The sequence below is a fragment of the Myotis yumanensis genome, unplaced genomic scaffold (assembly GCF_028538775.1).
Source record: "Myotis yumanensis isolate MYYU_CA2020_CCGP unplaced genomic scaffold, mMyoYum1.0.hap1 SCAF_9, whole genome shotgun sequence".
Taxonomy (NCBI): Eukaryota; Metazoa; Chordata; class Mammalia; order Chiroptera; family Vespertilionidae; genus Myotis; species Myotis yumanensis.
In genome coordinates this window covers 43,831,598-44,985,030 of record NW_027223760.1, presented here as the reverse complement: position 1 = coordinate 44,985,030, position 1,153,433 = coordinate 43,831,598, and the positions used below count along the sequence as shown (strand labels likewise).

The 1,153,433-nt window shown below is 37.7% G+C and overlaps 6 protein-coding genes, 1 long non-coding RNA gene, 3 other non-coding genes and 2 pseudogenes across 29 annotated transcripts; 7 read left to right on the top strand and 5 right to left on the bottom strand.

Moving 5' to 3' along the window:
• Positions 1 to 73,080: 73,080 nt before the first annotated feature.
• On the bottom strand, positions 73,081 to 74,168 carry LOC139016942 (Krueppel-like factor 17). Its single transcript, XM_070425109.1, is given in 2 exon segments — positions 73,081 to 74,118; positions 74,121 to 74,168. Coding segments are annotated over 2 exon segments (1,086 nt in total).
• A 4,987-nt stretch (positions 74,169 to 79,155) lies between these two features.
• On the top strand, positions 79,156 to 81,180 carry LOC139015994 (ferritin heavy chain pseudogene; annotated as a pseudogene).
• A 61,874-nt stretch (positions 81,181 to 143,054) lies between these two features.
• Positions 143,055 to 143,174, top strand: LOC139017111 (small nucleolar RNA SNORA61). Its single transcript, XR_011472789.1, has one exon. It is a non-coding gene; the product is annotated as a small nucleolar RNA SNORA61 (small nucleolar RNA).
• A 30,856-nt stretch (positions 143,175 to 174,030) lies between these two features.
• LOC139015993 (bromodomain adjacent to zinc finger domain protein 1A-like) lies at positions 174,031 to 181,959 on the bottom strand (annotated as a pseudogene).
• Positions 181,960 to 212,094: 30,135 nt separating this feature from the next.
• Positions 212,095 to 604,543, bottom strand: ZNF804B (zinc finger protein 804B). Its single transcript, XM_070425107.1, has 4 exons — positions 604,381 to 604,543; positions 289,403 to 289,546; positions 222,894 to 223,024; positions 212,095 to 215,804 (listed from the first exon to the last, which is right to left on the bottom strand). The coding sequence occupies exons 1-4, from the start codon at positions 604,486 to 604,488 to the stop codon at positions 212,138 to 212,140; spliced, it is 4,050 nt and encodes a 1,349-aa protein (XP_070281208.1). The 5' UTR covers positions 604,489 to 604,543; the 3' UTR covers positions 212,095 to 212,137.
• On the top strand, positions 576,221 to 576,982 carry TEX47 (testis expressed 47). The gene has a single exon (XM_070425106.1). The coding sequence runs from the start codon at positions 576,221 to 576,223 to the stop codon at positions 576,980 to 576,982; it is 762 nt and encodes a 253-aa protein (XP_070281207.1).
• Positions 604,416 to 699,838, top strand: LOC139016941 (uncharacterized). Its single transcript, XR_011472742.1, has 3 exons — positions 604,416 to 604,476; positions 695,585 to 695,625; positions 699,672 to 699,838. It is a non-coding gene; the product is annotated as an uncharacterized lncRNA (long non-coding RNA).
• A 197,660-nt stretch (positions 699,839 to 897,498) lies between these two features.
• STEAP4 (STEAP4 metalloreductase) lies at positions 897,499 to 920,552 on the top strand. The gene is made up of 5 exons (XM_070424209.1): positions 897,499 to 897,588; positions 911,541 to 911,998; positions 912,617 to 913,144; positions 914,377 to 914,541; positions 916,116 to 920,552. Exons 2-5 carry the CDS (start codon positions 911,543 to 911,545, stop codon positions 916,377 to 916,379), a joined length of 1,413 nt encoding a protein of 470 aa, XP_070280310.1. The 5' UTR covers positions 897,499 to 897,588; positions 911,541 to 911,542; the 3' UTR covers positions 916,380 to 920,552.
• A 23,742-nt stretch (positions 920,553 to 944,294) lies between these two features.
• Positions 944,295 to 964,253, top strand: SRI (sorcin). Of its 2 annotated transcripts, none has more exons than XM_070424208.1 (8): positions 944,295 to 944,392; positions 952,419 to 952,502; positions 954,516 to 954,585; positions 958,571 to 958,614; positions 959,357 to 959,504; positions 959,687 to 959,800; positions 960,781 to 960,839; positions 963,134 to 964,253. In XM_070424208.1, exons 1-8 carry the CDS (start codon positions 944,387 to 944,389, stop codon positions 963,158 to 963,160), a joined length of 552 nt encoding a protein of 183 aa, XP_070280309.1. In that variant the 5' UTR covers positions 944,295 to 944,386; the 3' UTR covers positions 963,161 to 964,253. The 2 variants fall into 2 exon arrangements, with proteins under 2 accessions (XP_070280309.1, XP_070280308.1); XM_070424207.1 differs by lacking the exon at positions 944,295 to 944,392 and adding an exon at positions 951,036 to 951,389.
• Positions 949,633 to 949,772, top strand: LOC139017156 (U4 spliceosomal RNA). Its single transcript, XR_011472810.1, has one exon. It is a non-coding gene; the product is annotated as a U4 spliceosomal RNA (small nuclear RNA).
• An 8,932-nt stretch (positions 964,254 to 973,185) lies between the features above and the next one.
• Positions 973,186 to 1,151,182, bottom strand: ADAM22 (ADAM metallopeptidase domain 22). 19 transcript variants are annotated; one of them, XM_070424186.1, is made up of 34 exons: positions 1,151,036 to 1,151,182; positions 1,150,427 to 1,150,587; positions 1,114,725 to 1,114,801; positions 1,074,899 to 1,074,965; positions 1,050,000 to 1,050,082; positions 1,043,532 to 1,043,595; positions 1,041,775 to 1,041,844; positions 1,039,442 to 1,039,512; positions 1,036,242 to 1,036,316; positions 1,034,541 to 1,034,612; positions 1,033,309 to 1,033,475; positions 1,031,815 to 1,031,899; positions 1,030,715 to 1,030,805; positions 1,029,492 to 1,029,543; positions 1,026,710 to 1,026,809; positions 1,024,678 to 1,024,749; positions 1,024,360 to 1,024,452; positions 1,020,082 to 1,020,162; positions 1,014,862 to 1,014,912; positions 1,014,564 to 1,014,627; positions 1,013,297 to 1,013,402; positions 1,010,880 to 1,010,999; positions 1,008,377 to 1,008,545; positions 1,005,411 to 1,005,525; positions 1,001,991 to 1,002,081; positions 997,811 to 997,828; positions 991,256 to 991,450; positions 988,808 to 988,905; positions 988,418 to 988,484; positions 986,087 to 986,197; positions 983,745 to 983,831; positions 982,420 to 982,449; positions 978,097 to 978,220; positions 973,186 to 974,490 (listed from the first exon to the last, which is right to left on the bottom strand). In XM_070424186.1, the coding sequence occupies exons 1-34, from the start codon at positions 1,151,118 to 1,151,120 to the stop codon at positions 974,470 to 974,472; spliced, it is 3,033 nt and encodes a 1,010-aa protein (XP_070280287.1). In that variant the 5' UTR covers positions 1,151,121 to 1,151,182; the 3' UTR covers positions 973,186 to 974,469. The 19 variants fall into 19 exon arrangements, with proteins under 19 accessions (XP_070280287.1, XP_070280289.1, XP_070280288.1 ...); XM_070424188.1 differs by having other exon boundaries at positions 991,343 to 991,450; XM_070424187.1 differs by lacking the exon at positions 982,420 to 982,449.
• Positions 1,004,987 to 1,005,093, bottom strand: LOC139017164 (U6 spliceosomal RNA). The gene has a single exon (XR_011472816.1). It is a non-coding gene; the product is annotated as a U6 spliceosomal RNA (small nuclear RNA).
• Positions 1,151,183 to 1,153,433: the final 2,251 nt, after the last annotated feature.

Sequence of the window (1,153,433 nt, the reverse complement as noted above, 5' to 3'; positions counted from 1 at the left end):
TTCACATAAAGTCTCATATTAGTGTGGAAAATAAAAAAAAGAGTGATTTGGCTAATGAAACGGCCATGTATTATTGAGTCTTTAATATAGAGTGAGTTTGTTTTAAAAATGTGCTGAGTAAACTTTTGATAACATGAAGAAAAATAATTTGGTGGTGACTTACTACAATTTAAGAACAAGTGGGAGTGATTTCTCAATAGGTGGCGTCTTTCAGGTTTAAAGGTGGCTGAACAGTAAGAAATTAATTGCCTGGTCTTAACTAGGCTCATTGCTGTGAGAGATCTTGGTGTTTGTACCACCTTGAGCTTCACTGTAATAGTGGCTTGCTCTTTTTGTATAGAGCCTCATTTCAATAGATATTGTGAGCCATTTTCACTTTTTTTTTTTTAAAAAAAGAAGAGTTGTATATAAAAAGTTTAAAGCTACTAAAAAGAGTTACTCAATGTTTTAAAAAATCTGCTCAGAGAGGTACATTTATCTTGTTCTCTTTTAAACATCTAATGATACTTTGTGGCATTAGCCATTCTAATAGCTCTGTGATTTTTATCACCTTTATCTCAGAAATATAACTACCAATGCCAGCAGAGTATTATTATAATATAACTCTATTCATAGAAAACCATGAGAATCTCAAATTTATGTACTCCAACTTCTAACTCTAACTTTAAAGTGTTCTATGTAGTTTTATAACTAATTCTTCTACCTAACCAAAATTTAAACTAGAATAAATAAAATAACTTTTACATGTTTAATATTTAAAAAACAACATTTGGCCTCTAATTCAATCCAACAACCCCAACTGTATGTTTATTATGTTTATATGATGAAGTAAGACATTTTAGATCCGGCAATATGAAAAAAGACATTGTTTTTGTTTTCAAGTATCTTGAGATTTACGAAGGAGATAACAGACATGCAAGTAAATATAAAGCAAGCAAATGTAAACACATGCACTAGATCTGTTCAAGAGACAACAGTGGTTAAACTTATCTGGGACACTGGTTCTCAAACTTGCACTCTGGAGGAACTAAAAGCGTCAGCATCATTTGTGAATTCTTTATACATGTGCGTTCTTGGGCCTTACCCCAGTCTAGAAACTCAAAAACTCTGGGATTGAGTCCAATCATCTGTTTTCAGGTGACTCTGATAGGTAAGAAAATTTCAGAACTTCTACTCTACAGCTGAGCTGTCCAATATGGTAGCCACTAGTCACCTGTTGCTATATCATTTAAATTTAAATGAAATAAAATCAGAATTTCAATTCCTCAGTTGCATTAGCCACACTTCAAGTGCTCGGTAGGCACATGGAGTTAAGGGTACTATATTGGGCAGAACAGATGTAGAACATTTCCATTGTTACAGAAAGTTTTATCAGATAGCATTGCTCTACAGCAGTGGTTCTCAACGTTGGCTGCACATTAGAATCACCTGGGAATCTTTTTAAAATCCTGATTTCTGGGTCTCATCTTCCGGAAATTCTGTTTCTTTGTTATGGGGTGAGGCCACAACATTAGTAACAAAGAAACAGAATTTCCGGAGGATGAGGCCCAGAAATCAGGATTTTAAAAAGATTCCCAGGTGATTCTAATGTGCAGCCAACGTTGAGAACCACTGCTCTAGAGCATGGAGACCTCAATGGGAGATAATTGGGAAATGACAATAAGTAGATTTAGCTCAGTTCATAGAGATTCTTAAGTGCAATAGTAAGAAATTTGAACCATATTGTTAACAGGGAAGAACAACAAATTTTATTTGTCTGGTTTTATTAATTTATTTTTTATAAAAGGATATAACAAGCCCTGATAGCATAGCTGAATTGCACCAAATTTTCACTTTCCTTTGGAGTAGCATTTTATTGGCTAATACTTAAATTTTGATACCAAAGATATATTTATGAACACCTCAGATGGCTCTGTGGAAGTCTGTAGTGTTGCACTTAAGGAAAATCTTCATTTCCTATGCAGCATCTTTTTATTGAGAACTTATAAGAGATCTCTCTCTTGCCCCCCAGTTTTCTGATGAAGATGAGCTGAGCTCACTGAACTGAGTTACAATGATTTTTCTCTTTGCCTGCTTTCCAATCTTGGTGCTGAATTGGTGACCCACATTAACATGTGTATGACTTTACGATCAATGTGCTTTCCCTATTTTATTCTTACCCTGTTTCATTATATTTTATCTCTATAAGCTGCCTTAAATTCTTTTAGAAACTAGCCAGGGTCTGAATAAATGAATATATGAATAAAATTCAGGTAGGTAGCTTACAGGAGCCACTCATGAATTTGCAGGTAGGCAGAGAGGCCTGAAATAATGATTTTCTGATGCTCAGCCTCAATCCTTTTTAGCTGAAGTGAACTGGGTAACCTGGAACATGAAATAATTACCTTGGCTGTTAAGGTATTGTCAATGGATGCCAATGGCAAGCCCTAGACATTGCATTATAAAAATCATGATTTGGACCTTCTAATAAAAATTCCACTCTGCTGTCTTCTTTCTTTAACTTTGACAGTAATTGAATGCAAAGGATGTAAAATGGGAGTTTTAAGAAATTAAGGTCCTTTAACAATTACTTCAAAAGCTGTGTCAGCTCAATTTAAATGAAAGTATGCTGGCACAGGCTCACAGAATATGGTACATCAGCAAAGTAATGATTATTACAAATAAAAGCACTGCACCTCTCTCACATATTCAGAAATGAAATTGTATTGAAAAAATGATGCTATACAACTTTGTTGCAAATAGGATGTAGAAGCCTGTTGTAATGCTAAACTATTTGAAAGAGTTCATAGCAATGGCTGAAAAAAAAATAGATGAGTAAAAATCAGCGAAGGAAATAAGTTAAAAAATCTAGTACTCCATAAAAATATCAGGAGACCAGAAAGGAGATGGAGTGGGAAGCAGTAAAAAGACCAAATAATATGAAAACATTGAAGAGATGGGAATTATATAATACCAGACTATAGAAGAAAAGATAAATGTCCTAGAAACCTTTCAGGACAAAACCACCCTGAGAGAGGTGAATGGTGGGGTGACAGACAAATAATATGGGGAAGCAGAAAGCAAATATGATAATCTAGGCAACACTAATCTAGAGATAAAAGAGGGATTTCAAAGATAAAGCACACTGAGAGGTGGCAATCATCTGTGCATTTGATATGTGTGTCATGATAAGATGAATATTGATGTAGCAGGAAAACTGAGTTGGAACAAAAACAACAAGTTGGCTGTTGTTAATGTTCTTATGAAATCAAAGTGAAGAAAAGAGACTTTTCCATGTTGAATTCATAGAAATTCTAGTTTACAATATTCCATCTGTTGAATTATTTTTTATATATGGAATTTAAAAACCAAAATAAAGGAAGAAACTGGTGGTTATTATATTCCTCTTAACTTTTAGACCTTAGGTAGCAGGAAACTAGGGGCCAAATGTATTTAGTTAATTACCATCATGAAGCTAATCAGTTCAGATCTGATATACATTTCAAATGATCTTTGCCTTAGTTTACTGTGGTTGTTGTAACAAATAACCTCAAACATTGTGGCTTAAAATAGCAGAAATTAAATTTTCTCACCGTCTTGGAGGACAAAAGTCCAAAATCAAGGTGTTGGCCAGGCCACACTGCTGAAGGCTCTAAGGCAGAACTTTTTCTTTGCCTGTCCTAGCTTCTGGTGGCTGCTGGCATTCCGTGGCTTGTGACTGGCTGCATAACATTTCCAATTTTCAAGGCCAGAATCTTCAAATCTCTTGTCTGCTCGGTCTTTACACCACCTTCTCTTCTGGGTGTATAAACTCCCTCTCCAGCTCTCTTGTTTCTCTCTCTTTATTGTTGACACTATTACAATATACATGTGATGGTATTTAGGGTCCACTTATATAATCCAAGATAATCGCCCCATTGCAAGATCCTAATGTAATCACATATGCAAAGATCCTTTTTCCAAATAAGGCAATACTCACATTTTCCAGGGATTTGTACCTGATATTACTTAGCCTGTGACAATGCCCGATTTAAACATAAGTTGGTGTTTTGACTTAAAATGAGGACTTTGATGTAAATTTGCTCTCTTAACCTTTCTAGGCCTCAGTTTTATTCATCCTGCACATGGATATTGTGTGACTTGCCTTAGGTTATTGTGAAAATTAAATGAAATTGTGTTTGATAAAGCACTATACAAATTTAAGGCAATATTAATATTTTAATATCAGATTATATTTTAATCAAATATTGGTAACTGTAATGTTATAATGATATGACTTGAGGAAATCTGGGAAGACTCATGGGTCAAAAATATCTCTTATTCTCTGTTTTCTTACTTTTTAAACTGGAACAATAATAGCACCTACATTATAGGATTGTTTTCAGGATTTAGTAAGTGAGTTAATGTATATAATATACCCAGAAAGTATTAGGCACATAATAGAGTTAGTATTAATAACAACAAGAAAGAAAACCAAAATAATGAAGTAGGAGTTCTGCGTAGTTGGTGTGGAATTTGGGAAAAGTATACACATGGCAATGGGAAGGATATGCTAGAAAATGTAAGATGAGATTGTCAAAGCAATGTTTTGATACAATCCTCAAGTGGAAAATATTGCTTTGAGTTAGCCTTGTATCAATTTTTTATCATTTACTATTATTTAAAATGTGCACATCCTGTTTTTTAGCATTCAGTATTTATACAGGTTAATTTATATATATAGAAGCCTAAGCGACTGTCCGACCTTCTGACTGATAGCTATGATGCCCAATGACCTCCAGGGGGCAGATGCTCAACACAGGAGCTGCCGAGCTGTGGTGATTTGACACTGAGGTTCTCGGGTTATGCACCCGGAACCAGAGAGGAGGGAGCCCGATTCCGGGGTGCATCACCCAAGACCTGCTCTCTTGCAATCCAGACCCCTTGGGGGATGTCAGAGAGCAGGTTTCAGCTTGATCCCCAGGTGCGGCTGGCCAGGGAGGGACTGTGGGAGGTTGGCTCTAGGGAATGTCCAACTCGTCTTGCCCCGCCGGCCACCTTCTAATTAATTTCCTTTCAATGTGCACGAATCCGTGCACTGGGCTTCTAGCTGTATAATAATAAAAATAGAGCTCTGAGCTGTGGATACCATTAGCAGAACTCATAAATATCACTATGGTTCTATGCAGTTCATAAAATAGTCCATTGAAGAATTAGGATAGAAAAAGTATTAACATTTTTGAGCCCCACATCATACATCTGTGACAATACACATGAATAAATAATTAGAGGACTATCAAATAAGTGCTATAAAAAAGTGTTAAGAAGGTCCAAATAAGATCAAAGGGGCCAAGTAGGCCTTTGTAAAATAGATGATATTTGAGCTGAGTTCTACAAAGAAGAGCAGGAGTATACTTCATTGGCAAAAGTGGAGGAACATGTTTCAAGACTAAAATGCAAAATATGTGGGAATATGGGGACATGAAAAAGCATAGTAGGTTCAGGGAACTATGACTAACTGTTCAAAATAAGTTTAGTAAGAATTTATAGTATCTGGATGTAACTTTAATAAAGATTGAGACCATGTTATCAAGGATCTTGGCAATTCTAATAAATTTGCCCCTTTTTATGAGTGGCATGAAAGAAGTTTACACACAAAAAATTATAGTAATAATTTTCCAGTTTAGAAAATATTTGAATGCACAGATCAACATGGTATACTGAATTCATGGATATTTTATATTTTTCTTTATTTCTCACTAAGTGTTATCAATGTATGTACTAAGGGTTAAGGCATTCTATAACACATAGAAAATAGATGTTCCCTTCATGTACATGACCCTTCTACACTTATTGTCAGTAAATAGTATAGTTGAGGGAATACATCAGGTGGAATAGAGCCCCCAGTAAATTGAGGAGAGAGATTCCTGAAGTTTCACATCCCAAGTTCTCTAGAACTTCAATAACATCTCCTAATTCAACATGAACTGTGAACAAAAGGATGGCCTTTGAAGCTGTGGCAGGGAGTTGGGGAGATGAACCAGGCTTCCAGCAAAGTGTCAGAACCTTCCAAGAAATCCCATAGAAGTCACAAACTCTGCACATAGGCATCCAGTAGCCTGGGAGCGGCACTGAATATAGCTGAGAAGCACTGAAGCATTTGGCATCTGAGCCACATTAGACCAAATGGACATAATTGACATTTACAGAATCTTTCATCCCAGAACACCAGAGTATACATCCTTCTGTAGTGCACATGGAACATTCTCAAGGATAAACTATATGTTGGAACAGAAAATCAGCCTCAACAAATTTAAGAAAATTGAAGTCATACCAAGCATATTCTTTGACCACAATGCTTTGAAATTAGAAATCAATAGCCAAACAAAGGCAAAACCCCTTACAAATATGTGAAGATTAAACATGCTCTCAAAAATCAATTTCTCTGAAATTATGGCTTTCTTTGCCTAAATCTCTATTACTTCTTCCAAGGCAGTCACATTGGATCTTGAAGTTTCAACTAAAAGTTTAACATTTTTACATTATTTTTGTACTTCTTTTATATTTTATTTTTATCTATTTTTCTTGGGACTAATAAAACTGAGGTATGACTATAGTTGCTGATGGAGCTAATGATCACCAATTTCAAGTGAGTTTAAATTCACCCTGAAGTTCAACAGTGTGGGCAACTGGCCTCTGAGCACTCAAATCAAATAACTTTAAATAAGAAAACTTATTAAAACTATACTTACCTAGTAAAAGACAAGAGTTTTTAAATTGCAGGGATTCTCTGGGAGATAGGAAAGATAAAAGACCCATACTGGGATATATTTTGGTATATGTTTGTAATTTTAATGATTAAGACGGAATCATACAAACATACAAAAAGAAAACAACTCCCACCCCAAGTGCAATAATCAGATTTTCATCAGAAGTCTCATCTTCTTTCCTTTCCATCCCCAATACTGGGAGACTTCAAAAAGCAGGATCTGTAATTTGGACCTAGCCACCATCTCCTCACTGGCTCTTTCACACTAATGCTAAACTGCATCCTCTCCTTTTCTCCATGTGATGTCTCACCAACTGCCTGGAAAACAACAACAACACTGAACTGAGAATTAGAAGGGTTGGATTCTCTTTCTTCTTCGGTCTCAACCAAACTCCCCATAATCAAGATGGGTATTCTGTCATTTGAGACTTCAATTTCCTTGCATGTTAACTGATTTCAATTAGTTGGTCCATAATGGTTGTTCTATCTCTGGCATTCTTTGATAGTGAGATGGTCTAAAATATGTTTTATAATCATTATAGTGTTTGAAAAGAAAACATAACTTGGAAGCAGTGATCAGAATACCATGGACATGTGAGATTTAAAAATAAGTAATACTGGCAGTTTCTTTCAAAAGTGTATCCATGTAATCTTTCAATACATTCCAGACTGGCCAGGACATACACAAGCACTTATCATGCTTTCCCAGAATTTTGGCATTATTGCCATAATTTTAACTTGAGTAGAATTTTTTTTGAAAATAATTTCTATATGCAATTTTCAGACCCAAGCCTGCTAGACCAATTAATTAGTAATTTTCTGATTAGTAGTATTCCAAGTCATCCTTAAGAATGCTGAATACTTTTTAAAAAGAGCCAAGAAATCAAAAATATTTTAAGCAACATTATTTTTATATACTACAAGAAAATGTCTGTAGACAGCCTAATCATAATGTTTCAGTACAGTATTCAGTATCCCTTAGTGAAATTCAGGAATTTTATGTCAACCAGTGTCTTTATAAAGAACAATTTCCTTTCAGTAACTTACATCTCTTTTGAAAGAATGACAGATCTTAAAAATAGTCATAATCTATCTTGATATTTTACAGAGTTTTAATGTTTCCCTTCAAGGTATCTGAACAGTGGATCAATGTCAACTCTGGGGACATATAACAATCAAGTTTGAAACATACAAATCTTTCTTCAGTGACTAAAAGCTAGGATAAAGGCTTTGATCATTAAATTTACAGGTTATTTCAAACTAGTTAGGGTGAATAGTTTGGAAAGTAGGGCCTTATTACAAAGTGAGCTTCATAAACGGAAGAGATGCCCAGAAGCAAATAAAGTTTATTAAAGCTGAATGCACCCCAGACATGTAAAATTGGAGAGCCTGTGCCATGTCCCCTCCACATATACCGCTGGGATTAGGAGACAGTAGTATAAAGGGTGATTCAATCCATACAGCCTGCCAGACTCTGATGCTACAGGAGGCAGTGTAGGGGAAGGACTCTTTTAGAATCATTGATTTTGAGGTCTTCAAATGACCTAAGAGTTCATTTTTTCAATAACTTAAACACTTTGACTATCATTCCAAAGGAAAATGTGAAATGAAAACATGTCATTTATCAAAACAAACCTAGAATTTTAATTTCCCCCAGATAATTTTGGATTCAAAAAGTACAAAGTAAGAATATATAATAGCCCAATTGTATCAATAGCCACAGCTGTTACTCAAACAATTCTTTATGCCTCAAATTGGTAGAAACAAAGCCATGCTGAATGATATTTATTATTCTTTATCCAGTTTAATTGCAGAAGAAAGTAAAATATGTGAAATTATATGTGTTCAATATCATAGTGTTTTATCAGATTGTAGAAGAATATTAATTTACAACCATATATTCCCTGGAGTTTTATTATTAAATATTTGTAGTAATAATTGTTTTTGAAGTGCGATTTTGATGATAAATTCACAAAGAGTTAAAAGGAACTCTATGATTTGTTTACTGATTTTCAGAGCTCTTCAAAAATAATAATAAAACACTCTCAATATGTGATATAGGCATGCAATGAGGAGGTCACCCAGCAGTACTTATACTTTTTAAGCAGTCATTAATATTACTTAATATTATGATGAAAAAAGGAAAACACAATTCTTAAAATCAGGCCATCCACCAAAAGTAATAGTTTCACAGGAGGAGGTTGAACACTGGTAAATAAAATACAGATGCATATTGAAAACAATACTACAGAGCCCAGGAAAAGACCTGTAAACTAATATAATAGAATTCAGTTATATTAGTAATGATCTCATAAAATGAGAGTTGCTGATATCTTAATATAATGGACCATACTGAATTGAGACCAATATGAAAGTTTTGTGCAATCATACATTATTTTAAATAGTAATAGTATAGCAGGGGCTATTGACTTATTTGGGGACAATTCAACTCTTCTAGTTTCTTGAAGCCACTGTTACAGATGCAATCCTATAGATAATTTTTAAACATCCTGCAAACATACAAAGAATAAAATGGACCATCTTTCCTTCTTTTCAACTTCATACTCTAAGTTTCCATAGTAAATATGTGTGGGAGATTGGCCTGTTATACCTCTGGGATCTGTGTATGATGCATTATAAAGCTCTATGACTATGAAGGAATAAGTGATCTGGTTCAACAGGCTTTGATCAGTGCCATATAAAGTAACAGCATGTAGTTCTTGGATTTACCTGTGTTCAATTTTAGGATTTCAAGGCTTAATGAGATTGGCAGTCAGGCCTCAGGGATTTCAGAGTCTACTGGGAAAGTGAAGCTGAAACAAATCATAACAATATGATGTGATGATTAAGGTTTGTAAAAAGTGCTAAACCAGTATGGGATCTCAAACGCTTGCTTTCCCAGGGAGGCTTATCTTGAATTTCTGTGTCTTAAGTGAAAATTAGTTTGATGAGTTTTTGGTGGTTTTAAGTTTAATCCTAAATTAACATTCATTTATCCAAACTTACATTCATTTACTCATGTCTTCAAAATTTTATTATTATTTATGTGTAGGTGTTTGAGATATAAAGATAAATGAGACTGCTCCTCTAGAAGCTATATATAAAACATACTTTTTATATTTTCTATGAAGTGTATAAAGCAGAAGGCAGGGCCATAAGTCAATATTATAAGGCATTAGATATTTGTATTTTTGCACAAGTTCTCAAGGGGAGTTAACTCCACCTACTTGTTGAGGAGGTATATAGAATGGTTTAAGAAAGATCACCAGATAACAGGTGAAATGGGGCTAGAAGGATGAACAGGAGTCAGCTAAAGAGATGGACTATGGGAAGAAGGCAAGGGACAATTTCGTGAGAAGGGGACTACTTTTTAAAACATGCCAAGGCCCAAGAGATTTCTGTCTTCACAGAGATGCAGTGTGTTAATATATGCAGTGTGTACTTGGATAGCAAGTTGGGTTTATTATTGTTTGGTTCTTGTCTTAGTTTCCTGTGGCTGCTGCAACAAGTTACCACAAAGTTAGTGGCATAAAAAATCACAAATTGTGTTCTTATAGCTGTAACGTTTAAAAGTCTGAAATCTTGGAGTTGGCAGGTTGTGTTCTTTCTGGAAACTTCAGGGGCAAGTGTTTCTTTCCCTTTACAAGCTTCTATATGCCACCTGCACACATTTGCTTGTGGCCCCTGCCTCCATCTTCAAAGCTCACCACTCCAATTACGGTTCCATGGTGACATCTCCTTTTTTTGACTTTGATCACTTTTGATTACTGCAGCCCACTTGAATAATACAGGATAATCTATCTCCCCGTCTCAATGAACTTAAGATGTATCTGCAAAGTCACTTTTACCATGGAAGGTAGCATATTCACAGGTTTCAGAAATTAGGATGTGGATATCTTTAGGGCGTTATTCAGCCTACTACAGTTCTGCAAATGTCATTGTCAAATTGTAAGTTCCGAACTCTTTGGGCCCCCAAAACTTGAACATTTTTAATCTGCTCAACAGAGAGGGGTATGCCAGACCTTTAGAGGAGCCGAGTAGGAGACAAAAGGCTTCATGATTTCGCTTTACTTTTCTACCTAGTTGCATTTTACTAAAGTGACATGTCCCACCAAAGGGAATAAGGGGACCTTTGAAATGCTGCCACGTGCAGGACCCTGTGATGAGATCCAGAAGAGCTTTCATCTTTCATCCCCATCACTATTCCTCAGAAGGGAGTCTGTCCCTCCGCAGGAAACCTCTTTGAAGCGGCCACAGCTTTGGAGTTGCTGAGTGCAGGGGCTTCTCAAAGAAAACACAGCTCTTTTCATTTCCTGTCAAGGAGGAGTTCAAGTTCAAGAGAATGTTCTCTCTTCCCTTGGTTTTTCATATGACTAGAAATAGGACAGTGTCAAGGCTCTGACCAGGAGTTTATAGTTGATTCATGAGACTAATAAGAACAAAATTAGGTTACTAGCTTTTTTGTCTCATTTGCACAATTATGAAATAACAAAATGGAGGTGTAAGGACACCAGCTTTTTAGTAAGATCTTATTCTTGAGGACACCAAAAAGCATTTAAAAGAATTAAGGTACTAATGGTCATACTTTAATGGGCAAGGATGTGAGAAAACTGTTAATTCAAAAAAATGAAGGCTACATCTCCAAAACAACTAGCCTGAACATTTATTCCTATTTTTTTAATGTTTATATAGGTGATCATGTAGTACCACGTCGGGAAGACATTTGAATAAAAGAGGGAGTCCTTGAGCAGGTTTAAGCCTAGTTGCCAAGTCACTGTGGCATAATTTGTGGGAGCTTATGTGCCTGGGCGAAGCAGTCAACTTAGCTGGAATAAATGAAGAGTGCCACACTTACTGTGTGTTGAAAGAGTAAGCTGCAACATCCAGGTGTTTGAGTAAACAGCAGGTATTTAAGGAAAGTGAAGTGCAATAGACATTTATGTCTTTCTAATTCCCTATTAGATATAGATGGTTTTGACAAAAATATATGGGTGATTCTAGACTTGATTAAGAAAGGGACAAAAGCTCTAACTATTACTCTGGTTGACGGGGAGATTAGTAAATTGATTTCCAACTCTGTAGTCATAGCAACTCATTAGCTTTTCCTAGTTAGTTTAATTTTAAGTTTTACTACCAGCTAATGAAAAGTTGATCCACTGACTATACAAATACAATTCAGTGGACTGTTATTTATTACCCTAAAGAGATGGCTATTGCTTTAGACCTGGTACTTATCATAACCCATGTCTTTCAGATCAACAATCAGGAATTGCAGACTTTCAGTTTATGTGGCAAACCAATGTCCCTCATTCTCAGAGTTTATGTTTCTCTCCAAGGAAAAAAGAAATCTGACACTGTTAGTAAACAATGTTTTATTTTATTTTATTTTTAACTTACTGCAGTATATTTAGAAATTAAAATTTTTCAGGAAAATAGTAATGATTAAGATGCCTGGTAAGCTTTTTAAATTCACACTTAGGCTTAGCTGTAAGCCTTCTGAGTTTCTTTGAGGTTTTTAATGAATGAAGAGATGACAGTATGAAGAGGTTCTGATTTCTGGTGGAAGTAAAGTGGAGAGGGTGCTGGGGTATGGAGTGTTTACAAGTCAAGAGGGCCCTAGAAATCATTTTCCCTCCAATATTATTTTATTTCTCTAAGTAATAACCTCTGACATTCCAACACAAGCTATGATAAATGGGTTTGCTCACTGTGGATAGGTGTTTGTAGGCTAGAGGGATGCTATCGGGCAATCTTAGTGCATTTTCTTTTCTTTCCCTCTTTTTTATAAACCATGCTTATTATAAGGTAATGGGACTTAGACATTCTACACTTTTCCAAAAGTATATTTTATTATATACTTTTTGGGGGGTAATTTTGGAAAATCTTAAAAATATACATAATTTTTAAAGTAGCAATTTTTCTTCTAGGAATTTTCTCTAAGGATATAGTTAAAACGACATGTAAAGATTTATGATCAAATATGTTTTTTTATTTTCTGAATAATAGTAATAATGAAAAAATTATAAGCAACATATATGGTCTCAATATGGATTAGTTAAATGCATTGTATCTGTCTGGATTCAATCAAGAGATAGAAACACATAGATTCAAGCGTGGAGGTTTAATATTAAAAATCATTAAACTCTCCACTGAGAGAGGTTACATTGTGCTCACTTTAAAGGAGAATACTTAAAATGAATTCTATCTATTGTCACAGAACATATATTGAAGGATAAATTTAGAGGCAATAAATTAATAACTAGCATACACATCATGATGAAGCATAAGGTACCACTATATAAAGTGTCCAAGTTTGGAAAATATAGTGTATATAGCACATATTCCTCTGGTGCAAAGAGTTTTGCTTAAAGTCCAGTGTAACTGGGCTTTCCTAAGTTCATAATTTCTCTCCTGTAATATAACTCACTCTGTGATCAGGTTTTACCTGACCTAAGAGGACTGAAGTTTGGATAACTAACAAATACAAGTGCTGAGAGTACTAATGTGCTTTGTCTTTGACACAGAGACGTCTGTCTTCTGTGAGCAGTCATAAAGATATGAAAGACTAACTTGTTAAGTTGCAAGTATGGTAAAATTTCAGACCCTTCTCTGTTCTTGGCTCACATTAACTAACTGGATAACTAACTTAACCAACTGGAATATTTTTGAAAACTAGTGGTTGATATTAAAAAGCTTTAAAACAGGAGAATAACACAGAATGACCGGGAACACTGCTTTAGTGAGGTGGGTAAAGAAGGCTGGCTTTAAAGAATCAACTCAAAGTTGAAACAATAATAATGAGAAAGAAAATGCCATAGTAAAATTTTAGTGAAGAGAATTACGTAACAGGAAGAGCAAATGCAAAACCCCAGAGGAAGCACCAGGGTTGGCCCATTTGAAGGACTGCTAACAGGGAAATGTGGTGAAGGGTACGGAATGAAGGAGCAAAGGGGGTGAGAAGGTTTAGTGAGTAAGAAGCAGAACCAGATCCTAGAGGACTTCAAGACTCAGAAAAGAAAGGAAGCTGATGGAGGATTTTAAGCAGGGAGGGATGATCTGGTCTACAAAGATAACACTAGCTGCTATAAACAAGTTTGAGCAGAAGGATTAAGGGTAGAGTCAGAAATAAGTTAGGAGAGGATCAACATAAGGAGAGTTTGATATTTGTGGCTTGGATCAGCATTATCTTATATAACTAAGAAAATAAACAAAAATCCAGTACTAAAAATTCAGTTACAAAATTCTTCAAAAATATTAGCAAATTGAGTTCAGCAGCACATTTCAAAGATAGCACACCATGACTGAGGGAACTTATCCCTGCAATGCAAGGATGTTTCAACATATACAAATTAACAAATGTGACACATCCAATTAATAGATGAAGTGTAAAAGTTACATAATCATTTTAATAGATAGTGAATAAGCACTTGACAATAATTAACATCCATTCATGTTAAAAAATCTCAATGAAGTATGGTAACTGTAGAAGGTCATAATGGCCTTGACATAATGAAGGCCATTTATGGCAAGTCCAAAGTTAACATCATACTCAGTAGTGAAAGGTTGAAAGCTTTTCCTTTAAGATCATGAATAAGATAAGAGTGCCCACTCTTACCAATTCTATTTAACACCGTACTGTAAGTCCTAGCCGAAGTCATTAGGCTAAACAAACAAATGACATCATAATTGCCGGGAGGAAATAAACTTGTCCATATTTGCAGACAACATGATTATAGAAAATCCAAAAGAATCCACCAAAACACTGCCAGATTTAATCAACAAATATAGTAAAGTTCAGTATACAAAATCAACATATAAAAATCAGTTCTGCCCTGGCCAGTATGTTCAGTGCTTAGAGCCTCATCCTGTACATTGGGGGGTCTTGGGTTCGATTACCTGTCAAGGGCATGTACCTAGGTTGCAAGTTTACTCCTTGGTCCGAGCACACGTAGGAGGCAACCAGTCGATGTGTCTCTCTCACATTAATTTCTCTCTCTCTCTCTCTCTCTGTCTTACTCCCTCCCTCCCTTTCACTCTCTCTGAATAGCAATGGAAAAACTATTCTCAGCTGAGGACTAACAAAACAAATCATTTCTATTTTTTAAAAATATATTTCTTTATTGATTTCAGAGAGGAAGGAAGAGGGAGAGAGAGAAACATCAATGATGAGAGAGAATCATTGATCTGATGCCTCCTGCATGTCCCCTACTGGGGATTGAGTCCAAAACCTGGGCATGTGCTCTTGGCCAGAATCGAACCTGGGACCCTTCAGTCTGTGGGCTGATGCTCTATCCACTGAGACAAACTGGCTAGGGCTCATTTCTATTTCTATACACTGTATCCAAAAAGAAATTTTTAAAAATCCCATTAGAATAGCATAAAAATGAATAAAATAGTTAGGAAGAAATTTAGCCAAGGAAATGAAAGATCTCTATGCTGAAAATTATAAAACATTGATGAAAAAAATTGAAGAAAATACAAATAAATGGAGATACATTCTGTTAAGATGTTCATACTACCCAAAGCCATCATGGCAAATGTCCTGAATAGACATTTTTCCAAAGAAGATGTAAATGGCAAATAGGTAAATAAAAAGATGCTAAACATTCAATGATCATCAAAGAAATGTACATCAAAAGCACAATGAGATGTCACCTCTCATCTGTTAGGATGGCTATCATCAAAAAGTCAAAAGTTAACAAGTGCTGGTGAGGATATGAAAACGGGGAACCCTTGACACTGATGGAATATAAGTTGATATAACCATCACAGAAAAATATGAAAGCTACTCAAAAAATTAAAAATAGGACTATCATATTACCCAGCAATTTTACTTCTGGTTATATGTCCTAAGGAAATAGAATCAGTATCTCAAAGAGATACCTGCACTTCCATGTTCTTTGCAGCATTATTTATAGTAGCTAAGCTATGGAAACAGCCTATGTGTCCATCAATAGATGAATAAAGAAAATATGATATCTATCTATCCATCCATCTATTCATATACCCACCTACACATACACACATAATGGAATATTATTTAGACTTAAAAAAGAATAAAATCCTGCCATTTGTGACAATATGAATGAAATGAAAGCATTATATTAAGTGTAAAAAGCCAGACACTGGAAGTAAGATCATTGCATGATTTTATCTATGTGTGAAATAGAAGAAAAAAATTGAATTTATAGCAACAGAGAACAGAATAGTGGTTATTAGAGTCTAAAAGGTAGGAGAAAAAGGAAGATATTATTAAAGGGTAGAAATTTTTAGTTATGAAATGAATAAGTTCTAGAGACTTACTGTATAAGCATTGTGACCACAGTGAAGAATAATAATATACTGTACTTAAAATTTTCTAAGAAAGTAGATCTCAAATATTCTCACACACACAAAACACACACATAAAAAAGTTAACTCTGTGAGATGATGGGTATATTAATTTACTTGATTGTGGTAATAATTTAATAGTGTATACATTTATCAAAATACTTCAAATACATAATACTTTTTATTTTTTAGTCATCTGTCAAAACTCTGGGGGTGAGGGGAGAAAGAGAAAATATACATAGAGGCCCAGTGCATGAATTCATGCACGGGTGGGGTCCCTCGGCCTGGCTGGCCAGCTGCGGGGAGGGACTGTGGAAGGTTGGCCATGGGAGTGCACTGACCACGAGCGTCTCCCCCCTGGTGGTCAGTGCATGTCATAGCAACCGGTCGACTGGTCAACCAGTCGTAACAGTCGCTTACGCTTTTATATATGTAATGGTAGAATTAACTTACTACTTACTCTCTTAATAACTTGTACCTTTGGAAGCTATTTGATGTTTATTTCTAGGTACTAATTTTCTGCTTAAAAAATTGAACATTTTTAATAGTTCTTGTCACTTTTGTTTCACTTTCTCATTGCAATTGCATAAATGAATGGCAGGTAAGAACTTTCGGGTGTGGTGTCTTCTGGGGTAACTCTATTCAAGGGTGCATTATCTCTGCTCTGTAGCACTAGGGGCCGGTGTGAAAAGTGTAGGCCTCCATTTAAGACAATAAAATGACTCTTCTGCCCTAACTGGTTTGGCTCAGTGGATAGAGCGTCGGCCTGCGGACTGCAGGGTCCCAGGTTCGATTCTGGTCAAGGGCATGTACCTTGGTTGCGGGCACATCCCCAGTAGGGGACGTGCAGGAGGCAGCTGATTGATGTTTCTCTCATCAATGTTTCTAACTCCCTTCCTCTCTGTAAAAAATCAATAAAATATATTAAAATAAATAAATAAATAAAATGAATTTTCTGTCTGAAGAATTAATTGCCATGCTACAAAAGCATTTTTAATTTACAGTCCTCTATAGCTCACCACAAATGTGTTTACTGCATCGCCTTGAACAATATGGCCAGATGAATAAGTCATTGTATACAGCATTGTCCCTTTTTGAAAGAAAAAAGCAAAGTAATAATTTTTATATGTGTGAAATATTTACTTTCGGATAAGGGGAGACAAAACAAAATCTTACACTTAATTTAACTTTTATTTTTTTTAACCATGATATTTTCAAAAGTTAGTATCTTATTCACCAGCACATTTTAGTTTTTATATAAATCTTTCTATCCAATTACCTGGCACCCTTTGCTTTATAATCTTTAAAGAAGATTATAAATTAGCAAAGGGTCAAATCACAAGGTCTGTGGAAGGAATAACAGGTCCAGAATATATTCATGAATACCAAAAAAATATAAAAAACAAGTTTATAATTTACAGCTGCCCTGAGGCAGCAATAACTAATACACTGAAAATTTACCCATTTTATGCATCTATTGTGCTTGTTTTACTACTTTGCTTTTCATAAAAAACACATTTATTTTAGTAACTGTCACTTCTTTTGGCATTTATGTGATCTCTGAGCTATGTGTGAAAATACACATATTTCTACTTTATAATTTTTATTGAAAAAATTATTTATTTTACAACTGTATATCAATGCCTTTTGTTCCATGCTCAAATTATTTTCATTGTTGTTTTTTTTTCTATCAGTCACTTCAGAAAATCAGTCTTATAGCTATTCAGTTTAACATCTGCTTTAAATCTTTTTCAAATTGCTGCTTGAATGACATTTTATCATTAACTATGAAGAGGAACAAGTGGAGATTTTTAGAACACAGGTCACACAAAAAATTATTCAATAAGAATAACACTATAACTCACATTTAAATGACACTACCCTCATAAATAGAGTGCGCGATTCACAGATGTAACCTAATGAGTTTTCATATTGTTCCTGGGAGTCAGCAGAGAAGTGTGAACAAGTAATTATTTTCAGATGTATGGTAGCAGTATAAACTTGAGCAGAGTAAACAGAAGAAGGTGGCCTTTTATTTTTCGAAATAATGGCCATAAAAAAGCCAGGGCCTGGATTTTATATTTTATTGAATAAAACTTGAGATAATAAGGCAAAGGAATGGTAGTAGATATCACCTGCTTTTGCTGGCTTACATTAATTCCAGTATCTTCTTGTAAGAGCACCTGCATTTTTATTCATTTTTCAGGTAGCATATTTTAGCTGTAGCTGTCTGTATCCCTAGTTTTGGGGATGGTGCCTTCATGTTGACCTAGACCTTTAGATCCTTATTTCCTCTTAGGTGTAGTAACTGATTCAATTTAACAGCCTTAAATATTGCAGAGGTTGGAAGGAGTCACCTAAAGGGAGGGATCTAACTTTGGGGTAAGGGAAGGAACATACCTACCCATCCTAGGCTCCTCTGCTTTGCACTGTCTTTGAAGGCAAGACTGCCAACAGGAAGACGAGTTCTTGATTGGGATATTATGTAAAGAGTTGGCAAGAACACCAAAGCCCATTGCTAATCAAAACAATTTCCAGACTAAGCTATAGATATAGGAATTGTAATTCAACAAGGCCTCTGAGGTAGACCAAATGTAAATTGCCTCTAGTTGAACTTAAGCTAAAAAGAAGTTGCATTGACAAGAAATTAGCATGTTAAAAGGAGCTGTGATTGTTCATGCCCTGTGACAATCCCTGCAAATAATCCTCCATTTTTAACCCCCACCAACGTTAAGGAATTAATAAATGGTAAATCTGGTATCCACAATCAGTGATTTGATTCCAGAAATTGTGTTTATAACCACTTTGCATACTCCAACATCGCCCAGGCTGGGAAGTTCTAATTCATTCATCCACAGTTTGCCACATGCAAAAAAGTATGCTCCAAAATTCTAGGCTTGAATTTGGATGCAATTGAGATATAAGGTTGGATTGTCTATCTTTGAAAAGCAAGTGAACACTTTAGGTAAATGTGAAACCAGTGTAAAAGTTTTAGAAATACTTGCTTGTTAGGAATATGAATTTTAAAAAAAACACAACTTTTTGTTTCAGAACAGTTTTGGATATATAGAAAAGTTGTGAAAATAAGAGTTCTGAAATATCACATGCCCAGTTTTCCCTATATTAACATCTTACATTAGTATGGAACATTTGTCCCAACTAGTAAAAAATTATTTGTATATTATTATAAACTAAAGTCCATGTTTTAGTCAGATTTCCTTCCATTTTACCTAGCTATGATCCCATCCAGGATATTACATTACATTTATTCCTCATGTCTCTTAAGGCTTTAATTGGCTTTGACGTTATCTCAGACTTTCCTTGTTTTTGTTGACCTTGACAGTTTTGATGAGTATTTGTCAGATATTTTGTAGACTATCTTATAAAGGAGATTCGTCTGATGTGTTTTTTACGATTAGACTTGGATTATTGGTTTTCAGGAGGGAGATCACAGAGGTTAAGTACCATTCTCATCACATCACGTCAGGGATATACATTATCAACATGATTTATGACTGTTGCTGTTGATCTTTATCACCAAAGCCCTTACTGTTTGTCAGGTTTCTCCACCATAAAGTAACTCTCCCCCACCCCCACCCCATCCTCTTTGGACGGCATTCACTATGTGCACAGTACTAGAAAGTTATATCTCACTTCCTCGAGAGTGGATTATCTACATAAACTATATCTTTTTTTAAAAATTAAATCTTTATTGTTCAGATTATTACAGTTGTTCCTCTTTTTTCCCCCCAGAGCTCCCCTCCACCCGGTTCCCACCACACCCTCTTCCCTTACCCCCCTCCCCCACTGTCCTCATCCATAGGTGTATGATTTTTGTCCAGTCTCTTCCCGCACCCCCCATACCCCTTTCTCCCCCGAGAATAGTCAGTCCACTCCTTTTCTATATAAACTATGTCTTTATATGGCTTGATCATTCATGCCTTCTTATGCTGAATAGTATTGCATTTTATAACTATACCACATTTCATTCATCCATTTACCTATTGAAGGACATCTTAATTGTCTCCTGTTTAAGGTGATTATTAATAAAGCTACTGTAAACATTCATGTGCATGTTTTTTTGTGTTGATGTAAGTTTTTAATTTGTTTGGATAAATATCTTGGAGTGTGATTGCTTCATCATATGGTAAAATTAAATTTATTTTTGTACCAACTTCCAACTATCTTCCAAAATGACTAACACTTTTCAAATGTTCATTGCTTGTATATATTAAAGCAACTGATTTTTTGCATATTAATCTTATATTCAATGACCTTGCTATACTTGTTAGTTCCAGTAAGTGTTTTGTCGGTTCTTTTGGCTTTTCTACCTAGACAATCATGCCATCTGCAATCAGAGTTTCAATACTAAGGTGGGCAAAAGTAGGTTTACAGTTATAATACAAATGCAAATAAATAATAAAAGAATAAACTTTCACGCACTCATAACTGTAGACCTACTTTTGCCCACCCTTGGATTGGATAGGGTTGGTGAGAGAGGATAGCCTTGCCTTGTTCCCAGTCTTAGAGGGAATGCATCCAGCTTCTCACCATTAAGTATTAATGTTAACTACAGATATATTATTACATTCTTTATCAAGTTGAAGCAGTTGCCATTTATTTATAGTTTTGTGAGAGCTTTTATCATGAATAGATGTTGAAGTTTGTCAAATAGATGCTTTTTCTGCATCTATTTGTATGAACTATATTGATTATTTTCTAAATGTTGAATCACCCTCGCACAATTGAAATAAATCCCACTTGGTCATGGTGTATAATTCTTCTTATACATTGCTGGATTTGATTTTATAATATTTTGTTGAGAATTTTTACATCTATGTTCATGAAAGATATCAGTGTATAATATTCCTTTCTTGTAATGCCTTTATCTTGTTTTGCTATTAGGGTAGCATTTGATAAATGAGTTTTGAAGTGTTGCCTCTGCTTCTAAATTCTGAAACAGACTGTCAAAAATTGGTATTACTTAATCTTTAAGTGCTTGGTAGAATCCACCAATGAACTTATCTGAGCCTGGTTCTCTCTTTGGAAGTTTAATAATTATTGATTTAATTTCTCCAATAGATATATGGTTATTCAGTTTATATCTATGGGTCAGTTTAGGTAGTTTGTCTTTCAGGGAATTTCATATAATTTATGAAATTTGGTGGCATAGAGTTGTTTGCAATATTTCTTTATTTCCTTTTAGTTTCAATGGGATGGGTGGTAATGACACCTCTTTCATTTCTGATAGTGGCACTTTTTGTTTTCTCTATTTTTAATTAGACCAGCTAGATGTTTAAAATTTTGCTCTTTCCGTCCCCCCTACAACAACCATCATTTTGTTTAGTTGGTATTCTCTTTTGTTTATATTAGTTTCTACTCTACTTTTTTTCTTAAGTACGCCTTAAATTTATTTGCTATTTTATATGGTGGAAACTTGTGTTATTATTCCTCTTTAATGTATGCATTTAATGCTATCAACTTCCTTTATGCATTGCTTTAGTTACAGCCCACCAATTATGTAAACTAGTCTTTTCAGTTTAACTTCCAAAGCAATCCTAACAGTTAGGTTTGCAGTTATATAAGGCACCTCGTGTTTTCTCTCCCTTCTTAGCCTCAGCTTAAATGGCTTTGCTTTCTGATAGGGCTCAGCTGGTTGTACTACCTTTTAGAAAGTACTTGTCAATGTTGGCATTTCCAGTTAGAAAAATCTGATACTATATTATATTTTGTCTTTAAAATATATAAGCCTTTTTCCAAGCCTCCTGGCAGGGTGCTAGGATAAGGAAGTGATAAAGCCTAGCATGGTGCTAGGATAAAGAAATGATAAAGAAGAAAATGAGGCTGAAATCCTTATGTGCATGGCTACTTGGGAATATATAATAAACAGCCTAGAAATCCTGGTTTATTTTTAAGCATATCATGGGTATATAGTGCCTATTTTAAAATTGAAGAGGTTAGCTTTTAAAACTATCACACACATACATCCCACAACAATGTTATTTGAAAGAATTCAAATTCTTTTCAAGTTCATATCTTTCCTCAAGTTCATGAAATATAATTGCAAGCTATCAGATTTTTAGTTGACAGTTATTCTCAAAACATATAACAATTCACAATAATCCTAGAAACTTGGAAAACCTTAATGAAGAAACCATAGCGAATTCTCTGTCAAGTTTGCAACCTGAGGCAGGAATAAAAAATAATAGCTGAGTGAAGTATTTATATGTTTTGTTTTCTTTTCCTGTTTGCATAATTGCTTACTTGTTCTATTTGGCAATTTCATCTGCACATAGTTGTGAGAAATAGCTACAAAAAAGAAAAGGGGTATTTTCTATAATTCCCTTTCTTAACTATTCAGGATTCCTAGAAGAACATGAGGTAAAATTACATACAAATTTTATTAAATGTGTGAGTGGGTCAGGTACAATATTACAAAAACAAAAATGTGGCTAAAAGAAGAGTAAGGCAGCCCTAGCCAGTTTGGCTCAATGGATAGAGTGTCAGCCACAGACTGAAGGGTCTTGGGTTCTATTCTAGTCAAAGGTATGTACCTTGGTTGCATGTTCAATTTGAAGTGTGTGCAGGAGGCAACCAATCGATTTGTGTGTGTGTCTCTCTCAAAAAAAGAGTAAGGCAGAGAATGTGGTTACAGGGTGGGAGAGGGAAATAATTTACCTGGATTCTTTTTCTCTCCCATTTATTATTGGTTAAAGTCAACCCCAAAGGTTATTTAACATTTTCATGTGATGTTGTCTGGCCACCCCAAGCAGCCATTGGCAAAGTCAGATTCTATGACAGTACAGCCACCATGGTCAACAAGCAATCAAGTATGAGCTAGCAGCTCTCTGAATGCCTGTACTTTGTATGTCAAGAGAGTTCTGCAAGTCTCGTCCTCGGAGGCAATAGGAACGCTGCAGTGTGGGAAGCTAAAAGTGCAGTATAGGAAGACACTGTCTTGTTTTGGTCTCAGAGGCGTTGGGGTTGGGAAGAAGCAGGATCATCACTTGTGAAGGCCAAGTCAGAACTCTCTTTGATTAGTGACATTGAGCATCTTTTCACAGGTCTGTTGGCCATCTGTATGTCCTATTTGGAGAAGTGTCTATTCAAGTTCTTTCCAAGTTTTAAATGGATTGTTTGTTTTTATTTTTTATTTTGAGTTCTAGGAGTTCTACCATGCTCATGGATAGGGAGAATTAACATCATTAAAATGTCATACTACCCAAAGCAATCTATAGATTCAGTATAATTTCTATCAAGATACCAATTGCATATTTCACTGAACTAGAACAAATATTCCAAAAATTTATATGGAACCTCATAGCCACAGCAGTCTTGAGAAAGAAGAACAAAGTTGGAGGAATCACGCTACCTGATATCAAACCATACTATAAGGCCATAGTAATCAAAAGAGCCTGGTACTGGCCTAAAAACAGGGATATAGATCAATGGGACAGAACAGAAAGCCCAGAAATAAACCTATGCCTTTATGGTAGGTTAATATTTGACAAAGGAGACAAAAGCATACAAAGGAGTAAAGACAGTCTCTTCAATAACAGTGTTGGGAAAATTGGACAGCTACATGCAGAAAAATGAAACTAGAACACCAACTTACACTATACACAAGTATAACCTCAAAATGGATTAAAGACTTAAATGTAAGATTTGAAACTATAAAACTCCTAGAAGAAAGCATAGGCAGTAAAATCTCAGCCATCTCTCATAGCAATATGTATTTCTGATATATCTCCTCCAACAAGGGAAACAAAACAAAACAATGGGACTACATCAAAGTAAAAAGTTTTTGCACAAAGGAAAGCCACAACAAAATGAAAGACAACCATTGAATGGGAGAACATATTTGCCAATGATACATCTGATAATGGTTAATATCCAAAATTTATAAAGAACTTATATAAATATACATAAAAACTGTGTACTCACTTTTGTTGAGCACTAAAAGGAACACATTTTTATTATAAAAACCTTGAATAAGAGGAAATGCCCCTACCTTTCTGTTACCTCCCCACTCATTCCTAACTTAGACTCAAAGTTTAAGTCTTAAATCTTGTTCCAAGGAGAATGCAAATTGATTTCTTGTCTCACCTGTATCAGACCGAAGAATATATTGATTTGCTAAGCAATGTTTCTTTTGGACTTTCAGAGCACAAAATGTACAAATCAAGTGGATTATCTTTTTAAGATACTTTTTTTGAGGCAGTTAGGTTATCTTGCGCTTCAACTTACTCTCACTTGTCACATGCACATATAGTTTGCTTCTTTGGCATGTTCTGATGATAGTAGAGTTGGCGCAGCAATCCGAGGCACACTCAATGTACTCCTTTTAGAGCTGGCTTTTAGACCTCTTTCTCCTACTGAACAAGTCCCCTTATGCCTTTGAAGAGAGATAGTTCTCTCTGCCTATTGAGCAAGTTCAATTCAAAACCTTGTGGGGAGAATTTCACTATGTGAGAGCAGACAATTCTATTGCTTCTATTTTCAGGATCTATTTTCAAATTACAATAATATTCCAAGAAGTATATGAGATAAGACAATCTTTTGGTAGCTAAAACAGAGCTTTTGCCTTTTAAAACCAAGTAAGTAGAGGAATTACTTTGCTCTTAAGAGTTTATTTCCAATTCTATATTTCAGAAAACATTACATTCTCGTGGAAGCAGAGAAAGAAATGCTTGCATAGAACAAGTCTTTTGTATAAATATTAGATTCATCCTCATTGAAAATCTTATAATTTACCACTTGTGAATGTATGATGTATTTTCATTTCCCCCCAAAATTTTAAAACATATTGAGAAAAGAAATTAATATATTTAATATGCATTTAAAAATTTAAATTTAATTTCAAATGCATCATACATACTCATCTATTATTCAGTATGCTTAAGGAAAACATCTGAAGAAGAAAAGCTTTAGTTCAATGTTTTATAATTCCTTATGAAGTTTGTTCTCATTCTTGAGGGAAATCAAAACATTTATACTTTGATTGACATAACTAAAGAGTATTATAATCTAAATGAGGATAGTTGCAACATATTGTTTTACAAATCATAACTTAATATTTCTTATAAATTTGACTTATTTCTAATATTTACAATGAACCATGGGCCTAGAAATTAAAATTGGACAAATCTGTATAATTTTTTAAAAATTTTGTAGAAAATTAACCAATAGGCAACATGGTAGATGACTACCTTTGGAATTGATGCATTGATTAATAAATCAACTTATTTTACCATAATCTAGTCTGTGAGCAGAGTTCTTTGAGGATTTTGAAAAATGTTCACATTTGCACATTTAATGATGAATTTAGGCAGGGAGAATTCAGGTACTAACTAATATATCTAGCTATGAGAATGATTGCTGAGTAGATATTCACCTTCTCTTGTCAGTACAGTTTATGAAATTTTGCATGAGTTGCATTATTCTGTGTCATGAGAATAAAAGTATATATTTGGTAACACTCCAATTCTATGCTATTATACTACCAAGACCTTAATACTAGTATTTCACTCTTAATTTTGTTTCATGTATCCCATACATGAAAACATTTTTTATTTTCTGATTAAGGACTTGCCCTTGCTTTTCAGCATAATAAAAACAGGCATATTACACATACAAAAAGGGAAACTTGTTCATACCTTAGCAAGAATATAAAAGCAAATAAAGCTTTTGGTTTGTTGGTTTTTTTGGGGGGTGGGGGGGTGAAGAGAACTTAAAGCATAAGTCTAATACTCTTTTTTTATCAGACATGAAAACATTTTTTAAATGCATGAAAACATTTTTTAAATGCATTAATTTTTAAGCACTTATCCAGAGTTGAGTCAGTAACAACTTCAAATCTCTAGAAAGTATCTTAATTACTAAAAATATCTCAGAGCCAAATATCTCCATCCATATTTTAAGGTAATAAGATTGGCTGTTTCCCAAGCTCACAGCCAATAGGAAACAACCACACACATTAATATGGTACTGGCACTTCTAGAGGCCAGGGAAATGATACGTGGAGGTTGAAGCCTGACCAAATGCTACCAAGAGAGGAGGAAACGTTGTTAACCTGGTACCATGTAGTACAAGGATAAAAAGCCTAATAATAAGTCTCAGCCAGCCCCAAGAGCAGCAGGCAGTGTCACAGCCAGCAGAATGTGCATGACAGTAAAAACTTTCTTAAAAGGTTAATCTGTACTTTAAAAATTCACTTTTTAAATACATTATTGAGACAACACACACAGATTTTTCCACTAGTAAATATAGCTTTTTAGATGTAACAGTTTTTAGCTTATAAGCTTGCCCACTTATTAGACATTATCATTTTATGAGGTCCTATTTCAAACCCTTCAGGTTAGCAAAAGTTAAAGTCTGAAAATACCAAGTGTTTTTGGCAATCGAGTGCCATGTAAACTCATAAACTAAACTAGTATGGAAAAACAATAAGCTAGTAAACTTGATGTTACAATTTCTCAAAGAAAAATCACTCATGTGGAAAATACCAGGAAGATAAACTAATGAACAATAATTTTTTTTCACAACAAAATATTTTCAGGTAAATTTTTGCAAATGTTATCAATATTGGAGCTGCTTTATCTGAGATTTTTAAAAAGAAGTCTAATGTGTTTCCAGTTATAACTATACACCTGAAATGCATTCCTTATGTCACTTCAGAAACACATACAGGTTTCTCCTGCTCTCCCAAAGTAGAGCATTCCTATGAAACCTTTTGTAAGCTAAATTGGAATAAAGTGAAGAAGCAATTACTTTAGGACATATCTTGCTAACAGAGGCACAACATAATTCAAGATAAAACGCAGATACTCACAGTTCAAAATGGTGGTGGCTGGATGCTGAGTGTAGTTCCCAGGGAAGGAGCTTGGCAGTGCCACGCGCTGCTCAGGGTGCCAATGGCTCACTGCAAAACAAGAATTGAGTGCTGTTTTCACTGTTGTTCCATTAAAGTGAAAATTCTCTTTAGATTTCTTTCAGTTAACAAGAATAGTTGCTCATGTAGATCTATTATAAATGTGAAGTGATGTAGAGCAAACATTTGAGAAGCACAGAATATGTATTTTTTACCTCCCTATCTCTTTTTATACAAAAGTAGCATATAACAGTAATGTTGGAGATCTTTCTATGTCAATACATACAGTACATTTTCATTTTTAAAAAATAGCTATTAGATATGCCTTTATATGGGTTCACCATAACTTATAATTCTCTGTTGGTGAATATTTGTGGTAGGCTTTGTCAGTTTTCACCACTATCCATTTCCTACTTCAGAGATCACATTTTTCTGACCCTGTGAAGAAAGGTCTGGTCTTGTATATTATTTTGACCAATGAAGTATGAATGACAGTGACATTAAATGACTTATGGTAGAAACTTTAAGAAAAGTGAATGCTTTGCCATGTTCTCTCTCCCCCTTTCTTTCTCTTTCCCTTCTTAACCAGACACTAATACCATTACAATTCCAGATGATTCTTCCTTTTTCAACCTGGGATCTATCTAGTAGGAGTACAATAATTGGGCTCCATGCTAATCACCATGTGGAAATAAGAGATACACTTTTATTGCTAAAACCCATGAGAAATATGTTTTCATTTGTTACTTTAGCTTCGCTTAGACCAGTGGTCGGCAAACTGCGGCTCGCAAGCCACATGCGGCTCTATGGCCCCTTGAGTGTGGCTCTTCTACAAAATACCACGTGCAGGCGCGCATGTACAGTGCGATTGAAACTTCGTGACCCATGCGCAGAAGTCAGTATTTTGTGGAAGAGCCACACTTAAGGGGCCAAAGAGCCACATGTGGCTCATGAGCCGTGGTTTGCCAACCACTGGCCTAGACAATCATGATTAATCTGAAAAATGCTACCAGAATTTGTGTGGTTACCATAATATAGAATGTATGTCTCATTGGAATCCTGATTAGGAATTCAGTAGCAAGAAAAGTGTTCTTAAAGCTGGAAGGATGGATTAAACTGTCTGTTGCCTGCAGTAACTTGGAAGGTCAATAATGACCTTTGTATTTTGGTACATAGGCTGAAAACAAAGTACTAGTAGTGGTTTTTCTCCTGTTGACTACACTAGAAAAGGAATTACAAGATAAGCCCAGGGCAGAAATTGCCAGTTTGAAAGAAGAAATTAAAAGGAAGAAAGACAGTTGTAAAAGTTAAGACTTGAGGTTTTCAAGAGGAAATTGTCTTGATTTCTAACATAAAAGGTAAAATTAAAAGAAAAAGACTTTGGAATCAGCCTTGCAGAAAAGATATAAAACATATGGACCATATAACAATTGCTAAAATATATGAACAGGTTAAGTGACAGGAAATACATTCTTTTCATTGGAAAAAAATGGTTTAGTGATAAAGATATTAAGAATGTGACTTTATTTAAAAAGAAAACCTAACATCTCAAGGCATCTTCAAATAGGTATCTCTTGAGAAGAATTGTGAGTGTGGCTATTTGTAGTAATGCTGATTGAAATCAAATAAATAAGAGGCCAACACATTATTTGAAAGAGTGTACTATCAATAGAAACAGTGGCCTGGACTAAAATAGACAATTGTGCTTCCAACTCTCTGTGGGCAGCAAATGGGCTAAGAAAGCGAGTAGGCTACAACTGAATGTCTAATTCATTTATAGTTTAGGAAGATAATGGCAAATAATTAACTCCCAGAGGTTAGATTAAGGACCACGAAGAACAGTGGACTGGGAATACTCTTAGGAAAACAAATCTGAGCTTTATCAAGAATTATTCCCCACTGCAAGGATAGAAGCTCATTTCTGTATATGCCCAGCATGAATTGGTATTACCACATATGACTATGTTTCTCCATCTGAATGGAAGTATTTCGCTGGTCTGGCAGAGGGTATCTGGATGTGATAAGCTCCTGGAATGACTGAGACCTAGAGCTTTGGAGAGAGAACCAAAGGTTTGCTGATCTGAAGGGCAGACTATAGTAGATACAATTAAGGTTCACCAATACTCAATTCTCTACCATGAAATGGAATTATGTTTGAATTCCTTCTCTCATTAGGGCCAAAGTTGGCCATATGCCTTGCTTTGGCCAAAGAAATATAAACAGATTTTATGTAATCAGAGTCTTTATAGCAGAGGGCATACTTTGATATCCTCTTTTTCTTTTCTGTCCCTGCAGCCCTCAATATTCCAGACAGTTCCTATCCATAAGCTTGATTCTAATAAGAAGAATCCATGCAAAGACACTAGTGAGCATGTAGGGTGAGTAATAAACAAAATTTTACTGCTTTAAATCAAGATTTTGGTGGTGTTTGTGGCTTTTACATAACCTAGCATATCCTGATCCATGAGCTATAGTAAATATGCAGCAATGACTTACACATATTTTGAAAATGTGTCAGTGGACTTAATGTGTAAATTCTCAGAAGAGAAATTATTAGGTCAAAGAATATAAACATAGTAATTTTGATCGATATAGTCAAACTGCCTTCATAACAGTGCTATCGATTTACATTTAATTACTGTCAACTTATAATATGCTTGTTTATTCAGACTTGCCAAGAAAATGTATGATCAAAGTTTTAGGTGGTCAATCTGGAAAGTTGACATTTTATCTTAGAATTAATGCTAACATTTTGAAAATAAGCAAAGTGTAATGTTTGTGATAGAAACTTATCCTTAGGAGAAATCATTTTGTACAATGTATGTTTAAAATATTTCCATTGTTATGTATTTTGAAGCGAAATTTTCTACCATAGATTAAAATCTTTCATGTGAAGAATTTCAGTGGATTTTTATTCTAATTGCAAATTAAGAAAATAAAGGAGAAACAGTATCTTAATGGCAGATGTATAAATAGTATTTGATAAGGTTCAATACTCATGAGTTAACAAAAGTCTTAATAAACTAGGAATATAAGGTAATTTCCTTAATCTGATAAGTGGTGTATATATAAAATATTTGGAGACATTACACTTATTCTGCAAACTTTCCACTCATGATTGGGAAAAAAATGAGGCTGTCAGCTTGGGACACGGGTATTAAACATAGTTTTTAACCAGTCTTATAAGGCATGAAAAAGAGATAAATTATATAAGAACTACAGGCCTGGTGCACGGATTGGTGCACGGGTGGGGTCCCTCAGCCTGGCCTGTGAAGATTGGGTGGAAACCGGAAGTTTGACATCCCCTCGAGGGATGTAGCAGTGCCGAAGTGGCAGGAGGCCAGGGAGGAACCGGGGCCGGGTCCCAGCCCTGCTGCGCCTGCCACTGCCACCGAGGCAGAAGATGCTCCCATGAGCCTGGCTTCTGGCTGAGGAATGCTTCCGCTGTGGGAATGCACTGACCACAAGGAGGCAGTTCCTGCATTGAGCGTTTGTCCCCTAGTGGTCAGTGCATGTCATGTCGTTCAGTAGTAATGGTCTCTTAGGCTTTTATACATATAGATTAAAGAAAAAGATACAGATCTACATTATTGATAGATGACATGACTGAAAATCCAAAAGAATCAACAAATAAACTTAGAATTAACTAGTGAATTTAGCAAGGTCACTGGATAACCTATCATTATATATAAACCTCTTGTATGTCTATATTTCAGCAACAAACAACTAGAAATGACATTTTAAAAAAGTTATCAACTAAGTAGGGAAATGTTACCACTTTACAATAGATAAAACCGCAAACTTCTAGGAATAAATCTAATAAAATATGTCCAATATATCTATCTCAGAAATTGCCACAGCAGCACTATAAAACTGTCCCTGAGTGAGAACCACTGTTCTATTAAAAAAAGGCACAGCATAAAGATGTCAGTCCTACATAAATTGGTATAGTTTTAATGTAATACCAATAAATTGTCTACCTCTTTTAAAATTAAAAACTTGGTTTTAAAGTTTATACAAAATGCAAAAGGGGATAATTCAGGTAACAGAAGATGAGTTTGGTCTGTGCTGTTATTTTATTCAGTTGAAAGTACTTTTCCTCCTCTGACAAAATGAGGAAAATCCAATTTCCTTTGGCACCCTGTTTGTCAAAATGCTTTTTTCCTTTCCTGCTCTGTTGACAGATTCTCAGTTACTTTACTGGATTGGTGAGAAGCCACTTTGTTCCTGGTCTAGGGACCCTTTACTTGCTTTAACACTTAGTCTGGGAGCAGAGTGACTGAAATAAAGCTGGCTTAAAGTTTAACTATATCATTAAAGCTTATATTCTTTAATCAAAAGAGGGGTGGGGAACGTCCAGTCCGAGGGCCATGTAAGGTCCGGGAAATCATTTGGTCTGGCCCTGCCAAGGCAATAGGGGTGAGCTAATTAAATGTTTGACCAAATATAGCAGGCTAATTTTTAAGTTGATAATTTTGTATGGCCCATAGATTATGTTATAAATATCCAAATGGCCCTTGGCAGAAAAAGGTTTCCCCACCCCTGAATTAAAAGACCTACTTGATCCTATGAGCAAAAGAACCCGCGCTTAGAGTTTTACTTGTATAAACCACACAAACTTTAATCAAATTACCACATTCTAGTAAGACTAGTTGATGTCTCTGCTTCCAAGAATTCAAATGGCAATGAAAAAAATTCACAAAAAGGTTGGCCTTAAAACTTAGGACTCCTATTTTCAGGAGTACCTTTGCCAATCATTTTCTACCTGTTCAAACTCCCAATCTCAACTTACATTTCTGGGGAGTTTTCTCAGCCTTCTCATTCTGAGTTAGGTGCTTTTCCTCTGTATTATCTTGGGATCCTGCTTATTTATCTCTCATGGAACATTGTACTGTAAACAGTGTATAGAAATTTTAAAAGCAATAAATCTGTATTCAGTTGTGCTAAACTTCAAAACCAACATAGACCTTAAAGTCTCTAAAACAATGGAGATTTATTGATAACTTAAGTTACAGTTCAAGGTTCTCGGATATCTCATCTGTAAACTGAGGCATTGTCTACTCTTCCTAGGGCGGCACATTCACTTGCATTTAGTGGCAGGAGAAAGAATAATATGCACAGGAAGATATTTTAGCCAGGCCAGGACGTGGTACACATCACTCTATTTATATTCCCGCACAGAGAGCTCAGTGATGTGCTTCCTTCAATTGCAAGGGACTCTGGGAAATGTAGACTAGATCTATGGCTAGTTCTGTGGCCCATATCAAATATTTTACCATAATGTCCAAACACAATTAATCGTCTCTCCTGACACCTCTTCACTTTTCTGTAGTCCTAACTTCTTTTATTATATCTTCCTTCACTTATTCACTAAAGGGTCTACAGCTACAAAATAGTCTTTCTTACTCCATTTGACTGTGGAGTGGCAGGAAGACCAACCAGTTTGACACTATCTCAACAATATACAAATGTGACCTCTCCTCACTAACCTGTTTTGTGTGTTTTTTTTTAAACTACTTTGGTCTAGATTAATATTCTATATATATAAAAGGCTAAGTGACTGTCCATCCATCTGGCCAGACAGTACATACGATGTGCACTGGCAATTTAAAAATAAACATTGACTCATGCATACATGTGATCTCGCTGGCACCAATCGCATGTGTATGTTTCTGTCATTATCAATCGTGAATTTGGTTGTCTTTGTTGACATTCTTTTTTTTATATATTTCTTTATTGATTTCAGAGAGAAAGGGAGGAGAGAGAGATAGAAAAATCAATGATGAGAGAGAATCATTGATCGGCTGCCTCCTGCTTGTCCCTCATTGAGGATCGAGCCCGCAACCCAGGCATGTGCCCTTGGCCAGAATCGAACCCGGGACCCTTCAGTCCACAGGCTGATGCTGTATCCAGAGCCAAGCCGGCTAGGGTCTTTGTTGACATTCTGAAGCTTAAAGAAAGCAGCGTCCTTGACAGAATATGTCTGAAGACCAACTATTGGCACAATTAATTTCCTTTCAATGTGCATGAATCCGTGCACCAGGCCACTAGTATCTCATATAATCTATTTTGAAAGTCAAATAACTTTTTACCAATTAGTGCTTCTTTATTAAATATTCTTTCCAGAATCTTAGCAATGAGTTTTCAAAATGCATAAATCTGATATTGATATTCACTTAAGTCTCTAGTACAGTAGGTCCTTGGGTTACATGGGAGATCCATTCCTACTGCGGGATGTAACGTGATTTTCTCCATAAGTCAGAACCCACCTACATAAGCACCTACATTACTCACATGGAGCACATACACAGCAGTAATGAAGTGAGACAGTAAAAAAAAAATTTAAAAGACAGATAACAATTCCTGACCTTTACTTGTGGTAAATAAATAATAAAAAACATAAAGCACATGTGTACATACGTCGAAATAAAGTAACTTTTTTTTTATAAATAAATGGGAGAAGGCAACGTAACCCGAGGACTGTCTGTATATGCATTAAATTTAAATAGATTCCCATTTTCTAAAGATTGAAATTAAATCCAAATATGGTGTTCAATAGCTTTCATAATTAGAATTTGCTATCTCCAACAGCTTTTCCTCTTCTCTTAGCCTTCTATATTTCAGAAAACAGGATAATGTTATTTGCCTCTTAAATAAAACATGGAATTTTAGGTCTTTGATTCTTTTCTTCCTTTGCCAAGAATAGCTTTTCCCTTATCCCCTTCTCTGCCTTCTTGATACACCTATCCTTAAAGGCAAAACTCAAGTGTCATATCTTTTGCAAGGCTTCTCTTTCTTAATATTCATAATCTCAATTAATCAATCACTTTTTTCTTTTTTGCTCACACAGGAAGTGTTTACAGTCTTTTTATAGCATTTATCATCATGGGCTTACATTGTAGTTATTTGGGAATGTGTCTCTTTTCCTTCACCCAGGATAGACTGTGAATTCTTAAGAGTAGTTTTAGCATCTTATTCATCTGTGTCTCCAGCATTTGTACAAAAACAAAATACTTGTAGTCCTGAATTTTAATAATCTAGGTACCTATTTATCATTTTTTTATACAAAACAAAACCCTTGTGTGTTTCTCTCTGATTTTGAAGAAAAGAACTTAGAAATAATCCTCAGGAATTAAAATAATATTTTGTGAACAAATGTAAAAATCCAGGTGTAAAAAGGGAAAATAAAATTTAATGCACATTAGTTGCCAAAGTAAATAATTTACATAGCATTAATTAGCTTTTGTAAAGCCATATGACCTAAGCTACATGGGCTTCACCAAGAATCCACAATGAGGATTTTAAAATGCCATGCCTATATGCTTCAGGATATGAGTGATCTGTATACCACCAATATTTTTTATGATTATGAATGAGCAAGAAGAACCTTCTGAAAAATTATATGGATAAAAACAAATATGGATATGCAAGAAAGACAGGCAAGAAAATTTATCAGTGACTGACAATTTATAAGTCAGGGGACTTGTAGATGCTAAAATTAGAGGTTAGAGATCAGAACAACCTTAAGTGAATGGAGAATGCCAAATTTTGCTTTTCCCCATATTCTCTCATCCTCTACACACAGATTCCACCTAAAGAATCCCGACCTTAATCAAGGAGTTTTAAAAATAATGATATCTGTGCCCTGGCTGGTATTGTAGTGATTAGAGCATTGGCCCACATAGAAGGGTCGTGGGTTCACCCCCTGACCTGGGTACGTGCAGGAGGCAACCAATCAATGTGTCTCCCTTACACTGATGTTTCTCTCTCTGTCTCCCTCCCTTTCACCCTTTCTGAAAAGCAATGGAAAAAATATTCTCTGGTGGGTGATAATTAACAGCAATGTAATAATAGCTACTAAAATTAGTTAAATATAAAGGGGGGAATACAATAATGAAACTTTTGTAGCCAATCCAAGTTAAAATAGTCCAGTTTAAGCAGAGAGTAACTTATTTATGAGATATGATTTCACCATAAGGCTTAAATAATATAAGGCAAAAGAAAAAGATAAAGGTGAAACAGAGCATGCCACCATAAAAAGTCACCATTTTATAATGGTAGGCAGAAATATGGGGAAAAGAAGCAACAGAAATGGAAAAAAAGCTCAAACAAAATGATATCAATTAATAAGATGGCATTAGTAAGTCCTTACCTACCAATAATTACTTTTAGCTTGGGGGTTTATCTCATCTATTAGAAGGTACAGAGTGGCTAGGTGGATAAAAAACAAACAAAACAAGACCTAAATATATACTGCATGCAAGAGATTCACTACAGTTTTAAGACATACATAGGCTCATAGTGGGGGTGTTAAAAGTTATTCTATACTTTTTTTTTTTAGTTCTGGGAGGCAGCAGGGATAGCAGAAAGGATATGAATAAGGAGTTAGTCAAAACATAGCTTTGAATCTCAGTTCTGCATACATACTAGTTCTGTGATCTTGTAAAATTTATTAACTTCTCTGCACCCTTAATTTACTCACTTATCAAATGGTAATTATTACCTGGAAAGTTATCATGAGATTTAAATAAAAACATATTAATCACAAAAAAGTTGTTCCATACAAGTGGAAACCAAAGCAAATGGAGGTAGCTATGCCTATATCAGATGTATAGTCTATAAAACAAAAATGGTAATGAGAGATAAAGTTATTATATTATGATAAATAGGTTAATTCATAGGAAGATATAATAATTATAAATATACTAGAGGCCCGGTGCATGGGGGTGGGGGGGTGGGATGGTCCTTCAGCCCTGCTTGCACCCTCTCACAATCCAGGATGCTTGCCTGCCAGCCTTCCTGATTGCCCCTAACTGCCTCTGCCTCAGTCCCGCCACCACAGCTTCATCTGTAAGGATGTCCGGAAGGTCATTTGGCTATCCAGTCTAATTAGCATATTACACTTTTTTTATTATTATAGATTCCATTCAACAGCAATAGCATACACACATTCTTCTCAAATGCACATGGAAAATTCTCTAGGATAACCCATATGATAAGACATAAAAACATGCCTTAACATATTTGAGAAGATTGAAATTATATCAAGTATCTTATCTGACTACAATAGTATGAAACTAGAAATCAATAACAAAAAGGAAATCTGAAAAATCTATAAATATGTAGAAATTAGAAAATATACTCCTGTCTAATCAAAGAAGAAATCAAAAGGGAATGCAAAAAATATCTTGAGACAAAGAAAAACATATCAAACCAACATTATCAAAACCTATGGGATGCTACAAAAGCAATTCTAAGAGGAAAGTTTACAGTGATAAATCCACATATTTAAAAAATAGAAGCACCTCAAATCAACACCAAACTTTATTCCTCAAGGATCTAGGAAAAAAGAATAAACCAAGCTCAAGAAAGATCAGAGCAGAAATAAAATAAAGACAAGAAAAACAACAGAAAAGCCAACAAATTTAGAGCTGGTTTTTTTGAAAAAAAAAATGGTAAACATTTAGTTAGACTAAGAAAAAAAGAGAAGACTCAAAATCAGAAATAATTAGAAGACAGATACAACAGGTAACACAGAAATACAAAGGTTCATAATAAGCTAAGAATAATTACATGCCAACAAATTGGATAAACTAGAAGAAGTAAAATTACTAGAAACATGCATCCTACCAAGACTAAATCATGAAGAAATAGAAAATCTAAATAGATAAATAATAAGACGATAGCAATAAAAAAAAACCCCAGCTAAAACAGAAAACTTTGGACCAGATGGCTTCATTGGCAAATTTAATTAATGCTAATCATTCTCAGTATTTCCCTGTTACAAAAGCCAGAAAAGGAGAATAGAAAAAAACACCTATATTCCTGATAAACATAGATGTTATAATTCTTAATCTCTGGGCTGCAGGATGATTCAACATATGCAAGTCAATAAATGTAATACGCCACATTAATAGAACGAAAGATAAAAATCACATAATCATCTCAATAGAGTCAGAGAAAGCATTTGGTAGACTATATCCCATCATAATAAAAACTTCCACCAAACTGGGTATAAAGGGAAGGTATCTCAATGTGATAAATACCATATAAGACATTGAAAGCTTTTCCCCTAAGATGAGGGGGACAATAAGCTACTCTTAGAATGATCTATGGATATAGATTTATTGTATTCTTAATTATATCATGTAATATCATGTAATAAAAGGGTTCTATAGCTCCAAATAATTTATTTCCTTAAAATCTATTTCTCAAACTATTGAATTACTAAAAGGATTTTTTACATTTTTCAAAATTAAAAAAGTACTTCAGTTCTCTGTTAAATAGTACAAAAAATCAATGTTTCTCTCTCTCCCTCCTCTCTCTAAAAACAATGAATAAAAATGTTAGCTCTATAATACATATTTTTATGACACTTCTATAATTCATTTATTTTTCCATTAAATTATTTCTTTCTCTAGGCTTCTTTCTCTTATTTGCTTCCAAACAAGTATGTTCTTTTTACTTTTCAATCATTTATAAACTTCATATCTCATGATTCAGAATGTCAGAGTTCATTTTATTTTACAACTCTGTGTATTCCTAACACTTGTCTAAATAACTAATTAACTGTAAAATCTAATTAAATTAAAATAGGCAGCTACAATAGAAGTTCAATAAAGTATAACTTTTTAATATTGACATTGTGGATTGAGTTTTCAGTGAGTTTATCATGAATATAAAAACATTTGCTCTGACTTTTGGTTTAAAAAAATCAGACTCTATGCATGCCTATGTCTTATCAATTTTTTAAAGGCCAGAAGATGATTTTCTTAAAGAATGTATTGTCTAGAGAACTGTGTGCATTTCTCTAAAGAATCTAGATAATGCCTTAACTTAGAGAGGCACAGATACATTCAACTATACTGCACAACCCCTCCTATTCAGTCTTACCTAATGTTTTATAAAAGTATTTTAGCAAAATATAAAGTTTATACATTTGTTAGTATATCTGTGTGACTAGTTAAGCATCCATCCTTTCTCCTCTCCAAATTCATGTGCACTTGGTTAATAGTGTATCCCAGGAAAGCCAGTCTTTTTGGGGAAGTTAGCATGCTCAACTAATTAAAAGGAATTCATCCATGAGGTTGCAACTTAGTGAAAATGAGAACATATGGAAATACAGGTGTTTGGTTCTTCATGACTGAATTATACCTACATTATGCATTAGTAGTTCAATGAAACCTAGGCCTAAAGCTTGTATGAGATTCTATTATCAGGTGATTCTACTTTTTATTTACAGGAATTATTTTCATTGGAAATATATTGGGAAAAATTCTATGGGGGGCATCTCATAGAAAAATTATTTTATAAGTTATAAATGTAACAAATAGGCAAGCCTTTCATGAAACGGCAATGAATTTGTAAACATTCAAGTCATGGCTCTTTTTATTTTGCTACAGGGTAATATTACCAAGACAAAATAAAGTTGCTCGCGGACAAAATGTTAATGTACAAGAATCCAGTTACCACATCTCCTACAAAGATCCATGATTGGACAGCTATCCACAAGCAAAAACAGCTTTGGAAGACTTCTAGAGCCTGCTTAGGAGAGTTTAGCAACGCCATGGAACAACAACAAAAAATCCTGAGAATAACCACACAAGAAGAGAAGTGAAACAACTTCCTTTTGCCTGCATCGTCATATCCCCCCAAGCTGACAGTGTTCAGTGCCCAGAAGAAACTTCCCAGCTGGTAAGAATTCCTCTCACCTGCAAAGGAGAGTGGGATGAGCAACCAGCCTACCAGAGCCCTGTCCAAAGGTCTTGCTTCAGTTTAACCCACCCAGACAGGCAGATAGGAACAAGGAAGAAAAGCAGATATGCAGCAGGGGGAGTGTTTGTGGTTTATAGAGACCTGCTCTGCAGATATATATACACGGCAGCTTCCACCAATGACAAAGTCACCAGCCAGCGTCACTGCTGCAGCTCTCCCTCAGATCTTGACAGTTGTCACCTGACAGGTTTTCATGTTTGCCAATGCCAGCGCAGTCTCCCTCTGCACTTCCAGCTGTGCACCTGCCTGCCCCCAGCCTGGCTTCCGTCACCAGCCTCGATGGCAGTGTGCACATCGGGAGGGAGAGCACTCCAGCATCAGGGCCCCTCCACTGTTCATAAGTCCAGGCCAAGTTCTTCCATCTGTAGATAGCCCCTCCATCTGTGCACCTGCATGTTTCCAGCCTGACCCTCATCACTTGCCTCCACAACACTGTTCACACCCAGGGACAGATAATGTGGCCACAGGTGAGCACACTGAGAAACAGGGACCCCGCAACTGCTTGTGGGACCAGATCAGGTTCTGCCTTCTATCACTGGCTGGCACCACCAGGTAAAACATATATCTAGCCCCTTCATCTCTGCACCTGCATGCCCCCAGCCTGATCTCTATCATTGGCCTCCACTCCATTGTGCACAGGCAGGGGTAGAATATGCAGCAACAGGAGAGTACAATGACAGCCAAGGCCTCCACAGCTGCCACCGCTAGAGTTGGCCCCAACCTTGCTAACTGCCCTGGCATCACTATGCATGTGTCTGCATCTGGCCTCTGGCACTCCACAGCTGGACCTCACAAGGCATAGTGTGAAAACCACTGGCTCCAGCCACCACCGCTACCTGCCCTGGTTGCTAGTTACTGGACTGTAGGGGCCGCTTAGGATCCCAACAGCCACTGCTGACCCTCTGCAGTGCTCACTAAGGACAACACAGTGGATACTGGGGACCCCAGTGGCCTGAATCAAAGAGAAATCACTCTCCCCCTGGAGCAGGTGTCTCCCCTGCACCACACCCTGGGTCACATCACAGTGAGATGTACCTCCATCTTCAGGTGGAAGGTTTCCCTTATTGAAATCACTGCATAAAGTCAGGAAAACATTGCCGCTTTTTCAAATGTGTGGGTGTCTATGCAAAGCTACAGGGTTCACAAAGAATCAAAATATGTACACCAAAGGAATACAGTAAACCCCTAGTAACTGACCCTCAAGAAATGCATGCCAAAGAATTTTAAAAAATTATTATCCTATAGATGCTCACAGAGCTACAAGAGAACATAAGATGAACAATTTAATGACTTCAAAGAAATACAAGAACAAAATGAGAAGTTCAACAAAGAGATAGAAAACATAAAAAACTGTTTTGGAGCTAGGAATACAATGACTGAACTGAAGGATTTAATAGACAGCTTTAATATCTGTCATGGACAAAGAGAAGAATCAGCAGAAAGAGTGATTAAAATTATCCAAAGGAAACAAAATTAATATCTCAAAGAGCTATCTGCACTCCATGTTTATTGCAGCATTATTCACAGTAACCAAGATATGGACACAGCCTGTCGATGGATAAAGAAGATGTGAGACACACACACACACATACTAAGGAACGTTATTCAGCTATGAGCAAGAAGGAAATACTGATGCTTACAACAACTTCAATGAACCTTAAGAGCTTTATACTGAGTGAAATAAGAAGTAAGCCAGATAGAGAAAGGCAAATACTGAACTTAATATGTTCAAACTAAAAACTTTGACCTCATAGAAATATAGAATGACTAGAGGCCTGATGCACAAATTTGTGCATGGGTGGGGATTGGGGCCGATCGGGACTGGCTAGCTGGGGGGAGGGGCCATGAGAGGTTGGCTGTGGGAATGCACTGACCACCAGGGGGCAGATCCTGCATTGAGCGTCTGCCCCCTGCTGGTCAGTGCACATCATAGTGACTAGTCAATCAGTCATTCAGTCGTTCGGTTACTTAGGTTTTTATATATATAGATAGTTTCCAGATAAGCCCTGAATTTTGCAAAATTAACAAAAGTTAAAATAAGTCACAGAGGATCAGAAAAAAACCCAAAGGGATAAATATAAAGGCAAATAACAGTCAAAATGCTGAAAACAGAAGGTAAGTATACTATGAATAAAAAGCAAAGATAATAATGTCACCAGAAGTCTTGTGAGACAGTGCTATCTTTAAAAACTGGTGAAAACAACAACAAAAAACTATCCAGAATTATAGATCAAGTGAAAATCTTTAAAAAAATGAAGGCGAGGCCCAGCTGGTGTTGCTCAATGGTTGAGTGTTTCCCATGCACCAAGTGGTTTCTGGGCTTCAATTCCTGGTGAGGGCATATGCCCAGATTGCGGGCTTGATCCGGGGGTGGGGTGGTGGAGGTAACCAATCAATGTTGATGTTTCTATCTCTCCCTCTCTACAATCAATAAAAATATAGTTTTAAAAATGAAGGAGAAATACATTTATTTTCAGATGAACAACTGCTAAGACCTGAATTATAAGAAATGTTAAAGTTCATCAAGTAGAGGAGATGTGATACCATATAGAAATTAGAAACATGGATCTACACAAAAAATGAGAGTGAAATGGAAAAAATATGAGTATATTTGAAATGCAATGCTTCATACAATTAAGTAGCGTAAAAGAATTGTTTAAAATAAGATAGTAACAATATATTATAGGGTTTGTTGCATAGAGAAGTAAAAATGCATGACAATAATGCCATCAAAGTTAAGTGGGAAAATATAATAATAAAAACAGTGTTCTTATAATGTATGTGATTTTTATTTAAAGATGCACTGTGATAAACTAAAAGTGAATTTCAGTAAATCTATAGTAACTATTACAAATAAAACAAAGAAGAACAGTTTAAAAGGCAATAAAATAGACTAGTAAAAACTATCAAAATAGAGAAAGAGGAAGAAAAATATGAGACAAGTAGCAAATATCAATATATATTTTGTGATTAAGCTAATGGGGCCCTTATAAGGAAATTAATGGCACTAAGTACTTAAAAATAAAAAAAGAGCTCAAATCACGAACTTTTATTTGCAGAAACTTCCATTTGAGAAAAATAGGAAAAGAAAACCAAATTAAACTGTAAATAAGAAGAATAAAGAAAATGGTGATATAGCTGAAATTAGTGATTTGTAAAAAATCAAAAGAACAGAAAATCAATAAAAGAAATGATTCTTTAAAAAGACCAGGAAGATGGAGAACAGTTGTCTATAGTAACCAAAATAAATGTGTGAGGAGGGAAGAAGGTCATATCTTTTAAATTCTACAGACATAGAAAGGATAATAAGGAAATATCAGGGAAAACTTTTTACCAATAAATTTAACAACTTTTAATGGGCCAATTTCAATGACGCAGAATAGTGAAATTCATTCAACGAAAAAAAAAAAATACATGACTAAAGTTTCCCTTTTCCTATTCAAAAGTTGAAATCACAGTTAAAAACCTTCCCACAAAGAAAACTCCAAGTCAAAGTTACTTTTATAGACATTTTCCAGATAATGGAAATGGGAAAACATGTCATCACTTATTTTATGAGGGCAGCATTACTTTGATATGAAACCATTATCAGAAAAGAAAAATAGAGACCAACATCCTTTATGAAATAGATAAAAATCCCTGAGAATTTTTTTTTAGCAAATCAAAAGTAATAGAGTGTTTTAAAAACACATGTGCAAGTCATGTGTTAGTAGGCACAATTAAAAGCATAAAGGGTATGGAGTCAAATTGGATTAATTCAAATATCAGCTATAATGCTTCCTGGTTTTATGACCTTGGGCAAGACATGGAATCTCTCCAAGCCTTAGTTTCTTCATTTTGTATGCTGATAACATACACTAGTGTGAGAATTAAATAAGTAAAATATAGTTCCTAACATAAATTCAGAACATAATCGGTATATTTTTAAAAATCTATCATTAGATTGTAAGTAGATTGTGAGTATGAATTGTAACTATATGATTTTTATGAATTTCCCATGGGTATTAGTGCAGCACCTTCTACAACTAATTAACCTATTGAAAAATTGGGTTGATTGAAACAGAACTTTAAAGGTGTGTTCTATTGATGCTTAATTGCTTTTAATTTGTGTAGAAAATGGCAATTATTAAATCTGTAAAAACAGATCAGGTTCCTGAGCATATGAAAGAGAAGGAAACAGAAAATGGCAAAAAAGATCAATTTAGGAACATAAATTACTGGGAGGAAAAAAAAAACAGTTGAGAGGAATACATAAGTATTTGTTTACTGATCCTTTAGCATACTTGGATAGCATCCATATTTATGTAAAAGCCTAAGTGACCTTTCAACCATCCGACCAGTAGCTATGATGTGCACCTACCACTAGGGGGTAGATGCTCAACACAGGAGCTGCAGTGACTTGGCAGCTGTGGTTCTCGGGTGACACACCCAGAACCAGAGAGGAGGGAGCCCGATTCTGGGGTATGTCACCCGAGAACTGCCCTCTCCCAATCCAGGACCCCTTGGGGGATGTCAGAGAGTTGGTTTTGGCCCAATCCCTGCAGGCCAGGTTGAGGGACCCCACCAGTGCACAAATCCCCTAGTGCACTGGGGCTCTATTTTTTTATGAAATATTTTAAAGAAAAACACCAGCCTGAGCAGAAAACCTGAAGGAAGTAGTTATCAGAAAAGTTCAAAGAACTTGGACTATTTTATGCCATAATTATGAAGAGCTTGCATTTATTTTGAACCAGTAAAAGAGAGAGCCACTTCATCTGTGGGGCTGGTGTTCAACATTTAGAATTGCTCTCAGCCAATTTGCATGTAAGTAGATTATCTCTTAATTCTCACAGCTACTCTATGAAATAGATATCAATGTAGTGATCAGGAAACTGAGGCTTAGAGAAATTCAGAAAATATGCCAAGCTCATAATGAACACATTCTAAAGTTAGGACTTAAATTCAAGTCTGCCATATTTGGGCTTTTTGTTGACGTTGTTACTCTGTTTAATTTGGTTTGAAATTTTACAAAGTGCTCTAATGGAATTATCTTCATCCTCACAAAACTGTATTATGCATAGTTAGGCCTTCATCATTTTGTAGGTGACAAAATTGAGGTCAAGAATAAAATTCTCCCAAGCAACACTTGGAGACAGAGGATTCAATTATCAGTCTCATTCTCTCTGGCTTCAGTCTGAGTATTGTCAGAATAGAAGGATCTCCCCTCTCCCAAATGTCCTTTGTGAAACTCTACAATTTTCAAATGTTAAGTTTTTTATTCTGTTTCTGTCTGTCTTTGTTGTTGTTGTTGCCTATGAGAAAGCAACAGTGATAATTATGAAATGATTATGAAAATTCACCAGAATGTAGAATGAAGACCTCAGAGAGAGGAGATGGAAATGATCAAGTCTTGATATTTCTTTGTATCTACTTTAGATAATGCTTCTGAGTTATTTTATGAAGTCCAATTCTTAATTATGAGTGCGATATATGGGATTATAAAGATGTGCTAAGATAATCATCAAGAAAAAATTACCAGCCCTAACTGGTTTGGCTCAGTGGATAGAGCGTCAGCCTGCGGACTGAAGGGCCCCAGGTTCGATTCTGATCAAGGGCATGTACCTTGGTTGCGGACACATCCCCAGTAGGGGGTGTGCAGGAGGCAGCTGATCGATGTTTCTCTCTCATCGATGTTTCTAACTCTCTATTCTCCCTTCCTCTCTATAAAAAATCAATAAAATATTTTTTTTTAAAAAAGAAAAAATTACCAGATGTGCCATTCATAACTAGAAAATATTGATATTGTTTAGACTGGATGCAAGGATTATAAATAAATCTCTGCCTAATGAAACATTAAAAGAAATGTTATATTTCTATATATCAATATATCAACATATTTTTATAATATTTGAAAAATGTTTTATTACACATAAATTTAATAAATATCACTACTACTGAGAACTTTAAAAAAAATTGGTAGTGTCCTTTTCTAATAAAATCTTAATTTTTTAACTTGCTTAGTCATTTATTCAATTATTTAGATAGCTAATATTAACCTTGTAGCTACAGCAAGGCCCTGATACAGAAGGCGGTATCACTACCACACTTTGAATGAGGAATTCCTACTCCCATCCAGTAAAATTTTATTTAAATTGTCCCCATCTGAAACGTTAATAGCTTGTTAATGCAAGAGAAGACTACTTCATTGGAGGCAGAAGCAGCAGCTATGCCTTTTCAAATCCCTTGATCTTTTAAACTTCTCTTCTTCATTTTAGAAACATGAATAGCAAGACTCAAATCTGGCAGCCAGATTTTTGCAGGGTATTTATTCTCTCAAAATTTGAGGTAACATATTTGTTATAACAGTCTTCACAATAAGCAAATGAAGGGAAAATTCAAGTGTTAAATGAAGCCATGCAAATTAGCCATCTGGATAGAACTTTGTCTTACCTAATATTGAACTCAACAGACTTATATATTTTTAAAGAATCTCCATTTTTTAGCCTTTGCAATATTCTAGCACATGTGACCAATCCTTGTAATTCCTCAAATGGAAATTAACTTCAAGAGTTGAGAAAAAAATTGCTGACAAAGCCTTCATATTTTTATCTAAACCTTATGACAGTTATTTTGAAAATCAAGAATAATAGTGCTTAAGATATATATTTGAGAAAATATTTTATTTTACCCAATGTTTTTTTCTTCCACAAAATGCCTGGAATCCAACATCATGCTTCCATTTTAATTGTGTGAAATCTCATGTTTAAGAGCTAAGCTAATGGCAACTGTAAGAGAGACTGACATGATATCCACAAATGAACATTGTCATTTGATGGGCAGGGAGCTTATGTAAATCAGAGGCTAAAGGAACCTTACCATCTAAGGAGAAACCATGGCATTCTTTCTCCCATGGTTTCTTAGAGACTTGTCTATTTACTTGTCTGAGAATGTCACTCCAAATGTTAAGAAAGGAAAGGGAAGGGGAAGGAAAGGCAAACAAAATAAGTGGATGCCCTATCATTGGTTCACAAATAATATTTGAGATGTTCATTCTGATATTTATGACTGCATGTTCTAACTCTATTAACTTTCTAATTTGTGCTGCAACAACTCCTGTTCATCTTTCTATTGTTCCAATCAAGTAGACCTCACCACACATGCCATATGTTTTCCTCCCTAGGTGACCCTGCTCAAGAGTTTGCATTTTTTATATCTATCCCCTCTCCCTAGCAGCCAATTTGTATTCAGCATTTAAATTTTGTTGATGTATGATTTACGAACATGAAAATGTACTCATTCTAAGTGTGTCAACAAATTTTGACAATTACTACTATATTCAAAATATAGAACATATCCACATATTTTTATTCATGATTCTTAGAGTCAAATTTTCACATACCCTGAACCCAAAGTAAAACCGATATGCTTTCTGACACTATAAATTAGTTTTGCCTTTTCTAGGATTCCATATAAATAGACTTATATAGTATTTACTCTTTTATATCTGGTTTCTATTGCTCAGCATAACGTTCTTTGAGAGTCATCTATGTGCTTGGATATATCAATACTTCATTCTAATTTATTGCTAAGTAATAATCCATTGTATAAATATTACCAACATTTATTCATCTACCTATTGTTGGACATTTGATTACAAATAAAACTTCTTTAAGACATGCATTTAAGAATGCATGTCTGAGTTATATATGCCTTTTATTTCTCTTTGGTAAATGCCTATGAGTAGAATTGATAAGTAACATGGTAAATACATGTTTAAGTTTTTCAAAAATTGCAAAAATTGTTTCCCCAAGTGGTTGTACTACTTAAACTCCTATGGAAAAAGTATAAGGTTCTCTTACCATACCAACACTTGGTATAAGTATTCTTTCTTCACATGATCTTAACTAAAAGTCCAATAAGCAATATGCAGTCTCTCTTATTTTAACCATTTTAATGGATGCCTGCCTAGTGGTATATTATTGTGGTTTGCACCTTCCTGATAATAGTGCTGAACATCTTTTTATGTGCTTTTAAAGCAATGTAAAGACATGGCAAAGAAAGAAAAGTATAGGCCAACATCCCTGATTAACATAGATGCAAAAATCTGCAACAAAATATTAGCAACCCGAATTTATCAGTATATTAAAAAGACCATACATCATAATCAAGTGGGATTTATTCTTGGGATACAAGGGTGGAAAAACATATTTAAATCAATTAATGTGATACAGCACAAATAAAATGAAGGATAAAAACCCAATATCATATCAATAGATGCAGATAAGCATCTGAAAAAAATCTAGCACCCATTTATGATAACTGGATTTTGTCAAATGCCTATCTGCATCTATTCAGCAAAGTGGAAATAGAGGAAACATATCTCAACATAATAAAGCCCATATATGACAAACCCACAGCTAACAGTATACTTGATAATGAAAAACTAAAGTGTTGTCCTTGTGATCTCAAGGAAACAATACAAGACTATCTCTTTTAGCACTCTTATTCAACATAGTATTAGAAGTCCTAGCAACAACAATCAGACAAGAACAAAAAGCAACCAAATTGGAAAGGAAGAAGGAAAACTCTCATTATTTGCAGATGACATCATACTATATATAGAAACTTTAAAAATTCCACCAAAGCCGAAGCCGGTTTGGCTCAGTGGATAGAGCGTCGGCCTGCGGACTGAAGGGTCCCAGGTTCGATTCTGGTCGGGGGCATGTACCTGGGTTGCGGGCACATCCCCAGTGGGAGATGTGCAGGAGTCAGTTGATCGATGTTTCTCTCCCATCGATGTTTCTAACTCTCTATCTCTCTCCCTTCCTCTCTGTAAAAAAATCAATAAAATATATTTTAAAAAAAAAATTCCACCAAAAAAACTATTAGAACTGATAAATGAATTTAGTAAAGTAGCAAGACACAAATAGATATTCTGAAATTGGATACATTTTTATAGCTAAAAATGAACTCTCAGAAAAAGGAAACTGAGAAAATAATCCCATTTATAATTACATTAAAAACACACACCTATGCTAATAATTTAATCAAGGAGGCAAAAGACTTGCACTGGAAAATTTTAAGATGCTGAATAAAGAAATTTAAGAAGATACAAATAAATGGAAGCATACAGCATGCTCAAGGTAAGGAAGAATTAACATCATTAACATGTGAAGCACCATGTCAGTCACTGGTGACTGAAACTATACTTTCTGTCCGGACCTCGTCAATCACTGGTGAAAACTGGATATCGGTGAAATCGGATACCATGGATAAATGGAAAGGAATACAAAACAGGCTTGGTGCTTAATGTGTTAAAATATCCATACTACCCAGAGCAATCTATAGATTTAATGCAATTCTTATCAAAATGCCAATGGCATTTTTCATAGAATGTGAACAGGTATTCCAAAAATGTATATGGGACTATAAAATAGGTAAAGCAATCTTGAAAAAAAAGAAGAACAAAGTTGGAAGAATTACACTGATATCAAATTAATCTATAAGGATATCATAATTTTAAAAAAGCATGGTCCTGATAGGCTCAATTAATAGCTGACGAAGGAGGCAAGAACATACAATGGGGTAAAGACAGTCTATTCAATAAAAGGTACTGAAAGAATTGGATACATTCAAAAAATAAAACTAGATCACCCTCTTACTCCATGTACAAGAATGGATTCAAGAATTAAAATGAATTAAATACTTAAATGTAAGACTCCAAACCATAAAACTTCTAGAAGAAAAGAGGCAGTAAACTCTGACATTTCTCTTAGCAATTGCTGATATATCTTCTCAGGCAAGGGAAACAAAATAAACAAATGGGACTATGTCAAACCAAAAAGTTTTTGCACAGAAAAGGAAAAACCATCTGAATGGAAAAAGATAGTCCCCAGTCATACATCTGCAAAAGGGTTAATATTCAAAAGTTATAAAGAACTTGGACAACTCAACAACAAAATAAACAATCCAATTAAAAAGTGGAAACAGGGCCTGATTAGATACTACTTCAAAGAGGACATAGACATGGCCAATAGATATATTTACTGAATGGCCTTGGGGAAGGGGCGGGAAACCACCATTGTTGCTGTTCAACATCACCAATAATCTGAGAAATAAAAATTAAAACCACAGTGAGGTATCTCACACATGTCAGAATGGCTATCACCAATAAATCAACAACAAGTGGTGGCAAGGATGTGGAGAAAAGGAAACTTTGTTGCACTGCTGGTGGGAATGCGGGTTGATGCAGCCACTATGGAAAATAGTATGAAGGTTTCTCAAAAAATTAAAATTGGAACTGCCTTATGACACAGCAATTTCACTTCTTGGAATATATTAGAAGAACCCAAAACACTAATTTGAAAAGATATATGCACCCCTATTGTTCATTGAAGCATTATTTACAATAGCCAAGAACTAGAAGCAGTCCAAGTTCCCATTGATAGTCAAGTCTTCAAAAAGGGTGTGAACACATATAAAATGGAGTATTACTCACACAGAAAAAAAGAATGAAGTCATATCATTTGGGACATGGATGGATCTAGAAGGTATTATGCTAAGTGAAATAAGTCTGAGAAAGGGATATATCATATAATTTCACTTATATATGGAATCTAAAGAATAGAATAAAACAGAAACAGACTCATAGTTACTGAGAACAGACTGATGGTTGACAGAGGGGAGAGAGTTTGGGGGGTGGTGCTGGGTGAAAAAGATGGAGGGATTAAGAAATACAAATTGGTAGTTACAAAATAGTCATGAGGATGTAAATTACAGCATAGGGAATATTGTCAAGATCATTGTAATAATTGTGTAAGGTCCATATGGGGGGGATCACTTTTTGAAATTATATAACTGTCTAACGACTATGCTATACACCTGAAACTAATATAAAATAAAATTGACTGTCAAAAAAAGAGTCATTTACAGCTTATTTGGAAACTACAGAACTTTGCTAACCTGTAAGACTGAATTTCAGCACATAAAATCATTCTTCAAGAATGTTTCATGATGGAGAAACATGCGTTAAAAACTGTCTTAGGTAAAATATCTGACAGATGATCCAGGCAAAAGACTGGCATTCTTTTATTCATATTAAACAAAGCAGCACATGACTGGGTTCAGAATGCTGACATTCAAGGCAATGCAATAGTCACCTGTGCTGAGCAAATGGGGGTGAGATGAGGTGTAAAATGTGCTCTGATGCTAAACATCATGCCTAAGAAGAACAATAAAGATGTGAACATTGAAATGAACAAATAAGGAAGACAAAGCTTATCTGAACAGATGATTGTATACACAGGTGGTGAAACTGCAAAAGAGCATCTTCAGGTGGCACGGAAGGCAGCTTCACAGGGCAGTACTCATGCAGACATAACCGGAGTCGTGCACATTTTCATTTCTATTGCAGAGATCATCCCCCTGCCAGCACAAAAGGATGCTTGGAGATGCTTACATTTGTTAAATCTGGGATTGGCAACTCAATCAAAAGTGAAGTGCCTGTTCTTTAAGGGAGGGGGAATGCGGAGAGGGCTTCTATGGGGGATTGACCCAGGGAATCTCCTGAGTGGAGGGAATGGTGACAAGTGTTGACCTGGCCATTGAGTCGAACCAGGGAGAGAAAACGTTTAAAGCTATCCTTAATAATCCTGCCTCCCAATCCATTGCACAGTGATCCCGTGAACAATGTTGGGTTAGTGGATTGATTCTCCCTCCCTGAAGTTGAAAACCTGCATAGAAGTTCACTAATAGTCTACTGTTGACCACCTTACCGGTAACATAAATGGTTGAATAATACATATTTTGTATGTTATGAATATTATATAGTGTTCTTTCAATAAAGTAACCTAGAGAAAAGAAAATATGATTAAAGTCACAAGAAAGGGAAAGTACATGTACTTTGCTGGAAACAAATTAATGTATAAATGGACCCGCACAGTTCACACCTATGTTGTTTAAGGTCAACTGTATTTCCTTCCTTCCTACCCCACTCACTGCCTCCAAAACCACAACAACTCTATTAAATATTCCTCTGTATTAGGCATTAGCCTTGAATCTGGGGCTTCTAAAGTGGACAAAATAGATAGTATTTTTCCTTTTATGAAGCTCATGTTTAAATAAGAAGAGACACTAAAAAATAGATAAAATACACACATATCTAAGTTATCAATAAGAAGTAAAATTTTAAAAAAGACAAACGGAAAGAGTGATGACACCTGAAGAAAGTGAGGAGTGAGGCATGGGATCTGGGGAAAAGAACACCAGGCAGAGAGAACATGTATAAATGGCTTCGTTCACTCTATGGCAGGAATGTTTTTGTATTTTCTCTGCTTACCAGTAGCTTACTTATCTCTCAAGGCTGAGATTAAACAGCCTTTCTTCTTTGGGATCTTTCTCAATTTCAACTAATCAATAGGAGTTGTCCTCACATGCCAGCCAAGCTAATACAATCTTTTCATTCATTTGCTGAAATAGCATTTGTTTAATCACCAAATGGTAAAATACATTCTAGAGTCTGGGAACACAGAGAATAGGAGCACTTGTCCTCTGAGGCCAGTGAAATTATACTCTCCTTAAGGAACTCACGGTGAATTTTCATTTTCTGTGCTCCTGCCCTCATGAGACTGTAAGGAACTTTAGGAGACAGACCAGGTCATATTCATGTTCATAGTACCTTATAATTGCAGCATGCCATCTAAGTGGCAAAATGGTATGTGCTCTATAAATATTGAGTGTGATATTATTAAAGAATAATGCCAAAATTCATCTAATAGTATCAAGAAGTTGCATGTCAAAATATAGATTTAACTAAGACTAATTGGAAAGTGGTACTTTCTGCTTAAGGAAATAAAGTCTCCCTTTATAAGAAGCTATAACCCACACTGAGGAAACTTACTGCTGGGATGGCAGACATCCTATCTAATGAAGAGGGAATATATTAATTGACTGCCCCACCCTCAAAGTCAGCAGTGCCCACAGCCAATAAGGAGGGAATATGCTAACTGACTGCCCCACCCTCAAAGATGGTGGTGCCCACCGCCGCAAGATGGTGGCGCCCAGTCCCCTCAGCCCCGCTGGGGCGGCAGGCATGTGGCAAGGCTGGCCCTCCTGCCTCCAGAGTCCCCCAGTCCCCTCAGCCCCACAACTGCCCAGGGCTGGTCCGAGGTGCAGGCAAGCCTTGGATGGTGGCTGCCCAGCTGCCCAGGGCCGCCCAAGGCTCAGGTAACCAGGGCCAGCCGAGGCTTGCACTGCTGGCAGTGGCAGCAGCAGAGGTGTGATGGGGGTGTCGCCTCCTGCCCCTGAGGGCTTCCGGACTGTGAGAGGGGGCAGGCCGGGCTGAGGGTCCCCTCACTCCAATGCATGAATTTTCATGCACCAGACCTCTAGTCATGTATAAAAGACATAAGGCTTAGCATGCAGGAAGCATTTTGAAGAATGTCGAGGGGATCAAAGCTGCCATGGAAATCAGCTGAAAAAGACTGTTCTTAAAGTTGGCTTTGAACAACTGCAAAAGTGGGGACTGGGAATATAAATATAATTACAGAAGGAGCCAAATGCAGTGCGCATGATTGTGGAATGAGCTTTAAAGAAAAAGACGAGCAGCAAGCTTGCTGAGTTTTCCTATGCAGGCACTGCATAGAGGAGTGTACAGCTCAGGAGGCATTATTAACATGCACCACTATTTGAAGGGGAATTCTAGAGTTGAGCAAGGGGGCAGACACTAACACCTTGCCCCCAGCATGACCCAGTGCCTCAGAATCCAGAACAGAATGTGACTGGTTCCTTTGTCATCTAGGCCAGTGGTCAGCAAACTGCAGCTCGGCAAACCGTGGCTCGTGAGCCACATGCGGCTCGTTGGCCCCTTGAGTGTGGCTCTTCCACAAAATACCGGCTCTTCCACAAAATACCGACTTCTGCGCATGGGCCACGAAGTTTTAATTGCACTGTTCGTGCGTGCCCACACATGGTATTTTGTGGAAGAGCCACACTCAAGGGGCCAAAGAGCTGCATGTGGCTCGCGAGCCACGGTTTGCCGACCACGGATCTAGGCCAAAGATTGTGCCCCTTTCATTTGTCAGAACTTTTTGTAATTGATTGTTAAAATTCTATCTTTTATTCAAGTTGTTACATTTCGAAATACAAAGTTCTCTCTTTTACTGTCAAGATCCACAGATAACTTTTTTTTTTCATTTTTACTAAACCTTATCATTTATTACTCTTATATTGTCATAACTTGCTTCTTGTAAAGAGAGAACAGACTGCTTCCTTACCACTGTGGAAAAGATTTGGTGTTCAAAGAGTAAAAATCAACCCTGGCAGAACGTTATTTTTAATAAATTTACTTCTGTGTTGTGAGCTTCATATTACAGTCATTTAATAAAATTTCTAAATCACGGAGTATCATAATAGTTACAGCCTGTGTCCCCTGAAAATCAGCCTGTGTGCCATCTCTGACCCTATGCTCTAGGTGTCCTGCTGTCAGGACCCGATTGCTCCTATCTCAGGTCCAACTAAGTGTGGCCGCTATCTTTGGCCACATTCAGGTCACACAAGCTGGGATTTAGTTCTTGCCTTTCTAGAAAAGGTCCTGAAATGAAGCAGTTTTGGCAGAGCATCAGGAGGATAAATTTTTTGCTGTTGCTCATGTCTATTTTCATGGCCTGCTTCCCCAGTCTGGATTTTGGCCCCTCGATTGCTGAGTCCCTGAGCCCTGCTGCCTTTCCTCCCAGGCCCTTGAGAGTCACCTGTTCCTGCTAGCTCTGCCAGGCTTCCCTGAGCACCAGTGACTCCTAGTGTCATAAGCACCCGCTCTCAGACGTCAGTTCTAACTATTCTTGGGTATTCGATCCTCAACCCAACCACTGCCATCAACCTTCGGACTTAAGGACAGGCTTTCTGTGTCTTTCTGTTCCCTCCCCCTAGCGCTGGCTCTCCTATTCCCACACCTGTCTGCTGAGCAGATCAGCTGTTGCCCATGGCCTAACACTGACTGGACAATTGTGATCTCAAATCATCAAACATCTTGGTGCTGCTGGGATTGTGTCAAAGGCAATTCTGAATGAGGCTGCTATCATATGACAGCCCTTTGGATGCCTGGGGAAAAAATGGATAACCACTGAAGGTGTAGAATTTTTGAACTGAGTGTGAAAATCTAATCAGCTATCATTTGTAATTACAGATGAAAAGATATGTTTGATACAATTTTACTAAGAAATATAATCTTTATCAAATCAGAAAAAACAATGTGGTATGTCGACTGTGGGAAAGTAAAAAAATCCCCCAATTAATAGATATTGTGATAGCATTTTGTATGCGTGTGAAATCTGACATACATGTCTATGTAAGAGGCAGGCAAGATAATGATAGCTAAGCACAATTCTAGGATCTCCACGTGTATCATCTGTTCTTTATTACCAGCCTATTAGGCAGAAATGATTATGAGCCAAATTGCAGAAATGAAGAAACCACTGCAAGGAGAAATTAAGTAATGTGCTCAAATGTGCAGAGTTACTGAGGAGCAGAGGGATTTGAACTCTGGTTGGCTGCATGATGTGATCTTAACTGTTCATCATATTGCCATTGTTATGCTAGTAGATACATAGGAAAAGCCAAGAAAGGATTCATTCCGAAGCACTAATAGTGTCCATTTCTAAAAATGGATTGAGGAGCAGAAAAAGTGAGAGGGGCTTACTTTCTACTATGTATAGTTCAGTGGTATTTTCACTGATAATTTTATTGAATTCAGCAAAGACATAAAAAAAGTCATTAAAATAAGCAAGGTTCTTTTCATGGCTTAATTCTTACTGACCACGGGGATTTGTTTTTGACAGAGTTATGGAAATTTGAAGTCTCAAACCCACAAAAAAACACAAGTGCACTGCAAAAACTCGTCCCTGATGCTATTCGAGAATGTGTTGTGAACCAGAGCCCTACATCATTGAATATTTTACTCTGTCTTTTCTATAAACAATACATTCTCATGTAACCGCAATATAACCATCAAAACCAAGACAATAGCATCGGTACTTTACTGCTATTTAAACCACAGGTCATGCAGGTTTTATCACTTCAGTAATGTCCTTTATAGCAGAAAGATCAAGTTCAGAATCATACAATGCACCTAACTATATTTTTTTCTTTAGTTTATTTCAATTTTGTATTGTCCTCACTCTTTCCTTAGTTTTTATGACCTTGATAATTTTGAAGATTACAGACCAGCTATTTTGTAGTAAGTCCTTCTACTTGGAATTGGCTTGCATTCCTCATGAAGTGCATGGGATACTGTGTTTTTCTCCTTCTAATCTATAAAGTGGCAAAGTATTTCAATTTAGTTATTTATGATATTCACTTTGGTGTCCCTCAGGCTTCTTCACTGTAAGGTTACTAATTTTCTCCTTAGAATTAATCAACATTTTGTGAGGAGTTACTTATATAAATACCCCATTCCTCATTAAGCTTCCAGTTTTTCCATGTATTTATAATAGCATAGACTTGTGGACTATTATTTTATTCAATGGCTTGCAGTTATTATTAATTATAATATTAAATTACTAATATTATTTATTTTGACTTCAAATGTCTCACTTTAGCCAATGGGAGACACCTCAGGCTGGCTCCTATATCCTTTTGCCATATCCTCATTTTGGGATCAGTTCTTTACTGTATAGCCTGAGATGTGCTGGGTTCATCTGTTCTGTCCCTGCTGTGTAGCCTTGTTCCTTTCCATGGAAAAGTAGTGCTAGATATACCCATTTCTTTTGAAGTGAGAGGCATGAATTTTTCCTGAAAAAATTATAGAATCAACTTTTGGATGGACGTTGAAACTAAAATGATAATTCAAGTATAGTCTTACAAGTGACTGCAGTGCAGTTTAGATGCATTTCAAAGTCCTCAGAAACCCCTTTTGGAAAAGTCTTTTTATTTTTCTTCTCCATTATCATCACCAAGATTTTTAGCTTCTGAAGAGCCTTGACTTATAGTCACTGCTATTCCAGATCTTACAGTCTCAGGGAAGACTGTTGGGTGAAAAGCCGTAGACCAATAACAACTAAAGTAAGAATCCCCAAAGATGGGAGGATGAAGCATAGACATATTTAGTCACTGTCCTATTCTTTGATCCAAACAGAAGAAACCGGCTTTCTATTTATGTGATTTAATATGACCTAAAGGCAGAACTGCCCGGGTTGAAAGTATTATTTATTTTCCTTTCTTGTGACTTACTGCAAAATCGATAAATGGCATTAAGTAAAAATTTTAGTTCAAAAAAGTGTCTCAGTCTGTATTATGAATAGAGAAATAGTTATTGACTGGATTTCTCAAAATAGAGTTATAAAATGCCAAAAAGATCACTTGGGTCTTAGCTGAGCTAGTTCTGATGCATAATAAATCTGCAAGATATCACTATTATAAGTCATCCTACAATTAGATGTACTTTATCTACATTGAGAATTCTACAGTCTTACAGAATTATAGACAAATAGACACACACACACATACATATTCACATATATTATTTCATATTCTTATTGAACAACCTAGTGAGACAGGCATTATTAGTCTCAGGACACACATGTAGAGATGGAATCTCAGAAAATTTAAGAGATTTGTCCATGATTGCCAAGCTACCAATAGGTAAAGCAGCATCTTCTAAATCTAAATTCTCACTTCTCTTATACATCCCTCTGCAAGCTCCCTCAACAACCTTAACTTCTGTCCAGGCCACACTTTTAAAGGTATTTTTTAGAGTTTAGTTTTACAACAAAATTGAGAGGAAGGTATAGAGATTTCTCAGATACTTCTTGTTGTCACACATGCATGGCCTCTCTTCCATTGTCAAAACAGTACTTTTTTTTTTTTGTAAGCCAAAGCTGAGCCTATTGACACATCGAAATCACCCATAGACCATAGTTCACTCTTGGTGTTATACAGTCAATGAGTTTGGCAACCACCAATCTTTAATTTTCTCCATAGTTTTGGCTTTTCTTTGGAATGTCATATAGTTGAAATCATAGCCTTTTCAGAGTGCCTTCTTTTATTTAGTAATGTGCATTTAAGGTTACTGCATGTCTTTTCATGGCTTGATGCCTCATTTCTTTTTAGCAATGAATAACACTCCATTGACTGGATGTGCCACAGCTTATTTATGCAGGAACCTACTGAAGGACATCATTGTTGCTTCCAGGTTTTGTCAATTATGGGTAAAGCTGCTATAAACGTTTGTGTGAAGGCTTTTATGTAGACAGAAAATTTTCAACTTCTTTGGATAAACACGGAGGAATGCGATTGTTGGGTCATAAGGTAAGAGTATGTTTAGTTATATAAGAAACCACCAAACTGCCTTCCAAAATGGCTGCACTGTTTTGCATTCCCACCAGCAATGAATAAGAGTTCTTATTGTTTCACATCCTCACCAACATTTGGTGTTGTTAGTGTTCCAGATTTTGGTTACACAATCACTGTTTTATTTTTTAAGAAATTATTTTAACCTATTAGTTGGTTCATTTGACCAGATTTGATACAATTTGCCTAAAACTGATCAAAGAGGGTTATATTAATTTTTTAAGTTAAAAATTGCAATATTTCCCCCCAAACAGGTAGAATCAGCAGGACCAAGAATCTTTTATACACAATAAAATGTTATATGTGGGGCTTTGTCATCATAAAATGTGAAAAACTCTGGTCTGTGGAGCTTTTACTAGCAAAAGAGGGGTGAAAAGGCATAATTCAGAAGGGAAAAAATAAAAACTAGTATTGTGATGATTTCTAACAGGAGTCATTGTGGCAGACAAGCTTCTAAAAAATCTACAGACAGAAAACAGACTGAGTTTTAGCCAACCATGAAATTAGATGTTTTTTAAAAATAAATTTTTATTGATTTTAGAGAGAGAAAGGAAGAGGGAGAGAGATAGAAACACCAATGATAAGAGAGAATCATTGATTGACTGCCTCCTGCACTCCCCCTGCTGGGGATTGAGCCTACAACCCAGGCATGTGCCCTTGACCAGAATTGAACTCAGGACCCTTCAGTCCGCAGGCCAATGCTCTTTTTTTTTTTATTCTAAATATTTCTTATTTATTTTTTTTATTCTAAGTATTATTTAGGTTCTGTTATATTAAGTGCTGTTGCAGCTGTTATAAGAAAACACTTAACCAATTTGTAGTCAAGAACTAATGGGCAACTTAAGAGCCAAGTTTTATTTATAAAATCTTGGCTATTTGGGTAAATAATACAAAATATTTCCATCCATGAGTAAATTAAAATGTCACATACGCCTAATGTGGCCAAAGAGGCTCTAAGACAGGAGGGGAACAGACTTCACAGCTTTCATTTAATTAAAGTGATATCGTCACAGCATTCCCAAATAGGCAGGAAACGGAAAGAAACATTTTCAGTCTTCACTCTTTCTCCAAATTGTATTTTCAATAGAAGCAAGACATATGAAAGGTATGTTTCTTAACTACCACATGCTGCTCAGAGCACCACAGTTGGTGAATTTTTAAGTGAAAATGGAAATTGTTTTTATTTCCCTGATTTTTATTTGCAAGTTTCATGCCCCAAACCTGTGTGCTTTCTGATCAAAAGTGACAGCTAGAAGTAACAACCTACTTAAGAGTGACATATTGTGTTACACTCAGCACATCTCTACTTTAGGGAGTTAAAGAGCAAAACATATGCAGACAGTGAAAAGAAGACTACCATTTATTTTACTTTATTTTCTCCATATCCAAGTTAAAATAAAGGTAAACCTGTCATTCTATGACTCCAAATATGATTCAAAGTAAATAAAGTAACAGGGTTAGAAGACCCCATATTTCATTCCTAGTGCCCCTTTCCTGAATATTGTCTTACCTCAATTTTGCCAAACTTTCTTTCACCATAAATAAAGAGAAAGAATGACTCCACAAAAAACGATTAAAGGAAGTAGGAAAATTCTCAAAGGGGTATCTGATTTGTGTTTTCATCTGTAAAAACCAAATTGCTTTTGAATTTAATTTCTTTACACAGAGCTACAGAGGCATCATTTAAGTAACTCAAAATTATACCAAATATTGCTGACCAGCTCAGTTTACAAACTAGTTTGATTACATTTGATTTCTAAATCTATATTCAAATATATCATCCCCTTCATTTATATGAGAAAGAAAAGGAGATTCATCATTCCCTATTTTCTGTTGTATTTTAAATTGGATTTTAGGGGGATATTTTTTCCTTCATAAATTAATGCATGCAGGGGGAAAACATTTTTTCTTATCTTGGAACATGAGAATAACGCAATTTTGTCTCTTGCATTTAAAAAGGGTTTTAACAGGGTATCTTACTGAATTGGATTCTCTTGAAATAAGTCTCTGAGACAAACATCTGAATACAGGTGGTGTTTCAGGGAAGTAATCTCAGAAAGCCAAATTAATAGATGTGGAAAGTAAAATGCAGAAGGGAAAGCAAACAAAAGGCTCTATAAATGAGTTGGACATCACTATGGACAACTATTACTCTCTGATGCTTCTGGTTGCTTCTGGTAAGTCTTATAAAACATCTCTCAAAACTATCTACCCAGGTGATGCAAGGCAAAAACATGTGACCATCAGTTTCTGTATCACTTGGATCCAGATTGGCCCTGGAGGTGTCATTAATAGCTACCTCTCTCTGACTACCTATGCATGAGTGTTGGTCGGGATGTTGTAGGGGTTTGTATATAAGGTTTCATATATAGCAGAAATCAAGAAATATCTAGTGCAGTGGTCCTCAACCTTCCTAATGCCGCAACCCTTTAATACAGTTCCTCATGTTGTGGTGACCCCCCAACCATAAAATTATTTTCGTTGCTAGTGCATAACTGTAATTTTGCTACTGTTATGAATCGTAATGTAAATATCTGATATGCAGGATGTATTTTCATTGTTACAAATTGAACATAATTAAAGCATAGTGATTAATCACAAAAACAATATGTAATTATATATGTGTTTTCCGATGGTCTTAGGCGACCCCTGTGAAAGGGTCGTTCGACCCCCAAAGGGGTCGCGACCCACAGGTTGAGAACCGCTGATCTAGTGTGTTCTGAGGTGAGGCTCTGCTTACTGGTCTATGCAATACATCCTTTGTTGAGGTTTGTCAGCAGTTCCAACCTGCATCTTATACACTATGAATAAGGCTGGTGCCATCAGATCAGCTGGATCATATGGCCTGGGTGACAGAGAAACTTTCACCACAATCTGAACTTGTGACCTAAACCTAGAATTACAAAACAGCTTCTTCCTCTGTACTCCACTTTAGTAGAGTTTCAAGTCACCCATTAAAATGGGAGTCTGTTTTTAGAACACCAGCCTACCCATTCTTTTATGTATTGTCTTGGCTACCTTTGTGCTGCAATAGCAAAGATGAACAGTTGTAATAGAAACCATTTGGTCTGCAAAATCTAAAGATTTACTATCTTGCTCTTCTTAGAAAAAGTTTGCTAACTTTTAGAATAAATGGAAGAGAAGAAAATTTTCTTAAGTATAGGACGTGATGTTTCTAAAATGGAAAAATAAATTCAAGTGCAGTGCCTCATTACAAAAGGTAGGTGATGCAATGCATAACAACTTGTCCTTTTTCTTAACAGGGATATCCTGGCCTGCTATGGGCCCTTAAAAAATTAAATAATGTGGAAGATACCATATTAAGTTTTATGTTCCATTTTTTTGGCAAACACTTTCCCTGGTTTTAAATATTATATTAAATCATGTAAGAGATGTGTGTCTCCCTAAAAGATGCCCTAGAAGCCATGTGGATCTCAGAGAATATTCAGCTAATAGATGGCTGACTTGACCCTAACACTCATTTATTCAACGTGTCCATATTAGTTAACAAACCTCAGCCACTTCATAATACATATTAATAGCCACCTCTCCCATATTGCTCAAGGGCCATAGCTACCCCACTATTCTTTGGTATCACTTCACAATCCCCCAGGAGTGAGAATCCTGGTAATTGTGATGCACACCATGCCACGTACTATCAAAACCGTGTCCACATTGTTGTGTGACCTGTGAGTGATCCAGCTCTGTAATCCCACCCCAAAAGTCTACTTTCTAGAGCCACCTTTGGCATAAACTGAATTAGCCTAAACTTGGATTCTTTAAAATCCAAGAGTTGGAGAAAAAGATTGACATGTAGGTCATTAACTTCAAAGTAGGGTCCCAGGAAGCAGGAGTGACCAACTGGGGACTTGAAGCAAGCAAAGAGGCAGGGGGTACGGCCAATACAAAAGAGGCATTAGTGAACTGACCACTGCTACAAGCAAATGATGCTTGGTCCCATGGTCCCATGGGAACTTCGGAGGATCTTTTTGAAATGTGTCTCGGGCACTATATTTAAAAAATGTATCAGTCATAAGTGAGTGCTGAGCCATTTCCACAGACATCTCGCAACATAACTGAAGTCTGAGAGCAAGACGTGAGGTTCAGGGCATGACTCCAAAGCAAGGTGACATCAGGTTACACATGTGTGAAGCCTGTAACCCCAACACTGACTTGAGGAAGAGGGGAAACGGATGTACCTAATGGCAGATGTTTCACATGTCATGCAAACATTTTGAATTTTTATTTGGTTGTTTTTGGTACAAAAAAAATGGCTGAAACCAACATAACAGCCACATGTTACATTTGTTTAAAATTCTGGCCATTTAGCTTCTGGTACAAACATGTAATCTAAAAACTGATTCTACTACAAACACTGATTTTCCTACAAATGACAAGTGTAAATTCTGAAAATATAGAAAAAGACTGAGCATAAGGAGTAGATTTTGAAGGGGAGTGAACATTTAAAGGAAGCATGACAGGCTTTAGACTTTTTTTTTCAAAGATGGTATACAAATGGCAAACAGGTATGGAATACTACTCAGACACAAGAAAGGATGAAATAGAGCCATTTACTACAACATGGATGGACCTTGAGAACAGTATGCTAAGTGACATAAGTCAGAGAGAAAAAGCTAAGAACCATATGATTTCACTCATAGGTGGAATATAAAACTGAAACTTATGAACACAAACAGCAGAGTGTTGGTTGCCAGAGGGATGGGGTTGGGGGGAGAAAAGGATACAAATATGAGGTGACAGGAGAAGATTTGACTCTGGGTGGTGGGCACATGGTACAGATATTGTAACATAGACACCTACACATGAAACCTGTATGTTCATGATGACCAATGTCACCCCAATAAAGAAAGAAATAAAAAAAAAGGTGCTCAGCATCACTAGTCATCAGGAAAATGCAAATCCAAACCACAGTGAGGTATCACCTCACACCTGTTAGAATGGCTATCATCAAAAAGACAAGGGGTGAAGAGAAGGGAACCCTCTACATTGTTGGTGGGAATGTAAATGGATACATCACTATGAAAAACAATATGGAGTTTCCTCAAAAAAATAACAATGGAACTACCATATAATCCAGCAATCCTACTTTGGGGTTTTTAGCTAAAGAAAATAAACAAAATCAGTATCTTGGAAAGATATGTGTACCCCTATGTCATTGAGGAATTACTTATAGTAACCAAGACATGGAAAAAAGCCAAGTGTCCATCAATACATGAATGGATAAAAAACGTGATACACACACACACACACAGGAATATTATTTCAGCCATAAAAAAATATCCTGTCATGTGGGACAATGTGATGGAACTTGAAGGATTATTTTAAGTGAAACAAGCCAGTCAGAGAAACACAAATACTACATAGTATCACTTATATGAGAAAACTTAAAAAAAAACAAAAACCATACACACACCTTATAGAATCAAAGAAAGAGTAGGAAAGTGTTTGCTGGGTGTTGGGGATGGAGCAGGGGAGAGGGGAAAGGTTGGTAAAAGGGTACACACTTGAAGCTATAAAATTAGTGTTCTGAGGATCAAACAAATGTTAACTATAGTTGATAACACTGTTATATAATTGAAATTTTCTAAGAGTAGAAATAATGTTCTCACAAAAAATATGTAAAGCCCTCACCAGGCTGCTCAGTTGGTTGTGGGGTAATCCTGTGCACCAAAAAGGTGTTGGGTTTGATTCTTGTTCAGGGCACGTGCCTGGGTTGAGAATTCAGTCCCTGGTTGGGGCGTGTATGGGAGGCAACTGTTGATGTTTCTCTCACATCGATGTTTTTTTTTCTCTCTCTCTCTCCCTTCCTCTCTCTAGAAATCAATAAAATAATATGTAAGGTGATGGATGTGTATGTGTTAATTAAGGAAATGGTGTGAATCCTTTCACAAAGTCATTAACAAAAATGTTACAGGACACAATGGGATGTTTTATTTTTGTGTAATTTTGTTGTGAGGGCATCTCCACTTTTGGAGGCGCAGCATTCAACACTGATGGGGACCTCAGCATTTTTCAAATTAGAGGAAGCGGGGAAGGGGTTGCCAAAACAAGACTGCTGAGGAATGAAGAGAGTGACTTCAGAAAGGAGAGAGACAGGGAATTCCAAATGCAAAACCTACTATTATAAAATTCCTAGAAAATAATTTGGTGGGATAAAATCTTTCTCACTTTGGTTTAAGAGTTCTGAACCACAGATTTAAAAGTACAGTCCTTAAAAGAAAAAAAAATGATGAAATTGACTTTATCAAAATATCTTTTCTTTAGATGGCATTAAGAATAAAAACAAGTCACAGACCTGGAGAAAATATTTGCAGATTCTGTATCTCAGAAAGGACTTGCATCTACAATGGAGAGAGTCTCAAAATTTCATGATAACTCAAGAGACACAGGGCAGAAGATTTGAATGCTCACCAAAGAATCTAAACAAATGTCAAATGAAAAGATAAAATGATGTTCAATGTCAGTCATTAGGGAAGTCAAAACCACAGTGAGATCTTCCTGTATACCAAATAGGAAGTGCAACAGTTAAAAGCTGACCACCCCAACTATTGGCGTTTGGAATTCATATACACCGCTGGTAGAAATGTAAAATCAAACAACCCATTGCAAAACTGTTCTGCCACGTCTAAAGTTAAATATACACTCATCTGGGCACTTTGCCATTCTGGTCTTAGGTATTTCCCCATGAGAAATAAAAACACACGCCTACACAAAGCATTGTGCATGAATGTTCACAGAGGCTTTGTTTGTAATAGAAAAAAAAAAGAAAAACTTAGAAGGTAATGGATAAATTGTGTGATAGCCATACAATGTTACTTAGCAGTGATACTGTCAATCATATGCATGGATCTTTAAATAATTATGCTGAGTGAAAACCCAGACAAAAATAGAGTGCATATTGCATGACTCCTCTTATATAAAATTCTAGGCAATGGAAAATAATGTATATTAGCAACCAGTAGAACAGCAGTTGCCTCGGGATGGCAGGGAGTGAAGTAGAGAAGTGCAGGAGGTAGGGATTACAAGTGAGCATAAGGAAATTGGAAAGTGAGAGCATAAGTTTCTTGTCTTAATAATGCAGATGATTTCAAGATGTATGCAACTTAACAAGTTGTAAGTTTTTTGTATGTTCAGTTTGTTGTATGTCCATATGGGGGGGAGGGGGCAAAAGTAGGTTTGTAGTTGTGAGTACATGAAACACAGTTTTATGCTTGTATTATTCTGCAATAATTATTGTATTATTTTCCATAGAAGTAACTGTAAACCTACTTTCCCCCCACTCTGTACATTTCAATAAACCTGTTAAAAAATCAGAGGATATAAAAAAGTAAAACTGGAAAAATGGAGCTTATGCTATTTGCAATTCAAAATAATATTTTTAGTTTGCTTACTTTAAGATTCCAGTGCATAAGAAAGTTTGTTTACCTTAATGAAGAACAAAGTACTATTTAGTAGTCATGCAAAAGATTTCCAGGTGGGTAATTGACTATTCCCCATTGTGTGCAGCCCCAAAGTGACCTTGCCCCCATTAAGGAAAAGGTACATAAACCAAATAGAATTAATGTATTCTATTTGCCCAGGCATTGAATCTTAAGTAAAGAGATTTAAGGGGAGAAAACATTTAAGTTTATTAATCCTAGCAGAGATTTAGGGGAAAACAACAACACAACCCCAAATTGTAAATGAGTTCCAGTAAATAAAACTCAGAGGCTTTCCTAATAGCTGCTGAACCTGGTTGTATAGCTTAAAAAAAAAATTCTGTGAGCTAGGTGCTACCTTCCCAATTATTTTTATGCTTAATTTATCCAGAGAAATATTTGGTTACTTCTAGAAAAATTACAGAAGTTGTTAAAAAAAAAATGGGTCAACCTGTACGTTTGGTGTCTCCCAATGCATATGATTGAAATATCTTCCATTCCCTTAATATTTTTCTTAATGAAACAAAGTATTACTATTTTTAATGAAGTAATGAAAATTGGTGTGTTTTACAGGAAATGAGAGCCTTTGGCCATCCTTAATAGGAATTGGGTCAAAGACACTGAAAAAATGCTTTCAGACTATGAGTAGGAATATTTCTACTATTTCTCTCTTATTTTTCTTTTGTGTTTTTTGTTGATGATGATGGCGATAGAGAGGTTTCACATACGTTTACCAATTATTGGTCACCCTGAACACTTGCTTCCCTGGGTTTTACTGAAAACAAGGCTGAGCTTTTCTTCTAAACCCATGACCTTTTCTTCCCAGGCTCCTTTGTAATCATCTTCCTTCATTATCCCCTGAATTTTCTTTTTGCACACAGCTATTTTAGGTCCACCTTTGTTTCCTCTGTACATACCTTTCCTGTGTAACCTCATCTATGTCTAAAGGCTTTAGGAACAATGTAGAAGTTAGTGACCCCTAACTCTACTTTTATCATATATCTCTCAGAGCTCCAGACTCATTAAGCTACCTGCTTGTTAGACATCTCACTTTAAATGCAGCATAAGCAAAACTGAACTCATCCTCTATACATCCTCTAAACTTAAATGTTTTCTCCCCATAAATCCTACCATGCAACCTAAGTCTGTTTCTACTTTCATGTTTCCTGAATCCACCAATTTACTTAAGCCTCTTTTTTCATACCCCCTTAAAATAATTACCAAATGTTAGTCATACTTTTTTTTTTTTAACATTTTACAAATTTTATTAAGATTCTAAGCCTTTGGATTGAAGATCAATGAACCCCAAACAGAATAAACATAGAGTTCAAACCACATTAAACTAATCACTATATTGTTTAAGATTAGATACATATATGGTAAAAGCAAAGCCAAACATATGTAATACTTTCAACAATAAAGATTTAAAAAGAAAAAAAAAAAGCAAAGGCAAAATTAATCAAAATTCAGGATAGAGGTTATCACTATGGAGGATGGGGGGATGTGATTAGAGAGGGGATGCTCAAAGGCTTCAAATGTATTATTTAGTATCTACTTTTTCTCAAGTGACATAAAAGGGTAGATAAGTTTTACTCCGTATTATTATTCTTTAAGTTGCATACATACAAAATAATACTTCTTGCATATATAACATCATAAAAATAGGAATGAATTAATAAAGTTTGTCCATTCTTCTGTGCTACCTATAACACAAGCCAAAAACCTGGGAGTCATCCTTGACCACGCCCTCAACCAAATCCCATAATCACTCCTAAATCTTTCTAATCTTCCACTTCCACACCCTCGTCCAGGCCTCCTTCAACTGTCACCTGGAGCACTGAAACCCTTCCTTTCCCTTAAGGCAGTCAAAGAAACCATTTTTTAAATGTGATCATGGTTTTAATTTGACTCCAATCTTGCCCACTCGCTATCAGAAACAGATAATTGCCCAAGACCGCACAGCCAGGAAATGGCAGGATTCAAAATCTATTCATGTTTCTCACCCTTGTGTTGAACAAGATAATACTGGGAAAGGCTTAGCCCAACCTGGCATAGATGGGATAAGCACTGGTTAAATCACCCCCTCACCATGGAAAGGACCTAGTGCCCAGGTGGGAATAAAAGTTACTGGAAACCCAAGTCCTTGTGGCCAGTAATTGGTTCACAAATGAGCACCCTCTTGTCCCTACTTTAAAAAAATATATATATGCACTTGGAATTTGGGTGGAGGACACCTGGAGGCCTGGCCCAGGTTCACTGGGGCCGTTAGAACAGACCAAGGTGGCCATGCAGAACAGCATTAGGGTGGGGGGAGAGGGCAGACATAGCTAAGGCTCAGAACTTCCCCAGCTGCCCAGAATAAGTTCGAGCCCACAGAGATTCAGCTCTTCGCCTTGGCAGCACTTTCAGAACTGTTGTCCGTTATCTTTCTGCCCTACAGCAGGCACCATCATGTTCCGAGTTCTTAGTGTCCGGCACTAAGCATGACCAGGGTGGACATCCAGGATATGGCAAGTCTGGCTAAGCCCCCTGAGCTCTTCAGGTCTGACTCGGGCACCTCCTTGAGAAGTCTTCTTCCCGGATACACTGTTGTTTCCATGCCATCCACCATGAATCCCCACAGCTCTGAATTGCAGACTTAAAAGTATTTGCTGAGACTGGCCAGTGTGGCTCAGTTGGCTGAGCATGGTCCTGTGGGCTCACCAATCCCTTGTCAGGGCACACACGCCTTTCTGACCTTCCCTTTAGGTGCTCCTCCCCTCCATGGTCACTGCACCTAGGTGGACCTCTCAGCCCCTAGACCAGTGGTTCTCAACCTTTTGGCCCTTTAAATACAGTTCCTCATGTTGTTACCCAACCATAAAATTATTTTTGTTGCTACTTCATAACTGTAATGTTGCTACTGTTATGAATCGTAATGTAAATATCTGATATGCAAGATGGTCTTAGGTGACCCCTGTGAAAAGGTCGTTCGACCGCCAAAGGGGTCGCGACCCACAGGTTGAGAACCACTGCCCTAGACCAAATGGTTCCTGGACCAAAGGAATCAGTCCTGATCCATCTCACTGTGGCATCACCTAGCAGTGCTTGGCATCTGACTAAGCACAGGCAACATCTGTAGAAGGCATCATGGTTAAGAGGTATACCTCTGGAGTAGACAGATCCTGGTTGGGATCCCAGCTCTGCCACTTGAGAGCTCACGTGAGACCTTGGGTAAATTCCACTCAATTAGTTTGCTGGTCAGAAAAATGGCTGGCTGAGAAGTCCAGAAATGAGGTTCGAACTACCTGGTTGTCAGGATAGCCATTATACACTCAACCCAGAGAGAGGAGCAGAATAGGCCTTTTAATAAAAGGTATCTGGCATCTGAGCTCTGTAAGGAGGAGGCAAAGTTACAGTGGGTTTGTTCTTCTCTGCCCAAATCTAATGTCCTCTACCCCCAAGTCACCTAGAAAACAGCCTAAAGCACAAATAAAGCACCAATACTTTATTTGGATGCTGTAAACCCAAGGCACTAAGAGGGAGAAAAGCAAGGCGGGGGAGAATGGGAGGCAAGGCAAACCAGTGACTCATAATCACTCCTAAATCTTTCTAATCTTCCACTTCCACACCCTCGTCCAGGTCTCCTTCAACTGTCACCTGGAGCACTGAAACCCTTCCTTTCCCTTAAGGCAGTCAAAGAAACCATTTTTTTTTTAATTTTTTTTTTTTATTGCTTAAAGCATTACAAAGGGTATTACATATGTGTCCTTTTTTCCCCCCCACCCTTGACAAGCCCCTGCCCTCCCTTACCCCCCAGTGTCTTATGTCCATTAGTTATGGTTATATGGATGCATACAAGTCCTTCGGTTGATCTCTTACTCCCCTCCCTCCTGTCCCCCAATCCTCCCTGGCCTTACCACTGAAGTCCGACAATCGGTTTGAGGCAGCTCTGCCACTGTATTTATTATTGTTCAAAAGTTTGTAATGGTCTTAATTATCCATGAAAGAATGAGATCATGTGGTATTTTTCCATCATTGACTGGCTTGTTTCGCTTAGCATAATGCTCTCCAGTTCCATCCATGCTGTTGCAAATGGTAAGAGTTCCTTCTTTTTAACAGCAGCATAGTATTCCATCGTGTAGATGTACCACAGCTTTCTAATCCATTCATCTACTGATGGGCACTTAGGCTGTTTCCAGATCTTAGCTATGGTGAATTGTGCTGCTATGAACATCTGGGTGCATATATCCTTTCTGATTGGTGTTTCTGGTTTCTTGGGATATATTCCTAGAAGTGGGATCACAGGGTCAAATGGGAGTTCCATTTCCAATTTTTTGAGGAACCTCCATACTGCCTTCCATAGTGGCTGCACCAGTCGGCATTCCCACCAGCAGTGCACAAGTGTTCCTTTTTCTCCACATCCTCTCCAGCACTTGTCGTTTGTTGATTTGTTGATGATGGCCATTCTGACAGGTGTGAGATGGTACCTCATTGTTGTTTTGATTTGCATCTCTCAGATGATTAGTGACTTTGAGCATGTTTTCATATGTCTCTTGGCTTTCTGAATGTCCTCTTTTGAAAGGTGTCTATTTAGATCCTTGGCCCATTTTTTGATTGGATTGTTTATCTTCTTCTTGTTAAGTTGTATGAATTCCCTATAAATTTTGGAGATTAAGCCCTTATCAGATATGACGTTGGCAAATATGTTTTCCCACGCAGTGGGTTTTCTTGTTGTTTTGTTGATGGTTTCTTTTGCTGTGCAGAAGCTTTTTATTTTGATGTAGTCCCATTTGTTCATTTTCTCTTTAGTTTCAACTGCCCTAGGAGCTGTATCAGTGAAGAAATTGTTTTGGCATATGTCTGAGATTTTGTTGCCTTTGTATTCTTCTAGAATTTTTATGGTTTCCTGTCGTACATTTAAGTCCTTTATCCATTTTGAGTTTATTCTTGTGTATGGTGTAAGTTGGTGGTCTAGTTTCATTTTCTTGCATATGTCTGTCCAATTTTCCCAACACCATTTATTGAAGAGACTATCTTGGCTCCATTGTATGTTCATGCCTCCTTTGTCAAAAATTAATTGAGCATATTGGTTCGGGCTAATTTCTGGACTCTCTATTCTATTCCACTGATCTATATGTCTGTTCTTGTGCCAGTACCAGGCAGTTTTGAGAACAGTGGCTTTGTAATACAGCTTGATATCTGGCATTGAGATCCCACCTACTTTGTTCTTTCTCAGGATCGCTGCAGCTATTCAGGGTCTTTTTTTATTCCAGATGAATTTTTGGAGAGTTCGTTCTAGATCTTTGAAGAAGGCCATTGGTATTTTAATGGGAAGTGCGTTGAATGTATAGATTGCTTTGGGTAGTATGGACATTTTAATGATGTTGATTCTACCAATCCAAGAACATGGTATGTTCTTCCATCTGTTTATGTCTTCCTCTATCTCTTTTTTCAACGTCCTGTAGTTTTCTGAGTAGAGGTCTTTAACCTCTTTAGTTAAGTTTATTCCTAGGTATCTTAATTTTTTTGGTGCGATGGTAAATGGGATTGTTTTTCTGATCTCCCTTTCTGAAAGTTCACTATTGGTGTATAGAAATGCCTCAGATTTCTTGGGGTTAATTTTGTATCCTGCTACATTGCCAAATTCATGTATTAAGTCTAGTAGCTTTTTGATGGAGTCTCTAGGGTTTTGTATGTATAATATCATGTCATCTGCAAATAAGGACAGTTTTACTTCCTCTTTTCCAATTTGGATGCCTTTTATTTCTTCTTCTTGCCTAATTGCAATGGCTAATACTTCCAGTACTATGTTGAACAGGAGTGGTGAGAGTGGGCATCCCTGTCTTGTTCCTGTTCTTAGGGGAAATGGTGTTAGTTTTTGTCCATTGAGTATGATGTTGGCTGTGGGCCTGTCATATATGGCTTTTATTATGTTGAGGTATGATCCTTCTATTCCCACCTTTCTGAGAGTTTTTATCAAAAATGGGTGTTGGATTTTGTCGAATGCTTTTTCTGCATCAATTGATATGACCATGTGGTTTTTTTCTTTCAATTTGTTTATGTGATGTATCACATTTATTGATTTACGGATGTTGTACCATCCTTGCATCTCTGGGATAAATCCTACTTGGTCATGGTGTATGATCCTTCTGATGTACTGCTGGATCCGATTTGCTAAGATTTTGTTGAGGATTTTGGCATCTATGTTCATGAGGGATATTGGCCTGTAATTCTCTTTCATTGTGATGTCTTTACCTGGTTTTGGTATTAGGGTGATGCTGGCTTCATAGAATGAGCTTGGAAGTGTTCCTTCCTCTTGAATTTTTTGTAGTAGTCTGAGGAGGGTAGGTTTTAGTTCTTCCTTGAATGTTTGGTAGAACTCCCCTGTGAAGCCGTCAGGCCCTGGCTTTTGTTTGCTGGAAGCTTTCTGATGACTGCTTCAATTTCTTCCATAGTTATTGGCCTATTGAGGTTTTTAGATTCTTCCTGATTGAGTTTTGGAATGTTGTATTTTTCTAGGAATTTGTCCATTTCCTCCAGGTTGTCTAGTTTGTTGGAGTAGAGTTGCCCGTAGTATTGTTTAACAATCATTTGTATTTCTGTGGGGTCTGTTGTTATTTCGCCTCTATCATTTCTGATTTGGTTTATTTGGGACCTCTCTCTTTGCTTCTTGGTGAGCCTGGCTAGGGGTTTGTCAATCTTGTTTATCCTTTCAAAGAACCAGCTCTTGGTTTCATTGATTTTCTGTATTGTTTTTTTGGTTTCTATTTCATTGATTTCTGCTCTAATCTTTATTATCTCCTTCCTTCTGCTCACTCTGGGGTTTTCTTGTTGCTCTCTTTCTAATTCTTTGAGTTGTAAAGTTAGATGATTGACCACCATTTTTTCTTGTTTTTTTGAGATAGGCCTGTAGAGCTATAAACTTTCCTCTCAGGACTGCTTTCATTGTGTCCCAGAGGTTTTGGACTGTTGTGCTTTCATTCTCATTAGTGTCCAGGATGTTTTTAATTTCTTCTTTGATGTCATCGGTAACCCAATCAATATTTAATAACATGCTATTCAGCTTCCAAGTGTTTGAGTATTTTGGGTTGTTTTTATTGTAGTTTATTTCTAACATTATGCCATCGTGGTCTGCGAAGAAGCTTTTTATGATTTCAATCTTCTTGAATTTGTGGAGACTTTGCTTGTGACCCAATATGTGGTCTATTTTTGAATATGTCCCATGAGCACCTGAGAGGAATGTATATTCCGCAGCTGTGGGGTGAAGTGTTCTGAAGATGTCAATTAAGTCCATCTGATCTAGTGAGTCATTTAGGATTGCTGTTTCTTTGCTGAGTTTTTGTCTAGCGGATTTATCCAGTGATGTCAGTGAAGAAACCATTTTTTAAATGTGATCATGGTTTTAATTTGACTCCAATCTTTCCCACTTGCTATCAGAAACAGAGATAATTGCCCAAGATCACACAGCCAGGAAATGGCAGGATTCAAAATCTATTCATGTTTCTCACCCTTGTGTTGAACAAGATAATTCTGGGAAAGGCTTAGCCCAGTATGAGTGATTTGGCCACTGAGCCAAACCAGTGGCTAGCAGGTGGGTCCTGCTTCACGATAAGCCTTGAATCACAGCGGGTGTGCTCACTGGCTGCTTGGGACATCTCCCCACTGGCTGCACTGTTCGGAGAAACAGTGTCTTGCAGCAATTCGGGGAAGGGAGGGAAGAAGAGGGTATTTATCTGCCTTGGTCTCTCCCAACTCCCATTAGTCAAATGTTACCCAAGAGGATGAACTCCCCCAGGCTTCTGTGTTGCTAGTGGCTACTTGAAATGCCAGATCCCATGCCCTGTGGTGGGGCATTCCATCCAACTCTGGAAGTGGTGGGAGGAGACAAACTCTGGGCATGTGGCTGGTGAGTTCTGGACAGAATCTGAGTCAAGACATAAGATGTGTCCCAAACAGTCCACTAGTATTTTGTTCACTTCCTAGAAGACCTTTGCCAAGGTCTCATGGCTAGTAAGCAGCATATTCAGGATTTGAACATAGCCTAGCTCTGGAAACTGTGGAAGACCAAGATACGAACCTTGGATTTTTTTTTTAAAAAATATACTTTTTATTGATTTTTTTACAGACAGGAAGGGAGAGGGACGGAGAGTTAGAAACTTCAATCAGCTGCTTCCTTCACACTCCCTACTGGGGATGTGCCCGCAACCAAGGTACAAGCCCTTGACCGAAATCGAACCTGGGACCTTTGAGTCTGCAGGCCGACGCTCTACCCTCTGAGCCAAACCAGTCAGGGCAGAACCTTGGATTTTTTTATAGCAGGCAAAGGAGAGTCACTGAAGAGTTTCAAGTTGGGGAGTGGCATAAAGAGCTTTTTAATAAAGCCCCCAATCTCTACTTTGCTTCATCTTTCCATGTAGGTAAACTCAGCAACAGTAGGTGGCCCCAAAGAGGTAAGAGCATCCAAGATAGTTTTTGAAGATTCCCTGATGGGGTCCAGCTCATATGGGCTTCACTCAACACTGCCTCACAATCTTTCTCGGTCTGCAAATAAGTCTGTACCTACTAAGGAGGCTAGCTGGTCAGAGGCAAGCAGGATCTGAGTGGAGAAGCCAAAATGAAGGGAAGAGGAGGTTGACCTAAAGATCAGGAGCAGGAGGACCAGCTCTCTCTTCATCGTTGGCCTGTGGATTGGGGGATCCTGGCTCCTGCCGATGAGTCCTTTGGTGTTGCTTGAGGTGGTCAGATCTCATGAACCCTCGGCCGCACAGATCACATGTATGTGGCCGGTAATTGGTGTGTATCCGCATATGTCTTCCAAGCTCATCAGAACGGAAGAAAGACGATGTACAACCTTCCCACTCACATTTATAGGGCCTCTCACCTGTGTGTTTGAGTTGGTGACTCAGGAGGTGGGAGTACTTGGTGTAAGTTTTCTCACAGTTCTCATACTGGCAGCAGTAAGGCCTTGCAACCTGGGATCTGGTCCCGTAAGCCCTTTCTGAGGCCCCACAATTCTGCTTTGCTCTTTGTGGCGCAGGTATAGGCGGCTCGGGTAGGAAGGGGTCTTTGTGGGGGGCTGGCTGGCTAACAAAAGGGTCCTGGGATTCTAAAGTCAGCAATGATGGGGAGCCATCTGGGGGCATTCCACAGTTGTGGGGATCTCTAGGGGGTAACATCTGAGCCAAAGAGGGGAACCCAGCCTGGCCCCCAGCAAAAGGCACAGTGGCAGGCGATAACATTTCAGGTGTTAAAAAGTCTCTATTAGAAGATACTATAGGGTGGCCAGTGACTGGTGGCCCATTTGGGGGCATGCTCAGATTCCCACTGAAGTTCATGGCCATCCCTGGAATATTGGGCTCTCCAAAGGACATCTGGTACCCGTTGAAAATCATCATTTCTGGTTGAGAGGGAAACATTATCGGACAGTAAATCATTTGGGAAGGAGGGAGAGTCACTTGGGGGCAATGGTTCACACTATGCTCAGTCAGGAACACACGGACCTGTGGGACCATTTCAACTGCATTCTGCCTGGGCTCCTGAAGAGGAACCAAGGGCATCCTCTCCAGCTGTGGACTCTGAAGGTGTTGAATGCCTGATGACTGATGGTTCCGAGAGGCGTGCACTCCACTGCTTTCGGGTGATGGAGACATGTTCGAGACGGACATCGACTTCCCACATCTATCTACTGGTGCGGAGCTGCCGGCCACGGGTTCGCTCGCGCCATCTCCGTCTGGGATCCGTGCACCGCGGGGCTGTGTGCGAGGCCGGACCACGTCAGAGCTGAGCTGAGCCGCGCTGCTCGGCGTCGCAGGTTGCGTGTCGCGCACAGTAGACATACTCAATCCTTATTTATATCACCTGTAGTGAGTCACCGTTATATTGCTTAAAATATAATGAGTATTCAATAAATATCTTCTGAATAAATTAAAGAATATTCCAGACAATTTTATACCCTCAGGCCTACTTTCAACAACCTCATAACTTTGTTACTGCCTGTTTTCAGTCTGACTCTGTTCTTTCAGATAGTCTATACTTTTTCCAGAATGATTTTATGAGTCGCAGCTTGAAGGACTCTTTCAGCATTAACACAAAGTGGATTATATCAATATACTTAAGAGAATACTTATTCTGAGGAACAATATTGACTGCACCATTCTGACCTAACAAAAAGAATGTAAAACTATAGTAAGTAAAATACAGATACCTGTTCATGTCCTTACTGTGGTTATGGAGTGGGAAAGGAATTGTGAAATTATAGAGATACTCAAATTTGTTCTAAACCTGATTTCAAGCTATTTGACCATGCCTCCAATGGAAAATGCCCCTGTCCTTTCACGATTTATGCATTACTATGCTTGTACCCTCTATGTTGACATCATTAATAATAGAACACCTGCGAAATTCCAATTTCAAATCCCTACCTTCTCTTTTTCTTCTCAGTCTAGCTGGATTAATTCACAATTTTTTTTCATGATCAATCATTAGTTTCATCTTCCAAGTTAATTTCCAAGTCCAGGACCTATGTTTCATTATTTAAATTATTCACTTGCAAAAATCCCGACTTTTATTAAACATCTTCCCCCCTTCTTGCTCACTCAACTAAACGGCAATTCTAAATAATCTAATGCTTTTCTAACACTACACCTATATCTGGGAAGTTTAACTTTGCTGTGAAAATTATACAGTCATGTTAGATGGCCTGCCTTTCAATTCATAACCACAAGTCTCAAATCGGTACTCAACACTATCCAGACAAGTCTATTATATTTCCATAATAAGTGAAAATTCCCATTCCCAGGTCATATTTCTTCTCTCCTCAAATCTCTCACAATCCCTAGTGACTCTCAAATGTGATGTCACCTTATGTTTATTTAACCAATACAGAAACAAAAATAAAGCATTTAATCTTTCTGTAAGCAAACTTACACCTATTTAATTTGGTAGATTTCTCCATTCTGTTTCTCCTCAGACATTATGACCATGCGTACGTGGTCCTACTAAAAGGCCAATTCTGCACTTGTGACCTACATCCTACCCCTCTTTGTCTTTCTAAGTATTTCAGTCTTTCTTCACCTTAACTTTTTCTCTCACATCAATAATTTTTTCTGCTATAGTGAATGATTATACCAATGTATTCTGGTAAATGGTGTAAAAATCCATTTTTATTTTAAAAAGATCCTCTTTTATACTACATTGCATACCTTTTTATAGAATAACTTAAAAGCTATAGTTTCTATCTCCTCATTCTCATCTGTTTTCTTTCAAATCCTCTGTGATCAAGCTTTTGTCCTCTCTACTTTGCTGAAATTGCTCTTATTAAGTTCACAAGTGATCTCCATGCTTCTTAGCAGAATTCAACAGAATGGACAACAACATTGTTCCTGATTTATTTTTATTTTTTTTACTTCTTTTCCTTTCCCTTTTGGGCTCTTTCTCTGTTCCTACCCAATATTTCAAAATTGAAGTGCCCTAGAAATTGGGTTTAAGCTCTGATATTTAAAACTCTATTATATTTATATCTTAAATTCTATTATATTATTTCTCTAAAATTTTTGCCTATATAATCTCACCCAGTTACATTGCTTGAAATGTTATGAATTGAGCAATGAGTTCCAAACATATGTCCATGTGCCTGACTTTTCCCCTGAGCTCCAAAATCATAAACCTGTCACTTGAATGACTAACAGGCATCTCAAATTAAACAAGTCTAAAATAGAACTTTCTGATTTGTGCCTCCCTCCCCACAACATGATTTTACATCAATCTCCCTCTATCTCAGTAAAGAGCATTATCATTCACTCAGCTGCTTAAGTCAAAAGAACCCTGTAGTCATTCTTAATACCTCTTCCTTTTCCTCCCCTCAACACATCCATGCACACCAGTGTTAAATCGTGTCAGGTATACCTCTAACATACACAGCAAATTTGATCACTTGTAAAATTTAATGGCTGACTTAGATGATAGTGTTTCTTTTTTGTTTTATTATTATATAAAATAGTGTCTATATTGCTTACCCTGTACTAGATACTATTACTCTTAACAATTCATGTATATTAACTCAATTCTTATAGCAACCATATTGAGTTAGTTACTATTATTGTCCCTATTTTATATATGGAAAAAAAAGAAACCTGAGGCACTAAGTAGATAGATGACTTTCTCAAGGTTCCAAAGCTACTAGGTAACAGAGCTAGAATTCACATCTAGACTGTCTGTCTCTGTGTTCAAGATTTTAAATAGTGACTTCATCAGATATGAGTTTTAGAGACTCCTTATGACAGCACTAAAAAAAGACTGATTTTAAGGAGAAGGACTGTGATATGCAAAGGAAAAATGAAGACGGAGATATGAGGTAGGCCCGCAGTGGTCAGCAAACTCATTAGTCAACAGAGCCAAATATCAATAGCACAACGATTGAAATTTCTTTTGAGAGCCAAATTTTTTAAACTTAAACTATATAGGTAGGTACATTGTTATTAACTTAATTAGGGTACTCCTAAGGCTTAGGAAGAGCCACACTCAAGGGGGCCAAAGAGCCGCATGTGGCTCGCAAGCCGCAGTTTGCCGACCACGGAGCTAAGGGACAATTTAAGTCATAAAGACAAAATTTGGAACTTAGGCAGTGCCATTGGAGATGAGAGAAGTGCAGAGATGGAATCAATAGGATACAATGACTGACTAATAATATGGTCCTGACTTGTCCTGACATTCTTGATAGAATAACAAGAAAAAAAAAAATCAAATGATTGACAAAATTTCCATCAAGAGTCAAGAGATAATACTTGACTTCACTTGGTTTTCAGAATTATTAAAATTCCATCTCTCATGTCCTCTAAGAATAGGTTGATATCTTCCCCCTAGGGTTTCATTTCTTTGAGTCTGATTAAATCTGAAAAGTACATCTAAAACTGTCTTTGCATTCAGATTTATGTTGACCTGATCTAAAAAGAAACACAGACAGTAAATGGCATGGCATTTTGCAGTATTCACTACTAATATATGGTACATACTATCTGAATACAAGAATTTAAAATAGATAAATGTATCATTTTCAATCAAGTTTCATTGTCTAATCTTTTAGATTAAAATTTTAAAGGGATAAAAACCCATATCATAGATTATATCATCCTGTGTAAAATTATGACAAGATGATAAATTACTCATGATTATGTATTTTGTTGCAGGATAACATTGTTCTTGCTATGTTCCTTTAGTTAAGCATTTTGAAAAGTATTCTTTCTGTTTCCATGTATGACAACCTTTATATGCAAACTAGAGGCCCAATGCATAGGATTCGTGCATAGGTGGGGGGCGTGGCCTGCAGGGATTGGCCCACTGTGGGAGCACCACTCATCCTGGTCAGCCGAGTGGTGCTTCCACTGTGGGAGTGCACTGACCACCAGGGGGCAGCACCTGCATTGAGCACCTGCCCCTGGTGGTCAGTGTGCGTCATAGCGACTGGTCAACCGGTGTTCGCCATTCAGTCTCTGGGCTTTTATTATATAGGATGCTTCTTCCATTGATACAGCTAATACCAGCGATATTGACTTGAATTATAATAATTCAGATATAATGAAAAAAATGAGAAAAGCACTTCTAGCTCACAACAATCAAAGCATAATTATTTTTATTAAATTTGTTAAATTTTATGCACATTTTTAGTTCTTAAAGCAATAGTACTTATCAGTAGCTCCCAATAATTTTTTTAAAATAGGGAGCATGGTTTTTCTTTAAATAGTCCTTATTATTCTAAGATCCAAATTCTGTTAAAAATAAATTTTCTTTCATTATAGCAAACCAATAAGTTCAGTAATTAAACAGTACAAAATGTTTTATATTTTTCAATGTATTATATGTAAATTTTTCATGACATTATAATTATTCATGAAATTAAGGTAATATGACCATAAGATAAGTTACCAAAACGTGTGTTTCTGGTGGTACCACTTCATACTCTAGGACTTTAGGCAAATTACTTCATCTTTTTATACTTCCATTTCATTATATTCCAAATGGAGATAACAGTACCCAGTTTATAGGGTTTTTTTTAAAATGAGTAATATATGTTAAGACATTTAGAATAATTCCTGGGACACAGAGGGTGTCAAAGGATGGTTAGCTATTGTTTGTATATTATCATGGGGATACATCACATCTTATAAAGTACTTTGCTGAAAGTGGACTGTGGATGATACAAAAATAGTTCTTTAAAATAGTGAATATTAAAAAAAAATAATTATACAAATGTATATTCATGTGTTTCATGAAAAATCTCCGTGTTGCTAAATCCAAAGCACTTTTCAGTTTTTGTGGATAGGGATCCTATTGAGGGCAATTTGACAAAAGCTCTGCAGCAAGGAAGAACAAAGCAATGAAGCATAAAAACACATTTACTCAGGATAATTTAATATACTACAGTGTTCTAAGAGTGAAAAGTGCAGGTAGATTGACCAGTATCTAGTTCTCAGGGTGAAGTTCTAAAATAGATGAGTAGGGAGCTCGATGATGGTTAGGAAAGCAAGACAGAAGAAGGAAGTCAGAAAAATCAGTGATGTTCCCAGCTAAACTTTCTCAGCCAAGAAGAAATACAGAGAATCAGAATACCAGACATAAAGCACCTTGGTTTGAAATAATCAAGCAGAGAAAATATTTGCAATGTCCCATTTGCTCAGAAAAAGTATAAACTCTTGTGTGTTTAAAATAGATCCTATATGACCAAGTATGATTACTTACCAGTTATAAGTTTAGAAACATGTCCTCTGGGACATGATTATAATTCCAGAGAAAGCATCAACAGAAGTAAGATGAAGATGACTCCAACAGGCAGTGTCCTTAACATAGGAATTGCATATATTTGTTTTTTCAAAAGGAATTTTATCCAACAGAGGTGGTTGGCAGGGGTGGAAGAGACAGACCCCAAAGTTATCTTTTTTTCCTGGGTCTTCATTTGTCATACAAAGAACCAGAAGAGGAGCAACATAATTCTTCACTATTAGGACACAGGCAAAAAAAAAAAAAAAATCCATTATTGCAAGGGAGACAAATAAGAAACATCCTATCTGGAAGAGGAATATGAAACTAGCTTTAGCCCAGAAAGCTACATTGAAACCCCACTGGGATACAATTAGAAAACTCCTGTTCAACACCAACCACAGATACAAAGTTCAGTTTGAATGATAGAAGACAGACCAGAAATGCTGAAAAGGCTTTACCCCTGAGGTCCAGGTTTTTAGAGTCTGCCTAAGATAGATGCTGGACTAAAACAGATACTATCTTGCCTTAAAAAAAAGAACCTAGCATTGACTGAGAAGTAGCACCAGTCTAACAATGAGGGAGGAGTGGGGGTATAGAGACCTTCATCTTAGCACAAGTTTGAAAGAACTACGGAAAGCTCAAAGTGACTGTGCATGTTGAGAAAAACTCTCTAGCACCCCAAACACACATCAAGAACAAAGTAAGAGGCAGCCTACCACTAGAGCAATTTGAGTTATAGTATCAACAATAAACTTACGTCAAATTCTACTGCCTAGATTGACTGTTCTTGATTCCTGATGGAAGAAGAGGTACACATTAACGGGCATAAACTATTTTCACCAGATTCTTCTGTTCTTCACTATACAAAACCTGGTACTCCATCAATTATTGAGACACTTAAACCAAGCAAAAAATGGTAGCCCACTGTCAAAAATAATCACCAGAACCAAAGTAAAAGTGACCTCAAAGGTTGAAACTATCAGTCTAGGGTTTTGCAATACTACTGTTCCTTTGTTAAATAATTTAGTAGAAAAATTGGACAGCATTCATGAACAGACAGGCAATTTGAGCAGATATGAAACCGTAGAAAAGAGTCCAATGAAAATGTAAGAATTAAATGCATAATATCATTGATGAAGAATTCCTTCAATACGATTATCAGAAGAATGAGCAAAGCTAAGGATCCAGAAACTTGAATATGTGTCAATAGAAATTCATCTAATATAGAACAAAGGAAATAAAAATGAAATAGTGTCCCCAGTCTTCATGGAGAGTGGCCATGGTTTTCTACTTCAACAGTGCTTGTACAGAACCCAGCACTTGCCACCTCAGCCCCGCCACTCAGGCCTGAGCTCTGGAATCCCTCAGACAGCCCAAGGCCCTGGCCTCCACTCTAGCACCACTCAGTCGCCTCTCCTTAGCTGCCCACCATGACCACGACCAGGTCCACTCGCAGGTGTGCCAGGGCTACCCTCAGGACTTGGAGGTCGCCATCAACTGCCAGATCAACCTGGAGCGCTACGCTTCCTACGTCTACCTGTCCATGTCTTCCTACTTTGACCATGATGATGTGGCTTTGAAGAACTTTGCCTAGTATTTTCTTTACCAATCTCAGGAGGAGAAGGAACATGCCAACAAACTGATGAAGCTACAGAACCAACGAGGTGGCCAAGTCTTCCTTCAGGATATCAAGAAACCAGACCGTGACCACTGGGAGAATGGACTGAATGCCGAGGGGTGTGCATTATACTTGGGAAAAAAGTGTCAATCAGTTACTACTGGACTTGCACAAACTGGCCACTGACCAAAATGATCCTCATTTGTGTGACTTCATTGAGACTCACTGCCTGAATGAGCAGGTGAAATCCATCAAAGAACTGAGTGACCACGTAACCAACTTGCACAGGTTGGGGGCCCCGGAATCTGGCATGGTAGAGTATCTCTTTGACAAGCACAGCCTGGGAGACAGTGATGAGAGCTAAGCTTTAAGCTGGCTTCCCATGACCACAGGGGTGACTTCCTGGTCACAAAAGCAGTACCTGCATGTTGGAATTACCTGTACCCTTTCTATAACTTGTACCAAATCATCCACTCATGTCTTTCATTTGTACCATTCCTTCATAAAAGTAATTTTGTACACCCCTCCAAAAAAAAGAAATAGTGTCTAATGGTCACCAGACAATATTGAACCATTCAAACCTAACATACAGGGTGGGGCAAAAGTTGTGAGCTGTGGTTTATGGTTGTGAGTATGTAAAAACAGTTTATACTTGTATTATTACTTATTAACTAGAGGCCTGATGCATGATATTTGTGCAAGAGTAGGCCTTCCTTCCCCCTGCTGCCGGCACCAGCTTCCCCCTGGCACCCGGGACCCGGGCTTCCCTCTGGCCACCAGCAAGCACCCGGGATTTGGGCTTCCCTCGCTGCCCCAGCTTCATCCAGAAGTATGTCAGGTCTAATTAGCATATTATGCTTTTATTATCATAGATTATTATATTACTTTCCATCCAAACAACTGTAAGTTTACTCTTGCCCCATCCTGTATGCATAATTATAATCCCAGAAGATAGAAAAATAAAGCACATTGAATTTTTAATCAGAAGCTATGCAAATTAGATATAAAGGCACAGAAAGCAAAACAAACTTTTAACATAGAATTCTAGCCCAGCAAAAATATATTTAAAAATAAAGGCAAAAAAATGGTATGGTTTCTCTTCACATCCCAGCCTCCCTGTGAGCACTTCCAGGAAGAGAGGGGATTTCTCAGAAAAGGAGAGAGAAATCTCCTAGAATGAGAGGGCAGTGGCTGCCAGCTGTGGACCTTAGGAGAAATAAATAGCCTCTAAATTTTCAAAAAAAAAAAAAAAGAAAAGAAAAGAAAAAAAATAAAGAAAAAATAAAGACAAAAAAATATAAAAGGTGAGAAAAGTTATTCCCAGAAAAAAAACTGAAACTATTTAATAAGGTTCTTCAATTAGAAAGAGTAGGACCACAAGACAAAAACTCGAATCTACAAAAATAGAAGAGTGCTTAATAATGGTAAAATGAAAGTAAATATGGATTACTTTTTAAAAAAATTTTACTCACTTGAAAAGATGATTGACCACCTAAGGCAAAATAACTGTCTTATGGGGCTTATAACATATGCACATTTCAAATGTGTGACAAACATAGCATAAAAGATAACATGGGGGAGTAGGATATATTCTTGTAAGGTTTAAAGTTAACACTATGTGAAATGACATTGTTTAAAATTAGATTATGATATATCAATGTTGTATAGTTTAAGTTTTAATGAAGCTACTACAATTAAAAAAGTAAAACAAAGATGATAATAGAATATGGAATAACAAATAATCAGTCTTTTTTCAAAATAACAAATTAAAAAGAAAAAAGAACAGATGGGGCAAACAGACTAGCAATATGATAGCTTTAAATTGAATCATATCAACTGTAGCTTAATATAATAAACTATATATTTTTATTATAACAAATACTTTAAACACAAAATAAAAATCAGGGTTGGTAGATTAGATTTTAAAAACCAAGAAATTATGTAATGTCTAAAAGAAATCTACTTTCAATGTATAAACAAAGATATGTTAAAATTAATATGACAGGAAATATGTTCAAATGTAAATAATTAGAAGAAAGATGAGCTGCCTACACCAATATCAGAACATGTAGACTTCTAAACAAAAAAATATTATCAGAGATAAAGAGGAAAAATTTATGATAATGAGGAGACCAACTCATTAAGAAGATATAACAAATTTATGTGTATATGCACATTTCCTTCAAAACATATGAAGAAACTGATAAAATTGACAGGAAAATAGATACATTTACAATAACAGTTAGAGACTTCACTTCTTTCTCAGAGACAGGAAAACATTAAGGAAATATAAGGCTTGAACAATACCATCAATCACCATGACCTAATTGAACACTCCAAAAAACAGCAGCAGAATACACATTTTCAAGCACTCATGAAACATTCACCAGGTGACCATACTTTGGGACTTTAAAATAAATGTTAACAGACTTAAAGAATACAGCCAACAACAAAACTAAACAAAAAAATCTGGAAAATCCCCAAACACTTGAAAATTAAAAACGCACTTCTAAATAACATTGGGTCAAAGCGAAATAAAGATAATTAGTAAGCATTTTAAATTGGATAACAAATACATATAAAAATGTGTGAGATGAAGTTATAGTGTCTAAATGAGAGTTTATACATTAGATGCTCTTATGTGCAAGCATATAAGACATTGATAAAAGACTTGTGTGTGGGAAAGTATAACAAACTCTCACAATTTGCCAAGAAGAACATAAATATCTAATTTTAAAAAATGACAAAAACTTGCAGAGACCACTTAGCAAAGACATGGATAGCAAACAAGCATGTAAACATAAAGTTACTCTCTATCATTAGTCATCACGGAAATTAAAATTAAAACCATAATGACATATCACTATACATCTATTAGATCGGTCATAAAAACAACAACAACAAAATAACAAACCCTGACAATTCTAAGCTTTGGCAAGGATGGGGTATGATTAGGACCCTCGGGCATTGTTTTGAGAGTGCAAAATGATACAATCACCTGGGAAAACAGTTTTGCACTATCACATTAAGGTAAACACATGCTATCATATGATCCAGTAATTCAAGGCCTAGGAATATAGTGCTTCTCCAACAGAAAATTTTATCAAGAGACATGAAATGAGACTTTCATACAGAAGCCTATTGGTGAACATTTATATATCTTCATTATAGCAGTGGTCATACAAATGTATTTCTCTGTGATTAAATGCTATGTAAAGAAATTATATACTAAAAAATAAGAGGAAATGTGAAAATCTAGAAGTAAAGCTAACAGTCCATATTAGAGGTATCAGCCACATTATGAACAGATTTCTCTTTTAGGGTCCTTTATATAGTCAACCATTAAAAGGCCAAATAATGTCAGAGGTTGAGTAATGCCCCCTTGGTCACCTACTTGGTTAGTGGCAGAGCCTGGATTTGAACCCAAACTGCCCAATTACAGCATCCCGTATACAGTGGGGCCTTGACTTACGAGTGTCCCGACTAACGAGTTTTTTGAGATACCAGTTGTCTCTCGGCAGATTTTTTGCATTGAGTTGGCAGAGTAATTTGAGTTAATGAGCTCCTTAACGAGCTTGGTCTCGGAACAAATTTAAATTCGTAAGTCAAGGCCCCACTATATAGGATTAGGAGCTCAACTCTGCTTCATCTAGAAAACAAACCTAATAGGGTTGTTCTCATGATTATGGTCATTTTTATAGCCAAAGCCCCTAGGAAAATGTCTGACTTCCATAAACATTTATGAAATTACAATATTATTATAAACATTACTATTATCTTTGACCACAATCATCATGTTTAGCTGAATTTGTTAGGTGTGTGATGGGATAATTAACTCAGGTGTTGCTGATATAAAAAGCAATTTTCTGTGCTTAAAAAGTTTACAAGTTGGGGAGAATAGTGCATTAAAATGCTGTGAGTTTTAAAGTGAATTTCTTGATCTTTTTTCCCCGAGCATATACTAAATCTTATAAACAAATCTATGTCTCTTGGAATACAGGCTTCTTTTATATTATCACAAGGTGGGATAGGTTTGCATGGTAATGATTGTCAAACATTCCCTGAGGTTAAAAGCTAAAATAATGGCCCTGTAAACCATCAAACATTATTCTTGCTATTGTCCTCCTAAAATCAGAAGTAGAATTAAGTTTTGAATTATGCTGGTAATGATTCATAATGCTCGTGTTACTGAAAACTGTTTCCCCTGGAATATTTTACAAGGGAGCAGGACACCAATGGACAGCCCAGCTTTGACTATGGGAGATATATGACCTGTTGTCCATGTCACACATCCTTGGGTTGTGGCATCTGTGCAAAGAATTAGCTGCACCTCCAGTGAAATAAACCCTTTCATCTATATACAGAGCAAGAACCTTTTGGGCCATAGCTTTATAGCCTCTGGACCTTTGGACCCACAAATACATCACGCAGGAGACAGAAAATTTGGCAGAAAATTTGGGACTCTAAAATAGCCTGCAAACTATTTAATTTTAAAAATTCAATAACTGCTATCAAACACACATGATGAAGATGAATGTATCTCCTGCAATTTTCACAGTTTGGCACACCAGAGAATACCTGCAAAACAAGGTCACCAGGGCAGGGATTGTGTTCACACTTTTGAATTTAAGTCTTTGATAAATAAAATATCTCCACTCAAAATTGAAACATACATTCATGCACAAGAATCATCACAAAATAGAGCTTTGCTTCTGACTCTGAAGGATTCATAGAAACACACAATGCAAATCAATGCCTAGGAATGCATGTCACATTACCTATTGTAGGAAAATTGCTTTGTCACATAATTGCATTCTTTTTATATTCAGTATTTTTAGTTAATGTTTATTATTAGTTGTCGCCCTCAATTCCACCCTTGCCATATACAGTCTCGCTGTGAAAGTACACAGTGAGTTATTTGTTGTTGTTATTTTGTTTCAACCAAAAAATACATACTACAGCTTCTATAATAAACATTATAACTGTGTTTTGCACAGGAGCATGAAAGGGATGTTTCCAAATAAGAGTTTACTTAAGTTCTGACACCGTGGACAAACTGAATTTCTTTTCTAGGCAAGGCCTTATGTGGAAAACACAAATATATGCCCTGTGTCTGTGGTGAACTTAGTTTCAAAGGAAAGGACATCCCATGATGAGAATTATGTGAGGAAGAATTTTATGTAGCATCGATTTGGAATATCTTTTCCCTTAACCATCCGAAGTTGAAATTTTAATTTCGTTCAGTAGAAATGAGTTGCCAATTGGTCTCACACACGCTGTGATCTGACTCTTCAATCCCTTCTGAACCTTACATGCACTCCTTATGAGACTGTGATAGAGAGGTGTCTAAAATATAGCAAATGCATAGAAAATGTGAAGTATAGTAAGGCCAACAGTTCAGGGATAAACTTAATAAACGCTATGGAAAATAGTAATCAACTCTTACTCACAGTTTTCAAGGGGAGGAGGCGTGCGCCAGAGGAGGCCACCCAGGGAAGCAGCGAGGTCAGGTCCGACTGGAGGCACACGGAGGGAGGGACTGTGGGTAATGGCTTTTATCGCGATTTCCCGGGAAGGAACAGGTGAGGCCGGTAAGCAGAGTTAAAATGGGCTAGTTTGAATCACTTCAGAGTCTCCAGTTGCCTGGTACCTGGCCCTGAGAGTCGTTAGGGGAGGTGTGTCGGGGCCTGGAGTTTAAGAGCCCAATTGGTTGGCAAAGTAGACCTTGACTTGATAGGTTTGCACTTGAAAATATGTCCCTGGAGGAGGACTTCTCCCAGGAATGGGGGTGAGGTAATGAGGAAAACAGGAGGCCGATGCCACGTGATTCAGGCTTAGTGTAGCCTATACTAGTACATGCAGGGCAGACTGCACTCTATCCAGCTTACAGAAGCTAAAAACATGATTCATCTAACAGGGGTGACTTACTGTAATACAACAAGCATTTGCAATCCGTAGTGGGTGCCGTTGGGGGTCCACTCTGACTCCCTTCACAGGGCTGTTGAACCAGTAATAATGTGAGGATCAGCTGCTAAGGGCTCACAGCTTTCTCGTCAGGATAATTGCCTGAAGCCAGTGGTCTCGACGTTACTGTGGACCAGAGTCACCTGAGGAGCTTGTTAAACCACACACTGTTTGACCCCACAGCGCAGTTTCTGATTCCGTAGGTCTAACAAGTTCCCAGGGGATGCTCATGCTGCTGGTCTGGCGATCCACGTGGAGAACAATCGCTCTAGAGCAGTGGTTCTCAACCTTGGCTGCACATTAGAATCACCTGGGAATCTTTTTAAAATCCTGATGTCTGGGCATCATCCTCCAGAAATTCTGTTTCTTTGTTACTAATGTTGTGGCCCCACCCCATAACAAATCCCAGGTGATTCTAATGTGCAGCCAAGGTTGAGAACCACTGTTCTAGACTGACAGAAGTCATCTCCCTCAAATATTCCTGGGCAGGATCCCTGCCCGAGCCAATGGCTGGCTGATATGGGGTAAAAGTCCAGCCACCTGGCTTCATATCAGGACAATTCTGTGTGGCCATCCATTCCCAGAGATCACATGAGATCAGGCGGTGGCTAAGCTTCAGCTGACTCCATGTTTTTTAAAATATGTTTTTATTGATTTCAGAGAGGAAGGGAGAGGGAGAGAGGGATAGAAACATCCATGATGAGAGAGAATCATTGATCAGCTGCCTCCCACATGCCCTCCACTGGGGGATGGAGCCCACAACCCAGGCATGTGCCCTGACTAGGAATCGAACCGTGACCTCCTGGTTCATGGGTCGATGCTCAACCACTGAACCACACTGGCCAGCAGACTCTACGTTTTTACCAAGGTTCTTCCCCTACTCAGTGAGGCTTGCCTCACTTCCTGACAGGGTTCTCCTTAGTTACTAAGGCTTAGTAGAACCATTTGCACAAATACGCACTATTTTAAGAAAACCCAACCGGAGAAAATATATTTTTACCAAAACTATCTTTTTTAATACCCAAACTACATCTGAGAATTATTTTACCACTTTAAGTTTGGTTTATCCCCAATATTTTTGTTGCTCTTCAAACACAGCAATGGTTTTGAGAGTGGTCAGTAGCAGTTTAAATGTTCAAAAAGATAGGAAGTATATGTAGTAGTGAAAAAAAAAAAGTAAAGGTAATTGGGCTATTTATTTGAAAAGCAGAGGGCAAAAGGGAGATTAGCTAGTTATCTTTGTCAAGAACATCTGGTGGCTGCTTACTATTGGCGTTGGTCTGACAAAGTCAATGAGAAGGAATGTCTCTGCCTCCTGGTGCCATTGTCTGAAAACAAATTCAGGTTTTGGGAGGGGATGAATTCATCCAGTGATCATCCTGGGCAACATTTTGATCTCTAAAAGAACTCCCCCACAGCTGACTTTTTTTTCAATTAATGGAATGTAATTAAATTATATGCATGAATGAATAATTGATTAACATACATTTAATAATCTAAACATATCAGACACTGGGCTAGCCACTTTCTTGTGCATCATTTAATCCTGGTCATTAAGAACTCCCAGTAAACAAAAAAAATTCTGTATATTTTAAAAAGATAGGGTAAATACTAGGTACAGAGCACAAACCCATTTCATTATGGCTATTTTCTTGTCAATAGTATAATACTGTTAAGTGATTTTAAAGAATATGTGATTATAGAATAGTTAATGTCATGCCTACTACTGATTTTGGCAATATTGCAGAATGTGGGGTTACTTCTCCATTTATACCAAGCTTTTTCTTTTCTATTCTTTTAATAGAATTCATGACTCTGGAAGGAAAAAGGACACATATTTTTGACTTGTACTTTCTTACCAGAAGCCTGTACATGTGATAGTTTGTGGGGCGCGGCTACAGTGTTTTGGACAGGTTCAAGACTTGGACTGATGAGAAGGCACAGTCCTCTCATTGCCACGTGCAAGTCCCAGCTGGAGGGCAGAGCCTTCCCAGCACAATTATAGCCAGCCAACAGCTATAGCTGTAAGCTTGAGTCTGTGGTCTGAACATGTGGCCCCACATGCCTGAGTGATAGAGTTCAGGTGCATGTAATTGAGTGGGACTGAAACTCAGGAGAATGTTGTAAACATCTTGACCACGCCCTTACTTTGCCTCGTGGCATCTGCTATAAAATAAAGACACGGCTTGTGGGCGCTGGCGCTGTCCATCAGAGGGGAAGCGTCCCACCGAGACCCAGCTTTCATTCTCTTGTCTGTCTTTTCTAAGCCTTTCATTGCCCCCACTCAGGGTCACTGAACCAGGCTGAACTGGCGTGAGTATGCCATGGCCATGCCGGCTCCCCACAATAGTTGAGGTGTAATAGTGTGAAAAATTTGAGTATATGCCTCTTAAATTACTACCAAGGATAATATATGTAATGAATTCATGTAATTCATGTGCCAACAAGAGAGAGTTTTGGTCTCATCTTTGTCTTTAGGGTGCAGCGTGTTATAGTGAAAAGAACCCAATATCATGGGTTTGAAATCTGGTTTTCCCACTTATTTTCTGTTTGATCTAAGTAACACTCCACCTTCAACAAAGTGACATTTCTAATTTTGGATATATGAGTGTTACCCAAAATGTTCTGGATGGTTCTGCTTCCATTGTTCTGCTTAGCTTTGTCTTTGTAGACAGATTTTCTGGCTCCTATTTGAACCGATAGGTTTTCTAATAAACATATGTGCCCCAATCTTTAAAATGTACATTGTTTTCATGATTATTGGGAGAAAATAAACTATAGTCTATTTGTCTATTTCATTTTACTAGCAAAAATTCATTTTTCCTTATATATAAATATGATGTTAAAATGAAATATAAGAAACTCTCCAAGGCACATATTTTTGTTATATTTGCATTAGTTAGTTTTAACTATAATTCCACTTTCAAAGGAAAATAAAGCCGCCTACCTCTTTACTTTTTAACTTCAGGAGCTTATGTGTTGTACACAGAAAGTCTGAGTAACACATGAAAACTAGACTTCAGCATTTGTTTAAAATTTGAAATCAATATGGATTTTGTTTTCATTGTAAGCATTAATAGTGGAGATGAGAAACGTCATTTTTTAAAATTCCAAAGTCCAACTGCATGGCCAATCAAGTGTGATTGATTGAATATATCAGAAAGAGTGGCAGCTGATATCCTCCAGACTGCTGACCTTGCATTTCAGAAGACAGATTAAACCAGACGGTCTTTTCCTAAATTCAAATGGATTGGGAAAAAAATCTTTGTGCCTTGATCCATTATGGGGCTTGTGCTTAACTGATCTTTGACTCATTACTGCAGCTGAACAATTTGTTTACAAAATGGTAAGCTAGGATAATAGGTCATCGCTGGCTTTGAAACAGAATAACTTAATAAACTAAAGTAAACAACTTCTAAGAAAATTATAAAACAGTTCCAATCAAGCAGTAACCTATCCAAGTATCATCACTTAAAAGTCATCGATGGCAGGAAGGAGTTGCATAAATTGTTATGCCCTATATCCATCCACCTCGCATGTTTGCTGATAAATTTCAAAATGTTTTGTCTCAGTATGACCTCAAATTATTTAATATCAGCTTGCTACAATGCAAAAACAATTTCTGTATGTCATCAATGTATAATGACAATGACCACACACACTGTACAACTCACTACTGGGGTAAAATAATAAGTTCTTTGCTACCTAAAGTTGCATAAAATCTTTGGATAGCTGTATAATTTAAATCCATTTTCAGTGTCAATATGCATTATGAAAATCAATTCTTACATGTTTGAAGGTAAACCTCTGTTACAAATTACCATGAAAAAACATTTATTAGTGTCTTTCATGGCCATGATTTTCCCTTTTTTTCCAGCAAATTGAAAATATTCAATTGCTGTGACAGTTACAAGAATTATTTAAACGTATTTGCTTGATAGAGGAGTGAATTGTCATTGGATAGACTTATAATATGAGCATAATATACTCACCACTAAATTATAAAGATTACACTCAATGAGAAACATACAGGTAATATACCATGTGACTTGAGAATGTCCACCTATTCAAATATCATATGGAGAAACTTATTAACTTGTTTCCTATTATTTTATATTATGGAAGTAATTTTTTTAAAATGAAATCCTCAAGAACTCTTAAGAAGAGTGTTCAAATATGTACTAAATACTTAATATGTGATGGAAAGAGAGAAAGGGGGGAGGAGAGAGGGAAAAGGAGAGAGGGAGAGGGAGAGAGAGAGAGAGAGAGAGAGAATATGACTGTTACTAACCTGCCTGCATATGTGCTATGTTGTATAGTCATCATATTAAATTTCATTACATCTAAAATAGTGTCAATCAGAAGATACACTATTATTTATGGGCCAACATTAAAGAAAATGTCTGACAATTAAACTGTGACACAGTCCTAAGATGTATCCTGATTTCAGAGATGTAAAATCTAAAGAACACTCATCTTAGGCTACATAAACTATGATAACTTCTTCCTATAGATATCACAGCTATGCTCTTCCTATAGCCAGAAGGAATATGAATAAGGAATGCACTATCCCTGGTTGTCCTCTTAATTCCCTCATGCCTGAAACTCCTATGGGTGCATCATCATCCTTATTATTTCTGACTGATGGAGTACTCCAAAGTTCAGTGCCCAGACTTCTCTGTCTACTCTTACTCCATAGTGAGCTGACCTAGTCTTTTGTCTTAAATTTCACCTATATGGTGGGTGGATCAATATTCAATTTATAAGTTAAATTCCAAACTCTATCTGACCTATATTCTAACTGCCAATGTGATAATAGCAATGGATGTCTAAGTGACATTTTATAATTCTAAATCTAATACAGAACTCTTGGTTGATGTTCCTCGTGCCAGTTCTCCTCGTGGCACCAGCCACCCAGCAGTTTAGAATAACAACTTAAGAACATTTCCTAATTGTTTTCTCCCACTCCCCCTCCAATTCATTCCTCTCAACTCTGTCTTCAAAGTTGGTTCAGAACTAGTCAATTCTTTCTCCCTTTGCCACTCTTACTCTAGTCCTAAGTACCCTCAGCTTTCTCAAGCACTGTTGCCTTGGACTCCAGGCGGATCTTTCTGCTTCTATACTTTCTCACATTCACAGTGTCACCAAAGGGATATTTCTACAAATCAAATCTAATCATGTTATTCTGCTCAATATTATTCTTCATTAGGTTCCAATCAAACTTAGAAAAGGACAAATATTTCTGTTTGTTAAAATAATTTTTTACTTTTTTTATTACAGTTGACATACAATACCATACCAGTTTTAGGAATACAACACAACAATTAGGTAGACATCCAAACAACTCATGAGATGATCACCCTGGTAAGCCCAGTAACCATCTGACATCATGCATAGTCATTACAATATTGACTATATTCCCTGTGTTGTACTTTGCATCTCATGACTGTTTTTATAACTGGCAATTTGCACATCTTAATCCCTTCCCCCTTTTCACCCATTCCCCAACCCATCTGGCAACCATCAAAATGTTCTCTATATCTATGAGTCTGTCTCTATTTTGTTGCTTCGTTTATTTTGTTTTGTAGATTCTAGATATGAGTGAAATCATATGGTATTTATCTTTCTCTGGAAAAGGACAAGCATTTTTATTCTATGGCCTGTAAAGTCTTATATTATCTGACTCATAGGTACCTATTAGTATTATTTCCTACCACTCTCTTCTTTTAATTTATCTTTATTGTTCAAAGTATTACATATGTCCCTTTTTTCACCTCTTTAATACCCCTCCCTCCTCCTCCCTCCGCCCACTGTCCCGCTAAGGCCTACTGCACTATTGTCTGTGTTCATGGGTTATGCATATATAAGTTCTTTGGTTAATCTGTTCCTGTCCCTCTTCCTCCCTCCCTCTGAGATTCGTCCTAACGCTCTTTTATACACACAGAAACAGACACCAATGACAGATAATTGCATGCACATGCATGCATCCCCTACACACACACACACACACACACACCCTAAGACTCCACTAGAATAAGATTCATAATCCATGATTGCTACTGGAACTTTGTTTTATCTTATTTTTCACTCTATAGCCAGAGTTGACTGACATATAGTAGATGCTGAATAAATATTGATAATTGAATGAATAAAAGAATCAATGGATGAATGGATAAAACAGGAAAATGCTTTTTTGTTTGTGTGTGTGTGTGTGTGTGTGTGCGCATTTGTTTTTTGTTTTTTTAATTGATTTTAGAGAGAGAGAAAGAGAAAGAGATAGAAACATCCTATATGCCCCCTACTGGGGATTGAGCCTGAAACCCAGGCATGTGCCCTGACCGGGAAGGAAACTGGAAACCTCTTGGTTCATGGGTCAATGACACTCAACCACAAAGCCACACTGGCCAGACAGGAAAATGCTTTGCAGACACTGATTCATTGTTCCCTTTTCCCATCACTTTCCTGTGATGTTGGGTCTAGTGGAATATGGGAGTGCTGGAGAAACTTATAGACTGATGGAAATGAAAGACTTTTAGCTTTTGTCCAAGAGCAAAGACACTTTGGTTAAAGAGCTGACTTGAGACTTCGTGTTTTTAGGTCAGTGTTAATGTTTCTCATATAGTGGTCGGGTAGCATATATGCTCCAAAAAGTCCCACAGCATTAAAAACAAGCTATTTCAAATCCTCACGTGATAGTTTCTGTGTTTGTCAATCTGGCAACTCTGAAGTTAATGATCTGCCACACATCCAGTATCCAGGCAGGGAAGATGTCTTACCAGACACATTCAAGTAGATTGCTGTCCAGCCGGCTGAGCCTAAGGCCAGGAATTTGGTGTCCAGGCTCCTCACTGCTGTCTGCCTGCTAGGGCTGTGAGCTGCACAATAACTGTTGTTACTGAAACTCATCACAGAGCACTCTGTCTGAAACTTACACTCAGGCAGTCAGTGAAATCTCTCTGGGGCAGAGGGTCATCTGTCATTTTGAAAGAAGCGTATGTGAGCTCTGGGGCTCTGAAGAGGTTTCTTTAATATGAAACACTTATGTGAGAGTGAGGATGGAGTGTGACTTTGGGGCTGCGGACCAAATTATGGCACTATTTTTGCTGCGAGTCAGAATGTTCCTGCAGTAGATAAAGAGGTCTGGGATTCTGGTCATGTGATCTGGGTGTATAGTCCCCACTGCTGGCGTGTGCTCCTCCCCCACTGCTGTGAGCTTAACCTCCTCAGAGCAAGTAGAGAGACAGACACCAATTAGGAAGACTTCCTGTGATGAAGTGGTCTTCCCTTGGCTGAAATTATGTCTCCTAATAGTTCTGTCATATTGTTTCTTTACATTGAATACTGAAATCTATTTTAAACCCATTTATCTCAGGTGGGTCTGAGAATTTTGAAGGTTTGAGGAGACAGGTGAAATTAATGACCAGAGCTTGGGCGATAGATGAACTCCTTTCCGCTCAAGATACCTCAGTTAAAGAAAGATAAGACAAAAGATATCTTAAGAATATTACGGATATTGCAAAGGAAACCAAATGATAAATATTAGCAGAAGAGTCATTCTGGCAGAAATGACACGGTGAGACATAAACTTAAAGCATTGGACAAGGAACCCTATCTCACAAAAACTCTCTCATCTGAAACTCAGGGATAATAACAGCTAGTTTACATAATTGTTGTGAGGACTCAAAAGAGAAAACACAGAAAAGCACCTGGTAAATAGTGAATGGCAAACAACATTCAAAAGCTTTTTTCATTTTGTTACTTTTATTGAGTGGGGATTCACCTGAATCACTGTCATAGCTTCTAGGGATATGCTGAACTTAAGAGTGGAATGGCAAATTGATTGGGCAATTCATATTTAGAATGTCAAACGTAGTTTAGAACTATATCTCCATCCAAATCCATGTGTCTCCATATTTATCTATATCCATCCACCCATCCATCCATGACATATACATACTTATATCCTTTTATCTGTCCTTTGGAAAAATAGTAAGATATCTGGGCAGGAATTGGTAAGTGTTCTGAATAAAGAAATGTATTTTAGGTGAGCCCACGTGACAAGATTTAATCTTATAATTCAATTCAATCGTAGAATGTAATCTTAGAACTCAATCTTAGAATGTATTTAGAATAATGTTTATACTATGTTAGTAAATGTGTCTTGGAAATATAGCAATACTTTCTTACTCTACTCTTACATGGGGCACATAGAATGGTAATATGTGCATGGTCCAGAGAAGAATGAGGCTTCTTACAGCTGGAGGCAACTGGTTTGTGATTAGTGGCACCTGAACTCCACCTGGCAGTCTAAAAGCTGAGATCAAAACATTGGAACACGCTGCTTGGAGACCTCTGGCTTTCGATCTAAAAAGCCTCAGATTCTGGCAGTATCACTCACTAGCTTTGGGACAGTCACCTAATCTCTCTGAACCCGTGTTGTCACGACTGTAAGATGCAGATAATAATTCTCGCCTCTAGGTACCCTACATAAGGTGCAAAAGGCATGGTGAATTTAAAGGATGAAAAATTAGAGGATTGAATAAATTTTTCATATGAATACCAAAGATAATTTGGGATTTTACTTATTTATTAAAGTTTGAATGCAACTGAGCAACTTGTGGCCATAACTATACTTAAAAATAAAGAAGTTCTATGACAGAAAGTGGTAAAAGGATGGGAATGGAAGAAAATGGACGTGATTTTATTCAGACCTTTGCTGTTGAAGTTTTCACCACCCAAAAGAGACGGGATTTTTGCCTATAACACTGGAAGCAAGTCTTTTCCCCACATTTCTAAACTATACAATTTCTGCTCTTATTCCACTTATGCGTAAATATTTAGGTTTCTGAATGCCAAACTAGACTATATTATGTTGACATGTCGGGTCAGTATCTATACCCTGTATTCTTCAAAGAGGACAACTGCCAAGTCTCCATTTCAGCCAAATAATAAAATAAGGTTTTCCAAAAGAAACAAGTTAAACTTGTAGCTCACACAATAAATATCCCTTTGTTAATTTCTTAGTCAATTACAGTGCCCGAAGCTTTACTTCCAGAGTCAAAAAGTAAATTTGTTGAATAAAAGACCTGCTATTTGGACTCCCTTTCTACTGTCTTACAATCCCAGCACAAATAACAAAATGAGGGGGAAAAAGAAGATGCGAAAACTTTCTGTGTAACCTTCTCTCCATCTGGCCTCCCTGGAAACTCCAGCAGGGGACGGACTGATGGTTAAGATGGATGAGCTCTGTCTCCCCTGGCTGAAGATCAAGTCTGGTCTCATTTGTAATTTTCTCTGTACCCTTGGCTAAGGAAGAAGGGTCCTGAGGATGAACACGCCTGCTTCTACCCTTGGACACAGAGAGAACAACCTCTGTCCTAACCAGGCGGATCCTGTTTGTCAGAGAATAATTGAGAAAAAATATACAGGTGTGGCAGGTGGGGGGGGGGGGGGAGGGTAGCCACACAGTGGCGCAGAAGAGAGCGGAAGACAGATGACATGGCATTATTTCATTTCTAACTTCATGGCGACTCATATTTTAATACATTAAATATGCACAGTCATTAAAACGTAAAAAGGCTCTTTGGAGGTACAGCAAGAACATGTTTACAAATAAAAGCAAGTGATAAATTAGAACATGTTTACAAATAAAAGTAAGTGATAAATTAAATGTTACCAATGTGACACTTTAAGTAGGTGTTCATTATATGCAGCTCCAGTATATTATGAGGAATTTATAGCACTGCCAAAAAAAAAGCAGCTGTATAACTAATATCCAAAACATAATTATCTGTCATTGTTTTTAAGTTCTTACAAATAAGATGAATCAGACTTTCACTAAACACAATGAGAATAGCACATGTATAATGTTGGTATCTCAGGGCCCTGGGTAAAAAGATAAAATGCATTCCACTGAATCTACCCTAAATATTATATATTTGGTGTGTGTGTGTATGTGTGTGTGTGTGTGTGTGTGTGTGTGTATTCTCATGAAATTTAGTCAGGGACCAATGATATTGTTTCTTTGGCAAACTCTTGGACCTCTTTTTCAGGTTGCTCTGGCATCTCCCTGGCAAGTTATTAGAACACAACTCACACTTTGTCATTTATAGTTCTAACAAAATAGAAAGGAGATCAAGTTCTTGTGTGATGCATAGAACACTTCAGTGTCTTTCTAACAATGACTGCATTTATTCCCCAAGTGTACAGGTATGAGTGGAAAGGAAGTGTATGCCCTAGGGCCATTATTTAACAGATTGTCACGCTTACTGAGAAGGATTATTTGGTGTTGATTTCCTTAATGTGATGTGATTCCAACATTTTTTATCTTAGCATATCGGTCTTTAAGTTCCATGCATTGCTGGTAAAACACCTATGATGACACAAACTAAGAAGACATATCCAATAACCATTCTTAACCTTCCTTTACCTTTTCCCCTGAACATCTGCTTCTTTTGTAATTCTACCATAAGGTCTACTGTTAGAAGGATCTTAAAGGAAGTGGTTGGTTACTTAGGATAAGAGAAGCTGAAGAAGGGTCTTTGGGACTCTAAAATAAGAATAGGAACCAGGAAGCCAGAAAGACCAGGCATCCAGAATCAAAACATAATAAATGTGTTTTTTCTGACCACTCAGGATTTTTGCTTAGAAATGTATATCTTAGAAAACTGACTACGAATATTTATTTAGTTTAACCAAATAGATATTCACTCTTGAAAACTGTCGGCCCAAACTGATGGGAAGTGCAATTACCTGCCTTTGTGAGAAGTTGCATTGTCCCAGGATACAGCATAGAGGAAGATAAGCACACCCAGGCTCTCTGAGGAGTCTAATCACATAACTGCCTTAGAGGCAACTTCAAAGCTGCCAGGGAAACTATTTGAAAAGCCTGCCAGTGAGTCAGATGCTGCTACTAGCAAAAGGTCTTTCAAAGGTTGGCATCTGGTCCTGTGAGAGCCTTTCAGAAAGGGAGGCTGGGACTTAGTCCTTTATCTGTGTTGATTGTGTGCTTGGGCCATCACCAGGTGATTTGGACTGTTGTATTGATTCACGATAAAAGTCTATCTGTGGTTTCACCTCTGAATAAGGATCTTTCAAGCTGTCCTTTTTATGTGTTTACCATTCTGCATTGACTTTAGCATGTGGTTGCTCTGTGCTATGTATTGACTAAGATCTCTCTTTTTCACAAATGGAGTAGGGCTAAAAACCCAGCTTTTGGCGTCTTTGTGGCTAGTAAATCTCAAAGAATGAGCATTAACCCCGCCGGTGTGGCTCAGTGGTTGAGTGTCAACCCATGAATTGGGAGGTCATGGTTCAATTCCTGGTCAGGCCACATGCCCAGGCTGTGGGTGTACGGGAGGCAGCCTATCAATGATTCTCTCTTATCACTGATGTTCCTATTTCTCCCTCTCCCTTCTTCTCTCTGAAATCAATAAAAACTTTTTTTAAAGAATGAGCTTTACAGTCCCTCTTTTTCAAAATACTATTTTAAGGAAGTTCCTTCTTTGACATCGGGCCCTCATATTTATTTTATTCAGAAATTTATTTAATTCACTTTCACTAAGCAACTAGTATCATGTCACTACTATACATATTTTAAGTCATGAAAAAGCCTGTTCCATCCCTTTCCACCCTAACACTCCCAAACCACATCCCACAAAAAGGGTTGTGTCAGTAATAGAATATTCATGCCAGTATTTTAGAAAAACTTTTATTCTAATCTATCTTCGGCTCAACTAAGGAGGTTGCCAAAATTGCACTTCCCCAATCAGCCCTCATTTAGCCACCATGGATGTATCTTGCAGACAACTCATTTACTCCCTTCCTCCTACTTGGCTCACTACCAACTTCATTTTCTCTCATCTCCTCGGTAATGATTCTTGTCATATTCCATTCTCCCCAGTTGTACACAGTCCATTAGACAACTGGAATCCCTTCACAGCAAGTGCTACAATTCTCCTTCAAGTGCATGTGCCATTAACTACTCAATATTTCTACATCTTCTTTCTCCAAGGCCTCAATTTAGTTCTTGGCTATAGATCATTCCCTCTTCTCAAATATCACTCTTTGGTTTTAATTCATTGGACTGAGCAATCATAGCCTTGATATTAGCAACTTTGTTATTTTCACTAGCTTGAGGCTCTTGCAATAATCTTCATGCAAGTTTATTACCGTAATGAGCTAGTCCAGCGGTTCTCAACCTGTGGGTTGCGACCCCTTTCCAGGGGTCGCCTAAGACCATCCTGCATATCAGATATTTACATTACGATTCATAACAGTAGCAACATTACAGTTATGAAGTAGCAATGAAAATAATTTTATGGTTGGGTCACAACATGAGGAACTGTATTTAAAGGGCCAGAAGGTTGAGAACCACTGAGCTAGTCAATATTAATAATAGGAAGAAAGCAAAAGGGAAGCCAGACATTGTAAGTATGGTCATCTGGGCAGCTTCACCAGGAAGCTACCACGTCACAGCCCAAGGAATCTCAGCATTGTACCTCCATGGGGATTAACACCCCTTCCTTCCCCCTCCTGGATTGTCAGGGAGAGATGGGCTCATGCACAGTGAAGTCTGGGTGATGTAGGGAAGATGCTTGTCTATCAGTCTAACCTGGGAAAAAGATAATTGGCTGGGGGGGGGGGGGGCGCGGTGGAGCTACTGCAGGTGCCTGAAATCTTGGAAGGTTAAAATCCCCATCAAAGAATTCTCTCTCTTGACCTTTGCCCACTTTTGGGTTCTTGGTTCTCGCTTGCTCCATGATTCGCACTTGTCTGTGTACCTCATGGCCTAGTGGTCTTAGCAGCTTCATGGCCCATGGTTATGGGGACCCCACAGGCAATGGACTGCAACTAGGAACACAAGCTAAGCTAGCCAGATACTGGGCTGGACTGGACTTTAACTCTAGGCAGTGACCTTAATTCTAGCTCTGCTGAAGACAAGGCTGGAGAGAAATGAGACCCTGGAAACCCAGGGGTTTAATTCCACAAAAATATGTATCACTTATTCTCCCATGGGAGTCTCAGGAAATTCCTTTCCTTGCGATGTCACAATAATTCCACTTCCACCGGCAGCCGGTAGGAAAACAGAGGGCACGCCACGCATAACAAAAGTACATAAAATCCAATGTAAAACCAACATGTAAAATTGAGACAACTCCACCTGAACACCGGCACTTTTCTGAAGTTCATTCATTTTTTATTGAGACAATTATTATGCACAAAACTATAGAGAATTACTGAACTGAATTGGAAAGATTTACTGATTTCTAAGATATTTACCAACCAATTTCTGAGGATAGAGAATTAGAGCCATGGGAAGTCTAACTATTATAGCTGCGGGTAATTATTTATCACTTTAAAATTGCTTGTAATGTTAACTGAAGTTTTGATGCACATTCAAAGGAGAAATAGGGATATAGATGTGACTGTTGCTACCCTTAATTAAAGCCCTTCATATTCCAGCATCTGCAGCTTCCAACTAATATCCCGACCACTTAGACCTGAAGCAAAGCCTAATAGTTGACACACTACATTGCATCCATTTTTATAGCATGTCTGGCCAAACTTGCCATTTTGTTGTGCAGCTGATTAGGGAAACAGACCTATAAACACACAATGGAGGAAATGCATACCTACCTTTCAGATGAACCCAGTGATGGCGAACCTTTTGAGCTCAGTGTGTCAGCATTTTGAAAAACCCTAACTTAACTCTGGTGCTGTGTCACATATAGAAATTTTTTGATATTTGCAACCATAGTAAAACAAAGATTTATATTTTTGATATTTATTTTATATATTTAAATGTCATTTAACAAAGAAAAATCAACCAAAAAAATGAGTTCACGTATCACCTCTGACATGCATGTCATAGGTTCACCATCACTGGATTAACCCAATTTCTAACTCTGAAAATATGCATACTTGTTCAAGGATAATTAGACAAATGAGAAAAATCAACAGCATAGAAGATAAACAAATCAAAACAGAGCCACAACCCAAAAGACCAAAATTTACAGAGGTAATTCAGGAAGAAGAGATTTTAGAAATTCTAATTGGTATACACAGAGAAATTTATAAAATAAGAATCAAATATTATGAAAAAGTAACATTCAGATACCAGGAAAAAGTCATTTGAAATTAAAATACACACAGAGGGTGCAGGGAAATGGTGGGTGGGGGTGGGGGTCTGGTAGAATGCAGAATTCAAAGACTGAAAATAGAAGGAATACAATTTTAGGTATAGAAGATTAATCCAGGAAGTAGAACATCCTTTTTAATAAAAAATAGGAAAAAAAGTAAGGGTAATGTTTTATGAAAAATAATTAATTTCTCATAGTTAAAGAAATGCAAAACTCTAGCCCCAGCAAGTTTGGCTCAGTGGATACAGCGTCGGTCCAGGGACTGAGGGTCCTGGGTTCCATTCCGGTCAAGGGCACATGCTTTGGTTGCAGGCTCAGTGTGATTTTCAGTACACATCCCCAGGGCCAGGCCAGTCACTTTTTGATGAACGTTTCAGATAGGTTTTCTTTTTTTTATTAGAAGAGTGCTAATGATAAATTGCCTTGTCATCAAAACTACATTTCAGTCTACAAATACTTACCACTGAGCAGTTTCCCTTTGGATGTTTACTATACAAGTGCAATGCAGATTACAGTCGTGTTACGGGGGCTCTTGTCTTCTTGAAGGAAATATTTCAGTCAGGAGACAAAATGCAGCAAGGCAAGCAAGAATTTATTGGTCGCAGCAGAAGCACACTCGGGAGAGTTAAACAAAAACGGGATTAGCATAGAAGAAGCAACAGGCGAGCTGGGCTGGGCTGCTTGGACTCATGAAGCCGTCAGAAAAAAAGGGGGCCTTGGAGACAGGTTCAGGGCGTTAGCCCATGGCAAGCTGCAGTGCCCCTGGTTGCAAGTCTTGTGGGGTCCCTTAGAGTTTAGAAGATGCTTGCCTGTCTGGGAAGAAGAGGGGGAGGGAATGGCATGGAGTGCTCTACAGAGAGCGTGTGCTGGGTCCTTCATTCTGAGGGTTTTTATTTCTCTCTTGCAGGTGGGAATCTTAGGAGAGGTCACAAAGGAGGATCTCAACAGAATATTCATCAGCTTTCCAGGTGTGTCCTCTCAGGGTCCTGAGGCCTAGAGGTTATCTATCTCTAGGGAGGAAAGGTCAGGAGATCCAAACCACAGGACCAGTGATATGCTCGGGGAGGAAAGGTACCCTGGGGGTTAGGTCTCTGTTTTCCCAGTTTTGCCCATTGCTAGGCACCTGGGGCTTTCCTTCCTGGTGACCTTCTGTACCTGGCCCATCATCCTTACTCTGCTCATGTCAGTCGGCCATCGCAGTAGGAGGCTGAATAGAATACATAAACTCATATGTTCAAAAGGAATCAGAATAGGGTTTGCCTATTACAGACTGTTCACACCTATGAATATTTTTGCATATAATAGGTTTTCAGTGAGAGTTTATGACTGCTCTACATAATTTCCCCAATTAACTTACATTAAATTTCAATTGTCTCTTGTATTTCAGTATTCCTGGGCGGTGTGTATGGATGAGCACAGAAGTGCCTTTTGAAAGAAGTATTTAGACACTGCCATCAAATACAGAAACAGTACTTTCAATAAAAATTTAATTTATATTAGGGCTATATTCTTTGCATAAATGCATAGATGTCTCATGTTCAAAAGCCTATGTATAAGAGAGGAAGTGGCGGCTGCAAGGAGTAGTTATTTTGTAGTGTCATCAGCCATTTACGTTACCAAGTGTTTTTGAAATACCTGTCAGTTCCATCTGCTTGTCTTCCTGTACAGTGCATATATACAGTTGTGCTTCTCTGGAGCTAAATTAATTTGAAAATTTCCATTTTTGCTTTGTAAGTATACTCTCCTTACCTGTTTCCCATTGTCTTTATGTGACTGATAAGGAATTTTACTTTTTTACCCCTGTGAGGCCTTTAGAAATAAATAATTTAATTTGCATGAATGAATTTCTTATGGGAATACATTCGATAAGCAACTCTCAAGGAAGATGACTTGTACATTTAATTGAATCTGATAAAGTAGTTGCACAATAAATTTTCCAAATGAATTCTGTACTTATTATTAATTCTCTGTTTCTTTACAAACATGTCTGGTGCAACTTCGAAAACATGAAAGAAGGTGAAGGCGGTTCTCAACCTGTGGGTCGAGACCCCTTTGGGAGTCAAACGACCCTTTCATAGGGGTTGCCTAAGACCATCCTGCATATCAGATATTTACATTACGATTCATAACAGTAGCAACGTTACAGTTATGAAGTAGCAACGAAAATAATTTTATGGTTGGGTCACAACATGAGGAACTGTACTTAAAGGGCCAGAAGGTTGAGAACCACTAGATTAGCCAAAGATGCATGACACATAGACACAGAAAACTGTGGGGATGGCCAGAGGGAAGGGGGGGCTGGGTGGAGGATGGAAAGGGGAAATGGGGACATCTGTAATAGTGTCAACAACAAAAATAAAGTTAAAATACATATAATTAAAAAGACATTAAGACAAGAGTTAAATAATAGACCAATATTATGCCCTATTTCTAAATCGCACAGGTGTTCTGTTTTTTTAAAATAGCTTGGATAGACTACATGAAAATATTAATAGTAGCTATCTCTAAATTATACTAATGTCAACATTTTAATTTTCCATAATTTCTACATTGAAAATGTTTAGCAATGAAATTCAAGACTTTTATGACCAAGATGCTGTTTTCTCCAAAAATTCATCTGGAATAAAAAAAGACTCTGAATAGCTGCAGTGATCCTGAGAAAGAACAAAGTAGGTGGGATCTCAATACCAGATATCAAGCTGTATTACTGAAAGGGCGAGGGCTAGGCCCTCCATCTTGCCCCAAGGTAAGGGCTACGTCCTCCATCTTGCCTTGGCCACTTGCTTGGCATGGAGCTTCTTCCCGGAAGTCTAAGACTCTGCTAGCCACACCCAGGAACAAGACACCAAATTGCGCCTGGCCAATCGGCAGAACGCAGTCCTTTCTCCTCCCCTTACTCCAACCCCACTATAAAACCCGTCTCTACTCGGGGTTCTTTCTCTCAGCCAACTTGCCTTGCCATTGTGTCGGTGAGTCTGGTGGACGGGGAGTTTAAGCTAGCTTGAAATACAGATTCTTATGCTTTTGCATCGGATTGGCTGGCTCCCTGATGTGGTTTCTTGGGGATCTTGAAATCTGGGCATAACAATTACAAAGCCACTGTTTTCAAATCTGCCTGGTACTGGCACAAGAACAGACATATAGATCAATGGAATAGAATAGAGAGCCCAGAAATCGGCCCGAACCAATATGCTCAATTAATATTTGACAGAGGAGGCAAGAACATACAATGGAGCCAGGATAGTCTCTTCAATAAATGGTGTTGGGAAAATTGGACAGATATATGCAAGAAAATGAAACTAGACCACCAACTTACACCATACACAAAAATAAACTCAAAATGGATAAAGGACTTAAATGTATGACAGGAAACCATAAAAATTCTAGAAGAATCCAAACGCAACAAAATCTCAGACATATGCCGAAGCAATTTCTTCACTGATACAGCTCCTAGGGCACTTGAAACTAAAGAGAAAATGAACAAATGGGACTACATCAAAATAAAAAGCTTCTGCACTGCAAAAGAAACCATCAACAAAACAACAAGAAAACCCACTGCGTGGGAAAACATATTTGCCAATGTCATATCTGATAAGGGCCTAATTTCCAAAATTTATAGGGAACTCATACAACTTAATAAAAAATAAACATTTTTTATTTAAAGTTCATTATTTGAAAAAAAAAAAAGAAAAACCTTAACACTATAAAAGAATTATGCCTGTGTCAAGTCTTTGGGGTCCTCTGCTACCTAAATCACAGAAATCAGAGCATAGTATCCATCCAAAAAACTATTATTTTAAAACAGATGAGTAGGATAAGTCCCCAAAACATTAAATCATTTTTCCACTGTCTCCGTTGCTAGCTTTAGGATTTCTAACCTCTTAAGAAAAGCTTCTCCACAGTAAAAATCCTCCTCTTGTTGGGAGAGATACTCCTAGGCACACAAGGAGTATGAATAAATAGTAATTTTTCCATCTATTCTTATCCATTTATCATTTTGGTGAAGCAATTTTCCAAGTGCCTACTACATGTAAAGTAACCAACAATAATTAAATAGAGCAGGAAAATGTGAACCTTCTTTGCTCACAAGCAGAAGCGCTCTTGAGTTGGAAAGGTGAGTCCCATCTTCTCTACCATCTGAAGACAGCTTGTCAGGAGACCAAGCCAACACAGAAGCAGCAGCACTGAGACCTAGAGTTAGCCATCTGTCTGAGAGTATTTTTTAATTGCATAAAGGGAGATGATCTTGGAACCTGCACATTTCTGCACTTTTTATTTACCTGACCTTCTAAATTTCCTACTTTGGGTTATGGTAATATGAGGGATTTTGTTTTGTTTTAATGACCTTTCCTTAAAAAAAATTCTCAGTGAATACAGGGACCTTATTGTCAGTATCTGCACCAATTTTCTATGGCTGGCAAAATAAAGTGCCACAGACTGGGTGACCTAAATAACAGAATTATATTGCTCACAGTTGTGGAGACCAGAAGTTAAGTAAGATCAAGGTGTCATCAGGGTTGATACTGTGACAATGGACAGAAACCTTTAAAATTGGAGATGGGAGGGCCTATAGGGGGAGCTCTCACACCCTACTATGATCCCAGAGCCCAACAAAGACAATTCCCCCAACTTCCTCTTCTCCTCTATAAAAGAGTTTTCCCCCTTTAATTTCGGGGCAGTTTCACCATTATACTGCATGTCCCAAATTGCAATTCTTTGTTGCTCCTGAATAAACCTATTTGGCTAGAGAAATATTTAGCTACTTAAGGTCAACTGTTCTTCCTGAGGGCTATGAGGAGGAATTTGTTCTAAGCCTCTTGTCTAACTTCTAGTTTTCTCTCAATCAGTTGTACTCCTTAGCTTGTGAAGTATTACTACAACCTCTGCCTTTATGTTCACATGATGTTTTCCCCATGTGTCTATTTCCAAATGTCTTCTTTTTATAAGGCCATCAGTCATATTGGATCAGGGCCAATCCTAGTGCCTAATGATCTCATTTTTTTTAGTTGATTACCTCTGTAAAAAGGTTTTCATATTGTCAGATTCTGAGACACTCGGAGTTAATATTTCAACATATAAAATTTGGGAGAACATGATTCAACCCATAACAGCTTCCAGCTTAAGACCCAACTGGCCTGTGCTCTTTAACACTTCTAACCCCCCTCCCCCCACCCCCAGAAATTGAAGTCCAGAGTCTTTTAAAATTCAGATGTAAGAAACAGTTGTGAGTACGCCAAACACAATTTATCCTTGTATTATTGTTAATTATTGTATTATGTACCATTCGAACAACTGAAAACCTACTGTTGTCCTACCCTATATATACCTCCTATACTTATTTACTTTTGATTATTTCCTAAGCACCTCTCCCTGGTGAATTAAAGCTGATAAAGGATAAGCTAAAGAAGAGAGACCTTAAGTAATTATGAATAAAAATGCATGCCTGTGCTCATTTTAAGGGCTCAGAAATATCTGACACCTGTCTTTATCTACTTAGTTACCTTTCTCAGGTAACTTGTCTGCAGATATGAGTTTCCTGTGCTGAAGAAAATCAGGGTTTATGTCTACTTATAAAATACTTTCCTGAACCCTGAAAGCCAATTTAGCGTTTCATGTCACTTTCGGAGTTCTTCTCACTTTAACAAGAGCCACACGTGTTGCCTGGGATATTTGGTAATTGAGTTTCTCAAGAAATATATGACAGATTGTGATGTAGTGTAAAAGGATTTCAGAGTTATCCATTCCCAGACCCTTCATAATCGGCTAAAAATATATTTCCGTCTCTCCTGCCTGGGCCTGAGGAGGCCCTACCGACCTCATTCTTAATCTGATCATATTTTCTGGTCATCAGTTTGATTTCTCAGTGACTGGCAGCACTTGGTCTTCTTTGAATAGCCTCACGTCTATAAATCTTTATCTCTGTTTTTTTCAATTTTCCTCCCAGTCTCTGTTGATCTTAGGCCCTCAATTTTTATCACTTGTAACCTGAATTACAGGTGACCTTTTCATTGCTATCGGTCAAGTTTCCACTTAATAAGGTTAGAATGGCTCTTGTCATTGAGAAAAGAATAATGAGAAATCCCAAATGAAAGGGAGGGGACAGAAATACACAGCGGGAGAGAGAGACAGAGAGAAAGAGACATACAGAGAGAAACAAAACAAAAATACAAAGTTGAGGGTTTCAATGCCTGTATATTTGTCCTTGTTTAACCTACTCTACTCCCTATTTTAAAATGAATGCGTATTCACCTTTCCTGGAAAAATAGCCAGGTAACTTGAATCTTATAATTTAGCACCGTGAATAAACCAAAGACTTTATAATAATGAATTTACTATTATCTGAGGTGGAAGAAGCCCAATACTATTGATCTAAATGTACTTTAAAAAAATAACAATAAGTGAATTACTTATAATTTTGTATTTTCTGTGTAATTGTTTTAGGTACTTGTGGAAAGAATTTACCATTTAAAGTACTTCAAAGAGGTACTGATAGACATCAAAGAGCATCTGATAGACATCTATCGCACACACACAAAAGGTTTTTCTTCTTAAGTTCATTTTCTCTCCTCCTGATTCTCTGATAATATCAGGTTTACATTCTGTTGTTCAACATGCATGTAGCAGGCACTGCAGTGAGTCTCTGGTAATTGCTACAAAACATTCCATTGTCTGGGAAGTTGGGTCCCCAGAAAAATGGGCATGTGGCTAAAAGAGAAGTTCAACTTGTATTTTTAGTTATACTTGTTATTGCCTAATATATGAACCAATAGCTCATTGGAAATGCCAGAAGAAAATAAATCTCCTACATGATTTAGAATACTTTAGCAACATACATAAAAGTACTAGGTTAAAATAATGACAATATAATTTAGAAAGAAAATAGATATTCGATTGTGTGTGAAGTCAAATAGAATTGCAATTATATCAGATATACACTTAAAGGGCTTCAATTTGAATTCTTGCTCTACTGATTATTTTAGATATGGGGACTGGTTTTATCCAGACTCAGTGAAGTAATAAATATATAATATGTGGTGTGTGAATAGTCCCAGCGATGACCCTGCTGTTGCCTCCAACAAACCATTGCTACCTTGCCTCTCTTGGGCATTGTGGAAACTGCTGTGTGATTCCATTTGATGGGTGTTTATTAAACAAGTGCTGTGTTATCAGGCTTAGTAAGGTTTTATAGATTAACAAATGTATATTTAAAACTTCCTAACGTAAGTGACAATTTGTAGCAGCTGTGGAGGAAAATGAGATACATTCATACAACTATAAACAAAATATAATCTGTTACCATGTTAAATACTACAGTGTGTAGAAAATTAGAAAGTACATCAGAGCACTGTGACATGATAGAAGATAGAGCAATGATATCCAATCCACACTCCAAGGTGTCTCAGGATCTAGAAGAAAAAATGTTCCATGTTCAAATATGTGCAGACAACGCTGAACACTATAACATTTTTGGGGAATTCAACATATGTACTCACATAGTAAAGCCTTTGAGAATTGTTCCAGATACATAATCTTTTAATATTTGTAGCTTAAAGTACTGGAATCTAAAATGGAATATGCTTGCACTATATTTTATAAATATTATGTATAAATATATATTATTAAAATATATAATATAATGTATATATTATTTACATATTGCCTGGATGCAAAACAATTCTAGAACTCTGAACAAAGGGATCTATTGTTTTCTGGGAAGCCTCCTTGAATAATTAATCAAGATAGGAGATATATCTGTCTATGTCTATCTATATCTATCTTTCTATTTCTATCTATCTATCTATCTATCTATCTATCATCACCAAAATGCTATCAAGAAAAATGGTTATTATTAAGAACTATAAAAAGAAAAACTCATGGACATGAACAACACTATGGTGATTGCCAGGGGAAGGAGGGGTGGAAGTAAGTAGAAGAGGGTAAAAGCGGGATAAATTTTGACAGAAGGAGACTTGTCTTGGGGTGGTGAACACACAATGCAATATGCATATGACACATCGTAGAACTGTATACCTGAAACTTAACTAATTTTATTAACCAATGTCATCCCAATAACTTCAATTAAAAAAACCCAAACTGCCAATTGAACTATGGCATGTTTTATTAAACATTTCACTTTATACTTTTTGAAAGATATGGAATGTTACCACATTACTTCTGTGCATGCATCAAAATATAAGGGAGAGGAAAACCAAGATGGCGGCATAGGTAAACACCGAAAATTGCTGCCTCGCACAACAACTTCAAAAATACAACTAAAAGACAAAACAAACATCATCCAGAACCACAGGAAGGCTGGCTGAGTGGAAATTCTACAACTAGAAGGAAAGAGAAAAGCACACTGAGACTCAGAGGAGGTGCGGAAGTAAAGTGCAGAGGTACGGAGGCGCACGTGGAAAGGGCTGGCAACTGAGGACACGGTTGTCTTTTTCAATAGGGAGGGAGTCTCAAGCTCCCGACTGCTCTGAACTCCAGCTCCGAGAGAGTCTCTGGGGACCCAGACTCATATGGGGAGAAACTGGACTGTCTGGTAGCAGGCGGAACTCGAGGGCAGCTTTCTCTCAGAGGTGCTTGCAGCAATTACTGAAGGACACTGAGACCCGGGGCCACTTAGGGTAGGACTGAGGATCTGCCATAGCTGTTTTCTCTGCCCTGTTGATCCCCTAAGACCCCGCCCCACCCAAGCTGTGCGCAGAGGCTTTTGCATATGAAAGGCCTGACCTTTGCAATATGAACATTACCTAACAAACTGCAGCTTGGTCAGAGACCCAGAACATCCAAAAGAAGGCCGAAGGCCCCACAGCAGCTTGCATTGCTTCACAGCTGGGCCTCATCTGGGCACCTCCAAACCCCAAACAAAGAGGAGGAATCTGCAGATCTCTCCGTAGCTCCTACTGGATAGCCTCAGGCAGAGGCTAGATTAGCACCTCCTTAGAGATCCAAGAGCCAGTGTACCCAGTGGTCAGAGTGGGACCATCCAGATTACAACTCCTCAGATCCATAAGGGACACACTCAGGGGGCAGACTCAGTGAGCACCAAAGCCCCACTGAAGCAAGTCTTGCCCCAGAAGGGTGTCTCCAGCACAGAAGTTCTACCACTGCAGACACAGCTGATTCTCATAGACAATTGGCCTGGAGGTCAATTCTTCCCAGTGATACCTACAACAATCAAGGCTTAACTACAACAAGACTGTGCACAAAGCCCACAAAGGGGTGCACCACGAGTGCCCACCTCAGGTAATTGGGGAGGCTGAGCAACTGGGCCCTATAGGACACCTAGCACAGAAAGCCACTCTATCAACACAGGGAAGCATAAAAACTGTAGAGACAAAGAAACAGGTCACAAATGACAGAAATGGAGGAAAGCAAACTACTAGATATAGAGTTCAAAACCACACTGATAAGGCTTTTCAAGAATTTTCTAGAAACCGCCAATAAATTTAGTGAGACCCTCAAGAAATCTAGTGAGACCCTCAAGGTTATGAAAAAGGACCAACTAGAAATTAAACATACACTGACTGAAATAAAGAATATTATACAGAGTTCCAACAGCAGACTAGAGGATCGCAAGAATCAAGTCAAAGATTTGAAATATGAAGAAGCAAAAAACACCCAACTGGAAAAACAAAAAGGGAAAAGAATCCAAAAATATGAAGATAGTGTAAGGAGCCTCTGGGACAACTTCAAGCTTACCAACATCCGAATTATGGAGGTGCCAGAAGAAGAGAGAGAGCAAGATATTGAAAACCTATTTGAAGAAATAATGACAGAAAACTTCCCTTACCTGGTGAAAGAAATAGACTTACAAGTCCAGGAAGCGCAGAGAACCCCCCAAAAAAGGAATCCAAAGAGGACCACACCAAGACACATCATAATTAAAATGCCAAGATCAAAAGACAAAGAGAGAATCCTAAAAGCAGCAAGAGAAAAAAAGTCAGTTACCTACAAGGAAGTACCCATACGACTGTCAGCTGATTTCTCTACAGAAACTATGCAGGCCAGAAGGGAGTGGCAAGAAATATTCAAAGTGATGAATAGCAAGAACCTACAACCAAGATTACTTTACCCAGCAAAGCTATCATTCAGAATTGAAGGTCAGATAAAGAGCTTCACAGATATGAAAAAGCTAAAGGAGTTCATCACCACCAAGGCAGTATTATATGAAATGCTGAAAGGTATTCTTTAAGAAGAGGAACAAGAAGAAAAATGTAAAGATACAAATTATGAACAACAAGTTCACATCTATCAACATGTGAATCTAAAAATCAAGTGAATAAATAATCTGATGAACAGAATAAACTGGTGAATATAATAGAATCAGGGGTATAAAAAGGGAGTGGACTGACTATTCTCGGAGGGGAAAGGGGTTTGGGGGTGTGTGGGAAGAGACTGGACAAAAATCGTACCCCTATGGATGAGGACAGTGGGGGGATAAGGGCAGAGGGTGGGGTGAGAACAGGGTAGAGGGGTGCTATGGGGGGAAAAAAAGAGGAACAACTGTAATAATCTGAACAATAAAGATTTAATTAAAAAAAAAGAAACCACAGATGTTTTTATATCACAAGCAGTTGTTGCAGATATCTCACAATATCATCACTACTTAGAAATCACTGCTAAAACCCACTGTACAATCCTATATAATAAAAGTGTAGTATGCAAAAAAAGGGAGAGAGCTTATGATTTCCTAAAAAATTCTTCATAATTACAGTTTGAAATTTGAAACCACTCATCTATCTAGAGTCAAGAAGGTCCATATTTCCCCACAAAATACCAACCTCTGTTCCATCAAAAGCATTGGTGGCACAGAATTTCTTAAAACAATCTACAGACACACTGGAAGTCATTAGAGATGATTCCTAAGGTGGCTTTGCAATGGAATAGAGCCAGCCTGACAGCTGTCTTGGGTTGGGAGTAAAGCTCAAGTCCTCTACTTCACCACATGTTCCGCCTCATCTCACCGACATCTGCTTGCTAGGAAATAGAAGAGGGCTAAGCCACTGATACCAATCTGCACATAATTTTAAAATAGTATTCTGTTGATTTTTTTAAGAGAGAGGAAGGGAGAGAGAGAAACATTGATGTGAGAGAGAAACATCCTGCACACACCCCAACTGGGAATCTAACCTGCAACCTGCACACTCCAACCCACTGAGCCACACGAGCCAGGGCCAATCTGCACATTTTGATCTCACTGCACATGAGCAGGCATCGATAATCATTACCTCATCGCAACTGTAATATGCACTTGATTTTAAGAGACAGTGATGTGTGTGCGTCGCGGGCGGGGGGGGGGGGGGGTGGGTGCGGATCAACTCAGAATGCATAAAGTACATAATTCCTTTTAAAGATCAAGTATCACATTAGAATGAGGGCATTTTAGCCCTCCATTAAACATTACAAAATTCTTGAGTGTGCAAAAGAATGATGGCAAATTTCCTTTGGTCAAGTTAATCTCAACTCTTCTATCCTCTGCCTAATCACAAAGAATTCCTCTTGGGGTCAACCTGGGAGCAAAGCAGGAGATACTCCGTAAGAAATACTTAATACTAAAAATCGCTTCTTTCATGCATTTAAATTAAAGTAATTTGCTTCTGATATTCTCCATACTCATCTCCAGGACTTGCCATTTAGCTTCAGGGGGGAAAAAAGAAGAAGCTCTTTTGAAGAGCTGATATATTACAGTTTAATTATAACATTTTTTTTTACCTTATAGAATGCAAGTTATACTGGCAAAAATGTTTGAAATTGACATCATTTTGCTTTTCTGAGGGCTTTCTAATACATTGGGTTAAATAGAAGGAACTTCCATGAGAAAAAGCATAAAAATATTTTTTCAACATTTAATGTCCATCTCCCAGAACTAAAAATGTGTAAGATTCTAGCTAACTTCTGTTTCCAAGAGTTTATATGAGGTGTGCTTTTTCTCATTCTACCCACTAATACAACAGAAACTCCTAGACCTTCTATATAAAACAATTATTAAAAGAGGCTCACAGGTAGCGAAAACAAGGCATATTGTCTAGGAAACTTGCAACCCAAGAAAAGACACAAGTGGTGTGTTGGCTGAGTTTTCTTTTTGCCTCTCATTCCCCAGAGTGAAAGCTGGAAATGTGAGGCCAAAAGGTATGCACTAGAAAAGCCCCAGGAAAGTTCTGCCAGAGGAACAGGTTAGGGCAGTCCAGCAACACAGAAAACTTTTATTTTATTTTTTTAAAATATATTTTATTGATTTTTTTACAGAGAGGAAGGCAGAGGGATAGAGAGTTAGAAACATTGATGAGAGAGAAACATTGATCAGCTGCCTCCTGCACACCTCCCACTGGGGATATGTCCGCAACCAAGGTACATGCCCTTGACTGGAATCGAACGTGGGACCCTTCAGTCTGCAGGCCGATGCTCTATACCAGTGATTCCCAAAGTGGGTGCTACCACCCCCTGGTGGGCACTGCAGCGATCCAGGGGGGTGGTGATGGCCACAGGTGCATTTGTTTTAACTTTTTTTGTATTACCTTTCTATTCTGAGTTCAATAAATAGATTCATAATTTCAAACTTCAATGTTTCTAATTTGCACCTTTCTTTACTATATTTTACGACAAAGGTAGAAACATTAATACCTATATCTTTCTGTTTAATTGCTATTAAAATTTTAAAAAAAATTAATTTCCAGGGGGAGCTGAGTAATATTTTTTCTGGAAGGGGGCGGTAGGCCAAATAGGTTTGGGAACCACTGCTCTATACACTGAGCCAAACCGGTTAGGGCAAAACAGAAAACTTTTAGAAAATAACCACTCTATCCAGCCAAACACTTGGGGGCGGGGGGGGGGGGCGGCGAGGAAGGGGATGGTGACCTCACCCCTACTCACCATAGCAAAGGCCAAGTGGTTAGCCTAGACTTCCATCTTCATGGAATTGGAACAGCTGCCCCTAGGTTGGTATTAGGGAAGGTTAAGTCGGAGGCAGGACTTCGGTTTCTGCCAGCCAATAAGGAGGCTTCCCCACCACTCACCACAATGTCGACTATGTGGGAAACCTAAAAGTCCACCTCCATCTGACAGTACAAGTGGGATGGAGTGAAGAGCCCTGAGTGGCCCTTAACTCCCACCATCTGCCTATCCTTCTTTGCCATCACAAGCTTCTAAGGGAATCCTCCCCTCTCACATTGCCTCTTTCTCCTCTCTAGTCCTGCAAGCTTTTGACACTCTGCCTTTTGGTTCCTCAGTAGGCAGTGCCATGCTTTGTCAAGTTCCAAACAACACTGATGTCCAGCATAAGCCTAGCAGTGAGTGCTTTCTCTCTTTGTGGCCCATTGTTAACCTCATTTTAGAAAGTTTTGTGACTATTGCATGTTAGTTTTTTTAGAATGAGTCTTCTCAAATGTTGTTTGCATTTTGTTCAAAAATTGACTGGAAAGCTTGAGAATGAAAGCAACACACTAGGGAAGGCTGAGTAGACTCTGGATTTTGATGGCTCCATGAGATCAAAGGTGGATTGCCAAGAAGAAACAAATTAATTAGTAATTTAAGCCACCGTTTTCCACATTGTCTGTGATTGGTAAAAGCTGCAGCCCTCATTGCTGTGCTTACCGCTCTGTGTCCCCAGCCCTGCAGAGGCAGGCCTTGTTCACGGGCAGTTATGGGCCTTGCAGGTATCTAGATAGTCACCAGAACAGCAAGAACAGGCTTTCTAGTGTGGCCACCACTTTTCACACACAGACTAATATGAAGTGTAATTGAATCAGAAGTGAGATGAAAGTTTTGAATCTTGACCCTATTTCAGAAGAGTGACATGGGTGCATATAAGCCTGACATTTCCAAAGAAATAGTTCTGTGGGAGCTTAGGCTTCATCTCTTGATGTCAGGTTGACAAAGGAACTTACCATCCGTCAATCTGAACAAAGCCAGGGTGATGGAGGAGGGAGCCTTGATGTGGCCTGTCTCCCTCTGATTCTTAGCCTCCCTCTCAGAGCAGCCTGGGGGTGAGTGACCCAAGGGTTTCTCAAGGTTGAAATATCAACAAAGGATTATTGTTGAAGTGTCTATAGGATCAGAGAGTTGAGAAACTTTAGAAACTAAACTTAAAAAATGATAAATCATTTTATTGTGAGGTTAAAACTTTGAAATAGTTTTTTTCCGCGCACGGTTATTGCTCTAATGAAATATCCCTAATTTCTTAAGAAATTTCTGTTCTTAAGGAAAACTCCTTAGAAAACAGAGTAACAACAATATACTGCTTCATATTTTGTATTTTTCATTAACAGAAAAATTGCTGGGCTCCTCATTTGTTGGGTAATACTGGGTCTAATAGCTGCTCCACTCTTTAATGTCATACATTCATTTTCTTCATGGCATTCATCATGTTCTTAATCATTATATACATTTTTCTACTTGTTTAGTATCGGGTTCTGCCAACTTGAATGGCATTTTTATCAGAACTGAGATTATATCTAACTTGTTCATCCCTGACTTTTCAAATCTTAGCATGTAGTAGGTTCAAGATACATTTGTTGAACAAATGAAGGCATGAGTTATTAAGCAAAAATGAAAGTCAGGATTTATGACATGCTATTAATTTCAAGAATAAATGTATAAGTACAGAATTACTGTGAAATGACTTGAAAAATGACTTGAGAGCCTGACCTCCCTGGTATTATAAAAGCTCACAGAATTCTTACTGGCATAAGAAAAGTAATGTTCCTGCTGAGTGACCACTGTAATCTTTGAATATAATTTTTTAAAAATGTTCTAAATGGCTTAATAATACTTTCAATTCTTATATGCAGTATCAAGAAACTTACTAAGTTACCTGAATTTAGTCAAGAAAAGAACGCTGTTGCATGGCCAAATATATCTCTCGGCTGGAATCCTTCACTGTAGAGCTACATACACAAAGAGACTGGAACTGCAAGTGACAGAATGGCAGAAAACGCTGGTTGACTGACTTTTCCCCAAAGAACACCTGAAACCATGGATTTGTCCTTTGATTGTAGTCTTTGATCTATCACACAACTTTTTAGTAAAATAGTTTTTAGTCTTATTTGAAAACCCATGGCATTTCTGATAAGTGTCAAAGGAAAAAAATCTATACAAGCTAGAATAAAACAACAGAACATAAAACCACACAATGCAATTCTAGTCTACATGTAGCTACAGATACAAAAACATTAACCGGTAGAGAACTGTTTCTTTGTTAGGGAGAAAAATTATAATTATTCTTCGAAGTTAGACAAAAGAAAATCATTCTTACGTTTTTCCATCCCATGTAGACTTATGGCTTATACATAAATTTCATGTGAATACTTTTGGGTAAATCATTTCTTCACTCAGACAACATAAATACTACATATCCATATTAGAAAATTATTTTGTAAGACAATGAGACTTCTTTTAAATGGGAAGCTAAATAATTGACCAAACTCCCATATCTGTCCACTACATGTTTTCTGTTATTTTTCACCTTTCTCAATCATTAGCTGTAATGTTTTGAAATTTAATGCACATCAACCTAGCTCCTTTATTGTGTTGCGTTAAGTGCATGGATGTTAAACTCTTATACAGGGTGAAGCGTAAATATACACAATCTCTTACATGAGGTGATCTTTATAGGCATATGTATCTATTTAGTAATGTAATTTTTTTAAAAAAAATATATTTTATTGATTTTCCACAGAGAGGAAGGGAGAGAGATAGAGAGCCAGAAACATCGATGAGAGAGAAACATCGATCAGCTGCCTCCTGCACATCCCCCACTGGGGATGTGCCCGCAACCCAGGTACATGCCCTTGACTGGAATCGAACCTGGGACCCTTCAGTCCGCAAGCCGATGCTCTATCCACTGAGCCAAACCGGTTTCGGTTTAGTAATGTAATTTATTCTGGGTGTCAAATAGCTTAAAAAGGTGTGACTTACAGTTCTATTAATGGACCTGAAATTGTCACCATTAAAGCCCACTTTTAAAGTCTGAGTTATAGTGTTTCCCAGAGGCCTGTGTTAAAATTCCAACATACTACTTTGGGATGGATGAGCAATTAAACTAGTGTTTAACAGTTATTATTTGGCCACAGGTCAAATGTGGCCCACAACCTATTTATGCACATAAAGTTTTAAGGGAACACCATGCCTATTCATTTGCATGTTGAAATGCCATTTGTGTGTCACAATAGAGGTGAGTAGGTGCCACAGAGATTGTATAGCCTAAAAATTAAAAATATTTACTACTGGCCTTTATAGAAAAAGTTACTAACCCCATGTTAAACCATTAGTGACAACTAAGTTTAAATTTAATTATGCTTAGGAGGTTCCATATACATTTGACTCTTGAACCTTTGGGGGTTAGAGGCACCAACACCCCCCCCCCCCCGCCCCAGCCAAAAATCTATGTATAACGTTTAACTCGCCAAAAACTTAACTACTATTAGGCCATTGTTGACCTAAAGCCATTGTATATTATATGTACTATATACTGTGATCTCCCAATAAAGCTTAAGAAACTATTAAGAAAATCATAAGTAAGAGTAAATACATCTATAGCATTTATTGAAAAATTCCATGTATATGTGGAATGGCAAAATTCAAATCTATGTTAATCAAGGGGCAACTTGAATAACTGTAGAGAACAAGACAAGTGAGACTATAAAAGGACAAAATCCACTTCTATGGCTCTGGGAGCTACAACTGGGACTCCTAGAGGCACAAGAGATGCAGGCTGCTACCTCAGAGGTGAAAGGAGGAAGAAGAGTTGAAGTCAATGGGAGTGAACCATGAATCCATTTTACCCACTCCATTATTTTCTAGTCAGCGCCTTGATAAACAAAGGGGTGGAGTAAAAAAAAATGCTGATTTTTTAGTAAGTTTCTATCTGAGACACTTTTAATTATCATGGCTGTTTAATAATTCCCTGATTACATACACACTACACTGCTTCCATATCAAGAACAACAGCAGCAATCTATCAAAAATTTACACTTTATGGTTCTCTGCAGAATAAAATGAGGTGTAAAAACTGATTTTAAAGAGAAATTACACTACCATTGTTTTACTTTTGGGCCATCACACATTTTATTAGCTTACTCATATTCATAAAAATTTAAAGTTCAAGAGCAGCTTTAATTTTATAGCATCTTAATAAGCAATCCAAAGCATGTTAGAGTTTTATCATTAAATTTAATAATACACAAGAATAGCATTCCCTGATGTTATCAACATATAAAAACACAAGGACAGCAAGTACAGATCGGTGGTCTGATGACAAACCCCAGTTTTCAGTTAGAAAATGTAAACATGTGTTTACAATAAAGAAATATTTTTTATTAAGGAAACATTTCAATTTCCTGTCTACTTCCTGGAAAAAGAGATACATTCAAAATCAAGAATAGCAAACCCTTAACTATGTAAGGGTTAAAAGTGTTTCAGATTACTGGCAAAAGATCCCTGGAATTGAGACAGGTGTTATACCACAGGCGTGCCACTAGGGCAACCGCAGCTACAAGCCTGACGCAGCAGGAAGATCAAAGGACTGAGGCAGTGAGCCAATGAAAAGGTACACACAACATGAGCTTTCAGCCAAGATGGATGAGAAGGATGGACCAGATTAACCTCCTGCCTTGAACAACTAAAAACCAGTTAAATATTTAAAGCAATGATTTTAAGATATTGGACAACAGATAGTGCAGAATAGTTATTCTCATGAAGGAGGAAACAAGTGAGATGAGCCCTATGATTGTCCTAGTTTATAGTACTGTATCAAGAGAGTTGCCTTCACATAAAGCTGGGATCCTCAGAGATCTGTACACCGGCTGAGATAGCCAGGTCTCAGGCTATCAGAGCCAAGCTTAATTTGAGCTTTTGTTAACACTGCAAAAACACTTTTGCAAAGAAATTGTACAAGTTTACAGAGTGCAGGAGAGTATGTTTTCATTTTAACTATTTTCGGAATATAGGAGTATCTTATCATAATTTGGATTTGCATTTCCCTAACGAATATCTTTAAGAACCTTTTCAAATCTTTGCTGGCTATTTGGATATCTTTTATTGTGAAGTGTCTCTAAGTCTTTGATACAAATATTATTCTTTTGGTTTGACTGTTGTTGTTTTGGTGTGTGTGTGTTTTCTAATTGATTTACAGGAATGTTGTGTATTCTATATATGTTATTTGTTTGTTGTACAGCAAAATCTTTTCTCACTCTCTGGTTTGCCTAGTTTTCACTTTTTTAGTGCTGTCTTTCGATTGACAGAAGTTTGTAATTTTATTAACATCCGATTTTCAAGCATCTTTTTGCTTAAAACTTTTTAGGTTATGTTCAGGAAATATTTACCTATTCACACAGTGAGGTATTTTAAAATAATCATCTCAGAAGTAATAGCTCAACCACAGGAGAAGGCTATCAGGGTCCATTTCCAAACTTGATTATTGCTGCTCAGAACAAAGACTCATATTACTTTGCAATGTTGATATTTTCACATGCTTTCAACAAGGAAATCAAGTACAGATATGGGTCTCCTTGTGAATCCCCAAGCCAAAATCCAATTATCAGTTGGGAATTTACATTTCCTTTAGGGGGGAATGTAAACATGTGCTTATAATAAGAGATATTTTTATCAAATACATGAAGGAAAGACTTCTCTGAGTTTTGATTCTACCACGAGAGGAAGGACACGGTCAAAGCCTTACTTGGTGAGGTAAGCTGTGACAAAGCAGCATTTTCTTGTACAGTTATAAGAAATCTAATATTAGAAGTGAAAGAGAATGAGTAGAAGATCAATGGCAGGACAATGGTTGTCTAGTGTTAACAAACAAAATGGGGAAGTGTTTGAGCTGCAAATCTGACCTGGTCCCAAGGCCTACAGCAGAGCCCGGCCAGGTGACAGATGGTGCCATACAATTTCCTGAAACTCTGCTGGGCACAACTTGTTCCCCAAAGGGCAGAGGCTTTCTTTCCTCTTCACTCCCCATCCCAAACAAAAGCACCAAATATTATCATCATCTTCACCTTCACACAGGAAGGACATGTTCTTTGGCTCTCTGCCCACACTCTAGTTAAACACCATCAGTCGTGAGATACCCTTTAGTACAACGGTTTCTCCTGCCCTATTCAGACAGACTGGAATAGAGACAAACCTTTTTCTAAAAAAAATAAATAAATAAATTAAGAAGATAGAATTTGAGTTTAAATTGCTGCATCTCAGAGATGTTTGTTATTTCAACTCTATGAAATACAAAAGCTGAAGAAACATCAAGAAAATATAAAGAAAACTATGAAATTGATTTGATTTTTACAATCTTGAGTGGTTGTTCTAAGTAAGCCTTTCTCTTTCTTGTACATTACCTTGAGCAGAGCTCTTTAGGAGATAATGTGCCATTTACTGAAATCCTGTCTTGGTGTTCTGCTCTGTTAGTGAATACCTTCCAATAAGGTTAGGCCAATTACTGGGTCCAAGTGCTGGTTAAATTTTTTTTCTTCCTGCCAACACAAAGGTCAAATGTCTCAGAAACCTTTGTTTGGGTGGATTGAGTTTTCTTCTTGTTTCAAATGAGAATTTGTACCAATATTTCTTGGGATGCTCCCGATTCTTGGAGAAGGCTTTTGAAGCTCATGACATTCATCCTGACAACCTCTGCAGGCTGAGCAAGTGAGGGATTCTTTGAAAGGATTTCTGTATGAGATAGCAACTCCTCTAGACAGTGGCACCATGTAGAGTAACACAGGGATTTCCCAGCAGAAATTGTTTGATTGTGCTTTAGTTTACAAAGTTAATTTAGAAGCAGTAGCTAGTTGAGGTTTAGCTTTTAGCTTAGTAGAGAGCAGACAGATTCCTAGGAATAGATTTCATGCAGTCTTACACTTCATTCCATGATTCTGTTGCTTTTAACATCTCTGGCTGATTCTTTCTGACTAAAATATTCTATAGTGTTCCATCAATATTTTTACATGGTGATTTTATGCATCGATACCAAAGACCTTTGAGGACTGCTAATTTAAGATCTTCAAAGGCTCTAATAACCTTATGATCATAACTTGAGCCTGACGTTAATCATAATCTGCATTGTGGCTGCAGCGTATCAGAATTGCCTTTAAATCGTAGAAGATCTCTGCCTTTCACAGCCTTCCTTAAGTTAGCTGCATTGACACTACAATTTTACCTATCAAATTCTCTGATTTCATTAAAGCAGATATCCCAAGCCACAGTCTTCATGGTTATCAATGTTTTAAAATTCATTGATCTTTGTTCTTATTTTTTTTATTTTTCTCCTTCTACATGGTTTAGTTTTACTTTTCTTTTCTTATAATAGGAACTTAGTTATTTCTTCATTTCTAATTTGTGCCTTTAATACTATAAGTGTCCTGTTCAACACTACTTGTGACGTGTCCAACAAATTTTGGTATATTTTCCTTTATGTTTAGTTCAACGTACTTAAAATTTTTATTAAATTTATTGTTATGACATTGGTTAATACAATTATATAGGTTTCAAGTGTACTATTCTATAATAGATCACATTGCATTGTGTGTTCACCACTTAAAGTCAAATATACTCCTATCACCATATATTTGACCTTCTTCACCCTTTATTCCCCACTATCTCCCTTTCAGACTAGTAACCATCATGCTATTGTCTGTGTCTATGAGTTTTTGTCTGCTTGTCCTACTTGTTTATTTGTTGCTTTCAGTTTTATGTCCCATCTGTGAAATCATATGGTTTTACACTTTTTCCATCTGACTTATTTTGCTTTGCATGCTATTCTCAAGATTCATCTATGTTGTTGCAAATGGTAGTATTTCATCTTTCCTGATGGCTGTATATGACATCCTTACACAATCATCTATCAAAGGACACTTTGGTTGTTTCCATGTCTTGGCAAAATGGTCCTGCAAAAATTGAAAAGCCACATGCAAAAGAATGAAACTAGACTGCTATTTGTCACCATACAAAATATTAACACAAAATGAATCAAAGACATAAATATAAGACCTTAAACAATGTTACATAGAAGAAAACATGGGTACTAAACTTATGGACCTTGGTCTTAGAGAGCATTTTATGAATTCGACCTCAAACCAAAGGAAGTAAAAATAAAAATAAATGAATGGGACTGTATCAAACTAAAAAGCTTCTGCACAGTAAAATAAACCATCAACTAAATATAAAGGCAGCCATCTGAATGTGAGAAGGTATTTACAAATAACACCTCTGACAAGGGGTTAATATCCAAAACATAGAAAGAACTCATAGAACTCAACAACAAAAAACAAATACTCCATTCAAAAAATGGGCAGAGGACTTGAACAGGCAATAGGTATAAGAAGACATACAAATGCCGAAACCGGTTTGGCTCAGTGGATGGAGCGTTGGCCTGCGGACTGAAGGGTTCCGGGTTCGATTCCGGTCAAGGGCATGTACCTGGGTTGCGGGCACATCCCCGGTGGGGGATGTGCAGGAGGCAGCTGATCGATGTCTCTCTCATCGATGTTTCTAACTCTCTATCTCTCTCCCTTCCTCTCTGTAAAAAATCAATAAAATATATTTAAAAAAAAAAAAAAAAGAAGACATACAAATGGCCAACAGATATATGAAAAGATGCTCTGTTTCCCTCGCTATTAGAGAAATGCAACATACTTTTGATATTTTCCCTGAGACTCCATATTTTAAAACATGGGTTAGTTAGTAGTGTGCTGTTTAACTACAAATGTTTATTAAGTTATTACATTAAGCTACAGCTACTGTGCTCTAGAAGAGACTGTATGCCTAACTATGGGACATTAAATAATTATGCATGTTTTGATGATGCTAGCGGGAATTGACCTGTTGCTACATTATAGTCCCATTAAAGGTTTAAGAAAATAGTGGTAAATTTTTTTTTCTAGTGGCTAAATCTCTGAGCAGTACTCTATATATATATATATATATATATATATATATATATATATATATATCTACACTAATAAAAGAGAAACATGGTAATTAGCGTACAACCGCCCGCTACCCTTTTCATTGGCTAATCAGTGAGTATATGCAAATTAACTGCCAGCCAAGATGGAGGCCGGCAGCCAAGCAGCTGGAAGCGAACATGAGGCTTGCTTGCTTCAGTGAAGGAGGACTCCAACATTCCCCGCCTGCGCTGCCGGCCTCTGAGCTGGCAGTTTGAAACTTTGTAACAAATATAGAAGCTAAACAAAACCACAGGGATCTCAGAGCTGGAGTTGTACATTGTTTCAATTATAGAACGCAAGCAAGCAAACAAACCAGCAGCGGAAGCCTCAGAGCTAGAGCCAGAGCTAAAGCTGGCCCAGAATAAAAAAAAAAAAAAGAAAGAAAGAAAGGAGCGGTTGGGAGCTTCAGTCAATCACCAGCCTTAAGGCAGCCCTCAGCCCCTCACCCAGACTGGCCAGGCACCCCAGTGGGGACCCCCACCCTGAAGGGTGTGTGACCAGCTGCAAACAGCCATCATCCCCTCATCCAGGCTGGCCAGGCACCCCAGTGGGGACCCCCACCCTGATCCAGGACACCCTTCAGGGCAAACCAGCCAGCCCCCAGGCCTCTATCCTATATAGTAAAAGGGTAATATGCCTCCCAGCACCGGGATCAGCGGAGCAGCGAGGCCTCCTGGCACCGGATCAGCGTGACAGGGGGCAGCGCCCAAACCCCCTGATCACCCTGCGGCTCTGTGTGTGACAGGGTGTGGTGCCCCAACCCCCCCCATGCCCCCCCCCCATGGGCCCTGCTGTGTGTGTGACAGGGTAGAGCCATAATCTCTCCATCGGCCCTGCCCCGAGTGTGACAGTGGCGGCGCCCCAACCCCCTGATCGGCCCTGCTCTGTGGGTGATAGAGGGTGGCGCCCCAATCCCCCTCCACAGGCCTTGCTCTGTGTGTGACAGGGTAGAGCCATAACCTCCCCATTGGCCCTGCCCTGAGTGTGACAGGGTGCAGCGCCCCAACTCCCTGATCCGCCCTGCTCTGTGTGTGACAGGGGGCGGTGCCCCAACTCCCCTATCGGCCCTACTCTGTGAGTGACAGGGGGGAGCTCCTCAACCCCCTGATCGATCCTGCTCTGTGTGACAGGGTACAGAGCCCCAACCCCCCTGATGGGCCCTGCTCTGTGAGTGACAGGGGGCAGCGCCCCAACCCCCCTCCATGGGCCTTGCTCTGTGCGTGACAGGGGGTGGCGCCACAACCTCCCCATCGACCCTGCCTTGAGTGTAACAGGGGGCGGTGCCCCAACCCCCCAATCGGCCCTACCCTGAGCGTGACTGAGGGTGGCATTGCAACCTCCCGATCTGCCCTGCTCTGTGCATGACAGGCGGCGGCGCTCCAACTCCCCAATCGGCCCTGCTCTGAGCCTGACCAGGGGCTGCATTTAGGGATTGGGCCTGCCCTCTGCCACCCAGGAGCAGGCCTAAGCCAGCAGGTCGTTATCTCCCGAGGGGTCCCAGACTGTGAGAGGGCACAGGCTGGGCTGGGGGACCCCCCTCCCCACCCCCATGAGTGCACAAATTTTTGTGCACCGGGCCTCTAGTATATATATAATTGATTTCAGAGAAGAAGGGAGAGGGAGAGAGAAAGAGAAACATCAAGGATCCGCTGCCTCCTGCACACTCCCTACTGGGGATCTAGCCTGTAACCTGGGCATGTGCCCTTGTCCGGAATCAAACTCAGGACCCTTCAGCCTGCAGGCCAATGCTCTATCCACTGAGCCAAACAGGCTAGGGCTGTGAGCAGTACTCTTTAACATCTACTTCATGTGGAGCAAGAAACCACCATTGATAGATTTTGTTTTTTCTTGGAACAAGATCAGTGTAAAGTATGAAACATTAGAGAAGATTTGAGGAACTGAGAATTTGACCTCAGGATCCTATAATATGAGTGGAATGGAAGTTGGGAGGGATAATCCTATATAATAAAAGCCTAATATGCTAAGTGTTTGGTTGACCAGTCGGCTGTTCAACCAATCAAAGCATAATATGCTAATGATATGCTAAGGCTGCTCAACCTCTCGCTATTACATGCACTGACCACCAGGGGGCAGACAGTCAATTGGTTGGCCAGTCGCTATGATGTGCACTGACCACCAGGGGGCAGACACTCTGACTGGTAGGTTATCTTGCTGCTGGGGTCCGGCCGATTGGGACTGAGTGAGATGGGCTGGACACACCCTGGAGCCCTCCTGTGGTCCCTCCCCAGCTGGCCAACCTTCCATGTCCCTCCCCAGCTCCAGTCGTGCACTGGTGGGGTCCTTCGGCCTGGCCTGCTCCTTCTCGCAATCTGGGACACCTCAGGGGATGTCAGAGAGCTGGTTTCGGCCTGATCCCACAGGCTAGGCTGAGGGATCCCAATGGTGCACGAATTCGTGCACCTGGCCTCTAGTGTTTAATATGTAAACATAGGGCAGATTGCCAGATAGCATGGATTTTAACTTTCCTCTTGGGAAATGGCAGTGGTGAGAGAGCATGTTTATCAGGTAAAGATAGGGCAGCTTGCACAGGACCATTTATACCATGAAAGGATTTGTACTTTTCTACTGGGAACCTTGAGAGGTCTTAAGCAGTGGTCTATAACATAGAATTCATTTTAGAAAAATCACAGTGACAGTAACCTGAAGAATGGAAATAGCTTTGGGAAGAAGTGGCAACACTAGAGGTGAGAAATCATTTGAACATTGCTATTATAATCAAGCCAAGAGATGACAGGAGCTTGAATTAAGGTTTGACAATGGAGAGCTGAGGAAAGGAACCGCTATGAGAATTGTTAGGTGGATAGTATGGATGGAAGTATAGCATTGTTTGGATGCAAAAGAGAATTGCAATATGATGATCATCATCATCATAAAAATTATGGAGAGCTTACTCAGGTATTCACTTTGCATGCATTCATATATTTAGGTTTAAGCTTAGTTTGGAGACCAGGTAGATGGCAGTTCCTTCACAATGATTTAGCACACGTGCGAAAAAAAAAACAAGTTTGTAGGATATACCCTACTTCTCACACTTAGTAGCTAAGTCAGACAACTCCTCCGAAACTCGTTTTTTATTAACTAGGGATGTTAATTCTTACCTTGCAAAATCACTATGATATTTTAAGATAAACCATAGCATGCTCCATAACACATAGTAAACATTCAAAAATTATTTTCTCTCTCTTCTTTCTACCCTTTAATTTAAAAAATACATCCACAACAGAAAGCACTTTTTTTGGAAAAAAACAATACTTTTATCATAATATTAAAATGCTAGGCTATGCTAATATCGTACTATAGTTGTCAAATTTGGATTCTTGATGGTAATTCCAGCCATTGCTACAGGATATTTTCAATTTGTTTTTTATGCTAAACTTCTATTGGAACAATGAATTAAAAACTTAATATTGTGTATTTTGAGTTAAAAGCTATAGCAAAGCTACTGCAATACTACATCCCAGTAGCCATAGGACACATTTATTGAGACTTTCCCCAATCAAAGCACAGCTTTGGATTAGTCTCTAAACCAACAGGTAGCCCTAATGTCTTACTGCATTTGTGATTTGTTTTAAATAAGTATTCCCTTCTACCTCCTTCCCACTTGCCTCCTCTCCATGTTCTCCTCCTTCCCTCTCTCCTCCCCTCCCTTTCTTCCTTCTCTTTTTATTTCTTTGATTTAACATCTTATTAGCCAGGCCAGTCACTATTGTACCCACTAAACCTTTCATTTAAATTGACCAAACAGTCAGGCTGTTATGAAAACATGAGATGCTATAAAACATCCTCACTGGGCGGAGAGCACGACTTAATTGTGCAGAGCATGAATTCAATCTCCCTTAAAGTACTTCTGCCCTGTCTGTGATCACTCGATATTATTGCCAAGTAAATTATGTCTGTATTTCTAGCACATGAAAATGTTAAGAATGTTGGATATCCATTTTGTTCATCTATTGCTAAAATGCTCATGACCTTGATGAAGGACAAACTGATACTTTTTACAAATAATACTCTTCCTTCTACTCTTCCTTCGCCTGCAAGTCTCTGGAGGGAAGAGAAGATGTCCTGTGGAGTCCCTGGGGGTTATCCACTCACCACCGAGATCTTAGCCATCCCCTTTTAGCTCTTCAGAGATGGCCAGAATCTCCTAAAATACCAAATATTCACCGACAATGCAATCTCCATTTTGGAGCCTATGCTATTATTTTGACCACAAAGTGACCAATTATCATACTGTATCATCAATGACTAAATCACACACATTCACAGTGGTTTTCTGAAAACAAGCAGATCACAGAAATTTAATGAAGGCACACTGTGTCTTGGCCACTGCCCGTGCCCTCGGGCAGACATTGCAGAGGTAATGAGGGATTTCCAGGGGAAAGCCCATCTCCTGCATTGTCAGCTATTAGAAAGAGAAATAAAAACTGGCACTCAATTATTCCTTGAGACTCTAACCAGCAATGTTTTTCTTGATACTAACTGGAGAGTGTCAAGTCTAAAGTATTGTTTCTATGTTGAAAAATACAGGTATCTTGTCTATATGATTAATATATGTGTCCAGCTAAGATATTTATTGACTTAGAAGTTACAATGCTGGTAAACAATTTCAATCTCTCCTGAGCAACCTAATCTCATGATGTCACCTATTTTGAGCACAGAATTAGCTTCATGTTACTTTCTTCCTGAATTGAAAGTAATCAGGTTTTTACATCAAGGAATTGTTACTTTATTTTGGCAAGGAAAACAGAACTGTCTATACACTTTAGCTTTTATTATTATTGAGTCAAACTAAATATTTCATCACACATTTTGTTTTAACCAAGACTATCTGACTTATTAATAACACTTTTGTTCTGGACTCTTAATCTTTTTTTTTTTTGGATTTTCAATGATAGGGTGAAAGAGAAAGAGAACTCAAGTGCTCTTTCTGCTAGTATTAAAAAAAAATTGCCTTGTGTAGATACAGCTTAAACAACTAATTACCGTTAGTGTTAAATGCAGGTTTTAATCAAGGAGAATTGAGCCACAATAACAAGATGCATACTGTGCTCCTGAAAAAGGAAAATTTGTTTTTGGAAGTGACATGTCACAGATCATCATCTTTTATTCTGTGTTGGCATTCCCCACCCCCTTAAGTCTACAGCTATAATCCTGCTACAATGTGCCAGCATGAAACTTCAGGGCCAGGGCTCACCAGGTATAGTCAAGATAGACTGAGTGAAAACACAGTATTGAAGTAAATAAAATAATCAGACAGCTTTTCCGTAAGTGAACAATGGGTAGAAACAATTTTAGGGGTGCAGGTGGAATCACGGTACATTTAGCAATACTCCCATCTTATAAAACATTTACTTCTTCCAACTTAGTCTAGGATATGAATAACTGCTAATAAATCTACCCAGCATATAAATTAATTTTCTTTGCAGATGAGTTCCTGGTTTTGTTAAGAAGTCAATTACATTTTTTATTGTGTGTTGCTTAACATAATAGATCTTTCATATTGTAGCTCTGTAATAACTACATTTTAATTACATTTCATTCAAGTTTATAAAAGTATAATTAAAGTACATACTAGGGTGCAGAGTCTCAATTTTTCATTCATCACTATCGTGTTCAGATGTAAAGGAAACTGAATCAGCAGCAGAATTTTATTTCACATATGTCCTGTGCTATGTTTTATACAATTATCATATCTAAAAATAGCATACAAGAACACTTAGGGTAGGATGATGGAGACCAATTAAAACAGTCATACCTATTGGCAAAATACAGCTCAAGATTTTACATTATAGATGCTAAAAATTGTCTAGTATTCTGTTCTATTGAAGGTATGTTATTTCTTTTAATGGTGTGTTATTTGCAAGTTAAACCACTATATCACCAATACTCTTATTTTAAAGTATACTGGAACATCAGATATATTTAAAAGAGCTCCAAACGTGTACTTTTTCAGCAGTCCAGAAAAACATTTTAATTTTATTTAATTTTCCCATCACCATTTATCCCCTCTATTCCCTTTCCCATCCCTACCCATCCCCCTCCACCGCCACAATCACCACACTGTTGTCTATATCCATGAGTTATCTCCCTTTTCTTCTTTTTGCTCAACCCCCACGCCCACCCCTTCCCCGCTCATAGCCCTCCTCACTTTCCTGGAGCTGCCTGCCTGCTGTCTAAGTGAGGAGGGCTGTGTCTCTATTTTGCTTGGTAGTTCAGTTTGTTCATTAAATTCCACAGATGACTGAAATCATATGGTACTTGTCTCAGAAAGACATTTTTAATTCAAAAGAGATTATTATACAAAATCTATTTTAGAACTGAGCTGTAAAACTTACAGGAGAATATGAGCAAGTCTAAATTAAGCATCCATATATGGATGAGGCAGATAAAGCATATTATTGCTTTTTAGGTGGTGCAGGGGAGTGGCGTATGATGCTGTTTAACAAAATCCTCCTTCTTGCCTACCTTAATGGTGCGTAGAATAGCACATAGTAGGTTAGAGGAAAAAGCAGATTTAATTTACTCACTTGTGCAGAGAACACATTTCTTTGATTTTGGAATTATGTCAAAGTACCTGCATTAAGGCAGATCACAGAAATCCATCTCTTCTTCAACAGGGCTTTTCTCTTGGATTCTATATGAAGGCCTGTTTCCTGAAATCCCAGTTAGTTCTTGCAAGATTCTAAAATGCTTCGAATGTCTACAGACTTAGAGTGCTGCTGTTCCTAAGCAAATAAAGGGGAGGTTGTACAGTCAAAACTGGATTCTTTGCAACTTGCTGATATTCTGTGTGAATAAGATAATGTCATTGACTAGGAAGCAAAGGAACATTCTGAGCATTATCTGCAATGATTTGTGAAAGGATTTCACTGGCTCTGGTATGAGGAATTTGTGCTAGATGTGTTATCACACACAATATAAATGTATCAAGAGATCTGCAAACAGATTCAGTGGCAAGTGTATGAGCCAATATATGCAATACACTAAACCTGAGAGATTTTTGTCCACATTGTTAAGCATCATAGTTCAGAATCCACTCACTTTCTTAAAAATGTGCGAGTGTTTCAACAAAAATGCTTCAAAGGTTTTGTAGTGATCAAATAAAATGATGGTTATGAAAGTGATTTATAAGTTGTAAAGTTATTTACACATTTATTGATTATTAAACCATATAACACTGATAAGGATGTACTTCTCAATAGTTGACAACCTTGACTGTTTACATCACCTAGAGAGCTATAAAAAATATTGGTACTGCCCTAACCGGTTTGGCTCAGTGGATAGAGCATTGACCTGTGGACTGAAGGGTCCTGGGTTCGATTCCGGTCAAGGGCATGTACCTTGGTTGCGGGCACATCCCCAATGGGAGGTGTGCAGGAGGCAGCTGATCGATGTTTCTCTCTCATCGATGTTTCTAGCTCTCTATCCCTCTCCCTTCCACTCTGTAAAATATCAATAAAATATATTTTAAAAAAAATATTGATACTTATGGCCCATTCCTAGAGATTCTGATAAGATCAGTCTGGAATGTAGCTGGATATCAGATCTCTAGGTAATCCTAATATGTGCTTGATGTCTTCATTTACTTTTTTTCTCTTAATTCTTACCTGGGGATATATTTATTGATTTTAGAGAGAGAGAGAAACATTGATGTAAGAGAGGAACATGGATTGTTGCCTCCTATAGGCACTTCAATGGGGAGGATTGTGCCCTGAGTTGGAATCAAACCCACAACCATTGGTGTACAGGATGACACTCCAACCAAGGGAGCCACCTGGCTGGGGCTTCACTTACTTTGTGCACAATGTTATGGTGGCTTTGTTTCCCTCACTGGGGAAACTGGTTGGCTTTTAATTAAACTTGAAGTCAAATTTGACATCCATACAAAAATAAAACCACAAGATCCTCATTCTGACTATGTAATATTTGCTCAGTTATTTGCCTATGTCATTTATAATCTCTGCAATGACTAGCAATAATTATTATTACCATTTTAAGAATGAGAAACCTAAAAATCAGCCGAAACTGGTTTGGCTCAGTGGATAGAGCGTCAGCCTGCGGACTGAAGGGTCCCAGGTTCGATTCCGGACAAGGGCATGTACCTGGGTTGCGGGCACATCCCCAGTAGGAGATGTGCAGGAGGCAGCTGATCGATGTTTCTAGCTCTCTATCTCTCTCCCTTCCTCTCTGTAAAAAATCAATAAAAAAATGCATTAAAAAAAAAAGAAACCTAAAAATCAGATAAGTTAAGAAAAATATCTAAGTCCACATTGGTAGCAAATACAGAACCAGCATTTGCACTCAAGTATATTTGTCTTCATATGTAGCTGTGGCATTGTGACTATATCATACTACATATGTGATTTTAAAACAAACTATATCTGAGGATTAGCTTTCCTGGATAAAATAAAAAATCAAGTGTTTAAAAAAGCAGGACTTTATTGTTATGTATATTAGTGCAATGAGACTTACTATAATAGTTTTGGAAGGGCCTTTTGGAAGAGAAATCTGTAAAAAGTTATTCATAGTTGTTTTATAATAACAAGAACCACGTGCTTACTTTCTGATTATCCATCCACTCCCAGGCACTACATAGGACCCACCTCACTTACCACAGGGATGTTATAAGGTAGGTGCTTTTGTTACTCCTATTTTTCCAAAAACTGGTATTTAAGAAAAAAAAATACTTGGAGGATTTAATCAACTACCTGAAATACAGGCATTCAATGGCAGAACTTGATTCAAACCCATCAGCCTGCAGTTTAACCCTACCCTCTTTTAAGCAAGTAATTTTGTATTTATGCACATGTCCTAAGGAAATAGTTAGAATATGCAAATAAACTTACTTCAAGATTCTTTCTTAATGGTAAAAAAAACTGGGAGAAAAACCTCCCAAAATATTCACCAATGGTGGAATGGTCAAGTAAATGATGGTAACCTAACTAGGTGCAGTGAAATATTGCAGACATACCGAAAGCAATGTTTATAACAACTATAAATATGGACAAACAGTTACAAGGTTACTTCTACATAGGATGTAGAAAACTGTAAAAACTCTTCTTCATTTGCAACAAGAAAGTCCAGCTAATCTATAGAATCACATCTTTTTCTTAAGCCCATCAGAGAGTTGAGGCTAGAACACCCCAGTCAGGTTACTGATCCCAAGGATGGACAAGCCTTTCCAAGTAGAGATAGACATGCAACATGTCTCACCTTTGGCAGAGCAGGGTAGAAAGAGGTGGCTGATACAAATGGGTAAGAAGAAATTAATTAACATTTTAGAGTAAATTTGTAAAGGTCAAGTGTGTGCCAACTTCTCAGATTGGATTTTCTGGCACCCCCAAATAGGAGTTCATACTCCCTTGAAAGTACTTCTCTATGTGCATCTACCAAAAACTCATTTAGTGCAATGAATCACACTAGTAAAAACTCACTAATATTTGTGTGTGTGTGTGTGTGTTTTTATTTTGTTAGAGGGTGGGAGGGAGACAAGAGAGTCAGTTCAAATGGTTATTAGGCACACATTTTAGCTCTCATTAATATTATTATCTATTATAATATTATGCAAATCATATCATTCCATGATTTTGGTGCTTGTTCCTAATTTATATTTTGTCGACTTCAGGTAGCAGTGTTAGAGATACCTGCCTTAACCAAGAAAGAATACTGATCCTTTTTAAAGTCTTTATGTTTTTTAGAGCAGTCTTAGGTTCACAGTGAAATTGAGATGAAAACAGAAATTTCCCATATACCCTCAGTCCCCTTCACATGCATACACACCCCCATTATCAACATCATTTACCAGAATGGTATGTTTTTACCAAGGGTAAACCTACATTAAGCATCATTATTTTTCAAAGTCCATAGTTTACATTATGGCTCACTCTTGGTGTTGTACATTCTATATGTTTGAACAAATGTATAATGACAATGTATAAATACATCTCACAGTGTTTCCGCTGCCCTAAAAATCCTTTTTGCTGCACCTACTCATCCCTCTAGCTCACCACCCCTGACAACCACTGATTTTTTTTACTGTTTTCATAATTTTGGCTTTTCCAGAATATCCTAGTGGGAATCATACAGCATGTAGCCTTTTTAGATTGTCTTCTTTCACTTAGTAATGTGCATTTAAGTTTCCTCCATGACATTTCATGGCTCAATGGCTCATTTCTTTTAATACTAAATAATATTCCATTGTCTGAATATACCATTATTTATCCATCCACCTGCTGAAGGACATCTTGGTTGCTTCCAAGTTTGGGGGATTATGAATAAAGCGGCTATAAACCTCTGGGTACAGGCTTTTGTGTAGGCATATGTTTTCAACTCCTTTGGGTAAAAAACAAGTAGCACAATTGCTGGATCTGTTTAGTTTTGTAAGAAACTGCCATACACTCTTCCAAAGTGTCTGTACCATTTTGCATTCCCACCAGCAATGAATGAGTTTCCCGTTGTTCCATACCCTCATCAGCATTTAGTGTTGTCAGTGTTCTGGATTTGGGCCATTCTAAAAGGTGTGTGGTGGTATCTCACTGTTGTTTTAAATTGCGTTTCCCTGATTATATATGACGTGGAACATCTTTTTCTGTACTTACTTTCCATCAGTATATCTTCTTTGGGGAATATTGACTTCTGTTTAAACTATTTTTATTCACGTCTACCTGGGAAGGAATTAGATACTATAAATATCTATAAGTATGTATATACTAAGTTCTCTCATTTCATTTTTCTCAGTTCACAGGAAAAGGCAGAGAGTGTAATGAAATGGTTATTTACTATTTTAATTGAAACATGCATGTTGAGATCTGGCTTCATAAACGGTTAATTATCCATTGATTTAATTCTGGAACTCCTTAGTGTAGTTTCAAAGGAAGGCTGTATCATTTATCAAACATGTCACTTCTCTGCTGGTGAGTGAAATTATTTCACACAACATATGGCAGTAAGACCTTCCTTTTACAAAGGCTAAGATAATTTTTCCCATTTTATTACATTTATGTGATAAAAAGAAGGAAATGTGTAGATATACAAATAGATCACCCAAAAGGGAAATCAAACACACACACACACACACACACACACACACATACACACACACACTCACATACACACAATACACACATATGATGTTATACCAGCATGTATTTTCTTGAGCTAAAGCTTCCTTAACAAAGATTTTGGATAAAATTGTTTCTGCCATCGGTAGACAATATTTAGAGATGGTGGGATGTTGCAACATCAGATGACAGTAAGTTCTGGTTCGTCACACCCAATGCACATGGGAGACAGGTTTGAATTAATCTTGAGTAGCTTGACTGATATGAAATAAATCTTCAGAATAAAACTGAATTGACTGTGTCTGTGTTTTTGCAAAAGTATTTTCAGAATGAAATTTGACATTTTCCCTTCTCCAGGGGTGGCAGTTTACTGCTGGTTATCATTGCTGTTTAATGGAACTTAGGCTTTCAAATAGAGAAACTAATTACTATATAATTTCAAGACGTTTTCATTTTCTACTCCATTTCCCTTCTCTCTCCTCCACATCACACACACACTATATATAAATATATATATATATATATATATATATATATATATATATATATATATGGAGAATAGACTTACATTCATTTATAATGAAGAGAAACACATTCTGGCAATAAGGTAGTTTCACAAGAGGCAAAAGTAAGTAATACAGAAGAAGTATGTTATCAGCTTCTTGGAAACGTAGACTAGGGTCAAGCTCAGGGAACTAAGTGAATGACATGGGGGTCTGCCCCTCTGGGTTCCCACATGACTTGCAACTAGCAGAAACGGACGACACTCTCCATTTCTTTGAGCTGACAATTTAAATTCTAATTATGGCTATTCATCTTTGAAGAAACAGAAGGCACCCAGCTTGGGCCCGGCATGATATTGGACCTAAGTCACAGTTTCTGCCTGTAATTATGTCCCTGAAGTCAGATGGTTTAAACTGGGAGTAGAGCCATGTTTTTAGCTTAAGTGTAGGTTTATATTTTTAGAATAGAAAAGGGTTTAAATTAATTTTTAGAAAATATGTGCATTAAATATTTAAAGCTATACAAAGCAATGGATAATATTTTTGTATCTCCAGTCATATGCAAGATCCTCCTTTTTAAAAATTCTCACGTGAGGATATATTTATTGATTTTGAGAGAGAGAGAGAGAGAGAGAGAGAGATTGGTTGCCTCTTATACTTGCCCCAACTGGGGACTGAACTTGCAACCTAGGTATGTGCCCTGACCAGGAACTGAACTCATGATCTTTCCCTGTACAGGACTAGGCTCTAAACAACTGAGCCACACGGGTCAGTGCTGCAAGGTCCTTTTGAATGTACCTGCGATTGCTCTGGAAGAGCTGGCTATCCCATGGAAGTCAGCCCAAATCAGTGCTGCCCCTGTCAAAACAGGTCATTGGAGCCTGGACTTTTCTCATTCTGTCTTCACACACATCTGTGGTGGATACTGTGGGCGCAATGCAGCTCACACTTCAAGGAAGAACCTGCTGCCCCAGCTGCTGGGAGTACTGAGAGGAGACAGCTTTCCACTGCCGCCTCCTTCCGGGGATGCCCCCATCGCAGAGAGCCATCTTACCCAAAGTCTTGGAGTGACCCATGTGCAATGAGTAAACAACAGGGGTATGTAAGGTTTGGTCATCTCAGGCCAACTCAGGACAGCTCTAAAGGACCATTCTAATTCCAGAACGGCCACAGCCGACGCTTCAATTTTCCCACCACACAATTCTGCTTCTCTTCTTCCCTTCCAAAGGTGTTAGTTGATGCTTAACTGCTTCCCAAATCTGTTTTCTAGGGAAACCTGCCTGTGACAATATCTCATCATCTTTTTATTTACCTGTAGGTCCTTGGGCTAGGACGTACTTTCAAAAGCAAATTGTTACAATTCCTGGATAGGAAATCAACTGGAGCATACCTTTCTAAATATCTATCCCATCGCCTTAGATGATTTATGATGTCCAGTAGAATATAAACATAAGAAATAATATGCACCATAGCTAGATTATAGAGGTAAGTGACAAGTACAGATTGTTTGCTTAATATAAAATAACTAGAGGCTCAGTGCATGAAAATTCATGGATTGGAGTGGGGGGGCTGTCCCTCAGCCCAGCCTGCCCCCTCTCACAGTCCAGGAGCCCTCAGGGGCAGCAGGTGACCTGACGATCAGGGGAAGGTGACGCCCCATCACACCTCTGCTGCGGCCACTGCCGGCAGCACAAGCATCAGCTGCCCTGGTTACCTGAGTCTCGGGTGGCCCTGGGTGCTGGGCAGCTGCCATCCAAGGCTTGCCTGTGCCTCGGGCCAGCCCTGGGCAGCTGGGGGACTGAGGGGGCTGGGGGTCTCCAGAGGCAGGCATGCGGAGCGGCCTACGACTGTGCCCGCTGCCCCGGCGAAACTGAGGGTACTGGGCACCGCCATCTTGTGGCTGTGGGCACCGCCATCTTTGAGGGCAGACAGTCAATTAGCATATTGCCTCCTTATTGGCTGTGGGCACCTCCATCTTTGCGACAGATGAGGTTCAATTAGCATATTCCCTCTTTATTAGATAGGATAACAATAATAAAGCAAATCATCATCATCTGTAAATGCAAGAGAGATTCAGTGTTAGAAAATTGGATGACACTAATATCCAGAGTTACATTTTAATGGAAAAACACCATATGATTCTATAACACTTGCAGAATAAAATATTAAGCATATTTATACATTGCTTTCTAATTTAAACAATCATAAAGGAGAAACAAAAAAGGAATGTTCTTAATATGATAAAATATAATAAGACCATAAATAAACACCTTACATAATTGTACAGCTTTAGACATATTCACACTGATATTAATGAACAAGTTAATTGTATTAGTTTTCTATTGCTGCTTAACAAATTGTCATAAATTCAGTGACTAAGAACAATACTCTTTTATTAACTAACAGTTCTGTAACTCACCATGTATATTGAATTGAAAACGTAAATTTAAAAAATGAATATCATTCTACCCATCAGCAATAATATGTTAAAATATAGTAAGTAAAAAGGTATGATCTAAATAGCATATATTTGCATGTTTATTACCTGAGCAAATATATATATACTAGAGGCCCCGTGCACGAAATTCGTGCACGGGGGGGGGGGGGGGGGGGTGCGGGGGAGGGAGGTCCCCTCAGCCCAGCCTGCCCCCCTCTCACATACTGGGAGCCCTCAGGGGATGTCCTACTGATGGCTTAGGCTCACTCCCTGCTCCCCTTGGGGAACAGTCTGGCCTCCCTTTGTGGGAGGTGACTGGGCTGATCAGGGGAAGACACCAGCCCCATCACCCCGCTGCTGCAGCCCTGCCAGTCACCGCAGCCACCAAGGTTTTTTCATCAACACAGACTCCAGTCCCTTCACCATGAAAAAATGACAACTTTCTTTAGGCATTTTCAAGATGTGTCTTTCATAGGATATGTCATTTCTTTCTTTCTTTCTTTTTTTATCCTCACCTGAGGATATGTATCCATTGATTTTTAGAGAATGTGGAAGAGAAAGGGAAAGACAGAGAGAAACATCAAAGTAAGAGGAATACTTTGATTGGTTGCCTCCTGCATGAGTGCTGACCTGGGCCCCAGCCAGGTAAAAGCCTGCAACCTAGGTACATGCCCTTGGTCAGAATTGAACCCAGACCCTGTGGTAGGCAGGCCGAGGCATTATCTCATGAGCCAAACTTGCTAGGGCAGGATATGATATTTCTTAGCCCCTCCAGCAACAGACCTTCATTTTTTTCTCCAGGAATGAGGTGGAAAAACCCTACATCACCTTCTTGGATTCTTATTACCCAAGTTACTAAGAATATTACCAGTGGCATACAGGGAGCTTAGCCAATGAGCGGTCAGAAAAGGTGTTTCCTTTGTAGTTCACACCGATCCCTGGCTCCACCCCTGCCTGGGCCTCAGGCCTCTGGCTGGGGCGTTAGGACTGGGCAGGGGATCCCCAGCCTGCTCCGATCACAGGCTCTGCCCCTGCCCAGGCCTAAGGCCTCTGGCCAGGGCATTAGGCCTGGGCAGGGGACCTGCAGCCCTGTGCGATCACTGGCTCCGCCCCTGCCCAGGCCTCAGACTTCTGGCCAGGGCGATCACCGACTCTGCCTCCCCAGGTGTCATCTGGTGCTGCCCGCCCTGCCTCCCTGGTCCCCCATCTGTGGCCCAGATCCTGCAGGGTTAATCCTATGGGTTAATTTGCATATTCTTCTGGTTGGCTGCTGGGCATAGCGAAGGTATGGTCAATTAGCATCTTTGTCGTTTATTAGTGTAGATCCTATATAATAAAGAGGTAATATGCAAGTTGACCCTCACGCCCTCACAAGATGGCTGCCTACGACCAGGCTGGCAGGGGGGTTAGTGAGGGACAACCAAATTACTGAACAAGCAGGCTGTGTGGGGAGACAAGGCCAGCAGGAGGGTTAGTGAGGGATGACCAAACGACTGAACAAGCAGGCTGTAGTCAGCTGTGTGGGGTGACCAGGCCAGCAGGGGGGTTAGTGAGGGATGACCAAATGACAGAACAGCAGGCTGCATGGGGTGACCAGGATAGCGAGGGGGCCATGAGGGAAAACCAGGCCGGCAGGGGGCACAGTTGGGGGTGACCAGGCCAGCAAGGGGGGCAATTAGGGGTGATCTGGCCGGCATGCAGAGGCAGTGAGGGGCGACCAGTCAGGCAGGCAAGCAGGTGAACGATTAGGAGCTAGTGGTCCAGGATAGCAAGAGGGATGATATATATCACAAATAGTATGTGTGTGTATATATATATATATATTAACTGGGAAGTAAATATAACAAAGCATGGAGAAATGTTCAAACTCCTATTTAGGGACATGAAAAATCTACAATTTGGGACATATATCATTACTGTTGATTAGAGGCTTCAACTACCCTCAAGTTATTTATATATTTATGAAACTAGGATTGAATCTTTAGTTTTTCATAGAATATGAAAATAATATTTTATAATTTATTTAGAGAATTTAAGCTCAAACATCATTAAATACTAGACTCAAACTAAGAGAACCCTACTTTCCTCCTTGGAAGAACATAGCATAAGCATGCTATTTAACAAAAAACTGGTAAATATTTTAAAAGAAAAATAAGTAGGTAAAACAATAGGAAACAAAATTGTCCAGTAAAGGTATGAGGACAATACCACCACATAGGGAAATACAAGTTAAATCATTATTGACATAATAATTTACACCCATTGAATTATTTAGAAAATGTAAAAACTAACAATACTACACAAAGTCAAGGAGGTAAGGAAACAGATAATTGCATATATAATTGCATACAAACACTGAAGTCTATTCTGGAGAGCAATTTGACATTAGCTAATGTTAGCAAATGTGCGTAAATGATTACTTAACAGTTTCATTCTTTAGTACAGACCAGCACTCTCCAATATAGTAGCTACTAGATACATGTGATTATCTAAATTATTTAAAATCAATAAAATTAAAAATTCAGTTCCTCAATCTCACTAGATGCATTTCAAATGCTAGTGCCTACCTTATATGACAGCACAGATTATAGAATCCTATATAATAAAAGGCTAATATGCAAAGAGACCGAATGGTGGAACAACTGAACAACTGGTCACTATGACGTGCATTGACCACCAGGGGGCATGCGTGGAACATGGCGGGCGTCAGCCACCCATGACGGGACGGTGGAGCAGGTGAGTGGGGACGCCAGACCAAGGCGGAGCACCGGTCACTGTCATTGGGCGAGCTTCTGGTAGTTTCTGAAAATTCTTTGCTCCTGTGTGCCGCGGTCCCACCTGGTGCTCGCAGCTGCTGCCAGCGCCAGCCCTGCTCACACCCACTACTGGCATCGGCCCCAACCACTCCACGCCTTCAGCAGTGCGAGTGGGGCTGGGGCTGTGGTGAGAGGGGCAGGGTGAGGGTGTGGAGGATGGGCCAAGACCCGCCCCTGTGCCCACTACAGCCTCAGGGCCCACAGTTCCTTTCAAGGTGCAATGGGTCCCTAGTTAAAATAAAACTCACATCACTTTTAACCCTGTTTCAAAGATAGCCTGGAATTTGCATCTGCTTTGTAAGACGATCTTAAGAAGGCATGCTGGCAGTGTGCTAAATATCATTATGGGAAATTCTGATAAAAGGCTCAAGGATGACTTTTCCTTTGACTCCGAACAATGGTTTATATTGAATAATAGTTGAATAAAATATAAGCCTCTAATGTTTTACAATGTAACTAGAATTTGTTAGTTCTTTTGCTGATGTATGCTTCATAAACACCTTATAGAAATGTGTTCCCCAAGATTAAATACCACTGTTACTCCCTCTTTTTTTCTAATGAGAAATAAAGAAATAAAACAGCAGGGGCTGCAAAATTCTGTATTTCTTAGTCTAGCTCAGTCTGATGGAATTTTTTTAAAATTTCATTAGAGCAATAATTTTTTTTTGTCACTGCAGTCAAATATCTAATAGCATTTCCATCCAAAAGTGCATATGCCAATGGTTTGTAAATGTAGGTCAACACATGGAGAGAAATGAGCCTACTACATGAGTCTCCTGTTTTCTTCAGATGCTCGCATCTGATTATGAACTATTCAATGCTAAGTGCAATAAATAAGCTGTGATTATGTGTTATGCACGATTCACTATACATCTTCATTTTGAAACATTAAGCAACAAAACAATGTGCTTTCTCAAAGGGCTTGCTATTTTGCATTCCAAGCTGGCAATATGAATGTAAAAGGTGATATGATGAAAATGAAAATGGGAATTGTTACAGGCCTAACAAATGATCGCCTGGAATTATTTCATTGCTGCTTGCATAGGCCGTCTTCAGAACTCTTGAGACCAGGAAAGAGGTGGGTGTCTGCAATCCCAGGAGCAGAGGCGGTCATCAAACACAGCCTGTTTTCTTGTTTTTTCATTTTCATTTTCCTTTCTTCCACTTTGGTTCTCCTGCTCTTTCTATGATTTCCTTCCACTGCCTCCTCCCTCTTCCTCAAACACAAAACTGCTTGTGTGAGTAGGAGGTTTGGGGGGCAATCATGGCAATCATTATGCCTCTATTTTCCATCCTGACTTGAAGTCCTGGGTCATTGTTGATAGTGATTTTACAGCTATATGTTTATCCTAAAAGCGTTTATCATCTTGCTGCAACAAAAAGTCCCCATGTGGAAACAGCACCCAGAAATAAGTTTCATTGGGAGGAACTTCATCCTTGTATTTTACTGCTTCTTCTTGGCCCATCTGTTAGCAAATGGGCAGCATGGATCTCTTTTTTTCTTAGTCTCCTTTTGGAAAATAAGGGTTGAGAAGTTTGGCTTTTACTGTTGACATATATTACAGAAATAATTGTGAAGTGATTTTCACTTTTCTTCCAAACTTGAAGTTCTTCTGCCCATGAAGTCATCAGCTGTAAATCATTTCTTATTTTTCAAATTCACTAATAAGCTGATAAATAAGATTAAAGGACAGTAGCCTATCAGCATAGAAGTTGGAACAAAGCTGCTTTAAAAAAACAAACAAACATATTTTTTTATTGATTTCAGAGAGGAAGGGAGAGGGGAGAGAGAGATAGAAACATCAACGATGAGAGGGAATCATTGATAGGCTGCCTCCTGCATGCCCCCTACTGGGGATCGAGCCCACAACCCAGGCATTTGTCCTTGACTGGAATCGAACCTGGTACCCTTCAGTCCTCAGGCCGATGCTCTATCCATTGAACCAAACCAGCCAGGGCCAAAGCTGCTTTTTGAAGTCTTGTTTCTATATGTTATTAGAAAAGAACTTTGCAGAATGCATTATCTTTCATAGTGTACAGTGCAGGTAGCTCTGTTTTCTGAATTATCTATAATAATAAAAGTGTAATATGCTAATTGGACCCGACGTCCGGCCGAGGGCTGAGGCAGAGGTGGCTGCTGTGGTGGTGGGGGCCAAGGCCTTTGCACAAATTTTGTGCATCGGGCCTCTAGTCTACATATAAAAGCCTAATATGCTAAGTGACCCTTCCATTGACTGCTTGACCAGTCGCTATGACGTGCACTGACCACCAGGGGGCAGATGCTCCAATTGGTAGGTTGGCTTGCTGCTGGGGTCAGGCTGAACACACCCTGCAGCCAACCTCCTGTGGTCCCTCCCCGGCCTCTAAAATATTTCTTCTAATTAATTTCCTTTCAATGTGCATGAATTTATGCACCATGCCTCGAGTGATGTAAAGTTTTGTCACAGATAGAACTGGTGGGAGCATGTAGTAATGAGGTTGTTTCTCAAATTTTAAAATACAATATTTCACTCTCACTTCAGCTCCCAACTGACCCTCATCCTGCCTACTGTTTACTTTATTGCTTTGGGGAAGGAAAGCCAGATTTTTCATCGTTACACATCTTTATTTTGTCATCTAACTATTACCTACTGACCAATATCTTTTGATATTCCAAGCCAAGCTTTTTGAACTCAGAAATCTCCTTGTTTTTTCCCGCTCAAAAATGTATATGATTAAAAAAGAACAGAAAAGATTTTAAGAATGGTATCTTGCTAGGCATTATAAAAAATACATTTAGATTCTTAGGAAACTTTCTTATTACTGCATTAATTATTAGATTATTTATATATCCTTAGCCCTGTGAAAAATATGTGCTTTTTGAAGTAATAAAGATTTTTAATTCAACAGGTGATGATTTGTGAAACAATAGCAAAAATCCATGAAGAAACAGCTTATGAACTCAATGTTATATCCCCTGCCCCATTAACATAGTCATAGTCTAGAGAACTCATGGAATGACCCTTCATGAAGGTCTCTTTGCTACTCATCCTGAAAGAAAGAGAATTCTCCAAGTTAGATAGAGTGATCTCTACAAGTTTGATGGCAAATAATTAGTTAACCTCCCACATAATTCTTCTTCACATTAAACAAATGTTTTTCAAACAAAAATTATTTTTATTACAAATAATCCATTAGGAAAAATAAAAAGTATAGACTCTTTCTATAGTATATATCAAGTAGGCAATGCTTAATTGATTTGTCAAGTAAAATTATAATAGAAATATTTTATATATATTTCTCTTGAGGTCAGGGCATAAAATTTCCAGGTGAAACTTATCATAAAAGGATTGACTCTAAAAAAATAATTTCAACCCTCCAGTTCCCTTTCCCATCGGATTAGAACACCAATCTTGGTGGTCATAGAGGAGGAAAAGTAATAGTGAAGCTGGCCTCACAGTGCTTACAGTCTGTGGGCTAGTTTTAAACAAGGTTAAAAAAAGTAAATAAATAAATAAATAAAATAGTTTCACATTTTTCATATATTAGTATTCTATTGTTACAGATGATTAAAAGCTGTAATTATTGATAGTTTTTATTTTAAAAATAAGAATATATACTTCTAGAACTTAATAACATAAAAACCTAATGACTTAATGTCAGATTTTGTTATTTGACAGAATACTAAAGGTAATGAAACCATGGCACCCTGAAGTGATATTTTTTTTTCAAGACTCTTAACTAACTGATGTTTCCACCTTGTCACAGGTGGCATCCCTTCTATGTTATATCAAATAAAGACATCTTTATTTGTTCAGACAGATCTTTAGTAGAGGACTAGGAGTGTATTTGTAAGAGGTCACAACATGTCAACAGTGAAGAATCTAGTTTCCCTGGTTGCTAATCTAAGGATGATTAAATAGTACAAAACACATTAACAGCATGTCCATACTTTAAATAAGGTATTATCCAAAACCCTTTTTAATAGCCTATCTAATAAAGAGAGTATATGCTAATTGACCCTCACACCATTGCAAAGATGGCGGCGGCCACAGCCAATAAGGAAGGAATATGCTAATTGACTGCCCCACCCTCAAAGATGGCGGTGCCCACAGCCACAAGATGGCCGGCATGGGAGGGCAGTTGTGGGCGATCAGCCCAGTATGGGAGGGCAGTTGGGGGTGACCAGGCCTGCAGGGGAGGGCAATTGGGGGCAATTGAGCTGGCAGGGGAGCAGTTAGACATCAATCAGGCTGGCAGAGGAGTGGTTAGGGGGTGATCAGGCTGGTAGGCAGAAGCAGTTAGGGGCAATCAGGCAGGCAGGCAGATGAGTGGTTGGAAGCCAGCAGTCCTGGATTGTGAGATGGATGTCTGACTGCCTAAACTGGCAGTCAGACATCCCCAGAGGGGTCCCAGATTGGAGAGGGTGCAGACTGGGCTGAGGGACACCCCCCCCCCCCCCCCGTGCACAAATTTCGTGCACCGGGCCTCTAGTCTATAAATAAGATAGGTTATAATATAGCCACAATTAAACCCTAAAATGTCAGTGCCTTAACAAACCCAGGTTTATTTCTTGCTCACCTTACATTTAATGTGGATTGAATAGCTCTCCTAAAGGGTTATCCTACAAATGGTATCTCACAAGCCAAGCCTCTCCCATCTGTAACTATGAAATCTGGAACACAGGGTAACAAAAGTCACAGCCACACAGATAGAGATGGAAGGTGCTGTAGAATGTTTTAGATGGCCAGACTTGGAAGTGCCTTACATTACTTCCTCCCACATACCTTGCTTATGACAAAGTACTGTGGTCACAACAAATTCTATTTGGTAAGCACTCGCTATAACAGTTTATTGTTTCCACTGTAAACAATAATCATAAATTGAGTTATTTAAACAATATAAATTTATTGCCTTACCATTCCAGATATCAGAACTTTGGGTTTCAATTTTCTACATAAAAGTTTAATAGGACCGAGTTTCTTTTATTAGTAGATACTCTAGAGGAGAAGTTATGTCCTTCTCTTTCCCAATTTACAGAGGCTACTCCTCTTTGTACCGCCTTTCTCTTCTATCTCACTCTTCTAGTCTTAAGGACTATGTGATTACATTAAGACCTCCCAAATAACCTAGGCTAATCTCCTTATTTTATGATCAGTTGATAACCCTAACTTTACCTGCTTCTTAATCTCCTTTGCCAAGTAACCTAATGTATTTACAAGTCCTGTACATTAGGATGTGGAATCTCTGGGTGGGTGGGGGTGGGGGGGCTCTATTTTGTCTACCACATACATTATCATTTTACCTTAAACTTATTCTGATTAAATGGTAGAGATTGTTATATTGGATTTTGAAAAAAAACAAGACCCAAAATAATCTCTCTATAATAAATCCACTTGAAATATAAAAATATAGAAAGGTTAAAGGTAAAACAATAGAAAATTATATACTATGCATAACTAGACAACTATGTTAATATTGAGTAAAGCATACTTCAAATTAAACTATTACAAAGGATAAAGGGAAATTTCATAATGATAAAAGTCTAGTTGAAGAAGGAATAAAAATCTCAAATATGTATAAAACTAATATCAGAGCTTCCAAGTACATTAAAAATATGATAGAACTAAAAGGAGAAATTGCCAAATTTAAAGTTCTATTTGAAGAATTCAACACTCCTTTTGCAGTAACTGATAGGAAAGAAAAAGTAAACAAAATCTCAAAGAGTATGGAAGATTAAAATGCCAGTATCAATCAAACTGTTCAAATTGAGAGTTATAGAAAACTCTAGGTAAAAAGCAGAATTCACATTCTTTCCAAGTGTACATGGAGCTTTTACAAAGATGGATCATGTTCTGTGCCATAAGATAAGCCTCAAAACACTGAAATCCTACCAAGACCTACTACAATAGAATTCATCTACAAATCAAAAAACAGAAAGATATCTGGAAAATTTCAAATGTTTGGCATGGTCACTACATAATTCACCAAGAAAAGTATTTGTTGACCCTAAATAAATGAAAATACATGTTTACAAAAAGATGTGTAGTCAAATGTTTTTAGCATTCATAGCAGCTTTATTTATTATAGCAAAAACTGAAAATGAACAATGCCCATCAGCTGACAAATGTATAATGAATACCATGGAAACATTACTCAGCAATAAGAATAAGTTAAGTCTATACTCATGCAGCAACAAGAATGAATTTCACAATCATTATGTTGAACCAATGTAGCCAAATGCAAGAGAGTATATACTGTATGATTTTACCTATATGAAAGTCTAGAAAAGACACATCTAATATATTATTTAATAGAGCAGATTGGATCTTCCTTGGGACTGAGGTTGAGAAAGGGTAATGGGACTGAAGCACAAGATAACTTTTTGTGGTCAGAGATATGTTCTGTATCTTGACTGTGGTGATGGCTACATGGGTATGTAAATTTGTCATAACTTACTTAAAATGAGTGAATTTCATTATATGTAACCTGTACCTCAATAAAATTGATTTAAAAAATATTTGGAAAATAAAGCTAGAGCTTCTCTAAATGACACTAAGGATAAACTAGACATTAAGTTTGGCTTTATAAAAATTTGCATATAGACTTTAGAATATATATTTAGAATATATTAATGCATATAGAGGTATGTATAACATAAATAAATCTAAAGTTGCATCAAATTGGCAACAAAATTAAGAAAAAAATTCAATTTTAAAAATCTCTTAGGATAGAGGCTCCATATATCATAGTAGGCTCACAGAATCAGTATGCAGTCACAGAGCATATTTTAATATTTCTATTACTAAACAATACAACTGGGAAGGTAATTATGCTAGTAAAATCATCCAGTAAATTCCAAAGCAATCTCCAGAGGGAGGGAAGGAAGAAGAGAGGGAAAGAAGGAGGGAGGAAAAGGGCCAGAGAGAGGGAGAGAGGGAAAAAGAGACAGAGATTATGGGGATATGGGTAAGAGCTGGTTGGAAACTATCAAGTTTGGCTGTTATTTTATTTTCCATCAAGTAGATGTTATTCTATTTTCCCAATTTTCTGGTACAGAATATTGTTTTCAAATGCTCAGTTTACTTTTCAACTTCTCCCATAAGACCAAGAAGATACTATTTCCCTTGAAAATTTCTCTCAACTGGCACTTTAAAATTTGTTTGTAAATGCATGGGGTTTTGTTTTGTTTTTGACCTGCTACTTAGTCTACAGACATCTGCTTAATGGACTGGGAGTTCCAGCAAATTCTAGCTTAACCCACCCATAGCAAATTGAAAGCCATTCTTGTCCCCCTGAAATGATTGCTTACATTCACGAGGGCCCTTATGATGATGTGTGCTCAGAGAAGAAAATAATTGCTTCTTTTAGAGGGAGACTTGATTGTATGTGAAAACATCAGGCACATTGTAGGGGATCTTTAGACTCTATGGAGCCACTGGAGAAAGAAAGTCTATTGGGGCCAATGACTTAAAATTACTCAGCCGTCAGGTAGCAGCTGAGCCCCCATCCTTTCACCTTTGTTGCATGTATTCATTCAGGTCTATTTTTAAGTTGCTTTAAGCTTTTTATTCTCTGGAAAAGTTATAATTTCCTTGTTATTTCAATGAGGCTGCAGTACCTCTTAGAGTCAAGTAGCAGATTTATGTCATGATTTCCTTTACTTGGGAACCTGTGAAGTCATTTACCCTCTCATTAGTCTTTCACAGGGAGACTGGTGACACTCTACGTGAAAAGAATGCACTTCCAGTAATTAAGGTGTAAGGATTTCAAAGTTATTTATAACTTAACACACACACACACACACACACACACACACACACTCACACACATACACACATATTATATCACCAGCACCAGCACAAAAGAAATACCAAAAGCCTTGGGTTTGAAAGCCTAAATGGATTTGCTTATTCAATATTTGTGGTTTGTGTTTATGAAGATATTTTAAGCGGGTTTTTTCTTGTTGTCAATGTTTTATGAGTTTCTTAGGAGTAAATAACACATTTTTAAGTGCTTTCCAAACATTCACAAATTCTTGCTGATTTATGAAGTAAACAAACTGAGAAAGAGATATTATTTTTTTTTCTGTTGAACTTACTTTATATCTAATTTTGTAAAGATCTCTGAAAACAACAACTCAACAAAAAAGATACCCTCTTTCATGGCCAAATGTAACAATGCCTACATTTTTAGTGTTCTCAGTATCTCTACAATGTTTTATACAAGGTGGATAGGGCCACAAGATGGGCTGCATGCACATATGTGCATGTGTACACACACACACACACACACACACACACACACACCCTTCTGACTGATGCTTAAGATCCCTTACTTTTATAATATGCTTATTGTAATATCTTTATCCTATTCCTTATAATATCCATAACCCATAATTCCCTAATTAAAAATAAGAGCTCAAATATCAATATATCAGAAGTGGTAATATATAAACACTAGCAGTCCTTTCAAGAGATCAACCAAAGGACTTATATGCATGCATATAAACATAACCAATGGACACAGATACTGGGGGAGGGGGGTGAGGGCATGTGCCGAGGGGTGGGGGAAGCCAAGAGGAGATCAATGGGGGGAAAAGGAGACATATGTACTACTATTTGTAATACTTTAAGCAATAGAACAAAAAAGAGAGAACAGAATTTGAGTGGAGAAGACCTAAAATTTCTGAGAATAGTTGGGAGGAGAAATAGCACTAAAATAGAGTTCAGAGGAACCTGAAAACTAACTTTAATTATTGATGAGTTTACTTGCCTAGGTATGAATAAAAGTCATAGAGGCTACTGACTGTCTCTTGAAGGTATTAGATAAAGTGCTTGAGTATCACGTTGCATAAAATATTCTGGAGTGCAGCCATCTTCATCTTCTCTCTTCCTCTTCTTTCTGATATTTTTTTCTCTTTTTAATTTTATTCCAAGCAGAAAAATCATTTCACATAGCTTCATAAAGTTAGAAGTAGAGTAACAGATCTCTCTCTATCCATTTCTCAAAGCAAGTTATAATGGTTATTTTTAAAGAAATATATGCTTATAAGATGGTTAAAATAATAATAATAATTATTATTACTATATATCTACAATTTTACAGTGTTTACACTGATGAATAAAATTAAATATTTCAAAAACCCTGCCAGTATTAGTATATATATTTTAGGGTAAAAAATATGAAGAACTTTGGGTTTATGAAGAAATGAGAAAATGTTTCACTTGAGAGACTATTCTTATCTGGTTGTAACAGGTGGTGTGTGTAACTCACTATAGGGATGAATAATGACTCCTTTTTCCATCTGTCTATATTAAAATAACTAACTTAACTGAGATTAATATTATCAATTTTGTTTGACCAGCTTTATACTTTAAAAGAGAAAAAGATTGTACTTTTGATAAAATATATTATTACTATGGTTCTAATTATCATCGGTTATAAAAAGCTTTACATGAAGAAAAGAAAAAAGGAGACAAGGATACTTTTTTAAGTAGTAGCTATAATTATCTTATTTAAGAATATTGCCCTTTTTTCATTTTTTATGTCTGAGGATCCTTGAAATGGTGCTGGCTCTGGGGTCACTTTTGAGTTCTGCTTAAGAAACTTGAATAGACTGAACTTTTGGGAGAAAAGGCAAAAAAGTCAAAGAAATTAAAGACCTGGTTAATACATGTCAGCAGGAACCAGAGAACCAAATGTGGGATTGGTTATGGACCAGGAATGGAAAGCTGGATACAACGTCATTACACAACGGAGGCAAAGTGGAGTATGTCTGTGTCCTAGGAGATTCACTGGTCCATCTTTTGATGCTTCTATGCCCATTGATAATTGTCAATGGAAATTTTAAGCAGCCACAACTCAACAAAGGTAAAACCTCACACCTGTTATGAATGAATGCTGTGTTACCACCTAGAACAAGAAGTGCAGGGAGAGGATAAGGAATAACTTGAAAGTTAGGCAAAGAAGGATGATAAGAAACATCAATTCTGTAGTACCAACTGCAATAGTTGGAGTGTGGCTTTGTTTTCTAAACCTCTTTAAGTCTGTTTAGGAGATTGAACTATCACATAAAGGATTAGATTTACACCTCCCTTCCCAGGTTAGGATTGAATACAGTGTTCTCCTCTGAGACCTGAAGATCTTTAAAGGCAACTAGAAAATATGAGTTTCTGCCATCTGTATCTACTTACTTCCCTGACCTCCAGGCCTTGGCAGTTTACTCTGCTTCCTAACCAGAATGGTCTTAGTGTTGAGATGACATAATCTCAATCATAAAGACTAAGTCATTGCCATTGCCAGCATTGCCACCAAGTCTTGTCCTCCTCCCACAATTCCCACATACACAAAATCTTGGAGGAACCCACTGAACCCGTGTGAGCTGGACTGGACCTCTGAAAGCCCTCATTTCCTCCACAGTTGCCCTGAGAGCCCAGGTGACACAACCTAGAAGTACAGCAGAAGTAATTTATGAGGTAGGTGTGGACCAATAGGAAACAAGTCACGAAAATGAATCAGTAGGTAATTTACTAGCCTTTCCTCCAGACTTCAACTCCCAGACTGATCCAAGCACATTCCTTACATCTCATTAAACAACTCACATCATAGAGCTATCAACTATGCTGCTCTTGAAGCCTTGGCTTATATGATAACAAACCAACTGTATTTGCTCTCTTTCCATTACTATCTAGCTTCCCTTTATTATTAACTTTTAGTTCTAGGGATTGCCTCTTACCTCCCCTCATTAAAATATCAGGGCATAAGTTTTGACCTCAGGTTCTGTTTTCTAGGGAACTCAGGCCAATACATTCTTCTTTCAGCCTTGTGAGACTCTCAATAAAAATAGGTGATACAGCTAGAACAATGTGAATGTACTCATCTTACAATTTTATTTCTCAAAAGTCAGTAGTTCTTCATTTTTTATAAATTAGTACATTTGAAGTTTTATATTATTAATGTATTTTCATTGTTTTCCATTTAGTTGTATATCCTGATTTAGCTATCTCTAGATAGATAGGTATATAGAACTATCATATCTAAATATACTTAGCTATATACATATATATCTAGGCATTTCTCTTAATTTCTTCTCTCTTTATGATTTTTTTGTATTAGAGTATAAGTGAGCTATTAATTCATGTTAATGTAATTTTAAAATGGTTATTTTTCAGGTAAAGATGAACTGGATGATTATTAATAATATTTTGAAAACTATAGAAATTCCCAAAGGTAAAGCATTATTGTTTCCTGTATATAAATAAAGGAGATGAAAGTATAATAAAAGACTCATCAGATTTTATAGCTGGAAAGGACTTTAGACCCCATTTTGATCTAGATTATTTTGTTTTTATGTGAAAGGATAATGATGACCAGAAATCTGATGAAGAGTCAGGACTAGAGCCCAGTGTTGCTATTTTGTTTCTCCCACTTATTGCCTTGGTCAAGCTTACAGACTTACGTTTTTGTTGCTATTTTTCATTTCAAAAATAAGATGGAAAAGAACAAGAAGCTTATTTCACAGAAGTCTGAGACTCAGAAATTGCTCTGATCTGTTCTTGGTTGAAAAGCCACCATTAGGGTAAAATAAAAATGAACAGTTTTTCTTTTGTTGCAGCATTAATTCAGAATATTTGAATAAAAGGCAAATTCAGAGGGCAAGTTAATGGAGAATTATTGGTAACATGTTGAGGAGTAAACAGTGGTTCTGGCTAACGTAAAAAACAGTCCTCCTCTTGCCAGGCCGGTTTGGCTCAGTGGATGGAGCGTCGGCCTGCGGACTGAGGGGTCCCAGGTTCGATTCCGGTCGGGGGCATGTGCCTTGGTTGCGGGCGCATCCCCAGTGGGGTGTGTGCAGGAGGCGGCTGGTTGATGTTTCTCTCTCATCGATGTTTCTGGCTGTCTGTCCCTCTCCCTTCCTCTCTGTACAAAATCAATAAAATATATTTTAAAAAAAAACAAAAAACAGTCCTCACACCTACTATGTACTAATGATTACATATTTGAGGATTGAGGAAAAAAAGTTTTCAGCCATTAGGTATATCAATATGCATCTACTCAAGACAATCACATCGCCCAATGCTAAAGAGCTTTTAGATTTTTCAAATGGGTAGACTATCTAGGCAGGGTTTTTAAAGCTTCTTCAAGATACCCTCCCCCCCCCCTCCTTGTTTTGTTTCTGGAAGCAGATGTCCAATCAAGGTGAAAAGCTTTGAAAAATGTTTCACAATAGTTTCATGAGCATTGCTACGTAATTCCCTTGAGTTTAGTGGTTGTAAATTTTGGATATTTCACTCAACGTTTTAAAGCTTCTTATTCAAACTATGCCATCTCTGTCTGTCATGGTCAAGTTCATATTTCCCCTGGCCATGAAGCCGAGGAAGCTTCTAACAGTTTATCCTAATTTAAAATCTATGCAACATACACTGTGACTTGCACATATTGAGATCTTTTAAAATGCGGAGGGCAGGGTGACACACCCTGAGAAAAGTGGGCAGAGGAATAATTTCAATAATTGGCTTTCCACCTATTCAAACTGTGCTCTTCACACAAGCAGTGTGATTCAAACGGCAATTTGTTAACTATCCCTTTTGCCAAGTGGACAAGTTCAGATGATTACCTGAATACATTTAGAAAATACCTTTAAAATGATCACTTTGTGCTGACTGAATCAACAAAGCCAAATAACGCTGCCCTGGCTGTTCTTTCTTCATCTGAGCCTGTTGTCAATTTCTTCCTCAGCAAGAGAACTCTACTACTAGGGCACCAACGCTCAAAATGATAGTTATTTCTCCACTTTGGGGCAATAACCCATTAGGACAAAGTACTTTGACTACTCTCAGGCCATTTATAGCTCTACAAAGAAATATCTATTGATAAAAAAGTGAAATTGTTTTCATTAAATGTCTAAATGTCAGCAAGTTTTCAAATGCCAGAATTATAGCTCTACTTTCACATAGCAGGGCATTAGGCAGTTGCTGTTGCTGCATTAGTCTTCTTTTTTTTTCTTTTTCCTTTTAATATATTTTTATTGATTTCAGAGAGAAATGGAGAGGGAGAAGGAGAGAGAAACATCAATGATGAAAGAGAATCCTTGATCAGTTGCCTTCTGTAGGCCCCACCCGGGGGATCAAGCCTGCAACACTGGCATGTGCCCTGACCGGGAATTGAACCGTGACCTCCTGGTTCATAAGTTGATGTTCAACCACTGAGATATACTGGCCGGGCTGCTTTCTCAGTCTTGACAAAACTAATTTCATTTCTTGCCCAGCCAGTGTTGCTCAGTGGTTGAGCATCAACCTATGAACCAGGAGGTCATGGTTTGATTCCTGGGTTGCAGGCTCGATCTCTAGCGTGGGACTTGCGAGAGGCAGCCGAACGATGATTCTCTCTCTTCATTGATGTTTCCATCTCTCTCTCCCTCTCTGAAATCAATAAAAAATATTTTTAAATAAAATAAATCCAGCCTTCTCAAATCTACTTAGACTCTTTAAAAAACTAATTTCATTATTTCATTTATTAAATGGCTGTGGGCAGTGGCATTAAGCTGACCAACTGCACTATTTGTTGATCATTCCATCTTCACAGGAGCTGCCATCCCTGCTGCTCATTCCAATAAACTAATGTGGAGGAGGGCTCCACTTTTTAAATTCATACTTACAGGTTAGCTCAAAATGAAATACAACGTATGCTTTTCTCTAGAATGTCAGTCAACGTGGATGGAAACATATTTAACTAACTACATAATCCCGGAAGCTAAATATTACTTCTCAGCATTTGATCAAGCAGAAAAAGGGAGCTGGATCAACTACCTGTGTTCTCTTACCAAATTTAAACCCAAGAACACTTGCCAATTGAGCAGTGGTCCTTAGAATCTAGGCACAAATTGATAGTGAGGCCGATGGATAAAAAACAGGAGCCACAGTACTGAGAGCTTGAAATGATAAAAATCCTACTATGCTGTGACAAAGCTGATGAAAAATTTGCAGGTCTGAAACCTTTCAGACACTGCATATTTTAGCAGCACCGTCTTCTACATTCTCCAGAGAAAAACTCTTCTCTGAACTTGATGTTTTTGAAATAATGACTTTAACTGAGACCAATTAAACCCGTGGTAGGCTCTTTAATGCCGAGAACATCTCCTGAAATGTCTGGGTACTGTTAGGGAATTAGGGCCCCAGAGAGCTTATATCTGCTTATGGAAAAGAAAATACATAATACTTATTTTTAAAGTTAAATGGAAGTAATTTGAAATAATATATCATGCAGAAATACTAGAAATCTCTTCTTTCTACTGAAGACCACATCCTTCCTTAGGCCTTATAGTTTGATAGTATTGATGCTTTATGTTTTACTTAGAAACAGAAAGAGCTAATATATGATAACATATTAATCTTGAACACCTCCCTTATTTTTTTTTAATGCTCACCCAAGGATATGTTTTTATTTGATGCTTAGAGAGAGGAAAAGGGGGAGAGAGAGAAAGAGAGAGAGGGAGAGAGAGAGAGAGAGAGAGAGAGAGAGATATCCATCGGTTGTATGTCTCCTGTATGTGTACTGACAAGGGATGGAATATGAAACCTAGGTATGTGTCCTGACTGGAAATTGAACCATCAACCCTTTGTGTATGGGATGATGCACAGAACATCTGAGCCATCTGAGACCAGGGCTCCCTTATTCTTTATTCTGAAAAGTAGGTGGAAGACTACATTATCATCTAACAAAATATATTAAAGTTTTTAAAAAAGATATCTAAATTTGATTGTATATAAGATTATGAAAAGAGAAGTTCATATTGAATTTTAAAAAGAATATCAAAAACAAAATAATACTAGTGATATTACTTCAAGTACATACTGTGTGTAAGACATGAGTTCTTTCATATCTGCTATGAGATAGGAATTATTATATCTCCTTTGCAGATAAAGAGTATTTACCCAAACCCACCTATCAGTTAAGTAGAAGAGGCAGAATTTTTTTAGAGACATCTTTGTTTTTTTAAAATATGTTTTTTATTGATTTTAGAGGGAGGGAGGAATGGAAACAGTAATGATGGAGAGAATCATTGATTAGCTGCCTCCTGCACACCCTGTACTAGCCTACAACCTGGGCATGTGCCCTGATTGGGAATCGAAGTGTGATATCCTGGTTCATGAGTTGATGCTCAACCACTGAGCAACACTGGCAAGAGGCAGAATTTGAACTCACACATGTAATAATGCCAATATATTGTAAACCTGGCATTGCACCATAAACTCACTATTTGCACTTTATTAATTTAATGCAGCACACATTTCCCGTGCAAGTTGGAAATTCATATATGCATAACCCCAAGCCCACTACCCCTAATAACTCCCTAGTACTATGTTGTGTTTAGAGAGAGAGCTTGGATTATTTGCAACCCAAGTCCTTCTGGTTCATTAACAAAGTCCATGTCTTTCCCCAGGTCTTCCTTGTGTTAGTAAAATTTTCCATTTGTTGTGAAAAGTCTACTGATCATACTATTTTACCCATTGTCCCTTTTATTTATAGTCCCTCATATTTTCCCTATAGTGCTATAATTATTTACATATTTGCTATTGTTTTATTGTGTAAATTTTGTTTTCCTGATTATGACCTCTGCTCTACATTTATTTTTGTGGCTCCCTTAGGATTCCTAATGGTTGTATCTTTATATTGAGTTCCAGTTGGGTCCAGGTCTGGTTGGCCAATCTACTGGATTCAAATATGTATTTCCTAGTTTGTTCTGCAGTGCCGTGTGTCCTTGATGCTAACCTCTGAGCTTTTCCCCCACTGGCATTTTCTAAACATTTACAATGCCCACTATACCAATTATATTAAAAGCCAGTATCTTGAGTTTATTCCCATATTGCATTCAGGTAAGAGAAGTGTGCTGATTTGGTTCTATCAGCTTTAATATCTCCAGGTGCTTTGGAGAGATAGGGAGCACCAGGTGATGGGAAGTTCAACACACACTCAAAACCTATGGATTTTATCAGCAGGCATGAAGCTCTCAAGGTGTATTATGATATGGAAACTCGCAGAAAGTTTTCTTAATAATCAGCTCTTTTGTTTTTACTGTTATTAGGATAAAATATGATCTAAGTGTCTTTTAATCTTTGTACTTCTCTTGCAGCTCTTGTGCTGTGAAACAAACTAGATAACATTTCAAAACAAATGATTTTTAAAAAGAAATTAATATGTATAATTGTGAAATTTATGGAAAGCATCTTAGTTTGTTCCTTAGAGATGCTGCCTAATTTAGCTTAATATTTATAACAACTTTGTATGATATGTTTAATGCCCCTCATTTTACAGATAAGGAAATTGAAGTGCTATTCACATGGGTAATAAATGGCAGAGCAAAATTTAAGTCCAAGATGGAATAACTTGAAAGTCCATGATTTTCACTAAAACACATTGTTTCAAATAGGTGAGTGAACCTTTGCAAATATCCAATGAATTTATATTTTGATTCACTCTTCTGAGTGTGCATTGCTTGTTTGTGTAGCTCTTCTCAAACTTTTTCTGCTAATTGCAGAAGATATTAACATGAGACCTGTAACAAAAGAAGTTTAGAAACTTACACTCAATTGTCCACAAACATAAACTATCTTTAGGGTCACCTGTTATAACTTCAACATTTATGCAAAATTTGCATTCTACTATGTAAGGTATCTCTTTATTTTAATGTAAAGAAAACTATTTTTAAATCCTATTAACTCATAAAAAACACAAAAAATAGCCTGTCACATTGATTAATGGACACTATATTAGATTTATTATAAGGTTTTTGTAAAATGGGCTGAATGAAGATTCAAATAACATTCTTCCATGTTGTTTCCATACATACATACACATTTCAGTCCTTTACATGGTCTACAAAGACTTACACCTGCTTGCCCCTGGCTATCCCTCACCTCATTTCTTCTACATTTCTTGAGGCGGTTCAGCCACACTGCTTTCTTTCTGTTCTTCAAATATTCTACGCAAGCTTTCACCACAGCACCGTTGCTTTTATGGTCTCTCTGCCTGATCTTCACACGGTTGACTTCCTTTCTTCAGTTACATTTTACTTAGCTTTAAATGCCATCTTCTCTGGGAGATCTAACCTTACTACCATGCCTTCTAAAACAGTATCCCCTCTATTCTTAAAAAACAAAAACAAACAAACAAACTAACAAAAAACCTGCATCTTTCTATATTTGATGCTGATCAGTGTATTAGCTTATCTGTGCCCCCTCTTAGAATGCCAACCCCGTGAGGCCTGGGGCCTTTTTTCATTCTTCAGTTATCTGAATCATAGTTGTTAATTGCAAAAGAACTGAACCCATCCTATATAATAAACCTAATATGTTTATTAGACCGAACAGCAGGATGACTGTCCAGATGACCTTCCGGATGACTGTCTGGACGAAGCTGGTGCTGCGAGGGCCTAGTCCCTTGCACAAATTTCGTGCATCGGGCCCCTAGTAGTCATCATAAAAATAATAAATATTAAAAGCTAGTAGGTTGCTCATGGGCTCTCCAGAGGTCAGGATTATCAGGCTTGGAGGCAAAGCCACCAAGAGCACTGCCGAAGCCTCACTGTGGGAATGTTCCAAAAACCTCACTGCTCACCACTGCACCCAAAAACCTCACTGCTCACCACTGCACCCAGTCAGGTTCCACAGTTCCCATGCTGGTCACATGCTATCCCTGGAAGCCCAACTCCTCAGCTATGGGCTCTGACTCAAAGGTAAACCATCTGGAAAAGTATCCCCTTTGGTAATTGCTTCCTGTGGTTTTTTTAAGGACCATGGTTTTGAGTAAGTGTATCTGATTAGCACACTTTACCTTTCACATTTGGGCCTTAGATCAAGGGTGGTGGCAAGAAAAGTGCATTTTCAAGTGTTTTTTAACATAGGAAATCCCCTAGGTATAAGAAAGGTGTTCAAATATGCTGCTGGGCAAAAAACCAAAAACGAAACAAAAGCAAGGCAAATGTCCATGTCATCACTGCATGCCTAGCACCTAGAACAGTGTTGGACACACTGGAACCATTCTACAATAGTCACTAAATGAATAAATGAACATGTACTGTTCTTGTTCCAGGTCATATTTTTCTGCTCTGATGTTGCAATATTTTGAAAGCTGGATTTACACAAATTTGTGGTTGTAAATAGTAACTTTTTTTTTTCAGTGTTCTGAAGATGCTGAGTACTGCTAAAAATTTAGAAAAGTGGTGTATTCAGGGTTTCTGTTGGTGAACATAATTTCAGGGGTCATCTTTTGATGAGTTCAAATGAACTGCATCATATGATGCCTGCAGCGGTCCTGCATTGGCCAGGCAGGCTCTTTTATAACCTCAGGGGAAACCTGGGTCAGAGGTCTTTTTAGCACAGGAAAATGGCTAGTGATTCCTGTAACTTATTTTACACTGATACTCCAAGTAGGTGAACAATTTCTCTTTTAAATTTTATTGAGTTGATATTCAAAATGTTTAGATATTAGAATGTTTATGAGTGCATAAACCATAATATTACATAGCATTCTCAGCTGTTTAGGGCAGTGCCCTATAATCAAACCCATGACTATTTCTGCAATGAAACATAAAATAACATTCAGGCTAAGTAAGATAAAGACTATATATGGCCTCACATTAGTTCACATTAGATTTTGTGCCCAAATAAGTTATATAACTGTTTTGGTTTTCAGAAGATCTTGGATTCTGGAATTGAGGGTAATAAATTACAGATCTATAAATTCAAGTATCAATGAATGAAGACGCTTTCATGTTTGTTGTTGTTATGATCAACATTCTTCATTCAACTGTTCAGTTTATTATTAGTGCACTGATCTTGACATGGAAATTAAACACATTCACTATTTTTGCCTTTTGATTAAGAATATTCACCCTACAGGTCCTTTGGTTGATCTCTCCCTCTTACCCCCACCAATGGAGACAGACACCAGGGGGCTGAGGGCATGAGTGGGGGTGGGGTGGGGGAGCAATGGGGGGATAAGGACATATATGTAATACCTTAATCAATAAAGAAAAAAAAGAATAAAAAATATATTTGTCAACACTTAGAATGTGCAACACCGAGAATGAACCCTAATGTAAACTATGGACTTTGGGTGATGATGGTGTGTCAACGTAGTTCATCAACTATAACAAATGCACCCTCTGGTGCAGCATGTCGACAGTGGGGAGACTGCATGTGTGGGATGGGGGTGTATGGGAACTCTCTGTAGTTTCAGCTCAATTTTGCTGTGAACCTAAAACTGCTCTAAGAAATAAAGTATATAATATATATATATATATATTCATCCTAGAAAAAAGTCAATAAATTTATATTTATTTCCCTATACTTGTTTTTCTCCCCATAAATATAAAACTCATATCTTACTAAAGTTTCTAACTACATTCCACAAACTTCAAATTGACTGGTTCAGCTTTATTTCATCAGCCCCTATGTCTCATTGATATCATTAACACTTGCTTTTTTCAGATCTACTCAGAATCTCACATTGCTTTACTCTATTATTTGAAGATTATATTTGAATTCATTGTTCTTTAATATTTACTAAATTTCCCAGCTGACACTTAGTTTTAAAAAAATTGTTTAAAAATAGCATTGCCCAAATAAAATAAGGTTTAAAGTGCAGGAATAAGCAATAAACCATTCTTATACTTATTGTCCATACCGCCAGAATCAACTCAAATAACACTGTCAATGTTCTGAAAATCTCTTTACTAGGATATTATTTGACAAGAATTGCATACCACATCATAATTATTAATGCTAATTTTCTAACCTGTACATGTGGTTAAACATTATTAACTGACAATGATTAGAAATATCCCTGGATCCTCAGTACCCAAGGTATCTTTTTATTTACAGCAAATTTTGTCAAAATGTATTGAACAATGTTTCCTGCTATTATCTATTCTCTACAAAGTATACTAGTAGTACTGTTTAAATAGGAAAACCAATTGAATTACAACAATAAGATTAACATCTAATTTTTTTAAACTATCAATAGAGCATCAGATTTTACAATCTTTTCTACAATTATATATAATTTCTAGCTGTCATACTAAGCTAATTTGGATGAGGCTTTCAAGACAATATTGACCGTGTGGTCAACTATTCTATGACAAAGGAGGTAAGATTATATAATGGGATAAAGATAGTCTCTTCAATAAATGGTGCTGGGAAAACTGAACAGATACATACACAGAAAAGCATATTCTATTTAAAACTTCTGCTCAATCTTGTCTAATTTTTCTTTCTTTTTCTTCTCATGACTCTTTATATTTTTGTTTTGTGTTTTAGCTGAAAGGATATGGACCCTATTATCCAAAGAATCTCCTCATATTGCTATATTTTGAATGATAAAAACTTTGTCTTAAATGGATTATTTTAATAAATTTTCTAAGTAGTTGTAAATTTTGAAATAATTACACTCATGCAAGGTATTTTTTCTTTAACATTTAGTTTTGCTTCCTATTTCTTCTCCATAATAAAAAATAAAAGGCAATCATTCACTGAGCCTGTACAATGAGCCAGATGAGTTCATATAATCCTGTCAACAACTCATTGCAATTGGGTGTTGTCTCCCTTCTAAATATAAGGAAACCATGAGCTGGAAATGCATTGGGAAAGAAATCTCAGCAGTGTAGAGGTTGAGAGTGAGGTAGCTAGAGTGCCTCAGTAAGGCCTTTCCAAGTAGGTGGCATTTGAGTAAAGACATGAAGGGAGTTTTGGGGGAAGACGGAGCAAATAGATAAAGCAAAGGTATTGAATTTGTGATGGGCCTGTTCTCTCTAAGAGCAATCTGATCTGAGTAGCTGGAGCAAACTGAAGGGGGAGAAGTAGATTAGATGTCAGTGGGGTAGATTAAGTAGGACTTATAAAACATCAAAAAGACTTTGGCTGAACCCAGTGAAAGAGAGTATGAATGCCCTAACTGGTTTGGTTCAGTGGATAGAGCATCGGCCTGCAGACTCAAGGGTCCCAGGTTTGATTCCGGTCAAGGGCATGTACCTTGGTTGCGGGCACATCCCCAGTGGGGGGTGTGCAGGAGGCAGCGGATCGATGTTTCTAACTCTCTATCCCTCTCCCTTCTGCTCTGTAAAAAATCAATAAAATAGATTTTTTTAAAGAGAGAGAGAGTATGAATGAACAGGGGAGTTGTGTAATCTGACACGTTTTACAATCACACATTGGCTGGCTGCTCTTTTGAGCAGTACTCTTCAAGAGAGTCATGGTAGAAGGAGTGAAATTAGTTGGGAGATGCCAGGCATGAATGATGTAGGCAAGGCAGTGAGAAGTGACCCAGTTCTGAAGGTTTGGATCTGATATGAAAGGGAAAGAGGAGTTAAGAGGAATTCCAAGGTCTTTAGCTTGTACAATTGGAAGATAATACAATAAAAATTGGCTACGTAATACCAATTACACATTTTCCGTTAGCATTTTCTACTAGACTTGTGAGAGCCCATTTTCCTAGTTTATGCAGTAATATAGAGGTAAGTAGATTATTTTAATATTCACTTTAATGACACTGGCAATTAGATTTTAAAGTTTCTCTACATATATGAAAATATGTGGAATTGTAGATACCCACTGCTAAATTTGCTGATAAACCTTTTCTAAACTTGAAGCTATCAAGCAGAATTGAGGAGAAAGAGAAATGTCTTGTTAGGCTTTGCTTTGAGATTTCCCTTTAGAAGTAATTTCTCTTATTGAAAAAGGAGGACCAATCTTGGAACTGCTAGTTTCAACTGCTACAGACAACAATGATTTACTTCACTTGTTTCAAAAAGGTCAAGAGACCGCAGACATAACTCAGCATAGCAACCAAGAAAATTAGGAGAAAAATCGCATGTTCTCTCAAAAATTCCACATCCCATTCCCAGTTGTGCTATCCTGCTTATGCAAAATGGTAAAATCAATCAATTTTGTCTCAATGAACATACTTGAGGGAAGAAAGGGATTAGAATCACGAAAAAAATGAAATAATGTGGTTGAATTTTTAGGAGCTAAGTATTTTACTTTTTCTATGTGAGCACTTATATTCTGATCCATGTACTAGCAAACTGCATGGTAGTATGGTGCCATAATATATTTTTTTAAATAAATCCTTTGGAACAAATGTAAAATCAGTATTTAGGTGTGGGATAATACTGTGAATATAGCAGGTTGGTATCTTGCCATCCACATTTTACTAAGTCATCACTGCTGATTACTGTTGTTATGTGGCTCGTTTAAAAATTTTTAGCTTTTCAGGGCTTCTATACTCATTTTTCACAAATCACGTTCTTAAGTCCTGCCCCATATTTTCGACCACAGATTAAGACTTTTTATTTTCATTGTATTTGTTATATTGTGCATGTGAGTGTGCGTGTGTGTATGTGTGTATATGTGTATGAGAGCGACAGAGAGACAGAGTCTGTCATTTATTATATATGTTTCATGTGTAACCACCCAGGCAAAGTTTTTCTCTATTTACAAAACTACTTCTTACTGACTAAAAGTCTCTCTTTCTTGTGTATTTCTGTTAGTCCTCACCAGAGGATATTTTTCCATTGATTTTTAGAGAGAGTAGAAGAGAGAGACACATATCGATTGGTTGCCTCCTGCATGCACCTCAACCAGGGTCGGGGAACCTGCATCCGAGGTATGTGTCTTTGACCAGAATCAAACTCAGGACCTTTAGTTCATGGGTCAACACGCTATCCATTGAGCCAAACCAGATGAAAAGTGATATTAGATATTTTATCACTGTTTCATGAGTAAAATAATATAAATTCCATTTCTCCATGGTCCAGACAAAGGACAAATGAAACTGTGATGATACAAGTCCGCAAGTGAATCATCTGAGGTGTGGGGTGGGAATGGGGTTTGAAATGGAAAGGAGAATGAGAATCCTCTCTGAAATAATGGACGTGTTCTACATCTTGTTTGGGGTGGTAGCCACATGGCTATATAAGATTGTAAAAGTAATTGAAAAGAACAGCTAATACTTGCTCACTTTAATCTTGGTAAATTATACTCCTATAAAAAGAAAATTTTAATTTTCCCCTGTTTATCCTTCTGCCTTATCAACTCCTGTCTATTTAGCTAACACAATCACTTCTTCAGGTGTCCCTGTTGTCTTAAACACATTTCTGATCTAGGCTGCTTCCAGACATATACTTAATATAGGGAAAATATAAGAAATGATAAATAGATAATTTAAATATAACTGTCAGTGAATAAATATTTGGAAGAAAAAGACAAAATTTAATATTGACACTTCAAAATACATTTTATAATACCACATGAGTACCACTGCATAAGGAAGTAAAATCAGTAGAAGGAAAATATCTTCATAAAAATTGTACAGAAAAGTTTGAAGAATCATTTTGGTATCCACAAAAAGCTAAATAAACAATCTTTGTAAGTACCAAATTTCTTTGATTATGGATTGGAGAGGACGTTTTTGAAATGTTCCTTCTAAGTGCCTTCTATCTATCTATGCCTATATCTATGTCATATATAAGTAAGGCTAGAGATTCAGACTTTAGAAAAATTATTAGAAATTAAACATCTAACGTATAAACATAGGAAAGAGTGGCTGACATGGACTGCAAGCCAAGGCAATTAGAGAAGAGGTCAAGGTACTCAGAAGCCAAGTTATTAGAAATATCTCCTAAACAAATTTGGAAGATTTGTACAAGGGAATGCAAGTACCTATATATATATAAAGCTAATATGCAAAGTGTCCCCTTGGGAGTTCAACCAGGAGACTGGGAGTTCGATCGTTCGCTATGATGTGTGCTGACCACCAGGGGCCAGTGCAGAACACAGCGGGTGACCAGAGGCAGCTGTGGAGCACTGAGGGAGCAAGGGAAGGAGGTGGTGGGGAACTGCACAGCGCACGGGCGGGTGGTGAGAGAAGGAGGAGGCAGGGGAGTGAGGAGGCAGGAACCTGATTGCTGGCCAGGCCTACGGACCCTACCCATGCAATAATTTTGTGCACTGAGCCTCTAGTCTTTTATAAGAGGGGCTTCAGATTCTGAAAAAGAAAGCATTCTTTGAATCTCGTGCCATTTAAAAATTTGCTGGACGGATAAATAAGAATTTTTATTGACATGTATGTCTTCTGGCAACAGCTAAACTTGATGGATCCCATTATAGTGAGACAAGAACTAAAATCACCAATAAATGAATCATCAAAGATTTATAGAAGACTGCAACAAGGTGGGTAATTAGCATGAGAGTTAAAGGGTGGTAGAGAAATAATGGAGATGAAAGGCAATGAGGGGGAAGGTAGACATCTGTCTGCAGGCTCAGTGAGACAAGGATGTGAAAACAAAACATTTATGCGAAAGAGCTCTCACAAGGTGTTATTCTCAGAAGGAAACCAGGTTGAACGTGAGTGGCCGGATTATTATGACCACCTAATGTTTGTAGGCAAATTAGCCGTACACTGCATCATATGGGATATGGAAGCCTAAGGCCTGTTTGAACACCTTCGCTGTCTGCAGTTACCAAGATACAATGTTTCCAATTCGCACAGGAACACAAGGATTGGACAGTCGAGCATTGGAAAAAAGTCATGTGATCCGATGAATCATGTTTCCAATTGCATCATGCAGATGGCAGAGTGAGAATTTGGCAGAAACAGCATGAAAGCATGCACCCCACATGCATGAGTACAACCCTTCAAGCTGATGGGGACAGTGTTATGGTCTGGGGCATGTTTTCCTGGCATGATTTGGGCCCTTTAATTTGTGTGGAACAACGTCTGAATAGCACAACATACCTACAGTAAGTACTGTTGCTGATCAAGTTCATCCTATCATGTTGATGGTGTATCCCAATGGAGATGGCTTCTCCCAACAAAACAATGCGCCATGCCACGGTGCTCATATTGTGCAGGAGTGGTTTCAAGAACATGAAGGAGACTTCACCTTGCTTACGTGGCCCCACAATCACCAGATCTCAATCCAACTGGGCATTTGTGGGACGAAGTTAAAAGAGCCATCAGGCAGCTGGTTCCATAACCATCAAAACTCACAGAACCGGACAGTACTATTCATCAGGCATGGTGTCAGATTCCTTGCATCACCTTTCAACATCTCGTGGAGTCAATGCCAAAAAGAATTACCGCAGAATTGAAGGCAAAAGGTAGCCCAATGAAGTACTGATGGGGTGGTCATAATAATCTGGCCACTCACGTTCAAATATATCCCACGTTCAAAGGCTGTTAAATCGCATTGTTTACCCATATCTTCGGGAAAAAATCACTTCTACTGTCATGGTAAACAATCTGCTTCCCTATTTATAATGATCTGGCCCTCTAGCAACTTCAGCGTGAAATTATAGCTAATTTGCCTACAAACGTCTGGTGGTCATAATAATCTGGCCACCCAGTGTATATTACAATAGATAAATACAAACTTTTAAATAGGGTTTTACTTAATAGCATAAAAATACACGTCTTGACTTTTAGATATTAATTTCCTATGTCTACCAACACATACACCAAAATGTTCCCCTAAAATAATCAACTTTTAAATATCACATGGCCAACATTGTACTTTATTTTTATTTTTTTTTTTTAAATGTACAAAACTAGTTCCAACATTGTACTTTAAGTCACATTTTTTACTTTAAAATTCCTTACATACAAAGAATACCAGATAGTACTGAGATACTGAGAAATGACATTAAAAAGTAGATTATCAGACAATGATTGAAGAAGTGGGAAAATGTTCCCTAGAATACAAATGGGGAAAACTTGAATTTTCATTTCAGTTCTGATAACGGACAATTATAGTTTGTGTGAGATTTTTAGTTGTTGTTCTGTTTTGTATTTAACCTACAATTTGAGACACTTGGACATGTTTGCTGTGATTCCCTCAAGAACTAATATTCTGTACTTTGATGACTTGAGAAATACTGTAGCTGGCCCACATGCACAACAAGGTTGATGTGAGGAGTCCTCTGGGTGTATATAGCCTGTGTCCTGGGAGGCCTCCTGACAAGCACCTGAAATGGCCTTTTAAAAAAATTAAATTTATTGAGGTGACATTGATTAATATGATCATATAGGTTTGAGTCCACATATTGGTATATTTTGGGATAAATCTTTGAGTGCTTTTAAAATATAAATATCTCTGAGAACATCATTAGTGTATATTAGTATCTCAGCTTTCTTCAGAAACATTTTCATAGTAGGAGGGTCAGGAGATCCTAGAGTCTCTGGACACGTATGGATTATATGGAAAAGAAGATGAGTGCTAATCAGAAAGGCAGGAACATGTTTTTCTCTTGTTGGATACATAGGGTCTTGAGGAACTTTTGGCAGTGCTGATCCTTAGCCAGACTCGGCTCTTGTTTCTGTTGGGATGCTGCCCTTGACCTGCAATGACCCATAGTTCTCGCTGTGAAATTCTCTGGTGAGGAAGCCCTGCGTCAGAGTTGTAGGAGTAGGAGCAGTAAGTCATTCAAGGAAAAAGATGAGAGTCTTGTGGCTCACTGGAATTTACTACTGCACACGGGGCTATCTGTCTGTATCAATTTCATCTTTTAAAAAGACACATCAGATCTCTTATTTTTAGAATGTCTACTATCCATTAGGTGATTATGCAATGCCTTTTGTTCAGGCAAAATCTCATCTGTGTTATCTGCTCCAAGCCCACATAATGGTTGATTCTCTCATTATTCCCTGAAACAGACTCCAGTCACACTGTCATACATTAGTGATATGATATTCTGATCCTGAAGAACTTCCCCAATGCAGAAGATTTCTGCTATCTTATGCAGAGCACATCACACCCGCAGCTATTTAACTAGCTCAGCCCTACTAATGGTAGGATGCTAATGGGAGGAAAATGTTAAACTTCTCATTCTCTCTGAATTCTGGCTAGATAGTTGATGTACACTGACTGCAGAGAGGTAATCAAGTGAAAATAGAACAATAAAGGCATTATAAATTTTGGAAATATCCTATTGAGTTATTTTTTATTTACTTTGAATTCTAAAAATGTAATTTAGGAGAAGCAAATATATTTTTGAAATTGCTTTTCTGGAAACTTTTAGGAACTAGTTTTTATCCAGATGAACTGTTTGGGAAATATCTTTCTGTAAGCTAAGAGACCATGGAGAAGCCAGAAATGTTACTAAAATTGAAATTTTAGTTTAATGAATATTAAACTTCAAAAGTACCTTTGGTATCATCTTGTTTGATCTCTCAGTTTGGGAATTTCTTTTACGACATTCTACTGGAATATCTCATGTGACAAGAAACTCACTACCTTGCAAGGCAACCAATTATAATTTTAGACAGAATTTAGATATTACAGATATACTAGAACCATATTGTCCATTAAGATAAAGTTGCTTTCTAATAATTTTGTTGTTGTTGTTGGTCCCAGTCTCACCTATTGTAATTTTAGACAGGGTAGGTTTAATTCTAGTACAGGATCTTGCTGATTATTTTTCCCTCTTTCTGAATAAATCTCTCTATTTCTTTCACGGGTGCACAGGCTTTCCAGAACCTCACATTTTCTACCTGGATTTCTCTGGACAACACATTTGGCCAACAACCCTTTAAAAATAAAGCCTCTAGAAAGTATTCCAATGTGAATCATTATTATATAGAATGTGCTGGGGATTTTTTAAAAGTCAATTTATATTAAAATAAATTTATTAAATAATTATAAGATTATCTTAGAACATTTTCCATGTCCCTTCTTCAGTCCCCATTTCACACTACCATATGTTTTTCCTTGATTTACATTCCTACTGCCTCTTTATGAACCCGTATGAATGAAAGGTTACAGGGATGGTCTACATCTGATTTTTACAAGTAAATGATACTCACACCCACACAGTGTTAGTTACTATACCCCAGCTGCATTTAGTGCTCCAGACCCTACTGAGCCCTGGAAAGGACAAAGTGCTGAACCCAGAGACTAGTCATATTCAAACTGGAGATTGGCTTTCACTCTTTGTTAAAGCTATGAAAAGGTTAACTAGTTTGGGAATCAAACAGCTAGAGTTCTGGTTTGAGAGTACTGTGGCCCTTCTTATACCACTTCAACTCTTGCTTACTTCAGATAACACTGTTACCTTTCTCCTTCTCCTTGCCACCCAAGCCTGGAGGTATAAGGGCGTTTCACTATTGCTGGTCTTGTACCTCATTTGGTTCCCTTAATCTTTCCCACTTCTCTGTAAATAGTCCCTTCAGCTACCCCGCCCCCCCCAATGTTATTTACTTTCCCAGAGGTTCCTGACTGATAACCTCTCTAAGCCAACGTTTTCTCATCTGTAACATGAGGATAATAATAGTACTTTATAGGACTGCCCTGAGGGTTGGTGAAACCATACTACCATGTAGCATAGAGCCTGGAAATTGTGCAATAAATGTGAAATATTTCTATTATTATTGTTAAGAATAGTCTGCAGAGGACATGGTGCAATAATTTAGCTATGAGAAATTTTGTTGGATAATCTGCATAGTCCTTTCTGTACAATTTGTGATCCTTGCCCAACAAATAAACTCAATTCTCATTTTCAAAACTAAATATAGTACTTAGTGATGCCTGTTAATTTCATCAGTGTCTTGCAATAATGCTAGAAAAAAGTTGTACTGTGGCATATTCTGTGATTCCGAAAAGTATGAATGGTTTTATGTTGAGAAAAATAGCAATTTTTGTGTCTTTAAAAAATCAGTATGAATGTTCAGCCAGTTTCATCGTCAAGTTCCATGGGAAAGTCGGTGTGTATTATTGGTTATAGTCACGATTCCACTAAGTGGTATACGCATTTCCAGTCTTTTCAAAATTCCAGTTAAATTCTTGGTCCACTTTTCCCAAGGGATCACTTAGTTAGACTCCTGGTTATCACAGATCTGATGATGTCCTGTGTGGTCCAGGTAATATTACTGACCCATAGAAAGACTGAGATCCACAGTCCTTTTAGAAAAGTTCATTGTTTTTCATTAATTTACATACAATTATGTTCCCTTCCTCAATGCTTCCTGTGAAATACTTGTTATATGCTATTTTTGTTAACCTGGCATTGCTTTCCCATGCTTTATCCTCTCTGTCTTTGTTGCCTGCAGCTATCAGCTGTTTCACGGCTGGCTGCATTCCTCTCTCTGTTGTTGGGACAATGTGTTCTGCTCCCTTTGGCAGGAAGAGCCATTTGAGGTCAGTATCCTGACTGACTGCAGATGGTCCACCGCCCAGCACTAAACACTCCTGATGTAGCATCACTAAGTATTCCCTAAGCAAGAATAGTTGAGGGACATTTGTACTCAGCCATCCTGCCCACCAGTGTGTGCTTTGATGGCTACTGACTGCATGTGCACTGTGCTGCCACACGTATGCGAGGTTGTCACAATCTGAAGAAAATGCAAGCCTTCATAACACAAAAGACCTGAGAAAAGTAGAATCTTTATTGATCTTTGAAATACCCCTTGCTGTGTTTTCTCTCATTTAGTACTCACGGTCATGTAGAAAGACTCCTGACTACTGTAGTTTCCTAAAGCATCTTTCATTAGACCCTTAGAGTATAAATCAGCCATTAAATTCACTCAGCATATTCCTCAGGTTAACTGATCTGAAGTGGTAAAAAAAAGTGCTCGATTTTCATTCTTCCTAGTTTCCATTCTAGTGTATTTTAAGTGGCATGATGTCAGGAAGAGTTCTTGAGAATCGATATTCCTGTTCTCAGGGCTACATGTACACACATACCCACATCACATTTTGGGGTGAAGGACAGATCACTTGTGAAAGCAGTAAATAATGAACGCTAATTAGAATTTTGATCTAAAGGGCATGTAATAGATCTAGATACTGTGCCTAGAAAGTTGTACTGTGGCATATTCTGCGATTCAGTAAAGTATAAGTGGTTTTACTTTATTATAAGAGTGGGTATGGCTTGGAAATGAATAGTAATAAAGGATTGTTTGATTTTGGAAGTGATGAATTTGATTAAGTGGCAAGATCTGTGCTTATTAAATTTAATTGTCTGGAACTATTAAGTTCAATTTAGTTCGACAGACATTTACAAAGAAATTAATATATTTCTGGCACTGTGTAGATACTTTAAACTTTTTTTTTAAAAAAAACGTTTTCATTCTAAAAGTAACAGTAATTTTGTATTTCCAGAGAGTGAACTCACATTTGAATCTCTCTCACCTACATGTAATCTGAAAAAAATGACAGAAAATATATGAAAATTAAACTTAGGGATACACATGCAAACTCCTGAAGAAGAAGAGGATGGATTCACAGTAGATGGAAGCTAAAGAGCATGCCTGACAAGTGATACTGCAGGGGTGAGCCCAGTGCTTGACATAGGCAAGGCCATCCCAACAGGTGGCACAATCCCACATGGAAACCCCGAGGGCCAACCATTCTAAGTGGTCACTTCACTGTAGTCACAGAGGAAACAGCTGTAGCTGCCAAAAGACAGGCTGGTGGGGTTTCACAGAAATTGAGCAAGGGGTGGGGTAGGGGGAAATCAGGGGAAAGCCAATATTATGATGGAGGCACAACAAGAGAGATATATTGAAATAAATTAGAGTTATTAGAAAAATTACAAAAGAGATAGGAACAAACCAAGGCATATCACAGGAAAACTTCTGAAGACAGAAGACAAGGAGAAAACCTTAAACGCATTCAGAAGAAAGCACAGATACACACACTCACATACACATACGATACTAACAACAATGAAAATGATGGATAAATTAAAGCAAAACTACTTATGTGGTAGCACTAGCAAGATGATGGAATTGAGGGTATCTCACTTGTATCCCTCCTCTGCAGCAGTAGTTTGGCAGCTAAGTGTGGACTGAAGGGCCTTTGTGGGAGTTTTGGAATTTGAAACTCCAACTGTGAAACCCCAGTAGAGTCGAAGACAACAGAATACTTTTGAGAAGGCAGGCCCATGCCCAGAAAGCAGGCTCAGTGAGGGTGGTCCTGGCTTCAAACTCCAAAAGAGCCCTGATCCTGGTAGATTCAGCTATAGCCTGTTTGACTTTGGTCCTGCCAGCAGCACTATCTGCTAAGGGACCTGAAAAGAGTCAGGCCTGCCCGTGTCCTAAGTAACAGGACCATTGACCTCTGTGTTGACTGTTGGCCCTAAAGTGTCCTATGACCCAGCTCTAGCTCCTTCAGCCATGGTCCAGGAGCAGTGCTATCCTCTGAGGAACATGGTGGGAGATATGCACACCCATGCCCATCTAATTTTGTCTGACTGCATATCTTGAAATTGCCCTTTTGCTGCTGGAGTCTGGAAGTGGTCTTGCCTGCCCAGGAACTGGGTGGAAGACACACCCATTGCCCATGCCCTGGGAGGCAGACTTCCTGACCGCGGGTAAATAGCAGATCCTGTAATGGCCCTGTAGGCAGCTAGAGCCCCTCTCAGCCATGGTCTGGGTGCAGTAATGCCATCCCACCCGCAACAGGACAGGATGGAAGACACACTCCTCTGGACCCCTGAAGGTCTGAACTTAGATTCTGAAGCAACCCCTTGACCTGTTTAGCTCCACTTAGTATGAGGACATTTCTGCCCAACCAGGAACCTGGAAAAAGTCATGCTCATCTGTGCCCCTGAAGGCAAACCTGCAGTCCTTGGTCCCGACTGTGATCCCTTTGGCAGCCTTGTGACTCTTTTCCAGCTGCTCTTCGCTGAGGTCTCGGGCCAGTCTTGCCCATCATGGGCCTACTTAGTGACCTGGTAGGAGGCCTTCCAGGGACCAAGCAGGAACCACACCCATCTGCACACCTGCTAATCAGTTCACAGTCTGTGGATTGAACACTAGACATTGAAGCAGAGCCTTTAAGCATCATGAAACCTGGTCCAGTCCATTCAGGGACCAGGCAGGTTCCATGTCCATCTGAGACCCTAGTAACAAGGCCACCAACTATGGACCCTACAGGACAGAAAGAACGTAAGGATATAATAATATCACCAAGATGATATAAAAATTGTAAATATATATGCAACCAACATTAGAGCACTTCAATATTTAAAGCAAATATAAACAGAACTGAGAATTATTTTTAAAAATGAGAGAATAATCCCGAAAGAATAAGTATGAGTTTGGAAGTAACTAGAAGAATCTAATTATATTTCCCTTGCATTATTGCACACATCACATGGAAGAAATTGTTCCACTATTTGCCTAGATTCTGTTTGTTTGATGTTTTCACAACCTGTAATAGGGGTTGAATCCAAGCCCTTATTAATCCTTTTCAGGATCATTTTCTCAAAAAGTAAAAGTTTAAGGGAGGCTATACCGTGGGCATCAAGCAAGTAGCAATCAATTCTGAAGTCAAGGAACTGAAAGTACATATGTTTACAAATTGGTGGACCACATATCCATTAATTATATTTCCTTATTTAGAAGTTATGTAAAAATACCTTTTATGGCCATTAAAAGATTGGAGGCAAGCTTCATAGAGAGACTACAAACTCTCTGAGTACAGGAGATATTAAAAGCAACATAATTTGGTGATAATTGCTAGTGTAATCCTTGGAATAACTCTATTAAAAAAAAAAGACATTATATAGAAAAAGGTGATGCTCTGTGGCCATTAATATACACTTAAGTTTCTCTCTTTGTTTTGTTTGTTTTTCAGTGGTCAAATTTAAGGCCTCACCAATTCATTTAAAGGTTCAACTAATGTCATTTTGAAAGTGCTTTAAAATGTATTTAGAACAGCCACACTATATAGTTTGCTCTCATTTGCAAACAAATACAACCCATCTGTGGACAGTAAGCCAAAGATATACCAATGACAGGCTCATTTGCCCAGACACCCAGCGTGGTTCAGCTTCCACTCCCTAAGGAAAACCAACACTCTGAATGTTAGCTTCAACCAAGCTGAACACAAAAGTAAATCTGCTTTAGGGAATACAAGCTTCTTCAAGTCAAATCCATATGACACCAGATTACCCCTGTGCTCAGGATTAATTCTGCTGTCACTCTAGCAATGGGAAGGGAGAGTTGACTGAAATCTTAGCCACAGACAGTAAATTTTATTTCTCAAGGGTCTTCTCAAAGTTATTTTTTGAAATTGGCAGGTTTGTTAATTTACACTCAAATGTGAAACTGTATTAAATAATTAAGTATCAAACTATCCATTGCTGACAGGAACACTGAGTTAGTATGTATGCAAATGAACAAGAAAGTGGACCAGTAATGTGAGGTAGCAGCTGTAGCAGCTTCATAAATGTGTCCCTATCCTTGCTGTTCTGGTTTATATTTATGGAAATGGAAATATTAACCTATTGGGGATCACATCCCAATAAAAATGTTAAGCTCTAACTAAGAATTTAAATGTACCATCATGCACCACTTAATGATGGGGATCCATGCTGAGAAATGTGTCATAAGGAAGTTTTGTCATTGTGCGAACATCATAGAGTGCACTCACATAAGTCTCGATGGTATAGCTCCTACTGTAATTATATGCGCTGTACTTTTATGTGATTGGCAGTGCAGTAGGTTTGCTTACACCAGCATCACCATAAATGTAATTTGTTGCACTATGACTTGACGATGGCTAAGACATTACTAGGGGATGAAAATTTTCAGCTCCATTGCAATCTTTTTTCTTGTAATGTATCACTTATAATATAGTTCTGTAAAACTGGAAGAACTGTCATGGAAAAGGGAGGGTATTACCTTTTATTGACTGATCATTAAGGGAGTTAAGAGAAGTAAAACAGAAACACAATAAAATGTTAAAAAAAATTAAAGAACATTTTCCAGGTACAAATTTTATAAATACAAAGTGGATTCACCAATTACTTCTAATGCTAAATAAATACCTAGTTAATAAACTCAGACTTAATATCTCAGCAAGCACTGGCATAGCACTTCAAGGATATAAAATTGGATTCATTCATGTGTACAGTAGTGTTGAAAGAATGGCTCATTAAAAACTTCTTAGTCATATACTTTCTTTCTAAACTGTGCTATAAAAGATTCATCTGTGCAGATTAATCTCCCTAATACCACACTATGAAAAATCATCAATGACAAAATAAATCATAGAAGAAAAAATATTTTCCAAGATATTGAGACACATGAATGATCTCAAAATGTACAAAATCCTCTACAAACCAGTACTGTATCCAATATATCTATCAAACTTATTAGATACTGAACAAAACTGTAGCATAAGAAATCTTTTCTACATTCTCCTGAAAGCTTCATATTAAGAATGAGAATATAGTGCAGGCCACACTTCAAAGTTATCAATCAGTTGTTATTGCTGTACGCACATATGTCTATGTCTGCTTTATAGCATGAGTTAATGTTCCATTTGCATGAACAGTTTGCTTTCCTCAAATTTTTGCAGCTAGTGGTGAGCTAACTTGATCCACACTCCTAGGTGTGACATGAAGTCCAAGTTTTTAAACCTGAATAAGAAAATGCTTGAAGCCTCATTCCAGCTTTTGCGTCACTTGTGTTATGAGGGTGGTACTCAAAGCAGTTCAAAAATATTAACTCCATATCCTCAGATGCTAATTTATATTCATATTTGTTCACTTTTTCACAAATTATATTCAAGGCAATGGGTTTTTTGATGATGTCATAACAGTATGGGTCTTGAATCTTAGAAATGAGTTTGAAAAAAAAGCCAGCTATCATCATGCCATACCAAATTCTACAAGTTGTTCAATAGCAGAAAATTTATAAACTCCTCCCTGTCTGCCTGCACTTCCTTGGCTCAGTATCATAGAAGATGATTCTGTAGATCGTTTTTCCTGCCTTTTCTCTTGGATTCACTACCTTGGAGAGAAAGTTTTGAAGCAACACTTAGAGATCTTGACTGATCACTTGACTTTGTGGCAATGGCTCTGAAGATAGATAAGTTGAGACTATTTTCTGGTGTATTAGCACTTTTCCTGCCTCTACATTTTCTACAAAGACTAAGTAGTTCCACACATATATCTATTTTCAATGAGCCATGACTCTGGCAAGTAAAATGACTAACAATTCTTAAATATTTAGGAGCAAATTTGATCTTTCTTATGCTTCTACCAGTAGTTTTAGAAGAGACAGCTGTTTTGGGTATACTCCGTTCACTCCTTGAAGTATATTTTCTAGGATCTTGTAGGACATGAAAAAGAAGAGTTAAGTTTACTTCTTATTTTAATTGGCAATCTAATTTGTTATCTTCCTTGTTTTTGGTGGACTGACTTCTCTTCTTGAGAGTCATCTTCATCTTGTTCTATCTCACACTCTCTCTCCTCATTTTTAATCTCTTCATCAACAGCAACTTCATCATCCTCACATTCCATACTGTCTTCCATCTCTCTATCACTTTTCAAGGATTGTCCCTGTATAGAGGAGAGTCTTCCAGAACTTATCTTTGGCCAATACTATGGACAAAACCAATCTCCTTCAGGCACAATTTTGAGCTTTGGTGGAACACAGTAAGTATGATGACCCAGATCACAGCCATCACAAAGTACCATGTTTTCTGCATCACTCTTCTTTTGGACATCTTCTAATGAACATGCAGTATAGATTTAGACCATGTCAACTATGATCCAAGGTGGATAGATGAATAAAGACTTGGGATAGACTAGCAGAAGAAAGAAGAAACTCTGTCCAATAGTCCAGGATTGTTTTATAAGAACGCCCACTGGCATCTAGTGGAGCTTTGAGAAAATGCCACTCATTGCCCTGCTCTATTTGAAAGAGTGCCATTGCCAGATGACAAACTGTTTTTGCTCACTGATTGCAATGTACTTGCATTAGTTGAGACAGTACTTGAAATTTCTGTTTTCATGCCAAAATGTATGTCTTTTAATATGGCCTTTGCTTGCTCATCAATTTCTATCTCTTCTTACTTCATTCTGTTTTAATTATCCCATTTCCTTGTTTTCTTTACTTCACAGCTCATATCATCCATTTTCTAATGCTGAACTTATATGTGTCGATCTGCAATGTTTATCACTCCTAATGTTCCTTGATAGATTCTGTGTTCAGTACATTAAAAGAAATATCTCAGTCTCAATTCAAGCTGCCTCTCTGCAGACATCTGAGGTGGATCACATGCATTGAAAGCTCTTCCCTGAGTATATGTAGGTTTGTTATCAATCTGAGATTTATGTGAAAAATGAAATTTATCTTCAGAAAAATGGGCTAGCTGTGCATATATTCTGTTCTTCTTTTGTAAACAAGTTTTTTTTAAGGCACTTTCTCTATGTCCTCTAGAATTAAGAGCTTTGATAAGCCGGTCTAGCTATTCATAAGTGTAAAAGCGCCACTGATTTGGCTTATGAACTGGTTTTGGTAGCTGCACAGAATCATCACATGAACCTTGGTCAATGTTAGAGGTAGATGCAGACACCAAAGAGTCTCCAGTTTTAGTGGATTCCTGAGCATTTTGAGAATGTGCATTATTCTGATGAAGGTCTAGGCCGGGGTGGGCAACCCCTGGCACGCGTGCCAAACGTGGCATGCCAGTAACTTTTGCTGTCACACGAAACCCTCTCTTATAATCTTCCATTTACAATTTTTTTCTTAATATCGACTTTTTTATTTTTCAGATAAATTCAGTGTAGGTGCATCTTAGATAAATAAATAATTTTACATAACAAGTTATCTTAAAGACCATAGACATGGATTGATGAGAGAGGTGAAGAGCAATTTCAAAAGTGTTGAAAACGAACTATTGAGGACTTGGAATTCCATTCCAGAAAATTTTTTTCTGTTTAAAAAACTTTGCAACAGCGTTACTCTCCATGTTTTCATCCACATACGCTTGTGAATCTTTGTTCTCAGTGATGAATTTTGTTAAGTCTCGTAACAGGAGTAGCCTGACGGATGAAAGTAGTAGCTCATGCATATCTCTGAAGGTCACAAAGTATAAACCTGATGTAAAATCTCTGTCATCAGTGATGCAGCAGCAAAAGTCCCACTGATAATATCAAACAGGGTCATAAAGTTTTTTGTCGGACTATCAGTGTACATGTATACATTAAAAAATAAATGTATTTTTCATCATCATATACTGTGTTTTTGTCGCTCGAATGAATTTTATTATTTCTTCAAGGTTCTTCACATATGTACACCTTAAGAGATATCAAGTAGGCGTAACATGTTCTCAAAAAATTAGGGTTGGCACGCAGAAGAATTTTGAGTCAGAGATTTTGCTGGTTTTGGCACGCACTCACAAAAAGGTTGCCCACCCCTGGTCTAGGCAAACACATGTCTTCAATGAAACTAGAATAAACAATCCAGGAACAGAAGGAAAAATCCAATATCACCAATATGTGGTCACGGCCCAAGTTTGGAAAGATATTGGTGCATGCCGTGGCACTTTGGGTTTTTCTAAAAGCTCTTTCTCTTTTTGTTAGTGTTCTTGTTTAAAGCTTCTTCCTCATCAGCAGTGAGAGGCTCTCTTGCTAAACAGTTGATCTCTTCTTGCCTTATAAACTCTTCAAATCCATTTTGTCCCCTTTCCCTCTTCTGCTTCTTTTATGGGATCCTGGGTCATCTCCTCTTTAATGACCATATCTTGATCTAGTTCCTTTTGCTCCATTTCTTTGCTCTCAGTGCTAGAATTAAAATCTTCCCTTTCTTCCTTCCCAAGAGATATAGCTTCAGCTGAATTCCTTTGCTCATTTTCCTTCAGCTTTTTTTGTTTCTCTTTCATTTTTTTGTTGTTGTTCTTGCTCTTTTATGAATTCTAGCAGCTGCTTCTCCCTTGTCTTTTTAGTTACTCTGCTTTTAACTCCTGGAATTCCTGCTTTGCCTGTCATAAAATGTCAACATAATCTTCAATAAAAACCCTAGTAGGAACTAGGGACTGTAGTTTCCCACAGGGAGCATAAAGTGTCTTCATTTGTTCTCCTGGTGTCAAATCATACACTGAAGTACTTGACAGCATCTTTGCTAGACTGGGATTGCTTTAAGGAAGCTCCACACAGGCATCATCTGTAGCACCAAATCCACCTCAGTTTTGATATCTTTACTTTGCATTTGCTGATGTTACATCAGCAACCTCAAGCTCAGATATGCAGTCTGAGGATTTCAGAAAGAGTGCGGCTACCAAGATCCAAGCTTTTCAAACTGCAGCCCTAGTGCAACTGTGACCATGCAGCTGCCAAAGATGCAACTGCAGACAGTGCAGGTTTTGTGGGGTTAGCATCTTCGTCCAAAGACTTTAGTAAATCTTTGGTATCAGCATAAATTATGTTCTCTTTGGTTACTACCTCTTCTTCTTCAGCTATTGCCTGGAAGATGGCAGCCAGGAAGAAAGAAAGCTATTCACATAGTCGGCCTTCACTGCCACTTCCTACAAGATCTTCCTCTAACACTTCTGGGTCACTCCCTCAGGACCTTCATCTTGAAGATCAAAAAGTTACCCAAATGCATTCAGGAACTCCAAAATCATCAGAGCACCGCCAAAGATTTCAGGAGGCAGTCTAGTTTTCACTGGAGTTGGTTCTGGGAATTCCTAAGTTAAGATTATCACATTCCATATCTTCCCTAGGTTTACTCCACTGTTCTCAGTGTTCCATATATTTTCACTTTTCTTCACACAACTTCTCTCTTTCCCACTCTAGGGATCACATCCCACCACCAGTTCCCCATCTCTCAGAGCTCCTGGGAAGTTTTTCATCTACTTTCAGCTCAGAAGTTCATTCCAACCGTATGAGACCACCGATCTATAAGTAGTCCATTGATTTAAATGTCATTATGTGGCACATAACTGCAGTGACATTTTTATTCATTATTTCTCCTGTTTCATCTCAGATAGGATTCATAAAAAGTGAACTATTTCAAGATGTTGAAGTATTCAAGTAGGAAAGAGAAATCTGGTATGCAATGGGATGCATGAAACCACCATGTAAAAATCTAATCTGAATACTGTAAAATGCCCTGGTCAGAAAGACGCTAACCCAAGAGATGTTAAAAGCAACAAAATCTTATATGATTAAGTATTGTAGTGCATGACAATCTATAACTAAAAAATCAATCTGTCAGCAAGCTACTACTTCTAAATTAATTTTGGAAGCTAAAGGAAAACCAACAATTTCTGCTGGGGAATCCCTTTGTTACTATCCAATGTGCCACTATTTAGAAGAGTTGCTATCTCCTGCAAATATCCTCTTAACTAATCTATCACTTGCTCAGCTGTAGCCTGAAGAGGTTGTCAGGATGAATGTCATGAGCTTCAAAAGCTTTCTCCAAGAATTGGGAGCATCCTAAGAAATATTGGTATACAGTCTCATTTGGAAAAAGAAGAAAACTCAATCCACCTAAGCAAAGGTTTCTCAGACATTTACCCTTTGTGTTGGCAGGAAGAAAAAAAATTTAAGCTACATTTGTATCCTATAATTGGCCTAACCTTATTGGAAGATATTCACTAACAGAGTGGAACATCAACATAGGATTTCAGTAAATGGCACATTATCTCAGAAAGAGCTCTATTCAAGGTAATTGATAAGAAAGAGAAAGACTTACTTAAGAGCAGCCACTCAAGGTTGTAAAACTCAAATCAATTTCATAGTTTCTTTAAATTTTATTGATGTGTCTTTAACTTTTATATTTTATAACAAAAACATCTCTGAGGTGTATCATTTTTAACTTCCCTTTAAACTCAAATTTTATCTTCTTAATTTAGTTTTTAAAAGAAAAGTGCCCATCAGAAGATAAATGGATAAAAAAAGCTGTGATACCTTTACACATGGAATATTATACAGCAGTAAAAAAGAGGAAGATTTCTTACCCTTTGAGAGAGCATGGAGGGACTTGCAGAGTATTATGCTAAGCGAAATAAGCCAGTCAGAGATAGACAAGTATCACGTGATCTCACTCATATGTGGAATCTAAAGAACACAATAAACTGATCAACAAAATAGATCTAGAGAAATAGAAACATGGGACAGACTGTTGAAAATCACAGGGAAGGCAGAGGTAGGGGGGTGGGTGGGGAGGATTAACCAAAGGACTTATAGGTATATATGCATAACCCATGGACACAGACAATAGCGTGTTGAAGGCCTGGGACCAGGGGAAGGCATGGGGGTAGTGGCTAGAAGGGGTCAATGGGGAAGACAAAGGAACATGTGTAATACATTCAACAATAAAACTAATTTTTTTAAAAAAGACTATAAGAATAAATTAATTTTTTAATTAAAACTTATTACAGTCTAATAAGAAGTCCTTAAGAGATCAAGAAATGTAAACAATATCTAGCTCTTGAATATCTAGAAAGATGATTTTGCCTTTAATGACTTTATTTCAGACATTTGCCAGTAGTTGTGGTGTTTGCACTAACTCATTCATACTTTATCCAATTTCCTATTTGGACAGTGACATATACTTGAAAATAGTTTTCAATCATCAACCCATTAGGTGCTCAATAACTATATCATTGATCTGTTGTGGTTGCTAAAAGGGTTGAGAGTAAGGCATGAAATCATGTAATAGTTGTGTTTGTTTGTTGTGTTTTATTCCCTCTGTGTGAAGTTAATTGGAGTATGTATAAATCCCATTCTCAACTTGGCCTCAAAACACACTTTATATCACCTCCACAGGAAACTCATTTTAGGCTTTTTAAACATACTTGTGTGATTTTGATGAGGTTATCATTATCATAATCATTATTATTATCCCCCATTAAGTTTCTGGAATACAAGGACATACTATCTCAAGACAGAGAGCTTTTAAATATCATTCACTATTTTTGTACTATAATAATCACAGCAAATTCTGAATTCCAAGACTCTTTATATTGTCTGGGTTAAAATGTGTCTTAGGTACTTTGGTTAATAGTTGTCTTCATTTTTATAGAGATGTGTTGATTGCCGTAAGCAACCAAATAAGACATTCTAAACACACACACACACACACACAACTCATAGCTGCTTTGGGAATATATATAATAAATGGTATTTAACAGGTTTTAAAGAATAGATTTTCTTTACCTTAAAAATGTATCTAGTCTAAATAGCTACTATAATGTACAAGAAAACATATTGTATAGCAATAGTAGTCACATCATTCAGGGGAAAAAATCTAATGTCCTTACTGAGTTCTCTGCACCAGGATCCTCTCTTTGCTAATTAGTACTGTATGTGGCCAATTTAATTTCTCTGAGGCACAATTCTGGACATGTGCCCTCTCATTGCTGAAGAAATTTCAATAGACCCCTTTAGTCAATAGACTGCTTTGGTCAGAATGCTGACAAATTCTGGCATTCAAGTCCTGTACTGTCTATTTGTTCGGTCAGCATAAGTTCGTCTTGGTTGGGCACTATTCTAGGTGCTGAGGATAGAACAGTAGAACAGTGAAGAGGGGTGACTGGGAAGAGTGTATATGTTGTGGTATAAACAGATGGCAAACATGAAGAAACATGAAATATTGTTTAGTGCTATAAAGGCAATAATAAAGGATAATGCTATATAATGATATAAGAGGTGCTTCCATTATGTAGTCAAGGAAGGATCTCTAAGAAGAATTTTATGAAACCTTGATATAGGATGGCCTCTCTATAATTAGGAGAGAGAGGAAGATTTGTTTGCCCAGACCTATCCTTTCAGACACCAATTCTTCCTTCACCGAAAACCCAAGCCCTAAACTGAACTGCGCTTCTCACCTTTCAATAAATGTGTTGTGTGTTTGTTCCTCTAAGTTTACTAGTGAACATTTTTTCCTATAGTACAATGATCCCTATCTGTGCACTTAAGAAACCCTTCTTATTTTCAGAATTTAATGTAACCTGGAATCAACAAGACTTATAAAAAGTGCCTCTAGGGTACATTTGGATTTAATTCTGTGCCTGGATATCAGATAGTGAGCTTTGATGAAACACACACACACACACACACACACACATAGCAACAGAGAAGTAACAGAGATATGGACTCTTCCAGGTTCTTCCAATGCTAAAGTTGTGCCCAGTCCACTAGAAGGAGTCCAGTAAGCAGAGCATAAGCCAAGCATGTATTCAAGAAGCAATGGATGGAGCAAAGCTTATCAGTGGACATGCCAGAGGAGAAAAATGTTCTATGTGCCATAATTTTACAGAGATGATGAGCAATAACATTGCATTTAAGAGAATGTTGTGTATTAAGATTCTTAATATTCTTATGCTGGTCATAATGTGTTGCTTCTTGCATGTTTTAGTTCATATCATCTGTTTTTTATAAATCTATCTTAGAAATATTATATAAAATAAAAAAGTTGTAAATTTTCCTAGATTTGGTTGGGGTATTAATTAAAGAAAGTTTACCCAAAGTGTCATCCATGGTTCATGATAAGACAGTCAAGGATCACAAGAGCTAGAGTGTTGTTTTTTTCTCTTAAGATAATTCACATGCCATTTTCTAGTATGACAGCTCATTCATTCATTTGATAAACATTGAAGGCTCACTATGTGCAAAAATCAAATGTACTTTCTGGAGATCCAAAGATGAGCAAAACAGATGGTGGATTGCTATCTTGACTTTTAGATGACAAAGGTCTTAACTTTAAGAATACAAATATATGTTACTTGTTCACACACTCATTTGGCAAGAACTTAATAAATACTTTAAGGATGCCTGAATAAAAAAAAATGAAGAGCTAGAATGACTGTATGCCTGGACCCAAGTGCTATGGAGAAATCCCAGGGACAGCTGCAGCATTGGAATCTACTGTGGGAAAGGCTGGGCCATTCCTAGAAAAATACAATTTGGGGCAAGAACAAAGCTCTCCTAAACTTCACTGCTCAGGAAGGCCACAGCAGGAGAGAGAGCTAATCACAAGCCTAGATTCTTAGATGCTTTATTGATATATTTGTTGGAGGTACATTTTGACTTCCAGAGGGAATTTGTTTATGAATAATGTTTTCTTTATCAAAGAAAGAAGCATTTGAGCAGTTTTTTTAATTAGCAGTACAATGCCTTCCAACAAAGCTATGGAGTCTGTGCTTACTTTTAGGTTTCTAGTCCTGGGGAGTTCATGCAGTTCCACTGACATTTTAAGTAGAATATCCCCAACCCCCAAATTATACAGTGTTTAAACTAAAAAGCTAAGACTCATTGTGACTAAACAGTTTATGGTATTACCCTTTGTTAACACAACTAAGCTATTTCACATGGCCTGTACATCTTAATATTATATTCTATTAATTAGGTCAACTTGCAAATGCAGAGAATGTTTCTCTACCAAAGCTATTGCCCCTAGATTTTTCTTCCTGGAGAAAATGCATGTGGTAAGGGACAAGGTGAACTTTGTTATTGAAGGCAAGGAGTGGAGGGAAGAGGGGGGCCTGAGAAAGATTGCAACAACAAGAGCAGCTGTGGCTGCAAGCCTGACCCTGGAGAAAGGAAGGATGGCCCTGGGCATCAGCATGCCTGGGGCCGCTCAGGGGCTGTTGCATCTTCATATCAGGACCTGTCCTTTTCTTAAGGTCTTAGGGAGCCATGATTATAAGGCCGGGGTCCTCAAACTACGGCCCGCGGGCCACATGCAAATACAAATATTGTATTTGTTCCCGTTTTGGTTTTTTACTTCAAAATAAGATATGTGCAGTGTGCATAGGAATTTGTTCATATTTTTTTTTAAACTATAGTCCAGTCCTCCAACGGTCTGAGGGACAGTGAACTGGCCCCCTGTTTAAAAAAGTTTGAGGACCCCTGTTAAGGGGCTGCTGAATGCTTCTGAGAGAATGGTTCCTGGAGTCACCCCCATAGTCACTTTTGCTTCTCTATATGTAAAGGTGAAGTGTGAGCTTTTATATTCTGACTTATAAGCCATGTTATCCTACGGTAAGCAGTTGTGGTTTTGCTGGTAGGATTTTTCTTTTGTATTGGTGTTTGTCATTGGTATTCCTAGCTGGAATCAGGTAGTTTAGACATGGGTCTCACGTACTGCCTCATTTACTACACTTGAATCTCAATATGTAACCCAATGCCAACTATTAACAGAGGGGTTTGCTTTTATTTCAGAATTTTCTACAAAATGATTCAATTCTTATATAATTTACACCTAGTTATCTGCTTTGGATCTGAAGGAAGATTCCAAGTGCCTTACCACTGATAACATTTGTTACAGAGAAGATAGTAATAATATCTTACATATGGATATTTTATGATCAGATCATAGACATGTTAACCCAGAGAAAAGAAGACATCTATATTTTCTCCATTTTGAAGATAAGAAGCTAAGATTCAACAGTGTTAGGTGTTCACAGTATTACAACTAGAAATCGAAGAGGACTCACATTCAGGCTAAGAGTCTCTGAAGTCTCCCTGTGTGCCCATGCTATATGCCTTCTTCCTAAGACAGCGAGAGCCCCATCAGATCCCCAATTACACCACAGCAAGCAATACACTTCTTCCTGTTGTGAACAAAAGGGAGCCATCTAGACCTACACCACTCTCATGAGGGATGAAGGCATACACTGGGCTCTTTCCCTGGGGCGGGAGGCACAGAACCAGCCAGCACATCATCCCCGGTAAATGCTGAACAGGCTGGACTAGTAATTCTACATGAAGCAGTGTGAATATAGGTTTTTTTTTTTTTAAAAAAAAAAAACATTTTTAAAAAAATTAATGTCAAATATTAATGGAACAACCTCCATGTCCAAGGGCATGCTAGGTGCTCTCGATAAAAGGGAGGAACTAGAGCAGGGGTCCTCAAACTTTTTAAACAGGGGGCCAGTTCACTGTTCCTCAGACCGTTGGAGGGCCGGACTATAGTTTAAAAAACAACTATGAACAAATTCCTGTGCACACTGCACATATCTTATTTTGAAGTAAAAAACCAAAACGGGAACAAATACAATATTTGTATTTGCATGTGGCCCGCGGGCCATAGTTTGAGGACCCCTGAACTAGAGGAACCAAGAGTTTAGGAAATGAGACCGACATGTTAACTATGTCAGAGACAGATAGCAAGAGTGACAGACTAACAACCATTTATGAGAGTAATAAACAGTTAAACTTCATGCCATTATTGACAGATTTACTATTGTGAATATTGCTGCTGCGCCTAGATGTTGTTGAATTCCAAGTGTCTGTGCATTCTCTCTCCTTAAAGACTTGAATTTTCCTTTCTACTTGGAAATAAACCAATATGCCACAAATTTCAGATTCCCGAGAGCCTTGCTATAACCACGCTTTGATTTCAGAGCTCACTTTTCAATGATAAAATTAGATTATCTAAAAAATAAATTCAGCATTGACTGAGTTCAAACAGGGAAAGTTCACAGTAACCTCCTGATTGATGTTAAAGAAATGCCAATGGTTGAGGAGGTGGAAATAAAACCGAAGGTGGAAATGCAACATCAGAGCCTAGTGGGACTTGCCAGATTTTATTTTAAGCAATAAGTCATGAAGGGCAGTTCTCCAACCAAACCTGTCTTGCTGGCTACCAGTGCCAGGGTGCAGGACAAAGGCGTAGTGGCCTCCTGCAGCACACTGCCTTGCCCCCTTCATGAACAGACCAGGGTTTGCTCTCAGCTCCACACCTCCCGGCTCCTTGCTGAGCTTTGGGTCATAAAGGAGCTTCAGTGTCTGAGCTCTGAGCAGGGATGCAGCACTTCTAAAAACACTAGGGAAAGACACTGCAAGCCAAGAGTTTAACCAAAGTCATCTTTCCAAGTCAGACCTACTGACTATAAGCCTTAGGCGGTGGTTCTCAACCTTCTGGCCCTTTAAATACAGTTCCTCATGTTGTGACCCAACCATAAAATTATTTTCGTTGCTACTTCATAACTATAATGTTGCTACTGTTATGAATCGTAATGTAAATATCTGATATGCAGGATGGTCTTAGGTGACCCCTGTGAAAGGGTCGTTCAACTGCCGAAGGCGTCACGACCCACAGGTTGAGAACCACTGCCTTAAAGATTTGCTGCATTTCACTCCGAGATGGAGGTATGCAAAGCAAATTGATGGAAATGTCGCATATTAGAAATGTCATGATTTTTATTGTTGTTCTTCGACTTCATAATGTAGCATGAGCATGGGAGTCGAGGGTGAAAAAATTCAGAGTATCAAGACTATTTCCCTAAGGCAGTGGTTCTCAACCTTCTGGACCTTTAAATACAGTTCCTCATGTTGTGACCCAACCATAAAATTATTTTCGTTGTTACTTCATAACTGTAATGTTGCTACAGTTATGAATCGTAATGTAAATATCTAATATGCAGAATGGTCTTAGGCGACCCCTGTGAAAGGGTCATTCGACCACCAAAGGGGTCAGTACCCACAGGTTGAGAACCGCTGCCCTAAGGCATTAAGATCTAAAGTGGGACACCGCCATTGTTAGTTGTTGTTTCATAAGATATAATGTTTTTCTTATATTAAATTTTCAGAGTAAAGACCCCTACATGCCTGTTTGTCTATCTATCTTGATGTAAAGTACATACCCATTTCATTAGGAACTTCTGGCTATCATGGCATCTGATCAATGTTATAAAGAGATTCTGACTTTTCTCTCTGGAATTTCATGTGTATTGAAATCTATAAAGTTAAACAGGAGAAACCAGACTAAACAATATAGAGATAAAAAGCCAATGAGGCCTCTGAGATCAATGAAACCATAAGGGAAGAAGAGTCTGAATTTGTCTTTAATACTCTGTACATCTAAGTATTGGGGCAAAGGTAATTTGGGCTACATGTGGAAAGTACCTACTGATATCATCCTAGGCATCTGGGAAAACATCTCCAAGAGTGTGTGTGTGTGTGTGTGTGTGTGTGTGTGTGTGGCTGTGTGTGTGAGACGATCTGGATGACAAAGAATTGTAATACTGGGGGCTCAAGTAGGTTTTGTTATAGGATTTCGTTGATTAATCTTGACACCTGGGTCCCTCACAGAGTCCTGGGAGAATCAGCAGAGACTCACATCAGCACTACAGAGGCAGCAAAGTGGCCCTGGGACTACAGCGATGCTATGCTACCCGTGGGGCATTGCTTTATGTTGTAATGGTTTAATCAGTAACTCTAAGATCCCAATTTAGGTACGATGGCCCTGGTAGTAACAGTTAACCACGAGGTCACTGTTGTGGCAAATGACTTGGAGGAGCATGCCTGAAAACCCAATCTCACAGCAGATAACGTTCAGTACAAATGATGAAGGAATGACATACTGGTCTTTGTAAAGAACCTTAAGGAACCATGAGAGAATTTGCAAAGAAACTGCAAAGGGAAAAGGGTGCAACTCCAGCCTGGGAGGAATTGCCATTTGATCATGCTGTGAAGTTATGCCATCTTCCAAATTGAGATCTGAGAATTATCTGCTATGGACTGAATGTCTGTGTCCCCAGCCACAATTCATATACTGTAGCCATAACCTCCCATGTGATGGTCTTTGGAGATGGGGCCTTTGGGAGGTAACTCGAGTTGGATGAGGTTACAAGGGTGGGGCCCTTATGATGAGATGAGCACCCTGAGACAGAGGGACACCAAAGAGCTTGCTCTCTGTCTCTCCATATGAGCACAAAGAAATCATCTGAGCTGGGTAGCGTTAAGACACCCAATCTGCAGTATTTTGTTATGGTAGCCTGAGCTAATTAAAGGACTAGAGAAGAAAAAAAAGTGATTCTTTACCTTATTTGGGCAAATGGAATTTAAAAAATTAACTGCAAAGCGCTGTGTAATTGGCTTTGAATTTCCCTCTTCCTTTGCTAGAGACTGACTACACATTCTTTCCATAAATCATTTACAATTTGCTACAAAATTTCACCACATCCAAATGTTTGGAAATGATAATGAGAAAAGTTTGGCTTATGTAAGTTTAGAAGCTTGGTAAACTGATTATTGTCACTGACTTAAAGTTTAATGCTCTTTTCTGTAAAGTCAGTTTTGTAACTGAGTTTACATCCATCATTCTTTACCATTTTTCACCCTTGTTTAAATTAGTAAATATGATGAAAGCAAAAATAAAACTAAAGGGAAAGAATACTGCTTATAGATTTGGAAAGACTTTGGGATACCTGAATGTTCATTGGTGTTTCAATCAGACATAAGCAGCATCAATAAGCAAAGCATAATATTAATGTAGACTGTTTTCTACATTCTGCCTTAACACGCTGGTCTGCCTTTGCAGGTCCCATAAAGTTTCATGTAAGTAATTCCCTACCAGAGTTTATCGTCTTGGCAAAGATTAATAACAACTGGAGCGTGTGCTTGCTCTGGAAATTGTTATTTACATTCTCTAGCTGTAGAGTTTGGCTAATAATTAGCCCTAAACAAAAAATAATAATAATTTAAACATCACAGCTGTCTTTGGAGCTTATTCTATGTAATAAAAGCCCAGCGACCATAAGGCCATAACAACCAGAACGACTGCTCGACCAATCGCTATGAGGTGCATTGACCACCTCTCGGTCCCTTCCCACAGCCCACAGGCTCCAATAGATTGCCAGATGGCGAACGGGGAACGGGGATGGGTGTCGGCAGCAGGGTGGGACTGGGACTGACAAACGGGCAGAAGATGGCCCTGATCGCAGGCTAGGCCTAGGGATCCTACATGCGCACAATTTTGTGCACTGGGCCTCTAGTGGTAATATCATCAAAATCACAAGGGGTGTTCTGGAAATCATTTGAGATCAAGCAAAGGGGTGATTCCGAACTAGTGCCCATTACAGAAGGTGGTGTAATTCCAGCATGGCAGAGAGGAGATACTGTAGAGAAGGCCATTTCAGCATCAGGTGTTTAGTGACTATATATCACAGCAGGGAGCATAATTAACAGATGGACCCAGGTGATTTATTCTGAAATCCACTGAGGTGTCGGCTTAGAGGCCATGCTTCTCACAGGTGCTAAGAGCCAATGAGGCATACAGCAGGGATATCAAGCCATTTCCCGGGAGACATGAGACTCCTATGACTAGTGACTCAGGGACCAGTTAGCTCAAGGACTCCCCAATGACTTTGCTAAAACTTTCTCTGAACCGCACTACATTGTAAAACTTTTCCTACAGCACCTTCCTGCTTCTTTTCCTTCTCCATAGGAATTAGACCTGCATCTTGGTCTGACTCCCTCCTGATTTTTCCTCACAGGCATTTTCTCCAATAAGGGTCCTGCACAGCTCATCCCAATTTGGCATCTGCTTCCCAGAGAACACTAACTCACACAGGTAGGAAGTTGGAAATAAATAAGATTAAGTGGCACATGCTGATGTCAATAATTTGCCTGGTAAGTTTGCCCATTTAGATATTTTTCTCTAAGATCATTGATCAAGGCTGACTCTCCAAGATATGTCAGGATGCTATTTTATGGATTAACACCAGAGTGATGTGTGATTTAAAGAAACACGTGCGTTTAGGGCCTGGTCCATCAGGGCAGTTGAGGAAAGCAGCAGTTCCATTCCTATCTTACAAGTCTACTGATAAGCTAAAAGACAGGCAGAAATGAGCAGCTGAGTCCAACTAAGGGGGTGGTGAGGCTCATGGTCCTTTTCCTTTATGCCAAAATCAAGCTAAGCGTTTTTCCCCCATTCTGATTACCTGGGTAAAATATTTTGCTTTTAAATGGAAGGCAAGCAATCATACCAATAACCAATAATAACTAAGGCCTGATATGTGCCAGGCACTTTTACTATATGCAGTATATGACAACCTCATGGGGTACAAATGATCAGCACAGCAGAGAGGTTCAGAAATCCCCCAAGTTTCCACAGCGAGGAAAAGACAGCGCTGAATGCCAACCTAGGCAATCTGAGTCCAAAGCTCTTGTTCTTGACACTCCATTGCATGCTTTTCTGAAGTTATACTTTCTAAGATATATATTTTGGAGGCAAAACAATTTAGAATTTTTAACTAGTGCATATCAGTTTATTTTAGTCACATTGTGTAAAACATCCAAGACAATTCATTGTTGTCTGAAGCCTCCTGAGGACCCGCAGTCTCACTTGTCCTGAGAAATTTTGCAGACATTTTCCTGAGGACAAATATCCACCTGGCACAGGTCACTCAGCCTGGAAGTCAGCCATGACTTGGCCTCAATGTACCCATTTTAACTTGCTCATGTGCTATTAGTGTATTATGCTAACTTGCATGATTCTGAATAGGTTGTTTTTTTTTCTGACACGTGGACCAAAGTCCTTTTTTGCTTTTTTTTTTTAAATAATACTGAGATGAACCAGAGTAAAGAATAAATGAAGCAATATGTTTGTTAAAAGTGCTGGATTGAAAAACAAACACAACAGAATATTCTCTGAACTGATCTGAATTTGTACAGTTCAAATTCCTTTTTTAAAACTTAGTTTTCCCCCATTGGTTCTTAACTTCACTTCCATCTGTATTTGTTTGTAAACAGCCTGTTATGAAAGAAAATACAATTTACTATATATATATATATATGTGTGTGTGTGTGTGTGTGTGTGTGTGTGTGTGTTTATGTAGCTTCAGAATCCTAAATGAGAAAGCAAAATAGAAGCATAAGGGTTGGAAGAAATAGTTTGAGATTGTCTATAACTGAACAAGACATTTAAAATGTATTCTTTTCCACTGAGGAAAAATATCAGTATGAAATTTCATTTCCTCAAATTTCTACCTGATTTTTTATGTACCTGCCCTTCTCTTAATTTTTGTTTTATTGATTATTCTAAGCACTGCTTAAAGTATACTCTGAAAAAGCAGTGGCAATGTCTACATTTCAACATCTCAGAATTAAATCACCTTCCTAAAAACCACCCATAGAAAATATGTCTCCCTTCTCCTCTGTCCCTTCCTGGTCTTCATCCTTAAACCATATCTGTAGGCTTGGTTCCTAGGCATAAGATATATAAAATGGCTCTGGCCAGTGTGGCTCAGTGGATTAGACATCGTCCTGTGCACTGAAAGGTTGCCAGTTCCATTTCAGTCAGGGCACATGCCTGGGTTTCAGGTTTGATCCTGATAGGGGGCATGCAGGAGACAGCTGATTGGTGTTTCTCTCTCCCCCTCTCTATATAAATAAGCTCAATAAAAATCTTCAAAAAACATATCAGTCTGCTTAAAATATGCTGACCTCAGGCTAAGTCACATGCTGCCAGGGGTTCAGAGTAGCTGTGACATCCTAAAGGCTCATTTTATTGATTCTTTCCTTCCTCAATGCAAGTTTTTGTTGAATGGGAATTCAGCCTGGCCATATCTGCTCACTTGCCAGGCATTTATAAAGTAAAAAAGAACTGCTATAACCATAAGCAAAGTTTGTCAATAATAAATATGTAATTTCATAGGTCAATTGGATATCACTAGGTTCCTGAAAGTACTAGTAAGAAGTTTAATAATGCCTGTGGTTGTCTATTGTCTAAGCATTCAAAGTAAAGCTGCACGATTATGAATTATGCAGTGAAATACTGTACTGCTCAATGAGCCAGAAGATGCAAAATGGGCAATTCAGTAATGGGTGCAATGTTTAAGAAAAACTACTCTGCAACGGTGTGATGCTAGGTCTTTTAATTTTTTTCAAGGTATTATTTTGAAACTAAGAAAATGTCAGGAGAAAAGATGTTGGGAGTCACAACTGCCCTGCTATCTAATAGAGGCCTGGTTCCATCACACTATTAGAGCAGCAGGTTTTCATTCCCAGACCCCAGGTTCTGCAACTGTATATTTCCATTTCCATGGGGCTAGCAAACCCCAACTCTTCATCCTCTTCCCCCTTTTTTGCCACAGGATTTAGGCCAAGAGAAGAAGAAAGAATGGCACATATTTGGGTTTAAGATAAAAAGCAGAGAAGACAAGAAAAAAGATAGGTGGTGTATTGAACATTTTGTTTTTCATTCACTCAAGGGAAGAAATGAATATTTATATTTTCCAGAATCAGAACCATTTCACTCCCTTTAAGAAGGCACCCAGCACATCTGATGCAACTTTGTAAATGAATCCCAGATGGCTCCAGACACAGCTGTGAGAGAAGAGATGTGTCCATTTGCATTTGTTCAGTTCACTTTGTGACCTGTGTACTTATGTTTCTTTCCACTTCCACCAATGAAAATACACTTTTAATGAGCTAGAACCAGTAGGAATGTGTCCAATAAACTATTCTTTCAAAGTTACAAATGGCTGATAACACTTATCCCTGATGAGGTCATTTGCATTCTGAAAGGAAATTAAGGCAGAAATGCCCATGGTGAATTTCTACCATGAATACCAAAAGCTTAACATTTATATAGTGGAATTTTAGGCTGAAGGAGCCAGCCAGTAGTTTTGTTTTGTTTTGTTTTAGTTGTGGTAGGCAAGAAGGGTATTTTATCAAAGGGAGGGACTGCAATAGTTATTGACTATTTTCTGTAAGAACTTAATAGAACTGCTAAGAAAGAATATGAAAAAAAATAGCGAAATACTAAACTGCTAGAATTGAATTTTCTCCTCCTCTTCCACAGCGTTATTTCCCAGCCCTCCTTGTAGTTAGATGTGTTCCTATGACTGAGATCTGGTCAATGGAATGTGAGCTAAAATTACTTCTAGGCTTAAGCCATAGACACATTTCATAGTTTCTTCCGATTCCCCTCCCACACTCTGTCTAACATAACTGAAGTTGACACCCAAGGAAGCTTTGGGAGCCATCACTTGAAGACGAACTAGCCTCTATCAGCTTGGTTTCCTGTATACTACAGGACAACATCTATGGGTGTATTTATTCACCCAGGACTTCTATTTAAAATTAACTTTAATAAAGTTTATTAAAAATAAACTTCTATTGAGTGTGCATCATTATAATTTCTGGGATTTATTTGTAATGACAGCCAAGCATAGAGTCAGTTAACTCAATTATAAGGAAATCTAGAGGTAAACTTTCTATTCCTCTTCCTTTACCAACAAAAAAATCAACCCACAATTTTAAGTAACTATCCCTGTAATAGTTTCTTCTGGAAAAGGAGATTCCAGACTTAGGCTAAAACACCTAGGGAAGACTATATTACATTGTAATAAATGGCACAGACATTTAAAATGTCTTTTAGCATTTATTAAATATATCTGTTGGACAACTTGAAAAATGGTCTAATAGAAACATCTTCTAAAATGATTCTAAGTGTTAAATAAAATGATACTAAGTAACAAGCACTAGTGTTTATTATTATGCCAATCTATTTATCAGTCACAAAGAATCTGAACTTTTAATAATTTTAATAGCTAACACTAACATAGCATTTACTGCATACCAGTTACTATTCTAAGCATGTCACATATACTGCACCATTTAATTCTCATAATAACTTCTTGAGATAAATTGAAATGACTCTTGACACTAACTATGCATAGTGGTGACAGACATCACAGGTTAAAGATACAGTCTTCCACAAAATTGCCCTCACTTCAGATACCAGCTGTAAGTTCAGGGGTCGACAGGCCATTCTCACTTTTGATCAACTGGCTACAAATGAGGAGACTCCTACTATTCCCTCAGCTTCAATGATTTTCTAGATTGACTCCAAGAACTCAGGAAAGCACTACACGTAGGATTATAGTTTTATTACATACAAAAGTATACAAATCAGAACCATCCAAAAGAAGAGGCATAAAGAACAAGGTCAGGAAATGTTCCATTGTTCTTTTGTGGATTCAGGATACAGACTATCACCAATAAAGGAAGCTCACTTTGGATTGGGTGTTCATAGTTTATACTGGGCTTCATTACATAAGCATGAATGATTAAATTACTGGCCATGTGACTCAATCTTCTGTCTTTTTCCATTGGCTCAAAGTCCCAACCCTTTCAACACATGGATAGCTTCTACCCTGAGTCATTAGCTTAAACTATAGACCCTTAGTTACCTCATTAGGATAAAGTAGCAGGGCCCACCATGAATAACAAAGACACTCCTATGATTCAAGAAATTCTAATAATTTAGAGGCTACTTTCCAGGTACCCAGATCAAAGACCATTTGATTCTTTTATTTCAAGGGTTTAGAGGCTACTTTCCAACTAAAATCCTTACTATACAAATATATATGTGTGTGTATATATAACCTATATAATAAAGAGCTAATATGCAAATGGTCATCACACCCTCATGCCCTCTCACCGGGGCCGGGGGACCTGAGGCTGTGCCCCCCACCCAGCAGGGCTTGACAGGGGACCTGAGACTGTGCCCACCGCCCTGCAGGGCTTGACAGGGGTGGGGCCAACTGGGTCTGGGTCTCGCATGATTTCGAGGCAGGTGCGGGTGGGTAGGGACTTGACTCTGGGTCCCGCAGCGTGCCCCAGACTCTGACAGGAGGGGGATTTTCATACACATTTTACTAATTTTCTTTCATCTCTGACACTTCTATTATAGAGAAAGGGCAAATAGCAATATTAAAATATTTCCTCTAATTAATTCCCTTTTAATGTACATGAATTTCGTGCACCGGGCCACGAAATTGTGTGTGTGTGTGCATATATATATACATATATATATATAATATAAATATATATAAAACATATATATATATATATAATCATTATCTAAATTTTTTAAATGATAAAACTGAGGCTCAGAGTGGTTAACAGACACCCCAGATGACACAGTTGCAGATACAAGAGCCAAGTTTTGAAATTTAACAATTTGGTTCCAAACTTCATCATTTAATTATTATATCTAATACTCTTGTTACTAGCCATTAATTCAAATCTGGATGGCATAGTATTATAGTAAAGAGCTACATTTAAAAAAAATGTTTTTATTGATTTTTATAGAGAGGAAGGCAAACGGACAAGGGAGAGATAGAAACATGGATGAGAAACATCCATCAGCTGCCTCCTGCATATCCCCTACTGGGGATCAAGCCCCAAAACCCAGGCATGTGCCTTGACTGGGAATGGAACCAGCGAACTCTTAGTGCCTGAGTCAACACTCACCATTGAGCTACATCGGCTGGACAAGAACTACATTTTTAATTTAATACCAGGTTGCCTTAGCAATGTCATTCATATTTCTGAGACACACATTACTTATAAGATGCAATCATGGTACTAGAGTCATTCATACAAAAAACTTTAGTGCCTACAAGGTTGAGCTCTAAAGCTTCTCATAATTCTAAGAATCTCTGATTCTTCACGACACGAAAAGGGCATTTTACCATTACGGATAGCTCTGTAATGGCTAGTCGACACATTATTTTTATTCTAATTTTTCCTTCTTAAAGGAAATGTGGGGGGCATAATAACAAGAGACAAGATCCTAAAGAAAATTTGAAAGGCTTATAAAGTTGTTAAAGAGAAAACCACAGACCCCAAAAGACATCACTTGTGCTGAAAGCTCATCAGACCAAACCTAGATTTATGACCTGATCTAACTGCAGTTTCAACCTGTCCCAGAAATATAATCTTAATCAACTGAAATTTTGTAGGCAACACCAATGAGGTAATCTGTCACATGGGCACTATCCATCCCCAAGAAAGAAGTCCAGGAATAGAAATTAACATTTTTATTTGACTAATAATTCCCCTGCTACACCCTTCTCAGATAAACATTTCACTCTGTAAATCCCCTGGGAGTGCCCTTTGCGTTACTAGATGGGATGGTGCAGATTCCGATTCATGAATTGCTTAATAAAGCCAATTAGGTCGTCAAATTTACTCCATTGAATTTTGTGTTGTTTTTTTTTAATACAGTATTGACATGCAAGTCAAGGAATAAGAACACGAAGTCTGATAACTATGGCATTAATGAGTAGCTCATTAGCAGCCCATTAGTAGTTTATTAAACAAGAGATATAAACTCTCACAAACATTCTCATCCTATTCAAAATTCCAAAATGCATAATATAACTATGTAATTATGCATTTATTTTAAAAAATAGTAACTATAGCAAGGAGAACTTTAAAACGTTATAAGGAGGGGTGTGGCATCACCAAGATGCCAACATGGATCATTCCTTACTTCATTCCCTTTCACGAAAAACGAAAACAAAACTAACAACCCTTCATGGACAAGACACCCCTGAGAGAATCCTAGAACAGGGAGTTGAGGCAGAAGCACACCCATGAACCACAGAGACATAGACTGCATTCAAGGGCAAAAGGAGCAGCACACAGCAGGTACTGCCCCTCCCCCATACTGAGGGGTCTTCTCTGAGCCTACAGTTCCTCCAGCAGGAAAAGAGAACCTGGGGTGGACGTCCAGCTTCCCCAGTGTGGTGGGCCACTTCTAGGGAGCCCCAATTCTAGTCTTGCCCTATGGGGATTGAGTGGCAATCAGGAGTACTGTACTTCACTCCTGGGAATCCGACTGTGACAGAGAAGAGGAAAGGAGGTTGCAACAACTGGCCCTTGAATCTTGACAGACCAAGTTCCGACCTGCAGTGCCCAAGTAGATGCCCCAATCCATGCTTCTGCTCACCTGCAGAGCCAAGACGGTGGCATGGTCCCCAGCGAAGGCAGCAAGGTGAAGGTCGGCCTGATTTTGGCCCTGGAACAAAGAGCTTTCCCAGCCATGGAGCCTGGTCTGCCTCTCTGCTCTGCCAAGGTTGCTGAGTCATAGCCACGCCCACCACTGAGTTTAATTATCTATTGGCCCCTATTGACCAGAAAGCCTGCAGGGGAACACCTGGGGGAGGCCGCTTGGACCTGGCTGTACTGTCTCTCCGATGCAAGGGAGCTAAATCTTAGGGCCTGCAGCTGAGAATAGCTCTCAGCCCCTCCCAAACAGAAAAGCTGATTGAAAACAAGGGGGCTTGCTTGGAGCTGGCCTGCCCATCCCAACACCAACAAAAAAACTGTTAGATCTAATCAGCAATACCGCATTTACAATAGCATATAAAGTAACATCATACTTAAGAATACATTTAACCAAGGAGGTGAAAGATCTCTATATTGAAAACTATAAGACATTAATGAAAGAAATAGATGACACAAAATAAATGTAAATGTATCATGTTTGGATTGGAAGAATTAATATTGTTTAAATGTCCATATCACCCAAAGCCAACTAGAAAGTCAATGCATTTCCCATCAAGACTTCCAATGGCGTTTTCTAGAGAAATAGGAAGACAACCCTAAAATGTATAGTATTGTTTGGATCCACAAAAGACTCCAAATAGTGAAAGCAATCATGAGAAAGAAGAAGAAAGCAGGAAACATCACACTTACTGATATCAAGTTATATTATAAAACTATAATAATCAAAACACTATGGTATTTGGGATAAAAATAGAAACATAGATCAATGGAACAGAATCAAGAGTCCAGAAATAAAACCATAAGTTCAGCTAATATTTGTCAAGGGTGTCAAGAATAATCAATGGATAAAAGAGTTTCTTCAATAAGTGAGAAAACTGTATATTTACATGGAAAAGAATAAAACTAGATCCTTATTTATACCTTCACAAAAATTAACTCAAAGTTCATTAAAGACTGTGGGACCTGAAATCAAGAAATTCCTAGAAGAAAACATGGGAATAAAGCTCCTGACATGGGTTTCAGCAATGAATTTTAGATATGGCACCTAAAGCACAAGCAACAAAATAAAATAAAAAATAAGCAAGTGGGACTACATAAAACTAAAAAACTAAGAAGCTTCTTTGCAGCAAAATAAATTATCAACAAAATGAAAAGACAGCCTACAAAATGGGAAAATATATTTGCAAATCATATATCTGATAAGGGGTTAATATAAAAATACATAAATAACTTATACAATACAACAACCAATTTTTAAAATTAAAACATGGGCAAAGGACCTGATTGGAGAATTTCTAAAGAAAATATACAGATGCACAACAGGTACATTAAAAGGTGCTTAATATCACTAATCACTAGGGAAACAAATCAAAACCAGACTGAGATGTCACCTCACAATTATCAGAATGGTTATCATCAATAAATCAACAGCTAGCTAGTACTGGCCAGGATGTGGAGAAAAGGGAACCCTTGTGCGCTGTTGTTGGCATTGTAAATTGATACAACCACTATAGAAAACATATGGAAGTTTCTCAAAAAATTAAAAATAAAACTATAGTATGATACAGCAATTTCACTTCTGGGAATATATATGAAGGAAACCAAAATACTATGTTGAAAAGACACCTATACCCCCATTTTCATAGCAGCATTATTTACAATAGCCAAGACATGGAAGCAACTTAACACCCACTAATGGATGGACAAAGGAAAGTGATATATATCTATATACATACATAGATATAGGTAGATACCTACACACACAATGGAATATTTATCATTCAGTGATAAAAAAGAAAAATCCTATCATTTGCAACAATATGGGATGAAATTTGAGGGCATTTTTTCCCTCAAATAAGTCAGAAAGAGAAAGACAAATACTGTATGCTCTCACTTTTATGTGGAATCTAAAAAGAAAATAAAATTAAAAACCACACAGTACTTGCTATAATGTCAATTATATCTCAATAAAACTAGAAAAACAAATAAAATTAAAATTTATAAAAAAAGAACATGCCATACACTTATCTTAAGTTATTATATGATTGTGGCATACTAATAGTATAGATGGAATAATACAATAGCAGCAGTAATAATAATTAATAATTGGCAAAAGAAAAGTTCAATGAATTATAGCACATTACTGTCAAGGTTTTTAATGTATTTTGAACTTCATAAAACTCACTGGAATGCAATTTGGCAGTGTATTAAAAAATTAATATGTGTGTACTTTAATCCCTATTTCCAATAACTAAACTTCTATCAGCAATGATAAGAGAAAAACTACATCTATAAAAATGTTCAGTGAAGCATCATTTATTTTAGCAAAAAGCTGAGGGAGAGTTTAAATAATAATAAAATGGGGAATGGTTGTCTAAATTATGGTGTATTCACTCCATGTAATTTTCTGTGTAATTTCAAATTCTATTTAAGAAACAATGTTGCATAAAAGAAAGAGTGATAATAGTAAGTTAAAAAAAAAGTAGTGTGAAAATCAGAAGCATAGCCATGTGATGTCTTTATCATTCTTGTGCATCAAGATGAGACAATTAGATTATGACTCTTTCATCTAACCTGCTAGTCAACTATGGTTAACTTTCCTGCTGTATATTTGCACATCTTGATTGAGGGAGCAAGAAAAACACTGGCAACTTGTAGATTAGCTCACAACTCTGAAAATATTTAAATGCCTTTCTCTCTAAAATCTTCATTAATGATAGACCCCTCAGTTTGGCACCTGAATAAACATTATCACTGACACTATATCATACATCAATATCAAAGTAATCAACCTAATGTGCAGTCCCACTTTCACTATATGAAAATAAACGTTGTTTATTGTCACAGCCCTTTAGAAATTCTCATGAAAAAACTACCCATACAAGCTCAGCAGGCAAAACCAAATCTCACTGGTCAGGACTCAGGAGGCACTTGCTTCTTCAGATTTGACACAATGATTGTGCAAACTCAACCTTGAAAGGACTGACATGTGGGGAAAAAATTGCTGAGAGCAGAATATCTAAGAAACAGAAGGAGAAGAGGCCAGGATGGTCAGTTGTAACACTTCAAGAACATGCCAGAATTCAGCCTGAAGCACTGGAACATCTCTATAAGCAGTGACAGAACCAGCTCCACGCTGCCCCCAGTGGGACCACTCAATTTGAAGCAAAGAAGCAAAGGCTGGTGCTGCAATTCAAACTATGACATCCAAGTAGAAGCACTGGATCTGGACTCAAAGACAGTTTTGCCTGTAACCATGTTGCCAAAAGTCTCATGTATCACCCAGACTTTATTGATAATACTAAATTTATTTCTCATTGGCAAAGACAACCAATCAGAAATCAGAAAGAGACCTTTCCCAGGTAGATCATGTTTTCAAATAGGGTGTCTTTGCTATTTAATTCTATTCATAGGTTTAGGGTAAAAAGAAATCCGGGTTAATACACAAGTTTGTGAGGAAAAAAATAAAACAATTGGGATAACAAACAACAACAAAAGCCCAGCCAAGGGCTGCTAGCCTATATTATACAAGAAAATGGCTGCATGTAAAAGACATATGAAATAATCATACCTTATTTAATATAGCAACCAGCTAAACTGAAAGGCAACACATCCTGGAGTGCCTATCCTCTTAATGAAATGAGAATTTTCTCTGGAGAGTTTGCCAAAAGCTAGAATTTTGCCTCATACAAAACTGCTTTCCTAAAACAGAGATCTCAAAAGACAATTTCACTTGTTATTCTCAGAAATTAGAATTTTTTTTTCCATTTCTGGACATACATTTGTTGCTGACGAAAGCAGTGGACATCTACCCATAGCACAGTCATCATGTCTACATAAATATTTACCAGTTCATATGGCATTATTATCTATCCATCACATTTTAAATTATTCAATAGCAACAGATTTTGCACTAGTGTGATCACAATATCCTAGTCTCAAAATTAAGATATGCTTAACATGAATAACACGAGGGTATATTTCACAAAGATTCTCTGCAGGACATTCAAAAGAGATGGGTTTTCCTTAACTCACCTTCTTTCTTTGAAGGAAGCAAACAGACAAGCATCATTAATTAGTCAGATAGTTTCTATCGTACCTTTTTGTGCAACAGAATAAACATTGTTTGGGAAACAAAACAGAGACCTGGGTACAAATGCAGGCTCTTTCATTATGCAGACTACCATTAACTTCTTTTGCACTTGCTGTTATGTATCCTAACACAGAATTTATTTATTTTGTTTGTTCTCTTCCTCCTTCCCTAAAATGTAAGCTTCCTAAGAGCTTTTTGGCTGTTCTTGTACTTAATATATATTAATTGAATGATTGAAGAAATCACTCTCCAGGGAATTCCTAGCTTGTTCTACCACTTGTAGAGATCAGTGGGAATGTTACATGTAGAGTAGATATATGCACCCAAGAGATATTGGTTATTTGGCCTCTAACCAACAGGATCAAACACAATCCCTGAATTTATAGAGGTCATATGATAAATACTTTTACAAAGCAATGTAAAATTTAAAATATCTATCAACACTTTCTGTATGTGTATAAATTTTACATCTTCAAGGAAATACATCCTGGATGGATAATTTAAAAATTAAAATAAATAACCAACACCTCAAGTTCAACAAATATTTTATCAATTAATCAAGAAGGATTTTCCCCCCACATCTACTCATTGGTTGAAAATATAAGTTTTAATTTCCAAATTATAATTTATTTAATAAATTGCATCAGATGTTGCACAAATAACATTGCCTCAAATCAACCAACAAGGCAAGAATCTTATTGGACTCATGCATTCTTTACTTACTCAACAAATGTTTATAGAGTGCCTACTATGTTTCCAGTGTGATTCAAAGATATTTTTTGTAAAAAAATGTATTGAACAAGAGAGGAAAAAATTCTGTTCCCATAAAATTTTCCTCTCAAGTAGTTTATTTTTAGAAAGAAAAATTTTAAATATATATAAACACAGATATATAAATAAGTGTATAATAAAATAGATCTTTAATTGTAAGAAACAATTCAAGGTTAATGTTATCAATTGTAATGTAGATATTCTTTTAGATTGGGTAGTTAAGAAAGGTCTCTCTGAGGAGGAGACCCTTGTAAAAACCCCTGAATAAAGAAGAGAAAGAATCATGAGAGTACCTGAGGAAAGAGCATTCTCTCAAAGAAAACAGCAAATGCAAAGGCTCTGCATGGGAAATGAATGGTTTACTTCATCAGAGTGATAAAGAGACAATGGAAGAGGAAGTGGTAGAGATAGTCAGAGGTGGAATGAAATTGGATGTTAAAGGCTGTTGTTAGAACATTGGATTGCATTCTAAAAACAATATGAAATTACTTAAGAGCTTTATATTTTTAGACTAGCACCCTGTCTCCTTTCTGTGGATTAGGCTCTAGAAACGGGAAACCAGGTAGGAGGTTCTTGCTATATTACAGGTGAGAGAAAATGATGGAATGTACTAAGAGGGTAGCAATGGGAATCATGATAAGAGGTTAGTTTTGGAATATTGTGAAGGTAGAATTGGCAGGACATGCTAATAAGTTGGTAATAAGGTTGTGGGATATGAGAGAGAATGAAACCCAAAGGACATTCAAGAGTTTAACGTGAGCAACGGGTCTGATGGAGCTCTTTAGTGAGACGTGGAGCACTGGGGAAGGAAGGTTTATGGAATCAAACCCAAAGCTCTTTTTTAAACATTAAGTTCCTAATGACTAGTAGACATTCAATGAAGGTTTTGAGTGAGCTATTGAACAAACACGTGCGGAGGCTGAAGGAAATCATAGCTGAAGGTATACAGTTGAGAATCATCAGTGCATAAAAGATTCTTAAAGAGCTGGTACTAAATAAGACTGACAGTGTGTATAGGTTGGGGCAAAAGTAGGTTTACAGTTGTTCCTGTGGAAAATAATACCTTAATAAATTATAACAAGAATAAATTCTGTGTTTCCTGTACTCACAACTGTAAATCTACTTTTGCCCCACCCTGTCCTAGTAAAGGGGAGACAAGATGATGTCTAAGTACTTGACATTTAAAGGTTGGGAGCATAAGGAAGCTCTGGGGGAAAAGAAGCTGCAAAGAAGAAACCAGTTCCTACTTAAGGAAAATCAAAGTACATAGTGTCCTCGAGTCAAAAGAAGAAAATAAAGTGACGAGTGACAGTTAAGTGAAGTCTCAAGTCATATTCCCATATTATTGGTCACTCCTGAGATTTCCTGGTGAGTTGAGTCCTTAGCAATGAAAGTATTTTCAGTTTTACATTAAAAATACTATAAATGGGAAGACTGTCACCATGTGCATATTATAGTATCAGTTACAGAATACATTCCGAAAACTTTATAAAGCTTTGATAGAGTATTACAAAGTATGAGATCACACTTTTAAAAGCAAACAAACAAATAGAAAAGGAAAGACTGTACACAATGTATGCATAATAGATTTCAATAAAGAATACATCTATAGAACTTTTAAATTCATATTTATTTTCAGTTTGAGGAAACAACTTTATTTTATAACACTAAAATTTTAAGAAATAGTTTAAGAAATACCAGCCTTTAAATATATAATATAAATATATACAGTAATAAATAAACTGTTAAATGCATTTTAAATTCAGCAGTGTAAAATACAGAATATTTCCATACCATATTTCTCTTTTCTTATATTTTGGTATGCTTTGTGTTAGAAATACATGACCAACACTCTAAATACCATTAAGCTTTTTATTGAAAAAAAATATTATTGCACTGAACTATAGTCCAAATAATTTATTGAATAACCTAAAAAATCTGCTTTGCATATATAATAGTGCAATTTACTTAGCCACAGTATAATAAAAATGTTTGTACAGAGAATACAAAATAAAATTATTGAATCAGGTATCATATTGCCAGACTATCACTCAGTTACTTACAAAGCAAATACTTCAAATAGAATTGAGTAAAATGGGAATTTGTTTTAAACAGTTACATAAGCAATTTACATTACTAACTATTTTATCATCTCTCACAATTAAAATAAAACAACTGACAATTGAGCATGTTGGGAAAAAAATTTCTTCTTAAAGTTGATTTTTTCAGTATGTGAATATTTTTGGAAAAGCACTATTTGAACAGAGATCATGGTCTACAACTGAAAACTAAAGAGCATATTAATTAAGAACACACACTCACATGTACACAGACACACACACATTTTGTATATTTTCAATAGGCCTGATTTATGACTCTGCCAAGATACTTTTGCTCTTCATACTTAAGAAAAGTGGTGGGGTGCAAAATGAGGCAGTGACTTTAGGAGTGGAATTAAGAAAGTGAGTTGGGAATTCTCCCTCTGATACAAAGCTGCATAACATATTAATTTGAAAAGACCCTTTGGCTTATCAAATATTGGCTTATTCCAAACCTAACCCATTCGGCCACTGCTTCCATTTTTAATATAGCTTTCTCCAAAGCAATATAACAATAACCTTCAAATGTCCACCGAATAGAAGAGATGAATAATATTTTTGCAGGAATGAAATGACAACCTTTGAAAAGCCTTTAGACCCAGGTTGATTGACAGCAGAACTGATATTTTAGTAGGAACTTCCCATATTATTGGGAAGTAGTTCCAGTCTGAGACAGGAAGGACAGTGAAGCTGCTTTCCTGAGGACTCGTCACTCACTTGCTTTTTAATAATGTTTCTATTTTTCCAAGAGAGTGCATTTCTTTTCAGGAGTTGAGCAGCATAAAGAACCAAAATTAAACCTTTCCCTGGGCCCTGCTGGGCCAGAGATAAGCATTACATCACCTTTGCCTCTAAGTACGTTAGCTACATACTGACACATAAATGTCAAATGTATACTGATGTGTGAGTTTCAGGTTCTTTTCATTGTGCTTCTGGCAAACTGGATCTGATATTTGCATATTTTTCTTCAGAATATTTACCTCTCTTTCTGAAAACTCATGGGGAAATTTCTAGGGAAGATTGAGAAGTGTTTGAGATGATCAGCAATGTCATGTCACTAATAAGGAGGCAGTGGACTCTCCCTACAGCCCAGGAAAGGCATCTGGACGCTTCATTCACAGACATCTAGAACACTGGCACACCAGGTGGTGCCCTAAAGGGTAGAGGATCTTCATATCTCCAATTATTGTTCCAAATGTTTGAACTATGTGATGTTTTAGGATCAGTTTGAAAGTGTTACAGTAAACTTTAGAAGCTGTGTTGCTGCCATTACTGGGAACTTTGTAAGTGAGTAACAAGTTATGCACAAAGGAGATAAGCCAGATCTGGAAATATGGTCCTGAGTAATTTTACTGATGAAATATTCATTTAATGGGAAAGCTTTATAGGATTAGTGTCTTTGAATATATTTCTATTCAGAGATAACAGGGAGATTTCCATTAAATCCTGGCAGAAACTGAAGGAAAGGAGTCACTGTGAAATCTATTTTCTGTAAGTGAAATAGCAATTTCAGGTGATTACTCTGTGTAATGTCTGCCAAATAAAAAAACTCTGGGAACTAAGATCTTTCCAAATTACTCCTCACATATTAGTCATTTCCTATATTTAACAACATATGTAAAGGTAAACCCAAACTTGGCAGGAAATGATTAAGAGGTGCACTTTCGCAAATTTCTAGTTTTTCATACAAAACATTTATTTCGGTTAACCATACCCTGAATCCAGTGAGACTATCTGATGGTGGACCAGTTCTGAATCTCTAAGAAAAATATATAGATAGGTATGTATGTCTGTGTGTTTGCATGTGCATAAAGAGTTTACAGTCTTAAAGTATTTTCCGTTTTAAATTAAGAATTTATAGTTTAAGACAGACACAAAACCTTGCCTCAATAGCCAAGTTTGAAAGAGTAGTCCCATACAGGGATTTACTCCATAAATATTAGTCAATACTCATAAAAACTTCAATGCTGAAAACCAACTGTCTAATAATTGTATAAGTGGAAGAAAACAATGCTGAAAATATAATTTATCCAAGTGGCAAATTTTAAAAAAATGGATATATTTTAGAACTCAATATATAATGAAAATTCCTTCTATTTCATTTTCTTCCAAAGTATGGCTCACTTAAGTAATATAAAATAAAAAATAAAAAGTTTGAGCCTGCCCTCACTATTTGGGGGGAAGTAAGAGGATGGCTCAGAATGTTCAACAGAGCAGGAAAAGTATTTTGAGTGTTATCAGAAGAAAACGTTAACACAAAACCAAGCCCTAGGTAGGAATCAACCATCTGAAATTTGGAAATTATGCTAGAGGATAACTAGATATGCCATTGATCACAAGCAACATTCTAGAAAAAGGATTCTGAAAATCCCCAAGTTCTTGTTCACCCAAATGTGCAAAGTTCTTAAATATTTCAGTGATGAAAATATTACAACTCAAATTGTCAAATTAATCATATTGACTCAAAACCTAACTTTCTGTGATATTTACCTTATCATTTACCCCTAAAGAGAGTAAATATTATCTTTCACAGTACACAACTCCATGCTACTATTCAGATATTTAAAGTTAGAAAGTTATTCCCATCTTTTTTCTTCCTCAGTAAGCACGTTTTTTTTTGGTGGGGGTGGGGGTGGGGGTGAGAGAATACATATATTTTTTCTTCTTTGTGTGTTTTCTCAACATGGCATTTCCCAGAGTCAAAAATTTATTTCTACAGTCAATTTTTGTTAATTTACAGAACTCAAGTTATTCATTAATATAAAAACAAAATTGATCTGGTCTCTTAATTAGTCAGGCCTGCCACTTATGAACCCATTTCCGTTTGTCAATAACTCTCTTACATTTTGTACCAGAACAATGCATAGTTTTCCAAAAGTGGTCTAATTTTTCCAAGTTCTAAAAGAAATCCTTAAAGAATGAAACTGCATTGCTATCTTACACCATTCAAAAAAATTAACTCAACATGGATTAAAGTCTTGAATATAAGGCCTGAAACCATAATATTTCTAGAAGAAGACATGGGCAGAATACTTCTTGACATGGATATGGACAATGATGTTTTTTATTTAATACCAAAAATAAAGGCAATGAAAGCAAAAATAAACACGTGGTACTAGAGCAGCGCTTCTCAACCTGTGGGTCGCGATCTCTTTGGCCGTCAAAAGACCCTTTCACAGGGGTTGCCTAAGACCATCCTGCATATCAGATATTTACATTATGATTCATAACAGTAGCAACATTACAGTTATGAAGTAGCAATGAAAACAATTTTATGGTTGGGTCACAACATGAGGAACTGTATTTAAAGGGCCAGAAGGTTGAGAACTACTGTACTAGAGTAAGCTAAAAAGCTTCTGCACAGCAAAGAAAACCACCAGCAAAATGAAAAGACAAATATTTAGGAGAATAATATTTGCAAATCATATATCTGACAGGAGGTTAATATCCAAAATATATGAAGAACTCAGACAACTAAATAGGAAAAACCAACCAAACTAACAACACACACACACACACACACACACACACACACACACACACACACACAAACACACACACACACACACACACACACTCTGATTTAAAAATGGGCAGAGAATCTGGATAGGCATTTTTCCAAAGAAGGCATACAAATGGCCAACAGGTATATTAAAAACTGCTTACATCACTCATCATCAGGGAAATACAAATCAAAACCACAATGAGATATCACTTTATACCTGTTATAGTGGCTATTACCAAAATGACAAAAGAAAAAATTCTGGTGAGAATGTGAAGAGAAGGGGAAACTTGTTCACTTTGGTAGGAATGTAAATTGTTGCAGCCACTATGGAAATCAGTATGGAGGTTCCTCAAAAAGTTAAAAATAGAACAATCATATGATCCAACAATTCAACTCTGGGTATTTATCCAAAGAAAGTGAAAACACTAATTTGCAAATACATCTGCACCCCCATGTTTATTGCAGCATCTTTTATAATGGCCAATCATAGGAACAGCCTAAATGTTTATCGGTGGATGAATGGATAAAGCAAATGTGTGTGTGTGTGTGTGTGTGTGTATGAATTATATATTTATTATATGTAACATAAATAAACCTACAGTTTCACTGTTCTACATTCCACTATCACTGAGCAAGTCACTGAATGCTCTTGTCTGAAACATTTCATTCTACTAACCAACCTCCTTATCCTTACCTTGACTCCCCTAGAGATTATTCACAATACAATAGCTGAGTGATTTTGATAAAACTAAGATGAATCATGTTGATCCTTTGCCAAAATTATCCACTAGCTTCTCCTCTCACAATAAAAGCCAGGCATTGTAATGGCTCCAAATTACTTATCTCCCATAATTCATCCTCTGAAACCTATTTCCAAGCTGCAGTGTCCTGCTATTTCTTAAGCATGGCAGCACACCCAACAGGTTGTTGGAACCTGGTCTTTTCTTAGCCTAGAATATTCACTCTCTCACTTACTTCAGGTCTTTGCCAAAATATCACTTTCACAGTGAAGCTTCCCCTGATGACCCGATTTAAAAGTACACTTTACTCAGTTCTTTCCCTTGATCTCCTTTATTTGCCTTTCCTACTTATTTCCCTCAACAGCATTTATCTTCTGATATATATTTCACTTGTCTATTCTGCTTTTTGTCTTCAAGACTCAACTACAATTAAACTACCTGTGGTCTTACTTTTTTGTTTGTTGTGATTATTATTATATCTCCAGCAATTAGATTGCTGCCTAACTCATGGCCCTTAATAATTATTTCTTGAAGGAATCAGAAAGAAAATAAAGTAAATAAATGAGAAATAAAATACTTTTTTGTACTATTTGTTTTTAGTATACCTGTTATAGCTACTAGTGATTGTCTCTTTCTTTTCATTAAAGCCATTCTGCTTAAAATTCTATCTATAAATCAGTAATATCCATATTCAATATTCTTCCCATTATAAAAGTAGAGATAACATTTTCTAGCTCCTTCCATTTTCAAGGACATTTGGTGCCATGAAGCCCACTTTTGAACATTCTAAATGTGAATATTTAAATTCATTTGAAGTGGCCAGGAAATCATTTTCTCTGTATTGTCCAAATTTCTTATACATGTTGTTTATATGATTTCCAAACTACAGAGCTTTATTTATTAGGAAAAGGAAAAGGAAATCAGATTTGTACTTTTTTTCATTAGATTATTTGCCCCTACCAGTAAGCAATAATCAGAAGCAAAGGTCAACTTTTTTTGATTTTCCCAATAAATGAAATATTCAAAAGACATTAAGCTAATAATCTCTGTTGATGTATGATTGTTGTGTTACTATTTATGGATGTATGGAACAACAATTACTATTAATATTTTCCCTTTTCAATTTATATTGGATTGTTTAAAGGACTACACTTTCCCACCTCATTGGAATATTTTAAAATTATAGATTTCCTCTTGTGATGCCAAAACTTTTACAATTTCCCACCCTGGAGTATAAGTTATCGTTTATTTAAATGGCAAAACTGCTTTCCAATAGCTTAAGATAGTATATCTAGTGAACATTTTCATCACTCATAATACGAGATAGTCATTTCAGTGCCATCAATTCATACCCATCTATCGTTGTTAGTCAAAATTAAGTGCCAATTAGAGGTTCTCTGGTTTAACCTTCTGAGAGAATAAATTGTCACAAAGACAATTATAAAAATTAATAGGACTTCTAGTGAGTTCTCCATAATTACTCTGTCTTGGCTCTATGTCAACTTTGTAATCTGCTTTAGGAAACAGTCATTCACATTACCTTTTTATGTGCTGGAACATTTGTCATTAAATTTTATAAGAAATACTTCATTTATTTTACTTCCTTTGAATTCACTCAATATTTATCAATGTTCTTTTCATAATCACTTTTTTATGTCAATGCAATAATAGAGTTGTTGCTATTTGATGCTCTATTTCTATTCTCTTTAAATATTTCTATTCGCTTTAAATAAGTTAGATTTTTTCCTGCCATATCCAAGTGAAAATTCCCATCCCATATGTAATATCTGGGAATATCTAGGAAACTACAACTTTTTACTTTTTATGTTAAAATTTCTCTTTCTCTCTCTCTCTCTCTCTCCCCCTCTCCATCTCCCCTCTATTTTACTCTTGCCACCTTTTACCAGCATCAGAGATGTTTTCTCCAAGTATTTTTCAAGTATTAAAAAATTAACCATTTCCCTCATCTTATCCATGACACAGAGGTACAATGGGGGTAAAGACAGTCTCTTCAATGAAACTAGACAAATTTCTTATACCCTATACAAGAATAATGGGTTAAAGACTTAAATTTAAAACTCTAAACCACAAAACTCCTAGAATAAAAGGATGGTAGTAAATTCTTTGACATTGCTCTGAGTAATATTTTTTTAATGTATCTCCTCAGGCAAAGGAAACAAACAAAATGGACTACATCAAAATAAAAAAGTTTTGCTCAATAAAAGAAACCATCAACAAAACAAAAAGACAACCAACTGAATAGAAGAAGATATTTGCCAATAATACATCTGATAAGGGGTTAATATCAAAAATATATAAGGAATTTATAGAACTTAATACCAAAATAACAAATATTCTAATTTAAAAATGGGCAGAGGACCTGGACAGACATTTATCCAAAGAGGATATAGATGACCAATAAACATATGAAAAGGTGCTCAGTATAACTAATCATAAGGAAATTACAAATTGAAATCACAATATAATATTGCCTTACATCTACAACCTACAAGTGTTGACGAGGATGAGGAGAAAAGAAAACTTGCACGCACTGTTGGCAGGATTGTAAATTATTGCAGGCACAATGGAAAACAGTACGGAGGTTCTTCAAATAATTAAAAATAGAACTACCATATGACTGAAAAATTCCATTTTGGGCTATTTGTTTAAAGAATCCCAAAACACTAATTTAAAAGGACATATGCACTTCTATGTTTATTGCATCATTGTTTACAATAGCCAAGATATAGCAGTAACCTAAGAATCCACTGATAAGCAAGTTGATAAAAAAAAGAGGTGTACATATAGACAATGAAATACTACTCAATCATAAAAAGACTGGAATCTTACCATTTGCAACAACAGGGATGGACCTAATGGGTATTATACTATGTAAAATAAGTCAAACCGAGAAAGATTAAAAAAACAACAAAAAATAACATCACTTATACGGGCAATCTAAAAAACAATAAACAAAACAGATACAAACATAGATACAAACAAGCTGATGGTTGCCAGATGTGAGGGGGCTGGGTGAAATAGAAGAAGGAATTAAGAGGTACAAATTGCCAGTTATAAAAACAGTCATGGGATGAAAAGTAAGGTATAGGGAATATAATCAATAATATTGTAATATTGTATGGTATCAGAGGGTTACTAGACTTATTAGGGTGAGCACTTCATAAGATACATAAATGTTAATCAATATGTTGAACACCTGAAACTAATACAATTTTCTATGTCAATGCTAATTGAAAAATAAATATTAAAAATAAATAAAATGTTCAGGGGGGAAAAAATTCAGTTGTGAAGTTTAAATGAGATAACATAGACGAAGTACTTAGCCTGACTCTCTTGACACATAATAGATCTTCAGTAAGTAGAGCTCTCCTCCTCATGAGGCCAAGGTTAAATAAGATGCCCCTCTTATCGTCGAGTGGTGGAGGAGTTTGCAGCACAATACACAGCAGTAGATAACTGATGACCACCATTTCTGTTCAGTTTGATTTTTCTGAAACCTGCGCTTACGGGAAATGTACAGTCATAAAAGTTTTTCTCTCATTTTAAGAATATAAAATAATAAACCAACCTGGTGGGCCATTCAGAAACATAAATGTAAGAAATGCAAATTCTGTGAGCCAGAAACATTTTGAATGAATATTTAAAATCATTTGAAAAATTACATGAATGATTTTACTCATCATCGTTCACTGATTTATAAATATCTAGGGCAGTGGTCGGCAAACTATTAGTCAACAGAGCCAAATATCAACAGTACTTCTTCAAAATAGACTCGCCCAGGCCAAAAACTGACTCCTGCGCATGGGCCACGAAGTTTCAATTGCAGTGTATGTGTGCGCCCGCGTGGTATTTTGTGGAAGAGCCACATTCAAGGGGCCAAAGTGCCGCATGTGGCTTATGAGCCGCAGTTTGCCGAACCACGGATCTAGGACAATTGAATAAAACACACCAAATTCTTTTTAACATTTTTCCAGTAAATAGCATGTAAAAATTCTGACATTTCCAGACCCTTACTCCTCCACTTACATATATATTGGCTGAACACAGTAACATTTCTGAGAAGAATAAAGAAAAGATAACATTTAGTCCCTTTAATGTTTAAAAGATTGGCCAATATATTTAAATGTTATTCTGAGTATATTTCATTTCACATTACCAAATACTAATGATAGTTGTTATATGTTTTCTCATACAAAAATTAAACATCACACATTTTAGATATTGGGGATTCTTACAGTTACAAAATTATCTTGACATAGATGTGTGTCAAATAAAGACAACATAACTTTTCACAGAAACGCAATATTTATAAGTGTAATCTCTGTAAAGATGGTTTTTCATTGAAGAGTAGTTTTTACTATCAATTAATCAGATAATTTCTTGCCTTATCTTGATTGAAACAATTATATGGATAGAAAGTTTTAATAGCTAGCCATAAAATTATTTTTAATAATTAGTTCATTTTACTGGCCTTTTATTATCTGATGAATGAAACCAAATGCCCATTCATTCATTCACGCACTCAACCAACACCTAGATCATATGATATTTTGTTCCATTTGATTTTCTTTGTAATATTAATAACCTGCCTGAATGCTGTTATCATTTCATAATATTATGTGAGAATTCATTCAAAGGGATCTTAGACACTTTTCCCTCTCTATTTCCATAAAATTGTTTTAAATGTGTCCTATTATTTTTACAAGTTAAAAGAAATTCTAAAAATGCTCCTATTTCATTATTGGCAATTCAGTTCATATTTATATATTGGTCACATTTTCAATTGGCAGCAATATTTAAATCTGATAATAATCAGATAGAACACTGTAAATGTATCATTTTGTAGGTAGTGACACTTTGTTTTATTTATCCCCAAGAGAGGCTTTAGTACTTACTAGTTCAAGTGGGCTGACACATTTAAGGCCTCTTTCACTCCATTATACTGTTGCACCTGACTGGAGCAAGAATGATGGCAAAGATCTTGACCTTGAAACACTGGTTGTATTAAAGGATTCAGGTGGATGATAGAAGCTGTGGCTGGGTTTAAGTGAGGGCTAAACAAAGTGGGGATGAATGCTGCCGGGGACAGGGGCTGAAGTGCTATGTGAGATGGGTGGAAGGGGGCAGCAGTGACTAAATGGAGGGGACGGCCTGCCATGAAAGTGGGGTGTGCAGGGATGAGGGCTGGAGTCAGCGGAGGAAATGTAAATGGAGTAAAATGTGGCTGCGAAAGAGGGTGCAGGTGAGCTATAGGGAGGTGATTGCTCTGGGAGTGTAGAGAAGCTGAAACTGCAAAATGCTGCAGGAACGTGTGGTGGATGGTGGTGAAGGAAGTGTGCTGGTGAACTGGGACTGTCTGCACAGCTGAGGCCGGGGAGAAGGCAGCCGGCCCTGCCGCAGGCAAAACCCGGAGATGCTTCGATAGGAGCTGTTTCTGCATATGCTGCTGGGCTTGTAGCTGGAGGAGCTTATATTTATCTATTTCTTCAGGAGAAAATGTTACTGGCTGTTGAAGTAAAGGGGGAGAGAGAGATTTATGACACAATTCTAATTCCTCTGCTAACCTGTCATGCTTCTGCATAGCTCTGTCATAGTAAGGGTTCATATTTCCCTCTGCATGATTGGTGTGCATGCTTACATTCTGCAAGTTTAGGTTTATTTGGTCCTCTTTGGTCTCTGTTGGATCCGCAACACCAGCATATCTATTAGATGGAAAAGCACCAGGGAAATCATTTGGTACTGGATCACAGCTTTGAATAAAAGGCTGGACTTCACTTGCCAAAGGTTTGGGTTGTTCTTTTGTTGTTGGCTTCTTTTTTGTGTTCGGTGACCAAGACTCCGCTACTATGTGAACTATACCTTTGGAAAGATGGTTATCACAATCAGTGTCTACTAAAACAGTACCGTGATTTGTCTGTGAACTGTTGATTTTGCCTGTCTCAACAGTTCTTTCCATTGCACTGCCTCTGTCATTTGTTCTTTTACTTGGGGTTCGTATTTTTTCAGACAAAGGCATTGCTGGTCCGTGACCGCCTGGTGGTGTAAATTGAATCGTGCATTGGATTTGTGAATGAGGCTTGGATTGATTTTTACAACTATTTGCAGAGACCTCAACATTAGCTGCTTGCTCCTGACACTTCTTGGCTTGAACTCTTTCTAGAAGGCTTTTGGCTGTCACAGAGGTCTCCTCTCCTTCTCTGAGGTTTAACTCTGCGGTTTCTGAGAGGCGGCTGGGACAGTTCCTTCGAAGACAGCTCATTTTCCCAGAGTTATGCTGCATGGGTTGTATGTTTCCCAGATCACAAATGTGAGGGCTGTGCAAAGACTGCTGACTTCTTTCACTTTTATTTAGGTGATCAATTCTCTCTCTGGAGTAAGGGCCCAACCGACTGTGCTGTGGTCCCTGGCACTCAGATGGCCTCCCACGACTCCCAGCACAGAAAACCGGCGAGCTGGCATCGCCTTGGGTGACGCTCCTGGATTTGGGCCCTGAAAACTGTGGTTGGCTTTTGCGCAGTTTATATCTTTCCCTACAGTGACCATATCTATGCTTTGAGTATTTTTCATATTTAAATGATTCCCACAACTTGCAGTTCTTATCTTGCTGTGTTTCAGACTGCAGGCAGCCACTCTCTGCTCTCTCACCAGACGAGCAGAGGCAGCTCTGCTTTCGGCATTTCGCTTTGTGCCGTTTCACTGAGCTGCGGTCTCCTTTACAGAAGGAGAGCGAGCGACCTCTGCCATGACCTCTGGGCCTGTGACTTGAATAAGTACTTCTCGGGCTGGACGTGCTGTCAGGGGATGTTTCTGAAGGGCTGGGGCGTCTCTCTAGAGACACCTTTGGGGGACTTCTCTTGTAATTTTGGGTTCTACATCCGGGCACCTTGTTGGTCACACTGATGTGGTTACTATTCAAAATCACACTGAAGTCCTGCCCATGGTCACTGTGACCCCTTACTGTGCAAGTACTAGTTTTCCAGGTGAATTGATTTGCATCTTCAAATTCTGAATGAGGATCACAGGGAAGCCGTTTATGTTTTTTAGTCCTCGGGATGTAAGGAGTAAAAGACAGGCCCTCGTTGGCATCGTTTAGAACTACCCTTTGGCAGCTTTGCCAATGGGCCCTTAGAGGTTCCTTAAGTTCATTATCAGTATTATTATTGTTTCCCACACAATTCTTCAGAGAGAGATCAAGGTAAGCAGGCACTTCAGGGTTTTTCATTTCTAAATCACTGGCACTAAAATTGTGTTTACTCGTGTTTGGCTCAGAATCGCTGTATCCCACATGATATTTTCTCTGGACCTTTTCCCAATCTGGATTAGCTGTCATCATCTTTGGTTTCAGAGGTTGACTAATATCGTCTTGGATCAATCTTTGTTGGTCTTTGATTAAACCTGAGACTCGGCTCTCTAGTTTAGTCTTCATTTCTAAGGGCTCCTTAATCAATTCTGTTTGTAAGTCCTCTGGCTCATGGCCATCCTTTGTGTTCCGAGAAATCTTAAAATCAAAATATAATGGATTGCAGCCATAAGAGATACAGGGCTCTGTTTTTGTAAAGAGCAGCAGTTCTGTGGGCCATTGGAGAGTGGTGTGGCCATCCTTGCTCTGTACATGCAGGTAAGGCAATGGTTTGGACTTGACGTCATGGGAACGTGCTTCTCTGAGGAGCCTTTGCACATTTTTGCTAACTCTTTCCGTTTCATCTACGGATTTTTCTCTCTTCTTTCTGGAGCTGGAATTCAGATGCATTGGACTCTTGTGCCCACTTGGCTCTAACGATGGAAACTCATCCAGACATTCAAATATCCTGGCATCACTGTGCTTGTAAACGTTTGGTGGGCCGGAGGAGGCATTTGCTTGGCATGCATGATTAATGCCGTTTTCTGAAAGGTTTTTTAATGTTTTTCTAGTTTCTTTTTCTCTACCGGAAGGAGGAAAGTCCACAGCTGAAAGATGAGTGTTAGATTTAGAGAATGAAGCAGGAATGCCAATCGAGTCTTCTGCTGTTTCAATAGAGTCACTTTTGTCTTGCAGGAGTTGAGAGCTTAAGGAGAAGCTGTTGTGTAAAACACTTTCCAGATGGCTTGCGGAGCTCCTTCTATCTTCTTCCTTAGGGAGGTGTGTACTCGCGCTTGCAAAGCCGCGGCACTTGCATTGCTCCACAGTTCGTTTTGTTTTATAGATGGGTGACTTGTTACATTCGTGGGTTTCTTCTGTGTTCTCACTAAACACCGATGCTGAAGACTCTAACTTTACGTGGACTTTTTTGGAAAAAGAAAAGGATACTCCCCTCCGGTGATTTGCATTACTGGGATCTGAAGATGTTTGTGGGACCCGCTTCCCAAACAAATAAAGTCTGTCTGTCTGTAACTGGTGTCGGTTGGGCACGGCAGGCCGCTGTTTATCGACAATGCTCCGGGGGAGGTTCTTCCCTTTAAGGAGAAGGGCACTCTTCAGGCATGACACTTTCCTTCCACTCTTAATGGGGAAAATTCCTTGCTGCAGTTGCTTTTCTATGGCTACCCTGGGGGCTTTGTATGCTGGTCCATTTCCAGAAACACTGTAAACACAATAAATATTAAAATGATTAAGATATTGGATTTGAAATCTTCTCCACATGTGAACATTTCATAGTGTTTCAATGATGGCTTATGCTGCCATTTATAAATTCTTCCTGCTGTAATATAACCATTTCACTGCACTTGTAACTCAGTATATCTGTTTCAAAGTGGCTATTTCTGAAGTGCATCATGTAAGTTTATTCTTTGGAAATTGGCAAAAAACAGTAGCATGTGAATATCTTATGCTAGGGCCACACAAGAAATTAAGGTATTGCATTTATATTACAATCTATGTCCTCCAGAATGCATCACATTTTGGAATATAGATTTAATAGTCTTTCACAGGGAGTTTTCCAATCAGTGCTTTCAGATTAAATAAGGCATTAAATAGAGTTGTCACTTCCAAAATGTATCTTTAATTTGTTTTTTTTTTCTAAGTTCTAGCATTTTGTAATTTTTGTTTCCTCAGTTTTAAAATTCCTTCATATTTGCTTTCTTTTGAAATGGGGTGGTTAGTTCTTTCGTTATGACTTGTCACTATTTTGAGTAATTATAATAATGTATAAAAAAGTAATACATTTACAGGCCATCTCAATATCTTCAATTATCTTGAAATCATTTCTTCTGTTTCTTACTCACCCAAATATTTTCTTTCTACCTTTTGTGTAAATATATACTGTATCTTTTAGATTTAAGCAGATTAATCATTTTACTGAGCTTAATTAGTAATTCAACTAGAAAATGGGAAGTAGAAACATGTATATACTAGTATATTAGATTAAAATTATTTCTTTTTAATGTTTTACCTGTAAAACCTCTACCACAATACAAATCCCATCAATTAGCTGATTGTTTGTTTGGGCAGCCTTTCTTCTTTCTTTTCCTTTTTCACATGCTTCCATGTGTGTGTGTTTGCTTTTTTTCTATTTTAGAATATTACTGCATTTCTATCCAGTCATTGGATGCTGAAGTATTCACTACTAAAACAACTGATACCTTTCCCACATGTAGTTAAATTCTAATGGAGAGGAGTGCTTTCTGAGCCCTTAGCCTGAGAAATTCCTTCCTATTGTCTTCACTTATGACTATTTGGCCAATCAGCATGGAACCTGGAGTTACATTTATTTTGTCCACCAAATTTCATGTCCTTTGCTCCATTTTCTTTACATGTTTAATATTGCAGAGACTTATTTAATCAGCCTCCTTTTATTCATTTCTGAAATAAATCAGCTTGAGCATTTGTATGATTTTATAATTTTTCACCATGCATATTTTATTATGTTTATTATATATGCTATATTTTTGTTCTATTTATTACATATTATAAATCACATGTCTAAAACATTTTACCAGATCATGGTTACAAATTGATTTTTTTGGTTAGTTTTTGCTAGTACTTTTGGGCACTTTCGATTAATTTAATTCAGCTCAAACACTTCTTATATTTCTCTGATTATTCCATCTTCCCTGTTCTGATTTCTTACCCTAGAATTATATGTTAAATATATTGGCACTCCTAAATAACTGTTTTAGATCTTAGTATTTATCTCAGTATTCTAGTGTTTAGGTTTTTTTTTTTTTCTAGTTCAGAAATAATTTCTTGTGTCTTTTTTGTTTGTTTTTTAAAAAGCATATGCTGCATTTCATTCATTCATTCATTCATTTTTGTTAATCTTCACCCAAGGATATTTTCCCATTGATTTTTTTTAGAGAGAGTGGAAGGGAGGGGGAGAAACAGAGAGAGAGAGAAACATCAATGTGAAAGAAACTTATTGATTGTTTGCTTCCCGCATGTGCCCCGACCAGGACCTGGGATTGAGTCTGCAACAGAGAAATGTTACCTCAACCAGAATTAAACCCAGGACACTTCAGTCTGTGGACCAATGCTCCATCCACTGAGTAAACAGGCCAGGGAAGAATTTCTTGTTTTTTAATTCCCATTTTATTGATTATTTTACAAGTTCAATCTGTTGCTTACCGTGTCCATATGAATTTTAATTTCCAAACAAAAATTTGAGCAACTATCTGGTCTTTAATAATTTCAGACTGTCCTCTAAATTTTGAAATTTTATTAAAACTGTATTATTTTCCTTATTGTAACTTTTTTGTAATAAAAACTTTCCTTTTGTTCATCACATTAATCTCCTGTTTTGAATCTTTAAAAAAAATGTTCTTTAGAGAAGGTATTTACCCATCTCTATCATAAGGAATGAAGAGGAACATTATAAGATACTAGAGGCCCGGTGCACAAATTCGTGCATGGATGGGGTCCCTAGGCCTGGCCGGAGATCAGGGCGAATCAGGGCAGGGCTGATGGGGCCTGCTGGCTGGGGGGAGGGACAGGGCACAGGAGGTTGGCCGGCCCCAAGGAGGGAGCCGGCCCTCAGTGCCCCTGGGAAAGGGGCCATGTCTGCTGCCACCTACCCCTGCTTCCCCATCCAAGCCTGGGCCCAAAGGCCCCAGCAGGGTTGGGAGAGGAGGCGATGGTCAGTGGGTCAGGTGCGGAAGGAACGAACTGTGGGAGGTTGGCTGTGGGAGAACACTGACCACCAGGGGGAAGCTCCTGCGTTTAGCATCTGCCCCCTGGTGGTCAGTGTGCATCATAGCGACTGGTCGACTGGTCATTCTGGTCATTCAGTAGTAACGGTCGCTTATGCTTTTATATATATAGACATGGTCATTGAATATTTCTTTCAAACATAAAGGAAAATAGGAAGCATAGAGGTTTATTATAGTTATTGGTATTTTAAAGTGCCTGCAGCCTTGGGATAGAAGGATGAGGTGCATAAACATCTGCAGCACTGAATTTTGCCTAAGAACCAAAGCGATCTTTTCCCATATTTGTTGCCATACTTTGGATTAAGTAGGAGCTATATTTCTGCATTAAATTACCTTCTCCAGGAACTTCAGTCACTCTGATATTATCTACACTAAACTTAGCAGAAATTATTACAAAAGCCTGGTGTATAAATATTATCATTATACCTCTCCTGATTCCATTATGATGCAGATATTTTACTATTTTTATATTCTATGTATTTTCCTTAATAATATTTTTGCTTATTATGCTGGTACTGTTTTGTGTATTTTCTTGCTTCAACTTATGTTAGTCTAAATGTTCTTTTTTATTGCAGTTTTATTTCACCATTTATCTTTCTAATGTGCAAGCTTCTTCCTTTTATATTCTTTTAAATATTTTTAAAGTTCTTTGTATTATACTTGGCTTTTGTTGTCCTTAATTTTTGTGTTCATTTTATCATCCAATGTACACTTATCATATTTTTTCACAAGTTTTAACATTTTATCGTTTATCTTTTGTACCTCTTATTTTGTGCTTTAAACTTTTGATCTTATTGCTTTATAAGCTTTAATTTCTTTTATCTTAAATCCAATCTATTTTTATTCTTTTGGAAAATCCTAATTTTCTAACTTTGTGATGTTTTAAATTCTACTATTTTAATAGAAGTTTATGGCCTTATAATATGATTGAAAGTTTAATTTTTATAGTTATATCCATGTTTATGATTTCACTCCCTCCTCTAGATATAACTTTCTTCAGTTTTTGTTTTTACCTAATTGTTTTTGTTTATAATAAAAATGTGACCATAGAGATAGCCCTTTAATTTTTATTAATGAATTGTCCATTCCAATAGTTCTCCAAAAATTTTAATTTGTGGCAATTCAACACATGTATAATTTCATTCTCTCTTGTGCAAAAAGTATACTTTCCAAATAGGAAATAAAACATATTAAAACAAGATGATTTCTTTACATGATATAATTTCCTAGTGTTATACATTATTTATATAAGGAACTTCATAGTCTCAGAATCAGTGGCCCTATAATTTTAAAAAAATGTTTTTATTGATTTTTTTTTTAAGAAGCAACATCAATCAGTTGCTTCCTGTATGCACAGGATAAACCTGAGCAGGAAGTGAATCGGCAACCTTTCTGTGCATGCATGGAACAACACTCAACAAACTGAGCCACACTGGCCAGTTTTTAAAATTTGGGAATATATCCATATCAACCTACACTATACTTAAACTTATACATATAGAAGTTTACACACACACTGAATCTTCCTGCGTACAATAACTGGTCTTGTTGAGAAACCAAGTAGGATTGAACTACCCAAGAAACGGCCAAAGTTGACTGTCTTTTATAAGATACATTAACAGTTTCTGCCATCATTTTAAAAATCAGTTTGATACAAATATTCTTACTACTATTAAACTCACCTCTCTTTTCCATGGGGTCCTGAAAGAATCTTTTGTTATCTGTATCATCTTATTCAGAAGCCCTCATTATGAATAAAGGACAAAAATGTTGTAAAGGAGAGGGGTAAATACAGATGACCCCTCCCCCAAATTGTATTTCTTACTTTTGTTTGTCAATTCAGCTACCCAAATGAAAATATTTAATTATTCTACTAAGTGACTTCCCTTAGGTCAGCGGTTCTCAACCTGTGGGTCACGACCCCTTTGGGTGTCAAACGATCCTTTCACAGGGGTCGCCTAAGACCATCGGAAAACACATATATAATTACATATTGTTTTTGTGAATAATCACTATGCTTTAAATATGTTCAATCTGTAACAATGAAAATACATCCTGCATATCAGATATTTACATTACGATTCATAACAGTAGCAAAATTACAGTTATGAAGCAGCAATGAAAATAATTTTATGGTTGGGGGTCACCACAACATGAGGAACTGTATTAAAAGGTCGCGGTATTAGGAAGGTTGAGAACCACTGCCTTAGGTCATGAGGCTGTTTAGCAGAGAGAAAAATTATCTGGAGGTCAGATGGTGGGTAGTAAAAAAAAGAAAGAAAAGAAAAGAGAAATAAATACTTTTCCTAGTCCCAAGTTCTGTAGCTGGAAAACTGAAAACCTACTGTTTTCCTAACTATATGAACAGGCAGGGATCTAGGTCTGCCTACTCTATAGAGGTTGTGTTTAGGTTTGTATTTGTTCAGTTAATAAGATTTCCAGAGGGACAGCTAACCCCAATAGGGTGGATTTTTAATTTATCTTTTTTAATTCGGAAGACAAAGGGTAGCTCTGCAAACTTAGAACTCTTAAACAAAAGCACCATCACCATCACCATCATCATTATCAAGGCTCCTCTGATCCTTTGTCTATTTCTTCCAAAAGAAAATATGGAATGGATGAGTAGAAATTTAGGTGTGACAGCTTTCATAATAAAAAAAGAATCAAAATTATGTTTATTGAAGCTACTTCGATTTCTGTTGTGTGTATAGTTAGCATTGTCCTTTTTTTATAATCTGATTTATTGCCCCTCATAATCAATCACCCAGGAATTAACATCTAACCTAGATTTTTTTTCTTGCAAGATATTATAATAACCAGTAGACATTTCCTTCTAAGTTCTGTTTTGACAAGGACTGTCTAATATTTTATTTATAATGGGTTCAAATAACATATTTTAAGATCCTTCTTGCATTTTAAAGTACAAAGCTAGGTAGCAAATGTGTGCCCTGGTTCTGTGACCTCATAGCGTGCATTTTGTATTAACCTCACCTCTGGATACATACGTTTGCAACCTTTATTTTTCCTTCATAGCAAATTTCTCACTTACTTTTAACATGACTATATTTTTATATATTTTTCATAACTTAAATTAACCTCAGATAATTCGTGTATAAATAAATGAATATATGCAAGCTGAGTACTGTGTTTTGCTCATAATTAATCCTAAAAATAAATATTTTTATAATCAAATTTGAGGCCTAATATTTTATGGTACTGTAGGGTGTCCCAAAAATGTAAATACACACCTTAAATAATTATAAAGGTAGTGTTTATTAAAATGCATTTTATTTTGAAAATTGAACTACCAGCTGTTAGTGTATACATTGTTGGGGGACACTCTGTATAACTGAGTCATTCACTCCCAAGTTTATTGTATATTGCTTTTCTTTTTTTAATTGAATTTATTGGGATGACATTGGTTAATAAAATTATTTAGGTTTAAAGTGTACAATTCTATAATACATTGTATTGTCTCCTTACATCACCATTTATATTCCCTTTACCCTTGTCTGCCTTCCCCACCTCCCTTCTCAAATGGTAATCACCATACTGTTATCTGTGTCTATGAGTTTGAGTTTTTTGTTTTTGTTTTTGTTTTTTTGCTTAATCCCTTCACCTTTTTCACCCAGACCCCAAACCCTCCTTCCCTGACAGCTGTCAGTTTTCTGTGTCTATGATTATGTTTTTCTTTTGTTCATTTGTTTATTTTGTTCATTAGATTCCATATATAAGTGAAATAATATGGTATTTGTCTTTCTTTGACTAGTTTATTTCACTTAGCATGTACATGGCTTTTCACTTGCACAAAAGAGTTTTCAATTTTGGCTCAAAGCTATGAATTTCACAATTCACTAGGTTGCTGTCAATACATTAATTAGCTACATTAGTGTTCTACATTATGATTCATATGAACATAAATTAAAATCCGCAAAGTTTATAGTGTTTCAGGTAACAATCTTGTTACTCTGAAACATTCAGCAGTTCCAAGCTTATGTAAAACTTCTATTTTTCCACTGTGAGAATGTGTTAGCATCCTTGTTATAATTATCAATTTAAATGGTTAATTTAACTGCATTTAATTATCTTACTTGTCCAGATAATGATAACATCATTTATTCTAGATTAAGGTATTTACAGGGAAATCTACAGAAGATTTATTTTCTCACCAAAATAATGCATTGTTATTTATAAGTTTAAAAATTTTTATTACAAAACTTAATTAATAAAAAGCTATATAGTTCCCTTTAAGTCAACTGGATATAATAAATGCTAGTATTTTAGAAACATTCTTGGATCATTTCATTAAAGAGCACAATTAATTAATACTATTAGTAAGGAAAAATAATCAGATGTCATAGTAATTAATTTATAAACGTTTAACTGTTAGGAACATTTGCCCTCAGGCACATCTTTTGATTAATTATAATTTGTTTATGTTGTTACAGTGAACCAAGTAAATTTATCACTGAAATTTCCCCAGAGGTTGAAGAGAATTTTGAACAATCTGAGATACCTCTAATTCTTACCATTCAGACTGTTGCCTTAACTCAGCCAGCTGATGAAGTCGTTTAAGAGCTTTTTCTTGTTTCTTCTCATCTTTCCATGACTTAGAAGCTACATTTCGTGCAAATTCCCGTTGCTTTAATTCTTTCAGTCTCTGTGGACAAAAGAGAAAAACAGAAAGGATGCTATAAATAAGTAATATATTCTCTTTCTCCCACAACGCTCCTTATTAAATGTTGTCCTGTGTGCAGAGGTGATTTTCTGGATGGGGAGAGTAATAGTGCCTTCTCCCTTGGTGCTGTTCTCTGCTCCAAGACAAATTTAGTTGTCAGCTGGGTTATTTATCAAAGCTTGTCACAGAAGTGTGCTGCAAACCTGTACCCAGTCCTTGCTAGGACCATTCTACCTACATAACTGCAATAATGTGTATGCCTGTGAAGAATATAAATGGGAAAAATGTGCACTATATGAATGGGTATGAAGGGAGAGGAGATTATGGGACTTTCTTCTACCCACTGCTCCCAGACCTCTCACTTGTAAAAGGTACTCTTATTCATAAAAATTGTTGCTATTAGCCATGGCCAGGTGCCTTAGTTGGTTAGAGCATCATCCCATACACCAAAAGGTGGTGGGTTCGATTCCTGATCAAGGCACCTACCTAGGGGGCTGGTTTGATCCTATCAGGTTGCATACAGGAGGCAACAGGTTGATGTTTTTCTCTCACATTGATGTTTCTCTTTCTCCCTTCCTCTCTCACTAAAAAAATCAATAAAAACATATCCTTGAGTGAGAATTTAAAAAAAAATAATATTTTTTAAAATTGATGCTATTAAATATACTGGATGAAATTAGTTTGTTTTAGTGAAGAGAGTGTTACTGCGGAAGATTTAGTTGAAAGCTCTGAAGCCAATTCTCAACGCATTTTTTTTCCTGATGGAGGTAGTTAATATTTATTCAATGCAGATTTTTCTATATTGTATCCAGGAGAACAAAAATAGTATTGGGGATTTAAACTCATGATAGAGGGTAGGCCTTGCTTGATTTAAATTAGCCTACCACTTCTCTTAATTAATCTTTTCTCTAAAAACAATCAGCTTACATTCAAATTGTATTAGACTCATTACCTGTTTGGATTTCTACTTCAGAATCTACCACTAAGCACACCTAATGATATTGAACAAATTGAGAAATGATCACAATCAAATGAGTATCTTGAAGTTTGGGGCTTACTTCTGAATTGAGAGTATATAGGAAGATTAGCCTCTTTGATTCCGTACAAAGTGACTTTAAACTGCCTGAAATCTGTATCCATTTAATTTGTTTCCATTTCCCAAATCAGCTATAAAAGATGTTTCCCAGGAATAGCAAAAGGCACAGAGCTATCAAGTGAGGTAATAACTCTCTGGTAGACTACTTCCCACCCACAGAGCCAGGGCCAAGGCCTGTAATGATCATTAGCATCGCTCTTGAAAGAGAACATGCTCATGGGAGATGGTGGCCAGATAAACTGCTTCTAGGCTAAGTATCTGAAGAAGGAGGCAGGCCGGTCTTCCAAGAGAGAATTCTGAGCACAAAAAACAAAAGTTTCACAGAACTAGAGGCAGCTACAGGGAGAACAGCAGAGTTAATCCGAATTCAATTTTTGGCAAACATTTCAGAACCTTCTGAAAAATAGAAAATTTCAAGAATAAAATTATGGTCCTTATATTATGAGAAAAAAAGATCAATTGTTCTTTGGAATTGATAAACAGAGAGGCCACGCCTGAAAGGATAACCTTGGTCAGGAGGCAGAGAGGGGCTTACAAAATCCCCATTTCTACTTAGCTTCCTACTCACACTTCCTTAGCCTCTCAGTGTATAATAATCTAGTTCTTGGAGTGAAGGCTTATTTTATGAGCAATGACCTTTTGGGGAAATTTTCTACACAGTTTATAAGCCCATATAAAGTGCAATTCAACTGTATCAAAGAGAGATGTCTATTTTGGTAAAAGGAGAGGAATTTTTTTAACTCTCAGTTACAGCTGAATATAAAATACTTTACATTATGTTAATTTAAAAATATTTGTTATTAATAGCCTAGGAGAGGAAATTAATTCATTTACTCACAACACTGACTCATTGGAATCTTGCTTGGAACTCCCAGATATACCTGTTTCTTTCATTAGCGTCCTAGAATCCAGGGCTGCACTTCTATCTCTGAGTTATAGACATGTTTGAGATTTCTGTCTCATTTATCCAACAACAAATACTGTTAACTCCTACTATGTAATGAGGATATAGCAATTTAAAAACCAATGTTATTCCCTTCAAGGGAGACACATAAGTGAAACAGATACTTACATAAGATAGCACTGATTTTCTCTTCTTTGAAAAAAATATTTTTATTGATTTCAGAGAGGAAGGGAGAGGGAGAGAGAGATGGGAGCATCAAGGATGACAGAGAATCATTGATCGGCTGCTTCCTGCACGCCCCCTATGGGGCATTGAGCCCACAGCCCAGGCATGTACCCTTGACCGGAATTGAACCCAGGACCCTTCATTCCACAGGCCAATGCTCTATCCACTGAGCCAAACCGACTAGGGCAGCACTGACTTTCTTAATACCAGTAGGCATGAACACCGATATTTTGAAGCATATAAGGAAAGTTAAGATAGATTAGGGTGTGGGGGTGAATATTTGTTGTGTTGAGGAAGTCAGCAAAGTTAAAATACTTTTAAGAATTATACAGGGACAGATCCAAAGACGGAGAAACAGCGATCAGACTATCAATCCCCAGAGGGAAAGTAGGGGAGGGAGGGGGTAAGGGGAAGAGACCAACCAAAGGACTTGTATGCATCCATATAAGCCAAACCAATGGACATGGACAACAGGGGGATGAGAACATGAGTGGGGGCTGGGGGGGTTTGCGGGTTAATGGGGGGATGAGGACACATTTGTAATATCTTAACCAATAAAGAAATTAAAGATTAAAAAAAAACACAAAGAAAAATAAAAAAGAATAGGTGAAAAAAAAGAATTACACAGAGGTAAAGGGGGAGGATGGGAGATACCTATAATATTATTAACAATTTAAAAAATGTAATGTGGGGAAAATAAGAATTACATAGAAAACTGGAAGAAGAGATTTTGTTTAAAGACATCTAGCCATAGACTTGGCTTAGGCAATGCTGAATACTCAAGACTGCAAAGAGAAAAAAATAAAAAACAAGCAAACAGAGACCTACATATAGACGCCCTTAAGTTTTCAGCATACTAATTAGTAGTGCATGAGTATAAGGAAACTATGCAGACCAAGAAAAAACCAGATGTAAGAATTAAGAGCAAGAGTGACTAGAATTCATATATGGTCAGGAGTAGTGCCATTTCTCACCAATAAAATGGAAAAAACTCATGGGGCATGGATATAGACTTTAGGGAGTGTCTCTTTCACTAGAGAATAATTAGTCATAGATTGAGCACTACTTTGTATTTGCCTAACAAATCATAAAATCAAGAAATAAATCTGATTCTAAGTAGCCTAGCTGTGTATCAGAACCAAATCCAATATTTATAGAAATACAAAAACAGTCAGCACAAACAAGAAAAAATTAATGACATCTAATATCCAATTAGATTATCAAGCATGCAAAACACCAAGAAAACAGCCCAAAATAAGAAAAATAATCAACCAACCAAGACTAATGCAGAACTGATGCAGATGCTAGAATAGGCAGAAAAGTGAATTGAAGCAATCACAACCGTCTCCCATATGTTCGAACAGTAGACAAAAGATGGTGACCTATTGAAGAATCATGTAACTAAAGTACTTGAAGAAATGGGAGGGGATTTTGCAATAAAATCTCAACAAACCCCAAGCACAGAAAACTACATCCAAAGCTTATTTTGAGTCACATTTTTCAACATCAGGAAAAAAAATTTAAAAATTTAAAAACATTCAGAAAGAAATGACATATTTCTGTCAAGAAAAATAAATAGTAAGATGGAAGAATAATTCTCACTGGAAATAATACAAGTGAGAATACAGTAAAGCAACATCTTTAATTTTCTAAAAAAAAAAAAAAATATATATATATATATATATATATATATATATATATTAAAGTCTTGTCAAAAAAAATTATACCCAGTGAAAATATATTTTAAAAATGTGAACCAAATATGTAAGACATGAAAAGCTGAAAGAATTCAACACCCATATGGTAAGAAACATTAAAGAATAGTATTGGGCAAAAAGAAAATAATACCAAATAGACATATCTATATATATAAAAGCCTAAGCCACCAAATGACCAAACAACCTGTTGACTGGTGGACCGGTTGCTGTGACATGCACTGACCACCAAGGGGCAGACGCTCAATGCAGTAGCTGTCCCCTGGTGGCCACTGTGCTCCCACAGTAGAAGAGCCACTCAGCTGACCGACCCATCCTGGTGGCCCACCAGCTTGGGGGGCAGTCACTCCCTCCCTCAGTAGTCCTGCAGGTCCAATCTCTAGAGAACTGGCCGGGCACTGATGAACTGGAGCTGTCAGCACGATCCCAACAGTGCTGCTGGGCTCCTGGAAGTTGGCCTTGGGCACCGTGGCTGCTTCCCCTCCCTAGACACTCAGCAAGGAATATATGATATAAAAGCAGCTGCCAGGTGGCTCCAACAACTGTTGCAAAAGTCAGTGGTATGGATCCAGATTCCGGGTTGGCAAGGGCGTCCCACCACCTACCCAAGTGCTGATCGCATCCTGGCCACCCCCCATACCCCTTGGGACAGGCACCAGATGCAGGGCTCATGGCTGGCCAGTACTGCTGCGGCAGCGTGAGCCTCTCCCAATTGAGACTGATTGGGCGTGAGCCTGTGGCAGGAGCAGCAGGGTCAGGATGAGTGGGAGTGGCAGGCAGGAGCGGCAGGCAGTATTGGACTGCGGGTTTCGGCCCGATCCCCACAGGCCACTCCGAGTGACCCCACCTGTGCACAAATTCATGCACCAGGCCTCTAGTATGCCTATGATAACCATTATAATAATACAGCACAGTGTTTAGCCAAAAGAACAGTAAAGCAGATAAAAGGAAATCATTAAGTTTACTCAATCCAAAAGGAGGCAGAAAAAAGTAAAAAGGAAGGTAAAATATATGGGACAATTAAAAAACGTATAGCAAGATAGGACCTAAAATCTACACAGATCACTAATAAAATTAAATGTAAGTGGTCTAAACATTGGGATTAAAAGATAGAGAGTGTCAGCTTGGAATAAAAAAGCAAGTACCACCTATATGTTGATTACAAAGCAAACTTTAAAATAAAGACACAAATGATGAAAAGAAAAAGACAAAAGAAGATCACAAACACTGTACTTCTTGAAAAGCTTACACCAGGTGATCGTGCCTATTATAAAAGACCCTTCTAAAGTTGATTTGTGCAATGAAAGGAGGATTTTTTTGACTCTGGACAGATAAGGATAACCTCTAAGAATCCAGAGGTCAAATTTTGACAACTTTATATTTTAACTTGGGTTTTCTCAATTTTCTCCTTCTGAACTAATAAAAATACATTTATTTAAGTAATGGCATGTACTATTATTATCAATAATCTTACTCAGTTTAAACAAAAGATAAACCAGTTCCAAAAGATAAAAGTTCTTTGAGGGTATATAGTAGATCAGCTCTTATTGAGAACAATGCAAAACAAATATATTTCAAAAAATTGCTTCCTCAAGCAAAGAATATAGGGAGCGCAATAACCAGTTGGTTATCAGTAGGCACTCAGGGTGAACAGAGCAGAGGAGTGACGGAACATCACTGGGCGAGGGAGGAAGAAGACAGAGAGAGTGGGACCTAACAACAGGGGGAATACAACAAAGTGTCCAGTTTTCAGAAGTGTTTGGAAGAAAGACAACACAGTGTATGTTTTTTTTTAAAATATATATTTTATTGATTTTTTACAGAGAGGAAGGGAGAAAGATAGAGAGTCAGAAACATCGATGAGAGAGAAACATCAATCAGCTGCCTCCTGCACACCCTCCACTGGGGTTGTGCCCGCAACCAAGGTACATGCCCCTGACCGGAACCGAACCTGGGACCCTTGAGTCCGCAGGCCGACGCTTTATCCACTGAGCCAAACGGGCTAGGGCACAGTGTATGTTTTAAGAGCGGGATTCAAAAATCCCTCAGACATGAATTTGCATCTTGTCTCTGTCACTCACTAGATTTGAGACTGAGAAAGGTACTCAATCTTCTCCACTTTAGTTTGCACATTTGTAATTTTGCACACTATCGCTATTTACCTTGTAGAGTTCTTGGAATTATTTGAGCTGGGAAAGGTAAAACACTGAGCATAGCACCTGACTTACAGCAAATACTTAGTGAGTATGAATTGTTGCAGTTTAGAGGTAAGAAACAGTCAGATTTTAAGGAATTTTGGGAAGCAGGATGAATAGGAGTTCTCTCTCTTTTTTTTTTATCCTCACCAGAGGATTTTTTTCCTCCATTGATTTTTTAGAAAGAATGGAAGGGAGAGCGGAGAGGGGGGAGAGAGACAGAGAGAGACATTGATGTGAGAGAGACACATCGATTGGGTACGCCTGCACCAGGCCAGGGATCAAACCTGCAACCCAGGTATCTGCCCTTGACCAAGAATCAAACCCAGAGCCTTTGGTGCCCAGGCCAATGTTCTACCATTGAGCTACCCAGGCTAGAGCTAGAAGCTCTTTTTAACTGGCAATGGGGAGCCATTAAGATCATGTGATTCATATTCTTATTGAATTCTTATTCAAATAGGGTTTGAATGGTTTTCATCTGGACGGTTTCCAAAGCTGGTAAGTGTAGTATTTTCTAAAGGAGAAGAAAAAGGAAGCATGTTGTGTACCTGCCTCAACCTTGTCTGGAAAAACTCATGCTGTTTAATTGAACCACTTATAATTTCTGTAAGTTTAAGGACATATGTCACTACTGAAGAAGAGCGTAAGTTTGGGGTTAAAGTATGATTTGTTATCAGACTTTGCTTTGATAAATCTTATTTGAAGTTTGTCCTTGGGTATTAATTCTATCCAAAATTGATCTCAATCAGAAAGGAGAGAAAAAGAGTTGACCTCTAGTATTTCCTAGAGGGAAATAGGGACTCTAGGTCATGTCTTTGTACTTTTTGAAGGCATTTAAAAGAGAAATGGCAGAACAGATGGTTTCCTGATCCTGAAGAGAGGCTACTGTGGTCTGTGCCAAGATCAAAAGCAATGCAATAAAGGGCTGATGCCGGGGTCAAGATAAAGAAAAAAAAAGCATTCCTCACGTATCTTCTCCAGCTTTCACAATGAGTTTTATCCTCTCTCAGCAATAAATGAAAGAGGCTTATGGAGATATATTTGCTAAAATACACTGTTGGAATATTTGGAATGTAATTTTCTTCTCAGGTTCATTTTAAAAGCACAAACTAAGTAATTTTTATTTCCCTACCTGCCAACCATAATGCTGTCACTTGCATTGCAAGTGGAATTCAGCTGTGAATAAATAAATGAAGAGGCAAATTGAGCAGGTCAGCGAGTCTCTATGTGTTCAGAATAACAGTGCTCATATTATTGCTTACCAGTCAGCACATGCATGTGAACATCTGCCCACTCCTGTAATCACTCTCTGTTAAGTTCAGTGAAGCAGAACACACATGTGAAGTGAATTTACTCACGCCTAGCTACTTTCTGTCTCAAACAGAGTAACTCCTCCCATCTTGCACTTTCATCCATAGAGCCCGGAGTATTTTTTGCAGGCATTAATGTTGTTCATAGTAGAGCAAAACCCCAATGCACCAGGTCAAAATGATTAACCTTGTTTTAAAAATGAAGAAACAAATAAATAGGAAGTTACATGACTTGATCTACACCAAAGGAAAGAGAAAGAAAAGATCTGTGAGTTGGAAACAGAATCTATAATAATAAAAGCGTAATATGCTAATTAAGCCAGACGTCCTTCTGGAAAACCTTCCAGACGAAGCCGGGGCTGCGAGGGAAGCCTGGGTCCCGGGTGCCAGAGGGAAACCCAGGTCCAGGGTGCCAGGGGGAAGCCGGTGCCATGGGGAAGGAAGGCCTACTCTTGCACAAATTTTGTGCATCGGGCCTCTAGTGTATAATATTTATAAGAGTAAGGCAAAGTGAGAAAAATGTATGTAAAATTCTAGATATTTATTAGTTTCAGTTTATGAAATTGAAAGTCTATCCAGTTTGGTATATTGTTCATTGTTTGGAAATGTCTTTATCAAAATGATTTGGAGCTAAAGTTTGTAGTACCTTAGAAAGGCATGTAATATCAGGTAAAAACATAGCTGGTACTATATCAAAATCAGTATCTCTAGTGACTACTCTTGTGAAATGATTAACAGCATTACAATGGAAGTCCGTGGTGAAGAGTAAATGGGAATCACTGGTCAGACTGAGTAAGCAGAAGTCAAAGGGCTTCTAATCACTACCCATCTCCACGTTCACGTGATAAGAACGCATCTACCACATTAGAACGATAGTAATTCACATGAAGTGTCTGCAGAGCATGTTCAGGCCTGGAGAAGTCCAGCTTTTCTGGAATGACTATTGAAAATTCATTAATTGAAAATTATGACTTGAGTAAATATTTGATAGACTAACAGTTTGTTACTAACACCTCAGAAAAAGCAATTTCATCTAATCTAGACCACGAAGAATAACTTCAATGTGAGAAGCATAAGAACTATTCTAGGCCAGAAAACCTGGACACTTTTCCTCATGAAACAGGATTTCAAAATTATCACAACTTCCTTAGAGAAAAAGTGGAGTGTTAGAATCTGTAACATGCATTCTTTATAGTCTGGCGCACTTAAACTAATTACTAAAATTATATGGCACACCAAAAAATATACTGTACTGTTTTTGCCGAACTGATTTAAAAAACAGGTATAATTTTGATTCATTCACACAGAATGACTAGTGTTGGTTTGGCTGTTGCCATTGTTTAATTTGACAACCTAAAGGAAAAGAGGTCTGTGCCTCTGACTAAATAGTAAGGTATTGCATGTTTTAAAAATTCTTGGGGTACACTAGTTGGAAATCACTGGTCCAGTATGTACATTACTTACAGTTTATCTTTAAAAAGTGTTATTCATACAAAAATTCTCAAATCTATACAATAAAAGCCTAAGTGACTGTTACAGCGGAATGACTGGTCACTATGATGTGCACTGAAAACCAGGGAGCAGATGCTCAAAGCGGGTGCTGGCCCCTGGTGGTTGGTGCGCTCCCACAGGGGGACCACCGCTCAGCCAGAAGCCAATCTCACAGCTTTTGAGCACAGCTGCCACAGCAGGACCCCAGACTGTGAGAGGGTGCAAGCCAGGCCGGGGCCCCTCCTTCCCCTCCTCCCCCACCCCCGTGCGTGAATCTCATGCACCAGGCCTCTAGTACATTTTATAAATCTTCATCTTTTAGATCTACTTCAAAGGGTAGAGTTAGAATGGGGTATCAAAAGAGACCTGTTAAGGATATTTTTCTATGAGTTTCATTTCTATTTCCAGCGCTCCCCCCAGACACATGTGGACGAGACCATGCCCTTAAGAAATTTTTTAGTAATTCATTTTTAAAGATCAAGAGAATTACTCACAGTCCTTACGGGAAAGTTTTGGGAAATAAGTGTTTTTGCACAAAACCCGAAGAGTCTAAAAGGTTTACCTCAAGAGAATTGAGTGGAGAGTCCCTGCTCTCCCAGAAGATTGTGTGGTTGCTGTCAGGACGCTGATGTTGCTTGGCAGGTCATTATCCACTCTGCCGCATTCTGTCCCAGCTGTGTGGCTCCTGCATGGTCACCTCCTCCCCAGTCAGTTCATAAGGAAAGCAACTTAATGTGCCCAGACCCATCCACCCAGCTATTTTTTTAAAAGCAATTTCTTGTATTGCTCCATTTTGTACAACCTAACATTATATTGATTTTCAAAAGCTCTTTCAATGTCTACTTCCTCCTCCCCACTCTTTTCATACCCTACTTTAGGGTCAGCAATCCTTCTACAGGTTGTGTGGAAATAGAGCTGTCTTTGAGAAAAACTATTATAACAAAGGCAGGATGAGAAATAAGAAATTAATGAAATTAGACTGGTGTAAAATTGAATTTTGGATCCTATTACTCTTACACAACAAACATAGATGATATTTTAAAGTTTAAGGTGTCAGTTAGCAATGAGTTGAGCAACGTGTGTCAGAAACTTGGCTGCAGAGATAAATCAAATAGGTTTATTTTACCCTTAACCAAGAATCTATATTCCAGCCTACCTCAGTACTTGTACCTGCTCCAGGAAGTCTACTGCCCAATCTTTTTTTACCTTTCAGTTTCTTCCAACTTAAACATGTGGGTTTAGCCCCCTGGTTGCAATATACCTGAGAGATCTCAGGTCTCAGGACTGCATTACAAGTAGGAAGAAAGAAGAGCTAAGGGCAAAAGGTGACTGTACTTTTTTTTTCTTTGTCTTAAAGGCGACAGCTTTTTGGAAGCTGCATCAAGTAATCTTCACTCGCATACCATTTGCTAGAGGGATGTCACATACTGTTGACATGTGAGGGTGGAAGGGAAATTGAGTAGGTAACCAGCAGCGTCTGCCCTACTAATGTTGCTACATGTTGCCAAAAGGGATGGCTGTAGTTCAACCACGTTTACTGCTTCTTTCCTCTCTCCAAGCTCTGTCATTGGCTGCAAAGCAGGATACAGAGAAGTTTCTAGATCATTTTACTCCGCATTCTCATAAAGGCCCTATTTAAAAATGAGTAATTTTTTTGAAAAGATTTGGAATTGAATTTCTATTTAGGTACAATGTTAGATGTTAGCTGACTGAAAGCTAAGACCCATGAGTCAAATCTAGCCCTCAGCCTGTTTTTAGAAATAAAGTGTTATTGGAACACCATGACAAGATAAGAATTTCTGATATGTTCTAAATTAAATTATAGCAGGGCCAGAGAGTAAGAGAAAGACACAGAAAGTTTAGCTACAGTTGATTCTGTGGACCAGATCTGACAAAAGACTGCTTACATTGCTGTATATCTGTTGGAATTTAATATTAATTTTCAGGTGGCCACTTTCAAGATTATAAAAAAGAGAGAATAGCCAGGTGCCACACAGCTAATCCACAGGGGTGGACACTTCCTTGCTGACTGCACCTACCCTGGAGCTGGCCCTGCGTCAGCCCGCAGCTGCCAATCTGATATATAAAAATGCTCCACCACTCCAGGAGCAAGGACATGCTGTCTTTTGACTTAGCCATGCAGCTGATGGTTCTGACGTCATGTCCAGGACCTGGTATTTCTTACTAATACTGGCCTAATAAATCCCTGCTTTTTTTGTTTGTTTGTTTACATTTTGAATTTACCTTTATTGTTGCAAGTGTTACAGATGTCCCCCTTTGTACCCCATTGACCCCTTCTAGACCACACTCGCCCCACCCCCTAGGCCTTCACCAAGCTATAGTCTGTCTCCATGGGTTATGCATACATGTATACAATTTCTTTGGTTAATCTCTCCCCCCCCAACCCCTCACCTTCCCTCTGAGATTTGACAACCATTCCATGCTTCTATGTCTCTGGATCAGTTTTGTTCATCAGTTTGTTTTGTTCTTTAGATGCCACATATGAGTGAGGTCATGTGATAATTGTCTTTCTTTGGCTGGCTTATTTTGCTTAGCATAATACTCTCCAGGTTCCTCCATGCTGTCTCAAAGGGTAAGAGATCTTTCTTTTTTACAGCTGCATAATATTCCATGGTGTAAATATACCCTACACTGGACCAACAACATACACCATCCACAAGAATAAATCCTTGCTTTTAAAAAGACTTTCACCTGTGAAAATTAATTTTTTGTTGTTGTTCTTGGTTTTTTTTTAACAACAGCCATGCCCATTCATTTACATCTCACCTCTGACTACTTTCATGCTATAATGGCAAAGTTAAGTCCCTGCAACAGAGACTATGTGACCCACAGAGTCAAAAGCATTTACTACATGACTCTGTCCAGATTGTCTGCCAACCTCAGTGAGTGAAATACTGTTTCTTTAGTTCTGTATGGGGAAGGTGGTTAGTTCCATATTTGTACCAGTACTTAAGGAATAACTTTAAGTATTCTTATTAAGATGCTGACTTACCTTAGCTTTAGCATTCCCAACTTCCTGCAGGATGTCTGACTGAACCAAGCCTGACTTTGCTAACAAATCAAGTCTTGGATAGTCTCACTGGAAAGTTCACACAGAGCTATTAAAATGCACACCAAATTTTGGAACTCAACAGATTGAATTATCACTTAAGTCAAGAGTGTCTGGATGTTCTAATAATAAGGATCATTGTATTTTAATGACACTAAAAAGACTCAGTGGTTTTGAATATATATATAGAAAATGAAACTGATAAGTAGTCTTTTAAAACACCCTAACCACCAAGCAACACCAGGTTGGGCACAAAAAAAGAATACTTTTAGTTTCACCTATACTTTTTCTAAAGCTGTATGCATAATTCCTAGTGTATTTTATATCTCCAAACATGTGACACAAAACTTTTAGATTGACATGCAGAAACACCAAGAAAGGCTGGTTAGATTCAGTTTGACTGATTGCTGATCGATGTTTCTCTCTCACTGATGTTTCTAACTTTTAAAAATAAAACAACTTAATTCATGAAGAATAAAATACAATCATTAAAGAGCCCCATTTCTTTAATTTCAAACTAATAAGGTAATAATATTTTACAATATAATGTCCAGTAGTTTTGAGGAAATAAGGAAACGGCACATTCATTCACTCTTAGTGTGAGTACAAACTGATGTAATCCCTCCAGAGGGTAATTTTACAATAGCCATTACATTTCTATATGTATCATCCACTGGCTCAGCAATTCCACTTCTAGAAATGTATCCCTCAGATATAATTACTCATCTGAACAAAGGCTGTTCCTTGTAGTATTGATAGAAATAAGCTTGGAGGGCGGGGAACAAACACAAAACTGTCTAATTTTTGAAACCTTATTCTTAACCACAACTGAAATTACCTATAGTAGCTTTTTTGAATGCTAGCCAAGTTACCACTATGTATATAAACTCTATTATTTCCTTATACATGTCTCCTCTTTACCTTAAGTCCTGCAATGAGCTGAATTACAATTTAAAAAAGTGAGAGTCTACTACATTACTCTTGTTGTTTTTGTTGCTTTAAGAAATACTTTAGTATAGAGAAGAATTCTTCAAATTCGGTGCCTAAAGAATCAGTGGCCTCACAATTTTACTTTCTCAAGACCAGTCACATATCACAGTTTTTAACACTTGTAGAAAATAGAATAACATAAAATAAATAGAGCATCACTTGAGATGAGGCTGTTTAAAGCAGCTAAAAATTAAAATTCACAATCGTGAGCCAAAGTAAAATAAAAATAAAGACTGCAAGAGTTGGGCAGAAGAAGAGCAGAGAGTGAGACACAGGCAGGTGAAGGGTGGTATTCTGGGCCTTGGTGAAGATAGCATTAGTGATTTTTCTATTGCCTTCCTTATGAAGTAGTCTACCTGCTTTCATGTTTAAATATCTGAAAAAGATCATGAAGATACAACTAAAATGGAATAATATATTTACTTAATGTGATAATTAACTGACATTTGTAATTCCAGTAAAAACCATCTTCTTTGATATCTGAATTAGTTGTAGATTAGAGACAAATTATGCCTGGAGATAATATCTATTTAGATATAACTCAGTTATCAGCAGCTATTTAATGATGCTCTTTAATAATACCTTGTTTCATTTAGCCTATTTTTTTTAAAAATATATATTTTATTGATTTTTACAGAGAGGAAGGGAGAGAGATAGAGAGTTAGAAACATCAATGAGAGAGAAACATCGATCAGCAACCTCCTGCACATCTCCTCCTGGGGATGTGCCCGCAACCCAGGTACATGCCCTTGACCGGAATCGAACCTGGGACCTTTCAGTCCGCAGGCCGACGCTCTATCCACTGAGCCAAACTGCTTTTGGCTCATTTAGCCTATTTTTTTTAAAAAATATATTTTATTGATTTTTTACAGAGAGGAAGGGAGAGGGATAGAGAGTTAGAAACATCGATGAGAGAGAAACACCGATCAGCTGCCTCCAGCACACTCCCCACTGGGGATGTGCCCGCAACCAAGGCACATGCCCCTGACTGGAATCGAACCCGGGACCCCCCCGAGACCGCAGGCCGATGCTCTATCCACTGAGCCAAACCAGTTAGGGCCATTTAGCCTATTTTTAATGAAATACCCTAAATGCTATCAGCAGTGGTAATTCAAACTTTAGATAAAAAATTATTATATCTATTAAAAGTAGTTACTTTAGAAGGCCATACATTTTAATCATCCTAAACAAAGCCATCTAACCATTAGTTGATTTACAAATTATTAAAATAAACATGGAGATCACAAAAAAGCACATATTATCATTCAGGTGTAAATTAATAGGTATGATACCATAAGTAAACAGATTTCACCTTCAAATAAATACTAGTGAGCTAAAAAATGCCTTCCTTTGAAAATTAATAGCAGAAATAATAAAAAATATGAATATATAAAATAATCTGCTAAGATTCAAGTCTCTCATCAAAGCCTTAATTTCCCTTAGGGGATACATAATATTTATGTGTATATTTTTATTTTCATGGTGAAAAACTAAAAGTAATCCAGAAGTCCAATTATAGAAATTGGTTTAATAAATTATGATGTAGACATTTGATAAAACACATGCCACCAGATCTATGCTGAGAAAGAATACTTAATTACCTTGGAAATGTTCATTGTGACAGATACACTGTTTATTCAAAATTACACCCTATCACCTCCTTCCTTGCTAAAATAAATTTATTGTTTATTTTATTCATGTGTTTTTTTAGGAATCATGTAGCAATTCCTTGAATTCAGATGAATATTTGACCCTGATCTTGCCACTGCCCTTAATAAATTCCTACAATTTAGCCAAAAGAAAATCATAACAGACTCAGTTTTCAGTGTCCATGTTTAAATCAAATTACCTAGTGGCCACTGTGTTCTACCTTACAATGTTTTAAGGTGTTTAACAATTATAAAATATTAGAGCAAATACATAAAGCAAGGATGACGTCAGAGTACTATGTACAAGGCTCAGTTAAAAGTGCAACTGCTTGAAGTATAGTAATTCCTTTAATCTTCAAGACAAATGTATGATATAGATGCTGTTATTATCACTCCCATTTTACAGCCAGAGGATAACAAAAAGAAAGGTTATAGAATTTATTTGAAGTCCCAGCTGCCTGACTCCCAAGCCCTAGCCCATAACATCTATACTCTATTTTCTCTGGTCGGTTCTTTATGTACTTTGCAAACCCTCATGACTCTCCCTTGAATCATGACATTGCCATGCTCACAGGGCCAAGATTTTTAAATTACATTTCAAAAGTTATGTTTTCGATTCCACATAAACTATAGTTTTAAAAACATACATCTATGAAAGCTCTGAAATGTTCATTTGGGATTTTGCATCTGAAATTTATCATGTCTCTGTGCCAATAACTTAAAAACATCTGCCTTCTGCTTGGTTAACAGTGAAACTTCTGGGATATAATTCAACTTCAGAAAAATTACTTACAAGAGTAAGAATCTAACCAGGAAGTATCCTTATTTTTCCAAAGGCATGTGATTTAACTATGAGAAAAGCCCATCATGTTCCTTATTTTACTCTAGGCCAATTTAGTAATTTCCAACGCAGGTTTGTGGCAGTCTAAGGCCTTAGAAAAAATCTTAAGGAGTTTTGTAAATGCTACCAAAGTTCTCAAAAAAATTTAATTGAATTCTATAGAGAGCAGCTATAGGGTCAAGCCTCAGACTGACCTGTGGCAGAGCCACATACAAGTCCCAGCTTGGAGGGCAGAGCCCTCCCAGCACAATTAAGCTTGACCTTATAGTCCTCTCTTGTTCCTAGGTAGCTAATGGGCTGTGGGAGGTGCAGCAAGTGCTGTCCAAACAAGGCTTGAGTAGCAAAATAGATTTGAAACTCACAAGAACATTGTAAACTCCCCTTGTTTCGCTTTGTGTGATCTGACTATAAAATAAAGCTTCAGCTTACAGGTTGTGTCAGTTTCCTCATCCAGGCAGTGATCCACCTGGTCCCAACTGTATTCTCTTGTCTGTCTTCTTTAATCCTTCACCGCCCCTTCTCAGGTTCACCCCTGGCTGTGGTTCAGAATTCACTTTAAGTAAGTCTGACTCGGTATTCTGAGCAGTGTGGTGATAAATTCAAGATAACTAAGAAGTGATAGAAACAATTGAGAGTCATCCAGGTTGTCATTGGTATTCTGTGAGGCACTGAGTTAGGTGTTGTGTTTGAGAGAAGATGAAAAAGATGCTCATGCAACTAAGAGCATGCAAAGGGAAAGATGATATGCACCGTCTCCAACAGGATGGTTTTGCTTAGTAACAGAAATCTACAACTAGGGGTGCTCTCATGGAAGGGTACAGGGTATCTCAACTCAGAGACCTTGCAGGAAGTATAGCTAGGCTATAAAAGGACTGACACCAAGAACTCAGAAACTATGAACTGATGACTTTATCTGTCAACTGAGGATTGCAGGACCTCCCATCTCTTCTTCTTTGGGCATACAATATCATTCTCCTGCCTCTCCCAACATGCCGTTCTCTGTTTTGGAATGTAGTAGACCTGATCATGGCCACTCCAGATTCGGGCTTTACTATGCCTCAAAGTGACAGATTCTCTAACCCTGATTTTTAATCATGGAGGAAAAGAATTTGTACATGGCAAAACTAGGAACAAGGTTCCATCCACATCCAAATTACCTGTGACAGACTGGGTGAGAGCTGTGGCTTAACTCTCATTTAGCAGAAATTGAAGGTACAAACAATGTGATGAAAGGACATGAACAAGTTCTCTAAGAACTGGGTGTAAAGCAGAGGAAAAAGTGTTTAGCATAGGAAATTACTGAGTGTTTGGTTACATACATGATCTCAATGGAGAGCAGAATGTGTTAAGAAGCATACAAGAGATTTAGACATTGTTATAACAGTGAAAATGTAAGAGGTTATTTTTGGTCATATATATATGCATAAATATACCAGCATATGTATTGTGATGTATGTACTAGAGGCCCAGTGAACGAAATTTGTGCACTGGGAGCGGGGAGCCCTCAGCCCAGCCTGCACCCTCTCCAATCTGGGAACCCTTGGGGGATGTTCGACTGCCAGTTTAGGCCCGAACCCTGTGGGATCAGGCCTAAACCGGCAGTCGGACATCCCTTTCACAATCCGAGACTGCTGGCTCCTAACCACTCATCTGCCTGCCTGCCTGATTGCCCCCTAACTGCTCCCCTGCTGGATTGATTGACACCTAACTGCTCCCCTGCCTGCTCGATTGCCCCCAACTGCTCTCCCCTGCTGGCCATCTTGTGACAACGTGGGGGCAGCCATCTTATAATGTGAGGGTGTGAAGGTCAATTTGCATATTACCTCTTTATTATATAGGGTATATACAAAACAATTGCAATAATAACATGATTTTGAGTTGATTGTTCAAACTGATGCCATTAGTTTTTCAGACATAGTTATAGCATTTAAAGTGAGCATTAATAAAGATATTAATAGCTATCTTTAATCTAGTGCTTCATTCATGCCAAACATTGTTATGAAATGTGTTAATGCATTGCTTCATTTAATTTTTAGAGCAACACTGTAAGGTATATCCTATTATTTTCCACATCTTACGGAAAAGTAATTGGCCCTTAGAGAAGGGAAGAACTTGCCAGAGATCACACATCGATAATGCAATAGAGGAAAGATTCTAGCCCATGTTTCTTTAACTAGTTCTCTTCAGCACATGCATTAATGCTATTCCAAGCCCTGATGACAGTAGAATTTTGTTAGAGAGATAGGATTCTAATATATCTTGTGGAAGAGTGCAATAGTAAAGGTAAAATGGATAGTAAAATCCTTCTAGAGTATTCAAGAAACACTGGGGGTTATTTATAGCTAAAACATAGTATATATAAGAAGAGACAAACTAAGCCTAAAAGACAAATCTAGTCCTGAGCATGGAGGGTCATGCCACCATGTTGAGCAGAAGAAAAAAATTAATTAAAATGGTTCTTGAGGAGAGTAAGCCTGATACTAGTAAATACAGTTTACAGGGTGAGCTGGGGGGTAGGGGTGGGGGCGGGAATAAGTCCTATATTTCTGGCAAGCAGATAATTGCACTGTCTGTCAAGATCACCTACTACAGTCCATTTTATTTAGTTGATATAAATAATAAGCATCTTAAAGCCATTCATGAATGAAGTTGAGTAGTCAAGAGATAGGCTAAACTCTAATAAGGTGAAAAGCTGTCAAAATAAATAAGTGGCAAGCTTAGGCCATCTATTACTGTTTTTTATCTGACAAGAGTTTTCATTCCAGAAAAAAAGAAATTGTAGGAAAATGCTAGTCTCTGAAATGTTCTGACTAAATGCAAAATGATTTTTCTCAATTCCCTATCCATTAGCAAGCCAAATTTGAATCTTCCTCTAAATTATAGCCTATATGAATAGCATTTCCCCCTCAATGCTTCCACCTGAACCCAAGCCATCAGTGTAACTTCCTGGATATCATAGTAACTTTCTAGCTGGTCTATAACCTCCCAGTTTCACCCTCCCTCACTTCTATTCACTGTTCACAGAGGAAAAAAAGCAGTCAGTTCAAAACATCTTTCAGATTGAGCCTCTTTCTTGATTACAGCTTACCAATGGTTTAGAAGTGATCTAAGACTAAAATTCAAAATCATCAGAATTGTCTGTGACATTACACATGATTTAGACCCTGTATCCCCTCAGCTTCATTTTCTATCATTCTCTACCCCGGTCCCCCATTCTATTGCTCTTCAGTTATGCTTACTTCTTTTCTATTACATAAATACTCCATAATTTTTCCCAACTCAGGAACCACGCTCTTGCTGAACCATATTGATTTCTCTTTAGAAATCTAGGATCATGCTGTCAGAGAGGCTTCCCCTATCCACTAATTAAAAATAGTTTCAACCTCATGCCTCTAGTCACTAGTATATTACATATAAAGAGTATTTATTAAATGGTAAAGGTTAAATGCTGTTCTAGAGTGTTCCAGCTCAAGGAAAGAGCATGTGCAAACATTTGTACACAAGAGAAGGGAACCTAAAAGGCTATAATATAGTTACATATTGGAGTAGGGATGAAAAGCAGGGGAAGGTAAAAGATGAGATAGAAGTGAGTTGGTATCTTCAGGCTTTTAAAGCAAACCTAAGGGGGTTAGGCTTTATTTTGAACTATACTTTCATGTATGAGATGAAAGGTGATGAAATGTTTTAAGTTGAGGAATGATGTGGCCATAATTGCATTTCAGAAAGATGAAGGATTCTGGTATAGAAGTAGGGAGGGTGCAAGACTGGAGGCATGGAAACTAACCAAGAGGAAGTGATGGTGTCCTGACCTACAAGGAGAGGCACTGTGAGGAGGAGGTAGCACAGGGAAACACTGAGGCAATAGAATTAACTTTAGAGAAATTATTCATCAATTAGAGATTTATTTGCACTCTTGCCACTACTATTACCAAAACAAATTATTTCTTTCAGTAAGATGTTTTCCTTTGGTTAAGCCCATTAGTGATTTAATTAAGAAGTAGTCCTATTTTTATAATGAGAAGGATATATTGTAAATAGACTTATACCTTTTATTTTTAAGAGCTAAATGGGAAGAAACAGTTAACCCTCAGACCCTTAGGGAAAATAAAGCACAGCATTATTTCAGTCGCTGCGGGTTTTAGAGCAGAGAGTCAGGTTAGAGGTGTTCAATGAATGAACATTAGATACTCCCAAAGTGAGCAAATAGCTGAAAGGTGAATGAAGCTGTGGAGTTTGCTTATTGTTGTTTTGGAATTTTTACTCATGTTTGGTTTGAAGAAGTAAAAACATGATATCTCACTTCTTCCTAAAAAGCTTTTAGTTGTGATACATAGACGAAACTTAAAGTGGTATTAGAAACCAGAGCACCAGAAAGGAGGAAGAAGCCAGTGTTCTCATTCTAAAAATCAATACAGATTCCAGGAGTGATGTCACCAAGATGCAGACATAAGAGACTACAGCTTTGTTTCCCCTACAAAGATCAGCGATCAGATAACTATCCACAAACAAAAACAGCCCTTGGAGGGCTCTGGAGTCCACTTAAGAAACTTCAGGAACACAACAGAACAAAAATATTGAGAATAACCACACAAAAAAGGAAGAGAGACAGCTTCATTTTGCCAGCATTTCCCTATTCCCCCGGTTCACATTGCTTAGTTCCTAGAGAGAACTCCCACACTGAGAAAGAGTCCCTTCCTCTGTAGAGGGAGCCTGGGGTGAGTTACCAGCATTACCAGGACAGCATGAAGGTCCTGTCTCAATTCCCCTCCACCCAGATTGGGAAAGCTGAGACAGAGATAACTAGGAACAAAAAAGAAAACCAGAGTCTACCAATAGCAGCCACAGAGCAGGAATGACCATAGTTCCAAGCGATCTTCCCTGCAGACAGATCCAGCAGTCTCTCTACTGAAGAAACCAATGGCCAACATACTACTACAGACACTACGCATTTCAACAGTTTTTGCCCCACAAGAATCTGCATTCACTGACACCAGCCACCTGAGTCCCTCCTCTTCCCTTTCCTCTCTGCCTGCAAAGAAGCCCAAGAACCACCCTGGCAGTCAGCCCATGCTTATATGACTACACAAGTGCAAGGTGCCAGCCTAGAGGCCTAAGAAAGACCTCCACCATGCATGCAATCAAGGCTAGCCCCTCCAGTTGTGCACGTGCATGCTGCCAGCCTGACTCCTGTCACTGGCCTCCACTGCTGTCTGCATGCCAGGGGTGAAGAGACTGTGAGGCACAGGAAAGCTCACCAACAGGCAGGGTCCCAGAACTGCTTGTAGGCCAGGATAAGGCCTGTCTTCTGTCATTGGCCTGCATCACTGTGCTAACATAAAGCTAGTCCCTCCAGCTGTGTACCTGGTATGCCTCTAGCCTGGTCTCTGTCACCAGCTTCCACTGCCATGTGCCTGTGGCCAAATTTCAGACACGGTGGTGCATACTGATAGCCAGGGCTTCCACAGCCACTGGTATGCCTGCAGCTGGCCCTGCCCCATTCGGCCTTCCCTGACTCCTACCCCTACTTGTGTGTTTGCAATGGTCACAACCACTACACAAATACCTGCAGCTGGTCCCTACAGCCAAGCATGTGCACCACTAGCTTTGCCACTAGTGCAGCTTGCAATGTGCGTAACAGCGTGACCTGGAGGCACTGCTGAGGACACAAATAGTCCTTGCAGACTCTGTGGATCTCTCATAGAACTCGCTCAGGATCATGCAGTTGTTGATGCTGTGGACCACAGTGATCATTCAGACACAAGATCCATCCTATGTTAGACCTAGTACCACCATATGTTCCCACACTTGGTTCCCCTGCACCACTAGACCCAGGGTCACAGCATACCCCCACCTTCAGATGAACTTTTCCAAAGTCCGTTCATGAAGTCTGGTAGAGGTGACTGTTTCTTCAAATGTGTAAACACTTATACAGGGCTACTGAGATCACAAAGAATCAGAGAAACATGACTCCACCAAAGGAATACAGTAAACTTCCAGGAACTGGTCCCAAAAAAATGGGAATAGAGGAATTTTCTGACAAATAATTCAAAATAATTGTTCTATAGATGCTCAGAGAGCTACAAGAGAACACAGATGAACAATTTAATGATATCTGAAAAACAACACAAGACAAAATGAGAAGTTCAACAAAAGCATAGAAAGCATACAGAAGAACAAAACAGAAATTTTGATGCTAAAAAATACAATCACTAAACTGGGGAATTCAATAGACAGCCCAATAGCAGACTTGAACAAGCAGGAGTAAGAATCAATGAGCTCAAAGATAAATCTTTTTAAATTATTCAGTCAGAAGAACAAAAAGAATAAAAGAATGAAAGGAAATTAAGGAAGCCTATGGATTTTATGGAACACCATTAAGAGAAAATGGATTCATCATTGGAGTCCCAGAAGGAGAAGATAGGGAGATAGGGAGATAGGAGTAGAAAGCTTATTTAAAAATTAATGGCTGAGATCTTTAAAAATCCTGGGAGAGATTTGACATCCAAGTTCATGAAGGTGATATCTCATCCTGAAATTTCAATCCAAAATATCTTCAAAGGCACATTCTAATAAATCTGCCTAAAATAAAGAGAATTTTAAAAGCACCAAGAGAAAATAAAATTCTCTCATACAAGGGAAAGCCATAAGGCTATCAAAAGATTCCTTAGCAAAGACCTTTCAGGCTAGGAGAGAATGGGATAATATATACAAAGTGCTGAATAAAGAAACTTCCAACTAAGAATACTCTACCAAGGAAAGTTATCCTTCAAATATGAAAACAAACCAAAGTGGAAAGAATTTATCACCACTAGACCTGTCTTACAAAAAAATGTTGAAAAGAATTCTTAAACTGAAATGATAGAATGATAATTAGTAACATGAAGACATATGAAAATAAACTATACACTGGTAAAAGGCATGTAGAGTCAGATTCAGAATGCTCCATATGACCCAAAGAAATGTACAGATTCAATGCTATCCCCAACAAAATTCCAGTGATATTTTTTCACAGAAATACACACAATCCTAAAATATGTATGGATCACAAAATTTTCCAAATAGCCAAAACAATCCTGAGAAGAGCAAAGCTGGAAGTATGTTCCCTGATTTTAAACTATATTACAGATCTACAATAATCAAAACAGTATGGTACTGGCAGAAAAACAGGCACAGAACAGAATTGAGAACCCGAAAGTAAAGTCACAGACACATGGTCACTATTGTTCGACAAGAAACCAAGAAAACTCAAAGGTGAAAGAATAATCTCTTTGATAAATAGTGTTAGGAAAAGTAGATATTCACATGCAAAGTAATGGAGTTGTATTGCTATCTTATACCACCACTCACAAAAATTAACTTGAATGGATTGAGTATACAAAATACAAAAACACTTGTACAAAAAGTTTCAAAGCAACTTTATCATAACAGTCCAACAAAAGAACAGTTACCAAATAATTCAAAATGCCATCAACAGGAGAATAAACAAATTGTGACATTTACAGATAATGAAATTCTGCTCAGTAATGCAAAGTATGAAAAACTGATAACTGGAAGAACATGGATCCATTACAAAGACATTGTGCCGAGCTCAAGAAGGCAAACACAAAATAGCATATACTGTATGTGTTCACTTGTAAGAAGAGCTGAGGTGATGGAAATTTTTTATATTTTGATAGTAGTGCTGATTACAGAGCTATAGGCATTTGTCAAAACTCATTATATATGTGTACTTCAATGTATGGAAATTTTACATGACAAATGAAAATAAACTAAAGATGTAGGGGAAGGGTTAGAAGTATTTCAGATTTGAGGAGACTACAGATACATAAGTTATGGTAATGTCTGGCCTGGATTGGATCCTGGACCCAGGAGACAATTGCTCAAAAGGACATTCTTGATATAATGATGAAATTTTAATAGGGAGATTAGAATTAGCATTATCTCAGACTTAAATTTCCTGATTTTGTACCTCTTCTATGTTTATGTTAGATGATATCCTTACTCTTAGCAAATACACTCTAAAGCATTTAGAGTTAAAGGGGTTTGAGGTCTCTAACTTACTCTCAAATGGTTACAAATAAATTACATCTATATTTCTCTGAGAGAAAATAATAAAGAAATAGAGATAAAATATAAATAACTGGTGAATCTGGGATATATGGGAGCTCTTTGTACTATTCTTATAAATTTGAAATTACATTAAAATAAAAAGTATGCCATACATACCCCTCCAAAAAAGTGACACATTTGCAATTGAAATTTCAAACTTCTACAGCATACATAAAAGATGGCAGAATTAATTTTGATCTAACCCCTTTCAGAAATGATTTTACAATTTGCCTTTTATTAATTTAGCAGAATCTCAGACAAGCTTCTGTAGATTGTGCTTAATCTTATGGTTTAATCTTATGAGTTTCCAGAACTGATGTCTGACTGAAGTGAACAATTTATTTTGGGAGAACAGTTTTTAAGGGTGATGACTGTAAGTATAATTAATAGTAAGTGATTCTTACCTATTTAGAACCAAAGCCAGTTGCTCTGGGAACAACTGATAATCCCCAAAGAGAAGACATTTCATCAACAGAAAGAAACACATATATTTCTAATTTTATTACTCTAGGATAGCATGTGTCCAATTAATTGAACTTAGTAGGAGGCCATTAAAAATGAGTTCGGGAGAAGGGGAATTAAAACACAGTCCTAGTGTATTTGAAATTGTCACTTGGTCAACCAGAGCACTTTTACCTATACTAATTAAGATGGTATTAAAAGATTTAGATTTCATTAAAATATTAACAACTCAAGAGCTATGTTAAGTGTATATTACTTGGCTCTTAGCCCAATTCTGTGCACTTAGCTATTGGTTAATGCAAAGCAATAAAAGCTAAAAGTAGTCATATTTGACTCTTAATTGATTTCTTAACAAAGTGCCTAGCCAATCAATGTGAAAATAGTTGAGACAGAAAACCAAGCTCTGCAACCATATAATTTCAGTCATATGAGGGATATAAACCTAAAATTCATGAACACAAACAGTAGTGTGGTGATTGCCAGAGAGAAGGGGGTGGGGAGAGAAAGGGGTCCTAATACCTGATGATGGGAGAAGATTTGACTTTGGGTGATGGGCACATGGTGCAATATATAGATCTTATAACATAGAAACCCACACCTGAAACCTATATAATCATGCTGACCAATGCATTTAATTAAAAAAAAAGAAATACCCCATGAAGTCTATACAGGTATATTTCTCAAATGCATTAAAAGCTTTTACATCTTAAAAAAGAAAGAAAGAAAGAAAAGAAACCCAAAGTCTCCTCAGTTAGAGCTGGAGACAGGAGACTTGGGCCAGTAGCTCATTAGGGAGTAAGTTGTGTGGCTCTAAAGAGTTAAAAAGAATTTTATGCAACCTAATAAAAACATAACTTAAGTATATCTTAAAATATATCTTCTTTTTTTAGCTTTTGATTATTACTAAGCATAAATCTTCATAAGACTGACAATTAGAAGTAAAGTAAAAGGTCAGGAAAATAACATAAATCTAGATAAACTGAGATGGTATCAATAGGTTCAGAGTTTTGTTTGTCTTATCTTGAATAGTTCCATTTTACAATATTAATAGATATATTTAACAAGAGAGTTTAGAGTGTTCTAAAAAGCTAATTTTTATTATAAAATAAGCAAAATACATATTTTAAAACCTTGAGATTAATTAAAGTTTACTACATACTATTAATACAATCTGTATTGTCCATTCTGTCCCAAATCCAATAACATGTGAGAAAACAGAATTTTATAAAATATTAAATTATCAATCACAATTAAAAACAAAGAAAAAAGAGTACTATTAAGGGACTGATTATTTTGACCATTTCAGGAAAATGAGAAACTGAGAGGAACTATTCCACAGGAAATAGGAGCACAAAACATTTGCAGAAAAAATAATCTCCAAGGTGAGAAAATCTCCAGCTAATATGCAAAGTCAGAGTCACAAGAAACAGCAATTCAAAGAGTGAGCACCGCATGCATTTTGAGCAACTGTTCTGCCCAGCATCTTGTACTGAACAATGATTGACAGTGATATTTGCTCCTACATCATGGATGGGGCAAAAGCACTGAGAGCAGAGAGAGATGTGAAAATGAGCTCAGATAGTTCCCGGCTCTCAGGAGAAACAAGAAGCCCTCACCTTTAAAATAAAAAGTATCAGAATTCTCAGAAAATAGAACACACTCTGATATCCTACAATATTAATTACCAGAGGCAGAATAAAGCCTGTTGAACTACCATTAACAGATTGGTCAGTAGAAATTTGCAGAAACAAAAATTATATACTGCCAAGAATAGTCAAATAGTTGAGGAAACTCTTCACACAGAAGAACCTGAGGAAACACTGAGAGAGAGAGAGAGAGAGAGAGAGAAAGAGAGAGAGAGAGAGAGAGAGAGATGGATTGGTTGCCTCCTGCACACACCCTTGACTGGGGACCAAACCCACAACCTAGGCATGTGCCCTGACTGTGAATCCAACCATTGACCTTTTGGTGCCTAGGACGATGCTCAACCAACTGATCCACACCAGCGAAGAATGATTTTGAATCTCAAATAGTGTGCTTGGCTAAATTAACGTTCACTTGTGAGGGCAAAACACAGTTGTATTCCTTTTCATCACCTTTTAAGTTACCTGTCCCTGGTTAGTCTCTATCCTGATTAGGTCTCATAGTGGCAATTAGCTTTCCCATCCCATTATGATACTTGCAATATAGTAGACACATGCACAATTCCTAGTCATAGCCTTGGTAGGCCTCCTGGCTGGAAGCTTGTTAAGGCAGGAGCCACAGTTGGAGGTTTGCCTTTGTTTAAGCTATATATTCTGTCTCCTTTTTCTTTAGTGTGTGGACATGTAATATGTAATTCAGGGCCATATTTCAAGCAAAGAGTTTTAGATTTCATCTGAGTGGATTGCATTTATTGCCCTGTATTTTATAATTGGGAAATACTTTCACTTTCTTTAGGATCCAGAGCCTTTCAGGACAATATTTTGTGTTCCTGATCTATTTATAGTCAACAGCAGAATTTATTTCATTTAGAACCCTGTTATGTAATTTGTTGTTGTTGTCTGTGTCCACATTGTATTTGGCTTTGCCAGATGTTTGAACCAAGAGTGGTGTCTTAACCTAGGCTTTCCATATCATCTAGACAAGAAATTTTGGCTATTTTTATTATCTTACTTTCTTTTATTGTATTAAAAAAAACCACCGTAATATTATGAAGTTTCAAAAATTATCCTGAATTATCTTGGATAATTTAATGGTTATGTTAAATCCTATAAAATAAAAGGCTAATATGCAAATAGACCGAACATTGGAACAACCAAACAACGGGTTGCTATGACATGTGCTGACCACTAGGAGCATGCATGGAACAGGATGGTGGAGCAGGTGAGCAGGGCACCAGATCAAGGTGGGGCACCAGTTGCTGCCATCAGGGCAAGCCTCTGGTGGTTACTGAAAATTCTTTGCTCCTGCATGCCACGGTCTCGCCTGGCACTTGCACCTGCTGCCGGCACCGGCCTCACTCACACCAACTGCCAGCACCAGAGCCACCGCGCACACCCACTGCAGGTGCCCGGTGCTGGTCCCAATTTCTCGGTGCCATCAGCTGGTGCAAGCAGTGGCTTCCGGCCCTGATTGTCCCTGAAGGCTTATCCACGCCCCCCACCTCCCAGGCTCTGCACCTTCAGCAGGTGTGAGTGGGGCCAGCACTGTCAGTGCATATGAGTGTCAACAGTGGGAGCGGGGCTGCTGGCAGACAGGGGACTGGGGGCCCCGAAGGGAGGGGCCATGCAGGGGCAAGGAGGATGGATGAAGACCAGCCCCTGTGCCTACTGCAGCCTCGCAGACCACAGTTTCTTTTAAGGTGCACGAATTCATGCACTGGGCCCCTAGTTTGTGTGTGTGTGTGTGTGTGTGTGTGTGTGTATTTCCTTGGGTGTTTCACTTTAATTTAGTATTAGTGATGAATATTTGAAATGTTACAGCATTTGAGAAAATACTGGGGAAAATCCAGTTCTTCAGAAGTTGCTAAGATTCTTACATAAAATAATTAAAATCTAGGTGTTATTTATTTTCTTCCCCTGGGAGCCAAATAAAAGATTACTAATTAACAATTGAAATCCAACTTTATAATTATGCTGCTAAATTCTCAATATCAATCATGAAGTGAAGATGCAGATGGTCATGATATTTATGAAGTTTTCTACATGATACTAATGGCTGAATAAAGATTAGATGTTATTCCACAGATATTAAAATGTAAGCATTTTGAAAAAAATGTTCCTCTACATGTTTTTAATAGTACTGATAAACTAAATATATACATGGACACACTAGTACTAAACTGAAAAAGTTAATTAAATTTGACAACCAAAAAAAATTGCTTTAGATTATTTGTGTGTTTATTTCTATGTGCCCATGCAAGCAAATTTAAAATATGCATGCAGTTTTCTAATCCACTCATCTGCTAATGGGCACTTAGGCTGTTTCCAAATCTTAGCTATTATATATTGTGCTGCTATGAACATAGGGGTCCACATATCCTTTCTGATTGGTGTTTCTGATTTCTTGGGATATATTCCTAGAAGTGGGATCACTGGGTCAAATGGAAGTTCCATTTTTAATTTTTTGAGGAAATGCCATACTGTTTTCCACAGTGGCTGCACCAGTCTGCATTCCCACCAGCAGTGCATGAGAGTTCCTTTTTCTCCGCATCCTCTCCAGCACTTGTCGTTTGTTGATTTGTTGATGATAGCCATTCTGACAGGTGTGAGATGGTACCTCATTGTTGTTTTGATTTGCATCTCTCAGATGATTAGTGAGCATGTTTTCATATGTCTCCTGACCTTCTGTATGTCCTCTTTCTAAAAGTGCCTATTTAAGTCTGTTGCCCATTTTTTGATTGGGTTGTTTATCTTCCTTTTGTTAAGTTGTATGAGTTCCCTGTAAATGTTGGAGATTAAACCCTTATTGGAGAGAACATTGCAAATATGTTGTCTCATGCAGCGGGCTTTCTTGTTGTTTTGCTGATGGTTTCTTTTGCTGTGCAGAAACTTTTTATTTTGATGTAGTACCATTTATTTTCTCCTTAGTTTCTATTGCCCTAGGAGCTGTATTGGTAAAGATATTGCTATGCCAAATGTCTTCTATTTTGCTGCCTATGGTTTCTTCTAAGATTTTTATGGTTTCCCGTCTTACGTTTAAATCTTTTATCCATTTTGAGTTTATTTTTGTGTATGGTGTAAGTTGGTGTTCTAGTTTCATTTTTTTGCTTATATCTGTCCAATTTTCCCAGCACCATTTATTGAAGAGACTATCTTGACTCCGTTGTATGCTCTTGCCTCCTTTGTCAAATATTAATTGAACATAATGGCTTGGGTCGATTTCTGGGTTCTCTTTTCTATTCCACTGGTCTATATGTCTGTTCTTGTGCCAGTACTAGGCAGTTTTGAGAACAGTGGCTTTGTAGTATAGCTTGATATCTGGTATTGTTATCCCTCCAACTTTGTTCTTCTCAAGATTGCTGCAGCTATTTGGGGTCTTTTTTTACTCCAGATGAATTTTTGGAGAGTTTGTTCTAGGTCTTTGAAGTATGCAGTTGGTATTTTAATGGGGATTGCATTGAATTTATGGATTTCTTTGGGTAGTATGGATATTTTAATGATATTGATTCTACCAATCCATGAACACTGTATATTCTGCCATTTGTTTATGTATTCCTCTATCTCTTTTTTCAGCATCCTGTAATTTTCTGAGTACAGGTCCTTTACCTCCTTGGTTAAATTTATTCCTATGTATCTTAAATTTTTTGTTGCAATGGTAAATGGGATTTTTTTTTTTTAGTTTCTCTTTCTGAGTTCATTATTGGTATATAAAAAAGCCATAGATTTCTGGGTGTTAATTTTGTATCCTGGTACATTGCTGAATCCATTTATTAAATCTAGTAGTTTTTTGATGGAGTCTTTAGGTTTTTTATGTACGATATCATGTCATCTGCAAATAATGACAATTTTACTTCTTTTCCAATTTGGATGCCTTTTATTTCTTCTTCTTGACTGATCACCATGGCTAGTACTTTCAATACTATGTCGAACAGGAGTGGTGATAGTGGGCCTCCCTGTCTTGTTCCTGTTCTTAGAGAAAATGATTTTAGTTTTTGCCCATTGAGTATGATGTTGACTGTATGTTTGTCATATATGGCTTTTATTATGTTGAGGTATGATCCTTCTATTCCCACCTTGCTGAGAGTTTTTCTCAAGAAAGGGTGCTGGATTTTGTCAAATGCTTTTAGTACGTCAATTAATATGATTACATGGTTTTTATCTCTTAATTTGTTTATGTGATGTACCACGTTTATTGACTTGCGAATATTGTACCATTTTTGCATCCCCAGAATAAATCTCACCTGGTCATGGTGTATGATCTTTCTAATGTAATTCTGGTACATCTACACAATGGAATATCACGCTGCTGTATAAAAGAAGGAATTCTTACCATTTGCAACAGCATGTATGGAACTGGAGAGCATTATGCTAAGTGAAATAAGCCAGTCAGAGAAAGATAAATATCACATGATCTCACTCATTTGTGGAATATAAAGAACATCAAAAACTGATGAACAAAAATAGATACAGAGACAAAGAAGCATCGAACAGACTGTCAAACTTCAGTGGGAAGGCAGGGGAGGGTTGAGGAGGGTAAGAGATCAACCAAAGAACTTGCATGCATGCATATAAGCATACCAGTGGATACAGACACTGGGCGGGGGGTGGGGGGGTGGGGGCATGTGCCAGGGGGTGGTCAATGGGGGAAAAAGTAGATATGTGTACTACTATCTCCCCCATAAAAACACAACAGAGCTTCTAGGATTTTGTACTCTTGACAAATATAAAATTCAACTTATATAAAGTAGATGTGTGCATATCCAAAAAGTATTTTATGTAAATCAACTACTAATACACTTGTACATTTGGTAATTTATGCAAAGCCAATAGGTCACTTTTAGAATTTCTAGATGCTAGGGATATATTAGTAATAGGGAAAAAGAATAATCTCTAGCCTAATGGAGCTTACTTTCTTGTAGGAGGAAGGCAAAATTAATTAGTAAGTAAAATATATAGCATAATAGATGATAGAAACTGTAAAATAATAAGTAAAATATATAGCATAATAGACTATAGAAACTGTAAAAAGTAGAAAATGTGAAGTGAAATCACAAATGGGTAGGTTGCAAATTTAAGAGGCAGTCAAGAGAGGACATATTGGAAAAGATAAAATTGGATCAAGCTCTGTAGATATTAGGGCAAGAACATTCCTGGCAGAGAGAACAAACTATAAGGGCAAGAGCTCTGAGGACAGTGGTGTTAAAAGGTTGATGTGCTGAGAGAGCAATGAATTAGAAGAAAGTTAGTAGGAGGGGCAAATTCTTATCAGCTTTGACTTCTACTTTGAGAGAAGTGATTTAAAAAAGTCATCTAACAGAGTGTGGGAGTGCATATGAATGAATGGACTTTTAGTATGACTGTTCTTTATTACCAAGACCGCATTTGGAATATTAGGTATAGAATGTGATGACTGACTGGAGAAAATCTTTCATTAAGATTAATATATAAACCTATCAATACAGAAAATAACTGCCCCAAATATTTAAAGTCATCTTATTATTTTTAAGAGAGATGCATATATTTATTTTGTTTCTACTTTAATGTTTTATTTGTTAGAAACACTGATGACCTAAGAAATGAGAATTAAATGGGAGTTCTGGGGAAAACTTAAATCAATCAGTCTAAACACTCACTATGAGCTGCAAATCAATAAAACATTAAATATTTGAGCCTATAGCATGAGCTAGATATCAAAGTGAGATTTCCAAAGGGGGCTTCATGAACAGAAAAAAAAATATTCCAGATTTAGTGAATAAAGTTTCACTTATTTTTTTCATTTGTCAATTTCCTAATCAGGTTATAATTTGCAAAAAAAATATCAAATCAAGTAAATCATTTGAGAGTTCCTGTCAGTAAATATTTATAAATTGGATAAATATGGATAAAATTCTAATATCAAATTAAAAACTGACCATCTTAAATAATTTTAAGTTGGAAGGTAATTGTAATAAAATGAAACATTTAATCAATAACTGCATCTAACAATTTCCACATGCCTTTTATCTATAACCCAGAAGTCATTAGAAATCCCAATGAAAGCATTCCTTGAAATAAAGAAGCTTAGTGCTTACCTGTCATTATTCTTGGCATGGTTTCCATTTTGATGGCCCCGCTGTCTCAGGTTGCCTCTTTGTAGTGAGTGGAATAAGGCCGCTGCTTTAGTCTGGCCTTTGAAGTTGAATTTTTCTTTTAAACTCTGGGTTTAGTATAATATACTCAAAATCACTTGTAGGGCTGTGCATTGTTATGGGTCACAGAGCTTAGAGTTGTAAAAATTGATTGAATTTTTTTGTAATTATCTACATGTGAGAAGTAGTCTTAATCAGTTAAAATAGTTTTTAAAATCATAAGAAAGGACTGTGTTATTTTTTAAAACCTGAAGCTATATAAGCATTTAAAAATCTATTTAATCATATTTGTTTTTCTCTGCTTCACAAACTGTTAGAAAATATAAAGGCAGTATGAATGTAATGCTTGTCCAAAAACTAGGGAGTAGATGAACAGAATTGGAGTTATTCCTTCCAATGTTCTGTATGAGACAATTAAATGCTGTTTTGTTTTCTTGATCTGATGGTATGTGTGTGTATATATTGTTTCTTAGAAAGAAAGAAAAAAAGACTTCCACCTATAAGGAGTGAGATGAAGATAAAAGCATTTTTTCCATTCTATAACTCACAGAAAGTTGCCGTTCTACAAATACAGTTCAAATTATCATTTTATATAAAGGGATAGCTACAAAACTCAATAGTTATTTTGTGAAATGTACTCCAAAATCATATTCTGAGAAGATATCTTTTGTGGCCTTCAATCTCCATTACCTTTACTTGGAATTATTAGAATCTTTCTCCAATAATTAAATCATCACTATATCCATTGAGTTTTCTGGCTTCTGTTTAATTGTGTTTATGGAACAAGTTTATCACATTACATATCACACTACCATGTGATTAAGACATATTTTAATTAATATATGTTCATCAATTAAAAAACCCTCGCTTATGGCTATGAGATTCTCTGGGAATAGGGGAGTCCAAGGAGAGGGAGGGAGATGGGGGCACAGTCGGTTGGCAGAACAGTCAGAACACACACATTTATGGAGTTTGCAGTCTTATATGGAAATGGTTCACTGAACCCAAAACCAATTATAATAGTAACAACAAAGATCGTTGATCACAGATCTCTATAACAAATATGTATTATAATGAAAAAGTTTGAAATGTTACAAGAATCCCCCAAAATCTTACATAGAAGCATGAAGTGAGCAAATACTGTTGGAGAAAATAGCATTAATAAGCTTTTTCAGTGTAGGTTTTCCATAAACCTCCAATTTGTCAAAAATGCAATATTTGTGAAGCATGATAAACTAACATGCCGTAATGTAAAGTATGCATATATTATGGGTTTTGTGTGCACCTGTTGATAGGCAGTTGGAAATGCAGGTTTGTATTTCAGGGTGATGTTCTGGGCAAAAGATACAGAATTTGCACTTATTGTCATTTAGATATAATCAAAGCTACAGAAAGAAAATCAAACACAAAAGGAGATTGAAATAAAATTATAGTGCTCTGGGGAACATTTGTTTAATGAATAGATAAGAGAAGAGCAAAAAAAAATTTCAAAAGCAGACACAATTTAGAAAGATATACAGATTAGAGATGTATTATAAAGGCTAAGGGAAGGAGACAGTGTCAAGAAAGAATCACTCCTGAACAATGCTGAAGACAATGCAATCGAGTACAGTATTAAAAACAACAACAACAGTGGTTGAGTGTTGACCTATGAATGAGGAGGTCAAGGTTCAATTTCCAGTCAGGGCACATGCCTGGGTTGAAGGCTCAATCCACAGTAGGGGCCGTGCAGAAGACAGCCAATCAATGATTCTCTCTCATCATTGATGTTTCTATTTCTCTCTCCCTCTCCCTCCCTCCCTCTCTGAAATTAATAAAAATACATTTAAAAAACCCAACCAAAGTAGTTAAAAACAGTTATTAATTTTAGGGTGAACGATGCTCCTAATAAAGGTAGGAGGAAGACTTTCAGTGACAAAAGATCCATCACAGAAAGATAAGTAGCAAGAGCAAGGTGAAATGTGAGCAGCATGTACTAGTAGATGACCAAAGAGAGAGAGAAGGTCATTTTCAGGAAAAAGGAATAATTAAATAGGGAGCAATATAGGAAGTTTAAAAAACAAACCACTTTATAGGACTCCTATTGCTTGCATATTCCTTCCTTTCTTTTAATGAAGAAACAGCCTTCTATTAGAAAATGATTTTATTCACTACCATTCTGTTTGATTCTGGCAATAGTTCTAACCCATGGCATATTGACTGTCTCTGGACAACCCAAAGTCCTCTCTTCTGTAATTACTGACTTATTGGAAAAGGGACTAAAGCTAAATATATCCACACTGGGTCCCATGTGGAACCATATTTGGTGGAAGCCATTTGGCCAACATGCAGAAGGTAGTAGAGTGAAGAGATAGAAGAAATGTTCTAATTTGAGTTCCTGCATATAGTCATGTCTAAGTGTAGCTCTTTCTTTGGCCTTTAAATTTGTGACCCGATAAATTTCCACATATATTTACATTAGTTTGATTTGTCATTTTCAACCATCAGAATCCTGACTATAGCCTCATGTCAAATAGATACCATAAAGAAGTTAGAATACAGAAAATAGAAATGACAATGGGTAGAGCAAGCTCACAGAGGAGGAGAAAGGGGATCCCATCACCAGGAGTGGGAAGCGCATCCTTGAAAACAGTTGGGGCATGTCATAATCTGAAGGTAAAAAATGATGAAAGAAAGTTATCTCAACAAAACAAAGGGAGGAAATCCAGGGATATAAAATAGGGTTTAAATACAGATCAGCAGAATGTTAAGTCACCAGTTGGCCCAATCATTCCAAGCAGTCAATAGTTAACTGCTAATTCTGCAAAAATTTCAAATAAGTAATTCATAAGATACTGATCTACATAGTAAAATGCAATTTTAGTAAAATTCTTTGCACTGGCCACACACACACACACACAATAGTTTTACTAATTTTTTTAGCCATTTTATTGCTGTTTTATTTTATGATAAGGAGAACTAAATATTTTTAAAATTATGTTTCTTAGGAAAACTCTACTTTCCACAACACCAATAAGATTGGAACCAAGTAAGGATATACAATGAACAAGGATATGTGAACAAATGAAGTACAAAGTCTGATTCTTCAGAGTAAAAACAGAGCCCACCCTGAAGTTAAAGGAGAGATCAATGTTAAGATAACATATGTGGGAAGCTGATTCATGAAAGAGGAACTTTAGAATTACTTGGACTATATTTGCCACTTTCATTTTAAATATAGAACTGTATATTAGAGAAAAGAGTGTTATAATGATTAAATCTACATCTTTCTAAATGGTAAGGATCATTGATACGTAGCCCTCCTACAGTTCTTGCTTAGGTTTATGTATTTACACTCAATGCTACTTAGAAATTTGGAAGTACATATTGTTTATAGTGTACATGAACATCTGGCAGTTTAGTTCCTCAAAGTTTTGAAGTATAAATATGACCTTTGTCATGAAGAACCATTCTTTTTTCCTAGCTGTCTTAGGATAGGGAGAAAAGATCAGCAAACCTTGGTGCTAAACCGCTAATATCAGAAATAGCAACAACAGGGCAGTTAGGGCAGCTATTCTGGTGGTTTTTAATGACAAATAAGCAAGTTGCTCAGAAGAGGAATAGAAATGGCCTCATTCCAGAGGTCAGTGAAAACCCTGAAGGACATCTTCAAGAATCTATTTGTAAACCTCAAATCTTCTGACAGTGGGAGGAAAAAGGTCTAAGCATAGACAATAGTAGAATATTTCCATCAATTACTTGTACTCATGGCTGTATGGAATCCATAATACTACCACTTCTTCCATTAGCCAAGATATCTGCTGTGAAGTAAAGTGAACAGAAGTCTCTCTCTTAAAAGGACTGTGATATAGGAACTTGCTCTGAGGCCCTAGTGACAACTATGTGGCTGCACCCACTCCAGGGCTGGTTTTGGTCTCTGCCTGGAACTACTGTCAGGGGTCAAGGAACAAACAGATGGTGGGAGACACTGCAGACGGAAGACATATCACTCCTGTTACTCCTACTTCCTAATTAAAGTAGAAAAATAATCTAAATTTTCACAAAATGTCTCTATTTTCCTAGGGTAATTACTCTTTAGCATTGCATCATTTGTTCTTTCAAATTACCCAATAAGAGAAGTTTTTTGAAAAATAAGCTCAAATGGAATAAAACAATAAGTTCCATTTATACAAGCAAGGACAGGATTCGATTTTTCACATTATTTTCACACAAACTCTTTAACTTGGTATGAATGGCCTTAACCAGTTAGGGTTCAACTTAAAGGTTTTCTATCAGCTATGTTTGAACATAGCTTTGGCTCTATGCAAATTAAGTTTTAAGCTTCCCCTTAGTGTTCCAGCCATCCCTTTCTGATTGCATTCCCACTGCTTAAAACATCCTTTTCCTGCTCTTCTATTTATTTGGTATAATAATTTATTACAGATCACAAACATACAAATACACACTTGTCCTGTGACTTATAGTGTATGATCCTGGAAAATAAATTCAGGGCCTGAGACTGCTCTCCCCTGCCCTTGCTCTTTTGTCTATCTACCATCAATCCTAGCAGTCTTCCTTCTGCCTCTGGAGGTGACCCCACTCTCCTTCTCAAACCTGTACTTTAGGCAGCCCCTACAAATCAATAGCACAGGGCTGTTGAGATAAGATCCATTTATTATTCTAGGTCCAATTTTATGTCCCATGCACCAGAATAAAATAATTACTTAATCAGGCAGTACAAAGATATAGGAGGGCACACAGAGAGTGATGGTGACAATGTTGTTTTTTCCGCTGTCTGAATGGAGAATGGGTTGACTAAAACAGTAATATAACAGAGTTACAGGATACAGTAGAGATGTCAGGATGTCAAAGATAAATGGTAAAGTTTGATATGTCCTTGGACCATCCTAGTATCAATGTGTAGGTGACAGTTGTATGTTCAGGAATGAAACCCCAAACCAAGTTCTAAGTTCAGAGCTATACTTGGCAGTCCCCAGAATAAAAATATAAGACATATTATGGTTTTGGATGAAGTCACCTGGAGATCATGGAATTTGGCAAGAAGAGAGGGACATAGGCAGAACCTTGGATAATACTCCTAACATTTAGAGGGATGAGGGGGTAAAGAATCCTATCTGTGAAATTGAGATGGGACAGTTAGCCAATTAGAAGGTAGGCTAGGGGGAGACTGAATTTTCATGATGGGGGCAGTGGTCAGAGACAAATACCAATGGGAGGTCAATTTAAATGAGAATCAAGAGTGGATAGAAGCTTTGGAAATGTGAAGGGTGTTGGCCTGGTCAGTTTTAGGTGGCATATTGGGCTTCAGCAGAAACTGCATTAGGCTAAGATACACGATGCAGAAAGGACAGTGAGTTCCGCCTGCTCTCTCTGATGGGTTGTGAAACAAAGGCAGAGTATAGGGCAGAAGATGGAGGGTAATGTGTTAAGCCTGAAGGGGTTTTTAATTTGGAGGAGGCTTATCCATGTTGAAATGTAAAGAAAGTTGTTCAAATGGGACCAGTGAGGCCAGTTAGTAAAGCAGAGGCAGAAATGGGTTAGAGTCAGCAACATAAAATTAACTTTGAATAATTAACAGTTAATGGGAGGTAGGCATGGATATGAAGATATGTTTGTAGATGACAAGAGGAAACTGAGGAAGCCTTTGTGTACTGATCTTAATTTTCTGTGTTAGCTAGGAGGCAATATTTTCTGCCGATAAGTGTTGTGGGTAGTCATGAAGGAGAATATATGTATTAGTTTCCTAGGTCTTCCATTACAAATTACCACAAATGTGGTGCCTTAAAACAACAGAAATCTGTAGTCTCACAATCTGGCAGCCAGAAGTCCAAAAGCAAGATGTCAGCAGGGCTGCTCTCTCAAAGCTTAGGGAGAGTCCTTCCTTGCCTCTTCCCACTCTGGTGGTTCCAAGTTTTCTTGGCTTGTGTCTGCAGAATTCCAATCTTTACTTTCATCTGTACTGGCCTTATTTTTCATCTCCTTGCATGTCTTACAAGGAGACCTACTGGATTTAGAAACCATCCAGATAAAGTTAGGACATGGACATATCTCTTGGGGTGGGGGGGTCACCAATTCAACTCACCATAATTTCTATTGAATTTTGTTTCATGAAGCCAGACCAAATACATTATACAATTTTCTCCTCCTGTTTCACATTCATAGACATGATTTTGTCATATATAAAAATAAATACTGAACACCACTTCAAAAGTAAAAGAAATGACTCAAAGTGAACTAGAAACTCTAGAGAATCCATGAGAAATAGAAAGCAAAGAGAAAACAAGCCACAGAACATACCACAGCAGCAAAATATAGAAGCAGCACCCTGATAATCTATGCTGGGAAGGCAGGAGCCTGTAACAGGAGGGGCTGAGGAGGAACTCACAGGATTATTGGTTATGGTATCACAGCAGGAGTAGACAGGTCAGTCACCCTTGGCAACAGTAATGAAAAGTTCTCCAGGTAGAAATGTCAAGTGAATGACTTTAGGAAAAGAGATGCATGGATGTACACTGAATAGCTAACAACATGTGGTTGTAAATGCCCATCCTCAGAAAACCTACAGCAAGGGAAGCTGCTGCTCGCTCAGATGCCACTGAAATACAGAACAGCCACACACCAGCTTGCATGCTTCTCTCTGAAGAAAAAGAGGAGGCAGGCATACAGGACATTTCAGCTACAAAGATAAGTGCACAAGTAAGCAACAAACATTTAATAGAACCCTAAAAAAGAATCTAAACAATGGAAAACTTACATGTGACAAAAGAGTTAAGAATAAGCATAATAGAGGTTTAAATATGAGTATATATAGAATATATCAACAGATATAGGAAAAAATCGTTCCCACAATAAGAAAAAATAATTGTGAAACAAAAATTAGAGGGTTTTGAAATGCAAACATATAGTTGCTGAAGTTAAAAAAACACACACACAACAATACCCTGATTATATGGACTATAAAGGAAGACAGACAAAGTTGAGCAACCAAGCACTCTGAGTATCAAGGAATAAGTTCACAATGGAACTCAAAGGTTAGACAGAAGAAAAGCATGAGGGATACATGGAAAATGAATGAAACAGTTACACATCTATGTACAAGTAATTATAATTGTAATAGAGAAGCACTTACATACTATTGAAAATGCACCAAACACTGTTCTAAGTACTTGGCCTGTATTAATTTATTTAATCCTCACAACAAGCCTGTGAGGAGTTTATAAACTCACCTAAGATCCCATAGCTAATAAAGAGAGAAGTGTGGATACAATCCTTAGCACCCACGCTCCAGAAAGCAGCTCTTCACCATCATGCTAAACAGTCAAAGCATGAAAATAACCAGCTTATACAGGAGACGCAATTGAATAAGTGATAGTAGAGAAACCTCCAAAACTGAAGAAAGTCATGGAACTTTTCTGAGAAGAACAACAACAACAAAAAAGCAAATCAAGCCCTAACCAGTTTGGTTCAGTGGCTAGCTAGAGTGTTGGCCTGCGGACTAAAGGGTCCCAGGCTCGATTCTGGTCAAGGGCATGTACCTTGGTTGCAGGCACATCCCCAATAGGGGGTGTGCAGGAGGCAGCTGATCGATGTTCCTCTCTCATCGATGTTTCTGACTCTCTATCCCTCTCCCTTCCTCTCTGTAAAAAATCAATAAAATATATTTTTTTAAAAGCAAATTAAAATGATAAATGATCAATTTCTACTCCATAGTTTTTCTTTTTTTAGGGTTCTGGGATAATCAGCAAACATGACAAGGAGGAAAGCATGTGCTTTGGTAAACACAAGGTATTATCATTCCTTTAAAGATTTTCTAAAGCCACCTTCTTCTTTAAAATTAGGGTTCATTGGGGAGATGTATTTAAGCCCCATAGTTGTATTTTCCAAAATGAATCAAAACAAAAACATACATTTAAGCATTATACCAAACCCAGGAAGAGTGACTCAGATGAAAGGAGGATTCAAATGACTAAGCTATAGAATATTATACCCATCAAACATATATCTCTAAGTTTTCTTACTATCTTGACCTGTATTTGATTTTCTAATTACAAAGAGTGTTTTCTTATCTATAGAGTAACCATTTATTCAGCCTAGTTGATTTTTCCTAACTTATTTTGTTACAATTCAACTATTAATCAAAATTAATTAGGCTACCATGACAGTATTGCACATAACCTCACAGACATGGGTAACTGTTCATTATTCATTAGCCCAGGAGGGCAAGATCCTGATCTATAAGGAGTAAAAGGTATATTCTGAAGGGGTATTACTCAAGGTTGGCAAATTTGGATGTGGTGACTTTATGAACTATCAAGGTCTATATAATGCATCTGAAAACTGTCTAGAGATTCTCAACGAAAAATAGAGTGAATAAAAGTGAAAAGTAGTAACTCCTTTCATAAGTAAAGGACATTACTGTTAGTATAATTTCATGTGACTGTTTATTTACCCAACACAGCAAGGTATGAGCATTGGACAGATGATGAAATTAGGATTCAGAGATTAGGTGTATAAGAGGCAAAACCAACATAGACTAAAATTGTGATTCCTTTCCCAGTATTCTTTCCACTACTCATAAATATAGCACTTTATTTAGAAACAACCATGCAATATTTTATATGCAATATACTAACTTGAAAGCAAATTTTTAAATAATTCATAGAAGGATATTCAATAATTTCCTTCAGAAATTAATGCCAGGATTGAATGTCACTGTGTAATTGAGGGACATTTCTTCTGCTACAGGAGAGAATCCAGCCTCTTAGTTCAGGTTATTAAGAGCACTTTTAATTAAATTCAGCACAGCTGATGAGAAAGCATCCTAAAATTTGGTATCTAACGAGCCATTTTATGGAGTGCTAACACACCAGGAACAGCAGCAACTTGTCTAACTCAATCACCTGGCTCACAATGACAATTTAAGTTTCAAATACATCTGTTACCTAAAAAAATGGCTTCTGATATATATGATAAATTAAACTAAAATAAAACATAAGCAGTTTCGAGAACAATACTTTTAAAAGCACCTATGTAATCACCACTAGACTCAAGAAAGTGAGTATCATCAGCTATGGCATTTCACTATATGACTCTTCCTCAGAACATTTGCCAGCACTTTTTATTTTCTATTTTATTTTAAATAATAATTTATTGATTTTTAGAGAGAGAGGAAGAGAGAGGGAGAAAGAGAGAGAAAAACGATCTACTAGTATGTGAGAGCACCACATTGATCAGCTACCTCCTGCACATTCCCCCCACCTCCACCCCCCCCACCCCCCCCCCCACCCCCCGCCTGCCCCACCTTAAGGGGATCAAGCCCACAACCAGAGCATGTGTCCTTGAATGGGAATCTAACCAAAAACCTCCAGGTACAGCCACACTGGCCAGGGCATCAGCACTTTTGATAGCTTAGTTGGGTTGTTTCTAATTCTTGCTGCTACAAACAATTTTGATAAGAATATATTCTTGTAAATATCTTGAGACAAATATGCAGCAGTTACTCTAGTTTATATGCATGGGGATAGATTTGCTTGGTTACAAATCATACACATGCTAAATTATTTTGAGTATGAAATCACCAAAGTGGTTTTTGTCATTTATACTTATTCCAGTATTAATATTTTTTCTTTATTTTGCATACTGTTTTTTTAATATATTTTATTGATCTTTTCACAGAGAGGAAGGGAGAGAGACAGAGAGCTAGAAACATCGATGAGAGAGAAACATCGATCAGCTGCCTCCTGCACATCTCCCACTGGGGATGTGCCCGCAACCTAGGTACATGCCCTTGACCGGAATCCACCTGGGACCTTTCAGTCCGCAGGCCGACGCTCTATCCACTGAGCCAAACCGGTTTCAGCATGTTTTGCATACTGTTTTTACAGATCAAAATAAACAAACAAAAAACACATCCAAAACTAATGTCAAATATGAGAAGGGAAAGGCTTTGTAACCTGCCTTAGCAAACATAGGAGAGAAAAACCGCACTGAACATCAGCAGTACTAAAATTTTGCTCCCTTCTTTCAACCCTGCCCAGCCTGTCTCCTGCACCACCACCACACATAGGATGGAAATGTGTAGTCCCAGGTCTATCCTCCAGACTGCCTACTTTGGGCACTCCCTGTCTTTGGATTTTTGTCTCCAGGTGCCATGAAGTTGTTGTCAAAGGTGATAAGGTCTCCAGGATTACACAGAATTCTTCAGGTGCAGACCAACTTTAATTCTTATTTTCCAGAGTTCTAACTTTCTTCATATTTTGGTCTCTGGATTTCTTATGTTTGTGCAATTTCAGCAATGGATTTTTACTTTATCTGCCACTATCATTAGGAGGGTTACATGGTGTTTCTAGCAAAACAGACTATCTTAAAAAAAAAAAAGGTACTAATGCTAATTTTAAAACAATTAATGTCTTAACTTTCCTATACAAGATAATGTGAAAGGTAATGTTTAAAGAGTGCTTAGCTGAGTGTGTCACATATAGCAAGTTTTGAGACATTTTATCTATTTATAACCATTATAATTGAGATGTGTTAATGTTGAATTCTCTATTCACAAGCTGCATAGAAAATCCTGAGAGATCACATATGTCACTCCAGATTTCATGACTGTTGAATATCACAAGCTCTACGGTGTTGAAAAGAGCATTATAAATGTGCAGACTTGTTACACTGACATTGTCTACATAATTAAAGCAGTTTGATTAGAAAATACTGTCAATTCTGCTTTTCTTCCTTTCAACTACATTATAGAAAAATGAAAACACTAAAGAAATTTTAAAATGCTGGTAAAATGAGTCATAATTTCTTATTCTCTAAATTTATTATACAATGGATATATTAAAGCTAGCTAAAATGTAAAAAATTTCCAATTTACATGTTATAAATTTGTAAGTATTAAAAGCTGCTTTGATATTTTATACTGAATAAATACTTTTAAAGCATTGATCCTTGGTATATATCTGTGGCATTTATTTACCATGTGAATTTTTATTTCAAAATAAATACACACTGTAAGCTCAACGGCAATAGAAAACTGAAGTTAAAAAAGCAAAATAAAACTTCCCGTTTAGTTTAACATATTAGAAAATATTACATTCCAAGCTTCCTTTAAAAATATCTCAGAAATAGTTATTCCTTTATGTTTCCTTAATTACAGAATAATTAAATTATTATAGCAATCAGCTTTTAAAAATTAATTCAACATCCTTTCCTAGTATGTAGGGTTGCCATATAAAACAAAGAATGCCCAAGTAGATTTAAATTTTAGACAAAAAATGAGAATGTCCTAGCCAGTTTGGCTCAGTGGCTAGAGTGTCAGCCTGCGGACCAAAGGGTCCCAGGTTCAATCCTGGACAAGGGCACATACAGTGGGGCCTTGACTTACGAGTTTAATTCGTTCTGTGATGGAGATCATAACTCAAATTACTCGTATGTCAAATCAATTTTCACCATTACAATGACACGTGATGCTGGGCTGATATTGTGGTGTTCACTGTGACATTTGCTGCGCCAACTAGCAGTGGGGTATCTGAAGCTGGCTTGTAACCCGAATTTTAGCTCACAACTCAAAGCAAAAAATCGGCCAAGAGACGGCTCATATCTCGAAAAACTCGTTAGTTAGGACACTCATAAGTGCAGGCTCTTCTCCGGCCCAGGCCCTGGTCAGGGCTTGTGCAGGAAGCAACCAATCGATGTGTTTTTCCCACATCGATGTTTCTCTCTGTTTTTCCCTCTCTCAAAAATCAAGGTAAAAATATCCTCAGGTAAGGATTAACAAAAAAACAAAAGAACAAAAGAATATATTTTTAGTATAAGTATGTCCCATGTAACATTTTGGACATTTTATACTAAAAAGGTATTTTTTTGTATCTCTGAAATAGTGTAGCATTCTTTGTTTTCTTTGTTTGCTAAAAATAGCAACCCTACTAGTATGGTGGCACTCTATACTCATATAATATGTATACCGTATTATTTCTACCCATTTTTTCTAAAGTACCAATAAGTTATATCCCCATATGCTTTCTTAAATGTTTTAGCCAACCCAAAATGATTGATTTTCTCATTTGTAACAACCTGACCTCATTTATGTTTTAGTTACATATTTGAGTTTATTCACAGATGTCAATTTTTACAATATTAGGAGTAATAAAAGGCCCTCTTTTAATTAATTAAAAAATAAATTTCCAACCCTAGCTGGTTTGGCTCAGTGGATACAGCATGGGCCTGTGGCCTGAAGGTCCCAGGTTTGATTCCTGTCAAGGGCACATGCCCAGTAGGGGCCATGTGGAGGTAGCCAATCAATGATTCTCTCTCATCATTAATGTTTCTATCTCTCTCTCCCTCTCCCTTCCTCTCTGCAAGAGAGGGGGGCAGAAATATCGATGTGATCGGTTGCCTCCCATATGCACCTCAACTAGGGACTGAACCCTCACCAAAGAATGTGCCTGACTGGGAATTAAATCTACAAACTTTTGGTGTATGGGATGACACTCCAACCAACTGAGTAACCAGGCCAGGACTAAAATTTTTATATTTTTTTGAGAAGATTATTGTTAAATTCTTAAAACCAAAATATATAGCTGGCAGATTTCACCTATGATCTTCATCACAGCTGCATAAATAGATTCAATAAATATCAAGATCAATATCAACTTTACACATCTACGAAATACGTGTATTGTGGTAGGAATACCATTTACAAACATGGGTAAATTAAATTTCATAAGATGTGTCTATTCTCCACATTAAATTATACCTAAATGTCAAAACCACATGAATAAAACTGCTGAAAAGTCAAGCAGGCATTTTCTCTGTGTGGGTGCACGCGTGCCCATGGGCGCATGCACATGTGAACATAATGACAAGCCTTTCACTTTTTAAGAAAGACAGAATTGAGCAGATCAATCAGTTGTCTAGGCATCAGGAAAACATGTGTAACTGGGCCCTGGGTTGCAATTATAAGTATATTTATGGAACACAAATCTAACTGCCACTTATGAAAACAGAGGTTGGAATTTAAAGGAGTTTTAGAAATCTAGAGTAACCACCTCAGCTTCTGATGAGGCCTGTGTTGTTAAAGTCTCTGAGGGCGTGTGGCTATATCACAGAGCCTGGCCGCTTACTGTTCTATCAGTACTAGAATTTTCTTCCTCTTACAAAGCTTCCTCCTCAACATTTTCCTAGTAGTTCATTTAAACATAGAAAGGGTTGTGGGGAAAGTTGAAAATATACTTTTCAAATTATTTCCTTCATATGGAAAGACTTTGTCTTTTAGCTTCCAGTTTCGTTCACTGCATTCATTGGAGAACAAAGTATTGTGCATAGCATTTCTGAGACCGCCTAGAAAGATGGAAGAGGGAAGCCCACCAGATTCCACCCCCGAGAGCCAGGTTCAAAGCTACTGGATATCTTTATATGCATTTAGTGAGAGGTGGTGTGGTTTTCTCGAGAGCATGTGTGGGCAGAAGTGGATTTGAAGCCAGCTCTCCCTCTTTTCAGAATTGGGCACTGCTGGCCTTTCTGTTTACAAGGAACAGCTCTACAACACTGCTGGTGGTCTCCACCCACTCCGGTTGCTCCATATAAAGATTATTGCTGACCCTTCTTTCTTGTTCCAAACTTAAAGTGTTGGAGTTCTTCAGGGCAGGCTCCTAGGGCTTCTTTCCATTCAGCAGTTTCTCCCAGGTGATCTTATCCAGTCTTTGGACTTAAATCATATTTATAAGCTGGTGAGTTCCAGAAATCCTGACCTTTCCCTGGGAGACACCAGACATGTCCATGCAGACACTGAGCTGCTTAGATTTCTGCCTTTTGACTATGATGCATAACTTGCACAACTGCATCTGGAAGCCCGCTCTTGAGCTCTGTGTGAATTTAGCAGATTCACTTGAACCGACCCATAGGCACTGATTGGTACTTAGATCTATAGCATTATCTTAAGGGAAGAGCCATGGCTTGGTTACAAATATAGCCCCCTACTCACACACCATGCCCCAGTTATCCTTGGTGAAGAATATACATATTAAATATAAACTGCAAATGCATGGCATATGCTTAAGACTCAAGGAAGAACCTTCTAGTCTCCACATATTGTGATCACTCAGAATGTGAGTTTCCATTGGTTACCAGTTGAAGTTAGCTTTTCTCACTGAGATTTACAGTGTGGACCAAAAGTGTCTGGAATATTATAAGTGCATAATAAATGTGTGTTGAGATAAATATTTAGCAAATGAACAACTGATCAGCTTAGGGTTTTTCAACTAGCATGTGAATAGAGAGACCAAGACTTAAGACAGACTGATAGAGTGAATCTCACTGGCATCTCATATTTTCCAGTGCTTTCTAGTCTTAGACATGTGATGCTGGCCAACGTCAGAATATCAGGAGACCTTGTTAGCAAGAGACACACCTGATCCCAGGGACCAGGGCAGGCCTGCCTTTTGAGCTTGAGTCAGAATCTCAGTGCTTCCGGTAAACACTGTTACCAGAATTTTCCCAGTTCTTTGTTCCCTGGTGTAAGGAAGAATAGCATTACAACAATCCCTCCTCTAGTACCACCCCACCAAACACATCCACAGTTTTCAGATCTGGGTGTTATTGTTGTGACTGTTCTAGGAGAATTAAAACATCAGTGCACAGATTAATAAAATATTCTTTTCCAGGAAGGAGTGTCATTCACTCTGCTCTAAATACAAACATCTGATATGTTTTTGTAATTTCTCATATAATGAAATATGAAGAATCATCCTACAATTACTTGGCTATCACTAACAACTATGAAATTAACTGTCCCAAGGGGTTTTCCCAATTTAAAGAGGGTTAAATTGCTCATTTAAATGCTGACTAGCATTCACTTTAAAAAGTGGCAAATGTAGTTCCTCTGTATCTAACATTAAATGACAACCTTAGTTTATCTAACCATTAACTTAAAAAGGATTAGTGCTCTGTTTGCTAGATATTTTAAAAATAGTAATGATTAAAATAAACCCATTGTGTCCAATGTACTGCTTCCAAATATCAAAACTCCTGATTTATTTGCTTTGTGTGCCATAAAAAAAAATAATATGTTCCCAGTGGGGCAGGTACAGCATTTCTTAATTAAGCCAAACAATCTTCACAAATGTGAATGATTAAAACAGAGAATTAAGTAAGCTGACATTTAAAAGTAGAATTTGTTGCCTTAAGACAAAAGCAATCACTGGCCTGTAGTGGGTGGCATTTGAAAATGTAAGTCTTTCTCCTGCAGCACTGCCGTAAGACAGATCTTTAATGAGCACGTAAAGGACATCATGTAACCCTTTATCAAACTAATCTCTATGTTTCAACATTGAGAAGATCAATACATAATAAATTAAGTGACAGATTATTATAAACATAACAATGGAATAATTACATGTAATGTTTATGTCATATATGCTTGGAAATAGTATGCATTTTAATATTGAGGGTTATTTTTCTCTTTTACCTAAACAGAAATTTTTTAAAAAATGAAATATCCTATTATTTTAAGCTTTTTGAATTTTTTAATCTGTTTTTTTAATGATGCAAGAGATGATCTAAAGGCTTATTTGTATTTGGAGTCAAAAATATTCTCAGGTTAACCACCAGCATGTTTGATATTGAGCACACATTGGAAACAGGGAAACACAGTTAATTCCATAATGGCATAAAAGTAGGGATGATCAACCAGAAGGCAGACCATCAGCTATGTCCATTTTGAAACAGTGGGTAACTAATATTCTGTAACCATATGTATTTAATTAGAATCATTTTAAGATCTAGCCCTAACTTACTAATCCTATATAATAAAGAGGTAATATGCAAATTAACCCTCATGCTCTCATAAGATGGCTGCCTACAACCAGGCTGGCAGGGGGGTTAATGAGGGACGACCAAATGACTGAATAAGCAGGCTGCATGGGGCAACCAGGCCAGCAAAGGGGTTAGTGAGGGATGACCAAATGACTGAACAGCAGGCTGCATGGGGCAACCAGGCCAGTGGAGGGGCCATGAGGGGTGACAAGGCCGATGGGGGGCGGGGGGGGCAGTTGGGGGCAATTAGGCTGGTGGGGGCGGCAGTGAGGGGTGTCTAGGACAGCGGGTGGGGGGGCAGTTAGGGGCAACCAGGCTGGCAGGGGCGGGCAGTTAGGGGTGACCAGGCAGGCAGGTGGTGAGCAATTAGGAGCCAGTGGTCCAGGATTGTGAGAGGGATGTCCGACTGCCGGTTTAGGCCCAGCAGTAGAATTTCGTGCACTGGGCCTCTAGTTTCCAATAATATCCTTAAATTTAATCATTATCTAACAGTTCAGTGTCTGAATGTGATAGACACTATTCTAGGAGCTAGAGCTGCAATCATAAATAATCTAGTGCTACCTACTTAGGATGTTACTAATGGGCTAAACAGGATATTAACAGTTAAGTAGGTTATATAATCTGATAGGAATAAATATTGGAAGCTATGCCAGTTTACAAAAAAGTTATAAATGATGAGGATGAGCTTTGTAGAAGACCTGTAAATTGAGTTTTATAAGATGAGTAGGAAATAGCCTGCTGGAAAAAAGTTGATGAGAAGCGTGAAAGACGATGTATATTGTTCCTCTAGGGCCGTGGTCGGCAAACTGAGGCTTGCGAGCCACATGTGGCTCTTTGGACCCTTGAGTGTGGCTCTTCCTAAGACTTAGCAGTACCCTAATTAAGTTAATAACAATGTACCTACCTATATAGTTTAAGTTTAAAAAATTTGGCTTCCAAAAGAATTTCAATCGTTGTATTGTTGATATTTGGCTCTGTTGACTAATGAGTTTGCCGACCACTGCACTAGGGGGGAAAAAGAGACAGGCTTCTTCCACAGCCTTTTACTGAACATGATCCCTCTCTGTAGTGTCTGTCATGATTCACATGGGACTGCAGGAAAAGACTATTTTCATTGTGTAAACATGCATGACTGGTGATGGGATTATAGGAATCCATGGCAGAGAAATGTGTGAAGTGTTTATATGCAAACTCTCAAATTTTGTCACATTGATCACCACTGGCAGGGCCTTGTCAGCCAATGTAAAATCACTCATCTTGTTGAGATATAGAGGATAGAAAATTAGATCTGGGAAAGGGAACTCTGCAGACAAAGATAACATTAAAAACAAAGACTAGATGCAATGGTATTAGAGTTTTACTATGAGTCAGGATCTATACATTTATTTAATTCTCCGCCAATATAGATATCTTTACTTCCTTATAAATGAAAGAAGAATAATTATAAAGAATATTAGTGAAGCAGACTCTGAGACAAAGGTTAAAGGGCAAGTAGGACACTTGGGAGGCCGGGAAACACTGGCAGGCATGAGGTAGGGGTTCAAGAAGGAAAGAAGGCCGGTGATGGGTGTGTATTGAACTAGGTGCTAGTAAGCAACATGGAAGGTACTTGAAAAGGGATGAAATCAATGCCTCAGAATTCTTCTGTATACGGAGAAAGGGACCGGGATATTTATACTCAGTAGATTCACTGGTTTGGAATCCTGGAGGTGGGGTGGTGCTAGTCCAGGTCCAGCCTCTTACCTCTTATACATAAGATAGAATGGCCTTCCATAGTTTCAGTTAGAGAAACGAAAGCAAATGACTCAGGCACAGAGGTGTAGCTCCTGCCAATTGGGAGAAAACCAAAGACCCTGGAAGGACTCAGTGATGAGGACAGGACACTGTCAGCATCTGCTACAGGTACTGTACAGTTTAGAGTGTAATTAAAATCTAAATAAAAAATAAAGCACAACTAGAAATGGGCTATAACTAGTTAAGTCTCTCACATCGTTAAAAGAATATAATAAGCATGTTTTAAAATAGTGAAGGCCTACCCCGTTAAAACCAGTGGATAAAGCAATTATAGATAATAATGAAATGGGAAGATTTTAAGTGATGCACAAAAAATCATGCTCTGCCCACAAGGTTTGAGTCTGTGGTCTAATATTAATGCTTGGAGTGGAGAGCTGAAGAAGGCGGATATGAGAGCAGAAAAAAAATAAAACTAAGGTAAAGAAAAAAGCAGTTAGTTGTACCAAATATAAAATAAAGAGTTTAGGCAGAAAATATAAGAACAATGTTAATTCTAAATCAAGCAAGACAGGTCAGCGAGGAGAAAATTTATTTCTAAATTATAAATAGCAGAGGTTATTTAGGTTGAGAAGAGATACATAGTCGACTATATAATGATTTTTCACTTTAAAAATATGGCCATAAGACTTAATGCTAGCAACACAAAACACACTTCCAACAGAAAAAGAAGAGAGGGGAAAGGCCTTTCATCCCACAATGGGCTGTGTATGAATAATCATAGTCAGACCCTGACCTGATAGCTCAGTTGATTAGAGAATGATCCCAATACCCTAGAGGTTGCAGATTCCATCTCTAGTCAGGGCACATAGAAGAATCAACCAATGAATGCATAAATAAGTGGAACAATAAATCTCTCTCTCTCTCTCTCTCCTTCTTTCTCTCTTCTCCTCTCTCTTTCAAATCCATAAAGATAAATAAATAATTATAGGCAAAGCTCCCATAAGCATGAAGGAATTTATAGACACATCCCTTCTAGAAATAATTCAGAATTAGCTCTCCAAAACTGGAGAAAGAGAAAGTATATATTCAGACTGGAAACCAAGGCTAGGTCTGCCAGTACTAACTAGCAAAACGACTTTGAAAATTGTTGAACATCTATATACCTTAGTTTCCTACTTACAAAATGACAGTTTGCATATGATGATTTGCAAGGTAATATGTTTAAAAGGGTTTCCTTTCAAACATATTAATAATTAGAAACCAGAACATTTTATTCAAGATATAATTGACGAATTGTTATTTCATCCCTATTTCATGAGTAATTTACAATCACAAGGATGGAGAAGTATTAATTTTAATTTAGAATTTAAATATGATTTACAAGTGTGAGAATGTGCTTGCCCAATATTAAACACTCATTGAAAATAATCTCAAAAACTTCTAAAAATTTCAATACATTTTTATAACCACTGGAATAAAAAATATCAGTCAAAGTGTATATATATATATATTAGAGGCCTGATGCACTAAAATTCATGCACTGGGGGCGGGGGCGAGGGGGGTGTCCTTCAGCCCGGCCTGCCCCCTCTCACAGTCCCAGAGCCATGGGGAACGGGCCTAAGCTGCAGTCTGGCCTCTCTCTGTGGGAGGCGACCTGGCTGATCAGGGAAAGGCGCCGCCCCCATCACCCCACTGCTGCAGCCACTGTCAGCCATAGTGGCTGTGAGGCCTGAACCCCTGGGCCTCGCAGCTTCTGTGGCGTTGTCCAGATCAACGTCTGGATGGGTGTCCGGAAGAAGATGTCTGCTCTAATTAGCATATTATCCTTTTATTAGTATATCTATATGTATCTATATCTATCTATCTATCTATCTATCTACCTATCTATATCAAGAAACTCCACATTTTATAAATCTAATAAAAGTATAAGCAAACTGCTTTTCTCCATGTCAGTGAACATACAGGTATAACTAAACTGATCTGTGTATTTTCTCTGTGGATAAATGGGTCTATCACTATAACCAACCACAGAAGTAGTCTGTCAAAAACAGCTTACATATCAGAATACTTTTAATTTGAAATTCAGCTGATAAATACCTTCCATGTTCACAAACACAATAAACCAATCAGTGATATCTATTTTTTTAAAAACAGGGCATTGTACTGACTAGCCCAGTACCCTGACTGAGAACAGAATTCAGAAAAGTCAAAATGCTATTCTGCTCTGAGGATATGAGAAAGCCTGAAAACCCAATGAGAAAAGCTGAATTAGGGTGTAAAAGCGCCATGCTCCTGACCTCCAGAGTGCCAGGCCCTCCCTCAAGGTTCAGCGCCACTTCAGTGAGATGGAAGAGTTCAGACAATGATGCTGTGGGTCCCACTTTGTTTCCTATTTTGCATATATGTTTACCTTTTGCTGATCCACATACCTATTCCATATACTCCTGGCACCCTCAAACTCACTGGATTCTGTTCTGCACAAACCAGCCCCTTACCATGCTCAGAGAGTTTGACTAATTTCTTATACCACCTTTTACCAGTATCTGGGCATCCGAGACTTAGATTGAGAAACTACATTTAGACCCAAATAGTTACAAATGACAACAGCTATTTCAAATACATAAAGCTTTGTATTGTACAGAAGTGATTAGAGTCATAGTGTGGCTCTACAAAAGAGAATCAGAGATATTACTGGTAGACATTAAAAGAAACGGAAATGAAGGCTCAATGGAAAATATATTTTCCAGCAGCTAAAACTGTTTAGAAATAGATGATTACCCTGCACTAGTCTGGAATCTTAGGTTTGCCACTTTAGACCTAGCCTCTACAACCACCAGGTCATATTCACTTCCCTGACAATTTTGCCTCCACTGGGTCCAATTTCTAATCTTTGAGCACCATCACTAGCTCCTTTCACTAGTTGTGCTTCTGGCTTCCTGGGTACCACTGGAGAAAGGCAGGGCATTGTACTGACTAGCCCAGTATAAATCTCAATCAGCACATTGTATCCCAGCTCTATTTGTGTCTTGGCAACATCTTTAGTTCATAGAGATTCTCCAATTCTGTGGCTTTTGGATTTTTTTTTTTTATTATTACACTTCATAGAAGGAAATCCATTGTATGTCATGACCCCGGACACTCATTCTTATACATTTAATTTCAACAAACTTTGATGAAATAGAGTTTACTCTTACACTATATAGTACACTCTGATATATTCTGTTTCATTCTATTTTATTTTGAACATATTAGTTGTAGCCAACTGAAATGATTTGATGACCCAATAATCAATCAGTCATGACCCACTAATGGATCATAATCTTTTGTTTGAAGAACTACTCGTTTCATGATTTAGGTATGTATGTTCAGTAAATGTCTACTAAAGTAAAGATATTAAGACATAAGTAGCTTCATCTTCCCCTTCCATACTTTAAAATGTGAGTTTCTATAAACATTCTTTTACTAATGTCCTTGCTCTCAGAGTTCTGCCCCTCCCCTCCTTTCAAGTCTGCTTTGCTGGTGCTTTGGTCTAATCCCACTTTACTAAAAACTTCCTGAGCTACTACCCCACTCTCCTCATCCCCCAACTGCCCTCGCATCTTGACACCCCCCCCCCCCCCCCCCGCTTTTCTTCCTCTATTGACAGATATACTCAGGTCAGGTCTCTAATATTTTGCAAAATAAATAAATAAAAGCTTTCTTTGAGTTAGCCTTCTGTGTAAAGTACCCATTTTCTCAACTCATTGTTTGTCAATTAATACTTTATTCGTGGTAAAACTTGATAAGTGGTTTTAAACCATTTATTCTTATTACATTTTTTTTTCTCTGTTTACTCCACCTGGATTGTAAGTGCCCTGAGAGCATAGTGTAGCAAAGCAGCGGTCCATATGCACTGTGGTTTAATAGCGTACTCAACTCTGAACAGAAGGTCGTGAAGATCTGACTCAGGCTTAGAAGTCACTGGCTACCTCACCCCAGCTTTTTTGGGCTATTTCTGCACCTTCTGCATAGAGCTAGAATACTATGCAAATGGACTTGCTTAGAAAGTTTAGGTGAGGACAATAGAGCCATGTTTGTTTGAAAATTTATGGAGTACTTTAACATTCCTCACCTTAACTCATCATCATCACATCCTATTTCTTAGGTGCATAGAAAGGATCTAGGAACTCAACTTTACATCTAAGTAAACTGAACATAATTTTCACTGCTCATTGGTGATGGAGTCACAGTTTTAGTTTCAGGTCTGGCATTCTGCCTACTTTTCCACGTTACCTTTATGTCCTTAACAATGTTAAAATCCTTTGTAATGCTTAACACACAATGTCTGAAAAACAGATTTGAAATTTAAGAACTAATTAATTAGTTAATTAATTAGAAAACAATATTCTAACCCTAAAAACAAGACTGGAAGATTCTAAAATTACTGATCAGGACATTTCAATGGAAATGCAAAAAGTATATTGTGAGATATAATTTACTAATATAAGCCACGTTCATTTTCTTCTGTAATAGCACCAAATCTGAAATCTAAGAGAAGTATTTTATAAAGCTAAAATTATAAATGGTTATACATATTTTATTCTCATATACATGAATATAATTTAAATATCACTACAGTTTAGGATCCTGAAAGTCTTATAGTTTGCCAAGAAATGAATATAATAAAATGCAAATTTCAAATAATACTAAGTGACTAGTTACATATACTTCAGATAAATTAGAAAGGTCCACTTTTAATTATCTTAAGAGAGAATCAATTATTTTCTCTGTATGTATGGGTGGAACTTTGCTTTGCATTAGCGAATTGAATATTTATCTTGCTCTGCTTTCTTTCAATCATCATAGATAATCTTGTAATTCTCATAATATTTGGCTGAGTATATGAGAATTATTTGTCTTACTTACTCTCCCTTCTCATCTCCCTTTTGTAGGCATCTCCACAGTTTGCTCAAGACTTTACAAGTTTCAAAAATGAAACTGGCTTATTGGTCATCATACATTTATGAGCTTCCTGTAGCCTAGAGACACACCTTACTCCATTTTTTTTTTTCTTGAATCACATTGATATCTTTGCAAACAGTAGGGTCTAAATACATATTGGTTGAATTTATTTAAATTTGAAGGTTGAGAAATAATAACAATTTACTCATTGTGGTCATTGGTAAATGAATTAAACTACATATTATAACTTGATTTGTATTTGAGAAGCTACAAAACTTGGGAATCAGCTTTAGAAATAGATATGTAGTTCCAAATTAAACAATTTGAGAGAATGGTTTTGAAAGGTGGTTTAGATTAAAAATATCTTAAAATTTTTATTTCCTAATGACTATTTAGTACATATTAAACATGTTCTGTTCAAAGACATGGTGGAAAGCATTAAAAGAAAACCATTTCATTTCAGTGCAGCCAATTGTTCAATTCTTCAAAACACTATTTTGGCCTAAACTAAGATGGTCATCAGTTTGGTTTGGTTTTGTCTTTTCCTGCAGAAGAATATATTACATATTCATAGTTGTTGTTTAAAAAGAAAAACTGTCCTAAAGAATAGGCAACCATCACTGTTAGTATTTTAGTTAATTAAGGTGTTCTATTTTTTCAATTATATGTGTGGATCCAGAATGATTTTTGTAAAGGGTAGCTTTTACACTGTTCAAAATTTATGCATATTAACTTATTCAAAATTGAATCTCAAATGTATTTTAGTCTCCTTAATGATGCATTGAACATATGGACTTCCATAAATTCAGAGGATCATTCAGACTTTCAATATAAATTTAGCCCACTTTTATCACCATTACTTTGTGAAAAATCTCTTTTTTGCTAATTTTCTTTAGCTTTTGACTCTATAAAGAAGAGTTGGCTATGGTATAAGAAATTAAACCTCAATATACTATGCCTGTTAATCCTCATGAAAGTTTTATAACTTAAGAGTTTTTAAGATTCAGACTTTTCCATATTTCTCAGCACAGATCAAATAGCAATTTCTAGTAGAGTGTCAAAGTACTCGACTATCTTTTTAATTTCTAGGTTTGTCATCTGATAATATTTGATTAGCTGGAAAACTGATACTCCAATAGAAAATAGAATGATAAGGATTCTATTATACATAGGCTTTTTTTTTTTTTAAAAGCTGTATTATAGAAGTAGTATGTTATTGAGTCAAGCATTGCATTGATCTATTTTATTGTGGCATTTCTAGTAATTCTATGGAAATCTAGACTGGTTATTTCTTCTTTCAGCACTTTAATATATCACTCCACTCTTCTTGCTTGTATGGTTTCTGAAAATAAGTCCAATGTAATTCTTACCCTTGCTCTTCTATATCTAAGGTGCTTCCCCTCAACCCCTGGCTTCTTTCAAGTTTTTCTCTTTGTCTTTGATTTTTCTGGAGTTTGAATATAACATGCTGAGGTGTGGGTTTTTTTAAATATTTTGTTTCTGAGCTTCCTGAATCTTTAATTTATTGTTAATAATTACTTTTGAGAAATTCTCAGTGTGTGTTTTTCTGTGTGTGTGTGTGATTTCTTCTCTCCTCCTCCTCCTCCTCCTCCTTCTTCTTGTAATACCTTACATGTATTTTACACCTTTTGTAATTTTCCCACAATTCTTTAATATTCTCCCTTTTTCACTATTTATTTTCTTTTTGCCTTTCAGTTTGGGAGTTTCTATCTACATGTTTTTAAGTTCACTCATTTCCCCCTTTGCCATGTCCAACCTATTGAATGCCTCAGAGGCATTTCATTTCTGCTGCAGTTTCTGATTTCTCACTTTAAAAAAATTCTTTATTAGAGTTTCCATATATCTGTTTATATTACCCATCTGTTCTTATTTATTGTCCTTTTCCCCATGTTTTTATCTCCTCTATTGACTTAGGGCTTCCCTATAGACTTCTTAAGTAAGGTTGGAGATATGCTGTTCTTTCTGTTGTATTTTCTATTGTTTGGTAGGAGCTCCATTGGTGTGGTGGGAAGTGCTGGCTGGAGGAGGTGAGGTATTCTGTAGTCCTATGGTTAGATCTCACTCAAGACTATGATTAGTCTTTAGTGATCTGCTGGGCTATGACTTCCACAAGTGCTTCATAGGCCTGGTCTGTCCCTTCCTCACCACTGTTACTATTAGGAAGGCTAAACAGGGAGATGGATATTTTCCATCCTCAATATTTGTTAGAAATTTTTTTCCTGGAAAATATTTTTATTGAAGGCAGATCTTAAGAACACCAGAATTCTCTGACACATTTTAAAATGACTACATTTCTTCGCCTTCTGACAGTAGCACAAGGGGATTTTCCCCTCCCATTTTCACTATAAGAGTGAAATAGGGCTCCAGCGGAAAAAGTCAGAAAAGCATGGTGACCTGCCTAAGGCTGCCCTCTCACCACCAGAATTTTAAATCAAACTTGTCCACAATGAGCCTCCAGCAATTCATTAGTTATAGGTTAGCTTTTCCTACACAACTGCTGATTCCCCTAGAATTCCTACACTTCAGCTTTGGTAAGTTGTGATTCTCTGTATCAACCTGTCAGTTTTTCCCATTTTGGGTGAGACAATCACCCTCTATCCTCAGTTCTGGATCTAAGATCATCTGTTGATTTCAGGATGCTCAGTTTTTGTCTAGTTATGCAGATGAGAGTGTCAAACCCCCAAATTCCATACATGATAGGCCAGAAATTGGAAGTGGTTACTTATTTTTAAATCAAGAGAATACACAGTACCTAGAACAAATGATTTTTAAACAAATAACTTAAGGAGTAAATTATTGAACAAATGCCATATATGACTTGAAGAATTCTATGAAAATAGGAGAGAACTACTAAATTAAAACTGATCTACTCATTAAGTACTACTCTGTTTTCTAACCTCTGACTTATCATTAACTAGTGTAGGCAGTGAGCTCAGTTGCAACCTACAAGTCTGCAATATTTTGGCTATTTGACTATAATGGACATAAAGTTATTACTTAAATTACCAGCAGTTAATACATATTGTTCTGTCGAGGAGCTCATCTAGTGCCAGATATGCAGCAGATAATAATACTTACTAGATAAGAAGAATATAGCCAATTGTAAATCTTGAACAATGGGATAATAGAAGCTGATATTAAACATTGTAAGATTAATTTCATGCACAATTCATTCAGCATGGAGCTGTCATAATATGCTGAAATATTATCAAAAAGTTAGACTGTAAATTAGAAAATCTAAAAAATAGGCTAGGAAAAGTAAACGAATGGATTTACAAAGGCTACAAGCATATACGTGCTAAAGAGCCAAGACTCTACTGTGTAGTTTTTCATGGTATCTGACGTGTGACATACATCAAAGCGAATTTGTTAAGTTGTGTTCAGAAAGTAAAAGGCCAATGAGATGGTAAGGCTCCAGGGACCTATCACTAACAGCATTTGTTTTTGTCTCACTTCCTAGTCTAGGCCTAAGATGAAATTAAATGAGAAAGTTATAATTGACTACAGGTTTATATAATCATAATTTCAGAGATAAAGATATGTTAGAGATCCTTCAGTTTAGCCACCCATTTGATGAAAGAATCCCTCACAAAATATTCTTGAGAAATGGCCCTCTAGCCTCCCTTATGAAATATGCCTCTATCAGCTCTACTGAGTACTTACTATATTCTAGGCACTGGGTTAGGGTTTCTCATGCATTTTTTTAATGTTTCACAACACTCTGAGGAAGGTTACATTGATCCTACTTTACTGAGAAATTTAAGGGGCATTGGCCCACGAATAAAGAAAAAAAGGAAGGAAGGGGAAAAGTAATGAAGAAAAGAAGAAAGGAAAAAAGAAGGGATGAAGGGAGGGAGGAAAGATATTCAAATAACAGATAAGGCTATGCAGACTCCCAAGGTGAAGATGAGCTGATATGATGACTATAGTTAATACTGCTATATGATATATAGGAATGTTGTTAAGAGTAAATTCTAAGAGTTCTCACCATAAGGAGAAATATTTTCTATATTGTATCTATATGAGATGATGGATGTTAGATGAACCTATTGTGGTAATCATTTCATAAGATATGTAAATCAAACCACCATGTTATATGCCTTAAACTTACACAGTGATGTATGCCAATTATTTCTCAGTAAAACTGGGGAAAAGGTGATTAATCAATGATGGGTGAATATACTGATGTAGGACAGAGTGACATGCCAATTGTAGAAAATATTGTGGAAAATAACACAATAATTAATAAATAATTAATAATTAATAATTAATAAATAAACAAAAAATAAACTGTTTCCTGTACTCACAACTATAAACCTATTTTTGCTACATCTTGTCTATATACCAGAAAGCTGGGTTTATAGAATGTAAAACACCACAGGAGATAAATATTATTTTATTTTACCAACAATTACGGTTCATTTCAGATACTCCTGTCCATATTTCTTCAATCTTGATCTTACAAATCAACTGGACTTTGAAGTGCTGTTGTCACATTGAGAGGACTACTAACTTAAACATATGCCGAATATATTATTGGGCCAATTTAGACAGTATATGGAGAAAATATAAACCAAATTGTAGGAGTAAAGCAAGAGGTAATTGGGTTTAATTCATTTAGGAGTTTTGGGCGTCTTTTCCTCTTGGAGACAAGATGACAAACATATTTCTGTTTTGTTATTTTATCCTGAGCAGGAAGAGATGGGAGAATCTAAAACAATATTTTAAGAGTGAATCAGTTTGAGCTCAAATCCAGGCTTGACAAGTGCAGTGCTCCTCCTGAGTGAAAATAAATCCCACTGTGAAGCAAACAAAGAGTAGGAGGATTAAGCTTAATGTGTGGAGGATCTGCAAGTGGTTTTGTTTTTGTTATTGCAAATATTTTTATGGGTTAATTGTATGGGGATTCAGCTCATTTGTTTTTTTCTAAATTAAGATGAGCCAGAATGTCTCTGGGGCAGAAGAGACTTCTGCTGCCAGTAAGAATGTGTATTTTTTGTTCTAGTATTACCCTTTTGCAGCTAACAGCTTTTTTTATTATTATTATTAGTCTACATGTGTCTCCTTTTCCCCCAGTTGAACCCCTCCCCAACCATTCCCACCCCAGGCAAGCCCTCACTGGTCCATTGGTTATGCTAATATGCATGCATACAAGTTCTTTGGTTGCTCTCTAACATCCCCCTCCACCCCCATTTGTCTCGGGATCTATTCTTGTTCATCCAATTATGTTGATCATTATATCCCACATATGAGTGAGATCATGTAATATTTATCTTTCTCCTACTGGCTTATTTTGCTTAGTATAATGCTCTTCAGTTCCATCCATGCTGTTGCAAATGGTAAAAGTTCCTTCTTTTTTAATAGTAGCATAGTATCCCATTGTGTGGTTGTACCAAAGATTTTTAATCCACTCATTGGCTGATGGGCACTTAGGCTATTTCCAAATCTTAGCTATTGCAAATTGTGCTGCTATGAACATAGGGATGCATATATCCTTTCTGATTGGTGTTTCTGGTTTCTTAGGATATATTCCTAGAAGTGGGATTACGAGGTAAAATGGGAGTTCCATTTTTAACTTTTTGAGGAAACTCCATACTGTCTTCTACAGTGGATGCACCAGTCTGCATTCCCACCAGCAGTGCAGGAGGGTTCCTTTTTCTCCACATCTTCGCCAGCACTTGTCGTTTGTTGATTTGTTGATGATAGTCATTCTGACAGGTGTGAGATGGTATCTCGTTGTTTTGATTTGCATCTCTTGGATGATTAGTGACTTAGAGCATGTATTCATATGTCTCTTGGCCTTCTGTATGTCCACTTTTGAAAAGTGTCTATTTAGATCCTTTGCCCATTTTTTTTATTGTATCGTTTATCTTCCTTTTGTTAAGTTGTATGAGTTCCCTGTAAATTTTGGAGATTAAACCCTTATCGAAAATATCATTGGCAAATATGTTGTCCCACGCAGTGGGCTTTCTTGTTGTTTTGTTGATGGTTTCTCTTGCTGTGCAGAAGCCTTTTATTTTGATGTAGTCCCATTTACTTTCTCCTTAGTCTCCATTGTCCTAGGAGCTGTGTTTGTAAAGATATAGCTACGACATATGTCTGCTATTTTGTGCAGCTAACAGTCTTGAGAAAGGGGTTATGACTTGTAGGTCATCTCACAAGGAATTACTTGCTACTGACATGTTAGCCATATTAATCATTACAGTGTTGTCTGTATCCAAGTTATTAACATTTGAATACCTATTCAAATTGCTTTAGTATTAATGCTCAGAAGTTACCAGGAATTATATGAACTTCAAGGTGATAGCTAAAACAATTGAATTATTTCCTAAAACCTAAGTTATACATGGAATGGGGTTGTCAAAGCTAAAAATTCATTTTCCCCTTATTTAAGAATAAAAAAAATCAGCTGGCTGCTGATAAGCTATCTTTCTCTACAAACAATACATAAGAAAAATATTTTAAATTTTTTATCAAATTATTTAAAAATATTAAATGTCTAATGGAATTAATTAGAGGTACAATCTCAGACTGTTTTACTTCATTCTTTAAAATTAAGTATCACATTATCTCATTCAATGAACAAAATAAACTGAAGAACAAAATAGATATAGAGACATAGAATCATGAAACAGACTGTGGAACCTCAGAGGAAATGTAGGGGGTGGGTAGGTGGTGGTAAGAGATCAACCAAGAAACTTGTATGCATATATGCATAATCCATCATAACCTATGGACACAGACAATAGGGTGGTGAAAGCCTGGGGCAGGAGGGTTGGATGTTGTGGAGGCTGACTAGAAGAGGTCAATGGGGGGGAGAGAGGACATATGTAATACTTTCAACAATAAAGATTTTAAAAATTAATTAATTAATTAAATATTGATTTATTTTTCTCAATTATAATAAATCTATGAAAAATATAATCTTTATAATAAAATATTATTACATGATACTGATATTTAGAGACAAAATTTATAAAGGCTTTAGAAATAACTTATTAAACTGAAGGATCCTGAGTAATTACAAATTTGGGGAGGAAAGTAGAAAGAAAAATTCAGAATGCATTGTTTCTAGTTCTAAGCTGTTCTATTAATGAGTAACAGAATTAACTCCATATGATTTTGGATTCACTTCTGAGTATACTAGAAAGACCATATTGTTGGAAGTTCAACAGAAGAGGCCAGATATTTTGTCTGAATCCACATGGAAAATAAAATTAAGGAAACTGTTCACATTATTCAGGCCAAAAATACTCTCGGCCAATCTCTGCTATCATCATTAAAATAATCATCACAATCAAGAAAAGCCCTTACTGAAGCAAGAACCCGATAGATATATTTAGCTTTGGAATTTGAAAAACAAAAGACTTTTTCATGTTTGACTTCAGTGCATATTTCTTCTTCTGTACAGAAAATTTCCCTTTTAAATGAAACTGATTTCATTTAAAAGGGAAATTGTACACTCAGCTCCACTTAAAATTCAGGTAATTTTCAAAATATTTAGTGCCAAAATAAATCTTTAGACAGAAATATTTCAATACTATCCAAGGAAGCACTATTACCAAGTCTACAACAAATTTAATTATTTCAATATCTTCCAAAGTTGGCAGCATGTACAAAAATCAGCACAACATTTTAATAAGTTTTGATCAAAGGAACTTTGGAAAATACTGCTAAATCAGCTTACCATGGGATCTCAGATCTTTTAATATCTAGATATGTTACCAACCTATGCATTAAATATACAGAAGCATATGTTGAAATACAGCCACAAGATGGGAGGGCAACCCAGGCAGAGGGAGAATTATGAGCCAAGATGAGCAGGTGGGAAAGCATAAGGCATCTTTTGGGAAATTCTGGAGTTGCAGGAGATAAATCTGGACATGGAAGCAAGAATCAGACTGTGTTCTGACTCCTTAAAAACTCAATCACCCATTGAAGATTTCCAAGTAGGGGAGTGATCATATAAATAGGGTCATTTGGGAAGATTACTGTGGCCATAAATAAAAAGTTTGGTTTGGAGCAAAAGAAATACTGGAAGCAGGAAATCCAGTCAGAAGGCCCATGCAAATGTTCAAGAATGAGATTAAATAGAAATGATAAAAGAGAATGCAAAATAAATAAGGAAAGCAAGACCTATTACAAAATAAGAATGAGAGGAATGAGAAGCAGTTTCAAAGTTATCTTAAAGAGCTCACCAAGAAACTGATGGTGACTTTAGTGGCCACAGTGAATCTTTTGCAGTTTCTATCTAAATGGATCATGCTTTCTAATGGCCCCCAAGGCTTGGTTATAGGTTTTCTACCATAAAGGGCCTATCATTCTTGATGACATGGTTAACTTCTATTTATTCTTTAAGAAGTCCAGTTCACTTGTCATCTCTTCTTCTTTTTAAAATCACTTTTGTATGCTCTCTTAGTATCCTAGGTATACAATATCTAGGACAGGAAAATCAACATATTTTAAAGATATATTAACATGTATGTCTCTCCTCAGTTAGATTATGGGCTCCCTGAATTTATGGAGCAAATTTGTCCATGTTATAGACATCCAAATTGGAAATAAAGAAGTAAAACAGTCATTGTTGGCAGAAGACATGATACTGTATAAAGAGTATCCAAAAGACCACACACACACACACACACACACACACACACACAAACACACACACTAAAATCACTGTGGGAATTTAGAGAAATAAGTGATTAAGGAAGAGCTCATGGGATAGCAATATTGTTTATTTTGCTTTAATTTTTGTTGAATGTATCGGGGTCACATTGGTTAATAAAATTGTCTAGGTGTTAAGTATATAATTCTATAATACATCATCTGTATTTTGTATTATGTGTTCACCTCCCAAAATCAAGTCTCCTTCTGCCACCATTTACCTTCTTCTTCCTTATGCCACCACTTTGACCTTTTGGTGTTGAACTCCTGGGGTTCTGGGTGGCCAGGAGCTTGTCCAATATAAAATAACTTCAAAGGCAGTCACTTACTGGCAAGGTACTTTCTGACTTTGGGATAAGGCATCGATGGAACCAATCCAGATAAAGGATTCTCATTGTCCAGGCCTCCTTGTTGTACAACCAAAACCTGACAGCTGGTGTTCAATCTTTTCCCTCTAAGGCTCATGGGTTAGCAGCTTTATAGATAAGGGCAATACTGATCATAAACCCGGCTGCATTTACACAAACTGTAGAGTTAGCCTATTCCCTCCTGCCTTAATCCTGGTACTTACTTCTCTCCCTTACTGATAAATGTCCTATGTGGCATTTTTGTTTTGTTTTGTTTTTTACAGAATAGGGAACTTTCATCTGCATTAAACACCTGGTCAGGAAAATATCCTTTTCATCAATGATTTTCTTAATTCATTGGGAACTCATCAGCTTCCTCTTGGTTGGCAGAAGCTGATTTTCTTGTTATCTTGACATTTTTAAAGCCAAGCCTCTTTCTAAAATTATCAAACCATTGTTTGCTGACATAAAGTTCTCCAGATTTAGAACCTTTAACCTTCCTTTTGCTTTAAGTTGTCATATAATAACTTTGTTGTTTTTTTTCCAATCATATTTGAGTCTATACATATGCTTTACTTAGCAATCCTGCACCCACATAAAAACTGAATTTTTAATAGGAGATAAAAAGGTATTTTGCAAAAAGTGAAAGGTCACACCCGCTGGCATAGTTGCTGTGATGGCTTAATAAATTTTCCTTTTTTACAGTGGTCCTTATGCTGGGTTCATTTATCTTGACATGGTGGACAACAGCAGCTGCAGACCTCAACTTATGTTACATACCAAGAAATTAAAAAATTCATTGCAACATCAAGACTTTGCTTCTTGGGAGTATTTTCAGAACCATTAGGGGCACTTTGCATAGGTCCCCTGGTGTTACTCAAGGATACAGCATTGCACTAAACATGATGAAAAATACGGGAGAACCCCAAGAGATCCCTTTTTACTATGTACACCATTTACTGGGGAGAATTACTCATGCAGAGATGACTAACGTCGTAAGGCGATTTAAGCACATACTGGAGACACATGTGTCTACCACAATAGCATCAGGAGGTGGCTACAAAATTATTATACCAGTACACCGTATGTACTATAGTTATATTTTTGCAGTTATGTTTTAATACTGTATCTTTTCATTTGTTTACATTCTCTTAACTATGAATTACCCCATGTATGGTCTATGTTTTGTGCATAAGTTTTGATAACTTTTAACTTTTTATAATAGATTCATACCTATTTTATGGTAGTAAATGATAAAATAGACAGGTAGCTACGTATATTTTATAGATTTATGACATATCTTTCTCTTAATTTTTCTGATATTTCTAGGCTACATGGGTCATTTGTAAGATTTTTTCAAATTGTTACAAATCTCCAAAGAATTCTCTAGTGTATTTATTTTTTAAGCCTGCATATAATTGGAACTGCTCAGTTCAAACCAATGTTGTTCAAGGGTCAACTGTTTATTAAAAGAAACTTAAAGACATGTCAATCCAAAGTGTAGATATTTTTGGATCCTGATTTCAACTGACCCAAATTCATATGTCATTTATGAGACAACCAAGAAAATAAGACCCTAACTGATATAAAGAGATTACTGTTCATTTTTATATGTGATAATGACTAGGTTGTTTAAGCATTATTATATATCTTGAAATACTTTCAGATGAAAAGATATGATGCCTAGAATTTGCTTCAAAATAGTGCCTGGTGGTTGGAGGTGAAGGAGGCTGAGTGGTGGTGGTAAAAATGAAAGAAAACTTATTATTATTGGAGTTGGATGGTAGCCACATAGTTTATTTTTATATGTTTGAAAATTTCCATTTTATATTATCTTAAAATGCTTGTTCCTGGGACATATCTCAGAGCTATTGAATTAGAGTATCTGAGAATCTAGGAATCTGGATTATTAACAAGCTCCAAAGTGACTATTATGCACACTAAGATTTGGAAATCACAATTCTAAAATAATCTATCTCGTTGTTCTTGCTCTTTTCACTGAAATACAGTCAATTGCATACACATGCCATATCTTTAAAGACAGAAACGATCTTCCATCTCCCAAGGCCATACATTTGATATGCACTCAATAAGTATTAGTGATCTTAGCCTAGTTATTTATTGTTGTTCACTGTGAATAAATATTTTATGTCTAGATTATACAAAACTTACTCACATATTCCAATATCTGGTCCATTTGATACCAAGAGTGTGCACCTTCCTACAACTGTTAGCAATAATCCTTTGGCCATGTGGACTTTCTTTCTTAATGGTCCTATTTAACACTCCTAATTCATAAATGCCAATATTCCCATACCTCATGCAGCAAAGATAAAATCTAACAGGATGGAGACAATAGCTGCCTCTTTCACAGAGAGATTAAAACAGAGAATATTAGCAGCCATATATAGGATCTACACGACTGCACACACTCAGGCATGCACACACACAAACATACACGCTAAGAAAAAGAAAATGTTTCCATCTGTCATTGACACTCAGCTTTGCCTGAGTTTTTGGTTCTTTGCAATGATTCATTTATAAAACAACCTTTTTGACTCTTCTAATAGAGTATTCTTGGGAAAACGTAACCTTTTCTTCAGAGTGTTTTTCCTCCCCAAAGACTACTATTCTGTAAACCTACACCTTGGAACTCCTGAAAGAATATAACAGATTCTGTCCCATTCTGCCTAGTGTTGTAGTTCTATCACTAGCTAGGTGCTTTTGAATATGACATTATTATTTTGGGTTCTGGTTTCCTCCTATACATAATTCTGGAATAAATGTCAGTCTACTTTAGATCATATCTAAGTTCACCTATGGTTTTATGCTACTTCTAGGAAAACATATTTCACTCATATTTAAACAGAAAACACAACGTTTCAGAAAAAAGAAAGATATACAATGGTTTCACCTCAGCTTCTTAGGCAATAATAAACAAGGTCAAATGGGTACATTCTGTTCTGAAGGAATAAATCCAGAATATGAAGGATTTCTCTTACTCTTCCTTACCTGCTTATGAGCATGATCATAAGAATTAATATGATTATCAAATTCCTGGTGTTTGTGATACTGCTTGTCACATAATTCACAGTAAAAGTTTGCCTTTACATCCTCCAGGGCCTTTGTTGTGGACTTCTCCTTTTCTGGGAAATCCTAAAAAGAAAAAAGAGAAAGTGTTGGTTATAGTTCTCTCTAATAACATAACCAGATATCATATTATTCAAGTTGGTATTTTATTTTACTGTGACTGACATACTATAGTTAGGCTCATTGTCGTTTGGAAATTCATGGCAATGGAGAAGTAACTTTCAGTTCAGCCTTATCCCTAAGTTATCAATAAACATATAATGAACTAGCCCAAAGGAGCCCTCAGCTGAATCCTGGTCATTACTCATCCCCTTCTTGCCACCTGTTTCCAGCTCATGCTTCTGCTGACTCACCTACCTGGAATAATCAGCACCGTTTCTTCCACCTACTCAGTGACCCCTCTCAAACACTACAAGGCCTCTCTGCTACAATCTTTTATTGGGACATTAATTACATTGTGTTTTGTCATTCCCTTATGTGTCATGTATTTTAGCCTCACTGTTGGGACTTGCTGTTCTCACTGTACATACTGCTTTTCCGACCTTGTTAAAGTAATGAGCGTGTACTCCTTTCCCAATACCCAGCTCTTTGCCCCCCTGGGGAGCCTCTCCATGACTTTTCCAGGAGAAAGTCTCCATTATGGTACTTATTACCGAACACATCTCTGATCACTCCCACTCGTCTCCTTCACGGACATTTCTTTTCTACATATTACCACTTACATTTTTGTGTGGCACACCATTTCATCTTCAGCCCTTGGTGACCTCCATTCTCACTATAGCTACAGCCTTATTTGTCCACAATCTCTAACTCAAGCCTAAGCTTCTTCCACAAGGCTTAGTTCCTGACAGACATCACTTATGGTTTTATCACATTTTTAAGACTCTTACCCTTACAATTTTGACTATGCTTTATTGCAAACAGAGCTTTGACCACATCATTCCCCTTCTTAAAATCCTTTTGAATTTTCTCATTGCTTATAAAATAATAGTGATGGATATTTATTGAGCATAAACTATGCACCAGGTATTAGGCTAAGTATGTGAATTATCACATTTATTCCTCACAAAAACCCTATAAAATAAGTTTTATCTAAATCTACACTTTACAGATGCATCAACCAACACTTAGAGATTACACACTGGTGATCACTGAGTAAGTAAGTGGAAAGAGGAATTCGAATTAAAATAATCTATCCTTATTTCCCATGGTATAAATAGCTGAGCTTTACCATCTCCCTTTAAGGCCAATCCCCTTATTATACCACACAAGCTCCTTCCTGTATCATTAGTGTTATCTTGTATCAATTCATGCTCCCATATTACCCTTTTTAATTCAATGACTAGACATACCATATAATAGCAAATGATCTGTTTTCATGCCTATTGCTCCCATAAATCCTTTGCTGGCAGGAACTGTTTTATTCATTATTGTGTCCACAATGTGAACATATTGTCTAGCCCAGAATAGATGCTTATTTAATATGCATTATGTAAATTAATGGATAATGGTGGCTTACATATTTATGTCTCATACCATTCCGCAAGTTCTCTATTATCCCGTGCCATAAAGGAATGTCTGACCCATAGAGGAAACAAAAAAAACCCAAAAAGTATAAAAAATGGATGACCAAAATAAAGGATGGGTTTTAGCTTTGTTTCTCCAAAATGACTAACCCTCTACAAAAAGAAACCAGGCCATGAACCTAAATCATAGGAGCATCACTGGCCAGACAAGAAAGCAAGCACAAAAATTTAGGCAGTTTCTCATAGGGTTGGGTGAAGTGATGGAGAAATTAATTGTGACATGGGAAAATAATAATTCAAGTCCAATATAAGAGGCGAACACATATAGTAAAGAGCAGGAAGGACATGTATGCCATTAATAAACAACAAAGCTAGATCAAATATTTGGATTGCCTATGTAAAACAGTCGAAGTACGAATTTGGTTAAATTTTAGCTAATGGGGGTGGGGGATAAAAGCTATTGGACAGGATGTATCCACTGATAACACTGACTCTAATTTCAGGATTAAAACCCAGTTACTCAAAGAACAGGGACAATAGCCTGCTAGTGTAGTCGCTGTTGAGAATTGAGGCAGGATTGTAGCATTGAAGTAGAGCTAAATATCTTGATGTTGTAGGCTTAGAACCAAGGGAAGCCATTATTTCTTACAAGGGTTTTTTAAATGCCCTTTCTTAGTATAATTTCAAGGACTGGATTGGAATCAGGAACTACTTTGGTTTACCCATAGTTCTTAGTTTATTACAACAGCCTTAGAAAACTGCCAGTGTGCCTTAGATATTAAGCAACTCTACCTCAGTGCTTAAACATGCCTCAGCTTTATTAACAGGGTGTGGGGCAAAAGTCATAACTGAGAATTTAATCTGTGATTAAAGTGGATTTTCCTATTATTAATCCTATTATGTAGATGATTTTATGACAATAGCTCAATGACCAGGAGTGAGGCTTCTTCAGTTACTCTTGGTATCTTCATCTAAACATCTTTTATTTCTTAAACAAACTTTAATTATGAAATTACATGCCTTTCAATGGAAAAAATGTTATAATTATAAGAGAGTTATACCAATATTTAGTTGTATACCATCTCATCTGAATGTTCACATTTTGCAAAGTAATCAGACTAAATTACATCCCTCATTTCTTGCTTAATTTTTCTTGGCAGGAATAAGAACATTCCCAGGGCATATCCCATTTCCCTTATGAAGAGAGCAAGAGTGCACAGGTGGGGAACAAATGCCATTAGCAAAACATAGAGTTAACAATCTATTCTAGTGTATCTGTCTAAATCAGAAGAGAATAAAGCCAACAGCACTGGGGATAAGAAATGGGGAAGCTGGGACCTGTGGGTAGAAATATCAGGCAGTGGAGAATACATGCCAAGAGTTGGGTAGGGTTAGAGGAATCAAATTGGAAAATAAATAAATGATTCCTTAGAAATCTTTGTCAAAACTTGAAAACTGAGGCCCATGATACTACTCAGTATGAGGTAGGCATGAAATCAACTGTCTATGGAGATGAGCTCAATTGAATCAGCTCTAAGTAACAGAAGGCTGGAGGGTAAGGTCGCACTAGAAGAGGTATCATATAGTCTAAGCTATCATTTAGCAAAAAGGGAAAATGATGTTAGTAATAACATGACATAGAAAATCAGGTCAATGGTAAAGCAGGCCATGCTTTCCATTGTATGAAGCTGCCTCATCCTCCCAACCATTCATCTATCCATTTAACCATCCATCCATCCAACTAATCAGTAAGCAGTCATACATTCAAGAATCTCTTGTTGAGCAATTTCTGAATATCAATTTCTTTCTGGGTCTTTACCTCAGAATTTAAAGTCTAGCATTGGATAATTACATGTAAAGAGGTAAGCACTGTAAATTGTGATAGAGTGATAACTTTGTTACTATAGAGTTTACCTAGTTCATACTAGTCAAGAATACTTGTTTTTTTTATATTCCACAAAAAAAACCCCACACCTGAACAAACAAACAAAAAACTCATAGAGGCAAACAACAGATCATTGGTTATGATAAGGGAAGTGGGGTTGAGGGGGATGGGGCAAAATGAGTAAAGGCGGTCAATTGTGTGGTGATAGGTGGAAACTTGATTCTAGTTGATGAGCTTGATGTAGTGTAATACACATAAGTCAAATTATAATGTTTCACACCTGAAACTTATATAATGTTACAAGCCAGTGTTACCACAAAAATAAAACAAAATAAAATAATTTAAAATTACTGGAAGAAAAATTAATGTGTTTCCCCCTCTCTGTTTCTTTTATTCCTAGCATCAGATATAGTTAAGCACTCAGAATTTCTTGCCTTTTTATTTAATAACAGGATACTTTTACTGGTCAAATAAAATTGAAGGCAAATGAAGGTGAAATTTGCTTTCTTAAGTAATTACATAATCTTTAAATATATTTAGAGATATGGAATAAATATAAAAGGAGCAAAAATATCAGTAAATTTAAAAATAAGAAAAAAATCAATGATTCACAATAATACAGCAGACATACAAAATATTATCATCATTGATTTGCTCATTTGAAAATTATTCAAATTTTTCTTCTCACATTTTGCCTATGAAGAGGAGGAATCTTAACAGAAAAAATAGCATTTATAATATAAAACTTCTTATTAATCATCCTCAATGATTCATTAAAAGGTTGAAAATGAATTATAAATTGAACATGACTGTTATTTTAATAAGTCATTTAAAAACATTAGGTATTGCCAGTGGGCCTTTTATGTTGCGCTTCAGTAAGAATTCTGTAGTCGTTAATTACTTTTCATAATTAATATTTTGAGTGCAAGGAGAGGAAATGTACTTTTTCACGCCAAGAATTTTACATTCATGCACACAAGAGGTGCATCTGTAAAGTGTCAAGTATTCTGACTAGATTAACATGTTTATTTAGAAATAGATGTTCACTATCAAATTATTTTTATTATTGTAATGATACACACATATCAACTGAGCTCTCATTATGATACAGAAATCAGCCAAGCATTTCATACATCTTAACTCCCTTAATCTTCCCACTAACCTTATGATGCATTATTTATTATTATCCCATATAAAGATATAGACGACAAGGTACCAACAGATTTGGAAACACAATTGATGTTGAAGAGCAGAGACTGGACTGAGACTCAGATCTGCCTGACTTCAGAGGTATTAATCACCATGCTCACAGCTTCCCCAATTACTTAGGCTTTACCCAGACACCACATAATTCTGAGCTGCCTCTGCTAACTTTTATGTAGAGTTAGGATGATACAGAACCCCAATTCCCAGAGAATGGTAGAGGAATAATTATAATGGAGCTGAGAGATGTGCACTAGGAAAATACAAGGTAGTAGTCTTGTTTCTACTGGTTGTGAATATGTGCCCTGATTCTTAAAAAGGAAGAGAGAAAATCAATTGCTGTTCTTCATATCTCCTTGATGGTAATACCAGCTCAGAGCTTTGAGGATTGAATTCATATTCTTTGCCTGAAAATTCACATTTGACCTTTCACTGTTATGTGTAAGAAATTGCTTTAAGAATTCTAATGTTCTCTAACCTGTTCTATTACATTGGCTCCAAATAAAATCCTGCCTGAGCGAGAGCATTTCCCCTCACCTCCATTGATCAAGTGGCTGTGGCTAAATAGGAGAACTCTTTTGGTCTCCATTGTTTTCCTGTTATCTCTAGAAGAGATTAGGAAAGGAAAAACTCTTTTTAGAAGGTTTTATTCATTTATTCATTTTATTTTTGTGATAGGAAAAAAAAATTAGTCTTTGAAGACTACATAGCCCAAATAACAGCTTTTATCATATAGAAGTTTTAAACTCTCAAGGTTTCAGTTACCTCAGTATGAATTTCAGGAAATAATGAGTAGCTTGCAGGTTTGTTGTGAGTATAAAATGAGATCATAGTAAAAAGCAGCATACGTATGTGTGTGTGATACTAGAAAATTATTTAAACTAATGCCATTCTCCCATGAGTCTACAATGCAACTGTCATTTTCAAATGAAAACTTGAGCAAATGAGAGGTGCCCTTATCATCTTCGGCCACTATCTCATATAAAAGCAAAATCCCTGTAAGTAAACTTCAAATTTGGTTTACATCATTAGGATTTTCAGATGTTTTTGTCACAATTTTTTTTTTTAACTTTTAGACTAGAAATTCTATACATAGTCAATAGAGCATCTTAGGTGTGTAATTAATGTTAATATTACTACTATTGATTTCCCTAAAAATATGGCTTCTTTTATTGAAAGAAGGATTTTTGCATTCTATAGCGTCTAGCAGGATACTTGTTATTTAGAAGAAACTTAATAGATATTTGTTGAATAAATAACATTAATGAATAAAAAAGCAGAGAATGCCTTTCCCACCACATAAAAGATAGCTTGGCCTACCCTGGCAGTGTTAAGACATATCATGGAGCTGTTAGATTTTTAGAACAATCTTTTTGTTTTAAACAAAAATGTATCTTCTGAAGTCTAGGGAGTTTCTTGAAAAATCTTAAAATAATGGAGGGTGGCAGCTGCACACAGATTTACAATCAGAATAGAGTTTTTTGTTTTACAATACTCTTACTATTTTACCATCATCTTCCTTACAATTCATTGACAATCAAGTTTGGTTTCCTGGACTTGGAATAAGCCATGACCAAAGTTAGGCCTTTGTACCAATGGCTAGGTAGGTGTGATGTCAGCACTCCCTGGAGTTGAAAAGGAGCTTCCCCCCTCTTATTAATGATCCATACAAGTTGTCCAGGTGAGAAGATAAATACAACCACATTCAATATGTGAACTTGTCTCTGGGTGGAATTCTTTGGAGACAGCTCAGCATCATTTCTAATTTGAAAAGAATAACAAATGAATGGCAAGATGCCAAAATGATGATTGCATTTCTGTTCATGAAGCAACAATTAAATATTTAAAGTTTGCTCGTATATCTGCTTATTTTGGAGAAGTTTTCTATTTGGCCTCATTGGAACAGAGATTATTTTTGAAAACACATGCATTTCCATTAGAACCACTTTTGTCATCATTCTATGCCACCAAATTTAGCTTCCTCAGCATAAATTAATATACAGCTCTTCTACAATAAAAACACTTTAGAAAGTATAGAAGGCAGTCCCAGGTGCATGCTAAGATAATCACAGCAGTAGCTATCATAATATTGCTTAATTATGCTTGTTCGCCACAAAAGAAAATAGGGGAAGTTATAATTTCCATATTGCTTATTGATCAGATATACATGCTGCATTGCACAAGTTTATAAAGGTCATGGATTCGTTTTCAGAGTTCTTCTTGAACAAACAATGAAACAGTAAAAAATATACATAAACAGATGAACTTTGCTGGACACAATTTAGTATTAGCCCATCTCTCATAGAGAACATCCAAGCCCTCACCAGTAAAACAAGACAATATCCTTGAGCAAGGCTTGAAAATCTATGTAAATTGTTCCAGGGTCAGGGAAATAGTTGAATCCATTAAATTGTAGTCCTCGGCCTAGAGTTCATGCCCAGCATATACCCATTAATGAAAGCAGGAATCAATAAATGCAATGAGTGAAGGAATGAATACATTTGAAATCTAACTTTTTGCTTGGATATTTATTCCATCGAAGGGGAGATAATTGGAAAGCCTCAAATCTGTATGTATAACTATACATACATATAACTGTACAGCTCAAAGCATGAACCTTTATGTAAACTACAGACTTTAGCTAATAATAACATATCAAAATGTTAATAATAAGGGAAGCTATGTACAAGAATTGGGAAGAATACATGGAACTTCTGTATTTCCTGTCTAATTTTTCTATAAACCTAAAAGTGCTCTTAAAATAATCTATTATTTAGAAAGTAAAAGTTTCAACAAAATCACATTTTAATAGTTCTACCTTTGTTGAACTTGAAGAAAAACAATGTGTGGTATGAGACTAATCTTACCGATGTTATGTAATGCTCACATATTTGCAATCACTAGATCCACTGAAAATTGAAGGGTAAAATCTCTATATTTGAAAGAAAGATTTTGAAATGTGTCTATTGTGTGGGATGTAAAACATGATTAAAAGTGGGTTCTTTCTCCTGACTGATAATTCTGTCTCATTTATAAAGGTAGTAATTACCAGCCCATCAATTCATCTCACAGATATGTGTAGCTGTAATGAATATAGATGTGTTGCATTAATCTAAATTGGATACATTTAAATGAATACATCCATTGTGCATTAGACAAGAAGTACTTTCATTTAGCCATTATTCTTGCTGTGACTATTTATTGTAAAAATTCAATTAATAATATCTGACATTTCATTTTCTAATGTAAGAGAAATCAATGAAAAATGTCAGGTAACTAGGTTTTCTAGAAAGTTGTTATTGACATCTGCTCAATTACAAATCTTTTTTTTTTTAAATTCAGCATTTGTAACAGCTATCTAGGGGAGAAATGGACAGGAAGAGATGTTGAACTAAACATTGCTCACTTTGCTTGGTAATTGACCGCAAGTATTTTACCTTCATATATTCAAGTGATTGTCAGGTAATTCTCATTCTTCAGCCTTCTCAGATAGTCCTGGTATTAGTCTGTATAGTTCAAGAATCATGTTTACATTCTACATGTGCTAAGACAGGTCTGGAGACTCCTGAAGTGATGTGTTAAAATAGCATAAATCCAACGGCTTCGCTATTGAATCAGGAGAAGCAAAGCAGATAAACGCCAGAATTCTAAGGGAATTTTGCTCTGTTCTCCTCAATGTCTGTATCGTGTCTGATGAAAAGTCTGCTGCATTTGGTTCACTTGTTCTATAACCAGAGATGTTTAAAAAGTGATTGTGCTCACAAAGGCACTTCATTACTTCAAACCGGCTGTTGCTCCAGGCTTCTATCTGTTGAAATTCTAACAGGTAATTTACTTTCAAATTTAAAGAAAACCAGCAATTGTAAAAAAAATATATGCTATACAGAAACACTGTGTCCCAAGTCTTGAGATATTAACTTCAAGCTGGGAAATGTGTCAAAGTAAGGCACGTCTATTAAAATGGTAGTTTACTTTGAGAGAAAGAGATTCACAAATGCTATAAGTTAGAGTATGTTCATTTCAAAATCATGAAATGATGTAAGGAAAGCTTAGCTCAATTGTCATATAATGTTCAAGAATCATTTGTTACTTATATTTTGCCTATTGTTATTCTCACACAACTTTGCAAAACTTTTGTAACTTCAGAAAGCATATAAAAGGAAGTCTGTATATCAGTTTTATGTATACATACTTGATTTTTGAAAACAAATTAAAAATACTTGTCAGTCACCCTGGCCACTGTGACTCAATTGGTTAGAGTGTCATTCCAAACATAGAAAGGCTGCAGGTTTGATTCACAATCAGCGCACATGCCTACCTTGTGGGTTCCACCTTGTGGGTTCTATCCCTGGTCAGGTCACGTGAAGGAGGCAACAGATTGATATTTCTCTCTCACATTGATATGTCTCTCTCTCTCTCTCTCTCTCTCTCTCTCTCTCTCTCTCTCTCACTCTCTCTCTATCCCCCCCGCTCTCAAATCTAAAATAAGCATGTCCTCACAAAAAACAAACAAACAGACAAACAAACACCTTGTCAGTTGAAGTCAGAAAGCCCGATTAGCTGGAAACTGGGGCTAAAATAAATATGTTTCGTAATCATAGTATCAATAGTGTGTGCACCTAGATTGTGGGCAGCAGTCTACAGTTGAAACAGATATTCACAGCTGCTTAAGCAGTTAAACAATCCTTATATATTGTTAACACTAGTACCAACTCAAGCCATATAGCTGTGCTCTAATTGTGTGTGTGTGTGTGTGTGTGTGTGTGTGTGTGTGTGTGTAACTAGTCTGAAAAGAGAGTCAGCTACAATCGAACAGAAGTTATGCGTCCATTGCAAAAGAAGTGGAGTAGAAAGTTAGAATCATGATACAAGCATGTCATTAGAAGGGACCCCAGAAATTCTTTGCCAAATTAAAATAAAAATATAGTTCTTTGGTTTCCCAAGGTTGATGTAGGATAGGTAGCAAATCTGGGATGAGAACTCAAGTTATAAACTCTGACCTTTGGGACCAAAGGCAGAACATTCATTCTATTTTCTCATTTGGGAAAGGGGTGTGATCTAAGAGTCTAGAATTTTGTGTCTCTGAAACTCAAGATGTATAAATGAATATTCAGAGACTTTACGCTGATATATAAATATTATTTCTTAAGCCATATCATCAACATCTCTTTAACAACACAATTGCAAAGTATGTTCATACTCTTGGAATCCTAGAAATAGAAAAGTTTCCATTTCAAACCATCTCTTATAGGAGGAGACAGAATCACACTTCATAGAGGATTCCCTCTTCCTTTTATTCCCTTAAGCTTTTTTTAAAAAAGCATTTAGAGCTTTATGAGTCCACAGACTGTTAGTTATAGTTAGTTATAGTGGATTGAGCGCTGAATTTAGCCAGGACTACAGACTAGCTTTAGAAAGGAGCAAGCTACCTTCTTTTATGATATTGGAGGGATATCTGAGATGAAAAGGGTAAAAAGAAAAAGATAAAATAATCCATACTTAAGATATTTCACTTACAAACAACTTTCTTATGCTTCCCTTGAAGATATTTGGTGTAGGACAGGGATTTTTTTGTGTTATGAATGTTGAGACTATTCACTGTGTTACTATGCTGTGCAAGATAATATAACACACAATTCCTCTTCCCAAGAGACTCTCAGACTACCTACAGGGATCAAATTAATTCACAAATTGTAAGTGACAAGAGAAAGGAATGTCTGATCATATGATAGGGATTTAAAGTGCTGTGTGTATTCAGAGAAGGGAAATGGCCATGCTGCTCTGTAAAATGCCTAAGCAGAACACCTAAGCAGAATATATCTATTAAAATAGAATTCTATAGTCTAAATTAGTAGTTTTAGATTTGACTTGTACATATAAAAATGAATGACATTTGAAGGGCTCTTTAATTCTTGAGTTTAAGAATGTGACATAAAGTACTGCTGAGAATAAATGAACCTACATTTAGTGATGAGAATAGTACAGATTATATTTGAAGTACAAAAAGCCATACAAATTTTAGAGAGGACATGATTCATAGTCCCCATTTTCTCTTCTATTACAGAAGGTATTTAAAAAAATCTTTATTGTTGATAGCATTTTACATATATCCCCCGTCCCCCCTCTCCACATTGACCCCTTCTAGCTCGTCCCCACCCCCCACCCCAGGCCTTCACCACACTATTGTCTGTGTCCATGAGTTATGTATATATGCACACAAGTTCTCTGGCTGATCTACTCCCACCCCCGTCTTCCCTCTGAGATCCGACCGTCTGTTCCATGCTTCCATGTCTCTGGATCTATTTTGTTCATCAGTTTATTTTGTTCATTAGATTCTACATGTGAATGAGATCATCTGACATTTGTCTTTCTCTGACTGGCTTATTTCCCTTTGCATAATATTCTCCAGGCCCCACCATGCTGTAGGAAAGGGTAAGATATCTTTCTTTTTTACTGCTGCATAGTATTCCCTGGTGTAAATGTACCATAGCTTTTCTTTTTTCCAACCATCTATTGATGGGCTATTTCCAGATCTTAGCTATTATAATTTGTGCTGATATGAACATAGAGGTGCATACATTCTTTCTGATTGGTGCTGGTGGGAATGCAGACTGGTGCAGCCATTATAGAAGGTATTATTTCTGACCAGTAGCTAAAATTGGAATTATGATCCTATGATGTTTCTCAGTATATTCTGTGTGATTTATTCCCAGAACATCTCTCTTGAGCTTTCTGCCTCTTGTGTCAGTGTCTTTATACAAATTCTGAGTTCTCCTTGAATGATCAAAGTACAATTGAATAATTTTAAAAGTTGACATTCTCTGGGACTGACCAAAACCAGATCAGTGTTCCTCAATGGGAAACCATTTGTCATGGGATATTTTTCAAGAGTCCTTGTTTTCATATAAAATTGAACATCCCAGCTAAAGATTTTGAAGACTAAAATAGGATTTCAAAGATTGGAAATAAATATTTATATTATTACTGTGTTGCTATTGCTGTGCTAGGTGCTATTGGAGTTGTATAAGATGCAGAAGGTACTGTCCCTGTACAAAAAGAATGTGTAGTTAGCTAATGGGGATAGAACATGAGGAAACAAAGAAGTACTTTACATGTAATAAAGAGTAAGAGCATTAAGGAGACACAGAGATGGAGATCAGAGTCTGAATCCCAGCTCAATCACTTGCAAACTACACAGCCTTCAGTACATCTATTAATTTATGTAATAGAATGATCATGTCTCTCTTGCAGGATGATTGTAATCCTATATAATCCTATCTAATAAAAGAGAAACATGGTAATTAGCCGTACGGCCGCTACCCTTCCCATTGGCTAATCACTGAGATATGCAAATTAACTGCCAACCAAGATGGCGGCCGGCAGCCAGGCAGCTGACACAAACAGGGAGGCTTGCTTGCTACAGTGACGGAGGAAGCCAGGTTCCCCGCCTGCCTTGCCGGTCACTCAGCTGCAACTCTAAGAAACATTGTAACAAATATAGAAGCTAAACCAAACCCCAGAAACCTGCTTTAGTCAGCCAGGCTTCAGCCAGCAGGACCACAACATTGTTTCAAATACAGAAGGTAAACAAAGGCCAGAAACCTGCTTTCAGCAGCTGAGGCCTAAGAGCTGGAGCCGAGCCTCAGAGCTGAAGCTGGCCCAGAATAAAAAAAAAAAAGGAAAAAAGGACAAGTTGGGAGCTTCAGTCACCCGCCAGCCTGAAAACGGCCCTCAGCCCCTCACCCAGACTGGCCAGGCACCCCAGTGGGGACCCCCATCCTGATCCAGGACACCATTCAGGGCAAACCAGCCGGCCCCCACCCGTGCACCAGGCCTCTATCCTATATACTAAAAGGGTAATATGCCTCCCAGCACCGGGATCAGCGAAGCTGCGAGGCCTCCCAGCACTGGGATCAGCGTGACAGGGAGCAGAGACAAAACCCCCTGATCACCCTGTGGCTCTGTGTGTGACAGGGGGCGGGGCCACAACCTCACTATCCGCCCTGCTCTGTTCCTGACAGGGGAAGGCACCCCAAACCCCTGATCAGCCCTGCGGCTCTGTGTGTGATAGGGTGCGGCGCCCCAACCTCCCCCCCCCCATGGGCCCTCTGTGTGTGACGGGGTAGAGCCATAACCTCCCCATCGGCCCTGCCCTGAGTGTGACAGTGGCAGTGCCCCAACCCCCTGATCTGCCCTGCTCTGTGTGTGACAGGGTGCGGTGCCCCAACCCCCTATCAGCCCTGCTCTGTGAGTGACAGGGGGGAGCTCTCCAACCCCCTGATCACCCTGCGGCTCTGTGTGTGACAGGGTACGGCACCCCAACTCCCCAATCGGCCCTTCTCTGAGCCCGACCAGGGGCTGCACCTAGGGATTGGGCCTGCCCTCTGCCACCCAGGAGCAGGCCTAAGCCAGCAGGTCATTATTTCCTGAGGGGTCCTAGACTGCGAGAGGGCACAGGCAGGGCTGAGGGACCCCCTCTCCCCCCCCCGAGAGCACAAATTTTTGTGCACTGGGCCTCTAGTAAAGAGATAATATGCTAATTAGACCGAATAGCAGAACAACCATCCAGACGACCTTCTGGATGAAGCCAAGGCTATGAGGGACTGAGAGGGCCAGCCGGGGCTACAAGGGCCGAGCCTCTTGCACGAATTTCGTGCATCAGGCCTCTAGTGATTAAATAAGCTCAAACATAAAAAGCACCTAACACAATTGTTTCAGGCACCACAAAGCAGTTACACCTGTAATAGCAAATACAGAAACATGCATTAGATTTGAGTGTAATATACTGTGACAGTTACACACAGACATTGGGCTGCTTAGAAGAGAAGTGTCTGGGTTGGGAATGGAGACTTGGGGGAGAGTCGTTGAGGACTGCACTGAAAAATGCTGGCTCCAATAGGGGAGGGGAAGCCAAGCCTCCCTTGGCTGCCACCCAAACTCTGTAAGTAAATGAAGAATGGGCCCACAAAGTCCAATAAAAAGGATTTCTTCCCACAGGGAAGAGATGTAGTTAGCTGTACCAGCTTGAGTGATGTACAATGCAGATGACAAATTTTTCTTCCTTTGGGACTTGTCTTTGTGTTGCAAACTAAAGGGGGATATTCAATGCAGAGACAAGGAGAAGCCTCAGCCAGACACTTCATCATGCCCCTGTGAGGGCACTAGTGCCCTTTATTGCTGACTCTTTATTTCCAAACTCCCTATGGCACCATATTCCACATAAGTTACTCGTTAGAAATAATGTTCTTTGCATTAAACATACATTTCTTTTCTGTAAACAGGCTCTACTTTCCCTTGCAGATGGTGAGCTGAGCTGGCTTCTTGACCCGGCCTTTTGCCTCTGTGCCTTTTGGGTTTCTGCCTTTCTTCTAATTTTTTAAAGTACTTTTTTTTTTTTTTTTTGCTATTGAACAAAAGATTTAGATCAGGGGTCCTCAAACTACGGCCCGCGGGCCACATGCAAATACAAATATTGTATTTGTTCCCATTTTGTTTTTTTACTTCAAAATAAGATATGTGCAGTGTGCACAGAATTTGTTCATAGTTTTTTTTTTTTTTTAAACTATAGTCTGGCCCTCCAGCGGTCTGAGGGACAGTGAACTGGCTCCCTGTTTAAAAAGTTTGAGGTCCCCTGCTAGATATTTTTTGTTAAATTGCTACTACTCTATAAAAATTATGATTTGAAAGTGTATCAATTTATAACATACAGGAATCTACTTCAGAGATTAACAACAGATAATGTTTACTCATTCTGCATTTCTGTGAAAATATTCCTTAGGTGTCATGACAAATAATCTCAAGGTCACTTTATTTCTCATGTAGTATAAAACATGTGCTAATTTGCAATATTTTTTCACCAACTGTTTTATGACTTGATTCTATAATGTCCTCATTAAAAGAAGAAAAATGTATTCTTACAAATGCTATTAATGTAATAAGCACTGACTCATGGTGACTGCAAACCTGGAAGGTGGTTTGAAATTACTTTGTACATTATGCATGTTATTAGTAATAATGAAATGGCAAGAACAATTTTTATGGGCTCTAACTAAAGAGGCTATCTAGATCCACACTAATTATTTTTTCTATTTAGCAAGTAAAAGTTTTAAAATGACTTATGTATGTATGTATAAGTGTATGTGTGGTAGCATTCTCATAAAATATTCCCCTTTAACCTGTGTTCCTTAAATCAACTCATTAGTTGATCAAGCTAGTATTATAATTAAACTTGAATTTGTATAGGTTTAATTGTCTGTTGATGTTTCTCAATTCTTCCGTTGTCCATTTAGTTACTATTTTCTTGAAAATGTGGATGGTCTAAGGTCAATGTTCTACTCATCAATCTTTAATGACCAGATGTGTATGTGGAAACACACCAATACGATGTCATTATTTTAAAAAAGATTTAGCTACATCTAAGAATTCAATCTGCTAATCAATTGAAGAACAATTTATTCAGACAGAAATGAAGTCATGTTTCTTCAATATTCAAAATTAAGACACTTTCTTGTGTCTCCATTTAACTAATTAAATTTAGCTTCACGAAACCTATGCATAAATTGTCTATTATAATAAGAAGGGGGGAAATAAAAAAACCACGTGTGTTCTTAAGAGCTAAATATGAATTCTAATGAGTAAATAAGTAACAAGTATATTAAGACCTAACATTACTATTTCCTCATAAGCAAAATTTCAAAAACATTTACTAGTATTTCCCTTTTATCTTTTTTTTTAAATCCTGATCTGAGGATATTTTTCCATTGATTTTGAGAGAGAGTGGAAGAGAGAGGAAAAGAAAGAGAAATATGGATGTGAGAGAAACACATTGATTGGTTGTCTTCTGTGTGTGCCCCAACCAGGGCCCAGGCCAGGGAGGAGCCTGCAACCTAGGTACTGCCCTTGACCAGAATCCAACTGGGACCCTTTTGTCCACAGGCTGATGCTCTATCCACTGAGCCAAACCAACTAGGGCTCCCCTTTTATCTTAATGCATAAGTTACACAAAGGAGATAACTGAGAACATTCATATGCAAAATATGATTGTAATCAGGTAGCTAAGGGAAGAATAAAGAGAAAATAAATAGAAGAGCTATTATGCAGATATATTCTTTGGTAGAAAACAAATTTGCACACACACAAAAAAAACTTATTAACAAATGGAAAACTTTTCATACTGTGCTTTGTGTCTGCGTTTTACCCTCTTTTAAACCTTCTTCTCACTCAGCATAATTATTTTGAGCTTAATCCACCTTGGATGTCATTTGTTCATTTTTATTGTTGTGTGGTGTTCTATTGCATGGTGATTTCATAATTGTTTATGCATCTCCCTGTTGATGGGCATCTGGTTTCTTCCCAGTGGTACTCTAAACCGAGGGGCAGGTGGGAGGGTGGGAGGAGTAAAAGGAACTTATTAATGGGGAGGCACTAAGAAACATATGACAGCGATAAATATGTGAAACTATCTTAATTGCAGTGGTGATTTAATGGATGTTACATATGTCATAAGTGATTATTCTATACAAACTAAATATGTCCAATGTTAACATATTAATCGTTAGTCTTTCTAATTTATTTTTTCCTAATAAGAATTTTTATTGTCTGACTGTTGGGAAAAGATCTGGGCAGATATTATCCCAAACATTACAGCAATAATATTTTCTTCCAGTATTTAATTATTTCCTCTTTATCCTATTCTAAAAAACTAACATTATTTTCATAATTTTGCATAAATATCAAGGTTGATTTTATTGCCAGATAAAGTTTTAATCACACATTTCCATTTCCTTGGGTAAGGTAAAACTTAATGTGGAAAATATGCTTGGTTGATACGCTCAGGTCTAAAACATCCAATTCAGATTACTCCCCCTGCCACTTAACTATATTTTTATTCTGGTTCCCTATAATGTCTTCAGGCAATTATTTCTCAATTTTCCCATGTATCCTTTGTGTCCTGGTAGTATATTATACCTTTATTTTATGGAGGTAGTGGAGAATTTTTAAGTTCATAATGCAAATACTACTGAATGTTAACCAAATAATAAAAAGAGAGAGAGAGAGATTGCATGAGTCATTACAGGGAGCTTAACATATTACCAAAGTGATAACAAGAGGTTCAGTTGATGTGATAGTTCATTCATACCCTGAAGGCATAACCATAACAACTAATGAAATATTCAACGTTTCGTCCAAAGCAAATTCAATAATTTGGTGGGCTATATTTTGCACTCTCAGTGTTTATGAAGCATTAACAACATTCAGGTGACAATTTTGTGTTATAAAAAGTAATTTATTTTGCTTTATGGCCACTTGGCAGTGGCTGCTGAACATCATTGCTAATCACAATGTATTACATACTTAAATTAACTGCTCACTTGCATATTTTATAGATTTCTAATAAATATTGAAAATTAAAATACTGATATTTATATTAAAATTTCCAAAACTTATTTTTTGAAATACATATGATAATTTGGTATGTAAAATGAATATTTTATGCAATTTTGTCTTATTTTGTTCTTGAAGACTGGTTCTATTTAGTTTGTTTTTTTGTTAATTTTGTGTTTAGGAAACATCTATCTTACCTAAATTGGACATATAACTTAGAAGCACCATTTGTATGAAGAAAACGCCATAACTGGTGTGAGTCCTGTTTTGAGGCAGGAGGCCAGGGATACCTCAGTTCTGCACCTAGCTTCACTACCAGCTGGATGTGTGTGCCTTCCCTCACTCTGTTTTCCTGTCTTTCAAAGTGGTTTGACTTATTTAGCCAGTCAGGGAAAGACAGATATCACATGATCTCACTCATATGTGGAATCTAATGAGCAAAATAAACTGATGAATAAAATAGATCCAGAGACATAGAAGCATGGAAAAACAGACTGTGGAATTTCAAAAAGAAGGCGGAGGTGGGAGGGTGGGTGGGAAGAGATTAACCAAAGAACTTGTATGCATCTATAACCCTTGGACACAGACAAGAGGGTGGTGAAGGCCTGGAGTTGGGGGGAGGGGGGCAGAGGCAAGCTAGAAGGTTTCAATGGGGGGAAAAGGAGGACATATATAATACTTTCAACAATAAAGATTTAACAAAAGATTAAAATATATATTTAAAAAAGAGGGTTTGATTAAATAGACAAGTTTCTTTTAAACTCTAAGACTGCGACTTTCAGTTTTGTGTTTTGGGGACAGGATTCTTACATATTAAAGTGTATGCTTAAGGAGAAAAAGAGTTGGTACTAGAATAATTTTTTTTTTTGAGAGAGAGAGAGAGAGAAAGGGAGAGGGAGAGAGAGAATATTGATGTGGAAAACATTGATCAACTGCCTCCTGCATACCCCCTACTGGGGATCAAATCACAACCTGAGCATGAGCCCTGAGTGGGAATCGAACTGGTGACCTCTCAGTGCATGGGATGATGCTCTACCAACTGAGCCACACTGGCCAGGGATGTAATAGAATATTTCTGACAAAAAATTATGAAAGTGAGAAAAGAGTTTGGGGGAGAAAAGGCTGAAGTTTTTTCAGGCTTACTGGTTTTCATAATGATTTAGCTATTGATAGAATAGATGAATAGTCACTAACTTCTATAATCCTCTACCACCATAGACAAAGCCCAAAGCACAAGAAGACATTATACTAAAATAGAGGTCTGGTGCACGAACCCGAGGGGTCCTGGATTGCGAGAGGGCACAGGCCAGGCCGAGGGACTCCACCAGTGCACAATCAGGGCCAGGGAGGAACCATGGGAAGGGTCCAAGGGTGTTCGGCCCATCTCACCCAGACCCAATTGGCTGATCCCTATTGGTTGGAGTATCTGCCCCCTGGTGGTCAGTGCACATCATAGTGACTGGTCAAATGGTCAAAGAATGGTCGGACACTTCGCATATTAAGCTTTTATTATATAGGATGTCACCTATCACACATTCATAAGATATAATAACAAATATAAACCGTCTAAATATTTGTGCCAAAATAAAAGACATCTGTTTATACAATTACACTTTAAATGTGTGATACCCATTTATTTAGCCTCGTTTCTACCTTGTTTTTATTTGTTGTGAGTTCATTTATTTGGAGCTCCCTTAGTTCCTAGTCAGTTAAGATAAATGACTAAAGGAAATCAATGTACTGTTTTTATTGCTATACTTTCACATTTTCAATCCACTAGCCTGAAAGAATATGATGGATTGAAATTTGCAAGGTAGAAAATATTCCCTTTCAATGAAATGAGCTTCTATGTCATAAAACAAAAGGAAAATATTTTGAAATTGAGAAGGTCAATCCAACCACTAAAAGCTATAGTTGATTTGTTATTACCGTGGTGGTGAATGCAATGATTGGAAGAGATCTGGTTTGGATTTCAAACGTAGAGTCCCACACAGCAACATCCCAAGTCTATAATTAAGGATTAAGTAAATCTCCAAAAAAAATCAAAAGTCTTATATTTGAGCTTTTGCAAAAAAAAAGAAAAATGCTGAGAATAACTTTGAAATTACATTCCAGGGCAGTCATTAAGGTTGACGGATTTTATCAGAATCTTGATGGAAAGATTTAGATTAGAAAGGCAGGGTCTGGAGAAGTTGGTTTGTCCCTTGAGGTCCTTAGAATTATTGTTTCCTTGGAAATTATATTGCAAACTGTCATTATTTTCAAAGTAAGCAGAAGAAAAGTGATGTTCTCAGTTGCCAAAATATGTGTTTATAAATGCAACATAACTACTAAGCCGTATTACTCAAGGCTCATGTAGGTGAACACATATATTGGTGTTTTTTTCTTAACATCTTTTTTAATTAAAAAGAGATTACTATGGGGGAAGTTATTTATTTCAAAATTAGATTGCTGGCATATGGCTAATGGGAACTATTCCTCAGATATGAACAAAGTTGTTTGCCCTTTTATGAACAGAAAAGAGTTGGGATGGGGATATAACCTTTAAAAGGAATACAAATAAAGGGAAAAATGAAGTCTGAAAGTGTTTATATTTTGGTGTTTGGTTTTATATATTTGGATATATGAATGAAATATATTTATTTCTTTCTGTTTTATTTTTTTGCCCCTAGTTTTGGGGGTAGTTCTTATAAAATAGTAGCATACAAATTTTATTACATCAAACAAGCAAAGATTTTTTTCTAGATAAGAATAAAAATGCTGTTACTTAGGGTGAGAAATTTTCTTATGTACTCAAATCTAACTTTTACATAGAACAAAGTAAACTAGCTTTTAAAAAGTTCATCTATTTTTTATAGGAATTAGCTGTATTGTGTCTAATAATATTTCTAAAATAGTTCCATATTGTGACAGGGGTAATTTGTTTTAGAAATACTTTAAGAAATGCCAGTAATAAAAACTGGTGTTCTTATTCCTTTTTATTTGTAAAATTATTTTATCACTATGTCAATGGACAATATATGCATATTCATATTGATTGTTAAACTTTCTTTTTTAAAATATATATTATTGATTTTTTACAGAGAGGAAGGGAGAGGGATAGAGAGTTAGAAACATCGATGAGAGAGAAACATCGATCAGCTGCCTCCTGCACACCCCCTACTAGGGATGTGCCTGCAACCAAGATACATGCCCTTGACCGGAATCAAACCCGGGACCCTTCAGTCCGCAGGCCGACGCTCTATCCACTGAACCAAACCTGTCAGGGCTGATTGTTAAACTTTCACATTTTCTTTTTTTTCCTTTTATTGAATTTATCAGGGTGATACTGGTTAACAAAATTATACAGGTTTCAGGTGCACAATTCCATAACCTATCATCTGTACACTGTGCTGTGTGTTCACCATCCCATGTCAAGCCTCCATTCATCATCACCTCCACCTCTTTTTAACAGTTAAATTTGCATTATATGACTACAAAGTTCAAATGGTCATTTTATCATATCAACATATGTGTGTAGGCACAATAAATTCTAATCTAATGATAAAAATCGTTACCCATGCCTTCCATATTTGTGAATGTAGTAAGGCTTTTAAAGCACTAATTTTTGCCCAAATTTTCCTGGGATAGCAAACATCCTGTTTGGTGTCCCTAAGACAGACAATTTTAGGTTTGGAAAATATGTTAATTATAATATTGATAGTAAATAGGCATCTAAGTTAATACATAAATTATGGATTTTCTCAAACACGGTTCTTTAGAGCAACTCAAGCCGTAGCCTCTGAACATGGTAATATGTGTGCACAACAGCTTACATAGAGAAGAATAACAGAGCCATAACACTAGAGGACTCAGGGATGGAATCTATATCTTATAAAAGAAGAGAGTTAAGAGTGTTCTTTAAATACCAGAAAGAGCAAACACCACAAAAGCATTATTTTAAATATTAAAATCACGAAACCAACTAAACACAGAACTCAAAAAGAATTTAACAAGAGAAAGAACTGATAATTTGAAGTCCATACTCCTTATGTTAAATGCTTTATAAGGATTATATGGCATTATTGACCATTTATTCTTCTCTAAGAGACATTTGGAGGAAGAGGAGGTAAAAAACAAGTCATTTACCCTTTTCCTAACTGTTATTTTATCCATGAAATGAATCCATTAACTGGATTTCAGAAGCTGCCATACTAGGCTTTAGTTTTCACTGTTATGTATAAGAGCCCTTGTCCTCACAAACTTAATGATTCCATTATCCTACCTAGTCTGACCTTATTCTGAACCACCTTCCATACATCTAACCTTAGCCCAGACCAGTCTTTGCATGATGGGGATTCAGGAAGCTGTTTGACCATTTGCTTGAATGTACTTGATTTCACAGTAACAGCAGCTCATAAAAAGGCTAACTGTATGAAAGACTGAAATTAAGGGCTCATAAAAAAATTTGTCAGTGACTGTCATTCCTGCTGGTTTCTGAATGACTCTAGTCTCCCAATGAGATCCTGAATTTGGAAGCTGCATATTCAAATGCCAGAAGGATTTAGACATAAATGTGCAGATGGCTGTATAAATAAAATTACTGTCACTGACTTCTTATTTTTCTTCATAAAACTGGTGCTGTGATTCTGGCTAATCTTGTCACAGCCATTACACCATTAAGGAAGGCATTATTTGAAAATTAAAAGCTTTCCTATTTTTCATTCGCATCTGAGATTTTGCTCTAGCTGAGTTTGCAGATGTACTCAGAAAATGCAGTATTTGGAGTTTAAAAAAAATGAGTAAGCAGAAGGAAAATCTGCTACATCATTACTTCTTTTGAGAAAGAATATTTTTAAAAGAGGAAATGAGTTTTGTAGATTTTTTCCAATAGTATTTTTTCTAACTTTTCTCTTGCATAGATGAGCAGACCAAATAAGAATATTACTTTGGGGCTATCAGGGGTCTTTTGTATGATTCATTATCTCTTACATGAGATTGCCCAATAAATAATGTCATTTGGATCACCTGCCTAAGAAAAAATAAATAAAAATGCTGAATTCCTTTATTTTTATTGTTGGTACTATTATAGATGTCCCCCATTCCTCTCCACCATTGCCCACCTCCACCTAGCCCCTGCTCCCCTCTCCAGACCTTCACCACACTATTGCCTGTGTCAATGGGCTATGCATGTGTTCTTTAGCTAATCTCACCTTCTTTCATCCAGTCCCTGCCACCACTTTCCCCTCTGGGATTCCACAGTCTGTTCCATGTATCTATGACTTTGATTCTATTTTGTTCATCAGTATATTTTGTTCACTATATTCTTTCTCTGGCAGGTTTATTTCACTTAGCATAATAATCTCCAGGCTCATCCATGCTGTCACAAAGGGTAAGAGTTCCTTCTTTAAAAAGAAAATTTTAAAAAAATTATAATTGATTTCAGAGAGGAAGGGAGAGGGAGAGAGAAACATCAATGATCGAGCCTACAGCCTGGGCATGTGTCCTTGATCGGAATCAAACTTGGGACACTTCAGTCTGTAAGCCGACCCTCTATCCACTGAGCCAAAGCAGCTAGGGCAAGAGTCAGTAGTAGTCCATTGTGTAAATGTACCATAATTTTTTATCCACTCATCTACTGATGGGCATTTGGGCTGTTTTCAGATCTTGGCTATTGTAAATAACACTTTTATGAACATAGGGGTGCATATATTCTTTCTGATTGGTGTTTTGGATCCTTAGGATATATTCCCAGAAGTGGGATTGCAGGGTAAAATGTCAGTTCTATTTTTAATTTTTTGAGGAAACTTATACTATTTTCCACAGTGGCTGTACCAGTCTGCATTCCCACCAACAGTACATTAGGATTCCGTTTTCTCTACATCCTCACCAGCACTTGTTATTTGTTGATTTATTGATGGTAGTCATTCTGGCAGGTGTAAGGTGATATCTCATTTTAGATCTAATTTGCATCTCTCTGATGATTAGTAACATTGAACATTTTTTCATATGCCATTCTCATGCTTCCTCAATTTTATATTTCAGCCAATATTTAAGGTTCAACTCACTGGCTATGTCTATTACATGAATCCTCCTGTGGTTTTCCTTCCCAAATGTAACCTTTTGCCATGAGCCCCAATTGCTCTCCATTCTTTTCATATAACCTTTATTAATTTTCTTCTTGCATATATACATTGTCTTTAGTTTATATCTCTTAAAAGCATAGATTATGCATTCATTTCCATATTTACTAGGATTTAACACTTCCCCTGGTACAGAATATACAAAGTAAATGTTTTTGAAAAAATAAATAGGAATGTTTTCTCTTATCACGTGGGCTGAGAAACTAGATGTAGCCAAAAAATAATCCTGACTGAAATCAGATAATTGGTAGTTTAAACCAAAGAATATGAACCAATAATAAAAATATTCAGTTCGACCTCAACAATTTTCACCAAAGAATAACTTTCTTTGCACAATGCAATGCATAATCATTGCGCAATTCTCTCTACTATACACCATTATGGAAACAGGCAAAGAATAAGTTGACCTGTCTTCCTTAGTTCTCTGGAGAGAGTGTCAAGCTTATTGTTGCTATTTTACAAAATAATCAAGAAAAATGAATTTAATATTCCATCTTTATGTCATTTAAAAGTTGTGTTTTTAAATGAAAAAAAAAAAAGTGTATTCTTCCAGGAGTACTGGTCAACAATAAAAATAAGTAATTGGGTTTTACCTAACACATACTTATTATAGATAGTAGTTACAACTATATTAGTCTTCTTTTATAATGTCTTGACATTTATTGCACTAAAATATTCTATTGCCACCTATAATTCTCATAAACACCATAGTATCTTGTATTTGATGGATTTGGATTGCTGATAAGGTCAAGCTCTAATTAGCTTAGCTTTACTTTAAAGAATATGCTTTAATAATACCGCTAACAGTTTTTTCTCACATGCTGTCTTAATGTTGATTCCTGAATTCTATGCTTCTTAAAAATAGAATGAATAAAAGCAAGTGATTTAGTATCTACATAATTAGGTAGCACACCACTGTAATAGCATCTTTAAGCAAGGGAAATTTCCTATTTGATCGTGTTTGAATTAAATGCCATCTGCTCAAAGTTAATTTGTTGCAGTTTCCATTTCAATTAATCCTCAATTTTGAAAGCTTACAGGTTGAAATCTAAAAATGTATTCTATTGATTTGGTTGCTGATACCCAACAAACTGGCATATAACAGGTCTCTTAGTGAGTACACTTTAAAAAGTGTACCTTTTATTACAATATAAGTTATATACAGTAAAGACTAAATAATAAGCTCAATTAGTTTTTACAATGTAAACACATTATTTTAGCCAGCTTCCAGATCAAGAAATAGACCATTATCAGTGCCGAATAATATCCATCAAACCCTCTCACAGCCCCTCCTCCTCAAATAAAATCATTACCCCGACTCCTACCTCTATGACAGTCTTGTGATAAATAGTGTCTTAGTGCCGTGGTAGGCAAACTGCGGCTCGAGAGCCACATGCGGCTCTTTGGCCCCTTGAGTGTGGCTCTTCCTAAGCCTTAGGAGTACCCTAATTAAGTTAATAACGATGTACCTACCTATATAGTTTAAGTTTAAAAAATTTGGCTCTCAAAAGAAATTTCAATCGTTGTACTGTTGATATTTGGCTCTGTTGACTAATGAGTTTGCCGACCACTGTCTTAGTGCATTTGAGTTGCTATAACAAAAATACCAGACTGGGTGGCTTCAGCAACATTAATGTCTCACAGTTTTGAAGACTGGGAAGTTCAATACCAAGATATCAGTAGATTTAGTGTCTGGTTAAAGCCCATTTCCAGGCAATACCACTTCAAAAGATATGTTGCAAATATCCATAACAGTTCTATGAATAGTTCTTGCTGTGCCTTCACATGTAGAAAAGAGAAAGAGCTTTCTGGGGTCTCTTTCATAAGGGCATTAATTGATCATAAGGTCTCTCATCTCATGACCTAATCATTCCCTTAAAGGCTCCACTTCCAATTACCATCAAGTTGCAGATTAGAATTTTAACATATGAATTTTTGTGGGACACATTTAGTCCATTACAGACAGGCAGTAAGTAGGCGATAGATAGATAGATGATGATAGATAGATAGATAGATAGATAGGTAGATGATAGGTAGATTAGATAGACTCATCAGTATATGTACTTTTGTGTCTGGTCTCTTTTTATCAAAATTATGGTTATTGCTTGTGACAATGTCTTATTCATTTTCATTACTGTATGTTATCCTATTATAGGAATATACCATAATTTGTTTATCCATTCTATTCTTGAAGCACATCTGAGTTGATTCCAGTTTAGAACCCTATAAAAAAGAACTGTTATGAATATTTTTTATATATCTTCTGAAGTAGAATATGGGTCAGGGGACACATATTCAGCTTTATTAAATATTTTATGTATAGATTTAATGTAACTATTTTCATAATTATATGATATTCAGTAGCCAATGATACCGTATGTTAAATTACTAAAATAATAAATTTGGGTAAATATGGAGAATACAAATACCTCTATAATAATTAATAAATACAGGGAAGAGAGGAGATTACTGTTCATTGGGTAGAGGTGGTATAAAAAGTAAGATTCCACAACTTTAAATCACAATTTACAAAAAGAAACAGACATACATTCCACATAGTCAGGAAATAATTTTTTGAGTCAAAGAAGTAATATCATTATTTTTTAGGTCTTTGATTCAATAATGTAGAACAGAAAGAGCTCAAGGGATTAACTGATGCCCCAGGAGGGCTCATACCACTGCCTCAATTTATAATCAATGCCTTGAATAGTTGTTTCTAGAAGTGCTGGGTCTCTATGCCACCACTAGAATCACTCATTACCTTCTGTTTAATGCGTTCTTTATTTCTTTTAAAAAAATATTTTTTATTGTTGAAAGTATTACAGATGTTCCCTTTTCCACTACTGACCCCTTTTAGGCCCCCTCCCCACTCCTGCCCTAGGCCTTCACCACACTATTGTTTGAGTCCATGGGTTATGCATATATGCCCATAAATTCTTTGGTTAATCTCTTCCCCTCTAACCCCCCAATCCCACCCCCGCCTTCCTTCTCAAATTCTAATGCATTCTCTTCTAATATTATGATAGGATTAGCTCTATTTTTTTAAAGTTTGTTCATTTTGAGGGCAAGTGAAGATGAAATATATGCTATTAATGCATCAAGATGAATGTTTAAACTTTTATTCCAAAGGCCACTTCCAAAGATAAGATCATCTTTTATTACTTTGAAATGAACTAAAGTGTCAAGAAAAAAGCATGATTTAAATTTTACATTATAAGTGAGATACAATCCCCTGAGTTTTGCTTAACCACAGTGTGTTGGTTATTTCTAAACACCTATATTTCAAATATCAAGTTCTACAAATGTAAATTAAGCACACTAAATTGGCTATATTGCTATAAAACACTCTTGGTAGGAAATCTCAAGTTTATTTAGGTGTCAAGAAAAAAAAAAGTAACTCCATAGGAAGTAAAATAGTTGACAAGGCAAAAGTAAAAAAACTATATTGGAAGGAAGTAAATCAACACTGGAGTATTCTAGGTGACCTTCTATTTATAGACTCAATTGACTAACATAGGCACAGCACTCTATACATGCTTTTTGCTCAATTGAAGAGTTTGACTGGGATATCTAGCTAACATTTTGAAAGAGAGACTATACTAACTGCTGTCACTTTCTCACTTCCCATTTACTCTTATTGTAAAGTGTTGCCCTTTTCCATTTTCTGCTGAAACTACTCTCTCAAAGGTCATCAAAAAATTATGTGTCCCAAGTGAAATGCATCTCATAAATACTCATGCAGATACTTTAGTGCCCTCTGTTTCTTCATTTGGTCAATGCATGTCACAGTGTCTTGTCCCTAATCTATCATTCTTTGACAAGTTTGATTTAAAATATGGTGCCAAGAACTCAAAGTGCCCCTTCAGCTCTGGGTTTGATGAGACCATGAAGACTTTTGCTAACCACCCCATACTGTAGGTCAATTATAGAAATTTCATCTGAAAGTGTCAGGGCTTATCCTTCAAATAAAACTTCCTGTGGTTTCAAAACTCTACGGTCTGGCATTTCAGAATTTCTTCAAGTTTGAAATGATTCAATTATTAATTAGAGGAGGCAATATAGTCTAGAATTAAGATCTCAGACTTTGAAATCAGATGACCAAGTTCTAATACCATTTTTTTTTTGGCCATTATTGGCTATTGGACTTTGAGCAAATTAATTATCATAGCCCTAGTTTCCTACCCCATAATACTATGGTGCTGTAATAATGCCTACCATTTAGAATTATTATAAGGTACAAAATAAAATGCCTTTGGAACCTGATAAAAATTTTTAAAAACAGAAACATATAAGATAATGAGTATAAACACCTAAGTGACATACTTTTTAAACCCCAAATAATGTATTATTATTGTTATTTTTGCTTTCTTTTAGACAGAAGTGCAAATTATAAGCATATCTGATAAAATGACCAGAAATTATAGTACAAGCAAGGCTAGTTCAAAGTAATCTTATTGGTTATTTACATAATCATTTTTCTGGTATATTTTGTTCCATAGCATCAATCTTATTATAAATAAGTTCCAGATTTTATCATGTCAGATTTTTCTGGGTAAATAAAGGTAGGTACCCCTTTAGGCTGATTGTTGAAAGATGAGTAAAAAATTGCTGGGCTATTGAAATAGGGAAGAATAGTTGAGGCAGGGGAAATCCATGAACACAGGTGGAAAGGTAGGACCAAGCTGACGTGGAAAAGCCCAGCGGGCTGGGTGCTGCTGGAGGTGGCACTTGTGAGGGAGGAGGTATTAAAGGTGGAGAAGAGCATTATTTTGCTTTAAACTATAAAATGAGACACATGCAATTTTTCCTTTATAAACCCACTACTGCAGCAAGGACCCCAGGGGAAAAAACACCCCACACTTTAGCCTTATTAAGAGCTCAAGTTACAAAGCTTGATTCTGAAGGGGACTCGAGAGTCCTTTTATTGAAGGAGATAAGGAGATAGGCTGTTCCACACTTGCTTCCCTCAATTCCCTCAACCTCTTCATTCCTAGTTCAGCACAAGTATAAACTGAAATAAACCTCCACTCATTCTCAATTCATAGGCTCAACAAAAATGATCAACCCATGGCCCTGGCTGGTTTGGCTCAGTGGGTAGAGTGTTGGCCTACGGATTGAAAGGTCCCAGGTTCGATGCTGGTCAAGAGCACATGCCCAAGATGCTGGCTCCATCCCCAGTAGGGGGCATGCAGGAGGCAGCAGATCAATGATTCTCTCGCATCATTGATGTTTCTATCTCTCTCTCCCTCTTCCTTCCTCTCTGAAATCAATAAAAGTATATTTTAAAAAATAATATAAAAAAGATCAACCCATGCTCAGGGAGTACTGGAGGTGAAGTCAGCTGCCATTTTTGTTCTCTACTGTAAAGAACGAGGGCCAAAACATTGGTGGAGCCACAGTGTCTGCATCCAGTTTCCTAAAGGGAATTGATGGACACATTCATTCACCAGGCAAATCATTCTGGGCCATGACATCAAACAAGGCATCACCACAGCCTGAAAAAGGTAAAATATCAATTTTTCTCTATTTTGAAATGAAGAGTGAAATTCTGTGTTTTGGGTCATACCTAGTTCAACTTGATATATGTTTTCCTACAAAACAAAAATCTTGAATGACTTTATTTTAAAGTTATTTTTGTAGCCCTACTACAAAAGAGAAAGGAATATTCTAAGTAAAAATTTGTCAATTCTGTTTGTATCATGTCTCAGAATTTATGGTGTCATGGATAATATTTTATTAACCAGCCAACCACACAACTCAATAGCATTAGTCATGAGTCAACTGATCTTTAGGACTTCTGAGGCAAAGAACAAAGAATATCAAATTTCCTATTAAATATATATAAATTAAAAATATTAATGCATTAGTACAACTGCAGGCCAATCCTTTACCAACATTTCCTCCCTCATTTTAGTTATAAAATATGCTAAAATAATAATAATAATAAAATAATAATAATAAAATAATAATAATGCATGGATATCTAAAAATAACCACTACAGGGGTTTCATTTAACTTCAGGTCCATGAACAAATACTTATTTTCATGGCACAGGTTTGCATTTCCTTAACAGGAGTTACTACTGGAAAAGCTTATGGTAATTACATATATATATATATATATATATATATATATATTTATATTATGAAAACTACAAAATGGAAAAAGCAAAGAAAAAAATGCCCATCGAGAGAGAGGGTAAAGAAATAGTTATTTACTCAGCACAAAAGGCTATCTCTGTTAAAATATGATTACTTTCCCTAATCATTTCATTGAATACCACATTTAAATATAGATTATTTGTACTCAAAGCTAAGCACGTTGTACTAATTTTGTTCAAATAATGCACTCTATCTTATTAAATCTTTGTATCTGTCCTTTAATGACTATTTACTTTACTGTTATTGCTAGGGAATGTCTTTTTTGGTGGTTTCTTTAATTTGTATCTAAGATGTAATTAAATATGAGCCTCCTTATAATCATAAGACATTTTATGACAAGTTGTATAATTTAATGGTCACCACTTGGGCCCCTCAATTTTCTGTTTGAGATTCTAGCCTCATTGAACAATGAATGCTATAATCTGCCGCTCTACCTGAGTTGAAATATGCAGAGCTCAATGAACTCTAAAGCATTTTTATAATAGGACTTTCCTTTAATTCTCCTCATAAAGGTCATTTGTTAATTCTGAAAACTCGTATCCCAAGTGTTCACGATGTTTCGCTAGTAAAGTAGTGTAGAAGCAAGTAGACTCTGCATATGCTCTTAACTTCCTTTGCTGGGAATGAGTTGCTTTGTTGAAAATACAATTTGGTGACTAAGCCCCATGCTTTCTTGATGCATAGAAATTAATTTAATGTAGGAATCCTGATGTAAGAAAATGAATATTCAGTAGGATAATGGCATACCAAGCAGTATAACCTGAGAGCATTGCTTTTATGTAAAATACCAGTCAGAATTATGCAAAGTATGATGGCATTCTGAAATAATTTCTTTAACAGAAAATAGCCACCATTAATATAAAGTGCACGTTACAAAGAAAATGAAATTTTCAAGGCATAAATTAAAATGTACTGTAAAACTAGCCAGCACACATTCTGATAACAAATGCATGTGATGCCATGAAATAGGTGAACTTGGCTGGCAGTGATTCTGTTTAGGCTGTCTTTGTTCTCTTCTAAAAGCACCTGACACCAATTATTGCATACTTGCAGTGTTGAACTTCATAACTCCTCAGAGAAGGTAAACCAGGTTGAAGTCTCTTTCTACATCTGGGATTCTAGAATCTAAACTAAGTATAGTATTTCACAATCACACTTTCCAAACAGAATCTGCTGTTTAGATTACAAAAGTTCTTTATAGATTATACATAGGAAAAAGAATAATTACACTAATGGGCTGAATAAAGGCTAACCCATTTAATGTAGGAATCCTGATGTAAGAAAATGAATATTCAGTAAGATAATGGCCTACCAAGCAGTATAGACAGGCATTTAAACATATCTCCACAGGTGTGTCCAGATGTTGCTTTTTGTTATCTTCATTCAGTTCTAGTTAGATTATATTTTCTTTGGCTTTTTAAATAAATATAAAGACAAAAGTCTTCTTGTATAACTTCCGTGTTAAATTTCCTGTCTTGGGTTACTCCTGAACTGCAAGTCAGAGATTTCTGTCTTACAAAAAAAGTTATTAAAATTTCCATCATTGGGCAAATATGCCCCCAAAATTATTCTCATTTATCTTATTGCCCACATCTGCTTTGCAATGTTTTTGTTTTTTGTGAATGACAATTTTGTCATTTTATTCATCAATTCAATTTAACCTGATTACATCTGTTTATCCTCCACACCTGGTGTAGACCTCAGACACTTCCCAGTGGTCGGCAAACTGCGTCTCGAAAGCCACAAGCGGTTCTTTGGCCTCTTGAGTGTGGCTCTTCCACAAAATACCACGAGCGGGCACCCACATACAGTGCAATTGAAACTTCGTGGCCCATGCACAGAAGTTGGTATTTTGTGGAAGAGCCACTCTCAAGGGCCAAAGAGCCGCATGTGGCTTGCGAGCCGCAGTTTACCGAGCCACAGTTTGCCGACCACTGGATAGACCATGTCTCATCAGCAGAACGACAACAGCTCAGAGACAGCTCAGTGGCAATGGAGTGCCTCAGCCCTCCATACAATTCCTTATGGGAGATAAGCTCTAAAAAATCAGGCCAATTTCTTCCTTGGCTTGCTAGCTGTAGTGTGAGACAGAATAACCAGTTTAGAACACAAGCTCTATATCAGTGGTTCCCAAACTTATTTGGCCTACCGCCCCCCCCCCCCTTCCAGAAAAAATATTACTCAGTGCCCCCTGGAAATTAATTTTTTAAAAATTTTAATAGCAATTAAACAGAAAGATATATGTATTAATGTTTCTACCTTTTTCGTAAAATATAGTAAAGAAAGGTGTAAATTAGAAACATTGAAGTTTGAAATTATGAAACTATTTATTGAACTAAGAATAGAAAGGTAATACAAAAAAAGTTAAAACAAATGCACCGTGGCCATCACCGCCCCCCCATCACTGCAGCGCCCACCAGGGGGCGGTGGCGCCCACTTTGGGAATCACTGCTCTATATTCTCTTATATCTGGATTTGGATCCTGACTATTCTCCCCAGTAGCCATGCAATGTTGGTTACATTATTTAATCTTAAGGCATCACTGTTTCCTCATATTTAACAGTAAAGTAGAAGTTTATGTCATATATGGCTGCTGTGAGAATTAAATTATATAGCACATATAAAATATGTAGTATAGAGCCAGACACTAGAAAACACTTTATAAATTGCCACTATTTGCATTCTCATTGTTCAGTATAGAGACAAATGGGTGAATATTCAGAAGCTTGTAGATAGATGGTAGTAATGTTCAATACAGTAAAAGGGTGTTATGCTGTGAATCTAAACCATCAAATATTGCATAACCATAGTTTTTAAGAAAAGAGAGAAGCCTGTTAAACATTGAGAAAGTTTGTCATCAAAACAGTAAAGCTAAAGCCACGTTTGGAGCTAAATAAACACACAAAGAGAATTTTTTGTATTGTTTAAAGACATGATGGAGAGTTACTGGGAACAGCAACATCAAGAATGACAAAAACACAGATTATGTACCTACTGTGGCCCTACCACACGCACCACACAGAGGGCATGGCTCCTGAGGTCTTCTCCCTGGATCTAACTGCTCAGTCTGTGACAACAGAAACAGGCTTGCTTAGCATTTTGCTGGCTTCACAAAATATTTGGTCTACAAATTATATTTACTCACAATTTTTCCAATTCCATATGATATTTTCCTCAGAAATGGAAAGTAACAAGGGCACCTCTGAGATCAGATGAATCCTGACATACAATTGCAATTGCCTGAGTTCAGTGTTTCTCAAATTGCTGTCCCTGGGAAAAAGTGCCACCCGGTGATAATGGGCAAGGAAAATATATTTTGGTAATTATTCTCAGGGTCATTTTTGTGCTAATGTCAAGGATAGTCTTCTAGACTGTTCTAGAGCAGATTACACAATAGTATCAAAATGTGTTTGATCACAAAATGAATATTCTAAGAGACTTTTTAAATTTAAAAATTGTTTCCAGTTTAATTAAATATAATTGATGTATACCATTGTACTAGTCCTAGGTGTACAACATGATGATTTGCTATAACCTGAAATAATTACCACAATACATTTAGTTAACATGCAAAACCTCACAAATACAAATTTCTTTTTTTCTTGTGATGAGATTTTTGAAGACTTATTCTCTTAGCAACTTTTAAATATAAAATGGAGTGTTGCTCAGTGACATATTTTAATGCTTTTGAAGAGTTCTTGAGAAAGCATTGTTAGAGAGATACTTGTTTAGTTGTAAAAAAAAATAAATCTTTTCAAATGAAGGAAGTGTAAAATGGTATTCTCTTGTATAAAAATATCATCTAACACTTGCCAGGGTATCTAAGAGGAAAGAAATGAAGAAGGAAAAGAGGAAGAAAGGAATATAGTTCACATACTATAATATTTTTCCTATTCAGGAAATAACACTTTTAAACAAAAGCAATACAATTTTTATTTCTTTAATAATTTAAACTCTATTTTTACTATGTCAAAGTTAAATACTAATAAAATCAAGACTTCTTTATATTGCATAAGCCATTGTTTCATGTGCATTCATTTATTCCAATAGGAGAATTGTTTTTACTATAAAATTATAGAGTATTTAGCTCTTGTCACCTAGGGAATTTTCTGTGGGCTTCAGTTTCAAAATTTAGCACCGAATTTAGTATATGTAGGTTCAAGAGTGTTGATAGGGCTTTCCTTAGATGAATCCTGCTGGGCTGTAGAAACTGCTTGATTTTCAGAAGCCGTGCTGTGCTACTAATCAGAGTAGAACTGCACAATATGCTTTCACAAACTACAAAGGTCTCTCTGCACAGCTGTGGAGTCAGTCCTCAGTGCTCAGGCTAAAGTCTCCAGCCTGTCCCCTCCTGGTGAACAGAACACTAACCAAGAGGCAGTCTCTCCAGGAAAGATGATGGTGATTCAAGTCCCACAAGGATGTGGTGTCCCGGCAGGATGCTCAGCTTTGTCTGAAGGGCACAAATGAGTAGCAGAACCTGGAAATCGCAGTGTTGTAAATAGCACAAAACATACAAGTCTCGTCTTAGTTCTGCTACTTATTAGGATGTGACTTTGACTCTGTTAGTTCCACTCTCTCATCCTCAGTTTCTTCAACTACAAAATGGGAATAATGACACAGGATGGCAGCAAAAATCCAGGTGTATAATGTGCCTAGCATGAAAAAAGCATTCAGTCCAGAAGCCAGTTTAATAGTTATATCAATAATTACTATTTCGGGAGAGAAAAATAATCAACAACCAACTGAAAAGCAACAAAAAAGAAACCTCACCCTAAGTTCTTTTAATATCTGACATATGTCTTTATTCTTTCTGATCAGTGTTTCCGAGCTCTGATTTGCTCCTTCATGTAAAACATGATCCACCTTTTTACAATATTAGGTATGTTCCATTTTACAATACTGTGCTATTCAATAGTTACTGATAGGTTTAACTGTGAATATCTCTCAGTGATTTTTGGCACTAAAGTCCTCAATTGATCTTTTCATGGCTGGACAATTTTATTTTGTTAAGAACTACTTCAACAACTGAAAGTACATATAAGGCTTTAAAACCACTGCAGAGCATAATTTTTAAGCATTCTCCAAGATGTCACTACATATGGTTATTTATCACCACATCCCAGAGCATGTTGAATTTTATGAGTGTGACATGATGGAATATGACAGGGGAGACACCACTGAGCCTGATTTATTGCACATAAACACACACATAAAGTGTGAACAAAGATATCACATCAAGTTCTGTCTCAAAAAACAGTTGCCGAATTTATGGATTTTCTAAGCTAAATTAAGTGAAATAATTATGAATTAAGAACTCCTTTAGAAATATGTTTAATAATAGAATATCCTAAAAGATTGTGTCTTCCCTGGAATTACCATTGTTCAAAGGTATCAAGATGAAGAGGAAGTGGTGAGTAGATATGAGTGCCACAGCATCATCTGGCTACACAAATGCTCTTACGTCATCATTCAGCTAGCGAGCCTATCTTTAGACCAGATATTAGCTTGATTTGGATTTTATTTATTTATTTATTTGCTTTGAGTGCTCAGAAAGTGTTCCAATGGTTCTGTAGGAAAGATGTCTATCTGAAGAGTTTTCCAAATATTTTATATTTCTAAATTGGTTCTCATTCTTAAACCTTCCCTAAACTGATGCAGGTTTTATAAACCATAAATGGAGAGCTTTTATTCTACTTTGAATGTTTTCCTCTTAAAGGATTATTAAGCATTAATCTATAAGTACTTTACTGCAACTCAGAGAGAATAATCCTATAGCCATGGTTGAAAATTTCAAGAATTAAGTGTTAGATGTAAGAAAGTACTCATTTATGAAATGTTTTTAGCTGCTGACTTATGAAGTTAGTGATGGTCACTAAGAGATTGTAATAATGGGAGACATTTAATACATGTCCCCTCTGTTGATACTTTCCTTTCGCCACCTCCTTTATTTCTCTAGGCTCTCTATGACATGTAATGCTATAATCATTTTACATGCAAAGACACTGGAGCTCAGCCTAAGTTAATACATCCAAGAATACAGAACTAGAAAACGGCAGTCAGCTGTGAATCCAACTCTGTCCATCTTCAAAGCCATTATTCAAATTTCTCTATAACATCAGCTCTTTGTGAGTGTGTCCATTTTTTTCTGAATTAAATTTATAGGGGTGATATTGGTTAATAAAAATTATATAGGTTTCAAGTGTACAATACATCATGTGTACATTGAATTGTGTTCACCACCCAAAGTTACTTCTCCTTCTGTCCCCATATATTTGATCCCTTTTACCCTTTACTACTCCCATCACCCTTCTATCTGGTAACCACCATCCTGTTGCCTGTGCCTGAGTGATTGTTTTTCTTGCTTATCCATTTGTTGTTTTTGGTTTTATATCCCACATATAAGTGAAATCATATGGTTCTTAACTTTTTCCATCTGACTTATTTCACTTAGTATATTCTTAAGATCCATGTTGCCACAAATGACTGGATTTCATCTTTTCTTATGTCTGAGTAATATTCCATTGAATATGTACCACATCTCCTTTATCCAATCATCTATCACAGGACACTCAAGTTGTTTCTCTTTGACACAAAAAATATCTGTGGGCAAAGGGATTTACAACTGCTCCACCACTTTGGGTTTTATTATTCACTAGCCAGGGCTATCTCTGGATTTAGATTGGAGATTAGGGAAGAGTTAGTTTATAGATGTGAGAGGATGACTAAATGGTTAATGGTATTAACTTCTATTTGGCCAACACTCGTGAATGTTTTTTGTTTGTTTGTTTTGGTGGGGTAAGGCACCATCCTTGAGGGTGGGAACACAGAAGGAAAAGGTCACTATGAGAATTTTAGCTGAGGTGGTACCGTGGAAGGCAGGACCGCTAAATTAAAAAAATGCTGTATAATGACTTGCTTAAGGGATATGAGAAATTCAGTAACAAACTTTGACTTGAACAATGCTGTAGAACATTTAGTGGATGTTTGAAGCCGAGTCTTAGCTCAGAAAAGCGTTTGAGGCTAGAGTCAACACAGTGATTGAATCCAGAATCACACTGTGAGTTTGCTGAGATACATCCCTTTGTGAAACGTCAAGTTAAGGTTAGAGTTAAGTTAGTTAGGCTTGTTGTCATAAGAAGAACATCTCTATGAGGATTTCTGAAATTAACACAGATGCTGACAGATTAGGCTATTAATTTTCATCAGTTGTATGTTATGCGGTTAGTCATTAAGCCAAGTATATTTGACAAGTTTATTCAATTCACAGCATCAACTTTCAGTATATTTTTTTCACTTCAGTTTCCATTATTTACTCTTGGCCTTTTCTGAAAGAAATTCTTTAAATCAAACCTGTTTTCTTGGCTCAGAGACAAATTCACACCTGACCTATTTTTCACCTTCTCTATATGAGTAAAAGAGAAGATGGAAAAATATTTGAACCAGACATAACAGAAATATTTGAACTTATGTGGCTCCCATTGACTTAGTTTATAAGTTTATTTTCAAAGTGAGGCACACCTGAGGAGTTGAATGAAGCACAGTATGGTTAAATTTAGGAAATCCTGATGTTAATTCTATACAAAATCTATTGTGAGACATCCTGTGACATGTTCATGTTGAAGGGACAATGTCAATTCAGTAGTAGACACAGGATTAAAATTTGGAGACCATAACATGATTATAGGGCTATGGTTATTTCACTATATAATACCTTTCAAATATAGTTTTTTTTGTACTTAAAATATTTCTTCCCCAAACATCATGAATATTCTATTCCCTTTAAATCTAGAATAACATCATTTTGGGATTGGCTCTTCATGATTCAGAGAAAGATGAATGCCAAAGATAATTACTAGATTGTTATTAAAGAATCCTTTTCAAAATTGCAGTCACCAGATTGAAAGTCTGATAACTTTCATAACATCAAAGAATACTATTATCAAAAGACTTTATTCTTTATTATTTTGTTGAAAAAATATGATGTCCAATTACATTATAGTAGGTGATAATATGTTCATCAAAGAAATGTTTTAGTACATGTTTTACAGCTTATAAAAAGAAAAATGACAGCTTCAGCCATCAAAAGCTTTCTCACTAATTGTGGATGAAAAGTGAGAGCTGAGAAAGATGAATCATTAATTAGCTCAGGAGAGCTTGACATTTCCTTTTTAAAAAATAGGATGTGTTAATTAATTTGTATTTCAGATAACACAATTCTGTTTTAAAATAATTTGATGAGATCAGGCATGTTCAGAGTGGTGTGATGGTAGACTAAGAAAAACTTTGAACTTAACAATGTCCAACCTAAGTTTAACCCATATTGACAGCGAGCTATCCCAAGTACCAAGTTTCAGTAAGTCATATATTTTGTGTCCTTGGACTAAATAGAAACTGCATTACCAGTAGAGAGCCTGTCCTGCCTGAGTTTTGTTCCTGCTCCTCCTCCTGCATCTGTGCTAGTCTCAAGTACATGAGGGTGATTAGAATGCAAAGTATGTGAGACAAAGGGTAAAAGAAGAATGGTAAATCCCATAACTGCATTTCCCTCCTCCCTCCTCACTCACTGATTATCAGGTTCTGATTCCTCCTCACTATAGTAATTAAATGCTTTGCAATTAATTACCATCTTTGGACAAGAGAGATAAGACACAATCACTTGAGCCTACTTATCCTTGACAAGTGCAGAACTTCAGTCTTTATGTATGCAGGCACCACTATTTACAACTCTCATTTTTTCCAAACATAGAGATAATTTTAAAAGGAAATATATTTTTATATTGTCTAAAGAAAGTAGTGCCAAAGCAACCATTTAAAGAAATTAATAGTAATAAAAGTAACAATCATCATGATCATCTCTCCAGAGGAGGTAGGATTCTACAAAGACATGTGCATAAGGAAAACCGGTCAATATTTTTGGAATACCTACTCTGTTCGTGGCATTTTCACATTCTGTAACTCATTTTACTCTCTCATGTTATAACTGAGAAGTGGATTACCAGAGAGGATTGCAATATGACAAGTTTACACAATTGGAAAATGTCTACCACAATTTCAAGGCTTGGTTCTCCTGTAGCTACCACACTGCAGCTTATGAAAGATATGCTATTTCTTGTTTATTCTCTTTATGTTTACTCATTCATTATAAATTACATTTTCGGCACCTTCTATAAGCAGGCCAGTAGAGGGTCACAAAAATGAAAAACATGGTCCTTATCTGCAAGGGAACCATAATACAGGAGAGGGAATCAGGCAAGTGAACAAAAAAGCAAGATAACAACATAGATGCTAAAAAGGAAGTAACCTGAAAGCTCAATAAGGGGAACACATGCTGGGGAAATAAATTCCTGCTGAGAAAGAGGAGGTTAGGAAACTTCTTAGAAAGGATAATACTCAAAGGAAGTCTTTTTTGGGGGAAAGAAATAAAAAATGTTCATATTCAAAGATCATAGAGGGAGCAATGACATGAAAGAGACTCTTATGTTTAGAAAACTACAAAGGGTTCAGGGAGGTTGAAGTACCAAGTGTAAGGTGGAACAGAGTGAGAGAAAGGGTGGTAAGATACATAGAGTCAGAAAATGAAGGGCCTCATATGCATGACACAGGTTTGATTCTGTAGAAATGTAGAAAAAATTGTGTCAGAGCACAAAACAATCAGGTTTGCATTTTAGGAGCCTCACAGATACAGAGTGGAAGACCGATTTCAGGATGTGGGGCTGGAAGTGAGAAGATCAGGTAGAAATCTATTGCAATTATCCAAGTGAGAGATGGTGAGATATTCAGTTAAGACAGTAGCATGGTTTTTTAGGTAACAGATGATATTTCAGGGATGTGAAGTTGAGACATTTACAAAATTAGTGGCTATTAGAACATGGGGCATTCTGCAAAGGGAGAAATCTAGCATACTTGCTTCTTTCTGGTTGGATGATCAATGAATGTGTTGGATTTATTCAATGTGAAGTAACACAGACTAGCCAGTCAGACAAAAACAAAACAAAACAAAACAAAACAAATAACTTCTCCCTCTTTCTGGTTTGGGACCCTGTTGCTTTAAGAATTTCTGGAAGTCTTGTCCCCTTTCCTCACTGCTCATTTCCCACCCTTCCCCAATTCCTCAATCTGCTGGTTGGAGTTCTTCTCAGGTTTCAACCAACCAAATGATAAGTGAACTTCTAGAGCACATCTTATTTTCATGCTGATGGTGAAAATTAGAAGGTGTGGTATTTGCAAAACACTATGCTTTTGAGTCTTAGTTTCCAATATGTTTGTCATCATGTCTTTGTTTATTATGTAAAATAGACATAACATAAAGCATACTGATTTAATAATTTTAAGTGTACAGTTCACTAGTACGAAGTGCAACCATCACCGTCATCCATATCCAGAACTCTTTTTCATCTTCCAAAATGAAACTGTGTCCATTAAACCATTACTCCTCATTACCCCTCTTCCCATCCTCCCAGTTCCTGGCAAATACCATTTTACTTTCTTTTTTTAAATTTCCCTCACCCCACCCCTACATTCCAGCTTCTGGTAACCATCATTGAACCTAGAGGACACCATACTAAGTAAAATAAGCCAGACACCAAAAGGCAAATATTACATGATATCATTTATATGCAGGATAACTATATATATTTTTATATAACTTCAGACAATTTATTCCTTAACAATAACTCATAATAATAGGGTAGAATGGCAGTTAGTTAATAATATTAAAATAGTTTAAAATCTTTATTTTAAAAGAGATGACATTTCAGTTTTTATCCATATACCCATGGATGATTCCAAAATACTTACAGACTAAGGGACACATACAAAGGCCAATTAGAAAGCATGGCCAATGATCTGGAACAAACTCCTGCCTTCATGCCCTACAGAGGCTTCTCAGCTGAATCTTAGCTGTCATAAGATCAGGATATACACAATGAAACAGATTAAGAGAATACAATTTTAAATCACCTTAGCCTGAAAAATAACAATCATCTAAAATGTATCAACACTATTTTTTACACCACTTTCTGCAGGTGTACAGATAGAACGATCAATGTACTAAAATGCAGGAAGATATTCATACATAATTTTAATAAAAAGCTTTTAATTTTATTTGAATGTAGAAGAAGGAAAGAAAGTATACCGAAGCGGAAGAAATTGCTAAACTTCAGACAAATGATTTCTTAATAAGACCTATGAGTTCCTAAAATATCTCTCTAAAGTATGGACACATTTTTTGAAAAGCAAATTGGTAGTTTAAAGAAAAATGTGATGTAGCTTGGGACAGCATTAGTTGATTCCTTGCTATGAAAGATATAGAAATTTGCTCCCTTATCTCACTTTAAAGTATATGGAAAACTCTTTAAAAAGCATGTAAATCATATAATTTATAGTGTTCAATTTGGTTAATCCCAGGAACACCAAATGATTTAACATTGATACTTCTACTAGTGTGATTCATGTTAACAGTTTAAGAGAGAGAGAGAAAGAGAGAGAGAGAGAGAGAGAGAGAGAGAGAGAGAGAGAACAAAGGATTATCAAAATTGATGCAAGGAAATTATTCAATAACATATAACATCTCTATGCAAGGAAAACAGATGAACAAACAAATAAGCAAAACCATATCTGCATCCTGTGGTTTGATCCTTAGTGTCCTCCCTGAGGGTAGCAAAAATGGGCCATGAGTGTGGATTCCTTGGGCCTCTTCATCTCCCCTGAAAACCAGTGCCCTGAATTTTTAGCTCCAATCAAAGGTTCTTTAGACAGGGCTCTTGTGACTGTGCCACTTACATTGAGGGAAACTGCTTTTTACACAAGATCTGAAGAGGTTTACTTAGATGCTCATTCTCCACCACAGTTTGGTCTATCTTCCTGAATACTTAATAGTTTCATACTTCGCAGTAAATTAGTTTACCATCTTCTAGCCAGAAACACATTATGAATGATGAAACTTAAGAGTAGTAATCATGAAAAACATCTGTGGTCTCTCTTCTCAATGAAACACGTAATTTTCTGCAAGTTTTATTTTATACAGGTAATTAAATTGTTTTTGGATAAGAGGCCACAGATGTTTGTAATATCTACCACTGTATTTCTAGAGCAGCCGTGGGCAAACTACGGCCCGTTTGAAATGAATGAAACTAAGAAAGAAAAGACCGTACCCTTTTATGTAATGATGTTTACTTTGAATTTATATTAGTTCACACAAACACTCCATCCATGCTTTTGTTCCGGCCCTCCAGTCCAGTTTAAGAACCCATTGTGGCCCTCGAGTCAAAAAGTTTGCCCACCCCTGTTCTAGATTGTAGTATCCTATCTAATAAAAGAGAAACATGGTAATTAGCGTACAACTGCTACCCTTCCCATTGGCTAATCAGGGTGATATGCAAATTAACTGTCAGCCAAGATGGCGGGCGGCAGCCATGCACTGAAGCGAACAGGGAGGCTTGCTTGCTCCAGTGACGGCAGACTCCAACGTTCCCCGCCTGACTTGCCGGCCTCTCAGCTGCAACTCTAAGCAACTATGTTGCAAATATAGAAGCTAAACAAAACCCCAGAAACCTGCGTTAGTCAGCGGGCTTCAGCCAGCCGGACCGCAACATTGTATCAAATACAGAAGGTAAACAAAGGCCAGAGCCGAGGCCTCAGAGCTAAAGCTGGCCCAGAATAAAAAAAAAAGAAAAGAAAAAAGGAGTGGTTGGGAGCTTCAGTCACCCGCCAGCCTGAAAATGGCCCTCAGCCCCTCAGCCAGGCTGGCCAGGCACCCCAGTGGGGACCCCCACCCTGATCCAGGACACCCTTCAGGGCAAACCAGCCGGCCCCCACCTGTGTACCAGGCCTCTATTCTATATAGTAAAAGGGTAATATGCCTCCCAGCACCAGGATCAGCATGACAGGGGGCAGCGCCCAAATCCCCTGATCGCCCTGCGGCTCTGTGTGTGACGGTGCGGTGCCACAACCTCCCTATCTGCCCTGCTCTGTTTGTGACAGGGGGGAGCTCCTGAACCCCCTGATCAGCCTTGCTCTGTGCGCGATAGGGGGCAGCTCCCCAACCCCCTGATTGCCCTGCGGCTCTGTGTGTGACAGGGGGCGGGGCCACAACCTCCCTATCCACCCTGCTCTGTTCGTGACAGGGGAAGGCACCCCAACCCCCTGATCAGCCCTGCTCTGTGCGTGATACGGGGCAGCTCCCCAACCCCCTCATCGCCCTGCGGCTCTGTGTGCTTAAGTTGTGCACTAATTTCATTAGTAGAAACTCACAGAATAATATTTAAAAGTTTGACAATATACATTCATCATCCAAAGAGCCTACCTCACACTCTGAAAAAGATTGGCCCCTCAGAAGTTTTGACCCAATATATCGTGACGAAAGAAGATTTGACCTTGGGTGGCACACAATGTAATATACAGATGATGTATCATAGAATTGTACACTTGAAATCTATATAATTTTATTAACCCATGTCACCCCAATAAATTTAATTTTAAAAAGACAGAAAATAAGATGTCCTGACTAGGCTTCTCTTCCAGAACACCTCTCACTCTTTATTTTAACTCTTCAAACTTTCTCATTTTTTAAAAAAATATATTTTGATTTTTTCACAGAGAGGAAGGGAGAGGGATAGAGGGCTAGAAACATCGATGAGAGAGAAACATCAATCAGCTGCCTCCCACACACCCCCAACTGGGGATGTGCCCGCAACCAAGGTACATGCCCCTGACCGGAATCGAACCTGGGACCCTTGATTCCGCAGGCCGATGCTCCATCCACTGAGCCAAACCGGTCAGGGCCAAACTTTCTCATTTTATCCGTTGGGGGAAGCGATCTTCCATTTCTGTCTCTTGACTCTTTCTTAACAATGACCCAATACAGAATTATAACTTTAGAAATTAATGGGATATTAGAGAGATCTATGATCTCTATAACTTTTAAATCTTTTAAGCCCTTACACTTTGCAGTTAGAGATGCAAAGAGGTTTAAGTGACCTAACTCAGAGCAGATATTTAATGCAAAAAGTAGGACTGGAGGCCAGGCCAATAGGTTCCTAGTTTTAGATAATGACTACTCAAATTTGAAAATTACCTTTAAATATTTAGATAATGACATTAAGATTTGAAAAATGCCTAGAATAGAGAAGGTACAAATTATTGCCTGTGTATGTGCATTCACTACATGTTAATTATTTACTAGTATAAAGAAGCAAAATAACTCCATTGTTAATTTTAATTTATTACCTAGCTAACATAGAGTAAAATAATTAATTTTAATGGAATGACAGATCTGTGATTTTTTACAATAATACTTTTTACAACTGAAATTCTTTACTGAGTTATTTTTAACTTGCTTAGCATGGATTCCATTTGCAAAGAATAGACACAAAAGTTCATAACTGGCAGCTCAAATTCTATTCTTTTGAACTTGTTTTTCCTAGGAAGCCCTTGGGACATTGACTTAAAATATTGCATGGAATTTAGTGAATAGACACTCAAAATTTATAATGGACAAATAAGGTGTGACCCATCCCAGAGAACAAAATTAAGGGTTCATGAAGCAGGGTCAGTGGATCTGACTTCAATTTCAGCTCAGTGGCAACCTTCCGATGACTTCTTCCCTTGAGTGACAGAATAAGAAGCCAGAAGCGGAAAATCAGCCTAAGTCTGCAGGGCAGAAACTCAGAATTTTTCCAAAGAAGCCCTGGGAGTGACTCAGAAAGAGCAACATAATTCTCATAGGTATCTGTCCACTTGGCTGCTTATGGCTAGCTTGTTCTTTCTTTAAGGCAGTAACAGAGAAAAATGGATTATGAATTGGATTTTCTAAAACAAGGATATTCACCAGAGAATAAAAAAGATTGTAGTTCACGTAAGGGACTATTCAACAGATGTGGTCAATACAACATCATTTATTAGATTTTGCTAGGTATTGCCTGTTGGTATTTTGGCCAACCATTTATGATTACTAAAAATTCTATTCACAAACCTCTTTAGGTGGCTATTTCAAAGCAGAAATACAGATTTGGGTAAATCAGATTCTTCTGATTTCTTTAGAGAAAATATTGATTTAATTTTGGAATTAGTTTTCTTTTATTCAGCAGACTACTGGTACAAATATTTTTAAATGGATAACATTATTTTGGTATAGTTTCAGTTACATAACCCACATTTTTCTGTGCTTGAAGCAGAGAAAGTTAAAAGTAAAACACAAATGAAATAAAATGTGGAATTTTCCAGGAGAATGAAAAATATTGCCTATTTTTCTTTTCTTTCTTGCTCATACACTCTTATTTGCTATTTGTATGCTAGAAGTATTTTCAAAGATAAACACTGTGCTTAGTTTTACCACACACACAGAGGGAACACGTTTACTATCAACTAACATGATTAAATGATAATCTGAAACAATAGCTAACATTTGCTTGAAAAGTACCATGTATGAGATGCTCTGCTAAGCATTTTATAAGTAACTTAACCATTTATAACAATCCTAAAATATAGACATTATATTCCAATTTTGCAGATGGGAAAATTAAGATTTAGAAAGGTTAAGCGTCTAATATACAAGCATCAAAGATAATAGAGGTGGAATATGAATCCAAATGCTCTGTATTTTCTATTGTTATATTTTCTTTTGCTATATGTATGTAAAAGCACATAACTGCTAGCGACTGTGTTCAAACATTTAAAAAGAAGTCTAATTAATTTAACATGATAATAACTTTGACATTTCTCCTCTTAATATTACATCAGTTTTTGTATCATCTGCTAGTACTTGCTAGTAGGAAAACAAACACAGGTACAAGAAAAGGAATGAGATTACCATCCTTTTATTGACAACAAAAAACAGGAACCTGGTCTTTGTTCTCCACTAAGTGAGAGACTCATAGAATGACTGATGAATGGTTGGAAGCACACACATGGCATGCCTCTAATAAGACTGATTTTTTTTTTTTTAGGACTGCATGTAGAACCACTTCGTGGTCATGTATCAATCTTTTTTTTTTTTTACAAATCATATATAAGCATTTTATTTATCCTATTTATTTATTTATTTATTTTAAAATATATTTTATTGATTTTTTACAATAAGGGAGAGGGATAAGTAGAAACATCGATGAGAGAGAAACATCGATCAGCTGCCTCCTGCACACCTCCTACTGGGGATGTGCCCGTAACCAAGGTACATGCCCTTGACCGGAATCGAACCTGGAACCTTTCAGTCCTCAGGCCTACCCTCTATCCACTGAGCCAAACTGGTTAGGGCCTATTTATTTTTAACTCAATTTAATTTTCAGAGTTCATCTCATTCTGGTTCAAATGAGCCACAGAATACATGCCTGTTCTGATTACTGTTAACCTCACTATTCTGATTTCCTTAGTTTAAAAAATGTGCAGGAATTACTTTTGAAATATTTTAAGGTGCACCATATTGCGGATTGTCTGTTTATAGGAGAAAGGATAGAAAGAAAATTTGACTGTCTGATTGGCCTCATTTGATTTCCATAAGTCTGCAGGACATCTATGGGGCAACTATCTCAACTTCTCAATTACACCTCTTGTTGGATTTTAAAGTTATTGCAATTTAGATGACTCATCATTTCAATATCACCACTCTTAGAAATTCTTGATTGGCAACTTCTATTACCATGTTCATTATCCCCACATTTAGACGAATGCCACATTCTAATATGTTTATGAGTAATTCTGTAGTTTCATGGGTACATTATTGCATCCTACTAAATTGGCATAAGCTATAAGATCTTTTTTGTGTCTCATTACTGATAAATGTTCATTTATTTTTTTCATCATCTTTTAAGTATGTTTCAATTTACAAAAAAGTGTATCCCATCAATATATCTGATCATATACTGATGTTTACAGATGTTCATGGTAATAATGTTTCTATGGAATGACAGTTTAATGCTTCCCTGTTGGAAGATAATGAGTTTAAACATCATTTGGAAGCTCAATGATCTCTTTATTTGGAGACTGATTCAGAGCATGCTGAAAATCCCAGTTCATTCTGGTATCATGCCAAAACTTTTTGAGAGTAGCTAATACAGCAAAGAATTCAGGAAGTAAGTGAGAAAAAAGTCTAAGTTTTGTCACTTTAAATGTAAAGGAAAAAGAACATATTTAAATTTTTAAAATTCCCTGACCTAAGCTTTACAGACTAACTGAAAATGAAACAAAAGGATTATCATCTGGATTAGTGCACTGATCCAGAATCAATTATAATGAATGTGTCTGAGCATCTTAGAGAGGGAAATACACTGTCTTCATCCTCTCTGTTCACTGACATGGAACACATGGTCTGGCCCCCAATGGGAAATAAGTATGTGTTTGTGAAGTGAATTTATTAATATATTAGATTGCTTATAATTTATGATTGTGTTTGAGTAAAATTGATTTGTAAAGTATAAAGCACTCTTTCAATGAAAATTTGATGATTTTAAAGACTGTCAATAATACTACATTAGAAAACCAAAGAATTGCCTGGCCAGCATGGCTCAGTGGTTCAACATTGACCTATGAACCAGGTGGTCATGGTTCCATTCCTGGTGATGGCACATACCTGGGTTGTGAGCTTGATCCCTGGTGTGGGGCATGCTGGAGGCAGCCAATCAATGATTCATTGATGTTTCTCTCTCTCTCTCTCTCCCTCTCTCTCTTTCTCTCTCTCCCCCTCTCCCTTCCTCTCTGAAATCATACAAATATAAAAAAAGAAGAAAACCAAAGAATTGGTTATGTCTGCTCCTACCTAGCACCATTTCAAAGATAGTGTATATACTATATAAAATTAATATTTAGTGTATAAATGCATTAGGTCATTAAGCAACCATACCTCATTATCTAAACCAGGGGTCCTCAAACTTTTTAAACAGGGGGCCAGTTCACTGTCCCTCAGACTGTGGGAGGGCCAGACTATAGTTAAAAAAAAAAACTATGAACAAATTCCTATGCACACTGCACATATCTTATTTTGAAGTAAAAAAACAAAACAGGAACAAATACAATATTTGTATTTGCATGTGGCCTGCGGGCCGTAGTTTGAGGACCCCTGATCTAAACTATCACACTATTTGGTCACAACGATGACATCTTTATATATGATCAAACCTCTTATTGTTCAAATGATTAAGAAATAACTATGGATTTACTCTCCCCCCCCCCACCTTGGGGTAAATTTATCCTCTTTGTAATGTTTTCTTTTTTCCTTTTTTAAAAAAATTCTTTATTGTTTAAAGTATTACATATATCTCCTTTTTCTATGGACTTACTCTTTAATCCTGAAATATGTTTATTTATTTAGTATAATCAACAGCTTCTTTTCCTTTTTGCAGTAATCAGTAACATTGTTCATTGGTGATATTTTTGGAAATATTAAATATATAACCTATGTACAATTTTATTTATTTAAAATTTTAAATTATTATGTCATGTTAGACTTCAGAGTCTTCTAAAAAAAGTAAAAGTCAAGGTTGCAATTTCTTTTTTTAGAAGAGTACATGAGAGCTAATTCCCTACTAAATAATGATTTTTATCATATATTTGCCCTAACTGGTTTGGTTCATTGGATAGAGTGTTGGCCTGAGGACTGAAGGGTCCTAGGTTCGATTCTGGTCAAGTGCATGTACCTTGGTTGCGGACACATCCCCAGTAGGGACTGTGCAGGTGGCAGCTGAATAGATGTTTCTTTCTCATCGATGTCTCTAACTCTCTATCCCTCTCCCTCTCCCTTCCTCTCTGTAAAAAATCAATAATATACATTTAAATTTTTTTAAAGTATATTAGTGTATATCCTAAAGCTTCCCACAATTTAATGGATAAGAGGATAATCAAAATATTACATACACATAATGGAATATTATTCAGCCTTAAACAGTATGAGATTCTCTATATGCTACAACATGGATGAGCCTTGGAAACATTATGCTAAGTGAAATAAGCCAAATAAAAAGCACAAATATTATATGATTTCACTGATATGAAATATCTAGAATAATCAAACTCATAGAGACAGAAAGTGGAATAGTGGCTGCCAGAGATGGAGATGGAGATTTATTATTTAATGGGTACACTGTTTGAATTTGGGATGATAAGAAAGTTTTGGAGCCCTAGCTGGTTTGGCTCAGTGGATAGAGCGTTGGCTTGTAGACTGAAGGGTCCCGGTTTTGATTCCAATCAAGGGCACATGCCTGGGTTGTGGGCTTGATCCCCAGTAGGGGGCATGCAGGAGGCAGCCAATCAATGATTCTTATCAATGATGTTTCTATCTCTCTCTCCCTCTCCCTTCCCCTCTGGAATCAATAAAAATATATATTTTTAAAAAGTTTTGGAAATGGATAGTGTTGTGAATTAACTTATTGCCACTGAATTGTACACTCAAAAATCATTAAAATGCTATTATAAAAAAGACAACTGGTGTTGGTGAAGATGTAAAGAAAATAAAACACTTGCACATTAATTAGGCCACACAAAAAACAGAGTGTGTAAGGAATCTTCGCCTAAAAGAAATACCAAAATGTTTGGGCTTGTTCCCTCTTCAGTGGTGAAAAAAAAATAGGAGTACTTGGAATCTTTGTGGTTATGTAAAAAATTTAGAAAGTGCTTTACATTATATGTTCTGTTTACGTTGTTATTAATTCAATAGATGATATCAGTATGTTTCAAATAAGTTCAAATCTTATAAATTTTGAATTATTTCTCATGTCTAAAAAATGATTCCAGAACTATACTGCACTTGATAGTTTCAAGATTTCTCTCTATTATGTTATGCTCTATCAACAAAGAATATTATGCCAAATGAGAACTTCATATTATGCTCATTTACATGTTTCAATGCTTTTAGAACATTAAAAAAAAACACATTGATACTGTCTTCTCTCTGTGTTAAAACAGCTAAGCTGAGAGAAGCCCATTCATATTTCCTCTGAGATAAGAATATGAGGAATGATGTCAAAGTGGCTAGGAGACATGCAGCGCTTTTTTATAACTAAAATCTATTACAAATATATTAAAATGAACTTTGATAGTAGGAGTAAAATGACAATAAACTAGTAAGCTTTCATCTTAATACTATCTTTGTGCATCAGATAGAATACATGTTTTATGAAAAGAATAAAAAAATAATAAGAATACCTCCAGCCCTAACTGGTTTGGCTCAGTGGATAGAGCGTCGTCGGCCTGCTGACTGAAGGGTCCCAGGTTTGATTCTGGTTAAGGGCATGTACCTTGGTTGTGGGCACATACCCAGTTGGGGGTGTACAGGAGGCAGCTGACTGATGTTTCTCTCTCATCAATTTTTCTAACTCTCTATCCCTTTCCCTTCCTCTCTGTAAAAAAATCAATAAAATATATTTTAAAAAAAGAATACCTCCATATCTAATGCTTTGTATAGCTAATGAAGTTATAAGCTAACAAAGACCTTGTGATGTGAATCCTGATAGGAAATGGCTACGTGAGCTAGCTACAGTAAATGTTATTGAATTATAAGTTTTTTAAGTAAAAGTAAATAAAATTAAACCTTGATGTGGACAAAAGAAAATAGGACTACCAAGGGATGCTGAGGAGAAGTAAAGGAACAGACTAATGGGTGCTCACTTATAGAAAGGACAGTTGCATATTTGGACAACATCCAAGATCAGCAAATACTTTAGATACTTTCTTGGGTAACATATGATTCCACACCTTACTTACAATATATGTACCAGAGAATGCCAAACTTCCTTGGGTTTCTTAAATCAGAGAAATTACTTTGAATATTAATATTCATGGATTTCTATTGGAGGTAAGGCATGAGAAAAGAAAAGTGGTACATTCTTAAATTCAATTCCCATTTACTCTAGAACAATTCATTAATTACCAAATACAATCAATGTTTTCTAATCACTTTGTAGCTGAGAGCAAAATTTACACTGAATGATTTAACAGACCATTTATGTAGGGCTTACAATCCAAATGCCCTTTTCCCCACTTGTGAGCTATATATCTAAAGAAATAAGGTCAAGGTAATAAAACTGTTTAAAAATAACACATTTTCATTATTGACCAGAGATCTATCTATAAAGAAGGTAATACTCAGCAGTTTACAAATATTTTTCCTTGGAATGTGGGTTAACAGGAGAATAAGATGTTTAGCATTACATACAATTAAGAGCTATGAAATATTGGATATCACATCTAGGCGTAACATTCAAGCATACTGAGCTAGGTTGTTCTATACAGAACTTTCCTCAGAAGATTACCCAAGAAGACAAGCATTAGAATCTCCCAGAACTATGCTCCAAATTGAGTGATTCCTGAATATATACATCTGAGGCAAGACAGAGAGTTGTGGGAGATGGGGAGGCATCTGGGAAAGGTGTGCAGGCCCTGGTTGGGTAGCTCGGTTGGTTGGAGCATGGATCCCATACGCCAAGGTTGCAGGTTTGATTCCGGGTCAGGGCACATACAAGAATCAAACAATGAATGCATAGGTGAGTGGAACAACTAGTCAATGTTTCTCTTTCTGTGTCTCTCTTTCTCTCTCTAGTTCTCTCCCTTCCTCTCTCTGTATAAAAGATCAATTAAAAGAAAAAAAAAGTGTGCAAAGAAGTGGGTCAGATTTTCTGGCTGTACATTAAGTGGTAGGTGCTCTACTGTGCAGCGTGCCTAAAGAGTTAGGGGTTCCACTGCAATTTCCTTAGAAGCCCTAAGAAACTTATCTGTCATTCTTCATTCATCATTCCTGGGTGCAGAGATCATGCTTTGGTGAGGATGTCAATTTGTCATTGAGGAGGGTTGGCCTGAGATGAGTGGAGGCCATTTCCACTCATTCACACACTTTTCTAGAAGCCTCAGGTCCTGCATTTTCTCTTAAAAATGTAATATTTTTTTACCAATAACTTTCAATGAATTGTATGGTCAGTTACTCTAATGAAAAAAGTCTAGAGACTATATTTTGTTCCTAGCTGAGTTTATTAAGTTCAAGGAAATCTACAAAGTGCTGCCAAAATATGTTTTGAAATGAGCTAACAGGGTATTTTTGTTTGCTTGTTTGATTTTGTTGGAGATGTATTTTTCCTTAAATTGAGTAAGTAATTTCATTAGACAATCAGCTAATGAAACCATCTTTTCCATGAAAATGAGTAATATTCTCTGTGTACTGTCACATCACATAAATTTCCCGTCACTTAGGTCCTTTCAAAAAAATTTGAAGAAAATGATGCTTTTTGCATATTTCTCAGAGGTATTCAAGATGGGAATGAAACAGTGTCTTTAGAGCACTTGGAGTTCCCCAAGGAGAGGTACAATAGAAACTCAAATTACCACTTCATTGTGATTCATCTTTGCTGTAGATAAACTGTTTACTGTTAGCAGCATTTTCCTTGCAGAACCCTTGTTGCTAGTGCCAAAGTGCATTAGCCATGATATTTATTCCTACTACTTTCTTGTAAAGGCTCTCAGGCTACAACACAGAGAACTTTTAACTGTATTAGGAGCTTCTATTGTCTTCCAGATGACTTTGTCCTTCCTTAAGTGACTGCTGTACAGCAAGTACCTCAGGAAATGTAGGCAAGGGCTCCCAAAGGTAAGTAAAATACCATACAGGGTAACAGAAAAGCTGAATTTGAATTCCCTGAAGATGATAAAAGAGGAGCCCAGATAGCATTGTAAAAAACACAGAGGCAAAAGGCAAACTGCCCCAGGCCTGGCTTAAATGAAAAGAGCCAAGAATCTCTCTGTCGGCTCTTCCAGAAGCTACCATTCTCCTCCATAACCAAGAGTTATGCTTACCAGTCTCACTTTCAGGGCCCAGAATAAAGTCTTATCCGTTGTTTTTTTCTGCTCAACTATCCTAGGTTCTGCCTTAGCAGGTCTTAATGCTGCCATCCAGGTCATTCCCTCCCTTGACCCAATGGGCTCCTATTTCTCTTTCTTGAAATTTCCTTCCTTTCACTATATGGATTTTCATATCTTGTGCATTTTTTCAAGCCCCATGTCAAGTTACCCCTTTTCCAGAAAATCCTTCCAGTTCTCACTGCATTTTTTTTTGAACTTTTATAATCCTATGTTACATAATGTAGTACTTAATTATGCATTGCATCCTATTGTTTTTAAATTTGTTCATGCATGTTACTTCTTTCCTCTAGTAGTCTTCCAGTACCTTGAAAGCTAGAGCTTCTTTATTTTTGTCATGCAGAACATTCTATTGAGTGAGTTCATTTCAATATGTTCTCAATGAATTCATGGAAATTATTACACATAATGACCTTATGCATAAAATCATCTTGCCGGTATAGTGTTGCATTATGCGTTTGATATGCGCTATTTCATTTGAAATTGCATGTAATTTTTACACACAATATTACCCAATTATGTTTTGATGGGGGTCTTGGCTTAACCTTTGTGTTTTCAGGCTTGAACAGGAAGTAAGTCGAGTATCTCTCTGGTACCCCTTGATCAAACCAATCCTGAGTCCTTCTAAAAAAATTCTCTAAAGTTAGAGAACACTAAGCTTGATCTATAGAATACTTAGTTATCTCCATTTTTATTTAAGACACTTTGAGAACTTACGATTACCTCAGGAGACAATTTCCTAATGTCATCTGTAAGTAGAGCTCTTACCATTAAGCAATTTCTTGACATTTTCTTTAACATTTCCTACGTTTTCCCCTTCATCAGATAACTACTCCTTACAGTTTTTGGGGTTGTGCTGAGCACTTCCATCCCCACTCCTCTGTGATTACAGCCTTCTACCATGGCCAGGCACTTATGAAGTCTACGCTTTAATCAGTGCTTGTCAATTCGAGCCATAACTGAGTCTTTTCATCTTGTCTAGTTCTTAGTAGTGATGATGAGCTGCCTATGCAGGCTGGCAAGATTTTATTACTTCTCACTAGTGTCTATTGTCTAAAATTGAAATAATTTCATATTTGGATCATTTTGGCAGCCTTTCTGGTTTTCAAATAAATTGTTCTAAATATGAATCTATGTTTACTGAGAGGCTTCCTACGGTGGGTGTTGAAGATATTGTGATTATCTTTTAAATTAGAACAAAGCAGACTAGGATGTAGGCTTTTTTTTTTTCATCCAATTTCCTATAAAAAAATGTCACATAAAGTAAATTTCAGTTCTATGTTCCCTAAAATCAAAGATCTTCACAGATACATGAACTTGCCTTTATTCTTTCTAAGGAGGGCAGCCATGATTCCAAAACGACTTCTTACTTCTATACTGAGGTTATAATAGTCCAAAGAAGGAAAAACTTGTGAAATGTGCTCCTGTGTTTCTATATAGAAAATTGAAATTAGTCAGATCAAAAGCAGTTGATGTAACAGTTCTTTAAAACTATGGGCTAGATGCAAGTTTTATATTTGGGCTCATACAAGGATTTCATAAAACTTAGTTTCTCAGTTCCTAAAATATAGGAAACTTGACATAACAAAATTTCTTTCATTTTTGTTTCGTTAGTAATAAAACACTCTAAGAAAAAAATAAACATTTATGAACGCTACTCTGTGTCAAGTAGTGGTCTACGTATTCCTCACCATCATTATCTAATTTTATCTTAGATATTGTGGAGGAGTTTTAAGCCTGCTCCACCAATCAGTGAGACGGGTGACGATTTCTCCCAGTGACAGCATTAGAATCATAATTTTCAATATCATTCTTTTAATGGGCCTTCAAAATACATACATTTAAAAAAAACCACGACAACATTAGTAACATCAAGTTACTGTCATTGAACTCGGTCAGGGAAACACAGAAAGGGATCCGACTGCCTCCTCTCTGTAGATGAAGATGTTCTCCACCCTGAGATGAAAATCACGTTTCTTAGTGTGTGTTTTGTTCTCTTGTCACTCTGGGGGAAAAAAATAAATCATCCTCTTGTTTTTGAGGGTTTTTTTTGAAGACGTCCCGTTCTTTCCTATAAAAATGTTCAATGTAATCTTTAAAGATATTGTTTCTGTCTCTCCCCAGCTTGCATCAGTCCCAGTCTCATAAACATGTAGTTGGATGCTTCTTCTTTGTTATTCCTTTCACCTCCTTCCTTCCGTATGATGTTGTTTTGGACCGTCAATGACAGAAACAAGTGTAGACAGAAGATTCACGGAGACCAGCAAAGCCTTACATGGCCGGTACATTGTAAGCTGCATTAGAGCCTTCTCCATGGCAGGTCTAGTTTCTATGTTCTTCTTGGGTATGTTTCAGTTTTTCTCAAAGACACTTCCTCTAGGTCATCTCTGCATTGCAATTCCCTTGATGTGGTCAACACGTCCTCCGGCAAGCTGCTTTGTTCTGCCTGAGCTGCCTGAGTTGCTTCTGTTGAGCTCATCCTCCAGGTATGTGTCCCTTCAGGACGGCTACTGTAAGTTTCCTTTCATGAGTCCCTCATGTCCCCAGGATAAAGGCCTCTCAGCTACTTTTCAATTGGGTTCGACTCCTCTTTCTTTACTCTGTGGCCAGGCAAACCACTCTAGTTAGTCTCTTGCCTCAACTTCGCTTGATGAGAATCCAATACTAATACCTGCATGTCCCAAACTGTTTGGAATATATGTTAAGTTCTCCCAGAGGCTCTCTTGAAACCTCTTTCTTGTTTAAAGGGGTGTCACTATGCAAGATTTTTTTGGAGAAGAGCTAAAGAAAACAAATGTTTTCTCCAAATAAATCCTCACTGTATCTACCCACATACATATTTTATATCTGATTTCACAGTCTCTCGGGGTATTAGGTAGTTACATAGTTCAGTAGGTAAAAACACATACTGTGGAGCCAGATGACTGACCAGGGTTCAAACCCAGGCTCTGCCCCCAACCTAATATGTAACCATGAGAAAGTCAATTAAACTCTCCATGCAGTGTCTAAAATTCTGATCTGTCAATGGGGGGATAGGGGGGCATGGCTAACAAGTACTAGTCTTATCCTATCATATAAAAGGGAGTTTAATAATTGTAAAGCTCTCAGCACAGTTTCTGGCATATGATAAGCCTCAGAAAGTGTTAGCTATTACTTACATGAGAATCTGGCACCCGTTATTCTCAGCCTTGGAGGCCTCTGGTCCAACTAGAAAAAGACCTATTTCTGATCTGTTTCTGAGGAGATTGTGGATTGTGTTACATTAGGTTACCAGAGTAGGGCACATTTATTATCATTCCTTCCCTGCTACCCAGATGATTTGTGGTGGTTTTCACAGATCATAAATATACAGTAACAACATTAAAGATAAAGGCCAAAATATAACTGACCGAGGTAGATAATTATATCAGAAATGTAAATCAATGGAATTTCCTAAATTAAGCATTCATTTTAACTTTGGACATAATGGAAGCCACAGTGATCAAAGGAAATATGATGCTGTTTAATTCTCAACTAACAAAAAGATATCACTTTCCTGAGTTACTTGAACTTTGTAAAGACTATGTAAGAGGATCCTTTTCTATAATGCTTCCAGGATAGAGAAGGGGACATGAAAGGTCAAATTAAACAGTCTTTAAATAGTCTTTTTTGATACTTATGTTTTTAATATATGCAGAAATTAATATTCAAGTATTAATGAAATCTGAGATTCTCAAACTTTAGCATGTATAAGAGACACATAGGGATTAAATGCAAGTTCCCAGGCATGCCCTGGAAGTAATAAGACTGCAGAGGGACCAAGAATCATCTGTGGGGCAAGCGCTACAATGAATTCTGCTGCAAAGAGGGCTCAGGCCACACCTAGAAACCCTCGCAAAATGTGGGCACAGCTGCCCTCATCCGGGGACAGCCACTTAAGAGCCACAGAGAAGACACCCTAATGAAGATCTCATTTCAGGGGCTCATAATCTCTCCTTGGAGGGCCCAGATCCCACTCCCATGGGCTTTCCTGATATCCTATATAATAAAAACCTAATATGCTAAGTGTCCGGCCGACTGGTTGGCCATTCAACCAATCAAAGCATAATATGCTAATGATATGCTAAGGCTATTCAACTGCTCACTCTGATGTGCACTGACCACCAGAGGGCAGATGCTCCAACTGGTAATTTAGCTTACTCTTGGGGTCTGGCAGATTGGGACTGAGTAAAATGGGCCAGACATGCCCTGGAGCCCTCCAGCGGTCCCTCCCAGCTGGCCAACAGCCCGTGTCTCTCCCCGGCCCTAATCTTGCACCGGTGGGGTCCCTTGGCCTGGCCTGTGCCCTCTTGCAATCCAGGACACCTCGGGGGATGTCAGAGAGCTGGTTTTGGCCTGATCCCACAGGACAGGCCAAGGGACCCCACTGGTGCATGAATTCGTGCACTGGGCCTCTAGTTTTTAGAATAAACCAGGCATTTACTTTTTCATGATGCATCAAATGAAAATAGAATGGTTTAGTTATTTAGAGCAAGGGTCCTCAAACTATGGCCCGCGGGCCACATGCAAATACAAATATTGTATTTATTTCCGTTTTGTTTTTTTACTTCAAAATAAGATATGTGCAGTGTGCATAGGAATTTGTTCATAGTTTTTTTTTTTAAACTATAGTCCGGCCCTCCAACGGTCTGAGGGACAGTGAACTGGCCCCCTGTTTAAAAAGTTTGAGGACCCCTGATTTAGAGGAATAGGAAAATACAGATAAATGCAAAAGTATCTTGAATTGCAAAGTGTTAATGTCCATTAGAAACATTAAAAAGAGGAGAAGAGAGAAATAAACACATTACCATAGAAAAGGAATGGCTAATAAACATATGAAGAGATGTTGAAATTCATTATTATTAAAATAAATACAGACTGGAACAATATCAAATGTTATCCATCAGATTGAGAAAGGAAAAATACATGTTTGTTAATGCTTTCATAATGACAAGAGGATGGGCAAAAGGGCATTTTCATATACTTTTGTTGGAGAGAAAACTAATAAAAGAGATCTAGCAACATGGACACAATTTTATAAGGGCTAAATTCTGACTAAGCTTAACAATTACACACCCAAAGAAATAACTGTTGAATGTATAAAGATGTTCATCAGACTTTAACAATGTTCATCAAAGTAAATCTTATACTAGGAAAAACATTTAAAAACTTAAATGCCCAACAATTGGAATTGGTTAAAAATATAATACTATTTATTACAATGGAATATTATGAAATAGTAAACACTATTATGTGTATCTCATATCCACAAAAAAATACCCACAAATATATTTAAATGTGAAAAGTTATAAAAGCTTATTCGTAGCAAGATCCCATTTTTCTAAAGAAAAACTGATTACATGTGGTAGAAAAACATCCTGAAAGTTTTACATTAAAATGGTAATACAAATATTTCAGATAAAATTGATTTTAGATGTTTTTACCTTTACCTTTTTTTGTTGCCTGAATTTATCATGAGTACAATTATATCTTTATTTTTAAAAATAAAAATATATTACTTCTATTTAAAACAGGTTTATATGTGATTTGTGTGAACCTCAAAATATATTATGCAATAGCACAGCACAATGTTCTTCCTATGGGACCAAAAAACCCTAAAAGTTAGCTGGGGTTATGTTCCTTTCTCTTAAATACTTCCTTAGAGATTCAGCTGTTGTAGAAACATTTGGGAGTTATATAAAAGTCAAAATTGAGTGCAAAGATACCTTCTAACCTATACTTTTAAAGGTACCATATAAGTTTCCCAAGAAGAAGACATTCTTATTATCGAGGTACTTTCAATTTATTTTCTTCACTGCCTCAGAGCTTTTCACGTAAAATAACTCTACCTTGAACAACCCAATACTTGAGGATTTGTGTGTTCTTCAATGTGAGGGGAAAGACAGTAAAAAACAACAAGGAAATTAACCACTCTTCTTTTTACTTTCATAGTTTCCTGAAGAGCTGATTTCTGAATTTTCAGAAAACTCCTCAAAATCAATATCAATAATTATTTATTTTTTCTATTGTTTTCCCAAAATAAATTATGTTTTGAAGTAAATATTTGCCCTGCCACAATTTGTATCTGAGCTAGAGAATGTTTTGTTTTTGTTTAATTTATAAACTATTCTATTTCCCAGAAACCATCAAGCATAGTTGGGAATCATGATCATTATCATTATCAAAATCCTTTGTAGCTGCTTTGCAATTTACAATCACTTTCACACACAGTGCATTATTTTCTGACATCCCTGTGAGGTAGGTGGAGCAAGTATCATTTTTCTAGCAGAAATCTGAGTTACGAAAGGTAAAGCTATTTGTGTGAGATCTATTTACCATGTCACTATCTCAGTATAAGAATGGTGTCTTAATAGCCTATAGGTCTTCATGTGGGGGTTACATGGTGTTTAATTTACAGAAGAAACAGCATATTTTAATCTCAAAAAATCTTCATAAGTAAAGAATCCATGGATTCTGTACCTGCAGGAAAAGGTGAACCCTTGGGTCTTTGCAGGTTCCAAAACCCATAAGGTCATCAAAAGAAAACAAAAATTAATTTTAAAAAATTGCAGAAAGCAGAAGGAAGTAAAAAAACTTAAATTCTAGCAATGAGATATACAATTTTGATACTTCGTTTTTAATGAATAATGATGTTATCAGTGGAAGTGCGGTTCTTGGGGTACCATTGGAATAAGCACTTCTGGAGACCCCCACAGAAAGATGAGACATGGCAGAAAGCTTTGTTTCCACGGAATTATATCCCTGGGTTTCCAAAGTCTCATTCCCCTTAGCCCATTCATAGAAGAAGTATAGCTGGGGTTTCAGGAAAGCTAAAAGTGCAGCCAGTGTCCAAAGAGTTTCCTTTGCATGTGGGAGCAGGGCCCAGTACAGCATCAGGCTAGTTGCAGTCCATCAGTCGATTGTGTGCGGGGGTCCACATGGCTGTGGGCAATGTGGGCAAATGCAAATGAGCTGGAGCAAGAGAGCCCCACAAACTCAGAGGCACAAATTCCCAAGAGAGCCACAAAGACAAGAGAGCAAGCTTCTTTGTTCAGGGGATTAAATATCCCAAATTTCCACACTCTTGCAGTGGCCATGCCCATTCTGGCCAGTGATCTCTGTTCACAGGTGTGACTGACAGCAAGCACTTCCCCTATGTCACCCCAACTTTCCTGGGAAAGCATCTATCTTCCCTTTGTCCAGTCTCCTTCCCCCCAGTGTTTTTCAGGGAACATGCCTATAATGTCTGGCCTTCCCTTTGCTCCTTTCCTATTGTTAATAACTAGCTAAATACAACAGTATCAATTATATTCTCCTGACTAGTATTCTCGGTTTTTGACATAAATAAGTCCCAAAACTTATTATTGATAAAACAAGTGGAGATCATCATCCAAACAAAAACTCAGGAATCTGTGTGGAGATTACTTTGTACACTGACTACAGATTGGTGTTAATGCAAAATTTAGCTTTAGCTTCCCTTCCCAGAAGCCTCCAGACTATCTAATTGAGTGTTTCCCAAAGGATAGCTTATGACCCTGAAATCATTAAGAAGCTTCTCTTCAAAGAAATTTGGAGTTAAATATTTTTGGAAAACCCAGCAGAGAGCACTGCCTTTTTAGACATTCATTAGGAAAATCAGCATACTATAGACTAATATATAAAGAAATTTATGCAATATGGATTGCCCCAAAATTTTAAATTCCCTCGAATATATTTCTTAAGTAAAACCTATTAGCATATGGAACCAGAATACCAATGTTACTTGAGTCTCTTTTGCCAAGAAACTCAAACAACTTTTGAAATGATTAAAGAAAAATAGCTGCTATAAAATATTTTGATTTATCACAAATATTATGATACTAATTTTAAATTATCTTAGATTATTGGAGTTTCAACATAGTGCTCCAAAGTCAGTAGTTGCAGTCACTTGGGAGCAAAGAAGGCATACACAAACTACTGTTGTAATAAATTACTCGTTCTGTTCTACAACAAACATATCAAGACATAGAGGTATATGCTGAAAGAAAAAGAGGTGTCACCCATAAAAACTTAGCCTTTAAGCATTCCTAAAACTAGTTGCTCAATTTTTAATTTTTATTTTCTAAATTTAAAAAGGAAAACTAATCTAATACCCACACACACATTTATACCCTTCTTAACGAAATACTTATGAATGTCTGATAGTAACCAATATTGGTTAACTTACACTATCAGGATAATTCTTAGTGAAACAAAAGACGGAGATTTCTCTTGGCAGAAATTGATTTCTTTGAACTAAAGGATTAAGAAGAATGGCCGAAACCAGTTTGGCTCAGTGGATAGAGTGTCGGCCTGCGGACTGAAAGGTCCCAGGTTCGATTCCGGTCAAGGGCATGTACCTGGGTTGCGGGCACATCCCCAGTAGGAGGTGTGCAGGAGGCAGCTGATCGATGTTTCTCTCTCATCGATGTTTCTAACTCTCTATCTCTCTCCCTTCCTCTCTGTAAAAAAAAAAAGAAGAAGAAGAAGAATAACAAAAGCAAGAAGTTTAGAAGTAAATTCAAGCATAACATAGTTTGGTAATTTATACTTTTGACAAGCTGATTAAACATATTTTATACATACACACATGCACACACACACATACATAGTAGAATATGTTCTAAAAACCAGTTCAGGACTATCTCTGTTTTCCATAATTTTGCTAGTATACCATTAAGTTCTAAGCAGCTATTTAGCTCTTCTTGGTGTTACACATGTGACAAACAGCTCATCACGAATATCAGGCCTGCTATTAGACAACCCCTTAAGCTGCAGAGAGTAAGAATAAAACCAAGACATTTCCCTGACATCTGTCATATTGACAAGCCAAAATTAAGTACAGCTGGAAAGAACGAAGAAATATTGTTCCTAGAGTCATCCTCTTGAAAAGAGCAAAGATCAATCATGATGCCAGACATTGATCATGGGCTCAATAAAAAGTATTACACTACCCAGCCAACCCACCAAGGTAGACAATGAGAGGAAGGATACCTGGTTGGGAGTGAATCTTTTTGGGCTGACTGCTTCCAACATTTTCATCAATGACCTTGAAGTTATCAAGGACTGGAAAGAAATAGTCTATTAGAATCACAAACTAGATCTCTTTGTACATTTGGGCCTAAGTGAAACCACAAATCTCTGTTGATATTTACCTATGGGCCACATTGTAACATTAAAATCACCCACTTTTTGAGACAGGTTTATAGAGCTTTACTACTTTCTCCTCATTTTAACTTTGACAAATTGCTTATTCTCTCTAAGCCTCAGTCTTATCTGTAAGTGAGGGATTACTATCGTTTCACAGTTATGTTCTGTGGGGAAAGGTTATATATGTGAAGCTCTTCACACAATTATTGGCTTACCATCAGCACTTCATAGCTAATGTCATTCTATTATTGGCATTCAAGGCTATTTCTTGCTCAGTCAGAGCACTAGGAAAACATCCTTCTCTCCTGCTATTTTGCTATGTGTTGTCACCCGGGAATTATCAGTATGCTTCCCCTAAACATTTCCCCCTCATCACCAATGGCCAGCCCTTCTGAACAGGACAGAGTAAGTTCACAGCTAGACTGTGAAAGTGTATCCTTACTCCTGGGGCTGCCTGGCTACCTGGCTTCGGCTCTTTTTCAAGATAAAACATCGGGGTTTATGATGTGCGTTTAAAGTGCAAAACTCCCCAGCTACCCCCAGAGCCCATTTGTTTACTGATGGTTTTCACACCATCAGCAAACCTATTAGACAGCCTGGCTTGGCTAGTGACCAGCGGGGCATAACATACCTCACTGGTAACTTCTACCTTAACTTCTCCCAAAGCCAAGATTTACAGCACAGCTATTGGTCATTCACTCTGTAGGCAAAGCCCATCTGTATGTGAATAAGGACACGAGTGGAGTTTGTAGCTAGGTGTGGTTCAGACTCCCAATATTGCCTGTACTGTTATCACTTTACATCTTTTGTGTTGAAATGAAAGTCATATGTAATTATGCTCTGTGTAGTCTTCTGAATACTTAAAAATATCTAAAATTGTCAGACTATCTAGATACAATCCCAATTCCACAATTACTCTCTGTGTAACCTTAAACATATTACTCATTCCTTCTGTCAGTTTCCTCATTTGTAAAATGACAATAATGTTAATACATTCCTCATAGGGTGTGGTGGTAATGTAGAAAGGAAATATATAAGAAGCACTTATGGCTGGCAAGTAGTGAGTGCTAAATGAACATTAACTATCATTGTCTTCATAATTGTTTCTAATTTTTTGTTTCTTCTCCTAACAAATAAATTTAGCTTTTAAAGGCAGATAAAATGTCTTAGTCATCTTAGTATGCTTACGTTCCAGCACAATGCTTTATGCAAAGCAAGTCATGTATTATACTTTATACAATGAATTGAATAGAGCCATGGGGAGTTTCAGGATATTGATTTATAATGTATCACCAATACATCTTCTTAATCTAAGCATTAGGGAGGATCTTCACACAGGCAGAATAATTATTTTACTGTAATACATCATCTTAAATGCTTTGTAGCCTGGAGCATGTAGCTGACATACATATACTTCATTTTAATGGCTGGTCCTCTTGCCCCTATTCCTAAATCACAACTAAGTTATTCAAAATAATAGTAAAATTCCCTCCCTCCTTTTCATCTTTTCTTTCACAAATGTTTACTTAGTGACCACTACACACAAGTACTGGAAGCTGAGAACTGAATAAGAAATTTCTAATAACTTGAAGTTCATATTCTCTTGAGCAAAGAGATAAGCAAATCCACTTTTCAAGTACACTATGTAAAATTTCTGGAATAAGCATAAAATAATTAACATATTGTTAGTATACTTTGTGATTAAACCTAATTTCATAGTACTAAATGTATGAGAACCAGAAACACTCTATGTTATAGCTTTTTTCCTTTTGAAAAACTCATTATATTGCACTGTAAAACTCAGGAGGTAAAAATTTGACTTATGTAATCAATACTAAGCCCTATTTCATTTTTCCTGTAATTTTTGAAAGAATATGGATCTTTCAAATTGTACAAATATTCAAAACTTTATTTCCAAGCCTATATAATAAAAGGCTAACATGCAAATCAACTGAACGTCAGAACGACCAGTCGCTATGATGTGCACTGACCACCAGGGTACAGACACCCAACGCAGGAGCGCCACTCAGCCAGAAGTCGGGCTCATGGCTGGTGAGCACAGCAGGGTGGTGGTGGGAGCCTCTCCTACCTTTGCGGCAGTGCTAAGAGTGCCCAGGGCTCCCGGACTGCAAGAGGGCACAGGCTGGGCTGAGGGAGCCCCCTGAGTGCACAAATTTTGTACACCAGGCCTCTAATGTGCAAATAAAGTTAAATGGCTAAGAACTGCGGGGAGTATTGTAATAATTAATAAAATGATTGTATTATTAAGGTAATGCTGAATGAATATAGTAAACAGCTAGGGGACCTGGTCATAGTCCTGACTTAGTATTCCAAAAAGAAAATATTTGATTGCTCTTAGGCTTAGTTATTTTAGCTATAAAATGGAAATAAAGATACTTCATAAAATAATTATAAGTTTAAGAGTTTAGCCTGTGGTTTTATGCAAAAAAAGTTTGTCAATTTCAAAAAAAGTTTTAGTCCACATGTAAAAGAAAGTGCATTCAATTTCTCTCTGGTCTAGGTTAAGATTTGTTGAGCTTTGATTGCACTTGTCTGTTTTCAAATGCAGAAACCTTCTTCCAGGTACAATAGAATTTTGCCTATTGTACATCAAGCTTACAACAATCAAGTCTGCTGACAAATGGTACATATTTCCATCATTTCTAAAATGTAATTAAAAAGAAGAAAATTATTCATGATCAATCTTGAGAAAATGTCACAAAATTGAAACTCCAAAAAATTTTACTGGGATACTTACAAAATTTCAAAGTATAATGTTGCATTTATGTGCAAGCTATGAAAGAAAGCATCATGATTACAAGCTTTGATGCTTGTTTTTCAACAGTCACATGCTTCATGAATATGGGAACTTGAATAAGAAATTTTCTCACTGCCAAAAACACCATAAGTTTAGTATACATTCAGTCAATACGGCATCATCAGTCAATACATTCAGTCGATACAGCATCATCATTATGGCTGAAAAGCATCCTAATTTGAACCTTTTCAAACTTCACCCCACTGAGAAAATTACCTGAATTTACCCAACTGGATGTCATACTGGGTAATGGCTGTCTTTTGATTTGTGACTAGAGAAAGTTGTTCCAAAGTACAATATTAATTCTTTTAAAAGGTAACCCAGGAATTAATCAATTATAGTCAATAAGTCATAACAACACAGACTGTAGCTTTTAAAAAAGATAAACTTGGAAAATTCCCTTATCTTGGTAATATTCAATTTGAAAGAAACATAAGAGAATCATATTGGCTTAGCATAATCCAGTTGCTGTCATATTCTATTTTTCCCTATAGATGATGCATGGTGCCTGTATTAGAGTCTTATGACTGGTGTAACACAACTACAGACTTGGTGGCTTGAAACAACAGAAACTTATTCTGTCATACTTAAAGAGGCCAGAGACTGAAATCAGTATCAATGGGCCAAAAATAAGCTGTCAACTGAGACATACTCCCTCTGGAAGATCTAATAGAGCATCTACCCTTTGCTTTTTAGTTGCCAATGGCTGCCACAATTCCTTGGTTTATGCAGATTATTCCAATTAAAGCTTAAGGCCAACACCTTCAAATTTTTCTCAGCTCCATCTTCCCATCTTCTCCTGTCTGTGTAGTACAATCTTTCTCTGTCTTTCTCTTATAAAGGTACATATAATTGCATTTAGTGCTCACCATGATAATCCAGATACTTCCTCCTCAATATCCTCAACCAAATTTTCAAAGCCTTTGCCATATATTGTAACATATACAGGTCCCAAGCATTAAGGTCTGGTGTCTTTGGGGCCATTACTCAGCCTACACAGTGCTCCAGTGGAATCCAGTCCATTTAAGACTTATAATGCATGCATATACTTCCAGTAAGCATAACCAATGGACACAGACAGTAGGGGTTTGAGAGCATGTGCTGGGAGTTGGGGTTGCCAATGGGGAAAAAGGAGACATATGTAATACTATATGTAATACTTTAAACAATAGAGAATTTAAAATAAAGAAAGAAAACAGTAAAATTAAAAAAAAGTCTACTCTTGGGGGAAAAAAAACCTTCCAATTATTACCTCCAAATGTTATTATTAGAAGAAAGAGATATAAATAACTATACTGGTAAATAAATTAGGAATGAAGACTATGGGTATAAGTCACCAACTTTAATGAAAATGAAGTCTCTGCTCTATTAAGAGCGTCATTGGTGAGATTTTATATTTAGAACTAAAGCTTAATCTTTGAAACATAAAAATAATTCTTGGTACATTTTATTTTGTCTCTCTTCAAAGTTATATACAAAATAGTTGTAGTTCATTTTATTTTAATCACAGTGATTATGAAAACTCAAAACACCCTGTTTGGGGCTTTAAGGGGCACATTTAGAAATGGAGACTCACTCTTTTGAGGTATTTCCTTGTGGAACAGGAAACAGAATACTCAGTTATAATGAAAGTGTCTTATGTTTTCCTGATCTTTTAATTAACAATGACATAAGGTTTTTTAATAGCCATGCCTGTCATAAATCACAAGTACTTTATTTAGGAGTCATGATCTTTTCTTTTTGTCTTTAATTAAAAAATTCTTTCTACTGACCTTTTAATAATTGCTTCATTAGTATTCACTAATAATGATGACTGTTAAGTAATTAAGAGCTTGATCCTCCCTTAAGAAATGTAAAATTCTGCAAAGAACTATTATTTCTTACTTAAGGCCACTGTGTAATTTTTTAAAGCTCTATCATTATTTAAATATGCATAATTTTAATGTAATAAAATGCATCTTTAATCAAAAAACTATGAAAAAATGAAAGGAGATAAGACAAAAATATTCTAGTATCTGTTATACTGTCAGGTATACTAGAATTGAGATGATCAGAACACTAGAATCTTAGAAAAATAAAATAAAAAGTTTCAGAAATGTGTTACCTATTTTTCCTAAGATAAAGAGCATATTAAAATAGTTATAAAATTGTAAATAAGAGAAAATTTTGCCATAATGAGACCACATCACTGTTGGCAACTAGTAGAGCCTAAATAAAGGGGAAATTGGTAATATACTAAAAAATAGAGATTTATTAATTTAACCTACTTTAACCACACAGTTGTAGTCCTGCACAGCATGGGCAGAGGTCAAATAGGAATAGAGTAGTTCTTCAAAAGAAATACTTTACTATTTTTTCTCCTGAGAATTGGAACAATTAATCTGTATTGTAAGGATTTCTATAGACTTATGATTTGTGTGCATGTCTGTATGCATGTTACACTTCAATAAGTAAGCTTATTTTAAAAAGTGCAGCAAAACTTGTAAGGTTATAATGTAACTCTTTTTTGTCATTGTGTCCATTGAATACTTAACAAATTTGTAATAGTAGTTTAAAGCAATTTTATATCTGCAATATAATTTATTTTCAATGTAATATATTAAAATAACAATATATTTTATGGACATTTGACCTTCTTTAAGGCAGAATGATGCTATCTGAAAGCCAAATTAGGTGAAAAATAAATATTTATTTCCTTTTGATTACATTAAAGTAGATGAAAAGGCAGTGATGTTTTTGAGATAGTATATTCCAGTGATGGTGAACCTTCTGAGCTTGGCGTGTCAGCATTTTGAAAAACCCTAACTTAACTCTGGTGCCGTGTCACATATAGAAACTTTTTAATATTTGCAACCATAGTAAAACAAAGACTTATATTTTTGATATTTATTTTATATATTTAAATGCCATTTAAGAAAGAAAAATCAACCAAAAAAATGAGTTCGCGTGTCACCTTTGACACGCGTGTCATAGGTTCACCATCACTGTTATATTCACTCATTGATTGCATCTTTCATCCTTTCAAAGCATTGCATTAAAATTTCTGGAATAGAAGAGATAAGTTCCAATCACTAAAGGATTAATGCTTATCTTGAGTCTCAAATTCATTTTGTGTTGTTATTAATAAATTATTATTAAACTAGAGGACCAGTGCATGAAATTTGTGCACGGGTAGGGTCCCTAGGCCTGGCCGGCGATCAGGGCCTTCCTTCCAGATGCTGGCTGGGGCGTCCCTTTCCCAGTAGCCCTGGCTGCTGGCTGGGCCCTTCCTTCATTCCACGCCACCCCCTGGTGGTCAGCGGACGTCATAGCGAGCAACTGAACTTCTAGTCTCCCAGTCAAACTCCCAAGGGGACAATCTGCATATTAGGCTTTTATATATATATAGATGGATTATTAAGAATTAAGGTTAGAACTCAGACTAAACTACCTCTAATTTCTGAACCTAAGCCCAGGGTGGGTATATGTGATTTAAACAAAGGGGCATTATGCCCCTACTTCCCATTGGGATATTTAGCTGGAGAGTTCACCACACTCTTATAATTGAGCCAATAAAGTAAACAAGGCAGCATGGCAGGGTGAGGCAGAGAGAAGGCTTAAGATAGTACTAGCCAATCACACAATAACTTACTAGAAGCCTCTAGTTGGAGACACAGAAGAGTTGAGAGGACCTGACACTTGAAAAAGGCAAAGGTTGAAAGAGGAGGCCTCAGATACAGAACTGGCCAGAAAGAGACAACAATCCCAACTTCAGCAGCTCAAAACCTGCCTAAGAGATGAACTGCCACTGAACAACCTCCTGGACCCTCAAAGGGGAAGATGGACATTCTAAGGGAAGCTGGCCATGTGTCAGAAGACAGCCACTGAACACGTACCTACCTCAGCCTCCAAGCAGTACCCATGGAAGGAGGAGTGTGAAAGGAAATTCTCTGCAAGAGAAAAGTCATTCTTGATGGATAAATTAAATATTAATGTTGAATCAAAGTGAGCACTTCACATTTTAAACTAATGGCCTTTAAGTCAAGCATTTAAGCTCCATGTTAAACCCACTCACATTAATACAAATTAATAGAATTCAGAGAAAGGTGAAAACATTATAGAAAATAAGGTTGTGGTTTTTTCCTTTGGCATGCTTTATTTGAATGTGAATTTACATTCCCCTACACACATATTTTTAAAACTTATCCATAATAGCAGTCTTCAAAGTGCAGTACACATACTGGTAAAAGTTCATAAAGACTTACAGGGTTATGAAATTTTTACAGGAATCAGCTTTCAGATCCTCGATTTCCATATGTAATCAATATTTTTTAAAATGCATCTCCTGGAAAAATGCACCTGGGGTCGATATATTCTTGTGTCTTTCCTCTCTCACAATACCTCTCCTCCCACTGAACAGCTACAGGCATCATCTATACATGGTACACCTCTCTGCAGTGAGAAACCTGTTTTATTTTAACATGGTGCACCTCTCTGCAGTGAGAAAACCTCCAGGACACCAGCTCAAACATCTTCTTGTGTCTCCCCTCCTCACATCATATAGTCTCCCTAGGCTACATCATGTACCAGTAAACCCATGGATTCAATTACAGGCATGCTGAAGATTTCCAAATCTTTATAGCCTGCCAGTCAGTTTCTGTGAATCCTCCTGAGAGCATAAGCTTGTGGTAGATGTCTTCTTTATATGTCTGTGAAGAGTAAATTCTGACATTGGAAATTGGATCTTTTGGCCCATGCTTGGCATGGCCTGAATTCAGATCAACTGGATGCCTGGAGTGATGGCGATTTTTATTTCAAATACTCTTCCATCCTGGAATCCTGTTAAAGAATGCTCCTAGTGGAAAGTTCATTTTGCTATTAATAATTTTGTTTGCTCTCACTTCTTTTTTCTATCCTTTGTGTTCTGCTGTGTATTTTATGGGAGCTAGGAAGCTCATGTAAAGGACATTTTCCAAATAACTTAGCCAATTTATTTCCACCAGAGGGACTCACAGAAAAAAGGAATGTGGGAAGATAGGAGAAACACTCAATTACTGCCTGCCTCTGTAGACGTGGTAGAGCTAGATGTGCAATGCTTTTTACATTTCAGGTACTTACAGCCCAGAGCCCACCCTTAGCCCCAGCACAGTGATCAGAGACTCTCAGAGTTCCCAGCACCTTCATGGGTTTGCCTCTTTTCTGTGCACTGGCTCCATGAAACTCTCCCTAGTTCTGAGCACTGGGAACCTCATATCCTACTGCTCTTCCACCAGCTGTTAAAATCTAAGGTGTTTCTCTGTTCTGCTTTTCATATCTATATAATCAATTCTCTGCATGACATTCTTTATGACTGGATCCTGACTGACAGAGAGCAAAACAAAAAGAGCATCAAAAAGAAATGTGGAAACTATTAGCACCCATCTACAGGTCCAGACTCCATGCCTTATCCATCCATTGATCTGAAAACCGGACTGTGCAAGATTTGCAAAAAGTATGCTGAGAAATACAAATTTATGACACCTGACATTGCTGCCTTGTCATAGTCTCAGTAATGAGAAAGAGCCTGAAAAGTTGCCTAATTGAGCAACATCTTGATTTTAGCATGATTTCAGGGAGGAGTTGAAAATTTTCATGCTTTATCTCCAAGAAATCATGCTAAGTCTTAAAGCAAAACATTGAAGGTAACTTAATTTAAGATTTTCTTGAATATTTAGGAACTGAAGAGAAATATTTATAATAATTTTATCATGATTATTAGATCTTAAGAATTTATATTCCTTTTTTTTTTAACTAGGGCCCAAATTTCAAGCTTACTGTCATTCTTCAATCAATTCCCTATTGATTAACTGCTTGAGAAAAAAAGTGTCGCTTGTCTGGGTTATTTTCTGCATTTGTGCTAGGAATCACCGTCCTTCTCATTACTTTGGTAAAATGTCCTTGTATCTCCCCTTCTAAGTTTTTACTAGTTCTTTGCCCCAATATATAAACATACTCCAAGTTATACCAGCTAAAAATGAAAATGATGATAATGACAATAACATTAATAGTAACAACAGGAATGATGAGGATAAAACTCTCCCTAGCCCTTCCATCATTTACCTTTAATTATATTGCTCTCTCCCTCAAGGTAAGGATTTTTAATCGAGTTGTCTGCATTTGTGGCTCTATGCACTCATGTCTATGAAATGCGTTTTCCCCTTGCACTTTTACTCTTTATGCTATTTTATTCAGTTGGCACTACTGACAAGCTTTGCTTTTGAAATTTTTTTCTGTTGTGGATTCCAAAACAATCATTTCTGTTGTTTACTGTTTTATTTCATCTCACCTCTAGTATTTTCATTGCGATTCCTTCCTGAGCAACTTTCTCTATGTCCACCCTTAAATTTTTATGTTTCCCAACATCTTCTTACATCGCTTCTTCTCACATCATTTGCTCTCCCTAGGAAACCTGATGTATACACACAGATTCAATTACTATTATGCTGAAGATTTCCAAATCTCTATATCCTGGTACACTCACCTGTATTCCAGCGCCCTTTATTGAAGTGCATATTTCATTGTATCTATCTAGTTTCCTTGTGGAATTTTGAATTCTAAGTATTTAACATCTAATTATTATTATCACTTCAAAAGCTTATGTCCAATCAGTGATAAGACTCATCTACTTGCCCTAGTCAGAGAGCTAGTAGTAAGCCTAATTTCTGTATATTTACTCTCCACTTAAAATACACACTGAGTGTGCTTATAACTGTCATTTATAATTATACTAGAGGTCCGGTGCACGGATTCGTGCACCGGTGGGGTCCATTGGCTTGGCCGTTGCCCTCTCGCAATCTGGGACCCCTCAGGGGATGCCAGTTTCAGTCCAATTCCCATAGGCCAGCCCAAGGGACCCCACCTTTGTACAAATCTGTGCACCGGGCCACTAGTATGCATATAAGATCTTTGGTTAATCTCTTCCCGCCCTCCTCTCTCCCCATTTCCTCTGAGATTCATCAGTCTGTTCCATGTTTCCATGCTTGTGTGTTGAGTGTCTGCCCCCTGGTGGTCAGTGTACATCATAGCTACTGGTTGAACAGTCGAACGGTCGAACAGTCACATAGACTTTTATATATATAGATTGTTAAGGCAATTTAATGGAGAAAGACTAATATTTTTAACAAATGGTGCTGGAACAACAGTACATTCACATGGAAAAACAGAAAAGAATCTATACATTGATCTTACATCTTTCACAAACATTAATTCAAAATGAATCATAGATCTATATGTAAAGTGCAAAACTATAAACTTCTAGATTAGATAACATAGGAGAGAAAATCTTGGTCAATAATAATGCATCAATTCTGATTCATCAGTTTTAATACATGTACTACACTTGTAAGATGTTTATAAGAGGGAAAATTGGGGTGGCAGTTGAGACAGTATAAGGAACTCAAAACTTTCTGTTCAATGTTTCTGTAAACCCAAAAGTACTCTAAAAATCTAAAGTCTATTATTAGAAAAATACTTTACTATCAAAAATCTATTTCCTTAATTCCATCCATGCTGGCATTCCCTTTATTCAAACCCACATTAACGTTCACATATATTGCTACAATAGCCCTCTAACTAGTCATTGTGTCTTTAGTTCATTCAGTTTAAATGCATCCTCCACACTGCTTCCAAACTGTTTGCTTCCAAAGATACTTTTTCTATGGTACTTCCCAGTTTCAAATCTTTTAGGATCTCCCCATGGGCTTACTTTTTAACCCATGTGGTGCTCATCATCTGGCATCAGTGAACTAATTACAATTCTGTGGTGCTGTTTTATTTGTTTGTGACACCCCCTAATTAACTACCCTCCTGTGCTTAGCACCCCATCTTTCAGCTAAATTTTTCTGAACTGTTAACTTAACCTTTCATCCCTGTGTTCTTCTGAATTCTGTGTTGGAGTCTTTGGTTTTCTCATCTGCTTGCCACACCAGGCTGGAATACTCAAGGGCAAATGCCATGGGTTTCTGTCATTTTCCCAGTTGCATATCCATCTTTATTTTACATTACTAGGACCCAGAACAGAGTTTGGTCCAAATAATAATAATACATTTAATTTCAATGTATAAACAAATCAAACATATACTACATGAGACAAGTTATTTATGCTGGGGTAGGACATATAAATTCTCTTTAGGGGTAGAGTGGCTAAATATTACTTTTCATCTGCTAGAAGACAATAATTAATTAAAAGATAACAATGGGGAATCAAAGAGGTGCTAATGATTCTTGAAAAAGAGAAGTATAATGATTAAAAATATGCTTCAAGAAGACTAGGTATTGGAGTAAAAAAAGAGATTAAGAGAAAAACAAGTGAAAGGAGACTAAATATCTGGACTTCAGTAATCATGCAAAAATGTGATAATAAGAGTTTGTGGAAGGGAAATGACCATGGAAATAAAATCAGAAGGTAAAAGGTAACAAAACTCAATGGTTCTTGGTGACTGGGTCCAAGGGCCTGTGTAATTGCCCAGATTCTGCAGGGAGATCCTGGGCCAGTAATGGGACAGTCGACAGCTTGCAGAAGCTCTTGCAGAAAAGCTATTCCCTTCAGAAAGAGATTTATTTTAAAATAAGTTAACATCATGATAGAAAATTTAATGTAAAATTAGGGTGTTTGGCTATTCTTACAACTCTTTAAAAGAATAGGCAGTTCTTTACTATCTCATAGTGTTTTTATTTTTACATCAATGTGCGGTATAATAAACAGACAATAAAATACATCATGAGCATCATGTTTTCATTTAAAATAGGCTGGTAAATTAAATAGAATCATGTTGTCAAATTATATGCAATGATCCAAGTATTCTCCCAGTAATTACACCTAATGCATGATTTATTTTAGGTCTATTAGTAGAGTAAAAATATTTTTCTCCTTTATTAATGCTCTCCTAGTAATTATACCCAAACATGATTTCTTCATGCTTATGAATAGATTATAACAATTAGTTGGACATTTTTCTCTAATACTAATTACACATCCTACAGAAAAGCCTTTATTTATTAAATATATCTATGGTTTAAACTTAACAGCAATTCATAAATTATTTTTCTTTTCTTCCTCCAGTATTTTCAAGCAACATCTCTCTATTGGCTTATCTCTAGCCTAGATTTTACATAGGTTATTCTTTCCTCTTATTCTGTGGACACATTTCTTGGTCCGCAGCCATTTCTCCCCTTTCTCCCTCACTTATTTTTACTTAACCCTTTGCAATTTATCTTCTGCCAGCACTTCCACAGAAATGGTTCTCTAAAGAGTCTCCATAGATCTACATCTTGCCACATCCTATAGAACGTTAGACAGTCCATTCAAAGGGCTGCATTGTTACTGTATTTTCAAATAAGTATGATCATTTTTCCAAAGATGACCTGTGAGACTGCTTAGAATAATTCTAGAATAAGGAAAGGTTTGCAAAAGTGAGGCCCTTCGGAGCTCCAACCTGAAAACTGTTTTATAACAGTAGAAGTAGTAAAGGTAATTTCTTTTTAAAAATTGTTCTCCTTCCTATTTCTTTTCTCATGGTTCATCCTTCTTTAGAAGCCACAGACCCCATCACAGTTTTTATTACTGCTCTCGCTAATCCTCTGAAGGCCCAGCATAGCCTGTGCTCTTCTCTCTGTGTACTTTCTGAGAGATAAGCCATTCATCCTAGCTTTCCACAGGTAGAAAGAGATGAAAAAATAAAGCCACTAATTACTAGTAATTTCATGAAATCATAACTGATGTCCACAAATAGGTGAGAGAGAGAGGAAATAGTCAAGTTCCTTTAATCTCAAATAATTTATATATTCTGTTTCTCCTACAGCAAAATTTCATTCTATTACCATTTATAGAAGTTCACAGGTTTTATGATTGCCTTCTCTTCCTTCTGCTGACAGCCCCTTCATTGACCTCCTGCCATGACAGTCCTTGGAAATTGAGATGTTTCTTTCTCTAGCTTCAGACAAAATGACCCACACTACAACTTTGTGATGCTTAGCTCTTCACCCTAATCTGAGCACATGCTGTGAAGGGCCCATTTTTTCTCTCATCTCAACTCCCTACCCCCAAAACAGCCCCACAATAATTTTCAGATTACCTCCCATACCACTTAGCAATAATTGAAAGCTTTTGGAACTTGTCTCTGACCCTCTCCACCTGTCCCTTTTGTGTAGATCAAGTCTGAGACATAGGACATGACTGCCATTCTCTAACACTTCCCAATGGATTCAGACGTGTTCCAACAACACAGGTTCATGGGGTAAGGAACAAAGTTCAAGTGATCACACTTTATGTTTCTTCCTTCTTCCCCAAACTATCCACCCTAACCCAACTTCTCTCCAGCTCAGAGGGTCAAATACTTGTCTGACAGCAAGAAAAGTGATGGTTTTGTCTATTCAGATGTATCCTCCACCCAATGTAAAACTTGTGCCTTTTAACCTTAGGATCTTAAAACTAAAAAGTATTTGTTCTCAGCTGTGGATACTCTCTAAGGCATTAGGAGTCCTTTTTTTATGAATGTCATTTATCTTGTGTTAGTAACATCCTTCCATGGAGCTACTAATAAGGAACCATCAGGGGCTGAAACAAGCAGACTGGAGAAACCTCATCAACTTATATTTCACATATTACTTCATCACAGATACCTCTCACACATGCAAGATATTACAGATGTATTTAGTGGTAGTGATTAGTATAATATAAATACATTGGAAAGGATCACTGGATGTATACTTAATCAGTGTATTCTGAAACCGACACAAATTAAGAAAATAATCATCATTATGCATGATTTTAAAAAGTGATTCTCAATATCAAAAGGATTGGAAATCACCACACTAGTAAAATCCATAAACTTATGATGTGAATTACTACAAAAAGTGGTTTACTTATGAACTAATATTTAAAACTAGCAGGTTAATTTCCATTTGAACTGCATTTCTGAAAAATTAATTTTCTTTAAAAAAATACTTTTATTGACTTTTAGAGAGAGAAGAAGAAAGAGGGAGAGAGAGAGAGAAATATCTTTGTGAGAATAATACATCAATTGGCTGTTTCCTGCAGGCCCCTTACTGGAGATTGAGCTGCAACCCTGAATACTGACCAGGCATGGAACCAGCAACCTTCCAGTTGCACAGGATGAAGCCCAACCAACTGAGCCACACCAGTCTTTATTTTACTTTTCTTTTAATACCTATGCCTTTAACAACTATAGCCCCATCCCCACATAGGTTCTTTGTCTGAGTTCCAGGACTGTATTTACAATTCCTCTTGAAGATTTCTAGTAGGAGTAACACCATCATCAAACCCCTACAGCTCCCAAACAAAGTACTGTAATCATCTATGCCCTACAATACCCTGGCGTCTTCACTATGTTCAATGATATCACTTGCTTCCTGGAATGATATCACTTATCCCCTGCTTGGAAACCAGGTTTATCTTTTGTTCCCCTTTTCTAGCCTTCCCTCCATATTCAAGTGGTCATGTTTTCATCTTATAAAACATAGCACTGAAATATTTCTTCCCTCACAGAATTCTACCACCATCCCATCCAGCCTTTTTAAACCTCATACTTTCATTGCTACAGTTACCTTCTACCTTGTCTTTCTAACTTCCAGCTGCTCTTAAAAAAAAATGTTTTTGCCCTAGCTGGTTTGGCTCAGTGGATAGAGTGTTGGCCTAAAGACCAAAGGTCCCCAGCTTTTATCTTGGTCAAAAGCACATACCTTGGTTGTAGGCTTCTCCCTTGCTGTACACTGTTTGGGGCTCCTGTAGGAGACAACCAATAGATATGTTTCTCTCACATCAATGTTTCTCTGTTTTTCTCTCTCTCTTCCACTCTCTTTAAATATCAATGGAAAAATATCCTTGGATGAGGATTTTAAAAAAGTATAAAAATGTTTTTATTGACTTTTAGAGAGGGGGAGAGAGATCAAAACATCCATAATGAGAGAGAAGCACTGATCTGCTGCCTCCTGCATGCCCCACACTGGGGATGGAGCTGGGTTAACAACCCGGGCATGTGCCCTTACCCAGAATCCAACCATGACTTCCTGGTTCATAGGTCTATCCTCAACCTCTGAGCCATCTCAGCCAAGCTAGAATACCTTTTAACTGTATTACCAACTATTCCGTCCAAAGTCTGAGAGTCAAGTTTTTCAGTGAGGACCCACTTTTTTCACCTAATTCTCCAGTTTCTTTCTGTGTGAACCCTCTGCCTCAGGTTAGTCTCAAAAAGCATCATGATTATTTCCCCATCCTTCTGCTTATGTTATATAACTTGTCCTGAGAACATTTTCTTTGTTTTCCCTCATTCTATTTCTTTACATTTTCTTAAAAACTGAGTTTCACTTATCTGACATCTAAATACTAAATTGAGGATTATAAAGCCTATAGACTATGAGCGTCTTGCTTTATCATCTGATTTAAAACACTAACTATGTGGTACATAATACTAAAAAAACACTTGCAATGCTGTTAAACATTGCTTCCCAATACTTTGAATAATTATATGAAGTTACACATAATACCTCAGGATAAGTGATCATGCTTTTAATAACTGTTCACTGAAAAAACCCCATAAATAAACATTAAATTATATATCATAAATATATAAATTTTGTTTTGAATTCATGTATTCAGCAAGTTTTCCTTGAGTGCCTACATATACTAGTATATTCTGGGTTCCACACTAGGTGCTAGGTGTAAAAGAGGGAATAAGACCTATTCACTCTCTGCCCTCTTGGAACTTACATTTAATTTAAAAATTATTTTAAATAAATTTGTAACATTTTATTCAAATTAAATGTGAAAATAACACATTTCCAATATGTTTTTAATTGAATTTTGGAGAAGGAGAGAGAAATAGAAACATCCATGAGAGAGAAACATCCTTTGGTGCCTCCTGCATGCCTCCCATTAGGGAGTGAGCATGCAACTCCAGCATGTGCCCCGACTGGAAATCAATTGAACAGGTGACCTCTTGGTGCATGAAATGGCGCTCAACCAACTGAGCCACACCAACTGGGCAACAATATAATTTTGACACTGCATTTATACCAACTACTTAAAATTAATTACTTCTGATTTTACATACAAAATTAATAAAAATTAATAACACTTTTCTGTTGTGGGAAATTGAATGTTTTACTCCTTTTGTAAATGTACATGAAATTTCTATATATTTTTAAAAGTTAAAAGAGTAATTAAGATCTTTGATTACCGAAGGACTTATATGCATGCATATAAGCATAACTAATGGACATAAGACACTGGGGGGTAAGGGAGGGTAGGGGTTTGTCAAGGGCGGGGGGGAAAAAAGGACACTTATGTAATACCCTTTGTAATACTTTAAGCGAAAAATAAAAAAATAATAATAATAAAATAAAAAAAAAAAGATCTTTGATTATTGTAAATATATCTAGATTTTTATATTTAAGGGAAAGTGGCTACTATGGTCACGATTAACGCTAAGTTTATTAAATAGAGATTATCATGATGAGAGTTTTATAAGTACAGCAATATGGTCATACATGAAATACATCTGATAATAATTCAATACATTTACTTCTGCTATGTCTGTCTGAATGCCAACTTTGTCAAACTGGTGATATACACACCATCCAAATAGCTCAAAAGCTAAGCATGGCTGCTAGAGGAGCTGGTGTATAAAATGAATACAGATTAGTGAGTTTTGCTGTAGTGACTGTAGGGAAATGAAATACTTTTGAATCAGTGTGTGTGCACCAAAACTGCTACATTAGAGAATTTTATTCTGAAATTGCATTGCTTTCTATTCCATTAATGAATTCTGGTTTGAAGAAAAATGATTAAAATAGGAAGAACATATTCATTTATTTCTGAGGGTGGCTTGATATGAATCATATTTCAAGTTTTATGATGAAGCAAAGGTAAAATATGTATTAATACCAATACAAACCTGATTTATATACCATATATGTGGTATATAACCTTGAAACTACCTTGATAACTTGGTTTATTATTGTCATTTACATAAGAGAAAGTCTGTTAATAAAATATAAATGTTCAAACATATTGGTTTAATTACCCTGAAATTATTTCAACATACATTGTTAGATTCTACCTAAATTCCAGGCTTCAGAATTTACTTCTTTCACATGAAGCTATATGAACCAACATCTAAAGACCGAGGTCTCTTCTGGATGCAAGAGTAAAGATCATTGTGTGTAACCACCTGAGGATCTTCATGGGGTCATCCTTGCAGACAGTCAGTCTGGACTTCACTGTCACCCAGTTACTGCACCAAGCTGCTTCTGCTTTGCATCTCTGTGTCTTACCCTTGACTTTACAAATTGCCTAACAAATTATATGACTTACCTCAAAATCCCAGCCCAAACCCTACTGAGCCTTTCGCCCCCTACAAGATTCTTTCACCCAGAAAATCACTGACATGACTTAGTCCTAAACATCTGGTCACCACACCCACTATCAACTGCCACACTTCCATGGTAATGGTTGCTACCTGTTTTGCCCATGATCTGCCTAAATTGCCAACTCCTTTTAATTACCACATCTGAATAGCATTTCCTGTTCACTGAACTGTATCTTTTCCCAGCCTCTAGAACTGGATCTATTCCCTGGTGGCTATTGATTCCAGTGAGCAGGTGGGTTTCAACATGTCTTCACATATGCAAGACATGTTTGGCATGCAATTTAATATTTGAGGGAAAATGTTTTACATATCTCCCTTCTTTTTACCATTTCTTACATAGCAATCTTTAGATCATCATTTCAAAGAAAGAATTCTAGGTTTAATTTATGATATAGCAATAGAGCAGGTGCTCTTTAAGTCATAGCTCTATGATCTTATCTTCTAAGGATGTTCTCAAGAATGAATTGTAACAGCCAAAAAAGGCTTTTCATGAGCCTCTTGATTTTTCTTAAATGTTGCATCCCCCCTGCTACTGTTACAAGGTACACATGTGATATTAATATTAAAAAATATATAATTTTACCGAACTCTAAAGCTATATTTTTCAGTCAAGACGTCTGTTCAGTTTGCTTATTAAAACATCACAAGTTAATTTTGAACATGGAGTTATAGCCACAGTCTAATTCTTTCTTCTTAATACATCTCTGAACAAAGTGCTCAGTTTAGAAAACAGACAGCACAGAAAGTTCATTAATAAATATCTCAGCACTATATTCCCTCACCTATTTCTGAATGTGTTGAGGGAATTACGGCATCTCACTTGACAGAGTGTGTCAGCCACATTTGTTTTACTAGGAGGACAAGTTGATCAATCTATCTATGATAAAAGCTTTTGGAGGAGTTGGTTTATCAATGTTCATTATGATGAGGTATCTATAATAATAAAAGCATAATATCCTAATTAGACTGAACGTCCTTCCAGACAGCCTTCCGGACGAAGCCACGGTAGCGGGGGCCAAGACAGAGGCAGCCGCAGCAGCAGCGGGGGGCCAAGCCCCTTGCAAGAATTCGGTGCATTGGGCCTCTAGAAAAATGTAAAGTTTAGTGGAGTTTAGGCAGGTATTGGAGCTAGTGAACAAATAAGTTCATACAGTTTACAATCCAGATGCAGGCATCCTCAAACGATGGCCCGCGGGCCAAATGCAGCCCACCGAAACATTTATCCGGCCCACCGGGTGTTTTCGCCACCGCTGCCTGTCCTGCTTAGCAGCCGACTCGTCCCGGGCCCGCAGTGCACATGTGTGGAATATCTGAGGGACAGTGAACTGGCCCCGTGTTTAAAAAGTTTGAGGACCTCTGGTCCAGAGTCATTGGTTTGTCTCCTTTATCCCATTTGGTCCACAAAGGTGGAAAGGTCAAACTCTGAATAGTATGAGGCAAGTGTTGTATGGAAAGAACATGGTGTTTAAAGTCAGATAACTGGAATCTGAATCTGAAGCCACTTAACAGCTATGTAACTTCAGCAATGCCATTTAGCTACTCTGTACCTCAGTTTCTTTATTAGTAAAAGTTACTATAAAGCTTTATGCTTGGCACAGGATTAGTAAGGATAGCACAGTGAGAAAGAACATGGTTTCTGAAGCCAATCCATGGCTTAAATTTAGGCTTAATTTCTTACTGTGCATAACCTCAGTCAAGTTACTTAACTTCTAAGTCCCTCTCTCGCACACACACACGTTTAAAACTAAAATCTAAATTGTTCCTTGTTCCTACCTCAAAGGATTTTTGTAAAGGATTGAACCAGATAGTATATATAAAGTGCTCGGATCAGTGTCAAGCTGGTTTTCAAAAGCATTAGCTACAATCACTACATTATTATATAACTTTTGAATGTATCTTTTAAATGCTAAATATGTAACAGCTTAATATAATAAATTAAGCACAACCTTATCAAAGTACATATTTTTACTACAATGTTTTATAAGCAGTTTACACAAATAAGCGTGGTGAATTTGTAGTAAAACAAAATTAATTTCCTGCAGAAAGACTCATCTAAAATAATTAAAGCATAATATGCTAATTAGACCAGACAGCCGAACAACCTTCTACCAGGGGTGGGCAAACTTTTTGACTCAAGGGCCACAGTGGGTTCTTAAACTGGACCGGAGGGCCGGAACAAAAGCATAGATGGAGTGTTTTGTGAACTAATATAAATTCAAAGTAAACATCATTACATAAAAGGGTACGGTCTTTTTTTTTTTTAGTTTTATTCATTTCAAATGAGCCGGATCCGGCCCGCGGGCCGTAGTTTGCCCACGGCTGTAATCTAGACTAAGCCAAGGGCTGTGAGGGCGGAGGGGGCTGTGAGGGCTGAGGCAAGCCACCACAGCTGCAAGGGCCGAGGCAAGCCGCTGCGCCTGCGAGGCCTGAGCCCCCTGCACGAATTTTGTGCATCGGGACTCTAGTCATAAAATAATCCAGAGTTTGCATACTTTGGGGATTTCCAACTCAATAAAACCTTTTACAAATTTGAGTAAATGAGAATATTTCTACAGTGATTTAATGAGGGTTCTGGGCTATAATTTTCTTCACTGTCCCCCCACCCACTGTTTTGATAGGCATTCTATTTCCTTCAATATATAAACCATTATTGTGTTTCTATTAATTTCTCATTAGGTTTTATTTGAATTGATAGCTTTTGTGATTTTTTCTATAATAACTTTCAAACCATATACTGATTGAACTGCTGATTCATTATCCTATTTAACAGATAGTGTGGTTATTTGCTCCTAAATTATTTAATATTTGTCTTCATTTCTGGTGCCTGTTGGCACTATAACTCAAACCCTCTTTTGAATCAGGTGCCATTGCCCTCCATTATTTGCTTTACTTTCAATTCCAGCTTCGTTTGCAGAAACACAAATTTTGTTTCAATGCTTTCATTCAACTCATTTATGTATAATATAAACATCCATGCTGCTGAAATGGATCTGTGGCTGAAGTACAAGAACATTCAGCTTCAAGTGAAATGAGCCAGTTAGAAAGATTCACCAAAACGGTGCTGTGAAGAGTGTGCTTTGCTGTGAAGCAGTCACTGTTGTGCTTAAAAGGCAAGCAGGGAGGATGGAAGGGACTGAGGGAAGGTGAGGACGACACAGAAATGCACCTGCATGTTGCCCATTAATTTCAGTTGGGGACTCAGCAGGAGCCTGAATATAGGCCTTAGCCTGCAGCAATCTATGAGGCTTTCAGAAAGTCAGTCATGGCAACTGAAATTACTTTCATAATAAACAAAGACTAAGCATCAAAAGTGCTACAGATAAAATCTAAGGAGGAAATAATTCAACATTGCAGGTATGAGCAGGATCTGAGCACAGTGTCTCCTGGGAATGTCTATTATTGACCAAAGTACCATTTGCCCACAATTTCAATTGGATTTCATTTTCTATAGACATAGTTAATTAAAAATAGCCTGTCTGCCAGCCATTTAGGTTAAAATAAACAAATTAATTAATCAACTTAGAAAAAGTACATTATAATAAAAATTAATTTGAAGAGGAGTACAAGAGGGAGCCTACATTCTAAAAAAAGGATACAGAAAAGAATAAGACATCTTTCTAAAATTCCATACTTTTCTTTTGAACTGGATTACCTTAAAATCAGGAATTGTAAAACAAAACAAAACAAAAAACACCCATCCAAAAACACTTTGGATAGTAATGATGGCAAGTATATGACTTCTCAAGCCACAATGCACAGGATCATTTTGAGGTTTTAAGGGATCACAAAAGACACCCAAAAAAGGCTCTAAGAGAAGCCAACACAAAGGAGCATTTGATAAGAACCACTGGCAACCAACTGCTTCAAGATCAATTCTCCCACAAGCAGCCCTCCAATCCTTACACAACTGTTACTTTCCTGGTTCCTTTCTGCTTTTCAAACTTTCTCTCAACCTTTATGGGCCTTGCTTAGTGACACTGAATTTCCCAACCCACATTCTGTTCTCGCCTGCATCACCAGACCTGCCATACTTCTTCCCAGGGTTCAGTTTGACACTCATTGTCTGCTCAAGCCTTAGATTAGTCCATTTCTCATTTACAGGGGTATTGATTTTCAACCCGAGTGCTGCAGAGATGAATTCTTGATGAGCCCTACAGACAAGCTGGAGGGGAGTTGCAAAGCTTTCACCAAATATTGTTGGATATAGTTTTAAAGAGTTTAATAACATGAAAGCCAAAAAAATGTAAATGTTTTGTACTTCAAATTTTAACATGTTGGAATTCTCATTTGTTAACTTTTGCAGTTACCTGATAATTAAGTTTTATGCAAAATTTGTAAGAGTTGCCTTCTCATAGACTACATTGAATCTTTTGTAAATTTATCACTGATTAGAAGACATAATTTACACTGATATTTTTCTTATTCTGTATTTGTGCATGTCTGTACAATTATTGGTTTAATACCAGGCAAGGCTCATATATATCTTTTATTATATGCTCTCATTTTGGCATAACTACATCTTTAACAATTATGTACAATAGAATACATTGTATAGCACATTATAAAATGTTCATGTTCTTTGGGTTACTTAATTTCTAACATTTATATCTATGAAGAAAACCAGTCCATGACAGATATTGCTAGAGACTTAACTTTGAAACAAATATTGTTTACTGCTGCTCCCCTTTAAAGCTTTTCAATCAATATAAACAGAATCATATCTGGAGAGTACAAAGCAAACTATCATCTTAGGACTATTATCATATGCAATATCTTTTTAATGTGGATGTTAATATTATCAATATTTGTGTAAGCAAATACAGAATTAAACTGATACTGAAATTGATATAAAATCCAATCATCATTTATGTTTTTGGAAAAGAACACAGACTCAAACTATATACATATGGCTTGGCTATTAGTAAGAATTATATTGTAGGAAAGGAGGAGAGTGCCTGCCACTCAAAGTCTGAAAACTACTGCTCCTAAGTTAAATATAAATCAAAATTCTAGGCTTTAAAAAATACCTGACTATATACAAGATATCCTCCGGGCTTTGTTTTATAGACAGGGCAGCATTGGAGGAGGCCTCTTGGGACACTAACATAGGAGATAGAAGACCTTTCAATGCTTAGAAAGTATCAGAAATGTGGACCTTATTATTTAGAAAAGTTGAAAGAGGTCAATGGAAAGAGGTACTGAATATATATATATATATATATATATATATATATAATTTTATTGATTTCATAGAGGAAGGGAGAGGGAAAGAGAGAGAATCATTGATTGGCTGCCTTCTGCATGCAGCCTACTGAGGATCCAGTCCACAACCCAGGCATGTGCCCTTGACCAGAATCAAACCTGGGACCCTTCAGTCGGTAAGCCGACACTCTATCCACTGAGCCAAACCAGCTAGGGCTGATATATTTTAAATAAGGTCAGACATCTCTTTACCCCAGCTTTATTTCAATATAATTGATGCATAATATTATATATAATTTTATAATATTAAATAAGTTTAATATGTACAACATGATGATTTGATACACATATATATTGTGAAATAATTACCACATAAGGCTAGTTAACACATCCATCACTTCACATGATTATAATTTTTTCTGTGTATGGTAAGAACATTAAAGATCTACTTTCTTAGAAACTTAAAGTATAAAATAGAGTTTCATTAATTATAGTCACCATGCTGAATATTATAAGACCAGAATTTATTTATCTTATTCATCCAGTAGATTGTACACTTTGACCAATATTTCCCCATTTCCTGGACCTCTAGCCCCTGGGAGCCACCATTCTGCTCTCAGTTTCTGTGATATATATATATATATATATATATATATATATATATATATATCCCTTCCATTTGCAACAGCATGATGGATGTTGGGGGTGTTGAGGGTATTATGCTAAATGAAATATGTGAGGCAGAGAAAGAGAAATACTGTATGATCTAACTTATATATGGAATCTATCATATATATATATATATATATATATATATATATATATATATAGTGTGTGTGTGTGTGTGTGTGTGTGTATATATATATATATATATATATATATATATATATGTTATGTATATATACACTAGAGGCCCAGTGCACGAAAATTCATGCACCCTGGGGGGTTCCCAAAGCCCTGCCTGTGCCCTCTCACAATCCGGGAACCTCCAGGGGATGTCCACCTGCTGGCTTAGGCCCACTCCCCGGGGGATCAGGTCTAAGCTGGCAGTTAGACATCCCTCTAGCAGCCTGGGATCCCTTGGAGGATGTCCTACTGCGGCTTAGGCCCGCTCCCAGTTGGACATCATTAGTGCTGCTGAGGAGGTGGAGAGGCTCCCACAACCACTGCTGCACTCACAGCTGTCAGCCTGGCTTCTGGCTCAGCAGAACTCACCCTGTGGGAGCACACTGACCACTACGGAGCAGCTCCTGCGTTGAGCGTCTGCCCCCTGTTTGTCAGTGTGCATCATAGCGACCAGTCATTCCAGGTTGTTAGCTGGTAATTTGCATATTACCCTTTTATTATATAGGATATCACATTTTCTTTATTTACTCATCTGTCCATGAAAACTTTGTGTCTTGGCTATTGTAAATAATGAACACGGAGATACAGATATCTCTTCAAGATACTGATTTCATTTCTTTTAAATATATACCCAGAGTGGAATTGCTGGACATGTGGCAGTTTTAATTTTTTAGTTTGACTGAGCTTAGTTATCTATACTCTATTTCTACTGATAAATCTTGTTTAAACTCGAATAGTCACTCAAAGGTTTGAACATACTTAACCCAAGAAATATAGGCAGATCCACAAAAGAGTGCTGGTAAAATAATAAACCAATTGTTGGTATGGTAAAGATGACATTCGTTACTGCACAATTGTTTCTGTTGCCGATTTAGCTCCATCTTACCATGGTTGAAAGGAAATTGTTTGTCTTTCTTTAAAATGATAAAAGGTTTACACCTAATTTATGTCTAACTTAGCTCATTTGAAAGACTTTAGTTCCTTTTCTTCCCTAACTGGCATTATCCCAAGGTGATTGATATCCATAAACCCATGAATATTTAGACATGCTACAAATTGCTAAAGCCAATCTTTTATATTTCCTAATGACAAAGCTATCATCAAATTGTTCTGCTGAAATGATGTAGAATGCAAAAGAAGAGGAAAATGAGAGAGAGTGAAAATCAGACAAAGTAATATGTAAGATCTGCTATGCTCAATGCATGTCCAAATTTCCCTCAAAATGTGTGTTACCTGATGCCTAATTCTGGCCACCCCTTTATTTTGAATTACATGTGATCTCTCAGTCTTTTGCACTTGACTTAGCCTGTATCACTCTGTTATTACTTGATTTTAAAATGTTTTCAGTCCCTTTATACTCTGTGTATATGTGTGCACGTGTGTGCATGTGTGTGTGTGCACATGCACATGCATGTGTTTGTATTATTCTACCAAAACCAATTACAGATTTCTTAAAGACAAGAACAGTATCTCTGAATTTTTAAGGGGGAAACAGGGTATGAAAAAGCCTTTCAAAAGTTGTATGCTTGTATTTTGGGGGGCTGTGCAGCCCAAAGTATTTAAATTACCAGCCAGGTAATACTGCTCTTGATCGAGTTAGGCTGAATATTCTATTTTTCCCACCTTTATAATCTCATAAGCATCATCAGGCAACTAAATATCCAAAAGTCATCAAGAAACTAAAATCATACTTATCTACAATGTTTTGGCTTAAATTTATTTTGATAAATTTATGTAGATAACATTGTACTGCTTATTCATTAGGAGCTAAAGAAAAACTAAGTAATCATATCTTGAAAACATATCCTGAGTACCTCTTATTCTCCCCATTCTCTTACATTTTTCCAACACTTTCCTATTTTCATATTTATTCATGACACAAATATGTATTTAATGAACATCTACTATATGCCAGGCACTCTCGTATTAGCCAAAGATGTAGCAATGAACAATACAGACAAAAATTTTGTTCACGTGGAGCTCTTATAATCTTCCTATTTAAATATTGAAACTTTGATGAGAAATATTACATAAGGCATAGATATAAACACTCACTCATGGCTAATTAATACTAATAAGAGAAACCCCAATTGCCCACTAGATGTTGACAACTCAGAATATCATTTGTGTTTAATTTATTTTTGTGTTTCACAGTTGTAATGACCAGATATATTTGTTTTACTTTTTCTCAATTTAACAACTACTTTTAAAATCTGAGAGAGAATTCAGTCTTTGAATATGTTTTCTAAAAAGTCCAAATACAGAGATTTCTGAAAGGTTCTCCCCCTCATATTTCAGATAGCACAGAATCCATTATGAGTAAATTCTGCCTAGCTGAAGATTATTCAGGATCATTTTCCATAAGAATCAGTACATGAACTGTCTTTAGAAAATAAGCAGAAAACACAGCATCTACACTTTGAATATGCACTTGCCACCTGCACATTTGCAAGTAATATCAAATAACAATGACCTGAGAATGAACTGGATTCCATTTTAATTATATTTGAATATAATATTCCAACATATTTAGATGTTTTGTTTGAAGCTGTTTCTGCCCTTGTGGTAAGTCAATGTGCTAGGGTGCGTGTGTGCGCCTGTGTTTGTGTGTGTGTTACATGTGTGTTTTGTATGTTACTTGTGTGTTTTATGTATCCAAAAGTAGTTATTTTGTTATCTCTTATGAAGTATTTTAAAATAAAAATATTTAATTTCGAGTACCATCTTTTACTTTACAAAGGGACGTATAAGGAAATTTTTCAGATATTATTGCTATCATAGCAAATAATACAAATAAATGTCAAAATCAGATTAAAAAAACTATATACTTTAGAGTGAGAGTCTATATATATATCCATTCAGACAAATGAGAAAATGGTTCCCAAAACACAGTAATCTATATCTAAGCACAGCACATTTTTAGGAAACAAATAACAACACAAGGAAACATATATCTTGTTACATCAAGAGGATAGTGATTTTAATATTGTAGAATTCCTTGTTCAAGAATCAGCACAGAGCTGTGAAATATAGTTTACTATATAAAATATCAATAAAAATAATTAGAAGGAAAATACTTGAAGACCATTGTATGTAATCTTCATAGGTATCAACCTGCTTTTAGGCTATTAGGCTATGCCTTAGCTTTCTTCAGATTCCCTAGAAAAGACAATAGAAGGCAAAGGCTCATGTGCTAATACTTTGTCCAGGAATACAGGAAGGAGTGAGGAGAAAGGCAATGAGGCTGGGGAGGGGGGCTGTGAGGATAAAGAGGAGATCATCACTGAGCTGACCACAGCTCTGTAACTGGCTAACTGTTCAGTCTCGCTGGACGTCTCCAGAGAGACATTATGTAGCTGCTGCATCTTTGAAAAACCTAGCTAGAGGAAGAAGAAGGAAGATAGCTGATACTTCGCATCTCCCATTGTTCCAAATTTGCCTCCACAAATTTGCTAACTTCTAATATGTTCAGGTTTTGGAGAGCTGACCCACGGCAACAAGCAGGCCCAGAGGTAAGGGGCATGGGCCACTCCATGGTTTTGCTCCCAAACAACAAAAACAACATTAGAGGCAGCAGCTGCGACCTGTCTCCAGAATGTAGGATGGTGCAAGTCATTACCACAGCCATTCTAGCCAGAGAGCAAAGCAAGTGCAAGGAGCTAGGTGAAATATAATCGGAATCCAATCCACATCACATGAGGCCTGTGGGTCTGACTTACAATAATACATATTTTTGCTGTTTTTGAGAATTAACTTCAAATTATTCTTAAAAGTAAGCAAAAACACGTCAGTAAATAAGCAATAGCTTATAAGAAATTTTAAGGGACTACTACTATATATTCTGTATTTTTTAATGATTTGAGATCCATTACTGCTATCTCCTATTTCCACTTTGTCTTTATATTCCAGATTTTCAGGGATGGGGATATTTGCAATTTCCCTTTTAGCATTTATCTAATTGTCTCCTCATAGTTCCAGTTTCTCCCCTGCCTGCTTGACCTTATTTCTGGGGCTTTAACATTAATAATCGCCAAATCATAAAACTTACAGTAGAGAACCAGCACAGAACACTGGCAGGAATGCAGATTCTCAAGACGCCCTGACTGAGTTGGAAGGCTGACTCTACTTCTTAAAAAACGTGAGATCCCAGGGAATACTAATTTTCCTCATCTGTACTATCCAACATGCCTAGATTAAAGATTTGTGGCAGGAATTAAGTAATTTTATAACAAGCACTTAGAAAAAAGGCTCAGACACACTGTATGTGCTACATAAACTACTGCCATACATTTATTGAAAGATCTTTACTGCCAAAGATTTTCTAATTGAACATATCCATCTCCTCTACAATTTATTTTAATTTGGGATTGGTCAAGAAGAGAGGAATCTGCCTAGCATACAATGTATATTTCTTTTAGTAGGTGAGAAGAAGAAAGCAGTGAAAGATTTGGGAAAAGAAAAACAATAGAAAGTGGAACTAACCACACAGTTTTGTTTGTTACATAGAAGACAAACATAAAAGAAAACTTGAGAGTAAATGCCTACTGCCACTAGGTTCCACATTTTAACAAAATGTAATTAAGTTTACTTTAACATTTAAATATTAGCAGATACTAAATACAGTTGAATAGAAGGTAGATTTTGTGATGAAATATATGAATAAAAATGTTTAAATATATATCAGAACTATTTAAGTAACTACATTGTATATTCAAAAAATTTAATAATCATTTTATATTGATGTAAGGGTTTTTAAATTAATGCTCATATTTATTTGTTTCTTCTCTACCTAATTACTCAAAGGATTTGAGGATACTTTGAGATTTTAAAGCGTTGCAGTCTCATTTACTACTTAAAATTTGGACCATTTTCATAATCAGAAAATATACAATAATTGAATTTAGTATCATAATACCATTTTAGCACAGCTGCAATTTAAATAAGGACCAATCAAGAATTGTAAATGACTACCGTTTTTGTCTTATCTATTTTCATACTCATGCTTTAAACCTCTTAGTTACATTACCAAAAATGAAATCCATTTAAACCGCTGAGCATGCATCAATTTCATCTTGCCACTTCATTGGTGCACTTTAAAACTCAATAAATACATTGAGTTCTTTGAAAATTGAGCTTCTTTTCATTGTTGTGAATGCTGTGAACGCTTCAAAGAATAATTTGCCATGGATTCCTTTTTATAGAGACAAATTTCCATTATAGCTATATTGACAAATTAGTTATACACAAGCTTCTAGGGCAGAATTAACTTGTAATAAAAGCCAGGTACTAGGTCTCACTTTAGCAAACTTTGAAAAAGTACCTATAAAATTTTGCATTCTGTAATTTCACCATTTGCTGCATCTAATCCCTCCCACTTCTTAAAATATTTTCCCACCTTTGCTACTGTGTTTACATCAATAAATTATTCTCACCACACAGTCACCTAGATTGGCAAAATTTAGTAATTATAGTACCTTATAAAAAGTTGTTTGGAAAGTGTACTAGCTATAGAGCTAATGGGATAGGATCTCAAGATATATATTTGTATGTAAATTGTCATTTTCACATATAGGGGAGCATATGCAAGACCTAAAAATGCTCTCTTGTAGAATAAATAGTGGCTGAACATTACATTTCTGCATTATGAAATGCATAGTCAACCATTTTTACAAATTCACTTTCATGCTATTACTGGATCCTAAAAAGGCTTACAAATATTTCAGTCAATACCTGAATCATCTCTTAGGAAACTGCACAGTGAAAGCTTATTGCTTGTAAATTAGAAAAAAAAAATCAAATCACAGCAAGCAAGCAGAACAGGAAATGATAACAGACTCTTTTCTTGCTGCTTCGCCAACTATCTCATATTTGGTCAGTAAGATTAAGTCATGGAAGATTAAAGCAGAAGACGCTTGCTCAGGGCATGTAGAAAATGCAAAATACTTTATTTGCAAAAATGTAAAGTATAAGAGAGGAACATGGGTTGGAAAAGGAATCAAGTTTAAAAAGTCCCTGAAGAATCTAAATATCACTGTATTATATTTTTGAGGGATTGCCACAGTTTGAAGATAACCCATTAAATCTATAAAAATAACGAACAGGAGGGCATTCAGAAAGATAAAGTCATTGTAATGAAATGCAGACAAAGATTAAAAAGAATTAAAAGTGACAGGTATAATCCATTAGGGAACAGCCTTTAACTACTGTAATCAGAAAATGATTACTTACCTTGTCAATTAACAGCTGTGTGCCTGCTTTGCACACAGACAAAAGATCCTGCAAAGTGTCACCCAGACACTGGTAAGGCATATAGAATGCAGACACTTGAGCATATTCATGCTTTCAAGTGAAACATCCAAACATCATTGAATCTAACAAGTCCACAATTAACTATGCTTCAATGGGTTAATACGCTTGCAGAATGAACATAGCAGATTTGGGAAAATAACTACACTTTCAATTCATCAACTTCAATAATATTCCTCAACAACTAGAAAAGTTATACTGAGGTGGAGAAAAAAAGTTCCTATTCAAAACTAGAAACTTTAACTAGTTATCTAAGAGAAAAAAAAATTAGGTTTCTTATTTGGTATTCTATAACAATAAAAACCCAGTCATTTTCTCTGGCAAGGTATTGTAAAACTTAAAATGTGCACAAGAATAGGGGAAAGGGTAGAACTTCTCAAATGTAGAAAACATCTCAATTTAAAGTGTTCACCAAAAAAAAGCAGCGTTGATTTTTCAAGAGAGCTTTGACTTGGACAAGCATATTCCCAACTTACAGAATGAATGTTGAGCAGCATTACCGGATTTGGGAAGATTAAACTAAGAATGCATAAAGCTATAGTTCATTTTTTTCAAAGCCCGTATTTGTCTTTTTATTACAATGATAATGTAAATGATTATTTACAGAAATTGCCAAAGTTCGGGTCTCATCGTGATATTTTCATTTATTAGAAATCACTAGTAAATAATATTTTTTTTGAAGATTTAAAAATCTGGTCCAACAAAGAAAAATAAGACTATGTAAAATGGAAATCAGATAAATAATTAGTAGTTATTTTGGAGAGCTCATTTACAAAAATTACTTTGCTAAATATAATTACTTGTGTTATCTAAACATTTCAACACATTTATGGAGACATTATGAAATCAGCCTTAGAAATGCACTCTGCTAACCTGACCTTTCTGATACAAAAATGTATGTCAGTTTAGCAATACTAAAATAAATGGTTAGAGTTCCAATACTGATGTAAATAAGCCTACTGTTGGTGCCATTGAGACTAACTTCTCATGACTACCAATGCTAAGACCGTACAATGATGGGGAAAATTATTAGCAGCCATTACCTGCAAGGACTGGCACAGCTCAGTATCCTGGTGCCTGATATGAGGGCACATGATCTATAGGCTTCTGCTTTACCCAATAGCAGAGTTTGTCTTGTATCATCCAACCTCATTTTCAGTACCTCAATTTCACACCAGTTGGTCCTCCTGTGACTTGAGCTTTCTCTTGAAACACAATCTGCTTGCTAGGGTTTATCGTCCTATCTCTCACTCCCTGACCATCCTCCTGTCACCCTCTGCCCCTCCCTCAGACTGGCAACAGGTATCAGGCTGTGAAAAATCTCATGTTTCTCCTACAATGTAGAGTTGAATTTCTCCACCTTCTGTGCTCATAAGATCAAAATACCAGGATATCAAATTTCTTTGTGTGCCCACTCAAGTTTTGATCACAATGATTTGAACACCTGGACTTCTCACCAACATCAGCTAGGTCTATAAGCTATGAAGTTATCCTATTAAATTATCATTGTCCTGTTATATCTTTGTCCAGCTTCTTCCATTTGCCAACTGTTCTCACAAGGCTTTATAAGCAGACCCACTGAATATATAATGATGTGGCTGAAATCATGGTCCTATACTGACTCCAGGCTTCAGGTATCATCACATATCTGAAGTACATTTGGAGATATTTAACTACCACTCTTCTCATTTTCTGGGATTAAATTCAAACAGGAGAAATAAGTTCCTTTCTTGGTATGAATTAGTTACAGCTTTTAATTTCTGAAAACAAAAATATCTTCAAGGATTAAATGTCTCAATATACATTATTTTATTATTATGCTTATATGTATTAAGTTAAAGGAGACTAAGTATATTAGTTGCAGCCCTTTTCAAAGTACATGGGTTTTGTTAAGCTTGGAATCTGTGAACAGGTCTTAGCCATTTAAAGTTAGACACACTTATCTTTACATACTTGAGTTTCTGAATAAGTATTATGATAACCACATTGGAAAGAAGTAGAAAATATGAGTCTGTGGAGTGTACTATGACAATCAGTGTCATTGTTCATGGCTTGGTCCTTTATTTTTTTATGATACTGCCAATCTTATCACATAATAGAGTTGCCCCCCACATGATGAAAAATCCAGAATTAGGAGAGTTCATTTGGAAAGGAAGAGGTGTCAATGAGCTGAAATTATTAGCAAAGTAGATTAACACCTACTGTTTCTTATAGAGCTCATGACCTCTCAGAAACTACAAATACTTGCATACATTCATTCAAGAAAATCTTCAATATTATATTGTGTGTGTGTGTGTGTGTCTGTGTGTGTGTGTATGTATACAAACAGGCTGCATACTATACTACTATATCTACCTTTGCTAGGCCAACTAGCAGCATTTCAAACTATACGGCAGGCAAACAAATTTTCCTCTTTAAAATCCTTTGTTGTAAATGTGATTGTTAGTCATGAGTTTACAAAAATAAAATCCCCTTGGGATCTCTTGACTCCAAATAGCATTGAACAAAAAAGCACTGAACAAAACACAGACTGTTACTAGAATACTTTTTCTATTAATAAATATCAGTCCTAAAATTGCCAAAAAAAATGCGATTATCTACACACTGAATATGAAGGAATGGTCATTTGCTGATAATTTATTTGAATAACTGAAATTATCTTTAGAGAGTTAATTTCATGTATAACACAGAATTATTTCTATTTTTATATTTATTTAGATCACAATGAATATTTCTCATCAAATAGTGTGAGATCCCTGGACACGTCTTCCAAATAAGAGGTGCATATGAGTTGGTGATGTATTTTGTTTTTAACCACTTAGATCACATCTGCAACTTGATGACAAGTGACATTTCAAATAAAGAGCTTTCTCTTTTCCTTTTTTACTTCATGTGGGTTATACAACAAACCACATAGTGTAGTTCTCTTCTCCCCAGTCTGAAAAAGATTAAAGTTATTTTATTCTGAATATTGTAATTGAATGGAAAAATATAAAAATACTAGGACAAATCGGTGCTTTGAAAAAAAGAAACAGACACGTTTTACACCAATTTTGCCTACTTTATAATTTTGACTTCAAGATAGCCTAACCAAAAGACCCCCCAAAATTGTGGATAAAATAAAGAGATACTCTGGATCTTAGTTTTGATTATTATAAATGATCTATTTTGTATTAGAACATACATTTATATTCAAGTTTAAAAATAATTTAGTGCAGGATGGAGGGGACCAATTGGGGGAAAATGGGGACATCTGTAATACTTTCAACAATAAAGATAAATTAAAAATAATAATTTAGGATGTGACTCATCAGTAATCATTTGGCACGTATTCAATTTCAACAGCTCAATATCATTATTATTGTTTCACATTGTACATACCCATGTCCTTTTACATGAAGTTGGGATAATATTTTGACTGATCATGGTATGATAAGTTCTGTATAGATGTTAAACATCTGACAAAATTTAAGTCCCCAAACTTATAAGCAGAAAGATCAATGAAAAGTTTACTCAGTATCTCACCCAGAAATAATTCTTAGAAATGTATAATATTAAAGCTTCCAGAAAACTTATAATAATTTAACTAAATATGTATATGAAATTTAAAGAAAGCAATAATGGCCTTTTATGTTTGAAGAAATAAATAGTTTCAGATATCAGGGATGTTTCAGAGAAGAAACTGAAAAATAGAAAATTGAACAGAGTCATTTGCTTTTCACAGGTCATTGACAGAATGACACATAACATTAAAATACAGCAAGAAGAAAACTTTGCTCAATAGAGATGGGACAGTGAGAAAACTGAATGCAGTTAGATGTTTAAAATAATAAAAGGATATAAGAAAAGTCCATTTCCAAAGTTGTTCAATTTAGAGATCATAAAAGTTCCAAGCTGTACTTTAGACTGACCTTCATTTAATTTGAAATTAATTCGCTTAATCTTGATCCTCTGATGATCTCTTTCCCTTCATCTTTCACTCATTTCCCTCAACAACTGATTGACTTTAGATATGCACCATATGCTGTGCTTATTCATAATATTCATAACAGTGAACAAAACCAGCCTTCGAGGAACTTATAAGCTTTCAGTGTACTGGAAATAAGCAATATGATCAAATAACTAAATAAATGTAAATTATTGCTCTAAAGAGGAAACATACAACTTATAAAAATATCCAGTTGAGGAAAGTATGTCTAGTTGGACAGGTTGGGAAGGTGCTTCTGAGGAATGCATGATCCTGCTCAGTTCCGTCCCTGGCTAGTTGATAATTCACTCAATCCTGCCTTTATTCTTGTTTATTGTTTTCTATTTTCCTGACACTGGTTAAATTTCCAATTTCTGGCCCTGAATTGACCAGCATCCCTGATGAAGGCTGATTTCCCCCCAAACATGAAAAGCAATCTTGGCTATGTTAGATACACAACAGCAAAACTCAGCTCATTTCTGTTGCTCCAGAATGCCCTTGGTTAGCTATTCCCTGTCTCTGAAACTCTAGCTTTGTTATAGTAATTTTAAGTCCCCTCATCAAACTTTATGTATCAATCAAAAACACTCAGGCTACATCACACTCTACATTTCAGTGTAGAGGAAATAATCCGTTCACTAATTTTTTGACTCTTTTCTGACTATGGATGGAACTGAGTTTGTATTTAAGATGTGGACACCTTTTCCCAATAAGTCTAGGACATGTGAGTGGAAATTATTATATAAAAACATAAAAATAAAAACAAAAACAACACTATGCTTCAGACTTGCTACAAAATGCACCTAATATGTATAGGAAGAAGGCAGCTCTGTACAGAGATCTCCTCTCCTACTCCTGGAGACGTCTAGATTGAGTTGCACAAGCAGAACCGTATTGGTCCACTAATCAAAGGGCATCCCCCTCAAGACACATGGCCAACTGGAAGGTGGCCAGGTACATGGCATCCATAGATCACGGGCCCAACTGTGAAAAGGTGCTTGGATCTCTGCAGATCATTATCCTTATCAATCAAAATCCTAATAAATGTTAATGAAAGACATGTACTTTGAGAATAAATAGCTTATCACAGGTTGTACTACATTCAAATAGGAAGAATTACTTTTTAAAGGTGATTTAATTTTGAACCCTCTGTCTCTGACTAGTACTAATGACCCAAATAACAATAACTGGCACTTATTTAATTATTACAACACACTTGTGCAGCAATCCTACAAGGCAAAAGAGCAAATGATATGTTCATTTTTTTTTCAGGTGAGTAGACTGAAAGTGCACACTTCTTTTTATTCTCTCACATGCACAGCATGTCTTTTTGACTCCCATTTAATTAATTTCAATGGGATCTGATTGAAGTGCCTCCAAATTATATCTAAACTTTGATTACTTTCCACTGCCACAACCCTGGTCCAAGCCACTATATTAATTCTCAATTATTGAATACCGCCTCATTGCTTTTCCTGCTTCTGGATTTACCTACCTTCAGTCTGCTCTCAACCAGTAAAACTGTAAGCCAAATCATGTTATGCCAGTGTTCATTTCCCTGGTTTCCACTGCCCTCAAAGTGCTCTACAATCTAGCTCCCAGGCAACTCTGTATTCATCTCATTTCTTATGACCACCTTCAACCTTATTCACTATACACCAGCCACACTGGCTTCTTATTGCTCTTTGAACACGTCAGTCAGTGTTAATACCATGTCAAAGCTGCTGAACAGCCTATTTCCTTTTTTTTTTTTTAATTTTGAAAGCTTCTTCCCTAGTTATTTGCATGGTTAGTTTACTTAAAAGTCACTTCTGAGAAGGATCTTCCATGGTTACACTATCTAAATATTAGTCCTCCTACATCAGCTCTTGTCCCCTTTCTATGTGTGACTTTTCCCCTCCTAGTACTTCATATCTAAACTGTATATACTTTAGTTTTACACCTTTTTATTGCCGGGGGAATGAACATAGCTTTTAGATGCTCTGACTGGAGCTGGAGGATTAAATGTTACCTGCTCATTTATGCACCAGAGTCAGGCTCTAGAGTAAATATTTTCTACCTGGACATCCTCTTTACAATTCTATGTTTAGAAGGTGGCAAGTGCAGTTTAATAAAAGGTGGTATCACAAATTAACAAGTAAAACACGGAGAAATTAGAAACACCTCATTCAAATACAGGGTCCTTCATGCATATGGTCCTCATCAAATGGATTTAACATCTGGGAGCTTCACTTATTAATTCAACAAATATTGGTTAAGCATTTCCTGTTTTCCAAATATTCCATGGCTGCTGCAGATACTGTGGTGAATGAAGCTGATAAATACTCTGCCCTTTTAATATTTACAGGCAATAAAAAAGATAGAAAAAACAAATTTTTAATAAAGTGATGAAAAGAGCAACAAGGGTCGAAACTACTACTTTAGAATTGTCATAGTAAACAGTTGCCCCCTATTCCACCTCCTTTCATTCTCAAATGAATAAGGTTGGCTTCACTCTACCTTATAAAATCATGATTTGAATTCAATATAATTTTTTGAAAACTTAAAATACTTTTATAAAGGAATATAATGAAGGAAGGGAAAGAAAGGAAGTTAAGAAAGACCTACTCTATTTCATGGCTCCTTAGTTTTTTCTTCTTTAATTGTCATTTTACTCCTGTATAGAGGAGCAAACAAAACTAGAGAGACTTTTGGAAACAATTGAAAAGTTTTAGTTAGAGAGAAAATATCTATCATAGGTAATAAACTCTTAAAATATAACATTAAACAAATTACAATACTTTTGTTTTACACTGCCCTAATATCTTATTGTAGTCATCCCATTGCAAAATATTTAGATAATATTGTAGGAGGAAGAAAACCCTTAGTATAACAGGGTTTTTGGTCATAGTAAAAGTCCCTCATTGATCTGAATAAAATGTCATAAAAAATCTGTGTATTAGTAGAGAATGATAAGAAAACACAATGTATTTTCTAGTCATTATAAAATATTATTTTTTAATAATCTATTAATTTCAAAGACATATTGGTATTTAGAGGATATAGCAAGTTAGAAGCAAGACCAACAATTTCTAAAATTCTTAATTGAGTATTTCCAGTGAGTTCACGTTCCTCTTCATGATATACAGTAAGAGATAATGAAAAGAAAAGAGCTCACACCTGCAATTTCCAAGCAGGATCCTATTCCCTCTTTGAGTATTTTTATTCTCTGAATGTAGTTGAAACAAGAGAAATAAATAAAACAACATGAATCTCTAGAGTTCTTAAACAACAGGTTATTCTGGATTGTCTTCCTAACGCATGAAAATTCGTGCTCTCGGAGGTGGGGGGCGGTGGTTGTCCCTCAGCCAGGCCTGCATCCTCTCGCAGTCCGGGACCCCTCCAGGGGCTTAGGCCCAATTGTCGGACATCCTTAGCACTACCACGGAGGTGGGAGAGGCTCTCGCCACTGCCACTGTGCTGGCCAGCCATGAGCCAGCTTCTGGGTGAGCGACACTCCCCCGTGGAAGTGCACTGACAACTCCTGCATTGAGCATCTGCCCCCTGGTGGTCAGTGCATGTCATAATGATCAAGTTACTCCCTGGCAGGGTCATTCCGCATATTACCCTTTTATTATATAGGATATGTTAATGCCACTCTTTTGAATTCATCCTTACTTGGGAGCTCCTTATTCATTTTGTGTAGGATCTTTATTCATACTGATATTATAAATCACTTATCCAGACACCTGAAGAGAGAGTACATGACCTGGTCCCCTCTGAAGAGTGTCTGAATTTCAGATAATAGCCTAGAAGAGTTTAGATTAGATGAGTAAGTGCACGTTTATACTATATCTAATACCCACATGTTTAAGAAACAAACTCAGTTCAGATACCAGATCTGTCTACAGCCTTCTAAGCGTTTAGGAGTGTCTCCTCTTCACAGTTGAAATTTCCTAGACTAGTCAGGCCCAACATCTTCTCAATTACACATTCTTGGAGGACTTCAGAATTAATCTGTTCATATGGAGGTCAGTCACAATGCAGATTTTTAAATGGCAAGTCACAAATTGTAAAATATTCCAAATAGACCTCTTATACTGCAGTACTGAAACATCTGGTCCATGATATTATTTCTTCCTCTTCCAGTACTTTGCCCGCTATTTCCAATTCAGTGCAACTCAAGCCTTGCATCAAACAGCATTTATAAAAAAATGAAAGGATAACTAAAAAAAAACTAAAGTGTTGTTTTGTAATATACTAAAATTTTTATCACATTCACACTCCTTGCAGGGAGATCAGTGAGGAGAAGTATTTTTAAATCGGTAATAATCACAGGCAAACATTTTTCAGGATCATTGTTTCTACTTCATAAAATATTCATATAACAGGGTACTTAATTAGGTAGAATATAATAAAAATAGTAACAGACTGCAGTAAGATATAAAATGTCATTCTAGATGTCATAATGCAGCTGTCACAGCTGTAAAATACTTTTTTCTCTATAATTTTTTACTGTACACTCCTCGATTTTCTCTCTGTATAATCAATGGTCACAAAATGGGACATGTTCCACATCTTTAAAAGGATTAAGCTCACAATCTTTTCCCGTTCACCCTATCCTGTCATTACAACTTTCCAACAATAATTATGAAAGTTAAATGAAATGGTGAAAATAAAAGAAGGTAGTATATTATCTGATACAAAATACTTGATATTTAAAATACTTTTAACTACCAACAGTTATCAGTCATACTGGGTTAAGAATTTTGCATGGATTATCTCATTTCACCTTTTTAAAAAATTGTTGACACTATTACAGATGCCCCCCATATCCTCCCTCTGCCCACCTCCACCCAGCTCCTGTATCCCTCCCTAGCCTTTATCATATTGTCTTTTTAGTTTTTAACATAAACTCTCTAAGAAGCTATCATGGTTCAGTAAGTTGCCTAAAGTCACCGAGAATATGATTTGAACGTATATCATGTGACTTCAGACCTCCTGGGGTTAATTCGTGGTGTTATCCTCCTTTGATTTGTAAGAATTTTCTACCTGGGATACACAGGAAGCTAATAAGGTGATAAGTATAAATTGTAAGAGGATGGCAGTCTTCTAACTCTCATCGTTCAAAGAAGGCACACTCTCTGATGTCTTTTCCCGACCCCGATACCAACACACACACACACACACACACACACACACACACATACACACACACAATGACAGGGTGGAGGTGGGAGGTTCTCGAGTCCAGTCTCAATATATTTCAATGAGGCAAATGAATTTGGCCAAAAGAGAATTGTTTGGCTGTCAAAGAACCATTCACTGTAAGAGTTCTGACCTCTCCCAGTGGACTGTACCCTTTCTTTGTTCATTGATCTTGTCAGACCACCCTGTTCCTCATTTTGCATCCTCAAGGTAAGCCTGGTGAAAGTTACAACTATGAAATGCCTGCTTTATGTAAAAGCAGAATATTTATTTAACAGAAATAGTGTAACATGCTACAGAGTACATAGTATATTACAGTAAAAATACTAATCGGATGCGTGGAAAGTAAAAATCCATTAAGATGCTTTTTTTGTGAATCTTTTTATAGTGATAACATCAATATAAAAGTATGGTGTACCATAAAGAATGTTTCTCAAGCTTGTGCTAAATTTTGTTTTACGATCTTTAAACAATTAAAAAGCTATAACGGCAAAAACCCGATGATAGTAATTATTAAGATATAACTGAAATCATTAACCTCTGCCATAAAATATCCCCATATTTCAATACATGATTTTATTTGCAGATGCTTAATTTAAAGGTTGTTTTTATAATGAATACTAGAGGCCCAGTGCACAAAATTTGTGCATGGCGGCGGGGGGGGGGGGTGGGGGCAGATTGTCCCTCAGCCCAGCCTGCAGTCTCTCCAATCTGGGACCTCTTGGGGGATGTCCGACTGACAGTTTAAGCCCAATCCCACAGGAATCGGGCCTAAACCAGCAGTCGGAACCCTCTCACAATCTGGGACTGCTGGCTCTGAACCACTCACCTGCCTGCCTGCCTGATCACCCCCTAACCACTCCACTGTCAACCTGATCAATGCCTAACTGCTCCCCTGCCAGCCCGATTGCCCCCAATTGCCATCCCCTGCAGGCCTGGTGGCCCCCAACTGTCCTCCTCTGGTGGCCTGATTGCCCACAACTGCCTTCCCCTGCTGGCCATCTTGTGACCACATAGGGGCGGCCATCTTGTGCAAGGATGTGATGGTCAATTTGCATATTACCTCTTTATTATATAGGATGAGGTAACTATCTTATTATCAGTTAATAGAAGCAAGTAAGCATCCTGAAGAATGCAATCAAGTTGGTGCATTGGGATGCTATATTGATGTTGTTTTGATGTTATTAAGCCTAAAGATTGACCTCCCCCCAGAAACTCAGTAACACTTCTCTCCACCATGGGAGGAGAGAGCATTAATAAATTCCTCAGTTGTTCCCTTCCCTTGCACACTTACTTTATGTCACCCACCCCAGCATTTCTTTAAATTCAACATTAGAATCCTTCAGCCTAATCCTCCCAGTCACTTTCTTAAATACAAGCCCTGAACTTTCCTACCTAGGGAAGGAATAAAGAAGCTTTAGTTGATAATTTAATAGCACAGATCAAACCACAGAATCAGTATTTCATTCATTAACTTGAAAAAAAAATCACCACTTGCTCCCACCCCAAGGCCACTCTACAGACACAGTCACACTTCTTTCCGCTGTGGCTGTTTATCCTCTGACTCCATTCCACTTCCATTCAAGCTCATCTCTCTCCAGCCCCACACCTGCATTCTCAATGACCTATTATTAAATTGAGAGTTCATAAATGATGGGATGGTGTAAATTCTATTTACACTTCTCTGCGGCCAGAAGCATACCTGGCACTAAACATTGCTATTAATAAATATTGTTTGAAAATTAAATGAAGAGGGTTTTGACTTGCTCCAGTAGAACTTGAAGGAACTGTGACCCTCAATGTGAACTCCAATCATTAGGTAAGTGTGTGCAACCTGTTTCTTTTCCTCTCTTTCTTTTTAATCTTCACCCTATGGCCCTCGCCTTAGGGGTCTAGTTGATTTCAGGGCACATCTGGTCAGATTCAACCTCGTTTTGACAGCTAATTAATCTTCCATCCCATTTCACTTAAAGAAAAGTGTTCTATTGATTGTTGTTGTTTTTTTTTTCGGAATTTGTCATGGTCATTATGCTTTTACTGCAGAGGTTCAGTTCTATTTCAGTGTTATAATAACAAAGAAGCTCCACGCAAAAGCTATCTGGTACTGGAGGCAGGGGGGATTTTCTTTGATGTAGTAGTGGGTTACAAAAAGTTATTATTGTTTCCCCAACCTTATGCCTAATTACACTGCTACATCCTAAACTCTAAGAAAACACATGTCTACTTTCCTCTCCCCCTACCACTCTGTTAACTTTACAACACATACAAAATATCTATTTTTCTCCATATTTAACTTTAATATAAGCATTTTTCTTGTAACCCAACAACCAGGGTGCCTGACCCTGGGCTTTCAGCTTTATTGGCCCACAGTTGCCCACCTCTAGGTTTACCCTTCCCTACAGAGCAAGGGATGTTTGGGGCCAAGCGCTCATAAACCCCAAAGAGTCAACAACCCAATTTCTATACCCCTCTCCAAATACCAGGGACAATGGAATTCCCACTCAAATGGATGGAGTGTTCACATGCATGCATGAGGCTCCTCGTAGGATGGGAGAGGGTCCAGAGTGGGAGGAAAAGAGGATTGGTCAGCCAGGATCCCCCATTTAGCCTCAAATGTTAGAGGGGGGCCAGGTTGCCCTAATTCTGATACTTATTCATTTACTCTGCCCCCTAACTGATCTATCTGCTTCCACTACCGATTCCCAATAACCATGTCTCTACAGAAGAGTCAAATTACAAATAAAATCTTAGCATTTTTCCATTCATAACATTCCACTTGCTTCGCAATGACCTTTTATTTTTCCATTGAACTTACAGCAGCCTCCAAGATCTGAAAGATCTAGACCTGCCCAGTGCTTCTCTTCCATCATTCTCTCCTTTACTCTCCACATTCCATCCACAAGGGCCTCCTCCTCCAGCTCAGCCCTTCTTCGGAAGTGTTCTTCCCTCTGCCCCAGATCTTCACACAAATGGCTCTTATCTTTCTTTTCATTGAAGTTTTGTCTCAAAATATTCCTTTTCAGGCAGATCTTCCATGGCCACTCAACCTAACATAATTAACATTCAACACCTCCATCATTCTATAGCTTATCACTCTGATCATTTATAGTAAAAAATCACTATATTAATATTTCTGCACTAAGTATTTGTTTGTTTCTTTGCTGTATGACCTAAGGCTACATGGTAGCAAGGGGCTCTCTCATTGTGCTTATGGATCTATCTCAATGCCGTGAATAGACTCTGGAGCATGGTAGATATTCAATAAATAGTTGTTGAAGGAAAAAAGGAGACAAGGAAGAAGGAAGAGAGAAGAGGCAGGGACAAAAGGACAGATGCCAGCTGGGAGGGCTGTCTGGGGGTCTGAATCCTAGCGAGGTAGAATTCTGCCTTCTGGAAAATACCTGACTGCCTCCTCACCCCCCGCTGCAAAAATGAATGAATGAATGAATGAATGAAAATGGTCTGTTAAAATAAGTAAGATATTTGTCTATTGGAAGACTGGGAGATCTGGGAACAAGAATTGCCTGTTACTAGTGTCCTATGTCAGTTGAGAATAATAAAAATGACAAAGGTTTTATTCAGTGCGTGGTTGTCTTTTCCTGCTTCTCATTCCTCTGTTATGCCACAACCACTTCCTTAGCAGTTATATGGTCCCGAAATTTCTCCAGAAAACTAGTCTTTGAAAGAAAACCTATTTTGCTGTGATTCATATATTGACCAATTAATCAAATATTTATCAAACTTGCACTATATGCTAGGCACTATACTGGCATCTGATTTTATTTCCTCTCCAGAAGATCTCCAATAGTAAGCATACACAGGTAACAATTAACTTTATGGAAAAAAAAACACCCAAATGCCAGGTGGTAAAAGAACACGGTGGGAGCGGGCCAGGCTAATAAGGATTACTTCCAGTGGAAGCCTCTACCTAGGTCATAGGGCTCAGAATTCTGCATAAAACTTGGTATAAAAATAGTTTTAAGACTAATACCACTTTTTAAACAGCAGCATAGGCTGTAGTTATGAAAATGTAACTGTAAAACGGTCAAAGTCACCCATTAGTGCTGAAATTGGACAGTAAGTGGCCAGAATCTATTCCCTATCCATGGCAGTGCTCTCAAGAGAAACCCAGTATCCAGCCAACATCCAATTATGTTGGAACTTCAATTTCTACCTCCGATCCTCATATCATTCCCATATTACTATCTTCAATACAGGACATTCCGTTGACAGGTCTTGGGATTCTTTTCTGAATCAATAAGAACTTCCTATCTGTTTTAGCCAATGAGGGAGAGAAACAATGGAAGGAAGTGAGCAGAGAGGAAGAAATTTAAAAAGTGATTGCTATAACAGAATAAACAATGACTACAACCAAAAATAAAAATTCCAAAATAATAACATTCATGCAAAACTCTTCTTTGATCCCTATTGGAAAATTCAAATACAAATTAGTTTACTTATAATATTATTTTAAATACTGACTTCAACAGAAGTTCAAAATGAATACCTCAAGAGAGAATTCACCCAAATCGACTTTATTACTCAGGGTCATTTTATATTGCTTTCTTGATGCTGAGTTCAACATAGAAATAAGAGTAACTGAAATAAAGGAAAAATAACAAGAAACACCTCTAAGTTGTGACAAAATTCCAAATGTCTGCCAAATTAGGATTTATGACAATAAAGAGGTAAATGGAAGAAGGCATTGTTTTGACTAAAGTCATATCATTTATTCATTCATTTGACAGAATATCCTGACAGCTAACATTCTAGAAATCACAACCAAAATGTCTTTTATACAACCTCGCACAAGAAACAGATTGCACTCAATTTTATAAAAACAATATATTATAGAGCTATTATATTTATATCTAAATTTATAGGTTTGTGTGAACAGATATACTTTTTTAGTTTTGGTAATTTAAAAAACATGTTTGAATGTTGCAGAAGAAAACAATGAGTATGTTATGCAGAGTTTATTTTAACGAAACAATATAATTTTAAGAGCAGTTTGGCAACATCTATTAAAATTTAATTCAAATAGCAATCACTTTCCTGGGATTTTTTTATTGCAATAAAATTACACCCATGCAAAAGCATCATTGCTCATAAAGGAGAAAAAAAAACATTAAAACAATCTGAAGGTCTGTGAGTAGGTGAATGTTTGAAAAAAATGATACATCTATGTAATGGAACCTGATGTAGCCATTAAGAAGAATGAGTAGAGTCTGTCACTTGACCAGGATGATACCCATAATATATTTTTACCTAAAAAACTAAAGTTGGAGAATAAAATTTCTGCTGTTCTTTCACCTTAGTAAAACATCAAATAAAATTATAATGAATATACGTATTGGTGTGTATATATATGAGCTTGGAGAACAACGTGAAATGATACACACATTGTTAAAAGTTGTTACCACAGAAAGGTGAGAATTAAATGGGATGAGGTGGAGAGTATTAACTTTTCCTGTATTCATTTCTATCATTTTTCTTGTTTTGTTATACAAAAATTGAACACTATTTTGCAAAAGAAGAGGAATAAAATTTATTCATTATTTCTGAAAGATATTTTGATAATTAATATCCTAGTATATAAAGATATTTAATGCACCTTTAAAACATCAGTACTGTATCCTGTATTAAACTTTAAACCATCTCAAGGAAGAATAGGGTATCGTAAATGAGACCTGATGGGAATGTGAATTAATGAAATCACAGGGCTCATCAGGGACATGAAGTCAAGGTTCATATACTTACAATATAAAGAATTAGTTATAAAACAAATATCCATAGAGCAAGTATTGAAATTTTGTCAATTTCCCATTTAAACTTTATTATAGATTTAAAAGGGTGTCTTTTTTTCTAATTGTTTTAGATCACATAAATATTGATTTAAGACTCTCATTCCAGATTTCTTACGTGGCAATAAACTATAATGCCCTTTCATCTGGAACTGAGAAGGAAGTCTTATAGAAAGTTCATGATGCTGCGTTAATGAATAAAATTTCACATGCAAATATATTGGTAATAGTATTAGAATCTTTTTTGACCATTACCATTAAAAAATGCTCTAAAATGTTCATCTATCTTTTAAAATATGCTTTCATGTTGTAAACACCAGAACCCCAAGTTGTGGGAGCCTGCTCATTTTAGGAAAACATTATCTATTTATCCATCTGCTTATTTCTGGACTTAGTGGGAGTTGTATACAGAGCAGTATCACTTCTACAATATATTTTTAAATGTTTTTCACTTGAAACTTAATAAGGAAAATATATTCATTGGGGTCCTTGTTGCTTCTAATAGCTGAACTAAACAGAAGACAGATTTTCTCAGTCCACTTCTGATATCCACACTCCTACCTCAGAGTGAATAAATTCAGGGTTAAGTAACATTCACTTTGGTTGAGAACTGAAGTTGTCAAAGTGAACCAGATATGCTAATAAATGTTAAACAATAGGGTGTATGGGGGGTTGAGGGGCAGAGGTGTTTTGCAACTTGTGGTGGTATAACTACTCACACTATGGCCAATTCCAAGCTACCAAGTATTTAAAACTCCGGTGGCAATTATCCTAAAATTTTAACAGATCTTGCAAACAAATACAAGTCAGCTCCAATGCATCACTGAAGTGAACCTTAAGATCATCTGGACTTTAATTGTGAATCATGCTAACAGGAAGCAAAAGGGCAATTTCCATTCAGTGGAGTATTGGGCTGGGTGAAAAAATTCTATTCATAACAGTGTCTCCCACATAACCTGCTCATTGCCCTTGTACTAACCAAGGTAACCCCACATTCTCATTGCATAGATGATGCCTCAGAGTCCCAGAATGTGGCTAGATAATTATGATTACTAATGATAGGAAAGTGAAAGACAATAACTAATTTGTACAAACCAAAGAGGAGACACCTAGGAAATCTGACTAAAATACATTTGACTGTTCACTGATAAACTAAAAAGGTGTTTCTACATTGTCAAAAAAGTATGTTATATAGAAATTGCCCCTAAAACTGAAACAAAGAGCAATAAAATTGGTCATACAGATTTCATCATTGAAACCTACTTTGCGTTTTCTAAGAGAAATCCGTATACAACCTTGAACTTGGCCTTGAATTATCTCATAAAATTAACAGGAAGGATCAAGCAAAACCATTAGCTAATCCAAAGAAAAGTGATAATTAAGAGTACTACTTAGGGAATGGTGAGAAAGGTATTATAACCAGTTAAGATTTTTGTTATAAAAAACAAAAAACAATTTTTTCTTTTTTTAAAATATATTTTTATTGATTTCAGAGCAGAAGAGAGAGGGAGAGAGAGAAACATCAATGATGAGAGAGAATCATTGATTGGCTGCCTCCTGCATGCCCCACACTAGGGATCAAACCAGCAATCCAGGCATGTGCCCCTGACTGGAATTAAACCTGTGACCCTTCAGTCCACAGGCTGATGCTCTATGCACTGAGCCAAACTGACTAGGGCAAAAACCAAGAATTTTCTATCTCTGTCATCTTCACTTCACACAATTTCTTTTCTTATTCAAGAACATCTTTCAACTAGTAGAAGGTTTATATTCTAATTAAATTACCTTCTTAACATAGTTAAACTAAGTCTCATTTTTAATTATAATATATAATCTCTCATTAAAATGATCATAATAGTAATATGTAATAGTAATACGTAACAAGTTTCAATCACTATTCTTGGTCTCTTAATATACATTATCTCTAATAATTATGGTAAAGCTTCCAGGCAATTATAACTTTCCCTCTGAGCAAATAAAGTAAAATTTGAGTTTGGAGAAATTAAGTAAATACCACAATTAGTAAATATCACTGTCAAGATCTGAATTCAGGTCTATTTTGACAGTCTATGCTATATTTTCCATATTGTAAATAAGAGAATTTATTTTTTGCGTTACTGATATTTGCCTTTGCTTAATGGCATTTGATCGTCTGAATCCCCTAATAGTAAACATCACTTCCAATACACCGTAAAGTCCAAAACATGAAATCCTACAATAATGATGTTTATTGTTATGGAATTAACTGTGGATGCTAAAGTTTGACTGCATGAAATGATGAAGTGTGTAATATGAGGTACAATCCAAAACTTGGAATTAACCTAAAATGTTAACATAATTTTAAACACCAAAACAAAGGATATATTCAGCAATCTATAAAAATTACCTGCCCTAAGAAATAGTCAGAAAATAGATAATTTTAGGCATATGTACAAATTAAAATTCTGTAAGGTTTCAGGGTATAGTCTAAAGAATAATGACTATGTCCAAATATATGAAGCTATTAAAGTAAATGAGGAATAATGGTTGTGAGAAATGAATTCTAAGTGATCATAATAACCAGATTAGAGCAGCAACTAACTAATTATATTCTATCTTGTGGGTATATTTGCATTAGAATCATTCTCTACTGGGACTGAAACACAGCAAGTAGCAGGTTATCTCTAATATCTGGGTGACCAGAAACTACGAGCAATCTCAAACTTTCTCAAACCTCCCCCTTCTTTCCTTCCTTCTTTCCTTCCTTCCTTCCTTCCTTCCTTCCTTCCTTCCTTCCTTCCTTCCTTCCTTCCTTCCCTCCCTCCCTCCCTCCCTCCCTCCCTCTCTTCCTTTTTTCTTACTTAATTGGTTAAAATAGAAAATGTAAACTGAAATTTCCAAACAGTTTCTAAGCCATTTGTAATAACAATAACTTTAGGATTCAAACAAGCTTGAATGCCTTAAAGAGATACATTCAGCTAGCTACTATCCATATTAACATCCACTTATCTAGACATTGTTTCAGACAATCGTAGGAGAGAAGCCTTATTCAGTCCATCAAAACCCTGTTGTTCAGCTTTTCACCATTATGATGTTAGCTGTGGGCTTGTCATACGTGGCCTTTATTGTGCTGAGATACATTCCTTCTATATGTAATATGTTGAGAGTTTTTATCATGAAAGGATGTTGATCTTTGACAAATGTTTTTTCTGCATTTATTGAGGTCATATGGTTTTTATCCTTCATTCTGTTAATGTAGCATATTGCATTTATTGATTTGCATATGTTGAGCCATCCTTGCCTGCAAAATATAAGTCCTATTTTATCATGGTGTATGATCCTTTTAATGTGCTGTTGAATTCAGTTTACTAATATTTTGTTTAGGATTTTTGTATCTATTTTCATTAGGAATATTGGCTTACAATTTTCTTGTGGTGTGTTTGTCTGGCTTTGTGTGGTAATTTTGGCCTCATAAAATGAGTTTGGAAGTATTCCCTTCTGATTTTTTGAAGAATTTGTTAAGGATTGAGGCTAATTCCTGTTTGGTAGAAATCATCAGCAAAGCCATCTGGTCATGGGCTTTTCTTTGTTGGGAGGTTTGTGATTACTTATTCAATATCTACTCTCAATTGGTCTGTTCAGATTTTCTCTTTCTTTATGTTTCAGTCTTGGCAGGTTATATGTTCTAGGAATTTTTTCATTTCTTCTAGGTTATTTTTTAGCCTATAATTTTTTACCATAGTCTTTTATGATCCTTTTGTTCTGTGGTATCAGTTGTAACGTCTCCTCTTTATTATTTTATTTATGAGTCTGTTTTTTAGCCTAATAAAAGGTTTGTGAATTTTGTTTATATTTTTAAAAAAATAGCTCTGACTTCCATTTATCTTTTAATTGTTATGTCAGTCTCTATTTCATTTATTTCACTTTGATCATTATTATTTTCTTCCTCCATTAACTTAGGGCTTTAATATGGTGGGCTTTTACTAGTTCTTTAAGGTATAAAGTTAGGTTGTTCACTTAAGATATTCCTTCATTTTTTAAAAATTTAAATTCATTATTGTTTAAAGTATTACATGAGTATCCTTTTTCCCCCATTGAACTTCCCCGGCCACTCCCACCCCACAGTACAAGCCCTCACACCCCTACTATCTGTGTCCATTGGTTATACTTATAGGCATGCATGCAAGTCCTTTGATTGATCTCTTACCACCACCACAACCCCTCTCCCTGCCTTCCCTCTTAGGTTGGACAGTCTGTTCGATGCTTCTATGTCTCTGGTTCTATTTTTGTTCATCAGTTTATGTTGTTCATTATATTCCACAAATAAGTGAGATCATGTGATATTTATCTTTCTCTGACTGGCTTATTTCGCTTAGCATAATGCACTCCAGGTCCATTACTCATTGGTAATGTCTATTAAGCTTACACTGGTTTTCTAAACCAGCACCAGTCTCAAAAACAGAACTTAGTCTCAAAAACAGAAATCATGTTTAAACAAAAACCTATTTATGTGGAACACATAGAGTATAGGATTTGTTGCAACTTGTTGGCATCCCAACCAGATGTTGATCTTAATAATCATCAGTTCTTTTAAATTAAATGAAATTGGGATTAAACAATAAGACATGCAAAGAGCTTTGTATAAAAACTTATAAATGGTCACTTTCCTTAACCTGAGCCAATACAATATGGGTTTGGTTCTCTGTGTGCACTGATTTTAGAATGAATTAAAGACCTCTTAAAGTTTAAGAGCCATTCATCTTGTCCCACCATTCATTCTATAGTTACTTAATAGATTCTAGTGCCCTGTTTAGATTACAGTAATAAATTAGCATAAAGTCAGAATTACAATGTAGGCCTCCTAAAGGCCAGTTAATTTCTCAGTCAATAAATATGTATTACACCAGGCAAAACCTGAGTCAGTCTTATGAGATACAAATTTGAATAAGATACGTATTTTGTTTGAGTACAGGAGAGTCAGAGGGCAAACAATAAGTGATAATCCAGTGGGATAATTAATATAAAGCTGTCATGTACAACACTTGCAAAAGAGATTAGTAATTATTTAAAGAGCTGTAGGTGAGAACTATAACTTGAAGTAGTTTAAATAATGGATATATAAAAGAGGGGAGGGGTTCAGGATGTGCAAATTTCTGGAAGCAAAGAGAGCAATGGGTAGCTGGAATGTGACAAGAAATTCAGAAAAGGTCTGAGACAGGAAGCAGGGCTAGCATCTACACTACATTTGAGAATGCTTTTAAGACCCTTAAGCATCAGGCCAAGGAACTTGGACTTCATTCTGTAAAATGGGAAAACAATCGTACGTTTAGGGAGATGCATTTGAGTCCGTGGTTGTAAAGTTCACTCTGGCCACAGTGTGGGGGATGGACTGAAGTGTCCTGGAGATGAAGACAGGACAACCATGAGAAAAGAGAGACACTGAGGGCAGAAAGGACAAGACGTATTCAATATCTGGATCTGTTTGGAGATGGGAGAAGACCGACCAGAAGTGACTCCAGGATGATTCTGAGGTTTCTAACTGAACAACTGGATACAAGGTGATACCACTAACTAACAGCACAGGGGAGAAAATAATTATCAGGGAAGTGGGGAGAGGGGGAGACAAAGAGTTTTTTCTAAGACTGAGGCATCTGTGAAGACATCCTGGTAGATATAGGCGATAGGCAGTACCACTGATGTTTTACTTTCTATTAACTTATTTTAGCTCTTAATATCTCTTAATAGGTATTTAGTGAAGCTCTTCTTATTACAAGGAATTGGCTGACCCAGTGTGAAAGGTGGATGATGCTCTGAATTTAAACAACAATCCTTACTGTTCTTAAATGCTGTAGTTCTGTGCACCTTCCCCTTAGCCAAGTCAGCAGACAGAGTGAATCATAACTGCTTTTAACTATAAACCATATAGTGCTTTTAAATACAAACCACAGAACATTGGGTAAAATGCTTTACCATAAAGATTTATGGATTCAAAGTGTGCATTTACAAAAGTTTATACAGAAATCCTTTGAATTGCTTTCAGTGAGTTTCTTATCAATCATGACATTTTATGGCTGATGGCTTCTCTATGTTTCTCAATGACATAATTTCAGGCACTTTCATAACTAAATAGTCTCCATATCCCACAAGAAATTATTCTATTTAATGAAACATAAAATAATGAGATGTTTTTTATTAAAAGTAGGAGTTAGTTTTCTTAGTTTTTATCAAGATTTTAAAAATCTGCTCCCATTTCATATACCTACAATACAAATATCATATATTCTGATCTATAAAAAAAATATTTGAGCTATTTTTGTTGAAGAAGGAGAAGATAAAACTCAATTCAGAAATTCTACATTTCAATATCACTGATTGACTTGGGAAATCTTAGGGAGAATGAGGAACTCAGTAAGAATATAATCCTGTCTTGACCTTCGGAGCAGGGCTAACTCTGCACTGGTCCTAAATTATAATACCTGAAATTAGAGCTCATTTCACAATGGAACCATTTCCCCCTCTAAGACAAAGAGATTGTAATTTAGTTATGTAGAAAAACAAATTTTAGAAATCCTTAGGAATTCAAATCACAGTGTCAGTTATGAAAAATCTCATTTGGTAAATGCTTTAAGGCAAGTTATTCTCACTAGAGGAATTAATGCCAAGTGGGCAATTTTAACAATATTCTCTGTGAAAAATCATCATAAAACTCCTCACACAGGTTTTTTTTTCCATTTCCCAAAGTTACAGGATTTCAATCAGGACTTTGAGAAGTGTTCTAATATTTCTGTATAGAGCAAGTACACAGCAAGGAAATATTAAAACTGAGACCAAAGTTCAGTTTATTCTGTCTGAATCCAGAGCCAAAATTTGTGCTATTTACCAATACTTGCTACTGTCTATTTTTAGGATGGATTAGAAAATGTGTAACATGTTTCTCAGTCTTCTTTGATCATTTACCACACTTTGACTATACTGGCAGGGATATTTCATTTAAACAAATAACTTTGAATCACAACTTTAAGTCCTAAGTGACGATATTATATTCTAGATACACACACACACACACACACTCTCATTCCAACTTTTAAATGTATATTTCAATAATTTGATTAACATGTTGTAAAATGATTTCTTTCACTTGAACAAAATATCATAAACAGTTTTTTCTCATGATATGACATTTATTAAGTGTAAAATACAACTAAAAGCAACAATCTGATATCATAGAACAATGTCAACACTAAAATTATACTATCAGAGGACTTTTTAAGGGGTCTATGTTTGTAATCTCGAAGGACCAGTTTAATTGACTTAGCCTGATATGTTTAGGAGTCAGCACATCCTGACAAGCCAATTTGTAAACAGTTCTACTGAAATTTTGATCTTGTCCAAGACTCACAGATTTATTTTTTATTTTTGGGGGTGTTATTTATTGATAGCATCTGTCCTTGAATGATCTTTAGGTTAAAAACTTCTTATCCATGTAATGTTGCAAGTAGTTAAATAGAGATTTGAAGTTCATTTGGCAGGAAATATTGGCTATCCCACAGGCATTTTGGAGACTCACTGACATGAGAAAATAGATTAAACATTCATAGCAAGAAAACAATTTTGATTTCCCCATCTTCACAACAGAATGCCAACTCTGAATAATATCTGATAACTTAAGTATATAAATCTCAAATCAGTCAACAAACAGAATACTGCCTCTTCACATAACAGAATTCAGCTAGAAAGTGACTCTAGCCAAACATGGCTACTTCAGATTCCTAGTGATTGGCAGGGGCAGCATAATGTGTTCCGCATCTCAAGTTCGCAAGCTTTACTCTGTTAGATAATCAGGAACTTCGGTGTCCACACCCCACTGTTGGAGCACATGGCCATGGAAAAGCATTATTCATTAATGCTAAGGTCTCCATTTCTGTGGCGAGCTGAGAAAACATACTTTTGTAGAACATATTCATGTGCCTTTTTAAATATTATACTTAAATAAGGAGTGTGTTATATTAACCAGTTTCCCTCCAGTTTACCCTGGCCATAAATGCTTTTGAAAATTAAGTTGCTGGGGAAGAGGAGGGGAGGGAGGAATTTCCCATATAAATTAGCATACTTTCATTTATCACACAACTCTAATATTCTTTTTTTTACCATATTTTTCTTTATTGATTAAGGTATTGCATATGTGTCCTTATCCCATCATTGCCCCTCCCCCTCCCCCTGCTCGTGTCCTCACCCCCCCCTCCTATTGTCTGTGTCCATTGGTTATGCTTACATGCATGCATACAAGTCCTTTGGTTGATCTCTTCGCCTTACCCAAACCCTCCTCTGCCCTCCCTCTGATCAATGCTTCTCTGTCTCTGGATCTGTTTCTGTTCATCAGTTTACGTTGTTCATTATATTCCACAAATGAGTGAGATCATGTGATATTTATCTTTCTCTGACTGGCTTATTTTTCTTAGCATAATGCTCTCCAGGTCCATTACTCATTGGTAATGTTTATTAAGCTTACACTGAACATTTGCTGTGTATAGCATTCTTTTAAGGGTCTTACATGTAGTAATACCTACAATTCTCATGACAGCCCCATGTGGAAGGTACTATTCTCCTTTTGATATGCTTAAGGGTTAGCATACAGAGAGAAAGTAAATATTTTTCCTTCAGCTATTAAATGGATGAATCAAAATTTCAGGTCAGGAATTCTAAGAACTAGATATCCAAGCGTAGGCTCCATTTTGCTTTGGTTTCCAAAAAATTCAGAGTTAAAATTGAGGGCTCAACTACAATGAGCATTATAGATGCTTCCTGTTTTCTTCTGTTGCTTTTAACCAGAATCCTGTGCTTAATTTTATAATCCACAACATAAAAATGTGTTGAGAGGAGAAGAGTTTCAAACTGTAAGTAATAAATAGGTCCTATATATTTGGAATGACTGCAAATATCCCAGTGTACTATTTTCCCCATAGGTTATAGGTCTAATGTACTAAAAAAAAAAAAAAAATCCACAGTATTTGAAAGTGTCCAGATTGCTTGAATCAGTGTATTCATAGATTTTGGAATCTGCCAAACATTCTTTTTCATTCATTACATTTTGAAATGGGACCATACCAGCTAAGCAATCTCTGGAAGCCTAATTGACTGTTAATTGATGAAGAAATTGCCTCAGGCTAAGAAAAGCTAATCAAAAGCTTGTCACTTAAAGCTTCAACCAGAACACACACTTTGCTTCCAGGCTTTAATTCTAAAGATTTATGTTTCACTCAAGTCATCTCTTTCATCACATGAGTAACATATACACACAAATTCTTCCCCGTCATTAAAATAAAAAGCCAATATAGGTGATTTAAAAAATACACCATCTTGTTATTCTCATAACACAATTGGCTCCTATGGCAAGAAATCAGAATTACACCCTGGGGAGGCTTTTGAACTACAATGAAATGATATGAAACTCTATTCATTGCCAGTTATGGAGCCTACAAAAGAGTTTTTTATAGAGTTGCTTGTGTTGTCCCTGCTCACACAATACCATCTATGAGTGAATAATTACAAGAGTAATAATGTCTGTTCTTTCTTTTTAAGCAGGTAGGTCTTTTCCAAATAGACTATGCAATAAAATGAAATAGAAATAAGTGTTATCTGGTTTAAAACACTCACTAACCATTTGGGGTAAAACTTCTATAATACTGCTTTCACCACCATATTTCCCAGAATGCTCATGCATGTACACTCATCCCCAAATTGAAATTGTCTATGTGATATGTGAATATTCCACATGTAGCTGTAGAAATTCAATCCCTACAGTGCCCTTAGTGGAAAATTCATGGAGTGATCAAATATCAGCTCAAAATTTGTACATGATGAGTGCAGGTAGATGATCAAATAATCAACAAATTATGAAGGAACTTTTTAATTTTACTTTTCTAGTAAATGATATAGAACAAAGGAAAGAAAGATGGAATTAAGGATGCTACATTATGTTCAGTGAATACGATCGATGTAGTTAACAATATTTTTCTAAAAACCTTTTCTATTTAATTAGAGGGCAGAGACTTCATTTTATTAATCAATTATTTCCAATCTCTGCAAGACCTAATGCATGCAGCATTCAATAAATATTGAGTGGGTTAAAAATAAAATAATTTTGAAATTATTTGGCTGGGATTCAGTATCAAACACTATAAACATGAATATGTAGAATGAGATAAATTATGCTTCAAAATTATTTATTGTAACAGATTTTCACATGTTTTATATGTGCTTAAAAAGCAATGAAGCATGTACTTGTAAATGCTGATGCTATGTTAATGATAAATATATTTACTATGATACAGCCTATGATGTTAATTTCATAATTAATTCCTTAACTAGTTAAATGGTTAGTATAATAAATGTTATGATCAGATAATTTTAAAGTTCATAATAGAATAATCTATCCCCAATTTGTTAATAAATTTCTCATTTCTTCTTAGTTATAATCTTAAACTTATCCCTAAATAATTTTGGAGCAATATTTATTTTCCAGATTTCTTTAATTATGTAATTAACCTCAAAGGGTAATGTTTTCTTCATTGAGAAAATACTTATGTAGATTTCTTTTTTCAAATTCATGTTTTAAATTTCATATTAAATGTTAAAGGAAATATGTTTGCTTTCTACTAAGGTAAAGTGTTCTGCATTCGCAGGTGGGCCATTTGCGGGGGGAATTCTAACAATTTCACATCATCTCTACTCACTGATGTCCCTTCTGTTTCTGAACTGACTTTCATTCTCAAGGCTGCCCAGTTTGCAAAGTCCCCAGCCTTTTCCCTGACCAGGGATGTATTTGCACTGCTTTTAATACCCAGCTTTAAGTAGACTGTCCTGTTTCCAAATGTGACACCTTTTCAAATGTAAACACCCTTATTAAAGTCAGGGTGATCTCATCATTTTCGAAATATTCTGAAGCTAAGATAAAGAAAACACATCAGCCAAAACCGGTTTGGCTCAGTGAATAGAGCGTCGGCCTGCGGACTGAAAGGTCCCAGGTTCGATTCCGGTCAAGGGCATGTACCTGGGGTTGCGGGCACATCCCCAGTAGGAGATGTGCAGGAGGCAGCTGATCGATGTTTCTCTCTCATCGATGTTTCTAACTCTCTATCTCTCTCCCTTCCTCTCTGTAAAAAAATCAATAAAATATATTAAAAAAAAAAAAAGAAAACACATCAGTCTACATCACCTGCCTCATACAAAGTGAAAAGATCATTACTCTTATTTCCCATTTATTAGTTTCTGTCATATAATATTTACTTTAAAACCCAGTCCAATTTTTCTCAGAAATATTTAAATATTTATTGAGTCTAAGTTTTCCCCTTTAATACCAAAGCCAAGAAGATTTGAAATAATTTCTGGTCTTCTTTGAAATATTCATATCACTATGACATAAAACTTGAGGAAAAAAATAAGCCTCCTGGAAATGTTGCAAAAGATTAGCTAGTTCTATCACATTTAGTAGCTTGGGGTTTATTTCAACTTAAAATAAATGGCATGTGTGATCTTGGCCTAAAACTTAGCTAATATATTATTCATATTCTGAAAAGGAAAGTTTGCAAACAAATGAGATCACACAGTATTTGCCTCCAAGACACTGAACAGGTTGTATCAAGGAAAAAAAATAGTTTAGAAATATTATAAGCAATGCCAAAATGAAATAAAATTTAGCTGTGCCAGACAAACCTATTCCATTTATGATTTTCAGCCTTGGAAACACATTGATTTTTGAAAAGGTTGTCTTTTACCTAAAGATATAAATTTAAATTCACCTTCAACAGCCCTTCCTCAGAAATAACTGACTGGTGTCTGGAATCTGAATTTTGCGTGATATGATACGAACTATTTGAAAAATAAGGTCATGCTGCTATTTTAAGAGACATAAAAAGAGTTTATTCAGTTTATGTCAGTGGTCTCAATCTAGGCTTAAAATTATAAGATTTTTTATTGGGAAGAGATTTGGGTATTATCCATTTAGCTGTTTCTGTCAGTTTGGGGAAAAGAGAAGACCACAGAGAATGTTTGCCTTTTTCATATCCTATAAATTTTAATGCCATAACAGGAAAAAAAAGGATGTATTACTTATGCTCCCATTTATACTACTTCATTTATGAGTTTTTTGTTATCTATATTATATAATTTGCAAATTAAATTAAATAAAATTATATTTATCTTTTACCCTATGTCAAGTCTTTTAAAGAAGTTAAAGGTGTCATTAAGTAGCTCAGGGTCTATTGGTGAAAGCAGTTATATAAACATATGATGGTAAGAGAATGTGAGACCAACATAACAGAATGTTGTGCATGGTGGCACAGGGGCAAGATTAACTGCATCTAGGTAAGACATAATCAGGAAGAGTTTTAGAGTGGAGGAAACATCTGAGCAGGGTGTTGAAGGAAGGCCAATCAGCATCTGACAAGTGATGAAGGTCAAAGGAAGGGCATTCCAGGAAAGGCTCACAGATATACAAGGGACATCAACAAGAAGCTGAACCACACATTAACAGTTGACTCCTATAGCTGGGATATAATGTCAGGGCGAGAAACCACAAGTCAATAAGACTGGAGAGGGAGTCAAAGTCAGATTCCAAAAAGGTCATTAATGCTAAGTGTACCTGAAGGAGCAATTGAATATGAGTAATGTGATAGATTCAAGGTTGAGAATGAAATTTTTTATATATTACGCAAAGTAATTTAGGAAAAAGGCAAGGGAACTGAAAACCACTCTTTTTTTTCTAAAATTTAGTTGAGAAATGAAACTGGATCAAATGGAGTAGGTATTTAAAGTTAGAACCATAGAACATAAGACTGTTGAGTGAGGGAGAAGATGGAGAAAATGAGACCAAGATAGGAAACCATGAGTCTAAAAGAAGTATTAAGGGATCTACTTATTTTTATCTTGTTTTCTTTGTCATAACCAACCCTCCATATTAATAAATTAATTAATATACCCTCTGATCTAGCAATTCAATTCAGGATGGGTAAAATGATTCCCTGTATCCAACCCCCACTCTATGCCACCAATGCCATGAATCCACAAGCTGATTCACTTTCCTCTCATCAGAAAATATGCTATTGTTTTTTTTTTTTCTTAAAAAAAAAATCAAACTTCTTAAGTATTAATGAAGCCTCAAATGATGCAAAACTATTTTTATCTGGTCTTCTTATTGGTCAGTGGCTTTTTAGAGAGGCTGATCTTACAAGAAAGCATCCAACTAGGGGTTGGAACTTTTTTTAAAAACCCATGCTATTTCCTGTTGTGATTACAGTGATTCCTCTCAGAAGACTGTGTTTACCTCCTTCTGCCCCTCCTTCACCCAAAGAACTTAATTAACTATTTTACGACACAGTCATGACTAATACTTGCAGCTGGTAACTTAGACATAACCCCTATATTTTTAGTTCTTTTGTTCTCAAAATAACGCTCTTTATACGTCAGATATTTGTATCAAAAGTGAGCCTTGTCTCTTTGTACAGAATTGCTGTTCCTGTTGCTTAGTCAATAAACAGAATATTACTAACACAGTACCTCCTGAAATTCTTAAGAAGCACCCCTCACTCCACTTTCTATCACTCAAAATCATTACACTACTGGATAGAGAATCTAATTAAAATTAAATTTTAGGAAGTAAATAAATCACTGTTACTGAGGTGCTTTGCCTTATTATTTTAAGTCTAATAAATTGAAAAGTAAAAAATGACAATGAGGATGACAGTGACCTCTGTGACAAAGAAAATGGTAGTGGTGAGTATAAAAAACAAGCACCTGTCTCTTTAGTAAAAATTAAATGCAGTAATCACTACAACTGCATGAGTTGAGTACCTTTATTATGACTTTTAAAATGAACAACTTGAACTTCAAGGAAATTTAGCAACTTTCTCAAGTTCAGCCAATTAGAAACTCAGTCTGATTCTAAAGTCTGTTTGTATGTGTTCTATTTCTTTTATAACATACTAGAGGCCCGGTGCATAAAAATTTGTGCACTGGGGCGGGGGCGGTCCCTCAGCCCGGCCTGTGCCCTCTCGCAGTCTGGGACCCCTCAGGAGATAATGACCTGCTGGCGTAGGCCTGCTCCTGGGTGGCAGAGGGCAGGCCCAATGCCTAGGTGCAGCCCCTGGTCGGGCTCAGAGCAGGGCTGATTGGGGAGTTGGGGCACCGCCCCCTGTCATGCACAGAGCAGGGCGGATTGGGAGGTTTCGATGCCACCCTCAGTCACACTCAGGGTGGGGCTGATTGGGGGATTGGGGCACCACCCCTGTCACACTCAAGGCAGGGTCGATGGGGAGGTTGCTGCGCCACCCCGTCACGCACAGAGCAGGGCCAATCAGGGGGTTGGGGCGCTGCCCCCTGTCATGCACAGAGCAGGGCCCATCAGGGTGTTGGGGAGCTCCCCCCTGTCACGCACAGAGCAGGGCCGATCAGGGGGTTGGGGCGCCACCCTCTATCACCCACAGAGCAGGGCCGATCAGGGGGTTGGGGCGCCACCACTGTCACACTCAGGGCAGGGCCGATGGGGAGGTTATGGCTCTACCCCGTCACACACAGAGCAGGGCCCGTGGGGGTGGGGGGGTTGGGGTGCCGCCCTCTATCACCCACAGAGCAGGGCCGATCAGGGGGTTGGGGCGCAGCCACTGTCACACTCAGGGCCGGTTGGTTTGCCCTGAAGGGTGTCCTGGATCAGGGTGGGGGTCCCCACTGGGGTGCCTGGCCAGTCTGGGTGAGGGGCTGAGGGCTGCTTTCAGGCTGGCAGTTGTTGACTGAAGCTCCCAACCGCTCCGTTTTTTTCTTTTTTTTTTTTTTATTCTGGGCCAAGGCCTCTGCTGCTGAAAGCTGGTATCTGGTTTGTTTTGGTTCTATAATCAAAACAATGTATAACTCCAGCTCTGAGATCCCGGCCGGCTTAAAGCTGGTTTCTGGGGTTTTGTTTAGCTTCTATATTTGTTAGAATGTTTCAAACTGTCAGCTCAGAGACCGGCAAGTCAGGCGGGGAACGTTGGAGTCCACCATCACTGGAGCAAGCAAGCCTCATGTTCGCTTCCAGCTGCCTGGCTGCCGGCCGCCATCTTGGCTGACAGTTAATTTGCATAAGGATATGCTGATTAGCCAATGAAAAGGGTAGCAGTCGTACGCTAATTACCATGTTTCTCTTTTATTAGTGTAGATTGCATCTCAGAATATCCCTCATCTATTAATATTAGCTTTACCCAAAAATGTATCTATTAGTTTATCCATTGTCATTCATTTGCTCAACAAGCACTTAACAAGTGTGACAAGCCCATGCAAAGTCTTGAAAATATAAAGACAACTTTAATAGTAATATGCAGTATAGTAAGAGATCAATTCATGTAAATAAATGATGGAAATACAATTAAATATAATAATTAAAATAACAGCATTGATAATAATTATGACTAATTTTAATTAAGCCCTTAAATTTTGCCATGCACTGCTTTAGGTTCTTTATATGTGTAAACTCATTTAATACACAAAACAACTCTATGAAATAGGCTTTGTTAAAGCACAAAGAACATTAAGAAAATCACTGTAAAACTGTCAGCCAAAGAAAGCATAATTTTAATCTTTTCAACAAACAGTTATTGCATGCCTACTGTGTGACAAGCCTTGTTTGGTATTTAGGAAATGCCTCAGAAACAATGAAGCACATCAGCCAATTCTATACAAATTATTTTTTTTTCTTAATGAATAGATGAAATAGAAAAGGATATTCAAAGAGAGAGAGAGAGAGAGAGAGAGAGAGAGAACTGCAAATACACCAACAGCAGTGCACATTTGACAATTAAGTTACTATGTCACAGTGGTTTCCAACCTCAGTGGTCTTTGAAGCTGCCCAGCAATCCTATTTTCCTTGCTAGAGCTTTCTCCCCAATGGCATTTATGCTTTACCATCATCTTGAAACCTCCAAATACCCCCACTTCCAGCTCACTCTTAGTAAATGACCTTGTTAATCAAGTTAATATTTATAACCACCTCAAATTCCTGCAAATATTTGGGTTAAGATTATTGTAGAAAATAGTCACTTCCGGGGACTCCTTACTACCTGTATTATTTATGTAATACATTGGTATTTAAAAAATAAGTCATCATAATAAATCATTGTGTAATTATGTGTCACCTAAATGTTCCAAAGATTCCATGCTGGATAAACACAATGAGCTCAGAAATCATGGGTTGAGTAAACGTGCACAAAAAGAGCTTTGTTAGAGAAAGAAGAAAAAACAAATTCCAGAGGATAAAAGGTGGAAGGACAGTTGAAGAAACTGAGAACAGTTTATTCCACTCCATTCTCTGTTTCTGCACTAAAAGTCCACTGAAGTTCAGAACCATCTGGGAGCTGTCCTCTCTTCCTATATTTAACAAACATAAAAAAGAAAAGGAAGAGAGAAATACACATAATATTCCCTATTTTGGCCATTACACCCTCATAAATGTGTCTTCAGTTTAATGACTAGATGTCAAAATTACAAAATTTAATTAGCCTCATGCAGAGCAAGAAGTACTAAGAAATCTAAGGTGCTTTTCTTCAGTTATCGGCTCTATATCTACAACTCTATTTCATCTTTGACTATTTTTTGCTCTAATGCTATGGGGGAAATCTCTCCTCTCTTTTAAGGTGAACCATTCCACCTTTGTACAGAATGTTGTCCCAACCAACATCCTGAGAGAGTAGCTCTAAAGATTCTTCTTTCTATTATATAAATCTTCAAATATCTTCTGACTCCTCTCCTCTAGTATTTAAACATGCTAAACTCTATCACTATCTTACAATCAAACAGTGATTTGCTTTGCATGAAAGCTAATGGAGACTTTCAGTCAGTGCTTTATTTGATCTATCACTCTTTGAGATTCTCTGGCTCATGTTGTTTTATTTTATTTTATTTTATTTCTCATCACTTCCTGACTTTTTACTTACCTTTTATTTCATTTATGAACTCTTTGTGCTTTATTTCACTTATGAACTCTTTATTATGTAGAGATGAATTAATATACAAACCAAAAGTTATCTTTTATAAGTATTAGTTTAGTTGAATTACATCTAAAATCTTATTTTATTTCTATATTATCAATAAAGCAGAATATTGAAGATATTTTCTCCTGAACTAGAGAAATGATAAAACGTTTGTGTCCAGACATACTGACCAATGTGTTCAGCAAGGGAGGAGATCTATCCTCTTTACACATTATCCCACTAGGGCAGTGGTGGGCAAACTGTGGCTCACGAGCCACATGCTGCTCTTTGGCCCCTTGAGTGTGGCTCTTCCACAAAATACCGACTTCTGCGCATGGGTCACGAAGTTTCTATTGCACTGTACATGCACGACTACACATGGTATTTTGTGGAAGAGCCACACTCAAGGGGCCAAAGAGCCGTATGTGGCTCACGAGCCGCAGTTTGCCAACCACTGCGCTAGGGAATCATATACAGGTCCTTTGTGTTCCCAGGTGGATATTTTGACAAACTAAGCCAATTAGGTTCACCAGTGAGAAAGAACCACAGAGGACGCATACTACATTGCTCACTGTTGTAAATAGCATTCGAAAAAATATCTAACATGGCCATCACCCACCTACCCAAGTATTAAAGCTAGGGTGGTAGAAATGGCAGAGGAGAACCAGTAAATGAATGAACAAATATTTATATCAAATTCTTATAGTGCTTCTTTTTGTGATGCACATTTGGCATTTATAGATTTGGAAGTCAGCAGTGTTGATAAGGCTATCTTTTCTCAATGAAAAAATTCTGTGGAAATCAACTTTTTTGGTGTGAATGTTTGTTTACCTGTCCAGTTAATTTTTTCACTTAGTTAGAATATGTGAAATCTGTTTTATGGATTAACATGGACTAAGGTAGGTTATTCTTTAAAATACTAGATTTCCCCTCTAGTTACTTTCTATACCACAGTTTTCTTCTACTTAATTTTGACTTGTTTTAGCTACATATGATATCCCATGTGCTCTGTCACTGATCGGCAAACAGTAAATGTTAACAACAATGAAGTATTTCTGTAATATCTTGCCCTTATATAAGAACTAGAGGCCTGGTGAACAAAATTTGTGCATGGTGGGGAGGTCCCCTAGCCCAGCCTGCACCCTCTCACAATCTGGGACCGCTGGCTCCTAATGGCTTGCCTGCCTGCCTGCCTGATCGCTCCTAACTACTTGTCTGCCTGCCTAATTGCTTCTAACTGCTCACCTGCCTGCCTGATCATCCCTAATCACCTCTGCTTCAGCCCCTGCCTCCGAGTTTTCATCCAGAAGGATGTCTGGAATGATGCCGGAAGGTCGTTTGGCTGTCCAGTCTAATTAGCATACTATGCTTTTATTATTGTAGATTAGGAAAGCAGTCTACAAGCCTCCTTCCAAAAGAAGACACTCCTGATCAAGACATCTTCTCTTACAGAGTTTCAGAAAACTCTGTCCCACAGACCTGAGTGCCTTTCATTAATCCTCCAGAGCAAATGTAAGCTGACATATTTAAATATCATTTTTGCAAAATAAAACAAATAACAAATGAACTTGGAATTTTAGGGAAAATTAAGTAATTTAAAGCAAGACAACAGAAAACATACCAAGAAACAAAAACCCTAAGATATGCCCTGATAATTAGCACTTTCAGATATTCTAATTTAAGTGCAGAAAGAAAAGTTATCTTCCACATAAACCAGGCTTTCATAGTACACAGATGCCAGCTGTCCACCATCGTGTGAAAATCAGCGATCATAGTGGTAGGTTCAATGCTTCATTTCATTTCTTTCTTTCTTGTTATTCTTTGTTAATGCCTCATTTTAAAGTAAACTATTTATTATTATCAAGTTTTTTCATAGTATGTACTAGCTTTACAATTCCCATGTTTCTTCTCTCATAATTGTTCTTAGGAGCATGACTAATATACAATTACCCTTCTCTGATAAAATCTTATTACTCTTAGGGAAAATATACTGAAATAACTATGTTTTAACTCTATCGAAAACTCTTACCCAATAACAAATGACCTCAGTACAACAGGACACCCTGGACTCTTCCTGTGAAGAAGCACAGCAATCAAAAGCTAACATTTTATAGAAGAAACATGTTCCAGAATGGGATTTAAAAAGCTGTAAATTTCACATGGCCTTTCGACAGCCTTACACTCTGGTGTGAGACACACAATAATTTTAGCTCCCTAAATGTGGACGAGAAACACAGCCCTTAAAAGAGAAAGCTTTATAAGCTGTAACCCTTTATAGCAAAGATCTACCCTGTTAGGGGAGGAACAACAAAGTAATAACACTAACAATTTATTGCTTTTCTAGGTGAAGTGAAAAACACCTATTAAATGCTTTTGCGGAGACTATTTTTAGTAAACAAATGTTGACTCGTTAATGTAGAAACTTCTGTAGTTTACAGTTCTTTTTTTTACTCTAAGAACCCTTCCACAACTTCAGGAATTCCCCTGCTACCTGAATATTTAAAGAGACAGACTAAGAGACACACACAGGCAGAGAGAGCGACAATTCTATATTAAGAAAAAATAATAACTATCAGCTTTAGCTTAACAGCTAAATACATGTTTACATTTTTCTAGATTATATCATTCTGATGACTAAGCAGTCGACGAACAGCATCACAAAGAAACAATGAATGTAAATTCAGGCAACACAATTTCTTGTTCTGTCTCTGTCCTTTAGAGCAGTGGTTCTCAACCTGTGGGTCGCGACCCCTTTGGCGGTAGAATGACCCTTTCACAGGGGTCGCCTAAGACCATCCTGCATATCATATATTTACATTACGATTCATAACAGTAGCAACATTACAGTTATGAGGTAGCAACGAAAATAATTTTATGGTTGGGTCACAACATGAGGAACTGTATTTAAAGGGCCAGAAGGTTGAGAACCACTGCTTTAGACTTAGAGGCTATCAAACCTTGAATGATACCCCTTGATCTTTATGAGCTTCAGCCATGAGATTAAGTTAGAAAAGAAATATCAATGTACTTTGAAAATTCTAAAGTTCTGCAGTGTATTATTAATGTTATTATTATTATTAATCATTAGTGATTCCAAGTAGCCAAGAAAAAGTAAGAGATTCAGTCTTCTTGTTCAGGTGGCTTATAAGCTAGTTGGGAAATAAAATATGTATACCCACAAAATAAATTAAAAGCGATAAATTTACTTCTAATCTAAGGGTTGGGTGATGGATTTGGAGCTGAGAATAAATTTGGGAAATGAGATCCAATAACAGTGTGTTTGGGGAATGAAATGAAAGTCTTTTTTCCCCCCTTGAGATTGGGAAATGTGTGTTAAAATTGATTGAAATTAGGTTGGTCCAAAAAGAACTCCATTTGTGAAGTGATATAGTGTTTTTCAGTCTGAGATGCAGTAAGGTCGCTGTGAGAAAATATTTATGTTGTGAGCAATTGGTCTTATGTGAAGGGAATTTGATAGGTTCTGCCTGGAGATACGTGTTTGGCTCAAGAGATGACACAATGCAATTGTGAGTATGGCTCACATATAGAGAATAATTAAGAATCAAGAGAAGAGGCTTCATGGCAAACGCTGTAAGTAACTGGACAAAGAGAGAGGCAAGGAAAGGGCTATAAAACAGACTTAAGAAAATAAGAACCAAAATGCCAATTCTTTAGGAGCTGCAAAAGAATTCCGAGCCAGCGGACAACGTTTGAGAAAGAAATTTTAATAACATAGCAAGCAACAGTGAACCTCAAACTCCAGAATGATTCAGTAATAAAAGTATCAAGTACCTTGTGGAAGCAGCAAAGATGGAAACTCATAACCCAGGAGTTCAGCAGGCACACGAAGGGGGAAAATCTTCAGAGAGAGAAAGGTAGCTGAGCTCGGTAAAAATGTGCAATATGCCAGAAACCTGAACAGGTTCCCAGGTGAAAGGAAGTAGTCACTGGAGGAGAAAACTTGCAAAGACTTTTAAACATGAGAGGTTACACCTCTCCAAGACACTGGAATGAAGAGTGGAGGGTTTACCTGAAACAGGAGAGAGAGCTTTTCCTCCTAGACTGGGAGGAGTTCTGCAAGGAGTCTTCCACATGAAAGGTGGGAATACACAAGGGAAACCATGCCAGATGGTCTCAATATTTCTTCTTAAGTAGGAACAGTTCATCTGCTACAGGTGAGAACATGACGCATGAGTTTGGAAGCTAACGAGAGTGAATGAAGTCTGCCCATTGGCTGTAGAGGCTGTGCTGGAATCAGAAAGCAATTAGAGACATTATTTGTTTAATGAGCATCAGGAAAGAGCTGATGAAAAATGCATATCAATAATCCGTGTTTTGCAGGTCAGAAGAGCTCTTTGTTTTTCTAAAAACTGATCTGAGCCTAGGGAGCATGGGCAGGTGTGTGCAGTAAGGCTTGGCTATGAAACTCCCAGGGACTGGCTGGCATTCAGTGAGTAGTTTGTCCCTTTTGAGCTCCCAGAGGATAATTTTATACTTAAATGAAGTAAGGCTTCCAAGAATCTGTTTTTGCCAAAATAAGGAATTATAGATAAACACGGTGCTTTATTCTTTGGGTTTTTTGTTTGTCTTCTCTTTTTTACTTCTGATACTGGAAGTTTAAGGCAGTGCATTCAGGTGTGGTCGGGAAAGACTGCCGCCCTAGAACATGAAATTAGCAAAAGTGATTGCTTTTGTAAATGCTATTTTGGTAGTAGAGGTGTTATTTTAGTGGAAGTTCTCTAGTAGATCTCATGCAATAGGGATGGGTGCCTTTAATCCACTTCCTATTAACTGCACTATTGTAGAAGTTGACCATAACCAGTACAAAACTGATTGTCAGGCAAATTATGATTGTCCATAGCAAAGCAAATTCATTTCACCTGATACAATTGAGATACACTAGATTTCAGTTCTCTAGAACAGGGTGTTTTATTGCTCTAGAGCAGTGGTTCTCAACCTTGGCTGCATATTAGAATCACCTGGGAATCTTTTTAAAATCCTGATTTCTGGGCCTCATCCTCCAGAAATTCTGTTTCTTTGTTATGGGGTGAGGCCACAATATTAGTAACAAAGAAACAGAATTTCCGGAGGATGAGCCCAGAAATCAGGATTTTAAAAAGATTCCCAGCTGATTACAATGTGCAGCCAAGGTTGAGAACGAACCACTGCTCTAGAGGTTACTAACTAGTTTTACAGTTTCTAGCAAACTTATTTCAACATTCTTGACGACCTGCATTTTTTTTTTTTTTTATTGAAAGGTCTGATTTTAGGAAGGGGACGGGGATAAAATGTTTTATTTTTCTATAATCATTGCCTTTTATATAATCACTTTTATATAATCATAACCATGCTCAGCCGAATTTCCATGTTCCAGTCCTCTGTGACATCTCAGGTTCACCCCAGAGCTTTCTGGCCACTGTCAATATTGAACAACTCCAGTCCAGTGTAGGACAACTTAAAACAATCATAATATGGTTTAATTGTATATCTTCTCTCCTCTTCACATGGGCCAGGCTTGGTGATAACCTGTATTCTTTAAATTTCTCTTTTGAGCTTATCTCAACACCGGAATCTCTCTATGAATTTACTTGCTGCTACACAGACCACTTTTTCTTAGTATTTTTAAAAACTGCAAGGATATATATTATAAATATAGTTGTATGGATAGCTTTAGGTAACTTGTTCAAAGGCTGGCTTCTCTTCAGTTTCCTGAGCCTGGAAAACACAACCCTCTACTCACCCCAACCTTGTGTGATTGACTAAATGTAAGTTAGGTTGACAACAAGAGACAGTTTGTAAAATACTTACTTATAAATTGTAAGTAAGATAAGGGAGCTCATTTAGCATACATAGCGGGTTAAGAGATGCCTCCTCCAGATCCTATACAAAATCCCACTATTAAAAGCTCACGCTTCACCCACTGCAAGCCACTTTCTCCGAAGACTGCCAAGCTCCCCTCTCCTTCCTGTGAAGGCTGAGAAGGAATTAAAGGGACCTTTGGGATTGGAATGAAATCACAAAGAGAGGCAAGATGTGAAAGTTGCAGCTTATTGTGCTGAAAATGATGCCCCTCCCAGGGTACTAGCCAGGAGGTAATGGAGGTGGACACCTGCTTCTATGGTTGACCAAGCCAGTCACCCCAGTGCAGGATACTTCCCGCCCCCCATTTTATTTTACTAGTAGGAAAAGTAAGTGCTTAATGACCTGTGGTGACATTGACAGCACATAAGAAAATAATATATGTGGTCAGTCAAGAAAAAAAGTCAAAAGATCTACATTTATGGAGGAGCTTAGGAGGACTGAATAGCTTGCACAAAGCCTCTGCTGAAATGCGCCTCCTTGAGGGGTCTGTGTTAACGGCATTTGCTGCTCAGAGAACTGTTAATGAGAACTTTTTGTTGTACCGTGGTGATTGCAGGAGGGATGGGGTGGGTGGAGGTGGAAGAGGGCTCAGAGGGAACAAATAGTGATGGGAAAAATAAAATATGAATAAATTAAAAAGAAAAAATTTTTGTTGCCTCTTATCTCATTCTTAACTCATATAAGTACAGACATTGAAAGTAACTAACTGCTTGAAAATTTTGATATGGCCATGGCATAATAATAATGGTGTCCTTATTATTATTATAAAATAATTACTATTTTAATGTTTGTTACATTTCTCAAATTATCATTCCATACAATATTGCAAGTTACAACAAGCAAAGTATTGTCCCTCAGAATGCTTAAAATGAAGTCTCAAAACTAATTGAGATGAAGTCATTGTCTATTTTTAAAGCTGTATCTTATATGTGTGGCCAAATCAAATAAAAAGTGTCTTAAGAATTAAATGGATGAATTTCCTATTCATGATAAAGGTCAATTCAAATATAGGAAATTCACCCCCATCTATAATAATAAAAGTGTAATATGCTAATTAGACCAGACGTCCTTCCAGATGAAGCCAGGGCTGCGAGGGAAACCCAGGTCCCGGGTGCCTGCTGGCGGCCGGAGGGAAGCCAGGGTCCCAGGTGCCAGAGGGAAGCCAGTGCCAGCAGCCTGGGAAAGGAAGGCCTTCTCTTGCATGAATTTTGTGCATCGGGCCTCTAGTTTATGATAAATCTCTCAACAAAGTGGGAATAGAGGGAACATACCTCAACATAGTAAAAGCCATATTTGACAAACCCACAGCCAATATCAGACTCAATGGGCAAAAACTAAAACCGTTTTCCTTAAGATAAGGAACAAGCCGAAACCGGTTTGGCTCAGTAGATAGAGCGTCGGCCTGTGGACTGAAAGGTCCCGGGTTCGATTCCAGTCAAGGGTATGTACCTGGGTTGCGGGCACATCCCCAGTGGAAGATGTGCAGGAGGCAGCTGGTCGATGTTTCTCTCTCATCAATGTTTCTGGCTCTCTATCTCTCTCCCTTCCTCTCTGTAAAAAAATCAATAAAATATATTTAAAAAAAAAAAAAAAAGATGCCCTGAGCTGTCTGGCAGCCAAGCCATCAATTTAAAAAAATAAAAAATAAAAAAGATAAGGAACAAGACAGGAATGTCCACTCTCACACTCCTATTCCACATAGTATTGTAAGCACTAGCCATAGCAATCAGACAAGAAGAAGAAATAAAAGGCATTCAGGTTGGAAAGAAAAAAGTAAAACTGTCATTATTTGCAGATGGCATAATACTGTATATAGAGAACACTAAAGATTCCACCAAAACACGACTAAAACTGATAAATGAATTCAGTAAAGTAGCAGGATATAAAATAAATATCCAGAAATCAGTTCCATTTTATACACCAACTAGAGGCCCAGTGCATGGATTCGTGCACCAGTAGGGTCCCTCGGCCTGACCTGTAGGAATTGGGCCAAACCAGCTCTCTGACATCCCCCAAGGGGTCCCAGATTGCGAGAGGGCGGTTCTCAAGTGATGCACCCAGAATCAGGCTCCTTCCTCTCTGATTCCAGGTGTATCACCTGAGAACCACAACTGCCAAGACACTGCAGCTTGGCAGCGCCAGCGTTGAGCATCTGCCCCCTGGTGGTCAGTGCATGTCTTAGCTACCAGTCAGACAGTCGGACAGTCGCTTAGGCTTTTATATATATAGAAGATAATGAACGATCAGAAAACAAAACTAAGAAAACAATTTCATTTATAATTGCTTCAAAAAAATAACTAGGAATAATAAAATGAAAAAAAGAAAGAAGTTTATACCTCTCTAGACCTTAATCTGGGAGATTAGGAAAAGACTGTGCAGTAACAAAATCATTATTATTAAAACCAAGTGCTCTTGCCGTAAGTCCCCTTTAAATCTAAAGGATTGTTGCCAAAATCTGTTCATAATGGCATGATATATGTGTTCTTATAAAAGTGTATGTTTTCAAAAATCTAGTTACAAAAACAGTTACTCTTGTGACTGAAAACAATCAGCTTGAATTTAATTGTCTCCCTCTCTCATCTGGTAAAGATAATATCTAGTTAAGTTTTCTCCTTCCTTCCCTAAAAAGTAAATAAATAAAAAGGAATAATTATGCTTTGTGGAAAACATTCAGGTATGTTTACATAATAAAAATCTGGGACAAAAAGTAAAAATAAATAAATAAATATGACGCAGAGCTGCTTGAAGAGTGTTTCTGAGGGGTTTGCAGGTCTGCAATGTAATGGAGGTTGACTGAGAAAGATTTTTATTGGTGTTGTGTTTGGAAAAACCGCATACTTTTTCAGACATGCAACGTAAAGACTTTGAACTTTTTGATGTGACTCTTGATTAGTCAACTCTTCCTTTGATGATAATACTGATTTCAGATTGAAGCAGTGGCTCTAGGATTTTCAAGAGTAGTTTTCATATAAGGAGTGGAGTATTTTACATCTGTAATTTCCTCAAGAGAACTTTCATTATTATCTTGAATATTATCTTGAGTATTTTGTTAATGTTACCTGAGAATAATAAACTAGCTCATCAAAATTAACAGCAATAATTTTGTGCACTTCAGTCGACACACTCAGAAGTATTTCCACACTGACTTTGTAAATGTTGCTTACAGGAGAGGTCATAACTATCAAAAGAACAAAAAATCTGCATGTACACTTCAAAGGCTCTGAGGACCCAGTCACTCAGTGCTTTGCATCTAGCTAGTGGGAGTCGATGTAGAGCCAATAAGGCTCCCGATGTAATTAATTGTTTTATGTTCACATCAGACTCTACAATCTCGGTCTGACAGTAGGAGAAATGCCTAATTTTGGAAAACATTTTTGATAGAAAAAATTCTGCCTGGAATAGAATCAGGCCAGAAAGGTTAGTAAGAAGAGATGAAGTCAAGTAAAATGTTAAGAATGGCCTGAAGGGCAGTTAGAATGGAATTTCAATAATAGCGGTATGAGTGGTGAAGCCCTGAACTATAATGGTGTTTGTGTGAATGAGGTAGAAGGGGAGGCTTTTAGAAATCTCATAATAAAAAATATCAAGTAACTAATGATTACAATAAGAGGAAGGCCAGGAAAAAAATAAGAAATGCAAATATTATAGCCTGGGAAATAGAAAAGAGGGCTCCATTGATTTTTTTTTTAAGTTTGTTTAAATTGACAACCCTTGCCCCAAGCTTTCTTTTTAGTATTCCATACTTAGTAAATATAAAAGGAGGAAACAGTATAAAATTATGCAAGATTTCTTTTTAATAAAAATTATAATTTAGATTTGAAATTTTAAAAGAGCAAATAATAGAACCACTGCAAATATTCACTACTGCATAAAGAAGCAACAATTGATTGAACAATAGTAGTAGTCATGGTTACCAGCATGTCATCACCCACTATGATTATAAAATTCACTCCTATGAATAACAAAATTATAGCCTAACATAATACAAAATAATCTTGCAACAAAGATAAAAATACAAAGAAACTATTTAAATCAACAAAACCATAGCTTCATAATATGAACTTGCATAATCTCTATGACTAATTCAACTCTTCTATATGCATCTCCCTATTTTTTATGACCACAGTTGATATAAATAATAACTAACTTATTCATGGGAGCCGAAAGTTTAAAAATTAGTTTTTTTGAAAAGATACAAGCAAATTCAAAAAAGAAACAAAATATTCATTCTTTTGCTTAGCTGGTTTGGCTCAGTGGATAGAGCATCAGCCTGCTGACTGAAAGGTCCCAGATTCAATTCCAGTCAAAAGCACATGCCCGGGTTGTAGGCTCAATCCCCTGTAGGCAGCCAATTAATGATTCTCTCTCATCATTGATGTTTCTATCTCTCTCTCCTTCTTACTTCCTCTCTAAAATCAATACAAATATTAAAAAAGAAAAAGAAATGGAGGGAGCTTTTGCTACATGACATGGTACAAAAACGTTATGATGAGAAGTAATTCTGTATACTGGTGACATAGTTCTTCAGTTTCTAGGAACGGCATGTAAAAGTTTTGCCAATAGCTTCTCTCTGCCAATATGCCTCAGCTCTTACATGCATTGGGCAAGTTCCAAATCACAAATGATCCCACTGAGCATTTTGAACCTGTTAAAGTGAAGCATACTCTGCGGAAACATCTGTATAACATCCAGCAACAACTAAAGGTATCTGGGCTTTTCAAAATCAATGTCTGGGCTTAATCTACAATGACTTATTCCCATATTTTACTATGGCTCTTTCTCCTTTGGAAAGTGTTATATTGCTGCATCCTAAAGAAACTAATGAACCTCTGAATAAATCATACTCTTTCTGTGATTTTCTAGTCTAGGAAAACTTCCCTAGATGTAACATAGCTATTGCTCTGCAGATGAAATTGAAATGCATCTAGTGGTATATCCATTTACTAAAATCATAGACTCTGAAAATTGGTAAGGATTTTTAAAAAGTACTCAAAAGCAGTTTGAAAACAATTGTAACTGGTGGCCTCAAATCACTACTGCAGACTCCTTCAGAGTTATACTGAATCCACATACAATTATGGAGTTGAATTTTGTATCAACATAGACTCAGTCTGTGCCTATATAGAAAACAGTTTGATCAGTTGATTTTTAACAGTTTTTGGATTCATTCAACTCTACCTTTTTTTATTATATTATTCCAAATAACATATTTGGCTTACTTTCTGTTTTCTCAGCCAATTATTTATTGTTCATAGAGCTAGTGTAAAGATATCCTTTAATATGAGATGAGAAAGCTATAGCTGATTTGGGTCCCTGAATACTATGCACAGGCTTTTAAGTCTATAAAAGCCACTGTCATTAAAAGCTTAAGAACATAGTACTTGGATGCAAATAACCCCGAATTCCAGCCCCTTCTCTAGTAGTTATAACAAGGGACCTCATATTTTTTTTTTGTCACCTACAGAGTGTTTCACAAAAATTATACCTACTGGATTGGTTTATATTATAATTAAATGAGATAACAATCAATCCATGTCAAGTTCTTACACAATAATAAAATGAGATAAATGTAAACACATTACTGTCAAAAATATATTAGTTACAAAATATTAGGTTTTTTATATGATTTCTGAACTGAAATTTGTAACTTTATAAATTTTGTAAGCTCAATGAATTTTTCTAGGTTTTCTTTCAAGCTTAACTAAATTAAGCACCAAACTCAAACATTATGGCCCAATCTACACATTACACTCAAAATCGCCTATATGTAAGTTATTTTAAAGTGCTTTAAATTTAAGTAGATAACAAATGTATACCTTTTGAATCCTAGTTTGGATTCAAAGAAGTTGGCTATTGTTCCTGGTGATATACAACCTCTTTATTTATAGAACTTCAATTTGTAAAGTGCCTTTGAGTAAAAAAAAAAAAAGCTTTCGTCTTCTCTTTGTCTACAAATGAAATGGTTTGTTCCCAAACTACCACTTCTTTATTTCAATGTAGAAATGATCTCCCCATGTTTCATGGTACATCTACTAATCTTTTCCTGGGATTAGCAAATGAAACTCACTTTCTGGAACACCATATGAATAGTAGCAACATTATGTGAAGGTACTATGAGAACCTGTAGGATTCTATGGAAGAAAAATGACTTGCCCAAGTCCACATTAGGCTATACCAGAACGGAGATCATCTGGGTTCTGGACTAGCCATCCTTCTCATCACATCAGTCTTTCACTGCTTGCCTCACATTTACAAATGAAAGTGGCAGATGACTCATCCTCACACAATGTGAAGCAGTAATGATGCTCTTTCCCATTTCATGTAAATAGGCCTAAGTAGAGTGAAGAAGTAAGCAATTATCTCTCTTTTTAAAAAACATTTGTATTGATGTCTGTATATCCTGTATTTTCTTCAATTTCTTTCATGCATACTATACTTGTTTTTGGTTCGTAATAAATTCTTGTTGGATGAATATTTGCTTTTCTGTTGTTAGCATTACAGAACTAATAGTGTGCACTGAATAGAAGCGTGTAGCCTCCTTTATGACAAAAACCACATTTCCATTGAAGCTTTATAGAGCCTTTACCATTTGCTATAATATATGGAACTATTATAACACCAAATGTTATCCTCAGTTTATGTTACAAGAAATAGAAAAATAGATAACAGATTAAACATTAGAGAATTTGATATGACAATTATTTATACACACAATAATTAAAGAATCATTTAACTTCTCCTATAATTACTCAATAAGGATATTCTTTAAAGAAATCATCTATAAATCAAATTCTGGTCAAGATGTCAGAGTAACTCCCTGACCAACTCCCACAATCACATAAAAATTATAACTAAAGAACAACCACCCTTTAGAACCACTTGAAGACAAGCTAAACTGAATCCCTACAATTGAGCATATAAAGCAGCAGCCACATGGAGACTGGTAAGAGGGTGGAGAGATGCAAAATGGACTGGCCCCACACCCATGTGTGGTGGTTAAGAGTCAGGAGAAAATTTCAGCTGCAGAAGCACTCCATGAGGAGTGAGGGCTCCCAGCCCCATACTGGGCTCCTCAGCCCAGATCACCAGGAAGAGCAGTCCCCTCATTTGCTGTGAAAATCAGTGTGGATGCCATCCAGAAAAGATGAAGGGCGGCTGCACAAAGATTCACTCTCTCACAAAGATTCACTCAGTCTAATCTTCAGCAAAAGAAAAGAAGCTTAAAAAGCACCAGCAACATAGGAAAAGGAACTTAATTGTCTGGCTTGAGGGTGAGGACTGGAGGGCAGCTCTAGCCTAGACAGAAGTGTGAGCAGGCACCATTGTTTCTTTGTTTATTCCTCCCCTCACACAGCCAGTAGTAGGTGAGGGCTAACCCTGAACCTTTAACAACCTAACACAGCTTGACCTACCCTGGGGATTCCCTGAGACCCAGCCCTACCCAATGTATGCACCAGTGAACCACTTTCAGCACAAAACACCAGCACTGGCCCATGCTTCAGACTTTCCTAAAACCTCTCAAAGGCCCACAAAGACCAAGAAGCAGCAACTGGTCTCGGCATGCCCTGTACCTCTTGCAAAGTGGGCCCTGGCACTGGTGGCAGCTGGCCTCGTTTCATAGCAGCCTTTCTCAGTCACCTCCAAGTCCAGCACAGGAGCTACCAATCACAGATCATGTTGTAACTCCTACCAGGTTGCTGTGGGCCAAGCATTGGCAGCGGCTGACCTGGGCCTGCACCAGAGCCTCTCTCAGAAGACCCCAAAACCAACAAACATGGTGGCTGAATTCAGACCACACCAGAGAAACAAATGACACACCCAAAGGTTGGACTCAGCAGGCACCAGAGCTCCCCCCCCACCCCCCACCGCACTTAAAGCAAATCCCATGCAAGGGGCCAGCCCCCACTGGCAGTTTGTGCACTGTAGTCATGGCCAGTCCTCACAGCCAGTCAGCTTGAGGGACAGTCCTACCCACTGACATGCCAACAGCAATCAAGGTTCACCTACAGCAAGGACTAACAAGGGTTGGAGAGGTTATGCAGAAAAGGAAACCCTCATTCACTGCTGGTAGAAAGCTTGGTACAGCCACTATGGAAGATAGTCTGGTGGGTCCTCAAAAAATTAAGAATAGAGTTACCATATGACCCAGCAATCCCTCTCCTGGATACCTACTGGAAAAAACTAAGAAACATGTACCCACAAAGATATGCAGTATTATTTACAGTGGCCAAGACATGGAGAAAACCAAAATGTCACTCAGTAGAAGATTGGATAAAGAAAATGTGGTACATACACACAATGGAATACTACTCAGCCATAAAAAGATGAAATAATGCCGTTTGTGACAACATGGATGGACCTTGAGAATATTATGATAAGTGAAATAAGTGAGTCAGAAAAAGCCAAGAACCATGTGATATCACTCATATGAAATTGAAACTCCTGGAGGAAGGAAGAAATCTGAATCAACAATGATAATGCCACAGAAGTCAAGGAGGATGAAGCCACAGAGGATCTGCTGGATATTGCAAATTAGGAGCTAACTTTTGTTACCATCAGGACCTATTTTAGTACAGTGGTCGGTTGAGGTGTGAATAAGATGAAGGGAAAGAAAGACATATGAACTTGTTTTGCAAAAAGTCTGTCCCCAAGATGAAGGGGAGATCTGCAAGTTTATTGGAAAGAATACCTTTCAGTGCTATTCTTCTTTTCAGAATTTAAAAGGTTTATTTAGAATTTCATCAGGAGATTTGGGACCTAGCTTTTAATTGCCTTACAGCTAGGTGGTCAAAACACTGACCTACTGCCCAGCCAGTGTTGCTTAGTGGTTGGGCCATTATTATAATAATATTATAAGAACTTTTAGTTAAATTGTGCTATGTTTAAATTCATCAGTAAGGAATAGTCTAGTACAGTGATGGCGAACCTTTTGAGCTCGGCGTGTCAGCATTTTGAAAAACCCTAACTTAATTCTGGTGCTGTGTCACATATAAAAAATTTTTGATATCTGCAACCATAATAAAACAAAGGTTTATATTTTTGATATTTATTTTATATATTTGAATGCCATTGAACAATGAAAAATCAACCAAAAAAGTGAGTTCGCGTGTCACCTCTGACACGCATGTCATAGGTTCGCCATCACTGGTCTAGTATGTGTGATGAAAATAAATTGATAGCCTCTAAAGCATAAACTATTGACTTTGTTGCAAAACGGATTGAAATCCTGTGATTTCTCCATATCGTGCTACTCAATGTTTTCCTGTCCTCTGTGGTAGGTTGTAAAACTAAGAACAGAGAGAGAGAGAGAACAAAGTAAACTTATGGCAAAATACTGATAGCAAAGCATTGTTTCAGAAGAAGAAACCATCTCACAGCTTTTCACGGTTTCCTTAATGGTTAAACATATTTAACTAAATCTCGGTATACTGTAAAAGCCCTTTTACTCTAACTCTATTACTGAGAAGTATTTGCAGCCAGCAGAGCTAATGCCGTCTCCTTAAGGAAGCCACGGAACTCAGTGCATTAGGACTCTGCTCTGCGCTTTTAGCCCAATTAGCCCATATTGTGGAACGAGGAAGGACGCTGTTCCTGCTCTCTGGTTCTCCTGGCATTTTATGTCTCCCTGACATTACCACCAAATTATCCAAGTTTCCTTTAAATTAACCAATCACAAAGATCCCTCTGGAGCTCCTTAAAATCAGATTTCTAGGCCACTTTCTCGGGGAACTATGATTTGCGCGGCTTGGTGTCTCTCCCAAATCTGTGTTTTAACAAGTCAGTAAGGTCCTTCTTTGATAAGGTAAATTTGGAAATTGTATCCACTACTCTGCTCTTCCTATCTCCTGCGCATGAGCTCCTTCACACTACTGTGATTTCAATCCCCTTGTTAGAGTAGACCAGTGATGGCGAACCTATGACACGCATGTTAGAGGTGACACGCAAACTCATTTTTTTGGTTGATTTTTCTTTGTCAAATGGCATTTCAATATATACAATAAATATCAAAAATATAAGTCTTTGTTTTACTATGGTTGCAAAGATCAAAAAATTTCTATATGTGACACGGCACCAGAGTTAAGTTAGGATTTTTCTTTTTTTTTTTTTTTTAATATATTTTATTGATTTTTTATAGAGAGGAAAGGAGAGAGATAGAGAGTTAGAAACATTGATGAGAGAGAAACATCGATCAGCTGCCTCCTGCACATCTCCTACTGGGGATGTGCCCGCAACCCAGGTACATGCCCTTGACCGGAATCGAACCCGGTACCCTTCAGTCCGCAGGCCGATGCTCTATCCACTGAGCCAAACCGGTTTCGGCAAGTTAGGGTTTTTCAAAATGCTGACACGCCGAGCTCAAAAAGTTCGCCATCACTGGAGTAGACAGTTAGATATTAACAAGAGAGAGGGAGCTAACAGAAGATGTCTGATTAAGCAGGAAAATGGCTTTGTGGTCACTCTGGGGAGTAATGGACATCCTCCTGCCAAAGGAAGAAAAACATCTGACTAGGCAGGTAGACAGTTTTTCAGTCATAACCTCCTGCATAATAGGTCAAAAGGAAAAAAAAAAAGACCAGTGATCTTTGTGATTAACATCCTGAGATGTCAGGGAAAGGTGGAGCAGGGGGATTCCTTTCACTAGTGCATGCACAGTAGAAGCCAAACTGGCCAACTGGAACTGGAACCATAAAAGGTGGAGGGCACAAGCTCAGGAAAATCCAGGAAAGAGATTGGATAGTTTGAAAGAAAGCGTCCCTTTTCCAACCCAAGGAAATATAAGAAAGCACACACACAAAGCACACACAAAGACCTGGGTGGGGGGTGGGGTGGTTGCTCTCTCTAGTATGCTGGTGTTCTCTCTCCCTCTTCCTCCCCACCCCCAGAGTAACTGTCACTTTTTGCTTTAGAAAACCTTGCCGCTGTTGCTTAAACTTCTCCTATGTGTGTATCCCTGAATTCTCTCCTGCCATGCTTCAGAAGAACATGCTTCATCCTGTAACACATGGGATATTCTTTCCTGTGCACATTTTCATTCAGCCACTCTTTCATCTTTCTTCCCCTTTATACATACTGGTGGCTGGTATCTGTATGCTTTCATTTTGTCTAGCAAATTCCACTTCTGCACTTCCTTCCAAACATTCTGGGATGAGAGTATCTTCTCTCAAAGCTATGAGGTTTTAGATAGGAGTTAAGTAGAAGAACTGGCTAGAGATATAGGAACTGGAAGCATTCTGGGAATAACAGATGCTCAAAACAGGAGGACTAGAGGAAAATGACAGAGGGCAGAGCAGGGATGTAAGCAAGAACACAAGTTTACAAAACACGGTGGAAACAGACGTCTGTGGTCAGGATGGGGTGGCTTGTGCCAGGGGAGGCTAAGAATGACAAAGGGGCTGACAGTCCTCTCCAGGAGTGACGGGCTAGAAGGGGCACCAAGACATGTACAGGAACAACTGTCATTGAAGGCAGAATATAAGAGAGTCTGAAAAAAATTATAAACTTACTCGCATTCTGAATGGGAAAGATCATAAATATTTGAGAAGATTAGGGTCAACTTAATGCAAATAGCATTTAACCTAAGTTCAGAAATATGGGTCAAATTTGAAAGGTGCCATAGGAGAGGACGCTGTTTTAGCAAAAGACATTACTCACTCAATGACTGAATAAGTCAATCTGTGAACAGTTTAAATGAATTAAAGCAAAAATTAGTAAAACAGATAGAGCCTATCACTTTTTCTGGACAAGTGATGCTTTCAAGTTTATGGGTGCTATTCCTGCCAGCAGATTGACATTCCTGAAAGTAATACAGATGTTGATATCATACAAATATGTTACTCAAAATGTCTGGGGGTATATGTCACATGTAAGCATTTGAAAGTATCATTATGGTTAGAAATGAAATTAATACCTAAAAGCAAAAAAAAAATTCTAGCAACTTCTTTATAAGACTTATTGTTCTATTGTTTAAAAAAATCATGTGGTAATTTAAATAAAACTTTATCTTTTAGAGAAATGTAATAATTTTCTTTGAATCCCTAAATGAGCCAGAGGAGTAAGAATTGTGAAATTAACATATTTGTGAAATTCAATCACATCCTTTATTGGCTGTTTGTAATGTTAACCACAAAAACGAGTTGACCACTCAAATAAATACATGATAATAGACAGTTGTTTTTAAATATATTTTATTAATTTTTTAGAGAGAGGAAGGGTGAGGGATAGAGAGTTAGAAACATCGATGAGAGAGAAACATCGATCAACTGCCTCCTGCACACCCCACACCGGGGATGTGCCTGCAACCAAGGTACATACCCTTGACCGGTATCGAACCTGAGACCTTTCAGTCTGCAGGCCGATGCTCTATCCACTGAACCAAACCAGTCAGGGTGATAATAGACAGTTTAGAAAAAGAGATGTTAAATAAATGGCCAATTAGATTATCCTAAAGTTATCTCCCAAATCTAGATCAACTGCTGAGTGAAACAACCATTTTGTTAATACTTTGGAATATTGGCCCCAGCTCTCACTTTAAGCATCCCAAGTGAGTATCAGTTAAACACATTGCTTTTTAAAAATGTGCAGAACATTTCTAAGGAAGAATTGCATTCGGTATGCTACAGTAAATCCAGTTTACCCCCCCCGCCGCCACACACACACACACACACACACATACACACATGCTACATGCGCACACCTTTTATCATGCCCATCTGTTGAGTCAGATGGAAGGCAAGTGTGATGTAGATGTCTTTCAACCTAGCAAGGACCTACAGTTCCAAACAGCACCGTACTTTATATCTCACTATGTCAAGATTGTCAGATTCCCCTTGAGGCCATTCATATATACATATTTGCTAGGTAATAGAGTACCGATTCATTTTTCCTTTGTCATTCGATATGATAAGTGTTTTCAATCATGTAGTAAGAGAAAAAAAGAACCATATAAAAAGAAAGTCATATTACAGCTGCAAAGTAAATAGCATGAGATGACTAGACCCTTTACCTAGAGCAGAGAATTTAAATGCGGCCGAGTTTAAGTGTTTATATTTAAACTGTATTGTTTCAAAAACTCCCATGTGAAGTTATCATCCAAAAGCACAACATATTGGTTCAGGTAAGCATGCAAAAGGTAATAGAAAAAAAACCACTTGAGGAAAATAACTCACTAATCCTATTCACTAAAATGAGTCAGAAGGATACTCCAACATTGACTGTGAGGAAGAATTGCCATTAAGATCCAGTATCTGCTTCACTGAAACCAATACAAAAAAAAAAGTGTTGAATGCAAACTGTAATCGAAAAATAAAATAAAATAAAAAAGAGCCAGTAAACAAGAACATAAGAGAACATTTAGGGTTTGAATACTAGCAATGGAGTGGCCCGGCAGAAAATAATATAATGCTTTCCCCCAAGGATGAAAGGTTTAACCACATATGAGACAAGTACCTTTGGGCAGAAACATACAAGCTCACTATTTCTACACAGAAAACAAAAGAAGGAGGTGCAAGATATTTTCTTTGAAAATGCACACCTTGCAGTTGGAGAGACTCCTATTTCTCCTATTTATTAGCATCATGCTAGTGTGGTACATTTGTGAAAATTAATGAACCAATTGATGCATATGATTTCCTAAAGTCCACAATTTATTCAGATTTTCGGAGCTTTTTCCTCAAAGGCCTTTGCTGTTCCAGGATCCTTTCAGGACACCACATCACATTTAGTTGCCCTGTCTTCTTAGATCCTCCATGCTGTGTCAGTTTCTCAGACTTTCCTTGTTTTGGTGACCCTGAGGTTTGAGGATGGGTCAGGTTTTTTGCGGACTGTCCCTTGAAAATTGTCTGCTATTTTTCCTATGATCAGGCAAGGGTTACAGTGTTTGGGGAGGAAGACCACAGAGATAAGGAGCCATCATTACGTTACATTATATATATTCTCTACATGACTTATCACTGCTAATGTTAAACTTTCTCATCCAGCTGAAGTAATGTTAGTCAGATTTATCTACTACAAAGTTGATATTTTCCCCTCATTTCCATATCTACTGCCAAGTTAATCTTTTCCCCTCATTTCCATATTATACTCTTTGGAAGGAAGTCACTGTGCACAGCCAAGACTTAAGAAGGAGGCAATTATATTCCCCCTTCTTAGGGGCTGCATATCTACATAAATTATTTGGGATTCTACTGCACAAGAGAATTATCTATTCTCCCATTTATTTCTTTATTAAATAATTTATTTCTGTTGTTATGGGCTCATAGATATTTATTTTATGCTTTGGATTATCATCCAATACAACTTTATATATTTTGTTGCTCAAATTGTTCCAGTTTTGGACATTGGGAGCTATTTCAATTGACTCCTATATCTCTTTGACATATACCCACAAATATGGCATTTTGAACACGTCTTTGCTTTCTGACATAACAATATGCTACAGGATAATCTTGTATATTCTCTGCCCAGCCCTAGAATTAGGCAATCTGGTGTTTCTGTAATGAGCCTTGGTTTATTTTATTGGAGAGCCAGAGGCCCAGTGCATGAAATTCATGCACTGGGTGGTGGTGGTGGAGGGGGCGGTCCCTCAGTCTGGCCTGCACTCTCTTGCAGTCTGAGACTCCTCGGGGGATGTCCGACTGCCGGCTTAGGCCTGACCCCAAGGGATCGGGCCTAAGCCGGCAGTCGGTCATCCTTCTCACAGTCCGGGACCCCTCGCTCCTTACCACCTGCCTGCTTGCTGTGCATCATAGCGACTGGTCATTCTGCCAGTCATTCTACCATTTGGTCAATTTGCATATTAGGGTTTTATTATATAGGATGATATTAGAAACCAGGACATGACTGCTAAGTGTGTGTACTGCTATTGGGGTGGCAATGCTTTCCAAGCCTCTCAACTGACAAAAAATGATACTATATGGGTGTATGCTAACCTCGCTGAGTGTGTGCATGTGTGTGTGTGTGTGTGTGTGTGCGTGTGTTTGTGCAGCAAACTGAACATCTCCCTTTGCTTATCTATGATCTCCAAGCCCAAACATTAAATCTGACTCCCACCATTTGTCATCCATTAATTACTTAATTGTTCAATTCTCTACTTATTCATTTTTAAATGTAGAGCCAAATTGTATTGTTTTTGGAAGTTTTACTATGTGTAAATAGCACCCAACACATAATTTAAGAAGTTAAATACAAATATACCTTTCTTCATTCTCTCATGTATGTATCACCAGCAACATGTGATTTAAAAACCAAGCAAGTTTTCTCTGAGATTTGCTTTAGTCCTCATTTTTTTAAAATATGTTTTATTGATTTTCTACAGAGAGGAAGGGAGAGAGAGATAGAGAGTTAGAAACATCGATGAGAGAGAAACATCGATCAGCTGCCTCCTGCACATCTCCCACCGGGGATGTGCCCGCAACCCAGGTACATGCCCTTGACCGGAATCGAACCTGGGACCCCTCAGTCCGCAGGCTGACGCTCTATCCACTGAGCCAAACCGGTTTCGGCTGCTTTAGTCCTCATTTAGTCATAAAATCAGTGGCACCAAATGTCTGCTTTCCTGTCAGTCATTTGAAACTTGTTGCTTTTGTCTTAATTGTAATAACTTCAAAATACTGGTAAGGTTTCTAGGCTAGCCCACAAAGGCCTATTTAACCCAGAATACAATGATAAGGGTGTGTATTTGCAATAATAATAATAGCAGGTACTATTAGGAAGTCAAAGAGAAAGTATGAAAACAATTAAATAAGAAGTAGTGTTGTATTAATCTTAGAAGATGCTTAGGCAAGGCAGGGAGGAGTTGAGGGTAAGAAGACTATTAAATGCAAGGAAAACACCTGTGAGGAGGCAAACCACCACGTTGACTTCTGAGATTGCTGGAACACAGGCTGTAGAATGAATTTTAATGAGCTTGGACAGGCAAGCAGGGACTTAATTATAATAGGCTTCATATGCAATGCAAGCAGATTAAATTTAAGTTTAGGAGAATGGAACTAATTAAGAATTTTATGCAAAGCCATGGCATATACGATTTGTATCTTAAAAGCATCATAGCAGCATTGACCAGTTTGGCTCAGTTGGTTGGGCATTGTCCCATGCAACGAAAGGTTGCTGGTCCAATTCCCAGTCAGGGCACACTCTGGGTGGCGGGCTCGGTCCTGGGAGGGGTGTGCAGGAGGCAGCCAATCAATGTGCTACTCTTACATCAATGTTCCTCTCTCCACTCGTCTCTTTCTAATAAGTCAACAAAATATTTAAAAATATTACTATATTAATATACAATCTTAAGGATAGAAAGAAAAGGGGTGACAGTGGAGGTTGGAAAATATTAAAATGCTGAAAACAAGAGATGAAGGCCTGAATTAAGTCAATAATCAAATAGTTTTAAGGAAGGGGAAGAGTAGTCAGATATGAGAGATGATAAAGAGATTGACACTTGTTCTCAATGTCTAGTTGCTGCCACGGTGGTGAGGAAGGAATGAAATTCTGGGATTTCCCTTCTGTGGTTTGAGAGATGAGAAAATTAAAATGGGCATCTGTTTGTGCCAATATCAAGAGAGAGAGAGAATATGGTAGGAAGAGAATTTTGCGGGGAAAAGTAGTAAATACTTTAGTAACATGACTTTCACTAAAAGTAGTCTTATCTTTCAGTTACAATTCAGGTATTTTTACGGTAATTTATAATGGGAGTGCTTTCCTATGAAACCATAGTATTTGAAGACCTCAGAGCACCATAGAGGCACCTCAGTGGCTAACAAAGAAACAAAGGGGAAGGGAGTTGAAAGGTAGACTCTGACATGTGTGCTTATGCTTCCTTTGCTTCAGCCAACACAACTCTTGGTGTTTTAACTTTACATACAGGGCTCCTGTTTAAGATTTTGACCGAAAAAAAATATTTCCATGGTAAAAAAACAAAAACAAAAACAAAAAAACAAAATTGAAAACCAATGGTATGCAAGGCTCATAGTCTCAAGAGTAGATTTTTAAAATAATTCTTTATTATTGAAAGTATTACATACGTCCCTCTTTTCCCCCATTGACCCCCTCCTGCCTGGCCCTGCCCCCTGCCCCAGGCCTTCACCACCTTATTCTCTGTGTCCGTGGGTATGCATATATGCATACAAGGTCTTAAATCTATTCTTAAGAATAGCAGATTTACATACATTTCCTACAATTCCTAAAATATTGTATTTACAATTCTTAAAAGATTCTTGGTCTTAAGAGAGTCATTTAGTATTTGTTATCTAAATTAGCTTTATGAAACACTCCTGAAATGTCTTGAATTTTCTCACTTCACCATGAAGATTTTTTCCATGAACCAAAACATATCTACTCTTGTAAAGGATAGCTTTAGGACAAGTGAAGACATACACACATACATCAATGTGGTAGTTACAGTACATCCCAACAGTGATGATCAGGTGTTCAGAATATGTTGCCTTCAATATCAAGATGCTTTCAGGAATGTTGTCTGGGAATACACTGCTCAGGTTTAAATCCTGGTTTTGCCTTTAGCCTAGCAATAATTTTGGGAGAGTTGATCTCTGTATCTAAGTTGTCCTATCTAGAAACTGTGGATAATAATAGTATCTTCTACCAGAGGTGACTCTGAAGACTGAATGAGTTATATGTAGAACATATTTGGAGCACTGCCTTTCCAGGTTAGGAGCTATATTATTGTTTGCTATTATTGGCATTAAGTTAAGCCTGTGTCTTAAGAAGAAATTGAGCCAGCTTTTGGACTTTCTTCATCAGCATCTGCTCAGACCAGTATACCATCTGGCAAGTTGTTTATTTGCTTATTGTTCATCTCTCCCCACTGTGATGTATGCTCTTTAATGTAAAGAGTTTCATCTGTTTTGTTTGTTGTATAACCGGCAACATTTAAGAAAGGCACCTGGAAAATATTAGGAACTCAATAAATATTTGTTGAATGAATAATTCTTATTCCATTGAACTGGAACTAATTCAAGGGTCCCTTCAATGCCTCATGTGTTGATACTTTGATATTTACAGAACCATAAAGCAATTCCAAAAATGCCAGATGGAAGCAAGGAAGATGTAAAACCTATGCAATTTCTCAGATCCCAGGGCAGCTCTAGTTTCAGACTTTCACACAGAAATCAGACTTTCACATAGAAATTTGCCCCCATGAGACCATCTCTGTATCACAAACAGAGCTGATCCAAGGGTAAGAGGAAGAATGAGGTTTAGTGCTCTCCTCAGGGTGTGCAGACCCCAGCATGTATTTGAATATGAGCTCTACTTTCCTTATCCATCAAAAATGTAGGCATATCTGTGAGAGGTGCCAGGAAATGGGAGGATTCTACCTATATTACCTTTGCATTACTGACTGTTTAATAATGTGTGTGTGTGTGTGTGTGTGTGTGTGTGTGTGTGTGTCTGCAGGAGAACTTCTAAACCTAAGGACAGAAATGTCCCATCAAATCCACTACCTACAAGGAGAGAGGCTCTTTTCTAGTTTGCCCAGTCAGGTTTTAGTAGAGCTAATTAAAAGAAAAGGGAGAGATAGTTTCCTACGAGAAGGAACACGATGATTCTACTAGGAATAGAAAATAAATAGAAAGTCTTCGAAAGCAGGGAATTGTGTTTTCAAAAGGTAGCAAAGATTGGGCCATTGCCTAGATGAACAAAAATTGGGGACCAAAATTTGGAGGGCTTTTGAAAAGTGTGCAGCTTGGTGGAATGCTCCCTTTCCCATTTCTTCAAGACACTTTGGTAAAAAACAAATTATTTTTAAAGATTTTGGAATTCTCATGCCCTAGCTGGCTTGGTTCAGTGGATACAGAATCAGCCTACGGACTGAAGGGTCCCGGGTTCAATTCCAGTCAAAGGCACATGCCTGGGTTGCAGGCTCAATACTCAGTTGGGGTCATTCAGGAGGCAGCTGATCAATGATTTTCTCTCATCATTGATGTTTCTATCCCTCTCTCCCTATCCCTTCCTCTCTGAAGTCAATAAAAATGTATTTTAAAAAAGATTTTGGAATTCTCATTGACATGATATCTTTGGAGACATGACTTTGTGGAGCAGGCCATCGTGTAACAGTAAGGTGACTGCTTTATTGATCCTGTTGCACATGATTGGTTTATATTGAATTTGTGCTTTAAAATGTTCTGTATCATCAATAAGATAAATTTTAGAAACTAAATATTTGGATGGAGAAGCAGAAGGCCTATGAGCTTTTAGGCACTTTCAAATTTTCTAGGTTTTTGATGACTTCAGCAAAATAGCTAACCTAGTTTGTTTTTTTTCTAAAAATTGGTCAATTTTTAGAATTACTTATCTAGAATCAAATGGATAGTAAACATCATAAAACAGTTTAAAAGATGATTTAACTTGTATATTCTAATGTACTAAAAGTACATAACATAAATTTATAGCCATCATCTTTGCATATTTCATGAGTGTATAAGTGCTGTTATAGAGATAGAAAAAATACTTTTTATATTAATACTGCCATTTAATTTTAAATATTTTTTTTTCAAAATTCTGTAGGACTGAATGCATTAGGCAGAAGGCAGTGAATAAAAGAAATTAATGGAGAAGAGTTAGCATATGATGAAAGAATTAAATCACTCAGATTTAAAGACATTAACTTAAGCATAGTAAAATTAAGTACAAGATATTATTATTTATGATGAATTCCTGTAAGATAAAGAATAATGAGGCAAAACTGTTTTAATAAAAATATTACAATAGCATAAAAATGCTTGTTATAGTAAGTGAGAAAATCAGCCGGTATACATGTTATATAATCAAAACTATGAAAAATCCACTTAGGGAGAAAACCTAAAATAAACACATATAATATATTGACAGTGAAAGCTTTTGGGAGAGAGCCTAGATGATGACTTTCAAATTTTCTATTTTTTCTTCATTGCTCAGAAAAACACACCACTAATTCATCTCATGTTAGAAATAAAATCAAGTAAATATTTTAATAGATAAAACAAAGCATTGATCTGATAATGTCATTGCTTTTCTCAAAACACTCTATGAGACCCTATATTTCTATTCATACATTATGTAGATATTCTACCATGTTTATGAGTTTTTACAGGTTTGAAATGAGCAGATGCTCTTTTCTGGTTGCTTTATTAACACTTTTGTGGGAAGAGTTGTTGGCAAGCTTTGAGGAATATTTGGGATGTTACATAAATTTGGTCATATCTTTTTTGTAAATTGGAACAACTCTAGGATTATTGGCCTTTCTCTTATTCCTTGAATTATGAAAGATAAGTAGCTAATGAAAAAGTAATATTTAATTTTTACTGGTCTGAACCTAATCAACTCTTATTTTCTTTCACTTAACTATCTGTTGTTAAATATCAACCTACCTCATTCTCATTTTGCAAAATACTAATGTAATCCTCAAGGATTTGATAAGGCTAACATAGTCTGGCTCAAATTTTCTGAATTTCAGAATTCTTAAGAAAAGGTGATGATTCAAATAATTTTTAGAATAATGGATAAGCAAAACTTTACAAAGAAGATAGTGTGACTTCTTTTATACCTTCTTCCTACTGGTAATAAAAATATTTTGCAAAATGGAAAAAAAATCAATATGTTTCTCATATTTTAAAAGCATTAGAACTAAATGCCAAGTTTCATAATGGAAAACACATATGTAAAGAATACCTAAAAGTAAAATATTTATCAACTAACATTTTATAAGTAATGAAGGCATTTTCTTATGTTGTGCTATATCTTTTAATAAATCATGTAGCCTTTATAACACCATCAATAATTATCCTTATTTTCAAATAGAAGTTTAAAAAGCATACACATTATTTCACCACTAGAACAATCTTCTCACAAGTTTCTATGAACTCTGAGAAGTACTCTTATGATTATTATAACAAAAGAGTTATACAGTTCTCAACAGTTAGCTTTTATATGTAAAATAAGAAATTGTTTTAGGCAAAATTCTAAAAATGACCCACCAAGATTCTGTGCCCTAATTGCTAGACTGTGAATTAGATGAGATCGCACACATTTGATTACATTATCTTACATGGCATAAGGGATTTGTAGATGTGATTAAAGTAACTAATCAGTGTTCCTAAGTGGATTGTTGGCATCACCCAGTTTAGTATTTCTTAATTTTCCTAATCCTATAAAGTTATTGACTAGTAATATCTTTAAGATTTTCCATATTCCTAATATTATTTGGGTTTGCTCATTCCTACTTCTGAACAAAGAACAATAGAAAAAAAAGCATAAAACAACTTCAAAATATATTGATTATAGCCATGGCTTAGTTTTGGCACTGGTATAATGGGGTTCAAAAATTAAGGATTGATATGTATTAAAAATAACATGGATAAATGAATGGATATCAAAATGAATAGAACAATAACTTTGTGATAAAGCTAATATAGTAAAGAGTTAATGGTAGAATTTAATGATGAGTATTTGGGTGCTCACTGGAAAAATCTTTCAATTTTGCTCTGGATTTAAATATGTTAATGCAAATGTGTTGGAAAATTTTAGACCAATATCTTTAGTGGTAATATCTGAGAGACAATGCAATGTATTCGTGAAAATCTAAGTTTTAGAATCAGAGGAACCTGACTTATACAAATTTATTTATTTATTATTAAATTTATTTTATTGACTTTGGTATATAGGTTTCAAGTGTATGATAATTTCTATGATACATGATCTCTGTATGGCATTTAGTGCCTCCCACCCAAAGTCAAATCATCACTATGTATTTAGTCCCGTTTATCCTTTACTATCTCCCAAACCCCTTCCATCTGGTAACCACCATACTGTTGTCTTTGTCTCTAAGTTTTTGTTTGTTTTTCTTATTTGTTCATTTGTTATGTTCAGTTTTATATCCACATATGAGTAAAATCATATGGTTCTTAAACTTTTTCTAACTTAGTTTAGGATGATATTTTCAAGGTCCATCCATTCTGTCGCAAATGGCTTGGTATTGGCCAAAACAAAACAAAACAAACAAATAAACAAACAAACAAACAAAAAACAACAGACACACAGACCAATGAAATGTAATTGAGAGCCCGGAAATAAAACCACATGTTTATAGGCAGATAATTTTTTTACAAAGGAGCCAAAAACATACAATGGAGGACAGAAATTCTCTTCAATAAATGGTGCTGAGAAAATTGGAAAGCCACATGCAACTAGACTACAGAATGAAACTAGACTACAGTTTGTCCTTATGTACAAAATTTAATTCAAAATTGATCAAAGATCTAAATATAACATCTGAAACAATAAAATACATGGAAGAAAACATAGGTACTAAATTTATAGACCTTGGTCTTAGAGATGTTATGAATTTGACCCTAAAGGCATGAGAAGTAAAGGCAAAAATAAATGAATGGGACTATATCAAACTAAAAAGCTTCTGCACAGCCAAAGAAACCACCAACAAAACAAAAAGACAATCAACCAAATAGGAGAAGTTATTTGCAAACAACAGCTCCAACAAGGGATTACTATCTAAAATATATAAAGAACTCAGCATCAAACAATCCAAATAAAAATGGGCAGAGGATTCAAACAGATAATTCTCTCAAGAAGACATAAATGGGCAACAGATATATGAAAAGATGCACAACTTTACTAGCTATTAGGTAAATGCAACTCAAAACTACAATGAGATACCATCTCACACCTGTTAGAATAGCTATTATCAACAAGACAATTAATAACAAATGTTGGAGAGATTCTGGAGAAAACACTCATTGTTGTTGGGAATGTAAACTCATTCCGAAATTATTTAATCTGAGCCTCAATTTTGTGGTTTTTTTTTTCCATCAAATTAAAATAATAGTGCTTGCCTCAAAGGATTGATGTGAGGGTTAAATGAGAACGTTTAAGAAAGTGATGGATACATACACAACCCCCGCCCCCCCCGCCCCCACACACACACACATACACACATACAATTCAAATTATACAGCACACTCTGAAAAAAATTGAAACAGACAAAAGCGTGGTAATGGCCAGAGAGGAGGGCAGAGGTTGGCTACAGGTGGGCACGGGACGGGGTGGATGGGGACATCTATAATAGTGTCAACAATAAAAATAAAGAAAAGAACAAAGCCCACATCCAAATTCACAATAATTATTTAATGAAATCTCAAGTTTTTCATAATCTGCTCAAGATCACATTTCCACAATAGAAATTTTAATAAATAGCAAGGTTTTATAATATTGAAAATATTTGTTATAAATTTGTTAAATGAAAATAATGTTACAAAACTATATAGAATAACATCTTAGAATTTTTTTCAATACTAGATAGATAGATAGCCAAATAATAATAGTTACCACTGGCTGGAAACATTATAAATAATGTATATTCTTTTTATTTTTATGAGTTATCCAAATTTGCTATTATGATCTTAATAGAGGCCCAATGCACGAAATTCATGCAAGAGTAGGCCCTCCAGCCGAAACCGGTTTGGCTCAGTGGATAGAGCGTTGGCCTGCGAACTGAAAGGTCCCAGGTTCGATTCTAGTCAAGGGCATGTACTTTGGTTGCGGGCACATCCCAGTAGGAGATGTGCAGGAGGCAGCTGATCGATGTTTCTCTCTCATCGATGTTTCTAACTATCTCTCTTCCTTCCTCTCTGTAAAAAAATCAATAAAATAAAATAAAAAAAAAAGAGTAGGCCCTCCTTCCCCTGGCTGCTGGCACCGGCTTCCTTCCAGCACCTGGGACCTGGATTTCCCTGGCAGCCCCATCCTTGTTCGGAAGGTCATCCGGAAGGACGTCTGCTCTAATTAGCATATTATGCTTTTATTATTATAGATGTTCATAATTTTAAAATATAGAAGACTGATAGATGAGAGAGAGAAAGAGAGAAAAAGGAGAAGGAGTAGGAGAAGAAGAATATCAATTTCCTTGTCCTGTCATCCCTAAGAGGGAAGACTAGGGAGAGGGGAAAAATGAGAATGAAAGAAAAGTACAATGACCAGTTTTAGGGTTTGCAGTGACTATTTTGATTACAGCTCTAGTTTGAATATATCTTGATAATAGCTCATTAATTAGTGTTTTGTTTTGTTTTTCAGATGACTCATATCAATGCTGTTTTGATTTCTCCCCATAAAAGTACAAAACTGGAGGTAGGTTATCTCTAGATATCACTAGGCAGATAGCAACTGGAACATCTGACTATGGCAGATTACAAAAACATCAGAGAGGAGAAATTGCATTTTTTATCATTCTTCTTCCATAGTCACTCGAAGCCTGAACATACTGTGGCCCTCAGGTGAAGTAACCAGAGCTACGGCTTAGATTACTTCCTGGGAGAACTCAAAGTTAAATTTGGGAGAATTCTCACAGATTTTCTGTATCTCTGATGGAAGAGCACTAATGCAAAGAGGCCAAGATAGACCCAATGCTTAGTCATCTTATTCACAGGTAATGCAGGTTGAGGTTTACTCTCTCTTAATATGAACACTGGAAAGTTTCCTTTGAAATTATCTATTGAAATGGTTGGCAACTCTGAAGATACAGTAAAACCGGGAGAACTTATAAGTGAGTCACGATCTCTGAGGTTGGGACCTAGGCATCAGTATTTTACAAGTTTTCTAGAATATTTTAAGGTACAGTTAAAGTTGAAAACCATTGATTTTATGGGAGACCTACTCGTGTTTATATAGAGAAAGCAATGTGAATTTATGCTGTATGAATCAGTGTTGAAACTTTACTTCTCTCTCTTCCCCAAGTTTCCTGTAGTTATATTATTTCAACTGTCCTTCCTATAGAGATAATCTCCATTATCTAATGTTATCCTGAATTTATGCTGTTACAAAAATCACATTTTCGAGGACATTTAATCATTTTGTTGTTTTTCATGAATACTGGAAGTAGTAATAAAATAATCTCTTGTAATTGACATAATTCCTCTTAAAAGATTAGCTGAGTACTTTCTACTCTCATTTGATTTCTGTTTCTTTTGTTATTATATAAGGCCTTGCAGTGACTATTGTTATAATTAAGCATTTATGTTGCATACACATACTTTACTATAACGTTATTTGCCTATTTGACAATGGTGTTCAAACTATATGCTTTCATATCAAGTATCATTATATGCAAAAGAGCAGGAAATCTCTCTCTTGCTAACAAACAATTCAGACAATAATGTTTAACATCCAAATCTCATTTTATTTTTAATTTTTGTTAATCCTCACCTAAGGAAATTTTTTATATTGATATTTAGAGAGTGGAAGGGAGGGGGAGAGACAGAGAGAGACAAACATCAATATGAGAGAGACATATCAATTTGTTGCCTCTCGCACATGCACATGCCCCAACCAGGGACTGGGATTGAACCTGCAACCCAGGTACATGCCCTTGACTGTAATCGAACCTGGGACCCTTCAGTCCCCAGGCCAGTGCTCTATCTACTAAGCCAAACTGGCTAGGGCCCAAATCTCATTTTTAAAAGAACAAATAAAGCTTTGATCTCTCTCTGGTGATATTTTATTTTCATTCCATATCTCATTTGTTTGTTGTTTGAATTCATACTTGCATGAAATAAAGAGCTTTTCTCTTTTTCTTTTTATGGGTGGTGCAGATTTCAGTGTGTTTTTACTCTTTAGACTACAAATATTTTTATGTACACTAATGAGAAATGTGTTCTCATAATAACATTTAAGTATGAAAATGGAAACTAATGATTTTTTACAAAGCCAGACTGTTGATGTTTATTATGTTCCTATCAGGGGGCATCCAGAAATGTGTTAGGTTTCTAAGCAACATAAAGACATATGGACACAGTTGTTTCTGTGCTTGGAGTCCAGTTTTGCAGATACACTTGAAAGTTCTCCTCAGGACAATGTAATAATATAAATTATATTCTATGCAAGCTCTAGTATGAAATTGATGAGGCTATGTGACTGTTGTGGTCAGGATATGCTCAATTGCTTTATGAAGGAAGCGGGAACTGAAGGAGGTTTTAAAAGAATTACAAAAGTTTATTGGTGAGGAAGAAAATGTATCGCATTTAGGAGCTGAGGGTCCTATAAGCAACTATCTCATGGGAAAAGCATGAAGAAAAGTGAACTCTATTTTTTTTAAGTTTAATTATTTAGTAAGAAGTTGTGTTCTCCTTTTGCCCACTCTTCCTTTGTGGAGTGAAATGGGCCTGGCACAGGGTCTCAAGATCCAGAACCAGGTTTGGGGGTAGAAGGAAGATAGTACTCAAAGATTCAGAAATCAAGAATGATGAGGGCGTATTCAGATTGATATTGAAGGTGGATACCAGAGAAGCTACCTTAGGTACAGGAAACAAAAGCTGGGGTGGGGGGATACAAAAGGGATGTATCCTAAGACATAAAATGTCAGCGACAGGAAAGAAAGCAATTTACAGAGCAGGGCATGGTGAAAAGGACTGGTTCTTAGGGGTGCTAGGTGTAGTGAAATGTTCAGCATTTGTGTAGGCAAAAATAAGCACTTTGGGAAGGTATTCAGTTTCTTTTTTGTATAAAAAGCTAAACACAGCAAAAGCAAGAAAATAGACTGGCATTATTTGTGCTATGGGAGAGGAAGGAAGTTCAACAATTACTAAAATTAAGGTGAATTAGCAATCATTGGTAGTCACTAGCTCCATCTTGTTCTAAAGAGGTTGGAGGTATGAGAATAAATAAAGTGAGGATGTGGAAAAATAATTACTGTTGAAATAGGACTAGAAGAAAGGGAGAAGGAATTTTAACAATTAGGCAGTCTGTCTTGGCTTTATTGCTTTGAATATTACATTAATGTATTCTATTATTATCAGAGCATTTTTCCCTGAGAACTTGCATATGCCCTGCTAGCATTTTATAAATGGAATAGCTATCCAAATAAATAAATTATTGGAAATTATAATTGTAGTTATGTGGGAATATTTGATGCACAGGATGAATCATTTTGAAGGAATAGGTAGGCTCATTGGCTCCTATTAGAAGAAAGTTTATCCTCCCATAATAGTACTGCTTACATGTGAATTTGCTTCTACTCTATTCATCTCGGCAAATATGCAATCAGTTTGTCAATGAGAAGCAATCAATAGATCATGCATAGTGGGCATAAAACATTTTTATATTGCCAAAATATATGTGGTTCTCTGCCTGTTAAATATCCTAGTATTTCTGATTTTTGCCTATATATAAGTCCTGTAAATTCACATCTTTCCATTAAGAGAGGAGCTAACATTTTAGAGCCTAAATTTTTATGATTTTCTTTTTCATCAATGACAGTATCACTAAGCCAAAAATTAATAAATAAATAAAGGCAACTAGCTCATACACATGAATCAAACATGGAGGAACTTCTGCTGTATGTGTATTCAGAAGGTCCTGCAAATAAGGGGGAGTCATCACTGCCCTTCATGCCTTTACACTGTGGCCCTGAATCCCAGACAAGCAATTCTCTCCTTCTAGTCCACAGACTACTTCCAAGGACAGTCAGCAGAAAAGAAGAGGAAGTTGAAAGTAGTGTCTTAAAGATTTTTTAAATTGATCTTAGAGAGAGGAAGGGAGGGAGAGAGAAAGAGAGAAAGAAACATAGACACGAGAGAAACAAGGATCGATGCCCCAACTGATACCCCAACCAGGGATCAAACCTGCAACCTGGGTATGTGCCCTGACTGGGAATGGGACTTGCCCCAACCAACTGAACCACACTGGCCAGGGTGAAAGTAGTGTCTTAAAATTTTAAGTAAAAATAAATTTAGGGGACTTCCAGTCAAGATGTCAAAGTAGCTAAATAACAGGGCTCACCTCCTCCCATGACCACATCAAAATGGCAACTATAATATAGCACAGCGACCCTCGAGAACCACTTGAAGACTAGCTGACCTGTACTCCCATAACTAAGGATATAAAGAAGAAACACATGGTTGGTCACACACCCAGTTGAGGAGGTTAAGAATCAGGAAAGGGTTAGCTAAAGAGCACATATGCATAACCCACAGACATAGACAACAGTGTGGTGATGGCCAGAGGAAAGGGAGTCGAGGGCTGGGTGGAAGTGAGCAAATGGGGAGGATGGGGACATCTGTAATAGTGTCAACAATAAAAATAAATAAAATTAAAAAATCAGGCAGAGCAGGGGTCCCAGCCCAGAGCACCAAAGCTGAGAAGAGGAGTCCCTACAATATCTGGCTGTGAAAATTGGTGGAAATTTTGACCAGGTGAGACAGAATGCTAGTGGAGTCCTAAGCATTCCTCTTAAAGGGCCCATGTATGGACTTACTCACTGATGGACTCACTGGTTCTGAGCTCCAGCACTGGAGCAGTAGCTCAACAGCACCAAAGACATCAGGGAAGGAACATAGCTTCTTCCAGCTGCCCAAGCCCAGCACAGGCAGCTACTAACCACAGATCACACTAAGCCTCCTACTAGGTGGCCCCAAGCTAGGCACCAGCAGTGGCCTGCCCCAGAGCACCTGCACAGAGACCCCAGAATCAAGACAATGGTTGGTCAGCTTCAGATCATATCAGGGCACCACCCATATCTTCCCCAAATGGCTTATCTAAAGAGTGAACTGAGCAGGCACCAGAGCCCTGCTATAGTAAACCTGCTCCCTAGGGTCATACCCATGCAACAGCTGGTCTACTGTAGTCAGAGCCCAGTCAGCCTGAGGGGCATGCCGACAGCAATTGAGTCTCAACTACAGGAGGGCACAGACATCCCACACAAGGGACACCCCTGGAGAAAAGTTAAAAATAGTAAAAATTAAAAATAATCCTTAAAGTAATTTTAATAATATATTTTACTTATCTCACTATATTTAAGGTATCAGTATATCAACATGAAATCAACATAAAATTATAAACGTGATGTATTTTTTCTCATTGGAACAGGACAAGGGTTTGTGGGGAATAGAAGGATAGTTGTGTCAATGTCATGATGGCATTTTGTGAGCCCTGCTTGTTCAATACAAGGACCAGGCATTATATAAAGTCCAATATGCACTAGCTTCATATTTTTCTGTCAAATAGCAAAGGCTAGATGAAAACAAACAAACTAACACAAACCCCCCGACCCCCGATCATTAAGTCAATTACTTCTAGTGGGATCCTAGAAGTAGTACTGACTTTTATTATGGCATCATGCATAGTCATTAAAATACACATTTTCTTCCAAGATCAAGAGAGTAGGTCATTACAGCATCAAACTGTGCAAATTATTCACTTTGAAGTCTCCTATTAACAGCATATCTTCATTGTGTAGCTTTGAGTCAATAACTTTTTTCTTTAAAAAAATATCCCATTTCAAAGTGCTCTAGAAGAGAACACTGCCTGCTCAAAGATTTAAAAGCACAACTAAATAGGCTTGCCGTTCTTATTGAATCATGTTGATTTTTGATCAAAACACATCATTCTCCAGGTCTAAAATAAAAGATGTGCAAGTAAATATACCAGGATTGACCTGTTTTCCCGGAACATAGTTCTTGTGGCTTTTGATTCCCATGATTTTGTGTCTTGCACGCATTAAAGGGAACCAACCTGGCATTATTGATCCTGCACGAAACCTTATTAACAAGGACACAAGTTCCCTCCCTAGAGAAGATAACTTTGCATTACTAAAGGATATGACATTACAATAGGTATAGAAAAACCCCTCCAAACAATTTAAATGAGTACTTGAAATTGACGTCATCTGAGAAGCAACTGCTGTGGGAGTAAAGAGTGGTAGAATTTTCTGTAGGAGAAAGGTATTAAAATACCAATTGTTATTTCAATATTCAGGCAATAATTTGCATTAATCTCTTGCTGGGAAATATCCAACTGTCAGGCATTGTCTTTGGAGGATATGAATATTTACCTCTTAGAAATTATTATGTAAGTGTATTAACACTGTTAGGTTGGAGAGAGCCCAGGATCAGATACATGCAGGTGCGTGATGAGATAATGGACTCTCACTGGAATTTCAAACAGATCAGCGTGCCAGACACAGATACCAGCTTCTCCCTGGAATCTACATGACCCCCACACAGATACTGACTCCTTCCTGAATACCCTGCTGACCCTCTACAGTGGAAACTTCCTCAGCTGAATGCCTCAGCTCATGTCCCCGCCCCTCAACCAACCGCAGGATGAAAAAAGCGCCCCCTTCCCTGTTGGCGCGGATCCACATGCTCTGTCTTTGGGGTTTGTGGGTCTTCCAGGGACGCAGAAATAAACCTTTCCTTTCTTTCTTTTCTGATTAACTAGGCTCTCTTTATTTCCTACGCCGCCTCCTGAGCCACCTATCCTAACAAAGACAGTCACATATCTCATGATAAGGCCTCATTGACCTATAAGTTTGTATATGTTTAATCCACAAGTCTAATTATCACTCATAACACTATATTTGCTCAAATATATCTCCTTTCTCCTATATATTTTCTCTCTTCGATTTAAGGTCAGTGCTACTTTTACTGTGACTATACCACTAGTAAGGAGAATTACATAAACTTGGAGTTCTGATTATTTGTCAGACTCAGCAGTTTTCAAATGTTATTGACATTATCAATCCTTACCAAATATTTAAAAAAATAACATTAAGTTCCAAATATGATTAAATTTTGATGTAAAAGTATCCTCTCAGATCAATATATCCTATTTTTCAAAAGAATGTTATCATTTCTGGTTAAATGTGTTCTCATAAAAACTGATAATAAACAGGGGAATATGTTTTCAATCAGACTCTTCCACTAGTATTTATTAAGCTCCTCTGCTATGCCAGGCAGGCACTATGTTGGAGATGGGGGGTTGGGGGTGGGAATGAGCAAAACATAGCTTCCATCATGACCCCAGAAAGCTGAAAAGTTAGTAAAAGTGTCTGAAAAGTAGCCTGGCCAGCATAGCTCAGTGGTTGAGCATCTACCCATGAACCAAAAAGTCATGGTTCGATTCCCAGTCAGGGCACATGCTGGGTTGTGGGCTTGATCCCCAGTAGGGGGCATGCAGGACACAGCCAATCAATGATTCTCTCTCTTCATTGATGTTACTATCTCTCTATCCCTTCCTCTCTGAAATCAATAAAAAATATATTAAATAATGGATTTTGACAAGTAAATACATAAACACCATAAAATAAGTTACGTATAGCAACCAAGAGATGCATAATGAGCTACTTGAACATAGATGTTGGAACAATGAACAATGCCTAGTAAAAGTTGAAAACAGTTTTAAAAGAGAAGACATTTTAAGGCAGAAAGAAATGAGACTGTAAAGAGAGATTGGGCACATTTGTGGTATATGAGCGATTGGAAAATGGATAAAATCACACACTTCAAATTCCATGTTTGCCTAAGCTTGGTGCCGTCACTTAGGATAGTACTGGACATGTAATAGCTTCTGCATAAATACTTGATGACTGAATGATCCCAGGGCGAGGAGGATAAGACATACGGATACCTCATTCTGTACTTATATCTGTTCACCATATTTGAGCTCTTTCAGAAAAACCTGCAGTTCTGAATCCATAGCTTTGGTGACATCGAAAAGAGGTAAAAGATACACCAGGTGAAAGAGTACAATGAGTTTTAGCTAATGTTCTCTACTCCAGGCCCCCAGATGATCCCTTTACTTCAGTTAATGCTGAATGTGTCCTCACGGAGTCAAATGTCATGCTGCTAGAAGAAAATTACGGTGCAACACAGTTTAATTTTAAGCAGAATAAAAGTTTAATGTCTTTGAAAAATAAAAAAAAGACGTAATTCTAAAAATATGTGTGAAAGGAGTATAGGTGAAGGAGGCAGATAGAAAAATGGGAATAATTATGCCAGTAAAGCCAGTGACACCATTCTTAACTTACAGCTATGTGGTGTTTGGCTCTGAATTTTCTCTACATATCTCAAAGAGTTTAAAAAAAGAGTGATTCAGAAGTCAGTCAAAGGCCACTGTGCTTCTCTCTTCAGAGAACTATTACTTTGGACAGCTGGAATGGTGAAGGACATGAGTGTGACTTTTATAGCACACCTTAGAAACTGTACCAGTGATAGAAGGATCATATCTCTATTAAAGTTTAGCACATGGTATTAAAATTTATATCTGTATATTTCTTTATTATCAAGGGCTATCTTATCAATTTTTATCTTCTCATCGCCTGTCAAAGAACCTGGAACGTAGGAAACATCTAAGAATGGTTGACTAAAGCAATAAATGACTACCTTATATTGTGAGGCAGTGGCTTTCCAACCAACATGATGGTCCAGTCTTTGACTGGAAGGTCAACATATCAAGATAAATGTATGCTCTAGTGCAGTGGTTGGGAAACATTTGCTTTAAAAGTCCAGATAATAGACATTTTACGTTTTTAGGGCCAGTCAGCAGCTGTTACAACTTCTCAACTCTGCCATTGTAGTATGCAAACAGCAATGGGTAAAGAAATACACATGGCTGCATTTCAATAAAACTTTATTTACAAAGACAGGCAGAAGGAAGGATTCCCAATACCAACTCATATTGTATAATATTCTTAAAGATTTGGGTAAGAAATAAAACTTCAAAATGTTTAATTTTAGATCATTAATATCTGCTTTAATTTTGGAAAAAAACAAAACATTAATATTAGATCTTCAAAATTACAAAAAGAAGTTCCAGAACAACTGGTTTGCTTGTTAGAAAATGTTTGGGATATAAAGTTTTTATTTCTTTGCTTCTTTGATCTACAGGTGCATATAAGAAAAATATTATACAATATGTCACTGAATCATGTTGCATAAATATCTATTTTCATTGAAAACAGCAAGGCTTTGCACTTTTACTGCATTGTAGAAGAAAGATGAAGGAGAGCAAACATGATGAAGGAAGGAGAAGAGGAAGAGAGGGTTAGGGAGGGGAGGAGGGTAAGAACAAGAGGAATTGACCAGTAGAGTCTTAATGCTTCAGGTTTTATATCCGCACCCAAATGTATTTGCCTGTGATGATTCAGATTTCAGAAATAACTGTGCTTAATGTCCTATAACAATAGAGAAGCTAAAAAAATTTACATCCTGATATTTATGCAGTTTATGTAGAAAGTTTCTATTTTGTTTCAAAAATTGGAAGAAATTGACTGATGCTATGATACAAAACACAGCTTTAGGAAAACCTCTCCCTTTTCCCTAAGCAACCATGGGTATGGCACATAATTTTAACTAATAAACGCAGTGTGTTTCAGGTACAAAGTTCTGGCTGTGCACATGTACTGGTTGCTTTCTCTACATAAGCTTAAGGGGTTTGACTCACAGGCAGCAAAATTCAATGTTAGAACTAAACAGTTTGCCTTCCTTTCTTCCTACCTCTTGTTTTTCCTAGATTTGACTATGAATAGGAGGGGGAAAATGTCACTCTAATGACAGTAATTGTTTCCTAATGGCAAGCATTCTGTCAAATTAGCATTAAGTGTCCATTTAAAAGCAAACTTTTATGTGGTTTGCTAAACTATTATGGCTATTAGTAGAGACATGGAATTGATTTATTTTACCCATTGCATTAACCTCATCTTGCATACTCATCAGGATCTTACACAGGGCACAGTAAATGCACCTTGATGTTTTGTAAAATTGAATTGAAATTCAAGCCATTCACTTTTAAAAGCTACACACTGCTATAATAACAAGAGGGTGACTAAGATGGCCAGAATCTTCATTACAAGTAACTAAATGAAGCTTCAGTAATAGAATCCTCATGGAAAATGAATTTCATTTCACTGTATACCAAATGTAATTAGTAGCAAATTTATTCTGGTGGGGTTAGAGATCCTTTGATCCATAAAACCAAGAAGTAGGCACTTTTCAGCCTACCTAAAGGAAGTTAGAGAAAGATCAGCTGCTTTAATAAAAACTCAATTTTCACTTGACAATGAGAAAGGAAATACTTGATTTCATAGTGAATTAATAGTAACGCAATGTATGAAAGACAATATAATTATAAATGTATATAAATACAAAATGTATATTTAATAATAAATATATATAAAAATACATATGTCCAGGAGAAATGCTGTATATTTAGAAATAAAATCCAATCCATGTACTATGGATTAAGGATGTACACTGGATATAGTCAACTACATGAGTCATTGTAGGCACTATGCTCCAGGCACAGTGTGATCCAGGAACTTAGTATATCATTAAACAATCTTGTAGGGAAAGAGAAAGAGAGAGAGAGAGAGAAAGGCAGGGAGGAAGGAAGGAAGGAAGGGAGGAAGGAAGGAAGGAAGGAAGGAAGGAAGGAAGGAAGGAAGGAAGGAAGGAAGGAAGGAAGGAAAAGCAAGCAAGCTATGAAAGGACAGGGTATCAATGTGCACTAAACTTTGGCAGTGGATATAACCAGCCAGAAAACAGCAGAGCAAAGAGCAAAGAGAAGACTGGGGAGCATTCACATTTACAGAAAGGAAAAAAGGATACAGCTTCATGGCAGAAGCAAAGCAGATACAGAAAAGGAGATGACGGGCCAGGTTCTGTGTTCATCATGGGAGGCACAATTTGAACACTGATTTCTAACCATTCAGAGCTCCATCGCTGCTTTAACAAAACTTACTGCTTAAAAAGACTGTGTGGCTGCCGAAACCGGTTTGGCTCAGTGGATAGAGCGTCGGCCTGCGGACTGAAGGGTCCCGGGTTCGATTCCGGTTAAAGGGCATGTACCTGGGTTGCGGGCACATCCCCAGTGGGGGGTGTGCAGGAGGCAGCTGATCGATGTTTCTCTCTCATCGATGTTTCTGGCTCTCTGTCTCTCTCCCTTCCTCTCTGTGAAAAATCAATAAAATATATTTAAAAAAAAAAAAAAAAGACTGTGTGGTATTAGTAAATCCCAACATAATGTAAGATCCACAGCAACTCAATGATTGCCTTATTAAATATTACTATAGCAAATATCTAAAATCATTTTCATAATTGCTATTTGTGAAAAAATTAAGTTAGCATTGACTGAATTTTCATGATTAAATTTCCAGTGTATCTAGAAAAGACTCACTCAATGAACTTACTGTAGAAAGGTCAGAATAAAGTCATGCTATTATTTTTAAATGCTTTTGTTAACGCTAATGAAGTTAGTGAGAGAAGGGAAACCACACTCTTCCCCTGCTTCACACTCTAGAGCAGTGATGGCGAACCTATGACATGCGTGTCAGAGGTGACATGCGAACTCATTTTTTTTGGTTGATTTTTCTTTGTTAAATGGCATTTAAATATATAAAATAAATATCAGAAGTATAAGTCTTTGTTTTACTATAGTTGCAAATATCAAAAAATTTCTATATGTGACACGGCACCAGAGTCACGTTAGGGTTTTTCAAAATGCTGACACGCCGAGCTCAAAAGGTTCGCCATCACTGCTCTAGAGTGAGGGTGGTTGAAGAACGTTTAAACTTTTGTTGTTGATTTTCCTATTGATAATCCTATCTTTATATATGATTTTCTTGGTTTATCAATTCTAGTCATCATTCATGATTTCCCACCCTGAAACATAACATTTCCATTTATATTACTCATTAACTGTTCTCTCCTGTCTCCTCATAATGTTTTATTTTTTTTTTATTCGTAATACCACTGGTTGCCTTTACACTTAAAACCATATTCTGAAATCTCTGCTTTCTTTATCATCTTAGACCAGTAGTTCTCAATCTTCCTAATGCCGCGACCCTTTAATACAGTTCCTCATGTTGTGGTGACCCCCAACCATAAAATGATTTTCATTGCTACTTCATAACTGTAATTTTGCTACTGTTATGAATCGTAATGTAAATATCTGATACGCAGGATGTATTTTTATTGTTACAAATTGAACATAGTTAAAGCATAGTGATTAATCAAAAAACAATATGTAATTATATATGTGTTTTCCGATGGTTTTAGGCGACCCCTGTGAAAGGGTCGTACCACCCCCAAAGGAGTCGCGACCCACAGGTTGAGAACCACTGTCTTAGACATTAACATGAAGTTGCCTTTTCCTTGTCCACCATCTCCTCAATTCTCCACCCACGCTGTATTAGCTATCTGTCCTTCTACACTATTGAAGCTGAAAATTTTACACTTTGTTCTGTAAGATATGTCAGTCAAATGAAAAAGGTTCCAAGGTGAGCATTTAAAGCTTATTTAAGTGTGCCCTGGGGGACATTGTGGGCTAGTGTCTGATTCACACTTGAAAAATCGAGAATGCTGGATTCCGTGGTTAGCGGCTTCTCTGCTGTGCCACAAACAGCAGCTTAATCACGAAAGCTGTGGGGGGCAAGGAGATGCTTTGACTCTGACCAGAGATTGCCTAGAGATATTTACATTATCACACCAGACTGGAAATATTAATATCTAAACTGACAACATCCTGTGTGTAGCTATGAGTGTGTATGCGTGTAGCCAGATGACTTCTATTATTTGAAAATGACTAAAAGCCACCAAGACTCACCCAAACTCACACATAGTTAGAAAAGAATAGCCTCTCTGCAGTTCCAAAGGCCAAGAGGGGAAGTAAATAAACCCACCTCGTCTCATGCATTCTACCTTAGAGTTACAGCAATAGCAGGTGTTAGGGAGTAATTATCTAATACAGAATTGCTAAGGTACGTGCACATAACTACATAGTAACTGGAGAAAGTAAGTTAGGATTTTCAGGAAGAATGCTTTTTTAAAACTATAAAGGATGCTTAGCTTCACCCCAAACCTACCGAACTAGTTTCAAACAGTGAGAGCTGGGCAACTTGGTCCTTTAGCAGCTACCCTGTGGTTTTACCCTGTGGTTTTGCTGTATCATTCTAATTGGTTATAATAGTTACAGAAAAATGTTAGAATCATTTTAATTATTGTGCCTGTTCTCTAGCCCACCACCAAAAAAGGGAAGTTTTATTGAACATACATCTATAATAATAAAAGTATAATAAGCTAATTAGACCAGAGGACCTTCTGGATGAAGCTGGGGCTGCTGCGAGGGAAGCCCGGATCCCGGGTGCCAGAGGGAAGGCAGTGCCGGCAGCCGGGGGAAGGAAGGCCTACTCTTGCACGAATTTCGTGGATCGGGCCTCTAGTTAACATTATAAAAATGTATATCCAATGAACATATATATTACTATATTATATATGTATATATATATATATATATATGTAACATATGTTCATGCATATAATACTAGCTATTGTTATATAATGATATTAACAAGAAACCTCAAAAGAACATGGTAAAGATATGTAGGTTGTTGCATGGCTGTCATTGGGGTTTAATCCATGCAAATAATTTATGCATGACTTTATCTCTTCTCTGAAACAGGCTTATGAATCAGGTATATATAGTTGAATCCACAATTCCCACTTAACAGAAGATAAAACAGAGAATAAAATAAGGTGATTTAAACTCAGGACTTTTTGCCTCCAAAGTTTGGGATCTTAACCACTTAGTTCTACAACTTAATTGCTGCGCCTCATTTTGGGATTAGGCATTTATTATGGACATTTGAAAAAAGTCAGATGGTTCTGGTTGATTGCCATAGCAACCCCTGTTTGCTGTGCATTGCTTAATGATAAATGATATGCTATTAGCAGCCAAAATTATCCCAGTAAGTAGCAAATATCCTCAACTCACTTTAAAAAGGAAAAAGACATGGCAGCAATTCACAAAAAGCTTGGAAGGACAAAAGTTATAACATGGCAGACTTCTCTTAGATTTTAATTTACATGATTGACATTTCTTTCAAATGCTCCACGAATCATGCAGACAGAAACTGATAGGCCATCTGTTTCCAAGTTTCTCATCTCTTTATAGCTCAGACATATTTGTTGTAAGCTAAACACAAAGGGGAAGATGGCAATGTCCATATATGGTTTGCCATTTCAAGGTTAAACTTCCCTGTGGAAGAATATACAACTTTTGAGAGCAGAAAATACCTTCTATTTATACACCTACTCTATGTGTGGAATTAAACAGATTCATGCAGGACTATTTTTGCGTAAGACTGTTAGGGAATTCCATTGATTTGAGTTTCCAAAGCCATAGAGAATCTCCACAATCTATAATGTCCCAATACCTCTGAACACATGATTACAGTACATTTACAGTATAGAAGGGGAGGGTGGTTATTACTATGAGGAAACGAGGTGCTTTATCAAAGTGAACTTTGTAATGACAACATGATGAAATAAAGGTAGAATGAAGATATGGTCTGGTAAAAAAATAACAACTCTATGAGTTATTTATTTTTTTGTTTAACATTTAAGAGTTCAAGTGTTTGAATTCTTTCTTAGGCTCTTAAAACAAGATTGTGTTCAGGCATTGACACCCTGCATGTGCATGTTATCAATCTTTATATCTCATATAATCAATTTTTCAAACACAAACCCTCACTCAAGTCCTCTCTAAACGGCAATGGATACTTAGACAAATAATGGCAATACATTTAAGAGGTTTTATGCCACTGTCTCTTTTATATGTAAAATTTTCTTGAATCTGTGAAATTCTGTTCTCATCAAATTATAATATACCCCATAGTACGACAGAAAGTAAGAGCCTTAGTTCAAAGATGACAGTTCAAAAGGTTGGTTTTGTTAATACCAGAAATTTGCCTAGTATGGGGCTCCTTGCTCGTTTTTTGTTTGTTGTTTTTTTTTTGGTGAGCTTTTTGTGCGAAAATACACATTAAATTTACCATTTTAACTATGTTTAAGTGTTCACTTCAGTATTAAGTGTATTCACATCACCACAGACCATTTCCAGAACTTTCTCAATATCCCAAACTGAATCGATGTATCCATTAAACATTTGCTCTCCATTCCTTCTTTCCCTACCTAGCATCTGGTAACCACTGTTCTACTCTCTGTCTCATGAATTTGACTATTACAGGCACCTCATTTAAAGGGAATCATACAGTGTTTCTCCTTTTGTGTCTGCCTTATTTTACTTAGCAAAATGACTTCAAGGTTCATCTATGTTAGACCATATCTCAGAATGTCATTCCTTTGTAAGACTGAATAATATGCCATTGTATGCATGTGCCACACTTTGTTTATCTACTTGATGGACATCTGGGTTATTGCCCCCTTTTGTCTATTGTGAGTAATGCCGTCATAAGCATTGGTGTACAAATATCTGTTCTAGTGCTCGGCTTTCAATTCTTTGGAACATACATTCATGAAAGTGGAATTGCTGAATCACATGGTAATTCTATTAGTTATTTTAGGAGTTGCCATACTGTCTTTCACAGCAGTTGCTCCATTTTATATTTACACCTGCAATGCACAAGTGTTCTAATTCCTTCACCATGTTTTGTTCTTTTATGTTCTGTATATAACTGTATATTATATGTAATTGTAATAGGTTGAGGTAGTATCTCATGATGGTTTTGATTTGTATTTTCCTAATAATTAGAAATGGTGAGTGTCTTTTTATGTTCTTCCTGGCCATTTATCTCTTTTGGAGAAAAAGCATATTACAATGCTTTGTCCATATTTTAATTGAGTTATTATTTTTGTTTTGAGTTATAGAATTTCTTCATATTATCTGGATATTATTCCCTTGACAGATAGATGATATGCAAATATTGCCTCCCACTCCATAGGTTATATTTCTACTCTCTTGATAGTGTCCTTTGATGTAAAAAGTGTTTAATTTTTATGACGTTCAGTTTATCTTTTTTTTTTTCTTTTGCTATGCTTTTGGTGTCATATCCAAGTAATCACCAGGAAATGCAAGGTCATGAAGATTTCTTCTGTGTGTTTTTTTTCTGAAATTTTTATTGGTTTAACTTTTATATTTAGTTATTTCATCCACTTTAAGTTAATTTGTATATATGGTATAAGGAAAGGATCCTACTTCATTTTTTTGTGTGTGAACACTCATTTTCCAGCATCATTTGAAAAGATTGTCCTTTTCTCATTAAATGGTTCTGACATTCTTATAAAAATCATTTAGCCAGATATATGAATTTTTATTTCAGATCTCTCTATTGTATTTTACTTGTCTACATGTCTGCCTTAATGCCAATACCATGCTGTTCGAACTATTATAGTGATGTAATAAGTTTAAAATCAGGAAGTGTGAGTTCTCCTGCTTTGTTCTTTTCAAAGGTTGTCTTGGGTATTCAGGGTCCTTTGACATTCCATATGACTTGTAAGAAGAGTTTTTCTATTCCTGAAAAATAATCGTTGGGATTTTAATAGGGATTTCACTGAGTCTGTAGCTCACTTTGGGTAGCATTGACATCTTAACAATATTGTCTTCTAATCTATGAACATGACATTTCCCCCACACACTGTTTTAGGTTTGAAACCATCTCAGACATTAGCTTTCTAGTTGAACTGAATTCATGTAACTTACAAAACTCAACATGCTAATTGTCTAGCTTTTTCTGTTCTGTTATTTGACTTCTGTAGCATTAAAAAAAAACACCATATACAGTGGCAGTACCTGTTGGGTGTATAGCTTTTGTATAGCTTTGTATTAGCACTCTACAAATTTCACTCTTACAGAGACAGCTACTTTGCTAATGTTCAGATGGGATGGATTCTCTCATTAAGACACTAGGACATTGTTTTACTTACTTATTTATTTATTTTTAAATATTTTTATTGATTTTGGAAAGGAAAGGAGGAGAGAGATGTAAACATCAATGATGAGAGAGAATCATTGATTGGCTAGTGCCTCTTGCACGCTCCCTACTGGGGACCGACCCTGCAACCCAGGCATGTGCCCTTGACAGGAATGGAACCTGGGACTCTTCAGTTCCTTAGGCTGATGCTCTATCCACTGAGCCAAACCAGCTAGGGCTGGGACATTGTTTTAAATACAACACTGTTAAAATCTATTATGATTTCACTCCATGTGAGAACTAGTCACATATATTTATACCGTGTTTGTGTGTGTGTGTGTGTGTACAATTTTATGTTCAATATTCTTCCTTTTTTTAACTGCACATATCTATAAATAACAAAAACTTTCAAAATATATTGTATGTAATTACATAATTTATAAAACAGGACATTCATCAATAATGCTTTTTCCAAGTATCCGTTTATGGACACTCTCCTAGGCACTGTTGCTTCTGTGCCTTTTGAAACACGAACTAAAACAGAGCAATGCTGAGTTCAGTGGGGAGAAAGTTTAAATCAGACCACATCCCACATTGCTACTCCTGTCCAGAAACCTAAACAGTGATGTGCATCTGTTCTTTTGATAGAGCTCCATGTCCTCATGTGGCTGTCTGCTTGCTCTATAAACTGCAGCGTCAGATGGTACACTGAGTGACGAGCCCTGCAGATGCTATGTGAAAAGAGAGAGACCACAATTTACTAATACAAACAATGATCCAAATTCTGCAAAAGCCGATGTTCTGGTCCTTAAGGAAGTGAGTACAGACACAATGCATATCAGGTCTATCAAAACCTCAGAACAATAAATTATAACTACATGTTTCTTCAAAGCAATTAAAGTTATTGACATTCAATACAATTTTGACAATAAAACTAGACAACTTTTACAAGGAAACGCTTTTCCAGGGAGCAGAATATATTTTAATCAAATTCTACACTAAAAGGGTCTGTACTATAGAGAAAATTCTGCAGTAAAAAGCTAAAGCCACCTTCCTTTGAAAAATTTACTGTTTGGTATTCCCCAAGTAACTGTAAAGTCCCCTTTCCATAGGAGATACAACTCAGAGAAGATTGATGAAATATGGCAGGTCAGCATCCAGCTTTAGCACCATTCATTTAAAATGTCTCTCCCTTTCATTCTCTGGTGTAAATTGCTGAGCAATCATCATTTTTCTTTACCTTTTTCTTTGGGTGATACAGTTTATGTCATGCCAGGATCATAGTTCCCTGACATTAATTATAAACCACAGAGATCAACTTTTTACCTCAAGCCCATGAGACTAAATTCTGTGAGGAGATGAGATAAATGGAACACTTGAGCACTTAAAGAATTTCATTTCGCCTCAGTACTTTACAAACCAGTGCTTGATTTTTTTTTTTTCATTTTAAAAGATATAAAGTGGTCACAGCTGTAGCCAGGGTTACATATTGTTGAAAACTTCAAAACAGAATAGTAGTGTGGGGGGGGGGGGAGACATCCCCAAAGATACTTCCCTTGTGGGTTTCTCAAAGTCAACTTCAGGACAAAACAAGTCAACCTTCATCTAGCATCTGAACAATCCAGACATCGCACAAATTATGAGACACAATTGGAGAATACCAGCAAACACCACCTTAAAAATCAGTGAAGGATAGTCCCTTACAACCAAAGAAAATTTACACTGCCCATTTAAAATCATAAGACACTAACATTCTAACAGTAATGTCCTTAACATATGGACACATATTTACACATAATTATTTTTAAATTAGAAAACTGTCCTTTGAACTGAAATAAACATGTTCAAGTTTATATTAAAAGCTCCTTGGAGTAGAATTGGGCCTTTTGTTATTATGTGTGTGTGCCTTAGAGCACATGTAATAAAATTGGGAATTTGACTCACCAATTCTTTAATATCTAAAATATATTTCTCATACTAATACTCTCTTAAGTTGCTATATATTCATAGATATTATATTTAAAAATCTTCATCATCTAAAACTATTTGTAAATGACAAAAATCATTGGAGCATTCAGAGCCAAAAAAAAAGTAGCAACATTTTTGTTCATTTTTATCCACAGAAAACTGACAGCCAATTAAATGTTGTTGTTGTTTTTAATAGGTATTTATTGTTAAAAAACCAACTACATCCTCTCTGGAAAAGATGAAAATCTGCTCAGGTATACATATAATATTGTGTAGGTAACTTTTCAACTGAATATATTTTCTCAAAGCTCATAGGGTGCAATACTACATCTCAAGAAGGAAATTTTATCTAGACTTAATGGCAGTAATAAAAGAAACTTAACTTTAAAAAATCACAAAGGTAGTATGCTAAATAAAAAGATCTCTGAGAAGGCTCACAATGCTCTGTATTTTTAAGCTATCTATCACCTAAGAGTCATCTAAGAGAGAACTTCATCTCATTCCTCATCACTCCCCATTTTTACAATTGTTTCTCATATTCTTCTCTTGTTTGCCTTCCCTTACATGTCTAACAACTCAGATTATTTTCCTATAAGAAGTTTTCCATGATCTGTCCACTTCCTTCCGAGGTTAGATAACACCACCAGTGTTCCCACATTATCTGTTGATGGAGCTTAAGTCACACTACATGATGCTTGTCTGTTAACTGCTCCCTCCACCCCAGTAGACCATGGAGCTTTTGAGAGCAGAGCTTAGTCTTATTGCTGGTGCTATGTCTCAGAACCTAGAATAAATTGTCACCCATAACCTTCACCTAGTGACAACCAAGAAATATATTTTAAGTAATGGATGAATAAATATGTAAACTATTACAGGGAGGAATATGTAATCAAAAAATGAGAAGAGGACTTATGTAATAATTTTTACTAAGGGTATGCTTTCTCAAAAAAAAAAAAAAAAAAGAGGGAGAGAAAAAAATCCAACAGATGGTCCTTTGTTTAAGAAAATACTTTTATGATTGTTTTTCTGTTTATTTTTTTAAATCTTCACCTGAAGATACTTTTCCATTGATTTCTATTTATTTTTATGCATCTTTTTAAATTGTTTTATTGCTTAAAGTATTACAAAGAGTATTATATATGTCTCCTTTTTTTTTCTCCCCTTGACCTTCCCCTAGCCTCACATACCCGCCAGTGTCTTGTGTCCATTGGTTATGCTTATATGCATGCATACAAGTCCTTCGGTTGATCTCTTATCCACCCCCGCCCCCAACCCTCCCAGGCCTTCCCACTGTAGTTTGACATTGATTTTAAGAGAGAGTGGAAGAGAGAGCGGAAGACAGAGAGAAATATTGATATGAGAGAAACACACCGATTGGTTGCCTCCTGCATGCGCCCGACCCAGGCCCAGGCCAGGGAGGAGCCTGCAACCAAGCTAGGTACATGCCCTTGATGCTCTTCACCAGAACTGAACCCTGGACCCTTTGGTCAGCAGGCCAACGCTCTATCCACTGAGCCAAACCTGCTAGGGCTAATTGTTTGTTTTATTCTGAACAGGTTAAAAGTCAAAACTCCCATTGCAGAAGAAGGAATGAGCTGCTTTTTGTGTATAAGAAGTTATAAGGATTCTGACATCAGAACTTGGAACCAAAGAAGGAAGAAGAGAAGATGACAATAAACTGGGGCCAGAGAGGGCGCATGACCCATAAGAGGTTAACCCCAGCATGGCATGGGTCAATTTTTGAGTGATAGCTAATATTAAGTTTTAAGTTGCTGCCCATACTGAATAGTACTGTAAACTACACCCATTATGCAAAAGGTTGAGTAACACTTTGACTATACACAATTATCATGAATTTGTTTCACTGGGGGTGGGGGGAGATTAAGGTGTCCATGAGTATATAAGGTGGGATAAAGCTATCAAGGAAGCAGATGAAGAAGAGAGTCAGGGTAAGAATCAAGAACTGGGAAAAAGCAGGATATCAGAACGCGAGTTGAAGAAGAGAAATGACAGCTCTCAGAACTACTGAAGATATTCTTGAGGATATACTCAGTTATCCTCACTAAGGATAAATAAGTAGAATGGGTGAGCTTCTAGCTATTTACTTTGAATATTAAAAACAAAAGTCTACAGAAGATTAAAAACTTGGGAACAGCAAGCCTGCCTTACAGACACATAAAAGCTTCTGGTCTGAGAAAAGTTTGATTAAAAAGAATCCCTGCAGACAATCTGAACACACATATCTGTTACAGTAATAGACAAATTGATATATAAAATATACTAATAAGGTAATGTAACGAAGTCGAATTGTCCTCTTGCAAAGCACACTTGAAAGGGTAAACTTGTAATCAGTGACTACATGAAACATTGTGTGCTAGGGAACAAGAAAAATCTATGCATCTCACTCAGATTGAAGGAAAACACCTCAGTGAGAATGATCTCCGTATGTAAATGAGAAGTCAGGAACTAGGCAGAACTAGAGTGATGGAGTGCAAGAAACAGTGAAGGAGCTGAACACATCAGGCAGGTGAGCAACTCTCACTACAGAAGAGACTGAACCCTTTTCTTGTAGCCATAGATGAAGTAAACCCTGAGAGGATACTGCATCTCTATCTAGGAACCACAACTCTACCTTCAGGGATGTGATTTAACTCATAATTCCTCTGTGGGAAGACAAAATAAAAAAGAGAACATGTCTACCTCTCCATTGTTTAGATTAATACAGAGGGAATGCATCAAGCAGAATTTCTCCCAACACCATTTTTAATCTGCTTTTGTCTTGAGCAAAAGAAACAGAGGCAGCGTCCTACACCAGGAAAATCTGCATCTGAAATGCAAATAGTTCCTATTGGATGTGACATGAAATCTGAGTCTCTAGAGCAGGGGTCCTCAAACTACTGCCCCGTGGGCCACATGCAAATACAAATATTGTATTCGTTCCTGTTTTGTTTTTTTACTTCAAAATAAGATATGTGCAGTGTGCATAGGAATTTGTTTCTAGTTATTTTTTTAAACTATAGTCCAGCCCTCCAACAGTCTGAGGGACAGTGAACTGGCCCCCTGTTTAAAAAGTTTGAGGACCCCTGCTCTAGAGGTAAATGAAGGCCATGCCCTATGTCTCTAATCTCAAATCAAAGTAAAAAATATTATGGTTAGACATATGGTAAGCCACAAGGTGGCCACCCATTCTAAGTGTTATACATACTTCACAATGACCAGAGTAAACAGAATAGAACAAATGCTACGAAGCCACCAGTATTTCATAGTGACAACTGTGGGTGGCTCTGTGTATCTCCTACCTGTCCATTTTCTCTTGCAACGAGCCAAAAAAAAATAAAAGTCATAAATAAAATAAGATATATGAAAGGGTTTTGGTCTTTGAATTAAAGATATGATATAAGCATTGGAATTACCATTTAAAGGTGCATTTTGTCATATATATGAGTGAATATTCATTTTTATAAATAAATTTCAGGGTGATAAACCTTTCACTTATATTATTTTATGTGGTTGGAGCCCCTGAACTTATGAAATAAAATATTCATATGAGAGAAATGAAAATATATGAAGACAAATTACCAACTGTCATCATCAATTGAATTTCTAGGGCAAACTCTAGATCCTATGGGCTTCAATTATTTATATAGTGTTTTCCATGATGAATATTCGTGAGTCCTACCTTTGAGTTGGTGAGTTACTTTTGAGGCTAAAAAATCTAAAATATGATGCCCTAATCTCAGATTCACTGTTGTGAAATATAATCTGCCTTTAAGAAAGTGTTGTCAGCTATTTTTACATTCCAAATTAAGTAAACAATCAATCAAGCAGGGAAAAAAAGGAGACATATGTACTACTCTTTGTAATATTTTAAGCAATAAAACAAAATTTAAAAAAATATCAATCAATAATTAAATAATATAAGCATCTCCCTCTCTATTTGTATATGTATTTATATAAGTGCAGAGACTAGCTCAATAGTTTAGAAGTAAATTACAAATTATAATTACCTTTTAGGCCTATTTCTGTGCTTAGATAAGCCCCCCAAAATGTAGGAATTCAGAGAAGAACAATGAAATAACAATAAAATCATAGTTTAGAGTTAAACTTACCTATGTAATGTTAGGAAATTTTTTAGTTTAAAATAGTAACAGTTTTTTTTACCCTCAGTCCCATCTGACCAAAAGCCAAATTCTTTCAAGTAGCAAGAATAGCCTAAAAATGTGGAAAACATAGCCACAATTCTCTTTCTATAAGTAAGAATGTCAGAAAAGAAAAATTTATCTAGTTATTAAAGATCCTGGGTATTTCTTGAGTTAATTCATGTTTGGTAACATCTGCATTAAAGAAACATATACACGCATATTATCCTTCAGGCAATATTTATGTAGTCATGCTAGATCAGCATATGATTGTGCTTACGGTTATATACAATAATTCACTTAGACTCTTTATTCCGCCTATACATATGCACATACTCTTGCAAAAATTATTGTTCTCATAGAAAATCACAATGCAGTGACTGTTAATCAAAGATTTCTTAAAAATCTGTCTTCTGGACCAACATTAACCTTAACAAAGAAAAAAGGAAAGGAAAGCACCAAAGAGGTCAGAACCTTCCAACTTCAAAGGGGCTTCCTTCAATAAACACACAGTATTAGTGCTGAGTCAGAGACAGAAAAGGCAGGGTGGCATGCTCCCAGTTCAATTATTGAACTTCCACTCAAAATAGTTCAAAGGAACTCACTCACCCGATGAGAGACAGAGTATTAGAGCTCTCATTTGTAAGGCAATAGCCATCTATAAAGAAGAAAAGAAGTTGCTCTAATGAATGCGTGAATACACCAATGCTGAGAGTGTGTTGCATCTTACATGGAACATTCACACCGTGAGAGAGCAGGTGCCACAAAAGGAACACAGTGCCATTGGCATTTATAGATAATATTGGAGAAACACTAAATGGCATGGAGTCTTACCAGTATGGTTTCTACAGGATGAGATAACATGTGTAGGGTAGATTTTGTTATTGCTGCTAATCCTCACCCATGGCTATTTTTTCCATTGATTTTCAGAGAGAGAGGAAAGGAGGGAAGGAGGGAGACAGAGGGAGTGAGGGAAAGAGAGAAACATCGATGTGAGAGAGACACATAAATTGGTTAACTCCCTCACTTGCCGACTAGGGTCAGGGATGGAACCTGCAACCCAGGTAAGTGTCCTTGACTGGGAATCGAACCCACAACCCTTTAGTGTGTGGGCCGACCCTCTAACTACTGAAACTATATTCTCATACATTAGATAATCAAATTTGTTGCCACAGTATTCCCTAAGATGGGAAAGACAAACAGATAAAAAATGTCAAAAATATCTGTGGGGCCCTGGCCAGATGGCTCAATTGGTTGGAGAGACATTCCTTATACCAAAAGGTTGAGGGTTTGAGTGTAAATTGTGGGTTTGATTCCCAGTCCCTGGTAGGGGCAGGTACAGGAGGCAACCAATCAACGTTTCTCACATCAATTTCTCTCTCCCTCTCTTTCCTTTCTTCTCTCACTAAAAATCAATAAACATATCCTCAGGTGAGGAGATATCCTATATAATAAAAGGGTAATATGCAAATTGACCCTAATGGCAGAATGACCAGGAATGACCGGTCGCTATGATGTGCACTGACCACCTTGGGCAGCTCCTGCATTGAGCATCTGCCCCCTGGTGGTCAGTGTGCTTCCACAGAGAGAGCGCCACTCAGCCAGAAGCCAGGCTGATGGTTGCAAGCACGGCAGTGGTGGTGGGAGCCTCTCCTGCCTCCTTGGCAGCGCTAAGGATGTCCGACTGTAGCTTAGGACATCCCCTGAGGGTTCCCGGGCAGCCAGAGGAATGTCTCACTGCCAGCTTAGGCCCAATCCCTCGGGGAGAGAGCCTAAGCTGGCACTTGGACATCCCCCAAGGGGTCCCAGACTTCGAAAGGGCACAGGCCGGGCTGAGGGACCCCACCTCCCCACCCCCACCCCAAGTGCACAAATTTGTGTGCACTGGGCCTCTAGTATATATATATTTTTTAGATATGAGTGGTTACAGGTAGTTTTTGTTTCGTGTTCTTGCTCTAGTGTTTTCCAGGTTTCATGGCATGACAATGTTTTATTTTTGGTAATTATGATTAAAAGCTATTTAAAAACCAGTCAATAAAGGAAGGTTTTCTCCATTGCTAACCTGCTTTATGATTAGTTTTATAAAAACATGGATATGCTACTATAATCAGCTATATCAAAATACTGCAACATAAGAAGAGATTGTAAGAAATGAAATAAAGAATATCACAAACCAAAATTGCATATACAAAGACAATTTATTTTGTCCTAAAATGCGTCATTTAATATGCCCTTCCTATTTTTCCAACTTGATCTCAAGAATGTGTTGATAAAATACAAGTCAAACCTTGGTTCTCAAACATCTCCCATCTCGACCAAGTTGTTCGCGGGAAATAAGTGTCTCGGTTGTCAAGCAAAACGTCAGTTCTGGACCAGACAACCCTTTCATGTTGAGACTCAGTCACGAGTCTCTCCGGTGGCAAACAGAGAAGAGAATGCAGAGTATGAGTCAGTTTACCACTAAACCTCATATTGTTAAAATCTCAGGAAATTGTGCTGTGAATATTTTCATGGTATTTTTTTGCTTTGATTGCTGCTTCTTATTACTAAGTTTTCATTTTAACTGTACATTTTATTTCCTTTTTGTTAAATTTTCATTTACATTTCGTGTCCTTTTTAAGTATTTATTTATAGATTAAACAGAACTTTAGACATGTACTGTATATAAGAAAGGTTACACCAGGAAATCATTTGGGGATCTAGAATGGATTAATTCAGTTTACATTATTTTTAATGAAAAAAAAAAAAAGATTCGGTTTTTAAAAAACAGCTTCTCCAACAGCTCTCTAGAACTAATTAAGTTTGAGAACCAGCATTCCATTTTACTTTCCTTTTAAAAATTGAACTGCACGTGATCTTCAGTTTGAAGCCTCACTAGTAGTTTGCTCCTCTGAAAACTCCAAACAGATCCAAAGAACAACAAGGAGAATGCATGCATATTAATGATAATAATGACAATAATTCTACAGTGCAAATATGGCATAAGTCTAGTCAATCATGCTGCTAAGTACAGCACGGTCAACAAAACCATCAGGACTTTACAAGACCCATTCATTTGAGAACTGAGCTGTGCAGAGTCTGCAAACGCACAGCCACATTTCTCTCCCCGGAACTCAGGGACTCCTCTAAGTGACAGTTCAGAGCTGGAAGTGCCATTGCTTGTGGCTAAATAAATATTCCCTACGCATTTGCTTTTCAAGATATGCATTTCAGGAGAGAGGTGCCGCCCACTGCCAGCTGGGAACAGATATAAATAAAGAACAGTTTACTCTTGGAAAAGGAATCAATTGTTGTGTGTTTATATGTTTTCAAGGTAGAGTTAAAAAAAGAACTTGTCCTTTTAAAAGTTATTCCGAAATATGTTAAAATATGTTAAAGAGTGAAGGACTATGTTTGCATTAGTTAGTATTTTTTAAAAAATATATTTGAGTTCAATGACTGATAGTCATTTAGCTTATCTCCAAATGTCAACCTCCTGTGTCCATGTATATATAGTGCTGTATTTCCTTAGAAACCTTTTGTAATAAAAAGGTGTGTTTAAATTTTTTAAATGTAAAAATAAGTTGTGTCACATGAAGTGCGTCTTAAAATTTTCAAATATTTTTAAAGAGATGATCAATTAAAATATTGTTTTTTTTTTTGTTTGTTTGTTTTTTTTATTTTCCTCTTAAAGTATTACAAAGGGTATTACATAAGTATCCTTTTTCCCCCCCCCCCCGCCCTTGACAAACCACTACCCTCCCTTACCCCCCAGTGTCTTATGTCCATTAGTTATGCTTATATGCATGCATACAAGTCCTTCGGTTGATCTCTTACTCCCCTCCCTCCTGCCCCCCAACTCTCTCTGGCCTTCCCACTGCAGTTTGACAATCAGTTTGAGGCAGCTCTGCCTCTGTATCTATTATTGTTCAAAAGTTTGTAATGGTCTTTATTATCCATGAATGAGTGAGATCATGTGGTATTTTTCCTTCATTGACTGGCTTGTTTCACTTAGCATAATGCTCTCCAGTTCCATCCATGATGTTGCAAATGGTAGGAGTTCCTTCTTTTTAACAGCAGCATAGTATTCCATCGTGTAGATGTACCACAGTTTTCTAATCCATTCATCTACTGATGGGCACTTAGGCTGTTTCCAGATCTTAGCTATGGTGAATTGTGCTGCTATGAACATCTGGGTGCATATATCCTTTCTGATAGGTGTTTCTGGTTTCTTGGGATATATTCCTAGTAGTGGGATCACAGGGTCAAATGGGAGTTCCATTTCCAATTTTTTGAGGAACCTCCATACTGCCTTCCATAGTGGCTGCACCAGTCTGCATTCCCACCAGCAGTGCACAAGTGTTCCTTTTTCTCCACATCCTCTCCAGCACTTGTCGTTTGTTGATTTGTTGATGATGGCCATTCTGACAGGTGTGAGATGGTACCTCATTGTTGTTTTGATTTGCATCTCTCGGATGATTAGTGACTTTGAGCATGTTTTCATATGTCTCTTGGCTTTCTGAATGTCCTCTTTTGAAAGGTGTCTATTTAGATCCTTTGCCCATTTTTTGATTGGATTGTTTATCTTCTTTTTGTTAAGTTGTAAGAGTTCCCTATAAATTTTGGAGATTAAGCCCTTATCCGATATGACGTTGGCAAATATGTTTTCCCACGAGGTGGGTTTTCTTGTTGTTTTGTTGATGGTTTCTTTTGCTGTGCAGAAGCTTTTTATTTTGATGTAGTCCCATTTGTTCAGTTTCTCTTTAGTTTCAACTGCCCTAGGAGCTGTATCAGTGAAGAAATTGTTTTGGCATATGTCTGAGATTTTGTTGCCTTTGTATTCTTCTAGAATTTTTATGGTTTCCTGTCGTACATTTAAGTCCTTTATCCATTTTGAGTTTATTCTTGTGTATGGTGTAAGTTGGTGGTCTAGTTTCATTTTCTTGCATATGTCTGTCCAATTTTCCCAACACCATTTATTGAAGAGACTATCTTGGCTCCATTGTATGTTCATGCCTCCTTTGTCAAAAATTAATTGAGCATATTGGTTCGGGCTAATTTCTGGACTCTCTATTCTATTCCACTGATCTATATGTCTGTTCTTGTGCCAGTACCAGGCAGTTTTGAGAACAGTGGCTTTGTAATACAGCTTGATATCTGGCATTGAGATCCCACCTACTTTGTTCTTTCTCAGGATCGTTGCAGCTATTCGGGGTCTTTTTTTATTCCAGATGAATTTTTGGAGAGTTCGTTCTAGATCTTTGAAGAAGGCCATTGGTATTTTAATGGGAAGTGCGTTGAATGTATAGATTGCTTTGGGTAGTATGGACATTTTAATGATGTTGATTCTACCAATCCAAGAACATGGTATGTTCTTCCATCTGTTTATGTCTTCCTCTATCTCTTTTTTCAACGTCCTGTAGTTTTCTGAGTAGAGGTCTTTAACCTCTTTAGTTAAGTTTATTCCTAGGTATCTTAATTTTTTTGGTGCGATGGTAAATGGGATTGTTTTTCTGATCTCCCTTTCTGAAAGTTCACTGTTGGTGTATAGAAATGCCTCAGATTTCTTGGGGTTAATTTTGTATCCTGCTACATTGCCAAATTCATGTATTAAGTCTAGTAGCTTTTTGATGGAGTCTCTAGGGTTTTGTATGTATAATATCATGTCATCTGCAAATAAGGACAGTTTTACTTCCTCTTTTCCAATTTGGATGCCTTTTATTCCTTCTTCTTGCCTAATTGCAATGGCTAATACTTCCAGTACTATGTTGAACAGGAGTGGTGAGAGTGGGCATCCCTGTCTTGTTCCTGTTCTTAGGGGAAATGGTGTTAGTTTTTGTCCATTGAGTATGATGTTGGCAGTGGGCCTGTCATATATGGCTTTTATTATGTTGAGGTATGATCCTTCTATTCCCACCTTTCTGAGAGTTTTTATCAAAAATGGGTGTTGGATTTTGTCGAATGCTTTTTCTGCATCAATTGATATGACCATGTGGTTTTTTTCTTTCAATTTGTTTATGTGATGTATCACATTTATTGATTTACGGATGTTGTACCATCCTTGCATCTCTGGGATGAATCCTACTTGGTCATGGTGTATGATCCTTCTGATGTACTGCTGGATCCGATTTGCTAAGATTTTGTTGAGGATTTTGGCATCTATGTTCATGAGGGATATTGGCCTGTAATTCTCTTTCATTGTGATGTCTTTACCTGGTTTTGGTATTAGGGTGATGCTGGCTTCATAGAATGAGCTTGGAAGCGTTCCTTCCTCTTGAATTTTTTGTAGTAGTCTGAGGAGGGTAGGTTTTAGTTCTTCCTTGAATGTTTGGTAGAACTCCCCTGTGAAGCCGTCTGGCCCTGGGCTTTTGTTTGCTGGAAGCTTTCTGATGACTGCTTCAATTTCTTCCATAGTTATTGGCCTATTGAGGTTTTTAGATTCTTCCTGATTGAGTTTTGGAATGTTGTATTTTTCTAGGAATTTGTCCATTTCCTCCAGGTTGTCCAGTTTGTTGGAGTAGAGTTGCTCGTAGTATTGTTTAACAATCATTTGTATTTCTGTGGGGTCTGTTGTTATTTCGCCTCTATCATTTCTGATTTGGTTTATTTGGGACCTCTCTCTTTGCTTCTTGGTGAGCCTGGCTAGGGGTTTGTCAATCTTGTTTATCCTTTCAAAGAACCAGCTCTTGGTTTCATTGATTTTCTGTATTGTTTTTTTGGTCTCTATTTCATTGATTTCTGCTCTAATCTTTATTATCTCCTTCCTTCTGCTCACTCTGGGGTGTTCTTGTTGCTCTCTTTCTAATTCTTTGAGTTGTAGAGTTAGATGATTGACTACCATTTTTTCTTGTTTTTTGAGATAGGCCTGTAGAGCTATAAACTTCCCTCTCAGGACTGCTTTCATTGTGTCCCAGAGGTTTTGGATTGTTGTGTTTTCATTGTCATTAGTGTCCAGGATGTTTTTAATTTCTTCTTTGATGTCATCGGTAACCCAATCAATATTTAATAACATGCTATTCAGCTTCCAAGTGTTTGAGTATTTTGGGTTGTTTTTATTGTAGTTTATTTCTAACATTATGCCATCGTGGTCTGTGAAGAAGCTTTTTATGATTTCAATCTTCTTGAATTTGTGGAGACTTTGCTTGTGACCCAATATGTGGTCTATTTTTGAATATGTCCCATGAGCACCTGAGAGGAATGTATATTCCGCAGCTGTGGGGTGAAGTGTTCTGAAGATGTCAATTAAGTCCATCTGATCTAGTGAGTCATTTAGGATTGCTGTTTCTTTGCTGAGTTTTTGTCTAGCGGATTTATCCAGTGATGTCAGTGGTGTATTAAAGTCCCCTACTATGATTGTATTGTTGTCGATCTCTCCCCTGATATCTTCCAGAAGTTTTCTTATGTATGTGGGTGCTCCTGCATTGGGTGCATATATGTTTACCAGGGTTATATCTTCTTGTTGTATTGATCCCTTTAGTATTATGAAGTGGCCTTCCTTATCTCTGGTTATGGCCTTCACTTTGAGATGTACTTTGTCAGATATAAGTATTGCTACCCCAGCTTTCTTTTCCTTTCCATTTGCGTGAAAGATATTTTTCCATCCCTTCACTTTCAGTCTGTGTGAGTCCCTTCTAATGAGGTGGGTCTCTTGTAGACAGCAGATGTATGGGTCATGTTTTTTTATCCATTCAGCCACTCGATGTCTTTTGGTTGGAGCATTTAGTCCATTTACATTTAAAGTTATTATTGAAAGGTATTTGTTTGTAGCCATTTCTTTTTGTGTGTGTGTGTGTGGCTGTTTTCTTTCTGAGCTTGATATTTCTTCTTTTTACACCAGTCCCTTTAGCATTTCTTGCATGGCTGGCTTGGTGGTGATAAACTCCCTTAGCCCTTTTTTGTCTGTGAAGCTTCTTATTTCCCCTTCAATTTTGAATGATAGCCTTGCTGGATAGAGTATTCTTGGATTCAGTCCTTTGCTTTGCATCACTTTGTAGATTTCCGTCCATTCTTTTCTGGCCTGATGTGTTTCTGTTGAGAAATCATTTGATAATCTAATGGGAGATCCCTTGTATGTTACTTTCCGTCTCTCTCTTGCAGCCTGTAAGATTCTCTCTTTATCCTGAACATTTGCCATGGTGATTATGATGTGTCTTGGTGTGGGTCTTTTCGGGTTCACCTTGTTTGGGACTCTCTGGGCTTGTGTGACTTTTTTCTTCCCCACCTCAGGGAAGTTTTCTGATATTATTTCTTCGAATAGGTTTTCTAATCCATGTTCATCTTTCTGTTGTTCTGGCACCCCTATTATTCGTATGTTGTTTCGTTTCATGTTGTCCCAAAGCTCCCTTAGGCTCTCCTCCTGTCTTTTAATTTTTTTCTCCATTTGCCGTACAGTTTGAGTGTGTTTTGCTTCCTTGTCTTCTAATTCACTAATTCGGTCCTCCGCTTCTCCCAGTCTACTGTTGATACTTTCAATGGAGTTTTTTATTGAAGCTATGTCACTCTTCATTTCTTCTTGGGACTTACTTAAGTTGTTGATTTTTTCATCTGTTTCTTCTAGCTTCTTGCATAAGTAGTTGAGTTTTTCATCTGTTTCTTCTTGCTTCTTGAACATGTGGTGCATGTACTCTAGGAACCTTATTCTGAATTCTTTTTCCGTCATGTTGCATATCTCTGTCTCACTTAGCTGCTTTTCTGGCGAGTCCTCCTTTTCTTTCCTTTGGGGGTTTCTTTGCCTACCCATGTTTGATCTCGCTGACATATGTAGGTGTTGAGGTGTTCAGTGGCTGCTCCCTGGGTGGCAGGGGCTCCTTGGGTTGTGGTTGCTGCTCAGACGGTTGCGGTAGCAGCTGCTTTCCAGTTGGCAGCAGCTCCTCTGGTGGGTGTTGTTCACAGCTGTGTTGGCTCTTCTGGCTGGTGGGGGGAGGCTTCACGTACAGTTGCTGTTCCACAGACAGAGGGTGTGGTGATCAGGAGGCTGTGGTGATCAGGAGGCTGCGGTGATCAGGGGGCTGCTGTTGCTTGGATCTGCTGCGTTGATTTAAAGGCACAAAATACAACAGAGCAAGGCACAACGTACCAGGCACTGAACACAAGTATATTCACAATATTAATAACTCCAAATAAAGGTGACCAACCGAATTAAGAGAATTAGGGGATAAGGGAGAAAGAAGAGAAGAAGATAAAAGAGAGAACAGAAAAGAAAAATAAGAAAAAAACAAACAAAAAAGGAGTGCAAAAATAGAATTGGGAAAAAAGAGGGGGGAAAAAAAGAGAGCGAAAAAAGAGAATGAAGTAGAAGTGGGGAAGAGACTCCCCGTATGAGGAGCAAACTCCAATAGAACTGCCACTAATCTCAACAAATTCCAGCAACAGATCCCTGGAGATGAATGCAAACTACAAACCACCAATAATATCCAGAGGGGTAAGGGAAAACAGAAGCACAAAAATAGCTGGGGTGGGGTGGGGGAGGGAAGGGAAAAACCAGCAGAAAAAAAAAAGAAAAAGAAAAAGAAAAAGAAAAACAACCTCACAACCAGTCCTAAAAAAGAAGAAAAAACACAAAACAAAACAAACAAACAAATTAAAAAAAAAAAAAAAAAAAAAAAAAAAAAAAGCCCAATATATTCAACAATCAAGAAAACAATAGAAAGATAAGAGAGAAAAAAAAATGGTTGGAAAGTGAAGGAGGATAAAGAATAGGTGTATAAGGATTTAGAGCAGTAGATTGGAAATAGGATATATAAGTAGGGTGGAATTAGACAGGGGGTAAAAAGAGGGAATTGGGAAAGTCTGGAGCAGGAATAGGGTAAGAGAAACAGGACACCAAAAGGGGAAAAGTAAGGAAGAGGGTTTTAGCAAAGAGGTGGAATTGAGATAGGGAAAATTAATGCTAAAGGAACGATGAAAATAGAATGGAGAACACTAATCCCAAAAGAAAATAAAGAGAAAATAAAATGGCACTTTAAAAAATGGTAAAATGGTAGGAGTAATAATACTGGTTAAAAATAAAAATGTGGTAATTGAAAGGGTAAAATCAGGTGATGGAAAAAGAAGAAAAAGAGAAAAAAAAAATTGGTTTCTTAGTAAAAAGGTGAAAAAATTAAAAAGAAAAAGAAAAAGAAAAAATTTGCAGTAGTGATGGTCTTTCGGTTCTTCTACTCTTCAGCCTGGTTCGCCTTGGTCCTGCCAGGTATTTAGGAGAGTGTTGCCTGCATTACACTGTTCCTCCGTGTTGTAAATCACAGTCCTGATTTAAAGCAGGCCGTATTTGTGATCCAGTCTGCCTTAATTTGTATTCCCCTAAGAGTCAGTTTGTGGCTCAACCTCTGGGTGGCAGTGTTTTTGGGTTGGCCTCTGAGGCTATACAGCTTCTCTATCCTTTTTTAATCCTTACCCTGCTCTGTGTTGTTGGTGGGACTGAAAATCCCTCTATAGGCCAGACCCTGGTAACTCCCAGGGACTAATCAGCTTGTTTTAGTCCTTTATCTCATACAGGGTGGAATCTGGGTGTGGCTGTGCTCCTTGCCTGGGGGGCTGGGGGGAGGAATTCCACCCTCTGGAGGAATGGCTGCCCCAGTCCTGGGCCCAGGGGGGTCTCAGCACTCAATTCGCTGCCACCTCCTCCGGCTCCCCCTCTTTCCTCAGCCTCTCCCCAGATTCCCCTCGTCTGCACCTTCACCCTCTCTTCAGCACAGGTGAGTGTCTGTATCCGAACTGTCCTATGAGCAGGGTTCAGTGAAAACAAAGAAACAGACAAACGCCGGCCGGCCGCGGAAACGCTCCTCTTACCGGTCTGGGAAACGCTCCTCTTACCAGCACTGCATGGTCTGGGAAACGCTCCTCTCTTATGGGCACTGCACGGTCTGATCAGTTCCTCAGGATGCCCCCTTTAGTCTCAGTTCTCCGCAATCACAAAATCCAAATCTCAAATCTCCTGGCGCCAGCAAACCCGCGGAACTCCTTACCCTGGTCAGGGTCTGTGTCTGTCCCAAGAGACGCGGCTGTCTGCCATGCGGTCTCCCTCCGACCCTCTGGGCTCAGGTCTGGCAAACTTTCCTGCCCAGATCCCTGGTTTTTAACCTTTCCAGGGGAGGTCTGCCCTTCCAGGCTGCAAGCCGTCTCACCAGCTGAGTAAATTTGCCAATTCGGGGTGGGTGTTATTAGTTTCAGCTGCTTACTCCGTTTGCTCCGGGACAAGACCTGGGATGCGTCTGCCTATATCGCCGCCATCTTGCTTCCAGTCTAAAATATTGTTGTCATGACAGAATCAATGACAAAATAATTGATGCTATACAATATACATGTCAATAAATAGATACAGATGTGTGTGTGTGTGTGTGTGTGTGTGTGTGTTTACAAAATCTATTGCCCTTTGAAGCAGCCATGTAATGGCTGCTTCAAAATGCTCCAGTTCATTTTCTCCTTCAAGTCAAAATTAGCATGATTATTGAGCCAAAGTTCTAGTTTAAATGTTGAAACATACGTCCACAAATGTATACCTGCAAGGTGTTTATTTTTTTATTTCGATATTTAAAAATGTTTTAGAGAAGACAGAGGAAGGATTAAAGCTGGCATAGCAAAGATTGAGTAACCACACAGGAAAGAAGCAGCATCCTTCCTGTATGTGGAACCAGACACTTTAGGCCCACTGAAGTCTTTCTGACGCATTAGAGTTCTCCATATATTTCTTATTTAACGGGACTTGCACACATTTCTAGAGAGTATAAACGTTCTTTAAGCATTGTGTGCGTTGGATGGATGGCATCTAAAAGATGACATAATCTCAAAAGAGCTACACTTTCCTAATTGCTTAGTAACTTTTTAAAAGATACTTCATATAACAGTATCAAAAATAAAATCCTAGCAGCCAAAACATAGTTCATTTTCCTTTTTTCTTGAAGCTATAAAGGTTCTATGGAAATTTTTTGGATCCCTAGAAGTACTGCCAATTCAAAAAGTGTTTATGGAGTATATACTGCATGCAAACGCCACATTTCTAACATTTGTTTCTCATCTTACTGTTCAGAATATTATTTCATATGCATATTTTAATGTGACCCTTATAACAAATGTAAAACTCCAAATATGGCTAGCAGTTTCCTGAAACTTGAAAAGACTTAAAGAGAAGAATTTTTGTGTTTTCCCCCCACAAATATAATTCTCTTACTACTTTGGCTGAACTTCTGTCGATGTACAAAGACTTACAAATGAAAGGAGAGGGCACAGAGTCAAGGTTCTACAGAGCTACAGTCTACATGTCAGCTACTGGGAAGAGATAAAGAATCCTACCATTGCCCTAACCGGTTTGGCTCAGTGGACAGAGTGTCGGCCTGCGGACTCAAGGGTCCCAGGTTCAATTCTGGTCAAGAGCATGTACCTTGGTTGCGGGCAGAAGTGTGCAGGAGGCAGCTGATCGGTGTTTCTCTCTCATCAATGTTTCTAACTCTCTATTCCTCTCCCTTCCTCTCTGTAAAAAAATCAATAAAATATATTTTTAAAAAAGAATCCTACCATTGTTTCCATAGACACAAAGTTATATGATTGTTATTTAGACTTCCAAAACTAAATGAGATAATAAATCGCACAAAAAATATTTTAAATCTAATAATTTAAGAGATTCTAGTAATCTGTTTTTTATGGTTTATTTTTCAAAATGTCTTATTGAAAATTACTTAATGGATCTTTACTTTTTCTAACTGAATTATTTCACTTGGCATGATATTCTCAAGATCCATCTATGTTGTTGCAAATGTCAATATTTTATCTTTACTTATGGCAGAGTAGTTTTCCATTGTGTATATGTACCACATCTTCTTTATCCAATCATCTATCAAAGGGCACTTCTGTTGTCTCCATGTCTTGGCCATCGTAAATAATATTGCAATGAACATAGGGCTGCATATATGTTTGTGAATAAATGTTTTCAAATTTTTCAGGTAGAGACCCAGGAGAGGGATTGCTGAGTCATATGGTAACTCCATTATTAATTTTTTGAGGAACCTCCATACTGTTTTCCATAGTGGCTGTACCAGTATACATTCATACCACCAGTGGATAAGGTTTCCTTTTGCTTCACAATCTCTCCAACACTAGCTATTACTTGTCTTCTTGAAAATAGCTACTTAACAGTTGTGAGGTGGCATCTCATTGTACTTTTAATTTTCACTTAGGAGGTGAGAATATTTTTATATATCTATTGGCCCTTTGTATGTCTTCTTCAGAGAAGTGCCTGTTCAGGTCCCCTGCCCCTTTTTTAATTGGAACATGTGTTTTTAGTGTGTGTGTTGAGTAGTATGAATTCAATGATTTCACTCGTATGTTGTATAAAACTGAAAGCAACAAATGAACAAACAAACAAAGAAAAACTCATAGATACAGACAATGGTATTGTGGTTATTAGAAGAAAGGGATATGGGAGTGTAGTAAAGAGTAAAGGGTGTCAAATATATGGTAATCTGTATTAATAAAAGCATAATATGCTAATTAGACTGAACAGCAGAAAAACCTTCCAGACGACCTTCTGGATGAAGCCGGGGCTGCGAGGGCTGAGCCCCTTGCACGAATTTTGTGCACCGGGCCTCTAGTGGAAGAATATTTGACTTTGGGTGGTAAACACACATTGCAATATACAGATGATGTATCATAGAATTGTAAATTTGAAGCCTATACAATTTTATTAACCAATGTCCCCACAATAAATTTAATTAAAAAAATTGTTTAATGGATGAGACATTTTATAGATAAGGATTAAACAAATCACTTTGAAATATCTATACATACAGTGTAAGTGTATTGGAAAGAAAAACTATACCCACAAGTAACATACAGATGTATTTTCTCTATTTCTAGAAACATTTACTATTAGTAATTATTTTAAGAGCTTTACATGCAGAGTTCTGCTTCTGCTTAAGATTTAGAAAGCTATAAGAGAATATTACTCCCACTCTAACAGCAAGAAAACCTGGGTGATTTTCAAACTCATATTTTTTCTTATGCTCATATGAAAGCTGAGATTGCTAAACCAAAATAATTACTATCACATAGATTTTTTTCATACTAGAAACAAGTTAGCAATAACAATGCACTTCTAAATTCAATAGGTCAAAATGGAAATCAAAAGGGAAATTAGAACATATTAAGTCAGATGAAAATGAAAATACAACGTATCAAACTTTGTAAGATGTATTGTAAAGCAGTGCTTATAAGGAAGTTTAAAGCATGATATGTTTATCTTAGAAAACTAAATATTATAAGATCAATAATAACAGATTTCACCTTAAGAAAATAGACAAAGTAGAACAAATTAAATGCAAAGCAAACAGAAAGAAGAAAATAATAAAAATAAGGTTGTCAACTAAATTATAATACAGAAATATCAACTAAACAAGAAATCTGGTTCTTAAAAATATAAATAAAATTGACAAGCATCTGGTTAGACTACCTAGTGACAGTACAATGACAAATAAGACAAATAGAGAATAATGCAGAAGCAGAAGGTTAAAACTATAAAGAAATGCACAGGTCACTATGAAAGTCCAGGTTGAAAGATAGAAAAATAATATCCACCTACATATGAGGCCTTAATGCATGATTGTTAATGTGAACTACTTACCCAGGAATAAAAAATATAGAAGTTGTTAATTTCCTATTAATGCTTTAATACTACTACACAATGGACTTGAAGGCATACATATACACGTGACCACAAACCACATTTTAATGGCTTAATTATGAACATTTCTGAACATATGTCGAGCTCTGAAATCTACTCAGATAACAGTTTTAATATTTTGCTCAAGAATTTTGAAAAGAATTTAAGTATTATGGGTAAAGCCAAATACAGCCAAAGCCCATTTTTATAGCATCTTCAGACTATTCCTACTCCTCCCCTCCTTTCCTCCCTTCCTCATTTTCTTGATCTTTTTATTTTCTCTTCTCTTTCTCTCTCTCTCTCTCTCTCTCTCTCTCTCTCTCTCTCTCTCTCTCTCTCTCTCTTTCTCCCTCTCCCTCTCTCTTTTGCTTGTATCATAATATCTATCAGTGGTCCTAGAATACTATTGTTGAAACAAACTTGAAAAGCAAACACCTCGTCCTAAGGATGAAAAGTTAAAAGCACTGATTTTCCCAATATCACACTATTAATTTAGTAGTAGAATAAAAAGTCTTTACTAGTAAAAACAGATAATGACTCCTACTTTATATTCATTATATTTAAACTAAGCTGGGAAATATAGCCACAACAATATTCATAAATGATACAGAATTAATGAGATCTAGGCATTTATACACATAGATAGGAAGATATATTGGAGTGACTGGGAGAACTGCAGTGAAACAGGAGACCAGGCTGATGCATATAGAGCCTTTGTCCTGACACAAATACATAGATGTCTTGTTTCCCACTTTACTGAGAATATTGAAGAAATCTGAGAAGAACCTTTATAACCTCCCACAAATATCCAGCCATCTATAATTATCTTCACCTATGCACTCTTAGCTTATATCCTAGAAGAATGCCTATCAACTCTCCTGCCTAAAAATATTTCCCCCAACTCTGCATTAGATCTCTTCCAATCTTGACTGCTGTAGGTGGTTGCTTCAGCAATCTTTTCTATTTCTCATTTATTTTCTACTAGATCTTTTCTTTCAACATTTCATTTTGAATGCCCATTACTGTCAACCTTTTCTTTACTCAAGTTCCCTTGTCAGCAACCAACCTTTTGTAGTAAGTGGGTAGTTCATAGCAATGTGTTGGAAATTTCATGCAGTGGAAATGCTACAGAGCAGTTCATATAATCAAGTACATTTGCATATATCAGTTTCAAAAAGTTAAGTGAAAAAATTAATTTGCAAAACACTTGTATGGAATACTGTTTATCTATACATTTCAAATACCCTAAAAGAAGACTATGTATGCATGTATGTATGTGTATATAATATATGAACTAGTTTGAGGTTTATAGTTTACATTCTCTATATATTTACATAGCAAAAGCATAGTAACATGAGAATAGTGGTTACTTTTACCCTTTAGAGGGGATGGGGAGAACATTCTCAGGAGGATGCAGGTCTTGAAATCATAATTAGTTAAATGAACTGCCAAATAGAATGAAAAGAACAAATTTTAGAACTATTTTCATAAAAACATATGGTACCTATTAAGAAAACAAAGAGTTAAAGTGAATGTACATATATTTATGTTTCCCTTTTGCTTCTGGGAAGCATCAATAGTTCTAAAAATAAATTAAACTTCATCACAATCTAATTTTTCTTAATATGTTTCAGTTGAACAAGTATGGCCAAGTGTTTTGAAGTTGTTTAAATATTGGATTAGTGTTCCTTTTATTCACTTGCTAATTCATTCAACAAATCTTTTCTGAGCATTTACTAGATTCTAGGCAAAGTGATTGATTTTGGAATTATGATGAGCAGAACTCAGTTCTACTCTTAATTATGTGAAATGTATAATCAAGTGTAGAAAACAATCATAATAAATATATATAAAATTATAATTGCAGTCAGAGCTGTTAAGAAGTTTATGCCAAGACCTCTCCTTCTCTCTTATCATTTTTACATGATATAAATAGACACTGACAATTAACATTTTTATATGATAGTGGAATAGCCTTCCTTATGCTCTGCTTCATCATCATCCAAATAATAAAATGCAAACTCTACTGAATTCAAGAAACAGTAACAGCAGTTTCACTTAGAGACACATACATAAAATCTTGCTGAAACACTGAACTTGTCTCAAATATAAATACCAATTATTTACTTCTCTGAATTATCATATGTGGATGATAATCTAACCATAAATTAGATTTTATGGTCTTCAATCCTAAATTTAAATCTTCTAGGCTAAAATTAGAATTATTTAATGAATAATTTTCAGTCTTATGGCAAAGAAGCATCTTTCCCAGGAAAGTTTAAACTGTACATGCAACTCTTACAAGAGCATCAATAAAGCTGACTCATTGAGACAAAACACATCAAATTCCCCTGAGCCTGTGGCAAAGTAGACAGGTATGTTGAAACTACTGAATTATAAATGTTATGGTTCAATTACTAAGCTATTGACCAAAAAGAGAAGACAAGTGATGGCTGGACTGCTGACAGGAAGAACATTTTCAAATAGGGAAACCGCCTTTGATAACTCTCTCTACTATTTCAGGACTTACAGTATAATCTCATAGATATAGTTACAAAATAAAGAAGCACCTCTATCATTCTGGGTGTTCTACAGAAGATTCTATCAGCCTTAATATATTTGATGAATCATTAATACTGGAAGCATCGAGTTTTCCTTTTCCAAGTGAATTTTCTCTTGAGCAATCCTTTAAAGGTTAGCAGGCTAATCATTAACTCTTCCTCTCTCCTTTATCAACTACCACAAAATATAGTGTCTAAACTCCCCCATGCATACACATTCAATAATTCTCTTTAATAGTAATTAAAAAGGTCAATACATGAATCATAAAGATAATTAAAGAGAAATGAATTAAAAGACTATTCAAATACAATATGGGATTATTTTTGAAACACAAAGTCTAGATTTATATTCAGATATTTGTTCAACCAGAAAATATGGCTGATTTTTAAAGATTTCTTTTTCTTGCTATCTCTTGGTCTTTTAGATGATAGAGCAGATTGCCGCTAAACTGTCAAAGGGTTATTGGCTATTTGTGATGAAATCTAACACAGAAATACTTTCCATTTCTTCTCAATGATGTTACAGATCATTTACCAAATGTCATTGCTGAATTCTTAATTATCACAACTGTATCCCAGCATACAATGAAGTAAATTTCTCTCCTCACTGCATTTTTATATGTGAATTAAAATCTGAGGTGTTTGGCCCTGACCGGTTTGGCTCAGTGGATAGAGCATCAGCCTGTGGACTCAAGGGACCCAGGTTCGATTCCGGTTAAGGGCATATACTTTGGTTGCGGGCACATCCTCAGTGGGGGGTGTGCAGGAGGCAGCTGATTGATGTTTCTCTCTCATCGATGTTTCTAACTCTCTATCTCTCTCCCTTCCTCTCTGTAAAAAATCAATAAAATATATTTTTAAAAATATCTGAGGTATTTGTGACAAAATATCAAAATAAAAACTAAGAAAAATATGAAATTACATGGTATTTGTCTTTCTTTGACTTATTTCACAAATAGTAAGATTTTATTCTTTTTATGGTCGAGTAATATTTCATTGTATATATGTACCACATCTTTATCCCTTGGTCTATTCACGGACAATTAGGTTGTTGTAAGTAATGCTGCAATGAACATAGGGGTGCACATGTCTTTTCAAATTAGTGTCTTGGATTTCTTCTAATTAATATTCAGTAGTGGAATACCATATGATTTCACTTATATGTGGAATCTAAAAGACAAAATAATCAACAACAATAAGAACACAAAATAGAAACAAACTTATAGATAGAAAGAACAAATCAATGGTTGCCTGATGGGAGTGGGTTTAGGAGCATAAGTAAAAAAGGTAAAGGGATCAATGCATACAAATTGCCAGTTATAAAAATATATGGGATATCAAGTACAGCATAAGGAATCCTATATAATAAAAAGCTATTATGCTAATAAGACTGAATAGTAGGATGACTGTCTGGATGACCTTCCGGACAACCGTCCAGATGAAGCCACGGCTGTGCGAGGGGCTGTGAGGACCAAGTCCCTTGCATAAATTTCGTGCATCAGGTCTCTAGTAGATTTATAATATTACAATAACTCTGTATGATGTCAAATGAGTACTTGACTTATCAGGATGATCACTTCGTAAGGTATATAAAAGTCTAATCACTATGTTGTACACCTGAAACTAATACTGTATGTCAACTATAATTATAAAATTAATTAAAAGAAAAATATGTAAGTAATATAGCATGTTGCTACAACTGCAACTCATCTAGTGAATTCTGAAACTTAATCCTTTGGTTTTATGAACCTTTCAATAAGTTCTATAAAGATTAATAAATATGGGAAATGTAAGGTTCTATAATTTTTTACATGGATACTCCAGAAATACACTGAATATAACCCAAACCCATTTTCTTGAACCACCTTTCTTTAAAGAGAATTTAAATGAAATGCATTTATTGAAAAGTGGAGAAAAATATCTTGGATCATTCAAAGTTTAAAATGGTATTTGGAGTCATAAATTTATTAAAGATAGATTTATATTTGTGAATATGTTGAATTTTATGTAAACTTACATACTAAGAAAAATAAGAAAAATAAGAAAAAAACTCTAAAATTTTGAAAATATTTTAGCATCACCATTACAGTTATGGTAGAATTTTAATAAAATCTCATAAATAGATTATTCCCCCCCAAAAAAGTACATTTATGGCAGATAATACTCTCTTGTCAGATGGAATCGGGAAATGTCTACAGCAACTCAGTACTATCACAAGAAGACAATGATAATGTCAAGTATCTTTGTACAAACTATAAAATATGTGAGATGGAGCTGACAAGAAAGCAGTGGTTTAATAATCTACAGGTCTATTTGAAGTCAGAGGTGATATCTCTAGAAAGATCTGTTGATGATCAGTGTCGACCCCAGCCGTGGGCAAACTATGGCCCGCGGGCCGGATCTGGTCCGTTTGAAATGAATAAAACTAAAAAAAAAAAAAAAAAAGACAGTACCCTAATGATGTTTACTTTGAATTTATATTAGTTCACACAAACACTCCATCCATGCTTTTGTTCCAGCCCTCCGGTCCAGTTTAAGAACCCATTGTGGCCCTCAAGTCAAAAAGTTTGCCCACCCCTGGTCCACCCTGAAGCTAAAAATTCATATTGATTACAAACATAGTAAGTAAGTTTGAGACACATCAGACCTACAAATTAATCTCTTTTTTTTTCAGGACCCTAAGTAGTAAAAAGCATGATTCACTAAGATTTCTTGACTGGTTACCCCACCTCTATACAGGAACACACTCAAACCCATCCCCAAGTCCCTCTCCCATTTCCATACCTATTGCGGGAAGGGAGGGAGGAGGCACTGAATTTCTAGTGAGGGTCACAGGGAAGTGTTAGCCTGAGCTTTGCATAAAATAAAGGGGCATTATTAGGCGCTTCATATGTATCCAAGTTGAGAATAGAAGTCAGAAAATATTCTGAGAATTGGTAATGTTAGGGCCAGAACCAGAAGATAAACATCTCACAAAATTTCATCTTTTTTTGGAATTTATTCTTTATTCAATAAACTACTTATGACAATTCCCTTGAATATACCAACCAGGAAGAATTAGCCAGAAGATTTATAATGACCAGCCAATAAAAATAAAAAATATAAAAAATAAACTAGGAAAACAATAATGGCGGTAATAACATTCAGCTGTAACCAAAAAACAACAACAACAAAACCCACTTTCATGTTACCATCTGTGTTTTGTCATCATAACTGCATATCATTCCCTTCCAGAGGTTTCTGTTATATATATCTGAAAACTAAAGTTAAGCATCATGAACATTTTAATTTGAAGGGCAAAGGGAAGGGTGAGAGAAAACTTCAGAGATTGTTCAATAAAGGCATTTCTGACATTTTTTGCTTCTTTTGTAGGGAAACACCCCTGGATCTCTTCAGAAATCAAAATACCGAGCAAATATAGGACATCCTAAAAACGTGCGCCAGATGTAGCACATCTAGGACTTTTTCCACCCCAGGATATTTGCCAACTCCCTCTTGACACGTCCCAAATATATTTAGCACTTCAAAATACTTTACTTACAGCTCGCACAGTTGGCAGCTAAAAATACTTATGCTGTATAATGCTATTTTCTGTCAAAGATCGCTTTCCGAGTATCCTTTATTCAGAATGCGCTTTCATAGTTAGAGCTCAGGTGGAAGCAGGTTGGCTCAGGATGGAGAAGGTCAGAGCAAGAAGCGCAAGAAATGCTCTGAAAAGAGGAATAAAGTCAGCGGTCAGTGATTTTAGGACACACAATTGACTGTGTAAATCTAAAGGAAGGTATCAGAGGTTAAGAACATTCTACAAGAAGGAGGAGGTGAATAGGATTCATAGCTGAATTTCCAAAAGAATCCTAAGGACTAGGCTGTCTGTTGCAGCCAGAGTGGACCCAGCAGCTTAGAGAGGTATGGGTGGATCATGATAACACTGATAAGTTTTGGTAGGAGATACAGTCATGAATGAACCGGGGTTCAGAGAGAGAAAATATTGTCTCATGAAAGGTTGTTCTACAAAATAACTCAGTTATGAGAAGAATTAAGTATGTATAGCAAATATTTAAATGCATGCAAATTTAAGGACAAGGTTCAGACAAGGTAGTTTCTAGTACTCTAAATGAGAAGGTAAGGAGGATGTGATTGTGAAACCATCAAAGGATGCAAAAATACTAGGAAATGCGGGTGCTTGAAAGAGAAGTGGTGATCACTTAAGAAAAAACTAGAAACCAATCACTGGAAACTGTGATATATAGATCATAGAAAGAACCAGGGAGAGGGGAGAAGGAACAGGGAGGAGGAGACAAAGAAATTCTGCAGATTCAATGAACTTGTGTCCCATGACAACGCTGGTCTTAAGGACTGGGATAAAGATAGGGTCACTTTTCAGGTTGCCTACAGAATGAGAAGTACACAGATTATGGGTTCTAGCTGTTGGCCTTGAATGCTTACATTATGATTCTCAGTGAGCATGATGTCTTAGTTCTTCAACAAAGTAATGTTCTTCTTCATGTGTTGAAGGCATTGAATAAAAAGCTCTCTCACTTTAGACCTCAATATTTTCTAGTTCAAGCACCAGCCACTTGTTCTTTTACTAAGGCAAAAGTGCTTTTCTCAGAAATGCATCCGATTATTTGAAACTCTTCTGAGAAAAAATATCTTTATTTCTATATCTAATTTGATTAAGCTGTTTAACAGCATTCAATTCTACAGAGTGAGTATTGACTCCTGGCTGTCCCAATGATTGTTTTTAACAGGGCAGTTTTGAAAGTTGGCTCTGACTTGCCACGTTCAAATTATAAATTCTAAAAATTCTTTTATCTGTCAATTTTGGCACAGCTTTTATGATTAGGGCACACCTGGGAAGACAGGAATATTTCCAAGAAGATCTTGAAGGACCTAATTCCTCGTCGCTAAATCCCCAGAACGCAAGAGCTGCCACTCGCTTTTTCATTCTTTTGAGCATCTGCACTTGTGTGACAAACAAGCTGTTTCTTCGTTTCTTTTCCCCCGGCACATCTAGCTCTGATCTGTAATTTTGTAAAACCTAAGACATAAGAATAAAGCAGCATGTATTTTTTTTATATGAGATCAGGGGTGAAAAAAGTTAGCAAAAGCAGGCGGTCTATATAAAGGGAAGTTGGTGTTAGCTTAGATTGGTGTTATAGGTAATTCTTAAGAGGGAATTAAGAAAATCACCCAGCGGCTGCTATCAAGGATGTGTCAGTGTTAAATAGGGAGAAAGATGGATTAGGAGATGCTAACCACAGTGGAATGTGATATTACTTCCCTCCCACCTCCATTTGGGCATTGGTAAAGAAATCATATGATGTGAGAAATTCCTTTGATTTTAAATCAAAGAACAGAGCAGAGTTAAATACTGTATGTCTGGCCTGAGGGTGCCAGACCTACATGACTGAAATCACGGATGAGCCCCACCTTTCTCCTCAATGCATGGCTGCATTTGGTCTACCAGGTGCTTCAGCGCGCTGTCTGGGTGCAGTAATGAACTCTAAATTGTCCCACATCGCCATAGTCACAGTATTTATTTCCTGCCTGCTGCCTACCATGGGGACCTGCTCTACAGAACAGGGTTTCTGTTTTCAGTTTTTGGCCTAGAAAACCCATGTATTTACAGGACCCCATTCCTACCTATAAAGCCGGTCCCTTAACATCCCACCTAGATTTTTTTATGCCTGAGAGGGTTCATGCTCAATTGTGAAGGTCACTTAGAAGCATAACTTCGCCATGTGCTCTGCCTTTAGTCTTTCTTATTTCCAGGGTTTCCTCTTCTCCCTTGCTTTGCCATGTCTGCTGGGTCAGAGTCCTGGCCATTGACCCCTGACTGCTCTGAGCTACCTTAGCCCAGGCTTTCTATTCTGCGCATGCAAGGCACAGCTGCTCCTGCAGGGCCAGCTGCTGTGGCCAGATCGCTCTCCTCAGCTTCTCTGACAAGGACAGCCAGCAATGACTTTTTTTCTTTTCTATTATCTTTTTTTTTAAGTTTCTATCATCCCTCACATAGGTCATCTCCAATTATAATAAAGTAGAGACAATCAGGCAATCCTAAACTCAAATATGTCTCCCCCCCCCCCCCCCAGAATGATCATTTAGAAATATACTTTTCCCTCAGAAACAATGCTTTCATTAGTAATTATATCATATCTTCAATTTGTTATGCACTAGCCAAGACACAAAAACTAAACTGTAAGTAGAAAGGGATACTGCGCATGATCCCCGGCTGCATCACTAGGGCACTAGAGTATAAACCAACCATACACTTTTCTTTCTTCCTCAAGATCACTAGAAGGCTGTTTGCCTCAGGTGCTGCAGCTGCCCCGCAACACTGCATACTTAGAAGTCACTGAGCCTCCGCAGACACAGATATCAGGGGAACCTCAGAGTCCTTGCAGAAGAGGCTCAGTCATACCTCCAGGCACCTGGTTTACGTCCAGTGAAAGAGCAGGGATGATAGGGCGTTAACCTGTTCTGGCTACCGTAACAAAATGGCACACACCCGAGTGGCTCAAACAACAGAAATGTATGTTCTCATAGTTCTGGAGGCTAGAAGTCCAAAATCCAGGTTTTGACAGTTTTTTGTTTGTTTGTTTTTCCAGAGGCCTCTGTCCATGGCCTGCAGATGGTCATCTCACCGTGTCCGCACATGGTCTTTCCTCTGTGAGCACTCATCCCTGGTGTCCTTTAGTGTGTCCAAATTTCCTCTTTTTATAATGACCCCAGTCAGGTTGGATTAGGGCCCAACCTAATGACTTCACTATAACTCACCTCTTTAAAGACCAGATCTTCGAGTAAGTGCTGAGGGTTTGGACTTCATCGTATGAATTTAGGAGGGACATAACTCATCTCACAACAAGAAGCATCTGTCTCCTCACCAGTAGCCTAGGCCCTGGAAGGGCACAGCCATATGTAAGTGAGGACGCCTCAGACAGCAGTGACAGTAGTACACATGCTCAGCTAGACAGGCTAGTGATTGTTGACCCTTTGTATGCCATAAGCGTCTATGGCGTGTGGGAATTGTTTCTCATTTGGATATGTGGTAGTTAACTGGTTAAAAACATAACTGGTGTGAGACTTTGGAATAGTAAATAAAGAATAACTCACTGGCAGATAATTAAGAATTAATACTAGGTAGTGCCGCCCGGCTGGTGTGGTTCAGTGGTTGAGCATTGACCTAGGAACCTGGAGGTCACGGTTCAATTCCCAGTCAGGGCACATGCCTGGGTTGGGGGTTCAATCCCTAGTGTGGGGCATGCAGGAGGCAGCAGATCCATGATTCTTTCTTATCACTGATGTTTCCGTCTCTCTTTCCTCTTCCTTCCTCTCTGAAATCAATAAAAGTATATATTTTTTAAATGTAGTGCCTATTTCACTACTTAGTGTGTACACTACAACATAGGCCCACATCAGAAGTTTATTACAAGTCACTTGAAAGATTTCAGTGACCTCTACCTTTTTAAAAATTATATGTACCATCAATTAAAATAAAAAAACAAAAAAGAATTTTCTCCTCTAATCTATAGCATTTACTGTGTGCAAGGCAGAGTTCTAGATGCCAGGGGTGCAGGACTGAACAAAACCAAGACATCCCTGGTCTAATGGAGACTGTTGTGCAATAGAAGGGACTGTGAAAAAAGGTTAGATGAGAACTATTCTACCTCTAACACAGCAATGAGAACTATTTCTATGAATAAAAACAAACCTAAATGTGGAGATAGAGGTGGAGTAGCGTTATTTCAGTCCCAATAGAAGGAGGGAGCCATGTGACCCTCTGGTGGAAGAGCTTTCCAAGTAGAGGGTGGGTAGGAGCAAAGGCTTGGATGTTTGGGAAAAACACCAGAACTGAGAACAGCTGGAAGTGGGAGCCAGAAGGAGAGGGGTAAGCACAAGTAGAGGAGACATGAAGAGGTACCCAGTGCTTTATTATGAAAAAAGTTATGGAAAAAAATATTTAGCAAACATGTTACAAATATGTAGTTAATGTCTATAATGAATAAAAAGCACCTATAAGATGATGAGAAAAGTATAAACTAAGGCATAAAAATAGGCAAGTTGGTCCTGGCTGGGTAGCTCGGTTGGTTAGAGGGTCATCCAGATACACTAAGGTTGTAGGTCCAATCCCTGGTCTGAGTACATACAAGAATCAACCAATGGATATACAGATAAGTGGAACAACAAATTGATTCTTCTTTCTCTCTCTCTCCCTTCCTCTCTCTCTAAAATCAATACATTAATAAAAGGGGGGGGTAGGCAAACCAAAGATAGGGAAATCTTATTATTGTCTGCGTCTATAAGTTTTTGTTTGTTTTTCTTGTTTACTCATTTATTCCTTTCAGTTTGATATCCCATATATGAGTGAAACAGAAATACAAAAGATCAGACAAGAACACAGTGGTGGTTTGTTTTTATCGAGCGGATAGAGTGAAACAACCGATTCTGTTTCTTATTCACATTATTTCCTAGAGCTCTGAGTGTCAAATTTAAGGCTCACCTCCAGCAAAAGTAGCACTTTTACAACATGCATTTGGTTTGCTCACTTTACTCCTTGCTTCATTTTAAGTGTTGTAAACGCATTCCTATCTCCCCTAGATTTCGTCATGTACTTATTTTTTTCTCATTTACAGGACATAGTTTTGCAAACTTTTTAGAACAGTGTAAGGATGAATAAATTTATGGTTTCATAAGTGCATTTATTGCAAGAGTCTGTTGGATACTGAACAAAAGCAAACTTTGGGTTCAGTTGTCACAATAAACTGCAATTTAGCTCATTTGTCACCCGGCCATACAGAACACTGCCCTCCCTCACCAGATCAAAAGCTGGCAGTAGGGTCATGGTACACATACCTTGAAAGTTACCAGGAGAATGTTGGTAGTCATGTTATATTAGTAGTAACAATCTCTAACATAATTGCAGCTATGTAAATTGGATACTATAGAACCAGGAGCTAATTTCTTCCTAAAAAATAATACACTTCTGCAGACTATCCTTTCTAAATAATGAGACCATGACTAAGGAGGGTTCTGATTCCTGATTACTTCTTTTATAATAGTTTTACATTTTAAAGACTTTAAAAAACGCTTCTGTACTAACTTCAGTACTTAGGGTGGTTGTATTTTAGCGATAAGAACCAATGCCTTCCTTTACTATGCTTCAACTGTACTTGTCCAAAGTTTTTCCCTACGTCTGACAAGCCTCCCTCATGATATGCAGGCTCAGAGCCCTTAGATGTTTTCTTGTTTGAACTGCAGTGAAAGATATACCTTCACCTCTGGTGGGTTCTGTACTTAACACCTGTCTGAGTGCAAATTCAACTACATTTCTTCTCTGCTGAGCTGTGTAATGATTAGGATACAGGAGGTCATGACTGACATTTAAAATCGGGCTTGTCTCAGAACTTAGGCTGTTAATCAGAATCTTTGCACTAGGGAAGGCTATTACTTTTGTAATTTAAGTAAAGATATGTTAGAAAGGGATCTGGGTCACAGATTTGGAGTCAGTAAAGGACCAGATCTATGTGACCACAGGAAACAGACTTTATTAAAATCACTTTAATTTGCAAATTTCAGAATCACAGAAATAAAAATATAGCTACTTGTGAACAAACACATCTTCAAAAAATACCCTGCCCTGTATAGATTTAGCATAATCTTAAATTGTGTATCAATAGAGAATGCTTCCTTTGGAAGGGACCACATGGATGTTAAAATGTTTTGCTTTAAGAATACTCCCTAATATATAGGCTATCAATACTCCTATGTTTTATAGTGCAGTATCCTTTGCTGGTTAAGAATTGAGTCTGACATCCTATTCTTATGCCTCATTAAAATTCCTTTTCCTCTTTATTCCAATGAATGAATCTGTTTCATCTTCCTGAATAAATAAACCCCAATTATTTTAATATTTTTTTCATTTTCACTACACTTTCAGTGAGTTTGTCTTAAAAACATCAACAGTTTATAATAAGCTCTACAAAAACTCTCCAAGTACAGAAAGAAGTATATAGAAATACAGCTGATGATGATACCTCCACAGTTATATTTAAACATGAAGTTCTATTTTTATTTTGTTTATTTTTTTATTATATTCCACATATAAGTGAAGTCATATGGTACTTGTCTTTCTCTGACTGGTTTATTTCACTTAGCATTATACCCTCGATCAATGCTGTTGCAAAAGGTAAGATTTCCTTTTCTTTTCTTTTCTCTTTTTCTTTTTTTTTTTTTTTTACGTCTCAGTAGTATTCCATTGTGTAAATGTACCACCCATCTCCTAATGAGCACTTGGGCTGCTTCCAAATCTTGGCTATTGTAAAAAGTGCTGCAGTGAACATAGGTGTATATATATATATATATATATTTTTTTTTCAAATCAGAGTTTTAGATTTCTTCTGATATATTCCCAGAAGTGAAATTGCTGGATCATTAGGCAGCTCCATTTTTTTTTTTTTTTGAGTTTTTGAGATAACCTCATACTGTTTTCCACACCAATCTGCATTCCCACCAATGCGTGAGGGTTCATTTTTCTCCACATCCTCACCAACACTTGGCATTTGTGGATTTATTAGTGACAGCCATGTTGACAGGTGTGAGGTGATATCTCATTTTGAGTCTTTTTAAAATGTTTATATTGATATTAGAGAGAAAAGAAGGGAGAGGGATAGAAATGTCGATAAAAGAGAAACATCTATAGGCTGCTTCCTACATGCCCCCCCACTGGGGATGGAGTCCACAACCCTGGCATGTGCCCTGACCAGGAATTGAACCTTGATCTCACGGTTCATAGGTCAGTGCTCAACCACTGAGTAATGTGGTCCAGGCTGTTTGAGTTCTTCATAAATTGTGGCTATTAACCCCTTTAGATGTATTATTAGCAAACTTGTTTTCTCATTTAGTGGGCTGTCTTTTCTTTTCTCTCTTTTTTGTTTTTATGGTTTCCTTTGTTGTGCAAGAACTTTTTAGTGTGATGTAGTCCCTTTATTTTTTGTTTCCCTTGCCCAAGGCAATATATTGGAAAAAATATTGCTACAAAAAAATATGAGATTTTATTGCCTGTTTTCTTCTAGTATTTTTATGGTTTCAAGTTTTATATTTAAGCCTGTAGTCCATTTTTAGTTTATTCTTTTGTATGGTGTAAGGATGTGATATAGTTTCTTTTTTTTATTTGCATGTACTGTCCAATTTTCCCAACGCCACATATTGAATAGATTGTCTTTACCGCATTTTATGTTCTTGCATCCTTTATGAAATATTGACCAAAAAGGTGTATGTAGGTTTATATCTGGGCTCTCTATTCTCTTCCATTGAACTCTATGTCTATTTTCATGCCAGCTGTTTTGATTTCTATGGCTTTGCATTATAGTTTGATATCAGGTAGTATGATTCTTCCAACTGTTTTCTTCTTTCTCAAGATGACTGAGGCCATTTATGGTATTTTTGATTCCATTAAAATTTTGGAATATTTTGTTCTAGTTCTGTGAAATATGACATTGTATTTTGATAGGAATTATGTTGAATCTATAGATTTCTTTGGGTAACATGGACATTTTGATGATGGTAATGCTTACTATTCGTAAGCATAGTATCTGCTTCCACTTATTTATTATTTGTATCTCCTTCATTTTATTTTTTCAATATCTTACAATTTTCTGAGTATAGGTGTTAAATTTATTCTTAGCTACCTTACTTATTTTGCAGTTGTAAATTTTATTATCTTCTTAGTTTTGCTTTATTGTAGTTCATTATTGATGTATAAAAATGCCACCAATTTCTGTATATTTATTTGGTATTCTGCTACTTTACTGAATTCATGTATCAGTTCTAGCAATTTTCTGGTGGAGTTTTAAGGATTTCTATATATAGTATAACGTCTTCTGCATATAATGAAAGTTTTACATCTTCCTTTCCAATTTGGATGCCTTTTACTTATTTTTCTTGTCTTATTGCTATGACTAGAACTTCCAACACTATGTTGAATAAGAGTGATTAAGATGGACATCCCCGAGAACAGAATGATAGATGTCAGAGGGGAGGAGTCTGGGGGATTTGATGAAATAAGTGAAGGGATTAAGCTAAAAACAAACAAACTCATAGACACAGACAATAGTATAGTGATTACAAGAAGAAAAAAGGGGGTGTAGGGAGGTATGAGTTGGCAAGAAGGGTAAATGGTGATGGAAGGAGACTAGACTGGATGGTGAACACATAACGCAATATAATGGTGATGTATTACCAAATTTTATACTTGAAACCTATATAATTGTATTAACCAATGTAACTGCAATAAATTCAATTTAAAAATAAAAACAATATTGTGATAGTTTTGTGTGGTGACAGATGATCACTAAAATTAGTGGGTTGTTCACATTTTAAGGTACAAAATGTCTAATCATTGTTTTGAACATGAAGTTCTAAAATGAAATAAAACATACTCAGAAATAATAATATGATCTGAGGTTTGAAAGCTAAGAAATACAAGTTCCCACACCCAAATCAACAAAGCATTACTTCATGCTTGATTTTTCCTAGCCCAAGTCAACTAAAAATTTGCACCCCTTCTGTTTGCCTTTTACTGGGTCCCCTATAATGCTTTTATTTTTTCAATTGCTTTCTAGTTTGTGTTTAAGAAATATAGTCAGATAATTCACTATAAAAAGAGATATGCATACATCTAAGCTCACTGGGAAACACTCATTTTACTACAGAATAAGAAGAATCTGTATTTTTTTTCCATAGGCCTGAGATATTGGAACATTTTACTGAAATAAAAATTAATCTTGATTTACCAGTATATGTACAACCCAGTCTAAGTCCCATTCTAAAACTACTACATAATGTTAGAAAATGGTAAAATGAATTACATTCACTTTTGAAATTATGACAAGGCATAACTGAAACTGTGAAATTAATTTTCCATTATGAGACTTAAAATTTTATTGTAATGTAAACAGTTTCTGTAAATGTTTAATATTAAAATAATATTCTGGTGAAATAAGATATTGTTATTTTTCAACTCTGCTCAGCAGATAGAGCAATAACTCACAAAAAGAATCATTATAAAATTTGATGTAACATAGATATGATCCTTGAATAAATCAGCCAGTGATGCTCCTGAATTTTGACTTGATCGTAAGAGATCTAAAGCCCCGTGATCATAACTTAACTGAACGTCCCCCCAAATACAATAGCTTATATAACAAAATCTTGACTAAACTTATAATATTTAATACCTCTTTAAAAGCACATACCACTGGGTTGTCATGTTCCTGTAAAAGGATTTACTGAACTGTGAAACTAGAACTAAGATGTTCTACCTGCTTATCTTGTCCCTTCTGTACCAAATCAGCACCAGGGCTGACGGTTTATCTTGCTGAGTTCCAAAATGCTCTAAGTGAAGAAAAATGCTATTATCTTCCTATTAGAGATTATTCTATTTTATTTCTCAAGTTTCATTACCAAGGTAGTTTGTGTTGATAATAATGCCCACATATTCCTTATCTTAATTTATGTTTATTATTTCTAGATAAATCTCAAATTAATCATTTCTTCCTTTATATGATATTTCCCTCTTTCAGATACTGTATCAACTAATCTTTAATTCCCCTACTCATTTCCTGATCTATGTATTCTGAACAACTCTCATCTTTAAATATTTTCTGATTTCCTTCAATTTGCTCACAATTTCCTTCTAATTAAAAAAATAAAATAGAATGGGAGAAGAGGCATTGGGTTTCCAGAACAATCTCCCAGAGTACTGTGACAAGGAATTACCCCCCCCCACCAACACACACACATGCACTCCTTTTATATTAATTATAGCATGAAAAGTTAGTGCTTCTCCATTACTTTTAGTTTGATAATCTTTATGCAATTTGCAAGTTTCTCAGAAAATACAATAATAATTTTTACTAAAGAAATATGCATGAATATAAGTCTAACCAATGGACACATACAACAGGGAGGTGAGGTCATGAATGGGAGGGTCTGGGGGGCTTATGGGGGGAATAAGGACACATATGTAATACCTTAATCAATAAAGAAATTTAAAAAATAAAAATGACCAAAAAAAAAAAAAAGAAAGAAAGAAATAGTTGTGTGTGTACGAGGATTGTATAATGGGTGTCATGCTACTCTGAGAATAGAATTTTGGTTACCTGATTCCACAGATATACCGACAAAGAGAAAGTTGTTAAATCTCTTATTTTCACTTGAGTAAAATAATATGCCAGACAAAAATGTTGTATTCAACTACACAAGATCCACAACAGAAATGGTCAGCTGTATTTTTTAAGAATCATCATATTCTTCATTAGTTTCAACATGTGCAACTGCAGCCTTTATACAAATATTACCATTTTAAGATGTCTCAACAACAGCAATGACACTACTGTATTCAATTTGTTCAGATCATTTCACTATTAATTTTTTAAAATAACATTATATTTCAGCTAGTTTGTCAGCTGAAGAATCTAGGCCTGCATTTTTAAACAAATAATCTTTCACTAAAAACAATATCATTGAAACTCATAAATATGCATTTAGCTTTAAAAAGAGTAGTATTTAGCCCTAACTGGTTTTGGCTTAGTGGATAGAGTGTTGGCCTATGGTCTGAAGGGTCCTAAGTTCGATTCCAGTCAAGGGCACATGCCTGGGTTGTGAGCTCAATCCCCAGTGTGGGGCATGCAGGAGGCAACTAGCCGATCAGTGATTCTGCCTCATCATTGATGTTTCTATCTCTCTCTCCCTCTCCCTTCCTCTCTGAAATCAATATAAATATATTTTAAAAATATATGAGTGGTAGTATATTCCTACTGCATAATTTTCTTACATTTTGAGATGGTGATTCATAACATAACATTGTCTAAAAATATAGGCCAAAGTGCTACTAAAGGAATCTATAATTATAACATTTCAATGCTATTATTATAGAAATAGTAGCCACAGAGAAATATATCTAACTTGTATATATTAAGTAGACATTCTTCTAAGTTTCTAAATAGTGTGTTCGGTGGTGGAGGGGTGTAGCACATGATGTTTACAACTTATTTTATATAATTGCACCAATCTTTCAATTTTCTTTGCCAAAGTAAGGCTTCCAAGATTCCTGGAGACTCTCTCTCTCTCTCTCTCTCTCTCTCTCTCTTTTGCCATTTCTCTCAATTTAATTTTCACTAAAAAATTAACCCATGATTCTTTATCCTAAAGCAGCTATATTTCTTGTTTCCCCCTTTTGTCCTGTCTATAGACTATAATCCTTATAGCACACATCTGGCTTTCTATGTCTTTATATATAGCATATTAGGTTATTGATAATATAAATAATATCTATTATTCATGTGTGCTTCCCAGGTGCGTCTGTTTGCTGGCTCTCTTATTCACATTTTCTTTTTTTAGATTTTTGCTTTATTGCTTAAAGTATTACAGAGAGTATTACATATGTCTCCTTTTTTGTTCCCCCTTGACCTTTCCCTGGCCTCCCCTACCCCCCCAGTGTCTTGTGTCCATTGGTTATGCTTATATGCATGCATACAAGTCCTTTGGTTGATCTTTTACGCGCCCCCGCCCCCGCAACCCTTCCCAGCCTTCCTGCTGTAGTTTGACAGTCTGTTTGATGCTGCTCTGCCTCTGTATCTACTTTTGTTCATCAGTTTATATGGTCTTTATTACCCATAAATGAGTGAGATCATGTGGTATTTTTCTTCCATTCCTGGACTCTCTTAAGCTGTGCAGTAGCAACGCAATACTGTGAGGAAAATGATGGTCAATTGCAATTGATTTCATTAGCAATATTATTATGACAGATTGTATCATACACACCCTTCAAAAATACCTTATAAACATCATTTTACTGAAAAAATATTTGAGTGTCTATTTGATAATAATCAAATAGTTAATGATTATTATTCATGCATCCTTATTAGATGAGTTTCTCAGGTTAGAGGTCGAAAGCCTTATATTAAACTCATCTCTGTCTTTGTTTTATTCAGTATGCAGAGTTTAGGTTTTGACAAAACTATGTGCCCATTCTTCCATTTCTTCTCTATTTCCAATATAACACTTTTTTTGGGGGGTTCTGGATCATAGTGCTAAGTTCTAGCTATTGAAAAAAAATCATTGTCCGTTAACCTACACTTCAGCATTCAACTTCTGCAAGGTCCTAAAACTTAAAGTTATGAAACAACAAAAAAAAGCATATTTCTAAAAATTAAATAATTCATAAATATAAACTTAATAATATTTTCTTCCATTACTCCCTCTTCTATTTATAAATGCTTAGGCCATTTAGGCCATGTCATCCATTAAACTCAGCTATGTAATTTGCTCATACTGTGTACTCATTTTTAACTTTCTGGTTATGGTGGAACAGAATCTCTCTGTCCAAGAGCATTTCATGTATAACCAGAGAGAGTTTTCATATGTCACTGATTCTGTTTGTTACAATATACACTTTGGGAATTTAGAATTCATAAACTAACATTGCTAATCAGAGTAGGTAGAATTATTGGCAGTGACTAGTGAATGGATATGTACCTGGAAAATGTTTGTACTTTCAGGAAGTTTTGTTATTAAAATAAAAATCAGTAATAGTAGAAACTCTCATTGAAGATAAGCAAGTTAGTTTCTCTTAATACTTAATTGATATAAAAATGGTGCTCAGTGACCTGCAAGTATGCATAGAATATTCCTAATCCAACTCCTATTTGAAGATGGATTAATAATAACTGCTTTCTGCGGACTGAAGTGTCCCGGGTTCGATTCCGGTCAAGGGCATGTACCTGGGTTGCGGGCACATACCCAGTAGGAGATGTGCAGGAGGCAGCTGATCGATGTTTCTCTCTCATCGATGTTTCTAACTCTCTATCTCTCTCCCTTCCTCTCTGTAAAAAATCAATAAAATATATTTAAAAAAATAGTAATAATAACTGCTTGATTAAAAAAAGGGTGAGATAGGCAGTATCCTATATGCCATTCTAGTTTTTAAAAATGTATTGATGTATCGTATTAAATCTAAAACTACATATGAATCAAAAATAAGACTCCCAATTGGAAATATTTTAAATTCTAACTTAGAATAACACATATTTATCACAAGAATGTAATATTGGATATGCTAATAAATCCTTAGATTTATATTTTCTTTCTCAACTTAAATTGCTTAATATATAAACCAAAAATATAAACCAAAATCATATTCAAGTTAAACTGTCAACAATGTCTTTTGATAAAATATGTTTAATTTATAAGATATACTGTTTTCATTTTTATTTACTTATTAATTATTCTCAGAAGTTGCCATATAATTTACAAGTGAAACATGATCATTAAACATATATTAAGGAATTATGCCAAGAAATGAAAATTTAACCTTTCTGGCTGTTATTTGTAAAATTCTCCTAATTACCTTGGTGGACCAGCAGGCAGAGTGGTTGTTAAATACACTAGTCTCCTCTTATCTGTGGGGACAGGTTCCAAACCCACGGATGCCTGAAACCACAAATAGTACCAGGCCCAGTATATATGATGTTGTTTCCTATCCATGCATACCTATGATAAAGTTTAATTTATAACTTAGGCAATTTCACAGAGAGATTTGTTCTTACTGTAAGAACTTAGCAATGTCAACTTATGATGTTTTATTTCTTTATTAAATTGAGGACTTTTACCTTTTCACTTAAAGAAAGTACTTCACAGTTTCTCTTCGGCATATTTGAAGTGCCAGCATCACTACATTTGCACTCCAGGGCCATTATTAAGCAACCTAAGGCTTACTTCAACACAAGCACTGTGTTACCAGGATAATCAAGATGGGTACTAGTGGGCAAGCAGCCTATAGAGCCTGGACGAGGTACACAAAGGGATGATTCAAATCCTGGGTGGGACCCAGCAGGACGCAAGATTTCATCATGCTGCTCAGAAAGACACACAATTTAAAACTTCTGAAATGTTTATTTGTGGGAATTTCTATTTAATCTTTTTAAATCATGGTTGACTGTGGGTAACTGAAATCATACCTGATCAGGCAATGACTAGGGTCAAAAGACTGGTGTTCTGCATTTGGTGTTAGTCATTTGTCCTCAGGAACTAAAATCTTCTGGGGCCACAATATATCTCATTTGTAACTAGAGGAGAGGTGTTAACAAAAGTATTCGTGAAAAAGAGGGGGAGGAGGAGAATGGGGAGACCATGCTGTATGTGGACCCTCCAGTTACTACAAAGTCTTATGAAGTCCTCTCTCTAAACTATTTTCGATTGTCTTCAAATGGACTAATATCTAAGACAAAGTTTGCGTGAAAGGAGCATCATTTTCATTTTTAAACTGCTGTTTAATTAGGCACCCTTAGTTACCTGAAATCCTGAATTTAAAGAGGAATTGGGATAAGGGAAGGTGTAGAGAGATAAACAGGCAGAACTCTGTCAACAGTCCACCTAGCACCCAGTAGCCCCTTAGGCACATCAGAGGGAATCAGTAGGACTTTTTCCCAGAACCCAGACCTCAACTGCAATCGGTCAATATTTTTGGCTTAGTCTCCCTTTTTGGAAACACCTGCAAGTTTCCCATGGCAACTCTGCTCAGTCAGTTCTCTTCCTAGGCTGCCACTTGAGTAATCCTATAATGTTGAAGCCTCTTAGCAATCCTCAGGCAATCACAAAGCAAAGTGGAGCTTCTTGGAGAGCAGGTTATCTTTTACTATTTTTGTTAGAAGTAATTACCATTTTCACAGTTAGCTAAATGATTTCATCAGCAAATCCATCTATGTCACGTAGATAGGAGGGCAATGTGCTGTTTAAGAGTGCAGATGATGCTTAAAAATTCTAAGCTCCTTAAGAATAGAAATAATCCTGCTCCTTTCCCCCTTTCCAGAAGTAAGGTATTTAAGTTATACATTTTCCAAAAATTTACATTATATCTGCATTTTTCATAAACAGAGGTATAGCATTTTTAAATATTTCAATGATTTTATTAACTCTACATTCCAATCTCATCCCTCAAGGAATCTGACTGCGAAGTTATTTCAATGATACAAGTATTTATTTCCAAGATACAAGTATTCACTACTCTGCTAGATTTGAAATGTTTTAACTCTATGGCACCTAGAACAAGGCTCAGGCATGCAGCAAGGATTGCTGAGGGAATACTGTGAGTTTTCACAGCTCATAGGATTACCAGATGTAGAGACAGATGTTGATCTTGTTTTGCAGAACATCTTTCCTTTTGATTCTTCAATGGCACTTGCCTTGTATCTAGTCTCTATAAATATTGAGCAAAAAAGTGACCTATACAACAGTCTGCTTAGGGTAGAGAGCGGATGAAACAATACCCTCCCCTAAATACAGAGAAGGAAAATGCAAAGATTCACAATTTGAGTCTCTTAAATTGGAAAATGGATCCGAGGACAGTTTTTCTACTTCAAATAAGTATCTACTATTTACCAGCCAATGAATGAGGCTCTTTGGAGAATTAATTTCACATGTTTTAAAGGTATTGTAGGGTTATTTGAGCATTAAAATATTTATTAAAGTGGAATTATCAAAGTGTCTCTTTAATCTAATAGACTTCCAATCAAATTTTCTCAGAGAACTATTAGAAAAAAGTTATCCCAAAGAAGCTTCTGCTTCACCTTGATGTAATTTACATGGAGGGACTCTTGCTTCAGACTATCTGAAAGACTGAAGAGTTTAGTTTATCAGTGCTGCCTGGAATTACTTTCAGAAACACAGAACATTTTTAGTGACCTAGTGTAATTTAAAAGGATTCACAATGGTGAGAGATAAACCTGATGTACAGGGTAAGCCTGGGGTGTTCTAAGATGCCCCGAGGCTGTCTCCACAGTCTATCTCTATCTACCAACTCAGTCTTTCCCCTGGTTATGTTTTTTAAACTCGTGGGGATTTTTTAAAATAATAGTTCATATATATATCATGATAATATATTTTTTACACTCCAAATTAGAAATAAGCAAATGTATTTAAACAATTGTCACAATGACAGCAAAAACTGCATTAAGCCAGCACTTATTTTCATGAAGTCATTTAATCATAGAAATGTGAAATAGGGAATAAAACCGAATTTTCATGTGGACATGAAGGCAATTAGCACACTTAAGGATTATCTTGCAATATCAACAGGTCAGGAAATAAATAGAATCAAGTCAAACTGGAAGAAAAAAATGTACATAAATTCAAATGAAGGGAACTTTTTAGGCTACATAGCAAATATCAAATTAAATTGATTGTTAGGGATTAAGAACATTAACAGGCAAACAGGAAAACTCCAAGCCCATGCAACATAACATCCCCGGAATTAGAGAGAGTTGAACAAGAGAATTGGTGATTGACTTGAATTAATAACAAAATATGAACTTTGGCATTGGAGTATTTCCTAGGAAATAAAATGAAATCTATTCTGTAATTTTAGGAGAGGAAGGATTGCAAAAACACCTACTTAATAGCCTGTCCTGTCATTTTCTGCTTTTCAGTGCTTACAGAACAAAATGAAACACACTCTAGTAACTCGGCCTTTTCACTGCTGTCCTTTCCATCGGATGGGGGGTGGGGGTGGGGGCGGTGTTAGCAACTTGAATATATTAACCCACAAAAATCAAAGACACAATATTCTTCACCTTTGTTTATCTTCTCATGTAGAAGAGAAAAGACACTTTTTCATCAAAGGAGCATATTTTAAATCATGGTCATTTTCCTGACTAAGAGCAAAAACTACAATAGAAGAAAATACAGGGAAGGGACAATTTTGTTTGGGTTTCTCTGTTCCGGAAATGTCTGGCTTTATTTTGCAATCAGTAGTTCCCATAAACTTAGCCATCAATTTGTTTTAATTAGTAACTTCTTGAAATAAATGTTTATTTTTTTTTTAACTACGTTCACTGAATAGTAGTAATCTTTTTGAGGTCAGATACTTGCCATATAAATCTTTAAATTTTTCAAATTTGCATTGTTTAAATACTTAAAACAATGATGATATTTTATTTATTTTTTAAAATATATTTTTATTGATTTCAGAGATAGGAAGGGAGAGGAGAGAGAGATTGAAACATCAATGATGAGAGAGAATCATTGATCGGCTGCCTCCTGCATGCAACCGGGGCATGTGCCCAGACCTGGAATCGAACAGTGACCTCCTGCTTCGTAGGTCGACACTCAACCACTGAGCAACACAGGCCAGGCAACAATGATGATATTTTATTATTTATCTGGTCCAAACCCATCAATTTTCAGATAAATAAATTGAAGGGAGAAGCAGAATTGACCCTTGCCAACTGTAAAAGAGCGGCAGATGGAGGATTGGGACAGATTTCCTATTTCCAAACCAGTATTGTTATCATCATGTCATGCTACCTTGAATGAATGGTGAATACAGTTTTATAAATCAGCACATGATATTTATAATGGGTGAAAATGTCCCCCATCTTCTCAAAAATCTTCTATGAAATTAATTGGGGAAGATTGACAAAGTATAAGGCTACATTAACAGAAAAAGCTTTTCAACATTAAAGAAGGGGGAAACACACACACAAACCCTTAGAGTTTTTCTTGAGTTCTGTCTTTGAAAATGATGTATAAATAGATGAACAAAGGTAGAAGTGTCTTTAATTAGTTTGAAAGACATTCTTAACAACATTTATTCAGATAATAAAAAATGCGCTTGACAAAGTTTTATTGTTATTAGCCAACTGTGAAAGAAAAACTAAGATATTTACTTTAATTATAACATGCAGGCATTAATTATTTTTCTTGAAATAAGTATCATTCATAAGAATAACAGAGCCAAGAAAACTAGAAAACCAACCAGAGTATAACACATATATCCATTATACTTACACTATAGAAAAGATCTTTAAAAGTACAGCCTGTGCACTGTCTCGTACGGATCTCAGAATACCACCAGCCAAGCACATCAACTGCAAAGGGTTAACGATCAAAACTATACATTTCCCTCTAGACTGCAATTACTTTAGCATCCAGACCAAATGTCTTATATATCTTTTTTACCTTCCCAACCCCTCAGAGGGCATTCAGTAGATGTTATTGATTAACTGACTAACCAAGGAATCTCACCAAGATTGCTTGTTCCCAAACTGCTAATTCACAATAAGGCTGGTTTTGCATGCAGTCCCAGCCAATTTAGTCAAATGGTCAATAGCGTTAAAAAAAAAAAAAAAAAAGTTAAAGTGAAACCAGGTATTTCAGTGAACAGCCTGATTTTTCTGAATGAATTAATTAAATAAGTTAACATGGATTGATTTAATAGGTGATTAAAATGTATCTTCTTAGCTAATGCATGGGGGTTACCAGAAGAGAATCGAAGGCTCAAATTCAAGCGCATGGGATTTGGGTTCATGTTTTCCTGAAAAAGTAGTATAGGTATTCATTTAGAGCATAGACTCTGGAGCCAGGCTGCCTGCCTTTAAATGCTACTACTTATAAGATTAAAGGCTTTCTAATCTCGGGCTAGTTAATGAATCTGTCCATGCCCTGACTTCATTAGCTATAAAATGGGCATCAGTAATAGTTACCTCACTCATAGAGTTATTTTAAGGATTAAATGAATTCCTGGTACATAATAATACTATTGTTGTGTTAGCTTTTGTTGTTATTACTCTCATTATTCTTATCTAAAAATCACAAACTGGAACTCCATATTTGGAACAGAAAATTCACCTTGCTTTATTTGTGCTGAAAGATAGTGAATATGATATTGGGATTTACTGCTTTTGTCTTGACTGAAACTCAGAAATGAAAAATTACCCATATTTTAAAATAATGTAGCCACACTCTAATGCATTAAAATAGATTTTTTCATTTATAACAGAGTATTTAAATAAATTTATTTTCAGAACTAATGATATTTAAAGTAGAAAAAGTAGGAAATTATTTTTCTCCAATAAGTATAGATTTTTTTATCTTAGCTCTTAAAAAAATCAATCACCCTTCTGTTAGTGTAGCCACCACATTCACTTTTACCCAAAATCTAAATGTTTCTAAGAAAGGCAAAACTGTATTTTTACTGACTAATGAATGCCACCACTAGCCTCTTTCATACCCTGTGAGTTATGTACATCTAGAACAGTGGTTCTCAACCTGTGGGTCGCAACCCCTTTGGCGGTCAAATGACCCTTTCACAGGGGGTCGCCTAAGACCATCCTGCATGTCAGATATTTACATTACAATTCATAAAAGTAACAACATTACAGTTATGAAGTAGCAATGAAAATAATTTTATGGTTGGGTCACAACATGAGGAACTGTATTTAAAGGGCCAGAAGTTGAGAACCACTGATTTAGAATGAGTAGTCTCTGTCTTCCCAAATAATTTATCATTTATTTTTTATTTGTATTATATAATTAAATTAAAAATATATACTAGATTAATAAAAGGAGTTTTAATGCTATGGTATCAATCTGAATGCTTTGGGAAGACTTTACAAAGGTAAGGTGCTAAAATACTCATCAAAATAGATTATGAAACCTTTGGGGAAATAATAAAAACAGCATTATATCTTAAAATTGCTCTCAAAATCCTTTATCCCACCCCACTTTAAAGAAATAAAAACTGGAAACTTATATATAATGTATGAGGGGTTGGCTTAGCCATGCAAGTCTATGTGGACCTCCCAAACTCAAGAGAAAGACCTTACTTACACATAAAGAATGACAAATGTAGAAATATTCCTTCACTTATGATCTTAGTATTATGATATTTAAGTTATACATGTACTATTTTTTATGTTCTCTGCCTTTGGGTGGTTTGGGCCCATTAGCTAAATGATTTTGTCTTTTGATCATGCTTTATGAGACTTCCTCTAGAACTGCAATAGGGTTTTAATATCATGTTAAGCTATCATATTTGGGATAGATGGGCAAAGCTTACCAGAATAAAAATATATTCATTATGATTACTCCACTAATACTAGATAAACTATGTAAATTCAAAACCTGAATCTCTGCAACCAAACTCAATTCAACAAACACGGACTGAGTGGCCTGTCAGGGGCCCAAAGCTTCCAGCCCATCTCCTGAAAAATTGACTTTGAACCAAACCTAACCTAGAACAGCTTTTCTAAACACCCTCCTTCTAGTTTATATAACCACTTTAATGCCAAATAAATATATACATGGGTTACAGTAGAAGAAATAATTATCAAAAGAATTGCAAACATCTAGTTAAGCCTAAAACCACGCATATGGAAGATTGGGATGCAAATGTTGACGTTCTTGCTCACTCTTATTCTCAGGCTTCATTTATGCTGGAAATAGTATACATTTTATGGAATCAGGAATAAACACTAATTTGGTGAACTCTGTAGATACTAATCATTAAAATATTCTGCAAATTTTTAAATATTTAAGTTGGTACATTTTCTAGATTGTAGTTAAATGATAAAATAATTTTATATAAATTTTGACTTTGTTTTATTATATATAATATACATAGTTTTATGTAGCTAGGATTATGTATAATTTAGAACATAAAATGCATTCTTACTAGAAGTCTCAGACAAAAAACTGAACAGTTCTATACATTAGTCACTATACAGTAGACTTTCTATATTTTTTGTATAGAATTATGTTCAATGATTCCTTGTACTTTGTCACAAAATCACCAAATTATGGATAGTGCTTAAAAATTTTGAGGATTAAACCCACATGTGGAAGAGAGTTAAAGGTAAAATTGAAAAAGAATTGAAATATTTTGTTAACATGTAAAAATGTGCTTGGCAAGAGGCTGTCTATGCTCATAGGTGTTACTAATATTATACAATATTTATTTTCTGTTTTGTTTGCAGTATGATATAGAACTGAGCCAATAAAATTAGACATGTTTCAGAGGGGTTGGTTTTCAAGAAAGAGGCAGAAAGTGGAGTTTGGTAAAGACCATAATTAGGATTCTGTGGGGAAGGTCTGCAACGAGCCTTGAGTTTCTACACCACTTGGTTTGCCATTTCTCCTGTAATGTTGTGATGACTACGGTGAATATAGCAGATGCTCCCAGATCCACAGCAATAGCACTGTCCTTGTCCGGACATCTGTGTCAAGAGACCTCTGGGTTGAGAGACAGCAAGGCTCATTCCTAAGTGGTTTCTGCCTGCTGCTTTGTGTTGCTAGTGAGTGTGGCCACAATCTGTCACTCTCCCTCCTTCCTACCGCTACAAAGAGTATCCAGCCTGCCCTGAGGGTGTGATTCAGGGAGTGAAACGTTTTTCTTATGCCTAATAAGCTTCTCCATGTCCACCTTACAGTGTCTCTAAGAGTGCAGATTTTCTCTTCTTTAGCTCCAAGAATATTAGTTTATTCCTACATTCATTTATTCAACACATCTCTGAATGTCTGAAATGTCTGCACCAGGTAAAACCAGGGATATAACATCACAATTCCAACATGATATGTTAAGACACACACCAGTGAGGTAACTTAGAAAATTCAAAAAAGCTTCCCTGGGGGATGTGTGTTGAGGGTGGGGGGAGGCAGGATGGGACCAATATTTAAGTAATACATGAGCAGGAGGCAGAGGCACAAAACAGAAGCAAATGGTCTGAAAAAATAAAAAACCATAATGTCTACACCATTGTTTCTGTTTTTCAGGCAGACATTTTTAACTGACCAAACCCAATACCTGAGTCTAACCATGAAGAAATCTAAATAGAGTATGGAGTTTAGTTTATAGTAATTTTCATCAAGGCTGAGTCATTAGTTGGTCAAATAGATCATACTATTGTAAGGTGTTAAGGAGAAATGGGTATGGGGTATATGGGATCTCTGTCCTATCTCTGCAACTTTTCTGTAAATTTAAACTATCTACACTAATAAAAGAGAAACATGGTAATTAGCATACGACCGCTACCTTTCCCATTGGCTAGTCAGCGTATCCTTATGCAAATTAACTGTCAGCCAAGATGGCGGCCGGCAGCCAGGCAGCTGGAAGTGAACATGAGGCTTGCTTGCTCCAGTGACTGCAGACTCCAACGTTCCCCGCCTGACTTGCCGGCCTCTGAGTTGCAACTCTAAGCAACTATGTACTATATTGCAAATGTACTAGCTAAACAAAACCCCAGAAACAAGCTTTCAGCCAGCCGGGATCTCAGAGCTGAAGTTATACATTGTTTCGATTATAGAACAGCAAACAAACCAGATAAGAAGCCTCAGAGCTAGAGCCAGAGCTAAAGCAGGCCCAGAATAAAATAAAAAAAAGAGAAAAAAAAAAAAGGAGCGGTTGGGAGCTTCAGTCAACAACCACCAGCCTGAAAGCAGCCCTCAGCCCCTCACCCAGACTGGCCAGGCACCCCAGTGGGGACCCCCACCCTGAAGGGTGTGTGACCAGCTGCAAACAGCCATCATCCCCTCATCCAGGCTGGCCAGGCACCCCAGTGGGGACCCCCACCCTGATCCAGGACACCCTTCAGGGCAAACCAGCCGGCCCCCAGGCCTCTATCCTATATAGTAAAAGGGTAATATGCCTCCCAGCACCAGGGTCAGCAGGGCCTCGAGGCCTCTTGGCACCAGATCAGCGTGACAAGGGGCAGCGCCCAAACCCCCTGATTGCCCTGCAGCTCTGTGTGTGACAGGGGGCAGGGCCACAACCTCCCTATCCGACCTGCTCTGTGTGTGACAGGTGCGGCGCCCCAACCCACCCCTCCTCCCCCCACGGGCCCTGCTCTGTGTGTGACAGGGTAGAGCCATAACCTCCCCATCGGCCCTGCTCTGAGTGTGCCAGTGGTGGCACCCCAACCCCCTGATCCGCCCTGCTCTGTGTGTGACAGGGGGCGGTGCCCTAACTCCTCTATTGGCCCTACTCTTTGTGTGACAGGGGGGAGCTCCCCAACCCCCTGATGGGCCCTGCTCTGTGCGTGACAGGGGGAGGCGCCGCAACCTCCCCATCGACCCTGCCTTGAGTGTGACAGGGGGCGGTGCCCCAACCCCCCAATCGGCCCCACACTGAGCGTGACTGACGGTGGCATCGCAACCTACCAATCCACCCTGCTCTGTGCATGACAGGGGGCGGCGCCCCAACTCCCCAATCGGCCCTGCTCTGAGCCCGACCAGGGGCTGCACCTAGGGATTGGGCCTGCCCTCTGCCACCCAGGAGCAGGCCTAAGCCAGCAGGTCGTTATCTCCTGAGGGGTCCCAGACTGCAAGAGGGCACAGGCCGGGCTGGGGGACCCCTCTCCCCTCGCCCCCCGAGTGCACAAATTTTTGTGCACCGGGTCTCTAGTTCTAAAATAAAAAGCTTGCCTGTCCTTTGTGGCTCAGTGGTTGAGTGTCAACCTATGAACCAGGAGGTCATGGTTTGATTCCTGGTCAGGGCTTATTGCCTGGGTTTTGGCTCAATCCCCAGTTGGGGGAATGCAGGAGGCAGCCTCTTGATGTTTCTCTCTCATCGATGTTTCTATCTCTCTAACCTGCTCCCTTCCTCTCTTTCACTTAGCAATATACATTTAAGGTTTCTCCATGCCTTTTTGTGGCTTGATAGCTTATTTCTTTTTATCACTGCATAATATTTTATTATATGGATGTACCACAGCTTGTTCATCCATTCACCTATTGAAGGGCGTCTTGGTTGCTTTCAGTTTGGGGCAATTATAAATAAAGTTGCTATAAACATTTGTCTGTAGGTTTTTTGTGTGAACATACATTTTACATCAATTAGGTAAATATCAAGGAGCATAATAGATATCTGGAACATATGGTCAGACTATGTTTAACGCTCTAAGAAAATGCCGAACTGTCTTGCAAAGTGGTTGAACTATTTTATATTCCCACCAGCCCTGAGTAAGAGTTCATGTTGTTCCAGGCTCACTAGCAATTGGTATTGTCAGATTTTTGGATTTCAGTTATTCTAACAGGAATGTAGAATATTTCTCATGCAGTTTTACAATATAAAATGTATAATTAACAATGTATTATTTAGTTGCTTCATTTCAAAATTTTATAAATGGGACCACACTGTATGTAACCATCTGTGATATTTTTGTTAAATATTATTTTGCAAATTCATATAAGTTGGTGTATGTAACTGTAGGTGTTTCCCTTTCATTACTCCATATTATTTTACTTTATAAAATGCCCACGCATAAAATCCACCACACTTTATCCCTATTTGAGTTGTTCCAAGTTTTCTACTTATTCACAATACATGTTTCCATACAAGTAATGCACATGCAGTTTTATTCCTAGAGTGATCTTTGCTGTCAATGTAAATAGTGCTTTTTCAATTCTCATCAACTAATGTACAGTCATGTGCACTTAATGATGGGGATATGTTCTGAGAAATATGCCTTTAGGCAATTTCATCATTATGTAATCATCATAGAATGCACTTACACAAACCTAGATAGTATAGCCTACTATATACCAATGCTGTATAGTATAGTCTATTTCTTCATTGGCTACAAGCTTGTATAACAGCATGTTATTGTACAAAACAACACGAGGTTAAATCAAACACAAGATAAAATGATGCAATCAAGAGAAGCTGTAAGCACAAGATTTATGAGACTGCTGTGGTGCAACACAACATAGTTTTACAGCAAACATTTTTTTTTATAAATAGAAAGAGTATACTCTATAATAATAAATAAAGAATAAAATAATGATTCAAAGTATAGTATAGGAAATACATAAACCAGTAACATGTTTATTATCAGTGTAAAGTATTATGTACTGTTCATAATAGTATGTGCTATGTGACTGGCAGCACCATAGTTTAGTTTATACCAGTATCACCACAAATATGTGAATAACGAGTTGAGTTATGATGTTACTATGGCTATGAAATCGCTAGGTGATAGGTATTTTTCAGGTCCATTATCATCTCATGGGACCACACCATATATGTGGTCCATTGTTGACTGAAACCATTATAGGGGCAATGGCTCTATTTATTTATCTTTCCTATCCCCCAGTAGAATATGGGCTTCTTAACATCAGAGACACTTGTGTTGTTTGCCAATGTATCCCTATAACACATGTAAGAACACAACAGTGCCTGGCATGTAAGAAACCTTCAATAAGTTGTTAATATTGAATGATAGATATGCATAATTGAATTTTTCATGTTATACTCATATGTAATAACTGATAATTTTTATTAATTCTATTTTTCCACTGATGATAGACATCTATTTTTGCTTTAAGTATGTTGAAACTGCTTTCTCAGGACATACAGATTTGTAATTCTTCCTTCTTTCCTGTGAATCATAATTTCAATCACTAGGTATTTATTCTTAGCAAATATTATATCATTCCCTACATGTTTACTGAAACATTACATGTCTTTATGTATTATTTATTTCCATTACATTAACATGAATCTTTTTAATCCAATCTAATAATCTCTGACTTTTACCTCAGAAATGTACTACTTTTATCTTCATTAAAATCATCAATTAATTTGAGTACAATGTTATTATGTTTTTAAATTTTATATTTGCCTCATTTACCTAAGTTGAATTTTTAAAATATTTGACCTTCTTTGATTAGTTGAAGTACTTATCTCCCTTGTATTCTATTTTCTTCCCCTTTACTAGTTCAATATTCAACCTTTTTCTGTTTTTGTTACTTACCCTAGATACTTTAATGTGAAAATTTAACATGCCAAAGACTAAAGTGAATCCTTTCTTTATCATCTTCTTGACAATAAAAGGTCCTTATAATATTATAGCCAATGACCCTACTGACAACTTAAATGCTTTCACTGTTATTATTGCTTCATACAGTTAGTGTTTATTTAGATTTACATATACATTTTCTAATTTCTTTGATGCTTTTACCATTTTAAGCCTTCCTTCTCAAATAATTTTCTTTATTCTTGAAGTAAAGACATTATGTGATACTTGAGGAAGTGTTAGCATTTTTAGATTTACATTTAAATAGGTTTTGCTTGGTGCAAAAATTGTAATATCGCTTTCACTCATAAAATATAGTTGTGTTGCTCTGGCAGGTGTTGTTCAGCAGTTAGAGCATCAGCATGCACACCCAAGGGTAGGGGGTCCAATTCCTGGTCAAGGGCACTTACCAGTTGCAGGTTAGATCTTCAATGACAACCAATTGATTTGTTTCTCTCACATTGATGTTTCTCTCGCCCCCTCCCTCCTTAAAATATCTTTGGGTGAGGATTAACAACAACAACAAAATAAACAGTTTTGTTGGGAGTCTATCTCTAGCTTAATTGCATTTTTTTTCTCATTTTACTGTCTTCTGCCTTCCAGTATTTTTGTTGGAAAGTCATTGCTATTATGCATGTCAACCCTTTGTAAAGACATCTTTTTCCACTGGATCCTTTTATAAGTTCTAGAGCTTCACTGCCACTTCTTTCATTGCAGATTTTTATAAATTTATCCTTACTAAGGTTATTTGGACTTCCTATAAAGGTAAATTAACATCATTCATCAATCTGGAAAGTCTGATCCATTCTTTCTTTCCATATGAACTTTCTCAGTCTCCCTCTGAAATGTTGTCTTTCTCCTAAATGTCCCTTAAACTTTTATGTCTTCTATTTTTCTCTTTTTGTTCCTGGGAATACACATTAGTGGGAACACTAATTTGGGATCAATTAAAATAAACAGGTTTTTCAAACTGTATAGGCATTATTACTTCTAGACCAAAATGTGTTTAGATGTGGGATTGTGGTTGGAAATTCTTAGGGAAAACATTATTTTTCTACTTCTCTCATTGTTCGCCTTGTCAGAGTAATTTTTTAAAACTAGTCTGTTTGCCCTCTGTGGGGGTTATATGGGGTTTTAATGGTGGTTTCAGATTTGACCTATTTGTTTAGGTTCCAGGTTCTGCCTCATATCCCTCAAGCACTTTGGTCATTACATCCCAGAATCTAGGTCAGAAGCTATCAAAAGATAACTCCGGGGTAAATGCCAGTTCCAGCGCTTGCTTACCTTATGGATCACTATTTTATTATAGTTTCTGACCTCTGAAGAATAAAGTTGCTCTCTCACCACCTAAGTCAATAATTTAAAGGAGATTATAAAAAAGATGTCATCTATCATTTTGGATATGCTTATCTGAAGTGAATTACTTTGAACATTCATCATCTATACTGCATTATTTACTTCTGAAATTTAATTTTGAATTGATAAGGCAATTATCTATATATATAAAAGGCTAACATGCAAATTGTACACTAGGGAGTTCAACTTGGAGGGCGGGAATTCAATCACTCGCTATGATGTGTGCTGACCACCAGGGGGCAGCACAGAATATGGCGGGTGACCAGTGGCGGTGGCAGAATGCTGAGGGAGCGAGGAAAGGAAGAAGCGGGGAGGCGGAGAGGCCAGGCCTAGGGACCCTACCCTGCACAAATTCGTGCACTAGGCCTCTAGTTTTATATAAACCTCTTTAAAATTAAAATTAATTTTAAAATGCAAAGGTACATGTGTATTTTACTTTTGTAAAAAAAGTATAGAAACTTTAGAATTATTCAAATTTCTCTAAAATATCAAAATCCATATAGTAGAAAGTACTTTAACATTGGATTGAACATTCTAAGACTTTGCTTTAAAATAGGGAATCAACATGGAAAAATAAATTTTTGTTACCATATCCCTAGATTTTCTCCAACAATAAATGTCAGAGCAAAAGGTTAACTTGGAAATTCAATTAAAAAATCATTTTATTTTCTTAGGGATATGGGTACTAATATAATTAATAACATATCATTTTATTGCACACACTAAATGGGGATTAATTTCCAATTTCATTATAATGTTTCATCAGGTGTAAACATATTAGGTGGTTTTACATGTTACAGATTTAACTATGTAAAAATTTTTATATTCTGGCATGGAATCTTAATATAAGTTATGGAAAGTAAAAATCTAATTTCTGAAAGAGCTAACAAGAGATATAATCTTTAATACTTATTCTCTTCAATAAATTGTCCATATCAAGTTACCTATAGTTGTTTTTGTACCTCTGCATTTTTAATGTAGTCTGACTTAAGAAAGATAGACTATCGAACATAAAATAAATTCTCTAATAAGAAATGATATACAGTGGTACTGAATGATCTGATATGTTCTTTTCTTTAATTAAACTTCAGCAATATTGTATTGTTCAACCAAATCAGGTCAATACCTCACTGAAACAACAGCAGCCACAGGGAGAAAAACCTGTATTGTTTTATGAGAAAAGATGAGTTAGCATTGTAAATGCAAGCTAGTGATCTCATTGAGTGATCTGGCCTCTAAGCCATGTACAGTTCAACACTCAGTTGAAAAAAAAAAAAGACAATTTTTATCCAAAATAGAAAATTTCTGAACTGAGAAAGATGACATTTAATGCAATATAATTATCAGCTATTTTTACTTTGATGGTAGGATCCTAAGTACATAAACACAACCTCTGAATTTTACTCAAAAATATGAATCACCAAATATGGGGTGACTAGAAATCAAACTCTGCATTTGAAGCAGGGGTACTATAATATGTGCATTGAAATGTCTTCTCTTGCATTGGCTGATGTGAGGATTGTGTGGTAATGTATTCAGGAGCACTATGAGTCAAAGTGGAAAAGCATTAACAGAAAATTATTATTACTATCCTTTTAGGAATGAAATGTGCGCACCCTGATTCAATGGATAAGACTAATAAACATAATTGTAGACTGTTACTATGGCAACTTCCACTCAATGGCAATAGCATTCTGATGAAATTTTTTCCCAGAGTAAATAAGAAGTATCTATAGAAAGCTGTTAATTATAAAGGATGTTCTCATAAGCTTCAATATTTTATAGACAAAAGGATATGCCAGAATGTTAAATAGCAATGTAATTTACTAGGTGAGTAATACTGGGCAAGTAGGTTACTACATCTAAACTCTGTTTCTTCATCTGTCATATGTTACAAAGCATAAATGGCTATTTCAAATATTAAATTTATATAAAGTGCCAAACTGTCTATCATAATATATAATTCCTCAACATGTAAACATAAAACCATTACCGAGAAATCAAAGCCACATAGATGTATATAGTCTCAGATATTTTTTAAATTTTAAAGAGAAAAAAAACTGAGTTATTTTAAAAAAAGATGCAAAAATAACTCAGTTAAGTCAAGCATATAAATGACAAAGGTACTACATGCACTTCATATTCTAGGGTCTCTGATATGTTTCAGAAATTGAATAATATGCTGTGTTTCCAAATATATGGTAAAATAATGTATATTTATAGAAAACCTGGGTTATTTTTTTAATACTCTGCATTATTAACATTTATCAGAGTGTTGTATTTTGCTCTCTTTATTTTTAAAGGAGGTAAAGAATAAGGAAAGGGCTCAAAAAAATCAAAAGAAATTATTATAGAGATATAAAATAGTACTTAAGGGAATGGTTGAAGTAGCTGGTATTATTTAGTTTAAGATAAAGTGACTAAGAAAGAGTAAGATTAGATATGTTTTCATTCTAATCTGAATTGAGCTAGATGATTTCTTGAGATCCAGTTTCCTTTTACTGAGATCTATAATGCTACTTTCTTCTAAAGTAAATATATCTGCAGACACAGACATAGTTCAATAGGAGCTACATAATTGATAACAAACATTAGCATTAAGAAAATTGAATACATGCACACATTCAGTGTTTCTCAAAGTGTAGACCCACAATCACACATATTAGATCACCGTGGTGATTTTTATAATGCACCTCCCAGTATCTACTGAATCAATATCCTTGATGATGATGCAATAAGCACACAAGATAATATGTATGTGCACTGAATTTGGAGAACGACAGTTTTAGAGGAACATGTTATTTCTGTATGTTTTTGTTTTTATTATTTTCAAGGTCACCGTGGTGGTTACCTTCTGGCATTTCCCAAGCAATAGGATCAAGTAACAAGGAAAGCATTTGTAACCTATCCATTTTAATGTTTCCTAATCAGTGAATATTCTGACACCTGTTCAGATGCCTTGAACTCAAGAGCTTTCTTTGTGAAACAGTAGGCTAAATAAAAATGTAAACACATGTTGATGGAGAATCTGCCATGTCCCAGGCACCTGGCAGAGAAATAATGCAGGACCACTGTTCCTGTGCGCCTAAACAGGCAATATATTGTCATGGTGCATTCCTAATTACAGACTGAAATCTTTATTCAGACTTTAGGTTATCATTGTTCAGAAAATATTATTTGTGTGACACAAGGTAGTTGTATGAAAAACAGCTTATTATAAATTCTCTCTCCAAACACAATCTATTTATTTCCTTTTATAAGTAACTTGTACTGCATTGGGAATTATTTTATATCTGCTGCCATAATTTAAAATATCTCAGATACTTTAGTAATTGTAAAGATATTTTTATTCTATATTTAAAAAACTATTTGAAAAATGGAGAGCTCAATGTACTCATTTTACAAAGAGAAACGTGTTATGAGATGTCTTTTGTTCAATGCTTAGATGATAGAGATACAAATCTTTAACAAAAAGTGTTAATTTGCTTCTATTAATCTACCTAACAAAATGCCTTAATATTCAAGAAATTTTCAATTAAAATAAAGTTCACTGGCTATTAGAGTAATAAATATTAGAACACTACAAGTATTAATAAATGTAAGGATCACAAGAGAAGTAAATTTCTGATCACCATATTGAAAATGAAGTTATCCTTCATTTTTTGAGAAGCTTTACGTACTGTTTTCCATCGTGGTTGTACCAGTTTACATTCCCACCAGAGGTGAATGAGGGTTCCTTTTTTGTCACAACATCCACAACACTTGTTATTACTTGTCTTGCTGATAATAGCTATTCTAGTAAGTGTGAGGAGGTATCTCATTGAAGTTTTTTTTATCTTTATTGCTGAAAATATTACATATGTCCCCTTTCCCCCCACCCCCTTTGACCTCTCCCAACCTGCCCACATCCCCCCTCCCCAGGCCCTCACCACCCTATTGTCTGTATCCATGGGTTATGCATATACGCATATGAGTTCATTGGTTGATCTCTCCCCCCACTCCCCCTTCTCCTGCCTTCCCTCTAAAGTTTCAGTCTGCTTGATGTTTCTATGTCTCTGGGTCTATTTTTGTTCATCAGTTTATGTTGTTCATTAGATTCCACATATGAGTGAGATCATGTGATACTTATCTTTCTCTGACTGGCTTAATTCTGGACCTAGAGAGCATTATGCTATCTCATTGTAGTTTTGATTTGTATTTTCCTAATAGCTAGTAGAGTTGAGCATCTTTTCCTAAATCTGTTGATCAATCTTCTACCTCCTGCATACCCTACACTGCAGATGGAGCCCACAACTGGGGCATGCGCCCTGATTGGGAACCAAACTATGACCTCCTGGTTCATTGGTCAATATTCAACAACTGAGCCATGTGAGCCAGGCCCCATTTTTTTAATTGGATTATTTGTTTGTTTGGTGTTGAGTTGTATGAGGTCTTTATATATTTTGGAAATTAAACCTTTGTTGGAACTACTGTTTGCAAATATTATCTCCCATCTTGGGACTGGAGAATATTATGCTAAGCGAAATAAGCCAGTCAGAGAAAGATAAATATCACCTGATCTCACTCATTTATGGAATATAATGAACAACATAAACTGATGAACAAAAACATATTCAGAGACAGAGAAGGATAGATCAGACCGTCAAACCTCAGAGGGAAGGCACCTGGCAGAGAAATAATGCTGGACCACTAATAATGTAGGGGAAGGTGGGGGTAAGTGGGAGAGATCAAAGAAAGGACTTGTATGCAGGCACATAAGCCTATCCAATGGACACAGACACCAGGGGGCTGAGGACATGAGTGGGGGGTTGGAGGTCAATGGAGGGAAAAGGACACATATGTAATACCTTAATCAATAAAGAAAAAAAATTAAAAATTTTTTAAAAAAATATTATCTCCCATCTGGTTGCCTGCCTTCTTGTTTTTGTTTTTTTTTTTTTTTTTGTCAGTTTATTTGCTGTGCAGAAGATTTTTAGTTTTATATAGTCCTATTCATTTATTGTTGCCTTTATTCCCCTAGCCTTTGGGGTCAAATTCATAACATCTTCTCTAAGACCAAGGTCCATAAGTTTAGTACCTATATTTTCTTCTATGTAATTTATTTTTCAGGTCTTATATTTAGGTCTTTGATCCATTTTGAGTTATTTTTATTATATAGGGTTAGGATTAGTGCTCTGCTAGATAAGAGCTGAGATACACAAGGAATAAGAGAAGAACATATTTACAAATATGTTGCTTCTCTAATATGTGATAGGGTTGAACTTAAGAAAAACAGATTAAACATGTTCATACAGCAAAACATTTTCAATAAGCAATTCTTCTCAATCCACTACAAAAATAAAATACTTAAGTTGTACTTGTGATATACCTAAACTGAGATCATTAGAAGATTTCCTTCTTTTTGTGCCAAAAGGAACTGACATCTAAGAAAGCTTTTGAGTTCTTTTCAAACCAGCATTTCAAAGCTAGTTTGCTACCTGAAATCTAGATTTGACTCAGCTGATTCAACCACTGAGTTCAAAGATAGCCTAAATTGACCCAATATGTTTTCCTGTCTTTAGATATGTTGTGAAGTATCTGAGATTAATGGGCAACAATAATAAAAAGGTCTTGGGACCTGAACACATCAATGAATGCAGTCAGCCAATTGAAGCTGGCAGTGGTTGGCCATGGTGTGATGCAAATAAACTGCCAATGGCACTGAGCTGACTGGTGGAATAATTTTTGGTTTGTGCATATGGGTGTATGTGCCTGAATGGTTAAGATCTACTTTTCTCACCCCTCCTATTCTAGTCCCTGCATGTCTTCTAAAAGTGAACACCAAGGAGGTAAAAAGACTTTTTCATATTTGGAAAGCTAGGGAGTTATAACTGTTAACTAGGGTAGTAGCAACAAGCTAATAATAGACTTCACTATATTAAACATTTCTTTATTCTGTCCCGACATGAAATTCTTACTCCTTAGTTATAAATATGCATGGCCAAGTTGGTTCATGGACTGATCAATAAGCAGTGAGGGGGAAATTCTAACTACAGAATCCAGATAAGAGATAGAAAGAGAAAAAGGTAGGTATAGTCTGTCTATCAGTAAAGGGATGTCATTCATGAAAGTAAATAACGTCCTCAACATTCCAAAACATCTTAGAATGCTAGTATACATTTCCTTAAAAAGAGAAAAGTACTATATATATGTATATATGTATGTATGTATGTATATATATAGTAGGTTTATGAATATTATGTATACATCACATATAATTATATATACATATATGGTATAGGTAATGGTAGAAATAAAAATTACATATTAGTACAGTAAAAATTACATATTCAGAGTAAAAGCTTTGGTATCAGACAATCTAGTTTCAGTCAGACTGTACTACTTACTGGTGTGGCTTAGCACAATTTACTTAACTTCTCTATATTTCAGTTCCATTAACTGCAAACTTGATTTAATAATAGTTATCATGTCATATGGTTGTTCTGAGTAATGCTGACCCTTTAAAGCTACTATTTTCTAGGCACACATAAAGACTCAATAAAAATGGGTTTTCTTATGGTTATCTTTATATTATACGAGGTGGGTGGCGGGGCGGGACTGGGCAAGATGGGCCAGACACACCCTGGAGCCAACCTCCTGCGCGGTCCCTCCCCAGCTGGCCACACCTGGGGTGGCACAGTGGCTCAAAGGGCTTCTGTGGAATGAGCGGGGTCTCTCCAGCAGGTGGGGTCCCTCAGCCTGGCCTGCAGGGATTGGGCCAAAACCGGCTCTCCAACATCCCCTGAGGGGCCCCGGAGTGCAAAAGGACACTCTGCAAAGTTGCTGTCATACAGGGTGTGGAATGCAAATTCATGTGTGCAGTAAACCAGATTCAGGGCCGAGAGTGCCCCAGCAACAACATAACCCACAGCCGGAGGTGGAATCGTGTGGCCCCATGAGGAATTGGGCTTCCTCCTCTCTGGTTTTGGGGTGTGTCACCCGAGAACTGTCACTGTCAAGTCACTGCAGCTCAGCAGCTCCTGCGTTGAGTGTCTGCCCCCTGGTGGTCAGTGTATGTCATAGCAACTGGTCAGATGGTCAGACACTTAGCATATTAGCCTTTTATATAGACAGATTAGACAAATTGTTAAGGAATTGCATGATTTCAATTAGTAAGTTTATTCTTAATTATGTCAATGCTATTCCTGGACTTAGAGTCTCCTCAACCAGTTGTTCCTTTCTCATATTTCTCTGTACTTATTATTCAACTAATAAGGGTCTACTGTGTATGTATCACCACTAGGTGAGGTGCACAGTTCTGTTGTGTTCATCTCGTGGTTCATTCCATAATGTTCTATTCACAGAAATATTTAGTAGACTCTTATAAACTGAATGACCATGCTTCCATGCTTGATTGTAATTAAAGCTAGGACCATTATCAGAAACTAACCTTTTTAGAACTAAGTTGTAAAATTAAGAAATATTTTTAAAGGAAATGAGAAGTTAAATATGGTATTCAGTAATCCATTGATATGCAAAAATGTTCCCAATTTTTTGTGGATTAAAACAATGATTTTTTATTTCCTAGCATTCTGTGGGTAGGGTGAACTCAGTGGAGTGGTTGTTCTGTTCCAGGTGGCATTGACTAGCATGACATTGGGTGCATTTCACTTGGCTGCAGGAGTGGGTTGAAAAGCTCATCATGTGTCTTTTGCCCCACTATTCCTCCAGGTGTCCACTTTTTCTCTACATGACTAGCTTGGTTTTCTTCACAGCATAATGGTATCAGAAAAGATATACCACTTGCATTGCAGCTAAATACTGCCAGTGTGAAATGAAAAGCTTTTAATATTCTTACAGGCATTTCTTCTACTTTCTGTTTACAGAAACCAACAATATGCCCAGCCTGGATTTAAGAAGAAGGAAAGTAGATATCACCTCCTAATGGGAAAGCAACACACACAGGAAGAGAAATAATTAATCATGCCCATATTTTAAAGCTCTATTATAAATAGTCATTGCTTTAACAGATTTTAGAATATTATTTTAGTCATAACAATGAAAGCCAAAGTGATAATGTAAAATTATAAACATTATTTCCTTGCTTTTTTTGTTCCCCACATTAAAAGTGGATAAGATAGATCTACATTGTTCACCAAAATTATTGCAACATTTCCTATTTTATTAGTCTAACTAGTGTACCTTTGTTTAAACAACACTTATTTACTACTGATTATGGGCCAGACATTAAACCAAACAATCTACACTAATAAAAGAGAAACATGCAAATTGGTGTCACTCCGCTATCCTTCCCATTGGCTAATCAGGGTGATATGCAAATTAACTGCCAGCCAAGATGGCGGCCGGCAGCCAGGCAGCTTGAAGCTAACAGGAGGCTTTCTTGCTTCAGTGACGGAGCATTCCAACGTTCCCCTCCGGCCGCTGCCAGCCTCTGAGCTTGCAGTTTGAAACATTGTTACAAATATAGAAGCTAAACAAAACCCCAGAAACCTGCTTTCAGCGAGCCAGGATCTCAGAGCTGGAGTTGAAACAGTGTTTCGATTATAGAACCCAAACAAACCAGATACCTGTTTTCAGAAGCCAAGGCCTAAAAGCTGGAGCCAAGCCTCAGAGCTAAAGCTGGCCCAGAATTAAAAAAAAAAAAGAAAAAAGAAAAAAAGGAGCGGTTGGGAGCTTCAGTCACCTGCCAGCCTGAAAACAGCCCTCAGCCCCTCACCCAGACTGGCCAGGTACCCCAGTGGGGACCCCCACCCTGAAGGGTGTGTGACCAGCTGCAAACAGCCATCATCCCCTCATCCAGGCTGGCCAGGCACTCCAGTGGAGACCCCCACCCTGATCCAGGACACCCTTCAGGGAAAACCAGCCAGCCCCCACCCGTGCACCAGGCCTCTATCCTATATAGTAAAAGGGTAATATGCCTCCCAGCACCAGGATCAGCGTGACAGGGGGCAGTGCCCAAACCCCCTGATTGCCCTGTGGCTCTGTGTGTGACAGGGGGCAGGGCCACAACCTCCCTATCCGCCGTGCTCTGTTCATGACAGGGGAAGGCGCCCCAACCCCCTGATCAGCCCTGCTCTGTGCCTGATAGGGGGGAGGTCCCCAACCCCCTGATTGCCCTGCGGCTCTGTGTGTGACAGGGTGTGGCGCCCCAACCCCCTGATTGGCCCTGCTCTGTGTGTGACAGGGTGCGGTGCCTCAACCCCCCCCCCCCCACACACACACGGGCCCTGCTCTGTGTGTGATGGGGTAGAGCCATAACCTCCCCATCGGCCCTTCCCTGAGTGTGACAGTGGCGGCGCCCCAAACCCCTGATCGGCCCTGCTCTGTGGGTGATAGAGGACGGTGCCCCAACCGCCGCCCACGGGCCCTGCTCTGTGTGTGACGGGGTATAGCCATAACCTCCCCATTGTCCCTGCCCTGAGTGTGACATGGTGCGGTGTCCCAACCCCCTGATCCGCCCTGCTCTGTGTGTGACAGGGGCCGGTGCCCCAACTCCCCTGTCAGCCCTACTTTGTGAGTGATAGGGGGGAGCTCCCCAAACCCCCTAATGGGCCCTGCTCTGTGAGTGACAGGGGGCAGCGCCCCAACCCCCTGATTGGCCCTGCTCTGTGCGTGACAGGGGGTGGTGCCGCAGACTCCCCATCGACCCTGTCTTGAGTGTGACAGGGGCGGTGCCGCAACCCCCCAATCTGCCCTACCCTGAGCATGACTGAGGGTGGCATCGCAACCTCCCGTTCCGCCCTGCTCTGTGCATGATGGGGCGGTGCCCCAACTCCCCAATCAGGCCTGCTCTGAGCCTGACCAGGGGCTGCACCTAGGGATTGGGCCTGCCCTCTGCCACCCAGGAGCAGGCCTAAGCCAGCAGGTCATTATCTCTCGAGGGGTCCCAGACTGCAAGAGGGTACAGGCCGGGCTGAGAGACCCCTCCTACCCCCCGAGTGCACAAATTTTTGTGCACTGGGTCTCTAGTCCTATATAATAAAAGGGTAATATGCAAATTGACCCTAATGGTGGATCGACCTGTTGCTATGACATGCACTGACCACCAGGGGGCAGACGCTCAATGCAGGAGCTGCCCCCCTGGTGGTCAGTGTGCTCCCACAGGGGGAGCTCTGCTTAGCCACAAGCCACGCTAATGGATGTGAGCAGGCCTAAGCCACAGTTGGACATCCCCCGAGGGCTCCCGGGCTGCCAGAGGGATGTCTAACTGCCAGCTTAGGCCCAATCCCCTGGGGAGCAGGCCTAAGCCAGCAGGTGGACATCCCCCGAGGGGTCCCAGACTGTGAGAGGTCTCAGGCCGGGCTGAGGGACCCCCCCCCCCACCCTGCTGAGTGCACAAATTGTTGTGCTCTGGGCCTCTAGTTGATATATAAAGATGAATGAAAACAATGAAAGAATTCAAACTTACAATATTTATAGGGGATGTATAAAATATCCTGTATTACATTAATGTGAAAAGTAGTATGATTTATGTAAGAGAAGGATGTCATAACTAAGAGGAGAGGCACAACATTCAGACTAAGCTTGGGGAAGGGTCAGCAAAGTGTTTCTAGCATAAATACCATTAGGACTGAGTCACAAAGACAGAGAAAGAAGCAGAAAAGGTAGAAGTGAGAGCAGGATCAAAGAAATGAGAGCCATGTAAAAGCACAGGGGTCATAGGATCTAAAGGAAAGTGGGCACTGGCCCTCCATCCTATGTCAAGTGCGAGTCTCAGAGAAGCTAGACATAAGTTTTGGCAGAAATAAGAGAGAAAAATCAGGTAGAAAGTTGAAGGAGAATTTAGGGTCACAGAAATTTTTTGTTTTTATTTTGGTTGCTGCTGTTGTTCAGGTTGACTTAAATCTTTTTATGGGCTGAGAAGAAGGATTCCAGAAGGAAATACAGTGTGAAGATTTTATTAATCACTTGCTATGTACCTTCTCAAAGCCCCTCATCTTCACATAATTTCAGGTTCTTGGCCATTAGCTCCACCACACCTGCTACAGCAGCGACTGACTGTGAGTGAGCCCACATGGGCCCACGTGCCTGACACCAACTGCAAACTTCTGCTTCTTTCCATTGCATCTCAGATGAAGCACAATCATTGGATCATTCCCAGAGGCTACCTAACAGGCCAGGTCATCCAGGAGTGTTAACATTATACATTGACTAATGGGAAACAGGAGGAAAGGACATCAACATAAATTCCCTCCTCATTCCCTCTGATACATATGTGCCTCTTCAGTGGTTGATTTTCTGTGCAGCCTATTTGGAGATATGTCCTACGCCAAGGGTCTGGTTTGCCTCTCCAGGAGCCAGCCATGTAGCATCATCTCATATTTGTTTCTCATTCTGCCTGGCCTTACTCCCCTCTTCTCTGGCCCTGAGATGGCACATCTCAATAACCACATGACCACTTAAATCTTACCTCAGTTTCAGTTTTCCAGGAAACCGCAACAGAGATAAAAATAGAATTCATAGCAGAGATAAGGCATGTATACACTCGTTGTTTTATTCATTGCAACAAAGTTTTATTGAATGCTCTTAGCTTATTATGCCAGGCAATTAAGCTCCCCATTTGAAATATGCAAATGAACCAGCAGTCCCTACCCTCAAGACACTGTTAGAAAAAAAAGAGTGTACAAGAATATATTCTTCATATTAAGAAAAAATATATGAATGCAGTAGCATGGAATTGCAAAGCGAGAGTGATCGATCCTACCCAGGGTGAGTGTAAGTATAATAGGGATGAGCAGGAAGCAGGAGGGAAAAAGTCAATTTTTTTCAAAAGGAGATAACTTCTGATAAGAGTTTTAAAATGTAGTTCAATACAATTAGCTTCAAAGATAAAGGAGACAAATAAAACACTACCCCCAAATATGAACTATCCAGAAATATACCGCCCCCCACACACACGTCTTGATATAACATCCCCGCATTCCCCTTCATCTTTTGATGAAAAGTAGTGTTGTCTTGAAATAAACCCCATAAAGCCTATCTGCTCATTGGACAAAGAGGTCCAATGTTAAGCATAATCTATACTTGTCACAATTAATATTTTAATATTTAAGGTTTTCATAAGACTGCTCATATAGATAGACAGACATTCGGGAAATGTTTATACATCTTCCCATTAATAACCTCTATCTCAAACTTTTTATTTCCTGAAACCACTGTTGAAAATATATCCACCTTATAGCTGTAAAACAAACAAACAAAACGAATAGAGCTGAAAAATATTGGCACCATTAAGTCCACAGTTGTTGCTGTTGTGTTTCCCCAAATGCGTAACGCTAACAGATTTATTTGCAAGGTCATTATTTTTGGAACATCGCTGTGTTTCTCTATGCTATAACATTTCTAAAACTCTTTCAAAGGATACATTGTTTTTATTTTTACTATGAATATAATTATGGTCTTACTCTCAATGATTTTGTCATATACAGTACTTGCCTCAAAGTAATTTATAGTATTCAATTGTGCCGTAAGACTTCAGGGACCACAGTATAGCTCATCATTTCAGCATTATTTATTACATATTTTCTGTATTTTTTATTTACTATAAAATATTCATCAATATCAATTGTATGTCCTATTATCTCTGTCCCATCTTAACTATTATCAACTCTATAAAAAGGTGGTCAGCATTAATCCCATATAAAGAATTATAACCCCATTTTATTCCTTGACTTCAAGTTATGAGAGTGCTTAAATTCACTTCCCTCACCCACCTAAAGTTACTTTCGGTCCTTTGCAAGAAAGGATAAAAGGTTTATCCAATTTAACTCTTACTGTCATGAGAGGCTTTAGACTTAAAAAACAACCTTAAGGCATGGAATTTAAGTAGGTAATACCAATGTAGGAAACGCCAGAGATGAGCCTAATATGAGGAGGAAAGAGTATTTAGATTCCCTTGCTATTATGAATTAGAGAAATTACAGGTCAGGAGGAATAGATAATTCTAGGTTAAGAAACCCCTGGACTCAAACTTACGGATTTTAAGCTTGGTTCCTAGTATTTTTCAAGTGTGAAAGTTTGGTTCAAACAACATTTCTAAATGACCAAATAACTTCATTTAAGCATATGCTATGCATTATATAAAACTGAGGCAAAATACTTGAAGTTTAAATAACAGAACTCTTGTTAAGTGTCTAGCACACTGCCTAGCTTATAGTAAAAAAGAAAGTTAGCTATTATTTTTAGATTGGAAGACCCATGAATTATGGAAACCACAAATTTGCTGCCCAATTTTAGGATTTTTCTCCTGCCTGTGTAGAAGATCAAATAAAAGAGGTAGGTGGTATAGTGCTCTGGGGTTGATAATTTACAAGGCTGATCAAGATATTCAGAAGTTAAATCCCACACTTAGTTTAAAAATAAAAGCAGTGGAATAAAACAAAAAAAAATCACTGTTATTAACTACGCACCCTAAATATTTTCCTCATGGGATTCCATGTTTTAAAAAAAATGTGCTAGGTCTAATTATAACAGCCTTCAAAACATTTTAATCTCTTCATCACTATCATTAAACACACATTAAATCCCCATGTGTGTTTAAAGCTCTGAAAGTTAGAATCCAATAAGCACAATTTTTTTCAAGGAGGTCACAGCATCTTGACATCTATGATTCTTTCTGAGGATCATTACACAATGGTTAATTTCTTGGCAAAAAAATTAATTTTAAATTTGGAGAAACTTGATATATTGCTACTTCAGTGAAAACAGATATACATGATTATGGAATATTTGAGAAGACTAAATTTCTGTACCTTGTAGGTTACTAATATAATAGTACTTATCCTATATTTTAAATTAAACATTTTAGAGACAGATATGGACTCTGTGAAGCAGAGTTTTATGTTTGGATAGAACATAAAAAAATACTTTAGCATAATCCAGATAACTCTCAGTCACCAATTTTTTGAAATTGGCACCTCTCTTTGCTCCCCAAAATAAATCCATTTTACCAATGAAAACTTGGAGAGCAATGAAGATTGTACTTAAAATTTTAAGGAGATTTGGACACCGCACAACTCTCCTCATGTAACTAAATAAATCATTTACACATCTCATCTGCCAACTCTGCAGGCTCTATTTCAAATTATTCACCCTCCCCCTCTCTCAGGGAATCTAAAATAGTCTGAGGGTCACTATTTTGGTTTGTTCCAGCAAATGTTTATCTGATTGATGGAAGACCAATTTTATAATTGTAACAGAGAATAGAGCAGGTTACCTTTTCTCTAGATGACTGAGTCTTTTCACAGAGACACCAATTCATAGAATATGACTAAATACACACACACACACACACACACACACACACACACACACACCCCTTTAATGTTGTCTTTCAGGGTATGGTCACTGCTATGGCACAGAAAGTGATAAGAGGGGAGGAAAACCATTGTTCAGTGATGGCCATGGGCCCTAAAAAGCTGTCTCCTTTCTATCCCAGGAAGAAAAGAGAAGAGTTAATCAGTGTAGGTAAGAGGCAGTCGAGTATAGTGAGCAAGAGCATAACTTTGGCGGCAGACTGCCTGGTTTGAATCTATAATCCAATGCCTAGCATGCTTCTCAGAGAACTGCATACTGACAATTTAAAAAGACACAAAGCATCTTGTTCCTTCTCCCAACACTTGAGGGTGAGAAGGAAAATATCTAAAAAATTTTTTTCTATTATTTGGCTTCTGCCTTTCACATTTAATAGGGTCAAATATACTCTGAAAAGTATGAAAAAGTACCTTTTTCAGGACTTTTAATCACAACTTTTTCAGTGCTAATTAGTTTATAGGCAGATGGTACATAAGTTACACAAAAATTACCGAGGCGGCCTTTGTATCGTAATCTAGCACATCTCTATATGCCTTTCTAAGGCACTTAGGATAGTGTTAAAAAAAAAAAAAAAAGCATTGTGATGGGGCATCAGGCCACTTACAAGATTCAGACAAGGCCAGACTGTAGAGGTTCAGCACCTTCCCACAGTCCACGCACCAATGGGGCTTCACACTGATTAGTATGAGCATAGTACATACAGTACCCACCTTTCACTTTCTTATTTATCATTTTACTTTTAACCCATGTGTGCCTTTTACAGATTTTCTATAGGCAGCATTTTTTTTATCCAACCTGACAATGTCTGACATATTTTTAAAATTTACATTTAATGTAATTATTGATATAACTGGGTTTAAGTACACCATTTTGCTATATTTTTCCTATTTGTCCCAACTCTTCCTTGTTCCTTTTTCCTCTTTTTCTATCTTTTGAATTGAGAGTTTTTTATGATTCTATTTTACCTCCTTAGCTATAATTCCTTTATTGTTGTTTTTACTGGTTGCTTTGAGACTTACAGATATATCCTTAATTAAACAAAGTCTACCATCAAGTGGCCATATGCCACTTAGTAGGAGAACCATTTAGGAGTATGCATCCCTCTCTCCCCTCTAAACCTTTATAGTATTGTTTCATATTTCAAATCTATGGTACAAACTCTATAAAGCAGTTTTATTAGTGTCACTTTAAACAGTTATTTATAAAGGGCTTCAAATAGGAAAACATCTTTATATTTACTCACGTAGTTAACATTCCAATAATTTTTACTTCTTTATGTAGATTCAGATTTCTATCTGGTGATATTTTTCCATTCTTATAATGCGGATCCAATGGTGATGAATTCTTTTAGCTTTTGATGTCTGAAACAGTCTTTATTTCAACTTTGTTTTTAAAATATGTTTTTACCGGGTAAAGAATTCTAGGTTATGGTTTTGTTATTTCAAAGCAATTTAAAGATGCTGTCCACTGTCTTTTAGCTTGCATTGTTTCCAAAGATTTCTGTTTTCATAGTTATCTTTGTTCTGCTGTTCCATAATGTATCTTATTACTTTGGCTGCTTTTTTTTTCTTTCTTATCACTGGTTTTAAGCAATTTGATTATAATGTGCTTCAGTGTAGTTCTCTTCATGTATCTTTTGTTTGTTGAAGTTCTTGTATATGTGGATTAATGTTTTTATTATAGAAAATATTCAGATATTATTTCTGAAATACCCCCTCCTCATGCACTTCAATTAAGCACATAGAATACTTGAAGTTGTCCCACAGCACATTAATGTTCCATCTATATTTTTTTTGCCTTGATTGATATACTTTTCTTATATTTTCCTGTTTTGTATGCCTTGTAATTTTTATTTTTTATTTCTACTGATTTCAGAAAGGAAGGGAGAGGGAGAGAGAGATAGAAACATCAATGATGAGAGAGAATCACTGATCAGCTTTAAACAGTGATCCCCTATTGGGGATCAAGCCTGAAAACCAGGGCATGTGCCCTTGACCGGAATTGAACCCAGGACCCTTCCGTCCCCAGGCCAATGCTCTATCCACTGAGCCAAGCCGGCTAGGGCTATAATTTTTGTTCGGATGTCATTCATTGTGAATTTTAACTTACTAGGTACTGAGTAGTTTTTATTCCTATAAATATTATTGATCCTTGGGCTGTGGCATGGTTGAATTCCTTAGAAATAATTCGATATTTTGGGGTCTTGCTTTTACACTTCTTAGGCTTTTTGTGTTGGGTAAATTTTACAGGGAGGCAAGAAGATTCTGAGTACCGTCCTCTGTGAATTACAAGTCTTTCCTCTCAGGCTGATAGGAACAGGCCCTATTCCTAAACGTTCTTTCCAATTATTTTGGGTGATTCTTTCCAAAATCGCACATGAAATTGATAGTATGAATTCTATTGAATAATCACAAGGGACCTTATGAAGATCTCATTTTCTGTCTGTGTATCTCTCTCCTCTCTGGTACTCTGTCCGACAAACGTTGGCCCCCTTGGCTTCCCTGGGCTCCAGGCTCTAACTCAGGTAACTGCCAAGATCTACTTGGGTTCCTGTGCTAGGCCTAGAAATTTGCTCCAGGTAGTAAACTGGGGCATTCGTATGTCGCCAGAGCTCACTACTTTTCTCTCCCACCTCATAGCAATTTCTGTCTTCATTGTCTAATGTAAAATGTTTTGAGAATCATTACTTTAAATATTTTGACTTTTTAAATTTGTTTCAGACAGGGAAATCCAGTCAATTGTCTGAAGTGGAAGTCTTTTCCTTTTTTTAAATCATTTAATCTGTCTTAACTTTGAGGGAACTCTCAGCATTCATTTACACTCAAGTGTTTTGCTGGTGCATTTTTATTATATTTATAATGGAAGGCAAGGGTATGTCACATGCACCAGGCAAGAGTAGGAAGAGGACTTAACTCCACAGGTTTAAAATAACCTTGCCTTCATTGAAATTATTATTTTGAAATATTTACTTTAATTGAAATGGCTTGGACTAAATACTAAAGACAAACATACATTTTTACACATGATCTTAGCCAAAAAGCCGAGAAGCGATTAAACATACATTCTTAAGAACTAATTTTAATGAGTTACTTTTCCTATTCTCACATTTGTTCATCACTTTATTCACATCTTGCTCCCTATTCAGTATTTACAATAAAAATATAAAGTGTTAGATTGAACCTACCATTATTTTCTTAAATTTTTCACTACTTAACAAAATGAAACGTATCAAATGTTTCATTTGAATAGACAAGATCCTTTCCTAATGATCAATGTTGAGCTGAACTTTATTAGGATCTTCTGTTCAATTTGAATCATGGTAAGTGAAGTGAGATATGGGAAAACAAAATTGGAGTGTGTACAGAGGTAAAAGCAAAATAAATCACTGAAGTGCTGGGAAATGTGCCTGATGAGGAAAGGCTAAAAGATGAAGTGTACATGCCCAGGAAAATTGAAAGGAAACTTAACAGCACGTTTCATGTATATGAAGGAATATTTTATGGGTGGCAGTGAGCAGCTATTTTGTTTGTAAATTGAGGGCGGAACTTCAATAGTCCCCTAGCTGATCATCCTGTCACATGCCTCATTTTCTTCATGCTATGACCTATCTTACACAGGGCTGGAAAAACAGGATCACTCAAAGGCCATTTTCATTCATTTCTCTCCTATTCCTGAACTTCCAAGGACTCTTGACTCATTGCAGCAAATCTAGACTTGTAACAACTAGCATCCAAAGCTCTCCAGCAAATAATGTTATATTTTTCTGTCATGGTTCAATACTTCCTTTACTAGCTGGTCTATTTAAGCCAGACTTTTCTATGCCATAATTCTAGATCTCTCTTATCTCCAAACCCTCTTCCCATTTTTTACCCATCTGCATGCCTTTCCCAGTCCTTTCTATAAATAATGCCCATAATTTCTAAAATTAGACACAAAATGGTTTTTTAAAAAAAAATACTTTTATATTAAACATCATCTAAACCTAAATCTAAATTACCATCATTTCAGCTTTCACCATTTATTCCATACTTTAAACCTGGCAATAGGTTTGTTGACTCCAACTGGTTGTAGGGATTGCTCCCTGCACAGAACCAGGGAAAACTATGAGCCATGTAACCTGTGAGTGCACGCCCTAGGCCTGTGCCTGCACACCTGAGCAGCCGTATGTGTAGGTCTGCATCTTACCTTTTATTTCTTCATCACTGATAATTCTCCCACTATTCATTTACTCCTGAGGCTGATATTTAAAGCCACCCCTTTCCCCAGCCCCAAAATAGATACTTTCTGCCTTATATTTTCTTTCTCCCTGTTTTACCACCTCAGATTTCAAGCTTTTAACCAAGGCTTCCTCAAGTTTGGCATTATTGACATTTGGGATTAGGTGATTGTGTTGTTGTGGGGGATGTCCTATCTATATTGTAGGGTGTTTAGTAGTATTACTGGCCTCTCCCCACTAGATTCTATAGCATCCCTCACCCTGTAAGAGCCAAAATTGCCCAGCCATTTTCAAATATTCTTGTGGGGGCAAAATCACTCCTGATTGAGAACCACTGCTCTAGCCACACCAAATTAGTAATGATTCCTCAAACTACATGCTGATTCATGTGTCTGTGCCTCTATCAGCATGATTTCTTCTCCCCTTTATAGTCTTCTTGTATGTGAAAGATTGAAGAACTTCTATTCATACTGAGAAATGAAACCAACAAAGAAACAAAGCAACTAACAAAAATTACCACAATATGAATCACAGTAGTTTAGGTCACTACCCTGAGGAAGCATAACAGGATCCCTGGGCAGAATTTATCACACTCTTCTCGTTGCTATTATACATGTAGATGGTGTGCATTTTCCTATTGCTTTTCTTCATTACATTTCCTCATAATTTATTTTACTTAAATCCATCTTACCTAATGGAATATGAGGGCTGTGAAAATAATGTGAGTCCAAACCATCCCTGTAGCCCTATGCCAGGCATGTATGTACTAGATAGTTACTGAAGAAAACATTTAATATTACCTTTTCTCCTGATCAAAAAACCCATACACACATTATTCCAAGCTTAAGGAAAGCCTTTAGTATTCACTTTATAATTTTATAACCTTATAAGAATTATAATTTTTATAATTTTATAACACTAGTGGTTTAAAAATTAAGCTTTAAAAACTCACTATCTAAAAAAATAAATGGTTTAAAGAATAAGCCTCAAATGTTAAATATTTTTTTTAAAAAAAATTATTGAAGGAAGGAATCTTTTTATTTCTTAACAAAACTTTTGTTCAAACAAATATTTTTGACTGGATACTAACATAATTGAGAAAACTATTATACTCACAAGAATGAGACTGAATAATATTAAAATGAATATAAATTTTCTGAACAATTTTTCCTGCTTTACTTTTTATTTCATATATATGAAATTTAATTATGCATTCTAAAATATAGGCCATTTTGGTTAATTTAATAAACTTCAGACTAAAAGCAACTTTTAGCTTTCCAGATCCTATGTCAAATTTAAAATATTACTTGGTTATAACCTTTTCAAAAAATCGAAGAACTGTTTCCAGTTTCTTTGCTGTCATTTCTATTTTCTTCTAAATTTCTAGGGCAGTATTTGTTAGCTGCATGCCCTTAAATAATTGTGTGAGTATAAAGTATATGTAACTATCTGATTATGCACACACACATGCATAGATATAGACACAGACACAGACATATAGACATAGACATAGATATTCAGGGGCACATAGAGACACATACCGCTGATTTTTTTTTATCATCCCAGAGAACAGAATGTGAAACTAAGGAGCAAATGGGCCTCCATCCTTTCTGCTCCTCCTTGCTTTGGGAAAGAAGTGTTCTGAGTAACTGAGCTCCAATCCCAGGTCATCCTGCTGCCGCTACTATCTGACAGTGCTGAGCTTCAAGACATCCAAAGTGAGTGTGTGGATAAATGTCTATTTACATATTCTGACTAGCACATCCCAAAAGATCCTGAGGAAATACCAGATAACATGGGTTTTTTGGATCTTCTTATCCCTCCCTTTTGATTCCTCTCCTTTGCAGGGGCTCCATAGACTTCAGAAAGCTGGAGACTTTCTGGTCTCACCTTGAGATCCTTCTTTCATGCTTATTCTTTTTTGGCAGACAGTTGTTTCATCTGAGCTCAAATGAGCACATCTAATACTGTTGCATTGACTCTGTGGGAGGTTTTATGAATACAAAGTACATTAGATTCAGCTCCAGCATATCATTCTCCAAAGGATGCTTATTTTGGAATTTAAAGCAAAAAGAGACTTAATGTCATGAATAGTAAAATTAAAATAATATTGTGCAATTAAAATATGATTGCACAATGTTATTTCACTGTCAGCATATCTTTGACCACTGGTGCCTTTCTGAACTGGAAGTTGGTGGTATTCCTAAGCCAGAGACTTAAATTAGCTCTCAGGCCACTATATTGATTACTTTTCTCCCTTTCTTCCTCTTTTCTCCTCTTTACCTCTTTTCAGTGTTACAGAGGCTTACACACAAAAAAAGAATTTTATTTGTGCACTAAACAAATATTTATTGCTTACAAGATTCTAGGATCTGACTAACAGAGATGAAAAAGACCTGGTACCTGATCCTGAGGGCCTCTCTGTTTAGAGAGAAAATAATTACACCAACAGATCAATTGCAAACTAATAAGTTCTGTAATAAGAAGACAGAAAAGAGGTTGATGGAAGGCTTGAAACATGGGAAGACTTGTGTACTGCTTTTGCACCATAATTAAGAGTTTTCTTGGCAGGAAAGGGGGAAGAATAAGAGAAAAAGCCTGAGCAAAAGTCAGCAACTTAGAATAACCAGTCCCATTTGAGAAATGATAAATACAATTTATGGACCATGCCTCTGGGTTACACTAGCAAATGTTATATGACTGCCTATTGTCTCTGGACTAGAGAGAGCTACAGTGATCAAGGTTCCCAGCTTATTTCTCAGGGCAATGCCCTCTGAGTCAGTGCCAGGCTCTCCACCATGTACTAAGATCCATGTGGAAAAGAGTGGCACTTTTTTGTGTAGTTTATTTCGTTATTTGTCCAATTTAGTGACTTCTCAGTTAACTTATTCAGTTCAGTCTCATCTCAGTTTAAAATTATCCCTAGGAAGATAATTTAATTTCATGGAAATAAGTAAATATCCATCAAATAGTATTGAGTTAAATATTTTTTTTTAACTTTATGCTCTATAGATCTACTTGCTTAAGTCTCTAAAACCATCTGAATTTCAATTTTATCATCTACAAAATTAGAATATTAATAAATTCTCATTATTATCTACAGTAATAAAAGAGAAACATGCAAATTGACCATCCCTCCGCTATGCCCACCAGCCAATCAGAGCGATATGCAAATTAACCCAACAAAGATGGCGGTTAATTTGCATGCACAGGCGCAGAGCAAAGACTGAAGACAGCGTAGAAGGAAGCCAAGCGCTGCAGAAGGGAGCAAAGCAGCTCAGAAGGGAATGGATCATCTGGATCAATGGAGATGAGAGCGGAGCTGAGGCAGCAGACACAGGAGGGAGCGAGGCAGCAGAGAAGGGATCGGGCTTCACTCCCTTCTCTGCTGCTTTGCTCTAGCCTCAGGAAGCCCTATTCTTGCAGGAATAAGCCCGAGGAAGCTCTATTCTTGCAGGAATCTTCCTGCAATGGGCCTCTAGTATGAGTAATAAATAGGCTAAAAGTATAAAGTGCTATGATTCCATGATAACTAATTGGATGGTGGAATTATAAGCAGTGGTGTCATCTACACCAATAATATAATTATAACTAGAGGCCTGGTGCATGAATTCATGCACCAGTGAGGTCTCTCAGCCTGTCCTGCAGGATTGGGCCAAAATCAGCTCTCCAACATCCCGTGAGGGGTCCCAGATTGCAAGAGGGTGCAGGCCAGGCTGAGGGACCCCACCAGTGCATGATCAGGGCCGGTGAGGGACGTGGGAGGGCTCCAGGGCATGTCTAGCCCATCTCACTCAGTCCCAACCGGCTGGACCCCAGCAGCAAACTAAACTATCAATCAGAGTGTCTGCCCCCTGATGGTCAGTGCACATCATAGCGAGTGGTTGAACAGCCTTAGCATATCATTAGCATATTACACTTTGATTGGTTGAACAGACGACCAGACACTTAGCATATTAGGCTTTTATAATATAGGATAAGTCCCTTACTAGATTATTTCTCCAAAAGATTCTTTCAGCTTTCAGAACATCCCCCATCTTTTGTTTAAGAATCACAGCAAACTTTATTGCATATGCTAGATTAGTTATTTCTTAAAAAGTGAGATAAACATCCTAAATTCTTCTTATAATTAAAAGATTACAGAAATTATGAGTATAGACACATTTCAATGAAATTTTTTCTGTATTACAGAATCATTACAATTATTTCTTGATGGTAGGCATGTAAAAAGAAATGTAAAAATGCTCAAGAGTTTTCAGGACTAATTTGCAATAATTGTATTATATTTTGAAAAGGTGCTGTGTGTGTTTTTCCAACAAACTTGGGTTAGAGATAAGATCATTGGTGCACAGCAGTCCAATTATTTCTTTATAAGTTCTTTTGAAATAACAGGACCCAAGGAACCTCTGGACTCTATTTTCTAAGTAAAATGGCATTCCGTTAAAAAGTGTCGGGGTCCAGGAACATTGGATTTCAGAAACAGACTACCTAATTAAGTAGATTATGTGCAGGGAGATCAGGTGGCAACCTTCCTTAATTGATTTTTAACAATTCTGTAGCTATAGTGCTACCATTTGTGCAGCTGTAATTAAAGGCCCAGTGTTTCAATTTCCACTCTTTCTTTCCTGACCTGTTCACAAGTGCCTGCTGCAGGTTGAAGCCCACAGTGCAAGCTTTATTAATAATGAATTTGAGAAATAACTGTGATAGAATTTATGTTCCCTCAACAGAGTTGGCAGTGTTCCCCTCCATGGGAGAGCAGATTCTGTAATCTCACTTCCCAGCAATGACAATACTAAAGCAGAATGAGTGGGAGCTAATCAAATGGAACCAACTTACTTGGCTGGTTCAATTCATTTACACAATTGATGAGAACACAACAAAATAATTAGTCTTGCTATTCTTAGGTCATTAAGACAATCTTAGGGAAAATCAGACAGAAAAAAACTCCAAATTTGTGTTTGATTGGCCCTGTATTGAAAATATAAAACTTGAGATGAATTTGGAATAGGATATGACTCTTCTATCCAAATATTTGTATTTTATCACTTAATGAAAATGTATATTATTTATATTATTTATTCTAATCAGAATGCAGAGCATGGCTGAAACTATGTCATGCCCCTATCAATTAAATATCTGAAGCAATAAAAATAATCATATATGTCAGCTAGACATGTATAGTAGGCAATCAAAAAACACTCTATTACTTGAGTGTTTAAGTAGCTCCTCCTAAAACATATAACATCTTCAAATAACAATAAAACCCTATTAAATATAATTTAGGCAGAGACATTTTTGAAGGCAATTCAAGATTTAACAATGCTTACAATGTTTATCAAGAATACCCAGAGTTATCCATTCTGTGAAGTGTAAAGGCACAGTCCCCAATGTTGCCCTGAGTTTAGAGGGTTCCCCAACCCACTTTCAGGTTTAGTAATTTACTAGAAGAGCTCATAGAACTGACTGGAAGCTCATAAACTACTGTTTATTTTAGGGAAATATATACAAACTAATATCAGCCAAAAAGAGAGACACAAGTACAGAATCTGGGAGGTTTCAAAATATGAAGCTTTCATTGTCTTCTCCTGGCATTGACATGAAGAAACAATGTGCACATAGTATTGCCAAACTAGGAAGCTCATCCACAATTTTGTGTCCATAGTTTACATAGAGACTATAATACACTAGAGCAGCGGTTCTCAACCTGTGGGCTGCGACCCCTTTGGCGGTTGAACAATCCTTTCACAGGGGTCTCCTAAGACCATCCTGCATATCAGATATTTACATTACGATTCATAAGAGTAGCAACATAACAGTTATGAAGTAGCAACGAAAATAATTTTATGGTTGGGTCACAACATGAGGAATTGTATTTAAAGGGCCAGAAGGTTGAGAACCACTGCACTAGAGGCCTAGTGCATGAAATTCGTGCACTGGGGGGGTTGTCCCTCAGTCCAGCCTGCACCCTCTCCAATCTGGGACATCCCTCTCACAATCAGGGACTGCTGGCTCCCAACCGCTCACCTGCCTGCCTGCCTGATTGCCCCTAACTTCTGCCTGCCAGTCTGATCACCCCCTAACCACTCCCCTGCCAGCCTGATCGATGCCTAACTGCTCTCCTGCCAGCCTGATTGCTCCCAACTGCCCTCCCCTGCTGGCCCGATCACCCCCAACTGTCCTCCCCTGCAGGCCTGGTCCCCCCCCCAACTGCCCCCCCCCCCCCCCGCCAGCCATCTTTGACTACATGGGGGCGGCCAGCTTGTGCAAGGGCATGGCAGTCAATTTGCATATTACCTCTTTATTATATAGGATATCCATGACTGATTGATTTAATTGCTCACATGTTGAACTCAGTCTTTAAGCCAACTGACACCATGTGACCCAAAGTCCCCACCCTAGATCACAATGTTTCTCATTCTGGTGGGGCCAGACCCACCCTACAGTTCTTGGTAGGATGACCCATACACAGATCCAGTATACACAGGCCCCCACTAAACAAAGACATTTCTATCAAGTATGTAATAGACTATCTCCCAAAGGCCAAATATTTCCTTGGGCAAGGCAAATTCTTAACTACATGATAAATATTACTGATTCTTTTTGTTACATCTATGTGTGGAGTTAAAGAAAATACATAGTAGATAAGTGTATGGTGATATTTCTAGTTTTATCCACTGTGACTTTCCTTAACTAAGACGGTACAATCAGACACTATTAATATTCTATTCCCTAGCAGTCTATGATTATTTTGTCTATATAGTTTGATACACAACCTTCTATTCTTGAGACTTATAGAAATATTTTAATCCCAAGCTATTTTATTTTAGTCAGTCAATTTTGTTTATACATCCGTGTCTATCCAGAGCTGTTTCCCCCACCCCCCCACTGGGAAAGCTTTTCATCATACCACTTAGCACTTTCCCCAACCTCCCCAAACACAAATACAACAAAACTAATTTTTGGTTCTCCCTTGTCTAATTTAGTGACTTCTCAGTTAACTTATTCAGTTCAGTCTCATCTCAGTTTAAAACTATCCCTGGGAAGGTAATTTAATTTGATAGAAATAAGTAAATATCAATCAAATGGAATTCAGTGAAATATTTCAGGAATCCTGCTAACTAAATCTGACCAATTCTAACATGTGATTACTAATATTCCCATTTCTAAGAGGAATTACTCATAAGGATTAACATTTTCAAAACTAACAAGATTATGTTGTACTACTCTGAAAATAAATATAATACTATAAATATTTTATAAATACTTGTTATGAAAAACAAAACTGTATATTATTATTCTTCCATGAAAAGTTCCATTTAGAATATCTTTATCCAGATGGGGAATACTCATTAGCAGAGAATCTGACAACAGGAAGGAAAAAGCAGGCAAACTAACAAATTACCTTAATGACAATAATCATTAGGAAGGAAAGGAAACACTTTAGATGAAGAAGTGATTGCAGAGTTGGGGGCGAGAGCAGAGATTTGCCGTAAATGGAGCTGAAAACACCCCAGTGTGTGCGGAAGGCTGCAGGGGTGCTTATTCTGTGCCAGAACTTGGTTCCAGCCTGTAGTTACATTGTTTCAAAAAAATATGTCTCCTATATGGATATCAATTTGCATTATGCTTCTCTATAGGATCCTCTAAAATGCTTTGGCATTCACCATGCAGAGGACGACAAGGAGTCAGCGCTTTCAAAAATCTTGAGGACAAATGGCTGCATTAGGAACTCTAGTCTAATGGAAAATGGCGAGGACTCACATAGCCACATTACAAATGGTTTCAGTATAAAAAGGAAGGTATATGCTATGTGTGTATGTGTGTGTGTGTGTGTATATATATATATATATATATTTCATTTAATCCTCCTGACTATCCTATAAGTTGGAGATTATTATATATTTTTTTATTTTCAGATGAAGAAATGAGGTGCACAGGGATGAAGAACCTGCCCCAGGTTAAGCTGTTAAAGTGGCCAGTGAAGGATCCAATTCCCACTTTAGAGTACTCCAAGACTGTGTTCTCCCCCATACTCTTGTCTGAAGTATTGCAGAATCACACCAAGATGGCTCACTGCTGTGGACATAGTATTCTGAATAGCTGTATTGGTGAAACTGGTTATTATTTAAATGTTTTTCCTTGAGGCTATGAAGGGTGGACATTCTAACAGTTTTTAGAGAACAAGATGGTCAGCCTGGCTTCATATCTCTAATCTGCCCCTAGCTGTGCAACCTTGAGCATATTACCCAATTCTCTGAACAAGACTTTTCCTCCTAAGTGAATTAGGTGAAATAGAAGCAACTTTGAAGGTCTGCTGTACATATTAATAAGACAGGTAATAGAGCACACAGCATACTGCCTGATATTAAGGGGTGGGACAGCTCAGCAGCTTTTCAGGTTGCCAAATACTAGGGATCCCATTAGTATAGCTGATTAGAAAATTTGATGTTAGGAACCCAGGATTTTCTATAAAGGTCCTTAAATTGCAGACACACATAAATTGAACCCAGTCCTGCCCAAAATAATGTTAGAGATAAACAATGCCTACATTAATCTATTGCCTCTACTTTTTTTTTTAAGCTAACAAAAAAGTTGAGAGTTGCAGTGATAACAACATTAAAACCATCCAACTATCAGACACTGAAGACAGAAGGCAGTTAACTGACATTGAACTGAAAGGGTATAAGGTCTAGTTACAGTTAACTGAAAGACTGAACTCAAGAGTGCAAGGTTTGGTTTTATTTATAATACTTTTAGCTCTACTTGTTATATTAGTGACTGCCTACCATTACTTATTATAACAAAACAGCTACTATGAATTAAACACTTACCACAAGTTTCTTATGAAGCAACTTCTATTATCTCAGTCTTATAGATTAGGAAACAGGCACCTAGAAATTAAAAGGATTGCCCCAGGACACAGTGTCAGAACCAAGGAAATGTGAGCCCCTGCTCTCTTACTATTGCAATGTATTGGCTCTCTAAGGTGGTGGTGGGGGGGGCTGAAAATGTAAATGTAAAATAAAAGACATTAAATCTATTAACATTTCCTTAATGGTATAGGTAAAAAATCCATATTTCAAACTCTGAAAAGTAAGTATATACTTTTTATTTATAAAAATAACTTCTAATGCCCCTCTAAATAAAATTCACATCAGAAAACACTGTGACACATAGGGGGTCCTATGTGTCTCAGTCTAGTCTTGAAAACATAATAAATTTTCAAAATTGTAGACAAGTAAGCAAAATTTAAAGTCTACATTTGCCTTTGTTTTTAATCCGATTTTTCATAAAGTTCTTCCTCCCATCCCCAAACTTGTGAAAAATTTCATATATACAGAAAAGTATATTGAAATAATAGTACAATAAGCACCCATCCATACACTCTCCATCTGGATTCGTCAACAGTAGTATTTAGCCATAAATACTCTCTTTCTCTCTACACACACAGATATGTGGGGTTGGGTGGTGTTTTATTTTGTTTTTCTTTGATTTGCGGTGCCATTTGAAAAAGTTGTAAATGTGGTATTTCACTTCCTTAAGAATAAGGAATTAGCCCAGGCAGTGTGGCTCAGTGGTTGAGCATTGACCTATGAACCAGGATGTCACAGTTTGATTCCCAGTCAGGGCAAATGCCCAAGTTGCAGGCTCAATCCCCAGTAGGAGGCATACAGGAGACAACTAATCAATGATTCTCCCTCTATCATTTACGTTTCTATCTCTCCTTCTCTCTTCCTCTCTGAAATCAATAAAAACATATTTTAAAAAAGAAAGAATAAGAAATTAATTTGGTGCCTTGTTGAAAATATTGTTTTGATTTTCTGTATCTTAGTTTCATAAGTGAGTCAAAATCAAGAGGATACCCAAGGTGTATAATCCTAACTGATTCATAATTAGCATATGAATAGAATGACCTTGCCTGTAACTGCTTGCTAGAGAATCTGTGAGTCTTTAGTAAAGTTCTCCTGTCACAGTCAAGGACTATCATCCTCTTCAAAGGAAAAAAGATGTGCAAATCACAGGGTTCCTATATGCTGAATTCAAGTAGAGCTCAAATCTCTCCTGTGATTTGCCATCATTTTCACAATTATGTCTGGTACCCAGTAGGTGCTCTTGCTCAGCACCTCAGCATTTGTATGTGGAAAGGAACACCCACAGCTCCCTCTACTTTGTTTAATATTCAACATATGAGTCTTAAAACTCCAATAAACAAGTACTGTTGTTTAAACATTAAACAATCAATATTCCTCAGTGTTTACTCACTACTTACACAAAAATAAAAATTTGTAAGATTGACAAATTAAATCTCATGTTATAAATTGACTAGAGGCCCAGTGCATGAAATCTGTGCACCAGTAGGGTCCTTCGTGACTGCCAGCCAGGGCCTCCCTTCACACCCGCCTTGGCCTAGAGCTGCCCACTCACCTGCTCCACCATCCCGTCATGGTCCCGCTCTCATTGGGGCCCATTGGGGCCAGCAGTTCCTCCACTGCCACCCTGCCAGCACTGTGTCGCCGACGCCCGCCATGTTCCACGCCGCCCCCTGATGGTCAGCACATGTCTAACTCCTGGTCAAACTCCTACCCATAGGGACAATTTGCATATTAGCCTTTTATTATATAGGATTACAATCTTAGTAGAATAATATTGATATTTGATTTAAAATATTTCTAATGAAAATTCTTTTAAACATAGAAACCATTGTAAGATTTAGACAAAACATAGCAGATTTTGTCATAGAGAAAGAGAAAAGAAGTTACACAGTGCAGACTTTGAGCCTACTGTCTGGGTCCAAATTCTGACATTTTCCACTTAATAGCTGTGTGCTTTAGGGAAACTGAGCCTTATTTTCTACATCTATAAAAAAAGAAGTTATCGTAATATTTATCATATTGTCCTATTGTGAAATCAAATGAGCCAAGAGTATCTGCAGAGCTTTGATAACAGGTATACAGTATGTGTTAAAATGTTACCTACATATACAATATCACAATTATTAGAGAGGCAATTTTCAAACTTTCTGGTCTCTAAACCCCTTTATTGAGAATTTTGAAGAGGTTTTGCTTAAATTGGTTACATTTATCAATAATTATTATGTCAGCATATGCAGAAAAAGTAAATTCAAAAAATTTATATTTGGTTTCTCTTTTAGGATATATTACCATCTTGTTTACCAGTAATAACTATACATATACAATAAGTCCTCACTTAAAGTAACTGACTATAACTTTAAGGAATTGCAAGCAAAATCAATTTTACCATGAGCTAATTCACATAAACAAGAGTTAAGTTTCTATGGCATCTCATCAATGTTATAACAAACAACATTGAATGAAATAATGTCATTTGAATACTTGATGGTATGTATTTATATATACATATACTTAAATATTAAAACAAAGATAAATGCATATGTAGAATAGATGTATACATGCATTCTATTCTACTTTTTAAATTCAATGAAAACCAATAACTACTATCAAGTTATCCTTTTTTTGGCATCACAACTACCCCACATTTTATCTTGGCTTTTTATTTGAATTTCATTTTGAACTCATGGCCTTTTATAGACTTGAATTTGCAAGAGCACGGATAAAACTAGAGAGCATTATGCTAAGCGAAATAAGCCAGTCAGAGAAAGATAAATATCACATGATCTCACTCATTTGTGGTATATAATGAACAACATAAACTGATGAACAAAAACAGGTCAGAGACAGAGACAGAGAAGCATGGATCAGACTGTCAAACCTCAGAGGGAAGGTAGGGGAGGGTGGGGGTAAGGGAGAGAGATCAACCAAAGGACTTGTATGCAGGCATATAAGCCTAACCAATGGACACAGATACCAGGGGGGCGAGGGCATGAGTGTGTGTGTGGGGGGGGGGATACGGACACATATGTAATACTTTAATCAATAAAGAAAAAAAGAAAAAAATAGAACTATTTCAATTACTTATGATTTCAAGCTTACATTTTTCAACTCTTCCTTCTCCAGCTGTACTCTTTGTCCATTCAGTAATAGTCTTGGTATTTTTTAAAATATTTTTTACAGATACTATTTTTTAAAAAAACCTTACATGAGAATATGTTTTGTTTATTTACTAGCATTTTAGAGAGAGAGGGAGGAGAGAGAGAGAGAGTGAGAGAGAGAGAAACATCAATTGGTGCCTCCAGTATGGGTTTTGACTAGTAATAAAATTTATGTGCCCAAACCAGGAATCGAACCCACAGCCTTTTGGTGTACAGTATTAGATAATGCTCTAACCAACTGAGTCACCTTGCCAGGGAAGTCTGGGAATTTTTAAAAGCTTTCATGCTTTTCTGAAGTAATGAAAAGTTTTATGCCCATTTTGAATGGTCTCTGTCCTAGAACAGAATCAAATCTCTAAGAAGCTCTGGTTCTCTTTTTTGTGACTAGGATTAAAAATAAAAATCTTGGCACTAGGCAGGGGTTCTCAACCTTCTGTCCCTTTAAATACAGTTCCTCATGTTGTGACCCCAACCATACAATTATTTTCATTGCTACTTCATAACTGTAATGTTGCTACTGTTATGAACCGTAAGGTAAATATCTGATATGCAGGATGGTCTTAGGCGACCCCTGTGAAAGGGTCGTTCGACCGCCAAAGGGGTCGCGACCCACAGGTTGAGAACAGCTGCACTAGAGGGTGCATGTGAGTCCTGGTAGTATGAAGATGTAGCTCTTATCTTCAATAAATTAATTAAAACAGATGAATACTATAGTTCTGTTCAGGAGAGAGAGAATAGTGAATGTCCAGGGGTGTCTTTTCTATAAGTACATTCTTTCTTTCCTTTTTTTACAGGAACTGTTTATTTTCTGTCAATGTTATTTTCATTTTCTATTTAAGCGTCTGTGGAAGAACAGCTTAAGGAACAACCCTCAGTGGTTGTCCCTACCCATTCATTAGCCTGAGCGGTGGGAGCTGCAGACCAGTCTTCAGTGGCCGGCTCATGCTGCAGACTTCAATAGGAAACTGCTGGATACACAGGGCAGCTGCGTCCCTTCAGACCAGCCGGGTCTCTCAGGTTGAGCAGCAGTGCACTTGGGAGCTGAAGCGGTCCATCTACATGGGATTCCTCCCTGGTCACATTCCCCAGCAGTGGCCTGCTCTTCCTGTTCGACCTCTTCCACTTCATTATGATGCGAACCCAGAACACCTTACGGACCCCTCTCTGGGCGTCACCTGGTACAAAATGCTGCTGCTGAACTCCATGGAGAGCTGGTGCCTTCTATAGTCACCAAAATTGTACTCTATATTGTTCTATGACATTTGGCAAGTAAGTATTTCCTCATGCTTTTCATTAGAAATGTATTATATGAATGTATTTCCCAAGGGCTACATAGTAATTAAAGTATAGGAGCTAGGAGACTGAATGAGGAAAAATAAATTGTTTGATAAACAGAGCATCTTATATTAATGCAACATCAAATTTCAACTTAATGTTTCGTTAAACTCACTTTATTAAAGTATCATTTATATACGATAAATTGCACACATTTTAAGTGTACACTTCTACAAGTTTTGACAAATATAAAAGCCTATCATACTAAGATGCCAATCAAGAGAATCTATCAACTATTATAAAGTTAGTGTCACCAAGGGGACTGTAATTTTCCTTAAAAACTTTATATTACTCTAACTCCACTGTATCTTCTCAATTCTGCACTCTTAGGATTATTAGAATCACCTGTCCTTTTATCAACTAGAAAGAAATAGGTCTTTTTCCTCAAACAGACTACATTGGGATTCTAAAACACCAAGTGATGCATGTTATTGGTTTATTGTCTGAATACATAGTTCCAGTCAGCTAATTTTTTTGGATATAATGACTGCAATAGCCACAATTCAAAAATAATTCATAATATAGCTTATATTTATCTGTCATTTTTATGTTATTACAATTGCATTTGGTTATAATAGTTATTTATAAAGATACTTTTTGTATAATTTCTCTTAAAAATAAATATTTTTTCCTCATAGAACTGCCATTTACTCTCAAGGTACTTTGATTTCTTGAGTTCAAATTATGTCTGAATATAGCCTCCGAATTGAACCTGTACTCTAAATAGCTAGAGTTCACTAGTATGCATTAAAACATTAATAGATGTGAAAACTTACACCGTTCCTGAAGAATAAATCTTTATAATTTTTAAAACTTGCATCATAATTTGTATCATTTACCTGAAAAACATTTAATTTCATTTTCTCAATAGTGTTTCTGAGAAAAAAGAAAAACAGTGATTTTGGCTTAAGTGTAGGAATATGTAAACAGTCCATAAAGTCAACTAGGACCCTCTATTTAACCATGTTCTTGTCACCAAAACCCTGAGGCCACTTCAAATCTCTGGCTCTCATTTTCCTCACCCTAGGAAGGATGTATAAATACAAATTCAATTATTCTTAAACCTTTTGTTGTTGTTGTTGTTTGTTTTTGTTTTACAAATAGCACACACAATTTGGGAAGCTTGGCCTTCCCATACAAGGCCAACAGAATTAAGGCACTTCATTAAATTAAAGATGAAACAGACATTCAAATAGGATGACAATGAACTTTCCCCCATTATATTATTAGCAGAAATAATGAAATTAAAGCTATAATGCCCTCCTAGAATTAGTCTTTCTGAAGCTCTCAGACTTTAAATCCCCATATCCTTTATTGGTCCCAACATTTTCTAAAAGCTGAATTCCCACCTTCTTCATCTTAATATTATAACACCCTAGAAACAGGCCAGGCTCATGTAATCACTCAATTTTTAAAAAATAATTGAACTTCAGGACCTCAGTTAATCTTCACTACCACCTTAAAAAAAAAAGCTATTTTCAATCCACTTTACTGATTGGAAAAATAAAATTAGAAAGGTTAAGTAATGTCAAAATCCCACAGATTATAAATGACAGAGGTAAGACCTCATTCTCAAATCTTCTGAAGTTAGAAAAGTTAGATAACTCTAATTACAGAGGCAAACATTTTCCCTTGTCATCCTTTACAGTGATTCATTTAACATCAACAATAACATACTATTTTTTAAAAAGAGGAAGATAGGAGAGCAAAAGAAAACATTAAAGAGGATAGGAATGTAAAATTTTCAAATGTACATTACCCAAGTATAAATTCATATCAGATTAAAAAATAAAAGCATTGAATAAAAATAATCAGAGCTTACCACTAAATAGACCATTCAAATTGACCCAGACTCACTATACTGATAATATGAATATATTTTCAAACTGACATCCCTGCCTAAATTCCTCAGAGTTTATGTTTATATACTGAAAAATTGGTTGTTAAGAAGGTAGATCTCATTTTAAGTGTTCTTATTACAATAAAAAACAGTTAAAAAAACAAAACTAAAAAAACAAACAAACAAACAAACAAACAAAAAAAAACCTCATAGACATAGACAACAGCATTGTGATTACCAGAGGCGAAGTTGGATAATAGAAGTAGAAGAGGGTATATGGGATAAATGGTGATGGAAGGGGACATGACTTGGGGTGGTGAACACACAATACAATATACAGATGATCCTATGTAATAAAAGGCTAATATGCAAATCCACTGAACAGTGGAACAACCGGTCACTATGACATACACTGACCATCAGGGGCAGACAGTCAATGCAGGAGCTGCCCCCTGTTGGTCAGTGCACTCCCACAGGGGGAGCGCCGCTCAGCCAGGAGACAGGCAATGGGCCTAAGCCATCAGTCGGACATCCCCCGAGGGCTCCCGGACTGCAAGAGGGTTCAGGCCAGGCTGAGGGACCCTCCCAAGTGCACGAATTTTGTGCACTGGGTCTCTAGTGTATTTATAGAATTGTACTCCTGAAACCTATATAATTTTATCAATTGCCAACTCCAATAAATTAAATTAAAGAAAAAAAAAAGGTAGAAAGAAATGGCTAGACCAGATGTAGTACAGCTGGCATCAGATCTGTTCCTACGAACAATATGGTAGGAGAAGGTTAATTTCTCTCTCAAATTGTTCTGTTTTTCTTTTCCCCTAGGGTGAAAATCTGTGTCTGGGAGAGAGAAAGGTAACTTAAGGAAAATTTCAACTATCAATAACTGAGTCAGTAACAAGATGAATGATTTAGAAAATAATAAAAATCAACATTATTGTTAGCAATAATCCTTCCCTTGAATTTTTTTTTTGTTATTGTGGGACCAAGACCTGGAGCAGAAAGAAAAAACAACACAAACACCTCAACACCTGCTTTTTTGTTGTTGTTATAGAAAGAGAATATTTAGTGTGGGTCCAAAGTTCTTTGATTTCTCTCCAGAACCTGTATCTTCAATTTCAAACTATATTGAAATTACTTTGGGTAGGAAACAGAGCTGTTTCCTGAACCTTTAAAAAAATTTTTAGCCCTAGCAGGCTTGGCTCATTGGATAGAGCGTGGGACTGTGGACTGAAGGGCCCATGCCTGAGTTGCAGGCTCAATGCCCAGTAGGGGGCATGCAGGAGGCAGCTGATCAATGATTCTCTCTCCTCAATGATGTTTCTATTTCTCTCTCCCTCTCCCTTACTCTCTGAAATCAATAAATATATTTTTTAAAAAGAAATTTTAGGTGTGTGTCTTGAGGTAAAAAAATAAAATAAAATAAACCTAATGAGGAGGAATCTGGGTACAAGATACACAGAAAGTGCACTATTTTTACAATTTTTATGTGAAACAAAAATTATTTCAGAAAACAAGTTTTTAAAAAGAAACGTTAACAACCTATTGAGTTTAAAAGGAAAGTAATAAAAAGGCATGTATATAGAATCCCAATATGTTGAGAAACATAGGCTGCAAACTAAATAAAAGTATAGAATAAATTATATCATATTTAAGTGAATGAATTTTAAATGATTTGTATTTGTGTTTCGTATGTGTTTATAGGGGTGGGTATTTCTGTAGTTTCCAAAATTTCTTAACTTGAACATTTTTGCAATTTTTATTAAAATAAGAGGGGGGAAAAGTCCAGTGCTCTGGCTATAAGTTTACCTGCCTGAGAGTAGTAGGTGAACTGGACAAGGCCTTTCATTTTCTTCTTACTTGTCTTTCTACAATTCTAGAATAAAACAACTGATACATATATATTTTTAGATAAATCAGAGATGGCAATCGTTAATAAAATTTCCAGAAAAAAAGTTATACATAAGATAACATGTAACTGACTCTAATATTCTGTGTCCAAAACATGACATACTTCAGAGAAAATCTGTTATGTTGTTATGTATCACTCAGTTTGACAAGCATTTAAAAAATATATAATTAGGTATCATTTTGCGAGCTGGTTAATGAGATCAGCATAAACTTTTAATCACATAATTTGAGTTCCTCAGTGCCCTTTGGCAACACAAGTCTCAGTGTAATTCTTTTATAGTAATCAACTATTATTTGGTTTGTAAGAAATACTACAGAAGTACCTGCAATTTTTTTTTCTTTTCCTCTTAGCCCAACTAGAACACATTGATTAAACAAATCGCGCCAGTGTAGCATTTTGCCAAAATGTCAGTGGGCATACCAGAGATTACAAAATCATAAATCAGTGATGAAATAGAAACTTAACTAAATTTATTCTAACAACTGAAATACATGGCTTACAAATGCATTTAATATGTGAAAAAACCTTAAAGATGCAACCAAGTAAGATGATTATAATCAACACAGAAATTGATGATACTATCATAATCATTAGTACAATAACGTATGTTCAGAGTAAAATATTATAGCACAACTTATGATTAAAATAAATAATACACCTTTTGATTTTCATTTCAAAGAGGGTTTTAAATAAATCTCTTCACTATCATTTTAACAGATGACTGTTTCCTGGCTACATGTCTTTGGGGAGCTCCTAAATAAAAGTCACCTAAGCCTTTAAAATAAGCACCACCAACTTCTCTTTATTTTAATCAAATTGAAAGAAATTGTGGCATCTGAGCCAGTTATATTATAGAAAACTTCCTTAGGTTTTCTAATAAAAGAAAATTATTTAAATTATCACTTGCAAAGTTTCATCTCAAATTCTTGCTAAGAGGAGTTCTTTTCTCTTTCCCTTTAATAGGACTGGTTCCCTACTTGCTCTTTCAGCTGTCTCCTTTGAGTTTTATGATTCATTACTGCCAGAAGGGATGTCTCACCAAGCAAACACTCCTGAAAAAAATGATTGATACTTAATTAGAGAACAAACTCAGGTCCATGTGGCTTTGGCAGAATGGATTCAGTACTGTGGTCTGGTGAACACAGCCCTTAACACTCACCTCATAGATAATTTAAAAAAGAAAAAGACATCTAATCTCGAAAATAGATCTCTGATAATAGATAAAGAATAATGGATAAGCCCAAGCAAAACCCCCATCCTCATAACATTTCAGTAGCTGAGTAAAGATAGACTTATTTTGTAGAGCAGGAATGGGAACACAGGGAACTCCTATAACTACAGAATATTTTATCTGTCAAACAATCTAATTGTTTTCCTCCTAAATCCTACCTTTGATGACATCTTAGGAAATACATTGGCCCACAATGAACAAAAGAAAAACCAGAGTTCTTCTGGTTTCCAGTAATTGTTAAAATGAACAATATCTCTTCAAAAAATATCATTTTGTACTAATCATTTTTTAGAAAAATGGCCAAAATTGTTATCTGTTACATATTTTTCTAACTTACTGTTCATTAAAACAATAACTGATATTTATTGAGTGGCTACATGACTAGGCACACATCATTCTCCATCTTAAAAAATGCCTCATTGACAAAGAGTTTCTACACTATGAACCTGTAACAGTAAGTTATTATGACTATTGTAAAAGAAAAATGTTGGAGCCATACAATAAAGATGCTTTGGAATTCACCCAAGCTTAGTAATATTCCTTAAAGCCATCATCCAACTAAGGCTCATGAGAAAGACCTTAGCATAAGTTGAATTTCTATCTAAAAGCCCTCATTAGACTCCTGTTGGTGCCATTATCATTAGATTTTCTATTGTGCCCAGCCACTAAAATAGTTGTTCTCACTGTGTATACTAAAAGAGAAGCAACATCAAAAAATAACATTTTAAACTGAAAGACACCTTAGAGATAAGCTATTCAAACCTTTTGAATTTGTAGATGAGGAAAAGGAGGTCCAGTGAGGGTGACTTGCTTAGAATCAGTTTAAAAATAAAATGTGTTACAGGTATTTACAGTGTATTGTATGAATGAAAAGGTTTTAAAATGTTACAAAATATTTTCTCTAATCAAATGCATAGCTCAGTTGTAGAGAAGAAAAAAAGAAAAAAAAATAGAAGTACTAAACTCATTAGATTTAAGTATGATGGCTGAGATTATAGTATTTTCTGACAAATCTGTATCATTTATTCCCAAGTGTTTTCTTTTTCCACATAGTCATGTATGATGATGTAAAGTGCATAGATCATTAAACCGTGCAGAACCTTAAATCATCTATGTTATGTGAAATCTGATTTTATTAAAAAGCAAGCTGACTGCCCTGACTGGTTTGGCTCAGTGGATAGAGCGTCGGCCTGCAGACTCAAGGGTCCCAGGTTCTATTCCAGTCAAGGGCATGTACTTTGGTTGCAGGCACATCCCCAGTAGGGGTTGTGCAGGAGGCAGCTGATCGATGTTTCTCTCTCATCGATGTTTCTAACTCTCTATCCCTCTCCCTTCCTCTCTGTGAAAAATCAATAAAATATATATATATATATTTTTTAAAAAAGCAAGCTGACTTGTTCTCAATAAAATATTTGCTGACTTTGCAGTTCAAAACTGAATTTTCGAAAAGGAGATAAAGTAAGTGCTCAACCTCTTATGTTGTTCTTTTTAGATGCCAGGAATGGGACAGGTCAGTGCTAATTCTACAGGGAACTGAGTCAAACAGAGCTTGGTGGATATTGGTTCAGACATATGAAGGACTTAAGTGAGAAGCATCATCGTATAGGTACTTCTAGCAAAGATGAGAAAACTGAGGACCAGGAAGGAAAAGTGACTCACTTTGGTTTTATACTCATTTGTGGGTATGTCAGGGCTGGAGGCCAAGTCTCTCGGGTCCTAAAAGAATACTTTATTTGACCTCACCACACAGGGAGACCAGAGAACAAAGGTATCTCCCCCCACCCTGTGTGTGGAGAAGTCAGGGACAGAGTTAACAGGATAGCGAGTATTTGGGCTGCAATCTGAGAGTGTCCCTGGAGTCCCAGAGTGTCTGGTTTGTACATCTGGTTTTCCAGTCACCCCATGCTCAGAGGCTGGTGCCCTATGGCATTTGGATTCTGTAAATAAAAGTCATTACTTTCTTGTGCAATCTTTTCTTCCTTAGTTGATGGTTGGACATTATTTTTAAAAAGTCCATAGTGCATAAACTATGGTATTATCACTATCACCAATACCAGGACCTCTATCTAGCTCTGCCCACAAAGTACTGGACATTCTGAGAAGTGTAATTCTGCATATGAGATCAATATCTTCACTTCTGCATCATGATTATCTTTCACACTATCCCACTCAGCTCCTCCCACTCTCCTTAATCCAGTCTTCTATCTGCCTTTTTGTTAGGGTTTAATCTTTGAACATAGACGCAGGTGATGACAAAAGGCACCAGATAAATTCTAATATGTCATTGCCTTTTAGGTTTGGGAGTTTTCAAGACCTTTCTTAAAACCACAACCACTTGATTTTCCTTCAGTGATCACAACTATACATGATTAATTTTTCTTTCTCCACTAAGAACTATTATAACCCACTAACTATGTTTCCTAAATTCCTTCACAGACCTTTTTGATTAGTAATTCTGATTGTAAATTTCTAGCTCATACTATTTTGTCTGACAAATTCGCTCATCTAGGATAAACTTAACTTGAATTATGGGATAGTGTTCTAGGCTCTGGGATGGGTCAGATGCAATCTAAAAAGCAATGGCAGAGCCAGAAAGCCAAAGGGCTATCTTCAGCATTGAGCTTCTGAGAGACAACAAAAAGCAGGTAAAGATATAGCAAGGGGCCAGGATTAGGTCAAGAATGGTGTTTCAACAATATGAATTGGAAGGTAACAGACAAGGTCTGGTCCCTACATCTACTGAATTAGTAACCCTCATCTACCAGACACTCAACCTTCCCACTTCCTTTGTCTTTTCTAACCCTCAGAAAAATAGGGTTTATAGAAAAGGTTATCATGCATAAACCAAACCACGGAGTCAAAGCCACCACAGTCATCGCTTTCTCCTTTTCCTTCGGGTCATTGATGCTACTGCTCATTCCTGGGGTTGCCACTGTGTGAACTCCCGGCTTCTGTTGCTCCTGGGGAACTGATGCCTCTGCCAGTAGTTTTCTATTTGCAAATATGTTCATGTTTTGTTTATCTAAAACCTTCATTGACCTATTTGATCATTATCACTGACTGTAAATTAGGAAAGAAACGCTCTTCTAGTGTCCAGCCATCAGCAAGTGTATTGGTGCCAATAGCAGGGGCATCTTGTCCATCTAGGGCTGTGCAGTTGGCCACTGCCTGGGGACTGAGTAAGGCAATGGCTGAGTGTACCTGGCTCACTGATGTCCCCACCAGATCTCATCCTTGCTTCCTTGCTGCCCACCATTCAGGCTCTTATCCTGAGTCTGGTGCCTTCTGCCAGACTTCTAACATTCTCATGGTGATCTTTTGCTCTTAGAAACTTTTTTTCCATCTGGAACTGTGGCTTCACTCAGGGGATACTGAATTTGCCACACATGTCAGTATATATCTGAATCCCGAGTGTAGACAGACTTCCTATTCTTACATCCCCAGGAAGGGCCACTGCCCAGGCTGGGCTCTTAGCGGTGCAATAGCCTTTTTGGTTTTTCATTCTGAGTGTTTTGCACCCTGATGCCACCTTTAGTGTGTGTATATGAACTATAATTTATTGAACTTTTATAAGTAGACTCACAGAAGGATTCTTATCACCTCTTACAAAATTCTTTCTACCAAGTAAATGCTTGATCAGATGACTCTTGATTACTCCAAATAACTGACAGAACCAATGATGTGACCAAATAAAAACAGAAAAGCATTTATATTGTTTGCTTATTTTACCTGTATTTACAAGTGCCCATGCATAGAGTTTTCTTGCAATTTATGTCACTTCAAAATTGTGTTGCTATTGTCAAGCCCATTGAATTGTATCATTTTCTACACTGCTTCTCTGTGGGATTACCTCTTTTTCTCTCTACGGTATCGATTAAGAGGATCAATTTTACAGCTGAGGAAAAGCAAAAGCATCAGAGTAAAAATGGAACTCTGTTTAATTGTCCTTATGCTATGTTTCTGCCCATCCTTTCCAAGGCTGAAAGAGGTGATGGAACATTTTAGGATAAAAGGTCTTCCCTTTCGGCACCATCTGGCCTGTAGGCTGCATTTAGCGATAACTACAAACAGGGCTGGCAATAATGTTAATTAATTTTAAGCAGAGAAAATGCCTAGATAAACAAATCAGGATTGTTTGTGTATAACCTATGATGAGTCTATCTAATCAATGTTTACTGTGTGTGTGTGTGTGTGTGTGTGTGTGTGTATGTGTGTGTTGGGGGGGGGGGTTCCATAAAAATAAAGTTTGCTGTTTTTATATCACTTTTTAAAAACTTTTCTTTGTAAAACCAATGTTGTTTCAAAAACCTCAACTAAAACTAATGAAAGACCTTTTCTACAAAGTCCCATTGCCTTGAAAACTCTAATTAGAATGCCATAAGGTAAAAGAATATGTATAAATATACCATTAGTTGGTCTTATACTCACATAATCTCTCTAAATAGTGTTGCAGCTTGATTTGGATATAAATCACTGACAGTCCATACTAGCACCACACCAAAGAGAAATTATTGGATTCCTACCTCTAACAAACATTATATTACATGTTTCCAAAAGCCAATGGTGCTCCAATATTCCTTCTCATAATTAAAAGAGCCTCAAATAAAGCACAAATAGTATAAAGCATGGCAGACTAACATCAGTAGAACTTTGATCTAAATGCTATATATATAATAGGGTGGCTAATAGTACATGAGTTAACTTATAATCTGTTTTCCTCAACTAGCAAAAAATACTTGTTTTCTATATGGACTATGTTTATTCCTTTGATTTTATAAAAATAGTATTATTAGTTATACATAAAATTTTAAAAGAAAAGGAAGTAACATTTTCCAGAAAGAATGTTTGACTTTGGTATTTCTGCTTCAGAATGACCTGTAAGGGTTGGTTGTGAGGCTGTAATTCTAAATATCTGCAAGTGCATGGTACCCTTGCATGTGATTAAAGAATATTATTTAGACTCAGTAAGAGTTACTACTAAGTATTGTTATTGTGTTTGGAACTGCAATCCCTTAGCAGTATCAATTTTGCCAATACCATATTGTCCTCCTCTCCCTAGTACTGCATACACAAGAGACATTTAAAAACTTGAAGTAAATACATGTTGAAAATGTTGGGGATTTATTAAACACCATCTGTGATTGGTGAAAACAAAGACAGCCCTAGCCAGTTTTGCTCAGTGGATAGAGCTTTGGCCCATAACTGCTACTGAAGGGTCCTGGGTTTGATTCTGGTCTGTTCCTCTGTTTCAGGCTCCATCTCCGGTCCTGGTCCTGGTGTGTGCAGGAGGCAACCAATGGATGTGTCTCTCTCACATAGATGTTTCTCTTGCTATCTCTTGCCCTTTCCTCCCTCTTTCTAAAAATCACTGGGGAAATATCCTTGGGAAAGGATTAACAACAAGAAAGAAAGAAAAGAAAGGAAGGAAGGAAGGAAGGAAGGAAGGAAGGAAGGAAGGAAGGAAGGAAGGAAGGAAGGGAGGGAGGGAGGGAGGGAGGGAGGGAGGGAGGGAGGAAGAAGAGAGAGAGAGAGAGAGAGGAGCAGTGGGGGGAAATAAAACAAAAAACAACTGAATATTGGTAGAGTCACATACAGATTCTTTATACTGACCATTTTAAAAATAATTATTTCATTTGAAGATTTCAGCAAATACAAATTGCAAAATTGCAGTCTTGGAATTACTAGGAACACTTAGAAACACCCACTAGACCTGGACTCGTTGCTGAATTGGCTTGGTGAGGAGCTATTATGATCACCTGGTTATGATTCACTGTAGTTTCTTTGTAAACTCACAAAGGTGGTGCTTGACATTTACAAAATAGACATGTTTGTGCATTTTAAATTCATCACCAAGTCACCTTTCATAGGCCAAATTCAGATTTCACACTAGAACTGATTAAGAGTGATTTACAGAGATCATGGAGGTTTGGGCAAGGGTAGGCAGGTCAGCCTTCATGATGTGGCTGTGACATTTGCAGATTATTACTTGTAGCAGCCCAGCCAAGAAAAAAAAATCAAAATACTTTCTGAGCATGCTCACAACAGCATATCCAATCTTTTCTATCCTCCCTGTCTTGTCCATGCTGAGGAGTCCTGTGCAGATCCCTAGGAACGTAGGACACTGCAAATGATCAGTTTGTGCATTTCACCCCTGGCTAATGTCCCCTTACCTCACTCCATCTCCTTTTCCTCCAAACCTTTTCTTCTTCCTCAGTCCTAACTCAACTCCAGGCTGTGAGAATGGCAATAAGAAGAGGAGGCAACTTGCAGAGGGCCTGTGGAAGGCAGCTGGGGAGTCCCCATACCCAAGTAGCCGCATACATAAGTGTGGGATATCTGCCCACTCTCCCTTTTGGGTTCACCCTGCTCCAGAACCCTGTGGGCATCTAGTCTAGGTTATTTAGAGACTGAAAGCCACCCAACATCCAGATGAATTCCCTGTGGAAGGGATCAGCCAGAGGCAGCAGTCCTGTGACAGGGAGATTCATGGTTTGACATCTCTGGTTCCCAGGAGGGAGCTGGCAGGATTCCAGGTACAGCTGCTTCTCCTTGTGCCTATGAAGGTTCCCACCCACTGGAATGCCTGAACCCTAGGAGCAGGGGGCAGTGCCAGCAGGGACGGGATTTAACAATATAGTATTAATATTTAAATTTCCTAAAATGGAATACCATGCTTGCTTTATTAAAAATCAAGTATTTTAGTTGGTTTTCAAACATTTGGTTTCTCAAATAATTTTCAAGAATGCATTATATAATCAACTCTGGACTGCCTCTATCCTGCAAAATATGTCAGTGGTTATGGATCTATATGTCCACCTTAGAGTTCTTAAATTATTTTTGTAACAAAAAAACCAAACAAACAAAAAAACAAACAAACAAAAAGTGTGTTTGGTTTTTTTCAGGTCTTACCTATGTTGCTAAAAAAGAAATGGCAGAAAAAAATCCTTTATTTATTACATTGTCCTTCCAAAGAACAACCTCTGGGATAGAGCTTTCATTAAACTTCAAATGACACAGAGTTCAGAAATTGATTAAAAATATCTAAAGGGGCTTCAAAAGTTACCTTCAAAAAGCTTAACAGGACAAACTATACTTCCTGAGTAAAACTTTGATCAGTTTCTTGATACTGCCAAAACATACGAATCAACCTTCCTGAGAATCTTCAGTAAGTGCCAGGCTGTCATATCAATGAAGCAGGAGAATCATCATTTCTTCTAGTCTTCAAAACAGTTTTGCTAATCTTATTGGAGAATGGGCCTTTTAAAAACTATAGATTTTTATAATTACTTTCTACCTGGAAACTCATGTTCTTCATATAATTGTTCAGGAGGAAACTTTCTAATAGATTTTTTCTATCCCTATAGATTTTTAAAACGTATTAGATAGCATATAGACTAAGCACTTTAGTGTCTGTGGTACAAAATCACTAAGGAGAAAGCAATCTCGATGAGTGTGTATAGTCTAATGGAGCAGACAAAAATTGAAGGGATGTTGGCCCTAAAATGCCTCAGGTACCCCACTCTTCATTGGAACAAGAATAAATCAAAGAGAAACAGAAAGTAAGACAGTGAAGAAAACACAGCCAAGCATTCTAATATCTCCTGCTGCTGTTTATTTACAAAATTTGGGTGTGTTTTTCTAATATCTACATTAAAAACTCTGTGAAGAGCCTAAAATGTTCTCATTATGTCAACTGCATGGTTTCTGACATCTATCTAAATAAAAAACATAGTAGTACCAACCATAAGAACCAGGATCAGTAATTTCATTTAACATTTTGTTAGAGCGGACCTTTGATTACGTGCTTTCACAAGCATTACGTCCATACAGATGCACAGGTACAATCTCTGTCCTCATTTTACAGAGGATGCAATGGCCCATCAGAGACGCCATGCAGCATTCTGATATTTGGAGAAACTAGGAGGCTAGGCAGAAAGTCAGCCAACACTTCTGCCTACGAGCCTAGGCTTCTCCTCACTGTAGCCTATACTGCCGAATGCCCTGAACACGAACTAAATCGCCTGTTGGAATGTGAGAGTATTTTCTACATTATCAACCCATTATTCCTCCAGTACAAAATATTTGTTCAAGTAGAGAGAAAGAAGAAAAGAGAAGCAACGCTTGCTGATCTCTCAGGATACCGTAGATGGAAAATTTTTGTGATTGTCATAGGTATCATAATAAGGATATTAAAAATTCATTCCCATCCACATAAAAATAAATTCAGCTGGAAAAAGGTAGGAATAATTGCTATTATCACTTTACTTTTGAAATCATTAGCTATAAGTTATTCATTTAATTAGGATAAGCTCTGACTTCTCAGCATTCATTTTTGTAGAAAATCTAACCTAACAGGTTGTCTTCCAATATGACATTTTTATGAATATAAAACTTAACTCATGAAGGGGACATAATGATATGCTTCATAAACATTTAATAAAACAGTTACTCACTTAAAGTTTGCCATTTTCTTTTCATAGTTTCAGAGAATGATTTTGCTTTCTTGGTCCAAACTGCTTTTGTTTCCAGGCCACTGAAAGAACTATAGCCCTTTAACACTGTTTCTCTGGTGCCTGATAAATAAGGTGGCCTGAGCACTGTGCCAAGCGCTGTATAGACCTTTATCTCATAAGATTATCTGTCCAGTTAAAAAAATCATGCTGGGCTACAGATGATAGGTTGCTGTAACAAAATCCAAGAAAATCTATAAATAAGAAGGAGGACTTCCTAGGCTAGGGAATTCCTAACACACCAGCAATTTCAGTATTCCTCCATCTGAATAATAATTGAGTCCAGTGGGAAAAAATTTAATCCAGGTGAAGGGTAAGTTGAAAAAACATGGATAAAATCCTTTCTACACTTTAAAAATGTTATCAGAAACATTAGTAAAGTGTGGGCTTTATTTGATAAAAAATGTATCAATATTGGTTCACTAGTTGTGAAAAATGTATCATACTAATGTAATCTTAGCAATACTAGTAGATAAACTGGCTGTGGGGTATACCAGAACTCTGTACTAGCTTCACAATTTTTTCATAAACATAAGGGTATTCTAATATAAAATGTTTATTTTGTAAAGGTTATTATAATAAAAGTGTTTTAAACAGAAAAATATGGCCCTAATGATCTCTTTAAACTTTCCCTTTGTTGCTTTCCCTTCATGAACAATTCAGTCATGAAGCAGTTAGGTGGGGCAGTGCTAAGCACCCATGCTTGCTATGGAATGATGGAGCTCAAGCATGGTAAGTCATTTACTGGGGGAGAAGGCACCATGTTTCTTGCTGGTAAAGAAAGGCGTTTCAAATATGAAAAGAGAGAAAACTAGAACACAGCACTGTGATAGGCTGGAATTGGAGGTATCGGCATGAACTGATATATATATATATATATATATATATATATATATATATAAATTTAGAAATATCAGTATAAATGTGTGTGTACTAATTGTCCACTGAGGAAGACCTGGGATCAGTTTCACCTCAACAGCAACTGGTGGGCCTAGTGTCCAGAGACTAATTTCTATATATCATTCTCGACTAAAAGTAAGTAGGGCTCTTTGGTAGATATAGCTACTAGTAATAACAGGGCTGGGGCATAAGAAGTGAAAGATGAAACAACTATCCATTCTACTAGACAGCAAAAAAGTCTTCAAACAATGATGGGCAAGTCAAAAGGATATAGGAGCCAGCTTGAAAGAGTATCTATGGTCAAATGTGGGATAGTAACAAATAATAAAGTAGAAATGAATAAAAAAAGGAACCCTTGCCCTAACCGGTTTGGCTCAGTGGATAGAGCATCGGCCTGTGGACTCAAGGGTCCCAGGTTCGATTCCGGTCAAGGGCATGTACCTTGGCTGCGGGCACATCCCCAGTGGGGGGCGTGCGGGAGGCAGCTGATCGATGTTTCTCGCTCATCAATGTTTCTAACTCTCTATCCTTCTCCCTTCCTCTCTGTAAAAAATCAATAAAATATATTTTAAAAAAAGGAACCCATGAGTCAATTCTGATATAAATTAATAAATTAATACACTACAATTTGATGAATAATAAATATTTAAATAGTCTTAAATTACCATCTGGGATAGGCAAGACACTCTCTAGCCCTCCACTCCAAATAATCATGCCCTGTGACTTGTATTATATGTGTATGTATGTTACATTATATGGCAAAGGGAACTTTACAGATGTAATTAAGTTTGCTAATCAGTTGACTTTAAAATAGGGAGATCATTCTGAACTGTCTGGGTGAGGAAGACAGAGAGATTCTAAGTGTAAAAAGGATTTGACTCAGAGTTGCTGACTCTGAGATGTAGGGGCTTGTATGCCCATGGATTGGCCAGAAGTCTTTAGAAGCTTTTCTGTAAGTTTCAGATTTTATATATCTACTAGTGTCCTGGTACACAGATTCGTGCACATTGAAAGAAAATTAATTAGAAGAAATATTTTAATATCGCTATTTGCCCTTTCTCTATAATAGAAGTGTCAACCAAATTCGTGATCAGGATTCTACTGAGACTCCTATCTACCTACTCCAGGACTTCTGTGAGGATCAAATGAGATGAGGCACGTGAAAACATTTCACAAACATTTGGTTAAACTGTAAAATGTTTGCACCTGGCTATAAAGCAAGTCGGGTTCCTGGGCTGAAGAAACTCCAAGAAGGCTAGTCACTAGGGAGAGGAAGCTGGGCATTGCCCGTGACATCATTACCCGGTGCCCACAGCAACCCCTTCCAGGCTGGGCTGGGCTGTGGGCCACATTTTTCTCCATGGAGTCTTGGCAGTGTTGGCTGCAATTTGGTGGGGTGTTGTTCCAGGGTGTGGTGGGGCCTTTGTCCCACTTGGGGGAAGCCGAATGTTGCTTTGTCAGCATCAGGTCCGTGGTGCCATTTATTTTTAAACTAGAGGCTCAGTGCACAGATTCATGCACCGGTGGGGTCCCTTGGCCTGGCCTTCGCCCTCTTATAATCTGGGACCCCTGGGGAGATGTCGGAGAGCCAGTTTTGGCCCAATCCCTGCAGGCCCAATCCAGACAGGAGGGAACCCTGTGCATTGAGCATCTGCCCCCTGGTGGTAGGTGCCCATCATAGTGACTGGTCGACCAGTTGAATGACTATATAGATGGCTACTGTGGGTCTTGGCAGTTCCTGGATTGAGCATCTGCCCTCTGGTGGTCAGTGCGCATCCTAGCTACCGGTCAGAGGGAAGGATGAACACTTAGCCTTTTATATATATAGATCTGCCATATATTATGTTATAAACAAACATATGTTTATTGTATATAATGTCTTGAGAAGAATATATCTAAATTACAGTCTAAACACACACACACTACTATTAATAATATATTCTGACAATGTTTTTAACTTATGTTTTCTTAGAAAAAGAGCTTGACATGAAAAACTATGCTGGGTTTCTGATATTTAACATAGTAAGGGTAATTTTCATGCCTAGCTTTTGTTCAAGTTATACTTTGTTATGCTGAATTTCTACAGAACATTGTGGATAGCAGAGATTACTAAAGTAAAGGAAGTTTATATCCAAAAATGAAGAAATTGACCCTGTGTAAAATGACTACATTAAGGGATCTTATTTAGGCTAGATGACAGAATACAATAAAATAATGAAATAACATTTTAAATGTATACATGTATATTACACAAACGTTTGCTTGGATTTTGTATATCTCTCACAAGTTGTAGTCAAAATGTCTAAAGTCTTTCTCCTGACAAACATGTATGTATGCACACATATTGTGAATGTATAAAGCAGGAGGGAGAAGATGGCTAAATCACTGGAAAACTACTCAGTTCAGGGACAAAGCGACCTCACTGTCTTCTTGCTACCCCATCTGCTACCCCTGGCAAGTTGATAATACAACCGTTACTGACAAACCCAGGAAATAAGTTCTACTTTTTTAAAACTTATTTTCATGTATTTATTATTTAAGGAATCAGACCACTTCACCAGTGCACCTTCTGAAGTGGGAGTGTGTTTTTAAGTTCAGGCTCAAGCACCCAGCCTGCGATGTTGTGTCCTGTGGACATATGGGGTTCGCTGCCTCAGGGCCACCATGACACCCTTCATCCGCAGTCCCCACATTCATATGGCTTAGCACCTTCATGGTACCTTTTCCACTTCAACCATAGGAATGCCTTTGGCTGGAGAAGTTAATAGCAAAGAAGGAAAAAAATGTTGCCTTATATTTTGAATATTCTTTATGCCCTCCTGAGTGCAGGAAGGTAAAATACACTTAATTACACCCAAGGATTTATTTTAAAACCAATTATTTACTGATTCTCAATCCTTATACTGATTGAAAAACCGAAAAAGCAGTCCTTAATCTTACAGAAGAGTTACACCTGGAGATCTTTTATAGTGTATATCTCTCACCAGTCTAGGAGAGCCTAGTTTTATCTGTGCCATGAATCAAAAGACATTGGCACCCAGCAACAGAATTATCACCTGCCTACCCAGAAAAAAAATGATTAATTTAAGATAAATAGGTGCTGACTTCAGAAAGTGATTATATTTCCAAGATATTGCTTCAGCAACACTCTCTCCACTCAGACACTTTAAAGTATTCAGAAGGATCATTCTTTTCTACTCACGTAACACAGAGCATTCAAAATTTAATCTAGCTCCCTGTATGCTTGAGTTTTAATTTACCATCAACCTATCAATATGAATCTTCTCTTTAATTCTTTTCATAACAAACTTTTTTTCTCTTTCATTGCCCACTTTTATATTTCATTATATAAAAATGACTTAACTATAAAATATTATAGTAAACTTATGTCACTTAAAACAATAAGTTAAAGAGAGAACAGCCATCACAACCTGATAATCACTTTTTGAAAGTTTGGCAGAGCATGATCATGCTTCAGTTTTTCCCTGAAAAGATTTTTATTTTTCTAAAAATGAGCTTTTTAAAAGTATAGGTTATGAGTGTAAAAGTTATCTTCAGTCAAAAAAGCTATTAATTCTTTATTCTTGAATTCACAAAGAAAACAGCTGCACTTCAATTCTAATACAATAAAAACATGATCTCGAAGAATCCCCCTTTTATGAAGTATAGGTCTTAGAGAATGACCTTCTAAAAATGTAAGACTAGCCTGGTTCTCAAATATACCACTGGAGGCGAATTTCTAACAACTAAGGATTAGTCACTGAACACATGCAACACCATTAGCCTCCACCTCTGCAAATTCATTAATATTCCTCCTCCCAACTCTCTGAGCTGGGATCCAAAAAGATGCCTTAAGTCAAGACTCAAAGTTTAAAAGTACCCGTTCTTTTTATTGTGACGCTGTCTTATTATTGAAAGGTCATATACACACAAAAATGTGATAGAGATTGAATATGGCTCTGTAGTAGATAGGTGCAGTATTTTAGGAAGTAGATTAGAGGTTAACCCATCAAACAATGACTAGGCCAGGCTATTTCTTTATCTTGTAAAAAGACTCCATAAAACTGTCAGATATGAAATTAATGTTACGCTCACTTTCAGCTCTGTTTATGATAAAAATGAAGTTACCTTACCCATCAAACCATAGCCAAAAAAGTGTGGTCTCTCTCAGAACCAAGAATCCTTAATGAAAAGTAAAATCACAAATAAATTTAATCATAGCAACTGCAATCAACATTCAAGTTTTTTTCTTAAGAAAGTTGAAAGTCCTAAGGAGTGGGTGATCGAAACAATCTTAATATTTGGCCCCAAAACTTATTATATAATTCTGCGAATTGTGCCTTTGTAATTATGCTTTTGTTCATCTTGTATGATTAATAGTTGGATTTTTCTGAGTATATCACAACTGAACAGTAGAAGTGGCTTAGGCAACTGAAAAGTGTTACAAGAACACATAATAGTCACAGGGAGTCATAATTTTTCTACCAACTAGATCAGCCGTGGGCAAACTACGACCCGCGGGCCGGATCCAGCCTGTTTGAAATGAATAAAACTAAAAAAAAAAAAGACCGTACCCTTTTATGTAATGATGTTTACTTGGAATTTATATTAGTTCACACAAACACTCCATCCATGCTTTTGTTCCGGCCCTCCGGTCCAGTTTAAGAACCCATTGTGGCCCTCGAGTCAAAAAGTTTGCCCACCCCTGAACTAGATCAATGGGTTGGTGGTTAAGACTGTCTAGTCAGCCCAGCCAATATCTTAAAAAATGTGATGCTTAGAACCTCTGGAGGCTAAAAAAGACACAAAAATGATTATTTATCCATGTTTTAGTACCCAAAGGCTCAGAGTCCAAAATAACTCTGCCTAAGAACTCTCTTGACATAAGCATCCACATTTAAATGATATTTCCATGAAGTCAATAGAAGCACATTTGTAGCTGAAAGGCGACTGTCATACAGACAAGGAATTAGAGTGACAGATGAGGCATGAGCCGGAAAGGCATCCATGCATCTCTAGGAGAAGCCAGCACTGAAAGGTGATGATGGAAGACCAGGTGCCCACACCCCACACTGTGATGTTGCTATAGACTTTAGGAATGTGTCCTTCCCAATGAAGTAGTTACCCTAGCATATTTCCATTATCTATAACTCACTTCACAAAAAAAGTGATTTGTACCTTATAATTATATATATTACATATCTAATATCCTATGAGGCTCTGAAATATCCTCAACTGCTAATGTTAGTGGGTGCAGTTTCTGAGGATATATGGAATTGTCCTGGATTAGAATGAGCAAAAGGCTTTAAATTTAGTGTAGACTGAAAATGTTGCAGGATAATAAAGGCTTGTTTGATACATTATCAAAATCTATTTAAATATTTAGGGCAGAGTCGATGTTTAAAAATATTTTACTATCTTGTTTTTATTATATTGCTCCTCTGGTTACAGGAAATAAAATGATATAGTTACTCAGACTTGGTTAACATTACTTTTATAAAAAGAAATGACTTTTAAAGTTTTAAATTCTAGTGAAATCTCATTATATATTGGGAATACAAAAGTTTAGTAGGCATTACTGACTCTAAGGATTGTGCCTTCCAAGCATCCTGAATACAGTTTTAACACCATTAAAGAGGCACCCATCATATTATTTTTCTGTGTAAAAACACTTTATGGTTCTCTATTGAGCATCACAACATTTAGATTCCTTGAACTGTTTTAGAATGCCTCTAGCCACCACTTCACTTACTGAAACATCTATCATATTTCCTGAAAAGTACTCTAGTAAGAACTATCATCTCACTGTTTCAGTATTTTATGTATAGATGTTTTAGTCAACCTTGTTTTAGGTAAGCACTTGAAGGAGCTAGTATCAATTAGCCTCTTTCTGTCATGTTTTCCTTAACTCTAAAAGGATTATGTTATGTTGCTGGTGCTAAATTCCTTTCCAACTCTAAACTTCTATTAGTTTAATTTTCTCCATTCCATTGTCAAAGTTAAACCAAAAGCAGGCACTAAAATAGATATTAACTTATTTATGATGTGTTTTATCATAATAGATTATGTGGACCAGAGAAGGTACTTGTACTGAAATTACAAATATATTACTCCAATGATAATTAACTTTGTATGTGGAAAGCAACTTTGCTATTTTATTTATCAAACAAGCTTTTTGTAGTCATTTGAGATAAGTTACAAATATATGAAAAACCAAATTAAGATTTGTTATGTTTATGTCACCTGATACAACATGCACTGATAAAAGAGAAAAAAACAAATATAAATCAGAGTTTAGTGTTATTGGAAGTCTCCTAAATCTCTGTATAGAACTAACAACCTTAAAATACATAATACAGCATTCCATTTTCAGACTTTACCTTCCTGATTGGACACAAGGGCAATTAAAAACAAAACAAAAACCAGCATGCTAGTTTCCAATAGAGAAAAACCCAGGATCACTATAGCACAATTGTCCTACAATCTTTCTCCTCTACAGTTTACTGTGAGTGCTTTCATCCTTTTTACTACCAATGTTTGGAGGAGTGTCTAGTCTTTGACCACGTATTCTATACTGACTCACTCAATGAGTGCAATCTAGCTTCCCTCAATCATTTTACTGAATCTATTCTTTAAGTCCCCATGAATCTTGTAATTGCCAATATTAAAGGATCACCTCAGCCCTTAAGTTTTTTTTACCTCTGCTTAGAATTTTACCATTATCACCCACTTTTAAACCATTCCTATATTGACCTTCCTGGTCCTGTGTTTCGTTACTTCCCCATCTATTTTTGATGCTTTGCTAACTCCCTTTGGTCCACTCTTAAAATTAGGAGTTCCACATGATAGTACTCTTCTCCACATTCTTCTTCCCTTTCATAATCTCAGTTATTTTAGTTTCCATGGTTTCAACTCTTCCCTCAATGCAGATGACTATCAAATTTGCATCACAATCCTAATTTCTCCAGATCTCCAGACTCTGATTGCATTTATACCTGTATGTTTCTATGGCAATTCCCTTCAACATAATACATACAAACTATTTTTCTTCCTAAATCTGTGCTTTCTCCTTCATTTTCTTTCTATTTAAAACAAAAGTAAAACAAAACAACACCAAAAAAATCTGTCTTCCCAGTTACTGACATTCAAACCCACAGTCATCTTTAAATCCTTGCATATCTCACCTCCCACATCGAGTTGATCAAGTCATGTCTAACTTGGTGATTACTTACATATCATCTTCTTCAGTGTTAGTTAATGCCTCAGTTCAGACTCTAACTGTACCCTGGGCTAAAATCTTTCAATACTCACCTTTCCCTCAGTTGTATCCTTCAGGCTGGCCATACAAAGACCTCACTTTGTGCAAGGGTTTTCTGGACTGAGGTTTTGTAGTAGGCAGTTAGACAAGCATGTGGAGAGTAGGAACGAAAGGCCAGATATGAAATGTCACCAAGGCAAAGTGTGCCAGATACCTAGCAACAGGCAAAACTGGGAAAACAAGGACCTGGCTCCCAGGGTGACCTTTCCTCCCTCAGCATTCAGTTTAGACCCCCTAACCTTTCATATCGAGGGGCATGCTGTTTGGACCCTCCTGTGTTTTTAGACCCCCCTCTCCCCCTTAGAGGAGGAACAAAGTGACCAGAAAATAGCCTCATACAAATCCCATAGAAGCCCTTGCATAATCACTTCTTTAAGCATTAAGCCCTCAAGACATTGAGGGTCTGACCCACATCAAATAATCTTCGGAACATAGCCTCAGGTCTCTTGATCACAAAGACAAAGTTTTGGTCAAATTAGAGATGACATTTAGGCCTCAGCTGTGTTTCAGCTCCAAGCCCAGAAAAGCAGGAAATCCACAGGGAGGCCATGGCTGACTTCAGGACCAGATGCAATGAAATGACTCCCTCCCTTACCATCTACCAATCAGTAGAGACCACACGTGGAAAAGCTGATGAATATTCTATTGAGATCGTCCCCTGAAACTTCTGGAAGATCCTAGCCCTTAAAGAGGGGATAAAAACCCTCAGGGCCTCAGACAGGAGGGCCCAACACAGTTATGTGCCTTTCCCCACCCATTCCCCAAGGTGCGTTTTTCCATGCCTCTTTCTCCTAAGCTGTGGGGCCTTTCTTTTGCTGCTTTAACTTATTTCCTGAGCCCATTTCTTCTAAGGCTCATTTCTTCTACCTCTGTGTCCTTCTGAATAAACTTTCTCGTATAGTTCGAGTCTTGGATCTGAATTCTTTCTTAGTCAGAACTCAAGTATCGAGGTTGCTGAACCTAAGTCTGGTCTGATTCCACTGTTCTAACACCTGGCGCTGTTTCTCCACCTACAGTTCCTGGGCTTTCTTAATAACAGCTCCCTCTTTCACCTCCATGTGTTCCTAGCTTGCCTCTTTCTCACTAGGCCCAAACATCCCTGAGTGTTTATCCTCCTGTTCATCCTGACCCAGGATCTGCCATATTCCAAATTCTGCCCATCAGCAAACTCTTTTTTTTTGTTTTTAATTTTTTTTATTGGTTTCATAGAGGAAGGGAGAGGGAGAGATAGAAACATCAATGATGAGAGAGAGTCATTGATCAGCTGCCTCCTGCAAGCCCCACACTGGGAATTGAGCCCGAAACCCGGGTATGTGCCCTGACCGGGAATCAAACCCTGACCTTCTGGTTTGTAGGTAGACGCTCAACCACTGTGCCACGCCGACCAGCCTGCAAACTCTTAATTTAGATTATCCCAGACTCACAAACAGCAGTACATTTGTTACCTTTCACCAAATGATCATCACAGTCTTATTTATTTTTGATGTTATTTTTTTTTAACAGAACAATAATGTACTTATAGATGCTTAACATTTTTGGAAAATATAAAAAAAATATTACCACCAAATACCACCAGTTTTAACATTTGCCTAGATGTTCTTCTGCTCTAGTTATTTTTAAAAATAAAACTGGCATGACATTCTATATATAATTTTCTGTATTATATTATTTATTTTAGAGAATAACTGTTTTGCATGCATTTAAAATAGTCTTCAAAAATGGTTTCAGGGCACCATAGTATTCCATAATTTACATATATATATATATATTCAATTTTTCAAAGTTCTCTTTTTTATTATTCCTATAATATTTTAATGTATTAAAATGTCAGTAATTTTATTTCTTTATAATATATACCTGGAAGACACATTACCTGGTTAAAAAGCATGAAATTTTTTAGCACCTGATCCATGTGGTAAATTGCTTTCCAGAAAAGTTGAACCTATTGTCTCTTGGACTGTCAGAATAGCACTCATTTGGCAACCGCAGGATTCTGAAAAGTACTCAGGCTGCCTCCAGCATTTCCCATCTCTAATTCCTCTGCACTTCACAGGCAACTTTCTAAAATACATTACAGGCACCCAAAAATCCCAGTGATCCCCTACTATCCAAAGAGTAAAATTCCAACCTCTGAGCATGACATCCGAGTCCTCCACACACCGGCTGCCACTTCCTTTCCTCTCCTTTTCCACTCCTTCCCTCTGCTCACCCACTAGCCTAGGTCTGCAGTTCTATTCCAAACTACACTTAGAATCACCTGGAGGGGCTTTCACAAATAGACGTCCGAGTTCCACTCCACACTAATTGAATAAGAACCCAGAGCTGGCTCTTTTTGTTTAATTCCTCATCAGGTGATTCTAGTAGCCAGACTTTAAGCCACCACAACTTAACCCATTCTTCTTTAAAGTGAAATAGGTAGAGACACTGGGAGAACACATCAAAACTGCAAGTTCTTGGACCTCACTTTAAGGATCTCACTTTAAGATAACTAACTCAGACCCTTTAGGGCTAGAGAGCAGGAATTTGCACTTTAACAAACCTGCAGATTCTGTGGTTTACACTTGAGACAAACCGGACAATTGCCACTTTCATAACGCAATGTCACATTTCCCAGCTCTGTAACAAGTGCTCTCTGCCTGTATGCTTCAACCTTACAGAGTCTGTTCCACACTTTCCCTGCCCCCCATCCCCGCACACACACACTCTCCCACAAATCACAAATGTTTATGCCCAGCTTAAATGCTAGTTCTTCCAGCCAAGTTTAATAGTTCCAGCATCTTGTGGTTTCGACGTTCATTGTTTATAACTTTATTACTAATATAACATTTCTTCTCTCCAGCCCCTGTAATTGTGGAGACTTTAAGCTCCACTAATAGAACTGAATTTTTCATGTGCAGATATATTATTTGTTTCACAAGAATATCTCTATAGTATGTGGCATTTATTGGTTTTTGTTGTTTGTTTTTTACAAATAGTAGACATATGTTAAATGCTGGAGTTGAATAACAAAATATTCCCAGCCTGTGCTCTCCTTGTTAAACAATTACCAAACAGTGCTCCATGTATTGGGCAAAGAAGCAATGCTGGGCCCTAGCTGGTTTGGCTCAGTGGATAGAGCGTCAGCCTACGGACTGAAGGGTCCCAGGTTCAATTCCAGTCAAGGGCACATGCTCAGGTTGTGGGCTCAATCCCCAGTAGGGGGCATGCAGGAGGCAGCCAATCAGTGATTCTCTCTTATCATTGATGTATCTATCTCTTTCTTCCTCTCCCTTCCTCTCTGAAATCAATAAAAATATATTTTTTTTAAAAAAAGAAGCAATGCTGGAGAAGGTAATCTGGCTTTCCTTTTTTATAAATCTTCAAATAGCTAGTGATTTGGTAACTAATCTCATTCTGGTTTGCTCTGCTAAATTGGGTATATTTTGTCTACGTAATTGTTAATGTATGCACTCCTAGTTGTTAGCAATTTACTTAGACCATGAATTCTCTTATACTGATTATTTAGAAATGTCAAAATGCAGAAAAAGTTAGTGGAAGTGATGGAAATGTTTTAAATTGAGTTTTATCTGTTTCTCTAGTACATGAGCACAAGTGAAAGGTCAAAGTGGGACTTGGTATTCCAGGAACCAGAAATCAAATTCACTTAATGCAAATTTTGACACTTTAAAGAAATAAATCCATGGAATATACACAGAGCCACTCCCCAACTCTATTCCCCGATAGTCATGCCCAAACAAGAACTCTTTCATTAAACTTTCCAAGAAACCCCCACCACAGTGTCTCCACAGCACCGAATGTCATTCACATGGCATTTATTCTATTTCTTCCAGTGCTGTGGTGATTCATGGACATCTAATCACCCCTACTGGACTCTAAACTCCTAGAATTAGGAACCAAGTGTTTTCCATGATTGTGTCTCTTACAGAGCCTATCATATTATCTGGCACACCAAAGGTGTAGATAAATCTGAGATGATTGAAAAAATAAAGACAGTACATCAATTTGTTAAATCACAGGTATGATGTAGGGGTTTTCCTTTCAAATTATTTTATTCAAACCATACACTATCCTCCATTTCCAAAGGAATCGTCATGTCACAGAGGAGCAAAGAATGACATTGTGACAAAGGATAAGGAGAGGGAATAATTCCTCCTCTCTCTACCCTGGGTGGAAAGAGGGAAAGTTATTTGAGAGGATGGTTCACATATGCAGGGTACTTCACTACCCCATGACTTCGTTCCATTGTCTATAAGTTGTAGGCAAAATTGTATCTACCATATAGGGTTGTTGTGATGATTAAATTGATTTAATATAAGTATGTAAAAATATCTAGTATGTGGCACATGGTAAATAATAAGTTAATAGTGTTTAATCTTTTTAATCCTTTTAATCTGCCTTATGCACACAAAAGGACACTGAGAGTTTGTATTTTCAGTAACATTTGCTTCCCGATAATAAAACCAGAGCATAAAGTATCTAGTGAACTTTAAGGTGCGCTGCTTGAAATGCGTTACAATATATGTTGTGTTTTATGCAAGATAAATTGGATGACAAGGGTAGATAGGTAGAATAATTTAAAAACGACTCCTCAGCTTAAGTTTTAATTCAAGTCCTGCCATTTGGCAGTTATTTGAACATAGATATCTGCTCTAAAAAGATTAGTCTGGTTGGAAAAACATTGATGTCTCCTTATTTCATTGGCTAGACAGAAGAGGTCTGCTTGAGTCACTACCTAAGGGGAAATAACTGCTCCTTAATACATAAAACACAAAGACTATGGCATCTGGGAACTCAAATGCTGATCATCCATTGGAAGGAGAGTACACAATTAAAATTAATTATATACACCAGGCAATCAAACTACGTGTTGATTCTATTTCTATCTGCTCAAAACTTTAGTCTTGACACTTAAGAGTATGGTTTATGAAAGTCAAGGAAGCAAGGTAAGATGCCCTTAAAGGTTTCAGATAGCCATGTGACAATGAAACTAAAATTTGGAAGAAGCAACCAAACAACTAAAAATGCATCGGGAAGATGGAAAAATGCATTGGGAAAATGAAGGTCAAACTATTATATACGGTGGTAAAAACTAGTGTTTTCTAAATGTATTAGGTTGGATCACATAAGACTGTCAATATCAGACCGTTTTTAAGTTATAGAAATGACAATTTCATATATTTTAGGTCAACATCAATTAAGAGATTACTACTTTTTTTAATCCTTGCCCAAGGATATTTTTTTACTGGTTTTTAGAGAGAGAGGAAAGAGGAGAGAGGAAGAGAGAGACAAAGAGAGAAGCATCAATTAATTGCCTCTTGTACTCGCCTGACCGGGAATTGAACTCACCACCTTCTGGGTACTGGAGGACATTCCACCCAACTGAGCCACCTGGTCAGGGCAAGATTATCACTCTTTTAAAGAAGGGATGGTTTGGTGATACTTTGTATAGTTTATGTGGAAATTATAATGATGAAACATTATTTTTCTATTAGGTTGATGAAACAAAAAACACACATGGGGAGAAAAAATCACAATTAAGCTCCTTTATTAGGGGCTCACTTCATGTCTCTGTGTCAGATTTTGGTAATTCTCATAATATTTAAAACTTTTTCCTTATTATTATATTTGCTATGGTGATCTGTGATCAGTGATCTTTGATGTTACTATTGTTTTGTGGGTGCCATGAACCATGTATAAGAATATAAGACAGCAGCCGAAACCAGTTTGGCTCAGTGGATAGAGCGTTGGCCTGTGGACTAAAAGGTCCCAGGTTCGATTCTGGTCAAGGGCATGTACCTGGGTTGCAGGCACATCCCCAGTAGGAGATGTGCAGGAGGCAGCTGATCGATGTTTCTCTCTCATCGATGTTTCTAACTCTCTATCTCTCTCCCTTCCTCTCTGTAAAGAATCAATAAAATATATTTTAAAAAAAAAGAATATAAGACAGCAAACTTAATCTATAATAATAAAAGCCTAATATGCCAATAAGACCAGACAGCCAAACAACCTTCCGGATGTCCTTCCAGATGACCTTCCAGATGCAGCCAGGGCTGTGAGGGCCAAGGCAAGCCACCACAATCTGCCAGGACCGAGCCCCTTGCACAAATTTTGTGCATTGGGCCTCTAGTTAATAAATAATGTGTATGTTCTAACTGATTCACTGACCAACTGTTTCCCTGTCTCTTTTCCTTTCCTGGAGCAGCATTTCCCCGAGACACAACAATATTGTAATTAGGCCAATTGATATCCATACAATGGCCTCTAAGTGGTCAAATGAAAGGAAGAATTACATGCTCCTCACTTGAAATCAAAAGGTAGATATGATTAAGTGTAGTGAGGAAGGCATATTGAAAGTCCAAATAGGCCAAAAGCTAGGTTTCTTGCACCAAAAGTTCAACCAAGTTGTGAATGCAAAAGAAAATTTCTTGAAGGAAATTAAAAGTGATACCCCAGTGAACAAACAAATATATAAGAAAGTGAAATAGCCCACTGCTATGTAAAGTTTTAGTGGTCTGGGTAGAAGATCAAACCAACCACAATATTCTCTTAAAGCCAAAGACTAATCCAGAGCAAGGCTCTAACTCTCTGCAATTCTATGAATCTGAGAGAAGTAAGGAAGCTACAGAATAAAAGTCTGAAACTAGCAGAGACTGGTTCATGATATTTAAGAGAAGAAACCACCTACATAACATAAAAGTGCAAGGTGAAGCAAGTGCTATATAGAAGCTGCAGCAAGTAATACAGAAGATTGAGCTTAAAATAATTAATGAAGGTGGCAATACTAAATAACAGATTTTCATTGTAAATGAAACTGCCTTATATTGGAAGAAAATGCCATTGAGAACTTATCACTAGAGAGAAGGCATTAATGCTTGGCCTCAACGCTTCAAAGGACAGACTGACCCCTCTTGTTAGAGGCTAGCACAGCTGGTGACTTTAAGTTGAAGCCAATGCTCTTTCACCATTCTGAAGGCCCCAGGGCTCTTAAATGCTCAGTCTATGCTGCCCCTGTGCTCTGTAAATGGAACAAAGACTGTTTACTTTATAGTCTGTTATATATTTTTTTAAGCTCACTGTTGAGACCTACAGCTCAGAAAAAAGATTCCTTTCAAAATAATAATGCTCATTGATAATGTACCTGGCCATCCAAAAGGTCTGGTGAAAATGTACAATGAGATTAATGTTGTTGTCATGCCTGCTAATACACTCCTTTCTGCAGTCCATGGATCAAGGAGTAATTCTGATTTTCAAGTCTTATTATTTAAGAAATATATTGCATAAGGGAATAGTTGCCAGGGACGGTGATTTGTCTGATGGATCGGGGCAAACTCAGTTGAACACCTTCTAGAAAGAATTCAATATTATAGGTACCATTAAGAATACCTGTGATTCATGAGAAGGGATCAAAGCATCAACACTAACAGTAGTTTAAAAGACACTGATTCCAGTCTTCATAGATAACTTTGAGGGATCCAAGACTTTGGGGGAGGAAGTAACTGCAGAAGTGTTTGAAAAAGCAAAAGAACCAGAATTAGAAGTGGAGCCTGAAGATGTGATTGAATTACTGCACTCTCATGATGAAACTTGAATGGGTAAGTTGTTTCTTATGGATGAGCAAAGAAAGTGGTTTCTTGAGATGGAATCTACTCCTGATTCTATGAAGTGAAGACGCTGTGCAGAGTGTTGAAATAACAACAAGAGATTGAGAGTATTACCCAAAGCCAGTTGATAAAACAGTAGCAGGGTTCAAGAGGGTTGATTCCAATACTGAAAGTTCTACTCCAGTAAAATGCCTACAGCATTGCATGCTAGAGAGAGAAATAATTTATGGAAAGGAAGAGTCAATTGATAAAGGAAACTTCATTATTATCTTATTTTAAGAAATTGCCATTCACCCCAACATTTAGCAACTACCTCCCTGATCAGTCAGGAGCCATCAACATTAGGGTAAGACATCAGCTAAAAGATTATGACTAGTTAAATGTTCAGATGATAGGTAGCTATTTTTTACAATTACCTATGCTTAATAAAGGTAAGTACATTTTTAGACATATTCTATTGCACAATTTATAGAATACAATGTGGTGTAAACATAACTTTTATATGAGTGAGAAAACAAAAATATTTATGTGACTCACTTTCATGTGATTTTCGCTTTATTGCAGTGGTCTGGAACCAAACCTGCAATATCTCTGAGGTATGCCTGCAGTAGTCACCATTACACAGAATCTGGTATGTGTTCTTATTAATAGTCTTTAATTAATTCATAAATATATCTTTACCTTAGAATAAGGGTATTATTGAGAGCATGTTTGAATCATACTCAAGCCATATAACAGTAGTTTTCTCTCCTCTAAATTGTGGACAAAAAAAAAATATGTGTAGGAACATATCCAGCCCCCCTGCCCCCCATCTGACTCACAAAGTCACCCATCTAAAGAGAAGCCATTCTGGAAAAGAAGCCCTCATTTCCTCTACTGGAATATTGAGGTGTCTGCTGAGATCCCTCATTAAATCGAGAAATGGAACTTGCCAGAGCTCTCTGCCCCTTTAACCCAACTGACATTCTGACTCACTAGGTCACTATAAAAATCAGAATAGAACACGGGACAGCTGAGAGCACCCCCAGCACACTGGCAGTTGGAAGAGTGATGGAGGAGGATAAGTAGCACCTCATGGACAAGGAAAAGAAAGAAGTACTCGAAGAAAGAAAAATGTTAAGTTGACCTGGATGGAAGAAAATATTTGTAAGAGTAAAAGTAAAGAAACTTCTTTTAATTTGACTCCCCACCCCCACCAATGACAAAAAAGAAAGAAAAAAGAAAATGAAAAAGCTATTTCTGAGGTTTATTGATAGAATGAAAAACAAAGAATCAAAATTAGTTATTTCCAAGGTTTGCTGTTGTTACTCAATCAATATTATTAACTTTCATTATTAACTGTAATTGAATAAAGGTTAAATAAGACAATTGGGACCTGAGAGATCCCTGCATTTAAAAAAATACTTTTGATCAGTACTATAAAATAAATTGGTAAATCACCATAAAATAGTATTTAAAAAGAGGAATGACAAATCAAGAACAATCTGTAATCACCATTACATAAATGAAAAGATGGTTTAATAAATGAAAAGATGGTTTAATGTGATGCCAATGCTACTGTCAGTGACTGTCAGTGGGCATATTTTCTCTCTCTCGCAATATATATATAATTTATATATATATTAAATATATATATATATATATATACATGCTTTTTTCCTATCTCTATGTCAGTCTCTGTGTATGTGTGTGTATGATTCAAGGATGGGACTGAGAAAAAAATGAACTATAAATTGAAGAGGAAAATAATAATGCAAACAAAATAGAGTGAATGTCTCTAGGTCAACTTCTCTCTTCTCCCTACTTCCCAGTTTATTGCAGAGTTTTTCTTAGGATGCAAGTGTTAGTTATTTAACTGTAAACTTTTTTAAAAATCTCCATAGTTTGAGTCTAGTTTTAATATTCTCTTTCATTTCCAGGGCATTGTTTATTGATAATACTGGGAAGGGATTTTGCTATTCAGTAATATTTGACAAACTGAGTAAACTATTTTTCTTTTTGTCAGAATAAATAAAAATAAGAGATCCTCATTGAAGATGTACCCTGATGGTGTAAATATTGAAATAAGCTAAACATTAGAATCATCTAGAAGAATAATTAGGACTCATCATGTCCTTCTCAACCCATACCCAAAAGAGCAGCAAAAGACCGTTGCCAATGGAAAATCTTATGCAGCCACAAGTTCCACGAAACAATTACTTGCATTTTCAGGAAGAAAAGCAAAGACTCCAGTTAAAGAAATTCCTTCTTGATAGGATGTTCCTAGTGGCCATGACAAGAGACAACATAGAAAAAAAAGATGTCACTGAATACTATGAGCAAGTGTTTCAGTCGATTGCAAAACCTCACATAGGAGAAGCAGTAACAGGATTGCTGCTCATGTATCGTACTTTCATTGTGCATATCCTTGAGTCTTCCAGTGGTACTCTTTATCGCATTCTTTTAGATTATATTAACCATAGAAAGAATAGAGGAGAATACTTTATCCAAGGGATGAAAATTATAGTCGTGTCCCATAACATCCCAACAAGGATCTTCATGCAATGGCATGTTGTGGTCATCAAAGTGCCAGTCATGTATCTGGACGATGTGACACAGTCACAGTCCCTGGAAGAGGTCATCACTGAGTTTCTCACCCAGACGCATAAACTAGCACTCTACTTTTTTAAGACTCTTAAAGTGGGCGTAAAGGGACCGGGCGAGAGCTTGCACCAACCTGCACCTGAATTACTCCTCCCAGAACAAATAATTAAGTATTTATACAAATCTGAAGAATTCATGGAACCAGAAACTTTCATAAACATGTATAATAGACCCATTCATGTCACTTTGGATACTGAGGTGGTATGGCCTGCTCCTTCCCGTTTCTAGAACTGGAAGTGATGACGTGAGAGATGTGGTCAAATCTCCTAAGGAATCGGTGCTACTTCAATAAAAAGAAAAGATTTCTAAAGTTACTCATCTCTTTAAAAAAAAAGAAACAGAACACCACAATATACACAAAGGTAATATACGAATGTCTACAGAGTATGTTGAAAATGTATCTGTTCTGATATTAAGTTCAATATGTTATGTGAATAGGTGGAGTGGTTTCATAAGTTCTGAAAGGTTAACATTAGTTTGACTTAGTTTATTAAAGAAAACTATGCAAAAGTGTCAACACTTGATTCACATTCTCATTCTCTAAACAGTCAATGAGCAGCTGCTGCCACACAGAATCAAATTTTAGGAAAAACCATTTTGTTCCAGGAGTACACAATTTAGGGCAAAAATACCTTGAGTTGCTTGCAATCTAAGGTTTGAGGAAAGTATGTGTAAAAATAAATAGCAAGTATATGATACAGCATGATACAGTATGATATAATCTCATATGTGATCACTACTATAGTAGCAGTATATAGGAAAGACTCTAAGAGCACAAATGGGGGAGTAATCTCTATATGATTCCTGAATTCAGAAAACAAAACCTAAACTTTGAAAATAGTCCCAAATCTCACATATTTTGAACTATAAAATCAAGAATATTGAGACCATTATAAAGCTAAAGAACACATTAGCTTTTTTAAATAACCAGAAAATATATTTTCAGAAGGCATATTTTTTCTGCAAAATATTTTATTATTCACCTTTTATATGACACATTTGCCAGGTGCTAGGGATATGATAGGGTGCACATAAGACATTATTTCTCAATGACTCCATAAGAGCATTTCTCAATGATTCCACATAATATAAACAAATTGGTTATTTTTTCAGTGACTTCCTGTAAAGCAATTAATTAAATGTAATTTCTATATGACCTATTTTAAGTTTGTCTCTCCCTTCCTTTACCTCCAGATTAAATTTTTTGCATTACTTAAAATGGTGAGGTGTGTTTGAGAAACTGAATGAAATTAATATCTTTACTATTTTGGTAATACTTATGCAAAATATCTTATGAAATGCTATGGATTTAATGGAGAAATATATTGTTATTTTAGTTTCATTTTTTACTTATTTGATTTTCAGTCTCTTCGGGAGAAAAAACACACAATCTCAGTATGCACCTCAAATTTGTCATGTGCAGATAATTTGTCATTTGTTTCATATCAGAATCAAATTTCAGGAAAGACAATTTTTATTTTTACATCTAATAATATAGATTGACATACAGAATGGCATTTTCCACTTTTAACTCAACTTGAAGTTACATTCATTTATATTTACTGACAGAAAGAGTATATTTTAGATGACAAGTAATTCTTCTGGATAAGAAAGAATATATAGTTTTACTAAAATTTTTAAAAAGACAAGCATCCACTAATAGTAAATATTTAGTGACAAAATGAGTGGAGATAAGAGTAAATGCTTTTCAGGTGAGAGAGGGGGAAGAAGGAAGGAAGGAAGGAAGGAAGGAAGGAAGGAAGGAAGGAAGGAAGGAAGGGAGGGAGGGAGGGAGGGAGGGAGGGAGGGAGGGAGGGAGGGAGGGAGGGAAGAGAGGGCAGACACTTAATGAAGAAGTAAGTAAGCCTTAGTCTTAGCTTTGAATGGATGTGAGGAGAGGTTTGGGAGGGCAGAGGAGACTAAGAGAACAGAGAATGAGCAGAAACAGGAAGGAGAAAATGAACAACAAATGTTTATTGGATCAGATAGAATCCCTTTAGCAGGGCAAATTTTATTTGGGAACAATGTTTTCTAAAGTTAGTGAATGGAAGTACACTTTATAAATAAAATTATGTACTAATAGATGTAAAATATGGCGGGTTATATTTTCCGAAACTGGCTACTGCAGTATAACCCATCCCACATACTCTTCTTCCAGTGTGACCTTAACATTCCTCCATGGCATGGTGGCTTCTACATCCACCATGACCTTTGTGATTGCCCTAACCAATAGAGAATAACACAAGTGATCCATGTGACCTTCAGGACTAGGTCATAAAAACACCATCTACTTTGCCTAGATTACTTGAATGCTAGCTCTTGGAACCTAAACAATATGCTGTCAGCAACCCCAGCAGTTTTCCAGATGATATCCCTGGGCTGAGGTCCCAGCCAACAGCCAGTAGCACCTCTATGCATGTGAATGAGTGAATCTTCAGGGGATTCCAGACTCCATTCCTCCAGTCCACCTGGATTTCAAAACAGACCAACTGACAGTGCATGAAGTAGTCAAGAAGAGAAGCTATTCCCACTGAGCCCTGTCCAAATTGCAGATTTGGGAACAACATTAGTCATTGTTGATGATGTAAGCCTCTAAATTTTGGGTGGATGATTATCAGCAGTCTGGGCCAATAATGTATTTGTAACAGGAATAATATTATATATAACATCTAATTATATATAATTTTTATTATATATAATAATTATATGTATAATTTAATATCATTTATTCACTCATATATGAAACTAATATTTACTAAATGTTTGCTGGTAAATATTTACTGAGGGCCAAGCACTGTACTAGTCCCTGAGTATATAAGCAACGGTAAGATTTGTATCCTCCACACTGCCTCGCATAGATCTTTTATTGGTCTATAATACATTTTGGTGTGAAAGGGATCAATAAAAAATTAATTCATTGATCCAAAGGGGAAAAAAAAAGTAAAAATCTGAGTCATTTTCGAAGAAGCTATAGATGCTAAGCAATAACATTACTGATTTAATATACTGTTATTTCACACTTAAAATAATTTATGAAGTGTCAACTGTGAAAATAACTAGAAAATAAAAAGTAACTGTAAACAAATTCAGCTACTTGTATAATTATTTCTTTATTTTAGTGAGCACACCAGGATGAGTTTATTCAAATGAAAGTTACCCTTCCTAGTAGTCACCTTAGGAGGGTTTATACTTATTCCAGTCATCATTGCTGAAAATGTTCTGTGACTCTTTTATGGCAGATAAAGAGGTGTATAAATCAAAAGGAGCATAAATATTTTAGTAACCTCTAGCTTTTTGATCACCCCACTTGATTTGTGACTTAATATTCGATCTTTGTTCATAGATAGGTTTGTTTTTAAATATTGCTCTCACTCTCAAAGGAAGATCTGCTGTCACTGAACATATCGAAAGAGTGTGATATTGCCTCTATGGGGAAACACAAATATGTTTCAGTGAGCTACATAGTTGCATGATTGAGATTCCTATGTAGCTCACTAATATTATGTCTTTAAAGGGAACAACACTCATTTGAGTGTGTATGTTTGAATCTATGTGATAAATTGCAGAAATAGATACTATTTAATTTGATCGTGTCCAAAAATGTGACTCACTAAACCTTAGAAAGACTCACAAGGTAATTCTCAACCCAATGAGAGTTGTAGTTTCCTTACAATAAAACTTTACATAAAAGCAGAGTACAGCCCGGCTGGCAATGCTCAGTGGTTGAGTGTTGATCTATGAACCAGGAGATCAGGGTTTGATTCTGGTCAGAGCACATGCCCAGGTTGTAGGCTCCATCACCCAGTGGAGGGCATGCAGGAGAGAGCCAATCAATGATTCTCTCTCATCATTCTCTCTCCCTCTCCTTTCCATTCTGAAATCAATATATGCATATATATTGACATATAAATATATTTCTATCTCTCCTTCTTTCTTCCTCTCTGAAATCAATAATATATCTATATAATAAAAGCCTTCTATATAATAAAAGCCTAAGCAGCCATTACAGCGGAATGACTAGAACGGCTGGTTGCTATGATGTGCGCTGACCACCAGGGGGAAGACGCTCAATGCAGGAGCTGCCCCCTGGTAGTCAGTGTGATCCCACAGGGGGAGCGCCGCTCAGCCAGAAGCTGGGCTCATGGCTGGCAAGCACAGTGGCAGAGGCGGGAGCCTCTCCCACCTCCATGGTAGCACTAAGGAGCAGCAAGGAGCAGAGAGCAGGCGGGCGGTAAGGAGTGAGGGCTCCGGACTGTGAGAGGGCACAGGCCAGGCTGAGGGACTCCCCCTCACCCCCGGAGTGCGTGAATTTCGTACACCAGGCCTCTAGTTTCTAATACCTGCCCTTGTTTCCATGCCCACCTTACTCCACCTTACTCCCTCACTCCAATCTCCTCTTTGTTATGGCCAAAGGTGATCCTGAGTGGTGGTGGGAGTGGTGGGCGAGCAGTGAAAGGATTGAGAAAAGACAGACAAGAGAATGAAAGCTGGGTCTCAGTGGGACGCTGCTCCCTGATGAGAAGACAGCGCCGGCACCCACAAGCCATGTCTTTATTTTATAGCAGATACCACAAGGCAAAGTAGGGGCGTGATCACGTTGTTTACAGCATTCTCATGAGTTCCAACCTCACTCAACTACATGCACCTGAACTCTATCACAAGGCACGTGGGGCTACGTGTTCAGACCATAGGTTCAAGCTTACAGGCTTACAATCACAGCCGTTGGCTATGATTGTGCTGGGAGGGCCCTGCCCTCCAGCTGGGCATTAGTCCGAGGCTTGAACCTGGCCAAAACACTGTAGCCGCGCCCCACACCTCTTCCTCCTCTCTCTCTTTCTAGTCCATATACTATCAAAGGTAAAGGCAGTGGAGCGTAAGGTGTAAGAGAGCCACCTCTGGTATCTAATTGCTCCACTGAAACCTGGCCCTGTAACTTTTTTTAGAGCTGTAATGTTTTGTGTTGTTTGTGTGTGTGTTTTCATCTTTCTGCCCCTGGGTTTCCTCATCTACAAATGGATGTGATAACAATGTCTACATTATTGGCTATGAGCTTTGCATGAAACAATGCTGTAAAGATCCTAGCATACAGTAAGCACTCAATAAATTTTAGTTCTCTGATCAGACTTCTTCAGTGGCTTTCATTTCAACTCCATGATAAAAAGCAAAATTCTATCACAATCTGTAAAGTCTTAATTCTCTGATCTTTGCTTACTTAGCCTCATCTTGTGCCCACCCTTCTCTTTACTCACACTTTCTTCTCTAACAGCTTCCCAATATTTCCATGCTTTTTGCCTTTAACTTCCTTCCTTATTTCTCTTAGAAAAATTTTGCATATCCATCAAATTACACTTCCTGTGTGAATCTTGATAAACTCAAGAAACCCTTTTCTTCCCTCATTGTGTGTGACATTCAAGCAATTCCCCTGTCATATTGCTGTTGTTTATCGTCACACTCGTTTCCCTGCCAGCAACTTATAAGCAATTGCTATGGGATTTTTAAATTTATTTATAACTTTAGGGCTTTATTTTTTTTAAGAGAGTTGTTTAAAATATCTGTAAGAATTTCTCTATAGGGTACTTTTACTGAAATAGTTGTGAAATATCAATACTTTAAAATGTTCCTATGTGATTAATCAGGTTTGGGCCATTGTCCATGAAGTTTTTTAAAATAGCAAGTCAAAATATAGTGGCTGCATCTTATCTGAAATCTTCCATTTTATTCACAAAATAATGTCTTCCATCCTAATTTGGAAGGATACCAAGAATACCTTCTGGAAGTGACTCAGCTGAACTTTTGTATTTATATATTGCTATTCACTGAGCCAAGTATAAGAGCTCATTTCCAATTCATTGGATTAAAAATACTCTTTCCTTTTGGAGCATATGAGCAAACTACTAATAAGGAATACAACCTCTATTCCACATTTTAAAGATGCTTTCTTTATGTTCTTTGTTTCCTTGTTTCATTAGCCACACTTATCTGTTCTTTGAGATATGTGCATGGTAAGACTAGTAGTTATCTATTATCTATATTTACTTAGGTTATTATAATATGATTCTATTTTAATTATATAGTTCACATTTCTGATCTGTTTTTAAAATACAAAGCCACTATTTTTAAAGGCACTATATAAAAATAGTTCATTAAATATAAAGCCTTGATTTATGGAGGAAGAAATGAATGTATTAGTATTGAATATATTTACATTTGACCAAAATTCATTCAAGAGTAATGACCTCCTCAGGGATCTCTCTCACTCAAGTCTCCTTCCTCTTCATTCTCTTTCCATTTGATACTATACTTTGCCTTTTGAAAACAAAAATGATAGACTACTCTACAACCAGGTTAATTTTATTGTAGATAAAAACTACATACCTTGTAATATTTAATTATTTGATTCTTTACTTTCTATCCTATACTGTGATAATTCCTCAGCATATAATGTGTTCCAGCCAAAATCAAAATGAAAATAATGGACAAAAACATTGAAATGAGATGACTGACCTTTATTATGTACTTGCTCTATCACTAACTCATTGTGTGCCCTTGAATAACTAATTGGTTACTTTTGGGAACTCTGCTCATCTCCATCATCAAATTTATGAACATCATAAAGAAGTCCAGGAAGCCCTTGAACTGTTATCTAAAAACGTGTCTGAAATCATAGACTATGCTGCCTTACCATGAGACAGGCAGAGGATAGGATTAATGTGTTTCTATTAAAAATATTAACCCTAGTGTCTAACTGAATGACTAAACCACCCTATCAGACACTACTTGTGGGCAATGACAACATTTTTCTTTAAACAAAAAAAAAACCCATCCTGGTTGCATCTATTGTAGCACAAAGATGAAGGGGGAAACTGAAAAGCCGGAGATGATAGATAGATAGATGATAGATAGATAGATAGATAGATAGATAGATAGATGATAGATAGATGATTAGGACTTCTAAAGAGCAAGTTTGGCCTGGTTGGTGTCGACCCATGAACCAGGAGGTGATAGTTTGATGTCTGGTCAGGGCACATGCCTGGGTTACGGGCTTGATCCCCAGTAGAGGGTGTGCAGAAGGCAGCTGATCAATGATTCTCTCTCATTATTGGTATTTATAACTCTCCCCTTCTCCCCTCCTCTCTCTGAAATCAATAAAAACTTATTTAAATATATATAAGAGCAAGTTCGGTAGCACCATTAAGTCAGAAGAAACAGTGAAAACCAGGGCATTTTTCTTTAAGTCTGATGGAAAGCCATTGAAGATTTTAAACAGGGCATAATCAAATTGGTTTGGCTGCTGAGTGAGAATAAATTGATAGGAGACATGTTAACGCAGACAGACCCCTTAGTAAGTTGTTACAAATCTTCTGGCAAGAGATGGTTATAGCTTGAATGAGATTAATGATTGTGGAAATGGATCTAAGGAGGCCAATTTGAGAGATAATCAGGAGATAAATAAGCCTAGGTTTTGAGGAAGAGAATGATATCAAATATGTTAGGTTTCTAGTTTTTCCGACATATACAAGCAGTATGAAGTTTGTAGGGGAAGATTGTACTTTTGAATTACTGGCATATTATAGCTACATAAGGTGGGCACAATTTTTATTTGGTATTCCCATTAGCACTCACTTTAGATGAGGTATAGAGCACACACATTATATTAAATATCATAGTTTGCTGAAATGGCTAAGTAATAAGATGTATTTTCTGTTATAACAACTTCTAGGAAAGAAAAGTGAATAAAAACAGTTTGATGAGATAAAACATATTAAGCTGAAGAAGAAATTATCTGAAAGATTACCTTGAGTCCACTGTTCACTAGAGCTCCCCTTAATCTTATGTCTGCATTCAATGGAGCCAAAAATAAAATCAGCAACACTTTATTTCACTTAATTCCTTCCCTTAGTCAAATAAAAGTTATTCAAAACATTAATTCGATGATTATCTATTGCCTCCTTTATGTTAGTGGACACATAAACCACAAACACATAAAAGGCCCCATATCACCCCCACCAATTCATGTGCATATCATTCATTCCATTCGCAATAAAAATTTAGATGCAAACGTGACATTTTGCATTATATTGAAGTGGCTTACTCTGGTTTCTCTCAGTTGGTTGTGGGACAACATGACACACACTGAATCTTTTTCTCTCTCTGCATTTAGCCATCCAGCAAATATGAACTTTGTTAGGCATGGAGGCTCGGGGCTGCAATGCAATCATGAGAAAATGAGCATGATTTCTACCATAGAGAGTATGCAATCTCTGTCTTTGTCTACCACAAACACATAAACGAAAATTAAACAATTAAAATAAGTGTCATTATCATGGATATGTAAGTGTCAATGGTTTCCTATCCTGACCTACTTTAGAGGATGGGAGGCTGTCTCTGGGGGATAAAAGATACGAGAATTTCTGAAAGTTAAATAGAAGTGAGCCAAATGAAAGGCAAGGAGGAGGAGGGAAGTGTTCCTGGCTATATACATATGTATACTCTAGCAGAGAGATATTCTGAAACCAAAAGGCAAGAGAGTCATTCCACGCTGGAAGAACGGAAAGAATTTCAACCAGGCAGCATTTGAAATACAAAGGGTAATTGTAAGAGGTGAAAGGGATAGCTAAGCATGGGACCAGCTGATGCGGACACTTAAAACCGCATAAGTACCATGACTTCATCTCCAGTCAAACGGGACCCAGTTGTGTTTTAATCAGAGAAATGTCATAGCTAGATATGCATGATGAAGAACCACTCTGAACCGGGGAGAAGAGATTGGAAGAGAACTGGGAAGCTATATGAGATAGATAGGAGGCTATTACAGTAATCAGGGAAAGAGATGATAGGAAGTCTATACAAAAATGATGATAAGAATAAAAAAGGGCGCAAAAAATCAAGAAATAGGTCAGATAACTTGGTATCTGATTGAAAGTAGAGAATGTGAAGAAGAGGAAGGAGTCAAGGATGGAACATGTGACAGGTGGTGGTGCCATTTCCCTAGACAGGTAATCCTGGAAGACATCTGGGGAAGGGAGATGGAGTTTTCTGTTCCCAGCATGCTGAGTTTGAGGCGTTTGAGGGACATCAACATTAAATATCCTGTAGAGAGTTTGTTGTATTTCCCTGAAGCTCAGGAGATTAAGTCTGCATGGAGATGGAGATTTGGAAATCAGCATATAGATGATGAGTAAGATTTCAGGAGGAGTACTATCACCCAGCACAGGCACATAAGGGAACAGAGAAGACAGTACTTCAAAACCTGGAGAGGGCCAAAGGCAGAACAGGGACCTTCAAAGAATTCTAAGACATTTTTTTAATTTAAATTGCCCAGAAGCAGAGAAAGAGACACAGATGAGGACAGTGTCGTGGAAGCCAAAGGGAAAGAGCTTTTCATAAGGAGAATACTCAGCAGTATCAGTAGCTGTCTCAAAGTCAAGTAAGAAAAGACTAAAAAATATACTTAATGACAAGGGGATCATTCGTGACTTAGAAAGAGTGACTTATGTAGTGTAGTGGAGGTAGAAGCAGGATGCAGTAGGTTAAGGAGTGAGAGTTGGGTGAGAAAATAGAACAAGTATAAGCAATATTTCAAGAAGTTTGGCTGTGTAGTTGTTAGTGAATCTGCAGTCAATTGGGGAATGTATAGGACCCAATTAAAATTCTGAAATGTTTACAGAAAGGAAGACCAACAGTGTCTTTTGGTTCCAAGGAAGGAATCTGTCCTTTCATGTGAGATTAACTATCCAATCAAAACTTGAGGGGAAAGGTGTTCTACCGAGTTTCAAATGGCAAAGATATGGGTTTGTACACTGAAAGTCCTCAAATGACTGTTTGTAAGTTCTGGAAAAGAATGGCCAATAAACTTTTGTGTAGATAAATGATTACGCTCATCTCTAGAAGAAAACTAGCTGTGCAGAAAATGACTTTAGAATATTTGTAAGCTCTGATGTTACAGCCCAAACTTTGGATTATTCCACTGGTATTTTCATGGTCAAGCTTCTATAGTTGATTGCATATTATGCTATGTGCTTTATCTCCTTTATGGACCAACCACATTGCATTTGTAAATTCTGCTCTGAAATCTGGCCCTTATCCAGATTGCATCTTTCTTTGCCCGGTCAGGGCATGCTAGGAAACTGCAAATTACAATCAAGTCTCAATTTTCCAAACTAATGATTTTAAAGGGCAATAATGCATAATCCAAAATGATGGTGAATTCATGAACCATTTATCTCTGCAATGTATATTCATTAAACTTGACTATAAGTACTTCTTATATGACATTCTTAACAAAATGATAAAGCATTTCAACTGAAATGATTCAAGGGGACTTGCAAGGCATTCCAATTTCTCTATTTTTGCCTCCCACTATATTCTATTGCTATATCGCCTTTCATGTTTACATGACTCATTAAAATAAACTAACATATTGTACTTTTTAGGATGGAGAAGATAATCAAATTTCATCTACTCCTGACATCATTTCCATATTATTGCCACCCTTCTCTATAGCTATGGTTCTCTGTCTCTGTCTCTCTGAAAAGTTTCATTCACAAAAGAGGATAGTATAATAAGCCCATGTATACTAGTACATCACCCACCTTCAACAATGATCAGAAACTATTTTCACGATTGACTCCTTATTAAGAAACATGCCCATCATCTCTCTGAGATATTATGGACTCAGAAAGCCCACAGATACTAGAGCCAGGAGGAGCATTAGATGTTATCTGTTCCAGCCTAGTCGTTCAGTGAGGAAAATGAAGCAAGCAGAGACTTAACAAAGCACAGCTCTGATTGATAGTGAGGCAAGAGTTAGACATCGCACACCTCTTCCTTATTCCCTCTGGTGAAATGAAGACTACATTGCTACTGCCTTATTCTTGATACAGAATATTCCCCAAAATTCACATGAGGGCCACTAGCTATGTACCATAGCAGGGAACCTGGAAACCACACAGCTTGCAGGCAGACACAATCTGCTGACAGAGCATCCATTATTATCTCTGGCACTACCTGGTTCTTCTTGCTAATATTCACCGAATGATAGTAGAATAAGCACAAGTAATTAGTTTACAAATAATAAAAGATGATGTTTTCCCCTTTGTATTATATAGAAGACACACCAAAATATCTCTAATAAAGATGACTCCCAGTTGATTAACAGGAATAAAATGCTTGCATAAATAGAATTAAATGTGCACATTTGGAATATAATTATAGATACAGATAGATAGAAATGTCAGTGTATATACACAACCCTCTTAACCCAAACTAGAGAAGCCGATTAGGATTCATAAAACTGCTCCCAGTTAAGGGGGAGAATCGGGGACTTAACTACCAAAGCTGAACAGTGCAGTACAAGAAAGGCTTTGTTAAATAACGCCAATCATTTCTCCACCAATATGTCCTCCCCACCTCAACTCTGACTCCCATCTGGGTACCTGCCCATGTACTTTTCACAGAGTATCTCTTCCCATAGTTTCGTGTAGAGATGACAGACTGTCATTCTCTCTGCAACTCAATCTCTCTCTTTCTCTCTCTCTCTCTATCTGGGAATCCAGATACAATCACCTCAGCTCCCGATTATTCCATTTTCCAGTCCTGACTGAGGCCTGGTAGCAATTTTTCCCTCCTCAATCCTTCCAATAGTCAATTCTTCTCTTTTGCTTAAGTCAAAGTGTATCTTTTTCCCTATTGCAGCAAACAATTCCTTAGCAGTTTGACAAACATTTTTCAAAGCAACCTATCAGAGTTCTAGTTTCACATTGGAAGACTCATGTTCAAATCTCACATCGTCTGCTGCCTGACCATGATCTTGAAAAAGTTATTTAACTTCTATGGGCCCCAGTTTTATCAGCTATAAATTGAATGAGCACCCAAATAGTAAATGAGACAAATCATATGTGAAAATAACCAGCAACTCAATAAATTCATGTTGACTTTGTCAGAGTTGAGCCTATGCTCTGAAAGTCTGCAATTTCCATAATACAGTTATGACAACAAGCTTTGTGACAAGAATACAAAACGGTCTGACTTCTGACCGGCAGCCTAGGGAGACCTCAGGGATGTCAGATCAATTAGTCAAGCTGCTGATCCGCAATGCTTTGGCAGCAAGGAGCCCGTAGTCTAGAGACGGCCTACAAAATCTCCTAGCAGGTAAAGCACAGAGTCAGTCCTTCAGGACTTTTGCTGCTGGTCTTAATCCCCTCTGGAACAATCTGTGCTACCCTTTGATAAATGCTTAAATGCCCATTCACGGAACTCAGCTCAGTAAATTCAGATTTATTGATTTGTGTTGGGAATATATTATTTATATTCTTCAGTAATAATGTGAACAATAGAAAATCACACCACCATTGTAATTAAATGGCTTATTATACTTATGAAGATTTTTTTTCATTATTTCAAAAAGCTCAAATTCTAATAAGATGGGAATGGACTTACGTTGGTTTTCTGATTTTTGCTTCCAATATATGCTTCTAACAAGAAATCAGTTGCTTAATCATATGTCCCTCAAGGAATAAGGTATACACAACACTGTGCCTTGTCACCTACTATACATAAATTGATCTTTAATATTTATACTTATGTACAGAATTAGTATATGAAAAAATAAGAAAAGTATGTGATGATAAGGGAAGCAAAATATACATTTTTACTTCCCCTTATGAAGAAAGATAATTTGGGGTTTTCACCTTGAAAAGTATAATATTATTTGTGATTTATGTGAAATGAAAATTGTGAAGTATTTGCTTCACTTTAAATTGTCATGAGTTATTGGTGTCACTGCATTCTTGGAAAGTGCCTTTATAGTTTTGTGCAGTTGCCAATAATAAGAGTTCTTACCATTAGTTTCTTACTAAACTCTGAACATCAGTTAATTATAACTGTACAATGACTGCTGTATATATGAATATGTTGCCAAAGTTTATTTTAATTTTGCCATATGTGTAGGTGCCCACATTTCATGTTTACTTTAGCTTAATATTTTCATTTTGAACCACTTTAATCAAGTAAGATTGAATAAATGAATAAAAGAATGAGCAAGGGGACAGTTTTATCGAATGCCTACTAACCTGCAGACCCTGCAGCACCCAGGTGCTGGCATTTACCTGGATGAAAAAAAAAACACATAAAGAAAGGTAAATAGATATGTGAACTAACAATTAAAATGCTATTATATTTCAACCAAGGAATACGAACATTGTCACGGCAGCATAGAGCTAGAATAGTCCATTTTCATTACAATGGTTTCACACCTGAGCTTTGGAATCTGAAGGTCCTGCGTCCAAGCCCTTGCACGCTGCCAGGCAGTGACTCATAAAATGTGGACCCTCACCTCATCTGAAGAATGGAAGATAACGCTGCCTACATCTTAAGAAAATTGTTTTAAGAATGAAATAATCAATGTGCGAAACGTTTGCTTTGGCACAGTCTGTCTGACATAGAGTGAGGGCTTCCTGCCTGTTATCTGAGTGTGAGCGGGGCAATAGGGAGGTGTCTGGAGCACCAGGGAAGGATGGAGGATGCCCACAGGCGTTCCAGTGGGAAAAGGAGAGGACAGAGTGTGAGCAAGTCAAAACCTTCCTCAGCCTCTAGCGTCTGAGTTTCAAATCAAGGTGAGTTGATATTGGTTCAATAATTTCATAATGTCAATGTGTACAACAAACCAAAAGGCTGCTTGTTGAAAATGTACGCTCCCCCCCAAAATAAAATTAAATAGATAAATAAATAAAATGTGTACCCCAGGCCCCACCCCAGGCATTCTGTTTCTATTAAGTCTAGTGTTGGGGTCTCAAATCTGCAGTGTAACCTCATTTAGACAATAACTGATGAAGATGAGCTCTAAAGGCCATTCTAGCTTGGTTTTACTATAAGTAGCTAAGATGTCATATTGGACATGTAATTTAGCAATCTTCTTTTCCATCATTTTATTCCAGAATCATGAGAACCTGACACATATACTCAGAAAGTGCTTACTATTGATGGCATTGAGGTCAGCCAATTTGATGGTCTTTCTCTAGAATATTCACAAATTTTTAAGCCCAATTCTGGAAAAAAGGAACCATAATCAGAAAGACCAGCAAACTTGTAAATGCCTGCAGAGCAGCAAGGAGATGGGTTCAGAAGCAGCAGTTGCAGCAGCAGGGCCATCAGAGGAAGGCTTTAGGGTCCAGGTAATACCAGTTCCCCCTGTGCTCCTCCAGCCCGAGGGGCTGCAGTGACTTACTGCAGTTACTAATCTCTGGGTTATGGCACCTTCCTCTTTTCTCTCCCTCGGGCTTTTCAACACATTTGTTAAAAAAATAAAAAATAAAAAGCTCCTGCATTGTACTCCCTCTGAAAAGCTGAGAATGGTTTCTTTTATCATGACTAGACACTGATACAAACACTTTTTGCAACATGAAGTGGCAAATGGTAGACATCAATTGAATATTTTCTACTAGTATATATGCTAAGAGCAGAATGTATGTGTGCAAAAGTTTGTATCTACACATGGACCTCAAATTTGCTCATAATATGAATATATGTAAAATATCCACAACTCTTAGTCAGTAGTATTTCCTCCTTTCAAATATGTAACTGTTATAGTTTGGGTTTTTTTAATTGGGGAGAGAAAATGATAGAGGGAAAAATAACTGATTGGTCCATTAAAATTTCCCAAGGCAGAGAAAGATATTTAAATGTAGTGATCAGATTGCATGCTTATCAACAAAGAGACAGTAGTCTTACATTAAGTAACTATCTCTATAGAAAAGAGGAAAATCCCTTCTACAGCCAGCAACATTCTAAAAACCACTCAATCAATTTGATTTGACAAAAACAAGAAAAATAGAAAAGCCACTTTAAATGTATCATTGTCATGGATTAAAGCTGTATCAGGAAAGTAGGGCATCCTGAGCTACTGAGCATTTTCATTATAAGAGTTGTAAAAATGCACGGCTGCTATTTGCAATAGTGTATTAAACAGAAAGCTGACTGGCCTCCATGCCTGTACTTCCCTTCCCAAGAAAACACAGCTACGGTGTAAGAGCCATTTTTTAGGGCCATTTGAAAGAGCAACAGTTTCAACAATTTGATATGGAAGTGCTGAGTTTCCAGTCAGTGCTCAGAACATTTTCTTTAATCCTTACCCAAGGGCATGCTTAGAGAGAGGAAGAGAGAGGGAGAGAGAGAGAGAAAGAGAGAAACATCAATGTGAGAGAGAAACATTGGTTGGTTGCCTTCCTTAAACTCTCCAACTGGGAATAGAACTGGCAACCTTTCAGTGCACGGGATGACACTGAACCAACTGAGCCACACCGGCCAGGTGTCAGAACATTTTAAAAGGTCAAGGAAACTGTTTTTGACAGAAAAAGCCAACTGCAGCAGCAATAGCCATCGGCTGCCTTTCACTGTGCACTTACTGTGTGCCAGACACCAAGTGCTTAGCATTCATTAGCTCATTCACTTCTTACCATGGCCCTATAAGGCAAGTCATGTCACCAGGGAACAAGCTAAGGCTCCCAGGGGTGAAGCAGTCACAGAACTAGTCAGTGCTGCAGTGGGAGGTCACACCAGCTCAGGTCAGTCCAACTCTAAACTCAATATGCTTCACCACATCTCTCTGCTGAATATATGAAAGGAGATCATCCATACTGCCACCTGAAAATTGTAGGGGCATGAAGGGTAACTGCATAAAACAAGGCAAAACACATACATCAATACTACAAAACCCTCCAAACTTCATGTTTTAATTTAAAAGGTTAAATAAATATAAAAACATGCAAGCTTTATCGCTCCTCGGCCTTTTGGCTAAGATCAAGTGTAAAAACATGCAACCTTTGTCACCAAGCCATACTGAAAAGAACTCATATGTCAGTAGCCACACATGCATATTTCAACAATAAAGATTTAAAAGAATAATAATAATTTTGACTTCCCAATTGAAATAGTCTTCTGTTTCTAATTCTAGAAATCTTAAACTTCTCCCAGACCAGCCTTCTATAACCAGATGTTTGCCTCACACACTGGTTAGTTCCAATTAACTCTATTTCAAATCAACCCCCCCTCCTCCTTGAGAACTCAGTTTAGGGGAAACTTTTTTGAGCCTCCTTGAGCTTATCATTAACGTGTTTCTGAGGTTCCTAAGTGATCGTTACCAGATTCTTCCAGGGACATCATATGGAATTCTTGAACTTATACTATATAGCATATGGATGCTGGAAGATAAGCATTACATTTTAATGAAAATATATAACTCATTCTTTAAATATATTTAAATTCAATTAAACTAGGATTGATTAATATATGCATTATTTGGGTTTTATCTATAATCTTCTTGGCAAAACTCCTGTTTCCCTAGTAAAGCAAACATGTATTTTATCATCATGCATGTGTGTGAAATTACAACTTTTATAATAAAATTTACATATCATTTGTACATAAATTTTGTTTTATTAGAAGTCCAAGCTAGAGGTTTCTTTCTTTAAATAATTTATTATTTTCCACTAAATACATAATTCACATCTCTCAAATAATGAAAACTCAACCGAGCCATTTCTAACCATTTGTGAGAGATTTATAAATCTACATTATGGTCGGATTTTTGAATTTCAAAAAGTAGTGTTAAGGAATAGATAATGAAATAACTTCACAGATGTTACCCTGGATATAAACCATGTGTTTTATTAGCATAAATCTAGTCATTCTTACCTAATCAGTATTCTTTTGTTCATTTGTTTCAAATCATTAGTAAGTTAGCTTTGGTCAGTCAAAGTAAAGTAGCAAAGTGAAGTCTAATTATCACCCCATGTCAAAAAAAAAAAGAGGGCCTTAATTAAATAGTTTACTGTCAGTTGAGCTGCAAATATATGTTATTTGCTAAAACTCATTTTAATAGCATTTTTAAAAATAAAGCAGACCATAATCTTGTGTTAGGGCAATCTTTGCCTTTGGAGTGGATGGGGCTTGAAAAAGGGTACACCAGGTTTTCCAGAGAGTTGTAATGTTCTGTATTTATATCGGGAGCATCAAAAAGCTGCACACTTATAATTTGTGATGATTTATATATTATGTTATTTTTTAATACAGAAGTTAAAAAATAACTTTCCATTTTGATAGCATTAGGTCAAGCACAGGCAATGTTGGCAATTTAATAAAATTATAATTATCGCTTCAGTGGATCCCATCACTTTTTTAAAAGTAATGTTCTCCTCCCTATGAAATTTGTAGATGTCCAAATCAAAGACTACACAAACTAACAACAATAGCCTTAAGATGTGTCTTTAAGATGATCTTGTTTCAGGGTTCTTAAATTAATCTTCTGTATAGATTATGTGTATATCGTTCAACAGAAAAATATCTGGGAAAAGTAAATACTATTTGAAATAGTGGGTAGTATTTTCCTAAATGTATAATAACATCTTACTGAGTTTACCACCTTTGAAGAATATAAAAGTTCTACTCTGTTGAAAAGTAAGAAAATTTTATCCTTTGCAACTGCATGGATGGAACTGGAGAATATTGTGCTAAGTGAAATAAGCCAGTCAGAGAAAGACAAATACCATATGATTTCACTCCTATGTGAAAATTAATGCACAAACTGAACTACTAAGAAAAATAGAGATGGACTCATAGACCAAGAGCAGGCAAACAGTGGGGAGAGAGGAGAGCGAGGGGGAGGGATAGAGAAAAAGAGAGAGAGAGAGAGAGAGAGAGAGAGAGAGAACTCATGCACATGAACAAGAGTGTGGTGATTGCAGAGTGGAGCAAGGAGATGGGTAGGGATGGTAGAGGGCACAGAGAGGATAAAAGCTGATAAAAAAACTAAAATAATAATTAAAAAATGAATCATCAGTATGTTATATTTCAAAACTTGTATTACATAAAAACTGTAATAAAGCATTTTGAGTTGCAAAAAGTTCAATCAATACATAAGAAAATAATACAAGTGCTGAACATGGAAAAAGATTAGTTAATTCTCACATAATTTTCAGTCCTTTACATGACTTAATAATGAAAAATTTCCAGATGTCTCTGAATAGTTACAGGGATGTGATGTTAAAGAGTGGGCAGATCTACCCTCCTGCTTCTAAAGAGCACACTAAGGACCAGTGAGTAAATGGAAGAAGGAGGCAGAGACATTGGTAGAGACAGAAGAAGACTCGGTGTTAATTACATTAGTCTCACAAGAGGATCAGTCACTTCAGTGAGCAAAGTAGCCCACCCACCATTGGAAATGAGCTCCCATGTTAAGAGTGGTTGTGTTAGTTTCCTATGGCTGCTCTAACAAATTATCACAAATGTACTGACAATACAAATCTATTATCATACAGTTCTTTTTAAAAAAAATATATATTTTATTGATTTTTTACAGAGAGGAAGGGAGAGAGATAGAGAGTTAGATACATCGATGAGAGAAACATCAATCAGCTGCCTCCTGCACATTTCCCACTGGGGATGTGCCCGCAACCAAGGCACATGCCCTTGACGGGAATCGAACCTAGGACCCTTCAGTCTGCAGGCCAACGCTCTATCCACTGAGCCAAACCGGTTTTGGCTATCATACAGTTCTTAAGTTGGAAGTCTTTCTGGACTAATATCAAGGTGTTAGTATGGCGGTGATTTTTTTCTGGGTGATCTATAAGCGAAACCATTTACTTGCCTTTCCAGCTTCAGGAAGTCACCTGCATTCTTGGCTTGTGGCCCCTTCCCCTATCTTCAAAGCCAGCATCACAACCTCCTCAGAGCTCTTTCTGACTCTGACACTTCTGCTTCCCTCTTATAAGGACTCTTGTAATTACATTGGGTCCACCTACATATTCCAAGATAATCTCCTCAACCTCCTTAATTATCTCACATCTGCAAAGCTCCCTTTGCCATGTAAGTTAAAAGAGTCAAAGGTTGTCAATATTATAACATGGAGTCTTTATTATGATGATATATTAAAGTTATATAGTAGGAGGCTAAACTAGATTGCCAAGTGCCCTCCAAAGTTTGTATCCTATAAAAAAAGCAAAGAAATCAAATATCTGTTAACAACTATATAAAAAGTTTATTTGTATTAAGAAACTGACCATACAATAAACCTGATTCTCTTCATTCCAATTGATTACTATTATCTCTCTATGTGTCCACACTATATGGCTGGATATTTTAGATAAAAACATTGTTTAGAAGAATTCCAAGCTCCTCTTTGAACAGTAGCTACATCCAGACTGATCCAAGAAAGGACAAGTGCTAACAAAGCCTTGTTGGAAAGTGTGCAGCTGATAAGTTCAGGCAATAATAACCACTGATCAGGGAATTATTGTAGGTCTTTTGAAAGAGGAAGAGAGAGAGAGAGATGGAGATAGAGGAGATAAATAAATAGGCAGAGGCAGAATGAAAGAATAAGAGAAATATAGGATTTATGTACCACAATTTTTCTCCTTACTACACACTGCTAAATAGAAAGAGAATTATCAAGTTCCTGAATTGAAATTCATTTCTCAGAAACTATTAAATATTCCAATGAACCCTTGCTGGTTTGGCTCAGTGGATAGAGCATCAGCCTGCAGACTGAAGGGTCTCAGATTTGATTCTGGTCAAGGGCACATGCCTAGGTTGCGGGCTTGGTCCCCAGTAGGGGATGTTCAGGAGGCAGCTGATAATGATTCTCTCTTATCATTGATGTTTCTATCTCTCTTTCCATCTTCCTTTCTCTCTGAAATCAATAAAGTTTAAAAAAATATTCCAATGAAAAATATGGCTTAACTAACTCATGTATGAATTTCATTCATTTATATATAACCAATCTTCTCGTGTGGCCTTTAACAAAAGATATGGAATATAGTACTCTGCAATTTGGATTAATAGAAAATACTAAATTATGCTTGAAGCAATTGACCAAGTGATCTTGGTAGACATTAAAGTGAGAAGCATTACTATAAAAACAGTGACCATTCAATCCATCAGTAGAACAATTTGCATTCTAGAAGATTCTAATGAACTTGGGGGAAATTTCTCTAAGAAAAGAGTTTTCTTCATGGAGCTACCAGTAGGACTAAAGGGTACATATTTCTGTCAATTAAATTTCTATTGAAATCCTTTGGTTTTATATTAAAATCAATAATAAACCAGAAGCTGTGCTCAGCTTTGGGGATATAAGGGTAACAGTAGACAGGGAACAAAAGATCTCACATTTCAAGGTGAAATTGAGACCAAGAAACAAATAGGTTCAGTGATAATCAAAGCAGAAAATGGTTGTGATAGCAGCCTGCAGGAGTAGCCCTGGATCCATGATAGGGAACTCAGTGTAGACACACATGAGAAACCAACTCCTTAATAAGTCTGCAAGCATGGCCCAACAAAAGAAGGCAAGAAAAGGATCTGTGACAGAGGAAACAGCATGTACAATGGCATTAATTCTATAAACACTTGTCGTAATCAAGAACTCGGAGTAGTTCAGTATGGCTGAACAACAGAATCAGATAGAAGATTAAAGGGAGTTAAAACTGACTCCGTAGCTAGAGGCTGGATCATGAAGCATCTTAGATACCACCCAACAGCTTTGAGCATTTTCAGATAACATGAATGCAATTAATATGGCCACCTCTATGTCTGTTGACTTCACAAGCAAATGAATGGGGAGAGTCAGACTTACATGGGTTCTCCATCCCCAGCATCATTCAAAAATGGGACCAATGGTTATTTTCTGTTTAGAATATGATAATTATTTCATTCACAAAGAGGAAACGTATATAGCTTTTGCTTGCCAAGATTATGTTAGGGAATATAATTATAGCAAAATGGAGATTTGGAAAGGACATGTGACTGACTATATTTGTTGCTCGGGAGGTAGATGGGACAAGTGAAGTGATGAGTAATAGCTGTGGGAAGGAGAGCAAAAGGAGAACATTGGTAGGTAGGTTCTGAATGGAGATATGGGGGGAGCTCTAAATTCTGAACTAGAGATGAAAGTCACATGTGGATGCTAAACAGTGAAGGGACTTATATGTTTGGGTCAGGGGGCAGGTAGCATGGAATGGTTCTCTCCATTTGCAAGGGTTTGTACATCTGGAGTTAAAAGCATATGCCAACACTTATGCATCAACCAAAAAGATACCTAAATTTGATAATCATGTTAATCAAAGGAATAAGAATCAATGGCAAGGAGAATAAGAGGGGGAAAGATTGCTTTAAAAAATTGGCAGTATTAATTTTAAAATAAAATATATTCTGCCTCTTACACCCACACAAAAGTGAAATAAAATTTGCCAAGAGGAATTTTCCAATTGTCAAAGCAAAAAATTGGCAGCCCTAATTGTACTTGCTACAAGTGAACAAAATGAATGCTCTCCATGAATCATTCTCAAAACTGTCCAGTACAAAATCCTAAGTGGCATCCCTATATTTGAATAGTCTATATTTTATTATTTATTTATAGCCTGCCTTGCTTTCACAAACAGACCTAAGTCACCTGAAAACAACTTTACACATTAAAACAATAAAATATAAATTTAAAAGAATGAGAGTTGTGGAAAATAAAGTTAAAATAAGAGCTAACATTGGGATAGGAGATGAGCAAAGGTAGGGACATGATGTTGCTTTAAAGGCCAACATCAATCTTCAACACTTGGTTAGGCCATAGCTTTGTCTCAAGGTTTCCTACCAGCCAAAGAAGAAAGGAAAAATAGTTAACTCTATAGTTCTCTTTATCTGTGAAGAAAAAGTACTAGTATATTAGAAATATATGTTTAGATTTTAAGTATCAAATATGAATAAAAGAGAGTTTAGTTCAATGCATGTTTTCAGGGTCCATCTCAGGAAAATAAGATCATAGGTGAGTGTCATTAAAAGCCCTATTTTAAATACTATGTCATATCCTTTTCCATGTTTTGTCTTCAATAAGCTAACAATGCCTTAGTGAACATATCCAAAGTATGTTGTAAATCATCTTTCCAGAATTTTTTTTCAAGTCCAAAAGTTACTTCCAATGTAAGGGTGACTATGGAACTTGGTGATTAGTATATTCCTATTATCATCATAACTATACTTTTTCAAAAAATATATCAAATGTTTAATTTCTCTCTCCAGACCTTATCCAGTAAGTAAACTTGATTTATAAAATCTGTCAATAAAAGGCTGTTGCCTGTCATTTTATAAAGATTACCTGAAAAACTATATTTGCTAAAACCAAATGACATATTTGAGCAAAGTAGCCCTTTTATTTCAATTTTGATTCAAATTATTTTCTATGAAATATGTACATATATACTAAAAATTATTCTGGCAGTGTGCATTTTGAATAAACCAAACTCACACTAAAGTACACTTCAAAAGTTATTTGAAATATATATTTCTCTTCTTGTTTCTTGCTCTCAATACACCCTTGAACCTATTGACATTTTGAGCTCCATTAACACGTGAAAAATATGTATCTTAGTATTTATGTATTATATGAAAAGATTTCACAGTTAAAATTAACACCAAATTTTTTAAAACTATAAGTGATTAAGTTTTGTTAAATACAGTCCCCATTTAGCCTACCTACAATGCCAATCTGTTTTATTCTTATTTTGTTCCCAAATTATGGGGGAAACCTAAAATAGAGTTTATCTTAATTGTATATCGAAAAGAAACAAATCAATGGATTTGATACATCAAATTTTAATTACAAAATAAATGCTATATAATCTAATAAAGTCACAATGCACTCAAATACTAGTCTGATTCATCTTATCATGCAAACTTTCTGAAGTCAGAGAAAAATAAATTTAACTCCTAGAAAGTTGACACTTATTTTTTAAAGCATAAATGCCAACTACTAGTTTCTGAAATTAATTGGGGGGAAAGAAGAAAGGGTTGAAAAGGCAATGAGAAGAAAAGAGGTTGCTTAATACAATATTTGGCATAAGAAAGAAAACATCAAGAATTGTAACTGAGTCTTTACTGAAAACATCTAAAAGTTTTCATATGAAAGGCAGCATTATGCATTCATGAATTTGAGAATAGGAGGCAGGTGACTTTTCTATGGGAGAGCATATCTTGGTAATTATTTTTTGGCACATCAGTTTGAGAGCATTTTGGATGTGTTTAACTTGTACTTATTAAGTATAATGAAATACATATAATTGAAGATCATAGATATCAGAAAAAAGAACAAGGTTGTAACCTCACTCATTTCCTCATTTAAGAAGTTCTCTGAAGATGGACCCTCATATAATCTTTTCCAGAACTTCTTTCATTTATACATATGCATTTGTAATTTTTAAAACGGGGCCTTATAGAAATTTTTAGCTCATCTAAAATGCTTGTTTGTGGGAGGTAGAAGAAGGTAAAGGGAAGCAAATAAATGGTGAAAGAAGGAAACTTGACTTGGGGTCGTGAACATACAATATGCAGATTATATATTATAAACTTGTGCATCTGAAAACTAGAAAAATTAAAAATTAAATTATTTTCGTATGTCAACTACTTCTATTAGGCACTTTATTTGGATAACAGAATAAGATCACCAAACAAAACAAAATAACAACAAAATTCCAAGGACCTGATCTGTTACTCAGATAAAAATCCCAAGAATTATCTTCTCATCCAATATTTCAGGGGAAGACAATAGGCATTTCCAGAAACAGATATTCCTGGATGGTGCTTTCAGGAATAATCACTTCTTAAGAAGTATCACTCTATATAAGCTTCTAAACAGTGGTAATAAGTTCAACAATATATAACTATGATTATCATTAACATTTCATCAATAGATATTCTGATTGACAGTCTTACTATTAACCTTACCCAGATTAAGTAAACTATAATAAACCATACTTGAATCTAAATTTGACAATTTTGAAGTTCATAAAATAACTAAGAAACTATCCCAATACATTTTTGACACTACATCAAGGATATTACTTGTTTCATTGCTTTCAAACATGCTGATAGAAGAACTTAGAAGTTCACAAAGAAATGAATTTACCAACGGACTGTTTTCTTATTGAATACTTCAGTTATTGTGACAACGTTTTACCATCAACGTATTTGATGATAAAAAAGTTTATGAAATAATGTATAGGCTAACTATTTATGCTTCAGCACTGGTAACATGTGTGTGTGTGTGTGTGTGTGTGTGTGTGAGCGCGTGCGTGTGTGTGTGTGTGTGTATGCATCACACAGTGATTTTAAAAGTCATCATTCAGACATATTATTTCAGAGTTCTGATAGGAAATGTTGTAAATATCCTAAAATAAAGGAGGATGCAAATTTATTTTCTAAAATTAGAGATTTTTAGCATTAAACACTATGCAATACTTTCTGTCATTATTCTTTCCTTTATCCCTGGATTTAAAGTAACAAACCATCTTAAATCAATTATTCACATTCTGATTAGCATGTAGGCAGTATGCTATTTTTTTCACACCAAGTTTCCAAAAGGAAGAGAGATACCACAGATAAGACATTTGCATGTTGTTACTTTGAAGACAGGAGCTGAATTTCACTCTAAAATTTTCAATTTGCTGATCTGGGAAAATTGTTTGGGGGTAAAATGCTTTATTTATTTCTCAAGTATCCCATTAAGTATTTATTATAAGAATTCCATATAATGATTCCATGTTTTCTAAATGAAATCCTTTGAAATTATATATATATATATATATATATATATATATATATATATATATAAAATCATTCCCTTTTGCACTGTCAGTTTAATGTCATGTGTTCAGATTCTACAGACCCATGATTTGAACATGACAAATGTATACAACTCCTTTAAATATATAACTGAAGAATAATACCTATAAGACATTGAAATATTAAATTCATATTAGGTGCATTTATATCAGAACTCCAAAAGAAGAAACTCTTATTATATCAAAAAGGAATGGTGGCTTTCTCCTTTCAATAACAAAGTTACCAAATAGTCTCATTCAATAGTGTTATGTGCTACTTTTAAACAGCTCTTTTAAAACAAAACTATGGATTTAAAAATCTTACTCTTAGAATTAAAGAGTAAGAACTAAAGCTGAAGTATCCTAGAATTTAATGAGAATGAGTTAAATCAACTAATCATATCCCAACCCATATAAACTGAGACTCAATGAGTGCAAATAATTAATGTGATTTATGTAGAGGTCAATTTGAAACTATTCTGGGCACTAAATTTGAAAAAACAAAGTACTGTAGAAGTAGCTATGTGTTTTAAGAAAAAAATAAATTTACCTTATGAATATGTGAGTATAATATTTATACTGATGAAAAAAACTCAATAAATGTATGTTAACCTGAAAGTTTGGGGGATGTGTATTGATGATAATAAAAAAAGAAATGATGTATAACCAGAGTTTTTAGTTTCATGCTTTACAACTCATTCATAAAGAAGGCAAATATAAACTCATCTAGACCAGAGAACTATTATTTAAATGTATAAAGGTCTAGGGTACAGAAGGTACCAATTGATTTTAGGGAGAAAGACTAGTGTTATGCAATGTGAAGGCAACTCTGACTTGTCTAACAACCTGCCCATGGCAGAATGAATGAACATCAATTTGTCATATACTGCCAAGCTCATGTGAGAGACTATTCAAACCTTGAAAAAATAATTCAAATTCAATAGCAAAATGTAAAAGAAGACAAAATAAATCAAGTTTAGACAATACACATACACACTAATTTAGATATTTTTAAATTATGCAAATGTAATTTAACTCAAATGTATAAATATTGGAGAGAACAAACCAGTGAGTTAAAGTATAGTGTCTATATAAAAATAAATTAGTATTTCAGTAAAAACCAGCCCAAAATTAATGAAAATAGTGTCCTGTGGGTGTGAGCGCCTAATCAGCCAGCAGAACTATGAGGAGGATGGGCTGTCTTCTCACATCCACAGTTACCTGTCCATTCCCTGCGGGTCAGTCAGGCACCTGGGAGATGAGTGACCACAGTGGGAAAGGAAGGACACTTTTCACCAAGTGACACAAATTTCTTCTGTAAACCCTTTAGATTTTGGAAGATTAACATCATATTTTAACCAACTCAAATAGAACTAAACAATGTAGAAACTATGAAGTGATTCTCCCTTTACCCTGTGAATTATTAAGGCACATATACTACAAAACAGTATCCAATTCAGATTTCCATAACCAAAGACAGGTTTTTGGAAGACAGCCACAAAGATTATTAAAGGTTGAAAAATAACACCTATTAGAAGGGTGGAACATGAGAGGTTTTCAAGGTGAAATGAGCTTGAAAAAGAAGAATTTGAAGGATTTAATTTGCTATAAGGAACATCCTGACACTGGTTTGCTAAACATTAAGGTGGTTTGCTGAGACTACGGAAACTCCAATCCTGAAAATCTTTAAGTACAGGAAGGATTCTGACCACAGCTGCTCAGGATCAAATGTGGGCTTTATTCAACTAAAACTCTCCCCGTGTCTTCCAACCCTGTGAATTTAATTGTAAACGCCAACACAAACATTATATTCCATCAAACACTTCTGATTCAGCACCATACAGCGGTTTGTGGGGAGGGGTGGGAAGGAAGATTGTACTGATCCACTTTTTACAGTGCATGGCAGCATGTGAGGAAATACTTTGTCACAATTAGGAGTCCTAGTGATATCTTTGGGTTCTTGCACTTTCTTGTTTAGATTTCTCATGCAAATCACATACAGCACTTTTTAGAATATATTACAGGTTTTTATAATATATTACAGATTTGAATAATTCATGATAATGAAGCAATAAACCATGATGGAAAGTACTAAGAAAATAAATGAAAATCAGGCAACCTAAGTGTTCCTTCGTTATATCATAAAGACCCAAAATACAGGTTTTTAGATTAAACTAGAAAAATTGTTCTTTAAGTTTAGACATTTAGTCACTAATAACCCAAAACTTTAAAAAATACACCATGCCACAAATGTTTTCTTAAAACATTAGTCTCTATATAGTATGTACTAAGGAATGAATTAATACTATATTAAAGTCATAGATTCTGGTCAAAATTATGTTTTAAAAAAAGAATAAATCAAATAGTAAGCCAAGTTGAATAGTTTACTAAATTAAATAGCAATCACTCAAATTGCATGTGAATAGACTTGTATATAACAACAAACTATCCGATTCGTATTTCCACAAAGAACTCTTGGTCTTTCCTTAGAGAACCATTCATTACAATGCATCGAGTTTCCACATCAAACTCCTTGACCTTTGCCAGTACTCTGATGCAAAATATTTAAAAGTTTATTGTCTTCTAAAGTAGCAGCAGCATTATTCAACTAATCCCAACTGCTGACTTCACAAAGCGTGGTTATAAAGTGCCATTCAAACTTTCTACACTGTCCAAATCAGCAGATCCACAACTGGAGGTAGCCACACAGGAGCTACCCTCACAGCCCCTCGGGGAACTGCATTCAGCAAATATTCGCATTCATAGCACTAGAAATGCTCATGAGTGTGTTGGAAATACACATGTAAACACGTACCCCTAACAGTCAATAAATTGTATAAACAGACACAATATAAGATAAGATAAGGTCATTATCAGCCACCCACTCAATGTACCAGGACAGTATCTCTTTGTTTACAATGATTTTGAAGGCGAGTGCGTGTGTTGTGGTGTGTGTGTGCGTGTGTGTGTTTGTGCTCGCGCGTGTGCGCAGGTTACCGGAGACGGAGATCCGTTCTTGCAGAGGGGCCCTCGGAAGACTCCTTTAATGCCCCGGTAGTGCCCATTGCTGAGATGTCTCGAACTGATGACCAGGTAACAAGCCATGTGGGTCCGGACGGGAGGTACAGAGTCTCAACTTCTTACCAGGCGACCAGCCGCGGAAATGCGGCCGGCTTCTCAGGAGCAGCAGAGACTGCCACCTCCCGAGGAGAAGTGGCCAGCAGGACGCGGGGGGCGCGCGTCCCCGCTCCTCGCCCCGCGCGCTGGGCTCCGGCTGCCAGTCCCGGCTGCTCTGAAGGTGGCGGCAGCCACAGATCACTTAGGGGACCCTGCAAGCCAGTCCACATGCTGCTCTGACCCGCTGGCGGCGAGGTGGCTGCTCCACCGCAGGGCCGGAGAGATGTCTTTTTAAGGACAACTTCCTGGGTCCGTTGGGGAATCAGGGGCTCCCCTCCTGTTCCTCCTGCCCCCGCCGGGCACCGAGGCCAGCCGGGGATGCTCGGCGAGGGTCCCCAGGCTCTGGCGGGGGCGACAGCAGGCTGAGCTGTGGGCTGCGGCGCCGAGGATCCAGCAGCAGCAGCCTGTGCGGGGAGTGTGGCGGGGAGTCCTTGGAAGCGCCAAATCCCTGCGCCCGCGGCAGTGGCGGGGGAGGAGGTGGAGAAGGCGACAGGCTGGCTGGGGAGGATAGGGAGTTGGGGACGCAGGGACGCGGGAGCCGGAGCTGTTAGCACCGCAGCTCAGCGCAGTCGGAGCGCACGGGGTGGCCGGCCGGGGTAGGAGGTGACAGCTGCCGTGGCGATGGCGGGAGGCTCAGCGTCCTGCCATCCTCCTCCCAGCCCGCTGGTCCCTGCGCCCCATCTGTGGGCCAAGTTTGCACTGTTTAGGGGCAGAAGCCGGGCTGGCTAGCGTGGTCTGCAGGGAGGAGAGGAGCGGGAAGGGAGCGTTTCCTTACCCGCCCTGCCCGCGCACCTCAGCATTTCCTCTGCACTCAAGGCCGGGTCAGCAGAAGCCACAGCTCCCCAGCCAGCCGGGGATGAGGATGAGAGTGGCAGCCGCAAATAGGGCGGACACATTAGATGCGCTGTGGCAGGTCATGGATGGAGAAGCAAGCAAGTTTTCGGTAGAAAACTTACATAAGGAAACATGCGTATGTGTGTATATACATATGTATATATCCAGAGTTATACTCACTCACAAATCCTGTATCTTCAGAGAGGCAGCTATTTTTGGTCTGTAAAGTACTTTCTGTCTTCACAATCTCTGAAATCACCCCTGGGAAATGTTATTTTTAACGGACATTGTATCCTTTACTCTAAGCCACCAGGGCGCGAGCTGCACTGGGAATAAAAGACTTGTGCAGAGCCCTAGCTGGTTTGGCTCAATGCATAGAGGATCTGCCTGCGGACTGAAGGGTCTCAGGGTTTGATTCTGGCCAAGGGCACATGCCTGGGTTGCAGGCTCTATCCCCAGTAGGGGATGTGCAGAAGGCAGTCGATCAATGACGATCAATGACTCTCTCTCATCATTGATGTTTCTATCTGTCTCTCCCTTTCCCTTCCTCTCTAAAATAAATACAAATATATTTTAAAAAAAGATTTGTGCAGAAAAGGGAAGGGAGGCCTTGCAGAGTCCGAAGGTACCCTCTCCCCCACCCCGATGACCTAATGGGGTTCTGTGATCCCTCTCACCTCACCTGGAGGGCCTGTGCTGGCGAGAAGATGAGCTGAGCATAGGATTGCATATTTCTCAGTGAGCATAGCGATGCATATATCTTTGGGAATACATATTTTTGAGTTTTTCGGGTAGATACCCAGAAGAGAGACTGTGGGTCCTGTGGTAACTCTATTTTTAGTTTTTTTGAGGAACCACCATATGGTTTTCCATAGTGGCTGTACCAGTCTACATTCCCACCAGCAGTGAAGGAGGGTTCCTTTTTCTACACAACCTCTCCAACAATTGGTATTACCTGTCTTGTTGGTAATAACCATTCTAACAGGTGAGAGGTGGTATCTCATTGTAGTGTTGATTCGCAATCCCCTACTAGGTAGTGAAGCTGAACATCTCTTCATATATCTGATGATCATTTGTATGTCTTCTTGGGAGAGGTGTCTGCTCAGGTCTTCTGCCCATTTTTTTTAATTGAACTGTTTGGTGTTGAGTTGTATAAGGTCTTTATATACTTTGGATAATAACTCCTTGTTGGAGGAACTGTTGTTTGCAAATATCTTCTCCCTTTTGGTTGATTGCCTTTTTGTTTTGTTGGTGATTTCTTTGGCTGTGCAGAAGCTTTTTAGTTTGATATAGTCTCATTCACTTTCTTTTGCCTTTACTTCCCTTGCCTTTAGGGTCAAATTCATAAAATGTTCTCCAAGACCAGGGTCCATAAGTTTAGTACCTATCCTTTTTTCTATGTAATTTATTGTTTCAGGTCTTATATTTAGGTGTTTCATCTATTTTGAATTAATTCTTGTTCAAGGGGACAAACTGTTATCTAGTTTCATTCTTTTGCATGTGGCTTTCGAATTCTCCCAGCACTATTTATGGAAAGGACTTTCTTTATTCCATTGTGTGTTTTGGGCTCCTTAGCACTATCCGTGGTAGCCAAGACAGGGAGACAGCCAAGATGTCCTTCAGTAGATGATTGGATAAAGAGGCTGTGTCCATGGAATACTATTTAGCCATAAGAAAAGATGAAATATTGGCATTTGCAACAACATGGATAGACTGTGAGAATATGATAGTAAGTGAAATAAGTCAGTCAGAAAAAGCTAAGAACCGTATGATTTCCTTTATATGTGGGATATAAAACTGAACTCAGAGCCTCAGACTGACAACAGTATGGTAGTTACCAAAGGGAAGGGGGGGGAGGAGGTAGAGGGTAAAGGGGCCAAATATATGGTGATGGAAGATGATTTGACTACGGGTGCTGGCTACACAATGCAATCTAGAGATCATGTACATTGTAATGCACACTTGAAACCTGTATGAACTTATTAACCAATGTCACCCCAATAAATTTAATTAATTGTTTAAAGGTGGCCTCTTTTCCCTCCTTTGTCTTATCCCTGGAATTGGTTGCAAGGTTAAGGCTAATGCTCTCAGTTCTCTCCCCAGTTTTCTCCTTTCTGTCCCCCACAATGTTCCATTTGTAATTTGTATCCTGGTTGACACCGAGGACCACTCACAAATGACAGAAATTGATAAAAGAAAACAGGCAATTTATTTTTTTTCAAGTCAAACAACTCAAAAACTTCTTAAGCAAGATATATATATATATATATATATATATATATATATATATATATATATATATATAAAGCCCGGTGCACAAGATTTATGCATGGGGGAGGGGGGGTCCCCTCAGCCCAGCCTGCACCCTCTCCAATCTGGGATCCCTCTCACAATCTGGGACCACTGGCTCCTAACTTCTCACCTGCTTACCTGCCTGATCGCCCCTAACTGGCCCCCCTACCAGCCTGGTTGCCCCTTACTGCCCCCCCTGCCAGCCTGGTCCCCCCAATTACCCCCCCTGCCAACCTGGTCACCCCCAACTGCCCCCCCCCCCTGCCAGCCTAGTCACCCCTCACTGCCCCCGTCTGCTGGCTGGGTCACCCCTCACTGCCCCCCCTGCTGGCCTGGTTGCTCCACGCAGCCTGCTGTTTGGTCATCCCTCACTGCCCGCCCTGCCAGCCTGGTCGCCCCATGCAGCCTGCTGTTCAGTCGTTTGGTTGTCCCTCACTAAGCCCCCTGACGGCCTTGTTGCCCCACTCAGCCTGTTTGGTCGTCCGTTCGGTTGTTTAGGATGTGATGGCCCCTGGCTCTTTATATATATATTCTAATTAAAATAACTATTGTAACTGCCCAACACAGGGTTGATTTTTTTTCCATTATTTCAATAGCTTATGTCCTTAGTATTTATTAAGAAATACACAGATGTATTTCTCATTTTAAACATTTTATATATTTCTTTCAAGGGTTTTTCTAAGTGTTTATAAAGTGTCTTAATATGTAAAGTGAAAATGCCAATTCCTTGAAAACTTTGAATGCAAAATTACTGACACTGAAATAGTGCAATTGTAGGAATTATTTAATTATTTTGTAACTATCTTGTTGGTAAGAGTTTTTGAAATTAAAAAATATTATGGGTAGTGACAATAGATAAAACATATCCACCTTTTCCTTCCTGTTAAGACATGATGTGTTTAATGAAGTTTTGTTTATTAAACTTAGAGCTGAAAAATGTTTTGTGAAGCTGAGAATGTGTAATATTACTCACATACAGACATTAGATCTATTCCATACAAATGGTACAATGTATATGCAAATAGTAAAATTTCAAAATCAGGAGAAGATTTTGACAAAAAATAAATAAAGGAGATAGTGTGGCTCAGTCTATATCTATAACCACTATTTCTTCATAAATATCAGTAGCAAAGAGCATTAAAAATTTAAATGTAAGTATCCTTAAATGGACTTGAAAAATGAATGATGTCACATGTTATAAATAACAGTTCCAAGGATATTATGCCTTCTTCGTTAAGCAAATATAATTCCCAATGATGTTTAATTATTTTTAAGAATCAGGAACACATTTCTAAAATGAAAAGACTGACTTAAGTAATCAAAATGGATACAATCCAGCCTGGCCAGTATCTAAGTGGTTAGAGCACCAGCCCTCTCACTGAAGGGCCTCAGGTTTGATTTCCAGTCAAGGGCATGTACCTGGGTTGCAGGTTCATCCCTGGTCAGGGTGAGTGGGGAAGGTGATGTGTCTTTCACACACTGATGTTTTTCTCTCTCTCCCCCACCTTCCCTCCCTTCTACTCTCTAAAAAATTTAATGGGAAAAATATCCTTGGGTGAGGATTAACAATTAAATTACAATTAAAATATATAATCCTATTGTAGTATTTTTTAATTGAAATTATCTGTTAAATATCTTGGCATTTTTGTTCATTCGACTATTGTCCTATATACATCTGAGTTTTCCCCTAAGAAACAATCCCTTTTTATAGTAATGTTTCAGAGACTGTAGTAATTTTCCTACATTTCTTTAAAATTATTTAATTTTTGAGGTCTTTCTTCATTAGAAATGAATTATGCCAATTCTATTAATTTGCCATATTTTAAATCACTTATGGTTGTTCTTTGCTTTACTTTCTATTTTTATGCCATCCATCTTAAAATACCGAAGGGGAAAATTAGCACATTTGCTACTCTCAGCCAATTTTAAGAATAGTTTTTAAAACAAACAAAAAAGAACAACTACCTTCTTTTGCTTGCCAGATTGTGATTGATAGCTATCAGTGTGAGGTCCTCAGAGCCAACAACTCCCCATCATTGCTGCCCACATTCCAGATGTGGTTTGCTCAACCTGAATAGCAGAAACGTGTGTGTCTTTACTTGCAGAGTTGCTATAGTCACAAAATTATTCAGTTGTATTAACTTCTCTTTTTACTAAAGGAGATACTTTCCTTTTCATGCCCAGACATTAAACATTCCCAGAGAAACTGAAAGGAAAGTAAAACACTTTAAAATAAGCCAACATTGAATGAGTTTTAGATACAGGTCGGATTCTATCCCAACAGACAATCTGAAAACCAAACATCATGTGCAATTTTATAAGGCTCACATATTTAAAGCAATAATTGATCTGATGAGGTTTCATTCCACGAAAGGGGAAATGAATGGCAAAGGGCATGGATTTAATCCCATAACCAATGTGTCGTTTCCACATATTTCAGATGCATGACTATGTCATTGACAGAGTGAGAACATCTCTCTTCCGTTACCTTTATTCAACACATCCCAAAGCGATCCCCTTATCTCCATATCCACTATCCCACCCCATTCTAAGCCAGCATCACCTCTTACTTGGACCACTGCAATATCCTCCTAACTAATCTTCCTGCTCCCAATGTCATACACAATTTGCTCTCCATATGTACTAGTAACATCCACAGTGGTAGTTAAAACATAGGTCATATCCTATGCTAAACCACTTAATGATTACATATTGCACTCAGAATAAAATCCAAATTATATGCTGTTTAAAAAAAAAGCCCTGCTTACTGCAGTCCCTGCCCACTTTCTTCTACTGCATTCCCCTCTCCCTGGGCTCCTCGGGATGTTCCCCACGCACTCAGCTTCTCTCCCAGGAGAGCCTCTGCTCCAGCTGTTCCTCCCCCTGGAAATGTTCTTATCTGAGACTCATCAGGGAACCATCTTCTTGGTCACATTTAAAGGCTGTCTGTTCAGAGAGGCCCTCTTGACCACCGAAGCAAGTATAGCTCTCTGGGATCTCTCTCCCCCAAAAAACTTTTCAAAAGTAAAATAATAGATTTGATTTTTTCAGAGAAGTTTTAGGTTTACAGAAAAATTGAGCAAAAAGTATAAAGAGTTCCCACATAGTCCTCACCCTGCCCTCCCAACACACAGCTTTCCCTGTTATTCATGTCTTGCTTTCGTGTGATACATTTTTTATAATTGATGTCAATATTGATACAATATCAATTGAAGTCCACAGCTTCTATTAAAGTTTGCTCTTTGTGTTATATTTTCTATGAATGTTGACAAATGGCATGTATCCAACACCGCAATCTCATCCATATATTTTCACTGTTCGAAAAAGCTCCCGTGCGCCATCTATTCCATCCTTCTTCTATTCCCTGAATCCCTGGCAACCACTGATCTTATTACTTTCTCCCTATTTTTGCCTTTCCCAGAATGTCACATAGTTGGAATTATACAGAATAGAGCTTTTTCAGATTGCCTGCAAGGATCTGGAATTTACTCACATTGTGATAGGAGTTTACAATTGGAAAAACACATTTGGAAAACTGTTTGGCTGTATCTACTAAAGCTAAACTCTATTTATACCATGACTCAGAAACTTTATTCCTAGGTAAACACCAAAGGGAAATGAGTACTTATACCCATCTCCTGCCACAAGCAAAGGGGCAGAAGATTAGTACATTGGTCATCATCTATATATATATAAAAGCTCAGCGACCCTTACGGTAGAACTGCCAGAATGACCGGTCACTATGACATGCACTGACCACCAGGGGGCAGATGCTCAATGCAGGAGCTGACCCCTGGTGGTCAGTGCACTCCCACAGCAGGAGCACCGCTCAGCCAGAAGCTGGGTTCACCTCTGGCGAGCACAGCAGTGGTGGTGGGAGCCTCTCCTGCCTCCGTCGCAGCAGCGAGCCAAGCAGTAAAGACCAAGAAGGTGGGGCGTTAGGAGCTAGGAGTCCCAGACATCCCCAGAGGGGTCCCGCATTACAAAAGGGCTCAGGCTGAGCTGAGGGAACACCCGCCCCTCCCACCACCACCCCCCTCCTATGCACAAATTTCATGCATCGGGCCTCTCTAGTTTAATATAAGCATAGAAGGTGAACTTAAAGTCTCATACACTTTTCTAGTCCATGTGCAGAGCAATTGTCCAAACCCCTGTTATGTAGCACTGGTCCAAACCAATGCCTAGTGGTCTGGGTTCTCTTTATTCACTTTCATCACCATTGAAAAGCAGACTAACATGGAGGTTATAAGTAGAGTAAGGTTAGCATCTTCCCAGGAAAGGGGCAGGACCTGATGCAGAGGTGGAAATAGGCGATGAACTTGTATATTTCATGCCCTTCAGGAAAGTGTTCATCGTGCTCACCCCCAACCTGGAAAGCATGAGGTAGTAGGTGAGGGCTTTCCACCTTCAAAACTCACTGTGGGCGCCACTGAGCATAGGCTGCCCTAGCTGCGGCCAGACTGAACTGGCAGCCCAGAAACACCGACCTCCACTGCTGACCTGGACCACCACAGAGCCAGACATGGGAGCAGGTCTTCCTTTTCTAATTTCTTCAGATGTGCAGTCATGCACCACTTATGGAGAGAGATACGTGCTGAGGAATGCATCATTGTGCAAGTGCCATAGAGCAGTGATGGCGAACCTTTTGAGCTCGGCGTGCCAGCATTTTGAAAAACCCTAACTTAACTCTGGTGCCGTGTCACATGTAGAAATTTCTTGATACTTGCAACCATAGTAAAACAAAGACTTATATTTTTGATATTTATTTTATATATTTAAATGCCATTTAACAAAGAAAAATCAACCAAAAAAATGAGTTCGCGTGTCACCTCTGACACGCGTGTCATAGGTTCGCCATCACTGCCATAGAGTGTACTTTTATAAACCTAGATAGGATAGTCTACTACTGCTACTGTGTGTGCTATACTTTTATATGACTGGGAGCACAGTAGGTTTGTTTACACCAGCATCACCATAAACACATGAGTATGACTGCCACCACATTACTAGCAATAGGTCCATTATAATCTTGTTGGGTCACCCTTCTATATTTGGTCCATTGTTGACCAAAATATTGTTTTGTAGTATATGCTTGTATATGTGATACTACAGATATATTGTGATTCTGTCTTTTTTTATTTAAAAAGTTATATAGAATGACTATGAATACCTATAACATTTAAAAAATAAGTTCATTTAGCAACATACTTTTTATGAAAGTCTTCAGAAACTCTACAAATTTTAATACAGATTTTTGTTTCCCACTTCATCTCATTTGTCTCATTCTAAATTGCCTTACTGATTTACTAATCACATTTTTTTCTCATATTGGCCCTTTTTCCATTTTTGTTTTTTTCTAGGAATGTTCCAATTTACCCTAATAGTTTACTGAACAGAGATTTAAAGCGTTGAAATAAGAAAGAGCTATATTTTTCAATTGCCTGATATCTAACTCAGTTTCTCTCCAAATAGAGCTATTTGTCTTTCAAGTTTGGCTATAACCAGCACGTGACTCTAACTCAACATCACCACAGGGAACTGGCCAGCCCATGGCCAGGCCATGACCACTAACAGGCTCAGAGGACTCTGAGCTGCCCCAGCTGCATGGACCTACTTACCAATGCCTCGTTTTTTAGGTCCTAGCTGCCAGTGAAATGTTCTACTCAGGTTGGCTACTGTTTTCAACCTTTTTCTTAGAAACATATTTTATCGGCACGGGCATAGGAAGTCGTAGTAAACAGGTGTAGACCTTTAGTATTTTCACACTAGCAAATCTAAAAGTAAATACAAACTTTGAAAGCCCATTTGTGCTTACAGAATTTCAAGAGAAAAAGAGCATAGAGGAAGAGAACATAAGAGAGCTTTTTTTTTCCCAGCATCACTAAGATCCTTAAGATAGTGGTGTTTCCTTTTTCCCCCTGAAGTGCACAATGGGTTGAGAGTGACTGAAGTGTCCTGCGGCCCTTGAAACAAAAAGTGTAGCGTATGAGTACTGCATCCTCACAGAGCAAATAACAAAGTGATGTGTGTGTGTGTGTGTGTGTGTGAGAGAGAGAGAGAGAGAGAGAGAGAGAGAGAGAGAGAGAGATTTAATCAAAGCCAAGGAAACAATTTGGAATGAGGTTCTCTCAGACTTAGATTCAATAACTAATTTTACAAAAGGGCACAGTACGTCACACAGTTAAATTTATACTGTGAGCTATGAGAATACAGAGAAAATGATAAGAAATCAAACTAACCTCATGGATTTATTTAAAAGTATTTTCCAGGATTTGCCTTCAAGTAAAAATAAAAAGTTGCAGTTCGTTGTTTGGGATTCATTAAAGCTACATCACAGATAAACTTCTGATACTGACTGACGTTGTGCTGAGTTATTCAGAGAGAGACACAGCTTTCCCACAATAATCCAGAGATACACAACCAATCAAACGAGACTCATTCATAAATCTCATTGTAGAGCACCAACCCCCATCCACACTCCTCCCTCTCCTCCCAAAAGATTCCCCAAAGCACAGGGGGTAGAAAGAGACTTCGGATGACAGTATCATAAAGAAGCAGGAGACCTGCTATTTGCACAGCATTGTGGTGTTCTCATTTCACTGTTTCTAAAGTCACGGTGCCAGTTTGACAAAACTGTGGAGAGAGGAGAGCCTTGTTGCCAGAGAAAGCCAATAAATGTAGCCACCATCATGTCCTTTAGGGCTCAGAATCCCAGCCAAGGCTGGAAGCACGGTAATGTACCTCACTGTAGCTGAGGGCCTCTTCTGCTTTCCTGGAGCTGTGCCATGTCACATTCAAGGGCAGGAGCCATTTATTTTAACACAAAGTGACTTTTCCAAACCTTACCATTCTGACGTGCAGGTGCCACTGTTTTAAAATATACTTTATTGTGTATAGTCTTCAAATTCAAAATGAATCTTAGTATGCTTGAATGATTATAATATCTGTTCTCATCACTTTGGAGATGATACAAGATGTATTAACTATTTAAGATCAGTAGACAGAATTTTTTTAATTCCTCTCAATCCCACTCTGCATATTGAAAAAACATACAACATCAAAATCCTACTATCTGCATAAATTAAGGGAAAGGTGGGAAGAGGAAATGCTATGGAGTGTCATCCACATGCCAGGCATTTACACACATGATGCCATTTCATCTCCACAATTGCTTTAATGGACGTAAGGGAACTGAGACTCAGAGAATGTAAAGACGACTATACCTAAGATCACAGAGCTACATGGTAGAGCTGGAAGTCATGCATGTGTGACTCCAAGCCTAGACTTTTCCCACCATATTGTCTTTTATCCTATATCGTGCAGCCTCTTTGTATGATCAAAAAAGGGTCAGTCACAGGGGCTCCTACTTTCATCAAGGCTAACACCCTCTGGAGGGAACATAGCAAATGTGGATGTAATAAATTAGAGACATGGGAACCAAATGTAATGTATTATTCTAGATGGTACATGGTATGATAAGGTTTTAAAAGTCTATAAAGAATATTTGGGAATAATCTAAAAAACTTTGAATTGGTAATATTATTGTATTGAGCTAAAAGATCTTGGGTGATACCAAGGTTATGCAGGTGAAGATTTTTAGGAGATACAAGCTGAATTATTTAGGGGTGAGATATCAAAACGTCTGTAATTTATTTTCACATGGTTCAGAAGAAAAATGTGTGCGTGTGAATAGAGAGGGAGAGAGAAAAAACAAATGGTGTAAAATGTTTATAATCGCTGAATCTAGGTAAAGTATATAATAAGGGTACTTAGTGTATTTTTTTCTGTTGACAGGGGGAAATATGTGGTTATGTAATATAGCTTGCAGTTGAAACAGCGTTCACATATTTTTTAAAGGAAAATTATTGTAGTAAAAAGCAAAGTAATGTGATCAGTGGGAAAAGCATGCAGGCCACAGCCTTGAGCATTTCTCTTTTTGAACTTTAAGAATAAGAAAGTAGATAAAAAGAATGGCTCATATATTTTTACAGAAGATTGACATTTTTGGATTAGAGGTAACTGATAATCTTAACACTGGGGAGTCTTGCTGCAGTATTTGGTTACAAACAGGACAGCTGTATAATTTGCAGAGCCCAGTGCAAAATGAAACAGAAGGAACTTGTTGTTCAAATATTATTAAGGATTTGAGGAAAGCAATATCGGAACATTAAACCAAGAGTACCTCTCTTCAGAGTAAACACCCTGTGTGACCAAACAGGCCACATGCCCTTGAAGCCTGCCCTTATTACAAGCAAAAACACTGACTATGTCCTGGTTTTCTTCCCATAATTATAAAAAATCCATAGTCACTCAACCAGAATAAAGATAGTATTGAGCCAATTCTACCCTTGCCAAGAACCACAGTTAAAACAAATGAGCTCTACAATGCATTCATTCCACATAGAAGTCCCAGAATTAATATTATTTTTCATTAACGTTATGAGTTATAGTTTCTATTCCAAACAAAAACTCCTATATTAATCGTTTCTATCACAACACAGGACTCTTATATCTTGTATTATGGAAGGTATATAAAAACAGTTATGCCATCAGCCACATAAAAGCCCTACATGAGTTGTAAAATGGATCTGGACTTCTCCAAGGTGTCCAGGCTCTCAAAAAGAAGGAAATGGAGACTGTAGTCTGGCAATTTAATAATGATATATCAGAAAACATGAGTTTTTACTGTGTTTATTTTCACATTTTCAACTATTTATATATGAATTGTTTTGTAATGTTTGTATTTGTGCTGTCAAATGGTGCTGAACTGCTTATTTGCCTTGTGACCTTTGTGAAGTTTCTAGAAAGAAGTAGAACTGTGAGCTTTTGTTCTAGAAAACTCATGCCTGGGGTAAGCAAATCAAGCTAATAAACACTGGCTACTAAGTTTATCTTATTAATATTTCACATAGTTGCTTTATGCCAAAAAATTTCAATGAATTGTTGTTGTTGTTGTTGTTTTTGTCAAAATGCTTATTCTATAAAATGTTTTTTATTAGGATAATTTTTCATCTCCTCTACCTATAAGACTATTTCTTTAGTCATCATTAATCATGCTTCATGCAAATCAACTTCACAGGCAAATTGCCAACAGACAAAGGTCTTTATTTTTTCATAAAATACTTTCATTATGAATTAGACCATATTGGTTATAAGGCATAATGTCTAATTAACTTCAGATATAAATATAGTTCTGTTCCCCAAAAAGAAAAAAGCTCATTTCCTGACTTCTTGGAATAACAGACGTTTCATTATAACCCTTGAGCTTTGGAAGACATTGTGTTTAATCACCTTCGAGGTTTTTAGACTTCCATATTATAAGAGATGCAGAATGTAAGACCCATGCAGTTATCAGGGATGATGAGCTTATAGCTGGTGATATTTCAAGTAAGGCAAAATCTCTGCAATATATGCATATGTTTGAATTTAAAAAAAATAAGAGGGCATAGGTAAACACCGGAGATTGCTGCCTCACACAACCACTTCAAAAATACAACAAAAAGGCGGAACGGACATCATCCAGAACCACAGGAAGGCTGGCTGAGTGGAAATTCTACAACTAGAAGGAAAGAGAAAAGTATACCGAGAATCAGAGGAGGCACAGTGCGGAGGTGAAATACTAAGGTGCGGAGGTGCATGCAGAGCGGGCTGGCGGCTGAGGACACCGTTGTTGTTTTCAATCGGGAGGGAGTCTCAGGCTCTGAGCTCCAGTTCCGGGCGAGTCTCTAGGGACCCAGACTCATACGGGAGAAGCGGGACTGTCTGGCATCGGTCAGAACCCGAGGGCAGCTTTCTCTCCATGGGGCTTGCAGCGATCACCGGGACACTGAGAAGCAGAGTCTCTGAGGGCAAGACTGAGAGCAGCCATAATTGCTAACCCCGCCCTGTTGATCCCGTGGGACCCGCCCCGCCCAAGCCCTGCAGGGAGACTTTTGCTGGATAGCCTCAGGCAAAGGCTAGATTAGCACCTCCGTAGAGATCCAGGAGCCAGGAAGCTCAGAGGTCAGAGTGGGACCATCCAGTTTGCAGCTCCGTGGAACCATAAAAGACACACTCAGGGGGCAGACTCAGTGAGCACCAAAGCCCCATTGAAGCAAGTCTAGCCCCAGAGGGGTGTCTCCAGCACAGAAATTCTCCCACTGCAGACACAGCTGATTCTCACAGCCAATTGGCCTGGAGGTCAATTCCTCCCAGTGATAACTACAACAATCAAGGCTTAATTACAAGACTGTGCACAAAGCCCACAAGGGGGTGAACCAAGAGTGTCTACCTCAGGTAATTGGGACACTTAGCACAGAAAGACACTCTATCGACACAGTGAAGCATAAAAAATGCCGAGACAAAGAAATAGGACACAAACGACAGAATTGGAGGAAAGCAAACTGTTGGATATAGAGTTCAAAACCACACTTTTAAGGTCTTTAAAGAACTGTCTAGAAGCCGCCGATAAATGTAGTGAGATCTTCAAGAAGACTGGTGAGACCACCGATAAATGTTGTGAGATCTTCAAGAAGACTGGTGAAACCCTCGATGTTGTGATAAAGAACCAACTAGAAATTAAGCATACACTGACTGAAATATAGAATATTATACAGACTCCCAACAGCAGACCAGAGGATCGCAAGAATCAAGTCAAAGATTTGAAATACGAAGAAGCAAAAAACACCCAACCAGAAAAGCAAAATGAAAAAAGAATCCAAAAATATGAAGATAGTGTAAGGACCCTCTGGGACAGCTTCAAGCGTACCAACATCCGAATTATAGGGGTGCCAGAAGAAGAGAGAGAGCAAGATATTGAAAACCTATTTGAAGAAATAATGACAGAAAACTTCCCCCACCTGGTGAAAGAAATAGATTTACAGGTCCAGGAAGCTCAGAGAACCCCAAACAAAAGGAATTCAAAGAGGACCACACCAAGACACATCATAATTAAAATGCCAAGAGCAAAAGACAAAGAGAGAATTCTAAAAGCAGCAAGAGAAAGAAAATCAGTTACCTACATGGGAGTACCCATACGACTGTCAGCTGATTTCTCAACAGAAACTTTGCAGGCCAGAAGGGAGTGGCAAGAAATATTCAAAGTGATGAATGCCAAGAACCTACAACCAAGATTACTTTATCCAGCAAAGCTATCATTCAGAATTGAAGGTCAGATAAAGAGCTTCACAGATAAAGAAAAGCTAAAGGAGTTCATCACCACCAAACCAGTATTATATGAAATGCTGAAAGGTATCCTTTAAGAAGAGGAAGAAGAAGAAAAAGATAAAGATACAAATGATGAACAACAATTACACATCTATCAACAAGTGAATCTAAAAATCAAGTGAATAAATAATCTGATGAACAGTATGAACTGGTGATTATAATAGAATCAGGGACATAGAAAGGGAATGGACTGACTATTCTTGGGGGGGAGAAGGGATGTAGGGGGTGAGGGAAGAGATTGGACAATAATCGTGCACCTATGGATTAGGACAGTGGGTGAGGAGTGAGGGCGGTGGGTGGGGTGGGAACTGGGTGGAGGGGAGTTATGGTGGGAAAAAAGAGTAACTAATGTAATAATCTGAACAATAAAAATTTAATTGAAAAATAAAAAAAATAAAAAATAAGAGAGAACCATTCATATAGTGCTTTTTATTTTAAGAAAAAATTATCACATATTTCTTAGTTCTCATTTAAAAGAATACCTGTTTTTTACAAAAAACAAAACAAGACAAAAACAAGCTCATGTATATTGAGAACATATTGGTAGTTGCCAAAGGCAGAGGGTGGGAAAATAGGTGAAATGGGTGAAGGGGGTCAAAAGGTACAAATGTCCAGTTATACAATGCATAAGTCATGGGCTGGAATGTACAGCATGGTGGCTGTAGTTCGTGATCCTGCATTGCATATTTGAAAGTAGCGAGGAAATGAGTCTTGAAAGTTATCATCACATGAAAAAAAAGTGTGACTATGTGGCAATGGATGTTGACTGGTCTTACTGTGGTGAAAATTTTGCAATATATAAATATCGAATCATTATGTGGTACACTTGAAACTAATATTAAGTTATGTTAATTATACCTCAATAAGAAAATATCTGTTTTTAAGCAAAATAGCCCTTGAGTATTTTATGATTCCTCTATAATGAAATTAGTGACCAGTTGACTAATATTTTTTTAAAGGTACATCTATAAGTTGTTCTGTGCAGTTGGTACAATACCCATTAAAATCATTCCCAATTGTTTCTTGCCATTTGATACAACTTTTTAAAATGTAAATAATAATAATAATAATAATAGAGATTATAAAACATACATTTAGTGGATAGCTGTGAGGCAGAGCTGCCAACTCAATCAGATATCAAGTCACATTTAAAACATTGATAATCAAAGCAGTATGCTACTAGAATATAATTATGAAGAGAAATAGAATATAGTGAAAATGTCTAAATGAAACTTTATAACAAAAAAATTGTATTTGACATAGGCCACATATGGAAGTAACAGAGAAGGGTGCATTAATTAATAAATGACAATAATTAATTAGCAATTTATAGAAAAATTAGTTTAGACCCACAGCTCACCCACCCTACATCAATCTAAGTTCCTGACGGATTGTTGAATTAAGTACAAACAAATCATAAAAAATTTAATTAAATACAGATCACTAGAAGGATAACCCATCTCTAATGTGAAGTTTATTCAAATCAAGATCCAACAAATAAGAAGACAAAGATAATAAATAATTTACATTAAAAGAAGTTAAGCCCATTTAGAAATTCATATAAACTTTAATTTTGATGCAGAAGAAATGCAATTAAATTAACCTTGAGGTAACATTGTATTTTCTTTATATTGAAAAAAATTAATGTTAATATCAAAACACAATGATAATGACTTTGGGGTCAAATTGGCTAACTTAGATGAAACTGTCTTTATATATTCCTTACAAAAGGCAAATTACAATTCATATAAAGAATTGTAGGTTTATTCTTACCATTTCTTTGAATTTCCACATTTCTGGGAAATTCATGTAAGGAAGTAATTTAACTTTAGAAATCTATATGTAGAAACCATTATCACAGCAACATAGCAAATAATTAGAAGAATATACAGGTTTAATGATGAAATAATGCTAGAATGAATACTATTGCATAGCTGCAGCCTTAACCAGTTCCCTTAAGACTTTTAGGAAAATTGAAACCGTGATTATAACAGTCATGTCAAAGAATAAGTATAGGAGCATCTCTGGAACATGTTGGCAAGACTTTTCTGGTAAATATTAAAAGTTAACTATAAACATTTGAGCATAATCTTGGTTAAAAAGCAGCAAGGATATCTTCACTGCTTAGACTTTGAAAAATGTAATTTAGCCCAGGCTGGTGTTGCTCAGTGGTTGAGCATCAATCAACCCATGAACCAGGGGCTCATGGTTTGATTCCTGGTCAGGGCACATGCCCGAGTTGTGGGATCAAGCCCCAGTAGGGGGCATGCAGGAGGCAGCCAATGATTCTCTCTCATCATTGATGCTTCTATCTCTGACTTCATCCCTATCCTTGATTCCCTCAGTCTTAGTAAAAATCTCTGCTTAAAAAAAAAAATGATGCGCCCTGGCCGGTTTGGCTCAGCAGATAGAGCCTTGGCCTGAGGACTGAAGGGTCCCGGGTTCGATTCCAATCAAGGGCACATGCCTGGGTTGTGGACTCAATCCCCAGTGTAGAGCATGCAGGAGGCAGCTGGTCAATGATTCTCTCTCATCACTGATATTTCTAGCTCTCTCTCCCTCTCCCTTCCTCTCTGAAATCAATAAATTATATATATATATATATATATATATATATATATATATATATATATATATATGGTGCTTTCGTGTTTGCATTCCTTTACTATGGAAAACAGGACAGGGACAGAAAGCCATGCGGGGAAAGTGAGAAACCGAGAAAGAATCCAGAGTTAGCAGCTGCCTGGGAATAGTAATGAGTGGTGAGGAGGGAAAAACACAAATCTGAAAATTTGGAGGAGGCTGAGAACCTTTTCTATAGTGATGGAGTGCCTTTGGAGAGTAAAGGAAAAGTGACTGCAGAGATGGCTGAAGGTGAGAGGATTACAGATCCCACACAGAAATAGAGCTTTGGATTACAGGGGAAGAAGTCAATGTTAGCCAGCGTTCAATTCCAAGTTTCTTTTAAAACCAGCCACCTAAGACTGACCTTTTTTCTTTCTCTTCCTCCTCCATCTCTTCAATCCTATGATATGGATTTGATTTTTTTTTTTTTTTTTTTGCTACGATGCAATAGTCAAGCTAACTTAAACAGAGTCAACACCCATGACATGTTATCCCAACCCAGGGCTGTTACCATGAACAAACTATCACAATACGAAGATCATGAGGACTTGGACAGGAAAAGTCGTAAGTGGCAGTCTTTAAACGCTGATGATAGGGGGGAAGATGAAAAAGGAAAGAGATAAACAGAAGGAAGCAGTAAAGTAACAGTAGCTGTGGAAATGCTCAGAGGGGTGAAAAAGTAGGATGGGGGCCCTCGCTTGTCTGGCTCAGCAGATATACCATCGGCCTGGTTTGAAGAGTCCCTGGTTTGAGTCAGGTCAAGGGCACATTCCTGGTTGCAGGCTCAGTCCCCAGGAGGGGGTGTGCAGGAGGCAACCAATCAATGATTCTTTCTCATCATTGATGTTTCTATCTCTCTCTCCCTCTCCCTTCCTCTCTGAAATCAATAAAAAAATATATTTTTTTAAAAAAGTAGGATGGCATAGAAATATAAGGATGGTAAAAATCAAATCCACAAGTAGCTAAGTCAGATTAGTAAGAGATTTTGGAGAGGGTTCAGCAGGAAAAGTAAGGAGAGGTAGAGCAGAAAGAAAGCTCTGAGTACCGAAGGCCATATCATCATAAAGCAGTTTATATTAAACATGAATATTTTTAGAGTATCTATAAAATTATTTCAATGTTCTGGCTTTTAATGAGAAGTGTAGTCAATTTAAATTGTAATTTAAATGACACTTTCCAAAGATCATTAAAATTTTGGACTCAATTGGGATTTATCACACAGTAGAAGTTAGGTGCTTTGGAAATTCATTAATTCTCTTATGACATCTGGCTTTTGCTACAGAACCAGTTGTTTGTTAAATGGCACCTTGACCTGAAAGAGCTCATTTATTTCTCAAAGTGAACATTCCCTCTTAGGGGGCATCTTGCATAGTAGGAGGCTCCAGTTCAGGTCTGTGGAGAAAGGCTGATAATGAAACAGCACTTGATTGCTTCAATTTTGAATACATTATTAGCCTTTTCGAGCTTCAACATTAATTTTGTTATTTATGTGAATTAATATAAACTCTGAAAAATAAATTAGTCCATGTCATGCCACTTGCAAAACTTGGCTTCGGAAAACTTACTGTCATCCATTTTAGTTTTATAGGAAAGAAGTTCTTTTCAAAAAGATGAGATGTGAAGGTGATGAATATGTAATAATGTTTTCATACACTTGCCAATTTAATGTGTTTGCATAAATATTTAATATATCAATCTTTTCAAGAAGAACATGTTCTGCATTTCAATGTGTCTTTTCTTTTTCATTAGATTGGCCTATTTTTAAAGTCTCCAGAGAAAATTTTATTATGTGGTGGTATTTCCAAGACAGTGATCAAATCTCATTCTTTGAATATATAATAAAATATAATTTTTGTTAGACTCTATGAAAAATCATTATATATGTATATGTGATTTGCAAAAGTAAAATCTGCTTTAGTTTTTTTGTATTCTAAAAATTATGGAGTCTGGCTGGATTAGCTCAATGATTGAGTGCCCACCTATGAACCAGGAGGTCATGGTTTGATACCCGATTGGGGCACATGCCCAGGTTGTGGGCTTGATCCCTGAATATTTAGAAGGAAGCCATTGTGTTAAAATTATTTTAAATTTCAGTCCAAAGCAGGAAAGCTTTTGATAAATGTTGACATCAAAATTTTGTACAAGTTTGAGGTATGGGTGTAAAATACAAGAACTTTTAAAATGAAATTTAGTTTGTCTTCACTTATCTTTTAAAAAATATATATTTTATTGATTTCAGAGAAGAAGGGAGAGGGGGAGAGAGAGAGACAACAATGATGAGAGAGAAGCATTGATTGCCTGCCCCAAACCCAGGCATGTGCCTTCCCCTGGAATCCAACCATGACCTCCTGGATTATAGGTTGATGCTCAACCACTGAGCCACACTGGCTGAACTTAATTTATCTTTTTTTTTTAATTGAATTTATTGGGGTGACATTGGTTAATTGAAGTATGTACATGTCAGGTGTACAACTCTATAATACATCATCTGTATATTTTATTGTATTCACCAATCCTAGTCAAGTCTCCTTCCATCATCATTTATCTCCCCTTTACCCTCTTCTACCTCCCCCCATATCCCTTTCCCTCTGGTAATCATCATATTGTTGTCTGTGTCTATGAGGGTTTTTATTTGTTTGTTTTGTTTAATCCTTTAACTTTTTCACCAGTCTCCCAACCTCCTCCACCCCACTAATAGCTGTCAGTCTGTTCTTTGTATCTATGAGTCTATTTCTATTTTGTTTGTTAGTTTATTTTGTTCATTAGATTCCATATAAGTGAAATCATTTGGTACTTCTTTCTCTGGCTGGCTTATTTCACTTATCATCATACTCTCTAGATCTATCCATTTCCATTGTGTAAATGTATTACACTTGCAACTATTATTTCATTTCTTTATACATACTTTTTGAGGTTTCTGTGTGTATATAATTGTGGTTATTATTATTAAAGTATAGTTTACATGCAATATTATATTAGTTTCAGATGTACAGCATAATGATTCTACACTAATGTATCTTACAATGTGATCACCACACTCAGTCTGTCACCATACAAAATCATTACAATATTATTGACTATATTCCCTGTGCAGTATGTTACATACCCATGACTTATTTATTTTATAGCTGGTACACAATAAGAAGAAGACAATAATTTTAAAAGAAAAAATGAATAGTTTTCTAATGTGCCATTTATAAAGTCAAATAATGAAATGAATCTCTATGGATTAAGGTGTTCAGAACTAAACAGGCCTAATTCCAGGTTTGATAAAACTCTAAGGACTTGGTCTTCTCTGAGAATATGCTACCAAATAACAACAATCTCCTTTTCCTGAAATTCTGGGAGCTTTGGTTTTATCATTCTATTCAACAAATACTTCAATGTGAGATTAGAAGGAAATACACAATTCAATTGAACTTTATAGAACACCTATTACTGGCAGACATTCTGTTAAGAAAGATGTGTAGCCCTGGTTTGGCTCAGTGGATAGAGTGTTGGCCTGCGGACCAGGGCCCAGATGCTCCGACTGGTAGGTTAGCTTGCTGCTGGAGTCCAGCAGATCAGGCCTGGGCGAGATGGGCTGCACATGCCCTGGAACCCTCCCATGGCCCCTCCCTGGCCCGTGCACCAGTGGGGTCCCTTGGCCTGGCCTGCGCCCTCTTGCAATCCTGGAACCCCTTGGGGGATGTCAGAGAGCTGGTTTCGGCCCCATCCCCGCAGGCCAGGCTTAGAGACCCCAACAGTGCATGAATTCATGCACTGGGCCTCTAGTTTGTTAATAAACAGTTGTTCTATTTCTGGAACTTAATGAGCATTATATTACAGGGACAGATAAGACATATTCACCAAAATTATGTAGGCAACCTGGTCATCATGCATCCTACATATATTATAGAAAGAAGCAGAAAAAAAATACCAACCCAGGCAATTTGTTAATTCAAGTATATCTTAATTTCAAATTGTATTTCTTTATATAAATTATCAACCAATTTAAATGTTCGCCTCTGAAAAGTCTCTTCAATATATAAAAGTGTATAATTTGGGTTCAGGTTGAAGCAATGTTCACAAAATCTACCCTATAAACACATAAATAAATTTTAATACCCAGTATGGTCTGTTCAAATTGTACAGCTTGGTAAGTCAAATCAGTCTTGTTAAGATTGATTATTTAGCCTCTTTAGTTGAATATGTTTAGCTATTTCTGTCTTGTTACACTTAACTCTCACAATCTCATCAATAAATTATTTACATTTCTGTCAATAAAAAATAGTTATCAGTATTTGTTCGTTATTTAGTGCCAATAATTTCACTCTAGTTTGAGTATGATATTTTCAAAAGACTTATTTCCTCCTCTCCAGAAAATCATTTTTCTCTTCATTTAGTTAGGAATGAGGGTGGGGTGAACTTATCTGTGGTTACCCACAATCCTATATAATAAAAGGCTAATATGCAAAGCGACCAAATGGCAGAACAACCGGTCGCTATGATGCGCACTGACCACCAGGGGACAGACGCTCAATGCAGGAGCTGCCCCTTGGTGGTCAGTGCACTCCCACAGGGGGAGCACTGCTCAGCCAGAAGCTGGGCTCACAGCTGGTGAGCATAGCAGCAGTGGCAGGAGCCTCTCCTGCCTCCACGGCAGTGCTAAGGATGTCCAATAGCCATCAGTCCAACATCCCCCAAGGGCTCCCAGTCTGCGAAAGGGCACAGGCTGGGCTGAGAGACCCCCCCACCCCCCCCCACCCCCCCCCCCCCCGCCCAAGTGCACGAATTTCTTGCATGGGCCTCCAGTATTTAACAATAAAATTAAAAATTTCTTATCTAACTTCATAGATACATTGTTTAGTCTCTGGTCTGAGATGACAACCTTAGACAAATGTATGACAATCTTGAAACCATTTTGAACATTTGACTTTTATGGGAGAATTCTTAAGGTGTGTGTTTTTTTAGATGTAAAATACTATATCTAAACAAGATATGTACACTCAGCCTTGCTACATTTTACAGTAGTAGAGCCCTCACCCTGTCTTCTTCCTCTGTGACCCTCCCCCTTAGCTTCTAGCCATCTCTCTCCACTGAAAGTGGGGAATTTTCTCTCTTTTTACTTCTTTAAATTATTTTAAAGGAATAGGGGCCAAATTATTGTCATGATTACTATGCCTAAAAAGATAATATTGTACTCTAGAAAGAAAATGTTCTCTGTCTACATAATACCAAATATGACACATTGCCTTCTCCCTTGTTAGAATGAGTGAACTGTAAATGCTTTTATGGAAACTCAGATGTTCCACTCATTTGTTGGGTGCCATCCAGTATTGAGTACTCAAAGAAATAACTTCTCAGATTGTTTCCTTTCTCTCTCTCGGTTCATTGTATGCAATGTTGGCATGCCCTAAGGCTCTGTCCTTATACTCTTCTCATCTTGCTCTACATCAACTCTCTAAATGGTCCATACAAACTCATGACTTCAAATACTCTCAATCTCCTGAAATTCCCCATTTGCAGCTCAAGGCCAGTCTCTGAATTAATATATTCAAATCACTTACTTAACATCTCCAGCTACATAACTAAGAGACAGCTTTAATTTAACATATTTAAAACTGAGGTCTTGATCTCCCCTATATCTTTTCCTCTAAGGGTTCCACATCTCAGTAAATGGTAATTCCATTTCTTTCCAGTTACTTAGATCAAAACATTGGAAGGATAATTAAGTTCTCTCTTTTCCTCATAACTAAGTACAACCAACAAACAATACTCTCAACTTTCACTTCAAAATATACCCATAATCTAATAGTTCTGAATAACCTAATTCTAAGTACCTCCATGGCTACCACCCTGGTCCAAGCCACTCTCAACTATGTTCACTCTCCCTTTCCGCCTTTGACTCCAGGGATCTGTAGCCGTCGTCGTTTTAAAACAAATCAGATCATGCCATGCCTGTTTCAAAACTTCCATGGCTTTCCAACTTCCTCAGAGTGAAAGCTTAAGTTCTGTCACAGTTTATAAAGCTCTGTATGATGTAGCCCAACAAGACCTCTGATCTCATCTTTTATCAGTCCCTCTTTTTCCACGTCTAGTCACCCTGGCATATTTTTATTTTCCAGAACACACTTGGCCCTCCTCATCCCAGGAGCCTGTGTTGCCTTTGCCCACGAATCTCCTTTCCACATATATTTACACTGCAGACTTCTTCACTTTCTCCAGTTTTCAGTTAACTTATTATAGAGGACTGACAAGTAAATAGAATATTCATAAAGACTAGAACATGAATAATAGTAAATGCTTGATAAATCAATCATTAGATATTACATAGAAGTAGAATTGATATATGATTGCAGAAATATAGTTTCAATATACAAGAGAGTAGATTTTAAAGAATAAGTATCTCTCGCCACCCAGAATCTTGCTATGAAGTATGTTTCTAGGCAGTGAAACCATCCCAGGCATCAAACAGAAGGGTCAGTGTGATTGAAACATTGGTGTTGATGTTGACAAAGTGAATAATTCTAACAGGGTTAACAACTTGTTTTGCAAATCAGATAAATTTTTGTTGTTGTTGTTAATCCTCATCCAAGGATATTTTTCCATTCATTTTTAGGGAGAGTAGCAGAGAGAGGGAACAATAGAGAGAAACATCGATGTGAGATAAACACATTGATTGGTTGCCCCCAGGCCAGGGAGAAGCCTGCAAACAAGGTACATGCCCTTGACCGGCTTTGAACCCGGAACCCTTTAGTCCACAGGCTGATCGATGCTCTCTCTATCCACTGAGCAAAACCAGCTAGGGCTGCAAGTCAGTTAGATTTAAATGCTTTGCTTTCAACAGAATTGAAGGAACATCTCCTCCCCCAAATCAATAACTTATATCACTAAAAATAATTTTTGTGACTTTTGGCATGTGTCTATAAAAACTTCAAAGGAATAGAGTATGAATGGTACTTCCATTCCCCTCCACATGATTATGTGAAAAAGATTCTCATCTCTTACGTTTATAAAAGTAAAATAAAAAACCAACAGACTTGATTGAATGTCATCTTATTCTAATAATTCTTAATAGTTATCTATAAATAAAATTTTAAATGTTTTATCTTTCTCATTTAGAAATGTATGACCAATAAATTATATTATCCATATTTAATGATTATTCATCAACATCTTAATATATTTATATTGTTCTGATCACAAAAAAACTAATAAAAATTGTATTGGCAAATTAATTATGCAAATTACCCAGTACAGCTTTATGATTATGGGAAATTTTAAAAATTAATTTTGAATTATATACACATTTTTGTTGTAGAGAAGTATAATAGGATCATCAATAAAAGATATCAAGCATAAAAATATTACATTAAAATAAAATTTTGTGAAGGTTGTAGAATGAAACAGAGATCTAGGAGAGAAAGGTATTATATAAAATTCCTAGATATAAAAATATCGTTGTATGTTTTAAAAAATAAATAATAGGGAGGCTCAAATTACTGTGGTATTTAGGTTTAATTGCACACTTTTAAGAGAGTTATGTAGAGATTAAGCTTTAAATCAAATAGTCACAATATGTCAAATTGCACCATTATGATTAAAAATTTTGAGCTACCAACTTAAATCTGTATAAGGAGCATATTATTCTCACTTTATTCAAAGGGTGTATGAGCAAAGAACTTTGAAGCCATAACAAAGCAAAGGGTTTTGGATCTGGTGTTCCTGGATCTAATAATTTGTGTACTACTTGCTAACCAAGATCCTACTTCATCAGCTGTAAAATGGAATCCCTTCCAATGTTGCTGGGAACAAATAAAATAATATTTTAATAGACTAACCCAATACTGTGCAGGTGTTCTCTGCTTTTTGAAAGTTCACATTGCACAACTTTGCTTTTAAGAAAAACTACATTAGTACCTGTTTTCACTAACAGAAATAAATCTGAAGAGGATTTCGCCTTTACAAAAAAAGGCAAAAGCAAAAATAGCATTCATTCAGCATTTGTTTTGCAGCAAGCTGTTACAGAGGCAGTGCCAAGCTCCTTCCTGGGAACTACACTTAGCATCTCTGCATCAAGCCACCATAGCTTTGAACCATGTCTATGAGCATCTGTGCTTTTTCCCAATTAACTTTGTGCATCCACTAAGCAAGATGTGTCTAAAGATATAAGAAAGGCCTGCGAGAGCTTGTAAGGGTGCTACAATTAGAGTATAACTAGAGGTATTAAAGCATTTTGATTGTGGTAAACTAAATATATACACACAAATTAATAGTAACTGCTTCTTCACTTCATGCCATTTTGGATTATGAAAGGCTAATAGGAATACTCTACTTCCAGACAGTAGAGGAAACCTGTCATTGGTGCCTTCCTCGTATGTAGCATAGTGCTTAACCTATGGTACTGTTCAGTAAATGTGATCATTTGATTTCAAATACTCGGTTTTAGCCATAACAATATCCATAGAGAGAGCTTCTTGTGGTGACAAGGAGAGCTCTGGTTTCTGACCATCATCTAAAGATATCGATGTCATTAAAACAGACTGCTTTACTTTTTTTATGTCCCACCTAGATAAATTCAATTATTTTAAAAAGAATCTCTAAACTTTACATTATCCATGTATTATAAAACATGATTACATTAAATTTCATATATTACAACAAAAAAAGACATGAAAATATTTTCTTCAGGAAATACCAGGTTTACCTTATAAAAATGAAAACATTTATTCCTGGAACTAGCATATTCTATTATAGCTAGTAGAGATTTCAATCCAAAATATATATTTCTGAGCCTAATGGAAAATCAAAATGAACAACATATCTTTGTATTGACAAACTATACGGTTGGAGTTTGCATTACAAATACCATGTGTCAGGGATCTTTTAGTAGATACAAGTAAAACAAGAGACTGCAAATTCATTAGAAACATAGATAATATTTTAGGTAGGGGTTTCAGTAGCTATTTCAAACACAGGAATGGCAGTGAGAGTCAAACCATGCTTCTCTGGACTTTATTCTTCAAGTTAGGAGTAAGAATAAAGAAATTGGTAATCCTCAGGAATGAATTAATAGGAGTCAAATCTATCAAATGAATTAATAGTGGCCAAAGTACTAAGGTTATATATGTAAACAATGGCAGACCTATCCAGTAGTGATTTTGGTCATAACAATAAATACAATTTATGAGCTTCTATAAATTAGGGTCCTTTATAAATTATATATTCTGAAACATAATCTCTAGAAAATGGTTCATAGATTAAAGATTTTTGATTATCATGACAGCTCAATGTCCCAGGTTTTGATTCTCATAGGGAGAAAGCTTAAATATTTCTGGTTACATGGACACGTAACAAATAGGAAAAAAAATTCACTAAGTATAATTGTGGCTTAAACACACAAAAAATAAGGCTGCTCCTACACCTACTCTCATATAGATATAATTTAAAATTTTTTTCACCATTCTTTCAAAGTTTTTTGTTTGTTTGTTTTAATGTACACCAGTGAAATTGGGCGAGAACTGTGAAATATTTGGAAATAGATATACATTTATTTGATAAATCTAATTATATTTTAATCTTAGTAAAAAGATTTTAAAGATGTATATGTCTAATTTTATTTTATCATCTTTATTCACATCTCTTTATTATCCTTTATTTTAGAATTTTATAAGAAAAAATTGCTTATCAAAAACTGTAAACTTCTTTGAAAGCAGTCATTTAAAACTAAGCAATGGCATTAGTGAGAGTCAAGTGAACCATTTAGTATTAGCATATTGTTTATGCCCAAAGATCTTACAACATTCATTTATATGAAAAGAAATACAGTATGTGTTAGAATACATACATATATTTATATATACATATATATGGATGTAGCCTTGATTTTGTGTGTTCTAATTATAACAATCTAATTTATAAACAATACATGCTGTTGGTCTGACAGTAAAATTATGATAAAACACAGTACAAATTTTAATTACATACAGTTCTAATACAGTGAGCGCTGCAACATTTCTGTCATCTTTGAAATGGTAACAGAATAAAAAAAAGTTTTTGAAATATGAGCATGAAGGTAATGAGATCAATAAATGTCAGCTAGAAAAAGTAATCACAACTCGTGAGACTCACTGACCTTTCCACAAATTCCAGAAATAATAGAGTAGCTTGGGATGAAGAATTCTTTAACAATGAGAAACTGATATAATTATAAGAAGAAATGGAAGCAGAGATTGCCCTATAACACCAAAAACATTGCCTATAAAGGTAATTTTGACACAATAATTTATTCCCTTGATTCTTCTTCTAAGGTCACCACCAACACAGATCACAAATCTTTAGTTTTTACAGAGACAAAATTCCCATTGAGTCATTCTGAATACTGAAAAACCTGCTTCATAAACTTTGTAATGTTCAGCATCCTAATAGAGGTTAATCATATACTTGGTTGATTTAAATTCCCAAGTGAAAAACATTCTATTTTGGCATTTGTAAAATCACTCTATCAGTGTCTGAATATAATTGAGAAAAATTCAATTCTGGAAAGTGTTTTGAAGGAGTCTTTGGAAAGATTTAATCATAACATTTTTAGCATTTGACTATAAAATGAAACTATATTATAAAACTTTAAATTAGGATATTAAAATATTTTAAAAGTCAACAGTTTCTGAAAATATTGCAAAAATAAGGCTTCCAGAATGGCTGAGTTCTACAGGACCAGAAGGGACCAGCATGGAGTAAGTTTTCAGTTATTAGGCTTTTATCCTGAGGGCAAACTAAAGTTGGCAACATCAAAGTGGCTAAAATTTCAACATAAAATCCATAGTCTTTCTATACTAGGAGATCAGAGAAAACAGGGAAATTACAGATATTCAAAAGTGAAGGTGAAATCAAGGAAATAAGAAAGCTGTCAACCCAAAGTCAGAGTTTGCAATTTGACACCAACCAAATTAATGATCTAGTGAAACAAATAGCCAACATACTTCTGAGAAATATAACAAAATCCAGAGAGTCTAAAAAATAAAACCCCTGATTTTTAGGACACAATTAAAAATCACTTGACTCCCGAAGAGTCAGGAATGTGTAACCAAGATCTAAGAAAAATCAAAATCAACTGAGTCTTATTCCAATAAAAAACAGATATTGAAATTATCAGGATTTTGTGATAACTGTTATAACTATGACAAATAAGAAAATGATCACAATAAGGGAAAAAGTAAAATCTTAGAGAAGAAATAAAAAAGCTATAAAAGAGAACCAATAGGGAGATAATTCTGAAAAGATAATAAAGCATGAAAAAGCAGGAATTAACTGGTTTCCTTAACCATACAATTATACTGGCACATGTAACTATTTTGGAACTCCAAAGTCTACTGAAGCCTTGCAACTATCTAAGGAGGGTTTTAATAGTAAATTTCAGTCCTTAGCAGGGTAACAGCTACCATCTCTTATCCATAGCCCCCTAGCAGGTAGCTATGTACAAAGGAGCCACCAAATAGCTTGTGAGAACAAGGGTGAGCATATATGTTATTCTTAATAAAATTATAAACAAATTTCTCATCAGAAACTTTGGATGTCAGAAGGCAATAGGCAGATATATTCAAACTGCTAAAAGAAAAAAGAAACTGTCAGCCAAGAATCCTATGTCTGGGAAAACTGTCTTTTAAGAGTGAAGATGAAATTAAGACATTCCCTGATAAAAGCTGAGGGAGTCCATTGCCACGAGACCTACCCTGCAAGAAATGTTCAAGGGAGTCCTACCGGATGAAATGAAAGAACTTTAGACAGTAACTTGAAGCATATAAAAAATAAAAATCTCAATAAAGATAAACAAATAGGCAATTATCAAAGCTACTATTAATGTAACAATGGGTTGTAACTCCACTTTTTGTTTTCTACATGATTTAAGAGACTAATATATATTTTAACATTATTAGTATAAAAGCTAGTATTATTGTAATTTTGTCACTTCACTGTTGTTTTCTACATAAGTTAAAAGACTAATGAATATAAAAGAATTACTAGTTTATGTGTTGGGGCACTCAATATATAAAAATATAATTGGTGTCCTAACAACTGAAGGAGGTGGAGATGGAGCTATAAAGGAGCAGAGTTTTTGTTTGTTACTGAAGTTAGAAAGCAGGTATAATCAATTTAGAATGTTATAACTTTAGGATGTAAAATTTAATCTCCATGGTAACCACAAAGAAAATAGTTACAGAATATACACAAAAGAAAATGAGAAAGAAATTTAAATTTCTCTACAAGAGAAATCAACTAAATACAAAAGAAGACAGTCATGCAGAAAATAAGGGACATAAAAGGTATAATTTTCTATTTCTACAAATAGAAAAATGACAGAAGTTAGTCCCTCATTAACTGTAATTACTTTAAATGAAATGGATTACACTTTCCAGTCAAAATATGGAGCTTGGCAGATTATACAAAAACACAGGATCCAACTACACGCTGTCTACAAGATTTGCTTTACACCTAAAAACACAAACAGATTAAAAATGAAGATTTAAAATGAAAATAGAAACCAAAAGTGAGCAGGACTGGCTACACTTTAAATTTTAAAAGTTTACAGAGATAAAAAGGTTATTATATATTTATAAAACATTGAATACAGCAAGAATATAAAACAATTATAAACATTCACACACCTAAGTACAGACTAACAAAATATGTGAAGCAAATATTTATAGAATTGAAGGAATAAATACACAGTTCTACAATAATAGTTGGATAATTCAGTACTATTAAAAAAAATGGATATAACAATCAGAGAGAAAGTAAAAAGGGAAATAGAAGACAAAAACCACAATGAATTATTTAGATCTAACAGTCATATTCAAAACACTATACACAACAGTAAATACAAATTCTCAAGTGCACATGGACATTTTCTAGGATAGATTATTTCTTAGGTCACACATTATAGCCCCTTAGATTTTATAAAGACAGATATCACAGAAAATATCTTCTCTGATTACAATAGGATGAAATTAGAAATCAGTAACAATAAAATTTGTGAAAATTAAACAACGCACTTTTTTAAAATAAATATTTTTATTAATTTTAGAGAGGAATGGAGAGGGAGAGAGAAACATCAATGTGAGGGAGAAACATCAATCAGTTGCCTCCTGCATGCACCCCAGCAGGGGACCAAATCCACAATCCATGCATATACCCTGACTGAGAATCGAACTGGTAACCTTCTGGTGCATGGGACAATGCTCAACCAACTGAGCCACAGCAGCCAGGGCTAAACAACACACTTTTACCCAATGTATAAATGAAGAAATCACAAGAGAAGTTATAAAACACTTAGAGAAAATAACAATGAAAATATAACATACCAAAACTTTTGGAATACATTGAAAGTGGTGGTAAGATGAAATGTAAAGATATAAATGCACATTAACAAAAACAGAAAAGATCTCAAATCAGTAACCTAACATCATAATTTTAAAAACTCAAAAAAATAAATAAATAAAGTAAACCCAAGCTTAACAGAAAGAATAAAATAATGGTTTTAGCACAGATACACAAAATAGAGAATAGAAAAACAATAGAAAACAAATAAACCCAAAGCTGGGTTGTTTTTTTTTAGAAGATTAATATAATTGGCAAACCTTTAGGGAGATAGAGTAATAAAAAGAAAGAGAATGCTCATATTGCTAAAATAATAAAGTGGGGACATTTTGATTAATTCTACTGAAATAAAATGGATTATAAGAAAGTACTATGAACAGCTATATGCCTACAAATTAAATAAACTTGATGAAACAAATACCTAGAAACAGAAAACCTACCAAGAGTAAATCACAAGGAAACAAAAAATCTGAATAGACCTATAACTAGTAATGAGTTGAATCAGTAATCAAAAACCCGACAAAGAAAAAAAAACCTGGGTTAGACGGCTTCACTGGTGAATTATACCAATTTTTTTTAAAAAAATTAATAGCAATTTTCTCAAACTTATTCCAAAAATTGAAGAGAAAAGAACATTTTCAAATTCATCCTATGAAGGCACCTATTACCCTAATACCAAAACCATACAAAGACACTACATAAAAACTATAGACCAATTTTCCTTATGAACACATACATAAAAAAATCCTCAACAAATATTAGCAATCCAAATCCAGCAACATAATAAAAAATTGTATGCCAAAATCAAGTTGAGTTTATTTCTGTAATGCAAGGGTGGTTCAACACAAACAAATCTAACATCAGAACAGAATAAAGGGGGGGAAAGTACATGAGAATCTCAATTGATACAAAAAAAAGCATTTGACAAAATTCAATACCCTGTCATGATTAAAACAACAACAACAACAACAACAACAAAACGCTCAATAAACTAGGAGTAGAAGAAAATTATCTCAACATAATAAAATCCATATATGAAAAAGCCACTGCAAACATCATACTAAATAGTGGAAAGACTGAAAAGCTTTTCTCTAAGATCAGTACTAACTCAAGAATGCCCACTTCTACTTCTATTCAATATAACACTAGAAGTACTAACCACAATAATTAGGAATGAAAGAGAAATAAAAGCTATCTGCAGGGAAAAAGAAAAACTAAAAGTATTTCTATTCACACATGATATAGGTAGAAAACCCTAGAGATTCCAAAAAAAAAGTTATCACTAATAAATAAATTCAATAAAGTAACAGAAGACAAAGTCAACACACAAAAATCAGTTGCATTTTTATACACTAACAATAAACAAACTGAAAAGGATTAATTTACAATAACATCAAAAGGAATTAAATACTTGGGAATTATTTTAACCAAGGGAGTACAAGAGTTATACAATGAAAATTATAAAACACTGGTTAAAGAAATTTAAAAAGTACAAATAACTGAAAACACATTCCATATAGTGGTTTGGAAAATATTAAGATGTCAACACTACCCAAACCAATCTACAGATTCAATACAATCCCTATCAAAATTATAAGACATCTTTTGCAAAAATAGGAAAACCCATCCTAAAATTCATATGAAATCTCAAAGGACCCTGAATAACTAAAACAATATGGAAAAAGAACAAAGCACAAATCAAAAGCTAAAAAAGTAAACAATCTAATAAAAAAAACAGGGCAGATCTGAATAGACATTGCAAGGTACTGAACATATTATATGTGCTATAAAGTATAAAATAATATTGGCTTCAGTAATAACTCAGACTCTACCAATGACTTTGTATGAAATCAAATCCATGACTTTTTTTGTGAATTAAATGGGACTATTATAATTCTACCACAAATAATTATATCATTACTAATCATTATTTTTCCTGGTAGCTACAAAAAATACACACTTAACTGAAGTAAGTCATAAGCAAAAAAAAAATAAAATGCAGTTCTGTTCTTCATTATCATATTGTGTATGTCCCATATATCAGCAAAAAAAATGCTTTGAAAATAGTCAAAGGATTTCTATATATAATATACATAGGTCGTTTTAATTTTCGGTATTATATTTAAGTCCAAAATTATAAAAAATTTCCTTAAATATACTAATGTTATGCAAAAGGACCATAATGTGATGCCACTAACCTGCTGAGTGATGAATTTTAAAAGATTATCCTAAATGTGATCAATGACAAAACTATATTTCTGCTTGAGCTTAAAAGCCACAAAAATAAAAATTAAAAAAAATCACCCGATCCCATTAAGATGGCTGCTAGAAAATTTATAAGAAGTGGCACTAATAGACCACAACTGCAAGCAGTAACCATAGATTGGGTGACTGATTGTAAATATAAGGCAGCCTAAAGGGCAGAATCAATACCATGTTAGTAAAGACTCCATAGGTATGAGTAACATTCACTAAGCAAGGGCTAGATTCTAGTTCACTCACGGAGCTCTTAGACTTGCAGGAAGTACCATCAACAGAGGCATTCTATGTGGAAAGCACAGTATATGCATAGATAAAATACTATGGAGTTTTATAATTGCATTTGCAGCATGGAGAAATGAAGAGAAGGAAGGTTAAAGACTTGTCAAATTTTACACAGCAAGGTAGTTAAGAAGTTGAAACTGTAACCCACAGGAAAAAAAATGTACAGTTTTCAAATATCTGAAATATATCTGATGTGGTTTATAGTAGTTTCTTCATGCTGAGCTGCCATTTTGTTCTTATTGTGAGACAATGAAAAAAGACCACCAAATACATTATAGTCTTTGGATTTTCTTAAGAACGTAACCACCGAAAATGTGTATTTCAGCAGTAAATAAACATGGCACTTTTCTCCCATGTTACCGCTGCTTTTGTTTTGAAAAAGCCATACATTTTTTTCCACAGGTGAGCCCTTAAATGAAGGAAAATACACACATTTTCCTTTGACACTTTACTTCAAGTGGCACCTGGTGTATAATTATTCATAAATACACTGTTTTAGCCCATTCTCCAGTAATGCTCTCTTAAAATTTTCCTGAAAAAAAAATCTATACAGCATTTTATATTTCAAAAATGAAAGTTCTTTTTTTTCAGAGTCAACCATTACCTTTTCTTCTATAATAAAAATAGTAAAATCACTTAGATTTAGAACTGAATTATATACTCTGAAACTCTAAATCCACTTTCTTATGTTGCTTTAATGCACTACATTTTAAAAATAACCAAAATAGTCCAAAGAAATCTAGTTAGAAAATAGCAGAAAAAAATAACTTTCTTATTATAGTAGCAGCACTGTATTTAATGATTAAATCATTTAAGCATAAAAATTAGTCTTTATCTCCTGTACCTTCTATCTACCAACCACATAGATTTATGTGGTTTTTACTCCTTAAATTAGTACCTTTATAAAAATCGTGCACATTATTTATCCCCTCTGATGTGGCAAATAACAATATCTACATATATGCAAAATAAAAACCCATTGACTATTTTTTCTCTGAAATCTACTCTTTTGACTCTTATATTTGAATGATAATATAGAACTAAGGATTAGAAATAAATTTCACTACACATTTTCAAGACTGTCTTCTAGTTTCTAGCACTAGAAATGAAAAGAATCCCAATATCATTTTAACTCTTAATATCTTGAGGGAAACATATTCTTTCTCTCTGGAAACTTGTATAATCTCCTCATGGCTGAAGTGCTCTCATTTTACACCAATAGAACAAGCGCATATGTGATACCAACAGTCTCTTTTGCCCATGACTTACCTGTTTTGGCCCTCTTAAATTGTGTTTTTAAAGGCAGAAACTAAAGAAGATGACTCATGTCTTAAACATCTCATAAACAAACAAAAAAACCTCATGAAGTAAAATGTAGTGATCTCAGAAGCAACACACCCTGGTTAGGGCTCTAATTAGTGTTTGCCCCAGTTCTCCTCACCATGGAACCATGGCCTGTTCTTCAATGGTTAACCTCCCTCTAGTTTGTTATTTAGGGAGCAGGAACTTTATTCTCATTGGTTTATTAATCTTAAAATCCAATCAGAGGTCTATTTGTTTATGCCATTCTTTCCTCAATTCTATCTCTAAATTTAAAGATTTTCTACATGGTTTTAGAAGGTACATAAGTTGATCAACATTCAGGGTAGTGAATTAGAAGATAAACTTGACATATCTTTAAGAGTTAAAATGTTTTATTTGTTGTATTTACATTCATTAAAAATATTCAGGCTAAAGGTTTTAAATATCCTTCAGAACTCTTAATCCAGTATAGTTTCTATTATTTATCATAATTTAAAGATATTAAACCATGTTATCATCTGCCTATATTATCATGATGACCTTTAGGGGCAAAAATATAAACCCTGCTCTCTTCAAAGTTTTGTGAGGAATTTTCTCTATACTGGATTTTTCTTACACTTCATTATGTTCATGAGATAATAGTAAAGGAACTCACTTTTGTTAATTTTTCAAATTACCTAAAGAGGAGCCTTTTATTTTAGTTGAACAAATACTACATAGCAGGCACTATACAAGTCATCTTCACTTGTACATCTCCATAATATTTAATTATCACTTGAATAAAGCATAGTAAATATTCTTATGCACATTGTGACAGATGTTGAAAACTGAAGCTCAGAGATATTAAATAACTTAAACCACTTTCCAAAGTTATAAGTGGCATCATCAAAATTTACACACAAACTCTGGCCTGTGTTGTCCAGTGGTGAGAGCATCAGCCTGTGCAGGGAAGGTTCATGGGTTCAAGTCCCAATCAAAGGCATGTACCTGGGTTGCAGGTTCGTTCCCCTAGCTCAGTCTGGACATGTTACAATCTCTAAAATGATCAGGTCTTACAGTCACACATTCCCACTTTTATCCTCCTCACAGTTTTGCCAAAGAATGTTGCTGTCTCACTGTTGCATCTTTAGAAATGCAGTTACATATTTTCAAAATAGGCCATAATCTAGCATTTTAAAAGTGAAGCTGCAATAATAGTATAAAAGAATTAGAGCAGAAAATCACATGTAGAAACCAAGAGCATATCCAAAGGACTTGAATAGACACTTTTCCACAGAGAACATACAGATGGCCAATAGGCATAAAGAAAGATGCTCAATGTCACTAATCATCAGAGAAACATAAATTAAAATGTAATGTCAGAATGTCTACTATCACCCTAGTGCAATGTTGGTGGGAATGCAGACTGGGTGCAACCACTGTGGAAAACATTATGGAGTTACCGCAATAAATTAAAAATGGAACCGTCTTACAACCCAGTGATTTCACTTCTAGGAATATATCTTAAGAGACCCAAAACACTGATTCAAAAGAATATATGCGCCCCTATGTTTATTGCAGCATGATTTACAATAGCCAAGATTCAGAGGTAGCCAAATTGCCCATCACTAGATGAGTAGATAAAAATGCTGTGGTACATTAATGCAAAGGAATATTATTGGGCTGAAAAAAGAAGATCTTATCTTTTGTGACATCATGGATAGTCCTGGGGAGTATTACTCTAACTGAAATAAGCCAGTCAGAGAAAGACAAATACCATATGATCTCACTTACATGTGGAATCTAATGAACAAAATAAACTGACAAACAAAATAGAAACAGATTCATAGATACAGAGAACTGACTAAAAGTTGTTAGAGGGGAGGGTGGTTGGAGTGCTGGGTAAAAAAGGTGAAGGGATTAAGCAAAAAGAAAAAAAAAAAGAAAAACCTCACAGACTCAGACATCGGTATGGTGATTACCAGAGGAAAGAGGGCCTGAGAGGTAGAGGAGGGTAAATGGGCAATTCATGGTGATGGAAGGAGACTTGACTTTGGGTAGTGAACACACAATACAGTATACATATGATATGTTATAGAAATGTACACTTGAAACCTATGTAATTTTTTAACCAATGTCACACCAATAAATTCATTACATTTTTAAATAAATAAATAAAACTGGTGAACCAGGTAATTCAGATAAGACTCTAAAGATTCAGACTGAAAACAAGCATTTGTATCCACATCCTATATAATAAAGAGGTGATATGCAAATCAACCTGCACGCCCTCACAAGATGGCTGCCTAAAACCAGGCCGGCAGGGGGGTTAGTGAGGGACGACCAAATGACTGAACAGCAGGCTGTACGGGGCAACCAGGCCGGGGGGGGACACACGCGTGAGGGGCTACCAGGCTGGCGGGGGGGGGCAGTTGGGGGCAACCACGCCAGCAGAAGGGGGCAGTTGGAGGTGACCAGGCCGGCGGGGGGGAAAGGAGGCAATTAGGCTGGCAGGGGGGCAGTGAGGGGTGATTAGGCCAACGTGGGGGGGCAGTTGGGGGCGAGCAGGTCAGCAGGGGAGGAAGTTAGGAGCGACCAGGCCAGCAGGGAGGGGTCAGTTGGGGGCAATCTGGCTGGCAGTGGGGGGCAGTTAGTGGTGACCAGGCTGGCAGGGGGGAGGCAGTTGGGGCAATCAGGCTGGCACGCAGAGGCAGTAATGGGTGATCAGGCTGGTGTGGTGGGAGAAGTTAGGGGTGACCAGGCAGGCAGGCAGGTGAGCAACTAGGAGCTAGCGGTCCAGGATTGTGAGAGGGATGTCCAACTGCTGGTTTAGGCCCGATCCCAGGGGTCGGGCCTAAACCGGCAGTCGGACATCCCCCAAGGGGTCCCAGATTGGAGAGGGTGCAGGCTGGGCTGAAAGAATCCCCCCCCCCCCCGCCGCCCCCGTGCACAAATTTTATGCACCGGGCCTCTAGTATTCTAATAAAATACAAATATTGAACCAATCATCAGGAAAATGGGTATGAGATGTTACCAGTAGGTTAATATTTCAACAGATTTCTGGAAGATGGAAGTATATATCATTTCTCACGATATAAACAGGAGAGAGAGAATAAACTATGCAGGAACCAAAGGATTGTAATGGAGCAGATATAATGGAGGGTAGAGTAAAATAGAGGTCTGAAAACAGTGAAATTAACTGAAGATTTGTGCACAAAAGAACTGGAGCAGATATCCCCTTGCTCTTCTCCCCTACTTCAACTCAAAACACAAGTACCTGCTATTTACCCTAGCCTATCCCAATCCTAAACGGCCCCTCTCAAGAAATTATCAAGAAAGCTAGTGTAAATGTGTGGAGTGTAGGGGGTCCATGGGGGACACAGGGGCATCTATAATACTTTTAACAAAAAGAAAAAATTTTAAATCTAAAAGACAGGAAGGAAAAGGAAAAAAAGGCAACTTTCTTGAATAATATTCTCCCCATCTGTTTTAGAGGACTTGTAGCCTGATCCCCAGGTCACCATTCATTCTGTCTGTCTAGTCTGTACAGAAAATAGAAACCACTCTGAGTTTGTTTTTGTTGTTTGTTTTTCTTAAGCACCACAGGAGTAAATGAAGGGAATTAGGTGATTATAAAATCAATTGGAAGTGATGGAACAGCGGGATCTATAGTCAGCTTTTAGACATGACTCTCAGAACAGGATGGAACTAATCCCCAAGAACAGTTGCTACCTCTGCAAAAAGCAGAACCATGAAAAGTACTGAGCTCATGAACAGACAGATTCTTAAAAAAGGGGGTCAGGAAAGAGCTGCTACCTACATCCTGACAAGCTCCAGAGAGACTGAAACATTCCTGCTGAGGTGTATCTCCAGCACCCTTCGTTGCCCAGAGGCACAGGTCAGCAGAAAGGTCTTTTTTGTAATGTGCAGAACCTGCTTCCCTCCTAGAATCTTGGCTGCTGGGGAGTCTAGGATATATATAGCTTCCAGCTCTCCAGTCAATGCAAAATATCAGGCTCACTAGAATAAGGGAGATCCTGATGCTGAAAACAACTAGAACATATTCACAAACTCACCCCTAAGCAATAGCCTCACATAAGGCACTCCATGCCTTATCACACAGAGAGCTCCCAGTCAGAATCCCATTCAGGGCAGAGACCTGAAAGGAAAATATACCTATTTAGACAATTGAAAAGTAACTTCCACACTGCCTACTCACCCCTTCATCTAATCATCATCAAGAACAAACAACAATCATTAGGCATAGGAGGGGAACAAGCATTGTGAAAAAGTATCATGATAAAATAAGAAAACAGGAAATTTAACATCACTCAGGAAGCAAAAGCGAAACCTCTCACATGTTCAGAGAGATTAAAAAAGCTAGGAATCTTGAGAAAAGTGTCAACTGGAGGACGTGGGAGCACTTTTTAGAGATTTATATTAAAATTGCTAAATTTAAACAGCATAAAATATTTTCAAGTGTAGAGAAAAAGACATGGGCAGAATATATGAATGGCAAGAGGCAAATAAAAGACCAGTTCCAGAGGTAACAGCCTCCAAACAGCAGGGGCTCCAGAATAAGAGAATGCACTCAAATACAGACAACCCAGAGACCAGCCTGCACAGACTAAAGCAGGATGATAGAATGCCTCCAGGAGAAGAAAATTCTGGGAAAAGGGGAACTCCATACACTAGCTGGTGTAATGTAAAACTCAAAAAGTTAGAAACACATCTCCTAAGGGCAACCCAGTATGGTGACATTGTTCCTATAGAAAAGAAATCTGTTCCTATCCCATTATATGAAAATGAATATAATATTATAAATGCTGTTCACTGGTTCTTCACTTTTAGAGTCAACATGAAATCATCCAGTGTTTATATGACAGCTCCAATGTATAAGATATTACATAGGCCAAATGAAACAAGTATAGGATGAGTGCAGGCCACAGGCCTCAGATGGCAAGTTTTGCAGAAGCCATCTGCTGATAGAACCTCCAGGAGGGTAGTCTAAAGGCAAAGATTTTCAAAGTTTTATTTATATGAGCAGTTTGTAGCCATTATCATGTTTGATCCTGAGAGTCAGGGAGGGGAGGAAAAGCATAGCTAACATGGCTGTGGTTTCAGGAAAAGAATATAAATATCAACACATTTAACAATCCTATCTAATAAAGACAGAATATGCAAATTGACCATCACTTCACAACAAAGATGTTGGCGTCCACAGCCAATAAGGAGGGAATATGCAAATTGACACAACAAAGATGGTGGCGGCTGGGCCGGGAAGCTTGCGTCATCACCATGGCAACAATGCAGGTGTTCTGCCCCACCCCGGCCACTCTGGGCTTCTGGGCAGCGTGTGAAGGCGTAAAGACAGCCAGGGAAAGGAAGGCCTATTCTTGCATGAATCTTCATGCATCGAGCTTCTAGTATAAAAATAAATCTGTAGTTGATTGACCATGGTAAGCAACAATGAGGGAAGGTGAAGGACAGGCTTGGGATATTGAAGTCCTTATCCCATGAGTGGGGAGCCAAGAGATTCTGTGGATAGTTGAAAGCACACACACACACAAATATAGATGTGTAAACATAGCATTAGAATTGCAGAGAAAATCAGTAGAATAATTCAAAATAATTAAACTGTAAATATTTGAAAGGAGAGGAAGAGAAAAAGTGAGCCAAATACTCATCTCATCTTTCAGAGAAGAAGTCAATAAGTATGCATTAAATACCTACTCTATCAAGCACTCTGCCAGGTGCTGAGGACACAATCATGCCCATAGGAGGGGGCAGGGGAAACTGATGCTTGAAATCATCTCATTGTTGTTTACCCTCTAAAATAATAATAGTTTATTATTATTATTCTTTTCTGGTAATGGTCTATCCCTCCAACAAAAATCCATGCTTAAAGGCATGGAATATAATCATGACTAAAGAAACAGATAAAAAATATAATCTAGATAGCAGGGGTGGGTAAACTTTTTGTGAGTGCGTGCCAAAACCAGCAAAATCTCTGACTCAAAATTCTTCTGCGTGCCAACCCTAATTTTTTGAGAACATGTTACACCTACTTGATATCTCTTAAGGTGTACGTATGTGAAGAACCTTGAAAACAAAATAAAATTCATTCAAGCGACAAAAACACAGTATATGATGATGAAAAATACACTTATTTTTTAATGAATACATGTACACTGATAGTCCGACAGAAAACTTTATGACTCCTTTTGATATTATCAGTGGGACTTTTGCTGCTGCATCACTGATGACAGAGATTTTACATCAGGTTTATATTTCGTGACCTTCAGAGATATGCATGAGCTACTACTTTCATCCGTCAGGCTACTCCTATTGAGACTTAACAAAAGTCATCACTGAGAACAAAGATTCACAAGCATATATGGATGAAAACATGGAGAATAATGCTGTTGCAAAGTTTTTTAGACAGAAAAAATTTTCTGAAATGGCAGTCCAAGTCCTCAGTAGTTCGCTTTTGACACTTCTCTCTGCTACTCCTGTCTCTAATCGCTTTTTACAATGTTTTCCAAGTCAACTCTAAGGTCAATAAATTTCTGCTTCCAAATTGAGCTACTCTGAAATTCAATCAACTGCATTTCAAAGTCAGCCATGTCTATCCATAAAAACATTTGTAAGTTTAGTTCCTCCAGTTTCATGCTGTCTGAGGCTGAAACCAAAACACTGGTCCAATCTAGGAAGGCAGGGAGAGTTAAGGCAGAGGCATAGAAATTGCTCTTCCCCTCTCTCATCATATCTTAAAGTCTATGGTCTTTAAGATAACTTGTTATGTACAATTATTTATTTATATAAGATGCACCTACACTGAATTTATCTGAAAAATAAAAAAGTCGATATTAAGAAAAAAATTATAAATGGAAAATTATAAGAGAGGGTTTCGTGTGCTAGCAAAAGTTACTGGCGTGCCACCCCTGATCTAGAGCTTTGTAGGTGACCACTAGAGAATATCAAAACAGAATCTATAGAACAAGGTTGCCTGTGGATAAGAATAGTACTGGTCATGGAGTTGGGGGAGAGGGGAAAGAAGAGGACTGTTCTGTTTTCTGAAATGCTTTTTGTATTATCTGACAGGCCATTGTGGCAGAAACAGATACGTGGCCCCTTCAGTGACAGACTTGTTGCCCTGGCTGCTGAGAGTGTTGTTGACAGACAGTTTTCAACTCTCAGCCCCTTCAGCAATTATTTCAGCTGCAGAAAGCCACTTCTCCCAAAGTATGGTAGACTCCCAGGCAGTCCACATTTAATGACTGACTAATTCTGAAGTTGTCTTGGCCATTTCCACCCAACATGGGATAGATTATTCTTAGGAGCTATTCTATTCATATATCTGTTGGCAACTTGTATGTCTTCTTGGGAGAGGTGTCTGTTCAGGTCCTCTGCCTATTTTTTAATTAGATTGTTTGTTGGGTGGTAAATTGAAAAGTATAAGGTTAATGAAAGGGATTGTAGATTCAAGGAGATACATTAGGAATGACTTGTGGTAATCCAGCTGGAGGGAATGGAGAAAAATCTAGAATAGATGGAGTTGAACTGCAAAAGAGAGAAAATATTCTGAAAATATTTCCAAAAATAAGTCACAGATTAGGGGAACTATGCATAAATGTTACTACCATCATTTAACTGTGAACTCCCCTAAAAAAAATGGAGTGGTTAACTTGCCTCAGACTTTGTATAAAAGATATTCCAAGGGGTAAAGCCCTCTGTATGAATTCACCAAGGCTTTCCATTTCAAAAAATCTGGGTAGAGTATAACAATAACAACAAAAGATGCTACTGTTGTTGTTTGCTTTTTTTAAGAAGCAAGTTGAGGCATAACCTAAAATAAATATTCCTTAGACAGTGAGAAGTCACATGGTCTAAGAAGACTTCTAAAAGAAAAATATAGGATATGGATAAGCAAGAGTTTGAGAGTCCCATTATAAGTAAACTTCACTGAGATTGTCCCAGTATTCTGATCTTCCATATACCAGAACACTTATAAACACCCACTCCTCTTGAAGACAAGAGAACAATAAAATTCAACCTACTCAAAGTGGCAAATAACAAAAGATTTTCTCTTCTTATAAATACACATGTAGTGCTTATTGTTGCTAAATCATCACAACTGCTAATGCATGAATCAAGAGGAATAAAAAAAATTGAAAGAAAGTAAAGTCATAAGGTTAATTATAAATGACGTATTTCTCCCATAAGGCAGAATTGTTGAATTTTTAAATTATGTGTAAATGTTTTTAAATTTCACAGCAATGGAAAATCTTTAGTAGCAGTATTTTTCATTTATTAATAATAAACATTATTAATATGATTATTTTAGAATTCATGGAGAAAGTGCAATGATTTATTTTTGTCAAATAGTTGATGGTTTTGACACATCACAAAGCAATTTTTTTTAGTATTTTTCTATAATTTTCCCAAACACATTTATTCCAAAAGAAATGTAATAACGTGTTTCTGAGGCAACTAATGTTAGCTCAAATTTTTTAGCTCTAATTGATCTCATTAGCACAGATTTGTTCCTTCTCACTCAGAGAGGGACAAAAGCTGTTTCAAAAATTTCCCAGGAGTGAGTGGAGGAGGAGGTCCCAATATATTGTGACAGGAGAAGATTTGATTTTGGGTGGTAGGCACACAGTACAATATACAGATCTTGAAACCCACACCTGAAACTTATATGTCCATTTGACCAATGTCATCCCAATCAATTTAATAAATAATAAAAATTTATTTTTAAAATTTCCATATAGTTATAGGGTTGCACTTTGAAAAATTTTCCCTGAAATTCTATCAGGAAAACATGTTTTCTAATACTGCGCATTTAGTTGGATGGTATAAAAGTATTGTTACAATCTCCAAAATGACCAGGTCTTACATTCACACAGTCCCACTTTGATCCCCCTCACAGTTTGGCCAAAGTATGTTGCTCTCTCACCATCGCATCTTTAGAAATCTGGTTACATATTTTCTGAATAATCTATAATCCAGAATGTTAGCAGAATAATTGCAATAAGAGGAGAGCAGAATTAGAGCAGGGAGCCCAATGTAGATACCAACAACAGCATATACACCACTAGATCTCCCTCAAAATTGAGGCCAAATCTCTAGCAATGAAGTCAAAGTGAAATGTTCAATTCAGACTAGATCCTACAATAAAGCTAAATATTGGCTATTAATATTAACCAACAAACCTTAACAATATTGAAAATAATATAAAGAAAAATATCTGTTTCAAATCCTTACTTTTGTTATAATCTGACATGTAACTGGACCCCACAAAATGTTGAGTTCCCTCAAAAAATAAAAGATTGATAATATTGTTACAGTGATTCAAAAGTAATATTAGCAATAAGTTAAATCTTATTTTTATTTATTCAATATCTATTAAACCATAATTGAATGTGATAGGAATTATATAGGGTGTGGAAAAAGCAAGTTTACAGTTGTTCATATGGAAAATAATAGCTAATAAAAAATAATACAAGAATAAATTATTTTGCATACTCACAACTGTAAACCTACTTTTGCCCCACCGAATACTAAGCATCTACTTATATAAAAACCATGGTTGGTGTTCATCACAACCGGGGTCTGGCTGGCGACCAACCGGAAGGAAGTCAGTCCTGCATTGGTTGTCTTGGCAATGACTGCGCCCTCCCCCAAGCTGTTTCCCGGAGCTGTTTCCTGTAAAGGCGGGGTTTGAGGCAGGAACCTACCCTGGAAGTGTGGTTCCCTGGGAATGTGCCACGCCAGCACAGCCAGGGGTGAACCTGAGTGGGGGCGGCTGAAAGGCTTAGAAAAGACAGACAAGAGAATGAAAGCTGGGTCTTGGTGGGACGCTGCTTCTCTGAGAGACAGCGACCACACCCACAGCCATGCCTTTAGTTTATAGCAGATGCTACAAGGCAAAGTAAAGGCGTGACCAAGTTGTTTACAACATTCTCCTGGGTTTCAATCCTACTCAACTACATGCACCTGAACTCTATCAAGCCTACATCACTCAGGCACCTGAGGCCACATGTTCCGACCATAGGTTCAAGCTTACAACTACAGCTGTTGGCTATAATTGTGCTGGGAGGGCCCTGCCCTCCAAGCTGAGAATTGAACATGGCAATGAGAGGACTGTGCCCTCTCATCAGTCCAAGGCTTGAACCTGTCCAAACACTGTAGCGGCTCCCCACAATAAAGTTTCAATTCTGTTTTTTTGTTACTAATGCTGTGGCCTCACTCTATAACAAAGAAACAATTTCAGGAGGATGAGGCCCAGGAATCAGGATTTTAAAAAGATTCCCAGGTGATTGTAATGTGCAGCCAAGAATTGAAAGTGGGTGCAATCATCATGCTATTGAGAAATCTCAATAGTAAATGGGGTCTTTGTAATGGTACCAGATTTATTATCAAAAGATTACAAACTAACACTATCAAAACTGAAGTATTAACAGGATCTGCAGAGGGAGAGGCTGTTCTTATTCCACGAATTAATTTGTCCCCATCTGACACTGGCCTCCCATTTAAATTGATTCAATGACGGTTTCCCATGATGCCAGCATTTGTGATGACTATTAATAAATCACAAGGACAAACTCTAGACAAAGTAGGCATATTCCTACCTGAACCCATTTTTGCACTTGGTCAGTTATATGTTGCTTTCTCTCGAGTTTGAAGAGCATGTGATGTTACAGTTAAAGTTCTAAATACTTCATCACAAGGGAAATTAGTCAAGCACTCTGAAAGTGTTTTCACTCTTAATGTGGTGTACAGGGAGATATTAGAATAAGTTTAATCACTTTATCAGTCATTGTTTGCATCACTGTTGTTTTTATATCATGTTTTTGTTGTTTTTATATCATGCCTTTGTTGTTATATCCCTTTGTTACTGTTTATTTATTAATAAATTTATATATTATTTTCATACACATTTTACTAATTTCCTTTCATCTCTCACACTTCTATTATAGAGAAAGGGCAAATAGCAATATTAAAATATCTCTGCTAATTAATTCCCTTTTTTAAAAAAAATATATTTTATTGATTTTTTACAGAGAGGAAGGGAGAGGGATAGAGAGTTAGAAACATCGATGAGAGAGAAACATCGATCAGCTGCCTCCTGCACACTCCCCACTGGGGATGTGCCCACAATCAAGGTACATGCCCTTGACCGGAATCGAACCTGGCACCCTTGAGTCCGCAGACCGATGCTCTATCCACTGAGCCAAACTGGTTAGGGCAATTAATTCCCTTTTAATGTGCACAAATTTCATGCACCGGGCTACTAGTATTAATACAAGCATATTAATATAATTACATTATATTAGGAGCATCTTGAAGTACCAGAAAATAAGAAAGTGCTCAAAAACAATCTGGTAGGACCATGTCAAATGATATAGGAACAAACATTGAAAAAGCTCTTAATGGACGAAGTTGAACAACAAAATGAATGATATAGTATTGTATTATAACCTAAAGTACAAAATAAACATACAGGAGTCTATATTTATTAAATAAATTGAATTAATAAACAGAAAGGAAAAGAGATAAAGTTTCCTTACAATGCATAGCTTAATTGCCCCGCCCCTACTCTCCTTGAGTGTGGGCTGACCTCAGTAGTTCACTTGCAAAGAATAGAATCTGGAAAGGGAAAATAGTAACTTCAGAGTGAAAAAAACCTAGCAAACACTACCTTAACCAAGTGATCAAGGTTCATATCACCAATGATATCATGTGGATATTATGCACCCCTGACATAAAATGATAAAATAAGCTCATCATCACCACTGTATTCTTTCAAAAGGCTCATAACCCCAGTATAGTCATGAGAAATATATCATACAAACACAAATTGCAGGAAACCCTGCTGACCAGCACTTCTGAAAACTATCAAGGTCATCAAATGCAAGAAATGTCTGAGAAACTATCACATATCAGAGACTAAGGAGTTAAGATGCCTAAATGGGATATGATAAATGTGATTGGATCTTAGAAGAGGAAAAAAAAAACGGCATTGATGGAAAAATTGGTAAAATCCAAATAAAATGAGAGTTTTTAATTAATAGTGATGTACCAATGCCTGTTTGTTAGTTTTAACAAATGTATGAGATATGTAAGATGATAATATTAGGGAAAACTGAAACTGGATGAGGGTTTATAGCACTATTTATGCAATTCATCTATAAATCTTAAATTACTCCCCAAATAAAAAAGTTTATTTCTAGATGTTACTTTATCCCACTTTCCCCACTAGCTATTATTCCTACTCACCATCTGACAAATAAATAATGATAACTATATATTTTAAAATGAACTTTTCTCAAAAGAATTTTAATAGCAACTAAACTACTAAATGGAAATATAAATAATGTTTTAAATGACCACATTTATAGTAAATGACCAACATTTTAAAAAAATATATTATCACATTATACAGAAAAAATAGTATATCACTGAAGGAAACTGACTAAAACTTTAGTCTTCAAGAACCCCTAAAACAGGTAGTCCATCAAATATTTTCGTTACAGAAAAAAGTAGCATTTATGCAAGAAGCAATAAGATTTATATAGGTAACAACTTCAAATCAGCAACAAATTTTAAAATTCACATTTTTTATTATTAAACATTCTCCATCTTTGAAATAGCAAATTTCATGTTAACATCAAAAGGAGTTAACAATTCCTTGAACCATTTTCATCTAGTTTTTCAACAAAAGCTATTGAGATAACTATAATGCACAAAGAAGTACTGTTCAAGGTTAAGAAGAAAAACCATCGGCCAAGGATAAAACTTTTGTGTCACCAACCTACATAGCTGACAGCAACCCGAAAAATACTATGCAAACCTTCTCTACCTGGCATCTCAGAAATATTTTGTGTATGACTAACTGCCTTGATCAACTGCAATTACATTTGCAGCAAAAGGTCCTGGAGAGGAAAGGTATTGACCCAGTGAAAATGAAAAAATCTCAAAGCACTATTTGAAAGACCTTGTAGCCATACTTAAATCATTACAGTATGACCCCAGCTCCTGAAACCATATAGCTCTTGAATTCATTTGTTGAACCACAGGTGTATACATCTTTAGTAAGAGGATAGCAAACAATTCAGTAAAAGTAAAAACCACTGTTAAATAAAGATACTGTACAACTGCAAAGTTTAAGGTCAACATAATTGGTTGGAAAACACAAAACAGTTACCCTCCTCTTGTGATAATGGGGTTTCTCTGTGGTCATTTAAAATTTCAATTCAAAGTTTACTATTATCAAAGTTACACAGGTACGTTGCTTTAAGAGTCAAATAGATACATAAGGCTTGTCATAAGATATAGCAGTTCCCTGCTTTACTCCATCCTATTTCCCAATCTGGAAAAATAAATAAATACAATTGTTTTAGATTATTCTTTGCTATATTATTCTGATAAATTTTTATATCGATATGTATTAATTTTATTCTAACAGTAAACGTTAGGTTTATTCTAACAGTAAACAGTAGAGGCAAATTTATAATTTACTTACAAAATAGCTTGCCTTGAAGATATTTCATAAGTAAATAATAGAACTATTGATACATCCTTCAATAGTTCTCCAATTTCATCTGCAGGTGACATACGATAGAAAACTGCACTTTACACAGAGGGGATATTTCTGATTTGAAATTATGAAATTGGGAGATTATACAAAAGCTGTCACACCAGCCCTCCACCTCTCAGAGAGTAAGAGACAGAGAACTTTTCTTAGGGAAACAGGAGACGGTGTCTACCCTCAAATGTAAGTATTTGGCTCTGGGGGAGATAAGATTTTATTACCCTATTGCCCTTAGAATAGGAACAGATGGCTCCATAAGGAGGGACCAGGGGGGACAGATCTAACACTCTTAAGGGTGTGAAGAGCAAATAGATTTGGAGGAAAAGAGAAATATTCTCTATCTTTCTAGCATGTCAATTTCCATTGTTCAGAAAGCCCTGGCCATGCAGAAATATGAAAATATTCACATTGATTGCTGATACATTCCACATTTCTGAATGATATAGTCACATTGCTACTTCTAGCAAAAACTTAGTCACTGCTGTTGGCACCTCACTCTTTCCTACACCTCCAAATAACACCCCCTGCACCCACAACTCTCCATGTAGTGGTATCATAATTTTAGTTAGCCCAATATTCAGCATCCATATTAGTATTACCATGTAAATGGTGTTTACTATTGAGGCACATAACAAACGATGATAGTTTCCTTCGTTGCACAATAAAGTTAATACTGTTCTTTTTTTCCCTATTAATTGGTTTTCTACTTATCCTAATTTAAGCCCACTCTCCTCAGTTGTGTCTTCACTTATTATGTTAAAAAGCCAAGAGATTCCAGTTCATCTTCTTGAAGAACTCTTCTGAACAGTTAGGACTTGCTGCAACCTCAGACAACAGCTTTTTAGGCCTGAAACCTGGGGATCTCCAGCTGCCTGCCACCTTTGCTGTCTCACCTTAAATTCTCTCCACTTCTCTAATTTCAGCTGAAGCTGGGGTAGACTGCCCTGTGGTCTCAGACTTTGTTCTGGCATCATCTCATCTCAAGCTCACTTTGTATGTCTTTCTGCCCTCTGACTGGGTGCCTTCGCCTACACCCAAATGCAGCCCAGCACTGAGGAGTTAATCCTCCAGGGGTCATACTGAACTGGGATGGTAATTCACCGGATTAGCATTGCATCTATTCTTTTCACCTTATTTCATCCCATCCACTCCACCCATTTCCCCTCTGACTTCTGTCAGTATGTAGCATGTATCCATGTCTCTGGTTCTATTTTGTTCATCTGTTTATTTTATTCAACTCCTTTTTTAAAAATTACTGTCTTGGACAGTTATTCAATTTTATTTTATAATTATTTTATTCAAAATTTTTTTTTTACTGCATATGTGTGTTATTTTTAATTTCTATGAGTTTATTTGAGCCAAACTGATGGCATATACCAGGAATTTCAAATGCTCTCTTTACTGCATATTTTAATTTCCAAGAGCTCCTTTTGTTCTCTGAATAATCGTTTTTATTTCACCATGAATAAGATCTTTTTCGTGAGTTCTGTATCATCTTTTATCTCTCTGCATCCTATCTAATAAAATAGACAAACATGGTAATTGACCGTACCTTCGCTACACCTCCCATTGGCTAATCAGCGAGATATGCAAATTAACTGCCAACAAAGATGGCGGTGAATTCGCATACATAGGCACGAAGCAGCAGAGCGAAGACTGAAGGCGGCTCCGGCCGGAGCGAAGGCCTGGATCCCGGGTGCCAGAGGAAAACCGGTCCTGGCAGCCAGGGGAAGGGAAGGCCTATTGCATGAATCTTTTCGTGCAACAGGCCTCTAGTATAATAATAATGGGGGCAGATGTGTTTCTCTTTTCTACCTGAAATTGTTTCTTCAAAGCTACTATTTTAATGATCTCTCTCCTTCATATTTAACTTTGAAATACCAGAGAGTTGATTGGGTCCTTGTGTTTGTTGTCTACAATATTTTCTGCAAGGTGATTAGGTTGGCACTTCCCCTTCTGCTGAGCCCAGTCAGCATAACGGAGGCACCCACCTCCTGCCTGGAAGGATTAAGTCTGTCTGGTAATGCTCTGAACTGGAGTAGAGGAAGAACACTGGAGGAATCACTCAGACAATGCAGAAATTCTTAGTTTTACTATATCAAGAAAATAAAATGACTCATTTCTGCTAAAATGGGAGTGGAGTAGTGACTTGTAGGTGTAGAATGGGAGACAGGATCTTGTGTATCTAACTGTTATCTTAAAGTCTTTCAACTAATCATTGTGGTTTTAGCCCCTCCTTCATCACTACACCTGGAAGTAACATGTTGGTAGGAAGACATAACCAAGACTTAAGCCTCTGGGAAGTGCTTATTTGTAAACCTGGAATCTTGACTACTGCTCGTATAGAATTCAGCTTTCTTGGGTCTGCTAGGCCATTTACCACTTGTCTGCTTTCCAGTTGACAAGATTTGTTTACTTTCTCCTCTCCCAACTCTGTCCATGTGCCTTATGCTATTTTTTAATTCTTATGACCATCATTTTAGTCACATTTCTAGACAAGGTAGTAGAGATGTGTATGCTCAATGTAACAGTTTTAGCTGGATGTGCTGCATTTTTTTCTAAGTTAATAAAATGTTCTTATTCTTTTTGACAGAAATAGCTGTTCTCTTTATTTTCTTAACCAGTGTTTGTCACAAATAACTTTACCTTTTTTATCATTTGTGATGATTAGATTTATCAATTAGAATTTTGGTACAATAAATGATATTCCCAGGATTTTATTTCTTAATATGTGAGGTTTCTTGTCGTACTAAATGGCACTCAATTTTTCTTGGTTTATACACTTATTCTATAATGCTTTTGTTTGTTTTTAACTTTTGTATCTTATTGCTGACAATGAATCAGTGGCTTCCATTCTAGCTGGCTCTCCATTAAAAATGAATAAAGTATTTTAAAAGCATTTTGATAGCTACTGTACTTTCTTGGAGGTCAATAGCTCTCAACTTTTCCTCTATTATGAGTTGACAACAAATTGTCATGTGGTTGATATTATTACAATATAGTCTTTGCATAATGAGAGCATGTTGTACCTTAGTAAAAATAATAAAGATGATGATCCTCTTAAACTTGAAAAACAAACAGCACATCTAACTAAAACCAGTGACATTGAGATGTAAATAGTAATTTCTACAATTTTTTAAGAACTTACTGAATGTCAAGCACTATTTGAAATGCCTTATAATCACAGCTCATTGTAATTCTATAAGGTAGTTAGAATTGTTATCTTGTATTATAGAAAAAAACCCCAGAAGGTAACAAAATAATAGTGAATAAATGTGAGTTTATTACTTCTAGTGTGACTGACCCCAAAGTCTGTTTTCCCATTACCATGCTATACTGACTCTGGAAAGCATTGCAATATATATCTTAAAAGAACAATAGTGATAATAAATGCATTTTTATGTAACTGATGCAGTTTGATTCTTCATACTTTAGATTACAGTCCAAGATTAATTTAGTGACAAGAAGCTCAATAAAAATAGACATTGTTGTTGCAAGGTGAATGCATATGTAGTGGCTACCAGTCCTCAGCCCTATAAGTCACAAACCTGCTCCTGAGTATTACATCAAATATGATGTAAAAGCAGCTTAACATTCCCTGTCAAAATGTTCAAATCAAATCAAGGCAATATATACTTATTAACAATTTACAGTATACTATGAGAGGTAACTGAAAAATTGAAGATAGAAAATAAGATATATATTCCCTGCCTTCAAGGGACTAACAGTCTACTTGGAAGTATAAATAAAACTATAAGAATAAAATCATAATTTGATAATTAGACCAGACTTCCTTCCGGACGACCCTCCAGACGAAGCCGGGGCTGCTAGGGAAGTCTGGGTCCCGGGTGACAGAGGGAAGCCGGTGCCGGCAGCCGGGGAAGGAAGGCCTACTCTTGCACGAATTTCGTGCATCAGGTCTCTAGTAAATAAATAAAAGCAAACCCTCTTCTGAAAATTCCAAGAACTTTATAATATAACAAATTATTAAAAGATTTGAAATACGTGCAATATAGCATTACTTCTGGAGAGAGTTTAGTAAAAGATATCTTGAGAAGGTTGATGGTGTGCAAGAGGCAGTTCTAAAATACAGTTGGACAGTTATACAGCTTTTAGATTGGCAAAGCACAGTTAGTAGGTTTGTTCATGAGATGGAGATATCAGGTAATAGATAGAAGTGCGAGCAATACAGCCAGAGAACAGACGCAGGGGATATAGTGAAATGTATTCTACAGGGAGCCATTCCATAAATATCAGTCAGAATTGAAGCCACCTAGCAAATCAGGCTGAGGAAACTGGGCAGTATTGGCTAAAGGATAGGTTTCTTAAATTCTTTCTCAGAGGAATGACACAGTGGCTACTGAGGTTTAGGAAGAATAAGCAGAAAGTGATGCACTGTAAGGAATTAGGAAGAAGTGCAGGGGACCTTCATGGTAAATAACATATCATCTAGATCTAGAAGAAAATCACAGATCTGGGCTTGATGTTACGATTGAAAAATGAAAAAATGGAGAATGGGGCCTACTTACCTATAAAGGAAGATTGGCGGGTTTCATGGCTGGCAAAAAGAAAAAGGAATAGAAAGTCAAAAATAATGTTCAGGTTTCCAGATCGAGTCCTCAGAAATATATATAAAGTTCCCAACACTCAGCACATATAACATCTTAGTCATCCCCACCGGACAGGCTCCATGATCTTCTGAATTAAATTAGTATTTTGATTTGGGCCCAGCTTGTGGTTCTGGGACCTTTGCCAGAGGACCTGGAGACCAGCTTAGTAAGTACATGTTGGTTAGTATATACAATTTAGGAAAACAACTTGAAAAACCAAACCTAGACTGCTTAGAATGAAAGAAATCTTATTAAACACATTGAATTTATTAATTTAATTCTACCATTGAAAAGAGAATAAACTGCCATAATCTATTACATAGAAAATTTAATAATTTTTATTCATTTAATTACTCATTTAAGCAAGTAACATTCACTTAACAAATATTACATGGAATACCTACTACATGCAAGGCAATATACTTGGTATTGAAGATAGAAATAAAGCCCTAGCCCAGTGTTCTCAACCTTCCTAATGCTGCGACCTTTTAATACAGTTCCTCATGTTGTGGTGACCCCCAACCATAAAATTACTTTCGTTGCTACTTCATAACTGTAATTTTGCTACTGTTATGAATCGTAATGTAAATGTCTGATATGCAGGATATATTTTCATTGTTACAAATTGAACATAATTAAAGCATAGTGATTAATCACAAAAACAATACGTAATTATATATGTGTTTTCCGATGATCTTAGGCGACCCCTGTGAAAGGATCGTTCGATCCCCAAAGGGGTCACGACCCACAGGTTGAGAACCGCTGCCCTAGCCGGCTTGGCTCAGTGGATAGAGCATCAGCCTGCAGACTACAGGGTCCTGAGATCGATTTCAATCAAGGGCACATGCCCAGGCTGCAGGCTCGATCCCAGTGGTGGGCATGCAGGATGCAGCCAATCAATGATTCTCTCTCATTATTGATGTTTCTATCTCTCCCTCTCCCTTCCTCTCTGAAATCAATAAAAAAAAATATATTTAATAAAAAGAAGACAAATAATAGTGGGACATATCTCTTTCCAAGAGGCTCACAGATCAGTCAAAAGAATAACTCAGGATACAGAGGAATTACAAAGGAGTGGGACTTCCCCATGTTGCCTCAGAAAGTGGCAGCTGCAAAAGGGAGTTAGACTCTGAGGTGGAAAAACACACACGCACACACACACAAAATTATTGTATCATTTATATGTTTCTAATTAAGTGTATTGGGTGTCATTGGTTAATAAAATCATATTATTCTATTATACATCATCTGTATATTGCACTGTGAGTTTACCACCCAAAGTCAAATCTCCTTCTGTCACCATATATTTGATCCCCTTTACCTCTTCTACCTCCTCCCAACCCCCTTTCCCTCTGGTAGTCACCATTCTGTTGTCTGTGTCTATGAGATTTATTTGTCTTGTTTGTTCATTTGTTACTTTCAGTTTTACATCCCCCATATGAGTGAAATCATATGGTTCTTGACTTTTTCTGTCGACTTATTTCACTAAGCATGATATTCTCAAGATCCAACCATGTTGTCACAAATTAAATTAAATTAACTCTCCTCTTTTGTTTTTGCTATAAGTCATATTTGACTTCCCTCTCTTTCTTTATAGCCAACATTCAATTCATTAGCAAAGTTTATTAAATCTACCTTCATAATCTCGCCCAAATTTGCTAATTTCTCATGATCTCTGCTATGCATTAATCTCATTCAAGTTCCATTTATCTTACATGCGGACATTGCAATAGTCTTTTCGCTGACCTTTCTGCCTCCATCCTTGCCTCCATGATATCTCTTCTCCACCCAACATTCGGAATGAGCCTCTTGAAGTTAAGTCGGATCATGACACTCCAAGGTCAAAATCTACACTCATTTAGAGACATAGGCTGCATTTGTCTCCAACCTCCTCCCCACTCCCATCCCAAATTCACATGGGCCATTTCACTTGCTTTCTGTTTCCCGCAAACCAAGCATACTCCCACCAGAGTTTCATGCTTATTGTTCTCTCTGCGTAAAATGCTCTTCCCTAGATACCTTCTTCTCTTACTTCTTCTTGTCTTTGCATAAATATCACTTAATGTAAATGTCTTTTCCTAACTATCCTATAAAAACAGCATTCCCATGATTCTCTAGTCCTATTGTTGTTTTATTCTTTATCACATATTTATTAGTTTTTCTCTCCCTGCTTGAATGAAAATGCTACAAGAGCAGAAACTTTGTATGTATTTTGTTTGCTGCAATATCCTTAGTATTATGCCCACAGTCAGTGTTTGTTGAATTTGGGAACCAAATCTAATTGACATGGGCTTAGGGCTTTCTCTTATTGTCAGCCTACCTCAGTAGACAGATAAACAAAGAGTAAGTATTGAAGCGATCACCCTCTTTTACAGTCAGAGTCTTTACCCATAACCCCTCTAAAGTTTAAGGAGACCATGTGTTACTATTTTTTTATTTTAACATTTATATAGGATTTTACAGAGATTTAGGACTAAAAGGTCATGCAAGACATTTTAGGAAATTTTTAAACATAGTAAAGTATGTTCTAGAAAGTCACTTAGAAATTTATGTCATACAACATCTTCATGTGAATGTCATGTCATATGTAAAATTGTAGGCTCTGATTTGCAGTGCCCAATATTTAGGTTTCTCTTTATATTACATAATTACAGTTCTTTGAAACCATGATGTGTTTGTGTGTTATATACAAACTTTTTTCCAAAAATGATGCATCACCATAGATTTTGATGAGCACAGGTGGTGTCTGTGTCACCTTGCCCTTGCTGAAAGTTGAGAGGCAAGGTAGTAGAGAGGTTGAGAGTACAAAAGCCAAGCCAGACTGCCCAAGTTCCAGGCCCACCTTCACCACTTAATAGCTTTGTGACTTTGGGAACCCCTTAGTGTCTCCATTTTCCTAAATATGGAAAGGGGATAATAATGATACCAAGTTCATAGGTTTATCGTCAGCATTAATTAGGTGAATATATACAAAGTGCTTAGAATAGGACCTAGCAAATATTTAGCATATATAAATGTTAGCTGTGAATGCTAAAAAAGTAAAATTCAATATTGTATATGAATATTTCAAATATTTATCAATGTGGGAGGAAATGATGATATTCCATTTATTTCTTTGATTATAAACTACATTGAATGCTTTTTTATTTGACCATTTTCATATCTTTTATAACTAGTGTATTTAAGTCCTTTGCTCATTACTTATTCATTTGTAAGAGTTATTTATACATTGAGATTAACTGCACGTATTTATTAAAAGGATTTCTCTAATTAGTTATATCATTTGTTTATTAATATTATGGATTATATTTGTATTGTACAGAAAACTTTGAAATTTGCATTGTCAAACCTATCAATGTTATCTATTACTTTCTGCTTCTATATTTTCTCCAGTATTTTATGATTTAAATTTTTATATTTAGCTATTTATTTGGATAGTAGTGTATAGAGTGATGTGAGAATTTACCTTGAGTTTCACTGGAGCAGATTTTTCTCAATATCATTTATTTAAAAATTTATCCATAATCTCTTTTATAATACTTCCTTTATAATAAGTTTATATGTATTACATATATGTACACATTATGTATACATGCATACATATAAATACATACATCATATCAAAATTAAATTCTTTATCCTAAATCTTATTTTAATTCTCATAATGAATTTGAGTTGAGTAGATAGTAAGAATAAAAATTACATTGGCATGGTTTTCTTTTGTCTGTCAAACTGAGGCCAAATATTTCCTTCATAGAAAACTTCTGATACAAATATCCTAATTAAAAGTAGAAAGCAATGTGTGAACCTCCTGCAGCACTTGCTGCATGTGGATGATCTGTGCGATGCTAATAGCTTCATACACCCAATATAATCATGCATGAGCCCGTTACTAATAAACCCACACAAATGCCGGGTAATGTATAGCCCAGCAAATAGAACAATTACAATTCTCACAGTGTCAACCAAAGCATTAGTGAGCTTCTAATTTTTGTTCCAACCATTTGGACTTGTTATCCAGCTGTGGTTTCTAAAGTCCATACTCTCACTAACACTGAAAGGAACAGAGGTTTTCAAAAAAGTATGTAGATGGCCTGCTGCTGATCACTTGCCCTCATATTTTTAGTGAAATCAAATATTTGAAATTAAATTAATTTTAAGTGCAGTGTCTTGAAGTCATTTCAAAATGAGTATGCAGATTTTGTTTTTAGTCCTTCTGTTATTAAATGAGTAAATGAATAGTTAGGTCAAATTAATCAATAATCAATGAGAAGGCCATCCATTGCATTCCTTGTACAGCTAGACTAGACTAGATGACTGCAAGTAAAATGCTCTGTGCCCCTCCACTAGGATGAAAACACATCCTCCCTCTGGGCAGTCAGGAAGAGAGATGCCAGGGACAAGGCTAGAATGTTCTTGGAACAGGATGGAGATCTCAGTGAGACAAGCAATAAAGTCAAAGGATCTTGCACCCACATCATATCATCCTTTTTATTAATTTTTGACCAATTTTTCCTGGTCAAAGTCGCTATAATAAGATGAGCCTAGCCCTAACTGGTTTGGCTCAGGGGATGCAGACGGAAAGATCCCAGGTTTGATTCTGGTCAAGGGCATGTACCTTGGTTGCAGGCACATCCCCAGTAGGAAGTGTGCAGGAGGCAGCTGATCGATGTTTCTCTCTCATCAATGTTTCTAACTCTCTATCCCTCTCCCTTCCTCTCTGTAAAAAATCAATAAAATATATTTTTTTAAAAAGATGAGCCTACCTCCTACATGATTTTATAGGAGACATAAAATACAAACCTAATGCTCATTTTCATTTTATGGTGAATGTCCACACAGTTTTTAGTAGGCATATCAGTAGGCATTGCAGTTGTTTTTCCTGGTTTCACTTATTTTTTGCAAAGATTTATGATAGATTTTTTCCAAAGAAATGTAGCAATAAAGGACTTTGTTAAAATATTCTTGGGCTATGTTCTTTGTTTTCATTCAATTTAACATCATCTCATAATACGAATAGCATCCAATGGGGGGTGGGGGACATGAAGAACCTGTTTTAGAAGTTAAGTATACACTGTATAAGCTGATGCTAATATTCAACTTGCGCTTCAGGAATATAGTCTCAAAGGTCAACTTAGATAGATTTATGTCATTAAAAACTCCTTACACAATAAAGAGACTGTCATGGTACTGCATCACATTTAATTATCAGATGATGAAGTCTTTTCACAGTAAAGTTATGCCCAGATGCTACACAAAGGGCCCAGAGAAAGTTGTATCAGAAAACTGGGGCATTTGCAGATGTATCCATCAATGAGAAGCAGAAAAAGATCAAAGTTTTGGTTGTGGAGGCTCCTAATCCTGTGTTTTTTTCCAGGCACTGTCACATCACAGCTACAAGGTGAGAATATAGCAGTGGTTCTCAACCTTGGCTGCACATTAGAATCACCTGGGAATCTTTTTAAAATCCTGATTTCTGGGCCTCATCCTCTGGAAATTCTGTTTCTTTGTTATGGGGTGAGGCCACAACATTAGTAACAAAGAAACAGAGTTTCCGGAGGATGAGGCCCAGAAATCAGGATTTTAAAAAGATTCCCAGGTGATTCTAATGTGCAGCCAAGGTTGAGAGCCACTGGAATATAGTGAAGGCTCTAAGTGAACTTCAAACAATGCTCTTAACGTGTGAACTATGTTCACAGGTTATAATCAATCAAGTATCCCATTTTCCAGTATTACAGATGTCCCTCATTGCCCCCTTTGACCCTCCATGCCTTGATGAAGGGCATGTACTCCAGACCTTCCTAGATATGTACTAAGTGAGTGACTGAACTAGTTGTATATAAATATGTCTACGTCTATTCCAATATTTCTATCTCACTAATCCGTAGGACTCCTTTTTTCTAAAACATATAAAGGAAGTTCTTAAATCTCATCTCCTCCATTATAGGCAACAATTGTGTCCAAGCTTTATTAACCAACCCAGGTCACCTAATCCCTCTCCAAGTTGCTAGAGCCAACAAGTCCTGAGTTCCAGTGAGTACACTCATTGTGATAAATTCAACATGACACAACCATATATTTCATACTCTTTGGTCTTTGGTCCAAGACTATTAGTATCTCTTTGCATATATGCTCTCATGGTTTCCATATGTGCTTCCAAGTTACAATACAGTTGGCAGGCATCTACAACTCCTTTGGTATGTAAGCCATGTTTTTTAGGAGTAGGTTTTGCAATTATCCTTGTGAGATATAATGGTATCAAATACTTGCTTTTGACCTAGCCAGAAATGGAATAGAAAAAAAAAAAGGTGAATAATTTTTATAAAATTATAATAAATAAAAGTAGGACTAATATTTTAGAAATAAACAGAGAAAGTGAAAATGCTTGGTTGGGAAGAATAGTGATATTGTAGACAAGTGTGGACTTTAAACGGAAATATTATTTTTAAACTTGAATATTAAAAGAATTTAAGGACAACTACAAAAATACTATCTGGAGCATCTAAACTACAGAGGAAATAAAAAGTTTAAATAAGGAAAATATCATCAACATAACAAAAGGTAGGAAATAAGGTGAAAGCAAGTGAAGGAAGCCCAGGAAAAACAAACAAAACATGGTGGAAATAAGTCCATGTGTGTAAATATAAAGATAAATGTAAGTGGAATAATATTAACTATGAAAAGACAAAAGACATTAGAGTGGAAAATCCTTTTTTCGTTTAATTTATGAAATCTATTGTTTTCTGACTTCTCTATTGGGGGTTTCTTAAAACAGAGATACAACATTTCACTTAAATTACGTTAAGCGAGGAAGGAGGGCTATGTGCTATGCATTGTTGTTCAATGTAAATAATATAAATATAAGTTTCAAAGTTTCAGGTTAGTTCGTCTAAATTTTTTGGCAAAATTTTTAAAAAGAAAAACTGTTGATCAAAGTCTCACTATCTCCTTCTCAATTAGTGGAAGCCGATATAATTCATAATTAAATTATTAAATTGAAATGCTATTTACTGACAGTTGCTATATAAATTTGAGTATTATGCTAATTTGATTATACTATTACCAAATAATATTTTTTCTGGATCCAATTACACTGAGTTTTTTTAAACCATTACCTAGTCTTCATTTTTCATACCTCCCCAGTTGTTGAGCCCTGTGGTGGGTTGTCGGTGTTTTAATATTTATACACATATACACGTTAGCCTTTTTTGCCCATTAAATGCTTTGTTCCTTGGAGTCTTAAAACACATTTTCTTTTTTCTTTCAAGCACAGAGCTTTGTTCATAATGGATGTCTTTTTGTTGTTTTCAGAGATGAATAATAATAACAACACCAACATTAGTGGTGGGGTGTCCACTAGAGAGACTCATGGCTCTGTAAGAATTGCTTTACTTCGTATGAGCAAGAACCACCATCACAATGATTTACTTACCTTGCCTCTACGTGGGATTACACCCTGTGGGATTGAGTATACATTAAAAATCTAAACAATGGCAGTGTATTTGCCTAGAAATTATGCATGAGGGTTGTATAATGTTTTGGCATGCCTCAAATTTATCATAATAGGTTTGGATACCTTTTCACAGTAATTTACTTAGAAAAATGCATTCAAATTTTCACATCCTTGGATAATGCAATTCATGTCAAGAGAAGGATTACTAACTCCCTTAATAATTCATTCTATACTCAACTATAGAGAATGCAGAAGTCTAAAAGAAGGTATCATTTTGTAATAAATGTCAAAAACATGTTTTATCTAAATAGCTCAACCTACAATACTGACAAAATTTAGTTAGAGATAATTTATATCCTTCAGTGGCCAAAGTAATCTATGGGTTTCTTCAAATTGCTTTTGTCTATAAAATAAATTCAATTTGCTTTACTATATGAAGCACAAATTTAAAGCAATATTTCATAAATCTCTGTCACTGAAGATTAAAGTAATCTCTAATTTATAAATACTGCTACCTGTCTATGAGCTTTATGTTGCTAGGGTTTGAAAATTGAGTTAGACACCATAAAGCTGATTTTCAACCTCACCTGCTAGTAAAGACAAGGTTTCTAATAAAATAAAAAGAGATAAGCCATTATTAAATGTCCCCCAAAGACCTCATGTGTGTACTAATATGTTTCTAAACTCTTGTTTGTCTGAACAGGATTGTTTTAATAGAGCATTAGGGATGAGGCATTTAAGATGTGTCCACAGTTATGTGTCATAGCCACTCTGCTTGGTAAATTTCAAATGCTGTTTACATTTGCTGCATAAGGTAAAGGAGTTGCATAAGGCCCTTTGGCCCTTGTTGGAAAACACATTACCAATAGATTCTCTTATTTAAAATGATTGTTTCCACACTCTGTACCAGTTACAAGCCCAATATAAAATTTAATGAAATTAAACTTTCTACTAATGTATATATTAAATTTCAAACAGGCTAATGTCAAGCTATGTCAAAAACTTCCATTTCAAAAACAAATGCATTTATGTGACATCTGTGAAACTCTGACTTGTCTTTGAATAATCAGCAACATATTTAAATACCAGCTAAATATGAGGCACTGTGCTAAGCAATTTGTATGTATTATCACATTGAATTCTTACAACAACCCTTTAAAGTAGTTCTGTTATTAGTTCCTTTTTACAGAAGAGAAAACTGACGCTCAGGGAAGTTAAATTATCCAAGGACACACAACCAGTAAACGCTGAAGTGCATTTTTTAAAAACAGACTTCTGTTTTTAAAGGAGTTTAAGGTTTACAGAAAAAATGAGTAGAAAGTACAGAAAATTCCCATACACCCTCATTTCCCCTCCCACCCCCCTGTACACAGTTTGCCCTATTATTAACATCTTGCTATTATGGTACATTTTTATAGGTTATTATCTTATTAACTAAAATTCATAGTTTACATGAGGATTGTCTCTGTGTTGTATAGTTCTATGTATTTTGACAAAAGCATAATGTTATATATCTGCTATTATAATATTATACAAAATAGTTTCACTGCCCTAAAAATCACCTGTGCTCAACCTGTTCATACCTACTTCCCTCTTGCCAAATCCCTGGCAACCACTCATCATTTTCCTGTCTCTATGATTGTGCTTTTGCCAGAATGTCTAGAATCAGAGTCATACAGTATGTGTCAGACCGGTTTCTTTCACTTAGGAATATGACTTGATAGCTCCTTTCTTTTTATCATGGAATAATATTCCTTTGCCTGGATGCAGCAGAGGCATATTGAAGGACATCTTGGCTGTTTCCAAGTTTAGAAATTATGGATCAAGCTGCTAATTCGTATATAAATTTTTGTGTGGACATAAATTTTCAATTGATTAAAGTTAATTCCTAGCAGTTCTGTACTAGCTTCCTAAGGTTGCCGTAACAACGTACCACAAACTGGGTAGTTAAGAACAACAGAAGATTATAGCTATTCTTACAGTTGTAGATGCTAGAGATTGAAATCAATATGTGGGCAAGGTAGGTTTCTTCTGAGGGCTGAGAGGGAGAATATGCCTCATGCTCCTCTCCTACCTTCTGGTCATTGCTGGCAATCTTTGATAATAATAGATATGTTACTCCAACCTCTTCCTTCTTCTTCATGTGGTGTTTTCCTCTGTGTTATCACTTCACCTTTACTCTGTCCATGTTTGTGTCTAACCTTCCTCTGTTTATAAGGACACCAATCATGAATTAGGATCCGCCTTAATGACTTCATTTTAACCTCATAACCGCCATAAAGACCCTGTTTCCAGAAGGTCACATTCTGAAGTACTGGGGCTTAGGATTTCAGCATGCTTCTGGGGCAAAACGAGTCAAACCACAATAAGTGAAATTGCTGGATCACATGGTAAGACTATGCTTAGTTTTTGAAAAAGAAAAACTGCCAGACTGACTGACCAAGTGGCTGTACCAGTTTGCATTCCCACCAGCAATGAATGAGCCCTCCTGTTGCTCCGAATGCTCACCAGCACTTGGTGTTGTCAATGTCTTGGATTTCAATCATTTTGAAATTTGCTGATCAAATATGATGTTGAGTATCTTCTTATATTCTCATTTGTCATCTGTATACTTTCTTTGGTGAGTTGTCTGCTCACGTCATTTGCTCATTTTTAAATTGCTTTTTGTTTGTTTGTTTTTCTTATTACTGAGTTTTTAAGTGTTCCCTGTAAATTTGGGCCAAGTCTGTCCTTGGATATGTATTTTACACAAAGATATTCTCCAAACTTGTACCTTGAATTTTTATTCCCTCAATAGTGTCTTTCACAGAGCAGAAGCTTGTAACTTTAATAAGGTCCAACTTACCCTTTTTTTTCTTTCTTCGATCATGATTTTGGTTTGTATATAAAAAGTCAGCACTAAACCCAAGGTCACCTAGATTTTCTCTCCGGTGTTTTTTTAAAAAAAATACATTTTTACTTATTTCATAGAAGAAGGGTGAGGGAGAGAGAGAAACATCAATGATGAGCAAGAATCATTGATTCGCTGCTCCTGCATGCCACACATTGGGGATCGAGCTTGCAACCTGGGCATGTGCCCTAACCAGAAATTGAATCTTGACCTCCTACTTCAGTGATGGCAAACCTATGACACGCGTGTCAGAGGTGACATGTGAACTCATTTTTTTGGTTGATTTTTCTTTGTTAAATGGCATTTAAATATATAAAATAAATATCAAAAATATAAGTCTTTGTTTTACTATGGTTGCAAATATCAAAAAATTTCTATATGTGACACAGCACCAGAGTTAAGTTAGGGTTTTTGAAAATGCTGACACGCCAAGCTCAAAAGTTTCACCATCACTGTCCTAGTTCATAGGTGGGCACTCAACCACTGAGCCATACCGGCTGGGCTCTCATATGTTTGTTTTTTTGTGGTTGTTGTTGTGTGTTTTTTTTAACTCAGAATTTTATAGTTTTGTGTTTTGCATTTAGGTCTATGGCCCATTTTTAGTAAATTTTTGTCAAAAGCATAATATTTTTCTGGCATATGTTCAGATGCCCGGTACCTGAAGCCTACTATTATACAACCAAAGAGTTAAGATTGTTTTCTGTATTTTTAAAAGGATTTTTTAAAATATGAAACATAGACCACACATGACCACTAAGCCTAGAATACTTACTTTATGGCTCTGTAGAAAAGTGTTCCAAATCTTACTTTAAGGCAGCATTGTCTAGTAGAATTTTCTGTGATCATAGAAATGTGTACCTCTGGTGTATAAATTGGTAGTCACAAAACTCATGTAGTTACTGAGTACTTGAAATGTGGCTAGTGCAACTCAGAAAATGGATTTTAAAGTTATATAATTTTAATTCATTCAAATTTAGCCATATCTATCTGGTGGCTACCAGTTTGGAAAACACATCTTGAGAACACTATTTCTCCTGTTCTGATAGTTCTTTATGTGCCATGAACAGTGAATGGAATAGAAGCTAAGCTGTTATAACCTTAGCAGTACTTAGCTATTCTGGTGATCTAACTCCTATAGGAACATGTTCCTTTCCTTCCACTTTCTAACCTCTATTATTTCATCTTACCCATTTCATTCCAATGCATCATTAGCCACCTTGCTATCCCATTATCCTTGTTTTTTTTAAATATATTTTTGTTATTGATAGCATTACAGATACCTCCCCTATTCCCCTGTTCTCCTTGTTTTCTAAGTGAAAGAGCAGAACACAGAGACAGCCTAGTGACGATCCTATTATAGGATCCAGATGTATTTCTTTCTGTAAGACTAAGTCAAAACTCTAAACCATTGTTCTTAAAGGAGTGTGGTAGATGAAGGTTTGATTTTATTTTTGGTACTTGGTTAATTGATACAGATCTTTCAGATACATTATGAAATCTTTTGGTTGGCCTAAAGATCCAACTGCCATGGATAATGCAATTTTTGTGGCTATTTTTATGCTGAGTTTCAAATACCTGACTTTAAAAAACTTACCACAAACTTTCTGACAAATCAGGAATAAACTGTCTGTAGATTAACAATAAAAATCACTTACAAGTTGTGCAGTATTATAAGTTATGGAAATATTTACTTGGGAACTATGGAAAATTTCCCACAACTTCATATATGATACAAATACTCTGAATTTAGAACTAGCTAGTGCTGTAGTACTTGCTTGCCCTTGACAAAAACCTCTGTCCCAAGGCAGTTCTATTTTATCAGAGTGACACTTCCAAAATCAAACACATTCTCCTCAGCATAAAAAGTAAAAATAGTTTATTGTGAAAAAAATTGGAATACAATACCACCTTTAAAACATTTTCCAAAGCTGCATTATTTTTAATGTTATTTCATTAACCACATGGTTCAGGACAAGAGTCTCTGTGTAATATAAATGCATTACTTCTTAGAACTTAGAATTACAGTTCCAGTTTACTGATTCCCAAATCAATTAAATCAGAATGTGAAAATGAGATTTTGTGCCAAAGCAATTGTTTCTGTTGGAGTTTCTTTTGAACTGTAGAGTAGTCTATCTTAAATGTCTTTCTAAGCTAGGCAAAAATATAAAATAGGCAGTAGATAAATGTTGAGAATAGCATTCAATTATTTTAAGTAGCTGTCCAATCCACCCTTTAGAAGCTTCTCAAGGGAAAATGGCTATGTATAGAGGACATAATACACAGCATCATAAAAATATGCTAAATAATTCCTATCTGCAAAAAAATGGCTAGTAAAGAGAGAGAGGCAGGAAATGCAGGGCCCTTTTCACTAGAAAGACAATGTACTCAGACAATTGACTGACTTTTTAATTTTTTCATGATATTTTACTCTCATTAATATTCAGATATATTAATAATATATTAAAAACTCAATACAAAACCTTCTGACTGATTTTTTAAAAAATACTAATCACCAGCCAAGTATTGGGGGAAACTTTGTGTGTAGATAGATATTAATTATAATTTCAGGTTTAAATTTTTCTTGAGGAACCTAAGGACCTTCAATAGTCCTAAGGTTTTACATTATCTACCAGTTATGAGATTTAATTAAACTGTATATTAATTTAGGCAAAGAAAGAGAAGAAATTTATTTTTGTTTTGCATATGTTAAAGACAAAGAAATTCTAGGCATAATACCTCATTTAATATTCTCTCACAGATTTAGCTCCACAAAGATGAGAAATTCAAATGAATTATAACTAGCATTCAAAGGATAATAATTGAACGGGAAAGCAGTAATTACTTTGGCTGGACAGATGGCAAATCTAAATGCTTTGAGATTAAAAAGAGAATTAAAAAGGGCCTTAGAGATCAAGTAGTCTGTTTTTTAAACTAGTACATTGATTCATTCCATTACATCTTATATTCAGTTTCAGTTCCAATACTTCAATTAACAGGGAGCTTGCTACCTCCCTGGCCAATAAATTCTACCTTTGGAACAATCTAAATGTTAGAAAAGTCTTTTTGATAAAGATATAAATCTAATCACAATTTCCTCATTATTTTTCTCACTTTAACTTCTGACTTGGTTTTACCAGGTGCCAGTAGTAATTCAAAGAATTAGCCCACAGCCTGAGAAAATATGTAGGTTTACTGTGAGATATAAGTCCACCATGAAAATGATAGGCTGTGATCATTTAGGATACAAACATGAGCCATTTTGTGGAAGATTAACACAATAAAAGTTATGAAAACATTTGGAACAGAAAAACTCTCTTCTGTGTTTAATTTTAGTCATAACTTTGATTCATATTTGCAAAGTTTTATGAGGAAGTTATTTTCTTCCCTCACACTATTTTGTCCTAAGGTTTTGATAAGAATATTAAAATATTTTGATAGATGTTATAAAACCACTAATATTATTATTCATGTTATATACATCATAGGAGTAGTAGAAGTGATGAATGTGCTTTTCCATGAGGATTTTCATAAGAATAAAAAATAGATTGGTCAAGAAGTCAGACTGGGAGAATAAAAAAAAACAGGGTCAATGTTTCTTAAACCATAATGTACACAAAAATCATTGGGGAACTTCTTCAAATCCAGATTCTTTGTACCCACCCCTAGTGATTCTCACTCATTAATTTGTATTCTGCATTTTATTCCCAGATGAAATACAATGGACCACACTTTGAAAACCACAGGTTTGGCCCAAAAATAAGAGAGACAAACTCTAACATAAAATATAAAAATAGTAATGATAAAATCATAAAACTCAAGTTTTATTGATAAGACAAAATTTATATGTATGGGTATACAAGAAACATAAGGCTATCTACCCATTTACAGGTAATAAAAATATATAAGGTAATCAAATGTCCTTTTCATTATCTTTATATTTAATAGGAATTTGAGAAAGCAAGTACAAAGCAAAAAGAAGGAGCATCAAAAAGAGAGGAATGAGAATATCAGTCATCCTAATGTTGGCTTACTTACTTGAGCAGTATCCTATATAATAAAAGACTAGTATGTAAATTGTCAAACGACTGGGAGTTAGACCAGAGTTCGATGATGAGGCGAGGCCTGCCAGACAACCACCCAGGGCCCCTCCCCCCGGCCAGCCCTGCCCCCGATCGATTGGGGCAGGCAGACCGGACCCCACCCATGCAAGAATTCATGCACTGGGCCTCTAGTCTCTTTAATAATAAGATAGGTTTTCTCAGGGTCCTCAAAAACAAAAACCATCTATGTGCCTCGAAAAATCTCACGTTGACTAAGGTAAAAGTAGAGAATTAGAGTAGTAGTATTTGGAAATAATTTATATCAAATACTGGATAGAATAGTAGTAGTTAGCTCTAATATTTGCTATGTATGTGAACTTAGGCAGTTACTTAGCTTCTGGGAACCTCAATTTTCTGTCTTGGAAAAAGAGGATCATAATATCTGTCTCCTTCTGTATCCAAGGATGTTGTTGTGTGGATCAAATGAAAAATAGATGAGAAAATACTTTTGAAACTATAAAAAACACCATGTGGATGGCACATGGGTACAATCAGATCTTAAGATATATATTTATCTGCTTCTTCAAATGCCAAAATCAAGGGGAGGGAGGAATAGGGACATCTGTAATAGTGTCAACAATAAAAATGAAGACAATATTTCAATCTTCCAATCTCTTTGTGAGGCTAGGAGCCTAAAGTCAGTAGATGCCTGACTCCAACTGGTAAAACTACCTCTTATCACAAAGATTCAGGAAAAATTTTTGTATAATTTTTTACAAAGCTAATAAGCAAACACAGATGGCCTGTGTTTTCCCTCTCACCCAAGTGCTTAAAAATCTTTGCACCTTTTGTTTCAGTGCAATAGAGTCAGACTTTAGTCAGGTCTTCTCCTCTATTGCAATAAATAAAATCTTGAGTAAAATCCTCCTTACTAATTTAACTTTGTCCAGTGCAATTTTTGCTTTAACACTCTAATTTGCAACCATGACAAGACAGACTACTAGTACAGTGTTATCTATATTTTTTTTCATAGAATAATATAACAAATGAAAGCCACATATTTCAAGATATATCAAGAGAATAAAATCCTCTAGATAGAACTTTATAAAAGGACACTATTGAAAAGAAAGGATATCTGAGCCATCTTATGGGAAATTCACCAGTGGAAGGAACTATTTGTAGTGTACATATAAGATGAAAAGGAAATCTGCATTTGAATAATTGATGTATATTTATTCATTTACTCATCATGTAACTGTGCATCAGTGATAAACCAGACACTCTAATCTGTGTGTGCAAAGGTGAACTAAACACACACAGGGGTTTCTGGAGTTTTAATAGTAGACCCTAAGCAGATTAGCCAACAAAGAAATATTTCCTTATAAATTGTGATTAGGGGTATGAAGAAAATAAGTATACAGCCATACAAGGTAGAGTGTGGTCAGCAAAATCAATGGCATAAATTACTTTTCAGAAGAGGCAAAATAAATATGGAAATGCCTGATAGAAAGGCTTTTGATGAGCTAATACAGGATGTCCCCACAAAAAAATGTATACACACTTTAATAGCTGATAGATTAATTTTGACAATGAAATGTATTTTTTTTTTTTATAGCAAAGATGGAGATTTATTGAAGAACAAGGACAGACTCCCATATAGAGAGGGGGAAGAGTCCCCGAAATGTATTTTGATAAACACTGCCTTTATAATTATTCAAAGTATGGTATACCTTTTTGGGGGAGACACCCTATAGAATTTGCCAATATTGGGGCTAGAAATAAGCTTCGAAAGGGAATTTATATATAGGGAAAATGAAGACATCCAAAAATGTGGAATATTTTCAGAGTGTTATGAGTAGTAATAGGAATAATCAAACATGTAAACTGTATATACTCTGTGCCAAGAACTGTTCTAAGTACTTACCTAACTCATTTATTCTCCACAGCCACCATTTCAGGTAGGTTCTATTATTTTTCCCATTTTCAGTTGGGGAAATTGAAGCATGGAGAACATAAGTAACTTGCTAAAATTCACAGAGCCCTGATTTTAAGAATTCCAACTCTGGAGTCTGCTCCTAACCCTTGGACTATATTTCTTTAAAGTAGGGAGTTCATATATCTATTGGTCATCTCTATTTACTTTTTGGACAACTATATATTCAGATGCTTTGACCATTTTTAATTAGGTTGTTTGTCTTCCTCTTGTTGAGTTGAAGGAATTCTTTATATATTTTGGAAATTAACCCCTTATCAGATGTATAATTGGTGAATATGTTCTTCCATAGTGTGGGTTCCTTTTGCATTTTGAGGATGGTTTCCTTTGCTGTGCAGAACCTTTTTAGTTTGATATAGTTCTATTTGTCTATTTTTTTTGTTTCTCTTGCCTTAGGAGATATATTTGGCAAAAATTCTTCTATGTGAGATGTCTAAGATTTTACTGTCTATGTTTTCTTACATTTAAGTCTTTTATCTATTTTGAATTTATTCTTATGTATGGTGTGAGTTGGTGGTCTAGTTTCATTTTTTGGATATACCCGTACAATTTTCACAATACCATTTATTGTAGAGACTGTCTATGCTCTTGCTTCCTTTGTCAAATATTAATTGGTGATAATGTCTTAGATAAATTTCTGGGATCTCTGTTTTATTCCATTGATCTATATGCCTGTTCTTGTGCCAGTACCAAGCTGTTTTGATTACAATGGCTTTGTACCATAGTCTGATATCCAGTATTGTGATCCCTCAAACTTTGTTCTTCTTTCTCAAGATTGTTGTGGCTTTTCAGGGTCTTTTTTGGTTCTATACAAATTTATGGAATATTTGTTCTAGATCAGTGAAATATGCTGTTGCCATTTTAATAGGAATTGTTTGTAGTATATATATAAGATGAAAAGGAATTTCATTGAATCTATAGATTGCTTTGGGTAGTACAGACATTTTAGTGATGTTAATTATTCCAATCCATGAGCACGGTATATTCTTCCACTTGTTTGTTTCTTCCTCTAGTTGGGGAAAGGGCCTGAATAGATATTTCTCCAAAGAGGACATAAAGATGGCAATAGGCATATGAGAAAATGTTCAATGTCACTAATCATCAGAGAGATGCAAATTAAATCTAAAATTAGGTATCACCTCACACCTGCCAGAATGGCTACCATCAATAAATCAGGAAACAACAAGTGCTGGCGAGATGTAGAGAAAAGAGAACCATAATACACTTCTGATAGGGATGCAGACTGGCGCCGCCAATATGGAAAATAGGTTGAAGTTTCCTCAAAAAATTAAAAATGGAATTGCCATTTGACCTAGCAATTTGGGAATATATCCTAAGAATCCTGAAACACGAATCAGAAAAAAATATATGCACCTCTATATTTATAGCAGCAATATTTACAATAGCTAAGATTTGGAAACAGCCTAAGTGCCCATCAGCAGATGAGTGGATAAAACAGCTGTGGTACATTTATACAATGGAATACTATGTAGCCATAAAAAAGAGGACTCCTGCCCTTTGAGACAGCACAGATGAACCTGGAGATTATTACAAAGCAAAATAAGCCAGGTAGAAAGACAAATATCATATGATCTCATTTATTTGCAGAGTCTAATGAACAAAATAAACTGACAAACAAAGTAGGACCATAGACACGGAAGCATGGAGCAGACTGACAGATCTCAGAGGGAAGGTGAGAGGAAGGGCAGGAAGAGATTAATCAAAGAACTTATATGCATATATGCATAGCCCATAGACACAGACAATAGACAGATGAAGGCCTGGAGTGAGGTGGGGTGGGAGCCAGGTGGAGAGGGGCAAAGGGAGATAAATGGGGTACATCTGTAATATTCTCAGTAAAATTAAAAATGAATGAATGACTAAATAAATAAATAAAATAGGGAGTTTGGCTCTATGATGGAGGGACTTGATGGTTGTACTTAATAATTTGCACTTTTTTCTGTAGTCAAAGGGGAGTCACTGAAGATTGTAGTAGAGGTAGATGATATATTTGAACTTGTGTTTTGGGGATATTGGTCTTGTATTTGTGGGCAGATGGATAATCACATAGATTGAGAATGCTGTGTCAGTTGGGATGTGGTAGAAATGACCCTATGTGAACCTTGAGTGAATAATTAATGAAGCCTTGGAGAGACTCTCTGAGACTAGTTTTCTTATGTACTGGTATAGTGCATATCAGGTAGAATAAAATAGAAAGTAATGTTGGCAGTCCGTTGGCTATGAGGGTTAAGTACTGAGTATTGATCCTCTCTGTAATGGGAAAGCTGACTCAGGAGGGAGACATTAATATTTATTTATTAAGTATCTACTTTGCACCTGGAGCCAACTTTTGTTCATATTGTTTTTAATCCTCACAAAAGGACCACATGAACAGTATTTTCCACTGATTTCTACTCATTCTGCAGGTGAGGATAGGATGGCCAATTTTTGACTAGTCTGTCAGCAAATTGTAGAACTGGAATTTAGAGTTAAGTTCTCTCTTTATCTTACACTATTAGCAATGATGGCAGTGCTTAATTCAAAAGATTAATTTGCCAGTCACACAGCCTCAAAGGGATTAGCCATATGCTCATATTGGGAAATGTTCTGAAATAAATATTCCTTTGAAATACAGTCTTCTCTGAGATTACCTTGAGTTTAGCTCTAAAGTGCAGTAGATTGAAGCATGATTAGACAAATCTTTTATTTCTGGGTCACTCATATGATTAACTTATATGGACAAATCCCAAGACCTCTTTACTGTAGACGAAGAGGATGATAAATATTTTCTGGGGTTTTGAAGCTTCTTTGTTTTATGGAGTTCTTAGAGATTCAATCATGTTGTGACTATTACTAAGACAAAAAGAAATACTTGATTTCCACTTATTATGTAGCAGAGTCTAAATAACTCAATAAATACTTAAAATAATACACATAAATTACAAAGATATTTAATTTTTAGATACGCACAATTACTTCCTGATGGGACACATGCAGCTATTGACTATTGCACAACTCAGATAGCAGAACCAGACTAGACACCACCAGGACCCACAGTTTACCTTTTCAAATCCAACTATTCAAAGATATGCCATTGAAAGGAATTTAGCACAATCTACTACTAAGACTGAAGTACCCCAAACGAGTAGTTTTTAGTAATCTGACAGATGTTTCCCTTGAAAATTTAAAATATTTCATAGTACAGTACCTGGTGCTTTTGCCCTGACGTTGCAGGGTATTTTTGCGCAGTTTGGGAAATATGAGTATACATTGTTTGACGTATATCAAGAGTTTTGACCTGAACTTTATTATAATTTGCATTCAAGGAAACTTAATCCAAAATGTTTTTAACTCCGCAGTTTCTATTCCAGATATAATTATCTACTACATGCATCCTGTTGGTGAAAAAATATGATTTCAAATCATATTCACAAGCAATTGGTATCTGAGCAGGTTACCTAACATCAACGAGTCTTAGTTTCTTCTCATTTTTTTAATCTATATTGTGGAAATAATGATAATAGTAAGCACTTCTTATTGTGGTCATCAGAATTAGAATAAGTATATTTGAAATTTCAGGATAATTTGGGGTACCTTTTGGGCTTCAGTGAATGTTGTTTTTCTTCCTCCTTCCTCTACAAAGATAAATTGAACATATTTCTTTCCTAAATAACAAATTTAAAATGAGAAATCCTCCTGTAAGGGCTGTGAAGGTCAATGATTTTTAAATTAGCAAAATGAGACTAATGCAGATAAGATCAGATGTTTAATTCTGGAGAATTTTATGCTGCCAGAACCATTAACAATCTCCTTTCCAGAAACAATTATCTGAGCAGCCAAGTAAGCACTGAGTGATAAAGAAGCAAGAAGAAGCCAAGCAAAGACAGGTGAATTTAGAAAGGATGAACTGAGAGATGTTCTATAACAAAATACGTTCCATATGTTCCTAAAATTAAGTTCCAGGGAATATTAATTTATTCTGAAATTTTTCTATATTTTAAGAGTGCCATTGATCAGAATTCTCATGGAGATGAGTAATTCCTAATACATCATTTTCTGTGTGTGATTGTGTGGTTGAGAGAAATTGAGCCACTGCATTCCACTGCCCACTCCACTAATCTTTTTCCTGGATCAGCCATACACAGTTGGGAAAACTATTTTTACTGGATAAGAATCTCTTACTTATTCAACATTCCTAAGAGCTATATCAGATCATTAATAGGATCTTTTAAATTAACTACTAAATCAGCAATTAAGGCTTAAGAGCTATCTATTGCAAATAAAAGGGTTATTGATTTTAATTCAGTCATATCTTGTAATTACGGATATTAATCACACACAGTCTTAAACTGTAAAATGTGACTCTCATTATCAGTTAAACATGACAAAAGGAGGAAAAGTTAAGTGATTTTCAAGTGGCCAAACTGCCAAGACTTAGTAATAAGATGGTACAGTTTTGCACTACATTAAAAGAAATGGTATGTGCTTTACAGCATAATTTCATAATGGCTTGAAATTTATATTTAGGATTAGGTAAAATTAATCAGGCATATAATACAGAGCACATTCATTGAAGGACCATATAAAATTACAGTACTAAAAAGTCAACACAAAATATATGAATAGTTAAAACTACATTCTGTGCTTACACAGACCAGTACACATATCAGATCATGTTTTCACTAACATATTACATAGTAATATAATTTGTTAAAATAATTAATGGAAAAGTGGTAAGAGTCGAGTACAGTAAGCTAGTGAATTTTTTCATATTTAAATTTATTAAAATAAAGATATAGATTTTTTCTATCTGGTTTTGTTTGTTTAGTCAACAGAATATGTAAAGTCTCATAAAAAATAGGAAAAGGCTGCAGCCTACCACCTTTTCTTCTTTTAGCAGATGGCAAGATTTTCTTTAGCATTCCTTTCTATTTGCCGAATATGTTGAGTAAGTTTGGACAATCTGGAAAAAACTACTGTTTTTATTGGATAGCATTACAATTTTGCATATAAATTTTTCATGCTCAAGACTAGTTATAGAAGATATAAATAATGGAAGCATATACCATGTTTATGGATAAGAAGCATTAGCATCATTAAAATGTTCATATTACTCAAAGCAATCTATAGATTCAATGCAATTCCTACCAAGATATCAATGGCATATTTCACAAAATTAGAACAAATATTCCAAAGACCAGTTATATTTAATCCTTGATTAAAGTAATAATTCCAAGCTTTGTGCTAATTTATATGCCTTGACAGAAGCCTTTTTACAAACAACAGTTTCTGTTTGTATTGTCTTTATCAAGTGCTACACCTTGTACTAAGTGTACCAGTTAATAATGCAGATTTTTTTCAATAGATGGAGTTACACATATGTTGATATATATGAGATTTGATATGTATGCTATTTTGTTGTATTGACAACAAGCTTCAAAACTTCATATGTCAAATTTTCTGAAGGTGTTAACATCATAGGTATTTTTTCGCTTAAAAATGTCAAATTTCGTGCCAAAAAAAAGAGTATTTGCAGGAAGTTTTAGTTCATTACTTTATTTTGAAGAAAAGTGCTGCTGAAAGTTATCATATACTTCGGGAAGCTTATGGTGAACATGCTCCATCTCAAGATACTTGTGAACGCTGGTTTAAACACTTTAAAAGTGGTGATTTCTATGTAAAAGACAAAGAACGTCCATGTCCAGGTCAATTTGAACCACTCTTAGATCATACTAGTAATAAGGCACAATGCCTATTTGTGTCATTCATTTTATTATGATTAATATAAATACTGGACTAAAATCACTAAACCTAACTCACATTGATAGTTTATCCTACATAATAAAAGAGAAACATGGTAATTAGCCGTACATCGGCTACCCTTCCCATTGGCTAATCAGGGCGATATGCAAATTAACCGCCAGCCAAGATGGCGGCCGGCAGCCATGCACTGAAGCGAACAGGGAGGCTTGCTTGCTCCAGTGACTGCGGACTCCAACATTCCCCGCCTGACTTGCCGGCCTCTCAGCTGCAACTCTAAGCAACTATGTTGCAAATATAGAAGCTAAACAAAACCCCAGAAACCTGTGTTAGTCAGCTGGGCTTCAGCCAGCCGGACCGCAACATTGTATCAAATACAGAAGGTAAACAATGGCCAGAAACCTGCTTTCAGCAGCCGAGGCCTCAGAGCTAAAGCTGGCCCATAATAGAAAAGAAAAAAGAAAAAAAGGAGCTGTTGGGGGCTTCAGTCACCCGCCAGCCGGAAAACGCCCCTCAGCCCCTCAGCCAGGCTGGCCAGGCACCCCAGTGGGGACCCCCACCCTGATCCAGGACACCCTTCAGGGCAAACCAGCCGGCCCCCACCCGTGCACCAGGCCTCTATCCTATATAGTAAAAGGGTAATATGCCTCCCGGCACCAGGATCAGCATGACAGGGGGCAGCGCCCAAACCCCCTGATCGCCCTGCGGCTCTGTGTGTGACAGGGGGTGGGGCCACAACCTCCCTATCTGCCCTGCTCTGTTCATGACAGGGGAAGGCGCCCCAACCCTCTGATCAGCCCTGCTCTGTGCCTGATAGAGGGGAGCTCCCCAACCCCCTGATCAGCCCTGCTCTGTGTGTGACAGGGTGCAGCACCCCAACTCCCTGATCGGCCCTGCTCTGTGGGTGATAGAGGGCGGCGCCCCAACCCCCTGATCCGCCCTGCTCTGTGTGTGACAGGGTACAGCACCCCAACTCCCTGATCGGCCCTGCTCTGTGGGTGATAGAGGGTGGCGCCCCAACCCCCCCCCCCACCACGGGCCCTACTCTGTGTGTGACGGGGTAGAGCCATAACCTCCCCATCGGCCCTGCCCTAAGTGTGACAGTGGTGGCGCCCCAACCCCCTGATCGGCCCTGCTCTGTGGGTGATAGAGGGCGGCGCCCCAACCCCCTGATCCGCCCTGCTCTGTGTGTGACAGGGGGTGGTGCCCCTACTCCCCTATCGGCCCTACTCTGTGAGTGACGGGGGGAGCTCCCCAACCCCCTGATGGGCCCTGCTCTGTGTGTGACAGGGTACGGAGCCCCAACCCCCCTGATGGTCCCTGCTCTGTGCATGACAGGGGGGAGCTCCTCATCCCCCTGATGGGCCCTGCTCTGTGCATGACAGCGGGGAGCTCCCCAACCCCCTGATCGGCCCTGCTCTGTGTGTGACAGGGTACGGAGCCCCAACCCCCCTGATGGGCCCTGCTCTGTGCATGACAGGGGGCAGCGCCCCAACTCCCCAATTGGCCCTGCTCTGAGCCCGACCAGGGGCTGCACCTAGGGATTGGGCCTGCCCTCTGCCACCCGGGAGCAGGCCTCAGCCAGCAGGTCGTTATCTCCCAAGGGGTCCCAGACTGTGAGAGGGCACAGGATGGGCTGAGGGACCCCCCCCCTTCCCCCCGTGTGCACAAATTTTTGTGCACCGGGCCTCTAGTGTTTAAATATATCTGTATCACCCAGCCAGCCAGATATCTTTGAGAATTTTTTAAGAAAATGTGTATGCTACAGATATATAGCTCAAAGATATTGCTCTTGTTTTGACATAGTCCCTACATGCTTTTTTCCCCCCATGATACAAATGTACAAATATATTACTGGATATTTTTTCAAGTTTGCAGAGGAAATACAGTGGGTGAACCAAGGAATGTGGACAATTACTTGAATGTAAGAATAATACATTTAATAAAACTAAAAGGAAGAAAATGAAACTATTTATTGTTAAGGATACATAAATATGTGATGAAGCTATAAAAATTCATGGGAGGATAAACACAAAATTCAGGAAGTGGTTCCTCTGCGGGAGTGTCAGAGTAGTGGGAGGGAGGAGGACACAGAAAGTTATTGGTGGTTTTACAGTTGTTAGATTGTATGATGAGTTCAGAGAGGTCTTTATATTTTCTTTTCTTTTTTTTAGCACACATATATTTTTACATTTAAATATTTGTTAAATATATTTTAAAATATACAATTAAAATCATTGTGTAAAATATAAAAAGAAAGATAAAATGATGAGAAAGAAAAAAGAGAAAAGGAATTGGAAAAAAAAAATTCTAGCACCGGGTCGGTGTGGCTCAGCTGGTTGGAGTGTCATTCCGTACACCAAAAGGTTGTAGGTTTGATTCCCAGTTCAGGGCACATACCTAGGTTTCAGGTGTGATCCCTGGTCCTGGGCTTGTATTGATACTTGTTCCTATATACTGGCAAGCTAAAAAAATAAAAAAATCTAATTTCTCTTTTAGCCACAGAGCTGAAGCTGCTAAAAATCAAATGCAAACATTGATTCCATAGGATGATTAACTAAAATATCAGTTAAATTCACAACCTTACTATTCTTTTATGAAAGGTAAGATGGTGACAGGGAATTAGGCAATCCTGATCATTGAAATTAGGGGATCCAGGAGCAGTCAGAGTTTTCAGAGAATCCCAACCACTGAAAATGCTCTGAAACATCCCCATTGTGTCTTTCTTGGTGAAGAGATCTTACAATTTACCCAATTCTAACCAATTCTAACACTTTTAGCCTCTCAACTGCCCCAAGTGGTGAAATGCAAAATGAGAAGAGAGGATAAAATTATTCTACCCAGAAGTTTTGTGTATTTAAAATTTTATATCATGGAAATGGGGAATTTGTAGAAGAGTATTTTGAGAGCACTCAGTCATGAAGAGCAGAGCATGACTTTGGATCAGACTTAATTCTTTGCTACAGGTGAACACAGCGATTTGGAATTCAACAGCTTGAAGGCAGCTATGATTCTAATAATTTGTTGGTTTAGTCTAAACAAAACTAGATCAAAAGGTGACCCTGCTAGGTAATATGAAAAAGCCAGAAAGCCCTTAGTTTGATGTAAAAGAAGGAATTCAAAGACTGCAGGAGAGCATAATGTTGCATTGGATCCATCCTGTACTTTCCACCCACACATCCCCTCCCTATGCTCATTGTCAGGGTTCAGACAACTCTTCACTCTACTTTGTAATTAGGGACACACTGGCAAGGAAAGTCCTAGTTTCTTGGAAAAATGCTTTACTAGGCTGGTAATTCTAGTGAGCAAGAATGGAATAAAAATGTGGTCCATGATCTCTCTAGGGAGGAATAAGCCTCCCCCGGTGGATTATTACCTCCCAGAAACAAAATGTGCATAAGATCACAGTTCTTATGACCTCCCTCTTTCAAAAGTCTTGGCTCAAATTCAAGTCCCAGTGACAATAAATTGGATTACTCAAATGTGACTCTCATATCAGTCCTAAAATTAATCAGTCATGGCTAGAAATAGGGCTTGGTTACACCCTCTAGGGCATCACTGTGAATATGTAGGGTCACTCATCTTTGGTCTATTATGTTCTTTATTGCTTGGTTCTCAACACATGTACACTTACACATATACACTCACAGAGAGCGCACACACACACACACACACACCCTTGTTCCCTTAATCCAAAAATGTCACCACCTAATAACATTAAACTGTTTCACTCACATGCACTTTCTCCCCACCAGCACTCAATTTCCAGTTTATATTCTGCAACTCAACCAGAGTTCTTTGCCTGTAGAAATACTTGAAACTTCCACTTTGCCTCCCCAACATAATTACTCATATTAAAAATTAAAGGAACCAGTATAGGGGTTTTCTATTTGCCCTGTACTGCTAAATTGTTAACAACAGCATACTGGGAGGGCGGAGGTGCTTGATTTATAATGTTTGCTGATTTCTGTAAATACTTCCACTATGGCCAACTTTGAGCTACCAATGTCAAATCCCTGAAGCATGGAGTTGGACAGAGAAGTCCACAATCAGCTCTATAAATAAACACAAGCTGGCTCCAGCAGACCTATATAATTATACAATCAGGAATTGGGGAACTTCTGAAGTTTGATGTCCTCCTAATTCTCTCCTTAGGTAGATTTAGCTCATTTTCATTTATCATCTTACCCTCAAAATTTTTCCCTTGTTGGTAGGGATGTTCTATAACATCAGGAATTAATGCAGGTATCAAGCCAGATCCAATACCTCCCCAAAGGTTTTATATATTGCTTTCCCTATATATTTATTAAGTTAACCCACCCCATTTGAAGAATTGGAACAATTTGCACAGTACATACATTTCGTGTTATTATAGCATGATTCTCTTAAGCTTCCTCTTTTTTAAGAAGAGGAGCTGCTCAGTTCAGAGAATTAGGTAATCAAATATGAGTACCTGGTTGAGTCTCAGATCTCGCTGTCAGACTAAAATTTTTAAGTTTCTCTGAAAATCAAGTAGAGCTTAATTCAGAAACAGTCACTTTTATTTCCTTAGAATATGCAATGAATCAATTGTAGCAGGCATCTCTTTTGCCAGACCAGGCCCTACTCTGGGAGCACTGTACTAATCCCATTCCTGCCCCTATTATATAACTGTATACCTATTTTGTTTTAACATATGGCCAATAAAATATAAGCTCTATAAAGACAGAGGTGTTGTGTGTTTTGTTCCAATAATAGCTTCTGGCATCAAAAGGAAGGACAAAAGTAAGAAAAGGGGAATATTGAAAGATTGACCAAATGTGAAAGAATCATAAAATCTTGAAGCTTGAAAGAACCTGACATTATCTCATCCAGCAGCCACATTTACAGATTGGGAAATGAAATGCTGGGGCAGTCAAAAGACTTGTCCATGGATAGTCCATCTCAAGCTGCCAAGTCGAAACATAAGTCATAGCACACAGGCATCCTGGTCCTATAAAAGGCAGGCTACTTTTTAGGGAAGGCTATCAAATTGGGAAAAGGGGTGGAAAATGCCATAGAGGTGTACAGATAAGACAGGGCAGAGCATAAGAGAATAGATTTTTTCCCTCTTATACACCATGATGGTGTGAAACGTATGCCATTCCGTAGAATTGAAGTAGGTAAAATGTGCCAAAACTTGTGGATTATTGTTTTCAGCTTCCTGGTTCCTGTCCTCTTGAGTGAATCTTAAGATAATGTGACAGTGGAGCTTGTTTTAATCAAAAACACAGATGACTTCCCTCCACGTGGCCTCCAGCACATCCTGTGGGGAGCATGTTACTTTGGCATTACAGTTTGGAGGGTTATAAACCATTCATAGAAGCAGGCATATTCTACATGTTTGTCTGAAAGACAAAGTTTTTTGTTATCTTCTTTTCTCCTGAATAATCCAAACTTTTAAACCACACAAATGGAAAACTAAAGGAATCATTTGATTCTATTCAGCAAGGTCACTCTTGAAACACTAATAACCTACTAATATTTCACTAATAACATAAAATAATAATGATAAAATAAATTGTGTCTCTATATATTATCTATGAATCAAAATCTATACCTCAGTGTGTAAACTGATCTATGAATGTATAAATCTTGCTTTATCAAAATTTAAATTAAAGAAAAACAACAAACTAAATCATTTTTAATATCAAAAGATTCAACTCTCTCATCTCAGCTGATTATGAAATGAACTGTATTATCAGGATAGAACATCCAATTAAGCCTTCTTACAATTTTAGGAAAATTCTGTTCTGTGCCAGAGTTCTATAATGATACTCAGTAGATGAAGCTTTCACTCTCCCTAGTTAAAACTATTTCAGTGTCTCCCTATAGCTTTTAGGATGAAATCTGGAATCTTTATGTATATAAACAATGCCCTCCAGAATCTGATCCTCTGACTGCCTCTCTCAGTTTCAGCTCCCATAACTCTTCCAGTTTCTTAGACTGCCTGCTTTGATGTAGTATTTTCAGCTTCAAGACTTCACAGGGTCTTATGACATTCCATAAAAGTCTGTCCTTCTCCCCCTTATAACCTAGTTAAACCATGCTCATCCCCTTACCAGTGTCACCTTCTTCCAGAAGTCTTTTTTTTTTATCAATCCAGTATGATTTTGTCTATGGTTCTAAAGAGTCTTATATATCATAGCACTTGTACTGTTTGGCATCATAGTAGTTGATTTTATATGTCTTCTTTTCAGAAGCTAACCAAAGACAGACATTGAGTCTTACTTGACATGGCCCTATAGGGCACCTGGCTGCGGCAGAATGACTTAGTGACCAATTTCAATAATTCACTGCCTGATTTAGTTCTTCACAGCCAATCTAAAGGGTTTAAGTTATTTAAGCAAGTTAGAGCCTAGAAGCCCTGGCTGGGTATCTCAGTTGGTTAGAGGGTCATCCCATTAAACCAGGGTTGTAGATTCAATTCCCAGTCAGGGCACATACAAGAAGCAATCAATGCATGCAGAAATAAGTGGAACAACAAATTGATGGTTCTCTCTCTCTCTCCTTTATTCTCTCTCTAAAATCAGTAAATAAATTTTTAAAAAATATCCTATATAATAAAAGGCTAATATACAAATTGTCCCCTTGGAAGTTTGACCGACCAGGAGTTCGACTGCTCACTATGATGTGCGCTGCCCACAAGGGGAGGCGTGGAACGAAGGAAGACCCCAGCCAGCAGCCTGCAGCTGGCAACTGGGACAAGGTAGGCCCCAATAGGCCCTGATTGCCGGCCAGACCTAGGGGCCCTACCTGTGCACAAATTTCATGCACTGGGCCTCTAGTATAAAATAAAATGAAGCTCAAATGTCCATTTCCAGGGTATGTGTTTCAAATGGAAAGAAATAAATAATACTACATTAATACTCAGTCCTTGCTCCTCCACTATAATTCTCTTTCACCTTCTCTCATCCCTGGTCTCAGAAATGCTAATGAGCCTGAGCATGTTCCCTGAGGGAATGTTGTGCCTTCCGGTGGGAGTGATATCAAGGGCTCATCCTTGGAGTAAATATCCATCTTTCCAATACTGAAGAGAGAATAAAATTTGCTCATTAGATAGCAACATAATAGAATAAATGTAATGCTAAAGGCAGCCAACTTTTATAAGAATGCCTCTGACCTCTTGTACATAAAAGTACAATTCATTTCTCAAGTAGACTCCCTTATCAGTGATTTTGAGAGGCAAGTTTAATAAATGAGAACATTCTTCCAACAGGGATTTTTTGAAGTAGGATAATGTAATCTTTAGTTTTGAACACATTTTTGAATCAAAATATACTTACTATTCAAACATTATTATTTTTTTCAATCCTTTCCAGTGATGAGAAAACTTCAGAAAGGGACCCCTTATACAGGCAACCATTTGTCAACTTCACTTTCATATCCACAAAATCAGATAATAAAAAACAGGAAGTAATAATATTTTCCTATTTTTATTTATTTTATTGATTGATTTGAGAAACAGAGAGAGGAAGAGAGATATTGATTTTGTTGTTCTACTTGTTTACACATTCATTGGTTGATTCCTGTACATACCATGACCAAGGATCAAACCTGCAACCTTGGCATACATGCTTATCAGGATGACATGCTAACCTACTGAGCTGCCCAGCCAGGGACTAGAAAATTATATTATTTTCCTTGCACATATTAAATACTATTATTTTCCTAGATAATTTCTCATAATAACTTCTGAAAAATAGTATAAAGTTGGCATCCATACGGTTCCTGCCTCAGTGCTTAATCCCATACCATAAGAAAACAATTCTGGAACAATTCTTAAATCTAGCCTCATTGAAAAACTTACCCACAGTGCCTTGTCAGTAATATTGATATGGTTACTAGTAAATAACACCTTTCCAAACAAAGCAAGTTTATTTGCTTAAAATTGTATTATAAAAAATGAACTCAATAAATAATTATCAAATACAAACCTAAATAAACCTACCAGGTAGATTATTAAAAAAATGCACTCTAATTCCAAATCCAATATACCTCATTTTATATCATCTCATTTTTAAAAAGTTTTGTGATTAAATTCAAGGATGCTTTTAAAAGAAAATAAGGGAAGACTTTTGTTAATGACTTTTTAATGAATGCTTTTGTGAAGCAAATAACTACTCTCTAATTTGTTTTCTTTATATACCTCCTATTCTCTATTCTTACACTAATGATTGCCCCTTCTTTCTGTTCAATACTGGGGGTAAGTAAACAGACAAGCAAAATAATTTTTGTCTTGTATAATTAAGGTCAAGGAGTTTTGAAAGATGGCAAAGAAACTCTGTATTTCAGAGAACATTGCTCTTTCATGCTTGATGACATGGAAAGGGAATTTATGATATTTGGGTTGTGAATCAGGATACCTTTTCTTCTGAATAGGTCAACATGCATCTCTGAAAGAGTTATAAAATTCTGGGATTTGAATGTCTCCCAAATGTCAGAATATTTTCATGTGTGTCAAGCTCTATCTACTACAATACTTTTTCTTTTATATTACTTCTATAAGATAAAATTCTATTACATTGTTGTCAATCATTTTAAATTCCAATGAATGCTATTCAGTCTCAGATTCACACATGATATTTAGATTAAGGCTAATTCTTTCCTGACTAAAAATTTGTTACTCAGAAATGGCAAAAGAGCATATGTAATGCTTTAAAAAAATTTACCTTTAAAATAAGAGAAAAGAAAGCACCTTACTAACTATACAAAAAACAATAAACCACATTACTCATGCGTAAATACTAATAATGACTACATTAGAGACATAAAGCTATGAATGACTTTTCCTACTTTATTTTTCTCATTTTCTTAGTTAAAGCTATTTCATTTTTGTTATTGTTCTTATTCATTATTGAAGTTTCATTTACTTGTTTAATGAAAACTGAAAATGTGTTTTAAACAATAATCTCTTACATTTAGATGGTGAAAAGCAAATACATAATCACTGTACAACTTCTATAAACATTACAAGGTATTTGGAGTTTACAATTAGAATGTTAGCACAGATCTTCGTGTTGATTTCTATTGTGACTACATACACAAAAACACTATAAAACATACAGTAGATACTTGCACTAGTGATAGAAAAATAACAATAATAAAAATGGAGAATATCCAAGTGAAAAGTCAGTGCCTTTTGCAAATGTGTAAAGGTGATAATTACATGGCCAAAATATTAGATCTCAGCAGTTCAGAGATACACTGTGTTTATGACTGCCACCCCATTCATTTCACTCATGCAGGCTATAAACAGTTAATGTGGCAATCATGATTCACTTTTTTAAAAAATATATTTGTATTGGTTTCAGAGAGGAAGGGAGAGGGAAAGATAGATAGAAACATCAATGATGAGAGAGAATCATTGATTGGCTGACTCCTTAACTCCCCCTACTGCGGATTGAACCCACAACCCAGCATGTACCCTGAACGGGAATCAAACCTTGACCTCCTGATTCATAGGTCGCCTCTCTCAATCAGCTGGGTTCATGATTAACTTTTAAAAATCATTAAAATTATCAATTTCTCACTCTTGAGTTTTTCTGAGTTTACTAAGCATGAAAAGTATCATTTTTAAGAGAAGTCCATGAGTCTTGGTTTTTGAACAGAAAAATCAAAAAACATCAAGTTCAGAAAAAATAATGAGAAAAATTACGGAAAATGATCAATTCTGGGACAAAAACAAAGAATCTATAAAGGCATAATGACTCTTTTCAGAAGAGAATAACAAGTTGAAAAAATGTCCAAAATAAAACAAACTTTATTTTGGAAAGTAGAAAGGATAAGATAAGCAAAATTGTTTACTCATATAATAATGCTTTTCAAATGGAATGGCAGATCATTTTATTAGCTAGTTTTCCAACAAGCAGAGATTTCCCAGGGTCGGAGTGATGGTTTTATTCCACAAAAATGTCTATCTATTAAACTTACATTGTCAAAGCTATCTTGTCACTGTTATTCTCAAAGTAAACCCAACTGTTATACATAGAAAATGATTGATTTTAGTTTCAGTTGATTTCTGCATATACAGAGCAATGAGAATAAGTGAAGAAATAATATATAATTAGACTTATTATGCCTGATAGGCATAATAAAGCTAATTGTTCCCTTCCAATAAAAAAAGTAGAACCCTATCATATGAAAAAAACTTCAGATTATCCTTCATTAAATAACATATATGATAATCATCATAAAAGATTTTATTTCTTCAGACACACTCGCATTTTGTAGGCTTAAGTTAACAAAACTCAGTGGAATCCTTGAACGTTTAATTCATTTTGTCAGGAATTTATCAGATAACAAATGAAATTTGATAATAGTTTTTAAAGTCAAGTTGACAGGTATCAAAGAGAAGAGGTAATATCACTTACTTAATGAATTAAACATTGAAAAACTATAGAATCACTAATTTTAGAGCTCATGGGGACTCTAAAAATCATTTTGAGTCAACCTCCCCATTTTTCCATTGAGATAACTAAAGACCAGAGAGGTGAATTTACTTTATCCGGATCATATAGTAACAGTTTGCACTTCCTGTGTAATAAGAGGTGGTAACAGCCGAGAAGAAACTAATCACAGGGCAAAGGATCCCTTCTGGTACATCACATCTGTTAAGGCTTGCTTACCAAGCACTTTACATGTGTTGCCTCATTTAATCCTCAGAGAAACTCTACAGGTTATGCATGATCATCTCCAGTTAATAGAAAAGAAAATTGGTTCACATTGTAAATAATTTTCTCTACAATAAAGCGAGTTTTGGAGCCAATATTTGATCCAATGTGTCTACAAATCCCAACCTCTTTCTACTATGCCTTCCTGAGAAGCTTATGGCCTCTCTTTTAAGTAGAAGTCACTTTTATAAACATCTACTTGAGAGTGGCAACCCAGTATCACAAATATTATGGTTAGAAAATTTAGAGTGACCCAAGAGTAAATCTAACCTCCAATAGGCAAATCAGTGTGATAGAAGAACAAGACACTTCTAATCTAAAAGCATGCTTCCTCATGTTAACTGTCTCTCCTTTTGTTAAGAGGACTGAAACTAATTGTTTCAGGAAGTGTTATGCACTTATAAAATATCAGTTCCTACAAGGAAGTATGAGTAATCACCATACAAAGGTATAATAAAAGAGAAGTCTTCACGTGACCAATATTGAGATTGCTTCTGTGGGCCAATAACCTCTCAGGAATCTAGATACTTTAACAATTTACTTAAAAAGAAAAAGGGGAGCCCTAGCTGGTTTGGCTCAGTGGATAGAGCATTGGCCTGTGGACTGAAGGGTCCTGGGGTTCAATTCCCATCAAGGGCATATGCCTTGGTTGCAGGCTTGATCCCCGGTGGGGGGCCTGCAGGAGGCAGCCAATCAATGATTCTCTCTCATCATTGACGTTTCTATCTCTCTCCCCCTCTCCCTTCCTCTCTGAAATCAATAAAAATATATTTTTAAAAAATAAAAAAAGAAAAGAAAAAGGGGAAGTTATGCATGAGGTTCTGTGATGAGAGAAGAGAAACAGGAAAATGAAGAATTCTCGGGCTTTATCCACAGGTCAGTCCCATCAGTTGGAAGCATTAGGAGGAAAAGCTAATTCTAATCTGGCTATGATGGCAGGGAGGCCATCAGAAAACAGGACAGTTTTGCATCTCAAAGGTCTACTACAGCTTGGGAGTTCCAGGAGACAGGAGATGGACAGGGTGGCAATAGGCCAGTGAAGGAACAGCAATGCTTTGGTTCCTACGGTGGAGCCTGGCAGACTGAGATTTGTTCGTAAGCACATGCAACACACGCACACCCCCAGAAACCTCCCGAAATACATAGGTGAACTTTTCAAAGGGCTGTCATGTGATGTGAAAAAGTAGTAGAAATATGTTCAGTGAAATCTGGGTAGAAATGCTAAACAACATATTTGGTGAGGCTAGTGAGGAAGTCCTATCCAAATAGTACTATAAAATGTAGGCTTTATACCGTAGTTTCTTAAAGCCGAAATGATATTTAATGTTATGTAGTACAACCTCTTGGATGTCAGATGAGGGAACTGAGGCCTAGAGCTGTGATTTCATTCTCAAGGTCACACAACTAGACAGTGATAAGGCCAGAGTTTGCGACCACTGCTTTCAGCTGAATCATACTGCCACTTTTGGTCCCTGCTGGTCTGTTTCATTTATTTAAAATAGCTGTGCATTTAGCATTCTATGAGTTTTTTAAATGTCTGAGAAGTGAGAATTTTTTTAATAGAATGTGGGCTTTGCAGTTTTAGAAATACTAGTCATTGTAAATACCAAATGTTTCCCTGAACTAGCTCTTTTAAAAAGTTCCTTCAAAAATAACTCCTTTGCAATGCCAGAAAGGGCACCTGAGGACAATTTATCTTTTCTATGTCATTCATCTAATATCTTTACATTTAAAGTGCTAGTACAGAGTTTTGATTACAAGACAAAAATGTTGAAATTGAATGCATCATTGACTTGAAAATATTTCTTGTCAAATCTTGCTGCTGCCTCTGGTCTTCTTTATCCTCTCAGAATGAAATGGCTTAATGTTAGGAAGAAGAATGCTACATACTGACTGGGAAGTTAATGATAATTTTAAATTAAGTATCACATGCTAATGTGTAGCTAAATATTGAATTGAGAAGGATGTGGCTACCACATATATATAGAAGCTCCGACTTCATCTATGTTATATAATTAACAGATTATCTTTGTTATCAGCATTAACTAAGATTAAGATTTTTGAGTTCCAATTTTAGCTCACTTTCTAATTGCTTTGTGGTCCTGTGTCATTTAATTTCTATCTTCAGTCTTGGTTTTTAGAAGAGCATGAATGTAGCCTTTCTAATCTAATAAAATACAGTCCCATAGGTACTGATATTAATTTACAAAGGCACTGGATGAGTTATTGATTTCCAATATAATATGAGCTGATGTTGTCTTATACAGATTATGATCTGTTTTAGGTAGCAAAGGGAATAGTGGGAGTACTTTTCCTATCATATATAATTACCTCAAAGTTCAGGAGCTACATTGATGATCAAATAAAATAACATGTAAAGCTCACTTTAAATTTTAAAGTTACATTGAGATATAAGGAACTATTATTATTATTGGCTACTGAGTAAATGTTCCAATATAGTTTTGGGGGCTGTTCTGCTAGCAATCCCTTCCATCAGTGTGCTGATGTCTTGCATCTGGAGAGCAGTGCTCTGAGGGAAAATTAGGAGACATATTCCTATTTCATACTCAAATCTTCTATGGGTTGCTGATAACATGCCCACACTTTATCTTGACAGACAAGCACTATTCTATTCTCCTCATCAGGATCAACTCTGTGATCACTTCCTTTTCCATGAATACAAATCCTAAAATTCTGTGTTGATTCTGAATTTTGAAAATTCTATTATCTATAATAACAAAAGCATAATATGCTAATTAGACCAGACACCCAAATGACCTTCCAGATGTCATTCTGGATGTCCTTCCTGATGAAGCTGCCATGGGAGGAAGGCCGAGGCAGAGGTGGTTAGGGGTGATCAGGAAGGTAGGCAGAGTGGTTAGAAGCAATCAGGCAGGCAGACAGAGTGGGTAGGGGCAATCAGGCAGACAGGCGAGCAGTTAGGGGTGATCAGGCAGGCAGGCAGAGTGGTTAGGGGTGATCAGGCAGGCAGACAGGTGAGTGGTTAGGAGCCAGCAGTCCTGGATTGTGAGAGGGATGTCCAACTGCCAGTTTAGGCCTGATCCTGCATCAGGCCTAAACCGGCAGTTGGAAATCGCCCAAGGGGTCCCGGATTGTAAGAGGGTGCAGGCCAAGCTGAGGGAACCCCCAACCCCATGCACGAATTCGTGCACTTCACCTCTAGTGGGTAAATAACTAACAATATTTTTATTGCAAGACAACTTAAGAACCAAGAACAAAGGCAAGGTTCCTTTGAAAGGAATATACCATACTTTTTTGACTGAGAGAATAACAACACCTCAACACAAAATAAAGGGCTATGTGTGTTAGGGACAGAATTGTTAATCATTCTCTGTTAACTGTGATTGCTAGCTATAGTTATAGAAAATATTAATCATGCTCTGTTAACCGTGATTGTTCTGTTCTGATTAGAGAAAGCACATTCTAAACTGGCTGGAAATTGTACACCCAGGACCTTGGACTGGGGTCCATTCTCCTTATCCAAGAACTGCCTGTCATCATGGAAAGATTAACAGGCTAGTTGCCAAAACAATGGAATCCCAGAGGCGCCCACCCTTTGCAAACCCCAGCCCGCATTACCTGCAATCTGTAACATTTTACTCATTTTTATTCCTTTTGCATACCATTCTTATTCCTTTTGCCCACTTCCCCATGTAATCTTTGTCCTTCCACCCAATATAAGCAGCTGGCTTATGGGAGGTGCAGAGCAGATTTTTGTGGATGACCTGCCACTCTTCCATACTGCCAGCGTTATTGAAATAAACACTCATACATTATTCAACCTTGTTTCTGCTTAACTGGCTCAAGTAATGACAGGCAGCCCAGACTCACTTGTTGTCCGGTTTCATAAGGAGGGAAAGGAAGATGGTATATGATCTTTTTTTCAAATTACTTGCTCAAAGGAGAGATATCCCATCCTAACTCCAAACACACACACAATATGGAAAATCCAAGCAATCATCAACCTATGGCTCCTAGACAGGTCACCAGAGAAGTAAAGAACTCTCCTCACAGAATTCAAACTGGCAGTAGTCTGCATCTCCGTTACATTTTGGAGTGGCTCTTCCCTCAGTTGGTCATCACCTGATACAAAGAGTATCAAGTCAGGAATCCGGGCCATCAATGTCATTCTATAGACAGATGGTGTGCCTTACCCATCTGTCTATGAGTATATCTCAGCCATTTTCTCAGTAGTCTGAGTCTTCCTTGACTTGATTGATGGTTTTTATTATGTATTACAAGCAATTTTCTCTCTGGCAATATATCAACAGCCACTTCATGCTTCATACGTTAGACAACACCCTGTTCTGTCATAATTTGGGCAGTTTAGAAGATGGTATATGTGTATCACTTCCCATTCCTCATGGTATATTCTACTCATGTTTCTACCTCAGCTTGCTATCTCTAGTACAGCCTGATTGAGCCAGCCCAATTATCCTGAGTTAATTATCCTTCACCCATTTTTGAAACCTAGCTGATCACAATCTTCAAAAAGAAAAAATGAGAGATATGATAAATCTCAAGGCTTAGTTCCCTGTGTGCTTACTTTGGCTCACTTACCAGCTGCCTGGACAGTGAGCACAGTTCTTTCATCTGGGTAAGCCCACATAGCAACAAGCAGATCGGCACACATAGTAATTATTTAGTAACTAGAGGCCTGGTGCATGAAATTCAGTCACAGGTAGGGCCCTAGGCCTGGCCAATGACCAGGGCTGATCTGCAAGGCGATCAGGGGGGCCCCCGCTGGCACCACTTGCTTGCCGACCCCACCCCCCACCACCACTGCCAGTCATCTCCCTCTGTGGGGCAACCAGTGGGGTGATCGAGGGGGCCCCCACTGCACCCGCCTTGGCTGGCCTGGACCCTGTGGGCTGGGGGCAGCTCCTGCATTGAGCATCTGCCCCCTGGTGGTCAGTTCCACTGGTTGGTTGATTTGGTCAACTTGCATATTAGGCTTTTATTATATAGGATTATGAATTTAACCATTGTAATAGCTCACGGATAAGCCACTTCTTATGTTGAACTTATAACAAGGTCACACAAAATTATCTAGCAACCTCTGTTTATTAAATAAGTAATAAAATAACTCAGTTTAATCATTATATTTTCACTTGAAGATAATTTTATAAATTGCTGCCTCTGACATCTGGTGAACTGTTAACCTGAAAAAAAAAAAAAAAACAAAAAAAAAACAAAGCCGTTCAAAGTGAGAGGCAACAAACATTTATTTGAGATAAAAGAGAATCTCTATTCTGGAAACACTGATTCAGGCAGACACCCGAATGGTGTTCTGATTAGGAGACAAGGCAAGGGGTATTTATGAGAAAGAGAAGGAGAACCATTACATCAACAGGAGGAACGCATTTCTTTTATTATTATTTTTTTTAATTTTTACTCTTCACCTGAAGACTTGCTTAGAGAGCGGAATGGAGTGAGAGAGAAAAACAGCAACAGGTTGCCCCAACCAGAGATGGAACCAGCAACCTTGTGGTGCACAGGAGAACTCTCAACAACTGAGCCACTCTGTCTGGGGAGACAAACATCACTATATGTGCAGATAAACTAACATTCTGATGCTAATTCTAAACAATGCTTTTAATTTTCAGTCTGATAGTCATCAGTGAGGTAGGTAGTCATGATATCTGCTTTCTTTTATCTTTGCAAGCAGTTCTTAGGGACACAATGTTGCTTTAGGCCTAGTCCAAAGGTTATGTGGCCCTGTTTTAACACTGCAGTGTTTTAAAGCATGACATGCAAGGCAGTTCCTCTGGGATGGCTGTGCGGGCTCCATTTTAAAGTAGCTCTATTTATATTCTTTTTTTCCAGAACAATACCTCAGTGTCGGAGAATTAATCTGCATTCAACAAGTGAGCAATTTTATCCCCTTCCCACCCTTACAATCAGTGGCAATATAATATCCAAGGGGGAAAAAACATAAAACATGTTTGGAGATTGTAATGAATTTGATTACAATGACACCAAATTAAGCCTATTTTCATTCCGATATTATAAAAAAGCAGCAGGAGGTCTGACTAGATAACATGCCTTTACTTTATTAAATTCCTTATGTTACAGTCGGCTCGACTAAGTGCTCCCTGGGAGTGAATTAAGAACGTTTGGGCCTTGTCTTTACATTCAAAACAGTGCGGCTCCAAATCAGGCTTTTACACTTCACTTGAACACGGCAGCCAGAGGGAGATTCCTGAGGGCTCCCTCGCTCCTTGCTGTTTACTGCCTGGTCGGTGCAGACCAGTTTTCCTGCTGCCTTTAGGCCATGCAATTTCACGGTGTGGCCCTGGGCAAATGGAAGACTGACTTACCCCAACTGGACCATCTCAGTTGTCCAGCACAAATGCCATACAAATTTGAAAATTGTTCACAACCCTGGCCTCTTTAGAGAGAACCAAAACCCTACAATCCTACCTCCTTTGGTGGACACATACTTATGGCTGTTTCACTCCACCTCCACAATGCTAATCAATTAACTGTTTCCTTAGTGCCTTAAAGAGCTGGTACACTTGCCAAAGCTTCAGGCAGACACTAAGAGGATGTAAGGTTTGGCTATGAGGGATAAAAGGCACTTCTAAAATGTTAGAATCTTTATGCACAATGGGATGCCAGGCAAGAAGAAAATCAAAGGCACCTAAAGAGAACTGAGTCAACTTGGACAGCCCTTAAACAGTTCAGACCACTAACATCAAGCACACGTCCCGCCTCAGCCACGCCTAATGAAAGCTCAGCTGAGCAGCCTTCTAATGGCCCTGGCAGTCTCCCTTGCCAGCTTCCTGTCTCACCTGACATGGTGGTGTTCAAAAATCTATTCTTGCAGCTGGTTTATTACATGTCTTTTCATAACAGTGGGCACATTTTGCCTGACGGCTATCATGTTATGAAATCAGTCACACATTATCCTACCCTCAACTGCTGGGGATGGGACTCTTCCTGTTTATTGTTAAGGATTTGATTTCTTCTAGTAAAATGTGCTTTCCTGTGGCAGCTGCACAAGGACATTCTCTGCAGTTGAAAAGGAAAAGCTGAGAGGCCGGGCCACCCACCAGCCCTAATCTAAAGGGAACACCATAGAGTCCAATGGGGTGCCAGTTTTCCTTCTCTGAGACAGAAATATCATTTTTCTCCATGTGTCCCCTCTTAGTGCACGCCTTCTCTGTCTTACTCATGCAGGGAGCGGGCCTACGCCGCAGTCTGGCCTCCCTCTGCAGGAGGAGACCAGGCGATCAGGGGAAGGTGCTGCTCCATCACCCCACCGCTGCGCTGCTGCTGCTGCTGCTGCTGCTGCTTCTGCTGCTGCTGCTGCTGCTGCTGCGCTGCCACCGGCCACCTTGGCTGCCTGCCCTCGGCCCTCACAGCCACCCCGGCTCTGTCCAGTAGGACGTCCGGCTGTCTGGTCTAATTAGCACATTATGCTTTTATTATTATAGATAGTTACATTTAATATTATTTTATTTTTTCTCTCGGGCTTTTCTGTATTTCAATTACTGAATCATTCCTGTGAGCATAGCCTATGTTCTCTTCATTCCTTAGTATCCGGGTCAGGACACTCCATCCCTACTGGGTTTTGGAATTTACTTCAACCCTGAGTGGGCTTCTCAATGCCTAAGATCACTCTTTCCTTAAAGGATGATTTTATCTTATCCTTTAAGGCGCTATGAATACACTTCAGCCCTCTTTCTAGAGAAACCTCCCTTGATGTACGCACCACATCAAGTATCCAAAGACTACACTGGACATATCACTAACCCTCAGTCAGAAAAGCAAGAGAATCTCCAAACTTCAGACATGTGTCTTATCGTTCTGTTCATTTAATCTCCAGAGTAATCAAAGGGAACGGGGTTGACGCCAGTTGTTCTTTTAGAAAAGAAGTCAGATCAGAGATCCCGGGAGATTTCTTGGTTAACTCTAAAACTGTCATTGAGTTTGTGGTCTCTTTCATAAATATCAAGAAATAGAAAACTCCAGCAAAAGCATGAAAACTTCAAGTAAAATCAAAAGCCCTGTGAGAATGTAGTTTCACTAAAGAACTACTGCACAGCCTGTAGTCATAAAAAAAAAAAACACCTGGGAACTGATTAGCCAGGACTGTAGTGACAGTAAGCTAGAAAATACGTTTTCTCTTCAAAGCGAGAGCATCCGGTGGCCCTGTATGATACAGTCAATGCCCTATGACTCTCGTACACCAATTTAAATCCAAGCAGGGTCAGTTGTCAGAGCAGAAGTCATCTGTGCCCAATAGCATTCTATTAGCCCGTGTGAAATGTTTCAACATTCTGAACCTCGTATTTAGGGGATGTGACTACATCGGCGGGAACACTCAATTTGTTCTCACTTGGAACCTCCAATGATAAACACAAGTGAACAGACTAGCAAATGATGAGTAACAGTCTAATTCAATTTTACAATTATAATAATAGCAGCAGCAACAAAACACATTTTATTTATGTAACACTTTACATTTTCAAGGCACATTCATGTTTATTTATTTCTTTTAACAACTCTATGAAATTAACTAATTTACAAAGTATTATTGCTTTAATTTACAGAAGTGGAAAACTGAAGTTCAGATTTGCTAAGTAAGTTACACCTTGACTTATCACCTAAACTCAAATCCTAATCATGAACAGAACTGAACTAGGTCCCTAACCTTTCTGAATTCAAGTCTAAATTCATTCTTGGGCAATATGTTGGCTCTTTTAAAGAGTTTTTGTAAGAACTCAGTTCTTTAGGAAAAAGTAACTTCATCAATTGGACAATTTAGAAAATAAACTGTTGTCCAGGTAATTTTTCTAGTGTAGAAATGTTATGTCCTTTCATAATAGAGCAATGTGGTATTTTCAGAATAATCTGTTGAGCATGCTAATATTCACAGTAGCAAATTTATATATATTTTCCTGACATCAATAATAATAAAACCAAAATTTAAGAACAGCAAACATTTATTGATTGCTTCACATGTGATAGCCTTTATTTTTAAACCTCAGAACTTAACAAAATAAGCTTTCTAACTTAGGTTCGAGATAGAAACAGCATAAAAAGGGTTAAAAAGCTTGAACCAGCCTAGAGAAAGAGTGGCAGAGCTGGGCTACAATGTCGATCAGCCTGGTTTCAAAGCTCGCACTCAGTCATTACATTTGCACCCAGACAAGCACAGAGCAGCATCAGTAAGGAACCGTCGCTGAGGTTGGTATAAGAAAAACCAAACTATGAAAACCTACATTCCTTTATTAGGGTTCATCTGATCAAGAGAAACTATACAATATTATTGTCTCAAGCACTACACTATTTTCCCAGCAAACCTACCAAATGTATATATTTTACGAACACAATAGGACAAATTCAAGTGTGATTTGAAACAAAAAATGTGGTATTTTGAGTCCAAGTTCTTGTCTCTCAAAAATCGAAGAATGAATTCTCCAACAAAAAACGATTAATGGAACCAAAGTTAATTGGGAGAAGCCAGTCCTGGAAAAGGTGCAGCTGGGGTTCCGGGAGCAGCCCAGTGTCCAGGGCTTCCTTTCCAGGTTACAGTGGGGAGTAGTTTAGTATCCAAGCTAATTAAAGTCTAAAAGTTCATGTGTGGAGGCCCCCATGGCCATAAGCCACATGGGCACAGGGAACAGGAATGTGAGGTATCCATTGTGAGTGTGCGGGGAGGAACGGGGAGGGAGCACGCACTATTTTTGTATATATGCTTGCCTCACTGCCTTGTGATTGGTTATCTTCATGCTGCCTGTCTTAGTAATACCCATACATTTTAAAGTTCATGCCTCTAGCAGTACCCTTCCTTCCCACCCAAATTGGGGTGTCTTAGTAACTCCTCCTGGCTGGGTTCCTGGTTTCACTTCCTTCTCCCATGGTCCCACCCCTATCTAACTAACTTTTTCTGTCTCAATTTCAGTTTAACAGCAAACATTCCTTGAGTTGGTATCAAGTGCAAAATACTGGGAACTCTATGGTCTTAGCAATATAAGGAATTCAGGATTTAAAAAACACAAAAAGAAGAAACATACCTGCAGCCTTGGAGAGCACCTGGAGGAATCCTTGCAAAGTACAACAAACGGCAAATGAAATGTAAGTTGCAAGAGCCACGGTTCTCAAACTTTAGTGAGGATTAGAATCACCTGGAGAACTCGCTAACACATTGATCACTGGGCCCCACCCCCTGCGTGTCTGATGCAGAAAGTCTGAGTCTGAGAATTTGCATTTCTAACAAGTTTCTAGGTCAGTGATGGTGAACCTTTTGAGCTCGGCGTGTCAGCATTTTAAAAAAAACCTAACTTAACTCTGCTGCCGTGTCACATAGAGAAATTTTTTGATATTTGCAACCATAGTAAAACAAAGATTTATATTTTTGATATTTATTTTATATATTTAAATGCCATTTAACAAAGAAAAATCAACCAAAAAAATGAGTTCGCGTGTCACCTCTGACACGCGTGTCATAGGTTCGCCATCACTGCTCTAGGTGATACTAATGTTGATACTAATGTTGCTGCTCCAGGACCACTGCGATAGAGGTTCAATCGAATCCTAAGAGAGCACAAAGGAAGGTGTAATAAGCCTTCCAAAGTACAACTGAACTTCATGGAGGACTCGGCCTTTGAACTGTGCTCTGACAAAGGAGCAGAATTTCCGATATTGAGAGAGAAGGTGCTTCAGTCCCAAGAGGAGGCATAATCCTTCAGGCTCTTCCATCTCTCCTTTTCCTGATTTGCTGGCCTCACCCATCTCTTGCAGAGTAGAATGAAAATTATAAAACCACATTTCCTTGCCCAATAACTCAATATACATTGATGTTTTCTTGGCTTCAACCAGTTCCTGACATTTCAGAAAGGAATGCAAGAACAGTTTTAACACAGTATTATACTCCTTTTCCCATTTCAAATAATTTCTGATTCCTCTGAAACTCTTTGTTTTAATTTTAACAAACCTGACTCTTACATTCTGAGGATGATTAAGAATATAAATGTGATGCTTGCAAAGTTTTCTTCTGCAGATAAGTTTTATTGATTGTAATGGCTGAAATAGTCACAACTTCCCAAGTAAATATTCTTCCTACTCTATCCCAAGAGGTGAGAGAGAGAAAAAAGGAAAGAAATGGAAACAATTCTAAAAGCATTTTGACTGCAAGTTGGAGCTGGAGAATAATCAAAGGGATAATACACTGACACTCATGAGAATAGTTTTATTTCCAAATCCACTATCATTTCACCACTAGAAGTAATTTGAGTTCTCACTGCTCCAATTTTTGTATTTATAAAATGGGGGTAACATTTGCCATAAGGCTTAGTTAATGCTTGAAAATGATTTTGAGATCACTGGGAAAGGAGAAGAATAAAAAACTATTACTCTACATTGAACTTTGAAACTCAAACAATTAAACAAGAGGAATGTACACTCAGCAACAAACCAGGTGAGAAGGCTTTTTCCTACTATTAAGCTGATCATTGTCATGACAAATTCATTTTGGACTTAGATATTGTCAAGTAATTTGCAGTCATTTCCTTTATGGTTTTTATTCCATCTCTTGCAGATGGAACAACTAAAAAGAAGATCATTCAAATGCTGTCACTCTAAGAGTGAGAAAACTTTTTCCTAAAGGCTCAGCTGGTAAATATTTTAGATTTTGCAAGCCACCTATGGGCATGTGATCACACAAGATCATGATCATGAGAGACGTTGAAAACTGGGACAAATAATTGCCAGTAGTCATTACCATTTTTAATTTTCCCATAAAAAGCACTAGCATCTCTTCTCTTTCATTTTATTTTAATCAGATTTGGTCAGTAAACAGATAGAATTTGCGACCTAAATATTTGATTTTGTTGGTTAAAAAAATACATAATTTTTAAAAATAATACTGTTGCTTTCAAGTTCTATTTGGCTTCCCCAAAATAATTTATTAAGTCAAGCTAGTTTATTCAGTACCCCAAACACAAGCCATCCAGTTTCATTCACATTTTCTATTTCGTTTTGCCTGCTGCTTCATTACTTGTGTTTCCTCATGAGCCTTTAAAGAAAATAATGTTATTCCTTCAGTTGTGCAAATTGAAAACCTATTTTTAAAAAACTGTGTCCCAGCCATTTTGATTATCTATTCTATTCCCCTCTTCATTTATTTAATCAATAGAGACTATAAATGAGCCCCCATCTCTCTCCTGAGTGTAGTTGTAGCAGCCTATTGTATTCTTATTAACACTTTAACACACATTTCACTTTGTTCCCTTATTGAAGTGATAGTTTACCTCCCAGTTTACTTTTCAGTTTACATCCCATTTAAGAATTTTTCTCTAAAGTGCTTTATATAAAGATTCCTAATCAAGTATTCTTTTAAAATAATATAAAGTAGAAACAGAGAGTTTCACAATTTAAGTTGCTAGAGTTTACAAAGTGGTGAATAGTTTAAAGATGTTTGCTTCCTTGTGGTTAAAACTAAGATTTTTAAGATTGTGAGCTTCTCCTTTAACTGAGATGGACTTGTACATTTAAAACAAAACGTTTCTCATAAATTCATATAAGTGAGTCAAACATTTCTTACTTTTGGTTAATATAAAAGTAATTATGAATATTATATAAGAGAAACAGAAAAAGCACTTAATTTTAATATTTAATTGTACTTTTAAAACTTAAAAGGCATTTTTTCTGATTTTCCTTGCCCTGCAGATTACACCTCAGAAATAAGCCTAATCAGTCCTGACACATGGAAGTCACACTGTCACAGTTTTCTCCGGTTCATGCCATAATTGGAAATCAGTCAACTGTGGAAATCTCTTCACAGCACTATGATTTGGCATTATGTCCTCAGCTCTTATGGAGGGCTGATAAAATAGTGAGCTCTATGAGGAAACTCTGTAGCTTCGATAAAACTGCTACTTGAAGACACCTCCTATTATATTGTTCAATGTCCCTACACAAATTCTCACATTTCATGTTTTTCTCAAGGTTCCAAGCAAGATAAAGGTCTTTCCTCTTGATTTTATTTGGTCTCTTTCTTAAATTTAAAAACAGTTTTAAACTAATAAACAAGTTCAGCAAAGTTACAGGATATAAAATGAATATGCAAAAATGAGTTCCATTTTTATACACAATAAACAATCTGAAATGGAAATTAGGAAACATTCCCATTTACAATAGATTCTAAAGAATAAATATATTCAGGTATAAAGTTAACCAAGTAGGTTAAAGCCTTGTATAGTAAAAACTGCCAAACATTGCTGAAAGAAATCAGAAAGACATAAATAAATGTAAGGACATCCCATGTTTATGGATCAGAAGAGATAATGTTGTTTAAATGTCTATATCACTGAAAGAAAGCTACAAAGTCAATGCAATGCTTATCAAAATCCCAATAGCATGTTCTACAGAAAAGAAAAATCAATCCTGAAAAGTATATGAAACCACAAGAACCCTGAATAGCCAAAATAATCTTGGACAAGAACAAAGCTAGAGGCCTCACACTTCTTGACTTTAAAACATATTACAAATCTTTAATAATCAAAACAGTATGTTATTGACATAAAGACAGACATACAGATCAATAGAATAAACATACATCAGAGAGTCTAGAAATAAACACACACATATATAGTCAGATGATCTTCAACAATGTTTCCAAGACTACACATAGGGAAAAAATAGTCTCTTCAATAAATGATGTTGGGAAAATTTAATATCAACATGCAAAACAAAACAAAAAAAGAAAAAAAAACTAAATACTTATCATACACAAAAATCAACTCAAAGTGGACTGAAGACTTAAATGTAAGACCTAAAACTATCAAAATGCTCAGAAGGAAACATAGGGGGAAATCTTCATAATATGGTCTTGGCAATAATTTCTTGGATATGACGCCAAATGCACAGCCAACAAAAGCAAAAACAGGCAACTGGGATTACATCAAACTAAAAGAATTATGTACATATAGGAAATAAGCAAGAGTGAAAAGTCAACCTATGGGATGGGAGAAAATATTTGCAAACAGTCTGTCTGATATGGGGTTAATATCTAAAATACTGTATATGAGGAATTCCTACAGCTCAATAGCAAATAAGTAAACAAAGTAAATAAATAACATGAATAAAAATTGAGCACGAGACTTGAATAGACATTTCTCCGCAGAAGACATACAAATGCCATCAGGTACATTAAAAGATGCTTAACATCACTAATCATCAGGGAAATGCAAATCAAAACCACAGTGAAATATCATCTCACAAGAGTTGGTGAAGATGTGGATTTTTAAAAATATATTTTTATTGATTTCAGAGAAGAAGGGAGAGGGAGAGAGATATAGACACATCAATGATGAGAGAGAATCATTTATTGGCCGCCTCCAGCACATCCCCTATTACGGATCAAGCTCACAACTTGGGCATGTGCCCTTGACTGGAATTGAACCCGGGACCCTTCAGTCCGCAGGCCAATACTCTATCCACTGAGCTAAACAAGCTAGGACAGTCCAATGAAGTTTTATGAGGCATAACCATTTTTCCCCTCAAGCTCGGTCTCAAGTTTAAGAAAATACTTGGAATCCAGGAAAGTAGAGAAATATACCATAAATGTCATCATATTAATTAGATTCACCATCATGTATTCAACCAACAAGTATCTTTTTTCACCAACTTAGTCTGTACAAGACTCTAGGCTAGTTACTAAGGTACAGGGAGTTCCATGCACAGGTTCTGATAGGGACTTCCATACGCATTTAGCAATAATCAAATCATTGCCTTTCAGAGCCAGTAATGAATTATTGGTCCAGTGTTGATGCCCAAGGTTTCAAGATTTGTTTCTAAGTTGTGTTTTATGTAATTATAACATATAATTGTTAGGGTATTATTCATGTACCAATTATTATTTGACAGGTATAGCCCCAAAATCCAACATCTGTCTTGAGTAAAATCTTTGTCCTGCACATAAGCCTAATGGGGTTGGCTTCAGTATGAATAAAATTCCATATACTAGTAAATGCAACCCTGAGTTTTATTGTCCCCCATAGGTTCCAAATAATCTGGCTGTAACTCTTTGGGGATGACATTCATGAAAAGCCCTGTAATCTTTGTTATTGTATTCTCAGCTATAGGTACTTCCAAAGCTGTGATTTATCTAAATTGTACTTTTGTCAAAGGGTTGTAAAAGGGATAATGTGAAAATATTTTTGGGATATTGTTAGTTAATTTATAAAATTACTTTCTGTATCTAGTTAAACCAAGTAATTTTTTTTACTCATTGCGTTCAGGGCAGCCTTTTGTATCATTGATGATTTCAAGGGGATAAAAATTAAACACCCAAATTAAAGATTCTTTGTCTAAAAGCATGTCTGTTAGGACAAAGTTATCATGTATGAGGCTCAAGGATAGCCCTTAGATAAGTGAACCGTCTAAGCCAGTGGTTCTCAACCTTCCTAATGTCACGACCCTTTAATACAGTTCCTCATGTGGTGACCCCCAACCATAAAATTATTTTTGTTGCTACTTCATAACTGTAATTTTGCTACTGTTATGAATCGTAATGTAAATATCTGATATGCTATATGTGTTTTCCGATGGTTGCGACCCACAGGTTGAGGACCGCTGGTAAGCCTAAAACTACAGAACTGCACACTGATATTTCCAGCAATTTTCCTCTTGTCCACTTTATGTTGATCCCTCAGATCCAGGAGTGAATTATTGGTCCCAGTGTCATATGCATACCACTGTGGCACATCTCACTGCTGCTTGATCCAACCAACACCGCAGTCCATACATCAGTGTTTCATCCAAGAAGAGGTCTGTCTTGGGTAACAGATGTTCCTTAGCACTGCTGTCCCATTCGGAGGCCAACACAGAACTAATGGTACAAAATAATGAGAAGGGTTTGACATCCTATGGACATGAAGTCTGTTGCATGTACAATGCCAGAGCTCCATAGAATTTTGGAATCTCACCGTGTCCCCTTAATGCTGTTGTCTCAAGCCATCAGTGAATATAATATACTTTAGCTTCTCAGTTCTGTAACCTTTAACCATATGTCTGAAACCTTTGCATCTTAGCCACCCAAGGAATTTGTGTGGATCCAAAAAAGAAGGAGAGTCCAAAAGAGCCCACAGTAGCTAGCATAAAAGTCAAAGGTAAAGCCAGCTGGGACTAGTGGCCAGATAACTGTGTGCCATGCAAAGCAGCAAATGTATAACACTTGTTAACAGATAAAGCTGGGAAAATATCAAAATGTGAGAGCAGAACTACCAACAACAGAATTTTCAAAGTCTGTTTTCTAAGTTATCAGTTTAGTTCGTTTAGTTGCTGGGTTACAAAATTGAATAAAAAGAGCAAGAAAAGCCTGATATATTGTCACAGAACTTCAGAGACTGAGGAGACATGACAACCAAGTGCAATGTGGTATCCTGGAATGGATTCTGAAGCAGAAGGAAATTAATGGGAAAACTGGTGAAATCTGAACAAAGTTTGAAGGTTAGTTAAGAGTACTGTCCCAGGGTTGCTTTCTTAGATTTGACAACTACCCCATGGCAGTGTAAGACAATAGCATTAAGGACATGAACATCGGCAGTGGTCTTATAGGAATTCTCTATAGTATCTTCGCAATTTTTCTGTGAATCTAACATTATTTCAAATTTAAAAATGAATAAGACAAGATTCTTATCTTAAAATAGATAGAGCATAATTAGGAAAATGCAATAACAAAAAGACCAACTCAATTCTAGCACTAAATCATTTAATAAAAGGATTCACAAGCTGCAGTGGTGCATAGGACAGGCAGAGCTCTTAGTCCAATGTGAAGTTTAAGGAACAATATCTGAGATTGATCTTGAAGGATTTGTAAAATTGGGCAGGGAAAGGAAAGGGCGACCAGAATTACAGGTAGAAGAAAGGGCATGAGGTATATGGGGAACGAAGACAATTTTTAAGGGCAAAGGATGAGACTACAGATGGGAACAGATCAGACCATGGAAATTTTTATGCCTGGATAAAGAGCTAGAACTTTAGCCGGGGTTAGTGGTGAAAAAACATCATCAGATCTGCAATAGAAAGCAGATACATTTTTGAAGGAAGAGATGAAAATAGTAGACAAATTAGGAATCATTTGTAATAGTGTAAATTAGGCAGAAACAGTTGAGATGGAGAAGAGAGTACAAATTTGAGAAATACAGAGGAAGTAAAACAAGCAGTGCTTAGTGAACTTGACCTCAGGACATTTAATGCAAAGGGAAATTACCTACCAAATAAAAATATCTTGAAAATATCAATGATCTATAACAAAATCACCAAAATTAATACAACAATGAAATCCCAAAATGGTTGTACATGGAATTTAACAGACTGATTCTGAAACTTAAATGAAAGGTAAAGGTGGCAAGAATAGTCAAGAGAATTTTGATGGAAAAATAGAATAAAATGTGACTATTTCCTTACTAGATATCAGAACCCTTCTTAACACTAAAGTAAAGAAACAACATGTTACTGACCCGTAAAAGATAAAGCAATAAAAAAGAAGAGAGACTGTCTGTCTACATATAGAGGGGTCGGCAAAAGTAGGTTAATAATAATTTATAATATAATAATTAATAAATAAATAATAACACAAGAATAAATTGTGCTTTGTGTGTTCACAACTATAAAACTACTTTTGCCTATCCCTGTATATAGAAACAGTATATGTTAATGTTGACAATATAAATCTGTGGGAAAATAGAATATTTAAGGAGTTGACCCTGATGATTTTTTCATCCACATGGAAAAAATTTATTTTTTTTAAATATATTTTTATTGACTTCAGAGAGGAAGGAAGGGAGAGGGAGAGATAGAAACATCGATGAGAGAGAATCATGGATCAGCTGCCTCCTGGGCCCACATGGAAAAAAAATTAGATCTCTACCTCATGCTATTCCAAAAATAAATAAATAAATAAATAAGTGATCAAAAGACAAAGTGGACAAAAAGCAATAAAGAATAGAATATAGGTAATTGGTGAAATTGTTTTAACACTGAAGTAGATAAAGATTTATTTATTGAGACAGAGAAAGCACAAGACAAAGAGTAAAAGGTTAATATATTTGAATACTGCATCAATATAAAAATATTCTTTATAAAATAGATACCACAAAGTTTAGAAAAACAACCCAAGAAAAATATTTTCAATAAATATAAATGATAAAGGATTTGAATTCAGAATATATAGATATTCTATGACTTTAGGCAATTCAGAGAAGAGAAGTCAAATGACCAATAAACTCATGAAACAATACCTTATTGACTAATCAGGAAAATGCAAATTAACAATAACATTTCATACTTATCAGTTGGTAAAATCTTAGTCTTGTCAAGGTTTTCAAACAAAGGGAATGGTTATTCACTGCTGGTGGGATTGTAAATCAGAACAGCCACTTTGAAAAACAATTTGATACTAGGTAAGAAAGATAAAGACAATCATGCCCTACAATCCATGATACCTCCCTATTGGGTATATAGTCTAGAGAAATGTTTGCACATGAGCATTGGGAAACATATACAATATTAATTATTGTAGTATTGTGTACCCCCAAGAAACTAATACAAACAGAATGGAAGTCACCTATATATTGTTAATAGGGGAATGAATTATGATACCATCAACATTGCTATTGCAATTAGCAGCATGGATAGATCTCAAAAATAGCATTAATATAAGGCATAATGATACCTACAATACAATATTATTTTATAACTTTAATAATTTTCAACACAATTCTATAAATTTTATATGGATGAATACTTGATATGGAAAAATATAAAAGCATATGAGAGAATGATAAGCTCCAAATCTTATTCAAGATGGTGATTATATGATTACATTTGGGATGGGAGGGATATAGTAAGGTACACAGAAGGGTTCAATATTGATGTTTTTAACTGGGTTAATATAGTAAATAATAAAAGTTGTTCACTTGAATGGTACATGCATGGTTTTTAAAAAATATTATCATCATAGCATCAGCAGCATGGCAAACTCCAGGTCTCTCCACTGGAAGTTACAAGTTGGACAGCTATAATTCAACAAATAATTCCCAGCTCAACATGCAAACACAGAAGATATATTGTAGTATATACTGAAATACATATATGAAAAAGTATATATCTTTCATATATATATGTAAATGTGTATATCTTTACTCACATTGAGACATCTGAAGGTGGGTGAATCAGGGTGAACAAAGGAGATGGAACAGGAGAAGGAAAGAGACGGGGACCCACAGACACAGTCTGGTGCTCATGACCGTAAAGGGTCAGGGTGCAACACCCACTGGGCAGACCAGAGGAGCAGAGGAGACCACTGAGCCTGGATAGCCAGTACACAATGAGGTTGAGCCCAGGGACAGGGGCAGGGAAGTGGTACAAGTGGTATGACAACATTTCACAAACCACCATCACCAGACAAAGAAAGCCACAGACATGGAAACCATGCCCCCATTTTCCTGCGGCCCACCCAGCAGCAAAATCCTTACTCTGCAGATCTCAAAAGAGCATAAACAGCTTTCCATCCTAAGAGATCTGTACTGGTTGTTGCTGAACCCATTGGAAAGAACAGAGCCACAGATGTGTGACCTCGCATCTCCTCTGCACTCCTCCCTCACCCATCGCTGTGAAGCTTGATAGAGGCAGGTAGGGCACCTGAGACAGAGCAGTGCAGCTGGCAGCTTCTGGCTGCAGGACAGTGGCACCCAGAATGCACAGCCCAGGAGACTCATGGCCTGATACATCCTACCACAGGGTTGGTGCCCTGAAACTGAGGTAACTGAGTCATAAAGAGGGTGCCCACCTCCTCGAAGGAACACAGGATGTTTTCCATAGCCAAGGCAATACCCGCCTACAGAGATCCCAGAAGCCCCAGTAGTGCAGGTAAAAGAAAACAAAAACTTGTGCATCTGCTCCACTTACTAGAAAACAAAAGAAACACTTTACTTATCAACCTGCTAAACAGTTAAAAGTCAAATACTTTAAAAAAATATAAAGAAGATTTCATTCCCATAAATACCCAGGCAGAAAAATAATCCATCAAGCACAATGAACAACCAAGGTAACAAGGGATGTCAGAAAGAAAATAAAAAATCTCCAGAAAATAAGCTTAAAGTTATGGAATATTGTGATTTAAATGACAGACTGCAGTTCTGAAAAAATGATCAATCTGCCAGCAAGCTTTGCATAGGTAGTCCTGCAGGATGCAACCTAGGTATTTGACCCCTATTAAAATATTCTCAACTTCCACTGAAATTATGTTTAGAAAAGTTCAAATTTTATGTTATTAAAACAAGTTTTTTTTCAACTCAAACTTTTATTTAAAAAATCACCATACGCCAGAATCGGTTTGGCTCAGTGGATAGAGCATCGGCCTGTGGACTCAAGGGTCCCGGGTTCGATTCCGGTCAAGGGCATGTACCTTGGTTGCGGGCACATCCTCAGTGGGAGGCGTGCAGGAGGCAGCTGATCGATGTTTCTCTCTCATCGATGTTTCTGGCTCTCTATCCTTCTCCCTTCCTCTCTGTGAAAAATCAATAAAATATATTTTTTAAAAAATCACCATATGCTCATAAAGCCCATTGGCTACTTTCTTAGTCTAAGATTCTTAATCTAAAGCCCCTTCTAATCTTCTCTGACAAATCATTCTAATCTTTTCCCATCTACTGAGCTAATCCAAACATCCTTTGCTGCTCCAAATTTTATCATTATTTTCTAAATTCTAACCTTATTGCATCTCCATCCTCCACCCCAATCTCCAGCCCAGTCAGGATTCTTTGTTGCAGACAACGGAAACTAAATTTGGTGAATTTGCATAGAAAGGAAGTAAAGATACTGGAGAGTTCACAGAATCAACTGGAAAGCTGGAGGACTGTGTTTGCAAGGAAACTAAAGAGGGGAGAAAGCCAGATCCTTCCATAGGAATGGTCTGTTCAGGAGGCCCCTGAGGTCATCACACATTCATCATTACACCGCTGGGCTCTCAAGTGCTCTGCAGCTACAGAAAATACGATCTCTCCCTGGCTTTTCCCTTTGCTTTACTTCCACAAGATTTACATTCCCAGCTAGGAACACAGCCATGGCTAAATCTCATGCCTACAACTCAAAAACCATGGGGCAAGGGAAAATGACTTAGCATCAGAAATTAGTAAAATTTATTATAATACGATTTTTAATATAAAAATTCCAAGAGCATATATTAAAAATAGTGAGAATTCATGGGAGATATCCAAAAAGTGATGAGGCACAAGACATTTATGCAAAAAATCAACATCTTCCTCGTGCAAAAATAATGAAAGAGAAACTACAAAAAAAAAAAAAACAACTTATAAGATGTCAATCACTTAAACAACAAAAACAAAATATAGACCCTATGAAGAAAACTACAAACACTAGTTCAGATGTTTTAAAAAAGAACAGAATAATGACATAAAGAAAGAGAGAGGGTGGGAGGAGGGAGGAAAGGAGGTGAGGAGGAAGGAAGAAAGGCAGGAAGGGAGAAAGGAAGGAAGGAAAGAATTCATTATCCATTCATTCATTTTAGATAGACTATTTTAAAGCAGCTCTTTTCTACTTTACCTATAATCCAGGATGAATTTGGATTAAGATAAGTAACCAAGCACCTTATTAAACTACTAGAGGCCCAATGCACAAAATTCGTGCAAGGGGCTCAGCCCTGACAGCTGCGGCAGCTTGCTTCAGCCCTTGCAGCCCCGGCTTCATCTGGAAGGTCATCCAGAAGGACATCCAGAAGGTTGTTTGGCTGTCCAGTCTAATTAGCATATTACACTTTTATTATTATCAACAGGAATTTAGTGTGTGAATTCAATTTTATTAATTTGAGCCTATTTAACTTTTTGAGGTCTCTGTTTCTCTCTCTCTCTCTCTCTCTCTCTCTCTCTCTCACTTTCTCTCTCCTTTCCTCCCTCTGTGTGTGTGTGTGTATGTGTGTGTATTCTGGAAATGATTTTAAATTGGCCTACAAACAGATATATATAGAATCATAAATATTTAGACTAACATGCATACTTGATATTAAACATGAAATAAACAGAAAAATATATATCTAAAGTCATGGTAGTGTCATGACATGCATATTTCTACCCCAAGAGGTGTTAATCTTTTAAACCTGAAATCCTACTAAGAAAATCTAAATGTTAGCTTATTTTCTAACCTGTCGATCATTAAATATAGACTCTTATTCATAAACAAATTCCATTGCATCTTCCATCTCATTCAGAAACTAGAAAGTTAGATTTATTCTTAATTGGGTGGTTTTTTTGTTTGTTTGTTTTTGTGGGGGTTTTTTGTGCTACCTTGTTCTGTTATTTGAGGTTTGGCCAGATGATAAAATAGAACCCAACATTGTTAAATTCCAACTTTGAAGAACCTCAAATCTAATTATCAGCTCATACCCTAGACACAATGCCATTACTGGTGGAGATTTAATGAGGATGAAGAATTAAAGCAAAAATAAAATTGAAAATAATTAGGGAACAATTATCAAATTGCTGGTAAATATGGAGGATGTCCAAACAAGATTTTCATTTACTCCCCTGCTCCTAGCAGCTCCCTTTTAGCAATTCTGTGATTGGAAAATATCAGAATGTAAAATCCCTGTGTAACCATATGAATACCTGGGGTCCAGCCTTATATCACTGTGACTATCCTCAGGGCTTTTCCTACTCTCTAAATCAGTGGTTCTCAATCTTCTTAATGCCGTGACCCTTTAATACAGTTCCTCATAAAATTATTTTCATTGCTACTTCATAACTGTAATTTTGCTACTGTTATGAATTGTAATGTAAATATCTGATATGCAGGATGTATTTTTATTGTTACAAATTGAACATAATTAAAGCATAGTGATTAATCACAAAAACAATATGTAATTATATATGTGTTTTCCGATGGTCTTAGGTGTGAAAGGGTTCGTTCAACCCCCAAAGGGGTGGCAACCCACAGGTTGAGAACCGCTGCTCTAAATCCTCAACATTGACTGCTTGTCTAGAACCATTTAGGGAATCTAAATAACCCTGTGCTGTACCCCACCGTGCTCAGTCCCCATGTCCTCACAAGAACATACCAATGTGCTCTCATTATTCATTTTACTATAGTGAAGTGAGGGGTGGATTCTTTAAAAAATCAAGTAAACAACAAAAAGACTAGAGTGTTATTCAACTAAAAGTTTCCCCCTCAAGATACAGAGTCAAATAGATCCATTGGTTACTCAAGCCCTTACTGATAATCTCTCTTGATTAAACGATATTTCTTACATTAACTAAGAATGTTTAAGCTCCTAAATTTGAAGAGAAGATATAACAAGCTACCATAGCCATGTCCACTTCATGTTCGGTATTTCATGGTCTCTGATACAGAAGAGATGTCCCTCCCACCCACCCATTAGAGTGACAAGGCGTTTATTCATTCATCCATTCATTCAACAAATATTTACTGAACAAGTTCTAGGTACCAAACACTGGGTATTTGGTGGTAAATAAAAAGACAAAAATATATGTCCTCATGGCATTTAAACTCTGATGGGAAAAGACACAATAAACAAACTAAATAGATAAGCCATTCTGGCTCTGCAACAGGCTACTCCAGCCATATATGTTCTTTGCGGCCTCAAAGATGATGGTGTCCACTGACTTCTGATTAGTTAGGATCTAATTTCTAGTAATTTTCTCTGCTACTATTCCTTCTTGCTCGGTATCTCTGCTACAGGGTTTTTCTTTGCTCCTACATTTAGTTCCAGAAATGCCTGCAATTTAATGAGTTGCTGCTAAAAACACTACTACCTCAGCAAGGTCCATTAAACATGCAGAGGTGTAGTGATTGAATAAGGACCATTGTTTACTATATTTCAAGAAGAAATAAGCTGGGAATGTACATTATTTATGAAATGTCTATGATGTCATCCAATATAATCATAAACATAGACTGACAAAACTATAATAAACACAGGAGCTGTTTCCTTCATTATTTCACTGCTCAACTATTTTAACTGGTAATTCAAGTCTTAGTATTTTCTCTCTTTATTAGGCAGTTTGACCTAGTGATAAATGAATCAATCTTCATGCAAAATCTCATTTCATAGCTACTTAAATACAATAAATCAAACACTCAATATGTTAAAAAAAGTAACAATTTAGAAACAACTTTATTAGAACTGAAAGTTTTGAAATTTTACTGGGCACTGTGATATTGGTGGCTATGACTGGTCTAAGCTTTGAACTAAATAGCTAAATTTCTAAATTGGGTCTTTTTGAAGTGATGGAGTTTTTGTCTGTGTTAATACTTCTAGGGTGAAGATAACTCTTTGCAGATTTAGAGATAAGTTAACATTGCTTTGAATGTGTTTTCACATTATCTTTTTGATAAGTGTCTTTTAAGAACAATATAGGGATTTATTTCTCTCTTATAGTAAAAATGTGATGAGGGCCTTCAACTGCTTTAGTATTTTATCAAAGGCATGATGTATACCTGGCACTTGAAGCTGAAAAGAGGGAGAGCTGGACACAGTTTATAGAGCAACAGAGAGTAGAGCAGGAGGAGGGCAGAAGGGCCACATAATACTCTATCTTTTCGTCTTTTCCCAATTGGACTACAGATTTAGGAAAATCAAACTAACATATCTAGAAGAGAATGTCTAACAAATTCACTGATTATGGTACTTTTTATAGTTCTATTGTGAAGGGTAATACATTTTCAGATTATAACTCTGCATTAATAACTCTCCTTCATTGAAAATATTGACTTGTTATAAAATGTTAAATGTAAATTTACCCTGACTCTGTAATTAAACACTTTATTGAATTTTAATAGAGAAGTACGAATGACCAGCAAACTACTTAGGAGTTGGAAATGGAAAGGTAAATGTCATTGTAAAGAATGGGTGTGTTCAGACTTCTCTCCTTCTCCTGTTCTATTAACCTTCAAAACACTTGTCTTTATGTAAGTCAACACTTCTCACACTATTGCCCATGAGATATATTTCTAACTTTTGTAACTATTTGATAGAGTAATGTTATAACTCTTTAATCTAATAAAAACTTCATGCTTAGATTTTTATTTTTATATTTCATTTTTTCTAGTAATGTATTATTGTTTAATTTTACAAAGGTATCTCTTTGAGACATGTAGAAAATTATAAACAAAACACTCCTTCACTAAAGATAGAAAACAAAAAAACTAAAACAAGCAAACAGAAGGAGTAGCTGTGGGGAAAGAGAGGTTTGGTTTTGTTGTATTTATAAGTGGAAAATCTTGATAAAAATTCTACTACAGAGATTTAGTCAACTCCTTGGAGGATTAAATTTCCTCCCCCAACTTCCCATTTTACTTTCAAGTGTATGCAGTTTGCTTTAGCATTGATTTGATTGGGTCGAATATATTGCTTCTGTGGCCTTCAACAAATCAGATTTATTCACTTTATTTCATTTATTAGTCATTCCAATGACTTTCCTTTAATTTTTCACATACGCACATATTTTTAATAATAGCTTTAAGCCTAACTGGAGCAGATTTCATATCCTTGGTATTATAGTAGGTAATTCATTGCTTATCTCTCTTTTTCACTCCTGCCATAAATATATCTATACTCATTGAGTGTCAGTTACAAAACATGGATTTTGTCCAGCTTCCCTTTCATAGCCTTTCAGTTGTTTAGAATTAGAACTAATGGAAAAAAATCTTGCAATCAAAAGAATATACTTCCACCACTATCACATCCACTTTACAACAGAAGGAAACAATTGTGTGTTTAGTTTTCTTCTCTTCTTCACCCTGTGTATTGCCACAGCTCTCTGTAATAATAAGCATGTTCAGGGAGTAAAGAAAAACAAGAAGTAAGGAAGGCTGTTCATTTTCAAAGCCATGAAATAATCAAGTTTTTTACCTTAGGAGCAAATTCCCACTGTAGTAAGGAGAAACAGAGCTAGATTTCTAAGGGACAACTAAGAAAAAATCCACCCTGAAATAGCAGATCTTAATACATGGAAACTCAGTTAAAAACTGCTGTAACATTTTTCTCATTTTGTTTAAAAAATGCTGTAAGTTGGCTTTGCCCTTGAGCAGAGAGAGAAATTGTCATGAGGTGTAAAGGAGCTCCTAAAAGGTAATTCTTTACTCTTGGCAATAAACACTGAGCTGCTGATGTTCACAACAGCATGAATGAATTCAGACACATTATACTGGTTGAAAGAAGCCTGATACAAAAGAGTACATATAATATGAATTCACTTATATGTAGTTTACCAAAAAACAAAACTAATCAATGGCAAAAGTCATCACCATAATATTTACATCCTGAGAAATAGAAGCTAGTATTAACTTTGAAGGGAATTTTCTGGATTCATGGTAATATTCAGTATATTGATAGAAGTTTGGATTAAACATGCGAATATATTTCTCAAACTCACCAAATGGTATACTTAAGTACCTTAAAAACAGGAACTTAAGCAAGTCCAGAAGCAGTTAACTATATGCATACTGAAGTGTCTAGCATAAAGTGTACAGATCTCTGCAACTCATTTTGAAATTCATTCAAAAACCAAGATAGATTAATGGGTAGACAGATGAGAATAGACAGATAGGTATGAGATTAAGCAAATATAGCAAAATATTAATTATAGAATCTAAATGGTGACTATGGGTTTTCACTGTACAATCCATTCATTTTTTTCTGTATGTTTGAAAGTTTTTCATAATAAGAAGTTTGGTAGAAAAAAGGCAATATTTTTTCTTCCTGAGCCCAAAAGTATCTCCCCAAAACCCTGTCATAGATTCTTTTTCAGTATCTTTCTTTTGAAATGCTAACAAAGACAGGAAGCAAAAAACAGTGAGTTGCTAGAAGAACTATGATTAAGAAGCTATTTATACACCTGGTACTGGCATTATCTAATTTAATTCTTGAGAGAACTTTTTAGATTAGGTATTGCTTTGGGTGCCAAAATCATTTTTTTAATAACAGCGGCCCCTTAGGTTCTATAGTAAGTTAAAAGAAAACAAAAATTAGTTCTTCACACAGCACTATAGATTTCATTAATGTATTGATGCCTTTGGGGAAATGGGAGAGAAAGAAAGAAAAAATGTATCTCTAATAAACATTCTTAAGACTCATTTAAGAAAGAAGAAAACAGCATTCTCATCTTTCCATCATAATCCACTCTCTCATCTTATATAGGAAGATCCTTTTCCGTCTTCCAGTGAGATAGCAGTCTACAACATTGACCTCAATATCTTGGTACTTGAAAGTAATCAAGGCAAATATCAATCTTTAAAAATGTAAGATTTACAATCACACAATCTGCACAATTTGTCTCTCCACTATATAAACCTCAGATCTTGCAGAACTGCATTTGACTCCAAGCAAAGGAGCAAAAGAAATAGGAAGAGTGTTATTCCATGAAAAAAAGTGGGGAGGAAGAGGCATAAAGGATTATATTCTTGGCTTAAGCTCATAAACCTGGGAGAGAGGGTAGATTCTCAAATCCATAGCCCTTCCATTTGGATACCTAACAGAGTTCCCCCATTCTAACTGAATGTACTACTGTAAACCCATAAATAGGTATCATCCAGAAATTTATAGAGAAATAAACAGTTTATAGAGCTTATGAACTTGTCCAGAGCCACATAACTACAGAGTAGTGGACCAAAGATCAAACACAGAACTGTGATTTTTTTTTTGAAATTTACTTTCCTTCTGCATCAAGTTATGATTTATACATAGTGTGAATTGGTTTTTTTGAATCAGTTGCTGGATATGTAGCTGAAAACTGAGCACAGAAGACAATGCAGCTTTCACCTGAAAAGAGAACAGTGTCAGCATGCAAAGCTTTACCTAGAGATGGCAGAACTGGATGAAGTATCAAGAGAGCCTGGAGCAAATGAAAGAGGAAGCAGCTGAAAAGGTGAAGAGTCCATAGAAAGAACACAAGGAAGGCATCACCCATTGCCCAGTGTGTTAACCCTGTGTGGTATTATTCTCACTGGTTATTTCATAAGAGAGATAGTATCATCAGACATTGTGGTTTGCCCAGGACAACCTGGTTGATTCCTGTTGTTCCTGTGTGTTATAAAGTTTATGGTCACCCTATTTAGAAAGGAAAGACGTGTATTGAAAAATAATTCATTAGAAAAAACACATCTTATGAAAAAAAGCCTTTTTAAGTTGAGTAATTGTAATTAAATGGTAGCCAAAAGTATTTTGTGCAGCTACCATTTTGGTAACCGTGCTGTTGACTCACTGGCTTATTACTTCCTAGAGAATCACTCCAGTTGGGATGACTGTTTTATGAAAAAGCTTTGAGCTCGTTAAAATTTTGTTATTTTCCTGTCAAACAGTGGACTCTCTAGTCTAGGCATATTGCCCAGTTTCCAAGGTAATCTTCCCCCATTAATCATACATTATTATATGAATGTCTATTTCACATTTAGAATGAATTTTCATTTATGCTTTCAAATAAAAAATGAAATCTGTTTAAAGAATGGAAAACCATCACCTCTGGTTCTTAAATTTTAGTTCCCACTTACAAAGTAGGGACTAAAAGTGGTGAAATAAATAGTCACAAGGTTTTAAAGATGAAATGGGCTATAAAAAATCTCATTTAACTCCCTGCAAAATCTAGATAACTTTTCTAAGTTTGTTGGGATACTACATAGTTTATTATAAGACACTTAATACTTTGTCAAACTGTTAAAAAGATATGTCAGCTGTATCATGTAAAACAATTCCTTTGGCAGAGTCGAAAGTAAATTCTGATTGTGCATGCCACCTTGCTTTGTACTTCCCACAGGTATTTCTTTCCAATGTTAACATTTATGAAGGCAGAGTCATTTGCAGCAGCAACAAAGAATTTGAGTTTATAAAGCACATTTGAAGTGGGACTAATTGTTTCCCACTGTGTGGTTATCGATTAAGAGTAATAGAATATGGCTATTGGGCATTTTGTTTGGTACGACATATCTCATCTGTTTGCCCATCAATTAAAGGCACCATTCTTACTGATGATACTAATCTGCAAGAGTAACGATTTATACCCATAAAAAGGTGCTTCTTCTAAAGCATGTGTATCTGCCACAGAGATTGATACATGACTGTCATTGAGTTCCAAAGGCTTTCTCAGGAAGAATGGAGAAAGCCTCAAATGGGGGAAGCCAGGTTCAAAGCAGGAAGAACTGTGACCTGCCCAAAAGGCTGGACCCCAGGCCATGGCCAGAAGTCAGTGTTATGACAGTGTTCAAAGACGCATAGAGTGTCCAACCAGATGTATGAGTGCAAGTCGAAATGCCCCAAGAAGTTTTAGCTGGACTTCCCTCATGTTTTCCATAGGACCAGGTTCTTCCCACATTTGCTTTTAATTTTAGTTTTTCAATTACAGTTTACTTTCAATATTATTTTGCATTGGTTTCAGCTGTACAGCATAGTGGTTAAACAATCATATACTTTACAAAGTGGTCCCCATGATATTTCCAGTACCCACCTGACACTCTACACAGTTATTAGAATAGTATGACTATATTTCCCTCTGCTGTACTTTGTACGTATCCCCTGATTATTTTGTAACTTCCAATTTGCACTTTTTAATCCCTTCACCTCTTTCTCCCGTTCCCCAACCGTCCCTCCCCTCTGGCAACCACCAGTCCACTGTATCTATGAGACTGTTTTAATTTCGTTTGTTTATTTTGTTCTTAAGATTCCACATATAACTTAAATCATATGGTATTTGTCTTTCTCTGACTTATTTCACTGAGCATAATCAGGTTCTTCTCACATTATAAAAATTAAACAGTCTAATAACAACAACATTGAGTATTTATTTACCATGCGTCAGATTCTTCACTACGTGAACTATCTCATTAGAAGGTCACAGGTACTGAAATAAATTTCTAGGCCCAAGCTGGAGCCACTCCTGCTGGGTGCCACATCAGCAAACTCCAACTAAGATAATTTTTGTGTCCCTGTAATTGCTCCACTTGATCAGAAATGCAGTATATCCAGTCAGCCAATCCCCAAACACCAAGCCAACTTAGGGCTCTTATACATAATTTCTTGTTCCTTATTCATTTCCTATTATTCTCTTCCCTCTTCCTTATTCTCTCTCCTATCAACTTCCTGCTTTGTCCTAGCCTGTTTTGCACAGTGGATAGAGCATTGGCCTGTGGACTGAAGAGCACCGAGTTCAATTTCAGCCAAGACCAGGTAACTCAGTTGCAGGTTCGATTCCTGGCCCTGGAAGGGGCACATGCAGGAGGAAACCAATCAATATTTCTCTCTGTGTGTCTCTCCCCATCCCTTCCACTCTCTCTAAAAATCAATGGGAAAATATCCTTGGGTGAAGATTAACAACAACAACCAGAGCTGCCTGCCTTCTGCCCCATTTCCCAGTTCTCTGGACCCTTCAGAAGAGAGACTTCCCACCTCATGAAGTGTTAAATAAAGTTTCTTCTCATCACCTAAATTGTCTTCTTTTTTTTTTTCATTTTAACACAAGAGAGATCTGAAATGCATAATATTCCATTTTGCAGATAAAGAGCTGCCTATTTTTACACAACAAGAGGGGAAATTTGAACTGAGGCTGTCTGACTCCAGAGCCAAGTAATACACTATATGAGAGTATACTATATTTATTCATCTTACCCAGAATTATATTCACAGTATTTGGCACAGAGTCTAGTACAAAATTCAATAAAGATCAACTGAATACATCAGTGACGGAGGCAATATCTAAACCATAAAATACTTTAAGCAAACATGTTAGTCTCTCCAAAAAATTAAATATATAGTGTCAGAACTTTGCTCCTTTAAATAACTTAGGTCCACTAATGAGCAAGAAGAAAAAAAGATTAAACATATAGTAACATGATATATCAGGCAGCCACCTCTAAGCCAGGAGTCAGAAACTTTTTCTGTAAAAGGCCAAATAATAAATATTTTAGGCTTTTCAGACAAGACAGATCTCTGTAGCAACCACTCAATTCTGATATTGTAAGAAGAAGGCAGTCATAGATAATACATAAATTAATTAATATGATAAATAACAGTTAATTTTTATTTATGAACACTAAAATTTGAATTTTATGTAATTTTCACAGATCATGAAATATTATCCCACAACAATGCAGAATTAATCTTCAGCTCTCAAACCATATATCCAGAAGCAAGGGAGTAGCTCAGAACTGGCACCCCAGCCATAGTTTGCTGGCCCTTGCTCTAAAGCACTCTAGCAAGTCTTCTTCCAAATAGTGAGAATTTGAAAGACAATGGAGATGGAATTCCAAAATGAGTGAGATTCACCCAAATGTGCTGTGTTGTTTGTATTTTTATAAAATCACATAGAGAAAGTAGAGCCATTTAAGCCATGGTGTTGTGACAGATGAACAAGGCAAAGAGCAGGGAAGTAGTAAAAATGAGAGGACATATTCTGTTATCCAGTTAACTAGTCAGAGTATGTCATTCATAAAGCAATGAGAGCAACAAGAGGACACTTATATTTAAGCACCAGAAACGTACAGAAGCAGATTAGGTCAGAAAGATAGCATCAGTCATTCAAGGCCTTAGCTACAGCTCTCTCCTTCGGCTAAAATGGCAATTAAGCCCTAACTGGTTTGGCTCAGTGGATAGAGCATCGCCTGTGAATTGAAAGGTCCCAAATTCGATTCCAGTCAAGGACATGTACCTTGGTTGTGGGCATATCCCCAGTAGGGGGTGTGCAGGAGGCAGCTGATCGATATTTCTAGCTCTCTATCCCTCTCCTTTCCTCTCTGTAAAAAATCAATAAAATATATTTTAAAAATAATGAAATAAGATGGCAATTAAATAATTCTTTAAAAAAGAGTTAATTTTTTTCTACATAAGCTGATTCAGATGCTTCATGCTCAGTCATTAAAATGTACCTAAATAGTTAAAATGTACATAAGAAGAGAGAAAACAGATCTGCATTTCTGCTTACCATCCACACCAAAAGACTGAAGGTCTAACCAGATTTGGGTTTTTTCCTCCTTTCAAAATAATTCCTGCTCCCAGCTCAGAATGCTGAGTGGTGCCAGAGAAAACGGCACAACTGTGCCGGTGAGACAGATGCAAAACCTTTCATCCTTCCTTGGCCAGATCCTGCTCCCTATCTTTATGAAAGCGCCACAAAGAGTTCTTCACCCTTCTCAAGGCCTAACCACCCCCTCCCTCTCTCAGGCTTTTTTCCCTGTGGATGACCTTGTTGGTTTCACAGGGAAATTGAAGCTGTCAGAAAGGATAGCCTTCAACTTCCGACCCTCTGAGTGACAAACATCAGGATCTCAATTCACACTCCTTTCAAGTCTCAGAAGCTGAAGGGTCCCTTTGTCTTGTTTCAGAGCCTCCACAGTGACCTCAGCCCATCTGCCCGCCCCATCTCATCTGGAACAAGGACTTTGTTCCATTTCTTGTTCTCTCTCTTCTGTAGATTAAAATGCCCCCTTTTCCCCTGCTCCTTCCACACAGCCTGTAAACACACCTGGCTCTTTTCCCCATTAAAAACAAATTCACAAACCCCAATCCTCTCCATCTGGTCCCAATTTGTTCACCATTATTTCACCAGAAGAATAGCTAAGGTTCTAATAAATGGAATATTTGCATTTGACTTCTGTCATAATTTTGAATACTTTGAGGTTTGGAGGTGGAGTAATAGAAGCCACTATCTTTACCACCTTGCAGCGGTTCTCAATCTGTGGGTCACGACCATCAGAAAACATATATAGCATATCAGATATTTACATTATGATTCAAAATAGTAGCAAAATTACAGTTATGAAGTAGCAACGAAAATAATTTTATGGTTGGGGGTCACCACAACATGAGGAACTGTATTAAAGGGTCACGGCATTTAGGAAGGTTGAGAACCACTGGGGGTTGATTGATTCTTACTAGATATAAATCCTCTAAAATTACATATAGCTCATCAATCTGTCTACCCTATTTAAATCATCTATATACTAGTATATAAAAGCCTAAGTGACCATTACGACTGAACAACCAGAATGACTGGTCAACCAGTCACTATGACACACACTGACCACCAGGGGGCAGACGCTCAAGGCAGGAGCTGCCCCCTGGTGGTCAGTGCGCTCCCACAGCCAACCTCCCACGGCACCTCCCCCCAGCTGGCCAGCCCCCACCCACCCCTGGTGCTAAACCATTTGTAGAGACCTGCTTCTGGGCAGAGCAGCTCCCTCCCTGATATCTATTGAAAGTCAGCCCTCAACAGTGGTGGTGTGGTGATAAGGGAAGGAGGGGGCGGGGGGCAGGGAATTGCACTGTGGCAGGGCGCTGACAGGGCATGGGCGTCCAGGGTCCGTTACTTCCACACCTGGCCTGGCAACCATCGCTTCCTCTCCCAAGCCCTCGGGCCAGGTCTGGAATAGGGAACCAGGGTGGGTGGCGGCAGACACAGACCCTTTCCCAGGGGAGCTGAGGGCCAGCTCCCTCCTCGGGGCTGGGAGCCAACCTCCTGTAGTCCCTCCCCCATCCCTCCCCCGAGCTGGCCAACCTTCCGCGGCCCCCCCCCCCAGGCACAAATTCATGCACCAGGCCTCTAGTTCATAATATTGTCTGTACATCTACACTTCTGTCTTGAACCTTAACACTCCAGCATGAATATATTTACCTTGTGATGCCAAGAGAAAGCTAAGGAAGTATTTATATTTGCAAATGGGAATTGTACATAGAATTGTCAATTTCCAATAATGGACAATTATATCAATGTGCCAAGAGAACACTAATTATGAACTAAGCATAAAATAGATTCTGTGAATTGACCAATAAAACAATCCATTTTATTTATAAACATATAGTTAAGTAATTTTCTTTAAAATATGAAATGCAAAGGAAATTAGCAATAATTCTTTTATTCATAGGAGAAAGTTAACTATATTGTGTGTGAATAAAAAGTTAATGCATTATGTAAACTCTGCAGTATAAAGAGAAAAGAAATCAGCCACCAGACACAGTGGATCTAATCATGGCTTGTGAAATAATAGTTGTTTATATATAACTTCACCTCTGCCTCAGGAGTAGCCATTTCATTCTATAGAGGCAATATACTTTGCTAAAATAATCTGTTTACCATTATTGATCCAAAGGAATTAATAAAAATGCCATAGCCTTTAAAAATGTGCCTCAACAGTCACTAGATAATTTTTAGGTATATTTGACTTGTTACCCAATACATTACGCACTTAATGACTGCACATTCACTGAATGCATACTATGTGATTGGAATTTCTAAACCAATATTTTCATGTACTTCCAATTACTTTATGTCAAGTTCTTATTTTCTTTGATGTTGACTGAATGTCATCTCAATAGAAACCAATGTAGTCAAAATGCCCTTGTGGTTAAAACATTAGGATCAGCCCAGCTGGTGTGGCTCAGTGGTTTTTTTCTGACATGATAAAGGATACAGATGAATAGCCAGATGAAGAGATACATAGGGTGTGGTCCAGAAGGATTCCTACACAGGAGATTTGTCTCCATGGAGTTGGGGAACACCAACCTCCTGACATGTAGAAGTGTTCACAAGTTTTCCAAACTTCATACTTTGGGGAATTTTTAGAAGCTTCATTGTAGGCATGATGAGTCATTAACTCCACTTCCAACCCCTCTCCCTTCTCTTGAGGATGGGAAGCTAAAAGTCCCAAACTTCTAATCATGGCTTGGTTTTTCTTGAGCAGAGCCCACCTAAATGGTCTTATTCCAACAAAGCCACTGCTATCACTCGGGAAATTCCAAGGGAGTTAGGAGATCAATGTCAGAAGTCAGGCTCAAAGACCAGATATTAGAAGAAAAGTTGTTCCTAGTGCTCTTGTCACTGAGGAATTACACGGGTTTTAGGAGCTCTGTGTCAAGAACCAGGGGCAGAGAATATATCATATATATTATTTTACATGTGCCTAAACACATCATTTTTAAGTCCCATCAGCTAACATTATACAATTCATAACTACAGCTTCAAAAATAACAGGTAAAGAAAACTTCTTCTGTTCCTGGCACTATGCAAATGAGTTTTCCCTCTAATTGCATCCATTCTCACCATTTTTTGTCTTGAAAACTATAGTACTTTTTAATTTTAAAAAAAGTTATTTATGTTAACAGTGATGGGTGTATTATCTTAAAATTACACATAAATATTTAATCTTCTCAGTTTTAATCACCAATACAGCTAATATAGATGGATGTCTTACACATAAAGAAAAGCTCGTTGGAGTCCTCAATAATTGTTTAGAGTAAATAGGGGCTTTGAGACAAAAAAAAATGGGGAACCACTGATGTACAACATGTATAATCTACTCTGTTCTTACTCTTAATATTCTTTGTATTTAGTTTATTGGCCCTTATCATTTTTGATATCTGTTTACCTTGAAAAATCTAAGACAGTAAAAAGTCTTTTGATTCTTACTTTTGAACAGACAAATTCGTTTCTGTCTATCATTCTGTCTTAGCGAATGGTACATCAGATGGTGTTGTTCACAGACAGATTCATGGGATCTGTTCTGAACAACAATGCTTTATCTGTAACACACCGTGCCATCATGGACATCTGGGAGCTTTATTGTGAAAGAAAGAACTTCTGGATGTCTGAGAGTTTCCATGTTGCTATTATGCAGGATGATGAATTATCTTTAAACTAGTTAGACTCTCAGCATCTTAGACCCCATAGTGGGCTTTCCACAGGTCCAGTTGGGACTGAAGATGGGCCCAGAACATCCATGTGCCCTTCCGGGAGCCTGGCGTCGGTGGCTCAGCACACAGGTACTCCTTCACCTTGCGGCAGCTGCCAGCCTCTTCTTTTTGAGACATCCTCTCCCCTTTTTATTGTCCCACTGCACCCTTCTGGTTCTCCTCTGTCTTTAATTACAACTGGCCATTCCTTAAACAAAGGTTTTTCACAATGATTTATCCTCAGCCCTTCTACGACTCATCCCACAGGATGAGAACTTCCACACCCAAGTGCACAGGTATCAGCTCTGTACACACCACTCTCACATCACAAGTCTAACCTTCGATTTGCTCATGAGCGCAGGACCTCAGTTTCCAATAGACTGTTAAGTAACTCCAAATGCAGATATTGCTAGTTCCCCTCATAACATACGGCACCAAACTTGTTACTTTCCCCACAAACAACACAATGTAAAGTTGATGCTCTCTTATTCCACTGGTTCTCCACTATAGGAGACTTTGCTCCCTAGAGGACATTTGCCAATGTCCAGAGACATTTTTGGTTGTCACAACTAGGGAAGGAGTTGCTACTGGCATCTAGCGGGTAGGGCCACTGATGCTGTGAAGTATCCTACAAGGCACAGGACAGCACCCAAATGTTAATAGTGCTGAATTGAGACACTGCTTTATTCCCATCACTAAAATCAATGAAAGCATATGCTCAGGTGAGGATTTTTTTTTTAAAGGCATGAGAGCAGAAATAGCATTTTGGTGTGAAAGGCATCTTAGCAGATCGCTACATTTATACCTCGGCCCCATCTTTGGAAGAACAGATGGGAGGGCGGCAGATGCCTGCTCCTTGTCTCAAACTGGTGAGAGGGAATTCCCAGGGATCATCAGAATGATGTGTCCCCTGTACGCCTGAAATTAACACGATATTACATTTCAACTGTAATTAAAAAGTAAAAATTAAAAATATGTAGCTCTTTTATTTTTTAATAAAAATTATATGTATTTAAGGTGTACAATATGATGGTTTGATATACATATACATAGTGAAATGATTACTACAGTCAAACTAACATATTCATCTCCTCACACAGTTATCATTTCTGTGTATACTAAGAGCACCTGAATTTTTTTTATTTTTTTAACATGTTCTTATTGATTTCAGAGAGGAAGGGAGAGGGAGAGATAGAAACATCAATGATGAGAGACAATCATTGATTGGATGCCTCCTGCACGTTCCCCACTGGGGATTGAGCCCACAATCCAAGCATGTGCCCTGACTGGGAATCGAACTGTGACCACCTGGTATATAAGTCAATGCTCAACCACTGAGCCATGCTGTTTGACTTTTATTCAAACAGGTTTGAGGTGGGCTGCCTAAGAGCTTTGGAAGCAGCATGCTGCTGAGTTAGGATAAATGCGCTCTCCTAGATTTTGACTGGGCCTAGAAATGTGTTTGTGCTTCCAATGGGCCAGATGAGGGTCAGTCAACAGGTTGGTGGTATTAAGAAACTATAACATCTATCTGTAATGAGCCCTCAGCTGACAAATGCTCAAGGTGGGCCAAGGAATTGCTCACAGTGTCAGAGGAAGTAAGTGACCATTTGAAATAGGGAAACTTTTATCTACAGCGAGGAAACTATCAGAGAGAAACTCTTGGATGTGTAAGGTCTCTAAGGAACCCACAAAAGTGCCAACAAGAGAATCAGCTTTAATCATATCAGGCTCCGAGAGAGCAGAGTCATGTAATACTGGCAGCAAAGAAGTGAGAACTTCTTTATCTCCCTTTTCTCTCTTCCCTCCCCACTGGTCTAGCATATTAAAGGAAGGAAATAAGTGTTAGGAGTGAATCTGCCAGCAGCCTTTGCAAAGAAGGCCCCAGCTTGGCAAGGGGTGGCAGGAGAAGGTTTTAAATTATATTCTGAGTTATGTTATTATTTGACTGTACATTATCATTATTGAATTGAGACAAGTTATTTAAAGCAACTATATTTCTTCCTCTAACCTAAGGAGGAACGGAAATGTGAAGTCTGCCTGAGTTTGTATCCAGAGATAGGGAGCAGTATTAAAAGATCAATGGGACACAGACCTTTTAATAGGTTTCCTTTTACTACAGTTACAGTGCTTGTATGTACATTGATTCCATAGGTGTGGCCAAACCTAGACTTAAAGTGAAGGGTCTGGCACCAGTCCACCCAACAATATGAATGAATTGAATAGGGGAAAACTAAAGAAGAGAACAGGGGAATGCCATGTACTTATGGGAGTCACTGAGCAACTCCTAGAGCAGGGGAGTGTAGAACACTAAGAAGATTCGGACCTCACCCACGTTAGAACACCCAGTGTCCCCTAGCTCCTGTCTCTCCCTCACTCTGTATGCAGTCACCCAGCATCAACTAGTCTACGTCCACAGTATTTTACAGCTGCTTCTCTCCATCCCCACTGCTCAAGTTATTGTATTGTGTACTGTGAATTTGCTAAGAAAATAGATTTCAGATGCTGTCATCGCACACAAAAATATAATTATGTGAGATGAATATTTTAGTTAGCTTGACTGTAGTAATTAGTTCACTATGTATATGCATATCAAACCATCATGTTGTACACCTTAAATATATTCAATTTTTAGTTAGAACATAAAAGAGCTATATTCTTTTTAATTTTATTTTTATAATTGTATTTTTCAATTGCAGCTGACATTCAATATTATGTTAGTTTCCGGTGTACAGCATAGTGGTTAGATACTTATATAGTTCACGTAGTGATCCCCCCCCCCCCCCCCAGTAAATCCAGTACCTACATGACATCGTATATAACCATTACAATAATTTTACAATATATCCCTGTGTCTATTTTGTAACTGCTAATTTGTACTTCTTAATCCCTTCACCTGATCACGCAGTCCCCTAACCCCCTCCCACCAGGCAAACATCCAAATGTTCTCTGTACCTATGAGTTTGTTTCTGTTTCGTTGGTTCATTAATTTGTTTTTTTAGTTTCTACATATAAGTGAAATCATATGGTATTTGTATTTGTATGACTTATTTCACTTAGCATAATACCCAGGTTCATCTATGTTGTTGCAAATGGCAAGAAATGGAAGCAACTTAAGCTTCCATTGATAGATGGTTGGATAAAGAAGAAGTGGTATATATATATAAAATGGAATATTATTTGGCTACACACACACACACACACACAGTCCTATTATTCTGGACTGCTTGCCATTGCCCAAATAGATAATACATTATGCTATTTCTCATATTTTGACTCCAATCTCAAATACTCTTTCCCCAACCTTCCCTTCCACTTTCCTCCTCCCTCCTGCTTTTGAAACTCTACTCATTGTTCTAGGTCCAGCTTCTATTAGAGTTCTGTGAAGCATTATCTTGCCTCCCAATCAGAATTACCACTCCTTTCTCTGCTGGTTTTTTTAAAATATATTTTTTATTGATTTCAGAGAGGAAGGAAGAGGGAGAGATAGAAACATCAATGATGAGAGCAAATCATTGATTGGCTGCCTCCTGCACACTCCCTACCGGGGATCAAGCCCACAACCCAGGCATGTGCCCTTGACCAGAATTGAACCTGGGACCCTGCAGTCCACAGGCAGATGCTCTATCCACTGAGCCAAACTGTGTAGGGCCTCTGGTAATTTTTTTAAAATATATTTTTATTGATTTCAGAGAGGAAGGGAGAGGGAGAGATAGAAACATCAATGATGAGAGAGAATCATTGATTGGTTGCCTCCTGCACACCCGCTAATGGGGATTGAGCCCACAACCCAGGCATGTGCCCTTGACTGGAATTGAACCCGGGACCCTTCAGTCCGCAGGCTGATGCTCTATCCACTGAGCCAAACCAGTTAGGGCTCTGCTAATTTTTTTTTTTACTGCACTTATTTATAGCACTTATTTCCAGCACTTATTTCCATTCTAACCTATAATATAGATCACTTTTGTTTGTCTGTATCCCCTGACAGTTAGTAAATCTCTTGAGAGCTTACCTATAATAGACCATCATCAGCTATCTGTTGAACTGAATTAAATGCTACTGACCAAAGCAGTTTCCTCCACACTCTTAATCTTCCTATAATACACTATTCTCAGTTTTATTACCTACTGGTCCTTCTTGTTTCAGCTGAAATGACTTAGAAAAAGTAACAGGTTCTTTTGTAAAAAAAAAAAAAAAAAATCAGGACTAATTTTTAAAATATACAGAGATGAAACAGAATAAAAAGTGTACATTTTTTAGTCAAATACTGTTAAATGAATTTCTAAGAACAGTGATTTCTTTATTTCAAGCAAAGATCTGTTTGTAGGAAAAATCACCTTAAGAATAAATTATCCAAACTTGGTTTCAATAATAACCAATAATTCAGGTTTTTTGTTTGTTTTTGTTTTGTTTTTAAATGTCTGCTGCAGGTGTCATCCTTTTGCATGGATTTGGGCAAAGATGATGAAATAGAAAAACTCAGTGATTTTAGAATTCCAAAAGTCTTATGATCTACAGCCTATTTCATACATGCTATTTTCAGTCTACTCCAGCAGAATTAATCACCCTCTCCTCTTGGCAAGCATAGAACTAATCTCATCGTCTTAGAGTTCTGTGTCCTTTTATGTACTGAATATTGGATGCCTTAAGAACAAAGACTGTCAGTTACATTTGTACCCTTAGCACAGTGATTAGCATTTTATAAACACTCAGTAAACATGTGATAATTAAATAAAATAACAAAAGGATGATTATAAAGTTTAACAGCAACCTGGTATGAAAAAAAGAAGAGGAGTTTGGAATCATAAAATTGAATATAAATCTTTCTTCACATTTTAGAAAGCATTTTTATGCACAAAGCCCAAGAATCCTATGAAGTAATATGGTAGCCATTAGCACTTTTGGCAAAATATTTCTATCTCTCCTCTATACTTATAATAGAACTAGAAGCCTGGTGCATGAATTTATGGACAGAGGTGGGGGGACTGGTGCACGAATTCATGGGAGGTTGGCCGGCACAGGGACCACGGGAGTTTGGCCGTGGGCCCCCAGGAGGGAACTGGCCCGTCGGCTCCCCTGGGAAAGGCTCTGCATCTGCCACCACCCACCCCTGGTTCTCTTCCCAGCCCAGGCCCGAAAGCCCTGGTGGGGTTGAGAGAAGGGGTGACAGTCACCGGGCTGTCAATGCCACTGTTGGCGCCCAGCCACTGTGTGGTTCCCCGCCTCCACTCCTCCTTCCCTCACTGCTGCGCCACCACCTCGGTGGGTGGATGGTCACCGGGGAAGGGAGAGAATGAGAGCAAGACAAGTCCTGTGTAGAGGGCTGACTTTCAATAGATCACAGAGAGGGAGCTGCTCTGCTATGTATGAAACCCCGACCCAGAAGCAGGCCTCTACGAATGCTTTAGAACCAGGGGGCGATGAGGGCCAGCTGGCCAGAGGAAGGGGCTGGGGGAGGTTGGCTATGGGAGCACACTGACCACCAGGGAGCAGCTACTGCATTGAGCACCTGCCCCCAGGTGGTCAGTGCGCATTATAGCGACTGGTCGACTGGTTGTTCCAGTTATTCTGGTCATTCGGTTGTAATGGTCTTTTGGAGATTATGTATTAGTAGACTGAATTTCCTGTTCTCCCCCTAGTATTTGAGTAGAACCATGTGAGCAGTCAGTGAGCTGAATATGCAAGTGATATCGTCATCTCTAGACTAGAGCACTTAATTGGCAATGGGAGATTGGTTAGCCCTCTCTTTTTCTTCTGGCATAGAGATAGGCATCACTCAATATGCTCTGTCAGCGTGGTCCTTGAGTGACAAAAACAATCCCACCCCCTCCTGCCAATCTTTCATGGACATGTTGCTTAAGTTAGCAAAATTTTTAAAAGGTTCATTAAAGCCACTGAGTTTTGTCCATCATTTGTTAGCACAACATAATTAATTCTATCTGATTAATACAGGTAGGCAAAACAATGATTTGGTCTACACCTTTAATAGATAGCAAAACCCAGATGCAGAGAAACTAATAGACATTTTTGAGATTGTATTAGTTAATAGCTAGTAACAAAAATGGAATTCACCACTACATTTTCTGACTGTAAATGTTGGGCATTTGTACATCAATTTGAAATAAAAAATATTTTAAAATACATTAACTTAATTGAACATGTATGTATATGGGTGTATATATACACAGTATACATAATTTTAGAGAAAATGTAGGAGAAAATTGAAGTAATCAAAATAATAAGTTCCAGTATTATACTACTATATTGTTCAGTTTTAGTCTTCTTTAATGAAAAGTTTTAAATTTATTTGAAAAGCTAAAATTGTTTATAGTTCTAATTTCTAGAATTTTAGAATTGTTTATAATTACCAACTATTTTGAGTTTTTTTAATTATCTCTTTAATTGGAAAAAATGTAGAGATTTCTTTGTTTGTTGACATACGATACGTGCAACCTATAGAAAATTTTTATGAGTTTATTTGAGCCAAAATGCTCTGGAGAATGGCAGTTACACAGCTTGTTTTTACACATTCAAATAAAAGGAGGAGACATAATGAGGGTTACATGAAATCCATTTGTGGTAGATTGGGCGGAGGGGAGAGGTAGGAGAAGCACAGCAGAAAATCTCTGGAATTAAATAAAAAGGCAAAAGAGGGAAACACTTCTTTTATATCAGTGGGTACAGGATAGTTAATATTAACATTTACAGCACAAAGAGGTGGTGTGCTAGGAACAAGAAAACAATGAGGGGTATTGTGGGCTTATGCTCTGGTGCTACCCTTGTGCCTTAAGGGGTCTGCAAAAGAGGACTCTGACATCTAACAAGTATGGTACCTTAGGTGCAAAAAGGCAGTAGACAAGCTCACTTAAGGCAAAGCTAGACCTTTGTCAAGGAAGCTAGAGGTCTAGGATGTGACTACCCGCTATGACTCATTTTTAATTAGGAATTTTTAGGTTCAGAACATCCTGTATGGTCACTTTAGGTCTCTGAGTTTATAAAGCCTGCCATGCAGGATTCCCCTGAGCTTGGCAGGTTGAGTATGTGGCCCATTTTTGGTACACAACTTAGAAAATGAAATGAATTTCCAAGTAAGCTGGATATTAATGAGAGAAAAAAAAAAGCAAAAGAAGACTCAGAAATTGTTGAATATATTCAGCTGGGAAGTAGAGGCCTATTTGCATCACCAGGAAGTTACAGCTTCACAGCCTAAGAAATCACGGCATTGTCCCTCCAAGGGGATTAACACCCCTTTCTTCTGGATTGTATGTGGGGAGCAGATAGCAGGGGTGAGATAAGGACATGAGCAATAAAGTCAAAATGGCACAGGGGGAGGTGCAGACCACAGAGGACTGTCAGTCTAAGCTGGGAAAGGAAAAATTCATCAGGGCTGGACCCATCAGAAGCCTGCAAAATCTTGGGAAGTTAATTGGTTATTTTGAAAAAGCTTCTGGACAAACCTGAGAATACATCTACACTAATAAAAGAGAAACATGGTAATTAGCGTACGACCGCTACCCTTTTCATTGACTAATCAGTGAGTATATGCAAATTAACTGACAACCAAGATGGTGGCCGGCAGCCATGCACTGAAGCAAACAGGGAGGCTTGCTTGCTCCAGTGACTGGCGGACTCCAATGTTCCCCGCCTGCCGCTGCCGGCCTCTGACCTGGCAGTTTGAAACATTGTAACAAATATAGAAGCTAAACAAAACCCCAGAAACCAGCTTTCAGCCAGCCGGGATCTCAGAGCTGGAGTTATACATTGTTTCGATTATAGAACGCAAACAAACCAGATACCAGCTTTCAGCAGCGGAAGCCTTAGAGCTAGAGCCATAGCTAAAGCTGGCCCAGAATTAAAAAAAAAAGAAAAAAAAGAAAAAAAGGAGCGGTTGGGAGCTTCAGTCAACCGCCAGCCTGAAAGCAGCCCTCAGCCCCTCACCCAGACTGGCCAGGCACCCCAGTGGGGACCCCAACCCTAAAGGGTGTGTGACCAGCTGCAAACAGCCATCATCCCCTCATCCAGGCTGGCCAGGCACCCCAGTGGGGACCCCCACCCTGATCCAGAACACCCTTCAGGGCAAACCAGCCGGCCCCCAGGCCTCTATCCTATATAGTAAAAGGGTAATATGCCTCCCAACACTGGGATCAGCGGAGCCGCGAGGCCTCCTGGCACTGGATCAGCATGACAGGGGGCAGCGCCCAAATCCTCTGATCGCCCTGCAACTCTGTGTGTGACAGGGTGCGGCTCCCCGGACCCCCCCCCCCCACCCCCCACAGGCCCTGCTCTGTGTGTGACAGGGTAGAGCCATAACTTCCCCATCAGCCCTGCCCTGAGTGTGACAGTGGCGGCGCCCCAACCCCCTGATTGGCCCTGCTCTGTGGGTGATAGAGGGCAGCACCCCAACCCCCCCCCCCCCCCACAGGCCCTGCTCTGTGTGTGATGGGGTAGAGCCATAACCTCCCCATTGGCCCTGCCCTGAGTGTGACAGTGGCAGCACCCCAACCCCCTGATCGGCCCTGCTCTGTGGGTGATAGAGGGTGGTGCCCCAACCCCCTGATCCGCCCTGCTCTGTGTGTGACAGGGGGCGGTGCCCTAACTCTCCTATAGGCCCACTCTGTGAGTGACAGGGGGGAGTTCCTCAACCCCCTGATCGGCCCTGCTCTGTGCATGACAGGGAGCAACGCCCAACCCCCAGATTGGCCCTGCTCTGTGCATGACAGGGGGTGGCGCCACAACCTCCCCATCGACCCTGCCTTGAGTGTGACAGGGGGCAGTGCCCCAACCCCCCAATTGGCCCTACCCTGAGCATGACTGAGGGTGGCATCGCAACCTCCCAATCCGCCCTGCTCTGTGCATGACAGGGGGCGGCGCCCAACTCCCCAATCAGCCCTACTCTGAGCCTGACCAGGGGCTGCACCTAGGGATTGGGCCTGCCCTCTGCCACCCAGGAGCAGGCCTAAGCCAGCAGGTCGTTATTTCCCGAGGGGTCCCAGACTGCGAGAGGGCACAGGCCGGGCTGAGGGACCCCCCCCCCCCCCCCCCCCCCGAGTGCACAAGTTGTGCACTGGGCCTCTAGTAATATATATAATTCCAGGTAAAGAAAGAATTTCTCTCTCTCTCTCTCTCTCTCTCTGTCATGACCTGCACTCACCCATGGTTTCTGACATTCTCTCCATAGACAAATGGCCCTAGAGAAGCTGCATGGCTAATGGCCATACCAACCCCACATGCAGACTCCAGGCAGAAGCCTGGGTACAGCAGCCAAGCAAGGATTGCAGCAGGAACACAAGCTAAGCCAGCCAGATGCTGGACTGGGACTAAGCTTTAATATGGCACAGAACCCCTGGATATTGACTCTGTTTCTTGCTCTGATTTTCTATGGTGATACCGACAGAGATGGGACATTGGGGAACTCCTGTAATATTGCTTCTCAAATAAATCCTCCTTTATGGGTCCTTGGAAATGCTTTTCCTCATGACACTGCAAGAACCCCACATCCACGGGCAACACAGGCACTTTCCAGTAATTAGACATCTTATAATTATATATTCTTGTCAAAGTCACATGTATTTTTAGAATTATTACAAAAAATACTGAGAAATATTTTCTATGTTTATGATTGTTAAACTGAGTTATATGGGAATTTTAAATGAAAATGGGCTTTTTGTGGTTCTGTTTTATAATCTCAGAACTTGCATTTTTGTTGCTGAAATTCAGAATGCTTTTCCTTACTCTCATTCACTGTGATGAATAAGATGTAAACAAACTCATCTTTCTCTTGAGTCATAACAAATATTTTCAAAAGTGTTAACTGAATATCATTTATATTGTGCTGTGTAGGCTACCATGAACGTCCTCCCTTTTCTCACCAACATTTCTATTTTCAGAGAACTTAAACCATCCCCTCTAGTTTTGATCTTATTCTTCAAGGACCATATACAAAAGAACTGGGGAACAATATACATTGTTGAGAAGCCATTTAAATTCAAAAATAGCCACATATACAAAAGTTGAAAGCCTGGGTGGTTTTCAAGATTATTGTATTCTGATGCAAAATTTGACTACTTAATGATTTGGGATCATTTGCTCAAGTACCTATTCAGATGCTTCAGAGAAAAATATTATCTCCAAAACAATAATTATCTAATAAGTGATTTAAATTTTCTACCATTGTCATCCCCAGAAATATCAGTTTCAGAAAAGGAAAACACTACAAAAAGACAATAGGCTGAATCAGTAAAGGATCTCTGATTGAAAGCAACAGAAAAGAACCCTATTAATTTTAAAGCAATTAAATCCACTGAAAGGATACTGAGCATCTCACAGAAACCTAAGGAAAAGTTAAATTCTTGAAAACAAGAAAGGGTAGTTTGGAGGGGAAGGGGGGATTCACCCAACCTGTAACAAAAAGAGAGTCTCTTCAGGCCACCACCAGAAAGAATTGACTCCAAATGTTTTCTGTTCTTATGACAAGGTCCACAAGAAAGAATCTGATTCTTTTAGCGTCATTCACATGCACAAACCCTGGCCAGAGAAGGGCTGTGGCTCTTCCACTGACTGTTCCCTGTCCCCCCAAGAGTAAAGACTGCTTTTCTAGGGGACAATTGGCATGTTGTTAGCAAAATAAGAGGCAATAGATGCTGAGCATTCAAAAATCAGCTGCCCAGCTGTTTTAGGGTCTAATTCTGTAAGATGAGCTCTTGGGGGCTTTGCTATGCTCCTATCTCTATCTTTCTTATATTCCAACAAAGTTTTGGAAAATAAGACAGGATAACAGATACTTTTCACAGACCCTGCTTCCTAAGATTCCATCTTTAAAATTCTGCCATAGTTAACAAAAGGTATGATGCGTAGCGAAGTCTTCTTTTTACTGGATCAATTTATCTAGCCAACTCTGGGATCCTATGTGAGGAAGCCCCTTACCTACTGGCAATGATCCTATTTCCAAACAAATTCACTAAGGAACTGGGAGTTAGGATGTCAGCACAGGAAATAGGGGGGCCACAATTAACCCCATAACAGTGAGATTCTGGCCTCATGATGAAGCAAGGTAATTGTGGTCTTTGTTACCCAGCTTATAGCAGCTAAGCTGTTCTGACAGCAGAAGATCCGTGGCTTCCTGTACTCTATATTTTTGATGGGACATAGGCCATATACTGGTATGAACATTTTACTCTGTATAGCATTCCCACTTTACCCATCAGCTGCCCTCACACAACACTTGGCTGGTGCACATGTACAGGTACCCCTAACTGCACCAGTTAAAAGCAGAGATAATAGCTTAGGACTAGACTGGGGGGAAAGTATTGAAATGATTAGTGGCTGAGAGGAATCTGACCTCCTGCATATGAAAAATGTCTCATTTCCAATCGCCACAGTACGACACAGGCTTCAGTGGCTCACTACTCTATTCAGATACAAGAACTGCAGGCCATCTCTGCCACCAGAGAAACAACAGGCTCCTCTCATCATTATGCTAGTGAAATAAGTCTGACAGAGAAAGACAAATACCATATGATCTCAGTTACATGTAGAATCTAAGAAAACAAACAAATCAAAACAAAACAAACAAATAAACCAAGCTCGTAGTTACAGAGAACAGATTGGTGGCTGCCAGAGGAGAGGGGGGATGGAAGGGGAATGAAATGGGTGAAGGGAATTAAAAGGTACAAACTTCTAGTTATAAAATAATGTCATGAGGATGTAATGGCCGCTATAGTTAATAATGCTGTATTGCATATTTCAAAGTTGCAAAAGAGTAAATCTTATAAGTCTCATCACAGGAAAAAAATATTTGTAACCATGTATGATAATGAATGATAACTAGACTTATTATGGGGATCATTTTACAATATATACAAATATTAAGTCATGTTCTATACTTGAAACTAGTATAATGTTACATGTCACTTATAGCTCATTAAAAAATACAAGGGACATCAGAGAATAGTTAGAAAGCATTTTCTTGGCTAGGACTCAATATTGGAAATATCACCCCTAATTGATGTATAAATTGAATACAAAACATATCAGAACATTTTTAAAAAGAAAAAGAAAGCACTTTGTTATATTGCCTACTCCTCACATATCAGTGGAACATGGAGGTCTTGTCCTGAGAGGTGACCTACATCTACTCAGTTCACTTTCTTAGAAACTTTCCTCTGAGAGATCTTTTATCCCCGAATGTCACACCTCTTTTATCTCACAACCACTGAGAACACAGGATATGAGGTAAGACAAGGGAAATAAGGTTGCTAGCTACCAAGGACAGAGGAGAAGGAGATGAAGAGCTGGGACTTTAGGTTTTATTTTAAAACTAGAGGCCCGGTATATGGATTCATGCACTGGTGAGGTCCCTCAGCCTGGCCTGCAGACATGGCCCGAGGGGTCCCAGATTGTGAGAGGGCGCAGGCCAGTCCAAGGGACCCCACCGGTGCACAATCAGGGCCAGGGAGGGACCATGGGAGGGATCTAGGGCATGTCCGGCCCGTCTCACCCAGTCCCAATCAGCCAGACCCCAGCAGCAAGCTAATCTACCAGTCGGAGCATCTGCCCCCTCATGGTCAGTGCATGTCATAGCTACCGGTCAAGCAGTTGAACGGTTGCTTAGGCTTTTATATATGTAGAAGATATGCAAATAAACAAAAATATAAAACGTATGTGGAAAATATTAACAAATGCTAATTCTAAGCAGATTGTACATTGGTTTCTGTTATATAATCTTCACATTTTGCCTGCATGCTTGAAATGTTTTATATTAAATTTTAAAAATATTTATTCGAAATAAAAAGTAGGTCCTGGCCAAATTGGGACATGGATGTGAACACCACATGAATGCATTAGACATGGTCTAAAATAACAGTCCCTCAGTGAAGATTTGCTAAGAAGGAAAGACAGTCTTGAGACTGTGAAAACTCTCACAGTTGAGTGAAGAATGGAATGAAAAAGGAAGAGAAATTAAGGTTAGGGAAAAAGTAAAAAGGCCACCCCTATAGTTATGGTAGAAGGAGACAAGGTCTGAGGCATGGTGAGGACAGAGGGAGCAGAGAATAGAATGAAGGTGAGACATTTCCGGCAGTAGGTGTCATGTGACTTTGTGAGGGATTATCAAGGACAAGAGTAGACAGAAAAATTAAATATAATCCCAAACTTCCCAGGATAGTTGATTAATGACACAAAATGACATAAAACCAAGGAGAAAGTGGACCAGGCCTGGAAGAAAAGGGTTCCAATTCAGTTTGGTGCTCCTATATAGAAGTGCTGAGTGTATTGAAAGTGAGATGTCCCCGGGCAACTAGAAGTGAAGGCCTAGAGCTCTAGAGAAAGAGCAGAGCTAATGACAGACCATCTAGGGTCTTCCACACAGATGTGACCATTAAGGCTGTGAAGCTAAATATGGCTGCTTAACAAAGGGCAGGGAACAAAAACAGCAGGAAGACACATAATGCGAAAAACATGTTCGGGATCTAACTATACATTACAGTTAAGAACTACCTGTCCCATGTAAACACATCCTCAGCAAGGCAAGTCTCAGGACCTTGAATACATCCTAACGGAGTCAGGGCAGGAAATTTAGCAGTGTACCTATGACGATGCAGGAACAAACTCTAAGTATTTAATATAGTCTTACTCTTCCCTTACAACAGCTCTCCAAGGAGATATTATGATGTCAGTTTTATAAAAGAGGGACCTGAAGCTCAGAGGTAGGAAGGAATTTACCCAAGTTCACATAGCTAACAAATGGCAGAGCTGGGATTCAAATCCACGTTTGAATGACTCCAAAGCCAATAGTCAAGAAGCAATCCATCTGGGGAGCAATTTACATGTGCCTAATAGGTAATATCTTTTAAAAAGACATGGAATAATTCAAGTGAGCTAAACTCCTTATAGCATGGTTGAGCATACTTTAATATTACTTTTAAAAAAGCACTTATTTGGACTTAAATTGAGCCTTTCTATGACTTAGTGATTTTTTCTATGTCGATTTTGTTTTGGTTTGCTTTTGTTTTTGCTGAGGAAATGGATACAAAGAATTTATGCATTTGACCCAGATATTTGTTTCCCTAACAAGGGAATTAGGATAAAACATTTGTTTCAAATTCATTTTTCTTCCATCTGAAGTAGTGCTTAGTTAAAAGAAATACGTTAGCAGCAACCTCAGTGCTGGCTCTGTGCAGGCCAGTTGCACGTAAGTAAGTGATGCATTAAAAAGTGAAAACTAAGGTCCCTGAATGAGGAGGAGCAGTGGAAGAACAGTGGTGCAGCCTGATCTTAAGCTGTGCTCAGAGAGGTTATCATCCACTTTAACACCATACACAGTCTGCGATCATTGGCACAGAGGGGAGTTGAGAAACATGCTTTAGAAATAGCAAGGTTGCTAATAAGCCCTGTCTGTCACAAACAGAACCCACGAGTGTCTGGGCCTAAGCCTGCATTTCCCACTTACAATTTGAGTTTCAACCCATTCCAAATGGTTCACGGACATCTCATAGCCAGTGGAGTGAGTTTCTATAACATTGGGGGTAAAAGAAAAAACAAAGTAAAAATCAATGCTATTGATACCTTTCTGCCAATAGACAAGCTATGCCAAGGATCAAGGCTTCTGAAAGCTTAAAAGATAACAGAATGAGTTAAGTTACAAATCTGTACTTCATTCATGTTACTGACAAGAGGTGGGGTAATACTGAACCAGTCCAAGCTCTCCACATTAGCACTCAACAGTAACACTTTTTAAAAATCCCAGATTCAACAGAGTCCACCAAAAGATGTCTTTTTAAAAATCAGCCACACTTGGGGGAGGGTGGGTGGGTGGGTGGGTGGGTAGAAAGAGATTAATCAAAGAACTTGTATGCATATATGCATAACCCATGAACACAGATAATAGTATGGTGAAGGCCTGGGATGGGCAGGGTAGAAGGAGTCAATAGGGAAAAAAAGAGAACATCTGTAATACTTTCAACAATAAAGAAATAAAGATACTTTAAAAATTAGCCACACTCTTTGAAAATGGCTTAGTATTGTATTGTCCTACGTATCCTGAAATATTGTGTCATCTGCATTGCTCAAGAAAACTATAACCCTCAACCAAACCATGTACAGAATACATTTTGCATACAGAAGCAGAAAACATCCTGGACCTTGGTCATTGACCTTGAAAGAGGGAAATTACCAGGAAACTAAGGTACCAGTGGATTGCTGCAAATATATATTCGTTTACTGCCATTCTGGGTGAGCCTCATCAGATAGCCGACCACTAAATATTTAAAGGACATGGGATGGACCTGGCAGAAGACTACAAGACTGAATTGTTGCCACACAACCTTAGTAAAGTACACAAATCTTTCCAGACAAGCTAAAGAACTATACAAACGCCAAGTCACTCTTTTCTCGCATCTGCTGTGAAAGTGATAAACAGACTGAAAATCAACCTCATGTTGATTCCTCGCTTTAATGCACTGACTTGTTAATCGAATAGCTTAGTTTTATGGGGCAGCTATTTCAAATCAAGAGTCGCACTCCACAAATCCATATTTTACAATACCAACTGTGCAACATATATAAACAACTATGGGAAGCACATGAATCAATGAGACCCATGAATAAACAAGCCCATGCGGCAGTAGAGTACGGTTGAAAGAAAAGGAAACAGTGGTTGAAAAAAAAATCACTCTGTTTAGGGGAATTTATATTCAGTCCTCCCTTCTATAATAGCTTTGAAAATTGGAAGCAGAAGATATAATAAATTACTAAAATATTAAGTATTCCTTTTGATATTTTACATAATGTGTGTATATTCCTTTTGGTTTAAGCCTCTCATTCCTATAAATGCTGACTCAAATCAAAAGAAGTAGTGACACATTTGAGGTGCTTTGCAGAGCTTATTTTACTGTTTTAGCTTTGCATTCATTAATTTCATTAATTTTTGTCAACTATGTGTTCTGTTTCAAGCGCGTTCAGTAAACTATCACGCATAAACAATCATGAGTACATGTTTTGAATGTTAAACAAAAAATGTTTTTACTTCCTAGTACCTTAAAAATGCATCAGAATTTGGATGTGAATTGAATTTCAGCAACTTAATACCTGTTTAGTTCTAGGATATAGTTCATTTCCATAATCAAGGGACATGTTTGTGGAATGTACCATCCATTCTAATTTCCCAAGTTTCGCCCACTTGGAGCAAAAGCCTATTGGTGCTGCCAAGAGGGTCTGGGAAATCATCAATACAGCTCAGAAATATGGATGGTCTTTCCTGCTGCCTCTCTGGTTTAATCTTCAACTATTTCAACTCATGGTGAAAGTAAAAATCAGACTCATCATTTTATTACCATATTTCATCAATTCTAAGACATTTTTGCATATTTAACCCCTGAAATTGAGCAGTATCTTTAATCTATAGCATCTTAGAATTAATTAGAAGTATTTTTTCTTTCTTAATGGCATATAAAATAAATGTGTATGCCACAATTGTTGGCATTTTGGAATAGATGAAACATGATATAGTTAAATCTCACTATTTCTTAGTATAATAAATACCATTTCAAATTAGTAAAAGCAAAAGATCTTAATTGTAGAGCATGTTTTTAAAATACTAGTTTATTCATTTTGACTATTCTTAATGGCAGTTTATAACATAAAGACTTAGAGAAATTTTAAAGTATATATCTGCTAGAGGGATTATATTTAAGTAACAACAGTAAATATAATAAGTGTTTAATATTTACCAAAGTCTGTGTTATCACCTGTCTATCTGCATTTTTCTTATTTAGCCCTCTTAACTACTCAATTTATCAAAGATTTGAAGGGGTACAAAAATCTTTGCCCATGCCTAAACTATGAGCCAACTGAAATACAAAACTAAGGTAGATGGGAGATCCAAATATGTACTACCTTCATTGCTGATAGTGCTGATGTGTAAGGATATGCCCTAGAAAGAAATAGCAGGGCTGATAAATACTTGCTCCCCAACAACACATATGAGATAGGATTAATACGATTCCGATTATTAATAAGGAAACTGAGGTGTAGAGAGGACCAACTGTCAGATGCTAGGATGTAAAACAAGAGTGACTTTTCTAAAATCCCATAAACAGTCTATTTATTTTGTGCAAACGTTTTCTTCACAGATTTCACGTCTGCCCTCCTAATCACTGTGAACAATGGTCGAGTTGCTTAACATCTCTGTGCCTCAGTCTTCTCATCTATGAAATGGATAATTGTAATAGTATCCACCTTAAAGAGATGTTACAAAGGTGACCGAAACATGGCACATGCTTAGAAAGGAGTCCGGCAGTGGTAAGGCCTCAGTAAAACTTGGCTACGAGTAGGTTGAACCACATAAATTTGTCATTTGTTAGCTCAAAATGGCCACACATGAGCAATTTCTTATAGTTCAACACACTACCTGAAAAAAAATCCTATTTGCTTCATTTAATCTTTTCAGGGTTAAACATGAACTCACCTTGATATCTTTAACAAAAGAATTTCATATTCATGAAAATACTTCCATTCTCTGAATAGAAGCTGGCAATATCGGGGTTCCAACAGAACAGTTTCTCAGATATGATACAATCCTGTTCAAAGACCACACCAAATGATGGCGCTGATTATTAGCTTTTCTACAGTTAAATTGGGCAGGCTGAAAATTAAGTAAAAATACTAAAATTTTGAAATTTTAACAGTTCTGAATAAGCACTCTGGCTCATTTTCTTCTCACTTCAGAGGCCTGTCAGCAAGATTATTAAACTGGCAAGGAAGCCGCTGCAGTGTGAACCCTAATATAATGAAAACACTAACGAGTAATCGTAACCTTTCCACTGGAAAGTCTTCAGTGTTCCAAGTTTAGGAAAGAAAACCAAATATAAATTCTCGTTTAAGTTATCTTTCTTACCTTTTTCCCATTTTTTAGAAATAAAGTAGAAAATAAAAACCTTTTTTTAAACTCACCTCAGCTGCCCTCTTCTAAAAAGAATGCTTTATTTAAATTTATTAATGTCCATTACCATCTTCCAGATATTTAAATTTCTTATGTCTTTAGAATCCTAAAAGCTGGAAACAACTATCTTATTATTTCATTGATTATTTGCATCTTTGAAAGCTTGTCACAATATGTCTTTATCTTACCAATTATTTTAATCAAGTCCTTCCCCCATGTCATCAATTTATTGGCTTGGGAATGAAGTGCATTATAAATTTAAATTCTGAAATACACACAAAAATTTTTAAGAATTCCCCATTCCTTTGTGAATAGTAACTTCAGTATTTACTTAATGGAAATGAACTCCATTTTCTGTGTTGCTCCTTGTAATTCTGGTTGTCATTATCCATATTTAGGCCTCTGAGAGTAAGCTCCAAATAAAATATTACACTAAGACTCCCCTTTTTCACTCTTCTAGCTAAATGCACATTTCTTATCTTCTTTCCTAATATTTATCACAACTCATTATGGCAGTGTTTAAAAAGCAGAGACCTTTGAATATTTATATTCCTCACAGAAACACGCCATTCACAGAATATTTTGTATATTTAATGAGTGATTAGTGAGAGATTAATGAGTGACTATGGAGAGACTGTGACTATGTTTCTCAAAAAATTCCATACACTGAACCTGCTGGAGAATATCACTCAGTCTGGGCTCTGACTTTATAAGATGAGTTGGGGGATAGTTTCCTGGCAAAAATGATCTTGCAGTAGGATTTTGAAAATATGAAGAGGTATGAAGAGGAAATTGAAAGCCAAACAGGAGGAAGAAACCATTTAACTGAAGCATTGAAAGTGACAATATAGCCATGAAAAAGTAAAAAATCATATGAGAATGAGATGGCTGCATAAAAGGGTTAAAAGGAGGGCTGTTATAGATGGTGTGACATGATCAGGCAAACTGACCAGACACCCAGCGTACTTACACTGTACTCTTAGTGCAGCAGGTACTGAATATACCAGGTACTGAATGAAGGTTGAGCTATTGGGAATAAACACCCATCCACTTAACTTGATAACATGGCATTGCTGACATTGTATGATTTATGGGTTGCTGCCATCTGGACTGCCACCTTTCTTTTGCTGTGTATTTCTATTAAATAGGTGTATTTCTCTGCTGAACACAAATTTACTGGTCGAGGACCAGTTTTATAAAGGAAATTTTAGGAACAGATGATTGGCCCATATATTTAAGTTAAAAATTAGTTCTGTGCATGGAGCAAAAATGAAAAACAGATTTATAGGGGAAATTCCAGATTTCAAGTCACTTATTTAAAGATTAGTGTTGAAATACAAAACTCTTCAAACTAAAGCTTAAAATGCAGTTTTTCCTATAGAGGATGGGTAGGGCCAAAGAAATTTTCTCTAATCAACTATCTAGAAGTCTAACGTTTCTTTTGAAAAGCAACAGGAAAAGACATAGTTAATAAATATTTATGAATCATATAGTTTTATATGTTTGAGACATTTAACATAGAGAAGTTCTCTACTCTAGGAAGGATTTGAAGCATTCCAAGAAAAAGGTTGTCTATTGAAAGCTTTTTCTTTTTTTTTTTCTGGTCACAGCTCAACATAACACATGTAAAGTAGTGAGAAGTATTGCTTACATAATAAACTGAACTGAAGATCTTTAGAAACAAGCTGAACTTTGAACCTTCACAACATGTTAATGCTTTTGGTTTTGAGAACAGTTCATGTTTATGTAGCAACTACATTTCCCACATTTCATTAGGAAACCCATATCGCCAAATGCATACACTAACTAAACCTGAGAGAAGAGTCACCACATTATTGTCTAATAATTTAAATGTGGTAATCTAACATGGTATGAGATTAAGACATAGTACAATTTTGAACGTGACTGAGATGATACTTTCATAGGGCAAAACCTTTATGTATTATTTTATTTTTTTCAAATACAATAGCAGGGATAAAGTTACTCATGGTCTAAAGAGATGTCTTAGGGTAGAAAAGGAAACTATATCATTGTTACCACATCTATTTCTGTCTTTGTTCTTAGTTTGCTATAAAACTTGGCCAACTTGTTTCTTTTACTATGGCTCTTTCTCCACTAAGTAGGGAATTGGCAATTGCCCTGTAAACTAGTAGTATGTGGACAGCAAGAGAATTTGGGTTAATAAGTGGAATTTCAATCCTAGATAATAAGTTTGCTATCATCATCATCATTATTTTCAATCTCTTTTAAACTACTTAGAGAGATCAGGGACTAAGCAAGACATTATGAGCACCTGAAACAGAATGAATATGAAAATAGAAAGGAGATTAAAAATGATGATGATGATGATGGTAGCAAACTTATGTGCATATGGAATATTGTACTAGTCACTATTTAAAATGTGCTATATATGATAATATACTTAGTCATTACAACCCTGTGGGGTAGATGCTACTATTATCCCATTTTACTAAAGAGGAAATATATACACAGAGAAATAAAGTGATTGCCTAAATGACAGAATTTCATTGGAGGACGTAGAATCCAAGCCTGGCATTCTGGCTCTAACATTTAATTTCCTACCTAATGGACTTGAGCAATCTCATGGGATAGAGTTCACAGGCAGAACGAGGTACCTGATATTATGGTTGAAAAGGGAAGATTTAAAACTGTGATAAAAGGTTCAATCTTGGGTGACTGAAAAAAATTGTCTTTTTTTAAAATGACAATAGGGACGTCCTTAAGAGAACGTTTGAGATATGTTTGTTTTCAGATACCAGTGTGATATCAAGGAAGAAAGGGAGGCAGTAAGGAATGGAAGAGTAAAGTATGAGGGATTTTAAGCTTAGAAGAGTAAAAAACAGAGATAAACATTGGAAGTCAATCTTAGAAAAGCCGCTAACATAGATGAACATTGAAGTCTGAGAATTCAAGTCCCAAACATGAGTAAAATCCTCAAAGGAAAAGAACTTGTCACTAAGGAGTAAACGGCAGAGGAGTTCATGAAAGATCCTGTGAGCCTTTCACAGAACAAGGGAAAACAAGGAAGTGCACTGTCAGGGAATCCTGGAGCAAAGGTCTTGTGTTAAGCAGAGACCAATCAGAGAAGAGAAGAATGATAAAATTGGTGATGTGATTGGCAGATAGGAGTCACTGGTGATCTCTGGTGGGGCTGGTATGGCAAAGCTGTAGGAACAGAAATTAGATTTAGAACCAATTTAGAAGGATGGAGAGACCGTGATGTCACGGTCTGGTGATAAAAAGAAGGGAAGGAGTAGGATGATAACTTATAGTAAGAGTAGTAGAGCCTGGCCAGCATGGTTCAGTGGTGGAGCATCGACCTATGAACCAGGAGGTCATGGTTTGATTCTGGTCAGGGCACATGCCTGGCAGGCAGAAGCCGTTAGGGGCAATCAGGGAGGCAGGCAGGCGAGCGGTTGGGAGCCAGCAGTCCTGGATTGTGAGAGGGATGTCCCAGATTGGAGAGGGTGCAGGCGGGCTGAGGGACTGCTCCCCCAGTGCACAAATTTCATGCACCGGGCCTCTAGTAGAAATAAAAATAAAAAAGCATCAGGATCTGTGCTGAACACTATACATGCATTAACTCATATAATCATTATAAAAATGTTTTTAAAAAGGTATGATCATTAACCCTATTAGCCTTATTTTATAGATAAGGACATTGGGTTTTATTGAAATTAAATAATTTTTTCAAGGTCACATACATAGGAAAAAGACAGGTGGGATTTGAACCCAGGTCTTTCTTTCACGATAGCTGATCATCTTAAACACTGTATACACTATATTCTCTCTTGGTGAAATAAAGCCCTCAGAAAAGTGGAACTGTGGTTCTCACATTTTCTATCTTAGGCATTGACCTGGTCTTTTCAAGCCTGTTATAGCTGGAACAATAAAATCTAGTAAACATTCTTTATGTATCTGAATGGGAACAAGGAAGACACTTTTGCTTAAAGCAACAATCTAGTAGTAATAGAATTGATGGTGAGTGCCGTAATACAAGTCCATTGAAGGTAGAGAGTGAAGAATGAAGTTTACTAGGTCAGCGGTGATTGTGGTGTTGCTGATGATAATAGAATAATTCACTGTTTTAGTCTTGCTTTGTTAAACATTTTCATGTTCTATTATATATTTTTTTAAAAGTATTATTCCCCATCTTTGATATCATATTTATGTGCAGAAACTCTACTGATTGATCCAGAATAAAATTTCTTTAGAGAGTTGGCATTTTAAGCAATGAATTAATATCATTATCTTCATTAGCTCTTCATTAGCTGTTTCGTTGAATTTTTTTATTTCCTAGATATGTTAGGTTGTCTCTGAAGTCATTCAGTAACTTGAATACTTTTTTTAGAAACGACATTAATTCTGATTAAAAAATCACATGGCCAATATTGATATCTTTTGTCTACAGATATGATTGGCTCATAACAGTTTCAAAAACCTCACATGATTCTCTGCTACTCTTTTTAAAAATATTTTTTATTGATTACAGAGAGGAAGGGAGGAGAGAGAGAAACATCAATGATGAGAGAGAATCATTGATCAGCTGCCTCCTGCACACTCCCTACTGGGGATCGAGCCTGCGACCCGGGCATGTATGTACCCTTGACCGGAATCGAACCCGGAACCCTTCAGTCCACAGGCTCCATCCACTGAGCCAAACCAGCCCGGGCAGATCCTGATGCATTTTAAACTCTAGTACCATTTACTGTTACTTTTTCCCTTTTGCTCCTATGAACCATTCCACCATGTTTTCTTCTATCTTCTTTGCTGCCTCTAAATGTACTCACATTCTGAGATACTGGGAGTCAGGACTTCAATATATAAATTTGGTCGGCAGACACACTTCAGTCCATAACGGAAAAATTACATTTTCCCTTTTTGTGTGTGCTTATATATTTCTTAGACTAACTTAGCTGGAAGAATGCCACTTCATAAAAATAACTCTGGATATTGTTAGGTAGATCATTTGTTTCCCTTTGGTTAATTTAATTGTTTCTAATATAAGAAAACATAAAAAGATTGAACATAATTTCTCTACTGCAAAGAAGGAACCATTTTGTAATGTTTTAATTTAATCTAGTATTTACTTGGAAAAAATATATTGGCATTAGCACATTTAGAACTATATCAAAGATTTTGAGATGAACTCCTAAGTATACCACATAGCTGCATTTCAATTATACTGTGTTGATCAGTGCAAAGAAAAACCAGTGTAAATACATCGCTTAAATATACTAGAAAAACAGCAAAAAGGAATTTTATTATGTACAACAATTGGCAACATGTAAACACAGAATGTTGAGGCTTTTCTTAAAATGCTGAATCAAGTTCAATGCCAGGGGCAAAGTGCCAGGCTCTCAGCTTTGACAAGCTCAGCTGAAGGAAAGCCTGCCTTCTAAAACGGGAAGGGCAAGGAGCCCAGAAAAACTCCTAATCCTGGAAACACATGAACACTTTAAGCACTTGGCTTTTTCTTAATATGCATCCACTTTGCAGCAAACCTAGAGAAAGTATTTTAATAGATGAATATGCTCCTGTGAATCTTATAACTATGCTTGGTATTTATTGATCATTAGGTATTAAATCAGTTTGAAGTATCCTTAATTCAACCTTCAGATTCTTCTATTACTTATTGAATATTAATATTTTGAGGCACAGTTTTCTTTAAATGATACCTTGACTCTATTGAGTACCAGGTACTGATGAATGTCTAAAAACAAATGCTGAGATATCCTAAAGGATTATGAGAGATCACAGACTATGTAACTTGTGATGGCTGTTTATTAATGAGGAAAGAGAATTTGGCACAAAGCCAAACTAAGAAAATGAATATAAAGATGGTGGTTTTGGATGGTAGATTTTTTTAAAAAAATTTAATATCCACCAAGAATCTATTAAAAAGTAAAAAGGTCTTAATTTGATCAGTTCTCTGTCGTCAGTAAATCATTTGACATTTACTTTCTTAAAAATTTAAGAATAGCATCAAATGACATAAGATAAAACTCAGCTTGGAATTAACAGTTTTCTGCAATAAAATCTACTCTACTAATTTAAATGTACAGAGTTAGGAAATTCAACGAGGCTACACATCCCTCAAGTAATCATTGAATATTGAGAGCATAATTGGCAAAACAGATCAATTATTTAGTAGAAGATCCATCCCCTCTTATCCACACTACCTCATTTCCCCACTTTCTTTCACTGAAGCACTGAAGATTTTCAAAGTAATTGGACTCTTCAAATGAGAAGTAGAGAAGCCACCTCTACTGACAGGTGGTAATCAGCCAAAATGGGATTTCCAGGGTGAAAAGTTTATCTGCCTCAATCACATCCCTGACATAGGCATGCAGTTTGTCTCATTGACCCAGCTAAAAAAAAAAAAAAGGGGGGGGGGGGAGGACACCCTGGCCGGTGTTTCTAAGTGATTAGAGTGTCAGCCTGCACACCAAAGGGTCACAGTTCCACTCCTGATCAAGGGCATGTACCTGGGTTGTAGGTTTGTTCCCCAGCCCCCATATGGGCACATGTGGGTGGCAACCAATTGTGTCTCTCTCATATCGATGTTTCTCTCTCTCTCTCTTTTTCTCTCTCTCTCTCTTCAAAAATCAATGAGGAAAAAATATCCTCAGGTGAGCATTAACAACAGCAACAACAAAATGAAGGAGACTGGGAAGTGAGGTGAGGAGAGCGGGAGAATAGGAAGAGAGGAACAGAAGGAAGAGGAAAGAAAAAGGAAGCCCAATGAAGTCCAGACACCCAGAGTGAAATGAAATGTTGAAAAGGACTGAGTCATTCTTGCACACTATGCAGCCTCACTGATGATTAATACTTATAGAAACGGCTTAAGATACCTATGCGTACATGTTGCCAAAAGGCAAAACTGAGCCTCCCTGGGAGCAATCTTTAATCAGCAACTGTGCTCAGGAATGTATAAAGGATGGCATGTTAAGGCAGCCTAGCTAATAATATTCACTCACACAATGATTTATAATGGACCAGCAACAAATAGCACCAATTCAATTTATTTAACTGTCTGTGCACCTCTTCAGGGAAGGGAAGACATAAATTCTGGTAGGTTGATAAATTATTTTTACTCACTTGGAAGTCTGTGTTAGGTGTGCATAATTATTTTCCTGAGCAAGTGGAAGGCCTAGAATGTTCTTCCCACCTTCCACATATGAAGTCAGGGTAGCTTGAAATTTGGCATGGATAGTAAAATAGATTAAACCATATGGAAATTACTGTAGCAGTCACCCTGATATACTAAATTTAGAATACTGACAGGTTTAGAATGAATATCCTAAATATCTACGTTACATATACACATTCACACACACTCATACACACACACACATTAGACATTTAAATAAACACTTTATTCATTCAACCAGAGACTTTAAACATCTCCTAGGTGTCAGGGAAAGTACTAGTTTCTAGGAATAAATTAATACAACATGATTCTTATCCTCAGAGGAGGTGAAAGAAAAGGGGAAATATAATTTATTGAGCCTCTGCCTTGCACCTCAAGTATATAATTACAACACTGCTATGAAGTTGATAGTATTTTCCCTATCTGACTGATAAAGAAATGGAGGTTCAACAAAACTAAGTGACTGTTTATGTATCAATTACCCAGTTACCCAAGTCAGTATTTCAACCAAGATCTGTCATACTGCAGATTTCAAGTTCCCTCCACTCTACTGCCAATAGTTTAGCAGGGAAGATGGACAAGTAAACATCTGTTATAACATAATTAAATTGGGCCCAGCTGGTGTGGCCCCGCGGTTGAGCATTGCCCTGGGAACCAAGAGATCACCGATTCCATTCCTAGTCAGGGCACATGCCTGGGTTGCGGGCTTTATCCCCAATGGGCGTTATACAGGGGACAGCTGTTAGATACTCTTTATCCCTTCCTCTCTCTAAAAAAAAAATCAATAAAAATATTTTTAAATGATAATTAAATTAGTATAACAGAAATGTGTACAATGTAAATGGTGAAAAGTAGTCAATCCTGCATGGAGTGAAGGAAAAGGAAAAGGTTTGATAAGTCTTTTCCATAGATATACTATTTAAGTACTGTCTCTAAGAAGGAACCACAGTTCTCTAGTCACTACTAGGGTACATGGTGCTATGTCCCTACTTAATTAACCCTTTGCTACCTCCAAAACACACCATACTCTTCAGCCTATTGTCTCTTTTTCCTGCTGTGAGCTTTGCGAGGAATATCTCATCTTTGTATATCTGGTGAATTCCTACAATGAAACCTAATGCAGTCAGAGAGGTGAAGATTTGTAGAAATTTTCCCAGTGATTTATTCATTTGGCAAATATTTATGTGTCCCTACTTATATACCTGATACTGAATATTCAGAGACAAGGACTAATAAATCTTGACCTACTGAAAAATCTAGTTGGGGTATAGAAAATTAAAAGTATAATTATAATAAAGAATTTGCTACATTAAAAGGAAGAACTAGAGATATGAAAAAACAGCAGAGGCCACCAAAGAAGGCTTCCCAGATAAGGACACTCTTGCCTGTGTCTTAAAGATTAAGTAGTTGTTGATATGTAGAGAAAAAGAGAATTAAAACAAAACAAAATATCCAACTTCTTGATGTGTTTTGTATTGTTGGAAAATATCATTAAAGTCTTGGCAGCACTTCACAATTAGAGAATTGCTAATTGTGTAATGAACAAAAGAGCTGATTAAATGCATGAGACCAGCAGAGTGGCATAGAATAACGGTTCCACTGTGTAATTCATGTCTTCCCTGAGCACCGGCCAGGGGGAAATCTGACAACGATGTGCTCATTGGAGAAAAGATAATTCTGAGCCTAAGACTCTCTCAGACTCAATTCACTAACAATATTGATTTCCTGATATAATCTGCAAATAAAGGGAAATTTAGCTGACTGGCAACATGGAGGAAAAATAATCATGACTACACTGACAAGCAGAAGAGCCCTATTCTGGCCTCAAAGACATGTCTATGTGAAGAAACACTTTTCTACACCTAGCCTTAGCCCAAAGGCCAAGAAGCCATAAGAATAATTTTTCTAGAACAGCTTACCAGCGATGGTGAACCTCTGACACGCGAACTCATTTATTTGGTTGATTTTTCTTTGTTAAATGGCATTTAAATATATAAAATAAATATAAAAAATATGTCTTTTTTTTTACTATGGTTTCAAATATCAAAAAATTTCTATATGTGACACGGCACCAGAGTTAAGTTAGGGTTTTTCAAAATGCTGACACGCCGAGCTCAAAAGGTTCACCATCACTGGCTTAGCCAATAAGAGGATATTTTCTCCAGGTTCTGTGATTCTCTCTCCCTCTCCCTTTTCCTCTCTCTCCTTATCTCTGTCTCTCTGTCTCTCTCTCTGTCATATATATATATATATATATATATATATACTTATGTGTATCATATGTATTATATATACATATATCTGAATACACATAAACACACAAACACACACATCTTTCCTTCTTCAAAATCACTGAATCATTGCAACAAATAAAGTAATGGGTATTGGAATATCTCAAGCTTGGATCTGAGCTAGCAGTAAAATTGATTTCTTCAGTTTCCAATTTTCTCAGCCAGATTTTTGCATTCTCCTTCTAGCTAAAATGTCCACTTCAGTGCGTAGTATGTATGTTTTTAAAAGTATGGAAGATTCTTTTCTTAAAATTCAGGAGTAAAAGTCTAAGAAACATTTGAGAAGCAGGACCTTGTTCCAGGACTTTTACTTGTACTAGTTATTTTAATCCACACAACAACCCTATTATTCCCACTTTATAAATAAATAACTGAGCTACAGAGAGGCCAAGTAATTTGTCAAAAGTCACACATTATTTAAAAAGAAAAAAAAATTGGGCTATCATGCTCATTGCCTATCTGAGAACTGAGTTTACTCAAGGATGTAAAGAAATCTTTTCCTTTTTAAATGGTTAAAAGGTTATCTTACAGAAGAATAAATATGGGTAATAAATATGGGTAAGAAAAATGACAAACAGCATTCTGGAAAGATGAACAAGTCATATCCTGATCACAGTAATTTCCTTTGAATTTCTCTTATCACCATCTATTTTAAGCATTTTAATGTTTGATATTGCTAAGTCTCAAATATCTCTGGCTCTTACATCTAAATTATAAGAACGGCTTAGCCCAATAAGTCTATAGAATTCACCCACCTTTGCAGAGAAACATAGCTTAGTTTTGAAGCGTTTCAACTTTGAATTTAGACTTTCAATTACTATGATCTTAATTTTGCGGACGAAAAAGGGGCCACTTACTAAACCTGAAAAACTCAGGGGAGGCCTGTACGGTGGGCCTGACCAACTCAGAGACGTAAAGTACCCACATAGGATGGTGTGAAAGTAAAACTTCCTAACTAAAAGCAAATCATGGCAGGCAGTCACCTCCTAGGCCAGCATCTTCCTCGACAAAGGTCAATCTTTAGCTTAACTGAGACTGTCTGTTGTCTTTTGCATCTATGACAAGATATCTTTGAAATGTTAGAGTAACATTCTTTCCCAGACCCCTTAGGGCACAATTATTGCACCAGAGCAGGAGACCACAGAACCCCACATTGTTATTGTTATCCTGTTAACTGTTAACTATCATATACCCACCAAGGACATCTGTAATACTTTCAACAATAAAGATAAAAAATAAAATAAAAGAAGTATGTGTCTATTCCTTTTGCTTTTTATTCAATCCCAGAGATTCCCGCCCCCCCCCCCCCTTCCCCCAGCTTTGCTTTCGCCCACCTCCCTAATCTATCACCAGTGAATTCCATGTAACTCCCTTAGGCCTCTTCCTTTGATTCTAATGTATGAAATAAGATGCATAACTGCCATTCTCTGGAGCATTTTTTTCAGTCTGTTGAGATTTTGCTTCCCAGCAATTGTCATCAATTTGGCTCAAATAAACTCATTAAAATTCTCTATAGGTTTGGATGTTTCTTATGTCGACAATTCCACTTTTAAGTTTGTTTTTTCCCCTAGCAATGAATACTATACTATTTTTCTGGTTATAAGGACTATGCAAACAAAAATTCTATTATATTATAAATATCTTTATTTAACAATGAAATTGCTTCTGTATTCTTGTCCATAATAACAAAATGAAATATATATATATATATATATATATATACATATATATATATATGTATATATATATATATATATATGTATATCTACAATTCAAAAAAGGGGAGTAAATATCCTGGCCAGGTAGCTCAGTTGATTGGAACATTGTCCAGTACATCAAAAGGTGGTGATTTGCTCCCCAGTAGCGGGGGTACATGGGAAGTAACCTATCGATGTTTCTCTCTCAACATTGATGTCTCTCTTTCTCTCCCTTCTTCTCTCTCTAAGATCAATAAATCTATATCCTTGGGTTAGGATTTAAAAGCGGGGGTGCTGAATAGTGTATAAGAATCTTAAAGAACTACTGAATAAAACAATGTACATTTTGCTTAAAATATCTGGATTGCCCTGGCCGGTGAGGCTCAGTTGGTTGAGCAACATCCCATGAACTGATAGGTTACCAATTCGATTCCTGGTAGACACATGCCCAGGTTGCAGGCTCCATCCCCAGTAGAGGGCATGCAGGACGCAGCGGATAGATGTTTCTCTGTCATGAATGTTTCTCTCTCTTCCTCTCCCTTCCCCTCTGTCTCCTAAAGCAATAAAGTCATATAAAAATTATGGATAATTCCTGAAATATTTGTTTTTGTTGCTGGTTTAGATCTGTTCCATATTTCTAAGAACATTTCATATGATTTTCAAGAAATATCATAGATAAAATTCTCATTATTGATGTTCATTTTCAGATGTTTAAGACATAAAGGTTAAAAATGAATAGCCTCAATTTTAGGATTTGGGGAAGAAAATTTAGCTAAGTCCTCTAATGAAACAAGAGGTTTCTTTTACATTGTTATATTTTAATAACAAGACACCTGTTTGTTTATAGAAAAATGTTCAACAATCAACTATACATTAAGCAATCAGTATAAAATTTTTAATCTGGGAAAATTTCCATAAGACCCTAAATCTAAATAAAGTGTTTGTATATTTTTTCTTATAATTTTATTACAGAAGTATATTATATGTTCCCAATATCTTCCCCATGAGCACTTAGGCCCACATTCCCACTGATATTCTCCAGAAATGCAAACTAAACTCAAGTTGGCAGCTTCCTGGAAAGATGAAAGAGGCTTTGGAGCCCAATCTGTGCACCTGGCCAAGTTCCAGGTGACTGGTTTCTTCCTGAGATGAGGCTGAGTCAGCCAGGAACAGCCTAAAGGCAGTAACAGTGGATGGCAAATAAGTAAAATGCAGATAAATGATAGAAGATTAAGGGAAGACATAATACTTGATCTCTAACATTATACCAAAGGCCTGTTAATTATGAAAATCTGCTCCTTTGATTGTGTTTGCTGCATTTATGTTCAGAAGTGGTCTAAGGGAATTAGAAATGTGTACTACACAGCAAAATTCAATGAGCACTGCATTTCTTCAACATCCTTTCCTCTCAGAATGAAATGATATTCAGTCTGAGAAGCAAACATAAAAGTGGTTTATAGGAGAAGGCCCATGGTGTCAGCAAAGAGTCTGTCTTCATTTTTCAAAACAGCTGTTAAAAAATCACCATCATGTGTATTAGTCAGAGTTCTCCAGAGATAATACACATATGGGATTTACTATAAGGAATTGGCTTACACTGTTATGGAGGCTGACAAGTCTGAAGATCTGCAGTCAGCAAGCTGGAGACCAAAGAGAAGATAATGTAGTTCCAGTCCATAGACCAGCAGACTTGATTCCCAGAAAGAACCAATGTCCAAGTTTGAAGGCAGGAAAAAAACCCAATGATTGAGCAAAAGGCAGTCAGGCAAGGGGACATTCCTTCTTATTCACAGGAAAGTCTGTCTTTTTTGCTCTATTCAGACCTTCAACTGACTGAATGAGGACCATCTACATTAGGGAGGGCAATCTGTTTTACTTAATATTTACTGATTCAAGTATTAACCTCATCCCAAAATACCCTCACAGACACCAGAGTCAAATGGAGAGACTGAGGAAGGGGAAGAAGTTGTGATTGTAAAAATAAGCAAATGATTCTGTAGAATTCCAGAGTAAGGGAGTTATTGCTTGCATACCAAGACACAGTCTCCAAAGACTGCATGCCTTACAGAGGAGCCCTTGAGGTTGTTGGGGCCATGTTGAACACAGTACCTGAGTGATAAGAATAGAGATAACTGAATGGTAGGGACCAGGTGAATAGGCCTGAAATAGCTCCCTGTCTCTTCTCAGCCTGTGCATGGCATTTAGGGGATCCAGAAATCCCTTGTGTCTCCCTGATAGATTCAGAAGATAGCTGATCCTGAAAGGTCAGCAGGAAGGTTGTGGTCCTCTAGCAGAAGGGTAGAGGGTCAACTGCCCAAAGCAGGACTCAAATGGGAGATCTCTTGGAATCTGCAGCCCCGGTGAGAGGTTGGGGGCAGACATTAGACATCAGAGAGAGATGATGGCCAGTCTATCTGGGAGCAATTACCATGGACTTTCTGTGCTGTGAAAAGAAACTAAGGGTTACACAAGCCACATATAGGTCACCAGGAAAGGTGTCAAGGACAGAGATCACAATCCAAAGAGCTGGCAAGTAAAGCTACACCTCAACCAGAGGTCAGCAGGAGCCAATGAGCCTCACTCCCCATCCCCATGATAAGCTTCCTCTTGGTCCTGAATGCTGCCAGGTGGTGAGACTATGGTGGGGATAGTAGTGGTAGTGGTGAAACAGGCCAGGAACCAGAGGGAGGGATGTAAAAAGGACAGAGGGGAGAGATGCTAAGAAACAACTGAGCATCGACCCAAAAGATACTGAAAATAACTCACCAAAGAGGGACAAGGCTTTAAATTTTAAGAGACTCAGAGATGTTCAATGGCAAGAGCAAAGATTTTTCTCTGATGTTGATAAACACAAGTCAAAGTCAGCTGGGAAAAAAGTACATGACTCATCATGTGTGAATTTCACACCAACTTTTACTGGTACCCCTGTCCAAAACTCTTAAGTATATATTTGGGACATTAACTTGCACATAGGCTGTTTTCAAAACCTAGACTTCTAACCAAGTGATCTTCAGAACAGTGACATTGAACCAGTTGGAGAAATCAGCTGAGATAAGTACAATCTTTGTAAAAAAGAAAGAAAGAAAGAAAGAAAGAAAGAAAGAAAGAAAGAAAGAAAGAAAGAAAGAAAGAAAGAAAGAAAGAAAGAAAGACGGGAGGAAGAGAATAATACAGGGAGTGAGAAATAAAATGAAGGGAGAAGACAGAAGAACAGAAGTGGGGGAGGGGAGAATGGGAAGATAGAAAGAAAGAAAAATGGAGGGGGGAAGGAAAAGGAAAGGGGAGAGGAAAAGGAGGAGGAAGTGGGGAGAAAGGGAGAGGAAATGAGAGAAGGAAGAAGGGAGAAAGAGGGGTTTTGCTTCTGTAAGAATTGGACCTCTTTTCAGAGGCAACTCATTCTTCAGCTGAGAGTTACTATAACTTCCCTGATCTCTTCCACTGGGCAAATGCCCCGAATATAAGTTCTCATGGCACTATTCAACTTTCTTCACAGCAATGACCTCAGTTCCAATTTCACACTTACTTGTGTGATTACCTAAGAAACTCCTTGCTTTCTTTCTTGCAGGCAGAGACCAAGATCGGCTCACCATTCACTTGTAGTCTATTCCAGTGTCTGAAATATAGTAGGTACTTAATATTCAATCAAAGAATGAATGGTGGGATTAATATGTTTTATTTGAATCCATTTTCCCCTCCCACCCAATGCTATTTTCTTTACTCCTTATTTATTTAAAAAGCCCATTTATAGTGGGCCTATCTTGGTGGATTTATAAAGTAGACTCTGAATGATCACTTCGTATTTTTCTAAAGATTTATTCAAAATTTGCCAGGAATTCGCATAATTGTTTAAAGTTTAAAGTTTAAAATAATACAACAACAAATTTAAAAAGGATATAAATTTGGATTTGAGTAGGTAGGCATTCCAAAATCCAAAGAGCTAATGTGCGGAAACTGCTAACAACCCCCTTAATATCCATCCTCTACTTCACTCTCCGAGTATTATGTTCAGCTTAACATTACATTATGCAATATAAAGAATGAATTCCCCATTATCATTTGTAGCAATAATAGACCCTTGACTGTCTGCCACTATCAGAGAAAGTGGATTGAATAATTTCTGAATCAAAGGGGCATGTTCTTCTTCTTTGCTTTCTTCCATCCTGCTGCTTGAAACATAATCATGATGGTGTGCTATATTTGGTATTGCTGATGATCACAGTATTCTATCAGAGCATCAAAATAGAAGGAGTAAATAAAAACAGGATAGCAACAAATCTCCCATGTTTATTGCAGCATTATTCACAATAGCCAAGATATGGAAACAATTTAAATGTCCATCAATGGATGAATGGAAGAGAGAGAGAGAGAGAGAGAGAGAGAGAGAGAGAGAGAGAGAAATGTTATTCAGCCATGAGAAAGAAGAAAGTCCTGCCATTTGCAGCAAATCACTAAAATTTGAGGGCAGTGTACTTAGTAAGATAAGACAAATACTGTACAATATTACTTATAGTGGAATCTTAAAAAGTTGAACTCATAGAAACAGAATGTAGAATGATGGTTACTAGAAATTGGGAAGTGGGAGGTTTGGGGAGATGTTTGTCAAAGGGTACAATCTCATAGTTAGAAGATGAGTAAGTTCGGATTATAGTCAACAATACTATATTGTAAATTTCAAAGTTGCTATAAGAGACTAAATCATAAATGCTTTCACCACAAAAATAAATGATAAGTACATGAGGGGGTGGATGTGTTAACTAATGCTACAGTTCTAATCACCTTGCAACATATAATTGTACCAAATCAACACATTGCATACCTTACTCAACATTATATGTAAATTATATCTCAATTAAAATAAAAAGATGGAAGGCATGTAGGTCTCTGGAACAGAGCCTCCATATCAGCTGTTGTACACCTACCTAAAAATTGTTACATGTCTGAGAAAATGAACTTGTCTCAATTTAAACACTGTTTTTTGAGTTTCTGTTACCTGCAGCTAACCTTATGTCTTAATCAACACAATAGTGTTTACCTTTGAGATACTTTTTTAACCAATAAACCGTTTAATCCATGTCAGTAGGCATTGTGTGATGTTCATCAGTCCTGGGTGTTGCAATGGAAAAGGTGAAGGATTTAAAGACAATGTCTGAGGTTGGACTCACTGAAAACATGTATGTATTAGCCTATCATTTTATGACAGAGTGAAAACAAAGCATCTTGGATTTTTTTATATTCTTTCTAGACATTATCTAATTCTTTAGAAAATGAGCACAAATTATTTTAACAGTTAATGAACTGTCTTACTTGCTCTAAGTCATTTCCTTTTTTGTTCCTGTTATTATTACTATTTATAAAGATATAAGTTCTTTTTAAAATTAAAATGTTTAAAATATTAATACCATGCACTTTCAATTATATTATCATCATTATTTAACAGTTTTTTCAATTGAGATTCAAAGAAGCTAAGTAATATGTAAACTGAACCCTAGGAAGTTTCAAATACATTTAAAACACAAGATTCTTGGATTCTGGGTTCTGAATCCTAGATTTTCCTTATTACAAAGATCACCTTGAAAGATTTTTTAAATATGTTTTAAGCAATTTGTATGAGCCTCGATTCAGTCTGAGCATTTTTCTTCATAGTACTAAGTCATGGATAGATGTGCTTTTAACATTTTTTGAAATTACTGTTTCCATTATGTTACCAGGATGCTTACTCTACGTATACATTCTATATATTCAAGTAACTTAAGTTTTCCCTATTCTTGACCTTCTTGACCCCTAGAACTTTATAAGCTTAAGAGTAATGGGGGACATCAAAAAGGAAATGGTAGATATAATTATCTACATTGAAAGTATACAATTTATTTTATTCATTAACAACATAAAAAAGCAAGAAAAATTATAAAAATATCCTTGTTTAATATTTTCATTAAAATATTTGCATTAATATAGTAGAAAACATGACAATATCCATAATAAATAGCTTATAAAATCAATTTTAAAAACCAAAGACCCAAGAGGATAAGTGGGCAAAAGAATGAACAGATGCCTTATAAAACAGGACATCAGTTTGTGAAAAAAATATTTATCCAACAGAGGAGGAACTTCTGGTTCCTGCCCATATGGCAACTTAACATGGGACTTCTGGCTTCCTCTGTAAAATCAATCCTGATATAGAAGTGAGGGAGAAAATGAATTTCAGAAACTAACCTTTCCATAGCAATACCAAAGCTGATTTCAATGATGCTTTGAGGGACGGTAGTTGCCTAAAGCCTGTGACAGAGGACAGCTGAAGGAGCAGTGAGAGGATATCCTATATAATAAAAGGCTAATATGCACATAGAACAGCAGAACAACCAAACAACTGAACAACCTAAGCAAAGCAACTAAGTGAGATCACCTTGTGAGACACTTTTACCTTGAAAATTGCCTCCTCATCTCTCAAGATTGTTCTATAAACTTTGTAGAATAATTTCAGCCAAAGATTAACACTCATGCATGCATGCACACACACACATCTTACCCTCTCTACCACCTTTATTTTTATCATCTTTCTCTATAAAAAGAAAAATGAGAGTGGAGGATATTGGAGAGCTTAGGAATGCTTTAAAGAAGGCTCAATTGCCCTAGCCGGTTTGGCTCAGTGGATAGAGTATCGGCCTGTGGACTGAAGGGTCCTGGGGTTTGATTCAGTCAAAGGCACATGCCTAGGTTGCAGGCTCAATCCCTCATAGGGGGCATGCAGGAGGCAGCCAATCAATGATTCTCTCTCATCATTGATGTTTCTATCTCTTTCTCCCTCTTCCTTCCTCTCTGAAATAAATTTTAAAAAATTTAAAAAAAGAAGGCTCAATCTTCACTTGTAAGTAGTGCAGAGATAAACTGTCATTTACAAAGGAAATTTGATTCCCTATTTGGGATTATGAATTTTGAAGTTCTAATCCAGTCCAAGAAGACATAAGATATCTTTAAGTCAAAAAAGATGGGCAACCCAAGAAATTCATATAACCTTGCTTATAAGTATGTGTCTTAACTATAGTTTTGTTGTTGTGTTTGTTTTGTCTTATCTGTGAATTAGTTTGATTTGGTATGATATTGTGCAATCTAGTTTGGTTTGATTATAATTAATAAGAGGAGTTTTATTCTTTATCCTGGGAATGGTCACTTAAGGAGATCGTATACTTATACAAATTTAGACTAAACACACACATCCGTGCTCTGAGTTAGGGTATGTTGCTACCTGCAACCCTTGGACTCAGAAATTATTGATAAGGCAAAAGTAGGTCAATTAGTGAGACTCAAGGATCTTTTAGAATAAAAAATATTTTAAACATAATTTCTATACTCTGAAAATTAAAACGGGAAATTTGGGGGATATATTAGATAACCCTGACCACAGTCTGGTATCAGGGTATGGTTATGGGACCTTGAAAATAATATGACCACATAGGCTGGTGACACTGGTTTCACACTGAGAGTATAGGGGAGTGTTGATTCCTGAACAATGCATTTCTAATGCTGGAAAAATGCCAGGTCCAGCCAGCCTGGTGGGATGATTTGGGAACAATGAGGGGAAATGGCTGAGCCATTTTTATTTCAGGTAAACTAAAGAGCTGGGGTCGTGGGAGGGATGTGCAGACCCTTTAACAGAGCTTAGCACCTGGTGGTGGTAGGGTCGTGGTGTAGGGTTGAGCTCAAGCTTCCTCCCTAGAACAACCACAGCTGCCTGGAGAGTTGGCTGTGGCTGCCGTGCACATGTCTATGGGACTGTACAACCTCAGCATCAACAGTGAAATCATGATTAAGTGGGTTCCCAGGTTCCTTGGACAATTTGGCAGAGAAGAGTGTGAAGGTCAGGGTTCAGTAAGTTATCTGTGACAATAAGAGGCATGACTGTATCTATACTGTAGGGTTGAGAAGTAGGCCATCTTGCTATTCAGGAGTCTTCAGTATTATTCCGTGGACACACTGAGACTCTTCCTTGACTGTAATTATCGGCATTGACAACTATTGAGACAAGGATCTTATACACGATCATACAATTTAGAGGTCACAAACAAGCCGATTCAAATGAGTCAATATTGGTAAAGACTTGAAATGGACCAGACACAGTAAGTGTTTGCTATTATTTCCCACATTTGTTTTCCCATGCCATTATAGGTTTGAAGAAAACTGCCTACAATGCTCAACTGAGGTTTTGATGTATTCTTAAATAGAAACACATAAAACAAAATAGAAAGTCAAAGACACAAATCATGTTTCTACTTTGGATGTGCTGGTGAATATTTTTACCATTGATACAAGTGGAATTGAGTAGGATATATATTCTGATATATCAATGCACTTAAAAATTTTATTCCATGAATTATTTCATAATGGGAATTGAAATAAGTACAAAAGCTTTTTAAATGATTACATAGGCTACTTATGCTTTTAAAATGCATTAAAAATGTGTAAGAGGAGTGATAGGCTGGTTTCATAGAAATTTTAAGTAACTTACACTGGAAAGATAAAATCATCTCTGGACTATTGTGCATATGAACAACCTGTGAGTATCCTAAGTGGGTGTAATATCTGTAGTACAAGATGAAAGGTTTCATAATTTACTGAAATCTGAAATAGACAGACAGTATTTTTAATTGATTTTTAGAGAAAGAGGAAGGGAGAGGGAGAGAGAGAGAAACATCGATGTGAGAGGGAACATCAATCTTGGCTGCCTCCCACATGTCCCCCACCAGGGCTCAAGCTCCCCTTACCAGGGATCAAGCCTGCAACCCAAGCGTGTACCCTGACCAGGAATCAAACCAGCAACCTTTCTGTGCCAGGACGATGCCCAACCAACTGAGCCACACCGGTCAGGGAGACAGATTTAGTTTTTAAGTATATTTCAATTGACAGAAAATAATTCCTTCTCACCATTTTCTGAATATTTAATAATCAATAATTTTAATAAAATCTGGTCTAATTAATTTAAAATGCTACTTTAAGAAAAAAAAAAGTAGTCCTGGGATTTCAGAAATTCCTTTAATCATACACAAAAAGAAATATTCAGTAACCAATTTTTTAAAAGTGTTTTTATTAACTAAAACTTTTTGTTATCATAACTTGTCTTATTTATGACATTTTAAGTTTGAGCTTACTTCAATCCACACATAGGCAAAGGGGTGATATCTAAATAACAATTGATAAGATATATGTGAGAATAAGAAAATTTTCCCACTAACATAAAATTAAAGGTATCTTCCTTCCCAGAAAATATGAATTTTGACCAAGGAGGAAAATGTCTCAAAAGCCAATAAACAATTCTTAATTTTCTACAAATGGAGGTGGGGTAAGCACTCCTTCTCCTGCATAAACTGTTGCGGAGTCCCTTACTGGGCTCCCTGCCTTTATTTCTGTTGCTTTACAAACCTCCTGGCCACACAGGGGAAATTTCTTAAAAAATAATCTAATTGTATCTCTTTCTACTTCTAGTTCTTCATTGGAGTCCAATCCCCTAAAGAACAAATTCCAACTTCTTCAACACCACATGTAAAAGTCATCATTATATAGAAGGATGGACTAACTTCCCAGACTTACCCTCTGCTATTCCTTTCTCACGCTTCACACTCTAGCAATTTGGAACAGTTTACAGCATATTACACACACCATACTATTTGCGAGTCCACACCATCAGGCACCTCCTGTAATTGACACATGCTGCTGCTCCTCCTGGAGTGCCCACCTACTCGTGCTCCTGTGTTCTATCTAGATCATTCTTATTCCAGTTTCAAAAGCCAATTCAAAACCTGCCTCCTTCCAAAAGGCTTTAGTGTCACCTGCCTTCTAGTAACTCAATAGAGAAATAATCATTCCCTGCTCTGTGTAATCACTGTTATCTTCTACCTGCATTTATTCCTGCAGTTTTTCATTTGGTGTTAAGAAAATTCTGGGGTTTCTTGCATTAGATTGTGAGCTTCCTGCAGGCATAGCTTATGCCTGCTTTGTATTTAATCCTAGGACCTAGCTCACAGAAGACACTCCATCAATGTCCGCTTGACGGGCTAGATTCAAGAAGACCTTTAAGGAATATGTTCTTGCTTTAGTTTCCTTCAAAGTCACAATACAACTCTGAGATATCACCAGGCCTTGTTGTTCTATGTGAAAAAGGTTTTACCAATACGGAGTCATTTAACAAAGAAGCTCTTTCTGAAAACATTAGAACCACCTTTATTTATTTAAATTTTCAGAAACCTGCAGTAGCAAGCCCAACAGCAGCCTTTGAGCAAATTACACAACTTATTTCCATTTCTGAATTTTCATAATATCTAAGGACAGATGCAAGGAGAGACATAAAAATGCTTCTTCAAATTAAGGTTGTGAGCCTGCTTTAAATCATTTAGGAGCTCTGCTCTATGGGGCAAAGATCATATTAAAACAAAATATTTTTACCCAAAATGGAATTTTTTGAAAATACTGCATTCTTCAACGTGATCACATCATGGCAAATTATGACCCACAAAACTCAGAGGAGCAACATGACATCTGAAGAAATACAGATTAAATCAATGCAAAGCAGTTAATCTTTTTCATGGAAAATTAACAAGGTAATCACCCCAGCTCCTGGGTGATACATCGCTTGCTACCTGATGGAGGACCAGTCCTGGAAGAGAGCACTGAGTCGTATTAAAAAACCCTGCCCAACTAGGAATGGATGTATCAGGATTAAAAAAACCTGGTAGGATCATCGATACCAATAAATAGTTGTTTATATGTTTGCTAAGGACTTCAGGAGGCCTTGTGAATAACGCCCAAGTGATATAAAACCTAATCCTGGCCTTCAGCACATTTATAATCCTGAAGGGAAGCAAGGCTTAAACAGAGAAAATACAAATAACATGCAAACGACTTTCAAACAGAATGCAAGGTAATAAAAGATCCAGTTTCTGACTGATTCATTTCACTAGCATTGATTGAGTTTGATTGAATACCTAATACTTTGCCTCAGAGTGATACAGACAATAGGAACAATGAGATTTCAAAGGAAAGAGATCTCTATAGGTTAGGCCGTTGTCAGAAAACTCCAAGGAGAGATTTGAACTGAGTATTCAGACCTAGGTTATATTTCAACTCACAGAGAAAGGGAAATGGCCCAGAGGTGGGAAACAGACATAAATCAAAAAACTTTCCCAGGTTACATTTTATTTTATTTTATTTTACCAGGTTGCGTTTTAAATTCTTTTTTATTTTTAAATTAAATCTTTATTGTTCAGATTATTACATTGGTTCCTCTTTTTTCCCCACCATAACTCCCCTTCTCCCAGTTCCCACCCCACCCTCCACCCTCACTCCCCACCCAGTGTCCTCATCCATAGGTGCACAATTATTGTCCAATCTCTTCCCGCACCCCCCACACCCCTTTCCCCCCCCAAGAATAGTCAGTCCATTCCCTTTCTATGTCCCTGATTCTATTATAATCACCAGTTCATACTGTTCATCAGATTATTTATTCACTTGATTTTTAGATTCACTTGTTGATAGATGTGTATTTGTTGTTCATCATTTGTATCTTTACCTTTTTCTTCTTCTTCCTCTTCTTAAAGGATACCTTTCAGCATTTCATATATTTGGTGGTGATGAACTCCTTTAGCTTTTTCTTATCTGTGAAGCTCTTTATCTGACCTTCACTTCTGAATTATAACTTTGCTGGATAAAGTAATCTTGGTTGTAGGTTCTTGGCATTCATCACTTTGAATATTTCTTGCCACTCCCTTCTGGCCTGCAAAGTTTCTGTTGAGAAATCAGCTGACAGTCGTATGGGTACTCCCTTATAGGTAACTGACTTTCTTTCTCTTGCTGCTTTTAGGATACTCTCTTTGTCTTTTGCTCTTGGCATTTTAATTATGATGTGTCTTGGTGTGGTCCTCTTTGGATTCCTTTTGTTTGGGGTTCCATGTGCTTCCTGGACTTGTAAGTCTATTTCTTTCACCAGATAGGGGAAGTTTTCTGTCATTATTTTTTCAAATAGTTTTTCAATATCTTGCTCTCTCTCTTCTTCTGGCACTCCTATAATTCGGATGTTGGTACACTTGAAGCTGTCCCAGAGGCTCCTTACACTATCTTCGTATTTTTGGATTCTTTTTTCATTTTGCTTTTCTGGTTGGGTGTTTTTTGCTTCTTCGTATTTCAAATCTTTGACTTGATTCTTGCAATCCTCTGGTCTGCTGTTGGGTGTCTGTATAATATTCTTTATTTCAGTCAGTATATGCTTAATTTCTAGTAGGTCCTTTATCACAACATCGAGGATCTCACTACATTTATCGGCGGTCTCACCAGTCTTTTCGAGGGTCTTACTAAATTTATCGGTGGCTTCTAGACAGTTCTTGAGAGACCTTAAAAGTGTGGTTTTGAACTCAATATCCAGCAGTTTGCTTTCCTCCATTTCTGTCATTTGTGTCCTGTTTCTTTGTCTCGGCATTTTTTGTGCTTTGCTGTGTTGATAGAGTGGCTTTCTGTGCTAAGTGTCCCAATTACCTGAGGTAGACACTCTTGGTGCACCCCCTTGTGGGCTTTGTACACAGTCTTGTTGTAGTTAAGCCTTGATTATTGTATGTAAAGCTGGGAGGATTTTACCTCCAGGCCAATTGGCTGTGAGAATCAGCTGTGTCTATGGTGGGAGAACTTCTGTGCGGGAGACACCGTTATGGGGCAAGACTTGCTTCAGTGGGGTTTTGGTGCTCACTGAGTCTGCCCCCTGAGTGTGTCCCTTATAGATCTGAATAGTTGTAATTGGATGGTCCCACTCTGACCACTGAATACACTGGCTCTTGGATCTAAGGCGGTGCTAATCTAGCCTTTGCCTGAGGCTACCCAGCAGAAGTCAGCTGTAAAGCAGTGCAAATTGCCCTGGGGCCTTGGAGAAGCTGCAGTTTGTTAAGTTATTTTCAGATTACAAAGGGCTGGGCCTTTCATATGCAAAAGCCTCCTTGCACGGCTTGGGTGGGGTGGGGTCCCAGGGGATCAACAGGGTGAGCCGAGCTAGCCAGCAGTATGGCTGCTCTCAGTCCTGCCTCCAGAGGTCCTGGCAATCGCCGAGAGTGCCTCTGAGAGAAAGCTGCCCTTGAGTTCCGACCGATGCCAGACAGTCCTGTTTCTCCCCTGTGAGTCTGGGTCCCCAAAGACTCGCCCTGAACTGGAGCTCAGAGCCTGAGACTCCCTCCCGATTGAAAAAGACAATCGTGTCCTCAGCCTCCAGCCCTCTCCACATGCACCTTCGCACCTTTGTATTTACTTCAGCACCGCACCTCCTCTGAGTCTCGGTATGCTTTTCTCTCTCCTTCTAGTTGTAGAATTTCCACTCAGCCAGCCTTCCTGTGGTTCTGGATGATGTCCGTTATGTCTTTTAGTTGTATTTTTGAAGTGGTTGTGCGAGGCAGCAATCTCCGGTGTTTACCTATGCCGCCATCTTGGTTTCTCCACGTTTTAAATTCTTATTCAAATTCTAAAATGACTTGTGGCTTGATTTGTTTTAATCCCCTAACTTGTCTAATGTATACATGGTGGAATTCTCCTTTCCTTCCTGCTTAACACTGATTCCTTGACATTACTGTGCTCTCTCTATGACCCTCTGCCTCTTTAACAACAGAAAAGAGATAGAAGAAACCTGTCTTGAATTAGAGAAGATACAGTCTATAATATGACTGTGTGCTCACAGAGTATATGAACAGAGAGGGATGCACAAAGCGAATCTAGTTTGAATATTTACTTGCTGAAAAATTTAAATATCCCTTGTGACTAATAGGTTCATCTAATAAACATACTCAACACTTCAATAAACAGCATACATTTCTAGTTGCTTCTTGGAGATTGATTTCATCCAACTTGCTCAAAGCTCTTCAAAGACACAGAGCTAAGTTTTCCACGATTCTAAGAAGGTAATTTGGGCAGTTAAGGAAGTGTTTTAATTCTTTCTGGCCACAAGAGACACACTTACTGAACACATAGTGAAAAACGGGAAAAGTTGCAAAATTCCCCTGAGCCCAAAAGATGCGTGAGTGCTCTTGCTTGTTGTGGGAATATCAAGCTCTCCACAGCATGCTAATTAGCAGAGCGGAAGTAGAATTTTACACTTCTGTTTTACCTAGCCCAAGCAGAATGTCTACCAATAGCAGACACTCTTATTTGTAAATGAACTATTTCTTCACTATTTAAATATTGTGTTAAAAAATTAAAACTTCCAACTATGACACCAACTGTAGCAGCCAATCCAAAACATCAACAATAGATAAATCAACACAACTCCAATGATAAATTGAGCCTAAATTGTTCTGTTAATTGTGTTGTTCCTATATTTATACTTAGATTTTATTTCCTCTTGCTTAATTATGAGGTTGTTTGCAAACAGGATGACCTCCCTCAGAAATCTCCTAGAGACACACCAAGGGTTTGAGGTTTTCTCAATTCTGCTCTTGAAAGCATCTTAGAGTATTATTTATTCTTGAGTAAGCAGATCCAGACAAGTAACCACTGAGAGAATAAAAAATAATTAATATCCTCTTTTCCAGCTGGGTTTGTGTATGACTCCTGCTAAATTCAAGGCAGATTTGCATCATAATGAGTTCATGCCCTTCTACCAGTTTCTGGGGAGAGAAGAAGCATTAAGATTTATGCTTCATTTTAGCCCCCTACTCCTGTCTTGTCATTATCTATTTTATAATCTCAAACAATTAGGAAATGACTATTAAGAATTGTTTTTTCTTACATGGTTCAAATATTTACAAGTGTTATTGAAATTGCATGTAACTAGAGAGAATAAGGCAAGAATGTGGCATTCAACTGTTCACCTGAGCTTTCTTGGAATGCAATTATTAAGTCATAGATTGACAATTAGTGAGCAGTGAGAATAGTAGGAGAGGAAAGCCAAGATGAATACATAATGAAGGACCTGGCAAGCAATACTCAATGCAATGAGTGAGGAGGTTAGACACACAGGATCTAGGATAAAACACCAGGCAGGAAAGTGGTTTGAATAGATGGCCATTTTCAAAATGTACTTGAATGGGGCATAAGTAGGTTTACAGTTGTGATTACAGGAACACAGAGTTTATGTTTGAATTATTATTTATTAACTATAGCCCTGGTGCATGAAAGTTGTGCACTCAAGTGGGCGGGGGGGGGTCCCTCAGCCCGGATAGTGAGAGGGTGCAGGCCAGGCCCAGGGACCCCACTGGTGCACCATTGGGGCCAGGGAGGTTGGCTAACCGGAGAGGGACTGCAGTAGGGCTCCAGAGCATGTCAGGCCCCGTCTTGCTCAGTCCCCATCAGCCGGATCCCAGCAGCAAGCTAACCTACTGGTCGGAGCGTCTGCTCTCTGGTGGTCAGTACATGTCATAGTGAGCGGTTGAGTGGCCTTAGCATATCATTAGCATATTACACTTTGATTGAATGGACAAACAGACAACTGGACACTTAGCATATTAGGCTTTTATTATATAGGATTATTGTATTATTTTCCATAGGAACAACTGTAAACCTACTTATGCCCCACCCTGTATTTGGATTATAAGCTCCTTTTTCAATATGCAAATATACCTGATAGCTTAAGTTTTTGTCATTAAAACTTGTTGTGAGTTATTTTGATCACCCAATGAGAGGTTGGCTAGAGAGAGCAAGGTTTGGGGGGGTGACGGTGGGTAATGCCCAAAATAGATTTTGTCTAGAGGCTGCTGTTTACAGTATGTTACTCCTGCAAATTGTCCCCAGTGACCTTCAGCAAAGGCTGTTAAATTGTATCTAAGAATTTAATGCCACTATGCACAATTTTGCCCCAAGATATGGTCCTAAAACAACAACTTAGAGTCCATTTTTTAAAATTAAATTAATCATGGGATTAGACTGATTGGAATGTAATTCATCAGCAATTCTTATGAGTGAAGGGCCCTTTACACTCAACCTTGCTCAGAACAATACCTGCTCACACCTCTTTCAAAAAGTACACTTTTCCCTGATCATAAGCTATAAGATACAGAACCAATACACTTCAAAAAGCAGCATCTCAAAGAACAAAGCCAGGATTTTTCTGTGACTTCAATGGTCTTTTCAATCAGTTACTTTGCTGAACTTTAAGACTGCATAATTTACATTTTTAAAATTTTTTTTTATTAACTTCCTATACATCATTTCCTGAAAAAAGCTAAATGTCTCTGTGACATCTTTATAAGCACCTCTAGTTTTGAATTAATAATTTGTGCGTCTAGATTATGCTCAGCAAAGCATGAATCATATAGATCTCATTGTGTGATTATGCAAATGCACACTAAATATACAATTACAAGCATATACGGGTAGTGAAATTTAATTAATTATTATGACTTAGCTCATTTGCCAAATGTAGTTTTATTAACTAACAGTCCACAGATGTGTTTCCTCTCTTGATTCATTTACATTTTAATACCATGTAGAAATGATAAATTATTGTAACAGCAGATGATAAAAACAGATGGAATAAACATAATTGAACCATGATGATTTACATAGGTTTGAATTGAACAGTTTGTATATTTAAGACAGTCATAAATGCTTTATTCTTATGTTGTGGCTATTTAGAAAGAACTTCCCAAACATACACACAAAGTCATTCAAACCAGCCAAGGGCATTTTAAAAATGCATATGTAAAGGCTACTAAGTAGCTTTTTTAATTGATGAGCAACCACTAATTATAGTTGAAGGTATAAATATTAAAAGAAAAAGGCAACAAAAAAATCAGACTTAGTAACTAGAGATTAGATTAGTAACCTAGAGATAATAAAAATATCAATAAACATTAATGCTAAGTGAAGTGAACATTTGACAAATTACTAGGAATAATTGAAAATCTCAGCCACGTATAGATTACATTGTTCCCTGGAGGGCTGCATTCCAAACCTGAATAATTGGTGACCTTTTCTAGAGAAGAAAGCTAAGCCATTGGAGTCACTTCATTCCATTCCAGAATAATATTTATATGTGTGTACATGTATTCACATCACCATTTCTTTTAAAAGGCATACATTGAACTTAATATACAAGATTATTGTGCATATTTGTTCAAAATTTTATCAAATAAAATTGCAGTTACATTGAAAATTTGCTATTTTGAGCATCAAATTTCTCTGATGTGCAAAATGTAAAGAAAACTTGTTTATGTTTGTAAAAAAATATTACAGGAATAGGATAGGTCCATGGTCGGCAAACTGCGGCTCTTTGGCCCCTTGAGTGTGGCTCTTCCTAAGCCTTAGGAGTACCCTAATTAAGTTAATAACAATGTACCTACCTATATAGTTTAAGTTTAAAAATTTGGCTCTCAAAAGAAATTTCAATCGTTGTACTGTTGATATTTGGCTCTGTTGACTAATGAGTTTGCCGACTACTGGGATAGGTTTTTAACTGGCTACCAAAAAAACAACTGTGCACTGCTCTGTGAAAAGCCTTCCTTCCTGCTATTTATATTATACTAGAGGCCCAGTGCACAAATTCGTGCATGGGTAGGGTCTGGCCGACCCGCCCCAATCAGGGCCAATCAGGCCGAGCCAGCTGGGGGTAGGAGCTGCGGGAGATTGACCGGCTGGCCTGGCTCCCAAACAGGGAGGGGGGGGGGCTGATCGGGGGTGAGGCCAGCCAGGGGAGGGGCCATGAGTGGTTGGAAGGCTGGCCCTGTCCCCTGATCGAACTCCTGGTTGAACTCCCAGTCGAGGGGACAATTTGCATATTAGCCTTTTATTATATAGGATGATGTTCCTGGAGGAACCCTCCTTCAGCAGGAAGTAGAGATTTATCAATGTGTGGACTCCAAACCACCTTCCCTCTCCTCCAACAGTTATTTTAACTCTAATTCATTTCTCAAGTGATAGCCTCAAACTTAATCCTTTACTTTTACTCTGATGTGCTTGGTGCTAAAAGGAAAGGCCTAGTAGAAATAGAAAAAGAGCATCTTCTAAAACTGAGTTATAGTAAAGTAAGCAATTGCTTTAGATGTTAGAATAAATACTTCTATTTAGGGCTTCATCCTGCCATGATGCCAAAAAGGATTTTTCACCCCTGAATTGCCTTTGGAACTCAGAGATACTAGTACATGAGAACTGGGCTTCCTTCTTCAAGGTGGAAAGGACAAGTGTGTATGGTGGGAAGTCAGCAAGCCTAGTCAATACTGCTATGCCAGGAGAAATGAGTCTCTTAAACTACACCATGTACGGAAGAAGGGGCCAGCTGGAGACCAGTCAGCAGCAAGGAATCTATAATAATAAAAGCCTAATATGCTAAGTGTCTGGTTGTCCAATCATCCATCCAACCAATCAAAGCATAATATGCTAATGATATGCTAAGGCCGCTCAGCTGCTCACTATGACATGCACTGACCACCAAGGGGGCAGACGCTCCGATAGGTAGATTAACTTACTGCTGGAGTCCAGCTGATTGGGACTGAGCAAGACGGGCCGGACACGCCCTGGAGCCCTCCCTCCCAGGCCCCGATTGTGCACCCTCTCGCAATCCGGGCGGAGAGACTCCCCCACTCCAAGTGTAAGAATTTCATGTACCAGGTCTCTAGTTAAGATATAATTTTATTAGAAGAAGCAGGAATGACATGGGTGAGAATCAACCACTTAGCTGTCATCAGACAGGGAATTTCTGCTTGTTTTATTGTGAAATTTATAAGAAATTATAAAGCTAAGAGGTACAATGAAATGGTCTCACTAAAGAGAGTAAGACAATTGATATTTATACAATTAAACCACATATCCTCTGGCACAGTCAACATTTGTACTTGAGGTAAGTATAATAGCTAATTTTTATTTCTAATTATTACCTTGAAATAAAAAGATATAATTGAGTGTGGAGAGCAGATGCTACATCATCCCGCAGACCCACACCTCATGTCTGCATTCACTGCCCTCAAACCACTTACTTTGGTGTCAGCAGAAGCTTTACAATGGTTAAAAATAAAACAATTATTGTGATGGATCAGATATACAAATTAGCAAAATGAAGACTTCATGCATGACTTAAAACTTGATAATTTTTATGTTTTATATTTGACCTATATTTTTGGCAAATATGCATTTGCTGGCTTATCTTTCTTTGAAAGTCTTAAAATATTGACAATTTTTTTAAATTATAATACTATTCTATCTTATATACTATTAAGCCCCTATTTTGGTAGCAATAAAAAAATTTGCATCTTTGTAAATAAAGAAAAAAATTTTATAACAGTAAGTCCATAATCTCTGTAGTAAAATTTCATTTCTAATCACCTTGATACCCATAATAAACTTAGTAAATTACATTTCATGGTGACATCACACCACCTTTGTGCCAGGCTGAGTGCTCCAACCAGTGGCCTGCGTGACTGGATTGCCTGCTTTGAGAGGCCCATCAGTCACATTCTGTCTACATTGTCAACTGTGCCTACATTTGCAGTAACAATTGTCATCCCCACTTGACCATCATAAATAAATGTGTTCAAAATGGTTTCAGTGTCATCCATGGAAAACACAACCTTGCAAATTCCCTGTTCATAGGTATATTTCCAAACATTGTTATGGGGCAACCCGTAAGAGACGACCACCAGAGCCAAAGGGTAGAATTTAGGAGCCTTTATTAGCTGGCCAGCGACTGCAGTTACAGCACCCCGCCGTAGCAAGGACCGAACTGCAGCCCCGACCAGATGTAGAAGTAAGCTTTTATTCACAAAAACCACAAAACGGTTGGCTAAACACACACAAAATTCATCGCTCCATTTCTCAACACAGGTTACAGACTCATACCCCCGAAAGGTCACAGGCTCCTACCTTTGAAAGGCCACAGGTTCATGCCTTTGGAAGGTTACAGGCTCATACCTTAGAAAGATTAGGCTGTTCACCCCTGGCTAAATCATGACCTGCTTGTAAAGAATGTTAAGAGGGAGCTGCAACAGAGCCTGAGACTGCGATGACCTAATTTAACTGTAACCTTCTACCTAATTGAACTGTAACCTTCTATTGTTCCTAAGCCCTGGAGCGTTTATTACAACATTATTAATGAAGTAAGTGAATCATCTCTCTGTATCACAGAATCCTGTTTTTGCCTTCATGCATGGAAATGTGGAACGCCGTTGTAGCACCCCTCCAAACTCTGACTCAAAACCTTGGTTGCTGTGCCAGGCTCCCGCAGCCAAGCAATCAGACTACACATTATGTTACATATTCAGCTTCTTTGGGCCTCCACTGATTTAAAAGTTTTGTTAATTTGTTTTGATTTGTGATTGTTTTACTTTCCAGTTCTTTAGCATTCTTACTGATTTCTGTTCAGAGCAAATTGCTGTTGTGTCAGATATCTTAGCTTTACATCTTCTGTGATTTAATATGCTAGTTCTCTGGGTCATCTTAGCCCTCCAACTTATCAGAATTTTCCAGTGTTATTAAACCCTAGGAAAGACAAAAAGAGATCCATTCACAGTCAGAGGTTTCTAGATAACCACATCCCCCTGCTGAGTTCCATACAAGGCATTGCATTCCAAACTACTTGGTCTGTGATACCTGGAGGGAAACTGGGGACATAATTCTATAAATCCATTTTCTATTTCAATTGGATGCATGTCCATTGGCTGAGCTGTCACCTTCAACATGGCCATAAACAAACAGTCCTGACTCTCCAAAGTCAGTAAGGCAACTTGTGTTTATTGTGTGCTAATATGAGATATCTCCTGGGTCTGTCCTGAGTGTTTAACATGCCTTATTTCATGATCTGACCATTGACCATCTCCAGAATTCATCTCTCCAGGGCCAAACCCCTTTGGCCACCATTCTTGCCTTTAACAAGGAAGCTCATTCCTGCTTTAGAGCACTTGCAGTCCCTGTTCAGGAAATCTCTGCTCCAAAATCTTTCCAACTTACACTTTCCTACCATTTACGTCTCAGGTGAAATGTCAGTGGTGCCTTACCTGATTTCTCATTCAGAATTGGTATCCCCACCCCCACGCACCCATCAAATAAATAAAAAGGTTTCCAGAGATGGTAGGTGTTTCCCCATAGCAGCTTAAGCTGGTAAACAGGCCATTAATTTGTAAGGTCAAAGCTCTGAATGCCAATAAACTTCCTCAGAGTTTCAAAAGTTGAACAAGGCTAAAATCTTTACTTTTTCACAATATAATTTTCAAGGGTTTTCTGTAACAGAATAACAACCCACATTATTTTCATGATGAAGGCATTTGGTTTCATTTTAATTCTCCGCAAAACAGCATTCTGTGTGAGAACTTTTATGAGATGAAGAATAAATCTGAAACAATGTGTGAAAGCACCTGGCATGGTGCTAAGACATAGCAGATGCTTATTAATGCTTATTGACTGACTACACATGTAGCACATTTTAAAACAATTACATTTTCTGACAGATTCAGGGTCATGCAAGTCAACACTGTAGTATGAATTAAGGAATTCTGAAATGTGGTACAACCACAAAAATCTCTCTTCTCCTGCTCTGATGCTACAACAAGAATAGTAGCCCCCCTCTTATCCGCAGTTTCAATTACCCATGGTCAGCCACAGTCTGAAAATATTAAATGAAAAATTCCAGAATAAGCAATTCATAAATCCTCATTTTGTCCAGTGAATCCATGCTGTATGTACCATACAATATGAAATTTTGAGAAAGAGGAACCACATTTACATTACTTTTATTAGAGTATATTATTATAATTGTTCTAATCTAACATTATTGTTGTTAATCTCTTATTGTGCCTAATTTATAAGTTAAACTTTATCATAGGTATGTACATATCGGAAAAACATAGTATATATAGGATTCAGTACTAACTGTGGTTTTAAGCATCCAATAGGGGTCTCAGAACAAATCCTCCATGGATAAGAGGGCACTACTTTATGTCATTTTAAAGGTGTTCCTTTCCCTTTCCACTGGGGACCTCTTTTTGAAATGCAAAGACTTCCAGGTATTGTAGAGAACCCTGCTGACCTGCATATTCCGGCTCTCTTCTGTAGGAAATCACCCCTTAACCCCAACCAATAGGGGGCTCCTGGAAGCCAAGTGTCTGTTATATTCCCTGATTTGGCCCTAACAAGGCCAGTCAGACTTTTGCATGCAGGAATTTAAAATTGTAATCTAAAAGATACAAAAAACTTGGAGCTTCAAATCTTGGTCAGATAAACAGCAGAGCCCTAGATCTGTCCACTGCAGTAGTCCCGAGTGGAAGGTGGCTATTTAAAATTCAATTTCAGTTTTAATTAAATAAAATAAAAAACTCAGTTCCTCAGTGGCATTAGCCACATTTCAAGTGCTCAATATTAGAGATCATTTGCATTGTCACAGGTGATTCTATTAGATAGAGGTGCTGTAGAGCAGGCCTCAACAAACTACAGCCCATAGGACAAATCTTGTATGATCCAGAAGAATTCATTTTTAACTGGATAAGACAAAAAAGAAGAAGAATACTTTAAGACATGAAAATTATGTGAAATTCAAATTTTGGTGTCCACAAATAAAGTTTTATTGGAACACTGCTATGCTCATGACTTTATGTCTTATAGATGGCTGTCTTCATGCTATAATGGCAAAGTTGAGTATTTATGATAGAGATCATATGATCAGCAAAGTTTAAAGTATTTACTGTTTTGCACAGCTGCAGTGACTCAGTGGTGTCAATCTATGAACCAGGAGGTCACAGTTCAATTCCCCGTCAGGGCATATGCCCAGGTTGTGGGATCAATCCCCAATCGTGCAGGAGGCAGTGATCAATGATTCTCTCTCATCACTGATGTTTCTTTTTTAAAAAATATTTTTTTATTGATTTCAGAGAGGAAGGAAGAGGGAGAGACAGAAACATCAATGATGAGAGAAAATCATTGATTAGCTGCCTCCTGCACACTCCTACTTGTAATTGAGTCCACAACCCAGGCATGTGCCCTTGACCAGAATCAAACCTGGGACCCTTCAGTCCTCAGGTTGACACTCTATCCACTGAGCCAAACCAGCTAGGGCCTATTAATGTTTCTATCTCTCTCTCCCTTTCCTTTCTCCCTGAAATCAATAAATATTTTTAAAAAAATATTTAGTATCTTGTCCTTTATAGAAAAAGTTTGCTGACCCCTGCTCTATAGGGAGGTGCTATGGTCTCCAAAGCTTTCTCAGATTCTGGGAATGCATGAGGAGACCACATTACTTACCTTGAGGTGTTAATGATGTGTCAGGTATGTGGAATGGCTTTTCATTTCTGAGCTGCAGAGTGGAAAGGAAAAGGCCCACTTAAGAGTGCATGTTGATATTGGGGCATTATGAAAGAAGAATGTCTTCTTCCCCAATATCAAATCACAGGCACTAGCACATCATCTTTTATTGTGCTTACCATAGTGCACCCAGGCCCACCACCACCAAAAAAAGGAAATGGTTAAAAAAAAAAATAGAAGCCCCAGCATTTCTTCAGTCTAAACAAGGGGCTCCTAGATCTCCACTGTAAAGTCCAGATAATTTCCCTGTAAGTGAGCACAGCACCAACCCTCCTGCAGCTGCACAGCCAGAAATATAGGCCAAAGCTGCTGGCTTCAAACCAGATGTAAGTGCAGTCAGTCCAAGTGGAAAATATGCAACAGTGTCTTCGGTGAACTGTAAACTCTTCCCACACCCAAAGGAGGCACACGGATTGTGTGTGTTTCTTGAAAAGATTTCATTACATACGGGTAATTGACACAGGCAAGAAATGACTAGGGTCACCCACACTGTAAGAATTATACCTTATAGAAATGTGCCATAAATTGACAGAAAAGGGGATCCCTGGCAAAAGGATACAAAAGATCAAGAAAGAATTCCTGAAATGGGTACAGAAATGAAAGTGTCCAGGGAATCAGAAGAGAGGCAGTGCTTCAAGAAAATTCCAGGTCATTTGTTATGACAAACAATCCTTGGCTCAGGACTCTCATATAGAAGGCTCATGAGATCCTTCTCTCCAGTCATGAGTGTGACATCATGTCTCCTTTTCTCAATGAGAAAAGGCCATTGCGTTGTCTCTAGCGCTAACGTAATCACCATAGGAAGGTGCCTAAGAGCGCCATCATGGCCTGAGTTTGAATCCAATACCCACCACCCATTAGCTGCCTCACTTTTCTCAATGTAAAAGGAGATGCCTACTCATAGATTTGTTTTGATGAATAATTACAATAGCTCAGGTAAAAGTGTTTATGACTAGGAGAGGCAAGAGCAGTGAATAGGGATGTTGATTTAGAAGATAATGGCTAATGGCCTGGTCAATACCAAACACTGCCATGTTCTTTACAGATTCCTGAGAATGCTCAGTTAGTGTCTGCTTCCAGACAATGGCTCATGATCTGTTGGGACCAGTCTAATAACCCTCTCCCAGATTCCCCAGTGGTGAGGGCTTTTCAGATGCCCCAGGCAGAGCCAGTGAGGCCTGAGCAGAAATTCCTGGATATAAGGGAGTGTGGGGGTGGAGGCAATTCTGGAAGAGGACAGACAATGAAGTAACAAATATGAAGAAAATGCCACAGGAATTCTAAAGTTACAACTATTGACATCCCTGAGTTACTGAACCAGTACTCTAGACTCCTTGTGTGGTGAGAAAAATAAACCTCTACTTGCTAGAAATTAGTTACACTCACCCATTCCTACAAATGGATTAGATATAATAAAGTGTTAAAGTAAAAAAAAAAAAAAAAATGGAGACCAGCCTTGAAAGTTCCCTGAGCAGACAAAGCCAGTTTAGTCAGACCAACAAAGCTTAATTCAGCTTATTCTACAAGGCTAACTTTTGTTGCTGTCTCTGAAAAATCACAAGCAAAACTCTTTCCTACGGTTAATATGAGATAGCCACTGACTGATTCCCTATCATTTAAGGAAATTCTAACATTAGAACCAATCACTGAGAAGAATAAAGAGTTACTACTTGCACACCATATAAGCTGCTTTATAACAATATACTTCTGAGCCTCATTCTATGTTTTAGTTTGAGTGCTTCCAGTTGGCAAACATCTTTTTGTCATGTGCACAATAAACTTTTACTTATTATTACTTCGGTGAGTCATTGGTTTTACTTCTGTTATTTCTGGGATTTTGACAAAAAGGTATCCAAATTGTACTGATGAAAAAAAAAACATTTTAAATTTTCCTAGAAATGTGTTAGTCACTAGTGTGGGAAATCAGACAAGAAAGATGTGGAAAGTGTCAACTAGAGTTTCCTTCCTCGCTGCTAGCGTCTGGGTAATGTGTCTTTAAGCCCTGCTCCTCTCCTACCTGTTAGGAATCTACAATGGCATGGAGAGGCAGCCATGACTGCCACAGGCAATCACATTTTCCTCTAGTTGGGAGCCATCGAATGCTACAGGGAAACAGATACAAAGACAATGAAAACACAAGTTGCTAACACTTTTTGAGGGCTTACTATATGCCAGGGACTATTCTAAGAGTGTTACACATATTAACCCATTTACTACCATTATCCATTGACACCTGTGCTATGAGTAAACCCATTTTACAAATGGATAACCTGAGGCACAGAAAAATTAAGTAATTTGCCTGAGGTCACACAACTAGAAAGTGATGGAACTGGGATTCAAACTCAAACAAACTGAGTCTGTGAATTCAATTGCTATGTGCTAGTACCTCTCCCTCTGAGATGGCAATAAACCTGAAGTTCAGTGAGATAAGGAGTTGGACTTCATCTGGCAAATTAATCTGGCAGACCTTTGGAAAACCCCAATCTCACATTTTGCCAAATCATCTATTTATCAAGTTTCTCAACTCCACATACGTACGAAAGGCAGAGACCCCACATAGATGACAGACTCAAAGACAGAAAGGAAAATGGGTATATAAGACATCCTGAGCGAAGGACAAGGTAAGGTGCCTGGGGCCTTCAGAGGACAGAAAGGTCATTCAGAGGATGGTAAGAAGAGCAGATGTTCAGTAATTAGATATTTGCCCTGCCCCATAGATGGGTCAGAAAAAGTTATTTCTGATAACTCTTGTTATGGGCAAGGCCCCAATGTAATTCTTTAAGGAAGAGGTAAAAGTTTCTTTTGGGTCCACAGTGTCTCAATGGCTTTTAGCTCAAAATGACCCACAGACCAAAGGAGCACACGCTGGGGAGGCCTGTGCTGATTGTAGTATTTCTAATGGAGCTCAGCTACAGGTCTGCTTGCATACTCATTCATTCAAGATACAAACTATTGGATTCCAACCTGTGACAAGCACTTTGTAAAATCATATTAACAAAGCTAGCGATGGGTCAATATCCCTTCCATTTCCTTCTAGAGGTTTTACTCACGGCAGCTTTTATACTGGCACATTACTGTGTTTTGGATTCTCCTGTACCCTTGCAACAGAACCATGAATTCTCTGAAAAGCAAGATGGTGGCAGGGTACAGATATGTTGCTCTTCCAGAGGGCCTATTTGGAAAGTAATTAGCACTTGAATTAAGAAATGATTGATGATTATGGACAATAAAGTATTCGAGGCAGGGGTTCCAAAAAGGGAAGGTTGACTTTAAAGCTTTTGATAAAACCTGCCAGACTCACATCACTGATCCACTGTCTTGCTCTAAAACACCTTTTCCTTCCTTCATTCCATCCCCCAGATTGTCTATTGCTCAAGGACAAACATACCCTGCCTCAACAAGGACTGCCCCGACCTGCAGGGCACACATCATGGGTACTCCACACCAAATCCTGCAAAGGAATGAGAGGATAGGAGACACGAAGAAATGGAGGCAAGACAAAGTTCTGATCAAGCCTCAATTTTATTTTTACAGCAGGTAGTATTTATGTTGTTCTAGAGGAGAGGGGTGGGCAAAGGGGGTCCATGGGAGGTAACCTATCATTAAGGATGTAACAGGCTTTGGAATGTCACAGCTATGCGCTTATCAGCGGAGATGTAGCAGCTTTGTGCTTAGGGTGAGGGTATGTTATCTTTTAACTCCAGGCCAAACCGGGAGTTGGCTTGGAGGAGCCATAAACCTACTATGCTGTAAACTGGAAATGTATATGTGATTTATAATGGCTCCCAACAAAGGACTATCACCATCCACCCTAATCCCTTCATGGAAACAAACTTAAGGAATTAAAAACCATTTTACACACACACACACACACACACACACACAGTAAGTCTGCTTGCTGAACTAACATTACTAAATTGCCTCTTTGGTGGGTGGTAATTGTTCTGAAGGAACCTGTCTGCATGTTTTTTATTGATCACCTTTAAGGAACCTACTGAATTAAAATTACCTTTTAAAGAACAGAAACAGGTTTTACTATCCCCAAGTATAAGAGGCCACACTAGGGCTATTTTTAAGAGAAAAGATAAACCTACCTGCCCACTTTAAAAAGAGAGAGAGAAACTATCTTAATATATGTCAACAAACCAAAGAACAAATTCCCATCCCTGCTTTTAGTTTGCTTGTTTGACACTAAGAACAGCAAAGGATCATGGTTGCCTCCTGCCTCTGGGAGAATGACACCAGGTGAAATGTCAAGGCTCCATGTGGCAAGTTGGAACACACGTTTACCTTCAAAGTGGGGTGTATGTGTGTTTCCTTCATTGTGCCTCTGTGACCATTACATGGTGGAAAAGCATTATGAATGGGTATCATTTCCTGACACTACAATGTAAAATATTTTTCATACTAGCCCAGTGGAAGCCTCCAATATTCATGAAAATGCAGGCGGCAATTCAAGAAGAAAGCCACGGGTGGTCACATGGTTCACCTCTCCTCTGGGTATGCAACCACTGCTTTGTGTTCAGGCTTTCCACCCCTTTGGCAGCACCACCTGCCAGAAACCCTTAATCGAGCTGAAGAGAAGCAAAGCTGTCAGCTGCAGTAGCAGGCCACCGCAGATAAGTAATTTATTTCCAAATTAATTGAGCAAGAACATTTGGCCATGTCTGCCAGATTTATTTTATTGTATGATTTACAAGCTATTAATGAAGGCTGCGTTGTTAATTATAAGATTTGCATGCCTCCACTTCATCATAAAAGCTCATACAGAAGCTCTTTTTTTTCCTTCAGTGAAATAAGGGTTTGAATGCATGCTGGGGAAAGGATGGTTTGGCGAACTAAACGCCTTCCTAACTAGTATTTCTGAAGGACTAAAGGACCTCCTCAGGGTTACCCAAAGCTATCAGTTATAAAATTCAGCTCCTGGCCTCACAATCCTAGATGTTCCTTTTCTTGTACTAAAGGCAGAAAAGAATATGTAGTCTGCTTCTTCATAATGAAGGAACCTATGTTAACTCACCATCACTTGAGATACATATATGAGTCATTCTAAAGTGTGGATTTTAGTTTGAGCCAAACCCCAAGTGTAAGAGATTTGGCAGATGTGACAGGACAGAGCAAGAACTGCCCCAAACTCCAAAATAAAATGGATCTAACAGGTTTATAGCTAGAGAGAACTCAAGAGCGTAGCCTCAAATGTCCTTTGGAGTAAATGCATGAACCTCCACTTACCAATGCTGACTCACTGGAGGACAAGCTACAGCTTTATACAGATGCGGGGTGGTAGACCAGAGCACAGGGTTGCCTACCACCAATATTTTAGAACAGTACAAGAGGAGAGAAGACACACTTATTCCCGGCAAGGGGATGTCTTTGGATCAGAGAACTGGAGAGAAGCCACCACAAAGAAGACTCTCATGGGTTTGTAAAAGGGTTTGATTTCAAAACATGAACTACTGACCAAAGAAAAAGGTTGAGCAGAGCAAGAATTCATATTTCTAAAAATCGTGAAAAAGAAGATGGAAATACCTATTTCAGTGGTTCTCTAACACTAGCATGCATCAGAGTCCCCTGCAGCGCTGGTTGAAATACCAATGCTGGGCCCTCTCTGATTAGGAGGCCCGAGGTGAGGCTCCAGAGTGCACATGTCCAACAGGCTCCCACGTGAGGCTGAGACTGAGGCTGCTGGCCTAGGGACCACACTCAGAGAACCACTGACCAACAGCAGCCTCAGCATTCTGAACATTTGGGCCAGATGACTATTGTTGTGAAGGACTGTCCTGTGCATTGTAGAATGATTAGCAGCACCCCTGGCCCTTACCCACTAGATGTCAATAGTGCCTCCCACACATGTAACAACCAACAATGTCTCCAGGCATTACCAAACGTCCCACGGGAGAACCACTGATCTAGACAGATCACTGAAGAATATCTTTTTATCTCTGGATGCAAATTTTTCTAACTTTTTTTTAAATGAGGAGTTTTACGCCAGTCTTATTTTTATTTTTCTGAAAACCTACTTGGTATCTGTAAATACTCCTCATTTATTTCAAGGTCAAGTGGGGAGATGGAGGCAAACTTTTCAGACTAAAAAAAATGAGATTCACATCTCAGTACTGATTCATTAGGCTACAGAAAAAGCAACCTTTTGCTACCTATTCTATGACATACAGTCTTGACCAAAATCTCTTATATTTCAATATGATTGAGATGTATTCCTTAAAGTGCTTTCAAATTTAAATATTTCACCCAACTCCCTAGGGTAATCACAGTAGAACTGATTTCTGAGTCAGAGTCACCTTAAACCAGAAAAAAATAATGCTGGACATGACCATGACAAAATAGAAAGAATTAACATACCTGTATAAAATTCTCAGAGTGAAAGAATAATTATCGAGTCAGGTGAAATGCCTAGGGGAGAGGTGCAGCATACTGACACTAAAAGCAAATAATAAGCAGCAGTTCATATACAAACTATTTGAAAAGTAAATCGATTGTGAAGGTAGGTCTGTGGGACAGAGATGCCATTGAAAACATAAGAAAACTCCACACCAACTGTCCTTAAGCAATGAAATGTGGAATTATTTCTTCTTTAGAGCTGACATACATGCTGCTAATTTGATATTAAATTTAACTCTAAAATTGAAAAGATTACTGATAAAAAGGGGGCACAGAAAGTCATTCCAGCAGCTGACGGTGAAGAAGATTTTCTGCTGACACCTCTACCTTTTCTAGCACCAATTTCTTGTTTTGTGTGGTAGAAGAAACTAATTAGGATTATCATTATGTCAGACTCTACACGTACAAATCATGCTAATGGTTAACAGTTAAAGGAGGAGTTCCACTTTTAGTTCAATCTCTTTTCGATGTCCCTTTTTTCCCTTTATTTTGGAGCAGTCCTATTTCATATATTGCTGTATATCCAAGTATTTGTTCAGTTTATTTAGTGCAAATGAAAGCCCCACACAGAAAAACCTTGTAAGATTAAACAGCAAACTCCTCAAGGCAAGGTTTCAACAGAAACCCTGTAGCCTTGAGTTATGACTCCAAATGACAATTCGGTAACCTTTTTAAAAGGAAAGTTGGGAGAGAGATTTAATTTTGTTTCCTACATATACAAATTGATCACAAGGCCCAGAAAGAGAGCTTCGTGCAGAAGGAAATTGTCAGAACCTTGAGGATGAGTAAGAGGACAGCTGATCCACAGACCTCAACGAGACTTGGACTAAATAGCACTCCCAGTGATGTGGAATTGAAAGTCAAAACCCATGTACATTTATGCCTCAGAACAACGGGTATCAGAGTGGCAGGTGGAAATAAGGTTGGGAAGGTATAGAAACAGACTTTGGTGACAGTGTGTGCCTCTTCAAACTATAAAAGATATGTTTTATATATGTTGTGTGCTGAATTATTTTAAAGATATCATTCATTTATTATAAAGCCAAGAATCCTAAAGAGGTCTTTTGCCAGATGTCCCTGGACCTCAGTGGATCCTAGAAACCACCAGGTCACTATATACTTTTTCCCAGGAAGAATACACAGTCTGAACTAGCATCTATTTGTAGCACTACTTACTACATAAGAGAAGATGTGGCAGCCATAGAATTTACTTTCAAGTTACATATGTACCACATGTAAGTCTGACGTGCATAGTTTTGCTTTCTAGCTTTTTGGTCTTTGAGTGTGTTCCATGGAATGATTTTTTTCCCCAAGGGATGTTAACGGATGTTAAGTAGAAAAAATAAAATAGAGTTCTGTTTTCAAGTGGAATTAGCCACTGGACTAAACCAATTAAAAGATATTTTTACTGGCACAAGTTTTTTGATCTTTAATATCTTAATATTCTTTTCTGACCCTTCAAGAGAGGTATATATGATGTAAAAATCCCCAAAGCCATTTCTGCATGAACCTCCATTTATCAACAGCAAAGAATCTTGGGAGAGTTTACCTCTGCAGACCACAGTTTGGAAAACACTAAAAGAAGAATCTTTAATTGCATTTTACATTTCAATGCCATTTTCACTTTGGGGATAAGAATGATGACAGTGCATGTAGCATTAAGTAAATATTAGCCCCATCCCACCTCTTTTGTCCACAAAAGGTTTCAACTCTGGGCTTATCTTGATACTCTTGGATGTACACGATTAGTGCTGAAGGAAGTGCAAACTTTGTCTGTGTAAGGTTTTCTAGATCGGACCCAGACGTTTTTAACTGCTTTAGTCAATTTTTTGTTCTTTAAAGCTTGGGGTATCACACCAAAATTGTTCAATTGAGTTGAAAAGGGTTATTTACAGTATTTTCCATATAACTGACTTTTTCAGCTAACCAATTTGCATATAGTACAACATTGCTAATTTATACTAATGACTGAGAGAACGCTGGAGATTACAAATTTAAGAATTAGCAAGTACAGGAAGTAAAAGCATGAAATTAGAAGCAATTAGAGCTGTCTCATCACAAAAGAGACTTGATTAGCCCATACTTATTATTTACGGTAGTGATTTATAATACGCCATCATTTATTTTGTAATGAAATTTTCACAGTGTGACTTTTTACACGAAAGATGTACAAAGCTGCCAGAGAGTTGGTAAAGCTTGTCAGCTTTCCTGATGGGCCTATTCATTCATTGATTCAGCATCACTGTACTACACGCCTGCCCTGTGCAAAGTGCTAAGTACAGTTTTATTGGCTTTCTTCTACTACTATAAGACTAACAGATTTTCACTGGTACCTGGAAAGCACTGGAAATATAAAGAAGAAAATAATACTACCACCTAAAAATGACCAATGCTAACATTTGCTATGTTTACTTCTAATATTTTCCTATGCATATATATACATGAAAAAATGTGAGGTATGTAGATATGTTTGCATAATTGAGATCATATTTTCCTTTCAATTTTGTGTTCTGGTTTTCCACTTAGCTATTGATGAGGACATTCCAAATTATATACATAACTTAGTTATCGCTACATATTTAAAGCACATCTTAAAGTCACCATTTATGTCAGGCCAGTTAACAGAATTCAGCAACAGTTTAGTTCTAATTATTTGAAAATAAATCAAAATCATTCCGATGGTCGAAACTTGTTTTGCATCATTAGAAGTGTGGCATGTGTATATTTTTCTGACTAAAGATCACTCGGCTTGGAAGACTGCATAAATTCAATGCAAACCTGATAGTACTCACACTTGCTACTGAAGTGTTACCTTGCTGGTGTGAGCTGGGGAAAAGAGGAACAAGCACTAGCTCGATCTATACTTAGACTTCTAAGGAAATTGAGCTTCCTCGGCTTCCTCGGTCATTAAATTGCATTAAAATTTCAGCCCACTTCAGTACGGAGGAACTTGGATTAGAAGTTCCAGAAAAATAATTCTTATTTTCATTGTTACTATTTCTATTTCACAGATGAATTAATTTGCAGCACTACATGGGTAGGTGGTTTTTATAGGACTACAGAGGCATTGAGTTTCTTACCCTTCCTAAGGGATTTTGTTTTTCTTTTTTTAATCCTAGATCTCCTACACACTCTCTCCAGTGAAGACTAAAGTTGCACCTGAAGGAAACAGATGTGGTGCAGTCATTCTCAATCGAAGTTATGGCCATCACAGGAGAATAATTGGCATTAATTAATATGTTTAACATCTTTAAGCTGACTACACATTTGCACAACTCCCCTAAAAGCTTTTTAACAGCACCCTCTGAGGTGTACCTAACAATCTCTTAGAAAGTTCCTTAGAAGCTTTTCAGTAGCCTGGAAGAAAATTCTGCCCAGTGCTATAGAAACACATTAACGTTTAATAGTTCTGGGATTCACAAGTCCCATTTCTTCCGTGTTCAGTTCTACAACACGGCTAATACCATCTCACAGTAGGTTCTCAATAAATATTCCCAATCACATATTCTTGGTGGAAATTTAAATGGACACTGAGTTCTTCTCACCTCCAGAATTGATGATTTGTCATCTTTTCATTGATAATCCCTAGAAAGTCTTTGGATTTCTGTTGTAAATCTGAGGCATTCAGAGTTAATGAGCAAGAAGCAAGAAGCCCTTTGTTCCCTTTCTTCTAGTTCATGAATTAATCTCTTTAGTGTATGTTCATATGTTGAGGCAAGTTGAATTCCTTTGTGATAAGCAGGAAATAATATAATAGGAGTTCATGAAGAGAGTTCTTTCCCAGGAAAAGAGAATTCACACATAGTAGCCCTGCTCTGTGTGTGCCCTGGGCTGGCAACTTCACACGTGCTATCTCATTTGAGCCTCATAACCACTTACAATGAGCATGAAGATATTACTAGTAAGTCCATCTGACCTGGTCATACATCTATCTGACTTCATTTTGCTTCCATCTCAACATGAACTATTTAACAATTGTTGCATAATCCAATAGATTTCCAATGCAGTGCAGTTCTCGTGTCCATGAGGTTCAAAGAGTTGATTCCCCTGCTCTCCAGTAAGTAAACTCTAGGATTCATGACACCTTATAAGAATTCAAGGTCTAGATAAAGTCTGGAGCTTTTCTCCTTCACATGCTAACGTACCATAGAGTGTGCTAATCATGCAGGATACTTTCATGAAATCTTAGAAAAAAAGAATTTTGGAGTTCTCCAAATGAAATCCATACTGGGTCAGGACTCCCCAGATGTCCCCCACAGAATATATTGACTCCAACAAAGCATTTATCTCAGCCCAGAAATAAATAACCACAAATCTCCAAATGCCCCAATTTCACCCTTGTCTACAACCGCATCCCCAGGGAAACAGCGTTCATAAAAAACATTTATTCTTTCAAGAAATGTGATTTGAGCATCCACTTTTTGGCTGGTACAATTGTAGGCACTCAGGATACACCAGTGAACAGAGCAAAAGATGCCAGCCCTCAGGGAGCTTACCTTTCAGCAGGAAGGAGGCAAGAAACAGTAGATATAACAAATAAGTAAATTATACCTCATATATCAGGAGGCAATAGGGGCTAGAGAAAAATATCTAGCTTGCAAAGTGACTCAGAAATGTGAGGATAGCACAGTTTGCAAGTTTAAATAGGACATCAGATTAGACCCCACTGAGAAGTTGATATCTGAGCAAAGACTTAAATGAAGTGATGTGGTGAGCCATGTGCACATCTGGGGAAAGAAAGTCCCCAAGAGATGTACAAAAGCCCTAGGACAGAAGCATGCATGATATGTTTGAAGAAGCAAAGAAGCCTGTGTTGCCAGAGTAGAGTGGACATGAGTCAGACTAAAAAGGGCTCTGTAGGACAGTATAAGGACTAGGCTTTATCCCAAGTGCTAGATTTTCAGAAAAGAAATGTCATAATGTAACTAACACATTAGAAAGGCTCACTCTGAGTACTATATGTACAGTAAAAGAGTGGGGGGGTGACCCAGGGAATAAGGGCAGTAGCCAGAAACCCACCTCACAAGGTCACCCTATATAATAAAAGCCTAATATGCAAAATGTCCCCTTGGGTGGTCATTCATCCAGGAGTTTGACTGGGAGACCTGGAGTTTGACTGCTTCCTATGATGTACACTGACCACCAGGGGGCAGTGCGAACCATGGCAGGTGTTGGCGACACAGCACTGGCAGCGGGTAGCAGTGGAGGCGCTGCTGGCCCTGATGGACCCTGATGAGAGTGGGACCATGGCAGGATGGTGGAGCAGGTGAGCAGGCAGCACCAAGCCAAGGTGGGTGCGGGTGGGGGGGCCTGGCTCTGACATTGCCCCACAGACGGGATGGTAGAGCAGGTGAGGGGGCAGCGCCAAGCCAAGGCAGGGTGCCAGGCAGGGCTTCAGGGCTGCGAGGCTGGGGCCCCATCTCCACAGGCCACCCCGAGGGACCCCTCCCGTGCATAAAGTCGTGCACTGGGCCTCTAGTTAGAGTAATAATTAAGATGGGAAGTGATAGCACCTTGGACCAGTGGGAGTAGTAAAGGTAGTGAGAAGTGGTCAAATTCTGGAGATACATTGCAGAAAGAACTAACAGTATTTGCTGACAAACTAGATGTGGACTATGAGAAAGAAGAGTAGTACAATGACTAGTCTGGGCCTGAGGCATTGGAAAGAAGAATTGGCTCTCAACTAAAATGGAGAGAACAGGATTTTTAAAGAGATACATCAGAAAAAGTTTTAAATACATTAAACTTGAGATATCTATTAGACATATAAGCAGAAAACTATTAAGCAGTCAAAAATATTACTTCAGCCCTAATATTTGGCTCAGTGGATAGAGCGTCAGCCTGTGGACTGAATGGTCCCAGGTTCGATTCCAGTCAAGGGCATGTACCTTGGCTGTAGGCACATCCCCTGTGGGGGGTGTGCAGGAGGTAGCTGATCGATGTTTCTCTCTCATCGATGTTTCTAACTCTCTATTCCTCTCCCTTCTTCTCTTTAAAAGAATCAATAAAATATAAAAATATATATACTTCAGAGCTAGTAAAAGATCTGATAGGATGACATAAATTTGGGAGTTATTTTGTATTTGTTTGTTCATTTCAACCACACGATTGCATGAGCTCACAGATGAAGTAACTGCAGATAGAGGAGGCATCCAAGGAGTCTGCCGGGCAAACTAATGTTACTAGGTATGGGAGGTGAGGAGGAACCAGCAGAGGCATCTGAGAAGGAGCAGCCAGTGATTCAGAAAGAACACAGAGGGCATGGTGTCCTGGAAGCCATAAAAAGAAAGTTTACTGAAGAGAAGAGAGACATCAATGCATCCATTGCTGGAAGGCTTTGAAGGCAAATGTCATGAGAGGCAGTGAAATCCCCTTCCATGTTCCAGTTTTCTCTGTGAAAATTAAGGCTGGTATAAAAGTGTTGAAACTTTGGAAGGTCAAAATAATAAAATGGCTGTCAAGCAGGGAAGAGTGAATGGGTTAACATTTGGTATGACTGTCCGTGAGCACGCAGAGCCCAATTGAGGTTCAAGGTCATAAATTTAAAGAGAAACTAGTCAATGTGGTCATGTATTTTTCTTAAGCCAGATGGTTACTGGCCAGGAGAAGTTAGAGAGTTGGTTGTAATCTAAGTTGTGGGCTAGAGAAGGGGGCATGATGAAGGGGATGGGAAAAAAGAGAGCGTAGCTATTGAGCATGGAGGTTAAGCTGGATGTGGGATCAGTAACAGTGCAGGTCACTGGTTGACTAATGCCTCCATTTTGACAGGCTCTCAGAAGAAGACCCAAGGTGGAATGTGTTCCATTTCTGAATAGTTACTGGGAACCCTGTACATTCAGGCTCCTGGACCAAAACACTGAAGGCCTGGACAGAGCCAACACAAATCTCTGAGTTTCATCCATTGTATGATTTTGCTCAAATCACATTTTCTCTAAACACGTTTTCCCCTCCCATCTACAATTTATAGAGAATAACTTCCTCACACGATTATGAAAACATGGGTAAAGACTTCAAAATCCTTGAGGAAAATCATAAGCATTATGATAAATTAAATTAAAAAGCCTTTATATTTGCACTGTTTGCAAAAGTGTGTTCTCCACATGGTTTATACAAAAACTATGTTTATCCTTGTTACCTATATAAATAAATCTTTTTTTAAAAATATATTTTATTGATTTCTTACAGAGAGGAAAGGAGAGGGGTAGAGAGTTAGAAACATCGAAGAGAGAGAAACATCAATCAGCTGCCTCCTGCACAAGCCCCACTGGGGATGTGCCTGCAACCAAGGTACATGTCCTTGACTGGAATCGAACCCGGGACCCTTCAGTCCGCAGGCCGACGCTCTATCCACTGAGCCAAGCCGGTCAGGCCTGACATCAATTGTTTCAATGGCCTTTCTTTTGAGTTTCTTTCACTTTTGCCAATTTAACATCTTGCTGATGTTGAAATGCCAAGAATTTAGAATAGACATACTAACTTCCTGGAGATTTATTATATTAAAAAAAGAGAAAGAAAGAAAATGAATGTGACAGACAGTACACATTTAATACTCAATTTCATCTTCAAAACAATGTTATGGGGTTTGCTATTATTATCAGCCTCATTTTACAATGAGAAAACAGAGCTCAGAGAAATTATGTAATTTGTCTGCAGACACAGAGATTTAACTGATGAGCCCAAATTCTAACACAACAATACATTATATCAAATTACATACCCTTACATGTTGTTCTATTTCAATAAAACTCTAAATGTATGAAATAGACTGAAGCCACATTACAAAGAATGTTTCCAAAATGTAGAAACTGAGATGTCTGAAGAAGCTGTGAGATACTACCCCCAGAAGCTTAAATTGTGTAAACCCCACCCACAATCTACCCATCCCCCCGCCACACACACACAATTAATTCTGATCTTTCCCTCCTCACCTGTACCACCCATATCCCCACCACAGAAGAAGTGTGGCTGCTTCAAATAAGAGAAAAGAGAGGTGGGAGAGATCGAAGATGGCGGCATAGGTAAACACCGGAGATTGCCGCCGTAAACAACCACTGCAAAAATACAACTAAAAGTCGGAACGGACATCAACCAGAACCACAGGAAGGCTGGCTGAGGAGAGACTCTTCAACTAGAAGCAAAAACAACAGCATTCCGACGCTCCGAGGAGGCGCAGTGTGGAAAATTTAAAGGTACGGTGGTGCGGTGGTGAGGTGGTGCGCGCGCAAAGCGGGCTGGCGGCTGAGGGCGCGGTTGTCGTTTTCAATCAGGAGTGAGTCTCAGACTCTGGGCTACAGATCTGGGCGAGTCTCTAGGGACCCAGACTCAAATGGGAGAAGCGGGACTGTCTGGCTACGGCCCCTCCGAGGTTTGCAGCGGTTGCTGGGACAGAGAGGCAGAACCCCTGGGGACGGACTGAGAGCGGCCATAGCGGCTCCCTCCCCCTGCCCTGTTGATCCCGCCCGCCCAAGCCCTGCGCACAGCCATTTGCCGATCGCCTCAGGCAAAGGCTGGATTAGCGCCTCCCCAGAAGACAGACGTTTTCCGCACAGCTGATTCCTACAGCCAGTCGGCCTGGTGGTCAAATCCCTCTAGTGTTAACTACAACAATTAAGGCTTGGCTAGAACAAGACTGCGCACAGAAACCACAAGGGGGTGCACCAAGAAAGCATAAAAGATGCGGAGACAAAAAAACATGACAGAAATGGAGGATATGGAGCTAAGAATCGCAATTTTGAGGGCTTGCCATAAATTTGTGCAGAGCCTCACGAAAACTAATGAGACCCTCGATGCTACGATAAAGAAATTAGAAAGTAAGCATACACGGACTGAAATAAAGAATATTATACCCAATAGCAGACCAGAGGAGCTCAAGAATCAAACCAAAGATTCGAAAAAAAAACACCCAATTGGAAAAGCAAAATGAAAAAAGAATCCGAAAGTGTGAAGATAGTGTAAGGAGCCTCTGGGACAGCTTTAAACGGTCTAATATCAGAATTATTGGAGTGCCAGAAGATGAGAGACAGCAAGATATTGAAAACCTATTTCAAGAAATAATGGCAGAAAACTTCCCCCACCTGGAGAAAGAAATGGACTTACAGGTTCAAGAAGCGCAGAGAACCCCAAACAAAAGGAATCCAAAGAGGACCACACCAAGACACATCATCATTAAAATGCCAAGAGCAAAAGACAAAGAGAAAATCTTAAAAGCAGCAAGAGAAAGAGGCTCAATTACCTACAAGGGAATACCCATACGACTGTCAGCTGATTTCTCAACAGAAACTTTGCAGGCCAGAAGGGAATGGCAAGAAATATTCAAAGTGCTGAATACCAAGAACCTACAACCAAGATTACTTTATCCAGCAAAGCTATCATTCAGAATTGAAGGTCAGATAAAGAGCTTCACAGATAAGGAAAAGCTAAAGGAGTTCACCACCGCCAAACCAGTATTATATGAAATGCTGAAAGGTATCCTTTAAGAAGAGGAAGAAGAAGAAAAAGGTACAACAAATTATGAACAACAAATATGCATCTATCAACAAATGAATCTAAGAATCAAGTGAATAAATAACCTGATGTACAGAATGAACTGGTGATTATAATAGAATCAGGGACATAGAAAGGGAATGGACTAACTATTCTTGGGGGGAAAAGGGGTGTGGGAGATGCGGGAAGTGACTGGACAAAAATCATGCACCTATGGATGAACACAGTGGGTGGGGAGTGAGGGTGGAGGGTGGGGTGGGAGCTGGAAGGAGGGGAGTTATGGGGGGAAAAAAGAGGAACAAATGTAATAATCTGAACAATAAAGATTTAAAAAAAAAAAAAAGAGAAAAGAGAGGTACTCGCAGAAAGAAATGTATGAAAGTCCTCACTACCAGCAATATGGGAAACCATGGGGTTATTTGGTGGTAATACTACCCTCGGGGAAGTAAATGTAGATTTTGGTGAAGGTCTGTATTCTTGCCAGTGCTCAGCACTGAATCGTAGTAAAGATCTTTTCAATGACTAGAGGTACTGGGCACATTGGTGGAAAGATGAATGGAAACATAGGTTAACCTGCATGAGTAATTTGGAATGCTTTCATAAACTGAATTCTATTTTGATTTTGTTTGTGTTGCTGTTTCCAAAGGATGCTTTATGTCCTTGAATTTAAGGCTCTGAATCATAGACACACTGGTAACGAAGGGAGAGAAAAAACTGTCACACTCAGGGCCCACAAGTTTCCAAATAGCTGCAGCCCCATTGTGAAGTGTTTTAGTTGCTAAAAATGTAGCTGAATGAAGCTAGGTTGGTGAGAGAGTAGCTTGCCCAGTATAGCATTTCAAACTAATTTACAAGCATTGTAATAGTGTATCTAATTCTTGAAAACCAAAACTCCTTTCTTCAAGCAAAGAGCTTCTCCTAACAAAAGCATTCATATATCTTTCATATATCTGTCAATTCCTGAACATTTTGCCCTAGAGATAATAGCATTATTTCTTGGTAACAAAGTGCATTGAGAGTAGATTCTGTTTGAACGAAGCAGAAAAGCTGAGCTAGAACAGAATCATAGCTGTTTGAATGCCTTTTATGGGAATTAAGATAAAAGAAAAAGTAAAAGGATTTGGATTGCCAGGTTGCTACAGTTATATTCATTGTATAAAGCTAGAATTTACTTAGGCAAGGTATATAAAACCATGATTTCACTATAGTCCCTGTCTATTAAAAGGTAATATATTTTTCTTTTATGAAAAAAAGTTACTTTAGAGCATCCTGGCCAGTGTAGCTCAGTGGTTAAGCATCGACCTATGAACCAGGAAGTAATGGTTCAATCCCTGCCCGGGTTGCGGACTTCATCTCCAGTGTTTGTCGGGCAGGAGGCAGCCAATCAATGATTCTCCCTCATCATGGATGTTTCAATCTCTCTCTTCCTCTCTAAAATCAATAAAAATATACTTTTTTAAAAAAAAAATGTTCCTTTAAAGCAAATTATCCCACAAATCTCTGCAAGAGGGAAGGCCTGGGGCAAGTAGGTCTTTAAACTATGTTGTTACTTAACTGGCCCTACACACAATGACCTGCCATCCCACAGTCCAGACACGGGGCTCAGCTCTCCCCAAATGCCTGTGGTCTGTATTAGAGAACCCCACTTGTGATGCTCACACTGACCAACTGGACCATTTTACCCTGTCAGCCTGGGAAGGAGAACCCAACCACATCATTGCAATAATCCAACCTTGAGGAAACCACCCTTGGGCAATAAAGGATCTTGGTGCAAATAGCCATGCCCTCATTCTTATCAACGGCAGGGTGCTTCTCCCCAAAAGTGCTCCGAGTGGAGAAGTGTCTTTCAGCACATCCTTGAATTAAATCAGCACATCGGTGCAGGCAGCTCAAGGTGCCCTGAGGCACTGCTTTGCTGTCCTCATCACATTCTCCCTCGAATCCATCCCTAGTGGAGCTTGAGCGCCCCACAGAACTGCTATTGCAATCAGTGTACAGGGCAAATGAAATCCCTGTCATTAAGGAGGAGAGCGTTCTCGTTTCTCCCCAGTCCCTCTGCATCGCAGGCCCCCTTCTGTGTGGGATGTCTACGGTCTTGGAGGAAAACTGCTCATTTAGGAACACCAGAGTCCCGAGGCCAATCTCATTTTACCTTAGAAAATTGGCTCGTGTGCTCGAGGCAAAGCATCCCTTAGGCTTACGTGTTTCTTTGTAACTTCTGCACAGAAGTTAAGCCTGTCCATGTAGCACATGTCTTTCCATGTAACACATGTGTGTGCTTGATCCTCAGGATCTGCAGCCCAGGTGCAGTAGAGAGCGCTGGGAACTAGGAGGCCTGGGAATGCAACAAAACCCACCTCTTCTGATTCCAGCCACTCATGAACTGGAGGGGTCCTGGTGTGTGTCATTGATTGGGTTGTGATACTGTGTATTTTCTAAGAAGGCATCGTATGTTGTTTTTTACCTAGTGAAAAGAAGATGTGAAGTGATCTTGTAACATTGTCAAGGGACTTAAATAATTTAAAAGGCTTTTCTTCAGAGTCAAACATAAAAGTTCACATAAAAGATGGAAACATGCTCCCCAAAACCATAAAAGGAAAAAAAAAGGGGGGGGGGGTGTCCCAAAGGCTTGGGTGATTCCTAGTATGAATACCCACTGGCAGGAAAGTGCCAAGACTACAGCAGTGTAGAGGAAAAAGAACGAATAATGAAGAAAGTCAATGATTGGGTGAAACCCAGTCCTTTGCACCCAAAGGCACAAAGTAAAGAAAAAACATTTTTTTTTAAACAAACACCTAATATCACTCAGAAATGACTGTCTCAGCCAATAAAGATGTGACATTCATGGATATGGAATAAAATAAAACCATCTGCTGAGAAGAATAGATTATAGCAAAGAAATATTCTGAATGGAATGGGCAGCTGGGATAGAATAGTGATTCTCTTTCTAACAAAAGAAAAACTTGCCTGACTTTTCAAAAGAGAAAAATCAATAAGCACACAGGAACTTACATTTAAAGAATGGGTATATACAAAATGCCCAGAATAGCATGCCCAATTACTTCACCAGTATTCTGTGACTTTCTGTAATCCACTGTTCTGAGGGCAGCAAACACAGGGAAAGGCATTTTACAGACAGATGATAATGGCTTTCAGTGTTTCTCAAATTGGCTTCAAGTCCATACGGTGTAAATTGCTAAAAGCCCATATGTAATTCTGAACCTCTTACAGGCCCCGAGACTCTCTGTGCTGGAAATAAATACATGGACTGGATAATTAACTTCTGACAAAAAAAGAAATGAAGGTGAGGGAAGAAAATGCAGATCTTATCAACTTTTACTTAAAGCAAGGGCACAAATTGACAAAAACCCAGAGGCATTCATTTGGGGGGAAAAATTCACTGTAGTCTGTCTTTCCAATGTTTTCCTACAAGAATGGGAAGAAAACTCTCCACGTTCACATCATTATTCTTTTCTCCTATTTCCCAATGTTACAGTCTCACTCACTTTATGTTTTGTTTGGACAGTCTTGCCTTACGAGTTCTGAGACGCCTGAGAGAAGGCCCATGAGAGCATGGAGCGCTGACCCTCCCAGGAAGAGAAGGATGAGCTCCTCCAGCAGGAAGGAGCCCTCCACATACACACAGCGCTGAAGAGCTCCTGTTTTTATGAAAAAAGAATTAGCAGAACCTGGGGAAGAGCAAGAAAATTTGACATCTGTCCACCACTCTAGTGAGGAAATAAAATAAACTCATGAGTCATCAAACCCTGGGCATGCAGACTACACTACAGTCTTCATCTATACTAATTAAAGGCAAGGCAGCCCAAAGACAAGAAATTAGACAGGCCTCTCCACAACCATTGAAGACATTAAGGCACTGGAAGAAGCATCCATAAAACTACTCTAGGAATATTTTCACAACCAGGGTTCAAGAGATTCCTATGGGGGAAAGGAGCTGAGCTGAGGAGAACCTTGCAGCAATCATTTTAAATCACTAAGTGCCACAAGGGACAGAACAGATTCCAAAAACAGGTACCATTGGACCCTGAGAGCCAAAAAAGAATATGAAATAAACTTTCTAGAATTATTATGAAGCTGAAAGAATAAATAAGAACTATAATGAAAGACCAGAACACTATGAAGAAAGCTCCAGCTGAGCCTGAATAACTAAATAGAACTGTGAGTGTAAAACTTGAGTCATCATAATTTAAAATTCAATAGAGGACAGTAATCTTCACAGAAGATTAGGAAATATATATTTCCATGAGTAAAAATAACAACCAGGTAGAAAACAGAACGGAAAAAGAGATCCCCTAAGTAATAGAATTGAAAAAGATAAAATAGCAATAGTTAAATGTAAGAAAGGCACAAGATCATTAAGTAAAAAAAAAACTTTAAAACACTATTAAAAACACAAAAGAAGACATGAACAATTGAAGAATATACCATGTTATTGAAAAGGAAGACTCAATGTCATGATCTTAATGTTCCTTAAAGTAATATATAAATTTAATACAATCCCAAAATATTAACTTTTTAACTAGATAAATTGATCTTAAAGTTTATATAGAAGAATAATCAATGGAATAATCCAAACAAAAACTAAAAAATTAAGCTCAAAGGGGGATTATGAAACATTTTATCTAATATCAATAATCAAATCAGTGTTGTAGTGGCACATGAAGAGACCAGGGTTGTAGAAAAGGAAATCCAGAAATAGACCCATATATCTATGATAATTAACCAAATGATAAAAATGGAGTCACACCAATAGGGAAAATAGACCAGTGGAGAAACAAAATCTTGTTGGTATAATTCAGTAGCCATCTGGAAAAATAAAGTAAAATCTGTCATTCCCATTCCACATTAGGGTAAATTACAAATGAAACTAATATTTAAATATTTTTTAAAATAAAGTAATATAAGTAACAAGAGAAGACATAGGAGAATTCCATTTTAAGATCTTTTTAAAAACATATATATTTTATTGATTTTTTACAGAGAGGAAGGGAGAGGGATAGGGAGTTAGAAAGATCAATGAGAGAGAAACATCGATCAGCTGCCTCCTGCACACCCCCTACTGGGGATGTGCCCACAACCAAGGTACATGCCCTTGACCAGAATCGAACCTAGGACCCTTCAATCTGCAGGCCGACACTCTATCCACTGAGCAAACTGGTTAGGGATATAAGGTCTTTTTTTTATCTATAACTCAAAATCCAGAATCCACATGAGATAAGATTGATAAATTATACAAAAATAAAAAAAATTGGCAATAAAGATTATAAGGAAAGTCAGAAGACAACTTAAAAAACAGAAAAATAATTTTCAAATCATATTGAAGACAAAGAATACCATTCCTAATATATATGAGGTTCTTTAGAAATTGATAAGGAAAACAAGAACTCAATATAATAATGGACAAAAGGTATGAACAGAGAGTTCACATAGATATAATGGCTCTCAAACATATGAAACAGAAAATCAAAATAGAAATACACTTAGAAAAAATTTTCACATAACACACTAGCAACATTTCAAAAATTTAATCACATCTCAGTAAGACTGTGAAAAAACCAACACTTTGTGCATTTCTTGAGTAAATTGGTATAACATTTAAGAAGGACAATAAAACAGTAACTATCACAATTATAAATGAGTCTACCCTTTGACCTGTAAAATTTACTGCCATACATTTGAAATTACTTATGTCAAAGCCATGTGTAATAGCAAGAGAACGAAAACAATAGAAATATCTACCAATATGGACTGGTTAAATAATGTATGGTATCTACACTAATAAAAGGGAAACATGCAAATTGACCATCCCTTCACTACGCCCACCAGCCAATCAGGGCGAGTATGCAAAATAACCCAACAAAGATGGCGGCAACCACAGAGCTGGAGTGAGCAGGAGGCTTGGGTTGCCCCTGGCGACAGAGGTAGCCAAGCTTCCCGCCCTCCCTGATCGCCACTCAAGGAGGGGCTGGGGGCCTGGGTCACCAGGGGCAACCCAGGCTTCCAGCCCACCCTGGCCTCTGCTCAAAAAGGGGCTGAGGGCCTGGGTCCCCAGGGGGTTCGACCAGCCTGAAAACGGCCCTCAGCCCCTCACCCTGGCTGGCCATGCCCCCATGGGGTGAGGATCCCCACTGAGGAGCATGGCCAGCCTGCACAGCCATCAGCCCCTCATCTAAGCTGGCCAGGTACCCCAGTGGGGACCTCCACCCTGAAGGGGCTGTGGCCAGCCTGAAAACAGCACTCAGCCCCTTACCCAGGTTGGCCATGCCCCCCCCCCCCCCCCAGCAGGGACCCTCACCCCATGGGGGTGTGGCTGGCCTGAAAACCACCACAGACCCCTTGCCCAGGCCACCCCACACCCTGATACGGGACACCCTTCAGGGCAAACCAGCCAGCCCCCACCCGTGCACCAGGCCTCTATACTAATAAAAGGATAATATGCTAATTAGACTGGGAGACCTTCCGGATGTTCTTTTGGACAGAGCCATGATGGCGGGGCTGAGGTAGAGGCTGTTAGAGGCCAAGAGGGGAGGGCAGTTGTGGGTGATCAGGCCGGTGGGGGGGCCAGTTGGGGGCAAGCAGGCCATTAGTGGGGGTCAATGGGGGTGATCAGTACTGCAGAGGGGGGGCAGTTTGGAGTGAGCAGGCCAGCAGGGGGGGCATTTGGGGTGAGCAGGCCAGTGGGGAGGGAAGGTGGGGGCTAGCAGGCCGACAGGGGTGGTAGTTGGGGGCAAGCACACTGGCACAGGAGGAAATTGGGGGTGATCAGGCTGGTGGGGGGGGCATTTGGGGGTGATAAGGCTGGCAGGCAGAGTAGTTAGGGGCAATCAGGCAGGCAGGCAGGTGAGCAGTTAGGATCCAGCAGTCTTGGATTGCAAGAGGGATGTCCAACTGCTGGTTTAGGCCTCATCCCTGTAAACCATCAGTAGGCTATCCTTCGAGGGATCCCAGATTGGAAAGGTTGCAGGCCGGGCTAAGGGACACCACCCCCCCTGCATGAATTTCATGCACCGGGCCACTAGTGTGTGTATAATGGAATAAGGTGCGGCAGGAAAAAAACAGACTGTTCCATATACCATTATAGAAACATCTCCAAGTTATATTGTTATGTGAAAAAAAATTAAGGTACAGTACAGGGAATAAATATGCTAACTTTGGTGTATCAAGTAGAAGGGATTAAAAATCTAGTGAAATATCCATATTAATACAATTATACATACAGAAACTATGGAAGCAGACAAATTCACACACACACACAAAAAACAGTGGTTACTTTTGAGGGGGTTGGATGTCAACAATGGAAGAGTTTTCATTATTCAGCTTGAATAATGTGGAAGTTAAGGGTGCCAAATGCTTATGCAGTTGAAAAACCATGTATAATTTTTAACTCCCCCAAAACTTTACTAACAATCTACTGTTGACTAAAAGCCATAGTAATATATCTAATAGTGGATTAACACTTGTTTTGCATGTTATATGTATTATATATTGTATTCTTATAAAAAAGTAAGCTAGAGTTTAAGATAATATAAAGAAAATCATAAGGAAGAAAGAAATACATTTGCAGTATTTATTGGAAAAAAAATCTGGTTATATGTGCACCATGCAATTCAAACCTGTGTTGTTCAAGGGTTAACTTTATACATTTTAATACTTTTTTTTTTGAACAATGTGAATGTATTACTATATTCAAAAAATTACATTTAAAATGTATAAAGATGTTTAAACTCAATTATAATTTTAAAAATTAAAATTTAGAAAATGATGTAGAGCCTACACCTATAAAATTAGGAGTTATTGTTAATAATAAATCCCCAATTTGACAATGACCTAATAGAAAAGAGCAAGCTTAAACATAGCAGCAATAATACAAACATATGCTCTCTTTACTTGTAGTAATTTTATAGGAATTTAAATCTTTAATGCTTCTGATTCATCAATTAGAGCACTGGAATTATATCCTAAGGGGAAAAAAATATTCCAATGGGTTAAGATTTACTTACTGGAACATGAGGGTGAGGAGGGATAGAAATGAAAGAGCTTAGGATCCAATAACACTTCAATTTTATCTACACATTTTATTAAAAATAAAATAACTGTGAAATAAATTTAGTAACACTTGTTCAATCCAGGTGATAGGTATTTGGGTATTTGTTATGTTACACTCCCTACTTCTTGTACATTTTTGCCTTATTTTTTTAAAGTTACATAAAATTACCCATGTGAGTGAACAACATAGTTTTTTAGCATGCATAATAAGGAATTTGCTCCAGGATGGCAAGAACTCTGATTTGTATATACTTATAAATCATTTAATATTGTATGGATGATATCTTTGAAATATTAAATACAATAATTAACACATTAAAATGTTCACTTTAGGCAAAGAAAAACTAAATTACTTAAAATTTAGAAGACTAGAAGAGATCTAATGCTACAGATCTCAAACATTAGTGAATATTCTCACCAGGAGAGTTTATATGAATTCCAAGATCTAATATCTTATCTATAAAATGCGGTTCTCCAAGAAGATGGCTGGGCAAAATATTTAAAATTAACAAAATCTGAGGCTCACTGAACAAAGGTATAGAATAGTGTTTCTTTTTTAATATATTTTTATTGATTTCAGAGAGGAAGGGAAAAGAAGGGATAGATAGAAATATCAATGATGAGAATCATTGATCGGCTGCCTCCTGCACGCCCCCTACTGGGGACGGAGTCTGTAACCCGGGCATGTGCTCTTGACCAGAATCAAACCCAGGACCCTTCAGTTTGTATGCTGATGCTCTACCCATTGAGCCAAACCCGCTAGGGCTAGTGCTTCTTGAAGTATGGAAAAGAACCCGTCTCCAGTGCTTAGGAACATTATAGAATTTTTGATCCTATCCAACTTATTCTAATTTATCCTTCTGAGGTTGGTGCCCTGGGGATCTGCATATTAGAAAGCACCTTTGTTTATTCTGATATGAGGTTTTAGACACTGCTATAATCATTGATTATTTTTTTTTTTTTACTTTCTCACTAAAAAAGAACTGTGCTCAAGCTACACCTGAAAGGATGAAGGCTAAGTATAAGGCAAGAGCTCATTACATGCCAAAAGGTGTTTCTAAAGGAGGTCATAAAATCTACTGTCCTGGAAATGCTGAAAAATGCAGTCTTGCTTGGTAGCAGAATTCTAAACTAATGGCCTCTGGAAAGCTTTCACAGCCTATGGTTGTAGATATAATTAAATGCCCAAAGGTAAAGGAGAATAAGAAATCGAATGGGATTTCGGGTGATAAGTTAATAATACAATAATGGGATAGGCGGGAACAGTTTTGGTGCTTCTTTGAAGCTGCACAGTGAGTTTTCAAAAACTTTAGGGCTGAAGAAATGTGCCAGATCTCATGTGGCATCTTCCACCTCTTTAGTGACTCACAGGGTCGCCGCGGGTGAACAGAACTCGTGCTCTGGTTTATTTCAGGTGAAATTCAGAGAAGGTCAATGTTAATTTTCATTATTCCCAGAGTCCTGCTGTGACCGTATAAAGGTATTATCATGATGTTTTGAGCAACCCATTTACCCCTTTTTAAACTTGCACACACACACACATACACACACACACACGGACATACACATATGGACACCAAGAAGCATGCTTATGAAAATAAAAATGAACCACACATTCCTTTATAATGAACAGCCCAGCTTCCTTTAGTTTCAGAGATGGAAAACATGAGTAAATGGTGTCATAAAGGAAAGAACATGGGACTCAGAATGAAAACACTGAGTTTAGATTTGGGTTGTAACCTTTCCTAAATATTTCATTTATACCCTTGTGTGTGTGTGTGTTTGTGTGTGTGTGTGTGTGTGTGTGTGTGTGTGTGTGTGTGTAGCAGCTTTAAAATGCATTCAATACAAGATTATTTCCAAGTGAAGTGGAGCAAAGGTAAGATAAAAGCAGAAAATGAAATTTTAAAAAAATCACTGTAAGATCAGCGCCCAAATAGTGTCATTATTACCTTAATATTGTGTTATTGTCGGCCACAAATTTGGTTATGAACCTTCTAGAAGGCAAGACGACTGAAAAAGCATGCTCAGTTACATGATTTACAGAGTCCACGAGACGAAAAAACAGGTTTTCATAAGAAGTGCAAGTATTACTGGCACGGCGACCAGAGAGAAATGTTTCCTATGGGGTTTTATAGTGAGGACTAATGCAGTGAACAATGTCTCCAAACAGCCTTAGAATAAGCAGAAGAATGAGCTCCTTATCATGTACCTGGCAGACCTCGATATACGCCAAAGCCCAATGTTCCTAAACGACAATGCTATAAAGCCAGTTCCACCAGAGACTACATGATGTGTTAGGTACAGTCCCCGATGGAGGCTTGAAATATCTGGGGTGGAGGTCACAAATGGGCAGAAAGTCGGCTACATCTGGCCCAGAAATATATTTCATTGGTCCATGTGGGGTTTTTTAATTTATTATTATTATTATTTCCCGTTTTTAAATCGGGTGATTTCAATTAAGATCCAACTTCAGTCCGGTTGGCATGGCTCAGTGATTGAGTGTAGACCTATGAACCAGGAGGTCACAGTTCAATTCCCAGTCAGGGCACGTGCCCAAGTTGCAGGCTGGATTCCCAGTCGGGGGCAGCTGATCAATGGTTCTCTCTCACCATTGATGTTTCTATTTCTCTGTCCCTCTCCCTTACTCTCTAAAATCAATAAAAATATATTTTTAAAAAAGAAATGAGATAGCTCTAGAGTTTAGTTTCCTTAAAAAAAAAGTACCTTTATTACTGTCTTTTTTTAAAGAGTTGCACGGAATATATCATACCTCCTTCCAGCCTTTTGTTTTTTAACTCTTAGACTAAATTAATAGAATGTTTATATAAAGAAGGGGTCTGTACCGAATAGCTGCAGCAATCCTGAGAAAGAAGAACAAAGTAGGAGGGATCTCAATACCAGATATCAAGCTGTATTACAAAGTCACTGTTCTCAATACTGCCTGGTACTGGCACAAGAACAGACATATAGATCAAGGGAATAGAATAGAAAACCCAGAATTTGACCCAAACCACTGTGCTCAATTAATATTTGACAAAGGAGGCAAGAACATACAATGGAGTCAAGACAGTCTCTTCAATAAATGGTATTGGGAAAATTGGAGAGATACATGCAAAAAAATGAAACTAGACCACCAACTTACACCATACACAAAAATAAACTCAAAATGGATAAAGGACTTAGACATAAGATGGGAAACCATAAAAATACTAGAGGAATCCACAGGCAGCAAAATCTCAAACATATGCTGAAGCAAATTCTTCACTGGTACAGGTCCTAGGGCAATGGAGACTAAAGAGAAAATAAACAAGTGGGACTACATCAAAATAAAAAGCTTTTGCACAGCAAAGGAAACCATCAACAAAACAACAAGAAAGCTCACTGCATGGGAGAACATATTTGCCAATGTTATCTCTGATAAGGATTTAATCTCCAAAATGTACAGGGAACTCATACAACTTAACAAAAGGAAGATAAACAATCCAATCAAAAAATGGGAACCTACTTAAGTAGACACTTTTCAAAAGAGGACATACAGAAGGCCAAGAGACATATGAAAACATGCTCAAAATCACTTATCATCTGAGAGATGCAAATCAAAATGACAATGCAGTACCATCTCACACCTGTCAGAATGTCTATCATCAACAAATCAACAAATGACAAGTGCTGACAAGGATGCGGAGAAAAAGGAACCCTCGTGCACTGCTGGTGGGAATGCAGACTGGTACAGCCACTGTGGAGAATAGTATGGAGTTTCCTCAAAAAACTAAAAATGGAACTCCCATTTGACCCAGTGATCCCACTTCTAGAAATATATCCCAAGAAACTAGAAACACTAATTAGAAAGGATATATGCACCCCTATGTTCATAGCAGCACAATTTGCAATAGCTAAGATTTGGAAACAGCCTCAGTGCCCATCAGCAGATGAGTGGATTAAAAACTGTGGTACATCTACACAACGGAATACTACACAGCTATAAAAAAGGAGTTCTTACCATTTACAACAGCATAGATGGAACTGGAGAGCATTACGCTAAGCAAAATAAGCCAGTCAGAGAAAGATAAATATCACATGATCTCACTCATTTATGGAATATAATGAACAACCTAAACTGATGAACAAAAACAGATCCAGAGACAGAGAAACATTGATCAGACCATCAAACCTCAGAGGGAAAGTAGGGGAGGGTGGGGGTAAGGGGGAGAGATCAACCAAAGGACTTGTATTCAGGCATATAAGCCTAACCAATGGACACCGTCAACAGGGGGGTGGGGACATGAGGTGGGGGGAGAGAGGGGCAATGGGGTGATAAGAACACATACGTAATACCTTAATCAATTAAGAAAAAGTAAAGAAAGAAGGGGTCTGTAGACACATGGATGGGAAGGAGGTATGCTACTTTCCACTGTCATAGAAGACATGGTGATTTATCTTTCTGGCAAAGGGGATTGATTCAGGAAGGTGATGCTTGGGTAAATAAATGAAAACACAATCAGTCCTCAGTGAATGGCAAATCAAAACCACAATGAGATGCTTCTTCATACCCCCTAGAATGGTTATAATAAAAAAGTCAAATAATAAAGTGCTGGTGAGGTTGAGGAGAAATTGGAACACTCTCACAAGGCTGATGGGAATGCAAATTAGTACAGCCCCTTCAGCAAAGCATCTGGAAGTTCTTCAAAGTGTAAAAATAGAGTTATCATATTATCAACTCCCAGGTATATGCCCAAATGAAATGAACACGTATGTCCACACAACAACTTGTACATGAATTTTCACAACAGCATTATTCATAATAGTCAAAAAGTGGAAACAACTCAAAAGCCCACCAACTGATGAATGAATAAAGTGTGGCATATCTTTACAATGAAATGGTATTCAGCAATAAAAAGAAATGAAATATTGATACATACTACAATGTGGATCCTTGAAACATTATGCTAAGTGAAAGAAGCCAGTTACAAAGGACCACATATCATTTGTTTCGATTTATGTGAAATGTCCAGAATAAGCAAATCTCTAGAGGCAGAGGTAAATCAGTAGTTGTGTAGATGGGGAGATAGAAGGAATAGTTAAGAGGCCTGTTATTCTTTTTAGGTAATGAAGATATTCTAAAATTGATTTGTAGTGATGAATGCACAACTCTGTGAACAAACTAAAAGCCACCGAATTGTGGGTGAGTCATGTGAAATATGAATTACATCTCAATCAAGCTATTGAAAATAGAGATCACCCTAAATCTATGTGGTTGCTGCTTATTCTTATAAAACACCACTGCATTCTCCATTTGCCTATTTCTTCATTTGCTGGGTATTTTCAACTACTTCAAAAATAGTGTCCAGAACAGAGAAAATTTCTGTAACATTGTTTAACTCTACGTTTCTGGCTTTCCCATAATCCTCGGGTATCACTGTTATCTGTTACATAGACCTGAAATTTCATCACAAACTCAACAGAATCCTGGTTGTCCTTTATAATAGCAAAACTAAAAGACAAAGGTATCTCCTCACCCAGCCTCCTGGCATGCCTGCATGCCACCACTGTGACCATTTTTTCCTCCCATACTCTTGTGATTAAATGTATACTCATATCCCAACAATCACACTCCACCCGTGATTCAATTCAGGCTTACAATAATTCGAGACTATTGTTCCTGAAGATTGAACCTGTAAAAGTGAGCAATGAGATAGCCAAACACTCTCGCTCTGAAACACGAAATAAGAAGCAGGGTGTGCATCTCCATTTAGTCAATATCAGAAATGACATAGGAAGGGCGGAAAGGCTGATGAAAAATTCATCCACATTGATTTCACTGTGCATCACTCTAAATATCTTGTGCCTTGGATTCTACTTTATATCTCATTTTCAGGGAAAAAGAAACAATAAATGCTCAGCCTTTCTGGAAAGTGATATTTTATCATGTTCCAGCATTACAATAGACATTTCTAGCATTTACCCTAAGTCATATTCAAATCTTCTGAAATCTCGCTGATATGTATTCTTAGCTTTAGACTGAAATTTATACCAAGAAACTATTGTTATGGTAGCAAAAATAAAAGATGTATTGCTTATAATTTTAGCTCTGGATTAAAAGATGAGCTGTATTTTTCAGACAGTTTCAAATGGCATTGGGCCTAAATTTATCAATTTTAATATCAGGAAATATTGTCCTGACAAAAAGTGATCCCACATACCCGATGAGTTGAAATGAGCTGACTTAGCTGCCCAATGTCAGCATGTGCGCTTGATCCAGGAAAAATTGTTCAAGAATTATGATAAGTCTCATTGGATAACACTGGCTATTTCTACTATTACCCATAGCTTTTGTATTTCCTTTCATCCTGGACCTTAGCCCAGACCTGCTGGGAAAGTAATAAAAAGGAGAAACAGAACTTACCATAATCTCTCTTCAAGCCGAGCACGGAGTTATCACAAGTTTAGTTCAGAAAGAGCCTGACTCAATTGCAGGAAGGAGGCCTATCCCTCACTTCATCCTTTCAAATCTTAGACGAGGAGGTCTTAGAAACATAGTTTTTAGCTTTTCAGCTCCTCCAAATAAAATAAACTTCTAAAAAATTATCCCATCAGAAAAAACTTCACCCCATACATGTAATTATATTTATTTATAAATTATATATTTATTACTGTACTCATGTATACTATAAACAGGTAAAAATAGAAATTATAAATGAAAAAATTAATAAGAAATACACAATATTCTTGAGCAGTTTATTCTATCTGTTAACAGTACCAGGCTGTGTTCCTCCCACTAAAAATAATACTAATGTTTTAATGAGGTAAAACAGTGGTGGAATAATGACCTCATAACATAGATAAAAGGGAACTCAACAGATAGAAAAAGGGAAGTGTCTGCTGTGCCATTTTCTTGCTGTTCATTTGTGCTAGGGTCATCTTCAATCTACAGTCTTATCCTTGAAATATTAAGTCATTTAGCCATTTTGGGAAGACTGATTTAATTAAAACTATCTACACTAATAAAAGAGAAACGTGCAAATTAACCATCACTCCGCTATACCCACCAGCCAATCAGGAGTGAGTATGCAAATTAACCCAACTAAGATGGCAGCGGCCAAGGATATGGAATGAGCAGGAGGCTTGGGCTGCCCCCGGTGATGGAGGAAGCCAAGCTTCCCACCTGCCCTGGCCAGCCCTGGGCTCCCCTCAAGGCTACAAAGTTTCAATTATAGAAGATAAATAAATCCCAAATACCTGCTTCCAGCCCGCCCTGGCCTCCGCTCAAGGAGGTGCAGAAAAAAAGAAAAAGAAAAAAAGGAGAGGCTGGGAGCTTGGGTCACCGGGGGGCGTGGCAAGCCTGAAAACAGCCCTCAGCCCCTCACCCAGGCTGGCCACACCCCTATGGGGTGAGGGTTCCCGCTGGGGGGGCTTGACCTGCCTGCAAACAGCCATCAGCCTCTCACCCAGGCTGGCCAGGCACCCCAGCGAGGACCTCCACCCTGAAGGGGGTGTGGCCAGCCTGAAAACAGCCCTCAGCCCCTCACCCAAGCTGGCCACACCCCCATGGGGTGAGGGTTCCCGCTGGGGGGCTTGGCCAGCCTGAAAACAGCCATCAGCCCCTCACTCAGGCTGGCCCAGCACCCCAGTGGGGACCCCCTCCCTGAAAGGGGTGAGGCCAGCCTGAAAATGGCCCTCAGCCCCTCACCCAGGCTGGCCAGGCACCCCAGCGGGACCCCCACCCTGATCCGGGACACCCTTCAGGGCAAACCAGCCGGCCACCACCCATGCACCAGGCCTCTATCTATACCAGTGATGGCGAACCTTTTGAGCTCGGCATGTCAGCATTTTGAAAAACTCTAACTTAACTCTGGTGCCGTGTCACATATAGAAATTTTTTGATATTTGCAACCATAGTAAAACAAAAACTTATATTTTTGATATTTATTTTATATATTTAAATGCCATTTAACAAAGAAAAATCAAACAAAAAAAATGATTTTGCGTGTCACCTCTGACAAGCATGTCATAGGTTCGCCATCACTGATCTATACTAATAAAAGGTTAATATGCTAATTAGACTGGGAGACCTTCTAGGAGACCTTCCAGACGTTCTTCTGGACAAAGCCATGGTGGCGGGGCTGAGGTAGAGGTGGTTAGAGGCCAAGAGGGGAGGGTAGTTGTGGGTGATCAGGCCAGGATGGGATGGCAGTTGTGGGTGATCAGGCTGATGGGGGGCAGGGTCGTTGGGGGTAAACAGACCAGCAGGGGGGCCAGTTGGGGGAGAGCAGGCCATCAGGGGGGGTCAGTTGGAGGTGATCAGGACAGCGGGAGGGGGGCAATTTGGAGTGAGCAGATCAGCAGGGGCAGTTGGGGGTGAGCAGGCTGTCAGAAGGGGCAGTTGGGGGTGAGCACATTGGCACAGGGACAATTGGGGGTGATCAGGCTGGAGGGGGGGGTATTTGGGGGCAAGCAGGTCAGCAGGCAGAGTGGTTAGGGGTAATCATGCAGGCAGGCAGGCAGGTGAGCAGTTAGGATACAGCAGTCCTGGATTGCGAGAGGAATGTCTGACTGCCGGTTTAGGCCCGATCCCTGTAAACCGGCAGTAGGACATCCTTCGAGGGGTCCCAGATTAGAGAGGGTGCAGGCCGCACTGATGGACACCCCCTCACTGCACGAATTTCGTGCACCAGGCCACTAGTATATTATAATCTCTATCTCTTCTTAACCAGCACAAGTAACATGCCAAATGTTGCAATATGATAAAAAACAAACCAAGAATCAAGGATGTGATCACCAATCCTTCCATGTTATAGAATTTCACTTGGGGTGTATGATGGTCCAATATACAGACAGAGTCAAGGTACCACATGCAGTTTGTGAATTAAATGTGAGTAAATCTTAGCTTCTTTCTTTTTACATTATTATTATTTATTATTATTATTATTATTATTATTATTATCAGCTTCTTACTCTATCACTGTGGTCCATTTGAAAATAAAAATCATGGCCTGCAAAGACTATCCAGCCAAAATGGTCTATGGAGAATCATGTCTCCCCAAAATATGAAAATCCAGTTGTGAAATAAACAAATTCCACAAAATACATGTATAGTTCTTCTGATTGCAGTCTAGTTTGAAAATTATGGGATTATATTGTAACAGAAAAGTTTCCCCCCCCCCAAAAAAAACAACTTTACCTGTCTTCTAAGGAGAATACAGAGCTTTGCTTTGATGAGCACCTTTCTGAGCTGTGTATACAAATTTCCCTGTGGGAGTCAGGTCAGAAATAAATTGCTCCAGCCCAGCCAGCATGCTCAGTGGTTGAGTATCAACCTATGAACCAGGAGATGACAGTTCGATTCCTGGTCAGGGCACATGTCCGGGTTGTGGGCTCAATCCCCAGTGTGGGGTGTGTAAGAGGCAGCCAATCAATGATTCTCTCTCCCTCTCCCTTCTTCTCTGAAATCAATAAAATATTTTTTTTAAAAAAAGAAATAAATTGCTCCATAAAATAGAGGGCAAAAAATGCGACTTGAAGGAGGACAGATAGAATCCAGAAGAGAGAGCACTTCCTGGGAAATGGTGAAGGAGGGACACCTCATGCAGAACTACTGAGAAAGGACTTCATTTAAAATGGATTTCAAGTTGTTTTCTGTGGGTGCAGATATATATCCACCACTTTTCTTCTTCAGTAAACTCTACTTTGCTTACTCACGCATTTCTCATCACTGAGAGAAACTTGAAGAAGCCCTGAATTCTGTGCCCAGTTGACTTTGGGTTCTGATAGAGACAGAAATTAGAGGCCAGAGAAGGATCTACATAGATATAACAGTAATATTATGAAAATGAGACCACATTCTCATTGACATCAAATTTGTGACTCAGTAAAATTGATAAGGGAACTTCTTACCCTCCATGTTCCCTCTAATAGAACCATAAATTAAATATACGTCTACTTACATACCTTGAAACATTTTTCAATGCATTCAAAATGTACATGGAATATTTTGCTTAAAGTTGGGAAGCTTTACTACACTGTAAAATCTTCAGAGTTCATTTAAATGAATATACTGTAATTTAAAGCATTGAATAAAAAACTTCCTATAAATAGGATGTGACTGAACAAAGCAGAGACAGAAGAAAATGAGGCTGGTTCGGGGCAGATAAGAACAGCAGTAGACCTGAGGCAGGGAGAGGGCCAGACAGACTGAATTAAAAGTCTGGAAAGCTCACTGGTCTGTGTAGAATCAATACTGTTGTGATTAGCCTAGTTACTAATAACAGGAAAGGAGCAAAAGAAAGGCCAAATATTATAGGCATCTCCAGTGTATCCACACAGTATATGCCACTAGCCCATTAGCTTTATGATCGGCAAACTGCAGCTCGCGAGCCACATGCCGCTCTTTGGCCCCTTGAGTGTGGCTCTTCCTAAGTCTTAGGAGTACCCTAATTAAGTTAATAACAATGTACCTACCTATATAGTTTAAGTTTAAAAAATTTGGCTCTCAAAAGAAATTTCAGTCGTTGTACTGTTGATATTTGGCTCTGTTGACTAATGAGTTTGCCGACCACTGCATTAGCCATTTAGTCACCATCTGGGTTATCAGATCAATTGCTGTGGCATCACAGTACTAGTCACTCTATTATACTAATAATGGCCCCAATGCTCAAGGGTAGTGATGCTGGCAATTCATTCATGCCACAGAGAAGCCGCAAAGGGCTTCCTTTAAGTGTAAAGATGAGTACAGTAAAATATTTAGAGAGAGAGAGAGACCACATTCACAAACTTTTATAACAATATATTGTTATAATTTTCTATTTTATTATTAATTATTATTAATCTCTTACTATGCATTGTTTCAGGCATCTGCTGGAGGTCCTGGAACACATCCACCACAGATGAGGGGGGATACTGTATTAATTTGCTTTTCTGGCCCTAGCCGGCTTGGCTCAGTGGACAGAACATCGGCCTGCAGACTGAGGGGTCCCAGATTCGATTCCGGCCAGGTGCACATGCCTTGGTTGCGGGCTCGATCCCCAGTGGGGGGTGTGCAGGAGGCAGCTGATCAATGATTCTCTCTCATCATTGATGTTTCTATCTCTCTCTCCTTCTCCCTTCCTCTCTGAATCAATAAAGAAATATATTAATTTTTTTTTTAAAAAATGTGCTTTTCTGTTACTATGAGTTGAATTAATTAATAACGGATTCAAATAGAATTTGATGCCCCAAAGCAGGGTACTTCAAGAAACAGAACCTAAAATACAGAGTTGCCTGAGAGGCAGAGAGAGATATACTGTAGGCTGCAATGTAGAGGTCTTTATTATGTGGTGGCAGAACATTTGGCCAAACTGTGTCCTGACCCATTCTGGAACACAAACCAAGAACTTAACACAGAATGTAGTTTGAAAAATGGTAGGGACATTTCAAAATGTGGGAATATGATACTTAGTTTTTGCAATATTCAGCCAAATCCTACAAAACAAACCAGGATGAACTCAGATTAGAGCAAGCCAGCCTGCTTGAGAGGTGGGAATACAGCATTCCTGAGGTACACTCTGCCTTCGGCAAGCAATCTAGATTGGTTGAGAGTCCCCAGTTAGGAGTCTACAGGGTAAAAAAGCCAGTTGCCTCTGTACTCCTATTGAAACTCTTACAAGTTGTGAAATCACAGTCTTAGTAGGCAGTGAGGTTGGTGACCCTGGACTTGCTTAATCACATTCCATTGAAAGTTCTCTGGCAGGAGAAAAATGGGCTAAGCCCACAGTAGGGATGGTCTTCCCCCAATCCCTCAAGAGGATATTTCAAAAAGCTGCAAAGAAGTAGCAATTAAGCCAGTGATGGCGAATCTATGACACACGTGTCAGAGGTGACACACGAACTCATTTTTTTGGTTGATTTTTCTTTGTTAAATGGCATTTAAATATATAAAATAAATATCCAAAATATAAGTCTTTGTTTTACTATGGTTGCAAATATCAAAAAATTTATATATATGACATGGCACCAGAGTTAAGTTAGGGTTTTTCAAAATGCTGACACGCCGAGCTCAAAAGGTTCGCCATCACTGAATTAAGCTAATGAGAGCATTCAAAACACAGAAGCCTAAAGCCAAAAATTCTCAAGCTGCAGACTCTTAAAGCTTCTTCATGGAAATGGCACACACCAACTACATTAGCTCATATTTTATTGTCCCAAAGAAGTCATATGGCCAAGACTATGGCCAAACTAAAAGAGAAAAACGATCTTACTACAAACCCAGAGTGAGAGAAATTTCATTTCTAAGCAAACCCTAATAATAATGTGTAATTCTGTTTGTTCCATATTCTTTGTAGGGGACCTAACATTTGACAATAAAATAAAACCATACTGTTAGGTCAAAAAATTGTCCTTAAAATAGAAGAGGTCATAATAATTTATTATAGGTGTCAGCAAACATTGGAAACTAGTGCACCAAGCTGAGAGACCTGCTAGAAGCTAGACAGGGTCAAAAGACCTTCACAAACTAGTTCCTCCCTTAGGATTTCTCTTGAATGTACTAAATATTAACACTGTCAGCCATCCTAAGCAGCAGCAAATCATGGGCAGAAAATGTGACCTGAGAGGGTAGGTCTTAGAATAGAAACAGGAGTCATATTATTCTCTCTGACTTAACAGAGTGTCAGAAATGTGGACTTTCCCTCATGTAGTAATGAGGCTTTTTACTCACTCTCTCTAGGTCTCGGTTGAAATGTCATTTTGTCAGAGACACCTAAATGCCTACTTTATACCCAATAGCACCGCCCACCACCATCTCATTGAGCTTTCTCTTCTGCTTAATATGCTATGTCTTCAAAAACACTTATCACCATCTTATAGATCATATTTACCTCTTTCTTCCTACCTACTAGAATGTAAAATTTGAAGGCAGGGATTTTTTATTATATCCACAGTAACCAGAAGAGCGCTGAGTACATAATAGGCACTTATTAAATATTTGTTAAATGAATAAGTGACCGCATCAGAGCACTATCAGGAATTTGGAGGAAAGGCTGGAATCTACCTATGGGAGGGATTCAGCAAGACCTTTACCCTTGGGAGGAAGCACGTGTGATGGCCCTGGATTTACAGAGTGAGTGCATCCATACTGAGCATCCCACTGTAAGAATTTCTGCATTGTAGTCTTTTACATTGATCGACCCACACCTTATCTAGGGCCTTGCTGAACATTTTAACGTGGTCTCAACTATTCAACTCCATTCATTTAATTGAGAATAATGAGATCATAATATAAGCTTCTATTATTCCATAGGAAATGGCTTTAGGCTGGAGCTGTGTCTATAGCCAATGGCTCCCTTAGAACTGTACCCATTTTTCTACAATCTCCCTGAATCCTACACATCCATCAAATTGCAGGTGAGTCACTGACTCAAGAAACATTCTTTGACCCCCAAACTAGGATAAATGCCAGGATTAGTGCCCTTCTGGTGCCTTGTAAAGTTTGCCCATTGCATGTTTCATATTCAGAGATCCATAAGTCAGAAAGCAGTCTGTTTGGCCTCTTCTGTATATCCACTACCTCACACAGTGTTTAACATGCAGCGTGCTCTGTCCATATACATTAAATGGAAAATTAATGTGATGAATGAAGTGGAACCATGATAACCTAAAAGAATCTGTGTGCAAATCAGATATTGTCCACATACCTAAAAAATAGTTCCCTTACATATATGTGCTTTTATTCAAATGTGTAAAGATGCTTTTGACACTCATGAAATACAAATTTATTTAGAAGGATTATTGAACCCCGAGAGGGGAAAAATACTTACTAAGAAGGGCTCCTGGTAGCTAACTTGGCTCAGATTTCTAAATCAGAGTCTAGCAGTCATTTCTATACAGAGAGAAGCATGCAAACTGCATTTCAGGGAGAATCCTGCACTGAACTACCTGCCTGCCCTGTGTTTCAGCATCTGAGTCAGCTCTTATAAAGGAGTTTCTGAAATCCTATTTCAGCCAATAGGCCTAAGACTTTCTCCATCCACATGGAGCTGTGCAGCTATATTCTCCATCAGCATCTTCATCAACCAATCAGAAGAGCTCCATTCTGACCAACCAAGATAGTGCCTTTTAAACCAATCAAACTTTGAGGATTTGGAGTCCTCCTTTGCATGAGAATGAACCACTCAGGCCAGCTCCCCTCTGGCAAAAGGAGCGCACTTTCCATTTACACTGAAGAAGTGTTTCCTTAGCTGAAACACTGGAGATGTCTTACCAGAGCAGAGTAGACCAGATCTATGCAGGAGCAGAGCTAAGCTGACCCATACACGGCAGAGCAGAGCAGAGGGGACTGCACTGGAGCAGGTGGAGCAGGGAAGAGCTGTCTAGCTGGAGAAAGGCCTCGCTGCCTGGGCTACCTCACCCAGGGCCTCCTCACAGCCTTGCTGTTTCATAGCTGTGCTGCTTCATAATTGAGCTGTAACACTATTGAGCTGTTCCACAGGCTTGCTGTTCTCACAGCCTTACAGTATCATAATTGAGCTGTTTGCATTGGATAAGTTTCCTTCTTCACCACACCCCAAGTTGGGGATTCCTATTGGCACTGAATTGTCACCAACAACCATTGATTGACAAGAGAAATTGTGTATTTTCTCAATTAATAAATGCTAAAAACACTACTACTATCATACGGAATTCCAGTAATGTTTTAATTTTTTTATATATTCTTATAGTTGAAGTTGGAAATTGGTGAGCTAGGATAAGATGATGCAATTAAATTCTCATACAGAAAGATGTGCTATAGTGGCAAACATACTGGCTATCATAAGTGAGTATATGAACTTTACAGAAATTCAGGTATGATTTTTTAAAAATATATATTTTTATTGATTTCTGAGAGGAAGGGAGAGGAAGAGAGAGATAGAAACATCAGTGATGAGAGAGAATCATTGATGAGCTGCCTCCTGCACACCCCCTACTGGGGATCAAGCCCACAACCCAGGCATGTGCCCTTGATCAGAAATTGAACCCAGGACCCTTCAGTCCATAGGCTGATGCTCTATCCACTAAGCCAAAGCGACTAGGGCTAGGTATGATTTTGATTGACTCAATATAAATGGAGAAGCAGACTCATGTTAATTCCTCTCACAGATTATAGATTTTCATTTACTTTTGATGAGAGTCTTTCACATGCAACACAATTATATATTTTCTACCATGAATGTAACAATCTCCCTCTCACCTCCATCATAGACATACAAACACACAACAGCAGACCAATCACAAACTTCTAACTTTTACTCTATAAAATGAGAAGATCGTCTAGCCAGATAATCTCTAAGCTCTTCTTTAGATTTAAACTTGATAGCTTCCTAAGAAAACTACTTGATAGGTTAATTTTACTGTTACTCAAGAAAGTATGTGGATTAATTTTAATTGACTATCCTATGGTCAATCTAAAGTTATTATAAAGCCTCTAAAAATAACCACCTAGATTTTTTATGCCACTTACTCTTGCCTTCATAGTAACAGAACCAAGTTATTTTTCCAGAGACGTCTGGAGTCAGTTTCTCAGGCTGCTGGTAACTGCTCTCTCTTGTCACAATACCTACTTCACAAGATATAGCATAGTCCCTGGCACTTAGAAGAAAAAAACTAAATAAATGCCACCTTCCTACATATCCACCAGTTATATTTTGACCTCATCTAGAGCAGGTACAATTGGAACATTTTACCTGGTCAATTCCTTCATTTTTGAGCTATTAGAATATGTTGCCACGTTTGCACCTTTAAATGAGTAATAGTTATTTTTAAGTTCCTCACCAATTATAAATAAGTTAATTCCTCATCAAGTATAAATCTTGTTACAGGACTCTCCTCTGAATACTTTGTACTCTACATCATGATTCTCTGGATTATACGTCCAGAGAACTCTAAAAGGAAGAGATTCCTTTCCTGGTAAGCTGATAATTTATAGTTAAGAAAGGGAGAAAAAGTACTTTGGAAGTTTTTACACAGAAACCTAATATTTTCACTCATGATCTAAGTGAACAGACAATCACTATGTTCATATTTTGCTAATTATAAGACATATTTGAAGTCGCCTACACAAAGATCTGATATAGGTTGTAAATGCTCTATTTTTATATCTTAACAAACTAGAGGATTATTTTCTCATCTCTCTCTCTCTCTCTCTCTCTCTCTCTCACACACACACACACACACACACTTTTCATTTCAAGAATTTTCCATAATAGCCCATAAATCTATATGTACAGGGAGGTTAAAAACTAAAATACTTTTAGAGACAATTATATATCCCAGGGATGTTTCTGAAATTGCTCTATTGAAGTCTTAAAATTGAAGCCACCACTGAGGCCCAAAGTTACATAAAAGAGTCAGGTTAAGTTAAATCCCTTTTTACAGAAGGCTCTGGCCAGACTACACTCCTGGGAGAATCAATCTGAATCCTAAGGCTAGAAATGGAAAATAATAGAGCAATTTTTCCCTGGAGGAGAAAGTTTTTGATCCCAGCACCTATAAAAAGCTATCACCTCTGTTCTTTGCAGATTCCGATTTATCCAGGCTCTGAAAGGCCTGAATATAAAACATAGATGAGGTAGCCAGGCGTATCAAATACCTGATGCTCCTCTTTTCTGTGCTACCTGAGTCCAATGTCCAAGGGACTTACTTTAATGGGTGAAAGTATTTAGGTGAGTTAAGAATAAAGCACAAGTTTATTTCGCTCCTTCTAACACGGCATTCTGTTGCAGTTTCCTAACGTTTATATTCATTTAATCAATTACTAGTTATTCTACTGGGATCTTGAACAGGAAAATGTATGTGTGCCCCCATATGTGTACTGTGTCAGTTAAGTGTATTCTAAAAGAATATTCTAGGGTTTCAAGTGAAAATCTCTCATTATGAAATAATCCTCATCCTTGGAGAAATTCCATACAAAGAATAGATTGCTGAAGGGACTTGATAAATAGCAAAGAAGGTGAGGGAAATCAGAGAATTTAAAAATGAGGAAGCAAGCCTGATTTGTTGAATTTTGCCTTAAAGAGAAGCTAGTCATTCTACCAGATCAAGAATGTATCAATGTCAGCTGAGTAAAGAGAATTCATAATACAGCATGTTGAGAAGAAAGGGTAAGATTACTGGACAAAAGGAGTATTTCTGGAGGAAATGAAACATTTTTAAGCCACTTATCAGTTATGTGAGTTTATTTAATAGCTGTGTGATTGGTCATCAGATTAAGAAAACTTAAAATTTCAAATACAAAATATCCTTAAACATACTACCCAGATAAACAGTGCGTGTGTGTGTGTGTGTGTGTGTGTGTGTGTGTGTGTGTGTGTTGGGGCGGGGTGGGGGGGGACCTTCCTTTTTAGTATTGATTTCAGTGAGTGGCAGCATAATAGAAAGGCTGTTTCATTTTATACATTACTGAAAGCATGCCATGTTTTACAAGGCTCCTACATCATTATTGTCTCTTCTAAATGCAGGATTTGTGTCCTGATATACTAGTTGGCTGTACTGTCAATTAATAGGTGCACAATGTACCATATAATTATGCATATGACATATTCAATTACAGTGAGTTATTTTTTATACACTGTCTGCAATTTGTGTCACCTAATTGTTGCTTTTTAAAACGTAGCTGTATGCCCTAGCCGGTTTGGCTCAGTGGATAGAGCGTTGGCCTGGGGACTGAAGGATTCCAAGTTCCATTCCAGTCAAGGGCACATGCCCAGGTTGTGGGCTCAATCCCCAGTAGGGGGCGAGCAGGAGGCAAGCCCATCAATGATTCTCTCTCATCACTGATGTTTCTATCTCTCTCTCCCTCTCCCTTCCTCTCTGAAATCAATAAAAATATATATTTTAAAAATAATAAATAAAAATAAAATGTAGCTGTATTTCCATAAATGTGTGCCTCTCATCACAATTTCAAAATAAGGTACTGGGTACCAACTGGGCACACACCTAATGGAAATATACCCAATGTCTATTTCTATATGAAAATAAACAATTTATGCATCAAGTCTATGGATCTGTGCTGGGGTCCAACCCCAGCGGGTCCAGGGGTCCCCAAAGGTGAGGACAGAGTCGGCGAAGAAGGAATGACATGGAGACAGTGTTCAGTTGATCAGCAGCCTAGCCAGGATCTCTAGCCAAGTTCTGGTCAGGATCTCCAGCGAAGTTCTGGTTAGGATCTCCAGCCAGGTGCTGTGTCCATGTTCTCTTGCTAGGTTCTCCAGCCAGGTTCAGTCACCAGGTTCTAGTCAGGTTCTCTTGCCATGTTCTGTCTAGGTTCTCCAGCCAAGTTCTGTCCAGGATCTTTTGCCATGTTCTCTCCCTAGGTTCTCTCTCTAGGTTCTGTCTCTTGTTGTCTTGTTACATCTGTATTTATACCAGTTGATTTTAATCCTGTCAATTTCTATTCCAAAGGTTAGGGCGTTTCTTATCTCCATTCCAAGGAGTAAAGATTATGTAGCTTATTCTTAGTTAAAGTGATTAACTACCCGCCTGGCACTTAGTTAAGGGGTTTTATTCCCTCCCTGACTTCAGGGAAAAATTCCTACCTGGGGAAACAACCTTTCTTGGAGAGGTGACCTTGGTTAAAACACATGGCGCTAAGGAGAGCAAACATATTAAGAACAATATGCTATATATGCCAGGACCCTTGAAACATATGCTGTGCAGATGTTTCTTTCCTGCAGCGACTGTGTCAAGCAGCAAGGATGGACTGGCTTCCTGCAGATCTGAAACTATATATAATGGCAGGTCAACTTACATTGAACAAGAAATCAATTAGGCATGAAGCAAATAGCCATATCAGCATACTCGGTGTGTGTACAGCTTTCCACCAAGGTCACTGACCAGACCTATTACATGGAAGCTCTATCAGAACAAAGACTCACAGAACAGACAGAATATAACACGCCAACTTTATACCTAATATTGTGTATTCAATAATTAGCTTGTTATCATATACGTGAATGCAGCTTAAGGTAATCCAAGGAACTATAGCTACGAATGCTTGCCTCACATTGCTTGTCAATATAACTAACATCATTTGTAGGCTGTACTTCCTGACAAATTTCAGTAAAATATGAGGTAAATATTCATATTTTACTGGTATATGCTTCATGGCAGTGGACATCAGAATACTCTGGTTGACCACTCTTTGTAACCTCCAATTTTTACCTGCCTTGAAAAAGAATAAATTTTTACCATTTATTCTCTCAGACAAGTAGTCTATTCAGAAAAGAAAAAACTTCTCATGGTAGCATACCTCTATGATATAGAAATTTAGGGAATCTAAAATGTAACTTATCATCTTGATTGCCTGCTTTCTACTCTTAGCTAGTCTGGTCTGATATCTGCTTTAGGCTCCCCCAACTTCTCCACATTGCCCTGACCTCCGCCTCTGCTCTCCCTCCTACACGTCCAGACTGTTTCCTATGATGTGAGCGACACTGGGGCCTTTAAGTTTCTTTTTTTCCTTATCCAGAAGCAGAAGCATTTGTTCATTCGTACTTCTTACCACTCACTGATTCAACATACATGTATTTCATGGCTGTTATGTGTCAGGTATTTTCCTCATCACTGAGGACACAAATGTAAACAGGAAACCCTGTTTCACTCTAATGGCACTTCTAAATGCCACCATTCTACCCGATGTCATAGCAGTGGGTCTAGGGAAGGAAGGGGGAAAGACAGGACAAGTGATAAATGGAGACAGAGCCCCAGTGTCTAGCTATGGTGCTGGAAGACATCAAGCAGTGCTCAGATGTGTGAAGCAGTCCTCACCACTGCTGGCTGCTTCAAGTCTCTCTATCCACTGAGTAGCTGAGCCAGATCTCTAGTGTCCGCTGGAAATGGCATTTAGCATTACCTTTACTCATATGCTGAGTTTCAAGCACCAGCCATAATGCTTAATATTAGATGTCAAGCACCATTTTTTAAAATTTATCTTTAAACCAAAGCCCAAGAAGGAACTGAGCCTTCGACTTCTTTTATAACTTTCCAAGCTACTCCATTCAGTTCCTCAGGCACAATGGGATATAATACATTTACCTAATTACATTTTTTATTGGGCTTAGTTATTGCAAGATCCTGGAGTTCTACATGAAATAAAAATGTCCACTGAGTGCCTGGATTTTGATAGTTTTTATGGTGGGTCACATTTTATACCTTACGGTCACTTGAATTGAGCTCACAGTTTTATACATAACAGGAGATACATCTGGTACCTAATTTGTGGACCTCCTTTTGTGGGAATGCTTTGTATTCATTTAACCTGCTATTAAGAACACAATAGTGCCCAGAGAGATGGCTAGCTTGAGAGCCACAATTTTCCCCCTAATTATAGCAAAAAACTATAGAACTTGAGACATATGGAAAAAACATTTGGGAATGTGTATGTATACCTATCTCTCCTATAGGCAAAATGACTAGGACTGCCTTAAAAATGTTATTAGTGGGCCACTGATTACAATTTCAAAATCATGAATGTTTTCAAGACTATGACAAATTTTATTTGGAGAGTAAAAAGAAAACCATTATATTCAAATTTATCAATAAACAACCTAAACTTAAAATTTACATATACAAAGTTTTCTAATTTGGGAGCATTATTAAACCTACTGTTAATGTATTCTATCTAAGATTTAATGTTATTATACTAATAACTTAAAAGATATGAGGAAATTGTACTTCATAACATAAAATATCTGTGCTGCCCTGGCTGGTTTGGCTCAGTGGCTAGAGTGTCAGCCCACGAACTGAAGGGTCCCAGGTTCGATTCCAGTCAAGGGCACATATCTCCATTGCAGACTCCATCCCTGGCCCTGGTCAGGCGCATGCAGGAGGCAACCAATCGATGTGTCTCTCTCACATTGATGTTTCTCTCTCTGTGTGTCTCTCCCCCTCCTTACCACTCTCGCTAAAACATCATCAGTGAAAAAATATTCTCCGGTGAGGATTAACAAAAAGATAAAAAATAAAAAATAAATAAATAAAATATTCGTGCTTTCACACGATATAGTTTAGACAGAACCTCCATGCCCAAAGTGGCCACAAAATGATCTTTTTGTTTTTCTTCCTCAGATTAACTCTATTAATCTGTATAATTTATAAACTTTATTCATTTGTACAACTTCATGTTTCATTTTCATAACAATAAAGTTCAACTATATTATGTATACAAGTTCTGTGAGTTTTAACAAATGTGACCAGATAATCAACATCACAACCCAGATACAGCCAGGTAAATGTGCTGTTGGGCAGTTGAGTACAATAGGAAAGGAAGAAAAGCCAATAAAATGGTGTATTATTTAAGTAGTTGCTAGAGCACCGGGGGCTCGATTCTGCAAGGACCTTTAGGAATGCTTCCCAGAACTATCTGCATTTATGCACAGGCTCCTATCCACCACTGGGCAAGCGTTTCCTCCAGGACAGTAACTCCCCTGTTCTCAGGGCTGCACTTGGCTATAGTCTGAGCAAGCTCCTGGCAGTCCAGGGACAGGATACACTGCACTCTTAGAGGTGGCATTGGTATGTGAGCCGAGTGCTGTACCTGCACAGAACTATTCGCCATGGCTGCAGCTGAAATCAAAAGTGCACCAAAGGGCAGGGCAGAGGCACAAGAGGCATCTGCTACACTCACCTTATGGTCTCTTACCACATTCCCTCTGCCTTGGCACTTACTGCACATTATGTGCTTAATAACACTAAAATACTCAAAACTAAGCACACGGCCTACATATACCATTGACTAAGAGCACCTTACGGAGGCCCAGACTAGCAACAAAGACAGTGCGCAACCGCCATCGCCATCTGTTGGTGAAAAACAGAATTGCTACACTTTCGCTGCGGAGTAGTTCTGTTTAGGAAAAGTTTAGGATTTGAAAGTTTGTAAGCAGAGGAATTTCTGCAATTCTTATCTCACAGGATTTTTGTGGGGCACAACTAATATAATCAATGGGAAATCACTATGTCTATTATCAAACGTTATACAAATGTTTGTTTTTACAAATGTACGGGAGGGCTTGAAGCCTCATCTCTGCACCTAGCCCAGATTTAAAGGCCGGTGGTAGCCAGACACCAAGCTGGAATCCTGTTGATAGAACACTGTCCTTAGTTTCTGCCTTCTGCCTGACACAGTATTTCTGTGAGTCCCACCTGCTAAATTCAGTCCAGTGCAGATGTCACTCAAAAATACAGATCATTTCCTTCTATGCATTCCCTTTGCCTCGTCACTAATAGAAGCCTTACATTGTGGTTCATTGTACACATTTCTCTGGCCTCACTCAATAGTGAACTGCTTCAAGACGAGCACTATACCTGATTCCCTTTGTATGCCTAGCACGTAGCATAATATTTAGTATATAATAGGCATTCGATAAACATTTGTTGAAATTGTTGAATTATTCTGCCATCAAATAACAACAGCCTCCTTCCTACTTAGCTGTGTCTCACAGCAAGAAGCCAGGCCCAGCAGGGTAGAAGAGATGAAGGGAATTCATCTGAAATCTATTTATTTGGGGAGAAAATATATTGTGTTCAGTGAAATGATTCAGTTTCATCTTTCCTGTACCTAGTTTCAGAGCTGTACATGATCATAACTTTATGTCAAATATCAAGTCCCTTAAGTCATGTGGAAATATAATACTTTTTTGTACATAGTATAACACAATAAAAACAATACTAACAATCCTACATGAACTAAATCTTAGTCCTTGAAGGTGAAAATACTAATAGTTCACCTGGTAATGGCTGGGTCTTATACAGTTAAAAAAAAAAAGACTCCTACAAACGTATAGATACTTAGATAAGATTATCAACTTTAAGAAGAAAGAAATCTCTTCCAAAGGAAAGAAAAACATATGACTTGTTTTGAAATTGGCAGGGTCCATTCCAATGAAAAGGATTGCAGATGAGAAGCCCACTCGATTGCCGTGATGACTTTGTGACATCTTTCCCGATCTTTTCTGAAACTCATGGGAAAGGGTCAGGATGTGCCAAGCCATGGGTCCGAAGAGCATGTAAACCTGCCTGTGTGATAACCCTCTGACCTGGAGCCTCCTCGTGGACGGGAATGGTGCCCAGTGTGGTCAATTTAATGTAGCTTTGCTAAGGATCATACATTCTTTTTTAAAAAACATATATTTCTTTATTGATTTCAGAGAGGAAGAGGGAGAGAGAGATAGAAACATCAGTGATGAGAGAGAATCATTGATCAGCTGCCTCCTGCACACCCCCTACCGGAGATTGAGCCTGCGACCCAGGTATGAGCCCTTGGCCAGAATCGAACCTGGGACCCTTCAGTTCACAGGCCGATGCTCTATCCACTGAGCCAAACAGGCTAGGGCAAGGATCATACATTCTTACCAGGAGACAAAAACAACTGCCAAGTAGGATTCAAAAAACTTAAAAAAAAAGAAATGTCCCTCTAAAGTTCAGTGATGGTCTGCTCCACAGAACTATGCATGGTTTGGCTAGCTCCTTTACGGTACCTTTTAATATAGGCGAAATCAATGGCTGTACAGTAAAGACTGACCCCACCTGAGGCAAAGCTGTGATGAAGCTGTTCACCTGTCTCTCACTTCTAAGCCTTCCTCCACCAAGTGCTGGCCTGTTCACTCCAGTGCTTCCAAAGGACAGCTCCCTGCACTGGGCCTGCTGTTCTCAAGCTGGAGTTTACGAAGGTGCTACTGCCCAAGGGTAACATTTGTCTTTCAGGGAGGTTTTTCTGGAGACCATCGGGAGGTCATTTTAATGATGGAGACTGACAGCTCCTTGGCCAGTCGTAGGGAAGATATTTTTTGATGTCACTTTAGCACCTCCCACGTCACACCATAAACGATCTGTCACCCCCCGCCCCTTCTCGCAGGGAAAGACTTCTTGGTCAGCCAACAGAGGGGTAGAGGACCTTGGGTCTGATGAATTTCTTGGGGAGCCCCGAGAACAATGATCCCCATCTCCTCACTCCAACAGTCTCTCCATCACTTTCCTCCCCTGGTCCTTGTAAACCATTCATGAGGAAAGAGTGAAGTGGTTCCTGAAAACGTCTTAATAAGGTTGCTGCCAAGAGTTAGCCAGCAAACTTCACATCTAATAAATAGTGTAGTGTTTCCATAAAGTTGCAACAGGAATGATTTAGGGACAAGGGATACATACTCCCTCATGTTCCCAGAAGAAAAAAAAATGAAATATATTTCTTTGCAAATCCAACTATTTGAAAATATTATCCAATAAAAAATTCAGGAGGAGGGTGCATACCTTTTTTTTTCTCCCTGAAATCCTTTCAAAAGTTGAAGCTCCCTCACAGCCCTGCTTCTGCTCTCTGGAGCCATCTTTTTATCATCTATTTGTTATTTCTCTGCAGTTGTCTGTTTTCTTCATGTCATCTTACAGAGCATCCAGAAAAGGCTGGAAGGGAAACTGCTTTCCCACGGGATTACAAGGAGCAAGCATGCCCTTTGCAGAATGTTTGCTCCGGCCAAGGCCTCAGCCCATGTGCCCCTGTCTCAGGACACGTTAGCCTTGCTTTGCCTCTGGTTAAAAGAATGCAAATAAGAATTCCATAAATGTGCAATTTAAGAGACTAAAAACACATCGAACTCAAACATACACAAATAATTACCCTTTCGGGGGAAAATACTCTGTTACTGTAGTTTACTAAGCAGAAATTAGCCAATGGCATTCTAACCTTTCAGGAAAAAACACTGGACGATAATCAACGAAAACATGGAAGGAAAACGAAACCTGAAGAAACTAACACCTTGAAGTGACACTGTTTCCCAGCATTTTCTAGGTGAGGGATACTCTGAATGAGGCCAAAGTGAACACATACGGTTATCTGGGTGGTGGAAATTGACTCATCAAGTTGCACAGTGGCCTGGAATAAATGCTTCCTGTTTCTCTGAATCCATGATCACAGGTATTCTTTTGATAAAAAAATTGAATTTTTTAGGTCCCTCAATACCAGGAAAATAGATAATCTAGATAAGAGACATAAACATTCTATCACTGGAAAAAGTTACCACACCTTGGGTAGTAATGAGTTAGCCATAGAATTATGCACAAATTTGGTTAATTTATGTTTATTATTATGATACTCAGATTGTGTTCACCAAGTTCAAAACTGAGGACGATACCTTTATAAGTTCCCCAACAAATAACAATAGCTAACATTTAACTCATCCGAGACATTTTCTAAGAAATTTATATACATTAATTTATTGTACCTTCTCAGTAATCCTATACAGTAGGAACTATAATAATAATATTTAATAATAATTTATAGAGGAGGACAATGAAGAACTTGCTTACAATTACACAGCTGGTAAGTGGCAGAATCTGGCCCCAAATCCTGTCTCCTTAAGCTATACGATGCTGCCTTTTAAAGTGGCATGTGCCCTGGTAGCCCTTGCCTGAGCCTATAGCCAGTCTATCCAAATGCTGCCTCTTTATGTTATACAGAAGAATTTTTAGATAAAATGCAATTTATTATTGGATTAATATTGTAAATTATATACAGCAAATAAAACGTTTTAACATATTTCACTTGGTAATATTGGATACTTACAAGAGAATATATGTAACATTGTAAGTTATAAGCATAATCATAAAGTAAATATCTTTGAATTCCCACCCCTACATAACATAACCTTCACCACTGTATCAAGCTATGTTCCACATAGATCCTCTCCCTACTTACACCCTAAAGAAGAAATCACTGTTAAATTTTGCACTTATATGCCCATCAGTAGATGAATGGATTAGAAAACTGTGGTACATCTACATGATGGAATACTATGCTGCTGTAAAAAAGAAGGAACTCTTACCATTTGCAACAGCATGGATGGAACTGGAGAGCATTATGCTAAGTGAAATAAGCCAGTCAATGAAGGAAAAACACCACATGATCTCACTCATTCATGGATAATAAAGACCATTACAAACTTTTGAACAATAATAGATACAGAGGCAGAGCTGCCTCAAACTGATTGTCAAACTGCAGTGGGAAGGCCATAGTGGGTTGGGGGGCAGGAGGGAGGGGAGTAAGAGATCAACGGAAGGACTTGTATGCATGCATATAAGCATAACTAATGGATATAAGACACTGGGGGGTAAGGGAGGGCAGGGGATTGTCAAGGGCGGGGCAGGGGGGGGAAGGACACATATGTAATACCCTTTGTAATACTTTTAGCAAAAAAAAATAAAAATTTTTAAAAAAATAAAAATTTAAAAAAAATTTTGCACTTATAATTGTCCTCTTTCTTATTATAGTTTTATCATATATATGTATTCATCATATATATGTTAAACATATATACATATACATGTTTCTGAGCTTTATGAAAATAGTATCATGTTGCATGCACTTCTTTTATTTCCATTCAAACTTATTTCTAAGTTTCATCCATATTGGTGCATGTACTTATTATATATTCAGTTTGTTGATTTCCTTTTACTATTTGCAAATCTGAAAAGTTAAATATAGGAGACTTAAATAAAAGTTAATTCCTTTATAGACATTCCATAATGGAGAGATAACTTGAGCTGGTTCCTAAGGTAGTTGGTTTGCTTGAAAGGAAAGGAGGAATGTGAACATTTGAGGAAAGGGAGAGAAGCATGAAAAAATACAATGGCAGGAAAATTCAAGACATGTGCAGGTGAAAACACATGTTTTGCTTAGAGAAATATGTTGAGGACAGTGGAAGATAGCTCTGAACAGAGACAAAGCAGGAACAGACAGAGAGGTGGGAGAAAAACAGAAGTGTGGTGTTTTAGGGGCAAAGAGAGGTGTGGTTCAAGAAATGATGGAGACGATCAACTGAGTTGAAAACTACTGATGAGGGAAAAGTACCCCTTGGATTTTCAACACCACAATCAAGCCATCTACTTAACATTCAACTCATCTAATGCCTTTTGTTCTAATTCCATGGTCGCCCAATCGCTTTCTGATTAAGAACTGATTTTCCATGTAATTCTGCTTGTAGAGGGAGAATTCATCAAAACAAGACTCCAAACATTTCTAGGTCCTCTGCTAAGATATTTAATGAACAAAATTAATGACTCAGTTTCTAAATATGAGTTTGCTTCCCATACATGACTACAGGAGTATACTCACCTGCTTGGGTTGCTATAACAAAATATCATAGACTACATAGCTTAAACAGCAGACATTTATTTCTCACAGTAATCTGGTAAATCCAAGAGCAAGGTGTGCACCAATTCAGTTCCTGATGAAAGCTCTCTTCCTGCTTGTAAATCACTATGGGGTGCAATAGCTTGCTACTTCCTCCGGTTTCAGCCACAGCACAGATTTGACCTGCCCATTTTTCATAGCTTCCATTCTGAAGCAACTGCTTTTCTCTGTGTCTTCACATGGTGGAGAGAAAGCTATCCCTCTCTCTTCCTCTTCTTACAAAACCATTAATCCCATTATGAGGGCCCAATCCTCCTGACCTCATCCAACTAGAATTACCTCCCCAAAGCTCCATCTCCAAATACCATCACATTGGGGATTAAGACACCATATGAAGTTTAGAGGAATACAATCCAACCCACAGCAGGGAGAAATGTGGGTGTCCCCAGGTGACTCTAATAGTCCTCAGCAAAGACTATTTCCCAGGGGTCTGAGTTCTAATCAGCATTGAGCACCTAATGCGAGTCCATCTCAAGGCTTGATGATTCTTGTCCTGCAAAAAGCATGTCTCTGGCTTCACAATGTTGGCCAAATCCTGGAATTGGGCACCCAAACAAACTTAGTACTAAGTGAGAGTCGACCTGTTTCTCAACAACTTCCTACAGATAACAATCACAGCTTCCAGAAATGAAACCCATCAATTAACTCTGGAGAGACCTTCAACCTCTTTGTATGAAAATATTAAACACATTTCCTTATATATAAATGCAAATAGGGCATATGAAGTTCTGAGAGCAATTTCTAACTTCTGTTTATTGAGGAATTCATGCAATCCCCTGAGTCACACTTATCAGAGAATACTGTATTCTCAGTTGGGTCTATAGCCCTCTTCTTTCAAGTCTGATAATATTTTTTTCCGTAAGCAAAACCAATTCTAAGTTTCCAAGCAAATTGTACAAAATGTTTCATTGTCACTCATACACTGTTTACAGTAAAACCATGAAACATAAGGCATTATCGATGGATTTAGACTTTGCTTTTCTCCAATATGTTCTGCAAAACACTGGCTTTCTCCTCTACTTGCTAGAAGGAAAGTCTGAATGGATCAGTGAGTTTCTTTTCTCCAACTAACCTCAGTATGTTGGGTCTTTGTTCTCTTTGCTATGACCAGCATTAGTATTCTTCATACCTTAACAGTGCCAAAGTTGCTTTATCCTTTTTACAGAAAATGTTACTTCCTGTGTGATGTCAAAACTAGAAAAGCCTTCTTCCCCATGATGTAGTCCCTAAGTTTTTGCAAGTGACACAATTAACCAACCCTCTGCACACAACACTCACTCCCATCCCACACCTGCCAACAGGAGCCATGTGGCTTAATAAGTTTCATGAACATATATGTGTTCATATATTTTCTTTTTCTCAAATCAAAGAACTTGTTAAAAACTGATGTAATGACTTCATTCCTAGAATCTTGAAGGCTACTTCTATGTGTTCTCACATGTTTTTGTACTTAAACAACTCGTTTTTGTTTTTTTTATACATTTTACGAGTCTATTTTTTAATTTTTCTAGACAGAGATTTTCATTTCTACGTTTCACTTTTCGGTGGCTAGCTTGCCTCAGTTTCTTGCCGCTTTAGGGTGCAATCGCTTGCTACTTCCTCAGGTTTCAGCCACAGCACAGATTTGACCTGCCCATTTTTCACAGCTTCCATTCTGAAGCAACTGCTGTTTCTTAAACTCATCAACTACGTCAATATTCTGTTTCCTCAAATATTTATCTGCAATATAGCTATATGTCAAGTCTATTTTGTCACTGCCAAGATTTGTTCATTGTGCAACTGGTTTAGATCTAAATGGTGTCATTCATTTTGCAGAAGTATTGGTCTATGACAGTTTCCTGTAACGAAAACAGCACTGCTTATTGGCAAGAAAACATCGACTACAAAATTGCAGTTTCCTTTTCTTGACTCAAGTGACACTTTTATTAAACCTAAAATCAACCATAAGATCTAACTATTTATTTTATGAATTAAATGTATTCTTCTTGGTTTCAGTCATTGGTGAGCTAACTTTGCTCCAAAATACACAGTCGAGTTGTCAGACTATCTGCTCCCATAATCACACATCACCATGCTCATGCTAATACTTGACTTTGTTAAGAGGACACATATCACGCACATCATAGTTTTCAAAACCTTTTCCCACTAATGGAACCAGGAATCCTTGGAGAAATTGATGAATCTCAAGGCTGGAATCCAAAATGTATATGGAATAAAATGTATATGGAATATCTCCTAGTGCCAGAAATAAAAGGAAATACTCCAAAAAATCAGGAGGGAATAACCAGTAGATACAGCAGCCAACTTGATGGGACTCTGTCTCATTGGTCAAATCTAGTAAAATTTAATCATCAAAATAAGTAAAATAAAAACCAACCCACCAATGTTTATAGAAGCTTTACTCATAATTGCCGAAACTTGGAAACAACCAAAATGTTCTCCAGTTGGTGAGTGGATACGTAAACTGCAGGACATCCAGACAATGAAATGTCATTCAGTGCTAAAAAAGAAAGGAGCACATTTTTAAAAATGTTCATACTACCCAAAAGCAACCTACAGATTCAATGCAATCTCTATCAAAATTCCAATGGCATTTTCTACAGGAATAAAACAAACAATCCTAAAATTTGTATGGAATTACATTAAGAAGAAAAAGAAACACCCAAATAGCCAAAGCAGTCTTGAGAAAGAACAAGCTAGAGGCATCACATTCTGTGATTTCAAACTATATTACAAAGCTACAGTCATCAAAACAGCATGGTATTAGCATTAAAACAGATACAGAGACAAACAAAAGAGAATAGGGAGCCCAGAAATAAACCTATGCATATATGGTCAATTAATTTATGACAGAGGAGCCAAGAATATACAATGCGGAAAAGACGGTCTTTTCAATAAATGGTGTTGGGAAAACTGGACAGTCACATACAAAAGAATGAAATGGGACCACTATTTTATACCACACACAAAAATCAACTTCGGATGGATTCAAGACTTGAATGTAAGACCTTAAACCATATAACTCCTAGAAGAAAACATAAGTGGTAAGCTCCTTGACATTAGTCTTGATGATGAATTTTTGGATTTGATAACAAAACAAAAAAAAGGCAAAAATAAGTAAGTGGGACAACATCAAATAAAAAAGTTCTTTTTTTCAAAAGTGACATACAGATGGCCAACAGGTATATGAAAAAGTGTGCAACACTAACCATCATGGAAATGCAAATCAAAACCACCTCACTCCTGTTGGAATAGCTATTTTCAAAAGACAAGAGCCCTGGCTACATGGCTTGGTAGTTGATCATCAACCTATGAACCAGGAGGTCATGGTTCAATTTCTGGTCAGGGCTTATTCCTGGGTTGTGGGCTCGATACCCAGTAGGGAGGCAATCAATCATTCTCTCTCATCATTAATGTTTCTATCTTCTCCTCTTCCTTCGCCTCTGAAATCAATAAAAATATTTTTTTAAAAAGACAAGAAATAACAAGTGTCAAGGAGGACATGAAAAAAAGGGAATCCTTGTATACTGTTGCTGGGAATGTCAATTGGCATAGCCACTATAGAGAACTATATTGAAGATCCCAAAAAAATTAAAAATAGAACCACCATATGGTTCAGAAATTTCAATTTTTGGTATATATCTGAAAAAAATAAAATCACTATCTCAAATAGATATCTGCACCTCCATGTTCATTGCAGCATTACCCACAATAGCCAAGATATGGATGCAACCTAAGTGCCCATCTATAGATGAATAGACTAGATGCATATCCATATATACATACAATGGGATATCATTCAGCCATTAAAAAAGAAAGAAATACTTCCTTTCTTTTTAACAACATGGGTGGACCTTGAGGGCATTTTGCTAAATGAAACAAGTCAAAGAAAGACAAATGCTATATGTCTTTACTTATATGTGGAATCTAAAAGAGTTGAACTCATAGAAATGGAGATTAGTATAGTGGTTACCAGGGGCTAGGTGGAGGGTAAAAGAGGAGATGTTGGTCAAAGGGTATACACTTCCAACTATAAAATTTATAACGTCTAAGGATCTAATATACAACATGGTGACTATCATTAATAATACTGTATTACATACTTGAAAGATAAGATTAAATCTCAAATATGGTCCACATCAAAAAAATTAGGTAATGAAGTGAGGGGATAGAGATGTTTATAAATCTTACTGTGGTAATAATTTCACAATAGTGTACACATATATCATATCATCAGGTTGTATATCTTAAACTTACATATGTTTTATGTCAGTAATATGGCAGTTAAGCTGGGAAAAATCTGACATTTTTTTAAAAGTAAAAAATAAAAATTGTTGTTAAAAACAAAAATAACCCATACTTTCAAATAGTTCAGAAAAATATTAAGATATATAGAGGAAATTATAAAGCAAATGTAGCAAAATGTTAAAAATTGTTAATATTGATTTCTTGCAACTTCTGTGGTATTTAAATTATTTTTAAACAGAAAATGAGAGAGAAAGAACCCAGTCCCAGACCTATAGAATTAGTAACTCTCAAAGTTCTTATTTATTTGGGGGGAGACCTGGATTAAGGATTTTTTAATGCTCTTCCAGTGAGTCAGAAGTACAGTCAGACTTGTAAAATGGTCCCAGAACATGGTACACTAAGTTTAAGCCCTAAATCTTCTCCTACTCCCCTCCCCCAGTTTTTCCCAATAATTATAGTTAATAATTGACATTTTATACTAATAAGGCAAATACGAGAAAAGGGGTTCATTTGTATATGAAATCCAGGGAAGATGCCAACCTGGCATCTGTGAGTCTTTCTCTCACACCACCTAAGGGGTCATCACCTGCAAGCCAAGCACCAAAGCCAAGTGCTCTCTATAGACTGAATTTTATTACCAGGGGAAGAAAATTACCCTTGCTTGAGGCTGTGTGAGTGACAAGAGCTCTTCTTCCTAAGCATGACATTTAATCCTGAAGCAACCAGCTGCACACAACCTAATGAGTAATGAACTTGAGATCAGTAGAGGACCACATGATTTACACTCATTAAAATTAATTACAACCACAGGCAGAAACTAAAAGCTAGTGACTTTTATAATCAACAATTATTGGACTACACCACAAACTACTTCTAACAAATCTTTTAAAAACTTTCCTCTCTAAACAGTTAACTCTCTTTATCCCATAGCCTAGACCAGAGCTTAGTGTTGGATTCAGCATTCTGCCAGGGAGGTTATTTTATTATTCCGGAATAGAGACTCTGAGGGTCATGACATTATCTCCAGTATACCATGTATACAGTCAAAGGTCAGATTCATGACTTTGTCTGACCCCATGGAGATGTAGTGTCCTCATATATCCCTTCATTCTTTCCACAAACATTTGTTGGACACTTTACTCTCTGAAAAGTACAGTCTAGGTATATTTATGATCTGAGAGCCACAGTATTTGGAAAGTACACAGATGAAAAGTGTGACCTCCATGCTGAAGCCAACTGCAAGGACAGTTAGATCCACTTTTCAGTCAATGCTTCAAAGTAATGCTCTGATTTATTCTCTAATTCAACCTTTATAATCAATCCTCAAGTAAAGTTCTTCAACTAGATAATAAAGAGCACTGCCAACTCACTTTAATGAATGCCATAACATTTATAAACTCAAAGGGTGCGTTCCAATAAAGAAATTGGGAACATGATGAGTCAACTTTTAATTCAGCATTCACTGATTGTAATTCTGTATCTCTTAAATACAGGGAGTGATGTAAGTGGAACACTGCAGAAATCATAAGAAATAAGGTATAAAGAGCAGTGAAAGATGACCAAGCCCTTGGTGTTTGTCAAAAGTGGTGAACAAGTTTACACTACTCACAGATTTCTATGTCAGCAGGAGATAAATAGTCCTTCCGTAATTAATAACTATTAAAGCTGTTTGAACATAAAAAAAAAAGTGGTGAACAAGCTATTTATAATTTACCACACACTGGACCACACACTGTTTCCTAATTGCAGTATAAATGGTCAGACCTCTGTCCTTGACACATCCTATTCTTCAACTGGGAATCCCCTTTCTCTTCTCTTCCTAGAAAAATCTAGAGTGAAGCTTCCTGATTTAAGGCATACCAGTAATAACTCATATTATACTTAGTATTTTGTGATTTTGATTTTTATTTGCCTATTTTTAGGAATCCATGTCACCCATATATTACTAACTCTTATAGGACTAAACTAAGTCATATTAATTTTATAGCCCCAGGTGCCTAGCAAAGTGCTTGGCACAGTGTAGGACCCCAATAAATACTTGCCAAATTCGAACCAAACTGAAAGGAATACTATCATTCTGAAGTACTATGACAAAGATTTTTCAGATCATGAGCAGATGCTGTTAGAGAAGAAAAACACCTTTAAAAATTTATCTGCCCCCAGCTTTTAACAAAAAGAAAAAAGATGTGGTAGCAAATATTGCTACTGTTCAATCCAATTAGCAAGACATATAGTCTATGCACAACCCGCTGCTTTTAGAGACTCCTCAAGGAATTACACAACTTCTTTCCCCAGTGAGATGTAGCATACAGTTAGTTTTAAATGACAGTCACATTGCGGTCTGAGGCAAGACATCGTATTTAATAACACTACTGAAGCAGGCTGCATCTCTCCAGTTTAAGGCTGAGGAATCAAATAAAGAAAATCCGTTCCATGTTCCCTCTGGGAATTTAAACCAAGTCAACATTATTAATAACCCTTTGGTCCTGGAATGTTTACCAATGCGCCACTTCCCTTTGGTCAACAATGAGTATTTAGCTAGTCCCCTAAAGCTGACAATCAGAGAGTCAATCATAGTTATGTCAATGATCAGACTGGTCAAACATAAAGCTATTCTTTGCTCCTTTGGCTTTTTGTTTAACCCTCTATGATCTGGTCTTTATACTCTATGAATGAAATCATTGTATCTTTAGCCCAAACTAAAGGTTCTAGGTCAAACCCACTTCCATGAACCTTCTTTAACTTTTCCAAAAATGATTGCATCCAAGCACTCATCTTTACCCTGTTCTATTTTAAGGCCATCTCCACGGCCAATTCAATGGCCTGCATTATTTGGAAACTCTCACGGTTCAATAGAAAATCACTTTCTTTTTTTTAAAGGACCAATCTTTAAACTCCAAGGAAGGTATTGTGTTCACTAAAGAAACCAAAGCCCACTTTCTACAGTTTTACCTAGTTAGAATATCATGAAAATAATGCATACTTTCTAAGATATAGTACCATCCAATAATATTAAGCAGATACCCATAAATTTATTTAATGTCATTATAATTTGTTATAAAACACTGGCTTATTTTGCAATTAATTTTTTTTTAACCTGAAGGGCATGAGTATATGGTCAATAAATGGCTTAAATGCCAATGTTTCAGATCATATAAAACATTATAAACGGAAAGCCCTATTCTTTATCAATTTCATGCTAAACAATGTATGTCACAAATGAGAATTCATTGCTGCATTGCAACTAGAGCAAACATTGAATTTTTTTTTCTGCTCAATTATGTTAATTACTTAAATTAATTGTCATTATTTTCCTTTCTATTCCACTTCTGCAAATAAATTTCAGATCATGGTAAAAAAAAAAAAAAAAGTCTGTGTGAAAGATTGAAATTTATATCCCTCAAATGTATTTTTGTGCTCTTCCAGTTACTCTAACGTCAACTATAAATTCAGACCATACAAAAAAAATCAGTAATGAGAAAATTATATTTTATCCATATAATTTCTATACGTATTTTAACTTCAAATGTGATATTGGAAAATGACCATTGCAGGATTAATTTCAGCTAGAAATTGGTTGAAGAGAGAAGAGAGAAAACACTTAACTAGAAATGTATGGGATTCTAAGGATCACTGTCAATCAGAAGTTAAATTTTAGAAGAAAATGTTCCAGTCCCAGAGAACCTCTCTTAGCTCAAAATTTATTTTAATTATTTGACCATGTAGTATTTCATTCAGCATGATGATAGTTATAACTGACCAATCTGAATGCCTCACAACAACCAACTAATGTAGGTACTTCCTGCTTTACACATAAGGAAACTGAAGTTCAGAGAGGTAACATGGGGGAGCTGGGATTACAGGCCAGGGCCACCACTCTTTACACTCTTCTAAATCACTTCCAAACACATCATGCTCTCCAGTGCAGCCCCCATTTCAGTACCTAGTTCCCAGAAAGTAGGGAAGTGGGTATTTGGGAGAGTGCTCTCAGTAGGAAAATAGAAGAAAGTCATTTTCTTGGGCTTTGACAATTCTAGCCATAGAATATGTGAATCAGGAATAATTAATTCACTTAATTTTTTTCTACTCAACTGTAATACTTGGTATCTCTAAGTCTTTCTGAAACCCAGTATTTTATGTAATTATATGATTTGTGAAAAGGAAGTCCCTTTATAAGAAATATTTTATTCTAAAAATTGTCAATTTATTGACCTAAATCTACATGTGAGCAGCTCAACAAGAACTCTCTATTCACGGAATTGCTGCCAACTAGAAGAGTTTTTGTGGGGGGAGGGGTTAAGTGATAAATAAGAATAATAGAAGGATTTCAAGAGTTTTCAGGGCAGTGATGAGGAACAAGAAACAGATTTATGCTGAGTGGGGTTACAAATGAAGAAACCGGAAAGGCAGTGTTGGAATCTACAGGTGCTTTCGTTGTTATACTGCTGTAATAATGGTATGAAATATGCGAAAAAGTTCAGTAGAGCAAAGGAAATAAATAGACCTGATGCTCATAAAGCTGTGTCAAGCCTTGAATTCATCCACCAATGAAATTGACTAGATCTCTTCAAACAGACAAAAGGGTAGAATAGATGGTATTTTTAAAACAGGAAAAAGAAAAATCGTCAGATCCTGACTCCAGTACTGTTGGTTGTTGCTAAATTAACAGAACATTTTGTACATGAGCAAATTATCAAATCTTTAAATACAATATGGTACATTTTAAAATATCAGTTCTAATTATATTTTCTTTTGACAAAGTAATTATACTCCAAGAAACTGTGATCAGAATAATTTTTCACTGCCAAATCGGAGAACAGAAGGTGGAAAAGGTACATTTAGATTATCTTACAAAAAGCTGGCTAACCTTTGTATAACCTTTTTTCTTAGCCTTATAAAAGAAAGGCTTAAAAATAGACTAACAAACAAATTTTAATCTTCTTTCAAGTCACTCATTGATTTGTAATTTAATGTTCTTTTGTACAACGGTGGTCACATACTGTAGCCAGCTTTTCCCTTCATGGATAAGTTCTGTTCATATTTAAAATCACAGGGTAGAGCTGGGAGGGTTTTTTGTTATTAGTCCAAAACAAATGAATGGAACCCTAGGCCTCTTTTTCCCAGAGGAAGCAACACAATGCTCTCCACTAGTACTTCAGACGTCAAAATTTCCAATAATATCTCTGTCCAGGAGTCTATAACTATTTCTTTTCTTCAGAGGTCTGTAGATACTTCCACTTCCTCTTCCCCTCATCTTGGGTCTTAATGAATAAATGTTTCTCTTAGTCACCTGAATGAGATTCATTTTGCCTCTCTCTGTCCTGAAATTGGCCCCTTGGGATCTTATCTGGCTTACTTATAAAATCCTTCACCCAGAGGTTTAGGGGCAGCCTATAGCTACAAGTCCTAATATTCCTCAGCTTTATCCTTCTGTTGGTAGTTTTCCTTAAGAGAGAAAAAAAGGTCCATAAAATGCAAATGTGCAATGAAGACACAGAGTGCTGTTACTCTGGTGAATTTGTTGGCACAGATTTTTCTTTCTATAGCCAGTGTAATTTTGAATTAAATTCACCAAGAATTTGGCAGTAAATATTAAGAATGATTTATATCTTCTGAAGTAAGGAGGGAGTTATGGAGAAGGGTAGGAGAAACAAAGGTCATACTGATGGAACAAGGTGTAACTGGACAATCAATGGGTCCATGCTACCTGTCACACTACTTGAGCCAATTAAGCAGAGACAGGGTTGAATCATATATGAGCATTTATTCCAATACTGCCAGGAGTGTGGGAGAACATCAGGTCAGCCACAAAAATCTGCTCTGCACCCCACTATAAGCCAGCTGTTTCTATTGGATAGATGGACAAAGATTGCATGGGCAGTAGGCAAAAGAGTATGCCAAATGGGTAGGTTACAGGCTGGAAATGTGCAAAGGCCTGCGGGTATGCTAAGGCTGGGGATCTTCAAAGGGCTGGTGGCTCTGGTTTCTGCAACAAGGTTGTTGATCTTTCCATTAGAGGCAGCTCCCAGATGGGGAGGATGGGCTGCATTTAAAGGTAAGTTCCCAGGTCCCACATGCAACTCTCAGCCACGTTAGAATGTGCTTTCTTTAATCAGAACAACACAATCGCAGTTAACAGACCATGATTAATATTTCTTACAATTATAGCTGGTCCCAACATTCTATTTCTGCCCTTATCAAAGGAAAAAGGTAAATGAAAAGAAATATAAGACACAGTCTTTGCCCCAGAAGACTTGCAATCCGGAAGGGTATGTTTATGTGCACAAAACATTTGAGGACAGAAGAGAATATGTATAGCGCCAACAATGCAATGCTTTGTGTGTGTGTTTTAGGCAGGTTAAACATGTACATGAAACTTACTATACTATCAGATGTTTCAATGTTTAGAAATGTTCTCTACTGAAAACAGAAGAATTGAGGCTGACACAAACCTGAAAGTAGAAATAGAGGAGGAGTGATACATGGGTCTCAATCTCAGAATTTTCATCTCCAGCTGAGAGCAGATCATTAGTCAGCATAACAATGTTTTACAAGTAACATAGAGATCCTGGATTAGATAATTTCCATTTCTATCCTGTTAAAGACCATACATGAAAATACATATTTTATATGGGCTAAGAAGAAAACACTCTAGCCCTGGCCAGTGTTGCTCAGTTGGTTGGGCATTGTCCCATGCGCTGAAAGGTTGCAAGTTTGATTCTCTGCCAGGTCACACGCCCAGGTTGTGGGCTTGATCGTGTGTGTATGTTTGTGTATGTTTGTGTGTGTGTGTGTGTGTGTGTGTGTGTGTGTTGCACACAGGAGGCAGCCAATCGAGGCTTCCCTCTCACATTGATGTTACTTTCTCACCTTCTCCGTCTCTCTCTAAAAAAGTCAATAAAACAATATTAAAAAGAAATAAAACATCCTAGAGCTGGGATGACATGAAAAATAAACTTGGTCATCTAACTTGACTGCTCCTTATCATCTAGGTAAATGGGTCTTTTGTTTTTAAAAATCTCTAAGCATCATTATCTTTTTCTTCTTTCCATAAATATTTAGAGGTGTTTTGAACATCAGAAAAAAAGGAGTATGCCCATTTTGTGAAACATCAATAAAGTACTTGGGTCTTCCTATTGTGACAAGTAATATACTTTAAAAGATGATACTAAAATTTGAATGACATACTTGAGTTTCTCCTCTTCTGACTTCTGCATATAATTTGTATTCATGAAAAACTATAATAAAGTCCTATTCTTCACTTTTTAAAGTCTAGGTCTCCACTGGCAAATGGGTGTTACATTTACAAATTAAAATCTCCTATTGGCAGAACTTACACCAGCTGCAAGGGTGTCTGGGAAATGAAGTGTTTAGCCCTCTAGCCCCATCAGTACAGAAAAGCACTCTACAAGAGATTGAAATATATGTTTAACAAATTTATAGGAAAATAAAGGATGTGCTGAGAGAATACTATTCTCAAATTCAGTCAGACTTATTTTTATATGTACAATTTTCAAATAAGTTAGAAAAAATAAGACTATGACTAAGATTTTTTGTTTTTAAATAGAGTATGAAGAACAGAAAACAAAAGAGAATTACCGAGAAATGTTATAATATTTGTACATATACTGAACAATAACAACAGTAAATATAAGTGAAAAAACATAGTACTTCTGAGCAGGAAAAGATCACCACATCTACTTCTTTAGCTTGTAGCTGAGAAAAAGTATACAAAAGTGGTTGCCAAGTTTGGGCATTAGAACATCAGAAACTTAGTTTTATTATATATGAGCTTCAGGATCTTGATAGAGTTATTTCACATTTTTTAGCCTTAGATGCATTTCCTAATATGATTTTAAAAGGAGAGGATATGGTCATAGCATTTTATAGGTTTCTAATGATAACTAAATAAGATGATATATGTTATGCTTGTCATTTCTTCAAATATAGGATACACATTTTATGATTTCTGATATCTAGAATAATTTTTATTTTAATATAAAAATACTTGAATGCATCCATGCAGAAAAATTACTGTTACTGCCAGGCACCTATAGTAACTGTTCATCCAATTATCACTTCAGTTGAGATTGTTCTTTGTAAGTGGCCTTTTGTTGTTGTTGTTTATGATTGAATTTTTCATAGAATTTCATTTCTTGTTTTTTAAAACCTTAAAATGCTTTCAAGGATGTTTCACTAGTATAAAGCTTTGAGGAAAAAGTAATTGTGCAAAAGTTATTTTAAAGTGAGGAGCTGTTCAGTTTATATGTGGTGAAGGCCTGTCACAAGGCATTGGATATCTTTTTAGCAAAAGCTTCCAGCTGATTTTCAAGGATGTTTAATGTCGAAGAAGATAGTTGCATTAAGAAAAAATATGAAACCATAACTTCACTACGTACCAACAGCAAGAAATCCCAGGTACTTTCTTATAAGCTTATTGTAATCCTAGTGGTGCTTTAAAAAGATCATAATCCCATATACAGATGTCAGAAAGTAATAGCTTACTGGAATGCTGGGCATGACTGCACTGGCCAAAGTGGTTTTTTTTTAATCTTTAGATTATTGACTGTTCACATAGTCTAGATTCAAACTCTGGTTGTAATACACTAAAGGGAAAAAATGTATATCAATTGCCTTAGTATTTCTCTCTCATCTTTCTTCTACTTTTTTTTATTCCAAAAGTTGCTATTAAAACAATGGAAAATAAATGGCTACTTGGGGGTTATGGTGTGGGAGGTGAGCAATTGCTAAGATAAATCAACTCTAACATTCCTATTTTCCCAAGACTTCAGGTTCTTTTCACTAGATTTTGCCAAGGAATTACGGCCATCAGCTTCATTCAATGTGGGCCACGCAGGTCTCCATCAACCAACCAGCAATCAGGGTGGATGTCTTCAAGAGGCTACACTTAACTCATAAAAATAAATTCAGCTCAATTTAAATTGTGTTCCCCTCTCTATCCTCAGTCTGGGCCCTCAGAATACATATCTACATATGTTCTCAGGTCTCGTATATATTTGCAAAACTTGGTAAATGACTTTTTCTATTGTCTTACAATCAAGTTAATTTTCAAGTTAATAATTAAAAGAAATAAGACCCAAGGAAGCAGGACTACTGGACCCATATCACACAGACAACACAGGAAGGTGGAGCTGGCATGTGCTGTCATTGCCTAGAGAGAGGTGGTTTTCCCAGCTAACCCTACAGCTAGTTTTCATCAAATAAATGTCCCTAATACTTCTCTAACTTATATTTTAATTAATTATTTCCCTTATTAAATCAGTACCAACAGGTGTCCATTTATGTTTAATTCATTGCAATTCATTTTCTAAAATATACCTTGAAAATTCCTCGTGGATTAGAAACTGTGCTAGGAGGTGATAGAATGACAAGCAGAACAGATAAATTTCTTCCCACAAAGTAGATTTGATCACATTACAAATTTTTCTTAATTTAAATTCTTTATTGTTTAAAGTATTACATAGGTCTCCTTTTTCCCCCATTGACCTCTTTTTCTTCTCTATTTCAAAGCCCTCTGTTTTCATTTTGTTGGTCATTAGCAGAAGTTGAATTTTTTTATATTATAAGGAAAGAAACAGAAATTATGTTTGAAACCCACCTATAATTGTTATTTTTCCACTCACTCCTCTGTATTTACTTACTAGTTGATTAAGGGTCGGAAAGAATCATTTATCTTGGCTTACATTAAAAATGACAATTTCTTCTTTTTTAAATATATTTTTATTGATTTCAGAGAGGACGAGAGATGGGGAAAGAGAGATAGAAACATCAATGATGAGAATCATTGATTGGCTGCCTCCTGCTCACTCCCTATTGGGGATGGAACCCGCAATCCAGGCATGTGCCCTTGACTAGAATCCAGGACCCTTCAGTCCTCTGGCTGATGCTCTATCCACTGAGGCAAACCAACTAGGGCTAAAAAGGACAATTTTGAGAACAAGCATTTATCAAACTTCTCAAAAAAATGCAAATAAAATTGATTTGCTGTCCAAAAGATGCGAAATAATTCATGTTTCAAAATAGTTATATTCTATAAAGTCACTATGAACATCGAATGCTCCAAGGAGAAAGAGAGAGTTAGATTCCTACAAATCTCTGATCATAGCATTTCATCAGCAATCAATACATAACTTTGTTTTATGTGTGTTTCAGTTTAGATACACCTTTTAAAATATATATATATATATATATATATATATATATATATATATATATATATATAGTTAATTTGTTAACATAATAATTACAACCAACATGCCTGAATGAAGTTTACCACACATTTTCTCCTTAAGGCACAGGATAGCCTACTTATGCATAGGAACACTAGACAGCACTTCAGCACTATACCATTTTAAATCACCAATAAGAAGCACAAAAATGCTAGAAAATGTGGCACTAAGTAGACCTGGTAAAGGATGTGTGTTTACAGTAGGAGAGCTCAATCAAGAAGGCAGAACACTGGCCTTGTTTGACCTCAGCTGGGAACATGTGTATAGACCAACTCAATTTTTTCACCCACATATCTATGAATGACTTCGGAAGTGCCACAAAGATTGCTTTCAGGGCTGCAAATAAATTCTAGTGAATAGAACTCATGAAAATGGAATCCCTGAGTAATGTGGATCAACTGTACCTGTCCTGTATGAAAGGAAAGTGGAACCTCACCCTGATTTTCCAGTAAGGTCTCAGAAAACCAATACATAGCTGATAAATGTTTAAGAATTAATCAAGAATACTGAGTGATGGTGCATTAATGAGAAAAAATATCTCTATAATTGCTAATAAATTTTAAACCCCATTCTCTTTTCTAAAGGGATAGCACAGCAATTTTCAACGGGTGTGTTGCGGCAGGCACACTGGTGTGCTGCAATTTTTAAAAGATGCAATATCTGACTATTTAGTCAAGGGCACTGACCTCTTTTCCCTTAGGCTGTCAAATAAAGAAATAACAGCAGCCAACACAACAAGAGCCATCTGATATGAATGAATCAAAGTTATACCTATTTTTTTTTGTCAGATCAGCAAAATTTAATATAATTTTTTTTTTGGTGTGATACAGAATTTTAGTAATTAGTTTATGTGTGCCATGAAATGAAAATGGTTAAAAATTGCTGGTCTAGCAGACAGTACCAATCATAAATAATTGCTGAATGAATGGAGTTGAGAACATTGTTTCCTTTGCCTATAGGATATGAAGTTAATTACAAGACTGGTGGACTTGAAATGTACGATGCAACCATATTATTTGGATCTCCCCAAAATCTGCAATTCATATTGTCAGCAAAAGTGATGTGGGTAAATTTCACATTTAACCTCTCCGTTAGAAAGTAGTTTATAAAATATCTCTAGTTGTGAAGAAAACACCTTTAAAAACATAGTAAATAGGACAAGCTTTCAAAAATATTTCATATATATTTGATCATTTATTTTAAATGTTTACTCACCTACTTCTGATTTAGTTTCCAAAGAGACAACTTTTCTAATTCTTTATTAGTCTAGGTCCTTTTTCTGCATCAAGTTTGAAAAAATAATAAGATGCCAATTTTTAAAAATGATAGAAAACATCCTACCACTTCAGATTCATTCATTAACCCTTGACCTAGAAAAATGAAACATTTCCTATATGATCTCAATGGTCTGATATTTGATGACTGTGATTTGTCCACATTAGTGAGGTCATTTTGACATTGACTGTACATACCTAATAAATCTCTATCCTCTGTATAGAGACTGCTTGCTCTTTGTCCTTAGCCCCTATATGGGGTTGCATTTAGAGGTATTTTCTCCTGCTCCCTCTCCTCCTTTTCTTCATTCTGTCACTCTTTCTCCTTTCCAGACTTGAGATTGGTTCTAAAAGAACATATCCATTTCCAAAATCCTAGCTACCTGTCTAGCTTAAAAGAAAAATCTGCAAGTCTCAACTGTGGTAACATCTGTAGTCTATGGGATTAATTCATGTAAATAAAAATCCCTTTTCTTTATTAGATATATAAATTGGCTTAGAAAGGCTAAGAAATTTGCTCTAGGCCTCACAGCTAGGAAGCAGAACTGCCACAGATTGCCAGAGCCATTAACTGAACTATCATGCTAGTCTGCCTCCCAACAGAGACAGCATGTGGGAATTAAAGGGATGCCAGATCCCAGCGCTTCATTAACATTCCTCCTACCAAAGGGAACATCATGATTTTATCTTCTCTTAACGTTTGACTTACAAGGTTGTTTAAGTCCTTTAAAATATTAAATATTTAATTAGTCCTATTACAGCATTTCCCTGAGGCAAATAGCCTGTATAATTGTTAAGTTGGTTAAAAAGAAGAGCAAAAGGAAGCTTGAGCATAAATTAACAATAATAAAGCATCATTACATTTCATGCTCAGAGATTAACATGGAAACTTGCTTCAAGTCAACTTGTAAGGTGATTATTAGGATCAGTCTTTACAGATGACCTTAGTCCTTACACTTTAACTGGGTCTCCACACAGCCAAAATGACCAGTTAATCCATTAAATATAAAGTTCCCATTCTCATCCATTATTTCTCAGTGTCCACCAAAGATTCATGCATCTAAATCACTTGTTTAAAATAGTTTTGGTATTCTCATGAATTGTTTTTCTGTATTTTTAGCAAATATTTCCAAGTGATTCTGGGGTAAAATGTCAATCAGTTTTTTAGGGCTGTGTTTTTATTATTAATATAAATGTATAGAACATTGTTTCTACTTAAATAATAATTAAGAGTTTTATTCCCATACCAGACTAAAACTCCCCTTAGATTTGAGACCATGCTTTATACAACAATTATTCCACTGTTTAAAAAGAAACTGGGCCTCAAAACTGTTTGTTTAATGTTGAATGACCTTCAATATGGTTGACTATATTTTTGTATATATTACCATGTAGCCAGAGTCTTCAGTAATCACCCACAACAATTCTGGGGAAGATATTTAAGAGTTGCTTCTTTTGTCACAGTGTTTAAGACTAACCTACATGCAATTAAAAAAAATGGTCTCTTCCATTATGTAATCAGAAAAGGTTTGCAACAATGAAAATTTCTACTAAGAAGAGAAAAATGCTTCTCACAATGGATATCAACATTCCTGCCAACATGCTGGTATTCTAAGCCTCCTTGAACCAACAGCAGAACACTTTATTACTTCATACATTCATCTGAAAATTCAAACTTACTGAGATTGAGCACTTGCCAAAAGCCCACTTCAAATATACCTAATGCAAGAGGGACGCTCAGACCAAGGGACATGTTAAATTACATATTTACAAAAGGCTCTCAAGCTCTTGTCACTGTATTCAGTTGTTTGATCATTAAGGAACGATACACTACCATCATATTATATCCATTCCCCTCAAAAAATTACTTCGTAAAATCTAAAATTCATGACCTTAATATTTATTGAAGTCTAATGTAAGAAAGGTATAGTTTTAATGCTTTTTGTGTTCTTTTGCAAAAATATGACAGTATATGTTATGTGGCCTTATGAACTTTTATACAAAGAGACACCTAATACATTCCTCTGAGTATCTAATAGCAGAAAAATATGTTTCACTCCAGATGAACATGAATGATTCTATTTATCCTAATTTGAGAACTTGGCAGCCTCTTACATTCTCCTGTTTGACTTCACTGCCCAAAAGATGAGAATTAATTCCTGTTTTCAACTGCAGCACCTAATTCATTTCATATGCATGATATAAGTATGTTTCACCTCTTTGAACTTGTTTCTATAATTTTTCTTTTTATCTTGCCTGCCTTAAGTGGCTTTTATCACTGCAAGTTACTTCTAATGTTTTGAAAAAACAGGCAAGAAAAAAGTCCAATATTTTTTAAAGAATTAAACAAGCAAAGGTAAATCTGGAGGGGAAAGTGACAAAGATTACCTGGATACATGAAAGGCTCAAGCAATTAGAACAGCATAAAATTTTCTTGTTTTATAGCCACAAGACCATTTTAACTAACATGATACCACCAAAACAGATCACACAAAAAAAGTCACAGAAGCCAGTATGACCCATGACCCTTGTAAGACTAGCTCAATGCTGGATGTGAAAGCATAATAACTGAAGGATAATGAGATATAACCTCATGTGTAATTAGGTAAAAGTCATAAAGGCCCAGAGATAAAAAGCATCTCAAATGGAATTTTTTCAGTGTCTTGATTTAACTGCCTGAAGCTATTTTTTAAGGACCATACCTCCCTTCTCAAATTTTAATGTGGATGCAATCACCTAATTACCTAAAAATGCAGATTTGGATCTCATAGTCCTGGAGCCCAGGATTGTACATTTTAACACACTCCCAGGAGACACTGAGACAGCTAGTCCAAGGACCACACTGAGTGGTGCTACCTTTAGAGCTAGCCATGACAGTCAGTCCCAGCTTTGCCACTTAAAAGCTGTGACACTGACCAAGTCTCAGACCTTCAGTGACCTCATCAGTTGTATAAGGATAGCAATGCACAGCCCTTGGGAAGATTTTAAAAGATAGGTGCATGCCCTAGCCCAGTGGTCGGCAAACCGCGGCTCGAGAGCCACATGCGGCTCTTTGGCCCCTTGAGTGTGGCTCTTCCACAAAATACCACATGCGGGTGCGCACGTACAGGGAATGTTGTGGAATGAAAGAAGATGTGGTGTAGAGGATTGAGAAAGGTATGTTGAGATGGTTTGGACATATAGAGAGGATGAACGAAAGGAGATAGACGAAACAAGTATACAAGACAAGTGTGGATGGGAGAGTTGGAAGGGGTCGATCTCAGCGAAGGTACCTCAGTCAGATTGAGGATGTTTTTAGCAAAGGCCAGCTTAGGAGTATCCTAATTAAGTTAATAACAATGTACCTACCTATATAGTTTAAGTTTTAAAAATTTGGCTCTCAAAAATGAAATTTCAATCATTGTACTGTTGATATTTGGCTCTGTTGACTAATGAGTTTGCCGACCACTGCCCTAGCCAGTTTGGCTCAGTAGATAGAGCGTCGGCCTGTGAACTGAAAGGTCCCAGGTTCGATTCTGGTCAAGGGCACATGCCCAGATTGTGGGCTCAATCCCCAGTGGAGGGCGTGCAGGAGGCAGCCGATCAATGATTCTCTCTCATCATTGATGTTTCTATCTCTCTCTCCCTCTTCCTTCCTCCCTGAAATCAATAAACATGTATTTTTTTTAAAAAAGATAAGTGCATGGTCAAATAAGGCCTTCCATAAATATTCTTTTAGTGAGAAGGCTGTCTTTGTTATCACAGAGCATCACCTTAGGATTTAGAATGTTATATTTTAGATGTAAGTAAAAAAATATGCAAGATGAAAACCTAGATTCTAACAAATAAAGTTCAGATGTTAAAGGCAGATGTGTGTGTAAGTGAAGTTACACTTACAAAAGTTGAAGTGTCATACTCCTGGCACTGATTATTATATAACCAAAAACCTGGGCTATTATCCAAAAATTTTTATCTAATGACCAAGAATCTTGATGTAAGGTACAATGACCATGGCCTGGAGAGTAACTGTGAAAGAAGGGCTTTATATGTGAGAAAAAGACAGGCAGCAAAAGCTAGAAATTAAGCAGCATTCTCAAAGCCATGGTTATTTTACATGACTCTGGAATTCAAGTTGTCATTTTTGCATTATTTTTTAAATAAAAGTAATAATAGTAGAAAACCAGCACAAAATGGGTCTTGTCAGCTTAAACTTTTTGGGGAACCAAGGAAGGTATAAATCATTCATTAAATAAGTTAATAGAATTTCTAAATAAATGGAATTTCTTATTAATAAGCAGTTTAACTAAGAAATTTATTGATAATAAATACTGAATAAAAGTGTTACAAAAAAGCTTTCTAATGACCAATATTTGCTGGCTTTTTCATTGATTTTGACATCGGGTTATATTCAAGGTCCAAGACATTTTTTCCTTCTTTTAAAAAGTCAAACCCTGGCCTGAAACTTTGGAGAGTTTCATTCTAACAAGCAGAAATGGTGGTATTTTGATACATCTAAAACTATGATGAAATCTCTAAAACTGCATAGCCAGAAGCAAAAGCCTCAAGAGACTAATAACACTTTAACATTTCCAGTTCACATGTGAATGCTAATTCCACTCTCTGAAGAGAACAGCCAAAATGGTATTCATTAAGATTAAAGCCATATTACTATAGAAATGGGAAATTTATATGTATGCTTCCTATAAAATGCAAATATTGCCAAAGAATGGGTCTCCACTGAGTTCTCTCTCCAGCTATTCCTTTGCAAAGTTAAATCCACTGGTGAAGCACTTTTACAAAGGCAGTAAAAATTCTTAAGTAGCAGTCCTTGCTGCTCTGGGCCAAGGTGCCCAGCAGGTTGTTGACAATTGTGTGCCCCTGATGAATGCCCACTCATCGCACAAGCATAAGGCTCTGGTAATGGAGGCGGACAGGAGACAGTTCAGAATTTCAGAGTCTGGAAAAGTGGAAGAGGCTCCTGTAAAACACAACTTCTTATTGAGGTTGTCTTGTCCTTGGATCAAACATCTTACCTGGCTAAGTCCCTTGAAGAATGATTTGCAATGGCTTTTTTCCATGAATAATAATAATAAAAAATAACAAAAAAAAGAGGATTGCATAAACACCAAAAAAATGATACAGCTGTATTTTTTGCATGGTTTTTCTTAAGGCAATATTTTTTAGAGGTTACTGATTAACTATAATATTCAAATTAATGATTAATTACTGGAACTGCTTGGTCAGGGACTGAAAAGGAGAGATGGCAAGGAATAGAGATTTGAGGAGGGAGTAAAGCATTAGAAACAAGTGAAGAGTAATAGTAGGAGCTAAAAGTTATATAGTGTTTATATATACTAACTCATATAGTCCTCCTAAGAATTTCATAACATGAGTAAATTTTGCATCGTCACAATTTAACATATGGGAGACTGGGACACAAGTGGTTAAAGAGCTCCCTTGAAGCCCCACAATGCTATCTGATTCCAGCCTGTCTAGATATTGAGAATCTGTTCTTAAACTCTATACTCTACTGCTTCTTGTTCACTGTAGTATTGCTGGGTGCCTGTCACATTTCAGTGCTCAATAAATATATGTGAAATGAATGAGAGATTTTACAGCCCCCTGTGGCCATCATCTACTAGACATAATGTCCTTGAAGGGAGGAACTGTTTTAATCATCTTGTCCTATCCCCAGCACCTAGCACAATGCTAGTCACATATAGCAGATCCTCAGAAGTTGTCTGATGAATGAATGAATGAATGAATGAACACAGATCCAAATAACTACAGGTGATATGAACCATAAATAGAATCACATGGTAAAGTGGGGAAGAGTGGGAGTAGTTCTGTATCCTCTCACAGTTCCATTTGGTGGTCTAGAAAACTGAACACAATGATCACTTGTATTGTCCAGTTTCTCTTACCAAATGCTAATAGGTATAGTATACAAATTCTGAAATTTTTTGTAAAAGAAACTGCCCTATTGGGAATATTATAATAATAATCTATAATAATAAAAGCATAATATGCTAATTAGACAGGACGTCCAGGGCTGTGAGGGAAGCTCAGGTCCCAGGTGCCTACCGGCTGCCCAAGGGAAGCCCAGTTCTGGGTGCCAGAGGGAAGCCGGTGCTGGCAACTGGGGGAAGGAAGGCCTTCTGTTGCATAAATTTCGTGCATCGGGCCTCTAGTAATAATAATAATAAGTCTCTGAAGAAACTTCAGTTTTAGAAACATAATATGATCATTACCACCTAAATGAAAACAACTAATAAAATTTCCAAATCAAAGATGTATAAAAAACCTCATTACAGAAGCAGTGCTTCTCAACCCTGCCCAGGAAGTAATCTTGGTAGCAGAAAAAAGTAAATACTTCCCTCTGGACATAGCTAACAGAAACCTGCTTCAGCCCAAAATTACAAGGAGGGCTCATGTTTTATCTTAAGACTTCATTGTTCTTTTGTACTCTGAGGACAATGTACATTGTTCTTTTACCAAAAAATGTATTTTGATTATTTACCATTATGTAAAATGCAAAGACCACCAGCTTTAGCCTTTGGCATTCCGTACCATGTGGAATATGTTAGCCCATTTGAGAAACCAGAGACTGAAGCATTTGGTAAAGACTTTCATTGAAAATCCCAAACACTTAGAAAAAAATTATAAGCATATTAGATAGATATAAGTACAGACCCCAAATAAATATAACAAAAATGCTTAAGGGATAATTTGGTGTGAGATGTGGCATCTGTACACTTAGACAATTTCAACTTAATAAGAATCCTAAGCAACCACATGTAAAGGTAAACAAAGGCTAAAGCTAGTTCTGATTAAATATTGCCCCAAAATATTTCTGCTTCTCCTATGCAACATGAGAGGATTAAACTTCCGCATGTCCCTAAATCTGGCACGGCCATATAGTTTGCTGGGCCAATGGAATGTTACTGGAAGTCACCTATGTCAATTCTATGTGAAATCACAGAGTTAACGTACAATTTCCCATGTTGTGTTCCCTTCCAATGACTAACAAGGCCAGATGTCCACCCAGTGCAGCTCCCAGATGGTGGCACCTTCCTCAGCCCGGAAGACTGAGTTGTCACACAGACAAGTGTCTGGGAGAGTCACTCAGGCGCACAGTAGGCTCCAAAGAAGAAAGAAACCTTTGTTGGGTTTAAGCCACTGAGATGTCGTTACTGCAGTATAACCATGCCTGTCTGGCTGATACTCTCCCAAATGTTACATTAAAATTCAAATTAAATAGCCCTACTTTCTTTCTGTTTTATTAGTCAAGAGCTATAAAGCAACAATCTACAATCAGTATGATTATTTGTATTCTCTGCCCAACAATTTTGGCCAATTGACTCATAAACTGCTCCCTTAAAAAAAAAAAAAAAGATGTCACATTTTTGGTTATTTAGACGTGTGTGAACAAGCAGTTGGCTGGCAGTTTTAAAACCACTTTCATTAGTTGTAAAGGGGAAAACCTATAGCACACTGCAAAGTTCTCTTCTGACACAGAATTATTACCCTGTTTTAAGGATAGGACATGAGCAGGGAGAGATTAAGTACCTGGCCCCAGACGAATGTCAGGATGTAGAAGAAAGAGGATTTGAACCTAGTCCATGTCCCTAATGACTAGGACACGGACCAGCAGCCCCTCACAGCCAAAGTGAGCCAGGCAGAGCAGGAGGAAGAGGGGTCCTGGCCGACAAGACTGTGTTGCACTGTTTTCCTAGGCAAGGAGGCGTGACTTTCCAGTCACCAAAGAGAGAATACTGAAATCCACCTCATTATATATTTAGGGTAGTTTCCTAGTTAAATACACCCTCCTTAAATCCTGTCTTGGGAGAAAATGGGGTATAAATTATTTATAAATTAATTAATTATGATGAGCATTAAGCAACAGAACCGCCTAAAAACTGTAAGTGAAAAGAGAGGTAGCAAGTTCCAAAAGACTGGATTCACAACAGCCCCTTGCTCAAATACATATTTTTGATTAATCAGGAGGTTTGACAGAATTTCTAGGCTAATAAATTAATGTTCTAAACTGAAATAAATGATCTCATTTAGCTACAAAAAGTTGTGTGTTTGCAATAAGCTGAAGTGACCTCTCTTAAAAGTCACATGCTAAGATGATGACACAGTTAATCTTATAAATCTAACAACATTTCACTAAGATAAAAAGGATCCCAGAGCTATATTGAATGTTCTTTTCATTGCTGTTACTGTTTGAGGTACTATTGGTTTGATTCTGCATGAAGATATATATAAATTTTATAATGTTACTAAAGAGAATAATAAAATTAATTATTTTGCTTTTTAACTCACTTCTTATAAGAATGATACTTTTTATTCATAATTTACAATATATGTAATTATGTGTTGGTGAGAATACTATGCTGACAGAGCTATGTTTATGGATTTGATCGGCATGTCATTTTGCTCTGTTGGACATAGCTGCTTTGGGCACCTCAATATGATCCATTATCGGATTTGGAAAATAACTCAAAGGCATTGAGGACCACTAATTTTATTTTCACATGTGAAACACCTTATACATACCAAGATCTCAGAGAACGAGGTGCTCTGACTAATTGTATTTTCTAGATAATTGAGACTTATCTAGAGGCTTAGCACCTCAAACTATAGTTGAAAACTTTTACAAAATATACTGGTAGATGTTCTAGCCTTAGTAAATAACATTTTAACCTTTGTGTGAGGATAAATGATACAAAGGGTGATTATATGGAAATTAAAAATAATTTTACAGCCCTAGCCAGTTTGGCTCAGTGAATGGAGCATTGGCCCTCAGAGTTTAATTCTGGTTAAGGGCACATACCTCAGTTACAGGCTTAATCCACAGCCCTGGTGGGAGCATGTGGAGGAGGCAACCAACTGATGTATCAATGTGCCTCTCTCACATTGATGCTTCTCTGTCTCTCCCTTTCCTTGCACTATCTCTAAAAATCAATGTAAAAATATCCTCAGGTAAGGATTAATAAAATAATTAATTGCACAGTATTGCAAATGGAAGTAGCAGAAGAACACAAGATTGAGTTGAATGTGTACACATCTCAGGACATAGCCTAACAATTGTTTTTGAAAAAAAAAACTAATATTCATTAATTCTATCATCACTTGTCCCATTATGAAACAGTGAATTGCAAAAGAAAATAGGCTTGATTCTTGTGTTATTGCATGATGAATAACTGAGATAGAACAAAATAATCTTTTTGGAATTTTAATTCCCATGATATTTTTTACTTCCCCCAATAAGAAAAAGTAATGTTCCTTTTCAATAGCTATTATTAAATGAAATTCTAAACTATTTTTAAAGTCACACAATAGTCTCTACTATAAGTCTGATATTATTTAAGTGTACTGTTGCTTATTTATCAGCCAATTAAGAAAAAGCACTATATTGGATTAAAAAGTTGTGTATGTGTGTGTGTATATTTTTAAAATTGTATTTTTAAACTACCTCATGGGTGCTGCTGGAAACTTAAGTCTTGTTGGAATTTTTGACACAATTTTTTGCTTTTACCCTTTTTAGTATTTTTTTCTTTTTAAAGCAATGATATTAAATAATTTTTTGTTGGAAAATTTGTTGAAACACAAAATAGCTTTGTTCCTTTTTTACACTGTGTGTTGCAACCATTCCCTGCCTACATCTTACTGAAGTGACTGTGTAACTCAAAGAGCAATGGCACGTTTATGATGACACCCTGAATGCACAAAGCAGGATACGGGCACTATGATACTCTTTAGCCCAATGACTCTCATAGTCCAGCCCCAGACCAGCAGCATTAGTGCCACCTGAGACATTGTTATAAATGCATGTTCTCAGGCCCCATCTCTAAACTACTAATTGGGAAACTCGGGATGAGAGCCAGCAGGTTGCACGAAGGCCTCCAGGTGATCCTGATGCCCACACAAGCTGGAGAACAACTATGTTAAGCTGAAGAATATTTTGAAACCTAAGGGGACTTCCCCAAAGTTTCTCCTAGGTTAGGAGCTACTTCAAGACAGGTTCTCCCCATTGGCAACAATCCATTTCTGTAGACTAACTCTCTGGTTTATCCTTTTTGTTAATGTCAGCTCTGACCTACCTTCAATGAATAGTCAGTGAAAGCATCTAGTTTTCTCTAAATTCATAAGGAGGAGTACATTATCTTATGATATGACTTTCCCCAAATATCTCAGAGAGAATTTGTCATTCTTCTCACAGCTATATTCCCTCCATCGCTGTGGATACCTCTGCTAGAACCATAAAATGATGAGTGCTGCTCCCATTGCTGCAATTAGTGAAACTTGACCCAAGTTTCCTAGTTTGACACAGATTTTTAAAATAGTATAAATAGTAAATATTACAAATCATACTTGTATTGTTCTCAGAAGGAAATAGCACTTCACATTGCTTCATGCAAATAATATTGTCATTACTAGAGGAATAAAATTTGATTAATGAATTGTAATGTATTTAGATAAACAGATTAAACGGAACTGATTTTCCTAATGAAATGGAAAAAGAGCATCAAGCTCTTCATATAAACTAACCTGGAAATTGTCAGAAAAAAATTTTCTGACAGGTTTCCATTTCAACAACAAATACCGAGTTATAAAGCGAACCACCTAAATGGTTTCCTTTCTTAACAGCTCTACTCTTGCTAGTTGGAGGGAAGAGTGAGTTGGAAAAAGAGGTAGAAAGGCAGGATTCCAGGCACAGGAAGGGAGGCATGAAGTCAGATGGATTCAGGGAGCAGGAGATTTGTCAGTGATGTCGGGTAAATTATGAGGAGAGATCAACCAACCTAAGAGGCCAGAAGGAGGAAGGTACTTATCACAAAGGATAGCTTAAGATTTTTTTTAAGTAAATATCTCTTGAATTGCACTCACATACAAATGTATGCTGGAGAGGAAAGGGGACAACGACCTTTGTCAAACACAACCAGACTTTCATGCCCCATTTAGACTCAACTAGAGGAAAACTCCCTGCACACACACATATGTTCCTGTGCTATGTCACACATCTGCATAAGCTCTACCATTAAAATATTACCTGCAGCAGTAAAAAAAACAAAGATATCTTACCCTTTGAGACTGCATGGAGGGATCTGAAGAGTATTATGCTAAGCGAAATAAGCCAGTCAGAGAAAGACAGGTATCACTTGACCTCATTCATGTGTGGAATCAAATGAACAAAATAAATTGATGAACAAAATAGATCCAGAGACATAGAAGCATGGAACAGACTATTGAATCTAAGGCAGAAGGTAGGTGGGTGGGAAGAGATCAACCAAAGAACTTGTATGCATATATGCATAACTCATGGACACAGACAATAGGGTGGTGAAGGCCTGGGGCAGGGTAGGAGGAGTCAATGGGGTGGGAATCAGGGGACACATTTAATACTTTCAACAATAAAGAATTTTTAAAAAAATAATATGGCCTTAAATTGAAGCTAGGAAAGGTGTCTCTGTCCAAACCACTTATCCACACAGCAGTCCACGCTCACTCTCTCCTCCTGAGCCTCCCCACTCCCCACCTAGCACACCCTTTAGGCCAGTGGTTCTCAACCTTCCTAATGCCGCAACCCTTTAATACAGCTCCTCATGTTGTGGTGGCCCCCAACCATAAAATTATTTTCGTTGCTACTTCATAACTGTAATTTTGCTACTGTTATGAATCGTAATGTAAATATCTGATATGCAGGATGTATTTTCATTGTTACAAATTGAACATAATTAAAGCATAGTGATTAATCACAAAAACAATATGTAATTATATATGTGTTTTCTGATGGTCTTAGGCGACCCCTGTGAAAGGGTCGTTGGATTCCCAAAGGGGTCACGACCCACAGGTTGAGAACCGCTGCCTTAGGCGATCTACTGAAATTGCTTTCTATTTGCCCATACCTGCCAAGCCAAGCATAGATTTTCTTATTACTTCCAGTTTAACTTTAAAAATGCCATGATTACTTAAAAAAACTTTCAATGGACACCATTTTTTAAAATCCCTTTTCCTTTCAATTGTCCCCATTCGAGGTTATTCCCTACACATTCCCATCTTTCCCGTGTCGTCATCACCAGCTAGTTGTTTGGAGGTTTCACAGGTGAGGATGGGAAGAGTTTCACTATGTTCTTACTGTTCTACTCTCTGATTTTCGAGTACTATTTGAGCACCATGGTTGGTTGCCAAGGCATGGTTACCATGGTAATATCATCAGATAGCATTTTTAAAAACCCAGCAAATTAAAAGCTTGCTTGAAATGAAACAGTGAGCAAAAAAGGTAGAGTCCAGTCGAGAGTCAGATTACCACTGATTCCCCTTTCCTGGGCACACAATAGTTTTTAACAGTAGCCATTCTGCGGGGGAACATTAAAGATAAATAGTCTATTGGTTTGCTTTTTACTTAGCTTCTATGTATTTTTCATCAGGGAAAGCTTCCAATTTTTCAGTAGTCAGCCGTTGATGTGAAAGGAAATGTGTCTGCTCCCCCATAATAATGTCACTGACCTCTCTGAGTATTCCACTGAGGACAGGGTCAAAGTTTGCAGTCCCTGACCCTCTCAAGAGCCCATGTACAGAAATCCCACTATAGTAAAATCTCAACAAGAGAGAATAAAAATAATGAATGCATCAGTCCCCTGGCAGCTGATACTAATAGCCGGGCTTATGCAAAACTAATTTCTTAAGTTGAAATTGGTTTATTGTGTGAGTTATGGTATTATATAATGTAATATTTAGCTGTCCTGTTTAATAAGAGTTATTTCTTTTCTTGGCAAGGAAAATAGTTTTACAATTAAATTATGCCATTTCCATGCCTTTCAATTTCTGGCATGCCTATGTTGTAGAAAGCCCAGTTTAAAATATAAGTAAGAGAATGTTACATTTTATGTAAGTGGATATTCCATGGTGATCTGAACTCCTTTTCTTCCATTTAAAGCATATGTCTCTTAAAAGCACACGTGATAGCTCCTGCATTTTCATAACATCTGAATTCTGAAGTCCTACGCAGCAATCAAAGCTGCAGGAGCTGACCTACTGCAATTTTACTGTCTTGGCAAAATCAGCCCCCTTATTCTAAGCCACACATTTTCAAAGACAGTCTCAGCAGTATGCTTTTTTATGGCTCCAGTTTATGTAACTTTTCCTTAGGACCTTAATTCATCCATACATCTGAGATTCCTAAATGCAGCAAGCTATCAAGTAATAGCATTATTTTATGTTTCATCAGTAAAGTCTGAGTACAGTCTGAGTAGGAGGAATAAATTGAGGTCACAGACATGCCGGGAATGTATCCGCACTGATATTCAGTCAGAAGTTATGAATATGTAGGAACAGACATGGGTACATTTAAAGGTATGTACATTCAAAAGGGGAAAAAGAGTTCAAGTCATTGCTGAACTAGGTTCTTTGTGAATGAAGAGCGAGGGACCCTAATGAATGCTGCAGGCCAGAAGCTCACAGTGTCACAGCTGAACTTAATAGTGAGCAATTTCTAGGCAAGGCCTCCAAAGGGGATGATTCAAAAGAGGAAACCAGACTGCGTGCATTCTTTTACTCCCTGCCAAAAAACCAGGGTCTTATAAATTCACTGAGACTCTGCAGAAAAATAAAAGACAGCCCCGTGGCAGGGATGAGCAGGGAGCTTCTTCATTGGGGTGATAATGGAGACAATAAAATGGAATAAGCGTTGCTAAGAAAGTCACTTAAAGTACAGTCAGGAGGCTATTGAGGAAGTGGGAGCTGCACATCTTGTGCCTCAGTTCTCAGGGCTGCTAAATTGCTAAACCTGTTGCTAAACTCAGCTCAAGGCTGACTCACTAACATCCTGGAACAACTGCTCTGTGGATATACATGGACTTGACCTCCTTGTTGTTTTTTTCGCCACTTTTATTTGCATATTGGAACTAACCAATCCCTATTAACCTTCATTTGCATGGCAGAATTACACTTTGTGGTTTTTGCCTTTATAAACCCTCCAGCAGAGCACAATTTAAGTTGCTACCTGAATCTGTGTCTCCTGGGTGGCAACTCTTTTGCTCAAATAAATGCTTTTTGTTCTTTATTACAGCCTGAACGTCTTTGGTTATCAAGGGTTATAGGACTGGACAGGACTATAGTTAAGTTCTCATTTAACATTGCCCAATAGGTTTTGTGAATTTAAGTAAAAAGACATATATAAAAAATTTTTTTACCACCGGCTAATTGTAATAAACAAATTAGATTCCTACAGCATCTCATCAACATGATAATGAAGCCACGTTATTGGAGGCCCTGCTGGATATGGAAAAGAACAAAAGCTCCTTTATTCTTTTTTTTTTTTTTTTCAAAAAAATGTCATCCTTTGAGTAATTATATATTATCTATCTTCCTATGGTTCCTGGGACTAAACCAATGCAAACCAACATAATTTCTAGATATTTTGTGAGACTTATGCATTTCTATCTTTGTCCTTCACTAAACATTCAGTTGGAAGTATCCGTTTGAATAGAACCCTAGGAGTATGAGCATAATCCCACTACATGGGGTCTAGATAACAGAGAACTTTATGAAGAAACTTCCTTTAGCCCCTAACATCAAATAGCTCCTGACCTCCCACATGTAGAACTCTCCTGTAATTTGTGATTCTGGGGACACCAAGGAGTTTCAAGGGAAAGGAGTCACTCATCAAACAGATTAGATCCACTGGACTCAACAGTGTGAGAGCTAAACTAATCCACTAGAACAAGTAACACAACATGTCAAAGTTTTCAAGGCAGCTTATAAAATCCAATTTCATCTTTCAGCAACATGTAGCTGAAAATACCTTTCACCTAGATGGCCTACAGATGTGTTTTAAGGATAAAAAAGACACTAAATTTAATTTACATCTTTCTCTAAAAACAAGAGAACTCCTTCTGAAGAGAAAATATAACATTGAAAAAGAGTGCACTTTTTCAGATACAAATAAATGCTAATTAAATTAGCAAATCAAAAGTATTTATCTATTTCAGTTAAAAGATCTGTCCTGTCCTCAGCTGGGTAGCACATAGATAGCTGGTTAGAATTTTTGAGAAAGTAATTCAAATAATGACTTCAGTTACCTACTATCTTTTATTGTTCATTTGCCTTACACACTGGGAAGAACTTTAAAAGTAATATAGCTACCTTTTAATTATTCATGGAAAAAATGTTAACATTCTCACAAAAAAATGTGAGAATCTGTTTTACTTTCAGACTTTTTGTTGTTATAATTAGAGAAATTATATAATTCAATAATCACTCTTCTACTGTAATGCATTTATGTATGTGTTCTTTGATTGTCATTTTAAACCAAAATATTTTATCACCCATCCTTCCTGGTGAAAGGGACAAAGGATGGAGTTTACCTTATGCTGGTGATTTGTATGTCTCTAAGAAATACTATCAAATTTCAGCAAGGATTGGACAGCCAAAACACCAGCTGAGTTAGTTTTCAGTTATTGGACTGAATTACTATGTACACAGTTTTGAATTCCCATACAAGCCAATAAAACACTGATAATCAAATAAACTTCTAAGCACACATTAAGATGCTAGAACAAACACTCATGCATTACCTATATGAATGCCACTTCCCATAAAGAAAGGCAATACAAAATTAACTTTAAATAACTATGTATTGATTGAGCACATACTCTGCATGATAATTTAATACACTAAATGCTAATATTTATTTCTAATTTGAAACCATTCTGGAGGAGGGAAATCAATGACCAGTAACTTCTGCACAAATATAACACTGAAGAGACTAAATGCTTATGTTAGTCCCATGACCTTTCTTCAACTAGAAGACTCTTCTGCATTTCATAAAACTATCTCACCTCACTTACATACCATGATGCTTTTGATAAATCTTGTTGTCATACTGAAATGAAAAGTTTACAAAAAAATAATGCTGTTTTTTAATATTACAAAATTAAGATTTTTATTCCATATTTGTAGTAGCAGGATGTATATCTTTGCATCTGAGACCAAAAACTGAGCAAAATAAATTTTCAAAATTGATAAATTAAGCACTACATCTGTCCAGACATGGAAACAAATTGTTGAAAATAATGTTATTTTACAAAACCACAGACTCATTTTGCAATGTCTGTGGTCAGGGAGGAAAGGGAAGAAGTGATGTATTAATTACATGTGATGAATGACGTGACACTTCTGGGTATTAGGATGAAGATGAAGTTTTGAAAGGTTTTCCAGGTGGGTTGCTTCTTGCTTCAGATGAATATGTGTTTCTTCATATGTCTGCATTTTAAAGACTTTTAATAAAGATGGCAAAAACACATTATAAATTTTGGCATATAGGAACACACACACCTCATACTCAATCACTCTCAACATTCAAAGAATCAACCTCTGAGTTCTGCAAGAAAGATGTATTTTCCCCATTTATTCATGTGCCTATAGGATCCTAATGATTCTATTTCTTCTAGTTGGTAACTTGCATCTTGTTAGTGTTTAATATTTCATTCAAAATAACATAATATACTGCAATAATACTGGTGTGTACAGTAAAATTATGATTACCTATGTGAAAAGGGATGGCAAAAAAATAATCGCACATTTGAAAATGACATTATCCCAAAAGCCTACTTCCAAGCATTGTGCCAATATTGACTTTTATCTTAAGATTGCACCATTGTAAGACAATTAAACCTATTCATATATCTGCTCTTTCCAAGGCTATAACTTTAAACTGTCTCAGATTTTTTCCATAATCTCATGTATCAGGTATTCATATAATAAATCAGGAGAACTAAAATCTTCAAATCCGAAGCAATTCCTCTCTTCTCCCTTTTGGTTGAATTTCTAAAAAGAATAATTTCATCTCTTTCCCTATGGTCTTGTCGCAGATTTCAGGAAGCTCATTATAAATATAGTTTGGGTGTTCCCAACAGAGACAGAAATTGACAAAAAGTAGTCATTCTCAGTCATCACCTGTACTGCAGATTGTCCCTTATGTCCGTGCAAGTTATTTCCTAATAAAGCAAGTTGTAATACACAGAGCCCAACTCCTCACATTTTTTTGCTGGAGAGGTTGTTCTGTGATATGTAATGCTAAGGTCATCTTGACATAGTGTTGAGATTGCTTCCTTTTTCTTCCCTCACCCCAGCACACCCTGTACAATTAATTCATCAGCAAGCACCACAGCTCTCAAGGAGAATGACTCCAGGAAACCAACAGGCTAATCACATATCAGGGTGTGGGCAGCATAACTTTGTCTTCACCCATCTCTCTTCCATTAACATCTGAGATCAGGGATCATGTCCTACTCTTATTTCTTATCAATATTATGCAGCACCGTGCCTGGCATATAATAGACATAAAATAACTACAATTTGAATGAATGGATTTAAGCCACTATTTAGAGCAGTATCTACTGAAGCCTTTGTCATATCCCTAGGGTCTTCACATCCTAAATACGCAGGGATTGTTTCTATTATGTGTAACTTGCCCTCATTGGCCTGGGCAAGAATCAAAGCATCTGCTTTGCAAAGAGGGTCCCTGCTTCAGGTCCACAGGGACCCCTGGTCCTTTCGACATGGGAGGTGGAGAGGGTCTAGGCCAGTTCAGCGATGCAGAGGGAAGACGAGCAGGACATGCAGCTCAGAATGGCCGCCCAGGGATGTGGAATCTGTGAGGCCTGCAGACAAGGCTCCTGTCCTGAGAACGTTTGCCAGCTCCAAGACTTGCCGCTAACTCTGCCACTTGGAGGCAGAGCAGAGAAGAAAGCCCAGGTTTCCCCAATTCTTCACTCCCCTGGACACAGAGAACAGGGGTAAATTTTATAATGGCATTTAGATGTGCTGCTCTTTCTGTGTAAGAACCAAAAATGTATATTTTTTCCCATCCATTCCATTTTCAGGTAAGTGTATCTGTGAGTACCTAGAAACTACTTAAAGCCCTCCCTCCATTGTCTTCCATTATCACTATCCATGTCTTTCCCCGTTAATGTATGGGGGAAACTTCACTGAGAATGAACAAATTAGGCCAAAATATAAAAAGATAAGGACAGTGGGACTTTAAAAAAAGATTTGCCTCTCACCCTTTGCTGCAATTCTACTGGTTTAACATGTCATATTTTTCCCAACAGGCCTGCATTTACATAACTATAATACATTTTCTTTCAATAGGTTACAAAAATATTCAAAATATCATTTTCTGTAAGTTCTCTACGATTCCTGTGGTAGGTGCTTCTCTGGGGTACCAACTTCAACTAAAACCTGGGAGCATAAAGCTCTGCTGCAGGCATCAGGGAAAACACACCTCCTCCTCCCTCTTTCTTTCGAAAACCTGTGTGGACAAGAATGTTTATGCTGATTTTTTCCCTTTTATTTTATTTTTTCTTAGTAAGCTTTCTTTTATTATTATTATTATTATTATTATTTAAAGTTTTACATATGTCTTCTTTTTCCCCAATTGACCCCCCCTCCCCAGCCATTCCCACCCCGGCAAGCCCCCACCGCCCCAGTTATGCTGATTTTTTTAAAGCACCAGAATTGTCCTGTTGAGACACTGTGGGAGTGGCAGTGGTGTGCTCACATGGGCCTCTGAGCTTCCTGTCGTCGGAACTTTGTGAACCTAATGCACTTACCGGGAAGAATTAAGCTCATTCTTTCATTTGAACAGCAAAGTCTGTATAAAATGGCGATAGGATGCCTGGTGGCTGCCTCAGATTCTCTCACATTCCCAGGATGCATGTTGTTCAACTTGAAAAAAATCCCCTTTAACGTGTGTGACTAACTCATCAGGCTCAACGTTTGCCCTTTATGGAATATTCATTATGGATCAAGCTCTGTGCCAAGAGCTTTGCCTCAATTTTTTCGTTTTATCTTCACAGTCACCTCAGGAGGGAGGCACCACTGTCATCTCGAGGCTGCAAACCAAAGCTCAGAGAGGGTCCATACCTCATCCAAGAACACCCAGCAGATGGGGGAGCCGGGACTCACATTCCGACCATCGCGAGTCTTGAAGGGGGACTGTAACCGCTCGGCTCAGTGGCCACTCTGTGTGGGTCTCTCCACGGCCCAACGTGTCTCTGCTTCTGAAACACTGAAAGGCCCATCTTCCAAGAATGCTTTCCATTTTAAAAAGCGATGTGCTGTGCTACACGTCGTGCTCTCCTATATTTAAACCACTCTTTTTTTTAAAGAGGTAGAGGATATACAGTGGCCTAAAAATACAAACTAGCCAAGATTTCACAACGCAGCCATCTTGACTACTCTGTGCACAGCTAAATCACCTACTAAATCACCAGAACCCGTGCAGCTACTTGCAGGCAGTGAAAGCCTGTCCGCTCGCTCGCAGCGGTGCTCCTCTGCCATCTAGAGGCTCGGCTGGTCAGCGACGCTGTGCCCTGGGAAGGTCAAGCTAAATGAGTTCTGAAATGAGTCCTTCCTGAGATTCCAGCCTTCCAGTTCTCTCCTCTTTAATGTTTAATGTTCTGGGAAACTTCTTAAGATGCACATGTTTACATATAATGACAAGTTCCAATATATTCCTGTGGAAAATGTGTGTCCGCTACCTTCACATGGAAAAGGAATAACTGTGAATCCTTGGAGGGGTACCTACCACAGGGAGGGGCCATAATTATTTTTGTTAGTACATAAGTGCAGATTTGGAAGTATTTTTTTTTTAATTGTAAAAGAAGCATATGGGCATTATGGTCTTAGAATGTTAGAACTAGAAGGGACGTAAATATCATCTATTCTAGTCAGCATCACACTTTTCACAGAAGAGAAAGCGAAGGCCCATAGAAATGCAAGAACTTGCCCCAATACAGCAAAGAGAAGGGCAAATCCAAAAATAGAACTTAATATGCCAACTGCCAGTCTTGATCTTTTGATGGATCAAGCAGTATGTGTTATCCTTGCACAGTCCTTCCTACACACACATGAGTACCCAAATGCCTGCCATTGCTGGGCTGTAACAGATAACAGTAAGTACCTGGCACACAGTAGACACTCAATGAATATCAGCTGAATGTTCAATGCCTATATGAATTCCCATATGAATGCATTCACTTGTTGGTATCTGCTACAGCCATCTGTATAGAAGAGAATGCAATGGAAAAGAGGATACCCAGGAGACAATTTTTGACCAGAAACAAACAAACAAACAAACAAAAACCTTCTTTTTTGTTGGCCTTCTTTTGAAGGAAGTGGATGAAATGTTTCGGATTTGCCACAATGAAAGGTATTATCCTTTAGTCATAAATCCAGAGAATTTCCAAAGAGAAAGTTTTTAGTATCGCAACTAAAGACAAATGCTTTAGTAAAACTGGTAGTCTTAGAATACATAAATTACCAGAAGAAAATATAAATTAGTAGTTATGAAATTCAGCCCCTTGGTAGATAAATATTAGGCTCACTCCAAGAGAAATAGAGCAAACAGGTTAAGCACATTCTCTGAGCTGTGTCAGCCTTGACATCCTGTCACAGTTAGAGGTAGAGGGAGGATCCTACCTTCTAAACAGCCCCCATAGGACTTCATATTGGCTAAAATTATTAGAGTTTAGGGGGCACAATCTAAGAGGAATTTTAAAAAACCCAATGAAGATGGATCTCAGCCTCATTCATAAAAAGATAAATGTGAATTAAAACTATACTATTGCCCTGGCCAGTGTGGCTCAGCTGGTTGAAGCATGGTCCCAGACACCAAAATGTCACAGGTTTGATTCTGGGTCAGGGTACATACATAGGTTGCAGGTTTATTCCCAGTTGGGGCAAGTATGAGAGGCAATCAATGGATGTTTCTTTCTTTCTCTCTCTCTCTCTCTCTCTCTCTCTCTCTCTCTCTTTCTCCCTTCCTCTCTCTAAAATCAATGAACCTATCCTTGGGTAAGGATTAAAACAAAAAACACTACACCATTATTATTTGTCACATTGTTAGAATTTAAAATTGTGATAACACTCTATTAGCCTGCTGTGAGGAAATAAGCACTCTCATATGATACTGCTAAGATTATCCCTATGAAAGATAATATACCAATATCTATCAAAACTAGAACTGCATATACCCCTTGATCCTGCAATTTCACTTTGTGAATTTATCCTCCACATATACTTACACTTGTGCAAACAATAATGTTCAAATATGCCTCACTGCTGATATGGTTGTAAAAAATCAGAGCTAATGCAAGTGTCCATCTATAAGGGAATGGCTAAATTAATTATTGTACATTTATATAATGAATAGTAGTTACAGCTATAAGAAAGAGCAAGCAAACTTCTTATATACGACTACAAAAAGATCACCCAAGAAAAACTGCTAAGTGAAAAAAGTTATGTGATGGTTAACTGTGGCTGGGGGAGATAGGAAATGGGAGGATGGGAGATCATAGTTGAATGTGAGATTTTCAAAGTGTATTTTTTTATTTCCTTTAAGCTTTGAAATTTTAAATTATCTTTAAAGAAAGGGGAGGTGGTAAAAGTGATGGGAGCACACAAACTGCACAACCTAACATATTTAAGAGGGAATCTGTCAGGGTGCTTAGACTTGAGAGGGGGCAGCTCACTAGGGAGCCCTGTCAGGCCAGCAGCTGTGAGAGAAAGTGGGTGCCCAAAGGGCAGGAGCAGCCCAGGGAAAGCCAAACCACCGCATTCACAGGTGAACCCAAGGTTGACCGGAAGAGAGGAAGGTGACTGCGCTTCTGTACATTTTTGGGTTTTCTCACTTTTAAAATGCACTTTGATGCAGAATCTGGTTCTAGCTGAGTTAAAACTCAACAGATCTCGAAAATACATTTTCCTTTCAATGTTCAACATAGGGGAGATGCTTATAAATGGGGAAAAGGAAGGCAAATGGGTGTCCTCCCAAGAACTGATGTGTGTGCGCGCGTACACACACACACACACACACATGCATAAAAATCTAATCATAAAGCCAGTTGTCATAAATCCTAAAGCTGATATATTTTGAGTCCATTTTATTTAACTCTAGAGAAATATAAAGATAAATAAACTTACCAGAAACATAAAAAGAAAAAACAAACCCATACACATGAAGATTTGTTGACTGGAACTTATTAACAATAACGGTACTCTCGGTCCTGTACTTGGATACTGTAAATAAGAAAATGGTGCAGACGAAAGGATGAAATTATGATTCTCTGTGGCAACATCAGAAAGGAAAGGCATCATTTTATTCCCATGGTCTTCGGCATGGTTAGGCATACCCAGAGAGTTCCCCAAACTGTTGACAACTTGTTTCTCTCTAAATCTAAATGCTATTTTCTTTCTTGAAATGAAGTCAATATGAGAATTACACAATTTACACTTCAGTTACTTTAACCATAATTTTCCCAGCATGCCACTGAATTCTGTGGGCTTGAAGACAGAAAAGCTTTGTAATCCCTACCCCTCTAAGTGTGTCACTAAATCATAGCACTGGAACGTTCACAAGAAACTGTTTTTTTCTGGCCACCGTCTGTCAGATATATGATCTAATTCCTATTATAAAAAAACCTTCCTAGCAAAGATTATCGATCTTTCAAATATTTTCCATAGGTAAGTTGTGCTTTCAACTTGAAATACTGAACTTTACCAGAAAAGTTTTTAGTACAGGTTCTCCTCTAGAGGTGATGTTGCCCCTTCCCTCATCCCCTAGACACTTGGTAACGTCTGGAAACAGTTGTGGTTGTCACAGCTGGGAAAGGGGGTGGGGGGTTGTGGTGGTAGAGGCCAGGGATGCTGCCAAACATCCTGCAGTGCACAAGACAATCCCCATAACAGAGAATTATCCGGTCCCAAATGTCACTGGTACTCGGGTTGAGGAACCCTGATCCTGTGTTCTAAGAGGGATAATTGTATTTACATTTCCCAGATTAGACTTGGAATTTTGGCTGCAGCACATACACAAAGCATGCTACTGTTTATCATGTCCATTGCTAAGGTTAATTGTCGTTTTAAGTATATGTTGACTCCAATACTTTGGAGAGTGAAAATGGGATTGCATTTTTTTTAATGTGCTTGAGATTAAGGGGTTTTGCATTTTACAATAGGAATCACTTTCATTTGTTCACAATTCTGAGTCAAAGGATAATGATAACCTTGGGAACAAAAGGGAAGAATAATAACATGTTCAAGATTTTACTAATTTTTCTTCTCTGTTACAAATCACATCCATAGTACTGGTAGTCTTAGTTGTGGCATGTATATCTATATTGTTTCACTACTTGATGTATGTGCCAGATCACACCCAAAACATCAGTCAGGTCTAAAAAACTAAAGCATAGTCAGTCCTTTACACTGACAGTGGTTCACAGAGAATAAGAAACATAGTCCTAATAGACATGTTTTCATATCGCCATTGAAGCCTAGCAGTGAAACTGTGATTAAACAAACGAGCCATTCTTGAATTAGTCAAGCTCTCTACAGTCACATAGATAGAAATTTCAGATATATTTTAACCATTCCCACAACATGACAATTACTTTTCAAATAATTTCTCCTGCCAAAAAAGCTTGACTTTTTAACCTAGGTCAAGTGGAAATAAGTAAACAAACCAGTTGATGCAGAATCCATTGACCCCTATTGAACTCACTACACTGGGGAATCTGAAATTTACTAAGTGAAACCAGATGGGAAAATAAACATGAGAGGATCCAGGTTAGACTTGGTAGTTTACAGAGTAATACCTTTAATCAAATAATACGTATTAGCTGCAACATTTGATTCTTTTCCAGAAAGAAGAATAAAACGTGATTTTCTAGCAAAGTGAAAATGGATTTTCACAATAGTATGGAAATACTTTATTTCAATTTAAGTTTAAATGTGCTGTTGAATTAGCATTAGGTGCATGAACATCAGTTACTCACCAATCAATTTAAAAAATATCTGTGACCACGTGAGTGCTGCAAACAACCTTGTTTCCTTTGGGTTTACAGGTCATACAAAGCACCTCACATGCCAATAGAAAATGTAGCCTTACTCAGTGGATAGAGCAGGGGTCCTCAAACTTTTTAAACAGGGGGCCAGTTCACTGTCCCTCAGACCATTGGAGGGCCGGACTATAGTTTTAAAAAAGCTATGAACAAATTCCTATGCACACTGCATATATCTTATTTTGAAGTAAAAAAACAAAACGGGAACAAATACAATATTTGTATTTGCATGTGGCCCGCAGGCCGTAGTTTGAGGACCCCTGGGATAGAGTGTCGGCCTGCAGAATATAGGGTCCCAGGTTCGATTTTGGTCAAGGGCACATGCCTGGGGTTGTGGGCTCAATCCCCAGTGGGGGATGTGCAGGAGGCAGCCAATCAATGATTCTCTCTCATCATTGATGTTTCTATCTCTCTCCCTCACCCTTCCTCTCTGAAATCAATAAAAAAATATATATGAAAAAACCCACAAATTATTCCACTATCTTTAAAAAGAAAGAATTTTTGCAAGAAACATATGAAAAAATGCTCAAAGTCACTGGTTATCAGAGAGATGCAAATTAAAATGACAATGTGGTATCACCTCACACCTGTCAGAATGGCTACATCAACAAATCAACAAATGACAAGTGCTGGTGGGAATGCAGACTGGTGCAACCATTATGGAAAACAGTATGGAGTTTCCTCAAAAAAATTAAATATGGAACTGCCATTTGACCCAGTGATCCCACTTCTAGGAATATATCCTAAGAAACCTGAAACACCAATCAGAAAGAATGTATGCACTCCTATGTTCATAACAGCACAATTTACAATAGCTAAGATCTGGAAACAGCCCAAGTGCCCATCAGTAGATGAGTGGATAAAAAGGCTGTGGTATATTTATACTATAGAATACTAGGCAGCTGTAAAAAAGAAGAATCTCTTACCCTTTGAGACAGCATGGAGGGACCTGGAGAGTATCATGCTAAGTGAAATAAGTCATTCAGAGAAAGATAAGTATCACATGATCACACTCATATGTGGACTCTAAGTAACAAAATAAACTGATGGATGGAGTGGATCCAGAGACATGGAAACTTGGAACAGAGAGTGGAATCTCAGAGGGAAGGCAGGGGAGGGTGGGTGGGTGGGAGGTAGTCAACCAAAGACCTTATATGCATATATGCATAACTCATGGACACAGACAATAAGGTGCTGAAAGCCTGGGGCAAGGGGGGAAGTAGGGAGCGAGCTAGAGGGGGTCAATGGAGGAAAAAAGGGGATATATGTAATACTTTCAACAATAAAGAATTATCCTATATAATAAAAGGCTAATATGCAAATTGTCCCCTCGGGAGTTGGACCAACCAGTTCGACTGCTCGCTATGATGTGCGCTGACCACCAGGTGGCAGCGCGGAATGAAGGAAGGCTGCGATTGGCCCTGATCGCCAGCCAGGCCTACCCATGCATGAATTTCATGCACCAGGCCTCTACTAAAAATAATCCTGTATAATAAAAGGCTAAAATGCAAATAGACTGAACGGCAGAACAACCAGAACAACCGAACAACTGGTCGCTATGATGTGTGCTGACCACAAGGGGCCTGTGCAGAACGTGGCAGGTGTCAGCTGCAGCAGGATGGTGGAGCAGGTGATCGGAGGCACCAGACCAAGACGGGGCATTGGTCGCTGTCATCAGGGCAAGCCTCTGGTGGTTACTGAAAATTCTTTGCTCCCACGTGCTGGCCCCGTTCACACCCACTGCCAATGCCAGCCCTGCTTGCACCCGCAGCCAGCGCCAGAGCCACTGTTTGCACCCGCTGCCAGTGCCCGGCGCCAGTCCCGATTGCTTGGCGCCATCAGTGGGTGCGAGCAGTAGCTGCCGGCCCTGATCGCCCCTGAGGGTTTCTCCACCTCCTCCTGCTCCTGAGGGGTGATCAGGGGCAGCAGCCGCCACTCATACCCACTGCTAGTGCCAGCCCCAATCACTCCACACTGTCAGCAGGTGTGAGCAGGGCTGGCACCATCAGCATGCAGGAGTGGCGGGGGAGGGAGCGAGGCTGCCGGCAGACAGGGGACCAGGGGCCGAGACAGGAGGGGCTGTGCAGGAGAACTGAGGATGGGCCGAGACCTGCCCCTGTGCCTACCGCAGCCTCGCAGCCCACAGTTCCTTTCAAGGTGCACGAATCTCGTGCACTGGGCCCCTAGTAATAATAATAAATGAAAAAGGAGCCTTACATAGAAATGCATTTCTTTTCAAGTTGGTTCAGATACTGCAGGCTGATTCTTTTCCGTGACTTCCTCACCTTTAAAAAATGGGTCAAAGCATATAAAGTTCAAAACCTAAGTTGACATCTGTGCTGGGAGTCACCTTGACAACTTAAGAGACTGACCCAAGCTGCCAGAGCCTGGGAGCTCCTGGAACTCCCCTTTCTCTCCAGTACAGGGATTCCCGTCATGGTCACTGACTGGTCTTACTTTTATCCCTAAAGGACTTTTCTTTCCTTTCCTTACCTTACAGCACAATCCTCATAGTGTAAGCTGCAGCTCAGAATACGTGAGCTGAATGTTTTAAGCTCTCTAGGGGTGAACAAGAAGAGTCCAATTGTCAATTAAAGAAAATGAGAAGCAACATGATGCGCTGTGCCTTTTGGAGGTCAGCTGGGAGGGATTTTCTAGGATACCGTGTGAACTTTCCCTCTTCCTTTCGGGATTGATTAGACAGTGCCTATCTCTGACCGATAGAAATAGCAATTTTAAAGAATTGTGGGGTCAACTCACGTTTTTCAGCCTTTCACTTAATCCTTATAACAACCAAACAAATTAGACTATGATTGTCATTGCTAGTGTTATATTATTAATGTTCTTCCTGTTGCTGAGAGGGAACTCTGGTGAATCGGTTGAATAATGAATAAGGACTTAAGGTAAGAAGACCCAAGATTGCATTTTCTGTCTTTTCTATATAAATTCAAGCAAACTACTTTTATCTGCCTGAAGATCTGTCTCTTCGTCAATAGAATTGTCCTAAAATACATGTCATAGACTTAAAAAGAAAAGTAAACTATAGGACATATGTGAAGGTATCCGATACAGTGCTCACAACACTGCTCATTTAATCCCATTTTTAAAGTGAAATTTGTTTATTTGGTTCAGTTGGGTCCATAAAAAAAAGGACATCACAACTTCCAGAAACTTGGAGATTTGCCTACGGCCTCAGGGGCTATTGTGGCAGACTAGAATTGAAATTTAAGTCTTTGGAGTGGATGCTATGGTGAACCAACCAGACCCTCCCTCTCCTCACCCTGCACATCATGAGCAAAGCACTCCTTACCCAGCAGCTGGTAGAATTGCTGGCTAAGAACTCACAGCGGCACCCCTCTCAGGGCATTGCCTTAAGCCTAAGGGATCTGCTTCCCCCAAGATGAGCCTTCCCCCCACACTACTCACCACTGAGCACAGAGGCTTGGCCATGGCCTCACTTCCAGATAAGCCTGAATGTCCAGCTCAGCTCCAGAGACCCCTGTTGCAATTGCATCATAGTTCACCTTCTCCCTCTGCCACATCTTGCTTCTCTCACCGGAGCTGACCACAGTACACTGCCCAATAAACCTCTGCTCACTAACTTCCATCTCGGAGTTTCCCAGGAACCAGACTTACTACTGTCTCCTGGACTCCAAATTCCATATTCTTGGCACAGCAGTACATAGAAGAGTAGGCAAAAATTTTTCCACAATAAACCTATATCTGCCTGTCAAGTCATCAGCAAATCTTTTAAGAATATAAAACAGAACATGTAATTGTGGATAGTTTCAGGGCAGCGTCAGTGTCATGAAGAACAGGGTCCAAAGCAAAAGTAAACACCAAAAATAACCTTCTGCCCTTTGTTTTGTGCAATGAGACACAAAGTGTTTGGATAAAACTAGCTCTTGCTGTCAAGACTTTGCAACCGAATTGTGCAGGATATCATATCTCCATAGAGGAAGAGATGTGCATACTACCCAGAAGCCCCTGCTTCAGGGGTCTGCCTCCATCAAAATGCAGAAACAACGCATATGGGTAATTGCCCACACAGTAGTCACAGATCACTCCATAGAAACTTGTTAGTGCAGCCTTGTTGGAAACCATGCATCTCACCCACAGGGATCTTCTCCAAGCAAGTGTGCTTCTGTTGCCATTGCCCCTTGAGTCGAGTTGATTGGTTCAAAAGTGGATCCCAGAGTCAAGCCAAACCAATCAAATGCTCTCTTCTAGTGTTTGGACTTTTAAACAAAGGGACCCAGAAACTGTTGGTCTCACTAATGTGAAAGCGCAGAACAATAATTTGGATAATACGTCTTAGAAATATAGTCCAATCTTGCCACCTCAAAATGATGATAAATAACAACCACTCTTAACAGTGTCAAATGCTACAGTGGGAATCCTAAGTAATATTAATAGTCCCAAAGTCTTGTGTCAAGCAAATGCAAAAGTTCCCCAGAGAAAGATGCAAGTTTTTGACCACATCTACCCTTCAAATGTAACTTCCTTTCTTTAATTTCTCCCTATCCCAAACTGGCATGCTCCCCAACACACACACACACACACACACACACACATTCTATTGCCATGATATCAAAAACAATTAGTTGATCTTTGGGGGTTATTTTTGTTGTTGTTTTGCAGTTTTATCTGATATGTTGTCTATTTCTGGTTGTCCATTTACAATAGAACGTAGGCTTTCTATCTATTTATTTTTTGCTACTAGGGAAAATCCAAAGGAAATTGAGTTTCTTTGATTCATAAAGCCACTAAGTTTTTTAACTTCTCTGTTTCATTCAAATCACATTGACAGTAAATTGATTAAAGAAAAAAGGAATCAGGATAAAGTTCCATAGAAATAGTCACCTTTCCTTATTTATTGCCAAGAGAAGTGGAACCAAATCTGCACTTTCATTCCAGCCCAGGGAGACAAGTTTCCCTCTGCCTCATGGTTTATGAAGGGATTCTCACTGTCATGCTGGGGAAGAACTGAGATCATGCATTCCACTCTGGTTTGGGGAAGTCAGGAAGTGTGTCCTCCAAGCAGAGAATATTCCAACCTGTGAGCTTGTCAAGGCTGAGAACTCTGTGGGATAGTTCAAACGGGCACAGTCTGTTTGTGCTCTATTTCTTGTTCAGTGCCACTTAACAATTCACAATCCCTAAGTTGTTAAGCAAGTGTGTTGACTCATTTGTGCCATACAAACCAGCCCAACACCTACTGACTTTACAAATGGACATATATAGTTTCTCACACTTCCGTTAGCCATCCAGACAATTCTTTTTTCTGGGCCAGCCCAACTGATCTCTACATTCAGCTGCAGCTCTTCTAGGACTCTAGGGTCTTCAGTGGTCAGACACAAATGTCTAATGGTTGTTCTAGGGGACTTTAGCTGGAACAGTTCATCTCAAAGTCACCTCTCATCCTCCAACAGGCTACCTGAGGTTATAAAATGCCACAATAAAACAAGCTCCAACAAGCAAGCACTTTTCAATCTTCTGATTGGTTCGTGGCCAAAACAAGGTTGGGATCTGCAATGTCATGTTATTTTATGACCACCACCAGCTATATGAGGCAACTGGAATTTAATCCACCAGGGAATCTGATTTAACCTATACTTCAGAATTAATTCATCCCACACTAGGTATGAGGAAACTAGAGTATTTATACACCAGTCTCAGAAGGTCACTCCATGGTTGCTAACACCCCTGCAACTCCGGAGCAGATAGAGTGGTTCAAAACAAGCCTCAAGCACACTGATCCACATGCTGGCAGCTGGGAGTCTCTGCTACCCACAAATAATAAGTCCTCAGGATAATAATGAGGCCTTGTCTGTGACTAATACCAACAAGATATATTTACTGTTGTTCAAAGTGATTCAAACCACCCACGCCAAATAGTGTGGAGGGAAAAAAAAAAGGCCACATGCTAACCTGACAAATTCAGGAAAGGCCTGCATGACAGTCTTGCAAATTTCAAGACCTAAAGTAACCACAAAGGAGAGTCTGAAATTAAAACCTTAACAAAGAGCAGTTATGGTGGTAGTCCTGTCCTAGGCCGGTATTTTCCCTGACAAGGTCAATTTTTAGCTTAACTGGGCCTATTGCCTTTTTGTATCTGATAACATATCCTTGAAATGTCTGGGTATCTTGTAACTTCTCTTTTTCCGGACCCCTTGGCACACAACCTAATGCGCCTGGGCGCCAGGACAGATACCAAAAATTCCTTCACTGTTATCATGTTGATTGTTTACAAAATACTTCTGTTGAATATAGTGAGAAGTGGTCAAGATCATGCACTCGGAAGTCAAATGCTTGGGTTGGAATCCTGGTTTGGCCACATACCAGCTATGTAGCTTGGAAAATTCACTAAAGCTGTCAGTGCCTTCATTCTTTAACCTGTAAAATGTGGATGGTAAAGTTTCCTATCACAAAGAGTTATAGTAAGGAGCAATACATAGAATAATATTAGAACAACACTGGGAAATATTATGAATGCTAGCTATTTGAGTAGTGAATTACCATTTCCACATACTGACTAGTATGTCATTATCTTGAGTTAAAAAGAATTATTTAAAAGTTTACAGATATGATTTAATTGCACCCAGATGTTAGTGAATACCTTAAAGAAGTTAGACTCTGTAAAATTAGAAGCAAGCAGTTCTGACTTCAGTATATTCAAACTTTTTTCTCAGTGTCTTCCTGGTAGATACATTTTTCATTGTACACAGACACCCATTTATAATACCCACCTGCACATACACACATAAACAAATATATTCACACATACACATCGAAAAGAATGTTTCATGGAGCAGTACTCATTATAATATTCTCTACCCTCTTTTATTTGTTTGTTTATTAAAATGTTGGTAGTAATTGATTTCACCATCATTAATGGTTCCTGACCTAATGTTTGAAAATATACTACATTACCAATCCTTTCAATGAGATAATTACAGTAAGTCCTCACTTAACATTGTCCATAGGTTCTGCAACTTAAAGTGAAATGATATGTAATGAAACCAATGTTACTATAGGTTAATCAAGATAAACAAGAGTTAAGTTCCTATGGCATCTCATTAATGTTATAACAAAATAACTGAACAAAATGGCGCTATTAGAGGACGTGCTGTATATGGGAAAAAGTATACGCTTTTCCCATTTCTGGCCTCCCTTCAGCGCATTTCCGCCCTGTAGTGTCAGTGTAAAGTTCTCCCTTAGTACAAAAGGAAACAGATACCTTCTTGAAGATTCCCAGCTAGATCAGACTACCCTGATCTCTGGTCCTGGCATCAGCTACTCATCCTTCTCGGCAATTTTCTGGACATGGAGGATGAGTGGAATGAAAGCCTCTGCCTGGGAAAAGAAAGACCTCTCTATGACCTAAAATTCTTCTGCCTATTGTGGACGTGGGAGGCATGCATGAGGTTTAGCAAGAAGGGGTCATCAAACCTCCGGAGAGCTGTGAAGAGCCTCTTCCCATCCCCAGAATAGAAACTATGACCCCTGCCCTTTCGTCCAATTTGTAGCTAAAGCAGCATGCAGCCCAGCATCTAATTTAATTTTTGCTAATTAAACATAGAGCGAGGTTATAGGGATGGAAATTTTGTAGGGACAAGGCCAGATGGCGTATATTTTTAGATAAATGGTGCTTACCTCCTACCACAAATTCACTTGAAATTACGGTCCACTTGCTTTTTCACCTTTTTTCTACTCATGCCAACTGTACATCACTAAATTCTACTTTTAGCATGATTCACTTTTGTTATAAAGCAGATCTCGTGATCTCCACACTTGCAGGTTGAATTAGAGACATGAGGATTCAACACACACACACACACACACACACACGCACGCACACACACAGAGTATTAAATGAGAGTTTTGGAGATCAAGCAAGGTGACCGTGACTGCACAGCAATGTGAGTAGACTTAATGCCACTAATTTTTACACTAAAAATGATTAAGATGGGCCCTGGCAGGTATGGCTCCACTGCTTGGACTTCATCCTGTGCACCAAAAGGTTACCAGTTCGATTCCAGTCAGGGCACATGTCCAGGTTGCAGGTTTGATCGCTGGTAGAGGGCAAGGCCGCCAATCAATGCTGCACTCTCACATTGATGTCTCTCTCTCTCTCTCCTTTCCACTCTCTAAAAATCAAAAAAAATATATTCTTAAATATTTTTAAATAAAAAAGTGGTAAATGTTTATGTGTATTTTACCATAAGTAAAACATATTTTTAAAAGTATTAAATAGAAGTTCTCTCAAATTCATATTACACATCTAGGCCACCTTCACACCTTACCCCCTCATCACCAAAAAAAAGAAAACAAACAAGTAAATGTTGCATGTTATGATTTGTTAGGTAAAATTTACTTTTTTAGTTCTTTTTTTTAAAATATATTTTATTGATTTTTTTACAGAGGCGAAGGGAGAGAGATAGAGAGTTAGAAACATCGATGAGAGAGAAACATCGATCAGCTGCCCCCTGCACACCCCCAACTGGGGATTTGCCTGCAACCAAGGTACATGCCCTTGACCGGAATCGAACCTGGGACCTTTCAGTCCGCCGGCTGACGCTCTATCCACTGAGCCAAACCAGTTTCGGCAAGTTCTTTGAATCTAAATTTATTCAGCACCCCTTACTAATTTACAGCTGTGGGGAACAACCAGAGGAAACAGAAATAGCCCTCTTAATCTCATATTTACTCAAAAGTTTCCACCTCATTACTGAAAAAGTTCTCCATAATAAATATTTATCCATAAATTGGCTAATATTGTTACTGATGGCAGAACTGACATATTAAACATTGTGTCAGAAACCTATTGGCACTCACACTGAGCTTCAAAGGTAATGAAAAAATATTCAAAAAATCATATAAATATGCTATTCCAGAAAATATGAAAATGGATGACTTATTCAAAGTTTCTGCTTGGCTACACCTTGAAAACTAAAAGAAAAAAAGGACATTTTATTTGTGTGCCTTCATTAAATGAAGCCTTGAAGAAAACCAAGGGAGCAGTTCATTTAACATGTGTTTCTCACTGACCTTGTGAGGCATCTGAACAAAATTTTTAAAATACAAGGATGCTGTGAATAAGTATCTTCTCTTACCGTTGAATTTTGATGGTCTTATAAGCCACTGAAACTTCACCTTTGTGGTTAATGTTATCAGCAGAATCTGCTTCTAGTCATCTGTGAATAGCTTTGTTGTTACTTCTTGGCCTTTTGGCTAAGATCAAGTGTTGTGAATAGCTTTGTTGTAGTTTCCAATTACCATAGTGTGTATGCTTCTTGCTCATGCTCATTACCCAAACCAAACATTCTACTAAGAACAAAGTTACTTCATGTAAGGTTCATTTTTTAAAATCTTTTAACTCTAGGCTTTCCTCACAGTACTTGAATACTGCATTGAACATTTCAGTCTTAATTCTAGACTTGAAATCTACCTCATTCAAACATAGTAGCTTCACACCACTCTTGTGCCCCATACCATGTCTCCTGATTCCCATAACAATTGATCATATAGGAAAAACATTACAACCAAAGGGACAAGGAAACATAAAATTTAAGGCTGGCCATACAAATACCTGTTTTATAATGAACAGGACCTGCTTAAGTAAAGCATATTTTGTGTCACTGTCCTAATCTAGAACTAAAAGAAAGTTCTACATAGAAGCACTCAAAGTTCCCAATAAAAAATTTTGTATTTCTGTTCTGTTCTGTAGTATACAACCACTGTACTTACTATAAGGAGTTGAAGGGAGATAGTCAAATATACCTAGAATTTCAAGGACAGACGGTATGAATATCCCTAATTAGATCATATTTCATACAATTACCAATAACAAAATTATATCAACAGCAAGATATAAAAAAATAAACTTGTCAACAGAGATTTCAAAATTAATATAAGGATCAGAAGATGAATATTTATATGTGTACACCTTGAATTATAAACATTTTGATAAATAAGGAAATCTCAAATTTAGAGCTTAGAAGTACTAAATCTATAAATAAGGAAGTGTAGCTCACCCAAAATGGTAGTGGCATTTTGTTTTGCATTAAACAAAGAGCTGTTAAATAGTTATGAAAGGTGAAAGATACCAAATGCATTTCAGATATTACCAATTCACATTACTTTCATCTTTGAAGACTCCTCCTGGAAACTTTTAGGCTCACATCCAGGAAACCTTTCCAAATGGCTCATATCAAATTCTTTACCATCAGTCTTCTGCTCATTCTACTGCCTCCCAAGAACTGTTGCTTTTTCTATTCCCAATCCTGATGCTGATTACTACTAACATCTACCATTCAACTCAAGAAAAAACAAAGGAATGGGATTAGAAAAGTAAAAAGAGAAAGAAAAACATGTAAGGAATGAATGGGATGTAAAATTATTATTACAATAGAGCAAAATAGCTCATTCCATTCTTTTCCTTTTCCCTAACCATGAATTAAAAACTTTTCTAGTCATAATAGTTAATATTCACTAAGAACCTATTATGAGCCAGGCATTGCTCTACGATCCTTACAAATATTATCTCATTTAATACTAACAACATTTCAATGAGGTAGGTACTAATGAGGTAGGTAAATATTCCATTTACAAACAAAGAAGCTGAGGCACAGAGAATCTGAGTAACTTGACATAGTTCACACAGCTAATAAGTAACAGACCTGGGATTCAACCCAAGCAATCTAGTTCAGAAGGCCATATTTGTACCTAATGTGTTGTGTTGCTTTTCTGCATGAGAGAACCTGCTAACTGCATTCACCCATGGGTTCCATTATAGTGCTGTGCACTCATGGGGGATGTTAGGGCTTAGGATCCATTCCTTTAATAAACATTTATTATGAACATACTATAGCTTTAGCTATTTGAAAGGAACACAAAAAAAATTAACCAATCATAGTTCAAACCTTAGATAAACTCAGTTTAGTGGAGGATATATTATTACAACACAGTAGAAACAGTGCTTATAGAACTATGTCCAAGTTGCTATTGGGGATATGAGGGTGAAGTGACTAACTTCTTGGAGAATGTGAGGAAAATGTCACCAAAAAAGTGATAAATAATCTAAGCTTTTTGAAAGGCGAGTAAAAGTTTCCAGAAAACAGGGAAGGTGGAAGAAGTAGGTATTCATGTTTTGGACAACAATGAAGATTCATTTCTTAATAAACAAAAATCAGTGCACATATACCTAAGGGTTTGTGCTAGGCCCATGAAAGAAACACAAATAAATGTAACTAGAGGCCTGGTGTACGAAATTCATACACGGGTAGGATCCCTAGGCCTGGCCGGTGATCAGGGCCGGCCAGGGCCTTCCTTCATTCCACACCACTCTCTGGTGGTCAGTGCACGCCATAGTGAGCAGTCGAACTCCCGAGGGGACAATTTGCATATTAGCCTTTTATTGTATAGGATTCCTTCTTTCAACAAATGTATAATCTAGGAGGGATGATAACACACAAATGAATATTACAAGGCTATATGCCTTTTAAATACTCTACGTCTGCTAGAATATGCCCTTCGGTGATCTCAGAGCTTCTTAGAAAGAATCCAAAGAACTCTGGGGAAATGACACTTAGTCTACTTTTATAACCCTGAGTCCAGGAATACAGCTGGTTCAGGAGTCTGAGGGTAATGGATGGAGGCTGCATGTACTGCTGCAATCATATTTGCATTATATATAATGCTGAGCTTGATGAGGTCCACCTGGACCAAGTGAGGAGTATCAGACGTATCCAGACTGAATAGCATTATGCAGAACACGTGGCATGGAAAGGGGCTTGTTACACTTCTAGATAGACTTGCAATCTGCACTCACAACTGTGGAATCCCTGGTTCGATGGGGCACTAAGAAGCTTGCATCTTTGTACTGAAAGATGATGCTGATCTTACTTGCATTTTACTAACTACACTTCGTACTATACTCTTAACATAAGTAAAATGTGATTGATTTACTCAAAGGGTTATCTATGTCTTATCTGTCGAACCCAGCCTGCTAAAAAAACTTTCCAGTATGGCAGTGGGCAAGGAGTTGAACAAATTATATAGGAGTTCAGAAAAGGAGGCTACTGTTGATTAAATAATCAAAGAGGTCTTGGAGGAAGGGGCATTGAAATGATAACTAATTAAATTTATCATCAATCAAGATTTCAGTCTGATGCAGCCCCTTCCTGATTGATACATTCACTCATTAGATAAGTTAATATATTCAAAACATTAAAGTCTAGTCTTGCAAGTGTTGGAGACTTCCTGCCCTTTACAAGGACTAATTTTATAATTTGCTTATAAAGAAAAAGCTTTTAGTTCCCTCATTCCCAAGTTCTTACAGGTATCTTATGATACTGACCAAGTATGTAAGAGTAATAATAAACATCTATTACATAGTTCTTTACAATTGATAGAGTATTTTTTTAAGATTATTGTTTCATTTGATTCCCTCAGTATCCATGTGAAATACTGGTCAAGTTTTGTGACTTGCCCCAGGCACCTTTGTGCTAGGGTGAGGGACTGCACCATGGAAGGGTTACAGAATGTTACAGAATGTGCTAAGGGGAGGAAATGAGACATGAGAAATTGAATGTGCTGGGAGGGGGGACTGACGTATGGAGAGGGATTGTGTCAGGATATGGAGGATTGTATTAGGGTTAGGAAACATGGAAGAAAAATTGCTAGATTGTCTTAGAAAAACAATGTGTTATGATACGCTCCAGCCAGGTGTGACTCTGTTTACCGCTCCCCCCCCCCTTGTTCTTATGAACTTTCTGTGAACTTCTAAGGTAACACTGTTTTGCTATAAAGGATCATACTGCACCCTTGATCTCTGCCACATGCTGCGAGGCTTCCCAGAGGGGGAAGGTACGGGCTGTGGCCAGCTGGCCAGCTTAATAAAGGCTATTAAATTTAAATTCTGAATCGGTGGTCTATCTCGTTGAGCCAACCCATAACACCTTGACGAGTAGGTAGACAAACCAGCCTTTCTCTGTTATCTCACCATTGAGTCCCAGTTCTGACTGAACCCACTTTGGGAACTCCTCTCAGTCTATGAATTATAATCTCCTTTCCTCTCTCTGAAATTGCTTCCCCTTATCCTTGTAGGTATACCCCGCCACAGGCAGCTACATTGTACCACAGAAATCTCCACTCAGGCCCTAGTTAATATACATTGAATCAAGCCAGAAAATCAGATTATCTAAAGAAAAACTGACATTTGACACCAAGACAGGAGAATTTCTCTCTCCAGTTTCCAGGAAATAAAGTATGACAATTTAAGATATGTGAGGGGTGAAAGGGTGAGGGCTACCACCTCCATCTTGCCCCGTATCCTCCATTTTGGGGCAGCCATGTGCTCGGCAAGCAGCTTCTTCCTGGAAGCCCAAGCTTCTGCTAGCCACACCCAGGATTTCTTTAAACTAACCAATGACAATCAAGGGAAGTGCGCGCCATAGATATGACCACAGCCTGTGTAACGAGACACCGACTTGCGCCTGGCCAATCAGCAGGGCCCACAATCCCCTCTCCTCCCCTTACTCCACCCCCCATAAAACTCCTGTTCTCACTGGGCTAGCGCTCTCTCGGCCGCTTGGCGCTGCGTTGGCAAGTGTGGCTGAAGGGGCGGGGGTAGGGGGGCAAACTAGTTTGAATAAAGACTCTCTGCTTTTGCATCGGACTCAGCTGGCTCCCTGGTGGTCTATTGGGGATCTTGAAATCTGGGCATAACAAGGGGCCCCATTCCATTCTGAGAACAAATGTTACAGAGAGTCTGCAGAGAGAGGGATGAAGTAGAAGCACAAAGGGAATCGGGGAACAGACATGGAGTACCCAGTGGCTTTGTAATCCCCATTCCCGTCCGTTGAGACCTAGCTATATTCTTAGCCCTATACCCTATTTTCTTTCTAGTATTCCATTTCTTAAAGCCTGGGTCTTAAGTAGTAATATTATAGCATATGTGTAAGACCAGTTAATAATTATCTCATTCACTAAGATACAGTGACCAATGCATAGAAAGGGAAGGGAGCGAGGGAGGCAAGGAGGGAGGACAGGAGAGAGGGGAGGTTATTTTCTATATATGTTATTTATAGCCACAATCTCTCAAACCTCCCACTCTATTCCACTGTAGAAAAAGTAGATTGATGGCCTGGGTTTCAAAAATGACGCATGTGCTTGGTACAGGAACAATGGATTTTGGTGGGGGGAAAAATTTTTCCTGACACTAATTTTTTTTAAAATATATTTTTATTTATTTTTTAGAGAGGAAGGGAGAGGTATAGAGAGAAACATCAATGATAAGAGAGAATCATTGATCGGCTGCCTCCTGCACATCCCCTACTGGGGATCGAGCCCGCAACCTAGGCATGTGCCCTTGGCCCGAATGGAACCTGGGACCCTTCAGTCCACAGGCCGCAGGCCGATGCTCTTATCTGCTGAACCAAACCGGCTAGGGCCCCACACTAATTTTAACAGTAATTTTGAAAGGAGTTTTTGGGGTAAAATAGGAATTTTTAGGGGGAAATAGGCAGGTTTAAAAAAATTTAGAAATTAAGGGGCCCCATGGAAAACACACAGGGCTACAGAGCTGGGAGAGGGTACATTTTCATAACACAAAGCAGACTGGGAGAAGTTCCATTTCCATAAGACAAGGGAGAGGCAACAGTTACATTTCCATAAGATAGGGAAACTGGGAATAGCAAAAAGGTCTATATTTACAAAATAAAGGAGGAAGAAAACCCAGAGGGAATAGGAGAACAATGAGGGAGGAGGGCCTCACAGGTCCCATATGAAATTTAACCTTTGAGCTCAGGAGTTACTATAGTAACCAATTCGAAGGGGAATAGTGACCAATCAGAGGGGATATCAAGGCACCATGAACTGCAGCCTTTATAAAAGGTAGAAACAGGAACTGGGTGGGACTCTTTCCCTCTCCCCACCTGGGAGTTCATACTTGTTTGTCAATAAATGTCTCCACCTTTGCTATACCATCTTCCATCTGTGGATTCATTCTTCGACTCCAACGGACAAAGAATCTGGGGAACCATCCTGCCCAGGGGAACATCATGTTTTCCAGTCCAAAAATCCCGTATTACTTTGAGCAAATGAACCAGGTAAATGGGTTTGAGAGTGGGGGATAGGAACTGCGGTGGGGGGAGCGGGGGAGCATAGATAGATCATTTGGAAATTCAGATGAGTCTTAAAGAAAAAACTGGTACAAATAGAAAGGAAAAATTTGTATGACAAAATGCTGAGAAAGAAGAATAGATGACACTTAGCAACCAATTGGCTGTGTGAGACAGTTGGGGCAAGATAACTGTCCCAAGTCCAGGGCCCTGGTGACTGTAAGAGTGATAAGACCAGTGATCAAATCTGAAATTGGGGAAAGCCCTGATTTAAGGGGTTAGAGCTTATCTGTATACGCAGTATCTGGCCGACAAGGGTAGAAATAACTGCCTGTCCAGGAGGAAGGACATGGGATTGTTCAACGGGGCTGACAGTTGACTCACTTGGGCAGACCTTCACAGACAGAGAGACAGTAGGGGGAAAGATCAGTGAATCCAGAGATTGAAAACTGCTTAAGAGTATAAAATTGGTAGAAATAAGACAGACTAGGAAGCACAGACAAGCACAATAGGGAAACTGAGACAGTTAAACAGCAACTTTCAGCCACCTAGTAAAACCAGTCTTCCCTGAACCAAGGACACTTAAGAGTAAATGGTTTGCACTGCTCCTCCCCAACCAGAGGGTAAATAGCTTAAATCACCCTACTCAGGGAGGCAGATAATAGAAATGCAATTAGTGCCATTTGCCAACCACACCCAAGGACAGTTGAAATTAAGAGAATAAATCTCATTTTGGTGCATTTGCATAAGTTGATGAATATTCTATTGACACCCCCCCCCCCCCCCCCCCCACACACACACACACAAAAGCCAAGCCTTTAAAACCCCTTAAAAGAAAGGTTTAGTGCAGTGGTCGGCAAACCGCGGCTCACGAGCCACATGCAGCTCTTTGGCCCCTTGAGTGTGGCTCTTCCACAAAATACCACATGCGGGCGCCCACGTACAGTGTGATTGAAACTTCGTGGCCCATGCACAGAAGTTGGTTTTCGGAAAGGAGATATACGAAAGGAGATATACGAAACAAGTATGCAAGACAAGTGTGGATGGGAGAGTTGGAAGGGGTCGACCTCAGCGAACATACCTCAATCAGATTGAGGACGTTTTTAACAAAGGCCAGTTTAGGATTACCCTAATTAAGTTAATAACAATGTACCTACCTATATAGTTTAAGTTTTTAAAAAAATTGGCTCTCAAAAGAAATTTCGATCATTGTACTGTTGATATTTGGCTCTGTTGACTAATGAGTTTTCCGACCACTGGTCTAGTGTAAGTTCTCCCTCCAGGAGCGGGCCCATCTCCCCACTCCTACCCCCCACCTGCCTTCTTCCCCCACAGGCATACACCTCCTAAACGCTAAGGGACCCCAAGAGCTTGCAATCAGGGCAGCAGTGGGCAGTGGCAGTTCACCCCAGGCAAACCCCCTGAGCCTCTCCCCAAGGTCCCCTTTTCTCTGACTTCTTAGTGAGAAAAGCATATAGCAATATGCAAGTTATTTATTAATACACTATAACAACTTTGCTAATGGAGCTAATTACTATCATTCTAATATAGTAATTAGCAAGAATATAATTTTTAAAAACTGCAATGTGTAAGGAAATACACATCAATGATTTCTGCTGTAATAGAATCACAGTATATATTAATGCAATGTAGCACTCCTGGGCTCCATGGTTTGGAACCAACATTCATAATTGAAAAAAATCCTAAGTTTTAGTTTAAGTTTAATAAAAATAAGAAATTTTTGCTATGAACTTGCAATCACAGACTCCTGGTTAAGAACCTCAGATTAGATTGTCCCTATTATAAATAGCACAAATACAATTGGTGCTTACCCACTGTGACTATTAACTAAATAAGCACGAGCTTTTACCTTCTGGAACTATTAAGACTATTGAGTGATCAGAGAGCACACATATAGCTATGACTACAGCTGGCAAGGGAGAGATGGGAGTCCATGGATGTGGAGAATCTCTGATACACTCTGAGAAACAATGTCCAGGAAATTACTTCCCCACCAGATTGGCTCCCAGACCGGCCCTGCAGAAGGATGAGCACAGTGTGGCACCTTCAGCCACCCTGGCCCAACATGATTTGCTCTCTGTGTCCTGAAAACCCATAATGTGCAAGTGACAATCTTAAGTGTCTGTGTCATGTTGCTAAGTACGTATCTCTCTGTAGTATTTTGATTAAAATTCTACCAGAAGAAAGACTTGGTTCACCAAACTTTTAAATTAATGAAATTACGATCGTTGGAATTGCATAATAATACACATGAAATACTTAGAAAGCCAAACCACAGACATACAGATTTCTTTTTGTTTAGTTGGTTGGGTGATTGCTGTTGGTTTGGAGTTGTATTTATTGTAAAGGTTGGGGGAAATAGTCCTTAACCCAGGTGTTAACAGACAAAGTGGTTATTTGATGATATATGAGACAGGAAACAGCCATAAAGAAGGCAATAATGAGTAATAGGTGAGGACCTTCAGAGCATTACTCAAGCCTGAATATATTATTTGCCCACCTAAAACCAAGTGTATTAGTTCCCTAGGACTACTATACCAGATTACCACAAAACTGGTGGCTTAGAACAACAGACATTCATTCTCTCATCATTCTCCAGGCCAAAGTCCCAAGTCAAGAAGTTGGCAGGATTGGTTCGCTCTGCAGGCTCTGAGGGAGAATCTGTTCTTGCCTCTCTCCCAACTCATGGTGGCTGCCAGCAACCTTGGCGTTACTTGGCTTGGGACTGCATCACCCAGTGTCTGTGTCTGTCTTCTCTTGGCCTTCTCTCTGCATCTGTGTCTCAAATCTCTTTTTTCTTTCTCTTATAAGAACACGAGTTATTGGACAGGATGGTCTCATCTCAAGATTCTTAACTAATTCCATCTTTCAAAGACTCTATTCCCAAAGAAGGTCACATTCACAGGTACTGGGGACAAATATTGGGATATATCTTTTGCAGGGAGGATACAATTCAACCTACTACACCAGAGAATCCTAAAATTCCACACAGTCTAGCTATGGAGGCTTTTGGTAAAAGATTGTCAGGGTGATGCAAAGCCTAAAGCATTTTTTATAGATAGTATTAGTAAATACTTCTGTGTTTTTAAAAACTGCACATCATAAATTCCTAGCATTTGCAGATCTGTGCAATAAACACCAGGAATATCTGTAGCTATAGAATTGAAATAGAGTTGGTACAGCCTGTGTAGTTGACATAGAAAGTTATTTTAGAGACTTTGAGAAATTATAGACACAAACCAGGAATTCCCGGCAATCATCTCTGAAATAAGATGTGCCCAGGCCAGCTCCGGAGGGTGTGAGCCATTCTGTGATGTAAAAACAGAATGAAGACATATGTCCCCTTAGTCACTGCTGCCTAAGGGTGTGCCTGTTTCTTTAGTGAAATAGGCTGAGTATCCTCCAACCCATGCTGGAGCTATTACTGAATGAAGATACACTGTCTATATTTGTTCTTAATTTATTTCTTATGAGTTTTAAGTCATTTTATTTCAACTAGTGGTATTTAGCCAACTCTTCTAAACTAATGCTTTTATGTTTACTAGTACATGAAGTCCTGAAAGAGTGGATTAAAGAGGCTCTTAATGCAGTACAAAGACAAATGGCATCTGACCTGGGCAGCCCAACTGATGCTTGCGGTTCAGAAAGGGGAGACTGCCTGATGTCCACATATGGGTATTCTTGTTTGGGTCCAACACCCTTCACATATCCTAAAATTTTGAAAGCTAGGTGCCAAGGTATGGTGAGGTGGCCTTTATCCACATATCTAATTTATTATTTTCCATGTCTTCAAAATAGAAAGCATATTATCATATAAATATTAGAAGTATGCATGCAAAGGTATAAATATTTTATCAATCTTTTTATTCATTTTATTTGATGATACCATGCAGTTCTTTGTACGTATATGGTCCTTCTTAGACTTACTAAGGAGATTAACCCTGTCTTGCTAGAAAGGACCCTGTCTTATTCTTCTGTAGTATCTCTCACAGTGCCCAACACAGCTCCTAGTATACAGTGAATCCATGATCAGTGGTAGCTAAGAGATTTCCTAATGCGTTCTAGTAAATGCATTACTAAATGGTTGTTCCTTCTGTGGAAAGTACCACCTACACATGTGCTGCTATGAAAGATTCACGTTGAATTGACAATGCTCAATCATTTTCTCACTGAAGCAACAAGGAAATCTGGGTGTCGGGAGCACCAATTGTACGGGTACACTCTGTGCAATTTGTAAAATGGGGTTACAGTTGTACCTGCACCAGGGGTTTGTTGTGAGGTTGAAATAAGTCAATATTTGGAAAGTGTTCAGAAGAGTGTCTGGCACGTAAAAGTTCTATGTAAGAATTTTTACTAATAGCACATTGGTATTATTGTTATTCACTGGCCTTACAGAAATAGGTGTGTTTGAAGGAGTGAATGCAATAATGCATCTTTTATTCTGCATTGCTGGTGAATAATGTCTCCCAAATTATTGGAGTTACTACCTTTAAATAATCAATTAGTCAGGATTGAGCTCCTATTGTATGCCTTGCACTGTCCTGTTGTAGTATAGTAACACAGAATTAAAACAAGACAGTCCCTGCCCTCACGAAGCTTACACTCCAGTGGAAAAAGAAATATATAAACATATCAATTTATAAAAAGATACTCTCCTATAATATGTACCATGAAGAACACAAAATCATGTGATATGATATACAGTGACTGCCTGAAAGGAGGGCGAGATCATTTGAGCTAAGAAGGTCATTAAAGACTAGAGGGAAAGTTAAGCTGAAACCAGAATAAATGAAGCAGTTTGGCAGATCTGAGCAAAAGCCCAAGCAGAGCCACTGCACTGTGCAAATGTCCTACAACGGGAACAAATTACCTAAATGCTGTCAGATATGACCTGGTGGAAAGGAATAAACTAGTAACTGGGAAAGAAAGGGTAGTGCAGGAGGGAAGCCTTTATGAAGGCAGCATAGGGCGGGATCCAAAGTATATCTGGAGGCAATGGCCTTCCATAGAGACAAAGAGACTTGGCAGAAGGTGAGAATGAATACGGTGGCATCTTAGAACTAGTGGCAGGAAAATGAAATAGTGGTGTGATCATAACATGTGAGTGAGTGGAAAGGAAGGAGGAAAAGGTTAAAGGAGTAATTTCAAAGAGTTAGAATTGAATATGCATGGCAGGTACTGAAGGATGGCAGTTGGTGTGGTGTGCCCTTGCCATGTGTGGTCATGGTTTTGGAATGATTCTAGCCAAATCAATTGTTTGATTTTTCTCCAGCAACATTTAGCTGCTTGAATGGAGGTGCAAAGTGGACAGTTAGTTGAGGGAAACCAGGGTTGAGATTTGCCAAGCAAGGAAAATGGACAATGATGGTCAAGCAAATCAAGAAGCATTTGCAAGAAAATGGTCATAGTATACAGGAAATCGTAGCTGGGTAAGAAGAGAAGTGAAAAGATTGAAGAAGGAAGAGCAAGAAATGAATATAAAAGATTAACAAGGGCAGGAGACTGGAGGGCTTGATGAAATTAAAAACTAGTGAGAGAGGGATAAACAAGGTCAGTGAATTATAAGGACAAAAGGTAATGATCTGAAATGAGATGTTTGAAATGAAAGTGTGCCGTTGTCAGTTCTGAAAAGGTGGGTGTGGTAACCATGTGAGTGGTGCCTAAGGAAGAAGGAGGTCAGGTCAATATCAAAAACTGACTTCAAATTTTTCAATACAATCATTTTGGATAGAAATGCCATAAGTGGTTTTTTATACCATTTCTTGTATTATTGGAGTAGACAAAACATAAATTTTCTGGTCATAATAGGGTTATCAACATGAAGATAAGTTATATGATGACATACATGAGAATTCCCCAGCACTTCCTGGATGTTTTGCCCTTGCAATAAATTATCCCAGACACTTGTACTTGGAGTCCTTGGGCTGCCATTTGGAGTTTTCATGTCTCTATTTGTTCCTTCCAGGTCTAGTCGCCTGAAAAGTGGACTTCTTAGCATTAACTAAAACATTCCTGAGTGAGGGTCTTACAGGCACCCTTATAATTGAAAGCAATTAACTTGACTGAATCAGTCTGGGTTTCTTAAGGGTCCTTTATTAAGTTCCTTCCCTCTGACCCAATGAGGCTTTATTCTTTGAAAAGGAGGCAGGGGATTAGTAGATGTCAACCCCACCTAAATAAATAAATAATTTAATTAATTAATTAATTAATTAATAAGCTTTTATTTCTAGTAAGTAGATTTTGGTGAGAACTGATAAACTTATTTTCTCTATTTAAATGTCTAGTGCTAATTTAAAACATTTACCTTGTTTATTCATTATTTTCTTGGGGGAATAGCCATTAAGTTATGAATGGCCCTGGATTTCAGTTCAGAGTTAAAATAGTTCTGAGCCAGGGTTTTTAGTAATTCACATTTGAATGACATCAAAAACTTATTACCTACCTCTCCACTGCCTCCAAACATTCTTTCCCTGGTGGTCTTACTCATGTATAAAATCTATCACACATTCACTGCTTTACAAAATGCAAAAAAGCACAAATTAAGAATATTCCCAAATAGCCACTCGCCCAACCAAATCAGATATTTAAAAGGGCCCAGTAGAGTAAGCCATTTATTTTGTTTTCCTCCTCTTCCTTGTTGTAATGATAAAAATATTTTCTACTTACACCAATTGAAAGCACATGCTCACAACGCTTTTTCCTGCAATTATTACATAAGAACGCAGAAGACTGTTCTGAGGAATCAAAACTGTCACAGTGGCTTTCCCAATGTGGAGAGAGAAGTCTCTAGTCCCTGTTATATAATGAAGGCCGATCTCCTTCCACAGCCTGCTTACAATTGCTAACTCCTGGGATTTACTATGCAATATCGAACTGCAGAGACAGTTCCAGAAAAAAAAAAAGGCACAGGATCTCTATTTTCACAAATGCTATTGCAGGCATGGGAGATATGGAGTTGAAAAAGAAGTAATTAAGTGAAAAGGTTATAGTAAAAAGGGCAGCTGAAAAAAAACAGCACCCTGGGAATAGCAAGAGGTAAAGTAGCTGGAGGCATTTGGCCTTTTCTGAATAATTCTATCACAAAAAAAATGGCCAGCAATCAGTAGAGGTGGTTACTTGAACATTCCACTTTAGTTGGAGAAGCACAGGTGTAATCTCATCAATATATTTTTTACATGAATGCTTTCAAAGATCCTACATTTCTACAGAACCTCTTTTATGGGCTTCCATCAGTCCATCACGTTCTCTTCAAACCACTCACTCATTCATTCAACAATATTTGCTGGAATATTTCAAACAATACTTGAAGAAACACACACAATGTTTTATAACTGCCCATAATAATACTTTGAGGTTTTCTTTCCAGAATGAAATGTGTTTTAGAAGAGTTACTGCCTTAATTGGGGGTGGGGGGGAAAAAATAAGCAATAGTGACAGTATTTTCAAAAAACTATAAAAACTCAGCGAAGATTATACATCACTTGGTGTTACCGTAAGTTTTGTCAGTTTAAAAATATTTTTTAATTGTATGGGAGTAGGTTTAAACATGGGAAATAAATATAGGCCATTTCATTATGCCTTTATTGAGACACTATGCCAGTCACCATTCCAGATGTTATATATACAACAGATCACAAGTTACACAAAAATTATTTATCCTCATGACTCTTGCAATCCAGGAGGAAAGACAAGTCATAAATATAAGAAATAATTCCATTACAGTGTGTTAGAAAGTCATGAGAACTGGGGAAATAAAGTGGAGAAAGGCAAAGCAAGTGAAGGGGGCTAGGCATGCATAGGTGTAATTTTAAACAGGACTTCGTTCACTGCTCTATTCTGAATGCTCTCAAAGTTTCATTGTACTTGAAAAAAGCAAGATACACAAGAATGTGACTAGTAGGCTGCCATTTGTATTTGCAGGGGGGTGTGGCTTAAATGTTTTTATATTAAATTTATTGGGGTGACATTGGTTAATAAAATTATAGGTTTCAAGTATACAATTTGATAATACATCATCTCTATATTGCATTATGTGTTCACCACTCAAAGTCAAATCTATTTTCATCATTATACATCATCACCCTTTACCCTTTACTACCTCCCACCTGTATTGTTTAAAAATATTTTATTGCCCTCGCTGGTTTGGCTCGGTGGATGGAGTGTTGGCCTGCGGACTGAAGGGTCCCAGGTTCAATTCCAGTCAAGGGCACATGCCTGGATTGCGGGCTGGATCCCCAGTGTGGGGTGTGCAGGAGGCAGCCAATTAATGATTCTCTCTCATCATTGATGTTTCTCTCTGTCTTTTCCTCTTCCTTCCTCTCTGAAATCAATTAGAATATATTTTAAAAAATATATTTTTTTTATTGATTTCAGAGAGGGAGAGGGAGAGATGGAAACATCAATGATGAGAGAGAATCGTTGTTTGGCTGCCTCCTGCACACCCACCACTGGGGACCAAGCTCAAAACTCAGACATGTGCCCTGACTGGGATCAAACTGTGACCTCCTGGTTCATAGGTTGACGCTCAACCACTGAGCCACACAGGCAGGGCCTCCCACTTGTATTTTTAAGAATAAGTATACTTGCTTTTATATGCATAGTCTGTCTATGTAAGGAGCTTAGCAAATCATTAACATGGTTGCCTCCAGGCAGGAGAACTAAGTGCCTGGGGGGAAATGCTTTTTAATGCACCCCCTTCATATCTTGAATTTTATACTTGTGCATCAGTTTTTAAAATATTTTAATTAATTCTTTAAAATGAATTTTTACATAACTTAAAACAATCTGTAGTTTTACATAACTTAAATGAATTATTTGACAACTAATCTGTGAATATAAAATAAATCTCCTGTATTTGGTATTCCCTACCAGTCTGATAGAAAAAGTTTAATAATTATCTTTAAGGCAGAAAAATAACTTAGCAAGTAATTGATCTTTACAGTCAAAAATATGCAGAAAAATACTTTCATTATTCTTATTCTTCTGTTTTCCTCCTACGACCTGCTTTATACTCATCTCATTTCTAATTCTGATGGAAGGTGAACAGGCCAATGGATGAAGCTACATTCAGTCTATTTTTTTTTTTTTTTTTGGTCTTCTCCTTTGTATGTGAAAATACAACTAACCATCCTTTACTGGCACTAGGCACAGATTGGCAGGATGCTGGAATTGCCTTTACCAATAATACTTCCAGTACAAACAGTAACTGTCACCCACAGTCGAAAGTTGAATCAACTTACTAACATGTTTCTCCATCTCTTCAAACTATTTTGAACATCATGTTCTTTGATAACATCACAGCTAAGTGACCTCCCTTGAGGCCAGCAGGTGTATCTTGGGCCACGTCCAGGCTTCTAGTGATTAGTCAGTTCATAGCCCCAGCCAGGATCCCAGGAGAAAAAAAGTTTCCAAAATTAACAAAGACTTTGTGACTCAGAGTCAGAGACAAGATAAAGAGGACAGGGCTTACTTGCTCACATCCAATTCCCAGAAGTGCTGCCTTTCACCTCTAGTCAGTGACTTTTAAAAATATTATTCACTTATCTCACACACATACACACAACTCTTCCATTTGAAACGTCTCTTGAATTTCTAGTGACAGAGTTCGGTTCTTTAAGGCATGCCTGTTTTTTAAATTCTTTATTGTCATTCCTGACATCATCACCTAACCCAGCCTCCAATACTGCCAGTGTCTGGTCTATTTTCCCATCAGGACTTTTTTTGGGTACAGGTGGGTGGCAAATGGTTGTTTGGTTTTGCTTCCTGTTCTGTGTTGGTAGGAATCCTAGAAATTGGGTAAAACCAGGTTAATAGCCTGGGTTTCTTTACTATATCTTTCTCAGTTTCACAGTTTGGCAGGATTGTGGGGATTCTCTTGGTTCATTTTCCATAAAGAAAAAAAGCAGCAGGAAAAGAAGTTATCTGGGACAAGAAGTTAATTTCCAAGTCTAGCAGCAAGGAGTTCCAACAACTTCAATAACCCTTCTCCTCCCATCTATTTGCTCTCCTTTCTCTTGAGGTGGCTTCTTTCTCAGCTGCAGGTTAGTGTTCTAGCAGCTCACCAACCCTCCCTAAGAGTGTGTTTCTTTCTGGGTTCCAGGAAAGATTCCTATTTTCCTAGCTTAGGTCACATGTCATCACCGAACCAATCACTGTGAATAAGGCTCTGTGCTTTGATTGGTTAGGTCTAAGTCATGGGTCTATTCCTGAAACCCCAGCAGTGCTGACACTTCTACCTGGATCACAGGGACTGAGATTGTGCAAGGGTGTTTCTCAAAGGAAAATGAAAATATGATTAACAGAAAGGGAAATGGATTCTGCAAGGCTAGGACAAGAGGTCAGGGAAGCCCCAAAGGGGCAATATTTAAAGAGACATTCATTTTCTGGCTCATGTAGAGTTAATTTTGAGAGAAAGCCCCTCCTCAAATTTTGTGCCCTAGGCTCCTCACTCACCCCTAGTCCTGGCCCTGGATGTTGGGCAAGCAAAAGACAAAATAATCATTATACCCATATTCAAAAATATCTTCTAGAGTGCCTGAAATCCCATCATTAAAGATTCATTTGTTTGGGTTAGGCAGGCACAGCTCCACAAGTCCCTCAATATTTTTAATTTTTCCATGAACGGCTAGAGGGCAAATCTGTAAATCAATAAGAGCTTCCATATACGCCAAAACCGGTTTGGCTCAGTGGATAGAGCATCGGCCTGCGGACTGAAAGGTCCCAGGTTCGATTCCGGTCAAGGGCATGTACCTGGGTTGCGGGCACATCCCCAGTAGGAGATGTGCAGGAGGCAGCTGATCGATGTTTCTCTCTCATCAATGTTTCTAACTCTCTATCTCTCTCCCTTCCTCTCTGTAAAAAATCAATAAAATATATTATTAAAAAAAAAAAAGCTTCCATATATATGTTAATTAGAGACTATCAAGTCAGTCACCTCCATCCAGGCCCAGCATCTGTTGAAAGCCCCACCCACAGTAATATGCGATGCACTGTAAGAAGAGGCCTTGGAGAGAGGAGTGGCCAAGACTGAGACTATAGAGAAGAGGGTTCCTGCAGCGGGAAAATGGCATAGGAAAGGAGATACACGATGTTAAAGGCACACTTCTTTTTTAATCTTCACCTGAGGATATTTTTCTATTGAGCTTTAGAGAGTGGATGGAAGGGAGGGAGGGGGAGGCAGGGAGAGAGAGAAAAAAAAAATCAATGTGAGAGAGACATATCCACTGGTTGCCTCCCACATGGGCCCCAGTGTGAGATTGAACCTGCAACCCAGGTACATGCCCTTGACCAGGAGTCAGACCCATGATCTTTTGGAGCACCAGCCAAAGCTCTAACCACCTGGCAACATTGGCCAGGGCAAACTTGATGAACACCAGCTCTAAGCCTACTTTATCAATTTTTCTAAGTTCTGCCATGTGGAGGAATTGAGGTGGCAGGCTGGCAAGTGAGGATATTGCAGGAAAGACCTAGGGCACAGAAAATGTGGAAATCTCTAAACAGGGATTCTTTGTTGGTATGCAACATCTGGGAAGGCTTACCCAGAGTTCTAATAAGGCTGTAGGGAGAAGTACACATCCTGCCGAGGCAAGTCCTTGGGTATTTGGGTTGTTGGCATCTTTGAAAGCTTAATTTTCCCCTACAGCAAGGGTTTAAGGAAAGACTAGGAGAGTTATGAATTGTTTCTTATCTTCGGCCAAGGGAAAAAAAATCAATCTTCAAGTCACAAAATAAATAAGTCAAATATCTCTTAAGTTTGGTAGTAATAAAGAAAATTTTTCTACCCTTCATATTCCAGTAACTTACTTAATCTTCCCTTTTTGGGTCTTTAGCTGCCGTTGGCAAAGAAAAGAGCTTACATAACTGAACCTACCTCACAACAATCAGGTTGTAAAATATTTTGTCCATCTAATAATACTAATATGTAAAGCAATGATTCTGTTATTAGGTGGAGGTTACATTTGGAAATATGATTGTCCATTAAGTTAACTTATAATGGGTACAAACACAACCCAGAAATCAGAGTGAGCTGGTCCACAGACTCCAGCTGCCTGCTTCTGTGGTGCATAGATCACCATGATGTGATGCCAGCAACGGGGGAATCTTATAACTCACTCCCCTGTTTAGGAAGCAGCCTTCTGCACAGAACGGCTTCCACAGGATGTGCCTACACAGAGAGAATATGATGGCTAGACTGTCTGGTGCTGTATTTTCACAGTGACTATTTGTTTATATTCCACTGACAACTAACAACTCAGCATCTTGGCTTTAAGTATCAGGTTCAAAGTGCTGAGAATCTAGATTCTGTGCCCACAAGGCTTAGAGCCAGATGCTAGGCTGGGGGGAGTCACAAAGCTGTGCTCACCAACGTGAGGCCTTTTAGGCCTCACACCAAAGGCCTTATTTCCTAGTTTCACACCCTTGTCTCACTTTGTCAGTCTTCAAACTGAGAAAATCGATGCTATACAAATCAATATATTTTAAAGTTCTTCCTTGCCCAACAAATACAATCAGATGACCTTTTTGCAGACTATAATGTAATAATATATTACATTTTTAAAAATATATTTTTATTGATTTCATAGAGGAAGGGACAGGGAGAGAAACATCAATGATGAGAGAGAATCACTGACTGGCTGCCTCCTGCACACCCCACACTAGGGATCGAGCCCGTAAGCCGGATATGTGCCCTGACCGGAAATCAACCACGACTTCCTGGTTCATAGGTCAATGCTCAATCACTGGCCCATGCCAGCTGAGCCACAATAACTCTTGTAAGAGGCATGTGTCCTATTGCTGTATCAGAAGCATAAACTACACTCTATGGAAAAAGAAAAGATTAAATGCAACTAGTGTCTCAGAGAAGACTTGGAATCTGAAGAGCTGACTCCACAAGATACTTGGGAGACTTGCAATCAAGACAAAGGAAGAGTTGACTCAGAAGTGCTGGGAACAGGCCTCCCATGAGGCTCATCTGGACCTTGGCAAATTTGACATCTGGGTGAGAGACAGATTGGGAGGACCCTGTGTTCTAGACCACAGAGTTTGGAAGCAGAGGGGGGCTTTGCCTCATAGGTTATCATCTTCAGTTAAATCTTAAACTGATATAGCTGTGACTTTTGAGCTTCTCCTATAGAAGGGCATATCAATCCCATTATGAAATATAGATTACTGCATATTATGATGCAGTCAGTATTTTACAGTTACAGACATATGTCTACAATAAAGTAACCGCATCATCATCCCTCTCTTTCATTTGGTTTGTTCCTTTTGAACAACATAATCTACATAAATTAAAACCTCAAGGTCATCCAAGCTGAGCCCCATAGGAACCCAGAGCTTCCAGGCAGAGAGAAACCTGTCACCTTTTACAGTGAATTGCGCAAGATGGCAAGAAGAGAAATAGCTAGAAGCCTAGACTGGGTGGCATTTTCTCAGCTACTTCAAGAGGCCCTTACCTAAAGGGGTGCTCCTCAGACTCTCCAGCCTCAATCTGCCTGGAATGCACAGATCCCCAGGACTCTGGGGAAAACCCTTAGAAACTCCACTGGCCACAGATCAGCGGCAACATCTGCCACAAACGCTGCAGTGGCAGAACGGGAAGTTCTGGTCCTTCCAGCCACCCGGGATTCCCAACTTGACTCTTCCAGGAAGCGCTTTCTTCACCCTTTCTCTTGCGAAATCTAGGGTGCCCCCGCCCCTCCCTCCCTTCTCAGCCTTCTTATATGGCCTGGCCGGGGCGGCTGAGAACCCAGAGCTGCAGCCGCAAGCTGGAGCTCTGCACAGCTTCTCCCTCCTTGCCTGGTCAGCTGCGCGCCCAGCTGCCGCCGCCCTTGGCCATAGCAGCTTGGAAGCAACCCTCCCGCAGGTGGGTCACGTTTCTGGCTCTTTGTCTTGTACCTTTCGCCAAAGGGCCCGCCTCCTTTATCTGTTTCAGCTAACCTTCAACCCCTCCTTTCAGGACCCCTCTCCCCACGCTCGCGGGGAAGGAAATAGGTGCTGGCAAACTTCCCAGCGCGCCCCTGCATCCCTCCCAGGGAAAGGACAATCTGTTAAGCAATTCAGCAAGCTTCCAGATTCCTGGTCTTTTGTCGCTTATCTCTACACTAGAGAGCAGAGAAGTGCGATTTCAATTCCTCTCCTATCTCACTTTAGATAAGAGCAATCTGGTGGTGCTGGTCAGAAGGGAGCCTGCAAGAATGTGATTTTGGCAATCTCTGCCATCTCAGATCTGAGGTCACTTCTTGACCAAGAGCTGAAATTGGTCCTGAGACATGCACCCACTTCCACCTTTGATCGTGATTTAAATTTCCTTCTCTAGTTTAGCGATTGCTTTTCCGGAGAAATATTACTGGAAATGTAACTTATTATGAAGAGTAAACAAAACTGTGGTTCTGTTTGTCCAGAGGCAGCAAGAAAGTAGTTTCTCGCTGGATGGTAATCTGGGAACTTTCTTTAAAAGATGACTGGTCTAATGGAAAGGGAATTGGATGGAGAATTGGGAAGCAGGTTGGAGAATTTCTGTTCCTTGTTCTAACTAGAAACTCAACACCTCAACCTCGGTGTTCACATATGCAAAGTAGAAGCCTATGGGACCAGATGACTCACTAAACCCAGCTCTAACAAGGTGAAAATGCACAACTAAAGATGCTTGCGGGTTGGAAATTTTTTGACCACCTTGTTAATGTTATAGGTATGACCAAGTCATTACTCTCTTCACCAGAAGGCAGGCTTCATTTTTAATAGGGGAAACTACCCAATTATGGAGACAGTCTCTTCCCCTAGAAGTAGCTTAGACTTCTACCACATTTATCATTCAGTCCATACCCTCAGCTTTCAAAACCATTCTTCACCCTGCTATGTGAGAATGTCCTAGTCCCTGGAAATGGCAGTCTCATAAATGTCACTCACATGAAAGAACATTTTTTCTGATACAGTAGGGGTAATTTTATAAAATGGCACATTTATTTGAAGTAGTAACTTCTTTGAGATATGGCCTTTTGCAAAGGCCCAAGTTCTTCAGAATGTTGTGATTTAGCACGGTATTATTCTGCCTGCATGGCAAACACTGCCAACCCATAAAACAGGACGGCACTCCCTATGTGTCAAGCTACGAGGTTTTAAAGTAAATGGTACATGTGTAGAGAGAAATTGGGGAACAGCAGTTTCTTCATTTGGCATCAGTTATGGTTCTGCTGAATGATATTCAGCAGATATTGCCCCTACTGTATCAGAAAAAACTGTTCTTTCATGTGAATGACATTTATGAGACTGCCATTTCCAGGGACTAGGACATTCTCACATAGCGGGGTGAAGAATGGTTTTGAAAGCTGAGGGTACGCACTGAATGATAAATGTGGTAGAAGTCTAAGCTACTTGTAGGGGAAGAGACTGTCTCCATAATTGGGTAGTTTCCCCTATTAAAAATGAAACCTGCCTTCTGATGAAGAGAGTAATGACTTGGTCGTACCTATAACATTAACAAGGTGGTCAAAAAATGGTACATGTGTAGAGAGAAATTGGGGAACAGCACTTTCTTCACTTGGCATCGGTTATGGTTCTGCTGAATGATATTCACATGGCAACTCGAGGTTCAGAAACCAGCATAGACAAGGCCTGACCCCTGGCTTGAGGACAATCTCCAGGCTTCTCCTTGTGTCAGCTTGCTAACTGTTGTTAGAAGTAACCAAATAACATTTTTATGAGCCTGTTTGTGAATAAGTGGAAAACCCTGGGCCTTGAGCCTTGTTGTGAAGAGTTTTAAGATAAAGGGATTCATTTGTCATAGATTTCAAACTGGAAGAGAAACCCTGAGCAGTCACTACATTTCCCTGCCTCCTGAAGAACCACCCTTGTAACGCTCTACCATGATTAATGCCAGTATTAAAAGGATACAGATTCTCCTTTTAAAGTATCCCCAGTAGCTAGCACTGCAGTCATCTTCAGCTGCACAGTTCAATATTTCATGACCCTCACCACCTAGTTCTCCTTAGATGAAATTTGAGTCTTTTGTCAACTGCTATTAAAAAATCATTTCCTTTTAGAATCTTAAGACTAATAAGCTAGTGGCACACACACACACACACACACACACACACACACACACACACAAATACAATCACCCTTCAACCTGGAAGGCTTGCTAGGGCACCTTGTAGCTTGTTTCTTCTGGGTTGTCCTCTGAGGAGGAGGTGGTTTGTTAAGTGTCTGTATCCACACTTACCTTTAATTCTGACTGTAAAACTCTAGGATAATAAGGCTTTCTGGGTGGGAATTTTTTTTTCTTGAAGTTATAGTTAGGCCAGAGATAGTAAAAATAAAATTTACAAACTCAAGACATCCAAAGCCACCTGCTTGACTGTTCTTTGTACATCCAAAGAGAATGGGTCACTTGCTAATTATGAAGACTTCCTGAGCAGTTCCATGTGATGTGTTAAACATACTCAAAATATTTTGAGTGACATGTAGGTCATTTTCAAAATGATTTGAATTTAGAGTTGTTATTTATTTTATTTTGAGAAGAAGTCAGTCCTGGAAGGAATAAAGCTAAGTAAAAAACTAATAAAGGATAACTAATGCTTAAAATAATGCATGATAAGAAAACATACTTGGCCTATATATATAAACAATTTGTTCTTCCAAATCATTAAGAAAAAAAAGAACAAAGAATGTTTGCACCATTTGAAAATCACATTTACAAACATATCACTGCAGAAAGATGCAACAGTTTACTAAAAGAAGTATTTCAACTCTAACAAGGCAGGGCACTGACATCCTAATCTAAATGCTTCTCCACAAAGTTCCAGAAGAGTTTATTCAACCCTGTGTGGAGTGGTCTTGCCATTTGTACTTTGACATTCCAGAATTTCTGAAAATTTTGAAGAGAAATATGTGTATTTCAAATGTAGAGGGCATGCTCAATCCTAATGTCAGGATGAAATAAAGTTCACGGGTTTGAAAAGTTAGGAACTGCCATTCTGATTTAATAGGACTGTATAGCACACCTCTTAGAGGGTTATTAGAACACAGGCTGGATAGTCTCTTCTGCCTCAGCTCCAAAGATTGTAGGGGCTCCAATCCTGAGGAGCGGTGGGATAGGAGGGGGCAATTAGCCGTTGACAATGATTAGGCATGTCTTATCTATACCTGCTCATTTCACAGGGTGTGGAAACAGCTTTGAGCCAAGTTAAACAGGGGCTGAAGTCACTCTGCACAGACATTGGCAAACTTTCTTGCCCCAGGCAGATTAGTGTCCCTTCTCTCGGATCTAGGCTGCACATTCCCCTGCTCAGGGCCTCACACACTATATTGTCACGATTTGACTATGTTGCCACATCCTCCCCAAGACTGAGCCCCTTGAGGACCAAGAGGGTCTCATTGATCACTTCATCCCTGACACAGCACAGTGCCTGGCACAGAGAGACTGTTCAATAAATCTGTCGAAAACATGAAATCCTACTAAGATATTACTGGTAACACTGATTTTTAGGTTGGGAAGATGCTGATCGTTATGGGCATAGTAGTTTATGAGCATGGCTGTCCCCTGTACTGGACCAGTTAATACAGTCAAGTGCCCAGATATCTACTACCTGCCTTTTGGGAGAAGTGTGGGATTGCTTTGCACTGTGCAGTACATATAAAGTAAATAGTGGAAATTATTATAACTTTAAAAGAAAAAGACATTGCAGGAACCTTAGTGTTTCTTCTACTTAACCTTAATTTTATTAACCCTGATATGCTGCTATACTGGGTAAGTTTCATAATAAATTTGTAACTATGATACTTTGGAGTCTACTTCATTTTAAAGAGTAATTCATTTTCAAGCATGACATAATACAATTAAGGCATTTAACTGAGGTCATAAAAATTGGAATATTGGATTTCTAAAGATTTTAATTTGTTTAGCTTAAGTAAAACATTTTAGTTCTTCTGTAATACCTCAAGGCATGTCATAAGCTATAAAGCCTATTGAACAGTTCAAAAGAACTAAGTAATGTCGAATCATTTTTATAAAAAAATTATTACGCTTTTAGTTATTTCTTCTCCAGTGCTAAAGTATTTTAGTACCCTAGTACTAAAATGATTTTTTCATCCAATTCAATTGCCCTGATATAGGTGGTATGGGACATGGAAGGAGGTCAAGGAGAGAGCAATTAGGAGGTTGGTAAATGGTTCATTGTGGTTAATAATGAAATTGTGCCACTAGTTGGTTATCCTAGACTGAAATCCCAAATTGTAAAGGTTTTTTCTTCTTTCTTTCCTTTTTTTTTTTTTTTTTTTTTTGAGGCATGTGTGGCAAATTGGAAGATATGTGTTTGGGGATGCGAGTATATACAAAAAAGTCCCTGTAAGTATCTCCCTGAGAAAACCAAGAGTCCAGCAGTGGTATCAGATTTACAGTCCCCAGTAGTGTTAGCTACATGTATGGGGTGGAACAGACCTGGGAACCTTTGTTGGATTCTGTTTTGATTAAGAATCTAGGAGTCTTCTGAGACGGGAGGCCCCTAAGGAAAGAGATTTAGGCCTAATGCGCAGAGTCAGGATTGAAAAAATGAATCATCCTGTCAGCCCAATTTTTCCCATTTCCTTAGTCACATGTCCAAATCTTGGGAAAAAGGGATGAGAAAGAGAGACAGACTGACTCTGTGGCATGCTGGAAAACATCTCTCTAAGGGCGGGCAGGGGGGCGGGGGGGGGTCTTGATGTGTAGCCTTTGCTGATTTCCCTGGTGTGAAAACTCACCTCGTGGTTGATTGCAAGCTTTCAACCACACCACTGAAAAGAGCCGAGATTTACAACCCAGGAATTAAAAGTTGTTTTCTTAAAAATATTTCTCAACCAGCACAGCATTCGGGCTTGTTTATCAGAGTATAGCATAGGACAGGGGAAGAAGTTTCAAGAGCTCCTTCTCTCCTGAGATAAATGGAGCAGCTGCTGGGCCAGGCCTCGCCCCTCTGTTCAAGCTGACTTTGCAAACATTAAAGGCACTATGGCCATTAAGAGTCCCAGCGTCTGGAAGCCAGATTAAAAATGGAAGAAAATGGTGTCCAAAAGAAGATGAAGGAAACTATATTCATAAAAATGTATGAGCCATCCTGGGAGATTTCTAAAAAGGGTAAGGAGATACTTTGAAGCAGAATGGAATTCTCCCATCAACAGAGTTCAAGGGTGGAATCAGGTCCACAGCAAAACTGCTCTACCCCCAAACTGACTGGGCAGTTATCAAATGTTTAGGTAATTTCTAGTGGCCTCAATGTAAAGATAAATGACTATTCCTAGGAAGTTAATTTAAACAAAGTTAATTCACAATTGAAATGATGCAATCACTTCCTAAATATCTCTGACTACAGTAGTCCTAGAATTAGTACTACTAATTTACACTAAATATTAAGTGGGTTGTTGTAATCACCAGATCATCCAATAAGCCATGCTCATATTGAGTGTACAAGCCAAACGCTACTCAATCAGTGAGAGTTGTTTTTCTGCTGGTGACAAGCCAGGGCCAGGGCCTGGGCCTGGGGCTGAATCTTTGGGGAGCCAAAGATTTGTAAGAAGTTTTCAGAAATTAGGATGTAAATGGAGGTCAAGGTAAATAAACTCAGACATGACTGAATCCCTGACCTTGTTGTCATGAGCCCGGGCTTTAATCAAATGAAATAAGCAGCCTAGACAGTGGATAATGAACTTACCTGCTGAAATTCTTGGCCAGGGAATCCGAAAACCATCTTCATTTAGCTTGACAGATGCAGCTGAGATCTAAATGTGAAAACATATGTTAATGAGATTTATAATTGAACTAGAATTTCACCAAAGAACTTAAATTAAAAATATTTTTTGCGTGACCGGTGTGGCTCGGTGGTTGAGTGTAGACCCATGAACCAGGAGGTCACAGTTTGATTTCTGGTCAGGGCACATGCAGAGGTTGCCAGCTCGATCCCCAGTAGGGGCTGTGCAGTAGGCAGCCAATCAATGATTCTGTCTCATCATTGATGTTTCTATCCCTCTCTCTCTCTGAAGTCAGTTTAAAACACACACACACACACATATTAAAAATATTTTTCCCTAAAGTGCAATTAAAATAGATAATATAGATCTGTATTACCTTGCTCCCCTGGTAATTCATTTGGTGATAGTGAAATGTTATTAACAGAATCATTTTAGTTGCAGCACAGTCCTAGCTAGTTCTGATGATTAGCAGTTCCCATGGAAGCATATACCCCCACAGAACGTTAATGTAAAGGTTATATTTCGTTAATGCCCCTTGACTTGATCAAACTGTACAAGATATTATTTCCTTTTGTGTCATTCTAGCGGGTAGCATAAAAACTAATCATCAGTCAATTAAGTTGCTATGAGGCACATAACATTTTCTCACAAAACATCTAAAATAATCAGTTTTTCAGCAATGAACCTGCAGTGGTTTCTTTAGTTAGATTAAGAGCTTTAAATGATATATTTCTGTTATCTAGGGCTATTACTAACAGAGCTACTTCTAACTACATCTAAACTGAAGATTAAATCATCCAAAAAAGAAAGAAAAATAATTCATAGAAAAATCCATTGATTGTGTGGGGGAGGGGCACAGTAAATTTTTTAATAAACTGTAATCAATGGTCTTTGTAAACCAAAGTCCTTTGATTTTGCTACAGTAATGTACAGTTGGTAAAACAATATATGCTTAAAAGTGAACATGTTTGCTTCCCTTATGTATTTAGTGAGCCTTGACCTCACTAAATACATAAACCACTCAGTGAGTAAATTGGATGTGTTCATGTGTTAGTGTAAGAGTTTTTGTTTTGTTTTTATATTTTCTGCTTTCCAATTGTCCCTGAGATGTATCAAAACAATTGCTCTGAATCACAAGAAGGCTGGCATAGTTGCAGAACTCCCTCCTGCCCTATGCCTCCTGATGAAAACAATGTTTGATTGATGGCTCTTCGGCTCATCATAAATATATTGTCAAGTTATGTTAGGTTTTCAGGTTGAAATTCAAAAGGAATCAAAAAAACAGAAGGAAGGACTAAAAATAAACAAACAAAAAAACCTGTTCATAGGCATCAAATTAAAATGAAAAATCCTGTCACATCTTATAGTGTTAGGGGTGCTATTTCTTTTCTAACTTCCTGGAAGCTGTCCAGAGGAGATGCTGTCTGAGGAATTCAAAATCTTGTATGAACAATCATTTCAGAATTCAAACCTGACTTTTTAAATGGAGAAAGGGTCAGACTGTCTTTAATAAAGGTTTCATCCAAACAAACAAGATACTGTATGGCACTATATGAGAATGGCTATTAAGAACTGATGTCCTTTTGTGGGTGGATTTAATCAAACTATAACTTTGTGGCTCATGGAAGACAAATTTTTTTTTCTAAAAATTTTTTAAATGTATTTTTGTTGATTTCAGAGAAGAAGGGAGAGGGAGAGAGAGATAGAAACATCAATGATGAGAGAGAATCATTGATCAGTTGGCTCCTGCAAGCCCCACACTGGGATGGAGCCCGCAACCCAGGCATGTGCCCTGACCAGGAACTGAACTGTGGTGACCTTCTGGTTCATAGGTCCATGCTCAGCCACTGAGCCATGCCAGCCGGGCTGGAAGAAAACTCTTTAAGATTTCCTTGAGAGAGTTACAGAGCAAAGCGTACCTGCGTATCTGCAGTCTGATATCTTACCTTGAGCCTGGCTACCTTGACTGTCTTCATCTGAGGTCTGCACACCATTCTTGCCTCTGTTTTTCATAAAAACAAGATTCTAGACTCTCAGACCCAGTCAACAATTACTTAGGGGGAAAACTGTAAAGCAGGTAAAATGCTTCTGCATCCCCTAATAAGCTCAACACTCTGCTTTTTTCTCCCACCATTAAACTTCAAAACATAAGCTATCATTCTCTGTTTTCTTTCCCAGTGGTTCTCAGCCCTGGGTGCTCCTTAGAAATGAGAGTTTTAATGTCCGAGTTCTCCTTTAGATCAGTTAACTCAGAATGCCAGCAGGTGATCTCCTAGCATTTAATAGCTGCCCAGCTGATTTTAATGTGTGACCATGGAAGAGAACCACTGAAAGCTAACAGGCAATATTCACAGGCTTGGCTCTAAAATCATCTGGGGAAAAGCTTCAAAAAATTTTTAACTTTATTTATTTATTTGTTTGTTTGTTTGTTTTTCTGTCACCATTTATGCCCTCTTCTACCTTCACCCTCCCCCTTTCTACCACCCCCTCACAATCAATTAAAAACAACAACAACAATGCCCAGGCTCTATCCTAGACCAATTAATTCAGACTCCAAGAGTCTGCTCATCGTATTTTGCAAAAGCTCTCCGGTGATTCTAATGTGCACCAGGGTTGAGAACCACTGGTTTCTGTTGTAATCTTTTGCAGAAGTATTTGCACATTTTAAGCCTAAGTGATTATAAGAAGTCGCTTTGATGAATGAAGGAAATATTGGAAGGAGTGCCAGAAAGTGCCTGTCTGTACCACCATTTCCCTTCTCACATTCCTCTCCAAACCCATCTCTGTAGGGGGTCTTTTATTGTTTACTTATGATTATTTTATGGCCCTCAGCACACTACTTCTATTACTCAATAGTGTGTCTTGTGATGTTGACAGTTTTGTTTTTAGAGTTGTTTTTATGATTACCTCCAAACCTTTTTTATGTAAAACATTTTTTTCACTTTCAGTTTGTATATATATTATATATGTAAAATTGGGTGAACTTAAAAACAAATAAGATTTCTAATAATATATGTAACTAAGATTGAATCTTTACATAAAAGAATTTACCTTAATTTGTATTTTCTGTGGATTTGTCAGAATAAAAAATATAGGAGGAAGTCATGAAAACTAATTATTTCTCTCAGTCCTATCTGCACTAGAGGAAGGTTTTACTTCCTTTTCTCTTCTAAATACAGTATTTATATATTTTCTTTTTCATTCTATAAAAACCCTAAGGGAAACAAATGGTCCATCTCCCCAGAGCAAGGCAAGAAAGTGCCACCTTTTAGAAGGGGCACGGTTAGGTTGTTGAACCCTGAACCCTGTTCTTCTTTCTAAAAGAACTGGGACATAGGTCTATTCTAGGGCTGGGGAGAGGAAAGGGACGATTTTTGTCCCTGACTGCTGATACACAGGACTTTAAAATTTTATTTTGATATATTCTCCAAATGAGGTCTATGCGTATACATAAATATACAGCTAGGATGAAAATCATGCCACTTTAATTTTGTATCCATTTATCGATGTTTGTACATGGCCATTATGCTTAGTATGAATTATTTCTTTTTAATAGCCTGGGATTATCTCCTAAACAAAACAAATAGGTTGCACTGTATTTTTTGAATACGTTAAAAAGCATTATTTTTTAACTATAAGTAATATATATATATATATATATATGATTATCCTAAAACTTATATTGAAAGGCAAAGTAACTAGAATATTTAACACAGTTCTGAAAATAAATAAAAGTGGGAATAATTAGTCTACCCAAATTTAAGACTCACTATATAACTACATTCAGAGTCAAGGGGAGACACATAGATCTATGGAACAGAACAGAGAACCCAGAAACTGACCCACACATGTGCAGACTGCTGATTCTTACAAAGGTGAAAAGCAATTCAATGAAATAAAGATGATCTTTTTAACAAATGATAGGGAAGTAATCAGATATTCATGTGTGCAAAAAAAATGAACCTTGACTTAAACACTTTATACAAATATTAACTCAAAATGGATAATGGATTTAAATGTAAAATATAAAACCTTTAGGAGAAAATATTGAGGACCTAGAGCTCAGTGAAGAAATCTTAGACATGATATCAAAAGCACAATCCACACACACACAAAAAGCACCATTAAATTTCATAAAAAAAAAACCTTTGCTCCCTGAATGACCCTGTTAATATAATGAAAAAGCAAACTACAGATTGAGGGGAAAAAATATTTGAAATCCCTATATCTGACAAACGACTCATATCCAGTATACATAAAAAATTATAAACACTCAACAGTTGAAAAACAAACAATCCAATTAGAAAATGGCAGAAGACACAGAGACTTTTTACGAAACAGGACGTGCAGGAAGCAAATGAGCAAATGAAGAGGTCCATACCATGGATTGCTACTCAACAATAAACAAGGTCAGACTATTGATACAGGCACCAATGTGGGTGACTCTCCAGGGCATTATGCTATGTAACATATAACCATTGGAAGTGTTAACTAATAAAGGTCTGAGGACGTAAAAACACTTTAAAAGTTTATTTGGAATCTTAAAAGATTTGAATCCCTGAGACACAGATTCAGGTAGCAACCCAAGTTGCCCTCAGAGAGACAAAGGCAGGATTTGTAAAGACAAAAAACACTAAGGGTAATCCGCTCATGCAAATGAAGGATTGCTGGCTAGGTAACAGATTGATATAAACCAGGGGATAAAAAACACAAGGAGGAGGTCAAGTGCATGTGTGTCCACAGAGCAGTGGTTGCTCCAGGTTTGTGAGTCAGCCTTGGGCTGAGTTTAGCAACATGTTTAGCAATTTGGCAGCTCTGAGACTGAGGCATCAGATATGGCCAGGCCCCACTTCCTTAATAGCCTCCTGACTGTTTTATATAACGTGACTCTCTTAGCAATGCTTATTCCAATTTATTTCTTTCCATTCCTGAAGGATGCACAGGAACCTCTTGTATTAGCTTTACAACTTTCTGTGAGTCTATAATTATTTCAGATGAAAAGATTTTTTGGTTAATATCATTGATTTGTTAACTATAAGCATTTAATATGTGCAGTGTTTATAATCCCGTTTGGACATTCACATGCTTTTACTATGCTAAAGTTCTCTGAAACTGGAAGTGGCTTGTGATGTCTGACCCCTGGGAGGTAAGAGAAGTAAACACACCACACTGCTCTAGCACCCTCATGGGATGCTAGGTTAAGAACATCTGAGAAGAATGCTGCCTCAGGTTTCCAAAACCTGGGGTGGGATCTGCAAACAGGGAGATGATAGGCAAGACTCTTCATTACCCACACCTGACCCCTCTTACACACCCGCGCGCACGTAATTCAGTGGTAGCTTCTACCATGGCTTTCACAGTCCTCTGGGCCATTTTTGCATCTGCGTCATTAGTTGCCAATCTCTAATCTCTACAAACATCCTTGTTGGATCAGATTACCTAGATTACCTGTCTGGCCCACCTCTCAAGGAGCCTATCTGGGAAATGCTTCATAGGAGGTAAAACCAGTCCTGCTGATTTCCCCAACCAGGAGATATTCTTGTCGAATTTCCTGTTACGTAACAGGTTTATAAAGAGCTAGAGGAAAGAGAGGAGACCACTGCTATGTTTTAACTGTTTTAACCCATCTTTCCCTCAATAACTCTGCTTCCTCTTTGCCATCTTTCTTATTTTTCTTTATTCCAGAATTCCATCCTACATCCAAGAGGAAAATAGGACTAGGAATCTAGTTTTTAAGCAAGAACCCTTACTACCTCCATAAATTCATGTTTACACCTGGGTGTTATTTTGAGTTACAAATGGTCTGAAATGGGTATAACTTCCTTCTTTATGTAGTATTTACTGCAAAATGATCTCTCTTGTGGTTAGAACATCTTGTTTTTATGTACATCTTGTTTTTATGTACTTCTGTTATTAGGATATTTCCCCAAATAATTACTAACTTTTCTTTCCGTGCAATTATTTCATCATCACAGTTATGGTAACCTTAGGTCAGGTCTTCTTCTTTTTTTCATAAAAAAGTAATCATAACATTGCATTTTCTTAGGTTGATTAGCAAGCAGAACTGTGACAAAGGCTTGTGTACAGTTTATTAGGGAAGTGATTTCAGGGAGCAGGCGTGAGGGGCAAGGGGCACAAAGCAGAGAAGGTGGGAAAGACAGGAAGAAGGCGTTACCTTGGCCATTGCTACAGACCAGTGATGCTCTGATCCAGTGGGACTTTCTGGGGAGCCTTATGAAATTTGTCAGAACTGTGTGCCAGAGGATGAAAGGGAAGTACTTATCTATGGAGTCCTGGCCCATGGGGGCCCCATGGGTTGTACATGTCTGAGTTCTACCCAGGCAGAGGTATCAGAGGGACCCCAGGACAAGAATCAAGAGATATAAGATGTGGGGCCCCAATGTGAGCCTCTGTTAGGAACTGGGAGCTGAGCAGTACTCAGGTACTGCCCAAGGTCTGGAGCTAGAACCGGGAAGATATGATGTGGAGCTCAAGATGTAGCCAACACGATTATCAACTTCAGAGCTTCTGTAACTTGGTAGGAGTTATGACCAATGGAATAACTATAGTTCCTTCTATTAAGTCAGCCAGTGATATTTAGTATCTCCTTACTGGTTTTGCACTTTCAATTTGCCCAGTGATGTCTCTGAAGGTTGAAGAGTGAAAATTAATTGTAATGGTTGGAGTAACAGCCCAAGTACATTACATTGGGTTGCCAGGTTGCATTTTAAGAGAGAAATATTAAAATAAAATGTGAAAGAATTGTAAATGAGAGAAATTTGCACTTGAGCTATTTTTACATCTATGTTTTCATAAATCCGTACGTTCTAAAGCCATTTCATGTGAGATTTTATTTATAAGAGAGTTCAGCAGAAGCGTCTTAAGAAATATGGAATGCTGTTTCAGATAAATTGTATGCATTTCCAATAAACACATTTAGAGAAGCATAAAATTAAACTTTAATTTACAGAATTTATATAAAAGTTATATTAATTAGATAATTAAATATATTGATTCATTAAATAATGTTTATTAAGTAATCTATTAATAATAAATTTACTATGTCTCAAAAATGGTTTTAAGATATGCATCTTAAAACGAATGCATCTGATCTTTCCAATGTCTCCAAGGTAGGTACATACTACCAATTTCTCATTTTAAAGATGATGACACTGGGACACAAAGAGTTTGAGGAGCTTACCCAACCAAAGTTTAGTCAAAGGTGGAATAAAAAATAGAGGACTGTGTAGTCCACATCTTCATTTTTTTTTAAAGTTTGTGGCAGGTTATAATAAATGAATGTGGTTGCCAAATTGTTCACAATAAAGTCCAGAATCACTCTCTCTTTGCAATGATTAAGATGATCCAAGTGAGAATATGTCAATAAAGATATCATCCATCTCATTACAGGACACCAGCAACTTGATCAAATCTGTATTTTGTTTGTAAATTTTAATCCCAATATAAGAGATAGAAAAATGATATATTAGGATAAACAAATAGAGTAATGAGCGGATAGCCAGGCACACTAGAACTTTTGGAACTCTAACTGTGCAATAAATATAAAATCATTGCAAAACACATGCACAGTTTAAAACATCCACCAGTAAGTGTCTTGGTTTTTTTTATTGCATCTCTTTATCCAACAGAAGTTTTTCATCAATGATTTTGTTAAATAAGACATATGAGAACACATATATGATAATTTTTAAAAATATATACATATATTTTTATTGATTTCAGAGAGGAAAGGAGGATGAGAGAGAAAGAGACAGAAACATCAATGATGCGAGAGAATCATTGATTGGCTGCCTTCTGCATGCCCCACACTGGGGCTCGAACCCACAACCCAGGCAAGTGCCCCAACCGGGAATCGAACCATGACCTCCTGGTTCCTAGGTCGACACTCAACCACTGAGCCAAGCCGGCTGGGCTATATATGACAATTTTTTCCGCCTTCAAAATTTTGTTAGGAACTCATTAGAAGCTTAGAACAACATCAGTCAACCACTGTTTCCTGGAGATAATTCTCATTAATTTTTCCATGCCCAGAGCATTCATATTTTGTTGGGTATTTGTTCTATTATCTTTCAGTCATGGAGAAAACGTCTACAGATACACTTCCTCTTACTATGATTCCTCCAGAAGAGCAAGAGACTGTGTGTATTTTTGGAACTGGAGATTTTGGAAGATCACTGGGACTTAAAATGATCCAGTGTGGTTATTCGATTGTCTTTGGAAGTCGGAACCCCAGGGCATTCAGCCTGCTGCCCAGTGGTGCAGAGGTCTTGAGCTATTCAGAAGCCGCCCAGAAATCTGACATCATAATCATAGCAATCCACAGGGATCATTACGATCTTCTCACAGCACTAACTGAGGTTCTCCGTGGGAAAATATTGGTCGATGTCAGCAACAACCTCAAAATGCATCAGTACCCAGAATCTAATGCAGAGTACCTTGCTCAGCTGGTGCCGGGAGCCCACATAGTGAAAGCATTTAACACCATCTCAGCGTGGGCTCTCCAGTCAGGAGCACTGGACGCAAGTCGGCAGGTAAGATCAAATGATGAATTTACTTTACCCTCAATTTCATATGTGCACTTACCTCAAAATAGAATACCTACTGAATACTTCATTCTACTAATATATGACATGAACTGCTTTCTCAGGATGGAGCAAGTTAGGGGAGTTAATTGTGATTCATTTCCCACTACAAAGCTTTTGATTTGATAGAACCCAGTGATGTCAGTCTCCAGAGGTCTCACGTTAGTACTAGAAAATAATACACCTAAAATCGTTGGTTGATATCCTTTGCACTCCCATTACCTTGTATGAAACTACTTCCATTTATTCACTGAGATTAGCAGGAATCCATAAATGATGTGGCACCCATGAATACAGAAGAAACATCAAACTGTTCACACTGTGGAAAATAAAGTCTTGTCCTATCAGTGTGATATGCCTGAAATCACCCTCAACTTGAAACCCTGGTACTTAACTCTCCAACCCACATGTACAAGTTCAAAACTTCATCTTATTAAATATGTTGATTCAGCACCCTTGTTTGAAAAGCAGTTCACTACATGTCCTGTTCTAAGCAGTACTCTTATAGACTTTCAAAAATAATTATTAAAGAAAGAATAAATACCAAAATAATTATTTTTCACCCAGGCATTCATCTGCGGAAATGACAGCAAAGCCAAGCAAAGAGTGATGGACATAGTTCGTGCTCTTGGGCTGACTCCGTTGGATCAAGGATCTCTCTTGGCAGCCAGTGAAATTGAAAACTACCCCCTGCAACTGTTTCCAATGTGGAAGTTCCCCTTGTACTTCTCTGCTATCCTGTGTGTCTTCTTGTTTGTCTACTGTGTTATCAGAGACGTAATCTACCCTTATGTGAATGAGAAGAAAGATCACACATTTCGCATGGCTGTTTCCATCCCAAATCGTGTCTTCCCAGTAGCGGCCCTGACACTGCTCGGGGTGGTTTACCTCCCCGGTGTCATTGCTGCCATTCTGCAGCTGTACCGAGGTACGAAATACCGGCGGTTCCCAGGCTGGCTTGACCACTGGATGCTTTGCAGAAAGCAGCTTGGCTTGATAGCACTGGGATTTGCCTTCCTTCACGCCATCTACACACTTGTGATTCCTATTCGTTACTATGTACGATGGAGGCTGGAAAACTCAACCATCACCCGGGTAAATCTCTACTCATTTATGCTCTCCTATTCCTTCAATCAAAGAGGAATCTTGCTACATGATATTCCATTGTACAGTTATAGAAAATCAGTCTTCTAAGCATATTTATTTTTTAAAGTAACTAGAATTAGACACCTGCTGTCTGTTTTTTGTTTTTGAGTGGATCCAGTTGACATCTCATACAACCATTGAGAAGGCAAGTTAGATTCCCAGGTTCCTGGAGTCCAGATCTGTATTCCCAGGATTGACTGGGATCCTGAAAAACCGACAGATTTGAGGGCTCAGGAAACCTAAATGACACCTCCTTGAATTCCTTTGGGGCACATTCAGTAAATGTAAAGCAATGCATTTTCAAGCTTCTGTTTTTATGCATGCCACCTCTTTTGGGAGGTCAAAAATAACCATCTAATTAGGAAGGGGCCGTTTGGACTTGTGGCACAAGAATGTAAACACATTTCCAAAAGAGTGCTTATAACTCCATTAATGTTTTGACTTCCTTAATTGTTTAGTTTACTAAGCAAATGGCAAATAATACTATTTTCTGCATAGCCAAAAAAATTCAAAAAGAATCAGCTCAGGGAGTCTAAAAGCAGTCCCAGAGGAAGTGCTACATATCAGCTCCAGTTAGGAAATCATTAGTTTCGACCAATCTTTAGTCTCATAGTTCATTAGTCAATAACTCATTGATGTTGTTTCTGTGGGTTTCTCAACATTATTTCCCTAACAAATACAGGTGAGGTTCTTGGGGAAGAATCACATTAAAGTAGCCTGATTTCTCTCAATTTGCGGTGGGACAGACTTGATGCTGGATTACAATACAATAGACATGAAAGAACCCACACGTTCTGTGTGTGAATGATCAGTATATCAAACAGAAAAACAGAATCTTGCTGTAATTATTTGAGAACGTCCAGTTTTGCTTAGGAAACAAGAAACTATATGGTAGAGAAGGCTTAAGTAAATGTTGACTTTGTTTTAGTATGTATAGGGTCAATTACAACTCCTGGAGTCAACTATTATAATGAAGTCCCAGCAGAACCAATTACTTTTTCTATCACAAAAATAATTCTAAGTGTATTTTTCTCTACAATTATTTTCAAATGACTATTAAGAAATGTCATCTAATTTGCCTTGAGTAAATAAGCCATGCAGAGGTGTTTTCAGTCCCTTTGAAAGTTTGGGCAGTTTATAAAAACATGTAATTTTTAAAAAATGCTTGTAATTTTTCTTAGGCAATATCCAAGAAAGAAAATCCATTTAGTACTACTAATGCCTGGCTTAGTGATTCATATCTGTCTTTCGGAATCCTTGGATTTTTCTTCTTCGTCCTCTTGGGGATCACTTCCTTGCCATCAGTTACCAATGTGGTCAACTGGAGAGAGTTCCGATTTGTCCAGGTAAGGACCTCCAGATTTAATCTGCTTTCATTGCAAAATGTGTCTGGCTTTACAAATATCCTCGTTTTTCTCTCACACCATGCATAAATTCTCCTTTTGCTCTGTCACTTCCCTAGCAATCTCCTAAAAATAGTAACTGAAACAAGTTCAAATTAGAAAATGCTAAACTCTGGCACCAAAAGACAGATCTATAATGGTTTGATTCCTAGCAGGGCATCCCTTGCCAAGATTCCTGACTCCTCCCAGAGCCACAGCTACAAGTATAGCGTCAAAAACACCAACAACTATTATACTTTGTGGCAATGGACTTGGTGCAAGGTAAAGAGAAACCCAAAGACAACATTTCTCCTTCTGAAAATCAACCTTAGATTAGGATCCCATTCATATGCAAAGCAACATATTGAAATAAAGTTTAAAACCTTAGAAACAAATCATGCTAGACTGTCCTCATACCAGACTCAATGCTGGCCTATAACAGGAAAAATCTGTTTTTTCCACATATCAACCACCAGACACCTCATTAAAGGGGATTTTTAACTATTCTTATAAACCAGTGGTCCCCAAAGTGTGGTACCTGCACCCAGCAGCAACAGCAGGATCGCCTGGGATCTTGTTAGATACACAAATCCCCAGGCCCTCCCAGACCTAATGGATCAGAAACTGGACATGTGACTCAGCAGTTTGTTTTAACAAGCCCTCCAGATTATTCTGATGCATGTTCATTGTGAATCAGTGTAATGGAATAGACCAGTGATTCTCAACCTGTGGGTCGCGACCCCTTTGGCGGTCGAATGACTCTTTCACAGGGGTCGCCTAAGACCATCCTGCATATCAGATATTTACATTACGATTCATAACAGTAGCAACATTACAGTTATGAAGTAGCAACGAAAATAATTTTATGGTTGGGTCACAACATGAGGAACTGTATTTAAAGGGCCAGAAGGTTGAGAACCACTGGAATAGACCATTCATAATTAATTTTAGGTTTGAATTGTATAGAACTACTCAAATTTCAAAAGTCTGTTTTACTAGTATCCAGGGACCAAATGCAGTCAACATTTTCTCATGTTCACGCCTATATTCAAGACATTAAGATAAAAATGAACGTTAAGCCAAAACAGATAAAAGTGAAGTTTGCTAATTGCTCTTGATTGTGATAGAAATTAGCTAGTATGTGCTTTTAGTCAGTAATGTATACTGATGTAATACTTCTTGAGGACATACTGTGTCTTGTTCATCTCTGAACTCCGGAAACAGTGACCAAGGGAAAGGGTTACCATGGAGGAAGAAGGCAAGGCACCTTGTTCATTCTAACTCAAAAGAGTTTACTCCTGGGCAACTTTCCCATTCAGCCAGGTTAAGATGAACCACCATGTCATTTGCAAGCACTTTTTTTTTCAAATGAAATCTTTATCATCCTGAAGGAGGGTTATTGCTTTCCTCAGAATGTTCTAAATATGAAAGGTTTCAAAGCTTTGTGGTTGTTGACAATATTCTTCATTGGCTTCCATTGTTTTGCTTTAAAATGCAAATAGTGTTAATGTACATATTTTTGTTTCTTGCTTTCATAGTCCAAACTGGGTTATTTGACCCTGATCTTGTGCACAGCTCACACCCTGATATATGGCGGAAAGAGATTCCTCAGTCCTTCCAGTCTCCGGTGGTATCTTCCTTCAGCTTACATACTAGCACTCATCATTCCTTGCACCGTGCTGGTGATCAAGTTTATCCTCATCCTGCCATGTATAGACAAGACCCTCACACGGATCCGCCAGGGTTGGGAAAGGAATGCAAAATGCTCTAAATCAGCACTGAATGGACAAACAGATATTTAAAGCAACGTTCAATGCACCCAGAGTTCTGAACTGTATGTTTAGAGATGAATAATGGGCTCAGTCAAGAATGCATTTTTCTCCCACCATGGCCTGAAGTTTGTGAACAGCAAAGGAAAAGTTGCCCGACTTTAAGAAATTGAGAGATTGGAAGAGAACAACATTTTACCTCTGGTTAGTGATGAATTGATGTAGGTTCTGCCTCTCCTAGAGGCAGTCAGGCTGACATCCAGATTAGCTTTGTGGCTTCACACTCAGAAGCGTCCGGTTGTGGACATCATGCAGAACCTAATTAATGTCTTGCAAACTCCAGAGGAAGTACATGCACTTACCTTCTCTGGTTCAAGGGCTGAGTGGAGTGAGAGAAGACAGTGAAACGGTGGTCATTGATAAAGGCTTTCTTTGGTACGTCTGAAGAAGAGGACCAAATAAAGTAAAAGGAATGAGTTATTTTTTTGTTTTTTGGACATGAAGGTGATTATAAATATTGCCATAGTGAATTCTGTAGTTAAATGTACTCTTTGATTTTGCTTTTACCAATGTGATTGTGTACAGTGGGAAACTATTTTGTAACACAACAAAAATACCACAATTGATTGGAAGTATGGGTCAGATATATGCAAATATATACATTTGTCCAAAGATCCCTCCTCTACAAGGAATAGGTGTAAGAAAGATTGAGTTAAAATTGAAGGATACCACTAGGATTTTCTCAGTGTATAATGAGCAAGGATGGGTTGATAAAAACCCTTGCACAAAAAGTTTAAATAAACCAGAATTTTAGATAGCAAGCTAAATAAATATTGTAAAGTTGCACTAGATTAGGTTTGGTTTTGTTTAAGCATTGTGGTATGCTTTGTATATAATATATTCCAAATATTATTCATTACTAATTATCTATGAAATGAATTTCTAATATAAAACTGTAGCTTCTATAGTTTGTCATATTTTGAGCAGTGAAATTAAGTGAATAATGCAAGTGAAAGTGTGACAGATGTACAGATGAGAGAATTATGGAAAGTCTTAGGGCAAAAAGGTGTGAGCAGTAGTTGTTACATGAGACTTGGTTCTTAGAGCCTCACTGGAATGCAGGATGATTCCGTCGAGGGCAGTGAGAACAACACCAGGTATTAGACCAGGAGGGTCAGACCGGACCTGGGTTCAGCAACCTCAGTATCTGAATTTTGGCTAGGAAAGAATTCAGAGCCAAGCCCCAAACTATAAGAGAGTATCCTCCTATATAATAAAAGGCTAATATGCAAATCAACCAAATGGTAGAACGACCTGTCACTATGATGTGTTCTGACCACCAGGGGGCAAACGCTCAATGCAGGAGCTGCCCCCTGGTGGTCAGTGCATTCCCATAGGGGGAGCGCTGCTCAGCCAGAAGCCCTGAGCCAGGCTCATGGCTGGCGAGCACAGTGGCGGTGGCGGGAGCCTCTCCTGCCTCCACAGCAGTGCTAAGGATGTCCCGCCAGGGAGCAGGCCTAAGCCATCAGTTGGACATCCCCTGAGGGGTCCTGGACTGTGAGAGGGCGCAGGCTGGGCTGAGGGACCCCCTGAGTGCATGAATGTCCAGCACCAGGCCTCTAGTTTATTTAGAAAATCACGGAGATAGCAGAAATAATTTGTAGAAGAAATGGGCTTAGGAAACAAGTGATAGAGGCAAGGGAAGGGCCCCTGAAGCTTAGAAGTGAGAAAGGTGAAGTTGATAGCACCTGAGGGGAAGAAGAGAAGGAGGGGAAACATGGGGGTGCTCTGGGAAGGGGGAGGGAGAGCACCCTGGGTCCTTGCCCAAAGGGTTGAGGGTAGAGATGTTAGGGGAGGCCCCAGGGAAAGATCTCAATAAAAAATTCATCAGTTTTCCATGTGTGTCCTTTCAGGCTCTAGGTCTCCACTGATTGATTGGTCAATGCCAGGGCAGGGGGTCATTAACCAATGCAGCTGGTCCTGAGGTCAGCCATGGGGTTGCTTGTCTGATTTTGCTGCATTTTTTTGCTTACTCCTGAGATATAGCTGAGGCCTAGATGTTATCTCTAGGGAGGAAAGGTTGAGGGTCCAAGCTGCAGGACCAGTGATATGCCAGGGGAGGAAAGGTCACCATCGGGGCTTCCCCCCAGGTGACCTCCAGGACCTGGCCCATCGTCCTTGCTCTGCTCATGTCTGTCTAACTGCCTACAATTCTCTCTGTTTTCTGTGCTGACAGTTCCACTTCAAAGTGACCTTCACCAGGATTAGCCTTCCTGGCTCATACATGAAGCTAAAAAGAGCCTTAGGCACGATCTTCCCACATACTGAAATAACCAAAAGCCTTTGGCGTTGACATTTTTCACCTGCTCTATCACGACCATTTGTTTTTCTCTTTTTTCACATGCTTAGAGAGAGAAGAGAGAAAGGGGGAGAGAGAGAAGCATGGATCAGTTGCCTTCCATACCTGCCTTCAAGGGGGATTGAACCGAAACCCAGGCAAGTGCCCTGACCAGGAATTGAACTGGCAAATTTTGATGCACAGGATGGTGCTCAGCCAACTGAGCCACGCTGGCCAGGCTCTTTTTTAACTTTTATTATCATATATTCTACATGACAATATACAAAACAATTAAAATGTATTAAAATATCACCCATAATCCAGGATATTTTTTTTATAAAACTTTTTTAAAAATAGTTCTATTTATACTGCATACTCAACTTTACATCCTTTTTCACTTAATGTATTAGTGGCTTTCTTCTCTTAGGTACATGGTATATGTATTTAACTTATAGCTGCATAATATTATATCAAGTCAGCATTTATTAACCACTGCTCTAATTAAGAATGTAAGGTTATATTCATTCTTTACTAAAACAAATGACATTTCAGAGACTTATAACTTTTTTCCATATTTCAAATTATTTCTTCAGAATACTTGCCAAGAATTGGGATTACAAAACTTTAAGAACTTTTAATAGCATTTGATATATATTGCCAAATTATTTCTAAAATGACCTTGTCAGGAACATTGGAATTGGATAGGGGTGTTGGTTTCATCATTCCTTCATAGGTTTTGCATTTTATCTCAATTTGTGTTCACTGAGAAGATACACAGAGCATATGATCCATTAATTTATCCTTGATCCACCCAGCAAGGATATAAAAAGCCAGAAGACTTCGAGCAGAGCTGTGTGTGAGGTGCCAACCTGAGAGCATCGATGGGAAAATGTCACTACTCATCCCCTCTATTTATGCCAAACAGCCAAGTGTTTGGAGGGTTGCGGCCTGGCCTTTGCCTACAGAATTGGTGGAGGACTATTCTAGGCTGATACCATGCTCCTTTTTAGTAACAGAGTAATATGTTTTTACTGGGTCACAGTTCATCACTAAAAATAGGAAATACCATAACTAGGTAACAAAGCTTTCCTGGAGTAAAGTAGACTCCACTTTTATAACCTAGTAGAAATGCTCTATCCAGGAACTAATAAAAGCTTTCCATGATGCCGAACCGGTTTGGCTCAGTGGATAGAGCGTCGGCCTGCGGACTCAAGGGTCTCAGGTTCGATTCCGATCAAGGGCATGTACCTTGGTTGCGGGCACATTCCCAGTAGGGAGCGTGCAGGAGGCAGCTGATCGATCTCTCTCATCGATGTTTCTAAGTCTCTGTCCCTCTTCCTTCTTCTCTGTAAAAAATCAATAAAATATAGAAAAAAAAAAAAAAGCTTTCCATGAAATGGGAGGGTTGGGGGAGGGGAAGGAAACATAAGTAACACTTTCAACAATAAAGAATTTAATTTTTTTAAAAAAAGCTTTCCATGAAGCTAGAAGTTAAAGAGCGCCCCCTAGTGGTTTTGACAGCTAGGTTGCCAGGTCTCAACCCACAGATTCCAAACCACGCCAGCTGTCCAGAAAAGCCAATTTCCTTTTCTTCCCTCCCAAAACCCTCCCTCCACAAACCATCAAACCAATTTGACCATACTAACACAGCCAAATAAATGAGTTTGGGATAGATGGAAACAGTGAACTGTATTCCTTTTAACAGATCCAAACTGTTCTATAGCAAAAAGTTAGACTACATTTCTTCACTACTGGTATGTTTCCTGTATTCTAGTAAAATTTTTCTTAAGCACATAGACCTTTTATTTTTGTATGTTTCCCTGACTGCATTTGTAAATGTATACTCATTAAACATTATTTTAAAAATATTTTTCAGCTTTGTTTAATTTTGGTTTTAACGTATTAGCATTGAAAAGAAAGTGATGAAAAGATTTTGAATCACAGAAGTTTCAGCATCAGGAACTAAAAATACTTCCCTTCAGAAATAAGGAAAAAGAAAGGCTGTTACACGGGTTTTAGAGCACATTAGCGGATCTGCAGCCTCATGAAATGTATGTTGAGCTCAGTGGGGAGATGCATTCTGATATTCCACACGTTTCAGTTTCACCTTCAGAGAGGGAAGCATCTGCCGGCCTAACTGATGGGTATGAATACACCACCCACACTGGACTTTCCTTCTCCCAGATGGATTCCGCCAGATAGGGCTGATAACTTGATGGGGGGACTGAGTTCAGCTTGGATTGCAGCCTGTGGGACCAGATATTAAACTCCCTGCACAACTGGACAGCTGCAGCCCTAATGGGTTATCATTCTTTCAAAAGAAAAAGGAAAATTGATAGAGAAAGAGCTGTGATAAGGGTTAACTAGCTAGCTTAGGACAGGAAGGAAGGGGTCTAAAGAGGACAGAGGCATCTTGTCCTGAACAGTTAAAACAGCCAAAAACCAAGGACAGAGGTATCTCTGGCCTGAGCAGCTGGGAGAGCCATAGGGGTAATAAATCTCGGGCCAAGAGGAAAAAAAAAGAAAAAGAGGCCACTTTACTCTTTTGAGCAGGGAAGCCAGTGGTTTCAGTCTCAAGGCTGGGCAGGATAAGGTTGCTAAGTACCATAAGACAGATCAAAAGTAACTCCAACTTGAACAGATAAGATGGATATGTGAAGGACAAAGAAAAGACAATTTCTGGAAAAAGGAAATATGTTTTCACAGAGTTTAGAGGAATGTTGCAAAATAAGGGGAAAGAAAGAGGGGGGTACCCCCTGGGCTTTGGCCTTTGCAGAGTTACCAATGAGGAAAACAAGGGGTCCTAAGTTGGGGAAGGGTCCAATTAGAAAGGGTCATGAAGAGACAAAGAACTACAGCCTTTATAATGCCTCAAAACAAAGAGCTGTGGCCACCCTCTTTAGGAGAGACAATCTTAGAATTAGAAGCTTATAATTAAGATTTTTAGAGTAGTATCTGCTTACAATAAAGTTTCTTCTGCTTGCAATAAAGTTTCTGTACTTCTCACCTACCACCTTTGTCTGTGGCTTCATTCTTCGAGTCCATCTGGACAAGAACCTGGGAAAGAAATCACCCTTGTACCCTGCTCAATAAACACACACACACACACACACACACACACACACATACATATGAATCACTGTCAACTTAGAGCAGTGGTCAGCAAACCGCGGCTCGTGAGCCACATGCGGCTCTTTGGCCCCATGGCATGGGCCACGAAGCTTCAATCGCACTGTACGTGAGTACCCGCATGTGGTATTTCGTGGAAGAGCCACACTCAAGGGGCCAGTTTGCCGACCACTGACCTAGAGTAAGCTAGAAGCAAATAGAGAAGCCCCTACTCAAAAGCTACTTCAATTAGAAATTACAAGTGTTTATTGTTCAGGGATCACAGAAGAGCCATGATCCTGATGAACATATGTCATGAATTCTGCCTCCAGGAGCTCAGAAGATTCTGGACCTCCTCCCCAAACCGAGGTGGAATGGCAGTCAAGGTGCCTCACACAGAGCTCAAAATTTTCATTCTGCATCTCCACAACCATTACCCATACCACCACCTAATACTCACACACCAAACATATTCTAATGTGATCTGCTCTGATTTTGTACAATGAGTTAGGGTTACAATACAGAAAAACCCTCTGCTCCTCTAAAGATTTGTTCAGTGGTATTTAAAAAGATAATAAGTTGCTCTCTTATGCATTACCTTTCCTGAAGCTCAAGGCAAAGACCTGAACAGTCAGATAAGAGGAAGTAAGAAAAAGACCCAAATGAGGGAGGAGAAGGTTCAAGGGTGAAGAGGAGAGGAATGGGGGGGAAGGATAGACAAAAGGGGAGCTTGGATGAGCAGGACAGTGCACCCCACCTTAGCCCAACCAGGACAAAGGCATCCAGTTCTACATGCTTCCTGCTACAAGGGAATCTTGGAAAATTTTCAGTGATGTTTATTGTATAATACTATGAGCAAAACCTGAGCTAAAAACTTGATCTACATTATCTTATTTAATCCTCATTAATAACTCTCTAAAGTGTTACATAAAAACTTTTAAGGCTGAAAGCGTTGCTAAGAGAAAGGATTTATTGAGCCATGTGCTAGCCAGAAACAGGACCAGGTCCTGGGATGTGTAGTTTAAACTACCAGCAGCAGGGCTAGGTGGGAAAGACAAACACGCCCTCAGTCCTGGAGTTGAGGACCTTTTCTACTTCGAGTTTGGAGAAGAAAGATGTGAGTTGTTTTGAGAGAATTTCCCTCGGCTACAGACAAAGCCAGTGGGAGAAGGTCAAGTGGGGCTAGCTCTGGGATTGGTTCATAGTGCATAAGGAAGAAGTGTTTTCCCTTTAAATTGGTTGTGGGCGGCAGTCCAGAAAGTTCATGCGTAGGCAAGATGCAGAGGCACCTGCTGGTCGGGCTACCTGGCTATTTTCTTTAGATAATCTGGGAAATCACCTGCAAATTAATGCAAAGTTTCAACACACACTCAGGAGTGTAAGTAGTCTGTTGGTTTTGCCCTGTAGTTGTTAATGCATTAACCTCTCTTGTCTCTTCCTTCCTCCCTCCAGCCTTTAATTTAGGACATTTCAGAATTTTTTTCTGGTCAGGATGGATCTTATTATCCCCATCTCTCAAAAGAAGCCGAGCCTTGGAAAACACTGCGTGCCTTTGCTTGTAAGAGGCAGAGCTGGGATTTGAATCAAGGCTCCCTGACCCCGGGCATTCCCTTTCAATCCCACAATATAATGAGGGACACGCGTGCTGCCCTCCCAAGCACCCCTCTGAATCCATATGTTCACTGGATGGGTGGAACCACTAGAAACTTTTGGAAAAAAAATTTTTTAAAGGAAGCTCATTAGCACTTTAAATATTCCTGGTTGTGCTGGCTTAACACCCCACATTTGCCTGTTATTAATTTTAATACACCCTATGATGATGTAGCGCCATGAGATCATAGTTTCAGCATGGAGGTCAAGTCTGCTGTAACTGCCATGTTAATCTTCCCACTCCAGTCTGCCACAGCTTTCCTACGCATCAGCCAGAGCTTTGCTGGTTCAGGGGGGGAACCCCTAAGTGGGGACTCAAAGTGATAGGCAAGGAGAGTGCAGATCTCCAGGAGCTGAGAGCAATGTTTGCTTTCTCTGGTTTCTCCCGGGTGCTTTGTGTACTGAGTAAACATATTTGTTCTTGAGACTCAGCGACTCACCCAGGAAATCTCATAACACCTTTCATGTAGCATTGTAATACTAGTTGAGAAAATGTATTGTTAAAAAAAAAAAAAAAGATTTAGTCCCATTACCTACGGTTGCCAGTTTCTCGGTTTTGTAAATATGAAGGGCTTTGGAATGGAATTCACAGGACGTCAAACACTATCATAATAGGATCAATTAGAGTTAAACCTTCCCCGATGATTGCAGAGAGTCCACTGTTTGTTTGTTTTTAAGGAATACACCCTGTAAATTACACTTGACCCTTCAACAACACAGGTTTGAACTGTGTTGGTCCACTGATATGATACATACAACGCACAAAATTTGTGTTGTTCAACTGCAGATGTTATTGGTAAGGCTTCTGCTCAACAGTAAGCTGTGAGTAAAGTTCTGCGGGGAGTCAAAAGTTAAACATGATGTTCAAATGCATGGGGGATGGCACCCCTCACCACCACGATGTTCAAGGGTCAACTGTAGGTTCATGTTTACTAATCTTTTCTATCAAAGGAGGAGAAGCAAAAGCAGCAACTAGAGAAAGCAAATAAAATGGAACATGGGGAAAGAGGAAAGGCTACTTTAAAAGTTGTCTTTTTTTTTTAAGGAAAAGAAGAATGAGTCACCATGGCTATAGGCCCCTGCTGGTGAAACCTTGTGTACTTATCTTTCCATTCCAGGGACAGGCAAAACACAAGCAAAGGAAGAAGGTTAGAATAACAAAAACCGACCAGAGCCGGCCTGGACTGTGTTATATTCCCATTATCACACGTTAGCCTGCTAACTGGCACACCCACTGGCGCCGCCACCACAGATCCCACTGGGACCCTATAAGGAAGAAAAGGGTGGGCCCCCATTCTGGGAAGAGACCCTCCCATTCCCTGAAAACTAAGGCACATGCCTCCCCTCATTATGCTGCCCCCGTAATAATCTCTAGAGACTTCTCTAGGTTGAGAAGTGGATTTATGAGTTTAACTTCTGATTCTCCATTCTCTGGCCAGTGAATAAAGCTGTGCTGCTTGCTGGATGCTCAGCATTCTTTGTTTTTTTGGAAGGACAGAGGGTCGGTCTGGGGGACCGGGTCCCCACAGTGGGGGTCTGGACAACCTAAATTGGTTAGTCATCACTGTTCAGATTTCATGACGGCAGGGTAGTAAAATCTGTGAAAACCAATTGGGCTGGTTTTGTTTTTTTTCCAGTTCATCACAGACCACTGTGTGTGTGTGTGCGCGTGTGTGTGTGTGTGCGCGCGTGTGTGTAAAACACAAAACCACACACTTAAATGTTATGGCAACATAAAATTGCTGTAAGAGTTTCTAAACTTTTCTGCTCAATTTCTGAATTTATCAGACTGGTGACCAGCAGGTCACATAAGCACCATCTGCACACCACACTGTGAGCAACCATCAAAGGCAGGCCTAGCGACCTGGCTTGGCTTGGGTTCGTCCAGAAGCCCACCCTGAGGCAAGGATTCCAATGCAAAGTTTAGGATGGAAATGAAACTATTAAGTATGGGGGGTTGAATAGGAAAGTAAACAGAGCAGAAAAGGAATAAAATGTGCGTTTTCAAGCCAATGACCACTGTGGGCCTTGCTCCACTGGGAACCTCTGAAAGGCGGGATCAGGTACACCTCAGAGCTACCCCCACCAAGAGGAAGAGATATGGATGTTTTAACAATCCTTTGTTATTGGATGAGAGAAGCTTCCCGGGCATTACCATTCAGGGTCTTCTGACTGTGCCTATATGCCTGTGGCACATGTCACTATAGCCAGGAAAAGGGCCTACAGGCAGAGTGTCCCAGGTGTTCACACAAGCAGCTTTCCGCCTGTAGAAGATGCGGGTGTGACACTGACAACTGCTGCACAATCCAATAGAAAATTGTGCAGAGAGCCCGGCCGCTGTGGCTCAGTGGTTGAGCATCGACCTATGAACCAGGAGATCAAGGTTCAATTCCCTGTCAGGGCACATGCCTGGGTTGCGGGATTCATCCCCAGTGGAGGGCGTGCAGGAGGCCAGCAGATCAATGATTCTCTCTCATTATTGATGTTTCTATCCCTCTCTCCCTCTCCCTTCCTCTCTAAAATCAATAAAAATAAAATTGTGCAGAGAGTATCAACAGAGAGTTTACGGGGGAATGGGAAGATATTCTACTTCATTCATGAAGAGAGGCACGAAAACTGAAACTGCACTGAGATGCTATTTCTTACCTAACAGATGGGCAAAAAACCAAGAGTCTGAGCACACAGAGTGGGTGAGGCCATGGGAACATGTGTTCTCATACCTTGTTCCTGGATGTGCCAACTGGAACCACCCCCATGGAGAACAATTAAACAACATCTTCCAAAATTAAAAATGAGTAGTTAAGTTTTGACCCAGGGCCCCTGCTCCTGAGGATTTATCCTATACATATGCCTACAGGCATTCGAGATGAAATGCATTGCTATTCATTTTTCTTGTGTTTTGTGAGAGACATCATAAAAAAAGGATATGGGCAAGAACTCAAGCATTCGTCTTTGGGACTGCTTAAGTAACCTATGATGCTTTCACAGGATGGAATTCTGTGCTGCTATTTCAAATAAATGAGGTACCTTCTCTATTCGTATATGGAAAGATCTCCAAAATATATCATAAAGTAAAAAAAAAAAATTTAAGGTGCAAAATAACACATATAGTTTGATTCCTTTTGTATGTGGGTATTTGCTTATAATTGCCTAAAGAAACACTAGAAGAGTTCAAAAGAAACCTATAAAAAATCATACCTGAACAGGAGGAGGGGAACAGAAGAGTGGAAACAGGAGTAGAAGCACTGTAACTCTATTATACCCTTTTGATTTTTTAAATTATATAAATACTGTAGCTAATTTTTAAAATCATTTTAGAAAAGTAATTGGTTGCATATCCCTGTTAAGTCTTGTTTTGTTCAGGCTAACCCTCTCCAGCTCATTCATTGTTTCCTTTTATATAATAACTAGAAGACTGATGCACAAAATTCGTGCAAGGGGCTCGGCCCTTGCAGCCGAGGCGTCTGCCTTGACCCTTGCAGCCCCAGCTTCACCCAGAAGGTCGTCCGGAAGGTTGTTTGGCTGTCTGGTCTAATTAGCATATTATGCTTTTATTATTATAGATTATTATAGACTAGAGGCCCAGTGCACAAAATTCATGCAAGGTGGGGGGGAGAGGGAAGGTGACCCCTCAGCCTAGCCTGTATCCTCTCTCAATCTGGGACCACTGGCTCCTAACCACTCGCCTGCCTGCCTGCCTGACCACCCCTAACCAATCACCTGCCTGCCTGATTGCCCCTAACCGCCTCTGCCTCATCCCTGCACCCAGGACCCAGGCTTCCATCCTCCGGCTGGCTGCAGGTAACTGGAAGCTGGGTTTCCTTCCTTCTGGCCGGCTGCAGGCAACCAGGACCCGGGCTTCCCTCCCTCTGGCCAGCCACAGGCACCCGGGACCCTGGGCAGCACCACCCAGGCCCCAGCTTTGTCAGGAAGGACATCCGGTCTACTTAGCATATTACCCTTTTATTAGTATAGATTTCCAAATCTTTCATCACCCTGCTCCCTCCTCCTTGGATCTCCTACAAACATTTCAAAGTTCCTTTTAAAATATAGTTCCATAAACCAAAAACAGAACTCCACATAGCTCAATTGGTTGGAGAGTCATCCTAATGTGCTAGGGTTTTGGGTTCAATCCCAGCCAGGTCAGGGCATGTGCAAGAAGCAACCAATGAGTGCATATGTAAGAGGAATAAGGGATCTATCTATCTATCTATCTATCTATCTCAAATCAATAAGTAGAGGAAAATAATTTATTTAAAAAAATAATAAATAAAAGAACTCCAGATGAGGTGTAGCCAGGTTAGAGTACAATGTGATTGTTGCTTCCCATATTCTGTCTGGATCATGCATCTCTATTAATGTAGTTAAGCTTTTATTATTTTTTTAGAGTCACATAATATCAGGATCGCATCCCATAATATGCCTGAGTTGTTTCACATAAAATGTTAAGTCCAGTCTCTCCACCATCTACCCCACTAACCCCATCCCTGCCCTCTTACACCACCGATACCACCCACCCAACACTGATTGCCACACATTTTTAAAGTTAAGCATGAAGCAAAAACAAATAATCACTGTGCTATCTTCACAACAACTTTGTAAATCTAAAACTATTCTAAAATGAGCACTACTTGAAAAAAGAAAAGGAAAAAACAACCCACTAGGTCCTTTGTTAAAGTTTATCTTACAGGAAGTAACCTCTCCTTCCAGCATGGAAAATATGGAAAATTGTTTTAAATATTAATTGCATTTGCTAATAATGTGCTGTCCACTCATTTCCTAAATATAACTTCTGTGTCTTTATTTTAGTTTTTTATAACCAACATGGAAACATTTTATCCATAACCTTTAACTATAATATTTCAGAGACAAGATAAAGCCTGGAGATTATCTAATCTAATAAACTTATTTCACAGATAAGGAAACTAAGCCCAAAGGAGTAAATAAATTTCCACAAACTCACACAGTCACGTTGCAACAAGACAGAATTAGAACATAGATGACCTGATTCCCAGGCTAGGAGTTTTCCGGTCCTTTTGGAAGCAAGTGATTGGGTTCGTGGTAAGGAGATAGCGAAGGAAAGAGGTTTGGACAACAAAAGTTGAAAATGGCTGAATCTTTGAGAAAGGTATGGATTTAACCCCTCCTCTAGGTGGAGACTGATGCAGACAGAGGAAGGAGGGTGTGGAATGAGGCATCCCAGCTGTTGAGAAATGCCTTACTGAGTTTTACTTGGATACAAGGTTGTCCAATGTAAATGTAGTGAAGGACAGTCAATGTAGTGAAGTGCTCTAAGAAACATCTCTCAGGCCACCTGAAGCAAGCAGAGCTAACACTAAAGAGCAGTATGATGCAGCCATAGGAGCCAGAATAAAGATGTCAACCACTATGGCCACAGAACCAACCCTCCCCCACCTTCTAGCCCCGAACAATTCCTGGATTCTGCTTTGATAAAAGGGTGAGGATAATAAGGCACAAAGAGTTATTTAAACTGAACCTGCTAGTGGCTGGTTGAGTGATATCTCCACAGTTATTCTGACTTAGAGAATTAAAGAATTGTAGCATTTTTTATACCTGGAGTTGTGCAGCAAAAATCGTGAAAGTATAGATGGAAAATGAGAATTTTCAGATGCTAAAAATGAATGGGGCGGGGGAGAAGAGCAAAAATGAGACATAAGGACTAAATTAAAAGGAACACACAAATAGATGCCATGAATACATTGTTGTTGTTATTGCTGCATCTCATCTATTGTGCATGGAATAATTTTTACTTTTTAATTTTGAAGCCAATATATAAATATCAGATTATACACATATATAGATCTGTACATGTATCCAATATTATGTTGATCTTATATCTGGGAACTATGCGAGGTTCTATTATTAACTTTATTTTTATTTTTAAATCTATTGTTGAAAGTATTACATATGTCTCCTTTTTCTCTCCATTAAACTCCCTCCAGCACACGCCTGCCCCCACCCCCCGCAAGCTTTCACCATTTAATTGTCCATGTCCATGAGTTATGCATTTATACATGCAAAGTCTTTGGTTGATTACCTCCCACCCACTATTATTAACTTTAGATTCTTTTGAATTTCTGCATAAACAATCATATAATCTGTGAATCTATCTAATCCTTATGCATACATTTCTCTTTCTGGTCTTATTGCACTGGCTAAGACATTTAATACAATGTGAAATAAAGTGGCAGGAGCAGGAATTGTTTCATGGTCCTTCGTTTTAGAATGAAACAATTTCTAAAGTATATAAAATAAATACATATTTTAGCTTATTTTTTTGTATTTCACTTTTTTTAGATGTCCTTCATAAGTAAGGAAGTTACTTTCTATATGTAGTTTTAGAGCTTGTATAAGTTAATTAAATTAGATCGATCATACCATTTTCTCCTTTAATTTACTACTGAGTGAGTTACATTAATAACATTGCATTCCTGGAATACTACAGCTTGGTCAAATTATATTATTCTGCTCTACTGTGCTGAACTTGATTTGCTAATATTTTATTTAGGATTATTGTATTGATGCCATGCATGAAATTAGTCTAATGTTCCTTTCACATATTATCTTTATCCAGTTTTGTTTTCAGAGTTATTCCAGCCTCATCAAATAAGGTGGGGAAAGGTTCCTTTTCATATTCTGTAAATGGTTGTAGATGGGAATTTTGACCCTGAGATGTCTGTAGAATTTGCCAATGAAATTCAGTTTGTGTGTGAAATTGGTTTTGATTATTGATTTGATTTTTTAATGCCTTAGCTACATCCTACAAGTTTTCAGATGTAATTTTTTTTTTATTTTCCAGAGTTAAGTATTTTCTCATTTATCCTATAATCTCTCCTTTGACTAAAAGTTGGTTTTAAATTCTTTTAACTTCTAAACATACATTAGTTGCCTTTAAAAAAAAAAACTGACTTCTAATCCAATTACATTGGCCAACAAACATGGTCTCCATAATACTAGTTCTTTGAAATGTGTAGAAATTTGCTTTATACAGAAAACCAAGATGGCGGCATAGGTTAACCCCGGAGTTTGCTGCCTCGAACAACCACTTCAAAAATACAACTAAAAGATGGAATGGACATCATCCAGAACCACAGGAAGGCTGGCTGAATGGAAGTTCTACAACTAGGAGGAACCGAGAATCAGAGAAGGCGCAGTGCTGAAGTAAAATACTAAGGTGCGGAGTGCGCGGCGCAGGCTGGTGGCTGAGGGCATGGTTGTTTCAATCCGGAGGGAGCCTCAGACTCTGAGCTCCAGATCTGGGCGAGTCTCTAGGGACCCAGACTCAAACGGGAGAAGCAGGACTGTCTGGCTACGGTCCCTCCGAGGTTTGCAGCTGTTGCTGGGACAGAAAGGCAGAGCCCCTGGGGACGGACTGAGAGCAGCCATAACTGTGCTCCCTCCTCCGCCCTATTGATCCCGTGGGACCCGCCCCGCCCAAGCCCTGCACAGAGGCATTTGCCGGATAGCCTCAGGCAAAGGCTAGATTAGCACCTCCCTAGAGGACACAAGTTCTTCCACTGCAGACACAGCTGATTATCACAGCCAGTCGGCCTGGAGGTCAAATCCCTCTAGTATTAACTATAACATTCAAGGCTTAACTACAACAAGACTGCGACTGCGCACAAAGACCACTAGGGGGTGTACCAAGAAAGCGTAAAAAATGCGGAGACAAAGAAACAGGACAAAACTATCAAGGGAGGATATTGAGTTCAGAACCACACTTTTGAGGTCTCTCAAGAGGCTTCTAGAGTCTGTCGATAAACTTGATGAGATGTACAGGAAATCTAATGAGACCCTCGATGGTGTGATAAAGGACCATCTAGAAAGTAAGCATACACTGACTGAAATAAAGAATATTATACAGACTCCCAACAGCAAACCAGAGGAGCGCAAGAATCAAGTCAAAGATTTGAAATGCGAAGAAGCAAGAAACACCCAACCGGAAAAGCAAAATGAAAAAAGAACCCAAAAATACAAAGATAGTGTAAGGAGCCTCTGGGACAGCTTCAAACGTACCAACATCAGAATTATAGGGGTACCAGAAGATGAGAGAGAGCAAGATATTGAAAACCTATTTGAAGAAATAATGACAGAAAACTTCCCCCACCTGGTGAAAGAAATAGACTTCCAAGTCCAGGAAGCACAGAGAACCCCAAACAAAAGGAATCCAAAGAGGACCACACCAAGACACATCATCATTAAAATGCCAAGAGCAAAAGACAAAGAGAAAATCTTAAAAGCAGCAAGAGAAAGAGGCTCAATTACCTACAAGGGACTACCCATACGACTGTCAGCTGATTTCTCAACAGAAACTTTGCAGGCCAGAAGGGAGTGGCAAGAAATATTCAAAGTGATGAATACCAAGAGCCTACAACCAAGATTACTTTATCCAGCAAAGCTATCATTCAGAATTGAAGGTCAGATAAAGAGCTTCACAGATAAGGAAAAGCTAAAGGAGTTCATCACCACCAAACCAGTATTATATGAAATGCTGAAAGGTATCCTTTAAGAAGAGGAAGAAGAAGAAAAAGGTAAAGATACAAACTATGAACAACAAATATGCATCTATCAACAAATGAATCTAAGAATCAAGTGAATAAATAACCTGATGTACAGAATGAACTGGTGATTATAATAGAATCAGGGACATAGAAAGGGAATGGACTGACTATTCTTGGGGGGAAAAGGGGTGTGGGAGATGCGGGAAGAGACTGGACAAAAATCGTGCACCTATGATATTGGGTCACAAGCAAAGTCTCCACAAATTCAAGAAGATTGAAATCATAAAAAGCATCTTCTCAGACCACGATGGCATAATGTTAGAAATAAACCACAATAAAAACAACCCAAAATACTCAAACACTTGGAAGCTGAATAGCATGTTATTAAATATTGATTGGGTTACCGATGACATCAAAGAAGAAATTAAAAACATCCTGGACACTAATGACAATGAAAACACAACAATCCAAAACCTCTGGGACACAATGAAAGCAGTCCTGAGAGGGAAGTTTATAGCTCTACAGGCCTACCTCAAAAAACAAGAAAAAATGGTAGTTAATCATCTAACTCTACAACTCAAAGAATTAGAAAGAGAGCAACAAGAAAAGCCCAGAGTGAGCAGAAGGAAGGAGATAATAAAGATTAGAGCAGAAATCAATGAAATAGAGACCAAAAAAACAATACAGAAAATCAATGAAACCAAGAGCTGGTTCTTTGAAAGGATAAACAAGATTGACAAACCCCTAGCCAGGCTCACCAAGAAGCAAAGAGAGAGGTCCCAAATAAACCAAATCAGAAATGATAGAGGCGAAATAACAACAGACCCCAAAGAAATACAAATGATTGTTAAACAATACTACGGACAACTCTACTCCAACAAACTAGACAACCTGGAGGAAATGGACAAATTCCTAGAAAAATACAACATTCCAAAACTCAATCAGGAAGAATCTAAAAATCTCAATAGGCCAATAACTATGGAAGAAATTGAAGCAGTCATCAAAAAGCTTCCAGCAAACAAAAGCCCAGGACCAGACGGCTTCTCAGGGGAGTTTTACCAAACTTTTAAGGAAGAACTGAAACCTATCCTCCTCAGATTACTACAAAAAGTCCAAGAGGATGGAACACTTCCAAACACATTTTATGAAGCTAGCATCACCCTAATACCAAAACCAGGTAAAGACAACACAATGAAAGAGAATTACAGGCCAATATCCCTCATGAACATAGACGCCAAAATCCTCAACAAAATCTTAGCAAATCGGATCCAGCAGTACATCAGAAGGATCATACACCATGACCAAGTAGGATTTATCCCAGGGATGCAAGGATGGTACAACATCCGTAAATCAATAAACGTGATACATCACATAAACAAATTGAAAGAAAAAAACCACATGGTCATATCAATTGATGCAGAAAAAGCATTTGACAAAATCCAACACCCATTTTTGATAAAAACTCTCAGCAAGGTGGGAATAGAAGGATCATACCTCAACATAATAAAAGCCATATATGACAGGCCCACAGCCAACATCATACTCAATGGACAAAAACTAACACCATTTCCCCTAAGAACAGGAACAAGACAGGGATGTCCACTCTCTCCACTCCTGTTCAACATAGTCCTGGAAGTATTAGCCATTGCAATTAGACAAGAAGAAGAAATAAAAGGCATCCAAATTGGAAAAGAGGAAGTAAAACTGTCCTTATTTGCAGATGACATGATATTATACATACAGAACCCTAGAGACTCCATCAAAAAACTACTAGACTTAATACATGAATTTGGCAATGTAGCAGGATACAAAATTAACCCCAAGAAATCCGAGGCATTTCTATACACCAATAGTGAACTTTCAGAAAGAGAGATTATAAAAACAATCCCATTTACCATCGCACCCCAAAAATTAAGATACCTAGGAATAAACTTAACTAAAGAGGTAAAAGACCTCTACTCAGAAAACTATAGGACGTTGAAAAAAGAGATAGAGGAAGACATAAACAGATGGAAGAACATACCATGTTCTTGGATTGGTAGAATCAACATCATTAAAATGTCCATATTACCCAAAGCAATCTATACATTCAACGCACTTCCCATTAAAATACCAATGGCCTTCTTCAAGGATCTAGAACGAACTCTCCAAAAATTCATCTGGAATAAAAAAAGACCCCGAATAGCTGCAGCGATCCTGAGAAAAAACAAAGTAGGTGGGATCTCAATGCCAGATATCAAGCTGTATTACAAAGCCACTGTTCTCAAAACTGCCTGGTACTGGCACAAGAACAGACATATAGATCAGTGGAATAGAATAGAGAGTCCAGAAATTAGCCCGAACCAATATGCTCAATTAATTTTTGACAAAGGAGGCATGAACATACAATGGAGCCAAGATAGTCTCTTCAATAAATGGTGTTGGGAAAATTGGACAGATATATGCAAGAAAATGAAACTAGACCACCAACTTACACCATACACAAGAATAAACTCAAAATGGATAAAGGACTTAAATGTACGACAGGAAACCATAAAAATTCTAGAAGAATACAAAGGCAGCAAAATCTCAGACATATGCCAAAACAATTTCTTCACTGATACAGCTCCTAGGGCAGTTGAAACTAAAGAGAAACTGAACAAATGGGACTACATCAAAATAAAAAGCTTCTGCACAGCAAAAGAAACCATCAACAAAACAACAAGAAAACCCACCTCGTGGGAAAACATATTTGCCAACGTCATATCTGATAAGGGCTTAATCTCCAAAATTTATAGGGAACTCATACAACTTAACAAAAAGAAGATAAACAATCCAATCAAAAAATGGGCCAAGGATCTAAATAGACACCTTTCAAAAGAGGACATTCAGAAAGCCAAGAGACATATGAAAACATGCTCAAAGTCACTAATAATCCGAGAGATGCAAATCAAAACAACAATGAGGTACCATCTCACACCTGTCAGAATGGCCATCATCAACAAATCAACAAACGACAAGTGCTGGAGAGGATGTGGAGAAAAAGGAACACTTGTGCACTGCTGGTGGGAATGCAGACTGGTGCAGCCACTATGGAAGGCAGTATGGAGGTTCCTCAAAAAATTGGAAATGGAACTCCCATTTGACCCTGTGATCCCACTTCTAGGAATATATCCCAAGAAACCAGAAACACCAATCAGAAAGGATATATGCACCCAGATGTTCATAGCAGCACAATTCACCATAGCTAAGATCTGGAAACAGCCTAAGTGCCCATCAGTAGATGAATGGATTAGAAAGCTGTGGTACATCTACACGATGGAATACTATGCTGCTGTAAAAAAGAAGGAATTCTTACCATTTGCAACAGCATGGATGGAACTGGAGAGCATTATGCTAAGTGAAATAAGCCAGTCAATGAAGGAAAAATACCACATGATCTCACTCATTCATGGATAATAAAGACCATTACAAACTTTTGAACAATAATAGATACAGAGGCAGAGCTGCCTCAAACTGATTGTCAAACTGCAGTGGGAAGGCCAGGGAGGGTTGGGGGGGAGGAGGGAGGGGATTAAGAGATCAACCGAAGGACTGGTATGCATCCATATAACCATAACTAATGGACATAAGACACTGGGGGGTAAGGGAGGGCAGGGGTCTGTCAAGGGCGGGGGGGAAAAAAGGACACTTATGTAATACACTTTGTAATACTTTTAGCGAAAAATAAAAAAAATAAAAAAAAAAAATCGTGCACCTATGGATGAACACAGTGGGTGGAGAGTGAGGGCGGAGGGTGGGGTGGGAGCTGGAAGGAGGGGAGTTATGGGGGGAAAAAAGAGGAACAAATGTAATAATCTGAACAATAAAGATTTAATAAAAAAAAGAAAGAAATTTGCTTTATAGACTGACACATTTTCCACTTTTATAAAAGTTCAGTGTGTGAATAAAGAAAATGCACATTCTCCTGTAGTCGACAGCAATGTTCCATATAGCTCCATTAAATTAAGCTTGTTAATTTTGTTCTTCTAAATCTTGTTTCCTTAATCATATTTTTGTCCTCCTGACCCATCAAAGACTGAGAGAAATGTGTTAAATTTTTCAACTATGATTTGGATCTATCTCTTTTCTTTTGTAGTTCTATTGGCTCTTATTTTATATAACTTGAAATTAAGGTGATGGGGCATACACACCTGCAATTACATATTCTTGGTAAATTAATCCCTTTATCAAAACCATCCCTACTTGCAGTAATGTTTCTTGCATAAAGTCTATTTTGTCTGATCATAAATAGCTATATTGGCCTTCTTTTGTTAGTTAGTATTTGCCTTTTACTTCCTCCCCCATTGTTTAAAATTTTAACCTTTCTGGATCTCTATATTTGAGGTATATATATGAGCATAATTTATATACTTTAAAAATCTAATCTATTTTAACTAGGGCTTCAGTCCATTTAAATTGGATATACTTGGATGTGTTTCAAATGATCTACTTTGTTCTTTGTACTTATTTTTGCTTTATCATAAGCTTTTTCCCCTTTCTTGCCTTTTCCTGGATTGATAGCCTATTTCTCCTCATTTATTTTATTCCTTTTCCTGCTTTGAAAATTATAGTGTATCTGTGTCTTTATGGTAAGTACCCTAAAGATCGCAACACGCATATTTAACCTTCCTAAAGTGTAAAGACAGCGTCTAACTCTCCTTCTGAATAATATAGGACCAAAAATGTTTAAACTCCAGCCACCATCCCCTTACTTTATGGTCACGTTGCTTGATTTATTCATGCTGCTTATTTATTTACTATCTCTCAGCTCAAAGCCCACTCTTTTCTATTCTGCTCTGTGCTGAGGCTATACAGATTACACTTCCCAGACTTTCTCGTCCGCTGATTTCCTATTGTGCTGTTACTAAAGAAACAAAAAGGAGGTGAAAGGTAAGAGGAGAGAGCATTCCTTCCAGTTTTTCAGTTCTGGTCAGCATTGCCCATCAGAGATTCCGTTGGTCTAGCCCTCGGCTTTTTTCAGAACTCCCAACACCAGCCTCAGCAATCTCCCTCATAGCAACCAGCAACTCTCAGGGGCATTCCCTCTGAGAAGTCCAATTTGCAGCTTACTGCAAAATGGAAGAGTGAAAATGCAAGGCAGGTTCCAAAATAAATACCAATGTTATAGTGCCACCTTGTGGATTCAGGAGTAGAGCACTGACTCAAACTTCAGTGAAATGTTAGACATACTAGTAAAAATGCCAAGGATAAGATAGTAGGTATATTGGAACTAAAAATAAAAAAAGTCTTAATTAAACTAGAAAAAAATAAATAAACACAGGATAATGACAATGGAAGTATTAATCAGTGAAATTACTTTTCTACTGCTTGTGCTGCACAGCACTACATCTCTCCTTAAAAAAGACTAGCATTTTCCAGTGCAGTTTACTGGCATTTTAAATTTCCCAAGTTCAAAGGTCTCATTTATTTCTTCAAATAAGTCAACGATCCTCACTCTTTTCTCAGAACTATTTTTCCTATTCATTAAGTATTTTTTTTAAGTTGTGTTCTGTACTTTTCTACCTTTTTCATTAAAATTCTCAACTTGTCAAAAAGAAAAACTGAAACTTTATCCACCTATCTTAGTAAACTGTGCTTTTGTGTGAGATGATAAAAAACATAATTCATCCATAGATTTTTCTAAATTTCCCCTTTCTTAAATAACTGTCTGGCTTTTAATAACCTTTTGTTGCTATTTCTGATGTGTATGCCAGTTATCAGCTCAACAGAATTTAATCACTTTCATGTTTTATAATTAAATTGATATGAGAGAAAATTAGTAGACCATATAACAGGAGCAGTTCCTAAGGGCCTTCAGTCCTGTGTCAACATAGCAGAATCAACTTCTTTTTGCTTTACAACAGCAACAAAGAGGAAGATCATGGGTTTCAAACGTGTGAGCTGCAGGGCACTTGTATCTCACTTATGTCTAAGGCAGTGGTTCTTCCCCGGTGGCATTTCTCCCCAGGGGCACTGGGCAATGCCTGGACACCCGTTTGATTGTGACCACTGGGGTGGAGGGTTTCATTAGCATCTCGTGGGAAGAGGCCACGGATGCTCCAAACACCTTACAATACACAGGACTGTTCCCTAGAACAAAGAATTATCCAGCCCCAAATCTATACACTTCTGAGATAGAGAAAACTTGCGAGGTGACTAACCATCCTGGTTTGGCCAGGACTGAGGAGTGTCTCAGAACTGAGGACTTCCAGCTCAAAACCCAGGAATGTCCTCGTTTATTACAAATAAAAATGATTGGCAAAAAAATGTGACTGTGGCCCAGCTGGCGTGGCTCAGTGGTTGAGCGTTGACTTATGAACCAGGAGGTCACCGTTCATTCCAAGTCAGGACAACTGCCCGGGTTGTGGGCTCGATCCCAAGTAGGGGGTGTGCAGGAGGCAGTTGATCAATGATTCGATGATTGTCTCTCATCATTGATGTTTCTATCTCTCTCTCCCTCTCCCTCCCTCTCTGAAATCAATAAAAATATATATATATTTTAAAATGTGACTGTGTGCAAAGCAATTTGGGCACTGACGCTACTGATCTAAATTGGACTCTTATCCCTCTCTGCCTGGCAGATTGCTTCACAGCTCCTTTCCAAGTTAGTTTGGACCTACAAATGTAAAAAGATAGTTTACATCATTTGGAAAAAAATTTTCTTCTCCAATCAAATGTGAAATTAGGACAATGTCCTTGCAATTTTTATTTTACTTGTTAAGTGGGCATAAAGAAAAATCCATAAGGAAGTATGTGTTTGTCAAAATTAGAATTATATCTATAAAATGTGGAGTTTTGCTGTATTTACACCTCAATAAGCCTGAATATATACACACACACACACACACACACACACACACACACACACAGAGTGGCCAGATTATTATGACCACTCAATCAGTACTTCATTGACACTTCCAAAAATACTGAATATTGAAAACTTCCTAAGCAAATACTCTCAAGGTTTTATTATTATTATTTTTTTTGCATAACTAATTCACTTCATTGTACTGATGGGGTGGTCATAATAATCTGGCCACTCGTGTGTGTGTGTGTGTGTGTGTGTGTGTGTGTGTGTGTGTATTACAGAGAGAAAGGGAGAGGGAGAAAGAGATATAAACATCAATGATGAGAGAGAATCCTTGATTGGCTGCCTCCTGCATGACCCCTACTGGGGATCGAGCCCACAACCCAGGCATGTGCCCTTGAACGGAATCGAACCCGGGACCCTTCAGTCTGCAGGCCAACACTCCATCCACTGAGCCAAACCAGCCAGGGCAACAAGCCTGACTTTTTAAATAGAAAATCTTCTATTTTTTAATAAGCAATCCTTACTGGAAAGATTAATTCCTAATGTAGGTTAATTTTTTAAATAAATAATATAGCTTAGATAACTTGTTGGGATAGTTAAAGAATAAAATTATACTTTAAAAAATCTCTGCACATATGTAATAACTTAATCAATAAAGAAATTTAAAAATTAAAAAAAAATCTTCTCTGTTTTAGGGAAGATATTTCTGTGCTGGAAGTAACATTAAACACTAGCTCAGCCAAATTACAAAATAAGGAAATCTATTTCTCAAAAGTATTACAGCTTCAGGTACAGTTAAGCTGGTGGTCTGGCTATGTGCCCTGAAAGTCTGTTGGTGCATCTATCCTCGGGCCAGTAATGAAACGGGCAACAATCCCAGACAACCAGTCTTTCCTTAATCAATTTCTTAAGAGCAAGAAAACATCTCCTATATGCCTCCACACGACTTCTCTTTCAATGGACTTCCCTTTCGATTTTACCGTTCAGAATTACATCATATGCTTTTTTTCTTGATTAAGAAATAAACTTACCCTCCTAACAATTTTAGGTATACCGGTAGCATATTGTTAACTATTTGCACAGTGTTGTACAGCAGATTTCTAGAACTTTTCATCTCGCGTGACTGAAACTCTATACCCACTGAACAAGTCATCTCCCCCAAGATCCTGGCAGTCACCATTCTATTTTGTTTCTATGAGTTTGATTACCTCAGGTGCACCTTATTAAGTGGAATCACAGAGTATTTTGTGTGTGTGCCTGGTTTATCTCACTTAGCATAATGTTCTCCAGTTTCATCCGTGTTGTGTATGTCACATTTTTTATTCATTCATCCATAGATGGACAGTTGGGTTGCTTCTAGATGTTGGCTATTGTGAATAATGCTGCAATGAATATGGGGGTGCAAATATCTCTTCGAGATTCTGTTTCCAGACATGTTTTGTTGGATATACCCAAAAGTGGCATTGCTGATCTATACGGTAGTTGTATTTTTAATTTTTTAAGTCACCTTCATACTGTTTTCCATAGTAGCTGTGCCATTTCACAATCCCACCAACAGTATACAGTTTCTCCACATCATGGCAAGCATTTGTTATTTTCAGGTGTTTTTTTTTAAAGTATCACATGATCTCACTCAAATGTGGAATCTAATGAACTAAATAAAGAGATGAACAAAATGGATCCAAAGACATAGAACCATGGAACAGACATGAATCTCAGAAGAAAGGTTGCGGGGGGGAGGTGATTAACTGGGGAACTTAAATGCGTGTAGGCACAGCCCATGGACACAGACAACAGTGTGGTGAAGGCTTGGATAAGCGGGTGTGGGGTGGAAGAGGTCAATGGGAACAAGAATTGGGGGACATCTGTAATACATTCAACAATAAAAATAAATTTTTAAAAATATGTAATAGCCATAGTGAGTGTGAGGTATTAGCTCATTGTGGTTTTCATTTTCATTTCCTTGATAATTAATGATGTTGAACATCTTTTCATGTGCTTATTAGCCACTGGTCCATTTTGTTTGGAGAAATATCTATTCAAGTCCTTAGCACAATTTTTAATTGGGTCATTTGGGCTTTTTATTGTTAAGCTGTAGGAGTTCTTTATATATTCTGAACGTTAATCCTTTATCCAATATAGGGTTTGCAAATATTCTCTCTGATTCCATGGGTTGCCTGTTCACTCTGTTGATTGTCACACTCATTCTTAAACCACTAGCAAGGGGGGTGGGATTACTATGTTTTGGAAAACCAATAATCACCTGCATGGAATGGTTGTTGGGGGGAATGTATCATGTAGGCAACAGGACCCACCTACATCAATTTTGTATGTCCTCTGAATTTCAAATAGAGAGAACAGTATACAAAGGCAATTATTGAAGGTTTTACTCAAAAAGATGTGTGTGTGTGTGTACAGCCCTGGTATAAGTGAGGACATTGAACAGAGCCTTTCAAAGGTGTGGCATCAAATTACTGGGTGGATAGGTGTGGTCAATGAATGTGTGTGGACATAGGTTTGTAAGTTGTAAGTAAGGGTGACTATGTATGAGCAAGGTGTGGGTGAGTGTGTAAAGTGATAAATGAGGGAGTGACAGAGCAAAGTGCAGAGGAGGCAAAGGACTGGATGAATCTCCACCAAAAACACTTCCCCATGTTACTAACTATATTTTATATGTGCAGGATATAAACCCATTATTAAAGATGTTGCAAATATTTTTTCTAGTTTGTCATTTGCCTTTTAATTTTGTTAAAGGTAGAGTTGTATTAAGTAACAAAGCTTACTTGTGTGTGTGTTTTTTAACTAACAAGAGCCTTCTTTCCTTTTAATGTTCACTAAAAAATACTACAATTTACACATAAGGAATATTAAAGCAAAAAAATGTCCATAAACTCAACACTCAGAATAACCTCCTTTACAACTCAGTCTACAATTCAGGTCCAAAAAAGAGAGATTGGCAGTGATATTGTACATCACTGCACACCTCTCTCTGGATAGCTCTACATGCTCTCAGATCCTATGATAGTACAAATTGGTTAGATACTTCCTGTGAGGCAACTTACAGTAATTATCAGCAACTTCAAAACTTTATTCCACCAAGTCTATTTAAGAATATGTCTAAGATACCAGTCTAAAATATAAGCAACATTTTAACTATATATCATTATTTAAGTATTGTTTGTAATAATAAAAATGAGGAAACAAATAATATGGCAATAGGTAACTAAAATGCAGAATAATCATACAATTGAATGCTCTGTGGCCATCAGAAATGGTGATGGTGTTGGTGCCTGGCCGGTTGTGGCTCAGTGGTTGAGCATTGACCTATGAACCAGGAGGTAACAGTTCAATTCCCGGTCAGGACACATGCCTGGGTTGTGGGCTCGATCTCTCATCATTGATGTTTCTATCTCTCTCTGCTTCTCCCTTTATCTCTGAAATCAATAAATATATATATTTCTAAATGGTGTTGACTTAGAATAGTTAATAAAAAGATAGTTCACTCTATATATGAATTAGTTTAAAAAGCAAGCTACAAAATAGTATATGTAAGATAATCCTATTTTTAGATATAGAAAACAGCCTGGAAAGATAAACACCAACACACTTACAATGATTTTCTCTGAGTGGTAGGTGATTTTTCTTTCTTCTTTTCAGTTGTAGTTTACAAATATTAATACATATGTATTATTTTATTTTTAAAACCTCCCATATATTCTATTATTAAAGATTAATTTCAGGTAAAAATGTACCATTGCAAAATGCTAGTATTTTGCAGTGTTTATGTTTTAATCAAATTGCTTCTAACAAGTATAAGAGGTCTTCCCCGTCTGATGGACAGGAGTTTCAATGGGGCACAGTGGTGATTTTAAAGCCCAGAGACTCTGCAAAGAGGGCTGAGCTGTGAAGCAGGGACTTTCAACAGTCACAGAAGCACAAGAAACTTAAGGGCCTATGGTAGCTGCTTCCAGAACCCGGAAGAACAGAAACAGAAAGGAGCATTCAGAGGCCATTAAGATAAACTTGTGAATTTTTATCTCGATGTGCTTAAAAATCTCATTTCATGCAACCTTTGGTTTGCCAGTCCATATCAAGCACACCGCCTGAGCCCAGATAGAGATCTCTAAGTCCCTGAGTTCCACTGACACGCTCTGCCCTTTAGGCTGCAGCCAGGGGTGTGCTGGTAAATGTTTAACAACTGGCTCTCCAAGGGGGAAAAGAACACCTTACATGGGCATATAATACACATGAGTGCTATATATTTTACTGATATAAAGAATATGTTGCACACAATTGATAAATAGTAATAAAATATACAGTACTTTTATTGTCAATTTCATATAGACAACTGACTCTCACAGAAGGCTTTTGCTGCTTTTTGACAAATTTTTTTATACAAAGCCAACCTATGGTTGGACTTCAACCGTGATTTCATGAAAGCAGTTGCATCCCAATCCACTAACACTTTCCCAATAAATGTATTATTAAATCTGATGTGTGGTTTAAACTATTACTCAGTCTCAAAAAGTATTTTCAATATACTAAAACTTATTTCCACTTCAGAACTACTGATTGCAATGATTTTTTTTCCAGCTTTTTGCATAATTGCAGGGATTGGAACATTGTTTAATTCTATATTGTCTGCAAAAATCCTGAAAGTCATTCAAATCAACTTCATATTAAAATTAAGCTTAAATGATAGAATTTTTCATAAATGATTATGGTGAAATTAGTTCTTCATAAAGACCAGTAAATGGTCCTAATAAGTCAAAATAATTTTGAATTCCAGAGGAATGTTTCCTTAACAGTTTGTGTAATTCGTAATGCAATAGCTACAGACACAGCACACTTTTCATTTTAATCTACATTATTAACATCTTCTCTAACATGTCAACTCCAAGTCTAAAATAGAAAAGCAACACAACAATAAGTTAATTTCTTGTTTGTAAGTACAAGTTGATTTCCTTGATATTAATATTCCCACCGTGGCCGATTTCAAGCTACTAACATGATTATGACTGGGCCTGGACTTGGGAATTAATGTCCAGAAGTACCCCATTACATAGTAAGTGCAGAAAAATAATTAAGACGTGTGCATTTTGAATATTTACTTCCTTCGATTTCAGAAAGTTAAAAAATTTAATTTGTAATATTGACAGTGTTTAACAATGGGCTGGTAAAATTCCTGAAAATTGGCTCTTACTAGCCAACTCACACACAGCACTGGCGCAGGGCACAGCTCTGTAAGTCCTCGGAAGTGTCTGGTAGAGGTGATAATTCTAATACAATGTCAAATATTGAGCTGCATGTGCATTTAATACTGTTGCTATTGGCTCCTGGCTGCTTTAGCTAAGGTAATGCTTTCTGATACTGAAAGGTGCATATTTCAGAGAAGGCCTCTCTGGAGCCAATGGGAAAGCTGCCTACACTGCTGAATGTGTTCATAGTTGGTTACTGTTGCCAGGGACCAAGAGGGCAATGTGATTAATCTGCTATTACAGTCTATACTTCCAGATCCTTCTGTCTGGCCACCCCACAAGGACACCCTCCTCAGAAGCACCAGCTTCTACCTCTAAGACCTCACCTTAAGATGCAGGTAATGTAATGTTACACAGTTCTAATTCCGCTGTTAAAAATAGAAAAGTTCTTAATCTGCGCCATTCTATTAACTCTTTTTTTTTTCAGGCTGAGAATATCTGTCAAGTTTTTTTTATAAAATACCTTTTGGTGGCAAGAATTTAAGAATGAAGTGTAGAAATTAACAAATATGGTAAAGAAAATTATTTAGTAATGGAAAAATATATTCTTAATATTGAGATTTGAAAAAGTATACAGAAATGACGATTGGGTTATTGAAACTATTAGTATATCTTTGACTGGCTTATTTCACTTAGCATAATACTCTCCAGGTTCAACCTGGAAAGGTAAACTTTCCTTCTTTTCTTATGGCTGAGTAGTATTCCATTGTGTAAATGTGCCACAGCTATTTTATCCACTCCCCTACTAATGGGTACTTGGGCTGCTTCTAAATCTTGGCTACTGTAGACAACACTGCAATGAAAATAGGGGTGCATATATTCTTTCAAATTAGTGTTTCGGATTTCTTTTGATATATTCCCAGAAGTAGACTTGCTGGGTCATAGGCAGTTTCATTTTTAATTTTTTGAGGAAACTTCATGCTGCTTTCCACAGTGGCTGCACCAATCTGCATTCCTACCAACAGTGCACGAGGGTTCCTGTTCTCCACATCCTCACCAACAGTTGTTGCTTGTGGATTTATTGATGATAGCCATTCTGCTAGTACCATACGATTTCACTTATATGTGGAATATAATGCGTAAAACAAACCTAGTGGAGAAAGACTCAAGGGTACAGAAAACAGACTGATGGCTGTCAGAGGGGAGGGGATTGGGGGCTCAGTGAGAAGGGATTAAGCAAAGAAAAAAAAGAAAGACTGGTGGACAGAGGCAACAGTATGGTGATTGCCAGAGGGAACGAGGATGAGGGGGTAGAGGAGGGTAAAGGGGGGATAAATGGTGATAGAAGGAGACTTGACTTGGGGTCGTAAACACACAATACAATATATAGATGAGATATTACAGAATTATATTCCTGAAGTCTATGTAATTTTATTAGCCAATGTCACCCAGTAAATTCAATATAAAAATAAAGAAAGAAACTATTAGTATAGATGCATAGAATATTAAGCTCTCTATATAGCTTCAGCTTCCTACAGAATTAGGTGCCCCCAAATTTCTTTCATTTGCCAAGAGAAAAGCTTCCTCTGTATTTCCTTTTTCTCTGAGAAAGTTTGATCTAATTTAAAGTTATCCATCCATTTTAATAAAATGGATACAAATTGTTTCCTAGAACAGTAATTCTAAAGCATGTAATGTAATTGAAGATAAAATATCTATAGCTCTTCTGGTAATATGTTTTAGATGGAGATAGTTAAATTGATTCTCCCATATAAAGTCTTAGATACTTGACAGACCATTTCTCTAATATATTAACTACAAATATAATATACTCCCATGTACATACACACACACACACATATATTCTCCAAAATCTGTTTCCGGGTTACTCTTGATCATCCATCTAGCTAAAAGTTTCACTAAGGGAAGGAATGGGTCAGAAGGAACCTATTCAGTAGCCATGTCGCTATTTAAATTTCTATTAAAAATTTAGTTCCTCACTTCAGATGCTCTACAGACATGTAATTAGTGACTACTGTTTTAGATGACACAGATATGGAATATTTCCAGTATGGCAGAAAGTTCTATTGGACAGCTGTGGCTCATCATTTATTATTATCAACAGGAACCAGTTAAACACTTTACACACAATTAGGCTAGCGTAACATACACGTTAGAGTTTTTAAAAAAAACAAAAAAAACTTGAGACTTCAATCTGGTAAATGTTATTACACATTTCTACCAGAGATGTTAGACCTGTGATTAATTCACCTGCAGGAAATGGTGAAACAACTGTAGTTACTTACAGTAGCTAGACTACTTCTTCCACCACTTCTCTGAGCAAGGAAGTTCAGCAAGGATACTACTACACATAGTATTTTATATTAACTTTCTTCCAGGGACAAAGAGAGTGTCCACACTGCCTTTCTCTTGAAAACATGTGGATGGATTGGGGAGGGTATACCACAAAAGAACGAGAGCCTGTCTGAGAGGCATAGTCAAATGATGCCACCAACTTTAACAGGAAGAGTGAAATATTTACATCAGGCTAGGCCCGCTTGAGCCCATCATTTGCCTTCTCCCAGGCTCAGTTCCCTCATCTTCTTCATAAAACAACATGATTGGGGAAGACAGACAGAATGGCTTCTGTGGTCCCAATGATTTCCCAAAATGACTATGATCCACCCCCTAGCTATACACCTATAGCTCTTGTCCTCACCCATGCTGCTGCCACGACCCTCAATCATGGTGGCATGGCTGCGTAACCCTTGCAGTTGTTTGCTATGATTTAGTAAATCGTTAGGACACATAAAAACAGTATTCTGGCTCCCCAGAATGTCCATGCCAGTCAGGAATCCCTATTTTTAACTAGCGTGTGCCGCTTGAGTGTTCCGTCGCTGAGTTTCTTTAAACGACTTGAGGATTGCAGTGTCCATACCTCAGATTCTGGGATATGAAGGTATAAGGATAAAAATGAGTTCTTATTCCATGGAGTTTTTTATTTGGTTCAAAATTAAAATAGACATAAGGAGTGGACTCTTCCTCTAGGCTATACTTGAGAATGAAGAACATGAGTATCACTCTTTGATGATGGCTGATACTTATGAGCTTGGGAGAGTTTTTCTATCTCTAGCATTTTTTTTTTCTGCAGCCTCTCTTTTGCCCTAATTCCTGAGAAAGCAGTACAATGATAAAAAAAATAAGAACTTAAATAAAAAAAAAAAATAAGAACTTGGCTTCATATCTTTATAGTTTGCTTATATTTTAAAACACCCCTGCTTCAGAGTTAGGTAGGTCAAGGGTCAAAGACCTGGTGTGTAACTTGCAGAAAGTTACTTAAGCCTCAATTTCCTCATCTATAAAATGTGGGTAACCACATCTCCTTTGGAAGGTATGTTCTTTTAGTGCAATACCATAAGGAAGTCTCTAGTACAATACTTGGCACACGCCCAGAACTTAGTCAAGTGGCTTCTTTCTCTCACTCTCCACCTTGTCCATTCATGTCCATTTGAATATCCAAACCATAAAAGTAAATTCATCTCTTGTCGAGTTCTTAGTGAGTATTTTTTCCTGAAATGAATACTGAGCCCATGAATAGAGATATCCATGTCACCTGGATAAACGTTTAAAAGCTGGCTTTGCGTCAGCTTTGTCATTGTCCCTGCCCTCTGGCTACTGTTACTGCATAGGGTGAGGCAACAGGCCCAGGTTTCACAGTGTTCTTCTGGGGAAGACTCTGAAGAAGCCATTCTGCACACAGGAGCCTATCCCAGGGAAGTCATCATTCCTCAGGGTGAGTCAGCCACTGCTACCCACAAGCTTTATCTTAAAACCAGAATCCTGGAGGGCTTTTTAGCAGTGGTTGGCTAACTACTATCCAAAGGCCAAATCTGGCCCACTTCCTGTTTTGTACCAGAGTGCTAAGAAAAATACTACATATTTGAATAGTAGAAAAAAATAAAGACTAATATTTCATGACATATGAAAACTGTATGAAATTCAAATTTTGGTGTCCGTATACAAAGTTGTTGTTGGAATACAGCCACACCCATTCGTTTGTATATTATCTATGGATGCCACAATGGCTGAATTCAGTAGTCGCTACAGAGGCCATAAGGCCCACAAAGTGATGTATTTACTGCTCGGCCCCGTACAAAGTTTACTGCCCGCAGGTGTAGAGCACAGACTCCAGCCTCAGACAGCCTGGCAGCATAGTTCAGCTCCGTGTTGATTTCACATAGTTCAGCTCCGTGTTGCTACCACTTGGGCAAGCTCTCTCAGCTCTTCAACCAAGGATGATAATAGCATCTATCTCAGGTGACTTTATGAGAACTAAGCAAATATGTAAAGTGCTTAGAAGAGGATCTGGTACATATTAAATCTGTCTGTTGTTGGTATTATTAGTTACTACAGGGTGGTGTTTTTTTTTTTTTCATAAACTGAAGTAGCAGCAACAGCTTACCAATTTGCTATCAACAATTGTAAAATTTTCATTTGCAGCACCCCAGTAAATAAATTCTTTAGCAATGGGACAGTAGAAAGAAGTCTAAAGTCAACTGAAATAACAATTAGCATAATTGCTTATCCACAAAGCTAATTCTGCATTACGTACAGATATTTTATATTCTATATCCTTCTTTCGAACTTGAGCCTTACAAGAGCTTATATTCAACTTTGAGTTTAGCCCTCACCATCTATCTATTCCTTATAACTATTTCTAGTTACCTCTTTCTGAAGAAACAGACATCAAAACAGAGGCCAAGGAACAGAATAAAGAGCAGAGGAGTACATTCACACATATACTGTCAACTGATCTTGGACAGGAGTGGCAAAAATACACAATGGAAAAAAGGATTGTCTCTTCAACAAATGGTGCTGGGAAAACTAGATAACCATATGCAAAAGAATGAAATTACACCCTTATTTTACACCATATGCATAAATCAGCTCAAAATGAACTAGACACATAAATGTAAGGCCTACAACTGTAAAACTCCCAGAAGAAAACATAGGGGGAAAGCTTCATGACATTGGCCTTGGCAGTGGCTTCATAACTATGACACATAAAGCGCAGGCAACAAAATGAAAATAAACAAGTGGGACTACATCAAATTTAAAAGTTTCGGCACAGCAAAGGAAACAGAATGAAAAGGCAACCCATGGAATGGGAAAAAAATATTTGCAAACCATATATCTGATAAGGAGTTAGTCTCCCAAATATATAAGGAACACCTGCAACTCAACAGAAGTAAAACTAATAGACTGATTTTAAAAATGGTGGGAATGTGGAATGGTGCAGTCACTATACCATACAATATGGAAGTTCCTCAAAAATTGAAAGTAAAACTATCATATGTTCCAGTAATTCCACAATGGATCCAGCCTTAAAAAAAAAGAAAATCCTGTCATATGCTACAACATGGATAAACTTCAAGGATGCTATGCTAAGTGAAATAAGCTAATCATAAAAGGACAAATACTGCATGATTCCAATTATATGAGAAAGGAGATTCCTATTATATAATTAAAGTAGAAAGTAGAAAGGGGCTGGAGTTAGAAATGTGCAATAAGTGGGTGTGGAACAATGAGGAGATGTTCAATGGGTGTAGAGTTTCAGTCATGCAAGATAAAAGGTTCTAGCTTTGGCAGTGGCAGTATCATAGCCAGTGGGGTTTATCTGAGGTGCAATTATTACTAATTGAAAACTTTTTCCAATACACCGCAGTGACGACTTGAAATATAGTCAACATTGGCAATTTTTGACAGTCTCTATGGATACTCAACTAACTAAATAAATGAAAGGGTCCTAAAGAATTGGTGCATATAGTTAACAATATTCTTCTATACAATTAAAATTTTGTTAAGAGGGTAGATGTCATGTTAAGTGTTCTTACCACACACACACACACACACACACACACAAAAGTAGGGGGAAAAAACATCACTGAGGCCAACGGACTCATAAAATGCCTAATCTACCTCACTGTTTGCTATGGCATTTGAAAACAGTAATCTACTTTCTGAATCAAACACAAAACATGTAATAATATAGTTTATTTGATATGGAGAACAGGGACTATTAGAATTTTTTTCTCATAATTCAGGACTTTCATTGTTGGAGTTTGGGTATCCAAAAAGAGGGTTGGAGGGAATTTCAACAGAAGAGGAAAACAAGGACCCTAGTGAAAAACCGCCCAGGAACTGGGCATGGAGGAACCCTGTCCACAGGGGTGAACAAGCACAGAACCCCACTCCGCAGAGGTTCCCAGTTGTTCAATGTTGGTGACTCTCCATTTTTCTGTGCAACCTCCACAGCAAATACTGTGAATCTTGCTCATGAATGCATTTCAAAAACGTAAAAAAACAAACAAACAAAAAAAACACACAGAAAACATTCTGCCAAAAACATTCAACCAAACTTCAGACTGTTCAACTGGGTGAAAAAGAAAAAACGTGTGAAGTAAAGAAAACCATTTTCCGAATCACCTAAGAGAAGTTCCAATCTCGCACCTTCCTGAATATTTTTCCCAGCACACTCTTGGCTTGCTCTAAAACTTTTCTTGTATAAATAGTAGCTGAGTCATTTTGGAGAGAGGGTTTATTTTGCCTGATTCATCCAGACACTAATTCAAACTCATTTTCTATGGAAGATCTGGGTCTGGCAGCCCCGCCCAGCACCTGCCCTCGGTCCTCCCCAGGCCGTGTCCTGCTACGCCCAGCTTAACCCCAGGTGACAAGGTCCCCTGGCGAGGAAACACGCCGACGGTTTTTCATCCGTGAAATGTGCACCGCACGCCAAACGCTCCCCTGCCCCCAGTTCCTGAAGTTTATCCCTGTTTTTGCAAGGGCGCTTTCATATTTCGATCTTTCCACGACGCCTCCTTCCCCACAAGCTCCTAAGAGCTGCCCTGATGTATTCAGCGCCTCCCCGCGAGGCCGCACTCTGCTGAGAGCCGGCCCGCCCTTCCAATAAAGTTGCTGAACATTTTTAAAAAGTCAAAAAGCAGCCGAATAGGAAGGAAAAAAGAATTCCCGGGGCCCTGTATTGATGTTGGGATGTACCATTGGTGCCGCAGGGAGGAAGGTGCCGGGTGTGAATTACTTGGCGGGTCTGAAGTCACTTACCGGACCTCTGATGACGCGCGGCCTGAGCGTCTGACCCTGAAAGTCCGGGGCGGGCGCGGGCGGGGGGCCGAGGCCGCGGCGGATCCCGTGCGCACGGCGGCTCCAGGGCGCGTCCCCCCGCCGCGTGGTGCGACCCGGGGCGGGCCGGCGGTGACCGGCAGCGCGCGGGGCGGCGGCGGCGCAGTCTGCACCATGGCTTATCCTGGGCACCCTGGCCACCCTGGGCACCCCGGGCACCCCGGCGCCGGCGGCGGGTACTACCCGGGTGGGGTAAGTGCAGCCCGCGCGACCCTTGGGCACCGGGGACGCCAGAGACCACACTTGGCGACTTGGCTGGGGCGGCTCCCGGCGCCTCCCGCCCCGGCTTCTCCCTGCCCGCTGCCTCGCCCGGCCCTTTCGGCCTGTTTCTCGGGCTCCCTCCTCCTCTCCGTCCCCTCCGTCTCCCCGCGGGCGGCTGCGCGGGGCCACGGCGCGGGTGGATCGCGACCCCAGAAGCCCACCCTGGGACTCTCTGATACGGGGCGTGAACTTGTGCAGATGGGGTGTTGGCTTCCTCCCCCTCCCTCTGTGTTTTCCCTAAGAGCTACAGCCATTTTAACCTAGAATGGACCAGAGACCTGCTTCTTCCTTTAAAAGAAAGTGGGGAAAACTGGTCAGGAAAGATCGCTCGAGTCAAAGGCCCCCTGGAGGAGGGCCCCCTCGCCCCGCGTCCGGGATGCGCGTTGTCCTGGGAACTGTTTCCAAGACAGAGTGTTCCCTCCCGGGCAAATAGCCCGACCCAGACACACCTTACCCCTTCCTGGCTACACCTGTCCCCAGACTCTTTGAAAATGCCATGACACGCTATAAAAATAAATTTAAGTTTGCTTTTAAATTGCTTGCCTAGGTTGCATTGACTTCAGTGACCTGAAGTTTAAAAGGGGGGTTTCAGTTGCTTCGCTTACGCCGATGTCACGTCAGGACAATTCGTTTTGGTCCAAGCCTCCAGTTTGTAAATCCTACTGGAGCGAGCATGGAAGGAAGGGGGTAGAGAAAAAAAACAAAACGCACAGCTCAGTGAATTATCACAAAAAGAATGTGTAGACACACCCAAATAAATATCACCCAGATCCAGAAACAGAACATGAGGCAGGTAATATTCTTAATCTCCGTTTTATAGAAGAGGAACTTGAGGTGGGGAGGTAAAGGATGGGGAGGGCGGGCCATCGCTTGGCTTTGCACAAAGGCACCCAGTGGGGAAGGAATGAGACTTGGTTCAGTGGAATAAATGATACTGCATTTGTGTTTTCTGTTTTACAGTATGGAGGGGCCCCGGGAGGGCCAACGTTTCCCGGACAAACGCAGGATCCGCTGTATGGTTACTTTGCAGCAGTAGCTGGACAGGTTAGCTTTTCCCTTTAATATTAAGAATCATCAGACTCTACATTTGTTTTAGTCTTTGTTGTAGGGGCCAGTAAAACGACCTTTCCTCTGGAAAAGAATCCCTTTGCTTCTGCCGAAGAAAAAAAGAGGGGGAAATGCTTAGTTACTTATTTCCGAATATTCAGAACAAATTAGGACAAAATGTTCCTGGTGTTGACCTTAGTTCATTTCAAAACTAAACTTGTGATTGAATTAGGGTCCAATTGAACACAAGAGGGGATTATTAATACCCTTGGAGATCTGTGAGGTAGAAAGATGTCTTTACACCTGAGTTGTCAGGGTCCACGGTGGCTTCCAGAGAAGAAACTGCCAATCTGGTGACCATAAACCCCTGTTTATACAACTTAAAGGCATGATGTACTAGTAGACTTCTACAGCCAGATTCTAATGGATACTTTCTTTGGGTTGAGCTTGATTGTTAACCAGTTACCCCCTTTAGGAAATAGGTATTTATGGTAAAAAAAAAAACCACCAGCTTCAAAATAAGAAAGGTACTACTCTCTTCTTACTATCAGGAAGTTAATCTTGTGAACAGTTTAGTTTCACTTTGATGGAGGTGCTGTTACTAGGTCAGCCTTCTATGTCCTTATTAGGAGCTGTGGCCTGTTTACCCAAGAGCTTTCACTTCTCTGAATTCTGAGTGGTGTGACAGGAGGTGGTGGGCATTGAGGGAGGTCACTTCCCCGGCTCAGGTGGTCACTGTGTATGGTCAATATGCTGTAGGTGTAACCCAGATATGTCCCGAGGCATTTGCTCATATAAATTCAACTTAGCTTCGTTTTGATCAAAAGCTAGAAGCAACACAGTCTTAATGTGGGAATGCCGTAGAAAGTGTGGGATAACAGCCTAAGACCAGGTTTTAGAACAGCACTCTAAGAAATTCAGTTTGAGAAACTGAGTGGAAAATTGAGTCTAAAACTGAAAGAGCTTCCCTTGAAGTATCTCCTTAATCTGTTAATGATCTGTATCTTTGAAACCACAAGACACAGCAAAGCTCAAGACTCACATTCTTAGATGGCCTGTGCCTCCAGCCCTGTAAGTGACCCCACCTGCTTAGCTTTCACAGCCTGGCTGGTATCAGCATATCCTTGGCCTTTCCAATTATTGACCCTGCTCCCCACTTAGAACTTATATGGACTTGAGGAATTAGGTGTTTTATTTTTAAATCCCTAAAAATAATATATACCTGGCTCAGGCCTAGGCTAGCCAATGAATAGGCCCGGGGAGCCCGTTTCTCCCAGATATATATAGTTATGATCCGAAGACACCATTCACCACACTATCAGCAAAGTGAACAGGAAGTTCTCTCTCTGAACCATGTCTTTCATTTGTTGATGTCAGCTGTGTGCCCTGCTTTCCCCTCCCCCAAAAAAGCTAGAATAAGAATTTAAGCAACTACATAGATTATTTTATTTTAAAATGCTTAACTCTGGCACTTTCCTAGCTCAGAGAGAGACAAGAGAAGTACAAGTCAGAAACTCGTTGTATTCTTTCATTTGAAAATATCAAGTATCAATGGAAGAAACAGAATTCACCCCGGTGTTTTATTAAGAGGGGAACCTTACACTTGAGAGTGTTTATGCCAAATCTAATTCAGGAATTTAGAGGAAATGATGAAAAGATATTGGTAATAATAAAGTATAGGTGTTAGCAGCTTCCTGACTGTGTTAATTCTTGTGTAATATTTAAAATAGAGTCTGAAAGTGATATTAAGAAATGCATTTTTTTGTTGTTGATATGGCCCTAATTATCCATTGGTGGAAGAGTTGCCTTTATTTCATCATACAATTATTTTTGGAAGTAGGATGAAGAAAAGAATGCCTATTTTTGAAATGTATTTCTTTTAAAAAATTTCATGTATGATAATACTTATTTTCTTGGTTATCATTGCTACATTGAATACTGAAAGTAAACAGAGAACTGGATGGTACAGATGACTATGGTGATTTCTCTTCCTATTTTTGTTTTCAAAAGGATGGACAAATAGATGCTGATGAATTGCAGAAATGCCTGACAGAGTCGGGCATCGCCGGAGGATACAAACGTAAGTTGCCAGTCCCAGAGTTTCTCTAGACTTGCTCTTGGGGTTCCTATTTTAGCTGTCGCTTATGATGACAGCCTTCAAGGAAAGTGAGCTTTCCCGATCCGGCAACATTTAGAATTTCAAAAGCGAAATTTGGTTTTATTTCCAAGTGTGAATCTGAATGCAGTTCTTAATAAATCATTCCACACTGCCTGCCAATTTAGTGGGTTTCTTAGGTTTGGATTCTCATATTTGGGTTCGCAGGAACCATGCGAAGCAGAAACAGTTTACATGGTCTCCTTCACAGGGGGTGAGTTAAAGTGCTGAAGTGAAATCGTCCAGCTTAGGTGTCTTTAATGACAGGAGAATGTCCCTCCTATAGAAAAGTTTCATAAGAGTTTATTTAAGCCAAAATGCTGAGGACATGTCCAAAGCAAAATCTCAACAAATTGAGAAAATGCTCGAGGGAATGTCAGTTTTGCAGTTCCTCTTATGTATTTTGAATCAAGGGAGCAAATGTAAGAAAGGTACATGAAATCCATTGGTGGTAGGTTAAGGAGGCGGGAGAAAGCAAAGTGGGGAAATCTCTAGGGTTGGGTAAAAGGCAACATGGAAAAGCACATGGTTTTACATTGGTGAGTACAGGATAGTTAATAATGAACATTCAGAGCACCTAGAGCTGGTATGTGGGGAGTTAGGTAACAATGAGGGGTGCTGTGCTGCCGGAGGCTGAGCCTTCCATGGCTGGGGAAAGAAAATTACTCTGACATTTCAAAGGCATGTTATCCTAGATCAGTGATGGCGAACCTTTTGAGCTCGGCGTATCAGCATTTTGAAAAACCCTAACTTAACTCTGGTGCCGTGTCACATATAGAATTTTTTTGATCTTTGCAACCATAGTAAAACAAAGACTTATATTTTTGATATTTATTTTATATATTTAAATGCCATTTAACAAAGAAAAATCAACCAAAAAAGTGAGTTCGCGTGTCACCTCTGACACGCGTGTCATAGGTTCGCCATCACTGTCCTAGATGCATCACAGTGGACTGGGCTCACTTAGTGTAAAGATTAACCTTTGCTAAGGAAGATACAGGCCTGGGACGGGATTACCCCCCGTGGCTTGCCCAGGTAGGAATTTATGACCAGACCATCCTGTGCGGTTACTTTCGGTCACTGAGTGTGCCGGGCCTGCCATGTGGCTCCCGATAGCTGGTGATGGTCCCTTTCTCGTTCACAACAGCTAGCATCTACTATTTGCCAAGAGCTTACTTTGTCCCGAGCCTGGTGGCACTCGGGACTTTGAGTGGTTTGGTCCCCTAGTGGCCTGCCTGCACTCCTGGCTCTGAGTGCGGGTCCTGTCGTCCACCCTTAGTCTTCAGGGAGCCAGGGCTGCATTCCTGGTCTCAGCATGCTGCTGGCAACACTAATATTTGGCATGACATTCCCAGGTCTTGCCTCTTTCCACTTCAGAGAATGTGTTTGGGCTAAGACATTCCCTTCCTAACTTCTAACTCTAACCACGAGTCCTCCTTTTCCCTCCTCCGCTGTTCCTCACAGACTGGCTCTGCTGCCTTATGACTTAGCACTCACACCACTGTCCTGCCCTTTGAGCCCTGCCTCCAGCTGCAGATAGGGAACCATTGCAAAGAGGCTGCCTCCTTAACGGATGGGGGTGTGTGTGTTCTCACCCCCCCACATGCCTCCTTTCAGATCAGCTCTGGACCCTGACAGATACCCAGGGCACACAATAGTGCCCTGACTGAGGTGCTGTAGCTGCCCACTTCTTTGCCTGTTGTTCACTGAGGCAGAACATCCAATCAAAGCCCCCACTGCCTGGGAAACTGTACATTAAAATTCCCAAACGAAAATTCACGCCTGAGGATTTGTAGTGGCATTTTTTTTACCGTTTGACATGGCACATTTACTAGTTGGCTCTCTATTTAGACTATTTGCATTTCTGGTTTCATCCTTTGTTTCATATGACTTCAGGATCCTATTAATATTTCCTAGTTGGGGGAATTAACACAAAGGAGGGAGCTTTTACATTTCTGCCATTTAACCTGGTCCTACACCTACACAAAAGAAGCACTTTCTAGATGACGGCATTTTTTTTTTAATTGTAGGCAGTACATGCACATTGTTACCCGTTAACTTCAAGCAGCTGAGGCTAGTGAGCAGACAGTCTAATGACAGGGTTTAGCAAGGCGAGCCCTGTCGCAGCGCACGCTGTTGTTATTCTACACTCGCTCTGTAGAGGAGGTGTGGTAGATTTAAATCTGACTAACGAAGTGGCTTGCTCATCCTGGGAGAGCAGTCCTTGTAAAAATCTCATCTGAGAAAGTCACACTTCAGGGTGTGGCTTTAGAGAGGACATTGCCTGAGTCATCAGGACCATGTGAGCTCTGGAGAAGGTATTTCCTGAGTCACCGGGACCACGTGATGAGCTTCATGTGCTCATTTCATCTGGTGGTGGGGGCTGTACCGAACCAGAGCCATCCTACGTGACAGCTGTCGGACCGAGTTTTGTAATACAGGAATTACACATGCACGGGTCTCTTAAACCCAGCTTCCAGACCGAAACGGCACAGGGGGGGGCGAGGGGGTCTACTCCAGCCCAGGACCTACAGGCACCTTTGTAACCTGATAATAGGAAGCAGCCATACCTAGAGGTGGTGGAGTTGATGAGGGCAGTTGCTCATCTGTAAGATAGTCATTCAGCTTCTGTTTTTGCCTTGCGTGCAGTTGTTCCTCTGAGCAGCTGAGAAACAGCTGGAGGCAGGGCTCTCCTGTGAGGTCTGTTACACTGTGGGTTCCTCCTAGAAGAAAAGGTGTGTGAGCCATGCTAGTAAAATGAACTGGAGAAGGAGAGTCAAGGTACAATTACAGTGAAGATTATTTTGCAATTATGTAAAATAGAACTCGTAATAAAAGCTTTTTCTGAAGGGAAAATACAAGTAATATTGAGTGAGTTTCCTCACCCAAACTGATTAGACATCAGCATTCTAGTCCCTAGAACGGTCTGGAATGGGGGATTCTCTGTTCACTTTTGTTCACTGCCCATCGCATTCCCTCCCTTTGTAACCCTCACAAAAAATGACCAGATTTCTGTTCTTCCTGAAACAACTCTAACTTGTCACTCTCCTCCTCTAAAAACCTGGAGTAGCTCCATGGTGCCTAAAAATAAAAGCTAAACAGTTTATCAGGAATTCAAGGTAGGGTAGCCTCATGGAAAGGTACCTACTTCCTCCCACTTCCTTTGCCTGCCCCGGACTTCCCTGCGTCTTTGCTTATGCTGGCCCCTAGCTCTACTTGGCTGTCACCAAGTGTCCCCCATCTTTCTGTCATTCAAGGTTTGGCCTAAATGCTGCTGCTTCTACAAAGTCTCTCTTACTAGGAAGGAGCATCTAAGTCCTCATTGCATCTTACTCCAGAGCGCTCTTATTTAACACAATTCTCGCAAGCGTGTTTATCTGGTTCCATATATAATCTTACTGAGTATGAACAGAGGTCAGGCTATTTGAGGTAGGAGGCTGCCATTCAGAGCCTCACTTTAAATTTAGGGAAAAGAAAGAAAAATATGATTAGACAAAGAACTAGTAAACCAGCTGTTTATAGTCAAGTATGAGCAGCAAGAAAGCACCCTTACCTTCCTACTCACAGTGGTGGGTGTAATACTAGTACATTGTGGTTCCTTATGGTGAATTGAACTCACTCTATTACAGTATCAAAGGTAAGAAGGTACATAATATTTTTAAAAGACTATACTATGGAAAACTTTAAGCCTATTCAAGAGAGAGATAATTATACATCGAACTTCTATGTACCCATCACTCAGCTTCAACAGTTATCACTGTATGGCCATTCTCGTTTCAACTCTAACACTGCCCCGTTTCTTGGGAAGCAAAAGTGTGTAAATCGTATTCCCAGTTAATTTGAAGGTATCTAATGCAATGTGAATTTTTGAAATTGTATTAATAGGTATGTACTTTCCTTGATTTAACAGCTTTTAACCTGGAGACTTGTCGGCTTATGGTTTCGATGCTGGATGTATCCTTTACCTGGATTGCTGTTTGGAGTATTTTTTTCTTGTCAAAAAAAAATTCCTCCCTAAAGGGATTCTTCTAAGAATTAATACCTTGTGAACACAGTGAGAAATGACCAATTTTTTTTTAAATCCTTAGCTTTTAAGGTGGAAATTGGAGAAAGGAAAGGAGCTTAGTAAGATGTTGGTTGTTCCAAAACTCAAGGAAGCAGCCGAGGAGAGCAGTGTAGAACTCGGAGTGTCAGGGGAGCTTTTTTGCTTCAGCAGTGATTGTTCTATGTGACTCGCACCTGACCTTCAACCCGTGGAATTTGCACAGCACAGTTGTTGGACTCAGTTTAGCAAGTGCTGGCCCTCCGGTGCCTTCCATCCCACCTCACTTGCTAAAGTGAAAACCATGGGTCTGGGAGGGCTTACCAAGGGAGCGTTAGGCCCCACGAGGGCCCCAGGACGGAAGGGTGAGTCGCGTAGCCTGGGGCATCCAGAAAGTGCAACCCGTTCCAGGAACAAGAGCGCTTTTTACTTGTAGCTCACAGTGACCATGCCATTTCCTTATAATCATATCACATAGATTATCTTTTCTCCCACAATGAAAAGGTGGACTCAGCTCTTTTCCCAGAGGCCCTGTAATGTTTTTAACCATTGTAGCAGAAAGAACATTGAATTTCCTTATCCTTGTTCTTTGATTTAATCATTAGAAAATATTGCCCTAAAAAAAGATGCTCTAAATCCTTAACTACAGTTCAGAGAGATCTGTCAGGCACCATGGGTTTCAGTGAATTTAAGGAACTCTGGTCTGTCCTGAATGGCTGGAGACAGCACTTCACCAGCTTTGACAGCGACAGGAGTGGCACGGTGGATCCTCAAGAATTGCAGAAGGCCCTGACAACAATGGGTGCGTATGGGGAGGGGTCATTTTTAAAAAAAAATTCTAAATCTGCTGCATGAAGGCAGTTTCTGTATTCTAGAAGTATTGTGTATTAATAGTACTCTCAGTCTTAAAATATTGTGCTTATTTTTTAATGATCTTTCTGTCATCCTTTAACCTTTTGGCTGGATGAATTTTCTTCCTTTCAGGATTTCGGTTGAGTCCCCAGGCCGTGAATTCAATTGCAAAACGATACAGCACCAATGGGAAGATCACCTTTGATGACTACATCGCCTGCTGTGTCAAGCTGCGAGCCCTGACAGGTGTGTTCTTTGAGACGGTGTCGTCACCATAGGTCAAGAAGACACGCATTGTTATGACATTTCATTTCTCAGTGCTTCTAAACTTTTATTGTCCTAATCTTTTTTTTTTCTAACTTAAGTGGCTTTTTAACATTTCTATTCAACTCATCTAGCAGAATTATTTTTTCAGATTTTTTTTTCAGATTTGTACATGAGCTGCCATTAAAAAAAATCCTGACAGAATTTTACTGAAATGTTCCAAAACATGACAGCCTAATTTTTTGACAGAGTATGAGCAGTATTCTGTGATTTCTCCCTAGTATGTGAAATATCTGAAAAGAGTGAATTACTCATTTGTAGTTCTCTTTCCTATTCCCTCCTGATGGAAAGTAATTTAAAATAGTGGTCATCTGTTCCAGGTGTATTTCTTAAATGATGAGACATCAATAATCTCTATACATTTCTATTCCCTCTATTCTTTTTTCTTCCTCTTGTACACCTTTTCTTGTTCCATTCCTTTTACTCTTTAATATCAGGTTGTAGAATGTTTATTCATCCTAACAAAAATTTGAGGGCAGATTTTCTAATGAAAGTAAATCCTTTTCAATAGGGCAGAGCTCAGGTGGAATATTTTATCACGGCCCGTTTTCCATAGTACGTTCACCACCTATTTCCTAATTAAACAACATCTAGGACATTAAGAACTTTGAAATCTGTGCTTTCATCAACATTAAGTAATGGCCTCAGAAGCTGCACAGCTTTTACTGACTTTGGGATAAAGTGTTTTCTTCCAGCTCCACATTGAAGGAGACAGATGGCCGACTTCTGCACATTGTATTACTTTGTTGTTTATTATTTTTGTTCATATTCATATAATTGGCTTCTTTGCTTTGGTTATTTTGGCTGGTTGTACAACTTATTGCAGTGTGAACCCAAAGCCAAAATAATTAACTATTGCGAGTTCATATAATATATTTTTAATTTACTGTCCTGTTTTACAGACAACTTTCGAAGACGGGACACTTCTCAGCAAGGTGTTGTGAATTTCCCCTACGATGATGTAAGTCTCAGTAAATTCAGAACTGAGTAGCTGCATAAGATGCACACCAAATGGGATGCCCTTTAAAGTTAACTGTTAGGAGCATCTTAAGCAGTGGTTCTCAACCTTCCTAATGCCGCGACCCTTTAATATAGTTCCTTGCCCTAACTGGTTTGGCTCAGTGGATAGAGCGTGGGCCTGCGGACTGAAAGGTCCCAGGTTCGATTCCGGTCAAGGGCATGTACCTTGGTTGCAGGCAAATCCCCAGTTGGGGGTGTGCAGAGGGCAGCTGATCGATGTTTCTCTCTCATCGATGTTTCTAACTCTCTATCCCTCTCCCTTCCTCTCTGTAAAAAATCAATAAAATATATTTAAAAAAAAGAAGAAAGAAAAAAAAAGAAAAATAATTTAAAAAATATATATATATAGTTCCTCATGTTGTGGTGACCCTCAATTTCATTGTTACAAATTGAACATAATTAAAGCATAGTGATTAATCACAAAAACAATATGTAATTATATATGTGTTTTCCGATGATCTTAGGCGACCCCTGTGAAAGGGTCGATCAACCCCCAAAGGGGTCGCGACCCATAGGTTGAGAACCACAGATTTTAAGGATGCCAGAGTAATCCAGGCTTCAGTGATCAGGAGTTATCATTCAGAATTTATCCATTTCATTTATTATTCATCTTACCCACAGAACACTGTTTGCTGTATATTAAAAAGGCCTGGGTCAAAGCCCAGCTTGTCCCGCTCTGGCTGGGTCACTCAGGCAGGTTTCTGCATTGCTCCGAGCCTGTGCGAGGGGAAAGGAGGAAGTAATACTTCTTCACCCGGCTATTGTGAGATTTCAATCAGAAATGTCCTTGAAATTATCGCTCAGCGTATCTGCTTTTGCCTTCTTCTCAGTCACTGAGAAGGAACTTTAAGAGCTCAAGACACTATGTGACACACCCATGTCCTTCATGGAGGACATCAGGCACAAGCTCAAGGGTTTACTAACCAGCCACACTAAATGAGGTAGGATCAGGCCATGTCACCAGCGTGAAGGTGACCGAGGGCCACCTTTGATTGCATTCATTGGATATACGTAACAAAGCAAGGGAGAGGTTTAGTTGTTTCACCATTTTTTGCTTGAAAGCCATTGATTTTTTAAAAAATTACTTTTAGGATAAAGTCACTGTGATAACTGAATAAACTAAATGTTGCTCTGTCACAAAATACAAAGATACACGTGAATTCGGCTCAGCAGCTGCTGCACTTAGGAGTACACTTTAAAAAGGCTTGTGTGTAAATATGTTTATTTTTTTCTGCTTAAAGATGTGTTCTCTTTCACGTGCAACTTCTCAGGTGACAGTCCCGTCACTGTTTCCGAAGGACAGGCAGCCTGTGGAGTGGAAAGTCACAGCCTTTGGCCTCAGATGGGGCCACTTAAGAGATACCTCAACATCTTGATCCTTAGTTTCCTTTTCCCTGAAACGGGGGCGGTCAGCTGGGCCTTGCAGGAATGCTGCAGAATTAGCAGTGCACAGTCCTCACTGGTGTTAGAAGAGTGAAAAAGAAAACTGATAAGAAGCCCAGTCTGCTGGTGTGTCGGAGCAAGCAAGCACTTCACAGCACATGCTGATGCTTCTGAACTGCAGAAGGGTCAGAGCTTCTGTTTCTGTGCACACACACACTCGCATGCTACCATTCCATTGACTGATTAAGCAGATTTGAAGGGAGTACACTGTTTAAAGGAGCTCCGTTAGAGTAATGGGGTAACCCTGTGCAGTTTGGAAGTCTCCACATGATACGAATGTGTAAACTGAACTGTTATTTCTATTTGTGAGTAGGAACCTTGGCCATGCCCATTTCTTGAGTCTTAGGTCGTCTTTGGAATTTAAATAATTCTATATACAGTGGAGTAAGATCTGATGTGAGCTTTGACATGAGAAACCCATTGGATTTTCTTTTTTAATCCTCACCTAAGGATGTTTATTGATTTTAGAGAGAGGGGGAGAGAGAGAGAGAAAGAGAGAGAAACATTGACCAGTTGCCTCCCGTACAACCAGGATCAGGCCTGTAAACTTTTGGTGTATGGGGACGACACTCCAACCCACTGAGCAACCCGGCCAGGGCACCCATTGGATTTTATATTAGACTGCTTTCCTCAAAAAAATGAGCCTTTCCATATGTCATTTACTTTTATTTTATAAAGGATTTTTAAAGATCCATAATTCAAACTAGAATACGAAATGTAAATTGCTTAAACATAAGTCAGAGTGTATAAGTTTAAGAGGTCTGCATTGTAATGCTGACTTTTCTCTTTCAGTTCATCCAGTGTGTCATGAGTATTTAAACCCAGAGGGCGCTGTGTGAACGGGATCGACATTCCAGCGGGAGCGCTCGCTCTTTGCTTGCCTTCAGTGACGCGTGTAAACTTGCTTCACCGCTTTTCCTTAACAGCTGTTGTAAAGGTTTATTACTTTATGTACATCTGACATCTTTGTTTTCAGTTTAGATAATAAACTCTTTGGAATTTTATTAATATAAGATCAGTTCTGTTACACCATTTAGAACTTCCTTGAGCCATTGTCATGTCTTATTTTCTTGTTAACCCTGTTTTATGTGAATTTAAGTGTGCAGAATGTTTAAGGCACATTATATACTTTTCACTGTAGGAGACTAAAACCTTTTCATCAGGCTGCAGCTGCTGTCATTCCTCCCCTAGAAGGGCTCTTGCATGTTATCGAAAGCTTTATGTATGGCGTATTCTTTTTTTGTTTTGTTTTGTTATTCCTCACCCGAGGATATTTTTACCATTGATTTTTAGAGAGAGTGGGAAGGAGGGGGAGAGACAGAGAGAGAGGAACATCGATGTGAGAAAGACATATCGATTGGTTGCCTCCCACACGTGTCCCGACAGGGCCGAGGAACGAACCTGCAGCCAAGGTAGGTGCCCTTGACCAGAATCAGAACCCAGAACCTTTTAGTCCTTGGGCCAACACTCTAACCTCTGAGCCAAACCAGCGAAGGCTGTGTGAAGTATTTTTATCCTGTAAAATGTTTTATACCTACAGTGATGCAAGAAAAACCATGGTAATCCATGTCAGGGTTCATCTTGGTAGAAATTTTAAGGCTTTAAGGTTTACAGATGTTTTGATTGATAGTCCTATGAACAGATGGGAACAGGAGTGATTATTTTCTGCCTCTTGAAAACCTATTGAATAATCTGAATGGCAAATACTGTCTCTCACCAAGACCTTCATCATCACCCATGTAGATTTTTGTTAACCATACTTAAAAACCTTGTACATTCTGAGCTTGACTATGTAAAAAAGAAAATTAACAGGAAAAAACTAAGGGAATATACGAAAATATGAGCTATGATTATTTTGGCTAACAGCATTCTAGGTGATTTAACTTCCTTTATACGTTTCAGTATTTTCCAAGCTTTCTATAATGTGTGTGCTTTCCCTTTAAAATCAGATGTTAATTTTTTTAAATATTGATACTTTCATTTTGATATGCCATGTGTTCACACTGACATTAAAAAAATATACACAACCAAAGGCCTGGAAATTGTGTTCCGCAATGTTGCTGCGCCTGCCACTGGGAGTCAGGATCGTGAGCTCATTTTCTTCCTTCCTGCTACTTTTCCAGATGTTCTCTGATCAGCAGGTATCACACTGGAGTGGAGGGCTTTTTAGAAAAAACCTTAAAGCATGTCCTTCTAAGTAAGTTCTGGATGCTAATGCTGCCTGTGCCTCTTCCTGTGGATGTGGTTTGACCACTTTAGGTCATCTCTGAGCCTCAGTTCCTACACCTTTGAACAGGGATTAGCTATTACCTCCTGGGGTTAATCTGATTCTGAAAAAGTATGTTGGTAGAATCAACACCAATAATGTTTCTATTTCTTAAATTTAAAGCTGGACTGGTTTGCTCTTTTTTTGCAAGAGAGCTTAATAGATAAAATAATAAACTTAGTCTAATTTCTCCCTGCCAGCAGAACACCTGTCTCATTCTGGGGCCCAACGTGACAGCTACCATCCTGATGCCAACCAATGAAAATCAAACATTTCTAAGCATCTTTAGCCGCATTTCAACTAGTTATTTTTTCAAATATTGCTAAATATATATATATATTAAATATATATATATGCTCATTTATACACGTTTATTCAGCCCCAACTTATTTATTTATATCAAGTAGTCACACCTGGGCAACATGTTAGACTGTGAGGCAGCTGATTTATACAGGGTGGGGCAAAAGGAGCTTTACAGCTGTTCGTATGGAAAATAACACAAGAATAAACTTTTGCATACTCACAATGTAAACCTACTTTTGCCCGGCCCTGTATTATGTGGTGAGTGTAGCTTTCACTCCAGAGATATTGTCTGAGGCAAAAAGCTTGGCTTGATCCTGAGCTGTCCAGAGGAGGGCCAGACAGCTCAGAGGACCAGGAGGCAGGGAGCACCCTCAGTCCCAGGCCTACTGTTTGCTTCAAACTCACCAGGATCCTCAGGAGAAGTCACAGTTTAAGGAAGGGTTGTTTTCTGGATGACTAAGGTGGTAAGGAAGGAGGCTCTTGCCGACTCAAGGTGATGGGCCATATTTGAAGCATCCGACTGCTTTGATGAGCCCCAAGGTGAGCTGCAGCTATCGTGGTTCTGAATTTGCCTTTGGTCAAGTGCGAAAGGACAAAACCATGTCTCTGAAATACTCGATTTGGTGTTAATTATTGATACCTTATAGCAACTCTCCGTATCTCTTCCACTTCTACTTTCACTATTTCTTTCCGAAAGCATGGAGCCTGGTCTTCAGCATGTCCCTGCATTAGACAGTTTCCTTCCCCTTGAGGAATTTGACGTATACATCTCCTTTCTTTAATTACAGCCAAAGTCTTCATTACTAGTGAATCTCGTGTTGCCTTACTTCTATTTTATGTTGGGTTCTGTGTCTCATCCATTATATACTTCCAGTGCAACCTCGCCCACTTCTTTACAACGGTCTCTTGGTCTGTTTTTCTGGTAAAGCTGTGAGGTCAAACCTGAATACTTCAGTTACGTGGAGAATTAAGTTCCTCCAGTCACCCCAACTCAAGATTTGATTTAATTTTGCAGATTTGTGCTTCAAGCGATTCCATGAGTTATGAAATATACCCTTTCCAAGTGCTTCCATAGGATGTGGCTACAGGAGGCCTGGTGCCTCTCTGGGGGCGACTGGCATGGACAGCACGCAGAAGTCTTACCTAACTGCTCACAGCTCTCACTCCCCCTGAGCCAAAGTGGAGGTCAGGCTCCACTTGTGCATGAAGTTCCAGGTGGTACCGTCCGTCACAGATGGCATGTGAGCTCAAACCTCTGCTCTTTCAGAACTAGGCTTTGCCTTCACTCAGCTGAGTGCGTCCCTGTTTCAGTGCACATCTGAATGAATATTTATATATGCCTAAAATATAAATACAAGAAATGGAGCTCTATGTAATCCCCATAAGTTTTTTTTTTTTTAGTTATAATACATGTACAAGCCCTTAATCCATTTTTCTCACATATTACTTTTTTCCTCAGCAGACTAAGAGCTAAAGGCAAGGGAAGTGCAAGTTCCAGGGTAAAGACTAGTGGGTGAGCACAGCCAGTGTGGCTCAGGAGTTGAGCATCGACCTATATGAACCAGGAGGTCATGGTTCGATTCCGAGTCAGGGCATATGCCCGGGGTTGCAGGCTTGATCCCCAGTGGGGGGCATGTAGGAGGCAGCCGATCAATGATTCTCTCTCATAATTGATGTTTCTCTCCCTCTCCCTCTGAAATCAATAATACATATTATATGTATATATAAAAATATAAAATGTATATATATATACTGGTGGGTGAAATTGCTGCTTGGCAGATGATGAAGCGGCAGGTGTAACAATTTTTCAGTCTATGAACTCGAACTTAAACAGCCTTCCGAGGCCCATCGCTTTAGAGTCTAACACAGGTGAGCTATTAAATAAGCCCACTGCCTGGGCTCTAGGTCAGGGTACGGAGCCGGGTCCTTGTTAGGGTCAGGGAGAAACTGCAAAAAGATGAGGCATAGCAGGTGGGTAGATGGAGGAGGCTCTGCCTGCTGCCCGGCTGAGGAAATCGTCCAGCAGACACATCCAGGCTCTCCTGAAGGACCACTGCATCTCTAAGCATGCTGACGGCCTCGTTTAGGACAGCGTGGAACAGAAAGAAAACCCCTTACCCGTATCCACACATAGCTTCTGAAAGACCAACAGTGGCTGGGAGGAAAACAGGACTACAGGGAGTTATGCATCAAAAGAACATTGATCTTTCATTGAAAGTCACTTTATTGATGTTACAATGAGAGTAACATAGAAAACCGTGGTCTCTTATTAGCTTCAGAAGGGAAGACTAATAAAATTGTGCCGGTGATTTGAACCTCAAGTTACAGTGACCTTTAAAAACAGCACGATTTTGTTAACTTACAATTTGAGAACAACCTTAGCACTGGAACAGCCATAAATCAAGTCACGCTTGCTCAGGAAAGCAGTTTGCCATACACATTCCAGTCGGTGTTTGCCAAAACCCAATAATTTTTAAATAGCCTAAGAATCTGAAGTGCAGAGAGGCAGAGAGGATAGAATGTGAAAACGAAGCCAATCTAAGTATATACACGATAACCTGGTTACCAAAAGGGAAACCAGCTATTTATTAACATTTCCCACCAAGTGGCATCCACTGTGGATGGGACATCACCGCTTGAAGACGACAGATGTGGAAAACACTAGCACAGACCTACCCTGGCTAACAGATAACCCACTATGTTTAGGGAGAACACAGTTCCTAAGAGAAGGTGTGCTAGGTGGAAGTCTCTTCCAGCAAGTGAAAAAAGCAGAGCATGCTCACGTATCCTGAATAAACCTATCATTAAGCACTTTTGAAGTTGGTCTAAAAAAAAAGTGCTCCATATAAAACAAAGCTCTTGGGTCCCTTTTACCCACTAAAAAGACTCTGGAATCACAGTTTGATTTTTGTACTGGATTGTGGGGGTTTTCATCAGGCAGTGATACACACGTATAATTTAGCAAAATCTCTTGGGTTATTACTGAGTACATGTATTCATATCAGCACTTTCTGTGTGGTGTTACTGGTATGACTTAGCACCGCTGTGTTTAAAGATTTGGAGCTATTTTCATTATTTTAGAGCTTGACATCAAAACACAAACCCACATCTGAAACTACATGTAGGCTAAGCCCTAAAGCAGGGGTCCTCAAACTTTTTAAACAGGGGGCCAGTTCACTGTCCCTCAGACCGTTGGAGGGCTGAACTATAGTTTAAAAAAAAACTATGAACAAATTCCTATGCACACTGCACATATCTTATTTTGAAGTAAAAAAACAAAACGGGAACAAATACAATATTTGTATTTGCATGTGGCCCGAGGGCCGTAGTTTGAGGACCCCTGTCCTAAAGTATAAGTAGATTAGTATTATATGTGTGTATGTGTGTGTCTTTTTACCTTGAGAGGAAAATCTCCTTTTCTTAGCAAACTCTGGAAACTTTATTAATGATTTTTAAGTGCATCATCTTAACAAGATTGTTAGTCTCATTGTATGCCTTTTTTTGTAAAAAAACAAAACAAAACAAAAAAAACCCACACGTTTTCCCTGATTTGGACTTTAAGGAGACCTAAAAACATGACATGATGATGCCCTTGGGCAAAACCTTGTCAGCCTTGAAGTGCCTCCAGCTACAAAGCAGGTGCTATGAACAATGCAGCAGCAGCAGTGACTGGCCCATCACTGGCTGGACCATGAAGTATTAAAAGCCAACACTCGGTAACACTGCAGAGCACACAGGCCTGTCTGTTGTAGGCACGCAGCACCTCTCCCCACCTCACCCCAACTGGCCATCCTGGGCCCATCTGCACGGTTAGCTCCTGAGCTGGGAGCGGATCTCCATTCTCCTCCTGTGCCAGCACCCCAAGGCTGGCTACATCGTATCTCCCCTCCATCCTGGAACACTGCACCCCATGCCCAGGTGCCCCGGGGAGAAGACTAAAGGTGCCTCTGCCCCCTATTCTACATCCCTCTGCTTCTCCCAAGTGCCAATTTAGGCCAAAAAAAGGGACTTACCTCCGTGACAGTGCAAGTTCCTAGTCAGGAGAAAAGGGCTGACAGCTACTGGGAGGGGAGCGACTTCGGAAGTAGGAGGGTCCAGGAGCATTTCTCAAACCCCACAGCGAGGATGCTTACTGTCTGTCGGGCTCTGGATATAAAGGACCCAAATACTAGGCAGGTTTTTGTTTTGTTTTAATGTGTTTTCTACTTATAAACCGAATCAGAAGATGCTCCATTCTGGGGACTCTGACAAAGCAATGAATAAGTGTGAACAGAAATAGTACGCCCTGCTGTCTGAGGTCCCGCTGGTCTCTGTTCACTCTGCTGCTGCAGGTATGCTGGGAAAACTCCTCTGTCGATTAAAAGCACCTGCCCGCAGAGCATATGCTATGAGCATGCGCCCACGGCTCCCAGCAGGTGTGGCTGCTCCCCCAACACACACACACACACACACACACACACACACACACACCAGGATGGGCAGGCTGGCCACCTCGCACTCCAATACACAGGGAAGCTATTTCTGAAAAGTCCTTCACTCTCCCCATGCGGGAGGAAAGTTGCATCCAAATTCAGAGCAGTCTTATCAAGTCAGAAAATATCTTGGGGGCAGGGGGACCTGAGCTCCAAACTAAGCCAGATTCTCTAGGAATGTGTGCTGCTTATATATTTTAAGTTAGTAGACTGAGAATGTGGGATTCATCTTGACTCCATTTAAGGAAAAAAAAGCAGCATGTGGGTGACAGATTTAGAGGAAAACATAGAAGTGAAAGGAGAAAGATCATTAGGAGCATAAAAAGTAGACATTATGTGACCAGTGTGGCAGTCAGAGGGTTTCATGGAAAATCCATGCCAACTTACCAACCTGTAGGCTGGCATTGAAATGTGCTGCCCACAGCGCGTCCAGGCAGTGGGGTCCTCATCAGGCTGTGGCAGCAGCCGTCTTCCCTCCCTTCACTCCTGCACCCCCTCACTCACTGCCGCACTGTTCTCCATATCCTCTGCCCGCTACTCCATATGCTTCCAAAAGCTCCCCTTTCCTTCAAGCAAAATGAAGTGAAAAAAAATCATCTTCTCTTTCAGTTAGAATTTATTATTATGGTTAATAACAAAGAAATGTTTAAAGTGCTAAATATATGTTAAAACAGAACTACATGACAGCAAAAAAAAAAAAAAAAAAAAAAAAAAAAGAAGAAGAAGAATGGATGAAATAAATAAATAAACAGACTTGATTTTGAAACGCTGAAATACCGTTATTTCCTTTGGCCCATAGCTAACTATAGGTAACAAAGCAAAGAGCAACATCTAAAAAGATAAGAAGTAAAGTAGCCCCAAGAGATCTGGGGCCATGGGCATAATTAAGTGATGCAAATATACAAGGGAGAGAGAAAGAGAGAGAGAGAGAGAGAGAAAGAGAGAGAGAGAGAGAGAATGAATGAGAATAAAGAGAGAATAAAGAGAGAGAATGACTTCCTTCTCTGGAAGTGAGCAAATTATTTAATCCTATCTTTTAGAAACTTCTTTTAGAAAGTTTATCAATCTTATGTTCAGAAATCTATGCTGGTCTGACCTTATATACAAACACAATATTAAACACTTTTTTTTTTTTTAAGCAAGGGAAAAGTGAGAGAGGAACTGTATTATTACTTAATAGCACTTGTATCAAAATAGGTTTGCATTTTAACCTTCCATTTACTTTATTAGTCAACTTTTTTTTTTTTTTTAAGGAATAGCACTGGGGTTTTTGTAAAAAAAAAAAAAAAAAAATACAGCAGTTATAGCAAATGGAAAGCCTGTATTAGGCGGCACTGTTTGAGTTTATTCCTTTCACAGACTATGAACCCGGGGGGCCACACTCTAGCTGGAAGAGGCAGGGGAGGATGCACTTCCCGTCTAAGGAGAGTGGCTGGACGCAGAGACCAGTTAGTCTGAGCCAGAGGTTCCTTCAGGGCTCCTTGTGACCCCACACCTCCCTTGCCGACACTCAGTGAAGAGCTTTAAATGTTTCTTTAAATCATACTACACTGTCATGATTATGGATTAAATGGAACATCTCAGGCCGCAGGATTGTCAATCTGAAGTCTTACCTATGCACAGAACACTTTGGGAAGAGGAAAAAGGCATACAATGGAACACACAGGCCAGATAACTGCTCTTCTCTGCTCAGCACAACAGGCAGGCCCTACAGTGGACTGGGAGAGGGAGATACAGATATTAGTTACACAATACAGAGGGCTATGTGGCCTCACAGGCCTCCAAAATAGATAATTAAAAAAATAACGCTGTGCTTGTGTTTAGTGTCATGAGTCCATTCTCCCTGCCTCTGTGGATGGAAAGTCATAGGTATTTAGATTTAATACCTCTAGAATACAAACTATGAGTTCACATATAGGTACTTCTCGAAATTACCCACTGAGATTACAAACTTGCCAAAGAATCTTGCAAATGGCTGTAAGGATGTTTAAACATTCTTAGATAGAGTAGATACTGAGAAGACAACATTAAAACTACTATAAAATCATATTCTCTCTGCAAATAAAACAAAACACTTTCATTCAGTTCCATATGAAGGTTATGACCAAGGATGACGATAAACTACATATATACCTCTAGAGCAGGGGTTGGGGAATGTCCGGCCCGGGCCGGATAAGGCCCGAGAAATCATTTGGCCTGGCCCTGCCAAGGCATTAGGAGTGAGTTCATTAAATGTTTGACCAAATATAGCAGGCTAATTTTTAACTTGATAATTTTGTATGACCCGCGAATAATGTTATAAATGTCCAAATGGCCCTTGGCAGAAAAAAGGTTCCTCACCCCTGCTCTAGAGCAACCATGTTGCCCCAAAGGCACATCATAACAAGTTTCACTTGAAATAATCATTTTCATGTAAAAAATAATTGAGAAGGTCAGGAAAGAGATGGGTAGGGGAGATCTGTTGATTACATAGTTATCTATTTTTGATTCTTTCAAATTAGGGCCTATGTAACTGCAACTAGGGAGCATATATACACAAGGTACCTTACATTCAAATCTATAAACTCTTTTATAGTCAAAATAAACCTTATACATTAGCATTTTTTACACTCAATACCAGAAAACATTCAGTGCACTTTAAAGTGATCTGGGTCAAAAGCCACTTTATTTGCTGTATCTTTAAATCTATCTGCCCTCCTGCCCTTGGCTTGCGCTAGGTGGCAAGGTCAACCAACACTCACCCAACCTTTAGTCTGATGGATCGTTGTTGTTTTTTGTAGTCTTGACAGTTACATCCCTTCCTGTCATGAAAAACGCTGTTTAAACTTTATAATTTTGGACAATTAAATTGATTTTTCAAATATTTTCAAAGACTTCCAGAAAAGAGGTCCATTCGGAGACATAAATACACAGAAAAACACACCGCCTTCTAACTCGGCCCTTCCGTTTGGGGATCCCAGATGACCACCCATGGAAAAGACATGGATTTTGTCCGTGAACCCTCCTGGGAGAGATCAACTTCAGAAGATATTTCTGCAATCTTGTCTTCAGATTCCATTCCTCTCAAGAAAAAGGAGAGAACATGAAGGAACTCAGAAGTGCTCTTAACCGCAGAGGATGTGGTTGATCCCATCAGTTTCTGAGCTTCAGAGGGAAGTGTCCTTGGGACGTTTCTTTAGAATGACAGAGTCGCCTGGTGACCACATCAAATTCTGCTTGTAAAGAAGAGCCTTCAATAGATTTCTCACTGTTCCATGGATTAAAAAAACACAGAGTTCAAAACCTCAGGTTCTCTCCCCTGCCAGCTGTTTGGGTAACTGCACCATTACTGCACACTTGTGGCTTTAGGTTTCTCTTAACCCTTCATTAAAAGGTAAGGCCTCCCAGCCCAACTGGTAGAACCGCCCAGCCTCTCGCTTCCAAGTCAGTGCAGAATGACCTGTTGGGACTCCCACATCCCACTGATGATGAATGTCCTTAGTACGCAGTGTGAAAGTTTCTTTTTTAGCAAAACAAATTATTCATTTCACAGAGAAAGGTGGCTGCAAAATTTTGATAAAGAACAAAACTTCAGGCCACACAGGGTTAGAGTAGCAATTTTCAACTGGTGTGCCTCAAGAATTTCTAAAATATGCAATACCTGACTATTTAGTCAGGGGCACTGACCACTTTTCTATTAGATTGTCAAATTTAAAAAAAAAAAAAAAAAAAAAAGACAACAGCCAACACAACAATAGCCATCCGGTGTCAATGAATCAAAATTATACCTTTTTTTTTTTTTGCCAGATTGGCAAGAAATACAGTTTTTGGTGTGCAGCATAATTTTAGTAGTTAGTTTATGGGTGCCATGAGATTAAAAAGGTTGAAAACCACTGGGTTGGAATATTCACAAGTTGGGAACCACCAATGCAGCAGCAGCCTGTTGTCTCAGGCATCTTTGATGCACTTGCTAAGTCTCAGCAGGATGTACTTCTGTGGAGCTCACAGGCTTCCAGAGGGAGACCAGCAGATGTGCTCCTGCACTGAAATATGTTCTCCTGGAGGCAGCCACTGTAGCCCCCAGGAGAACAGTGAGCAGGTTGGAGGATCCCCGGGGAGCAGCCACGGCATAGAGGGCCTGCAGGCAGGACAGCTGCCCTACTGGATGGTGCCCCTGCAAGCAGTGGAGGCCATGAATTTTGCTGGGCGTGTGTCCTCCTGATCAACTAAAGACCCAATAAAACTGCCTCCAGACTATGCACAGTTTAAAGGGATGTGACATGTTTTGGACAAATACCAATTATGGAGACACATTTACAGCACTGACTACTACTATATTTACAACATCACCTGCTTTTCTACTCTTTAGAGATCATCTGATGGATAACAATGATGTGACTGTGACTGATTGTTTTGAGGCATTTGGCAAAATACACTGTGTGGAACAGCTGCTTTTTAATTTTAAAAATGATGACATATGTACAATTGTCCTCATATGCTGATATAAATATGAAAAGTAAAAAAAAAAAAAAAAACCACACAAAAAACCTAAAAATACACGTTTAAAGTTAGCATATGGGATATTGGCCTCTCGAAGCGTTAAAGTCCTGCAGAAAAATCCTATATGCCTTAGCCCTGCATGCTAGTGTCTATTATGGGATGTTGTTTCCTTAAATGTGGAAAACAATAAACCGAAGCATCATGCACACAGCATCACTGTCTACACAGCAAGGATGGGCCTCAGAACACCAAGTTCTGAATCCACTATTGTCCCTTAGAAAACTTGCTACATTTGGGTCGTGTGAGTTAGTTTTAGCGATACTTCTACATATATCTGCCATGCGGACTGTCCATTAATACACCAGGACCTTTACTGTTCCATGTTATCACGTAACATTTCAGTAGTTCTTCTCAAGGTTCAGTTAAATCCTAAGCCAGTGACGAAAAGAAAACGGTCTCCGGATGTGAGACGCGGCTTCTCTGTCGTGGCATCTCCAGGGGGTTCGTATCATCTGGAGAGCAGATAGATTTGCAGTGATTCCGTGAGGCTGGGTGTCTATAAAAGTTGAAGTAAACAGTTTCGATGTGTCACATGTAAACAGTTGATCTTAAATGGATGTCTCCCAGAGCTGCACAACAGAGAAAAGCAAATTGCACACTGTGAGGGCAGGAAACAGACGTATTCTGAGCTATGAAGATGAGAAGGATTTGGTGACTCCACCCATACTTATGTGATTGTGGACACACACACTAATGTGTAATTTAAGAAGTCTAATAAATGGATAAAATAAACACTAATTTTTAGCACTTTCTCTTACCTCTAAACCTATATCTCAACGTTTTTAACAACCATCATCTTTTAATACAAAAAGAGTCCTCTCATCCTCATTTATGTAACTCAAAGTTTTGAATACATAAAAGATGGTCTCAAATGAAATACTTTAAAATATTGTTTCTTTAAACTACCCTCTTCTTTCCCTGAGATTCTGAAATAGCCAGCTGGAGCAGTGGTTCTCAGTCCACCGGCACAGCTCAGTGGTCTGGGGACATTTTTAAAATCCCACTTCCTGGACAATGCACCAAACCAGTCTCTCTGAGTGGGACTCAGGCCTCAGACAATCCCATGTACAGCCAACACTGAGTACTGACCTCAGGGAAGTATGATTCCACCACCACCCACTTCAAAATCACTGCCCTGGGCCTATGACCATGTTATACACCCTCCAATTCCATCTCTACCTCCTAGAACAGTGTCTTCTCCTGGGAGCTGACATGTCAGAGTACAATGATACATCCAGGGCAGGACATCAAAGCCTTAATTCCTCACCTCTTCCCTCTCCTTGCCTCTGCCACCAGCTCTTTATATTGGCCCTGTTCATATCTAATTTCCATGATGTTCAGTAATTGCCTTAATGGACTGGAAGCAACTTTGGCATGATTAAATATGAATGTAACTCAGTTCACCAGAGAAGGAAGGCCAATTCTTTAAAAAATATCTAGCTGATAAATTATGTTTCCAGACAATATGATTTGGGTATAATTATTATAAACATGAACAAAGAAAGCCTAAGGGTGACTTAGGTTGCATCCAATTTCCACTTTTACTGGAAGTCTGGGGCATATAACTAATGAGTTTCTGGGAATGAAAACAAAGAAATATCTAAAGAACTAAATGGATATTTCTATATAGGTTCCCTTGCTATGTTCTCTTGAATCTTCATGGATTCTTATGCTGATGCCCAAGCTGGCGACCCCACAGAACTGTGGTACAACCACCAGTGTTATCGACCTCAGGTCACCTTTAGATGTCCTTCTCACTTAAAAAGACAGCCATCTCCTCACACTTTGTAAACCAAATCCCTAACTGTGAGGGTCACGTGGAGGGATAATCCATGTTGGTGAAGACAAGTGTCCATGAATGGCTTGCAGGAGTTTGAGGGAAGGAAGATCTGGATTGATGCTCACAGGATGGCATGGAGTAATAAAGAGTTCAGGCTTCAGTGAGTCCAGTTTCCTCACAAATGGTTAGGAAGATTAAAAAATAAGTGACAGCCCAGCATGCTTGGCTCAGTGACTGAGTGTAGACCTATGAACTAGGAGGTCACGGTTCGATTCCCAGTCAGGGCACATGCCCAGGTTGCGGGCTCGATCCCCAGTGTGGGACATGTAGAAGGCAGCCAATCGGTGATTCTCTCTCATCATTAATGTTTCTATCTCTCTCTCCCTTCCTCTCTGAAATCAATAAAAAATATATTCTTAAAAATAAATAAATAAAAAATAAGTGACAGCTTGCCGAAAGAAGAACAAAAAAACGACACTGGGAAAACCTGAAGGCCACGATGACCCCTGTCAGGACGAAGAAGCTAAAAATTGCCACGCCATCAATTTTAGGACAGTGCATGTCCTTGGCCATGTCTGTATCGCTGTAACAGAGGGGTTGCTGATAGAAAAATCTGCTGGTTATGCCTTAACCGGTTTGGCTCAGTGGATAGAGTGTGGGCCTGCGGACTGAAAGGTCCCAGGTTCGATTCCGGTCAAGGGCATGTACCTGGGTTGCAGGCACATCCCCAGTGGGGGGTGTGCAGGAGGCAGCTAATCGATGTTTCTCTCATCATTGATGTTTCTGACTCTCTATCTCTCTCCCTTCCTCTCTGTAAAAAATTAATAAAATATATATATTTTTTAAAAAGATCTGCTGGTTTGATTCGCCACAGCCCACAAAAACAGCCTGAAGACAGGGGCTACCTATTCTGCAGGACCCTGTTATACGCTCATGTGGATGGTCCACAGTGGACAGAACCAGCCAGGCCTTTCACACAACTGTCCCAGAGGCTACAGTCTTTACTGTTCCCCATGCTGCCCAGGAAGGGGCCATGGTCAGCCATGTCTTCTGGGGATTGGTCATTCTCAGGAATTCTCCTGTGGGAAAGTTTCTAAAACCCTGCACCCTGGCATGACACCCCAACTTTCTAGCAAAAGCAGCAATGAAGACAATTTATCGGGGAGAGATACTTCGGCAATTCCCCGGTGAGGGAAGGAGTGAGATCGCCTTAGATTTCATAACCACATGCACATATCATGAAAAGCTGGATGCTTATTAACAAGCCCTTTTTTTAAGGCCTGAAAGTTGAATACTGGGAATCCATAAATCTGCCAGGCTTTTAAAAATGTATTTTATTTTACTTTTTTTGCACAATTATCTCTGAGAAGATCAACATTACAATGTAACTGACCACAACAGAGCCAGGACATCAATTAAGGTAATTATTCTTCAATTATATTTGTCACTTAAGCCTTGAAGGGCTGGTCTGCCTCGTATCTCCCTTTTGACATAATGGACCTGTTTTGGGAACAATGGATCTAATCTGTAAGACTGATTAGAATAATGATTAAGATGTAAAATAGGACTTAGTATTTAAATGAAATATCTGGTGAACCTTATATTTATAAAAATAATCAACTCAATGAATATTTTTAAGTCTGGCTTTTTATTGTTGTTAATCCTCATACAAGGATATTTCTCCATTGATTTTTAGAGAAAGTGAAAGGGAGAGGGAGAGACAAAGAGAGAGAAACATCAATGTGAGAGAGACACATTGATTGGTTGCCTCTCACACATACCCTGACCAGGGCCAGGGATTGGGCCCACAACCCAGGCACATGCCCTTGACCAGAATTGAACCTATGATACTTCAGTCTGTGGGCTGATGCTCTATCCACTGAGCCAAACCAGGTAGGGCTAAATCTGGCTTTTTAAAATATAAAAGGTTGCTAAGTTTCACCATACCTCTTGTCTACTCTAAATATTACAAATATTGAAGTCCCCTTTCTTTGTTGCCAAATTCCACCCCCATCTCCAAGACATTGATCTGATTTACTGCTTCTAAAATCCTATTGGGTGTTATTAGCCAGAAAAAGGCCTGAGTAAGCAAACTGGGCGCTCTGGCAGGTTGTAATATATTAGTTAGCTACACTGAATAACGAGATGTAAATATATAGCAATAAATCATTAATATACACCAAATATTTCTAGAATCTATCAATGCAGTGATTAAAATAATTTGCAAATATAAATCGGAGCCTCAATGCCCCAAGAATCCTGTACTTTTCAAACTTAATGTTTTGCTTTTGCTTATGAACAAAGAAGAAAAAAGAGCTCTCTCTTTGAACAGATGAACTCATAGATACACGGTCATGACCGATGACATCAGCGTACGGAGGAAGTTTTCACATACCCGGGCACTTTGCCGGTTCACTTTCTTCTCCTCGTCGGGAAGTGGAGGCATTGGGTAGGGGTATTTTCTGCTGGAGGCGATAGACCCAGTTGATGAAGATGGAGACTTGGCAGGAGATAAAGTCCTGAGACGTTTGAGAACACATGAAATAAATATTATGTGATGGCCTAATATTTTTTTCAAATATCTGAAAAGTGGGTTCAGAACAAACCCTCTGACTTCTACTTTCATAGGCCACTACTGCAGAGGGTTAGCTATTGGGAGACAATGTCATTCACAACACTGGAATGCTGGCATTGTATCTTCCTAACCTATAACTGCAATGGACTGTTTAAATGTTAGTACACAGAATCATACTTTCAACTAGAAAGCCAAGAATGGAGTGTCCTATGGAATAAAAAGCTAAAATGGAGAAGGGATAAAATTATTCTAAGAGCTCATAATGGTGAATTAAGTATACAACATCTCAATTGTCTGCCTTATTTTTACCACATAAATTAAAAAATATATATATTTTAGCACAGTTATTCCAATTCTATTTTTAAGGCCCCCAAATACAATACAAATGCTACATTTATTAGTTGCTAAGTCACACACCAGTTTACACAAAACTCATGCATTCAGAGGCCAATGTGTTAGTTGTGAAAGAACAAAGGCAAATACAGTGATTTTAATAATAAATTAGTAAACATGCAAGCAGTAAGGAGTGCAGAGTTCCAGCCAAACAAAGAGTCTGATGAGAACATACAAAAATGGTCTGATTAATCCCTCCAATCAGCATGTCTGCAGGGGAGGATTCTAGGCCATAGACGTGCTAACTCATGTAGGTACACTTGGTGTGTCAATAAGGTGGCTATAGTGTGATTGGAATTTTACTAAAAACTAAAAAATAACACAATGACAAGACCCCTTCCTATTTGGATAATATGTGTTCTCTCCATCATGGAGATGCTCCAAATGAAAGATATGTATAAGCTCTTGGCATATTATGCTGTTCTTGTTGATTGTGCACGTGTGGTGGTTAATATTTGTGACTAAACAGAGCACACTGGAAGAGCCCATATTTGCCATTTTGTCTTTAAAGTTAATAAAACAAAACAAAAAAAACCCAGCTAAGTGTGAAAAGTGTCACCTCATAACATATCAGTGGAAGATAGATGTGATGATTTAGCAGTAGCTATCCATTCATAAATGTCACCACTACACATCCATGACTCCTCAGTTCCTGGTGCAAAGTGGTAATGACCTACACAACTGAATTGCTTACACTGTCACATTAGAGCTCAAGTACTGATTTCTGAAGAATGCACCTCATCAGCTTCCTGTGAGTGACTGACTCCACCAGGGTGCATTGGGCGGGGGGCGGGGTGGGGCGGTATAATACTGGCTAGGAGAAGATCTGCAAAAGATGTCTTTCTTCCTTCCTTAGTTTAAATTTTAGTTCCCATCCATACATTATCCTCTGCTCTGGTTCTGTCATGGTTTCCAAATCAGTTTCTGTTTTATGAACACTGAATGCAAGCTACTGTTTTAAAATATTTTTTTTCCTACAAACCCTGAATGTTCTCACTCAATTTTAAGAATCAAGAGTGATTCCATTTGCTTTTAATCTAGAATTCCTAATGTTCCCTCTGTTTTTGAGAAATGTCCAGAACCACTCCTTAGTGTGACTTAGACTATGTCGACTGACTTCTCTTGTGTCAATGCTCTCCACTGTGGAGCACGTGGGTAGAACGAAGAATGTTAGTACTTCAAATCCTCTAAAGTACTATTAAAGTGATGTACTACAACATCATTTTCTAACTCAGAAACTAATGATTTTTAAAACAGGACTATGAACTTTAGTAAACAGATTCAATATATGTGGAATGAGGACAAACTTTTGTATTTAATACAACTTTCTAAAACAAGGGACATTAACCTCCATTCAGATTTTTAGCCTAATCACCACTGAGAAGATATCCCTGTTCAAGAAAGCTAGTCAGACACACAAACAACTAAATCTCAGTTACTTTAGGGGATCATGCAAGACTAGTTTAATTTGCTGCAGTATATGCGTCCTTAACATGAGCCATTAGCTTATAGCTTCAAAGTCATGCCAGCCATTCACTGGGCCATGAGTGGAAATGACCAGCTTTGTACACATACATTGCCATTCCAATGAGGACTACAGTCCAGTCTTCCCCTCAAATACCTTTCCATGACCAAAGCCAATAATGACTTAAAACAAAAGAGGCGGTATTCTCCAGAACCCCAAAGAAACTGCACATGAACACACAGGCTAACTGATACTTGGAACCTGAGGGGAGAGAAGCCAAGCAGGTCGGTTTTGGTTAGGGGAGGGGCATGGGGTCCTGGAGGTTGGGTGGAATGTGAGAGCATGAAGGGGATTATCTTGGGGTGAGGGGGATGGAGAGCCTCAGAGCAGGAGTCAAAATAAGAGTAGAGAACAGGGCAGGGTAAATCAGTTTAGGGAAAACAAAAACAAACTTGACATTTCTTCTAAACCACCTCTAGGCTCTTTTCTGACCCTGGCTACTTGCCCGGTGGTTTCGATCGCTTTTACTGGAACCCAGGCATGGGCCCAGCTTATTCACTGACAAAGCAATCTTTGGGCAAATGCTACCCATTAACATCACTGCATTTTAAAAAACCATCATAACCATAGTGGGTGCCATTTAGAATTACACAATGGAATGGTGCCTGTGTGCCAATGCGTTGTGGTATGCGTTAGGGCTGCAGCAGATTTCCTGGGCTTGCCTTTAGGAGATATGCCTGTAAGGCCAATCTCAGTCCACTTCTGCCCCCCAGCACAGGTACACACAAGGGACACAGGTCCACCTCTTGGCTGTGTTCACATGCAAATTTAATGGTAGCGTAATCCTGAAGGGTTTATCAAGTATCCCAGGATAGGATGTACGTAGTCAATGCCCACCCTGTTACTTTTAAGTATAATTACAGTGAAATGGAAAGGGAATAGATTTTGGAGTCAGAGCCAATTCTGGTTCTAAAACTGACTGTGCTACCTTGAGTTACTCTTTGTGCCTCAGTTTCCTCCATCCATAGAAAGGGAATAAAGAATATCTACATCTCCTGATGTTGTGAGAAATAAAGGCACGTAATACATGCCCGTTATTAAGTTCATTTTCAGAGTTACAGCATTTTCCATGAGGTCATGGGAATGGACTCAAAATCTGGTGATGAAGTGAGTAATCCATCTGCTAATACCCAAGAGTAAGGATACCTCCCAGGGGCTTGTAAAGCCCTGTCACCCACGGAACTACCTCCAGGATCTAGGTGTGGGGAGATCATTCTCTTGCCCTGACCCACCCACTCCTTCCTAAAGTCTGGAATGTATGCCCACGACAACCTGAGCAACCAGTCACATGAGCACTGGGGAAGGGAGCACAGCTGAGGCACGCTGATCACTCAGCGTCTTTCGGCATTTGCTTTGCTCTTTGTGGTGGTGTGATTACTATATGTTAAAGAGCTGGCTGTAATTTGGACCTGTTTCCTGCATTCATTAAGTCCCCATTGCATTTTGGTAACGATGCCAGAAACCTCACACCACACAGGGGTCATTAAAGGGGTCATTTGTCCTCATTGATGGTTTTGACAGGAAAAGTGATCCTGAATGACCTGGCAGCCAATGAAGCAGACCTGAGCTTAAGCATAGGGTTGGCAAAGAGCGTCAGCCAAGGCACGGATGCACTCGGGGCCTGCGATGTGAGGCATGGCTTGGATGGAGAGTGGATGAAATTCTTTCTGTTGCGTTAAAATCCTTGTGTGAAAAGCCCTGGGGTATCTCAATAATTCACCACTTCCACAGAAATTCTGTATTGATTACCCTTAACAAACCAAAAAACATTACTTCTTAATATGACTATCCGCTGTGGAAACCCACATCTCATATTACCAGAGGCGATAAAGGAACCCTCTAAAATTGCCCTTGCAGCTTTGCACGTGCAACCGGGGGTGCTAAAGCCACTCCCCATCCAACTTGAGTTTAGTCATGCAGCTTCTGGGCAGACCTGGGTGCCGATTGGAAGAAATGTGAACTCTTCTCTGAGAGCCACATACACTACTCAGCTCACCCAGGGGAGGTAAATCAACTCTTCCGCGGTACCATTTCATAAATTGTTGCTGCAAAATGCTAAGTCCACTTAGGCATAACAGCCCTAGCCCACATAGGACCAAAGATGTTCTCTTTTGTTTCCATGACTAATACAAATTATAATCTGCCCACAAGCCTGAGGAAGACAGAGAGGAGAAACGGGACTGCAGGTGAGCCAAGATTCCAAATAACATTCCAAACCATCTTACCTGTCTTCCTGACGCTGGCCATCTTGGGAGCTACAGGTGAGGGTGGGATGTTTGAATGTGAGTGTATGTGTATGAGGTTCAGTGGGAAAGTGGTATAAGCAGAGGGACAGGGCAGGAGGGAAAGGTGGGGTATAAAAGCAGGATATATTTCTGTGAGCAGGCAGGGATTATGCTTTCCTTGGGGCATATGCGAATGTATGGATCAAATTCAAATGCAGGCAGGTCTAATCATTTTCTCAAACTATACATGTCTAAACTAAATGGTACACAGGAAGAGAAAGTCCACCTTACATGGGTGCTGAGAGTTAGATACACATATATATTTTGATATCTGTTAAATGCTGACCCAAGTCATGGCAATAAATAATCAAAAGCTTATAGTTAAGTTGTGTTCAGCAGAGGTAGCAGTTCAGCTTATATTTTCTTCTTTATATTAATTGTCACAAAGTAAAAGTGGACATTTGTCTTTAGGAAATCACTCTGATATTATGAAGAGTGAAAAAATGCCATTGAGAGCTCTTGGAAATTCTCTTTGAGTTGCAGTGAATTGAGTAAATATGCTAGTTTCTAAAATGTACAGATGCTCTACCTGCTTGTTTGTGAATCAAGGGCATGTTGCAGATCTGCTTCCTGTTCTATCTGAAGTGTTAGACACGGCATTTTTATTGGAATAAAAAAAAAATTCCTTAGCTTTGCTGAGAATCTGTAAAGCACTTGTCAGCACAGCCCTTCTCTGGCAGCAAATGGTTGTACTGAACAAATACAACCTAAACTCATTCCATACACTCTCATGTGGCCAATATTCTCTCAATAATTTTCAAGTTACAGCTAATCATTGCTTTTGCTCGAAGTAAAATTTCACCAATTGCATTTAGTTCCTTTTCGTATTTTTCCTTGAGTTTTCGTATGCACTATGCACTCTTAAGGTGGTAAGTAGGAAAAATGCACTATGGAGTAAGTGGATTCTAGAAATTAAATTGCTCGGGTTAATAGTGCTTCTTTATTAGTGGAAAGGATGTTTCATGCCCATAGAACACTACATAGCATAAAAGGAACAGAAAGCTACTAAAAAGCTCAAGATGGTAACAAGGACATGCACTAAGTGGCAACCCTTTCAAGTGGCTTCATTCGAAACATTCAGAAAAGAGCTGGATTTGCTCATGAAGCCCAAAACAGAGGTCAATAAAAAGGCAGCAACGAAACAAGGACCCTCTCCACCTCTGGGAACTTGTATTGGGAGATACAAGATGGAGAGCCAGTCACACTACAGTATTTGTATGTGCTGGGAGAGTTTGAAAAGGATATAAAATTAATTTATAAAATACCTAAAGTATGGTCCTTCAGTGTTTTTATTCACATCTTCTACCCACTTAGCTACATTATAGTCTCTTTTGAACCATGGGCTTAAATACCTGCAGAAAGCAATGGAAGGAACAAAGAAAGCAGAACAAGATAGAAAAATCTGAAAACACACAGCACAAGCTTAGCAAGGATGTTCTTCACCCTCCAAATGCAAGTGACTATGGCAAATAAACCAGGATGGATGTTGGGTGGTTATGAGGCAGTCTGTACAATCACATGAGCAGAAACTCGGCTACCACGAGGCTCACAGCATTCTAGAACGTTTCAGGAGAGCCTCTCCAGTGGTTTCCCAAAGTGACTCAGAAGCTCTTTCAATGATAGTGCTGTGAGCAATCCCACTCACCCACCTCCAAAGGGGCATTTTCCAGGCCACCTCTCATTGGGCTCCTTGGTTTTCAAATGGTAATGGCACTTTCTGAGAACCCTGAGGGCTGCCATTCCAACCTGGTGTTTGGGCACGTCACCCCAAGAACAATGAAAAGGAGCCACGTTCTCTTGCCAATATGAAAGGGAAGACTTTAAATGGCCTCTTTCTCCTGATAGCAGATCCCAAGCTGGAATTTAACAAGAAAGGTGCTCCAATCAGCTCTAGAAGGAGCGGGAAAGGTCTCACTCTTCTGATTCTGGAGCCCCAACGCACATTCATCGTGGTCCCAACAGGCCTCCGTGACCTTGAGGCTGGGTTTAGTAATTGAGGTGCAGCTGTCATGGTCCTTCCTCGTCCGCTTGCACTCCAGACTAAAGTGTTCATTTTCCGTTGTGAAACGGCCCTCATAGGTTACCTTCTGAGTGTGTGAGCACCGTGTGAGTGATGGACAGCAGATAATAATGGCCGAAGTTAGCATTTCCCAGGCGGATCTGGCAAAGTCTCCATCAGAATTAATCACAAAGGAAAATCTTAAAGGTAGTAAAATTGGGAGTGCAAGTTTTGTTTTCTGTTCAGTTTCCTTTTATTTTTACCCTGGGGGAGGGGTGCGGACTTGCGGGGGAGGGGGGGGGGCGGGGGGCGGGGCAAGCAAAAGCATGTTCCCTTAGTATTTGCCCTCTTAAAATAAATCTAGATTCAACAAATTCAGCCTTGGATGAATTTGGAGATTTTACTGAGTTTTCTCATTTTAAAAAGTAACTTCTAGAAACACTATAGGCAATGAAGATCAAGCTCTGTAAAACTTTTAAGGTTATTTGGAAACGAATCAGGGGAAATGATAAAATATACTATTTGTGGGTCCAGTTTGCTTCTTTCCTCCATATTTAGTTTTAGTTTGTAAATACATTTAAGTATTTAAATGCAAATACATTTAAGTCAAGACTATATTGTCATAGTTACATAAACAAATTAGATTATTTTTTTTCCCTATAGTCATTTCCTTTGTTTTTAGCTATACCCAATATATGCTATAAAATAGCTCATGAAGTTCCCTCCTTAGAGAAGGGTCAGGTACTTTATATGCTTATAAGACCATTTTTGCTAAAACAGTGACCCTTGATTCTGGAACAACTCACACTAGTTTTGCCTTTAGCCACAATCATTGCCAACTTGTGCTTTTCACAGAGATAGCCATTAAAACTTGCATAAAGATTTCCACTGAGACTCCGAACAAAAAGAAAATAATCAAAAAGCAAGTGCAGCCACAGATGAAGACTCGTGAATGCTCGGGCCTGGGGAAAACTGTGGGGAAAGCCCATGCAGCGGTTGTCATCAGGTGACACATAGCCACACAGCAAACCGGGTCACCCACAGGCAGGTGGCCACATCCAAGAGACATGTGTTCCTCTCGCTGACAATCTTAGGAGCGCAGAGGACTGGTGCCATGGCCATTCCATGAAACCTGCAGCCACATGGCTTGACTTGCCCCTGACGGACCTTTTCTTTCTTCTCAGGGAGCATCTCAGATGGGTGTGATCACTTCACTAGAGGTCACTGACGAGAGCTCTCAATTGTTGCTCCTCCCGGGGATCTGCTGTGAAAGTGTCATCACAGCGGGCTTCCTAATACTCTAGGTCGTGGTGGCTGGAGTGATGGGGTTTTATCAAACTGCTATAAACCTGCCTATGTGGCTTGACTTGGCTTGTAGCGCAACATGCAAAAAATAAAATAAAATGCATTAGACAGGAGAGGAGAGCTCTGTGCGCTCTCCGGGAGAGAAAGGCAGAGGAAAACTAGCTGGTGCTGGCTGGACCAGGACCACTTCTGAGCAGACGTCAGGGGTCCGTCAGAGATTAAATGACCCTGTTCTCAGCCAAGGAAGGGACTTGGAGGGAGATTACGTGGCAGCCCAGAATGGAGGGGCAGGTGGAGACTGACCTGTGATCCAGACTCCCTGTCTGGGGGCTGTCAGAGCCCCCTGGGCTTATGCCTTGGGATGGGACTGTCTGGGCGAGGGAGTGCCCAGGCTCAGGTGCTTGGGGCTCCCTCCTGTAAAAACACAATATATAATACAAAGTCTAAGCCAAAAACTGGTTTAACATCACGTACAACAGTGAGGAAGATGCAAAAGCTTTCAGGGGGGAGAACAATACATTAAACCAGGATATCGTGTGTTGTTAATTAGCAGAGTATGCATTTGTGGTGCATGTTTTAATTCATGTCCTAATGTTTCATCATCCTGTGGGATGATGAGATACTAAAAGGAATGTTGAAATAACAGATCTGGTAATACCTCTTAGTCTAAAAAAATTAAAAAGATGTGTTTTTCCATGGTCATTCTGCTCCTCATACGGTCACACAAATGATGTTGTTATATCAGAGGCAAATGGGATTATTTAACAAATATGGAAAGTATTAAAAAAACTTATCAATATAATTCTTGATATGCTATGTATTAGTATCCCTTCTAAGAAAAAAATATATATGCAGTATAGTGCCTGTACAATAAGGTGTGTGGTCAGCTTCACAGACTTGGCTCCATTTAGGTAACATGAGACATGTAACCCAAATCTGGAAAGTCTGAAAACTCTGAGGGAATCCTTTACATTTCTTCTTCGTAAAGATAATTCCATTATGATCTCTTATCAAATGTTATAACTGAATTATCTCACAGGCAAGATTTCTCAAGGGCAAGCTAGCAGCATAATATTTATCATATGATGCGAGTGGGAATTTTACAGAAAAAATTGTAAAAATAAGTGATCGCTCTAAAAAACACTGTTATGAATCTTGCTCAACACCAAGTATCCTTTGGGTCCTAAACTCACAGTTTTAATATAATGTTGGATCTTTTTTTCTTAGTCACTTGAGTTTTCAAAGCATTGTTATACGAAATACTGTTAGAAAACTAAACAGTAGGAAGTTCTGAAGAACATTTTGCAATTTCATCTATACTTCTGTGAGCCACTGGGATAAGTTAAGGAGCCCTTCACCAGGTGACCTCATGCAAAATAAATCAAACAACATTCCAAGAAGAGTTTATCCACAATGAGTCCTAAAGCATCCAAGCACTTTGGGGATGTATAAGATAAACTCTAACAGATTAGTTATTTATGATGGAGTTCTATGATGCCATTCTGGGCCATGCAATGGTATCACTTGAACCTATCTATTGTTTCTATGGTAAAATATCCTCTAGTAAACTTCGACAAGCCACTTACAAGACAATACCATCAGCAGGAAGGTCCGAATTTCAGGGCAATGTTATTGTCCTGGACTGAAAAAGGCAGGGTATACGATGGGAAAGCTAACATAAGTTTCTGAGAAGCAGTTAACCAATACCTGCTATTCAGATTTTTTAAAATATTGAAGTCATAAAGAAGCAACAGAGATCCTGGGAGGAAGAACTAGCACTGAACTGAGATATTAGTAAAAAAAAAATTTTTTTTTAAATGGATCAAAAAAACATGGTTAATTAAAACCAGGTGGCAAAATCCAGAAGCAGGGCCAGGTGTGTTTTATTCCATGGGGTTTGGGGAAGTTTAGTTTTGCTTATACTTTATTCAGTGGAGAAACAAGCAAACACAAAAATGTGTTTTATAAATGACTTAAATGTAACTTCAGATCCCATCCCCACTTTTTTAAAAAAAATGTGGCTATCCTTCAAAATGGATAGTGTTGCATTTAGTGACAATGATTCCGTTAAAGAGCAAGTTTAGATGAATGCCCTTATAAATGTCCCGGGAAGAAAAATTTAAAAGGGAAAGGAATTCCATTAGTCTGAGAGAATGCTTAGCGTGCTGCCAGGAAGCCTGGGAGAGGCGGTGTCCCCCTGAGAGCAGCATCATGCTCTAGGACAGAGGGAATTTCCCCCGGATGCTTTTAGGCTGTGTGACTACTGGGGAGAGGAAGGGTGACCCCTCTGAAATGGCTGGACCCCAGGGGATGAGAAGAAAGGAATGTTATCAAAATTCCCTTCAAACGCAACCAAGACACCACAATGGCAGGGAACTGGAGCAAAAAGCCCGCAGCGAGGGCCAGACCCCACGCTGTCAGTGAATATTGCTTTGGGCACAGTTGCGGAGATGCCTATGTAAAAGAGAAAAGCCATGGTTAATTTTAAAATGGCAAAAAAAAAGGAACTGAAAAGATAAAACCACGGCCAGAGGCATGGTTTACAGTTCTCTGACGAGCTGGTTAATTAGCTTTCCACACTAACTGCACAGGACCTTGGATGATAGCCTTTTTCCAGGAGAGGTGCAGACTTACTCAGTGGAATTAGACCGAGGTCTAAATCTTTTGCCTCTGATTTTCTTTCTGTTGCCTCCCACATTACCTGAAAAAAAAAGATAGTTTATAGCTAGATTTGAATAAAAATAATGTAAAAAAACCACCATATGTTTAGTTACATCGTATTTCAAGTGGGTGTCATTTACAGCTCTGTACAACCTTCCCAATGTGTCTAGTGCACTGGTGCTATCAAATCCTCTCATTTCCCATCCAAGGGAAAAAAAAGAACTGAACTCATAATAAATGCCCTTTCTCTACTGGGAGAAGAGCTAAAGAGCTCACAGAAAAGAACAAGTCTTTACAATTAGGAGCCACAGAATATAGAATTTGGGTCATGTGGACAGATGGGTTCAGAATGCCACCCTGTACCTTGCCAAGAGTTACTTCGAGGTCGCCCATTTTCACAGATGTCTGCATGCTTTGTGTCTGGAATCCTTTCACTCCAAGAATGAGAGAGTCCGTTTGACCTGAAATTGAAAATGTGTATATATTGTGCAAAAATATAATCCAATGAATGTTTAGAAATCATTAAGCAAAACTTGTAAGTGTTGCTGTGCGTTAAATAAATCAAGAAAGAAAAAATCTAAAATGAAAGAATGAACAGAACATGAACATCTTCATGAAAAAGGCAAAATTACACAACATTCAATTTAAGAAAAGTCAAATACAATGGAACCCCATTACAACAGTTTATCACTGCAAAGTATCAGGATACGATGCAAGCCAATTACATTCCCCAGAGCACAAACACTACATAGAGCAAATTCACTACATATTTCGGTTATACAACCCAAGTAGCAGAGTTCTAATGGGGTCCCACCATAGATGTTTCTTAATTGTAAAGCAATGGTTTCCATTCAAATATTATGAGAACATGGACTTCCAAGAGATTTCATTAAGATTTGTTCTATTTAACCTGGCTAAACTTTATCAGAGGAATACTTAGTATTTTTTAAAAAAAACAATAAAATTATTTTCTGAGAATTGGCATTTCTCTACATATATGGCACTCCCAAAATGTAGTTAACTGTCCAATAAGTGTTAACTGTTAGTTAACTGCCCAATAACTAAACTGAGTCATATGTTTGTTGTGGGAGTATCTCTCACAAAGCCCATGCACCATGAAGCCCTTCTGCTATTTAAATCAATTGTCCTGGCATCTTTAAATGAATCGTCTACAAGAAGCAAAATGTCCACACCTACCTTGAACCACATAAGAAAAGTATTTTAACAAACTACATATACTTAGGAGAAGTCACATAATCTGATACTATTTTTAACTGCTTAAAAGTCATAACCCATTGAGATTTTGCTAAAATCTGGGAATTGTTCAAATTAATACTTCAAACCCTTCTTGAGCTATTGTAGAAAATAGCATTATACTTAAAATCTTTCCACATAGTATTCAGTTAATGCTAATAATGCCTATTTTATAAGGAACTTTCTTCATTGAATAAAAATAAATCAACACAATTATTATATATGAATTCCCTAGATTGGAACTTTTTCAACATCATTTGCTGATTAAGAATGATGCCCATTTTGTACAGGACAACAGAAATTCTACTGGAACCCATTGATTTCTCCAATTATTTACCATATTATTTACTTTAACATTAAATATTTGACCGAGAAAAAAAAATTCCATGCTGAGAGAATTTAAGTAAATCTTATTCTCTTACTCAAAAAGCCCCCAATAAATTAAAAGAATAATTTTTTAACATCCTTCCGTAGAATTGCACTTGTTTTGAAAAACAAACAAACACTATTTTTACTTTTGTTTTAAGCTGTGCTATCTTAGTAAAAACACCCCTTCATTCTTAAGATAGTTCCAAGGTGGAGTCCCCAGGTCTCCCCAATGTCTTCTACTGTCCTTCCTGATTATTTATAAAGAGTGAAATCCACTGTAGAATTTTTACAGATGATTCACTCTCTTTAGAACTCCAGGAGAGATCATGCTTCTTTTCAATAAACTAGCAATCTACAAAGTAACTACTATCACCAAAGTAATAATTAGGGCTATCAATCTTTTTTTCCCTATATATTATACCCCCACCAACAATTTAAAAAAAAATTCTCCACAGGAAAATTTTAGCATCGTTCAATGAATGTCTTCTTTCCTAAAACATCCCACCTATTTATTTCTGCTATCAGTTTATTTAATTAAGCAATTATAAAGCATGCAGAATTCTAAATGGTGTCATACACCTTAAGTTCCTGCAGCAAAAATATAGCATCAAAGTTTAAGACATATAAATAATATCTTAACCCCATCCACAATATTATAGGACTCAAAGCATTAAATATACTTAAATTTAACTGGCAACCAAGCTCTAAGTCATAAAGTCTAGAAATAATCATTCCAGGCATAAAAGGCAAAATCATAATATTCAAATATATGATTCACAAAGAAGCAGTCTTTTTTTTCACAGCAAGCTTAGCTTTGATATATTTACAATTAAAACATATTCAACGCAGCATTCATTTTACCAATTTATTTTAACAGCTGCTTTTATCGAAGCATGACAGTAACCTTTTTCTTTGACTACCAAACATGACATAAAGCTCACCATTTAAAATATGATAGAATACTAGGTATAGTTTCTTAAGCCATATAAAGAGCAAGATTGAAAAACTGTAGGGTTTTTATATAGAGTTAACATTATTTGTTTTATTTTGTTTTGTTTTGTTTGGATTTCTGGTCTGATTTGTTAAACAAGTGGTTCTGAGCATATGGCATTTTGAATCAGAGTAATCAAAGAACAAAGGATACTATTTTTTTTTAACATTCAAGAAAGAAGGAAGAAGTAATCAAACCTGCTGCAAAATAATGAAATGTTCTGACTAATGGAATAATGTGTGATGGAACAGGTAGAAATCTGAAAATGCGACAGAAAAGCAGACCTCTTCTTAGAACTAGATGCTGAGTTTGTGCTGACTCCAGGAGGAATGTCGCTATAAAAAGAGTCGCCATCTCCAGGCTTTTTTACATAATCTCCCTGGGGTAACTGTCTAAGGCATAATAAACATTTCAGAGTCAGAAAACAAGACACACACACACATGAATACAGACATATACAAATATTATTTCAGGAAAAAAAGAGGGAGGGATAATGATCTACATGAGTCAAATCCATAACAACACATGAGATTATTCATACATGTGACAAGTTCAAGTCCTCCTAGAGATCAGAAATGTAGTCGCTGAAGCCTTTACGGTCTGAATGAATAAAGCTTTGCTTTAGGGGGAAATATAGAAAGATGAAGTTTTTCATTGTCAGTTCACTATACTTAGAGGTGTTCACTGCAGCTTTTGTCTTAAAAAAAAAAGAAATGGTGCCGAAGGAGCCCTGTTGGACAGACAGTTCTTGCCCGGATAAGACATCGTTTTTTTCACTGTGGTGAATAAACTATTCATGATTTCTAAACATTATATAAAGTAACCTTGACTGGTCCTTTAAAAAAATGGATGGATTTCTAAGCTATATTCTATAACTTAATCCAAATAAACTCTTATTCAAGGTCTCTGTTCAATTTGGAACTTCACTGTTGATTGCACAAAAATATGAAGAAATTGAAAAAGATTCAAAGGTGAGTCAAACATATAATTCTATAACTGCACAGTAGAATATGTAAAGGAAGATAATTTAACAAGAGGAGAAAAGGGTTGAAAAATAACTGAATCTTGATGAAATGATGGAAGGATAATTGTAGGTGGTTGTGGGTAACCTCGGTTCTCTATCTCCACCGTAGGAGTGAAACGGGGGAAGTCTGCCCTGTTACTCACTCTACTCGCTGTGGTGATTAACGAGGATGGGAACAGATTCCTATTACTTCCTCTGTCTAATGGGATAGGGTAAAAAACTTTAGATCGGACTGCCTTGTCGGCCCCCTTCCTCAGTAGTTAATCTCATCATTTGCCAGTGCCTGGCCCACAAGCAGCCAACTGAATAAAACACTTGATTCAGTTCCATTCAGTACTATTGTTGGAGGGCACGGACTAGTGTTGGGTGGAGAATTTCAAACAGAGCTGTGCTGAAAAAGGTCTCCAACAATGGTGCACATTTGCGAACTCCTTTTCTCATTTGGTTTTTCCTTAGTTACCATGCTAGTCATGATTACTTGCTGATGCTAAATTCTATCCAAAATATACCACTTTCAGATGTTTGCTTCCTTACGCAAACACTGTTTCAAATGTTTGAATTAGTTGGTCATTCACTCTCTTAAAGTACCAAATATCCTCACTCATATTATTTCAATCCTATATATGTATTCATACATCTTTACAAATCTAAAGATTTTCTGACATAAAGTACATATATTAATTTGTGAAATTAAATCTACTCCTCCCCTTTAAAGAAAGAATTCCTCATTAAATTTATAAGACTAATTTTATCTATAATTCTTTGATACATAATCCTTCTAAATATTTTAACCCTTTAAGTTTTAACCCTTTAAGTGAATTCAGCTCATAATTGTAATCGTCCTGTTTCCCAGGACATTATGAAAAATTAATTTAATTGAAAATATAATACAATTCTTCCATATTTATAATGTTAATAATATAGGACAAATAATATATCTTCTTATGCAAGAGATCTTTAATCTCTGCAATTAAATTTTCTTTCTTGCCGTGCATCAGTAAAATTGTCTATCAATGCTTGAAAAGTGCTCTCAATAAAATCAAAGTTCTCTGTTGCCTTTTGAATCATATTAATATTTATAAAGGAATTGCAGAGAATATCCCATCAACATCACATTTCCAATAATAATCTTTATGTTTAACAACTCATGTTTGTCATTATTACCTTTAATGATAATCTTTCTAAGCTGATGAGATGTGGCTCACTAAATTCAAATTAAATGAAGACAAGTTCCAACTACACTTGACCTTTCCCATTAATTTCTCCGAATTACCTTCTCCTTACATGTCTCTGGCATTTAGGCATTTACCGAGGCCTCCTTAGCTGATAGCACAGGATTAAATGGATTACCTCTAACAATGGAAGGTACCCAGTTTTTTTTTTTATTTTTTTAACTGAGCATGTTTTATCACTCCTTCAGTAATTTCTGTGCAGTACATACTCTTCTTTTGCACAGGGTACAAACATCTTAAATGCTAAAAATATCGTAAACTGTGCTTTTCAGTCAGAGGGCTGGAAGGGAGTTTAAGTTCAATGAATTTCTGGGACAGCTTGTTTTTACACCCCAGGCAGATCATATTCTTAGCTATTTCAAAATACAGAACTACTCTGCATTCTTAAAAAATTCCATTAGTGATACATGTAACTTTCTTCACATAGTAAATACATAAAAATGTTAATGATTACTAATTTTGTTAAAGATCTCAAGCATAAAATTGAACACCTTTCACAGTCCAGAAATGGACCCTTTTAAATATCCATTATATATTATAACAAACCTATATCTTCTTGTTTAACCTTTAGTGAAGATAGAGAATATCAGGTCCCCATGATCAAGAAAATAACATTTCATCATTTGTTATAAAAGATCATAAATGACCAACTAAGTGATCTCTTTACATTTTTTTAATTGAATTTATTTTTCTAGTTTTTTTGACTTCTTTACTAAATTTTGGTGGTTTCATAGAATTTTGGAATCTAGCAGTGACTTGAAAATCACATTAGGTGGTCTGACCAGTGCTAAGTTTTATAATAGGAAAAGTACATTATAAAAGTACATTACATATTCCCCATGTCATATGTAAATATCTTAGACATGTGCATGAATTTTAAAAAATAAATAATGACCAAAAGAAAATAAAAGCTTATTTAGTTAAATTCTTTTTACTCAAAAAAGAATTGTGAGGGAAGTCTGATCTTTCCTAAAAGGGTCCATTGAATCATAATATTTAATTTAATAATTCTTGCACATTTTCAAAATGAGAATACAATGAAAAAGTATTTAATTAAATCATAACCTTAATCCTAAAGGAGGTGTTTCTCCAGTGCTTTGTCAGTGTCTGGGCTGTCTGTCATTGAAATGATTACTTTACTGTTTTAAAAAATATTGTGTAATGTGTACCAAGTCACACTGACAGATGCATGACTATCATTGAAATAATCATATAAAAACAAACTTAGAAAGGCTTGAAAAAAAGGAGGGAGGTTCACAAGCAGAAAATAAAGTGGCTAAAATAGGTGAGAGAGAAAAGAAATGGGGAAGGGCATTTCTGCTGAAGGCATAGATCAGTAACACATGATCTAATTGTTCATTCCATTTCACCTTAATCATAATGATGTGTGTTCATTTCAGACAAAGAAAGATAATATTTAAGCTGAATATAGATGCCTTAGAAATCCAAGTTCCACTGATGTTTTCTTATTCTATTGCTATTTGCAAATCTGCTTGAAAACTGAAACTCAAACTTGTAATTCTTGTTATAAAGTGTACAGCTGTTAAGTCCTAAAGCAATTATGCTAAAGTATAAGCAATAGCATGAACTGAAAAAATCATGGAGGCCTTCTTCACTGAAGACTTGAAAGAAAAGGACCAACCAATAGCCATCCTTCTAACTACAGGATGTATAAGAACTCTCCCTGGCTCCTAGGCTCCATGGTTCTACCCTTCACAATATGACCCTGGCAGGTTTAAAGTGATGTTATTCATGTATGGACTTCTGCCTCCACTCTGTCCCAGAATGGAGCTTCTATATTCCATTAAGGCATTTGTAGACAAAAAGGAAAAAAATGGGTTTGCTTCTTATCTTTTCGTCAGTCCTACAATTAAACCTATCACAAATTCCTCCCTATAATGAAAACCGTGAGGACATGTTCTCATAGGAAAAATTTATTAGGTATCTTCACAGAATTACTTGCCTGACTTCTCCAATATTTTGAAAGTTATGCCCAATTTGGTATTTCTGAGCTATTATGTAATTAATGTAAATCTGATAACTGGCTACCAATTTAATATGGTCTTGCATTTAGTGTCAAAGCAAACTTTTATGTTCATCAATCCATTCACCAGCTTAACCAGTATGTGCAGGGCTCGCTTATGTCGATGAATGCCACCTTCCTCTCTGAGAACCACATCCATCTCTTTCATTTGAAGATCAGAGTAACACAATGTCTTCAGAGACCACATACCAATAACTTCCCTTGCCATAATGCTTTACAGATTACAAGGAACTCTATCTGGTTTGAGAGTTGAGGAAAGTTTAAGTGATTTCCCAACACCACATACTAGCAAGTAGGTGTCTGATTTCTTGTCAATGGGCCTCTTACCATGGAACCTCAAAGAAAAACTCAATTTAAAGGCAAGGACAACTCAAAATTCTTATTCCTATTTTCTGGCATCCTTTGAAACTGGGCACATCTTTAATTGAGTATCTGAAGATATTTTTACAAGACTAAATTTCTTAATGCATGCTTTTGTCCATTGGCTTTACCACTTTCTCTATAATCACTTAATATATATTCTCAAAAAGAAAAATCATTCATAAGATATTTATACATTCATGGCTTCCTGATCTAAAGTCCATTCTGCTACTCCTCCACTGTGAGAATTATTGTACAAACCCAAGATTCATTAGCTATGGAGAAGGGCAGAAATAAATAAAGGTTGCATTAAAACAAACCAGAAGAAATAAAATAAATATCTGCTTAAGATGAGACAAGTCTCAAAACATAAACTAGATTCCAAAAGAGTAGTCAGATTGAGAAAATGATGATCAGTACTACCAACAGACATGAAATTATACCAGGTACACAGAGTCTTAGTGTAAACATCTCCTTAACTATACCGATGCATATACTGAGTTAGAATAAGACTGGTGCACAGCTTTACATATTCATCTTTTTTTTTGTACTGTGGACAACTCCTCTATTCTGGACAGTGTCCCTGGTGAGGACACATCTTGGAGCACTTTACTTTCCCTTTTATATAGTCAGCAATGTTAAATTACATTATAGCTTTAGCTCCTATGGAAATGAAGTTGAATCATCAATTTTTTTATCTAGTCAGCCTACTTCTGTTTTTCCCGGAAGAAAGCCACTAAACTTATATTTCTGATATGATGATCAACTTCTACTCAACAGAAAGCTTAAATGGCTCCAGCTCTTCTCCAGTGTTTCAACACACAAGAGTTTTAAAACATGGCACAGAGAAATCTGTTTTTAAATTTTAATTAAACTTATGAAATTAATAAAATTTCATTTTGCCTGTTTTACTTTTTGCATTAATAAGGAGTTAGTTACTCCAGGGCAAGGTCAATTTTTTCTAATACCTATGTTAACTGACCAGGATCTCAGTTGGTACCCTGTGAGCACCATTTATTTATGGAGACTCTGTAGATACTTATGGCTAAATCTTATGGAAATTTTACATTACAACATGGAAGGAAACAGAAGGTAAAGTTTACAATTTTCATTGTAAAAGTCTTGCCATGTTTATTACATCTTATTCCTAATTGGCCACAGGCATTTAATAAAACAGTAGGAAAAGCTAAGGAAGTAGTAATCTGCAAAGATATCTTGAGTACAAAACTAGTAACTCTATGATGTACAAGACCTGGTCTGGGCTATCAATTTCCAGAATATTTCATTTTGTATCAGTAGCTAACAGCATTAGTACTTTTTAAAATGAAAAGGGTGTACTCAATATGGGCTAACTTAGATTTATTTAAAAAATAAATTCTTACAGAACTATAGAAATGCTTTGTATCCCTTTTTATGCTGTAGATTAAACATAGATTTTAAGGTTATGGATGAATGGGGTGCCTGGCTCTATGGGCTTTTTTAAATTTTTTTAAAAAATACACTAGACAATCAGATTCCAACTATGCAAAGCATTTCTTTAACTACCTGAACAATGATCTGTTCAGTACAAAAATATTTTCTTATGCAGAGATTAAACAGGCTCATCACATGCCAGGACATTCTCCCCATCACAACACTGTGCCCATAGAAATTGTATCACTTGTGAGTGGAAGTTACTGATATAACAACAGTAACAAATAAACAATAAATCCCCTCCGAAAGTACTAGGCAATAATAGTGTTATAAACATGAAGGAAAGCTAATTAATGTAAACGGTGACACCTTAACATAGAGGACACTTGTTTTAGAAGGGGAAAAAAATCAATTTCCCAAAGATTACTATAAAAGTAACACAAATAATTGTAATATTGCTGGATGAAAAAAACATTAAAATTAAATAACATTTTAAAAGTAATACATTTCACAGCACCATTATTAAAACTGTCATTTTAAGGTCATGAAAAATCAAGTTTAGTGTATGACTACTTAGCATAAAAAAAGTAAACCTGACTTATAATTGCATATATGAATTCCAAAGTTGCGAACAGGATTTAAAATTTTCAGTTGTATGTTGATTATTCTCATCACATACCTCTGTTCTCGATAGTTTCTTTTCATGGACAAGTAGAGAGAGGGAAAAAAAGAATTAATTATCTACAAAAGTACATTCAGAGAGAGCATTAAACATAAAAGCTTTAGCATTCATTGAACGGTCTCCACTATAGGATTCTGACTAGCAGAATTAAAACAGGGAATCCGAAGTCACAAAACACACATTTCACTTATCTTTAGGAGAAGAGACACCAAAGGATTAATGACAATATTTTCAAATAACTATTTTTAAAGCATAAAAACTTCAGCTATTAAAGAGTAACTTTTCTCAATATCAATTGCATCATATTAAATACTGTATTTTGTAATGTTCTAAAGTCAACCCTCTTTCAAATACAGGTTTTCAGATGTGTATATTGCTTTAAATAATAAAATTAAGTAATCAAGTTACTTATATAAATTGTTTCAAAAAATAAAAATCATAATCCATGCCTTTTTAGATACAATATATACCCAAACTAAAGCTATACCTAAGGATTCAAAGTAGGAGAACATAAGTGGACACTAGAACATTTTATTTCACCATGTGTGATAAATTAGAGTTAGTTCATTCACAGCTGTTAAGGGCCTCCTAAATTATTACTACTTACTCACAAGCTCCACATTAGAAATACTATGTTCAAAGTTTAGTCTCCTGTATTTTACGTGGTCATATGCTACAATAAAATTACACGAGTTTCAAAATAAACCAATCTGAAAAAAATGTGTTCTAGGGGATGTGGTATTGAGGCACCAGTGACTTTTAACTTTTAACTTAAAAGAGCTAATTTATAATGTTCTATCATGACCTAATTAGGTGTTAATATTTTGAGGACAAGTTAGAAAAGTAAACCAACTGAACAGTGGGCTCCTTCCTCCAAGATCAAGATAATGTTTCCTCATGGATTTTGTTTGGAGCACCGTTACCTGCCGATCTATTCTGTGTGCCCAATAAGTATCTCATTTAATGATGAGCTAATGAGGTTAAAAGTGCCAATTAGTTACTTATTATTTTTCATTCCTGAAACCATTAGATGGCGGAGAAATATAAGCCCTGAATCTTTTTGTTCAACATATTTTACTTTTTATTCTCTCAATCTGATTACCTGAGTGGTCCCCTAGTTTCTTATTTCCTATTCTGCTATTTCTTGACCCACTCTAAAGCTTGAATAAGGGGTAGAAAGTTTAATTGGAAGAATTAATGAGAAAATAAATGAGCTCTCAGGTCCTAAATTCAGTTTTTGAATTTGAAATAGAGTATGTGAAACATCATATTAATAAAATTAATTTCTGTATTAACATTTTCTACATTCTCATTCTATTTTTAAACATATTCCTTATAAGTTTGATAACATTAAAACATTCATCTTTTAGGTTCAAATTATTTATGAAGACGATACTGCAGTACAGAAAAAAAATTGTCTTTTTCCTTAATGAATCTGCAAAGTACATATATTTAGAAATAAAAATAAAAACAATGACACTTCAAAAATTTTTATAAAAATAAGAAATGATATACAGAAAGAAGTACTTTCAATTCTAATCATTAAAATAAATGAGCACAGGTCATTTCATTAGCAATAGGAGATGTTTAGGGTTTCATATTTTCTGAAAGGTTATTTTTTTCCAAGATTCTACAAATGAAATATTGTCCTGGCTAGTGTGGCTCACTTGATTGGAGTATCATCCCATATACCAAAAAGTAGCAGGTTTGATTTCTGGTCAGGGCACATACCCAGGTTGTGGGTTCAATCTCTAGTCGGGGCATGTGTGGGAGGCAACTGATCAATGTTTCTCTCTCTCTCTAAAATCAATACAAAATCTTAAGAATGTATTACAAATGAAATAACAACTTGCATCAGCAGGTGGCAGGAAATCACACAATATAGAACTAACAATTTTGCTCTCTCCTTTCACATGAAAATGAAACCACTGAGCTACTTCAAAACAACACTTGTGATGGCAATTACTACATAAGTCTTGCATCAGGCAAGTCAATGATATTGTGTAGCTCCGAGATGGAGTTAATTCACCTGAGGTGTGAGGGGAGATCAAACAATATTCAGAAAAGCCTTCCTTTAGGACTATCATTTTGTAACTCCAAATGTTATGCTGAAATCAGCCTGTGCAAGTGTAAGTATACAATATACCTAATGACCTGCACATCACATCAAAGAAGCCCAGAGGTATTGAGCATCTATGAGCTGGTACAGAGTGAGATATTCATTTAATCAGGGCAAACCATTACTACAGTGGCCTTGACTCACGAGTGTCCCGACTAACGTGTTTTTTGAGATACCAGCTGTCTCTTGGCCGATTTTTTGCATCGAGTTGATAGAGTAATTTGAGTTAATGAGCTCCTTAATGAGCTCAGTCTCAGAACGAATTGAACTCGTAAGTCAAGGCCCCACTGTATTATGCTGTGCTATCCTTGCTTTCTATGCTAAACGTACTATGCTGTATGTGATATGTTCATAATGCCTTCCTCAAATGGCTTTCTGTATTTTAATGCTTGCAGCATACAAACTAACGACTCTCTCTTTTCAATCAAAGAAACTCTTTCAGGGTTCTGACCTCACCACAAGCAACAGCCACATTCGATTTTAAAGGTATTCCATTTGATTCCATTGGTTTAAGATCATGCCAGGTGATAATAATAACAGCAAACAATTACATATTGCCTAGCCAGTGGTCGGCAAACTCATTAGTCAACAGAGCCAAATATCAACAGTACTTCTTCAAAAGAGACTCGCCCAGGCCGAAAACCAACTTCTGCGCATGGGCCACGAAGTTTCAATCGCAATGTATGCGTGCCCGCACGTGGTATTTTGTGGAAGAGCCACACTCAAGGGGCCAAAGAGCTGCATGTGGCTCGAGAGCCGCAGTTTGCCAACCACGGGTAGTCTATTGAAAGCTTTGGAGTAATTTTAAAGTTTGAAGTATTCTAATTCCCAAGTCTTTCAGTGCACTAAGTTTGGTCTATGAGGGGGAAAATGCTATAAAGTAAGGTAATGCCCAGAGTGCCTAGGAAAAGTCACAGGACTCACAAATGGAAAAACTCTAGGGCTGGGAGCTGAAATATCATCAGAATCAGCACAACTCTGAGCTTTAAGTTGAAATATTAAAGAGAACTTAAGGTTCACCTTGTTTATGTTTTAATTTATTAAAAATGAATAAAATTCTTGAATACTAAGGACAGTTTTCACATCATAAGATTGAAGTACTTAAGTAAATTGAACATATTAAATATGTAAATGTTTGGAATATTTGAAGCCATTTTCTTAGCTAAATGCTTAAGGGGATCTGATTTTCAAAAACTATATGGCATAACTTTTAAAAATTTATAAATTGAACCCAAAAAACCTGTAAGGCGAACTTTGACGCATAAGGAAGGAATTAGGCTTTTAAAAGCTATAACTTAAAGTTGAATTTCAATTTTAACAAACATCTCTAAGCAGTCTTTTCTTCATGCAAAAACACACACATATTTAACAAATAGTGCCTCCTTTATACTGGCTGTGAAGATGAAAAGGTTTTGCCCTCAGCCCCAGGCATGGCCATCGCAAGCACTCAGGACCAGATCTGTGGCTGCTGCTCTTGTTGCACTATGCTCTCTAGTTGACAATCTTGCCTAGACTTCTGGGTATGGTTTAAGTCAAGAGAGAACCTGTGTCATTAAAAGAGTAAGCCAACAGAACCTCTGTGTAAGACACAATTTAGACTGATTTTACTTCACATAATGGTTTTTTTTAAAATATTTTTTTACTGATTTCAGAGAGGGAGAGATATAGAAACATCAATGATGATAGACAATCACTGATGGGCTGCCTCCTGCCCTGAGGATCGAGCCCAAAACTCAGGCATGTGAGCTGACCGGAAATTGAACAGCAACCTCCTGGTTCATAGGTCAATGTTCAACCACTGACCCACACCAGCAGGGCTCACATAATGGTTTTAAGACAGTATTCAGTACTTTTAGAACAGATGGGAGTTATCTCAAACTCTAAAAACAACAATAAATTATTATCACCTCGAATCATGCCAAGTACAATCATTGATTGAATAGTGAGCCAGACTGATTTTCACTGACAAAAAACGTTCTAGGTGTTTAATTCACTTGAACAAACTGTTTTAAAATATATGCTGACAGTAAAAATATTACTAAGAGATATTTCACTTACTTATAACCCCATGCAGTCATTCCTAATATGAGGGCCAACACTAAAATGGTGCCAGCAATTATGCCTATTATGATATTGGTACCAGCAACACCTGGAGAGAAAAAGGGAACAATGAAAATCACTCTCTGTGATTGAAAATTTTTTTAAAAAATACATATTTTTATTGATTTTTTACAGAGAGGAAACAAGAGGGACAGAGTTAGAAACATCGATTAGCTTCCTCCTACACGCCCCTTACTGGGGATCGAGCCTGCAACCAAAGTACATGCCCTTGACCAGAATCAAACCCGGGACCTTTCAGTACACAGCCTGACACTCTATCCACTGAGCCAAACCGGTCAGGGCTTGATATAAAATTCTTTCAGGAATTTATTCTCCAGATTTGTAATCTTCATACCAACAACATTATTTTAAGAAATGTTTAAAGTAGGTATTTTTTAAAGGGAAGAAAAATCAACCATAACTTAACAATATGCATCAATATTGTGTATGTTCCAATTCTTGCCCTGATTATTTCTAAGTAACAGTGTGACTTTTAACAAGTAACTTAAATCTATGGACCTGAATAGCGTCATCTCTGCATTAACTGCTAGAACAAGCTCCAGACTACCACTGCTAAGACTACAGATACCAAACTCCTTTTTTTTTTGTTTGTTTTTCAGTCCCTGGGCCAGTACTCTATCCACTGAGTCAAACTGTCTAGGGCCGTGGTCAGCAAACTGCAGCTCGCGAGCCACATGCGGCTCTTTGGCCCCTTCAGTGTGGCTCTTCCACAAAATACCACGTAGCCATGCACGTACAGTGCGATTGAAACTTCATGGCCCATGCACAGAAGTCGGTTTTCGTAAAGGAGATATACGAAACAAGTATACAAGACGAGTGTGGATGGGAGAGTTGGAAGGGGTCGACCTCAGGGAACGTACCTCAATCAGATTGAGGACGTTTTTAGCAAAGGCCAGCTTAGGAGTACCCTAATTAAGTTAATAACAATGTACCTACCTATATAGTTTAAGTTTAAAAAATTTGGCTCTCAAAAGAAATTTCAATTGTTGTACTGTTGATATTTGGCTCTGTTGACTACTGAGTTTGTCGACCACTGATCTAGACGAGTCTCAACTGGGCTGACTGGGCACTTCAAGTCTCTGCCACGTATCTGTTCCATGCCAGTAGGCTCCCTCAGGAATGTCCTCATGGAGGTGACAGAAACACAAGAAAGAGCAAGGCCCCTCGAGTTGTAGACTTGGAAGCACCATACTTGCACTTCTGCTTCATTCTATTACCCAAAGCCAGGCACACGGTCAAGTCCAGAGACAGAGGCAGAGGACACTTCAAAGTTAAATGCCCAAGGGGGTGGATGCAGAGAGGGTAAAAGATCATTCAACCCATCAGCAAGACCTATCAATTCTACCTTAGAAATACTTCCCACACCTGTCCCATACTCCTTCTATCTTATTGCTACCAGTTCAGTTCACCATGATCTCTCTTACCTATCACCACCCGACTGCTCTGTCCAAATCTTTCTTGTCCATTCCTTCTCAGACCATTCTCAGTGCAGCAACGAGAATAAACTTAAAAAGAAAACCTGCTCTGACCACTCATTTAATTAAGTCTGCCAAATGGTTTCCTATTGTTCTCAGGATAAAGGTGAAAATCCTGACTAAGGCCTGAATTGTTTTCAATTTTCAATTGAGGGGTTATTTTAAAGCAAATAGGTGAACCTGGTGAAAGGGAGAAAGAGTGAAGAGGGAGTGTGGGAAAGAGAGGCTTTGTAATGACTTCCATGTGAGGACAACCTGGGATCCCATTGTCCAACCTCATCTCCTTCCATCCTTTATTTCAGTTTATGGTTGGAACACATCATAATTCCCTAACTTGTACACTATTTCAAGCCTCTGGGGGTCTTACTTGGAATGGTATGGGTCCAAGTAGAGTTCTTTATCTCTCCTTTTGGTACAGATTGAAAACCCCTGTGCCTTTCTCCTTTCCTTTTTCTAGGGAAAAAGAAGAGAGGAGAGGAGCGCAGATTTGTTTGGCTGAGTGGATAGAGAGGATTGGAGGGTCACATGTTCGATTCCAGCCAAGGACAAAAGAGAGAGGAAGAGAGGGAGAGGAGGAGCTTTTTTGGAGAGGAGGAAGAGAGCGAGAGGAGGAGCTTTTTTGGAGAGGAGGAAAGGACCCCCACCCTGAAGGGGCTGTGGCCAGCCTGCAAAAGGCCCTCAGCTCCTCACCCAGGTTGGCCAGGCACTCCAGCGGGACCCCCACCCTGATCCGGGACACCCTTCAGGGCAAACCAGCTGGCCCCCACCCATGCACCAGGCCTCTATCCTATATAATAAAAGGGTAATATGCAAATTGATCCTAACAGCAGAACAACTGGGAATGACTGGTCACTATGACACACACTGACCACCAGGGCGCAGACGCTCAATGCAGAAGCTGCCCCCTGGTGCTCAGTGCACTCCCTCAGGGGGAGCTCTGCTCAGCCACAAGCCAGGCTGACGGCTGCCAACACAGCAGTGGTGGCAGGAGCCTCTCCCATCTCCTCAGCAGCGCTAAGGATGTCCAACTGCAGCTTGGGTCTGCTCCCTGCTGGCAAGTGGACATCCCCCGAGGGCTCTCGGGCTGCCAGAGGGATGTCTGACTGCCAGCTTAGGCCCAATCTCTGGGGAGTGGGCCTAAGCCAGCAGGTGGACATCCCCCGAGGGGTCCCAGACTGTGAGAGGGCACAGGCCAGGCTGAGGGACCCCCCCAAGTGCACAAATTTTTGTGCACCGGGCCTCTAGTCTATAATAAAAAAAATATTAAAGTCAACCAAAATTTGGACATCTGTAATACCTTTAACAATAAAGATAAATTTTTTAAAGTCAACAAAAATTTTAAAAATCAATTCTATTTCTTTTCTTATTGATTCAGTCCCAAAATATAAAATTCTTCCTTTAAATTCAGACAGTTAAGTATGACTACTTTCTTTTTTTCTTTTCTTTCTTTCTTTCTTTTTAAATATGGAACGCTTCACGAATTTGCATGTCATCCTTGCGCAGGGGCCATGCTAATCTTCTCTGTATCATTTCAATTTTAGTATATGTGCTGCCAAAGTGAGCACATGGCTACTTTCTTAATAAAAAAACATGCTAAGGTTTGTTGTCATCCCCAAACAAGCACTGTACAAAACTTGAAAAAGAAATCTCAGTCTGATGTCAGAGAAAAAAACGCTAAATTCAATACGACATATTATTACAAGTTAATGGAAATGATCAGTTTCACAATGTGGGCCTAGCTAGCTACATATTATAATTCATTATTGTCTGGATTTAATTGATATTTGAGTTATAACAATAATCCAAATGAAACTATCTGGCGGGCAGTGTTCTCCTTCCTTGTATAGAAAGGCTACATAATGGTACCAAGTTCAGGACCTACCGTTGCCAGACAGAGTTATACCAGTCTTTTCCTCATCGTTGAGAGGGAAGTAAGTGCTGCAGTCAGCACCGGTCCAGTGCCTGTTACACACACACTTCAGCTCATTACTGCAAACCTGAAACCCAAAATCAATCCAGAGGGAGAGTCAGCTCTCAGGTGCAGAGGCATGAAAAATAAGCATTAATTTCTAATTACTATACGCCCAGAATTTTATGGGACTGAAAAATGATCAGTACTTTCTTCCTAATGCCAATTACTTATTTCTTACCCATGTACCTAAAAAATATTTTCAAGAGATCAACGGTTGACCCACAGGGAATAATAAATGTTAACAGAGAAATAAATGTATATCTATAAAAAAATCAATGAAGTTCTTGTTTTGAATTTCATTAACTTAAATTTTATAAAAGGGAGATTTTTAAAACTAAGCAGAAATAAGATCATTGTCTAATTATCCAATACAAAGGTTTCTTTCTTCCAAAGAATCTTTATAATGAAACTATTCCTCTTTTAGGAAGCAGATAAGATCAAGAGAAACCTGACAAAGAAGAGGGGAAGCCTGATGCTTTGCAGTGGTCTGAGAAGAAAGCTGTACAAAGCCATAACCTTGGCACCTCAACACAAGCTACAGAGATGAGCTACCTCATGCTCATGGAGAAGAAGAGCTCCCTCAAACAAAGCACAGGGGGGAAATTCACATAAAAATGGCACCACATTTTTAAAAATTATCAGATAATATTCTGTCTGCATTTATATATCCAGGAGACCAAACCTATACCTAGACCTTACAATTCAAAGCAATTTTAAATGGAGTGGGAAGTAGGGGAGAATTCAGCTGGGTTTGAGATCAGAATTCTTCAGTAGGTTTTCACTGGGTAGTTGTCTTTTGTCTGATCTAATTTTCCAGAGGATGACATTCATCCACATCTAAATGTAACTGTAAAATATGATTAACAGCCCTGGCCAGTTTTGTTCAGTGGTTAGAGCAGGGGTGGGCAAACTTTTTGACTCGAGGGCCACAATGGGTTCTTAAACTGGACCGGAGGGCCGGAACAAAAGCATGGATGGAGTGTTTGTGTGAACTAATATAAATTCAAAGTAAACATCATTATATAAAAGGGTACGGTCTTTTTTTTTTTTTTTTTTTTTAGTTTTATTCATTTCAAACGGGCCGGATCCGGCCCGCGGGCCGTAGTTTGCCCACGGCTGGGTTAGAGTGTCAGCCTGCAGACCAAAGGGTTGTGGGTCCAATCCCCAGCCCTGGTCCAGGCTTGTGAGGGAGGCAACCAATTGATGTGTCTCTCTCATGTTGATGTTTCTCTCTCTCTCCCTCCCCCCTTTCTTTCTCCCTTCCACTCTGTCTGAAAATCAATGGAAAAAATATCCTCAGGTGAATATAAAAAAATATGATTAGCAAATTACAGATCTCAAATAAATTTCTACAGATTAACAAATACGCAAGAAGAAAAAGGTTTAGGTGTAGAGTCAGAAAGCCTGAATTTGATTCCCCATTTCATCACTGTCTTTTTTTTTTCTGGTTTAAAATAAGTTTTTTACTGCCCAGATTATTTTTCCTTGTGTCTTATTTCCTGCTACCCGCCCCCCCCCCCCCGCCATTTTCTTTTTTTAATAACTATAAATTCAAGCTTAGGAAAGCTTGCCTTTGTCTTGTAAAACAAAACAAAACAAAACAAAGCTTTTATGTCATTGGCTAACCCAGTGGTCAGCAAACTGCGGCTCATGAGCCACATGTAGCTCTTTGGCCCCTTGAGTGTGGCTCTTCCACAAAATACCGACTTCTGTGCATGGGCCACGAAGTTTCAATCGCACTGTACATGCGCGCCCGCACATGGTATTTTGTGGAAGAGCCACACTCAAGGGGCCAAAGAGCTGCATGTGGCTTGTGAGCTGACCACGGGTCTAGGTGAATAAGGTATGGTGATTCATTAGCATGAATGACCAAGAATAATGTCTTTATTCTTTTCGACTATCCACCCAAAATGTATTCCCCCCTAGCACAATCTTATTAAGGAAAGAAGACTTAGCAGAGCCCTTTAAAAAAACAGAACTACTTAATCTAAGCCTTCTCTAGTCTCCTGTGCAATAAGAATTCCTATCCATTGGAAAAGAGTAAGGGCTCCCTAAGGAAATTCTTGGCATATCCCTGGGGACATGCATGGGATGACCAGGACTGCAGGCTCACAACTCCAGGACAGAGCTCCTTTCCCTCAACTGGCTAATACACCAGTTCAAGCAGTGAGTCTGGAATGAGGGTAAGAAGGGAATCACAGCATATGCCGAAAGAAAAAGAACCAGAAAAGGTTTCATGAGTGTAGGAATTCCTGACTGAAAATGACAAAATGTAATCACTAATAGAGCATGTTTCTTTCACCTATAAACATTTCTGTAGATGAACAGATATACGACTGAAAGAACAGAATTTAGTCTTTTAAACAAGGCCACCCTTTCTACAAGTCTGTGAGAAACGTTTTCCTAAATTCTGTTTTTATGTTTAGGCATTCTCTTCAGCTGAGGCACACTGGAGTGGCTATGGTTACTTATGGTCTGTCTTAATCAGCCAGTGCCTGGGCCACACCAGTTGTTAAATATTGTGGCCACTGCCCTGCGTTTTACTCCTTTTTAATCCCACTATAGTTTGTTGGAATTTGTCTCTTAGATCACTTGCAGAAAACTGGTATTATAGTAAATGAGATCCCACTAATATAATGAGAAAGGAAAAGGCAAGCATTTGGTTAGGAAGTTATACTGTTTCTTATTCCCAGGCTTTTGCAGATGACACGACAGAAATATTCAAATGACTATGACAAAATAACTGTTTACATACCTGCTTAGAAATATGGACAAGCATGGTTTGCATTATTACAGAAATAAGCAGTTTAGGGTCGTATCTATTTCTGATACAAAAGAAATGAGTAATTCCCCATGGTGAGGTACTGAATACTCACTCCATTTCCTGAACAAACAATGCCTTCTTTATTGCTTAAGCAAGTACTAAAGTTGAAGGAGGCCACAGGGAGACACCTGTGTTCTAAGCACATCATTCGGGGACCACAAGGTGTCCCATCTTCCACATAGCCAAGATCTACATCTTCTTCAAGCTTAACATGCCCACCACTGAAAATAAATGGAGAGAAGAAAATGGGATTCCATTCACTCACATTCATTTTGAGAATATGCATAAACTCTAAAAAGTAGGCAATATCATGTCCTCTATTTTCTATTTATTATCTAATAAAAATGGTAACATAAGAGTTTTTCTGATAAATGGAGAAAGCAATTTAATCTTTTGATCTAACTCTATTCAGGGATACTAACATATTTTAGGATTTCAATATAATTATTACAACAATGCTTGAATTTAAATAGCTTTATCATTTGGCCTGGGATATCATGTACAAGTCAAATAAGCCATTATTACTAGTATTTGATTTGATAATTACGTAGTTTTAAGATTTCAAACATGTTTTGAACAAAATAAGAATTGATTTTAGTTTACATTTCCCAAAACGATTGCTATATTTACAAATTACATTTGAGAATGGCTTAACTATTGTACCTTCACTATTCAATATAGCAAGCCTGCATATAATGTAGGAATTAAAAAAATAATAGATATTGAAAATGTATGTTCATAATCAATTTATTCATATGGTACCATGTCAATACCTCCATTATTTTTATTTGTTTTTATGAAAACTATAGATGCATAGAGTTTAAAGAGTCAAATAGATAACTTAGTTCTTTAAATGTCAAAATCTCCATGCAAGATGCATCTAAACATCACTTCATCTTCCTGTGGACTCTCTCCTGGAGTTCCCATCTGGACTTCCTCTGCGTCCATCTGATCGGGCTGTCCTCTGCACCTGGTGCACAGCTGCGCATCTTGGATTTTCCGTCACCATTCACTGGAGGATATCCCTCAAGGTGGGGATCTTGATTCCTAAATTCCCTGCCTTTCTCTTTCTTAGCTAACTCCTTCATTTTGGTGCAGCACAATTTCCAGGAGCTTCCTGAGAAAAGGTTTAAGGGAGTAAATTTGGGGGGAACTTGCATATCTAATAGAGTCATTTTCTATCCTCACCCTTGATTGATATTTTGTCTGGGTACAAAACTCTAGTTTGGAAGACATTTTCTCCATTGTCTTCTGGCTCCCAGGGCTCCTGATTATAGATCCTGATCTTTTTTTTCCCCCTCCTCTCTGGAAACATTGAAAAAATATTTTTTTGTCCTAAGGTCTGAAATTTCATGATGATATGTTTAAATGTACCTCTAATTTCACTCATTGTACCTGGCACTTGGTGAGCCCATCAATAAAGAAATTCAAGTTCATCAGTTCTAGACAATACTCTTGAGTTACTCATTGACAATTTTCTCCCTGCTGTTTTCTCTATTATTTCTTTATTATTTCTATTCTAATTTGATGAGCTCTTCTCTCTGTTAATTTCTTTCCCTCTTTTGCCCTATTTTCTGGAAAATAATTTCAACTACTGAGTTTAATCTCAGCCATCATATTTTTAATTTCCAATAGTATGTTTTCCTTCTCTGAACGGTCTTCATTTTGAAAAACAACACTCTATTCTTGTTTCATGATAGGGGTACCTTATCACTCCTAAAAATTGATAGGTGTTTATTTTTCTAGTTGGTTGTTTTTATCTCTTTCTTTTTTTTTCATGTTAGAGACTTTCTTCACGTAGCTGATAATCTGCTCATATTTGAGGTGTGGGAATAGACAGATGTTTGGAAACTTGAGGGCTTTCTGACTGAACATCAGTGAAACTGGACCACTTCATACAACCTTGATATCAATATTGCCTGTTGTTCTTCAATCTGGACACCTTCTATTTTACTATCTCAGGATATAAAGCTCATATCTTCCCTGAGGGGATGAGCAATACCCACTGTAGCTGAGTCAGGGAAGTAATCTTTTAGTGCTTCTTTAATAAATTGTATTTTAGCCCTTCCCTGTTCCTTAATCCTTTATTCCCTCTTCCATAGTAAATGGCGTTGCCCATTTTTTTACAGTATATATTGGCTTAGTTCTCCAATTAGCTTTCTTAATTTTTATACTCATTTGTCACGCATCCATTTGCTTTCCACATTCCAAGATGCTATCATCACCTCTCCCTTTCTCTGCCGCCCTGTGAATATATGAATTTTTTAAAAAATCATTGAGTGTCATTTTAGTGGAATCTCAGAAGAGAGCTAAAGAACATACATATGATTTTACCCCAAAATTCACATTCTTTTTCCTTCATAAGAATAAAATGCAAATTAAACCCTAATTCTTACCTTGTTTTTTGTCTATTTTCTGTCTGGTTTTACTCAGTCATCTCTATGGGTGAGATTCTTTTTTGGCTTAACATGCATATGAACTGAAAACAGAATTAATCCTGAACTGCATTCTCAGGAGATGACTAATGTTCTCATGGAATGATCAGCGATATCTACCTGCAGTTTAATGTTCTTCCCTGCTGCACAACTAAAGTAGATGTGATTTCACCATCGAGTTCTCCAAGCCGTGGGATATTGCCAATATTGGTACACAAAAGGTAGCCACAAAGCACATCCCTGTGTTAAAAGAATACCAAGTATTTACTTTACAACCATGTGCAGTGAGAACAATAATCTTATCTCATTTTGGCATTTGTTTTTCATCAACTATACTATTTGTTTATGTTACAAGAAAAACAAAATAAGCCCAAATTAGTTTATTCCAGACTTAAAACATGTCCCCTCTGATTTAGAAAAATCTGAAACTCATATTGGTGCACCAAAATCTCAACTACTCTCTAGCTTTTTCTTTAATGCCCACTAGTTCAAATATTAATAGAAAGGAAATCACCCATCAAAAAGACTTCTTTTATATATGACTCTCTCTCCCTATAACATGTCACTGGATGTGCTAAAACACGTTTTTTAATATTTAATAGGTGAATGAATGACCTTTGGATGATTATTCTTTTGGAATACAGCTCTTTCCTCAACTTGTTGCCCCATAATTAAAAAAGAAATTACATACATGTGCATGCACACACAAACACACACACACACATTCACACATACACTTTATAGATTCTGGACAACATAGGCTCAATATATTTCTCTACTTTTCCAATATCACTTACAATTCTAATTTAACTTGTAAAATATTTTCACTGGTGTTAAATACTATCTTCCATGATCTCTGTATCTAACACATTTTCATTATTAATGTAGATAATGATAAACCATATTCTAATCAGTATCTTTTGAAGACTGATTAGTAGGCCTTTAAGAGCACATATGAAAATATTAGGCTTTATCAGGCAAAGAAAAGGGGAAAATTAGGATTTGTATCTATCACCAACACAGGAAAAAATGTATTTATTCATTTCTAAAAAATAATATTTAAACATTATATCATCATTTTTAAAATGCCTGTCATAAATAAAAATGCTTCTTAACATAGAAAAATACAGTCAACATTTTTTAGTGTCCTTTCTGTGTCCTTTCAGCTTACAAAGTACTTTAGGATATATAAAGAAAATTAGACATGATTTTTATCCTCAAGGAAATTAGACGCTGGATGAAAAAAGAAATCACATACACAAACAACTATAGAGCACAGAGTTGGGGACAAGGGCTGTAAGAACAGTACAAAGGGCTGTGGGAATTCTGAGGAGAAAGGGGAAATTATTTATTTCTAGATGAAATCCAGAAATAATTTATAGAGAAAGTTTTGTCCCAGCAGATCTCTGAAGATTGGATAAGTTTTTGCCTCGTCATGAAGTGGGTATAAAGAGTGCTTTCAGAGGAATGCATAGCACAAGCACAGGCACAGAGTTAGCACAAAACAGTGCACATATTAGGGATGAAAGGCATGCCAGACTGTGGAAGAGTGGAGAAGAAAACACACAAAAATGGAGGTTTGGGGGCAAATTGTGGAGGAGGTACAATGCCAAGCTAAGTTTCCATTGTGTTCGTTAAACAAAATAGTATGACATTCTACATAGTTAAAATAGAGTTCTGAAATCAGACTGCCCGAATTCCAATTCTGCTGCTATTATATCTTCATTATATGGTCTTGGTCAAATTAGTAAACTATGCCTCAGTTTCCTCTTCCATAAAATCAGAACTGACATAAAGACCAAATGACATAGCTCATGTAAAGAATAATATAATGTGTAGTACACAGTGCGCATTCAATCCATGTTGGATATTATTCTTACGAGTAATTAGCTATGTGGAACCAGTTAAATTTGAACAAAGAGTTGACATGGTCAAAAAGAGTCAGTAGAGTATCCTGAGGGCAGCCTGTTAGAGACTGCAGGCATAAAAAAAACCTGTTTAGAGGCCTTTGTAATAGCTGAAGAGTTAGTGTAGGTCTTAGTGGGATCCTTAATGCTACAGGAATAGAAATGAAAGGATGAGTTAAAGACAAATGGTGGGGGAGTAAAAGGGAGGAATGGACATAACTTGCATTTGGACAACGTGCCAGAGGGAAGGTGGAGTCCAGGATCATTCTAGGCTTCTAATCAGAAGGACAGTGAGATATTAAGACCTTTGGAAAATCAGAACCAGTTAAGTGAGTATGTATTCTGGTGGCTTTATTTTATTTTATTTTTTGCTTTTGAGATGCTGGCAGATATCTTCTAGGTGACAAAGTCCTGAGGCAGCTACAGGCATGACCTAGGCCTTAGGAGAGAGGTGAGCATACATGTTGAGATGTGGGAGGCTTCTGCAAAGATGAGGCTGGAACAGTGGGAAGAGATGGAAGGCAGCACACTGCTTCATGGGATGCAGAAAAGAGAAAAGTCCTGCTGGCTTAGAAAATAATGTTTGTCATTAACTAAGGGATAAACTTGGGGCTGACTTGTCCACCTCACCGTTTGTTGCACTGTATCCATGTGTCTTTGTCTCTCCCACAGTTGCCCTTCTCGGTCCCTTCAATGTTCAGTTTCTCATAGCAGTATTTGTCTGATGCCATCACCTCTGAAGCAGAACAGAATTTTCTATCAGTGATAGATACAACAACTTTCTTTTTCTATGTTATGCTGTCAGCTACTGGTTATTCTCAAGAGGAGGAAACAAAACTCTCTTTGTTCAGAGTTCAAACCTGTATGATTAAATTTTCCCCCATCCCAATGTTTCTCTAATTACTCCAAAGAGAGCACACACTTCCTCTCCCAAAGGGATTGTAGCCAGTTTGTGACAACTAAGGGTTGTCATTATCTTTCATGATAATTGTCTTTTGAAAGACGCTAAAACAGCGGTTCTCAACCTGTGGGTCGCGACCCCTTTGGTGGTCGAACGACCCTTTCACAGGGGTCGCCTAAGACCATCCTGCATATCAGATATTTACATTACGATTCATAAGAGTAGCAACATTACAGTTATGAAGTAGCAACAAAAATAATTTTATGGTTGGGTCACAACATGAGGAACTGTACTTAAAGGGCCAGAAGGTTGTGAACCACTACTCTAAAACAAAAAACTACTTTCAAAGGGGCAGATAATAGTTCTGGAAAAAATACATTTAAATATATTTTAAATATAAATATATAATTTCAATAATATGTTCTAGATATAATTGATATATAATTCCCTATGAAAATTGGACAAACTTTAAAGGGAATAACATTAAAATTTCTCTCTGATATAGCAGAGCCACTCCAGCAGGTCTCCAGTAAGTAGAAAAGCCAGCTAGAGGTCAAGAAAGATAGTTGAGGGAGAAAAAACAAGTCTAGCGAAAATGCTACAGTTCCAAGGCTACAACTCCCTAGCCAGGGTCCATGTCCATCCCATATGGTTGTACAGGTTTTGCTTAAGGACACTCAGCTGTGGAGAGCATATGTGGAGCTAAAATCCACGTTTGTTCCGTTCTCCAAGCTGCACACCTGGCAAGGACTTCACCTGCCTGGCAGTGAAGACACCATCTGTCTCATCCAGAGGCACTGCCAACTACCCAAGATGTGTAGGGCTGTGTCTTCTCAGAAGTGCCCTTCTCTAATTTCCACAAAAGTGCCCCTGCTAAGACGTGTGGTGGTTTGAACAATCCCTCACTCTTAAAGTGGTTGAAAATTTACTTCCTGCTCACATGACCCTTGGCCTGATAGCACACTTTGAAATGATTGGGCCACACTGTTTACTTACTTTGCCCCCAGATGTATTTGCATTGTCTATCCCTGGTTTTGCATCTTCCTCCAAAGCAAATCCCCTAAAATGGAAAAGCATACCTATGAGCCATGCAATGTCTGCTGATGTCAGGTAACTGAAAAGGTAAGTATAACCAGGAGAACTAGTCAAAGGGTATTATAAAGGCTTTTTATCTTCAGAATTTATTATGAAACATTTAAATTAATGTTCCTATTGTGATAACATTTTAGTATTTCCTTCATGCTGGTACACACACACACACACACAAAAATTAGGTAAAAATGAACTAACCTACCTGAACACCATCACATGAATATCCATCCATTTTATGAATATTTGGGGCACACTGGGAAAAGAGAACAGAACTATGAACCAAATGTGCAACAAAATATCGGGATGAGCTAATCCCTTTAATGCTTTCACTTTTAAAATAAAGTAGGAAAATATGTTCAGTGTCTTAAAATATCTGAAAATAAAGACAAAGAAGAGGAAGCAAAAGGAAATACAACAACTGGTTCACTTTCCCCTAAAAGTACTAATCTATCGGCGGCAAACACAATGGATGGCATGGCAGCAAACAGAAAGAAATGACAGCAAGGACTCAGCTGATGCTAAAATTTAAGAGCATCTTGCTCTATACAGATACACTATTCCTCAAAGCAAGAAAAACAAGAGCATAAAACAAAAGCAAGGAGGATGCCAGCATGGATGGAGCAATAACTCTATGTCTTCATTTTTGTGAGAAGCAACACAGCCCTTACACTCAAAATGACTCTCAGGCAGACCTCCACTTTGTACATGTTAGAAAAATACATGCTTTATGGCACACCCCCTTTATACCTTGTAGTAAGTACAGGAGATTTCAAAGCATTCTTATGGAGTTTTTAAATTTATGATACATTTTTTCTATCATTATAGTAATTATATACTCATTTGAGAAAAGTTTACATAATGTAAAAATGCAAAATTAAAATAAAAGACAAAAGTTACTCAAATCCCCACCCCTCAAAGGCAGCTATGTTTTACATTTTGTTACATTTTTTCCTCTACCTTTTTCTATAAGCTTTGATATTTTTTAAACATAGGTATAGTCAAACTATAGATAATATTTTATATTCTGCTTCTTTCCTTTACTTATGAATTTCCTCATTATAATAAACTTTTTGCAGGTATCATTTTTAATAACTACAATACATTGCATTGAGCTAACATCATATAAACAATGTACTAATAGGCTCGATAGGCTCTATGATTTAAAGAGAAATTATGTAAAATGAAACCAATTTTACCACAGGCTAACTGAAATAAATAAGAGTTTACGTTCCTATAGCATCTCATCAATGTTATATAATAAAATGGCTTTGAACAAAACACTGCTATTCCAGGACCTGCTATGTCTCCAATTTATGCTGTTACAACTAATGCGGCAAGAACATCTTTGCACATCCACCATTTCATTGTACCCTCATCACCACTGTTAGCTTAGAAACGCAATGCTAATTAAATAAGAAAGGAAAATACTTTTACATGAAAAATCTTTAGTCTTTTAGGATGACCACCTTTAAAATAAAGCATTTTTAATGGTTAAGGTAGATATACCACATAAAAACAAAGAAGAGGAAGAACCATGAACAAGGGTCATGTGAGCGGGAAGTAAATTTTCAACCACTGAATCCCTCTTTTCTAGAGGAAAAAATACACAGGCAGTCCTAGCTTCACATGGCTCCAATGTGCATGAATTTCAGGTATCACAGGATTGTTGAAGAAGACTAGTACCCCAACAACGCAGTTCCAATATCAGTTACCATAATATATTAACTGTGAGTAATTGCATGAAGCACAAGCTTTTACTACTAGCTCTTCAGTTGAGTGAGCACTAGGTAAACAACAGGTGAGTGACCTAACTTGTCACTCTTTCAAAGCCTCTCAGTGACTGGTCACTTGCCATCTGTATATTTAGTGCATGCACAGACAACCAGGTGTGTAGTTGTGTTGCTGCTCTGTCTTTGGGAGATAGCATGTGACATTTTACAAAATTGGATAATCAAAAGAGGAAACTAACCAACAAAGACAAAAGTGCAGAAAAAAAAAAGAAAAAGAAAAGTGAAGACATGAAGTGAGATTCTAATCAAATGTAAATGTTGTTATAGAAAAAAATCACTGACTATGGTAATTTTGATAGTGCTATTTGGCAAAAAACTTCACATCGACATCTCTTGGAGACAGTTCACGACATTGAAAGTTCAAAGGATGAAATGTTGAAAGCTGATTTAAACTTTAAAAGGAGTATGGAAAAGATGTTCCTAAGGTTTACAAGAAGGTGGCATTACTCCTGGTAAGTTTTTTACAAAGAAATAAAATACTGCCTGGCCAGTGTTGCCCAGTGGTTGAGCATTGACCTATGAAACAGGAGGTCACGGTTCAATTCCCAGTCAGGGCACATGCCTGATTGCGGGCTCAATCCCCAATAGGGGGTGTGCAGGAGGCAGCCAATCGATGTTCCTCATTCATCATTGATGTTTCTAATTATCTCACTCTCTCTCCCTTCCTCTCTGAAATCAATAAAAACACATTTAAAAAAAAAAAAAAGAAACAAGATACTTTAATTCTTAATGTTTCTGTTTTAATTTAGTGTGCTAAATAAATGAGTTACTTTTCATTTCCATCTTCATTTAAAATCAACAGTGAGAGAGTTTTGAAGAGTCTGACAACTTTTTAAAAGATCACAGAACAGCCCTAACCGGCTTGGCTCAGTGGATAGAGCATCAGCCTGGGGACTCAAGGGTCCCAGGTTCGATTCCGGTCAAGGGCATGTACCTTGGTTGCAGGCACACACCCAGTAGGGAGTGTGCAGGAGGCAGCTGATCGATGTTTCTAACTCTCTATCCCTCTCCCTTCCTCTCTATAAAAAATCAATAAAATATATTTTTTAAAAAAAGATCACAGGAGACAGGCGGAGACCAAGATGGCGGCGTAGGTAAACACCGGAGACCGCTGCCGCAAACAACCATTTCAAAAATACAACTAAAAGACTGAACGGACATCACCCAGAACCACAGGAAGGCTGGCTGAAGAGAGACTCTACAACTAGAAGGAAAGAGAACAGCAAATCGAGGCTCAGAGGCGGCGCAGTGTGGAAAATACAAAGGTACCGAGGTGCGCGCGCAAAGCAGGCTGGTGGCTGAGGGCGCGGTTGTCGTTTTCTGTCGGGAGTGAGTCTCAGACTCTGGGCTCCAGATCCGGGCGAGTCTCTAGGGACCCAGACTCAAACGGGAGAAGCGGGATTATCCGGCATCAGTTGGAACCTGAGGGCAACTTTCTCTCCGAGGTTTGCAGCGGCTGCCGGGGTTCTGAGAAGCAGAGCCTCTGGGAACGGGACTGAGCGTGGCCATAACTGCTCCCTCCGCCCGCCCTGTTGATCCCGCCCCGCCCCGCCCAAAGCCTGCGCACAGCCATTTGCCGATCGCCTCAGGCAAAGGCTGGATTAGCGCCTCCCCAGAAGGCAGACGTTTTCCATACAGCTGATTCCTATAGCCAGTCAGCCTGGGGGTCAAATCCCTCTAGTGTTAACTACAACAATTAAGGCTTGGCTAGAACAAGACTGCGCACAGAGACCACAAGGGGGTGCACCAAGAAAGCATAAAAGATGCGGAGACAAAAAAACATGACAGAAATGGAGGATATGGAGCTAAGAATCGCAATTTTGAGGGCTTGCCATAAATTTGTGCAGAGCCTCATGAAAACTAATGAGACCCTCGATACTACGATAAAGAAATTAGAAAGTAAGCATACACGGACTGAAATAAAGAATATTATACCCAATAGCAGACCAGAGGAGTACAATAATCAAACCAAAGATTCGACAAAAAACACCCAATTGGAAAAGCAAAATGAAAAAAGAATCCGAAAGTGTGAAGATAGTGTAAGGAGCCTCTGGGACAGCTTTAAGCGGTCTAATATCAGAATTATTGGAGTGCCAGAAGATGAGAGACAGCAAGATATTGAAAACCTATTTCAAGAAATAATGGCAGAAAACTTCCCCCATCTGGAGAAAGAAATGGACTTACAGGTCCAAGAAGCGCAGAGAACCCCAAACAAAAGGAATCCAAAGAGGACCACACCAAGACACATCATAATTAAAATGCCAAGAGCAAAAGACAAAGAGAAAATCTTAAAAGCAGCAAGAGAAAGAGGCTCAATTACCTACAAGGGAATACCCATACGACTGTCAGCTGATTTCTCAACAGAAACTTTGCAGGCCAGAAGGGAATGGCAAGAAATATTCAAAGTGCTGAATACCAAGAACCTACAACCAAGATTACTTTATCCAGCAAAGCTATCATTCAGAATTGAAGGTCAGATAAAGAGCTTCACAGATAAGGAAAAGCTAAAGGAGTTCATCACCGCCAAACCAGTATTATATGAAATGCTGAAAGGTATCCTTTAAGAAGAGGAAGAAGAAGAAAAAGGTAAAGATACAAATTATGAACAACAAACATGCATCTATCAACAAATGAATCTAAGAATCAAGTGAATAAATAACCTGATGTACAGAATGAACTGGGGATTATAATAGAATCAGGGACATAGAAAGGGAATAGACTGACTATTCTTGGGGGGAAAAGGGGTGTGGGAGATGCGGGAAGTGACTGGACAAAAATCATGCACCTATGGATGAACACAGTGGGTGGGGAGTGAGGGTGGAGGATGGGGTGGGAGCTGGAAGGAGGGGAGTTATGGGGGGAAAAAAGAGGAACAAATGTAATAATCTGAACAATAAAGATTTAATAAAAAATAAAATAAAATAAAAAAAAAATCACAGAACAACTGTAGTTTCTTCCATTGACTACTAAGATGACTTTGCATGGTTCTAGCTCTCAGGGTTATTTTCTTGACCCTCCATTATCTGTACATACACTGACCCTGAGAAACCTGGGACCCTAGCCAAAGTTGATCAACTTCCACATCTTCTCTATTTACAACTAAATAATATGAAATTCAAGAGCAGCTGTTAGTGACTGAGGTCATGCAAACTGTCTGGGAAAAACAAGAGTCAAGACAGAGAAACAGGCTCCTTCAGAACCCAGTGCTCTGTGGGTCTCTCGCCTTAGCTGACTTCTGTTTCAAAGAGCTGAAGAGAGTCTGGCTGTTTCCTCCTTCACTAGACAAGAAGCTAATGAATTTTATTCTCTACTTAAAACAAAAACAAAAAAAATAGTTATTTCCTCCTTCACTAAATAGATAAAAAGCCAATGAATTTTACTCTCTACTTAAAACAAAAAAGGCATGCAAGCAATCTTGGCTTTGTTCAATGTGAAGACAAAATTATGCTGAACATCTGCTCAAGCTTTGAAGACTGAAATTTAAATTCCTGAAAAATAAATAAAAGGAGAGTAAGAATTTATATGAGAGAGAAATGAGCATCTTGTCCATTTCCGTGTCATCTGGGGGTCAGTGCACTGAAAATACGCCTACTTTTTCCCATCTGGTGTAGAGTGATTATTCTGTAAATTACCTGGCTTGAGTTTCCTGAGCATGATTCACGAATATCACAATCATTTACTGCTTCTCGGCACACAGTCCCCATAGGCTGAAACTAAAATGAACAAAAACCAATGTGTAAAACTGCTGAAGAAAAATTTCTCAGAGTATCATCTTTAAAAAAGCAAAATGAAGATTTGGGGGATAGGAATATCTTAAACTCTTTTAACACGGTAGTCTGTGAAAAACAGCTACTGAATGAAATGTTAATCTGGTACTTTTCGGAGAGAGTTTCTTGTGTAGGCAGTAATTTGCACAGTCATCACACACAATCCCTGAATATCTTGGTAAAACAGGACCGTGCTTGATGATGCATCCTTTGAGACAGAGGAGTCAGTCAAGTTCTAGGAATTCTTCCTTCCAAATGGCTTTTGGATTGACACTTCCCCCTTCATTCTTACTGGCACGTTTATCACATTACTTTTTCTTTTACCTTTTCTGCCAAGAATTTGGAAGTTACATTTTGGGCTAAATTGCAAAAGTTCGATTTTCTGGCAAAGCTATTTCTTCCCGTGCTCTCCTTTCCCTTCTTTCCCGCCTCATTTTTAAATGGATTTATAGCTTGGTCTTTTATTCTTTTCTAATGTTTCTATATTTGTACCCATGAATGGGAGGGTTTTTTGTTATGTTTTTGTCTGTTTTCAACCACCTCAAATATTTCTTGTAAGTGTGGGACTAGTACCAATATATTTTTAAGCTCATCGGATTTATAAATTGCAAGACTATTCATTGTAACAAAACAGAGATACATATCGTTTTCATCTTTCCCCTTTGCTCTTCAATCCCACTTACTTTCCTTCTCCAAAATGTTAATATCTGGGGCTGGATCTTTCTCTGCTTTGATCTCTGCTCACAGAAAGACACACATTATTCTTCAAGCACACACACACACACACACACACCTTTCATCTTCCTCCCTTGCTCACAACCCTCCAGACAATTCAGTTTCCTGTTGTTTGTAGAACATGAACAGCACATTGCCAACTCCAATCAGCATTTCAACAGATACTTTTTAGAAGATCCAAACAAAAATTGTGCTCGTTTGTTCATTCATTCATTCATTCATTCATTCAAGTATTTACTAGCCACTTAAATGTGCCAGGCACTGGGAACCTAATGGAGAACAAAACACAAGAATCCTGCTTGCAAGAAACTGTTTTAATGGGGCAAAATAGGCTATACAAACAAGGAAATAAGCAGAATAATTTCATCTCATATATTCTGGCTCTCTTCCTCCTTGGAATTGGGGCACACCACAGTTTTAGAACATCTGGGGTAGAAATATGAGCAGATTTAAGGTAGAGTTTATATGAGAGTGGAAATGTTCAAGGACTGCCAGAGATTTCTGAGAGAAAGCACAGTTAAGGGGGACCTGCGCTAAGTGCTGGGGTACAGAAGTAAATGTATCATCCCAAATCCCAGCCCTCCTAGAAGTTACACACTGAGAAGAAAAATAATACATAAGCAGTATTTTACAGCAGAGGTCCACAAGTGAAGGCTCGAGGGCAACACCTGGTTGGGCACATGTGGGTGTTTTTCCTTTGGCTTGTTTTTATTTATTTCTCATTGCTGACAATATTACAGATGTCTCCCATTCCCCTCCCTTAAACTCCTCCCCACCCCCATCACCATGTTCCCACCTCACCCTAAGCCTACTGTCTGTTTCAGGCTATGCATATATACATATTCTTTGGTTAATCTCTTCCCCTCCTCTCCACCCTCCTTCCCTCTAAGATCTGTCAGTCTGTTCCATGTATCTATGCCTCTGGGTCTATTTTGTTCATCAGTTTATTTTGTTCATTAGATTCAAGATAAAGTGAGATGGCATTTGTTTTCCTTTGTGTGGCTTATTTAACTTAGCATAATAATTTCCAGGTCCATCCATGCTGTCTCAAAGGATAAGAAATACTTCTTTTATACAGCTGCACAGTATTCCATGGAACAAATGTTCCACAGCTTTTTTATTCACTCATCTACTGATAGGCACTTGGCCATTTGTTTTTCTAAATAAAGTTTTATTGGAACACAGCCATGCCCATGGGTTTCTGTATTTTTGATGGCTGCTTTCAAAGGCAGAAGTAATTGACATTGATAGCTATGACCGACAAAGCCTACATTCTGGCCCTTTATAGAAAGTGCTTGCCAACTCTGACTTATATACACATTATTATAAACACATGTAGAAAAAATAGAAAAACACTCAATTTCTCATCTTGTTCTTCTATGTCTCCTCCTCCATTCACTATCTTGCTTTGGCCCCTTCAGGAGCCCAGGGTAGGGGTGAGAGTGGGGATGGGCGGGGGCGGGGGGGGTGGGGGTGAGAAATTAGCAAAAAAGACGTTACTTGACTGGTACTTACCTGTGGGATGATTAACATACCACTTTATTGTATGTATTCTATTATTTTTTTACTTGTTCTTTGAACTGATTACATCACAAAGAGCCGAAGTCCATAAATCGAAGAAAAATAGCCTATTTAAATGCATGTTATGGGTGGGCAGATTTAAAATATTGAGAATTAAAATAAGGGATTGGGGAACCCCTGTTATGGCCATTGGAAAAGCTGACAGAATACACAGTTGAGGCAGCCAAAATGAAAGAACGTCTGTTTCACATTTGGTTTCATCTTCCTCTTTTAGAGAGTTTGCTCAGAGATCTCTGCCAGCGCCTCACTTGTCTTACAGAGCTGCCAAAGACACCGTGGTAACGGGAAAACAGCAGAAATCGCTGCCAGCAGATCTGGGAAGTAACTGCACATATATTCATCCCCGGCTGAATGAGTCTACGCAGGTTATTTCACTTCCCTGAGACCGGGATTGTGCAAGTGAAAAAAGTCTGGATAGTAACGCCTATCAGAAAGTGTGGTTGTGAGCATTATCTAAGACAGCATCTCAGCCAGGGGTGGATTTGCCCCCACGGGGACATTTGGCAATCTCTGGGGATATTTTGGTTGTCACCACTGGGAGGGATTGTGTTTGCATCTAGTAAGCAGAAGTCAGGGAAGCTGCTAAATATTCTACAATAAACAAGACTCACCCTCACAACAAAAAATTATCCAGCCAAAAATTTCAATAGTGCCAGCATTGAGAATCCAGATATAAGATGACATACATTAAAAGTCCTTAGCACTGTCTCCGGCACTCAGTAGATAACTGATTCATATTCCACCCTCTCTTAACTCTAAGTAGACTAATCAGCAAATAATCAGTAAGTATCTGATAAGCGTATTTATTTATTCATTCAACAAATGTTTACTAAGAACCTGTACCAATTATTATGTAAGTCCCTGGGTGTAAGTGTGGGACTAGTAAGTGTACAGAATGAAAGACATATTCAACCTCAGAAATAATGTAGAATATTGTACCAGACTTTCTATGAGAAGAGGAAAAAAACAGTAGATTTCTTTGGAAAAGGTAAGCCTCAAATAACTGTTAGTCTTGATGGAAAGGCTTAAATATTTGGAGATAGGTATGAAGATGCTGGTGGGAGGGTGAAAACCAGGGGTCCTCAAACTACGGCCCACGGGCCACATGCAAATACAAATATTGTATTTGTTCCCGATATGTGTTTTTACTTCAAAATAAGATATGTGCAGTGTGCATAGGAATTTGTTCATAGTTTTTTTTTAAACTATAGTCCGGCCCTCCAACAGTCTGAGGGACAGTGAACTGGCCCCCTGTTTAAAAAGTTTGAGGACCCCTGGTGAAAACAGTCAATGTGTTTCAAGGTGCATTTTAAAATCTCTTGCACAACACATGTAAGGTGTTATCATGTCTAAAGTATTCCTTTTGCTCCTTCAACAGCTAATGCAAGAGATGTACCAAACTGAGCAGTGAGAAAAGAAAGGTCTACTGAATATCCACTTGGGTTTACGAGAAAGGAAAAACAGCATTCAAAGATTTAACACCCATTTTCATTTAGTGTGCATAGTCCTCAGGGAGGCAGTAGTAGTGAGAGGACAAACTCTGGGAATTATAAAGGTGCAGGCCCTAGCTCCCTGACTTACTTGGTTTAAGCCCTGGGCAAACTATTTAACCACACAAGCCTCAGTGTTCTCATCTGATAAATGGGAATAAAAATAGTTACTACACCTCACAAGATTTTGTGAGGATCCTGTAAAGCATTTGGCACTTAGTCACTTAATATGTGTTTGATACTACTGTTGTTATTAGATTATATTAACCTCACCTTAACAGTGTAATCAAATATGTCCTCTTTTTCATCAGTTGGTTATGAAACAACATTTACTTACCTTGCACTTTTTACAACAAAGACCATCACTGCACTGAGAGTCTTGAGTCAAGGTGCATTTTTTACAACACTCTGCTCCTTCGAGGACACATTCCTAAGGAATATAATCATTTGCATAATGTCAGAAATGGGGTAATTTTCCTTAAAGTACCAGGATATTTTCTAAAATAAATGAACAACCTCGTAATAATAATCTTCCTTCCACAAATCTTATAAAACTTCCAGGCATCACCCCTGCTCTGTATGTCTATCTCAGTGTATGGGCCTGGAATGACCCTGAATAAGCTAAACGAAGTCATCAAAACACCCAGAGACTTACTGCTGGGGTCCCGCAGTCACACTCCTCTCCAGTTTCAATGAAGCCATTACCACACTCAGGAGGATCGAGAAGCTGTGGGATGAAAACCAAAAAGAGAATTAAAATAGAGACAAATCAATGTCAAAGACTTTATGAGACCCTAAGTGCCACACCTAAGCTTCTGGCATATCTGTCAGTTATTCCAAAATATATTTTTATTTTCCTAAACAGAAAGCACAATTTCCTATAACTTTAGAACTGGGAACCTTAGAACAGAAGTGTCTAATATTGTTTCCATGTCAGATTTAATCGTATTTACATATATAACATACATAACCAAGTAGGGTCTGATAAATGCCATCAAAATAAAATGTGATCTAGCCAGTGACCAAAACCAAGCCAGAATGACTCCTGAAATTTCATTTCCTTTAAATAGAAAGCAAAGGATTCAAATCTTGGCTCAGCTACTTATCTTGGGCAAACAGCTTGCCATCTCTGAGCCCAAGAGTTTTAGTATTTAAAACAGGAATAATATCAACTGTCCAACTACATCACAAATTGCTGTGAGGATCAAGTTCAATTAACTGTGAAAAGCCCTTTATTAACTATATTTTCTTGTGTAACAGAAAGTTATTTCATTGACAATGAGGAAAACATCACAAAATAACAAATCCACTAATTTTTAATACAAAATATTGCTCCTCCTATTAACATAGTCCTGCAGAGAACAGCAATGATAACTTTCCCCAGAAACAGAAGCAGTTTTTGGTCTGTACAAGAGTATATTTTAAGACTGTTTGATTTTTAATTCTCCATCAATATATGTTTTGACTATAACTTATCTTATGATTATAGGTAAAATTAGTAAATATAGTTGCTATGTTTTAAATATATAATATCCATTCAAAAATTAATCAAAGTCTACGTTTTACAGAATGGCAGTGAATACACACCTATCAATACACACACACACACACACACACACACTTTCTTAAAACCAACTAGAGGGAAGAAGCAAAACCAAATAAAGAAAGCAACAACAACGACAAAGAATCCCTACCTAATTTCAAATACTCTCTCCTCTCCAACAAAAGAATCAATTCATCTATCTCTCAATTTCATTTCCATTGAAAGAGAGCATAACGAATGAGACAGCTTTGGAAGCCAAAACTAAAACATATCTAGGTGAAAAGCACTCTTATTCTCTTCCTCTGGGTTCAGAATAATCAGTAATTTTGGTAAAGAGACTTGAACTGTTTTTCCTTTATAGAAGTAAGAATTTTGTTCAATTATCACTTCTGGAACTTTCGGTGCTAAAGTCATTTTATTGCCATGTGATACATTTCCTAAATGTCACCGGAGTGACAGAGAATGAAACCAGGTGAATGACTACCAAGACTGCGGTGCACCGAAGCACGTCACAGCTGACGTAATTAACAAGGACAAAGCGTTCTCCTTCAATGTGCAGACTTCCAAGCACAGGAGAAGCCCTGCTTTCAGGCAGTCAGTGGTCAAAGAATGTTCCTCACCTTGCAAAAGCCTCTGACAAAGTCTAAGCACAGAAAGACTCTCTCCTTCTCTCCTTTAAGCAAACTTGATTTTCATATTGAGAAGTACTTGCAATTTTAATCATGCTGCTTATTCTGAAAGGCAATGGCAGGGAGTAATGAACGTAGCTATGCTCCTATCCCCTTTCTACCGGTATGAGTTGTGATTAGGTATCCAAAGAGGGGAACTCAAGAAAAACGAAATGGAAACATTTTGTAAGTTATCCCTGAATCATCATGTGGCTGTATAAATAGAAAATGAAAACTTTTCAGAAAGCAAACATTCTTATTTCTACCTACTTCCTATTCCTATCAGAAAAGCCCCAAATGCTCAAGATTAAAGCTGGCTTTGAAAATTCAAATACTTAGCAAATTTAGAATACGTACATATTCAATATGTATAAGCCAAGTTGAAAAGCTCTCTTTTATAAGACCAAATGGCTGAAAAGTTTGTGTTTATCATATCATAGAAAGATTAATAACTAATAACTGTTCACACTTATTACCTTAGAAGGTTTGTTGAAAAGGCAGGCTCCACCTCCACTATTCAGGAAGTCATGATACTCTTCAACATTACACTGGGTAAACTTCTTAGGAAGATAGTAGCTATAAGACAGAAGGAAATTAATAGCTGGGTACAATTTTTTGTTTCCCCTGCCTGAATATTAGTGTTAAAATTGAACATCGTTAAAATTATACATTTTCTCAAAAGTGAAAAATAAATTCCACTTATGTACAATATTTGCGTTCAAATACCTAAAAGTTTTATTCAATCAGTATATTTCTAAATTCTTCATTTGGTGACCAATGGTGATGATGGGTTGTTCATTATTTGCATACATATTCAAAGGAAACACACACATTTGTAATTTCCAACAAAAAGAGGAATAATTTATTTCATAATAAGTCGTTCCTAAATATTACAATTGGGCTGGAACCCAAACTGCAAAGCAGTCTACAAAACAACTGACCTGTAATCTACAAATGTGTCAAGGTCATGACTGTCAAAGAAAGTCAGGAACTGTTCCAGACTGAAGGAGGCTAAAGAGACATAAAAAACTGATGCCTGATTCTGAACCTATTCTAAAATGACATTCTGAAACACAGAGCCAGTGTTGAATGAGGGCTGAGAATGAGATGATTTTATTTGTTGTACTGTGTTTCTGTAGGAGGATGTCCTTATTGGTAGAAACGCACACTAAGTTGTTGGCAGTAATGGGGCAGCAAGTTAGCAATTTATGATTCAAGGACAAAAAGGTTTTGTTACTATTCTTGCAAATTTTCAAGATTGTTTCAAAAAATGTATACAAATAAAGTAACAAAGGGTCAATAGAAAAAGAAATAACTATAGAGCAATTTGGCAATGTGTGTTAAGAATCTTCAAAATGAGAAATATTCTCAAATCTAATAGTTTTAATTTAAAAATTTTTTCTTGAGCCCTAACCGGTTTGGCTCAGTGGATAGAGCTTCGGCCTGCGGACAGAGGGGTCCCAGGTTTGATTCCGGTCAAGGGCATGTACCTTGGCTGCGGGCACGTACCCAGTGGGGAGTGTGCAGGAGGCAGCTGATCGATGTTTCTAACTCTCTATCCCTCTCCCTTCCTCTCTGTAAAAAAATCAATAAAATATATTTTAAAGAATAAATAAATAAAATAAAAAATTTTTCTTGAGGAGATAATTAGCTATGTGTTCAAATATGTCTGAACTCAGATATTTATGGTGGCACAGTTTATAATAGCAAATAACATGAAAATAATCTAAATGTTCAACAGTTAAAAAAAAACAACAACCTGTTAATAAAATAGAATACCATGTAGTTATTAATAATCATGGTGTTCAAAAATAAAGACTCAGAAAAAAATGTTGATTATATAATGTTAAGTAAAAAAATGAATAAATGGTTATATATCCAACAGGATCCAAATTTTATAAAAGAACAATAAAAATGAAAAGAAAAAGATATTGCATTTAAACATTATTTTAATATTGTTATTGTAACATTAACCATGGTATTTAATTATATAGTAAATATTTAATTTTTAAAATCTGGATAATAGTTTATAACTGTTCACTCTTTCATTCCTTCTACCTTTTCAATTATGATGGAAGTGGATGGAAGAGAGGGAGCCCCGAAGCTGAGTATCTGGAATGTTACTGAAATAAGAGCACAAGATGATGAAAGTTTAAAAGTGTGTGTGGGGGGGGGGGAGGGGGGGTTCGAGAAGAGATTAGACAAAGATTTTATATGCATGTATGCATTACCTATGGACACGGACAATAGGGTGGCGAGGGCCTGGGGTGGTGTGGGAACCGGGTGGAGGGGAGCTATGGGAGGAAAAAAGAGGGCCATCTGTAGTAATCTCAACAATGAAGATTAATTTTAAAAAAAACAACTAAAGGGTAGTGACAAGCTTGGCACGAAAGGAATGATTGTAGAATTTAGAAAGAATAAAAGGTTAATGCCTGATAGTGTGTGACGGGTGGGACAGGGTACAAATAAAAACCTTTCTCAGGAGAGCAATTGTGCACAACTCCTCCCACTCCTCGTTCAGTGAGGCGCCTGTGGTAGCTTGAAACCAGCCCTTGTAGTGTCTACACCAGTGATGGCGAACCTATGACACACGTGTCAGAGGTGACACGCGAACTCATTTTTTTGGTTGATTTTTCTTTGTTAAATGGCATTTAAATATATAAAATAAATATCAAAAATGTAAGTCTTTGTTTTACTATGGTTGCAAATATCAAAAAATTTCTATATGCGACACGGCACCAGAGTTAAGTTAGGGTTTTTCAAAATGCCAACACGCTGAGCTCAAAAGGTTCGCCATCACTGGTCTACACCATAGGCTCTACTTATGGTGGAAGGCTGCTGGCAATCCGAGAAGTGACAAATCTGGGCTTTTTTCTTGTTTTTGTTTTTGTGAGTCAGCTTACCAGCACAGTCCTGTTTATTACCCACTGAATTTGAATTGAAGAAGGTAAAAGGAATGAGATTAGTATGTAAGCCATCAAGAACGAAACTGTTCCTCATTTCCAGCCTAGATTCAAGGTCAAAAACATCGTTGACCTTTGACCTTCTGGATTAATTGACATCAATTGTTTTAATAAATAAGATAGTCATTTGTGAAAATATTTTACATAACAAAGCCACTGAGAAAACCTACTGATTCTCTCCTAAATGCCTGTGGTGAGGGTCCATGCACTAAGTTATTGGGTGTCATATTCCTAGGAAGACAGCAGCACAGCAGGGAAAGGAAAAGTGAGGTATTTTCAAGTAGAAGTGGCTCACCCAGTGTCTCCCATTATGCATCCAGACCATGTGTCCTCACATTTACACTCACCTAAGAGAAGAGGAATACACATGCCTTATTACAATGTAAAAACAGGTGCCTTCGAGTAGTTCCTATCTTAAAAAATATATCTTAACTTTATTTGTAATATAATTTTTAAAAAGTAATACCTGCTTTCTAATTTTTTTATAGTTTCTATGCAGTGAATAACCACAAAAATCTACCCTGACCCTGTCAAGTTTACATAATTCTTACTAAAATTAAATATTTTTGATATTTTATCAAGTGGCCATATTTTGAAAGAATTCACTTAAAATAAAATACAATGAAATAGTGACACACCACTCCAGGATCTTAGTTTCACAGGCCTTTATGAGAATTCTTATAATTTCCTGTTTATTGTTAAAAAGCCTCTACACCAAGGCTGCTGGCAGAAGGCAGTATGATATATCGGTTAAGCAGAAGGGCTTCAGAATCAGAATCACCCAGGTTCAAAACCTGGGCTTGCCATTTAACTTAATCTTGAGACATTAGCCTTTTATGATCTAGTCACATCTGTAAAATGGAGCTAATAATGCATATCTTGCAGGAATATCTAGAGGATTAAATGAGTATCTACATGTAGATAATACTTGGCATTCAATTGTTTGTCATAGAATCCACAAATTATAATAGTTATCAATATAAGCAATCATATTTATAATGTCTGTTATTAAAAATAAAATAAATATGACTATAAGCAACGTACTCATAATACATAGTGAAATAACTTGGTAAAATATATTCCTCATAGATGCTAAACATAGCATATTTCACTAGGTCCATATTGACTAAGCCCTTTATCAGGCAGGCAAATTCTCTATGGCCATATTAAGAGATGTTTTAAATAAACCATAATAAAACAGTATGCCTTAAACCTATATGCCTAGAATTTTTTTATTAAAACATTTAAAATTATTTTGTCCTTTTTATGTGAAATTCAAACGTTTATCATCACATAACTTTAAACATTCATAATACATGGAGAAATTTTCATCTGTAATATAAATATAATGGTGTATTACTTTTGAAAAATGTTTTGTTTTATGCCCTAGCTGTTTATCTTATGTTATCATCCAAACTCTTTTGATCAAGCAACTGAATTAAAGAATTTCATTCTCCAAAATATTTCACAGATAGTCTATTTTAAATAAAATTAAACCACACATGTACTTTAACTTACCACTTGCTAACTTTCTTTTGTCTGAGATAATACCAATATTATGGGCTAATGACTGGGCAAGTGTAACTGCCATTAAATCAGTTTTCCCAAACTGAAAAACAAAACAAAAGTAAAATACATGTAAATGCAAATTACTTTTATTTAAGATGGGCCAGAGAAAAATTCACAATATAATTGAAAATAAGTAATCTCTAAGTATTTTATTTGGTACAGGTTAAACACATAATAGCCAATACTGAACTACTGAGCATTTGGGGAGACGTAGTAAGAAATAAATCCGTGTTTGATTAAGCCTTATAGACTAGAAACCAGGGAATCGCCAACTTATCGGTTTGGAAACTTAAACCTAATTCTGAGTCCAAATTTCACCAGTGATGTGTCTGAAAAATGTAATACTTACATATAATTAGTGATTTGGATAATAATAATAATAAATGAGTAAATTATTTGGAACTTTTCATCTCTGTGTGTCCACTTGTACTCCTGAAATTTCCCCAAACTCAATTGAATGTGGCTTCTGAGAACAAATGCTAAATAACAGGATGTGGTGATGATCTTTGGCCAAAAGAAACTTAAGGGGGCCTTGAGGTATTTTTTTCAATATACAGCCTCCCAAGGATTCAAGTATTTCCTTTTAGGTCACTTCCATCAGGTTTAGTGCCTTAGGGGTAGAAGGAACCCTTTGAAAAGCCTGGTCTATTTTTTTCTCCAAAAATTTGCCAAGTATCAAAGAAGGAAGAAAATTTCCAATTGGGTTTTTGTAGTATGTTGGACAATTCAGAGAATTACTCAATTCTCTGGAAAATCAAAGTGATAAACAAGGCTTTATTGTCCATGAAGGTAAAAGTAAATATTTTCACTAAATAATCTGTAAATAGCTAAATCTGGAAATTATTCTAAGTAGACCATGAACAGAATTATCAGATAATATCTTCTGTTATTTCCTTATTCTGCCCTCTGGTCATTTACAGTAACTACACTGGTATTAATAAAACAACCTAACGTGGAGAATGTGGAATACTGAGAACTTATCTCTTAAATATTAGGAAAACATTTTCAGCCATCATACCACTTTGTACTGTACAGATGTTCACACCTACTTCATTCACGCCTCCTCCTTTCAGCAACGAGCAAATCCCACCAATATAAGCTGCCCCGCTCCGGCTACTCTCAAATTGACTTCCCCTTTCAGAAAAGGAAATGAAAAATACTTACTGCTCGCAGTTCAAATATCATAACACCTCTCATTATTAATTCATCACACTTATTTTCTCAATGCACATAACATTTGTATACTATATGTTCCTGAAGCAAAGAAGGAATATGAAAATTATTTATACACATGACCAAAAAGAAAGGTTTCTGGGGATGTTTCCCCATATAATCACTATCTTCAAGAGAACTCTACCTATTAAAAAAGAATTACTAATATGATGTACTCTGAGAAGGATACAAAATCACTACTGTGCTATTTCTGCCAAAAAATGCATAACTTTAATCTTATAATGAGAAAATATCAGCCCCACGAAGAGGGGCATTCTATAAAATAATTGGCCTAAACGCTTCAAAGTGTTAAGTTCAAAATAAACAAAGAAAGGCTGAGGAAATCTTCCAGATTACAGATTAAAGAGACATGACAGCAATGTGTGGTCCTGCGTTAGATTCTGAATTTGAGGCAGGAGAGAATTAGCTATAAAAGACATTATTGAGACAATTAGTAAAATTTGAATATAGACTGTAGGTTAAATCACATATTATACCAATGCTAAATTATCTGGTTTTAATAATTTACTATAGTTATATAAGAAAATGCCTTGAGTATTAAGTAGTAAATGCCTAGTAAGTTCTCCAAGTTACTCTCAAATGGTTCAGGAAAAAAAAACAAAAACCTGATAGATGGATGAAAGGAAGAAAAAGGGGTAAGAAGAATGAAAGGAAAGAAATAATAAAACAAATGGGGCAAAATGTAAACAATTAATGAGTCTGGATGAAAGGCATAGGGTTTTTCCTTACAACTTTTCTCTAAGTTTGAAATTATATAAAAATAAAAAGTTACCCCCAAAATATACTCTTTTACTTCCATTTATAACTTTCTTCAACAAAAGCTCTGACTTCAAATGATAGGTCTTTAAAATGCTATTATATATATTTTGCTATTACATCAAATAAACATGTTACAAAAAAACCTTTAAGAGTGAGAAAAACAAAAGATAAACTCTGGAAATACTAAGCTCTCATCTTAAATCAAAAACATAGTTAACATTTAAAAGCCAACAACTTTAAAGAGTATAATTAATAAGTTAAAAATACTCTGTATGAACATTAACAGTACTTCTGCTCAATACATGCTTTCATTAAACCTCTTGAAAATTTAAATGAAATGTATATGCAATAAGAAAATAACTCAGAATTAAAGCTCTTATATTTTCATGCCAATTTGAAACAATCTATACTTTAAAAACTTCTTCCAAATGTATCTTCCCTATCAAATCCTAATTGTATTATGCAGTACAAAGGATACACTGCAGTCACAGGTCATAGAGCATTCAACATGGAACCAGGAAAAGTAATAAATCATTACAAAAGTTACGTACGAAAAAAGGTGAACTGCATCACTTTTCTCTTTGATAAAATCCCTCCTGTATTTCATAAACTCACGTAGGGTGATCAATGGATTTTCAGATATGGCAAACTTGTTGTCAGCTGCCCAGGTTTCCATGGCAACCAATACTATCCTTGTCTTAAGTTGGTCTTTATATATCTAGTATATAACAAAATGAACACACCAGCTATACATGTGGTAAAATCAAATGTTTAATGAACAGGACAAAAATTTCTACTTAAGGAAACACCTTGAGTTTTAGTTAATGTAAGAAATGTCATTGTTTTTAAGGGAGATAATTGTTTTTCTAACTTACATGCATTTCCCTTGAGTAACAGGGAATCAATTGTTTAGCAAGTAACACCCAAAGAATTGCACTAGTTAGAAACAAAAAACTCATGTTTTGACAAATACTTGTGCCCTTATTCAAGGCTCTCCCTGAGTCCACCTTCTGGCACCCAGACAAAGCATCCATGCATTCTTGAGTTCCCCTAGCACAGTGGTCCGCAAACTGCAGCTCACGAGCCACATGCGGCTCTTTGGCCCCTTGAGTGTGGCTCTTCCACAAAATACCACGTGCGGGCGCACACGTACAGTGCGATTGAAACTTCATGGACCATGCGCAGAAGTCGGTATTTTGTGGAAGAGCCACACCCAAGGGGCCAACGAGCCGCGTGTGGCTCTCGAGCCTCAGTTTGCCGACCACTGCCCTAGCAGAAATGGAACAATGAAGACTCTCCAAGGAAATCCTCTCTACACAACCCGAGTGTCCCTGACTAAAGTCATAGGGAAGGTACAGGCATTGTCTTGTGAGGGGAAGATTTGGAAAGTAGATTCGGTAGGATTATTTGGTTGCATAATTCCCACAGCATCAGGCACCCTTTTGAAAAAGGCAAATCTTATACTGCTTTTCCACTGGTGGAAGTACAGGGTGAGTATCTTTGTTAGGGCCTATGACCCAACCTTTTCTTTTTCCCATGTGAAAAATTCAGGAAGGAATATCAGGCATAAACCTGTGGGTAACTGTGGCCACTTCCTTTTGTCATCTTCCCAGCCAGATATCGAAGTCAATAAAGTCAACTGCACGGTTACCAGGGATTTGGGAGACACCTTGGCTAAAGCGTAACTTAGAGTAGTGAAAATGTAAGAACCATATTATCTGTTCTGCTAGCCATCAAGAGATAAAATTCCTCTATGGCAATATTGAATCGGGTTGATACTTACTAAATCCGCCATGTTCACCACAGATTTCGCATACGTATTGGTATGTACAACTGAAAGCCGATGTTTTTTAAACTGAAAGCAAAAGGAAACAAGTGAAGGGCTTTCAAGGTCATCAGCAAATAATCAACTCAACAAAGAAAACATGGTGTAATTGAAAGATCTCTATGGTTTTCTGTATGTGTGTATATATATATATGAATTGAGAACTAGTCCTTTACATGCTGTAGTCTGAGAAAAGGCTCTTAAAAGTTGGAGGCCTCAGTTTACTCATGTGTGATATGAAGGAAAAAATACTCATTCCATCTACTCCACAAATTTATTTCTATAAGAGATTATTATTCAAAATGATTAAAACATATAAAGTTACCTCTGAGTTGCAAGACATACTAATATAAGTAGCATCAAAGTTAGAAAAAGTGAACGTGAATACTGCTAAAAGTATAAAAATGTATGAATTCCATAAGACTAATCAGTCAGGAGAAGAAAGCCCTAAAGGTTACAAAGAGGTAGCTTATAGGCTAGATGTGAATCACATATATCTTTTGTTTGGCCCCAATGCTGTTTTAAAAATCAGGAAATACCATGTAAAACCTGATTTCTGGCTTCGCTTTAAATTAGCATCCCCACATGGTAAAAACGGGACCCACTAGGCCAGCCATGTGACATTCCTTTCTTTACCACAGGCCTCATTCCTCTCTATTGTTTAACACCTGACTCACTTTATTTGTGTTTTCTGCATAAAGATGTCTATAGACATCTGAATTTGTGATATTCTAAAATACCCAAAATTATGTTTTTGCAACTTATGCTTGTTTTGTAAAAATCTCAGGGAATAGTAACATGCACTGAATTTGAAAAGGTAGAAAGGTAAAACTTAGTCTTAGCCTGAGCAAGAAAGAAGCACTCAATCTTGATGATATAATCAGTAAAAAGAATTAAAATTGATATTACTTGTTTAATCATATGTAAATAAATTATATTTTCAATAAAATAAATCATTCAAAATAAATCCAAAAGTACTTTCATGTGAAATTAAATAAAATCAAGCAATGTGCATCATTGGACACTTTTAGTACAATGCCCTAGTTATGCAGAATTAATATAAGACTAGACTGTGACTATAAGCATATAACTGTTACATGCCCATGAACTGAATCTGTACAGGAATTGAATATAACAAAATAACAGACTCAACAAAAATGAGTTTTGCTAGGTTCTTATCCTAAAAATCTTTATTACTTGTCTATATAAGCTTCCCCATATGGTTTACTGCACAGCAAGACAGAAATAGAAATGTTGCTTCTATTTCACTAGGATAAACTTGAACATTGAAAACTAAAGTGTCACATTATTGGTGTCTCACTAGTGGAACTTTTCATTTTTTTAAAATCTTGCCATTTTAGTAAGAGGAAGTATTAGCCCCTATATTAGTCAAGTAGGAATTGATATTAATCAAGAAAGAGTTGACATTATGAGTCCCAGAAATATTTTTGGAACTTCACAAAATACCATTAGTTACTTTCACCTAAGAGTGTCTCCTTCTTACAGGTTGTTGCTGGGTAACAAACATATCTGGTTACACAAATACCTTGTCCAGGTTAACGCTTTATGGACCTCTTTCTTCTAAACATATTCTTGCACTGACCAGTTTTATCCAAGGTACAAACAAGTACAAACAACAACAAATTCAGCAAATCCTACCATGAGATGATCGTTCACAATCATCAGTTCAATATATTTGGTTTCCTCCTCTACATTTCGAGGGTGGCGATGGAGCTGCAATATAGTAAAGGAAATGGCACCTAAATAGGCCCTCTGAACTGGGCTGTGAAAAACTAAAAAATATGTTAGACATTAGATTCTCAGACCTTATTCATCTTATAGGTGAAAATGTGTGCCTTTTCACCACCCTCTCCCTATTCCCCCACCTCTTAGACCCTGGGAACCACTTTTCTATTCTGTTTTCATGAGTTTGACCTTTTTGTTGTTGTTTTTTAGATTCCATTTATGATACCATGCATTTTTGTATTTTGGATTTAAGGCTGAATAATATTCTATTGTATATATGCCACATTTTCTTGATCTATTTGTTCTTTGATGGACACTCACATTAATAATACTGCCTTGTATACCAAAGTTGCTAAGAAAGTAGAACTTCAATGTTCTCACTCCCTAAATAGGTAAATGAGTGAGGTGATAGATGTGTTAATTAACTCCATGGGGGAAATGCTTTCACAATACACACTTAAATATCTCACAATTTTATTTGTTAATTATACCTCAATAAAGCTGAAAATTTTTTAATAAGAGTAAACTAAAAAATATGGAAGAAGTAAACAAAACAGTTTCCCCCTTTTATTCATTTAGCATTTATTTTTTCATTTTCTTCAATTAATTTGGTTTTTGAGGAAGTAATACATTTACATGGTTCAACAACTAAAGAATTATAAACAAGTAGAGGGTAAAAGTCTTCCTCTCGCCTCTGTCCCCATTTACCCAGTTTTTATCCTTCCCCAACAATGGGTACAGCAGTTACAGGTTTCTTCCAGAAATATGTATGCATATAAATCAAAGGATATGCATTTCATTATGTACTTCCATCTATTTCATCCTCAGGCTATTTTCATTTAACAGTAGACCTCAGAGATTGTAATAAAATGGTTTAATTTAAGCTCCTGCGAATCTCTGAGAGGTCTACCGGGAGTGAGATGATTGACACTTATGTTCTTTAATCTCCAAATCTGGGATTGAGACATGTTCCTTCCTCTGGCAAGGGTGAGGGGATCCCCCAAATGACACAGGAACTTTGTTAGGATAGTTCTGAGAGTTCCCAAATTTGGGTTATGCAATGCAGCTACATCTGTCTGTTCAACAACAAATTTTCTCCACCTTCAAAATCATGACCAGAGAATGCTACTGGCAAGAGCCACTAAGGCAGCCATATGCCTTTGTTCTCCACAGTTAATCTATAACACACTCTTTAACAAGGTACTCAAAATTAACTTTTTCCTTTACGCCATTGCTTTTTGATAAACAGTTTTTTCAATAAAATCTTTTTGCTCACTTGCCCAAGGGCCATTTTGTTGATGAGGGTATACAATCAAACCTAAATCAATAATGAATGTGTTTTGAGTACTGCATTTAAAGCAAACTAAAACATTCCTGCCATGTGGATTTTTGTTTCATTGCTAACACACTCCCAAACTTTAAAAAATATATTTTTTCAAAATCCCTTATAGTAAGTTGGTAAGGAATGACAGACATAATTTGAGCTTTGGAAACCAAAAAGTCACATAAACTGCACCCAATCACAGGAGTCTCTTTAAAAATGGGTGTTTTTAGGGTGCTAGTCTCTGCTTTTTTAACTGTGGAGGAGACTGAGCCTTATAAGTTAATACAGTAGATTCACAAGTTTCCACATTTTCTGAAGGTCAGAAAGTTGCCAATATTGGCCACACAGTTTTAAAACACTTCATCTCCCTGGGTCCACGTGGTTCTCAGAAAGAGAAATCAAGAGTTTGTCTGCTTAGCATATGACTGGATGTTACAAATGTTTATGAAAAACATAAAGAATTATGTCAACAGAAAATCATCCTATTCTCTCACTTATTAACTCATGAAAATAATTCCTGTTTCCAATTAAATCCTCATGGCAATTACTTATGTCTATTTAATTGGGCCTCAATATATATGCATATTCACAAAATATATAAAGTTCATAGTAGTAACTCATAGAACACAAAGACTTCCGAGAGTCAGTATATTAAGCATATGTGGTTATCAGAACTCTGAGACCAGACTTTCTAGGTCAGAATCCCAGATCCACCACTGGGTAACCCAATATATCCATGGGCAAGTTACTTAAGCCTCCTATGCTTAAATGTCCTTATCAGTAAAATGGAGATGATAATAATAATAATAATAATAATAATAATAATACCTTCCTCATAAGATTGTTATGAGCATTACATGTGTTAATACAATTAGAATTCTTAGAACAGGGCCAGGCACATGGTAAGTACTCAATATTTAGCAATTACTATTCACACTAGAAATTTGTCTGAAACATGTTTTATTTCATACAGATTAAACATATTTTAAAAAGAAAATACCTGTTTCCTTCAACAGTTTGATCTTACTAAAGATCTAGTTCTCTCACCCTGTGTTTTTATGTTTTTATGCCACACACATACTATCACACCACCCACCACCACAATGGTGATGATTGCTTAATTCTGATGGCCCGAGTTCTTATTTTGTCTGAACCATTTATCAGTTCCATAATTCTGCATGAGTCATTTTCACATTGAAAAGCCATTGTTTTTTTCCTGGATAAGAGTAATAATAGTAGTACCTACTTCATGTGGTTAAAGCACTGTACAAACAGTTGTTATTTTTATTACTAAGTCCAAGATGCATTGAACATTCATAAAGTAGACATCCTAATTTTATATTCTAGACTCCAAAATAACTCAGATGTGACAATAGCATTTGTGGCTTCAAAACCTGATGTATTCACTCAGAAGGGGTTATCTTTAAAAGGATAAACACAAGGTTATGCACCATATAGGCAGATCCTAGGATATGCATACTAGGTGGTGCATACCAGGTAAGGAAAAAGGCCTGTGTCAGAAAGCATCTGAGATGCCACGGCAGGGCCCCATAATCCATCTACATGATGAATAACCACATTATTACCACTGTCTTGAGTCCTTTCTGAGTCTATGAAAAAATATAGCCACACCTCCACTGCTGGCGACAGATCCATCGTGCTTACTGCTTACCACACCCTGACAAATGTCGTGACTAATATCCTCTCACAGGGACTGAATGTGGAGTCAATTGACTGGCAGTTGCCACGTGTTTTTAAAGCATCACGATATATACCTGTGAATACATACCTGCCGTTTAGTCCTTTTTGGTCTTGGCTTCAAAATAAATTTTGGTGGAGTGATGTTTACTTGTTGGAACTCTAAAAGGAAATAAAAATAAATTAAACTTACTGAAATTTCTATCTTTATTTCATACAAGGCAATCAAAGTTTTACTAGCCCTTCCTAATAAAAATTATATAATTATACTCCATTAATACTTGTAATTATTAATAAGTAGTTGTAAATTTTATAAGATATAATGTTGCACTTAATGATAATATAGAACATTAATCAAAACAATTGTGTTCATATCAATACTGAATAAATATATTATGAACTAATATAATTCAAAAACATCTCAAACATTATTTCTGTCCTCACTTATCTCAAAGTTTTTCTCATATTTCTCCCATAAAACCATTACATTCTTTATTGGGAACCTTCTAAATAGCCAAGTTGACCTACATGTTTACTACTGACCTTCATTAAAGAATAACACTCTAAGTGTTGGTGGAGCAATTAGGACTCTCATATATGAGAGTATAAAATTGATCAAAAAGAAAAACAAAGGAAGAAAAGACACTAGTCCTAAGAGATGTGTCATGTAAAACAAGAGGTTCTACCATCAAACAAGTGTGGAGAACACCTGATAATATTCTGTCTCTGGGAAATATATAATGCATAAAAAGACAAAGTTGCTGATAATCCATAACCCAGTGAAACTATATTTAATTACAAAATAATAAGTTTACTTTTGAGCTTATTTCACAAAAATTGCAGTTTTGACATTTATTTCTAATTTTCTTCTAACTTATCATAGTAAATCTAAGCGTCTTGAAAGATAAATAACACTCAAAATTGACAGGGCCAACTTCTGATAAGAAAAGAAAACCAGAAATTAATTAAGACAGACCTGAGTTTTCAAAGAATATGTTCAAAACTTATTTTTAATAACAGCAAAACGGCTAAGTCACTTCCACAATTTCTGTTGGAAATAAGCCCTCAAGAAAGTCTCTTTTTTTTTCCAAATTACAAGATTGTACCATGGCAAGCCTACGATAAAGTCTGGGGAGTGGGGAGTATTTATCACTTTAAATATTAATTAATGTTGATTACTTCCAGTAATATCTGTTAGATTGTGGCTTTATTCTCAGGCAGCTGGTCATGAATAATTTTCTTCCCATAAAAGGGATTATAAAAGTTACATAAGGTAGCTGTGTGAAATAGGAGCATTATATGCTCATTTGCAGATTTTTCAAAATAGAGAATTCTATAAAATAGGACCTTATATCCCCTGGCAATGGGAGAGAAGGGGGAGTCCTAGTTCTCTTTAAGGGAACTGCATGAAGTCAAGGAGTTACAAATTTATTTCAGAGAGGAAGGGACATTAGAAAATATTTATTTCATTTCTGATGAGAAGACAATGAAAACTTTTAAGTCATTTTCCTAAGCAGTAGTTTAGGATTTGCTATCAGTTTAGTAAATTTTCCAACTCCCCTTGGTCCTCTCTCCCAGAGAACATTCTCATTGTGCCATAATCCAAACTTCCAGTCCATCTCTTCCTAGCTGTGGGACCATGGAAAAGAAACCAGCTGAGCTTCATTTATAAAATGGAAATATTAATATATATCTCACAGAGCTGTTGCACAAATTATAGTGAGATTAAAATTTAGAATGTATTATGGCCATGATCAGGGCTCACTGAACAGGGAGAAGCATCTCCACCCCAGATATTGGGAGTGCACCCTGTCTTCAGAGGAGAACACAATGAGCCCCGCGTAGCTAGGACCCTGCACAATCACTGCTCCACTAAACGAGGCCAATTGTCACGTAAAGATTTGGATGCAACTCTTAAATCAACATTTGTAAACAAATGGACCAATAAACATTCATGAGAAGGAAAGACTAATTCCACAAATAGCACATAAAACAAAAATGTTAATCTAAAATAGTTCTTCCTTAAAATGCTGGGGCATAGAGATATGAGGATAACAGCAAATGGGAAATGATTAAGAGTTCAACCCTATGTTTACAACACAGTATTTTACCAAGAGTGAATTTTTATATATATTATCTATGCAGACCGATTTCTGATCTAACGTTATTTATCTTATAGTACCTTACTTGGAATCTTACGATTTTAAAAAGTTTTCCTTCAATGTGTTTGAGTTATATCTTTCCAAATCATCCACTGTCAGCATGAGGTCATTCTGCATTTTATTCTCCCTCTTGACGCACTTGACTTTCTCTCTAAAATTATGAACATTTGTGTGCTACCAATATTCCAGCTATAGATGAGCTCTACAGTATTCAAAAAAATTATTAAAGTTGTTTTTTTAAGTCATTATAAGAATTTCATACCAGAGGGGAGATCATCCAAAGGAAATTCAAAGAGTCTGGATTTGTAAACTGAGTGAAAATGGAAATCCTCCTGAAATAACACAGACAATAGAGATTAAGCATGTGCTTCCAGACACCTCCAGCCTCGGGCAATCAGAGCTGGAGGAGCTGGAACCCTTAAGACACCGTAACTTGACTACACAGACTCCTGGGTTTAAAGTGGCGATGAGCCATTGCACAAGAGCTCACACTCACTCTGGTGTTCTCCTGCACCCAAGTGACATCCTATTAGAAGCAAAATGCCTTCACAGAGAAGCTATTTGGAAAATAAATGAATGGGCCTATCCCCGCAAGGAGAAGCAAGGCATCTGGGAAAATGGGTTAATGTTTTTTATGACTGGTTCCTTTCCACGATTCCCTGCCTCCCTTTTAGAGTCAGAGAGCTTTGCTAGGCAAAAAATGCTGAGCTAACACACTTGCTTGTATTAAGGAGCATGCTGACTGGCACAGCAGATGCCCAAATGGACCGTGCTCCAAAATCCAAGTGTCATGCAAAGTCCTGTGAAAAGCCAACCAATAAAAAGCCATATTTTGTCTAAGAAAAATTAATGAACATTCAATTAACTTCATCTGGCTTCATTCAATTACTAACATAATAAGAACTACCATAAATATAGTTTCATGATATTAAAAGAAGAATGTCATAGTCAAGTTTCATTATATCACCTTTTAAAAATAAAAATCACACGGTCAAGCAAAGTGACAGGAGAGCAGGCAGTGGAGACCAGAAAATAATATACAAATACAGATAGTTTCCTCAAACAAGATTATGGGGGGCAAAACAATTTGTTTCTTGAAAGTATTTGCCTCTCTAAGTGTTTGATCAATGTTCCTTCCATGATACAAGGAAGAATAATTGTGTGTACAGAGCTAGAATGGAAGTGGATTATGTTTCTCTCTAGTCTATAACATTAACTCAATCACTTTCTAATTTGTGGGAAATGAATATTTCAACTAAAGTGAGAGAAGAATTGAGAAAACTTAGATTTCTCTAAACTTTATCAGCACTGGGCTTTGAAGACAATAGAGCAAAATCTCAAATCTAGAAAAGAAAGAGAGGGTGGAAAATCACATATCTGGCTTTGATCTGTTATAGAATAAATGTTTGCCTCCCTTCCCCCCACACCAATCCATATGTTGAAGCCTTAACTCCAAATGTGATTGCATTTGGAGACAGGGCCTGTGAGGAAATGATAATTAAGTGAAGTTGTAGGAGTGGGGCTCTTGTTCAATAGGGTTGTGCCCATAGAAGGGGATGAAGAAACACCAGAGCTCTCTCTTTCTCTCTGCGATGTGAGGACATAGCAAGAAGGCATCTGTCTGCAACCCGAAGACAGAGCCTTCAACCAAGACACTGACCCTGTTGACACCTTGATCTTGGACTTCCAGTCACGAAAACTGTGAGAAAATAAATGTCTGCTGTTTAAGCCACCCAGTGTTTTGTAATGACATCCCGAGCAGACTAAGACAGATCATAATACATTGTGGTGGAGAGAGAAATGGGAGCTTCAGAATACCTCTGAAGGAAAGTATTTTCAGTTTAAAGGAGAGACAGATTTTTTTAAAAGAGAAAGAAAAAAAACCACTTGTGGTTTTGACATATTCAATATTTATTTTAAATATATATTTAAATAAAATAAAGCAGAGAGGGAAAAAAAGAGGAAGAAAAAAGCTTTCAGCATCAACTTTCACGTTTGCCACAACAGAGGAGCACTTACTTGGGAGGTGTCATTTTCTTCTGGCTCAATGAGATAGGTGTGGTTCCCATCATAGAACATCCCACTGTCAAAAACAAGAAAATAATTAGTCATGGCTACCAACTCCTGTCTCGGAACAAAATCATTTTAAAATTGGCAGCAGCTAGAGGACCAGTTTACTTCTCAACACCACTTCCAAGTCCTACCTATCACTACCATCACATCACATCACATACATCTAGACTGTTCTCTAGGCTCATAATCACCATTCTCTAATTGTGGTCCATTATTCTGCTCTCCGACATATAATTCTAAAACTTTAATGTGCTAGTAAATATGCAAAACTTTCAGGACCTTCCTCATATTCCTGAATGGGGGCCCAGGAAGCTGCATTTTAAACAACCCCATGCGATTCTGATGCAGGTTGCCAGGGACTCTACTCAGAACTGCCTACCTACCACACACGGAAGATGCTATAGTGACAAGAGCTGACACATTTCAACAACTTACCATGAACTAAGTACACTCACTCTTTTCCAGAAATGTATGAGGCAGGCACAATGACTATCCTCATTTTACAAGTAAAGAAACCAAAGCCCAAAGAGACAAAGTAACTTGCCCAAATGACATAATCAATAAGAGCCGAGGCAGGAATAGAGCCCAGGCAGATTGGTTCCTGAGCTGCTTAGCCACCTTCATTATCATTCATTTATTGAACAAACATTTAGAGAGCACGTGCAATGCACTGTTCTAGGTGCTGAGGATACAGTACTGAACAAAACAGACCCCTTCCCTGCCCTCATGGTGCTCACGTGCATTCTAGGGAGGACATAGAAGGTATATCATCACAACTAAATATATATGACAGGTGGCAAATTCTAAGGAGGAAACTAAAGCAGGGTAAGAGCAATAACTGGTGCCAGGTGATTGGATATAGAAACCAGAGACAGAAGATGGCTAATTTATACAGAGGGTCAGAGCAAGGCTTCACAGAGAAGATGTATTTAAGCACAGGCCTGAAAGAAGTGATGGGGAGAGCCATAAGGATATCTGTGCAGACAGTACTTCAGAATCAAGCCCTAAGATAAGAGGATCTTGGTGTGTTCAGGAATATGGAGGATGCAGTGTGGCTGGCATAGACTGGGTGAGGTCTGTAAAATGAGGCCGAGGGATAAGTAGGCCCTTGGGGCCTTGGCTTTCACTCTGAGAGAGATGAGGAGCCACTGCAGGGTTCTAGGCAGAGGGGAAACACAATCTCCCCTTCAATTCCCAAATAATTGCTTTAAAAGCTGTGCAACAGTAATCTTCAGGATGGCAAGGATAGAAATGAGGAAAGTATTGCAATAACCCGGGTGAAAGAAAATGGTAGCTTAGATCATGGTGGTAATAATGCAAATAGTAAGAACTGCACAAATTCTGGCTATTTTTCAAAAGTAGAGCCAATGGGATTTGTTCATGATTACAGATGAAGTATGGAGGAGAGAGTCCTGTCAGTGAGGACATCAAGGTTTTGACCTGAGTAACTGGGCAAATGGAATTGCCATTTAATAAGGTGAAAAAAGCTGTCAGAAGCACAGAATGGGGTTGGCAACAAGGAAGGAAGCAGGATGCAGGGAGCAAGGCGCAAGTGTGGAGTTCAGTGTTGGACTTCTTAGACTGGAGATGGCTGCCAGCCAATTGAGAAATCAGGTGGAGGGCATTTTAAGCTGCAGATGGCCATAACTCCCACTCAGAGAGATGCTGAGAGTCACTCCTTTTAGTGGGACATGGTCCTTCTACTGAGATCAAGCCCCTTATGAGCTGAAGGAATGTTCATATCATTCAGGCATCTAACAGGGGTGAAGCTGTCATCGTCTGCAGTCATTTTTCAGTGCAATGCCTGCAAGACATCCAAGCTGTTAAACAGGGAACAGTATTTGTCTCTCTGATGGCTTAGGGAAATGGGCTCTGCCACTACCCAGCTCCTTTCATTCCTGCCTTAACATCTTCCACATGTCCTCAGCTCTCATAAACCCTTAGAACTGCTATTCTCACATCTGTATGGTTTTCAAACAAGAGTGCACTTTCTGAATTCAGATGACATTGTATTTGGAATTTAAAGCTAAACAGATGCCATTTGTAATATATTACTGGCCATACAGGCCTAAGGAATCAGTGGGGATGAGCCTTTTAGAAACAGTAGAACAAATATGGCAGTAAACATTCTTTTTGCCCCTGATGGGACTTGGCCAGATCCATAGAGAAAGTTACATAAAACCATTCTCTTTACCAAAGTTCACATGGCAATACTGATTAAGTTGCAAGCAGATTGTTCTGCTTAACTAGTACTGGGTATTATTTCCTCTTGCATTAGGTTAATAACTAATGTGGAAACCAAATATTTTACTGAGTTTAAACAGCATGATATACAGTATAAAGAAAGCAGAGTCTGACACCATCTATATCTGCAACATTTTGGTCTCCTATATTACAATATGCTATTATTAAAAGTTCTTTAACAAATAAAAGGCATGTGTGTTTTTATTTGATTTGCTTGAGGCTTGGTACCTTTCTGTTATATTTATATAAATTTCAATAATACAGAACATGTTTGATAAAAACCTGCAACAAGGACTGAGTCATTATGAAACAACAGAACAAAAATTTTGAAAGGCTGCATCAAAATGCTTAAAGAAAACAGCCATTCTTACAAATTACCACAAGAGGGCAATAAACTTGCATTTGAGTCCACTCTTAAGCTACCCATAGTTACAGGATTTTGTCTCTTTTTTTTTAATGCAAATTCATTGGCAACTTTATTTTAAAATAAGTATATTGTTAAAAAACATACAAAAGCATTTTGTTATAATTATTAAGAAAGATTTGAGACTGCTATTCCCTCTGCAGAAATGCTATACACAGATGCAAAATGATCAAAGGCCGTTGTAATAATGAATCTCAAGTAAGTGGGATGGCCATCATGTGCCACAATTTCTTTATGTTGAAGCTTCCCCTCTGTGTGTATTAGATCTCTTTCAATCCACCGCTCAAAACTGGCTCCTTAATGTGCTCTTTTCAATTCGCAAAGTATTAAATATCGAACTGATTCTTTGCTGTTGTTCGTATATTCCTTTTATCCTCTGAGACTGTCAGGCTTTGGTGAGAATGCACAAAGAACTAGGATCGGGAACACCATCTTCTGAAAATCATTTACTCTTTTTCTATATGTCCCTATGGTGAAATGCAATCTTGTGTCACTGTAATCTTACAAATGTTTGCAAATATACAACACAGCTTGGAACCTTTTTGAATTTGGTATCATCCAGATTTTTTTGTATGTTGATATTAATAATAGTAATAGTATTAGTAGTCTTGGTCATAAATCTTTATCTTTTTTTATTGTTTAAAGTATTATAAATAGTAGTACATATGTTTCCTTTTATCCCCATTGTCCTCCCCACAGCCGTCCCCACCCCCGGCACAAGCCCTCACCCCCCTAGTGTCTTGTCCATTGGTTATGCTTATATGCATGCATGCAACATCAAACATATCAGGACCAAAATATTACCCATTAGTCCTTTGAATTTGAAAAAAAATTGCTTTTGCAGGTTCTTTACGTAAAAGACATGAATCTGAATGTGATTATTTTCCCTTTTATGTTCTTCTACTGAATTAAATAAATCCAGGAAAATGAAAAAAATCTCAATGTGTATTTTATAAAAGATGAATTATGGATGAAATAACATCTCATATCTAATCACTGCAATTGAGACAACACAAATCATTTAATATTTAGTAATATCCACCCCAAATATTTCTGTCAGAAATTTCTGTTCAGAAAGTAAAATCAAGATGAGAAGTAAAAATAAATAACAAAAAGGAACTGGAGAAAATTTTCCCCACACGCTTATAAAAGTCTAAGAATACCAAAACATGCTTGTCCACAATCTTGCTGGTGCTCCTAGAGACACAGTGGGTTTTCTGTTTGTTTTTGTGTAGTTTTAAATGAAAAGGTTTCTAAAGGTAAAACAACTGAAGTAGACTCTGAGTCCTACTCCTGATCTAGTCACAAAATAAGTCCTTCAAGTTACTTTTCCATCCTCCTTCAAATGACTATGTAGGCTTAGAGAAAGCTATTGGTCTTAGTTTGTCAGCCCTATTACAGCCCTTAGAAGGCAGTAATGCCTTCTCTCTGGTTTTCACAGTATTTGTGTCCATTTGGAAAACTGGAAGCAAACTGGAATAAGAACTAGGCATGATGCTTACAAGGTGACTTTGGGTTGAGATTTTAAGAGGAACAGAGAGGGGGGAAAACTTATTTTTTTATCTCTCTCTCCTACAACGTACATTTGCTGTCACAAGTGTCAACAGGCCCAGTGTACTAATCGGAGCTGACAGCTGTACTCATCTTGGGATCAGTCCAATTTTACTGCTAAAGGCAACTTCAATATTGCTTTTTCCAGAGAAGAAAACCAAAGCTCTCACATATTAGACATGCACTCATGTTTATAAATGTCTCTTTATTCAAAGAATTTATTTAAAATAAGGGAAATTGCCTTTTAGAAGAAAGAATAAACAAAGAGAAGTCCTCCATGCTGTAGGGCACGGGGCCTCTTTTCTCTGGCTACCTAACAGATCCTCCCGCTCTCCTTTCTGCCTCTCACATACCTACTGCCAGAGCCTGACTGAGGCAGACTAGCTACAGTTTCCGGACTTTCCCATTAGATCTCTTTCCTTGTTTTTTTTTAAGACCTGTCAATCCAACCCCTCTCTTGAAGATTCTATCAAACCCTGTTAAGGGGCCCACTCCACCTTCCTCAGAGACATTTCTCTGGAGCCTTCATTCTTTTTTTCCTTTATGAAAGATTTGCCCCAGGGCAAGCGGCCTTCCCAGTCTGCCTGAGTCACTCCTCGGGGAGCCACTTCTTCCTTTCTTTCCTTCTTTCTTTCTTTCTTTCTTTCTTTCTTTCTTTCTTTCTTTCTTTCTCTCCTCCTCCTCCTCCTCCTCCTCCTTCTTCTTTAAGATATATTTAAAAAAAAATTTTTTTTTATATTTTATTGATTTTTTACAGAGGAAGGAAGGATAGAGAGGTAGAAATATCTATGAGAGAGAAACATCGATCAGCTGCCTCCTGCACACCTCCCACTGGGGATGTGCCTGCAACCAAGGTACATGCCCTTGACCGGATTTTTATTGATTTCAGATAGGGAGCGGGGGAGGGAGAGTGAGAGAGACATCAATGATAAGAGAGAATCATGTATTGGCTGCCTCCTGCAGGCCCCCTACTAGGGACTAAAGGGGATAGAGCCTGCAACCCGGACATAAACCCTGACCAGGAATCGAACCATGACCTCTTAGTTCATAGGTCCACACTCAACCACTGAGCCACATGGGCCAGGTAAGAGCCCTCATTCTTTATTGCCCACTCTCAGCTTGCATCTTTCTCAGTTTTTTTTGTTTTGTTTTGTGTTTTTTTTTTACTTTCTCTTAAAGAAACAAATATACCTATCATATTCCATAGTAGGATGCTGAGCTAGAAATAGCTTCCCCCTTAGATTGAGCTCTTAGGGGCCAGCCTCATGTCCTAATCACCTTAATATTCCTAGACACTCAATAACTGTTAGTTGAATGAAAAAGCCACATCTCTAATTTGGTAACAGACAGGAAGTATTTTAAAGTTACCAACAAAAATTTAACAAAACTGAATTAAAGTGCTGGCTTGTTCTGTGCCCCCCAAACAACAGTAAACAAGTCCGAAGGAACTGAGATGATTTCGCTGAAATAGAATGCTGAGGAATGACACAGCGGCTTTGTAAGGGGTCACAAAACAAATGGCAGATGGCCACCTGTGCCTCCCCATCACCGACAGGACAGAGGAAGTGGATGTATTCCCATGTTAAACATCAGCAGACATTCTTTGATAATGAACTTTATGAGAAAGGAAGCAAGACCCCGAGAAAGGATGAACTCAGATCCTTGGAGATTTCTAAGAACAGGCGGAACCTCCCACCAGTTTGCAGTGGCTTAGGTGGGATTTTAGCTGAAAAATAAGCTGAAACACATGAGCTCTTGAGGTCACTTGCAGCCTTTTCTCTTTGCTCAAGGAGTTAAGAGTTCCCATCTACTGAAATGTCTATTATTCTATAAAAATACAAAAACTGACACCAAAGAGAAGTGAAAGCAGAACTGGTACCCAGAGTCTAAACATCCACAGACACAGAGACCAATATTACCCCAACAACTTCTGTCTCAACTTTGACGAAACTAGAAAAATGCTTCAACCATCTCTATAAGGTATCATATTATAATTCCAAAGCCCCAGGTTTCTGCAACTCTAATTTTAAAATATGTTTGGCTTATAAACCACAGAAGAGAAAAGATCAGATCCGTCCCAGATTTCAAATGATTTCTTGACAAAAAATGGGGATTTTGATTACAGTGCCTTAAAAATAAAGAAAATAAGTGATTGAACACATGGGGTAGCACACACAAAAAAACTGGACACTTACTGAAGTCCATGGCATGTTGACAATGCAACAAATGAGGCCGGGTTTCCTCGGATGTGGCCCTGGTAGTAACAGTGCTCTCCTCCCTAGAAAATAGAAACAGAGAATGTAAGCCTTTGCCAGCACAGGAGAACCCGCCATCACTGCACAGGTTTCTGCCACACTGCACTTCCACTTGTAAGGCTCTGCACAAGATTTCATTATTCAGATTAGTATTATTCCACCATTTCTAACCAAATTAGTCACAAATGCTCCTAGTGAGCTGGTTCCAAATGTGATGATCAAAGGAACAAGAAGCAGATACTGAAATACGCTGTGGCTCTTGCACCACAATAAGTTTAGTCATCTATTTCCCCCCTCATGAGAAACTCAACCTGCAGCAGCAGCTAGTGGACACTTTCACATAAAGCTCAGGAAAAAGGCATATAAATCATGTGAGAGTCACTAAATTAAACTGATGGAGGAGAATGCCTAATTTTACATTGTTTCTATCAAAACTTGACAAGTTTATACTATTCTTTTCTCCATCCAGGAATGGCTCTACTGGTAAGCAGTGTAGGTTATGGTTTGAAATGGAGAAGTTTCTTCTAGCAGCCAGTTACATGAGCTAAATGCCACTGAGAGACTCATTTCCTCGAATGAAATGTTCCTGGAAAACCTCACAGGGTAAATCCTCTGCCAGCTCTGGGTAGTGCTGTTTTTAAATACTTGCTCATTGTGTGGTCGAGAAACCAGTAGCATTGACATCCCTGGGAGCTTTTGAGAAATGCAGAATCTCAGGCCCACTCCTAATCTACTGTGTCACAATTGGCATGTTAACAAGGTCCCTAGGTGGCTGATTCATATGCACATTCAAGTCTGAGAAGCATTGCTCTAAATGACTGTTCCCATCCCCCCACCCATCTCCTATTTCTTCAGAAGCTATAAACTTTTAATTAAACTGACCCATTGAGATATGAAAGACTGAAATAGGACAGACTAATAGAATGGGAATAAAGAAGCAAACGTTACCTACTTCCCAGTCTGGCTTAAGGACTAACCCCACTTAAACTATTCAGTGCTTGACAAGTGGAGGGGAGAGAACAGGAAGACATGATGCTATCACAAGGCTAAAGACCGTTTCTTCACTGGAATTCCAAGGCAGGCAGCCTGGCCTGCGACTGCTGGTCCTACTGAGATAATACCACAGGCTGGAGTGAACCTCAGTTATGATGAGAGGATAGAGAGCAAATAAAATGATTCACTGTGCAATCCCTGGCCCTGGGACACCCCCAATTCCCAAGGCAGCCATTGAGCATGATGGACCAGGATTATGGTTGGATTTGGTGGAGGACAAAATAGGATGGTACTTCACATGTGGGTCTGACAGGGGTGGAACTCAAAAGGCCACAGATGTCAGGATAGAAACAAACCTGGGCACTGACTTCCTAGGGAGGGTTGGTTTGGCATAGCTGTTAACAGTGTGAGCTGTGTAATCTCAAACAAACTACAGGACCTGCCTGTGTCATCTGTCAAATGGTAATACTCTTATAGGGTTGTTCAGATGATCACAGAGCTAATAATCATATGACGCTTAGAATAATGGCTTGTTACTCAGTACACACTCAATAAAGGTTTGCTGCTATTAGAATTACTTAGTGTCAGCTATTGTCCTACTCAATTTACATACACAACAACTTTGAATCCTCACATCAATCTTACAATAGTGTTATCTCTAGTCTACATAGGAGGTCACAATCTCTGTGAGCCAAGGCTGGCCACCTGGGAAGTGGCCAAGTAGGGATGCAAACTTTGTATAAACCTGTGAATTCAAGGCCAGTGTCATTGTAACTACACTACTGATGAGTTGGACATAAAATCTGTGGGTTATGTAGTGAAAATCTAAGCTTTCCTTTAGACTGATTCTTTTAAAATTTATTTTTTGAGTGGGGCTGGAGATAAATTTCATAGAATTTTAAATATGTTCTATTGGGGCTGTTGGACTAAGAATTGTCCATAAGATGAGATTCTAATTGAATGAGAGGTGTTTTATGTTTCAAAAAACTTTCACTTCCTGGACACACCTGATTGGATCAGAAATTAACACTCTAGCTATCTATTGGCCAGACACAAAAGGCCAACCATCAATGAGGTGATCTGAACAGAGAGACTCTTATCTAAAAGAGTAGGTCTAAAACAAACAGTAAATATAAAGATAGCAGAAACAAAGAGAAACAGGAAAAAAGAAGATAATCACAGTAATTATGGTATCAGATTAGGGAACAATGGAAGTTGACAAGTCACTATATGTGGGGAAAATATGTCAGAGGCAAAGACATGTAAGAAATGTTTTATAAATTGCAAAAGTTTTCTTTAAAATACCAACTCTGGGAACATGTTATAGTAAATCGGAAAAAGGACAAAACTTCATGTTTTAAAACAATATTCCATTATCTTAGGGTTAAATAGCTGATTAGATCATGGAAAACCATCTTTCACTAATTTCTGGTTATAAAAAACAGAAGTCAATCCAAAAACAGCATATGATCAGGACCCATCTGCACAAAAGCCTAACGCTGCAAATGAAGTGAAGAGCTCAATATGGTTGCTTCATTATCGAATGTTTCCATGACACTTCAAGAGAAGCATAAACATCCAGGGGAGTGGGGGGAGGGAAATCTCCTCAATTTGGGCTATTAAAACACAAATTTTGAGGCTCTCCTATATATATAATTTGTGGTATATGTAATTTTTCTAAATAATGATGGAAATTAATTTTTGTGTTGTGATTTTTTTCAGGGATCCTTCACCATAAGTTGATAATTATTTAAGCTAAGAATGAAAGTAATGGAGCTGTTTTCCCCCTTTAACATGCCTGAAAATTTTTTAGTGCAGAATAAAGGCTTTAACGTTAAAAGGCTTCTTTAATTATATAAATATATTTAAAAGTTATTAAAATAAATAAAATAAATTTAATATTTTTTATTTTTAACAATTATTCATTATTCAAAAAACAATAAATACTTATAGAAAAAAATTATAAGAATTCAGGAGGTATGTGGTACAGAATAATTAAAAATATCCCCCTCATACACATTGCCCAGGCTTCAGTTGCCTCCTTAAAGGTAAACATTTTTGACAGATTTTGTGCACGGTCAGGAATAATCTATGCACATTTAAGTAAATGTGTATATACATAAATACACAGATATCCTCTTCAAAGCACAAAAAAGACTTACACTATGCATACTGTTCTGCCACTTTATTTTTTTCCTTAAGATAATCTTGACATCTTTTTATATCAATACCTCATTCTTTTGATGATGGCATAATATTTAATTATAGGAGTGAACAATAGTTCATTTAAATAGTCTTGTACTAATGGAAATTTAGATTATCTCTACTTTTTGCTGTCATAAACAATACTGTAACAAACTTGTTTTCATATATTTTTGTGCACTTCCATCAGCATATATTGGGTAGATTTCTAGATGTGGACCTGGTAGGTCAAAGAATATATGCATTAAACATTTTAATAGGTATTTTAAGGGACAAATAGAATTATGTTTCTTTGTACTTACATCTGCTTTTAAAAATGTACATTTGAAAATAATAAGCTGTATTTTATTAAAAATTATATATTTCTTTTAAAAAATATTTTATTGATTTCAGAGAGGGAGGAGGAGAGAGGCATAGAAACATCAATGCTGAGAGAGAAAATCACTGATTGGCTGCTTCCTGCATGCCCCACACTGGGAATTGAGTCTGCAACACAGGCATGTGCCCTGACCAGGAATTGGACCATGACCTCCTGGTTCATAGGTTGACACTCAACCACTGAACCACACCAGCTGGACAAAAGTTGTATATTTCTATAGATTACTACTTATTGATTATAAAGGCCCTCCATATTTTCTTATGACTTTCCTGAGGAACCAATGCTTTATGCTAGTGGGTATTACATATGATAATCTAAGATAGATGTTGTAAGAAAAGAGAAAACCCAGCACATCCTCATAGAGTTTGGCTCTTTATCTGACTGCCAGCCACAGCCTTTTCCTCACTGTCTCTCTTGTTCCAGAAATAAATCTATTGTCCTTGAAACTTTCTTCATACTTTTTGATTTAATAACATCATTATAACAGTACCAATGTTTACTTTTAGCTAATTAGATAGTTATAGCTAAAAAAAAATTACCCACCTCTATAAAAATGAACCATATGATCATGATGGTTCATATGTCTATTGGTTTCTCTCCCCAGTAGACAAAAAGCATTTTTTAATCTGCCCAGATGATTCCAATATGCTACCATGATTCAGAAGCTACACACCTTTGCAGGAACTTACCCCTGAATTCTATCGCACACTAGGTTCCTCCCAAGCATGTGCACTGCTCAGACTTACGTTATGGCTGCATGGCTGGAGTCTGTTCTACCAGGTGCTCCCCTATAATAACCTCTTCTCAATTTCCTCTTAAGTGGCATTGACATGAGGAAACTGTCCTCTTTTCACCCTTCCTCTTCCCTCCTAGTAATGAGAAACGGCTTTTTCAGGCATTACTGAGTCAGGAAATTCTGAGTCTCTGAAGGGCCAGTGGCATCAAGGAAACTCCTTGGAAAAGCTAAATCTTATGTTGGAGAGGATCCACAAACCCACCTTGGTTAAAATCCATAACCTGGGATTATACAGCGTCAGGTTGGCTTCATTAAAGGGACATAGGCCAAATATCTGCTCAGGTACAAAGTGTAAGGGTATCTGACTCTAAGCGAAGTAAAAAGGAAAACAATATCACCTCATTTCACAGTAAATTAAATAAAGCTGTCCCATGGTAGTTGCTAAATGCCAATAATCCATGTATCTATACGAATACATGTCAAAAAGTCTTTACCAATTAATGCCAAAATGAGAAAAACAAGTATAGTGTAGTCAACTTTTCATAAAGCTAAATGTATTTCATTTTATATAACTGTCCTTTGTTTTGAGATTAGTTCCTTCCTTCTCTTTGATTATTAAAATTATTAGATTTTTGATTTTGCCGATCGCCTCAGGCAAAGGCTGGATTAGCGCCTCCCCAGAAGACAGACGTTTTCCGCACAGCTGATTCCTACAGCCAGTCGGCCTGGTGGTCAAACCCCTCTAGTGTTAACTACAACAATTAAGGCTTGGCTAGAACAAGACTGCGCACAGAGACCACAAGGGGGTACACCAAGAAAGCATAAAAGATGCGGAGACAAAAAAACATGACAGAAATGGAGGATATGGAGCTAAAAATCGCAATTTTGAGGGCTTGCCATAAATTTGTGCAGAGCCTCACGAAAACTAATGAGACCCTCGATGCTACGATAAAGAAATTAGAAAGTAAGCATACACGGACTGAAATAAAGAATATTATACCCAATAGCAGACCAGAGGAGCACAAGAATCAAACCAAAGATTCGACAAAAAACACCCAATTGGAAAAGCAAAATGAAAAAAGAATCCGAAAGTGTGAAGATAGTGTAAGGAGCCTCTGGGACAGCTTTAAGCGGTCTAATATCAGAATTATTGGAGTGCCAGAAGATGAGAGACAGCAAGATATTGAAAACCTATTTCAAGAAATAATGGCAGAAAACTTCCCCCACCTGGAGAAAGAAATGGACTTACAGGTTCAAGAAGCGCAGAGAACCCCAAACAAAAGGAATCCAAAGAGGACCACACCAAGACACATCATCATTAAAATGCCAAGAGCAAAAGACAAAGAGAAAATCTTAAAAGCAGCAAGAGAAAGAGGCTCAATTACCTACAAGGGACTACCCATACGACTGTCAGCTGATTTCTCAACAGAAACTTTGCAGGCCAGAAGGGAATGGCAAGAAATATTCAAAGTGCTGAATACCAAGAACCTACAACCAAGATTACTTTATCCAGCAAAGCTATCATTCAGAATTGAAGGTCAGATAAAGAGCTTCACAGATAAGGAAAAGCTAAAGGAGTTCACCACTGCCAAACCAGTATTATATGAAATGCTGAAAGGTATCCTTTAAGAAGAGGAAGAAGAAGAAAAAGGTAAAGATACAAATTATGAAAAACAAATATGCATCTATCAACAAATGAATCTAAGAATCAAGTGAATAAATAACCTGATGTACAGAATGAACTGGTGATTATAATAGAATCAGGGACATAGAAAGGGAATGGACTAACTATTCTTGGGGGGAAAAGGGGTGTGGGAGATGCGGGAAGTGACTGGACAAAATTCATGCACCTATGGATGAACACAGTGGGTGGGGAGTGAGGGTGGAGGGTGGGGTGGGAGCTGGAAGGAGGGGAGTTATGGGGGGGGGGGAAAGAGGAACAAATGTAATAATCTGAACAATAAAGATTTAAAAAAAAATTATTAGATTTTTAATAGACTTTTTATTTTGGAATAATTTTAGATTCACAGAAAAGTTGCAAAAATTAGGAGATTTGTTAACAGTGAGCCTCCATTCCCACATTTCCATATTCCTGCAGGACAAAAATAAGCTGAAGATGAATAAGGCACACACAGCCAATTTTATCACACTAGCCTGTATCTCATTTGTACTACTGTTGATGCCTTTGGACATTTTTGTTTGCCATCCATTTCAGGGTACAAGTATTCAAGCAGCATCCAAATTATCAGCTCATTCCAACATCTAAAGCTATGTGGTTATTAAAATCTCTGCCCTATGTTAATATTCACTGGTAAACATTAGGATCTTGTATTACAGCCGTCGATCAAAAACATTTTAAAAATTAAAAGGAGACAAACCTAACTGACAAAAAGAATACTTCCATTTAAAAGGTACATAGTTTCTCCTGAAGAGAAAAAGATAAAGAATATGATTGTAGCAAAAGTTTCCACAGAAAGAAAAAAAGGGAAACAGACCTAGAAAGGCACTGGATATAAATAAAAATGATGAGGAAATAGTTGGTCTCATTAGAAGATGGGGAAGCCCACAGAAAATAGGGGCCATAATTTTCTGGACTTAAAAAAAAAAAAAAAAAGCCCACCAGGGACCCAGTGAGCTTAAAATCTATTTTTATTGTTGTGCAGGAGTCTTTTCTTACACTGATTTCCCCAGGGTAATGTCATCTGTGGAAAACAAAGTCTAAAAGCTGTAAGAGGTCCCCAGGAGTTAAGCTCCCACGTACCCTCAGCAAACAGTTATTAACGTCTTTTGAGAAGCAATGCATTTCCAGAAGGTTCAGGCTTACTCCCTCTCTTCTTCTTTTTTTTAAATTTTATTTTATTTTTTTTTTATTTTTATTTATTTATTTTTAAATCTTTATTGTTCAGATTATTACATTTGTTCCTCTTTTTTCCCCCCATAACTCCCCTCCTTCCAGCTCCCACCCCACCCTCCACCCTCACTCCCCACCCACTGAGTTCATCCATAGGTGCATGATTTTTGTCCAGTCACTTCCCGCATCTCCCACACCCCTTTTCCCCCAAGAATAGTCAGTCCATTCCCTTTCTATGTCCCTGATTCATTATAGTCACCAGTTCATTCTGTACATCAGGTTATTTATTCACTTGATTCTTAGATTCATTTGTTGATAGATGCATATTTGTTGTTCATAATTTGTATCTTTACCTTTTTCTTCTTCTTCCTCTTCTTAAAGGATACCTTTCAGCATTTCATATAATACTGGTTTGGCGGTGATGAACTCCTTTAGTTTTTCCTTATCTGTGAAGCTCTTTATCTGACCTTCAATTCTGAATGATAGCTTTGCTGGATAAAGTAATCTTGGTTGTAGGTTCTTGGTATTCAGCACTTTGAATATTTCTTGCCATTCCCTTCTGGCCTGCAAAGTTTCTGTTGAGAAATCAGCTGACAGTCGTATGGGTAGTCCCTTGTAGGTAATTGAGCCTCTTTCTCTTGCTGCTTTTAAGATTTTCTCTTTGTCTTTTGCTCTTGGCATTTTAATGATGATGTGTCTTGGTGTGGTCCTCTTTGGATTCCTTTTGTTTGGGGTTCTCTGCGCTTCTTGAACCTGTAAGTCCATTTCTTTCTCCAGGTGGGGGAAGTTTTCTGCCATTATTTCTTGAAATAGGTTTTCAATATCTTGCTGTCTCTCATCTTCTGGCACTCCAATGACTCTGATATTAGACCGCTTAAAGCTGTCCCAGAGGCTCCTTACACTATCTTCACACTTTCGGATTCTTTTTTCATTTTGCTTTTCCAATTGGGTGTTTTTTGTCGAATCTTTGGTTTGATTCTTGTGCTCCTCTGGTCTGCTATTGGGTATAATATTCTTTATTTCAGTCCGTGTATGCTTACTTTCTAATTTCTTTATCGTAGCATCGAGGGTCTCATTAGTTTTCGTGAGGCTCTGCACAAATTTATGGCAAGCCCTCAAAATTGCGATTTTTAGCTCCATATCCTCCATTTCTGTCATGTTTTTTTGTCTCCGCATCTTTTATGCTTTCTTGGTGCACCCCCTTGTGGTCTCTGTGCGCAGTCTTGTTCTAGCCAAGCCTTAATTGTTGTAGTTAACACTAGAGGGATTTGACCACCAGGCCGACTGGCCTCCCTCTCTTCTTATGTGTAAGCTCAAGCACCTCCAACACATACTCATTGTTTTTGCATTAGTTATAATATACTTGAAATGCTTTCTGTATTCCTTTCTTAGGACTGTCATAGCAAATTACCAAGAACTGTGTGGCTTTAAACAACAGAAATGTATTCTCACAGTTTTGGAAGCTAGAAATCTGAAATCAAGGTGATGGCGGAGCCATGCTCCCTCTGAAGGCTCTGAGGAAGAACCTTCTTCTTCCTTACTTCCGGGGGTTGCCCACAATCCTGGGGTTCCTTGACTTGCACAGGCATCCCCCAGGCTCTGCTTCCGTCTTTACCTGCTATTCTCCCTGTGTGCCTGTCTCAGTGTCTCTAACTTTCCCTGTTATAAGGACACCAGTCATTGGATGAGAGCCCACCCAATCAAGTACAACCTCCTCTTATCTTCATTACATCTGAAAAGGCCTTTATTTGCAAAAAAGGAAAGAAATGAGGAAAGAAAAGAAAAGGACACATTCACAGGTACCAGGGGCCATGACTTTTGAGGGACACTATTCAACATAGTACAACTTCTCATCTCTTTGAATGTGACCCAGTGAATTTCCATATTCATAATCCAAGGATTTTGCTTCTAAGAAGCGTAGCCCAGTGGAATAAACTGGAGGTATCTACCACAGCATTATGCATCTAATAAGATTAACCTATATCTTAATTACTTCGAGCAGGCCATTCTAGTTTCCCAAAGTTTCATTTAAAATACAAATCATTGTTTTTACACAAGTAATATGGTAAATCTGACCTTCAATTCTATTAGTAAGTCAAACAGAGCTTCCCAATTGCTTATTTTTAACCAGAGAAGAGGCAAGAGAAATTGTTTTTCAGTTGTCGAATAATCATTACAGACCCATTAATATAACCATCTCCTAACAGACTACTAAAAAATTTTAGGTTCCCACAAAATTCTCCTCAGCAACAAATTACCGTAATGCAGAGAGGGTACTTAGCAGGTTCTCTGAGATGCAGCTCTAAATTGGGAGAAGGGAAAATCAATGTGGACCACATACAGAGACTCTATAATTACAAACTCATGACATTATAACTCTTTCCAGGAAACCACTACATAATTGCATCTTTTTCAAATAATAGAAGTTTAAATGTATTGTTCTATATAAATTTTTTAGCATAAGAGATGCATGTTACTTAAAACCTTATTCTGTCGGTGATGCTTGACTATAACAGGAAGAAATATAATTGACTGGAAGACAGTTACACAAAAAGAAAGCATATTTGGCATCCCTAACATAAAGGAAGAAAAAGGTTTTTGTTCCATCTGAAAAGAAAATTTGGCTTTTTTCTTTCTCTTTTTTTCTTTAAAGAAAATGTCAACTACATGAGGATGCGAGGCAAGGAAAAAAAGAACATGTTTTGGGGTTTTTTTTTTTCACTTTTTTCCCCCACTTCCATTGTATCATCCTCCCATCCTCTTTATTTATTTATTTATTTATTTATTTATTTATTTATTTAAGAAGGAAGGATTAACAGGGACAACTAGTTGCAAAAAAAGGTTTTATTACAGCATCGTCTTCCCCTTTTGAGTCGTACACACTGCGATGAAGAACTGATCACCAGCTCTCAGTGGTCATTTCTACCCTCCAGGTGATTCTGACTTAGCCTGGGATAAGGTACAAACAAAGGTTGGCTTACTTAAGAGGAACTTCTCAATTAATGTCCTCTAAGGAGGCAAACTAGTACTTACGGTTGTACCTGATAAAAAAAAAATGCTAAGCCTCAAAAAATTAAGTGGTTTTGTGTTTTTGTTTTTGTTTTTCAGTAACTGTTTTTATGGGCATAGGTTGGTCTTTTTTTTGTTTTGCTTTTGATTATGTTGCTGTTTTTTATTGTTACTTATTCTCCTATTAGACAGAGGAGGGAGTTGAATTAGGTGGCCTCTAAAGTCCTTTCTGATTCTATGATTTGCAATCTATTTTTTTTTAAATCAAATATTACCAACTTTTTACTCCTTTTAAATACTAGGCCAACTTCCAAAGAATCATTGTTTTGTACACTGCACTTGCAACAAAGGAATAAAAGTTAAAGCCAACACAGAAGATGCTTGCATGTATGGAAAGTTTTTAAATATCAAATATAAAAATTGTAAACAATTTAAAAAGTAGTCTTGTTCCCTTTAGGATATACCTGATTTCTTTGAGTTGAGACTCTGGTTAAACATTATATTCCTACTTTCTCTCCCTCTTGTACCACTGTGTCCATCTCTTGGTCTGCCCACCCTCTCTGGTTTCTTTTTGTTCCTCATGCACCAAGATCCTGCATCAAGGTCTCTCTCTGGGCCTTTGCACATGCTAATCTCACCACCTTGAAAAGCTGTTCCCTTCCCATTTCACCTGCCTGTTACTTATCTTTCAAACTTCAGTTGGAATTCACATCATTTCCTCCAGGAAATCTTCCTAAACCAACCAGACTAGGTCAGGTCTCCCATCTGCTGCCTTCAGGACAACATGGACTTCTCCTTATGGCACTCTCATAACTGTCATTTTAAAAGACTGATTAGTAGTTATTTTTGTTATGTCTCTCACCCTACTAACCTACTAGCTTTGAGGGTGAGAAGTACATCACATATTGTCATGGCATCACATATATATCCCTGAGCTGATGGCATGCCCTCAACACATATCTATTAAATGAAAAGGGTTGAGGACACAAATACGGTATCTGACATTTGGGGCTTTTTTTCTATTCTGTTGTAAATCTCTAATGTCAGCTTTCCTGTTTGAGTATCTAATGTCATTTAACCTCCATGTGCTTAAGGATTTAGGCGTTTCCTATGGGGATAATGAAACCCACCTGCATCCACCTCCTTGCCTTCCTCAGAGATGCAATTAAAAGGCTGGGATGATAAAATCATGTTTGATAACCGATACTGGAGTGCTGATCAATTACTGCCTAAAAATGGCTGTAAACACTCAAACCACTCCATACCAAATACTTATTCTCTGGTGTTTATTACCTGTTCTTACTTTTATAGTGGCTACTTACTCACCAGAAAAATAAAAAAATTTTTATAAATGAATAATAAGATAATATTAGTTTGGGAAAACACCAAGGGAATAATTTATTTGGGGGGTTTTTGGTGATTTGGTTTTTGTTTGTTTTGTGGATTGTTTTGTGTGTGTTTTTGCTTCAAACCAGTTTTGAACTTATCAAAAACAACACTTTCGCAACTTTCAGTTCAGTTATAATTCCTCCAACAGTTCACTCTGAATTTCAAAAAACTTTGTAACAGTAGATTTGTATAAGATATTATATGATGAAAACACTCATTTTATAATTAGAATTAAAATAGGAACACTAGTCTATTATAAAACAGTTAATTGATTCTATATATAGAAACACCATTAGTGCTCCTTTGAATTAAAAAAAAAATACATAGATGAACATGTCTTCAAATTTATAGATAACATCTTGAATATTAACCAATGAAATACTTTAGATACTGAAGTGTACAAAAAAATTTTACACTGGAAAGAAAATAAAGAGGACTTTTTATTCAAATAGGTTATTAGCAGAGCTTAGAAACAGAACTCATGCTGATACCAGCTGTCACTTTTCATGTTTCCTTACTCCCAGCACTAAGATACCTGACCTGCATAATCCAGTAATGGGCCAATGTATTTCCCTCAGGCTACAGAGTTAAGACTACTTGTAATCAACGATGCCATTAAGGCTGCTGATGCATTTTACATGATGATGGACCTAGAGCAACCTTGCTTCAGTCCCAAGGGAAAGCAAGATTTACTTAATCCCCAAAGAATTTTCCCCCATAATGCAAAGAGAATTAAATCATGACATCCGAGCCACTGCCGAAACCACACTGATTGCAAGATGGAAGAAGAGCATATGTCCGCACAAGCCTGCCAGAGGGAAATGCACACACAGCCCAGCTCATCAAAAAGATAAAGAGACGACTAGTGGTGGATAAAAAGCAAAGAAGTTATGAGACATACTTGGGATAACTGTTACATGTGAGGGGAAAAAAACAAACATTTTATCGGTTTATTAGATGTGTGTAGCTCTTTTACTATTGGTGTGTGTGGTGTGTGTTGGGGAAGGGTGGGGGATGGGCATACTTTGGCAGGGATACAAGCAAGTATCTTCTGGTCTTTTGGCAGGATGATGATATGTTTCAGCATAGTTACTCTTGTCCATAAAACGTCACATTTCCTCCAGATGCAGATAAATTTACACATAGGCATAAGATGGGCATAAAAACTGAGCCATGTGTTTGCCATGTGCAAGACAGCAACACATTTCCAATTGTTACAGTTCAGAAGCCATGGCCATCCCTACACTGAACAATACTCAGTCTAACTTCTATGGAGAACAAAGAAGGACTAAAAATAACCCCCAAGAAAAAAAGAGGGTTAGAAAAAAAGGGCTTCCTTAGAAAATATTTTGCTTTCTTTAGAATAATGGAAATATTATATTTAGAATAATCAAAACTCACCTGAACCAAACAATTGCATCTTCAACTCATGGCTTACTCAAACAACTGCTAACAAAGATGCAATTGCAAATGGTAAATTGAAGTGCTGTAACTTAAATATTTCCATTCTAACTCCTTTGGTATTATGATACTTGTTTCTGAAAGAGGGTAGACTATACACTGAGTGGCCAGATTATTATGACCACCTGGCATTTGTAGGCAAATTAGCCGTACAATGCATCATATGAGATATAGAAGCCGAAGGCCTGTTCGAACACCTTTGCTGTCTGCAGTTACCAAGATAAAACGTCTCCAATTCGCACAGAAACACAAGGATTGGACAGTCGAGCATTGGAAAAAAGTCACGTGGTCCAATGAATCACGTTTCCAGTTGCATCTTGCAGATGGCAGAGTGAGAATTTGGTGGAAACAGCATAAAACCATGCACCCCACATGCATGAGTACAACCCTTCAAGCTGGTGGGGGCAGTGTTATGGTTTGGGGCATGTTTTCCTGGCATGATATGGGCCCTTTAATTCATGTGGAACAACATCTGAATAGCACAACATACCTAAGTATCGTTGCTGATCAAGTTCATCCTATCATGTTGATGGCGTATCCCAATGGAGATGGCTTCTTCCAACAAGACAACGTGCCATGCCACGGTGCTCGTATTGTGCAGGAGTGGTTTCAAGAACATGAGGGACTTTACCTTGCTTAGGTGGCCCCCACAATTACCAGATCTCAAACCAATTGAGCATTTGTGGGACGAAGTTAAAAGAGCCATCAGGCAGCTGGTTCCACAACCATTAAATCTCACAGAACTAGACAGTGCTATTCATCAGGCATGGTGTCAGATTCCTCGCATCACCTTTCAACATCTCGTGGAGTCAATGCCAAGAAGAACCACCGAGTATTGAAGGCAAAAGATGGCCCAACGAAGTACTGATGGGGTGGTCATAATATATATCTCCCACGTTCAAAGGCTGTTAAATCGCGTTTTTTTCCCATATCCTCAGAAAAAAAATCACTTCTACTGTTGTGGTAAACAACCTGCTTCCCTATTTATAATGGTCTGGCCCTCTAGCAACTTCAGCGAGAAATTATAGCTAATTTGCCTACAAACATGAGGTGGTCATAATAATTTGGCCACTCGGTTTAATAGATGATAGCATGAATTCTGGCACCAGACTGCCTGGCCTCAAATTCTTGGGCAAGTTAGTTAAACTTTAAACGTTCAGTTTCCTCATCTGCAAAAGAAGAGCAACAATGGTATTGCTGAAGAACTAAGACTTAACATATGTGAAGCATTAAACTAGTGCCCAGCACACAGTAAGTGCCATATAAGTGTTCGCTATTTCTCCAACTGCTGCTAGTGCCTCTTAACTCTTATTCCTCAGTGCAGTCTCCAGTATTAATCCCATCAGGATATCAATATGATTCAATAAAACATAAAACCCATAATGGCAAAATCAGCTCTTTTGGGGGCAAAGTAATCATTTATTTGCAAAAATACAAAATTTTGAGAATATAAAATATAAGTATAGCAAGTCATTATAGTTTTTAATTCTGTTAAGATGAAGGCTTCATTATCTGGAGAGAATGTGCCACTAACAGCTTTCAGGAAGGAAAATTAGTAAGAAGCTAACTCTTCCAAGTGACTGGCATTGAGCCACTGGCAGCAGTTACCTGCCCCTAAGGTAAGACTTAGTCCCAGAGCCTGAGTTGATAGATAGCAAATGGAAGCGTAGTCTTTCTACAACACAGTAACATATGGTAATTAATTGTCAATCAAGGAAAGCAGCTCACTATGACTCATATACACCAACCATCAAATATGTGTTTTTTCCAGCTATGTATGTATATTTAATCCTTACCAGAGGACGTTTATTGATTTTAAATAGAGAAAGGGAGGGAGGGAGAGAAACAGAGAAATGTCAGTCAGTTGCCTCCCGTATGCGCCCCAACTAGGGATAGAACTGCGACATGTTTGGTGTATTGGACAATGCTCCAACCAACTGAGCCACCCAGCTGGGGCTTTTCCAGGTTAATTGTTGTTTAGGATTTAAAATAAAGTACGTATGTGAGGATATCATGGCTCTTGTACTAGTAATGGAGAAAATTAATGAGTCTTCCTTCTGATATAATTCACTATTTATAAATGAAAGTATTTACAAATGGGCAGCAGCTCAAACCCACAAGCCCCGAAGGACAGGTTTCCCGTGCTGGCTCTATCTGCAGTTACAGAATCATCTCTAGCTCAGAAGATCCTGGAAGTGAATCCCACCAGCACCCCTGAAATTCAATTCACTGATTTCTTATTAAATTACTAGAAGAGCAATCCTACTTACTTTTTTAGAAAGTCTAGGTCTTATTCCTGTAGAATCCTGAAGTTTACAAAACTAATTTATGTTGGCAGTTAGGAACTAATGAGGTAATTAAATATAGTGAAATTTAAAACCAATTTAGCTATACCTAATAACTAAATAATTGCATATATGGGAAATATATTAATCAATAGTTTTAAATCCTTCTAGTTTACTATTCATCAGACTGACGTTAAGTCATGGCTAAACTGTTTTTCTGAAAGCAAACTTTAAAAGATCTTTCTTCAGGTCTTCTAATTTTATTATGTTTTTTATTGTGTAGTGTGAAAAAGGTATCATGTCCACAGCTATGACATCCGAACTATTCCCCTCTGGCAAAGAGAACCCGGTGAGGCACCTGCCCACCCACACCACAGCCCACGGCACCTGTGCCGGAAGGTTTCCTCCTTGTGCCCAGAGGTGCGCTCTCAGTTTAGGTTCGGTGGTGAGAGTCCTTCACCTAAATCTCCCAGATAGTGCAGTGAAAAGAATATAAATACAGATCTAAAATAAGGGAAAGTTGCCCTGACCGGTTTGGCTCAGTGGATAGAGCATCGGCCTACGAACTCAAGGGTCCTGGGTTCAGTTCTGGTTAAGGGCATGTACCTTGGTTGCAGGCACATCCCCAGTAGGAAGTGTGCAAGAGGCAGCTGAATCGATGTTTCTCTCTCATCGATGTTTCTAACTCTCTATCCCTCTCCCCTCCTCTCTGTAAAAAATCAATAAATAAAAATAAAAATAAAATAAAATAAGGGAAAGTTGCACCTGCCAGACATTCCTAGCATCACTTCATGAACTGTTTGTGATCATTTTAATCAACTCTATTTACACATACTCAGTTAAAGAATCTGTGCTCCCTACCGGGCAAAATAGAGACCGAACCCCACTTCAGGTTACAGTAAATGAAGTGTACTTCATTAAAGCTGTTTAAAAAAAGTCCCAGTTACCGTGGCAGCAGGAGCCCCTCAAAGGACCAACGAAGGGTCTTTGATTGGTAACCTTCCTGTCTGCAGGCCTTCTGATGCATATCACTGAGTTTCTTTACTGGATAGAGGCCTCCCCCTCTCCACAGAACCAGAGAAAATGCCTGAAACTTCTATTTGAAATTAAGAGTGATAAAGCTAAGAGCTTAGGTAACAAGTTCTATAAATAGATCCTTTTTAAAAAATCGTTTCTAAAAGCATCTTTCCAGGCCATGTGACTTAATTACTGTCTAGGTGACAAAGTATTATTCCCTTATCCAAGAGCCTCTGGAAGAACTACTGTAGTGAGAATTCAAGATAGAAAGCACGTTTCTCAGATGTGAAGGAAAGTGGTAAATAAGAAAGGCATTTTGGCAGAGAAATGCTGCTGCTGAGTTGTTCTAAAAAGGAAAATGGGATTTTTAAAAGCCTTTGGATAGATTACTTGGCTACAGTGTCTGTTGCTTGCATTTCATCTCAAAGATAGCCTCAAAATATAACCTAAAAGCTATTTGAAAAATACATGCAAGTCTTCACTTCAGAAGATTCATCATTGATGCAATGGTATGGATGACTCTGTACTAATTCATGCAGCAAAATTTACTGCACACCAAGGTCTAGTTTTTCCTTTCTTCGTAATCGCTTACCCTTCCTGCTTCTATAGAAAGTACCAAGATTCTATTCTGGATGGTAATGCACTTTTGAGAATCAATAAGGAAACTTGATATCCAGGATAAGCAATCTCAGATTAACCCCTTTGTTCATCATTTCTACTGCAATAAACACATATAATGACACTCTGGCAGGTTAATGCCTATTTTTGTGCTCCCTGTGGCCAAAAAGGAAACAGTTCAAGCATTTATGTACTATTCAGTCATATGCAATGAGCTCAAGAAAAATCTATGTCTCCTAAAAGGATATTTTCACTAAGCAAAAAAGAAGAGGTAGAAGAAAGAGAATGCAGTCACTAAACTACAGGGTGGGGAGAAAGTAGTTTACAGTTATATGTGAAACAGGGTTTATTCTTGTATGATTATTTATTTATTGTTGTATTGTTTTATATATGAACAACTGTAAACCTACTTTTGCCACACCCTGGATAACCTACATTTTAAATAAACTAAATTCTGTGACTAATGACAAACTGAGAACATTTTTTACTTAAGAAAGAAATTCACATTTTATAGTACCAAACAACTATTTGTGGGGTTTTTTTCCCAAACAAAACATCTTAAAAGATGCCTTAAGCAACATTATTTCTTTAACACATTGTGCATCTTTTAAAGTATTCAGCTGTTGAGAATTGTATACCTCCTGGAGAAACCTAGAAAAGGAGACATGAGAAAACTTGAACACAATTCAAGATTACAAGCAATCTATAATAATAAAAGTGTAATATGCTAATTAGACCCGACATCTTTCCAGATGACCTCCTGGACGAAGCTAGGGCTGCGAGGGAAGCCCGGGTCCCAGGTGCCAGAGGGAAGCCGGTGCCGGCAGCCAGGGGAAGGAAGGCCTACTCTTGCATGAACTTCGTGCATCGGGCCTCTAGTTTTCTATGAATACTGTTCAGGCTTAAAGGAGCTACAAAGTGAGCCAGGGAGGTAGGTATATGCTGTCCTAACAGTTCACATACTCAAAATTTTCTAAGTGACTTCTTATAGCTGTCCTCCGCTAGTATGTTTTTCCTGTCAGTTACATATTCATTGGGTAAAACAAAAAAGACTGAGAAAGGATAAAGAAGGAATCTCTTTTTTAAGAAAGAAGACATGAGTTGGAAACCTGACTTACAAAAGTGAGTACAAAAGGAACCTAAAGATTCTGCTTGTATCACAGGCACCTCCTGGAGATGGTACCACGTTAAGCTAGAAATTGTGCATGGAGCTCCAGCCCCAGGGAAGGAAAATGGATGTGAACAGCAGGAGAAAACCTCAAGGCTTTTTCCTTGCTTCTATATCAACTTCCTGATATACTGTTTCCAGAGTGACAGTGGCCATTTCAGTTTGCCTATAAAATATTTTAATGAAATTACCCCACTATTCCGTCAGAGTAAACGGTTCCCGAGAGCCACAACCACCTCTTTCACCCTTAAGCAGACACTTTCTCCTCTGACACCTGCTCTTCAACACAGCCTCTCTGCAATGCCTTTATCCAATTCCAGGCTTCACCCTTGACCCACAGTCCTTTGCTTTCTTATTCATCTTCTTAATGACACTGTGGGCATTATTATGACTTTGAGACAATGATGGTTAAGTACACTCAATTCAATTATGTGATGGGTAGCAACCAGTTAATTGCCAGTAAAAAGTCAATAATGTATAATGGGTGTCTCTGTACATACCCATCCTAACAATTAGGATCGTGATCCAAGGACCAGTTGGGAGTGCTCACATACAGTAGTTTAGAAATCATTTGAGCTAATAAAAAAGACACTCAGCAGCTATTACTTTAGGTTATTATAACAAGACATAATATAATTTAACCAAAAGAAATGGTTGGGGTGGGTGCAGGCTAGAAGGGATCAATTGGGGGAAGAAGGGGGGCATCTGTAATACTTTCAACAATAAATAATTGAAAAATTGGAAAAGAAGACATGGTTAATGATATTGATAACTGGACATGCTCTTTCATTGGTAATGAATATGATAAAAAATATCTCTACCAAGATGTCTACTTTTACTTTGACCTCCAGGAAATCTTCCCCCTCCGCCATCTATACATACAGAATTTCAAATTCCTCTCCTAGTGTTCTTAAACTCCTACTACGTTTATTTTCCTGAGATGTGAAAAATAAAACAAGCTTTGTACTGAAATGTGTCTGCACCATTTTTTCCCAAAGTAACATTACAGAAAATTTACCCAAATGCGTAACCAAATTTGTGAGAAATAGCTAAAGGTTCTTTAAGTAGACCACCATTTCAGTTTAAAGATTAAACTCTAAAGGAGTAATTGTTGGTACCTCCAGAATTAATATGTATGTAATAGGTCTAAATAAAATTCATTTCAATTTTTATGGCCATCCTCTTTTGTATAACATAGAATACTAGTATATGGTAGATAACATGGTATAAGAGTCAGTGTGGGACTTACATACCCTAGATTCAAATTGTAGCTCAATCATTCATTATATTTACTTTCAACAAGTAAAGACCATTCATTATATTTACTTTCAACAATTAACCTTTCTATGCCTCAGTTTCCTGTAAAGTGGGATAATACATAGTCATTTTTATAACCACAGGTTGTTTTCAGGATTGAATATATATAAATGTGTATGCCATCACTTCATGAGCAACATATGTTAGCAGTTACTATTAGTATTATAATACTAATTAAATAGAGCTGTAGAAACTCAAATTAACCAGAATACTGGCAGCTTTCAGCTTCAACACACACACACACACACACACACAAACTAGATAACAAACAGCAAACAGCATGGTTTAGACTGGTTTGTTGCTACTTATCAATTCCAGTTTCTTTTATCTTAAGAATCCCAAGCCAGCCCTAACCGGTTTGGCTCAGTGGATTGAGCGTTGACCTGTGGACACAAGGGTCCCAGGCTCGATTCCGGTCAAGGGCATGTACCTTGGTTGCAGGCACATCCCCAATAGGGAGTGTGCAGGAGGCAGCTGGTTGATGTTTCTCTCTCATCGATGTTTCTAACTCTCTATCCCCCTCCCTTCCTCTCTGTAAAAAAATCAATAAAATATATTTTACAAAAAGAATCCCAAGCCATAGTTCTCCACAATTGAAATAAAAAGATTTCATTCCCAACCTATTCTGAATAGTTGAGGCTTTATGTTTAAGTTATTTTAAAGTTCATCACACAAAATTTCTCCCTAAGAGGTCAAATTTAGAATTTAATATTTATTTATTTTTTTAAAATATATTTTATTGATTTTTTTACAGAGAGGAAGAGAGAGAGATAGAGTTAGAAACACCGATGAGAGAGAAACATCGATGAGCAGCCTCCTGCACACCTCCTACCGGGGATGTGCCCGCAACCAAGGTACATGCCCTTGACCAGAATCAAACCTGGGACCCTTCAGTCCGCAGGCCGATGCTCTATCCACTGAGCCAAACTGGTTACGGCTAGAATTAAATTTTTAAATGAATTGGAAATAAATGTAAGTGAAAAATGAGATTAACATTTCATATATATGTGGAATATAATGAACAAAATAAATAAACAAAATAGAAACAGACTCAGATATAGAGAACAGACTGACAGCTGTCAGAAGGGAGGGGGGTTGAAGGGGTGGATGATAAGGTGAAGGGATTAAGAAAACAAAACAAAACTCATAGACACAGCCCAGCTGGTGTGGCTCAGTGAATTGAGCATTGTCTCATGCACCAAAAGGTCACTGGTTTCATTTCCCCTTAGGGCACATGCCTGGGGTTGTGGGCTGGATCCCCAGTAGGGGGCATGCAGGAGGCAGCTGATGGATGTTTCTCTCTTTCTCTCTCACTCATGTTTCTATCTCTCTCTCTTTCTCCTTTCCTCTTTACCTGAAAATTAATAAAAAAATACTTTTTTAAAAAACTCATAGACACAGACAACAGTATGGTGATTTTCAGAGGGAAAAGGGGTTTGGGGAAGATAGAAAAGGGTAAAGGGGAGATAAATGGTGATGAAAGGAGACTTGACTTTGGGATGAACACACACAATACAATATATAGATGATGTATTATGAATTGTACACCTGAAACCTATATAATTATTTAACCAATGTCATCCCAATAAATTCAATTAAAATATGTCTTATTAAACAAAAATTATTTTCTGCTTAAAGCCTTTATCTTTTTAAACTTTGAAAAAATCATCTTAATAGAACTTTAAAATCAGCATTATGCACCTATCTGATGGGGATAAAACTGCCTTCGATGATATATAGAATGGCTTGGAGATCATATAAGTCATTATCTTAAGGGAAAAAATCAATAAAATGTATTTCATTTTATTGTAAATAGAAAATAGCAATCAACAGCAAAATCCAGATTGTGAGAAACTGCATAAGATAAACAATCTGGTTTCTTCAACAAATAAATTTTAAGGGAGAATTTGAAAATAAAGATAAGGGAAAACCAAAAGATTCAAAGAGACTTTTTGAAACTTATTTTTTAAAAATAAAATGAGCCCTAACCGGTTTGGCTCAGTGGATAGAGCGTCAGCCTGTGGACTCAAGGGTCCCAGGTTCGATTCCGGTCAAGGGCATGTACCTTGGTTGCGGGCACATCCCCAGTAGGGAGTGTGCAGGATGCAGCTGATCGATGGTTCTCTCTCATTGATATTTCTAACTCTCTATCCCTCTCCTTTCCTCTCTGTAAAAAATCAATAAAATATATGTAAAAAATTAAAAATAAAAATAAATAAAACGAAACATGGAAAACTAAACTACAGGGATACATGCTTGAGCGATTAAACTATGACAAAAATAAGGAAATGATAACCGTAAAAGTCAGAGCAATGTCTATAGTCCTACAAGAAGAGGAGGCAGGGGCTTGGGTTCGGGAAGCAGCACATGGAATTACTGACCAAGCTCTAATTCCTGAACTGGATAGAGGTTCTAGGGTGTTCACCTTTAGTAATTTCTGTGTCAGTGTTGTATTTTACAATAAAAAGAAGATTTAAAAAATAAAATTGCAGTCTAAAAGAATCACCAATGCAGCTATTATGTACTTTCATGCAGATGTTCTCATATTCATACTCACATCCTTAAAACAAATACATTGCACCTGAATTTTCACAAATAAAGATTCCATGACTCCTGAGCAGAAATATTTACTAGATTCTAGACTGGTTTTGAGCCATTGTTTAAATCTGACTTGACAATGATGTTGATTTTAATTTGCAACCTCAAGATAAATATGACTTTGTGCTTACTGACAAAAAAAAAGTTTTCTTAGAGTTTTGCTTTTAGTTCATTTAGTACTTGGGCCAGAGGGTTTATCATTTCCCTGGTTTGATAGGGTTAGGGGTTAGACAAACTATCAACCAAGAAAATGCAATTCCCAAAGACTGCGGGGTAAAGTCAATGCTCTGGGTGTTATATATACCCACGGAGCCTAATGAGCTCAGAGCAAAGTATGCTTTGTTGATTAAGTACAAGTTTCCTGAAAAGGGATATTACTGTAGAAACCATAGATAGCTGTTTGCTGGATCTGCCCTCCATGCTCCTGTTTGCATTTCAGCATTCCACTGACAGACATAAATAGAAACAGAGAGTGAATTGCCTGTTTCCTTTCGTCTTTAATTTAACAAAGAAATAAGATATCCTGTGCATTCTGAAAAACATCATACAAAATTGAGAAATGAAGCTAAATAAATGGGGATGAGAATAAAAGGAGCCCAGAGATTCTAAATCTAGGGAATTATTTTTCCAACAATAAGCCAAATGGCTCCATTCTCCTGTGTCATAACTAGAAGAAGCCTGGCATCCTTTCTGGAGTAAGGCAGATATAAATCAATCAACCTTCCAATTAGTTAACCTTAAGTTTAGAATAACTTTCAGAGGGAGTGGCATAATTATTATATCTAGGTAACTTGTAAACATTAACAGACTTTGTTTTAAGTCTTTATCTGTCAGAGATGTACAGGTATATAAAAATGTATTTGTTGGAGAAATGCCCCAATGTCTGGAATGTGCTTTTAAATACAACACACACACACACACACACACACACACACACACACACACACATATGTAGAGATATAAAAGACTGTCAAAATGGTTATAATTGTTGACACTGGAAAATGGGTATGTTGGGAGTTCATTATAGTATTCCTTTCACTGCTATATATGTTTGAAAATTTCCACAATAAAAAGTTTTCCTTCATTTAGTTAACATATCATTAAAAAATCTAATTTGTTTCATGTCATCACTTGAAGAGAACAATGTAATTTATTTTAGTCATTTACTTATATAGAGTTTAATTTAAATAAAAAAGTTTTATGACAGTAATATATTTAAATTGAAAAGCATAGAATATAGGCTTTGAGAGAAAATAACTTGGGGAAATATTTACAATACTAGAGGCCCCATGCACAAAATTAGTGCAAGGGGCTTGGCCTTTGTGGCCCCAGCTACCTCTCGGCCCCGCCCCCAGCCCCCTGGTCATTCAGGAAGTTCATCTGGAAGGTCATTCAGCTGTCCAGTCTAATTAGCATATTAGCTCTTTATTATATAGGATGATATAATGTTGATTTCTTAAAAGTAAGAGATAGCCCTAACCAGTTTGGCTCACTGGATAAAGCATCAGCCTGCGGACTGAAGGGTCCCGGGTCGATTCCAGTCAAGGGCATGTACCTTTGTTGCGGGCACATCCCCAGTAGGGGGTGTGCAGGAGGCAGCTGATCAATGTTTCTCTCTCATCGATGTTTCTAACTCTCTATCCCACTCCCTTCCTCTTTGTAAAAAATAAATAAAATATATTTTTTAAAAAGTAAGATATAACGTTGTATATATGTTTATATATACTTATATATAAAAATGTAAGTATGTGCATAGAACAAAACAACACTAAAAGGAAATACACCAAAATGAAAACAAAATTTACCTCAGTAGAGTTTAAGGGTGATTTTTTTTTTTTATATAGCTATCTCTACTTACAAGTTTTCTAAAATGAGTATGCATCAAATATAATCAGAAAAAGAAAGCAAATATATAAATAGAAATATAATTATGACAAGGCAGAATAGGTAGTCTGAATACTGTTCAAAAGAAAATAGACAATTAGCTAAAACTTGCTACCCTAAACATTGAACCTAAAGCGAGCCTTTGGTGGAGTTCAGTCTCATATGCCCTAAGATTCATCAGTGCACTGGAAGAAAACAACATACGTTCTTACGCCTATAATTGGAGAAGGCTTTTTATTTGTGTGGAATCTTTTCAGAACTGACATGACAAGAACTAGAACTAAGATCTTGAGATTAGTGTTTCCAGAGTTTTAAAATTCCCTGGGACTTCCCAATAGATCTAATAAGTTTATCATTTTACCAGGGGAAGTCATTCCCAACAAAATAAAAAGCTATGTATATCCTGACCCAAGATTTCACCTCTTGGTTCTCAGTGCTAACCTTAAAAGCAAATTTCAGAAATTATTTTCTGTGATATAATTAAAAAAGAACCTTTTGCAGCAATATTAATTCTATAAAACATACCTCCAATGACTCCTACAGTGTACTTACAATTCTTTTTCTAATAACTAAAGGTTTTATTTTATTTTCAAAAGTAATTGGTAATATACTTTCTTGCTAAAAGAAATGTTTTAAAGATTTTTAATTTAATTTTGGAGAGAGAGGATAAGAGAGAGAGAAACAGCCACTGGCTTCCTCCTGCAGGTCCCCAACTAGGATTGAGCCCAAAACTTGGGCAAGTGCCCTGACCAACAATCAATCAGCAACCTTTCTGTGCATGGGACAACACCCATGCCAGGGCTTGATAAAATTCTTTGTTATAAAACCCCCCAAACGGTACATTAGGCATATCACTGAAAGTATTAAAATGGTAATCAGTATTCAAAAGATTCTGAAAAAATGTTCACGAGAGGGAGAAAAATTTTACTTACTTTAACTTCCACCATCTTCCCTCCATGTTCAATGTGTCTCTCTATGTATTCAGAGGACAGCAAATCACTGCAACAACAAAATAAAGGATGGTTAAAGAGGATGAGAAAATGTAAAGCATTTGAAAATCAAGTTTACCCATACCAGTTTTAATGATTCATTAACTCCGACTTTAAAACAACAATAAAGCTTTATAGAACTCTCTCTCTCTCTCTCTCTCTCTCTCTCTCTCTCTCTCTCTCTCTCTCTCACACACACACACACACACACACACACACACACACCAGCTTAGTATTTCTGAAGGGTTATGAGGTTGAACTGACTACACCACCTGTCACCCCCTTGCTTAGCAGAGCTGATTCCACTGATCTTGTTGAGGAGTTCTGGGAAACTACCAGAAGCACACCATTATTAGAAAGACATCTAACTTGCTACCATCCCTCACCATCTCTTTATGTGTGGTGTGTGGTATTTTATCTGACAAAACATTAGTTTCCATCACAAAAATAAAAAGGGGGCAAAGAATGCTAAAAGAAATATACCATTAGCAATAAAATAATTCTATTTTGAAGTCTATTAAACAACAAACTTCTCATAGAATTTTAAACTATTTGCATCATCTTAAATACACTTCTCTTTAATTCCATGTATGTGGAAAAAATGTCCCACATACTTTAATGGAAGTACCTCAAAACACAATTTACACAAAAAGTGTTGAAGTCTATTATTTTTAAAGCACTAAAATATAAATAAAATTAACATTAATAGAAATAATACAAGAAGCTATAAATTTCTGTGGACCCTAGGACTGGAGATACCTGCTAAGAAAGGTTCCTGGTGGCAAACTGAGCTCAAACTTAAAAGCAGAGCCTTGCAGCCATGTCTAAAAACAGGGCTCTCTCATTCAAACCGCACTGAACAGCCTGCCTGCACTGTGTTCCCGCCATCTGAGCCAGGCCTTATAAAGCAGTTCCTGGAATCCTCTTTCAACCAATAAGACTGGGGTTTCCCTGGTCCAAATGGAACCATCAGGCTATATCCTTATTAGCATCTTCACCAACCTATCAGAATGGCTCCATGCTGATCAGTCCAGACAGTGCCTTTTGGACCAAAGCGTGAGGATTTGGAGTCCTCATTTGCATGAGGACAGACTAATCAGAGACTGGGGCAGGGACTTCTCTTTATATAAGTCAGCACCTCTCTGGCTCAGGCAGAGCACTTTCCCTTTTCACCAAAGACTGAAAACTGGAGTTGAAACACCTAAGACAAAGCACCAAAGACTTCACACCAGACCAGAACGGAACAGAGCAACTGGAGCAGAGCAGGCAGAGCAGAAGTGTCTAGCCCAGGAGGGGCCTTGTCTGAGGACCGCCTCACCCCAGGGCTGCCTCACCTGGAACCCGTCTCACAGCCCTGCTGTTCCACAGCTGTGCTGCTTCATAATTGAGCTGTTTGCACTGAGTAACGTTTCTCTTTTCACCACATCCCAAACTGGGGATCCCTGCTGGTGTTGAATTGATGCCAACCATCAGTTGATATTCTAAATCTACTCTATGAATAAACATTCAGCCAATTAAGAAAACCTTTTTTCACAGTGTTCTGAAGGTCACCAAGCCAAAACTGTCCCAATTATAAAATAAAATAAAAAGTGCATTTCTGAGCACACAGTCCTCCCATGATAAGCACCATAGTTACAGTTGCTTGAAATGTAAACAGAATGATCAAATGAGAGTCATATTAACATAGGCACCATAATCAGTTTCTACAGTATCTAATTCTTATATTACCATTCGGGGAAAATATCATTATTGTCTAAGCCCTTGTTTCATTTGTCTTTGGAATACATTTTCCTATTGATTTTTTTAATGAGGAACCAGCGAGGATGCTCTAAGCTGCAAGTTGCAGAAAATACAACTACATATGGCTCAAACAATCAGGACATTTATTTCTTATTAGAAATTTCAGGACTGGTGTAATGTGAATTTGCTTTTGTGAGTCTTCAAGTCTGTTAAATGAATAAATTTGAAGTTTATAATAACGTAGGCAAACACTCTTAAGATATTTAAACATAGATAAGCAGCTAGTAAGCAAAATTTCATTAGACGTGGGTAAATTGCATTGGCTGTATAAAGTATAGGTAAGAAAATCATGTATGTTTTACACATTGATAGAAAGATATTTACTATTCATGATGCACCTGGTTAATAAATGTTTATGATATAATAAATACACAAAAGACACTAAATAGCCAGGATACAAATTCAATCACCTATTGGTGACATCCAGGGTTCAGGATTCCTCAACTTCCACACTAATGACATTTTGGGTCAGATAATTCTTTGTCTTGGGAGCACCTTGGGAGCACCAGTCTGCATTCCCACCAACAGCACACAAAGGTTGCCTTTTCTCCACACCCTTGTCAACACTTGTTTGTTGATTTATTGATAGTAGCCATTCTGACAGGTATGAGGTGATATATCATTGTGGTTTTAAGTTGCATCTCTCTGATAATCAGTGATGTTGAGCATTTTTTCATATGTCTATTGGCCATCAGTAGGTCCTCTTTGGAGAAGTGTATATTCAGATCTTTTGCCCAATTTTAACTGGATTATTTGTCTTCCTGATGTTGAGTTGTATAAGATCTTTATATATTTTGGAAAGTAATCCCTTATCAGATGTATCATTGGAAAATATGTTCTTCCATTCAGTGGGTTCCCTTTGCATTTTTTAGATGGTTTATTTTGCTGTGCAGAAGCTTTTTAGTTTGATATAGTCCCATATGTTTATTTTTTTAGGATAGGTGTTATTTCTTCTTTGAATGTTTGGTAAAATTTGCCTATGAAGCCATGGGGTCCAGGACTGTTTGTTTGATGGAAGTTCTTTTTTGTTACTGTCTCAATTTCATTAGTTGTTATCTATTCAGGGTTTCTGATTCTTCCTGATTTAGTTTTGGAAAATCGTATGTTTTTAGGAATTTGTCCATTTCTCCCAAGTTGTCCAATTTGTTGGCATATAGCTGTTCATAGTGATTTCTTATAATCCTTTGTATTTCTGTGATATCAGTTGTTACTTCTTCTCTTTCATTTCTGATTTTACTTATTTGGGTTCTCTCTCTTTTTTTCTTGATGAGGCTGCTTAAATGACTGTAAATCTTATTTGTATTTTCAGAGAACCAGCTCTTGGTTTCATTGATCTTTTGTACTGCTTTTTTAGTTTCTATGCCATTTATTCTTTGAAACAAAATCATTTTTTAAAAAGACAAAATACCTCTCAACAACATGCTCACATATTCAATTCCTAGGAAGATGTGAGCATATAAAGGGCACTTGATCCCATGGCACTTCAAGTCTTATTATGAAAACAAGAAAATATAAGGAACAGATCTGAAGGCAATGTATTATTGAGAGCCGCAGTAAATGGAACTGACAGTAGGCACATAGAATGCACAAAAAGAAAAGATCTCTGAGAATTAGAACAGTCGGGTCAGGGTTCATGAAGGCTGTAAGACTTCATTCTTAGAAGGTGGATGGAATGGAGAGGCAGAGAAGGACATTTCAAATGAGAGGAATAACAAAAGCAGACTTGTAGCAAAGGAAAAACTACAAGTGACTCCAGAGGTAGTGAAATGATGAGCCTATTTAGAGTTGAGGGTTCAAGTTGTGGAATTAGTACTAACAGCTAGTATGTGTGGAGGCCTGTGTGCCAGGCACTGTGCTAGGTGCTTTAAATGCATTAGTAGCTCACTAAAGTACACAGACAGCTGATGAGGTAGGTATACATATGATCTCTTTTGGTAGGCCAGGAAACGGAAGTATGGAAAGGTCCAGTGGGAAGCCCAGCTGGTCAATGATAGCACCAGATTCATTCCCAGGTAGGTCTCATTCCTGAGTCCATGATTTGAACAACCACATCTCCCTTTTAACAGAAAAGCATAAAAAGAGTCTGCTGGGGATTTTATCATAGCCAATGTACATGAAAGGACTTATTCAAAATGAAAGTCCTATTAAAAATAACCTAACTGCAGTAGGTAGAGATGATTAGCAAAGAAGATTCATTATAAAAGTATCTCTATTACATGAGTTAGAATGAATTTCTCCAACTTAGGAGAGATTTGTGAAAAATGCCACATATTCATCTATCTGTGTGCTGTCATTATAAGAAATCTAATAGAGTAGATAACATGGAAATTTATCAGCATTCTAAAAAAGCCATCATCATCATCATAATCACAGATGATATGTAAACCTATTACCCCTAATCCAAAAAGGAATTGCTTCTATGTTTATTTTAAAATACTTTCTTCAAATAATGAAATTAGCAACAGTTTAACTAAGAATTAAACTGCAGTTTAATATCTGAGAGTTATAAAGGGCAACAATATGACTACAATTTTGCAAAGCATTTAAAATATTTACTTTTTAATAGACTGCATATTGTTTAGCCTCCCTATTTTAATTTCAAAAAGAAATACTTCTCCTTGGATTTAATGCAAGCCATATTGTAGCAACAAGAGCAGTATATTTGATTTCTATAATGCACATGCATAAAAATAGATGAATAGAAGTATCTCTGATGCTGGCGATGGAAATTATTTTCCCTGGGCTCTCTTGTACTTCTAAATGGTATGCATACAGATGGAAAACTCTCCACAATTTCCATCCACATATGGACATGTGTGGATATGCATGGATGGAGTTGAAATGCTCTTCTTCTTTTTTTTTTTTTTTAATATATTTTATTGATTTTTTACAGAGAGAAAGGGAGAAAGATAGAGAGCCAGAAACATCGATCAGCTGCCTCCTGCACATCTCCCACTGGGGATGTGCCCACAACCCAGGCACATGCCCCTGACCGGAATCGAACCCGGGACCCTTCAGTCCGCAGGCCGACGCTCTATCCACTGAGCCAAACCGGTTTCGGCAAAATGCTCTTCTTAAAAGTATTTTGCTTATACCTTTATTCAACGTTTTCACTGATTCAAATAGGAAACAAATGTATATTTCTAAGTGTATGTTTTTTATAATATGGAATGCTATAAACTCTACCATGAAAAGTAGCTAATATCCATGTTTCAGATAAGAAATGGCTCTGTTGTTGGAAATTGCAGATTTGAAATACAGTGTATACAGCTACCATCAAGCATTCAGAGGAGAAAATCACAGGTCAGCTACTTGAAAAGTGACCTTTGTGAGAGAAGTGAATGTCATCCACCTTCTTGCTACTGGTAGCAACAAATTTCTCCTTTCACGGGCTGTGGTATAGGCTATTAATATCCTCAAAACTAGATCTGGTTCACCCAGGAAATAGGGGGGAAGAAAACATTGATGAATGAAGAAGATAATTAGGGCCTAAAACACATTAGACACTTTGAGATTGGGTTAGAAACACATTTCAGAGGCACTCAAGAATAAGACATTATCCTGTGGATTTATGTCTATCACCAAGGCTCCCTTAATGGAGGCAAAATGTCAGCCTGACCGGAACAAGTTCAAGAAAGACTTGAATTAGAAGATGAATACAATTACTGACTGAGCCATGAATCTTTTTTTTTTTCTAAGAGAAATGCTAAGTCAATCAAGAGAAATGAAGATTGAGTGTACATGTGGGTAGAGATAAGCACTTTAATTTCCAATTCCATTTTAAACTCCCTCAGATCAAGTATAAAGCTAGAGGGTCTAAAGCACAATAATCTATGAATATATGTATAAAGAATGTTCTCATATAATGGTCTTGGTTCCAAATTAAACACACAAAACAGTTGTCTTCAAGAGTCAGTATTTAATTTCAAATCAGCTAAATACCATATCAACATAAACCACTGATTTGAAAATAAAACCAAAGTTTACTTCTTCCTTTTTTTCCTACAAAATGTTCTAGCTTATATAACGTATTTGTAAAAATCATGTAAATTTTTAAATCTCAGCCTCTGTAAAATAGAATAAGACTGAGTAGCTATCTTTCTTACATCTTACGGAATAAATAGCCTAAAATTAGTAATGGGCTCTGCTTTATGCAAAATGTATGAAAAATAGTGACTTCCCTAAAGATAGACTTTTTAAGGAGATACCTTCTTTTGAGATTGGAATAAATGGTTTAGGCAACAGAGCAAAGAATACAAAATAGATATGACTCAAAGAAAAGCTTTATCATCAATTTAGACACATCAGCAGAATGCAATTAACAAACCTCTATATTTATATAGAAACAGATGCTATTTATAAATACATTTTAGAAAACCAGAGTAGAAACACTGTTTTCTTTATTCAAATAAGAATCTACATTTTTTTCTTTTCTTAACGATTTCTTCCTAAGAAAAATAACATTTCAACTGTGATTTTGCTCACACACATACACACAAAGCAACTTAGAAGAAATGCTGTTCCTCCAAAGGTCAGAGGGTGAAATAGGATGAAAGCCATCATTTGATTATTCACCAGAAGCAATTATCCTTATCTGGGATGACAGCTGAAGAAAGTCACCTCACATTGCACCTTACCTGGACTAGCTTAGGGGGTTGGGAAGCCACCATGTATAATTGTATAGAATTTTATAACAAAGAATAAAGGCAAAGAGTACTTGCTTGTATCTCTCAATAAAAACGTAGCAGTTCTCAAAATAACCTTAAATTTCCCATTGAAATATGGTTGCATTGTGGGAATTGCTTACCAAAAAGCATCAAAGACAGATTTAAGATGCAATTAGTGGAGTGGAATGTAGATGAGTACATAGTAAAACATTTCCTAGGTATGTTTTAAAATATATATATAAATATATATATATATATCGATATATAGAATTAGTAAACTTTTCATAAACACACACTAATGACATCTTAAACTTGTACCCTATTGATACCGCTTATGTTAGTAGAACCATCTTAATGGCATCGCTTGACTAACTAACGCTGGCACTCATTACCATACTTGCTACCACCTACCTGTGGTAAGTAGCATTCTAAGACGTCCCCTTGATTCCCACTGGATGGTGCATACACCCTGCGTAATTACTTCCCCAAGCGTGGGTTGGACTGTGACTATGATGGGATAGCATTCCCACGATTTTGTTACGGTATATGGAAAAAGGGATTTTGCAGATATAATTAAGATCCCTTATCAGCTGACTCAGAGTTAATGAAAAGAGAGAGAATATGGAGTGGGCCTGACTTAAGCAGGGGAGCCCGAAAGCAGGTCAGGAAGCAGTAGCAGAAGTTGATCCTCAGGCCTGGAAAAGCGACAGCCATGCAGTGCCTGTAGAAGGGACTATGTGTCAATGACCTGAGGATGACCTTGAGTTGCTTAGAGAGGTCCACAGACAACAGCTAGCAAGAACACAGGCACCGCAGTCATACAGCCAATTCTGAATTCTGCCAATGACCTGAATGACCTTGAAACACAACCTTGAGCCTCAGATGCAATCGCCTCCCCAGCCAGCACCTTTATTCCATCCTGAGCAGAGGACCCAGCTAGTCTGAAAATGGTCTCCTGATCCATAGAAACAATGAGAAAACAAATCTATGTTCTTTCAAGTCACTAAGTTTGTGGCAATTCATTACACAGCAATAGAAAATTAGCCCTAACCAAAATTCTAATTTTCTCTTTATCTCATCATCTGCAACAGATTATTTAATAAGCCTGGATGTCTAAGGAAGCAGATATGTGAAAATCTGGGAAAAGACCTGTACAAGGGAAAAGTTGATGAGCTTAGTGATGGACATATTGATCCTGAAGTGATTACAAAAAGCCTGGTCACTTCATAAACACACACTCATAACATCTTAAACTTGTACTCTATTGATGCCACTTATGTTAGTAGTATCTGTCCTCTCTCATGAGGTATAGGGAGAAAACTCATGAGAGAGGACAGGTTTAGGAGATATCTACAGAAATAGATTTGAGCTATGATAGTAACAGGGAGAACAAAAGACATTGACTCAGGCTTGGATGTGCCCATTTAGGGAAGGATGTCATATTAAAAAGACAGGAGAAAAGGAAAGATAAATTAGTATTTTTAAAAAAGAGTTTTAATGATGAGAGGATCAACCTTTTCAACCTTTCCAAATACTTAAAGAGAAGCCAAGGACAGAAAAAGATTATTAAATGTGAAGACAAGTATGTTGCTGGTAACATGCCTGATAGCAGATTCAGTAGAATAACACTGGCAGAAACCAGAGAGTGAGAAAATGAGAAAGTGGTTCATTATTTTTCCTTTTTTTACATAGGCAACAAGTACCAAATAATAATCATCACTGGCCATTTTAAAAATGAAAATACACATATACAAAGAGAATGAAAAAAGCCTTTCAAGTATAATGCTATTATATATTCTAGTCCTGAATTTGTCAATTTTTGGAAAGATGTGGGAACAAAATCAGATTCAGATTATAACTATCCTATGGGAATTATTTGTTCTCTAATTTAGAATTCCTCCTCACAAACTTGATTATGGCTTTCATCATCTGCAGATCCATGGTTTTAGGGAAACAACTGAAACTGTCCAGGTGGATTAAGAAACGAATGTATGCAATTACTATGTAGAATAACAAAGATGTACTTTTATGTTTATGTGACATTTAGGAGCTTGCTTATAAATAAAAGCCGCAGTATAAGTTTTCATCCAGGGATTTTATAGTTTATAAGGCAATGAATATGTCTGACAACCGTAAGCCAACATGTTCTGAAATTAATACTATAGGTTAAATTTTTTGACAGAAGAAACTAATTTTTTATAATTTTTTATCCTAAATCAAAATAACCTAATTGATCATGGAACTTATCCCTTCATAGTCTGAATTCTCACCCACAAAACGATGAAAAATACTTCTCTGTCCATGGGACATGGAGAATGCTAAAAGTCATACTTGCCAGGGATTGAGTTAGATCCCTGGGAAACAAAAGGAAATACAAAATGTTGTGATTTCCCAAGAGATACAATCAAGCGCTCACAACTCCTGAACATTTTCAAATGAGCTGAGATCAATCACTATGTCCAATGTTCATGGGATGTACAAAACCACTAGTGAGGTACAAGGTGCAGAATTAACCCATTGCCTTTTGTTTTCTGAACTGCCCAGTAGACATTTAAGACTACTATAAATATCGGCACAAACTTTCCCACTGAAAGTCTTAAGGAGGTAGCCTATATGATTATAACCATCATAGAAAATTAAGGAGATCTAGTTTTATGATAAAATTCCGGTGCTGGGGAGGAAGATGGAAGGGCAGGAAAATCATCCAAACGCTTCTTATAAAGGGAAAGATGGTGGGAAAGATGTTACATCATGATTTTTCACTGATCAGGACTGGGTTCAAAGGTTAACTCATACATACAGTCTGAAATAATAAGCTCTCATATGTAGGCAAAAAAAGAATAAATGAAATCAAGGCAGACCTAATGGAAATTACATCAGGCAGACTTAATAAAAATTAGACAGTAGGGTAAAAAGAAAATCAATAAGTGCTCCCTCACCTCTCTCTCTTTTTTCTTTCACATGTGAACCTATGCTTTAGATTTTCATTCCCCCCCACACACACAGAAACAGAGTAAATGGAGATAATTTGATACAATACATGGGATAGAGCCAATAAATAATAAAAGCTACATTTATATGAGCAATTTTTTAAAAACTACTAAAAACATTGTAGCTACATATTTCCAAATTTTAAAACTATCTCAAATTCACTATAAAATTAAATTACAAAAATGCTTCTACTCTTTGATCCATTGCTTAGAATTTTTCTTAAAGAAATAATACCAGAAAAAGAAAAGTTTTAATACACACCTTATATTATGTTTATAATAGCATCATTTACAAAGTTCAAGACTGGAAATAACATAAATGTTAACTCCTTTGCAAATTATGGAACATTGGCAAATTAGATCTTATGTAGCAAAACTGGATATGCAATATATGGAAATGTCTATGGCAAATGTTAAATGGAATGGGAAGAATATACATTCTAACTGACAATTATATAAAGTATGTGCATCTGCAATTGGAAAAATAAAACAAGAAAGAAATGAAGAAGGAAAAGCCAATTGTTTTCTTAGGGTGTTAAGATTTTACAGGAGAATTTTTTCCTTTTACTTGTTATTGTTGCCATAAATTCTAAACAATCTTTTACAAAATAATCCTTTAAAAATGGGTGACTAAATCAGGAAAAATTTTCACTTTGTCCTTATTTATTTCTCATTGCTTAGGTTGGGAAAAGGGATAAGGGAGATTAGTTATGAAAATCAAAACAAAGGATAGGCTCAATTTATCCAGAGATTTACACATCAAGAGAAACAGATACAATATTGGCTATTCTAATGAACTGCTAAAGTAAGGAACCTTTCTCATAGCTTTAGTCTGTGGCTGGCTGATTGTACTGTTAGTGTATTGTTAATATGTCACAAGTATAATAAATTATAATAAGTATGGTGGTAACATGAATTGCTATGTTGAAACTGGGATTACAAAAAAATATTTTGTATCTTTATTCCTTTTAGTTTCTGCACCCAGTCCTAATTAGAATGCTGCACAGAAAAAAAGTATAATTTTTCCCATCAAAAGAATTAAGAAAATGAAGACATTTACCCTAGAAGATTTCTGAACATTGGGAGGGGCAAAAAACCTTGTATGAATTATAACACCGGATTCCGTTCATTATCAGTTTCCTAAAGAAAAAAAGGTAAATACCCATGCAGGTAATTATTTCCAAATCTGTCAGAAGCATAAAAATACTGTGCTACTTATTTTTCATTTGCATTCATATTTAATTTTACCAGCTAGTAGGCAACTTACAAGCCTTCTGCAACAATAAAGATTATGAAGTGATTATATTTAAGTATTATCTACTTGGCAGTCTTCTATAGAAAGACCAAGAATATGTGGAGATCAAACAGATCCATATTTTTCCAGACATACTGTCTGTGCTTTTACAGTCAAACTGGAACAAGCAGGTTAATTCTTAGCTTATAAAACCCAGAGTATGGCATTCTAGTTACTAATTCGGAAGCAGGATTTTCTGACACAGGTATCTACTAACTCATTGTGCTGGGCATGTGCTGGTTACACCAGCCCAGCAAACTTATCCCCTTACTCTGGTAATAATACCCCTCCCCTTCCTCTGGGAAATGGCTTCACTATTCAATGAATGGACTGTTAATCATGGGATGAGTTGCTAGTATTATGATTTGATCCAATAATGTGACCAAGCAAGACCAATCAAATTCTTTCCCTTGGATTTTTATATATTTTTAAGTGGAGAAAGAAAAGACTTCTTCCTACGTGGTTTGCTGGATGGAATGTTATAAAAGTCTGGATCTTTCTATAACTAGAGTGTTGTCCTCAGCATGAAGAACACACGTATTAAGAGAGAATGGGCTGAAACCGTTTTGGCTCAGTGGATAGAGCATCGGCCTGCAGACTCAAGGGTCCCAGGTTCGATTCCGGTCAAGGGCATGTACCTGGGTTGCGGGCACATCCCCAGTGGGGGATGTGCAGGAGGCAGCTGATCGATGCTTCTCTCTCATCGATGTTTCTAGCTCTCTATCTCTCTCCCTTCCTCTCTGTAAAAAAAAAATCAATAAAATATATTTTTTAAAAAAGAGAGAGAATGGGGCTGACACAGACAGAGAAGAATCAATAAATTAAAAGGTGAATGAAGCCATGCCTGAAGCCAATTCCACCCCACAAATGTAATTCCTGTAAATAAACATAAATTCCCTGCTTTGTTTAGGTTATTTAGGTTTTGGACACTTGTAACCAGAGTCCTAAGAAAAAGAAAGTAAAATGAATGGAAGTAAAAAGTTGACTCATCTATTCCAGTCTAACAATGCTTTCCACTGAGCAACTATTGCTCCACTAATAGTTTCAGTAGTTTCCTTGCCCCCGTGCCTTATGAAAGAGAAAAGTTACTTTTTTGAGAAAAAGTAAATGCTACTAGGAAATCGTACCATGAACTCACTCAGTGATTTTTTAATATTAAACTAGATTTTTTTTTCTCTCAGAAGAATATTTGGCCAGAGGAAAGAGTACATAAAGTTGGAATCCAAAATATGACAACCATTCACATAAAAGAATAATTTTATGATAAAACTTTTTATCATAAATGTACTTAGTTTTATTTATCAAGGCTACCTACAAGTATACAGAAAATCAATGACAAATTTCACACAATAGAACATACTATAAAATTTCTGAACAATTTTGAGTAGAAAATAAATTCTAGGCAACGTTTTCATTGACCCAAATCCTCTTCATCACTTAAGCAAAACATTTTTCTCTAGATTACATACAAGTGAAACATTCTCATTGAACATAAATCTTCTTACGAGCTGGCCATAGTGGGATTTCTTGACCACGATCCCACTATTTTATAGTTCAAGGATCATTTAGCACATATTAACCCATAAACTAGAGAATTTTAGTTTGCAAGTTACTGAGAGCATTTGAATTTTACTTTGTCCAGGCTCTTGAACCCTAAGAATGCAGAGGTCACATTAAAATTATGTAATGAGGAGAAATTCCAAATGCATCAAACTTCCTGTAGACAAATGCGTTTAGTCTTTTACGACACAAAGACCTCTAAGAGGATTTGATGAAAGCCATGGCCCTCCTTTCCTAAAAATTTCACACGTTAAAGGCAATTTCAGGGGTTCCCGAAACTCAGTGCCCATCCATGGAGAGCAAGTTAGGAAACTGTGTTTTGAAGCTATTGAAAAGTCCATTTAAGAAAAAAAATCTATAATCACTTGTCAGAAAAGAAGCAATATATTTTTACATGGTTTATTTCTGAGCCAGATCACTAACAGGAAACATAAGGCAATAATGCAAGAACCTAACCCACTTAGAAGTTTTAAGGCCAAAATGGATGAAACAAAGCACCCAGAATACAGGAACAGGATATGTGTCCTCTTATCTTGAGTGACCCTCAGCAAACCTTTGGCACATATTGGTAGATCCTTCCAAGCAACAAGGTTTGCTTTAGGCAAATGTTGAAATCTGTGAAAACAATTCCCACCATCAGCTAACTTTAACAGGATTTAAGATTTCTGGGGGGTCCTGGTAAACGGTTGCTTTCACAGTGGGGCACTGGGTGCCAGGGCAGGAAAGAGACTTCTCCCATATTACTTTTTGTGCTAGGTATCTTCCATTGGCTTCTTGAGATCCACTTGCCACCCAGCTTGTGCCCCCGCAGGTTGGCCTGTCTGGTTAGCATCACGGGTTTCCTGCTCTCTGGCTTCTGGCTGGGTTGGACATTGGAAACCAGGATAGATCAGTGGGACAGGAATGAGGACAGAGTGTTTATTTCCTGGCTTTCTCACTCTAGGTCCCTGGAATTGGTTGTGTCTCTACAGAAGATTATGGCTTCTCTCAAGGGCTGACAGCTGTACAGTAGGAATGGCTCCCTTCGTTCTAGTACCCACTCCCTTCCCTCCTTCCCAACTGGGTTGACACTAACAGCCTCCATTATAGTTTCCTTACTTCCATGCTTTGTAAATAGTTTCATTTACAAATAAATAGGAATAACCCTATTTGGAATGCCATCTCTTCTCCACTGGGCCCCTGATTGATTCACTCTTTTTTACATTTTAAATTATATACTATGTGAATACAAAATAAATAAATTTAGATTTATTTTTCTTAAATATATTTTTATTGATTTTTTACAGGGAAGAATAGAGTTAGAAACATCGATCAGCTGCCTCCTGCACGCCCCCTACTGGGGATGTGCCCGCAACCAAAGCATATGCCCTTGACCGGAATCAAAGCTGTGACCCTTCAGTCCTCAGGCCAACGCTCTATATACTGAGCCAAACCGGTTAGGGCTAAAAATTTTTTTTTAAATATATTTTATTGATTTTTTACAGAGAGGAAGGGAGATAGAGAGTTAGAAACATCGATGAGAGAGAAACATCGATCAGCTGCCTCCTGCACATCTCCCACTGGGGATGTGCCCGCAACCCAGGTACATGCCCTTGACCGGAATCGAACCTGGGACCCTTCAGTCCGCAGGCTGACGCTCCATCCACTGAGCCAAACCAGTTTCGGCAGGGCTAAAATTTTTTAATATATATTCTCTTGAGTAAATACATCTGCAGGACTTGGTGACTACCTGGGCCTATTGCATTGGGAAACAATGGAAAGAGTCAAATACTTAATATAAACTCACCTGGCAAAATTTCAACAGTACTGCCAAGGTAGATTGGGATAGTGAAGGAGGCAGTGAGACCAAGGGCAACACAACTTGGAAGAAACAAACAAGGACAACAGTTTGCTCTGCTCTTCCAACGACAGCCTGAAAGTACAAATCACAAACCCATGCACGGGGAAGACATGAGCCCTCCCTTAAGAGTGGAGATGCCTTGTGGGGGATAGCAGCCTCCTACGAAATGTTACATGTGGTTATGGCACCAGCCTCCCTCTTCCTAGCACACCATGGGCAGAGCAGAGCCATTTAAACACCTACTGTGTCAGGCTTTCGCCAGCCAGTCCCAACTTTTCACATTGGCAATTAGAGCGCACACCATGGGTAATACTTGATGCCTGCTCATTAACACCACACCAATAAGCATAGTAAGTCGTGGGGGTAACAGAAAAGCCCTTTCTGATTAATCCTTAGTATTCCCCAGAAAAAATTTACTATCCACGTAAGAAATGGCTTTCACTTTTCTTCGTGAACTCTTATAAATGCTCAGGAACTTAACACTTAGTCCGTTTTCATCAGTAACATGGAGGATGGCACAACACTAAAGTTTTTATGGCTTAAGGTTTAATCTTTTTTAAGAACAAAATATATTTAAAAGTAAATTCTGTCTTAAGAATTTCAAAACCAGTATGCTAAAATTTTAACAAAGGGCTAATGTATCTTGTCCCGAACTCAATGATACATTGCTTGAATTTTTTACCATATAAATATGCAATGTTAATGAAGCTAATTGGTTTTTGTAGTTTAGTAGTTTACACATTTTGTATTGATTTCAGAAAAGAAAATCATTAGGCATGATATAATACAATAGCATATCATTATGTATATTTTGATATTACAACTAAGCACAATCTTTTAGTAGCAACAAGCTAAAGTGCTCATAAGCTATCAAAAGGAATGTGCTGATACTGCTTTTATCCATAACTTTATGTAAACATTATTATAACCAATCATTTCTTGCAAAATAATTATGCAATTTGCTTTCTAAGATTACTATGTAAGAATCAGAGATATTTGTTGCTAAGAAGCCATTGCCCACGACTAAGAAATCATTTAAATAGTATTTGACCTTCAGGGGTTTTCATGTTCCAAGTTTGTGTGCCTGCAACAGGAAAACAGGAAGTGAACATGCCATTGGGAATCTTAAAGAGTGAATTCAATTGGAAAAAAATCTTTCTTTGGAAAGAGTACTTTCTTCCTTTACAATGTGCCTTATTGTCAATGCATGCTGCAAATGTGGAAAAAAGCAATGCTTTCTATTGCTACCCAATTATATAATTTATTTTATTAGATTTGAATTCTCTATTTTTTATGCAATATGGGTGTTTTTCTGCTCTACTTAGTGTGAACATGCTAATTGGGTAGGATAGACTAGTGATGGGGAAAAAATCTAGATTACTTAATATAATGTAATGTACCTATTACAAAATAAAAGGTCCCTCACAGAAGAGTTTTATTAACGACACTGCCCCGTAATGGTTCTCAGCAATGTTTTAAGGAAGAACAACTGTAGAAAAAGAGACTGTGACATCCAGGACAAACTGAAACAACAGGAAAAATGGTGGTTTCTGGGTGCTACAATGTGGATCTTTTATTTTCAGAGGATGAAAGGGAGGCATAACCAGTTCTTTCATGGCCACCTGACATAGGTAATCTACATATGAATTGGCACACAAATAAACATGTGTTATTTCTCAAGTCATTTTCATTAACATGGGATAATAAATACCGACCCTGGACAACAGGTCTTTATTAAATAAAGGGTCAAGTTTGGAGATCTGAATCAATAGAGAACCTAAGAACAAGATAAACTACTACCTCAATGGAACCATCTCAGAGTCTTTGGGGAATGAGCAGAAAGTGGCAGTTTACAAGGTCTCTCCTTGATCTCCAGATACATATGAAGGGAAAAGATGTGGGGGAAACACGAAGCTAATATATTTTGTGTTTTTTGTGAAAAAAAAATAGAAGCAAACCTGCATGCTTCCATTTGCAAAAAAAAAATAAATAAATAAAAAATAAGAAACAATGACAAGAAAGTCAGAAATTAATAAAAATGGTTACTTCTAAGAAGGGAGGAGCTGGAAACTGGGTGGAGGAAACAGATGTAAGTGACACTTTTCTGAGTATATACTTTATATATTTTATATAGTTTTTTTGTTTCTTTTTTTAAGTTCTTTTTTAAAAAAATTCTTTATTAAAGGTATTACAAATGTGTCCTTATCCCCCCCATTAACCCCCTTCCTCCCCCCTTATATAGTTTTTAACATGATATACCTTACATATTTCATAGAATAAATTAATTTTTTAAAAATGCCAGCTGTTGGGAAACAAACAACCCAGTTGGTAGTATAACTAAACAGAGAAAATAAATATTTAGAGTGAATTCTGAGAATAGTACCTTGACTGTATTTCCTAAATGGGAAATATTCTAAGACCCAATGAAGATACAAAGTAGTCTTCAACTACCACTCAGCATTTTTATGGTTAGCAGGAAGTAATTATGTTACTGTCAAGAACTATGAATTTCATTAAAAGAAAAAATGCATATTATAACTTAATATATTGTAATGTACCTATTGATAATTCTCATTTTAAAATAATTCACAATTTTTAAATCTGTCCCCTAAAAGAGCCTAGAAACAATACCCCAATAGTAATAAATACATCTAGGACCTAGATTTCAGTCTCTAGAGCAGGGGTTCTCAACCTTCCTAATGCCGTGACCCTTTAATACAGTTCCTCATGTTGTGGTGATCCCCAACCATAAAATTATTTTCATTGCTACTTCATAACTGTAATTTTGCTACTGTTATGAATCGTAATGTAAATATCTGATATGCAGGATGTATTTTCATTGTTACAAATTGAATATAATTAAAGCATAGTGATTAATCACAGAAACAATATGTAATTATATATGTGTTTTCCGATGGTCTTGGGCAACCCCTGTGAAAGGGTCGTTCGACCCCCAAAGGGGTCACGACCCACAGGTTGAGAACCGCTGCTCTAGAGCCATTTCCCATTTCTCTAGAAGGAGTGAACTTATTGTTTCGTCTTGTTTGTGTTAATATCATTCATAAAAGCTGTAACCTTTGTTAGGTCAAACCCTAATCACATGACAATAGACAGAAAGACAGAAATACAACTAGAAAACATTACATACCCTGGCAAAAATCAAGAAGCTTTAGGAAAGTGACTTTCATAATATAATTTGCATAAGGATCACTTAGAAGCTGTTTAAAATATAGATGTCTAAGTCCCTCCCCGCCAGCAAGTCTATCAGGTCTGGAAGGGAATTCGGGTCTCATTTTTAACAATCATCCCAGCTAAATCTGATAAGAATAATCTGAGAACACACTTTGAAAAAGAAATAGCTTTAGACAAAAGTATAATAGACATTTTCCAGTTCTACCATTCCTTCTACATTTATTACATATGAGGAAAAAGTAAGAAAGAGCTGAAAATTGCTGCCTCATGGGAAAGGAAAAATATGCAAGTATTAAATTTATTTCAATATGTACACATATATAACCTTGATCAAAAATAAAAACTCAAGGGGGAAACCTAATAAATGACTGCTCCAACTCACAAATTTCACTAGCACGAAACGAAGCACAGATTTTTAGATTACTAATAAAAGGAAAATACGTTACAATATTAAGCTTCATCATTTGTTGGGACATGGCGCTTGAAGAAAAATCCAAGCTGCGCGGCTTCAGAAGTCAGACTTTCAATATTTCCTGGCTTTGCTTAGCTTTGGTAAGAAGGCATTTAATGTACTAAGATGAAATGTGATGGTTGGAGGTCTGGTTCCATTTCCTCCTCCAGTTTCATCAGTGCGGCTTTTTTATTTGATCCAGCATATTCCTTTTACCACTTAGTTTCTCTTAACCTCTTTTCCGAAACCAAATGCTTGCAGCTATGCATGCCTGTGATGATTGATTCCAAATGTACAAGGAGGAGTGTCAGGAATGGTGGAGACAGCCTAGTTCCATGGACAGAGCCAGAATCCACAGTTCCTTTGCTATTATATGGCATAATAAGAGGGAATTATGTAAGCATTTTACTACTCTCTTTCAAGCTCTTTAAAAGCACAACAAGATTTATCTACTTCATAGCTGATGAATGTTTATGAAATGCTTCCCAACGTCTCTGTCTGCTCAGGCTGCTATAACAAAACAGACTGGCGTGGCTTAGAACACGTTTATTCCTCACAGTTTTGGAGGCTGGCAATTCTGAGATCAAGGCGCCTGTAGATTTAGTGTCTGGTGAGCATAGCTCTTCCTAGCTTGCAGATGGTGGCCTTCTTGATGTATCTTTACATGGCAGACAAAGGAAGAGCTCTGGTCTAGTCTCTTCTTTTAAGGGCACCTATCCCTTCACAAGGTCTCATTATTTCATCTCAACCTAATTACCCACCAAACGCCACATCTCTTAATAACATCACATTGGGATTACAGCTTCAACTTATGAATTATAAGGGGACACATTCAATTCATAACACCAATCCACAGATAATATTTATGAGGGCTCACACCAACCAACATTAACCCCTACCTGCTTCTGAGATGGTTTTTAAAGTTCTTTTGATCTCCAGAAGAATGGTACATTCAGTACCCATAATCTATTTCTTTTTAATTAAATCTTTGGCACTTTATTTAGAGTGAGAAGAAGTAAGGGTCAGAGTGTATGCTGAACTATTAGATAAGGTTTCTACCCTATACCAATGATCACCGCATAGACCAGAACATATTTAGTCACTGCTCTATATGGAAATCACCTGGGAAGGTCTACAAACCTGAAGATTCCCAGATCCTCCCACCAGGTCTACTGATTCTGAATCCTTGTGGGTGCAACTTGGTTTGGAAATCATTCACCACAGTCCCCCAAGTGATTCTGCTGTTGTCACTCTGAGAACTGGCATTTGGGGATCACTAGATACCAGGTAGCTCAATAGAAGGATGACTTGGAAAACCTAAATAACAAACAAAGCAGGGAATTTATTTTTATTTACAGGAATTATATTTGTGGGATTGAACTGACTTCAGGCATGGCTACATCTATTGTCCTTATATGTATGTATATCTGATATAACAGTCATAGTAAAGCACTTTAACTCCCCATTGACATCAATGGATAGGTCTTCTAGACAGAAAATAACAAGGGAACAGCAGCCTTAAATAACACAGTAGACCAGGTGGATTTAATTGATATTTTTAGAGCATTTCACCCCCAGTCTTTCCAAGTGCGTATGAAACATTTTCCAGGACAGACCACATGTTAGGCTCACACATGATAGGACACAAAACAAGTCTCAATAAATTTAAAAAGCATCTTTTCCAAGTACAACAGTATCAAACTAGAAATCAATTACCAAAAAAACCCCCCAAACTGAAAAACACCGAGGTGCATGGAGGCTACATAAAATGCTACTAAACAATGAATGGGTTAACAATGAGATGAAGGAAGAAATCAAAAGATTTGAGACAAACAAAAATGAAAACACAACAACCCAAAATCTATGTAACACAGCAAGAGGAATACTAAGAGTGAAATTCATAGCAATTATGGCCGACCTCACTCAAGAAACAAGAAAAATCTCAAATATTAAATCTAATCTTATACCTAAAGGAACTAGAAAAAGAACAAAGCCCAAAGTTTGTAGAAGGGAGGAAATAATAAAAATCAGAGCAGAAATAAACAAAATAGAGTCTAAAAATCAATACAAAAGATCAATGAAACCAAGAGCTAATTCTTTGAAAAGATAAACAAAATCGACAAACCTTTAACTGGACTCATCAAGAAAAAGAGAGGACCCTAATGAATAAACTCAGAAATGAAAGAGAAATAAAACTGACATACAGAAATACAAAGGATTGTAAGAAAGTATTACCAACAACTACATGCCAACAAATTAGAAAATCTGTATGAAATGGATTAATTCTTAGAACCATCAAATCTTCTAAAACAGAATCAGGAAAAATCAGAAAATCTGAATAGACAAATTACAATTAATGAAATTAAAGCCATACCCTGACTGGGTAGCTTAGTTAGTTAGATCGTTGTCCTTAAATAGGCCAGGCTGCAGGTTAGATCCTGGGTAAGGGCACATAAAGAATGAACCAATGCATACATGAATGAGTGAAACAACAAATCCAGGGTATCAAACTAAGTTAAGTCAGCCAAAGAAAGAAAAATACCATATGATTTCACTTATATGTGTATTCTAAAGAACAAAATAAATTAACAAACCAAAAAGAAATAGAATCATAGATACAGAGAACAAACTGATGGTTTTCAGATGGGAGGGAGTTGGGGGCCTAGATGAAAAATGAAGCGATTAAGAAGCACAAATTGTCACAGGGATGTAAAGTACAACATAGGTAATATAGTCAATAATAATGTAATAACTATGTATGGTACCAGGTGAGTACTATTAGGGGGAATCACTGTAAATTACATAAATTTATAACCACTATGCTGTATACCTGAAACTAACATAAAATAATATTGAATGTCAATTGTAATTGGTAAAAACAAAACAAAACAAAAAAACAAGTAGGTACATCACCCAAGATTGACCAGAGTCATTTCCAAGGATGTTTCCAAATAGAAGCTGCAAAAGAAATTCTGCCTCTTGCCATAGAACCCCACACTGCTTGCAATTAATTTTTAAGGGGAAAAAGGGCAATTTTCAAGAGTAGAAAATGAAATTAATATAAAGAAACAGAAATGGAAAAAGAAGGAAACAGATAAATATATATGAAGCTGGCCCGGTTGGTGTGGTTCAGTGGTTGAGTGTCCACCTATGTACCAGGAGGTCACAGTTCGATTCCCTATTGGGGCACATGCCCAAGTTGCTGGCTCGATCCCAGTAGAGGGCATTCAGCAGGCAGCTGATAGATGATTCTCTCTCATCACTGATGTTTCTATATTTCTCTCCCTCTCCCTTCTTCTCTTAAATAAATAAAAAAAATTTTTAAAAACTAGTCTGCCACATTTGGTCAAACAGTTAATTAACTCACCCCTAATGGCTTGGCAGGGCCAGACCAAATTATTTCACAGGCTGGATGTTCCCCACCCCTGCAAATGATTTGTTCCCAGTGAAATATGGCCAGAGAGAGGTCTACCCTGAACCTAAGAACCTAAGCAACATCCTCTCACCATAGAGATGTGCCCTCTGATGCCTGACACTGAAGAACATGGGTAGTGAAGGTGAACATTTTGAAATAAAAGCTAGTCTGTGGGGAAATTTACCAGTCACCAATTAAAATTATAAGCAGAGGATTATCACTGATGCCTAGTCAAAATTCAAAGTGCTCTCCTGTAGGAAATGTATTAAATATAATCCCACTATATATTTTTTTCTCTCACAAAGTTTTAATGCACCATTTTTAAGTGAAATTTGAAAAGACAATTCAATAAAACTGGAGAAAATTATGATACCTGATTTGGCTATATAAAAAGGGCACATTCTGTTGTCATTTTTACATTTATTAAACAGCTAAAAGAAAATTCAGAAAAAAATAATGGACTCTGAAGCAAACATAACAAGGAACAGTCATATAACCAATTGAAAGTATTTTGACATTGAGAGGCAAATGTTATAAATTTTTTCCAGATTGTACCAAAAGCAGCAATCCCTCAAAAAGAAATAAAAATAATGAACAGGGAGTTGAGTTGCTTTAAAAAATCTGATTATGAAAAGGAGTTAATCATAATAATCATACTAAAAAATGATTTAAATTTTTACTGATTTGACATGAAATACTGACATCAGTGAAGATAATGCAAAACCATAGTATGTCACTAAATGAGGACACTGATGACAAGCCATTTAACGAGACTCATTCATTTAGAGTATTTCAGATTTGTCAATGTCCCCCCAAAACTTGAAATGCCATAAAATGATATAACTTATTATAATAGGTTGTCCCAAATTTGATTTAAAAAATCTCCCAAATTTATCAGACATTATTAATAGAAAGATAAAAAAACTGAAAGAAAATTTTCTATCAATAACTGAAAACAAATTTCAATCAAATTTCATACTGCTGGTAAGACTGAATTATCTCCACATTCTCTCTATAGAAAATAATATTTCATATTAAGAGGGGTAATTAGATAGTATGCAACCACAACATGTTGATTAAAATAAAGTATTAAAGCAGTGGTTCTCAACCTTTTTTTGGCCATGCCCCACCCAAGCATCTCTAAAATCCTGATGCCCCCTCTGTGACATATAATTCTTATTATTCAAAAAGTGACTCCTATTCACATGGAGGAAGCCTAAAAGGCCATTAACTTGGTCTAAACAAGCTTCTAAAAAACATGGCATCCAAGAAAGAGAAAAATAAAAGAAAAAAATGGACATTTGAAGTACTGAGGAAGAAATCACTAAGAAACTGTTAAAAATTATAATAATATGAAGTGATATGAAAAAATAGCAAATGTAGTTTCAAAACATATAATAGAGAACTGAAATGCATAAATATGTCACAATATATACTTATGTACTGTATATGAGGCCCTTAGAACCATGAGAAATGCAAAAAAATCACTGTTAATAACTCATTCTCGAATTGCCTCCCTTAAAAATCAAATTGCCCCCCTGTGGGGCGTGTGCCCCATGTTGGGAACCACTGTATTAAAGAGATGTGTCAGGCAATTCATTAATATTTTTGCATTATTTTTCTGGAATTTGTGATGTTTCTTATATTTGTTAGATTCTTTAAATGTATAATTTCTTTTCTTATTCTATATGAATATGATTATTTATATCTAAACTTTGTATTTGTAATTTTGAATGTTATTCTTTAAAAGGGCTATCAAAATTATATAACTTTCAGGTCTTAAGGAATCTGTGTCCAACCATGGATTCTTAATCTATATAATAAAAGGCCAATGGCTGTAATGACCAAAATGACCAAACGACCGGTCACCAGGAAGTGCATGGAGCACCTCTCAGTCCCTCTCCTGCACTCCTATCATAGCAAGGTTGGTGGCCGGCAGGCGGGAGGGGTGGCAGGCAGGAGGGGTGGCAGGCGGGTGGGTGGGGCGAGGCGGGCATGGCAAGAGAGGCAGGGCCTGATCCGCAGCTGCCGTGGCGGCTGCGGATCAGGCCTGGAGATAGGTCTGGAGATAGGTCTGGAGAGAGAGATAGCTGTCAGCAGGGCTGTTCTGGATTTCCCAGAAGAGCCAATGGCTGCCTAGGGGGTGGAGCTTTTGACACTAACTGGCATAGAAACTGACCTAATCAGAACCTAATCTGGGTGAACTGTGAAGGCAGAACCTAAGGTGGGAGTTGAGGAGGGGTATAAGGGCAAAAGCTGTTTGGTGTAAGGTGTAAGAAAGCAGTTCAATTTTTTAAAAGCTAGTTTGGCAGTATAGTGCATATGGCTGGCTATCAGTCCAGATATAGGGATTATGTATTTTTGTCTGCCAAAAGCATCTCCCCCTGCTGAAAAGTCTTCCCCCCACTCAGCCCATTTAAGCAGTCCTATCCTATATAATCTATCTATACTAATAAAAGGGTAATATGCTAATTAGACCAGGTCAACCAGCCACCTTCCAGATGTCTGACTTCCTTCCGGACAAAGCCATGGTAATGGGGGCCGAGGCAGAGGCAATTAGGGGCGAGATCAGGCTGGCAAGGGAGAGCAGTTAGGGGCAAAATCAGGCTAGCAGGGGGTTAGGGGCAAGATCAGGCTGGCAGGGGGTTAGGGGTGATCAGGCTGGCAGGGGAGGGCAGTTGGGGGTGACTAGGCCATTAGGGGAGGGCATTTGGGGGTGACCAGGCCTGCAGGGGAAGGCATTTGGGGGCGACCAGGCCTGCAGGGGAGGGCAGTTGTGGTCCAGAAGATGTAACAGGCATTTCCACCAAAAAATAATAATCCTATCTAATAAAGAGGGAATATGCTAATTGACCCTCATGCCATTGCAAAGATGGTGGCGCCCACTGCCAATAAGAGGGAATATGCTAATTGACTGCCCCTCCCTCAAAGATGGCAGTGCCCACAGCCACAAGATGGCCAACAGGAGAGGGCAGTCGGGGGCGATCGGGCCGGCAGGGGAGCAGTTAGGCATTGATCAGGCTGGCAGGGGAGTGGTTAGGGGGTGATCAGGCTGGCAGGCAGGCAAGCAGTTGGGAGCCAGCAGCCCCAGATTGTGAGAGGGATGTCTGACTGCCAGTTTAGTTGGACATCCCCTGAGGGGTCCCAGATTAGAGAGGGTGCAGGCTGGGCTGAGGGACAGCGCCCCCCTCCAGTGCATGAATTTCATGCACTAGGCCTCTAGTAATAATAATAATACATGATGGAGAAAGTTTGAAAAATGCTCTTTACCTCAGTGCCTTTTAACATGTGCGTATCTGTCACCAAACTGACAGACTAACAGGTACCAAGTTGAAAAAGGAATCCAGGTCTCCAGTGCATGAGAAGGCCTCTCAGAGCAGATGCCACAGCAGCCTTCCAGGAAGAGAAGTCTGCTTCTCTGACCTTCAGATCCCCAACACAGCCCCAGCTGCCGAACTTCCTTCTTAAATGGTCTCTCCCAGGCCTGTGTTTGCCTGTCTACCAGGTGCAAGCAACCAATAGAGACCCCGCTTCCTGAGTGCTTCCTAGAGACAGGAAGGAGGACAATTTCTCGGCTGCCACACACGCACCCACAGAGGACTCCCAGAGGCGGGCAGACGCAGAGCGTTGCCCAAATGTCTCTGACCACAGGAACTTTTCTTTTCTTTTTTTTCTTTTTTTTAATATATTTTATTGATTTTTTTTACAGAGAGAAAGGGAGAGGGATAGAGAGTTAGAAACATCGATGAGAGAGAAACATCGGCCAGCTGCCTCCTGCACACCCCCTACTGGGGATGTGCCCACAACCAAGGTACATGCCCTTGACCAGAATCGAACCTGGGACCCTTGAGTCTGCAGGTCCATGCTCTATCCACAGAGCCAAACCAGTTAGGGCAGGAACTTTTCTTTAGGAACACTGAAAATCATCTCCAGAAACACCAGCTGCCCTTAAACAGTTACATCTATTTCCTAAGAAGTCACACCATGAAATATCTGAGTTACGGCAGGACCGCCACCAGCCCACTTGATTCCCAGGTAAAGCCTCATCTCTAATACTGAGCTGTTGTTTAAGTAATTGTAATAACTTGCAGTTGTGATAACTGAGCAAGTTACCTAACTTCTCTAAGCTTGAGTTTCCCCGTCTGTAAAAGAGAATTATCATGAGGTTTAAATGAAAAGATGAATATAAGTTTCTAGAACAAAGAAGGCCATTTTTAATTCTCAATTTCTTTCCTGGGTTATAGCCACTTAACTTTCTGCCTTTCTAAGTCTCTTTTAAGTTTGTTTATTCCAAATCTTCTAACACTCTCTGTTCTCCATAGGGACAGCCTCTTGCAGCTGTCTGCTTTTCCCAAATAATATTTTATTAGTTTTCATAATTTTCCCTACTTCAATTCTTTTCATTCTGACTCCACTTAGTCACTGAAAATTAGACTCATTTCATAATTTGTGTGCTACTTTTTTGGCAATAACATGTACATTTCTAACTAAAGATTCCAATGCTTCACAAATTACATCCTTTTCTTATTTCAACCAGGGACAGTTTTCCTAATTCTATTATCCCTTTGAACTGAACTCAACCTCCTTAAATATGAATTGTTTCTTGGGTTAAGATCAATAAGGAAGTGAAAACAGTCTCAGAACATGGTCCTCTAATACTGCGGTCAGCATCACTAGGTATAATGATTCTCTTTCAAGCTGCATAAAGGAGAGAATTCCACCTCACCCAGATTGGCAGCAAAATTATTAAAGAAAAATTATTAAAGAAAAATTCCCTTTAAAATTTGGCTTTCTTGGTTTTTATGAATACCCATTTATTTTTTAACTTTTAAGCCATTAAGTATTGCCTTGTTCAGTGGGCACAGAATTCCAACTTTGGTAAAAGTGTGCCCTGAAAGTCCTTTGGGGAATCCCCTTCCCCACATTCAGCTCCTATGGTTTAGGAGGGATCAATTCCACACCCAGCAACTGGGGTAGGTCCAGATCAGTCTCAGCCAATGGCCATGTCACATTTCCTGGTTATGGTACTTGGTTCAGGGATGGGCATGTGATTCAATCAAAGTTGGTGGAAGACAATGAGACTTATTGAGACAAAGGGCACACCACCTATGGTGGCCAGAGACACACAATGAGTTAGAAAACAAAGATGGTGAGGAGCAGAGCTAAGAGCGAACAACAACAGTCCTGAGTCTGAAAAGTAGGATTGCCTCTGAATTTAGCCATGAGCCAAAAAATCCCTTTTTCCTTTGCAGATCTGAGTTGAATTTTTGTCATTTACAAATGAAAGATTGCAACTTATACACATCATATTTGATCACACTACAAAGTTTTACAGCGGTTCTCAACCTGTGGGTCGCGACCCCTTTGGCGGTCGAATGACCCTTTCACAGGGGTCGCCTAAGACCATCCTGCATATCAGATATTTACATTACGATTCATAACAGTAGCAACATTACAGTTATGAAGTAGCAACGAAAACAATTTTATGGTTGGGTCACAACATGAGGAACTGTATTTAAAGGGCCAGAAGGTTGAGGACCACTGGAATATTAGTTTTTCACAACAACTTTACCAGGTCAAGCAGAGCAAGAACATTCACCATTTAAAGTAAAAGAAACTGACCTCCAGAGAGATTATACAGCATGGCCAGGGTTACATAATTAGGAAGTTACACACCTCCAGCTCAAACCTGGGTCTTCTGAGTCCCTGCCTGTTATCATTTTTACTTTTCTACAAACATTACAGAAACTTCCAATGTGCTGTTTCTACTTGTCTCATATTGTTAGTTCTTCACCCAAATGCTCACCTGTTGGTAATTAAAAGAATTACAGACATTGTTAGGCACTGTGGGGAACAATAGGGAAATGATCACTGTATGTAAGCTTGGCCTTGAAAATGCAAAGTTATTGAGTGGCAGCACATATTGTGCCAAACACCAATTCTAGCATTAAAGATCAAAACGTTATCTCCTCCCTTTCCTCTGGCTTTGGAGTGAGCAGCAGACTCCAGGTATAAACACAAGCCTATAAAATCAGGAAATCAGAGAGCCTTGGTGGGGCCTTCTCTAAAGAGACAGTGAGCCCTAGCTGGTTTTGCTCAGTAGATAGAGCGTCGACCTGAGGACTGAAGGGTCCCAGGTTCGATTCCAGTGGAGGCAGCCAATCAATGATTCTCTCTCATCATTGATGCTTCTATCTCTCCCTTCCTCTAAGAAATCAATAAAAATATTTTTTTAAAAAATAAAGAGATAGTAATACACTAGCTCTCTAATCAAAAAGGAATTATTTATTCCTAAATATCTTGGCCTTTGAATTTCCAGTGTCTTTCATTCTATCTTTGACAACAGCTTATATATTCTTTTCCTGCATGTTTCTACACCTTCTGGCTGAAAGATAAGCAGATACCAGAGCAAGTGCCTTCTAACCAATCTCAATTTTTCTGAGCACAATTATAGAAGCAATTCTAAGATAACATCATCTTAATACCTGACTTGGAATTTTGTCTGTAAAACAAAAACAAATAATAAACAACCAAAAGAGATAGACAGCAACCTTCCTTGAGACCAGAGTAAAAACAAAATCTAGTTTCTGTTTTCTCAACTTCCTAACTTCCCAACATATCACAGTTAATTAAATTGTGTTTATTCCTACTGAGAGAAATATGAATTTTCCTACGCTTTTGTATAAATGGACAAACATTCAAATAATCATATTCAGTGTAGTCATCTCTCTCAAACCTTCATTTGTAAAGTTATTTTTGTTAAGGAATCCATGTTATATAAAATGAAACTCTGTTGAATCATAAAGTTGTTCTCTCAAAGCCAAAGTTTTTAAAATTATATCATAATAAATCATGAATAACTAGAATGTTTTCTTTGTGAATATAAAAACAGGAACACAATAAAGATATTAGAAAATCTTTAGTCTTCATTTCACATTTACTTTCCAAAACTATGCACAATCCTGAATATGCATACCTGTTTAGTTGGGTTTTTTTAATCCCCTGTGACAATCATAAAATGGAAAACAATAAGATCACTTTAGTAGCAATTTGGAAGCAATTCCTATTCAGACACTTATTACAGCTGTGTTTCTCAAGTCTTAGTTAAAATACTTCTCTGAAAGCTACACTGTGATTTGCCGTTCGTTCTAATTGATGCATATTTTTATATCTCTGTACAGTTGCTTTCCGTCAACACTTTACTACATAGAGAAAATAGACACGAAAACAGCGAGGAGAAACTTAAGCAGATATCAGCAGGGGAGCTGTGTAAAGAAATGTTCCAGTACCAGGAAAATGCATTATTATTGTCAGCACTTAAGAATGACTGCTAAGTTTGTAAACTGTATCATTTTGAGAGATGGCAATTTAAGGAAATTATTTTTTTATAAAGGCATCCAAGAATGAAATGTTCAATTGGGAGTCTGTTCTTATGGTTTAACCAATAGGAAAAAAAAAAGATCCTAAAATAATGAATATTTTAATGCCATATAACTGATAGTCTAAATACAAATTAATTCTGGTAACAAAACAAGCATCATAAATTGTCTCTGTAAGAAGCTTTAAAATGTCTTAATTAGTTCCAAAAGCACTTGTAAATCTATAATTATCTATAATAATAAAAGCATAATATGCTAATTAGACCAGATGTCCTTCTGGACGACCTTGCAGACGAAGCCGGGGCTGCAAGGGAAACCTGGGTCCTGGGTGCCTGTGGGCAGCCGGAGGGAAGCCCAGGTCCCAGGTGCTGGAGGGAAGCCGGTGCCAGCAGCTGGGGGAAGGAAGGCCTACTCTTGCACCAATTTCAAGAATCAGGCCTCCAGTTTATTATAAACAACTATCTTAACAGGGTGGGACAGGATACTAGAGTTTAAATCCCAGATCTACTTCCAAATAGATGTTTCTTTGATGAATAGAGAAATCAACTTTGAAGTCAGAACCAAGTTCAAATTCCAGTTCCACACTGACTAGCCATGTGACCCTGAGCAAGTTACTTGGTATCCCTCATCCCTGATTCCAGCAACTATAAAATGGAAAAATAACCTACACAGGCTGTAAGATTAAACTACACACATACACGTGTCATGTGACCATGTGTAAAATGAATAGTATAGTGTTTGATGTTATCTTTCAGCCTTTCCCTTCTTATCTGTAACATTGATGCCTCTTTCTGCATCTTTAAAATAATAAATCTATCTTGAAAGTCCCTTTAAGTTCTCTAAGTATGAATCTGGAGAACATATAATATCCCTTCTCTCAAGTAGTGAGTGTTACACATATACCATTTCACAGTATTTATAAATACAAGTATAAATGTTTTTTAAAATATCTTTCACCAGTAACATTTTATAACACATTCAAAATCTCTTTAACAACCCTGAGGCCAGCTGTGTTTTGTACATAATACAATTTTTATTTTTTATTTTAGAAAGGTAGCAATGTGCATGTATCATACTAGGGGCCCAGTGCACGAATTCATGCACCTTGAAAGGAACTCTGGGCTGCGAGGCTGCGGTGGGCACAGGGGTGGGTCTCAGCCCATCCTCTGTGCCCCCACCCACCCCTCCCACCACAGCCCCCAGTCCCCTTCTGCCGGCAGCCCCTCTCCTGCCACCACCACTCCCACACGCTGACGGCGCTGGCTCCACTAGCACCCGCTGATGGTGTGGAGTGATTAGGGCCAGTGATAGCAGCTGATGTGAGCTGCGACTACTGCTTTGATTACCCCTCAGGAGCAGGGGGAGGTGGAGAAGCCCTCAGGGGTGATCAGGGCTGGCAGCTGCTGCTTGCACCCGCTGAAAGAGCCGAGCTATGGGGACCAGCGCCCAGCGCCAGCAGTGACTGCAAGTGGGGCCATTGCCAAAAGCAAGTGTGAGAGGCAGCTGCTGGCCCTGATTGCCCCTCAGAAGCAGGGGTAGGTGGGGAAGCCCTGGGGGGCAATCGGGGCTGGCAGCTGCAACTCGGCACCCGCTGACAGTGCCGAGCAATTAGGACCGGCACCCGGCACTGGCAGTGGGTGTAAGCAGCAGCTCTGGCGCTGGAGTGGGTGTGAGTGGGGCTGTCGCCCACAACGGGTGCAAGTGGGACCAGTGCCAGAAGCAGGTGCGAGTGCCTGGCGGGCCTGCGGCATGCAGGAACAAAGAATTTTCAGTAACCACCAGAGGCCCTCCCCAATTACACCAACTGGCACCCTGCCTTGGTCTGGCACCCCTGCTCACCTGCTCTACCATCCCACCTCGGCAAATGCCTACCATGTTCCACGCGTACCCCCTAGTGGCCAGCGCACATCATAGCGACCGGTTGTTCAGTTGTTTGGTTGTTCTGCCTTTCAGTCTATTTGCATATTAGGGTTTTATATATAGAGATATTACATAACACTCCCTGCAGGATCAAGGACAATGTCCTATAACCAAACTTACTGATATCTATGTACCAAATGCTAATCACAGTAACTAGAATAAATACTAAACAGTTTAATGCAGTGTGATAGGCACAACTCTCAAGATATCCCCATGATTCCCATTCTCCAGTTAGTCCATCAGATTCTAATCTAGGTACTGCATGAAGAGACTTTGCAGATAGAATTAAGGTTACTAATCAGTTGATTTTAAAATAGGGAGATTATCCTAGATCATTTGGGTAGATCCAATGTAATCACATGGGTCCTTAAAAGCAGAAGAGGAAGGTGGAAGATTCCATGGGAGAGAGACAGTGGATGAAGAAGGCAGAGAAAAGATGAGGCAGCAGGGAGGAATCAAAGAGATTCAAAGCCCGAGAGGGGCTTGACTGGCCACTGCTACTTTTCCAGGAGACAGGGGTTCACTGGCCAAGAAATATGGGTGGCCTCCAGAATAACCCATGCCCCACAACCATCAGGAAGTGAGGACCTCAGTCCTACAGTCTCAAGGAACTGAATTTTGCCAACAACCTAAAAGTGCTTGGAAGTAGAGTCTTCTCCAAAAGGGCCTCCAGGAAGGAGCTCAGCCTGTTGACACCTTGACTGAGGCCTGTGAGACTCTAAGCGGGGACCCAGCTGAGCTGGACTTCTGACACCTGGAAGCTTGAGACAATCAAGGGGTGTTGTTTTAAAAGCTGTGAAATTTAGGGTGATTTGTTATGGCAGGATAATTTGTTATGATTGCTCAAAGCTAATATGTATATGTTCAAGTGAGGTTTTTAATAACAAATGAGTTGCTGGAAATTTACAAAACCTGTGTTTTCAGAGCATTGGGGAGTTTCAGAATTGCCCAGAAGGGATTCAGAACTGTTTATTTCTGTTATTTAAGTTTGTTCAGTGAGCTTACCAAGTGAATAAACACTAATAAGGCTTTGAAACGTTCACTAACCACCTTGTTATATATGCTCTAAAGAAAACCCCTCTCTAATAGTAATCTCAGTGTCTAACTCCCTTTTAGTTCTAAAGGTTTCAAAGTTAGCCAGTGCCTCTAAGAGAGCTGACCTCCCAGCAACTATTTAAAGGAAAGTGCCTCTTGTAGCTAATAATAGCCAAACACTTGCTGAGCACTTCGATACCCAGGCACTGATCTGGGTGCTTCATGTACATAAACCCATTGAACCTGCCAACCACCTTATGAGAAAAGTACTGCTAACTTCCCTATTTTACAGGTGGAGAAACTGACTTGCCCAGGGTCACACAGCTAGCAACTGGCATAGTCTCTAAACCTAGGCAGTCTAGCTATAAAGTCTATGTTGCTAACCACTCCAGCTGGGTGCCTCTCTGTTGGTACCTGTACCATTTAATCAAACACCTACACTGGCACAACAAATATAAAATACCTGCTACCTTGGGATGTATAGGCTAAATGTTTTTCTCTCTACAAATTTCTGCATTGATCCTCAAATGCCAATTATGTTTCCTTTGGGAAGCATAGTACATGAGCCAGCCAACCAGCAAAATCTGTATCCAACCCTGGCCTGTTTTGCTCAGTCGTTAGAGCATCAGCCCTCAGACTGAAAGGTCAAGGGTTCAATTCTGGATCAAGGACATGTACCTTGGTTGCAGGCTCCCCAGCCCCAGTGGGAGCTCATGCAGGAGGCAACCATTCAATGTGTCTCTCTCATGTCGACGTTTCTCTTCCCCCACCCCTCTTTCCGCCACCCCCCCCCCCCCCAAATCCCTCCCCTCCGCTCTCTAAAAATTATGGAAAAAATATCCTTTGGTGATGATTATAAAATAAAATCTGCTATCCATGGTTTCCTGTTGTGCAGCCTTTTCTCTCCTATTATATTGGAAAGTCATGATAACTATTGATTCTAAAATCCCAGATAACCTGGTATCATGGACATACCCCTATTATTGCAAAATAAACTCACAGTGACTGACTGAGAGGCTCACTCACAATTTTCCAGCTCTTGAATACACCTCAGGTCAGAGCAAACCACACAGGGCCCAGTGGGAAGACTTCTTCAACCTAATTTGTAATAGCCAGGCATGTTTAGAAAAAGTAAACAACAAAACTAGTCATATTTATCTATAGGATTGATCCAGAAGACATTATCTTTATTATAAGTGAGAACAGTTACTAATTACTGAACGTTGAACAAAACAAGTTCCTATGTAAGAGGATGGGTGGCACATACTGGTAGGTACAGGGTTAGGCACCGAGTATATCATGATCATAAGAAGATATTGGCAGGAGGGAATGTCAGAGGGAAAAAAACACTAGATCAGTGGTTCTCAAACTTGAACAGAGATCAGAATCACCCAGAGGGCTTGTTAAAACACACTTTCCTGGGCTCCACCCCACCGGAAGTTCTGATTCCATAGGTCTGGGTGAGAATCTTGAATGTTTGTTTCTAAGTTCCCAGATGAGATCAAGGCTGTTGGTCCAGGAACCACACTGGAAACCACACACTAACCCAGCTATTGGTAGTTTATAAAACTTCCCAGTTTATTGTAATATGCAGTCAGAGTTGAGATTGCTGGGTTAGGAACACTGTTGATGAGGAAGAGATTAATGTAGAAACCAATGTTATAAGACTAACCTATCACAACAGGTAAGAAGCCCTTGGGAGGGTGGGTTTGCAGACTAGTTTATGGACATCAATGGAGAGCCCTTCTGGACACTGCCCAGTAGCAGTCAATGGTGCACTTGGGGAAAGCCCTAAGCCTCTCCATCCAGGCACTGTGATTCCCACGATCACTCTTGCAGAGGGAGGGATAATTCCACATCTGTTATTTCTCTCAGTTCCTCTGGAATTCATATCCATAGCCATGTGTTACTAGTTAACTAAGTGGCCTTTTAAAAACCACTGCCAGAGGTCTGTTTCCAAGCCACTTCACCGCTTCGGCTTTGAAGAATATCTATTCACATAAAATTTTGATTAGGGAGTTAGTGCAATTGTGCACTTTAAATGCAAGGTGCATAGCAAAGTGAGAAGTGGGATTTTCTGTGACCTCTATTAAGCTTTGTTGTCAGTTACAATCTGAGCCACAAGCTTTATAAGATGAATCAAGGTGGGAACAAAATGGAAAAATTTGTTTTAAAGATATGAATTAGATCCGCACCAAACCAGATCCAGAGAGACAGAAAGTAATGTGGGGAAGGGGATTACTCAAGTGACAACAGTATACCTGATCTACACAGATAAAGTTTGGCTGAAGAATGACAATCAACCATTTTCACTATGGAATTGACTTCAATGAATACAAAACTATTCAAATAATTTTAAAAAGATTTTTAGTATGTTGTTTACTTCAGAAAACACAGAAACATTCGTTATTAAAACTGTCTGATTTTGTTCTTTTTCTAAATGCTTGATTGTTCTGAATTTCTCAGTGAGGTCTGGTATAAATCTGGGTTCACAGGCTCCAAGCATCCTTCAGTAGAGCGAGTTCTGTGCATATCATGCATTTGGTGCAGTGAAATGTGAGAGACATCACAGTGCTCAAAAGCCTTCCCTGACTTCCTAGCTGGCCTGCAATAACTACCTTTTAGAGTCAGTCCATTGTGTCACCCCAAAGAGGCAGGAATACCTCTAAAAAATGACATATATGGACTAAGAAGGGGACTAGACCAGGCCAATACATCATCATGGAATAGTTTATTAGAGAACAGGTGATTAACAGGACCAAGGGAGCTGTAAACATTCTATTTACACACTGTGAATAGAGCATTAAGTAAATGAGACTCTTCCAGATCTAACCTCCAATCCCAGTTGAATTCACACCACCTTTTACCCACTGTGATTCCCACTTTTCTTGTAAATTCAAGAGTCCCAGTGCAAAGCAAGCAAGTAGTAACTAGTAGGCAAATGGTTCTAAATGAGAGAAGACAAGACTGGTCCCATTTGAACTGATTTGGGGTTTTCCTTGTCTGACCTTGCTCCTACCCGCCTCCGTGCCCTTCCCCCTGCCATCACTACACCACCTCCCATTCTGCATGGGCAACCCCATCTGCTGACAGCTTCATGTTTAAGTCCCTAGCAGTCCTCCCCACCCACCACTGTGAAATAGGGGGAAAACGGGGGTCATAACAGAAAGAAATTATTTTCGTTGTTATTGGAGTAAGAAGATAAGAGGGAGAGGATCTGTAAAATACAGTCAAAATTTAGGAACAGAATCATCTCAGATCTGAAAACTATACCACAGAATCTATTCCAAAAAACAGGTTATAAAATAGATTCTTTCTTCCTAATTATGTTTCACATCCTAATACAACCAACCACAGTCCATGTGGAACATTTGGTTCTTTGTGGAGTGTGTGTGTGTGTGTGTGTGTGAGTCCACATGTGTGGTTTGTTTTTCTCAAGTCACCTGTTGTAAAAGAATCAAGGAGTGCCCTGGTCAGTTTTCTCAGTGGTTAGAGCATCAGCCTGCAGAGCAGGGGGTCATGACTTTGATTCCCAGTCAAGAGCATGTACCTCGGTTGTGGGTTTGATCCCTGTCTCTCTCACATCGATATTTTTCTTCCCCACTCCTCCCTTTCTTCACTTTGTCTGAAAATTAATTTAAAAAATATCTTCCAGTGAAGATAAAAAAAATCAAGAAGTAATGAATGAAATCTTTTCAATATTTATGCATTCTTTTGGGCAGTTTAATTACCCACGTCTTAACGAAAATGAGAACGATTGCAGGATAAGACTTGGCTTACATTGCTCAAATAATATGATTAACTGTCTTTATTGAGCCTTTTTCATTCTGAGAAATGCTTCACAATAAAATATAATACCAGATGCTGACCTCTAGAAAGGTCCAATGTGGCCTCAGGACTAGTGTGACCAGGACAGGCCATATGTTTGGTTTTATTAATATATCTGTCCTGAAGAGTGAAACTTTATGACTGTGTAACCCCATGAAGGGACTGAAAATTGTTTTCTACCCTCATAATCTTGACAAAATAGGAACTGACTGTGCTTTTCATCTTTAGCCATTCCATAATGTTTATCTGCCTCCTGTAGAAGTTACAACCCAAAGGTTGAACTCTTGTGTAATTTGGTTAAAATCTTGTTTACTGAACATTCAAAAGGAATATTATGTAATGACACTTTCCTTTGCATTCCAATCTAAAAATGCATATTATTGGATCTATTCTGCAAATGGACTCCAGCTATATAAGCTTATTTAGTTTCTCTCCAGTTTAAAACATAACAAACAAAACTCTACCTGTTCCACAGCCCTAAAATTGCTTCATGAGAAAAAAATCTTTAAAGAGCATATTCAATTTTTCATCTTCCTGTTCCTTAACCAACACAACCACAAGATAATATATAACCTGAAACCATGAAATAAAAACATTCTCAAAAAAAAAAGAAGAAAAAAATAAACTTTGTATTAAATCATCTGGGCTCTCAGAGCATAAAGAAATTAACTACCTGCCACCTGTGTTTAATATAGATGCCCAAAAGCAACTGTATATTTCTCATTCCTTTTATGCTATTATTTTATCCTTTGTACCTCTTGTCATTTTAAATTCTCATTGCAATAAGAAGAAAAATGCCCAAGGAGGTTTTTGCCCGTATCTCAAAAGAAATTCTGTTGCACCCCTCGTTTTCTGTTTCATGCTCTGATACATATGGTCATATGTATTTCTCCTTCAGGAACAGAACAGAACATTTTAGGGCTCAGATTTCTCCAAAGGAAGTAAGGTGATTTGGGCAAAATGAACATGAATACTGAAAGTCAAGGTGTTACAAATGTCAGAGTCCATGGTGGGGGCCAGCCACAGCACAGTGATTTAAAGGAGGGATGGGAAAGAATCGTTGACATAGAAGCCTCGAAACCTGACTTTTACGTTTACACCTAAAGATACATGCTCAGCTTTTAGAGGCTAGTCCCAAACATTTATCATTTTCTTCTTTTTTGTTGCTTCACTCCTCTCTGACTGTTGCTTCCCTCCATCTTCATCCAGTCATCTCCTCAGTCACCTGGCTAATTCTAGCCCCTGGTTTTCAATTCAATACGACTGCCTGGCAATTTTCCACCTACTCTGTGCTAAGGCTACAGCAGGGAAAGGAAGAAAATCTCTGCCCTCAAGGAGCTGACATTCTAGTGGGAGGAAAAAAACAATAAACAAAGTGAATAATTAAAATACAGGCTATTAGTGGATGATATGAAGATGCTAGCAGTCAAATTTTTTGGCCCTGCAAAAATGGCAACATCATTCTGTTGCCGGAAAAGGGACCCGGCCCTGAGTGGGTCTACCTAGGGCCGGCCTGTAGTGTGTAGGAAAGATGTCACAACACGAGTCCAGGTGAGTTTGAGAGTATGTTCATTAAAGCTGGGGACAGTGGGACAAGGAAAGGCCTAGGATAGAAGAAACTGCAGGAGACAGCCAGGCAGGGATGCTTCGGCTCACTGAAAATGTGATAGGAAAGAAATGAGCCTAGCCGGGCTGCTTCAGCTCACTGAGACATCAGAGAAAAGGGGGCCTTGAGGGCAGGTTCAGGGGGTGAGCGCAGGATGAGCTGCCACTGCTCATTGCTCCCTTGGTTGCAAGTCTCCTGGGAACCCTTGGCTTTTAGGATACTGCCTGTGCGGGGAAGAAGAGGGGGGAAGGAAAGGCACAGGTGAGCTCAAGCCCAGGGGGAGGAGCGAATGCTGGGTCCTTTGTTTTGAGGGTTTTTATCTCTCTCTTGCAGCCCACATTCTTTTTTCTTTTTTTTTTTCATACTATCTTGTTTATTTGGCTGATTACACATTCAAGACTTGTTCAAGAGCATCATTAATCACAGGATATTAGGAACCAAAGACAATGACATTACTGACAAAATACAAATATGTGCCAAAAAAATTCAAGGTGGACATTTTCCTTTTTTTTCTTATTTATTTGTTTGTTTGTGTATGTTAATCCTCTTAGCGGAGGTCTTAGGGGAGGGTTTCAGCAGAATATTCATCAGTTTCCTGCCCTGGTGTTGATCACTGGGTTTTGCTGCTTTTCTGGGAGGTGACCTTCTGTATCCGGCTGTAAATTGCTCAGCAGGTTTGTTCCACTCTCTGTCTCAGTTTCCCCATTCTACTTGCCAAGGAATTGTCCTAGCTTCATACTATCCTGCCTCAATATGAGTCAAACTACATATTAAATGGTGATGAATAATATTTTTTAAATGAAGCAGGGCAGAACAGGTAGTAGGATTAATGGGGGAGCAAGGGCAAAGAGGATTACGACTTAAAATAGGGCAACCTGTCTCCAGGTGGTGTAATTATGCCAAGTATTTACATCAAGCAGGAATATAAGATACAGATCATATTAATACAGTCTTACTCACACGCTATAAAATTAGGTTAAAAAATACATGTGGTGTAAAACATTTAATTATATATGTCTAACTCTAGACCATTAATTTTTTAAAATATATTTTTACTGATTTCAGAGAGGAAGGGAGAGAGGATAGAAACATCAATGATGAGAGAGAATCATTGACCAGCTGCCTCCTGCATGCCCCCTAATGGGGATCGAGCCTGCAACCCAGGCATGTGCCCTTGACTGGAATCAAACCCAGTACCCTTCAGTCCTCAGGCTGATGCTCTATCCATTGAGCCAAACTGGCTAGGGCTAGGCCATTAATTAAAAAAAAAAAAAAGAAACAAACTCTATTTTAATGAGCATAGTAGAAATATAATTTATGTTACATTTTAAATATATACTTTATCAAAGAAGAAAGTAAGAAAACAATTTCCATCTAACACCATGCTTTTTCATATTTAAATTGTTGGTGAACTTCAAAAATGTGGAGAGAGAGGTGAATTACTCACAAAATGTACCATTTGAGACAGCTTAATGACAAAATAAACTAATGCATGGCTTAAACATCAACACAGCAAAAATTGTATTACCACAAATTTGTACGTAAATTCCATAAAAATTAGGACACTAGTAAGATTCATTATTAATTTAACATTGAACATGGATGGAAATGACTGACCTAGCTCAATAATCTAACAGTTTCTATGTGCCTGTTCTCCAAAAGAATTCTCTAAACCAACACTGTCCAACAGAACTTTCTGCAATGATGGAAATGTACTGACTTGTCCAATAAGATAACCAGTAACCACATATGGCTAGTGAGCATTAGGAATGTGGTGAATGCAACAGAAAAACAGAATCTCAAATTTTATTTAAAGAGGCTAGTGGCTACTTATCCAGATATCACAGCTCTAAGTCCTGCCTCTTATGTCATTTTTATAGTCTTCCATTCACCTGGTTTCCCAATGTAGACAATTTAGGCTTTAGTTCTCACTCTAGATCTACATTTCTGTCCTTCTGGCCTCAAATTTTCTTCCTGAGCTGGTGCATAGCTAGCTGATTTCAGCAAAGCTGCTGGCCACTGCTGCTCAGCTCACAAACACTGGCTGGCAGAGCACTGGTCTCTTTCCACTTGCCCATGATGAGAAGTGGGATACAAATGCTTTTTTAAAAAAGTGAACAGACAACCAAAAGTCCTGTAAGACTTATTAGACACTAGACTTACCCAAAGAAAAGAGATTAAATCCAGTGATTAAACAAAAGCCACTTCTAAACCTAAAATTCTGTTATTCCAACCCCCAAATTCCAGGTAGACAGGCAAATGACAATTTCCAAAATGATATGGTACTTACCGAATAATCCCAGTACCCTAAACCTCTCAGAAATCAACTCCCAACTCAAAGCATCCCAAAGGCATTATTAAGAATAACAGACACAGCAATCCTCTGAGTCATTGAGCAAAAGGGTAGCTTTCTCTTAAGAAGGAAATTTTAATACTAAAAGTATTATCTTCACAATTTGTTGTCATTCATAGAAACTTAGGTCACACGTATTTTTATGCAAAATACTGGAGTAGGTCTTGTCCTCCATATTACATTCTCAAACCTGTTCTGACTTCAATTTCAAATGGATATCCATTTCCTGTTACTTGCCAGACTTAATACTTACAATAGATATCATATTAATAGATATAACAGATATTATATTAATAGATATACTAGTTTTAAATGTAGTATTTAACTGATATAGGAAGATGAAGTAAAATACAGTAAGAAAACAAAACTTCACAGAAGGATAACAAGGTAGATTCAATGGGTATCGGACAAAAGTGAGTGCAGCTCAACGAAGACTTACTGGTTTAGCACGACATCAAGAATAAATGATGTTCCAAAGGCATCGACCTGGAAGCTTGCCTGGTTAACATGAGTCAACTGCAATATTAAAAAGATAAAAGGTATTTATTATTCAGCATAGTGATCAGATGATAAGCATTTCTTAGATCACTTTTTTAAAAAGTGTATGGTATCCTAATTTAGAAAACAACAATTCGACATGGACATCAAATAAAAACAAAGTAAAATGTGCACCTTCTTAGAAGTCAAGCATTCACTAGTCTGAAGTAAAGTACCACCTAACCAAGGAGGGTCAGTGCACTACCTTTCCACTTTATCTCAAATAGCTACACATTTTATTTCCAAGAAGACCGAACTTTCTTCAGTTTTTTCTATATTAAATGACTGGCTCCTTTAAAATTAAGCCTTGTACATTAAAAAATAGAGCAAAATATGTTCAAGAGTAAGATAATATGGTGAATATGATCTAAAAGTACTTTTCATCCTGTCACAAATACGAACTTTAAAAATATTTCAGTTCTAATTATCCAGTGGGGGGGGGGGGAAACATTATCCAGAGAAATAAATAAATAAATAATTAAAATTCTTTCCATTCTAATTAAGCAAACATAATTTCATAGAGGTTTCCCTCTCTTCCTAAGAGCAAAACTAAACCTCTGCACATCTACTGCAAATATCGCCTACAAAAATTTTCTTGGAAAAATGAAATCACTATTTCCAACACCATTTTTGGAACTCCCAAAGAAAATCATAAGGGATTCTAAACTAAACAATATAGAGAGTTACCAAGAACATAATTTCAACATGTTGAATAATCATGTGCATTAACTGAAAAGAGGGAGGAAGCAAAACTGCTCCTTCTGTTTGACTCCCCAAATACTAAGAATACCTATATCTTAGTAGGACTATGAATTTTTGAAATTTTTATTTGTATGTTTCTGTAGTATCCAAAATTCCTAAAATAAACATGTATAATTCCTGCAGTGAGAAAAAGCAAACACTATTTTAGAGATAAAAACCATCTGAGCAACTGCACTCATGTAGCACATGAAACAGATGGTGATCCAGTGCATCATAGGAAGGGGCATCCCAGGATTCTGTGAGGCATGAAGGGCACCTGAACCACCCCTGGGATTTTCACACACGGTGAGCTTATGGCATTAGGTGAAAGGAGAGCACTTAATGATAATAAAGCTTTACAAAAAGAAATGGTAACTCTTCTGTTTCAAATTATTTAAAAGTAATAGGGGGTGGAACAATGCAATAGCTCAATTTCAAACATATTCCAATCCCCATGAAACCCCAAGGATGAAGAACTATCTGGTTACCTATCAGCCTCATTAACTTCATTAACCCTTCATTCTTCCCAATAACACTGAGCTATCATCAAACTCTCACCTCTTTTTTATTTTTATGGCCATTCTTGGAGCCACACCTTATTCTCTATTTCCACATCTGCCTCCACAGATCATATCTTCCTTGCTCTTTTTAAAATTAACTCCTTACCAAAATCCCAAATGTAAGCCCCAGATTTTCAAATCCCAAATGTAAGCCCCAGAAGATTCAATTACAAACCTTCTCTCCCTGAATATCAAGATCTTCCACAGTCACCTCCACCACCCCAGATATAATGGCACCCAAGTTCCCAAGAATCCACCCACACTGCCTCCACACTGGTCTCCTTTCTGCTCTTTAATTCCACAAGCGAGGTATGTTCCAACTTTTTATGTGACTTTCACTCATCACTTCTGCTGAGTGCTTTTCTGAACCAGGCCCTGATCTCTTCCAATATCATTTCCCAAAATGGCCCTATCCATCCTTCTAGACTTTGATCAAGTTCCTCCTTGTATTAGTCTGCCAAGGGCTACCATAGCAGAGGACCATATACTAGGAGGCTTACACAACAGAAATTTTCTTTCTCAGAGTCCTGGAGGCTGTGATAACCTGGTTATTATTTAACAGGAAAGGAGGAAAGGGAAGACTAGGTATAGGCAGGCCATTTGTGCAGCTTTGTCAAAAAGCTGCATTTAACACTCTCCAAATCTGTTCCCCACTAATCGATGGGGGTAGGGACTGGACAAAGGCAGTTTAGACGCATGCCTAGTAAGGTCTGAGTGACGTGAGAAGATGCCTACCTGTCTGCTCATCAATCACACCTGAAAGCCAGTCAATGGCCAAGATGGGTGTGATCACTGCAAGAGTGCAAAGCCTGAGTATTTAAACTTCCAAACAATGAAGTTCTCTCTCTCTCCCTTCTCTCTCTCTCTCTCTCTCTCTCTCCTCTCTCTCTCTCTTGTGCACTGGGTTCCTGACTCCCCTGTGGCAGCAGGATGTGCTCCCCTGTGGCCACATGTCACAGGGCCGTGTCGGACTCCACACATGGACTAGTAGACTTAGCTTGGATGCTGAGCCACACCCGGCTGCAACATGGAACTGAAGGTCTGGACACTGGCCTTGTTTCTGGCTCTGCTGGAACCCCAGCTGCACCTTTTCCAAGACTGGCTTAAGGGGCAGGAGACTTTAAGGGAAACTGAGAAATGTAACTCTAGGCAAATAAAGCCTGTTTCCACACATTTTCTAAGATGTCACAAGAACCTCACTCCCACGAGTGACCAGGAAGTTTAATTCTCTGGTAACAGCCAGAAGTCCAAGATTAAAGTGTTGTCCTGAGGCCCCTCTCCTTGGCTTGCAGACAGCCACCTTCCAACTGTGTCCTCACATGACTTTTACTCTATGTGTATGCACCCCTGGCATAACTATCTATCGTTTTCTCTTCTCTCTCTCTCCCTGTCTCTCTCAGTGTGTGTGTGTGTGTGTGTGTGTGTGTGTGTGTGTGTGTGTGAGCGCGCGCGCGCTCGAGCACTTTTCAACCTGTGGGTCGCCAACCTCTGGGTCGCGACCCCTTTGGGGGTCAAACGACCCTTTCACAGGGGTCGCCTAAGACCATCGGAAAACACATATATAATTACATATTGTTTTTGTGATTAATCACTACGCTTTAATTATATTCAATTTGTAACAATGAAAATACATCTTGCATATCAGATATTTACATTATGATTCATAACAGTAGCAAAATTACAGTTATGAAGTAGCAACGAAAACAATTTTATGGCTGGGGGTCACCACAACACGAGGAACTGTATTAATGGGTCGCAGCATTAGGAAGGTTGAGAACCACTGTAAGGGCACCAGTCACATTGGATTAAGGCCCACACTTGTGACCTGAAGAAAAGGCTGCATGCCAAGGAATGCTGTAAGCCTCTATAAACTGGAAAAAGCAAGGAACGATTCTCTCCTAGAGCCTCTGGAAGGGGCACAGCCCTGCCAAGACTTTCACCTTAGCCTTTAAGATCCATTTTGGGCTTTTGATCTCCAGAACTTTAAGACAATTCTTTTTTGTTGGTTTATTGACAGCATGTTTAACTGCTACTTGCCCTAATTACCTCTTTAAAAGGTCTATCTCCATATACAGTCACCTTAGAGGTTAGGGCTTTGACATATACATTTTGGAAGGGACACCGTTCAGCCCAAACACTCCTCTTCCACAAGGTCGTCCCAGTGTCTTCCCACCTTTGTCTTCCCTTCTCCTCAATACGGTTCAGTTTGATATCAGGGCCTCAGGACTGACCAGCATGAGGTATTCAGTAAGTATTTCCTGACTAATTGATTTGAGTGTTTGCTTTATCAATCACCTGGATGCATAAATGAACAACAATTGAACAGCTATAAATTACTTGCACATAAAATGCAGTCCTTCTATCAGGGTTGTTCCTAATGCCATGTCAAAGGACAATGCCTTCCCTTTTGTACGAAAGTTCTTTAAGTTTTCTGAAGTGCTAACTACCATGTTTTGGGAATAGACCGAGGAAAGCTCTTATGTATTTTGCTTACCAGAATTGATGTCTCAACTAAAATGAACCTCTCGCTCTCTCCTCCATTTTTTCTCTGAATTTATTGTGGTGAACAGGGCAGAGGCCACATGTTATTCATCATGGTATCATGACTACAGCTTGGATCAGGATAACATTACCATCCTTTTTCAGCAAGATATTTACTGTTTGCATTAATTCTGTCTAATTCTTATATTTTTCTTATGTTACATCTGGTATTTTATTTTATTGATCTCACCCATGCATATCCTAAAGAGAAATCCATTACTAAACTCAAAAGAAAATCTATTGACAGCAAGTTTAACTGCTGTTTAGTAAAAAAAAAAAAAAAAATTGCATTATTATTGATAGGAACAAGGAATAGGAGTGTATTAATATAGTTTTCATGTAAAAAAGGCCTCCTTAGACTGTATTCAGATTGATTCAGTCAACAAACATATTCTGAGAGTCTCTCATATTTACTACTTTAGGTTATCTGAAATAATAAATTAAATAGAGTTACCCCGAATTCATGCAGTACTAACAATCTAGCTTATTATTCAACACTACTGAAGTGAGCCAGGACGGCCATCAGAAAGTTCATCTTAGACCGTGCCTTTTAAATGTAAAGGAAAAGAAAATGAAAGTTTGAGAAGATAGAACTAGTATAATATCAGGATTTTCCTTTGGGGAGAGGTGCCTAACATATATAGCCAAAGAAAAATTCTAATATTTATTAACTTTAACTTGAAGATTAAAAGCTAAATGTCTCTCAGAAATATTTGAAAAATATAAATTGAAATGCAGTCTTTCAAATTACTACATAGGCATGATTTGTTATTTTAAAACTATTCATCAAACACTTTCGTATCATATCATCATAGTGAGAGAACCCCTAGAAGGCATATGATACAACATCCTTATTTTACAAATAAGGAAACGGAGGGAAGGAAGTGTGGGCCAATGTCCTTCCAAGGTCACACTCCTTGGAAGCAGAGCAGGCGTTTCGCCTCCTGGCAGGCCGTTTCTCGTGCTTCATCCTTGCTTCTATTCTGCAGCTCAGAGGAGCTTGCAGGTTTCTTAGAGTCATGAAAATGCATTTTAAAGCGCATAAAAAATTAAACAATGAAAAACAATCTTTAGAACTCTGTTTTAATGAAAAAAAATCAATAATGTCACCACATCTGACACATGTTCTAAGGCCAATTTGATTACCACCTTAGAAATGACAAATAATGGTTTAAAATATAAATGCAAATCTATTTTTAAAGGAAAAAACTGCATGTTTATGGTAAAATGTGTGTGCATTTGTACATTTTAAGGATTTGGACAAGCAGTGAGACAGACATTTATAAAAGCCACGAAACAAAAGATTGAGGGGGGGAAATGCAAAAGTATAAAATAACCAGATGGCAAGCAAACTTAATAAATCAATATAATTGCATAAGGATAAATTTTAATTTCAAATTTCAAAAATGAATCATAGAATTTTAGGACCAGAAGAATCTGTTATGATCTCCAGATTGAGGCCTGTTTATTATTCATGGCAATAGCTGAAATCTAACTGAGAAGTTAATATAAGCCCCCTGCTCCTTATGCATTTTGCTTCTTGGCAGCCAGTCTTTTTCTCCTCCTGTCTTCCAGAACCAATCAGCTGGGGCCAACCTACATACCCCAAAGAGCAAATACAAGTGAACTTTTCAAGACTGCCTATTCTTAACCACTTTTTAAAGCAAAGTTGACACTAAAACTTTCATGGTAGAATCAGAACTTTGACGCAAGCAGAAAGATAAGGTAATTTGGGTTTTAATTAAGCCCAATTTGAATAATGAACCAATGAATACTAGTGGGTGGGAGTATTGCCAGTCAAATTGTATTGTGCAACACAGTAACTGGGAAAGTAATGAACATTATTAAAAAGAAGTCTATAATGAAAGTAACAGAATCTTTACCTATTCTGCATTCTAAATACTTCTTTACCATGTGATTACTTCAAATCAGATTTTTATTTTTATTTTATTATTTTTCTAAATCCTCAACTGAGGATATTTTTCCATTGATTTTTAAAGAGAGTAGAAGGGAAGGGGAGAGAAAGAAACATCAATATAAGAAAGATACATCGACTGGTTGTCTCCCACACTCTCCCCAACCGGGCCAAGGATCAAGCCTGCAAATGAGGTATGTGCCCTTGACCAGAATCCTTCAGTCTGAAGGCCAATGCTCTATCCACTGAGCCAATCTGGTCAGGGCTACTTCAACTTGTTTTTTTTAAAAAAAAAAATACAAGTATTATTCCTGATGTCTAATATTGAGTTCAATTAAAAAAATAATATGCCAATAATCACTAATATATATTATCCCTCTTTTTCTACATCAGAAAATTAGTGTTTTTCTATTCATATGTCTATATCTATGACTTTATGTTAAATATCTCTCCCCTTTCCACCTGGTCAAGTCAAGTCAATCATGTCTATAGTTTTCATAAGCTGCATCATATATTGCATTAATTTATACATTATCTTTAACCAAACTATTCATAAAATCCAACCTTCTGCATTTAGTACCATAAGAACGAAACAGTCTGACAGCAGGACATTTTTAAATGAAGTGAAATAAAACAGAACAAAAAAGCACATTCTTTAAAAGTCCGACAGAGCTGCGTTTGAATTCTGGGTCTGCCATTTATTAATGTAACAAATTAGGGCAAATTGTTTAATGTCTCAAAACCAAAAGTCTCTAAAAGAACAAACATAACAATACACAGTTTGTGGATTGATTGGCATAACTAAAGTACAAGTTACAATCCATTCAACCTTTGTGAAGTGCAGACCATATCTCAGTGGAAATATACCAGGCTCTGGGGATATAAAGAAGAGTTAAACATGGTCCCTGTATCCAGGAAACCCACCGTCCAAAAGGGAAGCTGCTGAACAAGTAACAGAATATTTTAAAGTCCAATAATAGATATACATACGAGGTATGACAGCAGCCGCTGACTGTAGGGTGATGGAGTGGAAGGGGTGCCACTCAGACAAAAAAAAGAAAGCACTCCAGGCAAAAGGACCAACAAAGGCACAAAGATGGGAATTGTTCAGCACATCCAGGGAACTGTAAGAAATGCTGTATTCCTGAGGCAGAAAGTGTGAGGCATCTACTGTTGGAAAACAGGCTGGAACTACAGATGCCAAATAACTTCTAAACCAGTGGTTCTCAATTCTGGCTGCACACTAGACTTGCTCAGGAAGCTTGTTAAGAAATACCAATGCTTGGGCCCCAAATTTAAAGGTTCTGATTCTTTTAGTCTGGGGTTGATCTCGGGTATCAATTTTTTTTAAGAGCTACCCATGTGATTCTGAGGGTAGCTAAGGGTTGAGAACCACTATTATAAACCAATGTAAGAGATGTACTCTTTAACCTGAAAATAACAGGAAATGGGTGGATGAAAAGGCCTTTGAGATCATAGATGTCCAATAACGAACAGCTCCCTTCCTTTACTCTCACAATTTATGACAAAGCATGTTTAACTATGAAAACCAGTATCTACTGACTAAATTCTCACATATTTCTTGCAAGCAAAGTCTATGTTCTTTTGACAATTTTACTGCCTGAGTTTTGTTGTTGAGTTCAATCAAATGAATAAAAGTTTTACAAGTTAAAAAAAAATTTTAAAGGAAGGGAAGGGTAAGAGAAAGCCCAAAAGGAGGAAAAGGAATTCCATCTGGTGGCCTCCTCAGATAAATTAAATGAGGCCTCCAGGTTTCCAGAAACATCTCTACAAGCACAGTACTCTCCACACATGTTTTTTTCTAAATGGGGGGTCGGGGCGGGGGGGGGGGGGGGAGGAGCAATAGATTGAAATTCCCAGGATATTTTTTTAAAAGAGCCACCCATATGAGTCTAACATATAACCAATTCCCATGGAATTCTCTAGTTGAACTAGCTCTCTAATTCAAATTCCAGTGCTTGATATTGACTTTATTTGATTTAAAAAAATTTTTACAATTGATGTAAACATGTTCAGTTGCTGTGAGCATGCCCTTGTTTGGGGATGTATTACTCCAGTACAGAGATTATGTCATGTAGCTCTCACTGCCTAGGAACCCTTGGGTAAAGCCATATGTTCCACACATACACACACAAGAAGGGCTTTCCTTGGATAGGATGAGTCTTTGAGAGGCATTCCCTGAATTCGTTTTGCTGAGTTTCCAGTTGAAAGCCCATGATTCTGATTCCCTGGTAGTTGAGGGCCCTTCTTTCCAGTGGCCCCCGCTCCAAAAGCTGAAGGCAGAAAGACTATCTGACACTGGCACCAGCTCAGATTTTCTCCCCTCCATTCAGGAAGTTAGGCAGCCTCATTACCTATTTATGCTCCAGCTATCTTCTGACAAAATCAGTCTCTCCATCATCTTGGCCATTAACCTTCCATTACTAGGCCTTCAATTTAAGGACTGAACAAGAAAGCGCTTACTCACATAATCCTGACAGTCAAAGCCTTTAAGATCTTTAGTAGCCTGAGAACAATACAATATGTAGTCATATTGAGCTGTAATTAAATCTGAATGCAAGGAATCCCAATATTTGGATGCAACAACGTCGGCAGACACAATCCCTCAGATGAATCAGCTCTGGGAAACGGATACTCTTCCTTAATGCAAGAAAGGCTTAGGAGAAAGACGAGACCTTTTCCTGGCCCCACTATTGACTTGATATATGATTTAGAGTGAAGTTACTAGAACTTACTATGGGCTTCATCTTGTCATCCCCTATGTAAACTGAAAATAGCATTAAGTATAGAATGCTATGAGAAAAAGACTTTAAAACTGTCTGTGGTCAAAAGAATATGTAAAGTTTTGTTGCAAAGAATAATGTAATTATTGAAAGCTAAATATAGGACAGGTAAAAAGAGCGGGTGGGGGGGGAGGAGTAAGCAGTTTAGCTATTACATTCTCAAATGAATAACTACTCATTTTAGCTCTAAATCAGATAATTTTAAAAGCAGGCATGGAAATCAGGATTGTCTCTGCCAGCTGGGTCACAGTCTCTCCTGGAGGCAACATCAAAAATAGGTCAAGTCCAAGGAATAAAAATAAGAATGGCGTATTCTTCACATTAAGATTCACTTCACCCAGTTCTGTTATGTCAGTGAATTTTTATTTGATTGCTTAATTTAATCTTCCTTACGTAAATATTACAGGCATCTGACAGTTAAGGCTCACTGCCACTAAAGGACCAGCTCCAAGTGTTTGAAGAAAAAAAATTCAGAAATATCACTGAGTAAAATCCCATAATGAACAGTTGGTACATAAGAATTCCATAGAATTTTCTTTGGGAAATAAATTTGCATGGGTAAAAAGGCTTTTCCTCTCTTAGACTAAAGACTAAAACTACGTAATTCTAGAAGACTTTCTGCTCACACATATACAGTACATATACATACACATACAGATATACAGACACATACATACTAAACTTTAAAAAAGGACCAGATTTGGTATTATGCTAAGTGAAATAAGCCAGTCAGAGCAAGACAAGTATCACATGATCTCACTCATATGTGAAAGCTAAGGAACAAAATAAACTGATGAACAAAACAGATCCAGAGACATAGAAGCATGGAACAGACTGTTGAATCTCAGAGGGAAAGTGGGGATGGGTGGGTAGGTGGTGGGAAGAGATCAACCAAAGAACTTGTATGCATATATGCATAACCCATGGACACAGAAAATAGTGTGGTGAAGGCCTGGGATGAGAGTGTGCGGTGGAGAGACTCAATGGGGAAAAAGAGGAGACATCAGTAATATTTTCAACAATAAAGATTTTTTTTTTAAAAAAAGAACCAGATTTGTTCTATCTCAATTGCCCAAAAGTTTTCCAAGAACACAGTCAAACAAAAATCCTGCAAGAGCAAAGCTCCTGGTAGAAAGAAAAGAAGAAAAGAAGAGAAGAGAAGAGAAGACTAGAGAAGAGAAGAGAAGAGAAGAGAAGAGAAGAGAAGAGAAGAGAAGAGAAGAGAAAAAAGAAAGAAAGAAAAGAAAGGAAAGAAAAGAAAGAAAGGACCAGCAGTAAGTCTCTAACATCAAGGATTTTCAAAAAATGTTTTTTCACCTCTAACTTAACAGTCACCTACCAAAGGCATTCGTTATTGGGACACAAAATGAGAGCATTCCAGACACATGAACCCCAGCAAAAATATTTTTTGTTGTTGTTGCTGCTTTGTTTCCCAAGTAGCTAAAATAAAAAATTGATAGAAAGAACACACACAGACAACACCCAGATCCAAAGTATCACCCACCACCACCACCACCCTTAGGAAATCAGAGCTGAGACTTGACCGGATTCAATCAGCACGGGAATTCTTTCAGAAAGGAAGGGTCCCTTGTCTACAAAGACCTGGTGCTGAAGCCCCATATCATATCTCACCGTAAGTGGTCAAATTCCAAAGCCCTCCGATGGAAACCTGCCCCGCCAGCACTTCCATACACCCACCCATCCTTCCTAACCCCTTAAGTTCCACCTGAGCCTTCGATTAGGAGATAGATCTGAGCCTTGCCTCCTTTCTCTGCTGGGGAAAGCCTTTTCTTTTCTCAAAAGCCGATGTCATAGTATTGGTTTCTATGTGTCAGGCAGTGAGCCCTTGCTTGGTAACAAGAGTAATGAAAGAAACTCTAAAATTTACTTTTACTTACACCTCTATTACTTATTGGCGCTAGTCACAATTAGCTCCTGCAATAAATAGACCAGTCTTGTCACCTAATCCTTACCACCAAACACTTTCCCTAGTAAAGGGAAGTGCTTTTTAAAAATACACTGACTGTAAATAATCTCTGAAAGCAGGAACTCCTAAGAGCTATTATCATTAGGAGAGACGGAAAAATTCAACAAATCAAATCACATTATCTATTATACATCCTATAGTGCTTGCACATAAATGTGTGTACGCACAAATATGTATGCATTACAGCAGAGAAAGCTTGCTGCCGACTATAACCTGGAAATAACTGCTTCTTTAAACAAGCTAACTCTGTAGCGCTGGTGATTCCAACTCGGAAAAGCCTGGAGAGAGGAATAACTACAGCCCTAAAACAGAGATAAGACACAGGTCATTACTAAAGTGTCTTCTAGACCTGGGACAAGCTAACAGGATCTGGTGATGTCAAGTCAGAATCAAATGTAGACTATCCCTGAACCCTAAAATATATCTCCATCCAAGAAAAAAACAACATAACTTCGGAGATTTCTAATTATTTTTGAGACTTTGTGTCTGAATGTAAAAAGAAAAGAAAATCCTTAGTCTCACCACTCTTTTCTTCACTGACATGAACTCAGCTCTTAATAGAAACAAGTTCATGTAAAAGGCTGATGGAAAGGATAAGCAAATCGAATCTGTGGCCTCCTCTGGGCAGGGTGGGAGCCACTAGCTAACTTAAAGCCATTCATTCCTCCCTCTGCTTAAACTCTTGGCTTTAACAAAAGAGCATGCATGTGGGGGCACTAAACTGTTCTCAATGTTCCAGACATGACCCAGGTTTCTGTGTTGTTGATGTGTTTTGATATAAAACTGAATAAACCAAACTCTCTTGGTGTTGCCTCTGTAGCAGGTGGGGGGGGGGGGGCAAATTAGAGCATTTTAATGAGGCCTCCATGCTTCTCACACGCTGGGTTAAAGAAAGGATTCCTAAAAGACATCCTGCTTCTCTTTCATAAAGGAAGAAGGCTGGGCACAGCTACTCTTTCTGTCCATTTTATGATAGTTCCTTACTTCTTGTTGCTCTGAAGCAAATGAATACTTTGAAGTGACATGGAGTTCACATTTCAATTAATTTATTAAGTGATACCCTGGGAGAATTTATTCTCTTCTGAGAAGTGTGTAGGTAGTTGCTCTGAACTACCCCCACTGAGTTTCTGGGAAGCTGCCTCCTGGCAAGGAGTCCTGACTAAAACATTCCCGTGATCAGCATCCTCAGCAAACTGCCACCAAGCCGTCCTCTTTGTCCTTGTCTGGCCTCCCTTGCGTGCTCTACCATCTCCGTTATGCCACACGTGACCAAGGCCCCCATCACGTGCACAGGACTCCACGGCAACCGTTCCTGCTGCTGAGAAAGACACAGTAGTGCCCACACATATTTACTGTCCAGAAACACAAGTTACCACTATGCCAGACAGTAATATAATCTCATGCTACACTCTCGTCCTAAAGGAGCTTTCCCTCCTTTAGGGAAGCAGTTGAGACTGTAAGCAGTTACTTGTTAAAAGCTGCAGAGGGTAGTAAGACTCCAGATTCTAGAGCCAAATTTCCTGTTTCAAATTCTACCCTATCCTTTCCCAAACTGAATGATCTTGGGCAGGTGATTAATCTCTCTGTGCCTCAGTTTTCCCACTTAGTAAATGGAACAATAGTACCAACCTCCGAGGATCGCTGGGAAGACTGAATACATGTAAAGTAGGCTACTTATTATTGAGCAGCAAAAGTCGGAGCATGTGTGAACAGAATTTGGTGTTACATCCAGAAGTCAGAATTGTTCTTGCTTCCCACTTTTCACCTCCTGATGACAATTCCTTTCACTATCTCCTGGAGGTCCGTGCCTCACAGCTACACCACCCTCCAGTCTCAATTCTGCACCAAGTGCCTCCATATTCCCAACACTTAGCACGTGGTTGGTACAAAATATGTGCTCACTTACAAATGTGAAACAAACCTGGCAATTGTTATCTCACAATAATATGAACAAAAGTTATTTTGCAAATTCTAATATCCAAAAATTGGAAATAGTTCTCAAGAATATAACCATAATGAAGGTTGCTTTCTTTGTGAGTTCTCTGGTAGTTATAGGCACTATCTTTGTTAGACAGAGAGTATAATCATTACCAGCATATGGATTTCACTGACTCTCCCTAAAAAATTCTAACCTACCCCAACCGGTTTGGCTCAATGGTTGAGCATCCACCTATGAACCAGAAGGTCATGGTCTGATTCCAGGCCCGGGCACATGCCTGGGTTACAGGATCAATCCCCAGAAGGGGGTGTGCAGGAGGCAGCCAATTGATGATTTTTTCTCATCACTGATGTTTCTCTCTCTCTCTCTCTCTCTCTCTCTCTCTCTCTCTCTCTCTCTCCTTTCCTCTCTGAAATCAATATTTTTTTAAAAAAGAAAAAATTCTACCCTGTGTTCTGGTGCTCATTGTATTCAACCAACATTTGTTAGTGAGTTTGGTAGTCATTTGACTATGTAACTTGAAATATGCAATATCTATAGGTCAGATAGAGAAGGTTAGAACTTTGACCTTTGGGAACCTCAATGATTCATTTCCCACCTATGAGGAAACAAACATCTACTCAAAACCATTTTGAAAAAATGATTGTTGAGCCTATTTAATAAGCTCTTGAGACAGTTTGTCAACCTGTATTTGAAGTCTGTCCTAATCATCTTATTTTCCCTCTTAAATAGCTAACAAAACTTTCTTTTTTTTTTTAACAAAACTTTCTTAATGCGATGTAGGCCTATTTGCTCAATTTGTGAAACAGGATATGTTCAAAGATGACTTGGAAGTACTCCTTTCATATGTTAGGCACAGTAACAATGACTTGCTTCTTTGTAAACTTTATGGCAGGTCAGCACTAAAATTATCTACCAACCACCTAGGATAATACATCCTGCAGACAGAGTGATCCAAAGCCGTGTATGTACTAAACATAAAAGAGAAAGACATTTAAGTGGACAGGAGTAATTCTGTCTTGCAAAGAAGAATCCAAATGCATTACATTGTGCGGAGTTGGTGGGGATGGATTACATTCAGCCACCACAGTGAAAATTTGTACGGTCTTCTTTGATGAGATAACACAACCCTTTGAGAACACAAAGGAAACTGAAAATACTGCCAGAGGGCCCTGACCGGTTTGGCTCAGTGGATAGAGCGTCCACCTGCGGACTCAAGGGTCCCAGGTCCAATTCTGGTCAAGGGCATGAACCTTGGTTGCGGGCACATACCCAGTGGGGAGTGTGCAGGAGGCAGCTGATCGATGTTTCTAACTCTCTATCCCTCTCCCTTCCTCTCTGTAAAAAATCAATAAAACATATTAAAAAAAGAAAGAAAATACTGCCAGGGGAATGGATAATTCCAAATATCCACCCTCCCCCCCCCCCCCGACCCCTGCATATAGTTTTCAATGAGACCTTCAGTCACCCATCTTCTTTGTTACTCATTCTTAATAAACAAGCTCTAAGCCTTGGGTCAGGCCATTTTACTGGCTATTCTCTCATCCTGCAATGCTCTTCCTCAGATATCTGCCTGGTTCAGTCCCCACTTCTTTCAAGGCTTTTCCCAATGTCACCTTCTCTGTGAAACTTAATGAACCACCCTATTAAATACAACCTATGTGCCCTACATCCCCCTTGTACGCCCAATGACCATTACCATGCTATATATTTTTCCTTTCTTTCCATAGCATTTACCACCTTCTAATATGCTATGTAATTTATCATGTATTATGTTTTTGTCTACCTACTAGAACATTAAGTGCCATGAAGAACAAAATTTGGGAATTTTTTATTCACTCATATATCCCAAGGAGCCAGGATAGTGCATGACAAATAGTAGTAAGCCCTTAAGAAATATTTTTTGAATGAAATTTTTAAATGTCAATGCACAGCCCAGCCACAGGTCAAGGTTCGATTCCTGGCAGGCACATGCCCAGGTTGCGGGCTCCAACCCCAATAGAGGGAGTGCAGGAGGCAGCCGATCTATGATTCTCTCTTATCATTAATGTTTCTCTCTCTCTCTCTCTCTCTCTCTCTCTCTCTTCTCTCTCTTCCTTTCTGAAGTCAATCAAAATATATATTGTTTAAAAAACTTTAAATGTCAGTTCACAACTCAAATCACAGGAAATAAATTCCAACACACACACACACACACACACACACACACAATGTCAGTGTCACCCAAAACAGTTAGTGAGCCTTCATCTGAAAAATAAAAGAACCAATGAAAAAATTCTAATTGCAAAACTGGCAAGTTTAAACTTCTTAAGAAAAGGTACAAGAATCAAAGTCCATTAAATATTTGCAATCTTCTCGGTTCCCTCATTACTCAAAGATAGGACGACAAAACGAGAAATCAAGAACCTTTAGTTCTAGTGAAAACACACTGCAGAGTACAGGAGCTATAAAAAGGCATGATTAATAGCTCTAGCATAACTAAAATACCCAACTGTACAAGGGCCAGAAGGTGCAGAGACAAGTACAGCTTTTTCGAGTGAAATGTGAGGACGACACTGACCCAGTGGCCCTATGGAGATGGGATGTTCTGCAAAGACCTCCACACAGACACCCCACTAACACCCCACTAACACCCCAACAACAATAATATCTGCCCTTGGAGCTCCTCTTTCCTCAACACTTTCTGCAGTGAACATCTGATACTAAAATAAAAGCAGACGGATGTCTTCTAACCTAATTATTTCTTGAGAAAGAGAAATAACACAAACAATTAATTTTGGAATAACAGATTTTGGAAAGGCTGTTTGTTGAAAAGTGTTGGAGATTCAGGAACACATGCTTGATTGATTAAGTGTTGAAATATTTATTAAATATGGGAATTCACTGCAAGAAAATGGAAGTTCTTCTATTGAGCCAAAGGCTAAATCAGAACGCTGGGCCCAGAGTTGTCTCAGCAAGACACTGAGCAAAGGAACTTATGATCACAGCTAGTTTACAATGGGACCAAAACAGCAGAATGGTAAAAAGCGAAGATCAAAACAGAAAGGGAAAGAGAATTAAGCATGACTAAATATTTTATTAAAAGCTATGCTAAAAACCACTGAACTATACATTTTAAAAGCATGAACTTATGGCACATAAATCGTATCTCAATAAAGCTGTTATAAAAACTGCATTTAAAATCAATATTGTTATACTAAATATATTTCAAATGCAAGGTGATCTTAGTTTTCACGGAAGAGGAGTGGACTTGGTTATAATAACTGCTACCTTCTATAAAATCTGGGGAGCCCTTTCTTCCTCAAATGTCTGTTCCTTTAGAGTTTTACGTTTTGAAGTTCTTCAGATAAAACATGGTTTTAAAAAAAGAAACTAAAACAAGATATTAAAATAGAACACTTTATCCTCTAATCCAGTTAAAAATATAGATTCTAAACTCAGCCTTTGTTTGGGAACTATGAGTCCAACCTTTTACCTAGCTGCCTCTTACCCTCTTGGAAACCTGCTCTCCTTCCTTCCCTCACTCTCCTGCTGGGAGCAGCCCTATTAAGACTACAGACTATTGAGGTTTTAGCTCATGCAGAGATATCTCCCATCCCAAAGTAAAGGAGCTGCATGGTTGCTCATTCCATTTTTAAAAAGTAAACCCCACCTGATACCTGAACTAATATTATGGGGTGGGGAGAAGGGGGCAAGAATAACTTGGTTTGCTAAATTCCTGGAAAGAAAACAGTGAGAACAAAGTTGGAACTCAGAATTAGCACCTCTACTTCCTGGAACATTTGATGTGAATCATGGCTCTTGTAAAATCAGAGAATTCCAGTGATTTATATATAAAAAAATTATACACCAGTTTTATACCAAGAAATTATAATTATGAAAGCTAAAAAAAAAAAGAGCTAACATTCATTAAACTCTTACTATATGCCAAATGCTCAGCTATGAGCTTTGTGTGTATTATCTCCTTCAATCCTCACAATAATGTCTGAACTGGGTATTATTCATTTTTTTAACTTTATTTGTATTGTTTACATTATTACAAATGTCTCCATTTCCCTTCTGGGTACTATTCTTATCGCTATTTTATTGGTATAAAAGTCAGGATTAGAGAAGTGTCCATCAAGTTCACACAGGGCAAAAGGTGGGCTTTGAATCTATGAAGTCTCATTTACTCTTTAAAGAATAATACTGCACCAGGGATTTGATTTACTAAAAATTAAGACTTATATGAAACTATAGTAGATTCTAATATAGTAATGTAATACACAAACACACAAAGAATCATGAAGGAAAGGGTTGGTATGGAACACATCAAAAGCTTTTTTTAATCTGTCACAACAAATGATACCAGGGGAATGGATAGGTAAGCCACAAAATTTTTAAAAAGTATTTGTAACAGAGATAACTAATAATAGAAAAGAACCCATAACATATTTAAAACTCCTATAAATCAATAAGAAAAAGACAAATATCCCACTAGGAAATTGGGGAAAGTATGTGATGAGGTCATTCAGAGAAGAAATGTACTAGTAATCCCCAAAGGCACTCTATCTTATTAGTCATCATAAAAATGGAAAGTAAAGTAACAAAACACCATTTTCACACCCACAATGTTGTTAGACATTTAAAAGTCCTATGATTCTAAATGATGATGAAGGTGATGATGCACAGAAACCCTCATGCATTGCTGGTGGAATATAAATTGGTTATTTCACTGTACTATGTAGCAATATGTAGAAAAACTGAAAAGATACAAACCTTAAGAGCCAACAATTTCACTTCCAAACACATACCGCACAGAAATACATGTATATATCAATGGCATACACTGCTTATAAGAGCAAAAAATTGGAAACAGTCTATAAATGTCATTAAAGGGAAATAAATAACTGGTAGGTTTATGAAACAGAAAGCCAGATAGCAATAAAAAAGGATGAATTCAATTATTTTACCTGTATCAACATAAGAGATTGAAAATCAAAGTTGAGAAGTGGCAAAAGGATCTATATGATACCAAATATGTATATTTAAAAAACACACAAAATAGTTCAATTGTTTATGGAAATATTTATGTAGTAAAAGTATAAAAAGAAAGCCAGGCAAAATGACACCAATTGCAAGGTAATTTCCTCTGGGAAGGGAGGGGAAATAAAAGGAAGGAAAGTATCAACTCAATCTATAAAGTTATGTCCTTAAAAAAAAAAAAATAACTACTAAATTTTGTTGACCTGGATGGTGAGTACAAGAGTGTCTGTCACATTATTTTCTCTACTTTTTTGTAAACTTGAACTATTTCAAAACATAAAACTTTTTACAATTATAAAAAAAAAATTTTTCACAAGCATCTTTGCATGGTTGATTTCCTTGATGCCACATAACAACTAAGGGATGAGTAACACTGCCCTGGCCAGGTAGTTCAGTTGGTTGGAGCATCATCCTGTACACCAAAAGATTGTGGGTTGATTCCTGGTCAGGACACATACCTAGGTTGAGGGTTCGATCCTCAGTCAGGGTGCAGACGGAAGGCACTGATAGATGTTTCTCTCTCACATGGATGTTTCTCTCTCTGTCTCTCTTTCCCTTTCTTCCTTTCTCTCTCTCTCTTAAATCAATAAACATATCCTTGGGTGAGGATAAAAAAAGGGGAAAGGCCCAGCCTGTGTGGCCCAGTGCTTGAGCATCAACCTATGAACCAGAAGGTCACAGATGACTTCCAGTTAGGGCACATGCTCAAGTTGCAGGCTCGATCCCTGAGGGGGGTGGGGGGGGGGGGGTAAGGAGCATACAGGAGGCAACAAATCAATGATACTCTCTCATCATTGATGTTTTTATCTCTTTCCCTCTCCCTTCCTCTCTGAAATCAATAAAATATATTGTAAAAGGCGGGGGGGATGAGTAATACAGCATAGAGATGTCTCTAATATTGTTGCCAGTAAACGCACAAGAAATAAAAATTAATGGCTGGAAGCTCCAGCAGGCACACATTGACTCAACCTTCTAAAACCTTTCCCAGAGCTGCTCAAAAGAAGAGCTGCCTTGTAGGTATTAGGCTCATCTGTCTGGAATCCTGTGGGACAGTTTTTAAATCTGTAGGTCAGATCATGATCCATTATAAGGTTCTGAAATCACTTAAGCATAACCTGGCCAGAATTTTTTAAAACATGACAAAAAACAGAGTAGAGTGAAAAGTATACTGCTGCATGTATTAAGGATGAAAGTATTGTTTCACGATGACTTGCTTTGATTTTTGGTGTGTGCATGTTTTCATATGTTCACACAAAAATTTTTGTACACAGAGGAACCAAGATGGCGGCATAGGTAAACACCTGTACTTGCTGCCTCTCACAACCATATCAAAATTACAACTAAAAGACAGAACAACTATCTTCCAGAACTGCAGGAAAGCTGGCTGAGTGGAAGTTCTACAACTAGAGAGGTGAAGAAGAAAGTGCATTGAGACTGGTAGGAGGTGTGGAGGCACGGAACAGGCTGGTACCCGAGTGTGCTGCTTTTTTAATCGAGAGGGAGATACAAACTCCCACTTGCTCATAACTCCAGTGCCAGGCGAGACTCTGGGGGACCCAGACACATATGGGGAGAAACTGGCATCGGGGCAGGAACATGGGGGCAGCTTTCTTCCGGACAGAGATGCTCGCAGTAGTCTTTGTTCTTGTGCTGGGACCTCCCCAGTGCATGGCTGACTGGCAGCCATTGCTGTTTGCTCTGCCCTGATGATTCTCTGAGACCCTGCCCCACCCAATTTACAACCCCACCTAAGCTGTGTGCAGTGGCTTTTGCATTTGAATGGCCTCTCCTTTCTCAGCCTAAAACCTGTCAGACAGCATCTGGGTCAGGGAGCCCCAAAGCAATCAATCCAGCAGCAGCAGCCTGCCTTGCTACACAGCTGGGCCTCGACTGGGCACTTCCAAACCCAATACAAAGAGGAGGAATATGAAGACCTCTCTGTAGCTCCTGCTTGGTGACCCCAGGCAATGGCTGGCTTTGCACCTCCTTGGAGATCCAAGAGCCAGTGTACCTAGTGGTTAGTGTGAGACAATACGAGATTACAACTGTTCACATCCATAAGTGACACACTCAAGGGGCAGACTCAGTGAGCACCAAAGCCCCACTGAAGCAAGTCTTGCCCCATAAGGGTGTCTCCAGCACAGAAGTTCTCCCACTGTAAACACAGCTGATTCTCACAGCCAATTGGCCTGGAGGTCAATTCCTCCCAGGGATAACTACAACAATCAAGGCTTAACTACAACAAGACTGTGCACAAAGCCCACAAAGTGGTGCACCAAGAGTGTCCACCTCAGGTAACTGGGGAGGCTGAGCCACTGGGCCCTATAGGACACCTAGCACAGAAAGCCACTCTATCAACACAGGGAAGCAGCCAAAATGCGGAGACAAAGAAACAGGTCACAAATGACAGAAATGGAGGAAAGCAAAATACTGGATATAGAGTTCAAAACCACACTTATAAGGTTTTTCAAGAATTTTCTAGAAACCGCCGATAAATTTAGTGAGACCCTCAATAAATCTAGTGAGACCCTCAAGGATATGAAAAAGGACCAAATAGAAATTAAGCATACATTGATTGAAATAAAGAATATTATACAGAGTTCCAACAGCAGACTAGAGGATCGCAAGAATCAAGTCAAAGATTTGAAATACGAAGAAGCAAAAAACACCCAACTGGAAAAACAAAAAGAAAAAAGAATCCAAAAATATAAAGATAGTGTAAGGAGCCTCTGGGACAACTTCAAGCGTACCAACATCCAAATTATGGGGGTGCCATAAAAAGAGAGAGAGCAAGATATTGAAAACCTATTTGAAGAAATAATGACAGAAAACTTCCCCTACCTGGTGAAAGAAACAGACTTACAAGTCCAGGAAGTGCAGAGAACCCCAAACAAAAGGAATCCAAAGAGGACCACACCAAGACACATCATCATTAAAATGCCAAGAGCAAAAGACAAAGAGAGAATCTTAAAAGCAGCAAGAGAAAAAAAGTCAGTTACCTACAAGGGAGTACCCATACGACTGTCAGCTGATTTCTCAACAGAAACTATGCAGGCCAGAAGGGAGTGGCAAGAAATATTCAAAGTGATGAATAGGAAGAACCTACAACCAAGATTACTTTACCCAGCAAAGCCATCATTCAGAATTGAAGGTCAAATAAAGAGCTTCACAGATAAGAAAAAGCTAAAGGAATTCATCACCACCAAACCAGTATTATATGAAATGCTGAAAGGTATCCTTTAAGAAGAGGAAGAAGAAGAAAAAGGTAAAGATACAAATTATGAACAACAAATACACATCTATCAACAGGTGAATCTAAAAATCAAGTGAATAAATAATCTGATGAACAGAATAAACTGGTGAATATTATAGAATCAGGGGCATAGAAAGGGAGTGGACTGACTATTCTCGGGTGTGGGAAGAGACTGGACAAAAATCTTACACCTATGGATGAGGACAGTGGGTGGTGGGGTAAGGGCAGAGGGTGGGGTGGGGACCGGGTGAAGGGGAGCTATGGGGGGAAAAAAGAGGAACAACTGTAATAATTTGAACAATAAAGATTTAATTTACAAACAAAACAAAACAACACTTTTGTACAAATGTTAATAAGAGTGTTATGCATAATTCCCCAAAAGGGGGGGGAGGATATTCATCAAAATGAATGGAAAATGGAATATCATTCAGCAATAAAAAGGAATGAAGTAACACATACTACAATATGAATGAACCATGAAAGCATTATGCTAAATGGAAAAAACTAGTCACAAAAGAGCACATAGTGTAGGATTCCTTGTGTATGAAATGTCTAGAAGAGGCAAGTCTATACGGACAGAAAGTAGATTTGTGGCCGCCTACGGCTAGGTTTGAGAGTAGGCAGTACAGGAGAGAGTTTGGAGAATGCGTATGAGGTTTCTTTTTTGAGGTGATGGAAATGCTTTAAACTTGATTGTGGTGGTGGTGATTGTACAACTGTTTGAATATACTAATAAACTGAATTGTAGACTATTGTTATATACGTAAATTCTATGATATGTAAATTATATTTCAATAAAGTTCTTACAAAAACCTATTATATATAATTAAAATATGGCCCAGCTGGCATGGCTCAGTGGTTGAGCATTGACCTACGAACCAGGAGGTCACAGCTCAATTCCCAGTCAAGGGCACATGACCGGGTTGTGGGCTTGATCTCCAGTAGGGGCATGCAGGAGGCAGCTGATTGATGATTCTCTCTCATCATTGATGTTTCTATCTCTCTCTCCCTCTCCCTTCTTCTCTGAAATGAATAAAAATATTTTTTAAAAATATGAATAATTTTGTTCCTGAGATTATAGTAGGTCAGTTGGAGTCATGAAAACAATTAATTTCTGTGGGCCAGTTACTGGATCTTAACATTTTGATGGAATTGCCTCTCCACCACAAGCCCTTATTTTCTTTTCTGATCTTAAACCTACTTTCAGATCCTTCATTCACACTAACATGTATATGCTTCAAAACAGCCCAAAGGGCCATCCCTCCCTGCGGTCTCTACTTATTCTAAAGGGATTGTTCTCTAGGGGTGTTCTTTCTGGTTTCAATTAGATGTGCAGAGCTTTTAGAGGCATGGAGATCTCATGGAGTCACAGTACTATATGGGTAACATCTACCACCTAAGAAACAAAGACAGTAAAATATTTTATGTTACCTTGTTAGCCCCTAAAAGAGCAGTAAATTGAAAAAATAAAACATTATTAGACAAGATGTACCTGAAACTTGTCTACAAAAAAAAAGAAAAAGAAAGAAAGAGGATATGGCCTCAGTTTAAAACTACAGTTAAAGAAAAAAAATCAAACCTCTGAGAACAAATATCAAGGGAACTCCTTGGCTGAACTCCATGTCATATGAGTTCAGATCCATCAAAAATATTGTGTGTCACTCTCTGAGAAGACACACATCATTGTCTTAAAGAAAACACAGCTCTAGGCAGCAAATGGCAAAATCTTGTGAATAAAGTCACACACAAAGGTTAAATAGCTTGGATTTATTTTTGTTGGGAGAGACGGGGCTATAAATTGACACGAATGATTTTGTCACGGTGATTAAGGCAGCCAAGAGACAACAAGGTGGCTTTATGAGGTAAAATGACAGTGTACCAATCATTGTCTGAGTTTCCACCACTTTCTCCAGTGTTCCCTCTCCTCATCATCATGGCCCTGCCTTTCCTAATAAGCCCTGCCTCAAACCTGAAGCAAGAGAACAGCTATTTCAGTTCAGATGCTCAAGGTGATGGGATTCTCCCAGAGCCTGTGAATACTACAGCCAGGGTAGCTCTGCTGGGCCGGCAAGAATACATGTGGGGGAAGGGAAGAAAGAGGTCAGAGATAAGGCACAAATGTGGAAGGAGGCCCGTCCTCCTCTTGAACCCATCCCAACAAAAGACGAGTAATCCAGAGGAAAGAAATACTGCAACTGGTTGAAAATACACCAACAGTATGTAAAATCAGTAACAAATGGTCACAGAACATTTTTTCTGCATCTTTGAGACAGAAAACTCAAACAGAGGACAGAACATAAATATTTGCTGAGCATCCACCATGCATCAGGCACAGTGCTAAGCAGTGAACAAACGATGTTGGATAGGAATGATAGTCTATCTCATGGGGACACCTTCCATTGACACACCCAAGTGATCAGTGCTTTAATCCCCACCTCCCAACCCACCATAACATACACATAAGCAGGGGTGATTTTATGACAGGCCTGTGAGGCAAGTTTTACTTTCAATATACCTGTAAAAGTGCCTCATCATTCCTTAGTACTGTGTCTGAATCCTCTAGCAACTGGCAATGGAACAGTCTGGAAGACTTTGAGAAGAAGTGACATGCTCAACAAGGGTGGAGGATGCAGTGAGCACATAACTCACTGTTTAAATCTAGGGGGTTATGAGCAATGAGAACAGGAGAATGATTTTAAAAAGGCAATTAGTCGGACAGTGAAGAACAGAAGGGACATCTGAATCCACACCCAAAGAAGAGAAGGAATAGAAACAATTTAAGGGGAACAAAAGAAATGAACAGGAAAAAAAAAAGAAACACACACACACACACACACACACACACACACACACACACACACACGCGCGCGCTTACTGGTAAGTAGTTAAATGCAAAGCTTGTTGAACTATAACACATTTTCCAAATCCCAAAATAAGTTAGGTCCAGCACTGTGCAGCAGAGATGGTTCCCAACACTGAATGTAAATAACCTTTCAGGGACTTGTTTTTTACTGTAGTTGCTAAGGGAAAAAGAGGCACTCGACAGAAATAGAGTGGGGTCATAGGGAAAGTGAACAGAGCAAGGCTGAATTCCCAGGAAAATGACAAATGGAAAGAAGCAACAGGAAAGTGACAGAACCTGTACTGAGAGAGGAGGAAAGAAAGAGAAAAGAAATAATTGACCAGAAAAAAAACCGATATGACAACAGAGATCTGGGGCATAAGAATGGAACAGGGCTCTATAAGTCATGGCATCGGTGATTTCATTCAGTTGACATGGGTTTGTTGAGAACTTGCTATGTACAAGGCTCTGTGTTCAATGCTGGGAAGAAATAAAAATGAAGATGAGGATGCATGCCTTCACTCAATGTTTTTCTATCCAATAAATAAATATAAAATAATGTTTACACCCCATCACCCTATGATAACTGCAAACTTCATGATTTCATAATCAGAACATTTAAGAAATGTCCTAACCAGACAAAACAGACTTCAAAACAAAGGCTATAACAAGAGACAAAGAAGGACCCAACAATTCCACTTGTGGGTATTCATCTAAAGGAACCTAAAACACTAAATCAAAAAAAATATATGCACCATATGTTGATTGCAGCATCCCATATAATACCAGCCTAATATGCTAAGTGTCTTACCATTTGTTCAACTGTTTGGCCGGTCGCTATGATGTGCACTGATCACCAGGGGGCTAGGGTCAGGCCGATCAGGACTAGGTGAGATGGGCAGGACACACCCTTGGAGCCCTCCCACAGTCCCTCCCTGGCCCTGATTGTGCACCGATGGGGTCCCTCACTTTGGCCTGCACCCTCTCGCAATCCGGGACCCCTCAGGGGATGTCCACAGGCCAGGCAGAGGGACCCCACTGGTGCATGAATCTGTGTACTGGGCCTCTAGTTATTTATAATAGCCAAGATATGGAAGCAACCTAAGTGTCCATCAATAGATAAATGAGCCCTAGCTGGTTTGTTCAGTAAAGCATCAGCCCAAGTGGGTTCAATTCCCTGTCAAAGGCATGAACCTGGGTTGCAGGTTCCATCCCAGCCCTGGCTGGGGTGCATATGGGAGGCAACCATTTGATGTGTCTCTCTCACATCAATGTTTCTCTCTCTTTTAATGTTATATTAGCTTCGAGTGTACAATTCAGTGTACACTGTCTTTCTCACCCCTTCCACTCTCTCTAAAAATCAATGGAAAAAATATCCTCCAATGAGGATTAACAAAAAAATGTTTTAAATAGATAAATGAATAAAGAAGTAGTAGTGTATATATTATACAATGAAATATGACTCAACCATAAAAAGGAATGAAATCTTGCCATCTGCAACAACATGGATGAATCTAGAGGGTATTGTGCTCAGTAAAATAAGTCAGATAGAGAAAGACAAATACCATATGATTTCACTTATATGTGGAATCTAAATAAATAAATAAATAAATAAGCAGAACAGAAACAGACTCATAGATACAGAGAACATTTTGACAATTGCCAGATGGGAGAAGGGTTGGGGAGATGGGTGAAAAAGGTGAAGAGATGAAGTACAAATTGATAGTTTTTTTTAGAATAGTCAAGGGGATATAGGGAGTACAGTCAATAATATTGTAAAAACTATGCATGGTATCAGATAGGCACTAGATTTATCAGGGTAATCACTTTGTAAGTAATATAAATGCCCAAGCATTGGGTTATATACTCAAAGCTAATATAATATAGTACATCAGTGTAATTGGAAGATAAAAAAAAATTTTTTTAAAAAGAAATGTCCTAAACAACTCATTAATCGATGACCTCAAGTAGATTTCATATTAAACTGGGTAAGTTATGAATTAATAGTATTTTCCTTCATTAAATATGAGAGAACATTGTCTATGCAAGATCATTAAGAACTCTAAGAACATTATGCTAAACTTACCTCAGAAATTAAATTAAATGAGAATTCTCAGTATCTCAGCATCAATATTCTTCCCCATTTTTATCATAATTCTGCCTTGGGTAGGAAAGTCTAAAACTACTGGCAAAATGTGAGCTCTTGAGGCCTGTCTGGGAAAGCATCATTGATTTCCCATCTTCAAAGAGTTATCTAATGTTCTTTACTTGGGCCAAAAAATACAACAAAAGGGCAACCATTGCTAAGTCTTAAAAATACTCTGGTACAAAATTAATTTTTAAAAAGGAGAAGAAAAATATTTATTTACCCTTGCTGATAAACATGATTCTGAAATTTTTCTTCAATATAAACAACAAATAGATTATTGAGCAGGGGTGGGGAGTGGGGCAGGTAAAGGATTAAGTTCTTTATTCTTTCTCTTTCCTGTTAGAATTGCTGATATTTCTGGATTATGATACAGCATTTTTAAAATTTTATTTTCAAGATGAAATTACATATAATAGTCTGTGCTAGGGAAAAACAGATTTATATCTTAAAAGCAACTCAAATGATGAAATCATAAGTAAGGAACATCTAGAACAGTGGTTCTCAACCTTCTGGCCCTTTAAATACAGTTCCTCGTGTTGTGACCCAACCATAAAATTACTTTTGTTGCTACTTCATAACTGTAATGTTGCTACTGTTATGAATCGTAATATAAATATCTGATATGCAGGATGGTCTTAGGCAACCCCTGTGAAAGGGTCGTTCGACCGCCAAAGGGATCGCGACCCACAGGTTGAGAACCACTGATCTAGAAGTATAAAATCAGTTTTTTTATAAAAGCATTTTTATTTTTATTTTTTCCTTTTTTTCTAATTTTAATTTTCAATTGCAGTTTACATTCAGTTTTATTTTGTATTAGTTTCAGGTGTGCAGCATAGTGGTTAGACATTCATTTACTTTACAGTGTTCCTCCCAATACTTCAAGTACTCACCTGGCACCATAAATAGTTATTATAATATTATTGACTATATTGCCTATGTTATAATTTACAAGCCTGTGACTATTCTGTAATTACTAATTTATACTTCTTAATCCCTTCACCTTTTTCACCCAGTCCCCAACCTCCCTCCCCTCTGGCAACCAGAAGTATGTATATATCTTAAAATAAAGCACACTGAACTCTATTTAATTATTTGTAAAATAATTATAATTATCAAAGGGGTCTATAAATTCAATATTTTAAAAGACTAAAATTATTCATGCATTTATCTATTTGGAACCCTACCTTGTTCCAAAAGGAATTTCAAGTTGTTTATATGGACAATTACAAGATAAAATAAAAATTTTAAGTAAATGAGGAAACTGGAGGTGAGGGAAAATTCATTAATTCAATAAATATTTATTGAACACTGACTCAGTGTTCTAGGCAATGGAGATGTGTCATGAATAAAGAGACAAGATCACTATTCTCATAGTTTACACATTCTAGTGATGGCATATTGGAAGAAAGACAATAAACAAACCAATCATTAAAAACAATGTCAAATGCTAACAAATGTTAGAAGACAACAGAGTAAAGTGATGTAATAAGGGAGAGGGTGAGGTGGGACTACTTTAAGAAAATGGGCAGAGGAAACCTCTCGGAGATTCCTTTTATCCTCAATATTTATTTTAATCAAAGTGTAACGTGCATATGATAATGTGCACAGATTCAAGATTTTTATGGCTGATATCTCAGAGGACTTTTGAGCTGAAATGGGGAGGATGAGAAGGAGCACGCTGATGAGAGAGTCAGGAAGCTGCTCTGAAAACTCACGCTGTGCCTTTCACTTTGCAGGAGGCCACAATCTGCCTCTAAATGTTTGGCATCCAACTCAAAGAAGGAAACAGTTACAGGACGAATCTCTCCTCTTGGTCCTGACGAGACATCATGTGATGTTTTCCAAGACTTCGATTAATACTGTAACTGGTTTCTCAGGAATATTTTGTACAATGTCCAAAATATCCTTTAGGAAAAAAAGCCCGGTAGATGACTGAAGAGGTCAAGGAAGTGACTGAGAAGACTGATAACCAATTCAGATACCAAACTCTCTTGTAACTAACTCAATCCAAAGAGACTTAAGAAAAAAAAAAATCTCTTAAATCTGAAGAACACCTAGAGCTCCTCAACCCTGGGTACAAATTGGAATCCACTGGGGAGATTTTTTAAAATACCCCCACCCAGGATCTCTGGAGGTGAGGTCAGGACACAACGGAGAAATAGAAGATAATTCTCCATAATTAGTTTCTTTTAAGCGAATTCATGGCACATTAAACTCCAACAAACATTCAGAGTGCAGATACTCTTTGCTGCCATTTAGATATTTCCATGTGCTTAAAAAGAACATGTGAGATAGCAGCAGACATTAGATCCATTTCTAGACATGAACATAACAAGTGCTAAACATGGCATCAGTGTGCCCCTGGGACCCTGGAGCTACTTGTTTTGTGAAGACAAAAATGAAACTTTGACAAGTGCTGGCGAGGATGCGGAGAAAAAGGAACCCTCCTGCACTGCTGGTGGGAATGCATACTGTGGAAAACAGTATGGCATTTCCTCAAGAAGTTAAAAATGGAACTCCTATTTGACCCAGTAATCCCACTTCTAGGACTATATCCCAAGAAACCAGAAACACCAATCAGAAAGGATATATGCACCCCTATGTTCATAGCAGCACAATTCACCATAGCTAAGATTTGGAAACAGCATAAGTGCCCATCAGCAGATGAGTGGATTAAAAAACTGTGGTACATCTACACAATGGAATACTACGCTGCTATAAAAAAGAAGGAATTCTTACCATTTGCAACAGCATGGATGGAACTGGAGAGCATTATGCTAAGTGAAATAAGCCAGTCAGAGAAAGATAAATATCACATGATCTCACTTATTTATGGGTAATAAAGACCATTATAAACTGATGAACAAAAATAGATACAGAGGCAGAGCAGCATCGAACAGACTGTCAAACTACAGCGGGAAGGCTGGGGAGAGTTGGGGGAGTGGTAAGAAATCAACCGAAGGACTTGTACGCATGCATATAAGCATAACCAATGGACACAAGATACTGGGGGGTAGGTGAGGCCAGGGGAAGGTCAAGGGGGAAAAAAAAAGGAGACATATGTAATACTCTTTGTAATACTTTAAGCAATAAAATAAAATTTTAAAAAAGATACTCTGTACCTTTTCCTTTAAAGAAGATTATATAAATATGGATCCTTCATCATCATTTCATGTTTCTGTTTTATAAAAATTATTTTACGAAAAACATATGTAATTTTGGTGTTGACTGGTGAATACTAAAACCTTTGATTTACCACAGTTCTAATAATCAGTGTACACATCCAGTTCCAAACAAAAAAAAACACACCTCCTCTAGGAGAAGTTTCTCCCCTATTAAATGTTAAGTCTCACTCTACATTCCATTCTCATTCTCTAGGTAGTGCAATGAAGCATCCCTGCTGTGTTCTGCAAGCTTCTTCTCTAAGAGACTTCGTAAGTTTAACAAGCATTTTCAAGCACTGAATGAAATAAATAGTTCCAATGGGGCAGATGTAAGAAATCTTTGACCCCAGGGTCACCGAATGACATCTAAGAAAATGTTGGTGGTCTCCTACCCTAGGCCAGTTTAGCACCGTGGTTAAGCACACAGGCAGTGCAATGGAGCTGAGGTGCCTGGGTTCAAGTGGCCTCAGCCACCTTCCAGCTCTGTGATTTTGCAGCTGACAAGCATTACCTGTCACAGGATTCCTGTAAGGATGCAATGAGTTTATGTACATCAAGTACTCAGAAAATCATTTGGCACATAAAATGTCACCACATTAAGTTACCGCAGATTAAATATTTTAGTACATACTAGAACATATGATAACACTACTGTATTTATTTCTTTTCCTGAATTCTCTTTCCTTCCTCCTACTCTCTATTCTCCCCTCAAGTTTTCTTCCTCTTCTTCAGCTCTTCCTCCTCCTTGTATTAACATTCTTTTTCTCTTTGGGGCTTTTCCATGGACTTAATGATAAATGTGGCTCTATCTGAGCCCCATGGAAGACCTCATAGGTTCACCCTCAGTGTTGTGACATTAAAGCCAGCCCCAGGCCATGGACTTTTAGGAGGGGATTTAATCATTAAAAATGATAAAACACCTGGCATTCTTTGAAATATAAGAAAGCAAATAAAACTTAAAAAAAAATTGTATCAACCCCTAAGCTCTTAGAATAATTCAGAATTTTCCATGTGTAGCTATAAAGAACCTATGAAAGACAGGCTCTTTTTGTGCACAGTAAAATCATTAGGCAGAATTTCAAAGATGCCCCAAAGAAATATATACAAATTGGGAACCTCATAAAGTAAAAACAAGATTTAAGGGAAACTCCTACAATTCTGAATTTCATTTTCTCTTAACTATTTAATTGGTAGGGGAGTAGAAATGAACTAAGAAACGTCTCCTTCCTATTTACAGCAGCAGGACAAAGTTATGATTGGTGGGGAAATTTTATCAATATTGAGCTACTTAGGTTTAACAAATGCACATTAAGAAAAAACAAGGTTTGTGCTCTCCTTGCAAAATACTTCTAAAACTGTAATTCTAGGAGCCCTTTTCCGCCAGGGAAGCAGTACTGCAGACACTTCACCATCAAGCTGACTCAGAGCTCCCAAGTGAAATAGCACAATTTTAAGTACAGCTCATCCATGCTTAGGCATATGTATAAATAAAATCATAAAAAGGGAGCACTCCTACTGCTTGCCATCTTGCTGCCACCTTGCACTTTCCCCATTCGTTACTGATTATCAAAACGATGACAAACTGTAGGTCTATGTTCTTGGCACCTGACCAACTACTTGAGAAGCTGCAACACTTTCCAGGGAACGAGACAGAGAAATAAGTAGCCCACCCATTTGCTAACAACAAAGTCTTCTGACAAAAAGAAATTCTGCTATTTGTAGAGACATGCAATGACTGGGTGAAAAACAAATTATTGAAAATTTATAGGGTGACCACACAACAAAATAAATCACCAAGGAACCTTTCTTTGATGGCACAGAAATCTGTCACACATGGCTAGCAGACAAGGAGTAACCAGTAAGGTGCTTAATCTTAAAAATAGCAATTTCATGATTATGAACAGGGGTCCTCAAACTACGGCCCGCGGGCCACATGCAAATACAATATTGTATTTGTTCCCGTTTTGTTTTTTTACTTCAAAATAAGATATGTGCAGTGTTCATAGTTTTTTTAAACTATAGTCCGGCCCTCCAATGGTCTGAGGGACAGTGAACTGGCCCCCTGTTTAAAAAGTTTGAGAACCCCTGATTATCAGTATCAAATCATCAGTAAGACTCAGTAGGTGATATCGTGCTCATAGGGGTGTCCGGTTAAAAGTATGTTCTGTTCTTTTATCTGCAAACATACAATTCCTTCAGCACAAATAATTTCAAGTGAGAAGACAAGACACTGAGCGTTTTGAGTATTATAGTTGAGTGTTATTTTACAAGACTGAAATTACTTCAGACGAGGTAGACAACCTGGAGGAAAGCAAGGTTACCCACAGCAAATATGTCATTGACTATCATTTCCAGGACTTTGTGGCATAATAAGCTTTTGGTATCATCCCACTTGGGATAAAAATAAAGCATGCATTCAAGTAACTGCCCATGTAATAAAGAAATATTTTGCAATATGGACTCATACCAACAGAATTATTATTTCACACAAAATTGCCAGTATTTCCACAAAACTAAAATGTAAATTTCTCCCCAAAATATGTGTTCTGCTCCATTTAGTGATAAAAACTGAAAAAAGGACACATTAGGAGTAAAATTGAGGTATGTTATACTATCACAGTTCTGTGAGCTTTCTGAAATTTAATACATGGCTTGTTTCCTTACTCTGGGTCAACGGCTTGATCTTATCTGGTGAGAGATAACTCCTGACTTACTGGAGATGACCTTTAAGGTCTCTTCCATCTCTAGCACCGTTAGATTCCACTTGGTTATGTAAATTTGAGTAATCTGTAAATTATTCCTGGGAATGTGTTAAACTTAGGTGAGTAGGGCATCATTTTTGCATTAAAGTGATGTCACAAAACTAAATAGTACTCAAGAAGCCTGGGGGAGTTTGTTATTTAACAAAAACTCACAGTATTTACAACATGCCCAACATTGTTCTAAATGCTTTGTAAATATTAATTCATTTCTATAGTATTTTCAGTCTACTTGAAAACTAAGTTTCTGTGAAGCTTAATGAGTATGTGAATTGGCATTTACCTATTAATTAAAGTAAATAAACCCATTCACTGACTCTTTGAAATTAAAACTATTCATTTCTAACAATTAAGATTATCCCATGATAACACAAATCTGGTCAATTAACTCTCCCTATGAAAATCTGAGATTGCCTTTAGGACCAAGTCCAAACTCTTTAGCAAACCATGAAGGTGCCGCAGCATCTCCCTGCTTTCCTGTTTTGTCTCATCTGTCCCTTAAATCTGAACTATTTGCGGTTAACAAAAATGTGTCCTGCCCTGATCGGTGTGGCTCAGTGGATAGAGCGTCAGCCTGCGGACTGAAGGGTCCCAGGTTCGATTCCTGTCTAGGGCATGTACCTTGGTTGCGCGCACATCCCCAGTAGGGGGTGTTCAGGAGGCAGCTGATCAATGTTTCTCTCTCAACGATGTTTCTAACTCTCTATCCCTCTCCCTTCCTCCCTGTACAAAAATCAATAAAATATATATTTTTTTAAAAAAATGTGTCCTGACTCCATGTGCCTATATACTTGCTGCCCCTTGGGTTTCATGCTCCTGACCCTTCCCTTTAATCTGGCCAATTCCTACTCTCAAAACAGAGCTCACACTGCACCTCCCCGCAAAAGTCCATCCTGACTGTTCCCTGGGTTAAATAATAGGTCTTCTCTGCTTCCAGTTTTCTGGGACCACCTCCAGAAAATCACACACAGAAGGGCAGAATGTAACTGCTATTTACTCGTCCATTTTCCCACTTGTCTCTAAATCCCTTAAAGGTGAAAAATGTGCCTTTTCTCTTTAATATGTTTTTTATTTTTTTAGAGAGAGAGAAAGAAACATGGATGAGAGAAACATTGATATGCTGCCTCCTGCACGCCTCCTACTGGGGATGAAGCCCACAGGAGGAATCCTATGTGCCCTAACCAGGAATCGAACCAGTGACTTCTTGGTTCACGGGTCAGTGCTCAACCACTGAACCACACTGGCTGGGCTCTTTTCTCTTTAATTCCCAGGGCCTTGCACAGTAGTTGGTACACAGAAGAGGCTCAAGTAAATAAATGCCTTTAAATCAACAAATCAACAAATGAATATGTGTTTTGTGAGCTAACAGAAAATCCTCCTGATTTTATTTCTAAAGTAGAAAGGAAGTTGCTAAAAATATCTAAGGGTAGCTAAGATGCCATCAATTATATCTATTTAATTACCAAAGAAATACCAAGGGCCACATACAATCACCTTATGTTTTCAGGTCAAATTACAGCTCTTAGGAAACTAGAAATGCCACAATGCAAGAAAATTCCTTAGTTCCCTTACTGCCAGAAAAGTTGGCGTATGGCAAGTAGGTCTTCACAACTCTGCCCAATTCAGTCCTCGTATCAGTGATTTCTAACTAGAGTTTAAGGAGCACGGCAAGCTGCATGGGCTCCCCAGGTGATCCAGACATCCAGCCAGATGTGCTGTGTATACTTTACTACGTGCCAGGCACTGAGATGACTTCCTGTGATAATTACTTTGATGACAAGACAGTATCTTCACTTTCACTGCTGACTTGAATTAGTAATCTATTCGTGCGTTTAACCTAATTCCTACCAATTCATTCACCCCTCACTGAAGGCAGAGTCATTCTTTTCAGTTGTGAGGTTTATTGCTGTAGAAAGCAGAAACTGCAGGGGCCCAAGGTATCTTCTGCCCCAAGTGGAGAGGCCTAGGAACAAAAAAAAAAACCCTGCAGAAGTCGAGCTCCATAAACGGGGAGCAAAGGAGGAGGACTGGCCTGTTTTCCCAAGTGCTGGTCTTTCACCAACACAGAGAAGGGCAGAGGTTCTGTAGACAGTACCAGCCTGCGGCAGAAACAGCACCTGCAGATTCAGTCCTGCACTTCTCTTTCTGTGCTTCTCTGCTTCCTTCTGTCTCCCTTGCTCTCTGAGAAAGGCTTTGTGATTTGTATTAAAGCACTGGCTCTATCAGCAAAAATTCACATTGTAGGAAACTCTACAGGATGAAAGACCCCAGGTCTTCAGTGAATATATTGCAAGGGAAAACAAACCAAAAAAAGTAGAGGGGAAACTATGTAGTAAAGAGACTTCAAAACAAAACACACTAATTGCAGTCGAAAGACATTATTTGGGTTCTGGATCAAACAAACAAACATAAATATGTATGTATTATGTGTATATACAGTATATTTACTTAATATATTTATATACATTTTAACATATTTACATATTTAATGTATGTATGTTAGATATTATATGGTTACATTTTTTAAAGAATCCTTATCTTTTAGAAATGCTGAGTGAACTTTTAATAAATGAAATGATATCATATGCTTCAAAATAATACAAGAAGGGGAAGAAAATAGGTAGGATATAGGTAAAAGAAGATTGATAATTGAATTAATTGGTAATTAAGTTGCTAATTGTCAAAGCGGGGTTCATTACAATATTCTACTTTTGTGTGTGTTTAAAATTTATTCCTCCACAACAATAATTCTAACTTATTGGAAAATAAGACAGTGCCCTCTGCTTCTTCAGTTTTACTATGGAAACAAGTTAAAATGAAAAAGAAAAATGGGCATTTAACAAATATTAATTCAAATCATGGAATCTTTCATTAAAGGCTTGGCATATTAGATTTTTTACTACAATAATCTAACTTTGATAACTTATTTAAATTAATTCCTCAGTTATATTAAAATTTTAACATTTGGCTACAAATACCAATTTAAATGGTATTTTTCTATTTTTACATATTTTACACATACAAATTGTAAGTTTGCTTCAGTTAAGTTTACAAAATTTCAACTACATGAACAAGTTCTGTCTTAATATGCAATTACAGGTAGGTGAACTGGTTGCCAGAATGATGTATATGAATTCAAAAAAATGTTTACAGAGCCCCAGATATTTACTGAAATTCACCAGAAAGTGCAAAATAATTTTCAGGCATACCTGTGGATGTGTAATATTAATCCAAATGCAGGTAGCTGGTAAATTTCGATTTTTTAAAATCATAATTTACAAGTGCCCAATAAATACCATGGCCCTAATTACACCAACAAGGCTTCTACCAACGAAGAAAGCGGGGAGGGGGACGTCTTTTCTAGAAAGTGGAGGTGATTGGACACAAATCTGGGGTCCACATATTGAGCGAGAGGAGAACCCTTCAGTTTAGGTTATTTTTATGGTTTGAGTTTAGTTAGGGATGTCTATGTTTGTTTCTCCAATTTTCTACAGCACCAGTTGTGGTTTAAATCACTTATAAGTCTTCTCTTCCCATTAAAACAACCACCACAATAATAATGATGCAAATCCTGCCCAAATATCATATCCCTTCTTGCCCATGCATGGCCTTTTGCTTTTCCTTGAGGAGAGAAGGTCTCCGCCCTTTCGCTCAGTAGCCGTACTGCTGGAGGCAAACTGCACAAACTCCTCTTACGCGCAGGCCCTGGCCTGGGGTTGTTCGGGGGATTTTGTCCCCCCTTTCCGATTTTTATTTTTATTTTCATTTTTTTAAGCAGGGAGCGTCCTACTGGACTAGTAGGATTTCTACTCAGGCGCTCATTTCACCTAAGACACCGCATCTCCAGGGCAACCGAGAGCAAACGCGGAGTCTCGGGTGGGCTGGGCAGCGCAGAGGACCACCCTCCCGGGACCGCGCCTCTCACCTGAGCGCCGCGGGGGTCGCCCCGCACCCGCGTGGTAAGCGTGTCGTGCCCTGTTTCGTCTTCGTCGCCAGCGCGATAGAGGAGCCGGAGTGGCACGATGCTCTGGCGCTCCAGGAAGCCGTTTTCGTTCCTCCTCTCCAGCTCAGTCAACGAGGCGTCTCCTCCAGGCAGGAAGGGGAGAAGGAGGGAATAGGAAGAAAATGCGAAAATAATGACCCTGACTCACAATCGTCGGTCCTGCGGCCCGACCCCTCCCCTCTGAACATTCCACCTCCCCGTCCCTCCCGGACCCCAGCTGGGAAGGACGCAGGCACCAATCGGAGAGCCTGGGACCCGCTCCTCTGAGCGCATCCAGGATAGGGGCCCAGAAGCAGAGCACCCCTTCCCCATCCGCCGCATGCCTCTTCTTCAAAAGAAAAACAGACATCTGACCAAAGACTTCTAATGCATCCGCGCGCCCCCACACGTATTTTTGCTCCACTTTTCCAAATAAAAAAAAATCTCCCCGCGCACTCGGAAAATGGGGATGCCCCTTTGCAATGCGCCGGAGGGCTGTAGAGATGCCCGGCGAATGGTACGTCCCTAAGCCACAGAGGGTGGCGAACTTACCTGCCCGGCCGCCGCGCACCAACGGGCAGGTCCCCAGGGCGCAGAGCAGCAAGATGGGCACGGACGCCGCCGCCGCCGCCTGCATGGTGCTGCCGTCAGCCACCTCGCTGGAGACGCTCAGCTCTTCATGCCGGGTCAGCTGGTCCGACTCCCTGGCCCAGCGCCCCCCGGCTCGCCCGGGCCGCCCCCTCCCCGCCCCGGCCGGCGCTGCGGCGGCCGTGGCGCTGCAGCCTCCACCGCGGCGCTGCCTCAGTGCTGCATTGTGCTTCGCAGGAGCTTCCGCTGGCGGGGGGAGCCTGCGAGTGCTGCATTGGGCGGTTGGCTGTAGCTAAGTGGTTTCTAGCGCCTCCCACCCCATCGCCTGGCAAAGGCTCTGGCAGGCGATGAGCGCTCTGCAGGGAGCGAGCGCCTGGTGCACTCGCCCCGCCGCGCGCGGGCAGGGACGCGCGCATGTCACTGGGAAATGTAGTTCTCCCCCGCGTCCCGCTCATCGCCACCACGGAGCGGATGGTTGCGACCTCGTGACCGTGAGGTCTTCTACAGCATGAAGACAGGAGGCAGGAAAAGGGCAACAGAAAGAGAGGTCATGCTGGCAGGCCTCTTGGCACCGAGGATATCCAACCGCGCTGCCGCGGGAGCAGTATTCATCCACATCGTCCACAAAGAACCATATTAATGTTTCCCACAATTTTAATAGTTATCAGGGAATTATACCTTCAATAATTCATGGTAAGTTAGTTACCCAATAAGTATTGATTAAGGACCTACTACAGTATATGCCCGGCAGTTAACTAAGCTCAGGGAACACAACTGTGAACAACACTGGTATAGGAGGCACCTGTTCTCAGACGCAGTCGAGTAAACACTGTCTTATATGTAACAGGTGAAAAGTATCCAGATGATGCTGGAGGCGAGTCATTAACTTAGCCAGGGGGAGGCAGGGAGAACCTCCTGAAGAAGGTCTACACAGGCAGTTGAAGGATATGCTGGATTTAGCCAAACTCTGGAGGATGTTTTTGTCCTTTCTCTAATATCTGTCTGCCTCAAACCTGTATCTGAAAGCCAGACTTGGAATACTCCACTTTTTCGTCTGCTTATTCTATTCCATTTTTTTAAAAAATTCAAATGTTAACTCTTGAAGATAAGACAGTAATAACATAATTGTTCACACAATTACCACTCCTGCCTTGGGTGACATGGTTTCCAGTTCCTTCGCCATGATGATGATTTGAAAATACACTCCAGTGTGTCAATGTCCCAGCTAAAGTGTGGTATCCAGAATTAAATACAACTTAGGCATGGTTTCACAAGCAAACAGTAGAGAGGGACTCCTTTCCCTTGACCTAAATTCTTGCCTATGATAACATTCTATCATATTTTGGTAGCCACATCTCACTTATTGTCATTTCAAAGACATTTCCCCAAATCTCCAAATAATGAGACACTTAAGAATCCTATATATGACATGTAATTGTAGCCTGAATAAGGGCTACGAGTTTTCAACAGTACACTTTATACCTTGGATGCAGAAGATTCCATAATAGTCATTGTAAAACGGAATTAGAACTAAGGCCTGGAATAGCCCTTTACCTTCATCCCCTACATCATGGACCCAAGCTGTGAGCTTGTCATATATGGTCTTTATTATAGTGAGGCACATTATATTGAGGTCCATTAGTCTCCTCTGAATCTCTTTGAAGTAGTGCTCTTCTGGCCATTGTCTTGCCAGATACACGTAGTTTAATTGGCAAGGTTGAAGAGGCAGCCGAAGAAATCCTGATTCTCAGTGAGTTGTGGAATTGGTTAAGAGAACATAGTTCCTTAAGGAGCAAAATAGATAAGACAACCAACAAGGGAATTACTGAATATGTGCCATTAAAATAGATCATCCTCTGGAGGCTGAGAGCAGTTGCTCCAATAAGAAGTCATGATCTCTTGTTTGGTTTTCAGACATTAGTCAGGTTTGCAATCCAGAAATCACCAACTAAAGGCCATGTCCCAGGAGGACCCTGCAATACATGTCAAGTACACGTGGTAATGATTCCCCCAATCCTTCCGCAAAGGGACTTACCTCCATTTACTTCAGTAATTATGCGCCAGGGAAAGGGAAATACCCAAATATTTGTTGGATGCAGTGTCTGAATTGACACTGGTACCTGGGACCCAAAGCACCTATTATAGTGGGGGCATCTGGGAGCTAGGTGATAAATGAAGTCCTGACCAAGGTTTGCTCAGAGCCTCTGAATGTATTATTAGAAAAGAAATGCTTAGTACTTCATAAAATCCCCCACATTATTTCCCTGGCCTACGGGGGGGGGGGGGGGGGGGGGGGGCGGGTTGGAAGGAAAGAAAAAGACACCAAGTAGGAACCTCTAAAACTGCTCCTCCCTTAGCCAAA

Excerpts from the sequence above, each read along its gene's own strand:
- ADAM22 (XM_070424186.1), bottom strand. The coding sequence starts at position 1,151,120 with ATGCAGGCGGCGGCGGCGGCGTCCGTGCCCATCTTGCTGCTCTGCGCC. Across the intron at positions 1,050,083-1,074,898 it reads GGAAGATGGTGGAAGTTAAA|GGAGGAGAGCACTGTTACTA; the intron begins GTAAGTAAAATT and ends TCTATTTTCTAG. Across the intron at positions 1,030,806-1,031,814 it reads AAGGAGGAGGCGTGAATGAA|TTTGGGAAAACTGATTTAAT; the intron begins GTAGGTGTGAAC and ends TTTGTTTTTCAG.
- TEX47 (XM_070425106.1), top strand. The coding sequence starts at position 576,221 with ATGTCCTTCTCAACCCATACCCAAAAGAGCAGCAAAAGACCGTTGCCA.
- ZNF804B (XM_070425107.1), bottom strand. The coding sequence starts at position 604,488 with ATGGCTTGTTACCTGGTCATCAGTTCGAGACATCTCAGCAATGGGCAC. Across the intron at positions 289,547-604,380 it reads AGAACGGATCTCCGTCTCCG|GATTTCCCAGAAAAGGAGAA; the intron begins GTAACCTGCGCA and ends TTTTCTTTTTAG. Across the intron at positions 223,025-289,402 it reads ATGATCATGCTCATAAGCAG|AGACTGAAAGAATTAAAGCA; the intron begins GTAAGGAAGAGT and ends TTTTGTCCACAG.
- STEAP4 (XM_070424209.1), top strand. The coding sequence starts at position 911,543 with ATGGAGAAAACGTCTACAGATACACTTCCTCTTACTATGATTCCTCCA. Across the intron at positions 911,999-912,616 it reads CACTGGACGCAAGTCGGCAG|GCATTCATCTGCGGAAATGA; the intron begins GTAAGATCAAAT and ends TTTTTCACCCAG. Across the intron at positions 913,145-914,376 it reads AAAACTCAACCATCACCCGG|GCAATATCCAAGAAAGAAAA; the intron begins GTAAATCTCTAC and ends AATTTTTCTTAG.
- SRI (XM_070424207.1), top strand. The coding sequence starts at position 951,051 with ATGTACCATTGGTGCCGCAGGGAGGAAGGTGCCGGGTGTGAATTACTT. Across the intron at positions 952,503-954,515 it reads TTGCAGCAGTAGCTGGACAG|GATGGACAAATAGATGCTGA; the intron begins GTTAGCTTTTCC and ends TGTTTTCAAAAG. Across the intron at positions 959,801-960,780 it reads CAAGCTGCGAGCCCTGACAG|ACAACTTTCGAAGACGGGAC; the intron begins GTGTGTTCTTTG and ends CCTGTTTTACAG.